Source organism: Mustelus asterias, chromosome 6, assembly GCF_964213995.1.
Source record: "Mustelus asterias chromosome 6, sMusAst1.hap1.1, whole genome shotgun sequence".
Taxonomy (NCBI): Eukaryota; Metazoa; Chordata; class Chondrichthyes; order Carcharhiniformes; family Triakidae; genus Mustelus; species Mustelus asterias.
This window is the reverse complement of record NC_135806.1, coordinates 147,008,327-147,988,225: the sequence shown is the minus strand read 5'-3', so window position 1 is coordinate 147,988,225 and position 979,899 is coordinate 147,008,327. Positions and strand designations below refer to the sequence as shown.

Below are 979,899 nucleotides of genomic sequence, written 5' to 3'. Positions count from 1 at the left end.
GGTGGGGGGTTATCGGGGGGGGGCGCGGTAGGGGTTATCGGGGGGGTGCGGTGAGGTTTATCGGGGGGGCGCGGTGGGGTTTATCGGGGGGGGCGCGGTGGGGTTTATCGGGGGGCGCGGTGGGGTTTATCGGGGGGCGCGGTGGGGTTTATCGGAGGGGGCACGGTGGGGTTTATCGGGGGGGGCGCGGTGGGGTTTATCGGGGGGGGCGCGGTGGGGTTTATCGGAGGGGGCGCGGTGGGGTTTATCGGGGGGGGGGCGCGGTGGGGTTTATCGGAGGGGGCGCGGTGGGGTTTATCGGAGGGGGCGCGGTGGGGGTTATCGGGGGGGCGCGGTGGGGTTTATCGGAGGGGGACACGGTGGGGGTTATCGGGGGGGGCGCGGTGGGGTTTATCGGAGGGGGCGCGGTGGGGTTTATCGGAGGGGACACGGTGGGGGTTATCGGGGGGGGCGCGGTGGGGGTTATCGGAGGGGGCGCGGTGGGGGTTATCGGAGGGGGCGCGGTGGGGGTTATCGGAGGGGGCGCGGTGGGGTTATCGGAGGGGGCGCGGTGGGGTTTATCGGGGGGGGCGCGGTGGGGTTTATCGGGGGGGCGCGGTGGGGTTTATCGGGGGGCGCGGTGGGGTTTATCGGGGGGAGCGCGGTGGGGTTTATCGGGGGGGGCGCGGTGGGGTTTATCGGGGGGGCGCGGTGGGGTTTATCGGGGGGGCGCGGTGGGGTTTATCGGGGAGGCGCGGTGGGGTTTATCGGGGGGGCGCGGTGGGGTTTATCGGGGGGGCGCGGTGGGGTTTATCGGGGGGGCGCGGTGGGGTTTATCGGAGGGGGCGCGGTGGGGTTTATCGGAGGGGACACGGTGGGGGTTATCGGGGGGGGGCGCGGTGGGGTTTATCGGAGGGGACACGGTGGGGTTATCGGGGGGGGCGCGGTGAGGTTTATCGGGGGGGGCGCGGTCGGGTTTATCGGAGGGGGCGCGGTGGGGTTTATCGGAGGGGGACACGGTGGGGTTTATCGGGGGGGGCGCGGGGGGGCGCGGTGGGGTTTATCGGAGGGGGCGCGGTGGGGTTTATCGGAGGGGGCGCGGTGGGGTTTATCGGGGGGGCGCGGTGGGGTTTATCGGAGGGGACGCGGTGGGGTTTATCGGAGGGGACACGGTGGGGTTTATCGGAGGGGGCGCGGTGGGGTTTATCGGGGGGGCGCGGTGGGGTTTATCGGGGGGGACACGGTGGGGTTTATCGGGGGGGGCGCGGTGGGGTTTATCGGAGGGGGCGCGGTGGGGTTTATCGGAGGGGGCGCGGTGGGGTTTATCGGGGGGGGCGCGGTGGGGTTTATCGGAGGGGACGCGGTGGGGTTTATCGGAGGGGACGCGGTGGGGTTTATCGGAGGGGGCGCGGTGGGATTTATCGGGGGGGCGCGGTGGGGTTTATCGGGGTGGCGCGGTGGGGTTATCGGAGGGGGCGCGGTGGGGTTTATCGGGGGGGCGCGGTGGGGTTTATCGGGGGGGCGCGGTGGGGTTATCGGAGGGGGCGCGGTGGGGTTTATCGGGGGGGCGCGGTGGGTTTATCGGAGGGGGCACGGTGGGGTTTATCGGAGGGGGCGCGGTGGGGTTTATCGGAGGGGGCGCGGTGGGGTTTATCGGGGGGGCGCGGTGGGGTTATCGGAGGGGGCGCGGTGGGGTTTATCGGAGGGGGCGCGGTGGGGGTTATCGGGGGGGGCGCGGTGGGGGTTATCGGAGGGGGCACGGTGGGGTTTATCGGGGGGGCGCGGTGGGGTTTATCGGAGGGGGCGCGGTGGGGGTTATCGGAGGGGGCGCGGTGGGGGTTATCGGAGGGGGCGCGGTGGGGGTTATCGGAGGGGGCACGGTGGGGTTTATCGGAGGGGGCACGGTGGGGTTTATCGGGGGGGGCACGGTGGGGGTTATCGGAGGGGACGCGGTGGGGGTTATTGGGGGGGCGCGGTGGGGTTTATCGGAGGGGGTGCGGTGGGGGTTATTGGGGGGCGCGGTGGGGTTTATCGGGGGGGGTGCGGTGGGGGTTATTGGGGGCGCGGTGGGGTTTATCGGAGGGGGTGCGGTGGGGGTTATTGGGGGGCGCGGTGGGGTTTATCGGAGGGGGTGCGGTGGGGGTTATTGGGGGGCGCGGTGGGGTTTATCGGGGGGCGCGGTGGGGTTTATCGGAGGGGGTGCGGTGGGGGTTATTGGGGGGGCGCGGTGGGGTTTATCGGGGGGGCGCGGTGGGGGTTATTGGGGGTGCGCGGTGAGGTTTATCGGGGGGCGCGGTGGGGTTTATCGGGGGGGCGCGGTGGGGTTTATCGGAGGGGGCGCGGTGGGGTTTATCGGGGGGGGCGCGGTGGGGTTTATCGGGGGGGCGCGGTGGGGGTTTATCGGGGGGGCGCGGTGGGGTTTATCGGGGGGGCGCGGTGGGGTTTATCGGGGGGGGCGCGGTGGGGTTTATCGGGGGGGCGCGGTGGGGTTTATCGGGGGGACGCGGTGGGGTTTATCGGGGGGCGCGGTGGGGTTTATCGGGGGGGCGCGGTGGGGTTTATCGGGGGGGGCGCGGTGGGGTTTATCGGGGGGGCGCGGTGGGGTTTATCGGAGGGGGCGCGGTGGGGGTTATCGGAGGGGGCGCGGTGGGGGTTATCGGAGGGGGTGCGGTGGGGTTTATCGGAGGGGGGTCGGTGGGGTTTATCGGGAGGGGCGCGGTGAGAGTTATCGGAGGGGGGTCGGTGGGGTTTATCGGGGGGGGCGCGGTGGGGGTTATCGGAGGGGGCGCGGTGGGGTTTTTCGGAGGGGGCGCGGTGGGGGTTATCGGGGGGGGCGCGGTGGGGGTTATCGGGGGGGGCGCGGTGGGTGTTATCGGGGGGGGCGCGGTGGGGTTTATCGGGGGGCGCGGTGGGGTTTATCTGAAGGGGCGCGGTGGGGGTTATCGGAGGGGGCGCGGTGGGGGTTATCGGAGGGGGGCGCGGTGGGGTTTATCGGGGGGGGCGCGGTGGGGTTTATCGGGGGGGCGCGGTGGGGTTTATCGTGGGGGGCGCGGTGGGGTTTATCGGGGGGGTGCGGTGGGGGTTATCGGGGGGGCGCGGTGGGGGTTATCGGGGGGGCGCGGTGGGGGTTATCGGGGGGGCGCGGTGGGGGTTATCGGGGGGGCGGTGGGGCGCGGTGGGGGTTATCGGGTCGGTGGGGGGTTATCGGGGGGGCGCGGTAGGGGTTATCGGGGGGGTGGGGGTTATCGAGGGTCGGTGGGGGTTATCGGGGGCGCTGGGTGTTATCGGGGGGGTGGGGTTTATCGGGGTGGGGGTGGGGTGGGGGTGATTGAGGGGGGAGTTAATCACGGCGGTGATGATCTCTGTTCCAGCTGATCTATGTGGTTCAGCGACAGCAGCGGACGCAGGTTCAGTGGGCGCTGTTACTGGATGATGCTTTTCACCTTGAGGACGTGGCGAGGAACGCAGTGAGTGGCAGCCGGCAGTTTGTGCGATCGTTCCAGAGCGTCGACACCCACAGCTGGTTCGCCCACTACATCTACACCCCCCGCGTGGGTGAGTCACCCCCGAGTGAGCCCCCGCCCCCCCCCCCCCCCCCCCCCCGCCGGTGACCCCCCCCCCCCCCCCCGCGGAGTGACCCACCCCACCCCCCCCCCCCGCGGAGTGAGCCCCCCCCCCCCCCTGCAGAGTGAGCCCACCCCCCCGCGGAGTGAGTCACCCCCCCCCACCCCCCGCGCAGAGTGACCACCCCCCCGCGGAGTGACCACCCCCCCGCGGAGTGACCACCCCCCCGCGGAGTGACCACCCCCCCGCGGAGTGACCACCCCCCGCGGAGTGACCACCCCCCCGCGGAGTGACCACCCCCCCGCGGAGTGACCACCCCCCCGCGGAGTGACCACCCCCCCGCGGAGTGACCCACCCCCCCGCGGAGTGACCACCCCCCCGCGGAGTGACCACCCCCCCCGCGGAGTGACCACCCCCCCGCGGAGTGACCACCCCCCCGCGGAGTGACCACCCCCCCGCGGAGTGACCACCCCCCCGCGGAGTGACCACCCCCCCGCGGAGTGACCACCCCCCCGCGGAGTGACCACCCCCCCGCGGAGTGACCACCCCCCCGCGGAGTGACCACCCCCCCGCGGAGTGACCACCCCCCCGCGGAGTGACCACCCCCCGCGGAGTGACCACCCCCCCGCGGAGTGACCACCCCCCCGCGGAGTGACCACCCCCCCGCGGAGTGACCACCCCCCCGCGGAGTGACCACCCCCCCGCGGAGTGACCACCCCCCCGCGGAGTGACCACCCCCCCGCGGAGTGACCACCCCCCGCGGAGTGACCACCCCCCCGCGGAGTGACCACCCCCCCGCGGAGTGACCACCCCCCCGCGGAGTGACCACCCCCCGCGGAGTGACCACCCCCCGCGGAGTGACCACCCCCCCGCGGAGTGACCACCCCCCCGCGGAGTGACCACCCCCCCGCGGAGTGACCACCCCCCCGCGGAGTGACCACCCCCCCGCGGAGTGACCACCCCCCCGCGGAGTGACCACCCCCCCGCGGAGTGACCACCCCCCCGCGGAGTGACCACCCCCCCGCGGAGTGACCACCCCCCCGCGGAGTGACCACCCCCCCGCGGAGTGACCACCCCCCCGCGGAGTGACCACCCCCCGCGGAGTGACCACCCCCCCGCGGAGTGACCACCCCCCCGCGGAGTGACCACCCCCCCGCGGAGTGACCACCCCCCCGCGGAGTGACCACCCCCCGCGGAGTGACCACCCCCCGCGGAGTGACCACCCCCCGCGGAGTGACCACCCCCCCCGCGGAGTGACCACCCCCCCCCGCGGAGTGACCACCCCCCCCGCGGAGTGACCCCCCTCCCCCGTGGCGTGAGCCCCCCCCCCCCCGTGGAGTGAACCCCCTCCGCCCCCCCCCCCCCCTCCCTGCGGAGTGAGCCCCCCCCCCCCGCGCCCACTCTTGTTGCTGTGGGTGACGTTGGGTCTTTCTCTCGCAGAGTGGTACTGGGAGTGCTTCCTCCGCGGTGTGTGTTACCGGATTGTGGCCGTGCTCCTGTCAGTGTTTTCAGTCATTGTGGTCTGGTCGGAGTGCACCTTCTTCAGCACAAGTCCCGTCCTCTCGCTCTTCGCCATCTTCATTCAAGTGGCAGAGAAAACCTACAATTACCTCTACATTGAGGTGGGTACCAGGTGGACTGGGCAAGGTGGGGGGTGGGTGTGACTGGGCGGGCTGGGCCTGGCTGGGTGCGGTGGGCTGGGTGTGGTGGGTGGGCTGGGTGCGGTGGGTTGGGTGCGGTGGGCTGGGTGCGGTGGGGTGGGTGCGGTGGGTGGGCTGGGTGTGGTGCGGTGGGCTGGGTGTGGTGGGTGGGCTGGGTGCGGTGGGCTGGGTGTGGTGGGTTGGGTGCGGTGGGCTGGGTGCGGTGGGCTGGGTGTGGTGGGTGGGCTGGGTGCGGTGGGCTGGGTGCGGTGGGCTGGGTGCGGTGGGCTGGGTGTGGTGCGGTGGGCTGGGTGCGGTGGGTGGCTGGGTGTGGTGCGGTGGGCTGGGTGTGGTGCGGTGGGCTGGGTGTGGACGGGGCTGGGTGTGGTGGGCTGGGTGTGGTGCGGTGGGCTGGGTGCGGTGGGTGGGCTGGGTGTGGTGCGGTGGGCTGGGCTGGGTGTGGTGGGTTGGGTGCGGTGGGTGGGCTGGGGTGCGGTGGGTGGGCTGGGTGCGGTGGGTGGGCTGGGTGCGGTGGGTGGGCTGGGTGCGGTGGGTGGGCTGGGTGCGGTGGGGTGGGTGCGGTGGGTGGGCTGGGTGCGGTGGGTGGGCTGGGTGTGGTGCGGTGGGCTGGGTGTGGACGGGCTGGGTGTGCTGGGTGGGCTGGGTGTGGTGGGTGGGCTGGGTGTGGTGGGTGGGCTGGGTGTGGTGGGGCGGGCTGGGTGTGGTGGGTTGGGTGCGGTGGGCTGGGTGTGGTGGGCTGGGTGTGGTGGGTGGGCTGGGTGCGGTGGGTGGGCTGGGGTGTGGTGGGTTGGGTGCGGTGGGCTGGGTGTGGTGGACGGGCTGGGTGTGGTGGGTTGGGTGCGGTGGGCTGGGTGTGGTGGGTGGGCTGGGTGTGGTGGGTTGGGTGCGGTGGGCTGGGTGTGGTGGACGGGCTGGGTGCGGTGGGCGGGCTGGGTGCGGTGGGGCGGGCTGGGTGTGGTGGGTTGGGTGCGGTGGGCTGGGTGTGGTGGGCTGGGTGTGGTGGGTGGGCTGGGTGTGGTGGGTGGGCTGGGTGTGGTGGGTTGGGTGCGGTGGGCTGGGTGCGGTGGGGTGGGTGCGGTGGGTGGGCTGGGTGTGGTGCGGTGGGCTGGGTGTGGACGGGCTGGGTGTGCTGGGTGGGCTGGGTGGTGGACGGGCTGGGTGTGGTGGGTGGGCTGGGTGTGGTGGGGCGGGCTGGGTGTGGTGGGTTGGGTGCGGTGGGCTGGGTGTGGTGGGCTGGGTGTGGTGGGTGGGCTGGGTGCGGTGGGCTGGGTGCGGTGGGGTGGGTGCGGTGGGTGGGCTGGGTGCGGTGGGTGGGCTGGGTGGGGTGGGTGTGGTGGGTGGGCTGGGTGTGGTGGGTGGGCTGGGTGTGGTGGGTGGGCTGGGTGTGGTGGGTTGGGTGCGGTGGGCTGGGTGCGGTGGGGTGGGTGCGGTGGGTGGGCTGGGTGTGGTGGGTGGGCTGGGTGTGGTGCGGTGGGCTGGGTGTGGACGGGCTGGGTGTGCTGGGTGGGCTGGGTGTGGACGGGCTGGGTGTGGTGGGTGGGCTGGGTGTGGTGGGGCGGGCTGGGTGTGGTGGGTTGGGTGCGGTGGGCTGGGTGTGGTGGGCTGGGTGTGGTGGGTGGGCTGGGTGCGGTGGGTGGGCTGGGTGTGGTGGGTTGGGTGCGGTGGGCTGGGTGTGGTGGACGGGCTGGGTGTGGTGGGTTGGGTGCGGTGGGCTGGGTGTGGTGGGTGGGCTGGGTGTGGTGGGTTGGGTGCGGTGGGCTGGGTGTGGTGGACGGGCTGGGTGCGGTGGGCGGGCTGGGTGCGGTGGGGCGGGCTGGGTGTGGTGGGTTGGGTGCGGTGGGCTGGGTGTGGTGGGCTGGGTGTGGTGGGTGGGCTGGGTGTGGTGGGTGGGCTGGGTGTGGTGGGTTGGGTGCGGTGGGCTGGGTGCGGTGGGGTGGGTGCGGTGGGTGGGCTGGGTGTGGTGCGGTGGGCTGGGTGTGGACGGGCTGGGTGTGCTGGGTGGGCTGGGTGTGGACGGGCTGGGTGTGGTGGGTGGGCTGGGTGTGGTGGGGCGGGCTGGGTGTGGTGGGGCGGGTGCGGTGGGCTGGGTGTGGTGGGCTGGGTGTGGTGGGTGGGCTGGGTGCGGTGGGCTGGGTGCGGTGGGTGGGCTGGGTGCGGTGGGTGGGCTGGGTGTGGTGGGTGGGCTGGGTGTGGTGGGTGGGCTGGGTGTGGTGGGTTGGGTGCGGTGGGCTGGGTGCGGTGGGGTGGGTGCGGTGGGTGGGCTGGGTGTGGTGGGTGGGCTGGGTGTGGTGCGGTGGGCTGGGTGTGGACGGGCTGGGTGTGCTGGGTGGGCTGGGTGTGGACGGGCTGGGTGTGGTGGGTGGGCTGGGTGTGGTGGGGCGGGCTGGGTGTGGTGGGTTGGGTGTGGTGGGTTGGGTGCGGTGGGCTGGGTGTGGTGGGTGGGCTGGGTGTGGTGGGTGGGCTGGGTGTGGTGGGTGGGCTGGGTGTGGTGGGGCGGGCTGGGTGTGGTGGGTTGGGTGTGGTGGGCTGGGTGTGGTGGGTGGGCTGGGTGTGGTGGGTGGGCTGGGTGTGGTGGGTTGGGTGCGGTGGGCTGGGTGCGGTGGGGTGGGTGCGGTGGGTGGGCTGGGTGTGGTGGGTGGGCTGGGTGTGGTGGGTGGGCTGGGTGTGGTGGGTGGGCTGGGTGCGGTGGGCTGGGTGCGGTGGGGTGGGTGCGGTGGGTGGGCTGGGTGTGGTGCGGTGGGCTGGGTGTGGACGGGCTGGGTGTGCTGGGTGGGCTGGGTGTGGACGGGCTGGGTGTGGTGGGTGGGCTGGGTGTGGTGGGGCGGGCTGGGTGTGGTGGGTTGGGTGCGGTGGGCTGGGTGTGGTGGGCTGGGTGTGGTGGGTGGGCTGGGTGCGGTGGGCTGGGTGCGGTGGGTGGGCTGGGTGCGGTGGGTGGGCTGGGTGCGGTGGGTGGGCTGGGTGGGGTGGGTGGGCTGGGTGGGGTGGGTGGGCTGGGTGTGGTGGGTTGGGTGCGGTGGGCTGGGTGCGGTGGGGTGGGTGCGGTGGGTGGGCTGGGTGTGGTGGGTGGGCTGGGTGTGGTGCGGTGGGCTGGGTGTGGACGGGCTGGGTGTGCTGGGTGGGCTGGGTGTGGACGGGCTGGGTGTGGTGGGTGGGCTGGGTGTGGTGGGGCGGGCTGGGTGTGGTGGGTTGGGTGCGGTGGGCTGGGTGCGGTGGGCTGGGTGTGGTGGGTGGGCTGGGTGGGGTGGGTGCGGTGGGCTGGGTGTGGTGGGTGGGCTGGGTGCGGTGGGGTGGGTGCGGTGGGTGGGGTGGGTGCGGTGGGTGGGCTGGGTGGGGTGGGTGTGGTGGGGTGGGTGTGGTGGGGCGGGCTGGGTGCGGTGGACGGGCTGGGTGCGGTGGACGGGCTGGGTGCGGTGGACGGGCTGGGTGCGGTGGACGGGCTGGGTGCGGTGGGCGGGCTGGGTGCGGTGGGCGGGCTGGGTGCGGTGGGCGGGCTGGGTGCGGTGGACGGGCTGGGTGCGGTGGACGGGCTGGGTGCGGTGGACGGGCTGGGTGCGGTGGGCGGGCTGGGTGCGGTGGGCGGGCTGGGTGCGGTGGGCGGGCTGGGTGCGGTGGGCGGGCTGGGTGGGGTGGGCGGGTTGGGTGCGGTGGACGGGTTGGGTGCGGTGGACGGGTTGGGTGCGGTGGACGGGTTGGGTGCGGTGGACGGGTTGGGTGCGGTGGACGGGTTGGGTGCGGTGGACGGGCTGGGTGCGGTGGACGGGCTGGGTGCGGTGGACGGGCTGGGTGCGGTGGACGGGCTGGGTGGGGTGGACGGGTTGGGTGGGGCGGGCTGGGTGCGGTGGACGGGTTGGGTGCGGTGGGGCGGGCTGGGTGCGGTGGGCGGGCTGGGTGGGGTGGGCGGGCTGGGTGGGGTGGGCTGGGTGCGGTGGACGGGTTGGGTGCGGTGGACGGGTTGGGTGCGGTGGACGGGTTGGGTGCGGTGGACGGGTTGGGTGCGGTGGACGGGTTGGGTGCGGTGGGTGGGCTGGGTGGGGTGGACGGGTTGGGTGGGGTGGGCGGGCTGGGTGCGGTGGGCGGGCTGGGTGCGGTGGGCGGGATGGGTGCGGTGGGTGGGCTGGGTGCGGTGGGCTGGGTGTGGTGGGTGGGCTGGGTGGGGTGGGTGCGGTGGGCTGGGTGTGGTGGGTGGGCTGGGTGCGGTGGGGTGGGTGCGGTGGGTGGGGTGGGTGCGGTGGGTGGGCTGGGTGGGGTGGGTGTGGTGGGGTGGGTGTGGTGGGGCGGGCTGGGTGCGGTGGACGGGCTGGGTGCGGTGGACGGGCTGGGTGCGGTGGACGGGCTGGGTGCGGTGGACGGGCTGGGTGCGGTGGGCGGGCTGGGTGCGGTGGGCGGGCTGGGTGCGGTGGGCGGGCTGGGTGCGGTGGACGGGCTGGGTGCGGTGGACGGGCTGGGTGCGGTGGGCGGGCTGGGTGCGGTGGGCGGGCTGGGTGCGGTGGGCGGGCTGGGTGCGGTGGGCGGGCTGGGTGGGGTGGGCGGGTTGGGTGCGGTGGACGGGTTGGGTGCGGTGGACGGGTTGGGTGCGGTGGACGGGTTGGGTGCGGTGGACGGGTTGGGTGCGGTGGACGGGTTGGGTGCGGTGGACGGGCTGGGTGCGGTGGACGGGCTGGGTGCGGTGGACGGGCTGGGTGCGGTGGACGGGCTGGGTGGGGTGGACGGGTTGGGTGGGGCGGGCTGGGTGCGGTGGACGGGTTGGGTGCGGTGGGGCGGGCTGGGTGCGGTGGGCGGGCTGGGTGGGGTGGGCGGGCTGGGTGGGGTGGGCTGGGTGCGGTGGACGGGTTGGGTGCGGTGGACGGGTTGGGTGCGGTGGACGGGTTGGGTGCGGTGGACGGGTTGGGTGCGGTGGACGGGTTGGGTGCGGTGGGTGGGCTGGGTGGGGTGGACGGGTTGGGTGGGGTGGGCGGGCTGGGTGCGGTGGGCGGGCTGGGTGCGGTGGGCGGGATGGGTGCGGTGGGCGGGCTGGGTGCGGTGGGGCGGGCTGGGTGCGGTGGGCGGGCTGGGTGCGGTGGGATGGGTGTGGTGGACGGGCTGGGTGCGGTGGGGCGGGCTGGGTGCGGTGGGTGTGGTGGGTGGTCTTGGTGTGGGTGGGCTGGGTGTGGTGGGTGGGCTGGGTGTGGGTGGGCTGGGTGTGGTGGGTGGTCTTGGTGTGGGTGGGCTGGGTGCGGTGGGTGGGCTGGGTGGGCTGGGTGCGGTGGGTGGGCTGGGTGCGGTGGGTGGGCTGGGTGCGGTGGGTGGGCTGGGTGCGGTGGGTGGGCTGGGTGCGGTGGGTGCGGGCTGGGTGTGGTGGGTGGGCTGGGTGCGGTGGGTGGGCTGGGTGCGGTGGGTGGGCTGGGTGCGGTGGGTGCGGGCTGGGTGCGGTGGGTGCGGGGGCAGGCTGCAGTTTGTCCCTGACTAATTCTCTCGCTCTCACTCCCTTCAGCTGGCTTGCTTCATCAGTATTTTCTTCCTGAGTAACTGCATCTACTCCACCGTCTTCAAGATTCGAATCTTTAATTATTACTACCTGGCTGCACATCATCAAACTGACGCTTACAGTCTCCTCTTCAGTGGCATGTGAGTGTCCGCGTCACTGTAACACCGTCACTCGCTCCTCACTCACCATCATCTCCTAACATCCACGGTGTAGCTGGGGATGCGTCAGAATCCTCCAATCTGTCTCATCAGTCAGTGGCTGATTCCCCCAACCTGAACCAACATCCTGTTACCCAACAGAAAGCAAAGGTAGCTTCGCAATTCCAAATGGATTCGCTGCCTTGCCACCTTTACGAGGTCAGAGAGATCCACTTTCCACACCACTGTCGGATTTTTTATTTGTGGGACATGGGATTCGCTGGTTGCCCAACATTTATTGCCCATCCCTAGTTGTTCTTGTTCAGAAGGCAGTTGCTGTGACTCTGGAGTTATCTAGATCCATCTGGTTCACTAGTATCCTTTAGGGAAGGAAATGGGTGGCACAGTGGTTAGCACTGCTACCTCAGCGCCAGGGACCCGGGTTCGATTCGCAGCTTGGGTCACTGTCTATGCCGAGTTTACACGTTCTCTCTGTGTCTGTGTGGGTTTCCTCCAGGTGCTCCGGTTTCAAAGAACAAAGAACAATACAGCACAGGAACAGGCCCTTCGGCCCTCCAAACCCGCGCCGCTCCCTGGTCCAAACTAGACCATTCTTTTGTATCCCTCCATTCCCACTCCGTTCATATGGCTATCTAGATAAGTCTTAAACGTTCCCAGTGTGTCCGCCTCCACCACCTTGCCTGGCAGCGCATTCCAGGCCCCCACCACCCTCTGTGCAAAATATGTCCTTCTGATATCTGTGTTAAACCTCCCCCCCTTCACCTTGAACCTATGACCCCTCGTGAACGTCACCACCGACCTGGGGAAAAGCTTCCCACCGTTCACCCTATCTATGCCTTTCATAATTTTATACACCTCTATTAGGTCTCCCCTCATCCTCCGTCTTTCCAGTGAGAACAACCCCAGTTTACCCAATCTCTCCTCATAACTAAGCCCCTCCATACCAGGCAACATCCTGGTAAACCTCCTCTGTACTCTCTCTAAAGCCTCCACGTCCTTCTGGTAGTGTGGCGACCAGAACTGGGCGCAGTATTCCAAATGCGGCCGAACCAACGTTCTATACATCTGCAACATCAGACCCCAACTTTTATGCTCTATGCCCCGTCCTATAAAGGCAAGCATGCCATATGCCTTCTTCACCACCTTCTCCACCTGTGACGTCACCTTCAAGGATCTGTGGACTTGCACACCCAGGTCCCTCTGCGTATCTACACCCTTTATGGTTCTGCCATTTATCGTATAGCTCCCCCCGACGTTAGTTCTACCAAAATGCATCACTTCGCATTTATCTGGATTGAACTCCATCTGCCATTTCTTTGCCCAAATTTCCAGCCTATCTATATCCTTCTGTAGCCTCTGACAATGTTCCTCACTATCTGCAAGTCCAGCCAATTTCGTGTCGTCCGCAAACTTACTGATCACCCCAGTTACACCTTCTTCCAGATCGTTTATATAAATCACAAACAGCAGAGGTCCCAATACAGAGCCCTGCGGAACCCACTAGTCACAGGCCTCCAGCCGGAAAAAGACCCTTCCACTACCACCCTCTGTCTTCTATGACCAAGCCAGTTCTCCACCCATCTAGCCACCTCCCCCTTTATCCCATGAGATCCAACCTTTTTCACCAGCCTACCATGAGGGACTTTGTCAAACGCTTTACTAAAGTCCATATAGACGACATCCACGGCCCTTCCCTCGTCAACCATTCTAGCCACTTCTGTTCCTGTGCTGTATTGTTCTTTGTTCTTTGTTCTACCATGCGGCACCTTGTCAAAGGCCTTGCTAAAGTCCATGTAGACAACATTAACTGCACTGCCCTCATCTACCTTCTTGGTTACCCCTTCAAAAAACTCAATCAAATTTGTGAGACATGATTTTCCACTCACAAAGCCATGCTGACTGTCCCTAATCAGTCCTTGTGTCTCTAAATGCCTGTAGATCCTGTCTCTCAGAATACTTTCCAACAAATTACCCACCACAGATGTGAGGCTCACCGGCCTGTAGTTCCCAGGCTTTTCCCTGCAGCCCTTTTAAAACAAAGGCACAACATTTGCCACTCTCCAATGTTCAGGGACCTCACCCGTGACTATCGATGATTCAAATATCTCTGGAAATCTTCCCCACAACAGCCAGTCAGTGTCACCGCTCTGCTGCCCTCTGCTGGAAACAAAAACAACCTAAGCCTATCCAACCCGTCTTCATATCTTAAATGTTCCATCCCAGGCAGCATCCTGGTGAATCTCCTCTGCACCCCCTCCAGTGCAATCACATCCTTCCTATAATGTGGTGACCAGAACTGCACCCAGTGCTCCCCCTGTGGCCTCAGCAAATCTGGAATACAAAGAACAAAGAAAATTACAGCACAGGAACAGGCCATTCGGCCCTCCCAGCCTGCACCGACCACACTGCCTGACTGAACTAAAACCCCCTCCCCTTCCGGGGACCGTATCCCTCTATTCCCATCCTATTCATGTATTTGGCAAGACTTCCCCTCGGGAGTAGTGATTATAACGTGAGAGAATTTAATCTTCAGTTTGAGAATAAGAAACTTGGGTCAGAAACAACTGTGTTTAACTTAAGTCAATGGCATTACAATAAAATGAGGATAGAATTAGCTAAAAAGGGCTGGATAGATAGATTAGCAGCAAGGACAGGGCGTAAACACTAAGAACAAAGAACAATACAGCACAGGAACAGGCCCTTCGGCCCTCCAAGCCCGCGCCGCTCCCTGGCCCAAACTAGACCATTCTTTTGTATCCCCTGGCAGATATTCAAGGAGGTAATTCATAACTCTCAGTAAAATTTATCCCAGTAAGGAGGAAAGATTCTAAGAGAAGGATAAACAAGCTATGGCTAACCAAGGAAGTTAAGGAGATTATTAAGTTGAAGAAAACTTTGGGCGGCACAGTGGTTAGCACTTCTGCTTCACAGCTCCAGGGACCCAGGTTCGATTCCCGGCTCGGGTCACTGTCTGTGTGGAGTTTGCATGTTCTCCCCGTGTCTGCGTGGGTTTCCTCCGGATGCTCCGGTTTCCTCCCACCGTCCAAAAATGTGCGGGTTAGGTCCATTGGCCATGCTAAATTCTCACTTAGTGTCCCGGGAATGCGTAGGCTCGAGGGATTAGTGGGGTAAATATGCAGGGTTACAGGGCCGAGTGGGATTGTGGTCGGTGCAGACTCGATGGGCTGAATGGCCTCCTTCTGCACTGTAGGGATTCTATGAGTCTATGAATTCTCTGAAAAGCACGAAGGAGGCAAAAGTCAGTGATAGCCCTGAAAACTGGGATAAATTCAAAATGCAGCAAAGAGGGATTAGAAAGATGATAGAGAGAAAATAAACGACAGGGCAAACTAACTGACAATAAAAGCTTCTTTAAATATATAAAAAGAGACAGAGGTCAAAGTGAAATGAATTTGGGGAGATCGAGGAACAAGGAAATCACAGAGGACTTAAACAGATATTTTGCATCAGTCGTTACGGTGGAAGGTACTTCGAACATCCCACTAATAATAAATATAGGGAGAAATTCAGTATCATCACTACAGAACAAAGAACATTACAGCACAGGAACAGGTCCTTCGGCCCTCCAAGCCTGCACCCACCATGCTGCCCAACTGAACTAAAACCCCCGACCCTTCCGGGGACCATATCCCTCTATTCCCATCCCATCCATGTATTTGTCAAGACGCCCATTAAAAGTCACTACCGTATCCGCTTCCAGTACCTCCCCCGGCAACGGGTTTCAGGCACCCACTACTCTCTGTGTAAAAAATCTGCCCGTACATCTCCTTTAAATCTTGCCCCTCGCACCTTAAACCTATTCCCCCTCGTAATTGACTCTTCCACCCTGGGAAAAAGCTTCTGACTATCCACTCTGTCCATGCCTCTCATAATCTTGTAGACTCCTATCAGGTCATAGAGTCAGAGAGGTTTACAGCATGGAAACAGGCCCTTCGGCCCAACTTGTCCATGCTGCCCTTTTTTTTTAAAACCCCTAAACTAATCCCAATTGCCTGCATTTGGCCCATATCCCTCTATACCCATCGTACCCATGTAACTATCTAAATGCTTTTTAAAAGCTAAAATTGTACCCGCCTCTACTACTACCTCTGGCAGCTTGTTCCAGACACTCACACCCTCTGTGTGAAAAAATTGCCCCTCTGGACACTTTTGTATCTCTCCCCTCTCACCTGAAACCTATGCCCTCTAGTTTTAGACTCCCCTACCTTTGGGAAAAGATATTGACTTTCTACCTTGTCTATGTCCCTCATTATTTTATAGACCTCTATGAGGTTATCCCTCAGCCTCCTACACTCCAGAGAAAAAAGTCCCAGTCTATTCAACCTCTCCTTATAACTCAATCCATCAAGTCCCGGTAGCATCCTAGTAAATCTTTTCTGCACTCTTTCTAGTTTAATAATATCCTTTCTATAATAGGGTGACCAGAACTGTACACAGTATTCCAAGTGTGGCCTTACCAATGTCTTGTACAACTTCAACAAGACGTCCCAACTCCTGTATTCAATGTTCTGACCGATGAAACCAAGCATGCTGAATGCCTTCTTCACCACTCTGTCCACCTGTGACTCCACTTTCAAGGAGCTATGAACATGTACCCCTAGATCTCTTTGTTCTGTATGTAACCCCCTGCTGATCACTAGATGGGGCTACTATTTAACTGTTCGATTTACAGGATCCTGAATTCCTAGCAGTTGATGGTGAGCTGGCTAAATTTCCTGTTTACCTATAAATGCCAGTCCAGGCTTGCATGGAAAGGATTTGAGTATGTTTAGCGCGGTGCCTCCAAAAATGTTATTGAGATAAAACTTATCATGAGAAACGATTCAGAACAACAAGGTAAACGGAATAACAAAAAAATGTTATAACAAATATAATTAGCAGATATAAACAAGTAAAGAATCCCAACTGAAGATTTTCCAATTAACAGTTTCAACCTGAGAAATGTTCAGAATATCACCAAGCACTTTGAATTTTAAACGTTGGGGCCCATCCGTTGGTGCACATCTGGAGAAAACCACATTCTGTTACCGTTCCTGTCTGATAGTACTCACTTAACCCCGACACACACACACAGTCCAGACGGGTCTACGAGAGGGAAGATGATGGAGCAAGCACACGAGGCAGAGGTGCCGCGAGCTATCTGTGCAGTAACGCAGGTCCAGTGCGCTGAAGGCTGTCCTCCTCGGCAGTCATGAAAAACCAAGCAGTTCTACCTGAGAAAGATTCACTTCGAACTGACTTTTTACTGCCTCTGAAAAGCTTCTCTTCAAAAACGTGGCTGTCCCTCTTCTGCACACTCCCTCCTCAGCTCTGCAGCTGCTTCACTTCCTGGCGCCTTTTTTTTTCTTCCCGCCCCCAGAGCAATCCCATTGGCCCAGCCCACATCACTCAACCAACAGCATCCTGTTCACAGCACCCGCCTGGCAAACAGGACACTGAAACCCACAAGGGACAAAGAACACTGGTAAACGTCTTCCCCACAAGTTTTCCTCAGTCCCTTACATGTATCTCTCCCCAGCGCCCGACCATTAACTGAGTAAGTCCTGTCCTGGTTCAATCTACCAAAATGCATCACCTCGCATTTGTCTAAATTAAACTCCATCTGCCATTCGTCAGCCCACGGGCCCAATTGATCAAGATCCCGTTGCAATTGGAGATAACCTTCCTCACTGTCCACCATGCCACCAATCCTAGTGTCATCTGCGAACTTACTAACCATGCCCCCTATATTCTCATCCAAATCATTAATATAAATGACAAATAACAGTGGGCCCAGCACTGATCCCTGAGGCACACCGCTGGTCACAGGCCTCCAGTTTGAAAAACAACCCTCTACAACAACCACCCTCTGGCTTCTGTCAAGAAGCCAATTTTATATCCATTTAGATACCTCACCCTGGATCCCGTGAGATTTAACTTTATGCAACAACCTACCATGCGGTACCTTGTCAAAGACCTTGCTAAAGTCCATGTAGACAACATCAACTGCACTGCCCTCATCTACCTTCTTGGTTACCGCTTCAAAAAACTCAATCAAATTTGTGAGACATGATTTTCCACTCACAAAGCCATGCTGACTGTCCCTAATCAGTCCTTGCGTCTCTAAATGCCTGTAGATCCTGTCTCTCAAAATACCTTCCAACAATTTACCCACCACAGACGTGAGGCTCACTGGCCTGTAGTTCCCAGGCTTTTCCCTGCAGCCCTTTTTAAACAAAGGCACAACATTTGCCACTCTCCAATCTTCAGGCACCTCACCCGTGACTATCGATGATTCAAATATCTCGGCTAGGGGACCCGCAATTTCCTTCCCAGCCTCCCACAATGTCCTGGGATACACTTCATCAGGTCCCGGGGATTTATCTACCTTGATGCACTTTAAGACTTCCAGCACCTCCTTCTCTGTCATATGTGCACTCCTCAAGACATCACTATTTATTTCTCCAAGTTCACTAACATCCATGCTTTTCTCAACAGCAAATACTGATGAGAAATATTCATTTAGGATCTCACCCATCTCTTGTGGATAAGCACATAGATTACCTTGTTGATTCTTAAGAGGCCTTACTCTCTCCCTTGTTACTCTTTTGCCCTTTATGTATTTGTAGAAGCTCTTTGGATTCTCCTTTGCCTTATCTGCCAAAACAATCTTGTGTCCCCTTTTTGCCCTCCTGATTTCTCTCTTAACTCTACTCCTACACCCCCTTTACTCTTCAAGGGGTTCACTTGAACCCAGCTGCCTGTGCATGTCATTTGTCTCTTTCTTTAAAATTAAGTAAAGAAAAATACTACTCGAAAAATAAAGGCAAAAAAACACACTCACTAAATAACTAACTAGATAAATAAATCTCTCACCAGCACTCCTGCCACAAATCACTCCCTCTCTGCTTGCTCCAGTGGAACAATGAGGGTGATCCTCCCAGGTAACTGACTTCTAAAGTTAATAAAAAGCGTTTTCTTTTCTTAATATTAAACTGAAAACCGGAAGTGGGCCGCTAAGGAGTCTGGGAAGGGTTTTTTTAAGCGTGCGAAGTATAAAAGGTAGGCTGCAGTATACAGCGGGCAGCGTCGGGAGCGGGCAGGGGAGTGAGCAGGGAGCAGAGTGTGAGCTATAAGGGCTTTGGCTCACAGGGCTTCGGGGGACAGGGCGAGCAGGGGTGAGTTTTTATTTCTTGTTTACTTTTCTGTGTACCTTGGTATAAAGGGGCAAATATGAGTGTGAAGCCAGTGTGTTGCTCGCAGTGCAGTATGTGGGAGGTCCTGGAGGCACCTGGCCTCCCGGACATCCACATCTGTGAGGGGTGTGTCGAGCTGCGGTTCCTGAGGGCCCGTGTTAGGGAGCTGGAACTGCAGCTTGACGATCTTAGGCTGGTAAGGGAGAATGAGGAGGTGATAGACAAGAGCTATCATCAGGAGGTCACACCAGGGCCACGGGAGGAGGCCAAGTGGGTGACGGCCAGGAAGGGTAAAGCTCGGGTGATTGAGAGCACCCCGGTGGAAGTGCCCCTACATAACAAGTACTCCTGCCTGAGGACTGCTGGGGGGGACAGCCCGCCTGGGGGAAGCAGCAGTGGCCGTGTCTCCGGGGTGGAGTCCGGCCCTGTAACTCAGAGGGCTAAGGAAAAGAGGAGGAAGGCAGTGTTAATCGGGGACTTGGCAGTAAGGGGGTCGGACAGGCGATTTTGCGGAGGCAGGTGGGAGTCTCGGATGGTGGTCTGCCTCCCTGGGGCCAGGATCCAGGATGTCGCTGGTCGACTCCCAGAAATCCTGAGGTGGGAGGGAGAGGAGCCAGAGGTAGCGGTACATATTGGTACCGCTGATGTGGGTAAGAAGGGGGAAGGGGTCATGAAAAGAGAGTATAGGGAATTAGGGAGACAGCTGAGAAGGAGGAAAGCAAAGGTAGTAATCTCAGGATTGCTGCCTGTGCCACGGGAAGGTGAGGGCAGGAATGGAGTGAGGTGGAGGATGAATGTGTGGCTGAGGGACTGGTGCAGGGGGCAGGGATTCAGGTTCCTGGACCATTGGGACCTCTTTAGGGGCAGGTGTGACCTGTACACAAAAAACGGGTGGCACTTGAATCCCAGGGGGACCAATATCCTGGCAGGAAGGTTGACTAAGCTACTGGGGAGAATTTAAACTAGATAGGTTGGGGGGAGGGGATCGAGAAGAGGTGACTGGGAGTGAGGAAGTTAGCTCGCAAACTGAGAAGGGTTATAGACAGTGCAAGAGGGAGGATGGGCGGGGATAGAGAAGGGGAGAGCTCAGACCAAAGGATTGGGATGTGTTTGCTTTAATGCCAGGAGTACAGTGAATAAAGGGGATGCGCTCAGAGCGTGGATCGATGCCTGGAAGTGTGATGTGGTGGCCATTACGGAGACTTGGATGTCTCAGGGACAGGACTGGATACTCCAGGTGCCGGGATTCAAATGTTTCAGGAAGGACAGGGAGGGAGGCAAGAGAGGGGGTGGCGTGGCACTGCTGATCAGGGATAGTGTCACAGCTGTAGAGAAGGTGTATGCTGTGGAGGGATTGTCTACAGAGTCTCTGTGGGTGGAAGTTCGGAGTGAGAAGGGGTCGATCACTTTGCTGGGAGTTTTCTATAGGCCGCCCAATAGTAACAGGGAGGTGGAGGAGCGGGTAGGGAAACAGATCCTGGAGAGATGCAGTAATAGCAGAGTTGTTGTGATGGGAGACTTTAATTTCCAAAACATAGATTGGAATATCCCTCGGGTAAGGGGATTGGATGGGGAGGAGTTCGTTAGGTGTGTTCAGGAGGGTTTCCTGACACAGCATGTGGACAAGCCTACAAGAGGAGAGGCTGTACTTGATCTGATACTGACCAATGAACCTGGACAGGTGTCAGATCTCTCAGTGGGAGAGCATCTTGGGGATAGTGATCATAACTCTATCTCCTTTATGCTTGCATTGGAAAAAGAGAGGATCAGGCAAGCTAGGAAAGTGTTTATATGGAGTAAGGGGAAATATGAAGACATAAGGCAGCAAATTAGAGGAGTGAATTGGAAGGAGGTATTCTCGGGGAAATGTACTGAAGAGAGGTGGCAGTTTTTCAAGGAATGATGCGATTAGGCAAGAATTAGGGGGCATAAGTTGGGAACAGAAACTGTCAGGGAAAGGCACTAATGAAAAGTGGAACTTTTTCAAGGAACAAATACTGGGTGTCCTTGATAGGTATGTCCCTGTTAGGCAGAGATGAAATGGCCGAGTGAGGGAACCATGGTTCACGAAAGAGGTGGAATGTCTTGTGAAACGGAAGAGGGAAGCTTATGTAGGGATAAGGAAACAAGGTTCAGATGGCTCGATTGAGGGTTACAAGTTAGCAAGGAATGAGCTGAAAAAGGGGCTTAGGAGAGCTAGGAGGGGACATGAGAAGTCCTTGGCGGGTCGGATCAAGGAAAACCCCAAGGCTTTTTACTCTTATGTGAGGAATTAAAGAATGACCAGGGTGAGGTTAGGGCCGGTCAAGGACAGTAGTGGGAACTTGTGTATGGAGTCAGTAGAGATAGGCGAGGTGATGAATGAATACTTTTCTTCAGTGTTCACCAAGGAGAGGGACCATGTCTTTGAGGAAGAGAAGGTGTTACAGGCTAATAGGCTGGAGGAAATAGATGTTCGGAGGGAGGATGTCCTGGCAGTTTTGAATAAACTGAAGGTCGATAAGTCCTCTGGGCCTGATGAAATGTATCCTAGGATTCTTTGGGAGGCAAGGGATGAGATTGCAGAGCATTTGGCTTTGATCTTTGGGTCCTCGCTGTCCACGGGGATGGTGCCAGAGGACTGGAGAGTGGCGAATGTTGTTCCTCTGTTTAAGAAAGGGAATAGAAATGACCCTGGTAATTATAGACCGGTTCGTCTTACTTCGGTGGTTGGTAAATTGAATGAAAAGGTCCTTAGGGATGGGATTTACGACCATTTAGAAAGATGCGGATTAATCCGGGATAGTCAGCACGGATTCGTGAAGGGAAAGTCGTGCCTCACAAATTTGATAGAATTTTTTGAGGAGGTAACTAAGTGTGTTGATGAAGGTAGGGCAGTTGATGCCATATACATGGATTTTAGTAAGGCGTTTGATAAGGTCCCCCATGGTCGGCTTATGATGAAAGTGAGGAGGTGTGGGATAGAGGGAAAGTTGGCCGATTGGATAGGTAACTGGCTGTCTGATCGAAGACAGAGGGTGGTGGTGGATGGAAAATTTTCGGACTGGAGGCAGGTTGCTAGCGGAGTGCCGCAGGGATCAGTGCTTGGTCCTCTGCTCTTTGTGATTTTTATTAATGACTTGGAGGAGGGGGCTGAAGGGTGGATCAGTAAATTTGCTGATGACACCAAGATTGGTGGAGTAGTGGATGAGGTGGAGGGCTGTTGTAGGCTGCAAAGAGACATAGATAGGAAGCAGAGTTGGGCTGAAAAATGGCAAATGGAGTTTAACCCTGATAAATGTGAGGTGATTCATTTTGGTAGGACTAATTTAAATGTGGATTACAGGGTCAAAGGTAGGGTTCTGAAGACTGTGGAGGAACAGAGAGATCTTGGGGTCCATATCCACAGATCTCGAAAGGTTGCCACTCAAGTGGATAGAGCTGCGAAGAAGGCCTATAGTGTGTTAGCTTTTATTGATCTGTTTGTGAACAGAATTCCCACTCACCTGAAGAAGGGGCTTGCAGCTCCGAAAGCTTGTGTGGCTTTTGCTACCAAATAAACCTGTTGGACTTTAACCTGGTGTTGTTAAACTTCTTACTTAGCTTTTATTAACAGGGGGGGTTTGAGTTTAAGAGCCATGGGGTTATGCTGCAACTGTACAGGACCTTGGTGAGACCACATTTGGAATATTGTGTGCAGTTCTGGTCACCTCACTATAAGAAGGATGTGGAAGCGTTGGAAAGAGTGCAAAGGAGATTTACCAGGATGCTGCCTGGTTTGGAGGGTAGGTCTTATGAGGAAAGGTTGAGGGAGCTAGGGCTGTTCTCTCTGGAGCAGAGGAGGCTGAGGGGAGACTTAATAGAGGTTTATAAAATGATGAAGGAGATAGATAGAGTGAACGTTCAAAGACTATTTCCTCGGGTGGATGGAGCTATTACAAGGGGGCATAACTATAGGGTTCATGGTGGGAGATATAGGAAGGATATCAGAGGTAGGTTCTTTACGCAGAGAGTGGTTGGGGTGTGGAATGGACTGCCTGCAGTGATAGTGGAGTCAGACACTTTAGGAACATTTAAGCGGTTATTGGATCGGCACATGGAGCACACCAGGATGATAGGGAGTGGGATAGCTTGATCTTGGTTTCAGATAAAGCTCGGCACAACATCGTGGGCCAAAGGGCCTGTTCTGTGCTGTACTGTTCTATGTTCTTTAATCTATATCCTGCTGTATCCTCTGATGGTCCTCCTCGCTATCCGCAAATCTACCAACTTTTGTGTCATCCGCAAACTTACCAATCAAACCGGTTACACTTTCCTCCAAATCATTTATATATATATATATATATTACAAACAGGAAAGGTGCGGCGACAATAATCTCTCCCTCAATGTCATCAAAACGAAGGAGATTGTCATCGACTTCAGGAAGTGAAAAGGAGAACATGCCCCTGTCTACAGGGGCCGAAGTAGAAATGGTCGAGAGCTTCCAGGTTTTTAGGTGTCCAGATCACCAACAACCTGCTACGAGAGGACACAGGTTTAAGGTGCTGGGGGGTAGGTACAGGGGAAATGTTAGGGGGAAGTTTTTCACACAGAGGGTGGTGGGTGAGTGGAATCGGCTGCCGTCAATGGTGGTGGCGGCAAACTCAATAGGGTCTTTTAAGAGACTCCTGGATGAGTACATGCAGCGTAATAGGATGGAGGGTTATTGGTAGGTCTAGAAGGTAGGGATGCGTTCGGCACAACTTGTGGGCCGAAGGGCCTGTTTGTGCTGTAGTTTTTCTATGTTTCTATGTTTCTAACCTGTCCTGTTCCCCCCATGCCGACACTATAGTTAAGAAAGCCCCACCAATGCCTCTACTTTCTCAAGAGACTAAGGAAATTTGGCATGTCAGCTACGACTCTCACCAACTTTTACAGATGCACCATAGAAAGCATTCTTTCTTGTTGTATCACAGCTTGGTATGGGCTCCTGCTCTGCCCAAGACCGCAAGGAACTACAAAAGGTCGTGAATGTAGTCCAATCCATCACGCAAACCAGCCTCCCATCCATTGACTCTGTCTACACTTCCCACTGCCTCGGAAAAGCAGCCAGCATAATCAAGGACCCCACACACCCCGAACATTCTCTTTTCCACCTTCTTCCTTCGGGAAAAAGATGCAAAAGTCTGAGGTCACGCACCGACCGACTCAAGAACAGCTTCTTCTCTGCTGCTGTCAGACTTTTGAATGGACTTACCTTGCATTAAGCTGATCTTTCTCTACACCCTAGCTATGACTGTAACACTACATTCTGCACTCTCTCATTTCCTTCTCTATGAACGGTATGCTTTGTCTATAGCGTGAAAGAAACAATACTTTTCACTGTATGTTAATACATGTGACAATAAAAAATCAAATCAAATCCGAGATACACAAATCAATAATTTTGACGAAAATATAGAGGGAATGATAATGAAGTTTGCAGATGACACAAAAATCAGCCATGCAGGCAGAGGCAGCAGGAGGATATAGAAACAGGATAGAGATTTCACATTGGCAGCTTTCCCATCCTCTGGTACTTCAGGCAGCTAAAAACAGATGGAGCACTGGAGGAATACAGACAAAGTAGAAAAGAACTCAAACAGGGACTTAGAAGGGCAAAAAGGGGTCACAAAATGTCCTTGGCAGACAAGATTAAGGAGAATCCTAAGGCATTTTATACATACGTTAGGAACAAGAGGGTTGTTAGGGAAAGGATCGGACCTCTCAGGGACAAAGGAGGGGAATTATGCGTAGAACCAAAGGAAGTAGGTGAGATCCTAAATGAATACTTTGCACCAGTATTCACAAAGGAGAGGGACATGTTGACTGGTAGTGTCTCAGAGAGATGTGTTGACCCGTTAGAAAAAATCTCAATTACAAGGGAGGAAGTGTTAGGTTTTTTAGGAAACATTAAGACAGACAAATCCCCAGGGCCAGATGGCATCTATCCTAGACTCCTCAGGGAGGCGAGAGATGCAATTGCTGGGCCTCTAACAGAAATCTTTGTCTCTTCACTGGACACAGGTGAGGTCCCAGAGGATTGGAGGATAGCAAATGTGGTCTCATTATTTAAGAAGGGTAGCAAGGATAACCCGGGTAATTATTGGCTGATGAGCTTGACATCCGTGGTAGGGAAGTTGTTGGAGAAGATTCTTAGGGATAGGATATAAGCGCATTTAGAACTGAATAATCTCATTAGCGATAGACAGCATGGTTTTGTACGAGGGAGGTCATGCCTCACAAATTTGGTTGAGTTTTTTGAGGAGGTGACAAAAACGATTGACGAGGGAAGGGCCGTGGATGTCGTCTATATGGATTTTAGTAAAGCGTTTGACAAGGTCCCTCATGGCAGGCTGGTGCAAAAGGTTAAATCTCACGGGATAAAAGGTGAGCTAGCTAGATGGGTGGAGAACTGGCTTAGCCATAGAAGACAGAGGGTATCAGTGGAGGGTCTTTTTCCGGTTGGAGGTCTGTGACTAGTGGGTATTGGGATTCCGCAGGGCTCTGTACTGGGACCTCTGCTGTTTGAGGCATATACAAAGAACAAAGAACAGTACAGCACAGGAAACAGGCCCTTCGGCCCTCCAAGCCTGTGCCGCTCATTGGTCCAACTAGACCATTCATTTGTATCCCTCCATTCCCAGGCTGCTCATGTGACTATCCAGGTAAGTCTTAAACGATGTCAGCGTGCCTGCCTCCACCACCCTACTTGGCAGCGCATTCCAGGCCCCCACCACCCTCTGTGTAAAAAACGTCCCTCTGATATCTGAGTTATACTTCGCCCCTCTCACCTTGAGCCCGTGACCCCTCATGATCGTCACCTCCGACCTGGGAAAAAGCTTCCCACTGTTCACCCTATCTATACCCATCATAATTTTGTACACCTCTATTAGGTCTCCCCTCGTTCTCTGTCTTTCCAGGGAGAACAAGCCCAGTTTACCCAATCTCTCCTCATAGCTAAGACCCTCCATACCAGGCAACATCCTGGTAAATCTTCTCTGCACTCTCTCTAAAGCCTCCACGTCCTTCTGGTAGTGCGGCGACCAGAACTGGACGCAGTACTCCAAATGTGGCCTAACCAGCGTTCTATACAGCTGCAACATCAGACTCCAGCTTTTATACTCTATACCCCGTCCTATAAAGGCAAGCTACGAGAGGACACAGGTTTAAGGTGCTGGGGGGTAGGTACAGGGGGGATGTCAGGGGTAAGTTTTTCACTCAGAGGGTGGTGGGTGAGTGGAATCGGCTGACGTCGGTGGTGGTGGAGGCAAACTCGTTGGGGTCTTTTAAGAGACTTCTGGATGAGTACATGGGATTTAATGGGATTGAGGGCTATAGATAGGCCTAGAGGTGGGGATGTGATCGGCGCAACTTGTGGGCCGAAGGGCCTGTTTGTGCTGTGGCTTTCTATGTTCTATACCATATGCCTTCTTCACCACCCTCTCCACCTGTGTTGCCACCTTCAAGGATTTGTGGACTTGCACACCTAGGTCCCTCTGTGTTTCTATACTCTTGATGACTCTACCATTTATTGTATAACTCCTCCCTACATTAGTTCTTCCAAAATGCATCACTTCGCATTTATCTGGATTAAATTCCATCTGCCATTTCTCCGCCCAATTTTCCAGCCTATTTATATCCTGCTGTATTGTCCGACAATGTTCATCGCTATCCGCAAGTCCAGCCATCTTCGTGTCATCCGCAAACTTGCTGATAACACCAGTAAAACCTTCTTCCAAATCATTTATATATATCACAAACAGCAGAGGTTCCAGTACAGAGCTCTGCGGAACACCACTGGTCACAGACCTCCAGCCGGAAAAAGACCCTTCGACTGTTACCCTTTGTCTCCTGTGGCCAAGCCAGTTTTCTACCCATCTAGCCACCTCTCCTTGTATCCCATGAGCCTTAACCTTCTTAACCAACCTGCCAATGATATATATAAATATATATAAATGATATATATATATAAATATATACAAATGATATATATAAATGATCACTAAGTTTGCGGACGACACGAAGATTGCTGGAGTTGCGGATAGTAGAACCATAGAGAAGAACCATCGAAAATTACAGCTCAGAAACAGGCCTTTTGGCCCTTCTTGTCTGTGCCGAACCATTTTTTGCCTAGTCCCACTGACCTGCACTTGGACCATATCCCTCCACACCCCTCTCATCCATGAACCCGTCCAAGTTTTTCTTAAATGTTAAAAGTGACCCCGCATTTACCACTTTATCCGGCAGCTCATTCCACACTCCCACCACTCTCTGCGTGAAGAAGCCCCCCTAATATTCCATTTAAACTTTTCTCCTTTCACCCTTAACCCATGCCCTCTGGTTTTTTTCTCCCCTAGCCTCAGCGGAAAAAGCCTGCTTGCATTCACTCTATCTATACCCATCAAAATCTTATACACCTCTATCAAATCAAATCTCCCCTCAATCTTCTACGCTCCAGGGAATAAAGTCCCAACCTATTCAATCTCTCTCTGTAAATCAGCTTCTCAAGTCCCGGCAACATCCTTGTGAACCTTCTCTGCGCTCTTTCAACCTTATTTACATCCTTCCTGTAACTAGGTGACCAAAACTGTACACAATACTCTAAATTCGGCCTCACCAATGTCTTACATAACCTTACCATAACACTCCAACTTTTATACTCGATACTCCGATTTATAAAGGCCAATGTACCAAAGGCACTCTTTACGACCCTATCCACCTGTGACGTCACATTTAGGGAATTCTGTACCTGTATTTCCAGATCCCTCTGTTCAACTGCACTCTTCAGAGTCCTACCATTTACCCTGTACGTTCTACTTTGGTTTGTCCTTCCAAAGTGCAATATCTCACACTTGTCTGCGTTAAATTCCATTTGACATTTTTCAGCCCATTTTCCAAGTTGGTCCAAATCCCTCTGCAAGCTTTGAAAACCTTCCTCACTGTCCACTACACCTCCAATCTTTGTATCATCAGCAAACATGCTGATCCAATTTACCACATTATCATCCAGATCATTGATATAGATGACAAACAACAATGGACCCAACACCGATCCCTGCGGCACACCACTAGTCACAGGCCTCCACTCAGAGAAGCAACCCTTCTCTGATGAACATTGTCAGAGAATATAGCAGGATATAGATAAGCTGGAACATTGGGCGGAGAAATGGCAGATGGAATTTAATCCAGATAAATGCAAAGTGATGCATTTCGGTAGATCTAATGTAAGGGGGAGCTATACAATAAATGGCAGAACCATCAGGAGTATAGACACACAGAGGGACCTGGGTGTACAAGTCCACAGATCCTTAAAGGTGGCAGCACAGGTGGAGAGGGTGGTGAAGAAGGCATATGGCATGCTTGCCTTCATTGGACGGGGCATAGAATATAAAAGTTGGCATATGATGTTGCAGCTGTACATAACGATGGTTAGGCCACATTTGGAATACTGGGTCCAGTTCTGGTCGCCGCACTACCAGAAGGACGTGGAGGCTTTGGAGAGGGTACAGAAAAGGTTTACCAGGATGTTGCCTGGTATGGAGGGTCTTAGCTATGAGGAGAGATTGGGTAAACTGGGGTTGTTCTCCCTGGAAAGACGGAGGATGATGGGTGACCTAATAGAGGTGTATAAAATTATGAAGGGCATAGATAGGGTGAACAGTGGGAAGCTTTTTCCCAGGTTGGAGGTGACGAGCACAAGGGGTCACGGGTTCAAGGTGAGGGGGGCAAGGTTCAACACAGATGTCAGGGGGATGTATTTTACACACAGGGTGGTGGGGGCCTGGAATGCGCTGCCAAGCAAGGTGATTGAGGCGGACACGCTGGGATCGTTTAAGACTTATCTAGATAGCCACATGAACAGACTGGGAATAGAGGGATACAAACGAATGGTCTAGTTGGGCACATGAGCGGTGCAGGCTTGGAGGGCCGAAGGGCCTGTTCCTGTGCTGTATTGTTCTTTGTTCTATACTGATTGGAGTTTACTAAATTGAAAGGTGATGTTATTGAAACATCAAATATCCGGAGGGGGCCAGCGGGGGTCGATGCTGAAAGATTGCTTCTCCTCTGGGAGGAACCTTGAACTAGGTGGCATAGTTTCAGAATATGGGGTCTCCCATTTACAACCAAGATGAGGAGGGATTTATTATTTCAGAGGGTTTATTAGTCTTTGGAATTCTCAGTGGAGGATAGGTCATTGAATATATTCAAGATAAAGCGAGATGGATTCTAGATCTCCAGAAAGCCGAGGGTTATGGGGAACATTCAGGAACTGGAGGCTGAGTCACAAGCAGGACAACCTTGATCTTATTGAATTGCCGAGTCCTGCCCAAAAGGTAAGCCATTCAGGACTGAGATGAGGAAGAACTTCTTCACTCAGAGTTGTGAATCTGTGGAATTCTTTACCACAGAAAGCTGTTGGGGCCAGTTAGTTAGATATATTCAAGAGGGAGCTGGACGTGGCCCTTGTGGCTAAAGGGATCAGGGGGTATGGAGAGAAAGCAGGTGTGGGATATTGAAAGTGCATGATCAGCCGTGCACTTCCAGCTCGAAAGTGGCCTCTTCCTGTGCCTATTTTCTATGCTTCTATGTTCATTGTGTAAAATCACCCACGAAAGTAACTGCAGAATAGATAGCCAGCACAGACATGATGGGCTGAAGGGCCTCTCTTTGTGCTGCAAAATTAGTATTGTTCTTTGTTCTTATCCAGAATCCAAGGATTTTCAGAAAATTACAACCAATGCATCACTATCTTTGGAGCGACTTCTTTTAGGATGTTAGGATGCAAACCATCAGTGCCAGGGAGGGGACGTATCTGCCTTTAGTCTCATCAGTTTGTCCCATACTACTTGGAATATTAGTCACTCTTCATCTGTGCTTGAACCATGGCCCCTATGGGAGCAGCTGAGCAGGACAATGACTCTCAGTGGAAACAGAGAGCCTGCATTTAGATGGCAGCTTCTAAATCTTTGTGGGAGACCTTGTGACGCAGCGTGTAGCGTTGCTGCCTCTGAGCCAGAAGCTCCGGGTTCGAGTCCCACCCCAGGACTTGATGACCAAGGAAAAAATCGGACCTCTCAGGGACAAAAGTGGGGAATTATGCTTGGAGCCCAAAGAAGTAGGGGAGATCCTAAATGAATACTTTGCGTCGGTATTCACAAAGGAGAGGGATGTGCTGACTGGGAGTGTCTCGGAGGGGAGTGTTGAACCGTTGGAGAAAATCTCCATTACAAAGGAGGAAGTGTTAGGTTTGTTAGAGAATATAAAGACTGACAAATCCCCAGGGCCTGATGGAATCTATCCAAGGCTGCTCAGGGAGACGAGAGGTGAAATCGCTGGGCCTCTGACGCAAATCTTTGTCTCGTCACTGGACGCAGGTGAGGTCCCAGAAGATTGGAGGATAGCTAATGTGGTCCCGTTATTTAAGAAGGGTAGGAAGGATAACCCGGGTAATTATAGGCCGGTGAGCTTGACGTCCGTGGTGGGGAAGTTGTTGGAGAAGATTCTTAAAGATAGGATGTATGCGCATTTAGAAAGGAATAAACTCATTAACGATAGTCAACATGGTTTTGTGAGAGGGAGGTCATGCCTCACTAACCTGGTGGTGTTTTTTGAAGAAGTGACCAAAATGGTTGACGAAGGAAGGGCCGTGGATGTTGTCCATATGGACTTTAGTAAAGCATTTGACAAAGTCCCTCATGGTAGGCTAGTGAAAAAGGTTGGATCCCATGGGATAAAGGGGGAGGTGGCTAGATGGGTGGAGAACTGGCTTGGTCATAGAAGACAGAGGGTGGTAGTGGAAGGGTCTTTTTCCGGCTGGAGGCCTGTGACTAGTGGTGTACCGCAGGGCTCTGTATTGGTACCTCTGCTGTTTGTGATTTATATAAATGATCTGGAAGAAGGAGTAACTGGGGTGATCAGTAAGTTTGCGGACGACACAAAACTGGCAGGACTTGCAGATAGTGAGGAACATTGTCAGAGGCTACAGAAGGATATAGATAGGCTGGAAATTTGGGCAAGGAAATGGCAGATGGAGTTCAATCCTGATAAATGCGAAGTGATGCATTTTGGTGGGAATAATGTAGGGAGGAGCTACACGATAAATGGAAGAACCATAAAGGGTGTAGATACGCAGAGGGACCTGGGTGTGCAAGTCCACAGATCTTTGAAGGTGACGTCACAGGTGGAGAAGGTGGTGAAGAAGGCATATGGCATGCTTGCCTTTATAGGACGGGGCATAGAGTATAAAAGTTGGGGTCTGATGTTGCAGATGTATAGAACGTTGGTTCGGCCGCATTTGGAATACTGCGTCCAGTTCTGGTCGCCACACTACCAGAAGGACGTGGAGGCTTTGGAGAGAGTACAGAGGAGGTTTACCAGGATGTTGCCTGGTATGGAGGGGCTTGGTTATGAGGAGAGATTGGGGAAACTGGGGTTGTTCTCCTTGGAAAGACGGAGGATGAGGGGAGACTTAATAGAGGTGTATAAAATTATGAAAGGCATAGATAGGGTGAACGGTGGGAAGCTTTTCCCCGGGTCGGTGGTGACGTTCACAAGGGGTCATAGGTTCAAGGTGAAGGGGGGGAGGTTTAACACAGATATCAGAAGGACATATTTCACACAGAGGGTCGTGGGGGCCTGGAATGTGTTGCCGGGCAAGGTGGTGGAGGCGGACACACTGGGAACATTTAAGACTTATCTAGACAGCAATATGAACGGAGTGGTCTAGTTTGGACCAGGGAGCGGCGCGGGCTAATTGTTCCTTGTTTCTCGTTTCAAGGCTTCATTCTATGATCATCTTGCTGGTGCCAGTACAGAGCGAGACTGCGGATAGTTGGGAACCTGTCTCGGGAGCAGGGAATTCATATGGTGTTCGTGGAAGTGGAAATGACTAGGGTTGGGAAGCATTTTCCGATCAGGGCCATTGTGATCTCCTGGACTCGTTTCGATCGCCTCAGGGGGTCGGAGAGGAATTTCCCAGATTTTGTTTTCCCCATATTGGCCCTGGGGTTTTTCACTCTGGGTTTTCGCCTCTCCCTGGAGATCACATGGTCTGGAATGGGGGGGTGGGGGTGAGTTAATAGGTTGTAATGAACAAAGCATCGTAGCTGTGAGGGACAGCTCGGTGGATAGGATATTGGTATGTAGATAGGCTGGAAAACAGGCCGAAGGGCCTGTTCCTGTGCTGTATTGTTCTTTGTTCTTTGTTCTTTGTTGAAGGTGCGTTCATAGCACGGCCAAACAGATTGCGTGCGTCAACCTACAAAATCCTTCCAAACACACCAATGGTTGGTGGTAAAAAGTTAAAAATTGGCAAGCCATGTTGCAGCTTTATAGAACCTTAGTTTGGCCGCACTTGCAATATAGTGTTCAATTCTGATCGCCACACTACCAGAAGGATGTGGAGCTTTGAAGAGGGTACAGAAAAGATTTACCAGGATGTTGCCTGGCATGGAGGGCATTAGCTCTGAGGAGAGGTTGGAGAAACTTGGTTTGTTCTCATTGGAACGACGGAGGTTGAGGGGACGTTCAGGCTGCCGGGCAAGGTGGTGGAGGCGGACACACTGGGAACGTTTAAGACTTATCTAGACAGCCATATGAATGGAGTGGGAATGGAGGGATACAAAAGAATAGTTGAGTTTGGACCAGGGAGCGGCGCGGGCTTGGAGGGCCGAAGGGCCTGTTCCTGTGCTGTATTGTTCTTTGTTTTGTTCTTTGGGAGGTTCTGTCCCTAAAGTTAATTTTCTAAATTGGGCCAAGGCCAATTTTGATGGTATCAGGCAGGAACTTTCAAAAGTTAATTGGGGGAGTCTGTGGGAAGGCAAAGGGACGTCTGGTAAGTGGGAGGATTTCAAAAGTGTGTTAACCAGGGTTCAGGGTCAACACATGCCTCTCAGAGTGAAGGGCAAGGCTGGCAGAAGTCGGGAAACCTGGAAGACCCTGGATATTGAGGCCCTGGTCAAGAAGAAGAAGAACATAGAACACAGAAAAACTACAGCACAAAGCAGGTCCTTCGGTCCCACAAGTTGTGCCGAACATATCCCTACCTTTTAGGCCTACCTATAACCCTCCACCCTATTAAGTCCCATGTACTCATCCAGGAGTCTCTGAAAAGACCCTATTGAGTTTGCCTCCACCACCACTGACGGCAGCCGATTCCACTCGCCCACCACCCTCTGTGTGAAAAACTTCCCCCTAACATTTCCCCTGTACCTACCCCCCAGCACCTTAAACCTGTGTCCTCTCGTAGCAGCCATTTCCACCCTGGGAAAAAGCCTCTGAGAGTCCACGCGATCTATGCCTCTCAACATCTTATATACCTCTATTAGGTCTCCTCTCATCCTACGTCTCTCCAAGGAGAAAAGAGCGAGCTCCCTCAGCTTATCCTCATAAGGCATGTCACTCAATCCAGGAAACATCCCTGTAAATCTCCTCTGCACCGTTTCAATCTTTTCCACATCCTTCCTGTAATGAGGCGACCAGAACTGAGCACAGTACTCCAAGTGGGGTCTGACGAGGGTCTTATATAACTGCATCATTATCCCCGGACTCCTAAACTCAATCCCTCGATTGATAAAGGCCAGCACACCATACGCCTTCTTAACCACCTCCTCCACCTGCGGGGCCGATTTTAGAGTCCTATGGACCCGGACCCCAAGGTCCTTCTGATCCTCTACAGTACTAAGAGTCTTTCCCTTTATATTGTACTCCTTCATCCCATTTGACCTGCCAAAATGGACCACTACGCATTTATCTGGGTTGAAGTCCATCTGCCACTTCTCCGCCCAGTCTTGCATCCTATCTATGTCCCTCTGTAACTTCTGACACCCCTCCAGACTATCCACAACCCTACCAACCTTCGTGTCGTCGGCAAACTTACCAACCCATCCCTCCACTTCCTCATCCAGGTCATTTATGAAAATGACAAACAGCAAGGGTCCCAGAACACTGGTGACCAACCTCCATTTAGAAAAAGACCCATCTATACGCATTCTCTGCCTCCTTTGGGCAAGCCAGTTCTGGATCCACAGGGCAGCAGCCCCTTGGATCCCATGCCCTCGCACTTTTTCCAGAAGCCTTGCATGGGGGACCTTATCGAACGCCTTGCTAAAATCCATATAAACCACATCTACCGCTTTCCCTTCGTCAATGCGTTTAGTCACATTTTCGAAGAACTCCACCAGGCTCGTAAGGCACGATCTGCCTTTGACAAAGCCATGCTGAGTATTCTTGAGCATACTAAACCTCTCTAAATGCTCATAAATCCTGTCCCTCAGGATCTTCTCCATCAGCCTACCAACCACTGAGGTTAGACTCACCGGTTGGTAATTTCCTGGGCTATCCCTATTCCCCTTCTTGAAAATAGGAACCACATCCGCAATCCTCCAATCCTCCGGCACCTCCCCCGTCTCCATCGACGATGCAAAGATCATTGCCAGAGGCTCTGCAATCTCTTCCCTCGAGTTCTAAAGGAGATAGCTGAAGAAATAGTGGAGGCGTTAGTTATGATCTTTCAAAAGTCACTGGAGTCAGGGAAAGTCCCAGAGGATTGGAAAATCGCTGTTGTAACCCCACTGTTCAAGAAGGGAACAAGAAAAAAGATGGAAAATTATAGGCCAATTAGCCTAACCTCAGTTGTTGGCAAAATTCTAGAATCCATCGTTAAGGATGAGATTTCTAAATTCTTGGAAGTGCAGGGTCGGATTAGGACAAGTCAGCATGGATTTAGTAAGGGGAGGTCGTGCCTGACAAACCTGTTAGAGTTCTTTGACGAGATAACAAATAGGTTAGACCAAGGAGAGCCAATGGATGTTATCTATCTTGACTTCCAAAAGGCCTTTGACAAGGTGCCTCACGGGAGACTGCTGAGTAAAATAAGGGCCCATGGTATTCGAGGCAAGGTACTAACATGGATTGACGATTGGCTGTCAGACAGAAGGCAGAGAGTTGGGATAAGAGGTTCTTTCTCAGAATGGCAACCGGTGATGAGTGGTGTCCCGCAGGGTTCAGTGTTGGGGCCACAGCTGTTCTCTTTATATATTAACGATCTAGATGACGGGACTGGGAGCATTCTGGCCAAGTTTGCCGATGATACAAAGATAGGTGGAGGGGCAGGTAGTATTGAGGAGGTGGGGAGGCTGCAGAAAGATTTAGACAGTTTAGGAGAGTGGTCCAAGAAGTGGCTGATGAAATTCAACGTGGGCAAGTGCGAGGTTGTACACTTTGGAAAAAAGAATAGAGGCATGGACTATTTTCTAAACGGTGACAAAATTCATAATGCTAAAGTGCAAAGGGACTTGGGAGTCCTAGTCCAGGATTCTCTAAAGGTAAACTTGCAGGTTGAGTCCGTAATTAAGAAAGCAAATGTAATGTTGTCATTTATCTCAAGAGGCTTGGAATACAAAAGCAGGGATGTACTTCTGAGGCTTTATAAAGCACTGGTTAGGCCCCATTTGGAGTACTGTGAGCAATTTTGGGCCCCACACCTCAGGAAGGACATACTGGCACTGAAGCGGGTCCAGCGGAGATTCACACGGAGGATCCCAGGAATGGTAGGCCTGACATACGATGAACGTCTGAGGATCGTGGGATTATATTCATTGGAGTTTAGGAGGTTGAGGGGAGATCTAATAGAAACTTACAAGATAATGAACGGCTTAGATAGGATGGACGTAGGGAAGTTGTTTCCATTAGCAGGGGAGACTAGGACGCGGGGGCACAGCCTTAGAATAAAAGGGAGTCACTTTAGAACAGAGATGAGGAGAAATTTCTTCAGCCAGAGAGTGGTGGGTCTGTGGAATTCATTGCCACAGAGGGCTGTGGAGGCCGAGACGCTGAGCGTCTTCAAGACAGAAATTGATAAATTCGTGATTTCTCGCGGAATTAAGGGCCATGGGGAGAGAGCGGGTAAATGGAGTTGAAATCAACCATGATTGAATGGTGGAGTGGACTCGATGGGCCGAATGGCCTTACTTCCGCTCCTATGTCTTATGGTCTTAGAAATCATAGAAATCAAAGAACAAAGAACAATACAGCACAGGAACAGGCCCTTCGGCCCTCCAAGCCCGCGCCGCTCCCCGGTCCAGGAATGAATCCTGAATCCAGGATCCCCGCCCAATTTTCCAGCCTATCTACATACCAATATCCTATCCACCGAGCTGTCCCTCACAGCTACGATGCTTTGTTCATTACAACCTATTAACTCACCCCCACCCCCCCATTCCAGACCATGTGATCTCCAGGGAGAGGCGAAAACCCAGAGTGAAAAACCCCAGGCCAATATGGGGAAAAAAAATCTGGGAAATTCCTCTCCGACCCCCTGAGGCGATCGAAACGTGTCCAGGAGATCACAATGGCCCTGATCGGAAAATGCTTCCCAACCCTAGTCATTTCCACTTCCACGAACACCATATGAATTCCCTGCCCCCGAGACAGGTTCCCATCTATCCGCAGTCTCGCTCTGTACTGGCACCAGCAAGATGATCATAGAATGAAGCCTTAAAACGAGAAACCAGGAACAATTAGCCCGCGCCGCTCCCTGGTCCAAACTAGACCACTCTTTTGTGTCCCTCCATTCCCACTCCGTTCATATAGCTGTCTAGATAAGTCTTAATCATAGAAACCCTACAGTGCAGAAGGAGGCCATTCGGCCCATCGAGTCTGCACCGACCACAATCCCACCCAGGCCCTACCCCCACATATTTTACCTGCTAATCCCTCTAACCTACGCATCCCAGGACTCTAAGGGGCAATTTTTTTAACCTGGTCAATCAACCTAACCCGCACATCTTTGGATGTCTTCCCACAGTAACCTGGGGTACATCCCATCCGAACCCTTTGGGTCCTCGCTGTCCACGGGGATGGTGCCAGAGGACTGGAGAATGGCGAATGTTGTTCCTCTGTTTAAGAAAGGGAATAGAAATGACCCTGGTAATTATAGACTGGTTAGTCTTACTTCGGTGGTTGGTAAATTGATGGAAAAGGTCCTTAGGGATGGGATTTACGACCATTTAGAAAGATGCGGATTAATCCGGGATAGTCAGCACGGATTCGTGAAGGGCAAGTCGTGCCTCACAAATTTGATAGAATTTTTTGAGGAGGTAACTAAGTGTGTTGATGAAGGTAGGGCAGTTGATGTCATATACATGGATTTTAGTAAGGCGTTTGATAAGGTCCCCCATGGTCGGCTTATGATGAAAGTGAGGAGGTGTGGGATAGAGGGAAAGTTGGCCGATTGGATAGGTAACTGGCTGTCTGATCGAAGACAGAGGGTGGTGGTGGATGGAAAGTTTTCGGACTGGAGGCAGGTTGCTAGCGGAGTGCCGCAGGGATCAGTGCTTGGTCCTCTGATCTTTGTGATTTTTATTAATGGCTTGGAGGAGGGGGCTGAAGGGTGGATCAGTAAATTTGCTGATGACACCAAGATTGGTGGAGTAGTGGATGAGGTGGAGGGTTGCTGTAGACTGCAAAAAGACATAGATAGGATGCAAAGCTGGGCTGAAAAATGGCAAATGGAGTTTAACCCTGATAAATGTGAGGTGATTCATTTTGGTAGGACTAATTTAAATGTGGATTACAGGGTCAAAGGTAGGGTTCTGAAGACTGTGGAGGAACAGAGAGATCTTGGGGTCCATATCCACAGATCTCTAAAGGTTGCCACTCAAGTGGATAGAGCTGTGAAGAAGGCCTATAGTGTGTTAGCTTTTATTAACAGGGGGTTTGAGTACAGGACCTTGGTGAGACCACATTTGGAATATTGCGTGCAGTTCTGGTCACCTCACTATAAGAAGGATGTGGAAGCGCTGGAAAGAGTGCAGAGGAGATTTACCAGGATGCTGCCTGGTTTGGAGGGTAGGTCTTATGAGGAAAGGTTGAGGGAGCTAGGGCTGTTCTCTCTGGAGCGGAGGTGGTTGAGGGGAGACTTAATAGAGGTTTATAAAATGATGAAGGGGATAGATAGAGTGAACGTTCAAAGACTATTTCCTCGGGTGGATGGAGCTATTACAAGGGGGCATAACTATAGGGTTCATGGTGGGAGATATAGGAAGGATATCAGAGGTAGGTTCTTTATGCAGAGAGTGGTTGGGGTGTGGAATGGACTGCCTGCAGTGATAGTGGAGTCAGACACTTTAGGAACATTTAAGCGGTTATTGGATCGGCACATGGAGCGCACCAGGATGGTAGGGAGTGGGATAGCTTGATCTTGGTTTCAGATAAAGCTCGGCACAACATCGTGGGCCGAAGGGCCTGTTCTGTGCTGTACTGTTCTATGTTCTTAATGGGAATCGGGTGGGGGTTCACAGTGAGGACTCAGTCGGAATTAATTGTGTTCTGTCTTGCAGGCTGTTCTGCCGACTGACTCCACCTTTATGTCTGAATTTCTTGGGATTGATCCACATGGATTCTGCAATTTCCCACCAGGCCAGAGAGCAGACAGCCTATACCTCGGTGAGAGACACATGGACTAACGAGAGTAATAGAGTGGTGGGTGGTAGCGGGAAAGATTGTGGTGTTGGTGGGTGGATGTTGGTGTTTGCTTTGTTTATTGACTTGTGTCCTCTTTGTCCCCAGATTATGGGTTCAATGAGGGTGATCTCCTTTATCGCTGACGGGTTCTACATATACTACCCTATGCTTGTTGTAATCCTCTGCATTGCTACATACTTCAGGTAACCTAATTCTAACCCCATGCTGTCCCTGGGAGTGTTTGATGGGGACAGTGTAGAGGGAGCTTTACTCTGTATCCAACCCCGTGCTGTACCTGTCCTGGGAGTGTTTGATGGGGACAGTGTAGAGGGAGCTTTACTCTGTATCTAACCCCGTGCTGTACCTGTCCTGGGAGTGTTTGATGGGGGACAGTGTAGAGGGAGCTTTACTCTGTATCTAACCCCGTGCTGTACCTGTCCTGGGAGTGTTTGATGGGGACAGTGTAGAGGGAGCTTTACTCTGTATCTAACCCCGTGCTGTACCTGTCCTGGGAGTGTTTGATGGGGACAGTGTAGAGGGAGCTTTACTCTGTATCTAATCCCGTGCTGTACCTGTCCTGGGAGTGTTTGATGGGGGACAGTGTAGAGGGAGCTTTACTCTGTATCTAACCCCGTGCTGTACCTGTCCTGGGAGTGTTTGATGGGGACAGTGTAGAGGGAGCTTTACTCTGTATCTAATCCCGTGCTGTACCTGTCCTGGGAGTGTTTGATGGGGGACAGTGTAGAGGGAGCTTTACTCTGTATCTAACCCCGTGCTGTACCTGTCCTGGGAGTGTTTGATGGGGACAGTGTAGAGGGAGCTTTACTCTGTATCTAACCCCATGCTGTACCTGTCCTGGGAGTGTTTGATGGGGACAGTGTAGAGGGAGCTTTACTCTGTATCTAACCCCGTGCTGTACCTGTCCTGGGAGTGTTTGATGGGGACAGTGTAGAGGGGAACCTATGGGATTCTCAAACTCGTGCTGACGAGCTTGAACATTTTTCTCCTCAGCCTGGGTACGCGCTGCCTGAACCTGCTCGGCTTCCAGCAATTTATGGGAGACAATGAAATGACATCTGACCTTGTGGAGGAGGGGAAAGAGCTGATTAAAAGAGGTGAGGTGTATTTATCAGAAGCGCAGCGTCTTGGTTTGTTTTACAAGTTCATGGAGAGGTTGGCATTTCTGCTGTGTGTCGATGTTTTGGAGATTGTGTGGGAGGGGCGGGTGTGTGTGTGTGTGTGGGAGGGGCGGGTGTGTGTGTGTGTGTGCGTGTGGGAGGGGCGGGTGTGTGTGCGTGTGGGAGGGGCGGGTGTGTGTGCGTGTGGGAGGGGCGGGTGTGTGTGTGCGTGTGGGAGGGGCGGGTGTGTGTGCGTGTGGGAGGGGCGGGTGTGTGTGTGCGTGTGGGAGGGGCGGGTGTGTGTGCGTGTGGGAGGGGCGGGTGTGTGTGCGTGTGGGAGGGGCGGGTGTGTGCGCGTGTGGGAGGGGCGGGTGTGCGCGTGTGGGAGGGGCGGGTGTGTGCGCGTGTGGGAGGGGCGGGTGTGTGTGCGTGGCGGGTGTGTGTGCGTGTGTGCGTGGCGGGTGTGTGTGCGTGTGGGAGGGGCGGGTGTGTGTGTGCGTGTGGGAGGGGCGGGTGTGTGTGCGTGGCGGGGGTGTGTGCGTGTGGGAGGGGCGGGTGTGTGTGTGCGTGTGGGAGGGGCGGGTGTGTGTGTGTGTGTGCGTGGCGGGTGTGTGTGCGTGTGGGAGGGGCGGGTGTGTGTGCGTGTGGGAGGGGCGGGTGTGTGTGCGTGTGGGAGGGGCGGGTGTGTGTGCGTGTGGGAGGGGCGGGTGTGTGTTTGTGTGGGAGGGGCGGGTGTGTGTTTGTGTGGGAGGGGCGGGTGTGTGTGCGTGTGGGAGGGGCGGGTGTGTGTGCGTGTGGGAGGGGCGGGTGTGTGTGCGTGTGGGAGGGGCGGGTGTGTGTGCGTGTGGGAGGGGCGGGTGTGTGTGCGTGTGGGAGGGGCCGGTGTGTGTGCGTGTGGGAGGGGCGGGTGTGTGTGCGTGTGGGAGGGGCGGGTGCGTGTGGGAGGGGCGGGTGTGTGTGCGTGTGGGAGGGGCGGGTGTGTGTGCGTGTGGGAGGGGCGGGTGTGTGTGCGTGGCGGGTGTGTGTGCGTGTGGGAGGGGCGGGTGTGTGTGTGTGTGGGAGGGGCGGGTGTGTGTGCGTGTGGGAGGGGCGGGTGTGTGTGCGTGTGGGAGGGGCGGGTGTGTGTGCGTGTGGGAGGGGCGGGTGTGTGTGCGTGTGGGAGGGGCGGGTGTGGTGGCTGAGACTTGTATCACGGTGTGATTGACACCATTTCCCTGACAAATGCTTGTGTTTTTTTTACAGAGAAGAGGAAACGGCAGCGACTGGAGGATGGGGAGAGTCGGCGGAGGGTAAGTGACTGGTCCTCAAATCCTGAGCCCACCTGTTAGTTTCCTCTTTCCCTTTTTGAAGCTCCTGTCTAAAAGGTTGTTTTGCTCTCTGTCAGGAATGGAAGGAACGTTATGGAAACCAGAAAGAAGAGTTCACACGAAATCGAAGCTCTCACTCTGAAATACCCGATTCCCTTCAGGCAACAAAGCGCGGTAATTGTGACGCTCTCTTTCTCGTCCTCATTCTCTTCTGTTTCTTTGTCAAGCTCTTGCTCTGCCTGGAGAAATTCTTTGTTGTTTTTACACATTCTCCCCCATCCCTGCTGATATTCGGTTTGTTGTTGTCAGTTTTCAGTGGGGAGTGCTGTCTGTGTTAACCGACTTGTACTGATTTTCAATGCATCTCCTTCCCAGCTTCCACCAAGTACTGCCGTTCGAGCAGTCGGTCAGAAAGGGATTGTATGGAGCTGCTGCAGGACCCAGAGCCAATGGATTTCAATGCTGACTCCTTCAGTGATGATGGCCCTGATCAGAATTCCGAGCTAGGGAGGTACAGAGCACAGGGGCAACACCTTGGGGAGGGGGGTGGGTTTCAGGGGCAGAGTTAGGGGTATTCGCAGCTGTCCGGTATTTTGTGAAAGCCAGAGAGATTGGGGATGTTTGTGTTAAGTCCTGACCCTGTTCTCTCTTCCTTTAGGTACCAACCAAGTGGACGGTATCTCTCGATGTCTCGCAGCCGTATCTTTGATGATATATGAGTAGCCATTTGGGTCAGTTCCACAGATCTGCATTGGGTATAACACACTGTCCATCCCCACTACAACATCTGTGCAGGGGGAGGGGATCACCTGCTGGACCCTGTCTGCTGCTTCTCCCCCTCTCCATACAATCTTTCAACCACTGTATATTTCAACCTTTTATTGGATTGGAAACCCCACCTGGAATTTTCATCCTGTTTCTACCTTGACCATCAACAGAAAAGACTGAATACTCTGTCGTCTCATTGCCGTTTGTGTACAAATCAATTTCCTACATTACTAATGACTGGACTTCAAAAGATTGTAAAATGCTTTCAGGGCATCTTATGGCCATGGAAGGTGCGTGTATTTCCTCTAAGTTGGTGATCCCTACCCATTGTCCTGTTATACTGCTCGAGGTCAGGTTTATGCTAATCTTTGCTTTGCACTTTGCTGCCCTTGGAATGAAGGATGCATTTGGGGCAAGTAATCAGATTTCTGTATTGAATTTTCTGGGTGTAAAGAATCATTGTAATTTATTGGATGTATTTAATAAATGGAATGAACAGTTGGAACCATGTAATGCTGTATTCTTCAGTGTCTATAACCTGGTGCTATCCTGCATCCCTCCCCAGACACAAGATTGGGCAACTGGTGACCTCACCCATCCCATCCCTCTTGTCGAGCCACCTCTCCCACACACACACACACGTTATGGAGTCAGTTGGACTTGATACAAAATTGACAACAGTAAAGGTTCTTGACAGCCTGTCCCAACTGGTGAGAATACCACTAATCCAAATATTGACCAATTCCCACTGTTCACCATGGATCCTCTTTTAAACACTAGGTAATAATCCACAGGTGCTGATCAATCTACAGTCCATTAACGGTAAAATACAAGATATACAGAGAATGCCTCGCTGGTTTAAGAGTTAATGCTTCACTTCACAATCTCCCATTACAATTCTGATGAAGGGCTATCAACCTGAAACAAATCTTTTTTTCCCAGAGTCTGTGCTGCTAGATTTTCCCAGTATTTTATTTGTTGTATACTTGTATTAGGGGACGACGAGTGCCCAAATTTATCTTGAAGTTTCAGTTTAGTATAAAATTGCGTCAAGTTCCTAAATTAGTTGCATCACCACTTCAGCTCAGCTTATTACGGAGCATCATGGGTGAGTAATTAAACAAGCCACTTAAAATACAAATTCTAAGACTTGTGTACAAAATAAATTTGGCAAACCATTCCACAAAAATAAGCTATGATTTATTCTGAAGAAACCAATATTTGTTTCACTTCCAGTACAGTGAATGCCAAGATGGAGTATAGCGAGCATTCTGCAATGAACTTCCAAAAAGAGTTCCTGAACTGAGTTTCCCCCCCATTGTCCTTCCCAAATGGGAGGAAATAGAGGCCCTTTCTCTGATATCAATGTTGTTGACTGCATTTCTCTCAGCTTTTTCCACACCAATTGCTTCACCTCAGTTTGAATAAGTGGTGAGAGAGTGTGTAGGCTCAGCCAAGTAGCTCCAAGTGTGGTAGGATGCTCCTGATGAGTGCACAGTTAACCTGTTGGCTGAGGATGACAGCCCTAGTGACATCATCTTGACCATTTATTAAGAGGTTAGTATCTACCGTGATCATAAAATCAGATGTGCAAAGGTTCCAATTTCCTTGTCTGGTTACTCATTTTCAACAGGTGGTACCCATGATGAAATGGTCTTTCAATCAGGCTGTGCACAGATGGATATTAATTCAAGGTAAAGCTGCATTCATGAGGAAAGCAACACAAGGTTGGTTCTGTTTTACAGAATTTGTCACCAGCACTGAGGAAATGCAAACCTCCAGCACATCCACTCAACATGAAAAACACAACCAACTGGAAACAGACAGGTAACAAAGAGAGGTAAAAAATTTATTGCAGTATTTGTTCCGCCAGTTTGTTTTTGCTGGGGATCCCTTTTTTTGTGTTTTGCCAGAGTGACCTAATACATTTAAAATCTACATTTACAAAACAAAAAAAAATCAAATAAAATCTCCTGTGTAGGTCACAGATACTGCATGCTTTCATTAGAATAAATTATATCCAGCACAGTCTGGCATTGTACATCCTGTAAAATAACTTCTCTCTGGAACTTCTGCTACACTAAAGAAAGCCATTGCTGCTAAGGTTAAACTCCAAGAACACTTTATTAAGAACATTAACAGACTAAATTCCAACATTCACTTAACTTTTATTTTTAAACAGAATTCTTTTTCCAAGATATAAACAATTTTTCGTTTTGTTAAACTATAATACAGTGGGAGTTAAAAATCAATCGAGAAGATTTGGCTGTACAACAGCGAAGGAAGCTCCCACGAGAAAATGGTATCTGACAACCGCCCCTTCTTCTCGTCTGTCTCTGTGTCTGGATCCCAGTAGAGTTTTGCAGACTGTGAAACCATTCTTTTTATAAGTGTTGTCAGAATGTGGTCTTTTAGCCCCAAGTTTATTCTCCTCACTGCTGTGAATTTGGCTGCAGTTTTAGTTGTGTTAGCAGGAAGAACCTTCCTTTGCTGCATACAGTGATCGTAAAGTCTGAACAACTTTGTTAGTCAGCTTATTTGCACTTGTCAGAGCAATTTTCTTGTAAATGATGTCCGACTCTTTGATACTGTCAACCCAAGGCACCAGCTTGCGACCCTCTCTGCGTTTAGCCTCTGTCCAAGAGCCACTATATGAACCGGCCATCCAATGAACGCTGAAACCACTGCTGGTCTTTTCCACAACTCTGGCAATCTGTGGTCTGTCTTTATACTTAGGGCAGCAAATGGCAATCACATCCATCACTTCCACAGCCTCGTGCATTTGAGCTCCCAGGTCCCCTGCGTCAGACAGTCGTTTAGATCTTCTGGTTGCCTTGGAAATGATTGGAAAGAGAAGCAATTAGTTGATGGAGCTGTGACTGAATGACAGCACTAGACTCCCAAGAGGTACAGGCTGCTAATCTGGATGTAAAGAACAAAGAACAGTACAGCACAGGAAACAGGCCCTTTGGCCCTCCAAGGCTGTGCCGCTCCTTGGTCCAACTAGACCAATCGTTTGTATCCCTCCATTCCCAGGCTGCTCATGTGACTATCCAGGTAAGTCTTAAACGATGTCAGCGTGCCTGCCTCCACCACCCTACTTGGCAGCGCATTCCAGGCCCCCACCACCCTCTGTGTAAAAAACGTCCCTCTGATATCTGAGTTATACTTCGCCCCTCTCAGCTTGAGCCCGTGACCCCTCGTGATCGTCACCTCCGACCCGGGAAAAAGCTTCCCACTGTTCACCCTATCTATACCCTTCATAATCTTGTACACCTCTATTAGATCTCCCCTCATTCTCCGTCTTTCCAAGGAGAACAACCCCAGTCTACCCAATCTCTCCTCATAGCTAAGACCCTCCATACCAGGCAACATCCTGGTAAACCTTCTCTGCACTCTCTCTAATGCCTCCACGTCCTTCTGGTAGTGCGGTGACCAGAACTGGACGCAGTACTCCAAATGTGGCCTAACCAGCGTTCTATACAGCTGCATCATCAGACTCCAGCTTTTATACTCTATACCCCGTCCTATAAAGGCAAGCATACCATATGCCTTCTTCACCACCTTCTCCACCTGTGTTGCCACCTTCAAGGATTTGTGGACTTGCACACCTCGGTCCCTCTGTGTTTTTATACTCCTGATGACTCTGCCATTTATTGTATAACTCCTCCCTACATTATTTCTTCCAAAATGCATCACTTCGCATTTATCCGGATTAAACTCCATCTGCCACCTCTCCGCCCAATTTTCCAGCCTATTTATATCCTGCTGTATTGCCCGACAATGCTCTTCGCTATCCGCAAGTCTGGCCATCTTCGTGTCATCCGCAAACTTGCTGATTACACCAGTTACACCTTCTTCCAAATCATTTATATATATCACAAATAGCAGAGGTCCCAGTACAGAGCCCTGCGGAACACCACTGGTCACAGACCTCCAGCCGGAAAAAGACCCTTCGACCACTACCCTCTGTCTCCTATGGCCAAGCCAGTTCTCCACCCATCTAGCCACTTCTCCTTGTATCCCATGAGCCTTAACCTTCTTAACCAACCTGCCATGTGGGACTTTGTCAAATGCCTTACTGAAATCCATATAGATGACATCAGGATTGGTTAACTAACAGAAATCAAAGAGTGGGGGTAAATGGGTGTTTTTCTGGTTGGCGATCAGTGACTAGTGGTGTGCCTCAGGGATCAGTGTTGGGACTGCACTTGTTTACGATTTACATCGATGATTTGGAGTTGGGGACCAAGTGTAGTGTATCAAAATTCGCAGATGACACTAAGATGGGTGGAAGAGCAAAGTGTGCAGAGAACGCTGAAAGTCTGTAAAGGGATATAGATAATCTAAGTGAGTGGGCGAGGGTCTGGCAGATGGAGTACAATGCTGGTAAATGTGAGGTCATCCATTTTGGTAGGAACAACAGCAAAATGAACTATTATTTAAATGGTAAAAAATTGCAGTATGCTGCTGTGCAGAGGGACCTGGGTGTCCTTGTGCAGGAATCTTAAGGAGTTGGTTTGCAGGTGCAGCAGGTAATTAAGAAGGCAAATGGAATTTTGTCCTTCATTGCGAGAGGGATGGAGTTTAAAAACAGCGAGATTATGTTGCAGCTGTATAAGGTGCTGGTGAGGCCACACCTGGAGTACTGTGTACAGTTTTGGTCTCCTTACTTGAGAAAGGATATACTGGCACTTCTGTTGTGGGCAAAGTATTGGAAAGGATTATAAGAGATAGGATTTATAATCACCTAGAAAGGAATAATTTGATTAGGGACAGTCAGCACGGTTTTGTGAAGGGTAGGTCCTGCCTCACAAACCTTATTGAGTTCTTTGAGAAGGTGACCAAAGAGGTGGATGAGGGTAAAGCGGTTGATGTGGTGTATATGGATTTCAGCAAAGCGTTTGATAAGGTTCCCCATGGTAAGCTATTGCAGAAAATACGGGCACATGGGATTGAGGGTGATTTAGTGGTTTGGATCAGGAATTGGCTAGCTGTAAGAAAACAGAGGGTGGTGGTTGATGGGAAATATTCATCCTGGTGTTCAGTTACTAGTGGTGTACCGCAAGGATCTGTTTTGGGGCCACTGCTGTTTATCATTTTTATTAATGACCTGGATGAGGGCGTGGAAGGATGGATTAGTAAATTTGCGGATGACACTAAAGTCGGTGGAGTTGTAGACAGTGCGGAGGGAAGTGGCAGGTTACAGAGGAACATAGACAAGCTGCAGAGCTGGGCTGAGAGGTGGCAAATGGAGTTTAATGCGGAAAAGTGAGGTGATTCACTTTGGAAGGAGTAACAGGAATACAGAGTACTGGGCTAATGGTAAGATACTTGGTAGTGTGGATGAACAGAGGGATCTGGGTGTCCATGTGCATAGATCCCTGAAAGTTGGCACCCAGGTTGATAGGGTTGTTAAGAAGGCATACAGTGTGTTAGCTTTTATTGGTAGAGGGATTGAGTTTCGGAGCCATGAGGTCATGCTGCAACTGTACAAAACTCCGGTGAGGCCGCATTTGGAGTATTGCGTACAGTTCTGGTTGCCGCATTATAGGAAGGATGTGGAAGTGATGGAAAGGGTGCAGAAGAGATTTACCAGGATGTTGCCTGGTATGGTGGGAAGATCGTATGAGGAAAGGCTGAGGGACTTGAGGTTGTTTTCGTTAGAGAGAAGAAGGTTAAGAGGTGACGTAATAGAGGCATACAAGATGATCAGAGGATTAGATAGGGTGGATAGTGAGAGCCTTTTTCCTCGGATGGTGATGGCTAGCACGAGGGGACATAGCTTTAAATTGAGGGGTGAGAGATATAGGACAGATGTTAGAGGTAGGTTCTTTACTCAGAGAGTAGTAAGGGCGTGGAATGCCCTGCCTGCAGCAGTAGTGGACGCGTCAACATTAAGAGCATTCAAATGGTTATTGGATAAACATATGGATGATATTGGAATAATGTAGATTAGAGGGGCTTTAGATTGGTTCCACTGGTCGGCGCAACATTGAGGGCCGAAGGGCCTGTACTGCGCTGTAATGTTCTATGGCACTGGAGGGGGTGCAGAGGAGATTCACTGAGTTGATTCCGGAGTTGAGGGGGTTGGCTTATGAGGAGAGACCGAATAGACTGGGGCTATACTGATTGGAATTCAGAAGAATGAGGGAAGATCTGATAGAAACATATAAGATTATGAAGGGAATAGATAAGATAGAAGCAGGGAAGTTGTTTCCACTGGCGGGTGAAACTAGAACTAGGGGGCATAGCCTCAAAATAAGGGGAAGCAGATTTAGGACTGAGTTGAGGAGGACTTCACACAAAGGGTTGTGAATCTGTGGAATTCCCTGCCCAGTGAAGCAGTTGAGGCTACCTCATTGAATGTTTTTAAGGCAAGGATAGATACATTTTTGAACAGTAAAGGAATTAAGGGTTATGGTGAGCGGGCGGGTAAGTGGAGCTGAGTCCACGAAAAGATCAGCCATGATCTTATTGACTGGTGGAGTAGGCTCGAGGGACCAGATGGCCTACTCCTGCTCCTAGTTCTTATGTTCTTATATATCCTTCCTCGGATAAGGACACCAAAACTGCACACAATACTTCAGATGTGGCCTCATCAATGCCCTATACAATTCCAGCAAAACATCCCTATCCTCAAATCCTCTCGCTATGAAGGCCAGCATACCATTTGCCTTCTTTACTGCCTGCTGTACCTGAGCGCTTACTTTCAGCGACTGATGCACGAGGACTCCAAGGTCTTGTTGAGTATCCGCCTCTCTCAATTTACACCCATTCAAGTAATAATCTGTCTTCCTATTGTTGCTACAAAAGTGGATAACCTCACATTTATCCTCATTATACTGCATCTGCCATGCATATTGTCCCCACACAGCCTGTCCAAACGCTGAAGCATCTCTGTATCCTCCTCACAGCTCACCCTGCCACCTAACTTTGTATCATCTGCAAATTTTTGGAGATAATACATTTAGTTTTTCTTTTATTTGGTATCACAAGTAGGCTTACATTCCCACTGCAATGAAGTTACTGTGAAAATCTCCTAGTCACCACACTCTAGCACCTGTTCCGGTATACTGAGGGAGAATTTAGCATGGCCAACGCACCTAACCAGCACGGAAACCGGAGCAAACCCACGGGGAAAATGTGCAAACTCCACACAGACAATTCCTTGTCCACAGTGCAAACTCCACACAGACAGATTCAGTTCCTGCTTCCAAATCATTAATGAATAATGTGAACAGTTGGGGTCCTAGCACAGATTTCTGCAGAACCCCACTAGTCACTGACTGCCAATCAGAAAAAGACCTATTTATGCCAACTCTTTGTGTCCTTTCTGCTAACCAGCTTTCTATCCATCTCAAGACATTAACTGCAATCCCATGTGCTTTAACTTTACACAACAGTCTGTTATGAGACCTTGTCGAAAGTCTTCTGAAAGTCTAAACAAACCACATTCACTGGTTCTCCTCAGTCAACTCTACCAGTTACATCCTCAAAAAATTCCATTTGATTCATCAAGCATGACTTCCCTTTTGTAAATACATGCTGACTTTGTCTGATTATACCACAGAAATCGTACAGTGCAGAAGGAGGCCATTCGGCCCGAGTCTGCACCGACAACAATCCCACCCAGGCCCTATCCCTGAAATCCCACATATTTACCCTGCTAATCCCTCCAACCTATGCATCCTGGGACACTAAGGGGCAATTTAGCATGGCCAATCAACCTAACTTGCACATCTTTGGACTGTGGGAGGAAGCCCTTGCAAACAAGGGGACACAGACAGTGACCCAAGCTGGGAATTGAACCCAGGTCCCTGGAGTTGTGAGGCAACAGTATTAACCATTGTGCCACCGCTCCACTGCCTTCCAAATGTTGAGTTATAAAATCCTTGATAATAGATTCGAGCAACTTCCCCAGTACCGATGTCAGGCTCACTAGTCTATAGTTCCCTGTTTTCTCTCTACCTCCCTGTTTGAATAGCGGGCTTACATCAGCTACCCTCCAATCTGTAGGAACTATTCCAGAGTCCAAAGAATTTTGGAAAATAACCACCAATGGATCTACTAGGTCCAGCGCCACTTCCTTAAGTACTCTGGGATGAAGATTATCAGGACCTGGAGATTTATCCACCTTCAATCCCATCAATTTCCCCAAAACCATTTCTCTACTAATGCTGATTTCCTTCAGCTCCTCACTAAAACATGTTTCTCTCGGCATTTCTGTCACATTGTTTCAGCCTCCACAAAGGAAAACATGAATAGAGTGCAAATTTAATTCCTCGGCCATTTCTTTATTCCCCGTTATGAATTCTCCCGTTTCTGACTGTAAGGGGCCTACATTTGTTTTTGTCAATCTTTTTCTCTTCATGCACCTATAGAAACTTTGTCAGTTTTTATGTTCCCTGCTAGCTTACTTTCACTCTCCATTTTTCCCTTCTTAATTAATCCCTTGGTCCTCCTTTGCTGAATTTTAAACTGCTCCCAATCCTCGGGCCTATTGCTTTTTCTTGCCAAGTTGTTTGCTTCTTCCTTGAATCTGATACTGTCCCTAATTTCTCCTGTAAGCCATGGTTTGGCCACAATTCCCTTATCATTCTTGTGTCAAACAGGAATAAACAACTTCTGGAGTTCATCTACTTGTTCCCCAAATTTACCAGAATGATAGGGAGTGGGTTAGCTTGATCTTGGTTTCGGACAAAGCTCGGCACAACATCGAGGGCCGAAGGGCCTGTACTGTGCTGTTCTATATTCTATGTAAATGCCTGCCATTGCCTGTCCACTGTCTTTCCCTTCAGCAATGTTTCCCAGTCCGCCATGGCCAATTCATGCCTCATACCATCACAGTTACCTTTATTCAGATTCAGGACCCTGGTCTCAGAATCAACTACACCACTATCTACCTTGACAAAGAATTCTACCATGTTATAGTGACTTGTCCCCAAGTGTTCTCTCACAACTAGATTGCCAACTAATCCTTTCTCATTGCACAACACCCAGTCTAAGATGTTCCCTCGTTGGTTCCTCAAGATATTGCTCCAGAAAACCATCCTGTAATGCACTCCAGAAGTTCCTCCTCTATTGTACTGTGACTAATTTGACTCTCCCAATCTATGTGCAGATTGAAGTCACCCATAATCACAGATGTTCCTTTAACACATGTATCTCTGATTTCCTGTCTAATGCTTTTCCCAACATTACCACTACAGTTTGAGGTCTGTAAACCACCCCCAATGTTTTTTGTCCCTTGTTGTTTCTTAACTCGACCCATACAGATTCCACATCATCTATACTAATATCTTTCTTCAATATCTTATCAATATCATCTTTAATCAACAATGCAACTCCACCACCTTTTCCTTTCTGTCTGTCCTTCCTAAACACTGAATAGCCCTCGATGTTTGGTTCCCATCCTTGCTCACCTTGGAGCCACATCTCCGTAATGCTAACTATATCACACCCCTTTACATCTAACTGCGCAACTAATTCATCCATTTTGTTTTGAATGCTCCAAGCATTCAGGTACAAAACCTTAAGGTGGACACTTTTAACGTTTCTTTTCCCTTTCCTACTATTTTTTACTCGGTCCTTTTCTGAGTCATGCCCTTGATTTCTCTGCCTATCACTTTCCTTATTCTCCTGATTGTCTTTTCCTCTTGTTCTTAATTCATCTATGTCATTTATATGAATGACAAATAGGGGGCCCAACACAGATCCCTGTGGTACGCCGCTGGACACTGGCTTCATTAACTACATCGACTGCACTGACCTCATCTACACACCTGGTCACCTCAAAAAATTCAATCAAATTAAATAGGCGTGTCCTCCCTCTGACGAAGCCATGCTGACTATACCTGATCAAACTTTGCCTCCCCAAGTGGAGATAGATGCTCTCCTTCAGGTGTTTCTCTAATAGTTTCCCTACCACTGACGTGAGACTCACTGGTCTGCAGTTCCTTGGTTTATCTCTACAACTCTTCTAAATAGCGGAACCACATTAACTATTCTCCAGTCGTCTGGCACCTCCCCGTGGCCAAAGGAATTGAAATCCAGGGCCTGATGGAATCTATCCCAGGCTGCTCAGGGAGACGAGAGATGAAATCGCTGGACCTCTGACGCAAATCTTTGTCTCGTCACTGGACACAGGTGAGGTCCCAGAGGATTGGAGGATAGCTAATGTGGTCCCGTTATTTAAGAAGGGTAGGAAGGATAACCCGGGTAATTATAGGCCGGTGAGCTTGACGTCCGTGGTCGGGAAGTTGTTGGAGAGGATTCTTAGAGATAGGATGTGTGCGCATTTAGAAAGGAATAAACTCATTAACGATAGTCAGCATGGTTTTGTGAGAGGGAGGTCATGCCTCACTAACCTGGTGGAGCTTTTTGAAGAAGTGACTAGAATGGTTGACGAGGGAAGGGCCGTGGATGTCGTCTATATGGACTTTAGTAAAGCATTTGACAAAGTCCCTCATGGTAGGTTGGTGCAAAAGGTTGGATCTCATGGGATAATGGGGGAGGTGGCTAGATGGGTGGAGAATTGGCTTGGTCACAGAAGACAGAGGGTGGTAGTGGAAGGGTCTTTTTCTGGCTGGATGCCTGTGACTAGTGGTGTTCCGCAGGGCTCTGTATTGGGACCTCTACTGTTTGTGATTTATATAAACGATCTGGAAGGAGGTGTAACTGGGGTGATCAGTAAGTTTGCGGACGACACGAAAATGGCTGGACTTGCAGATAGTGAGGAACATTGTCAGAGGATACAGAAGGATATAGATAGGCTGGAAATTTGGGCAAAGAAATGGCAGATGGAGTTCAATCCTGATAAAGGCGAAGTGATGCATTTTGGTAGAACTAACGTAGGGGGGAGCTATACGATAAATGGCAGAACCATAAAGGGTGTAGATACGCAGAGGGACCTGGGTGTGCAAGTCCACAGATCATTGAAGGTGAGGGCACAGGTGGAGAAGGTAGTGAAGAAGGCATATGGCATGCTTGCCTTTATAGGACGGGGCATAGAGTATAAAAGTTGGGGTCTGATGTTGCAGTTGTATAGAACGGTGGTTCGGCCGCATTTGGAATACTGTGCCCAGTTCTGGTCGCCACACTACCAGAAGGACGTGGAGGCTTTGGAGAGAGTGCAGAGGAGGTTTACCAGGATGTTGCCTGGTATGGAAGGGCTTAGTTATGAGGAGAGATTGGGTAAACTGGGGTTGTTCTCACTGGAAAGACAGAGGATGAGTGGTGACCTAATAGAGGTGTATAAAATTATGAAAGGCATAGATAGGGTGAACAGTGGGAAGCTTTTTCCCAGACCGGTGGTGACGTTCACGAGGGGTCATAGGTTCAAGGTGAGGGGGGGAGGTTTAACACAGATATCAGAAGGACGTATTTTACACAGAGGGTGGAGGGGGCCTGGAATGTGCTGCCGGGCAAGGTGGTGGAGGTGGACACACTGGGAACGTTTAAGACTTATCTAGATAGCCACATGAACGGAGTGGGAATGGAGGGATACAAAAGAATGATCTAGTTTGGACCAGGGAGCGGCGCGGGCTTGGAGGGCCGAAGGGCCTGTTTCTGTGCTGTATTGTTCTTTGAAAATTTGGGCCAGAGCCCCTGCAATCTCCTCCCTTGCTTCCCACAGCAGCCTGTGACACAATTCATCTGGACCTGGAGAATTATCCACTTTTAAGGCTACCAACACCTCCAATACCTTGCCCTTCCCGATGTCAATTTGCTCAAGAACCTCACAGTCTCTCTCCCTGAATTCTATACCATCTTCCTCATTCTCTTGGGTGAAGACGGATGTGAAGTATTCATTCAACACTCTACCAATATCCTCTGGCTCCATCCACAGATTGCCCCCTTGGTCCCTAATGGGCCCTACTCTTTCCCTGGTTAGCCTCTTCCCATTGATATACTTATAGAATATCTTGGGATTTTCTCTACTTTTACCAGCCAGAGCTTTCTCATATCCCCTCTTTGCTTTTCTAATTGCTTTAAGCTCCACCCTGCACTTTCCATACCTCACTAATGCCTCCACTGGTTTGCTCCCCTTGTACTTTTTTTTCTCCCCCAATCCAGAACTTTTTTTCCCCAACATGTCTATTTCCTTGTCCATAACTAGCTTAAATTGTACCGTGTTGTGATCGCTATCACTAAAATGCTCCCCCATCACCACCTCAAAAACCTGCGTGGCTTCATTCCCCAGAACCAGGTCCAGGATAGTTCCCTCCCTTGTTGGACCCTTCACATATTAATTTAAAAAGTTCTCCTGTACACATTTCAAGAAATCTACTCCATCCAAGCCCTTTAACACCATGTATATCCCGGTTTATGTTGGGAAAGTTAAAATCACCTAATACAATAATTCTTGTTATTGTTTTTACACACCTCCACAAACTGAGCATATATTGAGCACGGGGTGGAACGTTGGCTCAGTGGTTAGCACTGCTGCCTCACAGCACCAGGGACCCGTATTCGATTCCCGACTTGGGTCACTGTCAGTGTGGAGTTTGCACATTCTCCCCGTGTCTGCGTGGGTTTCCTCCAGGTGCTCCGGTTTCCTCTCTCAGTCCAAAGATGTATGGGTTAGGTTGATTGGCCGAGTGTCAGGGGATTAGCAGGCTAAATGTGTATGGGGTTGCGGATATAGTGCCTGGGTGGGATTGTGGTTGGTGCAGACTCAATGGGCCAAATGGCCTCCTTTTGCACTGTAAGGATTCTGTGATTCTATGATATTTGCTCCTCAATATCCCTGTACAATTGTCTTCCCCAGAGAGCACTGGATGATGAGTCACTGTTTTATTCAGGACTGAGTGGAGTTTTGATGGATAAGAGAGTTATGAGGGACTGACAATAACTGCAGTGGGTGGAGATGATATCTTAGCAGGCTCCTCAGTTGAGGCCATATGGCTGGAACTGGGCTTTGTGATAGAGGGTGATGGTGGAAGGTTGTTTTTACGACTGGAAGCCTGTGTCCTGTGGTGTACTGCAGGGATTGGTGCTGAGTCTCTTGCTGTTTGTAGTGCACATTAATGATCTAGATGTGAATGTGGGGGGTATGATCAGTAAGTTCACAGACAAGATAAAAATTGGTGGTGTGTAAACAGGAAGGAGGGCATTATAGATGGGCTGGTCAGATAGGCAGAACAATGGCAAATTGAATTTAACCCTGAAAAGTGAGAGATGATGCATGTTGGGAGGACTAATAAGGCAAGGGAATACGCAATGAATGGTAGAACACTAGGAAATACAGAGGATCAGAGGGACCTTGGGGTGCATGTTCAAAGATCCCTGAAGGCAGCAGCACAGGTAGATAAGATGGGTAAGACACATGGGCTATTTGATATAAGCAGGGAAGTGATAATGGAGCGGTATAAAATACTGGTTAGGCCACAGCTAGTACTCTGTTCAGTTCTGGTCACCACACTATAGGATGGATGTGATTGCACTAGAGAGGATGCAGAGGAGATTCACGAAGATGTTGTCTGGCTTGGAGTGTTTCAGCTACGAAGAGAGGCTGGAGCTGTTTCCTTAAAGCAAAGAAGGCTGAGGAGGGACCTGATTGAGATGTACAAAATTATGAAAGGCATAGATAGGGTAGATAGGAATGAACCGTACCCATTTGAGGGGTCAATAACCTGGGGGCATAGATTGAAGGTAAGGAGCAAGAGATTTAGAAGGGATTTGAGGAAAAGCTTTTTCACCCGGAGGGTGGGGGGGAATCGGGAACACACTGTCTGAAAAAGAACCCTCACAACATTTAAGAAGCATTTAGATGAGCACTTGAAATGCCGTAGCTTACACGGCTACAGACCAAATGCTGCAAAATGGGATTAGAATAGATTGGTGTGTGAAGGTTGGCACAGACATGATGGGCTGTAGAGCCTTCTTCTGTGTTGCAAAACTCTATCACAAGAAAGTGGAGTTGAGGCCGATGACCTGATCTAATGTGAAGCAGTCTGGAAGGGTGGAATAGCCTCCTCCTGCTCCAAAGTTCTACTTACATGCGCCACAAGTCTAACACCAACTCCTGTCTGTTTCCTTACCCCTGCAATGCCTCCGCCTGCTCGTTCCTCCCCATCACTCTCCTCATCGTCTGTTTCTGCATTGTTTTTTGGGCTACTTCCTCCGAGAAGTGCGTTGATTGCTTTGTTTCGGGCTGCAGTGCTAGCAGACACTTCCCCATCTTCATCCTCTTCATCTGGATCTAAGTGTTCCATCAGCGTTTTGAACTGAAAGAGAAGTTACAGAAATGCATTGGTAAGTATATCTGTATAAATGACCTGAACGGGGCATCATTTTAATATTAGTACAGTAAACAATGAGGATCGGCATTCAACGGCTATAAGAATCTGGGTAGAAATAACTTGCAGAGCTACAAAGAAAGGCTGGCAAAGTGGGACGAACTGAGTTGTGCTTGCAGATAGCCAGTACAGTCACAATGGGCTGAATGACCACCACCTTGTTTGTAACCATTCTATGATTCTAAGGACCACTAGTCAGAATTTTGCAGCACAAAGAGAGGCCCTTCAGCCCATCATGTCTGTGCTGGCTATCTATTCTGCAGTTACTTTCGTGGGTGATTTTACACAATGAACATAGAAGCATAGAAAATAGGCACAGGAAGAGGCCACTTTCGAGCTGGAAGTGCACGGCTGATCATGCACTTTCAATATCCCACACCTGCTTTCTCTCCATACCCCCTGATCCCTTTAGCCACAAGGGCCACGTCCAGCTCCCTCTTGAATATATCTAACTAACTGGCCCCAACAGCTTTCTGTGGTAAAGAATTCCACAGATTCACAACTCTGAGTGAAGAAGTTCTTCCTCATCTCAGTCCTGAATGGCTTACCTTTTGGGCAGGACTCGGCAATTCAATAAGATCAAGGTTGTCCTGCTTGTGACTCAGCCTCCAGTTCCTGAATGTTCCCCATAACCCTCGGCTTTCTGGAGATCTAGAATCCATCTCGCTTTATCTTGAATATATTCAATGACCTATCCTCCACTGAGAATTCCAAAGACTAATAAACCCTCTGAAATAATAAATCCCTCCTCATCTTGGTTGTAAATGGGAGACCCCATATTCTGAAACTATGCCACCTAGTTCAAGGTTCCTCCCAGAGGAGAAGCAATCTTTCAGCATCGACCCCCGCTGGCCCCCTCCGGATATTTGATGTTTCAATAACATCACCTTTCAATTTAGTAAACTCCAATCAGTACAGAACAAAGAACAATACAGCACAGGAACAGGCCCTTCGGCCCTCCAAGCCTGCACCGCTCATGTGCCCAACTAGACCATTCGTTTGTATCCCTCTATTCCCAGTCTGTTCATGTGGCTATCTAGATAAGTCTTAAACGATCCCAGCGTGTCCGCCTCAATCACCTTGCTTGGCAGTGCATTCCAGGCCCCCACCACCCTCTGTGTAAAATACGTCCCCCTGACATCTGTGTTGAACCTTGCCCCCCTCACCTTGAACCCGTGACCCCTTGTGCTCGTCACCTCCAACCTGGGAAAAAGCTTCCCACTGTTCACCCTATCTATGCCCTTCATAATTTTATACACCTCTATTAGGTCGCCCCTCATCCTCCGTCTTTCCAGGGAGAACAACCCCAGTTTACCCAATCTCTCCTCATAGCTAAGACCCTCCATACCAGGCAACATCCTGGTAAACCTTTTCTGCACTCTCTCCAAAGCCTCCACGTCCTTCTGGTAGTGCGGCGACCAGAACTGGACCCAGTATTCCAAATGTGGCCTAACCATCGTTATATACAGCTGCAACATCATATGCCAACTTTTATATTCTATGCCCCGTCCAATGAAGGCAAGCATAGAACATAGAACATTACAGCACAGAACAGGCCCTTCGGCCCACGATGTTGTGCCGACCTTCATCTGAAACCAAGATCAAGCTATCCCACTCCCTACCATCCTGGTGTGCTCCATGTGCCTATCCAATAACCGCTTAAATGTTCCTAAAGTGTCTGACTCCACTATCACTGCAGGCAGTCCATTCCACACCCCAACCACTCTCTGCGTGAAGAACCTACCTCTGATATCCTTCCTATATCTCCCACCATGAACCCTATAGTTATGCCCCCTTGTAATAGCTCCATCCACCCGAGGAAATAGTCTTTGAACGTTCACTCGATCTATCCCCTTCATCATTTTATAAACCTCTATTAAGTCTCCCCTCAATCTCCTCCGCTCCAGAGAGAACAGCCCCAGCTCCCTCAACCTTTCCTCATAAGACCGACACTCCAAACCAGGCAGCATCCTGGTAAATCTCCTCTGCACTCTTTCCAGCGCTTCCACATCCTTCTTATAGTGAGGTGACCAGAACTGCACGCAATATTCCAAATGCGGTCTCACCAAGGTCCTGTACAGTTGTAGCATAACCCCACGGCTCTTAAACTCCAACCCCCTGTTAATAAAAGCTAACACACTATATGCCTTCTTCACAGCTCTATCCACTTGAGTGGCAACCTTTAGAGATCTGTGGATATGGACCCCAAGATCTCTCTGTTCCTCCACAGTCTTCAGAACCCTACCTTTGACCCTGTAATCCACATTTAAATTAGTCCTACCAAAATGAATCACCTCACATTTATCAGGGTTAAACTCCATTTGCCATTTTTCAGCCCAGCTTTGCATCCTATCTATGTCTCTTTGCAGCCTACAACAGCCCTCCACCTCATCCACTACTCCACCAATCTTGGTGTCATCAGCAAATTTACTGATCCACCCTTCAGCCCCCTCCTCTAAGTCATTAATAAAAATCACAAAGAGCAGAGGACCAAGCACCGATCCCTGCGGCACTCCGCTGGCAACCTGCCTCCAGTCCGAAAATTTTCCATCCACCACCACCCTCTGTCTTCGATCAGATAGCCAGTTACCTATCCAATCGGCCAACTTTCCCTCTATCCCACACCTCCTTACTTTCATCATAAGCCGACCATGGGGGACCTTATCAAACACCTTACTAAAATCCATGTATATGACATCAACCGCCCTACCTTCATCAACACACCTAGTTACCTCCTCAAAAAATTCTATCAAATTTGTGAGGCACGATTTGCCCTTCACAAATCCGTGCTGACTATCCCGGATTAATCCGCATCTTTCTAAATGGTCGTAAATCCCATCCCTAAGGACCTTTTCCATCAATTTACCAACCACCGAAGTCAGACTAACCGGTCTATAATTACCAGGGTCATTTCTATTCCCTTTCTTAAACAGAGGAACAACATTCGCCACTCTCCAGTCCTCTGGCACCAACCCCGTGGACAGCGAGGACCCAAAGATCAAAGCCAAAGGCTCTGCAATCTCATCCCTCGCCTCCCAAAGAATCCTAGGATACATTTCATCAGGCCCAGGGGACTTATCGACCTTCAGTTTATTCAAAACTGCCAATACATCCTCCCTCCGAACATCTATTTCCTCCAGCCTATTAGCCTGTAACACCTTCTCTTCCTGAAAAACATGGCCCCTCTCCTTGGTGAACACTGAAGAAAAGTATTCATTCATCACCTCGCCTATCTCTACTGATTCCATACACAAGTTCCCACCACTGTCCTTGACCGGTCCTAACCTCACCCTGGTCATTCTTTTATTCCTCACATAAGAGTAAAAAGCCTTGGGGTTTTCCTTGATCCGACCCGCCAAGGACTTCTCATGTCCCCTCCTAGCTCTCCTCAGCCCCTTTTTCAGCTCATTCCTTGCTAACTTGTAACCCTCAATCGAGCCATCTGAACCTTGTTTCCTCATCCCTACATAAGCTTCCCTCTTCCTTTTCACAAGACATTCCACCTCTTTTGTGAACCACGGTTCCCTCACTCGGCCATTTCCTCCCTGCCTGACAGGGACATACCTATCAAGGACACCCAGTATTTGTTCCTTGAAAAAGTTCCACTTTTCATCAGTGCCTTTCCCTGACAGTTTCTGTTCCCATCTTATGCCCCCTAATTCTTGCCTAATCGCATCATAATTACCTCTCCCCCAATTGTAAGCCTTGCCCTGCCGTCCGGCCCTATCCCTCTCCATTGCAATAACAAAAGACACCGAATTGTGGTCACTATCTCCAAAGTTCTCTCCCACAACCAAATCTAACACTTGGCCCGGTTCATTTCCCAGTACCAAATCCAATGTGGCCTCACCCCTTGTCGGCCTATCCACATAGTGTGTCAGGAAACCCTCCTGCACACACTGCACAAAAAGTGCCCCATCCAAACTATTCGATCTACAAAGGTTCCAATCAATATTTGGAAAGTTAAAGTCCCCCATGACAACTACCCTGTGACCCCCACACGTATCCATAATCTGCTTAGCAATTTCATTCTCCACATCACTATTACTATTTGGGGGCCTATAGTAAACTCCTAGCAACGTGACCGCTCCTTTCCTGTTTCTAACTGCAGCCCATATTACCTCAGTGTGCATATCCCCCTCAAAGTGCTTTTCCGCAGCCGTTAAACTATCCTTGATTAACAATGCTACTCCTCCACCTCTTTTACCAGCTTCCCTACACTTACTGAAACATCTATACCCCGGAACGTCCAACAACCATTCCTGTCCTTGTTCTACCCACGTCTCCGTAACGGCCACAACATCGTAGTCCCAAGTAGCAATCCACGCCCCAAGTTCATCCACCTTGTTCCGGATGCTCCTTGCATTGAAGTAGACACACTTCAACCCACCTTCCTGTCTACCGGTAGCCACCCTTGACCTTGATACCTTCCCCAATATCTCACCACCCTCAACACTGACTTCCGGACTACAACTCCTTTTCCCACTCCCCTGACAAATTAGTTTAAATCCCCCTGAAGAGCCGTAGCAAATTTCCCGCCGAGGATATTGGTGCCCCTCTGGTTCAGGTGCACCCCGTCCTGTTTGTAGAGGTCCCACCTTCCCCAGAACGTGTTCCAATTATCCACGTATCTGAAACCCTCCCTCCTGCACCATCCCTGCAACCACATGTTTAAGTGCACTCTCTCCCTGTTCCTCAACTCGCTATCACGTGGCACCGGTAGCGTACCAGAGATGACCACATGTTTTGTCTTTGCTCTCAGCTTCCAGCCCAGCTCCCGAAATTCCTGTTTTAAATCCCCGTCCCTTCTCTTACCTATGTCGTTGGTACCAATGTGTACCACGACTTGTGACCGTTTCCCCTCCCCCTTAAGAATCCGGAAAACACGGTCCGAGACGTCACGGACCCTGGCATCCGCTAGGCAACAAACCATCCTCGAGTCTCTTTTGCTGCCACAGAACCTCCTATCTATCCCTCTAACTAACGAGTCCCCAATAACTATTGCCCTCCCGCTCTCCTCCTTACCCTCCTGAGCCACAGGGACGGACTCAGTGCCGGAGATCCTCTCACTGCGGCTCACCACTGGTATGTCGTCCCCCTCAACCGTATCCAAAGCGGAATACTTATTGCTAAGGGGAACGACCACAGGGGATCCCTGCACCGACTGCTTCTTCCCAGCCCCTCTCACCGTCACCCATCTATTTTCATTCCTCGGAGTAACTGTATCCCTGAAGCTTCTGTCTATGGCCATCTCTGCATCCCTAATGATCCTAAGTTCCTCCAACTCCAGCTCCAGTTCCCTTACACGGTTTTGGAGGAGCTGCAGATGGATGCACTTCTCACAGGTATAATCAGCAGGGACACTGTCGTCGTCCCTCACCTCGAACATAGTGCAAGAGGAACATTGCACTGCCTTCACACCCATCCTCTCTAGATACCCTGCCAGTACCAGGGTATGTGCCTTATGCCTTCTTCACCACCCTCTCCACCTGTGCTGCCACCTTTAAGGATCTGTGGACTTGTACACCCAGGTCCCTCTGTGTGTCTATACTCCTGATGGTTCTGCCATTTATTGTATAGCTTCCCCCTTACATTAGATCTACCGAAATGCATCACTTTGCATTTATCTGGATTAAATTCCATCTGCCATTTCTCCGCCCAATGTTCCAGCCTATCTATATCCTGCTATATTCTCTGACAATGTTCATCACTATCCGCAACTCCAGCAATCTTTGTGTCGTCCGCAAACTTACTGATCACACCAGCTACATCTTCCTCCAAATCATTTATATATATCACAAACAGCAGAGGTCCCAGTACAGAGCCCTGAGGAACACTAGTCACAGACCTCCAACCGGAAAAAGACCCTTCCACTGCTACCCTCTGTCTCCGATGGCTAAGCCAGTTCTCCACCCATCTAGCTAGCTCACCTTTTATCCCGTGAGATTTAACCTTTTGCACCAGCCTGCCATGAGGGACTTTGTCAAACGCTTTACTAAAATCCATATAGACGACATCCACGGCCCTTCCCTCGTCAATCGTTTTTGTCACCTCCTCAAAAAACTCAACCAAATTTGTGAGGCATGACCTCCCTCGTACAAAACCATGCTATCTATTGCTAATGAGATTATTCAGCTCTAAATGCGCATATATCCTACCTCTAAGAATCTTCTCCAACAATTTCCCTACCACGGATGTTAAGCTCACCGGCCTATAATTACCCGGGTTATCCTTGCTACCCTTCTTAAATAACGGGACCACATTTGCTATCCTCCAATCCTCTAGGACCTCACCTGTGTCCAGTGAAGAGACAAAGATTTCTGTTAGAGGCCCAGCAATTGCATCTCTCGCCTCCCTGAGGAGTCTAGGATAGATGCCATCCGGCCCTGGGGATTTGTCTGTCTTAATGTTTCCTAAAAAACCTAACACTTCCTCCCTTGTAATTGAGATTTTTTCTAATGGGTCAACACATCTCTCTGAGACACTACCAGTCAACATGTCCCTCTCCTTTGTGAATACTGATGCAAAATATTTGTTTAGGATCTCACCTACTTCCTTTGGTTCTCAGCATAATTCCCCTCCTTTGTCCCCGAGAGGTCCGATTCTTTCCCTAACAACCCTCTTGTTCCTAACGTATGTATAAAATGCCTTAGGATTCTCCTTAATCCTGTCTGCCAAGGACATTTCGTGACCCCTTTTTGCCCTTCTAAGTCCCTGTTTGAGTTCTTTTCTACTTTCTCTGTATTCCTCCAGTGCTCCATCTGTTTTTAGCTGCCTGGACCTTATGTATGCCTCTTTTTTCTTTTTGATTAGACCCACAATTTCACTGGTTATCCACGGCTCTCGAATCCTACCTTTCCTATTCTTCCTCTTTACAGGCACATGCCTGCCCTGCAGTCCTATCAACTGCTCCTTAAAAGACTCCCACATGCCAGATGTGGATTTACCCTCGAACAGCCTCTCCCAATCAACAGCCACCAAATCCTCCCTAATCCGGCTGGAGTTAGCCTTCCCCCAATTCAGCACCTTACCGATAGGATAACACTCATCTTTTTCCATTACTATCCTAAAGTTTACAGAATTGTGGTCACTATTTGCCACACGTTCCTCCACTGAAACTTTGATGACCTGACCGGGCTCATTCCCCAGTACTAGGTCCAGTATAACCCCCTCTCTAGTTGGACTGTCAACATATTGTTCCAAAGAACCTTCCTGTATGCATTTTATAAATTCTTCCCCGTCCAGGTCCAACTTCCTCATCCTTTCCTCATACAACAACCCCTTCACCCCCGTGAACGGTTTCCAATGCAAATATAGTCATTCTTAAGTAAGGAGACGGTAACTGTACAAATCTCTTCACATGGTCTGACTAATGCTTTGCACAACTATAGCAAGATTTCCTTATTTTTATACTCTCTGCCTCTTGTAATAAAGGCCACCATTCCAGTAAGCTGCTTAATGACTTGCTGTACCTACATAATAACCTTTGAAATTCATGTTCCAGATAACACAGCTCCCTCTGCACTATAACATTTTGCAGTCTCTCACCATTTAAATAATAATCTGCTTTTCTATGCTTTCTGAGAACGTGGACTAATACAAGAATGTACGTGTTGCCTTATGAGGAAAGGTTGGAGAGACTAAACTCGTATCCACTCTGGTTTAAAAGAGTAAGAGGCAACTTGATGAACATCGTTAAGATCCTGAGAGGTCTTGACAGGGTGGATGCGGAGATCTTTCCTCTTGTCAGAGAATCTAAACCAGGGGTTACTGTTTAAAAACAAGGGGTTGTGCATTTAAGACAGTGATAAGGAGATTTTTTTTCTCTGAGGGTCATGAGTCTGCCTCAAAAGGCAGTTGAAGTAGTCTTTGAATATTTTTAAGCAGAACTCGATAGATTCTTGATTAACGCAGGGGATGAAAGGTTACTGGGGGAATCGGCAAGAACGTGGGGTTGACGTTAGAACCAGATCAGCCACGATCTTATTGAGTGGAGGAGCTCAGGGGATCGAGTGGTCCACTCCTACGGCTATCTGCATGTTCGAATGGACAACCTCACATTTTTCCACATTAAGCACCATCTGCCAAATGTTTGCCCTCTCACTTAACCTATCTATATCTGTGTCTCCTCTTCACATCTTCCCTTCCTACCTTCCTTTCTATCTTCAGCAAATTTGATTACAATACATTCTATCCCTTCATCCAAGTCATTAATATGGGTCCCATGACTGATGCCGGTGGCATTCCACTCGTTTCAAACGTGAAAATGACCCATTTATCCAGACTCTGTTAGGCAGTCCTCTATCTGTGCGAATGTCACCCCAGCACTATGAGCCATCTTGTGCAGCAACCTTTTACGTGGCACCTTATTGAATGTCTTTTAAAAATCTAAATACTATTTCTACTGCTTCCCCTTTATCCATCTTGCTCATCACACCTTCAAAAAACTCTCATACATTCAACAAACACAATTTCCCTCTTACAAAATCATGTTGACTCTGACTATATTATGATTTTCTTGTCCTGCTGTTGCTTCCTTAATAAGGGATTTCAGTGTTTTTCCATGATAGTTAACTGGCCTATAGTTTCCTGCTTTCCACCTCTCTCCCTTCTTGTATAGAGTGGTTCAGTTTATGCATTTAGATGCAAACCAATAGTTGGCCAGACCACCTGCAATTGACACACAGTCACTGACCCCATCCTTGACTTCATAGTTCACAATATTATTTCTGCACCTGACTGGGTCATCACAAGAGTATAAGCATCAGTCACAAATTCACCCCATCACAAGGACAACATCTTAGCCAAGACTGCTGCTGCACTGCCAATTTCAATTTATTTAAATAAATATAGAAGGGGCGGGTTCTGTTCTACTGAAACAGAATCTTAAACGACTGGAAACAGCAAACTCCCCCAAAGAATCTGAGACTTACATCTAAGTACTGTTTGACGATATTCCTCTTCACTGTTTCTGTTATTTCGGCGTGTCCTACTCCATTTCTCAGGAAATCCAGTGTTTGTCTGGGGTTAAAGTGCACTCCTGATTTCCTGTTTACCGCTTTGTCGTACACTTTTGCAGATTCAGAAGGAGAATATTTCTGGATTTTACTGGAGAGAGAGAGAGAGAGAGAGAGACATGATTGTTGAACGTAGCTGTTGGCTCAAAGTCTAAAGGATGAAAAGCATTCCTGAAAACACAAGGTAACGTGGTGCTTTGAAGGAAATCTATGAACAAACAGGTAGAATTCATATGTATTTCGGATATTATGCTTCAGAATTGAGGAAGTGAACACATACTCAAGTATAGCCATTTTTACCCAGAAGCTGTGAAGCACATACATGAGCAGCACTTGCTGACAGCTTTGGTTTTGATGGGTGTTAAACAGACCTGCTGTTTGCCCCATGCATGAATCATAGAATCCCTACATTGCAGAAGGCGGCCATTCAGCCCATCGAGCCTGGACCGACCACAATCCCACCCAGGCTCTATCCCCATAACCCCATGCATTTACCCGAGCTAGTCCCTCTGACACTAAGGGGCAATTTAGCAAGACCAATCCACCTAACCCGAACATTTTTGGACAGTGGGAGGAAACTGGAGCACCGGAGGAAATCCACGCAGACATGGGAAGAACGTGCAGACTCCACACAGACATGACCCGAGGCCGGAATCGAACCCGGGTCCACTGCTGTGAGGCAGCAGTGCTAACCACTGTGCTACCGTGCTGCCCCAAGGCCTTTTAAGTTCTCATTGCAATAAGCAAAGACAAAGAAAAACTTTAAAGCAATTTTCAAAGGAAATTTAAAAGCTTATATGATGGTATTATCTCTTATCTATTCAAAATGTATTCTTAGAATTTTACCTCAGCAAATTAGAAAAACAGACTTTAAAACAAACACACAGAAACTAGTAGCAAGAGTAGACTATTCAGCTCTTCGGGTGTGCTCCTCTATTCAGTATGATCATGGCCGATCTTCGATCTCAATGCCATATTCCCGCTTTCTCCCCATGCCCCATGATGCCATTAAATCTAAAATAAAATCTAGCGCTTTCTCCAATACATTCAGCGACTTGGTCTATCCAGCCTTCTGTGGCAGAGAATTCCATAGGTTCACTACCCTCTCAGTGAAGAATTTGTCCTCATCCCAGTCCTAAAAGATCTATTCTGTATCCTGAGACTATGTCCCCTGGTTCTAGACTCCCCAACCAGGGAAAATACCCTCGCTAGATAGAAACATAGAAGATAGGAGCAGGAGGAGGCCTTTGGCCTTTCGAGCCTGTTCCGCCCTTCATTACGATCATGGCTGATCATCCAACTCCATAGCCTAATCCTGCTTTCTCCCCATAACCTTTGATCCCATTCACCCCAAATGCTATATCTATAGAAAGTCATCTAGTCTGTTCAGCCATTAGAATTTTATACATTTTTATCAGATCTCCTCTCATCCTTCTAAACTCCAGTGAATATAGGCCCAGTCGAACCAACCGTTCCTCATAGGACAGTCCTACCAACCCCTGTATCAGCCTAGTGAACCTCCGCTGCACTCCATCTCTGGAAAGTGCATCCTTTCTTGGCAGGGAGATCAAAATTGCACTCAATATTCCAGTTTTCCAATTTTCTGAATGGAGGTCTGTAACTAGTGGTGTTCCGCTGGGACCTCTGTTGTTTGTCATAAATATAAGTGACTTTGAAGAAAACGTAGCTGGTCTGATTAGCAAGTTTGCAGATGATACTAAGATTGCTGGCGTTGCAGATTGTGAAGATGATTGTCAGAGAATACAGAAGGATATAGATAGGCTGGAAAATTGGACGGAGAAATACTGAGAGAGGCAAGGGAGGAAATTGCTGGGGCCTTGAGAGAAATCTTTGTATCCTCACTGGCTTCAGGGGAGGTCCCAGAGGATTGGAGAATAGCCAATATTGTTCCTTTGTTTAAGAAGGGTAGCAAGAATAATCCAGGTAATTACAGGCTGGTGAGCCTTACATCAGTGGAAGGGTAATTATTGGAGAGGATTCTTCGAGACAGGATTTATTCCCACTTGGAAATAAGTGAACGTATTAGTGAGAAGCAACATGGTTTTGTGAAGGGGAGGTCGTGTCTCTCGAACTTGATTGAGTTTTTCGAGGAAGTGACGAAGATGATTGATGAGGGTAGGGCAGTAGATGTTGTCTACATGGACTTCAGTAAGGCCTTTGACAAGGTCCCTCATGGCAGACTGGTGAAGAAGGTGAAGTTGCATGGGATCAGAGGTGAGCTGGCAAGGTGGATACAAAACTGGCTCGATCAAAGAAGACAGAGGGTAGCAGTGGAAGGGTGCGTTTCTGAATGGAGGGCTGTGACAAGTGGCGTTCCTCAGGGATCAGTGCTGGGACCTTTGCTGTTTGTAATATATAATATATATATATATATAAATGATTTGAGGAAAATGTAACTGGATTGATTAGTAAGTTTGCGGATGACACAAAGGTTGGTGGATTTGCGGATAGGGATGAGGACCATCAGAGGATACAGCAGGATATAGATCAATTGGAGACTTGGGTGGAGAGATGGCAGATGGAGTTTAATCCGGACAAATGTGAGATAATGCATTTTGGAAGGTCTGATACAGATTGGAAATATACAGTAAATGGCAGAACCCTTAGGAGTATTGATAGGCAAAGGGATCTGGGTGTACACAGGTCACTGAAAGTGGCAATGCAGGTGGGGAAGGTAGTCAAGAAGGCATACAGCATGTTTGCCTTCATCGGCCGGGGCACTGAGTTTAAAAATTAGCAAGTCATGTTGCAGCTTTATACAACCTTAGTGAGGCCGCACTTGGAATATAGTGTTCAATTATGGTCGTCGCACTACCAGAAGGATGTGGAGGCTTTGGAGAGGGTACAGAAAAGGTTTACCAGGATGTTGCCTGGTATGGAGGGCATTAGCTATGAGGAGAGGTTGGAGAAACTTGGTTTGTTCTGACTGGAACGATGGAGGTTGAGGGGAGACCTGATAGAAGTCTACATGATTATGAGAAGCATGGACAGAGTGGATAGTCAGAAGCTTTTTCCCAGGGTGGAAGAGTCAATTACTAGGGGGCATAGGTTTAAGGTGTGAGGGGCAAGGTTTAAAGGAGATGTACGAGGCAGATTTTTTACACAGCGGGTGATGGGTTCCTGGAACTCGTTGCCGGGGGAGGTAGTGGAAACGGATACGGTAATGACTTTTAAGGGGCATCTTGACAAATACATGAATAGGATGGGAATAGAGGGAAATGGTCCCCAGAAGGTTAGGTGGTTTTAGTCAAGTCAGGCAGCATGGGCGATGCAGGTTTGGAGAGCCGAAGGGCCTGTTTCTGTGCTGTAATTTTCTTTGTTCTTTATTCTTTGAAATGGCAGATGGAATTTAATCCGGACAAATGCGAGGTGATACATTTTGATAGATCCAATTCAGGTGGGAGCTCTAAAATAAATGGCAGAACCATCAGGAACATAGACACACAGAGATCAGGGAGCACAGGTCCATAGATCCTTAAAAATGGCAGCACTGGAGCAGAAAGATGAAGAAAGCATATGGCATGCTTGCCTTCATCGGCTGGGGCATGGAGTATAAACGTTGGCAAAATATTTTACAGTTATGTAAAATGTTGGTTCGGCCACATTTGTAATAGTGTACACAATTCTGATCACCACACTACCAGAAGAACGTGGAGGCTTTGGAGAGAGTACAGAAAGGGTTTACCAGAATGTTGCCTGGTATGGTGGGTATTAGCTATGAGGAGAGATTGAATAAACTGGGATTGTTCTCTCTGGAAAGACGGAGGCTGAGGGGTGACCTGATAGAAATTCATAAAATTATGAGGTATCGATAGGGTGAACAGTTGGAAGCTTTTTCCCAGGGCAGAAATGATAATTACAAGGGGGAACAAGTTCAAGATAAGTGGGGAAAGATTCAGTGGGGATGTGCGGGGAAGGTTTTTTTTTAAAACAGAGGGTGGTGGGGGCCTGGAATGCACTGCCAAGTGAGGTGGCTGAGGCAGATAGGTTAGCGACATTTAAGACTCATCTGGATAGACACATGAACAGGCGGGATATAGAGGGATACAGGCGGTTGGTCTAGGTAGGACAATGTGATCGGCGCAGGCTTGGTGGGCCGAAGGGCCTGTTCCTGTGCTAAACTGTTGTTTGTGTGGTCTCACCAAGGAACTGTATAACTGCGGTAAGACATCTGTCTACACTTCCCGCTGCCTCGGCAAAGCAGGTAGCATAATTAAGGACCCCACACACCTTGGACATTCTCTCATCCACCTTCCCTCGGGAAAAAGATACAAAAGCCTGAGGACACGTACCAACCGACTCAAGAACAGCTTCTTCCCTGCTGTTGTCAAACCTTTGAGTGGACCTACCTTGCATTAAGTTGATCTTTCTCTACATCCTAGCTATGACTGTAACACTACATTCTGCACTCGTTTCCTTCTCTATGAACAGTATGCGTGAAAGAAACAATACTTTTCATTGTATACTAATACAGGTGACAATAATAAATCAAATCAAGAAGTTTGGTTGAGTGGCACTGCCACTTGGGTTCTCAATAGGGTATGTCTGACCACTGTTGGCCTATTGGTTTACAGAGACTGCGTTTACTGAGAACATTACAGCCTAAAATATATTTTGTATTTCTGGTGTGTTATCCTTAAAATCAGGGTAGATTTGTGTCGAAAAGGGGGAATGAAGGAAAATTTGATTCTAGTCAAACTTTCCATGTTTAATAAATGTATTTTTCTATTAAAACCAAATTGGCAGTCCTGGGACTCTGTTCTTCCATGTTTTCTGAAAAAAAGTAACAGGTACGGTCTTTTGAGCCAAGGTTCCATTTTGGGACCTTACCGTCCAGCAGTAACATCAACTAGGATTATAACACAGGCCCTATTCACCCATCATCTTGGCATTCACGGACCTAAATTGCTTCCTGGTTTGACAACACTCATTTAAAAAATTTCACCTTTGCTTACATACTCCCTCACAGTGAGAAAGGGAGGAAAGGGCTGAGATTACACACAAAGGAGCATAAAATCCAGATAAATGCGTATTAGGAGGAGGATTAGGCCACTCAGCCCCTTGAGCCTGCTCCACCATTCAATAAGGAACAAATACTGTGTGTCCTTGATAGGTATGTCCCTGTCAGGCAGGGAGGAAATGGCCGAGTGAGGGAACCATGGTTCATAAAAGAGGTGGCATGTCTTTCAAAAAGGAAGAAGGAAGCTTATGTAGGGATGAGGAAACAAGGTTCAGATGGCTCGATTGAGGGTTACAAGTTAGCAAGGAATGAGCTGAAAAAGGGGCTGAGGAGAGCTAGGAGGGGACATGAGAAGTCCTTGGCGGGTCGGATCAAGGAAAACCCCAAGGCATTTTACTCTTATGTGAGGAATAAAAGAATGACCAGGGTGAGGTTAGGGCCGGTCAAGGACAGTAGTGGGAACTTGTGTATGGAGTCAGTAGAGATAGGAGAGGTGATGAATGAATACTTTTCTTCAGTGTTCACCAAGGAGAGGGGCCATGTTTTTGAGGAAGAGAAGGTGTGACAGGCTAATAGGCTGGAGGAAGTAGATGTTCGGAGGGAGGATGTACTAGCAGTTTTGAATAAACTGAAGGTCGATAAGTCCCCTGGGCCTGATGAAATATATCCGAGGATTCTTTGGGAGACAAGGGATGAGATTGCAGAGCCTTTGGCTTTGATCTTTGGGTCCTCACTGTCCACGGGGATGGTGCCAGAAGATTGGAGAGTGGCAAATGTTGTGCCTTTGTTTAAAAAGGGCTGCAGGGAAAAGCCTGGGAACTACAGGCTAGTGAGCCTCACATCTGTGGTGGGTAAATTGTTGGAAGGTATTTTGAGAGACAGGATCTACAGGCATTTAGAGACGCAAGGACTGATTAGGGACAGTCAGCATGGCTTTGTGAGTGGAAAATCATGTCTCACAAATTTGATTGAGTTTTTTGAAGGGGTAACCAAGAAGGTAGATGAGGGCAGTGCAGTTGATGTTGTCTACATGGACTTTAGCAAGGCCTTTGACAAAGTACCGCATGGTAGGTTGTTGCATAAGGTTAAATCTCACAGGATCCAGGGTGTAAATCTAAATGGATACAAAATGGTTGTAGAGGGTTGTTTTTCAAACTGGAGGCTTGTGACCAACGGTGTGCCTCAGGGATCAGTGCTGGGCCCACTGTTATTTGTCATTTATATTAATGATTTGGATGAGAATATAGGAAGCATGGTTAGTGTCATTTGCAGATGACACTAAGATTGGTGGCATAGTGGACAATGAAGAAAATTATCTCCAATTGCCCTGATCAATTGGGCCAGTGGGCTGACGAATGGCAGATGGAGTTTAATTTAGACAAATGCGAGGTGATGCATTTTGGTAGATTGAACCAGGGCAGAACTTACTTTGTTAATGATAGGGCATTAGGGAGAGTTACAGAACAAAGAGATCTAGGGGTACATGTTCATAGCTCCTTGAAAGTGGAGTCACAGGTGGACAGAGTGGTGAAGAAGGCATTCGGCATGCTTGGTTTCATCAGTCAGAACATTGAATACAGGAGTTGGGACGTCTTCTTGAAGTTGTACAAGACATTGGTAAGGCTACACTTGGAATACTGTGTGCAATTCTGGTCACCCTATTATAGAAAGGATATTATTAAACTAGAAAGAGTGCAGAAAAGATTTACTAGGATGCTACCGGGACTTGATGGATTGAGTTATAAGGAGAGGCTGGATAGACTGGGACTTTTTTCTCTGGAGCGTAGGAGGCTGAGGGGTGGTCTTATAGAGGTCTATAAAATAATGAGGGGCACAGATCGGCTAGATAGTCAATATCTGTTCCCAAAGGTAGGGGAGTCTAAAACTAGAGAGCATAGGTTTAAGGTGAGAGGGCAGAGATACAAAAGAGTCCAGAGGGGCAATTTTTTCACACAGAGAGTGGTGAGTGTCTGTAACAAGTTGCCAGAGGTAGTAGTAGAGGCGGGTACAATTTTGTCTCTTAAAAAACATTTAGATAGTTACATGGGTATGATGGGTATGGAGGGATATGGGCCAAATGCGGGCAATTGGGATTAGCTCAGGGGTTTTAAAAAAGGGCGGCATGGACAAGTTGGGCCGAAGGGCCTGTTTCCATGCTGTAAACCTCTATGACATCACTCACCACATCCTGCCATCCAGAAATAGATCCATTTATGCCAACTCTGCTTCCTATTAGCTTGCAAATTTTCAATCCATGTTAGCCCCTACATCATGAGCTTTTATCTTACAAATAACCTTTGATCTGGCAACTTATCAAATGTCTTCTGGAAATCCAAGTACAGTACATCCACCGGTTCCCCTGTATCCACAGCATCTGTGACTCCTACAAAGAGTTCCCAATAAATTGGTTGAACATAATTTCCCTTTCAGAAAACCACACCAACTCCGCCTGATTGCCTTGAATTTTCTAAGTGCCTTGCTCTTGCATCTTTAATGATAACTAACATCTTTGCTGATGGCACAAAGATAGGTGGGAAAGTAAATTATGAAGACTATGTAAGGGGGCTACAAAGGGACATAGATAAATGCCATTTTTCCTGCACAGATGTTAGGCTAACTGGCCTGTAACTTTCTGCTTTCTGTCTCTCTCCCTTTTTGAATAAAGGGGTTACTTTACAATCTTCCAATCTAATGAAATGTTTCCTGAATCACTGAAACTTTGGAAAATTAAAACCAATGCATCAACTATCTCATTAACCTCTTCTTTCAAGACCTTAGGGTGAAGTGTACCCGGACCAGCCTGCAGAGCCAACAATTTACCCAGTACCACTTCCCAGGTGTTTGTGATTTTCCTGAGTTCCCTCCCATTTCCTGATTTACAGCTATTTCTGTGATGTTACTTGTGTTCTCCATGATGCCTGTTTAATTCATCCGCCATAGTCCTGCCTTCCATTATCGATTCTCCTGATACACTTTCTGTAGGACTATCGCTCACTTTTGTTAACTCTTTTCTTATTTAAAAATCTATTGAAACTCTTACTGTCTGTCTTCATCATAGAATCATACAGCATAGAAGAGGCCCATCAGTTCATCATGTCAAAACTGACACATTAGAAGTACCTGAACTCCCACCTAATCTCATCTGCCAGCACTTGGCCCATAGCCCTGATTGTTACGATGTGCCAATTGCTCATCCAGATACTTCTAAAAGGATGTGAGGCAACCCACCTCCACCACCCTCCCAGGCAGCGCATTCCAAACCATCACCATCTTCTGGGTAAAAAAGTTTATCTTCACATTCCTCCTAAACCTCCTGCCCCTCGCCTTGAACCTATGTCCCCTTGTGACTGACCCTTAAACCAAGAAGAATAGCTGTTCCTTATCCACTCTGTCCATGTCTCTCATGACTTGGTACACCTCGATCAGGTCGCCCCTCAGTCTTCTCTGTTCCAACGAAAACAACCCAAGCATATTCAACCTTTCTCCATCCTAGGTAACATTCTGGTGAATCCCCTCTGCACCCCGTCCAGTGCAATCACATCCTTCCTATAATGTGGTGACCAGAATTGCACACAGTGCTCCCCCTGTGGCCTCACCAAAGTTCTATACAACCCCAACATGACTTCCTTGCTTTTGTAATCTATGCCTCGGTTGATAAAGGCGAGTGTCCCATATGCCTTTTTCACCACCCTACTAACATGCCCTTTCACTTTCAGAGATCTGTGGACAAACACACCAAGGTCCCTTTGTTCCACAGAACTTCCTAGTGTCCTACCATTCATTGAGTAATTTCTTGTCAAATTATTCCTTCCAAAGTGTATCACCTCACACTTTTCAGGGTTAAGTTCCATCTGCCACTTATCTACCCATTTGACCATTTCATCTATATCTTCTTGTAGCTCAAAACACTCTCTGCCTCACTGTTAACAACCCGTCCAATCTTTGTCATCTGCAAACTTACTAATCCTACCCCCCATATCTGTCATTTATATAAATGACGAATAATAGGGAGCCCAACACAGATCCCTGTGGTACGCCACTGAAAACTGGCTTCCAGTCACCAAAGCAGTCTTCTGTCATCACCCTCTATCTCCTACAACTGAGCCAATTTTGAATCCACTTTATCAAATTACCCTGTATCCTGTGTGAATTTACCTTCTTTACAAGTCTCCCATGTGGGACCTTGTCAAAGGCTTTGCTGAAATCCACATAAACTACATCGACTGCACTAACCCTCGTCTACACACCTGGTCACCTTCTCAAAAAATTCAATCAAATGTTAGGCATGACCTCCCTCTGACGAAGCCATGCTGACTATCCCTGATCAAGCTTTGCCTCTCCAAGTGGAGATAGATACTCTCCTGAAGCTTCTCTAATAAGTTTCCCTACCACTGACGTGAGACTCACTGGTCTGTAGTTTACATTACTGGCTGGCTTCCTCTCGCACTCTAGTTTTCTTCAATCTTTTTGTCATCCTTTGATGTTCTTTATATTCTTTCCAATCTTCTGACCTGCCACCTGTCTTTGTGCAAATATATCCTCTCTCTAAGTTTAATACAGTCTTTAACTTTTTAGTTAACCACGGATGACAGGCCCTTCCTTTGGAATTTTTCTTTCTCATTGGAACGTGTCTATTCTGAAATATCCCATTTATTATCTGCCACCGAACCTCTATCGATCCATTCCTTAAGCACATTTGCCAGTTGATTCTTGCTACTCTGCTTTCATCCCCCATAATTTCCCTTATTGCACCTCAGACGCACTCTTCTCTCCTTCAAACTGAAGGCAAAATTCAGTCATATTATGGTCGCTGCTACCAGGGGTGCCTTCACAAGGTTATCAATTAATCCAGTCTCATTTCACATCACCAGGCCTAGCATGTGGTTGGCTCCAGAACATGCTATTCTCAGAAATTACCTTGAATATATTCTATGAACTCCTCAACTACACTACCTTCGTCCACCTGATTTTTCCAATCTATATGAAATAAATTGTAATATGAAAAGCTAAAATAAAGCTCCCAGTGTAGTTGTTGGGGAGAAAAGTCTAAGCGTCCCTGGGTGGGCTCGAACCACCAACCATGTAGATTAAAATCCCCTTGATTAAAACCATACCTTTCTGAGAAGTTCTCTTCTTTTATACTCTGTCCTACTCTGGTGTCAATATAAGGACTTTGAAACACTAACCTAGAGCAGATGGATTTTTTATCTTGCTCAGTGGATCAGCTCAGATATGACAGAAAGCAAGGTCCACATACTGGAAAACATTCATAAAACAGCTGACTGGCTTCCTCCTGTTCATATGAAATCAGGATTCTCTCAAACCTTGTCAATCAAGAGTCTATCTAACTCAACCTTACACATGTTGAATGACTCTGCCTCTGCGTCTCTCTGGGGAAGAGAATTCCATTTCTCCAAACTTCCTGGAATTTACAGGAGCAATATCCTAGGGGAATCTGAAACCAAAAGAGAAAACACTGGAAAATCTCAGCAGGTCTGGCAGCATCTGTAAGGAGAGAAAAGAGCTGATGTTTCGAGTCCAGATGATTCTTTGTCAAAGCTTTGACTCGAAACGTCAGCTCTTTTCTCTCCTTCCAGATGCTGCCAGACCTGCTGAGATTTTCCAGCATTTTCTCTTTTGGTTTCAATATCCTCGGGGATGTTGTACGGAATGATGGAATCAATGTTACCTGTTTGAAAAATCAAATCAAAATCAACGCTCTTCGCTGTACAAAGTTTTTAAAGTTTATTTATGAGTGCCATAAGTAGGCTTACATTAACACCGCAATGAAGTTACTGTGGAATTCCCCGAGTCGCCACACTCGGCGCCTGTTCGGGTACACTGAGGGAGAATTTAGCACAGCCAATGCACCAACCAGCACATCTTTCGGACTGCAAACATTAATGCAGAATGAACAGACAGAAAGATAAGGGAAGGATTTGATCTTGAGAACTGTGAAAGGTTCAACGTTAATTTCTGTTGAAAGGTAATAGAGCTGAAAGTGTTGATTATGTTTTTTTCCCTACACATGCTGCTGACCAGCTGAGTTTTTCCAGCATCTATTGTTTTTAATTGAACAAAAGCTTGATCTCATACCTGTCTGAGAAGCCATACAGGTTCTTTAGATGTTGTTTCAGGACCAATAACAATAGGATTCCCTGAGAAGCATTCACAAACTCCACGAGAGGGGTCGAGTCTGCAGGCAACCGAGAGAGCACATCTTCCAGATCATCATCCTCATCATCACTTGAGTCAGAGTTGACACGTTTTCTGGTCCTACGGGGTCGCTGTATCTCATCCTCACTTTCACTCTCACTGTCTCCAGAGCTCGAGGATTTTCTTTCCTTGGGTGGCGCTTCTTTCAACAGAGACTGAAAATGACAAGCAGGCAGTTTAAAACTTAGCTGTCTAATGTTCCCTTTGAAAATGAAGCCCAACCAACCCTGATACAGGTCGCTATTAAAGGCAGTATTACTGCACACCGTTTATAATGTCCTAACATAGCTCACTTCCAGGCAATATCATTGAATATAGCACAGACACGCCATGATACTTTCTGTATCATTGAAGACCCTGTTAGGCACACCCTGTTACAACTCAATGTTTTTAGGCAGAATCACTGAATTAAGAGTAGACACTATCTAATGCAACTTGCTGTTTGGGAGGATACTTCGCTGGCTAGGGGCAACAGTCTTAGGATAAGGGGTTGCCATTTAAGGCTGAGATTCTGAGAAATTTCTTCACAAGTCTGACAGCGAACATAGAAAAGTAGAAACTAGGAGCTGGAGTAGGCCATTTGGCTCTTCGAGTCTGCTCTGCCATTCAATATGCTCATGGCTGATCCCCTATCTTAATGCCATATTCCTGCTTTCTTCCCATACCCCATGATGCTATTAAAATCTAAAAATTTATCTCTGGATCTCAACCCCGAAGAGAAGTAGAGCTCTGCAGAAGGCAGAGAGTGGCTGTGGAGGGGTCTTTCTCTGCATGGAGGTCAGTGACCAGTGGAGTGCCCCAGGGATCTGTTCTGGGACCCTTGCTGTTTGTCATTTTCATAAATGACCTGGATGAGGAAGTGGAGGGATGGGTTGGTAAGTTTGCTGACGACACCAAGGTAGGTGGTGTTGTGGATAGTTTGGAGGGATGTCAGAAGTTGCAGCGAGACATAGATAGAATGCAAGACTGGGCGGAGAAGTGGCAGATGGACTTCAACCCGGATAAGTGTGTGGTGATCCATTTTGGCAGATCCAATGGGATGAAGCAGCAGTATAATATGAAGGGTACCATTCTTAGCAGTGTAGAGGATCAGAAGGACCTTGGGGTCCGGGTCCATAGGACTCTTAAATCGGCCTCGCAGGTGGAGGATGCGGTCAAGAAGGCGTACGGCGTACTGGCCTTCATTAATCGAGGGATTGAGTTTAGGAGTCGGGAGATAATGCTGCAGCTTTATAGGACCCTGGTTAGACCCCACTTGGAGTACTGCGCGCAGTTCTGGTCACCTCATTACAGGAAAGATGTTGAAGCCATTGAAAGGGTGCAGAGGAGATTTACAAGGATGTTGCCTGGATTGGGGGGCATGCCTTATGAGGATAGGTTGAGGGAGCTTGGTCTCTTCTCCCTGGAGAGACGAAGGATGAGAGGTGACCTGATAGAGGTTTACAAGATGTTGAGAGGTCTGGATAGGGTAGACTCTCAGAGGCTATTTCCAAGGGCTGAAATGGTTGCTACGAGAGGACACAGGTTTAAGGTGCTGGGGGGTAGGTACAGAGGAGATGTCAGGGGTAAGTTTTTCACTCAGAGGGTGGTGGGTGAGTGGAATCGGCTGACGTCGGTGGTGGTGGAGGCAAACTCGTTGGGGTCTTTTAAGAGACTTCTGGATGAGTACATGGGATTTAATGGGATTGAGGGCTATAGATAGGCCTAGAGGTGGGGATGTGATCGGCGCAACTTGTGGGCCGAAGGGCCTGTTTGTGCTGTGGCTTTCTATGTTCTATGTTAAGTACATTCAGGTCAAGAAGGGAATGCAGACAGAGATGCAAAGAAAAGTGGAGTTGAGCACACAATCAGATCAACTATGATCTTATTGAATGATAGAGCAGGCTCAAGGGGCTAAGTGGCCCACTGTTGCTCCTACTTGTGTTATGTTCTTGAATGCAATAGAAGGTATGCTGGGCACAGCTTGCAAGAAGTCGCCTCACTCTGGCACTGTCTTGGAAAAAATATCTAAATTTAAATTTATAATATAAACAGTACAAACAAACCCTGATACAGCTCACTAACAAGGCAGTATCTCTGAATGCAGTGTAAACTCACCGACATACCACCAGGCAGTATCAATGAAAACATCATAGACACTGCCTGCTACAGTTCAATGTACCAGATAGCATCAACCATAGACACACTGTGATACTGTGTGGAGTATATCAGTAAACGCAGAGAACAAAGTGAAATAAACAAGAGGCAGTTCCTCATAATCAAGTAGCCCAGCTGGAGGTTTTAAAAAAAAGGCTCGCTGGATGTATCTCTGGCTCATCATAGATATACTCAACCTCATCTTCAATTCAAGTTTCGGTCTTGATTTGTTGATACAGACCCAAATTTACGTACCTCCCTGAATGACTGCAGCAGGTTACTTCCAGAAACTGAAAGCGTGATGTCAATGTGATGCATAATAAACAGAGGCTCCTCTTGCGTCTGGAAAGGGAAACAGGCCAAGTTGTCTGCTATGTACAGCAGCAGGTTCACCTCAGTTTTCTATAGAGAAGAAAAACAAAGTTTGAACAGGTTCAAATTCCCATTTTAGTTCTTAGGTAATCCTCATCCACCATCAGTCATCTTTCATTGAAATAACTGGTACAGCACGAGATTGCACAATGCCAGAACACTCTTTCACATCCTGCCAACATGGCATGATGTCCAGATACTGAATGGGCAGCATTACAATGGAAAATATGATGGGGCAAACTACCTCCAAATCCTTACAACCTCCAACCCTCCAGCACACTGAAATGGAAGCTTGGCTTTGAATCTGCTATTCAGCTCTCTGAAGGAGCTGAGAGGAGAAGGCACACAGGGAGGGAAGAATGAGGAAGAATATATGGAGAAGTCATACTCTGGATGTCTAGGGGAGTTTTCACCTTTCTTGTAACACATCTGACTGATCAGCACATGCCATGCCTGATGTCCACTGAAGTGCTGAACACTTAACATCCTGGCAGCCTATCCAGCGGCAACAGTTGCTACTGCTGTTTGTCCAGAGTGCTGCTCACAACATCTAACAGCAGGTAGGGGCAAAGGGAAGAAGTGGAGAGTCCAGCACAAAAGCAAGAGAAACTGAGTCATACTGATCCGAATAAACAATGGAAAATAGAGAGTTAGTATTAAAGGTGGCAAAATCCACTTATTTAAGCACTGTAGCCAGCAATCATAAATGCAGATTTCACAACTGAAGGATCAAATGTAATATAGTGGGCATGGTAAAACTGGCCCAGGCTATTTAAATAAAAAGTTTAAAATGCTGGAAACGTGCCAGAGTCAGGCAGCATCTGTAGAAAGAAACAGAGTAAATGTTTCAGTTCGTGATGACCTTTCATCAGAACTCAGAAGATCCTCCGTATGGCTTCCCAGATATGGGGGCTCAAGGGCCGAGGCAGGACACATTTCTCTATTGGATTACTAACTATCACTTTGCAACAAGCTCATCGAGTGTCTTATTTCTGAAGCAAACCTTTGATAAGTCTCTGATGTGGCTAATATATAGACCAAAACTCTGCTGTTTGTGATATTGTGTGCTTGCCATTGTAATGTAAAAGTGCTCGGCAGAGAAAGAGTTAATGTGGGACTGAGGAACAATATGATGTATAGAGTCACCTGGTATTAGATTTAGAGAACACTCTGGAAGACTATTGGCAAGGAAGCAGCACCATGCATGGCAGTAACCTGGGATCTGTAACCAACAGTTCAGGTTTGAATGTCTCTCAATCTCATCATTGAGACATATAAAGAACCCATATTACAACACACACCAGCCTAGTCACACATCCTTTCAACTGCTCACAGTTTGGTAAAACCCCACAGAGCACGAGAATGGATGACTACAAAATAAAGTTTTTTAAAAAACATTTTTTCACAGAATGTGGGTATCACCAGCTAGGCCAGCATTTATTGCCCATCTCTAATTCCCCTTGAGAATTTGGTGGCAAGTTGCTTTTCTGAACCGTTGCTGTCCACATGGAGAGTGTACAACCAAAGTGCTGTTCGGGAGGGAGTTCCAGGATTTTGACCCAGCGACAGTGAAGGAGCGGTGATATATTTCCAAGTCAGAATTGTCTGTGGCTCAGAGGGGAACTTGCAGTTGCTGGTGTTTCCATTCGTCTGCTCCACTTGTCCTTTGCGAATTTGGGAGGTGCTGATATTTCAGAATATAAATACAATTGGATTTGAAGAGTAAGATCCTTTTGTTTTTGGTGGGACGAGAACCATAGGAACAGGAGGAGGTCATTCAGCCCCCGAATCTCCTTTGATCAGATCATGGTTTAATTACAGTTACTTGTTTTGATTCTGTAACCCTTAAGTAACAAAAGTTTACTGACAGCAGTCCTTAAAATTTCAATTCACTCCCAGCCTCAATAGTTGTTTTTTCAGGGCAAGTATTCCAGGGATCCACTATCCTTGTGCAGAAAGTGCTTCCTGATTTCTCCTGGCACTCGCCTGATGAAGGATCAGCGCTTTAAAAGCTCGTGCTACCAAATAAACCTGTTTGACTTTAACCTGGTGTTGTGAAACTACTTACTGATTTCTCCTCGAGTAGTTTAGCTCGAACTTTAAGGATATGCCCCATGTTCTGTACTCCCCACCTGAGGAAATAGTTTCTCCCCCAATGAAGTCCATTACTATTTAAATATTATGGTCAGGCCACCCTGATCTTCAATAAAGGGAATATACGTTGTGTTCATGCAACATATTTGAATAATTTTAGCCCCAATATCATTCTGGTGAACCTGTCCTGCGATTTTTCTAAATCTAATATATTCTTCCTGAGACGATGTGCTCACAACTCAATGAAGTACTTCAGCCGGATTCTAACCAAGGTGCTATACAACAGAGAAATAACTTCTTCCATCTTTTCTCATTTACACTACTTACTCGAAACTCCTAACTTATTGGACGACAAACTTCACCGTTTATTCTTTCTTCCAAGTCACAGAACAATATGGTAGGAGCTAGACTCCTGAACAGAGCTCAGATCTAATTAAAATCACCCCCTGCCTGTGCCCTCAATCTCCTAATGAAGTCTACCTCTCTAGTACTTTCACTCTTGGATTAAATTCCATTTCTACATCATCTTCTCTTGCATCATGTTATCCAATTCTAATTTGGATAACCCTTTGTTTATGCCCCTCATTACTTTGATGGTACATGTTCATAACACTCGTTCACTAATTTCCATCCACAGGTTCTAATTCCTTGGAATAACCCCAATTACAAAAGGATTAGACTGCATAGTAACAGGCTGAGGCTAACCTCATGTTATCCTGGTTAATTCTAGCCATCTATTGAAAATGAGGCGGGTTGCCAGGAACCCTTGGTATCATTGACTCACCGCACTGTCATCGAATAGGTTGAGTAAGGCAATGAGGAAGGCGCGCCGATGTTGTCGGTTTCCTCGGATCATGGTGTAGAGATGTGAACACAAAGCTGTCACGTTCTCCTCCTGTCTGAAACCACGGATTAGCTCCCTTATTTCAGATTGGATGGACTGTTGAAGCTGGTATGACATCTTCATTCCCGCTACCGCTTTCATCTGGGAAAAAGCAGTGTACAACAATCAACATTTCTCATCCCACTCCCACTAATTAAAATACCGATGGTGTTCAATTCTGGTCGCCACACTACCAGAAGGATGGGGAGACTTTGGAGAGGGTACAGAAAAGATTTACCAGGCTGTTGCCTGGTATGGAGGGCAATAACTATGAGGAGAGGTTGGAGAAAATTGGTTTGTTCTCACTGGAGCGACGGAGGTTGAGGGGAGACCTGATAATAAGAACATAAGAAATAGGAGCAGGAGTAGGCCACTTAGCCTCTCAAGCCTGCTCCGCCATTCAATAAGATCATGGCTGATTTGATAGTGGGTTCAGTTCCACTTACCCGCCCGCTCCCCATAACCCTTAATTCCCTTAATGGTTAAACATTTATCTATCTGTGACTTAAACACATTTAACGAGGTAGCCTCTATTGCTTCATTGGGTAGAGAATTCCAAAGATTCACGACCCTCTGGGAAAAGAAGTTCCTCCTCAACTCTGTTCTAAATTGACTCCCCTGTATTTTGAGACTATGCCCCCTAGTTCTTGTTTCCATTGTAAGTGGAAATAACCTCGCTGCTTCTACCCTGTCTAGCCCCTTCATTATCTTATATGTCTCTACAAGATCTCCCCTCAACCTTCTAAACTCCAATGAGTACAGGCCCAGTCTACACAATCTCTCCGCATAAGCTAACCCCCTCATCTCCGGAATCAACCTGATGAACCTTCCCTGCATCCCCTCCAAAGCTAATATATCCTTTCTTAAATAAGGGGACCAAAATTGTACACAGTACTCCAGTTGCGGCCTCACCAGTGCCTTGTACAGTTGCAGCATGACCTCCCTGCTTTTATATTCTATCCCCCTCGCGATAAAGGCCAACATTCCATTCGCCTTCTTGATCACCTGCTGCACCTGCAGACTGAGTTTTTGTGATTCATGCACAAGGACCCCCAGGTCCCTCTGCACAGTAGCATGTTGTAATTTTTCACCATTTAAATAATAGTCTTTATTTCTATATACCACACAGGGTTGCAATATATTTAAATTTATGGTGCTACTAATCCCATTACTCATTTACTTTTTACCTGTTTTCAAAACCACTCGGACCAGATATCTTTTCAACCCTCAGTAACTGGACATCATCCAGTTGAATATAAAGAACAAAGAAAATTACAGCAGAGGGACAGGCCCTTCGGCCCTCCAAGCCTGCACCGACCATGCTGTCTGACTTAACTAAAATCCTCTATGCCTCCGGGGACCATATCCCTGTATTCCCATCTCATTCAAGTACTTGTCAAGACGTCCCTTAAAAGTCACTACCATATCCGCTTCCATTACCTCCCCCGGCAACGAGTTCCAGGCACCCACTACTCTCTGTGTAAAACACTTGCCTCGTACATCTCTTTTAAAACTTGCCCCTCGCACCTTAAACCTACACCCCCTGGTAATTGACTCTTCCACCCTGGGAAAAAGCTTCTGACTATCCGCTCTGTCAATACCTCTCATAATCTTGTAGACTTCTATCAGGTCTCCCCAGAACCTCCGTCGCTGCAGTGAGAACAAACCAAGTTTCTCCAACCTCTCCTCGTAGCTAATGCCCTCCATACCAGGCAACATCCTGGTAAATCTTTTCTGTACCCTCTCCAAAGCTTCCACATGCTTCTGGTAGTGTGGCGACCAGAACTGAACACTATATTCCAAGTACGGCCTCACTAAGATTCTATAAACCGTCAAGGTGATAGAGCTATCATCAAGTGGTCACACCAGGGCCACGTTGGAGGCCAAGTGGGTGATGGCCAGGAAGGGTAAAGCTCGGGTGATTGAGAGCACCCCGGTGGATGTGCCCCTACACAACAAATACTCCTGCCTGAGTACTGCTGGGAGGTACAGCCCGCCTGGGGAAACAGCAGTGGCCGTGTCTCCAGAGTGGAGTCCGGCCCTGTAACTCAGAGGGCTAAGGAAAAGAGGAGGAAGGCAGTGTTAATCGGGGACTCGACAGTAAGGGGGTCGGAAAGGCGTTTTTGCGGAGGCAGGCGGGAGTCTCGGATGGTGGTCTGCCTCCCTGGGGCCGGGATCCAGGATGCCGCCGGTCGACTCCCAGAAATCCTGATGGGGGGGGGGGGGGGGGGGGGAGGAGCCAGATGTAGCGGTACATATTGGTACCGCTGATGTGGGAAGGAAGGGGGAAGGGGTCATGAAAAGAGAGTATAGGGAGACAGCTGAGGAGGAGGAAAGCAAAGGTAGTAATCTCAGGATTGCTGCCTGTGCCACGGGAGGGTGAGGGCAGGAATGGAGTGAGGTGGAGGATGAATGTGTGGCTGAGGGACTGGTGCAGGGGGCAGGGATTCAGGTTCCCGGACCATTGGGACCTCTTTAGGAGCAGGTGTGACCTGTACACAAAAAACGGGTGGCACTTGAATCCCAGGGGGACCAATATCCTGGCAGGAAGGTTATCTAAGGCTACTGGGGAGAGTGTAAACTAGATAGGTTGGGGGGAGGGGATCAAGACGAGGTGACTGGGAGTGAGGAAATTAGCTCACAAACAGAGAAGGGTTATAGACAGTGCAAGAGGGAGGATGGACGGGGGATGGAGAAGGGGAGAGCTCAGACCAAAGGATTGAGATGTGTTTACTTTAATGCCAGGAGTATAGTGAATAAAGGGGATGAGCTCAGAGCGTGGATCGATGCCTGGAAGTGTGATGTGGTGGCCATTACGGAGACTTGGATGTCTCAGGGACAGGACTGGATACTACAGGTGCCACGATTCAGATGTTTCAGGAAGGACAGGGAGGGAGGCAAGAGAGGGGATGGAGTGGCACTGATCAGGAATAGTGTCACAGCTGTAGAGAAGGTGTATGTTGTGGAAGGATTGTCTACAGAGTCTCTGTGGGTGGAAGTTCGGAGTGGGAAGGGGTCGATCACTTTGCTGGGAGTTTTCTATAGGCCGCCCAATAGTGACAGGGAGGTGGAGGAGCAGACAGGGAAACAGATCCTGGGGAGTTGCAATAATAGCAGAGTTGTTGTGATGGGAGACTTTAATTTCCCAAACATAGATTGGAATATCCCTAGGGTAAGGGGATTGGATGGGGAGGAGTTCGTTAGGTGTGTTCAGGAGGGTTGCCTGACACAGCATGTGGACAAGCCTACAAGAGGAGAGGCTGTACTTGATCTGATACTGACCAATGAGCCTGGACAGGTGTCAGATCTCTCAGTGGGAGAGCATCTTGGGAATAGCGATCATAACTCTATCTCCTTTATGCTTGCATTAGAAAAAGAGAGGATCAGGCAAGCTAGGAAAGTGTTTATATGGAGTAAGGGGAAATAGGAAGACATAAGGCAGTAAATTAGAGGAGTAAATTGGAAGGAGGTGTTCTCGGGGAAATGTACTGAAGAGAGGTGGCAGTTTTTCAAGGAATGTCTGTCTAGGGTTCTACAGGACAATGTTCTGAGCAGACAGGGAGGAGTTGGTAGGTTAAAGGAACGTGGTGCACGAAAGCTGTGCGGGACCTAGTCGAGAAGAAAAGGAAAGCGTACAAAAGGTTCAGAGAGCTTGGTGAAGATAGGGATCTAGATGAGTATACGGCTTGTAGGAAGGGACTAAAGATTGGGACTCGCATACTGTTAAAGGTTTAGACGGGGTAGAGTTTGTAAAATGTGTTCAGGAGAATTTTCTACATCAGTATATAGAGGTGCCAACGAGAGAGGATGCGATATTGGATCTCCTATTGGGAAATTAGTTAGGGCAGGTGATGGATGTGAGTGTGAGGGAACACTTTGGATCCAGTGATCATAATGCCATTAGTTTCAACCTGATCATGGATAAGGACAGATCTGGTCCTCGGGTTGAAGTTCTGAACTGGAAAAAGGCCAAATTTGATGAAATGAGAAGGGATCTGGGAAGTGTGGATTGGCACAGGCTGTTCTCTGGTAAGGATGTAAATGGAAAGTGGGAGGCCTTCAAAGGAGAAATTTTGAGAGTGCAGAGTTTGTATGTTCCTGTCAGGATTAAAGGCAAAGTAAATAGGAATAAGGAACCTTGGTTCTCGAGGGAGATTGTAACACTGATTAAGAGGAAGAGAGAGTTGTATGAAATGTACAGGGAGCAAGGAACACATCAGATGCTCGAGGAGTATAAAAAGTGCAAGAAGCTACTTAAGAGGGAAATCAGGAGGGCTAAAAGACATGAGGTTGCTTTGGCAGACAGAGTGAAGGAAAATCCAAAGAGCTTCTATAGGTATGTTAGGAGCAAAAGGATAGTGAGGGATAAAATTGGTCCTCTTGAAGACCAGAGTGGTACACTGTGTATGGAACCAAAAGAGATGGGGGAGATACTAAATGGTTTTTTTGCATCCGTATTTACTGTGGAAACGGGCATGGAGTCTACGGAAATAGGGCAAACTGGTAGGGAGGCCATGGAACCCTTACAGATTAAAGGGGAGGAGGTGCTCGCTGTCTTGAGGCAAATCAGAGTGGATAAATCCCCAGGACCGGACAGGGTATTCCCACGGACCTTGAGGGAAGTTGGTGTTGAACTTGCAGGGGCCCTGGCAGACATATTTAAAATGTCAGTATTCACGGGGGAGGTGCCGGATGATTGGAGGATGGCTCATGTTGTTCCGTTGTTTAAAAAAGGTTCCAAAAGAAATCCGGGAAATTATCGGCCAGTAAGTTTGACGTCGGTGGTGGGCAAGTTATTGGAAGGTGTGATACGGGATAGGATCTACAAATATTTGGATAGACAGGGACTTATTAGGGAGAGTCAACATGGCTTTGTGCGTGGTAGGTCATGTTTGACCAATCTAATTATTAGAGTTTTTCGAGGAGGTTACCAGGAAAGTGGATGAAGGGAAGGCGGTGGATGTTGTCTACCTGGATTTCAGCAAGGCCTTTGACAAGGTCCCTCATGGGAGGTTAGTCAGGAAGGTTCAGTCGCTAGGTATACATGGGGAGGTAGTAAATTGGATAAGACACTGGCTCAATGGAAGAAGCCAGAGAGTGGTTGTGGAGGATTGCTTCTCTGAGTGGAGGCCTGTGACTAGTGGTGTGCCGCAGGGATCGGTGTTGGGTCCATTGTTGTTTGTCATCTATATCAATGATCTGGATGATAATGTGGTCAATTGGATCAGCAAGTTTGCTGATGATACAAAGATTGGAGGTGTAGTGGACAGTGAGGAAGGTTTTCAAAGCTTGCAGAGGGATTTGGACCAAGTAGAAAAATGGGCTGAAAAATGGCAAATGGAATTTAACGCAGACAAGTGTGAGATATTGCACTTTGGAAGGGCAAATCAAAGTAGAACGTACAGGGTAAATGGTAGGACTCTGAAGAGTGCAGTTGAACAGAGGGATCTGGGAATACAGGTACAGAATTCCCTAAATGTGACGTCACAGGTGGATAGGGTCGTAAAGAGTGCCTTTGGTACATTGGCCTTTATAAATCGGAGTATCGAGTATAAAAGTTGGAGTGTTATGGGAAGGTTATATAAGGCATTGGTGAGGCCGAATTTGGAGTATTGTGTACAGTTTTGGTCACCTAGTTACAGGAAGGATGTAAATAAGATTGAAAGAGTGCAGAGAAGGTTCACAAGGATGTTGCCGGGACTTGAGAAGCTGATTTACAGAGAGAGATTGAATAGGTTGGGACTTTATTCCCTGGAGCGTAGAAGATTGAGGGGAGATTTGATTTGATAGAGGTGTTAAAAATTTTGATGGGTATAGATAGAGTGAATGCAAGCAGGCTTTTTCCGCTGAGGCTAGGGGAGAAAAAAACCAGAGGGCATGGGTTAAGGGTGAAAGGAGAAAAGTTTAAATGGAATATTAGGGGGGGCTTCTTCACGCAGAGAGTGGTGGGAGTGTGGAATGAGCTGCCAGATAAAGTGGTAAATGCGGGGTCACTTTTAACATTTAAGAAAAACTTGGACGGGTTCATGGATGAGAGGGGTGTGGAGGAATATGGTCCAAGTGCAGGTCAGTGGGACTAGGCATAAAATGGTTCGGCACAGACAAGAAGGGCCAAAAGGCCTGTTTCTGAGCTGTAATTTTCTATGGTTCTAAGGAAATTAGGAGAGCCAGAAGGGGTCACGAAAAGGCCTTGGCAAGTAGAATTAAGGAAAACCCTAAGGCGTTCTATAAATATGTGGAGAGTAAAAGGATGAGACGTGAAGGAATAGGGCCTATAAAAGGTGAAGGCGGGAAAGTCAGTATGGAACCAGTAGAAATGGCAGAGGTGCTTAATGAGTATTTTGCCTCAGAGAGGAGAAGGACATGGGTGGATGTACTGCGGGCTTGCGGTGGACTGAAAAGATTGAGTATGTGGACTTTAACAAAGAGGTTGTGCTGGAATCTTTGAATGGCATCAAGATAGATAAGTCGCTGGGTCCGGATGGGATGTACCCCAGGTTACTGTGGGAGGCGAGGGAAGAGATTGCAGAGCCTCTGGCGATGATCTTTGCGTCGTCAATGGAGACGGGGGAGGTGCCGGAGGATTGCGAATGTGGTTCCTATTTTCAAGAAGGGGAATAGGGATAGCCCAGGAAATTACCGACCGGTGAGTCTAACCTCAGTGGTTGGTAAGCTGATGGAGAAGATCCTGAGGGACAAGATTTATGAGCATTTGGAGAGGTTTAGTATGCTCAAGAATACTCAGCATGGCTTTGTCAAAGGCAGATCGTGCCTTACGAGCCTGGTGGAGTTCTTCGAAAATGTGACTAAACACATTGACGAAGGGAAAGCGGTAGATGTGGTTTATATGGATTTGAGCAAGGCGTTCGATAAGGTCCCCCATGCAAGGCTTCTAGATAAAGTGAGAGGGCATGGGATCCAAGGGGCTGCTGCCCTGTGGATGCAGAACTGGCTTGTCCAAAGGATGTGGAGATGCCGGCGTTGGACTGGGGTAAACACAGCAAGAAGTTTAACAACACCAGGTTAAAGTCCAACAGGTTTATTTGGTAGCAAAAGCCACACAAGCTTTCAGAGCTGCAAGCCCCTTCTTCAGGCGAGTGGGAATTCTGTTCACAAACAGAGCATATAAAGACACAACCTCAATTTACATGAATAATGGTTGGAATGCGAATACTTACAACTAATGAAGTCTTTAAGAAACAAAACAATGTGAGTGGAGAGAGCATCAAGACAGGCTAAAAAGATGTGTATTGTCTCCAGACAAGACAGCCAGTGAAACTCTGTGGGGGTTACAAATAGTGTGCCATGAACCCAATATCCCGGTTGAGGCCGTCCTCGTGTGTGCGGAACTTGGCTATCAGTTTCTGCTCAGCGACTCTGCGCCAGAGTCGCTGAGCAGAAACTGATAGCCAAGTTCCGCACACACGAGGATGGCCTCAACCGGGATATTGGGTTCATGGCACACTATTTGTAACCCCCACAGAGTTTCACTGGCTGTCTTGTCTGGAGACAATACACATCTTTTTAGCCTGTCTTGATGCTCTCTCCACTCACATTGTTTTGTTTCTTAAAGACTTCATTAGTTGTAAGTATTCGCATTCCAACCATTATTCATGTAAATTGAGGTTGTGTCTTTATATGCTCTGTTTGTGAACAGAATTCCCACTCACCTGAAGGGGCTTGCAGCTCCGAAAGCTTGTGTGGCTTTTGCTACCAAATAAATCTGTTGGACTTTAACCTGGTGTTGTCCAAAGGAGGCAGAGAGTGGGTATAGATGGGTCTTTATTTAAATGGAGGTCGGTCACCAGTGGTGTGCCCCAGGGATCTGTTCTGGGACCCTTGCTGTTTGTCATTTTCATAAATGACCTGGATGAGGAAGTGGAGGGATGGGTTGGTAAGTTTGCCGATGACACGAAGGTCGGTGGGGTTGTGGATAGTCTGGAGGGATGTCAGAAGTTACAGAGGGACATAGATAGGATGCAAGACTGGGCGGAGAAGTGGCAGATGGACTTCAACTCAGATAAATGCATAGTGGTCCATTTTGGCAGGTCAAATGGGATGAAGGAGTACAATATAAAGGGAAAGACTCTTAGTACTGTAGAGGATCAGAAGGACCTTGGGGTCCGGGTCCATAGGACTCTAAAATCGGCCCCGCAGGTGGAGGAGGTGGTTAAGAAGGTGTATGGTGTGCTGGCCTTTATCAATCAAGGGATAGAGTTTCGGAGTCTGGGGATAATGATGCAGCTATATAAGACCCTCGTCAGACCCCACTTGGAGTACTGTGCTCAGTTCTGGTCGCCTCATTACAGGGAGAATGTGGAAAAGATTGAAAGGGTGCAGAAGAAATTTACAAGGATGTTGCCTGGATTGAGTGGCATGCCTTATGAGGATAAGCTGAGGGAGCTCGGTCTTTTCTCCTTGGAGAGACGTAGGATGAGAGGAGACCTAATAGAGGTATATAAGATGTTGAGAGGCATAGATCGGGTGGACTCTCAGAGGCTTTTTCCCAGGGTGGAAATGGCCGCTACGAGAGAACACAGGTTTAGGGTGCTGGGGGGTAGGTACAGGGGAAATGTTAGGGGTAAGTTTTTCACACAGAGGGTGGTGGGCGAGTGGAATCGGCTGCCGTCAGTGGTGGTGGAGGCAAACTCAATAGGGTCTTTTCAGAGACTCCTGGATGAGTACATGGGACTTAATAGGATGGAGGGTTATTGGTAGGCCTAGAAGGTAGGGATATGTTCGGCACAACTTGTAGGGCCGAAGGGCCTGTTTTGTGCTGTAGTTTTCTATGTTTCTAACATGACTTGCCAATTTTTAAACTCAATACCCCAGCCGATGAAGGCAAGCATGCCGTATGCCTTCTTGACTACCTTCTCCACCTGCATTGCCACTTTCAGTGACCTGTGTACCTGTACACCCAGATCCCTCTGCCTATGAGGGAAATCCTATGAGGAGAGGCTGAGGGATTTGGGATTGTTTTCGCTGGAAAGGCGGCGGCTAAGAGGGGATCTTATTGAAACATATAAGATGATTAGAGGTTTAGATAGGGTGGATAGTGATAGCCTTTTTCCTCTGATGGAGAAATCCAGCACGAGGGGGCATGGCTTTAAATTGAGGGGGGGTAGTTATAGAACCGATGTCAGGGGTAGGTTCTTTACCCAGAGGGTGGTGAGGGATTGGAATGCCCTGCCAGCATCAGTTGTAAATGCGCCTAGTTTGGGGGCGTTTAAGAGATCCGTAGATAGGTTCATGGACGAAAAGAAATTGGTTTAGGTTGGAGGGTCACAGTTTTTTTTTTTAACTGGTCGGTGCAACATCGTGGGCCGAAGGGCCTGTTCTGCGCTGTAATGTTCTATGTTCTATGTTCTATCAATACTCCTAAGGGTTCTGCCATTTACTGTATATTTCCTATCTGTATTAGACCTTCCAAAATGCATTACCCCACATTTGTCCGGATGAACCTCCATCTGTCATCTCTCCGCCCAAGTCTCCAACTGATCTATATCCTGCTGTATCCTCTGATGGTCCTCATCGCTATCCGCAAATCCACCAACCTTTGTGTCGTCCGCAAACTTACTAATCAATCCAGTTACATTTTCCTCAAATCATTTATATATATTACAAACAGCAAAGGTCCCACCACTGATCCCTGAGGAACACCACTTGTCACAGCCCTCCATTCAGAAACGCACCCTTCCACTGCTACCCTCTGTCTTCTTTGATCAAACCAGTTTTGTATCCACCTTGTCAGCTCACCTCTGATCCCATGCAACTTCACCTTCTGCACCAGTCTGCCATGAGGGACCTTGTCAAAGGCCTTACTGAAGTCCATGTAGACAACATCTACTGCCCTACCCTCATCAGTCATCTTCGTCACTTCCTCGAAAAACTCGATCAAGTGAGTGAGACACGACCTCCCCTTCACAAAACCATGTTGCCTCTCACTAATACGTCCACTTATTTCCAAGTGGGAATAAATCCTGTCTCGAAGAATCCTCTCCAATAATTTCCCTATCACTGATCTAAGGCTCACCAGCCTGTAATTACCTGGATTATTCTTGCTACCCTTCTTAAACCAAGGAACAACATTGGCTATTCTCCAATCGTCTGGGACCTCCCCTGTAAGAGTTTTAACAACACCAGGTTAAAGTCCAACAGGTTTATTTGGTAGCAAATACCATTAGCTTTCGGAGCGCTGCTCCTTCGTCAGATGGAGTGGAAATGTGCTCTCAAACAGGGCACAGAGACACAAAATCAATTACACATCTCTTTAACTTGTGCTTAATGCTCCCTCCACCCACATTGTCTGTATCTTTAAGATCTGGTTGGCTGTCGGGATTCGCATTCTAATCAGTATTCTGTAACTTGATTTTGTGTCTGTGCCCTGTTTGAGAGCACATTTCCACTCCATCTGACGAAGGAGCAGCGCTCCGAAAGCTAATGGTATTTGCTACCAAATAAACCTGTTGGACTTTAACCTGGTGTTGTTAAAACTCTTACTGTGTTCACCCCAGTCCAACGCCGGCATCTCCACATCATGACCTCCCCTGTCGCCAGTGAGGATACAAAGATTTCTCCCAAGGCCCCAGCAATTTCGTCTCTTGCCTCTCTCAGTATTCTGGGGTATATCCCATCAGGCCCTGGAGACTTGTCTACCTTGATGTTTCTCAAGAACCCCAAACCACCTCGTTTTTGATCTCAACATGACTCAAACTATCTACACATCCTTTCCCAGACTCATCATCCACCAAGTCCTTCTCTTTGGTGAATACTGATGCAAAGTACTCATTTAATATCTCGCCCATTTCCTCTGGCTCCACACATAGATTCCCTCCCTTGTCCTTGAGTGGGCCAACCCTCTCCCTGGCTACCCTCTTGCTCTTTATATGTGTAAAAAGCCTTGGGATTTTCCTTAATCCTGCTGGCCAATGCTTTTTCATAAGAACATAAGAAATAGGAGCAGGAGTAGGCCATCTAGCCTCTCGAGCCTTCCCCGCCATTCAATAAGATCATGGCTGATCTGAAGTGGATCAGTTCCACTTACCCGCCTGATCCCCATAACCCCTAATTCCCTTACCGATCAGGAATCCATCTATCCATGATTTAAACATATTCAACGAGGTAGCCTCCACCACTTCAATGGGCAGAGAATTCCAGAGATTCACCATCCTCTGAGAGAAGAAGTTCCTCCTCAACTCTATCCTAAACTGACCCCCCTTTATTTTGAGGCTGTGCCCTCTAGTTCCCTTTCTAAGTGGAAAGAATCTCTCCACCTCTACCCTATCCAGCCCCTTCATTATCTTATAGGTCTCTATAAGATCCCCCCTTTTCATGACCCCTTTTAGCTCTTCTTACTCCTTGCTTATGTTTCTTTCTACTTTCCTTGTATTCCACACTTGCTTCGTATGTTCCCAGCCTCCTAGCTTTGACAAATGCTTCCTTTGAATGAATATCTTCATTCTTGTCCCTTTCAATAACTACTGAGCCTAATTAGAATTTAACCTGAATTTATTTAGTGCCTTTTACAGCCTTGGGGCATTCCAGTGCATTCTACAGCCAATGACATCATTGCTGTAATGTAGGATTTGCAGCAGACATAGGGGTGGCATGATGGCGGTGGTTAGCACTGCTGCCTCACAGCTCCAGGGATCTGGGATTCCTGGTTTGGGTCAATGTCTGTGTGGAGTCTGCACGTTCTCCCCGTGTCTGCATGGGTTTCCTCCGGGGCTCCAGTTTCCTCCCAAGTCCTAAGACGTGCTGGTTAGGTGCATTGGCCGTGCTAAATTCTCCCTCAGTGTACGTGAACAGACGCTGGAGTGTGGCGGCTAGGGGATTTTCACAGTAACTTCATTGTCGTGTTAATGTAAGCCTACTTGTGACACTAATAAATAAACAAAAAAGCCAATTTACTGCAAGATCCGACAAAGTGACATTCATGACCTGATATTTTGTTTTAATGATATGGTCGAGGGATAGATGTTAACCAGGATACTAGAACTCCCACCTGTTTGAACAGTGTCACAAAGTTTTTTAGAATCACACGAGAGGTCAAACATACGAATTAGCAACAGCAGAGGTCACTTGGCACTTTGGGCCTGCCCTGCCATTCAATACGATCATGGTTCATCTGATTGTAACCTCAACCCCACATTCCTGCCTATCCCCAATGACCTTTCACCCCCCTTTGTCAATCAAGAATCTATCTAGCTTTGCCTTAAAAATATTCAAAGACTCTGCTTCCACTGTCTTTTGAGGAAGAATGTTCCAGAGATTCATGGCATTCACAAGAAATTCTTCTCATGACCCCGTATTTTTAAACAGTGGCCCCTCGTTTTAGATTCTCTGACATGAGGAAACACTCTCTCCACATCCACCCTGTCAATACCCCTCAGGATCGTAAAGGTTTCAATCAAGTCGCCTCTTATTCTGCTAAACTCTAAAGTCCAACCTTTCCTCATAAGACAACTCTGCCATTCCTGGTATGACTTTAGTAAACCTTCCCTGAACTGCTTCGAAAGCAGTAACATCTTTCCTTAAATAAGGAGACTAATATGGCACATAATACTCCAGATTTTTTTTTGTTCATTCGTGGGACGTGGGCGTTGCTGGCTGGCCAGCATTTATTGCCCATCCCTAGTTCCTAGAGGGCAGTTGAGAGTCAACCACATTGCTATGGCTCTGGAGACACATGGAGACCAGACAAGGTAAGAATGACAGATTTCTTTCCCTAAAGGACATTAGTGACCCAGGTGGGTTTTTCTGACAATTGACAATGGTCAACAGCAGATTCTTAATTCCAGATGTGGTCTCAACAATGCCCTGTACAATTGTAATCAATTCCCCTTATAATTAACAATCACATTCTATTAACTTTCCTAATTAATTGCTGTACCTGCATACTAGCCTTTTGTGATTCATGCACTAGAATACCCTGCAGCTCATAACTTTGCAATCTCTTATCACTTAGATAATGAGCTTTTTTTTCCAATTCCTCCTGCCAAATTGGACAGTTTCACATTTGCCCACATTATACTCTTTTTCTGATTGGCAGGCAGTGACTAGTGGGATACTGCAGTGCTCTGTGCTAGGACCCTGGAAGGCAGTGGTATAATCAGACAAGGTCCATTGGAATTCTTTGAGGATGTAACTGGTAGAGTTGACTGAGGAGAGCCAGTGGATATGGTTTATTTAGACTTTCAGAAGACTTTCAACAATGTCTCACATAACAGAGTTAAAGCACATTGGATTGCAAGTAATGTCTTGAGGTGGATAGAATGGTTAGCAGATAGAGTTGGCATAAATGGGTCTTTTTTTGATTGGCAGTCAGTGACTAGTGGGGTTCCGCAGGGATCCGTGCTGGGACCCCAACTGTTCACACTATATATAATAGTGATTTGGAAGAGGGAACTGAATGTATTATCTCCAAATTTGCAGCTGATACAAAGTTGGGTGGGAGGGTGAGCTGTGAGGAGGATGTAGAGATGCTTCAGTGTGATTTGGACAGGCTGAGTGTGTGGGTATCTGCATGGCAGATGCAGTATGATGTGGATAAATGTGAGGTTATCCACTTTGCTAGTAATAGGAAGACAGATTATTACTTGAATGGGTGTAAATTGAGAGAGGTGGACACTCAACAAAACCTTGGAGTCCTCGTGCATCGGTCGCTGAAAGTAAGTGCGTAGGTATAGCAGGCAGTAAAGGAGGCAAATGGGTATGTCGGCCTTCATAGTGAGAGGATTTGAGTATAGGGATATGTTGCTGCAATTGTATAGGGCGTTGGTGAGGTTACACCTGGAGTGTTGTGTGCAGTTTTGGTGTCCTTATCTGAGGAAGGATGTCCTTGCTACATAGAGGAAGTATAGCAAAGGTTTACCAGGCTGATTCCTGGGATAGCAGGTTTGTCATATGAGGAGAGATTAGGTTGGTTAGGATTATATGACTTTAAAATGACTTTTAAGGTGCGTCTTGACAAATACACGAATAGGATGTGAATAGAGGGATATGGTCCCTAGAATCAGAGGTTAACAGAATGGAAACAGGCCCTTCGGCCCAACTTGTCCATGCCACCCTTTTTTTTAAACCCCTAAGCTAATTTCAATTGCCCGCATTTGGCCCATATCCCTCTATACCCATTTTATCCATGTAACTATCTAAATGCTTTCTAAAAGACAAAATTGTACCCGCCTCTACTACTACCTCTGGCAGCTTGTTCCAGACACTCACTACCCTGTGTGTGAAAGAATTGCCCTTATGGACACTTTTGTATCTCTCCCCTCGCACCTTAAACCTATGCCCTCTAGTTTTAGACTCCCCTACCTTTGGGAACAGATATTGACTATCTAGCTGATCTGTGCCCCTCATTATTTTATAGATCTCTATAAGATCACCCCTCAGTCTCCTACGCTCCAGAGAAAAAAGTCCCAGTCTATCCAGCTTCTCCTTATAACTCAAACCATCAAGTCCCGGTAGCATCCTAGTAAATCTTTTCTGCACTCTTTCTAGTTTAATAATATCCTTTCTATAATAGGGTGACCAGAATTGCACACAGTATTCCAAATGTGGCCTTACCAATGTCTTATACAACTTCAACAAGTCGTCCGAACTCCTGTATTCAGTGTTCTGACCGATGAAACCAAGCATGCCAAATGCCTTCTTCACCACTCTGTCCACCTGTGACTCCACTTTCAAGGAGCTATGAACATGTAGATCTCTTTGTTCTGTAACTTTCCTCAACGCCCTACCATTAACTGAGCAAGTCCTGCCCTGGTTCAATCTACCAAAATGCATCACCTCGCATTTGTCTAAATTAAACTCCATCTGCCATTCGTCAGCCCATTGGCCCAATTGATCAAGATCCCGTTGCAATCGGAGATAACTTTCTTCACAGTCCACGATGCCACCAATCCTGGTGTAATCTGCAAACTTACTAACCAATCCTCCTATATTCTCATCCAAATCATTAATATAAATGACAAATAACAGTGGACCCAGCATTGATCCCTGAGGCACACCGCTGGTCACAGGCCTCCAGTTTGAAAAACAACCCTTTAAACCAAGTCAAGAAGCCAATTTTGTATCCATTTAGATACCTCACCCTGGATCCCATAAGATTTAACGTTATGCAACAACCTACCATGTGGTATCTTGTCAAAGGCCTTGCTAAAGTCCATGTAGACAACATCAACTGTACCGCCCTCATCCACCACCCCGGCCACGCCCCCCAAAAAACTCAAATTTGAGAGACATGATTTTCCACTCTCAAAGCCTTGCTGACTGTCCCTAATCAGTCCTTGCGTCTCTAAATGCCTGTAGATCCTGTCTCTCAAAATACCTTCCAACAATTTACCCATCACAGATGTGAGGCTCACTGGCCTGTAGTTCCCAGGCTTTTCCCTGCAGCCCTTTTTAAACAAAAGGCACAACATTTGCCACCTCCAATCTGCAGACACCTCACCCGTCACCATCGATGATTCAAATATCTCGGCTAGGGGACCCGCAATTTCCTCCCTAGCCTCCCACAACGTCCTGGGATACACTTCATCAGGTCCCGGGGATTTATCTACCTTGATGCACTTGAAGACTTCCAGCACCACCTCCTCTGTAATATGTGCACTCCTCAAGACATCGTGATTTATTTCCCCAAGTTCCCTAACATCCATGCTTTTCTCAATAGTAAATACTGATGAGAAATATTCATCTAGGGTCTCACCCATCTCTTGTGGATCCGCACACAGATGACCTTGTTGATCCTTAAGAGGCCCTACTCTCTTCCTTGTTACTCTTTTGCCCTTCTGTCCCTGGAAGGGTAGGGAGTTTTAGTTCAGTCAGGCAGCATGGTCGGTGCAGGCTTGGAGAGCCAAAGGACTTGTTCCTGTGTTGTAATTTTCTTTGTTCTCTTATATTTACTGGAGTTTAGAAGAGTGAGGGGGAATCTCAGAAACTTATAAAATTCAGAAAGAATGTTCTCAATGATGGGGGAGTCCAGAACTAGGGGTCATAGTTTGAGGATAAGGGGTAAACCTTTTAGAACTGAGGTGAGGTGAAATTTCTTCATCCAAAGGGTGGTGAATGTGTGGAATTCACTACCACAGAAAGTAGTTGAGGCCAAACTGTTGATCAATTTCAAGAAGAAATTGGATCTAGCTCTTGGGGTCAAAGGGATCAAGGTATATATATATAGCGTGGGGGGCGGGGGTGAGAAAGAGAAGGGGGATCAGGATATTTAATTTGATGATCATAATGAAGGGTGGAGCAAACTCAAGGGGCCAAATGACCTACTCCTGCTTCTAGATTCTGTGTTGCTATGTTGCCAGAATCACTTAACCCATCTATGCCCTTTTCTAATCTCCCACGTTCTCTTCACAATTTACAATCCTACCTATCTTTGTGTTGTCAGTAACTTTGGCAACCATACCTTCAGTCGCTTCATCCAAGTCATTTTGGAAGATTAAAAACAATTCATCAACTGTCTCATTAGCCACTTCTTTCAAGACCTTATGATGAAGCCCCTCCGCACTGAGGGATTTGTCAGCCTGCAGCTCTAACAATTTAGTCAGCATGATTTCTCTGGTCACTGTGAATTTCTGGAGTTCATTTTTCCTGCCAAAATGGACAATTTCACATTTGCCTACATTATACTCCATGTGCCAGATTTCTGTCCACTCACTAAACCTATCTATGCCCCTTTGTCCTGACACATGAAAAACTGCTAAATAATGAGTTAACAGCAGCTGGGCAGAAGGAGGGAGTCACCACGTACATGTACAAATCCCGTGTACTTTTTGTCTATTTCCACCAGCTGTTGATCTGATTTGTTGCGCATTGTGGATTCTGGGTCTGTTCCGATGGCAATCAGATATGGCACACACTGTGTAAAGGAAACAAACATAGGACATGAGAAGGGAACAATGATAAAGTATTGGGCAGTCTTCATATTACTAAAAGTGAAGACCTTCAGTCCACTAGTACTTACACACTATATGAATAATTACTGAAAAGTTAGGCAACCAGCCTCATCAACACCATTGCTATAAAATTAAGGCAGAAACAATCCGTGATGGAACCCTCATCACCCACCAGAATGGGAGAAGATGCAACAACTCCTGTGAAGTTAATCATCCAGGTCACAGAAGTTTGTTTAATCAGCATCCTTTGCGACTGGGCTCATGCAGCTGCAGTACCTACGATTTAAAGACTGCGCTTGCAGCCATTGTCAAGTTTATTTCAACAGCAATGCCCTCTCCTGCCACCTCTACCAAGAACAAGCAGCGATGTTATGTGAATACAGTAATCACCAAGTTTGCCCCAAGACACACACCATACTGAATTGGACATGTATTGTTGCCATTCCACTATCTTCACTTGATCGGTGTCCTGGAATCCCCTATGCAGCTCCATTGTGGGAGAACCATTAGCACAAAGGTGGCAGTAGCTGAAGAAGGTTCAAGCTCTTTCTCACGGCAACGCGGGGCAGGCAATAAAACTTGGCACATGCTGGCGGAAACAGAAGGAACTCCCCAGCTTCTCTGGGCTGAGGGTCTTGCATGGCTGAAAATGGACCTGAGCAAAATCGTTGCAGACTGCTCTAGACCACAGGCCACTGGTACGGAAAACTGCTCAAGGTGCTGACAAACAGCACCGGACAGAGTATCATCAAATTGCAGTGTCATTACAGCATTACTTGGGATGCCTGCCGAATCACTGGAGAACCTCCAAAAGCATCTCCAAACTGAGTTAGGACAGACCCTGCTGGTTGCTTACGATGAAACATTCACAATGCTAGGAAACCCTGGCAGAAAAATCATAGCAAACATCAACAAAAACACACAGCAGAATGCTCAAAAATAGCTGGGAAATATAACTGGACTGTTTGCAATCTTTAAACAGTTTACAATGCTATTAACAATCACTGTATCTAGCTTTATCACTTAATCACTGATTCCAACAGTCTTGCTTACTTGGACAGGGTGGACCAAGCCCTGGTTTAGTGTCAGAGCGATGACATTAAGTGCAAAGTGGCGCACAGGAGAGTGCGTGTGGAAAAATGCTTCTAGAACCTGTTTGAGGTAGAGCTGCATGATGGAACTGCTCATCCCTGAGGAAATATCACCCATCTCCTTCAGATCTTCCTGTTTTGCCACTTTCTTCCCTGTGAGAAACAAAGAATTCATTGTTCAATAGATGCCTAATAAAAATGTGTGTTATGCTCCTCTTTCACACTAAGATTGCAAAATGGTTTTCCCATCTCCCAGAGTTTGCTATGGTCATATTTTCCATTTCTAAAAAACCATGCATGCATTTTTAAAGGAGGCTGCATCCCACATCAGTAAGCAAAATCAGGTTACTATCGATTTGACATTTGCCAGTTTAGAGCTGTGATCTCACAACCACAGCCTCGTTTAGATCAGATCAATTATAAGCAAGCCTGAGGTGATGCACACTGTTAGGAGGAATATGGAGGCCACCTAACCCCTGAAGAATTAGAGCCTAAATAGGGTAGAGGCGCAAAAATATCTGGGAGGGGTGGGGGTATAAGTTCACAAATCATTGAAGGTAGTAATGCAACAACTCTTCATGACTCCCTGACACTTCTGAAGAGTCATTTGACTTGAAACGTTAAATCTACTTCTCTTTCTGCAGGTGCTGCAATGTCCATTCTGTAGGTGGGCCAAATTAGGCTAATGAAAACATATATAATCATGAGTTTAAAACACTAGCACAATACTGACATGGAGTGAGTGATCTTAGACTAAAGGATGTACTAATAAGAGACTGTAAGTGTAAAAGGCAGTTTGATTAAATAACAAGTATTTCTCATTTAAGCATATACTTAAGCATATATTTTGGATTTATAAAACTTATTTCTTAGAAAGTAAAAATTCAGCCAACAGCAAGGTCTGATGGGATGAGACACTCAGAAGAGAGCCACATTCTGTAGAACAATAGACTGTTGAATGTAGACATTTTTATCAGAAGATGTCAGGAACAAAATGGCTTCCAATGCCAGCTCAAGGAATAAGAGCTATACAAAGTCATGGTGATAGCACAAGTATAGCCAGACATGAACACTTTCTCAGGATCTGGCTTATTCTGACGAGAATATGAATCTGTGGGGATGTTAACTTAATGGCAACCGAGGGTGGTAACTTCAGAAATTAAGGAGTTTTTTGAGGAAGTGACAAAAACGGTTGATGAAGGAAGGGCCGTGGATGTCGTCTATATGGATTTCAGTAAGGCATTTGACAAAGTCCCACATGGCAGGTTGGTTAAGAAGGTTAAGGCTCATGGGATACAAGGAGAAGTGGCTAGATGGGTGGAGAACTGGCTTGGCCATAGGAGACAGAGGGTAGTGGTCGAAGGGTCTTTTTCCGGCTGGAGGTCTGTGACCAGTGGTGTTCCGCAGGGCTCTGTACTGGGACCTCTGCTATTTGTGATATATATAAATGATTTGGAAGAAGGTGTAACTGGTGTTATCAGCAAGTTTGCGGATGACACGAAGATGGCTGGACTTGTGGATAGCGAAGAGCATTGTCGGGCAATACAGCAGGATATAGATAGGCTGGAAAATTGAGCGGAGAGGTGGCAGATGGAGTTTAATCCGGATAAATGCGAAGTGATGCATTTTGGAAGAAATAATGTAGGGAGGAGTTATACAATAAATGGCAGAGTCATCAGGAGTATAGAAACACAGAGGGACCGAGGTGTGCAAGTCCACAAATCCCTGAAGGTGACAACACAGGTGGAGAAGGTGGTGAAGAAGGCATATGGTATGCTTGCCTTTATAGGGCGGGGTATAGAGTATAAAAGCTGGAGTCTGATGTTGCAGCTGTATAGAACGCTGGTTAGGCCACATTTGGAGTACTGCGTCCAGTTCTGGTCACCGCACTACCAGAAGGACGTGGAGGCGTGAGAGAGAGTGCAGAGAAGGTTTACCAGGATGTTGCCTGGTATGGAGGGTCTTAGCTATGAGGAGAGATTGGGTAAACTGGGCTTGTTCTCCCTGGAAAGACGGAGAATGAGGGGAGATCTAATAGAGGTGTACAAGATTATGAAGGGGATAGATAGGGTGAACGGTGGGAAGCTTTTTCCCAGATCAGAAGTGACGTTCACGAGGGGTCACGGGCTCAAGGTGAGAGGGGAGAAGTATAACTCAGATATCAGAGGGATGTTTTTTACACAGAGGGTGGTGGGGGCCTGGAATGCGCTGCCAAGTAGGTGGAGGCAGGCACGCTGACATCGTTTAAGACTTACCTGGATAGTCACATGAGCAGCCTGGGAATGGAGGGATACAAACGATTGGTCTAGTTGGACCAAGGAGCGGCACAGACTTGGAGGGCCGAAGGGCCTGTTTCCTGTGCTGTACTGTTCTTTGTACTTAAATAAGATCTCACGAGGTCAGGATGTAAATTGCTATTGGCTGGAATTGGCGACAAGGATGATTATTGACTGATTTGCATTAATGTTTACTGGATTATGCCCATCGGAAAGGTGGGAAATAAGATTCTGAGAAAAACCCCTACAGTCCAGCACTTTTGGATTTCAGATTTCTAACATCCACAATATTTTGCTTTTCTGCTATGACACCAAAGTGGGGTGGTTTCTGAATGTGTGGGACTCCTTTCTTTACCGAAGAAGCAATGAGGAGAAAACATACAACATGGCTGAGGCAATTAGCAGCAATGCATTTAAGCGGGAGCTTAGTAAGTATACGAGAAATAAACAGAATGCTATAGTACAGGATGCCATTCCGCCCATCATGCCTGTGCTGGCTCCTTCGTGGGTGTTCAATTATTCCCACCTTTGCTCTCTCCTCATTGCAAAGTATATTTTCTCTCAAGTATTTGTGAAATTCTCTTTTGAAGGTTACTCCTCTATTTGCTTCTATTATTCTTTATGCAGCACATTCCAGATCACAACTTCTTGCTGATTACAAAATGTTTCACCCCTGATTCTTTTTCAAATCATCATAAAGCTGTGTTCTCTGTTCACCCATCCCTAGTTGCTCTTTAGAAGGTGGTGGTGAGCTGCCTTCTTGAATCACTACTGTTCATGTGACGTAGGTACACCCACAGTGCTGTTCGGGAGGGGGCTTTAGGACTTTGACCCAGTGACAGTGAAGGAATGGCTATGATATATTTCCGAGTTGGGATGGTGACTTGGAAAGGAACTTCCAGGTGGCGGTGTTGCCATGTATTTGCTGCTCTTATCCTTCTAGATGGTAGTGCTCGTGGGTTTGGAAGGTACCGCCAAAGGACAGTTTATAATTAATCCAAGTTTATTATCAGTGTTATGAGTAGGCTTACATTAACACTACAATGAAGTTACTGTGAAAATCCCCTAGTTGTCACACTCGTGCCTTTTCGGGTACACTGAGGGAAAATTTAGCTTGGCCAATGTACCCAACCAGCACGTCATTCGGACTGTGAGGGGAAACTGGAGCACAAGGAGGAAATCCATACAGACGCGGAGAGAATGTGCAGACTCCGCACAGAAAGTCATCTAAGCTAACCATCAAACCCAGGTTCCTGGAGTTGTGAGGCAGCAGTGCTAACTACTGTGCCACCGTGCTGCCCAATTGTCAGGAGGCAGAGATAGCTTTAAATGACCTATAATTGCATTTGTGGTGATTAGAAATAAGGCATAGCTTTAAGTAAGTTCAATTTCAGAACATAGAACACAGGAAAAATACAGCACAAACAGGCCCTTCGGCCCACAAGTTGCGCCGGTCATGTCCCTACTTACCTAGGCTTATAAATAGACTTACCTATAACCCTCAATCCTATTAAGTCCCATGTACTCATCCAGAAGACCGTATCGAGTTTGCCTCCACCACCACGACGGCAGCCGATTCCACTCACCCACCACCCTCTGAGTGAAAAACTTAATCCTGACATCTCCTCTGTACCTACTCCCCAGCACCTTAAACCTGTGTCCTCTCGTAGCAGCCATTTCAGCCCTGGGAAAAAGCCTCTGAGAATCCACCCGATCTATACCTCTCAACATCTTGTACACCTCTATCAGGTCACCTCTCATCCTTCGTCTCTCCAAGGAGAAAAGACCGAGCTCCCTCAACCTATCCTCATAAGGCATGCCAATCAATCCAGGCAACATCCTTGTAAATCTTCTCTGCACCCTTTCAATCATTTCCACATCCTTCCTGTAATGAGGCGACCTGAACTGAGCACAGTATTCTAAGTGGGGTCTGACGAGGGTCTTATAAAGCTGCATCATTATCTCCCGACTGCTAAACTCAATCCCTCGATTGATGAAGGCCAGCACACCGTACGCTTTCTTAACCACCTCCTCTACCTGCGAGGCCGATTTAAGAGTCCTATGGACCTGGACCCCAAGGTCCTTCTGATCCTCTACACTGCTAAGAATCTTACCCTTGATATTATACTCCTTCATCCCATTTGACCTGCCAAAATGGACCACTACACATTTATCCGGGTTGAAGTCCATATGCCACATTTCCGCCCAGTCTTGCATCCTATCTATGTCACGCTGCAGCTTCTGACATCCCTCCAACCTATCCACAACACCACCAACCTTCATGTCGTCGGCAAACTTACCAACCCATCCCTCCACTTCCTCATCCAGGTCATTTATGAAAATGACAAACAGCAAGGGTCCCAGAACAGATCCCTGAGGCACTCCATTGGTGACCGACCTCCATTCAGAAAAAGACCCATCTACAACCACTCTGCCTTCTGCAGGCAATTTTGTGCTTCTGTATTTGAATTGGTGAATGACTTCAGTTTGGTTCAGATGCATGTATGATAATGATGGTTTACAGTCTGAATGCAAACAAAACTTAAAGGAAAAGTAGAATGTTGTGTAGCCACAGAGGCCACCCAAGGATAGAAAGAATTTCTGAGTTTAGCTTTAAGCCAGACCCAGGAGAAACTGGACAGGACAAGGAATTTGCAACAAGCAGACATCCCAAAAGAATGTAAAGTCCAAAAAGAAATTGAGACAAACGAATGTCTCAGGAAGACATTTGAGTTAAAGAACAAGATGTTGAACAAGGGCCTGTTCAGCAGAATTTCATTAAGAAACTGAGAAAGTACTCTGAGTTAAAGAGACGGCTGCAAGAACCAAATCTTAAGTCGGCTCGCTGAGAAGCCAGACATCTGACGTAAATCAAAAAAGTTTGGTGACATCTCAATACAGCATATGAAGCAGTAGTGTTCTGTTGGTATGGTTGGCTATCTGAAAGATTGTGTCTAAGGCAGAGGAATACTGAATGGAGAGATGGAAATCCTGGAAGTGGATCCTTTGTGAAGGCACACGGGAAAAATCATTGTTTGGGAGAAGATTCCAAGGTGTGGTCTTTCAGGAATGGAGTTTGGAACGTCACTTGGTTCCAGAGACTGGTGTATCTGACCACATTTTGCTCATTAGTTAACATGGACTGTGTACTTACTAAGAACATTAGAGTAAAATAAATATTTGGTAACTTGTGATATCCTTACAGGGGTGAAGGAATGGTGTATTATCGATAATTCTTTTAATAAGTTTTTATACTTTTGTTAAAAGTTACTTGGCAATTCTGTGACTTTGTTCATCCACGTCTCTAAACAAAAAATAAAAAGTTGTGATCTACCAAGCCAGGCTTCCACTCTGAAATCCGACTATCCAGTCCTAAACAAAGAAAATAGGAGCAGGAGTAGGCCACTTGGCCCTTGAAGTCTCTTCCGACATTCAATATGATCATGCCTGATCCTCTATCTTAACAGTGCTTCAGCGCTCTCCCCTTACCCGTGAGTCTAGAAATCTATTTCCTTCTTAAATATATTTAATGATTTGGCCTCCACTGCTTTCTGTGGTAGAGAATTCCACAGGCACACCACTCTCAGTGAAGAAATTTCTCCTCATCTCAGTCCTAAATACACTAGCCCATATCCTGAGACTGTGACCCCTTGTTCTACACACCCCCACCAGAAGAAACAACATCCTTGCATCCAGTCTGTCCAGCCATGACAGAATTATATACATTCAATAAGATACTCTCTCTTATTTCTAAACTCCAGTGAAGATGGTAAATGGCAGAACCCTCAAGAGTATTGATAGACAGATCTGGGTGTAATCGTACACAGGTCACTGAAAGTGGCAATGCAGGTGGAGAAGGTAGTCAAGAAGGCATACGGCATGCTTGCCTTCATCGGCCGGGGTATTGAGTTTAAAAATTAGCAAGTCATGTTGCAGCTTTATAGAACCTTAGTTAGGCCGCACTTGGAATATAGTGTTCAAATCTGGTCGCTACACTACCAGAAGGATGTGGAGGCTTTGGAGAGGGTACAGAAAAGATTTACCAGGATGTTGCCTGGTATGGAGGGCATTAGCTATGAGGAGAGGTTGGAGAAACTTGGTTTGTTCTCACTGGAGCGACGGAGGTTGAGGGGAGACCTGATAGAAGTCTACAAGATTATGAGAGACATGGACAGAGTGGATAGTCAGAACCTTTTTCCCAGGGTGGAAGAGTCAATTACTAGGGGGCATAGGTTTAAGGTGCGAGGGGCAAGGTTTAAAGGAGATATGCGAGGCAAGTTTTTTTGTACGCAGAGGGTGGTGGGTGCCTGCAACTCGCTGCCGGGGAAGGTAGTGGAAGCAGATACGATAGTGACTTTTAAGGGGCGTCTTGACAAATACTTGAATAGGATGGGAATGGAGGGATATGGTCCCCAAGAAGGGTAGGGGGTTTTAGTTTAGTCGGGCAGCGTGGTGGGTGCAGGTTTGGAGGGCCTGTTCCTGTGCTGTAATTTTCTTTGTTCTCTTTGTTCTTTTGACCCATGCTTCTTCGGTCCTTCAGAGTCTCTTGTGAATTTTCTGTCCCCCGAGCCTTGCTCTGAATTTGCCCTCAGATTTCCATCCCCCTGCCAATCTAGTTCGAACGCTTCCCAGCAACACCAGCCAATCTCCCTGGAAGGACATTGTTCAAGTCTTGTTCAGGTGTCGGTTGAGAAAGACAGATTTTTGGTTCCTCAATGAATTGAAGAACACGAGAAGCGGCGGGAAAGTAAAGTTGAAGCTGAGCATCAGCTACGATGATACCAAATGACGGGGCAAGCTTGATGGGTCATATGATTTATTTCTGCTATTATTTCTTATGTTCTTATAGAAGTGTGAGGTGGTGTATTTTGGCAGAAGGGATATTGTAATATCCTATGTTAGGGGTTGTGGGTTTTAAACAAGAACAAGAGGGAAATATGATAGGATGAGCGATGAATTGGCTAAGGTAGACTGGGAGAGCAGGCTGGCAGGTAGGATAGCTGAGGAACAGTGGAGGATTTTTAAGGAGATCCTTTTCAGTTCTCAGCAAAAATATATTCCAGCAAAAAACAAGGATTGTAAGAAAAGGGAGAACCAGCCGTGGATAACGAAGGAAATAAAGGAGAGTATTAAAATAAAAACAGCTGCGTACAGAGTGGCCAAAAATAGTGGAGAAACAAGTGATTGGGAAAAATTTAAGAAACAACAAAGAGAGACTAAGAAAGCGATAAAGAAAGGAAGGATAGACTATGAAGCTAGGCTAGCAATTAATATAAAAAATGATAGTAAAAGTTTCTATAAATATATAAAAAGGAATAGAGTGGCTAGAGTGAACGTTGGACCCTTGGAGGACGAGAGGGGGGAGTTAATAGTGGGAAATGAGGATATGGCTGAGTCTTTAAATAAGTTTTTTGTGTTGGTCTTCACGGTGGAGGACACAAATAGTTTGCCAAATACTAACGATAGAGGGTTGGCAGCAGGAGAAATACTTAATACAATTAATGTTACCAGAGAGGCAGTGCTGGGTAGACTAATGGGACTGAAGGTGGACAAGTCCCCGGGTCCGGATGGAATGCATCCCAGGGTATTGAAAGAAATGTCAGAGGTAATAGTGGATGCGTTAGTGATTATTTATCAAAACTCGTTGCATTCCGGGGTAGTGCCGGTTGATTGGAAAACGGCTAATGTTACGCCGCTGTTTAAAAAAGGAAGGAGACAAAAGGCGGGTAACTATAGGCCGGTCAGCTTAACGTCTGTAGTAGGGAAAATGCTGGAATCCATTATTAAAGAGGAGATAGCAGGGCATCTGGATAGAAATGGTTCGATCAATCAGACGCAGCATGGATTCATGAGGGGAAAGTCGTGCTCGACGAACATGTTGGATTTTTATGAAGATGTGACTAGGGCGGTTGATGGAGGAGAACCGGTGGATGCGGTGTTTTTGGATTTCCAAAAGGCGTTTGATAAGGTGCCCCATAAAAGGCTGCTGAAGAAGATTAGGGCACACGGAGTTGGGGGTAGTGTGCTAAAGTGGATTGGGGACTGGCTATCCGACAGGAAGCAAAGAGTCGGAATAAATGGGTGTTTTTCCGGTTGGAGGAAGGTAACTAGTGGCGTGCCGCAGGGATCGGTACTCGGGCCGCAACTATTTACCATTTATATAGATGATCTGGAGGAGGGGACGGAGTGTAGGGTAACGAAGTTTGCAGATGACACAAAGATAAGTGGAAAAGTGAATCGTGTGGAGGACGGAGAAGATCTGCAGAGAGATTTGGACAGGCTGAGTGAGTGGGCGAGGATATGGCAAATGGAGTATAACGTTGAGAAATGCGAGGTTATACACTTTGGAGGAAATAATAACAAATGGGATTACTATCTCAATGGAAACAAATTAAAACATGCTACCGTGCAAAGGGACCTGGGGGTCCTTGTGCATGAGACGCAAAAGCCCAGTCTGCAGGTACAACAGGTGATCAAGAAGGCAAATGGGATGTTGGCCTATATTGCGAGGGGGATAGAATATAAAAGCAGGGATGTCTTGATGCACCTGTACAGGGCATTGGTGAGGCCGCAGCTGGAATACTGTGTGCAGTATTGGTCCCCTTATATGAGGAAGGATATATTGGCATTGGAGGGAGTGCAGAGAAGGTTCACCAGGTTGATACCGGAGATGAGGGGTTTGGATTATGAGGAGAGGCTGAGGAGATTGGGTTTGTACTCGTTGGAGTTTAGAAGGATGAGGGGGGATCTTATGGAGACTTATAAGATAATGCGGGGGCTGGATAGGGTGGAGGCGGAGAGATTCTTTCCACTTAGTAAGGAAGTTAAAACTAGAGGACACAGCCTCAAAATAAAGGGGGGTCGGTTTAAGACAGAGTTGAGGAGGAACTTCTTCTCCCAGAGGGTGGTGAATCTCTGGAATTCTCTGCCCACTGAGGTGGTGGAGGCTACCTCGCTGAATATGTTTAAAGCGCGGATGGATGGATTCCTGATCGGTAAGGGAATTAAGGGTTATGGGGATCAGGCGGGTAAGTGGTACTGATCCACGTCAGATCAGCCATGATCTTATTGAATGGCGGGGCCGGCTCGAGGGGCTAGATGGCCTACTCCTGCTCCTATTTCTTATGTTCTTATGTCCCTGTCAGGCAGGGAGGAAATGGCCGAGTGAGGGAACCATGGTTCACAAAAGAGGTTGAATGTCTTGTCAAGAGGAAGAAGAAAGCGTATGTAATGATGAGAAAACAAGGTTCAGTTGGGTCCATTGAGAGTTACAACTTAGCAAGGAATGAGCTGAAAAAAAGGCTTAGGAGAGCTAGAAGGGGGCATGAGAAGTCCTTGGCGGGTCGGATCAAGGAAAACCCCAAGGTTTTTTACTTTTATGTGAGGAATAAAAAATGACCAGGGCGAGGTTAGGGCTGGTCAAGGACAGTAGTGGGAACCTGTGCATGGAGTCACAAGAGATAGGAGAGGCGACGAATGAATACTTTTCTTCAGTGTTCACCAAGGAGAGGGGCCATGTTTTTGAGGATGAGTGTGATACAGGCTGATAGGCTGGAGGAAGCAGATGTTCTGAGGGAAGATGTATTAGCAATTTTGAAAAACCTGAAGGTCGATAAGTCCCCGGGCCAGATGAGATATATCCTAGGATTCTTTGGGAGGCAAGGGATGAGATTGCAGAGCCTTTGGCTTTGATCTTTGGGTCCTCACTGTCCACGGGGATAGTGCCAGAGGACTTAGAGATAGGATGTATGCGCATTTAGAAAGGAATAAACTCATTAACGATAGTCAGCATGGTTTTGTGAGAGGGAGGTCATGCCTCACTAACCTGGTGGAGTTTTTTGAAGAAGTGACCAGAATGGTTGACGAGGGAAGGGCCGTGGATGTCGCCTATATGGACTTTAGTAAAGCGTTTGACAAAGTCCCTCATGGTCGGCTGGTGAAAAAGGTTGGATCTCATGGGATAAAGGGGGAGGTGGCAAGATGAGTGGAGAACTGGCTTGGTCACAGAAGACAGAGGGTGGTAGTGGAAGGGTCTTTTTCCGGCTGGAGGCCTGTGACTAGTGGTGTTCCGCAGGGCTCTGTATTGGGACCTCTGCTGTTTGTGATTTATATAAACGATCTGGAAGAAGGTGTAACTGGGGTGATCAGTAAGTTTGCGGACGACACAAAATTGGCAGGACTTGCAGATAGTGAGGAGCATTGTCAGAGGCTACAGAAGGATATAGATAGGCTGGAAATTTGGGCAAAGAAATGGCAGATGGAGTTCAATCCAGATAAATGCGAAGTGATGCATTTTGGTAGAAATAATGTAGGGAGGAGCTATACGATAAATGGCAGAACCATAAAGGGTGTAGATACGCAGAGGGACCTGGGTGTGCAAGTCCACAGATCCTTGAAGGTGACGTCACAGGTGGAGAAGGTGGTGAAGAAGGCATATAGAAATCATAGAAACCCTACAATGCAGAAGGAGGCCATTCGGCCCATCGAGTCTGCACCGACCACAATCCCACCCAGGCCCTACCCCCACATATTTTACCCGCTAATCCCTCTAACCTACGCATCCCAGGACTCTAAGGGGCAATTTTTTTAACCTGGCCAATCAACCTAACCCGCACATCTTTGGACTGTGGGAGGAAACCGGAGCACCCGGAGGAAACCCACGCAGACACGAGGAGAATGTGCAAACTCCACACAGACAGTGACCCGAGCCGGGAATCGAACCCGGGACCCTGGAGCTGTGAAGCAGCAGTGCTAACCACTGTGCTACTGTGCCGCCCCCCATATGGCATGCTTGCCTTTATAGGACGGGGCAAAGAGTATAAAAGTTGGGGTCTGATGTTGCAGATGGATAGAACGCTGGTTCGGCCGCATTTGGAATACTGCGTCCAGTTCTGGTCGCCACACTACCAGAAGGACGTGGAGGCTTTGGAGAGAATACAGAGGAGGTTTACCAGGATGTTGCCTGGTATGGAGGGGCTTAGTTATGAGGAGAGATTGGGTAAACTGGGGTTGTTCTCCCTGGAAAGACGGAGGATGAGGGGAGACTTAATAGAGGTGTATAAAATTATGAAAGGCATAGATGGGGTGAACGGTGGGAAGCTTTTCCTCAGGTCGGTGGTGACGTTCACAAGGGGGTCATAGGTTCAAGGTGAAGGGGGGGAGGTTTAACACCGATATCAGAAGGACATCATTTTACACAGAGGGTGGTGAGGGCCTGGAATGCGCTGCCAGGCAAGGTGGTGGAGGCGGACACACTGGGAACGTTTAAGACTTATCTAGATAGCCATATGAACGGAGTGGGAATGGAGGGATATAAAAGAATGGTCTAGTTTGGACCAGGGAGCGGCACGGGCTTGGAGGGCCGAAGGGCCTGTTCCTGTGCTGTATTGTTCTTTGTTCGTTCTTTGACTGGAGAGTGGCGAATGTTGTTCCTCTGTTCAAGAAAGAAAATAGGAATGACTCTGGTAATTATAGGCCGGTTAGCCTTACTTCGGTGGTCGGTAAGTTAATGGAAAAGGTCCTGAGGGATAGGATTTACGACCATTTAGAAAGATGCAGTTTAATCTGGGAGAGTCAACACGGATTCGTGAAGGGTAAGTCTTGCCTCACCAATTTGATTCAATTCTTTGAGGAGGTAACTAAGTGTGTCGATGAAGGTAGAGCAGTTGATGTCATATACATGAATTTTAGTAAGGCGTTTGATAAGGTCCCCCATGGTCGGCTCATGACGAAAGAAAGGAGGTGTGGGATAGAGGAAAACGTGGCCGATTGGATAAGTAACTGGCTATCTCACAGAAGACAGAGGGTGGTGGCGGATGGAAAATTTTCAGACTGGAGACCAGATACCAGCGCTGTACCACAAAGATCAGTGCTGGGTCCTCTGCTATTTGTGATGTTTATAAATGACTTGGAGGAGGGGGCTGAAGGGTGGATCAGTAAATTTGCTGATGACACCAAGATTGGTGGAGTATTGGATGAGGTGGAGGGCTGTCGTAGACTGCAAAGAGACATAGATAGGGTGCAAAGCTGGGCTGAAAAATGGCAGATGGAGTTTAACCCTGATCAATGTGAGGTGATTCATTTTGGTAGGACAAATCTGAATGCGGATTACAGGGTCAAAGGTAGGATTCTGAGGAATGTGGAGGAACAGAGAGATCTTGGGGTTCATATCCACAGATCTCTGAAGGTTGCCACTCAAGTGGATCGAGCTGTGAAGAAGGCCTATAGTGTGTTAGCGTTTCTTAACAGGGGGTTTGAGTTGAAGAGCCGTGGGGCTATGCTGCAACTGTACAGGACCTTGGTGAGACCACATTTGGAATATTGTGTGCAGTTCTGGTCACCTCACTATAAGAAGGATGTGGAAGCACTGGAAAGAGTGCAGAGGAGATTTACCAGGATGCTGCCTGGTTTGGAGGGTAGGTCTTATGAGGAAAGGTTGAGGAAACTAGGGCTTTTCTCTTCAGAGCGGAGGAGGTTGAGAGGCGCCTTAATAGAGATTTATAAGACGATGAGAGGGATAGATAGAGTGGATGTTCAGATACTATTTCCTTGGGTGTATGTAGCTGTTACTAGGGGGCATAACTATAAGGTTCGTGGTGGAAGATATAGGATGTACGAGGTAGGTTCTTTACTCAGAGTGGTTGGGGTGTGGAATGGACCGATAGTGGAGTCGGACACTTTAGGAACATAGAACAGAACAGAACAGGCCCTTCGGCCCACGATGTTGTGCCGAGCTTTATCTGAAACCAAGATCAAGCTATCCCACTCCCTACCATCCTGGTGTGCTCCATGTGCCGATCCAATAACCGCTTAAATGTTCCTAAAGTGTCTGACTCCACTATCACTGCAGGCAGTCCATTCCACACCCCAACCACTCTCTGCGTAAAGAACCTACCTCTGATATCCTTCCTATATCTCCCACCATGAACCCTATAGTTATGCCCCCTTGTAATAGCTCCATCCACCCGAGGAAATAGTCTTTGAACGTTCACTCTATCTATCTCCTTCATCATTTTATAAACCTCTATTAAGTCTCCCCTCAGCCTCCTCCGCTCCAGAGAGAACAGCCCGAGCTCCCTCAACCTTTCCTCATAAGACCTACCCTCCAAACCAGGCAGCATCCTGGTAAATCTCCTTTGCACTCTTTCCAGCGCTTCCACATCCTTCTTATAGTGAGGTGACCAGAACTGCACACAATATTCCAAATGTGGTCTCACCAAGGTCCTGTACAGTTGCAGCATAACCCCACGGCTCTTAAACGCCAACCCCCTGTTAATAAAAGCTAACACACTATAGGCCTTCTTCACAGCTCTATCCACTTGAGTGGCAACCTTCAGAGATCTGTGGATATGGACCCCAAGATCTCTCTGTTCCTCCACAGTCTTCAGAACCCTACCTTTGACCCTGTTATCCACATTTAAATTTGTCCTACCAAAATGAATCACCTCACATTTATCAGGGTTAAACTCCATCTGCCATTTTTCATCCCAGCTTTGCATCCTATCTATGTCTCTTTGCAGTCTACAACAGCCCTCCACCTCATCCACTACTCCACCAATCTTGGTGTCATCAGCAAATTTACTGATCCACCCTTCAGCCCCCTCCTCTAGGTCATTAATAAAAATCACAAATAGCAGAGGACCAAGCACTGATCCCTGTGGCACTCCGCTAGCAACCTGCCTCCAATCCGAAAATTTTCCATCCACCACCACCCTCTGTCTTCGATCAGATATGATGTGGAGATGCCGGCGTTGGACTGGGGTAAGCACAGTAAGAAGTCCCCTCAACCTCCTCCGCTCCAGAGAGAACAGCCCTAGCTCCCTCAACCTTTCCTCATAAGACCTACCGACTTCTTACTTCGATCAGATAGCCAGTTACCTATCCAATCGGCCAACTTTCCCTCTATCCCACATCTCCTTACTTTCATCATAAGCCGACCATGGGGGACCTTATCAAACGCCTTACTAAAATCCATGTATATGACATCAACTGCCCTACCTTCATCAACACACTTAGTTACCTCCTCAAAAAATTCTATCAAATTTGTGAGGCACGTCTTGCCCTTCACGAATCCGTGTTGACTATCCCGGATTAATCCGCATCTTTCTAAATGGTCGTAAATTCCATCCCTACGGACCTTTTCCATCAACTTACCAACCACCAAAGAAAGTCTAACCGGCCTATAATTACCAGGGCCATTTCTATTCCCTTTCTTAAACAGAGGAACAACACTCGCCACTCTGACACCATCCCCGTGGACAGTGAGGACCCAAAGATCAAAGCCAAAGGCTTTGCAATCTCATCCCTTGCCTCCCAAAGAATCCTCGGATATATTTCATCAGGCCCATGGGACTGATCGACCTTCAGTTTATTCAAAACTGCCAGGACATCCTCCCTCCGAACATCTACTTCCTCCAGCCTATTAGTCTGTAACACCTTCTCTTCCTCAAAAACATGGCCCCCTCTCCTTGGTGAAAACTGAAGAAAAGTATTCATTCATCACCTCCCCTATCTCTTCTGACTCCATACACAAGTTCCCACTACTGTCCTTGACCGGCCCTAACCTCACCCTGGTCATTCTTTAATTCCTCACATAAGAGTAAAAAGCCTTGGGGTTTTCCTTGATCCGACCCGCCAAGGACTTCTCATGCCCCCTCCTAGCTCTCCTAAGCCCCTTTTTCAGCTCATTCCTTGCTAACTTGTAACCCTCAATCGAGCCATCTGAACCTTGTTTCCTCATCCCTACATAAGCTTCCCTCTTCCTTTTTACAAGACATTCCACCTCTTTTGTGAACCATGGTTCCCTCACTCGACCATTTCCTCCCTGCCTGACAGGGACATACCTATCAAGGACACATAGTATTTGTTCCTTGAAAAAGTTCCACTTTTCATTCGTGCCTTTCCCTGATAGTTTCTGTGCCCATCTTATGCCCCCTAAATCTTGCCTAATCGCATCATCATTACCTCTCCCCCAATTGTAAACCTTGCCCTGCCGTACGGCCCTATCCTTCTCCATTGCAATAACAAAAGACACTGAATTGTGGTCACTATCTCCAAAGTGCTCTCCCACAACCAAATCTAACACTTGCCCCGGTTCATTTCCCAGTACCAAATCCAATGTGGCCCCACCTCTCGTCGGCCTATCCAAATATTGCGTCAGGAAACCCTCCTGCACACACTGCACAAAAACTGCCCCATCCGAACTATTTGACCTACAAAGGTTCCAATCAATATTTGGAACGTTAAAGCCCCCCATGACAACTATCCTGTGACCCCCACACCTATGCATAATCTGCTTAGCAATTTCTTCCTCCACATCTCTATTACTATTTGGGGGCCTGTAGTAAACTCCTAACAACGTGACCGCTCCTTTCCTACTTCTAACGTCAGCCCATATTACCGCAGTGTGCAGATCCCCCTTGAAGTGCCTTTCCGCAGCCGTTAAACTATCCTTGATTAACAATGCTACTCCTCCACCTCTTTTACCAGCTTCCCTACATTTACTGAAACATCTATACCCCGGGTCGTCCAACAACCATTCCTGTCCTTGTTCTACCCATGTTTCCGTAATGGCCACAACATCGTAGTCCCAAGTACCAATCCACGCCCCAAGTTCATCTACCTTGTTCCAGATGCTCCTTGCATTGAAGTAGACACACTTCAACCCACCTTCCTGTTGACTGGTACCCACCCTTGACCTTGATACCTTCCCCAATACCTCATTACCCTCAACACTGACTTCCGGACTACAACTCCTTTTCCCACCCCCCTGACAAATTAGTTTAAACCCCCCTGAAGAGCCGTAGCAAATTTCCCTCCCAGGATATTGGTGCCCCTCTCGTTCAGGTGCACCGTGTCTTGTTTGTACAGATCCCACCTTCCCCAGAATGTGTTCCAATTATCCACGTAGCTGAAACCCTCCCTCCTACACCATCCCTGCAACCACATGTTTAACTGCACTCTCTCCCTGATCCTCAACTCGCTATCATGTGGCACCGGCAACATACCAGAGATGACCACATGTTTTGTCTTGGTTCTCAGCTTCCAGCCCAGCTCCCTAAATTCTTGTTTTAAATCCCCGTCCCTTCTCTTACCTATGTCGTTGGTACCAATGTGTACCATGACTTGTGACTGTTCCCCCTCCCCCTTAAGAATCCGGAAAACACGGTCCGAGACGTCACGGACCCTGACATCCGGTTGGCAACATACCATCCGTGAGTCTCTTTTGCTACGACAGAACCTCCTATCTATCCCTCTAACTAACGAGTCCCCAATAACTATTGCCCTCCCGCTCTCCCCCTTACCCTCCCGAGCCACAGGGGCGGACTCAGTGCTGGAGATCTGCCCGCTGCGGCTCACCACTGGTATGGAACTTTCAAGCGGTTATTGGATAGGCATATGGAGCACACTCGAATGATAGGGAGTGGGATAGCTTTATCTTGGTTTCGGAAAAGGTTCGGCACAACATCGTGGGCCGAAGGGCCTGTACTGTTCTATGTTCTGTGAGTAATATTTCTTTGAAATGCTATTCACATGACGTGACAACAAACCTTGAAGAAGCTAATGAAAGATTTGAGTCTTTTGTCTTCCAGATAGAGGAGGAAAAAGACGACCCCGAGATAATCCTGAGACAACTGAAGTACATTTGCCTCCTGGTAAAAAAAAAACCTAATCCTTGACAGATATACGTTAATTTCCACCAACTAATGTCAATACAATCCTACACGGCCACCCTGAAAACATTGGCAAAAGAACGTGTGTTTGGAATTCTCACTGAAGACAAAATCAGGGATTGAGTCGCAACAATTATAGTAACTTAGTCTGTAAGCAGTTCCTGCGGGAAAGACAGATTGTTAAACAAACAATCTGAGAAACAAAGCAGAGATTTTAGGTGGGAAACAGCTATTCACCTACCAAACCGGACAGCTTGTTTTACATATGATAAAACATGTAACAAATGCAGGAAATGGAACCACTTTGTTAAATCCAAACCACAAAGAGCCCTCCTCTACCACCTGCAACATCGCAGCGGCTTGAGCCTCCAAGGGTGAGAGTGTCAGGAAGGTGAATTAATTGGAGTTCAACCAAAGTAGTGAAGTTACAGAGCCTCCAACAACACTATTGCAACAGTGTTAACAACACCACAGGAAAGAGCAAGATCATCACTACTCTTAATAATTGACAACAAAGCCAGACTCAAAGTTAAGATTGATACTGGAGTAAAGGATAGTGCTGCGAGCCAGTCTGCGCAGAATCTGACTGCTCGTACAGGTACGCCATCCGGGCCAGTCTATTTCCGTGGGTTGACTTTCAAGAAAGCTGATGTGACATCTGCAATCATGACCTCGGATACCGGTTCAGCCGAGGCTTCTGGGACAGAAGACGTCTCTCGCTGACGACCTGCTCAAAACGGGAATAGAATGTGGGGTCCATGATTATGCTGGCTGCTTTGCCGAGGCAGCAGGAAGTGTATACAGAGTGAATGGATGGGAGGCTGGTTTGCAAGATGGACTGGGCTACATTCACATCCCTGTGTAGTTTGTTGTGGCCTTGGTCAGAGCAGGAGCCATACCAAGCTGTGATACATTCTGAAAGGATGCTTTCTATGGTGCATCTGTAAAAGTTGGTGAGCGTCGTAGCACACATGCCAAATTTCCATTGTCTCCTGAGAAAGTAGAGGCATTGGTGGATTTCTTAACCATAGCAATGTGGAGGGACCAGGACAGGTTGTTGGTGATCTGGACACCAAGAAACTTGAAGCTTTTGACCATGTCCTCCACGACGCTTCCTGAAGTCGATGACAATCTCCTTTGTTTTACTGACATTGAGGGAGAGATTATTGTCATCACACCATTTCACCAGATTCCCCATCTCTTCTTTCCTGTACTCCGTCTCATCATAGTTTGAGAACAACCCACTGCGGTGGTGTCATCAGCAAACTTGAAAATCGAATTGGAGGGGAATTTGGCCGCACAGTCATAGGTGTATAAGGAGTATAGTAAGGGGTTGAGAACACAGCCTTGTGGGGCACCAGTGCTGAGGATGATCGTGGAGGAGGTGCCGTTACCTATCCGAACTGATTACGGTCTGTGGGTTAAGTCATCCAGGATCCAGTTGCAGAGGGAGGAGTCAAGCCTTAGGCCATGGAATTTGGAGATGAGTTTTGTGGGAATAATGATGTTGAAGACTGAACTGTAGTCAATAAATATGAGTCTGACACAAGTGTCTTCGTTATTCAGGTGTTCCAGGGTTGAGTGTAGGGTCAGGGAGATGGTGTCTGCTGTGGACCGGTTATAGAGTCATAGAGGTTTACAGAATGGAAACAGGCCCTTCGGCCCAACTTGTCCACGCTGCCCCCTTTTTTTAAAAAACACCTAAGCTTTGGACAGAGTTGAGGAGGAACTTCTTCTCAGAGGGTGGTGAATCTCTGGAATTCTCTGCCCACTGAAGTGGTGGAGGCTACCTCGTTGAATATGTTTAAATCACGGATAGATGGATTCCTGATCGGTAAGGGAATTAGGGGTTATAGGGATCAGGCGGGTAAGTGGAACGGATCCACTTCAGATCAGCCATGATCTTATTGAATGGCGGGGCAGGCTCGAGGGGCTCGATCGCCTACTCCTGCTCCTATTTCTTATGTTCTTAATCCCAATTGCCCGCATTTGGCCCATATCCCTCTATACCTATCTTACCCATATAACTATCTAAATGCTTTTTAAAAGACAAAATTGTACCCGCCTCTACTACTACCTCTGACAACTTGTTCCAGACACTCTCCACCCTCTCTGAAAAAATTGCCCCTCTGGACACTTTTGTATCTCTCCCATCTCACCTTAAACCTATGCCCTCTAGTTTTAGACTCCCCTACCTTTGGGAAAAGACATTGACTATCCAGCTGATCTGTGCCCCTCATTATTTTATAGACCTCTATAAGATCACCCCTCAGCCTTCTGCGCTCCAGAGAAAAAAGTCCTAGTCTATCCAGCCTCTCCTTATAACTCAAACCATCAAGTCTGGGTAGCATCCTAGTAAATCTTTTCTGCACTTTTTCTAGTTTAATAATATCATTTCTATAATAGGGTGACCAGAACTGTACACAGTATTCCAAGTGTGGCCTTACCAATGTCTTGTACAACTTCAACAAGACATCCCAACTTCTCTATTCAATGTTCTGACTGATGAAACCAAGCTCGCGGTTGCGGTGATAGGTGAACTGTAGTGAATCCAGGCAATCTGGGAGGCCAGAATTGATTCGTGCCATGACTAACCTGTAAAGCAGTTCATAATGATGCATGTCAGAGTCACCGAGCGATAGTCATTAAGGCACGCTACCTGGCTTTTCGTTTGGTACCGGGATGATGGTCATCCACTTGCAACAGGTATGGACCTTAGATCGATGGAAGGAAAGGTTAAAGATGTCTGTGAATATCCCTGCCAGCTGGCCCACCCAGAATCTGACTGCTCGTACAGGTATGCCATCCGTGAGTTGACTTTCAAGAAAGCTGATGTGACATCTGCAATCGTGACCTCGGATACTGGTTCAGTCGACACATTAGAAACACCTCAACTCCCACCTAATCCCATCTGCCAGCACTCGGCCCATAGCCCTGAATGTTATCCAGGTACTTTTTAAAGGATTTGAAGCAACCTGCCACCCTCTACCACCCCCCCAGGCAGAGCATTCCAGACCATCACCATCCTCTGGGTAAAAAGGTTTTTCCTCACATCTCCCCGAAACCACCTGCCCCTCACCTTGAACCTGTGTTCCCTAGTGACTGACCCTTCAACTAAGGGGAACAGCTACTCCTTATCCACTCTGTCCATGTCCCTCAATCTTGAACACCTCGATCAGGTCACCCCTCAGTCTTCTCTGCTCCAACAAATACAACCCAAGCCTATCCAACCTCTCTTCGTAACTTAAATGTTTCATCCCAGGCAGCATCCTGGTGAATCTCCTCTGCACCCCCTCCAGTGCAATCACATCTTCCGATAATGTGGTCACCAGAACTGCACACACTACTCTAGCTGTGGCCGCACCAAGGTTCTATACAACTCCAACATGACTTCCCTGCTTTTGTAATCTATGCCTCGATTGATAAAGGCAAGTATCCTATATGATTTTTTTCACCACCCTACTAATATGCCCTTCCGCCTTCAGAGATCTGTGGACAAACTCGCAAAGGTCCCTTAGTTCCACAGAACTTCCTAGAGTCCTACCATTCATTGAGTACTTCCTTGTCAAATTATTCCTTCCGAAGTGCATCACCTCTTACTTTTCAGGATTTAATTCCATCTGCCACTTAGCTACCCATTTGACCATCTCGTCTATATCATCCTGTAGCCCAAGACACTCCGCCTCACTGTTAACCACCCAGCCAATCTTGTAGCCTGTTATGTGTTGCAGACCTTGCCATAATCGGTGGGAGTCCGTGTGGCTAGCCTGGGACTCCAACTTGTTACTGTTACTGTCTCGTCATCTTTAATCGTTCTCCGTAGATCGCATCTGGATTGCTTGTTTGGCAAGGGTCACACGACTTGAATGCCTCAGACCCTGACTTCAGCAAGCAGTGGATATCCCTGTGCATCCATGGTTTCTGGTTGGGAAACACACAGATTTACTTCTTTGGCACACAGTCTTCTACACACTTACAAATGTTACTGTAGTGGCGTACTCATTCAGGTTGGTTGCTGAGTTCTTAAATATTGACCAGTCCACTGACACAAAAGCAGTCCCGCAGGAGATCATCCGATTCCTCAGACCAACTTTGCACGACTTTCTTTGATTAGATTTATCATTGTCACATGTATTGGTAACAGTGAAAAGTATTGTTTCTCGCGCGCTATACAGATAAAGCATACTGTTCATAGAGTACATAGGGGAGAAGGAAAGGAGAGGGTGTAGAATGTAGTGTCATAGTTATAGCTAGGGTGTAGAGAAAGATCAATTTAATACAAGGTCGGTCTTTATCTGATTCTCCACAACATATCACCCTATGCAGACAGTGGAACAGGTGATTGCAGACATGCCAAATGCCAAGGTGTGCAGCATTCTGGATATGAAATGTGGGTTGTGGCAGAACCCACAAGGTGAGGAATCCTTAAAACTAACTACATTCACATCTCCAATAGGCAGATATCGTTTTCTTTGTACACCTCATGGATTCTCCAAGAGCAACAAAGTCTTCTACCGGTGCATGGAGCAACACTTTGCGGGCCAACCTTGCAAGACTATTGTTGATGACATCCCTGTTTGGGATTCTACTATGCAGGAACATGATGTATTCATCTCATCTTTAACAAAATCAGGGCCATCCAATTAAAGCTGAACCTTGCGAAATTCAGATTCAGAGTCGACCAGGTTCCCAATGTGGGTCATTTATTCGCAGCCAATGGTGTAAAACCCAAGCCAGGTAAGACAAGGGCTGTACGACAGATGGACCATTTCCATGGACAAGCATGCTTTGTGCTTTCTTAGTATGACAAATTAGCTTTCTAAGTTCATCCTGTGTTACAATGAAGTAATTGGACCTCTCTGTCAACTTCTCCACTAGGATGTCGAATGGTGCTAGGAAGATCACCAAATAACGGTCTTCAACAGACTCAAACAAGCACTCGCTGCCAGATCAGGCAGATTGAGAGGAAAATGTAGACATTATGGCAATTGAGGTGTTCAATTCTCATCAAATTCAGGAACACAAGTAGGCCTTGCAGGTGGACATCACATACAGGACAGTCGTCATGAGGGGCTGGCTAGAATCTTCAAGGGAGCTTCCTCAGGATCTCCACACATTCTTCACCAGAGATAAGCTGACGGTACAGGATGGACTAATACTGCATGGCCAGCAATTTGTCATCCCTACTGCTTTCCAGAGGTACTACATACAACTGCACCAAGGGCATCATGGAAGTAACCTGATACAGGGCTAAGGAATCACTGTGCTGGCCCTCCATACATGCAGACGTGGAAAGGGAAATCCCCAACTGTGCACCATGCAATGCACTCAAGCTGCTTCAAGCAAAGGAACCGTTATATCATAATGACATCCCAGACCTCCTGCGGGCACTCACAGCAGCTGGCATCTTCAAGTGGATTGGTAAACAACATCTTTGCTGAAAATCTCCATTCTGGTTGGCAGCTGGGATTCGCTAGGGCCACTATAAGTGAATGGAGTTTTGGCTGGAAAGCCAGATTTTCCATTCTCACTTGCAGCAAGGCAGCCATGGATAAGATTGGCGAAACCTGCCCTGGTCTTTGCTGGTTCATATTCTGGGTGGTATGAATTCAACCACCTGCCAAACATGACATGTAATACAATAATCATCAGGCTTAAGAAACACTTCGCCCCACATGGCATCCCAAAGACTCATGATAAACATCTGACAAATCATCTCGGCTGAATTTCGCAACTTTGCACACACTAAAGACTTTGAATATATCATGAAGTTGTGGTAGTTGGAGGTCAATTTCCTCAGGGTAGTGTCCTAGGCCCAATTAGGGGACGTTTGCTGATGACTGCACAATGTTCAGCACCATTCGTGACTCCTCAGATATTGAAACAGTCCATGTCCAAATGCAGCAAGACCTGGACAATAACCAGGCTTGGGCTGACAAGTGACAAGTAACATTTGTGCCACACAAGTGCCAGGCAAAGACCAATTCCACCAAGTGAGGATCTAACAATTGCCCCTGGACATTCAATGGCATTACCATTGCTGAATCCCCCACTATCAACATACTGGAGGTTACCATTGTTATGACACAGAGGTTAGACCATAAGACCATAAGACATAGGAGCGGAAGTAAGGCCATTCGGCCCATCGAGTCCACTCCACCATTCAATCATGGTTGATTTCAACTCCATTTACCCGCTCTCTCCCCATAGCCCTTAATTCCTCGAAAAGGTTAATCCCTTTTACCGCGCGTCGTAAGCTGCCACCATTATTTGCGAAGGTGTTAGCTGTTCTTAATTATCGTTGGAGGCTCATTAATATAAAGGCCTGACACGCGCCTTAAGTGAATAACTGACAAAGTTATTTTATTTAGATAACCAGGACCTTTAACTAAATCAGTAACATTTGAATTAAAGTAAGTTTTTGACTAAAATGCTGTTTGGATAAAGCATTCAGAACTAAAATAGTAATAACTGAATCTTAATCGCTCTCAAAAAGCTATATAGAACCAGGTCTGATTGCGATGGGAAGTTTGGAGTCCTTTGGTTGTTGACCACTGTCTGATTTGGTACATTCTGCTGGTAGAGGGCGATTTATCTGAAGCTGGCAGAGTTAAGAACCAACTGCTCCAATTGATCTAACTTCCTTTAACTGCTTGAGGTGATCGGGTCCTGCTTCTGGTTGAACTGTTGGCTCAACCCCTGGTGGAACTGAACAGTTGGGTTCCTTTTTACCCTAATGACCTTTCAACATTCCTGTACACAGATTGGCTTGAGGTTGGCAACAACAAATTTGATAGGTCCTCTTTAACTGTGTGTCTTCTTTAAACTCAGGCTGTTACAATGCAAAAAACCTGCAGAGCCGGTTACCAAGGCAACCCACACTGGACAAAGCAGCCCACTTGATCGCTACCCCTCCCACAAACATTCGCTCCACCACCGACTAACAGTGGCAGCCATATGTGCATCATCTATAAGATGCACTACAGATTCCTAGGCCAGCACCCTCCAAACACATGACCACTACCATCCAGAAGGACAAGAGCAACATATACCAGCATACACCACACCTGGAGATTCCCCTCCAAGTCACTTACCATTCTGATTTGGAAATATATCACCATTGTTTATGGCTGCTGGATCAAAATCCTGGAATTCCATTCCCTAACAGCCTTGTGGATGTACCTACATCTCAGGGACCACGATTCAAGAAGGCAGCTCACCACCACCCTCTGAAGGGCAACTAAAGATGGGCAATAAATGCTGCCCTAGCCAGCGACGCCCACAGCCTGCAAATGGATTTTTTAAAAGTTGCCTATATCCACAGTCAAACATTTAGGAGGAACAGACAATTCGCTCAGGTTATGCTGCACTCCTTAGCCTGCAAACTCTACCACCGTTTGTCCAGGTGCACTAGGACCACACTTCCCACTGCTAAGGTTCTTTTGTAGCCTAAACCTGAAACCAACAAATGAATAAAGCCCTCCTGCATCGCAGATTAAAAAACAAAATGTACTATGATTGAGATGCCCATAGACTCAGCTCTCTAACACCAGGTCAAACACTCAGGTTTAAAACTGCATGTGGCCTTGACAAGATGGCAGTGGTACACAGTAATGCCAACAGCTGCATGGAAACCTCAAGATAGTACCCACTATGTACATGATCACCATCACCTCCTGCAAGTAGGAGAACCAGCACCAATAGATAACATACCACTTCAGTCATCTGGCCTATGGCACCAGGTGCTGTACCAGCAGATATACAGACTCCAACAGAGGTAACACATCTATGCATCTACTCCTGTACCTGATGAACACACTGATGCAACGTTCCATGTTGCTACCAGTGAGGGCAACATTTTTGCCAAAATGGACAACCTCACACTTACTCACATTGACTGGATGCTGAACTTCCTAACCCACAGACCACAATCAGTGAGAGACAACAATACCACCTCCACGATCATCCTCAACACTGGTGCCCCACAAGGCTGTGCTCTCAGCCCCCTACTATACTCCTTATACACCTATGACTGTGTGGCCAAATTCCCCTCCAACTCGATTTTCAAGTTTGCTGATGACACCACGGATCTCAAACAATGACGAGACAGAGTACAGGAATGAGATAGAGAATCTGGTGAACTGGTGCGGCAACAATAATCTCTCTCTCAATGTCAACAAAACGAAGGAGACTGTCATTAACTTCAGAAAGCATAGTGGAGAACCTGTCTACATTAATGGGGACGAAGTAAAAATGGTCGAGAGCTTCAAGTTTTTAGCTGTCCAGATCCCCACATGCCAACACTAGGTTAAGAAAGCACACCAACGCCTCCACTTTCTCAGAAGACTGGCAATTTGGCATGTCAGCTACAACTCTCACCAACTTTTACAGATGCGCCATAGAAAGTATTTTTTCTGGTTGCATCACAGCTTGGTATGGTTCCTGCTCTGCCCAAGACTGCAAGGAACTACAAAAGGTCGTGAATGTAGCCCAATCCATCACACAAACCAGACTCCCATCCATTGACTGTCTACACTTCCCACTGCTGCAGAAAAGCAGTCAGCATAATTATCCCACGGACATTCGCTGGACATTCGCTCTTCCATCGGGAAAAAGATACAAAAGTCTGAGGTCACGTACCAAGCGACTCAAGAACAGCTTCTTCCCTGCTGCCAGACCTTTGAATGGACCTAACTCGCACTAAGTTGATCTTTCTCTACACCCTAGCTATGACTGCAATACCACATTCTGCACTCTCTCCTTTCCTTCTGTATGTACAGTATGCTTTGTCTGTATAGCGCGCAAGAAACAATACTTTTCACTGTCTACCAATACATGTGACAATAATAAACAAAATCAAACTCCATCTGCCAAATTTTGGCCCATTCTCCTTGCCTATCTATATCCGAATGTAGAATCTTTATCTCCTCTTCACTGCCTGCTTTAAGAACATAGGAACATAAGAAACATAAGAACTAGGAGCAGGAGTCGGCCATCTGGCCCCTCAAGCCTGCTCCGCCATTCAATAAGATCATGGCTGATCTTTTTGCGGACTCAGCTCCACTTACCCACCCGCTCACCATAACCTTTAATTCCTTTACTGTTCAAAAAATTTACCGATTCTTGCCTTAAAAACATTCAATGAGGTAGCCTCAACTGCTTCACTGGGCAGGGAATTCCACAGATTCATAACCCTTTGTGTCAGTCCTAAATCTGCTCCCCTTTGTTCTGAGGCTATGCCCCCTAGTTCTGGTTTCACTTGCCAGTGGAAACAACTTCCCTGCTTCTATCTTACCTATTCCCTTCACAATCTTATATGTTTCTATAAGATCTCCCCTCATTCTTCTGAATTCCAATGAGTATAGCACCAGTCTACTCAGTCTCTCCTCATAAGCCAACCCTCTCAACTGCAGAATCAACCTAGTGAATCTCCTCTGCACCCCCTCCAGTGCCAGTATATCCTTTCTCAAGTAAGGAGACCATACTTGATAAGTATGTATCTGTCAGGCAGGGAGGAAGTGGTCGAGCGAGGGAACCGTGGTTTACTAAAGAAGTTGAATCTCTTGTGAAGAGGAAGAAGGAGACTTATGTAAAGATGAGACGTGAAGGCTCAGTTAGGGCGCTTGAGAGTTACAAGTTAGCCAGGAAGGACTTAAAGAGAGCGCTAAGAAGAGCCAAGAGGGGACATGAGCAGTCTTTGGCAGGTAGGATCAAGGAAAACCCTAAAGCTTTCTATAGGTATGTCAGGAAGAAAAGAATGACTAGGATAAAATTAGGGCCAGTCAAGGACAGTAGTGGGAAGTTGTGCGTGGAATCCGAAGAGATAGGAGGGGTGCTAAATGAATATTTTTCATCAGTATTCACACAGGAAAAAGACAATGGTGTCGAGAAGAATACTGAGATACAGGCTATTAGACTAGACGGGATTGAGGTTCATAAGGAGGAGGTGTTAGCAATTCTGGAAAGTGTGAAAATAGATAAGTCCCCTGGGCCGGATGGGATTTATCCTAGGATTCTCTGGGAGGCTAGAGAGGAGATTGCAGAGCCTTTGGCTTTGATCTTTATGTCGTCATTGTCGACAGGAATAGTGCCAGAAGACTGGAGGATAGCAAACGTTGTCTCCTTGCTCAAGAAGAGTAGAGACAACCCTGGTAATTACAGACCTGTGAGCCTTACTTCTGTTGTAGACAAAGTTTTGGAAAGGATTATAAGAGATAGGATTTATAATCATCTAGAAAGAGGTGACTTAATAGAGGCATATAAGATGCTCAGAGGATTAGAAAGGGTGGACAGAGAGAGCCTTTTTCCTCGGATGGTGATGGCTAGCACGAGGGGACATAGCTTTAAATTGAGGGGTGATAGAAATAGGACAGATGTTCGAGGTAGGTTCTTTGAGAGTAGTAAGGGCGTGGAATGCCCTGCCTGCAACAGTAGTGGACTCGCCAACATTAAGGGCATTTAAACGGTCACTGGATAAACATATGGATGGGCGGCACGGTAGCACAGTGGTTAGCACTGCTGCTTCACAGCTCCAGGGACCTGGGTTCGATTCCCGGCTTGGGTCACTGTCTGTGTGGAGTTTGCACATTCTCCTCGTGTCTGCGTGGGTTTCCTCTAGGTGCTCCGGTTTCCTCCCACAGTCCAAAGATGTGCGGGTTAGGTTGATTGGCCATGCTAAAATTTCCCCTTAGTGTCCTGAGATGCATAGATTAGAGGGATTCGCGGTAAAATATGTAGGGATATGGGGGAAGGGCCTGGGTGGGATTGTGGTCGGTGCAGACTCGATGGGCCGAATGGCCTCTTTCTGTACTGTAGGGTTTCTATGATGATATTGGAATAGTGTTGGTTAGGAGGGCTTTAGATTGGTTTCACAGGTCGGCGCTACATCGAGGGCCGAAGGGCCTGTACTGCGCTGCAATGCTCTATGTTAAAACTGTACTCCAGGTGTAGCCTCCAGGTGTGGCCTCACCAGCACCTCATACAGCTGCAATACAACCTCGCTGTTTTTAAACTTCATCCCTCCAGCAATGAAGGACAAAATTCCATTTGCCTTAATTACCTGCTGCACCTGCAAACCAATTTTTTGTTATTCCTGCACAAGGGCACCCAGGTCCCTCTGCACAGCAGCATGCTGCAATTTTTTACTATTTAAATAATAGTCTATTTTGCGGTTATTCCTACCAAAATGGATGACCTCACATTTACCAACATTGTACTCCATCTGCCAGACCCTCGCCCACTCACTTAGACTATCTATATCCCTTTGCAGATTTTGAGTGTCGTCTGCACACTTTGCTCTGCCACTCATTTTAGTGTCATCTGCGAACTTTGGCACACTACACTTGGTCCCCAACACCAAATCATCTATGTAAATCATAAACAATTGCGGTCCCAACACTGATCCCTGAGGCACACCACTAGTCACTGATCGCCAACCAGAAAAACACCCATTTACCCCCACTCTTTGCTTTCTGTTAGTTAACCAATCCTCTATCCATGCTAATACATTACCCGTAACACCGTGCACCTTTATCTTATGTAGCAGCCTTTGGTGCGGCACCTTGACAAATGCCTTCTGGAAATCCAGATACACCACATCCACAGGTTCCCCATTGTCCACTGCGCACGTAATGTTCTCAAAGAATTCCACCAAATTAGTCAAACATGACCTGTCCTTCATGAACCCATGCTGCGTCTTACCAATGGGACAATTTATATCCAGATGTCTCGCTATTTCTTCCTTGATGATAGATTCAAGCATTTTCCCTACTACAGAAGTTAAGCTAACCGGCCTATAGTTACCCGCCTTTTGTCTATCTCCTTTTTTAAACAGTGGCATCACATTTGCTGTTTTCCAATCTGCGGGAACCACCCCAGAGTCCAGCGAATTTTGGTAAATTACCACTAGTGCATTTGCTATTTCTTCCGCTATCTCTTTTAGTACCCTGGGATGCATTCCATCAGCGCCAGGAGATTTGTCCACCTTTAGCCCCATTAACTTGCCCAACACTACCTCTTTCGTGATAATGATAGTTTCTAGGTCCTCACCTGCCATAGCCTTCCTGTCATCAATTTTTGGCATGTTATTTGTGTTTTCCACTGTGAAGACTGACACAAAATACCTATTCAATGCCTCAGCCATTTTCTCATTTCCAGTTATTACATCCCCCTTCTCGTCCTCTAAAGGACCAATGTTTACTTTAGCCAGTCTTTTTCATTTTATATATTTGTAGAAACTTTTGCCATCTGTTTTTATATTCTGAGCTAGCTTACTCTCATAATCCATCTTACTTTTCTTTATAGCTTTTTGCTGGCCTTTAAAGATTTCCCAATCCTCTAGTTTCCCACTAATCTTTGCCACTTTGTATGCATTTTCTTTCAATTTGATCCCCTCCTTTATTTCCTTAGATATCCATGGCTGATTATCTCTTTTTCTACAGTCTTTCCTTATCACTGGTATATACTTTTGCTGAGCACTGTGAAAGATCGCTTTGAAAGAAATGTCAGAGGTAATAGCGGATGCGTTAGTGGTTATTTATCAAAATTCGTTGGATTCTGGGGTAGTGCCGGTGGATTGGAAAACAGCTAATGTTACGCCGCTGTTTAAAAAAGGAAATAGACAGAAGGCGGGTAACTACAGGCCGCTTAGCTTAACGTCTGTGGTAGGGAAAATTCTGGAATCCATCATTAAAGAAGAAATAGCAGGCCATCTGGATAAGAATGGTTCGATTAAGCAGATGCAACATGGATTCATGAGGGGAAAGTCGTGCTTGATGAACTTGTTGGATTTTTATGAAGATGTGACTAGTGCGGTTGACGGAGGGGAACCGGTGGATGCGGTGTTTTTGGATTTCCAAAAGGCCTTTGATAAGGTGCCTCACAAAAGGTTGCTGAAGAAGATTGGGTCACATGGAGTTGGGGGTAGGATGTTACCGTGGATTGGGGATTAGCTATCCGACAGGAAGCAGAGTGTCGGAATCAATGGGTGCTTTTCTGGTTGGCAGATGGTAACTAGTGGCGTGCCGCAGGGATCGGTACTGGAGCCTCAACTATTTACCATTTATATAGACGATCTGGAGGAGGAGACTGAGTGTAGGGTAACAAAGTTTGCAGACGACACAAAGATAAGTGGAAAAGTGAATCGTGTGGAGGGCGTAGAAGGTCTGCAGAGAGATTTGGACAGGCTGAGTGAGTGGGCGAGGATCTGGCAGATGGAGTACAACGTTGACAAATGCGAGGTTATTCACTTTGGAGGAAATAATAGCAAATTGGATTATTATCTAAATGGAAAGAAATTACAACATGCTGCTGTGCAGAGGAACCTGGGGGTCCTTGTGCATGAGACGCAAAAACCCAGTCTGCAGGTGCAACAGGTGATCAAGAAGGCAAATGGGATGTTGGCCTATAGCGCAAGGGGGATAGAATATAAAAGCAGAGATGTCTTGCTGCATCTGTACAGGGCATTGGTGAGGCCGCAGCTGGAATACTGTGTGCAGTATTGGTCCCCTTATTTGTGGAAGGATATATTGGCCTTGGAGAGAGTGCAGAGAAGGTTCACCAGGTTGATACCAGAGATGAGGGGTGTTGATTATGAGGAGAGACTGAGCAGATTGGGTTTGTACTCGTTGGAATTTAGAAGGCTGAGGGGGGATCTTATAGAGACCTATAAGATAATGAAGGGGCTGGATGGGGTAGAGGTGGAGGGATTCTTTCCACTTAGAAAGGAAACCAGAACTAGAGGGCACAGCCTCAAAATAAAGGGGGGGTCAGTTTAGGACAGAGTTGAGGAGGAACTTCTTCTCTCAGAGGGTGGTGAATCTCTGGAATTCTCTGCCCACTGAAGTGGTGGAGGCTACCTCGTTGAATATGTTTAAATCACGCATAGATGGATTCCTGATCGGTAAGGGAATTAGGGGTTATAGGGATCAGGCGGGTAAGTGGAACTGATCCACTTCAGATCAGCCATGATCTTATTGAATGGCGGGGCAGGCTCGAGGGGCTAGATGGCCTACTCCTGCTTCTATTTCTTGTGTTCTTATGAAAGTCCTCCACTCTTCCTCAATTGTCCCACCATAAAGTTTTTGCCCCCAGTCTACCTTAGCCAACTCCTCCCTCATCCCATTATAGTCTCCTTTGTTTAAGCACAAGACACTGGTATTGGATTTTACCTTCTCGTGCTCCATCTGTATTTTAAATTCAACCATACTGTGGTCGCTTCTTCCGAGAGGATCCCTAACTGTAAGATCATTAATTATTCCTGTCTGATTATACAGGACCAGATCTAGGATAGTTTGCTCCCTCGGAGGTTCCATTACATACTATTCAAGGAAGCTATCGCGGATACATTCTATGAACTCCTCCTCAAGGCTGCCTTGACCGACCTGGTTTGACCAATTGATATGTAGATTAAAATCCTCCATAATAATTGCTGTACCATTTTCACATGCAACAGTTCTTTCTTTGTTTATTTCTTGATTCACCATGATGTTATTATTTTGTGGCCTATAGACTACGTCTACCAGTGACTTTTTCTCCTTACTATTTCTAATTTCCACCTAAACGGTTTCAATCTTTTTTCCATAGAACCGATATCATCTCTCACTAACCTGACGTCATCCTTAAGTATCAGAGCTACACCACCTCCCTTACCTTCCTGTCTGTCTCTCCGAACAGTTTGATGCCCCTGGATATTTAACTCCCAGTCGTGACCATCCTGCAACCATGTCTCTGTAATGGCCACCAAATCATACTCATCCGCAATGATTTGTGCCGTCAACTCATTTACCTTGTTTCGAATGCTACAAGCATTCAGATAAAGCGCCCTTATGCTAGTTTTTGTACCTTCTTTTTGAATTCTCACACCTCCATTAATAACATCTCCTGAGTTCTCCTTCCTTTTAACTTTTTTCCTGATATTTGAATAGTTGAAATCTTCTCCCCACGTGCTAACCTGCTTTGCTTTATATTAACCGTTATATTTCCCGTAGGTTTACTCTTCCCTTCCCCCCCCCCCAACTTGCTAGTTTAAAGTCCTTGTGAGCATCCTATTTATCCTCTTCACTAGAACACTGGTCCCAGATCGGTTCAGATGAAGACCGCCCCAACGGTACAGATCCCCCCTGTTCCAATACTGGTGCCAATGCCCCATGAAATGGAACCCCTCTTTTCCGCACCATTCCTTTAGCCACGTGTTAACTTCCCTAATTCTCTCAACCCTATGCCAATTTGCATGTGGTTAGGGTAGTAATCCAGAGATTATAATCCTGAGATTATAACCCTTGAGGACCTGTTCTTTAATTTAGTTCCTCGTGCTCGATAATCCCCAAACAGGTCCTCTTTCCTAGTCTTGCCTATGTTGTTTGTCCCACGTGGACCACAACAACTGGCTCCTCCCCCTCCTATTCCAATATTCTTTCAAGCCAGTCAGAGATGTCCCTCACCCTGGCACCAGGCGGGCAACATACCATGAGGGACCCACGATCTGGCTTACAAAGTAGACTATCAGTCCCCCTAATATAGAATCCCCTACAACTACCACTTGTCTTTTTGCTCCCCCCTCTTGAATGGCCTCCTGTACCACGGTGCAGTGGTCAGCTAACTCACCCTCCCTACAGCCATTTTCCTCATCCACACAGGGAGCAAGTATCTCATACCTGTTGGACAAGATCAAGAGCTAATCCTCCTCAGTTCCTGAATTCAGGATCTCCCTCCCAGCCTCACTTGCGGTCACGCCCTGCTGTCCCTGACCACTGACCAAATTTGAGGTACCTAATCTACCGGGTGTGACCGCCTCCTGAAACAAAGTGTCCAGGTAACTCTCCTCCTCCCAGATGTGCCGCAGCATCTGAAGCTCGGCTCCAGCTCATCAATTCTAAGCCGAAGTTGTGTCCCTTTACAACAGCTCCCCCACAAACCGCTTTCTGGAAGCAGTGACTGCGCCTATGCAAATTTTCCCTGCAACAGTCAATCAGTGTCACCACTCTGCTGACCTTGCTGCATCCATCTATTTTAGTGTCATCTGAAAATTTTGCTATGTTGCACTCTGTCCCTGCTTGCAGATCATTTATATAGATTGTAAACAGTTGAGGTCCAAAGACTGACTCCGCTAGTTACATTTCACCAGCCAGGGGAGAACCCATTTATCCCGACCTGCTTTCTGTCAGTCAGCCAATCCTCAATCCAAACTAGCACTCTTCCCCCAACAGGGAAGATATAGACCAAATGGTCACGTGAGAACGTGATGCCATGGCTACACAAGAGGTCACGTGGTGGGAGCACAGGAGCTATCTGGGATCTGAGGCAGAACACGAGTGATGAATACAGCTGTTCAGCCTAACACTAACTACCTTCATTGGAAGTCGTTGATGTTGATGATTTAAGGAACCCACAACATTCTACACACTGTTTCTCATGTGGGTTCTCAGCCTCCTGATAACTCTTGCCTGCAGCTTTTGTCAATGTGAGAAAGTCACTCTAAGCTGTTTGACACAACAGCCTGACATTCAATACCATGGAAAGCAAAAGCCTTATTTAGAATTAGACACGAGCTGTATTCTCTTTGATATACACATCATATACCTGCACTCAGTTACAGGCTCTACTCAGGTTCCACTACATTACAACCACAAATTGACGAATTCAGGCATTGCCCCAAAGTTGAAGGATGGCCTGACTCAAAGCGACCAACCTGTAGAACCCCAGTTCTGCTTCCTGTAACTCAAAAGGCTAATTCAATAATCTTCAGATCTGGGGTAAGGTTTGAGCACCAGGTTAAAGTCCAACAGGTTTATTTGGTAGCAAAAGCCACACAAGCTTTCGAGGCTCTGAGCCCCTTCTTCAGGTGAGTGGGAATTCTGTTCACAAACAGAACTTATAAGACACAGACTCAATTTACATGAATAATGGTTGGAATGCGAATACTTACAACTAATCCAGTCTTTAAGAAACAAAACAATGGGAGTGGAGAGAGCATCAAGACAGGCTAAAAAGATGTGTATTGTCTCCAGACAAGACAGCCAGTGAAACTCTGCAGGTCCACGCAACTGTGGGAGTTACAAATAGTGTGACATAAATTCTGATTCTAGGATCGCATGATAAAGACTCAGGAGGAAAAAAGCAGAAATATTTATGTGAAATAGTGTGACATAAACCCAATATCCCGGTTGAGGCCGTCCTTGTGTGTGCGGAACCTGGCTATCAGTTTCTGCTCAGCGACTCTGCGCTGTCGTGTGTCGCGAAGGCCGCCTTGGAGAACGCTTACCCGAATATCAGAGGCCGAATGCCCGTGACCGCTGAAGTGCTCCCCAACAGGAAGAGAACAGTCTTGCCTGGTGATTGTCGAGCGGTGTTCATTCATCCGTTGTCGCAGCGTCTGCATAGTTTCCCCAATGTACCATGCCTCGGGACATCCTTTCTTGCAGCGTATCAGGTAGACAACGTTGGCCGAGTTGCAAGAGTATGTACCGTGTACCTGGTGGATGGTGTTCTCACGTGAGATGATGGCATCTGTGTCGATGATCCGGCACAGATGCCATCATCGACACAGATGCCATCATCTCACGTGAGAACACCATCCACCAGGTACACGGTACATACTCTTGCAACTCGGCCAACGTTGTCTACCTGATACGCTGATACACAGATGCCATCATCGACACAGATGCCATCATCTCACGTGAGAACACCATCCACCAGGTACACGGTACATACTCTTGCAACTCGGCCAACGTTGTCTACCTGATACGCTGCAAGAAAGGATGTCCCGAGGCATGGTACATTGGGGAAACTATGCAGACGCTGCGACAACGGATGAATGAACACCGCTCGACAATCACCAGGCAAGACTGTTCTCTTCCTGTTGGGGAGCACTTCAGCGGTCACGGGCATTCGGCCTCTGATATTCGGGTAAGCGTTCTCCAAGGCGGCCTTCGCGACACACGACAGCGCAGAGTCGCGGAGCAGAAACTGATAGCCAGGTTCCGCACACACAAGGACGGCCTCAACCGGGATATTGGGTTTATGTCACACTATTTCACATAAATATTTCTGCTTTTTTCCTCCTGAGTCTTTATCATGCGATCCTAGAATCAGAATTTATGTCACACTATTTGTAACTCCCACAGTTGCGTGGACCTGCAGAGTTTCACTGGCTGTCTTGTCTGGAGACAATACACATCTTTTTAGCCTGTCTTGATGCTCTCTCCACTCCCATTGTTTTGTTTCTTAAAGACTGGATTAGTTGTAAGTATTCGCATTCCAACCATTATTCATGTAAATTGAGTCTGTGTCTTATAAGTTCGGTTTGTGAACAGAATTCCCACTCACCTGAAGAAGGGGCTCAGAGCCTCGAAAGCTTGTGTGGCTTTTGCTACCAAATAAACCTGTTGGACTTTAACCTGGTGTTGTTAAACTTCTTACTGTGTTTACCCCAGTCCAACGCCGGCATCTCCACATCGTAAGGTTTGAGAGCAGGTATGTGTTTTATTTTGGTTATAGGATGTGTACACTCTTGACACAGGTGGAGTTACTGGTTCACAAGGCAGTAAATAGAGACATTATAGAAAAACCAATTTCCCCTCAAAGATCACACATCATCCCAATTTGGAAATAAACTCTTGTTCCTGTTCCAAAATCCTGGAAAACGCTACCAGCGTGTGGGAAGTTTACACCCCAAGGATTGCAACAATTCAAGACAGTGGCTCACCACCTCCTGAGGGGCCGATTAGGAATGGGCTTGCCAGTGTGGCCCACATCTCATGAATGAATTAGAAAAACAGCACTACTCACAATCTTTATCAGCTTGTTGCATCCGGCAGTCCTCCTCCTGCAGATACGTCTGAAGATTCTTCAGCACCTGGATTTTCAGTCCAATTGAGGCTTCTTTGTCTCGAAGAATATTATTATACAAATTCTTTACATCTTGTTCAAACATCAGATCAGGATGCTGTATGAATACAAAACCTGCAAAAAGAGTCACAGTTAACATTCAATTCTGGTAAGACTATTTCAAGATTGGGATTCACACCGGTTTCCCTATCTTTACAAAACAAACTGTGGCCCAATAAAACCACAGGTGTGTGGAAAATCCCTCATGACAGACCACTATGGAGCCGCTGTTAGTGTGCAATATAATCGGCTTTCGCTCAGAGCAAACCAGAATAGCACAAACAGAAACACAGCATAACAATCCAAGATACTACATCAACCAGCGCCAACTAAAAATAAAACTAGAAAATGCTGCAACTAAAGGGGCAAAAAGACAAATACATCAGCTGTTAACGCTATGGTGCAAACCAGCCAATGCGCCCAACATCAACTTAGATAATAGAAAACAGGCGGTTTTCATAATGATATGGGTGTAGTGATTGAAAGGATATGATGAGCACGACATGATACAAGTAGGTGGGGAAAAACCAGGGAGTGACTGGAACTTTAGCCTCCAAATCTTTTTCAATATGCTACATCATTAATAAAAGGCACAAAAATGCTAAGAACAGAAATCTGAAACAAAACCAGAAATTACTAGAATGTGTCAGTCAGCATCTGTGGAGAGAACATATAACTCAACACCTTGGGTTTCAGCCCTCCTTCAGAAGCACGAAGAAATCAAATCAGGAATCAGGAGAAGCTTCTTTACCTGAGTGCTTAAAATGTGGAACTTGCTACCACAAAGAATTGAGGCGAATAGAATAGATGCATTCAAGGGGAAGCTAGACAAAAAGATGAAAGAGAAAGGAATAGTATGTTGATGGGGTTAGGAGGAGGTGGTTTGTGTACAGCATAAATGCCAGCTTAGACCAACAGAGCAGAGTGGCCTGCTTCTGTGCTGAAAATTCTATGTAACCAGGAAGTGAACAAGTCTATGAAGTTAAAATTCCTGTGAAACTAGAACGTGGCAGTGGTTTCAGGGCTAACAATTGTTATTTTTCTGTTGATGTTAAAGCTGGTCCAGTTGCAGATCAAACAGATTCTTCTCAATGCTCAGGCCATTGAAATGCTAAGCAGGATTATAACCATCAACAAGTCATTCATTCCATTCACTTCCCTATTAAAAAATTACACAAGAGGCGGTGGCAGAATGGTATTGTCATAGAAACCCTACAGTACAGAAAGAGGCCATTCGGCCCATCGAGTCTGCACCGACCACAATCCCACCCAGGCCCTACCCCCATATCCCTACATATTCTACCCACTAATCCCTCTGACCTATGCATCTCAGGACACTAAGGGGCAATTTTAGCATGGCCAATCAACCTAACCAGCACATCTTTGGACTGTGGGAGGAAACCGGAGCACCTGGAGGAAACCCACGCAGACACGAGGAGAATGTGCAAACTCCACACAGGCAGTGACCCAATCCGGGAATCGAACCCAGGTCCCTGGAGCTGTGAGGCAGCAGTGCTAACCACTGTGCTACCGTGCCGCCCTGCGCCCACACTGCACAAGTAACCCAGAGACCCAGGGTAATGCACTGGGGACCAGAGTTCAAATTCCATCATGGCAGATGGTCGAGTTTGAATTAGAGTCATAGAGGTTTACAGCATGGAAACAGGCCCTTCGGCCCAACTTGTCCATGCCACCCTTTTGTTTTTAAAAACCCCTAAGCTAATCCCAATTGCCCGCATTTGGCCCATATTCCTCTATACCCATCGTACTCATGTAACTATCTAAATGCGTTTTAAAAGACAAAATTGTACCCGCCTCTACTACTACCCCTGGCAGCTTGTTCCAGACACTCACCACCCTCTGTGAGAAAAAGCTGCCCTCTGGACACTTTTGGATCTCTCCCCTCTCACCTTAAACCTATGCCCTCTAGTTTTAGACTCCCCTACCTTTGGGAAAAGATATTGACTATCCAGCTGATCTGTGCCTCTCATTATTTTATAGACCTCTATAAGATCACCCCTCAACCTACTACGCTCCAGAGAAAAACGTCCCAGTCTATCCAGATTCTCCTTACAACTCAAACCATCAAGTCCCGGTAGCATCCTAGTAAATCTTTTCTGCACTCTTTCTAGTTTAATAATATCCTGTCTATAATAGGGTGACCAGAATTGTACACAGTATTCCAAGTGTGGCCTAATGTCTTGTACAACTTCAACAAGACGTCCCAACTCCTGTATTCAATGTTCTGACCGATGAAACCAAGCATGCCGAATACCTTCTTCACCAATCTGTCCACCTGGGACTCCACTTTCAAGGAGCTATGAACATGTACCCCTAGATCTCTTTGTTCTGTAACTCTCCCCAATGCCCAACCATTAACTGAGTAAGTCCTGCCCTGGTTCAATCTACCAAAATGCATCACCTCGCATTTGTCTAAATTAAGCTCCATCTGCCATTCGTCAGCCCACTGGCCCAATTGATCAAGATCCCGTTGCAATTGGAGATAACTTTCTTCACTGTCCACTATGCCTCCAATCTTAGTGTCATCTGCAAACTTACTAACCATGCCTCCTAAATTCTCATCCAAATCATTAATATAAGTGACAAATAACAGTGGACCCAGCACTGATCCCTGAGGCACACCGCTTGAATAAAAATATCTGGAATTAAGAGTCTACTGATGACCATGAAATCATTGCCAATTGTTGTAAAAACACATCTGTTTCACGAATGTCCTTCAGGGAAGGAAATGCATCATCCTTACCTGGTCTGGCCTACATGTGACTCCAGACCCACAGCTATGTGAACAAAGAACAAAGAAAATTACAGCTCAGGAACAGGTCCTTTGGCCCTCCAAGCCTGCACCGACCCTGGTGCCCGACTTAACTAAAACCCCCATACCTTCCGGGGACCATATCCCTCTATTCCCATCCTATTCATGTACTTGGCAAGACGCCCCTTAAAAGTCACTACCGTATCCACTTTCACTACCTCCCCCGGCAACGCGTTCCAGGCACCCACTACTCTGTGTAAAAAAAATCTGCCTCGCACATCTCTTTTAAACCTTGCCACTCGCACCTTAAACCTATGCCCCCTAGTAATTGACTCTTCCACCCTGGGAAAAAGCTTCTGACTATCCACTCTGTCCATGCCTCTCATAATCTTGTAGACTTCTATCAGGTCTCCCCTCAACCTCCATCGCTCCAGTGAGAACAAACCAAGTTTCTCCAACCTCTCATAGCTAATGCCCTCCATACCAGGCAGCGTCCTCGTAAATTTTTTCTGTACCCTCTCCAAAGCCTCCACATCTTTCTGGTAGTGTGGCGACCAGAATTGAACACTATATTCCAAGTGCGGCCTAACTAGCTGCAACATGACTTGCCAATTTTTAAACTCAATACCCCGGCCGATGAAGGCAAGCATGCCATATGCCTTCTTGACTACCTTCTCCACCTGCATTGCCGCTTTCAGTGACGTGTGTACCTGTACACCAGATCCCTTTGCCTATCAATACTCTTAGGGGTTCTGCCATTTACTGTATATTTCCTATCTGTATTAGACCTTCCAAAACGCATTCCCTCACATTTGTCTGGATTAAACTCCATCTGCCATCTCTCTACCCAAGTCTCCAACTGATCTATATCCTGCTGTATCCTCTGATGGTCCTCATCGCTATCCGCAAATCCACCAACCTTTGTGTCGTCCGCAAACTGACTAATCATTTTCCTCCAAATCATTTATATATATTACGAACAGCAAAGGTCCCACCACTGATCCCTGAGGAACACCACTTGTCACAGCCCTCCATTCAGAAACGCACCCTTCCACTGCTACCCTCTGTCTTCTTTGACCGAGCCAGTTTTGTATCCACCTTGGTAGTTCACCTCTGATCCCATGCAACTTCACCTTCTGCACCAGTCTGCCATGAGGGACCTTGTCAAAGGCCTTACTGAAGTCCATGTAGACAACATCTACTGCCCTACCCTCATCAATCATCTTCGTCACTTCCTCAAAAAACTCAGTCAAGTGAGTGAGACACGACCTCCCCTTCACAAAACCATGTTGCCTCTCACTAATACGTTCACTTATTTCCAAGTGGGAATAAATCCTGTCTCGGAGAATCCTCTCCAATAATTTCCCTACCGCTGATGTAAGGCTCACCGGCCTGTAATTACCTGGATTATTCTTGCTACCCTTCTTAAACAAAGGAACAACATTGGCTATTCTTCAATCCTCTGGGACCTCCCCTGTAGCCAGTGAGGATACAAAGATTTCTCTGAAGGTCCCAGCAATTTCCTCCTTTGCCTCTCTCAGTATTCTGGGGTATATCCCATCAGGCCCTGGGGACTTGTCTACCTTAATGTTTCTCAAGAACCCCAAACCACCTCCTTTTTGATCTCAACATGACTCAAACTATCTGCACATCCTTTCCCAGACTCATCATCCACCAAGTCCTTCTCTTTGGTGAATACTGACGCAAAGTACTCATTTAATACCTCACCCATTTCATAGAACATAGAACATAGAACATTACAGCGCAGAACAGGCCCTTCGGCCCACGATGTTGCACCGACCAGTTAAAAAAAAAACTGTGACCCTCCAACCTAAACCAATTTCTTTTCGTCCATGAACCTATCTACGGATCTCTTAAACGCCCCCAAACTAGGCGCATTTACTACTGATGCTGGCAGGGCATTCCAATCCCTCACCACCCTCTGGGTAAAGAACCTACCCCTGACATCGGTTCTATAACTACCCCCCCTCAATTTAAAGCCATGCCCCCTCGTGCTGGATTTCTCCATCAGAGGAAAAAGGCTATCACTATCCACCCTATCTAAACCTCTAATCATCTTATATGTTTCAATAAGATCCCCTCTTAGCCGCCGCCTTTCCAGCGAAAACAATCCCAAATCCCTCAGCCTCTCCTCATAGGATCTCCCCTCCATACCAGGCAACATCCTGGTAAACCTCCTCTGCACCCTCTCCAAAGCCTCCACATCCTTCCTGTAATGTGGGGACCAGAACTGCACACAGTACTCCAAGTGCGGCCGCACCAGAGTTGTGTACAGTTGCAACATAACGCTACGACTCCTAAATTCAATCCCCCTACCAATAAACGCCAAGACACCATATGCCTTCTTAACAACCTTATCTACTTGATTCCCAACTTTCAGGGATCTATGCACACATACACCTAGATCCCTCTGCTCCTCCACACTATTCAAAGTCCTCCCGTTAGCCCTATACTCAACACATCTGTTATTCCTACCAAAGTGAATTACCTCACACTTCTCCGCATTAAACTCCATCCGCCACCTCTCGGCCCAACTTTGCAACCTGTCTAAGTCTTCCTGCAAACTACGACACCCTTCCTCACTGTCTACCACACCACCGACTTTGGTGTCATCAGCAAATTTGCTAATCCACCCAACTATACCCTCATCCAGATCATTAATAAATATTACAAACAGCAGAGGCCCCAAAACAGATCCCTGAGGTACACCACTTGTAACCGCACTCCATGATGAATATTTACTATCAACCACCACCCTCTGTTTCCTATCCGCTAGCCAATTCCTGATCCAATTTCCTAGATCACCCCCAATCCCATACATCTGCATTTTCTGCAGAAGCCTACCATGGTGAACCTTATCAAACACCTTACTAAAATCCATATATACCACGTCCACTGCCTTGCCCCCATCCACCTCCTTGGTCACTTTCTCAAAAAACTCAATAAGGTTAGTAAGGCACGACCTACCTGCCACAAAACCATGCTGACTATCACCTATCAATTCATTACTCTCCAAATAACTATAAATCCTATCCCTTATAATTTTTTCCAACATCTTGCCGACAACAGAAGTGAGACTCACCGGTCTATAATTCCCGGGGAAGTCTCTGTTCCCCTTCTTAAACAATGGGACAACATTCGCTAACCTCCAATCTTCTGGTACTATACCAGAGGCCAACGACGACCTGAAGATCAGAGCCAGAGGCTCTGCAATCACTTCTCTTGCCTCCCAGAGAATCCTTGGATAAATCCCATCCGGACCAGGGGATTTATCTATTTTCAGACCCTCCAGAATATCCTGCACATCCTCCTTATCAACTGTAATACTGTCTATTCTACTCCCTTGCAACCCAGTGTCCTCCTCAGCTATATTCATGTCCCCTTGCGTGAACACCGAAGAGAAATATTGGTTCAATGCTTCACCAATCTCCTCCGGTTCCACACATAACTTCCCTCTGCCATCTATAACTGGCCCTAAACTTGCCCTAACCAACCTTCTGTTCTTGACATACCTATAGAACGCCTTAGGATTCTCTTTAACCCTATCCGCCAAAGTCTTCTCATGTCCCCTTTTAGCCCTTCTAAGCTCGCTCTGGCTCCACGCATAGATTCCCTCCCTTGTCCTTCAGTGGGCCAACCCTCTCCCTGGCTACCCTCTTGCTCTTTATAAATGTATAAAAAGCCTTGGAATTTTCCATAATCCTGCTGGCCAATGCTTTTTCATGACTCCTTTTAGCCCTCCTTACTCCTTGCTTAAGTTTCTTTCTACTTTCCTTGTATTCCACACTTGCTTCGTGTGTTCCCAGCCTCTTAGCTTTGACAAATGCTTCCTTTTTCTCTTTGACTAGGCTCACAATATCTCTTGTTATCCAAGGTTCCCAAAACTTGCCATACTTATCCTTCATCCTTACAGGAATGTGCCAGTCCTGAATCCCTATCAACTTACACTTGAAAGCCTCCCACATGCCAGATGTTGATTTGCCCTCAAACATCTGCCCCCAATCTACATTCTTCAGTTCCTGCCTAATATTGTTGTAATTAGCCTTCCCCCAATTTAGCACCTTCACTTGAGGACTACACTTATCTTTATCCATCAGTACCTTAAAGCTTACTGAACTGTGGTCACTGTTCCCGAACTGCTCTCCTACTGAAACATCGACCTGGCCGGTCTCATTACCCAATACCAGGTCCAGTATGGCCCCTTCCCTAGTTGGACTATCTACATACTGTTTCAGGAAGCCCTCCGAGATGCTCCTTACAAACTCTGCCCCATCCACGCCCCTAGCACTAAGTGAGTCCCAGTCAATATAGGGGAAGTTAAAATCTCCCACCACAACAACCCTGTTACTTTTACACCTTGCCAAAATCTGCCTGCATATCTGTTCCTCAATCTCCTGCTGGCAATTGGGTGGCCTATAGTAAACCCCCAACATTGTGACTACACCTTTTCTATTCCTGAGCTCTACCCATATTGCCTCGCTGTACGAGCCCTCCGAGGTGTCCTCCCGGAGTACAGCTGTGGTATTCTCCTTAACCAGTAGTGGTTGACTCTTGCCCTCAGGAATGGCGTAGCAAGCCACTAAGCTCAAGGGCAATTAGCGACGGGCAATAAAGAAAGTTTAAAGTTTATTTATTATCGTCACAAGTAGGCTTACATTAACACTGCAATAAAGTTACTGTAAAAATCCCCTAGTCGCCACACTCCGGTGCCTGTTTGGTTACACTGAGGGAGACTTTAGCATGGCCAATACACCTGAAATGCACAGAAGAAACCATCAAGAATAGATTGTTCTTATACTGCTGAATCATGAGTTTGGTCATTGACTACCTTCCAATAGAAACAAGTCTCCAAGATATAGCTAACCCAGAACTAATTTTCAATTTATATCGCTTATATATACCTTCAAACTGTTCTTCACCTGAGACACAACAAATAGATACACCCTATCACACACCCTATTCACTGAAGGCCAGTTAAACATTTCTCCTTTCAGACTGCCTTTCTCTGTATTCCTAGCACTTACAAATCTCAACATTTAACACATGAATCAGTGGCATGAACCAGAATTCTGAATGAAGACTGAGGCCCAAAGCATTGACTTGTTCGTTCTGTCCACAGACTCTGTTCAGGCTGAGCGCTTCCAAAATTTTGTTTCGATTTATTTTCCCATCACTTGAATTTAGTTTTACTTTTCATTCATGAAGTAATGCATTGCAAAATGAGTGTCACAAAAAACCTTTCAAACACTTCCCAACCCATTACCTGTACAGTAACAGTTAATAGCACTTACCCAACCCTATGATTGCTTTGGTCTGAACTTCCTCGTCTTCATGTTTTGTGAAATAGAGCAGAAGTTCTAGCACCTTCTCTTTGATAACCACCTAAATTTGTAGAGGACAGAAAAGCAAGCTCAGTAAATAACAAAATACTAAGAACAGGAATGTAATTCATAGAAACACTGGAACCCTTCCAGCCTGCTCTCATAGAATGGTTACAGCAGAGGAGGAGCCAATTTGGCCCCATCACCTCCATGATGCTCTTTGCAAGAGCACCTCTGCTGGTCCCAATATGTTGCCATTTCCACATAGCGATGCAAATTCTCACTCTTCAGATGATTATCCAATTCCCTTTTGAAAGCCACAACTGCATCTGGCCCCACTACTCCCTCAGGTCGTACATTTCAGATCCTAACCACTCAGAAGTTTTCCTCCTGTCTTCTGGGGTTATTTTGCTCATCACCTTCAATCTGTGCACTCTGGTTCTTGACTTTTCCACCAATGGGAACAGTTTCTATCTACTCTGTCCAGACACATTTTGAACACTTCCAAATTTATTCTCAATGTTTTCTTTTCTAACCAAGCTTCTCCAATCTGTTCAATTGGCTGAAATCCCTCTAGCACTATTCTCATAAATCTTTCCTGCACCGTTCCCAAAACCCTCAACATTCCTAATGTGCTGTGCTCAGGATCTGAGACAATTCTCCAGTTGAAGATGAATCAGTGTTGCATATTGGTGCAACATCTCAATCCCTCTACTTATTGAACCCAGGATTTCATTTGCCCTTTTGGCCACTTTCAACAATATATGCTCATAGACCCTCTAGCCACTCTATTCCTGAACCCTTTTCAATTATTTGAATTGTCTCTACTCAGCCGTCGAGCAGAAGTTTACACTTCTCTGCTTTTGAACTTCACAGACCACTAGTCTGACCATTATCACAGTTCACAAACAAAGAACAAAGAAAAGTACAGCCAAGAAGAGGCCCTTCGGCCCTCCAAGCCCGCGCCGATCATGATGCCTGTCTAAACTAAAATTGTATGCACTTAGAGTTCGCATCCTTCCATTTCCATCCTATTCATGAATTTGTCTAGTTGCCCCTTAAATGCCGCTATCCTACCTGCACCCACCACCTCCCCGGACAGCGTGTTCGTCCGTCTTCTGGGGTTATTTTGCTTCTCACCTTAAATCTGATCATGACAAGGTAATTTATGTGTGGATCCACAAGAGATGAGTGAGATCCTAAATGAATATTTCTCATCAGTATTTACTGTTGAGAAAAGCATGGATGTTAGGGAAATTGGGGAATTAAATATTGATGTCTTGAGGAGAGTACATATTACAGAGGTGGTGATGCTGGAAGTCTTAAAGCGCATCAAGGTAGATAAATCCCCGGGACCTGATGAAGTGTATCCCAGGACATTGTGGGAGGCTAGGAAGGAAATTGCGGGTCCCCTAGCTGAGATATTTGAAGCATCGATAGTCACGGGTGAGATACCTGAAGGTTGGAGAGTGGCAAATGTTGTGCCTTTGTTTAAAAAGGGCTGCAGGGAAAAGCCTGGGAACTACAGGCCGGTGAGCCTCATATCTGTGGTGGGTAAATTGTTGGAAGGTATTTTGAGAGACAGGATCTACAGGCATTTAGAGATGCAAGGACTGATTAGGGACAGTCAGCATGGCTTTGTGAGTGGAAAATCATGTCTCACAAATTTAATTGAATTTTTTAAAGGGGTAACCAAGAAGGTAGATGAGGCCAGTGCAGTTGATGTTGTCTACATGGACTATAGCAAGGCCTTTGACAAGGTACCGCATGGTAGGTTGTTGCATAAAGTTAAATCTCACGGGATCCAGGGTGAGGTATCTAATTGGATACAAAATTGGCTTCTTGACAAAAGCCAGAGGGTGGTTGTAGAGAGTTGTTTTTCAAACAACTGTGACCAGCGGTGTGCCTCAGGGATCAGTGCTGGGCCCACTGTTATTTGTCATTTATATTAATGATTTGGATGAGAATATAGGGGGCATAGAACATTACAGCGCAGTACAGGCCCTTCGGCCCTCGATGTTGCGCCGACCAGTGAAACCAATCTAAAGCCCCTCTAATCTACACTATTCCAATATCATCCATATGTTTATCCAAAATGCCCTTTGAAAATCCAAATATATAACATCGACTGGTTCTCCTCTATCTACTCTGGCTGATACCTCCTCAAAGAACTCTTGTAAATTTGTCAAACATGATTTCCCCTTCATGAAACCATGCTGACTCTGCTTGATCATATTATGACTTTCTAAATCCAGTTGCTGTGGTCCTGGGGATAACAATGAAATAGATAGGACTAGGAAAGAGATTCTGCTTAGAGAGTATGAGCAGCTAGGGGCTAAATTAAAAAGCAGAACCTCCAAGGTAATAATCTCTGGATTGGGACAACCTTCAGCTGAACAGTGCTGGGACAAATATTCTGGAGAAATGTACACTAGGGTGGTAGAAAGGGCTTTTAACTAAATAGTGGGGTGGAAGGGGTCAAATGAGTGGCAGTGTGGTAAATTATAGGGAGATGACAAGGTAATAGAGCAAAGGAGCAACATGGATAATACTAACAGGTGGCAGGAAGGGACAGAGCATATAAACTTAAGAGTGCAACCAGCAGATAAGGCCAGATGTTGCAAAAATGGTAAGAAGACTGTTATCTGAATGTGTACAGCATTTGTAACCAAATGGATGAATTGTTAGCACAGGTAGAAATAAATATGCCTTAATAAACATGACAGAGGTATGGTTGAAGATGACCAAGACATGGACCTGAATATTTAGAATGACAGGAAGCTGGGAAAAGGTAGTGGAATAGCTCTGTTGATAAAGGATGACATTGGTACTGTATAAATACAAGTTGCTATTGTAACAACCCTTGTTTCTTCAATGAAACATCACTGCAGTTTGTGGGATGCAGCTGGTGTTGAATGGCTGCTGTAGTCAAATTTGTCCATCGTGTTAAACACCGATGTTTCAACATCTTATGGTGCAATGCAATTTCAAGTATTTCCGTCCCCTACTACCAAAGAAACACAAGTCAACAATCTACTGCCAACTACACAAAACCAGCGTTTTAAAAAATGTTTAGCATAAATTCTTTGCTTTTTACCCTGCACCTTTGTTAACAAAATCAATAAAACCAAACCACTTAAGCTTTGACAGTCTTTACAATTTATCCTGTCACCTTCAAAGATTTGCATCCATACCCCTCCAGGTCTCTATGTTCCTGCAACTCCTTTAAAATTGTACCATGTTATTTATAGTGCTTCTCATTATCACGATCAAAAGATATCACTTCACACTTCTCTGTTTTTAACTTTATCTGCCGTGTATCTGTCCATTTCACCAGTTTATAGTCGCAAAGTCTGATAACATCCTACTGATTGTTTACTTAGTTGTATGTTATCTGCAAATATTGAAATTGCGGTCTGTCCACCCAAATAAAGGTAATTAATATAAATTTAAAGTAATGGAGCCAACACTGATTCTTGGGGAACATCACTGTACATGCACCAACAACTTGTACGTCCAAAGGTGCTTCAGAGGGTAGCAATCTGGAGGCCGGGCAGGAATGTGATGGAGTAGTCAACTCTAGAGATAATTGAATTGAGGGTTTCAGCAGCAAATAAACTGAGGCAGAGTCACAGTCATGGAATTTTACAGGGATGGAAATCGGCAATCTTGGTAATCGCACCAGCATGAGAAACAGTCATTCACCACCACTCACTCTTTCTGTCCCTGAGCCAATTTTATATCCACGCCAATACTGTTTCTTTAATCCCATGGGCTTTAATTTTGATAATTTTATGTGGTAGTCAAAGGCCTTTTGAAAGTCAAATGAACATCAACGGGATTGCTCTCATGAAGCATTTTGATTACAGCACTTCTATATATCTGTTGGATTTTGTGTCAACTCAAATTACTAAAATTATGCCCTCCCCCAACCACCAAGGCATACGTAATATGCTCATCCCCTTCATACTTACTTTCATGGTTAGTAAGTTTGCAGATGACACCAAGATTGGTGGCATGGTGGACAGTGAGGAAGGTTATCTCCAATTGCAGCGGGATCTTGATCAATTGGGCCAGTGGGCTGACGAATGGCAGATGGAGTTTAATTTAGACAAATGCGAGGTGATGCATTTTGGTAGATTGAAACAGGGCAGGACTTACTCAGTTAATAGAATATAGAAATAATACGGCACAAACAGGCCCTTCGGCCCACAAGTTGTGCCGGTCATGTCCCTACCTACCGAGGCTTATATATAGGCTTACCTATAACCCTCAATCCTATTAAGTCCCATGTACTCTTCCAGAAGTCTCTTAAAAGACCCTATCGAATTTGCCTCCACCACCACCGACGGCAACTCCACTCATCCACCACCCTCTGAGTGAAAAACTTATCCCTGACATCTCCTCTGTACCTACTCCCCAACACCTTAAACCGGTGTCCTCTCGTAGCAGCCATTTCAGCCCTGGGAAAAAGCCTCTGAGAATCCACCCGATCTATACCTCTCAACATCTTGGACACCTCATCAGGTCACCTCTCATCCTTCGTCTCTCCAAGGAGAAAAGACCGAGCTCCCTCAGCCTATCCTCATAAGGCATGCCAACCAACCCAGGCAACATCCTTGTAAATCTTCTCTGCACCCTTTCAATCATTTCCACATCCCTCCTGTAATGAGGCGACCATAGTACTCCAAGTGGGGTCTGACGAGGGTCTTATAAAGTTGCATCATTATCTCCCGACTCCTAAACTCAATCCCTTGATTGATGAAGGCCAGCACATCGTACGCCTTCTTCACCACCTCCTCTACCTGCGAGGCCGATTTAAGAGTCCTATGGACCCGAACCTCAAGGTCCTTCTGATCCTCTGCACTGCTAAGAGTCTTACCCTTGATATTATACTCCTCCATCCCATTTGACCTGCCAAACTGGACCACTACACTGCCATTTCTCTGCCCAATCTTGGATCCTATCTATGTCACGCTGCAGCTTCTGACATCCCTCCAACCTATCCACAACACCACCAACCTTCGTGTCGTCGGCAAACTTACCAACCCATCCCTCCACTTCCTCATACAGGTCATTTATGAAAATGACAAACAGCAAGGGTCCCAGAACAGATCCCTGGGGCACTCCACTGGTGACTGACCTCCATTCAGAAAAAGACCCGTCTACAACTACTCTCTGCCTTCTGCAGGCAAGCCAGTTCTGAATCCACAAAGCAACAGCCCCTTGGATCCCATGCCCTCTCACTTTCTCGAGAAGTCTTGCATGGGGGACCTTATCGAACGCCTTGCTGAAGTCCATGTAAATTGCATCTACCGCTTTTCCTTCGTCAATGTGTTTAGTCACATTTTCAAAGAACTCCACCAGGCGCGTAAGGCACGATTTGCCTTTGACAAAGCCGTGTTACTTTTGAGCATACTAAACTTCTCTAAATGTTCATAAATCCTGTCCCTCAGGATCTTCTCCATCAACTTACCAACCACTGAGGTTAGACTCACCGGTTGGTAATTTCCTGGGCTATCCCTATTCCCTTTCTTGAATATAGGAACCACATCCGCAATCCTCTGGAACCTCTCCTGTCTCCATCGACGATGCAAAGATCATCGCCAGAGGCTCTGCAATCTCTTCCCTCGCCTCCCACAGTAACCTGGGGTACATCCCATCCGGTCCCGGCGACTTATCCATCTTAACGCTTTTCAAAATTTCCAACACATCCTCTTTCTTAATGTCCACGTTAATGGTAGGGTGTTGGAGAGAGTTACAGAACAAAGAGATCTAGGGGTACATGTTCATAGCTCCTTGAAAGTGGAGTCACAGGTAGACAGAGTGGTGAAGAAGGCATTCAGCATGCTTGGTTTCATTGGTCCGAACATTGAATACAGGAGTTGGGACGTCTTGTTGAAGTTGTACAAGACATTGGTAGGGCCACACTTGGAATACTGTGTGCAATTCTGGTCACCCTATTATAGAAAGGATATTATTAAACTAGAAAGAGTGCAGAAAAGATTTACTGGGATGCTACGGGGACTTGATGGATTGAGTTATAAGGAGAGGCTGAATAGACTGGGACTTTTTTCTCTGGAGCGTAGGAGGCTGAGGGGTGACCTTATAGAGGTCTATAAAATAATGAGGGGCACAGATCAGCTGGATAGTCAATATCTTTTCCCAAAGGTAGGGGAGTCTAAAACTAGAGGGCATAGGTTTAAGGTGAGAGGGGAGAGATACAAAAGTGTTCAGAGGGGCAATCTTTTCACACAGAGGGTGGTGAGAGTCTGGAACAAGCTGCCAGAGGTAGTAGTAGAGACGGGTACAATTTTATCTTTTAAAAAGCATTTAGATAGTTACATGGGTACGATGGGTATAGAGGGATATGGGCCAAATGCGGGCAATTGGGATTAGCTTAGGGGTTTAAAAAAAAATAAGGGTGGCATGGACAAGTTGGGCCGAAGGGCCTGTTTTCATGCTGTAAACCTCTATAACTCTATTCACCACCCTTTGCGTAAAAAAACTTGCCTCGCACATCTCCTCTCAGCATTTCCCCACACACCTTAAGCCTATGTCCCCGAGTACTTGACTTTTCTACCCTAGGAGCTCCACCAATTTTTGTGTCGTCTGCGAACTTACTAATCACGCTGGCTACATTTTCCTCCCAAATCTTCAAGTTTTGTCGTATCTGCGAATCTTAACATAAGAAAAGCTATAGTCTGAATACTGGTTCCTGTGGAGTCCCACTGCATATATTCCAAGTGCCTGAAAAGCAACCATTCACCATCACACTGTTTCCTTTCACTCAGCCAATTTTGCTTCCGTGCTGCCACTGCTTCTTTCATTCCATAGGCAACTTTAAGTGCCTTTTCGAAGCTCATATACACATCAACCACATTATTCTCATTAATTCTCCATGTCACCTCAACTAAATCTCAATCGAGTTAGTTAAACATGATTTGGCTGTAACAAATTGTTGCTGGCTTTCATTAATCAATACACATTTTTCCAAGTGACTGCTAATTTTGTCCCAGATTCTCACTTTTAAAAACTCTCTCCATAGACTAGCTTGTGTTGGCCAACAAAGAGATAAAAGAAATAAGAACATAAGAAATAGGAGCAGGAGTAGGCCATCTGGCCCTTCGAGCCTGCCCCGCCATTCAACAAGATCATGGCTGATCTGAAGCGAATCAGTTCCACTTACTCGCCTGTTCCCCATGTCCCCTAATTCCCTTATCGATCAGAAAACTATCTACCCGTGATTTAAACATATTCAACAAGGAAGTCTCCACCACTTCAATGGGCAGAGAATTCCAGAGATTCACTACCCTCTGAGAGAAGAAGTTCTCCCTCAACTCTGTTCTGAACCGGCCCCCCCTTATTTTGAGGCTGTGCCCTCTAGTTCTGGTTTCCCTTCTAAGTGGAAAGAATCTCTCCACCTCTACCCTATCCAGCCCCTTCATTATCTTATATGTCTCTATAAGATCACCCCTCATCCTTCTAAACTCCAACGAGTACAGACCCAATCTGTTTAATCGCTCCTCATAAGCCACACCCCTCATCTCCAGTATCAACCTGGTGAACCTTCTCTGCACTCCCTCCAAGGCCAATATATCCTTTCGCAAATAAGGGGACCAAAACTGCACACAGTACTCCAGTTGCGGCCTCACCAGTGCCTTGTACAGTTGCAGCAAGACCTCCCTGCTTTTATATTCTATCCCCCTCGCGATAAAGGCCAACATTCCATTCGCCTTCTTGATCACCTGCTGCACCTGCAGACTGAGTTTTTGCGATTCGTGCACAAGGACCCCCAGGTCCCTCTGCACAGTCGCACGATCTAATTTTTCTCCATTTAAATAATATTCCAATTTACTATTATTTCTTCCAAAGTGGATAACCTCACATTTGCTAACGTTATATTCCATCTGCCAGATCCTCGCCCACTCGCTCAGCCTATCCAAATCTCTCTGCAGACGTTCCGCGTCCTCCACGCAATTCGCTTTCCCACTCATCTTCGTGTCATCAGCAAACTTGAATACCCTAGATTCAGTCCCCTCCTCCAGATCATCTATGTAAATGGTAAACAATTGAGGCCCCAGCACCGATCCCTGCGGCACGCCACTGGTCACCAACTGCCAACCAGAAAAGCACCCATTTATCCCAACTCTCTGCTTCCTGTTAGATAGCCAATCCCCAATCCACGCCAACACCTTACCCCTAACTCCGTGTACCCCAATCTTCTGCAGCAACCTTTTGTGAGGCACCTTATCGAACGCCTTCTGGAAATCGAAAAACACCGCATCCACCGGTTCCCCTCTGTCAACTGCACTAGTGACATCTTCATAAAAGTCCAGTAGATTCGTCAAACACGACTTTCCCTTCATGAATCCATGCTGCGTCTGCTTGATCGAACCATTCTTATTCAGGTGCTCTGTTATTTCCTCTTTAATAATGGACTCTAGCATCTTCCCAACTACGGACGTTAAGCTAACCGGCCTGTAGTTACCCGCCTTTTGCCTACTTCCTTTTTTAAACAGCGGCGTAACAGTAGCTGTTTTCCAGTCAACCGGCACTACCCCAGAGTCCAGCGAATTTTGATAAATTACTACTAATGCATCTGCTATTACCTCAGCCATTTCTTTCAGTACCCTGGGATGCATTCCATCCGGGCCCGGGGACTTGTCTACCTTCAGTCCTATTAATCTACCAAGCACCACCTCCTTAGCAACAGTAATTGTATTAAGGACCTCCCTTCCCACCAAGTCGCGATCTCTAATATTCGGCAAACTATAAAATAAGCCGTTCATTTAAGTATCAATTTCAAGCACCTGGTCCACAGCCTTACAGAATGCAGTACTTCATATACAGATCCAGGCACCCGTGGAACACCACTAGTCACCGGTTGCCAGCCTGAAAAGGACACCCTTAGCCCCACTCTCTGCCTTCTGTCTGTCAGCCAATCTTCTATCCATGCCACTACCTTGCCTTTAACACCATTGGCTCTTAACTTATTTAGCAGCCTCCTGTAAGGCACTTTGTCAAAGGCTTTCTGGAAATCCAAATAAATAACGTCCACTGGTTCTCCTTTATCTAATTTCTTCATTACTTCCTCAAAAAACAGATGTGTCAGACATGACGTCCCTTTGACGAAGCCGTGCTGACTCAGCCCTAATTTACCATGCATTTCCAAGTAATCCGCAATTTCATCCCTAATAATGGACTCCAAGATCTTACCCATTACTGAGGTCAGGCTAACTGAGCTATAATTTCCCATCTTCTGCCTCCCTCCCTTCTTAAACAGGGGTGTTACATTACCCTTTTTCCAGTCCTCGAAGACCTTCCCTGACTCCCCGATTCAGCTATCTCCTTCAGAATTCTGGGTGTAGTCCATCCGGTCTGTGAGATTTATCCACCATCAGACCGTACAGCTTCCCTGGCACTAGTAGATCCTTAATTCCATATTTTTCATTATTTAATTCAAATTCCACCATCTGCCATAGAGGAGCAGATATGCAGACAGATTTTGGAAAGATGCAAGAACAACAGGGTTGTTGGGGTGGGTGATTTTAACTTTCCCTATATTGATTGGGACTCTCTCACTGCTAAGGGCTTAGCTGGGGCAGAATTTGTAAGCAGCGCCCAGGGGGGTTTCTTGAAACAGTGTGTAAATAGCCCAACTCGGGAAGGAGACATTTTAAACTTGGTATTGGGGAATGAACGATCATAATTCCGTAAGTTTTAAGGTGCTTGTGGATAGGGACAAGAGTGGCCCTCGGACGAAGGTGTAAAATTGGGGCGGGGGACGACGACGACGGGGGACGACTAACCACAGCATTAGGCAGGATACGAATAGCTTAGATTGGGGGAAGCTGTTTGAGGGTAAATCAACATCTGACATGTGGGAGTCTTTCAAATGTCAGTTGATTGGAATTTAGGATCGGCATGTACCTGTGAGGATGAAGGATAAGTGTGGCAAGAATTGGGAACCCTGGACAATGAGGGAAATTATGAGCCTGGTCAAAAAGAAAAAGGAAGCATTCATAAGGTCTAAGAAGCTTAGGATAGATGAAGTCCTTGAAGAATATAAAGAAAGTGGGAAGGAACCTAGGAAAGGAGTTAGGAGGGCTAAAGGGGTCATGAAAAGTCCTTGGCAAACAGCATTAAGGAAAATCCTAAGGCATTTTATACATATGTAAAGATCAAGAGGGTAGCCAGGGAAAGGGTTGGTCCACTCAAGGATAGGGAATCTATGCGTGGGTCGAGAGGAAATGGGCGAGATACTAAATGAATACTTTGACTCAATATTCATCAAAGAAAAGGACTTGGTGGATGAGGAGCCTAGGGTAGGGTGCGTAGATATTCTGGGTCATGCTGATATCAAAAAGGACGTGTTGGGCATCTTAAAAAGCATTAAATTAGATAAATCCCCAGGGCCTGATGGGATCTACCCCAGAATACTGAGGGAGGCAAGGGAGGAAATTGCTGGGACCTTGACAGAAATCTTTGTATCCTCAATGGCTAGAGATGAGGTTCCAGAGGACTGGAGGTTAGCCAATGTTATTCCTTTGTTCAAGAAGGGCAGCAGGGATAATCCAGGAAATTATAGGCCGTTGAACTTTACGTCAGTGCTAGGGAAATTATTGGAAAAGATTCTTAGGGACAGGATTTATTCACATTTGGGAACAAATGGACTTATTAGTGATAGATGGCATGGTTTTGTGAAGGGGAGGTCGTGCCTCACTAACTTGATTGAGTTTTTCGAGGAAGTGACGAAGATGATAGATGAGGGAAAGGCAGTGGATGTTGTATAGAATGGATGTTGCATACATTCAGTAAAGCCTTTGACTAGGTACCGCATGGTAGACTGGTGTGAAGGTGACGTCACATGGGATCAGAGGAGAGCTGGCAAGATGGATACAGAACTGGCTTGGGCATAGAAGACAGAGGGTAGCAGTAGGGGGGTGCTTTTCTGAATGGAAGGCTGTGACTAGCGGTGTTCCACAGGGATCAGTTCTGGGACCTTTGTTGTTTGCAGTATATATAAATGATTTGGAGAAAAATTATTAGTAAGTTCGCCGATGACACAAAAATTGGTGGTGTTGTAGATAGTGAAGAGAATTGTCAGAGGATACAGCAAGATATAGACCGGTTGAAAACTTGGGCGGAGAAACAGCAGATGGCGTTTAATCGGACAGATGTGAGGTAATGCATTTTGGAAGGTCCAATGCATGTAGGAATTATACAGTAAATGGTAGAACCCTTAGGAGTACTGACAGGCAGAGAGACCTGGGTGTACATGTCCACCGATCACTAAAAGTGGCAACGCAGGTGGATAAAGTAGTCAAGGCGGCATACGGCATGCTTGTTTTCATTGGTCGGGGCATTGAGTATAAAAATTGGCAGGTCATGCTGCAGCTGTTGAGAACCTTAGGTAGGCCTCATTCGGAATATTGTGTACAATTCTGATTGCCACATGACCAGAAGGATGTGGATGCTTTGGAGGGGGTACAGAAGAGGTTGACCAGCATGTTGCCTGGTCTAGCGGGTATTAGCTATGAGGAGAGGTTGGATAAACTCAGTTTGTTCTCACTGGAACAATGGACGTTGAGGGGCAACCTGGTGGAGGTTTGAAGATTATGAGTGGCATGGACAGAGTGGATAGTCAGATGCTTTTTCCTAGGTTAGAAAAGTCAGGTCCTAGGGGACATAGGTTTAAGGTGTGTGAGAAAAAGTTGAGATGTGCAAGGCAAGTTTTTTTTGAACAGAGGATGGTGAATGTCTGGAACGCACTGCCCGGGGAGGTGGTGGGAGCAGGTACAATTGCAGTATTTAAGGGGCATTTGATGAATACATGAATAGGATGGGAATGGAATGATACAGACTCCGCAAGTGCAGATGGTTTTAGTTTAGGCAGGCATCATGATTGGTGCAGGCTTGGAGGGCCGAAGGGCCTGTTCTTGTGCTGTACTGTTCTTTGTTCTTAAAGAATTTTGTAAGCTTCAACATCATCTCCTCTCATTCTGCAAAACTCAAGAGAATACAGGTTTATTTTTCTTAATCACTCCTCATTAAGAGAATTCTGCCATCCCAGTGATTCGTCTGATGAACCTCTGTTGCATTGCCTCCATGGCAAGCATATCCTTCCTTACACGAGATCAACATTGTACACAATACTCTTGGTGTGTTCAACCCCAAGGTTCTATACAATTGCAACAAGACATCTTTACTTCTGTACTTAAGTCCCCTTGCAATGAAGGTCAACATAGCATTTGTCTTCCTTATCTATTGTTCCACTAGCATGCTAACTTTGAGTGAGTCATGAACAAGGGACACCTAGGTCCCTTTGGATATTGACATTTCCCAACCTCTCATTATTTCTGCCTTTGCTTTTTCCACCAAAGTGGATAACTTCCCACTTGTTTATATTATATTGGGGACCAATATCCTGGCAGGAAGGTTGGCTAAGGCTACTGGGGAGAGTTAAAACTAGATAGTTTGGGGGGAGGGGATCGAGACGAGGTGACTGGGAGTGAGGAAGTTAGCTCGCAAACAGAGAAGGGTTATATATAGACAGTGCAAGAGGGAGGATGGACGGGGGATAGAGAAGGGTAGAGCTCAGACCAAAGGATTGAGATGTGTTTACTTTAATGCCAGGAGTATAGTGAATAAAGGGGATGTGCTCAGAGTGTGGATCGATGGAAGTGTGATGTGGTGGCCATTACGGAGACTTGGATGTCTCAGGGACAGGACTGGATACTCCAGGTGCCGGGATTCAGATGTTTCAGGAAGGACAGGGAGGGAGGCAAGAGAGGGGGTGGAGTGGCACTGCTGATCAGGGATAGTGTCACAGCTGTAGAGAAGGTGTATGCTGTGGAGGGATTGTCTACAGAGTCTCTGTGGGTGGAAGTTCGGAGTGGGAAGGGGTCGATCACTTTGCTGGGAGTTTTCTATAGGCCGCCCAATAGTAACAGGAAGGTGGAGGAGCAGATAGGGAAACAGATCCTGGAGAGATGCAATAATAGCAGAGTTGTTGTGATGGGAGACTTTAATTTCCCAAACATAGATTGGAATATCCTGAGGGTAAGGGGATTGGATGGGGAGGAGTTCGTTAGGTGTGTTCAGGAGGGTTTCCTGACACAGGATGTGGACAAGCCTACAAGAGGAGAGGTTGTACTTGATCTGATACTGACCAATGAACCTGGACAATGAACCTGGACGGGCGGCACGGTAGCACAGTGGTTAGCACTGCTGCTTCACAGCTCCAGGGACCTGGGTTCGATTCCCGGCTCGGGTCACTGTCTGTGCGGAGTTTGCACATTCTCCTCGTGTCTGCGTGGGTTTCCTCCGGGTGTTCCGGTTTCCTCCCACAGTCCAAAGATGTGCGGGTTAGGTTGATTGGCCAAGCTAAATTGTCCCTTAGTGTCCCGGGAAGCGTAGATTAGAGGGATTAGCGGGTAAATATGAGGGTTAGAGGGATTAGCAGGTAAATATGTAGGGATATGGGGATAGGGCCTGGGTGGGATTGTTGTCGGTGCAGACTCGATGGGCCGAATGGCCTCTTCCTGCACTGTAGGGGTTCTATGGTAGGTGTCAGATCTCTCAGTGGGAGAGCATCTTGGGGATAGCGATCATAACTCTATCTCCTTTATGCTTGCATTGGAAAAAGAGGGGATCAGGCAAGCTAGGAAAGCGTTTATATGGAGTAAGGGGAAATATGAAGACATAAGGCAGCAAATTAGAGGAGTAAATTGGAAGGAGGCATTCTCGGGTAAATCTATTGAAGAGAGGTGGCAGTTTTTCAAGGAATGTCTGTCTAGAGTTCGACAGGACAACGTTCCGAGCAGACAGGGAGGAGTTGGTAGGTTAAAGGAACCGTGGTGCACGAAAGCTGTGCGGGACCTAGTCAAGAAGAAAAGGAAAGCGTACAAAAGGTTCAGAGAGCTTGGCGAAGATAGGGATCTAGATGAGTATACAGCTTGTAGGAAGGGACTAAAGGAGGAAATTAGGAGAGCCAGAAGGGGACGCGAGAAGGCCTTGGCAAGTAGGATTAAGGAAAACCCTAAGGCGTTCTATAAATATGTGAAGAGTAAAAGGATGAGACGTGAAGGAATAGGGCCTATAAAAGGTGAAGGTGGGAAAATCAATACGGAACCAGTAGAAATGGCAGAGGTGCTTAATGAGTATTTTGCCTCGTTTTCACAGAGGAGAAGGACCTGGGTGGATGTACTGCGGGCTTGCGGTGGACTGAAAAGATTGAGTATGTGGACTTTAACAAAGAGGTTGTGCTGGAATCTTTGAATGGCATCAAGATAGATAAGCCGCCGGCTCCGGATGGGATGTACCCCAGGTTACTGTGGGAGGCGAGGGAAGAGATTGCAGAGCCTCTGGCGATGATCTTTGCGTCGTCGATGGAGACGGGAGAGGTGCCGGAGGATTGCGGATGTGGTTCCTATTTTCAAGAAGGGGAATAGGGATAGCCCAGGAAGTTACCGACCGGTGAGTCTAACCTCAGTGGTTGGTAAGCTGATGGAAAAGATCCTGAGGGACAAGATTTATGAGCATTTAGAGAGGGTTAGTATGCTCAAGAATACTCAGCATGGCTTTGTCAAAGGCAGATCGTGCCTTACGAGCCTGGTGGAGTTCTTCGAAAATGTGACTAAACACATTGATGAAGGGAAAGCGGTAGATGTGGTTTATATGGATTTTAGCAAGGCGTTCGATAAGGTCCCCCATGCAAGGCTTCTATAAAAGGTGAGAGGACATGGGATCCAAGGGGCTGCTGCCCTGTGGATCCAGAACTGACGAAGGAGCAGCGCTCCGAAAGCTTATGGTATTTGCTAACAAATAAACCTGTTGGGACTTTAACCTGGTGTTGAGAGACTTCTTACTGTGTTCACCCCAGTCCAACGCCGGCATCTCCACATCTTGCCCAAAGGAGACAGAGAGTGGGTATAGATGGGTCTTTTTCTAAATGGAGGTCGGTCACCAGTGGTGTGCCCCAGGGATCTGTTCTGGGACCCTTGCTGTTTGTCATTTTCATAAATGACCTGGATGAGGAAGTGGAGGGATGGATTGGTAAGATTGCCGACGACATGAAGGTCGGTGGGGTTGTGGATAGTCTGGAGGGATGTCAGAAGTTACAGAGGGACATAGATAGGATGCAAGACTGGGCGGAGAAGTGGCAGATGGACTTCAACCCAGATAAATCCGTAGTAGTCCATTTCGGCAGGTCAAATGGGATGATGGAGTACAATATAAAGGGAAAGACTCTTAGTACTGTAGAGGATCAGAAGGACCTTGGGGTCCGGGTCCATAGGACTCTAAAATCGGCCCCGCATGTGGAGGTGGTTGTTAAGGCGGCGTATGGTGTGCTGGCCTTTATCAATCGAGGGATTCAGTTTAGGAGTCCGGGGATAATGATGCAGCTATATAAGACCCTCGTCAGACCCCACTTGGAGTACTGTGCTCAGTTCTGGTCGCCTCATTACAGGAAGGATGTGGAAAAGATTGAAAGGGTGCAGAGGAGGTTTACAAGGATGTTGCCTGGATTGAGTGGAATGCCTTACGAGGATAGGCTGAGGGAGCGCGGTCTTTTCTCCTTGGAGAGACGTAGGATGAGAGGAGACCTAATAGAGGTATATAAGATGTTGAGAGGCATAGATCGGGTGGACTCTCAGAGGCTTTTTCCCAGGGTGGAAATGTCTGCTACGAGAGGACACAGGTTTAAGATGCTGGGGGGTAGGTACAGGGGAAATGTTAGGGGGAAGTTTTTTTACACAGAGGGTGGTGTGCGAGTGGAATCGGCTGCCGTTAGTGGTGGTGGAGGCAGACTCAATAGGGTCTTTTAAGAGACTCCTGGATAAGTACATGGGACTTAATAGGATGGAGGGTTATAGGTAGGTCTAGAAGGTAGGGATGTGTTCGGCACAAATTGTGGGGCCGAAGGGCCTGTTTTGTGCTGTAGTTTTTCTATGTTTCTATGTTTCATCTGACACGTTCTTGCCCACTCCATGAGCCTGTCCATGCCCACTTGAAACTTTGCATCCTGCTCACAACTCACATTGCAACAAAGTTTGGTGTCATTGGCAGATTTAGGAATACTACAATTGGTCCCCACATCTAAATAATTGAAATGGGTTGTGAACAACTGTGTCCTGAGCACTGATCCATGCAGTATCCTGCTCGTAACAGCCTGTCATCTTGAGAATGATTCATTTATTCCTACTGCTTTCTGTCTGTCAGCCAATTCTCAATCCATACTAATAATTACTGCCAAACCCATACACTCTCATTGTGTTAACTAGTCTCCTCAAACATCTTCCAAAAATCCAATTACACCACAGCCACTGATACCCCTTTATCTTAGATGAAGGTAACATTCTCAAACAACTCAGAAGCTCTGTCAAGCATCCATGTTGCGCTGCCCAATTTTACCATTATTTTCTATCACATCCTTTAGTAGATTCTAACATTAAAACTACTGATGTCAAAATACAAGGTCTATAGTTTCCCAATCTTTTCTCCTCCCTCCGTTCTTAGATAGTGAGATTACATTTGTTACTTTCCAGTCTGCAGGAACCTTTCCAGAATCTATTCAATTTGTTCTTTGACAGATAACCACTAATACATCGACTGTTTCTAAAACCAGCTCCTTCAGCACTCTGGGATGGAGCAGTGATATTGCTGCTGGATTAGTAATCCAGAGACCCAGGGTAATGTTCGGGGGACCCCAGTTCGAATTCCACCAAGGCAGATGGTGAAATTTGAAATCAATAAAACATCTGGAATTAAAAGTCTAATAATGACCATAAAACCACTGTCAATTGTCCAAGTTGACCTGGTCCTAAAAGACATAGCTGCTAGACTGGGACTGTGGCAGGTGATGAGGGAATCAAGAGGAAAAAACAACTCATCCTCACCAACCTGCCTGCCACTCGGTAGCAGTGACTACAGCACAGTCCTGGTGGAGACAAAGCTCCGTCTTCACATTGAGATACCCTGCATTATGTTGTGTGACACTACCACTGTGCTAAATGAGATAGAGCTTTGAACCAATCTAGCAACACAATACTGGGCATCCATGAGGCACTGTGGGCCATCAGCAGCAGCATATTGTACTCAACCCGAATCTGTAACCTCATGGCCCAGTATGTTCCCCACTCTACCATTACTATCAAGCCAGGGGATCATCCCTAGGTAGCACAGTGGTTAGCACTGTTGCCTCACAGTGCCAGGGACTCAGGTTCAATTTCGGTCTTGGGTAACTGTCTGTGTGGAGTCTGCACGTTCTCCCCGTGTCTGCGTGGGTTTCCTCTGGGTGCTCCGGTTTCCTCACATAGTCCAAAGATGTGCAGGTTAGATGAATTCGCCATGGTAAACGTGAGGGGTTATGTGGATAGGGCAGTGGATGGCCTGGGTGGGGTGGTCTTCCAAAGAGTTGGTGCAGGCTTGACGGGCCAGATGGCTTCCTTCTGCACTGTAGGGATTCTATGATTCCATGTACAGTGAAGGAGAGCATGCCTGGAGCAACATCAGGCATGCCTAAAAATGAAGTGTCAACCTAGTGAAGCTACAATACAGGCTGCATGCCAAACAGCATAAACAGCAAGAGATAGACAGAGCTAAGCAATTCCACAACAAACCAATCAGATCTAAGCTCTGCAGTCCTGCCACATCCAGCCGTGAATGTTGGTGGACAATTAAACAACTCACTGGAGGAGCCGTCTCCATCAGTATCCCCATCCTCAATGGTGGAAAAGCCCAGCATAGCAGTATAAAAGGCAAAAAAATGAGGCATTTGCAACAATCTTCAGCCAGAAGTGCCAAGTGAATGCTCCATCTCCGCCTCCTCTGGAGGTCCCCAGCATCACAGAGGGTTCATGGTGGGAGATATAGGAAGGATATCAGAGGTCTTTACGCAGAGAGTGGTTGGGGTGTGGAATGGACTGCCTGCAGTGATAGTGGAGTCAGACACTTTAGGAACATTTAAGCGGTTATTGGATAGGCACATGGAGCACACCAGGATGATAGGGAGTGGGATAGCTTGATCTTGGTTTCAGATAAAGCTCGGCACAACATCGTGGGCCGAAGGGCCTGTTCTGTGCTGTACTGTTCTATGTTCTAGATGTCAGTCTTCAGTCAATTCAATTCATTCCACGTGAAACAGCTGAAGGCCCTGGATACTGCAAAGGCTACAGACCCCGAGAATAATCCAGCAATAGCCCTGAAAACTTACAGTACTTACTGCCTTCGAGCCAAGCTGCACAGCTACAACACTGGCATCTAGCTGGCAATTTAGAAAAATGGCCAGGTATGTCCTGTAGTGGATAGGGTGGGGAAAGGGCCTGGGTAAGGTACTCTGTTAGAGAGTGTCGGTGCAGACTTAATGGGCCAAATGGCTTCCTTCTGCACTGTGGGGATCCTATGATTCTAGTGAGCTTGCGCACACCAGTGGGAGAGAGACTGCAGATGGAGTGAGATTCAGCCAGAGTGAGGGTATCGGGAATTTGGAGCCGAGTGGAATTCGATGTGGAGGGGAAAAGAGGTGCTCATCTTCAGGAGGAGTGGAGAGGCAGACCTGCGAAGGAGACTCGAGGGCAAGTGAGAGGGAGAAAGAAATCAAACCGTGATGTCACAGTCAGCAAGCAAGTGATTGGCTGGTGACTGGTGAGTAGTTTTTTTTTGTTTTCTCTCAGAGCTCTGACGAAGGGTCATCTGGACTCAAAACATTGGCTCTATTCTCTCTGTACAGATGCTGTCAGAACTGCTGGGATTTTCCAGCATTTTTCTGTTTTTGTTTCAGATTTCAGCATCCGCAGTATTTCGCTTTTATCTTTGGCAATCTTTAACTTCTTTTGTTAACCACTGTTGATCCACCTTTCCCATTGGGTGTTTGTGCCTGAAGAGGAACGTATATTGTTTTATTCATTCTCAAGATGTGGGTGTTGCTGGCGGGGCTAGCATTTATTAACATAGAAACATAGAAGACAGAACCAGGAGGAAGCCATCTGGCCCTTCGAGCCTGCTCCGCCATTCATTACAATCATGACTGATCATAGAACATAGAACATAGAAAGCCACAGCACAAACAGGCCCTTCGGCCCACAAGTTGCGCCGATCACATCCCCACCTCTAGGCCTATCTATAGCCCTCAATCCCATTAAATCCCATGTACTCATCCAGAAGTCTCTTAAAAGACTCCAACTCAATAGCCTAATCCTGCTTTTCCCCCCATAACCTTTGATCCCATTCGCCCCAAGTGCAATATCCAGCCGCCTCTTGAATACATTCAATGTTTTGGCATCAACTACTTCCTGTGGTAATGAATTTCACAGGCTCACCACTCTTTGGGTGAGGAAATGTCTCCTCATCTCTGTTCTAAATGGTCTACCATGTATCCTCAGACTGTGATCCCTGGTTCTGGACTCCCCACCATCAAGAATATCCTCCCTGCATCTACCCTGTCTAGTTCTGTTAGAATTTTATAAGTCTCTATGAGATCCCCCCCTCATTCATAGAGGTTTAAGCATTGAAACAGGCCCTTTGGCCCAATTTGTCCATGCTGTCCCTTTTTTTTGACTAAGCGAGCCCCAATTGCCCGCATTAGGCCCATATCCCTTGATAGCCATCTTACCCATGTAACTGTCTAAATGCTTTTTAAAAGTAAAAATTGTACCTGCCTCTACTACTGCCTCTGACAGCTTGTTCCAGACACTCACCACCGTGCGTGAAAAAATTCCTATTCTGGACCCTTTTGTATCTCTCCTCTCTCACCTTAAACCGATGCCTTCTAGTTTTAGACTCCCCTACCTTTGGGAAAAGATATTGACTATCTAGCTGATCTATGCCCCTCATTATTTTATAGACCTCTATAAGATCACCCCCAAGCCTCCTAAGCTCTAAAGAAAAAAGTCCCAGTCTATCCAGCCTCTCCTTATAACTCAAACCATCGAGTCTGGATAGCATTCTAGTAAATCTTTTCTGCACTCTTTCTAGTTTAATAATATCCTTTCTATAATAGGGTGACCAGAACTGTACACAGTATTCCACAGCGTGGCCGTACCAACGTCTTGTACAACTTCTTGTACAATTCATCTGAACTCCAGCGAAAACAATCCTAACCTCGTCAATCACTCCTCATACATCAGTCCCGCCATCCCTAGGATCAGCCCTGGTAAACCTTCGCTGCACTCCCTCGAAAGCAAGAACATCCTTCCTCAGAAAAGGAAACCAAAACTGCACACAATACTCTAGGTGTGGCCTCACCAAGGTCCTGAATAATTGCAACACATCCCTCTCCTGTACTCAAAACCTCTCGCAATGAAGTCCAACATGCGGCACGGTAGCACAGTGGTTAGCACTGCTGCTTCACAGCTCCAGGGTCCCGGGTTCGATTCCCGGCTCGGGTCACTGTCTGTGTGGAGTTTGCACATTCTCCTCGTGTCTGCGTGGGTTTCCTCCGGGTGCTCCGGTTTCCTCCCACAGTCCAAAGATGTGCGGGTTAGGTTGATTGGCCAGGTTAAAAAAATTGCCCCTTAGAGTCCTGGGATGCGTAGGTTAGAGGAATTAGCGGGTAAAATATGTGTGGGGGTAGGGCCTGGGTGGGATTGTGGTCGGTGCAGACTCGATGGGCCGAATGGCCTGCTTCTGCACTGTAGGGTTTCTATGCTTTCTATGCTTCTATTTGCCTTCTTTACCGCCTGCTGCACCTGCATGCTTACCTTCAGTGACTGGTGCACAAGGACACCCAGGTCCCACTGCACACTCCCCTCTCCCAATTTACAGTCACTCAGGTAGTAATCTGCCGCCTTGTTTTTGCTTCCAAAGTGAATAACCTCACATTTATCCAAATTATACTGCATTGGCCATTGATTTGCCCACTCACCCAACTCAGGATGTCCAGATCATCCTGAAGGATCTCTGCATCCTCGTCACAGTTCTGCCTCCTACGCAACTTAGTATCATCTGCAAATTTTGAGATGTTACATTTTGTTCCCTCATCTAAATCATTAATATATATTGTGAATAGCTGGGGTCCCAGCACCGATCCCTGTGGCACACCCATATCCCATGTTATGGTAAAGAAATAAAAATGGGCCTAAGTCAGGTATATGGAGTTAGGCCACAGATTAGCCATGATCTCACTGGTTCAAGGGCTGAATGGCCTACCCCTGCTCCTATGTTGCTTCCTTACGATCTAAGCTCCCTCTGAGATTCACAACACCCTGCCAATCTAGTTTAAACCTTCCCCTCCCCAGCAGCAGCAAATCTCCCGGTGAGGTTACTCATCCCTGTCAGGCCAAGGTGAAATCGTCCATCTTGTACAGGTTCCACCTGCCCCAGAACCAGTCCCAGTGCCTCAGAAGTCTCATATCTCCCTCCAATACCAGTTCTCTAGCTATGTATTCAATCGCTCAATCTTCATATTCCTACACTCACGAGCACGAAGTACTGGGAACAATCCTGACATTACTGACTTTGAGGTCCTGCTCTTTTTCACCTTTCTAGTTCCTAAAAATTTGCTTTCAGGACACCATTCCCCTTCCTACTTGTGTCACTGGTACCACGTCCACGTCCTCTGGCTGTTCACCCTGCCCCAGAAGAGTGCCCTGCAGCCACTGTGTAACAAAGAACAAAGAACAATACAGCACAGGAACAGGCCCTTCGGCCCTCCAAGCCCGCGCCGCTCCCCGGTCCAGGAATGAATCCTGAATCCAGGATCCCCGCCCAATTTTCCAGCCTATCTACATACCGATATCCTATCCACCGAGCTGTCCCTCACAGCTACGATGCTTTGTTCATTACAACCTATTAACTCACCCCCACCCCCCCATTCCAGACCATGTGATCTCCAGGGAGAGGCGAAAACCCAGAGTGAAAAACCCCAGGGCCAATATGGGGAAAAAAAAATCTGGGAAATTCCTCTCCGACCCCCTGAGGCGATCGAAACGAGTCCAGGAGATCACAATGGCCCTGATCGGAAAATGCTTCCCAACCCTAGTCATTTCCACTTCCACGAACACCATATGAATTCCCTGCCCCCGAGACAGGTTCCCAACTATCCGCAGTCTCGCTCTGTACTGGCACCAGCAAGATGATCATAGAATGAAGCCTTGAAACAAGAAACAAGGAACAATTAGCCCGCGCCGCTCCCTGGTCCAAACTAGACCACTCTTTTGTATCCCTCCATTCCCACTCCGTTCATATAGCTGTCTAGATAAGTCTTAAACGTTCCCAGTGTGTCCGCCTCCACCACCTTGCCCGGCAACACATTCCAGGCCCCCACGACCCTCTGTGTGAAATATGTCCTTCTGATATCTGTGTTAAACCTCCCCCCCTTCACCTTGAACCTATGACCCCTCGTGAACGTCACCACCGACCCGGGGAAAAGCTTCCCACCGTTCACCCTATCCATGCCTTTCATAATTTTATACACCTCTATTAAGTCTCCCCTCATCCTCCGTCTTTCCAAGGAGAACAACCCCAGTTTCCCCAATCTCTCCTCATAACCAAGCCCCTCCATACCAGGCAACATCCTGGTAAACCTCCTCTGTACTCTCTCCAAAGCCTCCACGTCCTTCTGGTAGTGTGGCGACCAGAACTGGACGCAGTATTCCAAATGCGGCCGAACCAACGTTCTATACATCTGCAACATCAGACCCCAACTTTTATACTCTATGCCCCGTCCTATAAAGGCAAGCATGCCATATGCCTTCTTCACCACCTTCTCCACCTGTGATGTCACCTTCAAAGATCTGTGGACTTGCACACCCAGGTCCCTCTGCGTCTCTACACCCTTTATGGTTCTTCCATTTATCGTGTAGCTCCTCCCTACATTATTCCCACCAAAATGCATCACTTCGCATTTATCAGGATTGAACTCCATCTGCCATTTCCTTGCCCAAATTTCCAGCCTATCTATATCCTTCTGTAGCCTCTGACTATGTTCCTCACTGTCTGCAAGTCCTGCCAGTTTTGTGTCGTCCGCAAACTTACTGATCACCCCAGTTACTCCTTCTTCCAGATCATTTATATAAATCACAAACAGCAGAGGTCCCAATACAGAGCCCTGCGGTACACCACTAGTCACAGGCCTCCAGCCGGAAAAAGACCCTTCCACTACCACCCTCTGTCTTCTGTGACCAAGCCAGTTCTCCACCCATCTAGCCACCTCCCCCTTTATCCCATGGGATCCAACCTTTTTCACTAGCCTACCATGAGGGACTTTGTCAAACGCTTTACTAAAGTCCATATAGACAACATCCACGGCCCTTCCTTCGTCAACCATTTTGGTCACTTCTTCAAAAAACACCACCAGGTTAGTGAGGCATGACCTCCCTCTCACAAAACCATGTTGACTATCGTTAATGAGTTTATTCCTTTCTAAATGCGCATACATCCTATCTTTAAGAATCTTCTCCAACAACTTCCCCACCACGGACGTCAAGCTCACCGGCCTATAATTACCCGGGTTATCCTTCCTACCCTTCTTAAATAACGGGACCACACTGGCTATCCTCCAATCCTCTGGGACCTCACCTGCGTCCAGTAACGAGACAACGATTTGCGTCAGAGGCCCAACGATTTCACCTCTCGTCTCCCTGAGCAGCCTTGGATAGATTCCATCAGGCCCTGGGGATTTGTCAGTCTTTATATTCTCTAACAAACCTAACACTTCCTCCTTTGTAATGGAGATTTTCTCCAACGGTTCAACACTCCCCTCCGAAACACTCCCAGTCAACACATCCCTCTCCTTTGTGAATACCGACGCAAAGTATTCATTTAGGATCTCCCCTACCTCTTTGGGCTCCAAGCATAAGTCCCCACTTTTGTCCCTGAGAGGTCCGATTTTTTCCCTAACAACCCTTTTGTTCCTAACGTATGAATAAAATGCCTTGGGATTCTCCTTAATCCTGTCTGCCAAGAACATTTCGTGACCCCTTTTTGCTCTTCTAATTCCCCGTTTGAGTATTTTCCTACTTTCATTGTACTCCTCCAGAGCTCCTCCGTTTTTAGCTGCTTGGACCTAACATACACCTCTCTTTTCCTTTTGACCAGTCCCTCAATTTCCCTGGTTATCCACGGTTCTCTAATCCTACCCTTCCTATCCTTCTTTTTTACAGGCACATGCTTGTCCTGTAGCCCTAACAACCGTTCCTTAAAAGACTGCCACATACCAGATGTGGATTTACCCTCAAACAGCCTCTCCCAATCAAGAGCTGCCAATTTCTGCCTGATCCCAATAAAGTTAGCCTTCCCCCAATCCAACACCTTACCCTTGGGACACCACTCATCCTTTTCCATCACTATCCTAAAGCTAACAGAATTGTGGTCACTATTTGCCACATGTTCCCCAACCAAAACTTTGAAGACCTGACCGGGCTCATTCCCCAGTACCAGGTCCAGTATAGCCCCCTCTCTAGTTGGGCTGTCCACATATTGTTCCAACGAACCCTCCTGTACACATTTTACAAATTCCTCCCCATCCAGAGTCCCTGCCCTCAGCGATTTCCAGTCTATACCAGGGAAATTGAAGTCTCCCACTACAACAACCCTATATTTCCTGCACCTATCCAGTATCTCCTGACATATCCATTCTTCCACTTCCCTTGGGCTGTTGGGGGGGCCTGTAGTATACCCCCAACATAGTGACTGCGCCTTTCCTGTTTCTGAGCTCCACCCAGAGTGACTCGCTACACGACTCCTCCGAATTGTCCTCCCTCTGCACCGCTGTAATATGTTCTCCAACCAATACCGCTACTCCCCCACCTCTTTTGGCCCCTCCTCTGTCTCGCCTAAAACACTTGTACCCCGGAATATTCAGCTGCCAGTCTTGTCCCTCTTTCAACCAAGTCTCTGTCACCGCAACCACATCCAAATTCCTCGTGCGCATTAAGGCCCCAAGTTCCTCTGTTTTACCTGCTACGCTCCTTGCATTGAAGTATAAGCACTCCAGACCCCCAGGCTCAGTGAGGTTGTCCTCCCCCAGAGTGCTCTTCTTCTTTGCCAGCCTTGTCCCAGCCCCAAGCTCGTCCCCAGCCACCACACTTATAGACCTAATAGTTTGATCCCCACCCCCCTGCCATACTAGTTTAAACCCCCCCGAACTGCACTAGCAAAGCTCCCAGCCAGGATATTTGTGCCCTTCCAACTTAGTTGTGACCCCTCCCTCTTGTACAGGTGCCATCCTCTCCTGAAAACCTCCCATTGGTCTATGAAAATAAAGCCCTCCCTCCTGGACCAGTCCTTTAGCCAGGCATTCATTTGAACCAACTCCCTATTCTTAGCCTCACTGGCACGAGGCATTGGGAGCAGCCCAGAGATGGCCACCCTAGTGACCCTACTTTTTAACCTATTTCCCAACTCCCTGAATTGCTCTCTTAGGACCCCCCTACTCTTCCTATCTACGTCATTTCCACCAATGTGTATAATGACATCTGTTTCTTTATCTTCCCCTTTTAATATGCCTTGACCGTGGCACAATGAAGCAACATACCAAACTGGCGTCTTGGCCACAGTCACAGAAATGCTTGTCTGTTCCCCTAATTATAATCCCCTTATCACTGTTGCTCTTCCACTCTTCTTCTTCCCCTCTTGTGTGGCTAAGCCACATCCGTGATGCCATTAACTTGGCTCTCACTGCACTATTCTGAAGAACCAACTAAAAAACTGATTCGCAAACTTGAATGTTGCAGGGGACTCCTGATCAATCTGCCTGACTCTCTCAGATTGTCTGGTGGTTATCCATTCCATGTGTGCTTCTTAGTATAGGACCGTTACATTTCTTTATCAATGGATATCATATCAAATGAGCATTTAAGATGATGAACAAGGTTAACCTTTAATTATTACCTTAGTGTTGCCTTTAAATTCCTCCTGATCAAAGTCAAAATGACGACACAGTGCACCAACAGTAAAAAGGGAGCGAAGGAGGGCAGGTTTATTGCCAACTAGAGCAGTGTTGCCGGAATCCTCTTGATGCTGTGCCTTTAGTTTTGTTAGAGCACCTATCACACGAGGAAAAAGACAGTTTTATTAAAATTTAACGGCAATGATTTTTCTTACAGCTTTCATGTTTTGAAGGTCAACATTTGTACACAATACAATGTGGGTCATCAGCCAGAGTACATTAGTATCAAGCACTATCCCAACATTGGACGCGTGGATCCTAAATCCTTGGTAAACACACAGTTTCCGAGTTACTGCTTTGTCCCAGACTGGTTTTCCCCACCAGACTTTTTAATGAGCAATGGTCACTGGTGAGGAGAGCATTTAATACCCATCCCAACTGCTGTTGAGAAAGTGACAACAATCACTGATTGTCATAAAGATCCATGTGGTTTACTAATGATCCAAAAGTCACTCCAGACCCACAGTAATGTAGTTAACTCTTAATTGTTCGCTGAAATGGCCCAGCAAGCAAATTCAAAGGCAATTAAGGAAGGGCAACAAGTGCTGGCCTTGCCAGCAACACCCACATCCACTGAAAGAATAAAAAAGGATACTCTCACTTTCTGTTCCAGTTCCAGACAGCAGCTGTGCAAGGTTCTTGCACAACCTACATCACCTCTAACCACCACAAAGGTGACAGATTTATCATGTTATTTTGCTATTCTTCCAGGGCTGATGTAACCAATGGGCAACCTGATATTCTACTAACTGAGAAACCAGGATCTTGAATCTGAATAAAGGGAACTATGATGGTATGAGGCATGAATTGGCCATGATGGACTGGGAAACATTACTGAAAGGAAAGACAGTGGACAGGCAATGGGAGGCATTTAAAGAACAAATAGGTGAACTCCAGAAGTTGTTTATTCCTGTTTAGCGCAAGAGTGGTAAAGGAATTGTGGTCAAACCATGGTTTACAAGGGAAATTAGAGATAGCATCAGATTCAAGGAAGAAACATACAAATTGGCAAGGAAAAGCAATAGGCCTGAGGATTGGGAGCAGTTTAAAATTCAGCAAAGGGGGACCAAGGGATTGATGAAGGGAAAAGTGGAGTATGAAAGTAAGCTAGCATGGAACATAAAAATTGACTGCAAAAGTTTCTATAGGTGTGTGAAGAGAAAAAGATTGACAAAAACAAATGTAGGCCCCTTAGTCAGAAACAGGGGAATTCATAATGGGGAATAAAGAAATGGCTGAGGAATTGATTTCCAAGATGGCGCCGAAGCGTGGCGACTTCTTGCAAGCTGTGCCCAGCATACCATCTAATTCTATCTTTTACTCTCGTTACATTCTGCCCTCTCGTTTCCTTCTCTATGAACAGTATGCTTTGTCTGTATAGCATGCAAGAAACAATACTTTTCATTGTATACTAATACATGTGACAATGATAAATCAAATCAAAATTAAATTTGTACTTTGCTTCAGTCTTCACAAAGGAAGACATGAATAATGTGTTGAAGTGCTGAGAGAAACAAGTTTTAGTGGGGAGCTGAAGGAAATCAGAATGTAGACCATAAGACCATAAGACATAGGAGCGGAAGTAAGGCCATTCGGCCCATCGAGTCCACTCCACCATTCAATCATGGTTGATTTCAACTCCATTTACCCGCTCTCTCCTCATAGCCCTTAATTCCTCGAGAAATCAAGAATTTATCAATTTCTGTCTTGAAGACGCTCAACGTCTCGGCCTCCACAGCCCTCTGTGGCAATGAATTCCACAGACCCACCACTCTCTGGCTGAAGAAATTTCTCCTCATCTCTGTTCTAAAGTGACTCCCTTTTATTCTAAGGCTGTGCCCCCGCGTCCTAGTCTCCCCTGTTAATGGAAACAACTTCCCTACGTCCATCCTATCTAAGCCGTTCATTATCTTGTAAGTTTCTATCAGATCTCCCCTCAACCTCCTAAACTCCAATGAATATAATCCCACGATCCTCAGACGTTCATCGTATGTCAGGCCTACCATTCCTGGGATCATCCGTGTGAATCTCCGCTGGACCCGCTCCAGTGCCAGTATGTCCTTCCTGAGGTGTGGGGCCCAAAATTGCTCACAGTACTCCAAATGGGGCCTAACCAGTGCTTTATAAAGCCTCAGAAGTACATCCCTGCTTTTGTATTCCAAGCCTCTTGAGATAAATGACAACATTACATTTGCTTTCTTAATTACGGACTCAACCTGCAAGTTTACCTTTAGAGAATCCTGGACTAGGACTCCCAAGTCCCTTTGCACTTTAGCATTATGAATTTTGTCACCGTTTAGAAAATAGTCCATGCCTCTATTCTTTTTTCCAAAGTGTACGACCTCGCACTTGCCCACGTTGAATTTCATCAGCCACTTCTTGGACCACTCTCCTAAACTGTCTAAATCTTTCTGCAGCCTCCCCACCTCCTCAATACTACCTGCCCCTCCACCTATCTTTGTATCATCGGCAAACTTGGCCAGAATGCTCCCAGTCCCGTCATCTAGATCGTTAATATATAAAGAGAACAGCTGTGGCCCCAACACTGAACCCTGCGGGACACCACTTGTCACCGGTTGCCATTCTGAGAAAGAACCTTTTATCCCAACTCTCTGCCTTCTGTCTGACAGCCAATCGTCAATCCATGTTAGTACCTTGCCTCGAATACCATGGGCCCTTATTTTACTCAGCAGTCTCCCGTGAGGCACCTTGTCAAAGGCCTTTTGGAAGTCAAGATAGATAACATCCATTGGCTCTCCTTGGTCTAACCTATTTGTTATCTCTTCAAAGAACTCTAACAGGTTTGTCAGGCACGACCTCCCCTTACTAAATCCATGCTGACTTGTCTTAATCCGACCCTGCACTTCCAAGAATTTAGAAATCTCATCCTTAACAATGGATTCTAGAATTTTGCCAACAACTGAGGTTAGGCTAATTGGCCTATAATTTTCCATCTTTTTTCTTGTTCCCTTCTTGAACAGTGGGGTTACAACAGCGATTTTCCAATCCTCTGGGACTTTCCCTGACTCCAGTGACTTTTGAAAGATCATAACTAACGCCTCCACTATTTCTTCAGCTATCTCCTTTAGAACTCTAGGATGTAGCCCATCTGGGCCCGGAGATTTATCAATTTTCAGACCTTTTAGTTTCTCTAGCACTTTCTCCTTTGTGATGGCAACCATATTCAACTCTGCACCCTGACTTTCCTGAATTGTTGGGATATTACTCATGTCTTCTACTGTGAAGACTGACACAAAGTACTTATTAAGTTCCTCAGCTATTTCCTTGTCTCCCATCACTAGATTACCAGCGTCATTTTGGAGCGGCCCAATGTCTACTTTTGCCTCCCGTTTGTTTTTAATGTATTTAAAGAAACTTTTACTATCATTCCTAATGTTACTGGCTAGCCTACCTTCATATTTGATCCTCTCCTTCCTTATTTCTCTCTTTGTTATCCTCTGTTTGTTTTTATAGCCTTCCCAATCTTCTGACTTCCCACTACTCTTTGCCACATTATAGGCTCTCTCTTTTGCCTTGATGCATTCCCTGACTTCCTTTGTCAGCCATGGCTGCCTAATCCCCCCTCTGATAACCTTTCTTTTGTTTGGGATGAACCTCTGCACTGTGTCCTCAATTACTCCCAGAAACTCCTGCCATTGCTGTTCTACTGTCTTTCCCATTAGGCTCTGCTTCCAGTCGATTTTTGTCAGTTCCTCCCTCATGCGCCTGTAATTACCTTTATTTAACTGTAGAACCTTCACATCTGATTCTGCCTTCCTTCTTTCAAATTGCAGACTGAATTCTACCATATTATGATCACTGCTTCCTAAGTGTTCCCTTACTTTAAGATCTTTTATCACGTCTGGCTCATTACATAACACTAAGTCCAGAATAGCCTGTTCCCTCGTGGGCTCCATCACAAGCTGTTCCAAAAAGCCATCCTGTAAACATTCAATGAATTCCCTTTCTTTGGGTCCACTGGCAACATTATTTACCCAGTCCACCTGCATATTGAAATCCCCCATGATCACTGTGACCTTGCCTTTCTGACATGCCCTTTCTATTTCGTGGTGCATTTTGTGCCCCTGGTCCTGACCACTGTCAGGAGGCCTGTACATAACTCCCATTATGGTTTTTTTGCCTTTGTGGTTCCTCAACTCTACCCACACAGACTCCACATCGTCTGACCCTATGTCGTTTAGTGCTATTGATTTAATTTCATTTCTAATTAACAAGGCAACCCCGCCCCCTCTACCCACCCCTCTGTCTTTTCGATAGGTTGTGAATCCCTGGATGTTTAACTGCCAGTCCTGAACCCCCTGCAACCACGTCTCTGTGATGCCTACCACATCATACCTGCCAGTCACAATCTGGGCCACAAGCTCATCTATCTTGTTCCGGACACTGCGGGCATTTAAATATAGCACCTTTAATTCCCTATTGACCGTCCCTTTTTGTTTTCGTAGTGTGGTGGACCTTGGTCTACTGAGCCTTTCCAGACACTGTCATATTTTGTGAGATGGGGACTATCGTAACCTCTCCTGAGTGCTGTCTTTTCGTGATTTTTTGTAATCCTAAGCAGCTACGCTTCCCACTGATTCCTTCACCTCTTGGTTCCCTGGTAGAGAAATAGTTTTGGTGAAATTGATGAGATTGAAGGCAGATGAATCTCCAGGTTCTGATAATCTTCATCCCAGAGTACTTAAGGAAGTGGCCTTGGAAATAGTTGATCCATTGGTGGTTGTTTTCCAAAATTCTTTGGACTCTGGACTGGCTCTTACAGATTGAAGGGCAGCTAATATATGTCTGCTATTCAAAAAGGGAGGTAGAGAAAACAGGGAACTATAGACCAGTGAGCCTGATGTCGGTACTGGGGAAGTTGCTAGAGTCCTTTATCAAGGATTGTATAACTCAGCATTTGGAAGGCATAATCAGACAAAGCTGGAAGGCTAATTACAACAATATTAGGCAGGAACTGAAGAATTAGATTGGGGGCAGATGTTCGAGACAAATCAACATCTGGCATGTGGGAGGTTTTCAAGTGCAAGTTGATAGGGATTCAGGACCGGCACATTCCTGTAAGGATGAAGGATAAGTATGGCAAGTTTTGGGAACCTTGGATAACAAGAGATATTGAGAGTCTAGTCAGAGAAAAAGGAAGCATTTGTCAAGGCTAGGAGGCTGGGAACACACGAAGCAAGTGTGGAATACAAGGAAAGTAGAAAGAAACTTAAGCAAGGAGGGCTAAAAGGGGTCATGAAAAATCATTGGCCAGCAGGGTTATGGAAAATCCCAAGGCTTTTTATACATATATAAAGAGCAAGAGGGTAGCCAGGGAGAGGGTTGGCCCACTCAAGGACAGGGGAGGGAATCTATGCATGGAGCCAGAGGAAATGGCCGAGGTATTAAATGAATACTTTGCGTCAGTATTCACCAAAGAGAAGGACTTGGTGGATGATGAGTCTGGGAAAGGGTTTGTAGATAGCTTGAGTCATGTTGAGATCAAAAAGGAGGTGGTATTGGGGTTCTTGAGAAACATCAAGATAGACAAGTCTCCACGGTCTGATGGGATATACTCCAGAAGCAAGGGAGGAAATTGCTGGGGCCTTGAGAAAAATCTTTGTATCCTCACTGGCTACAGGGGAGGTACAGTAAGAAGTTTAACAACAACAGGTTAAAGTCCAACAGGTTTATTTGGTACCAAAAGCCATACAAGCTTTCGGAGCTCCAAGCCCCTTCTTCAGGTGAGTCACCTCAAGGGGCTTGGAGCTCCGAAAACTTGTGTGGCTTTTGCTACCAAATAAACCTGTTGGACTTTAACCTGTTGTTGTTAAACTTCTTACTGTGTTTACCCCAGTCCAACACCGGCATCTCCACATCATGACTACAGGGGAGGTCCCAGAGGATTGGAGAATAGCCAATGTTGTTCCTTTGTTTAAGAAGGGTAGCAAGAATAATCCAGGTAATTACAGACAGGTGAGCCTTACGTCAGTGGTAGGGAAATTATTGGAGAGGATTCTGAGACAAGATTTACTCCCACTTGGAAATAAGTGGACGTATTAGCGAGAGGCAACATGGTTTTGTGAAGGGGAGGACGTGTCTCACTAACGTGATCAAGTTTTTCGAGGAAGTGACGAAGATGATTGATGAGGGTAGGGCAGTGGATGTTGTCTACATGGACTTCAGTAAGGCCTTTAACATGGTTCCTCATGGCAGACTGGTGCAGATGGTGAAGTTGCATGGAATCAGAGGTGAGCTGGCAAGGTGGCTACAGAACTGGCTTGATCATAGAAGACAGAGGGTAGCAGTGGAAGGGTGTGTTTCATAATGGAGGGCTGTGACAAGTGGCGTTCCTCAGAGATCAGTGCTGGGACCTTTACTGTTTGTAATATATTTATAAATGATTTGGAGGAAAATGCAACTGGTTTGATTAATAAGTTTGCGGGTGACACAAAGGATTTGCGGATAGTGATGAAGACCATCAGAGGATACAGCAGGATATAGATCAGTTGGAGACTTGGGCGGAGAGATGGTAGATGGAGTTTAATCCGGACAAATGTGAGGGAATGCATTTTGGAAGGTCTAATACAGATAGGAAATATACAGTAAATCGCAAAACCGTTAACAGCATTGATAGGCAAAGGCATCTGGGTGTACAGGTACACAGGTCACTGAAAGTGGCAACGCAGGTGGAGAAGGTAGTCAAGAAGGCAAACGACATGCTTGCTTTCATCGGCCGGGGCACTGAGTTTAAAAATTGGCAAGCCATGTTGCAGCTTTATTGAAACTTAGTTCGGCCGCACTTGGAATATAGTGTTCAATTCTGGTCGCTACACTACCAGAAGGATGTGGAGGGCTTTGGAGATGGTACAGAAAAGATTTACCAGGATGTTGCCTGGTTTGGAGGGCATTAGCTATGAGGAGAGGTTGGAGAAACTTGGTTTGTTCTCACTGGAGTGACGGAGGTTGAGGGGCGACCTGATAGAAGTCTACAAGATTATGAGGGATATGGACAAGTGGATAGTCAGAAACGTTTTCCAGGGTGGAAGAGTCAATTACTAGGGGGCACAGGTTTAAGGTGCGAGGGGCAAGGTTTAAAGGAGATATACGAGGCAAGTTTTTTTTTACATAGAGGGTGGTGGGTGCCTGGAACTCGCTGGAAGCAGATACGATAGTGAGTTTTAAGGAGCGTCTGGACAAATACATGAATAGGATGGGAATAGAAGGATATGGTCCCCGGAAGGGTAGGGGGTTTTAGTTCAGTCGGGCAGCATGGTCAGTGCAGGCTGAGAGGGCCGAAGGTGGATACTCAACGAGACCGGAGTCCTTGTGCATCTTTAAGGTTAATTTACTAAAGTTTATTTATTAGTCACAAGTAAGGCACTGCAATGAAGTTGCTGTGAAATTCCCCTAGTCTCCACACTCCGGCACCTATTCGGGTCAATGCAATGAAAGACCAGCACGTCTTTCAGAACGTGGGAGGAAACCGGAGCACCCGGAGGAAACCCATGCAGACACAGGGAGAACATGCAAATTCCATACAGACAGCCAAGTCAGGAGTCGAACACGGGTCCCCTGCACTGTGAAGCAGCAATGCTAACCACTGTGCCGCCCCATCAGTCGCTGAAAGTAAGCATGAAGGTACAGCAGGCAGTAAAGACGACAAATGGTACGTTGGCCTTCACAACGAGAGGATTTGAGTATAGTGATAGGGATGTTTTGCTGCACGTGTATAGGGCACTGCAGGTGTTCAGATCACCAACAACTGTCCTGGTCCCGCCATGCCGACACTATAGCTAAGAAAGCCCACCAACGTCTCTACTTTCTCTGAAGACTAAGGAAATTTGGCATGTCAGCTATGACTCTCACCAACTTTTACAGATGCACCATAGAAAGCATTCTTTCTGGTTGTATCACAGCTTGGTATGGCTCCTGCCCTGCCCAAGACCGCAAGGAACTACAAAAAGTCGTGAATGTAGCCCAATCCATCACGCAAACCAGCCTCCCATCCATTGACTCTGTCTACCAGTGGGAGAGAGACTGCAGATGGAGTGAGGTGGACTCAGCTCCACTTACCCGCCCGCTCACCATAACCCTTAATTCATTTACTGTTCAAAAATTTATCTATCCTTGCCTTAAAAACATTCAATGAGCCTCAATTGCTTCACTGGGCAGGGAATTCCACAGATTAGTGTCTGTGGAATCTTAGAGTCTTACTAAATTTATTAACTATATTCTCATCCAAATCATTAATATAAATGACAAATAACAGTGGGCCCAGCACTGATCCCTGAGGTACACCGCTGGTCACAGGCCTCCAGTTTGAAAAACAACCCTTCACAACCACCCTCTGGCTTCTGTCAAGAAGCAAATTTTGTATCCATTTAGATACCTCACCCTGGATCCCGTGAGATTTAACCTTATGCAACAACCTACCATGCAATACCTTGTCAAAGGTCTTGCTAAAGAGCATGTAGACAACATCAACTGCACTGCCCTCATCTACCTTCTTGGTTACCCCTTCAAAAAACTCAATCAAATTTGTGAGACATGATTTTCACTCACAAAGCCATGCTGACAGTCCCTAATCAGTCCTTGCATCTCTAAATGCCTATAGATCCTGTCTCTCAAAATACCTTCCAACAAATTACCCACCACAGATGTGAGGCTCACTAGCCTGTAGTTCCCAGGCTTTTCCCTGCAGCCCTTTTTAAACAAAGGCACAACATTTGCCACTCTCCAATCTTCAGGCACCTCACCCGTGACTATCGATGATTCAAATATCTCGGCTAGGGGACCCGCAATTTCCTCCCCAGCCTCCCACAATGTTCTGGGATACACTTCATCAGGTCCCGGGGATTTATCGACCTTGATACGCTTTAAGACTTCCAGCACCTTCTTCTCTGTAATATGTACACTCCTCAAGACATCACTATTTATTTCCCCAAGTTCCCTAACATTCATGCTTTTCTCAACAATAAATACTGATGAGAAATATTCATTTAGGATCTCACCCATCTCTTGTGGATCCGCACTTAGATCGCCTTGTTGATCCTTAAGAGGCCCTACTCTCTCCCTTGTTACTCTTTTGCCCTTTATGTATTTGTAGAAGCTCTTTGGATTCTCTTTTGCCTCATCTGCCAAAACAATCTCGTGTCCCCTTTTTGCCCTCCTGATTTCTCTCTTAACTGTACTCCTACACCCCCTATACTCTTCAAGAGATTCACTTGATCCCAGTTGCCTATGCACGTCATGTGCCTCTTTCTTCTTCTTGACCAGGGCCTCAATATCCCTACTTCTGCCAGCCTTGCCCTTCACTTTAAGAGGAATGTGTTTACCCTGAACCCTGGTTAACACACTTTTGAAAGCGTGCCACTTACCAGACATCCCTTTGCCTTTGGTAAATTATAGGCCAGTTAGCCTGCCCTCGGTTGTGGGTAAGATCTTGGAATCCATTATTAAGGATGAAATTGTGGAGAACTTGGAAGTGCATAGTAAAATAGGGCTGAGTCGGCACGGCTTCATCAAAGGGAGGTCATGTCTGACAAATCTGTTAGAATTCTTTGAGGAGGTAATGAATAATTAGACAAAGGAGAGCCAGCGGACGTGATTTATTTGGATTTCCAGTCTTCTGGGACCTTCCCTGACTCCAGGGATTCCTGAAAGATCACCACCAATGCCTCCACAATCTCCTCAGCTTCAGAACACTGCGGTGTAGTCCATTCGGTCCGGTTGATTTATCCACCTTCAGATCTTTCAGCTTCCCTAGCACCTTCTCCTTAGGTAGTGTTGAGGAAGTGGGGAGGCTGCAGAAGGACTTGGACAGGCTGGGAGAGTGGGCAAAGTGGCGGCGGATGGAATTCAATGTGGGAAGGTGTGAGGTTATGCACTTTGGTAGGAAGAACAGAAGCGTAAACTATTTTCTAAATGGGGAAAGGCTTCAGAAATCTGAAGCACAAAGGGACTTGGGAGTCCTGGTTCAGGATTCTCTTAAGGTTAACATGCAGGTTCAGTTGGCAGTTAGGAAGGCAAATTCAATGTTAGCGTTCATTTCTAGAGGGCTAGAATACAAGAGTAGGAATGTACTTTTGAGGCTGTATAAGTCTCTGGTCAAACACCATTTGGAGTATTGTGAACAATTTCGGGCCTCGTATGTAAGGAAGAATGTGCTGTCCTTGGAGGGGGTCCATAGGAAGTTCACAAGAATGATCCCAGGAATGAAGAGCGTGTCATATGAGGAGCATTTGAGGAGTCTGGGTCTGTACTCAGAGATAAGAAGAATGAGGGGGGGATCTAACTGAAACTTACAGAATACTGAGGGGCCTAGATAGAGTGGGTGTGGAGAGGATGTTTCCACTAGTGGGAGAGACTAGAACCAGAGGGCACAACCTCAATGAAGGGACGCTCCTTTAATACTGAGATGAGGAGGAATTTCTTCAGCCAGAGAGCGGTGAATCTGTGGAACTCATTGCCACAGAGGGCTGTGGAGGCCAGGTCATTGAGTGTCTCAGAGGTAGATAGATTCTTGATCAATAAGGGGATCAAGGGTTACAGGGAGAAGGCAGGAGATGGGGATGAGAATCAAATCAGCCATGATTGAATGGCGGAACAGACTCAATGGGCCGAGAGGCCTAATTCTGCTCCTATATCTTATGGTCTTACGTGATGTTGGTCATAGCTCGGGCATAGAGATAGATCAACTTAATGCGAGGTATTCAAAAGTCTGACAGCATCAGGGAAGAAGCTGTTCTTGAGTCAGTTGATACGTGACCTCAGACTTTTGTATCTTTTCCCAATGGAAGAAGGTGGAAGAGGGTATGTCCGGGGTGCGTGAGGTCCTTGATTATGCTGGCTGCTTTGCCAAGGCAGCGGGTAGACAGTGCCAATGGATGGGAGGCTGGTGTGCGAGATGGACTGGGCTTCATTCACGATCCTTTGTAGTTTCTTCCGGTCTTGGACAGAACAGGAGCCATACCAAGCTGTGATACAACTGGAAGGAATGCTTTCTATGGTGCATCTGTAGAAGTTGGTGAGAGTTGTAGCAGACATGCTAAATTTCATTAGTTTCCTGAGAAAGTAGAGCCTAAGACCCTAAGGTCTTCAAAGAAGTGGCTAATGAGATAATTGATGCTTGATTGTTATTTTCAAAAATTCCCTGCATTCTGCAACATTACATTAGAGAACAGCAAATGCAATTCCTTTGTTCAAAAAGGGAGTCCACACAGCACAGAAAGATTCCCTTTGATCCATCCCATCTGCACCAGCCAACAAGTACTTATCTATTCTAATCTCATTTTCCAGCACTTGGTCTGTAGCCCTATATGTTATGGTGTTTCAAGTGCTCATGTAAATGCTTCTTAAATGTTCTGAGGGTTCCCACTTCTACCACTGGGTGAAATAGTTCGCCCTCAAATCCCCTCTAAATCTCCAGCCCATTACACCGTAAATCTATGCCCCCTGGTTATTGACCTCTCTAAGGGGGAAATTTCTTTCCATCTACCCTATGTCCTTCAGAATTTTGTACACCTCAATCAGGTCCCCCCTCAGCCTTCTCTGCTCAAAAGAAGAAAAACTCCAGTCTAACTAACTTCTCTTCACAGCTGAAAAGCTCCAGCCCAGGAAATGTTCTAGTGAATATCGTCTGCAACCTCTCTAGTGCAATCACATCCATCATATAGTGTGGTAACGAGAACTGCAAACAATACTCTAGGAAATTGACCTGAACTGTTCAGTTAAATTCATTAATATTTGTGACTATCCCCATTCATGGCTCATTTTTCAATGAGGTTCTAGATTTCTGTATATTTCATGAAAATAACTGTAAAGACATTGAGGGATACATGATAATTATCGCTTTGATAAGGCAAAAGGCAAGACATCCCTGTGTGCTCCAATTCTTTCTGTAACATGCCTTTCCCAAACTCAGAATCACAAAATCCTACTGTGCAGAAGAGGACCTTCGTCCCATCGAGTCTGCACCGACGCATGAAAGGCCCTGGCCTGCCCACCTAATCCTAAACTCGCCTGTTTTAAAGTTAAAAAGCTCGAGGTTAAAATAAAAACAGATGTTTGACAATGATCAATGCTTGGATCTTGAAGAATGTCGAGGTTCGGATAGGAGCTGTTGAAATGTTCAATGGGAAAGTTGGGATTGAGAAAGTTTACAACCTGTCCTGAATATACACACAAAACAAAAACAGAGCAGGTCCAACCCAGAGGAAATATTTTTCTAAAATGTGACGCCACGGTTTAAAAAAGGAGGTAGACAAAAGGCAGGTAACTATAGGCCGGTTAGCTTAACTTCTGTAGTAGGGAAAATGCTTGAATCTATCAAGGAAGAAATAGCGAGACATCTGGATATAAATTGTCCCATTGGTAAGACGCAGCATGGGTTCATGGAGGGCAGGTCATGTTTGACTAATTTGGTGGAATTCTTTGAGGACATTACATGTGCAGTGGACAATGGGGAACCTGTGGATGTGGTGTATCTGGATTTCCAGAAGGCATTTGACAAGGTGCCGCATCAAAGACTGCTACATAAACTAGTATGGCAGGGGGGTGGGGATCAAAATATTAGGTCTACAAGTGTAGAGGCTGGGAACGAGCTTGGGGCTGGGACAAGGCTGGCAAAGAAGAAGAGCACTCTGGGGGAGGATGACCTCACTGGGCCTGGAGGTCTGGAGTGCTGATACTTCAATGCAAGGAGCGTAGCAGGTAAGACAGACGAACTTAGGGCCTTAATGCTCACGAGGAATTTGGATGTGGTTGCGGTGACAGAGACTTGGTTGAAAGAGGGACAGGACTGGCAGCTGAATATTCCGGGGTACAAGTGTTTTAGGCGAGACAGAGGAGGGGCCAAAAGAGGTGGGGGAGTAGCAGTATTAGTTGGAGAGCATATTACAGCGGTGCAGAGGGAGGACAATTCAGAGGGGTCGTGTAACAAGTCACTCTGGGTGGAGCTTAGAAACAGGAAGGGCGCAGTGACTATGTTGGGGGTGTACTACAGGCCCCCCAACAGCCCAAGGGAAGTGGAAGAACGGATATGTCAGGAGATACTGGATAGGTGCAGGAAAAATAGGATTGTTGTAGTGGGAGACTTCAATTTCCCTGGAATAGACTGGAAATCGCTGAGAGCAGGGACTCTGAATGGGGAGGAATTTGTAAAATGCGTACAGGAGGGTTCTTGGGAACAATATGTAGATAGCCCGACTAGAGAGGGGGCTACACAGATGGGGAAACAGATCCTGGAGAGATGTAGGAATAACAGAGTTGTCGTGATGGGAGATTTTAATTTCCCAAACATAGATTGGAATATCCCTAGGGCTAGGGGTTTGGATGGAGAGGAGTTTGTTAGGTGTGTCCAGGAGAGTTTCCTGACACAGTATGTGGATAAGCCTACTAGAGGAGAGGCTGTACTTGATCTGGTGCTGGCTAATGAACCTGGACAGGTGGAGGATCTCTCGGTGGGTGAGCATCTTGGGGATAGCGATCATAATTCTATCTCCTTCACGATAGCATTGGAAAGAGATAGGATCAGGCAGGCTAGGAAAGTGTTTCTCTGGAGTAAAGGGAAATACAGTGTCATCAGGGAGGAAATTAGACGGGTAAATTGGAAGGAGGCATTCTTGGGGAAAAGTACCGAAGGAAAGTGGAGGATTTTCAAGGAATGTTTGTCTGGAGCTCTGCATGACAACGTTCCGATGAGACAGGGGGGTGTTGGTAGGGTACGGGAACCGTGGTGCACGAAGGTTGTGATGAACCTGGTGAATAAGAAAAGAGAGGCGTACAGAAGGTTCAGAGAGCTAGGAGGTGTTAAGGATTTAGAGGAGTATACGGGATGTAGGAAGGAGCTTAAGAAGGAAATTAGGAGAGCGAGAAGGGGTCATGAGAAGACCTTGGCGGGTAAGATTAAGGAGAATCCCAAGGCTTTCTACAAATATGTCAAGAGTAAAAGGATGAGATGTGAAGGCATAGGACCCTTAAAAGGTGAAGGGGGAAAAGTTTGTGCGGAACCGTTAGAAATGGCGGAGGTGCTTAATGAATACTTTACCTCGGTATTCACGGTGGAAAGGGATCTGGGTGGTTGTACTGCTGGTTTGCGGTGGACAGAAAGGATCGAGCATGTGGACATAAAGAAAGAGGATGTGTTGGAACTATTGAATGGCATCAAGGTTGGTAAGTCGCCGGGACCGGATGGGATGTACCCCAGGTTACTGTGGGAGGCGAGGGAGGAGATTGCGGAGCCTTTGGCGATGATCTTTGCATCGTCGATGGAGACGGGAGAGGTTCTGGAGGATTGCAGATGTGGTCCCTATATTCAAGAAAGGGAACAGGGACAGCCCGGGAAATTACCGACCGGTGAGTCGAACCTCAGTGGTTGGTAAGTTGATGGAGAGGATCCTGAGAGACAGGATTTATGATCATCTAGAGAAGTTTAGTATGATCAAAAGTAGTCAGCACGGCTTTGTCAAGGGCAGGTCGTGCCTTACGAGCCTGGTTGAGTTCTTTGAAAATGTGACCAAACACATTGACGAAGGAAGAGCGGTGGATGTGGTCTATATGGACTTCAGCAAGGCGTTCGATAAGGTCCCCCATGCAAGACTTCTTGAGAAAGTGAGAGGGCATGGGATCCAAGGGGCTGTTGCCTTGTGGATCCAGAACTGGCTTGCCTGCAGAAGGCAGAGAGTGGCTGTGGAGGGGTCTTTCTCTGCATGGAGGTCAGTGACCAGTGGAGTGCCCCAGGGATCTGTTCTGGGACCCTTGCTGTTTGTCATTTTCATAAATGACCTGGATGAGGAAGTGGAGGGATGGGTTGGTAAGTTTGCTGACGACACCAAGGTAGGTGGTGTTGTGGATAGTTTGGAGGGATGTCAGAAGTTGCAGCGAGACATAGATAGAATGCAAGACTGGGCGGAGAAGTGGCAGATGGACTTCAACCCGGATAAGTGTGTAGTGATCCATTTTGGCAGATCCAATGGGATGAAGCAGCAGTATAATATGAAGGGTACCATTCTTAGCAGTGTAGAGGATCAGAAGGACCTTGGGGTCCGGGTCCATAGGACTCTTAAATCGGCCTCGCAGGTGGAGGATGCGGTCAAGAAGGCGTACGGCGTACTGGCCTTCATTAATCGAGGGATTGAGTTTAGGAGTCGGGAGATAATGCTGCAGCTTTATAGGACCCTGGTTAGACCCCACTTGGGAGTACTGCGCGCAGTTCTGGTCACCTCATTACAGGAAAGATGTTGAAGCCATTGAAAGGGTGCAGAGGAGATTTACAAGGATGTTGCCTGGATTGGGGGGCATGCCTTATGAGGATAGGTTGAGGGAGCTTGGTCTCTTCTCCCAGGAGAGACAAAGGATGAGAGGTGACCTGATAGAGGTTTACAAGATGTTGAGAGGTCTGGATAGGGTAGACTCTCAGAGGCTATTTCCAAGGGCTGAAATGGTTGCTACAAGAGGACACAGGTTTAAGGTGCTGGGGGGTAGGTACAGAGGAGATGTCAGGGGTAAGTTTTTCACTCAGAGGGTGGTGGGTGAGTGGAATCGGCTGACGTCGGTGGTGGTGGAGGCAAACTCGTTGGGGTCATTTAAGAGACTTCTGGATGAGTACATGGGATTTAATGGGATTGAGGGCTATAGATAGGCCTAGAGGTAGGGATATGATCAGCGCAACTTGTGGGCCGAAGGGCCTGTTTGTGCTGTGGCTTTCTATGTTCTATACTGGACCTCGTACTGGGGAATGAGCCCGGTCAGGTCTTCAAAGTTTCGGTAGGGGAACATGTGGCAAATAGTGACCACAATTCTGTTAGCTTTAGGATAGTGATGGAAAAGGATGAGTGGTGTCCCAAGGGTAAGGTGTTGGATTGGGGGAAGGCTAACTTTAGTGGGATTAGGCAGGAATTGGCAGCTGTTGATTGGGAGAGGCTGTTTGAGGGTAAATCCACATCTGGCATGTGGGAGTCTTTTAAGGAACAGTTGTTAGGGCTACAGGACAGGCATGTGCCTGTAAAAAAGAAGGATAGGAAGGGTAGGATTCGAGAACCGTGGATAACCAGGGAAATTGAGGGACTGGTCAAAAAGAAAAGAGAGGCGTATGTTAGGTCCAGGCAGCTAAAAACGGAGGGAGCTCTGGAGGAGTACAAAGAAAGTAGGAAAGAACTCAAACGGGGAATTAGAAGAGCAAAAAGGGATCACGAAATGTTCTTGGCAGACAGGATTAAGGAGAATCCCAAGGCATTTTATTCATACGTTAGGAACAAAAGGGTTGTCAGGGAAAAAAGCGGACCTCTCAGGGACAAAAGTGGGGAATTATGCTTGGAGCCCAAAGAAGTAGGGGAGATCCTAAATGAATACTTTGCGTCGGTATTCACAAAGGAGAGGGATGTGTTGACTGGGAGTGTCTCGGAGGGGAGTGTTGAACCGTTGGAGAAAATCTCCATTACAAAGGAGGAAGTGTTAGGTTTGTTAGAGAATATAAAGACTGACAAATCCCCAGGGCCTGATGGAATCTATCCAAAGCTGCTCAGGGAGACGAGAGATGAAATCGCTGGGCCTCTGACGCAAATCTTTGTCTCGTCACTGGACGCAGGTGAGGTCCCAGAGGATTGGAGGATAGCTAATGTGGTCCCGTTATTTAAGAAGGGTAGGAAGGATCACCCGGGTAATTATAGGCTGGTGAGCTTGACGTCCGTGGTGGGGAAGTTGTTGGAGAAGATTCTTAGAGATAGGATGTATGCGCATTTAGAAAGGAATAAACTCATTCACGATAGTCAGCATGGTTTTGTGAGAGGGAGGTCATGCCTCACTAACTTGGTGGAGTTTTTTGAAGAAGTGACCAGAATGGTTGACGAGGGAAGGGCCGTGGATGTCGTCTATATGGACTTTAGTAAAGCGTTTGACAAAGTCCCTCATGGTCGGCTGGTGAAAAAGTTTGGATCTCATGGGATAAAGGGGGAGGTGGCTAGATGTGTGGAGAACTGGCTTGGTCACAGAAGACAGAGAACATAAGAACATAAGAAATAGGAGCAGGAGTAGGCCATCTAGCCCCTCGAGCCTGCCCCGCCATTCACTAAGATCATGGCTGATCTGACGTGGATCAGTACCACTTACCCGCCTGATCCCCATAACCCTTAATTCCCTTACCGATCAGGAATCCATCCATCCGCGCTTTTAACATATTCAGCGAGGTAGCCTCCACCACCTCAGTGGGCAGAGAATTCCAGAGATTCACCACCCTCTGGGAGAAGAAGTTCCTCCTTAACTCTGTCTTAAACCGACCCCCCTTTATTTTGAGGCTGTGTCCTCTAGTTTTAACTTCCTTACTAAGTGGAAAGAATCTCTCCGCCTCCACCCTATCCAGCCCCCGCATTATCTTATAAGTCTCCATAAGATCCCCCCTCATCCTTCTAAACTCCAACGAGTACAAACCCAATCTCCTCAGCCTCTCCTCATAATCCAAACCCCTCATCTCCGGTATCAACCTGGTGAACCTTCTCTGCACTCCCTCCAATGCCAATATATCCTTCCTCATATAAGGGGACCAATACTGCACACAGTATTCCAGCTGCGGCCTCACCAATGCCCTGTACAGGTGCATCAAGACATCCCTGCTTTTATATTCTATCCCCCTCGCAATATAGGCCAACATCCCATTTGCCTTCTTGATCACCTGTTGTACCTGCAGACTGGGCTTTTGCGTCTCATGCACAAGGACCCCCAGGTCCCTTTGCACGATAGCATCTTTTAATTTGTTTCCATTGAGATAGTAATCCCATTTGTTATTATTTCCTCCAAAGTGTATAACCTCGCATTTATCAACGTTATACTCCATTTGCCATATCCTCGCCCACTCACTCAGCCTGTCCAAATCTCTCTGCAGATCTTCTCCGTCCTCCACACGATTCACTTTTCCACTTATCTTTGTGTCGTCTGCAAACTTCGTTACCCTACAATCCGTCCCCTCCTCCAGATCATCTATATAAATGGTAAACAGTTGCGGCCCGAGTACCGATCCCTGCGGCACGCCACTAGTTACCTTCCTCCAACCGGAAAAACACCCATTTATTCCGACTCTTTGCTTCCTGTCGGATAGCCAGTCCCCAATCCACTTTAACACACTACCCCCAACTCCGTGTGCCCTAATCTTCTTCAGCAGCCTTTTATGGGGCACCTTATCAAACGCCTTTTGGAAATCCAAAAACACCGCATCCACCGGTTCTCCTCCATCAACCGCCCTAGTCACATCTTCATAAAAATCCAACATGTTCGTCAAGCACGACTTTCCCCTCATGAATCCATGCTGCGTCTGATTGATCGAACCATTTCTATCCAGATGCCCTGCTATCTCCTCTTTAATAATGGATTCCAGCATTTTCCCTACTACAGACGTTAAGCTGACTGGCCTATAGTTACCCGCCTTTTGTCTCCTTCCTTTTTTAAACAGCGGCGTAACATTAGCCGTTTTCCAATCAACCGGCACTACCGCAGAATGCAACGAGTTTTGATAAATAATCACTAACGCATCCACTATTACCTCTGACATTTCTTTCAATACCCTGGGATGCATTCCATCCGGACCCGGGGACTTGTCCACCTTCAGTCCCATTAGTCTACCCAGCACTGCCTCTCTGGTAACATTAATTGTATTAAGTATTTCTCCCGCTGCCAACCCTCTATCGTTAATATTTGGCAAACTATTTGTGTCCTCCACCGTGAAGACCGACACAAAAAACTTATTTAAAGACTCAGCCATATCCTCATTTCCCACTATTAACTCCCCCCTCTCGTCCTCCAAGGTGGTAGTGGACGGGTCTTTTTCCGGCTGGAGGCCTGTGACTAGTGGTGTTCCGCAGGGCTCTGTATTGGGACCTCTGCTGTTTGTGATTTATATAAATGATCTGGAAGAAGGTGTAACTGGGGTGATCAGTAAGTTTGCGGACGACACAAAATTGGCAGGACTTGCAGATAGTGAGGAGCATTGTCAGAAGCTACAGAAGGATATAGATAGGCTGGAAATTTGGGCAAAGAAATGGCAGATGGAGTTCAATCCTGATCAATGCGAAGTGATGCATTTTGGTAGAAATAATGTAGGGAGGAGCTATACGATAAATGGCAGAACCATAAAGGGTGTAGATACGCAGAGGGACCTGGGTGTGCAAGTCCACAGATCCTTGAAGGTGACGTCACAGGTGGAGAAGGTGGTGAAGAAGGCATATGGCATGCTTGCCTTTATAGGACGGGGCATAGAGTATAAAAGTTGGGGTCTGATGTTGCAGATGTATAGAACGTTGGTTCGGCCGCATTTGGAATACTGCGTCCAGTTCTGGTCGCCACACTACCAGAAGGACGTGGAGGCTTTGGAGAGAGTGCAGAGGAGGTTTACCAGGATGTTGCCTGGTATGGAGGGGCTTAGTTATGAGGAGAGATTGAGTAAACTGGGGTTGTTCTCCCTGGAAAGACGGAGGATGAGGGGAGACTTAATAGAGGTGTATAAAATTATGAAAGGCATAGATAGGGTGAACGGTGGGAAGCTTTTCCCCAGGTCGGTGGTGACGTTCACGAGGGGCCATAGGTTCAAGGTGAAGGGGGGGAGGTTTAACACAGATATCAGCAGGACATATTTTACACAGAGGGTGGTGGGGGCCTGGAATGCGCTGCCAGGCAAGGTGGTGGAGGCAGACACACTGGGAACGTTTAAGACTTATCTAGACAGCCATATGAACGGAGTGGGAATGGAGGGATACAAAAGAATGGTCTAGTTTGGACCAGGGAGCGGCGCGGGCTTGGAGGGCTGAAGGGCCTGTTCCTGTGCTGTATTGCTCTTTGTACATAAGATAAAGGTGCACAGTGTTACGGGTAATGTATTAGCATGGATAGAGGATTGGTTAACTAACAGAGAGCAAAGAGTGGGGGTAAATGGGTGTTTTTCTGGTTGGCGATCAGTGACTAGTGGTGTGCCTCAGGGATCAGTGTTGGGACTGCAATTGTTTACGATTTACATAGATGATTTGGAGTTGGGGACCAAGTGTAGTGTGTCAAAATTCGCATGATGACACTAAAATGGGTGGAAGAGCAAAGTGTGCAGAGGATGCTGAAAGTCTGCAAAGGGACATAAGTAATCCAAGTGAGTGGGCGAGGGTCTGGCAGATGGAGTACAATGTTGGTAAATGTGAGGTCATCCATTTTGGTAGGAATAACAGCAAAATGGACTATTATTTAAATTGTAAAAAATTGCAGCATGCTGCTGTGCAGAGGGACCTGGGTGTCCTTGTGCAGGAACCTCAGAGTTGGTTTGCAGGTGCAGCAGGTAATTAAGAAGGCAAATGGAATTTTGTCCTTCATTGCTAGAGGGATGGAGTTTAAAAACAGCGAGATTATGTTGCAGCTGTATAAGGTGCTGGTGAGGCCACATCTGGAGTACTGTGTACAGCTTTGGTCTCCTTACTTGAGAAAGGATATACTGGCACTGGAGGGGGTGCAGAGGAGATTCACTCGGTTGATTCCGGAGTTGAGACGGTTGGCTTATGAGGAGAGACTGAGTAGATTGGGGCTATACTCATTGGAATTCAGAAGAATGAGGGGAGATCGTATAGAAATATCTAAGATTATGAAGGGAATAGATAAGATAGAAGCAGGGAAGTTGTTTCCACTGGCGGGTGAAACTAGAACTAGGGGGCATAGCCTCAAAATAAGGGGAAGCAGATTTAGGACAGAGTTGAGGAGGAACTTCTTCACACAAAGGGTTGTGAAAAAGATCAGTCATGATGTTATTGAATGGCGGAGCAGGCTCGAGGGGCCAGATGGCCTACTCCTGCTCCTAGTTCTTATGTTCTTAAGAACGTTTTAAAGATCTTGGAGCAAAGTAACTTAATTTTGATTGAAGCCGTTTAAGATAAAGCCAAGTAGCTGAGCTGAATTTAGATTCTACCCAACTTCTCCAATTTGATTTCAAAAATACACGGTAAGGACAGAAAAACTGACAATCGGAAACAGATGACACTCAATTTAAAAGTGCTTTCAGACCGTCAGTTCAAGTTGATCAACATAGAGACAGAGACACATTCCGATTATCATCCACTATAAAGTCTCGGTCGGGGCTAGTTATTTATAAATTCCCTTTCAGAAAGGTTTTAAAAAAAAATATGCATACACCTGGATTGTTTTTCCAATCCCTTCTTTGGCCGCTTCCTTGGCACTCTGGGGAAATCTAATTCAGTCTTGCTGATTCCCTTTGAAATAAACTGGTTTTATTTCACTTGCGGGATGGTTCTGGGGTTAAAGGTTCTGAATTGGGTTTTTGTCTCTATCTGGACCACTTCCACCTCTCATTTAGAAATTTGAAAGGGAACCCCACTTCTTGGAATGATTTGATTCACAATTCTTGAAACAGTTATGGGAAAAGATAAGTGGAAAAGTGAATCGTGTGGAGGACGGAGAAGATCTGCAGAGAGATTTGGACAGGCTGAGTGAGTGGGCGAGGATATGGCAAATGGAGTATAACGTTGAGAAATGCGAGGTTATACACTTTGGAGGAAATAATAACAAATGGGATTACTATCTCAATGGAAACAAATTAAAACATGCTACCGTGCAAAGGGACCTGGGGGTCCTTGTGCATGAGACGCAAAAGCCCAGTCTGCAGGTACAACAGGTGATCAAGAAGGCAAATGGGATGTTGGCCTATATTGCGAGGGGGATAGAATATAAAAGCAGGGATGTCTTGATGCACCTGTACAGGGCATTGGTGAGGCCGCAGCTGGAATACTGTGTGCAGTATTGGTCCCCTTATATGAGGAAGGATATATTGGCATTGGAGGGAGTGCAGAGAAGGTTCACCAGGTTGATACCGGAGATGAGGGGTTTGGATTATGAGGAGAGGCTGAGGAGATTGGGTTTGTACTCGTTGGAGTTTAGAAGGATGAGGGGGGATCTTATGGAGACTTATAAGATAATGCGGGGGCTGGATAGGGTGGTGGCGGAGAGATTCTTTCCACTTAGTAAGGAAGTTAAAACTAGAGGAGACAGCCTCAAAATAAAGGGGGGTCGGTTTAAGACAGAGTTGAGGAGGAACTTCTTCTCCCAGAGGGTGGTGAATCTCTGGAATTCTCTGCCCACTGAGGTGGTGGAGGCTACCTCGCTGAATATGTTTAAAGCGCGGATGGACGGATTCCTGAGCGGTAAGGGAATTAAGGGTTATGGGGATCAGGTGGGTAAGTGGTACTGATCCACGTCAGATCAGCCATGATCTTATTGAATGGCGGGGCAGGCTCGAGGGGCTAGATGGCCTACTCCTGCTCCTATTTCTTATGTTCTTATGTCAGTTAACCCGAGAAACCAGAATAGATTTCCCATACTAATCAAATCTGTGAATAAAGACAATTTTGTCAACAAGGCAACTTTAAATGTAAGAATGTGCAGCAAAAATGAATGGCCATAGATTTAAATAAGTGCCACATACCAAATGATCCATCCGATGGCGACAGATGAAGCAAACTGTCCCATGGTTTCTTTTTAAACTAAAAAAGCATTTATTTCAGCTGGCTTAATCAGTGTTGGAGGGACCCCTCACATCTCTTCACTTGCGACTGTGCAGTACTGAAGGTTCTCTTAGTGACTATTCTAGGACCTAGGACAAAATTTCATGGCACACTTGGACAGTTCTCACGACATACCAGTGTGCCGCAGCAAGCTGGTTGAAAACCACTGCTTTAAGGAGACAGAATGCAGAAAATAATCGGCCAGCTAGCCTAATATTCATTTTTGGAAAATGCTAGAAGCCATCATTAAAGATGTTATAGCAGGGCACTTGGAAAAATTCAAGGCAGAGTCAACCTGGCTTTGTAAAAGAGAAATCAGATTTAACCAATTTATTGGAGTTCCTTGAAGGAGTCACGTGCTGTGGATTGAGGAGGATCTGTAGATAAGGTACCACAGCAAAGGTTATTACGCAAGATAAAAGCTCATGGTATAGGGGCTAACATATTGGCATGGATTGAAGATTTGCTAGCTAATAGAAACCAGATAGTAGGTATAAACGGGTCTATTTCTGGATGGCAGGATGTGATGACTGATGTGCCACAGGGTTCAGTGCTGGGGCCTCAACTTTTTACAATTTATATTGAATTGAATAAAATGACATATAGCTGCTAAACCTGCTGACGACACAAAGCTAGTTAAGAAAGTAAATTGTGAAAAGGACTTAAGGTGGCTACAAGAGACATAGATAGAAACATGGAAACTAGGAGTAGGCCATTCAGCCCTTCGAGCCTGCTCCGCCATTCATTTTGATAATGGCTGCTCATTGAATTCAATATCCTGATCCCCCCTTCCTCCCATATCCCTTTAGCCCCAAGTGCTATGGTTAAGGTAGGTTAAGTGAGTGGCAAAAAATCTGACAAATGGGTATAGTTTGGCTGGAAGAATAATAAAAGTCTATTAGCTAAATTGCGAAAGATTGCAGAACTCTGAGGTGCAGAGTGATCTAGGTGACTTACTGCAAGAACCACAAAAGGTTAATATATAGGTACCACAAGTAATTAGTAAAGAGCTTCTACAAATACATAAAGGCAAAAGAGTAACTAGGGAGAGAGTAGGGCCTCTTAAGGATCAACAAGGCCATCTATGTGCGGATCCACAAGAGATGGGTAAGATCCTAAAATGAATATTCCTCATCAGTATTTGCTGTTGAGAAAAGCATGGATGTTAGGGAACTTGGGGAAATAAATAATGATGTCTTGAGGAGTGTACATATTACAGAGGAGGTGGTGCTGGAAGTCTTCAAGCGCATCAAGGTAGATGAATCCCCGGGACCTGATGAAGTGTATCCCAGGACATTGTGGGAGGCGAGGGAGGAAATTGCAGGTACCCTAGCCGAGATATTTGAAACATCGATAGTTACGGGTGAGGTGCCTGAAGATTGGAGAGTGGGAAATGTTGTGCCTTTGTTTAAAAAGGGCTGCAGGGAAAAGCCTGGGAACTACAGGCCAGTGAGCCTCACATCTGTGGTGGGTAAATTGTTGGAAGGTATTTTGAGAGACAGGATCTACAGGCATTTAGAGACGCGGGGACTGATTGGGGACAGTCAGCGTGGGTTTGTGAATGGAAAATCATGTCTCACAAATTTGATTGAGTTTTTTTGAGGGGGGTGGACAAGGGGTGTGCATGAGGGCGCTGCAGTTGATGTTGTCTACATGGATTTTAGCAGGGCCTTTGACAAGGTACCGCATGGTAGGTTGTTGCATAGGGTTGGATCTCACGGGATCCAGGGTGAGGTATCTAAATGGACAGAAGCCAGAGGGTGGTTGTAGAGGGTTGTTTTTCAAACTGGAGGCCTGTGACCGGCAGTGTGCCTCAGGGATCAGTGCTGGGTCCCCTATTATTTGTCATTTATGTTAATGATTTGGATGAGAATATAGGAGGCATGGTTAGTAAGTTTGCGGATGACACTAGGATTGGTGGCACAGTGGACAATGAAGAAAGTTATTTCCAATTGTGGCGGGATCTTGATCAATTGGGCCAGTGGGTTGACGAATGGCAGATGGAGTTTAATTTAGACAGATGCGGGGTGGTGCATTTTGGTGGATTGAACTGGGGCAGGACTTGCTCAGTTAATGGTAGGGCGTTGGAGAGAGTTGCAGAACAAGGAGATCTCGGGGTGCATGTTCGTAGCTCCTTGAAGGTGGAGTCACGGGTGGACGGGGTGGTGAAGAGGGCATTCGGCATGCTTGGTTTCATCGGTCAGAACATTGAATACAGGAGTTGGGACGTCTCGTTGAAGTTGTACAAAACATTCGTAAGGCCACACTTGGAATACTGTGTGCAATTCTGGTTATCCTATTGTAGAAAGGATGTTGTTGAACTGGAAAGAGTGCAGAAAAGATTTGCTAGGATGCTACCGGGACTTGGTGGATTGAGTTGTGGGGAGAGGCTGGATGGCCTGGGATTTCTTTCTCTGGAGCGTAGGAGGCTGAGGGGTGATCTTCTAGAGGTCTTTGAAATAATGAGGGGCATAAATCAGCTAGATGGTCAGTGTCTTTTCCCAAAGGTGGGGGAGCGTGGGTTTGGGGTGGGAGGGGAGGGATGCGGGTGTGTCCAGAGGGGCAATTTTTTCACGCAGAGGATGGTGAGTGTCTGGAACAGGCTGCCAGAGGTAGTAGTGGAGGCGGGTACAATTTTGTCTTTTAAAAAGCATTTAGATAGTTACATGGCTACAATGGGTATAGAGGGATATGGGCCAAGTGCGGGCAATTGGGATTAGCTTAGGGGTTTAAAAATAAGAGCGGCATGGACAAGTTGGGCCGAAGGGCCTGCTTCCATGTTGTAAACTTCCATGACTCAACATAATGTTGCTGTTTATTGTGAGAGTAGTTTACTACAAAACTATGGAGGTTATACTTCAGTTCTACAGAGCATTGGTGAGACCACTTCTGGACTACTGCGTACAGCATTGATTGTCTTATTTAAGGAAAGATGTAAATGCATTGAAGCAGTTTGATGACGGTTTACTGCACTAATAGGCAGTTTGTCTTATGAAGAAAGGTTGAAGGGGTTAGGTTTGTAACAACTCGAGTTTAGATGAGTAAGAGGCGACTTCATTGAAACCTTTAATGTCCTCAGGGGTATTGACAGGGTGCAAGTTTCCTCTTGTCAGAGAATCTAGAACTAGGAGTCACAGTTTAAAAATAATAGGTCTCTCATTTAAGACATGAGGTGAGGTGAATTTTTTTTCTCCAAGGGCTGTGATCTTCTAGAACTCGCTTCCTCAAAAGACAGTGGAAGCAGAATCGTTGAATATTTTTAAGCAGAGCTAATAGATTCTTGATTAACAAGGTGGTGAAAGGTAGGCAGAAATGTAGGATTAAGGTTCCAATCAGATCAGACATGATCTGATTTAATGATGGGGAAGGCTTGAAGGGCTACTCCTGCTCCTAATTCCTATGTTTCTACGACCCAAAAGAACACAAGTATGAGCTACTTACCATAATATCTATTGAAACAGGCCCACACAAATTTGTAGTTGTGAGTTACTCTGTTTACTACAGCTCCCAGGCAGCTCACACAATGTTGAACAACCTGCCAAAAAATAAGATAAAGCCCCATTAGCAAAACAGACCAAATCTCAACATTCATCAAATCTATCAGCAAACAGTTATTAATAAGGACTTGACTTGCACCAACACAAAATGCTCAGCACCCATTGAAGCCTTCATACTCAGTAATTTTCACACAAATAAAGAGGGTTGTCACCTCAAACTGAAGGGAAAGAATGAAGGAAAAGAAATCACTAACACAAGATAAGCAAGTAGTTGTGCTGTGCTGCACAGAATAAGATGTTGTTCTGATTTTACATCTCAGTTCTGATGAAGGTAATATCAGAGGCATGACAGGGAACAGGGATGCAGTGAAAGCATTAATAATTCTAGGCTTGACCAGTTAGGTGGGGAATCATGAAGCACTTTTCCTGTAAAGCATAGACTATATCTCAAACTCCTCCCTTCACCACTCCTGAAAAAGGTTGTGGTCAATTAGAACTAGAGATTAATAGACTTTTTCATTACTTAAGGATATCAAGGAATTATGAACCAGATAGGTTCAAAGGGTTGAGGTACAAATGGCCAAAGAGAATCTGGACTGCAGAAGGAGCCATTCAGTTAATTGAGTCTGCACCGACTCTCTGACAGAACATCTTACAGTAAGGAGTCTAACAACACCAGGTTAAAGTCCAACAGGAATATTTGGTAGCAAACGCCAGATCTCCCACGCACCTGATGAAGGAGCAGAGCTCCGAAAGCAAGTGGCATTTGCTACCAAATAAACCTATTGGACTTTAACCTGACGTTGTTAGACTCCTTACTGTGTTTACCCCAGTCCAACGCCGGCATCTCCACATCAGAACATCTTACTCCAGCCCATCCCCTGCTCTACAGAAACTCCACGCATTTACCCTGCTAATCCCCCAAATTTACACATCTTAGGACATTAAGGGGCAATTTAGCATGGCCAACCAACCTAACCTGCACATCTGTGGATGAGGATGGAAAGGATTTTTCTGTTTGTTTCCAATTCTAACCCATTCCAGTGTCCAGCAGTACTGCTTTCCCAACTCTACCCTTAAAATTAAAATTTGAGGAAATTACAGAACTGTCAAATGACACAGCATATGTCGTCCTCATGTTTATTACTTTTCCAAGTTTCGTGCCATTTGTAAACTTCAAAATTATGCCCTGATACTCAAACCCAAGCCAATTATATCTGAATGAACAGTGGTCCCAATACTGATCTCTGGGGCAATCCTGTGAATACGTTCCTCCTCCCTGTCTAAGAAATAACCATCCACAACAATTCTTTGCTTTCTAACCTAGCCAATTTTGCATCAACACTGCCATTGTAACGATTTGGTCTTTAAATCCGCGTAAATGTCTCCTTCCTGAATTTATTCAAGTCATTGCTCACTCCATGCTCAGAGGCATGGCATCTAGAACATAGAACATAACAGCGCAGTACAGGCCCTTCGGCCCTCGATGTTGCACCGATCAGTGGTACCAATCTAAAGCCCCTCTAATCTACACTATTCCAATATCATCCATATGTTTATCCAATAACCACTTGAACGCTCTCAAAGTTGACGAGTCCACCACTGCTGCAGGCAGGGCATTCACGTCCTTACTACTCTCTGAGTAAAGAACCTACCTCTAACATCTGTCCTATATCTCTCACCCCTCAATTTAAAGCTACGTCCCCTCGTGCTAGCCATCACCATCTGAGGAAAAAGGCTCTTACTATCCACCCTATCTAATCCTCTGATCATCTTGTATGCCTCTATTAAGTCACCTCTTAATCTTCTTCTCTCTAACGAAAACAACCTCAAGCCCCTCAGCCTTTCCTCATACGATTTTCCCACCATACCAGGCAACATCCTGGTAAATCTCCTCTGCACCCTTTCCAACACTTCCACATCTTTCCTATAATACGGCCACCAGAACTGTACGCAATACTCCAAATGCAGCCGCAACAGCGTTTTGTACAGTTGCAGCATGACCTCTTGGCTCCGAAACTCAATCCCTCTACCAATAAAAGCTAACACACCGTACGCCTTCTTAACAACCCTATCAACCTGGGTGCCAACTTTCAGGGATCTATGCACATGGACACCCAGATCCCTCTGTTCATCCACACTACCAAGTATCTTACCATTAGCCCAGTACTCTGTATTCCTGTTACTACTTCCAAAGTGAATCACCTCACATTTTTCCGCATTAAACTCCATTTGCCACCTCTCAGCTCAGCTCTGCAGCTTATCTATGTCCCTCTGTAAGCTGCCACTTCCCTCCGCACTGTCTACAACTCCACCGACTTTAGTGTCATCCGCAAATTTACTAATCCATCCTTCCACGCCCTCATCCAAGTCATTAATAAAAATGACAAACAGCAGTGGCCCCAAAACGGTACACCACTAGTAACTGAACTCCAGGATGAATATTTCCCATCAACCACCACCCTGTTTTCTTCCAGCTAGCCAATTCCTGATCCAAACCACTAAATCACCCTCAATCCCATGTGTCCGTATTTTTTGCAAAAGCTTTCCATGGGGAACCTTATCAAACGCTTTGCTGAAATCCATATACACCACATCAACTGCTTTACCCTCATCCACCTCTTTGGTCACCTTCTCAAAGAACTCAATAAGGTTTGTCCTTATTGAGTTCTGAGACCCATGTCCTTCTCCTCTGTGAAAATCGAGGCAAAATACTCATTAAGCACTTCTGCCATTTCTACTGGTTCCGTACAGATTTTCCCGCCTTCACCTTTTATAGGCCCTATTCCTTCACATCTCATCCTTTTACTCTTCACATATTTATAGAACGCCTTAAGGTTTTCATTAATTCTACTTGCCAAGGCCTTCTCGTGACCCCTTCTGGCTCTCCTAATTTCCTTCTTTAGTCCCTTCCTACAAGCTGTATACTCATCTAGATCCCTATCTTTGCCAAGCTTTCTGAACCATTTGTACGCTTTCCTTTTCTTCTCGACTAGGTCCCGCACAGCTTTCGTGCACCACGGTTCCTTTAACCTACCAACTCCTCCCTGTCTGCTCAGAACATTGTCCTGTAGAACCCTAGACAGACATTCCTTGAAAAACTGCCACCTCTCTTCAGTACATTTCCCCGAGAATACCTCCTTCCAATTTACTCCTCTAATTTGCTGCCTTATGTCTTCAGAATCATAACAACAAAGAACAGTACAGCACAGGAAACAGGCCCTTCGGCCCTCCAAGCCTGTGCCGCTCCTTGGTCCAACTAGACCAATCGTTTGTATCCCTCCATTCCCAGGCTGCTCATGTGACTATCCAGGTAAGTCTTAAACGATGTCAGCGTGCCTGCCTCCACCACCCTACTTGGCAGCGCATTCCAGGCCCCCACCACCCTCTGTGTAAAAAACATCCCTCTGATATCTGAGTTATACTTCGCCCCTCTCACCTTGAGCCCGTGACCCCTCGTGATCGTCACCTCCGACCTGGGAAAAAGCTTCCCACTGTTCACCCTATCTATCCCCTTCATAGTCTTGTACACCTCTATTAGATCTCCCCTCATTCTCCGTCTTTCCAAGGAGAACAACCCCAGTTTACCCAATCTCTCCTCATAGCTAAGACCCTACATACCAGGCAACATCCTGGTTCCTCCAGGTTCTTATGATTCTGCACCCGCTTTAAAATTCTACCCTTTTATATTGGATTTCGTTGGGGGACTTTAACTTTCCAAATATTGATTGGAACCTTTGTAGGTCAAATAGTTTGGATGGGGCACTTTTTGTGCAGGAGGGTTTCCTGACACAATATGTGGATAGGCCGACAAGAGGTGAGACCACATTGGATTTGGTACTGGGAAATGAACCGGGCCAAGTGTTAGATTTGGTTGTGGGAGAGCACTTTGGAGATAGTGACCACAATTTAGTGTCTTTTGTTATTGCAATGGAGAGGGATAGGGCCGTACGGCAGGGCAAGGTTTACAATTGGAGGAGAGGTAATTATGATGCGATTAGGCAAGAATTAGGGGGCATAAGTTGGGAACAGAAACTGTCAGGGAAAGGAACTAATGAAAAGTGGAATTTTTTCAAGGAACAAATACTAGGTGTCCTTGATAGGTATGTCCTGTCAGGCAGGGAGGAAATGGCCGAGTGAGGGAACCATGGTTCACGAAAGAGGTGGAATGTCTTGTGAAAAGGAAGAGGGAAGCTTATGTAGGGATGAGGAAACAAGATGGCTCGATTGAGGGTTACAAGTTAGCAAGGAACGAGCTGAAAAAGGGGCTTAGGAGAGCTAGGAGTTGTTTAAAAAAGGTTCCAAAAGAAATCCGGGAAATTATAGGCCAGTAAGTTTGACGTCGGTGGTGGGCAAGTTATTGGAAGGTGTGATACAGGATAGGATCTACAAATATTTGGATAGACAGGGACTTATTAGGGAGAGTCAACATGGCTTTGTGCGTGGTAGGTCATGTTTGACCAATCTAATTATTAGAGTTTTTCGAGGAGGTTACCAGGAAAGTGGATGAAGGGAAGGCGGTGGATGTTGTCTACCTGGATTTCAGCAAGGCCTTTGACAAGGTCCCTCATGGGAGGTTAGTTAGGAAGGTTCAGTCGCTAGGTATACATGGGGAGGCAGTAAATTGGATAAGACACTGGCTCAATGGAAGAAGCCAGAGAGTGGTTGTGGAGGATTGCTTCTCTGAGTGGAGGCCTGTGACTAGTGGTGTGCCGCAGGGATCGGTGTTGGGTCCATTGTTGTTTGTCATCTATATCAATGATCTGGATGATAAAGTGGTCAATTGGATCAGCAAGTTTGCTGATGATACAAAGATTGGAGGTGTAGTGGACAGTGAGGGAGGTTTTCAAAGCTTGCAGAGGGATTTGGACCAACTAGAAAAATGGGCTGAAAAATGGCAAATGGAATTTAACGCAGACAAGTGTGAGATATTGCACTTTGGAAGGACAAATCAAAGTAGAACGTACAGGGTAAATGGTAGGACTCTGAAGAGTGCAGTTGAACAGAGGGATCTGGGAATACAGGTACATAATTCCCTAAAAGTGACGTCACAGGTGGATAGGGTCGTAAAGAGTGCCTTTGGTACATTGGTCTTTATAAATCGGAGTATCGAGTATAAAAGTTGGAGTGTCATGGTAAGGTTATATAAGGCATTGGTGAGGCGAATTTGGAGTATTGTGTACAGTTTTGGTCACCTAGTTACAGGAAGGATGTAAATAAGATTGAAAGAGTGCAGAGAAGGTTCACAAGGATGTTGCCGGGACTTGAGAAGCTGAGTTACAGAGAGAGATTGAATAGGTTGGGACTTTATTCCCTGGAGCGTAGAAGATTGAGGGGAGATTTGATAGAGGTGTATAAGATTTTGATGGGTATAGATAGAGTGAATGCAAGCAGGCTTTTTCCGCTGAGGCCAGGGGAGAAAAAAACCAGAGGGCATGGGTTCAGGGTGAAAGGAGAAAAGTTTAAAGGGAATATTAGGGGGGGCTTCTTCACGCAGAGAGTGGTGGGAGTGTGGAATGAGCTGCCGGATAAAGTGGTAAATGCGGGGTCACTTTTAACATTTAAGAAAAACTTGGACGGGTTCATGGATGAGGGGTGTGGAGGGATATGGTCCAAGTGCAGGTCAGTGGGACTAGGCAAAAAATGGTTCGGCACAGACAAGAAGGGCCAAAAGGCCTGTTTCTGAGCTGTAATTTTCTATGGTTCTATGGGGCATGAGAAGTCCTTGGCGGGTCGGATCAAGGAAAACCCCAAGGCTTTTTTCTCTTATGTGAGGAATAAAAGAATGACCAGGGTGAGGTTAGGGCCGGTCAAGGACAGTCGTGGGAACTTGTGTATGGAGTCAGTAGAGATAGGCGAGATGATGAATGAATACTTTTCTTCAGTGTTCACCAAGGAGAGGGGCCATGTTTTTGAGGAAGAAAAGGTGTTACAGGCTAATAGGCTGGAGGAAATAGATGTTCGGAGGGAGGATGTCCTGGCAGTTTTGAATAAACTGAAGGTCGATAAGTCCCCTGGGCCTGATGAAATGTATCCTAGGATTCTTTGGGAGGCAAGGGATGAGATTGCAGAGCCTTTGGCTTTGATCTTTGGGTCCTCGCTGTCCACGGGGATAGTGCCAGAGGACTGGAGAATGGCGAATGTTGTTCCTCTGTTTAAGAAAGGGAATAGAAATGACCCTGGTAATTATAGACCGGTTAGTCTTACTTCGGTGGTTGGTAAATTGATGGAAAAGATCCTTAGGGATGGGATTTACAACCATTTAGAAAGATGCGGATTAATCCGGGATCGTCAGCACGGATACGTGAAGGGTAAGTCGTGCCTCACATATTTGATAGAATTTTTTGAGGAGGTAACTAAGTGTGTTGATGAAGGTAGGGCAGTTGATGTCATATACATGGATTTTAGTAAGGCGTTTGATAAGGTCCCCCATGGTCGGCTTATGATGAAAGTGAGGAGGTGTGGGATAGAGGGAAAGTTGGCCGATTGGATAGGTAACTGGCTATCTGATCGAAGACAGAGGGTGGTGGTGGATGGAAAATTTTCGGATTGGAGGCAGGTTGCTAGCGGAGTGCCACAGGGATCAGTGCTTGGTCCTCTGCTCTTTGTGATTTTTATTAATGACTTAGAGGAGGGGGCTGAAGGGTGGATCAGTAAATTTGCTGATGACACCAAGATTGGTGGAGTAGTGGATGAGGTGGAGGGCTGTTGTAGGCTGCAAAGAGACATAGATAGGATGCAAAGCTGGGCTGAAAAATGGCAAATGGAGTTCAACCCTGATAAATGTGAGGTGATTCATTTTGGTAGGACTAATTTAAATGTGGATTACAGGGTCAAAGGTAGGGTTCTGAAGACTGTGGAGGAACAGAGAGATCTTGGGGTCCATATCCACAGATCTCTAAAGGTTGCCACTCAAGTGGATAGAGCTGTGAAGAAGGCCTATAGTGTGTTAGCTTTTATTAACAGGGGGTTGGAGTTTAAGAGCCGTGGGGTTATGCTGCAACTGTACAGGACCTTGGTGGGACCACATTTGGAATATTGTGTGCAGTACTGGTCACCCACTATAAGAAGGATGTGGAAGTGCTGGAAAGAGTGCAGAGGAAATTTACCAGGATGCTGCCTGGTTTGGAGGGTAGGTCTTATGAGGAAAGGTTGAGGGAGCTAGGGCTGTTCTCTCTGGAGCGGAGGAGGCTGAGGGGAGACTTAATAGAGGTTTATAAAATGGTGAAGGGGATAGATAGAGTGAACGTTCAAAGACTATTTCCTCGGGTGGATGGAGCTATTACAAGGGTTCTTGGTGGGAGATATAGGAAGGGTATCAGAGGTAGGTTCTTTACGCAGACGGTGGTTGGGGTGTGGAATGGACTGCCTGCAGTGATAGTGGAGTCAGACACTTTAGGAACATTTAAGTGGTTATTGGATAGGCACATGGAGCACACCAGGATGATAGGGAGTGGGATCGCTTGATCTTGGTTTCAGATAAAGCTCGGCACAACATCGTGGGCCGAAGGGCCTGTTCTGTGCTGTACTGTTCTATGTTCTATTTCCTCATTCTTCCTTCCAAAATGTATCATTTCATACTTCTCTGCATTGAATTTCATTTGCTGCATGTCTACTCATTCCACTGTTTGTTTATGTCCTCATCAGTTTCCTCTTCCTAGTTCATCATATAACTTTAAAAGGAACGGGAAAAATGTTAGCCTGGAATCCGGGATTATAGAGAGATCAGATGGGATCAGATCAGATAGGGGATGGGCACAATTGTAATGTGGAGCTTGTTCAAGGAACAGCTACTACGTGTCCTTGATAAATATGTACCTGTCAGGCAGGGAGGAAGCAGACGTGTGAGGGAACCGTGGTTTACTAAGGAGGTTGAATCTCTTGTGAAGAGGAAGGAGGAGACTTTTGTTAAGATGAGACGTGAAGGCTCAGTTAGGGCGCTTGAGAGTTACAAGTTAGCCAGGAAGGAATTATAGAAAGAGTTAAGAAGAGCCAGGAGGGGACATGAGAAGTCTTTGGCGGGTAGGCTCAAGGAAAACCCGAAAGCTATTTATAGGTAGGTCAGGAGTAAAAGAATGACTCGGGTAAGATTAGGGCCAGTCAAGGACAGGAGTGGGAAGTTGTGCGTGGAGTCTGAAGAGATAGGAGAGGCACTAAATGAATATTTTTCGTCGGTATTCACACTGGAGAGGGACAGTGCAGTGTTGAGGGGAGTACTGAGATGCAGGCTGTTGGACTGGATGGGATTGATGTTCATAAGGAGGAGGTGTTAGCAATTCTGGAAAGGGTAAAAATAGATAAGTCCCCTGGGCCAGATGGGATTTATCCTAGGATTCTCTGGGAGGCTAGAGAGGAGATTGCAGAGTCTTTGGCTTTGATCTTCGTGTCGTCATTGTCTACAGGAACAGTGCCAGAAGACTGGAGGATAACAAATGTTGTCCCCTTGTTCAAGAAGGGGAGTAGGGACAACCCTGGTAATTATAGACCGGTGAGCCTTACTTCTGTTGTGGGAAAAGTATTGGAAAGGATTATGAGAGATAGGATTTATAATCACCTAGAAAAGAATAATTTGATTAGGGATAGTCAGCACGGTTTTGTGATGGGTAGGTCGTGCCTCACAAACCTTATTGAATTCTTTGAGAAGGTGACCAAAGAGGTGGATGAGGGTAAAGCGGTTGATGTGGTGTATATGGATTTCAGTAAAGCGTTTGATGAGGTTCCCCATGGTAAGCTTTTGCAGAAAATACGGACACATGGGATTGAGGGTGATTTAGTGGTTTGGATCAGGAATTGGCTAGCTGGAAGAAAACAAAGGGTGGTGGTTGATGGGAAATATTCATCCTGGAGCTCAGTTACTAGTGGTGTACCGCAAGGATCTGTTTTGGGGCCACTGCTGTTTGTCATTTTTATTAATGACTTGGATGAGGGCGTGGAAGGATGGATTAGTAAATTTGCGGATGACACTAAAGTCGGTGGAGTTGTAGACAGTGCGGAGGGAAGTGGCAGCTTACAGAGGAACATAGATAAGCTGCAGAGCTGGGCTGAGAGGTGGCAAATGGAGTTTAATGCGGAAAAATGTGAGGTGATTCACTTTGGAAGTAGTAACAGGAATACAGAGTACTGGGCTAATGGTAAGATACTTGGTAGTGTGGATGAACAGAGGGATCTGGGTGTGCATGTGCATAGATCCCTGAAAGTTGGCACCCAGGTTGATAGGGTTGTTAAGAAGGCGTACGGTGTGTTAGCTTTTATTGGTAGAGGGATTGAGTTTCGGAGCCAGGAGGTCATGCTGCAACTGTACAAAACTCTGGTGCGGCCACATTTGGAGTATTGCGTACAGTTCTGGTCGCCGTATTATAGGAAAGATGTGGAAGTGTTGGAAAGGGTGCAGAGGAGATTTACCAGGATGTTGCCTGGTATGGTGGGAAAATCGTATGAGGAAAGGCTGAGGGGCTTGAGGTTGTTTTCGTTAGAGAGAAGAAGATTAAGAGGTGACTTAATAGAGGCATACAAGATGATCAGAGGATTAGATAGGGTGGATAGTGAGAGCCTTTTTCCTCAGATGGTGTTGGCTAGCACAAGGGGACATAGCTTTAAATTGAGGGGTGAGAGATGTAGGACAGATGTTAGAGGTAGGTTCTTTACTCAGAGTAGTAAGGGCGTGAATGCCCTGCCTGCAGCAGTGGTGGACTCGTCAACTTTGAGAGCGTTCAAGTGGTTATTGGATAAACATATGGATGATATTGGAATCCAAGGGGCTGCTGCCCGATGGATCCAGAACTGGCTTGCTCAAAGGAGGCAGAGAGTGGGTATCGATGGGTCTTTTTCGAAATGGAGGTCGGTCACCAGTGGTGTGCCCCAGGGATCTGTTCTGGGACCCTTGCTGTTTGTCATTTTCATAAATGACCTGGATGAGGAAGTGGAGAGTTGGGTTGGTAAGTTTGCCGATGACACAAAGGTTGGTGGGGTTGTGGATAGTCTGGAGGGATGTCAGAAGTTACAGAGGGACATAGATAGGATGCAAGACTGGGCGGAGAAGTGGCAGACTGCTCCACCATTCAATAAGGTCATGGCTGATGTGATTGTAATGTCAACCTCACATTCCTGTCTACAGATAACCTTTCACCCCCTCGTTGATCAAGAATGTACCTAGCTCTGCCTTAAAAATAGTCAAAAACTCTGCTTCCACTGCCTTTTGAGGGAGAGAGTTCCAGACAACCTTCAGAGAAAAAAATTCCCCTTATCTGTTGTAAATGAACGACCCTTTTCTGTTAAAAAAAGTCACCCCCAAGTTCCAGATTCTCCCACAAGAGGAAACATGCTCTCCACATTCACCCTGTCAACACCCCTCAGGGTCAAGGTTTTAAAGAACAAAGAAAATTATAGCACAGGAACAGGCCCTCCAAGCCTGCACCAACCATGCTGCCTGACTGAACTAAAACTCCCTACCCTTCCGGGGACCATATCCCTCTATCCCTATCCTATTCATGGATTTGTCCAGATGCCCCTTAAAACTCACTATCGTATCTATTTCCACTACCTCCCCCGGCAGCAAGTTCCAGGCACTAATGGATTTGATGGAAGTTACCTTACTCTTCAAAACTCCAGTTGATACAAACCTAACCTCTCCAACCTTTCCTCATAAAACAACATGCACATTCCTGGTACGACTCCAGTAAATCTTCTCCAAACTGCTTCTAATGCATTTACATCTTTCCTTAAATAAGACGACCAATACTGTGCACAATACTCCGGATGTGGTCTCACCAATGTCCTGTACAACAGAAGCATAACCTCCCTCGTTTTGTAATCAATTCCTCTCACAATAAACATTAACATTCCACAGAACCATAGAACATTACAGCACAGAAACAGGCCTTTTGGCCCTTCTTGTCTGTGCCAAACCATTTTTGTGTCTAGTCCCACTGACCTGCACCTGGACCATATCCCTCCACACCCCTCTCATCCATGTACCTGTCCAAGTTCCATTAGCTTTCCCATTGCTGTATTGCTTTCTCATGCGGTCCCTGCATACTAGCTATTTTTGGTTCATGCTGTCAGGATACCCTGATCCCTCTGAATGTCAGAGCTCTGCAATCTCTCACCATTTAGATAATAAGTTCCTATTTTATTCTTCCTGTCGAAATGAACAATTTCATATTTGCACTGGAGTGTCCCCAATTTTGGGCACAGTACTTGGGAAGGATGAAGAAACTTTAGAGCGTGACTTCAGCTACACGGACAAATAGGAAAAGAGGGGTAAGTTCTCAAAGATGAAAAGGTTCAAAGGAAATTTCAGGGGGCAGGGAGGGGGAGGGCAGGGAGGGGGGGGCAGAGGTGTGGGGGGCGGCAGAGGGGGGGGCAGAGGTGTGGGGGGGAGAGGCGGGGGGGGGGGGGGGGGGGGGGAGGAGGAGGCCAGGGGGGCGGGGGTGGCCGAGGGGGCGGGGGAGGCCGAGGGGGCGGGGGAGGCCGAGGGGGGGGGGGAAGGTGGTGGGGGGGTAAAAGGGGTGGGGGGGGTAAAAGGGGTGGGGGGGTAAAAGGGGTGGGGGGGTAAAAGGGGTGGGGGGTAAAAGGGGTGGGGGGTAAAAGGGGTGGGGGGTAAAAGGGGTGGGGGGTAAAAGGGGTGGGGGGTAAAAGGGGTGGGGGGTAAAAGGGGTGGGGGGTAAAAGGGGTGGGGGGTAAAAGGGGTGGGGGGTAAAAGGGGTGGGGGGGTAAAAGGGGTGGGGGGGTAAAAGGGGTGGGGGGGTAAAAGGGGTGGGGGGGGAAAAGGGGTGGGGGGGGAAAAGGGGTGGGGGGTAAAAGGGGTGGGGGGTAAAAGGGGTGGGGGGGTAAGGGGTGGGGGGGTAAGGGGTGGGGGGGTAAGGGGTGGGGGGGTAAAAGGGGGTGGGGGGGTAAAAGGGGTGGGGGGGTAAAAGGGGTGGGGGGGTTAAAGGGGTGGGGGGGTTAAAGGGGTGGGGGGGTTAAAGGGGTGGGGGGGTTAAAGGGGTGGGGGGGGTAAAGGGGTGGGGGGGTTAAAGGGGTGGGGGGGTTAAAGGGGTGGGGGGGTAAAAGGGGTGGGGGGGTAAAAGGGGTGGGGGGGTAAAAGGGGTGGGGGGTAAAAGGGGTGGGGGGGTAAAAGGGGTGGGGGGTAAAAGGGGTGGGGGGTAAAAGGGGTGGGGGGGTAAAAGGGGTGGGGGGGTAAAAGGGGTGGGGGGTAAAAGGGGTGGGGGGTAAAAGGGGTGGGGGGTAAAAGGGGTGGGGGGTAAAAGGGGTGGGGGGTAAAAGGGGTGGGGGGTAAAAGGGGTGGGGGGGTAAAAGGGGTGGGGGGGTAAAAGGGGTGGGGGGGTAAAAGGGGTGGGGGGGTAAAAGGGGTGGGGGGGGTAAAAGGGGTGGGGGGGTAAAAGGGGTGGGGGGGTAAAAGGGGTGGGGGGGTAAAAGGGGTGGGGGGGTAAAAGGGGTGGGGGGGTAAAAGGGGTGGGGGGTAAAAGGGGTGGGGGGGTAAAAGGGGTGGGGGGGTAAAAGGGGTGGGGGGGTAAAAGGGGTGGGGGTAAAAGGGGTGGGGGGTAAAAGGGGTGGGGGGGTAAGGGGTGGGGGGGTAAAAGGGGTGGGGGGGTAAAAGGGGTGGGGGGGTAAAAGGGGTGGGGGGGTAAAAGGGGTGGGGGGGTAAAAGGGGTGGGGGGTAAAAGGGGTGGGGGGGTTAAAGGGGTGGGGGGGTTAAAGGGGTGGGGGGGTTAAAGGGGTGGGGGGGTTAAAGGGGTGGGGGGGTAGGTGGGGGGGTTAAAGGGGTGGGGGGGTAAAAGGGGTGGGGGGGTAAAAGGGGTGGGGGGGTAAAAGGGGTGGGGGGGTAAAAGGGGTGGGGGGGTAAAAGGGGTGGGGGGGTAAAAGGGGTGGGGGGGTAAAAGGGGTGGGGGGGTAAAAGGGGTGGGGGGTAAAAGGGGTGGGGGGATAAAAGGGGTGGGGGGGTAAAAAGGGGTGGGGGGTAAAAGGGGTGGGGGGGTAAAAGGGGTGGGGGGTAAAAGGGGTGGGGGGTAAAAGGGGTGGGGGGTAAAAGGGGTGGGGGGTAAAAGGGGTGGGGGGTAAAAGGGGTGGGGGGGTAAAAGGGGTGGGGGGGTAAAAGGGGTGGGGGGGTAAAAAGGGGTGGGGGGGGTAAAAGGGGTGGGGGGTAAAAGGGGTGGGGGGGTAAAAGGGGTGGGGGGGTAAAAGGGGTGGGGGGGTAAAAGGGGTGGGGGGGTAAAAGGGGTGGGGGGTAAAAGGGGTGGGGGGTAAAAGGGGTGGGGGGTAAAAGGGGTGGGGGGTAAAAGGGTGGGGGGTAAAAGGGGTGGGGGGGTAAAAGGGGTGGGGGGGTAAAAGGGGTGGGGGGTAAAAGGGGTGGGGGGGTAAAGGGGTGGGGGGGGTAAAGGGGTGGGGGGGTTAAAAGGGGTGGGGGGGTAAAAGGGGTGGGGGGGTAAAAGGGGTGGGGGGGTAAAAAGGGGTGGGGGGTAAAAGGGGTGGGGGGGTAAAAGGGGTGGGGGGGTAAAAGGGGTGGGGGGGTAAAAGGGGTGGGGGGGTAAAAGGGGTGGGGGGGTAAAAGGGGTGGGGGGTAAAAGGGGTGGGGGGGTAAAAGGGGTGGGGGGGTAAAAAGGGGTGGGGGGGTAAAAGGGGTGGGGGGGTAAAAGGGGTGGGGGGGTAAAAGGGGTGGGGGGGTAAAGGGGTGGGGGGGTAGGGGTGGGGGGGTAAAAGGGGTGGGGGGGTAAAAGGGGTGGGGGGGTAAAAGGGGTGGGGGGTTAAAAGGGGTGGGGGGTAAAAGGGGTGGGGGGGTAAAAGGGGTGGGGGGGTAAAAGGGGTGGGGGGTAAAAGGGGTGGGGGGGTAAACGGGTGGGGGGGTAAAAAGGGGTGGGGGGGTAAAAGGGTGGTGGAGTTTTGGGGTGGGGGGGTAAAAGGGGTGGGGGGGTAAAAGGGGTGGGGGGGTAAAAGGGGTGGGGGGTAAAGGGGTGGGGGTAAAAGGGGTGGGGGGGTAAAAGGGGTGGGGGGGGGTAAAAGGGGTGGGGGGGTAAAAGGGGTGGGGGGGTAAAAGGGGTGGGGGGGTAAAAGGGGTGGGGGGGTAAAAGGGGTGGGGGGGTAAAAGGGGTGGGGGGGTAAAAGGGGTGGGGGGGTAAAAGGGGTGGGGGGGTAAAAGGGGTGGGGGGGTAAAAGGGGTGGGGGGGTAAAAAGGGGTGGGGGGGTAAAAGGGGTGGGGGGGTAAAAGGGGTGGGGGGGTAAAAGGGGTGGGGGGGTAAAAGGGGTGGGGGGGTAAAAGGGGTGGGGGGGTAAAAGGGGTGGGGGGGTAAAAGGGGTGGGGGGGTAAAAGGGGTGGGGGGGTAAAAGGGGTGGGGGGGTAAAAGGGGTGGGGGGGTAAAAGGGGTGGGGGGTTAAAAGGGGTGGGGGGGTAAAAGGGGTGGGGGGGTAAAAGGGGTGGGGGGGTAAAAGGGGTGGGGGGTAAAAGGGGTGGGGGGGTAAAAGGGGTGGGGGGGTAAAAGGGGGGGGGTAAAAGGGGTGGGGGGGTAAAGGGGTGGGGGGTAAAAGGGGTGGGGGGGTAAAAGGGGTGGGGGGGTAAAAGGGGTGGGGGGGTAAAAGGGGTGGGGGGGTAAAAAGGGGTGGGGGGTAAAAGGGGTGGGGGGGTAAAAGGGGTGGGGGGGTAAAAGGGGTGGGGGGGTAAAAGGGTGGGGGGGTAAAAGGGGTGGGGGGGTAAAAGGGGTGGGGGGGTAAAAGGGGTGGGGGGGTAAAAGGGGTGGGGGGGTAAAAGGGGTGGGGGGGTAAAAGGGGTGGGGGGGTAAAAGGGGTGGGGGGGTAAAAGGGGTGGGGGGTAAAAGGGGTGGGGGGGTAAAAGGGGTGGGGGGGTAAAAGGGGTGGGGGGGTAAAAGGGGTGGGGGGTAAAAGGGGTGGGGGGTAGGTAGAGGGGGGGATGGCAAAACACGATCACTATTCTGAAGAAAATAACCTGAAGTCCAGGACTAGGGGTCACAGTCTAACAATAAGTGGTAAGCCATTCAGGAGTGAGATGAAACATAGAAACATAGATAAACTACAGCACCAAACAAGCCCTTCGGCCCCACTAGTTGTGCCGAACATATCCCTACCTTCTAGGCCTACCTTTCACCCTCCATCCTATTAAGTCCCATGTATTCATCCAGGAGTCTCTTAAAAGACCCTATTGAGTTTGCCTCCACCACCACTGACGGCAGCCGATTCCACTCGCCCACCGCCCTCTGTGTGAAAAACTTACCCTAACATTTCCCCTGTACCTACCCCCCAGCACCTTAAACCTGTGTCCTCTCGTAGCAGACATTTCCACCCTGGGAAAAAGCCTCTGAGAGTCCACCCGATCTATGCCTCTCAACATCTTATACACCTCTATTAGGTCTCCTCTCATCCTACCTCTCTCCAAGGAGAAAAGACCGAGCTCCCTCAGCCTATCCTCATAAGGCATTCCACTCAATCCAGGCAACATCCTTGTAAATCTCCTCTGCACCCTTTCAATCTTTTCCACATCCTTCCTGTAATGAGGCGACCAGAACTGAGCACAGTACTCCAAGTCTAAATGAAGAATAACATCTTCACTCGGAGTTGTGAACCTGTGGAATTCTCTACCACAGAAAGCTGTGGGGGCCAGTTCATTAGATATTTTCAAAAAAGAGCTGGACGTGCCCCTTGTGGCGGAAGGGATCTTGGGGAACGGAGAGAAAGCGGGAGTGGGATACTGAAAGTGCATGATCAATCATGCTCATATTGAATGGTGGTGCAGGCTCGATGGGCTGAATGGCCTATTCCTGCACCTATTTACTATATTTCTAACTTCAGACTCCTTTTCCCAATTGAACTCTAAATCTGTGTCGTCCTATATTATTCTTACTGTCATTCCATGCTTAAGGATGAGTTTCATGAGGTCTTCCTCTATTGTGGCCAAGAAGGTCTCACTTGGATGCTCCATCAATGGGACTACCAGTTCCAAAATCTTTGCCACATTGCAGATGACGAGGAAATCACTCTGTGTCTGGAAATGGGGAAAAAAGGGAAATTTTAATTTTATAATGCAGAACGAGACCATTTGGCCCTTTGCCCTCATGCTGGCTCTCTGAAAGAGGGCTCTTAGATGTTCATTTCACACTATAGTTAAAAAAGTCCACCAACGCCTCTCCTTTCTCAGCAGACTAAGAAAATTTGGCATGTCAGCTACAACTCTCACCAACTTTTACAGATACACCATAGAAAGCATTCTTTCTGATTGTATCACAGCCTGGTACGGCTCCTGCTCTGCCCAAGACCACAAGTAATTACAAAAGGTCATGAATGTAGCCCAATCCATCACGCAAACCAGCCTCCCATCCATTGACTCTGTCTACACTTCCCGCTGCCTCGGCAAAGCAGCCAGCATAATCAAGGACCCCACGCACCCCGGACTTTCTCTCTTCCACCTTCTTCCTTTGGGAAAAAGATACAAAAGTCTGAGGTCACGAACCAAACGACTCAAGAATAGCTTCTTCCCTGTTGCTGTCAGACTTTTGAATGGACTTACCTCGCATTAAGTTGATCTTTCTCTACACCCTAGCTATGACTGTAACACGACATTCTGCACTCTCTCCTTTCCTTCTCTATGAACGGTATGTTTTGTCTGTATAGCGCGCAAGAAACAATACTTTTCACTGTAAATCAATAAATCAAACCAAATCAAAAACACTAATACAAAGTTGAGTTATTTAACCTGAATCAGCCAGTGAACAGCCATATTAAACCAACCTGTTCCCATTTCCCTTCACTACCTGCTAAGCCTATAACCCTGGAATTGAATTCCACAGCAGAATCATAGAGCAGGATGTCATCCAGCCCATCATATCCACACTGGTTAACAAACAGCCACCCAGCCTAAAACACTTGCCAGTTCATGGTTCAGAGCCTTGGATATTATGGCACTTAAAGTGCACATTCAAGTACTTTTAAAAACGTTATGAGAATACCCGACCAGCGGAAACCTCAAGCCCTTTCAGAATTTTATACTTTTCAATGGGATTGCCTCTTTCTTCTAAGCTACAGAGAAAACAGAACCTGTTTGCTCAGCCTCTCATCATAGGACAAGCTCCTCACCCCAGACAGCAATTTCATAAACTTTGGCTGCACTGCCTGCAATGCAAGTATAATCTCTTCTTAAGCATAGGAGACCAAAACGGCATGAAATACGCGAGAGGCACACTCACCAAAACCCTGTACAACTCTAACAGCGCTGTCAAATCCTATCAGGATCTTATTTGTTTCAGTAAGGTCACCTCTCATTCTTCTAAACCCCAATGGACATAGGTTCAACCTGCTCAACCTTTCCTCATAAGATGAGGGGCAATTTAGCATGGGCGGCACGGTGGTTAGCATTGTTGCCCCACAGCGCCAGGGACCCAGGTTCGATTCCCAGCTTGGGTCACTGTCTGCATGGAGTTTGCACATTCTCCTCTTGTCTGCTTGGGTTTCCTCCGCGTGCTCCGGTTCCTTCCCACAGTCCAAAGGTGTGCAGGTTAGGTGCATTGGCCATGTTAAATTGCCCCTTAGTGTCGGGGGACTAACTAGGGTAAATGCATAGGGTTATAGGGATAGGGCCTGGGTGGGATTGTGGTCGTTGCAAACTCGATGGGCCAAATGGCCGCCTCCTGCACTGTAGGATTCCATGATCAATGAAGTCAGCATTTTACCAGTATGGCATCAAGGAGCCATAGCAAAACAGGGAATCGGGAGAATACCCTCATTGGTTTACGCCAGTCATACCTGGCGTAAAGGAAGATTGTTGTGGTGGTTGGATGTCAATCATCTCACCTCCAGGACATCACAGACATACCACTCTGGTGAAGAAATTTCTCCTAATATAGTGTTCAATTCTGGTCGCCACACTACCAGAAGGATGTGGAGGCTTTGGAGAGAGTGCAGAAAAGATTTACCAGGATGTTGCCTAGTATGGAGGGCATTAGCTATGAAGAGAGATTGGAGAAACTTGGTTTGTTCTCACTGGAGCGACGGGGGTTGAGGGGCGACCTGATAGAAGTCTACAAGATTATGAAAGGCATGGACAGAGTGGATAGTCAGAAGCTTTTTCCCAGGGTGGAAGAGTCAATTACTAGGGGGCACAGGTTTAAGGTGCAAGGGGCAAGGTTTAAAGGAGATATACAAGGCAGATTTTATACACAGAGAGTTGTGGGTGCCTGGAACTCAATGCCGGGGGAGGTAGTGGAAGCAGATACGATAGTGAGTTTTAAGGGGCATCTTGACAAATACCATGAATAGGATGGGAATAGAGCGATATGGTCCCCGGAAGGGTAGGGGGTTTTAGTTCAGTCGGGCAGCATGGTCGCTGCAGGTGTGGAGGGCTGAAGGGCCTGCTCCTGTGCTGTAATTTTCTTTGTTCCAACTTAAATCCTGAGCCAGCATAATTAAGGACCCCACGCACCCTCAATCAATCCAACCTACACATCTTAGAAACAGAAAAACTACAGCACAAAACAGGCCCTTCGGCCCCACAGGTTGTGCCAAACATATCCCTACCTTTTAGGCCTACCTATAACCCTCCATCCTATTAAGTCCCATGTACTCATCCAGGAGTCTCTTAAAAGACCCTATTGAGTTTGCCTCTTTCTTAAAGTCAACATAGTCACATATCTTAAATTTGTTTCCACATTAGCCAGTGGAAATGTCATTTCTGAGTTATTAAAGTATCTCAATTTTGAACACCTCCTTCAGATCTCTGAGCATTCTCTAATGTTTTGTATTTGCAAGGCCAGCATCAATTGGCCATTGAAATAAAAGCAAAACAGTACAGATGCTGGAAATCTGAAATTTAAAAAAGTGCTAGAAAAACTCAGCAGGTCGGCACCTGTGGAGAGAGAAAGTTAACATTTCGGGTCAAATATCTCTCTTCCTTGGAACCAAAGGTCATATTCATTGCAAAACGTCAACACTGTTTCTCCCAGATTTCTACATTAAAAAAAGAATGTTTCAGAGTAATAAACAATCTCTCTTTTGGAAGTGGCACAGATAAACTGCATTATCAGGGAAGCAATGGTCAATTTGCCATCCGTCTAACAGAAAGCTGGAGGAATTCCTACGTCCCAGTCTAGAATTGTAGGACAAGCATTACGTTGACCTTACCACAGGAATGCTTTAAATTAGAAGCTCCAGAGTTTGAGTTCACCCGTTTTGTTAATAAAGCTGCCAACACAGCAGTACTGGACAGTCATGAAGTACTGATACAAGGCTGCTAAAATGTCAGGATCCAAACCAAAGTATAGTACGTGCATCAGCAGTCAATGAAAGCACTCAAGTCATATGGCTGAATTCGGTACCGATACCAGTTATTTTGCATACATCTTAAATTCATCAATTTAACACAAGTGAAAATCCATATGAAAGGAATAGGAAGTGTTAAACTGAACTAACAGCTGGAGTTGGATGGCAGAGGCTGCACTTACATTACACTTCGTGGTAAGATATGGCTGAAGCGTCATTGCATGTTTCACCATCAGATGCGGCTGGATTTTGCTGAACAAGTATAAGGTGATTAAACAGGCCACCAGACAGTTGGTATTCATGCCTTTACTATCTGAATCTGAAGGGATAAAACAGGAGTTAACACTAGCAGTCAAAACACCTCATGTGACATGGAGCCAATAACAACATATTGCCCATAAATAACCTGGGTCAAGCCTCATCATTTAATCATCAAAATTATTTCAGCATAATTTTTGCTGCAGAAAGGTTTTGGGGACTATTTTCAGAAACAGAGAATGAAGTGGGTGAAAAATTTCATTGATGCAATGTAGAACCAATGCTCAAGGATATCATCCTGACTGAGTAGGAGCTTGGCACATGGCTCGATTTGCTGGGACAGTGTAGCAGCAGCTTTATTCTGTACCTAGTCCCGTGCTGTACCTTTCCTAGGGTTCTTTGATGGGGTGATGCAGAAGAAGCTTTACCGTGCATCTAACTCAGTGTCTTATGTACCCTTGGAGCCTTCCACATTTCTATGGAAGATAAATGAACATAAACTACATTCTCCGTAGTTGAACAGAAAAGGTGCCTGGAAGTAGTTGTGGAGAAGAGTGAATAGGGATATCACAGAGAATGGAATCACCTGGAAAATGGGGATGACATGGTCAAGGGTCCTGTTAACAAGTGGCTGTGGATTAGGGAGAACATTGCAAAGACTCTGATGTTGTGAAGCTAGAGAAAATGCCACAAAGCAGGGGGAATAGACCAAAACGGATAGAGCCTTCCAGGAAGGGAGGATATAAGAATCTAGTTCTCATCACACTAGCAGCTCTTATAACACGACTGTAGCTGTTATAACTGGCTGCTTTTTAAAAATGTATTTTTTCATGGGATCAATGATCATTGCATGGTCACCATTCTTGAGACTAGATTTAAACTTAATCAGTTCCCATGGTAGCATTTGAACATGTGTCCCCAGAGCATTAGCTTGGGCCTCTAGATTACTTACCCAGAGACATTCCCAATGTGCCACCTTCTCCCACATCTTAAACCAAAATAACCCTAAAATATATTAATTTAAAATTAAAGTTATGTATTGGCATCAAATAATATCAACAAGTTAGCCGGTAAGGAAAAGCCACGATCAAGTCAATGGTCAGACATAAAACAGTCAGGGTGAAGAAAACTTCACATCTGACAAAGCATACGGGATCATCAGTAGAGGCATGACGTAGGGAGGCTATGCTGAACCTATATAAAGCTCTGGATAGGCCAGAGCTAGAGTATTGCATCCAGATCTGATCAGCACACTCTAGGAAGGATGCAGAGAGTGCAGAGGAGATATACTGAAATGGTTTCAGGGATGGAGGATTTTAGTTACAAGGTTAGATTGGAAAAGCTGGGGTTGTTCTACTTGAAGCAAAGGAGGTTGACATGGGATTTAAGAGGGGCACAAGTTGATGATGAGTTTAGGTAAGGTAAACAAAGAAAAGCTGTTCCTATTGGCGCAGCAGCTGGGATGTGTTAAAGAACTTTTAGCATAGCAGTTGATAATGACTACCTAGGAGGGTGGTGGAAGCCGAGAGGAAGAACGATTTCAAATCAAAATTGGATGGGCATTTGAGAGAAATTAACTTTCTGGGCATGGGGATAAAAGGGAGGGCAGGGGAAAGAAATAGGGTTGATTGGAAGGCTTTACAGAGAGCCAGTATGGGACTTGATGGGCTGAATAGTTTCCGTGCTGCAAAGGTATTCATGACATGACTTTTAATGGGGACTGAACGGTTATATTTAATCTCTTTTCCATTTACCTGCTAGTGATTCCTCATATTTCAGAATGTGCTCCACCAGATTATCCACTATCTGCACACAGGCCTTCTTCACAGGCTTGTATGAGGCATCTTCCTCAGACTTCAACAACTGAAAGCATACAGCAGAGTTCAGTTAACTTTGTCTATAGTCCCCTGCTGGCAGCCAATATCTATTCCACCACAGTTGCCAGATGAAGTTGACATATCTACTGGCACAGACAAAATGGGCTGAATGGCCTCTTCTGGATTGTAAGTTTTCTATGGTTCTATATTTTCGGTGAGCATACCATATATGTGACTGGTCATCTACATTTCAATTGACTGAACACAAATGCTGAATGCTCTCAATCTAAAGCGCAGTCAATTTAATCACCTGCTAAAGTTATAAGGGCGCCGGCAGCAATTACTCATCTCAGCCCGAGCACAACATTTGGATTCCATAGCTGAAACTTTCCAAAATACATTTCCATCCAAACCTCAGCCTAGTTAAGGGGTTAAGCACAGGGGTATGGCATTGAGATAGAGTAGCTTGATCAGACTGAATGGCGGAGCAGACTCGAAGGGCCTATACCTGCCCTTATTTCTATGTTACTTGAAAGGTTCATAATACAGTAGAAAATCAAGTGAAAACAGCAACTTGTACATACACACACACACACACACACATATATATATATATAATGGGATGCGGGTGCCATTGAAAAGGACAGCATTTGTTGTCCATCACCGACTGCCCTGCTAGACCATTACCAAGAACAGTTACTCGTCAACCACATTATTGTGGAGCTGGAGTCACATGTAAGCCACACCAGTTTGTGTGTGCAAAATGTGGGCTCATGGCTAGTCAACAATCTCAGACTGAAGGAACCCCTAAGTTGTCGTAATCATATGATTGAATTTTACATTCAGTTTGAGGGAGAGGAGACAATATTTTGAGGGTCTGAGACAATATTTTTAAACTTAAATAGAGGGCATGAAAGTTGGGTTAACTAAAGTGAATTGGAAAATTAGGGTAAGAATTAGTTCAATCAAGATACAGGGCGAGCTAGACAGGGTAGATTCAGAAAGGATGTTCCCAATGGTGGGGGAATCCAGAACTAGGGGTCACAGTTTGAGAATAAGGGGTAAACCTTTTAGAACTGAGGTGTGGAGAAATTTCTTCACCCAGAGGGTGGGGAATGTGTGGAATTCACTATCACCGAATGTAGTTGAGGACAAAACGTCTGATTTCAGGAAGAAATTATGATGTGGAGATGCCAGTGTTGGACTGGTTTGGACAAAATAAAAGGTCATATGACACCAGGTTATAGTCCAACAGGTTTATTTGAAATCACAAGCTTTCAGAGCGCTGACTTCACCTGATGAATGAGCAGTGCTCCAAAAGCTTGTAATTTCAAATAAACCAGTTGGACTATAACCTGGTGTCATGTTACCTCTCCAGAAGAAATTAGATATAGCTCTTGGGGCCAAAGGGGTCAAGAGATATTCGGATATTGAATTCGATGATCAGTCTGGATCAAAATGAATGGTGGAGCAGGCTCAAAGGGCCGAATGGCGTATTACTGCTTCTAGTTTCTAAGACATATATTTCAGAGGATATTTCAGAATAAACAGAATTTGATACATTCCAATGAGTAGGAAAAAGTCCAAGGGACGGACACATCATCCGTAGAGAAGCTAATGATAGTATCAAACTGAAAGAGAAAGCATATAATTGTGCAAAGACAGGTGGAAGGCTAAAATATAAGGACGGTTAATAAGGAGGGAAAAATTAAAGTACTGGAGAAAGATAGCCAGAAATACAAAACCAGATACTAAAAGTTTCTTTTAATATTTCAAAAAGAAACAACCATTGGTCCTATAGAGTGGGAGAATTGATAATGGAAAACAAGGAGATGTTAGGTTAATTTTGCATGAGTCTTCACTACAAAGAACACAAGTAACATCCCAGAAGCAGCTATTAACCAGGAAATGGAGAGGAGGGAGGAACGCAGGAAAATTACAATCACCAGAGAAGTGGTATTGAGTAAATTGTTGGAGCTGCGGGCTGACAGGATGGACTTCATCCTAGGGTCTTAAAGGCAGTGGCTAGTGAGATAGTTGATGCATCGGTTTGAATTTTCCAAAACTCCCTCGATTCAAGAAAAATCCCATCAGGATGGAAGATAGCAAATGTAACTCCATTATACAAAAAGGGAGACAGCAAGTGGGAAGCTACAGGCCAGTTAATTTCACATCTTTAAAAAAATATTTTATTAGTATCACAAATAGGCTTACATTAACACTGCAATTACGTTATTCTGAAAATCCCTTAATCCGCTGCACTCTGGCGCCTGTTCGGGTACACTGAGGAAGAATTTAGCATGGCCAATGCACCTAACCAGCACATCTTTCAGACTGTGGGAGGAAACTGGAACACGCGTAGGAAACTCACGCAGACACAGGGAAAACATGCGGAGTCCGCACAGACAGTGACCAAAGCCGGGAATCGAACCGGGGCCCCTTGGTGCTGTGAAGCAGCAGTACTAACCACTGTGCCACCCTGTCATAGGGAAAATGGTAAAAGCTTTGATTAAAGTTATAGCAGGGCACTTGGAGATGCTCAAGGTAATCAGGCAAAGTCAACATGGTTTTGTGAAAGGGAAATCATGTTTAATCAACTTATTGGATTTCCTTGAGAAAGTAACAAGTGCTGTGGTTAAAGGGGAATTGGTGGATGTACTGTACTTAGATTTCCAGAAGGCGTTTGAAACAAAAACAGAAAATGCTGGAAAAGCATAGCAGGTCTACTGGAAAAACTGGCAAATCTGCTGAGTTTTTCCCGCATTTTCTCTTTTTGTTTCAGATTCCAACATCCACAGTATTTTGCTCATCTAAGGATATGGATAGGTTAAATAAGTGGGCAGAGATCTGGCAAATGGAGTATAATCTGGGAAAGTGTGAAATTGTCAATCTTAGCAGAAAGAATAAAAAAGCATATTACCTAAATGGTGAGAGGTTGCAGAGGGATCTATCTGGATGTCCGAGCGCATGAATCACAAAGGACTAGTATGCAGGTAAAGCAAATAATTCGGAAAGCTAATAGAAAGTGATTTATCATTTAGTGTGTGGGAAATGGATTACAGAAATAGGGAAGATATGCTTCAGTTCTACAGAGCACTAATGAGACCACATCTGGAGTTGTGTACACAGCATTGGTCACCTTATTTAAGGAAGGATGTCAATGCATTGGAGGCAGTTCAGATGTTTCCCAGACTAACATCTAGAATGGGCATGTTGTTTTATGAGGAAAGATTGGACAGACTAGGCTTGTAAACACAGGAGTTTAGAAGAGTAAGAGGTGACTTGGCTAAACACATAATATGCTGAGGGATCTTGACAAAGTGGACGTTTAGAGATTGCTTCCACTTGTGGGAGGATCTTCAATTCAGGATCACACATTCAAAACAGAGATCAAGTGAAATTTATTCACTCAGATGATTGTCTTTGGAACACTCTTCCTCAAAAGGTGGAAAAGGCAGAGGTGAATAGATTTTTGGTAAGCAAGGGGATGACAAGAGATTATCATGCAAGATTAAAGTGCATGGGATTGGAGGAAGTGTATTGAAATGGATAGAAAACTGGTTGGCAGAGGGGAAACAAAGAGTAGGAATTAATGGGTGCTTTTCAAATTGGCAGGCAGTAACTAGTGGGGTGCCACAGGGATTGGTGCTGGGACCCCAGCTATTCACAATATATATTAATGATTTGGATGAGGGAACAAAATGTAACATCTCAAAGTTTGCAGATGATACCAAGTTGGGTGGGAGGGTGAACTGTGACGAGGATGCAGAGATCCTTCAGAATGATCTGGACAGGTTGGGTGAGTGGGCAAATCAATGCCAGATGCAGTATAATTTGGATAAATGTGAGGTTATTCACTTTGGAAGCAAAAACAAGGCGACAGATTACTTCCTGAATGGCTGTAAACTGGGAGAGGGGATTGTGCAAGGGGACCCAGGTGTCCTTGTGCACCAGTCGCTGAAGGCAAGCATGTAGGTGCAGCAGGTGGTAAAGGCAGCAAATGGCATGTTGGTCTTCATTGCGAGAGAGGCAGAGCAGGCTCGAAGGGTCAAATGGTCTCCTCCTGCGCCTATCTTCTATGTTTCTACATCAGGGGTAGGCAGGATGCAGGTTTGAGGTAACTATCAGATCAGTCATTGTATTAAATGGCCACGCAGTTTCCAGTACAGCTACAACACTAGCATCTACCATGCAATGTAGAAAATTGCCCAGGTATGTCCTGTACCCAAGAAACAGGACAAATCCAACCGGGCCAATTACTGGTTCAAGCATAGACAAAAGAGCTCAACTCCAGAGATGAGGTGAGGGTAACTGCCCTTGACACCAAGGCAACATTTGACTGAGTATGGCATCAAGAAGCCCTCGCAAAATTGGCATAAATGGAAATCAGGGGGAAAACTCTCCATTGGTTGCAGTTATACCCAGCAAAAGGGAGATGGTCGTGCTGCTTGGAGGTTAATTTTCGCAGCTCCAGGACATCATTGCAGGAGTTTCTCAGGGTAGTGTCCGAGGCCCATTCATCTTCAGCTGCATCATCAATGACCTTCCCTCCATCATAAGGTCAGAAGTGGGGATGTTTGGCGACGACTGCAATATATTCAGCATCATTCACGACTCTTCAGATACTGAAGCAATCCATGTCCAATTGCAGCCAGCCCTGGACAAAATCCAGGCTTGGGCTGGCAAGTTTTTTTAAAACCCCGAAGCTAGTCCCAATTACCCGCATTTGGCCCATATCCTTCTTTACCCATCTTACCCATGTAACACTCTAAACGCAAAAGACAAAAATTGTACCCGCCTCTACTACTACCTCTGGCAGCTTGTTCTAGACACTCACCACCGTGTGTGAAAAAAATTGCCCCTTTGGACCCATTTGTATCTCTCCCCTCTCACCTTAAACCTATGCCCTCTAGTTTTAGACTCCCCTACCTTTGGGAAAAGATATTGGCTTTCTAGCTGATCTATGTAACTCATTATTTTACAGACCTCTATATGATCACCCCTCAGCCTTCTACGGTCCAGAGAAAAAAGTCCCAGGAGCTTAGAAGGCTGAGGGGTGATCCTGTGAAAGAATAGAACAAAGAACAATACAGCACAGGAACAGGCCCTTCGGCCCTCCCAGCCTGCGCTGCTCATGTGCCCACTAGACCATTCTTTTGTATCCCTCCATCCCCAGTCTGTTCATGTGGCTATCTCGGTAAGTCTTAAACGATCCCAGCGTGTCCGCCTCAATCACCCTGCTTGGCAGTGCATTCCAGGCCCCCACCACCCTCTGTGTAAAATACGTCCCCCTGACATCTGTGTTGAACCTTGCTCCCCTCACCTTGAACTCGTGACCCCTTGTGTTCGTCACCTCCGACCTGGGAAAAAGCTTCCCACTGTTCACCCTATCTATGCCGTTCATAATTTTATACACCTCTATTAGGTCGCCCCTCATCCTCCGTCTTTCCAGGGAGCACAACCCCAGTTTACCCAATCTCTCCTCATAGCTAAGACCCTCCATGCCAGGCAACATCCTGGTAAACCTTCTCTGCACTCTCTCCAAAGCTTCCACATCCTTCTGGTAGTGCGGCGACCAGAACTGGACGCAGTATTCCAAATGTGGCCTAACCAGCGTTCTATACAGCTGCAACATCAGACTCCAGCTTTTATACTCTATACCCCGTCCTATAAAGGCAAGCATACCATATGCCTTCTTCACCACCTTCTCCACCTGTGCTGACACCTTCAAGGATTTGTGGACTTGCACACCTAGGTCCCTCTGTGTTTCTATACTCTTGATGGCTCTGCCATTTATTGTATAACTCCCCCCTACATTAGTTCTTCCAAAATGCATCACTTCGCATTTATCTGGATTAAATTCCATCTGCCATTTCTCCGCCCAATTTTCCAGCCTATCTATATCCTGCTGTATTGTCCGACAATGTTCATCGCTATCCCCAAGTCCAGCTATCTTCGTGTCATCCGCAAACTTGCTGATAACACCAGTTACACCTTCTTCCAAATCATTTATATATATCACAAATAGCAGAGGTCCCAGTACAGAGCCCTGCGGAACACCACTGGTCACAGACCTCCAGCCGGAAAAAGACCCTGGATAGGCTGGGACTTTTTTCTCTGGAGCGTAGAAGGCTGAGGGGTGATCTTATAGAGGTCTATAAAATAATGAGGGGCACAGATCAACTAGATGGTCAATATCTTTTCCCAAAGGTAGGGGAGTCTAAATCTAGAGGGTATAGGTTTAAGGTGAGAGATACAAAAGTGCCCAGAGGGGCAGTTTTTTCACACAGAGGGTGGTGAGTGTCTGGAACAAGCTGCCAGAGGTAGTAGTAGAGGCAGATACAATTTTATCTTTTAAGAACATAAGAAATAGGAGCAGGAGTAGGCCATCTAGCCCCTCGAGCCTGCCCCGCCATTCAATAAGATCATGGCTGATCTGACGTGGATCAGTACCACTTACCCGCCTGATCCCCATAACCCTTAATTCCCTTACCGATCAGGAATCCATCCATCCGCGCTTTAAACATATTCAGCGAGGTAGCCTCCACCACCTCAGTGGGCAGAGAATTCCAGAGATTCACCACCCTCTGGGAGAAGAAATTCCTCCTCAACTCTGTCTTAAACCGACCCCCCTTTATTTTGAGGCTGTGTCCTCTAGTTTTAACTTCCTTACTAAGTGGAAAGAATCTCTCCGCCTCCACCCTATCCAGCCCCCGCATTATCTTATAAGTCTCCATAAGATCCCCCCTCATCCTTCTAAACTCCAACGAGTACAAACCCAATCTCCTCAGCCTCTCCTCATAATCCAAACCCCTCATCTCCGGTATCAACCTGGTGAACCTTCTCTGCACTCCCTCCAATGCCAATATATCCTTCCTCATATAAGGGGACCAATACTGCACACAGTATTCCAGCTGCGGCCTCACCAATGCCCTGTACAGGTGCATCAAGACATCCCTGCTTTTATATTCTATCCCCCTCGCAATATAGGCCAACATCCCATTTGCCTTCTTGATCACCTGTTGTACCTGCAGACTGGGCTTTTGCATCTCATGCACAAGGACCCCCAGGTCCCTTTGCACGGTAGCATGTTTTAATTTGTTTCCATTGAGATAGTAATCCCATTTGTTATTATTTCCTCCAAAGTGTATAACCTCGCATTTCTCAACGTTATACTCCATTTGCCATATCCTCGCCCACTCACTCAGCCTGTCCAAATCTCTCTGCAGATCTTCTTAGACAGTTACATGGGTAAGATGGGTATAGAGGGATATGGACCAAATGCGGGCAATTGGGACTAGCTTCGGGGTTTAAAAATGAGGGCGGCATGAACAAGTTGGGCCGAAGGGCCTGTTTCCATGCTGTAAACCTCTATGACTCCATGACAGGACAGCTAAAATCTTGGGGCTCTCGACCATTTCTATTTCATCCCCATTGATGTCGACAGGGGCATGTCCACCACTAAACTTTCTGAAGTCTATGACTATCTCCTTCGTTTTGTTGACAGTGCGAGAGGGTTTATTGTCGTCACACCAGTTCACCAGATTCTCTCTTTCCTGTACTCCGTCTCATCATTGTTTGAGATCCGACCAACTACGTTGGCATCATCAGCAAACTTGAAAATCGAGTTGGAGGGGAATTTGGCCGCACAGTCATAGGTGTATAAGGAGTATAGTAAAGGGTTGAGGACACAGCCTTGTGGGGCACCAGTGTGGGGGATGATCATGGAGGTGTTGTTGCCTATCCTGACTGATTGTGGTCTGTGAGTTAGGAAGTTCAGGATCCAGTCGCAGAGGGAGGTGCCGAGGCCCAGGCCATGGAGTTTGGAGATGAGTTTCGTGGGAATAATGGTGTTGAAGGCTGAGCTGTAGTTGATAAATAGGAGTATAACATAGGTGTCTTTGTTATCCAAGTATTCCAGGGTTGTGCATGGCCAGGGAGATGGCGCCTGCTGTAGACCCGCTGCGGCAATAGGCAAACTGTAGTCGATCCAGGAAATCTGGGAGGCCGGAATTGATTCGTGCCATAACTAATCTTTCGAAGCACTTCATAATGATGGATATCAGAGCCACCGGCCGATAGTCATTAAGGCACGCTGCCTGGCTTTTCTTAGGTACCGGGATGATGTCCGTCTTCTTGAAGCAGATAGGGACCTCAGATTGTTGTATAGAGAGGTTGAAGGTGTCTGCGAATACCACTGCCAGCTGGTCCACGCAGGATCTGAGTGCATGTCCGGGTACCCCATCCAGGCCAGCTGCTTTCCATGGATTGACCTTTGAGAAAGTTGCTCTGACATCTGCAATGGTGATCCCAGATACAGATTCATCCAGGGCTTCCACGGTGGAGGACATGCTCTCGCTGACCTCTTGCTCAAAACGGACATAGACTGCATTGAGCTCGTCAGGGAGGGGTGTATTGGTGCCAGCGATTTTACATGCCTTCATCTTGTAGCCTGTTATTGGCTCAGTCAAAGAAGACAGAGGGTAGCAGTGGAAGGGTGCGTTTCTGAATGGAGGGCTGTGACAAGTGGCATCCCTCAGGGATCAGTGCTGGGACCTTTGCTGTTTGTAATATATATATATATATAAAAATGATTTGGAGGAAAATGTAACTGGTTTGATTAGTAAGTTTGCAGACGACACAAAGGTTGGTGGATTTGCGGATAGTGATGAAGACCATCAGAGGATACAGCAGGATATAGATCAGTTGGAGACTTGGGCGGAGAGATGGTAGATGGAGTTTAATCCGGACAAATGTGAGGTAATGCATTTTGGAAGGTCTAATACAGATAGGAAATATACAGTAAATGGCAGAACCCTTAAGAGTATTGATAGGCAAAGGGATCTGGGTGTACAGGTACACAGGTCACTGAAAGTGGCAATGCAGGTGGAGAAGGTAGTCAAGAAGGCATACGGCATGCTTGCCTTCATCGGCCGGGGCATTGAATTTAAAAATTGGCAAGTCATGTTTGATAGAATTTGATAGAATTTTTTGAGGAGGTAACTAAGTGTGTTGATGAAGGTAGGGCAGTTGATGTCATATACATGGATTTTAGTAAGGCGTTTGATAAAGTCCCCCATGGTCGGCTTATGATGAAAGTGAGGAGGTGTGGGATAGAGGGAAAGTTGGCCGATTGGATAGGTAACTGGCTGTCTGACCGAAGACAGAGGGTGGTGGTCGATGGAAAATTTTCGGATTGGAGGCAGGTTGCTAGCGGTGTGCCGCAGGGATCAGTGCTTGGTCCTCTGCTCTTTGTGATTTTTATTAATGACTTAGAGGAGGGGGCTGAAGGGTGGATCAGTAAATTTGCTGATGACACCAAGATTGGTGGAGTAGTGGATGAGCTGGAGGGCTGTTGTAGGCTGCAAAGAGACATAGATAGGATGCAAAGCTGGGCTGAAAAATGGCAAATGGAGTTTAACCCTGATAAATGTGAGGTGATTCATTTTGGTAGGACAAATTTAAATGTGGATTACAGGGTCAAAGGTAGGGTTCTGAAGACTGTGGAGGAACAGAGAGATCTTGGGGTCCATATCCACAGATCTCTAAAGGTTGCCAGTCAAGTGGATAGAGCTGTGAAGAAGGCCTATAGTGTGTTAGCTTTTATTAACAGGGGGTTGGAGTTTAAGAGCCGTGGGGTTATGCTGCAACTGTACAGGACCTTGGTGAGACCACATTTGGAATATTGTGTGCAGTTCTGGTCACCTCACTATAAGAAGGATGTGGAAGCGCTGGAAAGAGTGCAGAGGAGATTTACCAGGATGCTGCCTGGTTTGGAGGGTAGGTCATATGAGGAAAGGTTGAGGGAGCTAGGGCTGTTCTCTCTGGAGCGGAGGAGGCTGAGGGGAGACTTAATAGAGGTGTATAAAATGATGAAGGGGATAGATAGAGTGAACGTTCAAAGACTATTTCCTCGGGTGGATGGAGCTATTACAAGGGGGCATAACTATAGGGTTCGTGGTGGGAGATACAGGACGGATATCAGAGGTAGGTTCTTTATGCAGAGTGGTTGGGGTGTGGAATGGACTGCCTGCAGTGATAGTGGAGTCAGACACTTTAGAAACATTTAAGCGGTTATTGGATAGGCACATGGAGCACACCAGGATGATAGGGAGTGGGATAGCTTGATCTTGGTTTCAGATAAAGCTCGGCACAACATCGTGGGCCGAAGGGCCTGTTCTGTGCTGTACTGTTCTATGTTCTATGTTGCAGCTTTATAGAACCTTAGTTAGGCTGAACTTGGAATATAGTGTTCAATTCTGGTTGCCACATTACCAGAAGGATGTGGAGGCTTTAGAGAGGATACAGAAAAGATTTACCAGGATGTTGCCTGCTATAAAGGGCTTTAGCTATGAGGAGAGGTTGGAGAAACTTGGTTTGTTCTCACTGGAACGAAGGAGATTGAGGGGTGACCTGATAGAAATCTACAAGATTATGAGAGGCATGGACAGAGTGGATAGTCAGAAGCTTTTTCTAAGGGTGGAAGTCAATTACTAAGGGACACAGGTTTAAGGTGCGAGGGGCATGATTTAAAGGAGATATACGAGGCAGATTTTTTTTACAGAGGGTGATGGGTGCCTGGAACTCATTGCCGGGGGAGGTAGTGAAAGTGGACACGGCAGTGACTTTTAAGGGGCATCTTGACAAGTACATGAATAGGATGGGAATAGAGGGATATGGCCCCCGGGAATAGAGGGATATGGCCCCCGGAAGGGTCGGGGGTTTTAGTTAAGTCGGGCAGCATGGTCGGTGCAGGCTTGGAGGGCCGAAGGGCTTGTTCCTGTGCTGTAATTTTCTTTGTCTTGCAGACTTGCCATAGTCAGCGGGGGTCCATGTGGCTTGCCTGGGACTCTAGCTTGGTCCAGTACTGTTTTTTGGCATCTTTGTGTAGGTCAGGGTCACCTGACCTAAACACCTCAGACCTAGACTTCAGTAAGAAGTGGATATCCCTGTTCATTTCATAGTGGAATTTAAAACTAGGGTTTGCAAATACAGAGTCTTGCGTTTAGTATGGAGATAAGAAAGAAGCTCTCTTCTCCAAGTCTTCGGAATTCTCTCCCCCAGCGATTGGTAGGGGCTGGGTCACTGAGTATATTCAAGGCTGCATTAGACAGATTTCTGTTGACAAGGGAGTTGAGGAATGTGGGGGACAGACAGGAAAACAGATTTAAGGTTACATCATATCAGCCACGATCTTACTGACAGGTAATGTTCCAGGGGCCAAGAGAAAATGCAAGAAAAGCTCAGCAGGCCTGGCAGCATCTGTAAGGTGAGAAAAGAGCTGCCGTTTCGAGTCCAGATGACCCTTTGCCAAAGCTGAAAGGCATAGAAAGTGGGAGATATTTATACTGCAGGATGAGGGAATGAAAGATGAGTCATAGCCACAAAAACAAGGGGAAAGGCTGCTAATGGCAGTCCATGGAGAGAATAGAAGGTGTGAGTGGCCCAACTGCAGAGAAGTTGAAATCAGCGGGTGAACTATGACAGATGAAGATGTGGGGGTGGAGAGTTGGGTGGGAGAGACATAAAATTGAGAAAAAGGGGGAACGGGAGAAAAGGTAAGGAAGGGGGGGGGGCTGGGAAGAGAGAAAAATGAAGAAAGACAATAACGAAATAAAAGGTAGAGAACAGTTAAAAATTAAATAAAATGAAAACAAAGGGGTTAAGGTGGGGTGGAACTAATCATCTGAAGTTGATGAATTCGATATCGAGACCGGAAGGCTGTAAAGTGCCGAGCCGGAAGATGAGATGCTGTTCCTCCAGTTTGCGTTGAGCTTCACTGGAACATTGCAGCAGGCCAAGGACAGACATGTAAGCTTGGGAGCAGGATCGTGTGTTAAAATAGCAAGCAACGGGAAGGTCAGGGTCCTGATTGCACACAGACCGAAGGTGCTCAGCAAAGCGATCACCCATATAGTAAGAAGTCTCACAGCACCAGGTTAAAGTCCAACAAATTTATTTGGAATCACGAGTTTTCGGACCACTGTTCCTTCATCAGGTGAGTCACTCAAATAAACCTGTTGGACTTTAACCTGGTGCTGTGAGACTTCTTACTGTGCCCACACCAGTCCAACACCGGCATCTCCACAACATGGCTCTCCAATATAGAGATGACCACATTGGGAGCAGCAAATGCAATAGACGAAATTGAAAGAGGTGCAAGTGAAACACTGCTAAACCTGGAATGAATGTTTCAGACCTTGGATAGTGAGCATGGAAGAGGTAAAGGGTCCGGTGTTACACCTTCTGCGATTGCACGGGAGGGTGCCATGAGTGACGGGACAGGTGTTGGGTATAATGGAGGAATGAACTAGGTTATCCCGGAGGGAACGGTCTCTGCGGAATGCTGACAGAGGGAGTGAAGGGAAGATGTGTTCAGTGTTGGCATCACGCGATGGAGTTGGCGAAAAAGGAGGATTATGTTTTGTATGCGGAGGCTGGTGGGGTGAAATGTGAGAACAATGGGGACTCTATCCTTGTTCTGGGAGGGAGGGGAGGGTGTGAGGGTTGTGGCGCGAGAGATGGACCGCACGCAGTTGAGGGCCCTGTCGACAACTGTAGATGGGAATCCACGGTTGAGGAAGAAGGAGCACACATTAGAAGCACCACTTTGGAAAGTGGCATCATCGGAACAAATGCGACAGAGGCGAAAGAGCTGAGAGAAAGGGATGAAGTCCTTACAGAATGTAGGGTGCGAACAGCTGTGGGAGTCAGTGGACTTGTAATAGATATTGGTAGATAGTATATTGCTGGGAATGGAGACAGAAAGAAGCAAAGTTGATGAATTTTTCCAGGTCTGGATGAGAACATGAAACAGCACCAAAATAGTCACCGATGTACCAATAAAGGAGTTGTGGGAGGGGACCCAAGTAGGCCTGGAACAAGGAACGTTCCACATACTCCATAAAAAGATAAGCGCAGCTTGTGAGACCACATTTGGAATATTGTGTGCAGTTCTGGTCACCTCACTATAAGAAGGATGTGGAAGCGCTGGAAAGAGTGCAGAGGAGATTTACCAGGATGCTGCCTGGTTTGGAGGGTAGGTCTTATGAGGAAAGGTTGAGGGAGCTCGGGCTGTTCTCTCTGGAGCGGAGGAGGTTTATAAAATGATGAAGGGGATAGATAGAGTGAACGTTCAAAGACTATTTCCTCGGGTGGATGGAGCTATTACAAGGGGGCATAACTATAGGGTTCATTGTGGGAGATATAGGAAGGATATCAGAGGTAGGTTCTTTACGCAGAGAGTGGTTGGGGTGTGGAATGGACTGCCTGCAGTGATAGTGGAGTCAGACACTTTAGGAACATTTAAGCGGTTATTGGATAGGCACATGGAGCACAACAGGATGATAGGGAGTGGGATAGCTTGATCTTGGTTTCAGATAAAGCTCGGCACAACATCATGGGCCGAAGGGCCTGTTCTGTGCTGTACTGTTCTATGTTCTAGGACCCATGCAGGTACCCATTGCTACTCCTTTGATTTGGAGAAAGTGGGATGAGTTAAAGGAGAAGAAGTTGAGAGGTAGAACGGGTTCAGCCAGGCGGAGGAGAGTGGTGGTGGATGGGAATTGTTCAGGCCTCTTTTCAACAAAGAAGCAAAGAGCTCTCAGGCAATCCTGGTGTTGAATGGAGGTGTAGAGAGATTGCACATCCATGGTAAATAGGAGGCGGTGAGTGTGGTGCCCAGAACTGAATGCAATACTCCAATTGAGGCCGAACCTGTGTTTCATAAAATTTCATCACAACTTCCTTGCTTTTGTACTTGATACCCATACTTATAAAAGCCCAGGATGCTGTCTGGTTTATCCACCGGTCTCTCTCAACCTGTCTTACTATCTTCAATGATTTGTATAATGTATACTCAAGTTACTCTGCTTCTGCAACCCCATTAGAGTTGTACTTTAATTCTCTGTGCTCTTTGATTTGATTTATTGTCACATGTATTAATATACAATGAAAAGTATTGTTTCTTCCACGCTATATAGACAAAGCATACCGTTCATAGAGAAGGAAACGAGAGAGTGCAGAATATAGTGTTACAGTCATAGCTAGGGTGGAGAGAAACATAGAAAACTACAGCACAAAACAGGCCCTTCGGCCCCACAAGATCAACTTAATGTAAGGTAAGTCCATTCAAAAGTCTGATGGCAACAAGGAAGAAACTGTTCTTGAGGTGGTTGGTGCGTGACCTCAGACTTTTGTATCTTTTTCCTGATAGAAGAAGGTAGAAGAGAGAATGTCTGGAGTGCGTGGGGTCTTTAATTATGCTGGTTGCTTTTCCAAGGCAGCGGGAAGTGTAGACAGTGTCAATGGATGGGAGGCTGGTTTGCGTGATGGATTGGGCTACATTCACGACCCTTTGTAGTTTCCTGCGGTCTTGGGCAGAGCAGAAGCCATACCAAGCTGTGATACAACCAGAAAGAATGCTTTCTATGGTGCATCTCTAAAGGTTGGAGAGAGTCATAGCGGACATGCCAAATTTCCTTAGTCTTCTAAGAAAGTTGAGGCATTGGTGGGCTTTCTTAACTATAGTGTTGGCATGGGGGACCAGGACAGGTTGTTGGTGATCTGGACACCTAAAAACCTGAAGCTCTTGACCATTTCTACTTCGTCCCCATTGATGTACATAGGGGCATGTTCTCCACTATGCTTCCTGAAGTCGATGACAATCTCCTTTGTTTTGTTGACATTGAGGGAGAGATTATTGTTGCTGCACCAGTTCACCAGATTCTCCATCTCATTCCTGTACTCTGCCTTGTTCTTTCTACCAAACTGAATAATTTCAAACTTCCTTGCATGAAATTACATCTGTTACTTGTCCACCCATTCCACCAATCTATATCCTTTTGAAATTCTACACTATGGTCCTCACAGTTCACAAGTCATAAGAACATAAGAAATAGGAGCAGGAGTAGGCCATCTAGCCTCTCAAGCCTGCTCCGCCATTCAATAAGATCATGGCTGATCTGATAGTGGGTTCAGTTCCACTTACCCGCCCGCTCCGCATAACCCTTAATTCCCTTAATGGTTAAAAATCTATCTGTGACTTAAACACATTTAACGAGGTAGCCTCTACTGTTTCATTGGGCAGAGAATTCCAAAGATTCACTACCCTCTGGGAGAAGATGTTCCTCCTCAACTCTGTTCTAAATTGACTCCCCTGTATTTTGAGGCTATGCCCCCTAGTTCTTGTTTCCATTGTAAGTGGAAATAACCTCGCTGCTTCTACCCTGTCTAGCCCCTTCATTATCTTATATGTCTCTATAAGATCTCCCCTCAGCCTTCTAAACTCCAATGAGCACAGGCCCAGTCTACTCAATCTCTTCTCATAAGCTAACCCCCTCATCTCCAGTATCAACCTGGTGAACCTTCTCTGTACCCCCTCCAAAGCCAATATATCCTTTCTTAAATAAGGGGACCAAAATTGCACACAGTACTCTAGGTGCGGCCTCACCAGTACCCTGTACAGTTGCAGCAAGACCTCCCTGTTTTTATACTCCATCCCTCTCGCGATAAAGGCCAACATTCCATTTGCCTTCTTGATCACCTGCTGCACCTGCAGACTGAGTTTTTGCGATTCATGCACAAGGACCCCCAGATCCCTCAGTAGCATGGACATGCACAGTAGCATGTTGTAATTTTTCACCGTTTAAATAATAGTCCATTTTACTATTATTCCTTCCAAAGTGGATAACCTCACACTTACCAACGTTATACTCCGTCTGCCAGATCCTTGCCCACTGACTTAGCCGATCCAAATCTCTCTGCAGACTCTCCGTGTCCTCCACGCAATTTGCTTTCCCACTCATCTGTGTGTCATCCGCAAACTTTGTTACCCTACACTCGGTCCCCTCCTCCAGATCGTCTATGTATATGGTAAATAGTTGAGGCCCCAGCACCGATCCCTGCGGCACGCCACTAGTCACTGATTGCCAACTGGAAAAACACCCATTTATTCCGACTCTCTGCTTTCTGTTAGATAGCCAATCCTCAATCCACGCTAACACATTACCCCCAACTCCGTGTACCTTTATCTTATGCAGCAACCAAAGAACAAAGAACAGTACAGCACAGGAAACAGGCCCTTCGGCCCTCCAAGCTTGTGCCGCTCCTTGGTCCAACTAGACCAATCGTTTGTATCCCTCCATTCCCAGGCTGCTCATGTGACTATCCAGGTAAGTCTTAAACGATGTTAGTGTGCCTGCCTCCACCACCCTACTTGGCAGCGCATTCCAGGCCCCCACCACCCTCTGTGTAAAAAACGTCCCTCTGATGTCTGAGTTATACTGTAAAAAAAAACTTTTCTTCCAAGTTCATGTTGTTTGCAAATTTTAAAATTGTGCCCTGTAAACCAAAGTCTAGGTCTTACTACGTATCAGAAAAAGCAGGGCATCCAACATCAATCCCTGGTGAGTGCCACAATTAATCTTCCTCCAGTCTAAAGAAAATCATTCAGCACTACTCTGCATCCTGCCACTTAGTCAATGCTACATCCATATTGATACTGTCCCTTTTATTTCACGAGTCTAAATTTGCTCACAAATCTCATGTGCATCAACTTATTAAATGCCTGTTTAACATTCATGTACACCACATAAACACTGGCCTCATCAACCCTCTGTTACCTCTTCAAAAACTCTAACATTAGTAAAACATGCTTTGTTCATTAAAAAAATACCTGCTGACATTCTTTAATTAACCTGCATTTGACCAAAACTTGAGTACTAATGAAAAAAGACACTTTAGAATCATAGGGACATGCCCACTCTGCCCCCTCTCCCCACACATCCACTCTCTGCCCCCTCCCCCCCCCCACACCCACTCTCTGACCCTCCTTCTCTGATACACCCAGTCTCTTTACCTCCTTCCCCCGACATTCCAACACATAGTCACTCCCCTCTCCTTCTGCTTCACCACAGTTGGACAATTAGGCCACTATTGGGCACCCATATTTGAGTAATGCAATAGGGACGATTTGTGGAAGAATGTAAGAGCCATGATAAGAACAAAGGGCGGCATGATGGCACAGTGGTTAGCACTGCTGTTTCACAGCGCCAGGGCCCCAGATTCGATTCCCGGCTTGGGTGACTGCGTGGAGTCTACATGGGTTTCCTCCCGGGTGCTCTGGTTTCCTCCCACAGTCCGAAAGACGTGCTGGTTCAGTGCATTGGCCATGCTAAATTCTCCGTGTACCAGAACAGGCACCGGAGTGTGGCGACTAGGGGGATTTTCACAGTAACTTCATTGCAGTGTTAATGTAAGCTTACTTAAGACACTAATAAATAAAATTTAAACACAGGAAAAGGCCCAATGGAAAAAAAATAACTCTTGATAGGAATCAGTTACTGTTTCAGAATTATGAAAGACTTCAACAGCATGAATAGTAAATTAATGCATTTGTTTGGTAAGCTGTTTATTCTAATTCAGATAAGGTGAAGGATAGCACGAGATCTTAATTTCCATGCCTTTAAGTTTTATTTTGAGACACACGTTACAAACATGCACATCTAAACCCAACAAGGAGTTTTATTCTCTTCCTACATATTGAAGCATAAGTGAAGTTAATATGCACCACCTGAATAAAGTTAAACATGCAACTAATAGACAATTAAGACTCTTGACTCGCTCCCCAATCTACACCCAATCCTTCCTCACCTGTGATGAGTCCTATTCCTGCTTGTGCCTGTGCGGCACGGTAGCACAATGGAGGGCGGCACGGTAGCACAGTGGTTAGCATTGCTGCTTCACAGCTCCAGGGTCCCGGGTTCGATTCCCGGCTCGGGTCACTGTCTGTGTGGAGTTTGCACATTCTCCTCGTGTCTGCGTGGGTTTCCTCCGGGTGCTCCGGTTTCCTCCCACAGTCCAAAGATGTGCGGGTTAGGTTGATTGGCCAGGTTAAAAAAAAATTGCCCCTTAGAGTCCTGGGATGCGTAGGTCAGAGGGATTAGCGGGTAAAATATGTGGGGGTAGGGCCTGGGTGGGATTGTGGTAGGTGCAGACTCGATGGGCCGAATGGCCTCCTTCTGCACTGTAGGGTTTCTATGATTTCTATGATTATGATGAGTAATCTCTAGACTCCAGGTCCAATATAGGTTGCCACCCAGTTCTGTACTAGATATTTAAACTCCCAGCAGCAATACAAATAACCTGTGCCTAACTTATCCTCTTAAACAATGAGAACCTTAGCCACATTGTACTTACATTCTGAAGAAGCTGCTCAAACCAATCGTACCCAGTATCCCTGCATGCAGCAACCTGTAAAATAGATGAAAGACAGCTGTCAACAGTAGTGCCACAAGGAAGCAAACTGTTACTCCACAGTGGCAGCAATCAGGAGCTACACAAAACCTACAACTGATTTCCACAGTAACTTCATTGCAGTGTTAATGTAACCAATGTAACAAATTCCATTTCAATTCTTTTTGGGAAGATAGATACGAGTGGGCTCTTCTGTCCTCCTGATTGTTTCAACAATCAGCTTATTGCTGCTCTGTATTGACACTCCATTTATTTGACCTTTATCTAACAAGATGGTATCAATTTCAGTTTTGAAATCTCCAACTGACTCCCAGCATCCACTGCCTTTTGAGGGAAGTGTTTTAAATTTCCAATTACTGTGTGTCAGTGCTTCCTGACAACGTCCCAACAAAAGCAAACAGAGAAAATAAGACCAGGAGTACGTCATTCAGCCACTCAAGCTTGTTTCATCATTCAATATGATCATGGCTGATCCTCCATGTCAACACCATACTCCCCACACACCTTGGTACCTTCAGAGTCTGAAAACTGACTTCTTTCTTACAATATATTCAGTGATGTGGCCTCTACAGCCTTCTCTGGTAGAGTGTTCAACAGGCTCACCACCCTCTGAGTGAAGAAATTTCTCATTTCAGTCCAAAATACCTACCCCATATCCTGAGACTGTGACTGCTTGTTCTGCACCACCCCCGAGCCAGAGGGATCAACATCCCTGCATCCAGTCTCTAAAGCCCTGTCAGAATGTTACATGTTTCACTTAGATCCCCTCTCATTCTTCTAAACTCCAGTGAATACAGGTCCTGTTGACCCAATCTCTCCTCATATGCCAGTCGTGCCATCCCAGGAGTCAGTCTTGTAAACCATCGCTGCACTCCCTCCATGGCAATAACATCCTTCCTCAGATAAGGAACCCACAACAATATTCCAGGTGCCTTCTCATCAAGACCCTTTAGCTGCAGCAAGACATCCTTGCTCCTGTACTTAAGTCGTCTTGCAATGAAGACAAACATACCATCTGCCTTAACTGCTGCTGTAATTGCATGCTTGCTTTCAATGACTGGTGTACAAAGACACCCAAAACCCTTTGTATGTCAACACTTCCCAATCTATCACCATTTAAATAATACTCTGCCATTCTGTTTCTCTGTCCAAGTGGGCAACTTCACATTTATCCATGTTATACCGCATCTGCCATATATTTTCCCATTGTCAACTTGCCTAAATCACCTCAAAGCCTCGTAACATACTCAGTACTTGCATTCCCACCAAAGTTTCATGGTCATCTGCTAGAGGCGGCTGAGGGACTTCACTGGTGCATTCTGGGGTAAGTCAGCCCAGCAACATCGACTAAGAAGTGGGAAGTGGAAGATCTGGTGTCAAGGAGTGGTACGTTGCCTCCCTGGTGCCAGGGTCCAGGATGTCTCTGAACGGGCAAAAAGCATTCTGAAGGGAGAAGTTAAACAGCTAGAGACCGTGGTACATATTGGTACTAACGACATAGGTAGGAAGAGTGATGAGGTCCTGCAGCAGCGGTTTAGGGAGTTAGAAAGAAAGTTAAAAAGCAGGACCTCTGGGGTTGTAATCTCAGGATTACTCCCTGTGCCACATGCCAGTGAGGCTAGGAATAGAAAGATAGTACAGCTGCACGCGGCTAAACAGCTGGTGTAGGAGGGAGGGTTTCAGATATCTGGATCATTGGGGTCTCTTCCGGGGCAGGTGGGACAAAGGACAGGTTGCATCTAAAGAACAAGAACAATGAACAAAGAAAATTACAGCACAGGAGCAGGCCCTTCGGCCCTCCAAGCCTGCACCGTCCATGCTGCCCGACTTAACTAAAACCCCCTACCCTTACAGGGACCATATCCCTCTATTCCCATCCTATTCACGTATTTGTCAAGACGCCCCTTAAAAGTCACTATCGTATCTGCTCCCACTACCTCCGCCGGCAACGAGTTCCAGGCATCCACCACACTCTGTGTAAAAAATCTGCCTCATACATCTCTTTTAAACCTTGCCCCTCGTACCTTAAACATGTGCCCCCTAGTAATTGACTCTTCAACCCTGGGAAAAAACTTCTTACTATCCACTCTGTCCATGCCTCTCAATCTTGTGGACTTCTATCAGGTCGCCCCTCAACCTCCGTCGTTCCAGTGAGAATAAACCAAGTTTCTCCAACTCCTCCCCATAGCTAATGCCCTCCATACCAGGCAACATCCTGGTAAATCTTTTCTGTACCCTCTCCAAAGCCTCCACATCCTTCTGGTAGTGTGGCGACCAGAATTGAATACTATATTCCAAGTGTGGCCTAACTAAGGTTTGATGAAGCTGCAACATGCCTTGCCAATTTTTAAACTCAATGCCCAGGCCGATGAAGGCAAGCATGCCGTATGTCTTCTTGACTACCTTCTGCAGGTCAAATGGGATGAAGGAGTACAATATAAAGGGAAAGACTCTTAGTACGGTAGAGGATCAGAAGAACCTTCAGAAGGGTCCCTAGGACTTTGAAATCGGCCCCGCAGGTGGAGGAGGTGGTTAAGAAGGCGTATGGTGTGCTGGCCTTTATCAATTGAGGGATTGAGTTTAGGAGTCGGGGGATAATGATGCAGCTATATAAGACCCTCGTCAGACCCCACTTGGAGCACTGTGCTCAGTTCTGGTCGCCTCATTACAGGAAGGATGTGGAAAAGATTGAAAGGGTGCAGAGGAGATTTACAAGGATGTTGCCTGGATGAGTGGCATGCCTTATGAGGATAGGCTGAGGGAGCCCGGTCTTTTCTCCTTGGAGAGACGTAGGATGAGAGGAGACCTAATAGAGGTATACAAGATGTTGAGAGGCATAGATCGGGTGGACTCTCAGAGGCTTTTTCCCAGGGTGGAAATGGCTGCTTCGAGAGGACACAGGTTTAAGGTGCTGGGGGGTAGGTACAGGGGAAATGTTAAGGGAAAGTTTTTCACACAGAGGGTGGTGGGCGAGTGGAATCGGCTGCCATCAGTGGTGGTGGAGGCAAACTCAATAGGGTCTTTTAAGAGACTCCTGGATGAGTACATGGGACTTAATAGGATGGAGGGTTATAGGTAGGCCTGAAAGGTAGGGATATGTTCGGCACAACTTGTGGGGCCGAAGGGCCTGTTTTGTGCTGTAGTTTTCTATGTTTCTCCACTGCATTGCCACTTTCAGTGACCTGTGTACCTGTACACCCAGATCCCTTTGTCTATCAATACTCTTAAGGGCTCTGCCATTTAGTACATATTTCCTATCTGTACTGGACCTTCCAAAATGCATTACCTCACATTTGTCCGGATTAAACTCCATCTGCCATCTCTCTGCCGAAGCCCCCAACCAATCTATATCCTGTTGTATCCTCTGATGGTCCTCATCGCTATCTGCAAATCCACCAACCATTGTGTCGTCCGCAAACTTGCTAATCAAACCAGTTACATTTTCCTCCAAATCATTTATATATATTACAAACAGCACTGATCCCTGAGGAACACCACTTGTCATAGCCTTCCATTCAGAAATGCACCCTTCCACTGCTACCCTCTGTCTTCTTTGACCAAGATGTGGAGATGCCGGCGTTGGACAGAGTAGAGCCTCGAAAGCTTGTGTGGCTTTTGCTACCAAATAAACCTGTTGGACTTTAACCTGGTGTTGTTAAACTTCTTACTGTTCTTTGACCAAGCCAGTTTTGTATCCACCTTGCCAGCTCACCTCTGATCCCATGCGATTTCACCTTCTGCACCAGTCTGCCATGAGGGACCTTGTCAAAGGCCTTACTGAAGTCCATGTAGACAACATCCACTGCCCTACCCTCATCAATCATTTTCGCCACTTCCTCGAAAAACTCAATCAAGTTCGTGAGACAAGACGCCCCTTCACAAAACCATGAGAATTGGTTAGCAGGAAAGAGTAGGAATAAGTGGGTCTTTTTTGAAGTGTCAAGCAGTGATTAGTGGGATTCTGCAGGAATCATGCTTGGACCCCAGCTATTCACGCAATCTATCAATGAATTGGATAAGGAAACCAATATAATATTTCCAAGTTTGCTGATGAACAAAGAACAAAGGGAAGAACTGAGAGAGATCAATATTAGTAGAGAAATGGTGCTGGGAAAATTGATGGATTTGAAGGTGGCTAAATCCCCAGGGCCTTATAATCTACATCCCAGAGTACTTAAGGAAGTGGCTCTACAAATAGTGGATGCATTGGTGGTCATCTTCCAGGATTCTATAGACTCTGGAACAGTCCCTGCAGATGGGAAGATAGCGAATGTCACTCCGTGGTGGGAGATATAGGAAGGATATCAGAGGTAGGTTCTTTACGCAGAGAGTGGTTGGGGTGTGGAATGGACTGCCTGCAGTGATAGTGGAGTCAGACACTTTAGGAACATTTAAGCGGTTATTGGATAGGCACATGGAGCACACCAGGATGATAGGGAGTGGGATAGCTTGATCTTGGTTTCAGATAAAGCTCGGCACAACATCGTGGGCCGAAGGGCCTGTTCTGTGCTGTACTGTTCTAGATGTTCAATATTTAAAAAGGGAGGTAAAGAGAAAATAGGGAATTATAGACCAGTAAGCTTAACATCAGTAGCGGGGAAAATTCTCAAATTCATTATCAAGGGCTTTATAGCAGAGCATTTAGAAAACAGTGGCAGGATCAGACAGAGTCAGCATGGATTTATGAAGGGGAAATCATGCTTGACAAATCTGTAGGAATTCTTTGAAGATGTAACTAGTGGAGTTGACAAGAGGTAGGCAGTCGATGTAGTATACTTGGACATTCAGAAAGCGTTTGACAAAGTGGTTGACAAAGTCCTGCATCAGAAACTATCGTGCGAGATTATCGGCATGGGATTGGAGGAAGTGTATTGAGATGGATAGAAAACTGGTTGGCAGAGAAGAAAGAAAGAGTAGGAATTAATGGATGCTTTTCAAATTGGCAGGCAGTAACTAGTGGGGTGGCACAGGGATCGGTGCTGGGACCTCAGCTATTCACAATATATATTAATGATTTGGATGAGGAAACAAAACGTAACATCTCAAAGTTTGCAGATGATACCAAGTTGGATGGGAGGGTGAACTGTGATGAGGATGCAGAGATCCTTCAGAATGATCTGGACAAGTTGAGTGAGTGGGCAAATCAATACCAGATGCAGTATAATTTGGATAAATGCGAGGTTATTCACTTTGGGGCAGCACAGTGGCTAGCACTGCTGCCTCACGGTGCCAGGGACCCGGGCTCGATTCCCAACTTGGGTCACTGTCTGGGTGGAGTTTGCACATTCTCGCCATGTCTGCGTGGGTTTCCACCGGGTGCTGCGGTTTCCTCCCAGTCTGAAAGACATGCTGGTTAGGCATATTGACGCGAACAGGCACCGGAGTGTGGCGACTAGGGGAATTTCACACGAACTTCATTGCAATCTTAATGTAAGCCTATTTGTGATTAATAAAATAAACATTAAACTTTTGGAAGCAAAAACAAGGCGGCAGATTACCACCTGAATGGCTGTAAATTGGGAGAGGGGAGTGTGCAGCGGGATCTGGGTGTCCTTGTGCACCAGTCACTGAAGGTAAGCATGCAGGTGCAGCAGGTGGTAAAGGCAGCAAATGGTATGTTGGCCTTCATTGCGAGAGATTTCGAGTAAAGGAGCAGGGATGTGTTGTTGCAATTACAGTAAGGAGTCTAACAACACCAGGTTAAAGTCCAACAGGTCTATTTGGTAGCAAACGCCACTAGCTTTCAGAGCGCTGCTCCTTCGTCAGATGGAGTGGAAATCTGCTCTCAAACAGGGCACAGAGACACAAAATCAAGTTACAGAATACTGATTAGAATGCGAATCCCTACAGCCAATCAGGTCTTAAAGATACAGACAATGTGAGGGGAGGGAGCATTAGGCACAGGTTAAAGAAATGTGTATTGTCTCAAGACAGGACAGCGAGTGAGATTCTGCAAGTCCAGGAGGCAAGCTGTGGGGGTTACTGATAGCGTGACATAAACCCAACATCCCGGTTTAGGCCGTCCTCACGTGTGCGGAACTTGGCTATCAGTTTCTGCTCAGCGACTCTGCGCTGCCGTGTGTCGTGAAGGCCGCCTTGGAGAACGCTTACCCGAAGATCAGAGGCTGAATGCCCATGACCGCTGAAGTGCTCCCCCACAGGAAGAGAACAGTCTTGCCTGGTGATTGTCGAGCGGTGTTCATTCATCCGTTGTCGTAGCGTCTGCATGGTCTCCCCAATGTACCATGCCTCGGAACATCCTTTCCTACAGCGTATCAGGTAGACAAAGTTGGCCGAGTTGCAAGAGTAGGTACCGTGTACCTGGTAGATGGTGTTCTCACGTGAGATGATGGCATCCGTGTCGATGATCCGGCATGTCTTGCAGAGGTTGCTGTGGCAGGGTTGTGTGGTGTCGTGGTCACTGTTCTCCTGAAGGCTGGGTAGTTTGTTGCGGACAATGGTCTGTTTGAGGTTGTGCGGTTGTTTGAAGGCAAGAAGTGGGGGTATGGGGATGGCCTTGGCGAGATGTTCGTCTTCATCAATGACATGTTGAAGGCTCCGGAGGAGATGCCGTAGCTTCCCCGCGCCGGGGAAGTACTGGACGACGATGGGTACTCTGTCCACCGTATCCCGTGTTTGTCTTCTGAGGAGGTTGGTGCGGTTTTTCGCTGTGGCGCGTCGGAACTGTTGATCGATGAGTCGAGCGCCATATCCTGTTCTTATGAGGGCATCTTTCAGCGTCTGGAGGTGTCTGTTGTGATCCTCCTCATCCGAGCAGATTCTGTGTATACGGAGGGCTTGTCCGTAGGGGATGGCTTCTTTAACGTGTTTAGGGTGGAAACTGGAGAAGTGGAGCATCGTGAGGTTATCCGTGGGCTTGCGGTATAGTGAGGTGCTGAGTTGACCGTCCTTAATGGAGATGCGTGTGTCCAAGAATGCAACCGATTCCGGAAAGTAGTCCATGGTGAGTCTGATGGTGGAATGGAACTTGTTGATGTCATCATATAGTTGTTTCAGTGATTGTTCGCCACGAGTCCAAAGGAAGAAAATGTCATCGATGTATCTAGTGTATAGCATCGGTTGAAGGTCCTGTGCGGTGAAGAAGTCTTGTTTGAACCTGTGCATGAAGATGCTGGCATATTGAGGTGCGAATTTGGTCCCCATGGCTGTTCCGTGTATCTGGATGAAGAACTGGTTGTTGAAGGTGAAGACATTGTGGTCCAGGATGAAGCGGATGAGTTGTAAAATTGCATCTGGAAACTGGCAGTTGTCGGCGTTGAGTACTGAGGCAGTTGCAGAAATGCCATCATCATGGGGGATGCTGGTGTAGAGTGTCGAGACATCCATTGTGACGAGGAGTGCTCCTGATTCAACTGCTCCATGTGTGCTGAGTTTCTGTAGGAAGTCCGTAGTGTCGCGACAAAAGCTGGGGGTTCTTTGTACAATGGGTTTCAGGATGCCCTCGACATAGCCGGAGAGGTTCTCGCACAGGGTCCCATTGCCCAATACGATGGGATGGCATTTCCACATCATGACTACCATTGTTGCAATTATACAGAGCCTTGGTGAGGCCACACCTAGAGTATTGCGTGAAGTTTTGTTCTCCTTTTCTGAGGAAGGATGTTCTTGCTCGCTCTCTCGAGAGTGCAGCAAAGGTCTACCAGGTTGATTCTGGGGATGGTGGGACTGATGTACAAGGAAGATTGACCAGGTTAGGATTGTTTTCGCTGGAGTTCAGACGAACGTGGGAACGGATCTCATTGAGATTTATAAAATTCTGACAGGACTAGAGAGGGTAGATGCAGAGAGGATGTTCCCGATGGTGGGTGAATCCAGAACCAGGGGTCAAGTCTGATGGTACAGGGTAGACCATTTAGGATGGAGATGAGGAGACATTTCTTCACCCAAAGAGTGGTGAGCCAGTGGAATTCATTACCACAGGAAGCAGATGATGCCAAAACATTGAATGTATTCAAGAAGCGGCTAGATAATGCACATGGAGCGAACGGAATCAAAGGTTATTGGGAAAAAGCAGGATTAGGCTATTGAATTGGATGATCAGCCATGATCGTGATGAATGGCAGAACAGGCTCGAAGGGCCAAGCGGCCTCCTCCAGCTCTTATCTTTCTATGTTTCTATGAAGCAAGCTGAAATTATAGCCCCGAGTTCTGCTCTCCCTCATGCATGTTGAATAAAAGCCGTTTTCGTTGAAGTTCGATATGGTCTCAAAAGAGTTAGTGATGTGTAGGTTAGAGGAATTAGTGGGTAAAATATGTAGGGATATGGAGGTAGGGCCTGGGTGGGATTGTGGTCGGTGCAGACTCGATGGGCCGAGTGGCCTCTTTCTGTACTGTAGGGTTTCTATGTTTCTAAACACATGGTTGCACAAAAACTGAGGGCTTGGGGAACGACACCATTGTTTATAAAGAGGGAAACAAATCAAAGCAACTTTTTGCTCACGCATGGGTGATGAGGGGGCAACGGTGGAAAAATATTGTACGTCTTTCTTCACAGTAGAAAACACAAGTTTTATACCATAATTAGAGAGTATCTTGGCAGCTATTAAGAGTGAGGAAACAGCAGCAGAGAAAAAGTACTGGAGAAACCCAATCTTTGATACCAATTTATTTGGGCCAGATCTATTCTCATGCCATTGCATCATTTTATTATTCTTACTCTGTCCTTGTGTGTTCTTTTTACCATATATAGCCAACCTAAACCTTATGCTACAATCACTGCCCTCTAGATGTCACCAAATGGCTGCAGAGTACTGATGGGGATGTGCAGATAAACAGCCAGTGGTTGTGGTCCACATCGGAACAACAACACAGAAAGGTTTTTAGGGGGAGATGGTGGCAAAGTGATAATGACACTAGACTAGTAATCCAGAGGCCCAGGCTAATGCTCTGGGGACATGGGTTGAAATTCCTTAGTAAGAAGTCTCACAACACCAGGTTAAAGACCAACTGGTTTATTTGGTAGCAAAAGCCACTAATGTTTGGAGCGCTGCTCCTTCATCAGGTAAGTGGGAATTCTGATCACAGACAGGGCATCTAAAGACAAACTCAATTTACAAAATAATGGTTGGAATGCGAGTCTTTACAGGTAATCAAGTCTTAAAGGTACAGACAATGTGAGTGGAGAGAGGGTTAAGCACAGGTTAAAGAGATGTGTATTGTCTCCAGCCAGGACAATTAGAGAGATTTTGCAAGCCCAGTCAAGTTGTGGGGAATAGCGTGACATGAACCCAAGATCCCGGTTGAGGCCATCCTCATCTGTGCGGAACTTGGCTATCAGTCTCTGCTCAGTGACTCTGCGTTGGTGTGTGTTGTGAAGGCTGCCTTGGAGAACGCTTACCGAAGATCAGAGGCAGAGTGCCCGTGACCACTGAAGTGCTCCCCAACAGGAACAAAGAAAATTACAGCACAGGAACAGTCCCTTCGGCCCTCCAAGCCTGCACCGACCATGCTGCCTGACTTAACTAAAACCCCCTACGCTTCCGGGGACCTTATCCCTCTATTCCCATCTCATTCATGTACTTGTCAAGACGCCCCTTAAAAGTCCCTACTAAGAACATAAGAAATAGGAGCAGGAGTAGGCCATCTAGCCCCTCGAGCCTGCCCCGCCATTCAATAAGATCATGGCTGATCTGACGTGGATCAGTACCACTTACCCGCCTGATCCCCATAACCCTTAATTCCCTTACCGATCAGGAATCCATCCATCCGCGCTTTAAACATATTCAGCGAGGTAGCCTCCACCACCTCAGTGGGCAGAGAATTCCAGAGATTCACCACCCTCTGGGAGAAGAAGTTCCTCCTCAACTCTGTCTTAAACCGACCCCCCTTTATTTTGAGGCTGTGTCCTCTAGTTTTAACTTCCTTACTAAGTGGAAAGAATCTCTCCGCCTCCACCCTATCCAGCCCCCGCATTATCTTATAAGTCTCCATAAGATCCCCCCTCATCCTTCTAAACTCCAACGAGTACAAACCCAATCTCCTCAGCCTCTCCTCATAATCCAAACCCCTCATCTCCGGTATCAACCTGGTGAACCTTCTCTGCACTCCCTCCAATGCCAATATATCCTTCCTCATATAAGGGGACCAATACTGCACACAGTATTCCAGCTGCGGCCTCACCAATGCCCTGTACAGGTGCATCAAGACATCCCTGCTTTTATATTCTATCCCCCTCGCAATATAGGCCAACATCCCATTTGCCTTCTTGATCACCTGTTGTACCTGCAGACTGGGCTTTTGCGTCTCATGCACAAGGACCCCCAGGTCCCTTTGCACGGTAGCATGTTTTAATTTGTTTCCATTGAGATAGTAATCCCATTTGTTATTATTTCCTCCAAAGTGTATAACCTCGCATTTCTGTATCCGCTTCCACTACCTCCCCTGGCAACGAGTTCCAGGCACCCACCACTCTCTGTGTAAACAATCTGCCTCGTACATCTCTTTTAAAACTTGCCCCTCGCACCTTAAACCTATGCCCCCTAGTAATTGACTCTTCAACCCTGGGAAAAAGCTTCTGACTATCCACTCTGTCCATGCCTCTCAATCTTGTAAACTTCTATCAGGTCTCCCCTCAACTTCCGTCACTCCAGTGAGAACAAACCAAGTTTCACCAACCTCTCCTCATAGCTAATGCCCTCCATACCAGGCAACATCCTGGTAAATCTTTTCTGTACCCTCTCCAAAGCCTCCACATCTTTCTGGTAGTGTGGCGACCAGAATTGAACACTATATTCCAAGTACGGCCTCACTAAGGTTCTATAAAGCGTCAACATGACTTGCCAATTTTTAAACTCAATACCCCGGGCGATGAAGGCAAGCATGCTGTATGCCTTCTTGACTACCTTCTCCACCTGCATTGCCACTTTCAGTGACCTGTGTACCTGTACACCCAGATCCCTCTGCCTATCAATACTCTTGAGGGTTCTGCCATTTACTGTATATTTCCTATCTGTATTAGACCTTCCAAAATGCATTACCTCACATTTGTCCGGATTAAACTCCATCTGTCATCTCTCCGCCCAAGTCTCCAACTGATCTATATCCTGCTGTATCCTCTGATGGTCCTCATCGCTATCCGCAAATCCACCAACCTTTGTGTCGTCCGCAAACTTACTAATCAATCCAGTTACATTTTCCTCCAAATCATTTACATATATTACAAACAGCAAAGGTCCCAGCACTGATCCCTGAGGAACACCACTTGTCACAGCCCTCCATTCAGAAACGCACCCTTCCACTGCTACCCTCTGTCTTCTTTGACCGAGCCAGTTTTGTATCCACCTTGCCAGCTCACCTCTGATCCCATGCAACTTCACCTTCTGCACCAGTCTGCCATGAGGGACCTTGTCAAAGGCCTTACTGAAGTCCATGTAGACAACATTCACTGCCCGACCCTCATCAATCATCTTCGTCACTTCCTCGAAAAACTCAATCAAGTTCATGAGACACGACCTCTCCTTCACAAAACCATGTTGCCTCTCACTAATACGTTCACTTATTTCCAAGTGGGAATAAATCCTGTCTCGAAGAATCCTATCCAATAATTTCCCTACCACTGATGTAAGGCTCACCGGCCTGTAATTACCTGGATTATTCTTGCTACCCTTCTTAAACAAAGGAACAACATTGGCTATTCTCCAATCGTCTGGGACCTCCCCTGTAGCCAGTGAGGATACAAAGATTTCTCCCAAGGCCCCAGCAATTTCCTCTCTTGCCTCTCTCAGTATTCTGGGGTATATCCCATCAGGCCCTGGAGACTTGTCTACCTTGATGTTTCTCAAGAACCCCAATACCTCCTCCTTTTTGATCTCAACATGACTCAAACTATCTACACATCCTTTCCCAGACTCATCATCCACCAGTCCTTCTCTTTGGTGAATACTGACGCAAAGTACTCATTTAATACCTCGCCCATTTCCTCTGGCTCCACACAGGAAGAGAATACTCTTGCCTGGTGATTGTCGAGCGGTGTTCATTCATCCGTTGTCGTAGCGTCTGCATGGTCCCCCCAATGTACCATGCCTTGGGACATCCTTTCCAGCAGCGTATCAGGTAGACAATGTTGGCCGAGTTGCAAGTGTATGTACCGTGTACCTGATGGATGGTGTTCTCACGTCGATGAACCGGCACGTCTTGCAGAGGTTGCTGTGGCAGGGTTGTGTGGTGTCGTGGTTATTGTTCTCCTGAAGGCTGGGTAGTTTGCTGCGGACAATGGTCTGCTTGAGGTTGTGCGGTTGTTTGAAGGCAAGAAGTGGGGGTGTGGGATGGCCTTGGCGAGATGTTAGTCTTCATTTTAGTAAGGCGTTTGATAAGGTCCCCCATGGTCGGCTTATGATGAAAGTGAGGAGGTGTGGGATAGAGGGAAAGTTGGCCGATTGGATAGGTAACTGGCTATCTGATCGAAGACAGAGGGTGGTGGTCGATGGAAAATTTTCGGATTGGAGGCAGGTTGCTAGCGGAGTGCCACAGGGATCAGTGCTTGGTCCTCTGCTCTTGGTGATTTTTATTAATGACTTAGAGGAGGGGGCTGAAGGGTGGATCAGTAAATTTGCTGATGACACCAAGATTGGTGGAGTAGTGGATGAGGTGGAGGGCTGTTGTAGGCTGCAAAGAGACATAGATAGGATGCAAAGCTGGGCTGAAAAATGGCAAACGGAGTTTAACCCTGATAAATGTGAGGTGATTCATTTTGGTAGGACTAATTTAAATGTGGATTACAGGGTCAAAGGTAGGGTTCTGAAGACTGAGGAGGAACAGAGATCCTGGGGTCCATATCCACAGATCTCTGAAGGTTGCCACTCAAGTGGATAGAGCTGTGAAGAAGGCCTATAGTGTGTTAGCTTTTATTAACAGGGGGTTGGAGTTTAAGAGCCGTGGGGTTATGCTGCAACTGTACAGGGCCTTGGTGAGACCACATTTGGAATATTGTGTGCAGTTCTGGTCACCTCACTATAAGAAGGATGTGGAAGCGCTGGAAAGAGTGCAGAGGAGGTTTACCAGGATGCTGCCTGGTTTGGAGGGTAGGTCTTATGAGGAAAGGTTGAGGGAGCTAGGGCTGTTCTCTCTGGAGCGGAGGAGGCTGAGGGGAGACTTAATAGAGGTTTATAAAATGATGAAGGGGATAGATAGAGTGAACGTTCAAAGACTATTTCCTCGGGTGGATGGAGCTATTACAAGGGGGCATAACTATCGGGGTCGTGGTGGGAGATATAGGAAGGATATCAGAGGTAGGTTCTTTACGCAGAGAGTGGTTGGGGTGTGGAATGGACTGCCTGCAGTGATAGTGGAGTCAGACACTTTAGGAACCTTTAAGCGGTTATTGGATAGGCACATGGAGCACACCAGGATGATAGGGAGTGGGATAGCTTGATCTTGGTTTCAGATAAAGCTCGGCACAACATCGTGGGCCGAAGGGCCTGTTCTGTGCTGTACTGTTCTATGTTCTATCAATGACATGTTGAAGGCTGCGAAGAAGGCTCCCAGCCTCCACTGGGATCTTGGGTTTATGTCACACTATCTGTAACCCCCACAACTTGCCTGGGCTTGCAAAATCTCACTAACTGTCCTCGCTGGAGACAATACACATCTCTTTAACCTGTGCTTAACCCTCTCTCCACTCACATTGTCTGTACCTTTAAGACTTGATTAGCTGTAAAGACTCGCATTCCAACCATTTTGTAAATTGAGTTTGTGTCTTTATATGCCCTGTTTGTGAACAGAACTCCCACTTACCTGATGAAGGAGCAGCGCTCCGAAAGCTAGTGGCTTGTGTTACCAAATAAACCTGTTGAACTTTAACCTGGTGTTGTGAGACTTCTTACTGTGTTTACCCCAGTCCAACGCAGGCATCTCCACATCTTGAAATTCCTTCACAGCAACTGGTGGAATTTCAATTCAATTAATAAAATCTGGAATTAAAATCTGGCCTGTGATAGTGACCATGGGACTGTTGTTGATTACTGTGAAAATGCATCTAGTTTACTCATGTTTGTTAGGGAAGGATATCCGCTAGCCTTATGCAGTCAGGCTCACCTGTGACTCCAGATTACAGAAATGTGGTTGAATTTTAACAGTCCTCATTTCCAGGGCAATTAGGGATAGGCAACAAATTCTGGTCTTGTCAGTTAGAAAGGCATGGTTTGATCAGCGATAGTCACCATGGGTTTTGTTAAGGGAAAATTGCGTCACACTAACTTGATCTCAATTTTTTGAGAAAGTAACAAGGAGGATGATGAGGGTAGTGCTCTGGATGTTGTCTACACAGAATTTTGTAAGTCATTTGACCAGGTCTCACATGGCAGATTGGTCAGTGAGATCCCATGGGATATAAGTGAAGCTGACCAATGGATCCAAAATTGGTTCAGCGACAGGAAACAAAGGATAATGGTGATGAATTGCCTTGCGAATGGAAAGTGGTTTTCAGCGGTGCTCCACAGGGCTCTGTGTCGGGGCCTTTGCTGTTTGTTGCAAATATTAATGATTTGGACTTGAATGTGGGAGGCATGATTGGGAAATTTGCAAATGACACAAAAATTGTCCGTGTAGTTGAAGAGGATAGCTGTCGACTCCAGAATGATATCACTGGTTTGGTTGAGTGGGCAGAAAAGTGTGAGGTAATGCATTTAGTGAAGGCAAACAAAGCAAAGTAATATTGAATAAATGGGAAAATATTGAGAGGGGTTGAGGAAGTCAGAGACCTTGGAGTGAATGTGCACAGGTCCTTGAAGTGGCACGACAGGTGGTCAAGATGGTCAGGAAAGCACATGGAATGCTTTCCTTTATTGGGTGAGATACTGAACACCAAAGCAGGGATGTAGTGATGGAACTGTATAAAATACTGGTTAGGCCACAGTTGGAATTTTGTGTTCAGTTCATTATAGGAAGGACATAGTTGATCCAGAGAGAGTCCAGAGGAGATTCACAAGAATGTTGTCAAAGCTTGAAACTTGCAGCCAAGAGAAAGATTGAATAGGTTGGGGTTGTTTTCCTTCGCAGCTGAAGGATAACCCAATTGAAGTATACAAAATCATGAGCTCCTACACAGGGTAAACAGGAATTATTTGCTTCCCCAGCTGAGGGGTCAATTACTTGGGGGCAGAAATTTAAGGCGATTGGTAAAAAGATTTGAGGGGTCACGAGAAAATACTTTTCCAGAGGGTGGTGGCTGTCTGGAATCCACTGCCCAAGTTCGTGGTTGAGGCCAAAACACTCAACTAGTTTAAAAGATAACTCGATCTGCATCTGAAGTGCTGGAACCTACAAGGCTACGGAACAGATGCTGGAAAATGGGATTAAAACGAGCAACTAGTTTCTTTTTTTCCCCCATTTGTTTGGCCAGCACAGACACAATGGGCTGAATGGCCTCTTTCTGCACCATAGCCTTTCCGATGTTCTACTATTGCCAGAATGTTCTCGGGGCCTATAGCCATACCCAGGAATATGCAGTGCCTTCAGCCATGTCTTGATATCATGGGGATGAATGGATCTGATTATACAGGTCATAGAGTCATAGAGGTTTACAGCATGGAAACAGGCCCTTCAGCCCAACTTGTTCATGCCGCCCTTTTTTTTTAAACCCCGAAGCTAGTCCCAATTGCCTGCATTTGGCCCATATCCCTCTAGACCCATCTTACCCATGTAACTATCTAAATCCTTTTTAAAAAGACAAAATTGTACCCGTCTCTACTACCTCTGGCACTCTCCACCCTCTGAGAAAAAAATTGCCCCTCTGGACACTTTTGTATCTCTCCCCTCTCACCTTAAACCTATGCCCTCTAGTTTTAGACTCCCCTACCTTTGGGAAAAGATATTGACTATCCAGCTGATCTGTGCCCCTCATGATTTTATAGACCTCCATAAGGTCACCCCTCAGCCTCCTACGCTCCAGAGAAAAAAGTCCCAGTCTATCCAGCCTCTCCTTATAACTCAATCCATCAAGTCCCGGTAGCATCCTAGTAAATCTTTTCTGCACTCTTTCTAGTTTAATAATATCCTTTCTATAATAGGGTGACCAGAACTGCACACAGTATTCCAAGTGTGGCCTTATCAATGTCTTGTACAACTTCAACAAGACGTCCCAACTCCTGTATTCAATGTTCTGACCGATGAAACCAAGCATGCCAAATGCCTTCTTCACCACCCTGTCCACTTGTGACTCCACTTTCAAGGAGCTATGAACATGTACCCCTAGATCTCTTTGTTCTGTAACCATCTGTAACTGATGGTTGAAGACCATCATAGAATCATAGAAACTCTACAGTGCAGAAAGAGGCCATTTGGCCCAACGAGTCTGCACCGACCACAATCCCACCAGGTCCGACCCCCATATCCCTACATATTTACCCACTAATCCCTCTAACCTATGCATCTCAGGACACTAAGGGGCAATTTTAGCATGGCCAATCAACCTAACCCGCACATCTTTGGACTGTGGGAGGAAACCGGAGCACCCGGAGGAAACCCACACAAACATGAGGAGAATGTGCAAACTCTGCATTTGGCCCATATCCCTCTATACCCATCGTACCCATGTAACTATCTAAATGCTTTTTAAAAGACAAAATTGTAACCCTAAGGATATCAGTCATGCTCGAGACCTTGAACAATAGAGATGGATCATCTATTCAGCACTTCTGGTTGAAAATGGCTGCAAATCTTTTGCACAGATATGCTGGCCTCCCCATCGCTGAGGATGGGGTTATTGGTGCAACCTCCTTCTCTAGTTAGTTATTTACTTGCCTTCTACTATTCTCAACTAGGTGTGGCAAGACTGGTTTGACTATTTCTCTAGTTAGTCTTTTATTTAAATGGGATAACCGACATATAGCAGGTGCTTCTGGAGCGCAGCCCAAGCGATTGTGGACATTCACAGATTTAAGGACGGAGCATAGCACATTCTCAAGAAAATAATCTTCCTTGGGAACAAAACCAGCTATAGACAAGTGGAACTTTTTGCCCCAAAGCCTGTTGGTGCTGGGCACAATCGGAGTTTTCAAAACTCGAGATTGGTAGAATTGTTTGTTAGCTGTGGACGTGGAGCCATGTCAGGTAAATGTAGCCAAGAGATAGATCAGTCATAATGAAGGGGCTGAATGGCCTAGTGTAACCCCTTTGATCATTTCCAAAGACCATCTGTATTTGTATTTAAAGGCCTTATGTTTTACAGATGTATGTCAGCATGCTTGAAAATTTGATAGGGTAGGAGGGAAAATATTACTCACCACATCTGTGACATTCAGGATTTTCCGTGTCATCCCTTCAGCATCGTGAGAAGGAGTGGGAGTGAACCAGAGTTTCTGGAATGTTTCATTGACCAGTTTCTGCAGAGGGACAAATTCAAGTTATATCACACCCATTTGGGAGTTCATCTAATCAAAGCAAACACAAGAACAGCACTGGGATTAGAACAGCTCACATGTCTCGAACTTCTATTCATCCCACTGGATCAAATGGTAATGGAGGAGAATTTAGATATGGGGATGGTTCCAGAGGATCTGCAGGTTGCAAATGTTATAAATCCCTGATTGAAAAAGCAGAGGGGATAAACCAAACAATTCAAGGCTAAACAGCCCAGTGGGCGGAATTTAACTATGATCATTGGAAATGACAAAACAAATTCTCACTTGGAGAAATCTGGGATAATAAGGGGCAGCCAACATTGAAGGTTCAGGAGGACAGTGGCACTTGGTAATATCACTGAACTAATAAGAGTCCAGGTTAATATCCTGGTTAAAATCTCACCCAGCAGCTGGTAGAATTTGAATTCAGTTAATCAATAAATTCATTTGATGAATAAAAAAATTAGCATGAAAGTTCATCTTAGTAATGGTGTCATGAAACTATCATCAATTGTAATAAAAATCCATCCTGCTCACTATGTCGTTTAGGGAAGGAAATCTGCCTTCCTTATCTGGTCTGACCCATGCGTGATTCCAGATCCACAGCAATGTGGATTTCGGAAAAGGGATTCTAGCAACATTGACGTAGGTTAAGGGATGGGTATCAGGGAGTAGTGGAGAATGAATGTTTATCCCCATTGGAGGAATTGTTTGAATAGACTTGGATAGGAGCAGCACATTTTCAAATTTTTCTGCTGATTGTGAGGTTAGTACTAGATTACAGAAGGATATAAACAGACTGGTGAATTGGGCATGCACATGTCTATATCAAATTGCATCTGCCAAGTGTTGAGTGACGCACTATGGGAGAAACAGCATGGAGAGGCAGTATAATCTAAGTTATATTATTTTGAAGTGGAACAAGGGCAAAATGGACCCAAGGTTAAGGGGAAATCTAACAGTTATTTGAAATGATGACTTTTGATACAAGGGGCGGCACGGTAGCACAGTGGTTAGCACTGCTGCTTCACAGCTCCAGGGACCTGGGTTCGAATCCTGGCTCGGATCGCTGTCTGTGTGGAGTATGCACATTCTCCCTGTGTCTGCGTGGGTTTCCTCCGGGTGCTCCGGTTTCCTCCTACAGTCCAAAGATGTGCGGGATAGGTTGATTGGCCATTCTAAATTGCCCCTTAGTGTCCCGGGATGCATAGGTTAGAGGGGTTAGTGGGTAAATATGTAGGAATATGTGGATAGGGCCTGGGTGGGATTGTGGTTGGTGCAGACTCAATGGGCCGAATGGCCTCTTTCTGCACTGTAGGATTCTAAGGAGTGACAAACCAACAAGTGGATCGGTAACCAGAGGTCATAAATTTAAAATTAACTGGCAAAAGAATCAGGAGAAATTAAATTTCACACAAAGCTGTTAAAAAATTGAAATGGATTTCCTGAACAGCTAATAGAAACAGATTGCACGTGAAATTTCAAAAGCCAAATGGCCCCTTACTTAAAGACGACTAACCTGCAGGTTTATGGGATGAAAGCTGGGATATGGGACTGTTTTGATAGCTCTTAATGTATTTCCCATAGCAAACAGGAAATGCTGAATCACAGATTTTGAACACTTGATGAATCGAACATTTAAGTACAGCATTCCACTCTCCACATTGCCTCAAGGTCCTAAACAAACTACTGGAGTACAACAGCCTAGTGGCAACGTTAGAGTCATAGAGGTTTACAGCATGGAAACAGGCCGTTCAGCCCAACTTGTCCATGCCGCCCTTTTTTTTAAAACCCCTAAGCTAATTCCAATTGCCCGCATTTGGCCCATATCCCTCTATACCCATCTTACCCATGTAATTGTCTAAATGCTTTTTAAAAGATAAAAATGTACTCGCCTCTACTACTACCTCTGGCAGCTTGTTCCACCCTACGTGAAAGAATTGCCCCTCTGGACACTTTTGTATCTCTCCCCTCTCACCTTAAACCTATGCCCTCTAGTTTTAGACTCCCCTACCTTTGGGAAAAGATATTGACTATCTAGCTGATCTGTGCTCCTCATTATTTTATAGACCTCTATAAGATCACCCCTCAGCCTCCTACGCTCCAGAGAAAAAAGTCCCAGTCTATCCAGCCTCTCCTTATAACTCAATCCATCAAGTCCCGGTAGCATCCTAGTAAATCTTTTCTGCACTCTTTCTAGTTTAATAATATGCTTTCTATAATAAGGTGACCAGAATTGCACACAGTATTCCAAGTGTGGCCTTACCAACGTCTTGTACAACTTCAACAAGACGTCCCAACTCCTGTATTCAATGTTCTGACCGATGAACCCAAGCATGCTGAATGCCTTCTTCACTGTCCACCTGTGACTCCGCTTTCAAGGAATTATAAACATGTACCCCTAGATCTCTTTGTTCTGTAACTCTCCCCAACGCCCTACCATTAACTGAGTAAGTCCTGCCCTGGTTCAATCTACCAAAATGCATCACCTTACATTTGTCTAAATTAAACTCCATCTGCCATTCGTCAGCCCACTGGCCCAATTGATCAAGATCCCGTTGCAATCGGAGATAACTTTCTTCACTGTCCAATATGCCACCAATCTTAGTGTCATCTGCAAACTTACTAACCATGCCTCCCATATTCTCATCCAAATCATTAATACAAATGACAAATGACAGTGGACCCAGCACTGATCCCTGAGGCACACCGCTGGTCACAGGCCTCCAGTTTGAAAAACAACTCTCTACAACCACCCTCTGGCTTCTGTCAAGAAGCCAATTTTGTATCCATTTAGATACCTCACCCTGGATCCTGTGAGATGTAACCTTATGCAACAACCTACCATGCAGTACCTTGTCAAAGGCCTTGCTAAAGCCCATGTAGACAACATCAACTACACTGCCCTCATCTACTTTCTTGGTTGCCCCTTCAAAAAACTCAACCAAATTTGTGAGACATGATTTTCCACTCACAAAGCCATGCTGACTGGGATTAGCAAATTAGAGCTCGCGAGTTCAAATCTAACCAGGGGCATTTGGAAGTGCCCACAAAGGTTCCTGGACTGTTGTTTAAAGAGTTTAATAATGTTCTTCAGAAAAGGTAAACTGTCTTCCAACCCTGTCTGACCCACTGTATTAACAAATAACTACCAGCAGGATTAAGGAGAATCCTAAGGCATTCTATTCATACGTTAGGAACAAAAGAGTTGTCAGAGAGAAAATCGGACCTTTCAGGGACAAAGGAGGGGAATTATGCTTAGAACCCAAGGTTAGCAATTAATATAAAAAATGATAGTAAAAGTTTTTATAAATATATAAAAAGGAATAGAGTGGCTAGAGTGAATGTTGGACCCTTGGAGGACGAGAGGGGGGAGTTAATAGTGGGAAATGAGGAGTCTTTAAATAAGTTTTTTGTGTCGGTCTTCACGGTGGAGGACACAAATAGTTTGCCAAATATTAACGATAGAGGGTTGGCAGCAGGAGAAATACTTAATACAATTAATGTTACCAGAGAGGCAGTGCTGGGTAGACTAATGGGACTGAAGGTGGACAAGTCCCCGGGTCCGGATGGAATGCATCCCAGGGTATTGAAAGAAATGTCAGCGGTAATAGTGGATGCGTTAGTGCTTATTTATCAAAACTCGTTGCATTCTGGGGTAGTGCCGGTTGATTGGAAAACGGCTAATGTTACGCCGCTGTTTAAAAAAGGAAGGAGGCAAAAGGCGGGTAACTATAGGCCGGTCAGCTTAACGTCTGTAGTAGGGAAAATGCTGGAATCCATTATTAAAGAGGAGATAGCAGGGCATCTGGATAGAAATGGTTCGATCAATCAGACGCAGCATGGATTCATGAGGGGAAAGTCGTGCTTGACGAACATGTTGGATTTTTATGAAGATGTGACGAGGGCGGTTGATGGAGGAGAACCGGTGGATGCGGTGTTTTTGGATTTCCAAAAGGCGTTTGATAAGGTGCCCCATAAAAGGCTGCTGAAGAAGATTAGGGCACACGGAGTTGGGGGTAGTGTGTTAAAGTGGATTGGGGACTGGCTATCCGACAGGAAGCAAAGAGTCGGAATAAATGGGTGTTTTTCCGGTTGGAGGAAGGTAACTAGTGGCGTGCCGCAGGGATCGGTACTCGGGCCGCAACTATTTACCATTTATATAGATGATCTGGAGGAGGGGATGGAGTGTAGGGTAACGAAGTTTGCAGACGACACAAAGATAAGTGGAAAAGTGAATCGTGTGGAGGACGGAGAAGATCTGCAGAGAGATTTGGACAGGCTGAGTGAGTGGGCGAGGATATGGCAAATGGAGTATAACGTTGAGAAATGCGAGGTTATACACTTTGGAGGAAATAATAACAAATGGGATTACTATCTCAATGGAAACAAATTAAAACATGCTACCGTGCAAAGGGACCTGGGGGTCCTTGTGCATGAGACGCAAAAGCCCAGTCTGCAGGTACAACAGGTGATCAAGAAGGCAAATGGGATGTTGGCCTATATTGCGAGGGGGATAGAATATAAAAGCAGGGATGTCTTGATGCACCTGTACAGGGCATTGGTGAGGCCGCAGCTGGAATACTGTGTGCAGTATTGGTCCCCTTATATGAGGAAGGATATATTGGCATTGGAGGGAGTGCAGAGAAGGTTCACCAGGTTGATACCGGAGATGAGGGGTTTGGATTATGAGGAGAGGCTGAGGAGATTGGGTTTGTACTCGTTGGAGTTTAGAAGGATGAGGGGGGATCTTATGGAGACTTATAAGATAATGCGGGGGCTGGATAGGGTGGAGGCGGAGAGATTCTTTCCACTTAGTAAGGAAGTTAAAACTAGAGGACACAGCCTCAAAATAAAGGGGGGTCGGTTTAAGACAGAGTTGAGGAGGAACTTCTTCTCCCAGAGGGTGGTGAATCTCTGGAATTCTCTGCCCACTGAGGTGGTGGAGGCTACCTCGCTGAATATGTTTAAAGCGCGGATGGATGGATTCCTGAGCGGTAAGGGAATTAAGGGTTATGGGGATCAGGCGGGTAAGTGGTACTGATCCACGTCAGATCAGCCATGATCTTATTGAATGGCGGGGCAGGCTCGAGGGGTGCTAGATGGCCTACTCCTGCTCCTATTTCTTATGTTCTTATGAATAGGGGAGATCCTAAATGAATACTTTGCATCGGTATTCACAAAGGAGAGGGGCGTGTTAACCGGGAGTGTCTCGGAGGGAGGTGTTGACCCGTTAGAGAAAAACCTCCATTACAAGAGAGGAAGTGTTAGGTTTTTTTAGGGAACATTAAAACTGACAAAGCCCCAGGGCCTGATGGCATCTATCCGCGACTGCTCAGGGAGACGAGAGGTGAAATTGCTGGGCCTCTGACGGAAATCTTTGTCGCTTCTTTGGACACGGGTGAGGTCCCTGAGGATTGCGAATGTGGTCCCGTTGTTTAAGAAGGGTAGCAGGGATAACCCAGGAAATTATAGGCCAGTGAGCTTGACGTCCGTGGTTGGGAAGTTGTTGGAGAGGATTCTTAGAGACAGGATGTATGCGCATTTAGAACGGAACAATCTCATCAGTGACAGACAGCATGGTTTTGTAAGAGGGAGGTCGTGCTTTACAAATTTGGTGGAGTTTTTTGAGGAAGTGACAAAAACGGTTGATGAAGGAAGGGCCGTGGATGTCGTCTATATGGATTTCAGTAAGGCATTTGACAAAGTCCCACATGGCAGGTTGGTTAAGAAGGTTAAGGCTCATGGGATACAAGGAGAAGTGGCTAGATGGGTGGAGAACTGGCTTGGTCATAGGAGACAGAGGGTAGTGGTCAAAGGGTCTTTTTCCGGCTGGAGGTCTGTGACCAGTGGTGTTCCGCAGGGCTCTGTACTGGGACCTCTGCTATTTGTGATATATATAAATGATTTGGAAGAAGGTGTAACTGGTGTAATCAGCAAGTTTGCGGATGACATGAAGATGGCTGGAATTGCGGATAGCGAAGAGCATTGTCGGGCAATACAGCAGGATATAGATAGGCTGGAAAATTGGGCGGAGAGGTGGCAGATGGAGTTTAATCCGGATAAATGCGAAGTGATGCATTTTGGAAGAAATAATGTAGGGAGGAGTTATACAATAAATGGCAGAGTCATTAGGAGTATAGAAACACAGAGGGACCTAGGTGTGCAAGTCCACAAATCCTTGAAGGTGGCAACACAGGTGGAGAAGATGGTGAAGAAGGCATATGGTATGCTTGCCTTTATAGGACGGGGTATAGAGTATAAAAGCTGGAGTCTGATGATGCAGCTGTAGAGAACGCTGGTTAGGCCACATTTGGAGTACTGCGTCCAGTTCTGGTTGTCGCACTACCAGAAGGACGTGGAGGCATTGGAGAGAGTGCAGAGAAGGTTTACCAGGATGTTGCCTGGTATGGAGGGTCTTAGCTATGAGGAGAGATTGGGTAGACTGGGGTTGTTCTCCTTGGAAAGACGGAGAATGAGGGGAGATCTAATAGAGGTATACAAGATTATGAAGGGTATAGATAGGGTGAACAGTGGGAAGCTTTTTCCCAGGTCGGAGGTGACGATCACGAGGGGTCACGGGCTCAAGCTGAGAGGGGCGAAGTATAACTCAGACATCAGAGGGACGTTTTTTACACAGAGGGTGTTGGGGGCCTGGAATGCGCTGCCAAGTAGGGTGGTGGAGACAGGCACGCTGACATCGTTTAAGACTTACCTGGATAGTCACATGAGCAGCCTGGGAATGGAGGGATACAAACGATTGGTCTAGTTGGACCAAGGAGCGGCACAGGCTTGGAGGGCCGAAGGGCCTGTTTCCTGTGCTGTACTGTTCTTTGTTATCACCTGTTCCATTCTCTAACATTAGGTTACAGAATCATAGTATTGTATAGAACCCCTGAAGGTCTTCAACTCTCGAGCCAGACCTAGATGGAATAGTGGTGAGGGAATGTGTAGTGACATGAAAAGAACCACCTCAAACTCTCTACCACACCAGCACCCCATGTTCTGAGATTCAAAGCAGTGCACTGAAACTCAAACTCTCCAAAGTTCCACCTACCCCATCCCTCCACAATCTATCCTCATACAAGCACTTGTAAATTTACCCCAAACTCTCTACAAGTGCCATCACAGAAAGCAATGTATTATCTTTACCCTCTCTGCAATCTCCCCCAATCAAACCAGCGTTTTAACCCTAAACTCTCTACAACCTCTCAAATCAGTGTATTGCCCTCATCACCAACAATCTTATGTGACTTGATTAGTCTGCTTACAGTCCTAGATTTAAAGCCAAGTCGGGCCACATGGATGAGTCACACAATGCAGAAAACGTTCTTCGGCCCATCGCGTCTGCATGGACAATAACTGCCACTAAAAGCTGTGCTAATCCCATTTTCCAGCACTTTAAAACATAGAAACACAGAAAAAAGGTGCAGGAGTAGGCCATTTGGCTTTTCGAGTCTGTACCACCATTCAATATGATCATGGATCTTCAATATCCCACTCCCACTTTCTCTCCATACCCCTTGATCCCTTTAGCCACAAGAGCCACGTCCAGCTCCCTTTTGAACATAACAAACTGGCCCAACAGCTTTCTGTGGTAGAGAATTCCACAGGTTCACAATGCCCTGAGTGAAGAAGTTCTTCCTCATCTCAGTCCTGAATGGCTTACCCCTTATTCTTAGACTGTGACCCCCTAAGTCTGCATTTCCCAATATCGGGAACATTCTTCCCACATCTAGCCTGTCCACTCCCTTCAGGATTTTATATGTTTCTATGAGATCCCCTCTCATTCTAAATTCCAGTGAGTACAAGCCCAGTCGATCCAGTCTCTCTTCATATGTCAGTCCTGCCATTCCAGGAATCAGTCTGGTGAACCTTCGCTGGAGTCCCTCAATAGCAAGAATGTCCTTCCTCAGACTAGGAGACCAAAACTGCACACAATACTCAAGGTGTGGCCTCACCAAGGTCCTGTATAACTGCAGCAAGACATCCTCACTCCCTATACCCAAATTCTCTTGCTATGAAGGCCAGCATGCCATTAGCTTTCTTCACTGCCTGCTGTACCTGCATGCCAACCTTCAGCGACTGTTCCACCATGACACCCAGGTCATGTAGCTATATAAGACCCTCGTCAGACCCCACTTGGAGTACTGTGCTCAGTTCTGGTCGCCTCACTATAGGAAGGATGTGGAAAAGATTGAAAGGGTGCAGAGGAGATTTACAAGGATGTTGCCTGGATTGAGTGGCATGCCTTATGAGGATAGGCTGAGGGAGCTCGGTCTTTTCTCCTTGGAGAGACGAAGGATGAGAGGAGACCTAATAGAAGTGCATAAGATGTTGAGAGGCATAGATCAGGTGGACTCTCAGAGGCTTTTTCCCAGGGTAGAAATGTCTGCTATGAGAGGACACAGGTTTAAGGTGCCAGGGGGTAGGTACAGGGGTGATGTTAGGGGTAAGTTTTTCACAGAGGGTAGTGGGCGAGTGGAATCGGCTGCCGTCAGTGGTGGTGGAGGCAAACTCAATAGGGTCAGAGATTCCTGGATGAGTACATGGAGCTTAATAGGATGGAGGGTTATAGGTAGGTCTAGAAGGTAGGGATGTGTTCGGCACAACTTGTGGGCCGAAGGGCCTGTTTGTGCTGTAGTTTTTCTATGTTTCTCTGTTGCACTTCCCCTTTTCCTAAACTGCCACCATTCAGATAATAATCTTCCTTCCTGCTTTTGCCACCAAAGTGGATAACCTCACATTTATCTACATTATATTGCATTTGCCAAGTATTTGCCCACTCAACCAGCCTGTCCAAGTCACCCTGCAGCCTCTTAGCATCCTCCCCACAGCACACACTGCCACCCAGCTTAGTGTCGTCCGCAAATTTGGAGATATTGCATTCAATTCCTTCATCCAAATTATTAACGTACATTGTGAATAGCTGGGGTCCCAGCACTGAACCCTGCAGTACCCCCACTAGTCACTGCCTGCCACTTGTCCCATATCCTTGAACATTATGATGTTACAAGTGCTCATCTAAATATCTTTTAAAGGTTGTAAGGTTTCCAGCCTCAACTACCTTCCCATGCAGTGCATTCCAGATTCCCACCACTGAGTGAATTTTCTTTCTCAAATCCCCTCTGACTCTCCAGCCCCTCACTCTAAAACAATGCCCCCTTGTGATTGACCGCTCAACCAAGGGGAACAGCTGCTTCCTATTCAGAGTCATACAGTGCAGAAGAGGCCATTTGGGTCACTGAGTCTGTAGCGGCACCCAAGAAACACCTGACCTCCCAACTAATCCCATTTACCAGCACTTGGCCCATAGCCTTGAGTGTTATGGCGTGCCAAGTACTCATCCAAGTCATTTTTAAAGGATGAGGCAACCCGCCTCTACCACCCTCAGGCAGCACATTCCAGACCGTCACCACCATCACGGGGTTAAAAAAGTTTTTCCTCACATCCCCCTAAAACTTCTGCCCCTCACCTTGAACCTATGTCCCTTTGTGACTGACCCTTCAACTAAGGGGAACAGCTACTTCTTATCCACTCTGCCCATGCCCCTCAATTCTGTACACCTCAACTAGGTCACCCTTCAGTCTTCCCTGCTCCAATGAAAATAATGATGTGGAGATGCCGGCGTTGGACTGGGGTAAACACAGTCAGAGTTTTAACAACACCAAGTTAAAGCTGTTCCCCTTGGTTGAGCGGTCAATCACAAGGGGGCATTGTTTTAGAGTGAGGGGCTGGAGAGTCAGAGGGGATTTGAGAAAGAAAATTCACTCAGTGGTGGGAATCTAGAATGCACTGCATGGGAAGGTAGTTGAGGCTGGAAACCTTACAACCTTTAAAAGATATTTAGATGAGCACTTGTAACATCATAATGTTCAAGGATATGGGACAAGTGGCAGGCAGTGACTAGAGGGGGTACTGCAGGGTTCAGTGCTGGGACCCCAGCTATTCACCTGGACTTTAACCTGTCAATGAAAATAAACCAAGCCTATCCAACCTCTCTTCATAACTTAAATGTTCTATTCCAGGCAGCATCTTAGTGAATCTCCTGTGCATACCAATCAATCTTATACAGTTCAATCGTGTCCCCCTCAGCCTTCTCTGCTCGAGAGAAAACAATCCAAGTCTATCCAGTCTCTCCTTATAGCTCAAGTGCCCCATCCTAGGCAATATCCTGGTGAATCTCCTCTGTAGCCCCTCTATTGCTATCACATCCTTCCTACAGTGAGGTGATCAGAACTGCACTCACTACTCCAGCTGTGGCCTAACCAACGCTCTGTACAACTCCAACATTCCCTCCTTGCTCTTATACTCGATACTACAACTGATAAAAGCAAGTGTCCCATCTGCCTTAGAACATAGAACAGTACAGCACAGAACAGGCCCTTCGGCCCACGATGTTGTGCCGAGCTTTAGCTGAAACCAAGATCAAGCTTTCCCACTCCCTATCATCCTGGTGTGCTCCATGTGCCTATCCAATAACCGCTTAAATGTTCCTAAAGTGTCTGACTCCACTATCACTGCAGGCAGTCCATTCCACACCCCAACCACTCTCTGCGTAAAGAACCTACCTCTGATATCCTTCCTATATCTCCCACCATGAACCCTATAGTTATGCCCCCTTGTAATAGCTCCATCCACCCGAGGAAATAGTCTCTGAACGTTCACTCTATCTATCCCCTTCATCATTTTATAAACCTCCATTAAGTCTCCCCTCAGCCTCCTCCGCTCCAGAGAGAACAGCCCGAGCTCCCGCAACCTTTCCTCATAAGACCTACCCTCCAAACCAGGCAGCATCCTGGTAAATCTCCTCTGCACTCTTTCCAGCGCTTCCACATCCTTCTTATAGCGAGGTAACCAGAACTGCACACAATATTCCAAATGTGGTCTCACCAAGGTCCTGTACAGTTGCAGCATAACCCCACGGCTCTTAAGCTCCAACCCCCTGTTAATAAAAGCTAACACACTATAGGCCTTCTTCACAGCTCTATCCACTTGAGTGGCAACCTTCAGAGATCTGTGGATATGGACCCCAAGATCTCTCTGTTCCTCCACAGTCTTCAGAACCCTACCTTTGACCCTGTAATCCACATTTAAATTAGTCCTACCAAAATGAATCACCTCACATTTATCAGGGTTAAACTCCATTTGCCATTTTTCAGCCCAGCTTTGTCTATGTCTCTTTGCAGCCTACAACAGCCCTCCACCTCATCCACTACTCCACCAATCTTGGTGTCATCAGCAAATTTACTGATCCACCCTTCAGCCCCCTCCTCTAAGTCATTAATAAAAATCACAAAGAGCAGAGGACCAAGCACTGATCCCTGTGGCACTCCGCTAGCAACCTGCCTCCAATCCGAAAATTTTCCATCCACCACCACCCTCTGTCTTCGATCAGATAGCTAGTTACCTATCCAATCGGCCAACTTTCCCTCTATCCCACACCTCCTCACTTTCATCATAAGCCGACCATGGGGGACCTTATCAAACGCCTTACTAAAATCCATGTATATGACATCAACTGCCCTACCTTCATCAACACACTTAGTTACCTCCTCAAAAAATTCTATCAAATTTGTGAGGCACGACTTGCCCTTCACGAATCCATGCTGACTATCCCGGATTAATCCGCATCTTTCTAAATGGTCGTAAATCCCATCCCTAAGGACCTTTTCCATCAATTTACCAACCACCGAAGTAAGACTAACCGGTCTATAATTACCAGGGTCATTTCTATTCCCTTTCTTAAACAGAGGAACAACATTCGCCACTCTCCAGTCCTCTGGCACCATCCCCGTGGACAGTGAGGACCAAAAGATCAAAGCCAAAGGCTCTGCAATCTCATCCCTTGCCTCCCAAAGAATCCTTCTTAATTATCCTACTCACCTGCTGTGCCACATTCAGGGATCTATGAATAATTACCCCAAGATCTCTGTTCCCCTGAGCTTCTCAATGTCCTGCCATTCATTAAATAATTCCTCATCTTGTTTCTTCTTCCAAAGTGCATCACCTCGCACTTATCTGGATTAAATACCATCTGCCACTGCTCTGCCCATCTGATCAACGCATCTATATCTTCCTGTAACCTCCAAACTTCTTCACCAGTCTTGGTGACATCTGAAAACTTGCTAATCATTCTCCCACATTGTCATCTATCTCGTTTAAGTAAAAAACAGTAAGGGAGCCAGCACTGAAACGTGGTACACCGATCTCCTTCGACCTTCTCAGTCTCCCATGTGGGACCTTGTCAAAGATCCGCCACGTTGTTTAAAATAAAGTAATTTGTTCCTTTGGAGAGTGCAGTAACGTTGTACAGGAGGAAGAGTGAAATGCAAGAACTCCAATGTCAGTTTCACAGACCAGGTTGGGCACATTGCCATTCAATAGTTTGCATTTTTTTATTTATTTCACAGGATGTGGGCATGGCTGGCTAGGTCAGCATTTTACTGCCCATCCCCAATTGCCCTCGAAAAGGTGACTTGTGCCTGGACAGGTTTTGGGAAGTTAGGAGGCAAATTACTAAACAGAATTCCCAGTCTCTGACCTGCTTCACTAGCCACAGTATTTATCAGGTTAGTGCAGTTCAGTTTCTGGTCAATGGTAACCCCCACCAGTGGAGGGTTGGAGTTGTGTAATTTTACCTTAATGCCCTCTTCATCATTGACCCTGCGAATCATTCGCACACACATCTCAGTCACTTTAGAGAAGGTTGGCTGTTCAATACAGATGTCACGCAGAATCTTGATCACCCTCTTTCTCACACTGATACCGGTGTCCTGCAAGAGATTACTTGTTAAAAGGTCAAGACAAGTTTAAAGAAGCTGTATAGATTCCCAGGTAGAGGACTTGCTAAAAATCAGTAACATCTAACATAACATAGGGCCCATTTTCTACATATTCTGGAATAGTTCCCACCAGCACTGTAACCAACCCCTAGGATGATGCAGCATAGGAGGTTACCATTTGATCCATTATGTCCTAAATCTTTCCTGAAGCTCTCCAATTAATCCCATGCCCCTGCCCTTTCCCCATCCCTCTGAGAATCCCACACCCCCTTCTCATGTTGCTTCTGATTCTCATTTTAAATCCATGGTTACCAAACCTTCTGCAACTGGAAACAATCTCTTCTTATTGGCTCTATCGAAACCTTCATGGTTTTGAACACCCCCATCACATTTCCTAATTAACCTGAAGCCGAGAACAATCTCAGCTCTGCTGGTCTGTTCACTTAACTGAAGTTCCACATTAATGGTACAATTTGAGTACATTTCCTCTGCATGCTCCCAAAAATCTTGACATCTTTCTTAGTGTGGCACCACAGAATTGAACAAAATATTCCAGTTGGGGCCTAAACTGTAATATATCATTTTCTCTCCACAGATTTCTGCTTTTATTAGCATGATTTTATCTTTGTACCGTTTCTCTATTATTAATGCTAAGGATCCTATTAAAAAAAAAAGCCTGCCTTCTCAACCTGTCCTGTCACATTCAAAGATTTGTGTACATGCACTCTCAGGTCATTCTGTTCCTGCGCCCCCTTTAAAGGTTACCAAATGAGGAGAATATACATTTGACAAAGGGTCATCTGGACTCAAAACGTCAGCTCTTTTCTCTCCTTACAGATGCTGCCAGACCTGCTGAAATTTTCCAGCGTTCTCTCTTTCGGAGGGGGATATTGCCCTGTGCAGTCTGCATTGACAAGACCACAGTGTAAATCCCGATGAGAGGCACCCTCTTAGTTAATCCAATTAGGAAGAGCGATTTTTTTCTCATTTTAAACACTTATTTAAATATTGCTGAAAAGAGACACACTGAAGCTTTTTTTTGTCTTGTACTCATCACGACAAACTTACAGGGTTTCCTCTCTGGCACCTCTTTGAAGGTTACAGAATCCTACCATTAATAAAATTAAGTCTCATCAGCAACTCCCACAAAATGAAGGGAAAAAGATGATCTGGGACACAAATATTTAGCTTCCAACCCACTGGGCAGCATGGTACTTCAGTTTCAGCATCAGTACAGCCTGATAATAGAAAGAGACTTCCCAGAATCCAGAGTTGAGAGCTTAGTTAGCTGAAATGTCTTCAGGTCAATTTGATAATTAATGTTTCAGAATACTGGTACAGAGACAATGGACCAAATGGGAAGGCAGAGCAATGTGACTAAGGGAAAAGCACTTAGAGAGAGAGAGCCTGCACAGGGGCAATGGGTTGAATGGTTTCCTGTGCTGTTAAATTCTATAACTCCATTAGCAATAATAGAGGTCTGACTGTACACAAAGTCCTGGGACAACTCAAGCATTGAGCTGGAGTTGGATGAACTTAGGATCATCAGGGACGCAGAGATGGCCATAGACACAAGCTTTAGGAATACAGTTACTCCGAGGATTGAAAACAGATGGGTGACGGTGAGAGGGGCTGGGAGGAAGCAGTCCGTGCAGGGATCCCCGGTGGTCGTTCCCCTTAGCAACAAGTATTCCGCTTTGGATACGGTTGAGGGGGATGACATACCAGTGGGGAGCCGCAGTGAGAGGATCTCCAGCACTGTGTCCGTCTCTGTGGCTCGGGAGGGAAAGGGGGAGAGCGGGAGGGCGATAGTTATTGGGGACTCGTTAGTTAGAGGGATAGATAGGAGGTTCTGTGGCAGCAAAAGAGACTCACGGATGGTATGTTGCCTACCGGATGCCAAGGTCCGTGATGTCTCAGACCGTGTTTTCCAGATTCTGAAGGGGGAGGGGAAACAGTCACAAGTCGTGGTGCACATTGGTACCAATGACATAGGTAAGTGAAGGGACGGGGATTTAAAGCAGGAATTTCTGGAGCTGGGCTGGAAGCTGAGAGCCAAGACGAAACATGTGGTCATCTCTGGTACGTTGCCGGTACCACGTGATAGCGAGTTGAGGAACAGGGAGAGAGTGCAGTTAAATATGTGGTTGCAGGGATGGTGTAGGAGGGAGGGTTTCAGATACGTGGATAATTGGAACACGTTCTGGGGAAGGTGGGACCTGTACAAACAGGACGGGGTGCACCTGAACCAGAGGGGCACCAATATCCTCGGAGGGAAATTTGTTACGGCTCTTCAGGGGGGTTTAAACTAATTTGTCAGGGGAGTGGGAAAAGGAGTTGTAGTCCAGAAGTCAGTGAGGGTGGTGAGGTATTGGGGAAGGACTCAGGGTCAAGGGTGGGTACCGGTAGACAGGAAGGTGGGTTGAAGTGTGTCTACTTCAATGCAAGGAGCATCCGGAACAAGGTAGATGAACTTGGGGCGTGGATTGGTACTTGGGACTACGATGTTGTGGCCATTACGGAGACGTGGGTAGAACAAGGACAGGAATGGTTGTTGGACGTTCCGGGGTATAGATGTTTCACTAAGTGTAGGGAAGCTGGTAAAAGAGGTGGAGGAGTGGCATTGTTAATCAAGGATAGTTTAACGGCTGCGGAAAGGCACTTCGTGGGGGATCTGCACACTGAGGTAATATGGGCTGAAGTTAGAAATAGGAAAGGAGCGGTCACGTTGCTAGGAGTTTACTATAGGCCCCCAAATAGTAATAGAGATGTGGAGGAAGAAATTGCTAAGCAGATTATGGATATGTGTGGGGGTCACAGGGTAGTTGTCATGGGGGACTTTAACTTTCCAAATATTGATTGGAACCTTTGTAGGTCAAATAGTTTGGATGGGGCAGTTTTTGTGCAGTGTGTGCGGGAGGGTTTCCTGACACAATATGTGGATGGGCCGACTAGAGGTGAGGCCACATTGGATTTGGTACTGGGAAATGAACCGGGCCAAGTGTTAGATTTGGTTGTGGGAGAGCAATTTGGAGATAGTGACCACAATTCGGTGTCTTTTGTTATTGCAATGGAGAGGGATAGGGCCGTACGGCAGGGCAAGGTTTACAATTGGGGGAGGGGTAATTATGATGCGATTAGGCAAGAATTAGGGGGCATAAGTTGGGAACAGAAACTGTCAGAGAAAGGAACTAATGAAAAGTGGAATTTTTTCAAGGAACAAATACTGGATGTCCTTGATAGGTATGTTCCTGTCAGGCAGGGAGGAAATGGCCGAGTGAGGGAACCATGGTTCACAAAAGAGGTGGAATATCTTGTGAAAAGGAAGAGGGAAGCTTATGTAGGGATGAGGAAACAAGGTTCAGATGGCTCGATTGAGGGTTACAAGTTAGCAAGGAATGAGCTGAAAAAGGGGCTTAGGAGAGCTAGGAGGGGACATGAGAAGTCCTTGGCGGGTCGGATCAAGGAAAACCCCAAGGCTTTTTACTCTTATGTGAGGAATAAAAGAATGACCAGGGTGAGGTTAGGGCCGGTCAAGGACAGTAGTGGGAACTTGTGTATGGAGTCAGTAGAGATAGGCGAGGTGATGAATGAATACTTTTCTTCAGTGTTCACCAAGGAGAGGGGCCATGTTTTTGAGGAAGAGAAGGTGTTACAGGCTAATAGGCTGGAGGAAATAGATGTTCGGAGGGAGGATGTCTTGGCAGTTTTGAATAAACTGAAGGTCGCTAAGTCCCCTGGGCCTGATGAAATGTATCCTAGGATTCTTTGGGAGGCAAGGGATGAGATTGCAGAGCCTTTGGCGTTGATCTTTGGGTCCTCGCTGTCCACGGGGATGGTGCCAGAGGACTGGAGAATGGCGAATGTTGTTCCTCTGTTTAAGAAAGGGAATAGAAATGACCCTGGTAATTATAGACCAGTTAGTCTTACTTCGGTGGTTGGTAAATTGATGGAAAGGGTCCTTAGGGATGGGATTTACGACCATTTAGAAAGATGCGGATTAATCCGAGATAGTCAGCACGGATTTGTGAAGGGCAAGTCGTGCCTCACAAATTTGATAGAATTTTTTGAGGAGGTAACTAAGTGTGTTGATGAAGGTAGGGCAGTTGATGTCATATACATGGATTTTAGTAAGGCGTTTGATAAGGTCCCCCATGGTCGGCTTATGATGAAAGTGAGGAGGTGTGGGATAGAGGGAAAGTTGGCCGATTGGATAGGTAACTGGCTGTCTGAGCGAAGACAGAGGGTGGTGGTCGATGGAAAATTTTCGGATTGGAGGCAGGTTGCTAGCGGTGTGCCGCAGGGATCAGTGCTTGGTCCTCTGCTCTTTGTGATTTTTATTAATGACTTAGAGGAGGGGGCTGAAGGGTGGATCAGTAAATTTGCTGATGACACCAAGATTGGTGGAGTAGTGGATGAGGTGGAGGGCTGTTGTAGGCTGCAAAGAGACATAGATAGGGTGCAAAGCTGGGCTGAAAAATGGCAAATGGAGTTTAACCCTGATAAATGTGAGGTGATTCATTTTGGTAGGACAAATTTAAATGTGGATTATAGGGTCAAAAGTAGGGTTCTGAAGACTGTGGAGGAACAGAGAGATCTTGGGGTCCACATCCACAGATCTCTAAAGGTTGCCAGTCAAGTGGATAGAGCTGTGAAGAAGGCCTATAGTGTGTTAGCTTTTATTAACAGGGGGTTGGAGTTTAAGAGCCGTGGGGTTATGCTGCAACTGTACAGGACCTTGGTGAGACCACATTTGGAATATTGTGTGCAGTTCTGGTCACCTCACTATAGGAAGGATGTGGAAGCGCTGGAAAGAGTGCAGAGGAGATTTACCAGGATGCTGCCTGGTTTGGAGGGTAGGTCATATGAGGAAAGGTTGAGGGAGCTAGGGCTGTTCTCTCTGGAGCGGAGGAGGCTGAGGGGAGACTTAATAGGGGTGTATAAAATGATGAAGGGGATAGATAGAGTGAACGTTCAAAGACTATTTCCTTGGGTGGATGGAGCTATTACAAGGGGGCATAACTATAGGGTTCGTGGTGGGAGATACAGGACGGATATCAGAGGTAGGTTCTTTACGCAGAGAGTGGTTGGGGTGTGGAATGGACTGCCTGCAGTGATAGTGGAGTCAGACACTTTAGAAACATTTAAGCGGTTATTGGATAGGCACATGGAGCACACCAGGATGATAGGGAGTGGGATAGCTTGATCTTGGTTTCAGATAAAGCTCGGCACAGCATCGTGGGCCGAAGGGCCTGTTCTGTGCTGTACTGTTCTATGTTCTATTCTATGTTCTATTCACCTGACCTATGCACGTATATTCTCCCAGAAAAGGTTACTCATATAAAATATTGCATTGTATTATAATGCATTGTTCACAATGTTTCATGCAGTGTGGAGTTTGGACTGAGGAACAGAGCGTGCTCCTGTAGTCAGTTCCAATACCATCACTTTCAACTGAAGGTAAAGTTCATCCACAGGTACATCAGGAAAACATCCCATCAACCCAGAAAGAGACAACTTCACACACTACTGCCTAATGGCCAGACACCTGCCTTAGGAACTCAGGAGCTCAAACATTACTACAAAGAAAAATTCTGCAACTGCTGCAAACACACAGGTTAGTCACCATATATTAAAGGAACTTGTTCAAAACATACCACATTTTTAACTTAGTCAAATCCAGCCCTGCTGAACATTTCCAGCATTTTCTATTTTATGTCACATTTCCAGCAGCCAGAATATTTTGCCTACAGATCAGATTAGAGGCAATACTAAATTCTCCCTGTGTACCCAAACAGGCACCGGAGTGTGGCGACTGGGGTATTTTCACAGTAACTTCATTTGTAAGTCTACTTGTGACACTAAATAAACTTTAAAAAAAACATTAACTTGCAGGTTTACTAGTGTATTGTGAATTTACATTCTTTCCTGGTAGCCATAATTACTGGCAAGTGTTTCTCAGCCACAGGAAGCCCCAGAGCTGGCTCTTGGTGCCAATTTTTACCTTTTGGCATTGCTAAGGTTAACTTTACAAAACCTGTCCCTAACTCACAATATCAGCTGCCTTTCTCGAGTGTGTCAGTTGGGCTTTCTGTAGTAGCTCGGAAGCAGACCTACCAGTATCCTCTCGATCAACATGTCGTAATACTGCTCAGTGAGCTGAGGGCGGCTCAGCACAAAGCGACCCAGTAACTCGACAGCCGCTTCACGCACACTGGTGGAATTGTCCATCAGACGCCCATGGACCCCACGTTGCATGTCCAGCTGTGAGGGAAACACACAATGATTCTATTGTGAGATTCCGTGGCACACGCACAAAAAATCTCAATGATATACAATGGAAGTGAGAGAAGAGAACCAGAGCTAGCATGTACAGCGAAACTACTTTCTGACCTGATATATAGGAATCTTTCCTTTTCTCCCCATCTCCCCCCAGAATATCCGTTCCCTTTTATCCTTTGATCATCTCGCCTCACTCCATCCATCTCAGTTCTCATTTAAAATCTTCATTGCTATGGTCCACCTGAGTAATATAAGCATTTCTCATTGAGATATCTTTGCTGCTTTCCATCTCTTAACTTCCACCTCATGCTCTAATCTCAATAAACAACTTCTCATCTTCCTTAACTCCAACTTCCGTTTGAACTGATCAGCTCTCATGAGTTCATTGTCCTCCCTTAATTACTTCCTCCATCTAAACTGTCTTGGCCACCCTCTTAACCTTGTTAACTCACATTGCCATGCTACTCACATTGTATCTATTACGGATATTTCAATCTCTGATCTTGTACCACTCTACACCCACATCCCAACATTGCCTTCTATTCATCTCTTGAAAGATTTGCTCTTCAACTGACCCAAGCGCATGTTCACCCTTCACCGTATGCTTACGAGGGCATTATTAGTTTGCCGAAACACACCTCATCTCCACCACTGATGCCTTTTTAGTGCAAGAGACACAGACAGGAACAGACGACTGGTTTACCACCAGATCCGACTGCATTACCAGAGTCTGATCAGGGTGTGCAGCTCTGGAATCCACAGGGAGGGCTGTGATAGCACTGCAAAGGGTGTGGAGGAGATTTACCAGGATGTAGCCTAGGCTGGAGAGTTTTAGTTATGAAGAGAGATTGGATAGACTATCATTGTTTTCCTTGAAGCGGAAGAGACTGACGGGGGGCCTTATTGAGATTTATAAAATTATGAAGGACATAGGTAGAGTAGGCAGGAAGAAACTTTTCTCCTTGGTGGAGGGGTCAATGACTAGGGGTCATAGGTTTAAGCTAAGAGCCAGGAGGTTGAGTGTGGATGTGAGGAAGAGCTTTTTCACCCAAAAGGTGGTGGGAGTCTGGAATACACTGCCTTAAACGGTGGTGGAGGCAGAGACTCTCTCAACACTTAAGTATTTAGATGCGCACTTGCGATGCCAAGGCTATGAACCAAGTGCTGGAAATGGGATTAAAATAGTTACAAACAACAAAGAACAATACAGCACAGGAACAGGCCCTTTGGCCCTCCAAGCCTGCACCGATCATGTGTTCCTAACTAGACCATCCGTTTGTATCCCTCTATTCGTGGTTGTTTTTGACCAGTGAAGATGTGATGGGCCAAAGGACCTTTTCTGTGCTGCAGATCTCCGACTTCTAGGACCAGTCACCTGCAAGCATCAAGACTGATCTGATGAAAACAACGATGAAATTCAAACTCGATGAGATACAAGGTCTCCTGGAAGCTACTTTCAACAACATAGAACCAGAGACCATAGAAAATTACAGCTCAGAAACAGGCCTTTTGGCCCTTCTTGTCTGTGCCGAACCATTTTTTGCCTAGTCCCACTGACCTGCACTTGGACCATATCCCTCCACACCCCTCTCATTCATGAACCCGTCCAAGTTTTTCTTAAATGTTAAAAGTGACCGCGCATTTACCACTTTATCCGGCAGCTCATTCCACACTCCCACCACTCTCTGCGTGAAGAAGCCCCCCCTAATATTCCCTTTAAACTTTTCTCTTTTCACCCTTAACCCAGGCCCTCTGGTTTTTTTTCTCCCCTAGCCTCAGTGGAAAAAGCCTGCTTGCATTCACTCTATCTATACCCATCAAAATCTTATACACCTCTATCAAATCTCCCTTCATTCTTCTATGCTCCAGGGAATAAAGTCCCAACCTATTCAATCTCTCTCTGTAACTCAGCTTCTCAAGTCCTGGCAACATCCTTGTGAACCTTCTCTGCACTCTTTCAACCTTATTTACATCCTTCCTGTAACTAGGTGACCAAAACTGTACACAATACTCCAAATTCGACCTCACCAATGCTTTATATAACCTTACCATAACACTTCAACTTTTATACTCGATACTCCGATTTATAAAGGCCAATGTACCAAAGGCACTATTTACGACCCTATCCACCTGTGACGTCACTTTTAGGGAATTCTGTACCTGTATTCCCAGATCCCTCTGTTCAACTGCACTCTTCGGAGTCCTACCATTTACCCTGTACGTTCTACTTTGGTTTGTCCTTCCAAAGTGCAATATTTCACACTTGTCTGCTTTAAATTCCATTTGTCAGTTTGACAGTGCAGAGTCGCTGAGCAGAGACTGATAGCACACATGAGGACAGCCTCAACCGGGATCTTGGGTTCATGTCACACTATCTGTAACTCCCACAACTTGCCTGGACTTGCAAAGTCTCACTGGCTGTCCTGTCTGGAGACAATACACATCTCTTTAACCTGTGCTAATGCTCCCTCCACTCACATTGTCTGTACCTTTAAGACTTGATCAGCTGGAAAGACTCGCATTCCAATCATTATTCATTATTCTGTAAATTGAGTTTGTGTCTTGATATGCCCTGTTTGCAGTGTATGAGCAGATCTCCTACTCACCTGATGAAGGAGCAGTGCTCCGAAAGCTAGTGGCGTTTGCTACCAAATAAACCTGTTGGACTTTAACCTGGTGTTGTTAGACTTCTTACATTAAATTCCATTTGCCATTTTTCAGCCCATTTTTCTAGTTGGTCCAAATCCATCTGCAAGCTTTGAAACCCTTCTGGTATGGAGGGGCTTAGTCTGGTATGGAGGGGCTTAGTTATGAGGAGAGATTGGGTAAACTGGGGTTGTTCTCCCTGGAAAGACGGAGGATGAGGGGTGACCTAATAGAGGTGTATAAAATTATGAAAGGCATAGATAGGGTGAACGGTGGGACGCTTTCCCCCAGGTCGGTGGTGACATTTACGAGGGGTCATAGGTTCAAGGTGAAGGGGGGGAGGTTTAACACAGATATCAGAAGGACATATTTTACAGAGGGTGGTGGGGGCCTGGAATGCGCTGCCAGGCAAGGTGGTGGAGGCGGACACACTGGGAACGTTTAAGACTTATCAAGATAGCCACATGAACGGAGAGGGAATGGAGGGATACAAAAGAATGGTCCAGTTTGGACCAGGGAGCGGCACGGGCTTGGAGGGCCGAAGGGCCTGTTCCTGTGATGTATTGTTCTTTGTTCTTCCTCACTGTCCACCACACCTCCAATCTTTGTATCATCAGCAAATTTGCTGATCCAATTGACCACATTATCATCCAGATCATTGATATAGATGACAAACAACAATGGACCCAACACCCATCCCTGCGGCACACCACCCAGTCACAGGCCTCCACTCAGAGAAGCAATCCTCCACAACCACTCTCTGGCTTCTTCCATTGAGCCAGTGTCTAATCCAATTTACTACCTCCCCATGTATACCTAGCGACTGAACCTTCCTAACTAACCTCCCATGAGGGACCTTGTCAAAGGCCTTGCTGAAATCCAAGTAGACAACATCCACCGCCTTCCCTTCATCCACTTTCCTGGTAACTTCCTTGAAAAACTCGAATCGATTGGTCAAACATGACCTACCACGCACAAAGCCATGTTGACTCTCCCTAATAAGTCCCTGTCTATCCAAATATTTGTAGATCCTATCCCTTTTCACAACTTCCAATAACTTGCCCACCACCGACGTCAAACTTACTGGCCGATAATTTCCCGGATTTCTTTTGGAACCTTTTTTAAACAACGGAACAACATGAGCCACCCTCCAATCATCCGGCACCTCCCCCGTGAATACTGACATTTTAAATATGTCTGCCAGGGCCCCTGCAAGTTCAACACTAGCTTCCCTCAAGGTCCGTGGGAATACCCTGTCCGGTCCTGGGGATTTATCCACTCTGATTTGCCTCAAGACAGCAAGCACCTCCTCCCCTTTAATCTGTAAAGGTTCCATGACCCTCCCTACCTGTTTGCCCTCTTTCCGTAGACTCCATGCCCGTTTCCTCAGTAAATACGGGTGCAAAAAAACCTTTTACTATCTCCCCCATCTCTTTTGGTTCCATACACAGTCTACCACTCTGGTCTTCAAGAGGACCAATTTTATCCCTCACTATCCTTTTGCTCCTAACATACCTATAGAAGCTCTTTGGATTTTCCTTCACTCTGTCTGCCAAAGCAACCTCATGTCTTCTTTTAGCCCTCCTGATTTCCCTCTTAAGTAGCTTCTTGCACTTTTTATACTCCTCGAGCATCTGATCTGTTCCTTGCTGCCTGTACATTTCATACAACTCTCTCTTCCTCTTAATCAGTGTTACAATCTCCCTCGAGAACCAAGGTTCCTTATTCCTATTTACTTTGCCTTTAATCCTGACAGGAACATACAAACTCTGCACTCTCAAAATTTCTCCTTTGAAGGCCTCCCACTTTCCATTTACATCCTTACCAGAGAACAGCCTGTGCCAATCCACACTTCCCAGATCCCTTCTCATTTCATCAAATTTGGCCTTTTTCCAGTTCAGAACTTCAACCCGAGGACCAGATCTATCCTTATCCATGATCAGGTTGAAACTAAGGGCAATATGATCACTGGATCCAAAGTGTTCCCTCACACTCGCATCCATCACCTGCCCCAACTCATTTCTGAATCGGAGATCCAATATCGCATCCTCTCTAGTTGGCACCTCTGTATACTGATGTAGAAAATTCTCCTGAACACATTTTACAAACTCTACCCAGTCTAAACCTTTAACAGTATGTGAGTCCCAATCGATATGTGGAAAATTAAAATCCCCTACTGTCACAACTTTATGTTTCTTGCAGTTGTCAGCTATCTCTCTGCTGATTTGCTCCTCCAATTCTCGCTGACTATTGGGTGGTCTATAATACAAGCCCATTCATGTGGTCATACCTTTCCTGTTTCTCAGCTCCACCCATAGGGCCTCTGTAGACAAGCAAGACATCCGTAAAATCATGGAACTAAAGCTGAGAGAGATGCAGCTAACTGACCTAGCAAAAAGTCAAGACAATCATATGAGGATCAAAATGATATTAAAACCTTCTGTGATGATCTGAAGATAATCTATGGTCTGAAGGTTTCCAGAAACTCTTTTTGGCACTGACGGAACCACGTTGATTACTGACAAAACTACCCATCTGGAGAGATGGGTGGAACCTTTCATCAATGTTCTGAACCAGCCCTTAATAATCAACGATGAGGTGGTTGCCCACTTGCCTCAGATTGAAGTCTACATGTCACTAGCTGACACTCCTCAACAACGCAGAGATTATGAAAGCTATCAGTCTTCTGTCAAGTGGCAAGGCACCAGGGTCAGGTCTAATAGAACAAAGAACAGTACAGCACAGGAAACAGGCCCTTCGGCCCTCCAAGCCTGTGCCGCTCATTGGTCCAACTAGACTATTCATTTGTATCCCTCCATTCCCAAACTGCTCATGTGACTATCCAGGTAAGTATTAAACGATGCCAGCGTGCCTGCCTCCACCACCCTACTTGGCAGGACCCCACCACTCTGTGTAAAAAACGTCCCTCTGATATCGGAGTTATACCTTGCCCCTCTCACCTTAAGCCCATGACCCCTCGTGATCGTCACCTCCAACCTGGGAAAAAGCTTCCCACTGTTCACCCCATCTATACCCTTCATGATTTTGTACACCTCTATTCGGTCTCCCCTCATTCTCCGTCTTTCCAGGGAGAACAAGCCCAGTTTACCCAATCTCTCCTCATAGCTAAGACCCTCCATACCAGGCAACATCCTGGTATACCTTCTCTGCACTCTCTCTAACGCCTCCACGTCCTTCTGGTCGTGCGGCGACCAGAACTGGACGCAGTACTCCAAATGTGGCCTAACCAGCTTTTATACTCTATACCCCGTCCTATAAAGGCAAGCATACCATATGCCTTCTTCACCACCTTTTCCACCTGTGCTGCCACCTTCAAGGATTTGTGGACTTGCACACCTAGGTCCCTCTGTGTTTCTATACTCTTGATGGCCCTGCCATTTATTGTATAAATCCCCCCTACATCTGTTCTTCCAAAATGCATCACTTCACATTTATTTCGATTAAATTCCATCTGCCACCTCTCCGCTCAATTTTCCAGCCCATCTATATCCTGCTGTATTGTCCGACAATGTTCATCACTATCCGCAAGTCCAGCCATCTTCGTGTCATCCGCAAACTTGCTGATAACACCAGTTACACTTTCTTCCAAATCATTTATATATATCACAAATAGCAGAGGTCCCAGTACAGAACCCTGCGGAACACCACTGGTCACAGACCTCCAGCCAGAAAAAGACCCATCGACTGTTGCCCTGTGTCTCCTGTGGCCAAGCCAGTTTTCTACCCATGAGGCCATCTCTCCTTGTATCCCATGAGCCTTAACCTTCTTAACCAACCTGCCATGAGGGACTTTGTCAAATGCCTTACTGAAATCCATATAGACGACATCCACAGCCCTTCCTTCGTCAACCGTTTTTGTCACTTCCTCAAAAAACTCCACCAAATTTGTAAGGCATGACCTCCCTCTTACAAAACCATGCTGTCTGTCACTAATGAGATTGTTCCGTTCTAAATGCGTATACATCCTGTCTCTAAGAATCCTCTCCAACAACTTCCCTACCACGGACGTCAAGCTCACCGGCCTATAATTACCCGGGTTATCCCTGCTACCCTTCTTAAATAACGGTACCACATTCGCTATCCTCCAATCCTCAGGGACCTCACCTGTGTCCAGCGAAAAGACAAAGATTTCGGTCAGAGGCCCAGCAATTTCATCTCTCGTCTCCCTGAGCAGTCGAGGATAGATGCCATCAAGCCCTGGGGATTTGTCAGTTTTAATGTTACCTAAAAAACCTAACACTTCCTTGCTTGTAACGGAGATTCTCTCTAACGGGTCAACACTTCCCTCTGAGACACTCCCAGTCAACAAGTCCCTCTCCTTTGTGAATACCGATGCAAAGTATTCATTTAGGATCTCCCCTATTCCCTTGGGTTCTAAGCATAATTCCCCTCCTTTGTCCCCGAGAGGTCTGACTTTTTCCCTGACAACTCTTTTGTTCCTAATATATGAATAAAATGCCTTAGGAGTCTCCTTAATCCTGTCTGCCAAGAACATTTCGTGACGTCTTTTTGCCCTTCTAACTCCCCGTTTGAGTTCTTTCCTACTCTCTCTGTATTCCTCCAGAGCTCCACCCGTTTTCAGTTACCTGGACCTAACGTACGCGTCTTTTCTTTTTGATCAGATCCTCAATTTCCCTGGTTATCCACGGCTCTCGAATCCTACCTTTGCTATCCTTCCTTTTTACAGGCACATGCCTGTCCTGCAGCCTTATCAACTGTTCCTTAGAAGACTCCCACATGCCAGACGTAGACTTACCCCCCGAACAGCCTCTCCCAATCAACTGCCACCAGTTCCTGCCTAATCCGGCTATAGTTAGCCTTCCCCCAATTTAGCACCCTACCCTTAAGACAACGCTCGTCCTTGTCCATTACTAGCCTAAAGTTAACAGAGTTGTGATCACTATTTGCCACATGTTCCCCTACCGAAACATTGACGACCTGACCGGGTTCATTTCCCAGAACTAGATCCAGTATAGCCCCCTCTCTAGTTGGGCTATCGACAGACTGTTCCAAAGAACCTTCCAGTACGCATTTTACAAATTCCTCCCCGTACAGACCCCCAGCCCTAAGCACTTTCCAGTCTATACCAGGGAAATTGAAGTCTTCCACTACAACAACCCTATTTTTTCTGCACATATCCAGAATCTCCTGACATATCCGTTCCTCCGCGTCCTGTGGGCTGTTGGGTGGCCTGTAGTATACCCCCAGCATAGTGATTGTACCTTTCCTGTTTCTGAGCTCCACCCACAGTGACTCATTACATGACCCCTCTAAATTGTCCACCCTCTGCACCGCTGTAATATGCTCCTTAACTAATACCGCTACTCCCCCACCTTTTTTAGCCCCTCCTCTGTCTCGCCTAAAACACTTATACCCCGGAATATTCAGCTGCCAGTCCTGTCCTTCTTTTAACCATATCTCCGTCACCGCAATCACATCCAAATTCCGCGTAAGCATTAAGGCCCTAAATTCGTCTGTCTTACCCGTTACGCTACTCGCATTGAAGCATTAATACCTGGTGAATCAGACAAGAGACACAATACTCGCTGACCATCTCACCTAATTATTATAGATAACTTGGAACCAGGAAAGCATTCCTCAGGGATTCAAAGACAAAGTTACAGAGGTGTAGCGGTAAAGATTGCCTCTGACCAAAATAAAGGGGGGTCAGTTTAGGACAGAGTTGAGGAGGAACTTCTTCTCTCAGAGGGTGGTGAATCTCTGGAATTCTCTGCCCACTGAAGTGGTGGAGGCGACCTCGTTGAACATAGAACATTACAGCGCAGTACAGGCCCTTCGGCCCTCGATGTTGCACCGACCAGTTGTACCAATCAAAAGCCCCTCTAATCAACACTATTCCAATATCATCCATATGTTTATCCAATAACCATTTGAATGCTCTTAATGTTGATGAGGCCACTACTGCTGCAGGCAGGGCATTCCATGCCCTTACTACTCTCTGAGTAAAGAACCTACTTCTAACATCTGTCCTATATCTCTCACCCCTCAATTTAAAGCTATGTCCCCTTGTGCTAGCCAACACCATCCGAGGAAAAAGACTCTCACTATCCACCCTATCTAATCCTCTGATCACCTTGTATGCCTCTATTAAGTCACCTCTTAACCTTCTTCTCTCTAACGAGAACAACCTCAAGCCCCTCAGCCTTTCCTCATACGATTTTCCCACCATACCAGGCAACATCCTGGTAAATCTCCTCTGCACCCTTTCCAACACTTCCACATCTTTCCTATAATGCGGCGACCAGAACGGTACGCAATACTCCAAATGCAGCCGCACCAGAGTTTTGTACAGTTGTAGCATGACCTCATGGCTCCGAAACTCAATCCCTCTACCAATAAAAGCTAACACACCGTACGCCTTCTTAACAACCCTCTCGACCTGGGTGCCAACTTTCAGGGATCTATGCACATGGACACCTAGATCCCTCTGTTCATCCACACTACCAAGTATCTTACCATTAGCCCAGTACTCTCTATTCCTGTTACTCCTTCCAAAGTGAATCACCTCTCACTTTTCCGCATTAAACTCCATTTGCCACCTCTCAGCCCAGCTCTGCAGCTTATCTATGTCCCTCTGTAAGCTGCCACTTCCCTCCGCACTGTCTACAACTCCACCGACTTTAGTGTCATCCGCAAATTCACTAATCCATCCTTCTACGCCCTCATCCAAGTTATTAATAAAAATGACAAACAGCAGTGGCCCCAAAACAGATCCTTGCGGTGCACCACTAGTAACTGAACTCCAGGATGAATATTTCCCATCAACCGCCACCCTCTGTTTTCTTACAGCTAGCCAATTCCTGATCCAAACCACTAAATCACCCTCAATCCTATGTGTCCGTATTTTCTGCAAAAGCTTACCATGGGGAACCTTATCAAACGCTTTGCTGAAATCCATATACACCACATCAACCGCTTTACCCTCATCCACCTCTTTGGTCACCTTCTCAAAGAACTCAATAAGGTTTGTGAGGCGCGACCTACCCTTCACAGAACCGTGCTGACTATCCCTAATCAAATTATTCCTTTCTAGGTGATTATAAATCCTATCTCTTATAATCCTTTCCAATACTTTGCCCACAACAGAAGTAAGGCTCACCGGTCTATAATTACCAGGGTTGTCCCTACTCCCCTTCTTGAACAAGGGGACAACATTTGCTATCCTCCAGTCTTCTGGCACTGTTCCTGTATACAACGACGACACAAAATCAAAGCCAAAGGCTCTGCAATCTCCCCTCTAGCCTCCGAGAGAATCCTAGGATAAATCCCATCCGGCCCAGGGGACTTATCTATTTTTACCCTTTCCAGAATTGCTAACACCTCCTCCTTATGAACATCAATCCCATCCAGTCCAACAGCCTGCATCTCAGTACTCCCCTCAACAACAGGGGCGGCACGGTAGCACAGTGGTTAGCACTGCTGCTTCACAGCTCCAGGGACCTGGGTTCGATTCCTGGCTTGGGTCACTGTCTGTGGGGAGTTTGCACATTCTCCTCGTGTCTGCGTGGGTTTCCTCCGGGTGCTCCGGTTTCCTCCCACAGTCCAAAAATGTGTGGGTTAGGTTGATTGGCCATGCTAAAAATTTCCCTTAGTGTCCTGAGATGCGTAGGTTAGAGGGATTAGTGGGTAAATATGTAGGGATATGGGGGTAGGGGCTGGGTGGGATTGTGGTCGGTGCAGACTCGATGGGCCGAATGGCCTCTTTCTGTACTGTAGGGTTTCTATGATGATGACAACACTGTCCCTCTCCTGTGTGAATACCGACGAAAAATATTCATTTAGTGCCTCTCCTATCTCTTCAGACTCCACGCACAACTTCCCACTACTGTCCTTGACTGGCCCTAATCTTACCCTAGTCATTCTTTTACTCCTGACATACCTATAGAAAGCTTTAGGGTTTTCCTTGATCCTACCTGCCAAAGACTTCTCATGTCCCCTCCTGGCTCTTCTTAACTCTTTCTTTAGGTCCTTCCTGGCCAACTTGTAACTCTCAAGTGCCCTAACTGAGCCTTCACGTCTCATCTTTACATAAGTCTCCATCTTCCTCTTCACAAGAGATTCAACCTCCTTAGTTCTCTGCCTTGCTTTCCAAAACAAAAGTGGCATCCATATTAGATATCACACAGAAGGGAAACTCATCAACTTGAAGAACCTACAGGCCAAAACCCAAAGTGCATGAACTACAGTTTATGATTTTTTAAAAAAAACTGATGATTGTTCCTTAAGTGCCTGTTCAAAACAAGAAATGCTACATAGTATGGACTGTTTCTCATCTGCATGTGATAACTTCAGCACCAAAAAGACTGAAGTCATCTACTAACCTGCCCCACAAAAGCAGCATCTCTAACAGTCAAATGGTCAAAGGCTTGAAGGAGATGACAAATTTATCTCCAGAGTAGTTGATATTGATAAAGTCAACACTAGAATAGCTAAAGCCAGCCTTGTTTTTGGCAAGTTGCAAAAAGTTGACTGGGAGCAAAGTGAAAAAGTGAAAGTATACAGAGCACTTGGCCTTCCAACTCTCTGGTAGGCTTGAGAAATCTGGACAGTCGTGCCTTACAAATTTGGTGGAGTTTTTTGAGGAAGTGACAAAAACGGTTGATGAAGGAAGGGCCGTGGATGTCGTCTATATGGATTTCAGTAAAGCATTTGACAAATTCCCACATGGCAGGTTGGTTAAGAAGGTTAAGGCTCATGGGATACAAGGAGAAGTGGCTAGATGGGTGGAGAACTGTCTTGGCCATAGGAGACAGAGGGTAGTGGTCGATGGGTCTTTTTCCGGCTGGAGGTCTGTGACCAGTGGTGTTCCGCAGGGCTCTGTACTGGGACCTCTGCTATTTGTGATATATATAAATGATTTGGAAGAAGGTGTAACTGGTGTTATCAGCAAGTTTGCGGATGACACGAAGATGGCTGGAATTGCGGATAGCGAAGAGCAGTCGGGCAATACAGCAGGATATAGATAGGCTGGAAAATTGGGCGGAGAGGTGGCAGATGGAGTTTAATCCGGATAAATGCGAAGTGATGCATTTTGGAAGAAATAATGTAGGGAGGAGTTATACAATAAATGGCAGAGTCATCAGGAATATAGAAACACAGAGGGACCTAGGTGTGCAAGTCCACAAATCCTTGAAGGTGGCAACACAGGTGGAGAAGGTGGTGAAGAAGGCATATGGTATGCTTGCCTTTATAGGACGGGGTATAGAGTATAAAAGCTGGAGTCTGATGATGCAGCTGTATAGAACGCTGGTTAGGCCTCATTTGGAGTACTGCGTCCAGTTCTGGTCGCCGCACTACCAGAAGGACGTGGAGGCATTAGAGAGAGTGCAGAGAAGGTTTACCAGGATGTTGCCTGGTATGGAGGGTCTTAGCTATGAGGAGAGATTGGGTAGACTGGGGTTGTTCTCCTTGGAAAGACGGAGAATGAGGGGAGATCTAATAGAGGTGTACAAGATTATGAAGGGTATAGATGGGGTGAACAGTGGGAAGCTTTTTCCCAGGTCGGAGGTGACGATCACGAGGGGTCACGGGCTCAAGCTGAGAGGGGCGAAGTATAACTCAGACATCAGAGGGACGTTTTTTACACAGAGGGTGGTGGGGGCCTGGAATGCGCTGCCAAGTAGGGAGGTGGAGGCAGGCACGCTGACATCGTTTAAGACTTACCTGGATAGTCACATGAGCAGCCTGGGAATGGAGGGATACAAACGATTGGTCTAGTTGGACCAAGGAGCGGCACAGGCTTGGAGGGCCGAAGGGCCTGTTTCCTGTGCTGTACTGTTCTTTGTTCTTTACTCAAAGTAAGCAAACAAGCTACTCCACTTTCAAATGACCTGCTTGTGGAGACTACTGAAGATGGCAAGATAAGGTTCCTAATATTGAACGCCCCTCCATGATCAACATGCCCAGCATCCATGCTTCGAAGACAACTGACATAAGATGGGAAGAACATACTGCCTGACTGATGAGCATTGCAAATAATTCTTCCACTGAAAGCTAATTGAAGGGGAAAGTTCACATGGAGGCCAGAAAAAGTGATTCAAGGGAAGGTCTAACTACAGAGTTTCAAAACTGCCCAAGAACCTTGCACAGGATTGCTCAACGTGGTTCAGCTTAATCAGCAACGACAACATCTCCTATGAACAGAACAGAGGTACATTGGCCAACAGGGAACATGAGCGTTGTGAAATCCAAAGCCACAAGCCTGCACCAACAATACATGTGTGCAACTGATCTTTTTGTGCTTGAATTGGACTGGTTAGCCATCTTCAAACACGACATCTAAAAATTAATTCTGGTTGATGAGACGGGCATCTGTAACCATGGAGAATGAACATGATGACGTGAACTGACTCTGCCCCTGCCACAATTCATCTGCCGCTGAAACCCTTTTTTACCTCTAAACCCGAAGATTCTAATGTGCTCCTAGTTTACCTATTGCATTCTCATCAGAGATTCGATGTCATCCCAAATTGAAAGAAAAGATGTATAATAATGCAAAGATTACCGGTAGGCCGCAAGATTGAGAAAAGGATAGAAATCATTTGGAAACGCGTGGCCTCATTAGGGAAAGTCAGCATGGCTTTGTGGGGACAGGTCATGCCGTACTAACTTGATTGATTTTTTTGAGGTGATGAAGGTGATCGATGAGGGTAGAGCAGTGGATGTTGTCTACATGGATTTTAGTAAGGATTTCAACAAGGTCCCTCATGGTAGGGTCACCCAGAAGATTAAGATGCATGGAACCCACAGTGACTTGGCCGCTTGGATTCAGAATTGGCTTGCTCATAGAAGTCGGAGACAAGTGGTGAAAGGGCGTTTTTCTGGCTGGAGGTCCGTGACTAGTGGTGTTCTGTAGGGATCCATACTGGGACCTCTGCTGTTTGTAATATATATATGTAAGTGACTTGGATGAAAACATAGATAGATGCGTTAGTAAGTTTGCAGACAACACGAAGATAGGTGGAGTTGTGGATAGTGTAGAATGTTGTCAAAGGATACAGCAGTATATCGATCAGCTGCAGATATGGGCGGAGAAATGGCAGATGGAGTTTAATCTGGGTAAGTGTGAGGTGCTGCACTTTGGGAGATTAAATGCTAAAGGTAAGTATACAGTTAATAGTAGGACCCTAAACAACACTGATGTACAGAGGGATCTTGGGGTTCAAGTCCACAGCTCCCTGAAAGTGGCGACACAAATAGACAGGGTAGTAAAGAAGGCAAAAGGCATGCTTGCCTTTATTGGTCGAGGCATTGAGTACAAGAGTCAGAATGTCATGTTGCAGCTTTATAAAACTTTGGTTAAGCCACACTTGGAGTATTGCGTTCCGTTATGGTCGCCACATTACAGGAAGGATGTGGAGGCTTTGGAGAAGGTGCAGAGGAGGTTTACCAGGATGCTGCCTGGATTAGAGGGTATGAACTATCTGGAGTAGCAGAGACTCAGGGGAGACCTGATAGAAGTCTACAAAATTATGAGAGGCATAAATAGGGTTGACAGTCAGAATCTCTTTTACAGAGTTGAAATGTCTAATACTAGACAGCATGCACTTAAGGTGAGAGGGGGAAGTTCAAAGGAGATGTGAGGGGCAAGATTTTTTTTTTTACACAGAGTGGTAGGTGTCTGGAACGTGCTGCCAGGGGTGGTGCAGGCAGACACGATAGGGGCATTTAGATAAGCATATGAATACGCAAGGAATAGAGGGGTATAGACCAAGGGCAGGCAGAAGGGATTAGTTAATTTAGTGTCATGTTCAGCACAACATCGTGGGCTGAAGAGCCTATCCCTGTGCTGTACTATTCTATGTTCAAATTTTAGAAACCAACAAAAAATGACTAAAACAAGAGGGAGAAATTATATTATGAGAGAAAACTAGCAAGAAATAAAGAAAACAGACAGTAAAAGCTTCCTCAAGTATATAAAAAAGGAAGAGTGACTAAAGTGAGCATTCGTCCTAGAAAGGATGAGACAGGGGAATAATGTGAAAGAAGGAGATGATGTGGAGATGCCGGCGTTGGACTGGGGTGAACACAGTAAGAGTTTTAACAACACCAGGTTAAAGTCCAACAGGTTTATTTGGTAGCAAATACCATAAGCTTTCGGAGCGCTGCTCCTTCGTCAGATGGAGTGGAAATGTGCTCTCAAACAGGGCACAGAGACACAAAATCAAGTTACAGAATACTGATTAGAATGCGAATCCCTACAGTCAACCAGATCTTAAAGATACAGACAATGTGTGTGGAGGGAGCATTAAGCACAGGTTGAAGAGGTGTGTATTGTCTTTAGACAGGACAGCCCGCAAGTCCAGGAGGCAAGCTGTGCGGGTTATTGATAATGTGACATAAATCCAACATCCTGGTTTAGGCCGTCCTCATGTGTGCGGAACTTGGCTATCAGTTTCTGCTCAGCGACTCTGCGCTGCCGTGTGTCGTGAAGGCCGCCTTGGAGAACGCTTACCTGAAGATCAGAGGCTGAATGCCCGTGACTGCTGAAGTGCTCCCCCACAGGAAGAGAACAGTCTTGCCTGGTGATTGTCGAGCGGTGTTCATTCATCCGTTGTCGTAGCATCTGCATGGGTTCCGCAATGTACCATGCCTCAGGACATCCTTTCCTGCAGCGTATCAGGTAGACAACGTTGGCCGAGTTGCAAGAGTAGGTACCGTGTACCTGGTAGATGGTGTTCTCACATGAGATGATGGCATCCGTGTCGATGATCCGGCACGTCTTGCAGAGGTTGCTGTGGCAGGGTTGTGTGGTGTCGTGGTCACTGTTCTCCTGAAGGCTGGGTAGTTTGCTGCGGACAATGGTCTGTTTGAGGTTGCGCGGTTGTTTGAAGGCAAGAAGTGGAGGTGTGGGGATGGCCTTGGCGAGATGTTCGTCTTCATCAATGACATGTTGAAGGCTTCGGAGGAGATGCCGTAGCTTCTCCGCTCCAGGGAAGTACTGGACGACGAAGGGTACTCTGTCCACCGTGTCCCGTGTTTGTCTTCTGAGGAGGTCGGTGCGGTTTTTCGCTATAGCGCGTCGGAACTGTTGATCGATGAGTCAAGTGCCATATCCTGTTCTTATGAGGGCATCTTTCAGCATCTGGAGGTGTCTGTTGCGATCCTCCACATCTGAGCAGATCCTGTGTATACGGAGGGCTTGTCCGTAGGCAAGACTGTTCTCTTCCTGTGGGGGAGCACTTCAGCAGTCACGGGCATTCAACCTCTGATCTTCAGGTAAGCGTTCTCCAAGGCGGCCTGCACGACACACGACAGCGGAGAGTCGCTGAGCAGAAACTGATAGCCAAGTTCCACACACATGAGGACGGCCTAAACCGGGATGTTGGATTTATGTCACATTATCAGTAACCCCCACAGCTTGCCTCCTGGACTTGCGGGCTGTCCTGTCTGGAGACAATACACATCTCTTCAACCTGTGCTTAATGCTCCCTCCACCCACATTGTCTGTATCTTTAAGATCTGGTTGGCTGTAGGGATTCGCATTCTAATCAGTATTCTGTAACTTGATTTTGTGTCTCTGTGCCCTGTTTGGGAGCACATTTCCACTCCATCTGATGAAGGAGCAGCGCTCCGAAAGCTAATGGTATTTGCTACCAAATAAACCTGTTGGACTTTAACCTGGTGTTATTCCAACAAGGAGATAGCAGAGACTTTGAACAAGTATTTTGTATCCGTCTTCACAGTAGAAACCCGAAAAGCATCCTAAAATAGGAAAAAAGCAAGAGGCAAAAGGGGTGATGGAACTTAAAACAATCACAATGACTAAAGAGAAAATAGGAGGGAAAACTAATGGGAAAATTATTATGGAATTAAAGGCTGACAAGTCCCCTGAACATGACAGCCTGCATCTAAGGGTCTTAAAGGAAGTGGCTGCAGAGACAGTGAATGCATTTGTTGTAATCTTCCAAAGTTCCCTAGATTCTGCAGATTGGAAAACCAGAAATATGACATCCCTATTCAAGAAAGGAGGAAAACAGAAAACAGGAAACCATAGGTCAATTAGATAACATTTGCAACTGGGAAAATGCCAAGAAATGGTCATTAAGTGGGGTAATAGCACGGGGATGAAAGGGTACCAGCAGATGTAGTGGATTTGCCCACATGAAAAGGTTACTACACAAGAGTCCATTTTTTTGGGGGTGATAATATTCACCTAAAGAGAGGATTGGTTAATTAACAAAAAGCAAGCTCGGAGTAAATGGGTCAGTTTAAGGTTGGCAAACTGTAATTAGTGGATTGCCATGGGGATCAATGACTGGCTCAACAATTTACAATCTAAATTACTTACTTGGATGAAGTGGCTGACTATATTATAGTCAAATTTGCTGATGATACAAAGATAGATGCAGTTGAGGAGACAAAGGGAGATAGACAGGTTTACTGAGTGGGCAAAAATTTTGCAGATGGAGAATATTATAAAATGTGAGGCTGTCCACTTTGGCAGGAATTGAAAAGCAGCATGTTATTTAAATAGAGAAGGACTGCAGAATGTTACAGAACAGTGGGATCTGGCTGAGTTTGTACATGAATCACAAAAAGCTAACATGCAGGTACAGCAATAATTAGGAAGACAAATAGAATTGTGGCTCTTATTACAAAGAGGATGGAATGTAAAAGTAGGGAAGTTTTGCTTCAACTATACAGAGCATTGCTGAGACTGCACCTGGAGTACTGTGTACAGTTTAAGTCTCCTTATTTAAGGATATACTTTTATTGGAAACAATTCAGAGACGGTTCAGTAGCTGATTCCTGGGATGAAGGGCGAGTCATACGAGGAAAGATTGAGCAGGTTGGATCATTGCGAGGGCCTTGACATTTTAGATGTTGAGGAGATGTTTCCCCTCATGAGTGAATCTAGAACTGGGGACAGTTTCAAAATAAGGAGTCTCCCAATTAAGTCGGAGTGGAGGAGGAAATTCTTCTGACAGAAGGTCATTAGTCTTTGGAATTCTTTGCCCCAGAAAGAAGTGAAGGCTGTGTCTTTGAATACATTCAAGGCCGAGTTAGACAAATTTTTGATTAGCAAGGGAGATGGGAGGCAGACAGGAAAGTGGAGTTAAGGCCACAATCAGATCAGCCATGATCTTATTGCAGAATGGAGCAAGTTCAAGGGGTCAAATGGCATACTTCTGTTTATGTAGTTATGATCTTATGCCCCTGCCCTTACTCGCGTCAATTCCCATTCACACAGCACTCCTGTGTGAACTGCCTTAAATTAGCTCCCAGTTAAGCATCCCCTTGATTGTAAAACTCCCATTTAGGTAGACCCCATCACTACAATCTCCCCCATCCCCACAATAGAACATAGAACATAGAACATAGAACATTACAGCGCAGAACAGGCCCTTCGGCCCACGATGTTGCACCGACCAGTTAAAAAAAAAAACTGTGACCCTCCAACCTAAACCAATTTCTTTTCGTCCATGAACCTATCTACGGATCTCTTAAACGCCCCCAAACTAGGCGCATTTACTACTGATGCTGGCAGGGCATTCCAATCCCTCACCACCCTCTGGGTAAAGAACCTACCCCTGACATCGGTTCTATAACTACCCCCCCTCAATTTAAAGCCATGCCCCCTCGTGCTGGATTTCTCCATCAGAGGAAAAAGGCTATCACTATCCACCCTATCTAAACCTCTAATCATCTTATATGTTTCAATAAGATCCCCTCTTAGCCGCCGCCTTTCCAGCGAAAACAATCCCAAATCCCTCAGCCTCTCCTCATAGGATCTCCCCTCCATACCAGGCAACATCCTGGTAAACCTCCTCTGCACCCTCTCCAAAGCCTCCACATCCTTCCTGTAATGTGGGGACCAGAACTGCACACAGTACTCCAAGTGCGGCCGCACCAGAGTTGTGTACAGTTGCAACATAACGCTACGACTCCTAAATTCAATCCCCCTACCAATAAACGCCAAGACACCATATGCCTTCTTAACAACCTTATCTACTTGATTCCCAACTTTCAGGGATCTATGCACACATACACCTAGATCCCTCTGCTCCTCCACACTATTCAAAGTCCTCCCGTTAGCCCTATACTCAACACATCTGTTATTCCTACCAAAGTGAATTACCTCACACTTCTCCGCATTAAACTCCATCCGCCACCTCTCGGCCCAACTTTGCAACCTGTCTAAGTCTTCCTGCAAACTACGACACCCTTCCTCACTGTCTACCACACCACCGACTTTGGTGTCATCAGCAAATTTGCTAATCCACCCAACTATACCCTCATCCAGATCATTAATAAATATTACAAACAGCAGTGGCCCCAAAACAGATCCCTGAGGTACACCACTTGTAACCGCACTCCATGATGAATATTTACTATCAACCACCACCCTCTGTTTCCTATCCGCTAGCCAATTCCTGATCCAATTTCCTAGATCACCCCCAATCCCATACATCTGCATTTTCTGCAGAAGCCTACCATGGTGAACCTTATCAAACGCCTTACTAAAATCCATATATACCACGTCCACTGCCTTGCCCCCATCCACCTCCTTGGTCACTTTCTCAAAAAACTCAATAAGGTTAGTAAGGCACGACCTACCTGCCACAAAACCATGCTGACTATCACCTATCAATTCATTACTCTCCAAATAACTATAAATCCTATCCCTTATAATTTTTTCCAACATCTTGCCGACAACAGAAGTGAGACTCACCGGTCTATAATTCCCGGGGAAGTCTCTGTTCCCCTTCTTAAACAATGGGACAACATTCGCTAACCTCCAATCTTCTGGTACTATACCAGAGGCCAACGACGACCTGAAGATCAGAGCCAGAGGCTCTGCAATCACTTCTCTTGCCTCCCAGAGAATCCTTGGATAAATCCCATCCGGATAAATCTTCAAGAGATGTGTGTTCATCTAATTCTGACTACCTGAGCATTACTCCAGTGGGTCTTCCGGCTTCTGCTCTGGGCCCTAAGCTCTGGAATTTTCTCCATTACTGCCTTTAAGACACTCCCTTGTATAAACACTTCTCTGACTGCCTTATATAGATTGGTGTCAAATGATGCTTTATAACGTGCCTGTGAAGCACTTTGCAATGTTTTCTTCCATTAAAGGTTACATAAATAGAAAGTTGCTGGTGCTTAATTTCAGCAAGTATTTTTGTGGTTTTCTAGATGGCGCATTGGAATGTTTGTTTGAATTTACATTGGAGATTTTAAATGAAATGAATTGGAGATTCATCCCAATTTCTGGAAGATGTTTTCAGTAAACACAACTATACAGTGGAAACGTTTGTACAAGGAAAATAAACCTTTACCCTTGCAAGAATGCTGGGATCCACAGCAACTACCTCGGATAGACACTTCATGGCCTTTGTTCGTACAGCAATCGCACTCTCTCCTAGTACACGTAGAATCTGTAAATCATCATATCCAATACACAGCATCAATGACTTTGGGAACACAGAAGCATTTCTTTCAATTTCTGCCACTTTTTTGTGGATCACAACAGTACTACCCCACCATATACTGCAAATTTCTTCTCCATTTGCGCTAATCTTAGAAGCTTGCTGAATGAGGCTCTTGCTACAGACTGCAGAAGTCAATAGCTGCTACATTCTTAAAATTCTGGTTTTGCTGCCTATTTTATATTCTCTATTGCCTCAGTGGCACAATGGTTAGCACTGCTGCTTCACAGCGTCAAGGACCTGGGTTCTTGGGTCACTGTCTGTGTGGAGTTTGCACATTCTCCACGTGGCTGTGTAGGTTTCCTCTGGGTGCTCTGGTTTCCTCCCACAGTCCAAAGATGTGCGGGTTAGGTGGATTGGCCGTGCTAAATTCCCTGAGTGTCAGGGGGATCAGCAGGGTAGGTACATGGGGTTGCTGGGAGGGGGCCTGGGTGGGATTGTTGTCGGTGCAGGCTCGATGGACCGTATAGCCTCCTTCTGCGCTGTAGGGATTCTATGATTGATCCCAGTATATATTTGTTCCAAAAGGTTTTTGTTGATAACTTATTCCATGCACTTCCCGCAAAGTCCACCATGGCATCTCCAACCATCTCTGAATGCCTCAAAATCCGTTCCCATTTTCCCTGTAACTTCCAATTAGAATTCCCCCTATTAAGTTTTTATGACTCAGTTCCAAAATAATCTTAACAAGTCACTGAATCATACTGCACAAGCCATTCAGCCTCTCAGGTCAGTCTAACCAACTACAGCAGAGGTAGGAATACAAAAGAGAGCGAGAAAGAGCAAGACAGAGTGCAGCCGGGAGGATAAAACAGCACGAGGAAGAGCAGACTGAGTGCGGAGCCAGAGAAAGATAGAAGAGCAGATACGTAGGTAAATCTCAGAGGTATAAAAATAATAGACTAATAATAGTAGGGGATTTCAACTTCTCTAGTATTATGGGCAGCACAAGGGCACAGTGGTTAGCACTGCTGCCTCACAGTGCTGGGACCAATTCCAGCCTCAGGCCAGTGTGTGGAGTTTGCACGTTCTCCGTGTTTGCGTGGGTTTCCTCCGGTTGGTCCAGTTTCCTTCCACACTCCAAAGATGTGCGGGTTAGGTTGATTGGCCATGCTAATTAACCCTTAGTATCAGGGGGATTAAGAGGGTAAATATGTGGGTTTATGGGGACTGGACATAGGTGGGTTGTTGTCGGTACAGGCTCAATGGGCCAAATGGCTTCCTTCTGCACTGTAGATTCTATAATAATTGGGATAGACAAAGTGTGAAAGGTTTAGAGTGGCAGAATTTTTAAAGTGCACCAATGAGAGCATTCTGAGCCAGCAGGTAGAATGTTCTACAAGGGAGGGGGGAAGTATGCCCCTAATTTTAGGGCATGAAGGTGGGCAAGTTGTAGTAATGTTAGTGGGGTGCAGTTCAGTTATAGTGACCATAATCCAGTAGGATTTAAGGTGGCTATGGAAAACACAAAGATAGACCACAAATAAAGGTCTGAATTGGGGGAAGGCCAATTTTAATATAAGACAGGATCTGTCCTGTAAAGGCGATCAGCACAGGCTTGGAGGGCTGAAGGGCCTGCTCCTGTGCTGTACTGTTCTTTGCTCTGTCCCAAACAGACTGGGAGCAGTTACTTGTACAAAGCTCCACAGCAAAGCAGTGGGAATCATTCAAAAAGGAAATTGAGTGCAGGGACAACATGTTCCTATAAAGGTAAAGAGAGCCCTAGATGTCAAGGGACATGATGTGGAGATGCCGGCGTTGGACTGGGGTAAACACAGTAAGAAGTCCAACACCACCAGGTTAAAGTCCAACAGGTTTATTTGGTAGCAAAAGCCACTAGCTTTCGGAACAGGCTGTTCCTTCGTCAGGTGGGTGGGAGTTCCGATCAGAACTCCCACCCACCCGACGAAGGAACAGCCTGTTCTGAAAGCTAGTGGCTTTTGCTACCAAATAAACCTGTTGGACTTTAACCTGGTATTGTTAGACTTCTTACTGTCAAGGGACAAACAGGACTGGATAAGGAAAAAACTGGAGGCTTATGGCAGATAGTAGTGACTCTAAAGTGTTTACCCCCTGCACTTTCTATACTCTTCTAGGAGAGTGAAAAGGGGACATAAAAATTGGTAAGCAAAATTAAAATTTCCAAGGTGTTTTGTGACTATATTAAAGATGAGAGAGTAAGCAGAGAAAGGGTAGGGCCCATTAGGGACCAAACTGGTAATGTGTGTGTGGAGCTGGAAGACGTAGGTGAGGTTTTAAATGAGTTTTTTTTGCACCCCCATTTCACCCCATAGAGAAGGCCAATATAGGTACAGAAATCTGGGAGGGACTGTAATTTAATTGAACAAATTAGCATTGGGATGCAGGAGGTATTGTATTAGCGGTTTTAGCTGACTTAAAAGTGGATAAATTCCCAGGCCCAGATGAGGTGTATCCCGGGCTGCTGTGGGAGGCAAGGGAGGAGATTGCAGGGGCTCTAATGCTAATTTTCAAATCCTCTCTGGCCACAGGAGAGGTGCCAGAGTCCGCGGGTGACATGAAAATTAGTGTGGTAAATAGCGAGGAGGATTAGGGTCACAGGACGATATGGATGGGCTAGTCAGATGGACAGCGGTCAATGAAATTTAACCCTGAAAAGTGTGAGATGATGCATTTTGGGAGCACTAACAAGGTAAGAGAATACACAATGAATGGTAGGATGCTAGGAAGTACAGAGGGATCTTGGGGTGCAGAGTCAAAGATCCCCAAAGGCAGCAAGACAGGTAGATAAGATGGTCAAGAAGGCATATGGGACACATGCCTTTATTAGCCGAGGCATAGTAACTCACTTTCTGGCAGCCCCCCAATCTCCACCATCTGCCATGGTGAGATTCAAACCCAGATCCCCAGAGGATTACCCTGGGCCTCGAGATGACTAGTCCATCGATAACACCACTCCTCCACCGCCTCTCGACATACTGAAGCTTTTCATCTCTGGTTTCATTGTGGTAAATATTCCCTATTCTCCCTTCAAGCCTTCCTAAAATGTGGTGTTCAGAATTGGATACCAGAAGAATTCCCACCACCTCCTTCTTAGTCTAGGTTCTTTTACATGCCCCTGGAAAGTTGACAAAGCTTCAGTTCAATGTTTCATCTGAAATTTCGGAATTCACTGAACCAAACAAATTTTGAATTTCAAATTAAACAGATTAGAACTTTTCTACATACTAGATCAGCTCAGTCTCTAATGCACAATGGGCAGTTAGGAAGACAAGGCCACCCAACACAAAACCTACTACTTCCACAGACCACACATTGCAAACTTGAATTTTGACTTGCCGACATTCGCCTCTCTAACAAAGCTCGATTAAATGGATCTACTAATTTGTGTACGGTGCTTAATGTCTCAACACCTTTCCAGACAGGTATTGATTAAATTTGTTTCAAAACCAATGGTATATAGCTATCACTCACCTGTGTCAAATAAATATCAAAGCTCTGTGCAAACGGCCTCATGGAGGCCAAGTATCGGACAATCAGACAGGCATCTTCATAGTCCACATTAGCAGAGTTCATTCTGTGGGTGCAAAAAGAAACTAGTCAAACTTGAGGCAAGACAACAGATCAATATAAGAACTAGGAGCAGGAGTAGGCCATCTGGCCCCTCGAGCCTGCTCTGCCATTCAATAAGATCATGGCTGATCTTTTCATGGACTCACCTCCACTTACCCGCCCGCTCACCATAACCCTTAATTCCTTTACTGTTCAAAAATCTATCCATCTTTGTCTTAAAGACATTTAATGAGGTAGCTTCAACTGCTTCACTGGGCAGGGAATTCCACAGATTCACAACCCTTTGGGTGAAGAGGTTCCTCCTCAACTCAGTCCTAAATCTGCTTCCCCTTATTTTGAGGTTATGCCCCTTAGTTCTCGTTTCACCCGCCAATGGAAACAACATCCCTGCTTCTATCTTATCTATTGCCTTCATAATTTGTGTTTCTATAAGATCCCCCCCTCACTCTTCTAAATTCCAATGAGCATGGTCCCAGTCTACTCGGTCTCTCCTCAGAAGCCAACCCTCTCAATGCCGGAATCAACCTGGTGAGTCTTTTCTGTACCCCCTCCAGTGCCAGTATATCCTTTCTCAAGTAAGGAGACCAAAACTGTACACAGTACTCCAGGTGTAGCCTCACCAGTATCTTATACAGCTGCAAATAACCTCCCTTATGACTAAAGGTGTCCCTTAGTAGCTGAAGATTTGTTTAATGGCTTGAAAGTGTACTATTTGGTTGGTCATTTTAGTGATTTGTTTAGCAAGATTAACTAGATGCACCCCGAGTCAAGCTATTCCAGCACAGGTACAACATTGGGATTTATTCAGAAAATTGCTCAAATATGTTCTATCCACAGGACAAATTCAATTACTGACCCATGAGTCCATCTCAATAATCGGCAAAGTGAAGCAAGGTGTTGGTGACAGTGCTAGGAAGAGGCACTTACTGAGTAATAATCTTCTCCCTGATGCTCAGTTGGGATTCAACCAAAACACTCAGAAAGAAGATGGTTTTGACTGTTGGAAGGTCAATCGTCTCAGTCCATTGCTGCAGGTGTTCCTCAGAATAGTGTCTTAGGCCCAACCACCTTCAGCTGTTTTATCAATGACGTTCCCCTCAAAGTCAGAGGTGGGATGTTTGCAGAATGTTCAGCACCATTCGTGACCCTTCAGATACTGAAGAAATCAGTGTCCAAATGCAGTAAGATCTGGACAATATCCAGGCTTGGGCTGACAAGTGGTAAGTAACATTCATACCACACAAGTAACAGGCAATGGCCATCTCCAACAAGAGAGAATCCAACCATCTCCCTACAACACTCAATGAAATTACCATCACTGAATCCCCACTATCAACATTCTGGGGGCTACCATTGGCCTGGAACTGAACTGAACGAGCCAAATAAATACTGCAGCTACACAAGCAGGTCAAAGGCTGGGAATTCTGCAGAGAGCACTTTACATCATGACTCCCCAAAGTCTGTCCACCATCTACAAGGCACAAGTAAGGAGTGGGATGGAATACTCCTCACTTGCCTGGATGAGTGCAGTTCCAACAACACTCAAGAAGCTCAACATCACCCAGGACAAAGCAGCCCACCTATTTGGCACTGCAACCATCACCTTTAACATTCATCTCCCTCCCCCACCGATGCAAAGTGGCAGCAAAGGATGAGTGGTATCCCAAGGGTAAGGTGTTGGATTGGGGGAAGGCTAACTTTAGTGGGATTAGGCAGAAATTGGCAGCTGTTGATTGGGAGAGGCTGTTTGAGGGTAAATCCACATCTGGCATGTGGGAGTCTTTTAAGGAACAGTTGTTAAGGCTGCAGGATAGGCATGTGCCTGTAAAAAAGGATAGGAAGGGTAGGATTCGAGAACCGTGGATAACCAGGGAAATTGAGGGACTGGTCAAAAAGAAAAGAGAGGCGTATGTTAGGTCCAGGCAGCTAAAAATGGAGGGAGCTCTGGAGGAGTACAAAGAAAGTAGGAAAGAACTCAAACGGGGAATTAGAAGGGCAAAAAGGGGTCACGAAATGTCCTTGGCAGACAGGATTAAGGAGAATCCCAAGGTATATTATTCATACGTTAGGAACAAAAGGGTTGTCAGGGAAAAAAGCGGACCTCTCAGGGACAAAAGTGGGGAATTATGCTTGGAGCCCAAAGAAGTAGGGGAGATCCTAAATGAATACTTTGCATCGGTATTCACAAAGGAGAGGGGTGTGTTGACTGGGAGTGTCTCGGAGGGGAGTGTTGAACCGTTGGAGAAAATCTCCATTACAAGGGAGGAAGTGTTAGGTTTGTTAGAGAATATAAAGACTGACAAATCCCCAGGGCCTGATGGAATCTATCCAAGGCTGCTCAGGGAGACGAGAGATGAAATCGCTGGGCCTCTGACGCAAATCTTTGTCTTGTCACTGGACGCAGGTGAGATCCCAGAGGATTGGAGGATAGCTAATGTGGTCCCGTTATTTAAGAAGGGTAGGAACGATAACCCGGGTAATTATAGGCCGGTGAGCTTGACGTCCGTGGTGGGGAAGTTGTTGGAGAAGATTCTTAGAGATGTATGCGCATTTAGAAAGGAATAAACTCATTAACGATAGTCAGCATGGTTTTGTGAGAGGGAGGTCATGCCTCACTAACCTGGTGGAGTTTTTTGAAGAAGTGACTAGAATGGTTGACGAGGGAAGGGCCGTGGATGTCGTCTATATGGACTTTAGTAAAGCGTTTGACAAAGTCCCTCATGGTAGGCTGGTGAAAAAGGTTGGATCTCATGGGATAAAGGGGGAGGTGGCTAGATGGGTGGAGAACTGGCTTGGTCACAGAAGACAGAGGGTGGTAGTGGAAGGGTCTTTTTCCGGCTGGAGGCCTGTGACTAGTGGTGTTCCACAGGGCTCTGTATTGGGACCTCTGCTGTTTGTGATTTATATAAACGATCTGGAAGAAGGTGTAACTGGGGTGATCAGTAAGTTTGCAGATGACACAAAATTGGCAGGACTTGCAGATAGTGAGGAGCATTGTCAGAAACTACAGAAGGATATAGATAGGCTGGAAATTTGGGCAAAGAAATGGCAGATGGAGTTCAATCCAGATAAATGCGAAGTGATGCATTTTGGTAGAAATAATGTAGGGAGGAGCTATACGATAAATGTCAGAACCATAAAGGGTGTAGATACGCAGAGGGACCTGGGTGTGCAAGTCCACAGATCCTTGAAGGTGACGTCACAGGTGGTGAAGGTGGTGAAGAAGGCATATGGCATGCTTGCCTTTATAGGACGGGGCATAGAGTATAAAAGTTGGGGTCTGATGTTGCAGATGTATAGAACGTTGGTTCGGCTGCATTTGGAATACTGCGTCCAGTTCTGGTCACCACATTACCAGAAGGATGTGGAGGCTTTGGAGAGAGTACAGAGGAGGTTTACCAGGATGTTGCCTGGTATGGAGGGGCTTAGTTATGAGGAGAGATTGGGTAAACTGGGGTTGTTCTCCCTGGAAAGAAGGAGGATGAGGGGAGACTTAATAGAGGTGTATAAAATTATGAAAGGCATAGATAGGGTGAACGGTGGGAAGCTTTTCCCCAGGTCGGTGGTGACGTTCACGAGGGGTCATAGGTTCAAGGTGAAGGGGGGGAGGTTTAACACAGATATTAGCAGGACATATTTTACACAGAGGGTGGTGGGGGCCTGGAATGCGCTGCCAGGCAAGGTGGTGGAGGCGGACACACTGGGAATGTTTAAGACTTATCTAGATAGCCATATGAACGGAGTGGGAATGGAGGGATACAAAAGAATGGTCTATTTTGGACCAGGGAGCGGCACGGGCTTAGAGGGCAGAAGGGCCTGTTCCTGTGCTGTGTTGTTCTTTGTTCAGTGTGTACCATCTACAGGGTGCACTACAGTAACACAGCAAGGCTCCCTGGACAGTACTTTCCAAATCTGCGGCCTCAAACACATAGGAGGACAAGGGCAACAGACACATGGGACACCACACCTGCAGTCTCCCCTCCAAGCCACACAACATCCTGACTTGGAACTTCATTGCTGCTCCTTCACTATCATGGGATCCTGATCCTGGATGCCCTTTCTAACAGTACTGATGGTGCACCTGTACCAAATGGACTGCAGCAGTTCAAGAAGGTGACTCTCAACTACCATCTCAAGGGCAATTAGGGGTGGGAATCAAATGCTGGTCTCGTCAGCAATGTCCAATTTCACCCCTCCCGAAGGACCTTGGAGTTGCCGAGAAATGTATTTTATTGGCCCACAACCCAGTCACAGAGGGACCACACTGATGCCTAGGTAATGGTGGATTGGGTCTCCTAATGGATGTAGGCTTTCCAACAAACAACTAATACTGCGTGTAAAGCAGCCAGGATCTTAGTGAGCGAGTTGACCTGTAGGTTAAGTCCCCTGTCAGGAGTCAGGAGTAAAAGAATGACTAGGGTAAGATTAGGGCCAGTCAAGGACAGTAGTGGGAAGTTGCGCGTGGAGACTGAAGAGATAGGAGAGGCACTAAATGAATATTTTCCGTCGGTATTCACACAGGAGAGGGACAGTGTTGTTGAGAGGAGTACTGAGATGCAGGCTGTTGGACTGGACAGGATTGAGGTTCGTGAGGAGGTGTTAGCAATTCTGGAAAGGGTAAAAATAGATAAGTCCCCTGGGCTGGATGGGATTTATCCTCGCATTCTCTGGGAGGCGAGAGAGGAGATTGCAGAGCCTTTGGCTTTGATCTTTGTGTTGTCATTGTCTACAGGAACAGTGCCAGAAGACTGGAGGATAACAAATGTTGTCCCCTTGTTCAAGAAGGGGAGTAGGGACAACCCTGGTAATTATAGACCGGTGAGCCTTACTTCTGTTGTGGGCAAAGTTTTGAAAAGGATAAGAGATAGGATTTATAATCATCTAGAAAGGAATAATTTGATTAGGGATAGTCAGCACGGTTTTGTGAAGGGTAGGTCGTGCCTCATGAACCTTATTGAGTTCTTTGAGAAGGTGACCAAAGAGGTGGATGAGGGTAAAGCGGTTGATGTGGTGTATATGGATTTCAGCAAAGCGTTTGATAAGGTTCCCCATGGTAAGCTATTGCAGAAAATACGGACACATGGGATTGAGGGTGATTTAGTGGTTTGGATCAGGAATTGGCTAGCTGCAAGAAAACAGAGGGTGGTGGTTGATGGGAAATATTCATCCTGGAGCTCAGTTACTAGTGGTGTACCGCAAGGATCTGTTTTGGGGCCACTGCTGTTTGTCATTTTAATTAATGACCTGGATGAGGGCGTAGAAGGATGGATTAGTAAATTTGCAGATGACACTAAAGTCGGTGGAGTTGTAGACAGTGCGGAGGGAAGTGGCAGGTTACAGAGGGACATAGACAAGCTGCAGAGCTGGGCTGAGAGGTGGCAAATGGAGTTTAATGCGGAAAAGTGTGAGGTGATTCACTTTGGAAGGAGTAACAGGAATACAGAGTACTGGCTAATGGTAAGATACTTGGTAGTGTGGATGAACAGAGGGATCTAGGTGTCCATGTGCATAGATCCCTGAAAGTTGGCACCCAGGTTGATAGGGTTGTTAAGAAGGCGTACGGTGTGTTAGCTTTTATTGGTAGAGGGATTGAGTTTCGGAGCCATGAGGTCATGCTGCAACTGTACAAAACTCTGGTGAGGCCGCATTTGGAGTATTGCGTACAGTTCTGGTCGCCGCATTATAGGAAGGATGTGGAAGTGTTGGAAAGGGTGCAGAAGAGATTTACCAGGATGTTGCCTGGTATGGTGGGAAGATCGTATGAGGAAAGGCTGAGGGACTTGAGGTTGTTTTTGTTAGAGAGAAGAAGGTTAAGAGGTGACGTAATAGAGGCATACAAGATGATCAGAGGATTAGATAGGGTGGATAGTGAGAGCCTTTTTCCTCGGATGGTGATGGCTAGCACGAGGGGACATAGCTTTAAATTGAGGGGTGAGAGATATAGGACAGATGTTAGAGGTAGGTTCTTTACTCAGAGAGTAGTAAGGGCGTGGAATGCCCTGCCTGCAGCAGTAGTGGACTCGTCAACATTAAGAGCATTCAAATGGTCATTGGATAAACATATGGATGATATTGGAATAGTGTAGATTAGAGGGGCTTTAGATTGGTTTCACTGGTCGGCGCAACATCGAGGGCCGAAGGGCCTGTACAGCGCTGTAATGTTCTATGTTCCTATTAAAGATAGATAGTGGTCAGGGGTCACATTGTACTGGAAAACACTCAATTATAAGAATTCATGAGGATTAAGCACAAGTTACATATTTCCTGCCTACGTGTTCAGGAGTAGTGGGAAAGGGAAACCGGACCTTCCAAACTATGTTGCAGCCGTGTGCAGATCACCCCACCCAAGGGGTTATCATGCTGCCAATGTGTTTGATGCAAATTGAGTCAACAACAGGAGTCTCCACACTAGGTAATGACAGGAGACTAATGAGGACACTTGACACTTACAGACGCGATTCCTTTGATGCAAGAACCCTGTGGCTCTCAATGGTTTATGGTGTGGAGATGCTGGCGTTGGACTGGGGTAAACACAGTAAGTCTCACAACACCAGGTTAAAGTCCAACAGGTTTATTTGGTAGCAAAAGCCACTAACTAGCTTTCGGAGCGCTGCTCCTTCGTCAGGTAAGTGGGAGTTCGGTTCACAAACAGGGCATATAAAGCCACAAACTCAATTTACAAAATAATGGTTGGAATGCGAGAGGGTTAAGCACCTGTGCTTAACCCTCTCTCCACTCACATTGTCTGTACCTTTAAGACTTGATTACCTGTAAAGACTCGCATTCCAACCATTATTTTGTAAATTGAGTTTGTGTCTTTATATGCCCTGTTTGTGAACAGAACTCCCACTTACCTGACGAAGGAGCAGCGCTCCGAAAGCTAGTGGCTTTTGCTACCAAATAATCCTGTTGGACTTTAACCTGGTGTTGAGACTTCTTACTGTTTAAATGGTTTAAGCAGGTGAAGTACATCAGTCCAATGAGTCTGTAGTATGTGGCTCCAAAATCAGGGCAGACAATAAACTCAATTTATAAAGTACTTCAATGCCCTCTGGTCCTAAACTACAGGAGATGCCAGAAATCAATCAAAAATCTTGCTAACTGGTCAAGTGACTGAAACGATTTGTGAAGGGAGGAACTAATTAACTGTTTTGTAAAAAGAGATAGATCAAAGTTATGTTTATTGTAGCGGAGAGAAAACTGATGTCAAGCAGAGGAACCTCAAGCAGAGGAACTACCTCCACTAAGGACCATATGAGAAGCCCAAACAGGGTAAAGAAGTCCATAGAGACTACAGCAGTCTAAGACAAAGTCAGTGTTTGAGAAACCCAAAAGATGAATTCAGTGCAGTGTTTTATGGATGCCGGAATCCATAGCCGAACAGGAAGTATGAGCTGTGTTGCTAACTGTTCAGTTTACCAAGTCATATTTCATGCACTTAAATCTTTCCAAGATTGCTACAATCTAACGGTCTTCTTATCAACTTATTAATCATGCCTGAAATCGCGACAGGGAACTGAAAAGGAAAATATGACTGACCAAAATAGACTGGGAGAATAGAATAGCAGTTAATATAAAAAGGAATTCAAAAAATCTCCTAGCACGTAAATACTGAATGGGAAATGAGAGGCGGGTTGGGCCTACTGCGGACAATGCGGGTGAGAGGTATGCCTACAGGACAAGGAAAGAATAATTTTCTAAGATTTAGTCTTTTGTGACACTGATGATTGATGAGGGTCGGGCAGTGAATGTTGTCTACATGGACTTCAGCAAGGCCTTTGACAAGTTCCCTCATGGCAGATTGCTGCAGAAGGTGAAGTCGCATGGGATCAGAGATGAGCTGGCAAGGTGGATACAAAACTGGCTTGGTCAAAGAAGGGTACGCTTCTGAATGGAGGGCTGTGACAAATGGCATTCCTCAGAGATCAGCGCGGGGACCTTCGCTGTTTAAATGATTTGGCGGAAAATGTAACTGGATTGATTAGTAAGTTTGCAGATGACACAAAGGTTGGTGGATTTGCAGATAGCGGACCATCAGAGGATATATAGCAGGATACAGATCAGTTGGAGACTTGGTGGAGAGCAAAGAACAAAACAGCACAGGAACAGGCCCTTCGGCCCTCAAAGCCCGTGCCGCTTCCTGGTCCAAACTAGACCATTCTTTTGTATCCCTCCATTCCCACTCCGTTCATGTGGCTATCTAGATAAGTCTTAAACGTTCCCAGTGTCCCCGCCTCCACCACCTTGCCTGGCAGCGCATTCCAGGCCCCCACCACCCTGTGTGTAAAATATGTCCTTCTGATATCTGTGTTAAACCTCCCCCCCTTCACCTTGAACCTATGACCCCTCGTGAACGTCACCACCGACCTGGGGAAAAGCTTCCCACCGTTCACCCAATCTATGCCTTTCATAATTTTATACACCTCTATTAAGTCTCCCCTCATCCTCCTCCTTTCCAGGGAGAACAACCCCAGTTTACCCAACCTCTCCTCATAACTAAGCCCCTCCATACCAGGCAACATCCTGGTAAACCTCCTCTGTACTCTCTCCAAAGCCTCCACGTCCTTCTGGTAGTGTGGCGACCAGAACTGGACGCAGTATTCCAAATGCGGCCGAACCAACGTTCTATACATGTGCAACATCAGACCCCAACTTTTATACTCTATGCCCCGTCCTATAAAGGCAAGCATGCCATATGCCTTCTTCACCACCTGTGACGTCACCTTCAAGGATCTGTGGACTTGCACACCCAGGTCCCTCTGCCTATCTACACCCTTTATGGTTCTGCCATTTATCGTATAGCTCCTCCCTACATTATTTCTACCAAAATGCATCACTTTGCATTTATCAGGATTGAACTCCATCTGCTATTTCTTTGCCCAAATTTCCAGCCTATCTATATCCTTCTGTAGCTTCTGACAATGCTCCTCACTATCTGCAAGTCCTGCCAATTTTGTGTCGTCCGCAAACTTACTGATCACCCCAGTTACACCTTCTTCCAGATCGTTTATATAAATCACAAACAGCAGAGGTCCCAATACAGAGCCCTGCGGAACACCACTAGTCACAGGCCTCCAGCCGGCAAAAGACCCTTCCACTACCACCCTCTGTCTTCTGTGACCAAGCCAGTTCTCCACCCATCTAGCCACCTCCCCCTTTATCCCATGAGATCCAACCTTTTTCACCAGCCTACCATGAGGGACTTTGTCAAACGCTGAGGGACTTTGTCAAACTGTGTGCCAAAGCAGCAAATTCATGTTTTCCAACCGGAAGCCATAGATGTACAGGGATACCCACTGCTTGCTGAAGTCCAGGTCTGAGGCATTCAAGTCAGGTGACCCTGACCTATACAAGTAAGAAATCTCACAACACCAGGTTAAAGTTCATTTGGTAGCACAAGCCACTAGCTTTCGGAGCGCTGCTCCTTCATCAGGTAAGTGGGAGTTCTGTTCACAAACAGGACATATAAAGACACAAACTCAATTTACAAAATAATGGTTGGAATGCGAGTCTTTACAGGTAATCACGTCTTAAAGGTACAACGTGAGTGGAGAGAGGGTAAAGCACAGGTTAAAGAGATGTCTACTGTCTCCAGTTTGGTCAGTTAGTGAGATTTTGCAAGCCCAGGCAAGTCGTGGGGGTTACAGATAGTGTGACATGAACCCAAGATCCCGGTTGAGGCCGTCCTCATGTGTGCGGAACTTGGCTATCAGTCTCTGCTCATTTTAACCCTCTCTCCACTCTCAGCTACGACTCTCACCAACTTTTACAGATACACCATAGAAAGCATTCTTTCTGGTAGTATCACAGCTTGGTATGGCTTCTGCTCTGCCCAAGACCGCAAGGAACTACAAAAGGTCATGAAAGTAGCCCAATCCATCACGCAAACCAGCCTCCCAAATATTGACGCCGTCTACACTTCCCGCTGCCTCGACAAAGCAGCCAGCATTATTAAGGACCCCAGGCACCTCAGACATTCTCTCTTCCACCTTCTTCCTTTGGGAAAAAGGTACAAAAGTCTGAGGTCACGCACCAACTGACTCAAGAACAGCTTTTTCCCTGCTGCTGTCAGACTTTTGAATGGACTTACCTTGCATTAAGTTGATCTTTCTCTACACCCTAGCTATGACTATAACACTACATTCTGCACTCTCTCGTTTCCTTCTCTATGAACGGTATGCTTTATCTGTATAGTGCGCAAGAAACAATACTTTTCACTATGTTATTACATGTGACAACATCAATTCAAAATCAAACAGGGTATACAGGAGTATACTCAAGGAGGAAATTAGGAGGGCAAAAAGGGGGCATGAGATAGCTTTGGCTGAGAGGATTAAAGTGAATCCAAAGAGATTCTTTAAGTATATTGAAGAAAAAAAGAATAACTAGACCAAAGTGTTCATGTGTGTGGAACCACAGGAGATGGGCGACGCTCTAAACGAATATTTCTCCTCTGTTTATCGTGGAGAAAGACACGAAGATTTGGGAACCTGGGAAAGTTACTGGCGAAATATTGGGGACACTTCACATTACAATAGAGGTGATGAACGTACTAAGATGTATGAAAGTGGATAAATCTCCTGGCCCTGACGAGGTATATCCAAGAACACTGCAAGAGGCTGGAGAAGAAATTGAGGGGGCCCTGGCTGAGATAGCTGTATTATCATTAGCCACGGCTGAGGTACAAGACTGGAGGGTAGCAAATGTTGTGCCTTTATTTAAGAAATCCAACACTCATGTTAAATTGGCCATCCTGCAGTCACGGGCATTCAGCCTCTGATCTTCGGGTAAGCATTCTCCAAGGCGGCCTTCACGACACACAACAGCGCAGAATCGCTGAGCAGAAATTTCCACACACATGAGGATGGCCTCAACCGGGATCTTAGGCTCATGTCACACTATCTGTAACCCCCACGACTTGCCTGGGCTTGCAAAATCTCACTAACTGTCCTGGCTGGAGACAATACACATCTCTTTAACTTGTGCTTAACCCTCTCTCCACTCACATTGTCTGTACCTTTAAGACTTGATTACCTGTAAAGACTCGCATTCCAATCATTATCTTGTAAATTGAGTTTGTGTCTTTATATGCCCGGTTTGTGAACAGAACTCCCACTCACCTGATGAAGGAGCGAGACTCCGAAAGCTTGTGGCTTGTGCTACCAAATAAACCTGTTGGACTTTAACCTGGTGTTGTGAGACTTCTTACCATCCTGCAGTTACCAGGGTCTCCTGCTGCCAACCCTCTATCGTTAATATTTGGCAAACTATTTGTGTCCTCCACCGTGAAGACCGACACAAAAAACGTATTTAAAGACTCAGCCATATCCTCATTTCCCACTATTAACTCCCCCCTCTCGGGGCAAGGTTCAACACAGATGTCAGGGGGACGTATTTTACACAGAGGGTGGTAGGGGCCTGGAATGCACTGCCAAGCAAGGTGATTGAGGCGGACACGCTGGGATCCTTTAAGACTTACCTAGATAACCACATGAACAGACTGGGAATAGAGGGATACAAAAGAATGGTTTCGTGGGCACATGAGCGGCGCAGGCTTGGGGGGCTGAAGGGCCTGATCCTGTGATGTATTGTACTTTGTTCTTTGAATGTCCTTACACTGTTTCTTGAATAAGGGTGTCACAGTTGCCACTCTCCAATCCTCTGACATCTCTCCTTATCGGCAGAGGTTTGGATGATGACAAGCCCTATTTCCCCATCTCCACTTCCCTTAACAACCTGGGATACAAGCAATCGATCAGGCAACTTATCCACTTTAAGCAAAGTAAAGTTTATTTAATGTAAGCCTACTTGTGACTAATAACACTGCAATGAAAATACTGTAAAATTCCCCTAGTCGCCACAGTCCAGCACCTGTTCGGGTAAATGCACCTAACTAGCACATCTTTCAGACTGTGGGAGGAAACTGGAGTATCTGGCGGAAACCCACGCAGACACGGGGAGAATGTGCAAACTCCACACAGACAGTGACCCGAGCCGGGAATCAATCCCAGGTCCTTGGCACTGTGAAGCAGCAGTGCTAACCACTGTGCCACACTGCAAAGGTTGGCTATCAATTGTCACCTCTTCCAATACCCCTACCATCTCCACCCACAATATTTTGTCAGCCTTCTGTTCCTTAGTGAACATGGACAGAAAGTACTCCAAATCTGCAGTTTTCTTGATTTCTCAGGGAATTGCATTGAATGGCATATTTTATATGGTCTTCTGAATCTAAGAATCTGACCTCACCAAGGACAGAAGGAGTACTAATTTATATTCTATAGCGCACAGTTAGTGCATTCACATATTTCATAACTGAACTACCCTACAGGGGTAGTTTGCACTCTTGAATAGAAGCCTCCCACCCATTCAGCTTACCTCAGAGTGCTAAACTGAGCTGGGGCAGTTTTGATCACAGAGCGAAGAAACTTCTTGCGTTTTTCTGCTCTTTGCATAATCTCGCCAGTAGATTCTATCTCCTTAGCATGCTGCGTCCCATCTGAGGAGTCGTCATCCTTCTGATTCTGTGACTTCATTGCCTTTTCAGTCTCCATCGTAGTGTCTCGGAACCACTGTGCAATGTAAAATTTCCTAGCAAACTTAAAAACAAACACAAGCTTACTACCAGAATTCTGACAGGGTTTCAGACATGTGGCTGGGGGACTTACTGAATCCGGTTTACAACGGAGAATTGAGAATGTCCCAGATTTAGCACCAGCTCTTAGCCTGTGGGTGCTGCAGTTACATTTTCTCCACAGAACTGTAGCCAGTCCCACACCCCTCAATAACAGGAGGGCAAAACAAAATTTCACACTTCAGAAATTGAAGTTACAAAGAAAGGTATTCTCTGTGGAAAAAAGTAAATTTTGAGGTAACATAATGGTATTCATATTATGAAGGAAATTATGAAGTTGATTCAATCAAATTCACTACAGTGAAAATTGTAAATTGAAGGGGCACAAAGGTCTGGTGAGGCATGGGCCAGGTACTCAAAAGTGTCCTTGTTCTGAGCTTCACAATGGAGTTAGAAAACCAGAACAGCTCGACGCATCCATTAAAATGCTAACTTTGTCAAGGTGCACCACAGGGGTAGGAAGTCCAACAGATACAGACGAAGTGTACGAGAATGGGACCAGAGACGAAGGAGTTTGGTTAGGGTTAGGAGAGATGAGAGGAACGGCAGCTGTTGTGCTTCAAACAGAGAATGTTAAAAGGGGAGATTTAATAGAGGAAATCAAGTCAGGAATGGGTTTCACAGTATACATAAGGGAATGCTTCCAGTGGCAAAGGACACAGGTTTCAGGTGACTTGCAAAAGAACAGGGGGGTGGGGGGCAGGGGGAGGGGGCGGGGAAAGAGTTGTGATAGTAGGGGATTTTAATTTTCCACATATAGATTGGGACTTGCATACTGTTAAAGGTTTAGACTGGGTAGAGTTTGTAAAATGTGTTCAGGAGAATTTTCTACATCAATATATAGAGGAGCCAACTAGAGAGGATGCGATATTGGATCTCCTATTGGGAAATGAGTTGGGGCAGGTGATGGATGTGAGTGAGAGGGAACACTTTGGATCCAGTGATCATAATGCCATTAGTTTCAACCTGATCGTGGATAAGGATAGATCTGGTCCTCGGGTTGAAGTTCTGAACTGGAAAAAGGCCAAATTTGATGAAACTAGAATGGATCTGGGAAGTGTGGATTGGCACAGGCTGTTCTCTGGTAAGGATGTAAATGGAAAGTGGGAGGCCTTCAAAGGAGAAATTTTGAGAGTGCAGAGTTTGTATGTTCCTGTCAGGATTAAAGGCAAAGTAAATAGGAATAAGGAACCTTGGTTCTCGAGGGAGATTGTAACACTGATTATGAGGAAGAGAGAGTTGTATGAAATGTATAGGCAGCAAGAAACAGATCAGATGCTCGAGGAGTATAAAAAGTGCAAGAAGCTACTTTAGAAGGAAATCAGGAGGGCAGTATTTACTGAGGAAACGGGCATGGAGTCTACGGAAAGAGGGCAAACAGGTAGGGAGGGTCATGGAACCTTTACAGATTAAAGGGGAGGAGGTGCTCGCTGTCTTGAGGCAAATCAGAGTGGATAAATCCACAGGACCGGACAGGGTATTCCCACGGACCTTGAGGGAAGCTAGTGATGAACTTGCAGGGGCCCTGGCAGATATATTTAAAATGTCAGTATTCACGGGGGAGGTGCCGGATAATTGGAGGGTGGCTCATGTTGTTCCGTTGTTTAAAAAAGGTTCCAAAAGAAATCCGGGAAATTATAGGCCAGTAAGTTTGACGTCGGTGGTGGGCAAGTTATTGGAAGGTGTGATACAGGATAGGATCTACAAATATTTGGATAGACAGGGACTTATTAGGGAGAGTCAACATGGCTTTGTGCGTGGTAGGTCATGTTTGACCAATCTATTAGAGTTTTTCGAGGAAGTTACCAGGAAAGTGGATGAAGGGAGGGCGGTGGATATTGTCTACCTGGATTTCAGCAAGGCCTTTGATAAGGTCCCTCATGGGAGGTTAGTTAGGAAAGTTCAGTCACTGGGTATACATGGGGAGATAGTAAATTGGATTAGACACTGGCTCAATGGAAGAACTGGTGCTGGTGGTGATGCCGAGTTTCTCAAGTTTCCTGTTCTTGGTGTTTTGTCAATGGAAGAAGCCAGAGAGTGGTTGTGGAGGATTGCTTCTCTGAGTGGAGGCCTGTGACTAGTGGTGGGCCGCAGGGATCGGTGTTGGGTCCATTGTTGTTTGTCATCTATATCAATGATCTGGATGATAATGTGGTAAATTGTATCAACAAATTTACTGATGATACAAAGACTGGAGGTGTAGTGGACAGTGAGGAAGGTTTTCAAAGCTTGCAAAGGGATTTGGACCAACTCGAAAAATGGGCTGAAAAAAGGCAAATGGAATTTAACGCAGGCAAGTGTGAGATATTGCACTTTGGAAGGACAAACCAAAATAGAACGTACAGGGTAAATGGTAGGACTCTGAAGAGTGCAGTTGAACAGAGGGATCTGGGAATACAGGTACAGAATTCCCCAAAAGAGACGTCACAGATGGATAGGGTCGTAAAGAGTGCCTTTGGTACATTGGCCTTTATAAATCGGAGTATCGAGTATAAAAGTCGTTATGGTTATGGTAAGGTAATATAAGGCATTGGTGAGGCCGCATTTAGAGTATTGTGTACCGTTTTGGTCACCTAGTTACAGGAAGGATGTAAATAAGGTTGAAAGAATGCAGAGAAGGTTCACAAGGATGTTGCTGGGACTTGAGAAGCTGAGTTACAGAGAGAGATTGAATAGGTAGGGACTTTATTCCCTGGAGCATAGAAGAATGAGGGGAGATTTGATAGAGGTGTATAAGATTTTGATGGGTATAGATAGAGTGAATGCAAGCAGGCTTTTTCCACTGAGGCTAGGGGAGAAAAAAACCAGAGGGCATGGGTTAAGGGTGAAAGGAGAAAAATGTAAAGGGAATATTAGGAGGGGCTTCTTCACGCAGAGAGTGGTGGGAGTGTGGAATGAGCTGCCGGATAAAGTGGTAAATGCGGGGTCACTTTTAACATTTAAGAAAAACTTGAACGGGTTCATGGATGAGAGGGGTGTGGAGGGATATGACCCAGGTGCAGGTCAGTGGGACGAGGCAAAAAATGGTTCGGCACAGACAAGAAGGGCCAAAAGGCCTATTTCTGAGCTGTAATTTTCTATGGTCTATGGAAGCGGGGGAGGGGAGCGGGGGAGGGGAGCGGGGGAGGGGAGCGGGGGAGGGGAGCGGGGGAGGGGAGCGGGGGAGGGGAGCGGGGGAGGGGAGCGGGGGAGGGGAGCGGGGGAGGGGAGCGGGGGAGGGGAGCGGGGGAGGGGAGCGGGGGAGGGGAGCGGGGGAGTGAGCGGGGGAGTGAGCGGGGGAGTGAGCGGGGGAGTGAGCGGGGGAGTGAGCGGGGGAGTGAGCGGGGGAGTGAGCGGGGGAGTGAGCGGGGGAGTGAGCGGGGGAGTGAGCGGGGGAGTGAGCGGTGGAGTGAGCGGGGGAGTGAGCGGGGGAGTGAGCGGGGGAGTGAGCGGGGGAGTGAGCGGGGGAGTGAGCGGGGGAGTGAGCGGGGGAGTGAGCGGGGGAGTGAGCGGGAGAGGGCGGAGATTATGTAGGTGTGAGAGAGATGAGCAGTGTATTTTTTAATGCTGCGAGTTATGATAATCTGGAAGGGTTGAGGAAGCACATCCAATAATATTTTTCAAGTATGAGTGTGAAAAGTTGCAAGGTTTTAGGGAAAGGGAAAGGGCAAGGGAATCAGACTGCAGTAACTGAGCAGCTAGTTTAAAGAACTGACACTCGTATGATGTGCCTGTTTGTCAACTGGAGAACACTGTTGACTTAGACAAGAGAATGCCCCAAAGTTCCTGGATTTGAGCGGCTCCATTTCACTTACCATGAGTGAGGGGTCAGTCTCGGTATTCTCATCCAGGTAATCAAGCAAGGCTTTCTGTAGCTGCTGTACCTCATCCTCTAACCCTGAAACCTGGAGCAATAGAACCATTAGCAAGCATCAAAACTAGATCTGTAACACCCAAATCGAAGCTTATCCGGAAGCTTCTCATTGACTCTCTCAGACAGACGATCACCCAACAGCCACCCATTAACCCCGTCCCGAGACACTCACCCCAGTCGCGCCCATTAACCCCCGACACTCACCCAGTCCCGCCCATTAACCCCCGACACTCACCCAGTCCTGCCCATTAACCCCTGACACTCACCCAGTCCCGCCCATTAACCCCCGACACTCACCCAGTCCCGCCCATTAACCCCCGACACTCACCCAGCGCCGCCCATGAACTCCCGACACTCACCCAGCGCCGCCCATGAACTCCCGACACTCACCCAGCGCCGCCCATGAACTCCCGACACTCACCCAGCGCCGTCCATTAACCCCCGACACTCACCCAGTCCCATCCATTAACCCCCCGACATTCACCCAGCGCCGCCCATGAACTCCCAACACTCACCCAGTCCCGTCCATTAACCCCCGACACTCACCCAGTCCCGTCCATTAGCCCCCGACACTCACCCAGCGCCGTCCATTAGCCCCCGACACTCACCCAGTCCCGCCCATTAAACCCCCAACACTCACCCAGTCCCGCCCATTAACCCCCAACATTCACCCAGTCCCGCCCATTAACCCCCGACACTCACCCAGTCCCGTCCATTAGCCCCCGACACTCACCCAGCGCCGTCCATTAGCCCCCGACACTCACCCAGCCCCGCCCATTAACCCCCAACACTCACCCAGTCCCGCCCATTAACCCCCAACATTCACCCAGTCCCGCCCATTAACCCCCGACACTCACCCAGCGCCGCCCATTAACCCCCGACACTCACCCAGTCCCGCCCATTAACTCCCGACACTCACCCAGTCCCGCCCATTATCCCCCGACACTCACCCAGTCCCGCCCATTATCCCCCAACACTCACCCAGTCCCGCCCATTAACCCCCGACACTCACCCAGTCCCGCCCATTATCCCCCGACACTCACCCAGTCCCGCCCATTATCCCCCGACACTCACCCAGTCCCGCCCATTATCCCCCGACACTCACCCAGTCCCGCCCATTATCCCCCGACACTCACCCAGTCCCGCCCATTATCCCCCGACACTCACCCAGTCCCGCCCATTAAGCCCCACCACTCACCCAGTCCCGCCCATTAACCCCGACACACCAAGTCCCGCCCATTAACCCCCGACACTCACCCAGCACCGTCCATTAGCCCCCGACACTCACCCAGTCCCGCCCATTAACCCCCAACACTCACCCAGTCCCGCCCATTAACCCCCAACATTCACCCAGTCCCGCCCATTAACCCCCGACACTCACCCAGCGCCGCCCATTAACCTCGGACACTCACCCAGTCCCGCCCATTAACTCCCGACACTCACCCAGTCCCGCCCATTATCCCCCGACACTCACCCAGTCCCGCCCATTAACCCCCGACACTCACCCAGTCCCGCCCATTAAGCCCCACCACTCACCCAGTCCCGCCCATTAACCCCCGACACTCACCCAGTCCCGCCCATTAAGCCCCACCACTCACCCAGTCCCGCCCATTAACCCCGACACTCACCCAGTCACGCCCATTAACCCCGACACTCACCCAGTCCCGCCCATTAACCCCCGACACTCAACCAGCGCCACCCATTAACCCCCGACACTCACCCAGCACCGCCCATGAACCCCGACACTCACCCAGCGCCGCCCATGAACCCCGACACAAACCCAGTCCCGCCCATTAACCCCGACACAAACCCAGTCCCGCCCATTAACCCCCGACACTCACCCAGCGCCGCCCATGAACTCCTGACACTCACCCAGCCCCGCCCATTGACCCCCAACACTCACCCAGCGCCGTCCATTAACCCCCACGACACTCACCCAGTCCCACCCATTAACCCCCCCCGACACTCACCGTCCCGCCCATTAATCCCCACGACACTCACCCAGTCCCGCCCATTAACCCCCCCCCACCCCCCCCGACGCCCATCCAGTATGATCCATTATCCACTCCCCCGATACACATACAGTACCTGCCATTACCAGTCCACACAAAGACAGATAATACAGGCAGCACTCGGCTCCGTCAGGCAGGTGCCTCCAACAACATTCAAGAATTTGGACACTATCCAAATGTGTGTTGATGAAGGTAGGGCAGTTGATGTCATATACATGGATTTTAGTAAGGCATTTGATAAGGTCCCCCATGGTCGGCTTATGATGAAAGTGAGGAGGAGTGGGATAGAGGGAAAATTGGCCGATTGGATAGGTAACTGGCTGTCTGATCGAAGACAGAGGGTGGTGGTGGATGGAAAATTTTCGGATTGGAGGCAGGTTGCTAGCAGAGTGCCGCAGGGATCAGTGCTTGGTCCTCTGCTCTGCAGGCTGAGGGTAAGGGAGCTTGTTTGTGCACTAATTTATTTAATTATTTTTCAGTTAAATTTGTGAAAAAAATTGGAGGTTTTTTTTCAAAACAGGAAATAGGCCCAGCAGCAGCCTAGGAAGGTTTTGGAGGGTTTAAAAGTAGGCCGCGCCATTGAGCGGGCAGCGGAGTGAGCAGGGGGCAGAGTGAGAGCTGAAGGGCTTTGGCTCAAAACAGGCTTCGGCGAGAACAGGCAGAGGCGAGAGTAGGTTATTTTTTCTTTTCAAAGTTTATTCCTGTATTTCCCAGAGCAAAAAAAATATGCCAGGCAAGATGTTGGAATGCTCCTCTTGCAGGATGTGGGAGATCAGGGAGACCTCCGGTATCCCTGACGACAGCACCTGCAAAAGATGCATTCAGCTGCAGCTGCTAGCAAAGCGTGTTAGGGAACTGGAGAAGGAGCTTGATGACCTCCATCTAATTCGGGAGAATGAGAAGTATATAGACAGTAGCTTTAAGCAGCAGCAGAGCACAGGAAATTGGGTTACTGTAAGGAGAGGAAATGGCAGTGTGAAAGGACAAACAGAGCAGGGTTCCCCTGTGGCCATACCCCTCCACAACAGGTATACTGAATTGGATACTGTTGTGGGAGATGCTTTACCTGGGACAAGCTGCGACAGCCGGAACTCTGATACTGAGTCTGGTTCTACAGCGCAAAAGGGTGGGATGAAGAAGAGGAGAGCAGTACTGATAGGGGACTCGATGGTCAGAGGTACGGACCGGAGGTTCTGTGGTCGGGACAGAGACTCCCGCATGGTTTGTTGCCTCCCAGGTGCCAAGGTCAGCGATGTCTCTGATCGCGTGCACAGCGTTCTAAAGAGGGAAGGTGATCAGCCAGATGTCGTGGTACATGTCGGTACCAATGACGTGGGAAGGAAGAGTGAGGAGGTCCTAAAGAGTGAGTACAAAGAGCTTGGAAGGAAGTTAAAAAGCAGGACCCCGAGGGTAGTAATCTCAGGATTGCTACCTGAGCCACATGCCAGTGAGGGCAGGAGTAGGATGTTTGGGCGGATAAACACGTGGCTGAGGAACTGGTGCAGGGGGCAGTGTTTCCAATTCTTGGATCATTGGGACCTCTTCTGGGGCAGGTGGGACCTGTACAAGAGAGACGGGTTACACCTAAACTACAAGGGGACCAATATACTTGCAGGGAGATTTGCTAGTGTTATTGGGGAGCGTTTAAACTAGATTTGGAGGGGGGTGGGAACCAGCGTGCCAGAGCAGATAGTGGAGCAGGGGTAAAACGACAGGTTATTTCAAGCAAAATCACAAATGGAAGGGTAGAGTGTGGTGGAAATAATTTTTTGAGGTGTGTCTATTTCAATGCCAGGAGTATTGCAGGGAAGGCAGATGAGCTGAAGGCGTGGATAGACACGTGGAAATATGACATTATAGCCATTAGTGAAACTTGGCTACAGGAGGGGCAGGACTGGCAGCTCAATGTTCCAGGGTTCCAATGTTTCAGGCGGGATAGAGGCAGAGGGATGAAAGGTGGGGGGGTGGCATTGTTGGTCAGGGAAAATGTTACAGCGGTACTCAGGCAGGATAGATTAGGGAGCTTGTCTACAGAGGCCCTATGGGTGGAGCTGAGAAACAGGAAAGGTATGACCACATTAATGGGCTTGTATTATAGACCACCCAATAGTCAGCGAGAATTGGAGGAGCAAATCAGCGGAGAGATAGCTGACAACTGCAAGAAACACAAAGTTGTGACAGTAGGGTATTTTAATTTTCCACATATAGATTGGGACTCGCATACTGTTAAAGGTTTAGACGGGATAGAGTTTGTAAAATGTGTTCAGGAGAATTTTCTACATCAGTATATAGAGGTGCCAACTAGAGAGGATGCGATATTGGATCTCCTATTGGGAAATGAGTTAGGGCAGGTGATGGATGTGAGTGTGAGGGAACACTTTGGATCCAGTGATCATAATGCCATTAGTTTCAACCTGATCGCGGATAAGGATAGATCTGGTCCTCGGGTTGAAGTTCTGAACTGGAAAAAGGCCAAATTTGATGAAATGAGAAGGGATCTGGGAAGTGTGGATTGGCACAGGCTGTTCTCTGGTAAGGATGTAAATGGAAAGTGGGAGGCCTTCAAAGGAGAAATTTTGAGAGTGCAGAGTTTGTATGTTCCTGTCAGGATTAAAGGCAAAGTAAATAGGAATAAGGAACCTTGGTTCTCGAGGGAGATTGTAACACTGATTAAGAGGAAGAGAGAGTTGTATGAAATGTACAGGCAGCAAGGAACACATCAGATGCTCGAGGAGTATAAAAAGTGCAAGAAGCTACTTAAGAGGGAAATCAGGAGGGCTAAAAGAAGACATGAGGTTGCTTTGGCAGACAGAGTGAAGGAAAATCCAAAGAGCTTCTATAGGTATGTTAGGAGCAAAAGGATAGTGAGGGATAAAATTGGTCCTCTTGAAGACCAGAGTGGTACACTGTGTATGGAACCAAAAGAGATGGGGGAGATACTAAATGGGTTTTTTGCATCCGTATTTACTGAGGAAACGGGCATGGAGTCTACGGAAATAGGGCAAACTGGTAGGGAGGCCATGGAACCGTTACAGATTAAAGGGGAGGAGGTGCTTGCTGTCTTGAGGCAAATCAGAGTGGATAAATCTCCAGGACCGGACAGGGTATTCCCACGGACCTTGAGGGAAGCTAGTGTTGAACTTGCAGGGGCCCTGGCAGACATATTTAAAATGTCAGTATTCACGGGGGAGGTGCCGGATGATTGGAGGGTGGCTCATGTTGTTCCGTTGTTTAAAAAAGGTTCCAAAAGAAATCCGGGAAATTATAGGCCAGTAAGTTTGACGTCGGTGGTGGGCAAGTTATTGGAAGGTGTGATAAGGGATAGGATCTACAAATACTTGGATAGACAGGGACTTATTAGGGAGAGTCAACATGGCTTTGTGCGTGGTAGGTCATGTTTGACCAATCTATTAGAGTTTTTCGAGGAGGTTACCAGGAAAGTGGATGAAGGGAAGGCGGTGGATGTTGTCTACCTGGATTTCAGCAAGGCCTTTGACAAGGTCCCTCATGGGAGGTTAGTTAGGAAGGTTCAGTCGCTGGGTATACATGGGGAGATAGTAAATTGGATAAGACACTGGCTCAATGGAAGAAGCCAGAGAGTGGTTGTGGAGGATTGCTTCTCTGAGTGGAGGCCTGTGACTAGTGGTGTGCCGCAGGGATCGGTGTTGGGTCCATTGTTGTTTGTCATCTATATCAATGATCTGGATGATAATGTGGTCAATTGGATCAGCAAGTTTGCTGATGATACAAAGATTGGAGGTGTAGTGGACAGTGAGGAAGGTTTTCAAAGCTTGCAGAGGGATTTGGACCAACTAGAAAAATGGGCTGAAAAATGGCAAATGGAATTTAACGCAGACAAGTGTGAGATATTGCACTTTGGAAGACAAACCAAAGAAGAACATACAGGGTAAATGGTAGGACTCTGAAGAGTGCAGTTGAACAGAGGGATCTGGGAATACAGGTACAGAGTTCCCTAAAAGTGACGTCACAGGTGGATAGGGTCGTAAAGAGTGCCTTTGGTACATTGGCCTTTATAAATCGGAGTATCGAGTGTAAAAGTTGGAGTGTTATGGTAAGGTTATATAAGGCATTGGTGAGGCCGAATTTGGAGTATTGTGTACAGTTTTGGTCACCGAGTTACAGGAAGGATGTAAATAAGATTGAAAGAGTGCAGAGAAGGTTCACAAGGATGTTGCCGGGACTTGAGAAGCTGAGTTACAGAGAGAGATTGAATAGGTTGGGACTTTATTCCCTGGAACGTAGAAGATTGAGGGGAGATTTGATAGAGGTGTATAAGATTTTGATGGGTATAGATAAAGTGAATGCAAGCAGGCTTTTTCCGCTGAGGCTAGGGGAGAAAAAAACCAGAGGGCATGGGTTAAGGGTGAAAGGAGAAAAGTTTAAAGGGAATATTAGGGGGGGCTTCTTCACGCAGAGAGTGGTGGGAGTGTGGAATGAGCTGCCGGATAAAGTGGTAAATGCGGGGTCACTTTTAACATTTAAGAAAAACTTGGACGGGTTCATGGATGAGAGGGGTGTGGAGGGATATGGTCCAAGTGCAGGTCAGTGGGACTCGGCATAAAATGGTTCGGCACAGACAAGAAGGGCCAAAAGGCCTGTTTCTGAGCTGTAATTTTCTATGGTTCTAGTGGAGGGGGCTGAAGGGTGGATCAGTAAATTTGCTGATGACACCAAGATTGGTGGAGTAGTGGATGAGGTGGAGGGCTGTTGTAGACTGCAAAGAGACATAGATAGGATGCAAAGCTGGGATGAAAAATGGCAAATGGAGTTTAACCCTGATAAATGTGAGGTGATTCATTTTGGTAGGACTAATTTAAATGTGGATTACAGGGTCAAAGGTAGGGTTCTGAAGACTGTGGAGGAACAGAGAGATCTTGGGGTTCATATCCACAGATCTCTAAAGGTTGCCACTCAAGTGGATAGAGCTGTGAAGAAGGCCTATAGTGTGTTAGCTTTTATTAACAGGGGGTTCAATCTACCAAAATGTATCACCTCGCATTTATCGAAATTAAACTCCATCTGCCATTCGTCAGCTCACTGGCCTAATTGATCAAAATCCCGTTACAATTGGAGGTAACCTTCTTCACTGTCCACTATGCCACCAATCTTGGTGTCATCTGCAAACTTACTAACCATGCCTCCTATATTCTCATCCAAATCATTCATACAAATGACAAACAACAGTGGACCCAGCACCGATCCCTGAGGCACACTGCTGGTCACAGGTCTCCAGTTTGAAAAACAACCGTGCACAACCACCCTCTCAAAGTTCTAAGAGGTTTACCCCCTTATCCTCAAACTATGACCCCCAGTTCTGGATTCCCCCACCATTGGGAACATTCTTTCTGAATCGACCCAGTCTAATCCTGTTAGAATTTTATAAATTTCAATGAGGTCCCTTCTCACTCTTCCAATCTCAAAGAACAAAGAAAAGTACAGCACAGGATGAGATGCTTCGGTCCTCCAAGCCCAAACTAAACTCAAAAAAAAACCTTTTGCCCTTACATAAGAACTAGAACAGGAATAGGCCAACTAACCTGCTGCTTTGCTTTCTATTAACCGTTATACTTTCTATGGGTTTACTCTTCCCTTCCCCCCAGCTTGCCCGTTTAAAGTCCTGGTGAGCACCCTATTTATCCTCTTCGTTAGAACACTGGTCCTAGATCGGTTCAGGTAAAGATCCCTCCTGTCCCAATACTGATACTTACTCGGTCTGTACCCGTCTATTTCCCCAACCCTGCCGCCCCCATTCATGTACCCATCCATATGCCTCTTAAATGTTGCTAATGTGCCTGCTTCCACCACATAAAAACATAAGAACTAGGAACAGGAGTAGGCCATTTGGCTCCTCGAGCCTGCTTTGCCATTCAAATTTTTTCATGGACTCAGCTCCACTTACCCGCCCGCTCACCTTAATTCCTTTACTGTTCAAAAATCTATCTATCCTTGCCTTAAAAACATTCAATGAAGGAGCCTCAACTGCTTCACTGGGCAGGGAATTCCACTGATTCACAACCCTTTGTGTGAAGAAGTTCATCAACTCAGTCCTAAATCTGCTCCCCCTTATTTTGAGGCCATGCCCCCTAGTTCTAGTTTCACCCACTAGTGGAAATAACCTCCCTGCTTCTACCTTATCTATTCCCTTCATAATCTTATATGTTTCTATAAGATCACCCTCGTTCTTCTGCATTCCAATGAGTATAGCCCCAGTCTACTCAAGTCTCTTCTCTGGCAGTGCGTTCCAAGCACCTACATGAAAAACCTCCCCCACACATCTCCCTTAAACTTTCCCCCTCTCACCTTGAACCTGTGCCCCCTTGTAATTGACACTTCCACCCTGAGAACGACAGTGAATATAATCCTAACCGACTTGGTCTTTCCTCATATTGTGGAGATGCCGGCGTTGGACTGGGGTAAACACAGTAAGAAGTTTAACAACACCAGGTTAAAGTCCAACAGGTTTATTTGGTAGCAAAAGCCACACCTTTACCAAATAAACCTGTTGGACTTTAACCTGGTGTTGTTAAACTTCTTACTTTCCTCATATGACAGACATATGTTCCTCTTATGTTTCAACAAAACACGTCTGGAATTAAGAATTTGCTGATGATCATGAAACCATTGTCGATTGTTAGGAAAACCCAGCTGGTTCACGGATGTCCTTTAGGGAAGGAAATCTGCCGTCTTTACCCGGTCTGGCCTGCATGTGACTCCAGAGCCACAGTAATGTGGTTGACTCTCAACTGTCCTCTGAAACGTCCTAGCGAGCCACTCAGTTGTATCAATCAAGGGCAACTAGGGATGGGCAAAAAATACAGGCCAGCAGCGACGCCCATGTCCCATGAATTAATAAAAGAACTGGAGTGCTGTACAGTGTCAAATTCTGTGCATCACACTTTAGTAAAGGATGTGAACGAAGAACAATACAGCACTCTCTCGCACTCTGATATCAGTGAAGATATCATAGTGAGCGCAGAAAAGATTCATGAGTATGTTTCCAGAGATGAGGAATTTCAGTTAAAGAGAGAAGTTAGGACTGTTCGCCTCAGAAGAAAAAGTTGAGAGGAGATTTAAAGGCCTTTGAAGAAACAGTTCCAGTGGTTGGAAGCATAGAGTACCAGAGGGTACAAGGTAATTGACAGAATTTGGAAGTCAGTGGTATAGTCAGACAAAGTCAGCATGGGTTTTACAAAAGGGAAATAATGCTGGACGAATCTATTAGAATTCTTTGAGGATGTAATGAGAGTTGACCAAGGAGAATTAGTACATGTTGTTATTTAGACTTTCAGAAGGCTTTCGACAAGATCTCACATAACAGGTTACTATGTAAAGTTAAAGAACATAGGATTACTGGCAATGTCTTGAAATGGATAGAAAGCTAGTTGGTAGATAGGAAGCAAAGAGTTGACATAAATGGGTCTTGTACTGATCAGTGACTAGTGGGGTTCCACAGGGATCTGTGCTAGAACCCCAACTGTTCACATTATATATTAATTACCTGGAAGAGGGAACTGAATGTATTATCACATGAGCAGCCTGGGAATGGAGGGATACAAACGATTGGTCTGGTTGGACCAAGGAGCGGCACAGGCTTGGAGGGCCAAAGGGCCTGTTTCCTGTGCTGTACTGTTCTTTATCTCCAAATTTGCAGACGATACAAAGTTGGGTGGGAGGTGAGTTGTGAGGAGGATGCAGAAATGCTTCAGTGTGATTTGGATGGGTTGAGTGTGTGAGCATATGCATGGCAGATGCAGTATAATGTGGATAAATGTGAGGCTATCCACTTTGGTGGCAATAATAGGAAGACAGATGATTACTTGAATGGGTGTAAATTGAGGGAGGTGGATGCTCAGCGAGACCTTGGTGTCTTCATGCATCAGTCGCTGAAAGTAAGCGTGCAGATACAGCAGGCAGTAAAGGAGGTAAATTTGAGTTGGCCTTCGTAGCGAGACAATTTGAGTATAAGGATAGGGATGTTTTGTTGCAACTGTACAGGGCATTGGTGAGGCCACACCTGGAGTATTGTGTGAAGTTTTAGTGTTCTTATCTGAGGAAGGGTGTCCTTGCTCTCGAAGGGCTGAATGGCCTCCCCCTGCTTCTATTTTCTATGTTTCTATCAGAAACAGAGCAGAAAGCTCCACATGCAGCAAGTGGTTCAGATCTGGAATGCACTACCTGGGAGTGTGGTGGAGGGAGATTCAAGTGAGGCATTCAAAAGGGAATTGGATTATTATCTTAAAAGGAAAATTGTACAAAGGTATCGGGAAGAGGCATGGAGTGGCACAAGAATTGTTGCTGCAGAGGGCGAGCCCACACATAATGGGTCGAATGGCTGTCTTCTGTGCTGCAACTCAATCGGCACAGTCAGACCCTCATCCTGTTATTGACCATTAACCCACAGAATTAATGCTTTGACAAACTATTCAAGTTCTTTGAGGACATTACAAATAGAACGGATAATAGGGAACTAGATATAGTGTTTCTGGGTTTCAAAAAGGCATTTGAAAAGGTGCCTTTTAAAAGGTTAATGTACAAGATAAAGATTCATGGAACTGGAAGCAATATATTACTCTGGACAGAGGGCTGACTGACTAACTGAAACAGGAACTAGTAGAATGTAGAGTTCAATTCTTTGGCTTCAATTATTTACGATCTACCACATATTAATGACTTGGATAAAGGGACCATCTGTGTTGCAGCCAAATCTGATGATACAAAAAATGGTAGGAAAGCAAGATGCGTGGAGGACACAGAGATTGTAAAGAGTTATAGATAGGTTAAATGAGTAGGCCAAAAGGAAAATGTGAACTTGTCCACAATGGCAGGAAGAAAAGGAATGTATTATTTAAATTGAGAGAAATTGCAGATGTTTGCTGATTTCGTGGTACATGAATCATAGATCAGAGTCATAGAATCTACGGCAGAGACAGACCCTTCAGCCCAAAGTGGTCCATGCCGACCAAAATGCCCATCTGAGCGAACTCCATTTGCCTGCATTTGGCCCATATTCCTCAAAGCTTTCCTATCCATGTATCTGTCCAAATGCCTTTTAAATGCTGTCAATGTCCCTGCCTCAACCACTTCCTTCGACAGCTCATTCCACACAAGTACCAACCAATGTAAAAAAAATTGCTCCTCAGGTTCCCATATATTCTTTCCCCACTTAATTTAAACCTACACCCTCTAGTTCTTGATTCCCCAAATTCTCATCCAAATTATTGATATAGATAATTAACAACAATGGGCCCAGCACTGACCCGAGGCACACCACTAATCACAGGCCTCCAGTCCGACATGGTAAAAAATTGCAGCATGCTGCTGTGCAGAGGGACCTGGGTGTCCTTGTGCAGGAATCTCAAAGAGTTGGTTTGTAGGTGCAGCAGGTAATTAAGAAGGCAAATGGAATTTTGACCTTCATTGCTAGAGGGATGGAGTTTAAAAACAGCGAGATTATGTTGCAGCTGTACAAGGTGCTGGTGAGGCCAGACCTGGAGTACTGTGTACAGTTTTGGTCTCCTTACTGGCACTGGAGGGGGTGCAGATGAGATTCACTAGGTTGATTCCGGAGTTGAGAGGGTTGGCTTATGAGGAGAGACTAATGAGACTGGGGCTATACTCACTGGAATTCAGAAGAATGAGGGAAGGTCTTATAGAAATATATAAGACTATGAAGGGAATAGATAAGATAGAAGCAGGGAAGTTGTTTTCACTGGCGGGTGAAACTAGAACTAGGGGACATGGCCTCAAAATAAGGGGAAGCAGATTTAGGACCGAGTTGAGGAGGAACTTCTTCACACAAAGGGTTGTGAATCTGTGGAATTCCCTGCCCAGTGAAGCAGTTGAGGCTACCTCATTGAATGTTTTTAAGGCAAGGATAGATAGATTTTTGAACAGTAAAGGAATTAAAGGTTATGGTGAGCGGGCGGTTAAGTGGAGCTGAGTCCACAAAAAGATCAGCCATGATCTTATTGAATGGCGGAGCAGGCTCGAGGGGCCAGATGGCCTACTCCTGCTTCTAGTTCTGATGTGATCATAGAATCATAGAAACCCTACAGTACAGAAAGAGGCCATTTGGCCCATCGAGTCTGTACCGACCACAATCCCACCCAGGCCCTACCCCCATATCCCTACATATTTACTCACTAATTCCTCTAAGCTGCACATCTCAGGACACTAAGGGGTAACTTTAGCATGGCCAATCAATCTAACCCGCACATCTTTGGACTGTGGGAGGAAACCAGAGCACCCGGAGGAAACCCACACAGACACGAGGAGAATGTGCAAGCTCCACACAGACAGTGACCCAAGCCGGGAATCGAACCCAGGTCGCTGGAGCTGTGAAGCAGCAGTGCTAACCACTGTGCTACCTTTCTTATGTCAATTAAATTAAATCTGTGCCCTCTTATTCTCGATCCTACAAACGATGGGAATTGTTTTTATGTATCTGCTCTGGCACGAGTGGCTGAATGGTCTACTACTCCATACGTTCATAGGGGGAAGTGCAGAACTTAAAAGGGCATAGACAAGTTGATGGAATGGTGGAATGGGCAAGCAAGTGACAGATGACATTTAATGCACAGAAATGTGAAGTAATTCATTTTGGCTGGAATAATGCAGAGAGACAGCATAAAAAATAAAAGGTATAATCTTAAAGGGGGTACAGAAACAAAGGACCTAGGAGTATATGTGCAGAAATATTTGAAAGTTGCAGTACTAAAAAAATCTCTAATTTCTTCTCGAAATCAGACAACATTTTGGCCTCAACTACATTCTGTGGTAGTGAATTCCACACATTCACCAGGAAATAGAGGGATATGGTCCATGTAGAGGCAAGAAAATTTAGATAGAGAGGCATCTTTGTCGGCACAGACTTGGTGGGCCGAAGGGCCTGTTCCTGTGCTGTACTGTTCTTTGTTCTAGCTGAGAGCGCCGATTGATAAAGCATACAGTATCCTCTGCCTTATTAGTGGGTTATTAAATATAAAAAATATTGTGTTAAACGTGTATAGAACACTGGTTTGACCACTGGTTTGAGTATCACATCCAGTTTCGGACACCAGAATCTAGGAAGGATACGAAGGGAGAGAGAGAGTGCAGAAATGTTTCACAAAAATGGTGGCAAGGATGAGAAACTTCAGTTGCACAGATAGATTGGAGAAGTTGTGACTGTTCTCCTTGGGGAACAGAAGGTGTAAAATCAAAGAGCATGGACAGAGTAGATATGTAAAAACAGTTCCCATTGTTGGTGGGATCGAGAACAAGGCGGCACAGATTTAAGTTAACTGACAAAGTAATGGTGACACACCAGGAGGTTAGGATCTGGAATGCACTGTGTGTGTGGCGGAAGCAGGTTCAATCAATGCATTCAAGAGAGTCAGACTGTTACTTGAGAAAGAAGAACGTGTAAGCTACAGATAGAAGGTGGGGGAGTAGGCTAGGTAGATTGCTCCAGTGAAGAGCCAGCACAGACACGATGGGTTAAATGGCTGTAAATATTCTGATGTTGTGTACATTGTCCATTTCTGGAAAACAAAGGGGTACAACCAATTGACTGCAACAGGACATAGGCAAGACTAGCAGAATGGGCAGAGAAGTGGCAAATGAAAATGTGAGGGGTGCTGAATTTTGGCAGAAGGGATCGGGTGAGACAAAACATACTTAACGATTCTAACCAGTGTGCAGGAATAGAGGGATTGTCAGGACAGAGGGAGTTGGGGGGGGGTTCTTGACTGTTGATCTTTGAAGGTTTTATTGACTACAAAAGCTGTTGGTCCTCCAGTTCTAGTCACCACACTTTAGCATGGATGTGAGGGTCCTTAAGAGGATGCAGAGGAGATTTACCAGAATTATTCTAGGGAAGAAGGGTCATGGTTACAAGGTTAGGTTGGATAAATTGGGATAATTCTCCTTGGAGCAAAGGCGGTTGAGGGGAGATTTGATGGGGGTTAAAACTCTTCCCATTAGCTGATGGTAGAAGGACTAGGGGACACAGATCCAAGATTTTGAATTGTATTTTTACACAGAGTGGTAATGATCTGGAAAGTATGGCCCATGAGGGGCGGTAGATGTGGAAGCAATGATTTCAAAAGGAAATTTGGTGGCTGCTTCAAGGAAATAAACTTGAAGGACTGTGGGTCAGAGAGAAGGGAGGGGGACTGACAAGATCGCTCTGTAGGGAGCTGGCATGGACCTGATGGACTGAATAGTCTCTTTCTGTGCTGTAAATAACTATGACAGTTCCGGCTGTCACACTTTAGGAAGGATGTGGGGTTAATTGAAAAGATGTGGGGGAGATATGACAGAATGGTCCCAGCGATTTTGGCTGCAAAGTGACGTTGGTAAGACTGGGGTTTTGAAGCAAAGGAGATTTATTAGATGTGTACAAGATTATTACAGATAGGGTATACAAAGATTAGTTGTTCCCATTAGCTGATGGTACAAGGACCATGAGAAGCAGCAGGGAAATAGGATTGACTGAATTGCTCCAAGAGCCAGCGTGGACTCAATGGACCAAATGTCCTCTTTCTGTATCATAATGATTCTGTGACACTACATAGGTGCTGGATGTATAATCCGATACCAAGATCTGAGTGTGTTGGGACGATAGACAATGCTTCTGGTGAATCTTCCAAGTGTCCGACAATTATGTTTATGACTAACAAAGGTAACTTAATTTGGAATAATGCATAGTTATGCGTCTTTGGCATGGCAAATGCTCAACATACATAGACTCTAGATGGAAGAACAGAAAAGGTGGTGGTTAAAGAGAGAGATCCAGTGAGCATTCTAGTGTATAAAGTACTTGAGTTGGTACTCTACACTTTAGGTATGTGTAGACTTAGAAGTTAACTGATTGAGATTATAAGATGAATGGAAAAACTGTGTTAGAGTAGACAACTTATTTCAATTAAGTAAATTATGGAGCGTTCATGGTTTAAATTATATAAAGAACAAAGAAAATTACAGCACAGAAACAGGCCCTTCCGCCCTCCAAGCCTGCACCAACCACACTGCCCGACTTAACTAAAACCCCCTACCCTTCCAGGGACCATATCCCTCTATTCCCATCCTATTCATGTGCTTGTCAAGATGCCTCTTAAAAGTCACTACCGTATCCGCTTCCACTACCTCCCCCGGCAACGAGTTCCAGGCACCCACTACTCTGTGTAAAAAATCTGCTTCGTACATCTCCTTTAAACCTATAGGGCCAGGTGTAGGTTAGATATCAGGAGGTGATATTTTCCCGAGAATAGTGGACCTCTGAAATAGAATTCCTGTTCATTTGTTGAATGGTGATTTGTTGAATTCCATCAAGTGAGTGTTGCAGCACATCATCTGTTGGCAAACAGCAGCAAATGCAGAGCCAGAGTGATCTCCTGGACTAATTAAAACTAGTTGAGGGTTCAGAGAGTAATGCCTCAGATTCCCCCTCCAAATTGGCCTGGGTTTTAATCTGGTTTTTGCATTTCTCCCAGGGGATCATATTTTTTGACACGCGTTAAGTATTTCAATTGTGTGGGACAGGTTGGATAGACCAAAGGGTTCTTTCCTGTCAGTTATATGTTCATTTGTTTGTATTAATTTCCAATAGAAATACACATTAAATAGCCATTCAATAACTCCAATGTTCCCCACACATTTCCACCTCTCCCAAGACGTTACTTTGTTCTCTCCCCAGGACTGAATATTACATCCACATTAGAAGGGACTTTATGGTAGCCTACAATGTGTCTCTCCCACCAACTCCAAATGAACATCACCCTAGCCCTTCAGCACCATTCCCCCACCTGTTTGAGTATCCGATCAATTGATTCTCGGTCCATCTTGCAGGATACAGCATCTTTCCTCAGCCGTGCGGCAACGGTTCCCAAGTAATCAAGGGAAGCTACTCGCAGAGCCATCTCTGTCGACTTGTTACTGAACTGGTGAACCTGTATTTAGGAGAACAGAATAAAGTGTTTGAAACAATGGCTCCAAACTGCACAATTTTCAAAGTTTCTCCTCCACCTTTTCTCAAGTGGATAATTACTAATCCATGTCTCCTGAATACATCTGCATCACTGTGCACCAGACTTATTTACAAACAGAACAATTCAGAAACAGAAACGCGAGTACATAATACAGCACAGAATCAGTAACAAGTTATAAAGGTCTGGTGCCAGTATTTGACCTATCCTCTTTGGGTGAACATGACTGGTGGTGCACAAGCTCCCACACACTTATCAATGTATTCCAATTGGTGTGCATAATGTTAACAGTGCACTGGCTGGTTCGGATTTTATGCATATTTGGTCTTTTTGATTAAATAACTTCTTTGACATTGATGTTCCAACATCAAATTTGATTAAAGCAAATAACTGCGAATGCTGGAATCTGAAACAAAAACCGAGAATGCTGCAAAATCTCAGCAGGTCTGACAGCATCTGTGGAGAGAGAATAGAGCCATCGAGTCTGGATGACACTTTGTCGGAGCTGCACTGATTCCCCAAATGCTGTCCATCCACACGCAAGGAGTGTGATGGAACACTCTCCAGATATCTGAATGGGTGCAGCTCCAACAACACTCAAGAAGCTCAACACCATCCAGGACAATGCAGCCCACTTGATTCCTATCCCTTCCACGAATATGCAATCCCTCCACCACAGACGAACAGTGGCAGTAGTGTGTACCATCTACAAGATGCACTGCAGGAGCTCACCAAGTTCCCTAGGCAGCACCTTCCAAACCGACAACCACCACCAGCGAGCTGGAGACTACCCTCCAAGTCACTCACCATCCTGATTTGGAAATATATTAGAACATAGAACAGTAGAGCACAGAACAGGCCCTTCGGCCCACAATGTTGTGCCGAGCTTTATCTGAAACCAAGATCAAGCTATCCCACTCCCTATCATCCTGGTGTGCTCCATGTGCCTATCCAATAACCGCTTAAATGTTCCTAAAGTGTCCGACTCCACTATCACTGCAGGCAGTTCATTCCACACCCCAACCACTCTCTGCGTAAAGAACCTACCTCTGATATCCTTCCTGCATCTCCCACCACGAACCCTATAGTTATGCCCCTTTGTAATAGCTCCATCCACCCGAGGAAATAGTCTTTGAACGTTCACTCTATCTATCCCCTTCATCATTTTACAAACCTCTATTAAGTCTCCCCTCAGCCTCCTCCGCTCCAGAGAGAACAGCCCTAGCTCCCTCAACCTTTCCTCATAAGACCTACCCTCCAAACCAGGCAGCATCCTGGTAAATCTCCTCTGCACTCTTTCCAGCGCTTCCACATCCTTCTTATAGTGAGGTGACCAGAACTGCACACAATATTCCAAATGTGGTCTCACCAAGGTCCTGTACAGTTGCAGCACATCCCACACGGCTCTTAAACTCCAACCCCCTGTTAATAAAAGCTAACACACTATAGGCCTTCTTCACAGCTCTATCCACTTGAGTGGCAACCTTTAGAGATCTGTGGATATGAACCCCAAGATCTCTCTGTTCCTCCACAGTCTTCAGAACCCTACCTTTGACCCTGTAATCCACATTTAAATTAGTCCTACCAAAATGAATCACCTCACATTTATCAGGGTTAAACTCCATTTGCCATTTTTCAGCCCAGCTTTGCATCCTATCTATGTCTCTTTGCAGCCTACAACAGCCCTCCAGCTCATCCACTACTCCACCAATCTTGGTGTCATCAGCAAATTTACTGATCCACCCTTCAGCCCCCTCCTCTAAGTCATTAATAAAAATCACAAAGAGCAGAGGACCAAGCACTGATCCCTGCGGCACTCCGCTAGCAACCTGCCTCCAATCCGAAAATTTTCCATCCACCACCACCCTCTGTCTTCGATCAGACAGCCAGTTACCTATCCAATCGGCCAACTTTCCCTCTATCCCACACCTCCTCACTTTCATCATATGCCGACCATGGGGGACCTTATCAAACGCCTTACTAAAATCCATGTATATGACATCAACTGCCCTACCTTCATCAACACACTTAGTTACCTCCTCAAAAAATTCTATCAAATTTGTGAGGCACGACTTGCCCTTCACGAATCCGTGCTGACTATCCCGGATTAATCCGCCTCTTTCTAAATGGTCGTAAATCCCATCTCGAAGGACCTTTTCCATCAATTTATTGTTGATCCTTCACTGTCGCTGGGTCAAAATCCTGGAACTCCCTAACAGCACTGTGGATGTACCTACACCTTAGGGCAACAGCAGTTCAAGGCAGCATCTTGCCACCACCTTTTCAAGAGCAACTAGAGATGGACAATAACTATTGCCCGAGGCACAAATGTCCACATCCCATAAGTGAATTAAAATAAAACATTAACTGCACAATTCCCAGTACCCCCCTCTTTACTACAAAGAACTGTCAAGTTTGTCAATACAAATTGCCTTTAATAAATCTGCGCTGGCTATCTCATTGCCTTGGACATGGCCAGCTGTGCCATGTTTATCTGCATGTTTGAACAGAGGTGCAACATTTGCAATCTTCCAGTTCTCTGGCACTATTCCTCTAACAAAGAAGTTACTGGTAGATTGTGGTCAGAGACTCCACCATTACTTTCCTCAGTAACCTAGCATGCATTCTACCAAGAGGAAATCACATTTCTACCTTGAGCAGAGGCAATCATTTGACTGAGGGTTTAAAATGCAGAATGGATTGGGTGCAATTCAGACTAACATAAATGGTAAGCAGAGGGAATACATCTATAAAGTCTGCACACCAAGAGTTAGATGGATGTCAGGAAGTGTCTCTTTTCATTGGGATACACTGTTCTTTGAAAAACAGCCAAGACATGTACAGCATAAGGTCACTAGAATCATTGCTGGCATCAGGGTTGGCATAAATAGGTCTTTTTCTAATTGGCAGTCAGTGAATAGTGGGGTTCCGCAGGGATCTGTGCTAGGATCCCAACTGTTCACATTATATATTAATGACCTGGAAGAGGGAACTGAATGTATTACCTCCATATTTGCAGATAATACAAAGTTGGGGGTGAGGGTGAGCTGTGAGTAGGATGCAGAGATGCTTCAGCGTGATTTGGATAGGCTGCGTGTGAGGGCATCTGCATGGCAGATGCAGTATAATGTGGATAAATGTGAGGTTATCCACTTTGGTAGCAATAATAGGAAGACAGATTATTACTTGAATGGGTGTAAATTGAGAGAGGGCGGTACTCAACAAGACCTTGGAGTCCTCATGCATCAGTCACTGAAGGTCAGTGCGCAGGTACAGGAAAGAAGGCAAATGGTATGTTGGCTTTCATAGCGAGAGGATTTGAGTATAGGGATAGGATGTTTTGCTACAATTGTATAGGGTGTTGGTGAGGCCACACCTGGAGTATTATATGAAATTTTGGTGTCCGTATCTGAGGAAGGATGTCCTTGCTATAGCGGGAGTACAGTGAAGGTTTACCAGGCTGATTTCTGGGATGGCAGGTCTGTCACATGAGGAGAGACTAAGTCGGTTAGGATTATATTCAGTAGAGTTTAGAAGAGTGAGAGGAGATCTCATAGAAACTGATATAATTCTAACAGGGTTAGACAGGGTAGATTCAGAAAGAATGTTCCAAATGGTGGGGGAGTCCAGAATTAAGGGTCATAGTTTGAGGATAAGGGGTAAACCTTTTAGAACTGTGAGGAGAAATTTCTTCACCCGGAGGGTGGTGAATGTATGGAAATCACGACTACAGAATGTAATTGAGGTCAAAAAGTTGTCTGATTTCAAGAAGAAATTAGAACAAAGAACAATACAGCACAGGAACAGGCCCTTCGGCCCTCCAAGCCCGTGCCGCTCCCTGGTCCAAACTAGAACATTCTTTTGTATCCCTCCATTCCCACTCCGTTCATATGGCTATCTAGATAAGTCTTAAACGTTCCCAGTGTGTCCGCCTCCACCACCTTCCTTGGCAGCGCATTCCAGGCCCCCACCACCCTCTGTGTAAAATATGTCCTTCTGATATCTGTGTTAAACCTCCCCCCCTTCACCTTGAACCTATGACCCCTCGTGAACGTCACCACCGACCTGGGGAAAAGCTTCCCACCGTTCACCCTATCTATGCCTTTCATAATTTTATACACCTCTATTAAGTCTCCCCTCATCCTCCGTCTTTCCAGGGAGAACAACCCCAGTTTACCCAATCTCTCCTCATAACTAAGCCCCTCCATACCAGGCAACATCCTGGTTAACCTCTTCTGTACTCTCTCCAAAGCCTGCACGTCCTTCTGGTAGTATGGCGACCAGAACTGGACGCAGTATTCCAAATGCGGCCGAACCAACGTTCCATATCTGTGCCAGATGCGTGGAACTGCAACTCCTGAAGGATCGTGTAAGGGAGCTGGAGCTGAGGCTCGATGAACTCAGTTTAGTTAGGGAAAATGAGAGATTAATAGATAAAAGTTATAGTCAGGTAGTGACACCAGGGTCTCGGAAGGAAGACACGTGGGTCACAGTTAGGAGGGGTAATAGTCAGAAGGGTGATGTGCCAGAAAGTACCCCAGTGGCAGTCTCCCATAAAAGAAAGGGATGGGCAACAGATGGGAGAAGGGAAGGGAGTGAGCAGTCTGTGTAGGAATCCCCTGTGGTTGTCCCCCTCCAAAATAGGTATATTGTTTTGGATTCTGTGGAGGGGGATGACCCAATGGTTAGAGGCACGGACAGGCGGTTCTGTGGGAGTGAACGAGAATCCAGGATGGTAGTCTGCCTCCCTGGTGCCGGGGTACTGGATGTCTCCGAGAGGGTAGGAAGCATATTTAAAAAGGAAGGTAGTCAAACGGATGTGATTATACACATTGGTGAAAATGATGTAGGTAGGAAGAGCAGGGGGGTCATACGAGAGAAATTCAGGGAGTTGGGTGCTAGGCTAAAAAGTAAGGCCTCCAGGGTAGCAATCTCTGGACTGCTCCCGGTGTCTAGTGCAAGTGAGGCTCGGAACAGGGAGATTCTACAGTTGAACGCGTGGCTAAAGGACTGGTGCAAGAGGGAGGGTTTTAAATTCATAGATAACTGGGAAATCTTCAAGTCAGGATAGCAACTGTACAGAAAAGATGGTTTACACCTTAACTGGAAGGGAGCAAATATCCTGGCTGGGAGTTTTGCTAGAGTGTTGCGGCATGATTTAAACTAGTGTGGCAGGGGGGGTGGGGAACAAAACAGTAGGTCAGTAAATACTGAGGCTGGGGTTGAACTGGGGGCCAGGGCAAGGCTAGCTAAGAAGAGGAGCACTCTGGAGGAGGGTGACCTGAGTGGGCCTGGAGGTCTGGAGTGCATCTGCTTCAATGCGAGGACCGTAACGGGTAAAACAGATGAACTTAGGGCCTTAATGCTTATGCGGAATTTGGATGTGGTTGCGGTGACAGAAACTTGGTTAAAAGGACAGGACTGGCAGCTGAATATTCCGGGGTATAAGTGTTTTAGGCGAGACAGAGGAGGGGCTAAAAAAGGTGGGGGAGTAGCGATATTAGTTAAGGAGTATATTACCGCGGTGCAGAGGGTAGACAACTTAGAGGGGTCATGTACTGAGTCGCTGTGGGTGGAACTCAGAAACAGGAAGGGTGAAGTCACTATGCTGGGGGTGTACTACAGACCACCCAACAGCCCACGGGAAGTGGAGGAAAGGATATGTCAGGAGATTCTGGATAGGTGCAGAAAAAATAGGGTTGTTGTAGTGGGGGACTTTAATTTCCCTGGCACAGACTGGAAAGTGCTTAGAGCTGGGGGTCCGGACGGGGAGGAATTTGTAAAATGCATACTGGAAGGTTCTTTGGAACAGTATGTAGATAGCCCGACGAGAGAGGGGGCTATACTGGACCTAGTTCTGGGAAATGAGCCCGGTCAGGTCGTCAAAGTTTCGGTAGGGGAACATGTGGCAAATAGTGACCACAACTCTGTTAACTTTAGGATAGTAATGGACAAGGATGAGTGCTGTCCTACAGGCAGGGTGCTAAATTGGGGGAAGGCTAACTATAGCCGGATTAGGCAGGAATTGGTGGATGTTGATTGGGAGAGGATGTTCGAGGGCAAGTCCGCGTCTGGCATGTGGGAGTCTTCTAAGGAACTATTGATAAGGCTGCAGGATAGGCATGTGCCTGTAAAAAGGAAAGATAGGAAAGGTAGGATTCGAGGGCCGTGGATAACCAGGGAAATTGAGGATCTGATTAAAATGAAAAGGGAGGCGTACGTCAGGTCCAGGCAACTGAAAACAGATGGAGCTCTGGAGGAATACCGAGAGAGTAGGAAAGAAGTCAAACGGGGAATAAGAAGGGCAAAAAGAGGTCACGAGATATTCTTGGCAGGCAGGACTAAGGAGAATCCTAAGGCATTCTATTCATACGTTAGGAACAAAAGAGTTGTCAGGGAGAAAATCAGACCTCTCAGGGACAAAGGAGGGGAATTATGCTTAGAACCCAAGGGAATAGGGGAGATCCTAAATGAATACTTTGCATCGGTATTCACGAAGGAGAGGGGAGTGTTAACCGGGAGTGTCTCGGAGGGAGGTGTTGACCTGTTAGAGAAAATCTCCATTACAAGAGAAGAAGTGTTAGGTTTTTTAGGGAACCTTAAAACTGACAAAGCCCCAGGGCCTGATGGCATCTATCCTCGACTGCTCAGGGAGACGAGAGATGAAATTGCTGGGCCTCTGACGGAAATCTTTGTCGCTTCTTTGGACACGGGTGAGGTCCCTGAGGATTGGAGGTTAGCGAATGTGGTCCCGTTGTTTAAGAAGGGTAGCAGGGATAACCCAGGAAATTATAGGCCGGTGAGCTTGACGTCCGTGGTAGGGAAGTTGTTGGAGAGGATTCTTAGAGACAAGATGCATGTGCATTTAGAACGGAACAATCTCATTAGTGACAGACAGCATGGTTTTGTAAAAGGGAGGTCGTGCCGTACAAATTTGGTGGAGTTTTTTGAGGAAGTGACAAAAACGGTTGACGAAGGAAGGGCCGTGGATGTCGTCTATATGGATTTCAGTAAGGCATTTGACAAAGTCCCACATGGCAGGTTGGTTAAGAAGGTTAAGGCTCGTGGGATACAAGGAGAAGTGGCTAGATGGGTGGAGAACTGGCTTGGCCATAGGAGACAGAGGGTAGTGGTCGAAGGGTCTTTTTCCGGCTGGAGGTCTGTGACCAGTGGTGTTCCGCAGGGCTCTGTACTGGGACCTCTGCTATTTGTGATATATATAAATGATTTGGAAGAAGGTGTAACTGGTGAAATCAGCAAGTTTGCGGATGACACGAAGATGGCTGGACTTGCGGATAGCGAAGAGCATTGTCGGGCAATACAGCAGGATATAGATAGGCTGGAAAATTGGGCGGAGAGGTGACAGATGGAGTTTAATCCAGATAAATGCGAAGTGATGCATTTTAGAAGAAATAATGTAGGGAGGAGTTATACAATAAATGGCAGAGTCATCAGGAGTATAGAAACACAGAGGGACCTTGGTGTGCAAGTCCACAAATCCTTGAAGGTGGCAACACAGGTGGAGAAGGTGGTGAAGAAGGCATATGGTATGCTTGCCTTTATAGGACAGGGTATAGAGTATAAAAGCTGGAGGCTGATGATGCAGCTGTATAGAACGCTGGTTAGGCCACATTTGGAGTACTGCGTCCAATTCTGGTCGCCGCACTCCCAGAAGGACGTGGAGGCGTTAGAGAGAGTGCAGAGAAGGTTTACCAGGATGTTGCCTGGTATGGAGGGTCTTAGTTATGAGGAGAGATTGGGTAAACTGGGCTTGTTCTCCCTGGAAAGACGGAGAATGAGAGGAGATCTAATAGAGGTGTACAAGATTATGAAGGGGATAGATAGGGTGAACGGTGGGAAGCTTTTTCCCAGATCAGAAGTGACATTCACGAGGGGTCACGGGCTCAAGGTGAGAGGGGCGAAGTATAACTCGGATATTAGAGGGATATTTTTACACAGAGGGTGGTGGGGGCCTGGAATGCGCTGCCAAGTAGGGTGGTGGAGGCAGGCACGCTGACATCGTTTAAGACTTACCTGGATAGTCACATGAGCAGCCTGGGAATGGAGGGATACAAACGATTGGTCCAGTTGGACCAAGGAGCGGCACAGGCTTGGAGGGCCGAAGGGCCTGTTTCCTGTGCTGTACTTTGTTCTATACATCTGCAACATCAGACCCCAACTTTTATACTCTTTGCCCCGTCCTATAAAGGCAAGCATGCCATATGCCTTCTTCACCACCTTCTCCACCTGTGACGTCACCTTCAAGGATCTGTGGATGTGCACACCCAGGTCCCTCTGCGTATCTACACCCTTTATGGTTCTGCCATTTATCGTATAGCTCCTCCCTACATTATTTCTACCAAAATGCATCACTTCGCATTTATCAGGATTGAACTCCATCTGCCATTTCTTTGCCCAAATTTCCAGCCTATCCATATCCTTCTGTAGCTTCTGACAATGCTCCTCACTATCTGCAAGTCCTGCCAATTTTGTGTCGTCCGCAAACTTACTGATCACCCCAGTTACACCTTCTTCCAGATCGTTTATATAAATCACAAACAGCAGAGGTCCCATTACAGAGCCCTGCGGAACACCACTAGTCACAGGCCTCCAGCCGGAAAAAGATCCTTCCACTACCACCCTCTGTCTTCTGTGACCAAGCCAGTTCTCCACCCATCTAGCCACCTCCCCCTTTATCCCATGAGATCCAACCTTTTTCACCAGCCTACCATGAGGGACTTTGTCAAACGCTTTACTAAAGTCCATATAGACGACATCCACGGCCCTTCCCTCGTCAACCATTCTGGTCACTTCTTCAAAAAACTCCACCAGGTTAGTGAGGCATGACATCCCTCTCACAAAACCATGCTGACTATCGTTAATGAGTTTATTCCTTTCTAAATGCGCATACATCCTATCTCTAAGAATCTTCTCCAACAACTTCCCCACCACGGACGTCAAGCTCACCGGCCTATAATTACCCGGGTTATCCTTCCTACCCTTCTTAAATAACGGGACCACATTAGCTATCCTCCAATCCTCTGGGATCTCACCTGCGTCCAGTGACGAGACAAAGATTTGCGTCAGAGGCCCAGCGATTTCATCTCTCGTCTCCCTGAGCAGCCTTGGATAGATTCCATCAGGCCCTGGGGATTTGTCAGTCTTTATATTCTCTAACAAACCTAACACTTCCTCCCTTGTAATGGAGATTTTCTCCAACGGTTCAACACTCCCCTCCGAGACACTCCCAGTCAACACATCCCTCTCTTTTGTGAATACAGATGCAGTGTATTCATTTAGGATCTCTCCTACTTCTTTGGGCTCCAAGCATAATTCCCCACTTTTGTCCCTGAGAGGTCCAATTTTTTCCCTGACAACCCTTTTGTTCCTAAGGTACGAATAAAATGCCTTGGGATTCTCCTTAATCCTGTCTGCCAAGGAAATTTCATGACCCCTTTTTGCCCTTCTAATTCCCCGTTTGAGTTCTTTCCTACTTTCTTTGTACTCCTCCAGAGCTCCCTCCGTTTTTAGCTGCCTGGACCTAACATACGCCTCTCTTTTCATTTTGACCAGTCCCTCAATTTCCCTGGTTATCCACGGTTCTTGAATCCTACCCTTCCTATCCTTCCTTTTTTTACAGGCACATGCCTGTCCTGCAGCCCTAACAACTGTTCCTTAAAAGACTTAGATATAGCTCTTGGTGCTAAAGGGATATGGGGAGGAAGGAGGGATCAGGATATTGAATTCGATGATCAGCTATGATCAAAATGAAATAACAGAGCAGGCTCGAGGGGCCAAATGGCCTACTCCTGCATCTAGTTTCTATGTTTTATTCCTAAAGGTACCTTGCAACTATCTCAGACAAATTACAAGTTTATTGTGACTGCAGTCTCCCGGAGCTTTCCTGATGACTTGGGATAATCCATAAGACTGGCCGCTGTTCATGTCTCCTTGGTGTGAAGGGGATGAGTGAGCATCATTCTCGTTTGGACCACTGCCTGAATGAAACAGGCTTTTCTCATTTTTCTTTAGGTTCTAAAGTGTGAGGTGATTCATTTTGGTAGGATTAATTTAAATGTGGATTACAGGGTCAAAGGTAGGGTTCTGAAGACTGTGGAGGAACAGAGAGATCTTGGGGTCCATATCCACAGATCTCTAAAGGTTACCACTCAAGTGGATAGAGCTGTAAAGAAGGCATATAGTGTGTTAGCTTTTATTAACAGGGGGTTGGAGTTTAAGAGCCGTGGGGTTATGCTGCAACTGTACAGGACCTTGGTGAGACCGCATTTGGAATATTGCGTGCAGTTCTGGTCACCTCACTATAAGAAGGATGTGGAAGCGCTGGAAAGAGTGCAGAGGAGATTTACCAGGATGCTGCCTGGTTTGGAGTGTCGGTCTTATGAGGAAAGGTTGAGGGAGCTGGGGCTGTTCTCTCTGGAGCGGAGGAGATTGAGGGGAGACTTAATAGAGGTTTATAAAATGATGAAGGGGATAGATCGAGTGAACGTTCAAAGACTATTTCCTCGGGTGGATGGAGCTATTACGAGGGGGCATAACTATAGGGTTCATGGTGGGAGATATAGGAAGGATATCAGAGGTAGGTTCTTCACGCAGAGAGTGGTTGGGGTGTGGAATGGACTGCCTGCAGTGATAGTGGAGTCAGACACTTTAGGAACATTTAAGCGGTTATTGGATAGGCACATGGAGCACACCAGGATGGTAGGGAGTGGGATAGCTTGATCTTGGTTTCAGATGAAGGTCGGCACAACATCGTGGGCCGAAGGGCCTGTTCTGTGCTGTACTGTTCTATGTTCTATGTTCTGTGAACTCATCACTTAAAGCTATTCCTTGCTTTCTAATCCTTTATCCAAGTGCACATCTTTCCTTTGAAATCCGCTTGTTGCTAATTCACCAGTTAGCACTCATCATGGCACCTTCACCAATTTAAGGCATTACCCCCTCAAACAGGGGATCAGATTGACCCTTCCATAATATGGTAACTTCTCATTAAAGATCTCAAACTATTGCATATCCACTTGTAATCTGCACATTAACTGAACTGCTTTCCAGTGGAAATGTACTCGCTCCTTTTTTTGGATTTAGATCTCATTGTTTCAAACAGACGCAGGAACATTCATGAAGCACCCCCTTACCAGTAGTCTTCCCAAAAGACTCAGCAACAACTCTGCTGCTGGCCACTCTGGTTTGTTAACAGTGGAAAGGAGATCCTGAACAAAGTTTTCAAAGAGTGGTCTGTAATCTTCTTCGCCTTGTTTGCTGCCACACCTACAGAAGCAGAAAAATTCATTACTGATCACCAACCCAAGGGCTTAGTACAAACATTTTAACACTAATGTACAGAGCTGGCTCAGAGACTGTGTTTATAAACACCGCCACACAGAGCTGACAGAGACTGTGTTTATAAACACCGCCACACAGAGCTGTCTGAGAGACTGTGTTTATAAACACCATCACACAGAGCTGGCTGAGAGACTGTGTTTATAAACACCATCACACAGAGCTGGCTGAGAGACTGTGTTTATAAACACCATCACACAGAGCTGGCTCAGAGACTGTGTTTATAAACACCGCCACACAGAGCTGGCTGAGAGACTGTGTTTATAAACACCGCCACACAGAGCTGGCTGAGAGACTGTGTTTATAAACACCGCCACACAGAGCTGGCTGAGAGACTGTGTTTATAAACACCGCCACACAGAGCTGGCTGAGAGACTGTGTTTATAAACACCGCCACACAGAGCTGGCTCAGAGACTGTGTTTATAAACACCATCACACAGAGCTGACAGAGACTGTGTTTATAAACACCGCCACACAGAGCTGGCTCAGCGACTGTGTTTATAAACACCATCACACAGAGCTGGCTGAGAGACTGTGTTTATAAACACCATCACACAGAGCTGGCTGAGAGACTGTGTTTATAAACACCATCACACAGAGCTGGCTGAGAGACTGTGTTTATAAACACCATCACACAGAGCTGGCTGAGAGACTGTGTTTATAAACACCATCACACAGAGCTGGCTGAGAGACTGTGTTTATAAACACCATCACACAGAGCTGGCTGAGAGACTGTGTTTATAAACACCGCCACACAGAGCTGGCTGAGAGACTGTGTTTATAAACACCATCACACAGAGCTGGCTGAGAGACTGTGTTTATAAACACCGCCACACAGAGCTGGCTGAGAGACTGTGTTTATAAACACCATCACACAGAGCTGGCTGAGAGACTGTGTTTATAAACACCATCACACAGAGCTGGCTGAGAGACTGTGTTTATAAACACCATCACACAGAGCTGGCTGAGAGACTGTGTTTATAAACACCGCCACACAGAGTTGGCTCAGAGACTGTGTTTATAAACACCATCACACAGAGTTGGCTCAGAGACTGTGTTTATAAACACTGCCACACAGAGCTGGCTGAGAGACTGTGTTTATAAACACCGCCATACAGAGTTGGCTGAGAGACTGTGTTTGTAAACACCATCACACAGAGCTGACAGAGACTGTGTTTATAAACACCATCACACAGAGCTGGCTGAGAGACTGTGTTTATAAACACCGCCACACAGAGTTCGCTCAGAGACTGTGTTTATAAACACTGCCACACAGAGTTCGCTCAGAGACTGTGTTTATAAACACCGCCACACAGAGTTCGCTCAGAGACGGTGTTTATAAACACCGCCACACAGAGCTGTCTGAGAGACTGTGTTTATAAACACCATCACACAGAGCTGGCTGAGAGACTGTGTTTATAAACACCATCACACAGAGCTGGCTGAGAGACTGTGTTTATAAACACCGCCACACAGAGCTGGCTCAGAGACTGTGTTTATAAACACCGCCACACAGAGCTGGCTCAGAGACTGTGTTTATAAACACCATCACACAGAGCTGGCTCAGAGACTGTGTTTATAAACACCGCCACACAGAGCTGGCTCAGAGACTGTGTTTATAAACACCATCACACAGAGCTGGCTCAGAGACTGTGTTTATAAACACCGCCACACAGAGCTGGCTGAGAGACTGTGTTTATAAACACCATCACACAGAGTTCGCTCAGAGACTGTGTTTATAAACACCGCCACACAGAGCTGGCTGAGAGACTGTGTTTATAAACACCGCCACACAGAGCTGGCTGAGAGACTGTGTTTATAAACACCGCCACACAGAGCTGGCTCAGAGACTGTGTTTATAAACACCGCCACACAGAGTTCGCTCAGAGACTGTGTTTATAAACACTGCCACACAGAGTTCGCTCAGAGACTGTGTTTATAAACACCATCACACAGAGCTGGCTCAGAGACTGTGTTTATAAACACCGCCACACAGAGTTCGCTCAGAGACTGTGTTTATAAACACCATCACACAGAGCTGGCTGAGAGACTGTGTTTATAAACACCATCATACAGAGCTGGCTGAGAGACTGTGTTTATAAACACCGCCACACAGAGCTGGCTCAGAGACTGTGTTTATAAACACCATCACACAGAGCTGGCTCAGAGACTGTGTTTATAAACACCGCCACACAGAGCTGGCTGAGAGACTGTGTTTATAAACACCATCACACAGAGCTGTCAGAGACATTTTTAAACTCATTCATGGTACTGGCTCTGCCAGCATTTTTTGCACCTTCCTAACTTCTCTCAATGTGGTGGTGGTGCTGAGCTGTTTATTGAACCACTGGAACTGTCAGGGAGGGAGTTTCAGGATTTTGATCCCGCAACATTGAATGGCTCAGAGGTGATGCGCCCATGCATCTTCGGCCTTTTCCTTTTTGGTGGTAGACGTCACAGGTTTGGGAGGTGCTATTGAAGGAGCCTTAATGAATTGCTGCAGTGCATCTTGTAGAAGGTACAAGATGCCACTGTATAATGGAGTAAGTTTAAAGTGGTGGACGGGGTGCCAATCAAAGGGGGCTGATATGTCCTGGATGGAGTCAAGCTTCTCAAGTGTTATTGGAGCTGCACTCAACCAGACAAATGTGGAGTATTCCATCGCACTCCTGAGTTGTACCTTGCAGATCGTGGACAGGCTTCAGTGAAGCAGGAGGCAAGATGCTCACCACAGAATTACTGGTCCTGACCTGTTCTTATAGTATGGCCTATTTCAGTTTCTGATCAATGGTAACTCCCAAGATGTTGTTGGCAGGAGATTGAGCAATGATAATGGCTTTGAGTGTCATGGGGAGTTGGCTAGATTCTCTCTTACTGGAGATGACCATCACCTGGCACTTGTGTGGCACGAATGTTACTTGCCACATATCAACCCAAGTCTGAATATTGTCCTGGTCTTGCTGCAAATGGACATGGACTGCTTCAGGAAGACACGTGGGTTACGGTTAGGAAGGGTAAAGGTCACGTACCAGAGAGTACCCCGGTGGTTGTCCCCCTTAACAGTAAGGGATGGGTGTCAGACGGGAGAGAGCACTCAGTGACTGCGTGTGTGTGTGTGTGTGTGTGTGTGTGTGTGTGTGGGGGAGGGGGGGGAAATCGGGCTCTGTGGCTCAGAAGGGAAAGAGGGGAACCAGGGGAGCAATAGTAGTGGGGGATGAAATGGTTAGAGGCACAGACAGGTGGTTCTGTGGGCGTCAACGAGACTCCAGGATGGTAGTCTGCCTCCCTGGTGCCGGGGTCCTGGATGTCTCTGAGCGGGTAGGAAGCATCCTAAAAAAGACAGGTAACCAGACAGACGTCATTGTCCACATTGGTGAAAATGACGTAGGCAGAAAGAGCAGGGAGGTCCTGAGAGAGCAATTCAGGGAGTTGGGTAGTAGGCTGAAAAGCAGGGCCTCGAGGGTAGCGATCTCTGGACTACTCCCAGTGCCACAAACGAGTGAGGCTAGGAACAGGGAGATTGTACAGCTGAACGTGTGCCTAAAGGACTGGTGCAGGAGGGGGGGTTTCGAATTCGTGGATCACTGGGAAGTCTTCAAGAGAGGATGGCACCTGTACAAGAAGGACGGGTTGCACCTAAACTGGAGGGGCACGAATATCCTAGCTGGGAGTTTTGCTCGTGTGGTTCAGGTGGGTTTAAACTAATGTGGCAGGGGGGTGGGGATCAGAACAATAGGCCAATAAGCATAGAGGCTGGGGACGAGGTTGGGGACAAGACAAGGCTATCTAAGAGGAAGAGCATTCTGGGGGAAGATGACCTAGTGGACCTGGAGGTCTGGAGTGCATCTGCTTCAATGCAAGGAGCGTCACGGGCAAGACAGACGAGCTTAGAGCCTTAATGCTTGCGTGGAACTTGGATGTGGTTGCAGTGACGGAAACTTGGTTAAAAGGAGGACAGGACTGGTAGCTGAATATCCCGGGGTATAAGTGTTTTAGGCGAGACAGAGGAGGGGCTAGGAGAGGTGGGGGAGCAGCAATGCTGATTAAGGAGCATATTACAGCGGTACAGAGGGTGGACAATATGGAAGGGTCAGGTAACGAGTCACTGTGGGTGGAGCTCAGAAACAGGAAGGGCGCAGTCACTATGCTGGGGGTGTACTACAGGCCTCCCAACAGCCCAGGGGAAGTTGAGGAACGGATATGTAAGGAGATTCTGGACAGGTGCAGAAAAAATAGGGTTGTTGTAGTGGGAGACTTTAATTTCCCTCACATAGACTGGAAATCGCTTAGGGCCTGGACGGGGAGAAATTTATAAAATGCGTACAGGAAGGCTCTTTGGAACAATATGTTGACAGTCCAACGAGAGAGGGGACTATACTGGACCTAGTACTGGGGAATGAGCCCAGTCAGGTCGTCAAAGTTGCAGTCGGGGAACATGTGGCGAATAGTGACCACAATTCTGTAAACTTTAGGATAGTAATGGAAGAAGAAGAATGTTGTCCTATGGGTAGGGTGAATTGGGGGAAGGCTAACTGCAGCCGGATAAGGCAGGATTTGGTGGCTGTTGATTGGGAGAGGCTGTTCGAGGGTAAATCCACACCTGGCATGTGGGAGTCTTTTAAGGAGCAGTTGATAGGACTGCAGGACAGGCATGTGCCTGTAAAGAGGAAGGATAGGAAAGGTAGGATTCGAGAGCCGTGGATAACCAGTGAAATTGTGGGCCTAATGAAAAAGAAAAAAGAGGCATACATGAGGTCCAGGCAGCTAAAAACAGATGGAGCACTGGAGGAATACAGAGAAAGTAGAAAAGAACTCAAACAGGGACTTAGAAGGGCAAAAAGGGGTCACAAAATGTCCTTGGCATACAGGATTAAGGAGAATCCTAAGGCATTTTATACATACGTTAGGAACAAGAGCGTTGTTAGGGAAAGAATCGGACTTCTCAGGGACAAAGGAGGGGAATTATGCTTAGAACCAAAGGAAGTAGGTGCGATCCTAAACGATTACTTTGCATCAGTATTCACAAAGGAGAGGGACATGTTGACTGGTAGTGTCTTAGAGAGATGTGTTGACCCATTAGAAAAAATCTCAATTACAAGGGAGGAAGTGTTAGGTTTTTTAGGAAACATTAAGAGAGACAAATCCCCAGGGCCAGATGGCATCTATCCGAGACACCTCAGGGAGGCGAGAGATGCAATTGCTGGGCCTCTAACAGAAATCTTTGTCTCTTCACTGGACACAGGTGAGGTCCCAGAGGATTGGAGGATAGCAAATGCGGTCCCGTTATTTAAGAAGGGTAGCAAGGATAACCCTGGTAATTATAGGCCGGTGAGCTTGACGTCTGTGGTAGGGAAGTTGTTGCAGAAGATTCTTAGAGATAGGATATATGCGCATTTAGAACTGAATACTCTCATTAGCGATGGACAGCATGGTTTTGTACGAGGGAGGTCATGCCTCACAAATTTGGTTGAGTTTTTTGAGGAGGTGACAAAAACGATTGACGAGGGAAGGGCCGTGGATGTCATCCATATGGATTTTAGTAAAGCGTTTGACAAGGTCCCTCATGACAGGCTGGTGCAAAAGGTTAAATCTCACGGGATAAAAGGCGAGCTAGCTAGATGGGTGGAGAACTGGCTTGGCCATAGAAGACGGAGGGTAGCAGTGGAGGGGTCTTTTTCCAGTTGGAGGTCTGTGACTGGTGGTGTTCCGCAGGGCTCTGAACTGGGACCTCTGCTGTTTGTGATATATATAAATGATTTGGAGGAAGATGTAGCTGGTGTGATCACTAAGTTTGCGGACGACACAAAGATTGCTGGAGTTGCGGATAGTGATGAACATTGTCACACATCAGATGCTCGAGGAGTATAAAAAGTGCAAGAAGCTACTTAAGAGGGAAATCAGGAGGGCTAAAAGAAGACATGAGGTTGCTTTGGCAGACAGAGTTAAGGAAAATCCAAAGAGCTTCTATAGGTATGTTAGGAGCAAAAGGATAGTGAGGGATAAAATTGGTCCTCTTCAAGACCAGAATGGTAGACTGTGTATGGAACCAAAAGAGATGGGGGAGATACTAAATGGTTGTTTTGCATCCGTATTTACTGAGGAAACGGGCATGGAGTCTACGGAAATAGGGCAAACTGGTAGGGAGGCCATGGAACCTTTACAGATTAAAGGGGAGGAGGTGCTCGCTGTCTTGAGGCAAATCAGAGTGGATAAATCCCCAGGACCGGACAGGGTATTCCCACGGACCTTGAGGGAAGCTAGTGTTGAATTTGCAGGGACCCTGGCAGACATATTTAAAATGTCAGTATTCACGGGGGAGGTGCCGGATGATTGGAGGGTGGCTCATGTTGTTCCGTTGTTTAAAAAAGGTTCCAAAAGAAATCCTGGAAATTATAGGCCAGTAAGTTTGACGTCGGTGGTGGGCAAGTTGTTGGAAGGTGTGATAAGGGATAGGATCTACAAATATTTGGATAGACAGGGACTTATTAGGGAGAGTCAACATGGCTTTGTGCATGGTAGGTCATGTTTGACCAATCTATTAGAGTTTTTCGAGGAGGTTACCAGGAAAGTGGATGAAGGGAAAGCGGTGGATGTTGTCTACCTGGATTTCAGCAAGGCCTTTGACAAGGTCCCTCATGGGAGGTTAGTTAGGAAGGTTCAGTCGCTAGGTATACATGGGGAGGTAGTAAATTGGATTAGACACTGGCTCAATGGAAGAAGTCAGAGAGTGGTTGTGGAGGATTGCTTCTCTGAGTGGAGGCCTGTGACTAGTGGTGTGCCGAAGGGATCGGTGTTGGGTCCATTGTTGTTTGTCATCTATATCAATGATCTGGATGATAATGTGGTCAATTGGATCAGCAAGTTTGCTGATGATACAAAGATTGGAGGTGTAGTGGACAGTGAGGAAGGTTTTCAAAGCTTGCAGAGGGATTTGGACCAACTAGAAAAATGGGCTGAAAAATGGCAAATGGAATTTAACGCAGACAAGTGTGAGATATTGCACTTTGGAAACCAAAGAAGAACGTACAGGGTAAATGGTAGGACTCTGAAGAGTGCAGTTGAACAGAGGGATCTGGGAATACAGGTACAGAGTTCCCTAAAAGTGACGTCACAGGAGGATAGGGTCGTAAAGAGTGCCTTTGGTACATTGGCCTTTATAAATCGGAGTATCGAGTATAAAAGTTGGAGTGTTATGATAAGGTTATATAAGGCACTGGTGAGGCCGAATTTGGAGTATTGTGTACAGTTTTGGTCACCGAGTTACAGGAAGGATGTAAATCAGATTGAAAGAGTGCAGAGAAGGTTCACAAGGATGTTGCCGGGACTTGAGAAGCTGAGTTACAGAGAGAGATTGAATAGGTTGGGAGAAGATTGAGGGGAGATTTGATAGAGGTGTATAAGATTTTGATGGGTATAGATAGAGTGAATGCAAGCAGGCTTTTTCCGCTGAGGCTAGGGGAGAAAAAAACCACAGGGCATGGGTTAAGGGTGAAAGGAGAAAAGTTTAAAGGGAATATTAGGGGGGGCTTCTTCACGCAGAGAGTGGTGGGAGTGTGGAATGAGCTGCCGGATAAAGTGGTAAATGCGGCGTCACTTTTAACATTTAAGAAAAAGTTGGACGGGTTCATGGATGAGAGGGGTGTGGAGGGATATGGTCCAAGTGCAGGTCAGTGGGACTAGGCATAAAATGGTTCGGCACAGACAAGGAGGGCCAAAAGGCCTGTTTCTGAGCTGTAATTTTCTATGGTTCTATGGTCAGAGAATACAGCACGATATAGATAGGCTGGAACATTGGGCGGAGAAATGACAGATGGAATTTAATCCAGATAAATGCAAAGTGATGCATTTCGGTAGATATAATGTAAGGGGGAGCTATACAATAAATGGCAGAACCATTGTGGCCAGGGGAAGTTTTTGGAGGGTTTAAAAAGGGCTTACCTTGGAGGTTCAGCTTCATTGTTCCCAGGAGCAGGCTGAGGGTAAGAGAGTGGGTTTTCTGACTGTAATTAAGTATTTATTTTTTCAGTTAATTTTGGGTTTAAAATCGGAGGTTTTTTTCAAAACTGGAAGTCAGGCCAGGAGTGGCCAGGGGAAGTTTTTGGAGGGTTTAAAAAGGGCTTACCTTGGAGGTTCAGCTTCATTGTTCCCAGGAGCAGGCTGAGGGTAAGAGAGTGGGTTTTCTGACTGTAATTAATTATTTATTTTTTCAGTTAATTTTGGGTTTAAAATCGGAGGTTTTTTTCAAAACCGGAAGTCAGGCCAGGAGTGGCCAGGGGAAGTTTTTGGAGGGTTTAAAAGTGCACCAAAGTATACAGCGGGCAGCATAGCAGCGGGCAGCAGAGTGAGTGGGAAGTTGAGTGAGCCGTCAGGGCTTTGGCTCACAGGGCTTGGACGAGCAGGAGTGAGTTTTTGTTTCATAGAACATAGAACAGTACAGCACAGAACAGGCCCTTCGGCCCACGATGTTGTGCCGACCTTCATCTGAAACCAAGATCAAGCTATCCCACTCCCTACCATCCTGGTGTGCTCCATGTGCCTATCCAATAACCGCTTAAATGTTCCTAAAGTGTCTGACTCCACTATCACTGCAGGCAGTCCATTCCACACCCCAACCACTCTCTGCGTGAAGAACCTACCTCTGATATCCTTCCTATATCTCCCACCATGAACCCTATAGTTATGCCCCCTTGTAATAGCTCCATCCACCCGAGGAAATAGTCTTTGAACGTTCACTCGATCTATCCCCTTCATCATTTTATAAACCTCTATTAAGTCTCCCCTCAATCTCCTCCGCTCCAGAGAGAACAGCCCCAGTTCCCTCAACCTTTCCTCATAAGACCGACACTCCAAACCAGGCAGCATCCTGGTAAATCTCCTCTGCACTCTCTCCAGCGCTTCCACATCCTTCTTATAGTGAGGTGACCAGAACTGCACGCAATATTCCAAATGCGGTCTCACCAAGGTCCTGTACAGTTGCAGCATAACCCCACGGCTCTTAAACTCCAACCCCCTGTTAATAAAAGCTAACACACTATATGCCTTCTTCACAGCTCTATCCACTTGAGTGGCAACCTTTAGAGATCTGTGGATATGGACCCCAAGATCTCTCTGTTCCTCCACAGTCTTCAGAACCCTACCTTTGACCCTGTAATCCACATTTAAATTTGTCCAACCAAAATGAATCACCTCACATTTATCAGGGTTAAACTCCATTTGCCATTTTTCAGCCCAGCTTTGCATCCTATCTATGTCTCTTTGCAGCCTACAACACCCCTCCACCTCATCCACTACTCCACCAATCTTGATGTCATCAGCAAATTTACTGATCCACCCTTCAGCCCCCTCCTCTAAGTCATTAATAAAAATCACAAAGAGCAGAGGACCAAGCACCGATCCCTGCGGCACTCCGCTAGCAACCTGCCTCCAGTCCGAAAATTTTCCATCCACCACCACCCTCTGTCTTCGATCAGATAGCCAGTTACCTATCCAATCGGCCAACTTTCCCTCTATCCCACACCTCCTTACTTTCATCATAAGCCGACCATGGGGGACCTTATCAAACGCCTTACTAAAATCCATGTATATGACATCAACCGCCCTACCTTCATCAACACACCTAGTTACCTCCTCAAAAAATTCTATCAAATTTGTGAGGCACGATTTGCCCTTCACAAATCCGTGCTGACTATCCCGGATTAATCCGCATCTTTCTAAATGGTCGTAAATCCCATCCCTAAGGACCTTTTCCATCAATTTACCAACCACCGAAGTAAGACTAACCGGTCTATAATTACCAGGGTCATTTCTATTCCCTTTCTTAAACAGAGGAACAACATTTGCCACTCTCCAGTCCTCTGGCACCATCCCCGTGGACAGCGAGGACCCAAAGATCAAAGCCAAAGGCTCTGCAATCTCATCCCTCGCCTCCCAAAGTTATTAACTTTTCACTGTCTTACTTGACATAAAGTGTCCAGTATGAGTGTGAAACCAATGTGTTGTTCCCAGTGTAGGATGTGGGAGGTCCTGGAGGCATCTGGCCTCCCGGACATCCACATCTGTGAGGGGTGTGTCGAGCTGCGGTTCCTGAGAGACCGTGTTAGGGAGCTGGAACTACAGCTCGAGGATCTTAGGCTGATGAGGGAGAATGAGGAGGTGATAAACAAGAGCTATCATCAGGTGGTCACACCAGGGCCACGGGAAGAGGCCAAGTGGGTGACGGCCAGGAAGGGTAAGGCTAGGGTGGTTGAGAGCACCCCGGTGGATTTGCCCCTGCACAACAAGTACTCCTGCTTGAGTACTGCTGGGGGGGACAGCCCGCCTGGGGGAAGCAGCAGTGGCCGTGTCTCCGCAGTGGAGTCCAGCCCTGTAACTCAGAGGGCTAAGGAAAAGAGGAGGAAGGCGGTATTAATCGGGGACTCGATGGTGAAGTGGACAGACAGGCGTTTCTGCGGAGGTAGGCGGGATTCTCGCATGGTGGTCTGCCTCCCTGGGGCCGGGATCCAGGATGTCGCTAGTCGCGTCCCAGAAATCCTGAGGTGGGAGGGAGAGGAGCCTGAGGTAGCGGTACATATTGGTACCGCTGATGTGGGTAGGAAGGGAGAAGGGGTCATGAAAAGGGAGTACAGGGAATTAGGGAGACAGCTGAGAAAGAGGAAAGCAAAGGTAGTAATCTCAGGATTACTGCCTGTGCCACGGGAAGGTGAGGGCAGGAATGGAATGAGGTGGAGGATCAATGTGTGGCTGAGGGACTGGTGCAGGGGGCAGGGATTCAGGTTCCTGGACCATTGGGACCTCTTTAGGGGCAGGGGTGATCTGTATACAAAAAACGGGTGGAACTTGAATCACACGGGGACCAATATCCTGGCCGGTAGGTTGGCTAAGGCTACTGGGGAGAATTTAAACTAGATAGGTTGGGGGGAGGGGAGCTAGAAGAGTTGACTAGGATCAAGGAACTAATTGATGGGGGGGAGGATGCAGGGGTAAGGGGAATTACAAAATTAATGGTAGAGGAGAGGGTGCAAGTGAATGAAGGCGGTAATTTAGATAAGGGAGTAGAGGGAGACGGTGTTCGCGACTCATCAAAGCGGGTTCAGATAAAAGCTGGAATAAGGACACTTTGCCTGAATGCACGAAGCATTCGGAACAAGGTGAATGAGTTGATGGTGCAAATCAGCACAAGTGGGTACGATCTAGTGGCCATTACAGAAACGTGGCTGAAAGGTGACCAGGACTGGGAGATGAATATCCAGGGGTATCAGGCGTTTAGGAAGAATAGACAGGAAGGAAAAGGTGGTGGGGTCGCGCTATTAATAAGAGATAATATCAGGGTAGTACTGAGGGATGACATAGGCTCTGAGGAACAAAACGTGGAATCGTTATGGGTAGAGATGAGGAATAGTAGAGGGAGAAAGACACTAGTAGGTGTGGTATATAGGCCCCCGAATAATAATGTTGAGGTAGGGAGGGCTATAAACAAGCAGATAAGGGATGCGTGTAAAAACGGAACGGCAATAATCATGGGGGACTTCAACATGCACATTGACTGGCAGACTCAAGTCGGTAAGGGTGGAATGGAGGAAGAGTTCTTAGAATGCTGTCGGGATAGTTTCCTTGAACAGCATGTTACGGAACCGACGAGGGAACGAGCTATTTTGGATCTGGTATTGTGTAACGAGGTAGGTAGAATTAAGGATCTTATTGTGAAGGACCCTCTTGGGTCTAGTGACCACAATATGGTCGAATTTCTGATTCAGATGGAAGAGGAGAAAGTTTGGTCTCAAACCAGTGTCCTCTGTTTGAACAGAGGGAAATATGATAGGATGAGGGATGAATTGGCTAAGGTAGACTGGGAGAGCAGGCTGGCAGGTAGGATAGCTGAGGAACAGTGGAGGATTTTTAAGGAGATCCTTTTCAGTTCTCAGCAAAAATATATTCCAGCAAAAAACAAGGATTGTAAGAAAAGGGAGAACCAGCCGTGGATAACGAAGGAAATAAAGGAGAGTATTAAAATAAAAACAGCTGCGTACAGAGTGGCCAAAAATAGTGGAGAAACAAGTGATTGGGAAAAATTTAAGAAACAACAAAGAGAGACTAAGAAAGCGATAAAGAAAGGAAGGATAGACTATGAAGCTCGGCTAGCAATTAATATAAAAAATGATAGTAAAAGTTTTTATAAATATATAAAAAGGAATAGAGTGGCTAGAGTGAATGTTGGACCCTTGGAGGACGAGAGGGGGGAGTTAATAATGGGAAATGAGGATATGGCTGAGTCTTTAAATAAGTTTTTTGTGTCGGTCTTCACGGTGGAGGACACAAATAGTTTGCCAAATATTAACGATAGAGGGTTGGCAGCAGGAGAAATACTTAATACAATTAATGTTACCAGAGAGGCAGTGCTGGGTAGACTAATGGGACTGAAGGTGGACAAGTCCCCGGGTCCGGATGGAATGCATCCCAGGGTATTGAAAGAAATGTCAGAGGTAATAGTGGATGCGTTAGTGATTATTTATCAAAACTCGTTGCATTCTGGGGTAGTGCCGGTTGATTGGAAAACGGCTAATGTTACGCCGCTGTTTAAAAAAGGAAGGAGACAAAAGGCGGGTAACTATAGGCCGGTCAGCTTAACGTCTGTAGTAGGGAAAATGCTGGAATCCATTATTAAGGAGGAGATAGCAGGGCATCTGGATAGAAATGGTTCGATCAATCAGACGCAGCATGGATTCATGAGGGGAAAGTCGTGCTTGACGAACATGTTGGATTTTTATGAAGATGTGACGAGGGCGGTTGATGGAGGAGAACCGGTGGATGCGGTGTTTTTGGATTTCCAAAAGGCGTTTGATAAGGTGCCCCATAAAAGGCTGCTGAAGAAGATTAGGGCACACGGAGTTGGGGGTAGTGTGTTAAAGTGGATTGGGGACTGGCTATCCGACAGGAAGCAAAGAGTCGGAATAAATGGGTGTTTTTCCGGTTGGAGGAAGGTAACTAGTGGCGTGCCGCAGGGATCGGTACTCGGGCCGCAACTGTTTACCATTTATATAGATGATCTGGAGGAGGGGACGGAGTGTAGGGTAACGAAGTTTGCAGACGACACAAAGATAAGTGGAAAAGTGAATCGTGTGGAGGACGGAGAAGATCTGCAGAGAGATTTGGACAGGCTGAGTGAGTGGGCGAGGATATGGCAAATGGAGTATAACGTTGAGAAATGCGAGGTTATACACTTTGGAGGAAATAATAACAAATGGGATTACTATCTCAATGGAAACAAATTAAAACATGCTACCGTGCAAAGGGACCTGGGGGTCCTTGTGCATGAGACGCAAAAGCCCAGTCTGCAGGTACAACAGGTGATCAAGAAGGCAAATGGGATGTTGGCCTATATTGCGAGGGGGATAGAATATAAAAGCAGGGATGTCTTGATGCACCTGTACAGGGCATTGGTGAGGCCGCAGCTGGAATACTGTGTGCAGTATTGGTCCCCTTATATGAGGAAGGATATATTGGCATTGGAGGGAGTGCAGAGAAGGTTCACCAGGTTGATACCGGAGATGAGGGGTTTGGATTATGAGGAGAGGCTGAGGAGATTGGGTTTGTACTCGTTGGAGTTTAGAAGGATGAGGGGGGATCTTATGGAGACTTATAAGATAATGCGGGGGCTGGATAGGGTGGAGGCGGAGAGATTCTTTCCACTTAGTAAGGAAGTTAAAACTAGAGGACACAGCCTCAAAATAAAGGGGGGTCGGTTTAAGACAGAGTTGAGGAGGAACTTCTTCTCCCAGAGGGTGGTGAATCTCTGGAAATCTCTGCCCACTGAGGTGGTGGAGGCTACCTCGCTGAATATGTTTAAAGCGCGGATGGATGGATTTCTGAGCGGTAAGGGAATTAAGGGTTATGGGGATCAGGCGGGTAAGTGGTACTGATCCACGTCAGATCAGCCATGATCTTATTGAATGGCGGGGCAGGCTCGAGGGGCTAGATGGCCTACTCCTGCTCCTATTTCTTATGTTCTTATGTTCTTATCAGGAGGATAGAAACACAGAAGGACCTGGGTGTACAAGTCCACAGATCCTTAAAGGTGGCAGCACAGGTGGAGAGGGTGGTGAAGAAGGCATATGGCATGCTTGCCTTTATTGGACGGGGCATAGAATATAAAAGTTGGCATATGATGTTGCAGCTGTATAGAACGATGGTTAAGCCACATTTGGAACACTGCGTCCAGCTCTGGTCGCCACACTACCAGAAGGACGTGGAGGCTTTGGCGAGAGCACAGAGAAGGTTTACCAGGATGTTGCCTGGTATGGAGGGTCTTAGCTATGAGGAGAGATTGGGTAAACTGGGGTTGTTCTCCCTGGAAAGATGGAGGATGAGCGGTGACCTAATAGAGGTGTATAAAATTATGAAGGACATAGATAGGGTGAACAGTGGGAAGCTTTTTCCCAGGTCGGAGGTGACGAACACAAGGGGTCACGGGTTCAAGGTGAGGGGGGGCAAGGCTCAATACAGATGTCAGGGGGACATATTTTACACAGAGGGTGGTGGGGGCCTGGAATGCACTGCCAAGCAAGGTGATTGAGGCGGACATGCTGGGATCGTTTAAGACTTATCTAGATAGCCACATGAACAGACTGGGAATAGAGGGATACAAAAGAATGGTCCAGTTGGGCACATGAGCGGCGCAGGCTTGGAGGGCCGAAGGGCCTGTTCCTGTGCTGTATTGTTCTTTGTTCAGTATCTGAGGAGTCGCGAATGGTGCTGAACAAACAAACATCCCATTTCTGATCATATGAAGGAAGGACGGTGATTTATGTAACATCTGAAGTTGGTTGGATCTTGGACACTACTCTGAGGAACTCCTCTAGTGATGTTCCGGAACTGAGATGATTGACCTCCAACCACCACAACCATGTTCCTTGATGATCGGTATAACTCCAAGCAGAGTACATCTCTGTGATGCAGGTATTCTGGCACTACGACAACACTGTGGCATAAATTCAGCCCAAAACATTACCTAATCTACAGCCAGAAAGGTGAGCCTCATTCCAGCAAATGTGGAAATTTCTTAACTCACTTGTGGTTGCAGATGTGGCGAAAATGGTGCAGACATTTTATCTTGATGTGAATAAAGTTAAAGTTAATTTATTAGTCACAAGTAGGCTAACATTAACACTGCAATGAAGTTACTGTGAAAATCCCCTTGTCACCACACTTCGGCACCTGTTCGGGTACACTGAGGGAGAATTTAGCATAGCCAATATACCAAACCAGCACATCTTTCAGACCATGGGAGGAAACCGGAGCACTCGGAGGAAACCCACGCAAACACGGGGAGAACGTGCAAACTCCACACAGACAGTGACCCAAGCCGGGAATCGAACCTGGGTCCCTGGTGCTGTGAGGCAGCAGTGCTAACCTTTGTGCCACCGTGCCGAATATCATGTTTTGGGATGGGCTACAAGACAGGATAGGAGCTGGAAGTTTTGCAGAGTAGGGCTCTAGGAATTCTGTACCAGCTGTCTCAGAGACTCAGACACAACCTGGAACACTGCGAGGCAATAGTGAAGCAATGAGAAACAACAAAACTCCCATTGCTTCAAAAGCAAAACATGCACCCCAGGGACTTTCATATTTACAATGAAATCATTTGCACTCACTTCTTGAGGAAAACTGAGAGGAAGTTCTGGGCTGTTCTCATTGCTGTTTCATACGAGTTGGTAATTAGAACATCTTGATCAACCTGCAAGGTGAAACACAGAAAACTAAAAGATATTTCAATTTGGAAGGGGGCAAGTAGAGAGAGAAGAGGCATCCAGAAACCTTTATCATTGTAATACCAAACCAATCTAATCCCCAGTGCGATACTGAGAGAATATTTGAATGATACATCTCATTGGTTGTTAATGTATTGGCATTGCATCTTTCATTGAGGAAAGATATTAACAAATTATTTCTTTATCAGTAATTCATCTGCATAACCAGACATCGATCACTACACAACATGCTTCAGAATTTTAATTGGGGAGATATTCCTATCAATCCATAATTCAAGCATTCAGAAATGCATGGGTTATTCAGAGCAATAAAATCTGACAAATAATATCTTTTTGAATACTGGGTACAGTAAATGTTGTAATGTCCTGATATGGATTTTCAGATGTATTTGTTAGTTATCTCACAAGAAGACTGGTTTAGAATAAAATTAGGTGCAAGGGACAAGAGGAAATACAGCAGCAAGGATAGGAAAGTATAAGAATAAAAGTAAAGGGTACAATTTAATTAGAAAAGAATTTGGAGTCGTGCGCACTAGGGGAATTGGTGGGTCCAAAGCATGGAGAAGATATAATGGCATGGAGAAGTGGGATGGCATCAAAGGATGGAATGCCATGAGCTGGGGTGACAAGGGACAGGAGGAATGGGAAGGATGGCATTGGAGGGATGGGAAAGCATGGTAGGGTAGAGATGATGAAATTGGTTCAGGATACTATTTTGATTGCAAACCTTATGCCATTTTATGTCGAAAGAAATTTCTCGAATATTTAATTCAACAAGATTTTGAAATTCCTGATTACACAACGATGACAAATAGCAAAAAAAGTTCAAGGATGTTGGACAGGGATTTTTTAAACATATTTGTTCATTTGGTCTCAGCGACACTGGCTAGGCCAGTATTTATTTCCAATCCCTAAGTGCCCTCAGAAAATTGCTGGTGAGCTGCCCCTGCAATCCGTACATTGTAGGAATGCCCACAATGCTGTTCGGAAGTTCCAGGATTCGGACCCAGTGACGGTGAAGGAACGCAAGTAGGATGGATGAAACAATGACAGATGCAAATTAATGATGACAAATGGAAAATGGAACATGTTTCCCAAATATGTCCTACCTACATAGAGCAGGAAAAATCCAATCCAGCCAATCGTTGTCCCATCAGTCCACTCTCAACAACAGCAAAGTGACAGAAGGTGTTGGATGCAGTGCAATCAAAGGTCATTCACTCGGCAATAAGGTAAAGTCGCCTTTGAAGTGAGGGACAACATTGAGAAAGCAGGCCTTCATGAATAGCCTCAGCCAGAGTGGGAATTGAACCCATGGTGTTGGCGTCAGTGCATCACAAACCAGCCATCCAGTCAACTGACCTAACTGACTCCTCGCCAATAACATAGATCCGGTAGAGGTGACAGAGATACTTCACAGGACCTTTCTGGGAGAAGTCAGCAGGGCAACATCTACTAAGAAGTGGGAAGCGGAAGATCTGGTGTCAAGGAGCAGTGAGCCCGAAACAATACATTAATGTTTCTCTCCCTCCCTCCTCCTCAAAAAGGAGCAGCACAGTGGCGAGCACTGCTGCCTCACAGTGCCAGGGACCCGAGTTCAATTCCGGCTTCGGGTCACTGTGTGGAGTTTGCACATTCTGCCTGTGCCTGCGTGGTTTTCCTCCGGGTGCTCCGGTTTTCTCCCACAGTCCAAAGATGTGCAGGTTAGGTTGATTGCTCATGCTAAATTGCCCCTTAGTGTCAGGGGGATTAAATATATGGCGTTACGGGGATAGAACGTAAGAACTAGGAACAGGAGTGGGCCATCTGGCCCCTCGAGCCTGCTCCACCATTCAATGAGATTATGGCTGATTTGTTTGTGGACTCAGCTCCACTTACCCGCCCGCTCACCATAACCATTAATTCCTTTACTGTTCAAAACTTTATCTATCCTTGCCTTAAAAACATTCAATGAGGTAGCCTCAACTGCTTCACTGGGCAGGGAATTCCAGATTCACAACTCTTTGGGTGAAGAAGTACCTCCTCAACTCAGTCCTAAATCTGCTTCCCCTTATTTTGAGGCCATGCCCCCTAGTTCTAGTTTCACCTGCCAGTGGAAACAACTTCCCTGCTTCTATCTTATCTATTCCCTTCATAATCTTACATGTTTCTATAAGATCTCCCCTCATTAGAGTCATAGAGGTTTACAGCATGGGAACAGGCCCTTCGGCCCAACTTGTCCATGCCGCCCTTTTGTTTTAAAACCCGTAAGCTAATCCCGATTGCCCGCATTTGGCCCATATCCCTCTATACCTATCGTACCCATGTAACTATCAGAATGCATTTTAAAAGACAAAATTGTACCTGCCTCTACTACTACCTCTGGCAGCTTGCTCCAGACACTCACCACACTTTGTGAGAAAAAATTGCCCCTCTGGTCACTTTTGTATCTCTCCCCTCTCACCTTAAACCTATGCCCTCTAGTTTTAGACGCCCCTACCTTTGGGAAAATATATTGACTATCTAGCTGATCTGTGCCCCTCATTATTTTATAGACCTCTATAAGGTCACCCCTCAGCCTCCTACGCTCCAGAGAAAAAACTTCCAGTCTATCCAGCCTCTCCTTATAACTCAATCCATCAAGTCCCGGTAGCATCCTAGTAAATCTTTTCTGCACTCTTTATAGTTTAATAATATCCTTTCTATAATAGGGTGACCAGAATTACACACAGTATTCCAAGTGTGGCCTTACCAATGTTTTGTACAACTTCAACATGACTGTATTCAATGTTCTGACCGATGAAACCAAGCATGCCAAATGCCTTCTTCACCACTCTGTCCACCTGTGACTCCACTTTCAAGGAGCTATGAACATGTACCCCGAGATCTCTTTGTTCTGTAACTCTCCCTAACGCCCTACCATTAACTGAGTAAGTCCTGCCCTGGTTCAATCTACCAAAACGCATCACCTCGCATTTGTCTAAATTAAACTCCATCTGCCATTCGTCAGCACACTGGCCCAATTGATCAAGATCCCGTAGCAATTGGAGATAATTTTCTTCACTGGCCACTATGCCACCAATCTCAGTGTCATCTGCAAACTTACTAACCATGCCTTCTATATTCTCATCCAAATCATTAATATAAATGACAAATAACAGTGGACCCAGCACTGATCCCTGAGGCACACCGCTGGTCACAGGCCTCCAGTTTGAAAAACAACTCTCTACAACCACCCTCTGGCTTCTGTCAAGAAGCCAATTTTGCATCCATTTAGATATCTCACCCTGAATCCCGTGAGATTTAACCTTGTGCAACAACCTACCATGCGGTACCTTGTCAGAGGCCTTGCTAAAGTCCATGGAGACAACATTAACTGCACTGCCCTCATCTACCTTCTTGGTTACCCCTTCAAAAAGCTCAATCAAATGTGAGAGATAGGTACTACTGTGAGGAACTCCTGCAGTGATGTCCTGGAATGGAGATGATTGACCTCTAACAGCCACAATCATCTTCCTTTGTGCCAGGTATGACTCCAACCAATGGCATCCCAAACTCCTCCGGATGCAAACTGACTTTAGTTTGGCTCAGGTTCCTTGATGCCACATTTGGTCAAATGCTGCCTTGATGTCAAGGGCAGTTAACGTGACCTCACTTCTGAAGTTCAGTTCGTTTGTCCATGGTCAGGAACCGAGTGGCCCTAGCAGAATCTAAACTTAACATTAGTGAGCAGGCTAAACAAGTGCCGCTTGATAGCATTGTCAACGACAAAGTCCCAGGGCCTGATGGCATCTATCCTCGACTGCTCAGGGAGACGAGATATGAAATTGCTGGGCCTCTGACGGAAATCTTTGTCGCTTCTTTGGACACGGGTGAGGTCCCTGAGGATTGGAGGATAGCGAATGTGGTCCCGTTGTTTAAGAAGGGTAGCAGGGATAACCCAGGAAATTATAGGCCGGTGAAGCTTGACGTCCGTGGTAGGGAAGTTGTTGGAGAGGATTCTTAGAGACAGGATGTATGTGCATTTAGAACGGAACAATCTCATTAGTGACAGACAGCATGGTTTTATAAGAGGGAGGTCGTGCCTTACAAATTTGGTGGAGTTTTTTGAGGAAGTGACAAAAACGGTTGATGAAGGAAGGGCCGTGGATGTCGTCTATATGGATTTCAGTAAGGCATTTGACAAAGTCCCACATGGCAGGTTGGTTAAGAAGGTTAAGGCTCATGGGATACAAGGAGAAGTGGCTAGATGGGTGGGGAACTGGCTTGGTCATAGGAGACAGAGGGTAGTGGTCGAAGGGTCTTTTTCCGGCTGGAGGTCTGTGACCAGTGGTGTTCCGCAGGGCTCTGTACTGGGACCTCTGCTATTTGTGATATATATAAATGATTTGGAAGGTGGTGTAACTGGTGTAATCAGCAAGTTTGCGGATGACACGAAGATGGCTGGACTTGCGGATAGCGAAGAGCATTGTCGGGCAATACAGCAGGATATAAATAGGCTGGAAAATTGGGCGGAGAGGTGGCAGATGGAGTTTAATCCGGATAAATGCGAAGTGATGCATTTTGGAAGAAATAATGTAGGGAGGAGTTATACAATAAATGGCAGAGTCATCAGGAGTATAGAAACACAGAGGGACCTAGGTGTGCAAGTCCACAAATCCTTGAAGGTGGCAACACAGGTGGAGAAGGTGGTGAAGAAGGCGTATGGTATGCTTGCCTTTATAGGACGGGGTATAGAGTATAAAAGCTGGAGTCTGATGATGCAGCTGTAGAGAACGCTGGTTAGGCCACATTTGGAGTACTGCGTCCAGTTCTGGTCGCCGCACCACCAGAAGGACGTGGAGGCGTTAGAGAGAGTGCAGAGAAGGTTTACCAGGACGCTGCCTGGTATGGAGGGTCTTAGCTATGAGGAGAGATTGGGTAGACTGGGGTTGTTCTCCTTGGAAAGACGGAGAATGAGGGGAGATCTAATAGAGGTGTACAAGATTATGAAGGGTATAGATAGGGTGAACGGTGGGAAGCTTTTTCCCAGGTCGGAGGTGACGATCACGAGGGGTCACGGGCTCAAGCTGAGAGGGGCGAAGTATAACTCAGATATCAGAGGGACGTTTTTTACACAGAGGGTGGTGGGGGCCTGGAATGCGCTGCCAAGTAGGGTGGTGGAGGCAGGCACGCTGACATCGTTTAAGACTTACCTGGATAGTCACATGAGCAGCCTGGGAATGGAGGGATACAAACGATTGGTCTAGTTTGGACCAAGGAGCGGCACAGGCTTGGAGGGCCGAAGGGCCTGTTTCCTGTGCTGTACTGTTCTTTGTTCTTGTTCTTTGAAGCCTTCCATGACTTTGCTGATGATCAAATTAGACTGATGGGGCAGTGATTGGCTGGGTTGGATTTGACCCACTTTTTTTTATCAACAGGACATACCTGAGCAGTTTTCCACATGGTTGGGTAGATGCCAGTTTTGTAGCTGTACTGGAACAGCTTGATTGGGAGATTCCGGAGTACAGGGGATGGAACGGTGGCAGTGGTTAGCACTGCTGCTTCACAGCGAAAGGGACTCGGGTTCGATTCCTGGCTTGGGTCATTCTCTGTGTGGAGTCTGCACGTTCATCTGCGTGGGTTTCCTCTGGGTGCTCCGGTTCCCTCCCACATTCTGAAAGGCGTGCTGGTTAGGTGCATTGACCTGAACAGGCACCAGACTGTGGCGACTAGGGGAATTTCACAGTAACTTAATTGCAGTGCGAATGTAAGCCTTACTTGTGACTAATAAATAAACTTTAACATTTTTAAGTCTTGAATACTACTGCTAGAATATTGTGGAGGCTCATAGCATTTGTAGTATCCAGTGCCTTCAGCTGTTTCTTGATATCATATGGAGCAAATTGATTTTGCTAAAAGCTAGCATCTGTGATGCTCACGACAGTTCATCCACTTGGCACTTCTGGCTGAAGGTGGTTGCAATCTTGTCTTTTTCGCAGATGTGTTTGGGTTCACCAATCATTGAGGACGGGGGATAGTTGTGTAGTCTCCTCCTCCTCTGGGACCCTTGCTGTTTGTCATTTTCATAAATGACCTGGATGAGGAAGTGGAGGGATGGGTTGGTAAGTTTGCTGACGACACCAAGGTAGGTGGTGTTGTGGATAGTTTGGAGGGATGTCAGAAGTTGCAGCGAGACATAGATAGAATGCAAGACTGGGCGGAGAAGTGGCAGATGGACTTCAACCCGGATAAGTGTGTAGTGATCCATTTTGGCAGATCCAATGGGATGGAGCAGCAGTATAAAATGAAGGGTACCATTCTTAGCAGTGTAGAGGATCAGAAGGACCTTGGGGTCCGGGTCCATAGGACTCTTAAATCGGCCTCGCAGGTGGAGGATGCGGTCAAGAAGGCGTATGGCGTACTAGCCTTCATTAATCGAGGGATTGAGTTTAGGAGTCGGGAGATAATGCTGCAGCTTTATAGGACCCTGGTTAGACCCCACTTGGAGTACTGCGCGCAGTTCTGGTCACCTCATTACAGGAAAGATGTTGAAGCCATTGAAAGGGTGCAGAGGAGATTTACAAGGATGTTGCCTGGATTGGGGGGCATGCCTTATGAGGATAGGTTGAGGGAGCTTGGTCTCTTCTCCCTGGAGAGACGAAGGATGAGAGGTGACCTGATAGAGGTTTACAAGATGTTGAGGGGTCTGGATAGGGTGGACTCTCAGAGGCTATTTCCAAGGGCTGAAATGGTTGCTACGAGAGGACACAGGTTTAAGGTGCTGGGGGGTAGGTACAGGGGGGATGTCAGGGGTAAGTTTTTCACTCAGAGGGTGGTGGGTGAGTGGAATCGGCTGACGTCGGTGGTGGTGGAGGCAAACTCGTTGGGGTCTTTTAAGAGACTTCTGGATGAGTACATGGGATTTAATGGGATTGAGGGCTATAGATAGGCCTAGAGGTGGGGATGTGATCGGCGCAACTTGTGGGCCGAAGGGCCTGTTTGTGCTGTGACTTTCTATGTTCTATGTTCTATGTTCTTGTTGGTTGTTTAATTGTCAGCCAATATTCACAACTGAATATGGCAGGACGACAGAGATTTGATTTGATCCGTTGGTTTGAGATTGCTTAGCTTTGTCTATTACATGCTGTTCGGTATGCAGGTAGACATATATTGCAACTTCACCAGGTTGATATCTCATTTTTAGGCATGCTTTCCTGCACTCGTCATTTAACCAGGGTTGATCCGACAGTTTGACGGTAGAATAGGGTATATGGTGCGCCATGAGGTTATAGCTTGTGGTTGAATACAATTCTGCGGCTGCTGATGGCCCACAGTGCCCCATGGAAGCACAGTTTTGAGTTGCTAGATCTGTTTGAAATCTATCCCATTTGGCACGGCGAGAGTGTCTCAACACGATGGAGGGTATCTTCAATGGGAAGGCGCATCTTTGTTTCCACAAAGACTGTGGATTAATCCCTCCAACCAATACTGCTGTGGACCATGTCATTCACCATTCAGATACTAAATGAATACATTGCCTCAGTATTCACCAAAGAGAGGGACTTGACGGATGAGGATCCCAGGGTAAAGTGTGTAGATATTCTGGGTCATATCGATATCAAAAAGGTGGTTGTAATGGGCGTCTTAAAAAGCATTAAAGTAGCTGAGTTCCAGGGCCTGATGGGATCTACCCCAGAATACTGAGGGAGGCAAGAGCGGAAATTGCTGGGGCCTTGACAGAAATCTTTGTATCCTCACTGGCTACAGGTGAAGTTCCAGAAGACTGGAAGTAGTCAATGTTGTTCCATTGTTTAAGAAGGGCAGCAGGGATAATCCAGGAAATTATAGGCCGCTGAGCATTACGTCAGTGGTAGGGAAATTATTGGAAAAGATTCTTAGGGACAGGAATTACTCACATTTGGAAACAAATGGACTTCATGATGGAAAGCGTGGTTTTGTGAAGGGGAGGCAGTGCCTCACTAACTTGATCGAGTTTTTTGAAGAAGTGACGAAGATGATAGATGAAGGAAAGGTAGTGGATGTTGTCTACATGGATTTCAGTAAATCCTTTGACAAAGTACATCATGGTAGACTGGTATGAAAGGTGAAGTCACACGCGACCATAAGTGAGCTGGCAAGATGGATACAGAACTGGCTTGGCCATAGAAGACAGAGGGTAGCAGTAGAGGGGTGCTTTTCTGAATGGAGGGCTGTGACTAGCGGTGTTCCACAGGGGTCAGTTCTGGGACCTTTGTCGTTTGTAGTATATATAAATGATTTGGAGGAAAATGTAGCTGGTCTGATCAGTAAATTCGCAGATGACACAAAAATTGGCGGAATTGCGAATAATGAAGAGGATTGTCAGGGGATACAGCAAGGTATAGACCGGTTGCAGACTCGAGCGGAGAAATGGCAGATGGAGTTTAATTCGGACAAGTGTGAGATAATGCATTTTGGAAGATCCAATGCATGTAGGAATTATACAATAAATGGTAGAACCCTTAGGAGTACTGACAGGCAGAGAGATCTGGATGTACATGTTCACCGATCACGGAAAGTGGCAACACAGGTGGATAAGGTAGTCAAGAAAGCATACAACAAGCTTGCCTTCATCGGTCAGGGCATTCAGCATAAAAATTGGCGGGTCATGCTGCAGCTGTACAGAACCTTAGTAAGGCCTCATGTAGAATATTGTGTACAATTCTGGTCACCACACTACCAGAAGGATGTGGATGCTTTGGAGAGGGTACAGAAAAGATTTACCAGGATGTTGCCTGGCATTGATTTCACTGGAAAGATGTAGGCTGAGGGGAGACCCGATAGAGGTCTACAAAATTATGAGGGGCATAGACAGGGTGGATAGTCAGAGGCTTTTTCCCAGGGTGGAAGTGTCAATTATAAGAGGATACAGGTTCAAGGTGAGGGGGAGAAAGTTCAAGGGAGATGGGCGGGGAATGTTTTTCACGCAGAGAGTGGTGGGTGCCTGGAACTCGATGCCAGAGGTGGTGGTGGAAGCAGGCACATTAGCAACATTTAAGGGCGGCACGGTAACACAGTGGTTAGCACTGCTGCTTCACAGCTCCAGGAACCTGGGTTCGATTCCCGGCTTGGGTCACTGTCTGTGTGGAGTTTGCACATTCTCCTCGTGTCTGCCGTGGGTTTCCTCCGGGTGCTCCGGTTTCCTCCCACAGTCCAAAGATGTGCGGGTTAGGTTGATTGGCCATGCTAAAAATTGCCCTTAGTGTCCTGAGATGCGTAAGTTAGAGGGATTAGTGGGTAAAATATGTAGGGATATGGGGGTAGGGCCTGGGTGGGATTGTGGTCGGTGCAGACTCGATGGGCCGAATGGCCTCTTTCTGTACTGTAGGGTTTCTATGATTCTATGATTTCCTAAGAGGCATCTGGATGGGTACATGAATACAGAGGAAATAGAGGAAGATGGACCAATTAAGGGCCGAAGGCTTTTTTTAAGTTTAGTTAGGGCATCATGATCGGCACAGGCTTGGAGGGCTGAAGGGCCTGCTCCTCCGCTGTATTTTTCTTTGTTCCTTGACTAATTTGCTTAACGCCTGAAGTCACAAACCCCAACACTTGCCGTTGTATGCCTACAAAGGGCACTGAGCTTTTCTGCTTACCAATACAGAATTATATTTCACTCTACTGAGAAGCATGGGAACATGGATGCACTTTGCAGACTTCTGCTACACTACAGCTCCACAAAAAGTCGTCACTGCTTTCAATGTGAACCTGATAGACATGTTAAAGTGGATCAAATTCTACAGAGGTGGTGTTGCTGGAAGTCCTAAAGCGCATCAAGGTAGATAAATCCCCGGGACCTGATGAAGTGTATCCCAGGACATTGTGGGAGACTAGGGAGGAAATTGCGGGTCCCCTAGCCGAGATATTTGAATAGAAACATAGAAAACTACAGCACAAAACAGGCCCTTCGGCCCCATAAGTTGTGCCAAACATATCCCTACCTTTTAGACCTACCTATAACCCTCCATCCTATTAAGCCCTATGTACTCATCCAGGAGTCTCTTAAAAGACCCCATTGAGTTTGCCTCCTCCACCACTGACGGCAGCCGATTCCACTCGCCCACCACCCTCTGTGAAAAACTTACCCCTAACATTTCCCCTGTACCTACCCCCCAGCACCTTAAACCTGTGTCCTCTCGTAGCAGCCATTTCCACCCTGGGAAAAAGCCTCTGAGAGTCCACCCGATCTATGCCTCTCAACATCTTATACACCTCTATTAGGTCTCCTCGCATCCTACGTCTCTCCAAGGAGAAAAGACCGAACTTCCTCAACCTATCCTCATAAGGCATGCCACTCAATCCAGGCAACATCCTTGTAAATCTCCTCTGCACCCTTTCAACCTTTTCCACATCCTTCCTGTAATGAGGCGACCAGAACTGAGCACAGTACTCCAAGTGGGGTCTGACGAGGGTCTTATATAGCTGCAGGATTATCCCCGGACTCCTAAACTCAATCCCTCGATTGATAAAGGCCAGCACACCATACGCCTTCTTAACCACCTCCTCCACCTGCAGGGCCAATTTTAGAGTCCTATGGACCCGGATCATCAATGGTCACGGGTGAGGTGCCTGAAGACTGGAGAGTGGCAAAAGGTTGTGCCTTTGTTTAAAAAGGGCTGCAGGGAAAAGCCTGGGAACTACAGGCCAGTGAGCCTCACATCTGTGGTGGGTAAATTAATGGAAGGTATTTTGAGAGTCAGGATCTACAGGCATTTAGAGACGCAAAGACTGATTAGGGACTGTCAGCATGGCTTTGTGAGTGGAAAACCATGTCTCACAAATTTGAATGAGGTTTTTGAAGGGGTAACCAAGAAGGTAGATGAGGGCAGTACAGTTGATGTTGTCTACATGGACTTTAGCAAGGCGTTTGACAAGGTACCACATGGTAGGTTATTGCATAAGGTTAAATCTCATGGGATCCAGGGTGAGGTATCTAAATGGATACAAAATTGGCTTCTTGACAGAAGCCAGAGGGTGGCTGTAGAGAATTGTTTTTCAAACTGGAGGCCTGTGACCAGTGGTGTGCCTCAGGGGTCAGTGCTGGGTCCACTGTTATTTGTCATCTATATTAATGATTTGGATGAGAATATAGGAGGCATGGTTAGTAAGTTTGCAGATGACACCAAGATTGGTGGCATAGTGGACAGTGAAGAAAGTTATCTCCAATTGCAACGGGATCTTGATCAATTGAGCCAGTGGGCTGACGAATGGCAGATGGAGTTTAATTTAAACAAATGCGAGGTGATGCATTTTGGTAGATTGAACCAGGGCAGGATTTACTCAGTTAATGGTAGGGCGTTAGGGAGAGTTACAGAACAAAGAGATCTAGGGGTACATGTTCATAGCTCCTTGAAAGTGGAGTCACAGGTGGACAGAGTGGTGAAGAAGGCATTCGGCATGCTTGGTTTCATCGGTCAGAACATTGAATACAGGAGTTGGGGCGTCCTGTTGAAGTTGTACAAGACATTGGTAAGGCCACACTTGGAATACTGTGTGCAATTCTGGTCACCCTATTATAGAAAGGATGTTATTAAACTATAAAGAGTGCAGAAAAGATTTACTGGGATGCTACCGGGACTTGATGGATTGAGTTATAAGGAGAGGCTGGATAGACTGGGACTTCTTTCTCTGGAGCGTAGGAGGCTGAGGGGTGACCTTATAGAGGTCTATAAAATAATATGGGGCATAGACAAGGTAGATAGTCAATATCTTTTCCCAAAGATAGGGGAGTCTAAAACTAGAGGACAGAGGTTTAAGGTGAGAAGGGAGAGATACAAAAGTGTCCAGAGAGGCAATTTTTTCACACAGAGGGTGGTGAGTGTCCGGGACAAGCTGCCAGAGGTAGTAGTAGAGACGGGTACAATTGTATCTTTTAAAAAGCATTTAGATAGTTACATGGGTTCAAAGGGTACAGACGGATATGGGCCAAATGCGGGCAATTGGGATTAGCTTAGGGTTTTAAAAAAGGGTAGCATGCACAAGTTGGGCCGAAGGGCCTGTTTCCATGCTGTAAACCTCTATGACTGCTGATGCACGATTTGATTTGTTTGTAGTATATATAAATGATCTGGAAGTTTGCAGATGACTTGATTTGATTGATTATTGTCACGTGTTAACACACAGTGAAAAGTATTGTTTCTTGCGCACTATACAGATAAAGCATACCGTTCATAGAGAAGGAAACGAGTGGGTGCAGAATGTAGTGCTACAGTCATAGCTAGGGTGTAGAGACACGAAGATTGGTGGAGTTGCTAATAGTGTCAGGATTGTCAGAGGATACAACAGGATATAGATAGATTGGAGACTTGGGCACCAAAATGGCAGATGGGAGCTTAATCCTGACAAATGTGAGGTGATGCATTTTGGATGATTCGAATTTAGGTGTGAATTATCCTGTAAATGGCAGAACTCTTAGGAACATTAACATGGAGGGATCTAGACATGCAGCTCCACAGTTCCCCAAAAGTGGCAACGCTGGTGTCTAAGGTGATTTCTTCACTTTCCATCCTAATGAAGAATTCCATCATGTTATGGTCACTGTTCCCTAAAGGACTTTGCAAAACAATTATTACTTAACAGCTTCTAATTGCATATTACCCAATCTGGGATAAGATCATAGAAACCCTACAGTGCAGAAAGAGGCCACTGGGCCCATCGAGTCCACACCGACCACAATCCCACCCAGGCCTTACCCCCACATATTTACCCGCTAATCCCTTTAACCTACGCATCTCAGGACACTAAGGGGCAATTTTAGCATGGCCAATCGACTTAACTCGCACATCTTTGGACTGTGGGAGGAGACCGGAGCACCTGGAGGAAACCCATGCAGACACGAGGAGAATGTGCAAACTCCACACAGACAGTGACCCAAGCCGGGAATCGAACCCAGGTCCCTGGAGCTGTGAAGCAGCAGTGCTAACGACTGTGCTACCGTGCCGCCCTGTTGTTCCTGAGTTGGTTCCTCAACATAGTCGTGTTGAAAAACCATTTTGCACACACGCCAGGAACTCATCTGCTAATCTGATTTCCCCAATCTATATATAGATTAAAGCTACCCATGATTATTGCCGTATCATAGAATGCCTATACAGTGCAGGAGGCTATTTGACCCATCAAGTCTGCACCAACCCTCCAACAGAGATCTTACCCAGGCCCTACCCCATAACTCCACATATTTACCCCATTAATCCCCCTAAACCTACATATCTTTGTCTTTCATTTCTACCTTTGTTTATCTCGTGTCGTCCTGCTCAGGTTCCCATTCCCCTGCTACTCTAATTTAAAGTATCCCCAGCAGCACAAGCATCGGACTCCTCAGTCACCTGAGAATTCAGTTTTAGTGTCCTTCTTGACTCTGAGGGACTGCCCAAGAAGCCACTAATGACACTTTTTAAAAACTCTAAGCAAGTTGATCCTGTCCTTAATGTTTCAGTACCCCCTCTCTTACCCACACTAATATTTTCTGCTTAATACGGCCAACTCTCCCATATCTTTCCTGAACATCAGGAATTTACATCTTCCTGCCCTGCCCTTTTCTAATCCAGGTCGCCATTTATTAACACCATAACATCACATTCCTGTGTGGCTAACTGTGATAGCAGCTCGACGGTCTTTATTCCATTCCGCGTATTTGCATGTATTAACCTAATTTTAATCTGACACGATTCAAAGAACAAAAAAAAAGAAAATTACAGCACAGGAACAGGCCCTTCGGCCCTCCAAGCCTGCACCGACCATGCTGCCCGACTGAACTAAAACCTCCTGCCCTTCCGGGGACCATATCCCTCTATTCCCATCCTATTCATGTACTTGTCAAGACGCCCCTTCAAAGTCACTACCGCATCCGCTTCCACTGCCTCCCCTGGCAACGGGTTCCAGGCACCCACTACTCTCTGTGTAAAAAATCTGCCTCGTACATCTCCTTTAAACCTTGCCCCTCGCACCTTAAACCTGTGCCCCCTAGTAATTGACTCTTCCACCCCTGGGAAAAAGCTTCCGATAATCCACTTTGTCCATGCCTCTCATAATCTTGTAGACTTCTATCAGGTCACCCCCAACCTCCATCTTTCCAATGAGAACAAACCACGTTTCTCCAACCTCTCCTCATAGCCAATGCCCTCCATACCAGGCAACAACCTGGTAAATCTTTTCTGTACCCTCTCCAAAGCCTCCACATCCTTCTGGTAGTGTGGCGATCAGAATTGAACACTATATTCCAAGTGCGGCCTAACTAAGGTTCTATAAAGCTGCAACATGACTTGCCAATTTTAAACTCAATGCCCCGGCCGATGAAGGCAAGCATGCCATATGCCTTCTTGACTACCTTCTCCACCTGCATTGCCACTTTCAGTGACCTGTGTATCTGTACACCCAGATCCCTCTGCCTATCAATACTCTTAGGGGTTCTGCCATTTACTGTATATTTCCTATCCGTATTAGATCTTCCAAAATGCATTATCTCACATTTGTCCGGATGAAACTCCATCTGCCATCTCTCCGCCCAAGTCTCCAACTGATCCAAATCCTGCTGTATCCTCTGATGGTCCTCATCGCTATCCGCAAATCCACCAACCTTTATGTCGTCCGCAAACTTACTAATCAATCCAGTTACATTTTCCTCCAAAAAAAAATATATAAATAAATGGGGGGGACAGCCCACCTGGGGGACGCAGCAGTGGCCGTGTCTCTGGAGCAGAGTCCGGCCCTGTAACTCAGAGGGCTAAGGAAAGGAGGAGGAAGGCAGTATTAATCGGGGACTCAACAGTAAGGGGGTCGGACAGGCGTTTTTGCGGAGGCAGACGGGAGTCTCGGATGGTGGTCTGCCTCCCTGGTGCCGGGATCCAGGATGTCTCTGATCGCGTCCCAGATATCCTGAAGTGGGAGGGAAAGGAGCCAGAGGTCGTGATACATATTGGTACCGCTGACATAGGTAGGAAGACGGAAGGGGTCATGAAAAGAGAATATAGGGAGTTATGTAGACAGTTGGGAAGGAGGAACGCAAAGGTAGTAATCTCAAGATTGCTGCCTGTGCCACGGGAAAGTGAGAGCAGGAATGGAGTGAGGTGGAGGATGAATGCGTGGCTGAGGGACTGGAGCAGGGGGGCAGGGATTCAGGTTCCTGGATCATTGGGACCTCTTTAGGGGCAGGTGTGACCTGTACAAAAAAGACGGGTGGCACTTGAATCCCAGGCGGACCAATATCCTGGCAGGAAGGTTGGCTAAGGCTACTGGGGAGAGTTTAAACTAGATAGGTTGGGGGGTAGGAAATCGTTATGAGGTGACTGAGAGTGAGGAGGTTAGCCCGCAAATAGAGAAGGACTGTAGACAGGGTAAGAGGGAGAATAGACGGGTGATGGAGAAGGGGAGAGCTCAGATCAAAGGTTTGAGATGGTCTATTTTAACGCCAGGAGTGTAGTGAATAAAGTGGTTGGGGGGGGGAGGGAGGGAGGGAGAGAGAGAGAGAGAGAGAGAGAGAGAGAGGGAGAGGGAGAGGGAGAGGGAGAGGGAGAGGGAGAGGGAGAGGGAGAGGGAGAGGGAGAGAGAGAGAGAGAGAGAGAGAGAGAGAGAGAGAGAGAGGCACTGCTGATTAGGGATAGTGACACAGCTGTCGAGAAGGTGGAAACCGTGGAGGGATTGTCTACGGAGTCTCTGTGGGTGGAAATTTGGAGCAGGAAGGGGTCAATAACTTTGCTGGGTGTTTTCTACAGGCCGCCCAATAGTAACAGGGATGTTGAGGAGCAGATAGGGAAACAGATCCTGGAGAGATGTAGAAATAACAGGGTTGTCGTGATGGGAGACTTCAATTTCCCAAACATCGATTGGAATATCCCTAGGGTAAGGGGTTTGGATGGGAAGGAGTTTGTTAGATGTGTTCAGGAGGGTTTCCTGACACAGCATGTGGATAAGCCTACAAGAGGAGAGGCTGTACTCGATCTGGTACTGGCTAATGAGCCTGGACAGGTGTCAGATCTCTCAGTGGGGGAGCATCTTGGGGATAGTGATCATAACTCTATCTCCTTTATGCTAGCATTGGAAAGAGATAGGATCAGGCAAGCTGGGAAAGTGTTTATCTGGAGTAAGGGGAAATATGAAGCCATCAGGCAGGAGATTAGAGGCGCAAATTGGAAGGAGGCATTCTCGAGTAAAAGTACCGAAGTAAGGTGGCAGATTTTCAAGGAATGTTTGTCTGGAGTTCTGCATGACAACGTTCCGATGAGACAGGGAGGTGCTGGTAGGTTACGGGAACCGTGGTGCACGAAAGCTGCGCTGAACCTAGTCAAAAAAAAAGGAAAGCATACAAAAGGTTCAGAGAGCTAGGCGATGATAGGGATCTAGATGAGTATACGGCTTGTAGGAAGGGACTTCAGAAATTAGGAGAGCCAGAAGGGGCCACGAGAAGGCCTTGGCAGGTAAGATTAAGGAGAACCCGAAGGCGTTCTATAAATATGTGAAGAGTAAAAGGATGAGATGTGAAGGAATAGGATCTATAAAAGGTGAAGGTGAGAAAGTCTGTACAGAACCGGAAGAAATAGCAGAGGTGCTTAATGAATATTTTACCTCAGTATTCACGGTGGAAAAAGACCTGGGTGGTTGTACTACAGGATTGAGGCAGACTGAAAAGATTGAGTATGTGGACGTTAAGAAAGAGGATGTGTTGGAAATTTTGAATAGTATCAAGATAGATAAGTCGCTGGGACCGGATGGGATGTACCCCAGGTTACTGTGGGAGGCGAGGGAAGAGATTGCAGAGCCTCTGGCGATGATCTTTGCGTCGTCCATGGAGACGGGAGAGGTTCCAGAGGATTGGAAGATTGCGGATGTGGTTGCTATATTCAAGCAAGGGTATAGGGATAGCCCAGGAAATTACCGATCGGTGAGTCTACCCTCAGTGGTTGGTAAGTTGATGGAGAAGATCCTGAGGGACAGGATTTATGAACATTTAGAGAAGTTCAGTATGCTCAAAAGTAGTTAGCAAGGCTTTGTCAAAGGCAAATCGTGCCCTACGAACCTGGTGGAGTTCTTTGAAAATGTGACTATACACACTGATGAAGGAAAAGCGGTAGATGTGGTTTACATGGACTTCAGCAAGGCGTTCGATGAGGTCCCCCATGCAAGACTTCTCGAGAAAGTGAGAGGGCATGGGATCCACGGGGTTGTTGCCTTGTGGATCCAGAACTAGCTTGCCTGCAGAAGGCAGAGAGTGGTTGTAGATGGGTCTTTTTCTGAATGGAGGTCGGTCACCAGTGGAGTGCCCCAGGGATCTGTTCTGGGACCCTTGATGTTTGTCATTTTCATAAATGACCTGGATGAGGAAGTGGAAGGATGGGTTGGTAAGTTTGCCGACGACACGAAGGTTGGTGGTGTTGTGGATAAGTTGGAGGGATGTCAGAAGCTGCAGCGCGACATAGATAGGATGCAAGACTGGGCGGAGAAGTGGCAGATGGACTTCAACCCAGATAAATGTGTAGTGGTCCATTTTGGCAGGTCAAATGGGATGAAGGAGTATAATATCAAGGGTAAGACTCTTAGCAGTGTGGAGGATCAGAAGGACCTTGGGGTCCGGGTCCATAGGACTCTAAAATCGGCCTCGCAGGTAGAGGAGGTGGTTAAGAAGGCGTATGGTGTGCTGGCCTTCATCAATCGAGGGATTGAGTTTAGCAGTCGGGAGATAATGGTGCAGCTTTATAAGACCCTCGTCAGACCCCACTTGGAGTACTGTGCTCAGTTCTGGTTGCCTCATTACAGTAGGGATGTGGAAATGATTGAAAGGGTGCAGAGAAGATTTACAAGGATGTTGCCTGGATTGGTTGGCATGCCTTATGAGGATAGGCTGAGGGAGCTCGGTCTTTTCTCCTGGGAGAGACGAAGGATGAGAGGTGACCTGATCGAGGTGTACAAGATGTTGAGAGGTATAGATCGGGTGGATTCTCGGAGGCTCTTTCCCAGGGCTGAAATGGCTGCTACGATAGGACACAGGTTTAAGGTGCTGGGGAGTAGGTACAGAGGAGATGTCAGGGGTACGTTTTTCACTCAGAGGGTGGTGGGTGAGTGGAATCGGCTGCCGTCAGTGGTGCTGGAGGCAAACTCGATGGAGTCTTTTAAGAGACTTCTGGATGAGTACATGGGACTTAATAGGATTGAGGGTTATAAGCCTATATATAAGCCTGGGTAGGTAGGGACATGACCAGCGCAACTTATGGGCCGAAGGGCCTGTTTGTGCTGTATTTTTTCTATGTTCTATATTACAAACAGCAAAGGTCACTGAGGAACGCCAATTGTCCCAACCCTCCATTCAGAAACGCACCCTTCTACTGCTACCCTCTGTCTTCTTTGACCGAGGGATTCCACAGTCTAAACCTACTTAGTACCGTACAATTTCTCACTCTAATGCGATGTCTCTCCCAATCTTTCATTTCGCTTTTCCCTTGTAATGTTAATCCTGGTACCCATCACCTTGCCAAAATTTAAACTTTCCACAATAGCACTTGCAAAACTGCGAAGGCATCGGTCACAATCCTATTTAGGTGCAACCCATCTGGCCTATACAGGACCCACCTGCTCCAGAACCTGTCCCAATGTGTCAAGAGTCTGAAGCCCTCCCTCTTCCACCATCTCAGCATCCATTCATCTATTTTGTCCTCCTATTTTGATATTCATTAGCAAGTGGTGGTAGAGTAATCGGCAGACTAGAATTTTCCCTAGCTTTCTAAAATCATAGAAAGCCTACATTGTAGAAGGAGGCCATTCGGCCCATCGAGTCTACACCAACCACAATCCTACCCAGGCCCTACCCCCATATCCCTACATATTTACCCGCTAATCCCTCTAACCTACCCATCTCAAGACACCAAGGGGCAATTTTAGCATGGCCAATCAACCTAACCCGCACATCTTTGGACTGTGGGAGGAAACCGGAGCACGCGGAGGAAACCCACGCAGACACAAGGAGAATGTGCAAACTACACAGACAGTGACCCAAGTCGGGAATCGAACCCAGGTCCCTGGAGCTGTGAAGCAGCAGTGCTAACCACTGTGCTACCGTGCCGCCCCTCTTGTAGAATCTCATCTCTCTTTCTACCCATGTCATCAGTCCCAGTCCATGAGAATGCTCTATCACTGCTCAGTAGTGAGCACCAGTAAGTAATTTTTCCATTCAGATTCTCGCCTGTGGTTATGTTTCCCTTAACTAAAAGGATCTCCCATCAATATTACTTTTCCAATCTTTCCACTCTTTGCAGTTGAGCTACCCATGGTGCCTTGAAATCAGTTCTGGCTGCACTCATCGGAATAATCACTCTTCAATATTCAGCCTGTGGGCTTCCTACCTTCTTGTCTCCATCCTCATCGACAGTGTTGGAATCCTTCTCTGCAGCTGGGAGATGCACAACACATTGTATCAGCTGCAAGACTAAGGCCGTCACCATCTGAATAAAGAGTGGCTCTCCATCCATATCACTGCTGTTTAATCTGTTTAATAAAACATGAACAGACATCAGGGCTCATGTCACTGACTTCGCTAATGCATTTAAGATTCTCCTCCCTCAGTTAAAGCTACAACATATGTCCTGGGGCACTTCAAAATTATATTTCTGTGTCATAATGGATTAGACAGCATCCTTTCACTGTTGCAAATTGAGTTTAAATCTCCTACATCTGATGGTTGCAAAGATCCTACACGAAATGAGTTTGGGTTGTCTGTATTTGCCAAAGTACAAACCTGCTCTGAATAAAGATTAAATGGACAATGTAAAGAAGAGGCCACAGGGTGGCTGGGATGGGAAGGAAAGGAAATCTGACATTAGAACAAAAGACGATAAGAAATAAGAGCTGGAGCAGGCCATTCGCTCCCTCAAACCTACTCCGCCATTCAATAAGAGCTGGCTGATCTTCTATTTCAACATCATTTTCCTGCACTAACCCCATATCCAATGATGTTTTTAATATGTAGAAATCTATCAGTCTTGAACATACTCAATGACTGAACCTCCATAGCCCTTTGAGGGAAAGAATTCCAAAGATTCACCACCATCTGAATGAAATTCCTCCTCATCTCAGTCTTCAATGGCCTGCCCTAATTCTGAGACTGTGACCCCTGGTTTGGGATATCCCAGCCAAGGGAAGCATCCTTCCTGCATTTACCCTGTCCAGCCCTGTACAAGCGTGTTTCAATTAGCTCACCTCTCATTTTTTTAAACTCGAGAATAAAGTCCAGTCTACCTAATTATTCCTCAAAGGACAATCCCTCCATCCCAGGAATTAATTCAGTGAACCTTTGTTGCACTCCCTCCAAGGCAAGTATACCTTTCCTTAGGTAAAGAGACTAAAATTGCACACAATAACACAGATGCAGTCTCACCAATGCTCTATCCAATTGCAGTAAGACAGCTTTACTCCTATACACAAATCCTCTTGCAATAAAAGGTCACACACATCAGTTACACAAAAAGTGAATCGCGTTACCTGAAATTTCTTAGACTCCTCTTACTTGTTGGGAGTTTTGCAAGCGAGGCAAACATCTCTTCTAATATCAACTGTCTGTGCTTCTCATACCTTGAGAACACCTGTCAAAAGTTCCAAAAAAATTCTTCAGCTGGTTGATGGATTTTATAAAAAAGGATAAGAAACATTTACGATATTAAACAGAGAAATAGCCCATACTGTGGCATGCCTACCAGGCTGTTGCATACCTTATTACAGGGCAGACCAATCAGCACTGTAGCTGGATATGCAAATGACATACATCTCAGGGCTGAACTAATTTCAGATTAAACATTTTAAAAACTTACATTTACAGAGCGTCGTTCACAATTATCAGATGGCTGTCAAACTGCTTTACAATTTAATTACTTTTGTGGTTCTATCCCTGATGTTTATTTTTATTCAATGGATTTGGGCGTCGCTGGCGAGACCAGCATTTTATTGCCCATCATAAATTGCTCTGGAAAAAGTGGTTCTTGAACCGTTGTAGTCCATTTGCTGTAGGAACACAGACAGTGTTGGTAAGGTGTTTTCAAAATCCTTAAGGGGGAGGGGGACCAGCCCCAAGTTGTGGTTCACATAGGCACTCAAGATACAGGTAGGAAAAGGGATGGGGATGTAAGGCAGAAATTCAGGGAGTTAGGGTGGAAGCTTAGGGCGAGAACAAACAAAGTTGTTATCTCTGGTTTGTTACCCGTGCCACGTGATAGTGAGGAGAGGAATAGGGAGAGAGAGCAGTTGAACACGTGGTTACAGGGATGGTGCAGGAGGGAGGGATTAAGATACCTGGACAATTGGGGCTCTTTCTGGGGTAGGTGGGACCTCTACAAACAGGATGGTCTGCACTTGAACCAGAGGGGTACCAATATCTTTGGGGGGAAATTTGCTAATGCTCTTCGGGAGGGTTTAAACTAATTCAGCAGGAGGGTGGGTACCTGAATTGTAGCTCCGGTGTACAGGAGGTTGAGAGTAGTGAGGTCATGGATGAGGGTTCAGAGTCGCAGGAGTGTACTGGCAGGCAGGAAGGTGGTTTGAAGTGTGTATACTTCAACGCCAGGAGCATCCGGAATAAGGTGGGTGAACTTGCAGCATGGGTTGGTACCTGGGACTTCGATGTTGTGGCCATTTTGCAGACATGGATAGAGCAGGGACAGGAATGGTTGTTGCAGGTTCCAGGGTTTAGATGTTTCAGGGAAGGTGGTAAAAGGGGGGGAGGTGTGGCATTGTTAGTCAAGGACAGTATTACGGTGGCAGAAAGGACATTTGATGAGGACTCGCCTACTGAGGTAGATTGGGCTGAGGTTAGAAACAGGAAAGGAGAGGTCACCCTGTTGGGAGTTTTTTATAGACCTCCGAAAAGTTCCAGAGATGTAGAGGAAAAGATTGCAAAGATGATTCTGGATAGGAGCGAAAGTAACAGGGTAGTTGTTCTGGGGGACTTTAACTTTACAAATATTGACTGGAAAAGCTATAGTTCGAGTACTTTGGAGGGGTCAGTTGTTGTCCAATTTGTGCAGGAAGGCTTCCTGACGCAGTATGTAGATAGACCAACAAGAGGCGAGGCCACATTGGATTTGGTACTGGGTAATGAACCAGGCCAGGTGTTAGATTTGGAGGTAGGTGAGCACTTTGGTGACAGTGACCACAATTCGATTATGTTTACCTTAGCAATGGAAAGGGATAGGTATATACCAAAGGGCAAGAGTTATAGCTGGGGGAAAGGAAATTATGATGCAATTAGGCGAGATTTCGCTGGCATAGGTTGGGGAAGGAAACTGCAGGGAATGGGCAAATTGTAATGTGGAACTTGTTCAAGGAACAGCTACTACGCGCGTCCTTGATAAATATGTACCTGTCAGGCAGGGAGGAAGCAGACATGTGAGGGAACCGTGGTTTACTAAGGAGGTTGAATCTCTTGTGAAGAGGAAGAAGGAGACTTATGTTAAGATGAGACGTGAAGGCTCAGTTAGGGCACTTGAGAGTTACAAGTTAGCCAGGAAGGACCTAAAGAAAGAGTTAAGAGCCAGGAGGGGACATGAGAAGTCTTTCATAGAATCATAGAAACCCTACAGTGCAGAAGGAGGCCATTCGGCCCATCGAGTCTGCACCGACCACAATCCCACCCAGGCCCTACCCCCACATATTTACCCGCTAATCCCGCTAACCTACGCATCTCAGGACTCTAAGGGGCAATTTTTAACCTGGCCAATCAACCTAACCCGCACATCTTTGGACTGTGGGAGGAAACCGGAGCACCCGGAGGAAACCCACGCAGACACGAGGAGAATGTGCAAACTCCACACAGACAGTGACCCGAGCCGGGAATCGAACCCAGGACCCTGGAGCTGTGAAGCAGCAGTGCTAACCACTGTGCTACCGTGCCGCCTGTCTTTGGCAGGTAGGATCAAGTAAAACCCTAAAGTTTTCTATAGGTATGTCAGGAGTAAAAGAATGATGAGGGTAAGATTAGGGCCAGTCAAGGACAGTAGTGGGAAGTTGTGCGTGGAGTCTGAAGAGATAGGAGAGGCACTAAATGAACATTTTTCGTCGGTATTCACACAGGAGAGGGACAGTGTTGTTGAGGGGAGTACTGAGATGCAGGCTGTTGGACTGGACGGGATTGAGGTTCATGAGGAGGAGGTGTTAGCAATTCTGGAAAGGGTAAAAATAGATAAGTCCCCTGGGCCGGATGGGATTTATCCTAGGATTCTCTGGGAGGCTAGAGGGGAGATTGCAGAGCCTTTGGCTTTGATCTTTGTGTCGTCATTGTCGACAGGAACAGTGCCAGAAGACTGGAGGATAGAAAATGTTGTCCTCTTGTTCAAGAAGGGGAGTAGGGACAACCGTGGTAATTATAGACCGGTGAGCCTTACTTCTGTTGTGGACAAAGTTTTGGAAAGGATTATAAGAGATAGGATTTATAATCATCTAGAAAGGAATAATTTGATTAGGGATAGTCAGCATGGTTTTGTGAAGGGTAGGTCGTGCCTCACAAACCTTATTGAGTTCTTTGAGGTGACCAAAGAGGTGGATGAGGGTAAAGCGGTTGATGTGGTGTATATGGATTTCAGCAAAGCGTTTGATAAGGTTCCCCATGGTAAGCTTTTGCAGAAAATACGGACACATGGGATTGAGGGTGATTTAGTGGTTTGGATCAGGAATTGGCTAGCTGTAAGAAAACAGAGGATGGTGGTTGATGGGAAATATTCATCCTGGAGTTCAGTTACTAGTGGTGTACCACAAGGATCTGTTTTGGGGCCACTGCTGTTTGTCATTTTTATTAATGACCTGGATGAGGGCATAGAAGGATGGATTAGTAAATTTGCGGATGACACTAAAGTCGGTGGAGTTGTAGACAGTGCGGAGGGAAGTGGCAGGTTACAGAGGGACATAGATAAGCTGCAGAGCTGGGCTGAGAGGTGGCAAATGGAGTTTAATGCGGAAAAGTGTGAGGTGATTCACTCTGGAAGGAGTAACAGGAATACAGAGTACTGGGCAAATGGTAAGATACTTGGTAGTGTGGATGAGCAGAGAGATCTCGGTGTCCATGTGCATAGATCCCTGAAAGTTGGCACCCAGGTTGATAGGGTTGTTAAGAAGGCGTACAGTGTGTTAGCTTTTATTGGTAGAGGGATTGAGTTTCGGAGCCAGGAGGTCATGTTGCAACTGTACAAAACTCTGGTGCGGCCGCACTTGGAGTATCGCGTACAGTTCTGGTCGCCGCATTATAGGAAAGATGTGGAAGTGTTGGAAAGGGTGCAGAGGAGATTTACCAGGATGTTGCCTGGTATGGTGGGAACATCGTATGAGGAAAGGCTGAGGGACTTGAGGTTGTTTTCGTTAGAGAGAAGAAGGTTAAGAGGTGACTTAATAGAGGCATACAAGATGATCAGAGGATTAGATAGGGTGGATAGTGAGAGTCTTTTTCCTCGGATGGTGATGGCTAGCACGAGGGGACATAGCTTTAAATTGAGGGGTGAGAGATATAGGACAGATGTTAGAGGTAGGTTCTTTACTCAGAGAGTAGTAAGGGCGTGGAATGCCCTGCCTGCAGCAGTAGTGGACTCGTCAACATTAAGAACATTCAAATGGTTATTGGATAAACATATGGATGATATTGGAATAGTGTAGATTAGAGGGGCTTTAGATTGGTTTCACTGGTCGGCGCAACATCGAGGGCTGAAGGGCCTGTACTGCGCTGTAATGTTCTATGTTCAGTAGTTATGACCCAACGATAGTGAAGGAACGGCGTCATATTTCCAAGTCAGGATGGTAAGTGGCGTTACCATTCTTGTGCTTTTAAATCTATTCAAAGCCTATTCCATTTAGCACGGTGGTAGTGCCACACACCACAACGGAGGATATCCTCAATGTGAAGACAGGACTTTGTCTCCACAGGCAGTGTGCTGTGGAGACGGCTGCCAATATTGTCATGGACATCTGCGGCAGGCCGGTTGGTGAGGGTGAGGTCAATTTTATTCTTTTCTAAGAGTGGTTCCTTCATCACCTCCCACAGTCCCAGTCTAGCAGCGATGTCCTTTAGGATCCTGCCAGCTCGGTCTGTGGTGGTGCTACCGAGCCAATCTTGGACATTGAAGTCCCCATCCGTACATTCTATGACTTTACCACCCTCAGTGCTACCTCCAAGTTGTGTTCAATATGGAGGATATGACCAATCCATGACCTGAGCTACTACCATGCCGCCATCTCTGCTGGGTCTATCCTGCTGGTGGGACAGCACATGCCGAGGAATGGTGGTGGTGGTGCCTGGGACATTGTAAGGCATGATTCTAAGAGGATGACTATGTCAGGCTATTGCTTGACTAGTCTGTGAGACGGCTCTTCCAATTTTGGCACTAGCCCCCAGACATTAATAAGGAGGAGTTTGCAGAGTCTGAAAGGGTTGAGTTCACATAGAAACATGCATAGAAACTGGAAGCAGGAGTAGGCCATGCGGCCCTTCAAGCCTGCTCCGCCATTCATTTTCACCACATCTGATCATCAAATTCAATATCCTGATCCCACTTTCTCCTCATATCCCTTTAGTGCCAAGAGCTATATCAATTTCTTCTTGAAATCACACAATGTTTTGTCCTCAACTACTTCCTGTGGTAATAAATTCCACACATTCACCACCCTCTGGGTGAAGAAATTTCTCCTCACCCCAGTCCTAAAAGATTTACCCCTTTTCCTCAAACTATGACCCTTAGTTCTGGAATCCCCCACCATCGGGAACATCCTTTCTGAATCTATCCTGTCTCATACTGTTAGAATTTAAGCTTCCATAATATCCTATCTCACTTTTCTGCACCCCTAGGAAAATATAATCCTAACTGACTCAATCTCTCCTCCTATGACAGTCCACCCACCCATCCCAGGAACCAGCCTGGTAAACCTTTGCTTGCTGCACTCCACTATAGCAAGGACATCCTTCCTCAGATAAGAACCAAAACTGCTCTTTAACTTTAGATAATAATGTGCTACATGTGACCTTGTCGAAAGCCTTCTGAAAGTCTGAATAAACCACATCCACCAGTTCTCCGTAGTCAGGTCTACTAGCTACATCCTCAAAAAATTCCAACAGATTCATCAAGCATGATTTCCATTCCGTAAATCCATGCTAAATTATCCATAGAATCCCTAGAGTACAGAAGGAGGCCATTCAGCCCATCGAGTCTGTAACGGCCACAATCCCACCCAGGCCCTATTCCTGTAGCCCCGCATATTTACCCTGACACTAGGGTCAATTTAGCATGGCTAATCCACCTAACCTGCACATCTTTGGACTGTGGGAGGAAACCAGCGCATCCAAAGGAAACCCATGCAGACACGGGAAGAATGTGCAAACTCCAAACAGACAGTAACCCGAGGCTGGAATAGAACCTGGGTCCCTGGCGCTGTGAGGCAGCAGTGTTAACCACTGTGCCACCATGTCTGATTATACCACTGCTTTCCAAATGCTGTGCTATGAATGGACTCCAGCAACTTCCCCAATACCGACGTTAGGCCTACCCATCCATAGTTCCCTGTTTTCTCTCTACTTCCTGAGGCCTGTGACCAGCGGTGTGCCTCAGGGATCAGTGCTGGGCCCACTGTTATTTGTCATGTATATTAATGATTTGGATGAGAATATAGGGGGCATGGGTTAGTAAGTTTGCAGATGACACCAAGATTGGTGGCATAGTGGACAGTGAAGAAAGTTATCTCCAATTGCAACAGGATCTTGATCAATTGGGCCAGTGGGCCGACGAATGGCAGATGGAGTTTAATTTAGACAAATGCGAGGTGATGCATTTTGGTAGACTGAACCAGGGCAGGACTTAGTCAGTTAATGGTAGAGCGTTGGGGAGAGTTACAGAACAAAGAGATCTAGGGGTACATGTTCATAGCTCCTTGAAAGTGGAGTCACAAGTGGTCAGAGTGGTGAAGGTGGCATTCGGCATGTTTGGTTTCATCGGTCAGAGCATTGAATACAGGAGTTGGGATGTCTTGTTGAAGTTGTACACGATATTGGTAAGGCCACACTTGGAATACTGTGTGCAATTCTGGTCACCCTATGAAAGGAAGGATATTATTAAACTATAAAAAGAGTGCAGAAAAGATTTACTAGGATGCTACCGGGACTTGATGGATTGAGTTATAAGGAGAGGCTGAATAGACTGGGAGTTTTTTCTCTGGAGCGTAGAAGGCTGAGGGGTGACCTCATAGAGGTCTATAAAATCATGAGGGGCACAGATCAACTAGATAGTCAATATCTTTTCCCAAAGGTAGGGGAGTCTAAAACTAGGGGGCATCGGTTTAAGGTGAGGGGGGAGAGATACAAAAGTGTCCAGAGGGGCAATTTTTTCTCACAAAGTGCGGTGAGTTTTGGAATAAGCTGCCAGAGGTAGTAGTAGAGGCAGGTACAATTTTGTCTTTTAAAAAGCATTAAGATAGTTACATGGGTACGATGGGTATAGAGGGATATGGGCCAAATGCGGGCAATTGGGATTAGCTCAGCGTTTTAAAAAAAAAAAGGGTGGCATGGACAAGTTGGGCCGAAGGGCCTGTTTCCATGCCGTAAACCTCGGACTCCCTTTTTGAATAACGGGCTTACATTAGGTACCCTCCAATCTGTAGGAAGCATTCCAGAGTCCAAAAAATTTTGGAAAATGACCAGTGGATCTGCTATTTCCAGGGCCATTTCCTTAAGTACTCTGGGGTGAAGATTATCAGGCCTGGAGGCCTATGCACCTTCAATCTCAATAATTTCCCAAAGTAATTTCCCTATTAATATTGATTTCCTTCAGTTCCTCACTAAACCTTACCTGTCTCAGAACTTCTGGTACATTATTCAAGCCTTCGTTTGAGACTGTTCTGGCTTGATGACAGAAGACAGAGTGGTTGCAGAGGGTTGTTTTTCAAACTGGAGGCCTGTGACCAGTGGTGTGCCTCAGGGATCAGTGCTGGGTCCACTGCTTTTTGTCATTTATTTTAATGATTTAGATGAGAATTTGGGAGGCATGGTCAATTAGTTTGCAGATGACATCAAGATTGTGGCAGTGAAGGTTATCTCAGATTGCAATGGATCTTGATCAACTGGGCCAGTGGGTTGACGAATGGCAGCTAAGTTTAATTTAGATAAATGCAAGGTGATGCAATTTGGTAGACTGAACGAGGGCAGGACTTACTCAGTTAATGTTAGGGTGTTGGGGAAAGTTATAGAACAAAGATCTCAGAGTACAGGTTCATAGCTCCTTGAAAGTGGAGTCACAGGTGGACAGAGTGGTGAAGAAGCCACTCAACATTCTTGGTTTCATTGGTCAGAACATTGAATACAGGAGTTGGGACGTCTTGTTGAAGTTGTACAAGACATTGGTAAAGTTACATTTGGAATACTGTGTGCAGTTCCTGATCACCCTATTATAGAAAGGCTATTATTAAACTAGAAAGTGCAGAAAAGATATACTAGGATGCTACTGGGACTTGACAGTTTTTTGGGTTTTCAGAGGAGACTGGATAGACTGGGACTTTTTTCCCTGAGGTGTATGAGGCGTAGGGGTGATCTTATAGAGGTCTATAAAATAATGAGGGGCATAGATGAGGTAGATGGATAGTCAACATCTTTTCCCAAAGGTAGAAGAATCTAAAACTGGAGGGCATAGGTTTACAGTGAGAGGGGTGATATACAAAAGGGTCCAGAGGGGCAATTTCTTTACACAGAGGATGCGGTGTCTGGAACAAGCTGCCAGAGGTAGTAGTAGAGGCAGGTACAATTTTGTCTTTTAAAAAACATTTAGACAGTTACATGGGTAAGATGGGGATAGAGGGATATGGGCCAAATGCAGGTAATTGGGACTAACTTAATGGTAAAAACCGGACGGCGTGGACAAGTTGAGCCGAAGGGCCCGTTTCCATGCTGTAAACCTCTCTGAATCCACAACAGTTCATCAGAATAGAAGGATAAGTATTGACTAGGACTTCTTTGAAAAAGTGTCTTGGCACTTTTTATGTCCAGTCCAGAGGACAGAAAGGGCCTCCAAAACGCAGTACCCCAACAGTGCAGCATTCCCTCAGTGCTGCACTGGCATTCCTTGATTTGTGTCCTGAAATCTTGGAGTGGGACTTGAACAGGAACCTTCTGACTGAGCAAGAGTGCAATCAACTGAGACATAGCTGAACAAATTCCTGCAAATTGCATCAGATTTATTCATCTGCAGACACATTAAACACAGAAACCATAATTGATTATTTCCAATAACAGCACTTACAGCCGTCACTAGCTTGATGCCGCACAGCTGCAACTCACTAACGTTTTCCACAAAAAAGGGTGTAATTCCCATGGAAGAAACCTGGACATAAAAAAAGATAGTCAATGCATCATTCCAGGAAGACAGGCAGGACAGGGTATACATGGCCAAACAAATAGTCTGGCGCCAAATATTTATCATGTTATAACAAGTGTCCGATTTACTCCATTCTCATCAGTCCTTCCACTGAGGAAATATTACATACTATGGATGAACAAAAAAAAAGAAGAAACGTTGAAACTAAAGAAGACATACTTTAAGTATCAAAAACATAACTTTGCCTCATTATTTACCAGGGAAGTTAGCAACATGGTATATGACATTAGAAGAGGAGATGAAAAATCTCATTAAGGCAGAAGATGTTGATAAACTAATCAAAGTGAAGATATAAAACCCTTACTTCAAATGAATTTGTATCCGGACTTATTAAAAGCAGCTATTTCACAGTGCTACAATGCAGAAGATAATGAATCGTATTTGCCACTAACTGGATGTCGTCATCAAGCCAAAAAGACATTCACACAAATGAGTAATGAGGTACAAATACAGAACATGCTGGATTAATATAGCAAGTCTGGTAGAATCTGTCGGGAGAAAAACACACAACGTTGAGTCCAGAAGGGTCAATGGATTCAAAATGTTAACTGTGCTTCACTCTCCACAGATGCTGCCAGACCTGCTGAATTAATCCAGCATTTCTGTTTGAATTTGAGAAAGGTGGTATTTGAATTTCAGTGCCAGTGTGACGCTGGGGTGCAGGCTATACATCCCAAAGACTGGTTGATCATATCAAACAGCATGTTCCTTCTGCTGTTCCCAACAGGCAAGGTACAGGCCGTACCAGCCTGTGCTTACAAAACTCAAAACAGAGTCCAACATCAGAGCCCACATTTGACAACATTTGCGAAACAATCCCCAGTGTGCTAAAACTTACGCTGACAATGAACAAAGAACAAAGAACAATACAGCACAGGAACAGGCCCTTCGGCCCTCCAAGCCCGCTCCCCGGTCCAGGATTGAATCCTGAATCCAGGATCCCCGCCCAATTTTCCAGCCTATCTACATACCAATATCCTATCCACCGAGCTGTCCCTCACAGCTACGATGCTTTGTTCATTACAACCTATTAACTCACACCAACCCCCCCATTCCAGACCATGTGATCTCCAGGGAGAGGCGAAAACCCAGAGTGAAAAACCCCAGGGCCAATATGGGGAAAAAAAATCTGGGAAATTCCTCTCCGACCCCCTGAGGCGATCGAAACGAGTCCAGGAGATCACAATGGCCCCGATCGGAAAATGCTTCCCAACCCTAGTCGTTTCCACTTCCACGAACACCATATGAATTCCCTGCCCCCGAGACAGGTTCCCAACTATCCGCAGTCTCACTCTGTACTGGCCCAGCAAGATGATCATAGAATGAAGCCTTGAAACGAGAAACCAGGAACAATTAGCCCGCGCCGCTCCCTGGTCCAAACTAGACCACTCTTTTGTATCCCTCCATTCCCACTCCGTTCATATAGCTGTCTAGATAAGTCTTAAACGTTCCCAGTGTGTCCGCCTCCACCACCTTGCCCGGCAACACATTCCAGGCCCCCACGACCCTCTGTGTGAAATATGTCCTTCTGATATCTGTGTTAAACCTCCCCCCCTTCACCTTGAACCTATGACCCCTCGTGAACGTCACCACCGACCTGGGGAAAAGCTTCCCACCGTTCACCCTATCTATGCCTTTCATAATTTTATACACCTCTATTAAGTCTCCCCTCATCCTCCGTCTTTCCAAGGAGAACAACCCCAGTTTCCCCAATCTCTCCTCATAACCAAGCCCCTCCATACCAGGCAACATCCTGGTAAACCTCCTCTGTACTCTCTCCAAAGCCTCCACGTCCTTCTGGTAGTGTGGCGACCAGAACTGGACGCAGTATTCCAAATGCGGCCGAACCAACGTTCTATACATCTGCAACATCAGACCCCAACTTTTATACTCTATGCCCCGTCCTATAAAGGCAAGCATGCCATATGCCTTCTTCACCACCTTCTCCACCTGTGACGTCACCTTCAAAGATCTGTGGACTTGCACACCCAGGTCCCTCTGCGTCTCTACACCCTTTATGGTTCTTCCATTTATCGTGTAGCTCCTCCCTACATTATTCCCACCAAAATGCATCACTTCGCATTTATCAGGATTGAACTCCATCTGCCATTTCTTTGCCCAAATTTCCAGCCTATCTATATCCTTCTGTAGCCTCTGACAATGTTCCTCACTATCTGCAAGTCCTGCCAGTTTTGTGTCGTCCGCAAACTTACTGATCACCCCAGTTACTCCTTCTTCCAGATCATTTATATAAATCACAAACAGCAGAGGTCCCAATACAGAGCCCTGCGGTACACCAGATGAACTTCAGATCATTAGTCGGGCTGTGGTGTGGTGCACCTGCATGCACTGTAGGCTATATATATGAATGCACATTGCCCTGTTCTTTGCAGACAGAACAAACATGTACACACATTGCACCCATTTCACCTGAATAAAATAAGTGATAGCCATTCACTGGTTCATTCCTCAGGGTGATGCCTTGGCCTATTAGAGTTTATTTTATTCATTCAAAGGATATGGGTGCTGCTGGTAAGGCCAGCTTCTATTGCCCATCCCTAACTGCTCGAAAAGGTGGTGGTGGTGAGCTGCCTTCTTGAACTGCTGCAGGTTAAAGCAGCCAGCATAATCAAGAACCCCACACATCCCGGACATTCTCCCTTCTACCTTCTTCCGTTGGGAAAAAGATACAAAAGTCTGAGGTTACGTACCAACTAACTCAAGAACAGTTTCTTCCCTGCTGCTGTCAGACTTTTGAATGGATCTATCTCGCATTAATTTGATCTTTCTCTACACCCTAGCTATGACTGTAACACTACATTCTGCACTCTCTTGTTTCCTTCTCTATGAACCATATACTTTGTCTGTATAGTGCACAAGAAACAATACTTTTCACTGCAGAGTAATATATGTGACAAAATAAATTAAATAAAATCAAAATGTGGTCTAGGTACTGTGTTGTTAGGGAGGGGTTCCAGGATTTGGACCCAGAGACAGTGAAGGAACGTTGATATATTCCCAAGTCATGGAGGGGAACTTCCAGATGGTAGTGTTCCCGTGTATCGGCTGCCCTTGTCCTTTCAGATGAAAGTGGTCATGGGTTTGGAAGCTGCTGTCTAAGGAGCCTTGGTGAGTTCTTGTCAAGTTGACTGATTTCATTTCAAACAATGTTCGGCAGTTAACCGTCAGTCACCATTAACTAGTGCATTTTTCATGGCAATGCCTCTACCAATCAGAAGTTACTTGCCAACCAATCAGCCTCATCTCAAAATTGTTGTTTCCCGTGACATTGGTATTCTTGCGAGATGGAAGATTCAAAGTGTCATTTTTTTCAGCAACACGAGATCAATTAGTTTAATATTGGTAGCAGAAAAGGTATGTTATCCTGCTCAAAGTTGTAATAGAAAACCATCTAGAACCTGAAAATATGTATGCAGTCAGCGTGGATTTGAAAAGGGAAGGTTGTGTTTCACCAACCTTAATTCAAAGAATAAGACAAAAGTAATAAACCTTCAAAACAAGGCATCCCTTGGTTGACATGTCTAAAGTCAGAATATGCAGAGCCAGGGAACAAAGATGGATAACATGATGACCACAAAACAGAAAACAAAGAATGGGCAGATGATGTTAAAGGCAATTACACAGATTGGTAAATGGTGCAAAGTGATGTTTCACATGAATTAATGCTGGGACCACTGTTGTCCACCATTTATGAAAAATTTGGACTCTAATCAGAAGTACAATTTTAAAACTGGTGAAAGATGCCAAATTGAGGGATTTGGTTAAAAAAGGAGCACTGCAGGAAAATCTAAGTAGGCATCAATAAGTTTGCAGATGTGTGTGTAAATTTAAAACATCTTCAAGATAGTTAAGCATGATGGAAAGTAGAGGGTGCGCATAAACAAAGGTTTTCCAAGCTGACAGGCAGAGAATAGTACAGTGCCATAAGAATTCGTACTTGAGCCTCAGCTATTTCCAATCTACATTAATGACTTAGATGGAGAGATAGGAGTAATATATTAAAGTTTGACAATGATACAATGCGAGGTGGAAGTTGTAGGAAGGACACAAATAGGCTGGATGGCCTCTACTTTAACACCAGGAGAATTGCAGGTAAAACGGATGAGTTGAGGGCAATGATTGACACGTGGAAGTGTGATATTTTTGCCATCACAGAGACATGGTTGAAGGAAGGACACAATTGGCAACTCCATATTCTGGGATATAGAATCTTCAGGCGAGACAGAGGAGGAGGTAAAAGAGGAGGAGGCGTTGTATTATTAGGTAAGGAGTCAGTTACTGCAGGAAGGAGAGATGATATCTTGGAGGGGGCATCAAATGAAGCTTTGAGAATACAGCTTAGGAATAAGAAAGAGGCAGTCACACAGTCACGTGTTTATTACAGACCTTCAGATAGTCAGTGGGATATTCAGCAGCAAATATGTGCTCAGTTTGTGGAGATGTGTAAAAACAATAACAACAGGGTTATTATAGAGTCATAGGGGTTTAGGGCATGGAAACAGGCCCTTCGGCCCAACTTGTCCATGCTGCCCTTTTTTTTTAAAACCCCGAAGCTAACCCCTCACCCCTGGAGTGAGGTGGAGGATGAATGTGTGGCTGAGGGACTGGTGCAGGGGGCAGGGATTCAGGTTCCTGGACCATTGGGACCTCTTTAGGGGCAGGTGTGACCTGCACACAAAAAGCGGGTGGCACTTGAATCCCAGGGGGACCAATATCCTGGCGGGAAGGTTGGCTAAGGCTACTGGGGAGAGTTTAAACTAGATAGGTTGGAGGGGAGGGGATCAAGACGAGGTGACTGGGAGCGAGGAAGATAGCTCGCAAACAGAGAAGGGTTATAGACAGTGCAAGAGGGAGGATGGACGGGGGATAGAGAAGGGGAGAGCTCAGACCAAAGGATTGAGATGTGTTTACTTTAATGCCAGGAGTATAGTGAATAAAGGGGATGCGCTCAGAGCGTGGATCGATGCCTGGAAGTGTGATGTGGTGGCCATTACGGAGACTTGGATGTCTCAGGGACAGGACTGGATACTCCAGGTGCCGGGATTCAGATGTTTCAGGAAGGACAGGGAGGGAGGCAAGAGATGGGGTGGAGTGGCACTGCTGATCAGGGATAGTGTCACAGCTGCAGAGAAGGTGTATGCTGTGGAGGGATTGTCCACAGAGTCTCTGTGGGTGGAAGTTCGGAGTGGGAAGGGGTCGATCACTTTGCTGGGAGTTTTCTATAGGCCGCCCAATAGTAACAGGGAGGTGGAGGAGCAGATAGGGAAACAGATCCTGGAGAGATGCAATAATAGCAGAGTTGTTGTGATGGGAGACTTTAATTTCCCAAACATAAATTGGAATATCCCGAGGGTAAGGGGATTGGATGGGGAGGAGTTCATTAGGTGTGTTCAGGAGGGTTTCCTAACACAGCATGTGGACAAGCCTACAAGAGGAGAGGCTGTACTTGATCTGATACTGACGAATGAACCTGGACAGGTGTCAGATCTCTCAGTGGGAGAGCATCTTGGGGATAGCGATCATAACTCTATCTCCTTTATGCTTGCATTGGAAAAAGAGAGGATCAGGCAAGCTAGGAAAGCGTTTATATGGAGTAAGGGGAAATATGAAGACATAAGGCAGCAAATTTGACTGAATTTTTTGGGGAGGTGACCAGGTGTGTAGACGAGGGTAGTACAGTCGATGTAGTTTATATGGATTTCAGCAAAGCCTTTGACAAGGTCCCACATGGGAGACTTGTAAAAAAGGTAAATGCACGTGGGATACAGGGTAATTTGATAAAGTGGATTCAAAATTGGCTCAGTTGTAGGAGACAGAGAGTGATGACAGAAGGCTGCTTTAGTGACTGGAAGCCAGTGTCCAGCGGTGCACCACAGAGATCTGTGTTGCGCACCACAGGGATCTGTGTTGCGCTCCCTATTATTCGTCATTTATATATATGACATTGATGACTATGTGTGTGTGTGGGGGGGGGGTAGGATTAGTAAGTTTGCCAATGACACAAAGATGGGATGGGTGGTTAACAGTGAGGCAGTGTGTCTTGGGCTACAAGATATAGGCAGAATGGTCAAATGGGCGGACAAGTGGCAGATGGAATTTAACCCTGAAAAGTGTGAGGTGATGCACTTTGGAAGGAGTAATTTGACAAGGAAGTACTCAGAATGGTAGGACACTAGGAAGTTCTGTGGAACAAAAGGACCTTGGTGTGTTGGTCCAAAGATCTCTGAACGCAGAAGGGCATGTTGGTAGGGTGGTGAAAAAGACATATGGGACACTTGCCTTTATCAATCGAGGCATAGATTACAAAAGCAGGGAAGTCATGTTGGAGTTGTCTGGAACTTTGGTGAGTCCATAGCTGGAGTACTGTGTGCAGTTCTGGTCGCCACATTATAGGAAGGATGTGATTGCACTGGAGGGGTGCAGAGAAGATTCACCAGGATGCTGCCTGGGATGGAACATTTAAGTTAAGAGAGGTTGGATAAGTTTGGGTTGTTTTCGTTGGAGGGAAGACTGAGGGGCGACCTGATTGAGGTGTTCAAGATTATGAGGGACATGGACAGAGTGGATACGGAGCAGCTGTTCCCTTTAGTTGAAGGGTCAGTCACAAGGGGACATAGGTTCAAGGTGAGTACAGAAGGTTCAGGGGGATCAGAGGAAAACATTTTTTACCCAGAGGATGTGGCTGGTCTGGAATGCGCTGTCTGGAAGGTGGTAGAGGCAGGTTGCCTCACATCCTTTAAAAAAATACCTGGGTGAGTACGTGGCACATCACAACATTCAAGGATACGAGCCAAATGCTGGTAGATGGGATTGGGTGGGAGTTCAGCTGTTTCTAATGTGTCGGTGTGGACTCAATGGGCCGAAGCACCTCGTCTGCGTTATATGATTCCATGAAATAGGCTACAAAGAGATATAGGCAGGTTAATGAGTCGGCAACACGATGGCAGATAGAGTAGAATGTAGGGAAACATGATGCACTTTGGTTATAAGAATAGAAAGGCAGAATATTTTTTAAAACGTTCAGAACTTTAAGTGTTGACATTCAGAGAGAGTTGGGTGTGCTCATACAAAGAATGCAGAAAGTTTGCATGCAAGTGCAGCAAGTAATTAGGAAGGCAAATGGCATGTTGGCCTTTATGATAAGGGGATTGGAGGACAAGCATAAAGAAATATTGTTACAATTGTACAAAGTTTTGTTTGGTGAGATCACATCTGGAATACTGTATGCCTTTTTGGATTCCACATTTAAGAAAGGATACACTTGCTTTGGAGCCAATACAAGAAAGGTTCACTAAATTCATCTTTGGATGTAGGGATTCTCCTTTGACATGAGGCTGAGTAAATGGGGCTTGCGTTTTCAGGAGTTTCAAAGAATGATGGGCAATCTCATTGAAACATACAAATTTCTGAAGGGGCTTGAGTAAGGCAAGGAAGAAAATATCAAGGCAATAAATTTCAATTCCTCTCTGACCACAGGAGAGGTGCCCAAGGACCGGAGGGCAGCCAATGTGGTACCATTATTCAAGAAGGCATAAAGGCTAAACCAGAAAACTACAGGCCTGTCAATCTAACCTCAGTGGTAGGGAAACTATTGGAAGCAGTAGAGTCACAAAATTGATCTGCATTTGGCGATGCAGGGATTAATCACTCACAGTCAGCATTGTTTTGTTATGGGGTACTGAATATAGCCACATTATCCTCACTGTTGTCCAAGGTGACTTCATTAGTAAGTGTGTAGAAGACTTTTTGCCAAAGAAGCAAATCCGCGTGTTTCCCAACTGGAAACCATGGATGAACAGGGATATCCACTGCTTGCTGAAGTCCAGGTCTGCAGCATTCAAATCAGGCGACCCTGACATTTACAACAAAGCCAGATATGATCTAAGGAAATCCATCAAAGATGCCAAAAGACAGTATCAGACCAAGCTAGAGTTCCAGGCTAGCAAGACACAACACGCTACAAGATGAAGGCATGTAAAATCGCCGGCTCCAACGCACCCTTCCCTGAAGAGCTCAATGCATTCTACGCCCATTTCGAGCAAGAGGTCAGCGAGAGCATGTCCTCCACCCTGGAAGCCTCGGATGAACTTGTATCTGAGGTCACCATTGCAAATGTTAAAGCAGCCTTCTTGAAGGTCAACCACGGAATGGGGTACCCGGATGAGCACTAGGATCTTGCGCGGATCAGCTGTCGGGTGTATTCGCAGACATCTTTAACCTCTCTTTACAATAATCTGAGGTCCCTATCTGCTTCAAGGCGGCAATGATCATCCCAGTACCAAAGAAAAACAAAGCAGTGTGCCTTAATGACTATCGGCCGGTGGCTCTGATATCCATCATGATGAAGTACTTCGAAAGGTTAGTCATGGCACGAATCAATTCCAGCCTCCCGGACTGACTGGATCCACTACAGTTTGCCTATCGCCAAAACAGGTCCACAGCAGACGCTATCTCCCTGGCCCTGCACTCAACCCTGGAACAATTAGATAACAAAGACACCTATGTCAGACTCCTATATATTGACTACAGCTCAGTCTTCAACACTGTTATTCCTATGAAACTCATCTCCAAACTCCGTGGCCTGGGCCTCGGCTCCTCCCTCTCTGACTGGATCCTGAACTTCCTAACCCAAAGACCACAATCAGTAAGGATAGGCAACAACACCTCCTCCACGATCATCCTCAACATCGGTACCCCACAAGGCTGTGTTCTCAGCCCCTTACTATACTCCTTATACACCTATTTTGGATACAGTTTTAGATACTGTTGGGGGAGACGACTTACCAGGGGTAAGCCATGGAGTACAGGTCTCTGGCACAGAGTCTGCCCCTGTTGCTCAGGAGGGAAGGGGGGAGAGGAGTAGAGCATTAGTCATTCGGAACTCCATAGTTAGGGGGACAGATAGGAGATTCTGTGGGAATGAGAGGGACTCGCGGCTGGTGTGTTGCCTCCCAGGTGCCGGGGTCCGTGATGTCTCGGATCGTGTTTTCGGGATCCTTAAGGGGGAGGGGTAGCAGCCCCAAGTCGTGGTTCACATCTCCACCCAAGACATAGGTAGGAAAAGGGATGGGGATGTAAGGCAGAAATTCAGGGAGTTAGGGTGGAAGCTTAGAGCTTGTTACCCGTGCCACGTGCTAGCGAGGAGAGGAATAAGGAGAGAGAGCAGTTGAACACGTGGCTACAGGGATGGTGCATGAGGGAGGGATTCAGATACCTGGATAATTGAGGGTCATTCTGGGGTAGGTGGGACCTCTACAAACGGGATGGTCTACACCTGAACCAGAGGGGTACCAATATCCTGGGGGGGAAATTTGCTAATGCTCTTCGGGAGGGCTTAAACTAATTCAGCAGAGGGATGGGAAGCTGAATTGTAGCTCCAGTATACAGGAGGTTGAGAGTAGTGATGTCATGGATAAGGTTTCAATGTCGCGGGAGTGCAGGCAGGAACGTGGTTTGAAGTGTGTATACTTCAACGTCAGGAGCATCCGGAATAAGGTGGGTGAACTTGCAGCATGGGTTGGTACCTGGGACTTCGATGTTGTGGCCATTTTGGAGACATGGATAGAGCAGAGGCAGGAATGGTTGTTGCAGGTTCCAGGGTTTAGATGTTTCAGTAAGACCAGGGGAGGTGTGGCATTGTTAGTCAAGGACAGTATTACGGTGGCAGAAAGGACATTTGATGAGGACTCATCTACTGAAGTTGTATGGGCTGAGGTTAGAAACAGGAAAGGAGAGGTCACCCTGTTGGGGGTTTTCCATCGGCCTCCGAAAAGTTCCAGAGATGTAGAGGAAAGGATTGCAAAGATGATTCTCCAGTCCAACGCTGGCACCTCCACATCAGGAGCAAAAGTAACAGGGTAGTTGTTATGGGGGACTTTAACTTTACAAATATTGACTGGAAAAGCTATAGTTTGAGTACTTTAGATGGGTCAGTTTTTGTCCAAATGTGTGCAGGAGGGTTTCCTGACACAGTATGTAGATAGGCCAAGAGGGGAAGCCACATTGGATTTGGTACTGGGTAATGAACCAGGGCAGGTGTTAGATTTGGAGGGAGGCGAACACTTTGGTGATAGTGACCACAATTCGGTTACATTTACTTTGGCGATGGAAAAGGATAGTTATATACCGCAGGGCAAGAGTTATAGCTGGGGGAAAGGAAATTATGATGCGATTAGGCAAGATTTAGGATGCATAGGATGGGGAAGGAAACTGCAGGGGATGGGCACAATTGAAATGTGGAGCTTGTTCAAGGAACAGCTACTGCGTGTCCTTGATAAGTATGTACCTGTCAGGTAGGCAGCAAGTGGTCGAGAGAGGGAACCGTGGTTTACTAAAGAAGTTGAATCTCTTGTGAAGAGGAAGAAGGAGACTTATGTTAAGATGAAACGTGAAGGCTCAGTTAGGGCGCTTGAGAGTTACAAGTTAGCCAGGAAGGACCTAGAGAGAGCTAAGAGGAGCCAGGAGGGGACATGAGAAGTCTTTGGCAGGTAGGATCAAGGAAAACCCTAAAGCTTTCTATAGGTATGTCAGGAATAAAAGAATGACGAGGGTAAGATTAGGGTCAGTCAAGGACAGTAGTGGGAAGTTGTGCGTGGAGTCCGAAGAGATAGGAGAGGCGCCAAATGAATATTTTTCCATCAGTATTCACTCAGGAAAAAGACAATGTTGTCGAGGAGAATACTAAGATACAGGCTATTGGAGTAGACGGAATTGAGGTTCATGAGGAGGCGGCGTTAGCAATTCTGAAAAGTGTGAAAATAGATAAGTCTCCTGGGCCGGATGGGATTTATCCCAGGGTTCTCTGGGAGGCTAGGGAGGAGATTGCAGAGCCTTTGGCTTTGATCTTTGTGTCGTCATTGTCTACAGGAATAGTGCCAGAAGACTGGAGGATAGCAAATGTTGTCCCCTTGTTCAAGAAGGGGAGTAGAGACAACCCTGGTAATTACAGACCAGTGAGCCTTACTTCTGTTGTGGGCAAACTTTTGGAAAGGATTAAAAGAGAAAGGATTTATAATAATCTAGACAGGAATAATTTGATTAGGGATAGTCAACACGGTTTTGTGAAGGGTAGATCGTGCCTCACAAACCTTATTGAGTTGTTTGAGAAGGTGACCAAAGAGGTGGATGAGGGTAAAGCAGTTGATGTGGTGTATATGGATTTCAGTAAAGCGTTTGATAAGGTTCCCCACGGTAAGCTATTGCAGAAGATACGGAGGCATCGGATTGAGGGTGATTTAGCGGTTTGGATCAGGAATTGGCTAGCTGTAAGAAGACAGAGGGTGGTGGTTGATGGGAAATGTTCATCCTGGAGTTCAGTTACTAGTGATGTACCGCAAGGATCTGTTTTGGGGCCACTGCTGTTTGTCATTTTTATAAATTACCTGGATGAGGGCGTAGAAGGATGGGTTAGTAAATTTGCAGATGACACTAAAGTCGGTGGAGTTGTGGACAGTGCGGAAGGATGTTGCAGGTTACAGAGGGACATAGATAAGCTGCAGAGCTGGGCTGAGAGGTGGCAAATGGAGTTTAATGCGGAAAAGTGAGAGGTGATTCACTTTGGAAGGAATAGCAGGAATACAGAGTATTGGGCTAATGGTAAGATACTTGGTAGTGTGGATGAGCAGAGAGATCTGGGTGTCCATGTGCATTGATCCCTGAAAGTTGGCACCCAGGTTGATAGGGTTGTTAAGAAGGCGTACAGTGTATTAGCTTTTATTGGTAGAGGGATTGAGTTTCGGAGCCACGAGGTCATGTTGCAGCTGTACAAAACTCTGGTGCGGCCGCATTTGGAGTATTGCGTACAGTTCTGGTCGCCACATTATAGGAAGGATGTGGAAGCATTGGAAAGGGTGCAGAGGAGATTTACTAGGATGTTGCCTGGTATGGTGGGAAGGTCTTATGAGGAAAGACTGAGGGACTTGAGGCTGTTTTCGTTAGAGAGAAGGTGGTTAAGAGGTGACTTAATAGAGGAATATAAGATGATCGGAGGTTTAGATAGGGTGGACAGTGAGAGCCTTTTTCCTCGGATGGTGATGGCTAGCACGAGGGGACATAGCTTTAAATTGAGGGGTAATAGATATAGGACAGATGTTAGAGGTAGGTTCTTTACTCGGAGAGTAGTAAAGACGTGGAATGCCCTGCCTGCAACAGTAATGGACTCGCCAACATTAAGGGCATTTAAATGGTCATTGGATAAACATATGGATGATATTGGAATAGTGTAGGTTTGATGGGTTTTAGATTGGTTTCACAGGTTGGCACAACATCGAGGGCCAAAGGGCCTGTACTGCGCTGTAATGTTCTATGACTGTGTTGTCAAATTCCCCTCCAGCTCCATTTTCACGTTTGCTGACAACACAACCACAGTGGGTCAGATCCCAAACAATGATGAGACTGAGTACAGGAATGACAGAGAATCTGGTGAACTGGTGCGGCAATAATAATTTCTCCCTCAATGTCAACAAAACACAGGAGATTGTCATCGACTTCAGGAAGTGTAGTGGAGAACATGCCCGTCTACATCAACGGGGACAAAGTAGAAATGGTCGAAAGCTTCAAGTTTTTAAGTGTCCAGGTCACCAACAACCTTTCCTGGTTTCCCCAAGCTGACACGATAGTTAAGAGAGCCCACCAATGCTTCTACTTTCTCAGAAGACTAAGGAAATTTGGCATGTCAGCTATGACTCTCACCAACATTTACAGATGCACCATAGAAAGCATTCTTTCTGGCTGTATCACAGCTTGGTATGGCTCTTGCTCTGTCCAAGATCGCAAGGACCTACAAAAGGTTGTGAATGGAGCCCAATCCATAACGCAAACCAGCCTCCCATCCATTGACTCTGTCTACACTTCCCGCTGCCTCGACAAAGCAGCATAACTAAGGACGCCATGCACTCCACACATTCTCGCTTCCATCTTCTTCCGTCGGGAAAAAGATACAAAAGTCTGAGGTCACATACCAACCGACTCAATAACAGCTTCTTCCCTGCTGCCATCAGACTTTTGAATGGACCTACCTCGCATTAAGTTGATCTTTCTCTACACCCTAGCTATGACTGTAACACTACATTCTGGACTCTCATGTTTCCTTCTCTATGAATGGTATGCTTTGTCTGTAGAGCGCGCAAGAAACAATACTTTTCACTGTATGCTAATACATGTGACAATAATAAATCAAATGAGAACGGCTATTACAGAAAAGACCAAAAATCATGCCTGGAACCATATAATTGCGTACAGCTCAGTGCTGCATGGAACAAATGTGATGCCTTGACTAACTAACCATTTGAGCAAGGGGAGGGTTTTACCTAAACAAGTGCCCAAAAATTTACAATTCATGGTCTCGGTGAATTCCCCTCGCAACTGAAAATCATAACATCTGCTACAAAGAAAGTTTGATTCTGAAGTTGAGACAACACATTGAACAATCAGCATCAGTCCCCGCACAAGGTGGTTCTGGTTTGCAACATACCTGTAGGATTGTAGTGTCAGTGAGGAGCTGTATCTCCAACAGTTCTGCTATGTTGGAGACAATGTCACACACTCTGTTGTACAGCATGACAATCACTCTTTGTTTATGGCTGGAGTATTTTGCTCGCTTAGCTTTTGAACTGCCACCCCCTGGAAGGAAAAAAAACAGTAACCTGATTTACCATCAACACTGTAGTTAACAGGTGATGGTTTACAGCAAAACCATAAGACCAGAAGATGGAGCAGAAGTAGGCCATTCGGCCCATCAAGTCTGCTCGACCATTTAATAAGATCATGACTGATATGCTATAATCCTCAACCTCACTTTCCGATCTTATCCCCATAACCCTCAATTCCCTTACTAATTAAAAATTTGTCTATCTCAGCCTTAAATATATTTTAACGACCTTCTACAGCCCTTTGCAGTAAAGAATTCCACAGATTCATTATCCTTAGAAGAAATTCCTCCTCATCCGTCTTAAATGAGCAACCTCTTACTCAGATGATGCTTTCTGGCCCTAGACACTTCCACAAGGGAAAACAACATCTCAGCATCTACCCTGTCAATCTCCCTTAAAATCCTATACCTCTCAATAAGGTACCAATGAGTACAGGCACACCTGCTCAAACTCTCCTCAAAAGAAAATCCCTCCACAACTGGAATGAATCTTCTCAGGACTGCCTCAAATGCTAGTACATAGAACATTACAGCACAGTACAGGCCCTTCGGCCCTCGATGTTGCACCGACCTGTGAAACCAATCTAAAGCCCATCTAACCTACACTATTCCAATATCATCCATATGGATATCATCCTACATGGATTTTAGTAAGGCGTTTGATAAGGTCCCCCATGGTCGGCTTATGATGAAAGTAAGGAGGTGTGGGATAGAGGGAAAGTTGGCAGATTGGATAGGTAACTGTCTATCTGATCGAAGTAAGACGTTTAACAACACCGGGTTAAAGTCCAACAGGTTTATTTGGTAGCAAAAGCCACACAAGCTTTCGGAGCTCTAAGCCCCTTCTCCAGGTGAGTGGGAATTCTGTTCACAAACAGAGCATATAAAGACACAGACTCAATTTACATGAATAATGGTTGGAATGCTTCCAACCATTAGCATTCCAACCATTATTCATGTAAATTGAGTCTGTGTCTTTATAAGCTCTGTTTGTGAACAGAATTCCCACTCACCTGAAGAAGGGGCTTAGAGCTCTGAAAGCTTGTGTGGCTTTTGCTACCAAATAAACCTGTTGGACTTTAACCTGGTATTGTTAAACTTCTTACTGTGTTTACCCCAGTCCAACGCCGGCATCTCCACATCATATCTGATCGAAGACAGAGGGTGGTGGTGGATGGAAAATTTTCGGACTGGAGGCAGGTTGCTAGCAGAGTGCCACAGGGATCAGTGCTTGGTCCTAGAACATAGAACATAGAACAGTACAGCACAGAACAGGCCCTTCGGCCCACGATGTTGTGCCGAGCTTTATCTGAAACCAAGATCAAGCTATCCCACTCCCTATCATCCTGGTGTGCTCCATGTGCCTATCCAATAACCGCTTAAATGTTTCTAAAGTGTCTGACTCCACTATCACTGCAGGCAGTCCATTCCACACCCCAACCACTCTCTGCGTAAAGAACCTACCTCTGATATCCGTCCTGTATCTCCCACCACGAACCCTATAGTTATGCCCCCTTGTAATAGCTCCATCCACCCGAGGAAATAGTCTTTGAACGTTCACTCTATCTATCCCCTTCATCATTTTATACACCTCTGCTCTTTGTGATTTTTATTAATGACTTAGAGGAGGGGGCTGAAGGGTGGATCAGTAAATTTGCTGATGACACCAAGATTGGTGGAGTAGTGGATGAGGTGGAGGGCTGTTGTAGGCTGCAAAGAGACATAGATAGGATGCAAAGCTGGGCTGAAAAATGGCAAATGGAGTTTAACCCTGATAAATGTGAGGTGATTCATTTTGGCAGGACTAATTTAAATGTGGATTACAGGGTCAAAGGTAGGGCTCTGAAGACTGTGGAGGAACAGAGAGATCTTGAGGTCCATATCCACAGATCTCTGAAGGTTGCCACTCAAGTGGATAGAGCTGTGAAGAAGGCCTATAGTGTGTTAGCTTTTATTAACAGGGGGCTGGAGTTTAAGAGCCGTGGGGTTATGCTGCAACTGTACAGGACCTTGGTGAGACCACTTTTGGAATATTGCGTGCAGTTCTGGTCACCTCACTATAAGAAGGATGTGGAAGCGCTGGAAAGAGTGCAGAGGAGATTTACCAGGATGCTGCCTGGTTTGGAGGGTAGTCTTATGAGGAAAGGTTGAGGGAGCTAGGGCTGTTCTCTCTGGAGCGGAGGAGGTTGAGGGGAGACTTAATAGAGGATTATAAAATGATGAATGGGATAGATAGAGTGAACATTCAAAGACTATTTCCTCGGGTGGATGGAGCTATTACAAGGGGGCATAACTATAGGGTTCATGGTGGGAGATATAGGAAGGATATCAGAGGTAGGTTCTTTACGCAGAGAGTGGTTGGGGTGTGGAATGGACTGCCTGCAGTGATAGTGGAGTCAGACACTTTAGGAACATTTAAGCGGTTATTGGATAGGCACATGGAGCACACCAGGATGATAGGGAGTGGGATAGCTTGATCTTGGTTTCAGATAAAGCTCGGCACAACATCGTGGGCCGAAGGGCCTGTTCTGTGCTGTACTGTTCTATGTTCTATATGTTTATCCAATGACCATTTAAATGCCATTAATGTTGGCAAGTCCACTACTGTTGCAGGCAGGGCATTCCACGCCCTTACTACTCTGAGTAAAGAACCTACCTTTGACATCTGTCCTATATCTATCACCCCTCAATTTAAAGCTATTTAAAGGGCGGCACGGTAGCACAGCTGCTTCACAGCTCCAGGGACCTGGGTTCGATTCCCGGCTTGGGTCACTGTGTGTGGAGTTTGCACATTCTCGTGTCTGCGTGGGTTTCCTCCGGGTGCTCCGGTTTCCTCCCACAGTCCAAAGATGTGCAGGTTAGGTTGATTGGCCATGCTAAAATTGGCCTTGGGGTCCTGGGATGCGTAGGTTAGAGGAATTAGTGGGTAAAATATGTAGGGATATGGGGTGGGGTCTGGGAGGGATTGTGGTTGGTGCAGACTCGATGGGCTGAATGGCCTCTTTCGGTGCTGTAGGGTTTCTAAGATTTATATGTCCCCTCGTGCTAGCCATCACCATCCGAGGAAAAAGGCTCTCACTGTCCACCCTATCTAATCCTCGGAGCATCTTGTATGCCTCTATTAAGTCACCTCTTAACCACCTTCTCTCGAACAAAAACAGCCTCAAGTCCATCAGCGTTTCCTCATAATACCTTCCCACCATACCAGGCAACATCCTGGTAAATCTCCTCTGCACCCTTTCCAATGCTTCCACATCCTTCCTATAATGCGGCGACCAGAACTGTACGCAATACTCCAAATGCGGCCGCACCAGAGTTTTGTACAGCTGCAACATGACCTCATGGCTCCGAAACTCAATCCCTCTACCAATAAAAGCTAACACACTGTACGCCTTCTTAACAACCCTATCAACCTGGGTGCCAACTTTCAGGGATCAATGCACATGGACACCCAGATCTCTCTGCTCATCCACACTACCAAGTATCTTACCATTAGCCCAGTACTTTGTACTCCTGTTACTCCTTCCAAAGTGAATCACCTCACACTTTTCCACATTAAACTCCATTTGCCACCTCTCAGCCCAGCTCTGCAGCTTATCTATGTCCCTCTGTAACCTGCAACATCCTTCCGCACTGTCCACAACTCCACCGACTTTAGTGTCATCTGCAAATTTACTAACTCATCCTTCTACACCCTCATCCAGGTAATTTATAAAAATGACAAACAGCAGTGGCCCCAAAACAGATCCTTGCGGTACACCACGAGTAACTGAACTCCAGGATGAACATTTCCCATCAACCACCGCCCTCTGTTTTCTTACAGCTAGCCAATTTCTGATCCAAACCGCTAAATCACCCTCAATCCCATGCGTCCGTATTTTCTGCAATAGCTTACCGTGGGGAACCTTATCAAACGCTTTACTGAAATCCATATACACCACATCAACCGCTTTACCCTCATCCACCTCTTTGGTCACTTTCTCAAACAACTCAATAAGGTTTGTGAGGCACGACCTCCCCTTCACAAAACTGTGTTGACTATCCCTAATCAAATTATTCCTGTCTAGATTATTATAAATCCTATCTCTTATAATCCTTTCCAAAACTTTGCCCACAACAGAAGTAAGGCTCACTGGTCTGTAATTACCAGGATTGTCTCTACTCCTCTTCTTGAACAAGTGCACAACATTTGCTATCCTCCAGTCTTCTGGCACTATTCCTGTAGACAATGACGACATAAAGATCAAAGCCAAAGGCTCTACAATCTCCTCCCTAGCCTCCCAGAGAATCCTAGGATAAATCCCATCCGGCCCAGGGGACTTATCCATTTTCACACTTTCCAGAATTGCTAACACCTCCTCCTTATGAACCTCAATCCCGTCTAGTCTAATAGCCTGTGTCTCAGTATTCTCCTCGACAACATTGTCTTTTTCCTGAGTGAATACTGACGAAAAATATTCATTTAGCGCCTCTCCTATCTCTTCGGACTCCACGCACAACTTCCCACTACTGTCCCTGACTGGCCCTAATTTTATCCTCGTCATTCTTTTATTCCTGACATACCTATAGAAAGCTTTAGGGTTTTCCTTGATCCTACCTGCCAAAGACTTCTCATGTGCTCTCCTGGCTCCTCTTAGCTCTCTCTTTAGGTCCTTCCTGGCTAACTTGTAATTCTCAAGCACCCTAACTGAGCCTTCACATCTCATCTTTACATAAGTCTCCTTCTTCCTCTTCACAAGAGATTCAACTTCTTTAGGAAACCACGGTTCCCTCGCTCGACCACTTGCTGCCTGCCTGACAGGTACATACTTATCAAGGACACGTAGTAGCTGTTCCTTGAACAAGCTCCACATTTCAATTGTGCCCTTCCCCTGCAGTTTCCTTCCCCATCCTATGCATCCTAAATCTCGCCTAATCGCATCATAATTTCCTTTCCCCCAGCTATAACTCTTGCCCTGTGGTATATAACTATCCTTTTCCATCACCAAAGTAAATGTAACCGAATTGTGGTCACTATCACCAAAGTGCTCACCTACCTCCAAATCTAACACCTGGCCTGGTTCATTACCCAGTACCAAATCTAATCTTTCTTTAGATAATGAAATCAAAACCGTTCACAGTATTCCAGGTGTAGACTAACTAGTGCCTTGTATAGTTTTCACAAGACTTCACTTTTTTAAAAAATCTTCACCCAGAGAGTGGTAAGCCTGTGGAATTCACTACCAGAACAAGCAGTTGAGGCCAAAACATTGTATGTTTGACTCTGAGCTTAAGCTCCTCAAATGCAGACACTTACTGCAGGCATGTTTACCCTGGATAACACCAATATCCACAAGTTCCCACATGCTGCAGCCTTGACACGTCACCTGCCCTAGGAACCGCACAATCCATAAAATCCCTAGAGTGCAGAAGGAGGCCTTCGGCCCATTGAGTTTACACCAACTCTCTGAAAAGTTATTACAGTTAATCCACCTAACCTACACAACTTGGGACTGTGGGAAGAAACCAGAGCATCCGGAGGAAACCCACGCAGAGACGGGGCCATAGTTCGTGAATAATCATCATAGAGTCATAGAACCATATACTGCAGAAGAGGCCCTTCGGCCCATCAAGTCCACACCAACACATCAGAAACACCTAAACTCCCACCTAATCCCATCTGCCAGCACTGGCCCATAGCCCTGAATGTTATGACGTACCAAGCGTTCATCCAGATACGTTTTAGAGGATGTGAGGCAACCCGCCTCTACCGCTCTCCCAGACAGTGCATTCCAGACTGTCACCACCCTCTGGGTAAAAATGTGTTTCCTCACATCCCCCCTAAACCGCCTCCCCCTCACCTTGAACCTATGTCCCCTTGTGACTGACCCTTCAACCAAGGGGAACAGCTGCTCTTTATCCACTTTGTCCATGTCTCTCATCATCTTGTACACCTCAATCAGGTCGACCCCGAGTCTTCTCTGATCCAGAGAAAACAACCCAAGCCTATCCAACCTCTCTTCATAGCTTAAATTTTCCAATCCAGGCAGCATCCTGGTGAATCTCCTCTGCACCCTCTCCAGTGCAATCACATCCTTCTGATAATGTGGCGACCAGAACTGCACACAGCATTCCAGCTGTGGTCTCACCAAAGTTCTATACAACTCCAACATAACTTCCCTGCTTTTCGAACATAGAAAAGCTACAGCACAAACAGGCCCTTTGGCCCACAAGTGGCGCCCAACAGTTTCCTTACCTTCTAGGCTCATCTATAACCCTCTATCTTACTAACCTCCATGAACCTATCCAAAAGGCTCTTAAAAGACTCAATCGAATCCGCTTCCACCACCACTACCGGCAGCCGATTCCACGCACCCACCACTCTGAGTGAAAAACTTACCCCCAACATCTCCTCTGTACATACTCCCCAGCACCCTAAACCTGTGGCCTCTCGTGACAACCATTTCAGCCCTGGGTAAAAGCCTCTGAGAATCCACTCTATCAATACCTCTCAACATCTTATACACCTCTATCAGCTCATCCTTCGCCTCTCCAAGGAGAATAGACCTAGCTCTCTCAACCTATCCTCATAAGGCATACCACTTAATCCCGGCAACATCCTCGTAAATCTCCTCTGCACCCGTTCTATGGCTTCCACATCTTTTCTGTAATGAGGCGACCAGAACAGGGCACAGTATTCCAGGTGGGGTCCTATACAGCTGCAGCATTATCTCCCGATTTCTAAACTCAATTCCTCTATTGATGAAGGCCCCGTATTCCATACGCCTTCTTAACCACAGCCTCTACCTGCGGTGCCGCTTTGAGCGTCCTATGAACACGGACCCCAAGATCCCTCTGTTCTTCCACACTGCCAAGCGTCTTACCCCTAATATTATATTCTTCCATCCTATTCGACCTGCCAAAATGAACCACCACACACTTATCTGGGTTGAAGTCCATCTGCCACTTCTCTGCCCAGTCTTGCATCTTATCTATGTCTCGTTGCAACTGCTGACATCCCTCTACACTATCCACAATGCCTCTAACCTTTGTGTCATCAGCAAACTTGCCAACCCATCCTTCTACTTCCTCATCCAGGTCATTTATAAATATCACAAAGAGCAAGGGTCCCAGAACAGATCCCTGGGGCACTCCACTGGTGACCAACCTCCATGCTGAAAAAGACCCATCTACAACCACTCTTTGCCTTCTGTGGGCAAGCCAGTTCTGAATCCACAAAGCAACGTCCCCTTGTATCCCATGCCCCTTCACTTTCTCCATAAGCCTTGCATGGGGCCTCTTATCAAACGCCTTACTGAAATCCACATAAACCTCATCTACCGCTCTTCCCCCGTCTAAGTGTCTAGTCACATCTTCAAAAAACTCAACCAGACTCGTAAGGCATGATCTGCCTTGGACAAAGCCGTGCTGGCTATTTCTGATCATACTATTCCTTTCCAAATGTTCATAAATCCTGCCTCTCAGGATCTTCTCCATCAACTTACCTACCACTGAGGTTAGACTCACCGGTCTATAATTTCCCGGGCTATCTCTTCTCCCTTTCTTGAATAACGGAGCCACATCCACCATCCTCTAATCCTCCGGAACCTCTCCCGTCTCCATTGACGACGCAAAGATCATTGCCAGAGGATCAGCAACCTCTTCCCTCACCTCCCACAGTAACCTGGGGTACATCCGATCCGGTCCCGGCGATTTATCTAACTTGATGCTTTTCAACAGCTCCAACACATCCTCTTTCCTAATGCCCACATGCTCAATCTTCTCAGTCCACTGCAAGTCTGCTCTGCAACTACCAAGGTCCTTTCCACTGTGAATACTGAAGCAAAGTATTCATTGAGTACCTCTGCTATTTCAACCGGTTCAAGACAGACTTTCCCACCGTCACATTTGATAGGTCCTACTCCTTCCCATCTTATCCTCTTGCTCTTCACATACTTGTAGAATGCCTTGGGGTTTTCCTTTATCCTGTCTGCCAAGGCCTTCTCATGTCCCCTCCTGGCTCTTCTAATTTCCCTCTTTAGTTCCTTCCTACTAGTCCCTGCTTTTGTAATCTATGCCTCAATAGATAAAGTTCCATATGGTGTTAAGGGTAAGATCCTGGCATGGATTGGGGATTGGCTGACTGGCAGAAGGCAGAGAGTGGGGATAAAGGGTTTTTTTTGAGAATGGCAGCCAGTGACTAGCAGTGTGCCTCAAGAGTCAGTGCTAGGACCACAACTTTTCACAATATACATTAACGATTTGGAGGGAGGAACTGAAGGCACTGTTGCTAAGTTTGCAGATGATACAAAGATATGTAGAGGGACAGGTAGTGTTGAGGAAGCAGGGGGGCTGCAGAAGGACTTGGACAGGTTAGGAGAGTGGGCAAAGAAGTGGCAGATGGAATACAATGTGGAAAAGTGTGAGGTTATGCACTTTGGAAGGAGGAATGGAGGCATAGACTATTTTCCAAATGGAGAAATGCTTAGGAAATCAGAAACAGAAAGGAACTTGGGAGTCCTTGTTCAAGATTCTCTTAAGGTTAACGTGCAGGTTCAGTCGGCAGTTAGGAAGGCAAATGCAATGTTAACATTCATGTCGAGAGGGCTCGAATACAAGAGCAGGGATGTACTTCTGAGGCCGTATAAGGCTCTGGTCAGACCCCTTTGAAGTATTGAGCGCAGTTTTGGGCGGGGGTATTCGGAGGTATTGCCCTGGAACACCTGGAGGAAATCCACGCAGACACGGGGAGAAATTGCAAACTCCACACAGACAGTGACCCAAGCCAGGAATCGAACCTGGGTCCCTGGTGCTGTGAAGCAGCAGTGCTAACCACTGTGCTACCATGCCACCCCTGCTACCAAACCATTGGAGAGGTTGGAGAAACTTGGTTTGCTCTCACTGGAACGACAGAGGTTAGGGGCGACCTGATAGAAGTCTACAAGATTCTGAGGGGCATGGACAGAGTGGATAGTCAGAAGCTTTTTCCCCAGGGTGGAAGAGTCAATTATCATGGGGCACACGTTTAAGATGCGAGGGATAAGGTTTGACGGAGATTATAGAATCCCACAGTGCAGAAGGAGGCCATCATAAGAACATAAGAAATAGGAGCAGGAGTAGGCCATCTGGCCCTTCGAGCCTGCCCCGCCATTCAACAAGATCATGGCTGATCTGAAGCGTATCAGTTCCACTTACCCGCCTGCTCCCCATATCCCCTAATTCCCTTATCGATCAGAAAACTATCTACCCGTGATTTAAACATATTCAACAAGGAAGCCTCCACCACTTCAATGGGCAGAGAATTCCAGAGATTCACTACCCTCTGAGAGAAGAAGGTCCCCCTCAACTCTGTTCTGAACCGGCCCCCCCTTATTTTGAGGCTGTGCCCTCTCGTTCTGGTTTCCCTTCTAAGTGGAAAGAATCTCTCCACCTCTACCCTATCCAGCCCCTTCATTATCTTATATGTCTCTATAAGATCACCCCTCATCCTTCTAAACTCCAACGAGTACAGACCCAATCTGTTTAATCTCTCCTCATAAGCTACATCCCTCATCTCCGGTATCAACCTGGTGAACCTTCTCTGCACTCCCTCCAAGGCCAATATATCCTTTCGCAAATAAGGGGACCAAAACTGCACACAGTACTCCAGTTGCGGCCTCACCAGTACCTTGTACAGTTGCAGCAAGACCTCCCTGCTTTTATATTCTATCCCCCTCGCGATAAAGGCCAACATTCCATTCGCCTTCTTGATCACCTGCTGCACCTGCAGACTGAATTTTTGCGATTCGTGCACAAGGACCCCCAGGTCCCTCTGCACAGTCGCACGATCTAATTTTTCTCCATTTAAATAATATTCCAATTTACTATTATTTCTTCCAAAGTGGATAACCTCACATTTGCTAACGTTATATTCCATCTGCCAGATCCTCGCCCACTCGCTCAGCCTATCCAAATCTCTCTGCAGACTTTCCGCGTCCTCCACGCAATTCGCTTCCCCACTCACCTTCGTGTCATCAGCAAACTTGAATACCCTAGATTCAGTCCCCTCCTCCAGATCATCTATGTAAATGGTAAACAATTGAGGCCCCAGCACCGATCCCTGCGGCACGCCACTGGTCACCAACTGCCAACCAGAAAAGCACCCATTTATCCCAACTCTCTGCTTCCTGTTAGATAGCCAATCCCCAATCCACGCCAACACCTTACCCCTAACTCCGTGTACCCCAATCTTCTGCATCGAGTCTACACCAACCACAATCTCACCCAGATGTATGAGGCAAGTTTTTTTTACACAGTGGGTGCCTGGAACTCGCTGCCGGGGGAGGTAGTGGAAGCATATACGATAGAGACTTTAAGGGGTGTCTTGATAAATAAATGAATAAGATGGGAATAGAGGGATATGGTCCCCGGAAGGTTAGGGGGTTTTAGCTCAGATGGGCACCATGGTCGGTGCAGGCTTGGAGGGCCAAAGGGCCTATTCCTGTGCTGTAATTTTCTTTGTTCTTTGTATATTAAATCTTGAGAAAATAGACCTTGACCACTTATCAGATACTCACCAGTTGCTCACCTCTTCCCTTGTAGAACAGCAGAACCTATCCCTACAAGGTGAAAAGGTTAGAAAAGCAAAGTAGTAATTTCCTCCCTCTTCCCCAAACTACTTCTTCTCACCAAACATCCATACTTTGTCCGAAGCTGCACTCAATGCTGGTCGCACAGAGTATCTGGATTTCAATGCTCTGAACAAAGAGACTAGCTGAACTCGGGTACAGCAGAGACCAGTTCAAGCTTGTTTCCTTCATTAATTAACACTTTCAGCTGCTGCCCGTACATGGTTCCTCTGCCCCTTCTTAGGCCCCTGGATGAGGCTTACAAGTTAAACTATACTTGTGGTGAAATAATAAACACAAACAATATTACATTTTTAGAAGGATAGTTAAAATTTCCCTCCTCTCACCAAACTTCCACACTGCCCAAAGCCACACTTAAACAACCCATAGGTACCAAGCTGTGTGCCACCCACTAGCCAGAGGATGCCTACACTGCTTCCCAGCATCACCCAGTTATCTGTTGGGTTATAAAGATAACATGTCAGTGTTTGAATTTATAGCAAACCCCAACATCATACAGGGCTACCAATCAATACTAACTAGTGTAAGGTTCCCATCCACGCAGGTGCCTGACAGAACAGACATAAGATCTCTCTGATTCACGTTTCTGTCCTTTTGCCAGAGGTGAAAGAAACTCAGACAGGGCAGCCTATTGTGACAAAGTACTTCCAGTTTAAATAAGTGTCAAAGTTGCTCAGAAACTCAGTCTATGGTACAAAAACCATCACACTCGTGAAACAACAAATGGAACAAGATCGTGTATAAAAATGTTTCCACTTGCAAATCCGTGCCAATGAATATACTGCAACAATGTGACCTGCTCCAAAAGTAAACTGTGGTCAGAGTATGACTACTAGAATTGCTTAATTGCAAATCTATGAGGGTTGAGATCTTGCATTCTCCTCTCCCAACAGTGGACAACAGTCTGTCAAGTTGAGTTATGAGCAGTACCCTGCCTCTGATCTCCAATTACAATAGGGGCAGTACCCTGTACAATAGGGGCAGTACCCTGCCTCTGATCTCCAATTACAATGGGGCGGCACGGTAGCACAGTGGTTAGCACTGCTGCTTCACAGCTCCAGGGTCCCCGGTTCGATTCCCGGCTCGGGTCACTGTCTGTGTGGAGTTTGCACATTCTCCTCGTGTCTGCGTGGGTTTCCTCCGGGTGCTCTGGTTTCCTCCCACAGTCCAAAGATGTGCGAGTTAGGTTCATTGGCCAGGTTAAAAATTGTCCCTGAGATGTGTAGTTAGAGGGATTAGCGGGTAAATATGTGGGGGTAGGGCCTGGGTGGGATTGTGGTCGGTGCAGACTCGATGGGCCGAATGGCCTCCTTCTGCACTGTAGGGTTTCTATGATTTCTATGATTCTAATACTTTCTTGAGGTGCAGTGATTAGATTTCATATTGAAATCATTCGTAGGAATTATCCAATCTGGTCATTAAAACATTATCTTTTAAACAAGACGGAGTTGAACTGATAAGTGGGAAGTTCCTGCATTAGACCTTTACACAATGCATGATCACTTACGAACACAACCATCCCTCCTGAATGCAGCATTGTTTAAATTATACGATAGTGTTTTTCCCTATCTTCAAGGAGCACATCAGAGATATTGACATTCACTTACTTGAGTGAAAGCGATTCTCCTCATGGTGTTTAGACGTCACTGTAAGATAAGCAGATACAAGTTATCATGACATACATTATGACAGGTGGAATTGAGCATGCAATAGCAAAATGTCAGTCATGTTATTAGCTGAGATACAGTATTCTAGGTCATCTATATACAGGAAAACACAACTTTCAATGCCATTTCTCATTAATCTGACTAACGTGCACTCAGTCTCAGCAGCCCTCGCTGCCATCAACATGACAAAACTTTGATCAAGATTTTCATATTCTGACTATAACAAGCCCAAGGCTATGAACCAGGTTGCGAGAGAGTCAACAGAATAATTTAAACTGTGGACCAGCGATAGCATTCGTTTCTTTAAGTTAGAAAAAGTGGTCAAGGCCAAATAAAGACTTGGTCATATCATCTAGGCTGACATTCCTAGTGCAGTACTGAGGAGCACTGCACTCCTGGAATCACTGAAATTTCTACATCACATCGATGAATACAATTTAAAAATACTTACGAAACTACAGAGCACTTTGGGCTTCCTCACTATGTGAAAGATGCTCTAAAAATGCAAATCCTTTCAATTAGCCTCAGTGTTGCCTTTATCCATTTAAAGCTTGAGGGAGAACAGAGTAGATGCTATCTGAAGCAAACCTCTGCTTTGCTTCAGATAGAATCACTGCCATTCCTGGTCACACACTGGGGACATTCATTTTAAAAGGTGGCAACGCGATATCAATGAGGAACAGAAGCTCAGGTTGCTAATGAATTCAACTGAAGAGCTGCTGAGACTTCAGATTGCCCCCAATATTTAGCTAAGGACTTGCTTTATTTTATTATTAATTTACTGGAGGTGGACATCGCTAGCTAGGCCAGCATTTATTGCCCTACCCGAGCTGTCCTTGAGAAGGTGGTGGTGAGCTGCCTTCTTGAACCTCTACAATTCCAATGCTGTAGGTAGATCAACAGTGCTGTTAGAGAGGGGGTTGCTGCTGAAATAGAGATATTCAAGATAGCTGCTGACCTGGTCCATGCGGGTCAATTCTGTAGACGGGGTCATACTGTGGGTACAGTGTGTTTTGCAGGTGGAATTTGGTGAACTGGATCACCCTCTCGATCACATCATCGATATACACAGCTTTAGACATGTTGGGTGATGTCATAATATTCAGTGCAGTCAGGCAAGCATCAGCTGATTTTGTCACTCTCTCCAAGATCAGTTCTCTCCACAGCTTCTCCTCATCTTCAGTTTCATTATCCTGGAAAATAACAAGGATTTCAATGCTAATCTTTCTTCCATTTGCCTCAGATTTCTAGCTGTGCCTGGGGCCTGGGGCTTACATTGGACTTTTGCACATCTTGCAACATCACATTTGGGGCACGAGATGTGTCAAAGGCACAGTCTTGTAAGAGTGAAGATTTAATAAAGTGCTTTATTTTCTCTTCACCAAAAACACAGTAGAGTGACCCTGTGAATTGAGCCCATTTCCTTGGGAAGCTGCTATGAAGATGTTTCAGTGCATTTCCTACACTAGCACAATTGACAGCACAAACAAGCTGACCAAGGCACATAGGGTGACAATTATGATAACCACAAGCCATCACAGCAGTTGTGGATGCTTGAAGGGTGTAACCATGTACGGGTACCTTGTTAGCAATTCATCATTATAATTAGACAAGCATTTAGAGGTTATAGCTGGTTAACCACATTCACCTGACATAAATGAAGTAATCTGAACTATTAATTGTAATTGGATATCAATGACTTCAGAACAAATGTATACCTGTAACTGGTATGCTTGCAAGATAAGAAAATATATAATTGTGCATGCCATGTATCATCACTCAGGAAGTCTGTACGCCACCCTTGTGGGAGGCAGACTTCCTCACTCTAGCATGAATAAAGATTGATTTAGAATTCCCAAAGCTTTGTCTGGTCAACTGAGTGTGCGAAGTACGCATTTTGCTGGATACAGTAAGAAGGTGAGACTCACCCGATGAAGGAGCGGCGCTCCGAAAGCTCGTGATTCCAAATAAGCCTGTTGGACTTTAACCTGGTGCAGTGAGACTTCTTACTGTGCCCACCCCAGTCCAACGCCAGCATCTACACATCATGGCTTTCACTGGATAGCAGCGAAATGCCTTATCAGGATGTTTTCCCACACGGGTTGTGCCCCAACCAGAATGATGGGGCTCAATTTCAAAATAAGGGATTTCCCAATTAAGATGGAGAAGGAAGAATGTCTTCTCCCAGAGGGTCATTCTTCTTTGGAATTTCACAGAGGGCAGTGGGAGCTGGATAATTGAATATGCTCAAGGCCGAGTTAGATGTTTGACGAACAGACTTCAGGGTTATGGGGGACAGCAAGAAAGTGGCATTGAGATCAGTCATGATCTTACTGAATGGTGGGACGGGCTTGATGGACAAATGACCTATCCCTGCTCTTATTTCTTGTTATCCTTTAAATTTTTTAGAAATAAAAACAGAAAATACTGTAAAACTCAGACGAGGCAGCACTTGTAGAGAGAAAAGGAGAGATAATGGGCTGGATTTTATGGCCTCGCTCGACTTGAGACTGGAAAATCCTACCCAAAGGCAACAGATCCTCCCATTGTCCGTCCCTCGCCTGCTCTGATTCCAGTGGCAGGGCAGCAGAATTCTGGCAAATGCTTCAGCTCTGGACCTTTCATCAAAATTGTGGTGAACGGTTAATAACCTGCAAAGTTAATGGTTCTTCTCTCTCCACAGGTGCTGTCTGAATGCTGAGTATTTGCAGCATTTGCTGTTTTTATTTAGATTTCCAATCTCTGCAGTATATTGCTTTTGTAGCAATTTTGGTAAGCTACAAAATGCAATTCCTGTAACTGACACCAAAGGTAAAGGAATGATGCCTGCAGAATTGTACATAGACAGTAGAGGGAGCATTTGCCACAAAATTCAAAGCACCGTCCTGACAAGTTTAAAGAAGTTGGCTTAACTGAAGAGCCAAGACCAGCAATTTCATTGTTCAGATCTTCAGTGTTAGCTCTGCGAGGCGAAGAGGAGTTTCATGGTGGCGCTTGCTGGAGTTCATGGAAATGGCTGAGGAGGAACCCCCGAATGCAGAGGCTGGTAGGTTGGAAAGTAAGGACATGGGGATTCTATGATAGTTCTGGGTAGGAGGGGAAGGGGTGAGGCAGTGGTGCGGGAAATGGGTCCAACTCAGTTGAGTGACATGTCAACCACGGCGGGTGGGAGGGGTGGGGTACACCTCAGTCAGTGACAGTTCTGGAAACAATGTGATGTCTGATGGTGGGGTCATGGTCACCTCACCTCTCCCCGTCATCAGCATTCTGCACGAATCATTCTCTCCATGACATCCTGGTCCACTCCACTGGGGAGACGATGGCCTAGTGGTAATATCACTAGACTATTAATCCAGAAACGTAACTCATGTTCTGGGGACCTGAGTTCAAATCCCGCCATGGTAGATGGTAGAATTTGAATTCAATAAAAAATATCTGGAATTAAGAATCTACAAGTGACCATGAAACCATTGCCGACTGTCAGAAAAACCCATCTGGTTCACTAATGTTCATTAGGGAAGGAAATCTGCCGTCCTTACCTGGTCTGGCCTATATGTGGCTCCAGAGCCACAGCAATGTGGTTGACTCTCAACTGCCCTTCAAGGGCAACTAGGGACGGGCAATAAATGCTGGCCAGCCAGCGACGCCCATGGCCAGTGAATAAATTTTTTAAAAACTCCATCACCCCCAACTCCACATCCCCTTCCGACTGCACTTTCCCTTGCAATCACAGAAGATGCAAACCTGTCCCTTTACCTCCTCACCATTCAAGGACCCAAACACACCTTTCAGGTTAAGCAGCGTTTCACTTGCACCTCCTTCAATTTGGTCTATTGTATTCACTGCTCCCAATGCAACCACTTGTACATTAGGGAGATTATGCCGACTGGGTGACTGCTGCGTGTGGAACACCTTTGCTCAGACCGCCAGCATGACTCTAAGCTGTTACTTGCCATTTCACTCAGCATTTTGCCCTCATGCCCACTTCTGTCTTTGGCCTGTCGCAATGCTCCAGTGAAATCTAACGAAAACTGGACAAACAAGTTTATAGAGGAGGTGACGAAGATGATTGATGAGGGTAGGGCAGTGGATGTTGTCTACATGGACTTCAGTAAGGCCTTTGACAAGGTCCCTCATGACAGACTGGTGCAGAAGGTAAAGTCGCATGGATCAGAGGTGAGCTGGCAAGGTGGATACAGAACTGGCTTGATCATAGAAGACAAGAGGATAGCAGTGGAAGGGTGTGTTTCTGAATGGAGGGCCGTGACAAGTGGCGTTCCTCAGTGCTGGGACCTTTTGCTCTTTGTCATATATATATATATAATATATATATATATATAGATATATATATAAATAAATGATTTGGAAGAAAATGTAACTGGTTTGATTAGTAAGTTTGCAGACGACACAAAGGTTGGTGGATTTGCGGATAGCAATGAGGACCATCAGAGGATACAGCAGGATATAGATGGTTGGAGACTTGGGCGAAGAAATGGCAGATGGAGTTTAATCCGGACAAATGTGAGATAATGCATTTTGGAAGGTCTAATACAGATAGGAAATATACAGTAAATGGCAGAACCCTTAGGAGTATTGATAGGCAAAGGGATCTGAGGTGTACAGGTACACAGGTCACTGAAAGTGGCAACGCAGGTGGAGAAGGTAGTCAAGGCGGCATACAGCATGCTTGCCTTGGCCAGGGTATCGAGTTTAAAAATTGGCAAGTCATGTTGCAGCTTTATAGAACCTTAGTTAGGCCGTACTTGGAATATAGTGTTCAATTCTGGTCGCCACAGTAATAGAAGGATGTGGAGGCTTTGGAGAGGGTACAGAAAAGATTTACCAGGATGTTGCCTGGCATGGAGGGCATTAGCTATGAGGAGAAGCTATGGTGAAGAAGGCATATGGTATGCTTGCCTTTATAGGACGGGGTATAGAGTATAAAAGCTGGAGTCTGATGATGCAGCTGAATAGAACGCTGGTTAGGCCACATTTGGAGTACTGCGTCCAGTTCTGGTCGCCGCACTACCAGAAGGACGTGGAGGCGTTAGAGAGAGTGCAGAGAAGGTTTACCAGGATGTTGCCTGGTATGGAGGGTCTTAGCTATGAGGAGAGATTGGGTAAACTGGGGTTGTTCTCCCTGGAAAGACGGAGAATGAGGGGAGATCTAATAGAGGTGTACAAGATTATGAAGGGTATAGATAGGGTGAACAGTGGGAAGCTTTTTCCCAGGTCGGAGGTGACGATCACGAGGGGTCACGGGCTCAAGGTGAGAGGGGCGAAGTATAACTCAGATATCAGAGGGACGTTTTTTACACAGAGGGTGATGGGGGCTTGGAATGCGCTGCCAAGTAGGGTGGTGGAGGCAGGCACGCTGACATCGTTTACGACTTACCTGGATAGTCACATGAGCAGCCTGGGAATGGAGGGATACAAACGATTGGTCTAGTTGGACCAAGGAGCGGCACAGGCTTGGAGGGCCGAAGGGCCTGTTTCCTGTGCTGTACTGTTCTTTGTTCTTTGCTGTTGAGAGGTTGGAGAAACTTGGTTTGTTCTCACTGGAATGACGGAGGTTGAGGGGGGCGACCTGATAGAAGTCTACAAGGTTATGAGGGGCCTGGACAGAGTGGATAATCGGAAGCTTTTTCCCAGGTGGAAGAGTCAATTACTAGAACATAGAACATTACAGCGCAGTACAGGCCCTTCGGCCCTCGATGTTGCGCCGACCAGTGAAACCAATCTAAAGCCCCTCTAATCTACACTATTCCAATACCATCCATATGTTTATCCAATGACCATTTAAATGCCCTTGATGTTGGCAAGTCCACTACTGTTGCAGGCAGGACATTCCACGCCCTTACTACTCTCGGAGTAAAGAACCTACTTCTGACATCTGTCCTATATCTATCACCCCTCAATTTAAAGCTATGCCCGCTCGTGCTAGCCAACACCATCCGAGAAAAAAGGCTCTCACGAGGGGGGCATAGGTTTAAGATGTGAGGGGCAAGGTTTAAAGGAGATGTACGAGGCAAGTTTTTTTCCACAGAGAGTAGTGGGTGCCTGGAACTCGTTGCCGGGGGAGGTAGTGGAAGCGGATGCGGTAGTGACTTTTAAGGGGAGTCTTGACAAAATACATGAATACGATGGGAATAGAGGGATATGGTCCCCGGAAGGGTAGAGGGCTTTAGTTCAGTTGGGCAGCATGGTCGGTGGAGGCTTGGAGGGCCGAAGGGCCTGTTCCTGTGCTGTAATTTTCTTTGTTCATTACCTCATCTTCTGACAAGGCACATTACAGCCTTCAGACTGACTTCAATACCTTTAGACTGTGACCTTTCTCCTCCATCTTGACCCTTTTTTTATATCCTATACATTTTGCCAACCACCACCATCCCTCCCCCACTGGGCTGTCACTTGTTCATTAGTTTTGCTTTCACTGAGCACTGACCTTTGCTCTCCCATTAATAGATTTTGATATCTTACCTTTGTACCATGACCAGCACCTTCTATATGCCTTCACGCTGCAATTAATGCTTCCTGTCTCATGATCTACATCTTTGCTGCAATGTTTCCTAGCTCCCACTAAGCACTGACCTTCTACTCTGTTCCAGCTGCCCTACCCTCCTTCAAATAGTATATATTTTATAACGTTTCTCCTCTTTAGCTCTGAAGAATCAGATGGATTCAAAAACATTAACTTGATTTCTCTCTCCACAGAAGCTGCAAACTGGCTGAGTTTTTCAGCATTTCTGTTTCAGACCATAAATACCTCACTACCTTTTATAAACATTGAACCATTCCCACTGAACAAGGTGCACACACATGCTTTAAAACTTACATGGTTGAACAAAGTGGAAAGTTTGGACCCGTCCTGTATGTTCTTTTCCAAAATACTTAGCACCTTCACCACCTTGTCTGTTGGAAGCTATAAACAAGGAAGAAAATAAAACATTTTGGAAGAAACACACCTTCTAATAAAGTTAACGTTTATTTACTAGTCACAAGTAACGCTTACATTAACACCGCAATGAAGTTACTGTGAAATTCCCCTCGTCGCCACACTCCGGCGTCTTTTAGCAGTAACAAGAGGCAGGGGATCAGATTGTTGATTTGATTTATTGTCTCATCTATTAACATACAGTGAAAAGTATTGTTTCTTGCACGCTATACAGACAAAGCATACCGTTCATAGAGAAGGAAAGGAGAGAGTGCAGAATGTAGTGTTACAGTCATAGCTAGGGTGTAGAGAAAGATCAACTTAATGCAAGGTAGGTCCATTCAAAAGTCTGTTGGCAGCAGGGAAGAAGCTGTTCTTGAGTCAGTTGGTACGTGATCTCAGATTTTTGTATCTTTTTTCTAACGAAAGAAAGTGGCAGAGAGTATATCCGGGATGCATGCGGTCCTTAATTATGCTGGCTGCTTTTCCGAAGCAGCAGGAAGTGTAGACAATGGAAGGGAGGCCAGTTTGTGTGATGGACTGGGCTTCATTCATGACCCTTTGTAGTTACTTGCAGTCTTGGACAGAGCAGGAGCCATACCAAGCTGTGATACAACCAAAAATAATGCTTTTTGTGGTGCATCTGTGAAAGTTGGTGAGGGTCATGGCGGACATGCCAAATTTCCTTAGCCTCCTGAGAAAGTTGAGCCACTGGTGGGCTTTCTTAACTATAGCATCAACGTGGAGGGACCAGGACAGATTGTTGGTGATCTGGACGCCTAGAAGCTTGAACCTCTCGACCATTTCTACCTCATCCCCATTGATATAGACGGATATGTCCTCCACCATGCTTCCTGAAGTCGATGACTATCTCCTTTGCTATGCTGACATTGAGGGAGAGATTGTCATGGCCCTAGTTTACCAGATTCTCTAACTCATGTCTGCACTCCATCTCGTCATTGTTTGAGATCCGACACACTACGGTGGTGACATCAGCACACTTGAAAATTGAGTTGGAGGGAAATTTGGCCACACAGTCAGAGGTGTATAAGGAGTATAGTAAGGGGCTGAGGGCACGGCCTTGTGGGGAACTGGTGTTGAGGATGATCGTGGAGGAGATGTTGTTGCCTATCCTTACTGATTGATGTCTGTAGGTTAGGAAGTTCAGGATCCAGTCGTAGAGGGAGGAGCTGAGCCCCAGGCCATGGAGCTTGGAGATGAGTTTCATAGGAATAATGGTGTTGAAGGCTGAGCTGTAATCAATAAAGAGTCTGACATAGAAACATAGAAAACTACAGCACAAAACAGGCCCTTCGGCCCCACAAGTTGTGCCGAACATATCCCTATCTTTTAGGTCTATCTATAACCCTCCATCCTATTAAGTCCCATGTACTCATCCAGGAGTCTCTTAAAAGACCCTATTGAATTCGCCTCCACCACCCCTGACGGCAGCCGATTCCACTCGCCCACCACCCTCTGTGTGAAAAACTTCCCCCTAACATCTCCCTTGTACCTACACCCCAGCACCTTAAACCTGTGTCCTCTCAGAGCAGCCATTTCCACCCTGGGAAAAAGCCTCCGAAAGTCCACCCGATCTATGCCTCTCAACATCTTATATACCTCTATTAGGTCTCCTCTCATCGTACGTCTCTCCAAGGAGAAAAGACTGAGCTCCCTCAGCCTATCATCATAAGGCATGCCACTCAATCCAGGCAACATCCTTGGAAATCGCCTCTGCACCCTTTCAATCTTTTCCACATCCTTCCTGAAATGAGGCGACCAGAATTGAGCACAGTACTCCAAGTGGGGTCTGACGAGGGTCTTATATAGCTGCATCATTATCCCCGGACTCCTAAACTCAATCCCTCGATTGATAAAGGTCAGCGCACCATACGCCTTCTTAACCACCTCCTCCACCTGCGGGGCCGATTTCAGAGTCCTGTGGTGGATCAGAAGGACCCCAAGGTCCTTCTGATCCTCCACAGTACTAAGAGTCTTTCCCTTTATATTGTACTCCTTCATCCCATTTGACCTGCCAAAATGGACCACTACGCATTTATCTGGGTTGAAGTCCATCTGCCACTTCTCCGCCCAGTCTTGCATCCTATCTATGTCCCTCTGTAACTTCTGACATCCCTCCAGACTATCCACAACCCCACCAACCTTCGTGTCATCGGCAAACTTACCAACCCATCCCTCCACTTCCTCATCCAGGTCATTTATGAAAATGACAAACAGCAAGGGTCCCAGAACAGATCCCTGGGGCACACCACTGGTGATCGACCTCCATTTAGAAAAAGACCCATCTATACACACTCTCTGCCTCCTTTGGGCAAGCCAGTTCTGGATCTACAGGGCAGCAGCCCCTTGGATCCCATGCCTTCTCACTTTTTCTAGAAGCCTTGCATGGGGGACCTTATCGAGCGCCTTGCTAAAATCCATATAAACCACATCTACCGCCTTCCCTTCGTCAATGTGTTTAGTCACATAGGTGTCCTTGTTATCAAAGTATTCCAGAGTTGAATGTAGGGCCAGGGAGTTGGCATCTACTCTGGACCTGTTGCAGTGATAGATGAACTGTAGTGGATCCAGGCAATCTGGGAGGCCAGAATTGATTCCATGACTGATTCCAGGGAGTTGCCATGACTAACCTTTCAAAGCACTTCATAATGATGGATATCAGAGCCACCAGACGATACTCATTAAGGCACGCTGCTTGGCTTTTCTTTGCTACAGGGATGTTGGTTGTTTTCTTGAAGCAGATAGGGACCTCAGATTGGTGTACAGAGAGGTTGCATATGTCTGTGAATACAGACATCTGCCAGCTGATCCACGCAGGATCTGAGTGCTCATCCGGGTACCCTATCTGGGCCAGTCGCTTTCCATGGGTTGACGTTCGAGATGGCTGATCTGACATCTGCGATGGTGACCTCGGATACGAGTTCAGTCAAGGCCTCTGGGGTGGAGGGCATGCTCTCGCTGACCTTTCGCTCAAAACGAGCATAGCATGCGTCGAACTCATCGGGGAGAGGTACGTTGGAGCCGACGATTTTACATGCCTTCATGTCATAGCCTGTTATGTCTTGCAGACCTTGCCATTGTCAACGGGGGTAAGCGTGGCTAGCCTGGGACTCTAGTTTGGTCTGGTACTGTCTTGTGTCATCTTTGATGGACCTCCATAGATCATATCTGGATTTCTTGAAAGATCAGGTTCCTACCTGCTTCAAGAGGACGACCATCATCCCGGTACCAAAGAAAAGCCAGGCAGCGTGCCTTAATTACTATTGCCCGGTGGCTCTGACATCCATCATTATGAAGTGCTTCAAAACGTTAGTCATGGAACAAATCAATTCCTGCCTCCCAGACTGCCTGGATATACTACAGTTCGCCGATCATCTCCTTGGCCCTACACTCAACCCTGGAACACCTAGATAACAAAGACACCTATGTCAGAGTCCTATTCATAGACTACAGCTCAGCCTTTAACACCATTATTCTTACTCATCTCCAAACTTCATGGCGTGGGCCTCGGCACCTCCCTCTGCGACTGGATCCTGAACTTGCTAACCCACAGACCACAATAAGTAAGGATAGGCAACAACACCTCCTCCACGGTCATCCTCAACACCGGTGCCCCACAAGGCTGTGTCCTCAGCCCCTTACTATACTTATACACGTATTACTGCATGGCCAAATTCCCCTCCAACTCGATTTTCAAGTTTGCTGATGACACCACCGTAGTGGGTTGGATCTCAAACAATGACGAGACAGAGTACAGGAATGAGATAGAGAATCTGGTGAACTGGTGCGGCAACAAGAATCTCTCACTCACTGTCAACAAAACGAAGGAGATTGTCATCAACTTCAGGCAGCGTTGTGGAGGGCATGTCCCTGTATACATCAACGGGGATGAAGTAAAAATGGTCGAGAGCTTCAAGTTTCTCCAGATCACCAAGAACCTGTCCTGGTCCCTCCATGTGGATGCTATAGTTAAGAAAGCCCACCAATGCCTTTACTTTTTCAGGAGACTAAGGAAATTTGGCATGTTTGCTACAACTCTCACCAACCTCTACAGATGCACCATAGAAAGCATTCCTTCTGATTGTAACACAGCTTGGTATGGCTCCTGCTCTGTTCAAGACCACAAGAAACTCCAAAGGGTCATGTATGAAGCCCAGTCCATCACTCAAACCAGCCTCCCACCCATTGACACTGTCTACACTTCTTGCTGCCTCGACAAAGCAGCCAGCATAATCAAGGACCCCACGCACCCTAGACGTACTCTATTCCACTGTCTTCCACTGGAAAAAAGATACAAAAGTCTGAAGTCACGTACCAACCGACACAAGAACAACTTCTTCACTGCTGCCATCAGACTTTTGAATGGACCTACTTTGCATTAACTTGATCTTTCTCTGCAACCTCGTTATGACTGTAAAATTCTGCACTCACTCCTTTCCTTCCTATGTATGGTATGCTTTGTCTGTATAGCATGCAATAAACAATACTTTTCACTGTATCCTAATACATATAACAATAATAAATCAAATCATTAACTGGTGTACAAAAATCACCCCACTAACAAACTTACCTGCATACAGCACAACTATAGGCAATGCTCGTCAGTGCAACAGGCAGTGAAGACGGCAAATGGTATGCTGACCTACACAGCGAGTGTGGTAAGCAGTGACGCCAAAACATAGAAACAGGAGTGGACCATTCAGCTCCTCAAGCCTGCTGTGCCGTTCAAGAAGAATATGGCTGATCTGTAGCTTAATTCCATGTACCTGCCTTATGCCCATATCCCTTGATACCCCTGCTCAATAAAAAAAACTGTATCTCAGGCTTAAACCTAACGATTGAGCCAGCATCCAGCACTGTTTGAGGGACAGAGTTCCAAACCTCCACCACTCTGCGTGTAGAAGTGTTTTCTAACATCCCTCCTGAACCGCTTGGCCCTAATCTTTAGATTATGGCCCCTGGTTCTAGAGCCTTCAAATCATGTGAACAGTTCATCCTTATCCACCCTGTCCTTCTCTGTAAATATTTTATAGACTTCTATCAGATCACCCCTCATCCTTTTGAATTTGAGAATAAAGGACTAATTTGTCTAATCTCTCCTCCTAACTTAACCCCTGAAGTCCAGGTATCATTCTTGTAAACTTGCATTGAACTCCTTCCAGGGCGAAAACATCCCTCTAAGGTGTGGTACCTGCTCACAGTACTCTCAAGTGGGGTCTAACGAGAGTTTTGTACACCTACAGCATAACTTCTATGCCCCTATACTCAGGCCCTTTAGATATGAAGGTCAGATTTTATTGGCCTTCTTGACTATTTTAGAACATAGAACAGTACAGCACAGAACAGGCCCTTCGGCCCATGATGTTGTGCCGAACTTTATCTGAAGCCTAGATCAAGCTATCCCACTCCCTATCATCCTGGTGTGCTCCATGTGCCTATCCAATAACCGCTTAAATGTTCCTAAAGTGTCTGACTCTACTATCACTGCAGGCAGTCCATTCCACACCCCAACCACTCTCTGAGTAAAGAACCTACCTCGGACATCCTTCCTATATCTCCCACCATGAACCCTATAGTTATGCCCCCTTGTAATAGCTCCATCCACCCGAGGAAATAGTCTTTGAACGTTCACTCTATCTATCCCCTTCATCATTTTATAAACCTCTATTATGTCTCTCCTCAACCTCCTCCGCTCCAGAGAGAACAGCCCTAGCTCCCTCAACCTTTCCTCATAAGACCTACCCTCCAAACCAGGCAGCATCCTGGTAAATCTCCTTTGCACTCTGACCTTTACTATACTGATCTTTATGTCCCCAAAGGGATCCCGCGACAGGTTTGCATTTGGGAAAATTTAGTGAGGTGGATGCATAATTATAAATTTATGGAAATGTATTAAAATCAAGTTCACACCCATAATTACATGGCTGGTGGGAGGTAGGGAAAATCAGAGACCACAATCTTGTCAGTGAGATTTGCGATTTCCAGTGTTTGCCAGATTTTGAGACTCTTCTGAAAATCTCACACACAAATTCCTGCTCTGTTTTCAAGGAGGAATCAGATATAATTCAAGGTTAAAGGGGTCAAAGTATATGTGGGGGAGGAAGCAGGAACAGGTTATCGAGTTGGATGATGAGCCATCATCATAATGAATGGCGGAGCAGGTTCGAAAGGCCAACACCTGCTAGTATTTTCTATGTTAAAGAACAGGCATCTGCAGTGATACCACTTCTCTTCTTCTGAGCACTTTTGCACTATAGATCACATCAGAAATGATAGCATAAAGTTCCAAGTATTAACAAAAGAAGTAATGCCCAATTAATTGAGTGCATAAGCTAATGCCAGACTCGAGGTTGGCCACTGGGTGCATGCCTACTGTGGGAAGAGTGCAGGATTCTGAATCTGCATAGAATCAACATGGGCCACCTTCCCCTTGGAAGTGACCTTCAATGAATAACAAAACCTGTGTGCCATGCATAATTAGAACCTTCCTTGCTTGAGCATGAATCTGAGACATTCCTGGGGCACTATGATTTTGCTACAGTGCCACTTTTGTGAAGGAACAAACAATGGTGTAGGCACAGGGGTAAAATATCATTAACAGGTACATAGCAGTCCTATTCGACATGCATTTTCAGATACGGATATCAACAAGCAAAAACATAAAGTCAGTCTGCTGTCCGATTTACAGAAATGATGGTATTAAGCTTTTCCTTGCAATCAAAGCAATTTAGGGTTAATACATACCCGGTCCATGATGCCCATAGCTTTGATCTTGGCAGATTCACTGCTCAATTCATTCAGCTGTTGCTTGCCGAGTAATAACTCCTGAGGTAACTCATCATCTTCACCTGTGTAGAGAATGGCAATGATCATGTTGACCTGAAGCAATTGTTGGATATACACTTACAAAAACCAGAACCAATTTCCACAAGTGCTTTGGCCAACACACGCTCTTTATCTGATTCTTCTCCAGCTTGTCACTGGGTGTCTCTCTCCATAGCAGACTGGTGGCTGCTTCTAACTGGCCACAAATGTCGATAAACAGGATTTCATTCTATTACTACCTGCTACCTTCAGTTTTCCATTTTTGCATTGATTCCTTCTCACCCCTACACTAAACATAGAAACATAGAAACCCTACAGTGCAGAAGGAGGCCATTCGGCCCATCGAGTCTGCACCGACCACAATCCCACCCAGGCCCTACCCCCACATATTTACCCGCTAATCCCTCTAACCTACGCATCTCAGGACTCTAAGGGGCAATTTTTAACCTGGCCAATCAACCTAACCTGCACATCTTTGGACTGTGGGAGGAAACCGGAGCACCCGGAGGAAACCCACGCAGACACGAGGAGAATGTGCAAACTCCACACAGACAGTGACCCGAGCCGGGAATCGAACCCAGGACCCTGGAGCTGTGAAGCAGCAGTGCTAACCACTGTGCTACCGTGCCGCCCATACTGTGCTACCGTGCCGCCCATACTGTGCTACCGTGCCGCCTACTCTCGACATAGCTTCTTCCTTTATGATTTGATTTATTATTGTCCATTTGCTTCAAAGCAGTTAAGTCAGCATTCTCCAGTTCTCAGCTCAGTCTCCACCCTATCAAGTTAGCCAGATTGATTGGCATCTAGGTACCTGCGGCCTTAAACACTGACAAAACTAGTCAGGATATAAAAAGTAATTGCAAGAGTTTTTACAAGTATACAACAAGGAGAGCAGCTAAAAGGATAGTAGCTAAAGTGAACATTGCCTCCTCAGAATCAGAGGCATGAGAAATTGTCATGCTGAATGAGGAACTTGATTTTTATCTACATATACACTGAGAAAATCAAATGGGCAAAAATAGCCGAGATGCAGAATTCATTGAATGCTTACTGAATAGTTTCCTAGAGCAGCATGTTCTGGAGTCAACCAAAGAGCAGGTTATACGAGGCCTGTTACTGGGCAACACAATAGGATTAATTGATAACTTCAGCAAAGGTGCCCCTCGGCTCCTCTCTCTGCAACTGGATACTTGACGTCCTCACTCACAGACCGCATTCAGTAAGGACAGGCAACGATACCTATTCCATGATCATCCTCAATACCAGTGCCCCGCAAGGCTGTGTTCTCAGCCCGTTACTATACTCCTATGACTGTGTGGCCAAATTCCCCACCAACTCAATTTTCAAATTTGCTGATGACACCACCGTAGTGGGTCGGATCCCAAACAATGATGAGACAGAGTACAGGAATGAGATAGAGAATCTGGTGAACTGGTGCAGCATCTCTCCCTCAATGTCAGCAAAATGAAGGAGATAGTCATAGACTTGAGAAAGCGTAAAGGAGAACATGCCTCTTGTCTACATCAACAGGGATGAAGTGGAGCTGCTAGAGCTTCAAGTTTCTAGGTATACAGATCACCAACAACCTGTCCTGGTCCCTCCACACCGACACTATAGTTAAGAAAGCTCACCAATGCCTCTACTTTCTCAGGAGGCTTAGGAAAATCGGCATGCTCGCTACAACTCCAATTTTTACAGATGCACCATAGAAAGCATTCTTTCTGGATGTATTACAGCTTGGTATGGCTCCTGCTCTGACCAAGACCACAAAAAACTACAAAGAGTTGTGAACAAAGCCCAGTCCCATCACGCAAACCAGCCTCCCACCCATCGACTCAGTCCACACTTCCCACTGTCTCGGAAAAGCAGCCAGCACAATTAAGGACCCCATGCACCCCGGACATTCTCTCTTCCACTTTCTTCTGTTGGGAAAAAGATACAAAAGTCTGAGAACATGGACCAACCATCTCAAGAACAACTTCTTCCCTGCTGCAATCTGACTTTTGAATGCACCTACCATGTATTAAGCTAATCTCTCTCTACATCCTAAGACTGTAACATATATTCTGCATCCTCTCCTTTCTTTCTCCCCATGTACTCTATGAATGGTATGTTTTGTCTGTATAGCGCGCAAGAAACAATACATTGTATCCCAATATATGCGACAATAATAAATCAAATCAGGTAGAATCAATTATAATATTAATTTAATGTTCAGTTTGAGGGAGAGAAGAATGGATCCAAGACTAGTATCTTAAATTTAACTAATGGCAATGATGAGGGCATGAAAGCACAGATAGTTGAAGTAAGGTGGCAAATGAAGTTAAGGTCAATAAACATGCAGCAGCAGGGTACATTTCAGAATACACGGAAAAGATATAATCCAACAAGAAAATACAAGAAAATACACTAGCATTGGAAAGAGATAGGATCAGGCAAGCTAGGAAAGTGTTTATCTGGAGTAACAAAGAACAAAGAACAGTACAGCACAGGAAACAGGCCCTTCGGCCCTCCAAGCCTATGCTGCTCCTTGGTCCAACTAGACCAATCGTTTGTATCCCTCCATTCCCAGGCTGCTCATGTGACTATCCAGGTAAGTCTTAAACGATGTCAGCGTGCCTGCCTCCACCACCCTACTTGGCAGCGCATTCCAGGCCCCCACCATCCTCTGTGTAAAAAACATCCCTCTGATATCTGAGTTATACTTCGCCCCTCTCACCTTGAGCCCGTGACCCCTCGTGATCGTCACCTCCGACCTGGGAAAAAGCTTCCCACTGTTCACCCTATCTATCCCCTTCATAATCTTGTACACCTCTATTCGATCTCCCCTCATTCTCCGTCTTTCCAGGGAGAACAACCCCAGTTTACCCAATCTCTCCTCCATACCAGGCAACATCCTGGTAAACCTTCTCTGCACTCTCTCTAACGCCTCCACGTCCTTCTGGTAGTGCGGCGAGCAGAACTGGACGCAGTACTCCAAATGTGGCCTAACCAGCGTTCTATACAGCTGCATCATCAGACTCCAGCTTTTATACTCTATACCCCGTCCTATAAAGGCAAGCACACCATATGCCTTCTTCACCACCTTCTCCACCTGTGTTGCCACCTTCAAGGATTTGTGGACTTGCACACCTAGGTCCCTCTGTGTTTCTATACTCCTGATGACTCTGCCATTTATTGTATAACACCTCCCGACGTTATTTCTTCCAAAATGCATCACTTCGCATTTATCCGGATTAAATTCCATCTGCCACCTCTCCGCCCAATTTTCCAGCCTATCTATATCCTGCTGTATTGCCCGACAATGCTCTTCGCTTTCCGCAAGTCCAGCCATCTTCGTGTCATCTGCAAACTTGCTGATTACACCAGTTACACCTTCTTCCAAATCATTTATATATGTCCCAAATAGCAGAGGCCCCAGTACAGAGCCCTGTGGAACACCACTGGTCACAGACCTCCAGCCGGAAAAAGACCCTTCGACCACTACCCTCTGTCTCCTATGGCCAAGCCAGTTCTCCACCCATCTAGCCACTTCTCCTTGTATCCCATGAGCCTTAACCTTCTTAACCAACCTGCCATGTGGGACTTTGTCAAATGCCTTACTGAAATCCATATAGACGACGAGTAAGGGGAAACATGAAGCCATCAGGCAGGAGATTAGAGGCGTAAATTGGAAGGAGGCATTCTCAAGGAAAAGTACTGAAGTAAGGTGGCAGATTTTCAAGGAATGTTTGTCTGGAGTTCTGCATGACAACGTTCCGATGAGACAGGGAGGTGTTGGTAGGTTACGGGAACCGTGGTGCACGAAAGCTGCGCTGAACCTAGTGAGAAAGAAAAGGAAAGCGTACAAAAGGTTCAGAGAGCTAGGCGATGATAGGGATCTAGATGAGTATACGGCTTGTAGGAAGGGACTTGAGAAAGAAATTAGGAGAGCCAGAAGGGGTCACGAGAAGGCCTTGGCAGGTAAGATTAAGGAGAACCCGAAGGCGTTCTATAAATATGTGAAGAGTAAAAGGATGAGATGTGAAGGAATAGGACCTATAAAAGGGGAAGGTGAGAAAGTCTGTACAGAACCGGAAGAAATAGCAGAGGTGCTTAATGAATATTTTACCTCGGTATTCACGGTGAAAAAAGACCTGGGTGTTTGTTCTACAGGATTGAGGCGGACTGAAAAGATTCGAGTATGTGGACATTATGATGATGTGTTGGAAACTTTGAATAGCATCATGATAGATAAGTCGCTGGGACCGGATGGGATGTACCCCATTTTACTGTGGGAGGCGAGGGAAGAGATTGCAGAGCCTCTGGCGATGATCTTTGCGTCGTCGATGGAGACAGAAGAGGTTCCGGAGGATTGCGGATGTGGTTCCTATATTCAAGAAAGGGAATAGGGATAGCCCAGGAAATTACCGATCGGTGAGTCTAACCTCAGAGGTTGGTAAGTTGATGGAGAAGATCCTGAGGGTCAGGATTTATGAACATTTAGAGAAGTTTAGTATGCTCAAACGTAGTCAGCACGGCTTTGTCAAAGGCAAATCGTGCCTTACGAGCCTGGTAGAGTTCTTTGGAAATGTGACTAAACACATTGACAAAGGAAAAGCAGTAGATGTGGTTTACATGGACTTCAGCAAGGCGTTCGATAAGATCCCCCATGCAAGACTTCTCGAGAAAGTGAGAGGGCATGGGATCCAAGGGGTTGTTGCCTTGTGGATCCAGAACTGGCTTGCCTGCAGAAGGCAGAGAGTGGTTGTAGATGGGTCTTTTTCTGAATGGAGGTCGGTCACCAGTGGAGCGCCCAGGGATCTGTTCTGGGACCCTTGCTGTTTGTCATTTTCATAAGTGACCTGGATGAGGAAGTGGAGGGATGGGTTGGTAAGTTTGCTGACGACACGAAGGTTGGTGGTGTTGTGGATAGGTTGGAGGGATGTCAGAAGCTGCAGCGTTACATAGATAGGATGCAAGACTGGGCGGAGAAGTGGCAGATGGACTTCAACCCAGATAAATGTGTAGTGGTCCATTTTGGCAGGTCAAATGGGATGAAGGAGTATAATATCAAGGGTAAGACTCTTAGCAGTGTAGAGGATCAGAAGGACCTTGGGGTCCGGGTCCATAGGACTCATAAATCGGCCTCGCAGGTAGAGGAGGTGGTTAAGGCGGCGTATGGTGTGCTGGCCTTCATCAACCGAGGGATTGAGTTTAGGAGTTGGGGGATAATGATGCAGCTTTATAAGACCCTCGTCAGACCCCAGTTGGAGTACTGTGCTCAGTTCTGGTCGCCTCATTACAGGAGGGATGTGGAAATGATTGAAAGGGTGCAGAGAAGATTTACAAGGATGTTGCCTGGATTGGTTGGCATGCCTTATGAGGATAGGTTGAGGGAGCTCGGTCTTTTCTCCTTGGAGAGACGAAGGATGAGAGGTGACCTGATAGAGGTGTACAAGATGTTGAGAGGTATAGATCGGGTGGATTTTCGGAGGCTTTTTCCCAGGGCTGAAATGGCTGCTACGAGAGGACACAGCTTCAAGGTGCTGGGGAGTAGGTACAGAGGAGATGTCAGGGGGAGTTTTTTTTTTACACAGAGGGTGGTGGGTGAGTGGAATCGGCTGCCATCAGTGGTGGTGGAGGCAAACTCGATAGGGTCTTTTAAGAGACTTCTGGATGAGCACATAGGACTTAATAGGATTGAGGGTTATAGGTAAGCCTATATATAAGCCTAGGTAGGTAGGGACATGACTGGCGCAACTTGTGGGCCAAAGGGCCTGTTTGTGCTGTATTTTTTCTATGTTCTAAAGAAAATACAAGGGATGGCGCCCTATCTGTGTGCTGATAGTGATTAATGAGATAGCTGATGAATTGGTTTTAATTTTCCAAAATTCCCTCAATTCTGGTAAGGTTCTATTCGATTGGAAAACAGCAAATGTAACTTTGTTTAAAAAGGAAAGGAAAAAGAAAGTAGAAAAATACGAATCAGCTTGCTTAACGCCTGTCACAGGGAAAATGGCAGAAGCCATTATTCATAGAAGGACACTTGGAAAAATTCAAGGCACTATGGCAGAGGCCATGTGGTTTTGTGAAAGGGAAATCAGGTTTAACCAATTTATTGGAATTTGTTGAAGGAGTCACATATACTGTGGATAAAGAGGAACTGGTGTAAGTACTGTACTTAGATTTCCAGAAGACATTTGATAAAATGCCAGATCAAAGTTTATTGCTTAAACTAAAATGTCATGGTGTAAGGAGGTAACATAGAATCATAGAATACTACAATGCAGAAAGAGGCCATTCGGCCCATCGAGTGTGCACCGACCACAATCCCGCCCAGGCCCTATCCCCAAAACTCCATGTATTTACCCTAGTTAGTCCCCCTGACACTAAGGGGCAATTCAGCATTGCCAATCCACTTAATCTGCACATCTTTGGACTGTGGGAGGAAACCGGAGCACCCGGAGGAAACTCACGCAGACACGGGAGAATTTTCAGACTCCGCACAGACAGTGACCCAAGCCGGGAATCGAACCCGGCTCCCTGGCGCCATGAGGCAGTAGTGCTATCCACTGTGCCACTGTACCATGGCATGAATTGAAGATTGGGTAGCCAACAAGACACAGTTGGCATAAATGATTCTTTTTCTAGATGTCAGGATGTGACGAGTGGTGTGCCACAGGGATCAGTGCTTGGATGAAGGGACCGAAGGTATGGTTGCTAAATTTAATTATGATACAAAGATAGGTAGGAATGTGAATTTTGAAGAGACCATAAGGAGGCTACAAAGGGACATAGATAGGTTAAGCAAGTGGGCAAATGGAGTGGGGAAAATGAGAAAATATTCATCTTGGCAGGAATCCATAGAATCCTTACAGTGCAGGAGGAGGCCATTCGGCCCATCAAAATTGCACCAACTATCTGCCAGAGCATCTTACCCAGGCTCAACCCTGTCCTATCCCCATAACCCCATGAATTTAGCCTGCTAATCCCGCTAACCTACACGTCTTTGGACACTAAGGGACAATTTAGCATGGCCAATCCACCTAACCTGCACATCCCAGAGTATTGGACAGTGGGAGGAAACTAGAGGAAACCCACGTAAACATGGGGAGAATGTGCCAACTTCACACAGACAAGGGTTGGAATCAAACCCAGGACACTGGCGTAGTGAGGCAGCTGTGCTAACCACTGCCCCATGGCATATCTAAATGGTGAGCAATTTTAGAGCTCCAAGATGCAGAACCATGTGGGTGTACTCAAGCCTGAATCGCAAAAGGTTAGTACATAGCTACAGTAAGTAATTTGGAAAGCTAACAGAATGATTCCGGAGTTGAGAGGGTTGGCTTATGAGGAGAGACCGAGTAGCCTGGAGCTATTCTCATTGGAATTTAGACGAATGAGGGAAGATCTTATAGAAACATATTAGGTTATGAAGGGAATAGATAAGATAGAAGCAGGGAAGTTGTTTCCACTGGCGGGTGAAACTAGAACTAGGGGGCATAGCCTCAAAATAAGGGAGAGCAGATTTAGGACCGAGTTGAGGAGGAACTTCTTCACACAAAGGGTTGTGAATCTGTGGAATTCCCTGCCCAGTGAAGCAGTTGAGGCTACCTCATTGAATGTTTTTAAGGCAAGGATAGATAAGTTTTTGAACAGTAAATGAATTAAGGGTTATGGTGAGCGGGCGGGTAAGTGGAGCTGAGTCCACAAAAAGATCAGCCATGATGTTATTGAATGGCGGAACAGGCTCGAGGGGCCAGATGGTCTACTCCTGCTCCTAGTTGTTATGTTTCTTATGTTTCCATTTATTGACAAGAAAGTTAAAGACAAAAATGGGGGGTAATATTTCAGTTATACAGGACAGTGGTAAGACCACATCTGGTGTACTGTACTGGTACCTTTTTTTAAGGAAGGACGAGTTGGAAGCAGTTCAGAGATGGTTGACTAGACTAAAACCTGGAATGGACAGTTTGCTCAGAAGGCCGTGAGTCTTTGGAACTCTCTTCCTCAAAAGGCGATGGAATAATCTGAATATTTTTCAGAAAGTAGTACTAGATTCTTGACAAGTGAGTGAAAGGCTATTGGTAATGTGGAGTTAAAGTTACATTCAGATCAGCCATGATCTCATTGAGTGGCGCAGCAGGCTCGAGGGGTTGAGTGGCCTACTCCTAATATGTATGTTTTAAAAGTTATTGCGCATTCCACTTGTATCATTTTTTGGGAGGGCACACTGTGTATATAAAAAAGTCCAACCTCTTCCATCATTCATCTGTTATCAATGACAGAGTTATCAACTCACCAACAAGTGGAAATAGACCTGAAGAGGAACGTTAACACTTACCTAATGTAGTAAAATCCATATCCTCCAAATTTTCGAGAATATTTTCCACTGTGGCTGTGAATCGTTTGAATGTTGACGAGTCCATCATTTCTGTAATTCAGATACAGACATTGTTTGAAGAGGAGCAGGGCAACTATTCTAATGTCTGGTCAACTTTTATCCCTCAGCCATCACATCAAGCAGGTAATCTGATCATTATCACATTTTAGGGTAAAAGCAAAATACTGTGGATGCTGGAATCTGAAACAAAAACAGAAAATGCTAGAAAATCTCAGTGGGTCTGACAGCATGCTGTCAGATCTGCTGAGGTTTTCCAACATTTTCTGTTTTTATCACATTTTAGGGCTTTGTTGTATGCAACACGACTGTCTTATTTCCTACAACAGTTGATTAAATTTCAAATATTTTTATTCGTTATGAATACTTTGGAATGCTCTGAAGGCGTGTTGTATTAGAACATAGAACATAGAACATTACAGCGCAGAACAGGCCCTTCGGCCCACGATGTTGCACCGACCAGTTTAAAAAAAAAACTGTGACCCTCCAACCTAAACCAATTTCTTTTCGTCCATGAACCTATCTACGGATCTCTTAAACGCCCCCAAACTAGGCGCATTTACTACTGATGCTGGCAGGGCATTCCAATCCCTCACCACCCTCTGGGTAAAGAACCTACCCCTGACATCGGTTCTATAACTACCCCCCCTCAATTTAAAGCCATGCCCCCTCGTGCTGGATTTCTCCATCAGAGGAAAAAGGCTATCACTATCCACCCTATCTAAACCTCTAATCATCTTATATGTTTCAATAAGATCCCCTCTTAGCCGCCGCCTTTCCAGCGAAAACAATCCCAAATCCCTCAGCCTCTCCTCATAGGATCTCCCCTCCATACCAGGCAACATCCTGGTAAACCTCCTCTGCACCCTCTCCAAAGCCTCCACATCCTTCCTGTAATGTGGGGACCAGAACTGCACACAGTACTCCAAGTGCGGCCGCACCAGAGTTGTGTACAGTTGCAACATAACGCTACGACTCCTAAATTCAATCCCCCTACCAATAAACGCCAAGACACCATATGCCTTCTTAACAACCTTATCTACTTGATTCCCAACTTTCAGGGATCTATGCACACATACACCTAGATCCCTCTGCTCCTCCACACTATTCAAAGTCCTCCCGTTAGCCCTATACTCAACACATCTGTTATTCCTACCAAAGTGAATTACCTCACACTTCTCCGCATTAAACTCCATCCGCCACCTCTCGGCCCAACTTTGCAACCTGTCTAAGTCTTCCTGCAAACTACGACACCCTTCCTCACTGTCTACCACACCACCGACTTTGGTGTCATCAGCAAATTTGCTAATCCACCCAACTATACCCTCATCCAGATCATTAATAAATATTACAAACAGCAGTGGCCCCAAAACAGATCCCTGAGGTACACCACTTGTAACCGCACTCCATGATGAATATTTACTATCAACCACCACCCTCTGTTTCCTATCCGCTAGCCAATTCCTGATCCAATTTCCTAGATCACCCCCAATCCCATACATCTGCATTTTCTGCAGAAGCCTACCATGGTGAACCTTATCAAACGCCTTACTAAAATCCATATATACCACGTCCACTGCCTTGCCCCCATCCACCTCCTTGGTCACTTTCTCAAAAAACTCAATAAGGTTAGTAAGGCACGACCTACCTGCCACAAAACCATGCTGACTATCACCTATCAATTCATTACTCTCCAAATAACTATAAATCCTATCCCTTATAATTTTTTCCAACATCTTGCCGACAACAGAAGTGAGACTCACCGGTCTATAATTCCCGGGGAAGTCTCTGTTCCCCTTCTTAAACAATGGGACAACATTCGCTAACCTCCAATCTTCTGGTACTATACCAGAGGCCAACGACGACCTGAAGATCAGAGCCAGAGGCTCTGCAATCACTTCTCTTGCCTCCCAGAGAATCCTTGGATAAATCCCATCCGGACCAGGGGATTTATCTATTTTCAGACCCTCCAGAATATCCTGCACATCCTCCTTATCAACTGTAATACTGTCTATTCTACTCCCTTGCAACCCAGTGTCCTCCTCAGCTATATTCATGTCCCCTTGCGTGAACACCGAAGAGAAATATTGGTTCAATGCTTCACCAATCTCCTCCGGTTCCACACATAACTTCCCTCTGCCATCTATAACTGGCCCTAAACTTGCCCTAACCAACCTTCTATTCTTGACATACCTATAGAACGCCTTAGGATTCACTTTAACCCTATCCGCCAAAGTCTTCTCATGTCCCCTTTTAGCCCTTCTAAGCTCGCTCTTCAACTCCCTCTTAGCCAATCTAAAGCTTTCTAGTGCACTACCCGAGTGCTCACGTCTCATCCGAACATAAGCCTCCTTTTTCTTTTTAACCAACAAAGAAACTTTTTTGGTGCACCACGGTTCCCTAGCCCTACCAATTCCTCCTTGCCTGACAGGGACATACCTATCACAGACTCGCAGTAGCTGCTCCTTGAAAAAACTCCACATGTCGGACGTTCCCAGTCCCTGTAATCTCCTAGTCCAACCTATGTTTCCTAATTCTCTCCTAATAGCCTCATTATTACCCTTCCCCCAGCTAAAACCACTGGCCCGAGGTTCATGCCTATCCCTTTCCATCACTAAGGTGAACGTAACCGAATTGTGGTCACTATCACCAAAATGCACACCAACTTCCAAGTCTAGCACCTGGTCTGGCTCATTTCCCAGCACCAGATCCAATATAGCCTCACCTCTAGTTGGCCTGTCTACATACTGAGTCAAAAAACCTTCCTGCACGCTTTGAACAAAAACTGACCCCTCTAATGAGCTAGAGCTATAACAATTCCAGTCAATATTAGTCAAGTTAAAATCCCCCATAACAATTGCCCTATTACTTTCACTCCTAAGCAGGATTGACTCCGCAATCCTTTCCTCAACCTCTCTAGAACTTTTAGGAGGTCTATAAAAGACTCCCAACAGGGTGACCTCTCCTCTCCTATTTCTAATCTCCGCCCATACTACCTCAACAGATAAGTCCTCATCAAACCTCCTCTCTGACACTGTGATACAATCTCTGACCAATAATGCTACCCCTCCCCCTCTTCTACCTCCTTCCCTACTTCGACTAAAACATTTGAACCCCGGGACCTGCAGCATCCATTCCTGCCCCTGCTCTATCCATGTCTCTGAAATAGCCACAACATCGAAGTCCCAGGTACTGATCCACGCTGCAAGTTCACCCACTTTATTGCGAATACTCCTGGCATTGAAGTATACACATTTCAAACCCTGCTCCACCCCACCTCTGCAATGCCGTGCATTGCAGTCCCCATCCATGCATCCCTCACTTTCAGCCCCACTACTCAGGATCCCTCCCCCCCCCCGAATCAGTTTAAACCTCCCTGCATGGCCTTAGCAAATTTACCCCCCAGGATATTGGTCCCCTTCTGATTAAGGTGTAGACCATCCTTCTCATAGAGGTCACACCTTCCCCAGTACGAGCCCCAATTGCTTAAGTACCTGAACCCCTCCCTCCTGCACCATCCCCTCAGCCATGAATTCAAACCTTCCCTCTCCCTATTCCTCTCTAAACTATCCCGTGGTACAGGCAAGAGTCCAGAGATAACCACTCTGTCAGTCTTGGCCTTTAGTTTCCACCCCAACTCCATAAATCCCTGCCTAATATCCCCTTCCCCTATCCTCCCTATGTCGTGTGTCCCCACGACATAGGGAGGATATTAGAACTATAAAAGTTTGTTACATCTTGTCTTTTAGATTCTATACTTGTTTCCACTCAGCATTGGGAGTTGTTTTATGGTCGTACATATTTAAGATGTGGAGATGCCAGCGTTGGACTGGGGTGAACACAGTAAGAAGTCTCACAACACCAGGTTAAAGTCCAACAGGTTTATTTGGTAGCAAATACCATAAGCTTTCGGAGCGCTGCTCCTTCATCAGATGGAGTGGAAATGTGCTCTCAAACAGGGCACAGACACAAAATCAAGTTACAGAATACTGATTAGAATGCGAATCCCTAAAGCCAGCCAGGTCTTAAAGGTACAGACAATGTGGGTGGAGGGAGCATTAAACACAGGTTAAAGAGATGTGTATTGTCTCCAGACAGAACAGCTAGTGGGATTCTGCAAGCCCAGGAGGCAAGCTGTGGGGGTTACTGATAATGTGACATAAATCTAACATCCCGGTTTAGGCCGTCCTCATGTGTGCGGAACTTGGCTATCAGTTTCTGCTCAGCGACTCTGCGCTGTCGTGTGTCGTGAAGGCCGCCTTGGAGAACGCTTACCTGAAGATCCAAGGCTGAATGCCCGTGACTGTTGAAGTGCTCCCCCACAGGAAGAGAACAGTCTTGCCTGGTGATTGTCGAGTGGTGTTCATTCATCCGTTGTCGTAGCGTCTGCATGGTTTCCCCAATGTACCATGCCTCGGGACATCCTTTCCTGCAGCGTATCAGGTAGACAATGTTGGCCGAGTTGCAAGAGTAGGTACCGTGTACCTGGTAGATGGTGTTCTCACGTGAGATGATGGCATCCGTGTCGATGATCCGGCACGTCTTGCAGAGGTTGCTGTGGCAGGGTTGTGTGGTGTCGTGGTCACTGTTCTCCTGAAGGCTGGGTAGTTTGCTGCGGACAATGGTCTGTTTGAGGTTGCGTGGTTGTTTGAAGGCAAGAAGTGGGGGTGTGGGGGTGGCCTTGGCGAGATGTTCGTCTTCATCAATGACATGTTGAAGGCTCCGGAGGAGATGCTGTAGCTTCTCCGCTCCGGGGAAGTACTGGACGGCGAAGGGTACTCTGTCCACCGTGTCCCGTGTTTGTCTTCTGAGGAGGTCGGTGCGGTTTTTCGCTGTGGCGCGTCGGAACTGTTGATCGATGAGTCGAGCGCCATATCCTGTTCTTATGAGGGCATCTTTCAGCGTCTGGAGGTGGGCATTCAGCCTTGGATCTTGAAGTAAGCGTTCTCCAAGGTGGCCTTCACGACACACGACAGCGCAGAGTCGCTGAGCAGAAACTGATAGCCAAGTTCCGCACACATGAGGACAGCCTAAACCAGGATGTTGGATTTATGTCACATTATCAGTAACCCCCACAGCTTGCCTCCTGGGCTTGCAGAATCTCACTAGCTGTTCTGTCTGGAGACAATACACATCTCTTTAACCTGTGTTTAATGCTCCCTCCACCCACATTGTCTGTACAATGTTCACTGAAAAGTGAATCGTGTGGAGGACGGAGAAGATCTGCAGAGAGATTTGGACAGGCTGAGTGAGTGGGCGAGGATATGGCAAATGGAGTATAACGTTGAGAAATGCGAGGTTATACACTTTGGAGGAAATAATAACAAATGGGATTACTATCTCAATGGAAACAAATTAAAACATGCTACCGTGCAAAGGGACCTGGGGGTCCTTGTGCATGAGACGCAAAAGCCCAGTCTGCAGGTACAACAGGTGATCAAGAAGGCAAATGGGATGTTGGCCTATATTGCGAGGGGGATAGAATATAAAAGCAGGGATGTCTTGATGCACCTGTACAGGGCATTGGTGAGGCCGCAGCTGGAATACTGTGTGCAGTATTGGTCCCCTTATATGAGGAAGGATATATTGGCATTGGAGGGAGTGCAGAGAAGGTTCACCAGGTTGATACCGGAGATGAGGGGTTTGGATTATGAGGAGAGGCTGAGGAGATTGGGTTTGTACTCGTTGGAGTTTAGAAGGATGAGGGGGGATCTTATGGAGACTTATAAGATAATGCGGGGGCTGGATAGGGTGGAGGCGGAGAGATTCTTTCCACTTAGTAAGGAAGTTAAAACTAGAGGACACAGCCTCAAAATAAAGGGGGGTCGGTTTAAAACAGAGTTGAGGAGGAACTTCTTCTCCCAGAGGGTGGTGAATCTCTGGAATTCTCTGCCCACTGAGGTGGTGGAGGCTACCTCGCTGAATATGTTTAAAGCGCGGATGGATGGATTCCTGATCGGTAAGGGAATTAAGGGTTATGGGGATCAGGCGGGTAAGTGGTACTGATCCACGTCAGATCAGCCATGATCTTATTGAATGGCGGGGCAGGCTCGAGGGGCTAGATGGCCTACTCCTGCTCCTATTTCTTATGTTCTTAAACACCTGGCTGGCTTTAGGGATTCGTATTCTAATCAGTATTCTGTAACTTGATTTTGTGTCTGTGCCCTGTTTGAGAGCACATTTCCACTCCATCTGACGAAGGAGCAGCGCTCCGAAAGCTTATGGTATTTGCTACCAAATAAACCTGTTGGACTTTAACCTGGTGCTGTGAGACTTCTTACTGCGTACATATTTAAGGCATTGCTTTTAATGTGTCGTGAATCTCTGGCTCCCAACAGCTCAATATGACCATGTTCCAACAAATGTAGTATCTGACTTCACATCAAATGAAAGTAAATACTAGGCACAGTTAGTTTTTTATTCTGGTGGTACCCGATTTCAAATTCATATGCAATGTAAACATTGAATGCACTGCTTCCATCTATACTGAAACAGAAACGACACACTGAGCAGCAGTGAAGAAGCAGGCCTTCAGTTAAAGTGGAGGTGGATAAATAGTAGATAGATCAAGGAATAGGGGGTTATGGGGAAATGGCACAGAAAAGGAGCTGAGGCTGGCATAGATCAGCCATGGCCGTACTGAATGGCAGGACAGGCTTAAGGAGCCTACTGCTTCTATTTCTAGCGGTGTTTTTGTGGTAGACCCTAACCAGGAATCCCAACAGTTAAATGTTCAACATCATTAAAATTGCAGTCCAAGGCACTCTAACTCCATGCCCAAAATGTTTGAGGCGGTGGATTTACCTTCAGGTGTAAGTTTAGGTTCATATGCTTTCCTTTTCTTTTGTTTTTCTCTTTTCCTCATCTTTCTGGCAACTGTAAATTAGAATTGAATAAAGTTTAATACTTTGTACTGTTAATTATAGATTTTTAAACTAATCAAGGTTGCTGCACTGAACAGAAACAAAATCTCGCGAAAATGACACATTGCATATACAATCCCAAGTGAAGCAATCATAATATGGAATGATCAGAAAAGCACAACACCCAGGGAGCAAAGCACACAACTACCAAACAGGACTGAAATGTATGCAAAATCACAAAAATGTTATAGTGCAAGAGGTCACATTTGGCCCACTGTGCCTGCCCCCTTGTGATAGTCATTTCTGCCCTGGGAGCCCAGGCAGTGCATTCCATATCGTCACCAGCCTCACATCCTTTAAAAAGTACCTGGACTTCAATTTGTATTCAAATAGAACTTATTCTTTTGATTTCATGTCCCCATTCATTAATTAAGGTTCCGATTCTTCTTTGAAAACAACCCAGAAGTTGTCTGTTTCGCCTGTAATTACATCCCCAAAAGATTCTTAAACGGATGTCTCAAGAACACTTGCCCTTTCATAGCTCAATATGGGACCATAACCCCCTCCCCCCACACCAACACTTCTCCTTAGGCCAACAGTTTCATTCCAGAATTCCATCTAGTGAATCTGCATTACATCCAATCCAAAGTTTATTCCAAGTACCTTTGCCAGGTCTGCTAAAAAAAACCGGACAAATCGAACACACTTCCATCAAGGAAAAGCACGAGATGGGAGGAGTAATTTGACAAGGAAGTATCCAATGAATGGCATGACACTAGGAAGTTCCAGGAACAAAGGGACCTTGGCATGTTTGTCCACACATCTCAAAGCGGAGGGACATGTTAGGAGGGTGGTGAAAAAGGCATATGGGACACTTGTCTTTATCAATCGAGGCATAGATTCCAAAAGCAGGGAAGTCATGTTGGAGTTGCATAGAACTTTTGTAAGGCCACAGCTAGAATAGTGTGTACAGTTCTGGTCGTCACATTATCGGAAAGATGTGATCGCACGGCAAGGGGTGTAGAGCAGATTCATCAGGATGCTGCCTGGGATGGAACATGTAAGTTATGGAGAGAGGTTGGGTAGGCTTCGGTTGTTTGCATTGGAGCAGAGAAGACTGAGGGGTGATCTGATTGAGGTGTACAAGATTGAGAGACATGGACAGGTGGATAAGGAGTAGCTGTTCCCCTAAGTTTAAGGGTCAGTCACAAGGGGCCATGGGCTCAAGGTGAGGAGCAGGAGGTTTAGAGGGGACGTGAGGATACACTTTTTTACCCAGAGGGAGGTCTGGAATGTGCTGTCTGGGAGGGTGGTGGAGACGGGTTGCCTCACATCCTTTTAAAAGTATCTGGATGAGCACTTGGCACATCATAACATTCAGGGTTATGGGGCCAAGCGCTGGTAAATGGGATTAGGTGAGAGGTCAGGTGTTTCTCGTGTGCCGGTGCAGACTCGATAGGTCAAAGGGCCTCTTCTGCACTCTGATTCTATGGCAATTCTGCATGTTAAATTTCAATTATGCAATCGTAGTCAACTTCTCTTATTAGTCAATAAAGCTAAGCAGCTTTATAGACTACAGGGATTAGGGCACAAGTTGAGGAAAAGTCCACCTGCTATCACTTTATAACCAAGAAAACAAGGTTGGCAGTCAAAAGATCAGCAAAATAGTTTCCCAGGAGAGGGGGGAGCGGAGGTAGAGAGAGAGAGATAGAGATAGAGAGAGAGAGGGAGGGGAGAGGCATGGGGAGAGGCAGAGGGAGAGAGAAGAGGGGCGAGGGGGGGTTGGGGTGGGCCGGGGGGCGAGGGGGGGGTGGGGGGTTGGGGTGGGCCGGGGGGGGCGGGGGGGTTTGGGGTGGGCCGGGGGTTGGGGGGGGGGGGGGGGGGGGGGGGGGAGGGGATGTGAGGGGGGGAGGGATGTGAGGGGGGGAGGGATGTGAGGGGGGGAGGGATGTGAGGGGGGGGGAGGGATGTGAGGGGGGGGGAGGGATGTGAGGGGGGGGGAGGGATGTGAGGGGGGGGGAGGGATGTGAGGGGGGGGGGGAGGGATGTGAGGGGGGGAGGGATGTGAGGGGGGGAGGGATGTGAGGGGGTGAGGGATGTGAGGGGGGGAGGGATGTGAGGGGGGGAGGGATGGGAAGGTGGATAAGTCGTCTCACAACACCTGGTTGAAGTCCAGCTGGTTTATTTGGTAGCATGAGCTTTCGGAGCGCTGCTCCTTCATCAGGTGAGTGCCTGAGAGAGAGGTGGAGGGAGAGAGAGAGAGAGAGAGAGAGAGAGGTAGAGGGGGAGAGAGATTCATGTGTTGAATTCACATGTCACCATCTGCTGTGCTGAGATTCGAACTCAGGTCCCCAAAACATTACCCTGGGTCTCTGGATGACGAGTCCAGTCATAATACCACTCCGCCACTGCCTCCTGCCACATTCAATAAGAAAGATTGCACAGGCAGCAAGGGCAAGTTGACTGCATGAATGCACACCACCACCCACCCTCCCCTCCCGGCAGGTTCAATAGCAAGTCTGTACCATGTACAGACCATTGGCTGTACTGAGGGGAAGCAACGGCCTAGTTGCGTTTGGAAGCTAAGCTCCATTGTGTTTTTTAAAATTGTCTGAAGTGCAATATATATCAAATGCACGTCTGTAGAGATGGAGGTCACAAAAGGACCACGATCCCAAAGTCAGAATCATCCTTTTAATTTGATTTGTCACATGTATTAATATACAATGAAAAGTCTTGTTTCTTGTGCATTATACAGACAAAATATACCATAATCAGAGGAAGAGAGTGTGCAGAATGTAGTGTTGCAGTCATAGCAAAGGTTTAGAGAAAGATCAACTTAATAGGAGGTAGGTTCATTCAAAAGTCTGACGGTAGCAAGGAAGAATCTGTTCTTGCTTCTGTTGGTGCATGTCCTCAGACTTTTCTATCTCTTTCCCAATGGAACGTGGTGGAAGAGAGCATGTCTGGGATGCGTGAGGTTCTTGATTATGCTGGCTGCTTTACCAAGGCAGCGGGAAGTGTAGACGGAGTCAATGGATGGGAGGCTGGTTTTGTGTGATGGACTGGGCTTCGTTCACGACTCTTTGGAGTTTAGTGTGGTGTTGGGCAGAGCAGGAGCCATACCAAGCTGTGACACAACCAGAAAGAATGCGTTCTATCGTACATCTGTAAAAGTTGGAGTGTGTCGTAGCTGGCATGCCAAATTTCCTTCGCATTGGTGGGCTTTGACTATAGCGTTGCCATTGAGGGTCCAGGACAGGTTGTTGGTGGTCTGGACACAAAAACCTGGAGCTCTCGACCATTTCCACTTCGTCCCCATTAATGTAGACAGGGGCATGTCCTCCACTGAGCTTCCTGAAGTCGATGACCATCGCCTTCGTATTATTGACATTGAAGGAGAGATCACTGTCATCACACCAGTTCACCAGATTCTCTACTTCTTTCCTATACTCCGTCTCATCATTGCTTGAGATTCGACCAACTACGGTTGTGTCATCAGCAAACTTGAAAATTGAGCTGGAGGGGTATTTGGCTACACAGTCGTACGTGTATAAAGATTATATTAAGGGGCTGAGGATACAGCCTTACGGAGCACTAGTGTCAAGGATGATCATGGAGGAGTTGTTGTTGCCTGTCCTTACTGGTTGCGGTCTGTGGGTTAGGAAGTCTAGGATCCAATCACAGAGGGAGGAGCCCAGCCCCAGGCCACGAAGTTGGGAGATGAGTTTTGTGGGAATAATGGTGCTGAAGGCTGAGCTGTAGTCAATAAATAAGAGTCTGACATAGGTGTCTTTGTTAACTAGGTGTTCCAGGATTGAGTGTAGGGCCAGGGAGATGGCGTCTGCCGTGGACTTGTTGCGGCGACAGGTGAACTGTAGTGTATCCAGGTAATCTGGGAGACCAGATTTGATTTGTTCCATGACTAACCTTTCGAAGTACTTCATAATGATGGATGCCAGAGCCACCGGACGACAGTCATTAAGGCACGCTGCCTGGCGTTTCTTTGGTACCTGGATGATGGTCGTCTTCTTGAAGCAGATAGGGACCTCAGATTGTTATAAATAGAGGTTAAAGATCCTGTATCTTCAGGACTACTCTGCCTTCTTTTCCATTTCCCCTGGAATGTTTAGTTTGCATTTTTGGTTGCCATGCAATCATGTTTCTTTAATTCATCTATTTTGCTACACATGCGTTTTTACATTCAGCCCTTTACAAGGGCAATTAGAGATGGCAACGAATGCAGTCCAGCCAGTGGCACCCGCATCTCATGAATGAATAAATAAAAAAATTCAGAGAACCCATCTTTAATATTAACTTGTCACAATTATCCAATTTATTAATGGAACCACGTTACCATTACACATTTTGCTCCTCCCTGTTGCAACCTGCATAACTTTACCCCAAAATATACTGTTTTATTGCCTTGACTTTTTCCTTTAGATTGATTAATTTCCCTACTCCCTGGTACCAACTTTTCAATCACTGGCTCTGGTCATATGATTTGCTAGGGCCTAGTCTCGGTTGGTTCAAGTAAATTCTACTCCAACAGAACAGCTCCCTCTTTCCCCTTCTCCATGACAGCAAATGTTTGAAAGCTCAAAAGGTGATAGGTAAGTGGTGAAAAGTTTTGAAAGAAATTTGCTCCAAACAGACTTTCTGGCAGTAACTGTCCATTAACTCTGCACTATTTTAAGTTACCCCATGCATCTCAGGCAATAAAACTCAAAAATGTGACTTCATATTCTTATCAGCAAAACATCTGCATGACCCCAAATTAAACTCCAGGGCAACAAATGCACTTCATGGTGACATATACTGCATTGTAATAAAGTTAAAGTCAGGCCATTTCCAGAAAATCTGATTTATTCTATTGACAAAAATGCATTCTTACTATCAATGAGGCTGGGAGGGGGTGAATCCTCCTCAGATCCAGGGCTCCGCTCCCGATATCTGCTTCCTGAGCTCCGCCTGCCTTCAATAGAATAGCTGCCTCTTCTTAATTCATTTAGAATCCGGCGGTCACGTTCTTCACACTCCCAGGCTTTATCTGCCCCTCCTCGATCCTTCTTGTGCCTCTTCCTGGAAGCTGTAAAAATCAGATTGTTTGTATTATAGAAGTGAACCCCTTTGCATGGATTACTTTGCACTCTTTTTTTTAAACCATCACAACCAAGCGTCTCAAGCATCAACTCGTTTTACCTCAATACAACTAACTGACTTTGATCTTAACGGATTTTAAAATATTTGTTCTGGCTAGTCCAGCATTTATTGCCCACGAGAAGATGGTGATGAGCCACCTTTTGAACTGCTGCAGTGTAGGTACACCTACAATGCTATTAGGATTTTCACCCAGCAACAATTTGAGTTAAGGAGAGGCTGGATAGACTGGGACTTTTTTCTCAGGAGTGTAGAAGGCTGAGGGGTGATCTTATAGAGGTCTATAAAATAATAAGGGGCATAGATCAGCTTGATCGTCAATATCTTTTCCCAAAGGTAGGGGAGTCTAAAACTAGGGGGCATAGGTATAAGGTGAGAGGGAAGAGATACAAAAGTGTCCAGAAGGGCAATTTTTTCACACAGAGGGTGGTGAGTGTCTGGAACAAGCTGTCAGAGGTAGTAGTAGAGGCAGGTACAATTTTGTCTTTTAAAAAGAATTTAGACAGTTACATGGTTAAGATGGGTATAGAGGGATATGGGTCAAATGCGGGCAATTTGGATTAGTTTAGGGGTTTAAAAAAAAGGACGGCATCGACAAGTTAGGCCGAAGGGCCTGTTTCTATGCTGTAAACCTCTATGACTCTATTAACAGTAAAGAAACAGCAATGTATTTCCAAGTCAGGATGGTGAGTGGCTTGGAAGAGTTTCCAAATGGGGAGTTCAGTGATGTTAATTCCATTGAATGTCATAGGGCATAGACCCTGCTGATCTTACTGTGCCTACCCCAGATCAACGCCAACATCTACACATCATCACTATTTAAAAGGGAGAGAGAGAAAACGGAGAATGACAGACCTATTTGTTGCTTTTTTAAATCTTCCACGAAATGTGGGCATTGCTGGTTAGGTCAACTTTTTTATTGCCCATACTTAGTCGTAAGAACATAAGAAATAGGAGGAGTAGGCCATCTAGCCCCTCGAGCCTGCCCCGCCATTCAATAAGATCATGGCTGATCTGACGTGGATCAGTACCACTTACCCGCCTGATCCCCATAACCCTTAATTCCCTTACCGATCAGGAATCCATCCATCCGCGCTTTAAACATATTCAGCGAGGTAGCCTCCACCACCTCAGTGGGCAGAGAATTCCAGAGATTCACCACCCTCTGGGAGAAGAAGTTCCTCCTCAACTCTGTCTTAAACCGACCCCCCTTTATTTTGAGGCTGTGTCCTCTAGTTTTAACTTCCTTACTAAGTGGAAAGAATCTCTCCGCCTCCACCCTATCCAGCCCCCGCATTATCTTATAAGTCTCCATAAGATCCCCCCTCATCCTTCTAAACTCCAACGAGTACAAACCCAATCTCCTCAGCCTCTCCTCATAATCCAAACCCCTCATCTCCAGTATCAACCTGGTGAACCTTCTCTGCACTCCCTCCAATGCCAATATATCCTTCCTCATATAAGGGGACCAATACTGCACACAGTATTCCAGCTGCGGCCTCACCAATGCCCTGTACAGGTGCATCAAGACATCCCTGCTTTTATATTCTATCCCCCTCGCAATATAGGCCAACATCCCATTTGCCTTCTTGATCACCTGTTGTACCTGCAGACTGGGCTTTTGCGTCTCATGCACAAGGACCCCCAGGTCCCTTTGCACGGTAGCATGTTTTAATTTGTTTCCATTGAGATAGGAATCCCATTTGTTATTATTTCCTCCAAAGTGTATAACCTCGCATTTATCAACGTTATACTCCATTTGCCATATCCTCGCCCACTCACTCAGCCTGTCCAAATCTCTCTGCAGATCTTCTCCGTCCTCCACACGATTCACTTTTCCACTTATCTTTGTGTCGTCTGCAAACTTCGTTACCCTACACTCCGTCCCCTCCTCCAGATCATCTATATAAATGGTAAATAGTTGCGGCCCGAGTACCGATCCCTGCGGCACGCCACTAGTTACCTTCCTCCAACCGGAAAAACACCCATTTATTCCGACTCTTTGCTTCCTGTCGGATAGCCAGTCCCCAATCCACTTTAGCACACTACCCCCAACTCCGTGTGCCCTAATCTTCTTCAGCAGCCTTTTATGGGGCACCTTATCAAACGCCTTTTGGAAATCCAAAAACACCGCATCCACCGGTTCTCCTCCATCAACCGCCCTAGTCACATCTTCATAAAAATCCAACATGTTCGTCAAGCACGACTTTCCCCTCATGAATCCATGCTGCGTCTGATTGATCGAACCATTTCTATCCAGATGCCCTGCTATCTCCTCTTTAATAATGGATTCCAGCATTTTCCCTACTACAGACGTTAAGCTGACCGGCCTATAGTTACCCGCCTTTTGTCTCCTTCCTTTTTTAAACAGCGGCGTAACATTAGCCGTTTTCCAATCAACCGGCACTACCCCAGAATGCAACGAGTTTTGATAAATAATCACTAACGCATCCACTATTACCTCTGACATTTCTTTCAATACCCTGGGATGCATTCCATCCGGACCCGGGGACTTGTCCACCTTCAGTCCCATTAGTCTACCCAGCACTGCCTCTCTGGTAACATTAATTGTATTAAGTATTTCTCCTGCTGCCAACCCTCTATCGTTAATATTTGGCAAACTATTTGTGTCCTCCACCGTGAAGACCGACACAAAAAACTTATTTAAAGACTCAGCCATATCCTCATTTCCCACTATTAACTCCCCCCTCTCGTCCTCCAAGGGTCCAACATTCACTCTAGCCACTCTATTCCTTTTTATATATTTATAAAAACTTTTACTATCATTTTTTATATTAATTGCTAGCCTAGCTTCATAGTCTATCCTTCCTTTCTTTATCGCTTTCTTAGTCTCTCTTTGTTGTTTCTTAAATTTTTCCCAATCACTTGTTTCTCCACTATTTTTGGCCACTCTGTACGCAGCTGTTTTTATTTTAATACTCTCCTTTATTTCCTTCGTTATCCACGGCTGGTTCTCCCTTTTCTTACAATCCTTGTTTTTTGCTGGAATATATTTTTGCTGAGAACTGAAAAGGATCTCCTTAAAAATCCTCCACTGTTCCTCAGCTATCCTACCTGCCAGCCTGCTCTCCCAGTCTACCTTAGCCAATTCATCCCTCATCCTATCATATTTCCCTCTGTTCAAACAGAGGACACTGGTTTGGGACCAAACTTTCTCCTCTTCCATCTGAATCAGAAATTCGACCATATTGTGGTCACTAGACCCAAGAGGGTCCTTCACAATAAGTTCCTTAATTCTACCTACCTCGTTACACAATACCAGATCCAAAATAGCTCGTTCCCTCGTCGGTTCCGTAACATGCTGTTCAAGGAAACTATCCCGACAGCATTCTAAGAACTCTTCCTCCATTCCACCCTTACCGACTTGAGTCTGCCAGTCAATGTGCATGTTGAAGTCCCCCATGATTATTGCCGTTCCGTTTTTACACGCATCCCTTATCTGCTTGTTTATAGCCCTCCCTACCTCAACATTATTATTTGGGGGCCTATATACCACACCTACTAGTGTCTTTCTCCCTCTACTATTCCTCATCTCTACCCATAATGATTCCACGTTTTGTTCCTCAGAGCCTATGTCATCCCTCAGTACTACCCTGATATTATCTCTTATTAATAGTCAGACTCATACAGGACAAAAAGGCCCTTCAGCCCACTGAATCTGCACTGACAAAACTACACTAATCCCTCTTTCCAGCACCTGGCCCATAGCCTTGAATGTTATGATATTTCAAGTGCTCACCAGGTACTTTTTAAAGGTTGTGAGGTTTCCCGCCTCTAATACCCTCCCAGGCACTGGGTTCCAGACTCTCACCACCTTCTGGGTGAAAAAATGTTTCCTCAAATCCCCTTTAAATCGCCCCTCGCCTTAAAACTATGCCCCCTCATTATTGACCCTTCAACTAAGGGGAACACCTGCTTCCTATCTATCCTGTTCATACCCTTCATAATGTTATACAAAGAACAAAGAACAGTACAGCACAGGAAACAGACCCTTCGGCCCTCCACGCCTCTGCCGCCCCTTGGTCCAACTAGACCAATCGTTTGTATCCCTCCATTCCCAGGCTGCTCATGTGACTATCCAGGTAGGTCTTAAACGATGTCAGCGTGTCTGCCTCCACCACCCTACTTGGCAGCGCATTCCAGGCCCCCACCACCCTCTGTGTAAAAAACGTCCCTCTGATATCTGAGTTATACTTCGCCCCTCTCACCTTGAGCCCGTGACCCCTCGTGATCGTCACCTCCGACCTGGGAAAAAGCTTCCCACTGTTCACCCTATCTATCCCCTTCATAATCTTGTACACCTCTATTAGATCTCCCCATATTCTCCGTCTTTCCAGGGAGAACAACCCCAGTTTACCCAATCTCTCCTCATAGCTAAGACCCTCCATACCAGGCAACATCCTGGTAAACCTTCTCTGCACTCTCTCTAACGCCTCCACGTCCTTCTGGTAGTGCGGCGACCAGAACTGGACGCAGTACTCCAAATGTGGCCTAACCAGCGTTCTATACAGCTGCATCATCAGACTCCAGCTTTTATACTCTATACCCCGTCCTATAAAGGCAAGCATACCATATGCCTTCTTCACCACCTTCTCCACCTGTGTTGCCACCTTCAAAGATTTGTGGACTTGCACACCTAGGTCCCTCTGTGTTTCTATACTCCTGATGACTCTGCCATTTATTGTATAACTCCTCCCTACATTATTTCTTCCAAAATGCATCACTTCGCATTTATCCGGATTAAACTCCATCTGCCACCTCTCCGCCCAATTTTCCAGCCTATCTATATCCTGCTGTATTGCCCGACAATGCTCTTCGCTATCCGCAAGTCCAGCAATCCAGCAAAGTACACCTCAATTAGGTCCCTCATCAGCTTCCTCTGCTCTGAAGAAAACAACCTGAGCCTACGCAGCCTCTCTTCACAGTTCAAATGCTCCATTCCAGGTAGCATCCTGGGGAATCCCTACTGCCCCCTCTCTAGTGCAATTTTTCCTTCCTATAGTGAGGCACTAGAACTGAACACAGTACTACAGCCATGGCCTAAGCAAAGATTTGTACAAATCCAACATAATCACGATGCTCTTATAACCTTTGCAATGACTGATAAAGACAAGTATCCTGTATGTCTTCTTAACTATTCTATTAACCCGTCATATCACCTTCAGGGATCTGCGGACAAGCACCCCAAGTTCTGTTGTTTGTAGTATATATAAATGATCTGGAGGAAAATGTGGGTGGTCTGATTTGTAAGTTTGCGGATGACACAAAGATTGGTGCAGTTGCTGATAGTGCCAGGATTGATAGAGAATACAACAAGATATAGATTGGAGAATTGAGTACAGAAATGGCAGATGGAGTTTAATCTGGGCGAATTTGAGGTGATGCATTTTGGAGGATCAAATTTAGGTGTGAATTATACTGTAAATGGCAGAACCCTAAGGAACATTAACATAGAGGGATCAGGGCGTGCAGGTCCACAGTTCCTAAAAGTGGCAACACAGGTGGCCAAGGTGATTAAGAAGACATATGGCATGCTTGCCTTCATCAGCATCGAGTACAAGAGTTAAGAAATCATTGCAGCTATATAAAACAACGGTTAGGCCGCATTTGGAGTTCTGCGTGCAGTTCTGGTCACCACACTACCAAAAGGATGTGGAAGCTTTGGAGAGGGCAAAGAAGGTTCACCAGGATGTTGCCTGGTCTCGAGGGTGTTGACAATGAGGAGAGGTTGAATAAACTAGGATTGTTTTCACTGGAAAAGGGGAGGCTGAGAGGAGACCTGATAGAGGTCTACAAAATTATGAGAGGCACGGACAGGGTGGATAGTCAGAGGCTTTTTCCAAGAGTGGAAGTGTCAATTACAGGGGACACAGGTTCAAGGTAAGATGGGGATGTTTAAGAGTGATGTGTGAGGGAAGTTTTTCATACAGAGACTGGTGGGTACCTGGAACGTCCTGCCAGAGATGGTGGTGGAAGCAGACACATTAACAATATTTAAGAGGCATCTGGATGGGTACATGAATAGGGAGGAAATAGAGGGATACGGATTGAATAAGACCAGAAGGTTTGTTTACAGTTAGGGCATCATGATTAGCACAGGCTTGGAGGGCCGATGGGTCTGTTCCCATGCTGTACTTTTCTTTGTTCCCCCATTCCTGTCCATACTTGACTTCACAGAAGAATCCCTATGGTGCAAGAGGCCACTCGGCCCATCGAGTCTGCACTGATGCTTACCCAAGCCCTATCCTCGTAACCTCATATTTACCCTGCTAAATCCCCTAACCTACACATCTTGGGAACACTAAGGGGTATTTTAGCATGACCAATCCACCTAACCTGCACAGCTTTTGGAGTGTGGGAGGAAATTGGAGCACTCAGAGGAAACCCACGCTGACACAGGGAAAACATGCAAACTCTACACAGATACTTACCTGAAGTTGGAATTGAACCCGGGTCTCTGGTGCTGTGAGGCAGCAATGCTAATCACTGTGCCGCCATGCCCTCAGAACAAGACTGAAGACACAAATGTCTAACTTGTAAAAGAAAACTTAGCAAACATCAAGCAGCAAAAAGCAAACTAGAAGGGGAAAGGGAGGAGATTGCAGGGTCTCTGACCCAAATTCTAAATTCCTCCTCTGGCCAGGGGACTGGGGAATTGCTAGTGTGGTTCTGCCATTTAAGAAAGGTTGTAGCGATAAGCCAGGGAGCTAGAGACCAGCGAGTGACACGTCAGTGGTAGGGGAACTATTGGAGAAGATTCTGAAAGAGATAAAAACTCTACTTGGAAAGCCAAAGCTTGAACAGGGATAGTCAGTGGATAAAAGCTTTGACAAAGGGTCACCTGGACTCCAAACGTCAGCTCTTTTCTATCCTTAAAGATGCTGCCAGACCTGCGTAGATTTTCCAACATTTTCTCTTTTAATTTCAGGCTTTGTCAGAGGGAGGTCATGCCTAACTAATTTGACTTGAGGTGGTGACCAGGTGCATAGGCGAGGGTAGTGCAATCGATGTATTTTATATGGATTTCAGCAAAGCCTTTGACAAGGTTCCAAAAGAAAGACTCAGAAAGGCGGCAAATTCACATGGGATAGAGGGTAATTTGATAAAGTGGATTCAAAATTGGTTCAGTTGTAGGGGAGGGTAATGACAGGAGGCTACTTTAGTGACTGAAAGGCAGTGTCCAATGGCGTACCAATGTATAGTGTTGGGCCAACAATTATTTGACATTTATATAAATGACACAGATGATTATGTGGGGAGTAGGATTAGTGAGTTTGCAGATGGAACAAAGATTGACCAGGTGTTTTTCTTAATTCAATCGTGGGACATAGATGTCGCTGGCTGGCCAGCACCCATTGCCCTTGAGAAGGTGGTGGTGAACTGCCTTCTTGAATCGCTGCAGTCCACATGCTGTGGGTAGACCCACAATGCCATTAGAGACAGAATGCCAAGATTTTGATCCAGCAACTGCAAAGAAAAAGCAATATATTTCCAACTGAAACCTGGGAAGTTTTTCTTTCCTTAAAAGGTACTTACCTTAGAGGGTTCGACCTCATTATTCCAGAGGAGCAGCTAGAGTGGTGGTTCAAGTGAGGAGAGCTCGTAGGTAAGAGGTATTTTTAACTTACTCTTTTTTTCTGAGTTTTTTTCTCTCCAAGGCAGCCGGGAGTGTTAAACCGGAAGTAGGTCCCAGTGAATTTTTTGAGTCGGAGCAAGGGAGGCAGCGAGTGGAACGCGAGACTGCGCAGGCGCCTGACGTCAGCCAGTAGCGCGCGGAAGGTTTAAAAACCAGGCCGCTCTATCCAGCGGGCAGCATTGTGAGCGGGCGGTGGAGTGAGAGGGAGCAGAGTGGGACGGCTTTGGCTCAAACAGGCTTCGGCGTGAACAGGCAGAGGCGAGGGTAAGTTCCAGTAAGTTGTTTTTGTTTCTTCAGAGTAGAAAGAATGCCAGGCAGGATGTTGGAATGCTTCTCTTGCAGGATGTGGGAAGTCAGGGACACCCACAACGACACCTGCAGGAGGTGCATCCAGCTGCAGCTCCTAACAAACCGCGTTAGGGAACTGGAGCGGGAGCTGGATGACCTCCGGATCATTCAGGAGAATGAGGCGTTTATAGATAGTAGCTTCAGGGAGGCAGTTACGCCAAAGACACAGAGCACAGGTAATTGGGTTACCATCAAGCAAGGGAAAGGGAAAGGGCAGGCAGAGCAGGGTTCCCCTGTGGCCATTCCCCTCCACAACAGGTATACCGATTTGGATACTTTTGTAGGGGATGCCTTACCTGGGGCAAGCAGCGGCAGTCGGATCTCTGGCACTGAGTCTGGTTCTGCAGCACAGAAGGGAGGGTGGAAGAGGAGGAGAGCGGTAGTGATAGGGGACTCGATAGTCAGAGGTACAGACAGGAGGTTCTGTCATCGTGACAGAGACTCCCGGATGGTTTGTTGCCTCCCGGGTGCCAGGGTCAGGGATGTCTCTGATCGCATGCAAAGCATTCTGAAGTGGAAGGGTGATCAGCCAGATGTCATGGTACACATTGGTACCAATGACGGAGGAAGGAAGAGTGAGGAGGTCCTGAAGAGTGAGTATAGAGAGCTTGGTAGGAAGTTCAAAAGCAAGACCCCGAGGGTAGTAATCTCAGGATTGCTACCTGTGCCACGTGCCAGTGAGGGTAAGAGTAGGATGCTCGGGCGGATGAACACGTGGCAGAGGAACTGGTGGAGGGGGCAGGGTTTCAGATTTCTAGACCATTGGGACCTCTTCTGGGGCAGGTGGGACCTGTACAAGAGAGACGGGTTACACCTGAACTGCAAGGGGACCAATATACTTGCAGGGAGGTTTGCTAGTGTTATTGGGGAGGGTTTAAACTAGATTTGCAGGGGGATGGGAACCAGAGTGCCAGAGCAGATAGTGGAGCGGGGGTGAAAATAAATGATGTCAATAGTTCATGCAAAATCACAAATAGAAGGGTTGTGTGTGGTGGTAATAATCTTCCGAGGTGTGTCTATTTCAATGCCAGGAGTATTGTGGGGAAGGCAAACGAGCTGAGGGCGTGGATTGACACATGGAATTATGACATTATAGCCATTCAAAGACTATTTCCTCGGGTGGATGGAGCTATTACAAGGGGGCATAACTATAGGGTTCGTGGTGGGAGATATAGGAAGGATATCAGAGGTAGGTTCTTTACGCAGAGAGTGGTTGGGGTGTGGAATGGACTGCCTGCAGTGATAGTGGAGTCAGACATTTTAGGAACATTTAAGCGGTTATTGGATAGGCACATGGAGCACACCAGGATGATAGGGAGTGGGATAGCTTGCTCTTGGTTTCAGATAAAGCTCGGCACAACATCGTGGGCCGAAGGGCCTGTTCTGTGCTGTAAAGAAAACATTTTTTCTTAAATTAGTGAAACTTGGCTACAGGAGGGGCAGGACTGGCAGCTCAATGTTCCAGGGTTCCGATGTTTCAGATGTGATAGAGGCAGAGGGATGAAGCATGGGGGGGTGACATTGCTAGTCAGGGAAAATGTTACAGCAGTGCTCAGGCAGGACAAATTAGAGGGCTTGTCTACAGAGGCCATATGGGTGGAGCAGAGAAACAGGAAAGGTATGACCACATTAATGGGGTTGTATTATAGACCACCCAATAGTCAGCGAGAATTGGAGGAGCAAATCTGCAGAGAGATAGCAGACAACTGCAGGAAACATAAAGTTGTGATAGTAGGGGATTTTAATTTTCCACATATAGATTGGGACTCCCATACTGTTCAAGGTCTAGACGGGTTAGAGTTTGGAAAATGTGTTCAGGAAAATTTTCTAAATCAATATATAGAGGTACCAACTAGACAGGATGCAATATTAGATCTCCTATTAGGAAACAAGTTAGGACAAGTGACGGAAGTGTGTGTAGGGGAACACTTTGGTTCCAGTGATCATAACGCCATTAGTTTCAAGTTGATCACGGATAAAGATAGATCTGGTCCTCGGGTTGAGGTTCTAAACTGGAAAAAGGCCAAATTTGAAGAAATGAGAAAGGATCTAAAAAGCGTGGATTGGGACAGGCTGTTCTCTGGCAAGGATGTGATTGGTAAGTGGGAGGCCTTCAAAGGAGAAATTTTTAGCGTGCAGAGTTTGTATGTTCCTGTCAGGATTAAAGGCAAAGTGGAATGAGGAACCTTGGTTCTCGAGGGATATTGGAACTCTGATAAAGAAGGAGAGAGAGATGTATGACATGTATAGGCAACAGGGAACAAATAAGATGTTTGAGGAGTATAAAAAGTGCAAGAAACTACTTAAGAAATCAGGAGGGCAACAAGAAAACAGGAGGTTGCTTTGGCAGATAAGGTGAAGGATAATCCTAAGAGCTTCTACAGGTATATTAAGAGCAAAAGGATAGTAAGGGATAAAATTGGTCCTCTTGAAGATCAGAGTGGTAGACTGTGTATGGAACCAAAAGAAATGGGGGAGATATGAAATGGGTTTTTTGCATCCGTATTTACTAAGGAAACTGGCATGAAGTCTATGGAAATAAGGCAAACAAGTATGGAACCTATACAGATTAAAGGGGAGGAGGTGCTTGCTGTCTTGAGGCAAATCAGAGTTGATAAATCCCCAGGACCGGACAGGGTATTCCCTTGGACCGTGAAGGAGACTAGTGTTGAAATTGCAGGGGCCCTGGCAGATATATTTAAGATGTCGGTATCCACGGGTGAGGTGCCGGATGATTGGAGGATAGCTCATGTTGTTCCATTGTTTAAAAAAGGGTCAAAAAGTAATGCGGGAAATTATAGGGCGGTAAGTTTGACGTCAGTAGTAGGTAAATTATTGGAAGGAGTACTAAGAGATAGGATCGACAAATATTTAGATAGACAGGGAATTATGTATCTGTATTCCCAGATCCCTCTGTTCTACTGCACTCTTAGGGAGAGTCAACATGGCTTTGTGCGTGGTAAGTCATGTTTAACCAATCTATTAGTGTTTTTCGAGGAAGTTACCAGGAAAGTGGATGAAGGGAAGGCAGTGGATGTTGTCTACATGGACTTCAGTAAGGCCTTTGACAAGGTCCCGCATGGGAGGTTAGTTAGGAAGGTTCAGTCGCTAGGTATACATGGAGAGGTAGTAAATTGGATTAAACATTGGCTCAATGGAATGGAAGAAGCCAGAGAGAGTGGTAGTGGAGGATTGCTTATCTGAGTGGAGGCCTGTGACTAGTGGTGTGCCACAGGGATCAGTGTTGGGTCCATTGTTGTTTGTCATCTATATCAATGATCTGGATGATAACGTGGTAAATTGGATCAGCAAATTTGCTGATGATACAAAGATTGGAGGTGTAGTGGACAGTGAGGAAGGTTTTCAAAGCTTGCAGAGGGATTTGGACCAGCTAGAAAAATGGGCTGAAAAATGGCAGATGGAGCTTAATGCAGACAAGTGTGAGGTATTGCACTTTGGAAGGACAAACCAAGGTAGAACATACAAGGTAAATGGTAGGACACTGAAGAGTGCAGTAGAACAGAGGGATCTGGGAATACAGATACATAATTCCCTAAAAGTGGCGTCACAGGTAGATAGGGTCGCAAAGAGTGCTTTTGGTACATTGGCCTTTATAAATCAAAGGTATTGAGTATGAGAGTTGGAATGTTATGGTGAGGTTGTATAAGACATTGGTGAGGCCGAATTTAGAATATTGTGTGTAGTTTTGGTCGCCTAATTACAGAAAGGATATTAATTAGGTTGAAAGAGTGCAGAGAAGGTTTACAAGGATGTTGCCGGGACTTGAGAAACTGAGTTACAGAGAAAGGTTGAATAGAACCATAGAACCATAGAAAATTACAGCTCAGAAACAGGCCTTTTGGCCCTTCTTGTCTGTGCCGAACCATTTTATGCCTAGTCCCACTGACCTGCACTTGGACCATATCCCTCCACACCCCTCTCATCCATGAACCCGTCCAAGTTTTTCTTAAATGTTAAAAGTGACCCCGCATTTACCACTTTATCCGGCAGCTCATTCCACACTCCCACCACTCTCTGCGTGAAGAAGCCCCCCCTAATATTCCCTTTAAACTTTTCTCCTTTCACCCTTAACCCATGCCCTCTGGTCTTTTTCTCCCCTAGCCTCAGCGGAAAAAGCCTGCTTGCATTCACTCTATCTATACCCATCAAAATCTTATACACCTCTATCAAATCAAATCTCCCCTCAATCTTCTACGCTCCAGGGAATAAAGTCCCAACCTATTCAATCTCTCTCTGTAACTCAGCTTCTCAAGTCCCGACAACATCCTTGTGAACCTTCTCTGCACTCTTTCAATCTTATTTACATCCTTCCTGTAACTCGGTGACCAAAACTGTACACAATACTCCAAATTCGGCCTCACCAATGCCTTATATAACCTTGATGTGGAGATGCCGGCGTTGGACTGGGGTAAACACAGTAAGAAGTTTAACAACACCAGGTTAAAGTCCAACAGGTCCAACAAATAAACCTGTTGGACTTTAACCTGGTGTTGTTAAACTTCTTATTATATAACCTTACCATAACACTCCAACTTTTATACTCGATACTCCGATTTATAAAGGCCAATGTCCCAAAGGCACTCTTTACGACCCTATCCACCTGTGACGTCACTTTTAGGGAACTCTGTACCTGTATTCCCAGATCCCTCTGTTCAACTGCACTCTTCAGAGTCCTACCATTTACCCTGTACATTCTTCTTTGGTTTGTCCTTCCAAAGTGCAATATCTCACACTTGTCTGCGTTAAATTCCATTTGCCATTTTTCAGCCCATTTTCCTACTTGGTCCAAATCCCTCTGCAAGCTTTGAAAACCTTCCTCACTGTCCACTACACCTCCAATCTTTGTATCATCAGCAAATTTGCTGATCCAATTGACCACATTATCATCCAGATCATTGATATAGATGACAAACAACAATGGACCCAACACCGATCCCTGTGGCACACCACTAGTCACAGGCCTCCACTCAGAGAAGCAATCCTCCACAACCACTCTCTGGCTTCTTCCATTGATGTGGAGATGCCAACGTTGTCTACCTGATACGCTGCAAGAAAGGATGTCCCGAGGCATGGTACATTGGGGAAACTATGCAGACGCTGCGACAACGGATGAATGAACACCGCTCGACAATCACCAGGCAAGACTGTTCTCTTCCTGTTGGGGAGCACTTCAGCGGTCACGGGCATTCGGCCTCTGATATTCGGGTAAGCGTTCTCCAAGGCGGCCTTCGCGACACACGACAGCGCAGAGTCGCGGAGCAGAAACTGATAGCCAGGTTCCGCACACACAAGGACGGCCTCAACCGGGATATTGGGTTTATGTCACACTATTTCACATAAATATTTCTGCTTTTTTCCTCCTGAGTCTTTATCATGCGATCCTAGAATCAGAATTTATGTCACACTATTTGTAACTCCCACAGTTGCGTGGACCTGCAGAGTTTCACTGGCTGTCTTGTCTGGAGACAATACACATCTTTTTAGCCTGTCTTGATGCTCTCTCCACTCCCATTGTTTTGTTTCTTAAAGACTGGATTAGTTGTAAGTATTCGCATTCCAACCATTATTCATGTAAATTGAGTCTGTGTCTTATAAGTTCTGTTTGTGAACAGAATTCCCACTCACCTGAAGAAGGGGCTCAGAGCCTCGAAAGCTTGTGTGGCTTTTGCTACCAAATAAACCTGTTGGACTTTAACCTGGTGTTGTTAAACTTCTTACTGTGTTCTTCCATTGAGCCAGTGTCTTATCCAATTTACTACCTCCCCATGTATACCCAGCGACTGAACCTTCCTAACTAACCTCCCATGAGGGACCTTGTCAAAGGCCTTGCTGAAATCCAGGTAGACAACATCCACCACCTTCCCTTCATCCACTTTCCTGGTAACCTCCTCGAAAAACTCTAATAGATTGGTCAAACATGACCTACCACGCACAAAGCCATGTTGACTCTCCCTAATAAGTCCCTGTCTATCCAAATATTTGTAGATCCTATCCCTTATCACACCTTCCAATAACTTGCCCACCACCGACGTCAGGTTAGGACTTTATTCCCTGGAGCGTAGAAGAATGAGTGGAGATTTGATACAGGTGTATAAAATTATGATGGGTATAGATAGAGTGAAAGCAAGCAGGCTTTTTCCACTGAGGCTAGGGGAGAAAAAAAACTAGAGGACATGGGTTAAGGGTGAAGGGGGAAAAGTTTAAAGGGAATATTAGAGGGGGCTTCTTCACACAGAGTGGTGGGAGTGTGGAATGAGCTGCCAGATGAAGTGGTGAATGCGGGCTCACTTTTAACATTTAAGAAAAACTTGGACAGGTACATGGATGAGAGGGGTGTGGAGGGATATGGTCCAGGTGCAGGTCAGTGGGACTAGGTAGAAAAATGGTTCGGCACAGCCATGAAGGGCCAAAAGGCCTGTTTCTGTGCTGTAATGTTCTATGGTTCTAAGTCAAGATGGTGAGTGCCTTGGAGGGGAACTTGCAGGTGGTCTTATGTGTCTGTTGATCTTGTCCTTCCAGATGGAAGTGGTTGTGGGTTTGGAAGGTGCTATCTAAGGATCATAGATTCATAGAATCCCTGCAGTGCAAATGAGGCCGTTTGGCCCATCGAGTCTGCACCGACACCAATCCCACACAGACCCTATCCCCGCTTAGTTACCCTGCTGATCCCTCTAACCCATCACATCCCGGGACATTAAGGGACAATTTAGCATGTCCAATCAACCTAATCTGCACATCTTTGGACTGTGGAAGGAAACCGGAGCACCCGGGAGGAAACCCACGCAAACACGGGGAGAATGTGCAAACTCCACACAGACAGAGACCCAAGCCGGGAATCGAACCCGGGTCCCTGGCACTGTGAGGCAGCAGTGCCTACCACAGTGCCACCATGCCGCACATCTTTGGTAAATTGCTGCAGTGCATCTTGTTTATAGTACACACAGTTGCTAATAGCGCCGATGGTAGAAGGGGCAGATGTAGTGCCAATCAAGCAGGCTGCTTTGTCCTGGATGATGTCGAACTTCTTGATAGTTGTTGGAGCTGCAATCATCCAGGCAAGTGGGGAGCAATCCATCATGCTCCTGACTTAAAGAACAGTACAGCACAGGAACACGACCGTTGGCCCTCCAAGCCTGTGCCGATCATGATGCCCTAACCGAACTAAAGAAAAATCTGTCCGCCCTTACTCTGTCCGTATCCCTCTATTTCCTCCCTATTCATATACCCATCCAGATGCCTCTTAAATGTTGCTAGTGTGCTTGCTTCCACCGCCTCCAATTCGATTTTCAAGTTTGCTGACAACACCACCGTAGTGGGTCGGATCTCAAACAATGACGAGACAGAGTACAAGAATGAGATAGAGAATCTGGTGAACTGGTGCTGCAACAATAATCTCTCCCTCATTGTCAACAAAACGAAGGACATTGTCATTGACTTCAGGAAGTGTAAAGGAGACCATGCCCCTGTCTACAGGGTCAAGAGCTTCAAGCTTTTAGGTGTCCAGATCATCAACAACCTGTCCTGGTCCCCCCATGCCGACACTATAGTTAAGAAAGCCCACCAACACCTCTACTTTCTCAGAAGACTAAGGAAATTTGGCATGTCAACTATGACGCTCACCAATTTTTACAGATGCACCATAGAAAGCATTCTTTCTGGTTGTATCACAGATTGGTATGGCTCCTGCTCTGCCCCAGACCGCAAGGAACTACAAAAGGTCGCGAATGTAGCCCAATCCATCACGCAAACCAGCCTCCCATCCATGGACTCCGTCTGCACTTGCCTCGGAAAAGCAGCCAGCATAATTAAGGACCCCACACACCCTGGACATTCTCTCTTCCACCTTCTTCAGTCGGGAAGAAGATACAAAGGTCTGCAGTCACATACCAACCGGCTTCTTCCCTGATGTCAGACTTTTGAATGGACTTACCTTGCACTAAGTTGATTTTACTCTCCACCCTAGCTATGACTGTAACACTACATTCTGTACGCTCTCGTTTCCTTCTCTATGAACGGTATGCTTTGTCTGTACAGGGCTCAAGAAACAATGCTTTTCATTGCATGTTAATACATGTGACAATAAATCAAATCAAATCAAATCGTGCATCATAGAGTCAAGAGGTTTACAGCATGGAAACAGGCCCTTCGGCCCAACTTGTCCATGCCGCCCTTTCTTTTTTAAAACCCTAAGCTAATCCCAATTGCTCGCATTTGGCACATATCCCTCTATACCCATCATACTCATGTAACTATCAAAATTCTTTTTGAAAGACAAAATTGTACTCACCTCTACTACTACCTCTGGCAGCTTGTTCCAGACACTCACCACCCTGTGTGGGGAAAAAATTGCCCCTCTGGACACTTTTGTATCTCTCCTCTCTCACCTAAAACCTATGCCCTCTAGTTTTAGACTCCCCTACCTTTGGGAAAAGATATTGACTATCCAGCTGATCTGTGCCCCTCATTATTTTATAGACCTCTATAAGATCACCCCTCAGCCTCCTACACTCCAGAGAAAAAAGTCCCAGTCTATCCAGCCTCTCCTTATAACTCAAACCATCAAGAACCGTTGGCATCCTAGTAAATCTCTTCTGCACTCTTTCTAGTTTAATAATATCCTTTCTATAATAGGGTGACTAGAATTGCACACAGTATTCCAAGTGTGGCCTTACCAATGGAAGTTGGAAGTTGGTGTGCATTTTGGTGATAGTGACCACAATTCGGTTACGTTCACCTTAGTGATGGAAAGGGATAGGCATGAACCTCGGGCCAGTGGTTTTAGCTGGGGGAAGGGTAATTATGAGGCTATTAGGAGAGAATTAGGAAACATAGGTTGGACTAGGAGATTACAGGGACTGGGAACGTCCGACATGTGGAGTTTTTTCAAGGAGCAGCTACTGCGAGTCTGTGATAGGTATGTCCCTGTCAGGCAAGGAGGAATTGGTAGGGCTAGGGAACCGTGGTGCACCAAAAAAGTTTCTTTGTTGGTTAAAAAGAAAAAGGAGGCTTATGTTCGGATGAGACGTGAGCACTCGGGTAGTGCACTAGAAAGCTTTAGATTGGCTAAGAGGGAGTTGAAGAGCGAGCTTAGAAGGTCTAAAAGGGGACATGAGAAGACTTTGGCGGATAGGGTTAAAGAGAATCCTAAGGCGTTCTATAGGTATGTCAAGAACAGAAGGTTGGTTAGGGCAAGTTTAGGGCCAGTTATAGATGGCAGAGGGAAGTTATGTGTGGAACCGGAGGAGATTGGTGAAGCATTGAACCAATATTTCTCTTCGGTGTTCACGCAAGGGGACATGAATATAGCTGAGGAGGACACTGGGTTGCAAGGGAGTAGAATAGACAGTATTACAGTTGATAAGGAGGATGTGCAGGATATTCTGGAGGGTCTGAAAATAGATAAATCCCCTGGTCCGGATGGGATTTATCCAAGGATTCTCTGGGAGGCAAGAGAAGTGACTGCAGAGCCTCTGGCTCTGATCTTCAGGTCGTCGTTGGCCTCTGGTATAGTACCAGAAGATTGGAGGTTAGCGAATGTTGTCCCATTGTTTAAGAAGGGGAACAGAGACTTCCCCGGGAATTATAGACCGGTGAGTCTCACTTCTGTTGTCGGCAAGATGTTGGAAAAAATTATAAGGGATAGGATTTATAGTTATTTGGAGAGTAATGAATTGATAGGTGATAGTCAGCATGGTTTTGTGGCAGGTAGGTCGTGCCTTACTAACCTTATTGAGTTTTTTGAGAAAGTGACCAAGGAGGTGGATGGGGGCAAGGCAGTGGACGTGGTATATATGGATTTTAGTAAGGCGTTTGATAAGGTTCACCATGGTAGGCTTCTGCAGAAAATGCAGATGTATGGGATTGGGGGTGATCTAGGAAATTGGATCAGGAATTGGCTAGCGGATAGGAAACAGAGGGTGGTGGTTGATAGTAAATATTCATCATGGAGTGCGGTTACAAGTGGTGTACCTCAGGGATCTGTTTTGGGGCCACTGCTGTTTGTAATATTTATTAATGATCTGGATGAGGGTATAGTTGGGTGGATTAGCAAATTTGCTGATGACACCAAAGTCGGTGGTGTGGTAGACAGTGAGGAAGGGTGTCGTAGTTTGCAGGAAGACTTAGACAGGTTGCAAAGTTGGGCCGAGAGGTGGCGGATGGAGTTTAATGCGGAGAAGTGTGAGGTAATTCACTTTGGTAGGAATAACAGATGTGTTGAGTATAGGGCTAACGGGAGGACTTTGAATAGTGTGGAGGAGCAGAGGGATCTAGGTGTATGTGTGCATAGATCCCTGAAAGTTGGGAATCAAGTAGATAAGGTTGTTAAGAAGGCATATGGTGTCTTGGCGTTTATTGGTAGGGGGATTGAATTTAGGAGTCGTAGCGTTATGTTGCAACTGTACACAACTCTGGTGCGGCCGCACTTGGAGTACTGTGTGCAGTTCTGGTCCCCACATTACAGGAAGGATGTGGAGGCTTTGGAGAGGGTGCAGAGGAGGTTTACCAGGATGTTGCCTGGTATGGAGGGGAGATCCTATGAGGAGAGGCTGAGGGATTTGGGATTGTTTTCGCTGGAAAGGCGGCAGCTAAGAGGGGATCTTATTGAAACATATAAGATGATTAGAGGTTTAGATAGGGTGGATAGTGATAGCCTTTTTCCTCTGATGGAGAAATCCAGCACGAGGGGGCATGGCTTTAAATTGAGGGGGGGTAGTTATAGAACCGATGTCAGGGGTAGGTTCTTTACCCAGAGGGTGGTGAGGGATTGGAATGCCCTGCCAGCATCAGTAGTAAATGCGCCTAGTTTGGGGGCGTTTAAGAGATCCGTAGATAGGTTCATGGACGAAAAGAAATTGGTTTAGGTTGGAGGGTCACAGTTTTTTTTTAACTGGTCGGTGCAACATCGTGGGCCGAAGGGCCTGTTCTGCGCTGTAATGTTCTATGTTCTATGTTCTAATGTCTTGTACAACTTCAACAAGACATCCCAACTCCTGTATTCAATGGTCTGACCGATGAAACCAAGCATGTCGAATGCCTTCTTCACCACTCTATCCACCTGTGACTCCACTTTCAAGGAGCTATGAACATGTACCCCTAGATCTCTTTGTTCTGTTACTCTCCCTAACGCCCTACCATTAACTGAGTAAGTCCTGCCCTGGTTCAATCTACCAAAATGCATCACCTCGCATTTGTCTAAATTAAACTCCATCTGCCATTCGTCAGCCCACTGGCCCAATTGATCAAGATCCCGTAGCAATTGGAGATAACTTTCTTCACTGTCCACTATGTCACCAACTTAGTGTCATCTGCAAACTTACTAACCATTCCTTCTATATTCTCATCCAGTCGCTGAAAGTAAGCACGCAGTTACAGCCAGCACTAAAGGCGGCAAATGGAATGTTGGCATTCATAGCGAGAGGATGTGTATAGAAATAGTGATGAGGCCACACCTGCACATCAGTATTTGTGTGCAGTTTTGGTGTCCTTACCAGAGGAAGGACGTTCTTGCTATAGACAGAGTACAGCGAAAGTTTACCAGGCTGATTCCTGGAATGGCAGGTCTGACATCTGAGGAGAGACTAAGTCGGTTAGGATTATATTCAGTAGAGTTTAGAAGAGCGAGAGGAGATCTCATAGAAACTGATATAATTCTAACAGGGTTAGACAGGGTGGATTCAGAAAGAATGTTCCCAATGTGGGGGAGTCTAGAACTAGGGGCCATAGTTTGAGGATAAGGTAGACCTTTTAGAACTGTGAGGAGAAATTTCTTCACCCAGAGGGTGGCGAATGTGTGGAATTCACTACCACAGAAAGTAGTGGAGGCCAAAACGTTGTTTGATTTCAAGAAGAAATTAGATATAGCTTTTGGGGCTAAAGGGATCAAGGGATATGCGGATCCAGGATATTGAACTCAAAATGAATGACAGAGCAGGCTCGAAGGGCCAAATGGCTTGCTCCTGCTTCTAGTTTCTGCGTTTCTATTATGAGGAACATGGACAGGGTGGGACGGGAGCAGCCGTGCCCCTTATTTGAAGTATCAGTCATGAGGGGACACAAGTCCAAAGATGTGCGGGTTAGGTTGATTGGCCATGCTAAAAAATTGCCCCTTAGTGTCTTGAGATGCGTAGGTTAGAGAGATTAGCGGGTAAATATATAGGGATATGGGGGTAGGACCTGGGTGGGATTGTGGTCGGTGCAGACTCGATGGGCCAGATGGCTTCTTTCTGCACTGTAGGGTTTCTATGATCTATTCTAAGTTCAAGGTAAGGGGCAGGCGGTTTATAAGGGACGTGAGGAAAATCTTTTTTTACCCAGAGGGTGGTGACAGATTAGGAGAGTGGGCAAAGAAGTGGCAGACGGAATACAACGTGGAAAAGTGTGAGGTTATGCACTTTGGAAGGAGGAATGGAAGCATTTTTCTAAATGGGAAAATGCTTTGGAAATCTGAAACACAAAGGGACTCGGGAGTCATTGTTCAAGATTCTCTGAAGGTTAATGTGCAGGTTCAGTCGGCAGTTAGGAAGGCAAGTGCAATGTTAGCATTCATGTCGAGAGGGCTAGAACACAAGAGCAGGGATCTATTTCTGAGGCTGTATAAGGCTCTGGTCAGACCCCATTTGGAGTACTGTGAGCAATTTTGGGCCCCATATCTAAGCAAGGATATGCTAGCCTTGGAAATGGGTCCAGAATAGGTTCACAAGAATGATCCCTGGAAATGAAAAGCTTGTCGAATGAGGAACGGTTGAGGATTCTGGGTCTGTACTCGTTGGAATTCAGAAGGATGAGGAGGGGGGATCTTATTGAAACTTACAGGATACTGCGAACCTGGATACAGTGGACGTGGAGAGAATGTTTCCACGAGTAGGAAAAACTATAACCAAAGGGCACAGCCTCAGACTAAAGGGACGATCCTTTAAAACAGAGATGAGGAGGAATTTCTTCAGCCAGAGAGTGGTGAATCTGTGGAACTCTTTGCCGCAGAAGGCTGTGAAGGCCAGATCATTGAGTGTCTTTAAGACAGGAGATAGAGAGGTTCTTGATTAACAAGGGGGTCAGGGGTTATGGGGAAAAGGCAGGAGAATGGGGATGAGGAAAAATATCAGCCATGATTGAATGGTGGAGCAGATGCAATGGCCAAACAAAGAACAATAAAGAACAAAGAACAATACAGCACAGGAACAGGCCCTTCGGCCCTCCAAGCCTGCACCAATCATGTGTTCCTAACTAGACCATCCGTTTGTATCTCTCTATTCCCAGTCTGTTCATGTGGCTATCTAGATAAGTCTTAAATGATCCTAGTGTGTCTGCCTCAATCACCTTGCTTGGTAGTGCATTCCAGGCCCCCACCACCCTCTGTGTAAAATAAGTCCCCCACATATCTGTATTGAACCTCGCCCCCCCGAATTAGGCCAAGTGGCCTAATTCTGCTGCTATGTCTTATGGTCTTATGGATAGTCTGAAATACGCTGCCTGGTAGGGTGGTAGGTCAGTCTGTGTCTACCAGTCAATGAAGGAAGACGTTATAAACTCTAGTAGGAAATCTTGCAGGACTGCTGGGGAACTGATCTGTTCGCTCTGGAGTGACGTTGAGAAAAGGCAAATTAGTCTCGAAACCCTGTAGATTTTATCTCCATCTGATCAAATCCTGAATAATCAAATGTTTATTTGCTTGGAAAATTCTAAACCATTACTTGCATTTTGTAACAAAGTATTTTTCCACCCTGCAGATCCTGGATACCTGCTCAGAACATAGTTTCACAAAAAAAAACAAAAACTGATGGACAAACTCAGCAGGTCCGACAGCAGCTGTGGAGAAAGAAACGGAGTTAGTGTTATAAGTCCAGTATGACTTGTTTTTAGAAGTTCCAAAAAAGAATGATATTGGACTCAAAACTACTATTGTTCTCTCTTTCCTCTGATACTGCCAGACCTGCCAAGTTTTTCCAGCATTTTCTGTTTTTATTTTCAGGTTTCCAACAGTATTTTGCTTTCATTATGCTTTCACAAATCTTCATTTGTCCTTTGTTCTGCTTTTTCAGCTTACTCAAACAATAACAGCAGTGCTACTTACATTCAAAGTCACTGTCATTATCACCCTCATCTGAGCTGATTTCTGCATAGTTTGGCTTCTCCTTCACGGTACTGCGTTTTCGTTTGTTCATCTTGACGCGCTCGCAGAGTGGCATTGTCGATTCAATCTCAGCAAGGAGATCAGGTGGAAGCTCCTTCAACACCGATTGGTCAATACCACCTACCGCAAAAAAATAAAAATAACTGCAAATATCTGAAAATGTACGATTAACAAGATTTTACAGCACAGAAGATCACTTGATCCATCTGTCTATGGCCAAGTTTATAGTGAGCCATGAGCCGCCTCTGATCCGGCTTAAATCATTTACTGTCATTTAATTCTGGATTCCAAACTAGAAATAAGTAATTACATCAAAATAAGGGTGACTGTGCATCTATGTGAATGTATAGAGTCTAATAAATAAGTTTGGGGTGTTACAGACACAGATTGCATTGTGGAAATATGATGCCGTTGCGATAACCAAGACCTGGCTCAAGGAACGGCAGGACTGGCTGTAAAACTTTCCTGGACACGAGGTGTTCAGAAAAGATAGATCATAAAGTAATACAGCATGGAGACAGGCCCTTTGGCCCAACCTGTCCATGCCTACCAATGATAGGAAAGGAAAGAAAGGGAGGAGTGGCAGTATTGGTTAGGGGGAGCATTAATGTGCTGGAGAACGAGGATGCCCAAGGATTCAAGAACAGAATCCTTACAGTTAAGGAACAAAAAGGATGCAATTACATTGCTCAGTGCAGTCTGCAGACTGCTTAAGAACATAGAACATAGAACATAGAACATTACAGCGCAGAACAGGCCCTTCGGCCCACGATGTTGCACCGACCAGTTAAAAAAAAACTGTGACCCTCCAACCTAAACCAATTTCTTTTCGTCCATGAACCTATCTACGGATCTCTTAAACGCCCCCAAACTAGGCGCATTTACTACTGATGCTGGCAGGGCATTCCAATCCCTCACCACCCTCTGGGTAAAGAACCTACCCCTGACATCGGTTCTATAACTACCCCCCCTCAATTTAAAGCCATGCCCCCTCGTGCTGGATTTCTCCATCAGAGGAAAAAGGCTATCACTATCCACCCTATCTAAACCTCTAATCATCTTATATGTTTCAATAAGATCCCCTCTTAGCCGCCGCCTTTCCAGCGAAAACAATCCCAAATCCCTCAGCCTCTCCTCATAGGATCTCCCCTCCATACCAGGCAACATCCTGGTAAACCTCCTCTGCACCCTCTCCAAAGCCTCCACATCCTTCCTGTAATGTGGGGACCAGAACTGCACACAGTACTCCAAGTGCGGCCGCACCAGAGTTGTGTACAGTTGCAACATAACGCTACGACTCCTAAATTCAATCCCCCTACCAATAAACGCCAAGACACCATATGCCTTCTTAACAACCTTATCTACTTGATTCCCAACTTTCAGGGATCTATGCACACATACACCTAGATCCCTCTGCTCCTCCACACTATTCAAAGTCCTCCCGTTAGCCCTATACTCAACACATCTGTTATTCCTACCAAAGTGAATTACCTCACACTTCTCCGCATTAAACTCCATCCGCCACCTCTCGGCCCAACTTTGCAACCTGTCTAAGTCTTCCTGCAAACTACGACACCCTTCCTCACTGTCTACCACACCACCGACTTTGGTGTCATCAGCAAATTTGCTAATCCACCCAACTATACCCTCATCCAGATCATTAATAAATATTACAAACAGCAGTGGCCCCAAAACAGATCCCTGAGGTACACCACTTGTAACCGCACTCCATGATGAATATTTACTATCAACCACCACCCTCTGTTTCCTATCCGCTAGCCACTTATAACAAGTGTCAGGTAGAAAATACAGTTTAAAAACCAAGAGAAATACAGAAGGTGCAGAGGGGAGGTGAAAAACATATTGGAGAAGCAAAGAATTATGGGAAAAGGCTGGCAGCCAACATGCAGGGAAATCCAAAAGTTTTCTGTGGCACAAAAAATAAATTCAAGTTTATTTATTAGTGTCACAAGTGCCCCGGTCTCCTCCCACTGTCCGAAAGACATGCTGGTTGGGTGCACTGACAATGCTAAATTCTCCCTCGGTGTACCCAAACAGACGCCAGAGTGTGGCGACTGAGGCATTTTCACAGTAACTTCATTGCAGTGTTAATGTTTCTGTGAAAATTCCTTAGTCGCCACACTCCAGCGCCTGCTCGGATACGAAAGTCTGAGGGCACGTACCAACCAACCGAAGAACAGCTTCTTCCCTGCTGCCATCAGACTTTTGAACAGACTTACCTTGCATTAAGTTGATCTTTCTCTACACCCTAGCTATGACTGTAACACTACATTCTGCACTCTCTCATTTCCTTCTCTACATACAGTATGCTTTGTCTGTATAGTGCGCAAGAAACAATACTTTTCACTGGATGTTAGTACACGTGACAATAATAAAGCAAATCAAGAGTATACCAAGGGAGAATTTAGCATGGCCAATGCACCTAACCAATACGCCTTTCGGACTGAGGGGGGAAACCGGAGCATCCGGAGGAAACCCAAGGAGACACAGGGCGAACACACAGGGCGAACACGCAGACTCCACACCGACAGCGACCCAATACATTATTAGTTAAGGAGTCCATTCCTGCAGTAAGGAGATATGATATCCTGGATGGGGCATTGAATGAAGCTTTGTTATGGACAGGAAATAGACAACTTGCAAAACAAAAAAATGATTTTGAATTGGGGAAGAGTAGAGTTCAGTAAAATAAAGCAGGATCTGGCCAAGGTAGACTTGGAACAGCTACTAATGGGGATATCTGTTGAAAGCAGTGGGGTTTGGGCTTTTAGGGTTATAGGAAGGAGTAACAAGGCCAGAGAACCATGGATGAACAGAGATATTCAGGATACAATGAAAAGGAAAAGAAAGCCTTTTAAGAAGTACAAGGGGAGCAAAATCAGCAGAGGGAATAGTGAAGTATAGAAAGTACAGGGTGGAGTTTAAGATAGCAATTAGGAAAGCATAGAGGGGATATGAGAAAGCTCTGGCATGGGAAGAGGATATGATGTGGAGATGCCGGCGTTGGACTGGGGTAAACACAGTAAGAGTTTTAACAACACCAGGTTAAAGTCCAACAGGTTTATTTGGTAGCAAATGCCATTAGCTTTCGGAGCGCTGCTCCTTCGTCAGATGGAGTGGAAATCTGCTCTCAAACAGGGGACAGAGACACAAAATCAAGTTACAGAATACTGATTAGAATGCGAATCTCTACAACCAACCAGGTCTTAAAGATACAGACAATGTGAGTGGAGGATAACCACTCTGCATTAGAGGATAACCAAGGAAAGAGTAGGGCCCATTAGGGACCGAGGGGCTAATCTGTGGGTGGAGCCAGGGGACAGTGGTAGAGTGTTAAATGAATACTTCACATGCGTCTTCACCCAAGAGAATGAGGACGATGGTATGGAATTCAGGAAGAGACTGTGAGGCTTTTGAGCAAATTGACATAGGGAAGGACAAGGTATTGGAAACAAGGTACAGCAGCCTTAAGTGGATAAATCTGCAGGTCCGGATGAATTGTGCCCGAGGCTGCTGTGGGAGGGAAGGGAGGATTTGCAGGGGCTCTGACCTAAATTGTCAATTCCTGTCTGGCCACGGGGGAGGTGCCAGACGACTGGAGAACAGCAAATGTGGTTCCGATATTTAAGAAGGGTTCAGAGATAAACCAGGGAACTACAGACCAGTGAGTCTCTCAGCAGCAGTAGGGAAACTATAGTAGAAACTTCTGAAGGAGAGCATCTATCTTGACTAGGAGAGGCAAGGCTTGATCAGGGATATGTCATGCCTAACAAATTTGATTGAATTTTTTGTGGTGGTGACAAGGTGTGTAGAGTCACAGACGTAGGGCATGGAAACAGGCCCTTCGGCCCAACTTGTCCAAGCCACCCTTTTTTCCAACTAACAATGTATAGACCAGTAAGCTTAACATCAGTAGAGGGGAAAATTCTCAAATCCATTATCGAGGACGTTATAGCGGAGCATTCAGAAAGCAGTGGCAGGATCAGACAGAGTCAGCATGGATTTATGAAGGGGAAATTATGCTTGGCAAATCTGTTGGAATTCTTTGAAGATGTAACTAGTAGAGTTGACAAGGGGAACCAGTAGATGTGGTATATTTGGACTTTCAGAAAGCGTTTGACAAAGTCCCGCATCAGAGATTATCGTGCAAGATTAAAATGAATGGGATGGGGAAGTGCATTGAGATGGATAGAAAACTGGTTGGCAGAGAGGAAACAAAGAGTAGGAATTAATGGGTGCTTTTCAAATTGGCAGGCAGTAACTAGTGGGGTGCCACAGGGATCAGTGCTGGGACCTCAGCTATTCACAATATATATTAATGATTTGGATGAGGGAACAAAATGTAACATCTCAAAGTTTGCAGATGATACCAAGTTGGGTGGGAGGGTGAACTGTGACGAGGATGCAGAGATCCTTCAGAATGATCTGGACAGGTTTGGTGAGTGGGCAAATCAATGGCAGATGCAGTATGATTTGGATAAATGTGAGGTTATTCACTTTGGAAGCAAAAACAAGGCGGCAGATTACTACCTGAATGGCTGTAAATTGGGAGAGGGGAGTGTGCAGCGGGATGGACCTGGGTGTCCTTGTGCACCAGTCGCTGAAGGTAAGCATGCAGGTGCAGCAGGCGGTAACGAAGGCAAATGGTATGTTGGCCTTCATTGCGAGAGGTTTCGAGTACAGGAGCAGGGATGTGTTGTTGCAATTATTCAAGGCCTTGGTGAGGCCACACCTAGAGTATTGTGTGCAGTTTTGGTCTTCTTTTCTGAGGAAGGGTGTTCTTGCTCTCGAGGGAGTGCAGCGAAGGTTTACCAGGCTAATTCCGGGGATGGCGGGACTGATGTATGAGGACAGATTGACTAGGTTGGGATTGTTTTCGCTGGAGTTCAGACAAATGAGGGGGCTCTCAAGAGACTTATAAAATTCTAACAGGACTATACAGGGTAGATGCAGGGACGATGTTCCCAATGGTAGGGGTGTCCAGAACCAGGGATCACAGTCTGAAGATTTAGGGTAGGCCATTTAGGACGGAGATGAGGAGACATTTCGTCAACCAAAGAGTGGTGAGCCTGTGGAATTCCTTACCACAGGAAGTAGCTGATGCCAAAACATTGAAGGTATTCAAGAGGCGGTTGGATACAGCACTTGGGGCGAATGGGATCAAAGGTTATGGGGAAAAAGCAGGATTAGGCTATTGAGTTGGATGATCGTAAGCATGTTGTGCCGAGCTTTCAGATAAAGCTTGGCACAACATCGTGGGCCGAAGGGCCTGTTCTGTGCTGTACTGTTCTATGTTCTATCAGCCATGATTGTAATGAATGGTGGAGCAGGCTCGAAGGGCCGAATGGCTTCCTCCTGCTCCTATCTTCTATGTTTACCATATTTTTTTCAACCAATAAGCTAGTCCCAATTGCCTGCATTTGGCCCATAGCCCTCTATACCCATCTTATCCACGTAACTGTCTAAATGCTTTTTAAAAGACAAAATTGTATCCACCTCTACTCTAATCTCTAACAGCTTGTTCCAGACACTCGCCACCCTGTGTGGAAAAATTGTCCCTCTGGACCCTCTCCCCTCACCTTAAACCTACGCCCTCTAGTTTTAGACTCCCCTACCTTTGGGAAAAAATGTTGACTATCCACTTGATTTATGCCTTTCATTCGGGTGGCACAACCGTTAGCACTGCTGCCTCACAGCGCAAGGGACCCAGGTTCAATTCTGGCCTCAGGTAACGGTCTGTACGGAGTTTGCACTTTCTCCACGTGTTTGCGTGGGTTTCCTCCAGGTGCTCCATTTCCTCCCACAGTCCAAAGGGTGGGTTAGGTTGATTGGCCATGCTAAATTGACCCGTGTCAGAGGGATTAGCAGGATAAATGTGTGTGGTTGCAGGAATAGGGCCTGGATGGGATTGTGCTCGGTGCAGACTTGATGGGCCAAATGGCCTTTTTTCTGTGTTGTAGGGATTCTATTATTTTATAGACCTCTATAAGATCACCCCTAAGCCTCCTACACTCCGGAGAAAAAAGTCCCAGTCTATCCAGTCTCTCCTTACAACTCAAACCATCAAGTCCAGGTAGCATCCTAGTAAATCTTTTCTGCACTCTTTCTAGTTTAATAATATCCTTTCTATAATAGGGTGACCATAATTGCACACAGTATTCCAAGTGTGACCTTACCAAAGCTTCTCGGCCTTTTGGCTAAGATCAAGTGTAGTATGGTCGGCAGCACTTGGTCGGCCGCACTTGGTCGAGGTCATTAGGTTATACTGAAGCTTCATATGTTTCATATGAAGCAATTTTTAAAAGCGGCATCTCGGCCTTTTGGCTAAGATGCAAATGAGCTCAAGTCTTGGAGGAGGAACCTCCCCCTTCTCCAATCAGCTTGGCTCATGTAGATCAGGCCCAGGACAGGGTGGTTTGGTCGCTCGCCCTGTCTTGTCAGCCTGGATCTGAAATGTCTCAACTTGTTGAGACTCTGAATTGGATTTGATTTGATTGAATTGGAAAAGTATTTTTAAAAAAATGTCTCGTACAATTTCAACAAATCGTCCCAACTCCTGCATTCAATGTTCTGACCAATGAAATCAAGCATGCTGAATGCCTTCTTCACCACCCTGTCCACCTGTGATTCCACTTTCAAGGAGCCATCAACCTGTACTCCTAGATCTCTTTGTTGTATAACTCTCCCCAACGCCCTACTATTAACTAAGTCCTGCCCTGGCTCGTCCCAACTCCTGTATTCAATGTTCTGACCAATGAAACCAAAACATGCTGAATGCCTTCTTCACCACTCTGTCCACCTGTGACTCCACTTTCAAGGAGCTATGAACCTGTACCCCTAGATCTCTTTGGTCTGTAACTCTCAACAATGCCCTGCCATTAATTAAGTCCTGCCCTGGTTCAATCTGCCAAAATGCATCACCTCGCATTCATCTGAATTAAACTCCATCTGCCATTCATCAGCCCAATTAGAAACATAGAACATAAGAACATAAGAAATAGGAGCAGGAGTAGGCCATCTAGCCCCTCGAGCCTGCCCCGCCATTCAATAAGATCATGGCTGATCTGACGTGGATCAGTACCACTTACCCGCCTGATCCCCATAACCCTTAATTCCCTTACCGATCAGGAATCCATCCATCCGCGCTTTAAACATATTCAGCGAGGTAGCCTCCACTACCTCAGTGGGCAGAGAATTCCAGAGATTCACCACCCTCTGGGAGAAGAAGTTCCTCCTCAACTCTGTCTTAAACCGACCCCCCTTTATTTTGAGGCTGTGTCCTCTAGTTTTATCTTCCTTACTAAGTGGAAAGAATCTCTCCGCCTCCACCCTATCCAGCCCCCGCATTATCTTATAAGTCTCCATAAGATCCCCCCTCATCCTTCTAAACTCCAACGAGTACAAACCCAATCTCCTCAGCCTCTCCTCATAATCCAAACCCCTCATCTCCGGTATCAACCTGGTGAACCTTCTCTGCACTCCCTCCAATGCCAATATATCCTTCCTCATATAAGGGGACCAATACTGCACACAGTATTCCAGCTGCGGCCTCACCAATGCCCTGTACAGGTGCATCAAGACATCCCTGCTTTTATATTCTATCCCCCTCGCAATATAGGCCAACATCCCATTTGCCTTCTTGATCACCTGTTGTACCTGCAGACTGGGCTTTTGCGTCTCATGCACAAGGACCCCCAGGTCCCTTTGCACGGTAGCATGTTTTAAGTTGTTTCCATTGAGATAGGAATCCCATTTGTTATTATTTCCTCCAAAGTGTATAACCTCGCATTTCTCAACGTTATACTCCATTTGCCATATCCTCGCCCACTCACTCAGCCTGTCCAAATCTCTCTGCAGATCTTCTCCGTCCTCCACACGATTCACTTTTCCACTTATCTTTGTGTCGTCTGCAAACTTCGTTACCCTACACTCCGTCCCCTCCTCCAGATCATCTATATAAATGGTAAATAGTTGCGGCCCGAGTACCGATCCCTGCGGCACGCCACTAGTTACCTTCCTCCAACCGGAAAAACACCCATTTATTCCGACTCTTTGCTTCCTGTCGGATAGCCAGTCCCCAATCCACTTTAACACACTACCCCCAACTCCGTGTGCCCTAATCTTCTTCAGCAGCCTTTTATGGGGCACCTTATCAAACGCCTTTTGGAAATCCAAAAACACCGCATCCACCGGTTCTCCTCCATCAACCGCCCTAGTCACATCTTCATAAAAATTCAACATGTTCGTCAAGCACGACTTTCCCCTCATGAATCCATGCTGCGTCTGATTGATCGAACCATTTCTATCCAGATGCCCTGCTATCTCCTCTTTAATAATGGATTCCAGCATTTTCCCTACTACAGACGTTAAGCTGACCGGCCTATAGTTACCCGCCTTTTGTCTCCTTCCTTTTTTAAACAGCGGCGTAACATTAGCCGTAGAAACCTAGAAAAACTACAGCACAAACAGGCCCTTCAGTCCACAAGTTCTGCCGAACACATCCCTACCTTCTAGACCTACCTATAACCCTCCATCCTATTAAGCTCCATGTACTCATCCAGGAGTCTCTTAAAAGACCCTATTGAATTCGCCTCCACCACCACTGACGGCAGCCGATTCCACTTGCCCACCACCATGTGTGTGAAAAACTTACCCCTAACGTCTCCCCTGTACCTACCCCCCAGCACCCTAAACCTGTGTCCTCTCGTAGCAGACATTTCCACCCTGGGAAAAAGCCTTTGAGAGTCCACCCGATCTATGCCTCTCAACATCTTGTACACCTCTATTAGGTCTCCTCTCATCCATCGTCTCTCCAAGGAGAAAAGACCGAGCTCCCTCAGCCTATCCTCATAAGGCATGCCACTCAATCCAGGCAACATCCTTGTAAATCTCCTCTGCACCCTTTCAATCTTTTCCACATCCTTCCTATAGTGAGGCGACCAGAACTGAGCACAGTACTCCAAGTGAGGTCTGACGAGGGTCTTATATAGCTGCATCATTATCCCCGGACTCCTAAACTCAATCCCTCGATTGATAAAGGCCAGCACACCTTCTTAACCACCTCCTCCACCTGCGGGGCCGATTTCAGAGTCCTATGGACCCAGACCCCAAGGTCCTTCTGATCCTCTACAGTACTAAGAGTCTTTCCCTTTATATTAGAACATAGAACAGTACAGCACAGAAAAGGCCCTTCGGCCCACGATGTTGTGCCGAGCTTTATCTGAAACCAAGATCAAGCTATCCCACTCCCTATCATCCTGGTGTGCTCCATGTGCCTATCCAATAACCGCTTAGATGTTCCTAAATTGTCTGACTCCACTATCACTGCAGGCAATCCATTCCACACCCCAACCACTCTCTGCGTAAAAAACCTACCTCTGACATCCTTCCTATATCTCCCACCATGAACCCTATAGTTATGCCCCCTTGTAATAGCTCCATCCACCCGAGGAAATAGTCTTTGAACGTTCACTCTATCTATCCCCTTCATCATTTTATAAACCTCTATTAAGTCTCCCCTCAGCCTCCTCCGCTACAGAGAGAACAGCCCTAGCTCCCTCAACCTTTCCTCATAAGACCTACCCTCCAAACCAGGCAGCATCCTGGTAAATCTCCTCTGCACTCTTTCCAGCGCTTCCACATCCTTCTTATAGTGAGGTGACCTTCTAATAGTGAGGTGACCAGAACTGCACACAATATTCCAAATGTGGTCCTTCATCCCATTTGACCTACCAAAATGGACCACGATGCATTTAGCTGGGTTGAAGTCCATCTGCCAATTCTCCGCCCAGTCTTGCATCCTATCTATGTCCCTCTGTAACTTCTGACATCCCTCCAGACTATCCACAACCCCACCAACCTTCGTGTCGTCGGCAAACTTACCAACCCATCCCTCCGCTTCCTCATCCAGCTCATTTATGAAAATGACAAACAGCAAGGGTCCCAGAACAGATCCCTGGGGCACACCACTGGTGACCGACCTCCATTTAGAAAAAGACCCATCTATACCCACTTTCTGCCTCCTTTGGGCAAGCCAGTTCTGGATCCACCGGGCAGCAGCCCCTTGGATCCCATGCCCTCTCACTTTTTCTAGAAGCCTTGCATGGGGGACCTTATTGAACGCCTTGCTAAAATCCATCTCAACCACATCTACCGCTTTCCCTTCGTCAATGTGTTTAGTCACATTTTCGAAGAACTCCACCAGGCTCATAAGGCATGATCTGCCCTTGACAAAGCCATGCTGAGTATTCTTGAGCATACTAACCTCTCTAAATGCTCATATATCCTGTCCCTCAGGATCTTCTCCATCAGTTTACCAACCCTGAGGTTAGACTCACCGATCGGTAATTACCTGGGCTATCCCTATTCCCCTTCTTGAAAATAGGAACCACATCCGCAATCCTCCAGCGCCTCTCCCATCTCTATTGACGATGCAAAGATCATCGCCAAAGGCTCTGCAATCTCTTCCCTCGCCTCCCACAGTAACCTGGGGTACATCCCATCCGGACCCGGCGACTTATCTATCTTGATGTCATTCAAAGATTCCAGCACAACCTCTTTCTTAAAGTCCACATACTCAATCCTTTCACAGTCCACCGCAAGCCCGCAGTACATCCACCCAGGTCCTTCTCCTCTGTGAAAACCGAGGTAAAATACTCATTAAGCACCTCTGCCATTTCTACTGGTTCCGTACAGACTTTCCCGCCTTCACCTTTTATAGGCCCTATTCCTTCACATCTCATCCTTTTACTCTTCACATATTTATAGAACGCCTTAGGGTTCTCCTTAATCCTACCTGCCAGGGCCTTCTCGTGACCCCTTCTGGCTCTCCTAATTTCCTTCTTTAGTCCCTTCCTACAAGCCGTATACTCTTCTAAATCCCTATCTTCGCCAAGCTCTCTGAGCCTTTTGTACGCTTTCTTTTCTTCTCGACTAGGTCCCACACAGCTTTCGTGCACCACGGTTCCTTTAACCGACCAACACCACCTCTGCTCGGAACGTTGTCCTGTCGAACTCTAGACAGACATTCCTTGAAAAACTGCCACCTCTCTTCAGTACATTTCCCCGAGAATACCTCCTTTCAATTTACTCCTCTAATTTGCTGTCTAATGTCTTCATATTTCCCCTTACTCCATATAAACACTTTCCTAGCTTGCCTGATTCTCTCTTTTTCCAATGCAAGCATAAAGGAGATAGAGTTATGATCGCTATCCCCAAGATGCTCTCCCACTGAGAGATCGGACACCTGTCCAGGTTCATTGGTCAGTATCAGATCAAGTACAGCCTCTCCTCTTGTCGGCTTGTCCACATGCTGTGTCAGGAAACCCTCCTGAACACACCTAACGAACTCTTCCCCATCCAATCCCCTTACCCTAGGGATCAAGATCCCGTTGTAATCCTACATAACCTTCTTCAATCTTGGTGTCATCTGCAAACTTACTAACCATGCCTCCTAAATCCTCATCCAAATCATTAATATAAATAACAAATAACAGTGGACCCAGCACCGATCCCTGAGGCACAGGCCTCCAGTTTGAAAAACAGTTCATATGGATTCCAGCAAAGCCTTTGACAAGGTCCCACATGGGAGACTTGTAAAGAAGGTCATGGACATGGGATACAGGGGAAGTTGATAAAAATGGATTCAGCATTGGCTCAGTTATAGGAGACAGAGGGTGATGACAGAAGGCTGCTTTAGTGACTGGAAGCCACTGTCCACAGGGATCCATGTTGGGCCCCCTATTATTCGTCATTTATATAAATGACTAGATGACTGTGTTGAGGGTAGAATTAGTAAGTTTGCGAATGACACAAAGATTGGAAGAGTGGTTAACAGTGAGGCAGTGTCTTGGGCTACAAGATGATATAGAAGGAATGGTCAAATGGGCAGATAAGTGACAGATGGAATTTAACACCGAAAAGTGAGAGGTGATATACTTTGGAAGGAGTAATTTGACAAGGAATTACTCAATGATTGGCATGACACTAGGAAGTTCTGTGGGCGGCACGGTGGCACAGTGGTTAGCACTGCCGCCTCACAGTTCCAGAGACCCAGGTTCCATTCTCGGCTTGGGTCGCTGTCTGTGCAGAGTCCTGTGTCTGCGTGGGTTTCCTCAGGTGCTCCAGTTTCCTCCCAGTCTGAAAGAAGTGCTGGTTAGGTGCATTGGCCATGATAAATTCTCTGTGTATCTGAACAGGTGCCAGATAAGGGGATAGGGGCAAACCTGTTAAAACCGAAGGGAGGAGAAATTTTTTCACCCAGAGGGTGGTGAATGTATGGAATTCACCACCACAGTAAGCAGTTGACGCCAAAACTAAAACGGGTGGCACAGTGGCTAGCATTGCTGCCTCACAGCACTAGGAATCCGGATTCAATTCCCATCATGGGTCAATGTCTGCACAGAGTCTGCACGTTCTCCCCGTGTCTACGTGGGTTTCCTCCAGGCGCTCCGTTTTCCTCCCACAGTTCGAAAGCCGTGCTGGTTAGGCACATTGGCCATGCTAAATCTCCCTCAGTGTCTCTGAACAGGCGCCGGAGTTTGACGACTACAGGATTTTCACAGTAACTTCATTGCAGTGTTCATGTAAGCCCACTTGTGACACTAATAAATAAACTGTAAATGATAAACGTCTGGGTGGGTGGGGGTGGGGAGGGTGATGGGGGGGGGGGGGATGGGTAGGATTAGTAAGTTTGCAGATAACACAAAGATTGGACGGGTGGTTAATCGTGAGGCATAGTATCTTGGTCTACAAGATATAGACAGAATGGTCAAATGGGCAGATAAGTGGCAGATGAAATATGAATCTGAAAAGTGTGAGGTGAAGTACTCAAGTGGTAGGACACCAGGAAGTTCTGTGGAACAAAGGGACTTTGGCTTGTTTGTTCACAGGTCTCTGAAGGCATGTTAGTAGGGTGGTGAAAAAGGCATATGGCACACTTGCCTTTAGCAGTCAAGCAGAGGTTACAAAAGCAGGGAAGTTATGTTGGAGTTGTATAGAACTTTCGTGAGGCCACAGCCACAGCTAGTGTAGTGTGTGCAGTTCTGGTCACCACATTATCCTAAAATGGGAGGGAAAATCAGACAGATGCCATTGTCCACATTGGTACCAATGACGTAGGTAGAAAGAATAGCGAGGTCCTGCAATAGCAATTTAGGGGGTTAAGTAGATAATTAAAAAGGAGGACCTCTAGGGTAGCAATCTCACGATTACTCTCCGTGCCACTTGTTAGTGAGGCTAGGCATGATGTGGAGATGCTGGCGTTGGAATGGGGTAAACACAGTAAGAGTTTTAACACCAGGTTAAAGTCGAACAGGTTTATTTAATGGCATTTGCTTCCAAATAAATCTGTTGGACTTTAACCTGGAGTTGTTAAAACTCTTACTGTGAGGCTAGGAACAGGGAGATAGTGCAGCTGAATACGTGGCTGGTGTAGAATACGTGGCTGGTGGGGCGGCACAGTAGCACAGTGGTTAGCACTGCTGCTTCACAGCTCCAGGGACCTGGGTTCGATTCCAGGCTTGGGTCACTGTCTGTGTGGAGTTTGCACATTCTCCTCGTGTCTGCGTGGGTTTCCTCCGGGTGCTCCGGTTTCTTCCCACAGTCCAAAGATGTGCGGGTTAGGTTGATTGGCCGTGCTAAATTGCCCCTTAGTGTCTTGAATGCGTGGGTTAGAGGGATTAGCGGGTAAATGTGTAGGGATATGGGGGTAGGGCCTGGGTGGGATTGTGGTCGGTTGATGGGCCGAATGGCCTGTTTCTGCATTGTAGGGTTTCTATGATTTCTACGAGAAGGGAGGCTTTCAGATTTGCGGATCATTGGGATGTCCTCCAGGGAAAGTGGGGCCTATACAAGAAGGACAGGTTACTCCTGAACTGGAGGAGCACAAATATCCTGGCTGGGAGTTTCAGAGTGTGGTTCAGGTGGGTTTAAACTAGTATGGCAGGGGGGTGGGAACCAGAACAGAAAGTCAGCAGTAGAGGCTGGAGGTGAGCATGAGATCAAAGCCAGGCTAGCTAAAAGGAAGTGCAAGCTGGGGGAGGTTGAACTCAGTGGGCCAGACCTCTGGCATGCATCTGCTTCAATGCAAGGACTATAACAGGCAAGACAGATGAACTTAGAGCCTTGATTCTTGCGCAGAACTTGAATGGAATAACGGAGGCTTGGTTAAAAGAGGGACAGGTCCAAAGATGTGCGGGTTAGGTTGATTGGCCATGCTAAAATTGTCCCTTAGTGTCCTGAGATGCGTAGATTAGCAGGTAAAATATATGGAGGCAGGGCCTGGGTGGGATTGTGGTCAGTGCAGACTTGATGGGCCAAATGGCCTCTTTCTGCACTGTAGGGTTTCTATGATTCTATGAGGACTGGCAGCTAAACATTCTGGAATACAAGTGTTTCAGGCGAGACAGAAGGGAAGGTAAAAAAGAGGTGTGGGAGTTGCAATACTAGTTATAGAACATATATTACAGCTGTAGAGAGGGAGGACACCTTGGAAGAATCATGTAACAAGACACTGTGGGTCGAGCTCAGAAACAGGAAGGGGGCACTCCATAAGACCATAAGACATAGGAGCAGAATTAGGCCATTCAATCCATCGAGTCTGCTCCGCCATTCAAACATGGCTGATATTTTTCTCATCCCCATTCTCCTGCCTTTTCCTCACAATCCCTGATCCCCTTATTAATCAAGAACCTATCTATCTTTATCTTAAAGCCACTCAATGACCTGGCCTCCACAGCCTTCGGCAGCAATGAGTTCCACAGATTCACCACTCTCTGGCCAATCACATTACTCCCTCTCAGCTTGCTCCAGTTCTCATACAACAAGCTCTTCATTCCAGGGATCATTCTTGTGAACCTCCTCTGGACCCTTTCCAAGGCCAACACATCCTTCCTTAGATACGGGGCCCAAAACTGCTCACAATACTCCAAATGGGGTCTGACCAGAGCCTTATACAGCCTCACAAGTACATCCCTGCTCTTGTATTCTTGCCCTCTCGACATGAATGCTAACATTTGCCTTCCTAACTGCTGACTGAACCTGCACGTTAACCTTAAGAGAATCTTGAACAAGGACTCCCAAGTCCCTTCATGCTTCTGACTTCCTAAGCATTTCCCCATTTGGAAAATAGTCTATGCCTCCATTCTTCCTTCCAAAGTTCATAACCTCACACTTTTCCACATTGTATTCCATCTGCCACTTCTTTGCCCACTCTCCTAACCTGTCCAAGTCCTTCTGCAGACCCCCTGCTTCCTCAATACTATCTGTCCCTCTACATATCTTTGTATCACCTGCAAACTTAGCAACAGTGCCTTCAGTTCCTTCTTCCAAATCATTAATGTATATTGTGAGAAGTTGTGGTCCCAGCACCGACCCCTGAGGTACACCACTAGTCACCGGCTACCATCCTGAAAAAGACCCCTTTATCTCCACTCTCTGCCTTCTGTCAGTCAGCCAATCCTCTATCCATGCCAGGGTCTTACCCTTAACACTATGGGCTCTTAACTTATTTAACACTATGATGGGGGTGTACTACAGGCCGCACAACAGCCCACGGGAAGTTGAAGAACGGATAGGTAAGCAGATTTTGGACAGAGGTAGAAATAATAGGGTTGTTGTAGTGGAAGATTTTAATTTTCCTCATCTCGACTGGAAATCCCCTAAAGCAAGGGGGGGTTTGGATAGTGAGGAATTTGTTAAGTGTGTCCAGGAAGGTTTTTGGAACAATATGTGGATAGTCCGAGTAGAGAGGGGGGCTATACTGGACCTGGTACTAGGGAACGAGCACGGCCAGGTCATCAAAATTGCAGTGGGGGAACATATGGTGAACAGTGACCACAATTCCGTAAGCTTTCAGATACTCATGGAAAAGGACGAGTGTTGTCCTAGGGTTAAGGTGCTAAATTGGGGGAAGGCTAACTACAACCAGATTAGGCAGGATTTGGAGGCTGTTGTTTGGGAGAGGCTATTTGAGGGTAAATCCACAACTGGCATTTGGGAGTCTTTAAAGGAGCAGTTGATCGGAGTGCAGGACAGGCATGTGCCTGTGAAAAGGAAGGACAGGAAAGGCAGGATTCGGAGACCGTGGATGACCAAGGAAATTGTGAGGCTAATCAAAAAAGAAAAAGGATGCAGAAATGAGGTCCAGGCAACTAAAAACAGATGAAGCACTGGAGGAATACAGGGAAAATAGAAAAGAACTCAAACAAGCAGTTAGGAGGGCAAAAAGGGGTCACAAAATGTCCTTGGCAGACAGGATTAAGGAGACTCCCAAGGCATTTTATACAAATACTAGGAACAAAAGGGTAGCTGGAGAAAGAGTCCGACCACTTTAGGAAAAGGGAGGAAAATTATGCGCAGAAACAAAGGAAGTGGTCTTATGGTCTATGGTCTAAGTGAGCGAGGTCCTTAATGAGTACTTTGCATCGGTATTCACAGAGAGGACACGTTGATTGATTGTGTCTTAGAGGGATATCGAAGCCCTTTAGAACAAGTCACCATTACGAGGGAAGAATTGTTAGGTGTATTAAAAAGCATCAAGTTGAAAAATCCCCACGGCTAGATGGCAGCTATCTCAGATTCCTGAGGGAGACAAGAGATGAAATTGCCGGGCCTCTAACAGAAATCTTTGTTTCCTCGTTACCCACAGGTGAGGACCCAGAGGATTGGAGGATAGCCAATTATGTCCTGTTATTTAAGAAGGGTAGCAAGGATAAGCTGGGTAATTATAGGCCAGTGAGCTTGACGTCTCGGATATTGAAATTGTTGGAGAAGATTCTTAGAGATAGGATTTATACACATTTGCAACAGACAGCATGGTCCTGTACAAGGGAGGTCACGTCTAACTAATTTAACCGAGTTTTATTTGAGAAAGTGACAAAAATGATTGACGAGAGAACGGCTGTGGATGTTGTTTACATGGACTTTAGTAAAGCATTTGACAAGGTCCCTTGTGGCAGGCTGGTGCAAACGGTTAAATCACAGGATCAGGGGTGAACTAGTTAGATGGATTCAGAACTGGCTTAGCCATAGAAGACAGAGGGTAGCAGTGAAAGGGTGTTTTTCTGAATGGAGGTCTGTACCTAGTGGTGTTCACAGTATCACAGCATCTCCACATCATGCCTCGTGGTGTTCCACAGGGATCAGTGCTGGGCAGGGGAATGGCACCAATTCATAATAATTATTTGGAGAGTTGGTGCAGATATGATGGGTCAAGTGGCCTCCTCCTGCACCATAATATTTCAGTCATATTATTTTGGTCGACAGTAGGTACACAGTTATTAGAAGGGAATATCAAAGGGAAACATGGATGACAGATATAATGGACTGGATTCAGCTGACTTGTGGAAAACATGCAAGGGCAACACGGAACAGATGATGTTTCACAGGGTTAATTAACCTTCTGGGAAGGTGATGAAACCAACAAACTAATCGTAACAAGATGCCTTGGACGCACCCTTGTTCTACGCATTGGCATCTAATCAACTCTGCCTCACCCGGCAGAGGGACAGGCAGGCTGCGCATGCACAATAATACCAGGGATGATCATTTGAAGCTCCGTAAACAGGCTTTTTCCGAAATTAAACGAGAGTTACCGTCATCTAACTCAGTGGCTCATTTCAACCCTAAAAGAACTTGTATTAACTTGTGATGCTTCCCCATGCAGTGCTGTCACATCTCTGGAAAGACGGGATGGAGAGGCCAACCGCGTTTGCCTCCTCGGAGCTCTGTCTGGTGCCCAGTATTGACTCTCTTATCACGGACTTGCTGAAGCAATGTGACCTGTGCCAGGAAAATCAAAACCTCCCACCCTCAGCCTCTCTACACCACTTGCAGTGGCTTGGCAGGCCATGGGTGCATGTGCATGTCAACCTTTTGGGCCTCTTCATAGGTTCCATGTTTTTAATGACAAAAACACATTCCCCAAGTGGTTGGAGGTGCATTGCATGGACTTGAGCGACTTCTCAGGCTAGGATCTAGAAATTATGACAAAGCTCCAGTATTCAGAATACCAGAAGTCCTAGTTTCCAAGACAGCACGGTCTTTACTAGTGGTGATTTCCAGACCTTCACATGTGCCAATGGTATCCAACACGTCCGAATAGCACCTCATCACCAGTCATCAAATGGACTGGCAGAAAGAGCGGCTCAAACTGGCAAAAATGGCATGAAGAAACAACAGTATCCATGCAGACTAAACTGGCATGAATTTTGTTCAATTACAGTTCCACACCACATGCAACCACAGGTGTTGCTCCAGCGGCGTTGTTAATGGGACAACGGCTTTGTACCAGATTGAGCCCGCTATTCTCAAACCTGACAGAGTCCCAACAAGAAAACCAACAAAGAAACTACATTCTGCAAAGACAAAGACAAAGACTTTTGCAAATTGTGATCTGGTTCATGTGAGGAACTTTGGGGATGGTTCCGGGTGGGCCCCTGGGGTCACTAAAGAGAAAACAAGACCAAAGGTCAAATTTCAGGGCAAAACCTTAATGAAGCACATCTCAGAACCAGGAAGTTCCTGAAAGAGCATGCTTCACCACCAGCTATGGAGAGAGCGGCTGCCAGTGCCAGCCATCAGCTCAAAGCCTACTCCATGCTGGCCCCTCCAGATAGGGAAGGTAAGGGCTCAGTGATGGAGGCTGCAGACATGGGCCTCTGGGCTGAAGCAGAACCAGAAGAAGCACCCACATTGGTAACCCTGCAATGCTCCCTGTGGAAAAGGTGGTCTCCTGTTCGGTTTACGCGCCTGACCCTGCCATATCATAGACAGACTCCAACTGAGTGCCAAGCGACAGAAAGGACCGTGTGCATGCGCACATGTGGGGAGGGGGGGGTAATCACGGGGGAATCATTAATAGATCTCCCCATGGGCTTCGTGAAGTACGAGCTGCCTTACTGAGCGAACAGAGGTTTGCCCAGGGGGAAATGGTCAAGAGGAGTTTTTAAACCTGTTACTCTACCCAGACCATTATAGCAGGTCCCAAGGTGAAGACGACCTGACTGCAAGCCATAGGCATGGTCCTTTACTTTGGTGCACAATAAAGCGTGCTGGTGACGGGAAACTGACATTTGGCTGAATTACGACAGAAGGTAATGGAGAAATTGAGACATCCTCAGGAAACCATCACAATGGTTCAACACTTCCGTAACAGCATAATCACAGGAGTCCTGGATGGTATTGAGTCATGATGTGGAGATGCTGGCGTTGGACTGGGGTAAACACAGTAAGAAGTTTAACAACACCAGGTTAAAGTCCAACGGGTTTATTTGGTAGCAAAAGCCACACAAGCTTTCGGAGCTCCAAGCCCCTTCTTCAGGTGAGTGGGAATTCTGTTCACAAACAGGGCATATAAAGACACAAACTCAATTTACAATTGAGTTTGTCTTTGGTAAATTGAGTTTGTGTCTTTATATGCCCTGTTTGTGAACAGAATTCCCACTCACCTGAAGAAGGGGCTTGGAGCTCCGAAAGCTTGTGTGGTTTTTGCTACCAAATAAACCTGTTGGACTTTAACCTGGTGTTGTTAAACTTCTTACTGGTATTGAGTCTTCAGACTCATTCCCAGTCTAATGAAGCTAAACAGGGTCACATGCTCACACCATCCTCCTCAGCATGTTTTATACCACCTTCAACCATGATGATCCTAGCATCATTAAGTGTTTGAACTAAATAAAGAGAACTGGTTTCCAATGGCTGTATTGCCAATAACCAAAGCACAGAAACCTAAGGAGATTAGAAGAACTAAAGCTGACAGGAGTAGAACTTCTTTTAAACAATGAGTTGCGATGTGCTATCTAATCGGGCAGTGAATACAAGTTCAACATACCTTTCAAAGGGGAAACTGAACAATAGTTGGAGGGATAAAAAAAAATCATAGATACTTGGAAAAGCAGGGGCTAGGACTTGGATATTATACAACATTGTGTGTGTTTTTGGGGTGAGGGTTGGGGAGGTGACAACCCTACAGAAAATATATTTAAGCCCACGGTAAAGCACTGAACTAAAGCAAATGTTCTGCCAGGTTTTCCCATATGCTGTACCAATATTCTGCCACTGGAGGGTGTTCCTACAAAGCTGAATGATATGATTCACCAGGAGCCCAAATATATCCTTGCAGACACATGACCAAGGAAATAAACTACAAGTTATACATGAAACTTGAAAAGCTCTCGTCAACTCTGCAATGATAAAAAGTAAGATTCATACCTTTACTTGACTTGGTGGGCAATCTGCTCTTAGATTTGCTGGAACTCCTTGATGCATTTTTGTCTTCAGTGTCCTTGATAAATTTCTGCACTTCATCAAAGGGCAGCTTATGAAGAACCACAACAGGTTTGATCACTTTCTTCAGATCCTCTACTAGATCCATTTTTTCCACTTTTAATTTTACTTCATTTTTATCCATCGACTTCCTCAATTCCTTCTGCTCATTGCAAACATTACCATCCTTATCCCGCTTGATTTTTGGAATTACAAAGTTTTTTAGTGCATTGGACCTTCCACCCCCCAGCAGGTAGCTGGGAAATTTCTCTTTATCAGAAAGAGGGTTGGGAGCCTCTATTTTCACTTTGCTCCCCTCCGATCTGCGGTCGTCCCTTTCTTTACTGCTCAGTGATCCTGATGGAATGTCTGATCTTCTACTCTGCTTCAATGCATTTCGATCTTTCACTTCAGGTTTCATTTTCCCAGGCTCTCTGTTATCTTGTTTGACTCTGGGACTTTCTGATCGCAACCGTTGTTCTTCTGGTGAACGCCGCTCACTTCGGTCACCACGATCTCCTTTGTCACCCGAATCAGCACGCACTTTCTTTTCCACCTTCACAGGTTTTGAACAGTCTGTCTGGTTATTTTTTGGAGTCTCATTGCGAGTAGGTTTAGAATCAGACTCACTTTTGATTAATTTTGGGGTATCTGGTCTTCTGACCTTTGATGGGTCCACTTTTCCTCTTTCAGAATCATTTTTCTCATCTGATTTCTGTTTCTGGGTTTCCTGATGCAGATCTCGTTTATCTTTGGGAGCCTCTGAACTCTGTCGTCCTTCATGGCGTGGCTTTGGTGTTTCTGATCTACTCTCAACTTTCATTTTTGTATGTTCAGTTTTGCCCTCATGTTTGTGTTTAGATGTTTCCAGTCTCTTCTCTGGTGTTAGTTTAGCCACATCTCGCCTGTTGTCATGCTTTCCCTTCGGTGTCTCTGGTCGGCTCTCACTCTTCTGTTTCGGAGTTTCGGGCCGAGGTTTGATCACATCAGGCCGGCTGTTGTCCTTTTGCCCCTCGTTTTCAGATTTCCTCCTGGGGACCTCTGGGTGATTTTCTGGTTTAGGTTTTAACACTCCCGTTGTATCTTCTTGCCGTGTTAAAGACACATCGGAACTCTGTCGTACCAACTCCACAGACTTCTTTACATTTTCTGAATCTGGAGGAGGGACTGCTTGTCCATCAGTTCTTCCTGCATGCTGTAGATCAATACTGACCAACAATGCAGGTCTATTTGCACCACCTCCACTTGCAGGACCTCCACCTCCTGCAGCGATCTCTTGTGGGAATGAGTCTTGTTTCCGTTTCTTTAAAGGTTTGTCTGAAACAAAGAAACATTTGAATGTTACTGTCATATACTTACACAACATAATGCAATATTACAATACAGTGCAATGCAGAGAATGAATTTACTCCAGGTATGACCTAACAAGTCACCTCACATTTGAAGTACTGTGTTCTATTCCAATCACCATGTTATAAAGAATCAAACTGGTGATGGAAAAAATATTAGAAAAGTTATCTGTGATGGGCTCAATATTGTTTTATCATTTTACAACTCATCACTCTTTGGTGGTGAGACAACTTACAATCATAATAGTCTAACCATTAACCAGGCAAATTCAGCCTTTGTTGTAAATATGATTTTGATCCCTATGTAATATCTTTTAGGTAGTAATAATGAAGGAAAATACCGTTTGTGTACAAGTATAAAACACAGCATATGGTTGCACAATAGGGCATAAACCTGTAAAAATGTTAATATGTGCATCATTCTTTAAACTAATTCAGTAGGGGGAGGGGACACGCACTGTTAGCAGGATGGGAACACAACATCATACAGTAAAGCAATCAAATCAGAAGGAGTACAATTGTATTACGTTTTAAGGGAGAAGGCAAGGTTGGATGGCCTCTACTTGAATGCCAGGTGTATTGGTTAAGGACATGGATTGACATGCATGTGGAATAGTGAATGAGTAGACATCACAGAGACATTGTTGACAGAGGGGCAGGATTGGCAACTCAACATTCTGGGATAAATAATCTTCCGGCGACACAGGGGAGGGAGCAAAAGAGGAGGAAACATTCCATTATTAGTGAAGAGTTAGTTACAGCAGTTAGAAGAGATAATATCTTGGAGGGAGCATCTAGAAGGGTTTTAGGGTAGAGACTAGGAATAAAAAAGGAACATTGCTAGGTGTTTATTATAGACCCCCAGATAGTCAGCGGGATATTGAGAAGCAAATATGTGCACAATTCGGAGGTGTGTAAAAGCAGTAACAATAGGATAATTATAAGGATGTGCGGGTTAGGTTGAATGGCCATGCTAAATTGCCTCAGTGTCGGGGCACTAGCAGGGTAAATACATGCGATTATGGGGATAGGGCCTGGGTGGCGGTGCAGGTTCGATGGGCCAAATGGCCTCCTTCTGTACTGTAGGGATTCTGTAATTCTGTGATATTAGGTGATTTCAATTTTCCCAACATTAACCAGAAAGTGTGTGTTAAGGGCTTGGATGAAGTGGATTTCTTGGAGTATGGGCCAATAAGAGAGGATCCAACAAGGGAAGGCATAGTGCTGGTTGAGGTGGCAGTGGGGGAGCATTTTATTGGTAGTGATCACAACATGGCACAATTTCAGCTTGTTACGAGCAAAGAAATAAACAAGATGCAAAAAAAGTGTCTTGGAATGGAGTAGAGCAGAGTTCTGTAAAATAAGGTAGGATCTGGCCACGGTAGACTGGGAAATTGGGTGGTGGGTGGAACTCGCTGTCAGGGGAGGTAGTGGAAGCAGATACGATAGTGGGTTTTAAGGGGAGTCTTGACAAATACATGAATAGGATGGGAATATAGGGATATGATCCCCGGGAGTGTAGGGGGTTTTTAGTTCACATGGTCGGTGCAGGCTTCGGGGGCCAAAGGGCCTGTTCCTGTGCTGTAACTTTCTTTGAAATCTACAGAACAGTGGTGGGTGGGGGGACATTCAAAAAGGAGAGAGAGAGGTTGGAGGCCCAACATGTTTCCCCTAGGGTGATAGGAACGAGTAACAAGCCCAGAGAACCATGGATGACCAGAAATGTTAAGGATGCAATGAGTAGGAAAAGAGAGGCTTTTAACAAGTACAAGGGGAGCAAATCAGCAGAGACAATAGTGAAGTGCAGGGTGGAGCTTAAAAAAAGCAATTAGGACAGCAAACCGCTGCTGTGGAGGCGATTGCAGGGGCTCTGACCCGAATTTTTAATTCTTCTCTAGCTACATGGGAGATGCAAGAGGACCGGAAAACAGCTAATGTGGTTCCACTATTTAAGAAATATAAAAATAAGCCAGGGAAACACAAGCCAATGAGTCTCATGTCAATGGTAGGGAAACTGTTGGTAAAAATTCTGAAGGAGCGAATCTATCGCCACTTGGAAAGGCAAGGGTTGATCAGGGATAGGCTTTTTCAGAGGGAGGTCATGCCTAACAAATTTGATCAAATTTTTTCAGGTGAGTAGATGAGGATAGTGCAATCGATGTAGTCCATATGGATTTCAGCAAAGCCTTTGACAAGATCCCACATGGGAGACTTGTAAAAAGATAATTTCACATGGGATACAGGGTAATTGGATAAAGTGGGTTCAAAATTGGCTCATTAATGGGTTTGTATTATAGACCACCCAATAGTCAGCGAGAATTGGAGGAGCAAATCAGCGGAGAGATAGCTGACAACTGCAAGAAACACAAAGTTGTGATAGTAGGGGATTTTAATTTTCCACATATAGATTGGGACTCGCATACTGTTAAAGGTTTAGACGGGGTAGAGTTTGTAAAATGTGTTCAGGAGAATTTTCTACATCAGTATATAGAGGTGCCAACTGGAGAGGATGCGATATTGGATCTCCTATTGGGAAATGAGTTAGGGCAGGTGATGGATGTGAGTGTGAGGGAACACTTTAGATCCAGTGATCATAATGCCATTAGTTTCAACCTGATCGTGGATAAGGATAGATCTGGTCCTCGGGTTGAAGTTCTGAACTGGAAAAGGGCCAAATTTGATGGAATGAGAAGGGATGAGGGAAGTGTGAATTGGCACAGGCTGTTCTCTGGTAAGGATGTAAATGGAAAGTGGGAGGCCTTCAAAGGAGAAATTTTGAGAGTGCAGAGTTTGTATGTTCCTGTCAGGATTAAAGGCAAAGTAAATAGGAATAAGGAACCTTGGTTCTCGAGGGAGATTGTAACACTGATTAAGAGGAAGAGAGAGTTGTATGAAATGTACAGGCAGCAAGGAACACATCAGATGCTCGAGGAGTATAAAAAGTGCAAGAAGCTACTTAAGAGGGAAATCAGGAGGGCTAAAAGAAGACATGAGGTTGCTTTGGCAGACAGAGTGAAGGAAAATCCAAAGAGCTTCTATAGGTATGTTAGGAGCAAAAGGATAGTGAGGGATAAAATTGGTCCTCTTGAAGACCAGAGTGGTAGACTGTGTATGGAACCAAAAGAGATGGGGGAGATACTAAATGGTTTTTTTGCATCCGTATTTACTGAGGAAACGGGCATGGAGTCTACGGAAATGGGGCAAACTGGTAGGGAGGCCATGGAACCGTTACAGATTAAAGGGGAGGAGGTGCTCGCTGTCTTGAGGCAAATCAGAGTGGATAAATCCCCAGGACCGGACAGGGTATTCCCACGGACCTTGAGGGAAGCTAGTGTTGAACTTGCAGGGACCCTGGCAGACATATTTAAAATGTCAGTATTCACGGGGGAGGTGCCGGATGATTGGAGGGTGGCTCATGTTGTTCCGTTGTTTAAAAAAGGTTCCAAAAGAAATCCGGGAAATTATCGGCCAGTAAGTTTGACGTCGGTGGTGGGCAAGTTATTGGAAGGTGTGATAAGGGATAGGATCTACAAATATTTGGATAGACAGGGACTTATTAGGGAGAGTCGACATGGCTTTGTGCGTGGTAGGTCATGTTTGACCAATCTATTAGAGTTTTTCGAGGAGGTTACCAGGAAAGTGGATGAAGGGAAGGTGGTGGATGTTGTCTACCTGGATTTCAGCAAGGCCTTTGACAAGGTCCCTCATGGGAGGTTAGTTAGGAAGGTTCAGTCGCTGGGTATACATGGGGAGGTAGTAAATTGGATAAGACACTGGCTCAATGGAAGAAGCCAGAGAGTGGTTGTGGAGGATTGCTTCTCTGAGTGGAGGCCTGTGACTAGTGGTGTGCCGCAGGGATCGGTGTTGGGTCCATTGTTGTTTGTCATCTATATCAATGATCTGGATGATAATGTGGTCAATTGGATCAGCAAGTTTGCTGATGATACAAAGATTGGAGGTGTAGTGGACAGTGAGGAAGGTTTTCAAAGCTTGCAAAGGGATTTGGACCAACTAGAAAAATGGGCTGAAAAATGGCAAATGGAATTTAACGCAGACAAGTGTGAGATATTGCACTTTGGAAGGACAAACCAAAGAAGAACGTACAGGGTAAATGGTAGGACTCTGAAGAGTGCAGTTGAACAGAGGGATCTGGGAATACAGGTTCAGAGTTCCCTAAAAGTGACGTCACAGGTGGATAGGGTCGTAAAGAGTGCCTTTGGTACATTGGCCTTTATAAATCGGAGTATCGAGTATAAAAGTTGGAGTGTTATGGTAAGGTTATATAAGGCATTGGTGAGGCCGAATTTGGAGTATTGTGTACAGTTTTGGTCACCTAGTTACAGGAAGGATGTAAATAAGATTGAAAGAGTGCAGAGAAGGTTCACAAGGATGTTGCCGGGACTTGAGAAGCTGAGTTACAGAGAGAGATTGAATAGGTTGGGACTTTATTCCCTGGAGCGTAGAAGATTGAGGGGAGATTTGATTTGATAGAGGTGTATAAAATTTTGATGGGTATAGATAGAGTGAATGCAAGCAGGCTTTTTCCGCTGAGGCTAGGGGAGAAAAAGACCAGAGGGCATGGGTTAAGGGTGAAAGGAGAAAAGTTTAAAGGGAATATTAGGGGGGCCTTCTTCACGCAGAGAGTAGTGGGAGTGTGGAATGAGCTGCCGGATAAAGTGGTAAATGCGGGGTCACTTTTAACATTTAAGAAAAACTTGGACGGGTTCATGGATGAGAGGGGTGTGGAGGGATATGGTCCAAGTGCAGGTCAGTGGGACTAGGCATAAAATGGTTCGGCACAGACAAGGAGGGCCAAAAGGCCTGTTTCTGAGCTGTAATTTTCTATGGTTCTAGTTCTAAGATGTGGAGATGCCCGCTCACCTGAAGAAGGGGCTTGGAGCTCCGAAAGCTTGTGTGGCTTTTGCCACCAAATAAACCTGTTGGACTTTAACCTGGTGTTGTTAAACTTCTTACTCAGTTCTAAGAGACAGAGGGTGATGACAGAAGGCTGCTTTAGTGACAGGAAGCCAGTGCCCAGTGGCAGACTACAGGAACCTGTGCTGGATCCCCTATTATTCGTAATTTATATAAATGGCATAGATGACTATGTGGGGGGGGGTAGGATTAGTAAGTTTGTGGATGACACAAAAATTGACTGGGTGGTTAAGTGATGTTGAATGCCTTGGATTTCAGGAAGATATAGACAGAATGGTCAAATGGGCAGATAAGTGGCAGATGGAACTTAACCCTGAAAAGTGAGAGGTGACAGGTTTTGGAAGGAGTAATTTGACAAGGAGGTATTCAATGAATGGCAGAACACCAGGAAGTTCTGTGGAACAAAGGGACCTTGGCGTTTTTGTCCACAGATCTCTGAAAATGGAAGCACATGTAGGATGGTGAAAAAGGTGTGTGAGACATTTGCCTTCATCCATCGAGGCATAGATTACAAAAGCAGAGCAGTCATGTTGAAGTTGTATTGAACTTGTGAGGCCACAGCTAGAGTACTGTGTGCAGTTCTGATCGCCATTTATAGGAAGGATGTGATTGCATTGGAGGTGGTGCAGAAGTGATTCATCAAGAAGTTGTCTGGAATGGAACATTTAAGTTATGAAGAGAGGTTGGATAGGCATAGGTTGTTTTCATTGGAACAGAAGACTGAAGGGCGAACTGATCAAGGTGTACAAGATAATGAGGGGCATGGACAAAATGGATAGGGAGCAGCTGTTCCTCTTAGTTGAAAGGTCAGTCACGAAAGGACACAAGTTCAAGGTGAGGGACAGGAGGTTTAGGGGAGATGTGAGGAAAAACCTTTTTACCCGTAGGATGGTAATGGTCCGAGATGCACTGCCTGGGAGGGTGGTAGAGGTGGGTTGCTTCACATCAATTAAAAAGGATGAGCACTTGGCATGTCATCTCATCAGATGCATCATAAAAAGCATCCTTTCTGAAAGTTTCACATTTGGTATGGTTCCTGCTGTGACCAAGACCGCAAGAAACTACAACAGGTCATGAATGTCGCCCAATCCATCACGCAAACCAGCCTCTCACCCACTGACACTGTCTACACTTTCCACTGCCTTGGAAAAGCAGCCAGCATAATCAAAGACCCCATGCAACCCAGACATACTCTCTTCCATCTTCTTCCATGGGGAAAAAGATACAAAAGTCTGAGGTCATGTACCAACTGACTCAAGAACTGCTTCTTCCCTGCCGCCATCAGACTTTTGAATGGATTTACCTCGCATTAAGCTGATCTTTCTCTACATCCTTGTTATGACTGTAACACTACAATTCTGCACCCTCTCCTTTCCTTCTCTATGAATGGTATGCTTTGTCTGTATAGCGCGTAAGAAACAATACTTTTCATGGTATGCCAATACATTTGACAATAATAAATCAAATCAAATAACATTCAAGGCTATGGGCCAAGTGCTGGTAAATGGATTAGGTAGCTAAGTAGGTTAGTTGTTTCTCATGTCAGTGCAGACTCGATGGGCTGATGAGCCTCTTCTGCACTTTGATTCTGTGCTTCGCTCTCAAAATTAAGATTGCACAATGAGACATCAAGACCAAACACTGCCCAGACTATAGCCCTAAAATTAACATGGCTATAACTATCACCTACTTCTTTACTGCATCCTGCATGTTCAGTTGTCAGCTCCAGGGACTCCATGGCCAGCTGAACCACAGCAGCGACATTCTAAGGCTGGAATTCTCATGACAATGACTGGTGCTATGATTTCACAAAGTAGAACAGCCAGCATGTCCAAGTTTCACACTCGTACTATGGTCTTTAACAAAGGGGTTTCAGTAAATCCTTTTATTCTTTATTTTTCATTCTTTATGTATTGTAACTACATATTCAGCCTAGGACCTAAAATCTGCAAAATCCCCACATCTGGCCCCAAGTTTCCCTCACATAGGTTCTGGCACCTGTAGTCCTTTGGTAGTTTTCAGCAATAATGAAGTGTATTTGTGGTCAGAGTGAAAGCACCCAAGCAAAACAAGAGCAATATAGATTTAGTCACTAAACTCATGGAGCCAGTATTTTGAACTGAATATCATGCAAGTTAAGGTCAGTGACTGGTGTGGGAGTAAAGAGAGGTGATGCTCATCAATGTTAAAATAGCTTGACTGAAATACAACATTTCCCAAAGTTTATTGATGTTCATACAGAAACTGCATACATTGGTTGATTGCTCCTGGTTTTGGTCTGATGGCCAATGTTCAAAAAAGACAGCAGCTAATTTGCATACAAACTTTTATAAACAGCAATGCGAGAATTAAATGATCTGTTATTGAACCTGAAACCTTGTGACCCAAAGGTGAGTGTGCTACCTATGAGCCATTATTGACATGATTAATATCAAGCACCGTTCCGGCCTATAGCACTTGACAAATCAGGTACAACATCTGAATTAACTCAAAATAGGGTAGACTCTTCAGCCCCTCAAGCCCGCACCACCATTCAATACAATCATGACAGATCTTCTGCCCCAATTCCACTTTGCCGCTCACTCCCAGTATTCCATGATTGATGGAACATCCAGTACCCCTGGGATAAAGAATTCCAAAGGTTCACAACCTTTTCAGTAAAGAGATTTCTCAATTCAGTCCTAATCGACCCCAATCCCAGCACTGTGCCTGTGCTCTAGATTCTCCAGCCAGGGCAAACAAGCTGTCAAGACACTTCAGGATCTTGTATGTTGCAATAAGATCACCTCTTACTTTTCTAATCTCCAGAGAATCAGACCCAATTTACTCAGTCTCTCGGCAGAGGACAACTCTTTCATCCAAGCGATCACACTTAACAAAATTACCATTATACACGTAATTCATGATCTATCAAGATGTAAAGTAAAGCCTCAAACTAAAAGTAATGTTCTTTAAACAATTCATGAAAACACATGTTCAGTTTCATCAATGTAACTTTCGATAGGATAGACAGCCACTGAAGCTCAAGTCTGAATCTCACCTATTTATGTTCAAGCTAAGACATCAACCAGTTGAACTTTCAGCATTATTTTGGCTTCACAATGCCAAGTGCAAATTGAGAAAATTCAGAGCAGAGTTTTAGAACGTGATCCATTAGCTGTCACTGGACTTTAAATTAGGCTAACTGAAAATCAGAGGTTTGAAGCCAGTCCAAAGAAGAGTTAAGTGACTTTTCTTTATATAACTGTCAACTTATGCAATGAAAATCATCAACATGCACATCCACCAGATGTACACATTAGGATTACATTGTTTCAGAGACTAGAAATTCAAATTTCGATAGAATAAAACATTAACATTGCACTGAACAGGGGGGATTGGGTTCAAAACAAGCTTCACTGTCCAGATCCAAATAATCATGACTGCACAGCAGAAATGCTCATTCCCTATTAAATCTAAGAATAAAAATGAAACACCAAACATCAGAATGCCCAACCATGTGAACCAGTATTTGCATAAAGGTTTTATTAATTCATTTCAAAATATGTCCAGCTTTTGTGCAAATGGAAACATCAGAATTTAACATTCACTCTAAAGAATGGACAAGAACCAAGAACAAAGCCAACAGGCAAGTTCTGAATCGAGTTACAATCGTCTACCTCCCCCAACAATGTCATTGGTGTTCTGCATGCGTCAAATCCTAGGTACTCGGCACTGTTGCACCATGTCACTAGCTCTATTACCCTTCAGCAAATAGCACAGGTATATGCAGGAATGCATAAAGTAATAGATTCTTTTGTCTCGTGTGATGCGCTTGCTGTGTGACTGTACAGAACAGGCCAAGACACTCTTTCCATCATGTGTTTGAATTATGCCCCAAAACTTTCTGGAAACGAGAAGAACTTCTCAAAATTTGCTCCAGATGCCTATAAAATATGACTCAAAAGCAAGCGTGCAGTTCTGTACTGAAGAGGAATAGGCATTTGGCAATGTTTAGTATAAATTTCAATTGCCTCCATGAAACCGTACACTTTACTTTGAAACAAAGAAATTCTGCTACTTATGTCTCAAAAAATCCCAGCGATTTAGTAAGGATATTGCATCTCAGAGTTAAATTCAAATTCTGCATTTCTTAATTATTGCTAGTCCAATTCAAAAAGATTGAACATCAGTCTGCCAATGGGGGCTTCCCAAAGCAACCAGAACCTGCAGTCACTCTCAAAAGCAGAAGTAGGACTTCCAAGCAGATGCTTATGTAGCAACAACAACTTCCTTGCCAGGCTCCTCCATAATTGGTTAGTGGAAGTTTGTTGCGAAAGATGAGAAATGGAAGGAGGGCAGAGGAACTTTAAAACTATTTTTCCTTATAAATTTCACAAGATTCTCTTTCACATATCAAAATCTCACCTTTATCCTGTACCTCCTTGGAACATCTCTCTCTCTCCATGGCAGACTCTCGTTCTATCCGTTCAATCTCTGCTAAAGCATCCAATTCTACCTCATCGTATGGTGTCATAGTCTGTTGTTGTGATTGCTGCTGTAGTGGCTGTGACTGTGATGTTTTCACTGTTCCAACTGCATTATTCTGTTGCAAGACAGTGACCTGCTGTGCTTGAAGGAAAGCCTGCTCCTGTTGAGGCACACACTGAGCAGAAACATTCATTGAGCCATGGATATCATTAGGAGTCCCTGGCTGTTTTGCAGTCTGTTCTGGGAACTGCATACTGTTCAATTCTGCCTCATTTTCTGTACTGCTGTCCATGTTTGGGAGCATATCATCCTGCTGATCTCGAACTCGAGTCAGCCTCAAAGTGAGCTTTGTACAGTCCTTAGATGGAGAGCTGACAATGTCATACATAGCAGTCTTATCTGCCTGTTCTTTGTCATCCTTGGTGAGCTTAGCCTTTTTATTTTTCTTCTTGCTTCCCATCCTGTCTGGGGAGTCCAGCAGAATATCAGGTGGGGCATCTCTGGGAGAGGTGTAAGGAGGCGGCGACTGCAAGATCAGAGGCGGCCTGGATGCTGTCAGCACAAAAAAGGTAGAGTTCAAATCTAGTGCATGGACTGCAGGGTACAAAACTTCTAAATAGCATTTTAACTTGTATGAAATATTGTCACTGCACCATCCAATAGCTTTACAAGCATAATTCTGAAAACTCCCAGTGATAAATATTCTAAGATTTAAAAAATGTTCACCCCAGTTACAAATCTCAGCTCAGCTGGCAATCTGAACACCTATCCTATTAAACACCAAAGTCATGGCAAGGACAATAACTATGGAAAACAAAATGGGTGAAAGAAAGGGTTATTCTTCAAAATAACCTTTCATACAGACATGCATGGGTTTTGTGCCTGACCAGCTGAACCAGGACAAATCTGAAGATATACCCTGTCAGTGGATGCTCCCTTCCAATATTAATCACAATATGAATAGGAATTCTAAAAAGTAAACAAGAGTCATCTATCTCTGACTAGCTGGCCTGAATAATCCATTTGCAACATCCTGCTCCTCAAAGAAATCTTTACCAAGAATACTGGCAAAATTCACCATGCGAAAGTGGTCCTGTGAAGCAGTAACATGAGTGAAAACAGCGGAAGAGGACACGCAAAGAAAATGATCAAGAGAAGTGAAAGTAGTTGTGACTAATAGGTCGAACGTGTGAAGAAATACATTTAATGCCATCCTTTTCAGTAGTAAAGATAAGAATTTCCAAACTGGGGCAAGGATAGGTTTTAATGAAGGTAAGTTGCTGAATCGGGGTTAAATTAGATTTCCGTCATGCTATTATGTATACCAAATTATTAAAGTACAGGTGTAGTTCTAGTCGAGGTCCGATCTTGTAAAACTTCTCCCTCAATTCTCAGCTGTGTGGAGCTCAAATATCTAAGTACAAGGCAAACGTGTATCCTTACACATCAGAAGAGTATTAACCAACAGGCATTATACGCATACCAAAGAGTCAGTATAAGGTGCTAAATCAAAGGAAAGTACTTTCAACTGAATGGACTTACCACTAAAAGTAAGGATTTCACTATGATTTTGTTGAGAGTAAAAAATGTATCCTTTAGATAGATATAAGTGCCAACAAATCATTTCATTTAGCCCATGAAGATCACTTAGAATAAACTTGCAGCTCTCAGGTCAAACACTTGGTGCTTTCAGCACTAAACTGCACAAGTATAGAAATATTTATTCCTGCCCAGTTACTGAGAAACATGATACCTGTAAAGAAAGGAACACTGCTATTCCCAGAGCCTCAGGATCTGAGACAATAGCAGTCCATTACCCAAAAATTAGTCAGTGGGGATGCTATGATAGGGAAAGTAGAAAGTGCAAAGTGGCAATGACTGCAGGACTCCACTGGATAAAACAGTTCACCATGCTGCATACCAGCAGTTGATCTGGATCAATTGATGCAATTGCCTTTGAAAATGAGGCAATACATTTAAACTCTTAAAACTTTCCGATGGATTTAGGGCTGTCACCTGAAAAGGACACGGCCTGCTCCTGGTTGAAGCACAAGTTTTAACTGTCCTTCAGAAAAGGAAGCAAATCCAACTTCCTTGACAGGAAACATACTGGTTTGAAATCCAGCAGAAAGCTGTACAGTATATGATTTATGAATGATCAGAAAGAAAACAAGGCCTGAACACTATCACCCCACCCTGGGATTATAACAATGACAATCTCTCATCAAAATGGATTGTTACTAAGTTCCTGGATACAATAAGAAATACGAATGGAGGACGAGTTTATCCCACAAATAGGTGTCATAAGCATGCAAGCAAACTCATTACTTCCTGGCAAACTGCAGTTCACACCTTAGGAAAAATAACCATAAGTAGAAAAAACAGGGTAGGACATTATGCCCATTGATTCTGCTCTGCCAAATAAGATGATCATGTCTGCTCCAATTGTGGCCTTAACTTCACCTTCCTGTTTTGTCCCATAACCCTCAACTCCCTTGATCAAAAATCTAACAGGTTTGAGCCTACTGCACAATTCATTTTGATCAAGGCTGATCACCAAATTCATTATCCTGATCTCCCCTTCCCCATATCCCTTGATCCCTCTAGCCCCGATAGAAACATAGAAACACATCCTTGCATACTTTCAATTATCCAGCCTCAATGATCCCTGGGGAAAATAATTCCAAAGACTAAAACCGAAGACCCTCAGAAGATATCCCTCTTAATCTGCACCTTAAACGGGAGGCCCCTTATTCTGAAACAGTGCCCAACTCTTGATCCTCTCAGGAGAGGAGACATCCTCCCAGCAGATACCCTCTCAAAGCCCTGTCAAAATCTTGAATGTTCCAATACAATCACCTCTCTGAGTACAGAGCCAACCTGCTCAGCCTCATAAGACAGAGCTTCATCCCAGGAATCAGCAGCGTCTCACTATTTAAATATTCTACTTTTCTATCCTTGCTCTCGTAGTTGACAACTTCACATTTTCCCACATTGTATTCCATCTGCCAAATATTTGCCCGTTCACTTATAACCTAGTGAAACATCTCTCCAGTGCTTCCAATGACAGCATATTCTTTAAGAAAGGAGAACAAAATTATACACAGTACTCCTGGTGCTGCCTCACCAATGCTCCAAAAATTTGTCCCAAATCTTCTCTACTTCCATGCTTCACCCTCCCTGTAACTAAGGCCAACATCCCATTTGTCTTCCTGATTGCTCGCTATACCTGCATGCTATTTGTTGTGGTTCAGGTTCAAGGAAAGCCAGATCCCTCTATATGAAGTAATTAACATTGTGTCTAAATTTAAATAATATTCTGCTTTTCTATCCTTGCTCTCAGAGTTGACAGCCTCACACTTTCTCACTTATGCTCCATTTGCCTAATGTTTGCCTGTTTACGTATAACACTTTCCAGGCTATTTTCTATGCTCAACTTGCTTTTCCCATCTATTTTGGAGATCACTAAATTTGTCGACAATATATCTGGTCTCTTCATCCAAGTAATTAATATAGATCACAAATAGTTGAGGCTCCAACACTGACTCCTGCAGCACTTCCTGACTCCAAAATGCCGCCCCCACTACCTTCCACAGGAGTTCACCTCCGTTATCCCGATGGCAGTTTAATCCCACCCCAGGCGGACGTGAAGATCGCGCTGGACGAAATATTTACTACTACAAGGCCTCGAGACGAAAGACCCCGAAGCCTTGTTCATCGTGCCCGGGGACTTCAATCAGGCCAAGCTCAAAAGCGAACTACCAAGTTACCACCAATACATCTCCTGTTCCACCAGAGGACCAAACATCCTCGACCACTGCTATACAAATATCAAACATGCCTACCGCTCTATCGCCTGCCCACACTTTGACAAATCAGACCACAAGGCTGTGCTCCTGCTCCCGGCTTACAAGCAAAAACTGAAGCAGGAGAATCCATCAAAGAAAGTCGTGCAATATTGGTCTGAGGAATCGGATAATCTCTTACTGGGCTGCGTGGAGTCAGTGGACTGGTCAGTATTTAAAAACTCTGCGACCAGCCTGAACAAGTACATCATGACAGTAACTGACTCCATTAGTAAGTGTGTAAAAAACTGTGTGCCAAAGAAGCAAATTTGTGTGTTCCCCAATTGGAAACCATGGATGAACAGGGATATCCACTGCTTGCTGAAGTCCAGGTCTGAGGCATTCAGTAACATTTTAAATATGTCTGCCAGGGCCCCTGCAAGTTCATCACTAGCTTCCCTCAAGATCCGTGGGAATACCCTGTCCGGTCCTGGGGATTTATCCACTCTGATTTGCCTCAAGACAGCAAGCACCTCCTCCCCTTTAATCTGTAAAGGTTCCATGACCTCCCTACCTGTTTGCCCTATTTCCGTAGACTCCATGCCCGTTTCCTCAGTAAATACGGATGCAAAAACACCATTTAGTATCTCCCCCATCTCTTTTGGTTCCATACACAATCTACCACTCTGGTCTTCAAGAGGACCAATTTTATCCTTCACTATCCTTTTGCTCCTAACATACCTATAGAAGCTCTTTGGATTTTCCTTCACTCTGTCTTCCAAAGCAACCTCATGTCTTCTTTTAGCCCTCCTGATTTCCCTCTTAAGTAGCTTCTTGCACTTTTTATACTCCTCGAGCATCTGATCCGTTTCTTGCTGCCTATACATTTCATACAACTCTATCTTCCTCTTAATCAGTGTTACAATCTCCCTCGAGAACCAAGGTTCCTTATTCCTATTTACTTTGCCTTTAATCCTGACAGGAACATACAAACTCTGCACTCTCAAAATTTCTCCTTTGAAGGCCTCCCACTTTCCATTTACATCCTTACCAGAGAACAGCCTGTGCCAATCCACACTTCCCAGATCCCTTCTCATTTCATCAAATTTGGCCTTTTTCCAGTTCAGAACTTCAACCCGAGGACCAGATCTATCCTTATCCATGATCAGGTTGAAACTAATGGCATTATGATCACTGGATCCAAAGTGTTCCCTCACACTCACATCCATCACCTGCCCTAACTCATTTCCCAATAGGAGATCCAATATCGCATCCTCTCTCGTTGGCACCTCTATATACTGATGTAGAAAATTCTCCTGAACACATTTTACAAACTCTATCCCGTCTAAACCTTTAACAGTATGCGAGTCCCAATTTATATATGGACAATTAAAATCCCCTACTATCACAACTTTGTGTTTCTTGTAGTTGTCAGCTATCTCTCTGCTGATTTGCTCTTCCAATTCTCGCTGACTATTGGGTGGTCTATAATACAACCCCATTAATGTGGTCATACCTTTCCTGTTTCTCAGCTCCACCCATAGGGCCTCTGTAGACAAGCTAGTACCGCTGTAACATTTTCCCTGACCAACAATGCCACCCCCCCACCTTTTATCCCTCTGCCTCTATCCCGTCTGAAACATTGGAACCCTGGAACATTGAGCTGCCAGTCCTGCCCCTCCTGTAGCCAAGTTTCACTAATGGCTATAATGTCATATTTCCATGTGTCTATCCACGCCTTCAGCCCACAATACTCCTGGCATTGAAATAGACACACCTCAAAAGGTTATTTCCACCACACTCAACCCTTCCATTTGTGATTTTGCTTGAACTAACCTGTCTTTTTACCCCTGCTCCACTATCTGCTCTGGCACTCTGGTTCCCATCCCCCTGCAAATCTAGTTTAAACGTTCCCCAATAACACTAGCAAACCTCCCTGCAAGTATATTGGTCCCCTTGTAGTTCCCTGATGAGCTCAATGCATTCTACGCCCGTTTTGAGCAAGAGGTCAGCAAGAGCACGCCCTCCATCCTGGAAGCCTTGGATGAACCTGTATCTGGGGTCACCATTGCAGGTGTCAGAGCAGCTTGCTCGAAGGTCAACCCATGGAAAGCAACTGGCCCGGATGGGGACCTGGACGAGCACTCAGATCCTGCGCGGATCAGCTGGCAGGGGTATTCACAGACATCTTCAACCTCTCTTTACAACAACCTGAGGTTCCTATCTGCTTTAAGACGACGACCATCATCCCGGTACCCAAGAAAAACCAAGCAGTGTGCCGTAATGACCATCAGCCGGTGGCTCTGACATCCAACCTTAGGAAGTGCTTCGAAAGGTTAGTCATGGCACGAATCAATTCCAGCCTCCCGGACTACCTGGATCCACTACAGTTTGCCTACCGCCGCAACAGGTCCACAGCAGACGCCATTTCCCTGGCCCTGCACTAAACCCTGGAACACCTAGATAACAAGGACACCTATGTCAAACTCCTATTTATTGACTACAGCTCAGTCTTCAACACGGTCATTCCCACAAAACTCATCTCCAAACTCCGTGGCCTGGGCCTTGGTACCTCCCTCTGCGACTGGATCCTGAACTTCCTAACTCACAGACCACAATCAGTGAGGATAGGCAACGACACCTCCTCCACGATCATCCTCAACACCAGTGCCCCACAAGGCTGTGCTCTCAGCCTCCTACTATACTCCTTATACACCGATGACTGTGGCGCCAAATTCCCCCCCACCCCGGGGGGGGATTTTCAAGTTTGCTGACGACACTACCGTAGTAGGTTGGATCTCAAACAATGACGAGACAGAGTACAGGAATGAGATACAGAATCTGGTGCGGCAACAATAATCTCTCCCTCAAAGTCAACAAAACAAAGGAGACTGTCATCGACTTCAGGAAGCATAAAGGAGAACATGCCCCCGACTTCAGGAAGCATAAAGGAGAACATGCCCCCGACTTCAGGAAGCATAAAGGAGAACATGCCCCTGTCTACATTAACGTGGGCGAAGTCGAAAGGGTCGAGAGCTTCAAGTTCTTAAGTGTCCAGATCACCAACAACCTGTCCTGGTCCCCCCATGCCGACACTATTGTTAAGAAAGCCCACCAACGCCTCTTCTTTCTCAGAAGACTAAGGAAATTTGGCATGTCAGTTGCGACTCTCACCAACTTTTTCGGATGCACCATAGAAAGCATTCTTTCTGGTTGTATCACAGCTTGGTATGGGCTGCTGCTCTGCCCAAGACCGCAAGTAACTACAAAAGGTCGTGAACAAAGCCCAATCCATCTCGCAAACCAGCCTCCCATCCATTGACTCTGTCTACATTTCCTGCTGCCTCGGCAAAGAAACCAGCATAATTAAGGACTCATGCACCCCAGATATTCCCTTTTCCACCTTCTTCTGTCGGGAAAAAGATGCAGAAGTCTGAGGTCACATACCAACGACTCAAGAACAGCTTCTTCCCTGCTGCCATCAGACGTTTGAATGGACCTCCCTTGCATTAAGTTGATCTTTTTCTACACCCTAGCTATGATTGTAACACTACATTCTGCACTCTATCCTTTCCTTCTCTATGAACGGTATGCTTGGTCTGTATGGCGCGCAAGAAACAATTCTTTTCACTGTATATTGATACGTGACAGTAATAAATCAAATCAAACTTCACTAATTGCAGCTTTCCAACCTGTAAGGGACCAATTATACGAACTCTCTATCTCCTGTTAGTTAGCCAATCCTCTATCCATGCATATCCATATCACCCCCAACATCATGTGCTATGACATTTATAATCTCATGTCATGCCTTATCAAATGTCTTTTGGAAATCTAAATACACTACAACAACTGATTCCCCTTAACCACCCTGCTTGTTACATCCTTAAAGAACTCTCAATAAATCTGTCAAATATGATTCCACTTTCACAAAACCATGTTGACTCTGCCCGATTGTATTATGATTTTTTTTAAATGTCCTTCACTCCCTCCCTCAAACATTTTCCGGACGACAGATGTTAGATGAACTGGCCTATGATTTCCACCTTCCCAATTATCTCCTTTTCTTGAATCGTGGTGCTACATTTTTGGCTTTCCAATGCAGAATCTAGGATATTTTGGAAAGAAATAACTTTTGCACCCACTAACTCTGCAGCCAATTAGAATGCAGGTTGTCAGTTCAGCTTTTAGTCTCATTAGTTTTCCCTCTACCTTTTCTCTAGTAATAACGGTTGTTTTAAGTTCCTCCCTCCCTTTCGCCTCGAGTTCTTCTATTCTTGGGAAACTTTAACTTTTACTGTGAAGACAGATTCAAAGCACTTGTTTGAAGTCTTGATTATTTCCTTGTATACCATTATTAATTGCCCAGTCTCACGTTCTAAGAGACTAATGCTTAATTTAGCTTCTTTCCTCTTCTTTATGTAATTGTCAAAGCTTTGACTGTCTTTTTGATAGTTCTTGCCAATTTTTTCTCATACTCCAATTTCTCCCCTTTTGTTTTAAGCCATTTGTTGATTTCAAAAGTTTCCCACCTTCTGGCCTATCACTAATCTTTGAAACATCCTTAATTAACAGCGCTACCACCCACCCCCCTCACCACTCATATAATCCTCGCTCGATTTTTCTTTCAATTTGGTTATTATCCTTAACTCCCTTAGTCAAGGATGGTGCATCTTTCTCACTTTGTCCTTCTTTCTCAATATTATATGTCCCTGTTGAGAGTTTTAAATATCTCATTAAATGCCTTCTATTGCATTTCCACCGTCTTGTCTTTTAACCCAATTTCCAATTCCGCTCTAGCCAAATCTAGCTTCATAGCCTTGTATTTGTCTTCAAGTTTAAGGCACCAGCTTCAGACACAAAACTTATCCTAAAACTGAATGAAAAATTCCATCTGATGATCTCTCATACCTAAAGGATCCCTTATTGATCTCGTCCGTTGCATTACACACAGGACTCTAAAATCGGCCCCGCAGGTGGAGGGGGTGGTTAAGAAGGCGTATGGTGTGCTGGCCTTTATCAATCGAGGGATTGAGTTTAGGAGTCCGGGGATAATGATGCAGCTATATAAGACCCTCGTCAGACCCCACTTGGAGTACTGTGCTCAGTTCTGGTCACCTCATTATAGGAAGGATGTGGAAAAGATTGAAAGGGTGCAGAGGAGATTTACAAGGATGTTGCCTGGATTGAGTGGCATGCCTTATGAGGATAGGCTGAGGGAGCTCGGTCTTTTCTCCTTGGAGAGACGTAGGATGAGAGGAGACCTAATAGAGGTATATAAGATGTTGAGAGGCATAGATCGGGTGGACTCTCAGAGGCTTTTTCCAGAGTGGAAATGTCTGCTACGAGAGGACACAGGTTTTAGGTGCTGAGGGGTAGGTACAGGGGAAATGTTAGGGGGAAGTTTTTCACAGAGGGTGGTGGATGAGTGGAATCGGCTGCTGTCAGTGGTGGTGGAGGCGAACTCAATAGCGTCTTTTAAGAGACTCCTGGATGAGTACATGGGACTTAATAGGATGGAGGGTTATAGGTAGGCCTAAAAGGTAGGGATATGTTCGACACAACTTGTGGGGCCGAAGGGCCTGTTTTGTGCTGTAGTTTTCTATGTTTCCATAACCAGTTCGTAAACAGCCTGCTTTCTGGTTCTTTTCAAAACCTACCGTTCTAAGAAACTATTACGAACACACTATGAACTCATCCTCAAGGCTACTTCTGTAATTTGATTTATCCAACTGAAATGATCAAAATCTCAACTATTGTTACAGTACGCCTATTACAGACTCCCATTGTTTTGGTTTATAAAGTCTGCCCTACAGTGTAACCACTCACCAATTATTTCTTCCCCTTGCTTTTTCTTAGTTCCACCAAAACGGATTCTACATTTTGGCCTGAATCAAGAAAACTTTCTCACAACTGTACTGATTTTATATTTTAATAAGAGCCACCCACCTCTCTTTCCTTTCTTTGGGCCCTCCTGAAATGTCAAGTATTCAAGTCCCAGCTGGTACCACTTTGAGATCATGTTTCTGTCATAGCTATTGTGTAAAATCAATTACAAACATCGGAACAGGAATAGACTTTTCAGGCTTTAAACCTGCTCTGCCATTCAATAAGATCATGGCTGATCTGGTTACGATCCCAACTCCACTTACCCTCTGCCCTCATAACATTCCCTTGTCTATCATACAGCTGTGCCACGGGAAAGTGAGGACAGAAATGGAGTGAGGTGGAGGATGAATGTGTGGCTGAGGGACTGGTGCAGGGACCATTGGGACCTCTTCAGGGGCAGGTGTGACCTGTACACAAAAAATGGGTGGCACTTGAATCCAAGGGGGACCAATGTTCTGGCAGGAAGGTTGGCAAAGGCTACTGGGGAGAATTTAAACCAGATAGATTGGGGGGAGGGGATCGAGACGAGGTGACTGGGAGTGAGGAAGTTAGCTCACAAACAGAGCAGGGTTATAGACAGTGTAAGAGGGAGGAGGTTAATAACATTTCAACAATTCGGGTCCAGATAAAAGCTGGAATAAGGACACTTTGCCTGAATGCACAAAGCATTCGGAACAAAGTAAATGAGTTGATGGCACAAATGGGTATGATCTAGTGGCCATTACAGAAACGTGGTTACAGGGTGACCAGGAATGGGAAATGAATATCATGGGGTATCAGGCATCGAGAAAGGATAGACAGGATGGAAAAAGGGGTGGGGTAGCTCTGTTAATAAAGGATAATATCAGGGTAGTAGTGAGGGACGACATAGGTTCTAAGGAGCAAAACGTGGAAACATTATGGGTGGAGATAAGGAATAGTAGGGGGAGAAAGACACTAGTAGGCGTGGTCAATGGGCCCCCAAATAATAATGTTGAGGTGGGGAGGGCTATAAACAAGCAAATAATGGATGCGTGCAAAAACGGAACGGCAATAATCATGGGGGATTTTAACCTGCATATTGATTGGCTGACTCAAGTTGGACGTGGTGTGATGGAGGAAGAGTTCTTAGAATGCTGTCGGGATAGTTACCTTGAACAGTATGTTACAGAACCTACGAGGGAACAAGTTAGCTTAGATCTGGTAATGTGTAACGTGACAGGTAGAATTAAGGATCTTCTTGTGAAGGACCCTCTTGGGTCGAGTGATCACAATATGGTCGAATTTCTGGTGCAGATGGAGGGGGAGAAAGTAGGGTCCCAAACCAATGTCCTCTGCTTGAACAAAGGGGAGTACGATAGGATGAGGGCTGAATTGGCGAGGGTGGACTGGGAGAGCAGACTGGTAGGTAGGACAGCTGAGGAACAATGGAGGATTTTTAAGGAGATCTTTTTCAGTACTCAGCAAAAATATAGTCCGATGATAAAGAAGGACTGTAAGAAAAGGGATAGCCAGCCGTGGATAACAAAGGAAATAAAGGAGTGTATTAAATTAAAAACCGATGCGTACAGAGTGGCCAAAAATAGTGGAGACTTAGAAGATTGGGAAAGCTTTAAAAAACAACAAACAATGACTAAGAAAACGATAAAGAAAGGAAAGATAGATTATGAAACTAAACTAGCTCTAAACATAAAAAATACTAGTAAAAGTTTTTACAAATATATAAAAAGGAATAGAGTGGCGAGAGTGAATGTTGGACCCTTGGAGGACGAGAGGGGGGATTTAATAGTGGAAAACGAGGAAATGGCGGAGACTTGAAATAGGTTTTGTGTGTCGGTCTTCACGGTGGAAGACACAAATAGTTTACCGAATATTAACGATCGAGTGTTGGTAGGAGGAGAGGTACTCAATACAATTATTGTTACTAGAGAGGCAGTGCTTGGTAGACTAACGGGACTGAAGGTGGACAAGTCCCCGGGCCCGGATGGAATGCATCCCAGGGTACTGAAAGAAATGTCACAGGTAATAGCGGATGCGTTAGTGGTTATTTATCAAAATTCACTGGACTCTGGGGTAGTGCCAGCTGATTGGAAAACGGCTACTGTTACGCCGCTGTTTAAAAAAGGAAGTAGACAAAAGGCGGGTAACTACAGGCCGGTTAGCTTAACGTCTGTAGTTGGGAAAATGCTGGAATCCATCATTAAAGAAGAAATAGTGGGCCATCTGGATAGGAATGGTTCGATCAAGCAGACGCAGCATGGATTCATGAGAGGAAAGTCGTGTTTGACGAACTTACTGGATTTTTATGAAGATGTGACTAGTGCGGTTGACGAAGGGGAACCTGTAGATGTGGTGTTTTTGGATTTCCAAAAGGCATTCCATAAGGTGCCTCACAAAAGGTTTCTGCAGAAGATTGGGGCACACGGAGTTGGAGGTAGGGTGTTAGCGTGGATTGGGGATTGGCTATCCAACAGGAAGCAGAGAGTTGGAATAAATGGGTGCTTTTCAGGTTGGCAGATGGTGACTAGTGGCGTGCCGCAGGGATCGGTACTGGGGCCTCAACTGTTTACTATTTACACAGATGATCTGGAGGAGGGGACTGAGGATAGGGTAACAAAGTTTGCTGACGACACGAAGATAAGTAGGAAAGTGAATTGCATAGAGATTTGGATAGGTTGAGTGAGTGGGCGAGGATCTGACAGATGGAGTATAACGTTGACAAATGCGAGGTTATTCACTTTGGAAGAAATAATAGCAAATTGGATTATTATTTAAATGGAAAAAAATTACAACATGCTACTGGGCAAAGGGACCTGGGGGTCCTTGTGCATGAGTCGCAAAAACTCAGTCTGCAAGTACAACAGGTGATCAAGAGGCAAATGGGATGTTGGCATTTATCACGAGGGGGATAGAATATAAAAGCAGGGAGGTCTTGCTGCATCTGTACAAGGCATTGGTGAGGCCGCAGCTGGAATACTGTGTGCAGTATTGGTCTCCATACTTGCGAAAGGATATATTGGCCTTGGAGGGAGTGCAGAGAAGGGTCACTAGGTTGATACCAGAGATGAGGGGTGTAGATTATGAGGGGAGATTGAGCAGATTAGGTTTGTACTCATTGAAGTTTAGGAGGCTGAGGGGTGATCTTATAGAGGCATATAAGATAATGAAGGGGCTGGATAAGGTAGAAGTGGAGAGATTCTTTCCATTTAGAAAGGAAATCAGAACTCGAGGGTACAGCCTCAAAATGAAGGGGGGTCAGTTTAGGACAGAGTTGAGGAGGAACTTCTTCTCTCAAAGGGTGGTGAATCTCTGGAATTCTCTGCCCACTGAAGTGGTGGAGGCTACCTCGTTGAATATGTTTAATGAACATAGAACACAGAACAGGCCCTTCGGCCCACGATGTTGTGCCGAGCTTTATCTGAAACCAAGATCAAGCTATCCCACTCCCTATCATCCTGGTGTGCTCCATGTGCCTATCCAATAACCGCTTAAATGTTCCTAAAGTGTCTGACTCCACTATCACTGCAGGCAGTCCATTCCACACCCCAACCACTCTCTGCGTAAAGAACCTACCTCTGATATCCTTCCTATATCTCCCACCATGAACCCTATAGTTATGCCCCCTTGTAATAGCTCCATCTACCCGAGGAAATAGTCTTTGAACGTTCACTCTATCTATCCCCTTCATCATTTTATAAACCTCTATCAAGTCTCCCCTCAGCCTCCTCCGCTCCAGAGAGAACAGCCCTAGCTCCCTCAACCTTTCCTCATAAGACCGACCCTCCAAATCAGGCAGCATCCTGGTAAATCTCCTCTGCACTCTTTCCAGCACTTCCACATCCTTCTTATAGTGAGGTGACCAGAACTGCACACAATATTCCAAATGTGGTCTCACCAAGGTCCTGCCATTATTCATGTAAATTGAGTCTGTGTCTTTATAAGCTCTGTTTGTGAACAGAATTCCCACTCACCTGAAGAAGGGGCTTAGAGCTTCGAAAGCTTGTGTGGCTTTTGCTACCAAATAAACCTGTTGGACTTTAACCTGGTGTTGTTAAACTTCTTACTGTGTTTACCCCAGTCCAACACCGGCATCTCCACATCATTCGATCAGACAGCCAGTTACCTATCCAATCGGCCAACTTTCCCTCTATCCCACACCTCCTTACTTTCATCATAAGCCGACCATGGGGGACCTTATCAAACGCCTTACTAAAATCCATGTATATGACATCAACTGCCCTACCTTCATCAACACACTTGGTTACCTCGTCAAAAAATTCAATCAAATTTGTGAGGCACGACTTGCCCTTCACGAATCCGTGCTGACGATCCTGGATTAATCCGCATCTTTCTAAATGGTCGTAAATCCCATCTCGAAGGACCTTTTCCATCAATTTACCAACCACCGAAGTAAGACTAACCGGTCTATAATTACCAGGGTCATTTCTATTCCCTTTCTTAAACAGAGGAACAACATTCGCCATTCTCCAGTCCTCTGGCACCATCCCCGTGGACAGCGAGGACCCAATGATCAAAGCCAAAGGCTCTGCAATCTCATCCCTTGCCTCCCAAAGAATCCTCGGATATATTTCATCAGGCCCAGGGGACTTATCGACCTTCAGTTTATTCAAATCTGCCAGGACATCCTCCCTCCGAACATCTATTTCCTCCAGCCTATTAGCCTGTAACACCTTCACTTCCTCAAAAACATGGCCCCTCTCCTTGGTGAACACTGAAGAAAAGTATTCATTCATCACCTCGCCTATCTCTACTGACTTCATACACAAAGAACAAAGAACAGTACAGCACAGGAAACAGGCCCTTCGGCCCTCCAAGCCTGTGCCGCTCCTTGGTCCATCTGGACCAATCCTTTGTATCCCTCCATTCCCAGGCTGCTCATGTGACTAGCCAGGTAAGTCTTAAACGATGTCAGCGTGCCTGCCTCCACCACCCTACTTGGCAGCGCATTCCAGGCCCCCACCATCCTCTGTGTAAAAAACATCCCTCTCATATCTGAGTTATACTTCGCCCCTCTCACCTTGAGCCCGTGACCCCTCGTGAACGTCACTTCTGATCTGGGAAAAAGCTTCCCACCGTTCACCCTATCTATCCCCTTCATAATTTTGTACACCTCTATTCGATCTCCCCTCATTCTCCGTCTTTCCAGGGAGAACAACCCCAGTTTACCCAATCTCTCCTCATAGCTAAGACCCTCCATACCAGGCAACATCCTGGTAAACTTTCTCTGCACTCTCTCTAACGCCTCCACGTCCTTCTGGTAGTGCGGCGACCAGAACTGGACGCAGTACTCCAAATGTGGCCTAACCAGCGTTCTATACAGCTGCATCATCAGACTCCAGCTTTTATACTCTATACCCCGTCCGATAAAGGCAAGCATACCATATGCCTTCTTCATCACCTTCTCCACCTGTGTTGCCACCTTCAAGGATTTGTGGACTTGCACACCTAGGTCCCTCTGTGTTTCTATACTCCTGATGACTCTGCCATTTATTGTATAACTCCTGCCTACATTATTTCTTCCAAAATGCATCACTTCACATTTATCCGGATTAAACTCTGCCACCTCTCCGCCCAATTTTCCAGCCTATCAATATCCTGCTGTATTGCCCGACAATGCTCTTCGCGATCCGCAAGTTCTCACTCCTGTCCTTGACCGGCCCTAACCTCACCCTGGTCATTCTTTTATTCCTCACATAAGAGTAAAAAGCCTTGGGGTTTTCCTTGATCCGACCCGCCAAGGACTTCTCATGTCCCCTCCTAGCTCTCCTAAGCCCCTTTTTCAGCTCGTTCCTTGCTAACTTGTAACCCTCAATCGAGCCATCTGAACCTTGTTTCCTCATCCCTACATAAGCTTCCCTCTTCCTTTTCACAAGACATTCCACCTCTTTCGTGAACCATGGTTCCCTCACTCGGCCATTTCCTCCCTGCCTGACAGGGACAGGGACATACCCATCTTTCAAAAGTCACTGGAGTCAGGGAAAGTCCCAGAGGATTGGAAAATCGCTGTTGTAACCCCACTGTTCAAGAAGGGAACAAGAAAAAAGATGGAAAATTATAGGCCAATTAGCCTAACCTCAGTTGTTGGCAAAATTCTAGAATCCATCGTTAAGGATGAGATTTCTAAATTCTTGGAAGTGCAGGGTCGGATTAAGACAAGTCAGCATGGATTTAGTAAGCGGAGGTCGTGCCTGACAAACCTGTTAGAGTTCTTTGAAGAGATAACAAATAGGTTAGACCAAGGAGAGCCAATGGATGTTATCTATCTTGACTTCCAAAAGGCCTTTGACAAGGTGCCTCACGGGAGACTGCTGAGTAAAATAAGGGCCCATGGTATTCGAGGCAAGGTACTAACATGGATTGACGATTGGCTGTCAGACAGAAGGCAGAGAGTTGGGATAAAAGGTTCTTTCTCAGAATGGCAACCGGTGACAAGTGGTGTCCCGCAGGGTTCAGTGTTGGGGCCACAGCTGTTCTCTTTATATATTAACGATCTAGATGACGGGACTGGGAGCATTCTGGCCAAGTTTGCCGATGATACAAAGATAGGTGGAGGGGCAGGTAGTATTGAGGAGGTGGGGAGGCTGCAGAAAGATTTAGACAGTTTAGGAGAGTGGTCCAAGAAGTGGCTGATGAAATTCAACGTGGGCAAGTGCGAGGTCGTACACTTTGGAAAAAAGAATAGAGGCATGGACTATTTTCTAAACGGTGACAAAATTCATAATGCTAAAGTGCAAAGGGACTTGGGAGTCCTAGTCCAGGATTCTCTAAAGGTAAACTTGCAGGTTGAGTCCGTAATTAAGAAAGCAAATGTAATGTTGTCATTTATCTCAAGAGGCTTGGAATACAAAAGCAGGGATGTACTTCTGAGGCTTTATAAAGCACTGGTTAGGCCCCATTTGGAGTACTGTGAGCAATCTTGGGCCCCACACCTCAGGAAGGACATACTGGCACTGGAGCGGGTCCAGCGGAGATTCACACGGATGATCCCAGGAATGGTAGGCCTGACATACGATGAACGTCTGAGGATCGTGGGATTATATTCATTGGAGTTTAGGAGGTTGAGGGGAGATCTGATAGAAACTTACAAGGTAATGAACGGCTTAGATAGGATGGACGTAGGGAAGTTGTTTCCATTAACAGGGGAGACTAGGACGCGGGGGCACAGCCTTAGAATAAAAGGGAGTCACTTTAGAACAGAGATGAGGAGAAATTTCTTCAGCCAGAGAGTGGTGGGTCTGTGGAATTCATTGCCACAGAGGGCTGTGGAGGCCGAGACGTTGAGCGTCTTCAAGACAGAAATTGATAAATTCTTGATTTCTCGAGGAATTAAGGGCTATGGGGAGAGAGCGGGTAAATGGAGTTGAAATCAACCATGATTGAATGGTGGAGTGGACTCGATGGGCCGAATGGCCTTACTTCCGCTCCTATGTCTTATGGTCTTATGGTCTTAAGGACACCCAGTCTTTGTTCCTTGAAAAAGTTCCACTTTTCATTCGTTCCTTTCCCTGACAGTTTCTGTTCCCAACTCATGCCCCCTAATTCTTGCCTAATCGCATCATAATTACCTCTCCCCCAATTGTAAACCTTGCCCTGCCGTACGGCCCTACCCCTCTCCATTGCAATAACAAAAGACACCGAATTGTGGTCACTATCTCCAAAGTGCTCTCCCACAACCAAATCTAACACTTGGCCCGGTTCATTTCCCTGTACCAAATCCAATGTGGCCTCACCTCTTGTCGGCCTATCCACATATTGTGTCAGGAAACCCTCCTGCACACACTGCACAAAAACTGCCCCATCCGAACTATTTGACCTACAAAGGTTCCAATCAATATTTGGAAAGTTAAAGTCCCCCATGACAACTACCCTGTGACCCCCACACATATCCATAATCTGCTTAGCAATTTCTTCCTCCACATCTCTATTACTATTTGGGGGCCTATAGTAAACTCCTAACAACGTGCCCGCTCCTTTCCTATTTCTAACCTCAGCCCATATTATCTCAGTGTGCAGATCCCCCTCGAAGTGCCTTTCCGCAGCCGTTAAACTATCCTTGATTAACAATGCTACTCCTCCACCTCTTTTACCAGCTTCCCTACACTTACTGAAACATCTATACCCCAGAACGTCCAACAACCATTCCTGTCCTTGTTCTACCCACGTCTCCGTAATGGCCACAACATCGTAGTCCCAAGTACCAATCCACGCCCCAAGTTCATCTACCTTGTTCCCGATGCTCCTTGCATTGAAGTAGACACACTTCAACACACCTTCCTGTCTACCGGTACCCACCCTTGACCCTGATACCTTCCCCAATACCTCACCACCCTCAACACTGGCTTCTGGACTACAACTCCTTTTCCCACTCCCCTGACAAATTAGTTTAAACCCCCCTGAAGAGCCATTTCAAATTTCCCTCCCAGGATATTGGTGCCCCTCTGGTTCAGGTGCACCCTGTCCTGTTTGTAGAGGTCCCACCTTCCCCAGGATGTGTTCCAATTATCCACATATCTGAAACCCTCCCTCCTACACCATCCCTGCAACCACATGTTTAACTGCACTCTCTCCCTGTTCCTCAACTCGCTATCACGTGGCACCGGCAACGTACCAGAGATGACCACATGTTTTGGCTTGGCTCTCAGCTTCCAGTTTAAGTCATGGCTCTCAGCTTCCGTTTAAGTCACGGATAGATGGATTTCTGATCGGTAGGGGAATTAAGGGTTATGGGGAGCAGACAGGTAAGTGGAACTGATTCACTTCAGATCAGCCATGATCTTATTGAATGGCGGGGCAGGCTCGAGGGGCTAGATGGCCTTCTCCTGCTCCTATTTCTTATGTTCTTATGTCTTAATTCTGCCTCGAGTAAATTCAATCACCATTGCTTTCTGGAGAACAGAATTCCACATATTAACGGTCTGCAGAAAATATTTTTCCTTTATCTCCATTTTAAAATGGAGACCTCTTATTCTTAAACTATGTCCCCTAGTTTTAGACCTCCCACAAATGGAAACTGCCTCTCCGCGTCTATCCCATTTAGAAACATAGAAAATGGTTGCAGGAGTAGGCCATTCGGTCATTTGAGCCTGCTCCACTATTCAATATCATGGCTGATCATGTACTTCCAGTATCCCACTCCCTCTCTATTCCCCTTGATCCCTTTGGCCACATGGCCAAGCCCAACTCCCTCTTGAATGTATCTAATGAACTGGCCCCAACAGCTTTCTGTGGTAGGCAATTCCACAGATTCACAACTCAGTGAAGAAGTTCTTCCTCATCTCAGTCCTGAATGGTCTATTCCTTATTGTTAGACCTTGACCCCTAGTTCTGGACTCCCCCAACAGCGGGAATATTCCAGTCCCATCAGGAGTTTATATGTTTCTATGAGATCTCCCCTCATTCTAAATTCCAATGAGTACAAGCACAGTCGATCCAGTCTCTCTTCATATGTCAGTTCTGCCGTTCCAGGAATCAGTCTGGCAGTCTCTTCTTAAAGGTTTCAATAAGATCATCTCACATTCTTCTAAACTCCAAAGAATATAGGTATATAGCGCGTTTAACCTTTCTTCACAAGATAACTACATCTGTAGTGGGTAAGTTGTTGGAAGGTATTCGGAAAGACAGGCATTTTAGGAGGGCAAGGACAGATTAGGGACAGTCAGCATGACTTTGCGAGTGGAAAATCATGTCTCTCAAATTTGATTGAGTTTGTTGAAGGGGTAACCAAGAAGGTAGATGAGGGCAGCGTAGTTGATGTTCTCTACATGGACTTTAGCAAGGCCTTTGACAAGGTACCAAGTAAAAGTTTATTAGTCACAAGTAAGACTTACATTAACACTGCAATGAAGATACTGTGAAATTCCCCTAGTCGCCACAGCCCGGCGCCTGTTCGGGTCAATGCACCTAACCAGCACGTCGTTCAGACTGTGGGAGGAAACCGGAGCACCCGGAGAACATGTAAACTCCACACAGACAGTAACCCAAGTCAGGAATCAAACCCGGGTCCCTGGTGCTGAGGCGCAGCAGTGCTAACCACTGTGCCGTGCCACCAAATGATAGGCTGTTGCATGAGATTAAATCTCATGGGATCCAAGGGGAGATGGCCAATTGAACACAGAATTGGCTTGATGACAGAAGACAAAGGGTGGTTGTGGAGGGTTGTTTTTCAAACTGGAGGCCTGTAACCAGCGGTGTGCCTCAGGGATCAGTGCTGGGCCCACTGTTATTTCTCATTTATATTAATGATTTGGATGAGAATTTAGGAGGCACGGTTAGTAACTTTGCAGATGACACCAAGATTGGTGGCATAGTGTACAGTGAAGAAAGTTATCTCCGATTGCAAGAGGTCCTTGATGATTTGGGCCAGTGGGCTGACAAATGGCAGATGGAGTTTAATTTCGATAAGTGCGAGGTGATGCATTTTGATAGATCAAACCAGGGCAGGACTTACTCAGTTAATAGTAGGGTTTTGGGGACAGATAGAACAAAGAGATCTGGGAGTACAGGTTCATAGCTCCTTGAAAGTGGAGTCACAGGTGGACAGAGTGGTGAAGGCGTCATTCGGCATGCTTGGTTTCATTGGTCAGAACATTGAATACAGGAGCTGGGACGTCTTGTTGAAGTTGTACAAAACATTGGTAAGATCACATTTGGAATACTGTGTACAGTTCTGGTCACCCTATTATAGAAAGGATATTATTAAACTAGAAAGCGTGCAGAAAAGATTTACTTGGATGCTACCGGGACTTGATGGTTTGAGTTATAAGGAGAGGCTGGATAGACTGGGACTTTTTTCCCTGGAGTGTAGGAGAATTAGGGGTGATCTTATAGAAGTCTATAAAATAATGAGGGGCATATATCAACCAGAGTCAATATCTTTTCCCAAAGGTAGAGAAGTCTAAAGCTAGAGGGCATAGGAGATTTACTAGGATGTTGCCTGGTATGGTGGGAAGGTCTTATGAGGAAAGGCTGAGGGACTGGAGGTTGTTTTCGTTAGAGAAGAAGGTGGTTAAGAGGTGACTTAATAGAGGCATACAAGGTGATCAGAGGATTATATAGGGTGGATAGTGAGAGCCTTTTTCCTCGGATGGTGATAGCTAGCACGAGGGGACATAGCTTTAAATTGAGGGGTGATAGATATAGGACAGATGTCAGAGGTAGGTTCTTCACTCAGAGAGTAGTAAGGGCGTGGAATGCCCAGCCTGCAACAGTAGTGGACTCGCCAACATTAAGGGCATTTAAATGGTCATTGGATAAACATATGGATGATATTGGAATAGGGTAGGTTAGATGGCTTTAGATTGGTTTCACTGTTTGGTACAACATCGAGGGCTGAAGGGCCTGTACTGCACTGTAATGGCATCAAGGTTGGTAAGTCGCCGGGACCGGATGGGATGTACCCCAGGTTACTGTGGGAGGCGAGGGAGGAGATTGCGGAGCCTTTGGCGATGATCTTTGCATCGTCGATGGAGACGGGAGAGGTTCCGGAGGATTGGAGGATTGCAGATGTGGTCCCTATATTCAAGAAAGGGAACAGGGACAGCCCGGGAAATTACCGACCGGTGAGTCTAACCTCAGTGGTTGGTAAGTTGATGGAGAGGATCCTGAGAGACAGGATTTATGATCATCTAGAGAAGTTTAGTATGATCAAAAGTAGTCAGCACGGCTTTGTCAAGGGCAGTTCGTGCCTTACGAGCCTGGTTGAGTTCTTTGAAAATGTGACCAAACACATTGACGAAGGAAGAGCGGTGGATGTGGTCTATATGGACTTCAGCAAGGCGTTCGATAAGGTCCCCCATGCAAGACTTCTTGAGAAAGTGAGAGGGCATGGGATCCAAGGGGCTGTTGCCTTGTGGATCCAGAACTGGCTTGCCTGCAGAAGGCAGAGAGTGGCTGTGGAGGGGTCTTTCTCTGCATGGAGGTCAGTGACCAGTGGAGTGCCCCAGGGATCTGTTCTGGGACCCTTGCTGTTTGTCATTTTCATAAATGACCTGGATGAGGAAGTGGAGGGATGGGTTGGTAAGTTTGCTGACGACACCAAGGTAGGTGGTGTTGTGGATAGTTTGGAGGGATGTCAGAAGTTGCAGCGAGACATAGATAGAATGCAAGACTGGGCGGAGAAGTGGCAGATGGACTTCAACCCGGATAAGTGTGTGGTGATCCATTTTGGCAGATCCAATGGGATGAAGCAGCAGTATAATATGAAGGGTACCTTTCTTAGCAGTGTAGAGGATCAGAAGGACCTTGGGGTCCGGGTCCATAGGACTCTTAAATCGGCCTCGCAAGTGGAGGATGCGGTCAAGAAGGCGTACGGCGTACTGGCCTTCATTAATCGAGGGATTGAGTTTAGGAGTCGGGAGATAATGCTGCAGCTTTATAGGACCCTGGTTAGACCCCACTTGGAGTACTGCGCGCAGTTCTGGTCACCTCATTACAGGAAAGATGTTGAAACCATTGAAAGGGTGCAGAGGAGATTTACAAGGATGTTGCCTGGATTGGGGGGCATGCCTTATGAGGATAGGTTGAGGGAGCTTGGTCTCTTCTCCCTGGAGAGACGAAGGATGAGAGGTGACCTGATAGAGGTTTACAAGATGTTGAGAGGTCTGGATAGGGTAGACTCTGAGGCTATTTCCAAGGGCTGAAATGGTTGCTACGAGAGGACACAGGTTTAAGGTGCTGGGGGGTAGGTACAGAGGAGATGTCAGGGGTAAGTTTTTCACTCAGAGGGTGGTGGGTGAGTGGAATCGGCTGACGTCGGTGGTGGTGGAGGCAAACTCGTTGGGGTCTTTTAAGAGACTTCTGGATGAGTACATGGGATTTAATGGGATTGAGGGCTATAGATAGGCCTAGAGGTGGGGATGTGATCGGCGCAACTTGTGGGCCGAAGGGCCTGTTTGTGCTGTGGCTTTCTATGTTCTATGTAATGTTCTATGTTTAAGGAGAGGGGGAGAGATACAGAAGTGTCCAGAGGGACAATTTTTTCAGAGGGTGGTGAGTGTCTGGAACAAGCTGCCAGAGGCAGTAGTAGAGGCAGGTACAATTTTGTCTTTTACAAAGCATTTAGACAGTTACGTGGGTAAGATGGGTTTACAGGGATATGGGCCAAATGTGGGTAATTGGGACTAGCTTAGGGGTTAAAAAGGGCAACATAGACAAGTTGGGCCGAAGGGCCCGTTTCCATGCTGTAAACATTCTCCCTGTGTCTGCATTGGTTTCCTCCGGGTGCTCCAGTTTCCTCCCACAGTCCAAAGGTGTGCAGGTTAGGTGAATTGGCCATGCTAAATTGCTCCTTAGTGTCAGGGGGACTAGCTAGGGTAGATGCATGGGGTTATGGGTATAGGGTCTGGGTGCATTGTGGTTGGTGGAGACTCGATGGGCCGAATAGCCTCCTTCTGCACTGTAAGATTCCATGATTGGATTCTATGATAACTTGAGAATGAAGTATTTATGCCAATTCTGTTGTATGATAGTTAGTAAAACATCTATCATTGCTGATAACATGATCCCCTACACCAGAGGCTCTCACATAGAATCATGGCATGGTGATAACACAAAAGACAGCCTTCCAGCCAGTCATGCCTGTGTCAGTATACTAAACAGCAGTTTCCACTCCACTGCCTTTTCCCTTTTCAGAAAATGATCCAATTCCCCTTTAAAGCCTCACCCATAATGTAGGTTCATTTTATGTGGCACCTTATTGAATGTCTTCTGAAAATCCAAATACACTACACCCACTGGTTCCCATTTATCTACCCTGTTTGTAACATGATGAGAAGTATGTATGTGAATGTGCAGCATATGCTAAATAAGGTTGCTCAGCTGTAGGTTCTGTTAGCCACATAGAAATATGATGCTGTGGCTACAACAGAGCTATTTCAATGAAGATTAGGCCTGAGAATTAAATATTTCTGGATCCAGGGAGTTCAGCAAAGATAGGAAAGGAGAAAAGGGGGAGGGAATGGCATACTGATTAAAAGGACATTGCAGTTCTGGAAAGGGAGGATGCCCCAGGGTGATGGACAGAATTTATTAGGCTACATCTAAGAAACAACATAGGTACCTTTACTCAGTATAGTCTATGGGTTACCAACTAGTGGGCAAAATATTGAGGAACAAATGCGTATGGAAATTGAAGTCGTCAAGGAAGGGAAGTGTCAAAGTTGGGCCATGTGGTGGTGAGAGAAAGGTGGAAATTGGAAGCAAAGTTGATGCAGTTTTCAGTTTCTGGGCCTCCATTCATTCACGCACCCCCCCCCCCCCCCCCAAACGGTCTGAGGGCTCTTCATTTCTTCCTTGAGGTCCAACTAGCCCCCATCCACCAGCACCCTCCTACGCTTTGTTGCCTCATTGTTGGCCTGTGAAAAAAGGAATTAGAAAATTGAAGAATTTCCCCTTTAATTCATTTCACTTTCCCCAAGGAAAGTTGTTACAGGCATCCGTAAGGTGCTGTCTTTTTGTACATGTGGAATATTCCTTCTTCCATCCAACTCTGCCTTTTCCTGCTCATAAGTTTAAAGTTAAGTTTATTTATTAGTCACAAATAGGTATAGTAACCTACTTCTTCACACCCTGCTTCCTGTAATAATTCTATTCCATTCTTCCAGTTTCTCAGTCTCTGTCACATCTGCTCTGATGATGCACTTCCATAACTGTGTTTCTAGTTACCCCCGACTGTGGTGGACTGGATCCTCAACCCTGTCTGACCTATTTCCTGCATTTCTATTCTCATGCATCCCCCTCCCTTCCCTAAGCTGCAATAGGGTTCCCCTTTTCCTCATTTTCCACTTCACCAGCCTTCACATTCAAAGGGTCATCGTCCATCATTTCTGTCACCTTCAGCATGACTTCACTACCGAACATATCTTCCCTTCGTCTCCTGTCCAGTTTCTCCATGCCACACTGGTCTACTCCTCCTTTGCGGATGACACTAAAGTCGGTGGAGTTGTAGACAGTGCGGAGGGAAGTGGCAGGTTACAGAGGGACATAGATAAGCTGCAGAGCTAGGCTGAGAGGTGGCAAATGGAGTTTAATGCGGACAAGTGTGAAGTGATTCACTTTGGAAGGAGTAACAGGAATACAGGGTACTGGGCTAATGGTAAGATACTCGGTAGTGTGGATGAACAGAGGGATCTGGGTGTCCATGTGCATAGATCCCTGAAAGTTGGCACCCAGGTTGACAGGGTTGTTAAGAAGGCGTACGGTGTGTTAGCTATTATTGGTAGAGGGATTGAGTTTCGGAGGTCATGCTGCAACTGTACAAAACTCTGGTGCGGCCGCATTTGGAGTATTGCGTACAGTTCTGGTCGCCCTATTATAGGAAAGATGTGGAAGTGTTGGAAAGGGTGCAGTGGAGATTTACCAGGATGTTGCCTGGTATGGTGGGAAAATCGTATGAGGAAAGGCTGAGGGGCTTGAGGCTGTTTTTGTTAGAGAGAAGGTTAAGAGGTGACTTAATAGAGGCATACAAGATGATCAGAGGATTAGATCGGGTGGATAGTGAGAGCCTTTTTCCTCGGATAGTGATGGTTCGCACGAGGGGACATAGCTTTAAATTGAGGGGTGATAGATATAGGACAGATGTTAGAGGTGGGTTCTTCACTCAGAGAGTAGCAAGGGCGTGGAATGCCCTGCCTGCAGCAGTAGTGGACTCGTCAACATTAAGAGCATTCAAATGGTTATTGGATAAACATATGGATGATATTGGAATAGTGTAGATTCGAGGGGCTTTAGATTGGTTCCACTGGTCGGCACAACATCGAGGGCCGAAGGGCCTGTACTGCGCTGTAATGTTCTATGTTCCTTAACTCCCAACATCTTGTCCCCTTACCGCAGCACTTTCCCATGCAATTGCAGTAGGTGCATAGGTAAGGAATAGCTAAGAAAGAAGCAGTGAGGTTGTTTCCACTGGCAGGTGAAACTAGAACTAGGGGGCATGGCCTTAGAATAACAGGGAGCAGATGTAGAACTGAGTTGAGGGGGAACTTCTTCACCCAAAGGGTTGTGAACCTGTGGAATTCCCTGCCCAGTGAAGCAGTTGAGGCTACCTCATTGAATGTTTTTAATGCAAGGATAGATAAATTTTTGAACAGTAAAGTAATTAAGGGTTATGGTGAGCAGGCGGGTAAGTGGAGCCGAGTCCACAAAAAGATCAGCCATGATCTTATTGAATGTCAGAGCAGGCTCGAGGGGTCAGATGGCCTACTTCTGCTTCTAGTTCTTATGTTCTTATGTAACACCTGCCCCTTTACCTCCTCACCATCCCAGGCCCCAAACACTCATTCCAGGGGAGGCAGCAATTTACTTGTGCTTCTTTCAGTTTCATATACTGTATTCACTGCTCTACACTGGAGACCTAACGCAGAATGGGTAACTATTTGACGGTACAACTTCAAGCACCACCTGAGCTTCTAGTTCCTTGCCATTGTAAGTCACCACCTTGCTCTCACATACTAATTGCTGTCTCCAGCCTGCTGCAGTATACCCTTTGACAGCACCTAACCCATTACGTTTCTGAAAAGTCATACTCCACTCGAAATGTTAACTGTTTCTCTCTCCATAAATACAGCGAGACCCGAGTACTACCATAATTTTCTACAACAGTATGTTTTCAGTCCAATAAGGGAGGATGCACTGCTAAATCTGGTTCTTGGGAATGAAGAACCAGATGTCAGTCGGAAATGATTTAGGGAACAGTGGTCATTGCATCATCAGGTTTAATTTGGCTATAGAAATGGGCAAGGAACAATCTAGAGAAATAATTATTAGGGGAAGGCCAACTTCAATGGGGTAAGAATGGGGAAAAATTTCATCAGAATGGTTACATGGATGAGGAACTTCAATTATGTGCTCAGATTGGAGAAATTGACTGTTCTCCTTGGAGAAGAGAAGCTTGAGTGGAGGTCACGAGATATCTACACAGTGCAGATTGACAGAAACCATTGCTGAAAGGACTGAGAACCAGAGGACACAGATTTATGGTGACTGACAAAAGCAGCAACTGTGACATGAGGAATTTTTTTTGACAAGTAGCAGGTGCTTACAATTGGAATACACTGCCTTAGTGTGGCATAGAATCCTACAGTGCAGAAGAGGTCCTTCAACTCATCAAATCTGCAGAGCCAGGTTCAAATCAACACATTCACGGGGGATTTGGATTAATATTTGAAAACAGATTATGCACAGCTAGAGAGAAGGCAAGGGAGAGGCACTAGGTGAACTGCTCCTTCAGAAAACCAGTATAGATGCAACAAGCCAAAATAGCCTTCTCCTGTGCTGCAGCCATTCTATGATTCTAGTCATGCATCAGAGTACAATCTTCCAGTCAGCTGAACAGGTAAAAATGAAACCCATAAATGTCTGCATTGATAACTTAATCTGAATCAGAACATGCCAGCAGTTTCTGTGATTTCATCAAAAAAGTGTTTAGCCCATATTCTGAGGAAATGCTTCCTCTAATTTCCCTCACTGTGCGTGGGTTGTTTGGTGCACCATGCAGTCCTTGTCGCAAGGTCACACATGTATGTTAAGGAGACCGTTCTTATGTATGGCCTGTGTTTATCCCCTGTGCAGCATGTTCTGGTCCGCTGCGTGGTCAGGCACTCACGCAACTTAAGGCAAACACTGTTCTCAGGGTCAGTGCAATGGTTTAATTCAGAGGCTCTTAATGTAACTGATAGAAATCAGAATTGAGCTAGCAATCTACTTTATACAAAATAACTTTCATCAATCTGATTAAACAAAGGCTTGTAACAAAAAAGTGCTCATTAGTTCTTTGTTGACATTTAAGTGAGATAAAATCATCTCAAATTAAATAAATTATGCTAATGAGCTACGATCTAAAATCTTTGCATATATAATTGTCTTAAATTTTAACGCACACTAAACAAATCCAAACCTTATTTAGAGTCAAACCAGATACCAACAATAATGCTGCAATAATAAGAAAGCAAAGTAGAAAGGACTGCTTTCACTGTAAGTAGGCCGTCACCCTGTAACTCCCAATCAGTATAATTTCAGAAATGTATATCGCTACCTATAGAAAATGCTTCAATTTTACTTTAGCTTCTTCCGTGCCCTGTCATAAGTTAGTTCACCCCTCCCTCAATGTAAGTCTTACTTCAGTGAGAACTAGTTCTTGAAACTGTCCTAGTTGTGACATAACTAAACCAGGAAAAACATTGGGTCACCATTATAAGCATCACTCAAAGAGGGGGGCCGGAATTTTACCGCCCCACCTGCCACATGAATCGAAGTGGGCAAGGGACAGACCATGGAAAGGTGTGTTGACCTCAGGTGGGATTTTATGGTATTGGGACGAGTGAGGCTGTAAAATCTCGCCCAGGGACTGCGGCCATGGGCCAAAAAGAATATGAAACAGAACTTTCAAATAATCTCAATATCATTGTCCAATTGTGGAAATCAAGTAGCTTGAAAGCCAAGAAACAATTACCCTTCATGCCCATATCGTCCAGTTCTTCAATTAGCATGCTTCTTTGCAAACAGTCTCAAATATTAATTATATTACACACAGTATTAAGGATAGGTTCAGTACATGCAACTTTATAAATTTACCCTTTGGAGTTCCATCGCTGCTCGCAGGAGAACACACTGCTTGTGGGGATCTTAAAGGGAAGGAAGCAGCATTCCTCAATGAAGAATCACCATCCTATGATAAAAAAAGAAAAAACATTAGCCTAGAAAATTTACCACAAATAAGCAAAATCAAATACAATATCTACAAAGTACAAGGAAAGAAAACCTTGTTTAAAGAATGACAGTAGCATAGTGGTATAATCTTACTAGGCTAATGATCCAGAAACCCAGATACAGGAGTTGAGACGTCTTGTTGCAGTTGTACAAAACATTGGTACAGCCACATTTGGAATACTGTGTACAGTTCTGGTCGCATTATAGAAAGAATATTATTCAACTAGAAAGAGTGCAGAAAAGATCAACTCGGATGCTACCGGGACTTGATGGTTTGAGTTATAAGGAGAGGCTGGATAGACCGGGACTTTTTTCCTCTGGACCGTAGGAGGCTGAGGAATGATCTTATAGAGATCTATAAAATAATGAGGGGCACAGATCAGCTAGATAGTCAACACCTTTTCCCAAAGGTAGGGGAGTCTAAAACTAGAGGGCATAGGTTTAAGGTGAGGGGAGAGATACAAAAGTGTCCAGACGGGCAATTTTTTCACATAGAGGGTGGTGAGTGTCTGGGACGAGCTGCCAGAGGCAGTAGTAGAGGCGGGTACAATTTTGTCTTTTAAAAAGCATTTGGATAGTTACATTGGTAAGATGGGTATAGAGGGATATGGGCCAAATGCGGGCAATTGGGACTAGCTTAGTGGCTAAATAAACAGGCGGCATGGACAAGTTGGGCCGAAGAGCTTGTTTCCATGCTGTAAACCTCTGGCTCTAGAGGTTCCTCATCCTAGGAATGAGTCAAGTGAATCTTTTCTGAACTGCTTCTAATGCACTTTCTTTTTCAAATAAGGAAGGCAAAACTGTACATATTCCAGATGTGGTCTCAGCAGTTGGGACTAGCTTACTGGTTAAAAAAAGGACAGCACAGGCAAGCTGGGCTTAAGGGCCTGTTTCCATGCTGTAAACCTCTATGACTACGACTCTATGTAGCCAAGGCCCAGAGACACAAGTTCAAATTCAATCACGGCAGCTGGGGGAATTGAAATTCAAATAATAATTCCAGAATAAAATACTAGGCTCAGTAATGATGAAATCATGAAAATATCAGGTTGTCATAGAATCTCATTTGGTTCACTAATGCTTCCACGAAATCGATGTTCTTCCTGGTTGGCCTAAATATCACACACAGAGCATTGCAGTGGACTCTTAACTGCTCTCTGAAATGGCCTAGCAAGCCAATCAGTTGAATCAAACTGCTACAGTAAAGCTGAAGAATAAGACATCACAAACTAACCAGCATCGATCTAGGCACCAGAAACAATGAGGTTTATCCAGCTCAGTCAATCCTGCAAAGTCCACCCCATTGTGATCTGGGCAGATTTGCCAAATTGAAACACATTAAAAAATTTGAAGTGGGTGGACAGGGTAGATGCTAAGAAAGCATCTCAGACTCAGGGGTCAGGCATTTAAAATAGGATTAAGAAAAATGGCTATACTCAACGTTTGTGAATCTTTAGAATTCTGTTCATCAGAGTTGTGAATGCGCAGTCATTAAGCATATTTAAGACAGAGCTCAATAGGTTTATGGATTCTCAATAGATTCTTTGAGAACATTACATGTACAGTGGACAATGGGGAACCTGTGGATGTGGTGTATCTGGATTTTCAGAAGGCATTTGACAAGGTGCCGCACCAAGGACTGCTACATAAGATAAAGGTGCACGGTGTTACAGGTAATGTATTAGCATGGATAGAGGATTGGTTAACTAACAGAAAGCAAAGAGTGGGGGTAAATGGGTGTTTTTCTGGTTGGCGATCAGTGACTAGTGGTGTGCCTCAGGGATCAGTGTTGGGACCGCAATTGTTTATGATTTACATAGATGATTTGGAGTTGGGGACCAAGTGTAGTGTGTCAAAATTCGCAGATGACACTAAGATGACACAAAGTGTGCAGAGGACGCTGAAAGTCTGCAAAGGGATAATCTAAGTGAGTGGGCGAGGGTCTGGCAGATGGAGTACAATGCTGGTAAATGTGAGGTCATCCATTTTGGTAGGAATAACAGCAAAATGGACTATTATTTAAATTGTAAAAAATTGCAGCATGCTGCTGTGCAGAAGGACCTGGGTGTCCTTGTGCAGGAATCTCAAGAAGTTGGTTTGCAGGTGCAGCAGGTAATTAAGAAGGCAAATGGAATTTTGACCTTCATTGCGAGAGGGATGGAGTTTAAAAACAGCGAGGTTATGTTGCAGCTGTATAAGGTGCTGGTGAGGCCACACCTGGAATACTGTGTACAGTTTTGGTCTCCTTACTTGAGAAAGGATATACTGGCACTGGAGGGGATGCAGAGGAGATTCACTCGGGTGATTCCGGAGTTGAGAGGGTTGGCTTACGAGGAGAGACTGAATAGACTGGGGCTATACTCATTGGAATTCAGAAGAATGAGGGGAGATCTTATAGAAACATATAAGATTATGAAGGGAATAGATAAGATAGAAGCAGGGAAGTTGTTTCCACTGGCGGGTGAAACTAGAACTAGGGGGCATAGCCTCAAAATAAGGGGAAGCAGATTTAGGACTGAGTTGAGGAGGAACTTCTTCACCCAAAGGGTTGTGAATCTGTGGAATTCCCTGCCCAGTGAAGCAGTTGAGGCTACCTTCATTGAATGTTTTTAAGGCAAGGATAGATAAATTTTTGAACAGTAAAGGAATTAAGGGTTATGGTGAGCAGGCGGGTAAGTGGAGCTGAGTCCACAAAAAGATCAGCCATGATCTTATTGAATGGCGGAGCAGGCTTGACGGGCCAGATGGCCGACTCCTGCTCCTAGTTCTTATATGAAATATTAAAAGAAATAAATACAGTGCAGGAAGGCAGAACAAAGACAGAAATCAACCATAACCTTGTTGAATAGCAGAACAGTCTCAAAGGTCAAAACAGTTTATTCCAGTTCCGAGCTCTTAAGCTCTCCTGGAACTGCACCTGAATCATCTCCTCATTAAGATCAGCCCCTTGGTTAATTAAATTTTTACCTGAACAAATCCATTTTCATCCCACTGAAATTAACCCTCCACCAATTTAAGTATTTTTAATTCAGGCTCTCCTTGAGCTCTTTCCACAATTAATCTAAATCTATGATACAATGATGAGCAGAAAAAAAAGGACTCCGAGGAAGTCAGCAGCTCCAAGGAGAGGTGAAAGGAGAACCCAGTGGCAGTCAGCAGCAGCTATCTAATCGAGTCCAATCGATTGGCTCCAGAGAGGAGCAGCCACATTGAGAGAAATGTGGCATCACAGAAACGTGACATCACAAATAGATGTATATATTGGTTGTGTTTATTTATCTTCAAAGATCTTCAGGGAAGAGGAGACCATGCCAGAGCAGTAGATTAGCCAGTGAAATGACCGAGGAGTTAGAGACTAAGGCCAGTACGGCCAAGAGGAAGAACAGACAGGAGAGGTTACTGAACACAATGGGTCTTGCAGTCTAAAGTATACTTGTTTTAATGCAAGGAGTATAACAGTAAAGGCAGATGAATTTAGAGCTCGGATTAGCACATGTAACTATGATGTTGTAGCTATTCCAGAGACTTGGTTGAGAAAGAAACAAGACTGGTAGCTAAACGTTCCAGGGTTTAGATGTTTCGGACGTGATAGAGGGATGTAAAAGGGGTGGGAGAGTTGTATAACTAATTCGGCAGAATATTACAGCTGTATTGATGGAGGTCAGCTTGGAGATCTCATCCAGCGAGGCCATATGGGTAAAGCTCAGAAATGGGCAGCACGGTGGCACAGTAGTTAGCACTGCTGCCTCACAGCACCAGGGACCCGAGTTCAATTCCTGGCTTGATTCACTGTCTGTGCGGAGTATGCACGTTCTCCACGTGTCTGCATGGGTTTCCTCCAGGTGCTCCGGTTGCCTCCCAGGGTCCAAAAGACATGCTCGTTAGGTGAATTGGCCATGCTGAATTCTCCCTCAGTGAACCCGAACAGGCGCTGGAGTATGGTGACTAGGGGATTTTCACAGCAACTACATTGCAGTTTTAATAAAAGCCCACTTGTGACTAATGAATAAATAAACTTTGAATAGGAAGGATGGGGTTGCACTACAGGCCTCCCAACAGCGAGTGGGAGATAGAGGAACAGATATGTGGACAGATTATGGAAAAATGTAAAAACAACAGGACTGTTCTGGTGGGTGATTTTAACTTCCCCTATATTGACTCGGACTCTCTTAAAACCAGGGTTTGGATTGGGATGGGAGACTTATTAGGTGCGTCCAGGAGGATTTCTTGAAGCAATATGTAAATAGTCCCAATAGGGAAGGATATGATACTGTACCTGGTATTGGGAAATGAGTCTGGCCAGGTGATCGAACATTCAATGTGGGAGCATTTCAGGAACAATGATCATAATTCTGACAGTTTTAAGTTATTTATAGACAAGGATAAGAGTAGCCCTCAAGTGAAAGTATTAAATCGGGGGAAGGCTAACTACAATAGTATTAGGCAGGAACTGGGAAATTTAAATTGAGTGTGGCTATTTGAGGCGAAATCCACATCTCTCATGTGGGAATCTTTTAAAGGTCAGTTGTTAGTCAATGTAGAAACAGCAGGATACAATGGATGAATACGTGGCTAAAAAGATGGTGCGAGGGGAAGGGTTTCAGATTCCTAAGGCATTAGGACTGGTTCGGGGGGAGGTGGGACCCGTTTCAAAAAAAAACCGCACGGGTTACATGGGCAGGATCCGGACTTGCTGGAGTAGTTGTGGAGGTTTTAAACTGATATGGCAGGGGGGTGGGAACCTTTGCAAGGATTCAAAGCAGGGGGAATTAACAACATGAGGAAAAGACAGCAAAGAGAATTTAAAAAGTGATAGGTAGAGAAATCAAATGCCCGAGTCAGATAAAGACCGAGTAAAATATAGTAGGAAAGGAAAAAGAAACGTTAAAAGTGCCCACCTTAATGTTTTGTACCTGAATCCTCGGAGCATTCGGAACAAAATGGATGAATTAGTTGCTCAGATAGATGTAAAGGGATGTGATATAGTTGGCATTACGGCGACTTGGCTCCAAGATGAGCAAGGATGGGAACCAAATAATGAGGGCTATTCAGTGTTTAGGAAGGACAGACAGAAAGGAAAAGCTGGTGGAGTTGCATTGTTTATCAAAGATGATATTGATGTGGAATTTGTATGGGTTAAGAAACAACAAGGGGCAAAAACATTGGTGGGGGTGGTATACAGACCACCAAACTGTAGTGGTAATGTTGGGAAAAGCATTCGACAGGAAATCAGAGGTGGATGTGTTAAAGGAACAACTGTGATTATGGGCGACTTCAATCTGCACTTAGATTGGGGGGAGTCAAATTAGTCACAGTACAATAGAGGAAGAATTTCTGGAGTTCGAATGTCTTGAAGTTGTACATTGAATACAGGAATTGGGACGTCTTGTTGAAGTTGTACAAGACATTGGTAAGGCCAGACTTGGAATACTGTGTCCAATTTTGGTCACCCTATTATAGAAAGGATATTATTAAACTAGGAAGAGTGCAGAAAAGATTTACTAGGATGCTACCAGGACTTGATGGATTGAGTTATAAGGAGAGGCTGAATAGACTGGGACTTTTCTCTCTGGAGCGTAGGAGGCTGAGGGGTGACCTTATAGAGGTCTATAAAATAATGAGGGGCACAGACAAGGTAGATAGTCATTATCTTTTTCCCCAAAGGTAAGGGAGTCTAAAACTAGAGGGCATAGGTTTAAGGTGAGAGGGGAGAGATATAAAAGTGCCCAGAGGGGCAATTTTTTCAGAGGGTGGTGAGTGACTGGAACAAGCTGTCAGAGGTAGTAGTAGAGGTGGGTACAATTTTGTCTTTTAAAAAGCATTTAGATAGTTACATGGGTACAATGGGTGGAGAGGGACATGGGCCAAATGCGGGCAATTGGGATTAGCTTCGGGGTTTAAAAAAAGGGTGGCATGGACAAGTTGGGCCGAAGGGCCTGTTTCCATGCTGTAAACGTGTATGACTAGAGGGGCGGCACGGTAGCACAGTGGTTAGCACTGCTGCTTCACAGCTCCAGGGACCTGGGTTCGATTCCCGGCTTGGGTCACTGTCTGTGTGGAGTTTGCACATTCTCCTCGTGTCTGCGTGGGTTTCCTCCGGGTGCTCCGGTTTCCTCCCACAGTCCAAAGATGTGTGAGTTAGGTTGATTGGCCATGCTAAAAATTGCTCCTTAGTGTCCTGAGATGCGTAGGTTACAGGGATTAGTGGGTAAAATATGTAGGGATATGGGGGTAGGGCCTGGGTGGGATTGTGGTCGGTGCAGACTCGATGGGCCGAATGGCCTCCTTCTGCACTGTAGGGTTTCTATGATTTCTATGACTATGTATATGGAATGGTTTTCGGGAGCAATACATTGAGGAAACAACAAGAGAGCAGGCCATCTTGGACTGGGTGTTGTGCACTGATGAAGAATTAGCTGGCAATCTAGTTATGAGAGAACCCTTGGGGACGAGTGACCACAATATGGTAGAATTCTTTGTCAAGGTGGATAATGATGTAGAACCATAGAAAATTACAGCTCAGAAACAGGCCCTTTGGCCCTTCTTGGCTGTGCCAAACCATTTTTCTGCCGAGTCCCACTGACCTGCACTTGGACCATATCCCTCCACACTCCTCTCATCCATGAACCCGTCCAAGTTTTTCTTAAATGTTAAATTTACCACTTTATCCGGCAGCTCATTCCACACTCCCACCACTCTCTGCATGAAGAAGCCCCCCGCTAATATTCCCTTTAAACTTTTCTCCTTTCACCCTTAACCCATGTCCTCTGGTTTTCTTTCTCCCCCAGCCTCAGTGGAAAAAGCCTGCTTGCATTCCACTCTATCTATACCCATCAAAATCTTATACACCTCTACCAAGTCTCCCCTCATTCTTCTACGCTCCAGGGAATAAAGTCCCAAAGACTATTTCCTCGGGTGGATGGAGCTATTACAAGGGGGCATAACTATAGGGTTCGTGGTGGGAGATACAGGACGGATATCAGAGGTAGGTTCTTTACGCAGAGAGTGGTTGGGGTGTGGAATGGACTGCCTGCAGTGATAGTGGAGTCAGACACTTTAGAAACATTTAAGCGGTTATTGGATAGGCACATGGAGCACACCAGGATGATAGGGAGTGGGATAGCTTGATCTTGGTTTCAGATAAAGCTCGGCACAACATCGTGGGCCGAAGGGCCTGTTCTGTGCTGTACTGTTCTATGTTCTATTCAATCTCTCTCTGTAACTCAGCTTCTCAAGTCCCGGCAACATCCTTGTGAACCTTCTCTGCGCTCTTTCAACCTTATTTACATCCTTCCTGTAACTAGGTGACCAAAACTGTACACAATACTCCAAATTCGGCCTCACCAATGTCTTACATAACCTTACCATAACACTCCAACTTTTATACTCGATACTCCGATTTATAAGGGCCAATGTCCCAAAGGCACTCTTTACGACCCTAACCACCTGTGACGGCACTTTTAGGGAATTCTGTAGCTGTATTCCCAGATCCCTCTGTTCAACTGCACTCTTCAGAGTCCTACCATTTACCCTGTACGTTCTACTTTGGTTTGTCCTTCCAAAGTGCAATATCTCACACTTGTCTGCGTTAAATCCCATTTGCCATTTTTCAGCCCATTTTTCTAGTTGGTCCAAATCCCTCTGCAAGCTTTGAAAACCTTCCTCACTGTCAGTTGATTCTGAGACCAGGGTCCTGAATCTCAATAAAGATAATTATGATGGTATGAGGCATGAATTGGCCATGATGAACTGGGAAACATTCCTGAAAGGAAAGACGGTGGACAAGCAATGGCAGGCATTTAAAAAACAAGTAGATCTATTCTGTGCAGTTCTGGTCAATTGTGTGCAGTTCTGGTCACCTCACTATAAGAAGGATGTGGAAGCACTGGAAAGAGTGCAGAGGAGATTTACCAGGGTGCTGCCTGGTTTGGAGGGTAGGTCTTATGAGGAAAGGTTGAGGGAGCTAGGGCTGTTCTCTCTGGAGCGGAGGAAGCTGAGGGGAGACTTAATAGAGGTGTATAAAATGATGAAGGGGATAGATAGAGTGAACGTTCAAAGACTATTTCCTCGGTGGATGGAGCTATTACAAGGGGGCATAACTATAGGGTTCGTGGTGGGAGATATAGGAAGGATATCAGAGGTAGGTTCTTTATGCAGAGAGTGGTTGGGGTGTGGAATGGACTGCCTGCAGTGATAGTGGAGTCAGACACTTTAGGAACATTTAAGCGGTTATTGGATAGGCACATGGAGCGCACCAGGATGATAGGGAGTGGGATAGCTTGATCTTGGTTTCAGATAAAGCTCGGCACAACATCGTGGGCCGAAGGGCCTGTTCTGTGCTGTACTGTTCTATGAACTCCAGAAGTTGTTTATTCCTGTCTGGCGCAAGAGTGGCAAGGGAATTGTGGCCAAACCATGGTTTAAAAGGGAAATTAGAGATAATATCTGATTCAAGGAACAAGCAAACCAATTGACAAGAAAAAGCAATAGGCATGAGGAGTGGAAGCAGTTTAAAATTCAGCAAAGGAGGACCAAGGGATTGATTAAGAAGGCCCTGGAAATAGTAGATCCACTGGTGGTTATTTTCCAAAATTCTTTAAACTCTGGAATAGTTCCTACAGATTGGAGGGTAGCTAATGAAAGCCCGCTATTCAAATAGGGAGGTAGAGAAAACAGGGAACTATAGACCAGTGAGCCTAATGTCGGTACTGGGGAAGTTGCTAAAGTTGCTAGAGTCCATTATCAAGGATTTAATAACTTGGCATCTGGAAGGCAGTGGTACAATCTGAAAGTCAGCATGGATTTACAAAAGGGAAATCATGCTTGAAGAAACTATTGGAATTTTTTGAGGATGTAACTAGTAGAGTTGACTGAGGAAAACCAGTAGATGTGGTTTATTTAGACTTTCAGAAGGCTTTTGACAAGGTCTCGCATAACAGACCACGATGTAAAGTAAAAGCACATGGGATTGCAGGTAATGTCTTGAGATGGATAGAGAGCTGGTTAGCAAATAGGAAGCAGAGTGTTGGCATAAATGGGTCTTTTTCTGATTGGCAAGCAATGACTTGTGGGGTTCCACAGGGATCCGTGCTAGGACCCCAAATGTTCACATTATATATTAATGATTTGGAAGAGGGAACTGGATGTATTATCTCCAAATTTGCAGATGATACAAAGTTGGGTGCGGGGGGATGAGCTGTGAGGAGGATGCAGAGATGCTTCAGCATGATTTTGACAGGCTGAGTGTGTGGGCATATGCATGGCAGATGCAATATAATGTGGATATATGTGAGGTTATCCACTTTGGTAGCAATAATAGGAAGACACATTATTACTTGAATGGGTGTAAATTGAGAGAGGTGGATACTCAATGAGACCTTGGAGTCCTCGTGCATCCGTCGCTGAAAATAAGCGCCTGGGTACAGCAGGCAATAAAGATGGCAAATGGTATGTTGGCCTTCATAGCGAGACGATTTGAGTATAGGGATAGGGATGCTTTGCTGCAATTATATAGGGTATCAGTGAGGCCACACCTGGGGTACTGTGTGCAGTTTTGATATCCTTATCTGAGGAAGGATGTCCTTGCTATAGAGGGAGTACAGTGAAGGTTTACAAGGCTGATTCCTGGAATGGCAGGTCTGTCACATGAGGAGAGACCAGGTCGGTTAGGATTATACTCACTGGAATTTAGCAGAGTGAGAAGGATCGCATCGAAACTTATAAAATTCTAACAGGGTTGAACAGGGTAGATTCAGAAAGAATGTTCCCAATGGTGGGGGAGTCCAGAACTATAGGGGTCATAGTTTGAGGATAAGGGATGAACCTTTTAGAACTGAGATGAGGAGAAATTTCTTCACCCAGAGAGTGGTGAATGTATAGAACAAAGAGATCTAGGGTACATGTTCGTAGTTCCTTGAAAGTGGAGTCACAGGTGGACAGAGTGATGAAGGCGGCATTGGGAATGCTTGATTTCATCGGTCAGAACACTGAATACAGGAGTTGGGACATCTTGTTGAAATTGTACAAGATATTGGTACGGCCATACTTGGAATACTGTGTGCAGTTCTGGTCACCCTATTATAGAAAGGATATTAAACTAGAAAGAGTGCAGAAAAGATTTACTAGGATGCTACCAGGACTTGATGGTTTGAGTTATAAGGAGTCGCTGGATAGAGTGGGACTTTTTTTTCTGGAGTGTAGTAGGCTGAGGGGTGACCTTATAGAGGTCTATAAAATAATGAGGGGCATAGACAAGGTAGATAGTCAATATCTTTTCCCAAAGGTAGGTGAGTCTAAAACTAGAGGGCATAGGTTTAAGGTGAGAGGGAAGAGATATAAAAGTGTCCAGAGGGGCAGTTTTTTCACACAGAAGATGGTGAGTGTCTGGAACAAGCTGCCAGAGGTAGTAGTAGAGACGGGTACAATTTAGTCTTTTAAAAAGCATTTAGATAGTTACATGGGTACGATGGGTATAGAGGGATATGGGCCAAATGTGAGCAATTGGGATTAGTTTAGGGGTTTAAAAAAAAAGAGCGGCATGGACAAGTTGGGCCGAAGGGCCTGTTTCCATGATGTAAACAGGGGCGGCACGGTAGCACAGTGGTTAGCACTGCTGCTTCACAGCTCCAGGGTCCCGGGTTCGATTCCCGGCTCGGGTCACTGTCTGTGTGGAGTTTGCACATTCTCCTCGTGTCTGCGTGGGTTTCCTCCCACAGTCCAAAGATGTGCAGGTTAGGTTGATTGGCCAGGTTAAAAGTTGCCCCTTAGAATCCTGAGATGCGTAGGTTAGAGGGATTAGCGGGTAAATGTGTGGGGGTAGGGCCTGGGTGGGATTGTGGTCGGTGCAGACTCGATGGGCCGAATGGCCTCCTTCTGCACTGTAGGGTTTCTATGATTCTATGATTCTTCTAAACCTCTATGTCTCTAATTCACTACCACAGAATGTAATTGAGGCCAAAACATTGTTTGATTTCAAGAAGAAATTTCACATAGCTCTTGGGGCTCAAAGGATCAAGGGATATGGGGTGGGTGGGTGGGTGGGTGGGTGGGTGGGTGGGTGGGTGGGGGGTCCAGGATATTAGAAACATAGAAACATAGAAAAACTACAGCACAAACAGGCCCTTCAGCCCACAAGTTGTGCCGAACACATCCCTACCTTCTAGACCTACCTATAACACTCCAATCTATTAAGCTCCATGTACTCATCCAGGAGTTTCTTAAAAGACCCTATTGAGTTTGCCTCCACCACCACTGACGGCAGCCGATTCCACTCGCCCACCACCCTCTGTGAAAAACTTACCCCTAACATCTCCCCTGTACCTACCCCCCAGCACCTTAAACCTGTGTCCTCTCGTAGCAGACATTTCCACCCTGGGAAAAAGCCTCTGAGAGTCCACCCGATCTATGCCTCTCAACATCTTGTACACCTCTATTAGGTCTCCTCTCATCCTTCGTCTCTCCAAGGGGAAAAGACCGAGCTCCCTCAGCCTATCCTCATAAGGCATGCCACTCAATGCAGGCAACATCCTTGTAAATCTCCTCTGCACCCTTTCAATCTTTTCCACATCCTTCCTATAGTGAGGCGACCAGAGCTGAGCACAGTACTCCAAGTGGGGTCTGACGAGGGTCTTATATAGCTGCATCATTATCCCCGGACTCCTAAACTCAGTCCCTCGATTGATAAAGGCCAGCACACCATACGCCTTCTGAACCACCTCCTCCACCTGCGGGACCGATTTCAGAGTCCTCTGGACCCGGACCCCAAGGTCCTTCTGATCCTCATAGAAACCCTACAGTGCAGAAGGAGGCCATTCGGCCCATCGAGTCTGCACCGACCACAATCCTACCCAGGCCCTACCCCCACATATTTACCCGCTAAGCCCTCTAACCTACGCATCTCAGGATTCTAAGGGGCAATTTTTAACCTGGCCAATCAACCTAACCCACACATCTTTGGACTGTGGGAGGAAACCGGAGTACCCGGAGGAAACCCACGCAGACACAAGGAGAATGTGCAAACTCCACAGACAGTGACCCAAGCCGGGAGTCAAACCAGGGACCCTGGAGCTGTGAAGCAGCAGTGCTAACCACTGCGCTACCGTACCGTCCTCTACAGTACTAAGAGTCTTTCCCTTTATATTGTACTCCTTCATCCTATTTGACCTACCAAAATGGACCACGACGCATTTATCTGGGTTGAAGTCCATCTGCCACTTGTCCGCCCAGTCTTGCATCCTATCTATGTCCCTCTGTAACTTCTGACATCCCTCCAGACTATCCACAACCCCACCAACCTTCGTGTCGTCAGCAAACTTACCAACCCATCCCTCCACTTCCTCATCCAGGTCATTTATGAAAATGACAAACAGCAAGGGTCCCAGAACAGATCCCTGGGGCACACCACTGGTGACCGACCTCCATTTCGAAAAAGACCCATCTATACCCACTCTCTGCCTTCTTTGGGCAAGCCAGTTCTGGATCCACCGGGCAGCAGCCCCTTGGATCCCATGCCCTCTCACTTTTTCTAGAAGCCTTGCATGGGGGACCTTATCGAACGCCTTGCTAAAATCCATATAAACCACATCTACTGCCTTCCCTTCGTCAATGTGTTTAGTCACATTTTCGAAGAACTCCACCAGGCTCGTAAGGCACGATCTGCCCTTGACAAAGCCATGCTGAGTATTCTTGAGCATACTAAACCTCTATAAATGCTCATATATCCTGTCCCTCAGGATCTTCTCCATCAGTTTACCAACCACTGAGGTTAGACTCACCGGTCAGTAATTACCTGGGCTATCCCTATTCCCCTTCTTGAAAATAGGAACCATATTGAATTTGATGATCAGCCATTATCAAAATGAATGGCAGAGCAGGCTCAAAGGGCCGAATGGCCTACTCCTGCTTTTAGCTTCAATGTTTCTATTAACATACAGGGGGATCTAGGCATACATATCCACACTTCCCTGAAAGTGGCAACACAAGCCGATAAGGTGGTCAAGAAGGCTTATGGCATGCTTGCCTTCATCAGTCAGGGCATAGAGTATAAAAACTGGCAAGGCCTATTGCAGCTGTAAAGAACTTTAGCTGGGCCACATTCGGAATATTACATATACTTCTGGTCGCTACACTAGCAGAAGGATGTGGAGGCTAGGTACAGAAAATATAGATTGGGATATTGCCTGGTTTGGAAGGTACTACCTATGGGAAGAGACTGGGAAAAATTGGTTTGTTTTCACTTGAACGTTGGAGGCTGAGGAGCGACCTGACAGAAGTTTAGAAAATTACAAGAGGCCTGGATAGAGTGGATAGCCAGTCTTTTTCCCAGGATAGAATTGTCAGTTACTAGGGGTAAAAGGGAGAAAGTTGAAAGGAGATGTGAGAGACAAGATTTTTTTTTTTACACAGAGGGTGGCAAGTGCTTGGAATGCGCTGCCAGTGGAGGTGGTAGAAGCAGATATAAAGCAACGTTTAAGAGGCATCTTGACAGATACATGAATAGGCAGGGAATAAAGGGATACGGACCACGTAGAAGCAAAAAGTCTTTCGTTTAGAAAGGAACATAGAACATAGAACAGTACAGCACAGAACAGGCCCTTCGGCCCACGATGTTGTGCCGAGCTTTATCTGAAACCAAGATCAAGCTATCCCACTCCCTATCATCCTGGTGTGCTCCATGTGCCTATCCAATAACCGCTTAAATGTTTCTAAAGTGTCTGACTCCACTATCACTGCAGGCAGTCCATTCCACACCCCAACCACTCTCTGCGTAAAGAACCTACCTCTGATATCCGTCCTGTATCTCCCACCACGAACCCTATAGTTATGCCCCCTTGTAATAGCTCCATCCACCCGAGGAAATAGTCTTTGAACGTTCACTCTATCTATCCCCTTCATCATTTTATACACCTCTATTAAGTCTCCCCTCAGCCTCCTCCGCTCCAGAGAGAACAGCCCTAGCTCCCTCAACCTTTCCTCATATGACCTACCCTCCAAACCAGGCAGCATCCTGGTAAATCTCCTCTGCACTCTTTCCAGCGCTTCCACATCCTTCTTATAGTGAGGTGACCAGAACTGCACACAATATTCCAAATGTGGTCTCACCAAGGTCCTGTACAGTTGCAGCATAACCCCACGGCTCTTAAACTCCAACCCCCTGTTAATAAAAGCTAACACACTATAGGCCTTCTTCACAGCTCTATCCACTTGACTGGCAACCTTTAGAGATCTGTGGATATGGACCCCAAGATCTCTCTGTTCCTCCACAGTCTTCAGAACCCTACCTTTGACCCTGTAATCCACATTTAAATTTGTCCTACCAAAATGAATCACCTCACATTTATCAGGGTTAAACTCCATTTGCCATTTTTCAGCCCAGCTTTGCATCCTATCTATGTCTCTTTGCAGCCTACAACAGCCCTCCACCTCATCCACTACTCCACCAATCTTGGTGTCATCAGCAAATTTACTGATCCACCCTTCAGCCCCCTCCTCTAAGTCATTAATAAAAATTACAAAGAGCAGAGGACCAAGCACTGATCCCTGCGGCACACCGCTAGCAACCTGCCTCCAATCCGAAAATTTTCCATCGACCACCACCCTCTGTCTTCAGTCAGACAGCCAGTTACCTATCCAATCGGCCAACTTTCCCTCTATCCCACACCTCCTCACTTTCATCATAAGCCGACCATGGGGGACCTTATCAAACGCCTTACTAAAATCCATGTATATGACATCAACTGCCCTACCTTCATCAACACACTTAGTTACCTCCTCAAAAAATTCTATCAAATTTGTGAGGCACGACTTGCCCTTCACGAATCCGTGCTGACTATCTCGGATTAATCCGCATCTTTCTAAATGGTCGTAAATCCCATCCCTAAGGACCCTTTCCATCAATTTACCAACCACCGAAGTAAGACTAACCGGTCTATAATTACCAGGGTCATTTCTATTCCCTTTCTTAAACAGAGGAACAACATTCGCCATTCTCCAGTCCTCTGGCACCATCCCCGTGGACAGTGAGGACCCAAAGATCAACGCCAAAGGCTCTGCAATCTCATCCCTTGCCTCCCACAGAATCCTAGGATACATTTCATCAGGCCCAGGGGACTTATCGACCTTCAGTTTATTCAAAACTGCCAAGACATCCTCCCTCCGAACATCTATTTCCTCCAGCCTATTAGCCTGTAACACCTTCTCTTCCTCAAAAACATGGCCCCTCTCCTTGGTGAACACTGAAGAAAAGTATTCATTCATCACCTCGCCTATCTCTACTGACTCCATACACAAGTTCCCACTACTGTCCTTGACCGGCCCTAACCTCACCCTGGTCATTCTTTTATTCCTCACATAAGAGTAAAAAGCCTTGGGGTTTTCCTTGATCCGACCCGCCAAGGACTTCTCATGTCCCCTCCTAGCTCTCCTAAGCCCCTTTTTCAGCTCATTCCTCGCTAACTTGTAACCCTCAATCGAGCCATCTGAACCTTGTTTCCTCATCCCTACATAAGCTTCCCTCTTCCTTTTCACAAGACATTCCACCTCTTTTGTGAACCATGGTTCCCTCACTCGGCCATTTCCTCCCTGCCTGACAGGAACATACCTATCAAGGACATCCAGTATTTGTTCCTTGAAAAAGTTCCACTTTTCATTCGTTCCTTTCTCTGACAGTTTCTGTTCCCAACTTATGCCCCCTAATTCTTGCCTAATCGCATCATAATTACCCCTCCCCCAATTGTAAGCCTTGCCCTGCCGTCCGGCCCTATCCCTCTCCATTGCAATAACAAAAGACACCGAATTGTGGTCACTATCTCCAAAGTGCTCTCCCACAAGCAAATCTAACACTTGGCCCGGTTCATTTCCCTGTACCAAATCCAATGTGGCCTCACCTCTAGTCGGCCCATCCACATATTGTGTCAGGAAACCCTCCTGCACACACTGCACAAAAACTGCCCCATCCGAACTATTTGACCTACAAAGGTTCCAATCAATATTTGGAAAGTTAAAGTCCCCCATGACAACTACCCTGTGACCCCCACACGTATCCATAATCTGCTTAGCAATTTCTTCCTCCACATCTCCATCACTATTTGGGGGCCTGTAGTAAACTCCTAGCAACGTGACCGCTCCTTTCCTATTTCTAAAGGAGTCATATGTTTGCGCAGACTTGGTGGGCCGAAAGGCCGGTTCCTGTGCTGTACTGTTCTTTGTTCTCCTTTAATAGGAGAAAAAGAGAAAGTTCAGGGAGGATCTTGAGATAAACTATGGTCCTGTGGATTTATGGAAGGGAGGAATGGCTGAAGCAGCTGAGCAGCGGCCCCTTTCCTCGTGACAAAGGAGTCCAAAAGCTCCTCGAACTTATTGTTGGTGATGGCAGTATAGGAGGCAAGGGAAGAGGGGTCGCAGAAAACTGTTTGCAGAAGAGAAAAGAAGCCGAGAGTTCCAGAATCGTCCTCCTTTAGTAGAACCTGATAACAGTGCTTCATGGTAAACATTTTAGGACCGAGGCGCAGAGTGGCGAATGGGTGGAATTCACTACCACAGGTAGTTGTTGAGGTCAAAACATTGTCTGATTTCAAGCAGAAATTAGATATACCTCTTGGGACTAAATGGACCAAGGGATATGGGGGAAAGTGGGGGGGAAATCAGGATATTGATTTTAATGATCAGCCACAATCAAAATGAATGGTGGAGCAGGCTCAAAGGACCAAATAGCCCACACCTGCTTCTAGTTTCCATGTTTCTATGTGGTCCAGACTGATCTGACAGTGGATGGCAAGACAAGTTGTCCAGCCCATCCACTGAAATCTGAGTCTCAAGACTTAAAGAGATCAAAAAGGAGGTGGTATTGGGGTTCTTGAGAAACATTAAGGTAGACAAGTCCCCAGAGCCTGGTGGGATATACCGCAGAATACTGAGAGAGGCAAGGGAGGAAATTGCTGGGGCCTCGAGAGAAATCTTTGTATCCTCACTGGCTACAGGAGAGGTACAGTAAGAGTTTTAACAACACCAGGTTAAAGTCCAACAGGTTTATTTGGTAGCAAATGCCATTAGCTTTCAGAGCGCTGCTCCTTCATCAGACGGAGTGGAAATCTGCTTCAAACAGGGCATACAGAGACACAAAATAAAGTTACAGAATACTGATTAGAATACGAATCTCTACAGCCAACCAGGTCTTAAAGATACAGACAATGTGAGTGGAGGGAGTGCATGGGATCAGAGGTGAGCTGGCAAGGTGCATACAAAACTGGCTCGGTCAAAGAAGACAGAGGGTAGCAATGTAAGGGTGCGTTTCTGAATGGAGGGCTGGGACAAGTGGCATTCCTCAGGGATCAGTGCTGGGATCTTTGCTGTTTGTAATTTATTTAAATGATTTGAAGGAAAATGTAACTGGTTTGATTAGCAAGTTTGCGGATGACACAAAGGTTGGTGGATTTGCGGATAGCGATGAGGACCATCAGAGGATACAGCATAGAACATTACCGCGCAGTACAGGCCCTTCGGCCCTCGATGTTGCGTCGACCAGTGGTACCAATATAAAGCCCCTCTAATCTACACTATTCCTATATCATCCATATGTTTATCCAATAACCACTTGAACGCTCTCAACGTTGACGAGTCCACCACTGCTGCAGGCAGGGCATTCCACACCCTTACTACTCTGAGTAAAGAACCTACCTCTAACATCTGTCCTATATCTCTCACCCCTCAATTTAAGCAGGATATAGATCAGTTGGAGACTTGGGCGGAGAGATGGCAGATGCAGTTTAATCCGGACAAATGTGAGATAATGCAGTTTGGAAGGCCTAATACAGATAGGAAATATGCAGTAAATAACCCTCAAGAGTATTGATAGGCAAAGGGATCTGGGTGTACAGGTACACAGGTCACTGAAAGTGGCAATGCAGATGGAGAAGATAGTCAAGAAGGCATACGGCATGCTTGCCTTCATCGGCCGGGGCATTGAGTTTAAAAATTGGCAAGTCATGTTGCAGCTTTATAGAACCTTAGTTAGGCCGCGCTTGGAATACAGTGTGCAATTCTGGTCGCCACACTACCAGAAGGATGAGGAGGCTTTGAGAGGGTACAGAAAAGATTTACCAGGATGTAGCCTGGTATGTGGAGGGCATTAGCGATGAGGAGAGGCTGAAGAAACTCGGTTTGTTCTCACTGGAACAGTAAGAAGTCTCACAACACCAGGTTAACGACAGAGGTTGAGGGGCGACCTGATAGAAGTCTACAAGATTATGAGAGGCATGGACAGAGTGGATAGTCAGAAGTTTTTTCCCACAGCGGAAGAGTCAATTACTAGTGGGCACAGGTTTAAGGTGCGAGGGCAAGGTTTAAAGGAGATGTACGAGGCAGATGTTTTACACAGAGTAGTGGGTGCCTGGAACTCGTTGCCAGAGGAGGGAGTGGAAGCGGATACGGTAGGGACTTTTAAGGGGCGTCTTGACAAGTACATGAATAGGATGGGAATAGAGGGATATGGTCCCCAGAAGGGTAGGGGGTTTTAGTCAAGTCGGGCAGCATGGATGATGCAGGCTTGGAGGGCCGAAGGACCTGTTCCTGTGCTGTAATTTTCTTTATTCTTTGTCAAGAAACGAGATGAGAACGGTCAGGGTTAGACAAAGTAATAGCTTTACTATAGGGTCTTTTTCCGGCTGGAGGTCTGTGACCAGTGGTGTTCCGCAGGGCTCTGTACTGGGGCCTCTGCTGTTTGTGATATATATAAATGATTTGGAAGAAGGTGCAACTGGTGTAATCAGCAAGTTTGCGAATAACACGAAGATGGCTGGACTTACGGATAGCGAAGAGCATTGTCGGGCAATACAGCAGGATATAGATAGGCTGGAAAATTGGGCGGAGAGGTGGCAGATGGAGTTTAATCCGGATAAATGCGAAGTGATGCATTTTGGAAGAAATAATGTAGGGAGGAGTTATACAATAAATGGCATAGTCATCAGGAGTATAGAAACACAGAGGGATCTAGGTGTGCAAGTCCACAAATCCTTGAAGGTGGCAACACAGGTGGAGAAGGCGGTGAAGAAGGCATATGGTATGCTTGCCTTTATAGGGCGGGGTATAGAGTATAAAAGCTGGAGTCTGATGATGCAGCTGTATAGAACGCTGGTTAGGCCACATTTGGAGTACTGCGTCCAGTTCTGGTCGCCGCACTACCAGAAGGATGTGGAGGCGTTAGAGAGAGTGCAGAGAAGGTTTACCAGGATGTTGCCTGGTATGGGGGGTCTTAGCTATGAGGAGAGATTGGGTAAACTGGGGTTGTTCTCCCTGGAAAGACGGAGAATGAGGGGAGATCTAATAGAGGTGTACAAGATTATGAAGGGTATAGATAGGGTGAACAGTGGGAAGCTTTTTCCCAGGTCGGAGGTGATGATCACGAGGGGTCACGGGCTCAAGGTGAGAGGGGCGAAGTATAACTCAGATATCAGAGGGATGTTTTTTTACACAGAGGGTGGTGGGGGCCTGGAATGCGCTGCCAAGTAGGGTGGTGGAGGCAGGCACGCTGACATCGTTTAAGACTTACCTGGATAGTCACATGAGCAGCCTGGGAATGGAGGGATACAAACGATTGGTCTCGTTGGACCAAGGAGTGGCACAGGCTTGGAGGGCCGAAGGGCCCGTTTCCTGTGCTGTACTGTTCTTTGTTCTTTACTGGGCATTGGAGAATGGAAGGTGGCTGGGATGTGGACGAGCAAATCAGTAGCTGCAGAAATGTTGTGGTGAACAGGGCACCAAAAGTTAGGCCGTTGAAATTTTAAAACTGCAGCTCTAAGTGAACAGAGGGATAGATTATTCTGGGCGCAGATTGAAAAGGAAATAGGGATGTGACATGGAAAGGAGTTGGAGAGTGCTACAAGGAAGTGATCAGAGATGGCCTTATTTGCAATTGATACAATGGGACTAGCAAAACCACATTAGATAGCAAGGTAAAGGTGGGTGGACATGTAGGAGCAAGCAAAGGAAGTGCATTGTCAAATCTGAGTGACAACACTTAAAATCTTTCTACTGTCAACAAACCCTTTTTTACTCAGATGACCGCTGGTATGGAAGGATTGTCTATGAGGAAAGGTTAAACAGGTTGGAACTCACTGGAATGTAGAAAAATGAGAGGTGATCTCAAAGAACAAAGAACAGTACAGCACAGGAAACAGGCCCTTCGGCCCTCCAAGCCTGTGCCGCTCATTGGTCCAACGAGACCAATCGTTTGTATCCCTCCATTCCCAGGCTGCTCATGTGACTATCCAGGTAAGTTTTAAACGATGTCAGCGTGTCTGCCTCCACCACCCTACTTGGCAGCTCATTCCAGGCTCCCACCATCCTCTGTGTAAAAAACATCCCTCTAATATCTGAGTTATACTTCGCCCCTCTCACCTTGAGCCCGTGACCCCTCGTGATCATCACTTTTGATCTGGGAAAAAGCTTCCCACCGTTCACCCAATCTATCCCCTTCATAATCTTGTACACCTCTATTCGATCTCCCCTCATTCTCCGTCTTTTCAGGGAGAACAACCCCAGTTTACCCAATCTCTCCTCATAGCTAAGACCCTCCATACCAGGCAACATCCTGGTAAACCTTCTCTGCACTCTCTCTAAAGCCTCCACGTCCTTCTGGTAGTGCGGCGACCAGAACTGGACGCAGTACTCCAAATGTGGCCTAACCAGCGTTCTATACAGCTGCATCATCAGACTCCAGCTTTTATACTCTATACCCCGTCCTACAAAGGCAAGCATACCATATGCCTCTTCACCACATTCTCCACCTGTGCTGCCACCTTCAAAGATTTGTGGACTTGCACACCTAGGTCCCTCTGTGTTTCTATACTCTTGATGACTCTGCCATTTATTGTATAACTCCTCCCTACATTATTTCTTCCAAAATACATCACTTCACATTTATCTGGATTAAATTCCATCTGCCATTTCTCTGCCCAATTTTCCAGCCTATCTATATAGAACATAGAAAGCCACAGCACAAACAGGCCCTTCGGCCCACAAGTTGCGCTGATCATATCCCTACCTCTAGGCCTATCTATAGCCCTCAATCCCATTAAATCCCATGTACTCATCCAGAAGTCCCTTAAAAGACCCCAACGAGTTTGCCTCCACCACCACCGACGTCAGCCGATTCCACTCACCCACCACCCTCTGAGTGAAAAACTTACCCCTGACATCTCCTCTGTACCTACCCCCCAGCACCTTAAACCTGTGTCCTCTCGTAGCAACCATTTCAGCCCTTGGAAATAGCCTCTGAGAGTCTACCCTATCCAGACCTCTCAACATCTTGTAAACCTCTATCAGGTCACCTCTCATCCTTCGTCTCTCCAGGGAGAAGAGACCAAGCTCCCTCAACCTGTCCTCATAAGGCATGCCCCCCCAATCCAGGCAACATCCTTGTAAATCTCCTCTGCACCCTTTCAATGGCTTCAACATCTTTCCTGTAATGAGGTGACCAGAACTGCGCGCAGTACTCCAAGTGGGGTCTAACCAGGGTCCTATAAAGCTGCAGCATTATCTCCTGACTCCTAAACTCAATCCCTCGATTAATGAAGGCTAGTACGCCGTACGCCTTCTTGACCGCATCCTCCACCTGCGAGGCCGATTTAAGAGTCCTATGGACCCGGACCCCAAGGTCCTTCTGATCCTCTACACTGCTAAGAATGGTACCCTTCATATTATACTGCTGCTTCATCCCATTGGATCTGCCAAAATGGATCACTACACACTTATCCGGGTTGAAGTCCATCTGCCACTTCTCCGCCCAGTCTTGCATTCTATCTATGTCTCGCTGCAACTTCTGACATCCCTCCAAACTATCCACAACACCACCTACCTTGGTGTCGTCAGCAAACTTACCAACCCATCCCTCCACTTCCTCATCCAGGTCATTTATGAAAATGACAAACAGCAAGGGTCCCAGAACAGATCCCTGGGGCACTCCACTGGTCACTGACCTCCATGCAGAGAAAGACCCCTCCACAGCCACTCTCTGCCTTCTGCAGGCAAGCCAGTTCTGGATCCACAAGGCAACAGCCCCTTGGATCCCATGCCCTCTCACTTTCTCAAGAAGTCTTGCATGGGGGACCTTATCGAATGCCTTGCTGAAGTCCATATAGACCACATCCACCGCTCTTCCTTCGTCAATGTGTTTGGTCACATTTTCAAAGAACTCAACCAGGCTCGTAAGGCACGACCTGCCCTTGACAAAGCCGTGCTGACTACTTTTGATCATACTAAACTTCTCTAGATGATCATAAATCCTGTCTCTCAGGATCCTCTCCATATCCTGCTGTATTGCCCGACAATGTTCATTGCTATCCGTAAGTCCAGCCATCTTCATGTCATCCGCAAACTTGCTGATAACACCGGTTACACTTTCTTCCAAATCATTTATATATATCACAAACAGCAGAGGTCCCAGTACAGAGCCCTGCGGAACACCACTGGTCACAGACCTCAAGCTGGAAAAAGACCCTATGACCGCTACCCTCTGTCTCCAATGGCCAAGTTCTCCACCCACAGCCACTTCTCCTTGTATTCCATGAGCCTTAACCTTCTTAACCAACCTGCCATGTGGGACTTTGTCAAAACTTTGTCAAAAAACTCCACCAAATTTGTAAGGCACGACCTCCCTCTTACAAAACCATGCTGTCTGTCACCAATGAGATTGTTCTGTTCTAAATGCACATACATCCTGTCTCTAAGAATCCTCTCCAACAACTTCCCTACCACGGACGTCAAGCTCACCGGCCTATAATTTCCTGGGTTATCCCTGCTACCCTTCTTAAACAACGGGACCACATTCGCTACCCTCCAATCCTCAGGGACCTCACCTATGTCCAAAGAAGTGACAAAGATTTCCGTCAGAGGCCCAGCAATTTCATCTCTCGTCTCCCTGAGCAGTCTAGGATAGATGCCATCAGGCCCTGGGGCTTTGTCAGTTTTAATCTTCCCTAAAAAACCCAACACTTCCTCCCTTGTAATGGAGATTTTCTCTAACGGGTCAACACTTCCCTCCGAGACACTCCCGGTTAACACGTCCCTCTCCTTCGTGAACACTGATGCAAAGTATTCATTTAGGATCTTCCCTATTCCCTTGGGTCCTAAGCATAATTCCCCTCCTTTGTCATTGAAACATGGAGGATTCTTAAGGGGCTTGACAGGGTAAATGCTGAGAGGATGTTTCCCACATAGGCCCTCTGGTCCTAGACTGTCCTATCAGAATAAGGGGTGCCAATTTAGAACATAGAACATTACAGCGCAGCACAGGCGCTTCAGCCCTCAATGTTTCGCCGACCAGTGAAACCAATCTAAAGTCCATCTAATCTACACTATTCCAACATCATCCATATGTTTATCCAATAACCATTTGAATGCTCTTAATGTTGACGAGTCCACTACAGCTGCAGGCAGGGCATTCCACGCCCTTACTACTCTGAGTAAAGACTGAGTAAAAATTTAAGACTGAGATGAGGAGAAATTTCTTCTCTCATCAAGGGTTGTGTACCTTGGAACTCCTTGCCACAGGGAACTGTGGGGGCAGTGTCCTTGTTTATATTTAAGGCTGAGATAGATAGATCATTGATCAGTAAGGGAATCAAGGGTTACGGGAAAAGGGCAGGAAAGTGGACATGAGTGATGTTGGATCAACAATAATCCTATTGAATGGTGGAGCAGGCTTGAGGGGCCAAACAGCCTACTCCTGCTCCCATTTCTTACAGTTTTCCCTCATCTCATAAAATAGGTGGTTTAACCAAGGAATCAGCTGTGCTCTGGAATTTATGGAATTAATTCTCAGTACATCATTATCTTGAAATTAAACTTCACTTAAAATTCAAGTGTAATTTGACTTGCAATTACATCCGATTGCAACACAATATTAGGATTCAGTCTGAAACCAGAACTTCACCTCAAAGGCAGTAGTTCAGAGTATACAGGGAATATTTTCTGAATCAATTCAGAGTATTTTGAGAGACAGGATCTACAGGCATTTAGAGATGCAAGGACTGATTAGGGACAGTCAGCATGGCTTTGTGAGTGGAAAATCATGTCTCACAAATTTAATTGCGTTTTTTGAAGGGGTAACCAAGAAGGTAGATGAGGGCAGTGCAGTCGATGTTGTCTACATGGACTTTAACAAGGCCTTTGACAAGGTGCCGCATGATAGGTTGTTGCATAAAGTTAAATCTCACAGGATCCAGGACGAGGTATCTAAATGGATACAAAATTGGCTTAGAGGGTGGTTGTAGAGAGTTTCAAACTGGAGGCCTGTGACCAGCGGTGTGCCTCAGGGATCAGTGCTGGGCCCACTGTTATTTGTCATTTATATTAATGATTTGGATGAGAACATAGGGGGCATGTTTAGTAAGTTTGCAGATGACACAAAGATTGGTGGCATAATGGACAGTGAAGAAAGCTATCTCCAATTGCAATGGGATCTTGATCAATTGGGCCAGTGGGCTGACGAATGGCAGATGGAGTTTAATTTCGACAAATGCAAGGTGATGCATTTTGGTAGATTGAACCAGGGCAGGACTTACTCAGTTAATGGTAGGGTGTTGGGGAGAGTTACAGAACAAAGAGATCTAGGGTACATGTTCATAACTCCTTGAAAGTGGAGTCACAGGTGGACAGAGTGGTGAAGAAGGCATTCGGCATGCTTGATTTCATCGGTCAGAACATTGAATACAGGAGTTGGGACGTCTTGTTGAAGTTGTACAAGACATTGGTAAGGCCACACTTGGAATACTGTGTGCAATTCTGGTCACCCTATTATAGAAAGGATATTATTAAACTAGAAAGAGTGCAGAAAAGATTTACTAGGATGCTACCAGGACTTGATGGATTGAGTTACAAGGAGAGGCTGAATAGACTGGGACTTTTCTCTCTGGAGCGTAGGAGGCTAGGGGGTGACCTTATAGAGGTCTATAAAATAATGAGGGGCATAGACAAGCTAGATAGTCAATATCTTTTCCCAAAGGTAGGGGAGTCTAAAACGAGAGGGCATAGGTTTAAGGTGAGAGGGGAGAGATACAAAAGTGTTCAGAGGGGCAATTTTTTCACACAGAGGGTGGTGAGTGTCTGGAACAAGCTGCCAGAGATAGTAGTAGAGGCAGGTACAATTTTATCTTTTAAAAAGCATTTAGATAGTTACATGGGTACGATGGGTATAGAGGGATATGGGCCAAAAGTGGGCAATTGGGATTAGTTTAGGGGTTTAAAGAAAAAGGGTGGCATGGACAAGTTGGGCCGAAGGGCCTGTTTCCATGCTGTAAACTCTATGACTCTATGTTCCCACCTCTGATCCAAGTCGATGCACCATGTGTATGTAGTCCTCATTCGATCCATGTCTTGAATTATCTGTATGATGGTTGGATGAAGAGCCCGACATCTGACTTGTCACTTTATTATCGTGAATATTTCGCATGCCACTGGGAATCATGGGGCTTGATACTGCTGAAAAGCACAATAAACTCTGTTAATGAAGCTGTTCTACATTTGTGGATCGTCTAATTCACTTGTGTTTAAAAAGGTCTCAACGCAAGCTCCTAAGCTAAGGGACATCTATTGATGAGCAAAGATGTTTCAATGAAGACAACCTCACTAAATAGGTCAACAAAAATGGAATAATGTATTTATTTTACAGTGGCACAGTGGTTAGCACTGCTACCTCAGAGCCAGGGACCCGGGTTCAATCCTGGCCTTGGGTAACTGTCTGTTTGGAGTTTGCACATTCTCCCCGTGTCTGTATGGGTTTCCTCCGGGGGCTCCAGTTTCTTCCCACAGTCTAAAGCTGTGTAGGTTAGGTGGATTAGCCATGGTAAACACATGGGGTTACAGGGAGAGGGCATGAGGTTAAGATGCTCTTTGGAGAGTTGGTGCAGATTCGATGGGCAGAATGGCCTCCTTTTGCACTGGAGAGATTCTATGATTCTAAAAGCTGCTCCACTCGAGAACAAATCTTACTTAAACCGAAAATGTTAGCAGGATGCAGAGGATGCAAAGATCCTTCAGCATGATCTGGACAGGTTGGTGAGTGGGCAAACCAGTGGCAGATCCAGTATAATTTGGATAAATATGAGGTTATTCACTTTAGAAGCAAAAACCAAGCAGCAGATTACTACCTGAATGGCTGTAAATTGGAAGAGGGGTGTATGCAGTGGGACCTGGGTGTCCTTATGCACCAGTCACTGAAGGTAAGTATGCAGGTGGGTGGCACAGTGGCTAGCACTGCTGCCTCACAGCGCCAGGGACCCAGGTTCGATTCCCAGCTTGGGTCATTGTCTGTGTGAAGTTTGCACGTTCTTCCCGTGTCTGCGTGGGTTTCCTCCGGGTGCTCCGGTTTCCTCCCATAGTCTGAAAGACATGCTGGTTAGGTGCACTGACCCGAACAGGCACCGGAGTGTGGTGACTAGGGGAATTTCACTGTAACTTCATTGGAGTGTTAATGCAAGCCTTACTTCTGGCTAATAAATAAACTTTTAACTTTAAGTGCAGTAGGCGGTAAAGAAGGCAAATGGTATGTTGGCCTTCATTGCGAGAGGTTGAGTACAGGAGAAGGGATGTGTTGTTACAATTATACAGGGCCTTGGTGAGGCCACACCTCGAATACTGTGCGCGGTTTTGGTGTCCTTTTCTGAGGAAGGGTGTTCTTGCTCTCGAGGGAGTGCAGCGAACGTTTATCAGGCTGATTCCGGGGATGGCGGGACTGATGTATGAGGAAAGATTGACTAGGTTAGGATTGTTTTTGCTGGAGTTCAGATGAATGAGGGGGAGGATCTGAGACTTATACAATTCTAACAGGACTATACAGGGTAGATGCAGGGAGGATGTTCCCGATGGTGAGGGAGTCCCGAACCAGGGGTCACAATCTGAGGATTTGGGGTAGACCATTTCGGAAGGATTTGAGGAGACATTTCTTCACCCAAAGAGTGGTGAGCCTGTGGAATTCATTACCATAGGAAGTAGTTGATGCCAAAACATTGAATGTATTCAAGAGGTGGCTGGATATAGCACTTGGGGTGAATGGGATAAATTATGGAGAAAAGGCAGGATTAGGCTATTAAGTTGGACAATCAGCCATGATCGTGATGAATGGTGGAGTAGGCTCGAAGGACCAAATTGCCTCCTCCTGTTCCTATCTTCGAAGTTTCTATATTAAGTACCAGTTATAATTCAGATTATTCAGAAGACCCTTGAATAACATGTTTTACAGAGTACATGGGTGTTAACCAATGTTCTATGTAAACTGTGCAGCAACAAAATGTCCACATGCAGACTGTGCACAAGTCAGCCGCTTCAGGTTACTTCACATGCATAGCTACACCAAAAAACTTAAGAGGGCACGCACTTAAATCACCTGTGCGCTCAAAAACAAATAAGTAGGTACATTGGCGTTAACCCCCCCCCCCCCACTCACCATCTTGTCTCAGTCCTTCTCAAGTAGACTGATCACTATTTATTTGCTAACCAACAAGTACTCCTGCCTAAGTACTGCTGGGGGGGGACAGCCCATCTGGGGGAAGCAGCAGTGGCCGTGTCTCCAGAGTGGAGTCCGGCCCTGTAACTCAGAGGGCTAAGGAAAAGAGGAGGAAGGCAGTGTTAATCGGGGACTCGACAGTCAGGGGGATGGACAGGCGATTTTGCGGAGGCAGGCGGGAGTCTCGCATGGTGGTCTGCCTCCCTGGGGCCGGGATCCAGGATGTCGCTGGGCGAGTCCCAGAAATCCTGAGGGGGGAGGGAGAGGAGCCGGAGGTAGCGGTACATATTGGTACCGCTGATGTGGGAAGGAAGGGGGAAGGGGTCATGAAAAGAGAGTATAGGGAATTAGGGAGCCAGCAGAGAAGGAGGAAAGCAAAGGTAGTAAGCTCAGGGTTGCTGCCTGTGCCACGGGAAGGTGAGGACAGGAATAGAGTGAGGTGGAGGATGAATGTGTGGCTGAGGGACTGGTGCAGGGAGCAGGGATTCAGGTTCCTGGACCATTGGGACCTCTTCAGGGGCAGGTGTGACCTGTAGACAAAAAACGGGTGGCACTTGAATCCCAGGGGGACCAATATCCTGGCAGAAAGGTTGGCTAAGGCTACTGGGGAGAGTTTAAACTAGATAGGTTGGGGGGAGGGGATCAAAATGAGGTGACAGAGTGAGGAAGGTAGCTCTCAAACAGAGAAGGGATATAGGCAATGCAAGAGGGCGGATGGAGAGGGAATAGAGAAGGGGAGAGCTCAGACCAAAGGATTGAGATGTGTTTACTTTAATGCCAGGAGTATAGTGAATAAAGGGGATGAGCTCAGAGGGTGGATCGATGCCTGGAAGTATGATGTGATGGCCATTACGGAGACTTGGAAGTCTCAGGGACAGGACTGGATACTCCAGCTGCCGGGATTCAGATATTTCAGGAAGGACAGGGAGAGAGGCAAGAGGGGGGGTGGGGTGGCACCGCTGATCAGGGATAGTGTCACAGCTGTAGAGAAGGTGTATGCTGTGGAGGGATTGTCCACCGAGTCTCAGTGGGTGGAAGTTCAGAGTGCGAAGGGGCCAGTCACTTTGCTGGGAGTTTTCTATAGACCGCCCAATAGTAACAGAGAGGTGGAGGAACAGATAGGGAAACAGATCCTGGAGAGATGCAGTAATAGCAGAGTTGTTGTGATGGGAGACTTTAATTTTCCAAACATAGATTGGAATATCCCGAGGGTAAGGGGATTGGATGGGGAGGAGTTCGTTAAGTGTGTTCAGGAGGGTTTCCTGACACAGCATGTGGACAAGCCTACAAGAGGAGAGGCTGTACTTGATCTGATACTGACCAATGAACCTGGACAGGTGTCAGATCTCTCAGTGGGAGAGCATCTTGGGGATAGCGATCATAACTCTATCTCCTTTATGCTTGCATTGGAAAAAGAGAGGATCAGGCAAGCGAGGAAAGTGTTTATATGGAGTAAGGGGAAATATGAAGACATTAGACAGCAAATTAGAGGAGTAAATTGGAAGGAGGTATTCTCGGGGAAATGTACTGAAGATAGGTGGCAGTTTTTCAAGGAATGTCTGTCTAGAGTTCTGATGTGGAGATGCAGGCGTTGGACTGGGGTAAACACAGTAAGAAGTTTAACAACACCAGGTTAAAGTCCAACAGGTTTATTTGGTAGCAAAACCCACACAAGCTTTCGGAGCTCCAAGCCCCTTCTTCAGGTGAGTGAAGAAAGGGCTTGGAGCTCCGAAAGCTTGAGTGGCTTTTGCTACCAAATAAATCTGTTGGACTTTAACCTGGTGTTGTTAAACTTCTTACTGTCTCGAGTTCTACAGGACAACGCTCCGAGCAGACAGGGAGGTGTTGGTAGGTTAAAGGAACCGTGGTGCACGAAAGCTGTGCGGGACCTAGTCGAGAAGAAAAGGAAAGTGTACAAAAGGTTCAGAGAGCTTGGTGAAGATAGGGATTTAGAAGAGTATACGGCTTGTAGGAAGGGACTAAAGAAGGAAATTAGGAGAGCCAGAAGGGGTCACGAGAAGGCCCTGGCAGGTAGGATTAAGGAGAACCCTAAGGCGTTCTATAAATACGTGAAGAGTAAAAGGATGAGACGTGAAGGAATAGGGCCTATAAAAGGTGAAGGCGGGAAAGTCTGTACGGAACCAGTAGAAATGGCAGAGGTGCTCAATGAGTATTTTGCCTCGGTTTTCACAGAGGAGAAGGACCTGGCTGGATGTACTGCGGGCGTGCGGTGGACTGAAAGGATTGAGTATGTCGACTTTAAGAAAGAGGTTGTGCTGGAATCTTTGAATGACATCAAGCTAGATAAGTCACCGGATCCGGATGGGATGTACCCCAGGTTACTGTGGGAGGCGAGGGAAGAGATTGCAGAGCCTCTGGCGATGATCTTTGCATCGTCGATGGAGACGGGAGAGGTGCCGGAGGATTGCGGATGTGGTTCCTATTTTCAAGAAGGGGAATAGGGATAGCCCAGGTAATTACTGACGGGTGAGTCTAACCTCAGTGGTTGGTAAACTGATGGAGAAGATCCTGAGGGACAGGATATATGAGCATTTAGAGAGGTTTAGTATGCTCAAGAATATTCAGCATGGCTTTGTCAAGGGAAGATCGTGCCTTACGAGCCTGGTGGAGTTCTTCGAAAATGTGACTAAACACATTGACGAAGGGAAGGCGGTAGGTGTGGTTTATATGGATTTTAGCAAGGCGTTCGATAAGGTCCCCCATGCAAGGCTTCTAGAAAAAGTGAGAGGGCATGGGATCCAAGGGGCTGCTGCCCGGTGGATCCAGAACTGGCTTGCCCAAAGGAGGCAGAGAGTGGGTATAGATGGGTCGTTTTCGAAATGGAGGTCGGTCACCAGTGGTGTGCCCCAGGGATCTGTTCTGGGACCCTTGCTGTTTGTCATTTTCATAAATAACCTGGATGAGGAAGCGGAGGGATGGGTTGGTAAGTTTGCCGACGACACGAAGGTTGGTGGGGTTGTGGATAGTCTGGAGGGATGTCAGAAGTTACAGAGGGACATAGATAGGATGCAAGACTGGGCGGACAAGTGGCAGATGGACTTCAACCCAGATAAATGCGTCGTGGTCCATTTTGGTAGGTCAAATAGGATGCAGGAGTACAATATAAAGGGAAAGACTCTTAGTACTGTAGAGGATCAGAAGGACCTTGGGGTCCGGGTCCATAGGACTCTGAAATCGGCCCCGCAGGTGGAGGAGGTGGTTCAGAAGGCATATGGTGTGCTTGTGCTGGCCTTTATCAATCGAGGGATTGAGTTTAGGAGTCCGGGGTTAATGATTCAGCTGTATAACACCCTCGTCAGACCCCACTTGGAGTACTGTGCTCAGTTCTGGTCGCCTCACTATAGGAAGGATGTGGAAAAGATTGAAAGGGTGCAGAGGAGATTTACAAGGATGTTGCCTGGATTGAGTGACATGCCTTATGAGGATAGGCTGAGGGAGCTCGGTCTTTTCTCCTTGGCGAGACAAAGGATGAGAGGAGACCTTATAGAGGTGTACAAGATGTTGAGAGGCATAGATCGGGTGGACTCTCAGAGGCTTTTACCAGGGTGGAAATGTCTGCTACGAGAGGACACAGGTTTAGGGTGCTGTGGGGGTAGGTACAGGGGAGATGTTAGGGGTAAGTTTTTCACACAGAGGGTGGTGGGCGAGTGGAATCGGCTGCCGTCAGGGGTGGTGGAGGCGAACTCAATAGGGTCTTTTAAGAGACTCCTGGATGAGTACATGGAGCTTAATAGGATGGAGGGTTATAGGTAGGTCTAGAAGGTAGGGATGTGTTCGGCACAACTTGTGGGCCGAAGGGCCTGTTTGTGCTGTAGTTTTTCTATGTGTCTATGTTTCTGCAGTAAGAAGTTTAACACCACCAGGTTAAAGTCCAACAGGTTTATTTGGTAGCAAAAGCCACACAAGCTTTCGGAGCTCTAAGCCGACCCCACTCACCTGAAGGAGGGGCTTGGAGCTCCGAAAGCTTGTGTGGCTTTTGCTACCAAATAAACCTGTTGGACTTTAACCTGGTGTTGTTAAACTTCTTACTGTGTTTACCCCAGTCCAACGCCGGCATCTCCACATGTATGTTTCTAACCAGACTAAAAAAAGAGTCAATTTTCAAATCAAAAACTCCTTAAGAGAAAGAAATGCCCCAATTAGATAATGTTGCTAGCCTTGGGTGACTGTGGAGTTTGCATATTCTCCCCATGCCTGTGTGGGTTTTTTCTGGGTCCGCTGGTTTCCTCCCACAGTCCAAATATGTGCAGGTTAGGTGGATTGGCAATGCTAAATTGCCCCTTAACTTCAGGGGATTAGCAGGGTACATACATGGGGTAGGGATGGGGCATGGGTGGGATTGTTGCCGGTGCGGACTCAATCGGCCGAATTACCTCATTTGCACAGTAGGGATCCTCCATAACCCTGTACTGAATCTATTTTTTAACTTGATAAACACTTGCATTAACTGAATATGCACTTCCCGTTAAATACATTTTTCTCTCAAGATATTAGCAATACTCTCCGGACTATCCCTATAATGCACATTTCTTTGCCAGGAAATGATGCCAACCGAGATTTGTTTCAAAAAACTTGGATTTAGATAGCACCTTTAATGCAGAAAAGTATCTCAAAATGCTTTAGAGTAACAAGACAACAAATGGATGCTAGCCAAATCTTTGTGGGCTTTCAATTTTTTCAGGAAGGTCTAAAAGGAGAACAGGCAAAGGGATTTAAGGACGGAAGAGTGCAGAACCTTAAGTGGCTGAATGCAATGCCACCAAGCAGCATCTTGGACTAGAATTGAAGATGTGAAAGGGATGAGGCACCAGCCAGGAGTGCACTGAAGTAAAAAAATCCAGAAACAATAAAGGCTTGCAGCAGATGAGCTGTGGTGGGTTGTGTTACAAATAGGCAGCCTTTGTGGGAGTGAAAAATGGGGTTGATAGCTCAACCTTGGATCAAATAGGCACCAAATGTTCAAAATGTCTGGTTCAAAGCTTATCCAGTAGATGCAAAAAGTCTCCCTGTGATCAAACAGATGAATATTGTGCAATTACATTACTCCCTTTCTTCTCCATATACTAACATTTCTTAACTCTCTGGACAAAGTCTGTAGTGTCTGCTACATATTATAAAGCAATGCATTTATGTTAATGAATATTTTCATGGGAACGATTCATCTATGAAAAACTTATCCTTGCAGTGGTGTCACTTGGATTTCATCAGTAATGACAAGTTTGAATTTATTTGAATTCAAATGAAATTGAATTGTGAAAAAAAAAATTAGGAGAATTCTAGATTTACTGCTTCCCAAGTTGTACTGACTTGAAGTACATATTTTCAGCTGTATAACACTAAAGTGTTGCTCAATACTGATCTATTACTGGCAGTTAATTAAGAAGTGCAACGCACTGAATAAGTTACTGGCTTCAGTGCATTTATGTAGGACAAATGCAAATTAGTGCCAAGTGACAGTAAGGAACAAGTTTGTTTTCTGAAAACACAAGCTACCTAAATAAGATCACAGACAATTCTAATCAGAGAAAGAAGCCATCCCAAAGAAACTCTTCAGCTGCCAAGGGTTGATAGTAATTAAATAGAGCAATTAATGTAACTAAAGGAATGCTTTACCCTTTGGGAATTCCTGCCTCTTTTTAAACCAAGCAACAATGCATAATACTAAGAATTTCAACTCGCTAGGATGAATGATTTGTTACACTTACTTTTTCTCCCCCTAACTGTGTCACACTAACTCTGTAAAATGCATATGCATTTGCAACACATCTCCACTTATTTCATGCCCTGCTGTAATGTGCAGAACAGCTGAAATTGTGCATTCTTTACCTAGCGTGGAGGTTGACTGTTGCTGCTGAGGAGAAGGCTGAGTCTGGACTATCAAACAGGGTTGCACAGGTCTCTGAGGACTCCCAGAATACGTAGGACCTGATACCAGAGGGGAACCATGCAACTCTAAGGATGGAAAAACAAGCATTCAGAACTATGAGCAAGAATTATGAACCCTCGCCTCCACTCCAAAAACTTCAATTTATTCTTAAACTTCATTTAAGAATAAATTCTGGTAGCAAGAAACATTTTTGATTTCCCCAAATGAATCTCACCAATATGAGGCCTCCTCACTCTTCTCGGTGGTTCACTGGAGTTGAGAGGTGGGCAAGAGGAGTTTTATCTACAGTGGAACTACTATCTGACTTCTGAAGTGGATGTACGCTCAGAAAGTACCATATTACTCTATTCCAAAGTCAAACTATGAAGAAGCATATCCAACCAATCCTGGTCAAGAATGGACAATTCTTCACAAGTTAAGCTAGCCAATTTGGGCAGGTAAACAGTGCCAAGACTAACTTCTAATCCGTGAAGCAACTGTGAAAATAGCTTCTCGAAGATATAATACTTGTACATGACTGCATGTCACCGATTTCAAATTTTCTCTCAGCTCTTACCTTGTTGTATCTGCTGATGCTGTGTGTAGCTTGGAGGGTGCTGTGGATATTGCATGTAACCTGGAGGGCTCTGTGGAGCATATGGACTGGGTACAGGACTGTTCTGCTGAGTCATGTATCTGTTGGTCGAAGTTGATTGTGGTGGCACAAATCGACTGTAAACAAAAAGGAAATGAATGCTTACCCAAGTTCCCACATTTATTCAGTCCATTCATAGTAAGTGGTTGCGTGGAAGCCAATGGTAGGCAGGTCCACTTTCCTAAACCGAGAACTACAGTACCCAGTTTGGAGTCCTCTATTTACTGCTGAAACAGTTTACTCAGACTGAGAATATCACAACCTGCTAGTTTCCATTCAAACCGCACACCACCCTGACTTGGAATGATATCGTCAGTTCTTCGATGTCACTGGGTCAAAATTCAGGACCCCCAACCCCGACAAAAAGTACTGTGGGTATACCTACGCCACATGAACTGCAGCAGTTCAAGGCTGCAATTCTCTGCCACCTTGAGGACAATTAGGGATGGGCAATAAAAATGTTGGCCGAGCCAGCAATGCCCATGTCTAATGAAAGGAATAAAGCAAAACCACAATTTCCCCAGTCACTTATTACAAACCATCTGAATTTTGGTTTGGGTCACAGCTTCATTCCTCTTCCTATCCTCAGTTCACAACTGACTCCAGGCTGGTATGTTGCCTCCCTGGTGCCAGCGCCAATGATGTCTCTAAACAGGCATGGGGCATTCTGAAAGGGGAGAGCAGACAACCCGAGGCCGTGGTACACATTGGTACTAACGACAGGCAGGAAGTGTGACAAGGTCCTGCAAGGGAAGTTCAGGGAGTTAGGTAGTAAGTTAAAAAAGTGGACCTCTAAGGCTGCAATCTCAGGATTACTTCCTGGGCCAGTGAGGCTAGGAATAGGAATATAGTACAACTAAGCATGTGGCTAAAGAGCTGGTGTACGAGTGAGGGGTTCAGATATCTTGATCATTGAGATCACTTCCAGGACAGGTGGGACCTGTACAAGGAGGACAGGTTACACCTAAACTGGAGGGGCACCAATATCGTGGCAGGTAGATTAGCTAGAGTCACACGGGAGAGTTTACACTAGTATGGCAGTGGGGAGGAACCAGAGTAGTAGGTCAGTCAGGAGAAACTCAGGGAGAGCAACAGATTAAGGCTTTCATGATTAAGAGGAAGAGCAGGTGGGAGTACTTGTTGAACACAGTGGGACTAGTGGTCTGAAGTGCATTTGTTTCAACACAAGGAGTACATAGAACAGTACAGCACAGAACAGGCCCACGATGTTGTGCCGAGCTTTATCTGAAACCAAGATCAAGCTATCCCACTCCCTATCATCTTGGTGTGCTCCATGTGCCGATCCAATAACCGCTTAAATGTTCCTAAAGTGTCTGACTCCACTATCACTGCAGGCAGTCCATTCCACACCCCAACCACTCTCTGCGTGAAGAACATACCTCTGATATCCTTCCTGCATCTCCCACCATGAACCCTATAGTTATGCCCCCTTGTAATAGCTCCATCCACCCGAGGAAATAGTCTTTGAATGTTCACTCTATCTATCCCCTTCATCATTTTATAAACCTCTATTAAGTCTCCCCTCAGCCTCCTCCGCTCCAGAGAGAACAGCCCGAGCTCCCTCAACCTTTCCTCCTAAGACCTACCCTCCAAACCAGGCAGCATCCTGGTAAATCTCCTCTGCACTCTTTCCAGCGCTTCCACATCCTTCTTATAGTGAGGTGACCAGAACTGCACACAATATTCCAAATGTGGTCTCACCAAGGTCCTGTACAGTTGCAGCATAACCCCACGGCTCTTAAACTCCTACCCCCTGTTAATAAAAGCTAACACACTATAGGCCTTCTTCACAGCTCTATCCACTTGAGTGGCAACCTTTAGAGATCTGTGGATATGGACCCCAAGATCTCTCTGTTCCTCCACAGTCTTCAGAACCCTACCTTTGACCCTGTAATCCACATTTAAATTTGTCCTACCAAAATGAATCACCTCACATTTATCAGGGTTAAACTCCATTTGCCATTTTTCAGCCCAGCTTTGCATCCTATCTATGTCTCTTTGCAGCCTACAACAGCCCTCCAGCTCATCCACTACTCCACCAATCTTGGTGTCATCAGCAAATTTACTGATCCACCCTTCAGCCCCCTCCTCTAAGTCATTAATAAAAATCACAAAGAGCAGAGGACCAAGCACTGATCCCTGTGGCACTCCGCTAGCAACCTGCCTCCAGTCCGAAAACCTTTCATCCACCACCACCCTCTGTCTTCGATCAGACAGTCAGTTACCTATCCAATCTGCCAACTTTCCCTCTATCCCACACCTCCTTACTTTAATCATAAGCCGACCATGGGGGGACCTTATCATGGGGGACCGGTGGTCGTTCCCCTTAGCAACAAGTATTCCGCTTTGGATACAGTTGAGGGGGATGAAATACCAGTGGTGAGCCGCAGTGAGAGGATCTCCAGCACTGTGTCCGTCTCTGTGGCTCGGGAGGGTAAGGGGCAGAGCGGGAGGGCAATGGTTATTGGGGACTCATTAGAGGGATAGATAGGAGGTTCTGTGGCAGCAAAAGAGACTCACGGATGGTATGTTGCCTACCGGATGCCAAGGTCCGTGACGTCTCAGACCGTGTTTTCCGGATTCTGAAGGGGGAGGGGAAACAGTCACAAGTCGTGGTACACATTGGTACCAATTACATAGGTAAGAGAAGGGACGGGGATTTAAAACAGGAATTTCTGGAGCTGGGCTGGAAGCTGAGAGCCAAGACAAAACATGTGGTCATCTCTGGTACGTTGCCGGTGCCACGTGATAGCGAGTTGAGGAACAAGGAGAGAGTGCAGTTAAACATGTGGTTGCAGGGATGGTGTAGGAGGGAGGGTTTCAGATACATGGATAATTGGAACACATTCTGGGGAAGGTGGGACCTGTACAAACAGGACGGGGTGCACCTGAACCAGAGGGGCACCAATATCCTGGGAGGGAAATTTGTTACAGCTCTTCAGGGGGGGTTTAAACTAATTTGTCAGGGGAGTGGGAAAAGGAGTTGTAGTCCAGAAGTCAGTGAGGGTGGTGAGGTATTGGGGAAGGTATCAGGGTCAAGGGTGGGTACCGGTACACAGGAAGGTGTGTTGAAGTGTGTCTACTTCAATGCAAGGAGCATCCGGAACAAGGTAGATGAACTTGGGGCGTGGATTGGTACTTGGGACTACGATGTTGTGGCCATTACGGAGACGTGGGTAGAACAAGGACAGGAATGGTTGTTGGACGTTCCGGGGTATAGATGTTTCAGTAAGTGTAGGGAAGCTGGTAAAAGAGGTGGAGGAGTAGCATTGTTAATCAAGGATAGTTTAACGGCTGCGGAAAGGCACTTCGAGGGGGATCTGCACACTGAGGTAATATGGGCTGAGGTTAGAAATAGGAAAGGAGCGGTCACGTTGTTAGGAGTTTACTATGGGCCCCCAAATAGTAATAGAGATGTGGAGGAAGAAATTGCTAAGCAGATTATGGATATGTGTGGGGGTCACAGGGTAGTTGTCATGGGGGACTTTAACTTTCCAAATATTGATTGGAACCTTTGTAGGTCAAATAGTTCGGATGGGGCAGTTTTTGTGCAGTGTGTGCAGGAGGGTTTCCTGACACAATATGTGGATAGGCCGACAAGAGGTGAGGCCACATTGGATTTGGTACAGGGAAATGAACCGGGCCAAGTGTTAGATTTGGTTGTGGGAGAGCACTTTGGAGATAGTGACCACAATTCGGTGTCTTTTGTTATTGCAATGGAGAGGGATAGGGCCGTACGGCAGGGCAAGGTTTACAATTGGGGGAGAGGTAATTATGATGCGATTAGGCAAGAATTAGGGGGCATAAGTTGGGAACAGAAACTGTCAGAGAAAGGAACTAATGAAAAGTGGAACTTTTTCAAGGAACAAATACTGGGTGTCCTTGATAGGTATGTCCCTGTCAGGCAGGGAGGAAATGGCCGAGTGAGGGAACCATGGTTCACGAACGAGGTGGAATGTCTTGTGAAAAGGAAGAGGGAAGCTTATGTAGGGATGAGGAAACAAGGTTCAGATGACTCGATTGAGGGTTACAAGTTAGCAAGGAATGAGCTGAAAAAGGGGCTTAGGAGAGGTAGGAGGGGGACACAAGAAGTCCTTGGCGGGTCGGATCAAGGAAAACCCCAAGGCTTTTTACTCTTATGTGAGGAATAAAAGAATGACCAGGGTGAGGTTAGGGCCAGTCAAGGACAGTAGTGGGAACTTGTGTATGGAGTCAGTAGAGATAGGCGAGGTGATGAATGAATACTTTTCTTCAGTGTTCACCAAGGAGAGGGGCCATGTTTTTCAGGAAGAGAAGGTGTTACAGGCTAATAGGCTGGAGGAAATAGATGTTCGGAGGGAGGATGTCCTGGCAGTTTTGAATAAACTGAAGGTCGATAAGTCCCCTGGGCCTGATTAAATGTATCCTAGGATTCTTTGGGAGGCAAGGGATGAGATTGCAGAGCCTTTGGCTTTGATCTTTGGGTCCTCGCTGTCCACAGGGATGGTGCCAGAGGACTGGAGAATGGCGAATGTTGTTCCTCAGTTTAAGAAAGGGAATAGAAATGACCCTGGTAATTATAGACCAGTTAGTCTTACTTCGGTGGTTGGTACATTTATGGAAAAGGTCCTTAGAGATGGGATTTACGACCATTTAGAAAGATGCGGATTAATCCGGGATAGTCAGCACGGGTTCGTGAAGGGCAAGTCGTGCCTCACAAATTTGATTGAATTTTTTGAGGAGGTAACCAAGTGTGTTGATGAAGGTAGGGCAGTTGATGTCATATACATGGATTTTAGTAAGGCGTTTGATAAGGTCCCCCATGGTCGGCTTATGATGAAAGTGAGGAGGTGTGGGATAGAGGGAAAGTTGGCCGATTGGATAGGTATCTGGCTGTCTGATCGAAAACAGAGGGTGGTGGTCGATGGAAAAATTTCGGATTGGAGGCAGGTTGCTAGCGGAGTGCCGCAGGGATCAGTGCTTGGTCCTCTGCTCTTTGTAATTTTTATTAATGACTTAGAGGAGGGGGCTGAAGGGTGGATCAGTAAATTTGCTGATGACACCAAGATTGGTGGAGTAGTGGATGAGGTGGAGGGCTGTTGTAGGCTGCAAAGAGACATAGATAGGATGCAAAGCTGGGCTGAAAAATGGCAAATGGAGTTTAACCCTGATAAATGTGAGGTGATTCATTTTGGTAGGACTAACTTAAATGTGGATTACAGGGTCAAAGGTAGGGTTCTGAAGACTGTGGAGGAACAGAGAGATCTTGGGGTTCATATCCACAGATCTCTAAAGGTTGCCACTCAAGTGGATAGAGCTGTGAAGAAGGCCTATAGTGTGTGTTAGCTTTTATTAACAGGCGGTTGGAGTTTAAGAGCCATGGGGTTATGCTGCAACTGTACAGGACCTTGGTGAGACCACATTTGGAATATTGTGTGCAGTTCTGGTCACCTCACTATAAGAAGGATGTGGAAGCGCTGGAAAGAGTGCAGAGGAGATTTACCAGGATGCTGCCTGGTTTGGAGGGTAGGTCTTATGAGGAAAAGTTGAGGGAGCTAGGGTTGTTCTCTCTGGAGCGGAGGAGGCTGAGGGGAGACTTAATAGAGGTTTATAAAATGATGAAGGGGATAGATAGAGTGAACGTTCAAAGACTATTTCCTCGGGTGGATGGAGCTATTACAAGGGGGCATAACTATAGGGTTCATGGTGGGAGACATAGGAAGGATATCAGAGGTATGTTCTTCACGCAGAGAGTGGTTGGGGTGTGGAATGGACTGCCTGCAGTGATAGTGGAGTCAGACACTTTAGGAACATTTAAGCGGTTATTGGATCGGCACATGGAGCACACCAAGATGATAGGGAGTGGGATAGCTTGATCTTGGTTTCAGATAAAGCTCGGCACAACATCGTGGGCCGAAGGGCCTGTTCTGTGCTGTACTGTTCTATGTTCTATCAAACGCCTTACTAAAATCCATGTATATGACATCAACTGCCCTACCTTCATCAACACACTTAGTTACCTCCTCAAAAAATTCTATCAAATTTGTGAGGCATGACTTGCTCTTCACGAATCCGTGCTGACTATCCCGGATTAATCCGCATCTTTCTAAATGGTCGTAAATCCCATCCCTAAGGACCTTTTCCATCAATTTACCAACCACCGAAGAAAGACTAACCGGTCCATAATTACCAGGGTCATTTCTATTCCCTTTCTTAAACAGAGGAACAACATTCGCCACGAGGGTAACAGATAAGACAGATGAACTTAGATTTTAGATTAGTACTTGAAACTATGATGATGTTGCTATTACAGAGACTTGGTTGAAAGAGGGACAGGATTGGCAGCTAAACATTCCACTATTTAGATGATTCAAGCAGGATAAAAGGGATGGGGGAGTTGCATTACTGGTTAAGGAGAATATCACAGCTCTACTGAGGGAGGACCCCTCGGAGGGTTCAGGCAGTGAGGCAATATGGATAGAGCTCAGGAACAGGAAGGGTGTAGTTACAATGTTGGGGGTACAGCCAGCGGGAGATAGAGCAGATGATATACAGACAGATTTTGGAAAGATGCAAAAACAACAGGGTTGTTGTGGAGGATGATTTTAACTTTCCCTATATTGATTGGGACTCACTCACTGCTAGAGGCTTGGATGGGGCAGAATTTGTAAGAAGCGCCCAGGAGGATTTCCTGAAACAGTATGTAGATAGCCCAACTCGGGAAGGAGCCACATTAGACCTGGTATTGGGGAATGACCTTGGCCAGGTCACATAAGAACATAAGAACATAAGAACATAATAGGAGCAGGAGTAGGCCATCTGGCCCTTCGAGCCTGCCCCGCCATTCAACAAGATCATGGCTGACCTGAAGCGAATCAGTTCCACTTACCCGCCTGCTCCCCATAACCCCTAATTCCCTTATCGATCAGAAAACTATCTACCCGTGATTTAAACATATTCAACGAGGAAGCCTCCACCACTTCAATGGGCAGAGAATTCCAGAGATTCACTACCCTCTGAGAGAAGAAGTTCCCCCTCAACTCTGTTCTGAACCGGCCCCCCCTTATTTTGAGGCTGTGCCCTCTCGTTCTGGTTTCCCTTCTAAGTGGAAAGAATCTCTCCACCTCTACCCTATCCAGCCCCTTCATTATCTTATATGTCTCTATAAGATCACCCCTCATCCTTCTAAACTCCAACGAGTACAGACCCAATCTGTTTAATCTCTCCTCATAAGCTACACCCCTCATCTCCGGTATCAACCTGGTGAACCTTCTCTGCACTCCCTCCAAGGCCAATATATCCTTTCGCAAATAAGGGGACCAAAACTGCACACAGTACTCCAGTTGCAGCCTCACCACTGCCTTGTACAGTTGCAGCAAGACCTCCCTGCTTTTATATTCTATCCCCCTCGCGATAAAGGCCAACATTCCATTCGCCTTCTTGATCACCTGCTGCACCTGCAGACTGAGTTTTTGCGATTCGTGCACAAGGACCCCCAGGTCCCTCTGCACAGTCGCACGATCTAATTTTTCTCCATTTAAATAATATTCCAATTTACTATTATTTCTTCCAAAGTGGATAACGTTATATTCCATCTGCCAGATCCTCGCCCACTCGCTCAGCCTATCCAAATCTCTCTGCAGACTTTCCGCGTCCTCCACGCAATTCGCTTTCCCACTCACCTTCGTGTCATCAGCAAACTTGAATACCCTAGATTCAGTCCCCTCCTCCAGATCATCTATGTAAATGGTAAACAATTGAGGCCCCAGCACCGATCCCTGCGGCACGCCACTGGTCACCAACTGCCAACCAGAAAAGCACCCACAGAAGCATAGAATCCCTACAGTACAGAAAGAGGCCATTCGGCCCATCGAGTCTGCACCGACCACAATCCCACCCAGGCCCTACCCCCATATCCCTACATATTTTACCCACTAATCCCTCTAACCTACGCATCTCAGGACACTAAGGGGCAATTTTTAGCATGGCCAATCAACCTAACCCGCACATCATTGGACTGTGGGAGGAAACCGGAGCACCCGGAGGAAACCCACGCAGACACGAGGAGAATGTGCAAACTCCACAGAGACAGTAACCCAAGCCGGGAATCGAACCCAGGTCCCTGGAGCTGTGAAGCAGCAGTGCTAACCACTGTGCTACCGTGCCGCCCTGGTGATCGAAGTTTCAGTAGGAAAGTATTTCGGGAACAAGGATCACAATTCCGTAAGTTTCAAGGTGCTTGTGGCTCGGGCGAAGGTGTAAAACTGGGGACGGCTAACGACAACAACATCAGACAGGATCTGGAGAGTGTAGATTAGGGAGGCTGTTTGAGGGTAAATCAACATCCGACATGTGGGAGTCTTTCAAATGTCAGTTGTTTAGGATTCAGAACCGGCATGCACCTGTGAGGATGAAGGATAAGTGTGGCAAGTATCAGGAAATCTGAAAAACGAGGGATATTATGAGCCTCATCAAAAAGAAAAAGGAAGCATTCATAAGGTTTAAAAGGCTTAGGACAGATGAAGCCCTTGAAGAATATAAAGAATATAGGGAGGCACTTAAGGAAGGAGTTAGGAAGGCTAAAAGGGTCATGAAAAGTCCTTGGCAAATAAAATCAAGGGTGGAAATTGCTGCAGCCTTGAAAGAAATCTTTGTACCCACATTGGCTACAGGTGAAGTTCCAGAGGACTGGAGAATAGCCAATGCTGTTCCATTGTTCAAGAAGGGCAGCAGGAATAATCCAGGAAATTATAGGCCGCTGAGCCTTACATCAGTGGTAAGAAAATTGGAAGAGATTCTTAGGAACAGAATTTACTCACATTTGGAAACAAATGGACTTAGTGATAGAGAACGTGGTTTTCTGAAGGGGAGGTCGCAAGGACTGATTAGGGACAGTCAGCATGGCTTTGAGAGTGGAAAATCATGTCTCACAAATTTGATTGAGTTTTTTGAAGGGGTAACCAAGAAGGTAGATGAGGGCAGTGCAGTCCAACAGGTTTATTTGGTAGCACAAGCTTTCGGAGTGTCACTCCTTCAATCTGTTGGAATTTAACCTGGTGTTGAGACTTCTGACTGTGCTTACCCCAGTCCAATGCCGGCATCTCCACATCATGACTGGCAGTGTTCCACAGGGATCAGTTCTGGGGCCTTTGTTGTTTGTAGTATATATACATAAATGATTTGGAGGAAAATGTAGCTGGTCTGATTAGTAAGTTTGCAGATGACACAAGAATTGGTGGTGTTGCAGATAGTGAAGAGTATTATCAGAGGATACAGCAAGATATAGACCAGTTGGAAACTTGGGCGGAGAAATGGCAGATGGAGTTTAATCCGGACAAATGTGAGGTAATGCATTTTAGAAGGTCCAATGCATGTAGGAATTATACCGTAAATGGTAAAACCCTTAGAAGTATTGACAGGCAGAGAGACCTGGGCATACATGTCCACCGATCACAAAGTGGCAATGCAGGTGGATAAGGTAATCAAGGCCAGTATATCCTTTCTCAAATAAGGAGACCAAAACTGTACACAGTACTCCAGGTGTGGCCTCACCAGCACCTTATAGAACATAGAACATAGAACATTACAGCGCAGAACAGGCCCTTCGGCCCACGATGTTGCACCGACCAGTTAAAAAAAAAAACTGTGACCCTCCAACCTAAACCAATTTCTTTTCGTCCATGAACCTATCTACGGATCTCTTAAACGCCCCCAAACTAGGCGCATTTACAACTGATGCTGGCAGGGCATTCCAATCCCTCACCACCCTCTGGGTAAAGAACCTACCCCTGACATCGGTTCTATAACTACCCCCCCTCAATTTAAAGCCATGCCCCCTCGTGCTGGATTTCTCCATCAGAGGAAAAAGGCTATCACTATCCACCCTATCTAAACCTCTAATCATCTTATATGTTTCAATAAGATCCCCTCTTAGCCGCCGCCTTTCCAGCGAAAACAATCCCAAATCCCTCAGCCTCTCCTCATAGGATCTCCCCTCCATACCAGGCAACATCCTGGTAAACCTCCTCTGCACCCTCTCCAAAGCCTCCACATCCTTCCTGTAATGTGGGGACCAGAACTGCACACAGTACTCCAAGTGCGGCCGCACCAGAGTTGTGTACAGTTGCAACATAACGCTACGACTCCTAAATTCAATCCCCCTACCAATAAACGCCAAGACACCATATGCCTTCTTAACAACCTTATCTACTTGATTCCCAACTTTCAGGGATCTATGCACACATACACCTAGATCCCTCTGCTCCTCCACACTATTCAAAGTCCTCCCGTTAGCCCTATACTCAACACATCTGTTATTCCTACCAAAGTGAATTACCTCACACTTCTCCGCATTAAACTCCATCCGCCACCTCTCGGCCCAACTTTGCAACCTGTCTAAGTCTTCCTGCAAACTACGACACCCTTCCTCACTGTCTACCACACCACCGACTTTGGTGTCATCAGCAAATTTGCTAATCCACCCAATTGGTGGCGGATGGAGTTTAATGCGGAGAAGTGTGAGGTAATTCACTTTGGTAGGAATAACAGATGTGTTGAGTATAGGGCTAACGGGAGGACTTTGAATAGTGTGGAGGAGCAGAGGGATCTAGGTGTATGTGTGCATAGATCCCTGAAAGTTGGGAATCAAGTAGATAAGGTTGTTAAGAAGGCATATGGTGTCTTGGCGTTTATTGGTAGGGGGATTGAATTTAGGAGTCGTAGCGTTATGTTGCAACTGTACACAACTCTGGTGCGGCCGCACTTGGAGTACTGTGTGCAGTTCTGGTCCCCACATTACAGGAAGGATGTGGAGGCTTTGGAGAGGGTGCAGAGGAGGTTTACCAGGATGTTGCCTGGTATGGAGGGGAGATCCTATGAGGAGAGGCTGAGGGATTTGGGATTGTTTTCGCTGGAAAGGCGGCGGCTAAGAGGGGATCTTATTGAAACATATAAGATGATTAGAGGTTTAGATAGGGTGGATAGTGATAGCCTTTTTCCTCTGATGGAGAAATCCAGCACGAGGGGGCATGGCTTTAAATTGAGGGGGGGTAGTTATAGAACCGATGTCAGGGGTAGGTTCTTTACCCAGAGGGTGGTGAGGGATTGGAATGCCCTGCCAGCATCAGTAGTAAATGCGCCTAGTTTGGGGGCGTTTAAGAGATCCGTAGATAGGTTCATGGACGAAAAGAAATTGGTTTAGGTTGGAGGGTCACAGTTTTTTTTTTTTTTTTAACTGGTCGGTGCAACATCGTGGGCCGAAGGGCCTGTTCTGCGCTGTAATGTTCTATGTTCTATGTTCTATGTTCTATGTTCTAACTATACCCTCATCCAGATCATTAATAAATATTACAAACAGCAGTGGCCCCAAAACAGATCCCTGAGGTACACCACTTGTAACCGCACTCCATGATGAATATTTACTATCAACCACCACCCTCTGTTTCCTATCCGCTAGCCAATTCCTGATCCAATTTCCTAGATCACCCCCAATCCCATACATCTGCATTTTCTGCAGAAGCCTACCATGGTGAACCTTATCAAACGCCTTACTAAAATCCATATATACCACGTCCACTGCCTTGCCCCCATCCACCTCCTTGGTCACTTTCTCAAAAAACTCAATAAGGTTAGTAAGGCACGACCTACCTGCCACAAAACCATGCTGACTATCACCTATCAATTCATTACTCTCCAAATAACTATAAATCCTATCCAGCTGCAACATAACCTCGCTGTTTTTAAACTCCATCCCTCTAGAAATGAGGGTCAAAATTCCATCTGCCTTCTTAATTACCTGCTGCACCTGCAAACCAACTCCTTGAGATTCCTGCACGAGGACACCCAGGTCCCTCTGTGCAGCAGCATGCTGCAATTTTTTACCATTTAAATAATAGTCCATTTCCCAAACTCTCACCATTTTAATAAATACTCTGCACCTCCGTTCCACCTACCAAAGTGGAGAAACTCTCACTTATCCACATCATATCACATTGGCCATGCTCTTGCCCATTCACTTAGCCTGCCCAAGCCCCCTTGAATCCTCCTCACAACATACATTCCCACCTAGTTTTGTGTCTTCCACAAACTTGGAAATATTATATTTGGTCTCCATGCACAATGCACTGATGGAGATTGTGAATAGCCGAGACCCAAATACTAATCCTTGCAGTATCTCAAGTCACAATCTGCCAATCTGAGAATGACCTGTTAATTCCTATTCTGTTCTTGTTGGTAATCAATCCTCAATCCATCCCAATATATTCCCCCAATACCAAGTGCTTTCATTTTGTTTACTAACCTCCTATGTCAGACCTTATCGAAAGTCTTCTGAAAATCGAAATACAGCAAATCCCTTAGTTGCTAGTAGCATCCTATCATGCTTTCCCTACACCTGTGGTACAATCTAACAAACTTTGGGCACCAGGTGACTGATACTGTTGAGTGATATTAATAGTACAAGAATCATTTGTATGTGAACCTTGTGTAGTGGAAAAAGTAACAGTGAAATCACTATTTAAAACAAATGAATGGCGGAGATATCAGCATACAACCTAGGGAGGAGTGGACCATTCAGTGCCTCAACAATTCAATAAGATCATAGATTTCCTACAACACAGAAGCCGGCCATTTGGCCCATCAAATCTCTATCAACCACAATCCCACCCAGGCCCTATTCCCGTAACCCCACATTAGCGTTGATTTAGCATGGCCAAATAGCCTAATCTGCACTTCTTTGGACTGTGGGAGGAAACCCACGCAGACAGGGAGAGAAAATGCAAACTCCACACAGTGACCCGAGACCGGAATTGTACCCGGGTCCCTGGCGCTGAGAGGCAGCAGTGCTAACCATTGTGTCACCGTGCCACCCTAACTTTTGGAATTTCCTTCTTACCCCACCACCTGTCTACCTAATTTTCCTCCTTTAAGACACTCCTGAAAACCCACCTCTTTGACCAATCCTGTAGTTGTCTTCCCGAATAAATATCTCCTTATCTGGATTGGATTTGCGATACAATTCGTAACATTTGTTTTATAATACCCCTGTGAAACACCACCCATCACGGCTGATCTGATTTTAACCTCAATTCCACATTCCTGCCTACCCAAGAACCTTGCAGCCCTTTGCTTATCATGATCCTATCTACCCCTACCTTAAAGATATTCAAAGACTCTGCCCCCACCATCTTTTCAGGAAGGGAATTCCAAAAACATGCAACCGATGAAACCTCAAAAATGAAGGTAGATGCTTTGGTTGTGATCCTGGGCTTGCAGGAACTGTTATTGTGAGGCTCTGATTATAGCACGTTCCTCAGCTATTAACCAGCTTCAAACATCTGCACTGTACATAATCAGTTAATGAAAAGATCTGTACATGGTTAGAGACATTGACTCATTCATCACTTGTCACCAGAACCATCAGAAAAATGGGATGAATCACTGAGCCCAAGAAGGACTGCAGATTTGAGTGGGCCCTTCAGATAGTGCACTATGTACTAGCTGGTGAGATAATGTTACTGGTGACTCAGATCAGAAACTTTATGGAAAGTTCATGAAATTTTTCCAAAAGCTATGAAAACTACAATAACCAAATAGCGAAAACGAAGAATAGATCTGAAGACCATCAGACTTTATTCAATGAGCACAGTTACAAACAAGGCTACTGAAATCAAGTAAACAGTGTTGTGCAAATGCCTGATCTGTGGGCAGTATTTTATGATGATATTTCCTTAAATTGAAACTGTTGCCATGTGTATATAGAAGAGCAACATTTAGCATCAATAGCCAGGCTGTCCTGTCTGGGGACAATAGACTGGAGGATAGCAAATGTTGTCCCCTTGTTCAAGAAGGGGAGTAGGGACAACCCTGGTAATTATATATGAGCCTTACTTCTGTTGTGGGCAAAGTATTGGAAAGGATTATAAGAGAAGGATTTATAATCACCTAGAAAGGAATAATTTGATTAGGGATAGTCAGCACGGTTTTGTGAAGGGTAGGTCGTGCCTCACAAACCTTATTGAGTTCTTTGAGAAGGTGACCAAAGAGGTGGATGAGGGTAAAGCGGTTGCTGTGGTGTATATGGATTTCAGCAAAGCGTTTGATAAGGTTCTCCATGGTAAGCTTTTGCAGAAAATACGGACACATGGGATTGAGGGTGATTTAGTGGTTTGGATCAGGAATTGGCTAGCTGGAAGAAAACAGAGGGTGGTGGTTGATGGGAAATATTCATCCTGGAGTTCAGTTACTAGTGGTGTACCGCAAGGATCTGTTTTGGGGCCACTGCTGTTTGTCATTTTTATTAATGACCTGGATGAGGGCGTGGAAGGATAGATTAGTAAATTTGCGGATGACACTAAAGTTGGTGGAGTTCTAGACAGTGCGGAGGGAAGTGGCAGGTTACAGAGGGACATAGATAAGCTGCAGAGCTGGGCTGAGAGGTGGCAAATGGAGTTTAATGCGGAAAAGTGAGAGGTGATTCACTCTGGAAGGAGTAACAGGAATACAGAGTACTGGGCTAATGATAAGATACTTGGTAGTGTGGATGAACAGAGGGATCTGGGTGTCCATGTGCATAGATCCCTGAAAGTTGGCACCCAGGTTGATAGGGTTGTTAAGAAGGCGTACGGTGTGTTAGCTTTTATTGGTAGAGGGATTGAGTTTCAGAGCCAGGAGGTCATGCTGCAACTGTACAAAACTCTGGTGCGGCCGTATTTGGAGTATTGCGTACAGTTCTGGTCGCCGTATTATAGGAAAGATGTGGAAGTGTTGGAAAGGGTGCAGAGGAGATTTACCAGGATGTTGCCTGGTATGGTGGGAAAATCGTATGAGGAAAGGCTGAGGGACTTGAGGTTGTTTTCGTTAGAGAGAAGAAGGTTAAGAGGTGACTTAATAGAGGCATACAAGATGATCAGAGGATTAGATAGGGTGGATAGTGAGAGCCTTTTTCCTCGGATGGTGTTGGCTAGCACGAGGAGACATAGCTTTAAATTGAGGGGTGAGAGATATAGGACAGATGTTAGAGGTAGGTTCTTTACTCAGAGAGTAGTAGGGGCGTGGAATGCCCTGCCTGCAGCAGTAGTGGACTCGTCAACATTAAGAGCATTCAAATGGTTATTGGATAAACATATGGATGATATTGGAACAGTGTAGATTAGATGGACTTTAGATTGGTTCCACTGGTCGGCGCAACATCGAGGGCCGAAGGGCCTGTACTGCGCTGTAATGTTCTATGTTCTACATCTCTTTAACCTGTGCTTAATGCTCTCATATTGTTTGTACCTTTAAGACTCGATTATCTGTAAAGACCGCATTCCAATTATTATTCTGTAAATTGAGTTTGTGTCTCTGCATGCCCTGTTTGTGAGCAGATCTCCACTCCACCTGACGAAGGGGCAGCGCTCCGAAAGCCAGTGGCATTTGCCACCAAATAAACCTGTTGGACTTTAACCTGGTGTTGTTAAACCTCTTACGGAGCAATAAAGACCAGCAATGCTGAAGAGGTCAGAATTATAGAGTGCAGATATTTTGAAGAGTTGTGGGGCACGGGGGAATTTGGGGAGGGGTGAAGTATGGAAGGATTTAAAAAATGGTGAGAATTTTTAAAAAGCAAAATACTGCAAATGCTAGGGATCTAAAATAAGAGAATTTCAAAACGATGTTGCTTAACCATGTATATGGAAGCTGAACAAATGGGGTAGAAAGTAATACTGCAGTCACTATTTAAAACAAATAAATGGCAGAGATAGGAGCATACAATATACAAAACAAGTAGGCCACTCAGTGCCTTAACAATAAGATCATGGTTGATCTGATTTCAACCTCAACTCCACATTCCTGCCTACCCAAGAACCTTTCATCCCCTTGCTTATCAACAATCTGTCTACTCCTGCCTTAAGGATATTCAAAGACTCTGCCTTCACACCTTTTCAGGAAAAGAATTCAAAGACTCAACCCTCAGGGGAAAAAAATCGTTCCTGCTTAAACAGGCGAAGGCTTATTTTTAAACAGCGAACCTTAGTTCAAGATTCTTCCACAGGAGGCTTTGGAGAGGATACAGAAATGGATGTTGCCTGGTATGGAGGGTATTAACTATGAGGAGAGATTGAATAAACTGGGATTGTTCTCCCTGGAAAGATGGAGGCTGAGGGGCAACCTGATAGAAGTTTATAAAATTATGAGGGGTATCGATAGGGTGAACAGTTGGAAGCTTTTTCCCAGGGCAGAAATGACAATTACAAGGAGCACAAGTTCAAGATAAGGGGGAAAGGTTCAGTGGAAATGTGCGGGGGAAGTTTTTTTTTAAAACACAGAGGGTGGTGGGAGCCTCGAATGCACAGCCAAGTGAGATGGTTGAGCGACATTTAAGACTTATCTGGTTAGACACATTAACAGATGGGGAATAGAGGGATATAAGCGATTGATCTAAATAGGACAACATGATCAGTGCAGGCTTGGAGGGCCGAAGGGCCTGTCCCTGTGCTGTACTGTTTTTGAAACATCCTTTCCACATCACTGCCAATTCCACTCGTGCAATGTTTCAAAGAACAATACAGCACAGGAACAGGCCCTTCGGCCCTCCAAGCCTGCACCGATCATGCGTTCCTAACTAGGCCATCCGTTTGTATCCCTCTATTCCCAGTCTGTTCATGTAGCTATCTAGATAAGTCTTAAATGATCCTCGTGTGTCTGCCTCAACCACCTTGCTTGGTACTCTCTCCAAAGCCTCCACGTCCTTCTGGTAGTGTGGTGACCAGAACTGGACGCAGTATTCCAAATGTGGCCTAACCAACGTTCCATATAGCTGCAACATCATATGCCGACTTTTATACTCTATGCCCCGTCCAATAAAGGCAAGCATGCCATATGCTTTCTTCACCACCTTTTCCACCTGTGCTGCCACCTTTAAGGATCTGTGGACTTGCACACCCAGATCCCTCTGTGTGTCTATACTCCTGATGAACAAAGAACAAAGAACAATACAGCACAGGAACAGGCCCTTCGGCCCTCCAAGCCCGCGCCGCTCCCTGGTCCAAACTAGACCATTCTTTTGTATCCCTCCATTCCCACTCCGTTCATATGGCTATCTAGATAAGTCTTAAACGTTCCCAGTGTGTCCGCCTCCACCACCTTGCCTGGCAGCGCATTCCAGGCCCCCACCACCCTCTGTGTAAAATATGTCCTTCTGATATGTGTGTTAAACCTCCCCCCCTTCACCTTGAACCTATGACCCCTCGTGAACGCCACCACCGACCTGGGGAAAAGCTTCCCACCGTTCACCCTATCTATGCCTTTCATAATTTTATACACCTCTATTAAGTCTCCCCTCATCCTCCGTCTTTCCAGGGAGAACAACCCCAGTTTACCCAATCTCCCCTCATAACTAAGCCCCTCCATACCAGGCAACATCCTGGTAAACCTCCTCTGTACTCTCTCCAAAGCCTCCACGTCCTTCTGGTAGTGTGGCGACCAGAACTGGGCGCAGTATTCCAAATGCGGCCGAACCAACGTTCTATACAACTGCAACATCAGACCCCAACTTTTATACTCTATGCCCCGTCCTATAAAGGCAAGCATGCCATATGCCTTCTTCACTACCTTCTCCACCTGTGACGTCACCTTCAAGGATCTGTGGACTTGCACACCCAGGTCCCTCTGCGTACCTATACCCTTTATGGTTCTGCCATTTATCGTATAGCTCCTCCCTACATTATTTCTACCAAAATGCATCACTTTGCATTTATCAGGATTGAACTCCATCTGCCATTTCTTTGCCCAAATTTCCAGCCTATCTATATCCTTCTGTCACTTCTGACAATGCTCCTCACTATCTGCAAGTCCTGCCAATTTTGTGTCATCCGCAAACTTACTGATCACCCCAGTTACACCTTCTTCCAGATCATTTATATAAATCACAAACAGCAGAGGTCCCAATACAGAGCCCTGCGGAACACCACTAGTCACAGGCCTCCAGCCGGAAAAAGACCCTTCCACTACCACCCTCTGTCTTCTGTGACCAAGCCAGTTCTCCACCCATCTAGCCACCCCCCCTTTATCCCATGAGCTCCAACCTTATTCACCAGCCTACCATGAGGGACTTTGTCAAACGCTTTACTAAAGTCCATATAGACAACATCCACGGCCCTTCCTCGTCAACCATTCTGGTCACTTCTTCAAAAAACTCCACCAGGTTAGTGAGGCATGACCTCCCACTCACAAACCCATGCTATCGTTAATGAATTTATTCCTTTCTAAATGCGCATACATCTTATCTCTAAGAATCATCTCCAACAACTTCCCCACCACGGACGTCAAGCTCACCGGCCTATAATTACCCGGGTTATCCTTCCTACCCTTCTTAAATAACGGGACCACATTAGCTATCCTCCAATCCTCTGGGACCTCACCTGCGTCTAGTGATGAGACAAAGATTTGCGTCAGAGGCCCAGCGATTTCATCTCTCGTCTCCCTGAGCAGCCTTGGATAGATTCTATCAGGCCCTGGGGATTTGTCAGTCTTTATATTCTCTAACAAACCTAACACTTCCTCCTTTGTAATGGAGATTTTCTCCAACGGTTCAACACTCCCCTCCGAGACACTCCCAGTCAACACATCCCTCTCCTTTGTGACGCAAAGTATTCATTTAGGATCTCCCCTACTTCTTTGGGCTACAAGCATAATTCCCCACTTTTGTCCCTGAGAATTCCGATTTTTTCCCTGACGACCCTTTTGTTCCTAACATATGAATAAAATGCCTTGGGATTCTCCTTAATCCTGTCTGCCAAGAACATTTCGTGACCCCTTTTTGCCCTTCTAATTCCCCATTTTGGGTTCTTTCCTACTTTCTTTGTACTCCTCCAGAGCTCCCTCCGTTTTTAGCTGCCTGGACCTAACATATGTGTCTCTTTTCTTTTTGACCAGTCCCTCAATTTCCCTGGTTATCCACGGTTCTCGAATCCTACCCTTCCTATCCTTTTTTACAGGCACATGCCTGTCCTGTAGCCCTAAAAACTGTTCCTTAAAAGACTCCCATATGCCAGATGTGGATTTACCCTCAAACAGCCTCTCCCAGTCAAGAGCTGCCAATTTCTGCCTAATCCCACTAAAGTTAGTCTTCCCCCAATCCAACACCTTACCCATGGGACACCACTCATCCTTTTCCATCACTATCCTAAAGCTAACAGAATTGTGGTCACTATTTGCCACATGTTCCCCTACCGAAACTTTGAAGACCGGACCGGGCTCATTCCCCAGTACCAGGTCCAGTATAGCCCCCTCTCTAGTCGGGCTATCGACATATTGTTCCAAAGAACCCTCCTGTACGCATTTTACAAATTCCTCCCCATTCAGAGTCCCTGCTCTCAGTGATTTCCAGTCTATACCAGGGAAATTGAAGTCTCCCACTACAACAACCCTATTTTTCCTGCACCTATCCAATATCTCCTGACATATCCGTTCTTCCACTTCCCTTGGGCTGTTGGGGGGCCTGTAGTACACCCCCAACATAGTGACTGCGCCCTTCCTGTTTCTAACCTCCACCCAGAGTGACTCGTTACACGACCCCTCTGAATTGTCCTCCCTCTGCACCACTGTAATATGCTCTCCAACTAATACTGCTACTCCCCCACCTCTTTTGGCCCCTCCTCTGTCTCGCCTAAAACACTTGTACCCCGGAATATTCAGCTGCCAGTCCTGTCCCTCTTTCAACCAAGTCTCTGTCACCGCAACCACATCCAAATTCCTCGTGAGCATTAAGGCCCTAAGTTCGTCTGTCTTACCTGCTACGCTCCTTGCATTGAAGTAGACGCACTCCAGACCTCCAGGCCCAGTGAGGTCATCCTCCCCTAGAGTGCTATTCTTCTTTGCCAGCCTTGTCCCAGCCCCAAGCTCGTCCCCAGCCTCTACACTTGTAGACCTAATATTTTGATCCCCACCCCCCCGAACTGCACTAGCAAAACTCCCAGCCAGGATGTTCGTGCCCTTCCAACTTAGTTGTGACCCGTCATTCTTGTACAGGTGCCATCCTCTCCTGAAAACGTCCCATTGATCTGGGAAAATGAAGCCCTCCCTCCTGGACCAGTCCTTTAGCCAAGCATTCAATTGTACTAACTCCCTATTCTTAGCCTCACTGGCACGAGGCATTGGGAGCAGCCCAGAGATGGCCACCCTGGAGGCCCTACTTTTTAGCCTATTTCCCAACTCCCTGAATTGCTCTCGTAGGATCCCCCTGCTCTTCCTATCTACGTCATTTGCACCAATGTGTACAATGACAGCCGTTTCTTTACCTTCCCCTTTTAAGATGCCTCCTATCCGCTCGGAGACATCCATGACCCCAGCACCAGGTAGGCAGACTACCATCCTGGAGTCCCGTTCGCACCCACAGAATCGCCTGTCTGTGCCTCTAACCGACGCATCCCCCACCATGGTTCTGCCATTCCCCCCTGCATTAGATCTACCAAAATGCATCACTTTGCATTTATCGGGATTAAATTCCATCTGCCATTTCTCTGCCCACTGTTCCAGCCTATCTATATCCTGCTGTATTCTGACAATTTTCATCACTGTCCGCAATTCCAGCAATCTTTGTGTCGTCCGCAAACTTACTAATCAGACCAGCTACATCATCTTCCAAATCATTTATATATATATCACAAACAGCAGAGGTCCCAGTACAGAGCCCTGTGGAACACCACTAGTCACAGACCTCCAATCAGAAAAAGACCACTCCACTGCTACCCTCTTCTATGGCCAAGCCAGTTCTGTACCCACCTAGCTAGTTCACCTTTGATCCCGTGAGATTTAACCTTTTGCACCAGCCTACCATGTGGGACCTTGTCAAATGCTTTACTAAAATCCATGTGGACGACATCCACTGACCTTCCCTCGTCAACCATTTTTGTCACCTCCTCAAAAAAGTCAACCAAATCTGTGAGGCATGACCTCCCTCATACAAAACCATGTTGTCTATCGCTAATGAGATTATTCAGTTCTAACTGTAGAGATCCTATCTCTAAGAATCTTCTCCAACAATTTCCCTACCACAGACGTCAAGCTCACTGGCCTATAATTACCCGGGTTATCCTTGCTACCCTTCTTAAATAACAGGACCACATTTGCTATCCTCCAATCCTCTGGGACCTCACCTGTGTCCAATGAAGAAACAAAGATTTCTGTTAGAGGCCCAGCAATTTCATCTCTTGTCTCTCTCAGTAATCTAGGACAGATGCCATCTGGCCCTGGGGATTTGTCTTCCTTAATGCTTCCTAAAACACCTAACACTTCCTCCCTTGTAATTGCGATTTGTTCTAACGGGTCTACACATCTCTCTGAGACACTACCAATCAACGTGTTCCTCGCCTTTGTGAATACTGATACAAAGTATTCATTTAGGATCTCACCTACTTCCTTGGGTTCTAAGCATAATTCCCCTCCTTTGTTCTTGAGAGGTCCGGCTCTTTCTCTGACAACCCTCTTGTTCCTAACGTATGTATAAAATGCCTTAGGATTCTCCTTAATCCTGTATGCCAAGGACATTTCGTGACCCCTTTTTGCCCTTCTAACTTCCTGTTTGAGTTCTTTTCTACTTTCTCTGTATTCCTCCAGTGCTCCATCTGTTTTTAGCTGCCTGGACCTTATGTATGCTTCTTTTTTCTTTTTGATTAGACCCACAATTTCTCTGGTTATCCACGGCTCTTGAATCCTACCTTTCCTATCCTTCCTCTTTACAGGCACATGTCTGTCCTGCAGTCCTATCAACTGCTCCTTAAAAGACTCCCACGTGCCAGATGTGGTTTTATCCTCGAACAGCCTCTCCCAATCAACAGCCACCAAATCCTGCCTAATCCGGCTGTAGTTAGCCTTCCCCCAATTCAGCACCTTACCCATAGGACAACATTCATCCTTTTCCATGACTATCCGAAAGTTTACAGAATTGCGGTCACTGTTCGCCACATGTTCCCCCACTGAAACTTTGATGACCTGACCGGGCTCATTTCCCAGTACTAGGTCCAGCATAGCCCCCTCTCTAGTTGGACTATCAACACATTGTTCCAAAGAACCTTCCTGGGCACATTTTACAAATTCCTCCCCGTCCGGACCCCCAGCCCTAAGCGATTTCCAGTCTATATGAGGGAGATTAAAGTCTCCCACTACAACAACCCTATTTTTCCTGCACCTGTCCAGAATCGCCTTACATATCCGTTCCTCAACTTCCCCTGGGCTGTTGGGAGGCCTGTAGTATGCCCCCAGCATAGTGACTGCGCCCTTCCTGTTTCTGAGCTCTACCCAGTGTCTCATTACATGATCCTTCCAAATTGTCCACCCTCTGTACCGCTGTAATATGCTCCCTAACCAGTATTGCTACTCCCCAACCTCTTCTAGCCCCTCCTCTGTCTCACCTAAAACACTTATACCTCGGAATATTCAGCCGCCAGTCCTGTCCTTCTTTTAACCAAGTCTCCGTCACTGCAACCACATCCAAGTTCCGCGCAAGCATTAAGGCTCTAAGCTCGTCTGTCTTGCCCGTGATGCTCCTTGCATTGAAGCAGATGCACTCCAGACCTCCAGGCCCACTGAGGCCATCCTCCCCCAGAATGCTCTTCCTCTTAGATAGCCTTGTCTTGGCCCCATGCTCGTCCCCAGTCTCTACGCTTGATGACCGATTGTTCTGATGCCCACCCCTCTGCCACATTAGTTTAAACCCACCCGAACCACACTAGCAAACCTCCCAGTCAGGATAGTGGTGCCCCTCCAGTTCAGGTGTAACCCGTCCTTCTTGTACAGGTCTCATCCCCCCTGGAAGACTTCCCAGTGATCCACGAATCTGAAACCCTCCCTCCTGCACCAGTTCTTTCGTCACGTGTTCAGCTACACAATCTCCCTGTTCCTAGCCTCACTAGCACATGGCACGCGGAGTAATCCAGAGATTGCTACCCGAGAGGTCCTGCTTTTTAGCCTTCTACCCAACTCCCTAAATTGCTCTTGCAGGACCACCCTGCTCTTTCTGACTACATCATTTGTACCAGTGTGGACAATGACGTCTGTCTGATTACCCTCCACTTTTAGGATGCTTTCTACCCACTCAGAGACATCCAGGACCCTGGCACTAGGGAGGCAGACTACCATCCTGGAGTCTTGTTCGCGCCCACAGAACTGTCTGTCTGTGCCTCTAACTATTGAGTCCCCCCCCCAAACGGTATACTTATTTTGGAGGGGAACCACAGGGGATCCCTCCACTGACTGCTTCCTCCCCTCCCCTGACTGTCACCCAGCTGGCTTCGCTTTTACGTGTTACCACTTCCCAATAACTGCTATCTATCACCCCCTCTGCCTCCCAAATGATCCGAAGTTCATCCAGTTCCAGCTCTAATTCCCCAAGGCAGTCTGTAAGGAGCTGGAGCTGGGTGCACCTCCCACAGGTGAAGTCAGCAGGGTCACTAATGGTGTCCCTCACCATTACCTGCCACATCCTGCAAGAGGAGCATTGAACTGCCCTAACTGCCATCCTCTCCACCCAAACTCCCAACAAGAGTTAGAAAAAGAAAAACTTACCTGTTCTCAAGTTGCCTCTTACTATTCTAAACCCCAGCAGATACAAACCTAGCCTGTCCAACATGCCCTCAATTTAAGCCATCCATTCCAAGTCTTAGTCTAATAAACCTCCTCTGAACTGCTTTCAACGTATTTACAACCTTCCTTCAACATGGAGGCCAATACTACACACAGTGCTCCCAGATGTGATCTCACCATCACCCTGTATAATTGAAGCATAACCTCCCTACTCTTGTATTTAATTCTTCTCACAATAAACAATAAGATTCTAGTAGCTTTCCTAATTACTTGCTGTGCTTGCACACTACTAAACTTTAATTTTTCACTTATTAACTGTTACAAATGAGTTTTGCACACTACTATTAACCACAGATATTTAAAAACAAGTCACTATTGAAGTAAGTTCAGGAGATTTGACCAATTTGATGATATGCTGCATATTACCTGGAAGGGCTGTGCGAGATTGTGGATTGTTGAAAAGTGGAAGATGCAGGGCTCCCATGTATGGAATTCTGGGGTAGTTTGTACTGTTGGTGTTGGATGATCTGTTGTTGCATAATACCTGAAACATGACATGTTCATACAGTGAAGCTAATTCAAAGAACAAAGTTGCATTTATAAAGCACCTTTCATATCCTCAGGCTGGCCCAAAGAGTACAGTTATTTAAGAAAATGAGGCAGCCAATTTGCACACAGCAAGGTCCAACAGACAGCAGCAGATAACTTAGTTTAATTGTGCTGTTGAGACAAACACTGTAACCTCTCCATTCGGAACTCAAATCCAGAAACAACAGTTACCTGGATTGTTGTCAGCTAACCCCACAACTCTCAGAATCACAGCATTGCAACAAACAACCAGCAAACATAATTCAATCAATGCCTGATGTGCCCAGGGTGTGGGGAAAACTGGCCATGCAGCTGAGCTGAGAAAGTGATGGTGGCTTCAAACATTGCTGTGTTTTTGCTCCTGTCATACAGGCTCCTTACTGCAGGCTGAACACTCAGAGGCACTGCCAGCTTAGACTAAGTGTGGAAGGAGAGGAGCTGATCACAGTTTGTGTAACATGCATGCAGAGAGGCATTGATTGCAGTACAGCTGTGCATGCATGTTTTATAATGGGGTCACACTGGAAAACAGGTTGGGAAGCTTTGGTGCACAGGGTACAAATTAGGTACAGGCTTGACATAAATGTCGTCAAATATTTACTATGAGTACACTGGAATTCAATTGCCCTTAAGGAACATTTATAAAGGAGTGTATTGGTTAACTGTTAGTGATGCTCAGTTTTGTTATAGATTTAATCCTGCGCATTTGTACTTCAGTCCAAATTTTCAAAATGAATGAAAACCTGCACCATCATGTCTTAACACTAGTTTTGGCATGTTTGTCTCATCGCCCTTGTCGAAGGGCCATGGAGGAGGGTGGTGAAGATGACCTAGGCCTTCCAAACTTTCTGATCACAGCAACAACCCAGTCATCCACTATTGAAGTTCTGGTTAAGCCAATCTTTAACATTGTCCAACTGTTTCCTTCACTGTTGGCCTCGTGCTTCTCCTGTTAACCCTTCCGGTGGGGATTGGCATGCAAACCCTTCTGCACGGCAACATGTGTAAAGAACTTCATTTGGCTCCATTTTACGTCTCAAGTACATTTTTATATCCAGTTTACACCCAGTGGTTCGGCATTCTAACCATTTCCTATAATCCAAAAATATCTCAGTCCTAAGCATTCCAGATTGGAGGGGTTACAGTGTATGGCAAGCATAATGAGAACTTCTCTGTTCTTGCCATGAAATATTGTAGAGCAAGCTGAGAGGGAAGGCAGAGGATCAGTTAAACATGATTCAAAATGTAAACTTTAATTGTACAGATATATTTTTAAAGTGATTCTTACAAGTTACAAAATTGACAGTTCTGACATACATCTCGCCCTTTACAGAATCACTTTCTTCTTTAAGGGAAAGGATTGATCTGATATGGGCTCAAGCATAATTCCATTAAGCTTAGTAAAATGTATGCTCTATGGTTCATCTAACATTTTATGCAGTTTTAATGTGTGGTTTTATATTTAGAGTAAATTCCCAACTCCAGGAACATAGCCTAGCAAATATAGGTATTTCCTCCCAATGACAGCCAAGTCACCCTCATTGATCACAGATGACTAACAGCAGCAGTAAATTGAAGCAACTACTATGTTCCCTATGATCAACAAAGCCATCACACAGCTAGTCAACCAGCAGCTAACGTCAGTCAGTGAAGGTGAAAAAGAAATTCAAACTGTATTTCCCCTCCCCACATCTTTGTGAAGAAATTAATAATTTCAATGTTTCTGCTGAGCAAAGGCACTGACTGATTCATAGGTTCAGGGTAAAGCATTTAAGCTGTGCAATTTGATCCCCAAAACATGCATAAGAACCCCAAAATGCCTCAAAGATTTTAAATTCTTCAAACAGTATAAACTTATAGCCTTAATTGTAAGTGATGCAACTGCAGAATACAATCGATCCCAAATCCATAGCAAAAATTCTGTACCAGGAAAAAAATTGCAAGTTTTTGTAAATCAGCCGATCTGGTGTTTGCTGTACGTGGATTACTCACCACTCTGTACCCCATATCGATTCTGCATGCTTTTCTCCCTGAAGACATTGGGGTTTCTAGCCAAGACAGCTTGCAAGAGGACTGGAATATCACCCTCTGGATCATCACTACCAAGGTTGTCCTTCAGTTCTCTACAAAAGGGACACAAATTACTTTGTTTTACCTCGACACTACTTTTACCACAATTAAAATAACTTTTAAATATCACTGACGACAATGAGTTATGATTATTTTACGAGTATACTTGGAAGTTTAAACTCCAAAGTCAAATAAAGCTTTCATGTTATTTAGGGACCATCTAGGAATAACCTTGCTTGAAAAGTTTCACGCCTTAGCTTTATTTGAGATTTTATTAGCAGGACAGAGGTCAAATAAGGATTCAACAGCTCATACCTTCACTTACTTTTTAAAATGTATTGATGTGACGTAAGTATTGGTGGTAAGGCCAGCATTTGTCTACCCTAATTAGCCTCAAGAGCAGTAAATTATTCAAGACTTTTATTCACGATCGTCTAGTGGTAAGTGTAAGCTACAAAACTAAAATGTGCCATTCTCAAAAATTTTGAAGATTGAAAAACCTGAATGAGACAGTGAAAAATCACAAGAAATTGCAAAAAAGATGAAGTAGAAATATTTGGAAATTTCGGCATGTAAAAGAATGAGATGTGTCACTTATTCAAGGGATCAATTTCTGGAAGCAATTCCAAATGAGCTGAGGGATTGTTTTTTTGAGAAGGATTATGATGAATGAAAACACTTTTCTAATAGTGTTGTGCTTTTGGACCAGTATTGTCCACCCAAACAATCATTTCTGTGCACCTAAAATACTTTGTGAACTATAATACAAAGAACAAAAAAAGAACAAGGAAAAGTACAGAACAGGAACTGGCCCTTTGGCCTTCCAAGCCTGTGCCGACCATGATGCCCTAACTAAACTAAAGAAAACCTTCTGCCCTTATTCGGTCAATATCCCTCTATTTCCTCCCGATTCATGCACCTAAACAGATGCCTCTTAAATGTTGCTAAGGCACCTGCTTCCACCACCACCTCTGGCAGTGAATTCCAGGCACCCACCACTCCGTGTGAAAAACTTCCCCTGCACATCTCCCTTAAACATTCCCCCTCTCACCTTGTAGTGAGAGGGGGAAGTTTGCAACTGACACTTCCACCCTTGAAAAAAGCCTCTGACTGTCCACCTTTTCTATGCCTCTCATAATTTTGTAGATCTCTATCAGGTCTCCCTCAGCCTCCGTCTTTCCCATGAAAACAATCCGAGTTTATTCAACCTCTCCTCATAGCCAACATCATAGGCAACATCCTGGTGAACGTTCTTTGCACTCTCTCCAAAGCTTACACATCCTTCTGATAGTGTGGTGACGCAATACTCCAAATGCAGCCTAACCAAGGTTTTATATAGCTGCAACATGATTTCCCAACTCTTGTACTCAATACCTCAGCTGATGAAGGCAAGCATGTCATCTGCCTTCTTAATCACCTTGGCCACCTGTGTTGCCACTTTTAGGGAACTGTGGGCCTGCACTCCTAGATTCCTCTGTATGTTAGTGTTCCGAAGGATTCTGCCATTTACAGTATAATTCACACCTAAATTTGATCCTCCAAAATGCATCACCTCACATTTGCTCAGATTAAACTCCATTTACCATTTCTGTGCCCAAATCTCCAATCTATCGACATCCTATTCTATCCTCTGATAATCCCCAGCACTATTGGCAACTCCACCAATCTTCCTATCATTCACAAACTTACTAATCAGACCTCCCACATTTTCCTCCAGATCATTTATATAAGAACATAAGAAATAGGAGCAGGAGTAGGCCATCTAGCCCCTCGAGCCTGCCCCACCATTCAATAAGATCATGGCTGATCTGAAGTGGATCAGTTCCACTTACCCGCCTGATCCCTATAACCCCTAATTCCCTAACCAATCAGGAATCCATCTATCCGTGATTTAAACATATTCAACGAGGTAGCCTCCACTACTTCAGTGGGCAGAGAATTCCAGAGATTCACCACCCTCTGAGAGAAGTTGTTCCTCCTCAACTCTGTCCTAAACTGACCCCACTTTATTTTGAGGCTGTGCCCTCTAGTTCTAGTTTCCTTTCTAAGTGGAAAGAATCTCTCCATCTCTACCCTATCCAGCCCCTTCATTATCTTATATATACTACAAACAGCAGAGGTCCCAGCACTGATCCCTGCGGAACATCACCAGCTATAGATCCCCATTCTGAAAAATACCCTTCCACCACTACTCTGTCTTCTATAACCAAGCCAGTTCTGCATCCATCTAGCCAGCCCACCCCGAATCCCATGTGATTTTAGTTTTTGTTCCAGTCTGCCACGTGGGACTTTGTCAAACTCCTTACGAATGTCCATATAAACTACATCCACAGCCCTTCTCTCATCAATGTTCTTCGTCACCTCTTCAAAAGAACTCAATCAAGTTGGTGAGACATGACCTTCCCCGTACAAAACCGTGCTGCCTGTCACTAACTAGTCCATTTTCTTCCAAATGTGCATATGTCCAGTCCCTCAGTATCTTATCCAAAAGTTTCCCCATCGCTGATGTCAGGCTCACCGGCCTATAATTTCCTGGATCACCACTGCTCCCTTTCTTAAACAAGGGAACAACATTGGCTATTCTCCATCCAATGGAACCTCACCTGTGGTCAAAGAGATTGTGAAGATATCTGTTAAGGCCCCAGCTATTTCTCCCCTTTCCTCCTGCAGTAACATGGGATAGATTCCATCCGGCCCCAGGACAGGTCTCCCTTAATTCAATTTAGGATACTCAACATTCCTCCTTTGATATATTGACAATCTCAAGAGCATTCAAACACCCAATCACGAACTCAACATCCGTCATGCCCTTCTCCTTGGTGAATACCGATACAAAGTACACATCTCACCCACTTCCTGTGGTTCCACACATAACTTCCCTCCATTGTCCTTGAGTGAACATAAGAACGAGGAGCAGGAGGAGGCCATCTGGCCCCTCGAGCCTGCTCCACCATTCAATAAGATCATGGCTGATCTTTTTGTGGACTCGGCTCCACTTACCCGCCCGCTCACCATAACCCTTAATTCCCTTTACTGTTCAAAAATTTATCTACCTTGCCTTAAAAACATTCGATGAGATAGCCTCAACTGCTTCACTGGGTAAGGAATTCCACATATTTACAACCCTTTGGGTGAAGAAGTTCCTCAAGTCAGTCCTACATCTGCTCCCCCTTATTTCGATGCCATGTCCCCTAGTTCTAGTTTCATCTGTCAGTGGAAACAACTTCCCTGCTTCTATCTTATCTATCCCCTTCATAACCTTATAGAGTCATAGAGGTTTACAGCATGGAAACAAGCTCTTCGGCCCAACTTGTCCACGCCACCCTTTGTTAAAACCCCCTAAGGTAGTCCCAATTGCCCGCATTTGGCCCATATCCCTCTATACCCATCTTACTCATGTAACTGTAATGCTTTTTAAAAGACAAAATTGTACGTGCCTCTACCACAACCTCTGGCAGCTTGTTCCAGACACTCACCACCCTGTGTGTGAAACAATTGCCCCTCTGGACCCTTTTGTATCTTTCCCCTCTCACCTTTAACCTATGCCCTCTAGTTTTAGACTCCCCTACGTTTAAGAACATAAAAACATAAGAAATAGGAGGAGTAGGCCATCTAGCCCCTCAAGCCTGCTCCGCCATTCAATAAGATCATGGCTCATCTGATAGTGGGTTCAGTTCCACTTACCCGCCCGCTCCCCATAACCCTTAATTGTTAAAAATCTATCCATCTGTGACTTAAACACATTTAACGAGGTAGCCTCTACTGTTTCATTGGGCAGAGAATTCCAAAGATTCATTACTCTCTGGGAGAAGAAGTTCCTCCTCAACTCTGTTGTAAATTGACTCCCCCGTATTTTGAGGCTTTGCCCCCTAGTTCTTGTTTCCATTGGAAGTGGAAATAACCTCGCTGCTTCTACCCTGTCTAGCCCCTTCATTATCTTCTATGTCTCTATAAGATCTCCCCTCAACCTTCTAAACTCCAATGAGTACAGGCCCAGTCTATTCAATCTCTCCTCATAAGCTACCCCCTCATCTCCGGAATATCTTTTGGGAAAAGATATTGACTAGCTCATCTATGCTCCTCATTATTTTATAGACCTCTATAAGATCACCCCCTCGGCCTCCTACACTTCAGAGAAAAAAGTCTGACTCTATCCAGCCTCTCCTTATAACTCAAACCATCAAGTCCCAGTGGCATCCGAGTAAATCTTTCCTGCACTCTTTCTAGTTTAATAATATCCTTTCTATAATAGGGTGACCAGAACTGTACAGACTATTCCAAGTGTGGCCGTACCAATGTCTTGTATAACTTCAACAAGACGTTCCGATTCCTGGATTCAATGTTCTAACCAATGAAACCAAGCATGCTGACTGCCTTCTTCACCACTCTGTCCACCTGTGACTCCACTTTCAAGGAGCTAACGACCTGTACCCCAAGATCTCTTTGTTCTGTAACTCTCCCCAATGCCCTACCACTAACTAAGCCCTGCTCTGGTTCAATCTACCAAAATTCATCACCTCGCATTTATCCAAATTAAACTTCATCTGCCATTCATCAGCCCACTGGCCCAATTGATCAAGATCTTGTCGCAATCCAGGAAAATCTTCTTCACTGTCCACTGTGCCACTAATCTTGGTGTCATCTGCAAACTTACGAACCATGCCTCTTATATTATAAATGACAAATAACAGTGGACCCAACACCGATCCGAGGCACACCGCTGGTCACAGGCCTCCAGTTTGAAAAACAACCCTCTACAACCACCCTCTGGCTTCTGTCATCAAGCAATTTTGTATCCATTGAGATACCTCACCCTGGATCCTGTGAGATTTAACCTTATGCAACAACCTACCATGCGGTACCCTGTCAAAGGCCTTGCTAAAGCCCATGTAGACAACATCAATTGCACTGCCCTCATCTAACTTCTTGGTTACCCCTTCAAAAAACTCAATCAAATTTGTGAGACATGATTTTCCACTCACAAAGCCATGCTGACTGTCCCTAATCAGTCCTTGCGTCTCTAAATGCCTGCAGATCCTGTCACTCAGAATACCTTCCAACTTACCTACCACAGATGTGAGGCTCACTTGCCTGTAGTTCCCAGGCTTTTCCCAGGCTTTTCCCTGCAGCCCTTTATAAAGAAAGGCACAATATTTGCCACCCTCCAATCTTCAGGCAACTCACCCGTGACAATCGATGTTTCAAATATCACTGTGAGGGGACCCACAACTTCCTCCCGGGTTTCCCACAATATCCTGGGATACACTTCATCATGTCCCGGGGATTTATCTACCTTGATGCGCTTTAAGACTCCCAGCACCTCCTTCTCTGGAATATGTACATTCCTCAAGACATCACTTTTTATTTCCCCAAGTTCTCTGACATCCGTGCTTTTCTCAACAGGAAATACCGATGAGAAATATGCTTGTCGCCACACTACCAGAAGGACGTGGAGGCTTTGGAGAGAGTACAGAGGAGGTTTACCAGGATGTTACCTGGTATGGAGGGGCTTAGTTATGAGGAGAGATTGGGTAAACTGGGGTTGTTCTCCCTAGAAAGACGGAGGATGAGGGGAGACTTAATAGAGGTGTATAAAATTATGAAAGGCATAGATAGGGTGAACGGTGGGAAGCTTTTCCCCAGGTCGGTGGTGACGTTCACGAGGGGTCATGGGGTCATAGGTTCAAGGTGAAGGGGGGGGAGGTTTAACACAGATATCAGACGGACATATTTTACACAGAGGGTGGTGGGGGCCTGGAATGCGCTGCCAGGCAAGGTGGTGGAGGCGGACACACTGGGAACGTTTAAGACTTATCTAGACAGCCATATGAACGGAGTGGGAATGGAGGGATACAAAAGAATGGTCTAGTTTGGACCAGGGAGCGGCGCGGGCTTGGAGGGCCGAAGGGCCTGTTCCTGTGCTGTATTGTTCTTTGTTCTTGTTCTATCTCTAACTTGTGTTTAACCCTCTCTCCACTCACATTGTCTGTACCTTTAAGACTTGATTACCTAAGGACGCGCATTGCAACCATTATTTTGTAAATTGAGTTTGTGTCCTTATATGCCCTGTTTGTGAACAGAACTCCCACTCACTTGATGAAGGAGCAGCGCTCCGAAAGCTTGCAGCTTGTGCTACCAAATAAACCTGTTGGACTTTAACAATGACAAATGCGGTTGATGAAGGATGGGCCGTGGATGTCGTCTATATGGATTTCAGTAAGGCATTTGACAGAGTCCCTCATGGCAGGTCGGTTAAGAAGGTTAAGGCTCATGGGATACAAGGAGAGGTGGCTAGATGGGTAGAAAACTGGCTTGGCCACAGGAGAGAGGGTAGCAGTCAAAGGGTCTTTTTCCGGCAGGAGGTCTGTGACCAGTGGTGTTCCACATACATATATATATATATATAAATGATTTGGAAGAAGGTGTAACTGCTGTAATCAGCAAGTTTGCGGATGACATGAAGATGGCTGGAGTTGCGGATAGCGATGAACATTGTCGGACAATACAGCAGGATATAGATAGGCTGGAAAATTGGGTGGAGAAATGGCAGATGGAATTTAATCCAGATAAATGCGAAGTGATGCATTTTTGGAAGAACTAATGTAAGGGGGAGTTATACAATAAATGGCAGAGCCATCAAGAGTATAGAAACACAGAGGGACCTAGGTGTGCAAGTCCACAAATCCTTGAAGGTGGCAGCACAGGTGGAGAAAGTGGTGAAGAAGGCATACGGTATGCTTGCCTTTATAGGACGGGGTATAGAGTATCATAGAATCCCTACAGTACAGAAAGAGGCCATTCGGCCCATCGAGTCTGCACCGACCACAATCCCACCCAGGACCTACCCCCATATCCCGACACATTTACCCACTAATCCCTCTAACCTACGCATCTCAGGACACTAAGCACAATTTTAGCATGGCCAATCAACCTACCCTGCACATCTTTGGACTGTGGGAGGAAACCGGAGCACCCGGAGGAAACCCGGAAGAAATCCAGTATAAAAGCTGGAGTCTGATGTTGCGGCTGCATAGAACGCTGGTTAAGCCACATTTGGAGTACTGCGTCCAGTTCTGGTCGCCGCACTACCAAAAGGACATGGAGGCTTTAGAGAGAGTGCAGAGAAGATTTACCAGGATGTTGCCTGGCATGGAGGATCTTAGCTATGAGGAGAGATTGGGTAAACTGGGCTTGTTCTCCCTGGAAAGACGGAGAATGAGGGGAGACCAAATAGAGGTGTACAAAATTATGAAGGGTTAGATAGGGTGAACAGTGGGAAGCTTTTTCCCAGGTCGGAGGTGACGATCACGAGGGGTCACGGGCTCAAGGTGAGAGGGGCGAGGTATAACTCAGATATCAGAGGGACGTTTTTCCACAGAGTGGTGGGGGCCTGGAATGCGCTGCCAAGTAGGGTGGTGGAGGCAGACACGCTGACATCGTTTAAGACTTACCTGGATAGTCACATGAGCAGTCTGGGAATGGAGGGATACAAACGAATGGTCTTGTTGGGCCAAGGAGCTTGGAGGGCCGAAGGGCCTGTTTCCTGCGCTGTACTGTTCTTTAACCTGGTGTTGTGAGACTTCTTATTGTGCTTACCCCAGTCCAACGCCGGCATCTCCACATCTTAAATACCAATGCAGGTCAGTGGGACTAGGCAGAAAAATGGTTCGGCACAGCCAAGAAGTGCCAAAAGGCCTGTTTCTGTGCTGTAATGTTCTATGGTTCTATGGTCACTGCTCTGCCCATCTGACCAATCCATCCCTATCTTTATGTATCGCAAGACAATCTTCTTCACTATTAACCACTCTACAATCTTGGTGCCATCTATAAACTTGCTCATCATCCTGGATCATCTGTATCATTTATGTATATAACAAACAACAAGGGTCCTAGTACCGGTCCTTGTGGTACACCGCTGGACACTGGCCTCCAATCAATCGAACAGCCTTCTACCACGACCCCGTGTGTGTAAAGTTTATTTGTCACAAGTAAGACTTACATTAACACTGCAATGAAGATACTGTGAAATTCCCCTCGTCGCCACAGTCCGGCGGCGCCTGTTCAAGTCAATGCACCCTAACCAGCACATCTTTCAGAATGTGGGAGGAAATCGGAGTACCGGGAGGAAACCCATGCAGACACGGGGAGAACATGCAAACTCCATCGACAGTGACCCAAGACCAGAATTGAATCCGGAACCCTAGCGCTGTGAGGCAGCAGTGCTAACCACTGTGAAATCATAGAAATCATAGAAACCCTACAGTGCAGAAGGAGGCCATTCGGCCCATCAAGTCTGCACCGACCACAATCCCACCCAGGCCCTACCCCCCACATATTTACCCGCTAATCCCTCTAACCTACGCATCTCAGGGGCAATTTTAACCTGGCCAATCAACCTAACCCGCACATCTTTGGACTGTGGGAGGAAACCGGAGCACCCGGAGGAAACCCACGCAAACACGAGGAGAATGTGCAAACTCCACACAGACAGTGACCCGAGCCGGGAATCGAACCCGGGACCCTGGAGCTGTGAAGCAGCAGTGCTAACCACTGTGCTACCGTGCCGCCCCTAGCACAACCACTGTGCTACCATGCCAGTGTCCTATTACTAAACCAGTTTTGGATCATGCCACCAAGTTTCAGGGAATTCCACGTGCTTCAACCTTCTCAATCAGTCTCCCATGTGGAACTTCAGGTGGGTAAGACAGCATATGAAACACATTCCTTTATTATCCAAGATGTGGAGATGCCGGCATTGGACTGGGGTGGGCACAGTAAAAAGTCTCACAACACCAGGTTAAAGTCCAACAGCTGTATTTCTGGAAATATGAGTTTTTGGAGCGCTGTTCCTTCATCAGACATAGAATTTTGGTGCAAATGATGTAAAACACTAGTTAGTACACCTGGAGTATTGTGTGCAGTTCAGGTCACTTCATTACAAAGAACAAGCTATTCTCTTCCTGGCAATTTCTATGAAATAGAATTAATGACCTCACAGTAAAGGTATCCGAGGTAGCAGTTATCATAAGTTGGTTCAATTTGGTTGAGTCTTACATGACCTCAAGGATGGGCAATAAATGCTGGCCCAGCCAGCGATCCCCACATCCCATGAACAAATAAAAAAAATATTCAGTTTGAGAGAGATAGAAGTAGGTCTAAGATCAGTGTTTTAAACACTCCCGACACTAACATTACTTGGTACAATCCCCCAATCTGAAAAACATTGACAAACAAGCCCTTTTTAAAATCCAAGTGGACACTGACCTTCCTCGTCTGTGTCACATTTTGTCAATAAGCCTTTGTGGTATGACAAAATTGTTGCGGTGCAGAAAGTGGCCAATTGACCCATCATGTCTGTACCAGCTCTCCAGACAAGCAACCTGACTTAGCACTATTCTTCTGCCTTTTCCCCCCATGGCCCTTAACATTGTTCCTATTCAAGGAATCATCTAATACCACCTTGAATGCCTTGATTGAACCTGCCTCCACCGTACATCCAGGTTGTGCATTCCAGACCCAAACCACTCGTTGTGGGATCAGGTTTTTCCTCACTTCACATTTGCTTGTCTTCTAAAGCACTAAATGTGTGCCCTCCCATTCTTGATCCTTTTGAGAGGGGAACAGTTTCTCCCCATCTACTCTATCCAGCCCCTTCATGATTTTGAACATTTCTATCAAATCTTCTCTTAGCCTTCTTCTCTCGAAGGAGAGCTATCCCAAACTTGACAATCAATCCTCATAACTGAAATTTCTCATCCCTGGAACCATTCTCTCCAATGCATTCACATCCTTCTTATAGTATGGTGCACAAAACTATGCACAATACAGTTGTGTTTTACTCTATGCCTCTATTAATAAAGCCGAGAATACTATATGCTTTATTCTCCACCTGTCCTGCCACCTTCAATGAGCTATGCACATATACACCCAGGTCCCTCTGCTCCTGCACCTATAAGAATATCATCCCTTATTTTGTAATGTTTCTTCATGTTCTTCCTATAAAATGCATCAGTTCACACTTCTCTGCATTGAATTTCATCTGCCATCTATGTGCCAACTCCACCAACTTGTGCTCTTGAAGTTCTACACTGTCCTTATCACAGTTTACAATATTTCCATGTTTTGTGTCATCCACACACTTTGAAATTGTCCCCTGCGTACCAAGATCTAGATCATTAATATATATCAGGAAAAGCAAGGGTCCCAATACCGCCTGGGGAACACCACTAAAACCTTCCTCCAGCCCAAAAATATCCAGCTCTACTCCCTATAATTCGCCCAATTTTGTATCCATGTTGCTTGTGTCCCTTTTATTTCATGAGCTATAACTTTTCTCAAAAGCCTGTTGTGTGGCACTGTATCGAATGCTTTCTGAAAATCCATGTACAACACATCATCAGCATTACCCTCATCGACCCTTTGTTACAAAGAAAAGTACAGCACAGGAACAGGTTCTTCGGCCCTCCAAGCCTGCACCGAACATTATGCCTGCCTAAACTAAAACCGTATGCACTTAGAATCCGTGTCCTTCCAATTCATGCATCCATCTAGTTGCCCCTTAAATGTCACCATCATACTTACTCCCACCACCTCCCTCGGCAACGTGTTCCAGACATTCACCACCCTCTTTTTAAAAAAAACTTGCCTCGGACATCTCCTCTAAAAACTTTTCCCCACGCACCTTAAACCTATGGCCCCTAGTACTTGACTTTTCTACCCTAGGAAAGAGCATCTATCCACTTTGTCCATGCCCCTCAATCTTGTAAAACTCTATCAAGTCACCCCTCAACCTCTGTCGTTCCAGTGAGAACAAACCGAGTTTATCCAACCTCTCCTTATAGCTAATGCCCTCCAGTCCAGGCAACATCCTGATAAATCTTTTCTGTACCCTCTCCAAAGCATCCACATCCTTCTGATAGTGTGGCGATCAGAATTGTACACAATATTCAAAATGAGGCCTAACTACGGTTCTGTACAGCTGCAACATGACCTGCCAATTTTTATACTCAATGCCCCGACCGATGTCGGCAAGCGTGCCTTCTTGATTACCTTACCAACCTGCGTTGCCACTTTCAGTGATCATGTACGCCCAAATTTCTGCATGTCAATACTCCGAAGGGTTCTACCATTTACTGTATAATTCCTACATAGAGTCATAGAGGTTTACAGCATGGAAACAGGCCCTTTGGCCCAAATTGTCCATGCGCAACTTTTTTTAAACCCTTAAGCTAATCCCAATTGCCTGCATTTGGCCCATATCCCTCTATACCCATCTTATCCATGTAACTGTTTAAATGCTTTTTAAAAGACAAAATTGTACCCACCTCTACTACTACCTCTGGCAGCTTGTTCCAGACACTCACCACCCTGTGTGTGAAAAAATTGCCCCTCTGGACACTTTTGTATCTCTCCCCTCTCACCTTAAATCTATACCCTCTAATTTTAGACTCCCCTACCTTTGGGAAAAGATATCGACTATCTAGCTGATCTGTGCCTCTCATTATTTTATTGACCTCTATAAGATCACCCTTCAGCCTCCTAAGCTCTAGAAAAAAATGTCCCAGTCTATCCAGCCTCCCGTTATAACTCAAACCATCAAGTCCCGGTAGCATCCTAGTAAATCTTTTCTACACTCTTTATAGTTTAATAATATCCTTTCTATAATAGGGTGACCAGAACCGTACACAGTATTCCAAGTGTGGCCTCACCAATGTCTTGTACAACTTCAACAAGACATCCCAACTCCTGTATTCAATGTTCTGACCAATGAAACCAAGCATGCCAAATGCCTTCTTCACCGCTCTGTCCACCTGTGACTCCACTTTCAAAGAGTTATGAACATGTACCCCTGGATCTCTTTGTTCTGTAACTGTCCCCAACGCCCTACCATTAACTGAGTAAGTCCTGCCCTGATTCAATCTACCAAAATGCATGACCTTGCATTTGTCTAAATTAAGCTCCATCTGCCATTCGTCAGCCCACTGGCCCAATTGATCAAGATCGCGTTGCAATCGGAGATAACTTTCTTCACTGTCCACTATGCCACCAATCTTGGTGTCATCTGCAAGCTTACTAACCATTGCAAACTTACTAACCGTGCATTGTTCTTTGTTCATTGGACCTTCCAAAATGCATTACCTCACATTTGTCCGGATTAAACACCATCTGCCATTTCTCCGCCCAAGTCTCCAACCGGTCTATATCTTGCTGTATCCTCTGACAATCCTCTTCACAATCCACAACTCCACCAATTTTTGTGTCATCCGCGAACTTACTAATTAAACCAGCTACATTTTCCTCCAAATCATTTATATATACTACAAACAACAAGGTCCCAGAACTGATCCCTGTGGAACACCACTAGTCACAGCCTTCCAGTCAGAAAAGCACCCCTCTACTGCTACCCTCTTCCTTCTATGGCCAAGCCAGTTCTGTATCCATCTTGCAGCTCTCCTCTGATCCTGTGACTTCACCTTTCATACCAGTCTACCATGAGGTACTTTGTCAAAGGCTTTACTGAAGTCTATGTATAACAACATCCACTGCCTTTCTACCATCTATCATCTTCGCCACTTCCTCGAAAAACTCAATCAAGTTAGTGAGGCACGACCTCCCCTTCACAAAACAATGCCCTCTATCACTAATTAGTCATTTATTCCAAATGTGAGTAAATCCTATCCCTAATATTCTTTTCTAATAATTTCCATCCCACTGTTGTAAGGCTCAGCGACCTATAATTTCCTGGATCATCCCTTTTGCCCTTCTTAAACAATAGAACAACATTGGCTATTCCCCAGTTCTCTGGAACTTCACCTGTAGCCAATGAGGATACATAGATTTCTGTCAAGGCCTCAGCAATTTCCGCTCTTGCCTCCCTCAGTATTCTGGGGAAGATCCCATCAGGCCCTGGGGACTTGTCTACTTTAATGCTTTTTATGGTACCCAACACCTCCACCTTTTTGATATCGACATGACCCAGAATATCTACACATCGTACCCTAGGCTCCTCATCCACCAAGTTCCTCTCTTTGGTGAATACTGAGGCAAAGTATTCATTTAGTATCTCGCCCATTTTCTCTGGTTCCATGCATAGATTCCCTTGCACTATCCTTGAATGGACCAACACTTTCCCTGGCTAGCCTCTTGCTCTTTACATTATTATAAAATTCCTTAGGATTTTCCTTAATCCTGTTACCTCCTCATGAAACTCCAGCAAGTTAGTTAAACTTAATTTTCCTGTTAGAAATTCCTGCTGTCACTTACTAATCAATTCACATTTTTCTATGCGATTATTAATTCCAACCTGAATAATTGTTACTAGAAGCTTGTTCACCACTGATATTGTTAAACTAAGATTAAAGTAAAATACTGTGGATGTGGAAAACAGAAAATGCTGAATAAACTCAACACATCTGGCAGCAAAACGTTTCAGATGGAGTCACAGAGGTTTGCAGCATGGAAACAGGCCCTTCAGCCCAACTTGCCTATGCTGCCCTTTGTTTTAAACCCCGAAGCTCGCCCCAATTGCCTGCGTTTGGCCCTTTTCCCTCTATACCCATCTTACCCATGTAACTGCCTAAACGCTTTTTAAAAGAGAAAATTGCACCCGCCTCTACTACCTCTGGCAGTTCGTTCCAGACACTCAACACCCTCCGAAAAAATTGCTCCTCTAGATCCTTTTGTATCTCTCCCCTCTTACTTTAAACCTATGCCCTCTAGTTTTAGGCTCCCCTACCTTTGGGAAAAGATATTGATTATCTAAGCTGATCTGTGCCCCTCATTATTTTATAGACCTCTATAAGATAACCCCTCAGCCTCATACGCTCCCGAGAAAAAAGTCCCAGTCTATCCAGCCTCTCCTTATAACTCAATCCATCAAGTCCCGGTAGCATCCTAGTAAATGTCTTCTGCACTTTTTCTAGTTTAATAATATTCTTTCTATAATAGGGTGACCAGAATTGCACATAGTATTCCAAGTGTGGCCTTACCAATGTCTTGTACAACTTCAACAAGACATCTCAACTCCTGTGTTCAATGTTCTGACCGACGAAACCAAGCATGCCGAATGCCTTCTTCACCACTCTGTCCACCTATGACTCCACTTTCAAGGAGCTATGAACCTATACCCCTAGATCTAAATGAACTCTGTAGAGGGACCGTTAAGATCTGAAACATTAACTTGAAGTTTCTCTACACAGATGCTGAATTTATCCAGCATTTTCTGTCTTTATTACTAATGACTGGCCTGTAATTCTGGGGATTTCCTTTCAAACTTTTTTGAACAAGGACATAACATTTACAATTCTCCAGTCCTCTGGCATTTCCCCAAGTTGAAAGAAGACTGGAAGATTATGGCCAGCACCCTTGCAATCTCAATTCTCACTTCTTTGAATACCCTTGGATACATCTCGGGCAGTGCGGTTCTCGTCATCTTTCAGTACCCAAGGTCTTTAACTTTTATTTGAGCAAAACATTTGACAAGGTCCCACATGGCAGACTGATGAGAGAAGGTTCAGGCACATGGAATTCAGAGAAACTTGGCAAGATGGATCAGAACCTGGCTTAAGTAATGGGACTCAAAGGATGCCGGTGTCCAGTGGTGTACCACAAGGTTCAGTACTTGGATCCTTGCTTGTTATATACATAAACGATATAGATGAAATTGTGGGGGCAATGATAAGCAAGTTTGCAGAAGACACTAACATTGGTAGGGTGGTTAATAGTTAAGATGTTGTAGGTTAGAGAGATATATAGATGGGTTGGTCAGATGGGCTGGTCAGATGGGCAGACCAGTGACAGATAGTATTTAACCTTGAAAGTGGGAATTGATGCACTTTGGAAGAAAAAATAAGATGGCGTATTTAATGACTGGCAGGACACTGGGAAGCTCAGAAGAACAGAGGGATCCTGGGGTAATTATTCACTGATCCCTGAATTCGGCAGAGCAAGTGAATAGGACAGTTAAGGCGGCATTTGGGACACTTGCTTTCATCAGTCGGGACAGAGCATAAGAGCAAGGAGATAATGTTGGAGCTGTGCAGTGCGTTGGTTAGGCCACAGCTGGAGTACTGTGCGCAGTTCTGGTCACCTCACTATAGGAAGGATGTGATAGCACTCGAGGGGGTACACAGAGGAAGTTCACCAAGATGTTGCCTGGGATAGATGATTTGAGCTGTAAGGAGAGACTAGATAGGCTTGGATTGTTTTCTTTAGAGCAGAGAAGGCTGAAAGGGGACATGATTGAGGTTTTTTAAATTCATTTGTGGGACATGGTGTTACTGACTGGCCAGCATTTATTGCTCGTCCCTAGTTGTCCTTGAGAAGGTGGTGGTGAGCTGCCTTCTTGAATCGCTGCAGTCCATGTGCTGTGGGTTGACCCACAATGCCATTAGGGAGAGAATGCCAGGATTTTGACCCAGTGACTGAGAAGAAACGGCGATATATTTCCAAGTCAGGATGGGGAGTGGCTTGGAGGGGAACTTGTAGGTGGTGATGTTCCCATGTATCTAGATGGAAGTGGTCATGGGTTTGGAAGGTGCTGTCGAAGGATCTTTGGCGAATTGCTGCAATGAATCTTGCAGATAGTACACAATGCTGCCACTGAGCATCAATGGTGGAGGGAGTGGATGTTTGTAGATAGTGGTGCCAATCAAGCAGGCTTTTGTCCTGGATGGTGTCAAGCTTCTTGAGTGTCATTGGAATTGCACGTATCCAGGCAAGTGGGGAGTATTCCATCACGCTCCTGACTTGTGCCTTGTAGATGATGGACGGGCTTTGGGGAGTCAGGAAGTGAGTTACTCGCCACAGTATTCCTAGCCTCAGACCTGCCCTTGTAGCCACTATGTTTTTGTGGCAAGTCTAGTTGAGTTTCTGGTCAATGGTAACTCCAAGAATGTTGACAATGGGGGATTCAGTGATGGTAACACCATTGAATGTCATGGGGCAGTGGTGAGAGTGTCTCTTATTGGTGATAATCATTGCCTGGCATTTGTGTGACGCAAATGTTACTTGCCACTTGTCAGCCCAAGATAAGATTATGAGGGGTACAGACAGGGAGTAGGGAGCAGCTGTTCCCCTTGGTTGAAGGGTCAATCACGGGGAGGCATAGTTTTAGGGCAAGGCACAGGAGTTTCAGAGGGTATTTGAGAAAAAAACGTTTTCACTTGGAGGTTTGTGGGAATTTGGAATGCACTGCCTGGAAAGGTAGTAGAGGTCGGAAACCTTACAACTTAAAAAAAATATATGGATGAACACCTGAAAGATCCCATTATGATAAGTGCAGGAAAATGGGATTAGCGCACCTTTCGTAGTAGATATCGTCAGTGCAGACTCAATAGGCCAAATGGCCTTTTCTGCACTGTATGACACTTCTAACTTCCTCATTATCAATTTTGAACCCTTTTGGGGACAGAGTTCCCTCATCTTGTCACCATGTCCTGGGCAGCATCTACCTCCGTGGTAAAGATGGATGCAAGTATCATCTAATACCTCAGCCATGTCCCCTACCTCCATATCTAGATTCCCTTTTAGGTCCTTAATAGACCATATTCCTTTTTTTAAACCACCTTTTTACTATTTACCAGAAGTCCCTTTATGTTGGCTGCCAATCTTTTCCCATAATCACTCCTTGCTTCTCGACATGTGTTTTTATCTCCCCTCTGAAGCTTCTGCATTCCTTCTGGTTCTCAACTGTATTGACACCTGTAATAAGCACACTTTTCTTCAACTCTATCTCCTTTTTCATCCAGGGAGCTTAGGATTTGTTTGCCCTACCTTTAAGGAAATATACCTCGACTGTGCCTGGACCACTTCTGTTTAAAAGGTAGCCGAGTGTTCAATTATAATTTTTCCTGCCAACCTCTCATTCCAGTCTAACCGCCCCAGCTTCATTCTCGTCCCAGAGAAGTGAGTTCTCCAAGTTAATTATTTTTACTCTGGATTGCCTATTACCCTTTTCTATCATCATCCTCAACCTTACAATACAGTGTCTCCCAAATGCCCCCCGCCCCTTACACTTGATCTACCTGTCCCAACTAGTTTTCAAGAACCAGGTCCAAGATTGGATACTTTCTTGTTGGACTAGACACTTACGCTGTTTTAAAAAAAACGTCCTGAACATAAATCTCGGAATATATGCTCTGCTCCACCCTTTCCACGACCACTACCCCAGTCTACATTCAGGTACTTATAATTCCACCATTATAACTATATAATATTTGCATCTCTCTTTAGTTTCCCTGCAGATTTGTTCTACATCTTCCCAATAGTTGATGGCATACAGACTACACCGAGCAATGAAGCTGCACCTTTTTTGTCCCTTGAATTCTCTGGGACATTCTTTCTCCAGCACTGCAATGCTCTCCCTAACCAATACCAACCCATCCCTGTCCCTTTCCTTTTTTATCTTTTCTGAACACCTCATAGGAATATTTAACACCTAGTCTTTCCCTTTCTTGAACCAGGTCTCTTTCATCACCAGATTATAATATTTCCACAATAAATCTGCGACTAACTTCCCAATCGCATTTCCTATAACTTGTGCATTCAGGTACATGCAGAGTAATCCTGATTTTGATGTCACGACCCTTTACTTCATCTTCACTTATTAACTTACTATTCTCTGTCCCTCCCAGTATTTTGTGCATCCTGGCATTCCTTTCTAATGTTTCCTCTTCATTCCCATACCCTTGCCATGTTAGTTTAAAGCCCTCAGTCCCAGTTCTGTTGAGGTGCAACCTGCACAGATCATACAGATGCCATATTCCCCAAAGCCAGTCCCAGGGCTTATCAAACACTTCCTTAAAATCCATATAGACAACATTCATTGCATTCCCTTCATTAATCTTCCCTTGCAATATTGGTCATATGCTGCCTAATTTCAAGGATAGCAACTCTCACCTCATCTTTTGAATTAATCTCTTTTGCCCATGTTTGTACCAAGGCTATGAGGAGGTCAGGAATTAAATGGTCCTGCACAACCCAAGCTGAGCATTATTGCTAAATACTGTCAGGGGGTCAGTTTAGCTCAGTTGGCTGGACAGCTAATTCGTCATGCGGAGTGACGCCAACAGCATAGGTTCAACTCCCATACCAGCTGAGGTTAATTATCAAGGCCCCGCCTTCTCAACCTTGCCGCTCACCTAAGGTATGGTGATCCTCAGGTTAAATCACCACCACCCTGAGGGGCAGGGCAGTCTATGATCATCTGGGACTATGGCAACCTTACTTGTCCACAATACCTTGCATCACTTTGCTGATGATCAAGAATACAGCAGGCGGTAAATGGCATGGTGGCCTTCATTGCGAGAGGTTGCGAGTACAGGAGCAGGGATGTGTTGTTGCAATTATACAGGGCCTTGGTGAGGCCACACCTAGAATATTGTGTGCGGTTTTGGTCTCCTTTTCTGAGGAAGGATGTTCTTGCTCTCGAGGGAGTGCAGCGAAGGTTTACCAGGCTGATTCCGGGGATGGTGGGACTGATGTATGAGGAGAGATTGATTAGGTTAGGATTGTTTTTGCTGGAGTTCAGACGAATGAGGGGGGTTCTCACAGAGACTTATAAAATTCAAACAGGTCTAGACAGGATAGATGCAGGGAGGATGTTCCCAATGGTGGGGGAGTCCAGAACCAAGGATCACAGTCTGAGGATTCAGGGTAAATCATTTAGGACGGAAGTGAGGAGACATTTCTTCACCCAAAGAGTGGTGAGCCTGTGGAATTCATCACCACAGGAAGTAGTTGATGCCAAAACATTGAATACATTCAAGAGGCGGCTGGATATAGCACTTGGGGCGAATGGGATCAAACCTTATGGGGAAATAGCAGGATTAGGCTATTGAGTTGGAATATCAGCCATGATCTTAATGAATGACAGAGCAGGCTCGAAGGGCCAAATGGCCGCCTCCTGCTCCCATCTTCTATGTTTCTGTGTGTCTATGTAATAAACTGATGGGATGAATATTGGGCAGATTGGATTTGTCCTGTTTGCGGGGACAGGGCATAATTAGGCAATTTTTCACATTGTTGTTAGCTCTTGACATTGTAGCTATATTGGAATTTCTTGGCCAGGAGTGTGGCTACTTCTGGAGCACGTTTTCCGTACTACAACCAGCATATCATCAAAGTCCATAGCCTTTGCTGGGTAAAGAGAAGTGAAAACACTTTACAATGGCCATAATAGAATTTGGCATTCTGGTGAAATAGCAGCAAAGCCATTAAGAATATTCAAAATAAGTTGACTGCTGAACTGGGATGTACAAGGTATTGGCTGGATAAGCTTCAGTGGCTAAACTGCTCGTGTCTTTGTAGATTCTGTGCTACAATAGCCATGACATTGTGGGATATGAAGTGTTACACATATTTAATGACCTTTGCTAACCAGAGAATAAGACCATACTTACATATGATCCGTGGAGACTTGGCTGAGGCTATGTACTAACTGTGTGACAAGACTCTCGTCCCTACAACCCATGAGGCAATTTACATCTTCAGCAATTCTCCCTCCAAACAGCAAGCTTTTGGTGGTGGTAGCAGGCAGTGGGGAGGGAAGTGGAAGCTGATTCAGTACTGTTTAGAGAAAAAAAAACATCCATTCAGAAATCTGACAACTATAAGCAATGCATAATGTAATCAAAACACGATTAAAGTCCTGAACTGAATTCAAGAACATTTTGGGCCCTTTAACAAAGATCAATATAGATCAACTAATTTCAAATTTGGTGATGTTGAGGAATGTTCCTGATGTATGTTGTCTTCCTTCACATTTCCCATTCCTCCCATTTTCCCAATCTATCTGAACCACACCCTCTGCAACCAAATAGCTCAACAGCAAATATATATCTCAAATGGTAGCCCGAGATGGAGATCTATATTTAACTGCATTTTTTTAAAGTTTTATTTTTTCAAGACAACACATTTGCAACCTAAAAGATTAATTGAAGTGTAACTTACATTAAAAAAAATCATAAAATATATTGGTACATATTAAGTAAAAATGTTAAAAACATTGAAATGCATGAAAATGTAATGACAAAAATAGACAAGACATTCAGCAGATAACAGGGAAGTCGAGGATGGGATATTAAATGGGAAACGGAAATAAAATATTAAAAGTACAAGCAATTCACCATGGCCACATTACATGGACAGAAGCACATGTAGATTTTATCATCTACTTTCACATGCATGAAGTTTGTGTAGCAATGCTGAATGAGGCTTCTCTCCACTTGAGAGGAGCTTAAGTACACATCAATGACCAAAACTTGACTTGGACTCATCTATCGCTACATTCTTAAAATCTCTGGTTCCTCTTTATATTGAGGGATTTGGTTGCTACCGTGTCCTGCAAGTAGTGCCAATACACACATTAGAAATGTAATATCGCACTCAGTCTTGCATAGTTTCAATATGCAAATATGTGGCTCAATTGGGCATACACTAATTCAACCTTCCAAACATAATTAAGTCCTTCCTTGAAAGAACCCTCCAACCTGACAGAAAAGAGCTTTAACATTTTTCTGAAGCCTTTCAAACAAGGAGAGTTTCCTACTTACGGACACAAATAATTTCACGTTGTTTCAACAGTCTCTGCAATAATCTTAAAGGGTACAGTCATTTGTATTTAAAGCAACTGTCTGTGTCAGGAATTCAAAGAAGTTCCAATGCTTTGAGCCTGCAAGGTAAGATAATGAAGGATGCACTATTGGAGATGCCAAGTCGTGGATGTTAAATGGTTTTTATGCAAACTCATGAAATTTGATCAGAGGTTATTCATACACAAGCATACCTCAGGAAGCAAACCCATTAAGATCTGCAGTACATTTATGTTGGCAAGAGTCACTGCTATCAATCCCATCTAAATATCAGCACCAAATCAGTGCAAGACCTCAGTGCCTGAGCACTATTTATTGACTACAGCTCAGCCTTCAACACCATTATTCCATTGAAACTCATCTCCAAACTCTGTGGCTTGGGCCTCGGCTCCTCCCTCTGCGACTGGATACTGAACTTCCTAACCCACAGACCACAATCAGTAAGGATAGGCAACAACACCTCCTCCACAATCATCCTCAACACCGGTGTCCCACAAGGCTGTGTTCTCAGCCCCCTACTTTACTCGTTATACACCTATGACTATGTAGCCAAATTCCCCATAAAATTTGATTTTCAAGTTTGCTGATGACACCACCGTAGTGGGTCGGATCTCAAACAATGACGAGAAGGAGTACAGGAAAGAGATAGAGAATCTGGTGAACTGGTGCAACGACAATAATCTCTCCCTCAATGATAACAAAAGGAAGGAGTACAGGAGCAGTAATGTATTGTTGCAATTAAACAGGGCCTTGGTGAGGGCACACTTAGAATATTGTGAGCATTTTTGGTCTCCGTTTAAGGAAGGATGTTCTTGCTCTCGAGGGAGTGCAGCGAATGTTTACCAGACTGATTCTGGGGATGGCGGGACTGATGTATGAGGAGAGATTGATAAGGTTAGGATTGTTTTCGCTGGTGTTCAGACAAATGAGGGGGGATCTCAGAGACTTATAAAATTCTAACAGGACTAGACAGGGTAGATGGAGGCAGGACGTTCCCGATGGTGGGGGTGTCCAGACCCAGGGGTCACAGTCTGAGGATACAGGGTAGGCCATTTAGGATGGAGATGAGGAGACATTTCTTCACCCAAAGAATGATGAGCCTGTGGAATTCATTATCACACGAAGCAGTTGATGCCAAAATATTGAATGTATTCAAGAGGCAGCTAGAAATAGCACTTGGGGCGAACGGTATCAAAGGTTATGGCATAGACCCTGGTATAGACTGGAAAGTGCTTAGGGCTGGGGGTCTGGACGGGGAGAAATTTGTAAAATGCGTACTGGAAGGTTCTTTGGAACAGTATGTAGATAGCCCAACTAGAGAGGGGGCTATACTGGATCTAGTTCTGGGAAATGAGCCCAGTCAGGTCAAAGTTTCGGTAGGGGAACATGTGGCAAATAGTGGCCACAACTCTGTTAACTTTAGGATAGTAATGGACAAGGACGAGTGTTGTCCTAAGGGTAGGGTGCTAAATTGGGGGAAGGTTAACTATAGCCGGATTAGGCAGGAATTGGTGGCCGTTGATTGGGAGAGGCTGTTCGGGGTAAGTCCACGTCTGGCATGTGGGAGTCTTTTAAGGAACAGTTGATAAGGCTGCAGGACAGGCATGTGCCTGTAAAAAGGAAAGATAGGAAAGGTAGGATTCGAGAGCATTGGATAACCAGGGAAATTGAGGATCATTGGTGAGACCACATTTGGAATAGTGTGTGCAGTTCTGGTCACCTCACTAGAAGGATGTGGAAGCGCTGGAAAGAGTGCAGAGGAGATTTACCAGGATGCTGCCTGGTTTGGAGGGTAGGTCTTATGAGGAAAGGTTGAGGGAGCAAGGGCTGTTCTCTCTGGAGCGGAGGAGGCTGAGGGGAGACTTAATAGAGGTTTATAAAATGATGAAGGGGATAGATAGAGTGAACGTTCAAAGACTATTTCCTCGGGTGGATGGAGCTATTACAAGGGGGCATAACTATAGGGTTCGTGGTGGGAGATATAGGAAGGATATCAGAGGTAGGTTCTTTACGCAGTGGTTGGGGTGTGGAATGGGCTGCCTGCAGTGATAGTGGAGTCAGACACTTTAGGAACATTTAAGCGGTTATTGGATAGGCACATGGAGCACACCAGGATGATAGGGAGTGGGATAGCTTGATCTTGGTTTCAGATAAAGCTCGGCACAACATAGTGGGCCGAAGGGCCTGTTCTGTGCTGTACTGTTCTATGTTCTATCTGATCAAAAAGAAATGAGAGGCGTACGTTAGGTCCAGGCAACTGAAAACAGATGCAGCTCTGGAGGAATACAGAGAGAGTAGGAAAGAACTCAAACGGGGAGTTAGAAGGGCAAAAAGAGGTCACGAAATGTTCTTGGCAGACAGGATTAAGGAGAATCCCAAGGCATTTTATTCATATGTTAGGAACAAAAGAGTTGTCAGGGAAAAAGTCGGACCTCTCAGGGACAAAGGAGGGGAATTATGCTTAGAACCCGAGGGAATAGGGGAGATCCTAAATGAATACTTTGCATCGGTATTCACAAAGGAGAGGAACTTGTTGACTGGGAGTGTCTCAGAGAGAGGTGTTGACCCGTTAGAGAGAATCTCCATTACAAGGGAGGAAGTGTTAGGTTTTTTAGGTAACATTAAAACTGACAAATCCCCAGGGCCTGATGGCATCTATCCTAGACTGCTCAGGGAGACGAGATGTAATTGCTGGGCCTCTGATGGAAATCTTTGTCTCTTCTTTGGACACAGGTGAGGTCCCTGAGGATTGGACGATAGCGAATGTGGTACCGTTATTTAAGGGTAGCAGGAATAACCGGGTACTTATAGGCCAGTGAGCTTGACGTCCGTGGTAGAACCATAGAAAATTACAGCTCAGAAACAGGCCTTTTGGCCCTTCTTGTCTGTGCCGAACCATTTTATGCCTAGTCCCACTGACCTGCACTTGGACCATATCCCTCCACACCCCTCTCATCCATGAACCCGTCCAACTTTTTCTTAAATGTTAAAAGTTTAGATTGCATTTACCACTTTATCTGGCAGCTCATTCCACACTCCCACCACTCTCTGCGTGAAGAAGCCCCCCCTAATATTCCCTTTAAACTTTTCTCCTTTCACCCTTAACCCATGCCCTCTGGTTTTTTTCTCCCCTAGCCTCAGCGGAAAAAGCCTGCTCGCATTCACTCTATCTATACCCATCAAAATCTTATACACCTCTATCAAATCTCCCCTCAATCTTCTACGCTCCAGGGAATAAAGTCCCAACCTATTCAATCTCTCTCTGTAACTCAGCTTCTCAAGTCCCGGCAACATCCTTGTGAACCTTCTCTGCACTCTTTCAATCTTATTTACATCCTTCCTGTAACTAGGTGACCAAAACTGTACACAATACTCCAAATTCGGCCTCACCAATGCCTTATATAACCTTACCATAACACTCCAACTTTTATACTCGATACTCTGATTTATAAAGGCCAATGTACCAAAGGCACTCTTTACGACCCTATCCACCTGTGACGTCACTTTTAGGGAATTCTGTACCTGTATTCCCAGATCTCTCTGTTCAACTGCACTCTTCAGAGTCCTACCATTTACCCTGTACGTTCTACTTTGATTTGTCCTTCCAAAGTGCAATATCTCACACTTGTCTGCGTTAAATTCCATTTGCCATTTTTCAGCCCATTTTTCTAGTTGGTCCAAATCCCTCTGCAAGCTTTGAAAACCTTCCTCACTGTCCACTACACCTCCAATCTTTGTATCATCAGCAAACGTGCTGATCCAATTGACCACATTATCACCCAGATCATTGATATAGATGACAAACAACAATGGACCCAACACCGATCCCTGCGGCACACCACTAGTCACAGGCCTCCACTCAGAGAAGCAATCCTCCACAACCACTCTCTGGCTTCTTCCATTGAGCCAGTGTCTTATCCAGTTTACTACCTCCCCATGTATACCTAGCGACTGAACCTTCCTAACTAACCTCCCATGAGGGACCTTGTCAAAGGCCTTGCTGAAATCCAGGTAGACAACATCCACCGCCTTCCCTTCATCCACTTTCCTGGTAACCTCCTCGAAAAACTCTAATAGATTGGTCAAACATGACCTACCACGCACAAAGCCATGTTGACTCTCCCTAATAAGTCCCTGTCTATTCAAATATTTGTAGATCCTATCCCGTATCACACCTTCCAATAACTTGCCCACCACCGACGTCAAACTTACTGGCCGATAATTTCCCGGATTTCTTTTGGAACCTTTTTTTTAAAACAACAGAACAGCATCAGACTCCAGCTTGTTGGAGAGGATTCTTAGAGACAGGATGTATGTGCATTTAGAACGGAACAATCTCATTAGTGACAGACAGCATGGTTTTGTAAGAGGGAGGTCGTGCCTTACAAATTTGGTGGAGTTTTTTTGAGGAAGTGACAAAAACGGTTGACGAAGAAAGGGCCGTGGATGTCGTCTATATGGATTTCAGTAAGGCATTTGACAAAGTCCCTCATGGCAGGTTGGTTAAGAAGGTTAAGACTCATGGGATACAAGGAGAGGTGGCTAGATGGGTAGAAAACTGGCTTGGCCACAGGACACAGAGGGTAACAGTCGAAGGGTCTTTTTCTGGCTGGAGGTCTATGACCAGCGGTGTTCCGCAGAGCTCTGTACTGGGACCTCTGCTATTTGTGATATATATATATATATATATAAATGATTTGGAAGAAGGTGTAACTGGTGTTATCAGCAAGTTTGCAGATGACACAAAGATGGCTGGACTTGCAGATAGCGATGAACATTGTCAGACAATACAGCAGGATATAGACAGGCTGGAAAATTGGGCGGAGAAATGGCAGATGGAATTTAATCCAGATAAATGTGAAGTGATGCATTTTTGAAGAACTAATGTAGGGGGGAGTTATACAATAAATGGCAGAGCCATTAAGTGTATAGAAGCACAGAAGGACCTAGGTGTGCAAGTCCACAAATCCTTGAAGGTGGCAGCACAGGTGGAGAAGGTGGTGAAGAAGGCATATGGTATGCTTGCCTTTATAGGACGGGGTATAGAGTATAAAAGCTGGAGTCTGATGTTGCAGCTCTATAGAACGCTGGTTAGGCCACATTTGGAGTACTGCGTCCAGTTCTGGTCGCCGCACTACCAGAAGGACGTGGAGGCTTTAGAGAGAGTGCAGAGAAGGTTTACCAGGATGTTGCCTGGTATAGAGGGTCTTAGTTATGAGGAGAGATTGGGTAAACTGGGCTTGTTCTCGCTGGAAAGACGGAGAATGAGGGGAGACCTAATAGAGGTGTACAAAATTATGAAGGGTATAGATAGGGTGAACAGTGGGAAACTTGTTCCCAGGTCGGAGGTGACGATCACGAGGGGTCACGGGCTCAAGGTGAGAGGGGCGAGGTATAACTCATATCAGAGGAACCTTTTTATTTACAGAGTGGTGGGGGCCTGGAATGTGCTGCCAAGTGGGGTGGTGGAGGCAGACACGCTGGCATCGTTTAAGACTTACCTGGATAGTCACATGAGCAGTCTGGGAACGGAGGGATACAAACGAATTGTCTAGTTGGACCAATGAGCGGCACAGGCTTGGAGGGCCGAAGGGCCTGTTTCCTGTGCTGTACTGTTCTTTGTATAGCAAGATTAGGCTATTGAGTTCGATGATCAGCCATGGTCGTGATGAATGACGGAGCAGACTCGAAGAACCGCATAGCCTCCTCCTGCTCGTATCTTCTATATTTCTATCGTCATCAACTTCAGGAAGCATAGCGGAGGACATTCTCCTTTCTACATCAATGGGGACGAAGTAGAAATGGTCGAGAGCTTCAGCCTTTTAGATGTCCAGATCACCAACAACCTATCCTGGTCCCTCCCAAGCCGACACTATAGTTAAGAAAGCCCACCAACACCTCTACTTTCTCAGAAGACAAAGGAAATTTGGCACGTCAGCTACGACTTTCACCAACTTTTACAGATGCACTATAGAAAGCATAATTTCCGGATGTATCACAGTTTGGTATGGCTCCTGCTCTATCCAAGACAGCAAGGAACGAAGCCCAGTCCATCACTCAAATCAGCCTCCCACCCATTGACACTGTCTACACTTCCCGCGGCCTCGGAAAAGCAGCCAGCATAATTAAGGACCCCACGCACCCCGGACATTCTCTCTTCCACTTTCTTCCGTCGGGAAAAAGATACAAAAGATATGGGAGGATTTAAACTAGTTTGGCAGGGAGGTGGGAACCAAAGCAAAGGTGAATTTGCTGAAGGGGAACCAGAGAGTAGGGCCAGTAAGACTCAGAGAAAGAGCAGGCAGGGTGTGGTTGCTAATCAAAGAGGGTCTGGTGGACTGAAGTGCATTTGTTTCAATGTGAGAAGTGTAACAATTAAAGCAGATGAATTTAGAGCTTGGATTAGTACTTGTAACTATGATGTTGTTGCTATTACAGAGACTTAAGGGAAGGACAGGATTGACATCTTAACTTTCCAGGATGTAGGTGTTTCAGGCAGGATAGGGGGGGGATGTAAAAGGGGTGGGGGAGTTGCACTACTGGTTAAGGAGAATATCACAGCTGCGGAAGGACACCTCGGAGGGCTCACACAGCGAGGCAATGTGGATAGAGCTCAGGAATAGGAAGGGTGTAGTCACAATGTTGGGGGTTTACTATAGACCACCCAACAGCCAGCAGGAGATAGAGGAACAGAAATGCAGGCAGATTTTGGCAAGGTGCAAAAGTAACAGGGTTGCAGTCAGAGGAGATTTTAACTTCCCCTATATTCCAGTGAGTGCTGTCATAGAGGTTTACAGCATGGAAATAGGCCCTTTGACCCAACTTGTCCATGCTGTACCTTTTTTTAACCCCCAAAGCTAGTCCCAATTGCCTCTATAAGAACAGAAAGCAAAGAGTGGGGGGTAAATGGGAGTTTTTCTGGTTGGCGATCAGTGACTAGCGGTGTTCCTCAGGGATCAGTGTTGGGACCGCAATTGCTTACAATTTACATAGATGATTTGGAGTTGGGGACCAAGTGCAGTGTGTCAAAATTCGCAGATGACACTAAGATGGATGGAAGAGCAAAGTGTGCAGAGGACGCTGAAAGTCTGCAAAGGGATATAGATAATCTAAATGAGTGGGCAAGGGTCTGGCAGATGGAGTACAATGTTGGTAAATGTGAGGTCATCCATTTTGGTAGGAATAACAGCAAAATGGACTATTATTTAAATGGTAAAAAATTGCAGCATGCTGCTGTGCAGAGGGACCTGGGTGTCCTTGTGCGGGAATCTCAAGGAGTTGGTTTGCAGGTGCAGCAGGTAATTAAGAAGGTAAATGGAATTTTGTCCTTCATTGTTAGAGGGACGGAGTTTAAAAACAGCGAGATTATGTTGCAGCTGTATAAGGTGCTGGTGAGACCACACCTAGAGTACTGAGTAGACTGGGGCTATACTCATTGGAATTCAGAAGAATGAGGGGAGATGTTAGAAACATATAAGATTATGAAGGGAATAGACAAGATAGAAGCAGGGAAGTGGTTTCCACTGGCGGGTGAAACTAGAACTAGGGGGCATCGCCTCAAAATAAGGGGAAACAGATTTAGGACTGAGTTGAGGAGGAACTTCTTCACACAAAGGATTGTGAATCTGTGGAATCCCCTGCCCAGTGAAGCAGTTGAGGCTACCTCATTGAATGTTTTTAAGGAAAGGATAGATAAATTTTTGAACAGTCAAGGAATTAAGGGTTATGGTGAGCGGGCAGGTAAGTGGAACCGAGTCCACAAAAAGATCAGCCATGATTTTATTGAATGGTGGAGCAGGCTCGAGGGACCACTTGGCCTCCTCCTCGTTCTTATGTAGATCATCCCTAAGCCTCCGACGCTCCAGATAAAAAAGTCTCCTCTATCCAGCCTCTCTTTATAACACAAACCATCATGTCCTGGTAGCATCCTAATAAATCTTTTCTGCACTCTTTCTAGTTTAATAATATCCTTTCTATAATAGGGTGACCAGAACTGTACACAGTATTCCAAGTGTGGCCTTACCAATGTCTTGAACAACTTCAAAAAGACGTCCCTAGTCCGGTATTCAATGTTCTGACCAATGAAACTAAGCATGCTGAATGCCTTCTTCACCACTCTGTCTACCTGTGACTCCACTTTCAAGGAGCTATGAACCTGTACCTCTCGATCTCTTTGTTGGTGGCAGTTGTTCGAAGGCAAATCAACATCTGGCATGTGGGAGGCTTTCAAGTGCAAGTTGATAGGGATTCAGAACCGACACATTCCTGTAAGAATGGTGGATAAGTATGGCAAATTTTGGGAACCTTGGATGACGAGAGATATTGTGAGACTAGTCAAAGAGAAAAAGGAAACATTTGTCAAGGCTAGGAGGCTGGGAACACACAAAGCAAGTATGGAATACAAAGAAAGTAGAAAGAAACTTAAGCAAGGAGTAAGGAGAGCTAAAAGGGGTCACGAAAAATCATTGGCCAGCAGCATTCAGGAAAATATATAAAGAGCAAGAAGGTAGTCAGAGAGGGGGTTGGCCCACTCAAGGATAGGGGAGGAATCTATGCGTGGAGCCAGAGGAAATGGACAAAGTATTAAATGAGTACTTTGTGTCAGTATTCACCAATTGGGATTAGTTTAGGGGTTTATAACAAAAAAGGGCGGCATGGACAAGTTGGACCAAAGGAGATTTCCACTCCATCTGATGAAGGAGCAGTGCTCCGAAAGCTAATGGTATTTGCTACCAAATAAACCTGTTGGACTTTAACCTGGTGTTGTTAAAACTGTTACTGTGTTTACCCCAGTCCAACGCCGGCATCTCCACATCATGTAAACCTCTATGACAGACTATTATTTGAATGGGTGTAAATTGAGAGACATGGATTCTCAGCGAGTCATTGAAAGTAAGCATGCAGGTACAGCAAGCAGCAAAGAAAGCAAATGGTTGTTGGCCTTCATAGGAAGAGGATTTGAGTATAGGAATAGAGATGTTTTACTGCAATTGCATAGTGTGTTGGTGAGGCCACACCCAGAGTAGCTATAGGAGGAGTGCAGCAAAGGTTTAACAGGCTGATTCCTGGAATAGCAGATCAGTCATGTGAGGGGAGACTGAATCGGTTAGGCTTATATTCACTGGAGTTGAGAAGAGAGAGGGGGGGATCTCAGAAACTTATAAAATTCTAACAGGATTAGACAGGGTAGATTAAAAAAGAATGTTTCCAATGGTGGGGGTCCAGAACTAGGGTTCGTAGTTTGAGGATAAGAGGCAAACTTTTTAGGACAACTGAGGTGAAATTTCTTCACCCAGAGAGTGATGAATGTGTGGAATTCACTATCACAGATAGTGGTCGAGACGAAAACAGTGTGTGATTTCAAGAAATTAGATACAACTCTTGGGCTAAAGGGATCAAGAGATTTGGGGGCAAAGGGGGGAAATCAGGATATTGATTTTAATGATCAGCCACAATCAAAATGAATGGCGGAGCAGGCTTGAAGAGCCAAATGGCCCACTCCTGCTTCTATTTTCTATGTTTCTGCTTCTATGTTGACACTGGATACCGCAATGGCTATGGACCCTAATAATATTCCAGCAATAGTATTAAAGACTTGTGCTCCAGAACTTGCTACACCCTTAACCAAACTGTTTCAATACAGCTACAACACTGGCATCTAGTCTGTAATGTGGAAAAGCTGGCCAATCAAAACCCAGTCTACTCTTGATCATCAGTAAGGCAATGGAAAATGTAATCAACAGTTCTATCAAGCAGCACTTACTTAACAATAACCTGTTCGCTGATACTTGGTTTATGGGCGGCACGGTAGCACAGTGGTTAGCACTGCTGCTTCACAGCTCCAGGGACCTGGGTTCGATTCCCGGCTTGGGTCACTGCCTGTGTGGAGTTTGCACATTCTCCTCGTGTCTGCGTAGGTTTCCTCCGGGTGCTCCGGTTTCCTCCCACAGTCCAAAGGTGTGTGGGTTAGGTTGATTGGCCATGCTAAAATTGCCCCTTAGTGTCCTGCGATGTGTAGGTTAGAGGGATTAGCGGGTAAAATATGTAGGGATATGGGGGTAGGGCCTGGATGGGATTGTGGTCGGTGCAGACTCGATGGGCCAAATGGCCTCTTCCTGCACTGTAGGGTTTCTATGTTCTATGTTGCACCAGGGAAACTCAGCTCCTGACCTCATTACAACCTTTGTTGAAACATGGACAAAAGCACTGAACTCCAATAGTAAAATGAGAGAGACTGAACTTGACTCAAGACTGTGCTTGACTGAGTGTGGCATCAGGGAGCCCTAACAGAACTGGAGTCAATGGGAATCAGGAGGAACACTGCTGGCTGAAGTCATACCTTGCACAAAGGAAGGTGGTTGTGGCTGTTGGAGGTCAGTCATCTCAGTTCCAGGACATCACTGCAAGAGTTCATCAAGGCCTAATCATCTTCAGCTGCTTCATCAGTAAGCTTCCTTCCATCATAAGGACAGAAGTGGGGACGTTTGCTGATGATTGCACAATGTTCACCATTCGCAACTCCTCAGACGCTGAAGTAACCCATGTCCAAATGCACAAAACCTGAGTGTTCCTGTGTCATATGTCATGACTACCTTGTTGTTTGCCCCAAGACAGTTACAATAGAGAATCTGCTTGGGGCTTCTGTAGTTATCTGTGCTGAAGACATCGCCTGCCCATCAGAACTGAATTTTCTCCAGGGTGATTTCCATGCTGTTGAGTACAACACGAAGGACTTTGTTTCCTTGCCATCAAATTTTCATGATCGATATTATTAAACTAGAAAGAGTGCAGAAAAGATTTACTAGGATGCGACCGGTTCTTGATGGTTTGTGTTATAAAGAGAGGCTGGATAGACTGGGACTTTTTTCCCTGGAGCATAGAAGGCTGAGGGGTGATCTTATAGAGGTCTGTAAAATAATGAGGGGCACAGATCAGCTAGATAGTCAATATCTTTTCCCAAAGGTAGGGGAGACTAAAACTAGAGGGCATAGGTTTAAGGTGAGAGGGGAGAGATACAAAAGTGTCCAGATGGGCAATTTTTTCACACAGAGGGTGGTGAGTGTCTGGAACAAGCTGCCAGAGGTAGTACATAGAACATAGAAAGCCACAGCACAAACAGGCCCTTCGGCCCACAAGTTGCGCCGATCACATCCCCACCTCTAGGCCTATCTATAGCCCTCAATCCCATTAAATCCCATGTACTCATCCAGAAGTCTCTTAAAAGACCCCAACGAGTTTGCCTCCACCACCACCGACGTCAGCCGATTCCACTCACCCACCACCCTCTGAGTGAAAAACATACCCCTGACATCTCCTCTGTACCTACCCCCCAGCACCTTAAACCTGTGTCCTCTCGTAGCAACCATTTCAGCCCTTGGAAATAGCCTCAGAGTCTACCCTATCCAGACCTCTCAACATCTTGTAAACCTCTATCAGGTCACCTCTCATCCTTCGTCTCTCCAGGGAGAAGAGACCAAGCTCCCTCAACCTATCCTCATAAGGCATGCCCCCCAATCCAGGCAACATCCTTGTAAATCTCCTCTGCACCCTTTCAATGGCTTCAACATCTTTCCTGTAATGAGGTGACCAGAACTGCGCGTAGTAGTAGAGGTGAGTACAATTTTGTCCTTTAAAAAGCATTTAGACAGTTACATGGATAGAGGGATATGGGCCAAATGCGGGCAATTGGGATTATCTTAGGGGTTTTTTAAAAAAAGGGCAGCATGGACAAGTTGGGTCGAAGGGCCTGTTTCCATGCTCTAAACCTCTATGACTCTCTCTCTCACTGCACTGGAGTGCTGCATTGTTGCATTAGAGTACAGCTGGAGCTTGGTGAAACATGGAGTCCCAAGGGATAGGTTGCAAGGAATAATTTAGGAGCTAATTTCAATCTGAATTCTAGATTGTTCTTTAATTTAGCAATTAACTAAAAGTAGCTCTTTAGATTGGTGAAGTTTAATTGCAGCTTTAAAACAGGAGTTTCAGGCTCTCAGCTGAAGTTAGCAACTGGCTTAATCCAGTTTCAGGAACCTTGAATTAAAAACCATTCTTCAGTACTGGCTTGTCTGCACTAAAGTGCTGCGTTATGGCATTAGAGTACAAATGGAGTCTCTCTTTTCTCTCATTGGCATGTAGGATTGGTGAGCACATCTGTTTTTGAAATAAAAGTAAGGTATTAGGAAATTTGGAGCACAGGGGAAAGAGGGACTTTAAGTAACTCTTAGAATACAGAGCATCAGAGGTCAGAGAGAGTGCGAATCTGGTGAGGAGCAGCCGAGCAGAGCAGTGGGAAAACTTTGAAAGGAGCAGCTCAGCGTACACTCACTCGATCCAGAGCTCCTAAGGTGATGTCAACATTCAAAAGTGATGAGGGGCAAGAGGAAGCTGCTGATTGGGCGAATATAGACAGCGAGTATTTATACTACTATTATCGCTTACAGTTTGTAAAGTATTTGTTTTGTGATTTATAATAAGGGCTACATTCTGTCTTAGAAGTCAAGGAAAGAAGGGCCTTAAAGTAATTGATATTATTGATTATATTCACTGGAGTTTAGAAGAGTGAGAAGGGCTGATTCAGAAAGAATGTTCCCAATGGGAATCAGGGGGCATAGTTTGAGGACAAGGGGTAAACCTTTTAGAACTGAGGCGAGAAGAAATTTCTTCACCGAGGGGGTGGTGAATGTGTGGAATTCACTACCGAACATAGTTGAGGCCAAAACGTTGTGCGATTTCAAGACAACATTAGATATAGCTCTTGGGGCTAAAGAGATCAAGAGTTATGGGAAGAAGAGGGGGGTGGGGTGGAAATCAGGACATTGAATTTGATGATCAGCCATGTAAGAAAAGGGAGAACCAGCCGTGGATAACGAAGGAAATAAAGGAGAGTATTAAAATAAAAACAGCTGCGTACAGAGTGGCCAAAAATAGTGGAGAAACAAGTGATTGGGAAAAATTTAAGAAACAACAAAGAGAGACTAAGAAAGCGATAAAGAAAGGAAGGATAGACTATGAAGCTAGGCTAGCAATTAATATAAAAAATGATAGTAAAAGTTTTTATAAATATATAAAAAGGAATAGAGTGGCTAGAGTGAATGTTGGACCCTTGGAGGACGATAGGGGGGAGTTAATAGTGGGAAATGAGGATATGGCTGAGTCTTTAAATAAGTTTTTTGTGTCGGTCTTCACGGTGGAGGACACAAATAGTTTGCCAAATATTAACGATAGAGGGTTGGCAGCAGGAGAAATACTTAATACGATTAATGTTACCAGAGAGGCAGTGCTGGGTAGACTAATGGGACTGAAGGTGGACAAGTCCCCGGGTCCGGATGGAATGCATCCCAGGGTATTGAAAGAAATGTCAGAGGTAATAGTGGATGCGTTAGTGATTATTTATCAAAACTCGTTGCATTCTGGGGTAGTGCCGGTTGATTGGAAAACGGCTAATGTTACGCCGCTGTTTAAAAAAGGAAGGAGACAAAAGGCGGGTAACTATAGGCCGGTCAGCTTAACGTCTGTAGTAGGGAAAATGCTGGAATCCATTATTAAAGAGGAGATAGCAGGGCATCTGGATAGAAATGGTTCGATCAATCAGACGCAGCATGGATTCATGAGGGGAAAGTCGTGCTTGACGAACATGTTGGATTTTTATGAAGATGTGACGAGGGCGGTTGATGGAGGAGAACCGGTGGATGCGGTGTTTTTGGATTTCCAAAAGGCATTTGATAAGGTGCCCCATAAAAGGCTGCTGAAGAAGATTAGGGCACACGGAGTTGGGGGTAGTGTGTTAAAGTGGATTGGGGACTGGCTATCCGACAGGAAGCAAAGAGTCGGAATAAATGGGTGTTTTTCCGGTTGGAGGAAGGTAACTAGTGGCGTGCCGCAGGGATCGGTACTCGGGCCGCAACTGTTTACCATTTATATAGATGATCTGGAGGAGGGGACGGAGTGTAGGGTAACGAAGTTTGCAGACGACACAAAGATAAGTGGAAAAGTGAATCGTGTGGAGGACGGAGAAGATCTGCAGAGAGATTTGGACAGGCTGAGTGAGTGGGCGAGGATATGGCAAATGGAGTATAACGTTGAGAAATGCGAGGTTATACACTTTGGAGGAAATAATAACAAATGGGACTACTATCTCAATGGAAACAAATTAAAACATGCTACCGTGCAAAGGGACCTGGGGGTCCTTGTGCATGAGACGCAAAAGCCCAGTCTGCAGGTACAACAGGTGATCAAGAAGGCAAATGGGATGTTGGCCTATATTGCGAGGGGGATAGAATATAAAAGCAGGGATGTCTTGATGCACCTGTACAGGGCATTGGTGAGGCCGCAGCTGGAATACTGTGTGCAGTATTGGTCCCCTTATATGAGGAAGGATATATTGGCATTGGAGGGAGTGCAGAGAAGGTTCACCAGGTTGATACCGGAGATGAGGGGTTTGGATTATGAGGAGAGGCTGAGGAGATTGGGTTTGTACTCGTTGGAGTTTAGAAGGATGAGGGGGGATCTTATGGAGACTTATAAGATAATGCGGGGGCTGGATAGGGTGGAGGCGGAGAGATTCTTTCCACTTAGTAAGGAAGTTAAAACTAGAGGACACAGCCTCAAAATAAAGGGGGGTCGGTTTAAGACAGAGTTGAGGAGGAACTTCTTCTCCCAGAGGGTGGTGAATCTCTGGAATTCTCTGCCCACTGAGGTGGTGGAGGCTACCTCGCTGAATATGTTTAAAGCGCGGATGGATGGATTCCTGATCGGTAAGGGAATTAAGGGTTATGGGGATCAGGCGGGTAAGTGGTACTGATCCACGTCAGATCAGCCATGATCTTATTGAATGGCGGGGCAGGCTCGAGGGGCTAGATGGCCTACTCCTGCTCCTATTTCTTATGTTATGATCAAGATGAATGTCGGAGCAGGCTCGAAGGGCCGAATGGCCTACCCCTGCTTCTAGTTTCTATTTGATTTTAAGAATCCTTTAAAGGTTTGATCTAAAAGGGCAAATCATGGCAGGAGAGCTCAAAGCCATTGTTTGCTCCTCTTGTTCTATGTGCGAGGCCAGACACATTTCCAGTGCCTGGGGCCAGCATGCATGCAGGAAATGTCTCCAGCGGCAGCTCCCTAAATCCTGAAATCAAAACTGCACACAATACTCTAGGTATAGCCCCTAGCTTAGGGGTTTAAAACAAAAAGGGCAGCATGGACAAGTTAGGCTGAAGGGCCTGTTTCCATGCTGTAAACCTCTATGACTCTAACGTTGATGTCTGCAGGCATGTCTCTGATGGCTTCCTTATGCACTGCAGCGAAGAAGAAATTGAGTTGGAGAGCCACAGCAAATTCTTGTTTTATACCCCCTAATTACCACAAAGGCATCAGACACCACAGGCTCAGTCTTGTCTAATCATGCCATTGAGCAGTCGAATTTGGACAAACTTGTCCAGATAACCTAAGAGAGCAAGCGACATACACCACACATTACAAGATTCAGTTAAGTCTATGGACAACATACATCGATCCTGTTTTTGAGTTCTGCATTCTTCTTGTCTTGCTGCAAATACTACATTGACTGTCCCATAGTTTGTCCCAAAACCACACCGATTGCAGAGGTACAGGAGTACATCACCTGTGTGATCGTCTAGTAAACAATTCAACTGGACCCTATTAAGGATCTTTCTCGTGACTGAGAGAAGACTTGTTCCTTGATAGTTGCCGCATACCTTTTTAGACCCTTTCTGTTTCCAGAAATTAACTATGTTGGCATCCTTAAGGTCCCATTAATTATTTTCCGAATGCTGGACACTCTTGAAAACAGTTGTAAGTTTGTTAATAAGCTCTGTACAATTACACATCCAAATCTCTGCTGGAATGCGGTCTCTGGACCAGGGCTTTTGCTTTATTTGGTTGATGGAGGAAGTAGTAGGCTTTTATCAGGCAACTGTGCAATTTGATACAGAATCTCTGGAGCAACTCAGTGAAATCCCTCACCACTTTCCATCATAACTACTTAAATAGTGATTAGTTCATTTCCAACAGCGGTTAAGGTAAGAGCAATGGTAGGCCAATTACAGTTTTCAGCATCTTGTAGAAACACAGATCATGCGCCTCTGTTAGATGTTGCAACTCAGCTTTCGCATTCCAGCTATTATGCATTTCACGAAGAGCACACTGGAGGTTGTGTTCAGCATTTTTATAGGTTTAATGCTTGGCTGGTGGAAGACTTGCACGTGTGAGCGGTTTCTGTTAGGAACTCTAGGATATCTTCATCACTCATCAAACCAGTCTTGCAATATCCCAGAAGTATCTTGATATCAGCTTTTTCCTTCAGTCTGACAAGCTCATAGCCAAGGAGATACCAGTCTTAGATCATGGAGGTTGCCAGGTGCTTCAAGTGTTCCTTTCAGACAGAACGTGATATTGATTCTGGCAAGGTGATGCTTGGCCACAACAAAAAGGGAGAGCTCCATTTGAGTTTTCCTTTCTAACTCCATGCTGACTGAGTCTACCCATGCAATGTGATCATGCCCGACACTGGCAATGAAATCAGTAAGATTTCATTAAGGGATAGGGCCTGGTCGAGATTGCTGTCTGTGAAGCCCAATGGGCCAAATGGTCTCCTTCTGCACTGTAGGGATTCTATGAACTTGGGTCCCTGGCACTGTGAGGCAACAATGCTAACCACTGTGCCACCATGGATTCCAGAGCTACACACTATATTCTGGCTGTGGCCAACATTTTATATAGTTCCAGCATAACCTCCCTGCTCTTAAACTCTATGCAAGTATACCATATGCCTTCTTAACCACTTTATCCACTTGTCCTGCTATCTTAAGGCACCAGTGTATATGCACACCAAGGTCACTCTGATCCTTGGTACATTCCAGGGACCTGCCGTTCATCATCTTGTCTGTCCTGCCCAAGTGCATCATTTCTCATTTAACCAGATTGAATTCCACAGATAAGCTGTGGCACTAAATAGATATTTGTACTGATAAACCACTCAACTTCCAACCAGATCGTCACACTACCATTTTAAAATGGATCTGTTACATTTCCTTTTAGATTATACATAAAAATATATTTGTGTAAATATTTGTCCTAATCTTACCAGTATAATGGGCATAAAAGTTTATAAGAGGTAAAATTATTTCTGGCATTCTTCTGTTGAAATTTGGTCCCACAAGAAAAATCCCATTCACAGCTGATGCTGAGTGAAACAATTTTTAAAAACCCATTCATGGGACGTAGGCAAGGTTGGCAAGGTTAGCACCTATTGCCCATCCTAATGGTCATAGCAAAAGTGTCGAGAACCATTTTCTGCAACTGTTGCGGTCCATCCAGTGGACTTGCCCCACTGTTCTCTTAGGGAGGTAGTTCCAAGTGGTTCCAAGCGGGGCGGCATGGTAGCACAGTGGTTAGCACTGCTGCTTCACAGCTCCAGGGACCTGGGTTTGATTCCCGGCTTGGGCCACTGTCTGTGTGGAGTTTGCACATTCTCCTCGTGTCTGCGTGGGTTTCCTCCGGGTGCTCCGGTTTCCTCCCACAGTCCAAAGATGTGCGGGTTAGGTTGATTGGCCATGCTAAAAAATTGCCCTTAGTGTCCTGAGATGCGTAGGTTAGAGGGATTAGTGGGTAAATATGTAGGGATATGGGGGTAGGGCCTGGGTGGGATTGTGGTCGGTGCAGACTCGATGGGCCGAATGGCCTCGTTCTGTACTGTGGGGATTCTATGATTCTATGGTCTACTCCTACTCCTTGTTCATTTGCTGTACTCATCATCTTTACATAAGTCTTCAAATTTAAAAGTGAACATTATTTGGCCGCTCATAAAATCCCTACATTGCAAGAGGCCATTCGGCCCATTGAGACTGCACTACCTCTCTGACAGTGTCTTACTCAGGCCCTCTCCCCCACCCCATCACCCCACACATTCACCATGGCAAATCCATCTAACGTACACATTTTTGGACTGTGGGAGGAAACCAGAGCACCCAGAGGAAACCCAGGCAGACACCAGGAGAATGTACAAACTCCACATAGAAAGTATCCCAAGGTTGGAATCAAGCATGGGTTTCTGGTGCTGTGAGGCAGCTGAGCTAAGTACTGTGCCCCCCTCTGATCTCTGTATTTCTTTAAACCTGTAGAAGTATCAGCTTTATAGGTTAATGCAAATGTACTTCAGAGACAGAATTCAACGGCCGTTGACATTACACTTCAATGCCAGAATGGTCTACCGAGTAGACTGCGGCTATATTCGTTGGAATTCAGAAGAATGAGGGGAGATCTTATAGAAACATATTAGATTATGAAGGGACTAGATATGGTAGAAGCAGGGAAGTTGTTTCGACTGGCAGGTGAAACTGGAACTAGTGGGCATGGCCTCAAAATAAGGGGGAGCACATTTAGGACCGAGTTGAGGAGGAATTTCTTCACATAAAAAGGTTGCAAATCTATGGAATTCCCTGCCCAGTGAAGCAGTTGAGGCTACCTCATTGAATGTTTTTAAGGTAAGGAAAGATAAATTTTTGGAACAGTAAAGGAATTAAGGGTTATGGTGAGCGGGCGGTTAAGTGGAGCTGAGTCCACAAAAAGGTCAGCCATGATCTTATTGAATGACAGAGTAGACTTGAGGGGCCAGATGGCCTACTCTTGCTCCTAGTTCTTATGTCAAAGTCAGGTGCATTCATTCCTGTTGAAATACCCATTGATCCATTGGAGACTACAAAAATCTCTGCAGATTGTTAGCACTCCCTCCAATGGAACAAACCTAGTACATCCAAGGGCTTCATTTGTTATTTCTGTACCAGAGGTCAGAAAACTTTTCCAATACAACATGCATCATTCTTGTTGTTATTGAAACATTACATATTTGGCCTGACTTTCACAAACAATCATTTACAGGAAGTTCCTTCACCTAATTTTGGAGCAAAGACTTGGGGACTTTGTTGGTTAAGACGCAGGGATTTCAATAATTCTACCAAAATCCCAGGTGGATTTGAGCTGATGCTCAATAGGGAATCCACCATGAGAACAAGCACATAATCAACTAATCATCTGAAAAATTATTTGATATATCAAATTGTACAATTTTTGAAAAGTATTAGTCACCTTCATAATTTATTGAGCCGACTGTAGTATTAAAATAGTGAACTTTCAGTTAATAACATTATTCTCTCATTTCAGCTGCCCACCACATTGATTAAGCACAGTTACAGTGTCTCAAAGCTGGCAAACGGAGGGCCAAACCCCCAGATCGGGATTTCAGATCTAGCCAGTGTTTGGGTTGGCTGAGTATGTAGAGGGTTGAGGGTACGTTTTTAAATAAGGATTACACCGGACAGTTTTAAACGAAATAGACAGTGCGGCAAGATAATGCAAGGAAATCCTTTGGAGCTGCTTCAGGTCTGTCAGTATTATTTTGTCAGAAGTGTTGCACAAAGGCAGATCATGTCTTACGAGCCTGGTGGAGTTCTTCGAAAATGTGACTAACCACATTGACGAAGGGAAAGCAGTAGATGTGGTTTATATGGATTTTAGCAAGGCGTTCGATAAGTTCCCCATGCAAGGCTTCTAGAAAAAGTGAGAGGGCATGGGATCCATGGGGCTGCTGCCCTGTGGATCCAGAATTGGCTTGCCCCAAGGCTGTAGAGACCCACATTCTAATCAGTATTCTGTAACTTGATTTTGTGTCTCTGTGTAGTTTGAGAGCAGATTTCCACACCATCTGACGTAGGAGCAGCGCTCCGAAAGCTAATGGTATTTGCTACCAAATAAACCTGTTGGACTTTAACCTGTTGTTAAAACTCTTACTGTGTTTGCCCAAAGGAGGCAGAGTGTGTGTATAGATGGGTCTTTTTCTAAATGGAGGTCGGTCACCAGTGGTGTGCCCCAGGGATCTGTTCTGGGACCCTTGCTGTTTGTCATTTTCATAAATGACCTGGATGAGGAAGTGGAGGGATGGGTTGGTAAGTTTGCCGACAACACGAAGGTTGGTGGGGTTGTGGATAGCCTGGAGAGATGTCAGAAGTTACAGAGGGACATAGATAGGATGCAAGACTGGGCGGACAAGTGGCAGATGGACTTCAACCCAGATAAATGCGTCGTGGTCCATTTTGGTAGGTCAAATAGGATGATGGAGTACAATATAAAGGGAAAGACTCTTAGTACTGTAGAGGATCAGAAGGACCTTGGGGTCCGGGTCCATAGGACTCTGAAATCGGCCCCGCAGGTGGAGGAGGTGGTTCAGAAGGCGTATGGTGTGCTGGCCTTTATCAATCGAGGGATTGAGTTTAGGAGTCCAGGGATAATCCTGCAGCTATATAAGACCCTCGTCAGACTCCACTTGGAGTACTGTGCTCAGTTCTGGTCGCCTCACTATAGGAAGGATGTGGAAAAGATTGAAAGGGTGCAGAGGAGATTTACAAGGATGTTGCCTGGATTGAGTGGCATGCCTTATGATGATAGGCTGAGGGAGCTCGGTCTTTTCTCCTTGGAGAGACGTAGGATGAGAGGAGACCTAATAGAGGTGTATAAGATGTTGAGAGGCATAGATCGGGTGGACTCTCAGAGGCTTTTTCCCAGGGTGGAAATGGCTGCTACGAGAGGACACAGGTTTAAGGTGCAGGGGTGTAGGTACAGGGGAAATGTTAGGGGTAAGTTTTTCACACAGAGGGTGGTGGGCGAGTGGAATCGGCTGCCGTCAGTGGTGGTGGACGCAAACTCAATAAGGTCTTTTAAGAGACTCCTGGATGAGTACATGGAGCGTAATAGGATGGAGGGTAATAGGTAGGTCTAGAAGGTAGGGATGTGTTCGGCACAACTTGTGGGCCGAAGGGCCTGTTTGTGCTGTAGTTTTTCTATGTTTCTATAGACTACAAAAGCAGAGAGGTCAGGATGGAGTTGTATAGAACTTTAGTGAGGCCACAGCTGGAGGACTGTGTGCAGTTCTGGTCCCCACATTATAGGAAGGACGTGAACGCACTGGAGGGGGTGCAGAAGAGATTTATCAAGATGTTGCCTGGGATGGAACATTTAAGTTATGAAGAGAGGTTGGATAGGCTTGGGTTGTTTTCTCTGGAGCAGAGAAGACAGAGGGTGACCTGATTGAGGTGTTCAAGATTATGAGGGACATGGACAAAGTGGATAGGGAGCAGCTGTTCCCCTTAGTTGAAAGGTCAGTTACGAGGGGACACAAAATGAAAGTGAGGGCTGGGAGGTTTTGGGGGGATCTGAGGAAAAACGTCTTTACTCAGAGGGTGGCGACAGTCTGGAATGCACTGCCTGGAAGGGTGGAGGCGGCGGGATGCCTCACATCCTTTCAAAAATACCTGGATGAGTACTTGTTACGCCATAACATTCAAGGCTATGGGCCAGGTGCTGGCAAGTGAGATTAGGTGGGCAGGTCAGGGCATTTCATGCGTTGGTGCAGACTTGATGGGCCGAGGGGCCTCTTCTGCACTGTCGGATTCTATGATTCTGTTCTCTGACGCTTGTTATTCCTGATTTCTATCCATACTGAATCTACTTCACGATCTTTGGAGGCCACAAACATCAAAATCACAAAAATGTTAAAGCACAGGAGGCAGCCATTTGGCCCATTTTGTCTGCACCAGCTCTCCAAATGTATTCATCACCTAGTGTCTTCCCCTCCCATAAGCCTGCAGATTGTTTCTTTCCAAATAATCATCTCGTAGGGCCTCGATTGGCCCTGACTCCGCCACACTCTTAGGCAACGCATTCCAAACTCGAACCACTCGCTCTATAGCTTTTTTCACAAATCGCTTCACCTTGTTTGCCAATTACTTTAGATCTGTGGGAACAGTTTTTACCTGTCTGCTCTGTCCAGACCCTCAATTTTGAAGCCTTCTATCAAATCTTCTCTTAGACTTCTTTCCTTCAAAGGAAAAGAGTCCCAATTTCTCCAATCTATCTTTGTAACTGAAGTTAGGCAGAAGGCTAAAGTGCAGGACCTTGAAGGTTGTAATTTCTGGACTACTGTCGGTGCCACATGCTAGTGAGAATAGGAATGGGATGTTTAGGCAGATGAATGCGTGGTTTGAGAGCTGGTGCAGGGGGCAGGGATTTAGATTTTTTTGGATCATTGGGATCTTTTCTGGGGAAGGGGTAACCTGTTCAAGAGGGATGGGTTACACCTGAACTGGAGGGGGACTAACATCCTGGCGGGGAGATTTCCTAGAGCCACTCGGGAAGGTTTAAACTAGTTTGGCAGAGGGGTGGGACCCAAAGCAATAGGGAGACAGAAGAGAAGGTTGAGGACAGCACAGAAGTTAAAGAGAGCACATTAAGTAGTAAAGGCAGTGTCAGTAATCCTAGTCAAGATGTGGAGATGCTGGCGTTGGACTGGGTTAAACACAGCAAGATGTCTCACATCACCAGGTTAAAGTCCAACAGGTTTATTTGGTAGCACAAGCTACTAGCTTTCGGAGCGCTGCTCCTTCATCAGGTGAGTGGGATTTCAGTTCACAAACAGGGCATAGAAAGACACAAACTTAATTTACAAAATAATGGTTGGAATGCGAGTCTTTACAGGTAATCAAGTCTTAAAGGTACAAACATTGTGAGTGGAGAGAGGGTTAAGCACAGGTTAAAGAGATGTGTATTGTCTCCAGACAGGACAGTTAATGAGATTTTGCAAGCCCAGGCAAGTCGTGGGGGTTACAGATAGTGTGACGTGAACCCAAGATCCAGGTTGAGGCAGTCCTCATGTGTATAGAACTTGGCCATCAGTCTCTGCTCAGCGACTCTGCGCTGTCGTGCGTCGTGAAGGCCGCCTTGGAGAACACTTACCCGAAGATCAGAGGCCGAATGCCCGTGATTGTCGAGCGGTGTTCATTCATCCGTTGTCGTAGCGTCTGCATGGTCTCCCCAATGTACCATGCCTCGGGACATTCTTTCCTGCAGCGTATCAGGTAGACCACGTTGGACGAGTTGCAAGTGTATGTACCTGGTGGATGGTGTTCTCACGTGAGATGATGGCATCCGTGTTGATGATCCAGCACATCTTGCAGAGGTTGCTGTGGCAGGGTTGTGTGGTTGAACCGTTGGAGAAAATCTCCATTACAAGGGAGGAAGTGTTAGGTTTGTTAGAGAATATAAAGACTGACAAATCCCCAGGGCCTGATGGAATCTATCCAAGGCTGCTCAGGGAGACGAGAGATGAAATCGCTGGGCCTCTGACGCAAATCTTTGTCTCGACACTGGACGCAGGTGAGGTCCCAGAGGATTGGAGGATAGCTAATGTGGTCCCGTTATTTAAGAAGGGTAGGAAGGATAACCCGGGTAATTATAGGCCGGTGAGCTTGACGTCCGTGGTCGGGAAGTTGTTGGAGAAGATTCTCAGAGATAGCATGTATGCGCATTTAGAAAGGAATAAACTCATTAACGATAGTCAGCATGGTTTTGTGAGAGGGAGGTCATGCCTCACTAACCTGGTGGAGTTTTTTGAAGAAGTGACTAGAATGGTTGACGAGGGAAGGGCCGTGGATGTCGTCCATATGGACTTTAGTAAAGCGTTTGACAAAGTCCCTCATGGTAGGCTGGTGAAAAAGGTTGGATCTCATGGGATAAAGGGGGAGGTGGCTAGATGGGTGGAGAACTGGCTTGGTCACAGAGGGTGGTAGTGGAAGGGTATTTTTCCGACTGGAGGCCTGTGACTAGTGGTGTTCCGCAGGGCTCTGTATTGGGACCTCTGCTGTTTGTGATTTATGTAAGCGATCTGGAAGAAGGTGTAACTGGGGTGATCAGTAAGTTTGCAGACGACACAAAATTGGCAGGACTTGCAGATAGTGAGGAGCATTGTCAGAAGCTACAGAAGGATATAGATAGGCTGGAAATTTGGGCAAAGAAATGGCAGATGGAGTTCAATCCTGATAAATGCAAAGTGATGCATTTTGGTAGAAATAATGTAGGGAGGAGCTATACGATAAATGGCAGAACCATAAAGGGTATAGATGCGCAGAGGGACCTGGGTGTGCAAGTCCATAGATCCTTGAAGGTGACGTCACAGGTGGAGAAGGTGGTGAAGAAGGCATATGGCATGCTTGCCTTTATAGGACGGGGCATAGAGTATAAAAGTTGGAGTCTGATGTTGCAGATGTATAGAACGTTGGTTCGGCCGCATTTGGAATACTGCGTCCAGTTCTGGTCGCCACACTACCAGAAGGACGTGGAGGCTTTGGAGAGAGTACAGAGGAGGTTTACCAGGATGTTGCCTGGTATGGAGGGGCTTAGTTATGAGGAGAGATTGGGTAAACTGGGGTTGTTCTCCCTGGAAAGACGGAGGATGAGGGAAGACTTAATAGGGGTGTATAAAATTATGAAAGGCATAGATAGGGTGAACGGTGGGAAGCTTTTCCCCAGGTCGGTGGTGACGTTCACGAGGGGTCATAGGTTCAAGGTGAAGTGGGGGAGGTTTAACACAGATATCAGAAGGACATATTTTACACAGAGGGTGGTGGGGGCCTGGAATGCGCTGCCAGGCAAGGTGGTGGAGGCGGACACACTGGGAACGTTTAAGACCTATCTGGACAGCCATATGAACGGAGTGGGAATGGAGGGATACAAAAGAATGGTCTAGTTTGGACCAGGGAGCGGCACAGGCTTGTAGGGCCGAAGGGCCTGTTCCTGTGCTGTATGGTTCTTTGTTCTTTGGGGTCATGGTCACTGTTCTTCTGAAGGCTGGGTAGTTTGCTGCGGACAATGGTCTGTTTGAGGTTGTGCAGTTGTTTGAAGGCAAGAAGTGGGGGTGTGGGGATGGCCTTGGCGAGATATTCGTCTTCACCAATGACATGTTGAAGGCTCCGGAGAAGTACTGGACGACGAAGGGCACTCTGTCCGCCATGTCCCGTGTTTGTCTTCTGAGGAGGTCGGTGAGATTTCTCACTGTGGCGCGTCGGAACTGTCGATCGATGAGTCGAGCGCCATATCCTATTCTTAGGAGAGCATCTTCCAGCGTCTGGAGGTGTCTGTTGCAATCCTCCTAATCTGAGCAGATCCTGTGTATACGGAGGGCTGTCAGTAGGGGATGGCTTCTTTAACGTGTTTAGGGTGGAAGCTGGAGAAGTGGAGCATCGTGAGGTTATCCTGGGCTTGCGGTACAGTGAAGTGCTGAGGTAACCATCCTCGATGGAGATGAGTGTCCAAGAATGCAACTGATTCCAGAGAGTAGTCCATGGTGAGTCTGATGGTGGGATGGAACTTGATGTCATCATATAGTTGTTTCAGTGATTGTTCACCATGAGTCCAAAGGAAGAAAATGTCATTGATGTATCTAGTGCATAGCATCGGTTGAAGGTCCTGTGCGGCGAAGAGGTCTTGTTCGAACCTTTGCAAGATGTTGGCATATTGAGGTGCAAATTTGGTCCCCATGGCTGTTCCATGTGTCTGGATGAAAAACTGGTTGTTGTGGTCCAGGATGAAGCGGGTGAGTAGTAAAATTGCATCTGAAAATTGGCAGTTGTCGGTGTTGAGTACTGAGGCAGTTGCAGCAATGCCATTCTCGTGGGGGATGCTGGTGTAGAGTGCCGAGACATCCATTGTGACGAGGAGTGCTCCTGGTTCAACTGCTCCGTGTGCTGAATTTCTGTAGGAAGTCCGTAGAGTCATGGCAAAAGCTGGGGGTTCTTTGTACAATGGGTTTCAGGATGCCCTCGACGTAGCCGGAGAGATTCTCGCACAGGCTCCCATTGCCTGATACGATGGGACGGCAGAGTGTGTTTGCCTTGTGTATCTTCGGGAGGCAGTAGTGATCTCCAACGCGGGGAGTACGTGGGATGAGAGCACGGAGGATGCTTTGAAGGTCCGGATCAAATGTCTTGATCAATCGGTTTCGTTGACAGATGTGTTCTTTGGTCGGATCTACGTATAACCGTCCGTAGTGTTCCTCGTTGTTCAGTTGTCGGTACACCTCTTTGCAGTAATCCGTTCTGTTCAGTATGATGATGGCCCCTCCTTTGTCTGCTGGTTTGATGACAATGTTGTGGTTGGTCTCGAGAGTGCGGATGGCGTTGCATTGTGCTTGGGTGATGTTCGGGGCTGTCTTGTTAGTGCGGCTGATGAATCTGGCATTGATGAACCTCCTGACGGCTTGGGCATACAAGTCAAGTCGAGGGCAGCGGCCTTCCGGAGGAGTCCAATTTGACTCTTTCACCTTCGGTTGCTGCACCGCGGATCTCTGTCGGCTATACCGGTTCATTGGCTGTCTCATTGTGTTCGCCGTTGGCCTCTTGGGGTTTGTGGAAGAACTCCCGCAGCCTCATTCGCCTGATGAATTCCTCTGTGTCTGCTGCGAGACTGATGGGGTCTATTTTGGTGGTGGGGCAGAAATTGAGCCCTCGGCTGAGAACTTCGATTTCATCTGGTTGAAGTGTGTAGTCCGCCAATTGATCAAGATCCCATTACAATCAGAGATGACCTTCTTCACTATCCACTATGCCACCAATCTTGGTGTCATCTGCAAACTTACTAACCATGCCTCCTATATTCTCATGATGTATTCTCATCCAAATCATTTATATAAATGACAAATAACAGTGGACCCAGCACTAATCCCTGAGGCACATCGCTGGTCACAGGCCTCCAATTTGAAAAACAACCCTCTACAACCACCCTCTGGCTTCTATCAAGAAGTGGAGATGCCGGCGTTGGACTGGGGTGAACACACTAAGAGTTTTAACAACACCAGGTTAAAGTCCAACAGGTTTATTTGGTAGCAAATACCATTAGCTTTCGGAGCGCTGCTCCTTCGTCAGGTGGAGTGGAAATGTGCACATTTCCACTCCATCTGACGAAGGAGCAGCACTCCGAAAGCTAATGGTATTTGCTACCAAATAAACCTGTTGGACTTTAACTTGTTAAAACTCTGTGTTCTATCAAGAAGCCAATTTTGTATCCATTTAGTTACCTCACCCTGGATCCCATGAGATTTAACCTTGTGCAACAACCTACCATGGAGTACCTTGTCAAAGGCCTTGCTAAAGTCCATGTAGACAACATCAACTGCACTGCCCTCATCTACCTTCTTGGTTACCCCTTCAAAAAATTCAATCAAATTTGAGAGAGATGATTTTCCACTCACAAAGCCATGCTGACTGTCCCTAATCAGTCCTTGCATCTCTAAATGCCTGTAGATCCTGTCCCTCAAAATACCTTCCAACAACTTATATTATAGCAATTACTGAAATATGGCTAAGAAAGGAACAGAACTGGCAGCTCAATGTTCCAGGATACAAATGCTTTGGAAAGATAGAACAGGAGGTAGGAGAGGAGGGGGAGTTGCACTTTTGATCAGGGAAAATATCACAGCAATACTTAGGGGGAATATAACCGAGGGTTCGGCCAGAGTCTACATGGGTAAAACTGAGAAATAAGAAGGGGGAAATCACTTTGATAGGGTTGTACTATAGGCCCCCAAATAGTTGGCGGGAAATTGAGGAGCAAATATGTAAGGAGATTAGATAGCTCCAAGAAAAATAGGATGGTGAAAGTAGGGGATTTTAACTTTCCCAACATTGACTGGGACAGCCATAGTATTAGAGGGTTGGATGGAGAGAAATTTGTTGAGTGTACTCAGGAGGAATTTCTCATTCAGTATGTGGATGGCCCGACTAGAGAGGGGGCAAAACTTGACCTCCTCTTGGGAAATAAGGGCGGGCAGGGACAGAAGTGTTAGTGAGGGATCACTTTGGGACCAGTGACCATCATTCTATTAGTTTTAAGATAGCTATGGAGAATGATAGGTCTGGCCCAAAAGTTAAAATTCTAAACTAGGGCAAGACCAGTTTTGATGGTATCAGGCAGGAACTTTCAAAAGGTAATTGGAGGAGTCTGTGGGAAGGCAAAGGGACGTCTGCTAAGTGGAAGGCTTTCAGAAGTGTGTTAACCAGGGTTCAGGGTAAGCACATTCCTCTTAGAGTGAATGGCAAGGCTGGTAGAAGTAGGGAACCTTAGATGATTTGGGATATTGAGGCCCTGGTCAAGAAGAAGGAGGCACATGACATGCACAGGCAGCTGGGATCAAGTGAATCCCTTGAAGCGTATAGGGGGTGTAGGAGTAGAGTTAAGAGAGAAATCAGGAGGGCAAAAAGGGGACACAAGATTGTTTTGGCAGATAAGGCAAAGGAGAATCTAAAGAGCTTCTACAAATACATAAAGGGCAAAAGAGTAACTAGGGAGAGAATAGCGCCACTTAAGGATCAACAAGGTCGTTTACGTGCAGATTCACAAGAGATGGGCTGGATCCCAAATTAATATTTCTCATCAGTATTTACTGTCGAGAAAAACATGGATGTTAGGGAACTTGGGGAAATAAATAGTGATGTCTTGAGGAGTGTACACATTAGAGAAGGAGGTGCTGGAAGTCTTAAAGCGCATCAAGGTAGATAAATCCCCGGGACCTGATGAAGTGTATTCCAGGACATTGTGGGAGGCTCGGCAGAGATTTTTGAATCGACAGGTGAGGTGCCTGAAGATTGGAGGGTGGCAAATGTTCTGCCTTTAAAAAGAGCTGCAGGGAAAAGCCTAGGAACTACAGGCTGGTGAGCCTCACATCTGTAGTGGGTAAGTTGTTAGAAGATATTCTGAGAGACAGGATCTACAGCGATTTAGTGAGGCAAGGACTGATTAGGGACAGTTAGCATGGCTTTGAGTGTGGAAAATCATGTCTCACAAATTTGATTGAGTTTTTTGAAGGGGTAACCAAGAAGGTAGATGAGGGCAGTGCAGTTGATGTTGTCTAGATGGACTTTAGCAAGGCTTTTGACAAGGCACCACATGATAGGTTGTTGCATTAGGTTAAATCTCATGGGATCCAAGATGAGGTAGCAAAATGGATACAAAATTGGCTTCTTGATAGAAGCCAGAGGGTGGTTGTCGAGGGCTGTTTTTCAAACTGGAGGCCTGTGACCAGCGGTGTGCCTCAGGGATCAATGCTGGGTCCACTGTTATTTGTCATTTATATTAATGATTTGGATGAGAATATAGGAGGCATGGTTCGTAAGTTTGCAGATGACACCAAGATTGGTGGCATAGTGGACAGTGAAGGTCATCTCGGATTGCAACAGAATTTTGATCAATTGGACCCGTGGGCTGACGAATGGCAGATGGAGTTTAATTTCGATAAATGAGGGGTGATGCATTTTGGTAGATTGAACCAGGCAGGACTTACTCAGTTAATGTTAGGGTGTTGGGGAAAGTTACAGAACAAAGACACCCTATTATAGAAAGGACATTATTAAACTATAAAGAGTGCAGAAAAGATTTACTAGGATGCTATCGGGACTTGATGGTTTGAGTTATAAGGAGAGGTTGGATAGACTGGGACTTTTTTCTCTGGAGCGTAAAAGACTGAGGGGTTATCTTCTAGAGGTCTATAAAATAATGAGGGGCACAGATCAGCTAGATAGTCAATATCTTTTCCCAAAGGTAGGGGCGTCTAAAATTAGAGGGCATAGATTTAAGGTGAGAGGGGAGAGATACAAAAGGGTCCAGAGGGGCAATTTTTTCAACAGAGCGTGGTGAGTGTCTGGAACAAGCTGCCAGAGATAGTAGTAGAGGCGGGTACAATTTTGTCTTTTAAAAAGCATTTAGACAGTTACATGGGTAGAGAGGGTATAGTGGGCAACTGGGGCTACCTTCGGGGTTTAAAAATAAAAAGGGCAGCATGGGCACGTTGAGCCGAAGGGCCTGTTTCCGTGCTGTCAACCTCTGACTAAGCTTTACATCTCTGGAGCCACTCGCATAAATCTCTTCTGCACTCTCTCTGATGCATTCACATCCTTCCTAAAATGAGACACCTCAAACTGTAGGCAATATTCCAATTGAGGTATAACTAGTGTCTTAAAGAAAGAAATCATAGAAAGTTCATCATGTCCTCATGTCATCCTTCACTATAAGACTATCCTACCACCTCTGCTATTGTCTACCTGTCTGAAATATTGAGTTCCTGGAATATTTATTTCCCAACTTGATCACTGTGACTATGATTTTGTAATGGCGATTCAAAGTCATTTACCTCTCTCTGTGCCACTGATTCATCAACAGCAGATGCTTTGTGCATTCAGATAAAGAACATTTAATTTTTATTTACTTTTCCCTGAAATGACCTTATTCACTGATGTACATTTTTGTTGAAAAACTTGTCCCTTCATGTCCCATTCACTCTATTTCTCTTTATCCACATCAGTATACTGTTCTGAGACCTCGTACCCCAACCTCTCGCTTTGGATTTCTCAATCTTCCTTCACCTCCCCACCCCCAGTAAATGCACCATACTGCGAACAGAACTAATCTTAAAGCTGGGTTGTCAGTGTAATCCTTAGTATATGGAGGATTACATAAAAAGTATGGCACATTTGCATGTACTGGAAGCTACATATATTAACACACAGGGCCCTGTTCTTTGCAGACAAAAAGGGTGAATGCCTTGACCAGAGACAAGATGCCTGGTTTAAATTTTCAAACAATGTTTGGCAATTAACTGACAGTTACCATTAATTGGTGCATTCTCCATGCCACGCTCCTGAGAGTTGCCAACTAATCAGCACCCTCTCATGCAGTTTTAGGTTGTTTCCCTAGACACTGGTATTCTTGAAATTGTCTTGATGAATGCAGGATGAAAAGCTTTGACAAAAAGTCTTTATTTCAGCAAAATACAAGTTCCGTACTACCAAACTGGTTAAAGACTGAACAATATTGTTAGCCTGTGTCAAGGCAACCTCATTGCTTTGATGCAGCAGTTGACAGACTGACACCGAGCCCAACATCCAGACCGAAATGCCCCCCCTAGTGTTACGGCATGAATAAACAGCCATTAATTAAAGCAAATTTGATTATTTATCAAATAATTAAATTCACTGCTCAAATAATCAATCTGGTCAAGAGGATGAATTTCAAATTGGATAATTGGAGAATAAAAAAAAATTTCCAGCAAATTATCTAAAACACTGAAAAGTTATGTAAAAGCATTTCAGTTAACTTCCTTATATAATAGAAACATAGAACATCAAAACATAGAAAAACTACAGCACAAACAGGCCCTTCGGCCCACAAGTTGTGCCGAACACATCCCTACCTTCTAGACCTACCTATTACCCTCCATCCTATTAAGCTCCATGTACCCATCCAGGAGTCTCTTAAAAGACCCTATTGAGTTCACCTCCACCACCACTGACGGCAGCCGATTCCACTCGCCCACCACCCTGTGAGAGAAAAACTTACCCCTAACATCTCCCCTGTACCTACCCCCCAGCACCTTAAACCTGTGTCCTCTCGTAGCAAACATTTCCACCCTGGGAAAAAGCCTCTGAGAGTCCACCCGATCTATGCCTCTCAACATCTTATACATGTCTATTAGGTCTCCTCTCATTCTACGTCTCTCCAAGGAGAAAAGACCGAGCTCCCTCAGCCTATCATCATAAGGCATGCCACTCAATCCAGGCAACATCCTTGTAAATCTCCTCTGCACCCTTGCAATCTTTTCCACATCCTTCCTGTGGTGAGGCGACGAGAACTGAGCACAGTACTCCAAGTGGGGTCTGACGAGGGTCTTATATAGCTGCATCATTATCCCCGGACTCCTAAACTCAATCCCTCGATTGATAAAGGCCAGCACACCATACGCCTTCTTAACCACCTCCTCCACCTGTGGGGCCGATTTCAGAGTCCTATGGACCCGGACCCCAAGGTCCTTCTGATCCTCTACAGTACTAAGAGTCTTTCCCTTTATATTGTACTCCTTCATCCCATTTGTCATACCAAAATGGACCACGACGCATTTATCTGGGTTGAAGTCCATCTGCCATTTCTCCGCCCAGTCTTGCATCCTATCTATGTCCCTCTGTAACTTCTGACATCCCTCCAGACTATCCACAACCCCACCAACCTTCGTGTCGTCGGCAAACTTACCAACCCATCCCTCCGCTTCCTCATCCAGGTTATTTATGAAAATGACAAAGAGCAAGGGTCCCAGAACAGATCCCTGGGGCACACCACTGGTGACCGACCTCCATTTCGAAAAAGACCCATCTATACCCACTCTCTGCCTCCTTTGGGCAAGCCAGTTCTGGATCCACAGGGCAGCAGCCCCTTGGATCCCATGCCTTCTCACTTTTTCTAGAAGCCTTGCATGGGGGACCTTATCGAACGCCTTGCTAAAATCCATATAAACCACATCTAGCGCCTTCCCTTCGTCAATGTGTTTAGTCACATTTTCGACGAATTTTGTTCGAAATGGTGCAGCACAGAGGGAGAGATTCTCAGCAGGAGTACTGAGGGTGAGTAAAGTGCTGTGACTTATTTATTTATTTAATCCGTTTTTTTTCGCGGGCTTTTTTCAAAGGTTTAAACTCTGAGGAAGTGGGAGTAGGCTGCAGGGGATTCTGGGATATTGTGTTTTTAAGTATAAAAGTCACTCTATACAGCGGGCAGCGTCGGGAGTGGGCTGAGGAGTGAGTGGGAAGCTGAGTGAAAGCTGTCAGGGCTTTGGCTCACAGGGCTTAGGCAGAAAGGGCGATGCAGGGTAAGTTATTTTTATCCAAAGCTATATAGGATACGGGTAACTATTAATGATAGGCCAGTTCGGTGCTTCCGATGTGGGATGTGGGAGTTCCTGGAAACACCTAGCCTCCCGGAGGACCACATTTGCGCCAGGTGCGTGGAACTGCAGCTCCTGAGGGACCGCGTCACGGAACTGGAGTTGCAGATTGCTGACCTTGGTCTAGTCAGGGAGAACGAGAGGATAATTGACATGAGTTATAGGGAACTAGTTACACCGGGGCATCGGGAGGAAGACACGTGGGTCGCAGTTAGGAGTAAAGGTCAGAAGGGTAATGTACCAGAGAGTACTCCAGTGGCTGTCTCTCATAATAGGAAGGGCTCTGCGACAGGTGTGAGAGGGGAGGGGAGTGAGCAATTAATGGAGGGGTCACCTGTGGTTGTCCCACTCCAAAACAAGTATGTTGTTTTGGATAGTGTGGAGGATGACGACTCTCCAGGGGTAAGCTACAGTGACCAGGTCACTGGCACAGAGTCAGGCTCTATGGCCCGGAAAGGAAAGAGATGGGTTAGGAGAGCAATAGTGGTGGGGGATGCGTCGGTTAGAGGCACGGATAGGCGATTCTGTGGGTGCGAACGGGACTCCAGGATGGTAGTCTGCCTACCTGGTGCTGGGGTAATGGATGTCTCCAAGCGGATAGGAGGCATCTTAAAAGGGGAAGATAAAGAAACGGATGTCATTGTACACATTGGTGCAAATGACGTAGATAGGAAGAGCAGGGGGATCCTACGAGAGCAATTCAGGGAGTTGGGAAATAGGCTAAAAAGTAGGGCCTCCAGGGTGGCCATCTCTGGGCTGCTCCCAATGCCTCGTGCCAGTGAGGCTAAGAATAGGGAGTGAGTACAATTGAATGCTTGGCTAAAGGACTGGTCCAGGAGGGAGGGCTTCATTTTCCCAGATCAATGGGAAGTTTTCAGGAGAGGATGGCACCTGTACAAGAAGGACGGGTCACAACTAAGTTGGAAGGGCACGAATATCCTGGCTGGGAGTTTTGCTAGTGCAGTTCGGGGGGGGGTTTAAACTCGTATGGCAGAGGGGTGGGGATCAAAATATTAGGTCTACAAGTGTAGAGGCTGGGGACGAGCTTGGGGCTGGGACAAGGCTGGCAAAGAAGAAGAGCACTCTGGGGGAGGATGACCTCACTGGGCCTGGAGGTCTGGAGTGCTTATACTTCAATGCAAGGAGCGTAGCAGGTAAGACAGACGAACTTGGGGCCTTAATGCTCACGAGGAATTTGGATGTGGTTGCGGTGACAGAGACTTGGTTGAAAGAGGGACAGGACTGGCAGCTGAATATTCCGGGGTACAAGTGTTTTAGGTGAGACAGAGGAGGGGCCAAAAGAGGTGGGGGAGTAGCAGTGTTAGTTGGAGAGCATATTACAGCGATGCAGAGGGAGGACAATTCAGAGGGGTCGTGTAACAAGTCACTCTGGGTGGAGCTTAGAAACAGGAAGGGCGCAGTCACTATGTTGGGGGTATACTACAGGCCCCCCAACAGCCCAAGGGAAGTGGAAGAACGGATATGTCAGGAGATACTGGATAGGTGCAGGAAAAATAGGGTTGTTGGAGTGGGAGACTTCAATTTCCCTGGTATAGACTGGAAATCGCTGAGAGCTGGGACTCTGAATGAGGAGGAATTTGTAAAATGCGTACAGGAGGGTTCTTTGGAACAATATGTCAATAGCCCGACTAGAGAGGGGGCTATACTGGACCTAGTACTGGGGAATGAGCCCGGTCAGGTCTTCAAAGTTTCGGTAGGGGCACGTGTGGCAAATAGTGACCACAATTCTGTTAGCTTTAGGATAGTGATGGAAAAGGATGAGTGGTGTCCCAAGGGTAAGGTGTTGGATTGGGGGAAGACTAACTTTAGTGGGATTAGGCAGAAATTGGCAGCTCTTGATTGTTTGAGGGTAAATCCACATCTGGCATGTGGGGAGTCTTTTAAGGAACAGTTGTTAGGGCTACAGGACAGGCATGTGCCTGTAAAAAAGGATAGGAAGGGTAGGATTCGAGAACCGTGGATAACCAGGGAAATTGAGGGACTGGCCAAAAAGAAAAGAGAGGCGTACGTTAGGTCCAGGCAGCAAAAAACAGAGGGAGCTCTGGAGGAGCACAAAGAAAGTAGGAAAGAACTCAAACGGGGAATTAGAAGAGCAAAAAGGGGTCACGAAATGTCCTTGGCAGACAGGATTAAGGAGAATCCCAAGGCATATTATTCATACATTAGGAACAAAAGGGTTGTCAGGGAAAAAATCGGACCTCTTAGGGACAAAAGTGGGGAATTATGCTTGGAGCCCAAAGAAGTAGGGGAGATCCTAAATGAATACTTTGCGTCGGTATTCACAAAGGAGAGGGATGTGTTGACTGGGAGTGTCTCGGAGGGGAGTGTTGAACCGTTGGAGAAAATCTCCATTACAAGGGAGGAAGTGTTAGGTTTGTTAGAGAATATGAAGACTGACAAATCCCCAGGGCCTGATGGAATCTATCCAAAGCTGCTCAGGGAGATGAGAGATGAAATCGCTGGGCCTCTGACGCAAATCTTTGTCTCGTCACTGGACACAGGTGAGGTCCCAGAGGATTGGAGGATAGCTAATGTGGTCCCGTTATTTAAGAAGGGTAGGAAGGATAACTCGGGTAATTATAGGCCGGTGAGCTTGACGTCCGTGGTGGGGAAGTTGTTGGAGAAGATTCTTGGAGATAGGATGTATGTGCATTTAGAAAGGAATAAACTCATTAACGATAGTCAGCATGGTTTTGAGAGAGGGAGGTCATGCTTCACTAACCTGGAGGAGTTTTTTGAAGAAGTGACCAGAATGGTTGACGAGGGAAGGGCCGTGGATGTTTATATGGAACTTAGTAAAGCGTTTGACAAAGTCCCTCATGGCAGGCTGGTGGAAAAGGTTGGATCTCATGGGATAAAGGGGGAGGTGGCTAGATGGGTGGAGAACTGGCTTGGGCACAGAAGACAGAGGGTGGTAGTGGAAGGGTCTTTTTCCGGCTGGAAGCCTGTGACTAGCGGTGTTCCGCAGGGCTCTGTATTGGGACCTCTGCAGTTTGTGATTTATATAAACGATCTGGAAGAAAGTGTAACTGGGGGGGTGATCAGTAAGTTTGCGGACAACACAAAATTGGCAGGACTGGCAGATAGTGAGGAGCATTGTCAGAAGCTACAGAAGGATATAGATAGGCTGGAAATTTGGGCAAAGAGATGGCAGATGGAGTTCAATCCTGATAAATGCGAAGTGATTCATTTTGGTAGAAATAATGAAGGGAGGAGCTATACGATAAATGGCAGAACCATAAAGGGTGTAGATACGCAGAGGGACCCGGGTGTGCAAGTCCACAGATCCTTGAAGGTGACGTCACAGGTGGAGAAGGTGGTGAAGAAGGCATATGGCATGCTTGCCTTTATAGGACGGGGCATGGAGGATAAAAGTTGGGGTCTGATGTTGCAGATGTATAGAACGTTGGTTCGGCTGCATTTGGAATACTACGTCCAGTTCTGGTCGCCACACTACCAGAAGGACGTGGAGGCTTTGGAGAGAGTACAGAGCAGATTTACCAGGATGTTGCCTGGTATGGAGGGGCTTAGTTATGAGGAGAGATTGGGTAAACTGGGGTTGTTCTCCCTGGAAAGACGGGAGGATGAGGGGAGACTTAATAGAGGTGTATAAAATTATGAAAGGCATAGATAGGGTGAACGGTGGGAAGCTTTTCCTCAGGTCGGTGGTGACGTTCACGAGGGGTCATAGGTTCAAGGTGAAGGGGGGGGAGGTTTAACACAGATATCAGAAGGACATATTTTACACAGAGGGTGGTGGGGGCCTGGAATGCGCTGCCAGGCAAGGTGGTGGAGGCGGGGATACTGGGAACGTTTAAGACTTATCTCAATAGCCATATGAATGGAGTGGGAATGGAGGGATACAAAAGAATGGTCTCGTTCGGACCAGGGAGCGGCACGGGCTTGGAGGGTCGAAGGGCCTGTTCCTGTGCTGTATTGTTCTTTGTTACTCCACCAGGCTCGTAATGCATGATCTGCCCTTGACAAAGCCATGCTGAGTATTCTTGAGCATACTAAACCTCTCTAAATGCTCATATATCCTGTCCCTCAGGATCTTCTCCATCAGTTTACCAACCACTGAGGTTAGACTCACCGGTCGGTAATTACCTGGGCTATCCCTATTCCCCTTCTTGAAAATAGGAACCACATCCACAATCCTCCGGCACCTCTCCAGTCTCCATCGACGACGCAAAGATCATCGCCAGAGGCTCTGCAATCTCCTCCCTCGCCTCCCACAGTAACCTGGGGTACATCCCATCCAGACCCGGCGACTTATCTATCTTGATGTCATTCAAAGATTCCAGCACAACCTCTTAAAGTCCACATACTCAATCCTTTCAGTCCACCGCACGCCCGCAGTACATCCACCCAGGTCCTTCTCCTCTGTGAAAACCGAGGCAAAATACTCATTGAGCACCTCTGCCATTTTTACTGGTTCCGTGCAGACTTTCCCGCTTTTACCTTTTATGGGCCCTATTCCGTCACGTCTCATCCTTTTACTCTTCACATATTTATAGAACGCCTTAGGGTTCTCCTTAATTCTACCTGCCAGGGCCTTCTCGTGACCCCTTCTGGCTCTCCTAATTTCCTTCTTTCGTCCCTTCCTGCAAGCCGTATACTCTTCTAAATCCCTATCTTCGCCAAGCTCTCTGAGCCTTTTGTACGCCTTTTGACATCCGCACAGAAGAAACATTGCCTTGGTGATTAGCTGTTGAACTTTAAGTAGGAAGTTCAATGACTCCTGTTCCTTAAAGGACGCTCGTGTGCGAGATGGATGACCTTACGTAAATAACCATGTGCAGGAAGTGCAGTCAGCTGAGCGTTTCAGGACTTCAGCAGCAGCCAGCGTCACTGCTCATAAGTAGCAAGGTTTTGCACCACACAAGTGCCAGGCACTGGCAAGTGCCAGTGACATTCACATCCGAAGAATGACCTTCTGCCATGAGAGAGCATCTAGCCATCTCCATTCAATGGCATTATCATCGGTGAAACTCTTACTATCAACATCCGGGGGAGGTTGCTATTGACCAGACACTGAAGTGAAACAGGTTAATACTGTATCTATAAGAGCAAATCAGGCTGGGAATTCCATGGAGCATAACTCACCTCCTGACTCCACAAACCCTGTACAAGTCAGGAGTGTGATGGAATACTGTCCACTTGTCTGGATAAGTGCTGACAACACTCAAAAAGCTCAACATCTTCCAGGATAAAGCACTTGAATCTACGCAGCATCACCACACAGTAGCAGCAATGTGTATCATCTACAAGATGCACTGCAGCAACTCACCAAAACATCTTGCAAACACGTGATTTCTACCACCAAGGAGGACAAGAGCAGCAGATACCTAGCAACTCCACCACCTGGAAGTTCCCCTTTAAGTCACTCACCATCCTGACTTGAAAATATACCGTTCCTTTATTGTCGCTGGCTCAAAATCCTGCAATTCCCTCCCTAACAGCACTGTGGGTGCTCCCGCAGTTCAAGGCAGTAGCTCACCAGCATCTTCAAGTGTAATAGATCGGCAACAACTGCTGGCCTTGCCAGTGACATTCACATCCCAAGAATGAATTGAAAAATTCCCCCACAACTGAGCCAATTTTAACTGAACCTTTGAGAATTTTGATTTTATGTTGCTTCCTTCCCTCAGATTTAAATTTCTCTGCTGTTTAAAAAGACTGGTGAGGCTTACATTTAGGGCCCTACTGCCCAGCTATTTGCCACTTAATGTCCTAACACTGCTGTGACATCCTTTGGTCTCCCCTCCACCCCTAACCTAATTAGATTTTTTTTTCCAATGGCCTGCAATTTTCCTAAACCTTTACCCTCCCCATTCATCCTTCTGCCCATCACACCTCCATTTGCTCTGCACCCCTCATACAATGATGTGGAGATGCCGGCGTTGGATGGGGGTAAGCACACTAAGAAGTCTCACAACACCAGGTTAAAGTCCAATTATTTAGCAGCAGAAGCTTTCGGAGTCTCGCTCCTTCATCAGGTGAGTCACCTGATGAAGGAGCGAGACTCCGAAAGCTTCCCCTCATACAAAGCATGGAAGGTCATACACAGACCTTGTTCCATCATATTTGGTCTCACATCATTTTATCTCCTGACTTTTTTGCCCACGTTTCCCAATTACTGTATCAAGTTCCACCAAGCAATACACAACTGCAAGCTCTGACCACAAGGTAGCACTGTATTACCTTTCCGCACAAAGTTTTAATTTACATTATTTACAATGTTATTTAGGGCAATTCACAGCAATGGGATTAAATATCGCCACTAATTATATTTTAAAATCTTCATTACCATGCTAATTTCCCAGGCTTCAGCTTCTCGTCTTAGACTGGCATTAGAACAGGCAAACAGTGCTTTCAATCATATCAGTGCATTCTAAACAAGTGATTCAATAGGGCTGACAAACAAAACATTGCTGGTTCTCCATGTTCTGAATCTTTCCTTGAAGCTCAGCAGCATTGACATTAGTAACAGTAAGAAGTTTCACAACACCAGGTTAGAGTCCAACAGGTTTATTTGGTATCACGAGCTTTCGGAGTGTTGATCCTTCTTCACCTGATGAAGGAGCAGCGCTCTGAAAGCTCGTGATATCAAATAAGCCTGTTGGACTTTAACCTGGTGTTGCGAGACTTCTTACTGTGCCCACCCCAGTCCAACGCCGGCATCTCCACATCATGCACTGAGTTATAACAATGAGGCAGAATGGTCACAGAAAAAAAAGACAGGGGGGCAAGGCCTACACTGCAGATCCAGCTATCTCATTGGACATCCTGCTCCTTGTGTCCAAATATCTACAGGTTGAAAATTGGCCTGTTCAGCCATCTAGCCCCTCGAGCCTGCCCCGCCATTCAATAAGATCATGGCTGATCTGATAGTGGTTTAGTTCCACTTACCCGCCCCCTCCCCATAACCCTTAATTCCCTTATTGATCAGAAATCTATCTACCTGTGACTTAAACATATTTAACGAGGTAGCCTTCACTGCTTCAATGGGCAGAGAATTCCAGAGATTCACTACCCTCTGAGAAGAAGTTCCTCCTCAACTCTGTTCTAAACTGACTCTCCCTTATCTTGAGGCTGTGTCCTCTAGTTCTTGTTTCCTTTCATAACATAAGAACATAAGAACATAAGAAATAGGAGCAGGAGTAGGCCATCTAGCCCCTCGAGCCTGCCCCGCCATTCAATAAGATCATGGCTGATCTGACGTGGATCAGTACCACTTACCCGCCTGATCCCCATAACCCTTAATTCCCTTACCGATCAGGAATCCATCCATCCGCGCTTTAAACATATTCAGCGGGGTAGCCTCCACCACCTCAGTGGGCAGAGAATTCCAGAGATTCACCACCCTCTGGGAGAAGAAGTTCCTCCTCAACTCTGTCCTAAACCGACCCCCCTTTATTTTGAGGCTGTGTCCTCTAGTTTTAACTTCCTTTCTAAGTGGAAAGAATCTCTCTGCCTCTACCCTGTCTAGCCCCTTCATTATCTTATATGTCCCTATAAGATCTCCCCTCAGCCTTCTAAACTCCAATGAGTACAGGCCCAATCTACTCAATCTCTCCTCATAAGCTCACCCCCTCCTCTTCAGTATCAACCTGGTGAACCTTCTCTGTACTCCCTCCAAGGCAAATATATCCTTTCGCAAATAAGGGGACCAAAATTGCACACAGTACTCTAGTTGCGGCCTCACCAGTACCTTGTACAGTTGCAGCAAGACCTCCCTGCTTTTATACTCCATCCCTTTCGCGATAAAGGCCAACATTCCATTTGCCTTCTTGATCACCTGCTGCACCTACAGACTGAGTTTTTGCGATTCATGCACAAGGACCCCCAGGTCCCTCTGCACAGTAGCATGTTGTAATTTTTCACCGTTTAAATAAGAGTCCATTTTACTATTATCCCTTCCAAAGTGGATAACCTCACACTTGTCAACATTATACTCCATCTGCCAGATCCTCGCCCACTCACTTAGCCTATCCAAATCTCTCTGCAGACTTTCCACATCCTCCACGCAATTCACTTTCCCACTCATCTTTGTGTCATCCACTTGATCGGATTGATTGGTGGAGCAGATTCAAAGGGCTGAATTTGCCTTTCTGCTGCTAATTCCTATGTTCCTATTTATCAACTGTTTGCATTAGCATTTTAGTGAAGCATAATAGTGACCACATATAAGGAGTGCTGGACCACCAGGGATGTTGCCCAAGACAAACTCTGTGATAAGGGAACAAGGTTTCTCACAGGACATGGTGATAATGGTTTTAACTTTTTCAACATTTATCATGAAAGTAGATGGCGTTCAATTCACAGAATGTGAAAGAATGCACATTGAGAGGATGAAAATGGAAAAATAGTCTACTTTAAAGGACAGTGTTGAAAACTGTAGATGAGGAGACAAACCTTAGTTTCAATATATATAATTCCCCCCCCCCGCGCCCCATGAAAGGAGACCCCACCTTCAATTCTTTCCTGAAACCCACAGATTTCCCTACTTTTGAGCTTGGTTTGCTTTTTCTATGGCCTTGCCAATCTGTGCAATAACTTTTAGTGGTTGGTGCATTTATAGCCTGTCATAACTCAGGAAGCCCAATTGGAAAGGAACAGTATTTGTCGAGCACAAAATAAAGCCACTACTCCGTGGTGTATATATACAGCTATAGACAATAGTTCTGCAGACCTTCCCAGTGTCTGCCTTATAAAGGGCTCAGGTAACAAGGTCCACCTGGGCAGACCATTGCCTATTACCAAGGGAACTTGTATTCAATGAGCCACATAGTGAGACAATTAGAGATTCCCCATGGAACTCATGGAGGTTATCACATAGTCTTTTCTACCCCTTTGTTCCTTTTCCCCACCGAGACTGACATTCCATGTAGTAAGTGACCTCTTTTATCTTTCCTACCAAACTGCAACTCAACATTTATCTACTTATACTTCATTATGCTGCCCCCTAGTGACAATCTACAGGCAAAGAGTTAGCTTACACAATACTGACAATGTGCCTTTTCACCATTTCCCTCAATTGCTTATGTGCTACTAAATTGATTATGACAAATTCTGGATTGTCACAACTTGCAGCACAAAGCAAAAATCAAAGCCACTGCTTTTGCCTTTCCTGCAGCCCCAGCAAACCTCTACAGGCTCAACTTTGACCTCTCTCAGAAGGAAGAAACTACACAAGATTCTGGCATAATGTTCAATGTTGATAAACTGAGCTAAAAACTCTAATCAGCAATCAGTAAGGATAGGCTTTCTGGTTGTATCACAGCTCAGTGTGGCTCCGGCTCTATCCAAAGCCGCAAGAAATTCCAAAAGGTCGTGAACGAAGCCTAGTCCACTTAAATCCCTGATTACATCTCAAGATGCCCTGATTTCCATCACTAAAAGTAGCAGTGGCAGAGTGTGGAGCGAGAAACCTGGTTCCTTCCTCTCAAGTTGCAGACATGAGCTTCCAAAACCAGGTCAATCAAAACAAGTCCATCATGCAAACCAGTCTCCCATCCATTAACTCCGTCTACACTTCCCGCTGCCTCAGAAAAGTAGCCAGCGTAATCGAGGACCCCACGCACCGCGATCACTCTCTCTTCCACCGGGAAAAGAACGCTTCTTCCCTGCTGCCATCAGACGTTTGAATAGATCTATCTTGCATTAAGTTGATCTTTCTCTACACCCTAGCTATGACTGTAACACGACATTCTGCACACTCTCCTTTCCTTCTCTATGAACTGTATTCTTTTTCTGAATAAAGAGAACAAAGAACAGTACAGCATAGGAACAGACCCTTTGGCCCTCCAAACTAAAACCGTATGCACTTCCTTCCATTCCCATCCTATTCACGTATTCGTCTAGATGCCACTTAAATGCTGCAAAAAAAGTGCTTTTCACTGTATACCAATAGACGTGGCAATAATAAATCAAATCAAAATAATGTAAGGGAATTAAAATCCGGGGGAAATCATGCCACAACAAGATTATAGAGTCTATCCTGCAAGATGTTTTAGGAAAGTAGCCCCTTCTGAATGTGTTGTACCTCCGACTACGGCATTTGATTCATTTCCTATTAGCCCCATCAGTCACATAGGGCTCGACCACTTGGGTCCCACTCCCTGAAAATCCAGATCCCTTGATTTCACCTATCAACTCCAAACCAACTCAATTCATTTTTTGAACTCGACAACCAATTATGAAGCCACGAGATATTAAAAGCCAAGCTAATTCTAGCAAGGCCTTTAACAAAGTCCTTCATGGCAAGCCGATAGAAGATGAAGTCATATGGGATCCACGGTGACCTGGTAAGAAGGATACAGAACTGGCTTGGTCATATAATGATGTGGCGATGCCGGCGTTGGACTGGGGTAAACACAGTAAGAAGTCTCACAACACCAGGTTAAAGTTCAACCGGTTTATTTGGTAGCACAAGCCACTAGCTTTCGGAGTGCTGCCCCTTCATCAGGTGAGTGGGAGTTCTGTTCTCAAACAGGGCATGTAAAGACACAAACTCACTTTACAAAATAATGGTTGCGAATGCAAGTCTTTACAGGTAATCAAGTCTTAAAGGTACAGACAATGCAAGTGGAGAGAGGGTTAAGCACAGGTTAAAGAGATGTGTATATAAGACAGTGTGTATAATGGTGGAAGGGTGTTCTTCTGACGGGAGATCTGTGGCCAGTGGTGTTCCATAGAGATCAGTGCTGGGACAAAGGGTCAACAGGGCTCAAAATGTCAGCTCCTTTCTCTCCTTACAGATGCTGCCAGACCTGCTGAGATTTTCCAGCATTTCCTCTTTTGGCTTCAGTGCTGAGATCCCTGTTGTTTATATATAAATATAAATGATTTGGAGGAGAATACAGGTAACAGAAACAAAGAAGATAGGAACAGGAGGAGGCCATTTGGCCCTTCAAGCCTGCTAGAGTCATAGAGTCAGAGGTTTACAGCATGGAAACAGGCCCTTCAGCCCAACTTGTCCATGCCGCCCTTATTTTTTTTTAAACCCCTAAGCTAATCCCAATTGCCCTGCATTTGGCCCATATCCCTCTATACCCATCGTACCCATGTAACTATCTAAATGCTTTTTAAAAGATAAATTTTACACGCCTCTACTACCACCTCTGGCAGCTTGTTCCAGACACACACCCTCTGTGGGAAAAAATTGCCCCTCTGGACACTTTTGTATCTCTCCCCTCTCACCTTAAACCTATGCCCTCTAGTTTTAGACTCCCCTACTTTTGGGAAAAGATATTGACTATCTACCTAGTCTATGCCCCTCATTATTTTATAGACCTCTATGCGGTCACCCCTCAGCCTCCTACGCTCCAGAGAAAAAAGTCCCAGTCTATTCAGCCTCTCCTTATAACCCAATCCATCAAGTCCCAGTAGCACCCAAGTAAATCTTTTCTGCACTCTTTCTAGTTTAATAATATCCTTGCTATAATTGGGTGACCTGCTCAACCATTCATTACCATCATGGGTGATCATCCAACTCAGTAGCCTAATCCTAAATGCTTTTGCCCCATAGCCTTTGATCCCATTCACCCCAAGTGCTATATCGAGCCTCCTCTTGAATACATATCATGTATTGACATCAACTACTTCCTGTGGTAACGAATTCCACAGTTCACCGCTCTTTGGGTGAAGAAATGTCTCCTCTTCTCCGCCCTAAATGGCTTACCCCAAATCCTCAGATTGTGACCCCTGGTTCTGGACACCCCTACCATCGGAAACATCCTCCCTGCATCTACCCTGTCTAGTCCTGTTAGAATTTTATAAGTCTCTATGAGATTCCCCCTAATTCGTCTGAACTTCAGCGAAAACAACCGTAACCTAGTCAATCTCTCCTCATACATCAGTCCCGCCATCCCCGGAATCAGCCTGGTAAACAATCACTGCACTCCCTCGAGAGGAAGAATATCCTTCCTCAGAAAAGGAGACCAAAACTGCACACAATATTCTAGGTAGTCTGAATAGAAAGGTTGCAGCCGGTAAGATTGGGGAAGCTGCGGATAGTGACGACGATGGCCAGAGGGTACAGCAGGATATTGATAGGCTGGAGACTTGGGCAGAGAAATGGCAGATGGAATTTAATCTGGAAAAATGTGAGGTGATGCATTTTGAAAGGTCTAATGCAGGAGGGAAGCATGTTGTAAATGGCAGAACCCAATAGAAGCATTAGCATAGAGGGATCTAGGTGTACAAGTCCACAGTTCTCTGAAAGTGGCAACACAAGTGGATAAGGTGGTCAGGGAGGCGTATGGCATGCTCGCCTTCATCAGTCGGGACACAGTACAAAAATTGGCAAGTCATGTTGCAGCTGTATAGACCTTCAGGTAGGCCACATTTCGAACACTATGCACAGTTCTTGTCGCCACACTACGAGGAAAGGGAGGAAATTGCTGGGACCTTGAGAGAAATCCTTGTATCCTCACTGGCTATAGGGGAGGTCACAGTAAGAAGTTTAACAACACCAGGTTAACTGTGAAACTTCTTACTGTGTTTACCCCAGTCCAACGCCGGCATCTCCATATAGGGGAGGTCCCAGAGGATTGGAGAATAGCCAATGTTGTTCCTTTGTTTAAGAAGAGTAGCAAGAATAATCCAGGTAATTACAGGCTGGTGAGCCTTACGTCAGTGGTAGGGAAATTATTGGGGAGGATTTTTCGAGACAGAATTTACTCCCATTTGGAAATAAGTGGACGTATTAGCGAGAGACAACATGGTTTTGTGAAGGGGAGGTCGTGTCTTACGAACTTGATAAGAGTTTTTCGAGGAAGTGACGAAGGTGATTGATGAGGATAGGGCAGTGGACGTTGTCTACATGGGCTTCAGTAAGGCCTTTGACAAGGTCAGTCATGGCAGGCTGGTGCAGAAGGTGAAGTCGCATGGGATCAGAGATGAGCTGGCAAGGTGGATACAGAACTGGCTCGGTCATTGAAAGTTTGTGTCTTTATATGCTCTGTTTGTGAACAGAATTCCCACTCACCTGAAGAAGGGGCTTGCAGCTCCGAAAGCTTGTGTGGCTTTTGCTACCAAATAAACCTGTTGGACTTTAACCTGGTGTTGTTAAACTTCTTACTCGGTCATTGAAGACAGTGGATAGCACTAGAAGGGTGTGTTTCTGAATGGAGGGCTGTGACAAATGATGTTCCTCAGGGATCAGTGCTGAGACCTTTGCTGTTTGTAATATAAATGATTTGGAGGAAAATGTAACTGGTTTGATTAGTAAGTTTGCGGATGATACAAAGGTTGGTGGATTTGCGGATAGCGATGAGGACCATCAGAAGATACAGCAGGCTATAGATCAGTTGGAGAATTGGGCGGAGAGATGGCAGATGGAATTTAATCCAGACAAATGTTAGATAATGCATTTTGGAAGATCTAATACAAATAGGAAATATACAGTAAATGGCAGAACCCTGAGTATTGATAGGCAGAGGGATCTGGGTGTACAGGTACACAGATCACTGACAGTGACAACGTAGGTGGAGATAGTCGTCAAGGCGGCATACGGCATGCTTGCCTTCATCGGGCGGGGCATTGTGTTTAAAAATTGGCAAGTCATGTTGCAGCTTTATAGAACCTTAGTTAGGCCACACTTGGAATAGTATTCAATTCTGGTCGCCACGCTACCAGAAGGACGTGGAGGTTTTGGAGAGGGTACAGAAATGATTTACCAGGATGTTGCCTGGTATGAAGGGCATCAGCTATGAGGAGAGGTTGGAGAAACTTGTTTTGCTCTCACTGGAACAACGGAGGGGCAACCTGACAGAAGTCCACAAGATGAGGGGCATGGACAGAGTGGATAATCGGAAGCTTTTTCCCAGGGTGGAAGAGTCAATTACTAGGGGGCATAGGTTTAAGTTGCGAGGGGCAAGGTTTAAAGGAGATGTACAAGGCAAGTTTTTTTTTTACAGAGGATGGTGGGTGTCTGGAAGTCACTGCCGGGGAGGTAGTGGAAGCAGATACGAGTGTGACATTTAAGGGGCATCTTGACAAATACATGAATAGGATGGCAATGGAGGGATATGGTCCCCGGAAGGGTAGGGGGTTTTAGTTCAGTCGGGCAGCATGGTCAATGCAGGCTTGGATGGCTAAAGGGCCTGTTCCTGTGCTGTAATTTTCTTTGTTCTTTGACATGGATGTTTTGGAGTGGGTGCAGCAAAAGTTTACCAGAATGTTGCCTGGTTTGGAGGGTATTAGCTATGAGGAGAGATTGAACAAACGGTTTTCACTGAAACGTCAGAACGTCAGAGGGGCGACCTGACAGATGTTTACAAAATTATGATGGCATGGATAGAATGGATAGTCAGTCTTTTTCCCAGGGATAAATGTCAATTACTAGATTTAAGGTAAATGGAGGAAGTTTAAAGGAGATGTGAGGAGCAAGTTTTTTGTTAAACATGATGGTAAGTACCTGGAATGCGCTGCCAGAGGAAGTGGCAGATACAACAGCAATGTTTAAGAGGCATCTTGACAGATACATGAGTAGGCAGGGAATAGAGGTCACTCATTTACATTCAAGTGTCAATTAAAGTTTGTTAACACAGTCAATAGCAAAATCTAAAGAAAAATGCTGGAAAATCTGGAGCAAGGGGAAATATGAAGCCATCAGGCAGGAGATTAGAGACATAAATTGGAAGGAGGTATTCTCGAGGAAAAGTACCGAAGGTGGCAGATTTTCAAGGAATGTTTGTCTGGAGTTCTGCATGACAACGTTCCGATGAGACGGAGGTTTTGGTAGGTTACGGGAACCGTGGTGCGCGATAGCTGCGCTGAACCTAGTCAAAAAGAAAAGGAAAGCGTACAAAAAGTTCAGAGAGCTAGGCAATGAGTATACGGCTTGTAGGAAGGGACTTAAGAAATTAGGAGAGCCAGATGGGGTCACGAGAAGGCCTTGGCAGGTAAGATTGAGAACCCGAAGGCGTTCTATAAATATGAAGAGTAAAAGGATGAGATGTGAAGGAATAGGATCTATAAAAGGTGAAGGTGAGAAAGTCCGTACAGAACCGGAAGAAATAGCAGAGGTGCTTAATGAATATTTTTCCTCGGTATTCATGGTGGAAAAAGACCTGGGTGGTTGTACTACAGGATTGAGGTGGACTGAAAAGATTGAGTATGTGGACATTAAGAAAGAGGATGTGTTGGAAATTTTGAATAGTATCAAGATAGATAAGTCGCCAGGACCGGATGGGATGTACCCCAGGTTACTGTGGGAGGCGAGGGAAGAGATTGCAGAACCTTTGGCGATGATCTTTGCGTCGTTGATGGAGACGGGAGAGGTTCCGGAGGATTGGAGGATTACGGATGTGGTTCCTATATTCAAGAAAGGGAATAGGGATAGCCCAGGAAATTACCGACCGGTGAGTCTAACCTCAGTGGTTGGTAAGTTGATGGAGAAGATCCTGAGGGACAGGATTTATGAACATTTAGAGAAGTTTAGTATGCTCAAAAGAAGTCAGCACGGCTTTGTCAAAGGCAAACCGTGCCTTACGAGCCTGGTAGAGTTCTTTGAAAATGTGACTAAACACATTGACGAAGGAAAAGCGGTAGATGTGGTTTACATGGACTTCAGTAAGGCGTTCGATAAGGTCCCCCATGCAAGACTTCTCGAGAAAGTGAGAGGGCATGGGATCCAAGGGGCTGCTGCCTTGTGGATCCAGAACTGGCTTGCCTGCAGAAGGCAGAGAGTGGTTGTAGATGGTTTTTTTTCTGAATGGAGGTCGGTCACCAGTGGAATGCCCCAGGGATCTGTTCTGGGACCCTTGCTGTTTGTCATTTTCATAAATGACCTGGATGAGGAAGTGGAGGGATGGGTTGGTAAGTTTGCCGACGACACAAAGGTTGGTGGTGTTGTGGATAGGTTGGAGGGATGTCAGAAGCTGCAGCGTGACATAGATAGGATGCAAGACTGGGCGGAGAAGTGGCATATAGACTTCAACCCAGATAAATGTGTAGTGGTCCATTTTGGCAGGTCAAATGGGATGAAGGAGTATAATATCAAGGGTAAGACTCTTAGCAGTGTAGAGGATCAGAAGGAACTTGGGGTCCGGGTCCATAGGACTCTGAAATCAGCCTCGCAGGTAGAGGAGGTGGTTAAGGCGGCGTATGGTGTGCTGGCCTTCATCAGTCGAGGGATTGAGTTTAGCAGTTGGGAGATAATGATGCAGCTTTATAAGACCCTCGTCAGACCCCACTTGGAGTACTGTGCTCAGTTCTGGTCGTCTCATTACAGGAGGGATGTGGAAATGATTGAAGGCGCAGAGAAGATTTACAAGGATGTTGCCTGGATTGGTTGGCATGCCTTATGAGGATAGGCTGAGGGAGCTCGGTCTTTTCACCTTGGAGAGACGAAGCATGAGAGATGACCTGATAGAGGTGTACAAGATGTTGAGAGGTATAGATCGGGTGAATTCTCGGAGGCTTTTTCCCAGGGCTGAAATGGCTGCTACGAGAGGACATAGGTTTAAGGTGCTGGGGAGTAGGTACAGAATAGATGTCAGGGGTAAGTTTTTCACTCAGAGGGTGGTGGGTGAGTGGAATCGGCTGCCAGCAACGGTGGTGGAGGCAAACTCGATAGGGTCTTTTAAGAGACTTCTGGATGAGTACATGGGACTGAATAGGATTGAGGGTTATAGGTAAGCCTATAAGCCTAGGTAGGTAGGGACATGACCGGTGCAACTTGTGGGCCGAAGGGCCTGTTTGTGCTGTATTTTTTCTATGTTCTATGTTCCATCTCAGCAGGTCTGGGAAAATGCAGGAAAATCTCAGCAAGCTTTGACAAAGGGTCATCTGGGCGCAAAACATCTGCTCTTTTCTCTCCTTACTGATGCTGCCAGGCCTGCTGCGATTTTCCAGCATTTTCTCTTTTGGTTTCAGATTCTAGCATCCACAGTAATTTGCTTTTATCCAATAGCAAAACCTATTCTCTAACATTAAATGGTTAATAAATAGTACCTAAGCCATTAATGTATATTTTCTAAATGCAGCCAATGGAAAACCTGAGCGATTGAAACTAAGAATTTCTGCATAGGATTGGTACAGGAGGCCATTCAAGAGGTGGGGGGTTGGGGGAAGCAAAAAGTGGTAGTTGTAGTGGATTTTATAATTCGGGGGATTGATAGCATCCTTTGTAAGCCAGATTGTGAGTCCCTCATGGTATGTTGCCTGCCCGGTGCCAGGGTGAGGGACATCTTTGACTGGCTTGAAAGGATATTGGAGTGGGAAGGGGAGGATCCAGTTATGGTCCACGTGGGGACAAACAACATAGGCAAGACTAGGAAAGAGGACCTGTTTGGGGACTATCAAGCACTAGGAACTAAATTAAAGAACAGGTCCTCAAGGGATTACTACCCGAGCCACGTGCAAATTGGCATAGGGTTGAGAGAATTAGGGAAGTTAACACGTGGCTAAAGGAATGGTGCGGCAAAGAGGGGTTCCATTTCATGGAGTCTTGGCATCAGTATTGGAACAGGAGGGATCTGTACCGTTGGGACGATCTTCACCTGAACCAATCTGGGACCAGTGTTCTCGCAAAACGGTTAATATAAAGCAAAGCAGCAGGATAGCACGTGGGGAGAAGATTCCAACTATATCAAATATCAGGAAAAAAGTTAAAAGGAAGGAGAACTCAGGAGATGTTATTAATGGAGGTGTTAGAATTCAGAAAGAAGAATCCAAAAACTAGCATACGGGCACTTTATCTGAATGCTCGTAGCATTCGAAACAAGGTAAATGAGTTGACGGCACAAATCATTGCGGATGAGTATGATTTGGTGGCCATTACAGAGACATGGTTGCAGGATGGTCACGATTGGGAGTTAAATATCCAGGGGCATCAAACTGTTCGGAGGGACAGACAGGAAGGTAAGGTGTAGCTCTGATATTTAGGGATGACATCAGGGCGGTAGCGAGAGATGATATCGGTTCTACGGAAAAAAAGATTGAATCCATTTGGGTGGAAATTAGAAATAGTAAGGAGAAAAGTCACTGATAGGCATAGTCTATAGGCCACCAAATAATATCACGATGGGTCGAGTAATAAAGAAATAACTGATGCATGTAAAAATGGTACAGCAATTAATATGGGGGATTTTAATCTACATATCAATTAGCAAACCAGGTTGGTCAAGGCAGCCTTGAGGAGGAGTTCATAAAATGTATCCACGATAGCTTCCTTGAACAGTATGTAATGGAACCGACAACGGAACAAGCTATCCTAGATCTGGACCAGTGTAATGATGTGGAGATGCCGGCGTTGGACTGGGGTAAACACAGCAAGAAGTCTCACATCACCAGGTTAAAGTCCAACAGGTTTATTTGGTAGGATAAGCTACTAGCTTTCGGAGCACTGCTCCTTCATCAGGTGAGTGGGATTTCAGTTCACAACCAGGGCATATAAAGACAAACTCAATTTACAAAATAATGGTTGGAATGCAAGTCTTTACAGGTAATCAAGTCTTAAAGGTACAGACAATGCGAGTGGAGAGAGGGTTAAGCACAGCTTAAAGAGATGTGTATTGTCTCCAGCCAGGACAGTTAGTGAGATTTTGCAAGCCCAGGCAAGTCGTGGGGGTTACAGATAGTGTGACATGAACCCAAGATCCCGGTTGAGGCCGTCCTCATGTGTGCGGGACTTGGCTATAAGTTTCTGCGCTGTTGTGTGTCGTGAAGGCCGCCTTGGAGAACACTTACGCGAAGATCAGTGGCCAAATGCCCGTGACCACTGAAGTGCTCCCCAACAGGAAGAGAACAGTCTTGCCTGGCGATTGTCGAGCGGTGTTCATTCATCCATTGTCATAGCGTCTGCATGGTTTCCCCAATGTACCATGCCTCGCCCCGAGAAACTGATAGCCAAGTTCCGCACACGAGGACGGCCTCAACCAGGATCTTGGGCTCATGTTACACTATCTGTAACCCCCACAGCTTGCCTGGACTTCCAGAATCTCACTGGCTGTCCTGTCTGGAGACAATGCACATCTCTTTAACCTGTGCTTAATGCTCTCTCCACTCATATTGTTTGTACCTTTAAGACTTGATTATCTGTAAAGACTGCATTCCAATCATTATTCTGTAAATTGAGTGTGTCTCGCTGTATGCCCCGTTTGTGAGCATTTCTCCACTCCACCTGACGAAGGGGCAGCGCTCCGAAAGCTAGTGGCACTTGCTACCAAATAAACCTGTTGGACTTTAACCTGGTATTGTTAAACTTCTTACCCAGTGTAATGAGACAGGAATAATTAATGATCTTGCAGTTAGGGATCCTCTTGGAAGAAGCGATCACAGTATGGTTGAATTTAAAATACAGATGGAGCATGAGAAGGTAAAATCAAGTGTCTTGAGCTTAAACAAAGGAGACTACAAAAGGATGAGGGAAGAGTTGGCTAAGGTAGACTGGGAGCAAAAACTTTATGGTGGGACAATTGAGGAACAGTGGAGGACTTTCACAGCAATTTTTCAGTGCTCAGCAAAGGTATATACCAGTGATAAGGAAGAACTGTAGAAAAAGAGATAATCAGCCATGGGTATCGGAAGAAATAAAGGAGGGTATCAAATTGAAAGAAAATGCATACAAAATGGCAAAGATTAGTGGGAAACTAGAGGATTGTGAAATCTTCAACAGCCAACAGAAAGCCACGAAAAAAGTTGTAAAGAAAAGCAAGATGGATGAGAGTAAATTAGTTCAGAATATAAGAACTGATAGCAAAAGTTTCTACAAATACATAAAATGAAAATGAGTGGCTAAAGTAAACATTGGTCCTTTAGAGGATGAGATGGGGGTGCAATAACTGGAAATGAGGAAATGTTTGATACATTGAACAGGTATTTTGTGTCAGTCTTCACAGTGGAAGACACAAATAACATGCCAAAATTTGATGACAAGGCTGCTATAGCAGGTGACGACCTAGAAACTATGAAAGAGGTAGTGTTGGGCAAGCTAATGGGGCTAAAGGTAAATGATAAAAAAATTGCAGCATGCTGCTGTGCAAAGGGACCTGGGTGTCCTTGTGCAAGAATCACAAGGAGTTGGTTTGCAGGTGCAGCAGGTAATTAAGAACATAGAAAGAAAGCCACAGCACAAACAGGCCCTTCGGCCCACAAGTTGCGCCGATCACATCCCCACCTCTAGGCCTATCTATAGCCCTCAATCCCATTAAATCCCATGTACTCATCCAGAAGTCTCTTAAAAGACCCCAACGTGTTTGCCTCCACCACCACCGACGTCAGCCGATTCCACTCACCCACCACCCTCTGAGTGAAAAACTTACCCCTGACATCTCCTCTGTACCTACCCCCCAGCACCTTAAACCTGTGTCCTCTCGTAGCAACCATTTCAGCCCTTGGAAATAGCCTCTGAGAGTCTACCCTATCCAGACCTCTCAACATCTTGTAAACCTCTATCAGGTCACCTCTCATCCTTCGTCTCTCCAGGGAGAAGAGACCAAGCTCCCTCAACCTATCCTCATAAGGCATGCCCCCCAATCCAGGCAACATCCTTGTAAATCTCCTCTGCACCCTTTCAATGGCTTCAACATCTTTCCTGTAATGAGGTGACCAGAACTGCGCGCAGTACTCCAAGTGGGGTCTAACCAGGGTCCTATAAAGCTGCAGCATTATCTCCCGACTCCTAAACTCAATCCCTCGATTAATGAAGGCCAGTACGCCGTACGCCTTCTTGACCGCATCCTCCACCTGCGAGGCCGATTTAAGAGTCCTATGGACCCGGACCCCAAGGTCCTTCTGATCCTCTACACTGCTAAGAATGGTACCCTTCATATTATACTGCTGCTTCATCCCATTGGATCTGCCAAAATGGATCACCACACACTTATCCGGGTTGAAGTCCATCTGCCACTTCTCCGCCCAGTCTTGCATTCTATCTATGTCTCGCTGCAACTTCTGACATCCCTCCAAACTATCCACAACACCACCTACCTTGGTGTCGTCAGCAAACTTACCAACCCATCCCTCCACTTCCTCATCCAGGTCATTTATGAAAATGACAAACAGCAAGGGTCCCAGAACAGATCCCTGGGGCACTCCACTGGTCACTGACCTCCATGCAGAGAAAGACCCCTCCACAGCCACTCTCTGCCTTCTGCAGGCAAGCCAGTTCTGGATCCACAAGGCAACAGCCCCTTGGATCCCATGCCCTCTCACTTTCTCAAGAAGTCTTGCATGGGGGACCTTATCGAACGCCTTGCTGAAGTCCATATAGACCACATCCACCGCTCTTCCTTCGTCAATGTGTTTGGTCACATTTTCAAAGAACTCAACCAGGCTCGTAAGGCACGACCTGCCCTTGACAAAGCCATGCTGACTACTTTTGATCATACTAAACTTCTCTAGATGATCATAAATCCTGTCTCTCAGGATCCTCTCCATCAACTTACCAACCACTGAGGTTAGACTCACCGGTCGGTAATTTCCCGGGCTGTCCCTGTTCCCTTTCTTGAATATAGGGACCACATCCGCAATCCTCCAATCCTCCGGAACCTCTCCCGTCTCCATCGACGATGCAAAGATCATCGCCAAAGGCTCCGCAATCTCCTCCCTCGCCTCCCACAGTAACCTGGGGTATATCCCATCCGGTCCCGGCGACTTACCAACCTTGATGGCATTCAATAGTTCCAACACATCCTCTTTCTTTATGTCCACATGCTCGAAGAAGGCAAATGGAATTTTGTCCTTCATTGCTAGAGGGATGGAGTTTAAAAACAGCAAGATTATGTTGCAGCTGTATAAGGTGCTGGTGAGGCCACGCCTAGAGTACTAGGTATTTTGGTCTCCTTACTTGAGAAAGGATATACTGGCGCTGGAGGGGGTACAGAGGAGATTGACTAGGTTGATTCCGGAGTTGAGAAGATTGGCTTATGACGAGAGACCGAGTAGACTGGGGCTATACTCATTGGAATTCAGAAGAATGAGGGGAGATCTTATAGAAACATAAAAGATTAGAAGGGAATAGATAAGATAGAAGCAGGAAAGTTGTTTCCACTGGCGGGTGGAACTAGAACTAGGGGACATGGCCTCAAAATAAGGGGAAGCAGATTTAGGACCGAGTTGAGGAGGAACTTCTTCACACAAAGGGTTGTGAATCTGTGGAATTCCCTGCCCAGTGAAGCAATTGAGGCTACCTCATTGAATGTTTTTAAGGCAAGGATAGATAAATTTTTGAACAGTAAAGGGCTATGGTGAGCGGGCGGGTAAGTGGAGCTGAGTCCACGAAAAGATCAGCCATGGTCTTATTGAATGGCGGAGCAGGCTCGAGGGGCCAGATGGCCTGCTCCTAGTTCTGATTGACTGAAACCAGTTTTGATCATGTTGTGTCTCACTCTAAATTCCAGTAGAGTCCTTTCCCCATAGGACAACCCTCCCATTCCAGGTATTAGTCTCGTAAACTTTCCCTAAACTGCTTCTAAAGGATTTAAATCTTCCCTTAAATGAGACAGACACTGCTGCAGTACACCAGATATGGTCTCGCCAGCGGCCTACACAACGAAAGCATAACCTCCCGATCTTTGTAATTGTTTCCCCTCACAATAAATGGTAACATTTCATTAGTTTCTCTACTTCCTACTTGTACCTGCATATTATCCTTTTATGATCCATACATTAAGACAGCTAAATCCCTCTGCACCTCAAAGCACTGCAATCTCTCACCACTGAGATATTAAGCTTCTTTATTCTTCCTGCCAAAATGGACAATTTCATATTTGCGCACATTTACACTCCATTTAACAGATCTTTGCCAACTCATTTGACATAGACAAGTTGGTGGAGCGGTCAGATAGGTGGTGGTAGATGAAGTTCAAAGCAGAGAAATGTGACATGATGCATTTTGGTAGGAAGAACATGGAGACACAAAATAAAGGGTAAAATTCTTAAAGAGATACAGGAGCAGAGGGATCTGGGTGTCTATGTGCACAGATCATTGAAGGTGGCAGGACAGGTGGAGCGAACAGTTAATAAAGCATATAGTATTCTGGACTTTATTAATAGGGGCACAGTGTACAAGAGCAAGGAAGTTATGCTGAACCTATACAAGACACTCGTTAGACCTTGGCTGAAGTATTGCATACATATAGTTCTAGGCACCACATTATAGGAAGGATGTGAATGCATTGGAGACAGTGAAGAGGTTTACAAGAATGGTTCCAGGGCTGAGAACCTTCAGTTCAGAGGATAGATTGAAGAGGTTGGGATTGTTCCTCCTGGAGAGAAAGCAGCCAAGGGAGATTTGATAGAAATGTTCTGAATCACAATGCTGCTGGACAGAGCAGACATGGAGAAACTGCGCACACATAAGAGGATCAAGAACAAGAGGGCACAGATTTAAAGTGATTTGCAAAAGAAGTAAATGTTGTGCAAGAAAAAAACTTTTTCGCACAGCGAATGGTCTTCATCTGGAAGTGTGGTGGAAGCAGGTTCAGTCAAGGGACTCAAGAGGTCATTAGATGATTACTTGAATAGAAACAATGTAAATTGGTATGGAGAAGTGGCAGGAGAATGGCTAAGTCATAATGTTCATTTGGAGAACCGTTGCAGACAGTGGGCCAAGTGGCCTCCTCCTCCACCATAACAATTCAATGATTCTTAGACTTATGGCCCTTTATAGCCTTATGCCCTCTTCACAATTTACTTTCTGACTTATCTTTATGTCAGCAAATTTCACAACCTTAGCTTCAGTCCCTTCTTCCAAGTCATTTGTAAAAAAGGAGGCCCAGCACTGATCCCTCTGGCATACCACTCATTACATTCAGCCAACAAGAAAAAAAACCACTTGTAGCTACCTTCAGTCCTGTTAGCTAACCAATCTTCTATCCATGTTAATAAGTTACCCCCTACACTATGAGCTTTTATTTTACAAAATAAATTTTGATCTTATCAGATTACTTCTGGAAATCCAAGTACAGTACTTTCACCAGGTTCCCCTTTATCCACAGCATGTGACTCCTTCAAAGAATTCCAATAAACTGGTTTAACGTGACCAATTATCTCAATCCCAGGAAAGCACTGCAGGAGTAGCATCCAAGGCCAATCCATCTTCAGCTGCTTCATCAAAGAACAAAGAACAGTACAGCACAGGAAACAGGCCCTTCGGCCCTCCAAGCCTGTGCCGCTCACTGGTCCAACTAGACCATTCGTTTGTATCCCTCCATTCCCAGACTGCTCATGTGACTATCCAGGTAAGTCTTAAATGATGCCAGCGTGTCTGCCTCCACCACCCTACTAGGCAGCGCATTCTTGGCCCCAACCACTCTGTGTAAAAAAGCCCCTCTGATATCGGAGTTATACCTCGCCCCTCTCACCTTGAGCCCGTGACCCCTCGTGATCGTCACCTCCAACCTGGGAAAAAGCTTCCCACTGTTCACCCTATCTATACCCTTCATAATTTTGTACACCTCGATGAGGTCTCTCCTCATTCTCCGTCTTTCCAGGGAGAACAAGCCCAGTTTACCCAATCTCTCCTCATAGCTAAGACCCTCCATACCAGGCAACATCCTGGTAAACCTTCTCTGCACTCTTTCTAAAGCCTCCACGTCCTTCTGGTAGTGCGGCAACCAGAACTGGACGCAGTATTCCAAATGTGGCCTAACCAGCGTTCTATACAGCTGCAACATCAGCCTCCAGCTTTTATACTCTATACCCTGTCCTATAAAGGCAAGCATACCATATGCCTTCTTCACCACCTTCTCCACCTGTGCTGCCACCTTCAAGGATTTGTGGACTTGCACACCTAGGTCCCTCTGTGTTTCTATACTCTTGATGGCTCTGCCATTTATTGTATAACTCCCCCTACATTAGTTCTTCCAAAATGCATCACTTCGCATTTATCTGGATTAAATTCCATCTGCCATTTCTCCACCCAATTCTCCAGCCTGTCTATATCCTGCTGTATTATCCGACAATGTTCATGGCTATCCGCAAGTCCAGCTATTTTCGTGTCATCCGCAAAACTTGCTGATAACACCAGTTACACCTTCTTCCAAATCATTTATATATATCACAAATAGCAGAGGTCCCAGTACAGAGTCCTGCAGAACACCACTGGTCACAGACCTCCAGCCGGAAAAAGACCCTTCGACTGTTACCCTCTGTCTCCTGTGGCCAAGCCGGTTTTCTACCCGTCTAGCCACCTCTCCTTGTATTCCATGAGCCTTAACCTTCTTAACCAACCTGCCATGAGGGACTTTGTCAAATGCCTTACTGAAATCCATATACACGACATCCACTGCCCTTTCTTCGTCAACCGTTTGCCTCCGCCTGCTTTCGCCGAAGCCAAGAGCCAAAGCCCTTACAGCTCTCACTCTGCTCCCTGCTCACTCCGCTGCCCGCTACAACGTTGCCCGCTCAAAAGTGCGGCCTGCTTTTAAATCCACCAAAAACTTTCCCAGGCCTACTTCCGGTTTAGGAAAAAACCTCCGATTTTAAACCCAAAAATCACTGAAAAATAAAATAAATAAATCAAGTCGAGAAACAAACTCTCTTGCCCTCAGCCTGCTCCTGTGGAACAATGAAGCTGAAACCTCCACGGTAAGCCCTTTTAAAACCCACCAAAAACCTCAACTGGAAGGGAGCAAATATCCTGGCTGGGAGTTTTGCTAGAGTGTTTCGGCAGGATTTAAACTAGTGTGGCAGGGGGGTGGGGAACAAAACAGGAGGTCAGTAAATACTGAGGCTGGGGTCGAGCTGGGGGCCAGGGCAAGGATAGCTAAGAAGAGGAGCACTCTGGAGGAGGATGACCTGAGTGGGCCTGGAGGTCTGGAGTGCATCTGCTTCAATGCGAGGTGCGTAATGGGTAAAACAGATGAACTTAGGGCCTTAATGCTTATGCGGAATTTGGATGTGGTTGGAGTGACGGAAACTTGGTTAAAAGGACAGGACTGGCAGCTGAATATTCCGGGGTATAAGTGTTTTAGGCGAGACAGAGGAGGGGCTAAAAAAGGTGGGGGAGTAGCGATATTAGTTAAGGAGCATATTACCGCGGTGCAGAGGGTAGACAACTTAGAGGGGTCATGTACTGAGTCGCTGTGGGTGGAACTCAGAAACAGGAAGGGTGCAGTCACTATGCTGGGGGTGTACTACAGACCACCCAACAGCCCACGGGAAGTGGAGGAAAGGATATGTCAGGAGATTCTGGATAGGTGCAGAAAAAATAGGGTTGTTGTAGTGGGGGACTTTAATTTCCCTGGCACAGACTGGAAAGTGCTTAGAACTGGGGGTCCGGACGGGGAGGAATTTGTAAAATGCGTACTGGAAGGTTCTTTGGAACAGCATGTAGATAGCCCGACAAGAGAGGGGGCTATACTGGACCTAGTTCTGGGAAATGAGCCCGGTCAGGTCGTCAAAGTTTCGGTAGGGGAACATGTGGCAAATAGTGACCACAACTCTGTTAACTTTAGGATAGTAATGGACAAGGATGAGTGCTGTCCTACGGGCAGGGTGCTAAATTGGGGGAAGGCTGACTATAGCCGGATTAGGCAGGAATTGGTGGATGTTGATTGGGAGAGGATGTTCGAGGGTAAGTCCGCGTCTGGCATGTGGGAGTCTTTTAAGGAACTATTGATAAGGCTGCAGGATAGGCACGTCCCTGTAAAAAGGAAAGATAGGAAAGGTAGGATTCAAGAGCCGTGGATAACCAGGGAAATTGAGGATCTGATTAAAATGAAAAGGGAGGCGTACGTTAAGTCCAGGCAACTGAAAACAGATGGAGCTCTGGAGGAATACAGAGAGAGTAGGAAAGAAGTCAAACGGGGAGTTAGAAGGGCAAAAAGAGGTCACGAGATGTTCTTGGCAGGCAGGATTAAGGAGAATCCTAAGGCATTCTATTCATACGTTAGGAACAAAAGAGTTGTCAGGGAGAAAATCGGAACTCTCAGGGACAAAGGAGGGGAATTATGCTTAGAACCCAAGGGAATAGGGGAGATCCGAAATGAATACTTTGCATCGGTATTCACCAAGGAGAGGGGCGTGTTAACCGGGAGTGTCTCGGAGGGAGGTGTTGACCCGTTAGAGAAAATCTCCATTACAAGAGAGGAAGTGTGAGGTTTTTTAGGGAACATTAAAACTGACAAAGCCCCAGGGCCTGATGGCATCTATCCTCGACTGCTCAGGGAGACGAGAGATGAAATTGCTGGGCCTCTGACGGAAATCTTTGTCGCTTCTTTGGACACGGGTGAGGTCCCTGAGGATTGGAGGATAGCGAATGTGGTCCCGTTGTTTAAGAAGGGTAGCAGGGATAACCCAGGAAATTATAGGCCGGTGAGCTTGACGTCCGTGGTAGGGAAGTTGTTGGAGAGGATTCTTAGAGACAGGATGTATGTGCATTTAGAACGGAACAATCTCATTAGTGACAGACAGCATGGTTTTGTGAGAGGGAGGTCGTGCCTTACAAATTTGGTGGAGTTTTTTGAGGAAGTGACAAAAACGGTTGATGAAGGAAGGGCCGTGGATGTCATCTATATGGATTTCAGTAAGGCATTTGACAAAGTCCCACATGGCAGGTTGGTTAAGACTCATGGGATACAAGGAGAAGTGGCTAGATGGGTGGAGAACTGGCTTGGCCATAGGAGGCAGAGGGTAGTGGTCGAAGGGTCTTTTTCCGGCTGGAACAAAGAACAATACAGCACAGGAACAGGCCCTTCGGCCCTCCAAGCCCGCGCCGCTCCCTGGTCCAGGATTGAATCCTGAATCCAGGATCCCCGCCCAATTTTCCAGCCTATCTACATCCTAATATCCTATCCACCGAGCTGTCCCTCACAGCTACGATGCTTTGTTCATCACAACCTATTAACTCACCCCCACCCCCCCATTCCAGACCATGTGATCTCCAGGGAGAGGCGAAAACCCAGAGTGAAAACCCCAGGGCCAATATGGGGGGAAAAAAATCTGGGAAATTCCTCTCCGACCCCCTGAGGCGATCGAAACGGGTCCAGGAGATCACACTGGCCCTGATCAGAAAATGCTTCCCAACCCTATTCATTTCCACTTCTGCATTACGAACACCATCTGAATTCCCTGCCCCCGAGACAGGTTCCCAACTATCCGCAGTCTCGCTCTGTACTGGCACCAGCAAGATGATCATAGAATGAAGCCTTGAAACGAGAAACAAAGAACAATTAGCCCGCGCCGCTCCCTGGTCCAAACTAGACCACTCTTTTGTATCCCTCCATTCCCACTCAGTTCATATAGCTGTCGAGATAAGTCTTAAACGTTCCCAGTGTGTCCGCCTCCACCACCTTGCCCAGCAACACATTCCAGGCCCCCACCACCCTCTGTGTGAAATATGTCCTTCTGATATCTGTGTTAAACCTCCCCCCCTTCACCTTGAACCTATGACCCCTCGTGAACGTCACCACCGACCCGGGGAAAAGCTTCCCACCGTTCACCCTATCTATGCCTTTCATAATTTTATACACCTCTATTAAGTCTCCCCTCATCCTCCGTCTTTCCAAGGAGAACAACCCCAGTTTCCCCAATCTCTCCTCATAACCAAGCCCCTCCATACCAGGCAACATCCTGGTAAACCTCCTCTGTACTCTCTCCAAAGCCTCCACGTCTTTCTGGTAGTGTGGCGACCAGAACTGGACGCAGTATTCCAAATGTGGCCGAACCAACGTTCTATACATCTGCAACATCAGACCCCAACTTTTATACTCTATGCCCCGTCCTATAAAGGCAAGCATGCCATATGCCTTCTTCACCACCTTCTCCACCTGTGACGTCACCTTCAAAGATCTGTGGACTTGCACACCCAGGTCCCTCTGCGTCTCTACACCCTTTATGGTTCTTCCATTTATCGTGTAGTTCCTCCCTACATTATTCCCACCAAAATGCATCACTTCGCATTTATCAGGATTGAACTCCATCTGCCATTTCTTTGCCCAAATTTCCAGCCTATCTATATCCTTCTGTAGCCTCTGACCGGAGGTCTGTGACCAGTGGTGTTCCGCAGGGCTCTGTACTGGGACCTCTGCTATTTGTGATATATATAAATGATTTGGAAGAAGGTGTAACTGGTGTAATCAGCAAGTTTGCGGATGACACGAAGATGGCTGGACTTGCGGATAGCGAAGAGCATTGTCGGGCAATACAGCAGGATATAGATAGGCTGGAAAATTGGGCGGAGAGGTGGCAGATGGAGTTTAATCCGGATAAATGCGAAGTGATGCATTTTGGAAGAAATAATGTAGGGAGGAGTTATACAATAAATGGCAGAGTCATCAGGAGTATAGAAACACAGAGGGACTGAGGTGTGCAAGTCCACAAATCCTTGAAGGTGGCAACACAGGTGGAGAAGGTGGTGAAGAAGGCATATGGTATGCTTGCCTTTATAGGACGGGGTATAGAGTATAAAAGCTGGAGTCTGATGATGCAGCTGTATAGAACGCTGGTTAGGCCACATTTGGAGTACTGCGTCCAGTTCTGGTCGCCGCACTACCAGAAGGACGTGGAGGCGTTAGAGAGAGTGCAGAGAAGGTTTACCAGGATGTTGCCTGGTATGGAGGGTCTTAGCTATGAGGAGAGATTGGGTAAACTGGGGTTGTTCTCCTTGGAAAGACGGAGAATGAGGGGAGATCTAATAGAGGTGTACAAGATTATGAAGGGTATAGATAGGGTGAACAGTGGGAAGCTTTTTCCCAGGTCGGAGGTGACGATCACGAGGGGTCACGTGCTCAAGCTGAGAGGGGCGAAGTATAACTCGGATATCAGAGGGACGTTTTTTTCACAGAGGGTGGTGGGGGCCTGGAATGCGCTGCCAAGTAGGGTGGTGGAGGTAGGCACGCTGACATCGTTTAAGACTTACCTGGATAGTCACATGAGCAGCCTGGGAATGGAGGGATACAAACGATTGGTCGAGTTGGACCAAGGAGCGGCACAGGCTTGGAGGGCCGAAGGGCCTGTTTCCTGTGCTGTACTGTTCTTTGTTCTTTGTTCTTCCCAGGCCAATCCTGGGCCTACTTCTGGTTTCGGAAAAAACCTCAGATTTTAAACCCAAAAATCACTGAAAAATAAATAAATGACCTTCTCTCCACTCTAAGGTCAGAAATGGGGATGTTCGCTGATGATTGTACAATGTTCAGAACTATTTATGACTCCTCAGATAATGAAGCAGTCTGTGTCCATATGCAGCAAGACCTGGACAATATCCAGGTTTGGGCTAAGTGGCAAGTAACATTCCTGCCACACAAGTGCCAAACATTGAATATCTCCAAAAAACAAACAAATCTAACCGTCAACCCTTGACATTCAATGGCATTTCCCTCACTGAATTCCCCACCGTCAACATCCTGGGGTTACCACTGACCAGAAACTGAACTGGGCTAGAAGAGGGCTTGTCCTTGTTATAAAGGGAATACAGCAAAGGTTTACCAGGCTGATTCCTGGGATGGCAGCTCTGCCATATGAGAGACTAAGTCGGTTAGGATTGTATTCACTGGAGTTTATAAGAGAGGCGATCTCAGAAACTTATAAAATTCTAACAGGGTAGATTCAGAAGAAATGTTCCCAATGGTGGGGGTGTCCAGAACTAGGGGTCATAGTTTGAGGATAAGGGGTATACCTTTTAGAACTGAGGTGGAGAAAAAATTTCTTCACCCAGAGGGTGGTGAATGTCTGGAATTCATTACCACAGAATATAGTTGAGGCCAAAACGTTGTGTGATTTCAAAAGGAAATTAGATATAGCTCTTGGGGCTAAAAGGATCAAGGAATATGGGAGGAAGGGGGATCAGAATATTGAATATGATCAGCCATGATCAAAATGGATGTTGGAGCAGGCTCGAAGGGCTGAGTGGCCAACTCCTGCTTCTAGTTTCTATGTTTAAGTTTCTATATAAATGCTGTAACTACAAGAGGTCAGAGATGGCGAATTTTCCAGCAAGTAACTCACCTCCTAATTCCCCAAAGCCTGTCCACCATCTAAAAACATCAGGTTAAAGTCCAACAGGTTTATTTGGTAGCACGAGCTTTCAGAGCGTTGCCCCTTCATCTCTCACCTCTCAGACTCTCACCTGATGAAGGGGCAACGCTCCGAAAACTCGTTCTACCAAATAAACTTGTTGGACTTTAACCTGGTGTTGTGAGACTACTTACTGCGTCTACCCCACTCCAACACCGGCAACTCCATATCATCTAAAAGGCACAAGTGTGATGGAAGACTCTCCCCTTCCCTGGATGAGCACAGCTCCAACAACACTCAAGAAGTTCAACATCATCCAGGACAAAGCAGCCCGCTTAGCTGGCATGCCATGCAGTCCCCCCAACATCCACTCACTCTACCACTGGTGGCATCAGTGCTTACTATCTACAAGACACACTGGCAATATCCTTACAGATGGAGACACTAATTACAAAAGTTATAAACTGTAATTGGAATTCCAAGCCAATTATAATGATATTTGCCTGAATGTATGTGTGGAAAAAATGATTATGCTGTACTGTACTAATCCTTGAAGATTTGTTGCATTGGTTGTAAAAATGAGTGGAAATCTTTCTTTAAAATATTTTTTTTAAAAGGCAAATTAGGTACCCGAAACAAAGGATAATCAAAGGGGCCCAAAAAGAGAGAGCAACACAAAATAATTAATACCAGCAGGAAACATGTACTGGAGAAATCTAGGGGACTAAAAGCCAACAAATCCCCATAATCTGAAGGCCTATATTACAGAATTCCAAAAGGGATAGCTGCAGAGATGGTGGCTGCACTGATAATTTTCCAACATTCCCCATGTTCTAAAAGGGTCGCAGGAAATTGGAAGTTAGCAAATGTAAATCTGCTATCAAGAAAGGAAGAGAGAAAGCACAACTACAGGCCAGTTAGCCAGACATCTACTTATAGAATCCCTACAGTACAATAGGAGGCCATTCGGCCCATCAAGTCTGTACCGACCACAATCCCACCCATGCCCTATCCCAGTAATCCCACACATTTACCCTGCTAATCCCCCTGGGTCAATTTAGCATGGTGAATCAACCTAACCCGCACATCTTTGGACTGTGGGAGGAAACCGGAGCACCCGGAGGAAAACAGATAAAGGGAGAACGCGCAAACTCCACACAAACCGCCAGCTGAGGCCGGAATTGAACCTGGGAGCCTGGCGATGTGAGGCAGCCGTGATAACCACCATGCCACCTGTTTCTGCTGTCAGAAAAACAGTTGGAATCTGTTACTATCAAAGTCTTAACCGTGCACTTGGAAAATCATGGTATGATCACACAAAGTTAACTTTGTTTTATGCAAGGGAGGAGAGTTGCAAGCAATGATGACAGCAAACTAGTTGGCAGGTGGTGTATAGCTAACAAAGAAGAACACAACGAGACATTAGGAAACTTGCAACCTTAGCAGTTATGTAGCCAATACTGACAGGTAAACATTGATGCACATTGGTAGGAATATTAGAATTTTCTAAAGGTAGAAAAATGAGAAACTGAATGGAGCATAATCAACAGAACAGTATAACACAGTGAAGGCATTCGGTCTGCACCTTTCAAGGCACAAAATACTAGATGCCGGAAAATCTGAAATAAAAGCATAAAATGCTGTTTGGTAGCATCTGTTGACGGAGAAACAGAATTAACTTTTCGGGTCTGTGACTTTTCATCAGAACTGGGAAATGCAGTAGATTCTAAGTGAAAGGCAGCTGGATATGAAGAACAATGGGAGGGTTTTGATATGGTTTAAGGCAGGAGAGAGTCAGCGACACAAGGTTGCATGGTGTAGGGCCAAAGGGAGTGATCATGGGACAAGCAAGATGCATCTTCAAGAGATATAAATGGCAGGATCATGAATAGCTGCTGTGTGACCAAAGAGAAGGAGAGAGAGAGAGAAAGGGGGGAAATAAACAACACAAGAAAAAAGGAAACAAAACAAAGTTGAGGTTAGGATCTAAAACTGCTGAACAGTTCTGATGAAAAGAAAATCACAGACCTGGAAAGTTAACTCTTTCTCACTCCATGCTGTGTGACCTGAACAGTATCACCCACGCTTTGTTTGTATTTCAGATTTCAAGGATCTGCAGTATTCTTGCTTTTGCATCATTTAATTCACTTCTTTTCCATGAAGTGCCACCTTGAAGTTCAGTCTGTTTTTCTCTCTAACCACCCCTCTGCCAAATTAATCTAACCGCTGCTCAATAGCACTAGCAAATCACCCCTGGAACACTGATCTGAAACTGCTCAAACGAAACTGCAAAAAACATGTTTGTCTCAAATGAGCACAAAGGTTCTGCAAATGTGTGTTAGATGAAAGGAGACTTAGTCATTAACCTTAATCACCTTGCCAGTTACTAATCGGTACAACCAAAATATTCCCCGATAGGTGATTGCAAAACATCACGATCCCTCAGCCTCATACTGCAGAAGTCACTTCAATATATAGGGACCAAGTTTTGTTTGTTAATCAACCATATACACAATCACATAGAAACTAGAAGCAGGAATAGGCCCTTCGAACCTGCTCCGTCATTCATTATGATCATGACTGATCATCAAATTCAATATCCTGATCCCCCTTCCTCCCATATCCCTTGATCCTATAGCCCCAAGAGCTATATCTAATTTCTTCTTGAAATCACACAACGTTTTGACCTCAACTACTTTCTGTGATAGTGAATTCTACACATTCGCCACCCTCTGGATGAAGAAATTTCTCCTCACCTCAGTTCTAAAAGGTTTATCCCTTATCTTCAAACTAATTCTGCTCTCCCCCATCAAAGGGAACATTCTTTCTGAATCTACCCTGTCTAATCCTGTCAGAGCTTTATGGTTCCATGAGATTCCCTCTCTTTTCTAAACTTCAATGAATATAACTAATATAACTAACTTAGTCTCCTCATATGACAGAGCTGCCATCAACCTGGTAAACCTCCGTTGTACTCTCTCTCTATAGCAAGGATATCCTTCCTCAGGTAAGGACATCAAAACTGTGCGCAATACTCCAGGTGTGGCCTTGCCAACACCCTATACAACTGCAGTAAAACATCCCTATTCCTATACTCAAATCCTCTTGCTATGAAGGCCAACATACCATTTGCCTTCTTTACTGCCTGCTGTACCTGCATGCTTACTTTCAGCGACTGATGCACGAGGACATCAAGGTCTTGCTGAGTATCCATCTCTCTCTCAATTTACACCCTCTTCCAAATCATTAATATATAATATGAATAGTTGGGGTCCTAACACAGATCCCTGCGGTACCCCACTAGTCACTGCTTGCCAATCAGAAAAAGACCCATTGATGCTAACTCTTTGCTTCCTATCTGCTGGCTAGCTTTCTATCCATCTCAAGACATTGACATACTGATATATCAAATTCGGTCTTGGATGACACGGAATGCTGGTACATTATATAACTGTTGGGCACTTAAGTGAAAGCAAGAACAAAAAGTTTCAGCAAAAAAAAAGAATCCACTCAAGTCGTGAATCTATTTGAGTTATAATATGCATATGGAGGTCCCACATGTAAATCAATTTATATCATGTTTAACAACTTTCCATGTTTCAAAGTATCACTATAAAGACTTCCATAGTTCCAATCATACCTCAAATATTTATATTTAAACTATAGAATTGCAACAACATTAGACTCCTAGAAGCCTGTAATAGAATGGTAAAGAATAAAATTCCGTACTTACAATCAGTGAGGCTAGCAATCCCCGCAAGTGTGGTGATGGGAACATGAGGCATATCCCCATTCATCCTGAAGTTGTAGAAATAATCGTGTCAATGCACAGATATTTCAGTCTAGGTCCCAGTCAATTTCACTTCACATCTCCCAGATACTGCAAAAAACAAGGTCAGTCCATCACTATCAGTAGTTACACTGATTCCAATTCAGTTGGCAGTAGTCATAGAGGGCCACTGTTTGACCATTGTATCCATACTGGCTTGATGCTAAAGCAATCCAAAACTAACTGCATTGCATTCATAGCTTTATATTTTTCACTGCTCCAAATATTCATCCGTTTTTCTGTTAAATGAACCAAAGGTTTGAGACAAAGCAGTTCATTTCCCATCAGGTTTGAAGAAATTTCTCCTCTCTCCCTCGAGGCAATTTTAAACTGATGACACTCAGCATTCCTAATCTTTCACTATTCACCAGATCATACCTTAAGCAAAAGATAAAACAAATTCGAAGTATTTGAAATTAAAACTGAAAACTTTAAAACAATAGTCAACATCCAAAAGTGAAAGCAAGTTTAATAATTAATGAATACATTTCAAAGGGCTGTTAGAGTCAGAGTTTTACAGCACTGCATTTCCCAATCAAATGGGTTAAATAGCTGGATCGTCCAAATAATTTCTCAAAAATATCACATTGACAACACAAAAACTAAGTAATCTTCATCAACACAGCTATAATCAAGCTATAAAAATAAATTTAAAGACATAAAAAGGAACATCAAGTGTTAATGAGGTAGATGTTTAATAACCTGTAGAAAAGATAAGCTGGTTAACAAACGTTTATTAAAGATATGCTTACTGCACCTTACATGCACAGATATTTGTTTGAAAGCAGTATGTGCAAGACAGTACTCTACACATATAGACTTTCTAGTTTCAGCTTCAAATTGGGTTAGATCAGTCCTCCTAACCAAATAACATTGCATGGCTTACCCCACATACTTTTGGATAGATTCTCAAGATTTTCTTTGGCTCTCTTTACACCTCTAACTGCTGTGCAATTTTCTTAGTTGCAACATTCCGAATGGGACACTCAATTGACCGGCCAGTCCATCTTTTGTCTGACTGACCTTTCAGAGAGCCCTACAATCCCAGTGATTATAATGTTCTCAGATCATCATAGAACTGGAACATTTGTCGTTCAAACTTGCATTTCTGAATTTCTTAACACTTAGAACATAGAACATAGAAAAAATACAGCACAAACAGGCCCTTCGGCCTACAAGTTGCACCGGTCATGTCTCTACCTACCTAGGCTTATAGGCTTACCTATAACCCTCAATCCTATTCAGTCCCATGCACTCATCCAGAAGTCTCTTAAAAGACCCTATCGAGTTTGCCTCCACCACCGTTGCTGGCAGCTGATTCCACTCACCCACCACCCTCTGTGTAAAAAACTTACCCCTGACATCTCCTCTGTACCTACTCCCCAACACCTTAAACCTGTGTCCTCTCGTAGCAGCCATTTTAGCCCTGGGAAAAAGCCTCCGAGAATCCACCCGATCTATACCTCTCAACATCTTGTACACCTCTATCAGGTCACCTCTCATCCTTCGTCTCTCCAAGGAGAAAAGACCGAGCTCCCTCAGCCTATCCTCATAAGGCATGCCAACCAATCCAGGCAACATCCTTGTACATCTTCTCTGCGCCCTTTCAATCATTTCCACATCCCTCCTGTAATGAGGCGACCAGAACTGAGCACAGCACTCCAAGTGGGGTCTGACGAGGGTCTTATAAAGCTGCAAGGAGCGGACAGCAGGCTAATGAGCAAAGTGACAGGGTAGTGAGAGTGAGGTGGCAACCTAAGGCAGCACAGTGACAGAAGGAATGGGTGCCATCTTCCTGTTCCAGTTCCTTGTCAGGAGATAGTGAAAGAAGTTACTTGTAGGCTCAGGAAACAGAACTTCCTCGCCCATTCATTTCTTTCGCAATAATCTTTTATTTGACGCGGTTTGAAGGATGCACAAACAAAATATTTTTATCTATTACCTCAATCTACTAGGTCAGATTTAATAGCTCAGACAATCATCTATAAGTATCATGCAATCGAAATATACTGGAGTCATAAAATGTTTATATGTTAGCCCTGAAAATATATGAACAGACAATTAATTTCAAGTACAGATATACTTGACAAATGAACAAGGTTAACATAGCCTGGGACAAGCAAAGGCATGGAAGGATACTGCCCCAATATAGGTTTCATATGAAATTGGACAATTATTCAAGTCCTTATAGAGAGGGAAAATAAAACAGTAGGGAGGATTTAGATTAACAATGGAATAAGAGACAGGTCAGATGTAGACAGAGGGAAAGTTAAGTGACAGAGGTGGAAGAAATGCAATGGGTCATAGGTACCAAATTAAATGGAGATTTTGAAGACTGGGTAAAAGTAACTTCTTTCACTATCTCCTGACAAGGAACTGGAACAGGAAGTTGGCACCCATTCCTTCTGTCACTGTGCTGCCTCAGATTGCCACCTCACTCACACTACCCTGTCACTTTGCTCATTAGCCTGCTCTCCACTCCTTGGCTCCTTTGCAACCCTTGGCTGTTCCCTTCCAGAGTGACAAGTAGTAAGCAACGATGGAGCAAAACAGTGAGCAGGAAAGCCAGTTAGTCAATGAGATCAAATTAACATTTTATTGCTTGCAATCCCAAGATCTTGGGGATATTGTTTGGGATCAACATTCTGTGAAAAATACAATCCTGAACCATGGTACATACAAACTAGGAGCAGGAGTAGGTCACTCGGCTCCTCAGGCACAGTGACTGCATGTGCAGAGTGCACCCTCTGCAGTTGTGGTGTCGAGAAACAGCCTCTTATCAATATCAACATGAAATGTTAACCTTCCCTTTATTTACTAATGCTGCCTCATCTGCAAAGATTTTCTGGCATTTTGCTTTTAATTTCATTTTCTATTAATGACCCTTCATGAATAATCCAGAGAATGAGTTCAAATTTCAACATGCTCGTTTGAAAATTTAATTCAGTTTGAAGAAAGAAAAATCAGGATATTTATATATACTGATATCAGTAAGAAACACCAACTGGCTAGATAACATTTTAGGGAAGAAAGTATGCTGTCCTCCCCGCATCTGGCCTATACGTAATTTCAGCATCTACCAAAAACAGCTTCCTAACTATTAATCTTGCTTCATAACAAAAGGCCTCGTTTAGGATTTAGCATTATAACTACCCCTTCCTAAATTTGTGTGGTGACATACCCACTGGAGTTAGACAAGAGAAAATTGAGGGTATTTGGATTGTCATAGAGGTTTACAGCATGGAAACAGGCCCTTCAGCCCAACTTGTCCATGCCGCCCCTTTTTTTTAAAAACTACTAAGTTAGTCCTAATTGCCCGCGTTTGGCTCATATCCCTCTATACCCATCGTACCCATGTAACTATCTAAATGCTTTTTAAAAGACAAAATTGTACCTGCCTCTACTATTACCTTTGGCAGCTTGTTCCAGACTCACCACCCTCTGAAACAAATTCCCTTCTGGACCCTTTTGTATCTTTCCCCTCTCACCTTAAAACTATGCCCTCTACTTTTAGACTCCCCTACGTTTGGGAAAAGATGTTGACCATCTAGCTGCTCTATGCACCTCATTATTTTATAGACCTCTAAGTTCACCTCTAAGTCTCCTACACTCCAGGGAAAAAAAGTCCCAGTCTATCCAGCCTCTCCTTATAACTCAAACCAAGTCCCAGAAGCATCCCACTAAATCTTTTCTGCACTGTTTCTAATTTAATACTATCCTTTCCAGAACTGTACACAGTATTCCAAGTGTGGCCTTACCAATGTCTTGTACAACTTCAGTAAGAAGTCTCACAACACCAGGTTAAAGCCCAACAGGTTTATTTGGTAGCATGTGCCACAAGCTTTCAGAGCACTGCTCCTTCATCAGGTGAGTGGAAGTTCTGTTCACAAACAGTGCATATAAAGACACAAACTCAATTTACAAAATAATGGCTGGAATGCGAGTCTTTACAGGTAATCAAGTCTTAAAGGTACAGACAATGTGAGTGGAAGAGGGTTAAGCACAGGTTAAAGAGATGTGTATTGTCTCCAGACAGGATAGTTAGTGAGACTTTGCAAGTCCAGGGGGTTACAGATAGTGTGACATGAACCCAAGATCCCGGTTGAGGCCATCCTCGTGTGTGGAAATTGACTATCAGTTTCTGCTCAGCGATTCTGCGTTGTCGTGTGTCGTGAAGGCCGCCTTGGAGAACGCTTACTCGAAGATCAGAGGCTGAATACCCGTGACTGCTGAAGTCTTCCCCAACAGGAAGAGAACACTCTTGCCAGGTGATTATCGAGCAGTGTTCATTCATCCGTTGTCGTAGCATCTGCATGGTCTCCCCAATGTACCATGCCTCGGGACATCCTTTTCTGCAGCATATCAGGTAGACAACGTTGGCCGAGTTGCAAGTGTACCTGGTGGATGGTGTTCTCACGTGAGATGATGCCATCCGTGTCGATGATCCGGCACATCTTGCAGAGGTTGCTGTGGCAGGGTTGTGTGGTGCCGTGGTCACTGTTCTCCTGAAGGCTGGGTAGTTTGCTGCGGACAATGATCTGTTTGAAGTTGTGCGGTTGTTTGAAGGCAAGAAGTGGGGGTATGGGGATGGCCTTGGCGAGATGTTAGTCTTCATCGATGACATGAAGGCTCCGGAGAAGATGTTGTAGCTTCTCCGCTCCTCCGGAATCGGTTGCATTCTTGGACACACGCATCTCCATTAAGGACGGTCACCTCAGCACTTCACTGTACCGCAAGCCCACGGATAACCTCACGATGCTCCATTTCTCCAGCTTCCATCCTAAACATGTTCAAGAAATTATAGGCCGGTGAGCTTGACGTCCGTGGTAGGGAAGTTGTTGGAGAGGATTCTTAGAGACAGGATGTATGTGCATTTAGAACGGAACAATCTCATTAGTGACAGACAGCATGGTTTTGTAAGAGGGAGGTCGTGCCTTACAAATTTGGTGGAGTTTTTTGAGGAAGTGACAAAAACGGTTGATGAAGGAAGGGCCGTGGATGTCGTCTATATGGATTTCAGTAAGGCATTTGACAAAGTCCCACATGGCAGGTTGGTTAAGAAGGTTAAGGCTCATGGAATACAAGGAGAAGTGGCTAGATGGGTGGAGAACTGGCTTGGCCATAGGAGACAGAGGGTAGTAGAACATAGAACATAGAACATAGAACATTACAGCGCAGAACAGGCCCTTCGGCCCACGATGTTGCACCGACCAGTTAAAAAAAAACTGTGACCCTCCAACCTAAACCAATTTCTTTTCGTCCATGAACCTATCTACGGATCTCTTAAACGCCCCCAAACTAGGCGCATTTACTACTGATGCTGGCAGGGCATTCCAATCCCTCACCACCCTCTGGGTAAAGAACCTACCCCTGACATCGGTTCTATAACTACCCCCCCTCAATTTAAAGCCATGCCCCCTCGTGCTGGATTTCTCCATCAGAGGAAAAAGGCTATCACTATCCACCCTATCTAAACCTCTAATCATCTTATATGTTTCAATAAGATCCCCTCTTAGCCGCCGCCTTTCCAGCGAAAACAATCCCAAATCCCTCAGCCTCTCCTCATAGGATCTCCCCTCCATACCAGGCAACATCCTGGTAAACCTCCTCTGCACCCTCTCCAAAGCCTCCACATCCTTCCTGTAATGTGGGGACCAGAACTGCACACAGTACTCCAAGTGCGGCCGCACCAGAGTTGTGTACAGTTGCAACATAACGCTACGACTCCTAAATTCAATCCCCCTACCAATAAACGCCAAGACACCATATGCCTTCTTAACAACCTTATCTACTTGATTCCCAACTTTCAGGGATCTATGCACACATACACCTAGATCCCTCTGCTCCTCCACACTATTCAAAGTCCTCCCGTTAGCCCTATACTCAACACATCTGTTATTCCTACCAAAGTGAATTACCTCACACTTCTCCGCATTAAACTCCATCCGCCACCTCTCGGCCCAACTTTGCAACCTGTCTAAATCTTCCTGCAAACTACGACACCCTTCCTCACTGTCTACCACACCACCGACTTTGGTGTCATCAGCAAATTTGCTAATCCACCCAACTATACCCTCATCCAGATCATTAATAAATATTACAAACAGCAGTGGCCCCAAAACAGATCCCTGAGGTACACCACTTGTAACCGCACTCCATGATGAATATTTACTATCAACCACCACCCTCTGTTTCCTATCCGCTAGCCAATTCCTGATCCAATTTCCTAGATCACCCCCAATCCCATACATCTGCATTTTCTGCAGAAGCCTACCATGGTGAACCTTATCAAACGCCTTACTAAAATCCATATATACCACGTCCACTGCCTTGCCCCCATCCACCTCCTTGGTCACTTTCTCAAAAAACTCAATAAGGTTAGTAAGGCACGACCTACCTGCCACAAAACCATGCTGACTATCACCTATCAATTCATTACTCTCCAAATAACTATAAATCCTATCCCTTATAATTTTTTCCAACATCTTGCCGACAACAGAAGTGAGACTCACCGGTCTATAATTCCCGGGGAAGTCTCTGTTCCCCTTCTTAAACAATGGGACAACATTCGCTAACCTCCAATCTTCTGGTACTATACCAGAGGCCAACGACGACCTGAAGATCAGAGCCAGAGGCGCTGCAATCACTTCTCTTGCCTCCCAGAGAATCCTTGGATAAATCCCATCCGGACCAGGGGATTTATCTATTTTCAGACCCTCCAGAATATCCTGCACATCCTCCTTATCAACTGTAATACTGTCTATTCTACTCCCTTGGTCGAAGGGTCTTTTTCCGGCTGGAGGTCTGTGACCAGTGGTGTTCCGCAGGGCTCTGTACTGGGACCTCTGCTTTTGTGATATATAAAATGATTTGGAAGAAGGTGTAACTGGTGTTATCAGCAAGTTTGCGGATGACACGAAGATGGCTGGACTTGCGGATAGCGAAGAGCATTGTCGGGCAATACAGCAGGATATAAATAGGCTGGAAAATTGGGCGGAGAGGTGGCAGATGGAGTTTAATCCGGATAAATGCGAAGTGATGCATTTTGGAAGAAATAATGTAGGGAGGAGTTATACAATAAATGGCAGAGTCATCAGGAGTATAGAAACACAGAGCGACCTAGGTGTGCAAGTCCACAAATCCTTGAAGGTGGCAATACAGGTGGAGAAGGTGGTGAAGAAGACATATGGTATGCTTGCCTTTATAGGACGGGGTATAGAGTATAAAAGCTGGAGTCTGATGATGCAGCTGTATAGAACGCTGGTTAGGCCACATTTGGAGTACTGCGTCCAGTTCTGGTCGCCGCACTACCAGAAGGACGTGGAGGCGTTAGAGAGAGTGCAGAGAAGGTTTACCAGAATGTTGCCTGGTATGGAGGGTCTTAGCTATGAGGAGAGATTGGGTAGACTGGGGTTGTTCTCCTTGGAAAGACGGAGAATGAGGGGAGATCTAATAGAGGTGTACAAGATTATGAAGGGTATGGATAGGGTGAACAGTGGGAAGCCTTTTCCCAGGTCGGAGGTGACGATCACGAGGGGTCACGGGCTCAAGCTGAGAGGGGCGAAGTATAACTCAGATATCAGAGGGACGTTTTTTACACAGAGGGTGGTGGGGGCCTGGAATGCGCTGCCGGGTAGGGTGGTGGAGGCAGGCACGCTGACATCGTTTAAGACTTACCTGGATAGTCACATGAGCAGCCTGGGAATGGAGGGATACAAACGATTGGTCTAGTTGGACCAAGGAGCGGCACAGGCTTGGAGGGCCGAAGGGCCTGTTTCCTGTGCTGTACTGTTCTTTGTTCTTTAAGAAGCCATCCTCTACAGACAAGCCCTCTGTCTACAGAGGATCTGCTCAGATGAGGAGGACCACAACAGACACTTCCAGACGCTGAAAGATGCCCTCATAAGAACAGGATATGGCCTCGACTCATTGATCGACAGTTCCGATGTGCCACAGCGAAAAACCGCACCAGCCTCCTCAGAAGACAACACGGGACACGGCGGACAGAGTACCCTTCGTCGTCCAGTACTTCCCTGGAGTGGAGAAGCTACAATATCTTCTCCAGAGCCTTCAACATGTCATCGATTAAGATGAAGATCTTGCCAAGGCCACCCCCACACTCCCACCTCTCGCCTTCAAACAACCGCACAACCTCAAACAGACCATTGCCCGCAGCAAACTACCCAGCCTTCAGGAGAACAGTGACCAAATCATTGACATGGGTGCCAACATCTCACATGAGAACACCACCCATCAGGTACACGGTACATACTCTTGCAACTCGGCCAACGTTGTCTACCTGATACGCTGCAGAAAAGGATCTCCTGGATGGTATCGAACTTCTTGAATGCTGTTGGAGCTGCTCTCGTCCAAGCAAGCGAATAGTATTCCACCACACTCATGATTTGTTCATAGAATCTACAGTGCAGAAGGAGGCCATTTGGCCCATCGGTCTGCACCAACAACAATCCCACCAAGGTCTTGTCCTATCCCCACGTATTTATCCTCCCTATTCCCTGACATTAAGGGGCAATTTAGCATAGCCAATCAACCTAATCCACACATATTTGGAATGTGGGAAGAAACCGGAGCACCTGGAGGAAACCCATGCAGGCACAGGGAGAATGTGCAAACTCCACGCAGAGTGACCTGAGACCGGAATCGAACCCAGGTTCCTGGCACTGAGGCAGCAGTGCGAACCACTGTGCCACCCACTTATATTTCTTTGCATTTCAATCCAAAAAGCCCTAGTCTATAACCCTTGGTTCAAGATTATAAAGTCAAGAGAACAGGCTCCCAAAATCTACACTGACGCAGCCATGGACATCCATTCTCCAGTTAACAGAGCAACAGCTTAAAATAACTTATCCACTTATCTCCAATATTTTGCTGTTTCGTTCTCATTATATCTTATGCTTTGCAATTTGTTGTAAAGCTTTCCTATATGGTTTTTTTTCAGTATGATTAATTGCCTTTGGTGAAATAACAGTTTCTATTCAGTCAAGTTCGTTTGGATGTTTGAAACTATCCTAGTTGGCATGTGGAAACCTCTGCGGGGACTCCAAACATAAGGTAATGCTGGCTAGATTCCAAACTGGAAGGAGGCCAAATACCACAGGAGAACAAACCGTAAGCAAAGCTTTTATTTAGCACCAGACAGGGAGGGAGATTATGAAGTAATTCCAGGAGGAGAACTGTCCCAACAAATTGCCTGGGTCCAGGTGAGACAAATAAATGGAAGATACTAGTAAAATCCTCCTGCATGACAAGAGAAATGGCAATTCAACAAGAAAAAAAAAGTGCACTTATGACAGATGCAAGGTGCATAATGCAAATGAGAACTATGTTGAAGTTGAGATGGTAATTGAAGTAGCAAGAGAAAAGAAAGATTACAAAAGGCTGGCAAATGTAATAAAAGAGAATTCCAAAGTCTACTATAGCTCTACAAACAGTAAAAGGATGATAAAAGGAATGGGGCCAATTAGGGGACAAAAAGGGGGCTCAGCTGAGGTATTGAATGAATACCTCATATCTGTCCTCAACAGAAGCTGCTGCACAAATCATGATGAATTAAGGGATAGTTCAGAGACTGGAAGGGTTTAAAACTGATAGAGTTATTGCAGACTACCTAAATTGAAAAAAGCACCTAGACCGAATGAGATGCATCCAAGGATGCTAGGATGCTGCCGGGACTTAAGGTATCTAGAGGGGATGGGTGTGAAGGCAGTGCAATGTTCCTCTTGCACGATGTTCGAGGTGAGGGACGACGTCAGTGTCCCTGCTAATTATACCTGTGAGAAGTGCATCCATCTGCAGCTCCTCCAAAACCGTGTAAGAGAACTGGAGCTGGAGTTGGAGGAACTTAGGATCATTAGGGATGCAGAGATGGCCACAGACAGAAGCTTCAGGGATACAGTTACTCCGCGGAATGAAAATAGATGGGTGACGGTGAGAGGGGCTGGGAAGAAGCAGTCGGTGCAGGGATCCCCTGTGGTCGTTCCCCTTAGCAATAAGTATTCCGCTTTGGATACGGTTGAGGGGGACGACATACCAGTGGTGAGCCGCAGTGAGAGGATCTCCGGCACTGAGTCCGTCCCTGTGGCTCAGGAGGGTAAGGAGGAGAGCGGGAGGGCAATAGTTATTGGGGACTCGTTAGTTAGAGGGATAGATAGGAGGTTCTGTGGCAGCAAAAGAGACTCGAGGATGGTTTGTTGCCTACCGGATGCCAGGGTCCGTGACGTCTCGGACCGTGTTTTCCGGATTCTTAAGGGGGAGGGGAAACAGTCACAAGTCGTGGTACACATTGGTACCAACGACATAGGTAAGAGAAGGGACGGGGATTTAAAACAGGAATTTCGGGAGCTCGGCTGGAAGCTGAGAGCAAAGACAAAACATGTGGTCATCTCTGGTACGCTACCGGTGCCACGTGATAGCGAGTTGAGGAACAGGGAGAGAGTGCACTTAAACATGTGGTTGCAGGGATGGTGCAGGAAGGAGGGTTTCAGATACGTGGATAATTGGAACACGTTCTGGGGAAGGTGGGACCTCTACAAACAGGACGGGGTGCACCTGAACCAGAGGGGCACCAATATCCTGGGAGGGAAATTTGCTACGGCTCTTCAGGGGGATTTAAACTAATTTGTCAGGGGAGTGGGAAAAGGAGTTGTAGTCCAGAAGTCAGTGTTGAGGGTGGTGAGGTATTGGGGAAGGTATCAAGGTCAAGGGTGGGTACCGGTAGACAGGAAGATGGGTTGAAGTGTGTCTACTTCAATGCAAGGAGCATCCGGAACAAGGTGGATGAACTTGGGGCGTGGATTGCTACTTGGGACTACGATGTTGTGGCCATTACGGAGACGTGGGTAGAACAAGGACAGGAATGGTTGTTGGACGTTCCAGGGTATAGATGTTTCAGTAAGTGTAGGGAAGCTGGTAAAAGAGGTGGAGGAGTAGCATTGTTAATCAAGGATAGTTTAACGGCTGCGGAAAAGCACTTTGAGGGGGATATGCACACTGAGGTAATATGGGCTGCAGTTAGAAACAGGAAAGGAGCGGTCACGTTGCGAGGAGTTTACTATAGGCCCCCAAATAGTAATAGAGATGTGGAGGAAGAAATTGCTAAGCAGATTATGGATACGTGTGGGGGTCACAGGGTAGTTGTCATGGGGGACTTTAACTTTCCAAATATTGATTGGAACCTTTGTAGGTCAAATAGTTTGGATGGGGCACTTTTTGTGCAGTGTGTGCAGGAGGGTTTCCTGACACAATATGTGGATAGGCCGACAAGGGGTGAGGCCACATTGGATTTGGTACTGGGAAATGAACCGGGCCAAGTGTTAGATTTGGTTGTGGGAGAGAACTTTGGAGATAGTGACCACAATTCGGTGTCTTTTGTTATTGCAATGGAGAGGGATAGGGCCGGACGGCAGGGCAAGGCTTACAATTGGGGGAGAGGTAATTATGATGCGATTAGGCAAGAATTAGGGGGCATAAGATGGGAACAGAAACTGTCAGGGAAAGGCACTGATGAAAAGTGGAACTTTTTCAAGGAACAAATACTGGGTGTCCTTGATAGGTATGTCCCTGTCAGGCAGGGAGGAAATGGCCGAGTGAGGGAACCGTGGTTCACAAAAGAGGTGGAATGTCTTGTGAAAAGCAAGAGGGAAGCTTATGTAGGGATGAGGAAACAAGGTTCAGATGGCTCGACTGAGGGTTACAAGTTAGCAAGGAACGAGCTGAAAAAGGGGCTGAGGAGAGCTAGGAGGGGACATGAGAAGTCCTTGGCGGGTCGGATCAAGGAAAACCCCAAGGCTTTTTACTCTTATGTGAGGAATAAAAGAATGACCAGGGTGAGGTTAGGGCCGGTCAAGGACAGTGGTGGGAACTTGTGTATGGAATCAGTAGAGATAGGCGAGGTGATGAATGAATACTTTTCTTCAGTGTTCACCAAGGAGAGGGGCCATGTTTTTCAGGAAGAGAAGGTGTTACAGGCTAATAGGCTGGAGGAAATAGATGTTCGGAGGGAGGATGTATTGGCAGTTTTGAATAAACTGAAGGTCGATAAGTCCCCTGGGCCTGATGAAATGTATCCTAGGATTCTTTGGGAGGCGAGGGATGAGATTGCAGAGCCTTTGGCTTTGATCTTTGGGTCCTCGCTGTCCACGGGGATGGTGCCAGAGGACTGGAGAGTGGCAAATGTTGTTCCTCTGTTTAAGAAAGGGAATAGAAATGACCCTGGTAATTATAGACCGGTTAGTCTGACTTCGGTGGTTGGTAAATTGATGGAAAAGGTCCTTAGGGATGGGATTTACGACCATTTAGAAAGATGCGGATTAATCCGGGATCGTCAGCACGGATTTGTGAAGGGCAAATCGTGCCTCACAAATTTGATAGAATTTTTTGAGTTGGTAACTAGGTGTGTTGATGAAGGTAGGGCGGTTGATGTCATATACATGGATTTTAGTAAGGCGTTTGATAAGGTCCCCCATGGTCGGCTTATGATGAAAGTAAGGAGGTGTGGGATAGAGGGAAAGTTGGCCGATTGGATAGGTAACTGGCTATCTGATCGAAGACAGAGGGTGGTGGTGGATGGAAAATTTTCGGACTGGAGGCAGGTTGCTAGCGGAGTGCCGCAGGGATCGGTGCTTGGTCCTCTGCTCTTTGTGATTTTTATTAATGACTTAGAGGAGGGGGCTGAAGGGTGGATCAGTAAATTTGCTGATGACACCAAGATTGGTGGAGTAGTGGATGAGGTGGAGGGCTGTTGTAGGCTGCAAAGAGACATAGATAGGATGCAAAGCTGGGCTGAAAAATGGCAAATGGAGTTTAACCCTGATAAATGTGAGGTGATTCATTTTGGTAGGACTAATTTAAATGTGGATTACAGGGTCAAAAGTAGGGTTCTGAAGACTGTGGAGGAACAGAGAGATCTTGGGGTCCATATCCACAGATCTCTAAAGGTTGCCACTCAAGTGGATAGAGCTGTGAAGAAGGCATATAGTGTGTTAGCTTTTATTGATGTGGAGATGCCGGCGTTGGACTGGGGTAAACACAGTAAGAAGTTTAACAACACCAGGTTAAAGTCCAACAGGTTTATTTGGTAGAAAAAGCCACACAAGCTTTCGAGGCTCTGAGCCCCTTCTTCAGGTGAGTGGGAATTCTGTTCACAAACAGAACTTATAAGACACTGACTCAATTTACATGAATAATGGTTGGAATGCGAATACTTACAACTAATCCAGTCTTTAAGAAACAAAACAATGGGAGTGGAGAGAGCATCAAGACAGGCTAAAAAGATGTGTATTGTCTCCAGACAAGACAGCCAGTGAAACTCTGCAGGTCCACGCAACTGTGGGAGTTACAAATAGTGTGACATAAATTCTGATTCTAGGATCGCATGATAGAGACTCAGGAGGAAAAAAGCAGAAATATTTATGTGAAATAGTGTGACATAAACCCAATATCCCGGTTGAGGCCGTCCTTGTGTGTGCGGAACCTGGCTATCAGTTTCTGCTCCGCGACTCTGCGCTGTCGTGTGTCGCGAAGGCCGCCTTGGAGAACGCTTACCCGAATATCAGAGGCCGAATGCCCGTGACCGCTGAAGTGCTCCCCAACAGGAAGAGAACAGTCTTGCCTGGTGATTGTCGAGCGGTGTTCATTCATCCGTTGTCGCAGCGTCTGCATAGTTTCCCCAATGTACCATGCCTCGGGACATCCTTTCTTGCAGCGTATCAGGTTGTCTACCAAGTTTCTCCAACTCCTCCCCATAGCTAATGCCCTCCATACCAGGCAACATCCTGGTAAATCTTTTCTGTACCCTCTCCAAAGCCTCCACATCCTTCTGGTAGTGTGGCGACCAGAATTGAACACTATATTCCAAGTGCGGCCTCACTAAGGTTCTATAAACCTGCAACATGACTTGCCAATTTTTAAACTCAATACCCCGGCCGATGAAGGCAAGCATGCCATATGCCTTCTTGACTACCTTCTCCACCTGCATTGCCACTTTCAGTGACCTGTGTACCTGTATACCCAGATCCCTTTGCCTATCAATACTCCTAAGGGTTCTGCCATTTACTGTATATTTCCTATCTGTATTAGACCTTCCAAAATGCATTACCTCACATTTGTCCGGATTAAACTCCATCTGCCATCTCTCCGCCCAAGTCTCCAATTGATCGATATCCTGTTGTATCCCCTGAAGGTCCTCATCGCTATCCGCAAATCCACCAACCTTTGTGTCGTCCGCAAACTTACTAATCCATCCAGTTACATTTTCCTCCAAATCATTTATATATATTACAAATAGACTGGGACTTTTTTCTCTGGAGCATAGGAGGCTGAGGGATGACCTCATAGAGGTCCATAAAATAATGAGGGGCATAGACAAGGTAGATAGTCAATATCTTTTCCCAAAGATAGGGGAGTCTAAAACTAGAGGACATAGGTTTAAGGTGAGAGGGGAGAGATACAAAAGTGTCCAGAGGGGCAATTTTTTTCTCTCAGAGGGTGGTGTGTGTCTGGAACAAGCTGCCAGAGGTAGTAGTGGAGGCGGGTACAATTTTATCTTTTAAAAAGCATTTAGATAGTTACATGGGTACAGAGGGATATGGGCCAAATGTGGGCAATTGGAATTAGTTTAGGGGTTTAAAAAAAAAAGGTTGGCATGGACAAGTTGGGCCGAAAGGCCTGTTCCCATGCTGTAAACCTCTATGACTCTAAGGTAAGGCACTGGCTATTATTCTTAAGGTATATACCCTATCCTTACCTTAAATCTGTGCCCTGGTTATTGACCCCTCTCCTATGCTTCTTCCTACCTACCAAATCTGTGTACCTTAATTTTGTAGACCTCAATCAGGATGCCCCCCTCAGCCCTCTCTGGAAAACCCCCAGCCGAACTAGCTTCTCTTCACAGGGGAAAGACTATAGCCCATGCAACATCCTGGCGAATCTCCTCTGCAACCTTTCCTGTAGTGTGATGACAGAACTGCACACAGCACTCTGTAGGGGATGAGAGGAAAACCATTTTATACAGCTCCATAAACTCCCTGGGCTTATATTCTATGCCTCAGCTAATAATGGCAAGTATCCCAGATGCCTTTTTAATCACCTTATCTGCCTGGCCTACTGTCTTCAGACATGCACCCAATCCCTCTGCTATTTCCTAGTGTCTGACCGGTCATTGTGTAATCCTTGTTTTGTTAGTCCTCCCAAAATGCATCAGCTCACACTTTTCAGGGTTAAATTAAATTTGCCATAGCTCTGCCCATCTGACCAGCCTGTCTATATCACCCTGTTATCCAAGGCTTTCCTCCTTCCTATTTACCACACCACCATTTTTGGTGTCATCTAAGAACCTGCTGATCATGCCTCCCACATTCACATCATTTGTTTTTGGGATGTAGAGCTCGTTGGCTAGTGTCCTTCAGGTGGTGGTGAGCCACCGTGAACCACTGCCATCCTTGTGATGTAGGTACCTTCTCAGTGCTGTTAGGGTGAGAGGAATTTGACCCAGCAACAATGAAGGACCGGTAATATGTTCCCAAGTCAGGATGGTGTGCAGTTTATATATAAGCATAGAAGATAGGAGTAGGAAGAGGCCATTCATCCCTTCGAGCCTGTTCACTCATCACGATCATGGCTGATCGTCCAACTCAATAGCCCAATCCTGTTTTCTCCCCATAATCTTTGAACCCATTCGCCCCATGTGCTATATCCAGCTGCCCCTTGATTACATTCAATGTTTTGGCATGAACTACTTCCTGTGGTAATGAATTCCACAGGCTCACCACTCTGTGGGGGAAAAATTGTCTCCTCACCTCCATCCGAAATGGTCAATCCTGAATCCTCAGACTGTGACCCCTGATTCTGGACACCTCCACAATCGGGAACATCCTTCCTGCGTCTACCCTGTCTAATCCTGTTAGAATTTTATAAGTCTCTATGAGATCCCCCCCCCCCCATTCGTCTGAACTCCAGCGAAAACAATCCTAACCTTGTCAATCTCTCCTCATACATCAGTCCCGCCATCCCCAGAATCAGCCTGATAAACCTTCGCTGCACACTCTCGAGCAAGAACATCCTTCCTCAGAAAAGGAGACCAAAACTGCACACAATACTCTAGGTGTGGCCTCACCAAGGCCCTGTATAATTGCAACAACACATCCCTGCTCCTGTGCTCGAAACCTCCTGCAATGAAGGCCAACATACCATTTGCCTTCTTTACCACCTGCATGCCTGCCTTCAGTGACTGATGCATAAGGACTCCCAGGTCCCGCTGCACACTCCCCTCTCCCAATTTACAGCCATTCAGGTAGTAATCTGCTTCTTGTTTTTGCTTCCAAAGTGAATAACCTCGCATTTATCCTATTAATACTGCATCTGCAACTGATTTGCCTCCTCACCCAACCTGTCCAGATCACACTGAAGGATCTCTGCATCCTCGCCACAGTTCACCCTCCCACCCAACTTGGTATCACCTGCAAACTTTTGAGATGTTACATTTTGTTCCCTCATCCAAATCATTAATATATATTGCGAATAGCTGGGGTCCCAGCACCGATCCCTGTGGCACCCCACCAGTTACTGCCTGCCAATTTGAAAAGCACCCATTAATTCCTATTCTTCCTCTCTGCCAACCAGTTTTCTATCCATCTCAATACACTTCCCCAAATCCCATGCGCTTTAATCTTGAGTGATAATCTCTAACGCAGGACTTTGTCAAAGGCTTTTTGAAAGTCCAAATATACCACATCGACTATCTCCCTGTTGTCAACTCTACCAGTTACACCAGAGGACGGTGAATTTGTGGAATTCACAACCACAGAATGTAGTCGAGGCCAAAACATTGTCTGATTTCAAGAAGAAATTAGATATAGCTCTTGGAGCTAAAGGGATCAAGGGGTATTGTCGGGGAGGGGAGGGGAGGGGGGCAGGGGTGGTATGATCAAGATATTGAAATCGATGATCAGCCATGATCAAAATGAATGGAAGAGCAGGCTCAAAGGGTCGAATGGCCGACTCCTGCTTCTAGTTTCTATGTTTCTATCACAATATAAGCCTAATGAGCCATCGCTGCACTTGATCTATGGCAAGTATATCCTTCCTTAGGTAGGGAGATGTAAACTGCAGAAAGCTACAACACAAAGGGACTTGGGGGCACTTGTGCACAAAATACAGAAAGCGAGCACACAGGTTCAGCAGGCAATCAGGAAAGCTAATGACATGACAGAAGACAGAGGGTGGTTGTAGAGGGTTGTTTTTCAAAATGGAGGCCTGTGACCAGCGGTGTGCCTCAGGGATCGATGCTGGGTCCACTGTTATTTGTCATTTATATTCATGATTTGGATGAGAATATAGGAGGCATGGTTAGTAAGTTTGCAGATAACACCAAGATTGGTGGCATAGTGGACAGTGAGGATTATCTAGGATTGCAATGTCATCTTGATCAATTGGGCCAGTGGGCTGATGAATGGCAGGTGGAGTTTAATTTAGATAAATGTGAGGTGATGCATTTTGGTAGATCGAAGCAGGGCAGGACTTACTCAGTTAATGGTAGGGTATTGGGGAGAGTTAAAACAAAGTGATCTAGGGGTACAGGTTCATAGCTCCTTGAAAGTGGAGTCACAGGTGGATGGGGTGGTGAAGGCGGCATTCAGCATGCTTGGTTTCATCGGTCAGAACATTGAATACAGGAGTTGGGACGTCTTGTTGAAGTTGTACAAGACATTGGTAAGGCCACACTTGGAATACTGTGTATTGTTCTGGACACCCTATTATAGAAAGGATATTATTCAACTAGAAAGAATGCAGAAAAGATTTACTAGGATGCTACTGGGACTTGATGGTTTGAGTTACAAGGAGAGGTTGGAGAGGTTGGATAGGCTGGGACTTTTTCCTCTGGAGCATAGGAGGGGTGATCTTATAGAGGTCTATAAAATAAAAGGGGCATAGATCAGCTAGATAGTCAATATCTGGAGTCTAAAACTAGAGGGCATAGGTTTAAGGTGAGAGGGGAGAGATAGAAAAGGTCCAGAGGGGCAATTGCGTCAGAAGGTGGTGAGTGTCTGGAACAAGCTGCCAGAGGTAGTAGTAGAGGCGGGTACAATTTTGTCTTTTAAAAAGCATTTAGACAGTTACATGGGCAAGATGGGTATAGGGGAATATGGGCTAAACACGGACAATTGGGACTACCTTAGGAGTTAAAAAGGGGCAGCATGGACAAGTTGGGCCGAAGGGCCTGTAAACCTCTATGACTCTATATTGGCCCTTATTTCAAGGGGGTTGGAGTATCAGAACAGAAAAGTCTTGTTGCAACTGCACAAAAAGTTAAAAATGTATCTATTAGTCACAAGGCTTACATTAACAGTGCAATGAAGTTACTGTGAAATTCCCCGAGTCGCCACATTCCGGCGCCTGTTCAGACCAATGCACCTAACCAGCACATCTTTCAGGCTGTGGGAGGAAACCAGAGCACCCGGAGGAAACCCATGCAGACATGGAGAGAACGTGCAAACTCCACACAGACGGGAATCAAACCTGGGTCCCTGGCGCTGTGAGGCAACAGTGCTAGCCACTGTGCCACATCTGGAGTACGAGAGCAGTTTTGGTCCCCTTATTTAAGGAAGGATATTATTCAATTGGAGGCAGTTCAGAAAAGGCTCACTAAGATGATCCCTGGTATGGAGGTATTTTCTTATGAGGAAAGAATCATAGAATCATAGAACCCTACAGTGCAGAAAGAGGCAATTTGGCCCATCGAGTCTGCACCGACCACAATCCCACCCAGGCCCCAGCACCATATCCCTACATATTTACCTGCTAAGCCCTCTAACCTACGCATCTCAGGTGTCTAAGGGGCAATTTTTGGCATGGCCAATCAACCTAACCCACACATCTTTGGACTGTGGGAGGAAACCGGAGCACCCAGAGGAAACCCACGCAGACACGAGGAGAACGTGCAAACTCCACACAGACAGTGACCCAAGCCGGGAATCGAACCCAGGTCCCTGGAGTTGTGAAGCAGCAGTGCTAACCACTGTGCTACTGTGCCGAAAGGTTGAACAAGTTGGGACTCTACACACTGGAATTTAAAAGGAGAGATGATCTCACCGAAACACACAGAGGATGGTTCCCTTCATGGGAAGAGTCTAGAATCAGAGGGCATAGTCTCAGAATAATGGGGTGCCAATTTAAGACTGGATGAGAGGTTAGGACATAGAACAGTAGACCACAGTACAGGCCCTTCGGCCCTCAATGTTGTGCCAAGCTTTCTCCGAAACCAAGATCAAGCTATCCCACTCCCTATCATTCGAGTGTGCTCCATGTGCCTATCCAATAACCGCTTGAAAGTTCCTAAAGTGTCCGACTCCACTATCACAGCAGGTAGTCCATTCCACACCCCAACCACTCTCTGAGTAAAGAACCTACCTCAGACATCCCTCTTATATCTCCCACCATGAACCTTATAGTTATGCCCCCTAGTAACAGCTACATCCACCCGAGGAAATAGTCTCTGAACGTCTACTCTATCTATCCCCCTCATCATCTTATAAACCTCTATTAAGTCGCCTCTCATCCTCCTCTGCTCTAAAGAGAAAAGCCCTAGTTCCCTCAACCTTTCCTCATAAGACCTACCCTCCAAACCAGGCAGCATCCTGGTAAATCTCCTTTGCACTCTTTCCAGTGCTTCCACATCCTTCTTATAGTGAGGTGACCAGAACTGCACACAATATTCCAAGTGTGGTCTCACCAAGGTCCTGTGCAGTTGCAGCATAACCCCACGGCTCTTAAACTCAAACCCCCTGTTAATAAACGCTAACACACTATAGGCCTTCTTCACGGCTCTATCCACTTGAGTGGCAACCTTCAGAGGTCTGTGGATATGAACCCCAAGATCTCTGTTCCTCCACATTCTTCAGAACCCTGCTGTTGACCCTGTAATCCGCATTCAAATTTGTCCTACCAAAGTGAATCACTTCGCACTTATCAGGGTTAAACTCCATCTGCCATTTTTCAGCCCAACTCTGCATCCTATCTGTGTCTCTTTGCAGCCTACAACAGCCCTCCACCTCATCCACTACTCCACCAACCTTGGTGTCATCAGCAAATTTACTGACCCACCCTTCAGCCCCCTCCTCCAAGTCATTGACAAATAGAAGAGGACCCAGCACTGATCTCTGTGGTACACCACTGGTAACTGGTCTCCAGTCTGAAAATTTTCCATCCACTACCACCCTGTGTCTTCTATGAGATACAGTAAGAGTTTTAACTCTTACTGTGTTTACCCCAGTCCAACGCCGGCATCTCCACTTCTATGAGATAGCCAGTTACTTATCCAATCGGCCAAATTTCCCTCTATCCCATACCTCCTTACTTTCTTCATGAGCCGACCATGGGGAACCTTATTAAACACCTTACTAAAATCCATATATACGACAACATCAACTGCTCTATCTTCATCTACACACTTAGTTACCTCCTCAAAGAATTCAATCAAATTTGAGAGGCAAGACTTACCCTTCACGAATCCGTGTTGACTATCCCAGATTAAGCTGCATCTTTCTAAATGGTCATAAATCCTATCCCTCAGGACCTTTTCCATTAACTTACCGACCACCGAAGAAAGACTAACCGGCCTATAATTGCCAGGGTCATTCCTCTTTCCTTTCTTGAACAGAGGGACATTCGCCACTCTCCAGTCCTCTGGCACTATCCTCGTGGACAGTGAGGACCCAAAGATCAAAGCCAAAGACTCTGCAATCTTGTCCCTTGCCTCCCAAAGAATCCTAGGATATATCCCATCTGGCCCAGGGGACTTATCGACCGCCAGGTTATAATCCAACAGATTTATTTGAAATCACAAGCTTTCAGAGCACTGTTCCTTTGTCAGATGAAGGTGCAACGCTCCAAAAGCTTGTGATTTAAAATAAACCTGTTGGACTATGTGACCTCTCATCATGTCGGCATGGTAGCACAATGGTTAGCACTGCTGCTTCACAGCTCCAGGGGCCTGGGTTCGATTCCCGGCTTGGGTCACTGTCTGTGTGGAGTTTGCACGTTCTCCTCGTGTCTGCATGGGTTTCCTCCGGGTGCTCCGGTTTCCTCCCACAGTCCAAAGATGTGCGGGTTAGGTTGATTGGCCATGCTAAAATTGTCCCTTAGTGTCCTGAGATGTGTAGGTTAGAGGGATTAGCGGGTAAATATGTCGGGATATGGGGGTAGGGCCTGTGTGGGATTGCGGTCGGTGCAGACTCGATGGGCCGAATGGCCACCTTCTGCACAGTAGGGTTTCTATGATTGTCCACCCCAGTCCAACACCAGCATCTCCACATCAATTTAAAATGAGGAGGAATTTCTTCTGAGGGTTGAGTGTCTTTGGAAATCCTTGCCATAGTGAACTGAGGGGGCAAAATCCTTGTGTACATTTACAGCTGAAATAGATAAAACTTTAATCTGTAAAGGAATAAAAACAGTTACGGGAGAGGGGCGGGAAAGTGAGGCCATGATCCTCCTGAATAGCAGAGCAGGCAAGGCTGAACGGCCTATTCCTGTTTCTTATGGTCTTGAAACTGGTTGACAGACAGGAAACAATCAGGAATTTGGAGTCTAATTTTGACCATGAAATCATTGTAGATTGTGGTAGAAACCTACCTGGTTCACTAATCTTTTGGGAAGGCAATTCTGTCGTTCTTACATGATCTGGCCAACATGTGACTGGAATATCGTGTGCCATTTTGGTCTCCCTGTCTGAGGAAGATGTTCGCGCTAATTCCTGGGATGCAAGGACTGACATACAAGGAGGGATCAAGTCAGTTAGGATTATATTTGTTACAGTGCAGATGAATGAGGGGGGATCTGAGAAACCCATAAAATTCTAACAGGACTAGACAGGGTAGATGTAGGAAGGATGATGACTTCTCAGATACTGACAGTCTGCATCCAAATGCAGAAAACTAGCACAAAGTATCATGGATAGCAAAAGCTCCTATAGGTATATAAAAGGGAAGTGAGTCACTAGGGCGAATGCTGGTCCCTTGGAAGATGAAACCAGAAAGTTAATAATGGGGAAATGACAGATGCTAAATCAATACTTTGCCTCAGATTTCATGGTGGAGGACACTAGTACCATTTCTATAGGAACAGGCAAATCAGAGGTAATAGAAAGTGTAGAAATTAGAACAATCAACATCACTAGGAAAAGGTACTCAGCAAACTATTGGAATTAAGGGCAGATAAGTCCCCTGGGTCTGTTGGCCTATATCCTAGGGTATTGAAAGAAGTGGCAGCGGAGATAGTGAATTGGTTATAATATTCCAAAATTCTCTGGACATAGGAAAGGTTCCAATGGATTGGAAAAATGCTAATATAGAAACATAGAAATATAGAAAAACTACAGCACAATACAGGCCCTTCAGCCCACAAAGTTGTGCCGAACATGTCCCTACCTTAGCGATTACTAGGCTTACCTATAACCCTCTATCTTACTAAGTTCCATGCACTTATCTAAAAGTCTCTTAAAAGACCCCGTCGAATCCGCCTCCACCACCGTTGCTGGCAGCCCATTCCACGCACCCACCACCCTCTGAGTGGAAAACTTACCTCAACATCTCATCAGTACCTACTCCTCAGCACCTTAAACCGGTGTCCTCTTGTGGCAACCATTTCAGTTTTGGGAAAAAGCCTCTGACTATCCACTCGATCAATACCTCTCAACATCTTATACACCTCTATCAGGTCACCTTTCATCCTTCGTCTCTCCAAGGAGAAAAGGCCGAGCTCACTCAACCTATCCTCATAAGGCATGCCCCCAACCCAGGCAACATCCTTGTAAATCTCCTCTGCACCCTTTCTATGGCTTCCACATCCTTCCTGTAATGAGGCAACCAGAACTGAGCACAGTACTCCAAGTGGGGTCTGACCAGGGTCCGATATAGGATGCCCTTATTCAATAAGGGAGGCAAAATGTGGGAAATTACAGACCAGTTAGTTTAACATATGTTGTTGGGAAAATGTTAGAATCAATTATAGAGTCATAGAGGTTTACAGCATGGAAACAGGCCCTTCGGCCCAACTTGTCCATGCCGCCCTTTTGTTAAAAACCCCTAAACTAATCCCTATTGCCGCCTTTGGCCCATATCCCTCTATACCCAAAGTACCCATGTAACTATCTACATGATTTTTAAAAGATAAAATTGTACCCGCCTCTACTACCACCTCTGGCAGCTTGTTCCAGACACTCACCACCCTCTGTGAAAAAATTGCCCCTCTGGACACTTTTGTATCTCTTCCCTCTCACCAGTTACTAGTGGTGTACCGCAAGGATCTGTTTTAGGGCCACTGCTGTTTGTCATTTTTATTAATGACTTGGATGAGGGCGTAGAAGGATGGGTTAGCAAATTTGCGGATGACACTAAAGTCGGTGGAGTTGTAGACAGTGCGGAGGGAAGTGGCAGGTTACAGAGGGACATAGATAAGCTGCAGAGCTGGGCTGAGAGGTGGCAAATGGAGTTTAATGCGGAAAAGTGCGAAGTGATTCACTTTGGAAGGAGCAACAGGAATACAGAGTATTGGGCTAATGGTAAGATACTTGGTAGTGTGGATGAACAGAGGGATCTGGGTGTCCATGTGCATAGATCCCTGAAAAGTTGGCACCCAGGTTGATAGGGTTGTTAAGAAGGCATACGGTGTGTTAACTTTTATTGGTAGAGGGATTGAGTTTCGGAGCCAGGAGGTCATGTTGCAACTGTACAAAACTCTGGTGCGACCGCACTTGGAGTATTGCGTACAGTTCTGGTCGCCGCATTATAGGAAGGATGTGGAAACGTTGGAAAGGGTGCAGAGGAGATTTACCAGGATGTTGCCTGGTATGGTGGGAAAATCGTATGAGGAAAGGCCGAGGGGCTTGAGGTTGTTTTCGTTAGAGAGAAGAAGGTTAAGAGGTGACTTAATAGAGACATACAAGATGATCAGAGGATTAGATAGGGTGGATAGTGAGAGCCTTTTTCCTCGGATGGTGATGGCTAACAGGAGGGGACATAGCTTTAAATTGAGGGGTGAGAGATATAGGACAGATGTTAGAGGTAGGTTCTTTACTCAGAGTAGTAAGGGCATGGAATGCCCTGCCTGCAGCAGTAGTGGCCTCGTCAACATTAAGAGCATTCAAATGGTTATTGGATAAACATATGGATGATATTGGAATAGTGTAGATTAGAGGGGCTTTAGATTGGTTTCACTGGTCAGCGCAACATCGAGGACCGAAGGGCCTGTTCTGCGCTGTAATGTTCTATGTAAACCTATGCCCTCTAGTTTGAGACTCCCCTGCCTTTGGGAAAAGATATTGTCTATCTAGCTTGTCTATGCCCCTCATTATTTTATCGACCTCTATAAGGTCACTCCTCAGCCTCCTACACTCCAGAGAAAAAAGTCCCAGTCTATTCAGCCTCTCCTTATAACTCAATCCATCAAGTCCCGATAACATCCTAGTAAATCTTTTCTGCACTCTTTCTAGTTTAATAATATCCTTTCTATAATAGGGTGACCAGAATTGCACACAGTATTTCAAGTGTGGCCTTACCAATGTCTTGTACAACTTCAAGAAGATATCCCAGCTCCTGTATTCAATTTTCTGACCGATGAAACCAAACATGCCGAATGCCTTCTTCACCACTCTGTCCACCTGTGACTCCACTTTCAAGGAGCTATGAACATGTACCCCGAGATCTCTTTGTTCTGTAACTCTCCCCAACGCCCTACCATTAACTGAGTAAGTCCTGCCCTGGTTCAATCTACCAAAATGCGTTACCTCGCATTTGTCTAAATTAAACTCCATCTGCCATTCGTCAGCCCACTGGCCCAATTGATCAAGATCCCATTGCAATTGGAGATAACTTTCTTCACTGTTGGTGTCATCTGCAAACTTACTAACCATGCCCCCTGTATTCTCATCCAAATCATTAATATAAATGACAAATAACAGTGGGCCCAGCACTGATCCCTGAGGCACACCGCTGGTCACAGGCCTCCAGTTTGAAAAACAACACTCTACAACCACCCTCTGGCTTCTGTCAAGAAGCCAATTTTGTATCCATTTAGATATCTCACCCTGTATCCCGGGAGATTTAACTTTGTGCAACAACCTACCATGCGGTACCTTGTCAAAGGCCTTGCTAAAGTCCATGTAGACAACATCAACTGCACTGCCCTCATCTACCTTCTTGGTTACCCCTTCAAAAAGCTCAATCAAATTTGTGAGACATGATTTTCCACTCACAAAGCCATGCTGACTGTCCTTAATCAGTCCTTGCATCTCTAAATGCCTGTAGATCCTGTCTCTCAAAATACCTTCCAACAATTTACCCACCACAGATGTGAGGCTCACTGGCCTGTTGTTCCCAGGCTTTTCCCTGCAGCCCTTTTTAAACAAAGGCACAACATTTGCCAATCTTCAGGCACCTCACCCGTGACTATCAAATATCTCGGCTAGGGGACCCGCAATTTCCTCCCTAGCCTCCCACAACGTCCTGGGATATACCTCATCAGGGCCTGCAGATTTATCTACCTTGATGCGCTTTAAGACTTCCAGCACCTTCTTCTCTGTAATATGTACACTCCTCAAGACATCAATATTTATTTCCCCAAGTTCCCTAACATCCGTGCTTTTCTTAACAGTAAATACTGATGAGAAGTATTCATTTAGGATCTCACCCATCTCTTGTGGATCCGCACATAGGTGACCTTGTTGATCCTTACCAGGCCCTACTCTCTCCCTTGTTACTCTTTTGCCCTTGGGCGGCACAGTAGCACAGTGGTTAGCACTGCTGCTTCACAGCTCCAGGGACCTGGGTTCGATTCCTTCATAATCTTGTACACCTCTATTAGATCTCCCCTCATTCTCCATCTTTCCAGAGAGAACAACCCCAGTCTACCCAATCTCTCCTCATAGCTAAGACCCTCCATACCAGGCAACATCCTGGTAAACCTTCTCTGCACTCTCTCTAATGCCTCCACGTCCTTCTGGTAGTGCGGCGACCAGAACTGGACGCAGTACTCCAAATGTGGCCTAACCAGCGTTCTATACAGCTGCATCATCAGACTCCAGCTTTTATACTCTATACCCCGTCCTATAAAGGCAAGCATACCATATGCCTTCTTCACCACCTTCTCCACCTGCGTTGCCACCTTCAAGGATTTGTGGACTTGCACACCCGGTCCCTCTGTGTTTCTATATTCCTGATGACTCTGCCATTTATTGTATAACTCCTCCCTACATTATTTCTTCCAAAATGCATCACTTCGCATTTATCCGGATTAAACTCCATCTGCCACCTCTCCGCCCAATTTTCCAGCCTATCTATATCCTGCTGTATTGCCCGACAATGCTCTTCGCTATCCACAAGTCCAGCCATCTTCGTGTCGCACGGGATCAGAGGTGAGCTGGCACGGTGGATACAGAACTGGCTCGGTCATAGAAGACAGAGGGTAGCAGTGGATGGGTGCGTTTCTGAATGGAGGGCTGTGACAAATGGCATTCCTCAAGGATCAGTGCTGGAACCTTTGCTGTTTTGTAATATATATGAATGATTTGGAGGAAGATGTAGCTGGCTTGATTGGTAAGTTACAGACGACACGAAAGTTGGTGGATTTGCAGATAGGAGGACCACCGTCAGGGGATACAACGTGATATAGATCGGTTGGAAACTTGGGCGGAGAGATGGCAGATGGAGTTTGGTCCAAATAGATGAGGTAATGCATTTTGGAGGGTCTAATACAGGTGGAAAATATACAGTAAACGGCAGAACCCTTAAGAATATTGATAGGCAGAGGGATCTGGGTGTACAGGTACACAGGTCACAAATTGATGTGGGTGGAGGTGGTGGTCAAGAGGGCATACGGCATATTTGCCTTCATCAGCTGGGACATTGAGTTTAAAGGCTGGCAGGTCATGTTGCAGCTTTGGGGAATCTTGGTTGGGCCGCATTTGAAATATTGTGTTCAATTCTGGTCGCCACACTGCCAGAGGGATGTGGAGGCTTTAGAGGGTGCAGAGGAGATCTGCCAGGATGTTGCCTGGTATGGAGGGTGTTAGTTGAGGGGAGAGGTTGGAGAAACTTGGTTTGTTCGTGCTGGAGCAGCGGAGGTTGAGGGGCGACCTGATAGAGGTCTGCCGGATTGTGAGGGGCATGGATGGAGTGGATAGTCGGTAACTTTTTCCCAGGATGTAGTCGTCAATTGCTGGGGCACATGGGTTTGGGGTGCAAGGGGCAAGGTTTAGGAGAGGTGTACAGGGCAAGTTTTTTGCAAGAGGGTGTTGAATGCCTGGAACCCACTGCCAGGGAAGGTTGTGGAAGCAGATACGATAGTGACTTTTAAGGGTGTCTTGACAAATACACGAATAGGATGGGATAGAGTGGTCCTCGGAAGGGTAAGGGGTTTTAGTCCAGTCGGGCAGTATGGTCGGTGCAGGCTTGGAGGGCCGAAGGTTCTGTTCCTGTGCTGTTGAACTGGGCAACTACTGCATTGCAGCAATAGTCTGAAACTGTTTATGCTTCAGAAAACACTGGAATGAAACATTTTATTCTTTTTTTAGATGCTCCCTCACCTCAGTGCATCTCAAGAATTCATCCCCTTTTAACTTCTAACGGCATAGATCCATTCAAATAACTTGTGCTTTTGCTAGCGCTGCTTGCTGTCCCTTCCCTTTGCCGACACATAACCCTGGGCAAATTTGATTTGATGTATTGTCACATGTATTAGTATACAGTGAAAAGTATTGTTTCTTTTACGCTATACAAAGCATACCGTACAGAGGAAAAGAGAGAGTGCAGAACGTAGTCATAGCTAGGGTGTAGAGAAAGATCAACTTAATGCAAGGTAGATCCATTCAAAAGTCTGATGGCAGCAGGAAAGAAGCTGTTCTGGAGTCGGTTGGTAAGTGATCTCAGTTTTTTGTATCTTTTTCCCAACGGAAGAAGGTGGAAGAGACTATGTCCGGGGGCGTGGGGTCCTTGATTATGCTGGCTGCTTTTCCGAGGCAGAGGGGAGTGTAGACGGCGTCAATGGATGGGAGGACTGGACTTCATTCACGACACTTTGCAGTTTCTTGCGGTCTTAGAACATAGAAAGCCACAGCACAAACAGGCCCTTCGGCCCACAAGTTGCGCCGATCACATCCCCACCTCTAGGCCTATCTATAGCCCTCAATCCCATTAAATCCCATGTACTCATCCAGAAGTCTCTTAAAAGACCCCAACGAGTTTGCCTCCACCACCACCGACGTCAGGCGATTCCACTCACCCACCACCCTCTGAGTGAAAAACTTACCCCTGACATCTCCTCTGTACCTACCCCCCAGCACCTTAAACCTGTTATTGCAATGTCTTGGACAGAGCAAGAGCCATACCAAGCTGTGCTACAACCAGAAAGAATGCTTTCCATGGTGCATCTGTAGAAGTTGGTGAGTGTTGTAGCGGACATGTCAAATTTCCTTAGTCTCCTGACATTGTAATATTTGGCTGCAATGTACAGTATCAGCAGATGCCACTTGCTAGTTCCCACAGCCAAAACTAGCACCTTTGACTTCTCTCTACCGCACATCTGCAGGCAACCAGTGCCTACTCAGGAAGTAAAACTGCAAAACTATTAAGGTTTGCGAGTTGTAACATTGATACAGACAATGCAACTGTGCAAGGAGTGCACCCTCTACAGATGCAGCACCACTAAGTACAGTTTGAGAGAATATAGATACTTCACAAGTGACCTGTCAACAAACATTTGAATCTTCACATGCAACTTCTTGAAAATATTAGGTAAACCAGCTAGTAGAAAGCAGCCAGAAGTAGAAAGCAGAAGGTAGGGGTGATCAAGAGAAAAAGCCCTGCAGGAATCATGACAATTCAAAACGTTGGAAAAATCTAAGACTGTGTGGATGTCTTCGACAATAATATTCAATGTAAATGTACAACAATTCACTGGAATTATGTCACGGTATTTGTAAATATGTCAAATGAAAAGGGATTGAGCAAAACCAAAAAACATGGATAATTAAGCAGATGGGCTAAGGAATGGCAGATGGTCTCTTGACACATGTATTGGGATACTGGAACAGGAAACAGCAAAATAACGAAGAGAGGATACACGGTATACAAGAGAGCTGAGTATGCAATGACAGTAAGAGCAAAGTTATTCCAACTGTACATATTTATTTCCAGTTGGAACACAGGATACTTTCTTCAAAATATTGCTTTCAAATGTTCCCAATGTATCAATTTGATAGCAGCACCAAGGATTCAGTGCTGCAGACATTCGGAGACTCAGGTAAATATGCAAAAATGATTTTTTTTTAATTCAAAGTATTAAAACTTTGCATGGTGAAGCTACAAACAGTCTAATTAGTCCTGAAACATGTACACAGAAATAAGGCATAGAAGCAGCTTCCAAAAGAGAAAATGCTGGAAAATCTCAGCAGGTCTGGCAGCATCTGTAAGGAGAGAAAAGAGCTGACATTGAATCCAGAGAAGTGTGTGGGGGCAAGAAAAATGAAGAAAGACAATAAAGAAATTTGCTTTTATCTTAAAGAAGAAACTTTGTTTGCCTCTCTAAAATGAAAGCATTTCAAACTGATAAATGAGTTACGTAAATATCTTAAATGAACACAAGAAAATGCTGGAAATTCTCAGCAGCTTAGCCAGTAGCTATGGAGGGAGAAACAGAGCTCATGTTTCAGGTTGGTGACTTTTCACCAGAACTGGAAAGAGATCTCATCTGGTATCAAACAGAGACAAGGAAAGGAGAAAGGGCCGAGACATCACAGGTAAGAAGGCAGGAGAAATTAAATGACAAAAGGGATCATGGTGCAAGAATGAGATGGCAAATTGGTTGCTAAAAAGAAACAAAAGTCAGTCTAGAAAATGTACAAATGGGAACAGAATCATTACCAGCATTTGTTGTCCTAAAAATGGAAGCAGAGGATAGAACATAAGAAATGAGAGTAGATCTGAGCCCATTCTACCTGCTCTACCATTCAATAAGTATTGCAAAGTTGAGCAGAGTAATTGTAGATTGAGTAGAATGTTAGAATTTGGTGTCTGTAAAATTATTTTTTAAATTGCAAGACGTTATGAAGAGAAAACATTGCATGGTTCTGTTAAAAAGGTGTTTTTTTCTGTGCTCAATGCTCAAAGTTAAAAAAATGCAGGTGCATATGGGGTCCCAGTCTGGAACATTTGTATTGAAGGCCAAGCAACAGGGTTGCCTTTTGAATTTATTTTAATTCAGCCAATTTGAAACAGAACAGGCTTTTGAATTTAACCAGTTTATTTCAAGCACTTGGGTACCAGCAACCTATTGAATTTGAAGATTTTGGCAACCTGGGACCAATTCTATTGTTGGGGATGTCAATATGTCATCACAGTTATGAAAGGTCAGCGGGGAAAATAAGCAGAGAGCAACTGCCATTTGCCAGAGTAACAGCCTAATCCATGTCTTAGAGGAAGCTTCATCTCGATAGCAAAGGTACCTAGGAAGGCAGAAGTTCCGGACAAAAGAATCAACAGAGAAAGCCCAGAATATTCTGGAAGACACCAAACCTGGTTGTAATTTAGAGTGCAACTAAAATTCCATTTTTTGTTAAAAAAATGGGAATTTATTTATCTAAACAGCATTCCATTAGAATTGCGTTTTATTCTGTTTGCTAATAGTTTACTTAACTTGTTCACAGTTAGATGAATAAATGATTTGTTGATTTTATAGTGTATTAGGGAGTTATTTTGATTTAACCACTAAAAGTTGCTGAAGAGCGGGATCGTACCACTTCACGCTCACTTATACCGATTATGAAGTAAGGTATTCCTGAGTGGTTAGGTATTAGTTCTCAGAGGGGGATCCACCTCTGCTTCAAAGCAATACAATTTTGGACATCAACTCATTTTTCCTGCCTGTTCCCCATATCCCTTATTTCCCTAAAAGGCCAAAAGTCAGTCTACCCAGTCTTAAATATATTCAATGATGGGGCAATCACAATCCCCTGGATAGAGAATTGCAATGGTTCACATCCCTTTAAGTAAAGAAATTTCTTCTCATCTCAGTCCTAGATGATCTGCCACTTATCCTGAGACTGTGGCCTCATGTTTTAGCTTGGAATTTGTGGTTGCAGTGACAGCGAAGAGGCCAGTGTTATCATTACTGTGCAGCAAAGCAAGTTCTGGCGTCTTCACACAAATCCAGAGGTTAATGCCAATGGTACCCTGTTTCGCCACAGGCATTTGGACAGATAAATGGATAGGAAAGATTTAGAGAGATACAGGCCAAAGGCAGACAAATGGGGTTAGCTTAGATGGGCATTTTGGTCAGCATGGACCAATTTGGGCCGAAGGGCCTGTCGCCGTGCCATAGATTCTATGATACACTGTTTATGATTCTGCAGTGGTTCATGTAAACTTTAAATCTCTTCTGAATTCTCAATAAAATCCACTGAGAAAGTTGAGATTTGCTGAATAAACAAAGAACAAAGAACAATACAGCACAGGAACAGGCCCTTCGGCCCTCCAAGCCCATGCCGCTCCCTGGTCTAAACTAGACCATTCTTTTGTATCCCTCCATTCCCACTCCGTTCATATGGCTATCTAGATAAGTCTTAAACGTTCCCAGTGTGTCCGCCTCCACCACCTTGCCTGGCAGCGCATTCCAGGCCCGCACCACCCTCTGTGTAAAATACGTCCTTCTGATATCTGTGTTAAACCTCCCCCCCCCCTTCACCTTGAACCCATGACCCCTCGTGAATGTCACCACCGACCTGGGGAAAAGCTTCCCACCGTTCACCCTATCTATGCCTTTCATAATTTTATACACCTCTATTAAGTCTCCCCTCATCCTCCGTCTTTCCAGGGAGAACAACCCCAGTTTACCCAATCTCTCCTCATAACTAAGCCCCTCCATACCAGACAACATCCTGGTAAACCTCCTCTGTACTCTCTCCAAAGCCTCCACGTCCTTCTGGTAGTGTGGCGACCAGAACTGGACGCAGTATTCCAAATGCGGCCGAAGCAACATTCTATACATCTGCAACATCAGACCCCAACTTTTATACTCTGTGCCCCGTCCTATAAAGGCAAGCATGCCATATGCCTTCTTCACCACCTTCTCCACCTGTGACATCACTTTCAAGGATCTGTGGACTTGCACACCCAGGTCCCTCTGCATATCTATACCCTTTATGGTTCTGCCATTTATCGTATAGCTCCTCCCTACATTATTTCTACCAAAATGCATCACTTCGCATTTATCAGGATTGAACTCCATCTGCCATTTCTTTGCCCAAATTTCCAGCCTATCTATATCCTTCTGTAGCGTCTGGCAATGTTCCTCACTATCTGCAAGTCCTGCCAATTTTGTGTCGTCCGCAAACTTACTGAACACCCCAGTTACACCTTCTTCCAGATCATTTATATAAATCACAAACTGCAGAGGTCCCAATACAGAGCCCTGCGGAACACCACTAGTCACAGGCCTCCAGCCGGAAAAAGACCCTTCCACTACCACCCTCTGTCTTCTGTGACTAAGCCAGTTCTCCACCCATCTAGCCACCTCCCCCTTTATCCCATGAGATCCAACCTTTTTCACCAGCCTGCCATGAGGGACTTTGTCAAACGCTTTACTAAAGTCCATATAGACAACATCCACGGCCCTTCCCTCGTCAACCATTCTGGTCACTTCTTCAAAAAACTCCTCCAGGTTCGTGAGGCATGACCTCCCTCTCACAAAACCATGCTGATAATCGTTCATGAGTTTATTGCTTTCTAAATGCGCATACATCCTATCTCTAAGAATCTTCTCCAACAACTTCCCCACCACGGACGTCAAGCTCACCGGCCTATAATTACCCGGGTTATCCTTCCTACCCTTCTTAAATAACGGGACCACATTAGCTATCCTCCAATCCTCTGGGACCTCACCTGTGTCCAGTGACGAGACAAAGATTTGCGTCAGAGGCCCAGCGATTTCATCTCTCGTCTCCCTGAGCAGCTTTGGATAGATTCCATCAGGCCCTGGGGATTTGTCAGTCTTTATATTCTCTAACAAACCTAACACTTCCTCCCTTGTAATGGAGATTTTCTCCAACGGTTCAACACTCCCCTCCGAGACACTCCCAGTCAACACATCCCGCTCCTTTGTGAATACCGACGCAAAGTATTCATTTAGGATCTCCCCTACTTCTTTGGGCTCCAAGCATAATTCCCCACTTTTGTCCCCGGGAGGTCCGATTTTTTCCCTGACACCCCTTTTGTTCCTAACATATGAAAAAAATGCCTTGAAATTCTCCTTAATCCTGTCTGCCAAGGACATTTCGTGACCCCTTTTTGCCCTTCTAATTCCCCGTTTGAGTTCTTTCCTACTTTCTTTGTACTCCTCCAGAGCTCCCTCCGTTTTTAGCTTCCTGGACCTAACATACGCCTCTTTTCTTTTTGACCAGTCCCTCAATTTCCTTGGTTATCCACGGTTCTCGAATCCTACCCTTCCTATCCTTTTTTACAGGCACATGCCTGTCCTGTAGCCCTAACAACTGTTCCTTAAAAGACTCCCACATGCGAGATGTGGATTTACCCACAAACAGCGCCTCCCAATCAAGAGCTGCCAATTTCTGCCTAATCCCACTAAAGTTAGCCTTCCCCCAATCCAACACCTTACCCTTGGGACACCACTCATCCTCTTAGAACATAAGAACATAAGAAATAGGAGCAGGAGTAGGCCATCTAGCCCCTCGAGCCTGCCCCGCCATTCAATAAGATCATGGCTGATCTGACGTGGATCAGTACCACTTACCCGCCTGATCCCCATAACCCTTAATTCCCTTACCGATCAGGAATCCATCCATCCGCGCTTTAAACATATTCAGCGAGGTAGCCTCCACCACACCTCAGTGGGCAGAGAATTCCAGAGATTCACCACCCTCTGGGAGAAGAAATTCCTCCTCAACTCTGTCCTAAACTGACCCCCCTTTATTTTGAGGCTGTGACCTCTAGTTTTAACTTCCTTACTAAGTGGAAAGAATCTCTCCGCCTCCACCCTATCCAGCCCCCGCATTATCTTATAAGTCTCCATAAGATCCCCCCTCATCCTTCTAAACTCCAACGAGTACAAACCCAATCTCCTCAGCCTCTCCTCATAATCCAAACCCCTCATCTCCGGTATCAACCTGGTGAACCTTTTCTGCACTCCCTCCAATGCCAATATATCCTTCCTCATATAAGGGGACCAATACTGCACACAGTATTCCAGCTGCGGCCTCACCAATGCCCTGTACAGGTGCATCAAGACATCCCTGCTTTTATATTCTATCCCCCTCGCAATATAGGCCAACATCCCATTTGCCTTCTTGATCACCTGTTGTACCTGCAGACTGGGCTTTTGCGTCTCATGCACAAGGACCCCCAGGTCCCTTTGCACGGTAGCATGTTTTAATTTGTTTCCATTGAGATAGTAATCCCATTTGTTATTATTTCCTCCAAAGTGTATAACCTCGCATTTCTCAACGTTATACTCCATTTGCCATATCCTCGCCCACTCACTCAGCCTGTCCAAATCTCTCTGCAGATCTTCTCCGTCCTCCACACGATTCACTTTTCCACTTATCTTTGTGTCGTCTGCAAACTTCGTTACCCTACACTCCGTCCCCTCCTCCAGATCATCTATATAAATGGTAAACAGTTGCGGCCCGAGTACCGATCCCTGCGGCACGCCACTAGTTACCTTCCTCCAACCGGAAAAACACCCATTTATTCCGACTCTTTGCTTCCTGTCGGATAGCCAGTCCCCAATCCACTTTAACACACTACCCCCAACTCCGTGTGCCCTAATCTTCTTCAGCAGCCTTTTATGGGGCACCTTATCAAACGCCTTTTGGAAATCCAAAAACACCGCATCCACCGGTTCTCCTCCATCAACCGCCCTAGTCACATCTTCATAAAAATCCAACATGTTCGTCAAGCACGACTTTCCCCTCATGAATCCATGCTGCGTCTGATTGATCGAACCACTTCTATCCAGATGCCCTGCTATCTCCTCTTTAATAATGGATTCCAGCATTTTCCCTACTACAGACGTTAAGCTGACCGGCCTATAGTTACCCGCCTTTTGTCTCCTTCCTTTTTTAAACAGCGGCGTAACATTAGCCGTTTTCCAATCAACCGGCACTACCCCAGAATGCAACGAGTTTTGATAAATAATCACTAACGCATCCACTATTACCTCTGACATTTCTTTCAATACCCTGGGATGCATTCCATCCGGACCCGGGGACTTGTCCACCTTCAGTCCCATTAGTCTACCCAGCACTGCCTCTCTGGTAACATTAATTGTATTAAGTATTTCTCCTGCTGCCAACCCTCTATCGTTAATATTTGGCAAACTATTTGTGTCCTCCACCGTGAAGACCGACACAAAAAACTTATTTAAAGACTCAGCCATATCCTCATTTCCCACTATTAACTCCCCCCTCTCGTCCTCCAAGGGTCCAACATTCACTCTAGCCACTCTATTCCTTTTTATATATAAAAACTTTTACTATCATTTTTTATATTAATTGCTAGCCGAGCTTCATAGTCTATCCTTCCTTTCTTTATCGCTTTCTTAGTCTCTCTTTGTTGTTTCTTAAATTTTTCCCAATCACTTGTTTCTCCACTATTTTTGGCCACTCTGTACGCAGCTGTTTTTATTTTAATACTCTCCTTTATTTCCTTCGTTATCCACGGCTGGTTCTCCCTTTTCTTGCAATCCTTGTTTTTTGCTGGAATATATTTTTGCTGAGAACTGAAAAGGATCTCCTTAAAAATCCTCCACTGTTCCTCAGCTATCCTACCTGCCAGCCTGCTCTCCCAGTCTACCTTAGCCAATTCATCCCTCATCCTATCATATTTCCCTCTGTTCAAACAGAGGACACTGGTTTGAGACCAAACTTTCTCCTCTTCCATCTGAATCAGAAATTCGACCATATTGTGGTCACTAGACCCAAGAGGGTCCTTCACAATAAGATCCTTAATTCTACCTACCACGTTACACAATACCAGATCCAAAATAGCTCGTTCCCTCGTCGGTTCCATAACATGCTGTCCAAGGAAACTATCCCGACAGCATTCTAAGAACTCTTCCTCCATTCCACCCTTACCGACTTGAGTCTGCCAGTCAATGTGCATGTTGAAGTCCCCCATGATTATTGCCGTTCCGTTTTTACACGCATCACTATCCTAAAGCTAACAGAATTGTGGTCACTATTTGCCACATGTGCCCCTACCAAAACTTTGAAGACCTGACCGGGCTCATTCCCCAGTACTAGGTCCAGTATAGCCCCCTCTCTAGTCGGGCTATCGACATATTGTTCCAAAGAACCCTCCTGTACGCATTTTACAAATTCCTCCCCATTCAGAGTCCCAGCTCTCAGCGATTTCCAGTCTATACCAGGGAAATTGAAGTCTCCCACTACAACAACCCTATTTTTCCTGCACCTATCCAGTATCTCCTGACATATCCGTTCTTCCACTTCCCTTGGGCTGTTGGGGGGCCTGTAGTATACCCCCAACATAGTGACTGCGCCCTTCCTGTTTCTAAGCTCCACCCAGAGTGACTCGTTACACGACCCCTCTGAATTGTCCTCCCTCTGCACCGCTGTAATATGCTCTCCAACTAACACTGCTACTCCCCCACCTCTTTTGGCCCCTCCTCTGTCTCACCTAAAACACTTGTACCCCGGAATATTCAGCTGCCAGTCCTGTCCCTCTTTCAACCAAGTCTCTGTCACTGCAACCACATCCAAATTCCTTGTGAGCATTAAGGCCCTAAGTTCATCTGTCTTACCTGCTACGCTCCTTGCATTGAAGTATAAGCACTCCAGACCTCCAGGCCCAGTGAGGTCATCCTCCCCCAGAGTGCTCTTCTTCTTTGCCAGCCTTGTCCCAGCCCCAAGCTCGTCCCCAGCCCCTTCACTTGTAGACCTAATATTCTGATCCCCACCCCCCTGCCATACTAGTTTAAACCCCCCCGAACTGCACTAGCAAAACTCCCAGCCAGGATATTCGTGCCCTTCCAACTTAGTTGTGACCCGTCCTTCTTGTACAGGTGCCATTCTCTCCCGAAAACTTCCCATTGATCTAGGAAAATGAAGCCCTCCCTCCTGGACCAGTCCTTTAGCCAAGCATTCAATTGTACTCACTCCCTATTCTTAGCCTCACTGGCATGAGGCATTGGGAGCAGCCCAGAGATGGCCACCCTGGAGGCCCTACTTTTTAGTCAATTTCCCAACTCCCTGAATTGCTCTCATAGGATCCCCCTGCTCTTCCTATCTACGTCATTTGCACCAATGTGTATAATGACATCCATTTCTTTATCTTCCCCTTTTACGATGCCTCCTATGAGACGCAATTAATTTATTTTTAAAAGCGCACCAAGTCATTGATCCTGCAGAACAATTTCTCTGACCCTAAAAAACTAAGTTTGGAGTGCCTGTTTCTCCATTTCATAATCATACACATTTTTAAAATAAGTATTATTTTCCAGTCTTCCTTAGGGGGCTGATGCCAGAAGACTACAGAACTGCAAATGTTACACCCTAGTTCAAAAAAGGGTGCAAGGACAAACAAATCAAGGCTAGTCTGTTTAACTTCAGCAATGGGGAACCTTCTAGAAATGATAAGCCAAGACAAAATCAATCATCCCCTGGGCAAACGCAGTTACAGAAAGCCAGCATGGAAGTGTTATTGGGAAGAGTGTGAGGTCAACTTGGACTTTGACAAGGTAACAAAGAGGGCAACAAAGAAACAATTATTTTGGATAGAATCATAGACCATAGACATAGAACAGTACAGCACAGTACAGACCCTTCGGCCCTCGATGTTGTGCCGAGCTTTGTCCGAAACCAAGATCAAGCTATCCCACTCCCTATCATTCGAGTGTGCTCCATGTGCCTATCCAATAACCGCTTGAAAGTTCCTAAAGTGTCCGACTCCACTATCACAGCAGGTAGTCCATTCCACACCCCAACCACTCTCTGAGTAAAGAACCTACCTCGGACATCCCTCCTATATCTCCCACCATGAACCTTATAGTTATGCCCCCTAGTAACAGCTACATCCACCCGAGGAAATAGTCTCTGAACGTCCACTCTATCCCCCCTCATCATCTCATAAACCTCTATTCAGTCGCCTCTCATCCTCCTCCGCTTTAAAGAGAAAAGCCCTAGCTCCCTCAGCCTTTCCTCATAAGACCTACCCTCCAAACCAGGCAGCATCCTGGTAAATCTCCTTTGCACTCTTTCCAGTGCTTCCACATCCTTCTTATAGTGAGGTGACCAGAACTGCACACAATATTCCAAATGTGGTCTCACCAAGGTCCTGTACAGTTGCAGCATAACCCCCCGGCTCTTAAACTCAAACTCCATTAATAAACGCTGACACACTATAGGCCTTCTTCACAGCTCTATCCACTTGAGTGGCAACCTTTAGAGATCTGTGGATATGAGCCCCAAGATCTCTCTGTTCCTCCACATTCCTCAGAACCCTGCCGTTGACCCTGTAATCTGCATTTAAATTAGTCCCACCAAAATGAATCACCTCGCACTTATCAGGGTTAAACTCCATCTGCCATTTTCCGGCCCAGCTCTGCATCCTATCAATGTCTCTTTGCAGCCTACAACAGCCCTCCACCTCATCCACTACTCCACCAATCTTGGTGTTATCAGCAAATTTACTGACCCACCCTTCAGCCCCCTCCTCCAAGTCATTGATAAAAATCATAAATAGCAGAGAACCCAGCACTGATCCCTGTGGTACACCGCTGGTAACTGGTCTCCAGCCTGAAAATTTTCCGTCCACTACCACCCTCTGTCTTCCATGAGATAGCTAGTTACTTATCCAATCGGCCAAATTTCCCTCTATCCCACACCTCCTTACTTTCTTCATGAGCCGACCATGGGGAACCTTATCAAACGCCTTACTAAAATCCATGTATATGACATCAACTGCTCTACCTTCATCTACACACTTAGTTACCTCCTCAAAGGATTCAATCAAATTTGTGACATGGAAAAATTTGGGTTGATTAGGAAGAGCAAGCAGATTTCTAAAGGGGAAATTAAGTCCAACTAACTTGCTAGAGTTTTTTTGAGGTGGTAATAGAAAGAATCGATGAGAGTAATGCTGATGTGCTGTACATGGACTTCCAAAAGGCACTTGATTAAGTGCTGCACAGCAGGTTTGTGAGAATGGTTATAGCTCATGGAATGAAGGGATAATAGCAACATGGATACAGACTCAGCTGAGTGACAAAAAACAGAGTCTAGTCATTAATGACTGCTTTCCAGACTGGAGGCAGGTTTGTAGTGGAGTTCCCCAGGGATCAGTGTTTGGACCCCTGATCTTTTTAATATATACTAACATCTTTGTGTAGGGCACAATTTCAGAATTAGCAGATGTTACAAAACTCAGAAGCATTGTGAACCGCGAGGATGGTGCAGAACTTCAAAAGGACAGACAGGTTGGTGGAATGGGGGATGGGGGGGCAGGTGGCAAATGAAGACTGAAATGATTCATTGATAGGAAGAACATGGAGAGATAATATAAAGGGCACAACTCTAAAGGGCAGTGGTAGGACAGGTTGAGAGGATGGTTAATGAAGTACACAGTACCCTGGTTTTTATTAATAGGGAAACACAGTACAACAGCAAGGAAATTACATTAAGCCTGTATAAAACACTAATTCGACCTCAGCTGGAGTATTGCATCAGATTTTGAGCACTACATTTTAAGATGTGTGTGCAAGAAAGATTCATGAGAATGGTTCCCAGGAACTTGAGTTACCAAATCAGACTGGAGAACTTGGAACAGTTTTCCTTGGAGAAAAGGTGTCAGACATGAGATCTGAAGGAGACATTAGAAATGAGTGTACACAGATTTAAATGTAATTGCAAAAGAAGCAATGGTGACATGAGGACAAACTTTTTCACACTAGTTAGTATCTGAAGTACACTGCCCAAGAGGATGCTGGTGGCAGGTTCAATAATGACATTCAAAAGAAAATTCTACTGTTATCAAAAAAGGAATGGGATAGCTCCAATTAAGATTGTGTACTTTCTCTGGAAAACCCGAAATCCACTAAACTAAGGAAATATATGCTTAACCTACATCCTCTGCCTTAATTTGCCCCTTTAAGCCCTGGTATCATTCTTCTTTTTATTAATTTGTGAGACATGGGCGTCGCTGGCTGGCCAGCATCTATTGCCCATCCCTAGTTGCCCTTGAAGGGCAGTTGACAGTCATCCACATTGCTGTGGCTCTGGAGTAACATGTAGGCCAGACCCAGTAAGGATGGCAGATTTCCTTCCCGAAAGGACATTAGTGACCCAGATGGGTTTTTCCAACAATCGACAATGGTTTCATAACAAACAACAAAGAACAAAGAACAATACAGCACAGGAACAGTCCCTTCGGCCCTACAAGCCCGTGCCACTCCCTGGTCCAAACTAGACCATTCTTTTGTATCCCTCCATTCCCACTCCGTTCATATGGCTGTCTAGATAAGTCTTAAACGTTCCCAGTGTCCCCGCCTCCACCACCTTGCCTGGCAGCGCATTCCAGGCCCCCACCACCCTCTGTGTAAAATATGTCCTTCTGATATCTGTGTTAAACCTCCCCCCCCTTCACCTTGAACCTATGACCCCTCGTGAACGTCACCACCGACCTGGGGAAAAGCTTCCCACCATTCACCCTATCTATGCCTTTCATAATTTTATACACCTCTATTAAGTCTCCCCTCATCCTCCGTCTTTCCAGGGAGAACAACCCCAGTTTACCCAATCTCTCCTCATAACTAAGCCCCTCCATACCAGGCAACATCCTGGTAAACCTCCTCTGTACTCTCTCCAAAGCCTCCACGTCCTTCTGGTAGTGTGGCGACCAGAACTGGACGCAGTATTCCAAATACTGGTCATGGTCATCGGTAGATTCTTAAATCCTAGATTTTTTAAAAATTGAATTCAAATTCTACCATGGCGTGATCCCTGCCATGGCGGGATTCAAACGCGGGTCCCCATAACATTAACTGAGTTTCTGGATTAACAATCTAGCAATACTACTACGCCATCGCTTCCCCATAGTACTCCAGATTGGGCTTAACAGTGTCACAATACTTTGCCTTTAAGAAATGTATTTTAATCATGTTTTCTGTCGTATTTTTAAGCAGGCCAGATCTTTTTGTTCTGACACCGTGCTGTCCATACCAGTATTTTTTTATTGTTGCTGAAACAATACTATGGTCATTTTATTTATTTTAAGCTGGGCGTAATACAATGTCCTGGAATTTTATGACCTTTTTGGAATCGTCGACTGACAGGTCAGCTGGTACCTCGGGACAGTTTTTGTTTTAACACAGGAAAAATTCAAAGGTTTTGATTTCATTCTGGGCAGAAGCTGTTTGGACTGCAGACTGAAAGCAATGTTGTGTCTCTCTGGAATGAAAATTCTGCTGTGAGGTGCAGCTAGGACCTAGAATCATGGAATCATAGAATCCTACAGTGCAGAAGGAGGCCATTTGGCCCATCAAGCCTGCACTGACCACAATCCCACCCAGGCCCTATTCTCATAACCCCATGCATTTACCCTAGCGAGTCCCCCAGACACTAAGGGGCAATTTAGCATGGCCAATCCACCTAACCCACACATCTTTTGGACTGTGGGAGGAAACCGGAGCATCTCGAGGAAACCCACACAGTCACGGGGAGAATGTGCAAACTCCACACAGACATTGGAATACAGCCCGGTGAGATATTAAGGGGTTAACATCGCATGCAACTAAGAGCTTTTGCAAAAAACCGGCTAAACCAGCAGTTTGGGTAAATGACAAGCTTAAGACATCTGTGATTAACGAACTTACCCATTAACAGTTCTCTTTCTTTCAACATAACTATATTACAACCTTAGATATGGTTAACCTGACTAGAACAAAGGGTGTCTTGTGATTAGCTATATTGTATCAGACCACGTGACCACCAGGATTGTAAAGCTACATAAAGAGGATTGTCCCATTATTCAGCGTGCCTTTGCTACCTGACTCCCAGCACTGAGTGGAGGTTACGTAGCAAAGGCTTGCCAGCTTACATATGTAAGAAGAATAAAGAACTTTCGAATCGGACAGCGGTCGGTGTTTTGCCTTTGTATCAAGGACGGAAGAGTCTCGAAAACGAACATAAAACCGGGTCCCTGGCGTTTGAGGCAGCAGTGCTAACCACTCTGCACCATGCTGCCCCTAGGGACAAGCAGTGTCTGAACCATAGAAAATTACAGCTCAGAAACAGGCCTTTTGGCCCTTCCTGTCTGTGCCGAACCATTTTTTGCCTAGTCCCACTGACCTGCACTTGGACCATATCCCTCCACACCCCTCTCATCCATGAACCCGTCCAAGTTTTTCTTAAATGTTAAAAGTGACCCCACATTTACCACTTTATCCGGCAGCTCATTCCACACTCCCACCACTCTCTGCGTGAAGAAGCCCCCCCCTAATATTCCCTTTAAACTTTTCTCCTTTCACCCTTAACCCATGCCCTCTGGTTTTTTTCTCCCCTAGCCTCAGCGGAAAAAGCCTGCTCGCATTCACTCTATCTATACCCATCAAAATCTTATACACCTCTATCAAATCTCCCCTTAATCTTCTACACTCCAGGGAATAAAGTCCCAACCTATTCAATCTCTCTCTGTAACTCAGCTTCTCAAGTCCCGGCAACATCCTTGTGAACCTTCTCTGCACTCTTTCAACCTTATTTACATCCTTCCTGTAACTAGGTGACCAAAACTGTACACAATACTCCAAATTTGGCCTCACCAATGCTTTATATAACCTTACCATAACACTCCAACTTTTATACTCGATACTCCGATTTATAAAGGCCAATGTACCAAAGGCACTCTTTACGACCCTATCCACCTGTGACGTCACTTTTAGGGAATTCTGTACCTGTATTCCCAGATCCCTCTGTTCAACTGCACTCTTCAGAGTCCTACCATTTACCCTGTACGTTCTTCTTTGGTTTGTCCTTCCAATGTGCAATATCTCACAATTGTCTGCGTTAAATTCCATTTGCCATTTTTCAGCCCATTTTCCTACTTGGTCCAAATCCCTCTGCAAGCTTTGAAAACCTTCCTCACTGTCCACTACACCTCCAATCTTTGTATCATCAGCAAACTTGCTGATCCAATTTACCACATTATCATCCAGATCATTGATATAGATGACAAACAACAATGGACCCAACACCGATCCCTGCGGCACACCACTAGTCACAGGCCTCCACTCAGAGAAGCAACCCTCCACAACCACTCTCTGGCTTCTTCCATTGAGCCAGTGTCTAATCCAATTTACTACCTCCCCACGTATACCTCGCGACTGAACCTTCCTAACTAACCTCCCATGAGGGACCTTGTCAAAGCCCTTGCTGAAATCCAGGTAGACAACATCCACCGCCTTCCCTTCATCCACTTTCCTGGTAACCTCCTCGAAAAACTCTAATCGATTGGTCAAACATGACCTACCATGCACAAAGCCATGTTGACTCTCCCTAATAAGTCCCTGTCTATCCAAATATTTGTAGATCCTATCCCTTATCACACCTTCCAATAACTTGCCCACCACCGACGTCAAACTTACTGGCCTATAATTTCCTGGATTTCTATTGGAACCTTTTTTAAACAACGGAACAACATGAGCCACCCTCCAATCATCCGGCACCTCCCCCGTGAATACTGACATTTTAAATATGTCTGCCAGGGCCCCTGCAAGTTCAACACTAGCTTCCCTCAAGGTCTGTGGGAATACCCTGTCTGGTCCTGGGGATTTATCCACTCTGATTTGCCTCAAGACAGCGAGCACCTCCTCCCCTTTAATCTGTAAAGGTTCCATGACCTCCCTACCTGTTTGCCCTATTTCCGTAGACTCCATGCCCATTTCCTCAGTAAATACGGATGCAAAAAAAACCATTTAGTATCTCCCCCATCTCTTTTGGTTCCATACACAGTCTACCACTCTGGTCTTCAAGAGGACCAATTTTATCCCTCACTATCCTTTTGCTCCTAACATACCTATGTGTATGTTAGGAGCACACCTGTGTGCATCTCAAGCTGTGCTGAAAATTCCAGGGCTGAGGAGGCCTCAACGTTTTCAATTCAATATCCAAAGGATTAATCCAGAGCGGGTGTTCGAAAGCTGCAAGGTCCAACATCATGTGAGCATGCTTTTCTGTGCTAAGCCTAGGGCAGGGTGGATGTTTGTTTGACTTGGAAAAGTATACTTAGCTATTAAGGTTTAGACAATATTATTGTTGTGTTTTTGTACTTGGTAAAAGTTATGCTGATTTTTATTATTATAGTTTAACTGTGTTCTTAAACTTTATTTGATAAAAGCTCCCTAGTGGGTCACTTGAATCATATCTTGAGTTAAACACCTTACGCTTACCCTGTCAAATTAAAAGTGCAAAACCTATGGTCAAGGCTGACTTTGTAAAACATCTTGGAATTCTAGTCTGGATCATAGCAACAGGGCTCTCGACAACTAAAGCATCAATGCTGATGATTCCTTCAATCATTCCAAATACATTTTTTTTTAAAAAGTAAAACACAATCTGAATAGTGACCTGTCCAATGAAGTCCCCAAGGAACTCTCACCTGCTCTATATTCACATTTAGCACATAATCCTCATTAATTTTCGATCAAATCCCACCTGACATCTCCTTGTATTGACTTTCTTGGAGTTGGCCAAGGCAAAGCTTGCTTCCTGGGTGCATGTGTGGATACCTTCATCAAAACAAAGCATCCAGAGAGCACACTACCAAGGTATAAGAATTTTTCTACACCAAGACTGGTTCCATCAACTGGAACTGGTGCTTCATAGTGTGTGTTGCAGTTTGAAACATCAAACCCGTGTATCTAAGACAGAAATGAACAGATTTTGATCTATCGCTGAGTCAAGGATCGGGGGGAGCAGGAAAGTAGATTCGAGATCAAGATCAGATCAGCCATGATCTTACTGAATGGCGGAGCAGATATGACAAGCCTTGTGATCACCTATTTGTATAATGCAGCATAAAGCGTGTGAAAAATGGAAGTGTCTCCAGTATTGGAGTCATTTGGATGGAGGGACAATCCTTGAATATATTAAAGATGGAGATAAACAATGATTCAGCCTTCACTGCTCTCTAGGGATAGAATTCCAAAGATTAACGACCCGCAAAAGAATAAATTCCTCTTCTCCATCTTGAATTCTGCAACTGTGTCTCCAAGTTCCAGATATCCCCATGAGGACAAAGATTTTGTCAGCACCAGAGAATTTGTTTGATATAGACTGGATGTTATCCTTGCAGCTGGAGCAGTCATCTGCATTCATAAGCTCTTGATTACTGCATTTGTGACTTTGGTGGAATCCCTCAGTCGAAAGATTGAACAGCTTCTATGAACGGAACCTAATGTTGATGCCTGCAGGATTGGCACAGCAGCATTGAGGAGATTGAAGGATGGGGGAGTCACAACACATCCTTGTTTCATGCCATTAGTTACCGCAAAGGAATCAGACATCTCACCACAGGCACAACTATACTGTGTTTACCAAGATAGAAATTATCAAAAGTAAAATATTTTGTTTTGGACAGTCTGTGTTAGGATTAAGTCTTCCCACAGGAAAATAAAAGGTCTAAACACTCAAACTGCAATGCATCGTCTGTCCATCCAAATAACTCCGATACTGGAGACACCTTCAGTTTTCACAAGCTTAATGCTGTGTAATACAAATACATCATAAGGCTTATCATATCTGCTCTGCCATTCAGTAAGATCATGGCTGATCTGATCTTGATCTCTACTCTACTTTCCTGCTCCCAGCAATCCTTGACTCACCAATAGATCAAAGTAAAGCCTGAATATATTAAAGATGGAGATAAATAATGATTCAGCCTTCACTGCTCTCGTGGCATAAAATTCCACAGATTAACGATCCTCAAAAGAATAAATTCCTCTTCTCCATCTTGAATTCTGAAACTGTATCTCTGAGTTCCAGATATCCCCAAGATGAAAACATCTTGAAAGGAGGGGGACACATTGATTGGTGTCTCAGAGGGATATGTAAACCCTTTAGAACAAGTCATCATTACGAGGAAGTATTAGGTGTATTAAAAAGCATAAGGTAGGCAAATCCCCAGGGCCAGATGACATTTATCCCAGATTGCTGAGGGAGACAAGAGATGAAATTGCTAGGCCTCTAACAGAAATCTTTGTTTCCTCATTGGCCACAGGTGAAGTCCCAGAGGATTGGAGGATAGCCAATGATGTCCCATTATTTAAGGCTAGCAAGGATAACCTGAGAAATTATAGGCCAGTGAGCTTGACGTCAGTGATACTGAAAATCATAGAAATCATAGAAACCCTACAGTGCAGAAGGAGGCCATTCGGCCCATCGAGTCTGCACCGACCACAATCCCACCCAGGCCCTACCCCCACATATTTTAACCCACTAATCCCTCTAACCTACGCATCCCAGGACTCTAAGGGGCAATTTTTAACCTGGCCAATCAACCTAACCCGCACATCTTTGGACTGTGGGAGGAAACCGGAGCACCCGGAGGAAACCCACACAGACACGAGGAGAATGTGCAAACTCCACACAGACAGTGACCCGAGCCGGGAATCGAACCCAGGACCCTGGAGCTGTGAAGCAGCAGTGCTAACCACTGTGCTACCGTGCCGCCACATTGGATTGGATCTCAAACAATGACGAAACAGAGTACAGGAGAGAGAATCTGGTGAACTGGTGCGACAATAATCTCTTTCCTAATGTCAACAAATCAAAGGAGATAGTCACCGACTTCAATTTAATAATATTCTTTCTATAATAGGGTGACCAGAACGGATGAAGTGGAAATAGTCAGAAGCTTCAAATTTCTAGGTGCCCAGATCACCAATCTGTCCTGGTAGAATCATAGAAACCCTACAGTGCAGAAGGAGGCCATTCGGCCCATCGAGTCTGCACCGACCACAATCCCACCCAGGCCCTACCCCCACATATTTACCCGCTAATCCCTCTAACCTACGCATTTTAGGATTTTAAGGGGCAATTTTTAACCTGGCCAATCAACCTAACCCGCACATCTTTGGACTGTGGGAGGAAACCGGAGCACCCGGAGGAAACCCACGCAGGCACGAGGAGAATGTGCAAACTCCACACAGACAGTGACCCGAGCCGGGAATCGAACCCGGGACCCTGGAGCTGTGAAGCAGCAGTGCTAACCACTGTGCTACCGTGCCGCCCTTTGATGAGAGTTGTAGCAGACATGCCAAATTTCCTTAGTCTACTGAGAAAGTTGGTCCCTCCACGCCGACGATATAGTTAAGAAAGCTCACCAACTTTCTCAGTAGACTAAGGAAATTTGGCATGTCTGCTACAACTCTCACCAAAGGGCGGCACGGTAGCACAGTGGTTAGCACTGCTGCTTCACAGCTCCCGGGTTCGATTCCCGGCTCGGGTCACTGACTGTGTGGAGTTTTCACATTCTCCTTGTGTCTGCGTGGATTTCCTCCAGGTGCTCCGGTTTCCTCCCACAGTCCAAAGATGTGCGGGTTAGGTTGATTGGCCAGGTTAAAAATTGCCCCTTAGAGTCCTGGGATGCGTAGGTTAGAGGGATTAGCGGGTAAATATGTGGGTGTAGGGCCTGGGTGGCATTGTGGTCGGTGCAGACTCGATGGGCCGAATGGCCTCTTTCTGTACTGTAGGGTTTCTATGAACTTTCTATGAACTTCTACAGATGCACCATAGAAAGCATTCTTTCTGATTGTACCACAGCTTGGTATGCCTCCTGCTCTGTCCAAGACCACAAGAAACTAGAGGGTCGTGAACGAAGCCCAGTCCTTCACGCAAGCTAGCTTCCCATCCATCGACTCTGTCTATACTTCCCACTCCCTCAGAAAAGCAGCCAGCATAATCAAAGACCCCACGTACCGCAGACATACTCTCTTCCATTTTCTTCCGCCAGGAAAAAGATATAAAAGTCTGAGCTCAGGTATCAATTGACTCGAGAAATTGTGGGTAAATTGTTGGAAGGTATTTTGAGAGACAGGATCTACAGGCATTTAGAGATGCAAAGACAGTCAGCATGGCTTTGAGTGTGGAAAATCATGTCTCACAAATTTGATTGAGTTTTTTGAAGTGGTAACCAAGAAGGTAGATGAAGGCAGTGCAGTTGATGTTGTCTACATGGACTTTAGCAAGGCCTTTGACAAGGTACCGCATGGTAGGCTGTTGCATAAGATTAAATCTCACAGGATCCAGGGTAAGGTATCTAAATGGATACAAAATTGGCTTCTTGACAGAAGCCAGAGGGTGGTTGTAGAGGGTTGTTTTTCAAACTGGAGGCCTGCGACCAGGGATCAGTGCTGGGTCCACCATTATTTGTCATTTATATTAATGATTTGGATGAGAACATAGGAGGCATAGTTGCAGATGACACTAAGATTGGTGGCATAGTGGACAGGGAAGGAAGTTATCTCCAATTGCAACGGGATCTTGATCAATTGGGCCCGTGGGCTGACGAATGGCAGATGGAGTTTAATTTCGACAAATGCGAGGTGATGCATTTTGGTAGATTGAACCAGGGCAGGACTTACTCAGTTAATGGTAGGGCACTGGGGAAAGTTACAGAACAAAGAGATCTAGGGGTACATGTTCATAGCTCCTTGAAAGTGGAGTCACAGGTGGACAGAGTGGTGAAGAAGGCATTCGGCATGCTTGGTTTCATCGGTCAGAACACTGAATACAGGAGTTGGAATGTCTTGAAGTTGCACAAGATATTGGTACAGCCACACTTGGAATACTGTGTGCATTCTGGTCACCCTATTATAGAAAGGATATTATTAAACTAGAAAGAGTGCAGAAAAGATTTACTAGGATGCTACCGGGACTTGATGGATTGAGTTATGCGGAGAGGCTGGATAGACTGGGACATTTTTTTCTGGAGTGTAGGAGGCTGACGGGTGATCTTGTAGAGGTCTATAAAATAATGAGGGGCACAGATCAGCTAGATAGTCAATACCTTTTCCCAAAGGTAGGGGAGTCTAAAACTAGAGGGCATAGGTTTAAGGTGAGAGGGGAGAGATACAAAAAAATGTCCAGAGGGGCAATTTTTTCACAGAGGGTGATGAGTGTCTGGAACAAGCTGCCAGAGGTAATAGTAGAGGCAGGTACAATTCTGTCTTTTAAAAAGCATTTAGATAGTTACATGGGGACGATGGGTATAGAGGGATATGGGCCAAATGTGGGCAATTGGGATTAGTTTAGGGGTTTTAAAACAAAAAGGGCGGCATGGACAAGTTGGGCCGAAGGGCCTGTTTCCATGCTGTAAACCTCTATGACTCTATCAGAACAGTTTCTTCTCTGCTGCCAGACTTTTGAATGGACCTACCTCGCATTAAGTTGATCTTTCTCTACACCCTAACGCTACATTCTTCACCCTCTCCTTTCCTTCTCTCTGTACAGTATGAAGTCTCACAACACCAGGTAAAAGTCCAACAGGTTTATTTGGAATCAAGAGCTTTCTGAACGCTGCTCCTTTATCAGGTAAGTGGAGAGGTGAGTTCACAAACGCAGCATATATAGACAGAGACACAATTACAAGATAATAGTTGGAATACAACTCTTTACAGGCAATCAAGACTTTACAGGTACAAACAATGAGTGGAGGGGGGGATAATCACAGGTTAAAGAGGTGTGAATTGTCTCAAACCAGGACAGTTAGTTGGATTTTGCAAATGGGGGTCACATGTAGTGTGACATGAACATAAGATCCCAGTTGAGGCCGTTCTCACATGTGCAGAACTTGGCTATCAGTTTCTGCTTGGAAATTCTGTGTTATTCTCTCTGCACGGTATGCTTTGTCTGTATAGCATACAAGAAACAATACTTTTCATTGTATATTAATACATGAGACAATAAATCAAATCAAAACCTTATCAAATGTCTTTTGGAAATCTAAATACACTACACTTACTGGTTCTACTTTCTAATCCATTTTGTTCATTACATCCTCAAAGAACTCGAATAGGTTTGCCAAACATGATTTTTCTTGCATGAAATCGTGTTTAACTATGTCATGCATTCATGACTCCATCACAGCACAGGGATAGAGAACCAGAGGACACTGGGTCTAGCAGAGTGCTATAATCACTCATCTGAATACCAATAGATACATGGAAGCTGATCCCACGCATTTGGACAGTACCACCAAGAGACAGGATGTGGGTGGTGAAGAGAGGACCAAAGATAGATTCTTAGCAGTAGAAAGGTATTGGTGTGGGGGCCATGAGGAAAAGTAAGCAGGCAAAAGTGCTCTAGCTATGAGCGAATCATTTAGAATAGAACAAAGAGGAGAGGTGTTTGAAAAGGCTGGTGTGATTAACCATGTCATAGGCTTCATCTTTAACAGAGAAGTCAAAAAGGAGTAAGAATAGCACCAGTCACAGAAACATTTGCAATTCTGATTTTTGCCATGGAAGAACATAAGAACTAGGAGCAGGAGTAGGCCATCTGGCCCTTCGAGCCTGCTCCGCTATTCATCAAGATCATGGCTGATGTTTTTGTGGACTCAGCTCCACTTACCCACCCGCTCACCATAACCCTTAATTCCTTTACTGTTCATTCTTCTGAATTCCAATGAGTATAGCCCCAGTCTACTCAGTCTCTCCTCATAAGCCAACCTTCTCAACTCCAGAATCAACCTAGTGAATGTCCTCTGCACTCCCTCCAGTGCCAATATATCCTTTCTCAAGTAAGGAGACCAAAACTGTGCACAGTACTCCAGGTGTGGCCTCATCAGCACCTTATACAGCTGTAACATAACCTTGCTCTTTTTAAACTCTATCCCTCTAACAAAAAGGACAAAATTCTATTTGCCTTCTTAATTACCTGCTGCATCTGCAAACCAACTTCTTGAGAATCCTGCACAAGGACACCCAGGTCCCTCTGCACAGCAGCATGCTGCAAGTTTTTACCATTTAAATAATAGTCCATTTTGCTGTTATTCCTACTAAAATGGATGATCTCACATTTACCAACATTGTACTCCATGTGCCAGACCCTCGCCCACTCACTTAGACTATCTATATCCCTTTGCAGACTTTTAGCGTCCTCTGCACTTTGCTCTTCCGCTCCTCTTAGTGTCATATGTGAATTTTGACACACTAAACAATTGCAGTCCCAACACTGATCCCTGAGGCACACCACTAGTCACTGATCACCAACCAGAAAAACATCCATTTACCCCCCACTCTTTGCTTTCTGGTCGTTAATCAATCCTTTATCCATGCTAATACATTACCTGTAACACCATGCACCTTTATCTTATGTAGCAGTCTTTGGCGCGGTACCTTGTCAAATGCCTTCTGGAAATCCAGATACACCACATCCGCAGGTTCCCCATTCTCCACCGCACATGTAATGTTCTCAAAGAATTCCACCAAATTAGTCAAACATGACCTTCCCTTCATGAACCCATGCTGCGTCTTACCAATGGGACAATTTATACCCAGATGTCTCGCTATTTCTTCCTTGATGATTGAAGGGGTAGAAATCTGATTGTAGAGATTCAAATGGAAAGACAGTTAGAATTAGAAGCTGAGGATATTTTTTTCCCCCTCAGGTGATTCTCTTGGAACTTGCTCTATGATTCTGAAAGGAAAGGGGACTGTGCCATATGAGGGGGACTATTTATTATATTAGCTCGCCTTGTGGCCAGAAAGTGAAAATACATGGTCAGTTGCCTATAGACTCCATTCTATTGCAGCAGATAACATTATACCTTCAGTGCTATGATGTCCTTCTTGTCGTGTGACAACCAGAACTAAATAATTCTGCAACAAGAACCAATAGCCTGCAGTATGGTCAGTAGCACATCCTCCGGTTTATGCCCTATTTCATATATTACACAACTAAACATATTTGCTTTATCAAAACTATAAACACGTTAAGCAACCTGTCCACCAATAAACCCAAATCTTATATTATCATCAGGCACCATTTGTGTGTGTATCCTCCTTCCCATTAGAAATTTGGGGAAGCTTAATATCACAGTTGCAGCTACTCCAAGGAACTGTTTTCCTGGCCTAGAGCTCTCTTTAAAAAATAACACAGCACACAACTGTCAGATGGCACATGGAGGGTGCTCTTCTGAAGCATCGATATAGCACAGTGTGAGGACCAAATTATTTTACTTGCTTTAACTGTCTAGTTAAATATCTTGTCTCTGACCTGGAAGTATTCAGTACTAAAAAGAAATGAAAAGCAATTTCTGTCTGGTGATTCACATCGTTTTCTTTGGGCAAACTTTGATGTGCAAATACAAAATGACAAGGAATGCAATTTTCAGTTCATTAGAAAACATCAGCACAGATTTGAAGACAGGAAGTCATGCCTGAGTAAATGTTTGGAAGAGTTGACTAGCACAGTACAGAAGGGAACGTCTATGGATATTACTTACATGACTTCCCCTCATAAGAGACCATTAGCAAGAGTGACAAGTACTCTAATTTGCAGAATGTGACTCATATCCGGCAAGGTTCCATGTTAGGGTGGCAATCTAAGCAATGTCGATGGAAAGAGATGTGATAGGTTAAAAAATGAGATAAAGACTAAGCAAATGGATTTTACTCAGTTAATGGTAGGACGTTGGAGAGAGTTACAGAACAAAGAGATCTAGGGGTACATGTTCATAGCTCCTTGAAAGTGGAGTCACAGGTGGACAGAGTGGTGAAGAAGGCATTCGGCATGCTTGGTTTCATCAGTCAAAACATGGAATACAGGAGTTGGGAGGTCTTGTTGAAGTTGTACAAGACATTGGTAAGGCCACACTTGGAATACTGTGTGCAATTTTGGTCACCCTATTATAGAAAGGATATTATTAAACCAGAGAGAGTGCAGAAAAGATTTACTGGGATGCTACCAAGACTTGATGGTTTGAGATACAAGGAGAGGCTGGATAGACTGGGACTTTTTTCCCTCTGGAGTGTAGGAGGCTGAGGGGTGATCTTATCGAGGTCTATAAAATAATGAGGGGCACAGATCAGCTAGTCAATGTCTTTTCCCAAAGGTAGGGGAATCTAAAACTAGAGGACATAGGTTTAAGGCGAGAGGGGAGAGATACAAGTGTCCAGAGGCGTATTTTTCACCCAGAGGATGGTGTGTGTCTGGAACAAGCTGCCAAAGGTAGTAGTAGAGGCGGGTACAATTTTGTCTTTGAAAAAGCATTTAGACAGTTACATGGGTACAATGGGTATAGAGGGATATGGGCCAAATGTGGGCAATTGGGATTAGTTTAGGAGTTTTAAAAAAAAGGCGGCATGGACAAGGGAAATGGAAGAACGGATATGTCAGGAGATAATGGATAGGTGCAGGAAAAATAGGGTTGTTGTAGTAGGAGACTTCAATTTCCCTGGTATAGACTGGAAATCGCGTAGGGCTGGGAGTCTGAATGGGGAAGCATTTGTAAAATGCGTACAGGAAGGTTCTTTGGAACAATATGTAGATAGCCCGACTAGAGAGGGGGCTATACTGGACCTAGTACTGAGGAATGAGCCCAGTCAGGTCTTCAAAGTTTCGGTAGGGGAACATGTGGCAAATAGTGACCACAATTTTGTTAGCTTTAGGATAGTGATGGAAAAGGATGAGTGGTGTCCCAAGGGTAAGGTGTTGGATTGGGGCAAGGCTAACTTTAATGGGATTGGGCAGAAATTGGCAGCTGTTGATTGGGAGAGGCAGTTTGAGGGTAAATCCACATCTGGCATGTGGGAGTCTTTTAAGGAACAGTTGATAGGGCTGCAGGATAGGCATGTGCCTGTAAAAAAGGATAGGAAGGGTAGGATTCGAGAACCGTGGATAACCAGGGAAATTGAGGAATTGGTCAAAAAGAAAAGAGTGGCGTACGTTAGGTCCAGGCAGCTAAAAACGAAGGGAGCTCTGGAGGAATACAAAGAAAGTAGGAAAGAACTCAAACGAGGAATTAGAAGGGTAAAAAGGGGTCACGAAATGTCCTTGGCAGACAGGATTAAGGAGAATCCCAAGGCATTTTATTCATACGTTAGGAACAAAAGGGGTGTCAGGGAAAAAAATCAGACCTCTCAGGGACAAAAGTGGAGAATTATGCTTAGAGCCCAAAGAAGTAGGGGAGATCCTAAATGAATACTTTGCGTCGGTATTCACAAAGGAGCGGGATGTGTTGACTGGGAGTGTCTCGGAGGGGAGTGTTGACCCGTTAGAGAAAATCTCCATTACAAGGGAGGAAGTGTTAGGTTTTTTAGGGAATATAAAGACTGACAAATCCCCAGGGCCTGATGGAATCTATCCCAGGCTGCTCAGGGAGACGAAAGATGAAATCGCTGGGCCTCTGACGCAAATCTTTGTCTCGTCACTGGACACAGGTGAGGTCCCAGAGGATTGGAGGATAGCTAATGTGGTCCCGTTATTTAAGAAGGGTAGGAAGGATAACCCGGGTAATTATAGGCCGGTGAGCTTGACGTCCGTGGTGGGGAAGTTGTTGGAGAAGATTCTTACAGATAGGATGTATGTGCATTTAGAAAGGAATAAACTCATTAACGATAGTCAGCATGGTTTTGTGAGTGGGAGGTCATACCTCACTAACCTGGAGGAGTTTTTTGAAGACGTGACTCGAATGGTTGACGAGGAAAGGGCCGTGGATGTTGTCTCTATGGACTTTAGTAAAGCGTTTGACAAAGTCCCTCATGGCAGGCTGGTGAAAAAGGTTGGATCTCATGGGATAAAGGGGGAGGTGGCTAGATGGGTGGAGAACTGGCTTGGTCACAGAAGACAGAGGGTGGTAGTGGAAGGGTCTTTTTCCGGCTGGAGGCCTGTGACAAGTGGTGTTCCACAGGGCTCTGTATTGGGACCTCTGCAGTTTGTGATTTACATAAACGATCTGGGAGAAGGTGTAACTGGGGTGTTCAGTAAGTTTGCGGACGATACGAAAATGGCTGGACTTGCAGATAGTGAGGAACATTGTCAGAGGCTACAGAAGGATATAGATAGGCTGGAAATTTGGGCAAAGAAATGGCAGATGGAGTTCAATCCAGATGAAGGCAAAGTGATGCATTTTGGTAGAACTAACGTCGGGGGGAGCTATATGATAAATGGCAGAACCATAAAGGGTGTAGATACGCAGAGGGACCTGGGTGTGCAAGTCCACAGATCCTTGAAGGTGACGTCATAGGTGGAGAAGGTAGTGAATAAGGCATACGGCATACTTGCCTTTATAGGACGGGGTATAGAGTATAAAAGTTCGGGTCTGATGTTGCAGTTGTATAGAACGTTGGTTCGGCCACATTTGTAATACTGCACCCAGTTCTGGTCGCCACACTACCGGAAGGACATGGAGGCTTTAGAGAGAGTGCAGAGGAGGTTTACCAAGATGTTGCCTGGTATGGAAGGGCTTCGTTATGAGGAGAGATTGGGTAAACTGGGGTTGTTCTCACTGGAAAGACGGATGATGAGGGGTGACCTACTAGAGGTGTATAAAATTGTGAAAGGCATAGATAGGGTGAACGGTGGGAAGCTTTTTCCCAGATCGGTGGTGACGTTCACGAGGGGTCATAGGTTCAAGGTGTTGGGGGGGGTGGGGGGGGGGGGGGGGTGTCTAACACGGATATCACAAGGACATATTTTATACAGAGGGTGGTGGGGGCCTGGAATGCGCTGCCGGGCAAGGTGGTGGAGGCGGACACACTGGGAACATTTAAGATTTATCTAGATAGCCACATGAATGGAGTGGGAATGGAGGGATACAAAAGAATGGTCTAATTTGGCCCAGGGAGCAGCGTGGGCTTGGAGGGCCGAAGGGCCTGTTCCTGTGCTGTATTGTTCTTTGTTCTTTGACAAGTTGGGCCGAAGGGCCTGTTTCCATGCTGTAAACCTCTATGCCTCTACTGCAAGAGATCATTCACTTTGAACCTAAAGATAGAACAGAATAAATGGTAAAAAGCTGGAAACAATGGAGGCAGAAAAAGACTTGGAGGTGCAAGGGCAGTGATCATTAAAAGGTCATGAACAAGTGAATAAATTAACTAAAAGGCAAATGCAAACACACAAAGTGCAGTGAATAAATTTGGTGAGCTAGAAGTACAAATGGTCGAGAGAATATGATATAGTGGCAATAACAGAAATGTGGCTTAAAAATGGTGTGACCTCGGCACTTAATATACAAGGACTTAGTGTTCAGGAAAGATAGAGAAGGAAAAAAGGGAGATGGGATGGCAATATCGATTAGAGAAGACATTGCAATGTTGGCAAGAGGGGGGGCAAAGAGGGAGCAACTAAATGGACAGAGACCAGTTAAGAGTCGAGAAGCAAAAAAAGCTTTGTTGATATTATTCCTTCTTGAGATGCGGGTATTATTTGTTGCCCATCCCAAATTGCCCTTAAATGGAGTGGCTCGACATTTCAGAAGACAGTTAAGAGTCAATCACATTGCTGAGAGTCTGGAGTCAGTTATGGGATAATAGTGAACCTGATGTGTTTTTACAACAGAACAATGATAGTCATCATGGTCACCATGACTGAGACTAGCTTTATATTCAAGATTTATCAATTGAATTTAAATTCTACCAATTGCAAAGGTGGGATTGGAACTGATGTTCCCAGAGCATTAGCCTGGCATCTGGATTACTAGCCCAGTGACATTATCACCACGTCACCATTTCCACTCTTAGGACATTCTATATACAAGTGGTTGCCAACCTTTTATATGTCACAGCACAGTTGGGAATTAACCGGAGGATAACCACACCTCAGACAAAGGGTGAAGCTGAGAAAGTGGACCACAGCCAGTACAGAATGGAGTCCGACAGGTTCAAACCTCTGTTTATAATCTATGCTAATGACTTGAATGAAGGGACCTTGTGTATAGAAACATAGAAAAACTACAGCACAAAACAGGCCGGAACATATATCTACCTTTTAGGCCTACCTATAATCCTCCATCCTATTAAGTCCCGAGGGGGGGCGCGGAGGAGAGGGGGGGCGCGGAGGAGAGGGGGGGCGCGGAGGAGAGGGGGGGCGCGGAGGAGAGGGGGGTCGCGGAGGAGAGGGGGGTCGCGGAGGAGAGGGGGGCGCGGAGGAGAGGGGGGGCGCGGAGGAGAGGGGGGGCGCGGAGGGGAGGGGGGGCGCGGAGGGGAGGGGGGGCGCGGAGGGGAGGGGGGGCGCGGAGGAGAGGGGGGCGCGGAGGAGAGGGGGGGCGCGGAGGAGAGGGGGGGCGCGGAGGAGAGGGGGGGCGCGGAGGAGAGGGGGGGCGCGGAGGAGAGGGGGGGCGCGGAGGAGAGGGGGGGCGCGGAGGAGAGGGGGGGCGCGGAGGAGAGGGGGGGCGCGGAGGAGAGGGGGGGCGCGGAGGAGAGGGGGGGCGCGGAGGAGAGGGGGGGCGCGGAGGAGAGGGGGGGCGCGGAGGAGAGGGGGGGCGCGGAGGAGAGGGGGGGCGCGGAGGAGAGGGGGGGCGCGGAGGAGAGGGGGGCGCGGAGGAGAGGGGGGGCGCGGAGGAGAGGGGGGGCGCGGAGGAGAGGGGGGGCGCGGAGGAGAGGGGGGGCGCGGAGGAGAGGGGGGGCGCGGAGGAGAGGGGGGGCGCGGAGGAGAGGGGGGGCGCGGAGGAGAGGGGGGGCGCGGAGGAGAGGGGGGGCGCGGAGGAGAGGGGGGGCGCGGAGGAGAGGGGGGGCGCGGAGGAGAGGGGGGGCGCGGAGGAGAGGGGGGGCGCGGAGGAGAGGGGGGGCGCGGAGGAGAGGGGGGGCGCGGAGGAGAGGGGGGGCGCGGAGGAGAGGGGGGGCGCGGAGGAGAGGGGGGGCGCGGAGGAGAGGGGGGGCGCGGAGGAGAGGGGGGGCGCGGAGGAGAGGGGGGGCGCGGAGGAGAGGGGGGGCGCGGAGGAGAGGGGGGGCGCGGAGGAGAGGGGGGGCGCGGAGGAGAGGGGGGGCGCGGAGGAGAGGGGGGGCGCGGAGGAGAGGGGGGGCGCGGAGGAGAGGGGGGGCGCGGAGGAGAGGGGGGGCGCGGAGGAGAGGGGGGGCGCGGAGGAGAGGGGGGGCGCGGAGGAGAGGGGGGGCGCGGAGGAGAGGGGGGGCGCGGAGGAGAGGGGGGGCGCGGAGGAGAGGGGGGGCGCGGAGGAGAGGGGGGGCGCGGAGGAGAGGGGGGGCGCGGAGGAGAGGGGGGGCGCGGAGGAGAGGGGGGGCGCGGAGGAGAGGGGGGGCGCGGAGGAGAGGGGGGGCGCGGAGGAGAGGGGGGGCGCGGAGGAGAGGGGGGGCGCGGAGGAGAGGGGGGGCGCGGAGGAGAGGGGGGGCGCGGAGGAGAGGGGGGGCGCGGAGGAGAGGGGGGGCGCGGAGGAGAGGGGGGGCGCGGAGGAGAGGGGGGGCGCGGAGGAGAGGGGGGGCGCGGAGGAGAGGGGGGGCGCGGAGGAGAGGGGGGGCGCGGAGGAGAGGGGGGGCGCGGAGGAGAGGGGGGGCGCGGAGGAGAGGGGGGGCGCGGAGGAGAGGGGGGGCGCGGAGGAGAGGGGGGGCGCGGAGGAGAGGGGGGGCGCGGAGGAGAGGGGGGGCGCGGAGGAGAGGGGGGGCGCGGAGGAGAGGGGGGGCGCGGAGGAGAGGGGGGGCGCGGAGGAGAGGGGGGGCGCGGAGGAGAGGGGGGGCGCGGAGGAGAGGGGGGGCGCGGAGGAGAGGGGGGGCGCGGAGGAGAGGGGGGGCGCGGAGGAGAGGGGGGGCGCGGAGGAGAGGGGGGGCGCGGAGGAGAGGGGGGGCGCGGAGGAGAGGGGGGGCGCGGAGGAGAGGGGGGGCGCGGAGGAGAGGGGGGGCGCGGAGGAGAGGGGGGGCGCGGAGGAGAGGGGGGGCGCGGAGGAGAGGGGGGGCGCGGAGGAGAGGGGGGGCGCGGAGGAGAGGGGGGGCGCGGAGGAGAGGGGGGGCGCGGAGGAGAGGGGGGGCGCGGAGGAGAGGGGGGGCGCGGAGGAGAGGGGGGGCGCGGAGGAGAGGGGGGGCGCGGAGGAGAGGGGGGCGGAGGGAGAATTAGTTTGATATAAATGGTCAACTTCTGAATTTGCGCTCTTTCAGAAAAACATCGTACCATGGAAACATTCAGTGCTCCAGCGTTGAGAAATTTTAAAATTAAAAACCTAATTCAAACCTACCTTAATCAGAAATCAACTTTTCAGCCAATTCAAATTGCATGTCAGCAGTATACAGATGTAAACAAACTAGAATTTCTGTAGAAACACTTTCAACACAATCGGTTCATAATGCTCTCAGCATTGAAAACATTCAGAATAGGAATACATTCCCCTTAAGAAAATTATATTTGACTCGTCAATTTGCTATATTTGTTCTCAATTATTAGAACAAAAAACAATACAGCACAGGAACAGGCCCTTCAGCCCACCAATTCCTAATCCTTATTTAAGCCATCTACTTATTGCCAAGTCACTGTTTCTATCCCTCTGTTCATCTCCTGTTCACGTGTCTCGTAAGATACACCTTGAATGTTGCTAACATGCCTGCTTCCACCCTCTGCACTGGCAGAGCATACCAGTCATCCACCACCCTCTGCGTGGAAAAACTTTCCCCGCACATCTCCCCTAAACATTCCTCCTCTCACCTTGAACCTGTGCCCACTTGTATTTACCTTTCCACCCTGGGAAAAAGCATCTGACTATCCATCCTATCTATGCCTCTCAATTTTGTAGATCTCTATCAGGTCTCCCCTCAGCCTCTGTATTTCCAGTGAAAGCAATCAGAGTTTATTCAACCTCTCGTACTTAAAACCCTCGAGACCTGGCAACATCCTGGTAAAACTTCTTTGCACCCTCTCCAAAAGTAGCGACCATATATTCCAAATGTGGCCTAACTAAAGTTTTATACAGCTGTAATATAACTTGCTAACTTTTATACTTGATGCCCCAGCCGACGAAGGCAAGCATGCTGTATGTCTTCTTATCCACTTGTGTTGCGACTTTCAGGGATCTGTGGACCTATAACGCCCAGTTCCCTCTGTATGTCAATGGTCCTAAGGGTTCTGCCATTTACTGCATAATTCACAACTGAATTTGATCTTCCAAAATGCACCAATCGCCTTTCCCTGGATTATTAAACTCTATCTCCACTTCTCTGCCCAAGTCTGCAATGTATGTCCTGCTGTATCCTTTGACAATCCTTATCACTATCTGCAACTACGCTAATTTTTGTGTCATCCGCAAACATACAAATATAATAATTTGTTCTTACTACCTTATTCTTCGGGCAGCACAGTGGTTCGCGCTGCTGCCGCTCAGTGCCAGGAACCCAGGTTCCATTGCGGCCTTGGGTTACTGTGTGTGTGTGGAGTTTCACTGTTCTCCGGTTTCCTTCCACCACCAAAGGTATGCGGGTTAGCTTTATTGGCCATGCTAAATTGCCCCTTAGCATCAGCGGGATTAGCAGGGTATGTGGGGTTACAGGGATAGGGCCTGGGTGGTGCATGCTCGATGGGCCAAATGGCCTCCTTCAGCACTGCAGGAATTCTATGATTATCCAATACATGGTACATAAGAACATAAGAAATAGGAGCAGGAGTAGGCCATCTAGCCCCTCGAGCCTGCCCCGCCATTCAATAAGATCATGGCTGATCTGATAGTGATTTAGTTCCACTTACCCACCCACTCCCCATAACCCTTAATTCCCTTATTGATCAGAAATCTATCTACCTGTGACTTAAACATATTTAACGAGGTAGCCTCCACTGCTTCAATGGGCAGAGAATTCCAGAGATTCACTACCCTCTGAGAAGAAGTTCCTCCTCAACTCTGTTCTAAACTGACTCCCCCTTATCTTGAGGCTGTGTCCTCTAGTTCTTGTTTCCTTTCTAAATGGAAAAAATCTCTCTGCCTCTACCCTGTCTAGCCCCTTCATTATCTTATATGTCCCTATAAGATCTCCCCTCAGCCTTCTAAACTCCAATGAGTACAGGCCCAATCTACTCAATCTCTCCTCATAAGCTCACCCCCTCATCTCCGGTATCAACCTGGTGAACCTTCTCTGTACTCCCTCCAAGGCCAATATGTCCTTCCGCAAATAAGGGGACCAAAATTGCACACAATACTCCAGTTGCGGCCTCACCAGTACCTTGTACAATTGCAGCAAGACCTCCCTGCTTTTCTACTCCATCCCCTTCGCGATAAAGGCCAACATTTCATTTGCCTTCTTGATCACCTGCTGCACCTGCAAACTGAGTTTTTGCGATTCATGCACAAGGACCCCCAGGTCCCTCTGCACAGTAGCATGTTGTAATTTTTCACCGTTTAAATAAGAGTCCATTTTACTATTATTCCTTCCAAAGTGGATAACCTCACACTTGTCAACATTATACTCCATCTGCCAGATCCTCGCCCACTCACTTAGCCTATCCAAATCTCTCTGCAGACTTTCCGCATCCTCCACGCAATTCGCTTTCCCACTCATCTTTGTGTCATCCGCAAACTTTGTTACCCTACACTCGGTTCCCTCCTCCAGATCGTCTATGTATATGCTAAACAGTTGAGGCCCCAGCACCGATCCCTGCGGCACGCCACTAGTCGCCAACTGCCAACCAGAAAAGCCCCCCTTTATACCAACTCTCTGCTTCCTGTTAGATAGCCAATTCAAGGAACAAATAAACTCTTACTTGCCTGGACATGTGGCCTCACCCAGAAACTTGAAATAGTCTACCTCATTGCCTATTTGACAGCACAGTAGCAAGCACTCTGCCAGCGTTCAATTCCCGGCTTGGGTCACTGTCTATGCAGAGTCTGCATGTTCTCCCCGTGCATGGGTTTCCCCCTCCGGTTTCTTCCCACAATCTGAAAGACGTGCTGGTTAGGTACATTGGCCATGCTAAATTCTTCCTCAGGTGTACCCGAACAGGTGCCGGAGTGTGGCAACTATGGGATTTTCACAGTAACTTAACTGCAGTGTTAATGTAAGCCTACTTGTGACTAATTCATAAACTTTATTTTGATATAGAAACTAATTAGACTCACCAATTCACTAGAAGTTTCATAATCCCGTTACAAATTTTAAAGCATTCCCTAATCTGAAATGCAGGGCCCAGATTCTCTTTGGCAAGGTCCCTAGATATGCCATATATACATAAACAGATGAATAAATATTATACTTCCAAAATACTTTTAATTCATCACCTCAAAATACATCCACAACAATCACAACTAAAGATTTTGAAACAGTACAAAAGCAAAATATTGCAGATACTGGAAACCCCAAATTAAGGCAGTCCCGTTTCTAATAAAAGGTCACCACCTGAAACATTAACTCTTATTCTCCAGGAATCCAGCCAAACATGAATATTTCCTGCATTTTCAACTGTTAAATAATCCCTGATAAACACTTGAAAATGCTCCCTTGAAACCCAATGTTAAAAGGGTAAAGCTTATGATGCCAACTGAAAGGTTCAGTGCACCTCTCAGTTCACATACACCATAAGCACAATGATAAACATAACTCGTCAGTTGTAGCGAACATTTTGCATCACCTCAGAACTGCTCGAGTTCTAAAGCAGAACATGTGTAATAGAGCTAAAGTCAGAACAGCTTCAGTTCAGTTTTGGGCACCACATAAGAGGCTACCAAAAAATGGGGTCTCACTGCTTCAGCAAGGCTCAGTGACAACTAAAAACAGGTGCAAACTGAAATTTTAGAACCGTAAAATTTGTTTTAAAAAGTTCCCAGGTGGTGACTGTCAGTTCTAGAGTAGGAGCCAGCACTATGTTACCATTAAAATTTCACTAGCATTGGGCATAGGTTTACACAGCATTAGACGGTCTTTGATCCAAAGAAAGGTCATTTGGACTTGAAACAATTTTCTCTTTTCCCTATACCAAAATGCTTTTAATAAGTACAAGAGGAGCAAATCAGTGGAGACATTAGCGAGATGTAGAAGGTGCAGGGTGGAGCTTAAAGCAATTAGGAATGTAAAGGGGGGATATGAGAAAACTCTGGCTGGTACAAGTACGGAAAATCTCAAGATATTCTCCGAGTATATCAATAGGAAGAGGATAACCAGGGAAAAAGAGTAGGGCCCATTAAGGGCCAAGGGGAACTCTGTGGGTGGAAGTAGAGAACATTGGTAGGATGTTAAACAAATATTTCACATCTGTCTTCACCCACAAGAATGAGGAGGTAGTTATGGAACTCGGAGAGAGAGACTGAGGTTCTAGAGAAAATTGTCAGAGGAAGTGACAAGGTATTGAAGGTACTGGCGGGCTTAAAAGTGGACAAATCTCCAGGTCCGGATGAATCGTGCCCCAGACTGTTGTGGGAAGCGATGGAGGAAATTGCAGGGGCTCTGACCCAAATTTTTTATTCCTCTTTGGCCACCAGGGAGGTGCCAGAGGACTGGAGAACAGTTAATGTGATCCCACTATTAAGAAAGGTTGTAGAGACAAATCAGGGAACTACACACCAGTGAGTCTCACGTCTGTGATTGGGAAACTACTAGAGAAGATTCTGAAGGAGAGAATCTATCTCCATTTGGAGAGGCAAGGTTTGATCAGCGAGTCAGCATGGTTTTGTCAGAGGGAGGTCGTGCCTAACAAATTTGATTGCATTTTCTGAGCATGTAACCAAGTGTGTGGATGAGGGCAGTGCTGTTGATGTAGTTTAATGGATTTCAGCAAAGCCTTTGACAAAGTCCCACATGGGAGACTTATTAAGAAGGCGTACGCACATGGGATACAGGGTGATCTGACAAGGTGGATTCATAATTGGCTTAGCAGTAGGAGACAGAGGGTGATGACAGACGCTGCGACAACGGATGAATGAACACCGCTCGACAATCACCAGGCAAGACTGTTCTCTTCCTGTTGGGGAGCACTTCAGCGGTCACGGGCATTCGGCCTCTGATATTCGGGTAAGCGTTCTCCAAGGCGGCCTTCGCAACACACGACAGCGCAGAGTCGCTGAGCAGAAACTGATAGCCAAGTTCCGCACACACGAGGACAGCCTCAACCGGGATATTGGGTTCATGTCACACTATTTGTAACTCTCTCAGTTGCGTGGACCTGCAGAGTTCCACTGGCTGTCTTGTCTGGAGACAATACACATCTTTTTAGCCTGTCTTGATGCTCTCTCCACTCACATTGTTTTGTTTCTTAAAGACTTGATTAGTTGTAAGTATTCGCATTCCAACCATTATTCATGTAAATTGAGTCTGTGTCTTTATAAGCTCTGTTTGTGAACAGAATTCCCACTCACCTGAAGAAGGGGCTTAGAGCTCCGAAAGCTTGTGTGGCTTTTGCTACCAAATAAACCTGTTGGACTTTAACCTGGTGTTGTTAAACTTCTTACTGTGTTTACCCCAGTCCAACGCCGGCATCTCCACATCAGTCACTGGAGGCCAGTGACCAGTAGCGTACCACAGGGAACCATGCTGGGCCCCCTACTGTTTGTCTTTTATATAGATGACATAGACGACTATATGGGGGGGTAGGGTCAGTAAGTTTGCCAATGACACAAAGATTGGCTGCGTGGTTAGAGTGCATTGAGTTACAGGAAGATGCAGACAAGATGGTCAAATAAGATGGCGGATAAGCAGCAGATGGAATTCAACTCTGAAAAGTTTGAGGTGACACACTTTGGAAGGAGTAATTTGACAAGGAAGTATACTATAAAAAGTCTGGGACACTGGAAAGTTCCGAAGAACAAAAGGGATCTTGGTGTGTTTGTCGATAGATCTCTGAAGCCGGAAAGGCAGGTTAATAGGGTGGTGAAAAAGGCATATGGCACACACACCTTTATCAATTGGGGTATAAATTACAAAAGCACAGAGGTCATGATGGAGTTGTATAGAACTTTGGTGAGGCCACAGCTGGAGTACTGTGTGCAGTTCTGGTCGCCACATTATAGGAAGGACGTGAATGCACTGGAGGGGGTGCAGAGGAGATTCACCAAGATGTTGCCTGGGATGGAACATTTAAGTTATAAAGAGAGGTTGGAAAGACTTGCGTTTTTTTATTCCCAGGAGCAGAGAAAACTGAGGGGCGACCTAATTGAGGTGTTCCAGATTATGAGGGACATAGACAGAGTGGACAGGGAACAGCTGGTCCCCTTAGTTGAAGGGTCAGTTATGAAGGGACACAGGCACAAAGCGAGGGGTGAGAGATTTAGGGGGAATGTAAGGGAAAAACCTTGTTACTCAGAGGGTGGTGGCGGTCTGGATAGCACTACCTGGGAGGGTGGTGGAGGCGGGATGCCCCACATCCTTTAAAAAGTAGCTGGATGAGAACTTGGCACGCCATAGCATTCAAGGCTATGGGCCAAGTGCTGGCAAGTAGGATTAGATAGCCAGGTCAGGACCTTTCATGCGTCAGTGCAGACGGGCCAAAGTGCCTCTTCTGCACTGTAGTATTCTGTGATTCTATATCAGGAAAAGCAACGGTCCCAATACCAATCCCTGGGGAACACCACTACAAACTTTCCTCCAGCCTCAAAAATATCCATTGACCATTATGCTCTACTTCCTATTATTCAGTCAATTTTGTATCCATGTTGCTACTGTCCCTTTTATGTTTCTCTCAGTTTGTTGTGTGGCACTGTATCAAATGGCTTCTGAAAATCCATGTGCACCACATCAACAGCATTACCCTCATCAACCCTTTACCACCTCACAATACTTCAAAAATCCATGCTGACTCTTTCTAATCAACCCACATTTTATTTATTTGTCACAGGTAGGCTTACATTACATACTGCAATGAAGTTAGAGTGAAAATCCCCTAGTCGCCACACTACGATGCCTGTTCGGGTACACAGAGAGAATTCAGCATGGCTAGTGCACCTAGCCGGCACATCTTTGGAGTGTGGGAGTATATTGGAGCACCCAGAGGAAACCCAGGTAGTCACAGTGAAAACGTGCAAACTCCACACAGACAGTGACCCAAGCCAGGAATTGAACCTGGGTCCCTGGCGCTGTGAAGCATCAGAATTTATGTCACACTATTTGTAACTCCCACAGTTGCGTGGACCTGCAGAGTTTCACTGGCTGTCTTGTCTGGAGACAATACACATCTTTTTAGCCTGTCTTGATGCTCTCTCCACTCCCATTGTTTTGTTTCTTAAAGACTGGATTAGTTGTAAGTATTCGCATTCCAACCATTATTCATGTAAATTGAGTCTGTGTCTTATAAGTTCTGTTTGTGAACAGAATTCCCACTCACCTGAAGAAGGGGCTCAGAGCCTCGAAAGCTTGTGTGGCTTTTGCTACCAAATAAACCTGTTGGACTTTAACCTGGTGTTGTTAAACTTCTTGCTGTGAAGCAGCAGTGTTAACCACTGGGCCGCCCCATTTTCCACTATGACTGTTAAGTTTATCCTGGATAATTGTTTCTGGAGGCTTGCCCACTACTAATGGTAAACTGAATGGCATGTAATTGTTGGGGCTATCCTTACAACATTTTTTTTTTGAACAAGGGCATAACATTCACAAATCTCAAGTCACCTTCCAGAATCTAGAGATATTTGGCAAGTTCAAAGGTGTATCAACAGATTTCTATTGCAGAAACTCAAAGGTTACAACATGATCATTGAAAAAGGATCATGCCAGGATGCAACTTGAGAAATTTCAGTCAATGCCTAAGTTTTAAATGCTGGTGAACAATTATAATGAGAAAAAACAACAGTGAGCCAGATTAGATGTTTTAATACTTTAATCAACGTGGGCATCATTAGCTGGACATGCATTTATTTCATTCCTAATTGCTCTCAAGAAGTTGGTGGTGAGCTACATCCTTGAACCACTACTATCCATGTAGTGGAGATACATCATGATGTGGAGATGCCAGCGTTGGACTGGGGTAAACACAGTAAGAAGTCTCACAACATCAGGTTAAAGTCCAACAGGCTTATTTGGTAGCAAAAGCCACTAGCTTTGGGAGCTTTCGCCAGATAATTAACTGACGAAGGAGCAGCGCTCCGAAAGAGAGTGGCTTTTGCTACCAAATAAACCTGTTGGACTTTAACCTGGTGTTGAGACTTACAGCGGCGGAGATACATCCACAGCGGCATTCAGAAGAGAGTATCAGATTGACTCAGCAACAGTGATGGAACAGTGATATATTTCCAAGTCAGAATAGCATTCGGTTTGGAGGGGGATCTTGCAGGCGGTGGCACTACAATTCATCAGCTGCCCTCGTCATTCTAAGTGGGAGAGGCCACAGGTTCAGAACGTGCTGAAGGAGGAGCCTTGCTGAGTTGCTGTAATGCATCTTGTGCACAGTACGCACTGTTGCCACTATGCACTGGGAGGGGGAGTGACTATGCAAGGTAATGAATGGGTGCCAGCCAATCAAGCTGCTTTGTCCTGGATCATGGCACACTTGAATGCTGCTGGCACTGCACTAATCCAAGCAATTCCATCACACTGCTGACTTTTGTCATGTAGGTGGTTGACTGGCTTCGAAGAATTATTCACTGCATAATTCTTAGAAACATAGGAAATAAGAGAAGGCCATTAGGCCCTTCAAGCCCGTTCTGTCATTCATTATCATGGCTGAGCATCAAAGTCAACAGCCTGGTTCCCTTCACCCCAAGGGCTCTAACTCCTCCTTGAAAAGATACAATGCTTTGGCCTCAACCACTATGTGGTCATGAATTCCACAGGCTTACCACTCACTAGCCTACTCTTGTAGCCACATTAATTATACAGAATCCCTAGTGTACAAGGAGGCCATCCGAACCATCGAGCCTGCACCAACTCTCCGAAAGAGCATCTTACCTGGGCCTACCCCTCCACCCTATTCCTGTAACCATGTGCATTTACCAAAGCTAAACCACCTTTGGACACAAAAGGGCAATTTAGGATCTACCATCCAACTAACCTGCACATCTTTGGACTGTGGGTGGAAACTGGAGCACTCAGTAGAAACCCACGCAGACGGGGGGAATGTGCAAACTCCATATGGAGAATAGCCAAAGGCTGGCATCAAACCAGAGTCCTTGGTGCTGAGACAGTGGTGCTATCCACTGTGCCAACATTCTCAGAGTCAGAGAGTCTGCCCCATATAGCTGGTCTACTTCATTCTCTAGTAAATAGTAAGCCCCAGGATGTTGACACTGGGACAGTGATGGTAATGCCATTAAATATTATACAAACAAGGAGGCAGATGGCATTCAGACCCTCGAGCCTGCTCTGCCATTTAATAATTTCTTGACTAATCCGATAGGAACTTCAAAAGTGCATCTCACCTACCTGTGATAAACCATTTAGAGAAGTTTAGTATGATCAAAAGTAGTCAGCACGGCTTTGTCAAGGGCAGGTCGTGCCTTACGAGCCTGGTTGAGTTCTTTGAAAATGTGACCAAACACATTGACGAAGGAAGAGCGGTGGATGTGGTCTATATGGACTTCAGCAAGGCGTTCGATAAGGTCCCCCATGCAAGACTTCTTGAGAAAGTGAGAGGGCATGGGATCCAAGGGGCTGTTGCCTTGTGGATCCAGAACTGGCTTGCCTGCAGAAGGCAGAGAGTGGCTGTGGAGGGGTCTTTCTCTGCATGGAGGTCAGTGACCAGTGGAGTGCCCCAGGGATCTGTTCTGGGACCCTTGCTGTTTGTCATTTTCATAAATGACCTGGATGAGGAAGTGGAGGGATGGGTTGGTAAGTTTGCTGACGACACCAAGGTAGGTGGTGTTGTGGATAGTTTGGAGGGATGTCAGAAGTTGCAGCGAGACATTGATAGAATGCAAGACTGGGCGGAGAAGTGGCAGATGGACTTCAACCCGGATAAGTGTGTGGTGATCCATTTTGGCAGATCCAATGGGATGAAGCAGCAGTATAATATGAAGGGTACCATTCTTAGCAGTGTAGAGGATCAGAGGGACCTTGGGGTCCGGGTCCATAGGACTCTTAAATCGGCCTCGCAGGTGGAGGATGCGGTCAAGAACATAGAACATAGAACATTACAGCGCAGAACAGGCCCTTCGGCCCACGATGTTGCACCGACCAGTTAAAAAAAAACTGTGACCCTCCAACCTAAACCAATTTCTTTTCGTCCATGAACCTATCTACGGATCTCTTAAACGCCCCCAAACTAGGCGCATTTACTACTGATGCTGGCAGGGCATTCCAATCCCTCACCACCCTCTGGGTAAAGAACCTACCCCTGACATCGGTTCTATAACTACCCCCCCTCAATTTAAAGCCATGCCCCCTCGTGCTGGATTTCTCCATCAGAGGAAAAAGGCTATCACTATCCACCCTATCTAAACCTCTAATCATCTTATATGTTTCAATAAGATCCCCTCTTAGCCGCCGCCTTTCCAGCGAAAACAATCCCAAATCCCTCAGCCTCTCCCCTCCATACCAGGCAACATCCTGGTAAACCTCCTCTGCACCCTCTCCAAAGCCTCCACATCCTTCCTGTAATGTGGGGACCAGAACTGCACACAGTACTCCAAGTGCGGCCGCACCAGAGTTGTGTACAGTTGCAACATAACGCTACGACTCCTAAATTCAATCCCCCTACCAATAAACGCCAAGACACCATATGCCTTCTTAACAACCTTATCTACTTGATTCCCAACTTTCAGGGATCTATGCACACATACACCTAGATCCCTCTGCTCCTCCACACTATTCAAAGTCCTCCCGTTAGCCCTATACTCAACACATCTGTTATTCCTACCAAAGTGAATTACCTCACACTTCTCCGCATTAAACTCCATCCGCCACCTCTCGGCCCAACTTTGCAACCTGTCTAAGTCTTCCTGCAAACTACGACACCCTTCCTCACTGTCTACCACACCACCGACTTTGGTGTCATCAGCAAATTTGCTAATCCACCCAACTATACCCTCATCCAGATCATTAATAAATATTACAAACAGCAGTGGCCCCAAAACAGATCCCTGAGGTACACCACTTGTAACCGCACTCCATGATGAATATTTACTATCAACCACCACCCTCTGTTTCCTATCCGCTAGCCAATTCCTGATCCAATTTCCTAGATCACCCCCAATCCCATACATCTGCATTTTCTGCAGAAGCCTACCATGGTGAACCTTATCAAACGCCTTACTAAAATCCATATATACCACGTCCACTGCCTTGCCCCCATCCACCTCCTTGGTCACTTTCTCAAAAAACTCAATAAGGTTAGTAAGGCACGACCTACCTGCCACAAAACCATGCTGACTATCACCTATCAATTCATTACTCTCCAAATAACTATAAATCCTATCCCTTATAATTTTTTCCAACATCTTGCCGACAACAGAAGTGAGACTCACCGGTCTATAATTCCCGGGGAAGTCTCTGTTCCCCTTCTTAAACAATGGGACAACATTCGCTAACCTCCAATCTTCTGGTACTATACCAGAGGCCAACGACGACCAAGAAGGCGTATGGCGTACTAGCCTTCATTAATCGAGGGATTGAGTTTAGGAGTCGGGAGATAATGCTGCAGCTTTATAGGACCCTGGTTAGACCCCACTTGGAGTACTGCGCGCAGTTCTGGTCACCTCATTACAGGAAAGATGTTGAAGCCATTGAAAGGGTGCAGAGGAGATTTACAAGGATGTTGCCTGGATTGGGGGGCATGCCTTATGAGGATAGGTTGAGGGAGCTTGGTCTCTTCTCCCTGGAGAGACGAAGGATGAGAGGTGACCTGATAGAGGTTTACAAGATGTTGAGGGGTCTGGATAGGGTGGACTCTCAGAGGCTATTTCCAAGGGCTGAAATGGTTGCTACGAGAGGACACAGGTTTAAGGTGCTGGGGGGTAGGTACAGGGGGGATGTCAGGGGTAAGTTTTTCACTCAGAGGGTGGTGGGTGAGTGGAATCGGCTGACGTCGGTGGTGGTGGAGGCAAACTCGTTGGGGTCTTTTAAGAGACTTCTGGATGAGTACATGGGATTTAATGGGATTGAGGGCTATAGATAGGCCTAGAGGTGGGGATGTGATCGGCGCAACTTGTGGGCCGAAGGGCCTGTTTGTGCTGTGGCTTTCTATGTTCTATGTTCTATCCTCATAAGGCATACCACTTAATCCCGGCAACATCCTCGTAAATCTCCTCTGCATCCGTTCAATGGCTTCCACATCCTTTCTGTAATGAGGCGACCAGAACTGGGCACAGTACTCCAGGTGAGGTCTGACCAGGGTCCGATACAGCTGCAGCATTATCTCCCGATTTCTAAACTCAATTCCTCTATTGATGAAGGCCAGTATTCCATACTCCTTCTTAACCACAGCCTCTACCTGCGACGCCGCTTTGAGTGTCCTATGAACCCAGACCCCAAGATCCCTCTGTTCTTCCACACTGTCAAGCGTCTTACCCTTATTATATTCTTCCATCCTATTCGACCTGCCAAAATGAACCACCACACACTTATCTGGGTTGAAGTCCATCTGCCACTTCTCCGCCCAGTCTTGCATCTTATCTATGTCTCGTTGCAACTGCTGACATCCCTCGACACGATCCACAACACCTCCAACCTTTGTGTCATCAGCAAACTTGCCAACCCATCCTTCCACTTCCAGGTCATTTATAAATATCACAAAGAGCAAGGGTCCCAGAACAAATCCCTGGGGCACCCCACTGGTGACCGACCTCCACTCTGAAAAAGACCCATCTACAACCACTCTTTGCCTTCTGTGGGCAAGCCAGTTCGGAATTCACAAATAACGTCCCCTTGTATCCCATGCCCCTTCAATTTCTCCATAAGCCTTGCATGGGGCACCTTATCAAACGCTTTACTGAAATCCACATAAACCACATCTACCGCTCTTCCCCCATCTAAGTGTCTCGTCACATCTTCAAAAAACTCAATCGGACTTGTAAGGCATGATCTCCCTCGGACAAAGCCGTGCTGGCTACTTCTGATCGTACTATTCCTTTCCAAATGTTCATAAATCCTGCCTCTCAGGAGCTTCTCCATTAACTTATCTACCACTGAGGTTAGACTCACCGGCCTATAATTTCCTGGGCTATCTCTTCTCCCTTTCTTGAACAACAGAACCACATCCGCCATCCTCCAATCCTCCGGAACCTCTCCCATCTCCATTGACGACGCAAAGGTCATCGCCAGAGGATCAACAATCTCTTCCCTCGCCTCCCACAGTAACCTGGGGTACATCCCATCCGGTCCCGGCGATTTATCCAACTTGATGCTTTTCAACAGCTCCAACACATCCTCTTTCCTAATGCCCACATGCTCAATCTTCTCAGTCCACTGCAAGTCTGCACTGCAACTACCAAGATCCTATTCCACTGTGAATACTGAAGCAAAGTATTCATTGAGTACCTCTGCTATTTCAACCGGTTCAATACAGACTTTCCCACCGTCACATTTGCTAGGTCCTACTCCTTCCCATCTTATCCTCTTGCTCTTCACATACTGGTAGAATGCCTTGGGGGTTTCCTTTATCCTGTCTGCTAAGGCCTTCTCATGTCCCCTCCTGGCTCTTCTAATTTCCCTCTTTAGTTCCTTCCTACTAGTCGTATACTCTTCTAGATTTCGAACATTACCTAGCTCCCTGAACCTTTTGTAGGCTTTTCTTTTCTTCCTGACTAAATCCGTTATAGCTTTCGTGCACCACGGTTCCTGTAACCTACCATAACTCCCCTGTCGCACCGGAACATTACCGTGCAGAGCTCCAGACAAATGTTCCTTGAAAATTTGCCACATTTAGAACATAGAACAGTACAGCACAGAACAGGCCCTTCGGCCCACGATGTTGTGCCGAGCTTTATCTGAAACCAAGATCAAGCTATCCCACTCCCTATCATCCTGGTGTGCTCCATGTGCCTATCCAATAACCGCTTAAATGTTCCTAAAGTGTCTGAGTCCACTATCACTGCAGGCAGTCCATTCCACACCCCAACCACTCTCTGCGTAAAGAACCTACCTCTGATATCCTTCCTGTTATCTCCCACCACGAACCCGATAGTAAAATCCATGTATATGACATCAACTGCCCTACCTTCATCAACACACTTAGTTACCTCCTCAAAAAATTCTATCAAATTTGTGAGGCACGACTTGCCCTTCACGAATCCGTGCTGACTATCCCGGATTAATCCACATCTTTCTAAATGGTCGTAAATCCCATCTCTTAGGACCTTTTCCATCAATTTACCAACCACCGAAGTAAGACTAACCGGTCTATAATTACCAGGGTCATTTCTATTCCCTTTCTTAAACAGAGGAACAACATTCGCCATTCTCCAGTCCTCTGGCACCATCCCCGTGGACAGCGAGGACCCAAAGATCAAAGCCAAAGGCTCTGCAATCTCATCCCTTGCCTCCCAAAGAATCCTAGGATACATTTCATCAGGCCCAGGGGACTTATCGACCTTCAGTTTATTCAAAACTGACAGGACATACTCCCTCCGAACATCTATTTCCTCCAGCCTATTAGCCTGTAACACCTTCTCTTCCTCAAAAACATGGCCCCTCTCCTTGGTGAACACTGAAGAAAAGTATTCATTCATCACCTCGCCTATCTCTACTGATTCCATACACAAGTTCCCACCACTGTCCTTGACCGGCCCTAACCTCACCCTGGTCATTCTTTTATTCCTCACATAAGAGTAAAAAGCCTTGGGGTTTTCCTTGATCCGACCTGCCAAGGACTTCTCATGTCCCCTCCTAGCTCTCCTAAGCCCCTTTTTCAGCTCATTCCTTGCTAACTTGTAACCCTCAATCGAGCCATCTGAACCTTGTTTCCTCATCCCTACATAAGCTTCCCTCTTTGGCGGATAGGGTTAAAGAGAATCCTAAGGCGTTCTATAGGTATGTCAAGAACAGAAGGTTGGTTAGGGCAAGTTTAGGGCCAGTTATAGATGGCAGAGGGAAGTTATGTGTGGAACCGGAGGAGATTGGTGAAGCATTGAACCAATATTTCTCTTCGGTGTTCACGCAAGGGGACATGAATATAGCTGAGGAGGACACTGGGTTGCAAGGGAGTAGAATAGACAGTATTACAGTTGATAAGGAGGATGTGCAGGATATTCTGGAGGGTCTGAAAATAGATAAATCCCCTGGTCCGGATGGGATTTATCCAAGGATTCTCTGGGAGGCAAGAGAAGTGATTGCAGAGCCTCTGGCTCTGATCTTCAGGTCGTCGTTGGCCTCTGGTATAGTACCAGAAGATTGGAGGTTAGCGAATGTTGTCCCATTGTTTAAGAAGGGGAACAGAGACTTCCCCGGGAATTATAGACCGGTGAGTCTCACTTCTGTTGTCGGCAAGATGTTGGAAAAAATTATAAGGGATAGGATTTATAGTTATTTGGAGAGTAATGAATTGATAGGTGATAGTCAGCATGGTTTTGTGGCAGGTAGGTCGTGCCTTACTAACCTTATTGAGTTTTTTGAGAAAGTGACCAAGGAGGTGGATGGGGGCAGGGCAGTGGACGTGGTATATATGGATTTTAGTAAGGCGTTTGATAAGGTTCACCATGGTAGGCTTCTGCAGAAAATGCAGATGTATGGGATTGGGGGTGATCTAGGAAATTGGATCAGGAATTGGCTAGCGGATAGGAAACAGAGGGTGGTGGTTGATAGTAAATATTCATCATGGAGTGCGGTTACAAGTGGTGTACCTCAGGGATCTGTTTTGGGGCCACTGCTGTTTGTAATATTTATTAATGATCTGGATGAGGGTATAGTTGGGTGGATTAGCAAATTTGCTGATGACACCAAAGTCGGTGGTGTGGTAGACAGTGAGGAAGGGTGTCGTAGTTTGCAGGAAGACTTAGACAGGTTGCAAAGTTGGGCCGAGAGGTGGCGGATGGAGTTTAATGCGGAGAAGTGTGAGGTAATTCACTTTGGTAGGAATAACAGATGTGTTGAGTATAGGGCTAACGGGAGGACTTTGAATAGTGTGGAGGAGCAGAGGGATCTAGGTGTATGTGTGCATAGATCCCTGAAAGTTGGGAATCAAGTAGATAAGGTTGTTAAGAAGGCATATGGTGTCTTGGCGTTTATTGGTAGGGGGATTGAATTTAGGAGTCGTAGCGTTATGTTGCAACTGTACACAACTCTGGTGCGGCCGCACTTGGAGTACTGTGTGCAGTTCTGGTCCCCACATTACAGGAAGGATGTGGAGGCTTTGGAGAGGGTGCAGAGGAGGTTTACCAGGATGTTGCCTGGTATGGAGGGGAGAGGCTGAGGGATTTGGGATTGTTTTCGCTGGAAAGGCGGCGGCTAAGAGGGGATCTTATTGAAACATATAAGATGATTAGAGGTTTAGATAGGGTGGATAGTGATAGCCTTTTTCCTCTGATGGAGAAATCCAGCACGAGGGGGCATGGCTTTAAATTGAGGGGGGGTAGTTATAGAACCGATGTCAGGGGTAGGTTCTTTACCCAGAGGGTGGTGAGGGATTGGAATGCCCTGCCAGCATCAGTAGTAAATGCGCCTAGTTTGGGGGCGTTTAAGAGATCCGTAGATAGGTTCATGGACGAAAAGAAATTGGTTTAGGTTGGAGGGTCACAGTTTTTTTTTTAACTGGTCGGTGCAACATCGTGGGCCGAAGGGCCTGTTCTGCGCTGTAATGTTCTATGTTCTATGTTCTTCCTTTTCACAAGACATTCCACCTCTTTCGTGAACCATGGTTCCCTCACTCGGCCATTTCCTCCCTGCCTGACAGGTACATACCTATCAAGGACATCCAGGATCGTAATCATAGAAACCCTACAGTACAGAAAGAGGCCATTCAGCCCATCGAGTCTGCACCGACCACAATCCCACCCAGGCCCTATCCCCATATCCCTATATATTTACCCACTAATCCCTCTAAACTACACATTTCAGGACACTAAGGGCAATTTTTAGCATGGCCAATCAACCTAACCCGCACATCTTTGGACTGTGGGAGGAAACCGGAGCACCCAGAGGAAACCCACGCAGACACGAGGAGAATGTGCAAACTCCACACAGACAGTGACCCAAGCCGGGAATTGAACCCAGGTCCCTGTATTTGTTCCTTGAAAAAGTTCCACTTTTCATTAGTTCCTTTCTCTGACAGTTTCTGTTCCCAACTTATGCCCCCTAATTCTTGCCTAATCGCATCATAATTACCTCTCCCCCAATTGTAAACCTTGCCCTGCCGTACGGCCCTATCCCTCTCCATTGCAATAACAAAAGACACCGAATTGTGGTCACTATCTCCAAAGTGCTCTCCCACAACCAAATCTAACACTTGGCCCGGTTCATTTCCCTGTACCAAATCCAATGTGGCCTCACCTCTTGTCGGCCTATCCACATATTGTGTCAGGAAACCCTCCTGCACACACTGCACAAAAACTGCCCCATCCGAACTATTTGACCTACAAAGGCTCCAATCAATATTTGGAAAGTTAAAGTCCCTCATGACAACTACTCTGTGACCCCCACACATATCCATAGTCTGCTTAGCAATTTCTTCCTCCACATCTCTATTACTATTTGGGGGCCCATAGTAAACTCCTAACAACGTGACCGCTCCTTTCCTATTTCTAACCTCAGCCCATATTACCTCAGTGTGCAGATCCCCCTCGAAGTGCCTTTCCGCAGCCGTTAAACTATCCTTGATTAACAATGCCACTCCTCCACCTCTTTTACCAGCTTCCCTACACTTTGTGAAACATCTGAAACAGAGAGGAATCCCGATACTCTACACTTGTAGAGTATCCCACCCTCCCTCCTCCTCTAACCTAAAAAAAAAGACCCAGTGAGAGCAGGGCTTTGGAGAAAACAGGAGGAGGAAAGGTAAGTTTAAAATTTTCATTCACTTTTTTTTTCCCTGTGTGTTTAAAGGGGCAATTATGAGTGTGAGGCCAGTATGTTGTTCCCAATGTAGGATGTGGGAGGTCCTGGAGGCTCCTAGCCTCCCGGACGACCATATCTGTGCTGGGTGTGTTGAGCTGCGGTTCCTAAGGGACCATGTTAGGGAACTGGAATTGCAGCTCGAGGACCTTCGCCGGGTTAGGGATAGTGAGGAGGTAATTGACAGGAGCTATCGGCAGGTGGTCACACCGGGACCACGGGAGGAGGGTAACTGGGTAACAGTGAGGAAGGAGAAAGCTCGGTTGATGGTGAGCACCCCGGTGGATGTGCCCCTTAATAATAAGTACTCCTGGGGTGGACAGCCCACCTGGGGGAAGCAGCGGTGGCAGTGTCTCTGGAGCTGAGCCTGGCCCAGTAGTGCAAAAGGGTAAGGAAAGGAGGGTAGTGCTAATTGGGGACTCTACGGTGAGGGGGTCAGATAGGCGTTTTTGCGGACACAGACGGGACTCTCGGATGGTGGTTTGCCTCCCTGGTGCACGGGTCCGGGATATCTCTGGTCGAGTCCCAGAAATCCTGAAGGGGGAGGGAGAGGAGCCGAAGGTCGTGATGCATATAGGTACTGCTGACATAGGTAGGAAGAGGGAAGGGGTCATGAAAAGAGAATATAGGGAGTTAGGTAGACAGCTGAGAAAGAGGAATGCAAAGGTAGTAATCTCGGGAATGCTGCCTGTGCCGCGGGAGAGTGAGAACAGGAATCGGTGGAGAATGAATGCGTGGCTGAGGGACTGGAGCAAGGGACAAGGATTTGGGTACTTGGATCATTGGGACCTCTTTAGGGGCAGGTGTGACCTGTTTAAAAAAGACGGGTGGCACTTGAATCCCAGGGGGACCAATATCCTGGCGGGAAGGTTGGCTAAGGCTACTGGAGAGACTTTAAACTAGAAAGGTTGGGGGGAGGGAATCGAAATGAGGGGACTGAGAGCGAGGAGGTTAGCTCGCAAATAGATAAGGAATGTAAACAGGGTAAGAGGGAGGTTAGACGAGTGATGGAGAAGGGAAGTGCTCAGGCTGAAGGTCTGAGATGTGTCTATTTTAATGCCAGGAGTGTAGTGAATAAAGTGGATGAGCTTAGAGTGTGGATTGCTGCTTCGAATTGTGATGTGGTGGCCATTACGGAGACTTGGATGTCTCAGGGACAGGACTGGGTGCTTCAGGTGCCGGGTTTTAGATGTTTCAGGAAGGACAGGGAGGGAGGCAAGAGAGGGGGGGAGTGGCACTGTTGATCAGGGATAGTGTCACGGCTGTAGAGAAGGTGGACGCCGTGGAGGGATTGACTACGGAGTCTCTGTGGGTGGAGGTTAGGAACAGGAAGGGGTCGGTAACGTTGCTGGGTGTTTTCTATAGGCCGCCCAATAGTAACAGAGATGTTGAGGAGCAGATGGGGAAACAGATCCTGGAGAGATGTAGGAATAACAGAGTTGTCGTGATGGGAGATTTTAATTTCCCAAACATAGATTGGAATATCCCTAGGGCTAGGGGTTTGGATGGAGAGGAGTTTGTTAGGTGTGTCCAGGAGAGTTTCCTGACACAGTATGTGGATAAGCCTACTAGAGGAGAGGCTGTACTTGATCTGGTGCTGGCTAATGAACCTGGACAGGTGGAGGATCTCTCGGTGGGTGAGCATCTTGGGGATAGCGATCATAATTCTATCTCCTTCACGATAGCATTGGAAAGAGATAGGATCAGGCAGGCTAGGAAAGTGTTTCTCTGGAGTAAAGGGAAATACAGTGTCATCAGGGAGGAAATTAGACGGGTAAATTGGAAGGAGGCATTCTTGGGGAAAAGTACCGAAGGAAAGTGGAGGATTTTCAAGGAATGTTTGTCTGGAGCTCTGCATGACAACGTTCCGATGAGACAGGGGGGTGTTGGTAGGGTACGGGAACCGTGGTGCACAAAGGTTGTGATGAACCTGGTGAATAAGAAAAGAGAGGCGTACAGAAGGTTCAGAGAGCTAGGAGGTGTTAAGGATTTAGAGGAGTATACGGGATGTAGGAAGGAGCTTAAGAAGGAAATTAGGAGAGCGAGAAGGGGTCATGAGAAGGCCTTGGCGGGTAAGATTAAGGAGAATCCCAAGGCTTTCTACAAATATGTCAAGAGTAAAAGGATGAGATGTGAAGGCATAGGACCCTTAAAAGGTGAAGGGGGAAAAGTTTGTGCGGAACCGTTAGAAATGGCGGAGCTGCTTAATGAATACTTTACCTCGGTATTCACGGTGGAAAGGGATCTGGGTGGTTGTACTGCTGGTTTGCGGTGGACAGAAAGGATCGAGCATGTGGACATAAAGAAAGAGGATGTGTTGGAACTATTGAATGGCATCAAGGTTGGTAAGTCGCCGGGACCGGATGGGATGTACCCCAGGTTACTGTGGGAGGCGAGGGAGGAGATTGCGGAGCCTTTGGCGATGATCTTTGCATCGTCGATGGAGACGGGAGAGATTCCGGAGGATTGCAGATGTGGTCCCTATATTCAAGAAAGGGAACAGGGACAGCCCGGGAAATTACCGACCGGTGAGTCTAACCTCAGTGGTTGGTAAGTTGATGGAGAGGATCCTGAGAGACAGGATTTATGATCATCTAGAGAAGTTTAGTATGATCAAAAGTAGTCAGCACGGCTTTGTCAAGGGCAGGTCGTGCCTTACGAGCCTGGTTGAGTTCTTTGAAAATGTGACCAAACACATTGACGAAGGAAGAGCGGTGGATGTGGTCTATATGGACTTCAGCAAGGCGTTCGATAAGGTCCCCCATGCAAGACTTCTTGAGAAAGTGAGAGGGCATGGGATCCAAGGGGCTGTTGCCTTGTGGATCCAGAACTGGCTTGCCTGCAGAAGGCAGAGAGTGGCTGTGGAGGGGTCTTTCTCTGCATGGAGGTCAGTGACCAGTGGAGTGCCCCAGGGATCTGTTCTGGGACCCTTGCTGTTTGTCATTTTCATAAATGACCTGGATGAGGAAGTGGAGGGATGGGTTGGTAAGTTTGCTGACGACACCAAGGTAGGTGGTGTTGTGGATAGTTTGGAGGGATGTCAGAAGTTGCAGCGAGACATAGATAGAATGCAAGACTGGGCGGAGAAGTGGCAGATGGACTTCAACCCGGATAAGTGTGTGGTGATCCATTTTGGCAGATCCAATGGGATGAAGCAGCAGTATAATATGAAGGGTACCATTCTTAGCAGTGTAGAGGATCAGAAGGACCTTGGGGTCCGGGTCCATAGGACTCTTAAATCGGCCTCGCAGGTGGAGGATGCGGTCAAGAAGGCGTACGGCGTACTGGCCTTCATTAATCGAGGGATTGAGTTTAGGAGTCGGGAGATAATGCTGCAGCTTTATAGGACCCTGGTTAGACCCCACTTGGAGTACTGCGCGCAGTTCTGGTCACCTCATTACAGGAAAGATGTTGAAGCCATTGAAAGGGTGCAGAGGAGATTTACAAGGATGTTGCCTGGATTGGGGGGCATGCCTTATGAGGATAGGTTGAGGGAGCTTGGTCTCTTCTCCCTGGAGAGACGAAGGATGAGAGATGACCTGATAGAGGTTTACAAGATGTTGAGAGGTCTGGATAGGGTAGACTCTCAGAGGCCATTTCCAAGGGCTGAAATGGTTGCTACGAGAGGACACAGGTTTAAGGTGCTGGGGGGTAGGTACAGAGGAGATGTCAGGGGTAAGTTTTTCACTCAGAGGGTGGTGGGTGAGTGGAATCGGCTGACGTCGGTGGTGGTGGAGGCAAACTCGTTGGGGTCTTTTAAGAGACTTCTGGATGAGTACGTGGGATTTAATGGGACTGAGGGCTATAGATAGGCCTAGAGGTGGGGATGTGATCGGCGCAACTTGTGGGCCGAAGGGCCTGTTTGTGCTGTGGCTTTCTATGTTCAATGTTCTATCTCTACCCCGGAACGTCCAACAACCATTCCTGTCCTTGTTCGACCCACGTCTCCGTAATGGCCACAACATCATAGTCCCAAGTACCAATCCACGCCCCAAGTTCATCTACCTTGTTCCGGATGCTCCTTGCATTGAAGTAGACACACTTCAACCCACCTTCCTGTCTACCGGTACCCACCCTTGAACCTGATACCTTCCCCAATACCTCACCACCCTCACTGACTTCTGGACTACAACTCCTTTTCCCACTCCCCTGACAAATTAGTTTAAACCCCCCTGAAGAGCCGTAACAAATTTCCCTCCTAGGATATTGGTGCCCCTCTGGTTCAGGTGCACCCCGTCCTGTTTGTACATGTCCCACCTTCCCCAGAATGTGTTCCAATTATCCACGTATCTGAAACCCTCCCTCCTGCACCATCCCTGCAACCACATGTTTAACTGCACTCTCTCCCTGTTCCTCAACTCGCTATCACGTGGCACCGGCAACGTACCAGAGATGACCACATGTTTTGTCTTGGCTCTCAGCTTCCAGCCCAGCTCCAGAAATTCCTGCTTTAAATCCCCGTCCCTTCTCTTACCTATGTCATTGGTACCAATGTGTACCACGACTTGTGACTGTTTCCCCTCCCCCTTCAGAATCCGGAAAACACGGTCTGAGACGTCACGGACCTTGGCATCCGGTAGGCAACATACCATCCGTGAGTCTCTTTTGCTGCCACAGAACCTCCTATCTATCCCTCTAACTAACGAGTCCCCAATAACTATTGCCCTCCCGCTCTGCCCCTTACCCTCCCGAGCCACAGAGGCGGACACAGTGCTGGAGATCCTCTCACTGCGGCTCACCACCAGTATGTCATAAGAACATAAGAAATAGGAGCAGGAGTAGGCCATCTGGCCCTTCGAGCCTGCCCCGCCATTCAACAAGATCATGGCTGATGTGACGCGAATCAGTTCCACTTACCCGCCTGCTCCCCATAACCCCCAATTCCCTTATCGATCAGAAAACTATCTACCTGTGATTTAAACATATTCAACGAGGAAGCCTCCACCACTTCAATGGGCAGAGAATTCCAGAGATTCACAACCCTCAGAGAAGAAGTTCCCCCTCAACTCTGTTCTGAACCGGCCCCCCCTTATTTTGAGGCTGTGCCCTCTCGTTCTGGTTTCCCTTCTAAGTGGAAAGAATCTCTCCACCTCTACCCTATCCAGCCCCTTCATTATCTTATATGCCTCTATAAGATCACCCCTCATCCTTCTAAACTCCAACGAGTACAGACCCAATCTATTTAATCTCTCCTCATAAGCTACACCCCTCATCTCCGGTATCAACCTGGTGAACCTTCTCTGCACTCCCTCCAAGGCCAATATATCCTTGTACAGTTGCAGCAAGACCTCCCTGCTTTTATATTCTATCCCCCTCACGATAAAGGCCAACATTCCATTCGCCTTCTTGATCACCTGCTGCACCTGCAGACTGAGTTTTTGCGATTTGTGCACAAGGACCCCTTGTCACCCCCCTCAACCGTATCCAAAGCGGAATACCGGTTGCTAAGGGGAACGACCACCAGGTATCCCCGCACGGACTGCTTCCTCCCAGCCCCTCTCACCGTCACCCATCTGTTTTCATTCCTCGGAGTAACTGTATCCCTAAAGCTTCTGTCTATGGCCACCTCTGCGTCCCTAATGATCCTAAGTTCATCCAACTCCAGCTCCAGTTCCCTAACACGGTTTTGGAGGAGCTGCAGATGGGTACACTTCCCACAGGTGTAATCAGCAGGGACACTGTCGTCATCCCTCACCTCAAACATAGTGCAAGAGGAACATAGCACTGCCTGCACACCCATCCCCTCTAGATACCTTGCCAGTACCAGGTAGAAAGTGCAGAAATGAATTTAAACTCACCCCTGTTCGCCCTTTCTGCCTAAGCCCTGCGAGCCAAAGCCTTATAGCTCACACTCTGCTTCCCATTCACTCCACTGCCCGCTCCCGACGCTGCCCGCTGTATACTGCAGCCGACCTTTTATACTTCGCGCGCTTAAAAAACCCTTCCCAGACTCCTTAGCAGCCCACTTTTTTCTGTACATTTCCCTGAGAAAACCTCCTTCCAATTTATGCCTCTAATTTCCTGCCTAATAGCATCATAGTTGCCCTTACTCCAGATAAACACTTTCCTACCTTGGCTGATCCTATCTCTCTCCAATGCTCGTGTAAAGGAGATAGAGTTATGATCACTATCCCCAAAATGCTCTCCCACTGATAGATCTGACACCTGCCCAGGTTCATTCCCTAATATCAAATCAAGCACAGCCTCTCCTCTTGTAGGCTTATCCACATACTGTGTCAGGAAGCCCTCCTGAACACACCTAACAAACTCCTCTCCATCTAAATCCCTTACCCTCGAGATATTCCAATCGATATTTAGGAAATTAAAATCTCCCATCACGACCACTCTGTTATTATCACATCTCTCCAGAATCCGCTTCCCAATCTGCTCCTCCACATCTCTGCTACTATTGGGCGGCCTATTGAAAACACCCAGTGAAGTTACTGACCCCTTTCTGTTCCTAACCTCCACCCACAGAGATTCCGTAGACAATCCTTCCGTGGCATCCATCTTTTCTTCAGCCGTGACACTATCCCTGATCAACAGTGCCACTCCCCACCTCTTTTGCCTCCTTCCCTGTCCCTCCTGAAACATCTGAAACCCGGCACCTGAAGTACCCAGTCCTGGCCCTGAGATAACCAAGTCTCTGTAATGGCCACCGCATCACACTTCCAAGCAGCGATCCACGCTCTAAGCTCATCCATTTTGTTCACTATACTCCTTGCGTTAAAATAAACACACCTCAACCCTTCAGTCTGAGAGCTCCCCTTCCCCTGCCTATCCTCCCTCACACTGCCGACCAGCCCCTCTTATTTTTACTCTAACCTCCTCTCTCCCAGTCATCACATTTTGATTCCCACCCCCAACCATTCTAGTATAAACCGTCCCCAGTAACCTTAGCAAACCTTCCCGCCAGAATATTGGTCCCCCAAGAGTTGTTAAAACTCTTAGTGTTCTTCCATTGAGTCAGTGTCTAATCCAATTTACTACCTCCCCATGTATATCCAGCGACCTAACTAACCTCCCATGAGTGGCCTTATCAAAGACCTTGCTGAAATCCAGGTAGACAATATCCACCGCCTTCCCTTCATCCACTTTCCTGGTAACCTGCTCAAAAATAGATTGGTTAAACATGACCTACCACGCACAAAGCCATGTTGACTCTCCCTAATAAGTCCCTGTCTATCCAAATATTTGTAGATCCTATCCCTTATCACACCTTCCAATAACTTGCCCACCACCAACGTCAAACTTACTGGCCTATAATTTCCCGGATTTCTTTTGGAACTTTTTTTAAACAATGAAACAACATGAGCCAACCTCCAATCATCCGGCACCTCCCCCATGAATACTGACATTTTAAATATGTCTGCCAGGGCCCCTGCAAGTTCAACACTAGCTTCCCTCAAGGTCAGTAAAGTGATGGAAGGGGTAATCAACAGTGCAATCAAGCAGCACTTACTCAGCAATAACCTGCCCACTGACACTCAGTTTAGTTTCCAAAATAGTCATTGAGCTCCTAATCTTAGGCTCAACCATCTTTAGCTGCTTCATCAATGACCTTCCTTCCATCATAAGATCAGAAGTGAAGATGTTCGCTGAGGTTCAGCAACTCAGCTACTGAAGCAGTCCATGACCAAATGCAGAAAGACCTGAATCCCCTCACTATCGACATCCTAGGGATTAGAATTGACCAGAAATTCAATAGCTACAAATACTGTGGCTAGAGGAACAGGTCAGAGATCAGGAATTCTATGACAAGTAACTTACTTCCTGACTCTCCAAAGACTGTCCATAATGTACAAGGCACATGTCATGACTGTGATGGAATACTCCCCACTTGTCTGGAAGAGTGCAGCACCAGCAACACAAGAAGCCCGACACCATCCAGGACAAGGCAGCCCGCTTGATTGCACCTCATCATAAAGCATTCACTCCATCCACCAATGACACGGTGGGAGTAGTGTGTACCATCTACAAGTGCATCTCAGGAACTCACCAAGGTTCCTCAGATAGCACTTTCAATCCATGTCCACTACCAGCCAGGAGACAGCCAACACATGGGAAGACCCCCACCTGCAAATTCGCCTTCAAGCTACTTACCACCCTGACTTGGAAATATATCGCTGGGTCAATATCCTGGAACTCCCTCCCTAATACCACATTCTCAGGGCAATAAATGCTGGCCAGGCCAGTGATGAACACATTCATCCTCTTTTGTCATTCAACAGATGTATGGTTGCTAAATTTGCTGATGACACAAAGATGGATCGGAAAATGAGCTGTCAAAAGGATAGAAGTCTGAAAGGGATATAGATAGCTTAAGTGAATGGGCACAAATTTGGCAAAAAGAGTGTAACGTGGGAAATTGTGAACTTGTCCACTTTGGCCAGGAGAACAAAAAATGCAGTATATTATTTAAATGGAAAGACTGTGCAGAATTCTTCAGCATACAGTGATTTGAGTGAATTGGCAGTTTGATCACAACACGTTAGTATATATGTACAGTAAGTGATTAGGAAGGCAAATGGAATGTTGCTGTTTAAGAGAAAGGTGACTGGAACATAAAAGTAGAGGAATTTTGCTACAGGATGTTCGTGTGACCACATCTGGAGTACTGCACACAGTTTTGGTCTCCTTAAGAAATGCTTCTGATGCAGTTAGAAGATTTTTTTGATTTGTTTTATTTTGTCACATGTATTGGGATACAGTGAAAAGTATTGTTCCTTGTGCGCAATACAGACAAAGCATACCATACATAGAAAAGGAAAGTAGAGGGTGCAGAATGTAATGTTACAGTCAGCGCGAGGATGCAGAGAAAGATCAACTTAATACAAGGCAAGTCCATTCAAAAGTCTGATCACTCAACTGTTACCTGGGACGAAGGAGTTATTTTTTGCAGTGTAGAAGAACAAGAGGTGATTTCATTGAAATGTAATATCCTGAAGGACTTGACAAGGTGGACACAGAGGATGTTTCCACTTACGGGGGAAACCAGAACTATTTCAGAAGTGTTGTTAGGCTGTGGAATTCTCTTATCCAGGTGCTACACTCATCCAGGGAGGGAGGGTCATTGAATATTTTTATGGCTGAGTTAGACAGATACTTGACTGACAGGGGTGTCATAGAATATAAAGTAGACAGGAAATTCGGATTGAGGCCATAATTAGATCAGCCATGATCTTATCAAATGGCAGAGCAGGTTCAAGGAAGCTAATGGCCTGCTCCTAATTTGTATATTTATATATATTACTAGTACAATTGGAGCACTGTGCGCAATTTTGGGTTCTATATCTAAGGAAGTATCTATTTGAAATAAAAAGTTGCTGGCAACATTGGTGGAAAGAGAAACAGAATTAACGTCTCTCTTCAGATGCTGCCAGAACTGCTAAGTATTGCCAGCACTGTGCTTATTTCAGATTTCCAGCATCCGCAGCAGTTTCCTTTTATTGAAGTATACACTTGCGCTGTCTTCTAAAATTAAGGGGAGTAAATTGGGGATATGCTTTCAGAATTTCAAATGAATGAGAGGTGGTTTCATTGAAATATAACAGATTTGGGAAGGACTACAGTGTCGACACTGAAGCTGTTCCCCTCGCTGGGGAACCTAGCGCCGGACGGTATTTGGGGGGGTGGGGGTATTTTCAATCTCTCAGGATATTGGAGATGAGGCAGGAAAGTGGAATTGAGACAGAAGATCAGCCATGATTGTAACGAATGGTGAGCAAACTCAAGGTCCACGCTGCTATCTTCATAAAACTGCCAATGCTTTGGAGTGAATAATACTACATGGAGCAATGATAAAAAACTACATTTCACAAACACCATTTCTGCATACTCATTTTGTGTTGGAGTGGAATTCATGTACTACATCTGTGAACAATTACAGACATTGCAGCCCCTCTTATATGTCACCACTTTGTACATTGTTTTGTTTTTTGCTGCAATATTGTTCACTTTTAGTTCCAAAATGCACAAGGAAAGGAGCCTATAGAACTTAATGCACCTGTTCCTAATTTTGGTTATACCACATGCAAAAGTTCATAATGCATAAAATTCCAAAGCAAGGTTTTCATGACAGATCAGCAATATGTTAGAACATAGAACAGTACAGCACAGAACAGGCCCTTCGGCCCTCAATGTTGTGCCAAGCTTTGTCCAAAACCAAGATCAAGCTATCCCATTCCCTATCATTCTGGTGTGCTCCATGTGCCTATCCAATAACCGCTTGAAAGTTCCTAAAGTGTCCGACTCCACTATCACAGCAGGCAGTCCATTCCACACCCAAACCACTCAGAAAAAAACCGACCTCGGACATCCTTCCTACATCTCCCACCATGAACTTTATAGTTATGCCCCCTAGTAACAGCTACATCCACCCGAAGAAATAGTCTGAATGTCCACTCTATCCCCCTCATCATCTTATAAACCTCTATTAAGTCGCCTCTCGTCCTCCTTCGCTCTAAAGAGAAAAGCCCTCGTTCCCTCAACCTCTCCTCATAAGACCTACCCTCCAAACCAGGCAGCATCCTGGTAAATCTCCTTTGCACTCTTTCCAATGCTTCCATATCCTTCTTATAGTGAGGTGACCAGAACTGCACACAATATTCCAAGTGTGGTCTCACCAAGGTCCTGTACAGTTGCAGCATAACTCCATGGCTCTTAAACTCAAACCCCCTGTTAATAAACGCTAACACACTATAGGCCTTCTTCACAGCTCTATCCACTTGAGTGGCAACCTTCAGAGATCTGTGGATTTGAACCCCAAGATCTCTCTGTTCCTCCACATTCCTCAGAACACTGCCGTTGACCCTGTAATCCACATTCAAATTTGTCCTACCAAAATGAATCACCTCGCACTTCTCAGGGTTAAACTCCATCGACCATTTTTCGGCCCATCCTACCAATGTCTCTTTGCAGCCTACAACAGCCCTCCACCTCATCCACTACTCCACCAATCTTGGTGTCATCAGCAAATTTACTGACCCACCCTTCAGCCCCCTCCTCCAAGTCATTGATAAAAATCACAAATAGCAGAGGACCCAGCAGTGATCCCTGTGGTACACCGCTGGTAACTTGTCTCCTGTCTGAAAATTTTCCATCCACCACCACCCTCTGTCTATGAGATACAGTAAGAAGTCTAACAACTGGAAAAAGGCCAAATTTGATGAAATGAGAATGGATCTGGGAAGTGTGGATTGGCACAGGCTGTTCTCTGGTAAGGATGTAAATGGAAAGTGGGAGGCCTTCAAAGGAGAAATTTTGAGAGTGCAGAGTTTGAATGTTCCTGTCAGGATTAAAGGCAAAGTAAATAGGAATAAGGAACCTTGGTTCTCGAGGGAGATTGTAACACTGATTAAGAGGAAGAGAGAGTTGTATGAAATGTACAGGCAGCAAGGAACACATCAGATGCTCGAGGAGTATAAAAAGTGCAAGAAGCTACTTAAGAGGGAAATCAGGAGGGCTAAAAGAAGACATGAGGTTGCTTTGGCAGACAGAGTGAAGAAAAATCCAAAGAGCTTCTATAGGTATGTTAGGAGCAAAAGGATAGTGAGGGATAAAATTGGTCCTCTTGAAGACCAGAGTGGTAGACTGTGTATGGAACCAAAAGAGATGGGGGAGATACTAAATGTTTTTTTTTGCATCCGTATTTACTGAGGAAACGGACATGGAGTCTACGGAAATAGGGCAAACAGGTAGGGAGGTCATGGAACCTTTACAGATTAAAGGGGAGGAGGTGCTCGCTGTCTTGAGGCAAATCAGAGTGGATAAGTACCCAGGACCGGAAAGGTTCACAAGGATGTTGCCGGGACTTGAGAAGCTGAGTTACAGAGAGAGATTGAATAGGTTGGGACTTTATTCCCTGGAGCGTAGAAGATTGAGGGGAGATTTGATAGAGGTGTATAAGATTTTGATGGGTATAGATAGAGTGAATGCAAGCAGGTTTTTTCCACTGAGGCTGGGGGAGAAAAAGACCAGAGGGCATGGGTTAAGGGTGAAAGGAGAAAAGTTTAAAGGGAATATTAGGGGGGGCTTCTTCACGCAGAGAGTGGTGGGAGTGTGGAATGAGTTGCCGGATAAAGTGGTAAATGCAGGGTCACTTTTAACATTTAAGAAAAACTTGGACGGGTTCATGGATGAGGGGGCTGTGGAGGGATATGGTCCAAGTGCAGGTCAGTGGGACTAGGCAAAAAATGGTTCGGCACAGACAAGAAGGGCCAAAAGGCCTGTTTCTGAGCTGTAATTTTCTATGGTTCTAACACCAGGTTAAAGTACAATCGGTTTATTTGGTCGCAAAAGCCGCCAAATAAACCTGTTGGACTTCAACCTGGTGTTGTTAGACTTCTTACTGTGTTTACCCCAGTCCAACGCCAGCATCTCCACTTCTATGAGATAGCCAGTTACTTATCCAATTGGCCAAATTCCCTTCTATCCCACACCTCCTTACTTTCTTCATGAGCCAACCATGGGGAACCTTATCAAACACCTTACTAAAATCCATGTATACGACATCAACTGCTCTACCTTCATCTACACACTTAGTTACCTCCTCAAAGAATTCAATCAGATTTGAGAGGCAAGACTTACCCTTCACAAATCCGTGTTGACTATCCCAGATTAAGCTGCATCTTTCCAAATGGTCATAAATCCTATCCCTCAGGACCTTTTCCATTAACTTACCGACCAACGAAGACTAACCGGCCTATAATTGCCAGGGTCATTCCTATTTCCTTTCTTGAACAGAGGAACAACATTCGCCACTTTCCAGTCCTCTGGCACTATCCCCGGCACTCTCCAGTCCTCTGGCACTATCGTCCGCACACATGAGTACGGCCTAAACCGGGATGTTGGATTTATGTCACATTATCAGTAACGCCCACAGCTTGCCTCCTGGGCTTGCAGAATCTCACTAGCTGTTCTGTCTGGAGACAATACACATCTCTTTAACCTGTGTTTAATGCTCCCTCCACCCACATTATCTGTACCTTTAAGACCTGGCTGGCTTTAGGGATTCGCATTCTAATCAGTATCCTGTAACTTGATTTTGTGTCTGTGCACTGTTTGAGAGCACATTTCCACTCCATCTGACGAAGGAGCAGCGCTCCGAAAGCTGATGGTATTTGCTACCAAATAAACCTGTTGGACTGTAACCTGGTGTTGTGAGACTTCTTACTGTGTTCACCCCAGTCCAACGCCGGCATCTCCACATCATGACTATCCCCATGGACAGTGAGGACCCAGGTCCCGGGTGCTGAGAGACAACAATGCTAACCACTGTGCCACCCCAAAAACAATTCACAATTTTGAACACATCATATCCCCTCTCAACCTCCTACCCAGAGAACACAGCTTATTTTATCTCTCCACGTAACTCAAACCCGGGTTCGATTCCCGGCTTGGGTCACTGTCGTGTGGAGTTTGCACATTCTCCCTGTGTTTGAGTGGGTTTCCTCCCACAGTCCAAAGATGTGCTGGTTAGGTTGACTGGCCATGATAAATTGCCCCTTAGTGTCACGAGGATTTGGAAGATAAATATGTGGTGTTACGGGGATAGGACCTGGGTGTGATTGGTGTCAGGCTCAATGTGCCAAATGGCCTCCTTCTGCACTGTAGATTCCATTAACTATTCAAGTAAATGTTCCTAGCATCCTCTCCTACACTGACATTCTTCCTGAAGTCTGAGTCCAAGATTTGGACATGATACTCCAGCTCGGGCCTAACCAGCTCTTCCAAAGCCAATATATCCATCTTAAGGGGTGCTTCAACCATGCTTTGCATAACTGCGGCATGATTTTAATACCACACTCCCCACCTGTATCCCAGTACCTGTTCAAGACATTACTCAGTTTCCCACATTTCTTTGGACCACCACTGCCGCTACGTTTTCAAAAATCTCCTGTTCTATCCTTTTTAGCTCCAAACTGAATGACTTCATAATTGCCGATGTGAAAACCCATTCGCCAGCTTTGCCCATTTAATTTATTAATGCCTGCTACTTTTCGCCCTACTGTTTACTATATTTGTTTTTTTCATTGATTTCAATTTTATATAACCTGTAGTTTTAAAACTGTCAAAGGAACATGCTAAAAACATGTTAAAATGCCCTTGCATTTTTTTACTTTTCATTTTAACAGTAAAGTTTGTATTTGCCATTATGTAAATGATTTTGCCATTGGCAGAAGTATAATGATATTGAAATTTGCTGAGATACCAGATGAGATTGCATGGCAAACTATAGGGAAAAGGCAGGGAACAGGTGTATTTCAGTGCAGCAAAGTGAAATGCAGAATGGTACATTTTTAAGGGCAGAATTCTTAAGAGTGGAGAAATAATGTCTTTAATGCAGCTGCATACATTGTTAAACAGCTTGAGTGCAAGTAGCAACAGTCATAAGGCACTGGTCAGGCCACAATTCAAACACTGCGTGTAGTTCCAGACACACACCATAGGAACAACAGAGCCATGGAAGGGATAGATATAAAACCTAATTCCACAGTAGAATTGGAGGCCACCATTATAAATGGTAGTAATAAAATGAGAACCAAGTATGACTATTAACTGCCATCTCAATTTTTCATTGTTAAAAGATTGCTTTTTTTGCAGGCTGCTGAATCAAAGTAACAAAGAGAAGAAAAGGGGGCATGTTTTTGCACATTAAGTATCTATGGGACAGAATTGTCATTTAAAAGGGGAATTAATAAAGAGGATACATGGAAACAACTTCCCCAGTAGACATATGCAACTAACTAGAAACATACAGGTGAAAATTTGGGCAAACATACCTGGATCAGCTCTTTGAAAGGCCTAATCAATTACCCACTACTATTTCCCCGTTGTCCAGCAAATGTTCCCCTCGACCAGTCTGTATCCAATCTCCTTTTCAAAGTTATTATTGATTCTGTTTCCATGACCCTTTCAGACAGTGCATTCCAGATGAATACTGTGTGAAGTATTATTTTCTTCAGTACATCACCTAGATCTCCTGCTCTCGAAACTGTTGTGATTCATATTGTCACCGGCACCAGCCAAGCCACATGTCAGTCCCTGGTACCTTATTGAAGGTAGCTTGCTATGTGACCTGGTGACATGCATCCTACCATCAGCTAATAACAGACACTTGCAAGATTCAAGGAATAATGATCAGAAGCAACTACTAATTTCTCTTCCCAAAAGATAAGCATTGGGACAAGTCTACCCTTTTTGCTTCTCATGCTGAAATTAATTTACTCAAGAGTAGGCAGGGCATAATGAAAAATACAAATGGAGGTTCTTCACTTTCCGATATTCAGAGCATTTTACAACCAACCTTTTGAAATGCAGCTACAATTGCAACATTGTGAAACATCGGAGTAAATTTGCACACAGTAAGGTCCCACAAATAGCAATAAATTACAAGGCTAGATAATCGCATTCAACAATAGTAACACTGTAGCACTGCACTAAGTGCCAGTTCAGACATGTTCACAAGTACTTGCAGCAGGGTTCGAGAGCACAACCTTCTACTAAAGGGAGGAGCAAAATGAACTGAGCAAAAGCTGACATCAAATCTTCTCCACACTTATGCAATACAAAATAGGATCGCATGGTGTAGGGCTTAACATATTAGCATGGATAAAGGATTGACTGGTTAACAGGAAGCAGTGAGTCTTCAGCGTTTGCAGGCTGTCACAAGTGGAGTGCCACAGGGATCAGCATCGGGGCCTCGACTATTTACAATCTGTATCAATGACCTGGATGAAAGGACCAAATGTATGGTAGCTAAATTTGTCGAAGATGTCAAAATAGGTAGAACGGTAAGTGGTCAAAAAGTAAAGTGTCTACAAAAGGATACAGATAATTTAAATGTATGGGCAAAAATTTGGCAGGTGGCAAATAATGTGGAAAAATGTGCATTTGCCCATTTTGCTGGAAGATTGGAACAGTGTGTTATTTAAATGGAGAGAGATTACACAATCTGAGGGACAGAGGGACCTGGGTGCCCCTAGTACACGAATCACAAGAAGTTAATATGCAGGTACAGCAAAAGATAAGGAAGGCAAAAGAAACGTTGTCAGTTATTGCAAGAGGAAGGGAGTATAAAAGTAGGGAATTTTACCACAGTCACACAGAACACTGGTGAGACCTGCTCCGTCTTTTAGATCTCAAAAAACATATAATTGCATTAGCAGTTAGAAGGTCAGATTTCACTCCTGGGATAAGGGGCTTACCTTGAGGAAAGATTGAACAAGTTGGGCATATAGTCCCTTGGGAGTTAAGATGAAAAGTAATCTTATTGAATTATGTGATTCTGATGAAACAGTAAGACGGAGTTGAGGAAAAGTGCTTTGAGGGTCATGTCTGCAGAATTCTCAAGAAGAGGCTGGGTCATAGAGTTTAATCAAGGTCGAGTTGGGAGTCAAGAGGGGTCATGGGTCACAGTAGGTAGGTTAGAGGAGGTGATTGCCTAGTGGTATTATTGCTAGACTATGAATCCAAAAACTCAGCTAATGTTCTGGAGACCCAGGTTCGAACCCCAACACGTTAGATTGTGGAATTTGAATTTAATTTTAAAAATCTAGAATTAATCTACTGATGACCATGAAACCATTGTCGATTGTTGGAAAAACCCATCTGTTCACTAATGCTCTTTAGGGAAGGAAATCTGCCGTCCTTACCTGGTCTGGCCTACATGTGACTCCAGAGCCACGGCTATATGGTTGACTCTCAACTACCTTCTGAAATGGCCTATCAAGGTGACTAGGTATGGGCAATAAACGCTGGCCAGCCAGCAGTGCCCATACCCCATGAATGAATAAAAAACAACTGGAGAGTTGAAGCCACAATCAGATAAGCCACGACCTTATGGAATAGCAGAGCAGACTCTAAGGGACAGAATGGTCTACTCCTGCTCCCAGGTCCGATGCTCCTGAAGCCCATGTTTTTCCCCCACAACTGAACTGGCATTTGAAACTACAATAGATCAGTTAACTAATTTCACGAGAACATGGTTTTGCTGTTAAAACACATACCCACAATCCACTACAAGGATAAAAATCAATTTAGCAAAACGTAATGGCAGGCTCTTTCAAATTCTTACACTACCGTATTGACTCCCCCTCCACCTACATTACACAATTATATAGTCCATCCATCAAATAACCATAGAAAACTTTAAAATAATTGATTTTAAATTTAAAAAACATGACAGCAAGTATAACAATTCAATACCTGGATTCTACAGGTGTTCCTAACCATTTGGGGGAGGCGATGACCTGGTGGAATTATCACTAAACTGTTTGGACAGCACCGGTGGCACTGCTTCCTCACAGCACGGGAGACCTGGGTTCGATTCCCGGCTTGGGTCACTGCCTGTGCGGAGTTTGCACGTTCCCGCAGTGTCTGTGTGGGTTTCCTCCAGGTGCTCCTGTTTCCTCCCACAGTCAGAAAGACATGCTGGTTAGGTGAAATGGCCATGCCAAATCGTCCCTCCATATACCCAAACAGGCGCCGGAGTGTAGCGACTAGGGAATTTTCACAGTAACTTCATGGCAGTGTTAATGTAAGCCTACTTGTGACAAAAATAAAGTTTAATCTTTTTAATACAGAAACTCAGCTAATGTTCTGGGGACCCAGGTTCGAATCTTGCCACGGCGGATACTACTGATGACTATGAAACCATCGTCGATCGTCGGAAAAACCCACCATGTTCACTAATGATCTTTAGGGAAGGCAATCTGCCATCCTTACCTAGTCTGGCCTACATGTGACTCCAGAGCCACAGTAATGTGGTTGACTCTCAACTGCCCTTAGGCAACTAGATATGGGCAATAAATGCTGGCCAGCCAGCGAAGCCCATGTCCCATGAATGAATTTTTAAAATTGTAATTTCTGATGTTATTGGTACCTTCCCTTTGTATTATTGCTGCAAACTATTTATCCACATTGAATGGTTTATTCTCCCACACATAATAACGTTAAAGACGTATCCCCATTGATGGCCTCCATTTCAAGCATTTTTACTTTCTCTAATCTGCATGTACAGCATTCTACCAACTACAGGAAAATATCAAAATAGATGAAGTACTGTTCACATTTCAGCCCAGTTTTTGGAATTCTACATCTTTAATTTACACATTGAATCTTGTGTGCAATTACAAATTTTAGGCACAACTTCAGAAATTGCCCCATCTTCATTTTTAAAAATTAGAATGGAAATTGAAAACAACAATTTGCTTCAGAGGCTAGATAAAACTTGTCAAAAGCAACACTTGCATTCTCCTTCTAATGAGCACTTAGAACAAAAAACAGTCACAGTCAAAAGGTATTTATTTTAAAAGCACTTTCTGGAAAATAATTCAAAAAAACAGCAATTGAGAGTTTTCAACTGGCACTTGCGATATTGTGAAACAGGAGTGAGATACTCCATCTCTACAATCCCATGTTGCTAATATTGGCTAGTTTTGTGTCTGACAAAGCAGATTAGAAAAGTCCTCCTAAAAATCTAGTGCCTACTAAGGTAGTTGATAAACAAATCAAAGATATGTATTTCTGTTTGAGACCCAATCTTGCCTTTTAAATCCTGAGTTGATCTCCATGTCCAAAACTGAAATACCAGACAATTTACATCTGAAAAATGTCAGCGTTTTTTAAGCAAGCACTGCATCTGGAGCATAAGCTTTTCCTAATCTTAAAACCTTAATCACATTCATTCGACATTACCCTAGCTCAAAAGTAGTTTAGTGACCAGTAGTGGCTACAAGTGGAGGCCGCCATTATTTCCCCCAAGAATAAGCCTTATGATGTTACTTCCTGTTAGTTCTGCAAATATTGCATTAATATATGCTTGCATGTGCCAAACAAAACATCAGTGATGTGAATTGGGATGAAATAATTCGTGGTCAGTTCAATTTTCATGTATAATATCCTACAATCACTGAAGAAATTGTAAAATTTCAGAGTTCAATTTGGGGCATTTTGGTTTCCAAGCCAGAAACACCATGCCGTTCTATTGAAACGTATAGATTGTCCTATACATTTGAAGCTACAATCATCATCCTGAATAGATACAACATAACAAGCTAAAGCTTCAGTGTTTGCAAACAAAGAGGCTCAGCTTCTATTTACACTGCAGTGTACTGTCAGTCAAATGTTGGTACAATAGTTTCGCCCACACAAGTAAAGCAATGACGCACCAGCGCCCGGCCATTGAACACGAACTAGCTACACACCCATCAACAGATGTGAATATTTGAACACTAAAATTTCAAGAATGTACATTTATTTGAACGCGTTTATTTTTCCCTCTGATGCACTACATGACTTAGTAAAGTTACTCAGCCATTACCTCAACCGGCACGATATCGTGTGATGAAGCTGGGATATAATTAGCGAAAATATCAAAAACGCACAAGATGGCATTACTTTTGCTTACATTATCAAATCGCCCGTTTAGAGTAAACCACTTCAATAGCTACGAGCGTGAACATAGGAGCATACATATCATACTTCAAAGTTTACAAGCCGACCTGTATAAGAATAACTAGAAAACAATCCAGCCTTCTTTCTATCCCCATGATTGGCAGAAGGACCCGTGTGAGAGAAACCCCACAAAGTAGCAGGTCCAACCTTCACCAGAGTTACTGAGACCTGATTAACCCACAGATCCATTCTGCATTTTATGTTGACAGTCGATTATAAACTGCACGATTACCAGCAAAAATAGACTGTTCATTTTATATTTCTAAATAGATAAAACAATTTTAACTGAGAAAATACACCGAACTTCAATGTGGAACATTTACACTCGACACTCCCGCATTCAGCTGATGCCCCACAGGCTTGGCGACACTCGGCCTCATTAAATTAAATGATTACTGCTTCAAACAAATCCACATTCTCAAACTGCAGCCCTTCAGCAAGACTTCACCGAGCTCCCTTCAGCTAGGCCGCACTCCAACTACAGGCCGACGGGCCTCGGGAACTCTGCCTTTGGGAAGAGCACAAAGGCGGCCGAGCTCTCAGCGGGATCCAGGGGCTGACACAGCCCCAAACACGCCCATTCCCCCCGGGCCCCAGCACCTACACAGGGTGGCTGGCTGCACTCTCTCCCCCCCCTGTTTCTCCTTTGTTAAAACTGGGCCGGTGCTCCGGCCTCCCGCGACCACCATCAACGGGGGCCCGGGCCGGCCTCAACAGGGACATCCTCTGATGGCCCACAGCGGCTCCTCGCCGACAGGGCCCGACTTCCTCTCCGAGCCTCAGGCCTGGGGCCCGACCGCCCCCCCCCCTCCCCTCCACCGGGGCCAAGGCCTCAGCCTGGGGCTGGACGCTGGGACACAGCCGCTATCAACAATCCGCCCAGAGTCTCAGCGAGAAAGTCACAGGAGCGGTGAAAGTAAGTGAGTAGGCCCCAATCCGCGGCCTCGCCTACTCCGACGGCCCGCTCCTTGGTACCCACAATACAGGTGCCGGTTTTCTTAATCGCCTTTTCGGATTTTACCTCAGGGAAGAAGCCGCAGTCGATGCTGATGTCGATGCAAGTGGCTGACTGCCGGAATCTGAAGCAATCGGAAGGGGCGGCGAGCAGAACAACAACACCGAGCGGACATGAAGGGACGTGAAGTGGCGGCGCGTTCCCTCCCTCCCTCCCTCTCCCGCCCGCCTGAGCCGAGCGACTGTGCGGGCCCTGGGCTCGGGGATAGCAGCCTCGACTTCTTTCTGTTCTCCTGGCTGGCTCCCTGAGCCTTGGTGAGGGCGCCGAGCGGCCACGGAAACTCCAGCTCAGCCTCGAAGACGATTCCTCTCTCGCAGACAAAATGCCGACCGGAAGTGAACGAAACCAGCGCGAGCGGAGGGAGGAAGAAGGCGCCAAACGCGATCACTTCCGGCTGCAGCGCCCCCGCGCGCTCACTCCGCGGCTCCAGCGGGGCTCCGCGCAAGCGCAGTACCACACTGCCCTTCCGCGCAGCCGCAGTGCCACAATGCCCTTCCGCGCAACCGCAGTGCTGCACCTACGCGACCGCGCAGGCGCGGCGCCGCGCCTCCGAGTCACGCATGCGCAACTACGATGTGGCCGGCAGTTTGCATGTGCTTTTGGCGCGCTTTCCCTTGGTGAAGGGAGGGGTGTCTGTCACATTTACCAATGTTGTTCGTCCTTCCTCTTCTTGGTTTACATGGCCTTACTCAACCTTTTTTCTATTCGTGGGACATGAGTGTCTGGTTCGACCACATTATTGCCCATCCTTCGGTGCCCTCAGAGGGCAGTTGAGAGTCAACCACATTGCTGTGGCTCTGGAGTCACATGTAGGCCAGGCCAGGTAAGGATGACAGATTTCCTTCCCGAAAGGACATTAGTGACCCAGATGAGTTTTTCCAACAATTGACAATGGGTTCATGGTCATCAGTAGATTCCTAATTCCAGATTTTTACCAGGACCATTACCCTGAGTCTCTGGATTACTGGTCCAGTAACAATAACACTGCATCCCCTTGCTCTAAGTGCAGACTTTATGTCAATCTTGATTCTGATTATTAATTAGATTTTTGACCAAGTTTGTCACTCGCCTCTCAGGAGGGCTCAAGCCAGGATTTGGAGCAGGAGCCCCAATGTTCAGTAATCGTACCACAGCCAGCAATTGGAGCAGGAGCCAGGTATCCAGGCCTCGTACCACAGCCAGGAATTGGAGTTGTGAATCATAGAAGTCATAAAAAACCTACAGCGCAGGAGGAGGCCATTCGGCCCATCGTGTCTGCACCAACAACAATCCCATCCATGCCCTATCCCCGCAATCCCACCTTTTTACCCTGCTAATCCCTCTAACCTACGTATCCTGGAACACTAAGGGACAATTTAGCATGGCCAGTCCGCCTAACCTGCACATCTTTGGACTGTGGGAGGAAACCGGAGCACCCGGAGGAAACCCACGCAGACACGAGGAGAATGTGCAAACTCCACATAGACAGTGACCCAAGTCGGGAATCGAACCCAGGTCCCTGGAGCTGTGAAGCAGCAGTGCTAACCACTGTGCTACCGTGCCGCCCTGTGGCCCTAGTCGCCAGGCTTCATGCCACAGCCAGCAACTTGAGCAGGAGCTTTGGTGTCCAGACCAAATACCACAGCCAGGAATTGGAGTAGGAGCTTCGGTGCCCAGGCCTCATACCATAGCCAAGAATGGGAGCTGGAGCCCGGTGCCCAGGCAAACAAGTGCACCAAGGCTCAGAGTGCAAGTTTGGAGTTTGGTAAGTCGTGAGTTTGGTGAAGTGGGGAGGGGGAGGTAGGAAGTGTTTGTTTTGCTTTCCTTTTTCTGTCTTTCTCATCGTTTAGGGAGAAAAAAACCAGGAGATAAGGACATGTAAAAAAGGCAGTACATTAATCATGGGTGACTTTAATCTTCATGTATTTGTGAAAATCAAATTGGCAGAGATAGCCATGAGGAACAATTCATTGACAGTTTCCTAGAAGAATGTGTTGTTGATCCAACCGTGATCAGGCTATTTTGGATCTGCTGATGTGTAATGAAACAGGTAACACCATCAGAGTAAAAGATCTTTAGGAAACAGTAACCATAACATCTAGCTTTGACTAAAGGGTCATCTGGACTTGAAACGTCAGCTCTTTTCTCTCCTTACAGAAGCTGCCAGACCTGCTGAGATTTTCCAGCATTTTCTCTTTTGGTTTCAGTAACCATAACATGGTGGAATTTAGCATTCAGTTTGAGAGAAAGAAACTTGGGTCAGAAATAACTGTCCTAAACTTAAATAAGGAGGACTACAACTTAATAAGGGCAGTGTTGGTTGTAGTGGACCGGGAAAGAAGTTTAGCAGAAATGATAGTTGACTGGCGTCTATGAAAATAGAAGGATTCTAGAATGGGGCTAAATCAACCATGGTTAACCAAGGAAGTTAAGGATATTATTAAACTGAAAACAAAACATACAATGTGGCAAAGATAACTGGTAAGCCAGAGGATTGGGAAGTTTTAAAAACCAATAAAAGACGATAAAGACGGGGAAGATAACCTATGAGGGGAAACTAGCAGTAATATAAAACTAATATAAAAACAGACAGAGCTTTTTTAAATATATAAAATGCTAGAGAGAGGCCCTTTAGATAATGACTGGGGAAATAATAATGGGGAACCAGGAAATGGCAGTCCTCATGGTAGAAGACACTAATAACATTCCTACTGAATAATCAAGGGGCATAAATTGGGGGGGGGCGGGGGAATAAACCCAATAACTATCACTAGAGTGAAAGTATTAAGGAAATTATTGGGGCCATAGGCTGATAAGTGCACTGGATTTAATGGGAGACATCCCAGGATATTAAAGGTAATAGCGACAGAGATAGTGGATACACTGGTAGAGTCATAGAGGTTTACAGCATGGAAACAGGCCCTTTGGCCCAACTTGTCCATGCCGCCTTTTTTTTAAACCCCTAAACTAAACCCAATTGCCCACATTTGGCCCATATCCCTCTATACCCATCTTACCCATGTGACTATCTAAATGCTTTTTAAAAGCCAAATTGTACCCGCCTCTACTACTACCTCTGGCAGCTTGTTCCAGATACTCACCACCCTCTGTGTGAAAAAATTGCCCCTCTGGACACTTTTGTATCTCTCACCTTAAACCTATGCCCTCTAGTTTTAGACTCCCCTACCTTTGGGAAAATATATTGACTATTTTGCTGATCTGTGCCCCTCATTATTTTATAGACCTCTATAAGATCACCCCTCAGCCTTCTACGCTCCAGAGAAAAAAGTCCCAGTCTATCCAGCCTCTCCTTATAACTCAAACCATCAAGTTTGGATTACTACCTGAGCCACGCGCGAATTGGCGCAGGGTTAATAGGATTAAGGAGACAAATGCGTGGCTCAAGGATTGGTGTGGGAGGAATGGGTTCGAATTCATGGGGCATTCGCACCAGTATTTGGGCAGATGGGACCTGTATAGATGGGATGGTCTCTGTTTGAACCGTGCTGGGACCAGAGTCCTAGCGAATCGTATCACTAGGGCTGCAGATAGGGCTTTAAACTAATTTATGGGGGGGGAGGGTGCAGAGGTAAGAGGAATTACAAAATCAATGGTAGAGGAGAGGGAGCGAGTGCAAGTGAATGAGGGCATTCAAGTAGTTAAAGGAGTAGAGGGCAAGGGAGAGGTTGATAGCATTTCATCAAATCGGGTCCAGATAAAAGCTAGAATAAAGACACTTTGCCTGAATGCACGAAGCATTCGGAACAAAGTTAATGAGTTGATGGTGCAAATCAGCACAAATGGGTATGATCCAGTGGCCATTACAGAAACGTGGCTGCAGGGAGACCAGGACTGGGAGATGAACATCCAGGGGTATCAGGCATTTAGGAAGAATAGACAGGAAGGAAAAGGTGGTGGGGTAGCTCTGTTAATAAAAGATAATATCAGGGTAGTAGTGAGGGATGACATAGGCTCAAAGGAACAAAAGGTGGAATCGTTATGGGTAGAGATAAGGAATAGTAGGGGGAGAAAGACACTTGTAGGCGTGGTCTATAGGCCCCCAAATAATAATGTTGAGGTGGGGAGGGCTATAAACAAGCAAATAATGGATGCGTGCAAAAACAGAACGGCAATAATCATGGGGGACTTCAACCTGCATATTGATTGGCTGACTCAAGTTGGAAGGGGTGGGATGGAGGAAGAGTTCTTAGAATGCTGTCGGGATAGTTACCTTGAACAGTATGTTACAGAACCGACGAGGGAACGAGTTATCTTAGATCTGGTAATGTGTAACGAGGTAGGTAGAATTAAGGATGTTCTTGTGAAGGACCCTCTTGGGTCAAGTGATCACAATATGGTCGAATTTCTGATACAAATGGAAGAGGAGAAAGTAGGGTCCCATACCAGTGTCCTCTGTTTGAACAGAGGGAAGTACGATAGGATGAGGGCTGAATTGACTAGGGTGGACTGGGAGAGCAGACTGGTAGGTAGGACAGCTGAGGAACAGTGGAGGATTTTTAAGGAGATCCTTTTCAGTACTCAGCAACAATATCTTCTGGTGATAAAGAAGGACTGTAAGAAAAGGGATAACCAGCTGTGGATAACGAAGGAAATTAAGGAGAGTATTAAATTAAAGACCGTTGCGCACAGAGTGGCCAAAAATAGTGGAGAATCGGAAGATTGGGAAAACTTTAAGAAACAACAAAGAACGACTAAGAAAGCGATAAAGAAAGGAAAGATAGGTTATGAAGCTAGGCTAGCTCTAAATATAAAAAATGATAGTAAAAGCTTTACAAAGATATAAAAAGGAATAGAGTGGCAAGAGTGAATGTTGGACCCTTGGAGGACGAGAGGGGGGATTTAATAGTGGGAAATGAGGAAATGGCTGAAACTTTCAATAAGTTTTTTGTGTCGGTCTTCACGGTGGAAGACACAAATAGTTTACTGAATATTAACGATAGAGGGTTGGTAGGAGGAGAGGTACTCAATACAATTAATGTTACTAGAGAGGCAGTGCTTGGTAGACTAACGGGCCTGAAGGTGGACAAGTCCCCGGGCCCGGATGGAATGTATCCCAGGGTACTGAAAGAAATGTCAGAGGTAATAGCGGATGCGTTAGTGGTTATTTATCAAAATTCGTTGGATTCTGGGGTAGTGCCGGCAGATTGGAAAACGGCTAATGTTACGCCGCTGTTTAAAAAAGGAAATGGACAAAAGGCGGGTAACTACAGGCCGGTTAACTTAACGTCTGTAGTTGGGAAAATGCTGGAATCCATCATTAAAGAAGAAATAGCAGGCCATCTGGATAAGAATGGTTCAATCAAGCAGACGCAGCATGGATTCATGAGGGGAAAGTCGTGCTTGACGAATTTGTTGGATTTTTATGAAGATGTGACGAGTGCGGTTTACGGAGGGGAACCGGTGGATGCGGTGTTTTTGGATTTCCAAAAGGCATTTGATAAGGTGCCTCACAAAAGGTTGCTAAAGAAGATTGGGTCACACGGAGTTGGGGGTAGAGTGTTAGCGTGGATTGGGGATTAGCTATCCGACAGGAAGCAGAGTCGGAATAAATGGGTGCTTTTCTGGTTGGCAGATGGTAACTAGTGGCGTGCCGCAGGGATCGGTACTGGGGCCTCAACTATTTACCATTTATATAGACGATCTGGAGGAGGGGACTGAGTGTAGGGTAACAAAGTTTGCAGACGACACAAAGATAAGTGGAAAAGTGAATCGTGTGGAGGGCGTAGAAGGTCTGCAGAGAGATTTGGACAGGCTGAGTGAGTGGGCGAGGATCTGGCAGATGGAGTATAACGTTGACAAATGCGAGGTTATTCACTTTGGAGGAAATAATAGCAAATTGGATTATTATCTAAATGGAAAAAAATTACAACATGCTACTGTGCAAAGGGACCTGGGGGTCCTTGTGCATGAGACACAAAAACCCAGTCTGCAGGTACAACAGATGATCAAGAAGGCAAATGGGATGTTGGCCTATATCGCAAGGGGGATAGAATATAAAAGCAGAGATGTCTTGCTGCATCTGTACAGGGCATTGGTGAGGCCGCAGCTGGAATACTGTGTGCAGTATTGGTCCCCTTATTTGCGGAAGGATATATTGGCCTTGGAGGGAGTGCAGAGAAGGTTCACCAGGTTGATACCAGAGATGAGGGGTGTTGATTATGAGGAGAGATTGAGCAGATTGGGTTTGTACTCATTGGAATTTACAAGGCTGAGGGGGCAAGGCTAGCTAAGAAGAGGAGCACTCTGGAGGAGGATGACCTGAGTGGGCCTGGAGGTCTGGAGTGCATCTGCTTCAATGCGAGGAGCGTAATGGGTAAAACAGACGAACTTAGGGCCTTAATGCTTATGCGGAATTTGGATGTGGTTGCGGTGACGGAAACTTGGTTAAAAGGACAGGACTGGCAGCTGAATATTCCGGGGTATAAGTGTTTTAGACGAGACAGAGGAGGGGCTAAAAAAGGTGGGGGAGTAGCGATATTAGTTAAGGAGCATATTACCGCGGTGCAGAGGGTAGACAACTTAGAGGGGTCATGTACTGAGTCGCTGTGGGTGGAACTCAGAAACAGGAAGGGTGCAGTCACTATGCTGGGGGTGTACTACAGACCACCCAACAGCCCACGGGAAGTGGAGGAAAGGATATGTCAGGAGATTCTGGATAGGTGCAGAAAACATAGGGTTGTTGTAGTGGGGGACTTTAATTTCCCTGGCACAGACTGGAAAGTGCTTAGAGCTGGGGGTCCGGACGGGGAGGAATTTGTAAAATGCGTACTGGAAGGTTCTTTGGAACAGTATGTAGATAGCCCGACTAGAGAGGGGGCTATACTCGACCTAGTTCTGGGAAATGAGCCCGGTCAGGTCGTCAAAGTTTCGGTAGGGGAACATGTGGCAAATAGTGACCACAACTCTGTTAACTTTAGGATAGTAATGGACAAGGATGAGTGCTGTCCTACGGGCAGGGTGCTAAATTGGGGAAAAGCTAACTATAGCCGGATTAGGCAGGAATTGGTGGATGTTGATTGGGAGAGGATGTTCGAGGGTAAGTCCGCGTCTGGCATGTGGGAGTCTTTTAAGGAACTATTGATAAGGCTGCAGGATAGGCATGTGCCTGTAAAAAGGAAAGATAGGAAAGGTAGGATTCGAGAGCCGTGGATAACCAGGGAAATTGAGGATCTGATTAAAATGAAAAGGGAGGCGTACGTTAAGCCCAGGCAACTGAAAACAGATGGAGCTCTGGAGGAATATAGAGAGAGTAGGAAAGAACTCAAACGGGGAGTTAGAAGGGCAAAAAGAGGTCACGAAATGTCCTTGGCAGGCAGGATTAAGGAGAATCCTAAGGCATTCTATTCATACGTTAGGAACAAAAGAGTTGTCAGGGAGAAAATCGGACCTCTCAGGGACAAAGGAGGGGAATTATGCTTAGAACCCAAGGGAATAGGGGAGATCCGAAATGAATACTTTGCATCGGTATTCACCAAGGAGAGGGGCGTGTTAACCGGGAGTGTCTCGGAGGGAGGTGTTGACCCGTTAGAGAAAATCTCCATTACAAGAGAGGAAGTGTTAGGTTTTTTAGGGAACATTAAAACTGACAAAGCCCCAGGGCCTGATGGCATCTATCCTCGACTGCTCAGGGAGACGAGAGATGAAATTGCTGGGCCTCTGACGGAAATCTTTGTCGCTTCTTTGGACACGGGTGAGGTCCCTGAGGATTGGAGGATAGCGAATGTGGTCCCGTTGTTTAAGAAGGGTAGCAGGGATAACCCAGGAAATGATAGGCCGGTGAGCTTGACGTCCGTGGTAGGGAAGTTGTTGGAGAGGATTCTTAGAGACAGGATGTATGTGCATTTAGAACGGAACAATCTCATTAGTGACAGACAGCATGGTTTAGTAAGAGGGAGGTCGTGCCTTACAAATTTGGTGAAGTTTTTGAGGAAGTGACAAAAACGGTTGATGAAGGAAGGGCAGTGGATGTCGTCTATATGGATTTCAGTAAGGCATTTGACAAAGTCCCACATGGCAGGTTGGTTAAGAAGGTTAAGGCTCATGGGATACAAGGAGAAGTGGCTCGATGGGTGGAGAACTGGCTTGGCCATAGGAGACAGAGGGTAGTGGTCGAAGGGTCTTTTTCCGGCTGGAGGTCTGTGACCAGTGGTGTTCCGCAGGGCTCTGTACTGGGGTCTCTGCTATTTGTGATATATATAAATGATTTGGAAGAAGGTGTAACTGGTGTAATCAGCAAGTTTGCGGATGACACGAAGATGGCTGGACTTGCGGATAGCGAAGAGCATTGTCGGGCAATACAGCAGGATATAGATAGGCTGGAAAATTGGGCGGAGAGGTGGCAGATGGAGTTTAATCCGGATAAATGCGAAGTGATGTATTTTGGAAGAAATAATGTAGGGAGGTGTTATACAATAAATGGCAGAGTCATCAGGAGTATAGAAACACAGAGGGACCTAGGTGTGCAAGTCCACAAATCCTTGAAGGTGGCAACACAGGTGGAGAAGAAGGCATATGGTATGCTTGCCTTTATAGGATGGGGTATAGAGTATAAAAGCTGGAGTCTGATGATGCAGCTGTATAGAACGCTGGTTAGGCCACATTTGGAGTACTGCGTCCAGTTCTGGTCGCCGCACTACCAGAAGGACGTGGAGGTGTTAGAGAGAGTGCAGAGAAGGTTTACCAGGATGTTGCCTGGTATGGAGGGTCTTAGCTATGAGGAGAGATTGGGTAAACTGGGGTTGTTCTCCCTGGAAAGACGGAGAATGAGGGGAGATCTAATAGAGGTGTACAAGATTATGAAGGGGATAGATAGGGTGAACAGTGGGAAGCTTTTTCCCAGGTCGGAGGTGACGATCACGAGGGGTCACGGGCTCAAGGTGAGAGGGGCGAAGTATAACTCAGATATCAGAGGGATGTTTTTTACACAGAGGGTGGTGGGGGCCTGGAATGCGCTGCCAAGTAGGGTGGTGGAGGCAGGCACGCTGACATCGTTTAAGACTTACCTGGCTAGTCACATGAGCAGCCTGGGAATGGAGGGATACAAACGATTGGTCTAGTTGGACCAAGGAGCGGCACAGGCTTGGAGGGCCGAAGGGCCTGTTTCCTGTGCTGTGCTGTTCTTTGTTCTTATCGAGACCTATAAGATAATGAAGGGGCTGGATAGGGTAGAGGTGGAGAGATTCTTTCCACTTGGAAAGGAAGCCAGAACTAGAGGGCACAGCCTCAAAATACAGGGGGGTCATTTTAGGACAGAGTTGAGGAGGAACTTCTTCTCTCAGAAAGTGGTGAATCTCTGGAATTCTCTGCCCACTGAAGTGGTGGAGGCTACCTCGTTGAATATGTTTAAAGCATGGATAGATGGATTCCTGATCGGTAAGGGAATTAGGGGTTATAGGGATCAGGCGGGTGGGTGGAAGTTCGGAACGGGAAGGGGTCAATAACTTTGCTGGGTGTTTTCTACAAGCCGCCCAATAGTAACAGGGATGTTGAGGAGCAGATAGGGAAACAGACCCTGGAGAGATGTAGTAATAACAGGGTTGTCGTGATGGGAGACTTTAATTTCCCAAACATCGATTGGAATATCCCTAAGGTAAGGGGTTTGGATGGGGAGGAGTTCGTTAGGTGTGTTCAGGAGGGTTTCCTGACACGAATAAGCCTACAAGAGGAGAGGCTGTACTCGATCTGGTACTGGCTAATGAGCCTGGACAGGTGTCGGATCTCTCAGTGGGGGAACATCTTGGGGATAGTGATCATAACTCTATCTCCTTTACGCTAGCATTGGAAAGAGATAGGATCAGGCAAGCTAGGAAAGTGTTTATCTGGAGTAAGGGGAAATATGAAGCCATCAGGCAGGAGATTAGAGGCGTAAATTGGAATGAGGCATTCTCGAGGAAAAGTACCGAAGTAAGGTGGCAGATTTTCAAGGAATGTTTGTCTGGAGTTCTGCATGACAACGTTCCGATGAGACAGGGAGGTTTTGGTAGGTTACGAGAACCATGGTGCACGAAAACTGCGCTGAATCTAGTCAAAAAGAAAAGGAAAGCGTACAAAAAGTTCAGAGAGCTAGGCGATGATAGGGATCTGGATGAGTATACGGCTTGTAGGAAGGGACTAAAGAAGGAAATTAGGAGAGCCAGAAGGGGTCACGAGAAGGCCTTGGCAGATAAGATTAAGGAGAACCCTAAGGCATTCTATAAATATGTGAAGAGTAAAAGGATGAGATGTGAAGGAATAGGACCTATAAAAGGTGAAGGTGAGAAAGTCCGTACAGAACCGGAAGAAATAGCAGAGGTGCTTAATGAATATTTTACCTCGGTATTCACGGTGGAAAAAGACCTGGGTGGTTGTACTACAGGATTGAGGCGAACTGAAAAGATTGAGCATGTGGACGTTAAGAAAGAGGATGTGTTGGAAATTTTGAATAGCATCAAGATAGATAAGTCACCGGGACCGGATGGGATGTACCCCAGGTTACTGTGGGAGGCGAGGGAAGAGATTGCAGAACCTCTGGCGATGATCTTTGCGTCGTTGATGGAGACGGGAGAGGTTCCGGAGGATTGGAGGATTGCGGATGTGGTTCCTATATTCAAGAAAGGGAATAGGGATAGCCCAGGAAATTACCGACTGGTGAGTCTAACCTCAGTGGTTGGTAAGTTGATGGAGAAGATCCTGAGGGACAGGATTTATGAACATTTAGAGAAGTTTAGTATGCTCAAAAGTAGTCAGCACGGCTTTGTCAAAGGCAAACCATGCCTTACGAGCCTGGTAGAGTTCTTTGAAAATGTGACTAAACACATTGACGAAGGAAAAGCGGTAGAAGTGGTTTACATGGACTTCAGTAAGGCGTTCGATAAGGTCCCCCATGCAAGACTTCTCGAGAAAGTGAGAGGGCATGGGAGCAAGGGGTGTTGCCTTGTGGATCCAGAACTGGCTTGCCTGCAGAAGGCAGAGAGTGGTTGTAGATGGTTCTTTTTCTGAATGGAGGTCGGTCACCAGTGGAGTGCCCCAGGGATCTGTTCTGGGACCCTTGCTGTTTGTCATTTTCATAACTGACCTGGATGAGGAAGTGGAGGGATGGGTTGGTAAGTTTGCCGATGACACGAAGGTTGGTGGTGTTGTGGATAGGTTGGAGGGATGTCAGAAGCCGCAGCGTGACATAGATAGGATGCAAGACTGGGTGGAGAAGTGGCAGATGGACTTCAACCCGGATAAATGTGTAGCGGTCCATTTTGGCAGGTCAAATGGGATGAAGGAGTATAATATCAAGGGTAAGACTCTTAGCAGTGCAGAGGATCAGAAGGAGCTTGGGTTCCGGGTCCATAGGACTCTTAAATCGGCCTCGCAGGTAGAGGAGGTGGTTAAGAAGGTGTATGGTGTGCTGGCCTTCATCAATCGAGGGATTGAGTTTAGGAGTCGGGGGATAATGATGCAGCTTTATAAGCCCATCGTCAGACCCCACTTGGAGTACTGTGCTCAGTTCTGGTCGCCTCATTACAGGAGGGGTATGGAAATGATTGAAAGGGTGCAGAGGAGATTTACAAGGATGTTGCCTGGATTGGTTGGCATACCTTATGAGGATAGGTTGAGGGAGCTCGGTCTTTTCTCCTTGGAGAGACGAAGGATGAGAGGTGACCTGATAGAGGTGTACAAGATGTTGCGAGGTATAGATCAGGTGGATTCTCGGAGGCTTTTTCCCAGGGCTGAAATGGCTGCTACGAGAGGACACAGGTTTAAGGTGCTGGGGAGTAGGTACAGAGGAGATGTCAGGGGTAAGTTTTTCACTCAGAGGGTGGTGGGTGAGTGAAATCGGCTGCCGTCAGTGGTGGTGGAGGCAAACTCAATAGGGTCTTTTAAGAGACTTCTGGATGAGTACATGGGACTTAAAAGGATTGAGAGTTATAGGTAAGCCTATATATAAGCCTAGGTAGGTAGGGACATGGCAGGTGCAACTTGTGGGCCGAAGGGCCTGTTTGTGCTGTCTTGTTTCTATGTTCTATAAAGAACAAAGAACAAAGAACAATACAGCACAGGAACAGGCCCTTCGGCCCTCCAAGCCCGCGCCGCTCCCTGGTCCAAACTAGACCATTCTTTTGTATCCCTCCATTCCCACTCCGTTCATATGGCTGTCTAGATAAGTCTTAAACGTTCCCAGTGTGTCCGCCTCCACCACCTTGCCTGGCAGCGCATTCTAGGCCCCCACCACCCTCTGTGTAAAATATGTCCGCCTGATATCCGTGTTAAACCTCCCCCCCTTCACCTTGAACCTCTGACCCCTCGTGAATGTCACCACCGACCTGGGGAAAAGCTTCCCAGCGTTCACCCTATCTATGCCTTTCATAATTTTATACACCTCTATTAAGTCTCCCCTCATCCTCCGTCTTTCCAGGGAGAACAACCCCAGTTTACCCAATCTCTCCTCATAACTAAGCCCTCCATACCAGGTAACATCCTGGTAAACCTCCTCTGTACTCTCTCCAAAGCCTCCACGTCCTTCTGGTAGTGTGGCGACCAGAACTGGGTGCAGTATTCCAGATGCGGCCGAACCAACGTTCTATACATCTGCAACATCAGACCCCAACTTTTATACTCTATGCCCCGTCCTATAAAGGCAAGCATGCCATATGCCTTCTTCACCACCTTCTCCACCTGTGACGTCACTTTCAAGGATCTGTGTACTTGCACACCCAGGTCCCTCTGCGTATCTACACCCTTTATGGTTCTGCCATTTATCATATAGCTCCTCCCTCCATTATTTCTTCCAAAATGCATCACTTCGCATTTATCAGGATTGAACTCCATCTGCCATTTCTTTGCCCAAATTTCCAGCCTATCTATATCCTTCTGTAGCTTCTGACAATGCTCCTCACTATCTGCAAGTCCTGCCAATTTTGTGTCGTCCGCAAACTTACTGATCACCCCAGTTACACCTTCTTCCAGATCATTTATATAAATCACAAACAGCAGAGGTCCCAATACAGAGCCCTGCGGAACACCACTAGTCACAGGCCTCCAGCCGGAAAAAGACCCTTCCACTACCACCCTCTGTCTTCTGTGACCAAGCCACCTCCCCCTTTATCCCAAGAGATCCAACCTTTTTCACCAGCCTACCATGAGGGACTTTGTCAAACGCTTTACTAAAGTCCATATAGACGACATCCACGGCCCTTCCCTCGTCAACCATTTTGGTCACTTCTTCAAAAAACTCCACCAGGTTAGTGAGGCATGACCTCCCTCTCACAAAACCATGCTGACTATCGTTAATGAGTTTATTCCTTTTTAAATGCGCATACATCCTATCTCTAAGAATCTTCTCCAACAACTTCCCCACCACGGACATCAAGCTCACCGGCCTATAATTACCCGAATTATCCTTCCTACCCTTCTTAAATAACGGGACCACATTAGCTATCCTCCAATCCTCTGGGACCTCACCTGTGTCCAGTGACGAGACAAAGATTTGCGTCAGAGGCCCAGCGATTTCATCTCTCGTCTCCCTGAGCAGCCTTGGATAGATTCCATCAGGCCCTGGGAATTTGTCAGTCTTTAAATTCTCTAACAAACCTAACACTTCCTCCTTTGTAATGGAGATTTTCTCCAACGGTTCAACACTCCCCTCCGAGACACTCCCAGTCAACACATCCCTCTCCTTTGTGAATACCGATGCAAAGTATTCATTTAGGATCTCCCCTATAGGCAGCTTAACATCTGTGATCGGGAAAATGTTCAAGTTCATTATAAAGGATGTAATAGCGGAGCATTTAGAAATACAGAACATCATCAAGCAGCGTCAGCATGGCTTCATGAAGGGAGAATTATGCCTGATAAATTTATTAAAATGTTGTGAGGTGGTAACGAGCAGGATAAATATAGGGGAACCAGTAATTGTAATATACTTGGATTTCTAAAAATGTTCAATAAGATACTGCCCAAAAGGTTACTCAATAAGATAAGAGCCCATGGTGTTGAATGTAGTATATCGATTGGCATGGATAGAGGATTGGTTAACTAAAAGAAGACAGAATTATTATGAGAGAGGCATTTTCAGGATGGTAACCTATAACTGATGGAGTGCCACAGGGATCAGTGCTGGGACCACAATTATTTGCAACACATATTCATGACTTAGATGAGAGAAGTAAATGTACTCTTGCCAAATTTGTGGATGACACAGAAAGAGGTGTGAAAACAAGAGGATGACACAAAGGGCCCGATTTTATCATCAAGTTGCACCCATTTCCGGGTGTGAAAACTTGGTAAAGTCGGGCATGAGGCGAATAGTGCGATCCATGCCCGCCTCTGCACCGGTTCCACCTTTACCAAGGCCTGAAAATGGCTGTGATTGGGACACCGCCCGAAACAGGCACAACGGCCATTTAAATGCATTTGCATGCCTTTAAATTGACTTAATGGGCTGCATGCCCAACTTTCCCGGCACTTCCTCCATTACCACCACGTTCACCCATCCAGTATCGGCACGAAACAGATATGCTCCATAGAGGCCCAGTTCAGTCGCTCCAGTTAGTGAGGAGGTAGGTGCCAAGCGTTCGACGGCTCTCTGCTTGAGATCGGTGGAGGGGGAAAGGGGGTCCGCTGCCACTCTGCCTGAGATCAGTGGGAGGGAGGGGCCCGCGATCGGTCTGGGTGGGGGGGGTGAGGCATAAGGGGTTGAGTAATGTTGTGGGGGTGGGGCAATGTCAGTGGGGGCCAGGGGGAGATATTATCCGGCCCGGGAGGGATGTGGCAGGGGAGCAGCATTCTATCTTTTTTTTTTCTTCCCATGCACAGTTGGAGGCGCCAATCGGAGCTGCAGGAGTTTGGGTGTGTTAAGCCCCGCCCACAGGCTTCTGTAGCACGATTCAGAATCGCTGATACTTTTTCAGGCAGAGTGCGTATGAGGGCACCTGAGAACGGGTCTAAAAGTCGGATCTGAAACACTCCCAGTTTCAAGTCCACGCAGCACTTGGAATTAAAATGGCCCTTATCCTAAAACTGTGTCCCCTCGTATTGACCCTTCAACCAAGGGGAACAGCTGCTCCCTATTCACCCTATCCATACCTCTCATATTCATATACTACTGCTGCAACAGGTCCACAGCAGACGCCATTTCCTTAGCCCTGCACTCAACCCTGGAACATCTAGATAACAAGGACACCGATGTCAGACTCCTATTTATTGACTACTGCTCAGCCTTCAACGCTATTATTCCCACGAAACACATCTCCAAACTCCGTGGCCTGGGCCTCGGCTCCTCCCTCGGTGACTGGATCCTGAACTTCCTAACCCACGGACCACAATCAGTAAGGACAGGCAACAACACCTCTTCCACAATCATCCTCAGCACCGGTGCCCCACAAGGCTTTGTTCTCAGCCCCCTGCTATACTCCTTATACACCATTCGATTTTCAAGTTTGCTGACGACATCACCGCAGTGAGTCGGATCTCAAACAATGATGAGACAGAGTACAGGAATGCGATAGAGAATCTGGTGAACTGGTGCGGCAACCATAATCTCTCCCTCAATGTCAACAAAACGACGGAGATTGTCATTGACTTTCAGGAAGCGTAAAGGAGAACATGCCCCTGTCTACATCAACGGGGATGAAGTAGAAAGAGTCGAGAGCTTCAGGTTTTTAGGTGTCCAGATCACCAACAACCTGTCCTTGTCCCCCCATGCTGACACTATAGTTAAGAAAGCCCACCAACGCTTCTACTTTCTCAGAAGACTAAGGAAATTTGGCATGTCAGCTGTGACTCTCACCAACTTTTACAGATACACTATAGAAAGCATTCTTTCTGGTTGTATCACAGCTTGGTATGGGCTCCTGCTCTGCCCAAGACCGCAAGGAACTACAAAAGGTCGTGAATGTAGTCCAATCCATCACGCAAACCAGCCTCCCATCCATTGACTCTGTCTACACTTCCTGCTGCCTCAGCAAAGCAGCCAGCATAATTAAGGACCCCACGTACCCCGGACATTCTCTCTTTCACTTTCTTCCCTCAGGAAAAAGATACAAAAGTCTGAGGTCACGTACCAACTGACTCAGAACAGCTTCTTCCCTGTTGCTGTCAGAAATTTGAATGGACTTACCTTGCATTAAGTTGATCTTTCTGCCGGTTTTCACAGAGGAGAAGGACCTGGGTGGATGTACTGCGGGCTTGCGGTGGACTGAAAAGATTGAGTATGTGGACTTTAAGAAAGAGGTTGTGCTGGAATCTTTGAATGGCATCAAGATAGATAAGTCGCCGGGTCCGGATGGGATGTACCCCAGGTTACTGTGGGAGGCGAGGGAAGAGATTGCAGAGCCTCTGGCGATGATCTTTGCGTCGTCGATGGAGACGGGAGAGGTGCCGGAGGATTGGAGGATTGCGGATGTGGGTCCTATTTTCAAGAAGGGGAATAGGGACAGCCCAGGAAATTACACCCTAGCTATGACTGTAACACTATATTCTGCGCTGTCTCTTTTCGTTCTCTATGAACGGTATGTTTTGTCTGTATAGCATGCAAGAAACAATACTTTTCATTGTGTGTTAATACATGTAACAATAATAAATCAAATCAAAACACCTAAATCATGTCCCCCTCAGCCTTCTCTGCTCTAACGAAAACAATCCAAGTCTTTCCAGTCTCTCCTTATCGCTCAAATGCTTCATCCAAGCGAACATCCTGGTGAATCTCCTACGTACTCTCTCTGGTGTTATCGCATCCTTCCTGTAGTGAGGTGACCAGAACTGCACACAGTACTCCAGCTGTGACCTAACCAATGTTCTGCACAGCTCCAACAAAGTAAAGTTAATTTATTAGTCACAAGTAAACTTACATTAACACTGCAATGAAGTTACTGTGAAAATCCCTTTGTCGCCACATTCCGGCACCTGTTCAGGTACACTGAGGGAGAATTTAGCAATGCCAATGCACCTAACCAGCAGGTCTTTCAGACTGTGGGAGGAAACCGGAGCATCCGGAGGAAACCCATGCAGACGCAGGGAGAACTTGCATACTCTGCACAGACAGTGATCTAAGCCGGGAATCAAACACGGGTCCCTGGAGCTGTGAGGCAGCAATGATAACTACTGTGCCACCATGCATTACCTCATTGCTCTTATATTCTATGCCACAACTGATAAAAGCAAGTGTCCCATATGTGTCCCATAGAGAGAGATTTGGATAGGCTGAGCGAGTGGGCGAGGATCTGGCAGATGGAATATAACGTTAGCAAATGTGAGGTTATCCACTTTGGAAGAAATAATAGTAAATTGGAATATTATTTAAATGGAGAAAAATTACATCGTGCGACTGAGCAGAGGGACCTGGAGGTCCTTGTGCACGAATCGCAAAAACTCAGTCTGCAGGTGCAGCAGGTGATCAGGAAGGCGAATGGAATGTTGGCCTTTATCGCGAGGGGGATAGAATATAAAAGCAGGGAGGTCTTGCTGCAACTGTACAAGGCACTGGTGTGGCCGCAACTGGAGTACTGTGTGCAGTTTTGGTCCCCTTATTTGCGAAAGGATATATTGGCCTTGGAGGGAGTGCAGAGAAGGTTCACCAGGTTGATACCGGAGATGAGGGGTGTAACTTATGAGGAGAGATTAAACAGATTGGGTCTGTACTCGTTGGAGTTTAGAAGGATGAGGGGTGATCTTATAGAAACACATAAGATAATGAAGGGGCTGGATAGGGTAGAGGTGGAGAGATTCTTTCCACTTAGAAGGGAAACCAGAACGAGAGGGCACAGCCTCAAAATAAGGGGGGGCCGGTTCAGAACAGAGTTGAGGGGGAATTTCTTCTCTCAGAGGGTAGTGAATCTCTGGAATTCTCTGCCCATTGAAGTGGTGGAGGCTTCCTCGTTGAATATGTTTAAATCACGGGTAGATAGTTTTCTGATCGATAAGGGAATTAGGGGATATGGGGAGCAGGCGGGTAAGTGGAATTGATTCGCTTCAGATCAGCCATGATCTTGTTGAATGGCGGGGCAGGCTCGAAGGGCCAGATGACCTACTCCTGCTCCTATTTCTTATGTTCTTATGTTCTTATGTCTTGAGGCAAATCAGAGTGGATAAATCCCCAGGACCGGACAGGGTATTCCCACGGACCTTGAGGGAAGCTAGTGTTGAACTTGCAGGGGCCCTGGCAGACATATTTAAAATGTCAGTATTCACGGGGGAGGTGCCGGATGATTGGAGAGTGGCTCATGTTGTTCCGTTGTTTAAAAAAGGTTCCAAAAGAAATCCAGGAAATTATAGGCCAGTAAGTTTGACATCGGTGGTGGGCAAGTTATTGGAAGGTGTGATAAGGGATAGGATCTACAAATATTTGGATAGACAGGGACTTATTAGGGAGAGTCAACATGGCTTTGTGCGTGGTAGGTCATGTTTGACCAATCTATTAGAGTTTTTCAAGGAGGTTACCAGGAAAGTGGATGAAGGGAAGGCGGTGGATGTTGTCTACCTGGATTTCAGCAAGGCCTTTGACAAGGTTCCTCATGGGAGGTTAGTTAGGAAGGTTCAGTCGCGAGGTATACATGGGGAGGTAGTAAATTGGATTAGACACTGGCTCAATGGAAGAAGCCAGAGAGTGGTTGTGGAGGATTGCTTCTCTGAGTGGAGGCCTGTGACTAGTGGTGTGCCGAAGGGATCGGTGTTGGGTCCATTGTTGTTTGTCATCTATATCAATGATCTGGATGATAATGTGGTAAATTGGATCAGCAAGTTTGCTGATGATACAAAGATTGGAGGTGTAGTGGACAGTGAGGAAGGTTTTCAAAGCTTGCAGAGGGATTTGGACCAACTAGGAAATTGGGCTGAAAAATGGCAAATGGAATTTAACGCAGACAAGTGTGAGATATTGCACATTGGAAGGACAAACCAAAGAAGAACGTACAGGGTAAATGGTGGGACTCTGAAGAGTGCAGTTGAACAGAGGAATCTGGGAATACAGGTACAGAATTCCCTAAAAGTGACGTCACAGGTGGATAGGGTCGTAAAGAGTGCCTTTGGCACATTGGCCTTTATAAATCGGAGTATCGAGTATAAAAGTTGGAGTGTTATGGTAAGGTTATATAAGGCATTGGTGAGGCCAAATTTGGAGTATTGTGTACAGTTTTGGTCACCTAGTTACAGGAAGGATGTAAATAAGGTTGAAAGAGTGCAGAGAAGGTTCACAAGGATGTTGCCGGGACTTGAGAAGCTGAGTTACAGAGAGAGATTGAATAGGTTGGGACTTTATTCCCTGGAGCGTAGAAGATTGAGGGGAGATTTGATAGAGGTGTATAAGATTTTGATGGGTATAGATAGAGTGAATGCAAGCAGGCTTTTTCCGCTGAGGCTCGGGGAGAAAAAGACCAGAGGGCATGGGTTAAGGGTGAAAGGAGAAAAGTTTAAAGGGAATATTAGGGGGGGCTTCTTCACGCAGAGAGTGGTGGGAGTGTGGAATGAGCTGCCGGATAAAGTGGTAAATGCGGGGTCACTTTTAACATTTAAGAAAAACTTGGACGGGTTCATGGATGAGATGGGTGTGGAGGGATATGGTCCAAGTGGAGGTCAGTGGGACTAGGCAAAAAATGGTTCGGCACAGACAAGAAGAGCCAAAAGGCCTGTTTCTGAGCTGTAATTTTCGATGGTTCTATAACAGTGGGCCCAGCACTGATCCCTGAGGCACACCGCTGGTCACAGGCCTCCAGTTTGAAAAACAACTTTCTACAACCACCCTCTGGTTTCTGTCAAGAAGTGGAGATGCCGGCGTTGGACTGGGGTAAACACAGTAAGAAGTTTAACAACACCAGGTTAAAGTCCAACAGATTTCTTAAAGACTTGATTAGTTGTAAGTATTCGCATTCCAACCATTATTCATGTAAATTGAGTCTGTGTCTTTATAAACTCTGTTTGTGAACAGAATTCCCACTCACCTGAAGAAGGGGCTTAGAGCTTCGAAAGCTTGTGTAGCTTTTGCTACCAAATAAACCTGTTGGACTTTAACCTGGTGTTGTTAAACTTCTTATTCTGTCAAGAAGCCAATTTTGTATCCATTTAGATACCTCACCATGGATCCGGTGAGATTTAAGAACAAAGAACAATACAGCACAGGAACATGCCCTTCGGCCCTCCAAGCCTGCGCCGCTCATGTGCCCAACTAGACCATTCGTTTGTATCCCTCTATTCCCAGTCTGTTCATGTGGCTATCTAGATAAGTCTTAAACGATCCCAGCGTGTCCGCCTCAATCACCCTGCTTGGCAGTGCATTCCAGGCCCCCACCACCCTCTGTGTAAAATACGTCCCCCTGACATCTGTGTTGAACCTTGCCTCCCTCACCTTGAACCCGTGACCCCCTTGTGTTCGTCACCTCCGACCTGGGAAAAAGCTTCCCACTGTTCACCCTATCTATGCCCTTCATAATTCTATACACTATCTATGCCCTTCATAATTTTATACACTTAATTTTAACTTTATGCAACAGCCTATACCATGCGGTACCTTGTCAAAGGCCTTGCCAAAGACCATGTAGACAACATCAACTGTACTGCCCTCATCTACCTTCTTGGTTACCCCTTCAAAAAACTCAATCAAATTTGTGAGACAGGATTTTCCACTCACAAAGCCATGCTGACTGTCCCTAATCAGTCCTTGCATTTCTAAATGCCTGTAGATCCTGTCTCTCAAAATACTTTTCAACAATTTACCCACCACAGATGTGAGGCTCACTGGCCTGTAGTTCCCAGTCTTTTCCCTGCAACCCTTTTTAAACAAAGGCACAACATTTGCCACTCTCCAATCTTCAGGCACCTCACCCGTGACTATCGATGATTCAAATATCTCTGCTAGGGGACCCGCAATTTCCTCCCTAGCCTCCCACAACGTCCTGGGATATACCTCATCGGGTCCCTGGGATTTATCTACCTTGATGCGCTTTAAGACTTCCAGCACCTCCTTCTCTGTAATATGTACACTCCTCAAGACATCACTATTTAATTACCCAAGTTCCCTAACATCCATGCTTTTCTCAACAGTAAATACTGATGAGAAATATTCATTTAGGACCTCACCCATCTCTTGTGGATCTGCACATAGATTACCTTGTTGATCCTTAAGAGGCCCTACTCTCTCCCTTGTTACTCTTTTGCCCTTCGTGTATTTGTAGAAGTTCTTTGGATTCTTCTTTGCCTTATCTGCCAAAACAATTTCGTGTCCCCTTTTCACCCTCCTGATTTCTCTCTTAACTGTACTCCTACACCCCCGATACTCTTCAAGAGATTCACTTGATCCCAGCTGCCTATGCACGTCATGTGCCTCTTTCTTCTTCTTGACCAGGGCCTCAATATCCCGAGCCATCCAGGGTTCCCGACTTCTGCCAGCCTTGCCCTTCACCCTAAGAGGAATGTGTTTACCCTGAACCGTGGTTAACACACTTTTGAAAGCATGCCACTTACCAGACGTCCCTTTTCCTTCCCACAGACTCCACCAATTAACTTTTGAAAGTTCCTGCCTGATACCATCAAAATTTGCCTTGCCCCAATTTAGAATATTAACCTTTGGGATAGACCTATCATTCTCCATAGCTATCTTAAAACTAATAGAATTATAGTCACTGGTCCCAAAGTGATCCCTCACTAACACTTCTGTCACCTGCCCTTCCTTATTTCCCAAGCAGAGGTCAAGTTTTGCCCCCTCTCTAGTTGGGCCATCCACATACTGAATGAGAAATTCCTCCTGAATACACTCAACAAATTTCTCTCCATCCAACCCTCTAATACTATGGCTGTCCCAGTCAATGTTGGGAAAATTAAAATCTTCGACTATTACCACCCTATTTTTCTTGGAGCCACCTGTAATCTCCTTACATATTTGCTCCTCAATTTCCCACTGACTATTTGGGGGCCTATAGTACAACCATATCAAAGTGATTTCCCCCTTCTTATTTCTCAGTTCTACCCATGTAGACTTAGTGTCCGAACCCTCAGATATATCCCCCCTCAGTACGGCCGTGATGCTTTCCCTAATCAAAAGTGCAACTCCCCCTCCTCTCTTACCTCCTGTTCTATCTTTCCTATCGCATCTGTAACCTGGAACATTAAGCTGCCAGTCCTGTCCCTCCCTAAGCCTTGTTTCAGTAATTACTATATTATCCCAGTCCCACGTGCCTACCAATGCCCTGAGTTCATCTGCCTTGCTCGTCAGGCCTCTTGCATTCAAATAAATGCAGTTTAATCTGGACTTCCCTTGCTCTCTGTCTTGCTTCTGTCTGATCTGTCTGGTACTCGGATTACTGACACTGTCTTTACTACTTAATGTGCTCTCTTTAACTTCCGTGCTGTCCTCAAACTGCTCTTCTGTCTCCCTATTGCTTTGGATCCCACCCCTCTGCCAAACTAGTTTAAACCCTCCCGAGTTTTTGTAATTGACTCTTCCACCCTGGGAAAAAGCTTCTGACTATCCACTTTGTCCATGCCTCTCATAATCTTGTAGACTTCTATCAGGTTGCTCCTCAACCTCGTCATTCCAGTGAGAACAAACCAAATTTCTCCAACCTCTCCTCATAGCTAATGCCCTCCATGCCAGGCAACATCCTGGTAAATCTTTTCTGTACTCTCTCCAAAGCCTCCACATCCTTCTGGTAGTGTGGCGATCAGAATTGAACACTATATTCCAAGTGCGGCCTAACTAAGATTCTATAAAGCTGCAACATGACTTGCCAATTTTTAAACTCAATGCCCTGGCCGATGAAGGCAAGCATGCTGCATGCCTTCTTGACTATCTTCTCTATCTGCATTGCCACTTTCAGTAACCTCTGTACCTGCACACCCAGAAGGGCTGTGGATGTAGACAACATCCACAACCCTTCCCTCATCAATCATTTTTGTCACTTCCTCAAAAAACTCAATTAAATTAGTGAGACATGACCTCCCTCGTACAAAACCATTCTGTCTGTCACTAACAAGACCATTCAGCTCCAAACATGTATAGATCCTATTCCTAAGAATCTTCTTCATCAGTTTCCCGATCACTGACATCAAACTCACTGTCCTATGAACTTGAAACTTAAATTGTGTTGGCCAGCTGGAAGCAGGATTGAGAATTCTGTCTCTTGCAGTGCTTTGCTGGGTAAAAGCTAGAGACCAGTCGTGGTATTATCTCTACCTCAAGGTCTGCTGAAAGTTACAAGGCTGGGAAGTCAGAGTTTCAATTTTCCAACCAAAGGACTAAGTTCCAGCATCACGTGAGCAGTCCTATTTTCTGTTAAACCTATGGTGGAGTAATGTTTTAAGGAAGTTTGTTTGGTTGGAACATTTCATATAGTTGTTAAGGTTTATGCAGTATCATGCTAGTTTTTTTCTTGTTTGTGATTGGTAAAAGTTATTGCTGTATGTAACTGCATTCTGAAATAAGCTTTGTTTGATAAAAGCTCCCCAATGATTCATTTGAATCATATCTGAAGTGAAACATCTCATGCTTACCCTAGCCAAATAGAAATATCACAATTTATGATCTAGGTAGTCTTCATAAAATACTTTGGAGTTTCTGATCTGAATTATAACAGGGCCAAATGGCCGATCCGTGCTTCTAGTTTCTATGTTTCTCATATCCCCTCTAAACCTCCAGCCCCTTACCTTAAATCTATTTCCTCTGGTCATTGATCCCTTCACCAAGGGGAAAAGTTTCTTTCTGTCGGCTCTATCTTTGCCCCTCATAATTTGATACATCTCAATCATGTCCCCCCTCAGTGTCCTCTGCTCCAAGGAAAACAACCCCAGTCGATCCAATTTCTCTTTATCACTAAAACTCTCCATATAACCAGCACATCTTTGGACTGAGGGAGGTAACCGGACCACCTGGAGGAAACCCACACACCATCACCCATGCAGGAATCAAACCCAGATCCCTGGCGCTGTGAGACAGAAGTGCTAACCACTGTGCCACTATAAGTTGAATATATAGATGTGTGTGTGTGTTAAGAAAAGCAAAATGGTTTCAGTTTGATTTAGATTGTTTGTGAGCCTTGGTGTTTGCAAGTCTGGATAGACTCCTGACTAAAAGTCAGGTCTTTTGGGTTTGTTTGTAATGAGGTTTTAAGCCCCTGAAGTTAAAGGAATGGTTCAATGTTTATTGATTTTGGGGAGGAAAACACAAAATATAAAAAAAATCTTTACTGTTGTCCAATGTTATGAAGGAGAGGTTGATCTCCTCTCTGAGAACGAACACTCAACCACTCAAAGAGAAGTATCTCCCTTCATAATCTGTTAAAGTGTGTGAGAGAAGGGGGATTTATCTGCCCTTCACCAGCTTTTAGTGATCAAGTCAAAATTACTACCTGGGACTCTGTAAAATCAACAAGTAACATTTTATTCTTCCAACTAACAGTAAACAGGTTAACTAAACTATTAACAAACCGAATAAAACACTATTCTAATGGAATGCTGTTTAGATAATTACAATTCTCACTTAATAACAAAAAAATAGAATTTTTAGTCACTCTCAAAATGCAATCAGGTTGTCATCTCCCGGAGTCTTCTTTCTTCTTTGCTGATTTCTTCTGCCTTCACTATCTTCTGTTCTTCTGTTCTGTTGGTACCCTTACATTTGAGATGAGGCTTTCCTTTAAGACATCAATGTGGCTGTTACACTCTTAGAGAGTTGCTGTCTGTATCTCTCTCTCTGAGCTGAACTAAGCTGTTACTCGGAGATGACAGGCAGTCTTCTGGCCATTTTCTGGAGCTTAGAGCTGATTTTATATCCCTTATGACATACCAAAATTTGCACAATAGGATTGGTTTACAGGTTATCAAAACATCAAATTCAAATTTAATAGGCTGCTGCTATTCAAATGCCTATTTCAAACAGATTGGTTAAAATTCAAAAACAACCTGTCATCTTGGCAGCAATCACTGCCAAGCCTAGCGACACAATGTTTCACTCTATGTACTTGCACTTGCACCTATTTTAACTCTCCAAGCATAGCAGAAAAACTACCTTTAGAAACATAGAAAAACTACAGCACAAAACAGGCCCTTCGGCCTCACAAGTTGTGCCGAACATATCCCTACCTTTTAGGCCTACCTATAACCCTCCATCCTATTAAGAGCCATGTACTCATCCAGGACTCTCTTAAAATACCCTATTGAGTTCGCCTCCACCACCACTGACAGCAACCGATTCCACTCGCCCACCACCCTCTGTGTGAAAAACTTCCCCCTCACATTTCCCCTATACCTACCCCCCAGCACCTTAAACCTGCGTCCTCTCGTAGCAGCCATTTCCACCCTGGGAAAAAGCCTTTGAGAGTCCACCCGATCTATGCCTCTCAACATCTTATATACCTCTATTAGGTCTCCTCTCATCCTACGTCTCTCCAAAGAGAAAAGACCGAGCTCCCTCAGCCTATCCTCATAAGGCATTCCACTCAATCCAGGCAACATCCTTGTAAATCTCCTCTGCACCCTTTCAATCTTTTCCACATCCTTCCTATAGTGAGGTGACCAGAACTGAGCACAGTACTCCAAGTGGGGTCTGACGAGGGTCTTATATAGCTGCATCATTATCCCCGGACTCCTAAACTCAATCCCTCGATTGATAAAAGCCAGCACACCATATGCCTTCTTAACCACCTCCTCCACCTTTGTTTTTAAACAGACAATGCTATTCACAACTCTTCGCATTTTTATATTTTTTTATAATTTTACAAGCACTAACTTCACAACAGCGACAACTATGGCCCAGGGTCACAGGCACAACAAAGATACGAGTTCAGGATTCAATCTGAGAGCGAAGACAGACAAATCCCCAGGGCCAGATGGCATCTATCCTAGACTCCTCAGGGAGGCTAGAGATGAAATTGCTGGGCCTCTAACAGAAATCTTTGTCTCTTCACTGGACACAGGTGAGGTCCTAGAGGATTGGAGGATAGCAAATGTGGTCCCGTTATTTAAGAAGTGTAATTTCCTGAAAGTGGATTCTTAGTGAAGCCGTCCAAGAGAAACCATTGTTTGGGAGAAGGTTCCAAGCACGTTTTGTGAGAGTGGAGTTTGGAAACATTCGTGTGAAAGTCAGAATTCCAGTGAGACTAATTGGCTGTAGATGTGACAAACATTGGGGAGTTACTGAGGAGAAGTCTTATTGCTGCCACCTGTCATTTGGTTTCAGAGTGTGATGTGTCTGACCTCATTTCACCTGTTGGTTTCCATGGACTGGACTTACCGAGCATAGATTTTGTAACTTGTGTTATGCCTATACATCTGTATACATGTGCAATGACATAGGTGGGGTGAAGGGGTAATGTCTTATAGTTAATAAAAGTTTTATTCTTTTGTTAAAAGTTAATCGGCAATCGTGTGACTCTGTTCATCCACACCTTTAAACAAAAAGTAAAAGTGATGATCTATCGAGCCAGGGTTTGGCTCTGGGACCTGACTGCCCAGTAGTAACATCAGCTGGGATCGTAACAACAGAATGGTTTAAAGATTTTGTTTATAGAGGAGAGATATTTCTTAACACTTATCAAGGAGGTAAACCAATAAATATATTGTGATATATTGTTGCAAGTCAGTCACTGCCACTGGCTGATGATACAATTTGTCATCCACAGGGGTTTATGAAAGCAATAAAATGAATTGGAGGTATCCATAGATGTTATAAACCGGTTCCATTGCAGAGTCAAATTATAGAATGATATAGTAAATGGAGTGGCTACAGTTGGAATAGTGTGCAGGATATCTCTTGCAGGAATTGATTTTATCTTGGGGACTGACCCGGCTGGCTCAGAAACATTAGTTTCACTGAGATTGTTGGAACAACCAGTGGAAGTGGAAGAAAATGAGATGCTACAGGAGGAACATCCTGCAATGTTTCCTGACTGTGTAGTGACTTAATCTCAGGCCCAACCAATTAGACAGGAGGAGGAGGAAGAATCTTTGAAAAAGAGGTCGTAGAATCATACATTGCAGAAGAGGCCCTTTGGCCCATCAAGTCTGCATCAACACACGAGAAACACATGACCTTCGGCGCAACATCGAGGGCTGAAGGGCCTGTACTGCGCTGTAATGTTCTATGTTCTATCTCCTACCTAATCCCATTTACTAGCAATTGGCCCATCGCCTTGAAGGTTATGATGTGCCAAGTGCTCATCCAGGTGCTTTTTAAAGGAGACAACCTGCTCCACCACCCTCCCAGGCAGCACATTCCAGACCGTCACCACCGTCTGGGTAAAAAGGTTTTTCCTCACATCCCCGCGAAACTTCCTGTCCCTGGCAGAAAGAGCAGGGAGGTCCTGCGAGAGCAATTCAGGGAGTTGGGTAGTAGGCTAGAAAGCAGGGCCTCTCAGGTAGCGATCTCTGGACTACTCCCAGTGCCACAAGCTGGTGAGGCTAGGAACAGGGAGATTGCACAGCTGAACGCGTGGCTAAAGGACTGGTGCAGGAGGGAGGGTTTCGAATTCGTGGATCACTGGGAAGTCTTCAAGAGAGGATGGCACCTGTACAAGAAGGACGGGTTGCACCTAAACTGGAGGGGCACGAATATCCTAGCTGAGAGTTTTGCGAGTGTGGTTCAGGTGGGTTTAAATTAATGTGGCCGGCGGGGGGGGGGGATCAGAACAATAGGTCAATAAGCACAGAGGCTGGGGACGAGGTTGGGGCCAAGACAAGGCTATCTAAGAGGAAGAGCATTCTGGGGGAGTATGACCTCAGTGGACCTGGAGGTCTGGAGTGCATCTGCTTCAATGCAAGGAGCGTTACGGGCAAGACAGACGAGCTTAGAGCCTTAATGCTTGCGCGGAACTTGGATGTGGTTGCAGTGACGGAGACTTGGTTAAAAGAAGGACAGGACTGGCAGCTGAATATTCCGGGGTATAAGTGTTTTAGGTGAGACAGAGGAGGGGCTAGGAGAGGTGGGGGAGTAGCAATGCTGGTTAGGGAGCATATTACAGCGGTACAGAGGGTGGACAATATGGAAGGGTCAGGTAACAAGTCACTGTGGGTGGAGCTAAGAAACAGGAAGGACGCAGTCACTATGCTAGGGGTATACTACAGGCCTCCCAACAGCCCAGGGGAAGTTGAGGAATGGATATGTAAGGAGATTCTGGACAGGTGCAGAAAAAATAGGGTTGTTGCAGTGGGAGACTTTAATTTCCCTCACATAGACTGGAAATCGCTTAGGGCTGGAGGCCTGGACGGGGAAGAATTTATAAATTGCGTACAGGAAGGTTCTGTGGAACAGTATGTTGACAGTCCAACTAGAGAGGGGGCTATACTGGACCTAGTACTGGGGAATGAGCCCAGTCAGGTCGTCAAAGTTGCAGTAGGGGAACATGGTGGAGTTTTTTGAAGAAGTGACTAGAATGGTTGATGAGGGAAGGGCCGTGGATGTCGACTATATGGACTTTAGTAAAGCGTTTGACAAAGTCCCTCATGGTAGGTTGGTGCAAAAGGTTGGATCTCATGGGATAAAGGGGGAGGTGGCTAGATGGGTGGAGAACTGGCTTGGTCACAGAAGACAGAGGGTGGTAGTGGAAGGGTCTTTTTCCAGCTGGATGCCTGTGACTAGTGGTGTTCCGCAGGGCTCTGTATTGGGACCTTTGCTGTTTGTGATTTATATAAACGATCTGGAAGAAGGTGTAACTGGGGTGATCAGTAAGTTTGCGGACGACACGAAAATGGCTGGACTTGCAGATAGTGAGGAACATTGTCAGAGGCTACAGAAGGATATAGATAGGCTGGAAATTTGGGCAAAGAAATGGCAGATGGAGTTCAATCCAGATGAAGGCAAAGTGATGCATTTTGGTAGAACTAACGTAGTGGGGAGCTATACGATAAATGGCAGAACCATAACGGGTGTAGATATGCAGAGGGACCTGGGTGTGCAAGTCCACAGATCCTTGAAGGTGATGTCACAGGTGGAGAAGGTAGTGAAGAAGGCATATGGCATGCTTGCCTTTATAGGACGGGGCATAGAGTATAAAAGTTGGGGTCTGATGTTGCAGTTGTATAGAACGTTGGTTCGGCCGCATTTGGAATACTGCGTCCAGTTCTGGTCACCACACTACCAGAAGGACGTGGAAGCTTTAGAGAGAGTGCAGAGGAGGTTTACCAGGATGTTGCCTGGTATGGAAGGGCTTAGTTATGAGAGTGATTGGGTAAACTGGGGTTGTTCTCACTGGAAAGACGGAGGATGAGGGCTGACCTAATAGAGGTGTATAAAATTATGAAAGGCATAGATAGGGTGAACGGTGGGAAGCTTTTTCCCAGATCAGTGGTGGTGTTCACGAGGGGTCATAGGTTCAAGGTGAGGTGGGGGGAGGTTTAACACGGATATCAGAAGGACGTATTTTACACAGAGGGTGATGGGGACCTGGAATGCGCTGCCGGGCAAGGTGGTGGAGGCAGACACACTAGGAACGTTTGAGACTTATCTAGATAGCCACATGAACGCTGTGGGAATGGAGGGATACAAAAGAATGGTCTAGTTTGGATCAGGGAGCGGCGCGGGCTTGGAGGGCTGAAGGGCCTGTTCCTGTACTGTATTGTTCTTTGTTCTTTGTTTGTTCTTTTATGTGGCAAATAGTGACCACAGTTCTGTAAACTTTAGGATAGTAATGGAAAAGGTTGAGTGTTGTCCTATGGGTAAGGTGCTGAATTGGGGGAAGGCTAACTACAGCTGGATTAGGCAGGATTTGGTGGCTGTTGATTGGGAGAGGCTGTTCGAGGGTAAATCCACACCTGGCATGTGGGAGTCTTTTAAGGAGCTGTTGATAGGACTGCAGGGCAGGCATGTGCCTGTAAAGTGGAAGGCTGGGAAAGGTAGGATTCGAGAGCCGTGGATAACCAGTGAAATTGTGGGTCTAATCAAAAAGAAAAAAGAGGCATACGTGAGGTCCAGGCAGCTAAAAACAGATGGAGCACTGGAGGAATACAGAGAAAGTAGAAAAGAACTCAAACAGGGAGTTAGAAGGGCAAAAAGGGGTCACAAAATGTCCTTGGCAGACAGGATTAAGGAGAATCCTCAGGCATTTTATACATACGTTAGGAACAAGAGGGTTGTTAGGGAAAGAATCGGACCTCTCAGGGACAAAAGGAGGGGAATTATGCTTAGAACCAAAGGAAGTAGGTGAGATCCTAAACGAATACTTTGCATCAGTATTCACAAAGGAGAGGGACATGTTGACTCGTAGTGTCTCTGAGAGATGTGTTGACCCGTTAGAAAAATCTCAATTACAAGGGAGGAAGTGTTAGGTTTTTTAGGAAACATTAAGACAGACAAATCCCCAGGGCCGGATGGCATCTATCCTAGACTCCTCAGGGAGGCGAGAGATGCAATTGCTGGGCCTCTAACAGAAATCATTGTCTCTTCACTGGACACAGGTGAGGTCCCAGAGGACTGGAGGATAGCAAATGTGGTCCCGTTATTTAAGAAGGGTAGCAAGGATAACCCGGGTAATTATAGGCCGGTGAGCTTGACGTCCGTAGTAGGGAAGTTGTTGGAGAAGATTCTTAGGGATAGGATATATGCGCATTTAGAACTGAATAATCTCATTCGCGATAGACAGCATGGTTTGGTACGAGGGAGGTCATGCCTCACAAATTTGGTTGAGTTTTTTGAGGAGGTGACAAAAACGATTGACAAGGGAAGGGCCGTGGATGTCGTCTATATGGATTTCAGTAAAGCGTTTGACAAGGTCCCTCATGGCAGGCTGGTGCAAAAGGTTAAATCTCACGGGATAAAAGGTGAGCTAGCTAGATGGGTGGAGAACTGGCTTAGCCATAGAACAGTAAGAAGTCTCACAACACCAGGTTAAAGTCCAACAGGTTTATTTGGTAGCAAATACCATAAGCTTTCGGAGCACTGCTCCTTCGTCAGATGGAGTGGATATCTGCACTGTTTGAGAGCAGATATCCACTCCATCTGACGAATGAGCAGTGCTCCGAAAGCTTATGGTATTTGAACATAAGAACATAAGAAATAGGAGCAGGAGTAGGCCATCTAGCCCCTCGAGCCTGCCCCGCCATTCAATAAGATCATGGCTGATCTGACGTGGATCAGTACCACTTACCCGCCTGATCCCCATAACCCTTAATTCCCTTACCGATCAGGAATCCACCCATCCGCGCTTTAAACATATTCAGCGAGGTAGCCTCCACCACCTCAGTGGGCAGAGAATTCCAGAGATTCACCACCCTCTGGGAGAAGAAGTTCCTCCTCAACTCTGTCCTAAACCGACCCCCCTTTATTTTGAGGCTGTGTCCTCTAGTTTTAACTTCCTTACTAAGTGGAAAGAATCTCTCCGCCTCCACCCTATCCAGCCCCCGCATTATCTTATAAGTCTCCATAAGATCCCCCCTCATCCTTCTAAACTCCAACGAGTACAAACCCAATCTCCTCAGCCTCTCCTCATAATCCAAACCCCTCATCTCCGGTATCAACCTGGTGAACCTTCTTTGCACTCCCTCCAATGCCAATATATCCTTCCTCATATAAGGGGACCAATACTGCACACAGTATTCCAGCTGCGGCCTCACCAATGCCCTGTACAGGTGCATCAAGACATCCCTGCTTTTATATTCTATCCCCCTCGCGATATAGGCCAACATCCCATTTGCCTTCTTGATCACCTGTTGTACCTGCAGACTGGGCTTTTGCGTCTCATGCACAAGGACCCCCAGGTCCCTTTGCACGGTAGCATGTTTTAATTTGTTTCCATTGAGATAGTAATCCCATTTGTTATTATTTCCTCCAAAGTGTATAACCTCGCATTTCTCAACGTTATACTCCATTTGCCATATCCTCGCCCACTCACTCAGCCTGTCCAAATCTCTCTGCAGATCTTCTCCGTCCTCCACACGATTCACTTTTCCACTTATCTTTGTGTCGTCTGCAAACTTCGTTACCCTACACTCCGTCCCCTCCTCCAGATCATCTATATAAATGGTAAATAGTTGCTACCAAATAAACCTGTTGGACTTTAACCTGGTGTTGTGAGACTTCTTACTGTGCTTACCCGAGTCCAATGCCGGCATCTCCACATCTTAGCCATAGAAGACAGAGGGTATCAGTGGAGGGGTCTTTTTCCGGTTGGAGGTCTGTGACTCGTAGCGTCCCGCAGGGCTCTGTACTGGGACCTCTGCTGTTTGTGATATATATAAATGATTTGGAGGAAGATGTAACTGGTGTGATCAGTAAGTTTGCGGACGACACGAAGATTGCTGGAGTTGCGGATAGTGATGAACATTGTCAGAGAATACAGCAGGATATAGATAGGCTGGAACATTGGGCGGAGAAATGGCAGATGGAATTTAATCCAGATAAATGCGAAGTGATGCATTTCGGTAGATCTCATGTAAGGGGGAGCTATACAATAAATGGCAGAACCATCAGGAGTATAGACACACAGAGGGACCTGGGTGTACAAGTCCACAGATCCTTAAAGGTGGCAGCACAGCTGGAGAGGGTGGTGAAGAAGGCATATGGCATGCTTGCCTTTATTGGACGGGGCATATAATATAAAAGTTGGCATATGATGTTGCAGCTGTATGGAATGATGGTTAGGCCACATTTGGAGTACTGCGTCCAGTTCTGGTCGCCACACTACCAGAAGGACGTGGAGGCTTTGGAGTGAGTACAGAGAAGGTTTACCAGGTTGTCGCCTGGTATGGAGGGTCTTATGAGGGGCGACCTAATAGAGGTCTGTAAAATTATAAAGGGCATAAATAGGGTGAACAGTGGGAAGCTTTTTCCCAGGTCGGAGGTGACAGACACAGGTTCAAGGTGAGGGGGGCAAGGTTCAACACAGATGTCTGGGGGACGTATTTTACACAGAGGGTGGTGGGTGCCTGGAATGCACTGCCAAGCAAGGTGATTGAGGCGGACACGCTGGGATCCTTTAAGACTTATCTAGATAACCACATGAACAGACTTGGAATCGAGGGATACAAAAGAATGGTCTCGTAGGCACATGAGCGGCACAGGCTTGGGGGGCCAAAGGGCCTGTTCCTGTGCTGTATTGTTCTTTGTTCTTTATTCACCTTGAACCTATGTCCCCTCGTGACTGACCCTTCAACCAAGGAGAACAGCTGCTCCTTATCCACTCCATCCATGTCCCTCATAATCTTGTCCACCTCAATCAGATCACCCCTCAGTCTTCTCTGTTTCAACAAAAACAACCTAAGCCTATCCAACCCGTCTTCGTAACTTAAATGTTCCATCCCAGGCAGCATCCTGGTGAATCTCCTCTGCACCCCATCCAGTGCGATCACATCCTTCCTATAATGTGGTGACCGGAGCTGCACACAGTACACCAAAGTTCAGAAATTCAGTGTTCTGATATTTTTCAGAAACCTTAGCACGAAGGAGAAAGTTAAAGAGGTTGAGGCCTGCATTAACCCATTGTCTTCAGGTAAAAATGCAACAGGCTGATCCTGAGTAGCAAGAACTGTATCAAACAGCCGACTCAGAGTCTAAGTCAGAATCAATATCTGAGTGTTATTATTTAAAAAGATAAAATGTTACTGAGGGAATGGAGGCTACCTCAAATACCAGCAGAGGAAGAGTGAGCAGTAATTCATCAGGTGGTCGTTCCATCTGAGTATTGTAACAAAATCTTAACAAAATTCCAATGTCATTTAGCTTTTAGGAAAATGCAGGCTAAATAATTAAACACTTTTATTGGACAGGATTGCATAAAAACACTATTAAGTTGTGCCAGACATGTCATACATTCAGGTAGTGGAGAAACTCCAATTACAATTAAACCTGAATTGGGAATCAATATCTTTTAACAATTGTGAAGTTATGTTTACTTGTTGGGGTTTATTGTGTAATTTTGTGAACCAGGATTGTGTGTTGGTATGTGAACATCATTTAATTAAGCTGGGGGCTGAGGGCGCAATTCTCCTGGATATTGGCAAAGGTCAATAGTAGGCAGGAAAGTAGTGTTGAAGCCACAGGCAGCAAAGCACTTAATCAGAAAAATATAAAGGGATGGGTCCCATGACATATCACTGGCACCCATCCTGCCAGCAACTTTGCCTCTTGAATATTGGGGTACCATTTTTAAAGGCTGCCCCAGCAGACATGGAGCCCAGCCAGGTGGTTGATGTTTCAGTAAGGGAGTGTTAACATAGAACATAGAAAGCCACAGCACAAACAGGCCCTTCGGCCCACAGGTTGCGCCGATCACATCCCCACCTCTAGGCCTATCTATAGCCCTCAATCCCATTAAATCCCATGTACTCATCCAGAAGTCTCTTAAAAGACCCCAACGAGTTTGCCTCCACCACCACCGACGTCAGGCGATTCCACTCACCCACCACCCTCTGAGTGAAAAACTTACCCCTGACATCTCCTCTGTACCTACCCCCCAGCACCTTAAACCTGTGCCCTCTCGTAGCAACCATTTCAGCCCTTGGAAATAGCCTCTGAGAGTCTACCCTATCCAGACCTCTCAACATCTTGTAAACCTCTATCAGGTCACCTCTCATCCTTCGTCTCTCCAGGGAGAAGAGACCAAGCTCCCTCAACCTATCCTCATAAGGCATGCCCCCCAATCCAGGCAACATCCTTGTAAATCTCCTCTGCACCCTTTCAATGGCTTCAACATCTTTCCTGTAATGAGGTGACCAGAACTGCGCGCAGTACTCCAAGTGGGGTCTAACCAGGGTCCTATAAAGCTGCAGCATTCTCTCCCGACTCCTAAACTCAATCCCTCGATTAATGAAGGCCAGTGTTTCAGGAACAGTGATCACAATTCAGTAAGTTTTAAGGTATTGATGGATAAAGATAAGTGTAGTCCTCAAGTGAAGGTGCGAAATTGGGAGAAGGCTAATTACAACAATATTAGGCAGGAACTGAAGAATGTAGATTGAGGGCAGATGTTTGAGGGCAAATCAACATCTGGCATGTGGAAGGCTTTCAAGTGTAAGTTGATAGGGATTCAGGACCGGCACATTCCTGTCAGGATGAAGGATAAGTATGGCAAGTTTTGGGAACCTTGGAGAACGAAAGATATTGTGAGCCTAGTCAAAGAGAAAAAGGAAGCATTTGTCGAAGCTAGGAGGCTGGGAATGCGAAGCAAGTGTGGAATACAAGGAAAGTAGAAAGAAACTTAAGCAAGGAGTAAGGAGGGCGAAAAGAGGTCATGAAAAATCATTGGCCAGCAGGATTAAGGAAAATCCAAAGGCTTTTCATACATATATAAAGAGCAAGAGGGTAGCCAGGGAGAGGGTTGGCCCACTCAAGGACAGGGGAGGGAATCTATGCATGGAGCCAAAGGAAACGCCAGAGGAAGATGGCGTTTAGAGTGCAGTTTCTGGGTGTCTTGGGGAAAGGTATCGAGCCGGCAGAAGTCGGGAACCCTGGATGACTCGGGATATTGAGGCCCTGGTCAAGAAGAAGAAAGAGGCACATGACATGCATAGGCAGCTGGGATCAAGTGAATCTCTTGAAGGATATAGGGGGCGTAGGAGTAGAGTTAAGAGAGAAATCAGGAGGGCAAAAAGGGGACACAAAATTGTTTTGGCAGATGAGGCAAAGGAGAATCCAAAGAGCTTCTACAAATACATAAAGGGCAAAAGAGTAACAAGGGAGAGAGTAAGGCCTCTTAAGAATCAACAAGGACATCTATGTACGGATCCACAAGAGATGGGTGAGATCCTAAATGAATATTTCTCATCAGTATTTCAGCAAGGCGTTTGATAAGGTGCCCCATGCAAGGCTCATTGAGAAAGTGAAGGGGCATGGGATACAAGGGGACATTGCTTTGTGGATTCAGAACTGGCTTGCCCACAGAAGGCAAAGAGTGGTTGTAGATGGGTCTTTTTCAGCATGGAGGTCGGTCACCAGTGAAGTGCTCCAGGGATCTGTTCTGGGACCCTTGCTCTTTGTGATTTTTATAAATGACCTGGATGAGGAAGTGGAAGGATGGGTTGGCAAGTTTGCTGATGACACAAAGGTTGGTGGGGTTGTGGATAGTGTAGAGGGATGTCAGTAGTTGCAACGAGACATAGATAAGATGCAAGACTGGGCGGAGAAGTGGCAGATGGTCTTCAACCCAGATAAGTGTGTGGTGGTTCATTTTGGCAGGTCGAATAGGATGAAAGAATATAATATTAAGGGCAAGACGCTTGGCAGTGTGGAAGATCAGAAGGATCTTGGGGTCCGGGTTCATAGGACGCTCAAAGCAATTTCGCAGGTAGAGGCTGTGGTTAAGAAGGCGTATGGAATACTGGCCTTCATCAATAGAGGAATTGAGTTTAGAAATCGGGAGATAATGCTGCAGCTGTATAGGACCCTGATCAGACCCCACCTGGAGTACTGTGCCCAGTTCTGGTCGCCTCATTACAGAAAGGATGTGGAAGCCATAGAAAGGGTGCAGAGGAAATTTACAAGGATGTTGCCTGGATTAGGTGGCGTGCCTTATGAGGGTAGGTTGAGAGAGCTAGGTCTTTTCTCCTTGGAGATGCAAAGGATGAGAGGTGACCTGATAGAGGTGTATAAGATGTTGAGGGGTATTGATAGAGTGGATTCTCAGAAGCTTTTACCCAGGGCTGAAATGGTTGCCACAAGAGGTCACAGGTTTAGGGTGCTGGGGAGTAGATACAGAGGAGATGTTCGGGGTAAGTTTTTCACTCAGAGGGTAGTGGGTGCGTGTAATCGGCTGCCGGTAGTGGTGGTGGAGGCGGATTCGATAGGGTCTTTTAAGAGACTTTTGGATAAGTTCATGGAAGTTCATGGAAGGGAAAGTCAGGGAACCAAGAGGTGAAGGAATCAGTGGGAAGCGTAGCTGCTTAGGATTACAAAAAATCACGAAAAGACAGCACTCAGGAGAGGTTACGATAGTCCCCATCTCACAAAATATGACACAGTGTCTGGAAAGGCTCAGTAGACCAAGGTCCACCACACTACGAAAACAAAAAGGGACGGTCAATAGGGAATTAAAGGTGCTATATTTAAATGCCCGCAGTGTCCGGAACAAGATAGATGAGCTTGTGGCCCAGATTGTGACTGGCAGGTATGATGTGGTAGGCATCACAGAGACGTGGTTGCAGGGGGTTCAGGACTGGCAGTTAAACATCCAGGGATTCACAACCTATCGAAAAGACAGAGGGGTGGGTAGAGGGGGCGGGGTTGCCTTGTTAATTAGAAATGAAATTAAATCAATAGCACTAAACGACATAGGGTCAGACGATGTGGAGTCTGTGTGGGTAGAGTTGAGGAACCACAAAGGCAAAAAAACCATAATGGGAGTTATGTACAGGCCTCCTGACAGTGGTCAGGACCAGGGGCACAAAATGCACCACGAAATAGAAAGGGCATGTCAGAAAGGCAAGGTCACAGTGATCATGGGGGATTTCAATATGCAGGTGGACTGGGTAAATAATGTTGCCAGTGGACCCAAAGAAAGGGAATTCATTGAATGTTTACAGGATGGCTTTTTGGAACAGCTTGTGATGGAGCCCACGAGGGAACAGGCTATTCTGGACTTAGTGTTATGTAATGAGCCAGACGTGATAAAAGATCTTAAAGTAAGGGAACACTTAGGAAGCAGTGATCATAATATGGTAGAATTCAGTCTGCAATTTGAAAGAAGGAAGGCAGAATCAGATGTGAAGGTTCTACAGTTAAATAAAGGTAATTACAGGCGCATGAGGGAGGAACTGACAAAAATCGACTGGAAGCAGAGCCTAATGGGAAAGACAGTAGAACAGCAATGGCAGGAGTTTCTGGGAGTAATTGAGGACACAGTGCAGAGGTTCATCCCAAACAAAAGAAAGGTTATCAGAGGGGGGATTAGGCAGCCATGGCTGACAAAGGAAGTCAGGGAATGCATCAAGGCAAAAGAGAGAGCCTATAATGTGGCAAAGAGTAGTGGGAAGTCAGAAGATTGGGAAGGCTATAAAAACAAACAGAGGATAACAAAGAGAGAAATAAGGAAGGAGAGGATCAAATATGAAGGTAGGCTAGCCAGTAACATTAGGAATGATAGTAAAAGTTTCTTTAAATACATTAAAAACAAACGGGAGGCAAAAGTAGACATTGGGCCGCTCCAAAATGACGCTGGTAATCTAGTGATGGGAGACAAGGAAATAGCTGAGGAACTTAATAAGTACTTTGCGTCAGTCTTCACAGTAGAAGACATGAGTAATATCCCAACAATTCAGGAAAGTCAGGGGGCAGAGTTGAATATGGTTGCCATCACAAAGGAGAAAGTGCTAGAGAAACTAAAAGGTCTGAAAATTGATAAATCTCCGGGCCCAGATGGGCTACATCCTAGAGTTCTAAAGGAGATAGCTGAAGAAATAGTGGAGGCGTTAGTTATGATCTTTCAAAAGTCACTGGAGTCAGGGAAAGTCCCAGAGGATTGGAAAATCGCTGTTGTAACCCCACTGTTCAAGAAGGGAACAAGAAAAAAGATGGAAAATTATAGGCCAATTAGCCTAACCTCAGTTGTTGGCAAAATTCTAGAATCCATCGTTAAGGATGAGATTTCTAAATTCTTGGAAGTGCAGGGTCGGATTAAGACAAGTCAGCATGGATTTAGTAAGGGGAGGTCGTGCCTGACAAACCTGTTAGAGTTCTTTGAAGAGATAACAAATAGGTTAGACCAAGGAGAGCCAATGGATGTTATCTATCTTGACTTCCAAAAGGCCTTTGACAAGGTGCCTCACGGGAGACTGCTGAGTAAAATAAGGGCCCATGGTATTCGAGGCAAGGTACTAACATGGATTGACGATTGGCTGTCAGACAGAAGGCAGAGAGTTGGGATAAAAGGTTCTTTCTCAGAATGGCAACCGGTGACAAGTGGTGTCCCGCAGGGTTCAGTGTTGGGGCCACAGCTGTTCTCTTTATATATTAACGATCTAGATGACGGGACTGGGAGCATTCTGGCCAAGTTTGCCGATGATACAAAGATAGGTGGAGGGGCAGGTAGTATTGAGGAGGTGGGGAGGCTGCAGAAAGATTTAGACAGTTTAGGAGAGTGGTCCAAGAAGTGGCTGATGAAATTCAACGTGGGCAAGTGCGAGGTCGTACACTTTGGAAAAAAGAATAGAGGCATGGACTATTTTCTAAACGGTGACAAAATTCATAATGCTAAAGTGCAAAGGGACTTGGGAGTCCTAGTCCAGGATTCTCTAAAGGTAAACTTGCAGGTTGAGTCCGTAATTAAGAAAGCAAATGTAATGTTGTCATTTATCTCAAGAGGCTTGGAATACAAAAGCAGGGATGTACTTCTGAGGCTTTATAAAGCACTGGTTAGGCCCCATTTGGAGTACTGTGAGCAATTTTGGGCCCCACACCTCAGGAAGGACATACTGGCACTGGAGCGGGTCCAGCGGAGATTCACACGGATGATCCCAGGAATGGTAGGCCTGACATACGATGAACGTCTGAGGATCGTGGGATTATATTCATTGGAGTTTAGGAGGTTGAGGGGAGATCTGATAGAAACTTACAAGATAATGAACGGCTTAGATAGGATGGACGTAGGGAAGTTGTTTCCATTAACAGGGGAGACTAGGACGCGGGGGCACAGCCTTAGAATAAAAGGGAGTCACTTTAGAACAGAGATGAGGAGAAATTTCTTCAGCCAGAGAGTGGTGGGTCTGTGGAATTCATTGCCACAGAGGGCTGTGGAGGCCGAGACGTTGAGCGTCTTCAAGACAGAAATTGATAAATTCTTGATTTCTCGAGGAATTAAGGGCTATGGGGAGAGAGCGGGTAAATGGAGTTGAAATCAACCATGATTGAATGGTGGAGTGGACTCGATGGGCCGAATGGCCTTACTTCCGCTCCTGTGTCTTATGGTCTTATGGTCTTAAGTTAGTAAGATAGAGGATTATAGATAAGCCTAGTAGGTAGGGACATGTTCGGCACAACTTGTGGGCCGAAGGGCCTGTTTGTGCTGTAGCTTTTCTATGTTCTATGTTCTATTTATTGTTGAGAAAAGCATGGATGTTAGGGAACTTGGGGAAATAAATAGTGATGTCTTGAGGAGTGTACATATTACAGAGAAGGAGTCTTAAAGCGCATCAAGGCAGATAAATCCCCAGGACCTGATGAAATATATCCCAGGACGTTGTGGGAGGCTGGGGAGGAAATTGCGGGTCCCCTAGCCGAGATATTTGAATCATCAATAGTCACGGGTGAGGTGCCTGAAGATTGGAGAGTGGCAAATGTTGTGTCTTTGTTTAAAAAGGGCTGCAGGGAAAAGCCTGGGAACTACAGGCCAGTGAGCCTCACATCTGTGGTGGGTAAATTGTTGGAAGGTATTTTGAGAGACAGAATCTACAGGCATTTAGAGACACAAGGACTGATTAGAGACAGTCAGCATGGCTTTGTGAGTGGAAAATCATGTCTCACAAATTTGATTGAGGTTTTTGAAGGGGTAACCAAGAAGGTAGATGAGGGCAGTGCAGTTGATGTTGTCTACATGGACTTTGGCATGGCCTTTGACAAGGTACCGGATGGTAGGTTGTTGCATAAAGTTAAATCTCACGGGATCCAGGGTGAGGTATCTAAATGGATACAAAATTGGCTTCTTGACAGGAGCCAGAGGGTGGTTGTAGAGTGTTGTTTTTCAAACTGGAGGCCTGTGACCAGCGGTGTGCCTCAGGGATCAGTGCTGGGCCAACTGTTATTTGTCATTTATATTAATGATTTGGATGAGCATATAGGGGGCATGGTTAGTAAGTTTGCAGATGAAACCAAGATTGGTGGCATAGTGGACAGTGAAGAAAGTTATCTCCAATTGCAAGGGGTCTTGATCAATTGGGCCAGTGGGCTGACGAATGGCAGATGGCGTTTAATTTAGACAAATGCGAGGGTAGATTGAACCAGGGCAGGACTTACTCAGTTAATGCTAGGGCGTTGGGGACAGTTACAGAACAAAGAGATCTAGGGGTACATGCTCATAGCTCCTTGAAAGTGGAGTCACAGGTGGACAGAGTGGTGAAGAAGGCATTCGGCATGCTTGGTCTCATCGGTCAGAACATTGAATACAGGAGTTGGGACGTCTTGTTGAAGTTGTACAAGACATTGGTAAGGCCACACTTGGAATACTGTGTGCAATTCTGGTCACCCTATTATAGAAAGGATATTATTAAACTAGAAAGAGTGCAGAAAAGATTTACCAGGATGCTACCGGGACTTGATGGATTGAGTTATAAGGGGAGGCTGAATAGACTGGGACTTTTTCCTCTGGAGTGTAGGAGGCTGAGGGGTGACCTTATAGAGGTCTATAAAATAATGAGGGGCATAGACAAGGTAGATAGTCAATATCTTTTCCCAAAGGTAGGGGAGTCTAAAACTAGAGGGCATAGGTTTAAGGTGAGAGGGGAGAGATACAAAAGTGTCCAGAGAGGCAATTTTTTCACACAGAGGGTGGTGAGTGTCTGGAACAAGCTGTGGAGATGCCGGCGTTGGACTGGGGTAAACACAGTAAGAAGTTTAACAACACCAGGTTAAAGTCCAACAGGTTTATTTGGTAGCAAAAGCCACTGGCACAGTTTTTGCTACCAAATGGCTTTTGCTACCAAATAAACCTGTTGGACTTTAACCTGGTGTTGTTAAACTTCTTACTGGAACAAGCTGCCAGAGGTAGTAGTCGAGGCGGGTACAATTTTATCTTTTAAAAAGCATTTAGATAGTTACATGGGTACGATGGGTATAGAGGGATATGGGCCAAATGCGGGCAATAGCGTAGGGGTTTAAAAAAAAAGGGCGGCATGGACAAGTTGGGCCGAAGGGCCTGTTTCCATGCTGTAAACCTCTATGACTCTATGAATACTCAAGAATTCACCAAAATACAAACGTTTGCAACTGTGCCAGTCCCAAGACAGAAGCACTTGTGTGTCAAGCTTGTGGTAACTCTTTGTTTGTTTATGTGTCTGTACAGATATTGCACGGGTAAAGGAATAGTGTGAATTTGTCTTCAAGGGGGGGATTTTCTTGTCTCACCATGACACGTTTCTCACAGTGAGAGGTGCCGCGCCATTCGCTGGTGGTGGGATATTCTGATCCTGCTGATGTCAATGGGATTTCCCAATGTCTGTTCCACTCTGCCGGGAAACCCGCAGAGGTGGGGGAGGCGGGGAGGTGGGTGTGCTGTCAGTGGGAGCAGAAGATACTGCTGGTGTGAACAGACGGAAAATTCTGACCAAATTGTTTTTGTATTGCAATCTGTCCAACCTTTCTGCCTGGTATAAGTTAATTAATTTTTGTTGTTTAATGAATATTCTATTATTTGCATTCAAAGTTCATCAGCAAACTCCTGTGAACATTTTCAGCAACCTCTAAACAAAAGATAGGATCTATTAAAGCTTCACTCTGGGATCTGACTTGCCCAGTATTAACATCAGCTGGGATTGTAGCAATCATGAGAAATGAGAAACAAGCTTAAACATTCTTTCTCTACATTTTTATTTAAATTTGTTAGGTTTGGAGTGAAGCATAATAGAAGAGGAAATGTTTGATGACTAAACCCTTTGAAGTAGAGACAGAGCTGGCACCTCCAGCAGAATCTATACAGTGAACAATGAAACAGAGAATTCAGACAACAAGGCTGACCAATGGCTGATTGTGGCTAAACCTGACTTACCATACATCACGTGTTAAGAAATCCTGCCACTGATCAGGAATTTGTCACTTGGAATTCAACATTTTTTTCTCCCTTTTCTTTGTATGATTAAAATTCAAAGGTGTTAGCCTAAAAATGCCTTAAAATTCCTTTCTTGTGTCAGGATACTGATGAGGAAGCACAGCTATAGGATTGTGGGACGGCTGTTTCTGAGTTTCCTTCATGTCAGCTTCTTAGGTGGACCTATACATGGTCAACTTCAGCATTACATTCCTACCCTTGTCACCTGTGAATTTCCAAGCAAACACCATTGTGGGAGCAATATGACCATGAGGCCAACACTGATCAAGGGAAAAGTTGATCAGCACCATCTCAGAGTCCTATGTATGAGCAATAAACCTGAGTTTGTAACTATGATGCCTATATCCCAAGAACAATATGGATACATTAGTCAACCGTGTGCACCAGACATTTCCTGCCTTCTGTCAGTGAAATGCTTTATTTTTGTTTCAAGGTGAATCTTTGGGTGTAAGATAGTACAGTATTCAAATTTGTGACCAGAATTGCGCACAGTATTCCAAGTGTGGCCTGACCAATGTCTTGCACAACTTCAACAAGACGTCCCAACTCCTGTATTGAATGTTCTGACCAATGAAACCAAGCATGATAAATGCGAAGTGATGCATTTTGGTAGAAATAATGTAGGGAGGAGCTATACGATAAATGGCAGAACCATAAAGGGTGTAGATACGCAGAGGGACCTGGGTGTGCAAGTCCACAGATCCTTGAAGGTGACGTCACAGGTGGAGAAGGTGGTGAAGAAGGCATATGGCATGCTTGCCTTTATAGGATGGGGCATAGAGTATAAAAGTTGGGGTCTGATGTTGCAGATGTATAGAACGTTGGTTCGGCCGCATTTGGAATACTGCGTCCAGTTCTGGTCGCCACACTACCAGAAGGACGTGGAGGCTTTGGAGAGAGTACAGAGGAGGTTTACCAGGATGTTGCCTGGTATGGAGGGGCTTAGTTATGAGGAGAGATTGGGTAAACTGGGGTTGTTCTCCCTGGAAAGACGGAGGATGAGGAGAGACTTAATAGAGGTGTATAAAATTATGAAAGGCATAGATAGGGTGAACGGTGGGAAGCTTTTCCCCAGGTCGGTGGTGACGTTCACGAGGGGTCATAGGTTCAAGGTGAAGGGGGGGAGGTTTAACACAGATATCAGAAGGACGTATTTTACACAGAGGGTGGTGCGGGCCTGGAATGCGCTGCCAGGCAAGGTGGTGCAGACGGACACACTGGGAACGTTTAAGACTTATCTAGACAGCCATATGAACGGAGTGGGAATGGAGGGATACAAAAGAATGGTCTAGTTGGACCAGGGAGCGGCACGGGCTTGGAGGGCCGAAGGGCCTGTTCCTGTGCTGTATTGTTCTTTGTTATTTGTAATGTGGAGGGTTGTGGACGGGAATCAGGTAAAAGGAGATATCAAAATATAAAAAGAAACATTGAGACAGTAGAACAGCCTAGCATTGTATATAGAGACAAACAGAGTGGGACAGAGAATTTAACAGTAATAGTTCATCAGCTAATACGGTCCATTCAAAGAATAGTAGTGAGAAAATATTATGAAAAGCTAATTATCTGCAAAACATTCACACTTCATTACGGAGACAGGGTTACAAGGTAAGCAAGGTTGGGAATTAAAAATTTCAGGGCACATATCAGGGGCGATTCTCCTGGCCCGCTGCGCTCGAGCGGAGGTTGTTTCATGGGCTCCCTGCTGGGCGTGACGGCCTCTGTATGTCTCTGGTAGACAGATTTCCGGCGCTGTCAGCTCCGTGCCAGAAATTGCCGTGGAGCTGCATAATTTATGCAAATAGACATTTCAATATATTTAAAATATCATTAGCAGACCCGGGACTGAAATCTCTGGACCCGCTAGCGTTTCCCCCCCCTGCCAGGAGTGGTTCACTCCAACAGGGTTTACAATAACACCTCACTTGCAGGGAGCTGGTTGCTCGACTCCACTGGAGGGAAGGGGGGGGCCCCCCAGGGGGTCAGGTGCCGGGAGGGTTGTCCCTTGGGCATTGCCAGCCTGGACCCTCTGGCCCAACGGGGAAAGTGCCAATGCCCAGAGGCATCTTGACACTGCCCACCAGGCATTGGACAGTGGGGCCATGGGGGTGGGGTCTAATGGGGTAGGGCCTAATGGGGGTTGGGGCCTCTGGGAGTGATTGATGAGGGGTCCCGTTGCCACTCTGCATTCAGGCTGAGCGACGGAGAGAATGATGCCAGCGATCGGGGTTGGGGGGGGAGTTGGTGTCAGCCTGCCCCAGGATTCGGGACTGGGGGGGTGGGGTTGGGGCAGGCGGAGGGGCAAGGATTGGGTGATTGGGGCTACGGGGAGCGGTGAGGGTGGAGATCGAAGCGGGGCAGGGGGAGCAACGCTGACCCAGACATATCTGGGGAGACAGCGATCGGGCGGTGGGAGGTTCATTAGAACATAGAACAGTACAGCACAGTATAGGCCCTTCAGCCCTCGATGTTGTGCCGAGCTTTGTCCGAAACCAAGATCAAGCTATCCGACTCCCTATCATTCTGGTGTGCTCCATGTGCCTATCCAATAACCGCTTGAAAGTTCCGAAAGTGTCCCACTCCACTATCACAGCAGGCAGTCCATTCCACACCCCAACCACTCTCTGAGTAAAGAACCTACCTTGGATATCCCTCCTATATCTCCCACCATGAACCTGATAGTTATGCCCCCTAGTAACAGCTACATCCACCCGAGGAAATAGTCTCTGAACGTCCACTCTATCTATCCCCCTCATCATCTTATAAACCTCTATTAAGTCGCCTCTCAACCTCCTCCGCTCTAAAGAGAAAAGCCCTAGCTCCCTCAACCTTTCCTCATAAGACCTACCCTCCAAACCAGGCAGCATCCTGGTAAATCTCCTTTGCACTCTTTCCAATGCTTCCACGTCCTTCTTATAGTGAGGTGACCAGAACTGCACACAATATTCCAAATGTGGTTTCACCAAGGTCCTGTACAGTTGCAGCATAACCCCATGGCTCTTAAACTCCAACCCCCTGTTAATAAACGCTGACACACTATAGGCCTTCTTCACAGCTCTATCCACTTGAGTGGCAACCTTCAGAGATTGTGGATATGAACCCCAAGATCTCTCTGTTCCTCCACATTCCTCAGAACCCTGCCGTTGACCCTGTAATCCGGATTTAAATTTGTCCTCCCAAAATGAATCACCTCGCACTTATCAGGGTTAAACTCCACCTGCCATTTTTCGGCCCAGCTCTGCATCCTATCAATTCTGAAACTCCTGCTGAAAAAAACCAGCATGGTTAACTCCAGTCTTTATGCAAATTTGACACTTAGAATTTTTTTTGTGAAGATCTCCCCCATCATAGAATCATAGAATCTACAGCACGGAGACAGGCCCTTCGGCCCAAATTGGTCCATGCCGGGTGCCAGCGTCAGGATGTCTCTGATCGCGTGAACAGCGTTCTGAAGTGGGAGGGTGATCAGCCAGATGTCATGGTACACATTGGTACCAATGACGTAGGAAGGAAGAGCGAGGAGGTCCTGAAGAGTGAGTATAGAGAGCTTGGTAGGAAGTTCAAAAGCAGGACCCCGAGGGTAGTAATCTCAGGATTGCTACCTGTGCCACGTGCCAGTGAGGGTAAGAGTAGGATGCTCGGGCGGATGAACACGTGGCTGAGGAACTGGTGCAGGGGGCAGAGTTTCAGATTTCTAGATCATTGGGACCTCTTCTGGGGCAGGTGGGGCCTGTACAAGAGAGACGGGTTACACCTGAGCTACAAGGGGACCAATATACTTGCAGGGAGGTTTGCTGGTGTTATTGGGGAGGGTTTAAACTAGATTTGCAGGGGGATGGGAACCAGAGTGCCAGAGCAGATAGCGGAGCAGGGGTAAAACGACAGGTTAGTTCAAGCAAAATCACAAATAGAAGGGTTGTGTGTGGTGGTAATAATCTTCTGAGGTGTGTCTATTTCACTGCCAGGAGTATTGTGGGGAAGGCAGACGAGCTGAGGGCGTGGATTGACACATGGAATTATGACATTATAGCCATTAGTGAAACTTGGCTACAGGAGGGGCAGGACTGGCAGCTCAATGTTCCAGGGTTCCGATGTTTCAGACGCGATAGAGGCAGAGGGATGAAGGGTGGAGGGGTGGCATTGCTAGTCAGGGAAAATGTTACAGCAGTGCTCAGGCAGGACAGATTAGAGGGCTTGTCTACCGAGGGCATATGGGTGGAACTGAGAAACAGGAAAGGTATGACCACATTAATGGGGTCGTATTATAGACCACCCAATAGTCAGCGAGAATTGGAGGAGCAAATCAGCAGAGAGATAGCAGACAACTGCAGGAAACATAAAGTTGTGATAGTAGGGGATTTTAATTTTCCACATATAGATTGGGACTCCCATACTGTTAAACGTCTCGACGGGTCACAGTTTGTAAAATGTGTTCAGGAAAATTTTCTAAATCAATATATAGAGGTACCAACTAGACAGGATGCAATATTAGATCTCCAATTAGGAAACGAGTTAGGACATGTGACGGAAGTGTGTGTAGGGGAACACTTTGGTTCCAGTGATCATAACGCCATTAGTTTCAAGTTGATCATGGATAAAGATAGATCTGGTCCTCGGGTTGAGGTTCTAAACTGGAAAAAGGCCAAATTTGAAGAAATGAGAAAGGATCTAAAAAGCGTGGATTGGGACAGGCTGTTCTCTGGCAAGGATGTGAATGGTAAGTGGGAGGCCTTCAAAGGAGATATTTTGAGAGTGCAGAGTTTGTATGTTCCTGTCAGGATTAAAGGCAAAGTGAATAAGAATAAGGAACCTTGGTTCTCGAGGGATATTGGAACTCTGATAAAGAAGAAGAGAAATCCTGAGGGGGGAGGGAGAGGAGCCAGAGGTAGCGGTACATATTGGTACCGCTGATGTGGGAAGGAAGGGAGAAGCGGTCATGAAAAGAGGGTATAGGGAATTAGGGAGACAGCTGAGAAGGAGGAAAGCAAAGGTAGTAATCTCAGGATTGCTGCCTGTGCCACGGGAAGGTGAGGGCAGGAATGGAGTGAGGTGGAGGATGAATGTATGGCTGAGGGACTGGTGCAGGGGGCAGGGATTCAGGTTCCTGGACCATTGGGACCTCTTTAGGGGCAGATGTGACCTGTACACAAAAATCGGGTGGCACTTGAATCCCGGGGGGACCAATATCCTGGCGGGAAGGTTGGCTAAGGCTACTGGGGAGAGTTTAAACTAGATAGGGGGGAGAGGATCGAGACGAGGTGACTGGGAGCGAGGAAGTTAGCTCGCAAACAGAGAAGGGCTATAGACAGTGCAAGAGGGAGGATGGACAGGGGATAGAGAAGGGGAGAGCTCAGACCAAAGGATTGAGATGTGTTTACTTTAATGCCAGGAGTATAGTGAATAAAGGGGATGAGCTCAGAGCGTGGATCGATGCCTGGAATTGTGGTGTGGTGGCCATTACGGAGACTTGGATGTCTCAGGGACAGGAGTGGATACTCCAGGTGCCGGGATTCAGATGTTTCAGGAAGGACAGGGAGGGAGGCAAGAGTGGGGGTGGAGTGGCACTGCTGATCAGGGATAGTGTCACAGCTGTAGAGAAGGTGTATGTTGTGGAGGGATTGTCCACAGAGTCTCTGTGGGTGGAAGTTCAGAGTGGGAAGGGGTCGATCACTTTGCTGGGAGTTTTCTATAGGCCGCCCAATAGTAACAGGGAGGTGGAGGAGCAGATAGGGAAACAGATCCTGGAGAGTTGCAATAATAGCAGAGTTGTTGTGATGGGAGACTTTAATTTCCCAAACATAGATTGGAATATCCCGAGGGTAAGGGGAATGGATGGGGAGGAGTTCGTTAGGTGTGTTCAGGAGGGTTTCCTGACACAGCATGTGAACAAGCCTACAAGAGGAGAGGCTGTACTTGATCTGACACTGACCAATGAACCTGGACAGGTGTCAGATCTCTCAGTGGGAGAGCATCTTGGGGATAGTGATCATAACTCTATCTCCTTTATGCTTCCATTGGAAAAAGAGAGGATCAGGCAAGCTAGGAAAGCGTTTATATGGAGTAAGGGGAAATATGAAGACATAAGGCAGCAAATTAGAGGAGTAAATTGGAAGGAGGTATTCTCGGGGAAATGTACTGAAGAGAGGTGGCAGTTTTTCAAGGAATGTCTGTCTTCTACAGGACAACGTTCCGAGCAGACAGGGAGAAGTTGGTAGGAAAAGTGAATCGTGTGGAGGACAGAGAAGATCTGCAGAGAGATTTGGACAGGCTGAGTGAGTGGGCGAGGATATGGCAAATGGAGTATAACGTTGAGAAATGCGAGGTTATACACTTTGGAGGAAATAATAACAAATGGGATTACTATCTCAATGGAAACAAATTAAAACATGCTACCGTGCAAAGGGACCTGGGGGTCCTTGTGCATGAGACGCAAAAGCCCAGTCTGCAGGTACAACAGGTGATCAAGAAGGCAAATGGGATGTTGGCCTATATTGCGAGGGGGATAGAATATAAAAGCAGGGATGTCTTGATGCACCTGTACAGGGCATTGGTGAGGCCGCAGCTGGAATACTGTGTGCAGTATTGGTCCCCTTATATGAGGAAGGATATATTGGCATTGGAGGGAGTGCAGAGAAGGTTCACCAGGTTGATACCGGAGATGAGGGGTTTGGATTATGAGGAGAGGCTGAGGAGATTGGGTTTGTACTCGTTGGAGTTTAGAAGGATGAGGGGGGATCTTATGGAGACTTATAAGATAATGCGGGGGCTGGATAGGGTGGAGGCGGAGAGATTCTTTCCACTTAGTAAGGAAGTTAAAACTAGAGGACACAGCCTCAAAATAAAGGGGGGTCGGTTTAAGACAGAGTTGAGGAGGAACTTCTTCTCCCAGAGGGTGGTGAATCTCTGGAATTCTCTGCCCACTGAGGTGGTGGAGGCTACCTCGCTGAATATGTTTAAAGCGCGGATGGATGGATTCCTGATCGGTAAGGGAATTAAGGGTTATGGGGATCAGGCGGGTAAGTGGTACTGATCCACGTCAGATCAGCCATGATCTTATTGAATGGCGGGGCAGGCTCGAGGGGCTAGATGGCCTACTCCTGCTCCTATTTCTTATGTTCTTATGTTCTTAAAGGAACTGTTGTGCACGAAAGCTGAGCAGGACCTAGTCGAGAAGAAAAGGAAAGCATACAAAAGGTTCAGAGAGCTTGGCGAAGATAGGGATCTAGATGAGTATATGGCTTGTAGGAAGGGACTAAAGAAGGAAATTAGGAGAGCCAGAAGGGGTCACGAGAAGGAATTGACAGGTAGGATTAAGGAAAACCAAAAGCGTTCTATAAATATGTGAAGAGTAAAAGGATGAGACGTGAAGGAATAGGGCCTGTAAATGGTGATGGTGGGAAAATCTGTATGGAACCAGTAGAAATGGCAGAGGTGCTCAATGAGTATTTTACCTCGGTTTTCACGGAGGAGAATGACCTGGGTGGATGTACTGCGGGCTTGCGGTGGACTGAAAAGATTGAGTATGTGGACTTTAAGAAAGAGGTTGTGCTGGAATCTTTGAATGGCATCAAGATAGATAAGTCGCGGGGTCCGGATGGGATGTACCCCAGGTTACTGTGGGAGGCGAGGGAAGAGATTGCAGAGCCTCTGGCAATGATCTTTGCTTCGTCGATGGAGACAGGAGAGGTGCCGGAGGATTGCGGATGTGGTTCCTATTTTCAAGAAGGGGAATAGGGATAGCCCAGGAAATTACCGACTGGTGAGTCTAACCTCAGTGGTTGGTAAGCTGATGGAGAAGATCCTGAGGGACAAGATTTATGAGCATTTAGAGAGGTTTAGTATGCTCAAGAATACTCAGCATGGCTTTGTCAAAGGCAGATCGTGCCTTACGAGCCTGGTGGAGTTCTTCGAAAGATTGAAAGGGTGCAGAGGCGATTTACAAGGATGTTGCCTGGATTGAGTGGCATGCCTTATGAGGATAGGCTGAGGGAGCTCGGTCTTTTCTCCTTGGAGAGACGTAGGATGAGAGGAGACCTAATAGAGGTATATTAGATTTTGAGAGACATAGATCGGGTGGACTCTCAGAGGCTTTTTCCCAGGGCGGAAACGGCTGCTACGAGAGGACACAGGTTTAAGGTGCTGGGGTGTAGGTACAGGGGAAATGTTAGGGGGATGTTTTTCACACAGAGGGTGGTGGGCGAGTGGAATCGGCTACCGTCAGTGGTGGTGGAGGCAAACTCAATAGGGTCTTTTAAGAGACTCCTGGATGAGAACATGGGACTTAATAGGATGGAGGGTTATAGGTCGGCCTAAAAGGTAGGGATATGTTCGGCACAACTTGTGGGGCCGAAGGGCCTGTTTTGTGCTGTGGTTTTCTATGTTTCTATGTTTCTATGTGACTAAACACATTGACGAAGGGAAAGCGGAAGATGTGGTTTGTATGGATTTTAGCAAGGCGTTCTATAAGGTCCCCCATGCAAGGCTTCTAGAAAAAGTGAGAGGGCATGGGATTCAAGGGGCTGCTGCCCTGTGGATCCAGAACTCGCTTGCCCAAAGGAGGCAGAGTGTATGTATAGATGGGTCTTTTTCTAAATGGACGTCGGTCACCAGTGGTGTGCCCCAGGGATCTGTTCTGGAACCCTTGCTGTTTGTCATTTTCACAAATGGCCTGGATGAGGAATTGGAGGGATGGGTTGGTAAGTTTGCCGGCGACACGAAGGTTGGTGGGGTTGTGGATAGTCTGGAGGGATGTCAGAAGTTACAGAGGGATATAGATAGGTTGCAAGACTGGGCGGAGAAGTGGCAGATGGACTTCAACCCAGATAAATGCGTAGTGGTCCATTTTGGCAGGTTAAATGGGATGAAGCAGTACAATATAAAGGAAAAGACTCTTAGTACTGTAGAGGATCAGAAGGACCTTGGGGTCCGGGTCCATAGGACTCTAAAATCGGCCCCGCAGGTGGAGGAGGTGGTTAAGAAGGCGTATGGTTTGCTGGCCTTTATCAATCGAGGGATTGAGTTTAGGAGTCCGAGGATAATGATGCAGCTATATAAGACCCTCGTCAGACCCCACTTGGAGTACTGTGCTCAGTTCTGGTCGCCTCATTACAGGAAGGATGTGGAAAAGATTGAAAGAGTGCAGAGGCGATTTACAAGGATGTTGCCTGGATTGAGTGGCATGCCTTATGATGATAGGCTGAGAGAGCTCGTTCTTTTCTCCTTGGAGAGACGTAGGTTGAGAGGAGACCTAATAGAGGTATATAAGATGTTGAGAGGCATAGATCGGGTGGACTCTCAGAGGCTTTTTCCCAGGGTGGAAATGGCTGCTCTGAGAGGACACAGGTTTAAGGTGCTGGGAGGTAGGTACAGGGGAAATGTTAGGGGGAATTTTTCACAGAGGGTGGTGGGCGAGTGGAATCGGCTGCCGTCAGTGGTGGTGGAGGCAAACTCAATCGGGTCTTTTAAGAGACTCCTGGATGAGTACATGGGACTTAATAGGATGGAGGGTTATAGGTAGGCCGAAAAGGTAGGGATATGTTCGGCACAACTTGTGGGGCCGAAGGGCTTGTTTTGTGCTGTAATTTTTCTATGTTCTATGTATGACATGTGTAGGCAACAGTGAGCAAATAAGATGTTTGAGGAGTATAAAAAGTGCAAGAAACTACTTAAGAAATCAGGAGGGCAACAAGAAGACATGAGGTTGCTTTGGCAGACAAGGTGAAGGATAATCCTAAGAGCTTCCACAGGTATATTAAGAGCAAAAGGATAGTAAGGGATAAAATTGGTCCTCTTGAAGATCAGAGTGGTCGGCTCTGTATGGAACCAAAAGAACTGGGGGGAGATATTAAATGGGTTTTTTGCATCCGTATTTACTAAGGAAACTGGCATGGAGTCTATGGAAATAAGGCAAACAAGTAGGGAGGTCATGGAACCTATACAGATTAAAGGGGAGGAGGTGCTTGCTGTCTTGAGGCAAATCAGAGTTGATAAATCCCCAGGAGCGGACAGGGTATTCCCTCGGACCTTGAAGGAGACTAGGGTTGAAATTGCAGGGGCCCTGGCAGATATAATTAAAATGTCGGTATCCACGGGTGAGGTGCCGGATGATTGGAGGATAGCTCATGTTGTTCCATTGTTTAAAAAAGGGTCAAAAAGTAATGCGGGAAATTATAGGCCGGTAAGTTTGACGTCAGTAGTAGGTAAATTATTGGAAGGAGTACTAAGAGATAGGATCTACAAATATTTGGATAGACAGGGACTTATTAGGGAGAGTCAACATGGCTTTGTGCGTGGTATGTCATGTTTAACCAATCTATTAGAGTTTTTCGAGGAAGTTACCAGGAAAGTGGATGAAGGGAAGGCAGTGGATGTTATCTACATGGACTTCAGTAAGGCCTTTGACAAGGTCCCGCATGGAAGGTTAGTCAGGAAGGTTCAGTCGCTAGGTATACATGGAGAGGTAGTAAATTGGATTAGACATTGGCTCAATGGAAGAAGCCAGAGAGTGGTAGTGGAGGATTGCTTATCTGAGTGGAGGCCTGTGACTAGTGGTGTGCCACAGGGATCAGTGCTGGGTCCATTGTTGTTTGTCATCTATATCAATGATCTGGATGATAATGTGGTAAATTGGATCAGCAAATTTCCTGATGGTACAAAGATTGGAGGTGTAGTGGACAGTGAGGAAGGTTTTGAAAGCTTGCAGAGGGATTTGAACCAGCTAAAAAAATGGGCTGAAAAATGGCAGATGGAGTTTAATGCAGACAAGTGTGAGGTATTGCACTTTGGAAGGACAAACCAAGGTAGAACATACAAGGTAAATGGTAGGACACTGAAGAGTGCAGTAGAACAGAGGGATCTGGGAATACAGATACATAATTCTCTAAAAGTGACGTCACAGGTAGATAGGGTTGTAAAGAGTGCTTTTGGTACATTGGCTTTTATAACTCAAAGTATTGAGTATAAGAGTTGGAATGTTATGGTGAGGTTGTATAAGACATTGGTGAGGCCGAGTTTAGAGTATTGTGAGCAGTTTTGGTCACCTAATTAAAGGAAGGAAATTAATAAGGTTGAAAGAGTGCAGAGAAGGTTTAAAAGGATGTTGCCAGGACTTGAGAAACTGAGTTACAGAGAAAGGTTGAATGGAGCGCAGAAGAACGAGGGGAGACTTGATAAAGGTGTATAAAATTATGATGGGTATAGATAGAGTGAATGCAAGCAGGCTTTTTCCACTGAGGCTAGGGAAGAAAATAACGAGAGGACATGGGTTAAGGCTGAGAGGGGAAAAGTTTAAAGGGAATATTAGGGGGGTCTACTTCACACAGAGAGTGGTGGGAGTGTGGAATGAGCTCCCAGATGAGGTGGTGAATGCAGGCTCACTTTTAACATTTAAGAAAAACTTGGACAGGTACATGGATGAGAGGGGTGTGGAGTGATATGGTCCCGGTGCAGTCAGTGGGACGAGGCACAAAAATGGTTCGGCACAGGCAAGAAGGGCCAAAAGGCCTGTTTCTGTGCTGTAGTGTTCTGTGGTTTTATGGTTGTATGTCAAACAAAAAGCCCATCTAAGTGAACCCCATTTGCCTGCATTTGGCCCATATCCCTCTAAACTTTTTCTATCCATGTATCTGTCCAAATGCCTTTTAAATATTGTCATTGTCCCTGCCTCAACCACATCCCCTGGTAGCTCATTCCACACAAGTACCACTCGCTGTTCCTTCATCAGGTGAGTGCTCACCTGATGAAGGAGCAGCGCTCCGACAGCTCGTGGCTTTTGCTACCAAATAAACCTGTTGGACTTTAACCTGGTGTTGTGAGACTTCTTACTGTATTCCTAATCAAACCCTGTCTTTCCAAATGCCTGTATATCTTATCCCTCATCTTGAAAAGATAGGCAGAATGAAAAATGAAGAGGAATAACCCTTACAGTTAAGGATGATGTAAAGATATTACTGAGAAAGGATCTTGGATCAGAAGAGCAAGAAATAGAATGAGTAGGGGTGGATAGCTTGATCTTGGTTTCAGATAAAGCTCGGCACAACATCGTGGGCCGAAGGGCCTGTTCTGAGCTGTACTGTTCTATGTTCTATGTTGTAAACCAGGATTAACAAGGGTCAGAAAATGCTGGTGGGAGTAATTTAATAGCACCTAAAGAGTAGTTATACAGGGCATTAAACCATAAATTATTGGAGCCTGTGACAAAGGCAATGTAATAATTGTGGAGGGCTTTAATCTCCATATAGGTTAAACCAATCAAATTGGCAAAGATGGTTTTAAAAACGAGTTTATAGAATACTTTCTTGACAGTTTCCTGAATAATATGTTGTAGAACCAGCTGGGGATAAATTTATTTTAGAGTTAATATTGTGCAATGAGACAAGGTTAATCAGGAATCTCACAATAGAATTTCTGCTTCATAATGCAATTGAATTCCATATTAAGTTCAATGTGACATATTCCAATCACAAAAAGGAGCTTTGGTAATGAAGAGACAGTTACCTCAGGTTGATTTAGTAAATGAACTAAAAGATGTGGCAGTAAAAGAACAATGAGAAACTTTTAAAATGTCCAGCAAAATATTCCATTAAAAAATAAATCTCAGGAAGGAAATTCCATCTGTTACTTAATAAAGAGGTACTATTACTATTAAATGATGGAAGTAAGTCTGAGATTGAGACTTAGAAATCAACAAAGGGCCACTAAAATTGATAAAAATGGGAAAAAATAGAAAATGAAAATGAAAATAGATTTACAAATATATAGAAAGGAGGGGAGCGAAAGTAAACAGTGGTTCCTTACAGGGGCAGAGATGAATAAAATTATGATGAGAAAGGAGGAAGTGGCAGAGGCATTGAACAAGTATTTTGTGTCTGTGTTCACAGGAGAACACAGGTAGCCTTGGGATTAAGAAGGGTGCGGAAATTAAGATAATTAATATCAGCAGTGTTATGATGGCCATGGGGGATCAGCAATAGATCTCCCCCTGGGCCTCGTAGAGCACAAGCTCCTCTAATAGGCAAGTGGAGGCTTGCCTAATAGGGGAGGAGCAGCGGGAGGTTTAAAACCAGCTGTCTCCACTCAGGCTGACAGTCGATAGACTCAGGACCGATCTGGACTCTGTAGCTGCTGAACAGTGTTCAGATCTCACTGTGAATAAAAGGGTGATTGGTGGTGGAAGACTGGCCTCGTTAAGATTATTACATTGGCAACAAGGATTAAAAGCGAGTTTTTTCTTCCCTCCATCTTTACTGTTGAGACAAGCAATGCTCTGGTAAGAAACATGCCTCTTTTCATGAAACTTGAAGCCTAAACATAGAAGATTGGGTTCTGTATGAAGAGCGCAGGCATTACTTTTCTCAGTAGCGAGGGGACGAGATCCTTTTGACAGCATGCAGGATCCCGACCTTCAGTGTAATCAAAAGCTTGCTGTAACCGAATGCCCCAGACTCCAAAACCTTGAATGAATTTGTAGACTTGGTTAAAAGCGATTATGACCCAAAACCTTCCATAATATTCCCGCGATACTGCTTTTACATAGCAGGGTGAACCCCTGGGGAATCTGTCACAGCATTTCTGACCACATTGCAAAAGTTGTGCCACTCCTGAATGACATGTTGTGAGATAGACTGGTCTGTGGAATTAACAAGGTGACAGTCAAAAAAAACTATTGGCAGAACCCAGTTTGAATTATATAAGTATTAAGACAGCTCCAATATTGGAGAATGCAGAGAAAGGAGTTCAGGAGCTACAGGGAACATCAAATAGCAATGTCCTCCGATTGGAGGAAAGAACTCATACAACGTTCCTGCCTCAACTGAAAACAATGTTATCAGTAAAATATCCCAGCATGCTATTTTGAGATTAGGCCAAGGCCAATGGATTGTACTTTGCAGAAAGGCCCATAGCCAGGGACAGTTCAATTAAATCGCATCTCCATCACAAAGGTACCTGGGATACCTGAAGTCCTGGTCTTTGACAATGGCACTGCTGTTACTAGCACCGAGATTCAGACCTTCACGCTTTCCAACAGAATCAAACATATTAGGACAGTTTTTAAAAAATTTAATATAAAAGGAAGTTAAGTCGGGGGAGTGTCCTCTTTGTTCCACCGGAGCAGGGGAGAGAGGAGCGTTTTGCGAGTACAGCTAAAGAGGGTAAGACAGTGAATTTTTTTACTTACTTTTTCGCGGGTTTTCGAGTGTTCGGGTTTTTAGAAGTTTAGGCTCGTTTTAGAAAAGCGGAAGTAGGCCGCCCGTGGGGCAATCTGGGAAGGCGTGTAGTTTTTTTTGAAGTGCGCGGGAGGTTTAAAAAGCAGGCCGCAGTGTACAGCGGGCAGTGTCGGGAGCGGGCAGGGGAGTGAGTGTCCAAAGATGTGCGGGTTAGGTTGATTGGCCAGGTTAAAAATTGCCCCTTAGAGTCCTGGGATGCGTAGGTTAGAGGGATTAGCGGGTAAATGTGTGGGGGTAGGGCCTGGGTGGGATTGTGGTCGGTGCAGACTCGATGGGCCGAATGGCCTCCTTCTGCACTGTAGGGTTTCTATGATTTCTATGATTTCTATGAGTGGGAAGCAGAGTGTGAGCTGTAAGGGCTTTGGCTCACAGGGCTTCGGGGGACAGGGCGAGCAGGGGTGAGTTTTAATTCTTAGTTTTTAATTCTTATTTACTTTTCTCTGTGTACCTTGGTATGAAGGGTCAAATATGAGTGTGTTGTTCCCAGTGTAGGATGTGGGAGGTCCTGGAGGCGCCTGGCCTCCCGGACATCCACATCTGTGAGGGGTGTGTCAAGCTGTGGTTCCTGAGGGACTGTGTTACGGAGCTGGAACTGCAGCTCGAGGAAGCAAAGAGTTGGAATAAATGGGTGCTTTTCTGGTTGGCAGATGGTGACTAGTGGCGTGCCGCAGGGATCGGTACTGGGCCTCAACTGTTTACTATTTACATAAATGATCTGGAGGAGGGGACTGAGTGTAGGGTAACAAAGTTTGCAGACGACACAAAGATAAGTGGGAAAGTGAATTGCGTGGAGGAAGCGGAAGGTCTGCAGAGAGATTTGGACAGGCTGAGTGAGTGGGCGAGGGTCTGGCAGATGGAATATAACGTTGGCAAATGCGAGGTTATTCACTTTGGAAGAAATAATAGCAAATTGGATTATTATTTAAATGGAAAAAAATTACAACATGCTACTGTGCAAAGGGACCTGGGGGTCCTTGTGCATGATTTGCAAAAACTCAGTCTGCAAGTACAACAGGTGATCAAGAAGGCAAATGGGATGTTGGCATTTATCGCGAGGGGGATAGAATATAAAAGCAGAGAAGTCTTGCTGCATCTGTACAAGGCATTGGTGAGGCCGCAGCTGGAATACTGTGTGCAGTTTTGGTCCCCTTACTTGCGAAAGGATATATTGGCCTTGGAGGGAGTGCAGAGAAGGTTCACCAGGTTGATACTGGAGATGAGGGGTGTAGATTATGAGGAGAGATTGAGGAGATTAGGTTTGTACTCGTTGGAGTTTAGAAGGATGAGGGGTGATCTTATAGAGACATATAAGATAATGAAGGGGCTGGATAGGGGAGAAGTGGAGAGATTCTTTCCACTTAGAAAGGAAACCAGAACTAGAGGGCACAGCCTCAAAATAAAGGGGGGTCAGTTTAGGAGAGTTGAGGAGGAACTTCTTCTCTCAGAGGGTGGTGAATCTCTGGAATTCTCTGCCCACTGAAGTGGTGGAGGCTACCTCGTTGAATATGTTTAAATCACGGATAGATGGATTCCTGATCGGTAAGGGAAATTAAGGGTTATGGGGAGCAGGCGGGTAAGTGGAACTGATTCACTTTAGATCAGCCATGATCTTATTGAATGGCGGGGCAGGCTCGAGGGGCTAGATGGCCTACTCCTGCTCCTATTTCTTATGTTCTTACTTTCTTATCTTAGGCTGGTAAGGGAGAATGAGGAGGTGATAGACAAGAGCTATCATCAGGTGGTCACACCAGGGCCACGGGTGGAGGCCAAGTGGGTGACGGCCAGGAAGGGTAAAGCTTGGGTGATTGAGAGCACCCCAGTGGATGTGCCCCTACACAACAAGTACTCCTGCCTGAGCACTGCTGGGGGGTACAGCCCACCTGGGGGAAGCAGCAGTGGCCGTGTCTCTGGAATGGAGTCCGGCCCTGTAACTCAGAGGGCTAAGGAAAGGAGGAGGAAGGCAGTATTAATCGGGGACTTGGCAGTAAGAGGGTCGGACAGGTGTTTTTGCGGAGGCAGGCGGGAGTCTCGAATGGTGGTCTGCCTCCCTGAGGCCGGGATCCAGGATGCCACTGGTCGACTCCCAGAAATCCTGATGGGGGAGGGAGAGGAGCCAGAGGTAGCGGTACATATTGGTACCGCTGATGTGGGAAGGAAGGGGGAAGGGGTCATGAAAAGAGAGTATAGGGAATTAGGGAGACAGCTGAGAAGGAGGAAAGCAAAGGTAGTAATCTCAGGATTGCTGCCTGTGCCACGGGAAGGTGAGGGCAGGAATGGAGTGAGGTGGAGGATGAATGTATGGCTGAGGGACTGGTGCAGGGGGCAGGGATTCAGGTTCCTAGACCATTGGGACCTCTTTAGGGGCAGATGTGACCTGTACACAAAAAACGGGTGGCACTTGAATCCCAGGCGGACCAATATCCTGGCAGGAAGGTTGGCTAAGGCTGCTGGGGAGAGTTTAAACCAGATAGGCTGAGGGGAGAGGATCGAGACGAGGTGACTGGGAGCGAGGAAGTTAGCTCGCAAACAGAGAAGGGTTATAGACAGTGCAAGAGGGAGGATGGACGGGAGATAGAGAAGGGGAGAGCTCAGACCAAAGGATTGAGATGTGTTTACTTTAATGCCAGGAGTACAGTGAATAAAGGGGATGAGCTCAGAGCGTGGATCGATGCCTGGAAGTGTGATGTGGTGGCCATTACGGAGACTTGGATGTCTCAGGGACAGGACTGGATACTCCAGGTGCCAGGATTCAGATGTTTCAGGAAGGACAGGGAGGGAGGCAAGAGAGGGGGTGAAGTGGCACTGCTGATCAGGGATAATGTCACAGCTGTAGAGAAGGTGTATGCTGTGGAGGGATTGTCCACAGAGTCTCTGTGGGTGGAAGTTCGGAGTGGGAAGGGGTCGATCACTTTGCTGGGAGTTTTCTATAGGCTGCCCAATAGTAACAGGGAGGTGGAGGAACAGATAGGGAAACAGATCCTGGAGAGATGCAATAATAGCAGAGTTGTTGTGATGGGAGACTTTAATTTCCCAAACATAGATTGGAATATCCCGAGGGTAAGGGGATTGGATGGGGAGGAGTTCGTTAGGTGTGTTCAGGAGGGTTTCCTGACACAGTATGTGGACAAGCCTACAAGAGGAGAGGCTGTACTTGAGCTGATACTGACCAATGAACCTGGACAGGTATCAGGTCTCTCAGTGGGAGAGCATCTTGGGGATAGCGATCATAACTCTATCTCCTTTATGCTTCCATTGGAAAAAGAGAGGATCAGGCAAGCTAGGAAAGCGTTTATATGGAGTAAGGGGAAATATGAAGACATAAGGCAGCAAATTAGAGGAGTAAATTGGAAGGAGGTATTCTCGGGGAAATGTACTGAAGAGAGGTGGCAGTTTTTCAAGGAATGTCTGTCTAGAGATCTACAGGACAACGTTCCGAGCAGACAGGGAGAAGTTGGTAAGCTAAAGGAACCGTGGTGCACGAAAGCTGTGCGTGACCTAGTCAAGAAGAAAAGGAAAGCATACAAAAGGTTCAGAGAGCTTGGCGAAGATAGGGATTTAGAGGAGTATACGGCTTGTAGGAAGGGACTAAAGAAGGAAATTAGGAGAGCCAGAAGGGGTCACGAGAAGGCCTTGGCAGGTAGGATTAAGGAGAACCCTAAGGCGTTCTATAAATATGTGAAGAGTAAAAGGATGAGACGTGAAGGAATAGGGCCTATAAAAGGTGAAGGCGGGAAAGTCTGTACGGAACCAGTAGAAATGGCAGAAGTGCCTAATGAGTATTTTGCCTCGGTTTTCACAGAGGAGAAGGACCTGGGTGGATGTACTGCGGGCTTGCGGTGGACTGAAAAGATTGAGTATGTGGACTTGAAGAAAGAGGTTGTGCTGGAATCTTTGAATGGCATCAAGATAGATAAGTCGGCAGGCCGGATGGAATGTATCCCAGGTTACTGTGGGAGGCGAGGGAAGAGATTGCAGAGCCTCTGGCGATGGTCTTTGCGTCGCCGATGGAGACGGGAGAGGTGCCGGAAGATTGTGGATGTGGTTCCTATTTTCAAGAAGGGGAATAGGGATAGCCCAGGAAATTATCGACGGTGAGTCTAACCTCAGTGGTTGGTAAGCTGATGGAGAAGATCCTGAGGGACAAGATTTATGAACATTTAGAGAGGTTTAGTTTGCTCAAGAATACTCAGCATGGCTTTGTCAAGGGCAGATCGTGCCTTACGAGCCTGGTGGAGTTCTTTGAAAATGTGACTAAACACATTGACGAAGGGAAAGCGGTAGATGTGGTTTATATGGATTTTAGCAAGGCGTTCGATAAGATCCCCCATGCAAGGCTTCTAGATAAAGTGAGAGGGCATGGGATCCAAGGGGCTGCTGCCCTGTGGATCCAGAACTGGCTTGCCCAAAGGAGGCAGAGAGTGTGTGTAGATGGGTCTTTTTCTAAATTGAGGTCGGTCACCAGTGGTGTGCCCCAGGGATCTGTTCTGGGACCCTTGCTGTTTGTCATTTTCATAAATGACCTGGATGAGGAAGCGGAGGGATGGGTTGGTAAGTTTGCCGACGACACGAAGGTTGGTGGGGTTGTCTGGAGGGATGTCAGAAGTTACAGAGGGACATCGATAGGATGCAAGACTGGGCGGAGAAGTGGCAGATGGACTTCAACCCAGATAAATGCGTAGTGGTCCATTTTGGCAGGTCAAATGGGATGAAGGAGTACAATATAAAGGGAAAGACTTTTAGTACTGCAGAGGATCAGAAGGACCTTGGGGTCCGGGTCCATAGGACTCTAAAATCGGCCCCGCAGGTGGAGAAGGTGGTTAAGAAGGCGTATGGTGTGCTGGCCTTTATCAATCGAGGGATTGAGTTTAGGAGTCGGGGATAATGATGCAGCTATATAAGACCCTCGTCAGACCCCACTTGGAGTACTGTGCTCAGTTCTGGTCGCCACATTACAGGAAGGATGTGGAAAAGATTGAAAGGGTGCAGAGGAGATTTACAAGGATGTTGCCTGGATTGAGTGGCATGCCTTATGAGGATAGGCTGAGGGAGCTCGCTCTTTTCTCCTTGGAGAGATGAAGGATGAGAGGAGATCTAATAGAGGTATATAAGATGTTGAGAGGCATAGATCGGATGGACTCTCAGATGCTTTTTCCCAGGGTGGAAATGGCTGCTACGAGAGGACACAAGTTTAAGGTGCTGGGGGTAGGTACAGGGGAAATATTAGGGGGAAGTTTTTCACACAGAGGGTGGTGGGCGAGTGGAATCGGCTGCTGTCAGTGGTGGTAGAGGCAAACTCAATAGGGTCTTTTACGAGACTCCTGGATGAGTACATGGGACTCAATAGGATGGAGGGTTATAGGTAGGCCTAAAAGGTAGGGATATGTTCGGCACAACTTGTGGGGCCGAAGGGCCTGTTTTGTGCTGTAATTTTTCTCTGTTTCTATGTTTCTAAAAACAGAAAAATGCTGGAAAACTGCCCATTCCTCAGGCAGTCCTTTACCAAGCTGTAGCTTAGATTTGCCATTCACGTATTCTGATCACTTTGTGGATACCTTCAGCACCTTCTCAGCCTTCTGCATACTCCTTTACATTCCCTTTGTCCAGTTTGCATTTTTCTGTTTTACTTTCAGATTCCAGCAGCCACAGTATTTTGTGTTTACATTAGGGCAGCGCCGTATCACCCGGCATTGGATGGGCTGGCTGAACGAGTGGTGCAAATCTTTAAACGCAGCATGAAGAAGGAACTGGCAGCGTCCATAAAGACCAAACTGATTTTTATTAGACTGCAGGCTATCCGTCACACAATGACAGCGGAATTATTAATGGGACGGAGGCTTCAGACAAGATTAAGCTTAATGTTCCCAAACCTGGCAGGGAGGGTGGAGTCCTAACAAGAGATCCAGAGAAAGCACCATAATTCTGTAAGGACAGACAGAACATTCAAAACCGGTGACCCAGTCCATGTGAGGAACTTCCGGGACAGCCTCAGCTGGGTTCCCGGGATTATAACGGAGAAAACAAGGTCTGTGTTTTATAAGGTCCAAGTGCAGGGCAAGACTGGCAGGAAGCACCTGAACCATCTCAGGAGTACATTGCTCAGGAGTACTGTGCCCACTCCAGTCCAATACCGGCATCTCCACATCTCAAGAGTAGGGAGCCTGTGCCAGCGCAGGCCTCATTACGACTACTGCCTGCTTCGACTCTCGAATGGAAGTTGACCTCATACCGGCCCCTCTGGATGATAAAGATATGGACTGCTACACGAAAGCAGAAAAAACAGCGCTCCAATTGAAGCGAGAGCGCCAGAAGAACCAGTGTCGGGGGCTTTGTGGCGCCCCCTTCGGAAGCGAAGGTTTCCAATCTGCTTCACACCCCCTGATCCAGTCCTGCTTCTTGTTAACCCCTGGCTGATCACTAAGCGGCAGATAAGAACCCCCATGGCGGGAGTACCGGGGAAGAACGGACTTGAGGGTGGAGAGATGTTAAGTTGGCTCCAGAGGATCAAGACTAGATCTCCCTGTGGGCCTCATAGAGTATGAGCTCCCCGATTAGGCAAGTGGAGGTTCACCCAATAGGGAAGAAATAGCGGGCAGGGAGGTTTATAACCAGCTGGCTCCACTATGGCCAGCAGTTGATAGACTTGGGACCGATCTGCACTCTGTAACTGTTGAAAGACATTCAGATATGATAGTAAATTAAAGGATGATTATTGATGGAAGACCGACCTCAGTAAGATTATTACAGAGAAAAAGCACTGGAGAAACTTAAGAGACTAAAAAATAACAAATCCCCAGAACCTACAGCTTAGGGCTCTAAATGTGTAAGTTGTAGAGATAATGGATGTTCTGGTTATAATTTTCCAGAATTCCCCAGATTTTGGCACACTAGCTCTGAGCTATAAAGGGAATAATCCTTGTGTCGTCTTCACCACCTTATCTAGGATCACCGACTCTTATGAAATGAAAAATGGAATCCTTTGACTGGGGAAATGGGGTGGGGGTGGAGTATGAGAGCGGCAGAATTTCTCTGACCATAACGATATGGTACATTAAATACGGTAAGAAGTCTCACAACACCAGGTTAAAGTCCAACAGGTTTATTTGGTAGCAAATACCATAAGCTTTCGGAGCGCTGCTCCTTCGTCAGATGGAGTGGAAATGTGCTCTCAAACAGTGCAGAGACACAAAATCAAGTTACAGAATACTGATTAGAATGCGAATCCCTACAGCCAGCCAGGTCTTAAAGGTACAGACAATGTGGGTGGAGGAAGCATTCAACACAGGTTAAAGAGATGCGTATTGTCTCCAGACAGAACAGCCTGCAAGTCCAGGAGGCAAGCCGTGGGGGTTACTGATAATGTGACATAAATCCAACATCCCGTTTTAGGCCGTCCTCATGTGTGCGGAACTTGGCTATCAGTTTCTGCTCAGCGACTCTGCGCTTTCGTGTGTCGTGAAGGCCGCCTTGGAGAACGCTTACCTGAAGATCCAAGGCTGAATGCCCGTGACTGCTGAAGTGCTCCCCCACAGGAAGGGAACAGTCTTGCCTGGTGATTGTCGAGCGGTGTTCATTCATCCGTTGTCGTAGCGTCTGCATGGTTTCCCCAATGTACCATGCCTCGGGACATCCTTTCCTGCAGCGTATCAGGTATCTGCCTCCCAAAGATACACAAGGCAAACACACCCGGCCGTCCCATCGTTTCAGGCAATGGAACCCTGTGCGAGAACCTCTCCGGCTATGTCGAGGGCATCTTGAAACCCATTGTACAAAGAACCCCCAGTTTTTGTCGCGACACTACGGACTTCCTACAGAAACTCAGCGCACATGGAGCAGTTGAACCAGGAGCACTCCTCGTCACAATGGATGTCTCAGCACTCTACACCAGCATCCCCCACGATGATGGCATTGCTGCAACGGCCTCAGTACTCAATGCCGTCAACTGCCAGTTTCCAGATGCAATTTTACAACTCATCCGCTTCATCCTGGACCACAATGTCTTCACCTTCAACAACCAGTTCTTCATCCAGACACACGGAACAGCCATGGGGACCAAATTAGCACCTCAATATGCCAACATCTTCATGCACAGGTTCGAACAAGACTTCTTCACCGCACAGGACCTTCAACCGATGCTATCCACTAGATACATCGATGATATTTTCTTCCTTTGGACTCATGGTGAGCAATCACTGAAACAACTATATGATGACATCAACAAGTTCCATCCCACCATCAGACTCACCATGGACTACTCTCCGGAATCGGTTGCATTCTTGGACACACGCATCTCCATTAAGGATGGTCACCTCAGCACCTCACTGTACCGCAAGCCCAGGGATAACCTCACGATGCTCCACTTCTCCAGCTTCCACCCTAAATACGTTAAAGAAGCCATCCCCTACGGACATGCCCTCCGTATACACAGGATCTGCTCGGATGAGGAGGATCGCAACAGACACCTCCAGATGCTGAAAGATGCCCTCATAAGAACAGGATATGGCGCTTGACTCATCGATCAACAGTTCCGACGCGCCACAGTGAAAAACCGCACCGACCTCCTCAGAAGACAAACACGGGACACAGTGGACAGAGTACCCTTCGTCGTCCAGTACTTCTCCGGAGCGGAGAAGCTACGACATCTCCTCCGGAGCCTTCAACATGTAATTGATGAAGACGAACATCTCGCCAAGGCCATCCCCACACCCCCACTTCTTGCCTTCAAACAACCGTGCAACCTCAAACAGACCATTGTCCACAGCAAACTACCCAGCCTTCAGGAGAACAGTGACCACGACACCACACAACCCTGCCACAGCAACCTCTGCAAGACGTGCCGGATCATCGACACGGATGCCATCATCTCATGTGAAAACACCATCTACCAGGTACATGGTACCTACTCTTGCAACTCGGCCAACGTGGTCTACCTGATACGCTGCAGGAAAGGATGTCCTGAGGCATGGTACATTGGGGAAACCATGCAGACGCTATGACAACGGATGAATGAACACCGCTCGACAATGCACTTCAGCAGTCACGGGCATTCAGCCTTGGATCTTCAGGTAAGCGTTCTCCAAGGCGGCCTTCACGACACACGACAGCGCAGAGTCGCTGAGCAGAAACTGATAGCCAAGTTCCGCACACATGAGGACGGCCTAAACCGGGATGTTGGATTTATGTCACATTATCAGTAACCCCCACAGCTTGCCTCCTGGACTTGCAGGCTGTCCTGTCTGGAGACAATACGCATCTCTTTAACCTGTGTTGAATGCTCCCTCCACCCACATTGTCTGTATCTTTAAGACCTGGCTGGTTGTAGGGATTCGCATTCTATTCAGTATTCTGTAACTTGATTTTGTGTCTCTGTGCCCTGTTTGAGAGCACATTTCCACTCCATCTGACGAAGGAGCAGCGCTCCGAAAGCTTATGGTATTTGCTACCAAATAAACCTGTTGGACTTTAACCTGGTGTTGTGAGACTTCTTACTGTGTTCACCCCAGTCCAACGCCGGCATCTCCACATCATGACATTAAATACGAACAGCCGTGGTCACACATGCTTCTCTGGGCACTTCAGTCTAATGCCACCTTGTGGCTAATTCTAGGAATGCAGTAATAACACGAGAAATACAGGATAAATATCACCCTAACACGAAACAATAAGGAACACAGGACAATAAGTGAAATTACTGGATGATCCCATAAAAAATGGGACAGCTGTTCACACTGAGCTGATTTACCTGTCCGGCTACCGATAAGGATCTCTAGACACACACTCTAAGGTCTCTCTATTCCTCTACACTTTTCAGAATCCTACCATTTATTGCTTCTTCTCCCCAGATGCATTGTATCACTCCTCCCTAGATTGAATTCCACTTGCTAAATTTCTCCCCACCTGACCAGCCCATTGACATCTTCCTTAAGTCTACAGCTATCCTCTTCATTAGCAATCACATGGATAAGTTTCACATCATCTGCAAACTTCTTAATCATTATCCCTACATTTAAGTCTAAATCATTTGTATATACAACAAACATCAAGGGACCCAGTACTGAGCCCTGTAAAACCCTACCAGAAACAGTCTTCCAGTCACAAAAACACGACCCTTTCCTTTCTGCCACTGTGCTAATTTTAGATCCAACTTGCTACACTTCTTTGGCTCCCATGAGCTTTTAATTTGCTGATCAGTCTGCCACGTGGGACCTTGTCAAAAGTTTTTCTAAAACCCATGCAGACTACATTAAGTGTGGGACTGTCATTGGCTCTCCTTGTTATCGCCTCAAAATATTCAATCAAGTTAGTCAGGCATGCCTTCCTTTAGGAAATCTATGCTAACTGTCCTTGATTAATCAGTGTAACTCTAAACGATGATTTATACCATCTCTCACAATCTTTCCAGTAATCTGCCCAACTATCGGCTGTCCCAGGCCCCTTCCTGATGTTGGATGGTCAGAGACCACAGCATGCACACAGAAAAGTGTAACTAAGTCATGTTTTACTGAGTGCAGAGTTGGGATGAGCAGAAGAAGCTTCTTCTGGCTGCACATTAAAACCATGAGCCACTACTTGGCAGCACTCACCCCTCAGGATAAGTTGGTCGTGGATATTGCAGGATTCAGTGTATCTAAAACAGAACTGACTTTGTAAAATAGGACTGACTGCCTGCACTGACTGTTTCCACTCTCACTGTTGTAAAGTAGGACTGAATGTGTGAGAATAGAAATTAAAGACACAGGATGGAATTTTATGACTCTTCCCACTGATGGAATCATCTGGTCCCATTGGAGTCAATGGAGTTTTAAACAGCTTGCTGTGTTTACCAGCCCTGCCCCCGCTGTACTAGAGCCATAAAATTCCACCAAAGTATACGGCAATAATTTCAAATTTAAAAAGTAACAATAATTTCTGGCTTGCTTCCAACAGGAGAAGGTACAGCCTTGCCAATGTGATCAGCTTGAATACAGATAGTGACTGAGTCAGGAGGGTGGGTTCAACCTGGTGTTCTACATCTTGGTCTCACTGTCCATGGGCTTCTCGTTCTCACTGTCCTGGCAGATAAGCTGGTAGGGTTTCTTCATCTCATTTTCCTCAATGACAGAGTTGCCAGCCTCGGCATCCATTTTCTGAAGCTCGTGGCGTGAGAGGTGCTCTACAATGCCGGCTCCCAATGAGTCTCCCAGCACGTTGGTCATTGTGCGCAGTCGATCCCTACAAAATCAATCAACAACATACAACATTTAAGTTCCTGAGGGGTGGATATGGAGAGGATGTTTCCTCTTGTGGAAGAATTTAGAACTATGGGGGTCAATGTTTAAAAATAAGGGCTTGCCCATTTAAGGTAGAGATGAGGAGATTTCTTTTCTCTCAGAGGGTTAGTGAGATTTTGGAAAACTCTTCCTCAAAAGTGGTTGAGGCAGAGCCTTTGAATCTCTTTAAAGCAGAACTAGATAGATTCTTAATAAGCAGAGGGGTGAAAGGTTATTGGGATAGACGAGAATGTAAAGTTGAGATCAGCCATGGTCTTATTGAACAGCGGTGCAGGCTTGAGGGGCCGATTGACCTATTCTTGTTCCTAATTCATGTTAACCAACCATGTGGAATAGACATGAGTACAGAAATGAGGACTTGAATTAAACATTGGAGTGTTTAAAGTTTTTAGAAAAGATATAAAAGGATAACAGGAAGTTGGAGTAGCTGTACAGTAGCTGGAAGATACCAGTGGGATGCCAGAGCTCCAGGAGTGTCAGGGGCACAGGTGAGTGCAGTGGCCGTCACTAAGGAGAAGGTTCTGGAGAAACTGAAAGGATGGAAGGTGGATAAATCATCTGGACCAGATGGACTACACCCCAGGGTTCTAAAAGAGATAGCTGAGGAAATTGTGGAGGAATCACTGGAGGCAGGGAGGGTCCCAGAGGACTGGAAAGTAGCAAATATAACAGCACTGTTTAAGAAGGGAGGGGCAGCAGATGGGAAATTATAGGCCGGTTAGCCTGACTTCAGTCATTGGCAAGATTTAAGAGTCCATTATTAAAGATGAGATCGCAGAGTACTTAAAAGTGCATGATAAAGTAGGACTGAGTCAGCACAGCTTTGTCAAGGGGAGGTCATGTCTGACAAATCTGTTAGAGTTCTTTGAGGAGGTAACAAGGAAGTTAGATAAAGGAGAACCAGCGGACATGATTTATTTAGATTTCCAGAAGGCCTTTGACAAGGTGCCGCATAGGAGACTTAAATAAGTTAAGATCCTATGATGCTAAGCATCCTGCCATGGATAGAGGATTGGCTGACTGGCAGAACATAGAACATAGAACATTACAGCGCAGAACAGGCCCTTCGGCCCACGATGTTGCACCGACCAGTTAAAAAAAAAACTGTGACCCTCCAACCTAAACCAATTTCTTTTCGTCCATGAACCTATCTACGGATCTCTTAAACGCCCCCAAACTAGGCGCATTTACTACTGATGCTGGCAGGGCATTCCAATCCCTCACCACCCTCTGGGTAAAGAACCTACCCCTGACATCGGTTCTATAACTACCCCCCCTCAATTTAAAGCCATGCCCCCTCGTGCTGGATTTCTCCATCAGAGGAAAAAGGCTATCACTATCCACCCTATCTAAACCTCTAATCATCTTATATGTTTCAATAAGATCCCCTCTTAGCCGCCGCCTTTCCAGCGAAAACAATCCCAAATCCCTCAGCCTCTCCTCATAGGATCTCCCCTCCATACCAGGCAACATCCTGGTAAACCTCCTCTGCACCCTCTCCAAAGCCTCCACATCCTTCCTGTAATGTGGGGACCAGAACTGCACACAGTACTCCAAGTGCGGCCGCACCAGAGTTGTGTACAGTTGCAACATAACGCTACGACTCCTAAATTCAATCCCCCTACCAATAAACGCCAAGACACCATATGCCTTCTTAACAACCTTATCTACTTGATTCCCAACTTTCAGGGATCTATGCACACATACACCTAGATCCCTCTGCTCCTCCACACTATTCAAAGTCCTCCCGTTAGCCCTATACTCAACACATCTGTTATTCCTACCAAAGTGAATTACCTCACACTTCTCCGCATTAAACTCCATCCGCCACCTCTCGGCCCAACTTTGCAACCTGTCTAAGTCTTCCTGCAAACTACGACACCCTTCCTCACTGTCTACCACACCACCGACTTTGGTGTCATCAGCAAATTTGCTAATCCACCCAACTATACCCTCATCCAGATCATTAATAAATATTACAAACAGCAGTGGCCCCAAAACAGATCCCTGAGGTACACCACTTGTAACCGCACTCCATGATGAATATTTACTATCAACCACCACCCTCTGTTTCCTATCCGCTAGCCAATTCCCGATCCAATTTCCTAGATCACCCCCAATCCCATACATCTGCATTTTCTGCAGAAGCCTACCATGGTGAACCTTATCAAACGCCTTACTAAAATCCATATATACCACGTCCACTGCCTTGCCCCCATCCACCTCCTTGGTCACTTTCTCAAAAAACTCAATAAGGTTAGTAAGGCACGACCTACCTGCCACAAAACCATGCTGACTATCACCTATCAATTCATTACTCTCCAAATAACTATAAATCCTATCCCTTATAATTTTTTCCAACATCTTGCCGACAACAGAAGTGAGACTCACCGGTCTATAATTCCCGGGGAAGTCTCTGTTCCCCTTCTTAAACAATGGGACAACATTCGCTAACCTCCAATCTTCTGGTACTATACCAGAGGCCAACGACGACCTGAAGATCAGAGCCAGAGGCTCTGCAATCACTTCTCTTGCCTCCCAGAGAATCCTTGGATAAATCCCATCCGGACCAGGGGATTTATCTATTTTCAGACCCTCCAGAATATCCTGCACATCCTCCTTATCAACTGTAATACTGTCTATTCTACTCCCCTGCAACCCAGTGTCCTCCTCAGCTATATTCATGTCCCCTTGCGTGAACACCGAAGAGAAATATTGGTTCAATGCTTCACCAATCTCCTCCGGAAGGCAGAGAGTGGGGATAAAGGGGTCTTTTTCAGGATGGCAGCCGGTGACTAGTGGTGTACCTCAGGGGTCGGTGCTGGGACCACAACTTTTCACAATATACATTAACAATTTGGAGGAAGGAACTGAAGGCATTGTTGCTAAGTTTGCAGATGATACAAAGATATGTAGAGGGACAGGTAGTATTGAGGAAGCAGGGGGGCTGCAGAAGGACTTGGACAGGTTAGGAGAGTGGGCAAAGAAGTGGCAGATGGAATACAATGTGGAAAAGTGTGAGGTTATGCACTTTGGAAGGAGGAATGGGGAAATGCTTAGGAAATCAGAAGCACAAAGGGACTTGGAAGTCATTGTTCAAGATTCTCTGAAGGTTAACATGCAGGTTCAGTCGGCAGTTAGGAAGGCAAATGCAATGTTAGCATTCATGTCGAGAGGGCTAGAATACAAGAGCAGGGATGTACTTCTGAGGCTGTGTAAGGCTCTGGTCAGACCCCATTTGGAGTATTGTGAGCAGTTTTGGGCCCCGTATCTAAGGAAGGATGTGTTGGCCTTGGAAAGGGTCTAGAGGAGGTTCACAAGAATGATCCCTGGAATGAAGAGCTTGTTGTATGAGGAACAGTTGAGGACTCTGGGTCTGTACTCGATGGAGTTTAGAAGGATGAGGGGGATGTTATTGAAACTTATAGGATATTGCGAGGCCTGGATAGAGTGGATGTGGAGAGGATGTTTCTATTAGTAGGAAAATCTAGAACCAGAGGGCACAACGTCAGGCTAAAGGGACGATCCTTCAAAACAGAGATGAGGAGGAATTTCTTCAGCCAGAGAGTGGTGAATCTGTGGAACTCTTTGTCGCAGAAGGCTGTGGAGGCCAGGTGATTGAGTGTCTTTAAGACAGAGATAGATAGGTTCTTGATTAATAAGGGGATCAGGGGTTATGGGGAAAAGGCAGGAGAATGGGGATGAGAAAAATATCAGCCATGATTGAATGGTGGAGCAGATTTGATCGGCTGAGTGGCCTTATTCTGCTCCCATCTCTTATGGTCTTAGTATTTATTAGAGATAGCAAAATGAATCAAACCAAATGCTGCAGCTACCAGTAAGGCAGACACAGAATCATTTGGATAGAGATAAAAGATGTTAAAAGATCAATCACACTAATTGGCCGAATCTGCACTCATTCAGTAGGAGAGTGGAGGAAAAATATTATGTTTATATGTTTTCAAGAGGTCGACATTACCCCTAACCTTCTTCTGAATAATTGTAAATAGAAATGCAGAATGGGACACACAGACATGAGACTACTCAGGAGTGAGATGTAGACAGAGTCAGGAATTGGGAATTTGGTTCAGGTGGGAATTCAGGGCAAACTCCAGCCTTCCATTCTCTATCTCCAAGCAAGGTGAGTGTAACGTTCTATTGCATTGTGTGTGTCAATTATTGACTAATTAAATAAATAAGGTAGGACATGCAGACTACGTGCTGGTTAGGTACATTACATTTCTATGATTTCTATGATTAGCCATACTAAATTCTCCCTCAGTGTACCCGAACAGGTGCCGGAGTATGGTGACTAGGGGATTTTCACAGTAACTTAATTGCAGTGTTGCTGTAAGCCTACTTGTGACAATAATAAATAAACTTTAAACTTTAAAAAACTTTAAACTTTAGACAATCATTTCTGTAGAAAGTGTCGCTTAGCCACCTTGTACTCAACGTTCCAGCTGTTGAAGGCAAGCATGCCATATGCTTTCTTAATCCCCGGCACTAGAAGCAACTTCACCAATTTTTGTGTCGTTTTCAAACTTACTAATCAGACCACTCACATTTTCCTCCAGATCATTTATATATATTATGTCTTGCATTATTGTCACATATATTAACATACAGTGAAAAATATTGTTTCTTGTGCACTATACGGACAAAACATACCGTTCATAGAGAAGGAAATGAGAGAGTGCAGAATGTAGTGTTCCAGTCATAGCTAGGGTGTAGAGAAAGATCAACTTAATTAAAGGTAAGTCCATTCAAAAGTCTGACAGCAGCAGGGAAGAAACTGTTCTTGAGTCGTGACCTCAGACTTTTGTATCTTTTTCCCGACTCAAGAAGGTAGAAGAGGGAATGTCCGAAGTACGTGGGTCCTTAATTATGCTGGCTGCTTTGCCAAGGCAGCAGGAAGTGTAGACAGAGCCAGTGGATGGGAGGCTGGTTTGCGTGATGGATTGAGCTACATTCACGGACTTGAGCAGAGCAGGAGCCATACCAAGCTGTGATACAATCAGAAAGAATGCTTTCTATGGTGCATCTATAAAAGTTGGTGAGAGTTGTAGCTGACATGCCAAATTTCCTTAGTCTCCTGAGAAAGTAGAGGCGTTGGTGGGCTTCCTTAACTATAGTGTTGCATGGGGGGACCAGGACAGGTTGTTGGTGATCTGGACACCTAAAAACTTGAAGCTCTCGACCCTTTCTACTTTGTCCCCATTGATGTAGACAGGGGCATGTTGGCCTTTACGCTTCTTGAAATTGATGACAATCTCCTTCGTTTTGTTGACATTGAGGGAGAGATTAAGTTTCTTTCTACTTTCCTTGTATTCCACACTTGCTTCGTGTGTTCCCAGCCGCCTAGCCTTGACAAATGCTTCCTTTTTCTCTTTGACTAGGCTCACAATATCTCTCGTTAACCAGGGTTCCTGAAACCTGCCATATTTATCCTTCATCCTGACAGGAATGTGCCGGTCCTGAATCCCTAACAACTTACACTTGAAAGCCTCCCACATGCCAGATGTTGATTTGCCCTCAGACATCTGCCCCCAATCTACATTCTTCAGTTCCTGCCTAATGTTGTTGTAATTAGCCTTCCCCCAATTTAGCACCTTAACTTGAGGACTACACTTATCTTTATCCATCGGTACCTTAAAGTGTACTGAATTGTGGTCATTGTTCCCGAACTGCTCCCCTACGAAACATCGACCACCTGGCCAGGCTCATTCCCCAATACCAGATTCAGTACAGCCCCTTCCCTAGTTGGACTATCTACTCACTGTTTCAAGAAGCCCTCCTGGATACTCCTTACAAATTCTGCCCCATCCACACCCCTAGCACTAAGTGAACGCTTGCTGGAAGTCCAAATATACCACATCGACTGGCTCCTCCTTGTCAACTCTACTAGTTACATCTTCAAAGAATTCCAACAGATTTGTCAAGCATGATTTCCCCTTCATAAATCTATGCTGACTCTGTCTAATCCTGCCACTGCTTTCTAAATGCTCTGCTATAAAGTCCTTGATAATGGATTTGAGAATTTTCCCCACTACCGATGTTAAGCTTACTGGTCCATGTGGTAAACCACTGTTAAGCTTATTGCCTGTGTGAGTGTGTGACATGCCTGGGCATGCCCCTGCCGGCACTGCCTGAGACTCCTCCCCCCCCTCGTCCAGGTATAAAGGTGACTGCTCCCCACCCCCCTGCCTCAGTCTCTGGACCAGTTCATCAGCATGGGTGTGCTCCAAGTCTTTTGCGAATAAATGCCTATTTGTTCTTGCATACAAACGAGTCTTTGCTTGATTGATAGGCGCCGGACTGTGGCAACTAGGGGATTTTCACAGTAACTTCATTGCAGTGTTAATGTAAGCCTTACTTGTGACGAATAAATAAACTTACTTATCTGCTTTCAATCCCATCAACGTACGCAGCACCATTTCTCTACCAATATTGATCTCCCTCAGTTCTGCCCTCTCACTAAATCTTGCATTTCCCCAACATTTCTGGCATCTGATTTATGTCCTGTTTTGTGAAGAGAGAACCAACGTATGTATTCAGTTGCTCGGCCATTTCTTTGTCCCCTATTATACATCATTAATATATAATGTGAACAGTTGGGGTCCTAGCACAGATCCCTGCAGAACCCCACTAGTCACTGACTGCCAATCAGAAAAGGACCCATTTATGCCAACTCTTTGCTTTCTATCTGCTAACCAGCTTTCTATCCATCTCCAGACATTACCTGCAATCCCATGTGCTTTAACTTTACATAGGAGTCTGTTCTGTGAGACCTTGTTGAAAGCCTTCTGAAAATCTAAATAAACCACAACCACTGGTTCTCCTCAATCAACTCTACTAGTTACAACCTCAAAAAATTCCAATAGATTCGTCAAGCATGATTTCCCTTTTGTAAACCCATGCTAACTTTGTCGGATTATACCACTGCCTTCCCAATGTTGAGCTATGAAATCCTTGATAATAGACTCAAGCAACTTCCTCAGTACCTCAAGGCAGCATGGTGGCACAGTGGTTAGCACTGCTGCCTCACAGCGCCAGGGACCTGGGTTCAATTCTGGCCTCGGGTGACTGTGTGGAGTCTGTATGTTCTCCCCATGTCTGCATGGGTTTCCTCCGGGTGCTCCGGTTTCCTCCCACAGTCCAAAGATGTGCGGGTTAGGTTGATTAGCCACGTTAAATTGACCCTAGTGTCAGGGGGATTAACAGGGTAAATGTATGGGTTTACGGGAATAGGGCCTGGGTCGGATTGTGGTCGATACAGGCTCGATGGGCCAAATGGCCTCCTTCTGTACTGTAGGGATTCTATGAGTACCGACATTAGGCTCACTAGTCTATAATTCCCTGTTTTCTCTCTACCTCCCTTTTTGAATTGCGGGCTTACATTAGCTCCCTCCAATCTGTAGGAACCAGTCCAAAGTCCAAAGAATTTTGGAAAATAAAGCTTATGGAATGCAATTTTACATTACCTGTGTGATTTTTCATGTGTTGCACAGGGGAAAGGGACAGAGGAATAGAACGTTTTTAGCAAATAGCCATTGAAGGGTGGGATAAAAGGCTCCCATGGCATAAGCACTTTCAGTTTATTTACAGCTTTGCTACTGTCTTACTTCAGAATTCTACCAGACTTCCTTTCTATTGCTGTAAGCCTGCCTAGTTGTATTTAAGGACCTCGTGTTCTTTGGAAGCTTTGTCTGAGGATTGCAGTACAATTGCAACTTCAGCAGCTCCTGATGAAGGAGCAGCGCTCCGAAAGCTCGTGCTGCCAAATAAACCGGTTGGACTTTAACCTGGTGTTGTGAGACTTCTCACCGTGCTTACCCCAGTCCAATGCCGACATCTCCACATCATGGCTTCTCTGAAGAGGAAGAGAGAGACTTGAGGGAGAGGAAACCAGGTGAACACAGGCAGCTTCCCAGGGAGAGACCTTTGGGAGGAGCGATATTGGCTTAGCAGAAAAGACAAGGCGATAGAGTCCACCGGAGGTGCCCTAACCTACAGGCAGCATTCCAACTACCTCCAAATGTCCAAGGCCCAGTGCTGAGGAAGGTTTGGCCTCTGCAGGGACACTCTGACAGTAATATGCCAGATGATTAGGTGAGAAATTTCTTCACCTGCGTGGGCAGACATCCTATGCCAGTCATAGTGGCCCCCAACCTCTATTCCATTGTTGTTTCCAGAGGTCAGTGGAAATCTGAGTGGTGTGTCTCATCCACTGACTCTCCCTTCAGACAATTCCCCTCATTTATTCACTACTGGACAGAGGAGGCAGACGGTGGAGTGAGCCAGAAGCACCATGGCTGGGTTCGCTGCAAGGAACAAAGATTTCCCATCCCGCTGGGGTGATCAGGGGTGATCAGTAAGTTTGCGGACGACACAAAATTGGCAGGACTTGCAGATAGTGAGGAGCATTGTCAGAAGCTACAGAAGGATATAGATAGGCTGGAAATTTGGGCAAAGAAATGGCAGATGGAGTTCAATCCTGATAAATGCGAAGTGATGCATTTTGGTAGAAATAATGTAGGGAGGAGCTATACGATAAATGGCAGAACCATAAAGGGTGTAGATACGCAGAGGGACCTGGGTGTGCAAGTCCACAGATCCTTGAAGGTGACGTCACAGGTGGAGAAGGTGGTGAAGAAGGCATATGGCATGCTTGCCTTTATAGGACGGGGCATAGAGTATAAAAGTTGGGGTCTGATGTTGCAGATGTATAGAACGTTGGTTCGGCCGCATTTGGAATACTGCGTCCAGTTCTGGTCGCCACACTACCAGAAAGACGTGGAGGCTTTGGAGAGAGTACAGAGGAGGTTTACCAGGATGTTGCCTGGTATGGAGGGGCTTAGTTATGAGGAGAGATTGGGTAAACTGGGGTTGTTCTCCCTGGAAAGACGGAGGATGAGGGGAGACTTAATAGAGGTGTATAAAATTATGAAAGGCATAGATAGGGTGAACGGTGGGAAGCTTTTCCCCAGGTCGGTGGTGATGTTCACGAGGGGTCATAGGTTCAAGATGAGGGCGGGGAGGTTTAACACAGATATCAGAAGGACATATTTTACACAGAGGGTGGTGGGGGCCTGGAATGCGCTGCCAGGCAAGGTGGTGGAGGCGGACACACTGGGAACATTTAAGACTTATCTAGATAGCCATATGAACGGAGTGGGAATGGAGGGATACAAAAGAATGGTCTAGTTTGGACCAGGGAGCGGCACGGGCTTGGAGGGCCGAAGGGCCTGTTCCTGTGCTGTATTGTTCTTTGTTCTTTGTTCTTTGCTGCAGGAACAGAGATTTCCCATCCCGCTGCAGAATGGAAATTTCCCATCTCCCGCTGCAGAATGGAGATTTCCCATCCCGCTGCAGAATGGAGATTTCCCATCCCGCTGCAGGAACAGAAATTTTCCACTAGTGGTGTGCCACAGGGATCGGTCTTGGGTCCATTATTGTCATCTATATCAATGATCTGGATGATAATGTGGTAAATTGGATCAGCAAATTTGCTGATGATACAGAGATTGGAGGTGTAGTGGACAGTGAGGAAGGTTTTCAAAGCTTGCAGAGGGATTTGGACCAACTAGAAAAATGAGCTGAAAAATGGCAAATGGAATTTAACGCAGACAAGTGTGAGATATTGCCCATTGGAAGGACAAACCAAAGTAGAACATACAGGGTAAATGGTAGGACTCTGAAGAGTGCAGTTGAACAGAGGGATCTGGGAATAGAGGTACAGAATTCCCTAAAAGTGACGTCACAGGTGGATAGGGTCGTAAAGAGTGCCTTTGGTACATTGGCCTTTATAAATCGGAGTATCGAGTATAAAAGTTGGAGTGTTATGGGAAGGTTATATAAGGCATTGGTGAGGCCGAATTTGGAGTATTGTGTACAGTTTTGGTCACCTAGTTACAGGAAGGATGTAAATAAGGTTGAAAGAGTGCAGAGAAGGTTCACAAGGATGTTGCCGGGACTTGAGAAGCTGAGTTACAGAGAGAGATTGAATAGGTTGGGACTTTATTCCCTGGAGCGTAGAAGATTGAGGGGAGATTTGATAGAGGTGTATAAGATTTTGATGGGTATAGATAGAGTGAATGCAAGCAGGCTTTTTCCGCTGAGGCTCGGGGAGAAAAAATCCAGAGGGCATGGGTTAAGGGTGAAAGGAGAAAAGTTTAAAGGGAATATTAGGGGGGGCTTCTTCACGCAGAGAGTGGTGGGAGTGTGGAATGAGCTGCCGGATAAAGTGGTAAATGCGGGGTCACTTTTAACATTTAAGAAAAACTTGGACGGGTTCATGGATGAGAGGGGTGTGGAGGGATATGGTCCAAGTGCAGGTCAGTGGGACTCAGCAAAAAATGGTTCGGCACAGACAAGAAGGGCCAAAAGGCCTGTTTTTGAGCAGTAATTTTCTATCGCTCTATGGTTCACATGTTAAGCTCCTAAACTGGAGCAGGGCCAATTTTGGGGGATTTCGGATCGAGCAGAGACCGTTTGGGTGAGTCTATTTGCAGGGAAAGAAACGACTGACAAATGGGAGGCTTTTAAAACTCTGATAGCAAGAGTCCAGGGCAGTGAATGTGTGGAATTCCCTGCACAGTGAAGCAGTTGAGGCGACCTCATTGAATGTTTTTAGAACATAGAACATAGAACAGTACAGCACAGAACAGGCCCTTCGGCCCACGATGTTGTGCCGAGCTTTATCTGAAACCAAGATCAAGCTATCCCACTCCCTATCATCCTGGTGTGCTCCATGTGCCTATCCAATAACCGCTTAAATGTTCCTAAAGTGTCTGACTCCACTATCACTGCAGGCAGTCCATTCCACACCCCAACCACTCTCTGCGTAAAGAACCTACCTCTGATATCCTTCCTATATCTCCCACCACGAACCCTATAGTTATGCCCCCTTGTAATAGCTCCATCCACCCGAGGAAATAGTCTTTGAACGTTCACTCTATCTATCCCCTTCATCATTTTATAAACCTCTATTAAGTCTCCCCTCAGCCTCCTCCGCTCCAGAGAGAACAGCCCTAGCTCCCTCAACCATTCCTCATAAGACCTACCCTCCAAACCAGGCAGCATCCTGGTAAATCTCCTCTGCACTCTTTCCAGCGCTTCCACATCCTTCTTATAGTGAGGTGACCAGAACTGCACACAATATTCCAAATGTGGTCTCACCAAGGTCTTGTACAGTTGCAGCAGAACCCCACGGCTCTTAAACTCCAACCCCCTGTTAATAAAAGCTAACACACTATCAGCCTTCTTCACAGCTCTATCCACTTGAGTGGCAACCTTTAGAGATCTGTGGATATGGACCCCAAGATCTCTCTGTTCCTCCACAGTCTTCAGAACCCTACCTTTGACCCTGTAATCCACATTGAAATTAGTCCTACCAAAATGAATCACCTCACATTTATCAGGGTTAAACTCCATTTGCCATTTTTCAGCCCAGCTTTGCATCCTATCTATGTCTCTTTGCAGCCTACAACAGCCCTCCACCTCATCCACTACTCCACCAATCTTGGTGTCATCAGCAAATTTACTGATCCACCCTTCAGCCCCCTCCTCTAAGTCATTAATAAAAATCACAAAGAGCAGAGGACCAAGCACTGATCCCTGCGGCACTCCGCTAGCAACCTGCCTCCAATCCGAAAATTTTCCATCGACCACCACCCTCTGTCTTCGCTCAGACAGCCAGTTACCTATCCAATCGGCCAACTTTCCCTCTATCCCACACCTCCTCACTTTCATCATAAGCCGACCATGGGGGACCTTATCAAACGTCTTACTAAAATCCATGTATATGACATCAACTACCCTACCTTCATCAACACACTTAGTTACCTCCTCAAAAAATTCTATCAAATTTGTGAGGCACGACTTGCCCTTCACGAATCCGTGCTGACTATCCCGGATTAATCCGCATCTTTCTAATCCCATAAAATGGGTCGTAAATCCCATCTCTAAGGACCTTTTCCATCAATTTACCAACCACCGAAGTAAGACTAACCGGTCTATAATTACCAGGGTCATTTCTATTCCCTTTCTTAAACAGAGGAACAACATTCGCCATTCTCCAGTCCTCTGGCACCATCCCCGTGGACAACGAGGACCCAAAGATCAAAGCCAAAGGCTCTGCAATCTCATCCCTTGCCTCCCAAAGAATCCTAAGATACATTTAATCAGGCCCAGGGGACTTATCGACCTTCAGTTTATTCAAAACTGCCAGGACATCCTCCCTCCGAACATCTATTTCCTCCAGCCTATTAGCCTGTAACACCTTCTCTTCCTCAAAAACATGGCCCCTCTCCTTGGTGAACACTGAAGAAAAGTATTCATTCATCACCTCGCCTATCTTTACTGACTCCATAGACAAGTTCCCACTACTGTCCTTGACCGGCCCTAACCTCACCCTGGTCATTCTTTTATTCCTCACATAAGAGTAAAAAGCCTTGGGGTTTTCCTTGATCCGACCCGCCAAGGACTTCTCGTGTCCCCTCCTAGCTCTCCTAAGCCCCTTTTTCAGCTCATTCCTTGCAAACTTGTAACCCTCAATCGAGCCATCTGAACCTTGTTTCCTCATCCCTACATAAGCTTCCCTCTTCCTTTTCACAAGACATTCCACCTCATTCGTGAACCATGGTTCCCTCACTCGGCCATTTCCTCCCTTAAGGCAAGGATAGATAAATTTTTGAACAGTAAAGGAATTAAGGGTTATGGTGAGCGGGCGGGTAAGTGGAGCTGAGTCCACAAAAAGATCAGCCATGATCTTATTGAATGGCGGAGCAGGCTCGAGGGGCCAGATGGCCTACTCCTGCTCCTAGTTCTTATGTTCTTATGTAGAGGGCATGGAGTTTAAGGTGAGAAGGGAGAGATTTAAAAGAGTCCTGAGGGGCAATTTCTTCACGCAGAGGGTGATGTGTTTATGGGATGAGCTGCCAGAGAAAGTAGTTGAAACATAGAAAATCATTGCAGGAGTAGGCCATTCGGCCCTTCGAGCCTGCACCACCATTCCATATGATTATGGCTGATCATGCACCTGCAGTATCACACTCCCGCTTTCTCTCCATATCCCTTGATCAGCCAGAAGGGCCACGTCCAGTTCCCTCTTGAACATGTCTAATGATACGGCCCCAACAGCTTTCTGTGGTAGAGAATTCCACAGGTTCACAACTCTCTGAGTGAAGAAATTCTTTCTCATTTCAGTCCTGAATGGCTTACTGCTTATTCTTAGACTGTAACCCCTAGTTCTGCGCTTCCCCAACATCGGGAACATTCTTTCCACATCTAGCCTGTTCAGTTCCATCAATATAAAGTCCCCAGGATTTTATATTGATTCTAAGAGATCCCCGCAAAGTCCAGTCAATCCAGTCTTTCTCTCTGCATACGTCAGTCCTACCATTCTGGGAATCAGTCTGGTGAACTTTCGCTGGACTCCCTCAATAGCAAGAATGCCTTTCCTCAGACTAAGAGACCAAATACTCAAGGTGTGGCCTCACCAAGGTCCTGTATAACTGCAGCAAGACATCCTTACTCCCTATGCCCAAATTCTCTTGCTATGAAGGCCAGCATGCCATTAGCTTTCCTCACTGCCTGCTGTACCTGCATGCCAGCCTTCAGCGACTGTTCCACCATGACACCCAGGTCACATTGCATTTCCCCTTTTCCTAAACTGCCACCATTTAGATAATGATCTTCCTTCCTGTTTTTGTCACCAAAGTGGATAACCTCACATTTATCTACATTATATTGCATTTGCCAAGTATTTTCCCACTCAACCAGCCTGTCCAAGTCACCCTGCAGCCTCTAGCATCCTCCTCAAAGCACACACTGCCACCCAGCTTAGTGTCGTCTGCAAATTTGGAGATATTGCATTCAATTCCTTCAATTCCTTTAATAAGCTTTAAGTCAATTTCATAAGATCTCTGTGATGTATTTTTGATGGAAGAATGAGGAGGTCAAATACTCCTTGGAAAAATGCCTCTAAAAGGAGTAGAGAAATATCGGGATTTGGAGTACAGGTGCTTAGATTGCTAAAAGTACTGACCATTAAGCTATCGAAGTACTAGGGTTCAGTTTAGAAGAATGGAATTGAGAAACAATTAGGTTTAGCCCTCTGAGCACAGGAAGTAATCAAACTGAATATCCTCGGTGTATTGAAGGAGAAGCTGGATAAACATGATGGAGAAAGGGACAGGAACATGTTAATGATAGATGAATTAATAGCTCAATTTGGTATACATGGGGATTGCGATTATGGCTACAGGGTGACCAAGGCTGGGAACTAAATATTCAAAGTGTTGTTGGCTCAGGATGAAATCAGTGCAAAAGTGAGAGAGGATATTGGCTGAGAAAATCTAGCTGTTGGGAAGGTTTTAAACTAATTTGGCAGAGGATGGGACACAGAGGAGATGTACAGTTGGGAGCGAGGTCCAGTCAGATATTTAAGAGAAACTAGGTCAGTCCAGCAGGCAGAGAAGACAGGGGCATGATAAGGCGCATGGGAGGATTGGAAGGTTAAATTGCATCAATTTTAAAGCAAGGAGCCTGTCTGGTAAGGCAGATAAACACAGAGCATAGATCAGTATTTGGAAACATGTGATTTTGTTGCAATCCTTGGTTCAAAGAAGGGCAGGACTGGCAACTCAACATTCCAGGGTATAGAGGTTTCAGGCGTGATGGCGGGGGCGGCGGGGGTGGTGGAGGGGGGGGGGGGAGATGTAAGAGAGGAGGGGCATTGCATTATTGATAAAAGAATCACTGCAGTAATGAGGGAGAATGTCTGAGAAGGTTTTTCAATTGAGGCCATATGGGTGGAGTTTAGAAATAAAAAAGGGCGATCACTTTGCTGGGATTATACTACAGGCCTCCCAACAGCCAGAGGGAGATAGAGGAGCAGATATTCAGGCAAATCACAGAGAGGTGTGAGAGGAATAGAAGAGGAATCCATGATTCTATGATTCTATTCTATGAATAGGGTTATGGTAAGAGGGGAATATCAACTTTGCCAATATTAACCGGGATTGCCCGAGTGTGAAAGGATTAGACGGACTGGAACTTTTAAAGTGTATCCCAGAGAGCTTTTAATGCCAGTGCGTAGATAGTGCTGCTGAGGATGGGGCAGTGCGAGACCCAATCCGTAGAGTCCCTACAGTGCAGAATGAGGCTATTTGGCCCATCGAGTCTGCACTGACCACAATCCCACCCAGGCCCTATTCCTGTAAGCTCACCTATTCAGCCTGACACTGAGGGGCAGTTTAGCATGGCCAGTCAATCTCACCTGCACATCTTTGCACTGTGGGAGGAAACTGGAGCACTGGAGAAAACCCGCACAGACACGGGGAGAACGTGCAAACTCCACACAGACAGTGACCCGAGGCTGGAATCAAACCCGGGTCCCTGACTCTTTGAGGCAGCAGTGCTAACCACTGTGCCACCCCAATCCGAGGGAACGAAGCTGGGAAAGTGGTCGGAGTGTAAGTGGGCGAGCATTTTGGGATAGGGACCGTAACTCTAAAATTCAAAGTTATTCTGGAAAGGGATAAGGATAGACCAGAAAAAATAACTAAGTGTCATAATGATGGGAAAACTGCGCGCTGTCACTCAGGCGGGCTCCACAATGCAATCCTTCCACTCTCAGTAACTGTGTGCCAGTACTGGGGGGGTTGGGGTGGCGGTGGGGGGGGTGCGGTGGCTGGGCCTAAACACACTGGCAAGCCCGGCTTCAAAGCACTCGGGCGCCCTTTCACAAGGCACCCCAACATCACAAAGCCATGGGAAAGCACGTTGGGACCTTCCCCCTATATCGGCGGCATGTTCCCCTACCTCCCCTTATGCCCTCCTCCCCACCAGCATGGGCTGTTGGCATCAGGGCATCAGACTCTCCCTATGGGTCCCCATGCCTGACCCCCAACATAAGGCATCCCTGCATGGCCCCTCCGCACAGCCCGCCCCTCCATCATAGCCCTGCTGCATTGCCCCCCGCCATAGCCCCCACCCATGCCCCACCTCCTTGGCGCTGCCCTGGCACACTGGCAGTGCCTAACTGGTACTTGCAGGGTGCCTGGTGAGCATTGACAGGGTGCCAGGGGGGCACTGCTTGATGAGCACTAGCCAGCCATGTCCCCGGCCACCCGGTGGCTTCCATGTCCTCCAAGCCCCTCCTGGAGTGGCCATCGTGCCAGGTCTTGGCTAATGGAGACCAGTGTCATAGAATCATAGAATCCCTATGGTGTAGAAGGAGGCCATTCGGCCCATTGAGTCTGCACCAACCACAATCCCACATATTCCCGTAACCCCACATATTTACCCTGCTAATCCCCATGACACGAGGGTCAATTTAGCATACCAATCAAGCTAACCCGCACAAGTAGTGCAACAAAGAACAAAGAACAGTACAGCACAGGAACAGGCCCTTTGGCCCTCCAAGCCCGTGCTGATCATGATGCCCTAACAAAACTCAAAAGCAAACCTTCTGCCTTTACTCGGTTCGTATCCCTCTATTCCCTCCCTATTCAGATGCCTCTTAAATGTTGCTAATGTGCCTGCTTCCACCACCTCCTCTGGCAGGTGTTGAAAGCAGGCACCCACTGCTCTATATGAAAAAATTCACCTGTACATCTCCCTTAAACTTTCGCCCTCTCACCTTGAACCTGTGCCCCCTTGTAATTGACACTTCCACCTTAGGAAAAAGCCTCAGACTATCCACCCTGTCTATGCCTCTCATAATTTTGTAAACCTCTATCAGGTCTCCCCTCAGCCTCCATCTTTCCAGTGAAAACAATCCTAGTTTTTTCAACCAAGATGTGAGCCTCACATCTGTGGTGGGTAAATTGTTGGAAGGTATTTTGAGAGACAGGATCTACAGGCATTTAGAGATGCAAGGACTGATTAGGGACTGTCAGCATGGCTTTGTCAGTGGAAAATCATGTCTCACAAATTTGATTGAGTTCTTTGAAGGGGTAACCAAGAAGGTAGATGAGGGCAGTGCAGTTGATGTTGTCTACATGGACTTTAGCAAGGCCTTTGACAAGGTACCGCATGGTAGGTTGTTGCATAAGGTTAAATCTCACGGGATCCAGGGTAAGATATCTAAATGGATACAAAATTGGCTTGATGGCAGAAGCCAGAGGGTGGTTGTAGAGAGTTGTTTTTCAAACTGGAGGCCTGTGACCAGTGGTGTGCCTCAGGGATCAGTGCTGGGTCCACTGTTATTTGTCATTTATATTAATGATTTGGATGAGAATATAGGAGGCATGGTTAGTAGTTTGCAGATGACACTAAGATTGGTGGCATAGTGGACAGTGAAAAAAGTTGTCGGGAGGTCCACAAGCAAGGGAGAGGTGAGTTGAGATTCTTTCATCTTTTTATCTGTATTAGGGCAGTATGGCAGCTAGGGCAGTGTGTGCTCCTCCTGCCAGATGTGGGAAATTGGGGAGCAATCTAGTCTCCCTGACAACTTTGTCTGCAGGAAGTGTGTCCAGTTGCAGCTCCTCACAGACCACATTGTTCGGTCAGAGCGGCAGGTGGATGCACTGCAGAACATACAGGAGGCAGAGAGTGTGATAGACACTAGTTACAGGGAGGTTGTCACATCACAGGTTCAGTCAGGTAGATGGGTGACCGCCAGGAGAGGCAGGCAGGTGGTGCAGGAGTCTCCTGTGGCTATTCCCCTTTCAAACAGGGATACCGCTTTGGATACTGTTGAGGGGGAGAGCCTGTCAGGGGGAGATACCAGCAGCAGCCAGGCCTGTGGCACCACACCTAGTTCTATTGTAGAGCAGGGTTAAGCAAAGAGCAAGCGAGCAGTAGTAATAGGGGACTCGCTAGTTAGAGGCACAAACAGGCGTTTCTGTGACCGCAATCAAGACTCCAGGATGGTGCCAGGGTCAAGGACGTCTCTGAGCGATTGCAGGACATTCTTAAGGGGGAGGGTGAGCAGCCAGAGGTCGTTGTACATATTGGTTCCAACGACATAGGTAGGAAAAGGGATGAGGTCCTGAAATGTGAATATAGAGAGTTAGGCAGAAGGCTGAAGTGCAGAACCTTGAAGATAGTAATTTCTGGTCTAGTACCAGTGCCACATGCTCGTGAGAATAGGAATAGGAAGATTAGGCAGATGAATGCGTGGCTTGAGAGCTGGTGCAGGGGGCAGGGATTTAGATTTTTGGATCATTGGGATCTTTTCTGGGGAAGGGCTGATCTGTTCAAGAGGGATGGGTTACACCTGAACTGGAGGGGGACTAACATCCTGGCGGGGAGATTTGCTAGAGCCACTCAGGAGGGTTTAAACTAGTTTGGCCGGGGGGTGGGATCCAAAGCAGTAGGGAGACAGAAGAGAAGGTTGAGGACAGCACAGAAGTTAAAGAGAGCACATTAAGGAGTAAAGACAGTGTCAGTAATCCTAGTACCAGACAGATCACGCAAAAGCAAGACAGAGAGCAAGGGAAGTCCAGATTAAACTGCATTTATTTCAATGCAAGAGGCCTGACGGGCAAGGCAGATGAACTCAGGGCATGGATGGGTACGTGGGACTGGGATATTATAGCAATTACTGAAACATGGCTAAGGGAGGGACAGGACTGGCAGCTCAATGTTCCAGGGTACAGATGCTGTAGGAAAGATAGAACAGGAGGTAAGAGAGGAGGGGGAGTTGCAGTTTTGATTAGGGAAAATATCACAGCCGTACTGAGAGGGGATATATCCGAGGGTTCGGGAACTGAGTCTATATGGGTAGAACTGAGAAATAAGAAGGGGGAAATCACTTTGATAGGGTTGTACTATAGGCCCCAAATAGTCGGCGGGAAATTGAGGAGCAAATATGGAAGGATTTTACAGATAGCTCCAAGAAAAATAGGGTGGTAATGGTTGGAGATTCTAACTTTCCCAACATTGACTGGGACAGCCATAGTACTAGAGGGTTGGATGGAGAGAAATTTGTTGAGTGTATTCAGGAGAAATTTCTCATTCAGTATGTGGATGGCCCGACTAGAGAGGGGGCAAAACTTGACCACCTCTTGGGAAATAAGGAAGGGCAGGCGACAGAAGTGTTAGTGAGGGATCACTTTGGGACCAGTGACCATAATTCCATTAGTTTTAAGATAGCGATGGAGAATGATAGGTCTGGCGCAAAAGTTAAAATTCTAAATTGGGGCAAGGCCAATTTTGATGGTATCAGGCAGGAACTTTCAAAAGTTAATTGGGAGAGTCTGTGGGAAGGCAAAGGGACGTCTGGTAAGTGGGAGGCTTTCAGAAGTGTGTTGACCAGGGTTCAGGTGAAGCACATTCCTCTGAGAGTGAAAGGCAAGGCTGGCAGAAGTAGGGAACCCTGGATGACTCGGGATATTGAGGCCCTGCTCAAGAAGGAGGCTCATGACATGCACAGGCAGCTGAGATCAAGTGAATCCCTGAAAGAGTATAAAGGGTTTAGAACCATAGAACCATAGAAAATTACAGCTCAAAAACAGGCCTTTTGGCCCTTCTTGTCTGTGCCGAACCATTTTTTGCTGAGTCCCACTGATCTGCACTTGGACCATATCCCTCCACACCCCTCTCATCCATGAACCCGTCCAAGTTTTTCTTAAATGTTAAAAGTGACCCCGCATTTACCACTTTATCCGGCAGCTCATTCCACACTCCCACCACTCTGCGTGAAGAAGCCCCCCCTAATATTCCCTTTAAACTTTTCTCCTTTCACCCTTAACCCATGCCCTCCGGTTTTTTTCTCCCCTAGCCTCAGCGGAAAAAGCCTGCTTGCATTCTCTCTATCTATACCCATCAAAATCTTATACACCTCTATCAAATCTCCCCTCAATCTTCTACGCTCCAGGGAATAAAGTCCCAACCTATTCAATCTCTCTCTGTAACTCAGCTTCTCAAGTCCCGGCAACATCCTTGTGAACCTTCTCTGCACTCTTTCAACCTTATTTACATCCTCCCTGTAACTAGGTGACCAAAACTGTACACAATACTCCAAATTCGGCCTCACCAATGCCTTATATAACCTTACCATAACACTCCAACTTTTATACTCGATACTCCGATTTATAAAGGCCAATGTACCAAAGGCACTCTTTACGACCCTATCCACCTATGACGTCACTTTTAGGGAATTCTGTACCTGTATTCCCAGATCCCTCTGTTCAACTGCACTCTTCAGAGTCCTCCATTTACCCTGTACGTTCTACTTTGGTTTGTCCTTCCAATGTGCAATATCTCACACTTGTCTGCGTTAAATTCCATTTGCCATTTTTCAGCCCATTTTTCTAGTTGGTCCAAATCCCTCTGCAAGCTTTGAAAACCTTCCTCACTGTCCACTACACCTCCAATCTTTGTATCATCAGCAAACTTGCTGATCCAATTTACCACATTATCATCCAGATCATTGATATAGATGACAAACAACAATGGACCCAACACCGATCCCTGCGGCACACCACTAGCCACAGGCCTCCACTCAGAGAAGCAACCCTCCACAACCACTCTCTGGCTTCTTCCATTGAGCCAGTGTCCAAACCAATTTACTACCTCCCATGTATACCTAGCGACTGAACCTTCCTAACTAACCTCCCATGAGAGACCTTGTCAAAGGCTTTGCTGAGATCCAGGTAGATAACATCCACCGCCTTCCCTTCATCCACTTTCCTGGTAACCTCCTCGAAAAACTCTAATAGATTGGTCAAACATGACCTACCACGCACAAAGCCATGTTGACTCTCCCTAATAAGTCCCTGTCTATCCAAATATTTGTAGAACCTATCCCTTATCACACCTTCCAATAACTTGCCCACCACCGACGTCAAACTTACTGGCCTATAATTTCCCGGATTTCTTTTGGAACCTTTTTTAAACAACGGAACAACATGAGCCACCCTCCAATCATCCAGCACCTCCCCCGTGAATACTGACATTTTAAATATGTCTGCCAGGGCCCCTGCAAGTTCAACACTAGCTTCCCTCAAGGTCCGTGGGAATACCCTGTCCGGTCCTGGGGATTTATCCACTCAGATTTTCCTCAAGACAGCAAGCACCTCCTCCCCTTTAATCTGTAACGGTTCCATGGCCTCCCTACCAGTTTGCCCTATTTCCGTAGACTCCATGCCCGTTTCTTCAGTAAATACGGATGCAAAAAAACCATTTAGTATCTCCCCCATCTCTTTTGGTTCCATACACAGTCTACCACTCTGGTCTTCAAGAGGACCAATTTTATCCTTCACTATCCTTTTGCTCCTAACATACCTACAGAAGCTCTTTGGATTTTCCTTCACTCTGTCTGCCAAAGCAACCTCATGTCTTCTTTTAGCCCTCCTGATTTCCCGCTTAAGTAGCTTCTTGCACTTTTTATACTCCTCGAGCATCTGATCTGTTCCTTGCTGCCTGTACATTTCATACAACTCTCTCTTCCTCTTAATCAGTGTTACAATCTCCCTCGAGAACCAAGGTTCCGTATTCCTATTTACTTTGCCTTTAATCCTGACAGGAACATACAAACTCTGCACTCTCAAAATTTCTCCTTTGAAGGCCTCCCACTTTCCATTTACATCCTTACCAGAGAACAGCCTGTGCCAATCCACACTTCCCAGATCCCTTCTCATTTCATCAAATTTGGCCTTTTTCCAGTTGAGAACTTCAACTCGAGGACCAGATCTATCCTTATCCATGATCAGGTTGAAACTAATGGCATTATGATCACTGGATCCAAAGTGTTCCCTCACACTCACATCCATCACCTGCCCTAACTCATTTCCCAATAGGAGATCCAATATCGCATCCTCTCTAGTTGGCACCTCTATATACTAATGTAGAAAATTCTCCTGAACACATTTTACAAACTCTACCCCGTCTAAACCTTTAACAGTATGCAAGTCCCAATCTATATGTGGAAAATTAAAATCCCCTACTATCACAACTTTGTGTTTAGGAGTAGAGTTAAGAAAGAAATCAGGAGGGCAAAAAGGGTACACAAGATTGTTTTGGCAGATGAGGCAAAGGAGAATCCAAAGAGCTTCTACAAATACATAAAGGGTAAAAGAGTAACAAGGGAGAGAGTAGGGCCTCTTAAGGATCAACAAGGTCATCTATGTACTGATCCACAAGAGATGGCTGAGATCCTAAATGAATATTTCTCATCAGTATTTATTGTTGAGAAAAGCATGGATGTTAGGGAACTTGGGGAAATAAATAGTGATCTCTTGAGGAGTGTTCATGTTACAGAGAAAGAGGTGCTGGAAATCTTAAAGCGCATCAAGGTAGATAAATTCCTGGGACCTGATGAAGTGTATCCTCGGACATTATGGGAGGCTAGGGAGGATATTGCGAGTCCCCTAGCCGAGATATTTGAATCATCGATAGTCACGGGTGAGGCGCCTGAAGATTGGAGAGTGGTAAATGTTGTCCCTTTGTTTAAAAAGGGCTGCAGGGAAAAGCCTGGGAACTACAGGCCAGTGAGCCTCACATCTGTGGTGGGTAAATTATTGGAAGGTATTTTGACAGACAGGATCTACAGGCATTTAGAGATGCAAGGACTGATTAGGGACTGTCAGCATGGCTTTGTCAGTGGAAAATCATGTCTCACAAATTTGATTGAGTTCTTTGAAGGGGTAACCAAGAAGGTAGATGAGGGCAGTGCAGTTGATGTTGTCTACATGGACTTTAGCAAGGCCTTTGACAAGTACCGCATGGTAGGTTGTTGCATAAGGTTAAATCTCATGGGATCCAGGGTGAGGTATCTAAATGGATAGAATATTGACTTCTTGACAGAAGCCCAGAGGGTGGTTGTGGAGTGTAGTTTTTCAAACTGGAGGCCTGTGACTCGCGGTGTGCCTCAGGGATCAGTGCTGGGCCCACTGTTATTTGTCATTTATATTAATGATTTGGATGAGAATATAGGAGGCATGGTTAGTAAGCTTGCAGATGACACAACGTTTGGTGGCATAGTGGACAGTGAAGAAAGTTATCTTCAATTGCAACGGGATCTTGATCAATTGGGCCAGTGGGCTGACGAATGGCAGATGGAGTTTAATTTACATAAATGCGAAGTGATGCATTTTGGTAGATTGACCCAGGGTAGGACTTACTCAGTTAATGGTAGGGCGTTGGGGAGAGTTACAGAACAATGTTGTCCCATTGTTTAAGAAGGGGAACAGAGACTTCCCCGGGAATTATAGACCGGTGAGTCTCACTTCTGTTGTCGGCAAGATGTTGGAAAAAATTATAAGGGATAGGATTTATAGTTATTTGGAGAGTAATGAATTGATAGGTGATAGTCAGCATGGTTTTGTGGCAGGTAGGTCGTGCCTTACTAACCTTATTGAGTTTTTTGAGAAAGTGACCAAGGAGGTGGATGGGGGCAAGGCAGTGGACGTGGTATATATGGATTTTAGTAAGGCGTTTGATAAGGTTCACCATGGTAGGCTTCTGCAGAAAATGCAGATGTATGGGATTGGGGGTGATCTAGGAAATTGGATCAGGAATTGGCTAGCGGATAGGAAACAGAGGGTGGTGGTTGATAGTAAATATTCATCATGGAGTGCGGTTACAAGTGGTGTACCTCAGGGATCTGTTTTGGGGCCACTGCTGTTTGTAATATTTATTAATGATCTGGATGAGGGTATAGTTGGGTGGATTAGCAAATTTGCTGATGACACCAAAGTCGGTGGTGTGGTAGACAGTGAGGAAGGGTGTCGTAGTTTGCAGGAAGACTTAGACAGGTTGCAAAGTTGGGCCGAGAGGTGGCGGATGGAGTTTAATGCGGAGAAGTGTGAGGTAATTCACTTTGGTAGGAATAACAGATGTGTTGAGTATAGGGCTAACGGGAGGACTTTGAATAGTGTGGAGGAGCAGAGGGATCTAGGTGTATGTGTGCATAGATCCCTGAAAGTTGGGAATCAAGTGGATAAGGTTGTTAAGAAGGCATATGGTGTCTTGGCGTTTATTGGTAGGGGGATTGAATTTAGGAGTCGTAGCGTTATGTTGCAACTGTACACAACTCTGGTGCGGCCGCACTTGGAGTACTGTGTGCAGTTCTGGTCCCCACATTACAGGAAGGATGTGGAGGCTTTGGAGAGGGTGCAGAGGAGGTTTACCAGGATGTTGCCTGGTATGGAGGGGAGATCCTATGAGGAGAGGCTGAGGGATTTGGGATTGTTTTCGCTGGAAAGGCGGCGGCTAAGAGGGGATCTTATTGAAACATATAAGATGATTAGAGGTTTAGATAGGGTGGATAGTGATAGCCTTTTTCCTCTGATGGAGAAATCCAGCACGAGGGGGCATGGCTTTAAATTGAGGGGGGGTAGTTATAGAACCGATGTCAGGGGTAGGTTCTTTACCCAGAGGGTGGTGAGGGATTGGAATGCCCTGCCAGCATCAGTAGTAAATGCGCCTAGTTTGGGGGCGTTTAAGAGATCCGTAGATAGGTTCATGGACGAAAAGAAATTGGTTTAGGTTGGAGGGTCACAGTTTTTTTTTTTAACTGGTCGGTGCAACATCGTGGGCCGAAGGGCCTGTTCTGCGCTGTAATGTTCTATGTTCTATGTTCTAAAGAGATCTAGGGGTACATAGAACATAGAACAGTACAGCACAGTACAGGCCCTTTGGCCCTCGATGTTGTGCCGAGCTTTGTCCGAAACCAAGATCAAGCTATCCCACTCCCTATCATCCTGGTGTGCTCCATGCGCCTATCCAATAACCGCTTGAAAGTTCCTAAAGTGTCCGACTCCACTATCCCAGCAGGCAGTCCATTCCACACCCCAACCACTCTCTGAGTAAAGAACCTACCTCAGACATCCCTCCTATATCTCCCACCATGAACCTTATAGTTACATGTTCATAGCTCCTTGAAAGTGGAGTCACAGGTGGACAGAGTGGTGAAGAAGGCATTCAGCATGCTTGGTTTCTTTGGTCAGAACATTGAATGCAGGAGTTGGGACGTCTTGTTGAAGTTGTACACGACATTGGTAAGGCACTTGGAGTACTGTGTACAGTTCTGGTCACCCTATTATAGAAAGGATATTATTAAACTAGAAAGAGTGCAGAAAAGATTTACTAGGACGCTACCGGTTCTTGATGGTTTGAGTTATAAAGAGAGGCTGGATAGACTGGGACTTTTTTCTCTGGAGCGTAGAAGGCTGAGGGGTGATCTTATAAAGGTCTATAAAATAATGAGGGGCATAGATGAACTAGATAGTCAATATCTTTTCCCAAAGGTAGGGGAGTCTAAAACTAGAGGGCATAGGTTTAAGGTGAGAGGGGAGAGATGCAAAAGTGTCCAGAGGGGCAATTGTTTCGCACAGAGGGACAAGCTGCCAGAGGTAGTAGTAGAGGCGGGTACAATTTTGTCTTTTAAAAAGCATTTGGATAGTTACATGGGTACGATGGGTATAGAGGGATATGGGCTAAATGCAGGCAATTGGGAATAGCTTAGGGGTTTAAAAAACAAAGGTGGCATGAACAAGTTGGGCTGAAGGACCTGTTTCCATGCTGTAATCCTCTATGACTCTATGGTCATCCTGCCAACATCCTGCTGAACCTTCTTTGCACTCTCTCCAAAGCTTCCACGTCCTTCTGGTAGTGTGGTGATCAGAACTGCATGCACTACTCCAAATGACCAACCTTTTATATAGCTGCAACATGATTTCCCAACTCTTGTACTCAATGGAAGGAGGCATTCTTGGGGAAAAGTACCGAAGGAAAGTGGAGGATTTTCAAGGAATGTTTGTCTGGAGCTCTGCATGACAACGTTCCGATGAGACAGGGGGGTGTTGGTAGGGTACGGGAACCGTGGTGCACGAAGGTTGTGATGAACCTGGTAAATAAGAAAAGAGAGGCGTACAGAAGGTTCAGAGAGCTAGGAGGTGTTAAGGATTTAGAGGAGTATACGCGATGTAGGAAGGAGCTTAAGAAGGAAATTAGGAGAGCGAGAAGGGGTCATGAGAAGACCTTGGCGGGTAAGATTAAGGAGAATCCCAAGGCTTTCTACAAATATGTCAAGAGTAAAAGGATGAGATGTGAAGGCATAGGACCCTTAAAAGGTGAAGGGGGAAAAGTTTGTGCGGAACCGTTAGAAATGGCGGAGGTGCTTAATGAATACTTTACCTCGGTATTCACGGTGGAAAGGGATCTGGGTGGTTGTACTGCTGGATTGCGGAGGACAGAAAGGATCGAGCATGTGGACATAAAGAAAGAGGATGTGTTGGAACTATTGAATGGCATCAAGGTTGGTAAGTCGCCGGGACCGGATGGGATGTACCCCAGGTTACTGTGGGAGGCGAGGGAGGAGATTGCGGAGCCTTTGGCGATGATCTTTGCATCGTCGATGGAGACGGGAGAGGTTCCGGAGGATTGGAGGATTGCGGATGTGGTCCCTATATTCAAGAAAGGGAACAGGGACAGCCCGGGAAATTACCGACCGGTGAGTCTAACCTCAGTGGTTGGTAAGTTGATGGAGAGGATCCTGAGAGACAGGATTTATGATCATCTAGAGAAGTTTAGTATGATCAAAAGTAGTCAGCACGGCTTTGTCAGGGGCAGGTCGTGCCTTACGAGCCTGGTTGAGTTCTTTGAAAATGTGACCAAGCACATTGACGAAGGAAGAGCGGTGGATGTGGTCTATATGGACTTCAGCAAAGCGTTCGATAAGGTCCCCCATGCAAGACTTCTTGAGAAAGTGAGAGGGCATGGGATCCAAGGGGCTGTTGCCTTGTGGATCCAGAACTGGCTTGCCTGCAGAAGGCAGAGAGTGGCTGTGGAGGGGTCTTTCTCTGCATGGAGGTCAGTGACCAGTGGAGTGCCCCAGGGATCTGTTCTGGGACCCTTGCTGTTTGTCATTTTCATAAATGACCTGGATGAGGAAGTGGAGGGATGGGTTGGTAAGTTTGCTGACGACACCAAGGTAGGTGGTGTTGTGGATAGTTTGGAGGGATGTCAGAAGTTGCAGCGAGACATAGATAGAATGCAAGACTGGGCGGAGAAGTGGCAGATGGACTTCAACCCGGATAAGTGTGTAGTGATCCATTTTGGCAGATCCAATGGGATGGAGCAGCAGTATAAAATGAAGGGTACCATTCTTAGCAGTGTAGAGGATCAGAAGGACCTTGGGGTCCGGGTCCATAGGACTCTTAAATCGGCCTCGCAGGTGGAGGATGCGGTCAAGAAGGCGTATGGCGTACTAGCCTTCATTAATCGAGGGATTGAGTTTAGGAGTCGGGAGATAATGCTGCAGCTTTATAGGACCCTGGTTAGACCCCACTTGGAGTACTGCGCGCAGTTCTGGTCACCTCATTACAGGAAAGATGTTGAAGCCATTGAAAGGGTGCAGAGGAGATTTACAAGGATGTTGCCTGGATTGGGGGGCATGCCTTATGAGGATAGGTTGAGGGAGCTTGGTCTCTTCTCCCTGGAGAGACGAAGGATGAGAGGTGACCTGATAGAGGTTTACAAGATGTTGAGGGGTCTGGATAGGGTGGACTCTCAGAGGCTATTTCCAAGGGCTGAAATGGTTGCTACGAGAGGACACAGGTTTAAGGTGCTGGGGGGTAGGTACAGGGGGGATGTCAGGGGTAAGTTTTTCACTCAGAGGGTGGTGGGTGAGTGGAATCGGCTGACGTCGGTGGTGGTGGAGGCAAACTCGTTGGGGTCTTTTAAGAGACTTCTGGATGAGTACATGGGATTTAATGGGATTGAGGGCTATAGATAGGCCTAGAGGTGGGGATGTGATCGGCGCAACTTGTGGGCCGAAGGGCCTGTTTGTGCTGTGACTTTCTATGTTCTATGTTCTATGCCCCAGCTGATGAAGGCAAGCATGTCACATGCCCTCTTAATCACCTTGGCCACCTGTGTTGCCACTTTTAGGGAACTGTGGACCTGCACAACCAGATCCCTCTGTATGTTAATGTTCCTAAGGGTTCTGCCATTTACAGTATAATTCACACCAGGATTGGAAAATCGCTGTTGTAACCCCACTGTTCAAGAAGGGAACAAGAAAAAAGATGGAAAATTATAGGCCAATTAGCCTAACCTCAGTTGTTGGCAAAATTCTAGAATCCATCGTTAAGGATGAGATTTCTAAATTCTTGGAAGTGCAGGGTCGGATTAGGACAAGTCAGCATGGATTTAGTAAGGGGAGGTCGTGCCTGACAAACCTGTTAGAGTTCTTTGAAGAGATAACAAATAGGTTAGACCAAGGAGAGCCAATGGATGTTATCTATCTTGACTTCCAAAAGGCCTTTGACAAGGTGCCTCACGGGAGACTGCTGAGTAAAATAAGGGCCCATGGTATTCGAGGCAAGGTACTAACATGGATTGACGATTGGCTGTCAGACAGAAGGCAGAGAGTTGGGATAAAAGGTTCTTTCTCAGAATGGCAACCGGTGACAAGTGGTGTCCCGCAGGGTTCAGTGTTGGGGCCACAGCTGTTCTCTTTATATATTAACGATCTAGATGACGGGACTGGGGGCATTCTGGCCAAGTTTGCCGATGATACAAAGATAGGTGGAGGGGCAGGTAGTATTGAGGAGGTGGGGAGGCTGCAGAAAGATTTAGACAGTTTAGGAGAGTGGTCCAAGAAGTGGCTGATGAAATTCAACGTGGGCAAGTGCGAGGTCTTGCACTTTGGAAAAAAGAATAGAGGCATGGACTATTTTCTAAACGGTGACAAAATTCATAATGCTAAAGTGCAAAGGGACTTGGGAGTCCTAGTCCAGGATTCTCTAAAGGTAAACTTGCAGGTTGAGTCCGTAATTAAGAAAGCAAATGTAATGTTGTCATTTATCTCAAGAGGCTTGGAATACAAAAGCAGGGATGTACTTCTGAGGCTTTATAAAGCACTGGTTAGGCCCCATTTGGAGTACTGTGAGCAATTTTGGGCCCCACACCTTAGGAAGGACATACTGGCACTGGAGCGGGTCCAGCGGAGATTCACACGGATGATCCCAGGAATGGTAGGCCTGACATACGATGAACGTCTGAGGATCGTGGGATTATATTCATTGGAGTTTAGGAGGTTGAGGGAGATCTGATAGAAACTTACAAGATAATGAACGGCTTAGATAGGATGGACGTAGGGAAGTTGTTTCCATTAGCAGGGGAGACTAGGACGCGGGGGCACAGCCTTAGAATAAAAGGGAGTCACTTTAGAACAGAGATGAGGAGAAATTTCTTCAGCCAGAGAGTGGTAGGTCTGTGGAATTCATTGCCACAGAGGGCTGTGGAGGCCGAGACGTTGAGCGTCTTCAAGACAGAAATTGATAAATTCTTGATTTCTCGAGGAATTAAGGGCTATGGGGAGAGAGCGGGTAAATGGAGTTGAAATCAACCATGATTGAATGGTGGAGTGGACTCGATGGGCCGAATGGCCTTACTTCCGCTCCTATGTCTTATGGTCTTATGGTCTTACATTTGATCCTCCAAAATGCATCACTTCGCATTTGTCCGAATTAAAATCAATCTGCCATTTCTGTGCCCAAGTCTCCAATCTATCTATATCCTGTTGTATCCTCTGACAATCTTGACACTATCAGCAACTCCACCAATCTTCGTGTGATCCACAAACTTACTAATCAGACCCCCTACATTTTCAAAGAACAAAGAACAAAGAAAATTACAGTACAGGAACAGGCCCTTCGGCCCTCCAAGCCCGCACCAACCATGCTGCCCGACTTAACTAAAACCTCCTACGCTTCTGGGGACCATATCCCTCTATTCCCATCTCATTCATGTACTTGTCAAGATGCCCCTTAAAAGTCACTGCCGTATCCGCTTCCACTACCTCCCCCGGCAACGAGTTCCAGGCACCCACCACTCTCCATGTAAAAAATCAGCCTCGTACATCTCTTTTAAAACTTGCCCCTCGCACCTTAAACCTGTACCCCCTAGTAATTGACTCTTCCACCCTGGGAAAAAGGTTCTGACTATCCACTCTGTCCATGCCTTTCATAATCTTGTAGACTTCTATCAGGTCTCCCCTCAACCTCCGTCGCTCCAGTGAGAACAAACCAAGTTTCTCCAACCTCGCCTCATAGCTGATGCCCTCCGTACCAGGCAACATCCTGGTAAATCTTTTCTGTACCCTCTCCAAAGCCTCCACATCCTTCTGGTAGTGTGGCGACCAGAATTGAACACTATATTCCAAGTGTGGCCTCACTAAGGTTCTATAAAGCGTCAACATGACTTGCCAATTTTTAAACTCAATACCCCGGCCGATGAAGGCAAGGATGCCGTATGCCTTCTTGACTACCTTCTCCACCTGCATTGCCACTTTCAGTGACCTGTGTACCTGTACACCCAGATCCCTTTGCCTATCAATACTTTTCAGGGTTCTGCCATTTACTGTATATTTCCTATCTGTATTAGACCTTCCAAAATGCATTACCTCACATTTGTCCGGATTAAACTCCATCTGCCATCTCTCCGCCCAAGTCTCCAACTGATCTATATCCTGATGTATCCTCTGATGGTCCTCATCGCTTTCCACAAATCCACCAACCTTTGTGTCGTCCGCAAACTTACTAATCAATTAAGGAGAATATCACAGCTGTACTCCTGGAGGACACCTCGGAGGGCTCATACAGCGAGGCAATATGTGTAGAGTTCAGGAATAGGAAAGGTGTAGTCACAATGTTGGGGGTTTACTATAGGCCACCCAACTGCCAGCGGGAGATTGAGAAACAGATGTGTAGGTAGATTTTGGCAAGGTGTAAAAGTAACAGGATTGTTGTGGTGGGAGATTTTAATTTTCTCTATATTGGCTAGGACTCACTTAGTGCTGGGGGCGTGGATGGGGCAGTTTGTAAGGAGCATCCAGGAGGGCTTCCTGAAACAGTATGTACATAGTCCAACTAGGGAAGGGGCCATACTGGACCTGGTATTGGGGAATGAGCCTGGCCTGGTGGTCGATGTTTCAGTAGGGGAGCAGTTCAGGAACAGTGACCACAATTCAGTAAGCTTTAAGGTACTGATGGATAAAGATAAGTGTCGTCCTCAAGTTAAGGTGCTAAATTGGGGGAAGGCTAATTACAACAATATTAGGCAGGAACGGAACAAAGAACAAAGAACAGTACAGCACAGGAAAACAGGCCCTTCGGCCCTCTAAGCCTGTGCAGATCCTTGGTCCAACTAGACCAATCGTTTGTATCCCTCCATTCCCAGGCTGCTCATGTGACTATCCAGGTAAATCTTAAACAATGTCAGCATGTCTGCCTCCACCACCCTACTTGGCAGCGCATTCCAGGCCCCCACCACCCTCTGTGTAAAAAACATCCCTCTAATATCTGAGTTATACTTCGCCCCTCTCACCTTGAGCCCGTGACCCCTCGTGATCGTCACTTCTGATCTGGGAAAAAGCTTCCCACCGTTCACCCTATCTATCCCCTTCATGACCTTGTACACCTCTATTAGATCTCCCCTCATTCTCCGTCTTTCCAGGGAGGACAACCCCAGTTTACCCAATGTAGAATGTAGATTGGGGGCAGATGTTTGAGGGCAAATCAACATCTGGCATGTAGGAGGCTTTCAAGTGTAAGTTGATAGGGATTCAGGACCGGCACATTCCTGGAAGGATGAAGGATAAGTATGGCAAGTTTTGGGAACCTTGGATAACAAGAGATATTGTGAGCCTAGTCAAAGAGAAAAAGGAAGCATTTGTCAAAGCTAGGCGGCTGGGAACACACGAAGCAAATGTGGAATACAAGGAAAGTAGAAAGAAACTTAAGCAAGGCGTAAGAAGAGCTAAAAGGGGTCATGAAAAAGCATTGACCAGCAGGATTAAGGAAGATCCCAAGGCTTTTTACACATATATAAAGAGGGAGAGGGTTGGCCCACTCAAGGACAAGGGAGGGAGTCTATGTGTGGAGCCAGAGGAAATGGGCGAGGTATTAAATGAGTGCTTTGCATCAGTATTCACCAATGAGAAGGACTTGGTGGATGATGAGTCTGGGAAAGGATGTGTAGATAGTTTGAGTCATGTTGAGATCAAAAATGAGGAGGTATTGGGGTTCTTGAGAAACATCAAGGTCGACAAGTCTCCAGGGCCTGATGGGATATACTCCAGAATACTGAGAAGATTCGCATTTTGTAAATTGAGTTTGTTTCTTTATATGCCCTGTTTGTGAACAGAACTCCCACTTACCTGATGAAGGAGCAGCGCTCCGAAAGCTAGTTGCTTTTGCTACCAAATAAACCTGTTGGACTTTAACCTGGTGTTGTGAGACTTCTTACTGTGTTTACCCCAGTCCAACGCCGGCATCTCCACATCATGATTTCTATAACTAAGCCAGTTCTGTATCCATCTAGCCAGCCCACTCCACATCCCATGTGATTTTAGTTTTTCTACCAGTCTGCCATGTGGGACCTTGTCAAATGACTTACTAGATTCCATATAAACTACACCCACAGCCCTTCCCTCATCAATTATCTTTGTCACCTCTTCTTCAGTAGTGATTCGTGCCAGCGTGAACCTCTTCCAGAGAGGTGGGAACATTCCGGTAAGGGGACATCACGTGCTGGACTCACTAATGAGACTGAAATCCAGTCAATCTGGTGCAAATCAGCCTCGAGCCCTTTCTGGGTGCGAGCCGGTTCGTACCATTGGAAAGGGGCCAGGACAATCGCAGACTGTTTGGCGCTCGGTGCGAAACCGATTTTTAGGCCTGCATGCCAGGATGCCCTACAACCAGAGAATCACTCCCCAAGTGTCTGAATTGGAGGAAGGTCAATTTCAATATCAGACAGGATCTGGCAAACCTGTGGGGGAAAGAGGGTTCAGGGTATTGAATTTGATGATCAGCCATGATCAAAATGAATGGCGGAGCAGGCTCAAAGGGCCGAATGGCCTCCTCCTGCTTCTAGTCTCTATGCAGACTGGGAGCAGCTACTTGCAGTTTTTTTTAGTAATTCGTGGGACATGGGCGCCACTGGCTGGCCAGCATTTATTGTCCATCCCTAGTTGCCCTCAGAGGGCAGTTGAGAGTCAACCACATTGCTGTGGCTCTGGAGTCACATGTAGGTCAGATCAGGGAAGGACAGCAGATTTCCTTCCCTAAAGGACATTAGTGACCCAGATGGGCTTTTCCAACAATTGACAATGGCTTCATGGTCATCAGTAGATTCTTAATTCCAGATATTTTTTATTGAATTCAAATTCCACCATCTGCCATGGCGAGATTTAAACCTGGTTCCCCAGAATATTGGCCGACTTTCTAGATGAATAGTCCAGTGATAATACCACCAGGCTATCGCCTCGCCCAGTTAAATCTACATTTGGAAAGTGGGAGTTTTAAAAAAGTGAAACAATGAGAGTTCAGGGCCAACACGTTCCTCTAAAAGTGAAGGGCAAGGACGGCAAATCCAGGGAACCCTGGATATCAAGAGATAGCAAGGGCTTGATAACAAAAAAGGAAGCATGTGGTAGGTATAAAACACTAAAAGGGGGAGGCCCTTCAGGAGTAGCGAGAGTGTGGAGGGGGAAGGATGGGGTGCTGAAAATAGAAATCAGGAGAGCAAAGAGAGGTCACAAAATACCACTGGCAGAAAGATGAAGGAAAACCCCAAAGCATTTTATCAATATATTCAGAGCAAGAGATGGGGGCCCATTAGAGCCCAAACTGGCAAACTGTGCATGGAGCCAGCGGACATGGGCGAAGTCTTAAATGAATATTTTTCATCTGTATTCACTCAGGAGAAAGACATTACAGCTGGAGATTTCAGTTTAAAGTTTATTTATAGAATCCTACAGTGCAGAAGGAGGCCATTCAGCCCATCGGGTCTGCACCGACAACAATCCTTCCCAGGCCCTCTTCCCAGAACCCCACAAATTTACCCTGTTAATTCCCCTGACACCCGAAGGGACAATTTTGCATGGCCAATTAACCTAACCCGCATATCTTTGGACTGTGGGAGGAAACTGGAGCATCTGGAGGAAACTCACGCAGACGCAGGGAGAACATGCAAACTCCACACAAGTAGAGTCAGTCACAAGTAGGCTTACATTAATACTGCAATGAAGTTACTGTGAAAATCCCCTAGTCGCCATACTCCGGCGCCTGTTCGGGTACACTGAGAAAGAATTTAAACATGGCTATTGCACCTAACCGGCACGTCTTTCGGATGGTGGGAGGAAACTGAAGCACCCGGAGCAAACCCACGCATTCACGGAGAGAATGTGCAGACTCCACACAGACAGTGACATAAGCCGGGAATTGAACCTGAGTCCCTGGCACTGTGAGGCAGCAGTGCTAACCGCTGTGCCACCATGCCACCCACGTTGGGATGGTGAAGTTCTAGAGGATGTTAAGATTAATAAGGAGGAGGTCTCAGATGTTTTAGTGGGGATAAAGGTGCAGAAATCCCCAGGGCCTGATGAGATGTATGCCAGCCTGATATGGGAGGCAAGGGAGGAGATTGTAGGGGCCCTGACTGAGATATTTAAATTCACTGGCCACAGGTGAAGTGCCAGATGACTCGAGGATAGCTAATAGAACATAGAACATAGAACAGTACAGTACAGAACAGGCCCTTCGGCCCACGATGTTGTGCCGAGCTTTGTCTGAAACCCAGATCAAGCTATTTCCTCCCTATCTTCCCGAAGTACTCCATGTGCCTATCTAATAGCTTCTTAAATGTTCCTATAGTTTCTGACTCCACTATCCCTGCAGGCAGTCGATTCCACACCCCAACCACTCTCTGAGTAAAAAACCTTCCACGGACATCCTTCCTATATCTCCCACCATGAACCCTATAGTTATGCCCCCTAGTTACCGCTCCATTCACCCGAGGAAATAGTCTTTGAACATTCATTCTATCTATCCCCCTCATCATCTTATAAACCTCTATCAAGACTCCTCTCAACCTCCTCCGCTCCAAAGAGAAAAGCCCAAGTTCCCTCAACCTTTCCTCATGAGACCTACCCTCCAAACCAGGCAGCATCCTGGTAAATCTCCTTTGCACTCTTTCCAGTGTCTCCACATCATTCTTGTAGTGAGGTGACCAGAACTGCACACAATATTTCAAATGTGGTCTCACCAAGGTCCTGTACAGTTGCAGCATAATCCCACGGCTCTTAAACTCAAACCCCCTGTTAATGAACGCCAACACACTATAGGCCTTCTTCACGGCTCTATCCACTTGAGTGGCAACCGTCAGAGAACTATGGATATGAACCCCAAGATCTCTCTGTTCCTCCACATTCTTCAGAACCCTACCTTTGACCCTGTAATCCACATTTAAATTAGTCCTACCAAAATGAATCACCTCGCATTTGTCAGGGTTAAACTCCATTTGCCATTTTTCAGCCCAGCTCTGCATCCTATCTATATCTCTTTGCAGCCTACAACAGCCCTCCACCAATCTTGGTGTCATCAGCAAATTTACTGATCCACCCTTCAGCCCCCTCCTCCAAGTCATTTATAAAAATTACAAATAGCAGAGGACCAAGCACTGATCCCTGTGGCACTCCGCTGGTAACCGGTTTCCAGTCCGAAAATTTTCCATCCACCACCACCCTCTGTCTTCTGTTAGATAGCCAGTTACCTATCCAATCGGCCAAACTTCCCTCGATCCCACACATCCTTACTTTCTTCATAAGCCGATCGTGGGGGACTTTATCAAACGCCTTACTAAAATCCATGTATATGACATCAACTGCACTACCTTCATCTACACACTTAGTTACCTCCTCAAAAAATTCTATCAAATTTGTGAGGCAAGACTTGCCCTTCACAAATCCGTGCTGACTATCCCAGATTAAGCTGCATCTTTCTAAATGATCGTAAATCCTATCCCTAAGGACCTTTTCCATCAACTTACCGACCACCGAAGTAAGACTAACCGGCCTATAATTACCAGGGTCATTTCTATTCTCTTTCTTAAACAGAGGAACCACATTCGCCACTCTCCAGTCCTCTGGCACCATCCCCGTGGACAGCGAGGACCCATGGTTCACGAAAGAGGTGGAATGTCTTGCGAAAAGGAAGAGGGAAGCTTATGTAGGGATGAGGAAACAAGGTTCAGATGGCTCGATTGAGGGTTACAAGTTTGCAAGGAATGAGCTGAAAAAGGGGCTTAGGAGAGCTAGGAGGGGACACGAGAAGTCCTTGGTGGGTCGGATCAAGGAAAACCCCAAGGCTTTTTACTCTTATGTGAGGAATAAAAGAATGACCAGGGTGAGGTTAGGGCCGGTCAAGGACAGTAGTGGGAACTTGTGTATGGAGTCAGTAGAGATAGGCGAGGTGATGAATGAATACTTTTCTTCAGTGTTCACCAAGGAGAGGGGCCATGTTTTTGAGGAAGAGAAGGTGTTACAGGCTAATAGGCTGGAGGAAATAGATGTTCGGAGGGAGGATGTCCTGGCAGTTTTGAATAAACTGAAGGTCGATAAGTCCCCTGGGCCTGATGAAATGTATCCTAGGATTCTTTGGGAGGCAAGGGATGAAATTGCAGAGCCTTTGGCTTTGATCTTTGGGTCCTCACTGTCCACGGGGATGGTGCCAGAGGACTGGAGAATGGCGAATGTTGTTCCTCTGTTTAAGAAAGGGAATAGAAATGACCCTGGTAATTATAGACCGGTTAGTCTTACTTCGGTGGTTGGTAAATTGATGGAAAAGGTCCTTAGGGATGGGATTTACGACCATTTAGAAAGATGCGGATTAATCCGGGATAGTCAGCATGGATTCATGAAGGGCAAGTCGTGCCTCACAAATTTGATAGAATTTTTTGAGGAGGTAACTAAGTGTGTAGATGAAGGTAGGGCAGTTGATGTCATATACATGGATTTTAGGAAGGCGTTTGATAAGGTCCCCCATGGTCGGCTTATGATGAAAGTGAGGAGGTGTGGGATAGAGGGAAAGTTGGCCGATTGGATAGGTAACTGGCTGTCTGATCGAAGACAGAGGGTGGTGGTGGATGGAAAATTTTCGAATTGGAGGCAGGTTGCTAGCGGAGTGCCGCAGGGATCAGTGCTTGGTCCTCTGCTCTTTGTGATTTTTATTAATGACTTAGAGGAGGGGGCTGAAGGGTGGATCAGTAAATTTGCTGATGACACCAAGATTGGTGGAGTAGTGGATGAGGTGGAGGGCTGTTGTAGGCTGCAAAGAGACATAGATAGGATGCAAAGCTGGGCTGAAAAATGGCAAATGGAGTTTAACCCTGATAAATGTGAGGTGATTCATTTTGGTAGGACTAATTTAAATGTGGATTACAGGGTCAAAGGTAGGGTTCTGAAGACTGTGGAGGAACAGAGAGTCTTGGGGTTCATATCCACAGATCTCTAAAGGTTGCCACTCAAGTGGATAGAGCTGTGAAGAAGGCCTATAGTGTGTTAGTTTTTATTAACAGGGGGTTTGAGTTTAAGAGCCGTGAGGTTATGCTGCAACTGTACAGGACCTTGGTGAGACCACATTTGGAGTATTGTGTGCAGTTCTGGTCATCTCACAATAGGAAGGATGTGGAAGCGCTGGAAAGAGTGCAGAGGAGATTTACCAGGATGCTGCCTGGTTTGGAGGGTAGGTCTTATGAGGAAAGGTTGCGGGAGTTAGGGCTGTTCTCTCTGGAGCGGAGGAGGCTGAGGGGGAGACTTAATAGAGGTTTATAAAATGATGAAGGGGATAGATAGAGTGAACATTCAAAGACTATTTCCTCGGGTGGATAGAGCTATTACAAGGGGGCATAAGTATAGGGTTCGTGGTGGGAGATATAGGAAGGATATCAGAGGTAGGTTCTTTACGCAGAGAGTGGTTGGGGTGTGGAATGGACTGCCTGCAGTGATAGTGGAGTCAGACACTTTAGGAACATTTAAGCGGTTATTGGATAGGCACATGGAGCACACCAGGATGATAGGGAGTGGGATAGCTTGATCTTGGTTTCAGATAAAGCTCGGCACAACATCGTGGGCCGAAAGGCCTGTTCTGTGCTGTACTGTTCTATGTTTGGCTTGCCTGCAGAAGGCAGAGAGTGGCTGTGGAGGGGTCTTTCTCTGCATGGAGGTCAGTGACCAGTGGAGTGCCCCAGGGATCTGTTCTGGGACCCTTGCTGTTTGTCATTTTCATAAATGACCTGGATGAGGAAGTGGAGGGATGGGTTGGTAAGTTTGCTGACGACACCAAGGTAGGTGGTGTTGTGGATAGTTTGGAGGGATGTCAGAAGTTGCAGCGAGACATAGATAGAATGCAAGACTGGGCGGAGAAGTGGCAGATGGACTTCAACCCGGATAAGTGTGTAGTGATCCATTTTGGCAGATCCAATGGGATGGAGCAGCAGTATAAAATGAAGGGTACCATTCTTAGCAGTGTAGAGGATCAGAAGGACCTTGGGGTCCGGGTCCATAGGACTCTTAAATCGGCCTCGCAGGTGGAGGATGCGGTCAAGAAGGCGTATGGCGTACTAGCCTTCATTAATCGAGGGATTGAGTTTAGGAGTCGGGAGATAATGCTGCAGCTTTATAGGACCCTGGTTAGACCCCACTTGGAGTACTGCGCGCAGTTCTGGTCACCTCATTACAGGAAAGATGTTGAAGCCATTGAAAGGGTGCAGAGGAGATTTACAAGGATGTTGCCTGGATTGGGGGGCATGCCTTATGAGGATAGGTTGAGGGAGCTTGGTCTCTTCTCCCTGGAGAGACGAAGGATGAGAGGTGACCTGATAGAGGTTTACAAGATGTTGAGGGGTCTGGATAGGGTGGACTCTCAGAGGCTATTTCCAAGGGCTGAAATGGTTGCTACGAGAGGACACAGGTTTAAGGTGCTGGGGGGTAGGTACAGGGGGGATGTCAGGGGTAAGTTTTTCACTCAGAGGGTGGTGGGTGAGTGGAATCGGCTGACGTCGGTGGTGGTGGAGGCAAACTCGTTGGGGTCTTTTAAGAGACTTCTGGATGAGTACATGGGATTTAATGGGATTGAGGGCTATAGATAGGCCTAGAGGTGGGGATGTGATCGGCGCAACTTGTGGGCCGAAGGGCCTGTTTGTGCTGTGACTTTCTATGTTCTATGTTCTATGCCCCAGCTGATGAAGGCAAGCATGTCACATGCCCTCTTAATCACCTTGGCCACCTGTGTTGCCACTTTTAGGGAACTGTGGACCTGCACAACCAGATCCCTCTGTATGTTAATGTTCCTAAGGGTTCTGCCATTTACAGTATAATTCACACCAGGATTGGAAAATCGCTGTTGTAACCCCACTGTTCAAGAAGGGAACAAGAAAAAAGATGGAAAATTATAGGCCAATTAGCCTAACCTCAGTTGTTGGCAAAATTCTAGAATCCATCGTTAAGGATGAGATTTCTAAATTCTTGGAAGTGCAGGGTCGGATTAGGACAAGTCAGCATGGATTTAGTAAGGGGAGGTCGTGCCTGACAAACCTGTTAGAGTTCTTTGAAGAGATAACAAATAGGTTAGACCAAGGAGAGCCAATGGATGTTATCTATCTTGACTTCCAAAAGGCCTTTGACAAGGTGCCTCACGGGAGACTGCTGAGTAAAATAAGGGCCCATGGTATTCGAGGCAAGGTACTAACATGGATTGACGATTGGCTGTCAGACAGAAGGCAGAGAGTTGGGATAAAAGGTTCTTTCTCAGAATGGCAACCGGTGACAAGTGGTGTCCCGCAGGGTTCAGTGTTGGGGCCACAGCTGTTCTCTTTATATATTAACGATCTAGATGACGGGACTGGGGGCATTCTGGCCAAGTTTGCCGATGATACAAAGATAGGTGGAGGGGCAGGTAGTATTGAGGAGGTGGGGAGGCTGCAGAAAGATTTAGACAGTTTAGGAGAGTGGTCCAAGAAGTGGCTGATGAAATTCAACGTGGGCAAGTGCGAGGTCTTGCACTTTGGAAAAAAGAATAGAGGCATGGACTATTTTCTAAACGGTGACAAAATTCATAATGCTAAAGTGCAAAGGGACTTGGGAGTCCTAGTCCAGGATTCTCTAAAGGTAAACTTGCAGGTTGAGTCCGTAATTAAGAAAGCAAATGTAATGTTGTCATTTATCTCAAGAGGCTTGGAATACAAAAGCAGGGATGTACTTCTGAGGCTTTATAAAGCACTGGTTAGGCCCCATTTGGAGTACTGTGAGCAATTTTGGGCCCCACACCTTAGGAAGGACATACTGGCACTGGAGCGGGTCCAGCGGAGATTCACACGGATGATCCCAGGAATGGTAGGCCTGACATACGATGAACGTCTGAGGATCGTGGGATTATATTCATTGGAGTTTAGGAGGTTGAGGGAGATCTGATAGAAACTTACAAGATAATGAACGGCTTAGATAGGATGGACGTAGGGAAGTTGTTTCCATTAGCAGGGGAGACTAGGACGCGGGGGCACAGCCTTAGAATAAAAGGGAGTCACTTTAGAACAGAGATGAGGAGAAATTTCTTCAGCCAGAGAGTGGTAGGTCTGTGGAATTCATTGCCACAGAGGGCTGTGGAGGCCGAGACGTTGAGCGTCTTCAAGACAGAAATTGATAAATTCTTGATTTCTCGAGGAATTAAGGGCTATGGGGAGAGAGCGGGTAAATGGAGTTGAAATCAACCATGATTGAATGGTGGAGTGGACTCGATGGGCCGAATGGCCTTACTTCCGCTCCTATGTCTTATGGTCTTATGGTCTTACATTTGATCCTCCAAAATGCATCACTTCGCATTTGTCCGAATTAAAATCAATCTGCCATTTCTGTGCCCAAGTCTCCAATCTATCTATATCCTGTTGTATCCTCTGACAATCTTGACACTATCAGCAACTCCACCAATCTTCGTGTGATCCACAAACTTACTAATCAGACCCCCTACATTTTCAAAGAACAAAGAACAAAGAAAATTACAGTACAGGAACAGGCCCTTCGGCCCTCCAAGCCCGCACCAACCATGCTGCCCGACTTAACTAAAACCTCCTACGCTTCTGGGGACCATATCCCTCTATTCCCATCTCATTCATGTACTTGTCAAGATGCCCCTTAAAAGTCACTGCCGTATCCGCTTCCACTACCTCCCCCGGCAACGAGTTCCAGGCACCCACCACTCTCCATGTAAAAAATCAGCCTCGTACATCTCTTTTAAAACTTGCCCCTCGCACCTTAAACCTGTACCCCCTAGTAATTGACTCTTCCACCCTGGGAAAAAGGTTCTGACTATCCACTCTGTCCATGCCTTTCATAATCTTGTAGACTTCTATCAGGTCTCCCCTCAACCTCCGTCGCTCCAGTGAGAACAAACCAAGTTTCTCCAACCTCGCCTCATAGCTGATGCCCTCCGTACCAGGCAACATCCTGGTAAATCTTTTCTGTACCCTCTCCAAAGCCTCCACATCCTTCTGGTAGTGTGGCGACCAGAATTGAACACTATATTCCAAGTGTGGCCTCACTAAGGTTCTATAAAGCGTCAACATGACTTGCCAATTTTTAAACTCAATACCCCGGCCGATGAAGGCAAGGATGCCGTATGCCTTCTTGACTACCTTCTCCACCTGCATTGCCACTTTCAGTGACCTGTGTACCTGTACACCCAGATCCCTTTGCCTATCAATACTTTTCAGGGTTCTGCCATTTACTGTATATTTCCTATCTGTATTAGACCTTCCAAAATGCATTACCTCACATTTGTCCGGATTAAACTCCATCTGCCATCTCTCCGCCCAAGTCTCCAACTGATCTATATCCTGATGTATCCTCTGATGGTCCTCATCGCTTTCCACAAATCCACCAACCTTTGTGTCGTCCGCAAACTTACTAATCAATTAAGGAGAATATCACAGCTGTACTCCTGGAGGACACCTCGGAGGGCTCATACAGCGAGGCAATATGTGTAGAGTTCAGGAATAGGAAAGGTGTAGTCACAATGTTGGGGGTTTACTATAGGCCACCCAACTGCCAGCGGGAGATTGAGAAACAGATGTGTAGGTAGATTTTGGCAAGGTGTAAAAGTAACAGGATTGTTGTGGTGGGAGATTTTAATTTTCTCTATATTGGCTAGGACTCACTTAGTGCTGGGGGCGTGGATGGGGCAGTTTGTAAGGAGCATCCAGGAGGGCTTCCTGAAACAGTATGTACATAGTCCAACTAGGGAAGGGGCCATACTGGACCTGGTATTGGGGAATGAGCCTGGCCTGGTGGTCGATGTTTCAGTAGGGGAGCAGTTCAGGAACAGTGACCACAATTCAGTAAGCTTTAAGGTACTGATGGATAAAGATAAGTGTCGTCCTCAAGTTAAGGTGCTAAATTGGGGGAAGGCTAATTACAACAATATTAGGCAGGAACGGAACAAAGAACAAAGAACAGTACAGCACAGGAAAACAGGCCCTTCGGCCCTCTAAGCCTGTGCAGATCCTTGGTCCAACTAGACCAATCGTTTGTATCCCTCCATTCCCAGGCTGCTCATGTGACTATCCAGGTAAATCTTAAACAATGTCAGCATGTCTGCCTCCACCACCCTACTTGGCAGCGCATTCCAGGCCCCCACCACCCTCTGTGTAAAAAACATCCCTCTAATATCTGAGTTATACTTCGCCCCTCTCACCTTGAGCCCGTGACCCCTCGTGATCGTCACTTCTGATCTGGGAAAAAGCTTCCCACCGTTCACCCTATCTATCCCCTTCATGACCTTGTACACCTCTATTAGATCTCCCCTCATTCTCCGTCTTTCCAGGGAGGACAACCCCAGTTTACCCAATGTAGAATGTAGATTGGGGGCAGATGTTTGAGGGCAAATCAACATCTGGCATGTAGGAGGCTTTCAAGTGTAAGTTGATAGGGATTCAGGACCGGCACATTCCTGGAAGGATGAAGGATAAGTATGGCAAGTTTTGGGAACCTTGGATAACAAGAGATATTGTGAGCCTAGTCAAAGAGAAAAAGGAAGCATTTGTCAAAGCTAGGCGGCTGGGAACACACGAAGCAAATGTGGAATACAAGGAAAGTAGAAAGAAACTTAAGCAAGGCGTAAGAAGAGCTAAAAGGGGTCATGAAAAAGCATTGACCAGCAGGATTAAGGAAGATCCCAAGGCTTTTTACACATATATAAAGAGGGAGAGGGTTGGCCCACTCAAGGACAAGGGAGGGAGTCTATGTGTGGAGCCAGAGGAAATGGGCGAGGTATTAAATGAGTGCTTTGCATCAGTATTCACCAATGAGAAGGACTTGGTGGATGATGAGTCTGGGAAAGGATGTGTAGATAGTTTGAGTCATGTTGAGATCAAAAATGAGGAGGTATTGGGGTTCTTGAGAAACATCAAGGTCGACAAGTCTCCAGGGCCTGATGGGATATACTCCAGAATACTGAGAAGATTCGCATTTTGTAAATTGAGTTTGTTTCTTTATATGCCCTGTTTGTGAACAGAACTCCCACTTACCTGATGAAGGAGCAGCGCTCCGAAAGCTAGTTGCTTTTGCTACCAAATAAACCTGTTGGACTTTAACCTGGTGTTGTGAGACTTCTTACTGTGTTTACCCCAGTCCAACGCCGGCATCTCCACATCATGATTTCTATAACTAAGCCAGTTCTGTATCCATCTAGCCAGCCCACTCCACATCCCATGTGATTTTAGTTTTTCTACCAGTCTGCCATGTGGGACCTTGTCAAATGACTTACTAGATTCCATATAAACTACACCCACAGCCCTTCCCTCATCAATTATCTTTGTCACCTCTTCTTCAGTAGTGATTCGTGCCAGCGTGAACCTCTTCCAGAGAGGTGGGAACATTCCGGTAAGGGGACATCACGTGCTGGACTCACTAATGAGACTGAAATCCAGTCAATCTGGTGCAAATCAGCCTCGAGCCCTTTCTGGGTGCGAGCCGGTTCGTACCATTGGAAAGGGGCCAGGACAATCGCAGACTGTTTGGCGCTCGGTGCGAAACCGATTTTTAGGCCTGCATGCCAGGATGCCCTACAACCAGAGAATCACTCCCCAAGTGTCTGAATTGGAGGAAGGTCAATTTCAATATCAGACAGGATCTGGCAAACCTGTGGGGGAAAGAGGGTTCAGGGTATTGAATTTGATGATCAGCCATGATCAAAATGAATGGCGGAGCAGGCTCAAAGGGCCGAATGGCCTCCTCCTGCTTCTAGTCTCTATGCAGACTGGGAGCAGCTACTTGCAGTTTTTTTTAGTAATTCGTGGGACATGGGCGCCACTGGCTGGCCAGCATTTATTGTCCATCCCTAGTTGCCCTCAGAGGGCAGTTGAGAGTCAACCACATTGCTGTGGCTCTGGAGTCACATGTAGGTCAGATCAGGGAAGGACAGCAGATTTCCTTCCCTAAAGGACATTAGTGACCCAGATGGGCTTTTCCAACAATTGACAATGGCTTCATGGTCATCAGTAGATTCTTAATTCCAGATATTTTTTATTGAATTCAAATTCCACCATCTGCCATGGCGAGATTTAAACCTGGTTCCCCAGAATATTGGCCGACTTTCTAGATGAATAGTCCAGTGATAATACCACCAGGCTATCGCCTCGCCCAGTTAAATCTACATTTGGAAAGTGGGAGTTTTAAAAAAGTGAAACAATGAGAGTTCAGGGCCAACACGTTCCTCTAAAAGTGAAGGGCAAGGACGGCAAATCCAGGGAACCCTGGATATCAAGAGATAGCAAGGGCTTGATAACAAAAAAGGAAGCATGTGGTAGGTATAAAACACTAAAAGGGGGAGGCCCTTCAGGAGTAGCGAGAGTGTGGAGGGGGAAGGATGGGGTGCTGAAAATAGAAATCAGGAGAGCAAAGAGAGGTCACAAAATACCACTGGCAGAAAGATGAAGGAAAACCCCAAAGCATTTTATCAATATATTCAGAGCAAGAGATGGGGGCCCATTAGAGCCCAAACTGGCAAACTGTGCATGGAGCCAGCGGACATGGGCGAAGTCTTAAATGAATATTTTTCATCTGTATTCACTCAGGAGAAAGACATTACAGCTGGAGATTTCAGTTTAAAGTTTATTTATAGAATCCTACAGTGCAGAAGGAGGCCATTCAGCCCATCGGGTCTGCACCGACAACAATCCTTCCCAGGCCCTCTTCCCAGAACCCCACAAATTTACCCTGTTAATTCCCCTGACACCCGAAGGGACAATTTTGCATGGCCAATTAACCTAACCCGCATATCTTTGGACTGTGGGAGGAAACTGGAGCATCTGGAGGAAACTCACGCAGACGCAGGGAGAACATGCAAACTCCACACAAGTAGAGTCAGTCACAAGTAGGCTTACATTAATACTGCAATGAAGTTACTGTGAAAATCCCCTAGTCGCCATACTCCGGCGCCTGTTCGGGTACACTGAGAAAGAATTTAAACATGGCTATTGCACCTAACCGGCACGTCTTTCGGATGGTGGGAGGAAACTGAAGCACCCGGAGCAAACCCACGCATTCACGGAGAGAATGTGCAGACTCCACACAGACAGTGACATAAGCCGGGAATTGAACCTGAGTCCCTGGCACTGTGAGGCAGCAGTGCTAACCGCTGTGCCACCATGCCACCCACGTTGGGATGGTGAAGTTCTAGAGGATGTTAAGATTAATAAGGAGGAGGTCTCAGATGTTTTAGTGGGGATAAAGGTGCAGAAATCCCCAGGGCCTGATGAGATGTATGCCAGCCTGATATGGGAGGCAAGGGAGGAGATTGTAGGGGCCCTGACTGAGATATTTAAATTCACTGGCCACAGGTGAAGTGCCAGATGACTCGAGGATAGCTAATAGAACATAGAACATAGAACAGTACAGTACAGAACAGGCCCTTCGGCCCACGATGTTGTGCCGAGCTTTGTCTGAAACCCAGATCAAGCTATTTCCTCCCTATCTTCCCGAAGTACTCCATGTGCCTATCTAATAGCTTCTTAAATGTTCCTATAGTTTCTGACTCCACTATCCCTGCAGGCAGTCGATTCCACACCCCAACCACTCTCTGAGTAAAAAACCTTCCACGGACATCCTTCCTATATCTCCCACCATGAACCCTATAGTTATGCCCCCTAGTTACCGCTCCATTCACCCGAGGAAATAGTCTTTGAACATTCATTCTATCTATCCCCCTCATCATCTTATAAACCTCTATCAAGACTCCTCTCAACCTCCTCCGCTCCAAAGAGAAAAGCCCAAGTTCCCTCAACCTTTCCTCATGAGACCTACCCTCCAAACCAGGCAGCATCCTGGTAAATCTCCTTTGCACTCTTTCCAGTGTCTCCACATCATTCTTGTAGTGAGGTGACCAGAACTGCACACAATATTTCAAATGTGGTCTCACCAAGGTCCTGTACAGTTGCAGCATAATCCCACGGCTCTTAAACTCAAACCCCCTGTTAATGAACGCCAACACACTATAGGCCTTCTTCACGGCTCTATCCACTTGAGTGGCAACCGTCAGAGAACTATGGATATGAACCCCAAGATCTCTCTGTTCCTCCACATTCTTCAGAACCCTACCTTTGACCCTGTAATCCACATTTAAATTAGTCCTACCAAAATGAATCACCTCGCATTTGTCAGGGTTAAACTCCATTTGCCATTTTTCAGCCCAGCTCTGCATCCTATCTATATCTCTTTGCAGCCTACAACAGCCCTCCACCAATCTTGGTGTCATCAGCAAATTTACTGATCCACCCTTCAGCCCCCTCCTCCAAGTCATTTATAAAAATTACAAATAGCAGAGGACCAAGCACTGATCCCTGTGGCACTCCGCTGGTAACCGGTTTCCAGTCCGAAAATTTTCCATCCACCACCACCCTCTGTCTTCTGTTAGATAGCCAGTTACCTATCCAATCGGCCAAACTTCCCTCGATCCCACACATCCTTACTTTCTTCATAAGCCGATCGTGGGGGACTTTATCAAACGCCTTACTAAAATCCATGTATATGACATCAACTGCACTACCTTCATCTACACACTTAGTTACCTCCTCAAAAAATTCTATCAAATTTGTGAGGCAAGACTTGCCCTTCACAAATCCGTGCTGACTATCCCAGATTAAGCTGCATCTTTCTAAATGATCGTAAATCCTATCCCTAAGGACCTTTTCCATCAACTTACCGACCACCGAAGTAAGACTAACCGGCCTATAATTACCAGGGTCATTTCTATTCTCTTTCTTAAACAGAGGAACCACATTCGCCACTCTCCAGTCCTCTGGCACCATCCCCGTGGACAGCGAGGACCCATGGTTCACGAAAGAGGTGGAATGTCTTGCGAAAAGGAAGAGGGAAGCTTATGTAGGGATGAGGAAACAAGGTTCAGATGGCTCGATTGAGGGTTACAAGTTTGCAAGGAATGAGCTGAAAAAGGGGCTTAGGAGAGCTAGGAGGGGACACGAGAAGTCCTTGGTGGGTCGGATCAAGGAAAACCCCAAGGCTTTTTACTCTTATGTGAGGAATAAAAGAATGACCAGGGTGAGGTTAGGGCCGGTCAAGGACAGTAGTGGGAACTTGTGTATGGAGTCAGTAGAGATAGGCGAGGTGATGAATGAATACTTTTCTTCAGTGTTCACCAAGGAGAGGGGCCATGTTTTTGAGGAAGAGAAGGTGTTACAGGCTAATAGGCTGGAGGAAATAGATGTTCGGAGGGAGGATGTCCTGGCAGTTTTGAATAAACTGAAGGTCGATAAGTCCCCTGGGCCTGATGAAATGTATCCTAGGATTCTTTGGGAGGCAAGGGATGAAATTGCAGAGCCTTTGGCTTTGATCTTTGGGTCCTCACTGTCCACGGGGATGGTGCCAGAGGACTGGAGAATGGCGAATGTTGTTCCTCTGTTTAAGAAAGGGAATAGAAATGACCCTGGTAATTATAGACCGGTTAGTCTTACTTCGGTGGTTGGTAAATTGATGGAAAAGGTCCTTAGGGATGGGATTTACGACCATTTAGAAAGATGCGGATTAATCCGGGATAGTCAGCATGGATTCATGAAGGGCAAGTCGTGCCTCACAAATTTGATAGAATTTTTTGAGGAGGTAACTAAGTGTGTAGATGAAGGTAGGGCAGTTGATGTCATATACATGGATTTTAGGAAGGCGTTTGATAAGGTCCCCCATGGTCGGCTTATGATGAAAGTGAGGAGGTGTGGGATAGAGGGAAAGTTGGCCGATTGGATAGGTAACTGGCTGTCTGATCGAAGACAGAGGGTGGTGGTGGATGGAAAATTTTCGAATTGGAGGCAGGTTGCTAGCGGAGTGCCGCAGGGATCAGTGCTTGGTCCTCTGCTCTTTGTGATTTTTATTAATGACTTAGAGGAGGGGGCTGAAGGGTGGATCAGTAAATTTGCTGATGACACCAAGATTGGTGGAGTAGTGGATGAGGTGGAGGGCTGTTGTAGGCTGCAAAGAGACATAGATAGGATGCAAAGCTGGGCTGAAAAATGGCAAATGGAGTTTAACCCTGATAAATGTGAGGTGATTCATTTTGGTAGGACTAATTTAAATGTGGATTACAGGGTCAAAGGTAGGGTTCTGAAGACTGTGGAGGAACAGAGAGTCTTGGGGTTCATATCCACAGATCTCTAAAGGTTGCCACTCAAGTGGATAGAGCTGTGAAGAAGGCCTATAGTGTGTTAGTTTTTATTAACAGGGGGTTTGAGTTTAAGAGCCGTGAGGTTATGCTGCAACTGTACAGGACCTTGGTGAGACCACATTTGGAGTATTGTGTGCAGTTCTGGTCATCTCACAATAGGAAGGATGTGGAAGCGCTGGAAAGAGTGCAGAGGAGATTTACCAGGATGCTGCCTGGTTTGGAGGGTAGGTCTTATGAGGAAAGGTTGCGGGAGTTAGGGCTGTTCTCTCTGGAGCGGAGGAGGCTGAGGGGGAGACTTAATAGAGGTTTATAAAATGATGAAGGGGATAGATAGAGTGAACATTCAAAGACTATTTCCTCGGGTGGATAGAGCTATTACAAGGGGGCATAAGTATAGGGTTCGTGGTGGGAGATATAGGAAGGATATCAGAGGTAGGTTCTTTACGCAGAGAGTGGTTGGGGTGTGGAATGGACTGCCTGCAGTGATAGTGGAGTCAGACACTTTAGGAACATTTAAGCGGTTATTGGATAGGCACATGGAGCACACCAGGATGATAGGGAGTGGGATAGCTTGATCTTGGTTTCAGATAAAGCTCGGCACAACATCGTGGGCCGAAAGGCCTGTTCTGTGCTGTACTGTTCTATGTTTGGCTTGCCTGCAGAAGGCAGAGAGTGGCTGTGGAGGGGTCTTTCTCTGCATGGAGGTCAGTGACCAGTGGAGTGCCCCAGGGATCTGTTCTGGGACCCTTGCTGTTTGTCATTTTCATAAATGACCTGGATGAGGAAGTGGAGGGATGGGTTGGTAAGTTTGCTGACGACACCAAGGTAGGTGGTGTTGTGGATAGTTTGGAGGGATGTCAGAAGTTGCAGCGAGACATAGATAGAATGCAAGACTGGGCGGAGAAGTGGCAGATGGACTTCAACCCGGATAAGTGTGTAGTGATCCATTTTGGCAGATCCAATGGGATGGAGCAGCAGTATAAAATGAAGGGTACCATTCTTAGCAGTGTAGAGGATCAGAAGGACCTTGGGGTCCGGGTCCATAGGACTCTTAAATCGGCCTCGCAGGTGGAGGATGCGGTCAAGAAGGCGTATGGCGTACTAGCCTTCATTAATCGAGGGATTGAGTTTAGGAGTCGGGAGATAATGCTGCAGCTTTATAGGACCCTGGTTAGACCCCACTTGGAGTACTGCGCGCAGTTCTGGTCACCTCATTACAGGAAAGATGTTGAAGCCATTGAAAGGGTGCAGAGGAGATTTACAAGGATGTTGCCTGGATTGGGGGGCATGCCTTATGAGGATAGGTTGAGGGAGCTTGGTCTCTTCTCCCTGGAGAGACGAAGGATGAGAGGTGACCTGATAGAGGTTTACAAGATGTTGAGGGGTCTGGATAGGGTGGACTCTCAGAGGCTATTTCCAAGGGCTGAAATGGTTGCTACGAGAGGACACAGGTTTAAGGTGCTGGGGGGTAGGTACAGGGGGGATGTCAGGGGTAAGTTTTTCACTCAGAGGGTGGTGGGTGAGTGGAATCGGCTGACGTCGGTGGTGGTGGAGGCAAACTCGTTGGGGTCTTTTAAGAGACTTCTGGATGAGTACATGGGATTTAATGGGATTGAGGGCTATAGATAGGCCTAGAGGTGGGGATGTGATCGGCGCAACTTGTGGGCCGAAGGGCCTGTTTGTGCTGTGACTTTCTATGTTCTATGTTATGTTCTATGTTCTAGAGGTTGTTCGGTGCCTGGAACTCGCTGCCGGGGGAGGTAGTGGAACCAGATACGATAGTGAGTTTTAAGGGACGTCTTGACAAATACATGAATAGGATGGGAATAGAGGGATATGGTCCCGGAAAGGGTAGGGGGTTTTAGTTCAGTCGGGTAGCATGGTCGGTGCAGGCTTGGAGGATATTATTAAACTAGAAAGTGTGTAGAAAAGATTTACTAGGGTGCTACCGGGACTTGATGGTTTGAGTTATAAGGAGAGGCTAGGACTTTTTTCCCTGGAGCCTAGGAGGTTGAGGTGATCTTATAAAGGTCTATAAAATAATGAGGGGCATAGTTAAGGTAGATAGATAGTCAACATCTTTTCCCAAAGGTAGGGGCGTCTAAAGCTAGAGGGCATAGGTTTAAGGTGAGAGGGAAGAGATACAAAATAGTCCGGAGGGGCAATTCTTTCACACAGAGGGTGGTGACTATCTGGAACAAGCTGGCAGAGGTACTAGTAGAGGCGGGTACAATGTTGTTTTTTAAAAAGCATTTATGATGTGGAGTTGCCAGCGTTGGATTGGGGTAGGCACAGTAAATAGTCTCACAACACCAGGTTAAAGTCCAACAGGTTTATTTGGAATCACGGGCTTTTGGAGCGCCGCTCCTTCAGCAAGTGAGTGCCTGATTAAAGTGTTTAGACAGTTACATGGGTAAGATGGGTGTAGAGGGATATGGGTCAAATGTGGGCCCATGTAACTTAATGATAAAAACTGACAGCATGGACATGTTGGGCCGAAGGGCCTGTTTCCCTGCTATAAATCTCTATGACTCTATGACGGGGAGAACATGCAGACTCCACACAGACAGTGACCCAAGCCGGGAATCAAAATCAGGTCCCTGGCGCTGTGAAGCAGCAGTGCTGACCACTGTGCCACCGTGCCACCCTTTTCTGTCCCACCCTGCTACAATTCTCATGGCGGGCTGGTCAGGAACATAGCGATCATAATTCTATCTCCTTCACGATAGCATTGGAAAGAGATAGGGTCAGGCAGGCTAGGAAAGTGTTTCTCTGGAGTAAAGGGAAATACAGTGTCATCAGGGAGGAAATTAGACGGGTAAATTGGAAGGAGGCATTCTTGGGGAAAAGTACCGAAGGAAAGTGGAGGATTTTCAAGGAATGTTTGTCTGGAGCTCTGCATGACAACGTTCCGATGAGACAGGGGGGTGTTGGTAGGGTACGGGAACCGTGGTGCACGAAGGTTGTGATGAACCTGGTAAATAAGAAAAGAGAGGCGTACAGAAGGTTCAGAGAGCTAGGAGGTGTTAAGGATTTAGAGGAGTATACGCGATGTAGGAAGGAGCTTAAGAAGGAAATTAGGAGAGCGAGAAGGGGTCATGAGAAGACCTTGGCGGGTAAGATTAAGGAGAATCCCAAGGCTTTCTACAAATATGTCAAGAGTAAAAGGATGAGATGTGAAGGCATAGGACCCTTAAAAGGTGAAGGGGGAAAAGTTTGTGCGGAACCGTTAGAAATGGCGGAGGTGCTTAATGAATACTTTACCTCGGTATTCACGGTGGAAAGGGATCTGGGTGGTTGTACTGCTGGATTGCGGAGGACAGAAAGGATCGAGCATGTGGACATAAAGAAAGAGGATGTGTTGGAACTATTGAATGGCATCAAGGTTGGTAAGTCGCCGGGACCGGATGGGATGTACCCCAGGTTACTGTGGGAGGCGAGGGAGGAGATTGCGGAGCCTTTGGCGATGATCTTTGCATCGTCGATGGAGACGGGAGAGGTTCCGGAGGATTGGAGGATTGCGGATGTGGTCCCTATATTCAAGAAAGGGAACAGGGACAGCCCGGGAAATTACCGACCGGTGAGTCTAACCTCAGTGGTTGGTAAGTTGATGGAGAGGATCCTGAGAGACAGGATTTATGATCATCTAGAGAAGTTTAGTATGATCAAAAGTAGTCAGCACGGCTTTGTCAGGGGCAGGTCGTGCCTTACGAGCCTGGTTGAGTTCTTTGAAAATGTGACCAAGCACATTGACGAAGGAAGAGCGGTGGATGTGGTCTATATGGACTTCAGCAAAGCGTTCGATAAGGTCCCCCATGCAAGGCTTCTTGAGAAAGTGAGAGGGCATGGGATCCAAGGGGCTGTTGCCTTGTGGATCCAGAACTGGCTTGCCTGCAGAAGGCAGAGAGTGGCTGTGGAGGGGTCTTTCTCTGCATGGAGGTCAGTGACCAGTGGAGTGCCCCAGGGATCTGTTCTGGGACCCTTGCTGTTTGTCATTTTCATAAATGACCTGGATGAGGAAGTGGAGGGATGGGTTGGTAAGTTTGCTGACGACACCAAGGTAGGTGGTGTTGTGGATAGTTTGGAGGGATGTCAGAAGTTGCAGCGAGACATAGATAGAATGCAAGACTGGGCGGAGAAGTGGCAGATGGACTTCAACCCGGATAAGTGTGTAGTGATCCATTTTGGCAGATCCAATGGGATGGAGCAGCAGTATAAAATGAAGGGTACCATTCTTAGCAGTGTAGAGGATCAGAAGGACCTTGGGGTCCGGGTCCATAGGACTCTTAAATCGGCCTCGCAGGTGGAGGATGCGGTCAAGAAGGCGTATGGCGTACTAGCCTTCATTAATCGAGGGATTGAGTTTAGGAGTCGGGAGATAATGCTGCAGCTTTATAGGACCCTGGTTAGACCCCACTTGGAGTACTGCGCGCAGTTCTGGTCACCTCATTACAGGAAAGATGTTGAAGCCATTGAAAGGGTGCAGAGGAGATTTACAAGGATGTTGCCTGGATTGGGGGGCATGCCTTATGAGGATAGGTTGAGGGAGCTTGGTCTCTTCTCCCTGGAGAGACGAAGGATGAGAGGTGACCTGATAGAGGTTTACAAGATGTTGAGGGGTCTGGATAGGGTGGACTCTCAGAGGCTATTTCCAAGGGCTGAAATGGTTGCTACGAGAGGACACAGGTTTAAGGTGCTGGGGGGTAGGTACAGGGGGGATGTCAGGGGTAAGTTTTTCACTCAGAGGGTGGTGGGTGAGTGGAATCGGCTGACGTCGGTGGTGGTGGAGGCAAACTCGTTGGGGTCTTTTAAGAGACTTCTGGATGAGTACATGGGATTTAATGGGATTGAGGGCTATAGATAGGCCTAGAGGTGGGGATGTGATCGGCGCAACTTGTGGGCCGAAGGGCCTGTTTGTGCTGTGACTTTCTATGTTCTATGTTCTATTCCGCCCATAGTCTTTTTCCCAGGGAAGGGGAATTGAAAACTAGCAGGCATAGGTTTAAGGGAAGAGGGGAAAGATTTAAAAGGGACCTGAGGGGCAACTTCTTCATGCAGAGGGTGATGCGTATATGGAATGAGCTGCCAGATAAAGTGGTTGTGGCAGGTACATAGCAACATTTAAAAAGCATTTGGATAAGTACATGGATGGGAAAGGATTAGAGGGAAATGGACCAAATGTGGGTAATTGGGACTAACTGGGAGGGCACCATGGTCAGCATGGAACGGTTGGGCCGAGGGCCTGTTTCCGTGCTGTATTGCTTTATGACTCTATATCAGGGGGTGAAAGGATATCTGATTTAGGCAGGAATGTGGGTTTGAAATTACAATCAGATCAGCCATTATCTCATTGAAAGTTGGAACAGGCTCCAGGAGCTGAGTGGCCTCCTCCTGCTCCTAACTTGTATGTTTGAATTCTTCATTAGGATGGAACATGACATAAATCCAATCTGAAACTCGGGTCCTAAATCTAAACTATGAAGATATGAGGTATGAGTTGGCTAAGATAGATTGGAGAACTTCAATAAAAGACATGATGGTGGATAGGCAATGACTAATATTTAAGGAAGAAATGTATGAAGTACAGCACTTACACATCCCTTTCTGGCGAAATAACACAAGAAGAAAAGTAGCCCAACCATGGCTGACAAAAGATATTAAGGATGGTATTAGATTCAAGGAGGAGGCATCTAAAGTTGCTGGAAAATTTAGCAAGCCTGAGGATTGGACAAAGTTCAGTATTCAGCATAAGAGGACCAAGAGATTGATTAAGAGGAATAAAATAGAGTGAGAGGAAACTTGCAAGTAACATAAAAGCTTCTATAAATATAGAAAAAGAAAAATATGAGAGAAGAGAAATGTAAGTCCCTTACAGTCCAAAACAGGAGAATTTATAATAGAGAACAAGGAAATGGCAGAGCAATTAAACAACTATTTGAGTTCTGCCTTCACAGAAGAAGACACAAGTAACTTCCAAGAAATGCAAAGGAACCATGGGAAAAGAAGGAATTGAAGGAAACTGGTAAATTAATGGGGCTAAATGTCAATGAATCACAGGGTTTGATAATCTACCTCCTAGGGCACTAAAGGAGGTGGCCATGAAAATAGTGGATGTGTTGGTTGTCATCTTCCAAAATTCTGCAAATTCTGGAACATTCCCAGCAGATTGAAAGTATAACCCCCTATTTAAAAAGAGGGAGGGAGAAAGCAAGGAATTACTGAGCGGTTAGCCTAACATGTTAGAATTGGGGAAAATTAAGATTTAATAAAGAAAGTAAAAGCAGGGAGTTGATTAGAGACAGACGGCTGGAGAAATGATGCAATGCAAATTAGCCTAACAGTGGAAAACAAATATTTAACATATGTGACTAAAGAAAAACTGGGGCTGCAGGGGTGGTAACTTCAATGTGGAGGGATAAGGAAATTGACACATACCTGCAAAAGCCAGCGCCATAAGGGAATAAAATCAAAGGGAAAGAAATGCTATAACTGTAGATCATAAAGGGCGGTAGTGAGAGATGATATAGGTTCTACGGAAAAAAAGGTTGAATCCATTTGGGTGGAAATTAGAAATAGTAAGGAGAAAAAGTCACTGATAGACGTAGTCTACAGGCCACCAAATAATGACATCATGGTGGGGCGAGAAATAAACAAAGAAATAACTGATGCATGTAAAAATGGTACAGCAATTATCATGGGGGATTTTAATCTACATATCAATTGGTCAAACCAGGTCGGTCAAGGCAGCCTCGAGGAGTTCATAGAATGTATCCGCGATAGCTTCCTTGAACAGTATGTAATGGAACCTACAAGGGAGCAAACTATCCTAGATCTGGTCCTTTGTAATGAGATGGGACTAATTAATGATCTTGCAGTTAGGGATCCTCTTGGAAGAAGCGATCACAGTATGGTTGAATTTTAAATGCAGATGGAGCGTGAGAAGGTAAAATCCAATACCAGTGTCTTGTGCTTAAACAAAGGAGACTACAAAGGGATGAGGGAGGACAACATGGTTTTGTACGAGGGAGGTCATGCCTCACAAATTTGGTTGAGTTTTTTGAGGAGGTGACAAAAACGATTGACGAGTTGATGTCGTCTATATGGATTTTAGGAAAGCGTTTGACAAGGTCCCTCATGGCAGGCTGGTACAAAAGGTCAAATCTCACGGGATAAAAGGTGAGCTAGCTAGATGGGTGGAGAACTGGCTTAGCCATAGAAGACAGAGGGTAACAGTGGAGGGGTCTTTTTCTGGTTGGAGGTCTGTGACTAGTGGTGTTCCGCAGGGCTCTGTACTGGGACCTCTGCTGTTTGTGATATATATAAATGATTTGGAGGAAGATGCAGCTGGTGTGATCAGTAAGTTTGCGGACGACACAAAGATTGCTGGAGTTGCGGATGGTGTTGATGGTGTCTGATTGATCGAAATGGTTCGATCAATCAGACGCAGCATGGATTCATGAGGGGAAAGTCGTGCTTGACGAACATGTTGGATTTTTATGAAGATGTGACGAGGGCGGTTGATGGAGGAGAACCGGTGGATGCGGTGTTTTTGGATTTCCAAAAGGCATTTGATAAGGTGCCCCATAAAAGGCTGCTGAAGAAGATTAGGGCACACGGAGTTGGGGGTAGTGTGTTAAAGTGGATTGGGGACTGGCTATCCGACAGGAAGCAAAGAGTCGGAATAAATGGGTGTTTTTCCGGTTGGAGGAAGGTAACTAGTGGCGTGCCGCAGGGATCGGTACTCGGGCCGCAACTGTTTACCATTTATATAGATGATCTGGAGGAGGGGACGGAGTGTAGGGTAACGAAGTTTGCAGACGACACAAAGATAAGTGGAAAAGTGAATCGTGTGGAGGACGGAGAAGATCTGCAGAGAGATTTGGACAGGCTGAGTGAGTGGGCGAGGATATGGCAAATGGAGTATAACGTTGAGAAATGCGAGGTTATACACTTTGGAGGAAATAATAACAAATGGGATTACTATCTCAATGGAAACAAATTAAAACATGCTACCGTGCAAAGGGACCTGGGGGTCCTTGTGCATGAGACGCAAAAGCCCAGTCTGCAGGTACAACAGGTGATCAAGAAGGCAAATGGGATGTTGGCCTATATTGCGAGGGGGATAGAATATAAAAGCAGGGATGTCTTGATGCACCTGTACAGGGCATTGGTGAGGCCGCAGCTGGAATACTGTGTGCAGTATTGGTCCCCTTATATGAGGAAGGATATATTGGCATTGGAGGGAGTGCAGAGAAGGTTCACCAGGTTGATACCGGAGATGAGGGGTTTGGATTATGAGGAGAGGCTGAGGAGATTGGGTTTGTACTCGTTGGAGTTTAGAAGGATGAGGGGGGATCTTATGGAGACTTATAAGATAATGCGGGGGCTGGATAGGGTGGAGGCGGAGAGATTCTTTCCACTTAGTAAGGAAGTTAAAACTAGAGGACACAGCCTCAAAATAAAGGGGGGTCGGTTTAAGACAGAGTTGAGGAGGAACTTCTTCTCCCAGAGGGTGGTGAATCTCTGGAATTCTCTGCCCACTGAGGTGGTGGAGGCTACCTCGCTGAATATGTTTAAAGCGCGGATGGATGGATTCCTGATCGGTAAGGGAATTAAGGGTTATGGGGATCAGGCGGGTAAGTGGTACTGATCCACGTCAGATCAGCCATGATCTTATTGAATGGCGGGGCAGGCTCGAGGGGCTAGATGGCCTACTCCTGCTCCTATTTCTTATGTTCTTATGTTCTAACAGTGGGAAGCTTTTTCCCAGGTCGGAGGTGACGAACACAAGGGGTCACGGGTTCAAGGTGAGGGGGACAAGGTTCAACACAGATGTCAGGGGGTCGTATTTTACACAGAGGGTGGTGGGGGCCTGGAATGCACTGCCAAGCAAGGTGATTGAGGCGGACACGCTGGGATCGTTTAAGACTTATCTCGATAGCCACATGAACAGACTGGGAATAGAGGGATACAAATGAATGGTCTAGTTGGGCACATGAGCGGCGCAGTCTTGGAGGGCCGAAGGGCCTGTTCCTGTGCTGTATTGTTCTTTGTTCTTTGAGTTGGCTGAGGTAGACTGGGAGCAAAAACTTTATGGTGGGACAATTGAGGAACAGTGGAGGACTTTCAAAGTGATTTTTCACAGCGCTCAGCAAAAGTATATACCAGTGATAAAGAAGGACTGTAGAAAAAGAGATAATCAGCCATGGATATCTAAGGAAATAAAGGAGGGGCTCAAATTGAAAGAAAATGCATACAAAGTGGCAAAGATTAGTGGGAAACAAGAGGATTGGGAAATTTTTAAAGGTCAACAGAAAGCCGCGAAAAAAGCTATAAAGAAAAGTAAGATGGATTATGAGAGTAAACTAGCTCAGAATATAAAAACAGATCGCAAAAGTTTCTACAAATATATAAAACGAAAAAGAGTGGCAGAAGTAAACATTGGTCCTTTAGAGGATGAGAAGGGGGATGTAATAACTGGAAATGAGAAAATGGCTGAGGCATTGAACAGGTATTTTGTGTCGGTCTTCACAGTGGAAAACACAAATAACATGCCAAAATTTGATGACAGGAAGGCGATGGCAGGTGAGGACCTAGAAACTATCATTATCACGAAAGAGGTAGTGTTGGGCAAGTTAATGGGGCTAAAGGTAGAAAGTCTCCTGGTCCTGATGGAATGCATCCCAGGGTACTAAAAGAGATAGCGGGAGAAATAGCAAATGCACTAGTGGTAATTTGCGAGGTGATGCATTTTGGTAGATTGAATCAGGGCAGGACTACTCAGTTAATGGTAGGGCGTTTGGGAGAGTTACAGAACAAAGAGATTCATAGTGGAAAAGGATCTTGGTAGTTGCAGTGCAGACTTGCAGTGGACTGAGAAGATTGATCATGTGGGCATTAGGAAAGAGGATGTGTTGGAGCTGTTGAAAAGCATCAAGTTAGATAAGTCGCCGGGACCAGATGGGATGTACCCCAGGTTACTGTGGGAGGTGAGGGAAGAGATTGCTGATCCTCTGGTGATGATCATTGCACCGTCAATGGAGACGGGAGAGGTTCCGGAGGATTGGAGGATGGCGGATGTGGTTCCGTTATTCAAGAAAGGGAGAAGAGATAGCCCAGGAAATTATAGACTGGTGAGTCTAACCTCAGTGGTAGGTAAGTTGATGGAGAAGATCCTGAGAGGCAGGATTTATGAACATTTGGAAAGGAATAGTACGATCAGAAGTAGCCAGCACGGCTTTGTCCGAGGCAGATCATGCCTTACAGTTCTGATTGAGTTTTTTGAAGATGTGACGAGACACTTAGACGGGGGAAGAGCGGTAGATGAGGTTTATGTGGATTTCAGTAAGGCGTTTGATAAGGTGCCCCATGCAAGGCTTATGGAGAAAGTGAACGGGCATGGGATACAAGGGGACGTTATTTTGTGGATTCAGAACTGGCTTGCCCACAGACGGCAAAGAGTGGTTGTACTTGGGTCTTTTTCAGAGTGGAGGTCGGTCACCAGTGGGGTGCCCCAGGGATCTGTTCTGGGACCCTTGCTCTTTGTGATATTTATAAATGACCTGGATGAGGAAGTGGAAGGATGGGTTGGCAAGTTTGCTGATGACACCAAGATTGGTGGAGTAGTGGATGAGGTGGAGGGCTGTTGTAGGCTGCAAAGAGACATAGATAGGATGCAAAGCTGGGCTGAAAAATGGCAGATGGAGTTTAACCCTGATAAATGTGAGGTGATTCATTTTGGTAGGACAAATTTAAATGTGGATTACTGGGTCAAAGGTGGAGTTCTGAAGACTGTGGAGGAAGAGAGAGATCTTGGGGTCCATATCAGGCCCAGGGGACTTATCGACCTTCAGTTTATTCAAAACTGCTAGTACATCCTCCCTCCGAACATCTACTTCCTCCAGCCTGTTAGCCTGTAACACCTTCTCTTCCTCAAAAACATGGCCCCTCTCCTTGGTGAACACTGAAGAAAAGTATTCATTCATCACCTCGCCTATCTCTACTGACTCCAGACACAAGTTCCCACTACTGTCCTTGACCGGCCCTAACCTCACCCTGGTCATTCTTTTATTCCTCACATAAGAGTAAAAAGCCTTGAGGTTTTCCTTGATCCGACCCGCCAAGGACTTCTCGTGTCCCCTCCTAGCTCTCCTGAGCCCCTTTTTCAGCTCATTCCTTGCAAACTTGTAACCCTCAATTGAGCCATCTGAACATTGTTTCCTCATCCCTACATAAGCTTCCCTCTTCCTTTTTACAAGACATTAGAAACATAGAAACATAGAAAAACTACAGCACAAAATAGGCCCTTCGGCCCCACAAGTTGTGCCGAACATATCCGAACATTCCACCTCTTTTGTGAACCATGGTTCCCTCACTCGGCCATTTCCTCCCTGCCTGACAGGGACATGCCTATCAAGGACACACAGTATTTGTTCCTTGAAAAAGTTCCACTTTTCATTAGTGCCTTTCCCTGACAGTTTCTGTTCCCATCTTATGCCCCCTAATTCTTGCCTAATCGCATCATAATTACCTCTCCCCAAATTATAAACTTTGCCCTGCCGTACGGCCCCATCCCTCTCCATTGCAATAACAAAAGACACCGAATTGTGGTCACTATCTCCAAAGTGCTCTCCCACAACCAGAGGGATCTAGGTGTATGTGTGCATAGATCCCTGAAAGTTGGGAATCAAGTAGATAAGGTTGTTAAGAAGGCATATGGTGTCTTGGCGTTTATTGGTAGGGGGATTGAATTTAGGAGTCGTAGCGTTATGTTGCAACTGTACACAACTCTGGTGCGGCCGCACTTGGAGTACTGTGTGCAGTTCTGGTCCCCACATTACAGGAAGGATGTGGAGGCTTTGGAGAGGGTGCAGAGGAGGTTTACCAGGATGTTGCCTGGTATGGAGGGGAGATCCTATGAGGAGAGGCTGAGGGATTTGGGATTGTTTTCGCTGGAAAGGCGGCGGCTAAGAGGGGATCTTATTGAAACATATAAGATGATTAGAGGTTTAGATAGGGTGGATAGTGATAGCCTTTTTCCTCTGATGGAGAAATCCAGCACGAGGGGGCATGGCTTTAAATTGAGGGGGGGTAGTTATAGAACCGATGTCAGGGGTAGGTTCTTTACCCAGAGGGTGGTGAGGGATTGGAATGCCCTGCCAGCATCAGTAGTAAATGCGCCTAGTTTGGGGGCGTTTAAGAGATCCGTAGATAGGTTCATGGACGAAAAGAAATTGGTTTAGGTTGGAGGGTCACAGTTTTTTTTTAACTGGTCGGTGCAACATCGTGGGCCGAAGGGCCTGTTCTGCGCTGTAATGTTCTATGTTCTATGTTCTATGTTCTATAAATCTAACACTTGGCCCGGTTCATTTCCCAGTACCAAATCCAATGTGGCCCCACCTCTTGTCGGCCTATCCACATATTGTGTCAGGAAACCCTCCTTAGAAACTTAGAACTTAGAAACCCTACAGCACAGAAAGAGGCCATTCGGCCCATCGAGTCTGCACCGACCACAATCCCACCCAGGCCCCACCCCCACATCCCTACATATTCACCCATTAATCCCCCTAACCTACGCATCCCGGGACACTAAGGGCAATTTTAGCACGGCCAATCAACCTAACCCGCACATCTTTGGACTGTGGGAGGAAACCGGAGCACCCGGAGGAAACCCACGCAGACACGAGGAGAATGTGCAAACTCCACACAGACAGTGACCCAAGCCGGGATCGAACCCAGGTCCCTGGAGCTGTGAAGCAGCAGTGCTAACCACTGTGCTACCATGCCGCCCTCCTGCACACAGTGCACAAAAACTATCCGAACTATTCGACCTACAAAGGTTCCAATCAATATTTGGAAGGTTAAAGTCCCCCATGACAACCACCCTATGACCCCCACACCTATCCATAACCTGCTTCGCAATTTCTTCCTCCACATCTCTATTACTATTTGGGGGCCTATAGTAAACTCCTAACAACGTGACCGCTCCTTTCCTATTTCTAACTTCAGCCCATATTACCTCAGTATGCAGATCCCCCTCGAAGTGCCTTTCCGCAGCCGTTAAACTATCCTTGATTAACAATGCTACTCCTCCACCTCTTTTACCAGCTTCCCTACACTTACTGAAACATCTATACCCCGGAATGTCCTACAACCATTCCTGTCCTTGTTCTACCCATGTCTCCGTAATGGCCACAACATCGTAGTCCCAAGTACCAATCCATGCCCCAAGTTCATCTACCTTGTTCCAGATGCTCCTTGCATTGAAGTAGACACACTTCAACCCACCTTCCTGTCTACTCGTACCCACCCTTGACCTTGATCCTTCCCCAATACCTCACCACCCTCAACACTGACTTCTGGACTACAACTCCTTTTCCCACTCCCCTGACAAATTAGTTTAAACCCCCCTGAAGAGCCGTAGCAAATTTCCCTCCCAGGATATTGGTGCCCCTCTGGTTCAGGTGCACCCCGTCCTGTTTGTACAGGTCCCACCTTCCCCAGAATGTGTTCCAATTACCCACGTTGCTGAAACCCTCCCTCCTATACCATCCCTGCAACCACATGTTTAACTGCACTCTCTCCCTGTTCCTCAACTCGCTATCACGTGGCACCGGTAATGTACCAGAGATGACCACATGTTTTATCTTGGCTCTCAGCTTCCAGCCCAGCTCCCTAAATTCCTGTTTTAAATCCCCGTCCCTTCTCTTACCTATGCCGTTGGTACCAATGTGTACCACGACTTGTGACTGTTACCCCTCCCCTTAAGAATCCGGAAAACACAGTCCGAGACGTCACGGACCCTGGCATCCGGTAGGCAACATACCATCCGTGAGTCTCTTTTGCTGCCACAGAAACTCCTATCTATCCCTCTAACTAACAAGTCTCCAATAACTATTGCCCTCCTGCTCTCCCCCTTACCCTCCCGAGCCACAGAGACGGACTCAGTGCTGGAGATCCGCTCACTGCGGCTCCCCACTGGTATGTCGTCTCCCTCAACTGCATCCAAAGCGGAATACTTGTTGCTCAGGGGAACGACCACAGGGGATCCCTGCACTGACTGCTTCCTCCCAGCCCCTCTCACTGTCACCCATCTATTTTCCTTTCCTGGAGTAACTATATCCATGAAGCTTCTGTCTATGGCCACCTGTGCCTCCCTAATGATCCTAAGTTCATCCAACTCCAGCTCCAGTTCCCTAACACGGTTTTGGAGGAGCTGCAGATGGGTGCACTTCCCACAGGTGTAATCAGCAGGGACACTGACGGTGTCCCTCACCTCAAACATAGTGCAAGAGGAACATTGCACTGCCTGCACACCCATCCCCTCTAGATACCTTGCCAATACCACTAGCGGATAGAGTTGCTCCAATGAGTTGCTCCTTTTCCTCGGAATTCACACGGACTGAACTTAAGATTTGCAATTGAAGAGACAACAAAATGAATTAAACTTACCCCGCCTCACCCTTTCTGCCTAAGCCCTTAGAGCCAAAGCCCTTACAGCTCTCACTCTGCTCCCTGCTTACTCCGCTACAACGCTGCTCACTCAAAAGTACGGCCTGCTTTTAAACCCACCAAAAACCTTCCCAGGCCTCTCCTGGGACTACTTCCGGTTTCGGAAAAAACCTCCGATTTTAAACACAAAAATCACTGCAAAATAAATAAATAAATCAAGTGTAGAATAGGTTAGGACTTTATTCCCTGGAGCATAGAAGAGTGTGGGGAGATTTGATAGAGGTGTATAAAATTATGATGGGTATAGATAGAGTGAATGCAAGCAGGCTTTTTCCACTGAGGCTAGGGGAGAAAAAAACTAGAGGACATGGGTTAAGGGTGAAGGGGGAAAAGTTTAAAGGGAATATTAGAGGGGGCTTCTTCACACAGAGAATGGTGGGAGTGTGGAATGAGCTGGCAGATGAAGTGGTGAATGCGGGCTCACTTTTAACATTTAAGAAAAACTTGGACAGGTACATAGATGAGAGGGGTGTGGAGGGATATGGTCCAGGTGCAGGTCAGTGGGACTAGGCAGAAAAATGGTTCGGCACAGCCATGAAGGGCCAAAAGGCCTGTTTCTGTGCTGTAATGTTCTATGGTTCTGTGGTTCTAACACAAAAGTTGGTGGAAATGTGATGGTGAGGAGAATGTTAAGAGGCTTCAAGGGGATTTAGACAAGTTGAGTGATTGGTAAATACATGGTAGATGCCGCATAATGTGGATAAATATGAAGCTATCCACTTTGGATGGTGATAGATTAGGAGAGGATGATGTACAAAGGGGCCTGGCTGTCCTCGTACCAGTCCCTGAAAGCAAGCATGCAGGTACAGCGAGCAATTAGGAAGGGAAATGGTGTGTTGGCCTTCATTGCAAGAGGACTTAAGTGCAGGAGAAAGGATGTCTTACTGCAGCTGTACAGGGCTTTGGTGAGACCACTGCTGCAGTATTGTGTACAGTTTTGATCTCCTTATCCAAGAAAGGATATACTTGCCATCAAGGGAGAGCAGCAAAGGTTTGCCAGACTGATTACTGGGATGGCAGGATTGTTGTGTAAGGAGAGATTGGGTTGACTAAGCCTGTATTCACTGGAATTTAGAAGAATGAGAAGGGATCTAATTGATGTATAAAATTCTGACAGGGCTGGACAGACTAGATGCAGGGATATTGTTTCCTCTGGCTGGGGATCGAGAACAAGGGGTCACAGTCCCAGAGGGTGGACCAGTTAGGACTGAGATGAGGAGAAATTTCTTCATTCAGAGGGTGGTGAACCTGTGAAATTCTCTACCACAGAAAGCAGTGGAGGCCAAATCATTAAATATATTTAAGAAGGAAATCGATAGATTTCTAGACTCTAAAGCTGTCACGGGTAAGGGGAGAGCGCTAAAGTGTGTCGTTGAGATAGAGGATCAGCCATGATCTTATTGAATGGCAGAGCAGGTTTGAAAGGCCTACTCCTGCTGTCAGGAAACAGAAGTAGTTTTAACTCATCTATATTTGTATTAGAAACAAGAGATAGCTTTAAATGAGTTTAATTTTGTGTTTCTGTATTTGAATGGGTTAAAACTTCAGTTAGGTAATGTTAAACAAAGATACCTACATGTCTGTGGGTTTTGGTTTCATTTCAAACTATGCCTGCATTGCAATTAAGGGTTTACGGCATGAAAACAGAGTTTAGAGGAAGACTAGGCTGTTGCGTAGCAACCAGGGAGCACCCACTGAGAAGCAAAGGCCCTTGTATTTCGGTTGTAATCAGGTACCTGAGACGAAAGCAGCTCTCACAGAGACTGCCAGCAGAGAAGCAGGACAGTGGAGTAAGGGGCAGAAAGCAAGACCCAGAAGTTAAAGAACAGATAATTCTAGAAACCAGGGAATAAAAGACAAGTCCTCAGAAAACTGTTTTAAAGGAACTTCAACAAGAAATTGAACCAGGTCCTGTTCGGGAGAATTCAAGTAAAAGACAGAGAAAGGGCTCTGAGTTAAAGAGACAGCTGCAGTAACCAGATTGAAAGTGGGAAACCACACATCAGAGGTAAATCAGAAGTTTGGTGACATTTTAATACAGCCTGTGGAGCAGCAGTATTCTGTTGGCATAGCTGAGTATCTGGGAGATTGTGTGGAAGCTTAAATGCACGTGGCAAACCAGAGCAGGGAATACTGAAAGGAGAGATTGAAATCCTGGAAGTGGATCCTTTCTAAGAGAAGGCAGTATTTGGGAGAAGATTCTAAGACGTATTTTTCGAGTCGGGTTTGGAAACACTCGTATGAAAGTCAGAATTCCAGTTGACTCTCTGTGTGAGAAGCATCTGGGGGGATTTAATGAGAAATCCACATAAATTATGTTGAGTGGTATCTATTACTTTGTTTCAGAGTGGGGTGTGTCTGACCACAGTTAGTCTGTTGGCTTACATGGCCTGTGGACTTACTGAGATCATTATAGTATAAAATATATTTTCTAACTTGTGTTATCCTTAAAAATCAGTGTACACCTGTCATGATATAGGTGGGGAGGTGAAGGAGTATTGCGTTTAATTAAGGTTTTATTCTTTAATTGAAAGTTAATTCGCAGTCTGTAACTCTGTTCATCTGCATTTCCAAACATAAGTAAATCTATCAAGCCAGGGTTCCATTCTGACCAGTAGTAACATCAGCTGGGATTGTAACACTGCTCCAGCTTTCTATGTTTCTTTGTTTATCACGGGGTGAGCTGAAGGGGAGGAAGAGGAGATTTGTCTGTGTTATAAACAACATATGGCCCAGTTAGGCCAAATTGAATACAGGAGTTGGGATGTCTTGTTGAAGTTGTGCAAGACATTGATAAGGCCACACTTGGAATACTGTGTGCAGTTCTGGTCACCCTATTATAGGAAGGATATCATTAAACTAGAAAGAGTGCAGAAAAGATTTACTAGGATGCTACCAGGACTTGATGGATTGAGTTGTCAGGAGAGGCTGGATAGACTGGGACTTTTTTCTCTGGAGCGTAGGAGGCTGAGGGGTGATCTTATAGAGGTCTATAAAATAATGAGGGGCACAGATCAGCTGGATAGTCAATGTCTTTTCCCAAAGGTAGGGGAATCTAAAATTAGAGGGCATAGGTTTAAGGTGAGAGGGGAGAGATACAAAAGTGTTTAGAGGAGCAATTTCTTCACACAGAGGGTGGTGAGTGTCTGGAACAAGCTGCCAGAGATAGTAGTAGAGGTGGGTACAATTTTGTCTTTTAAAAAGCATTGAGATAGTTATATGGGTACGATGGGTATAGAGGGATATGGGCCAAATGCGGGCAATTGGGATTAGTTTAGGGGTTTTAAAAAAAGAGCGGCATGGACAAGTTGGGCCGAAGGGCCTGTTTCTATGCAGTAAACCTCTATGACTCTCTGACTCTATGGCCTGTTTCCATTCTGTAAATACGTTATATAGACATACGCACAGAAACCAATCCACCGCAATGATCAGAGTGATGTCATCTGTTGGAAGTCCCACCGATGTCAGCACGATCACCATGGTAACCAGGCCTGCCTGCGGGATTCCAGCAGCACCAATGCTGGCAGCTGTGGCAGTGATGCTGGTGTTAAGAGAAAAACAAAGGCATAAATATATTTGCAGAACACTCCATGTTAAATCCAACAGCATTATAAAATGAAATAAAGTCAAACAGTTGGGGAAGAAGGGGAATCTTCCCAAGGGAAAGACCCAAGATGTAAGAGTATCAAATATCAATGATGCATTGAACTTCTCTCCACAATCACAGGGCGGTGAGTTTCAAAGGAAGGGAAAAGTTTGCACAGTCATAGATGATCCAAGCATATCAGGAGGCCAGTTTTCTGTAACAACACTCCCAAATTCACCCCACTGATCCATTCGCTTCCCATTGCCCTGTATCAGTCCCAAAATAATATCCCTACACTGCCCCAATCCCATCACATTGCCCTTTATCAATTCCAAATTCATCCCACTGTCCCAATCCCTCCCATTGCCCTGTATCAGTCCCAAACTAATCCCACTACACTGCCCATGCTCTCCCCAGAGTCTTATATCAATCCCAAATTAATCCGACTGTCCTGCTCACTCCCTATTACCCTGTGTCGATCCCAAACTAGTCCCACTGCCTGCTCTCTCCCCAAAACCCTGTATCGATCCCAAAAATAATTCCACTGCCCTAATCACTTCCCAAGGAACTGTTTCAATCCCAAACAAATCCCTTTGGCCCATGCTATCCCCATAGCCCTATATAAATCCCAAACTATTACCACTGCACTGTCCAAACGCCAGATCCCTGTATCAATCTATAAAGTAATCCCAGTGCCCCACTTTCCCCATAGCCCCATATCAATCTCCAAATGAATCAAACTTGCTCTGCGCTCTTCCCAGTATCTAGCTCAGTATCCGTCCCAAAATAATGCAACATGTCACTCACTCATAGCTCTCCTTCAATCCCAAACTGATGCCATTACCTCACTCTCTCCCCAAATCCCTGAATCAATCCATAACTAATCCCACTGTTCCGATCTCTCCCCAAAACCCTGTATCAATCCGTAACTAATCCCACTGTTCCACATTCTCTCTACAACCCTGTATCAATCCCAAACTAATCCCACTGCCCCACTCTCTCCTCATAGCCCTGTATCAATCCCAAACTAATCCCACTCCCCCGACCTCTCCCCATAGCCCTGTATCAATCCCAAACTAATCCCACTCCCCCAAACTCTCCCCATAACCCTGTATCAATCACCAAACTAATCCCACTGCTCACTCTCTCCCCATAGCCCTGTATCAATCTCAAACTAATCCCATTGCCCTGAACTCTCCCCATAACCCTGTATCAATCACCAAACTAATCCCACTGCCCACTCTCTCCCCATAGCCCTGTATCAATCCCAAACTAATCCCACTGCCCCAAACTCTCCCCAGAGCACTGGATCAATCCCAAACTAATCCCACTCCCCCGAACTCTCCCCATAGCCCTGTATCAATCCCCAAACTAATCCCACTGTCCCGCTCCCCACAGCCCTGTATCAATCTCAAACTAATCTCACTGCCCCACTCTCTCCCCATAGCCCTGTATCAATCCCAAACTAATCCCATTGCCCCGCTCTCTCCCCATAGCCCTGTATCAATCCCAAACTAATCCCACTGTCCCTCTCTCCATCCCCATAGCCCTATATCAATCCCGAACTAATCCCACTGCCCACTCTCTCCCTACAGCCCTGTATCAATCCCAAACTTATCGTACTGCCCTGTTCTCACCAGAACACAAGAAATCGAAGCGGAGTGGCCACTAGGTCCTTCAAGCTGCCCTGCCTTTCACTATGATCATGGCTGATCTATGTCAGGCCTCAGCTCCTTTTCTGTGCCTTTTCCCGTCACCCTCTATTCCTCAATCTATCAAATATTTATCCACCTCCACTTTAAATAATGATCCAGCTTCCACCACCCTTCGGGGCAGAGAATTCCAGAGATTCACCACACTCTGCGAGAAGAAATTTCTACACACCTCAGTTTTAAATGACCGGCTCTTTATCGTGTAGCTCTGTCCCCTTGTTCGAAACTCTCCCACTAGTGAAAACATCTCACCCTCTACCCTGTCAAGCCCCCTCAGCATCGTATATGTTTGAATAAGGTCACTCCTCACTCTTCTAAACTCCAAGGAATACAGACCCAGACTATTTAATCTGTCTTGATAGGAATCCCAGGAATTAGCCTGGTGAATCTCCTTTGGACTGCTTCCAATGTTACTTTATCCTTTTTAAGATAAGGGGACCAAAAATGTACACAGTATTCCAGGTCAGACCTCATCAACACTCTGTACAATCGCAACAAAACCTCCCTATTTTTAAACTCCAACCCATTTGCGATAAAGGTTGTTTGCCTTCATAACTACTTGTTGGACCTGCTTGCTAACTTTCTGTGATTCATGCACTAGAACACCTAGATCCCTCTGTACTTCACTCACCTGTTGTCTCCCTCCATTTAGATAATAATTTGCCTTTTAATTCCTTCTATGATCTCACACTTCCCCACATTAAACTCCATTTGCCAGGTTTTCACCCAATCTATCTATATCCTTTTGCAGAATCACAGTATCCTCATCACAGCGTGCCCTTCCACAGCTTCATATCATCGGCAAATTTGGAAACCTTACATTCTGTTCCTTCCTCCAGGTCATTAATGTAAACAGTGAACAATCGCGGGCTAAGAACTGATCCCTGTGGTCCTCATAAGCCATAAGACATAGGAGCAGAATTAAGCCACTCGGCCCATCGAGTCTGCTCCGCCATTCAATCATGGCTGATATTTTTCTTATCCCCATTCTCCTGCCTTTTCCCCATAACCCCTGATCCCCTTATTAATTAAGAACCTAGCTATCTCTGTCTTAAAGACACTCAATGACCTGGCCTCCACAGCCTTCTACTCCACTAGTTACATCTTTCCACTCTGAAAAGGACCCATTTATTCCAACTCTCTCTTTTCTATCTGTCAGCCAATTTTCAATCCATGCTAACACACTTGCTCCAATTCCATGGGCTTTTACTTTATGCACCAGCTTCTTATGGGGCATCTTGTCAACTGTCTTTTGGGAATGTTAATTCACTACATCCACAGGTTCCCCTCTATCTGTTCTCCCTGTTACATCCTCAAAGAATTTGAGCAAATTTGTCAAACATGATTACCTTTCATAAAACCATGTTGACCAGGTTTGATTATATTCGGCTTTCCAAAATGATTGACTATTTCCTTTTTGATTCTTGACTCCAGCATCTTGTCAATAATAGATGTTAAACTAACTGACCTGTAGTTACCTCCCTCCTGCCTTTCTCCCTTGTTGAACAAGGTGTCACATTGGCTCTTTTCCAATCTTCTGGTACCATTCCGGAATTTAGTGAGTTACAAAGATTTCAGCCAATGGGTCAACTATCTCTGCAGCCCCTTCCATTAAATCCCTAGCGTTCAGTTCATCGGGTCCTGGTAACTTGTCCACCTTTAGCCCCTTGAGTTTCTCTAATAACCTATCCCTCATGATCGGGATTATTGTAAGTTCTACCATGTTATTTGAAATCAACCCATCTGACAACTTAGGGATATTTGCAGTGTCTTCTGTTGCAAAACTGATGCAAAAAATTTATTTTGCGTATCCGCCATTTCTTTGTTTGCTGTAATCAATTCACCCGTCTCGTTCAGTAGAGATCCCATATTTACCTTAGCTGCCCACTTCTCTGCCTTTACTCAAAGAACAAAGAAAATTACAGCACAGGAACAGGCCCTTTGGCCCTCCTAGCCTGCACCGACCATGCTGCCCGACTTAACTAAAACCCCCTACCCTTCCGGGGACCATATCCCTCCATTCATGTGTTCATCCAGAGCGAGGCAAAGAGTTGTGTTTTTGTTTCAGAAGAGATTAACTTTTAAGCTATTTTTCGCAGGATTTATTTAATTATGTATTTCTTTAAAACGCGAAACCGGAAGGGTTTTTGATTTCCTGTTCAGCGCGGGAGGTTTAAAAGCAGGCCCACTATCTAGCGGGCAGCTGAGTGAGAGGGAGCTGAGTGAGAACTGAAGGGCTTTGGCTCATCGGGCTTAGACGGTAAGGGCAGAGCAAGGTTGTATAAATTCGTAGTTAGTGCCAACGTATACTAGGTAATTGGAATGGAGGGACATGTAATGTGCTGTTTCTGCATGATGTAGGAACTGGTGGACCCCAAGGTGATTCCCAGTGAACATATCTGCAGTAAGTCCTGGCTGCTTGAGGAGCTCCAGCTCAAAGTATTCGAACTGGAATCAGAACTTCAGACATTGCGACATATCAGGGAAGGGGAGTGTTACCTGGATAATGTGTTTAAACATAGAGTCACACCCCTTAGACTAACTAACTCAGCCGGGGTTCAGGGACAAGTGGCGGTGGCTGCAGGTGAGGCAGGGAGTGGGGGGAAGAAGGCAGGGAGTGGAGGGAAGAAGGCAGGGAGTGGGGGGAAGAAGGCAGGGAGTGGGGGAAGAAGGCAGGGAGTGGAGGGAAGAAGGCAGGGAGTGGGGGGAAGAAGGCAGGGAGTGGGGGAAGAAGGCAGGGAGTGGAGGGAAGAAGGCAGGGAGTGGGGGAAGAAGGCAGGGAGTGTGGGAAGAAGGCAGGGAGTGGGGGGAAGAAGGCAGGGAGTGGGGGGAAGAAGGCAGGGAGTGGGATACAGGAGGTAGAGTCCCAAGAGCCTCAGTCCCTGAATCTGTACAACAGGTTTGAGATTCTTGCTACCAATAGGGATGGGAACAGGGACTGCAAGGAGGATGAGCAAACTGCCCACGGTACCATGCATTCAGGCAAAGGAAGTAAAGAGAAATGTAGTGGTAATTGGGGACAGTGCAGTTAAGGGCATAGACACTGTTCTTTGTGACCAGGATAGAGAATGCCGTAGGTTGTGTTGCCTGCCTGGTGCTCGGGTCCAAGATGTATCATCTGGGCTGCATAGGAACTTGGAGTGGGAGGGTAAGAATCCAGTTGTCGTGGTCCATGTAGGTGCCAATGACATAGGCATAACAGGAACAAAGGATGTGCAGAGGGAGTATGAAAAGCTAGGAACCAAATTAAAAAGCAGAACCAACAAAGTGGTAATATCTGGATTACTACCTGAACCACACGTGAATTGGCACAGGGTCAATAGGATTAAGGAGACGAATGCGTGGCTCAAGGATTGGTGTGGGAGGAATGGGTTCGAATTCATGGGACATTGGCACCAATATTGGGGCAGATGGGACCTGTTCGGATGGGATGGTCTCCGTCTGAATCGTGCTGGGACCAGTGTCCTGGCAAATCATATAACTAGGGTCGTTGATAGGGCTTTAAACTATTAAATGGGGGGGGAGGGTGCAGGGGTATGGGGAATCACACAATCGAAGGTAAAGGAGAGAGTACAAGTGCAGGTTAATGTTGAGGACATTCAACTCGTTAAAGGAGTAGAGGGCTCGGGAGATGTTAGTAGCGTTTCAACAAACCGGGTCCAAATAAAGGCTAGCATAAAGACACTTTGCCTGAATGCATGAAGCATTCGAAACAAAGTAAATGAGTTGATGGCACAAATCAGTACAAATGGGTATGATCTAGTGGCCATCACAGAAACGTGGTTGCAGGGTGACCGGGACTGGGAACTGAATATCCAGGGGTATCAGACATTTAGGAAGGATAGACAGGTAGAAAAAGGAGGTGGGGTAGCTCTGTTAATAAAGGATAATATCAGGACGGTAGTGAGAGACGACATAGGCTCTAAGGAGCAAAACGTGGAATCGTTGTGGGTGGAGATAAGGAATAGTAGGGGGAAAAATCACTGGTAGGCGTGGTCTATAGGCCCCCAAATAATAACTTAGAGGTGGGGAGGGCTATAAACAAGCAAATAATGGATGCGTGCAAAAACGGAACGGCAATAATCATGGGGGATTTTAACCTGCATATTGATTGGTCGACTCAAATTGGACGTGGAGGGCTTGAGGAAGAGTTCTTAGAATGCTGTCGGGATAGTTTCATTGAACAGTATGTTACAGAACCTACGAGAGAGCGAGCTATCCTGGATCTGGTTCTGTGTAATGAGACAGGTAGAATTAAGGATATTCTTGTGAGGGATCCTCTTGGGTTGAGTGATCATAATATGGTTGAATTTCTGATACAGATGGAGGGTGAGAAAGTAGGGTCCCAAACCAGTGTCCTCTGCTTGAACAGAGGGGAGTACGATAGGATGAGGGCGGAATTGGCTAATGTAGACTGGGCGAGCAGACTGGTAGGTAGGACAGCTGAGGAACAGTGGAGGATTTTTAAGGAGATTTTTTTAAGTACTCAGCAAAAATATATTCCGGTGATAAAGAAGGACTGTAAGAAAAGGGATAACCAGATGTGGATAACGAAGGAAATTAAGGAGAGTATTAAAATAAAAACAGATGCGTACAGAGTGGCCAAAAATAGTGGAGAATTAGTGGATTGGGAAAGCTTTCAAAGACATAACATAAGAACATAAGAAATAGGAGCAGGAGTAGGCCATCTAGCCCCTCGAGCCTGCCCCGCCATTCAATAAGATCATGGCTGATCTGACGTGGATCAGTACCACTTACCCGCCTGATCCCCATAACCCTTAATTCCCTTACCGATCAGGAATCCATCCATCCGCGCTTTAAACATATTCAGCGAGGTAGCCTCCACCACCTCAGTGGGCAGAGAATTCCAGAGATTCACCACCCTCTGGGAGAAGAAGTTCCTCCTCAACTCTGTCTTAAACCGACCCCCCTTTATTTTGAGGCTGTGTCCTCTAGTTTTAACTTCCTTACTAAGTGGAAAGAATCTCTCCGCCTCCACCCTATCCAGCCCCCGCATTATCTTATAAGTCTCCATAAGATCCCCCCTCATCCTTCTAAACTCCAACGAGTACAAACCCAATCTCCTCAGCCTCTCCTCATAATCCAAACCCCTCATCTCCGGTATCAACCTGGTGAACCTTCTCTGCACTCCCTCCAATGCCAATATATCCTTCCTCATATAAGGGGACCAATACTGCACACAGTATTCCAGCTGCGGCCTCACCAATGCCCTGTACAGGTGCATCAAGCCATCCCTGCTTTTATATTCTATCCCCCTCGCAATATAGGCCAGCATCCCATTTGCCTTCTTGATCACCTGTTGTACCTGCAGACTGGGCTTTTGCGTCTCATGCACAAGGACCCCCAGGTTCCTTTGCACGGTAGCATGTTTTAATTTGTTTCCATTGAGATAGTAATCCCATTTGTTATTATTTCCTCCAAAGTGTATAACCTCGCATTTCTCAACGTTATACTCCATTTGCCATATCCTCGCCCACTCACTCAGCCTGTCCAAATCTCTCTGCAGATCTTCTCCGTCCTCCACACGATTCACTTTTCCACTTATCTTTGTGTCGTCTGCAAACTTCGTTACCCTACACTCCGTCCCCTCCTCCAGATCATCTATATAAATGGTAAACAGTTGCGGCCCGAGTACCGATCCCTGCGGCACGCCACTAGTTACCTTCCTCCAACCGGAAAAACACCCATTTATTCCGACTCTTTGCTTCCTGTCGGATAGCCAGTCCCCAATCCGCTTTAACACACTACCCCCAACTCCGTGTGCCCTAATCTTCTTCAGCAGCCTTTTATGGGGCACCTTATCAAAGACAACAAAGAACGACTAAGAAAGCGATTAAGAAAGGAAAGATAGATTATGAAACTAAACTAGCTCTAAACATAAAAAATAATAGTAAAAAGTTTTTACAAATATATAAAAAGGAATAGAGTGGCTAGAGTGAATGTTCGACCCTTGGAGGACGAGAGGGGGGATTTAATAGTGGAAAACGAGGAAATGGCTGAGACTTTAAATAAGTTCTTTGTGTCGGTCTTCACGGTGGAAGACACAAATAGCTTACCGAATATTAGAGATCGAGAGTTGGTGGGAGGTGAGGTCCTTAATTCAATTACTGTTACTAAAGAGTTACTAAAGACTAATGGGACTGAAGGTAGACAAGTCCCTGGGCCCGGATGGAATGCATCCCAGGGTACTGAAAGAAATGGCTGAGGTAATAGCAGATGCGTTAGTAGTAATTTATCAAAATTCGCTGGACTCTGGGGTAGTGCCAGCTGATTGAAAAACAGTTACTGTTACGCCGCTGTTTAAAAAAGGAAGTAGACAAAAGGCGGGTAACTACAGGCCGGTTAACGTCCGTAGTTGGGAAGATGCTGGAGTCTATCATTAAAGAGGAAATAGCAGAGCACCTGGATAAGAATGGTTCAATCAAGCAGACGCAGCATGGATTCATGAAGGGAAAGTCGTGTTTGACGAATTTACTGGATTTTTAAGAAGATGTGACTAGTGCGGGTTGACAGAGGGGAACTGGTGGATGTGGTGTTTTTAGATTTCCAGAAGGCATTCGATAAGGTGCCTCACAAAAGGTTGCTGCAGAAGATTGGGGTACACGGAGTTGGGGGTAAGGTGTTGGCGTGGATTGGCTATCTAACAGGAAGCAGAGAGTTGGGATAAATGGGTGCTTTTCTGGTTGGCAGTTGGTGACCAGTGGCGTGCCGCAGGGATCGGTGCTGGGGCCTCAACTGTTTACCATTTACATAGATGATCTGGAGGAGGGGACTGAGTGTAGGCTATCAAAGTTTGCTGATGACACGAAGATGAGTGGGAAAGCGAATTAAGAATAAAGAACAAAGAACAATACAGCACAGGAACAGGCCCTTCGGCCCTCCAAGCCCGCGCCGCTCCCCGGTCCAGGATTGAATCCTGAATCCAGGATCCCCGCCCAATTTTCCAGCCTATCTACATACTAATATACTATCCACCGAGATGTCCCTCACAGCTACGATGCTTTGTTCATCACAACCTATTAACTCACCCCCACCACCCCATTCCAGACCATGTGATCTCCAGGGAGAGGCGAAAACCCAGAGTGAAAACCCCAGGGCCAATATGGGGAAAAAAAGTCTGGGAAATTCCTCTCCGACCCCCTGAGGCGATCGAAACAAGTCCAGGAGATCACACTGGCCCTGATCGGAAAATGCTTCCCAACCCTATTCATTTCCACTTCCACGAACACCATATGAATTCCCTGCCCCCGAGACAGGTTCCCAACTATCCGCAGTCTCGCTCTGTACTGGCACCAGCAAGATGATCATAGAATGAAGCCTTGAAACGAGAAACAAAGAACAATTAGCCCGTGCCGCTCCCTGGTCCAAACTAGACCACTCTTTTGTATCCCTCCATTCCCACTCCGTTCATATAGCTGTCTAGATAAGTCTTAAACGTTCTCAGTGTGTCCGCCTCCACCACCTTGCCCGGCAACACATTCCAGGCCCCCACGACCCTCTGTGTAAAATATGTCCTTCTGATAGAACATAGAACATAGAACATAGAACATTACAGCGCAGAACAGGCCCTTCGGCCCACGATGTTGCACCGACCAGTTAAAAAAAAAAACTGTGACCCTCCAACCTAAACCAATTTCTTTTCGTCCATGAACCTATCTACGGATCTCTTAAACGCCCCCAAACTAGGCGCATTTACTACTGATGCTGGCAGGGCATTCCAATCCCTCACCACCCTCTGGGTAAAGAACCTACCCCTGACATCGGTTCTATAACTACCCCCCCTCAATTTAAAGCCATGCCCCCTCGTGCTGGATTTCTCCATCAGAGGAAAAAGGCTATCACTATCCACCCTATCTAAACCTCTAATCATCTTATATGTTTCAATAAGATCCCCTCTTAGCCGCCGCCTTTCCAGCGAAAACAATCCCAAATCCCTCAGCCTCTCCTCATAGGATCTCCCCTCCATACCAGGCAACATCCTGGTAAACCTCCTCTGCACCCTCTCCAAAGCCTCCACATCCTTCCTGTAATGTGGGGACCAGAACTGCACACAGTACTCCAAGTGCGGCCGCACCAGAGTTGTGTACAGTTGCAACATAACGCTACGACTCCTAAATTCAATCCCCCTACCAATAAACGCCAAGACACCATATGCCTTCTTAACAACCTTATCTACTTGATTCCCAACTTTCAGGGATCTATGCACACATACACCTAGATCCCTCTGCTCCTCCACACTATTCAAAGTCCTCCCGTTAGCCCTATACTCAACACATCTGTTATTCCTACCAAAGTGAATTACCTCACACTTCTCCGCATTAAACTCCATCCGCCACCTCTCGGCCCAACTTTGCAACCTGTCTAAGTCTTCCTGCAAACTACGACACCCTTCCTCACTGTCTACCACACCACCGACTTTGGTGTCATCAGCAAATTTGCTAATCCACCCAACTATACCCTCATCCAGATCATTAATAAATATTACAAACAGCAGTGGCCCCAAAACAGATCCCTGAGGTACACCACTTGTAACCGCACTCCATGATGAATATTTACTATCAACCACCACCCTCTGTTTCCTATCCGCTAGCCAATTCCTGATCCAATTTCCTAGATCACCCCCAATCCCATACATCTGCATTTTCTGCAGAAGCCTACCATGGTGAACCTTATCAAACGCCTTACTAAAATCCATATATACCACGTCCACTGCCTTGCCCCCATCCACCTCCTTGGTCACTTTCTCAAAAAACTCAATAAGGTTAGTAAGGCACGACCTACCTGCCACAAAACCATGCTGACTATCACCTATCAATTCATTACTCTCCAAATAACTATAAATCCTATCCCTTATAATTTTTTCCAACATCTTGCCGACAACAGAAGTGAGACTCACCGGTCTATAATTCCCGGGGAAGTCTCTGTTCCCCTTCTTAAACAATGGGACAACATTCGCTAACCTCCAATCTTCTGGTACTATACCAGAGGCCAACGACGACCTGAAGATCAGAGCCAGAGGCTCTGCAATCACTTCTCTTGCCTCCCAGAGAATCCTTGGATAAATCCCATCCGGACCAGGGGATTTATCTATTTTCAGACCCTCCAGAATATCCTGCACATCCTCCTTATCAACTGTAATACTGTCTATTCTACTCCCTTGCAACCCAGTGTCCTCCTCAGCTATATTCATGTCCCCTTGCGTGAACACCGAAGAGAAATATTGGTTCAATGCTTCACCAATCTCCTCCGGTTCCACACATAACTTCCCTCTGCCATCTATAACTGGCCCTAAACTTGCCCTAACCAACCTTCTGTTCTTGACATACCTATAGAACGCCTTAGGATTCTCTTTAACCCTATCCGCCAAAGTCTTCTCATGTCCCCTTTTAGCCCTTCTAAGCTCGCTCTTCAACTCCCTCTTAGCCAATCTAAAGCTTTCTAGTGCACTACCCGAGTGCTCACGTCTCATCCGAACATAAGCCTCCTTTTTCTTTTTAACCAACAAAGAAACTTTTTTGGTGCACCACGGTTCCCTAGCCCTACCAATTCCTCCTTGCCTGACAGGGACATACCTATCACAGACTCGCAGTAGCTGCTCCTTGAAAAAACTCCACATGTCGGACGTTCCCAGTCCCTGTAATCTCCTAGTCCAACCTATGTTTCCTAATTCTCTCCTAATAGCCTCATAATTACCCTTCCCCCAGCTAAAACCACTGGCCCGAGGTTCATGCCTATCCCTTTCCATCACTAAGGTGAACGTAACCGAATTGTGGTCACTATCACCAAAATGCACACCAACTTCCAAGTCTAGCACCTGGTCTGGCTCATTTCCCAGCACCAGATCCAATATAGCCTCACCTCTAGTTGGCCTGTCTACATACTGAGTCAAAAAACCTTCCTGCACGCTTTGAACAAAAACTGACCCCTCTAACGAGCTAGAGCTATAACAATTCCAGTCAATATTAGTCAAGTTAAAATCCCCCGTAACAATTGCCCTATTACTTTCACTCCTAAGCAGGATTGACTCCGCAATCCTTTCCTCAACCTCTCTAGAACTTTTAGGAGGTCTATAAAAGACTCCCAACAGGGTGACCTCTCCTCTCCTATTTCTAATCTCCGCCCATACTACCTCAACAGATAAGTCCTTATCAAACCTCCTCTCTGACACTGTGATACAATCTCTGACCAATAATGCTACCCCTCCCCCTCTTCTACCTCCTTCCCTACTTCGACTAAAACATTTGAACCCCGGGACCTGCAGCATCCATTCCTGCCCCTGCTCTATCCATGTCTCTGAAATAGCCACAACATCGAAGTCCCAGGTACTGATCCACGCTGCAAGTTCACCCACTTTATTGCGAATACTCCTGGCATTGAAGTATACACATTTCAAACCCTGCTCCACCCCACCTCTGCAATGCCGTGCATTGCAGTCCCCATCCATGCATCCCTCACTTTCAGCCCCACTACTCAGGATCCCTCCCCCCCCCCGAATCAGTTTAAACCTCCCTGCATGGCCTTAGCAAATTTACCCCCCAGGATATTGGTCCCCTTCTGATTAAGGTGTAGACCATCCTTCTCATAGAGGTCACACCTTCCCTGATATCTGTGTTAAACCTCCCCCCCTTCACCTTGAACCTATGACCCCTTGTGAACGTCACCACCGACCCGGGGAAAAGCTTCCCACCGTTCACCCTATCTATGCCTTTCATAATTTTATACACCTCTATTAAATCTCCCCTCATCCTCTGTCTTTCCAAGGAGAACAACCCCAGTTTCCCCAATCTCTCCTCATAACTAAGCCCCTCCATACCAGGCAACATCCTGGTAAACCTCCTCTGTACTCTCTCCAAAGCCTCCACGTCCTTCTGGTAGTGTGGCGACCAGAACTGGACGCAGTATTCCAAATGCGGCCGAACCAACGTTCTATACATCTGCAACATCAGACCCCAATTTTTATACTCTATGCCCCGTCCTATAAAGGCAAGCATGCCATATGCCTTCTTCACCACCTTCTCCACCTGTGACGTCACCTTCAAAGATCTGTGGACTTGCACACCCAGGTCCCTCTGCGTCTCTACACCCTTTATGGTTCTTCCATTTATCGTGTAGCTCCTCCCTACATTATTCCCACCAAAATGCATCACTTCGCATTTATCAGGATTGAACTCCATCTGCCATTTCCTTGCCCAAAATTCCAGCCTATCTATATCCTTCTGTAGCCTCTGACAATGTTCCTCACTATCTGCAAGTCCTGCCAGTTTTGTGTCGTCCGCAAACTTACTGATCACCCCAGTTACTCCTTCTTCCAGATCATTTATATAAATCACAAACAGCAGAGGTCCCAATACAGAGCCCTGCGGTACACCACTAGTAAGAAGTTTAACAACACCAGGTTAAAGTCCAACAGGTTTATTTGGTAGCAAAAGCCACACAAGCTTTCGGAGCTCTTAGCCCCTTCTTCAGGTGAGTGGGAATTCTGTTCACAAACAGAGCTTATAAAGACACAGACTCAATTTACATGAATAATGGTTGGAATGCAAATACTTACAACTAATCAAGTCTTTAAGAGACGAAACAATGTGAGTGGAGAGAGCATCAAGACAGGCTAAAAAGATGTGTATTGTCTCCAGACAAGACAGCCAGTGAAACTCTGCAGGTCCACGCAACTGTGGGAGTTACAAATAGTGTGACATGAACCCAATATCCCGGTTGAGGCCGTGCTCGTGTGTGCGGAACTTGGCTATCAGTTTCTGCTCAGCGACTCTGCGCTGTCGTGTGTCGTGAAGGCCGCCTCAGGACGGTCACCTCAGCACCTCACTGTACCGCAAGCCCTCGGATAACCTCACGATGCTCCACTTCTCCAGCTTCCACCCTAAACACGTTAAAGAAGCCATCCCCTACGGACAAGCCCTCCGTATACACAGGATCTGCTCGGATGAGGAGGATCGCAACAGACACCTCCAGACGCTGAAAGATGCCCTCATAAGAACAGGATATGGCGCTAGACTCATTGATCAACAGTTCCAACGCGCCACAGCGAAAAACCGCACCGACCTCCTCAGAAGACAAACACGGGACACAGTGGACAGAGTACCCTTCGTTGTCCAGTACTTCCCCGGAGCGGAGAAGCTACGGCATCTCCTCCGGAGCCTTCAACATGTCATTGATGAAGACGAACATCTCGCCAAGGCCATCCCCACACCCCCACTTCTTGCCTTCAAACAACCGCACAACCTCAAACAGACCATTGTCCGCAGCAAACTACCCAGCCTTCAGGAGAACAGTGACCATGACACCACACAACCCTGCCACAGCAACCTCTGCAAGACGTGCCAGATCATCGACACAGATGCCATCATCTCACGTGAGAACACCATCCACCAGGTACACGGTACATACTCTTGCAATTCGGCCAACGTTGTCTACCTGATACGCTGCAAGAAAGGATGTCCCGAGGCATGGTACATTGGGGAAACTATGCAGACGCTGCGACAACGGATGAATGAACACCGCTCGACAATCTCCAGGCAAGACTGTTCTCTTCCTGTTGGGGAGCACTTCAGCAGTCACGGGCATTCGGCCTCTGATATTCGGGTAAGCGTTCTCCAAGGCGGCCTTCGCGACACACGACCGCGCAGAGTCGCTGAGCAGAAACTGATAGCCAAGTTCCGCACACACGAGGACGGCCTCAACCGGGATATTGGGTTCATGTCACACTATTTGTAACTCCCACAGTTGCGTGGACCTGCAGAGTTTCACTGGCTGTCTTGTCTGGAGACAATACACATCTTTTTAGCCTGTCTTGATGCTCTCTCCACTCACATTGTTTCGTCTCTTAAAGACTTGATTAGTTGTAAGTATTTGCATTCCAACCATTATTCATGTAAATTGAGTCTGTGTCTTTATAAGCTCTGTTTGTGAACAGAATTCCCACTCACCTGAAGAAGGGGCTAAGAGCTCCGAAAGCTTGTGTGGCTTTTGCTACCAAATAAACCTGTTGGACTTTAACCTGGTGTTGTTAAACTTCTTACTGTGTTTACCCCAGTCCAACGCCGGCATCTCCATATCATGTACACCACTAGTCACAGGCCTCCAGCCGGAAAAAGACCCTTCCACTACCACCCTCTGTCTTCTGTGACCAAGCCAGTTCTCCACCCATCTAGCCACCTCCCCCTTTATCCCATGAGATCCAACCTTTTTCACTAGCCTACCATGAGGGACTTTGTCAAACGCTTTACTAAAGTCCATATAGACGACATCCACGGCCCTTCCTTCGTCAACCATTTTGGTCACTTCTTCAAAAAACTCCACCAGGTTAGTGAGGCATGACCTCCCTCTCACAAAACCATGCTGACTATCGTTAATTAGTTTATTCCTTTCTAAATGCACATACATCCTGTCTCTAAGAATGCTCTCCAACAACTTCCCCACCACGGACGTCAGGCTCCGCGTGGAGGACGCGGAACGTCTGCAGAGAGATTTGGATAGGCTGAGCGAGTGGGCGAGGATCTGGCAGATGGAATATAACATTAGCAAATGTGAGGTTATCCACTTTGGAAGAAATAATAGTAAATTGGAATATTATTTAAATGGAGAAAAATTACATCGTGCGACTGTGCAGAGGGACCTGAGGGTCCTTGTGCACGAATCGCAAAAACTCAGTCTGCAGGTGCAGCAGGTGATCAAGAAGGCGAATGGAATGTTGGCCTTTATCGCGAGGGGGATAGAATATAAAAGCAGGGAGGTCTTGCTGCAACTGTACAAGGTACTGGTGAGGCTGCAACTGGAGTACTCTGTGCAGTTTTGGTCCCCTTATTTGCGAAAGGATATCTTGGCCTTGGAGGGAGTGCAGAGAAGGTTCACCAGGTTGATACCGGAGATGAGGGGTGTAGCTTATGAGGAGAGATTGAACAGATTGGGTCTGTACTCGTTGTAGTTTAGAAGGCTGAGGGGTGATCTTATAGAGACATATAAGATAATGAAGGGGCTGGATAGGGTAGAGGTGGAGAGATTCTTTCCACTTAGAAGGGAAACCAGAACTAGAGGGCACAGCCCCAAAATAAGTGGGGGCCGGTTCAGAACAGAGTTGAGGGGGAACTTCTTCTCTCAGAGGGTAGTGAATCTCTGGAATTCTCTGCCCATTGAAGTGGTGGAGGCTTCCTCGTTGAATATGTTTAAATCACGGGTAGATAGATTTCTGATCGATAAGGGAATTAGGGGATATGGGGAGCAGGCGGGTAAGTGGAACTGATTCGCTTCAGATCAGCCATGATCTTGTTGAATGGTGGGGCAGGCTCGAGGGGCTAGATGGCCTACTACTGCTCCTATTTCTTATGTTCTTATGTTCTTATTCCCATCCTATTCATGTATTTGTCAAGACGCCCCTTAAAAGTCACTTCACTACCGTTTCCGCTTCCACTACCTCCCCCGGCAACGTGTTCCAGGCACCCACTATTCTCTGTGTAAAAAGTCTGCCTCATACATCTCCTTTAAACCTTGCCCCTCGCACCCTAAACATATGCCGCCTAGTAATTGACTCTTCCACCCTGGGAAAAAGCTTCTGACTATCCACTCTGTCCATGCCTGTCATATTATTCCTGTAATATCAAGTCATAGAATGGTTATGTTGCAGACTAAAGCCATTTGCCATGTTGTTTCTATTTTGACTTTGTGAATGAGTAACTCACCTAGTCTCACTCCCCCGTCTTACCCCATATGATTCGATGATTCTATATCCTGGCAATACTTTAGCCAATTCTCGTTTGAAAGCACTGAATGAACCTGCTGACAGCACACTCCAGGCTGTCCCTTATTTTGAGGATTACATCTATTGGAATCATGAATTTCAGCTATTTTTCTTCGTATGACTGAAGTGGCCAATTCTGGACTCGCAGATCTTTGGGCATTAGGGCAGGATGTCCAAGATCATGGGATCTGGAGTGCAGGAGTTGCTTCCTTTAATTTTGTCACCAATCTGCCTCATCATTGTGACGTTGGCTTGATAGAAAAGTTGTCTTCCATACTCAACACTCACTTGAATGGGTCCATGCAGCCACAACGCTCAAGATGCTCAACATCATCCAGGATAGAGCTGTTAGTTTCCTTGTTCTGAACTCTTTATTCAATCCCTTCACTAGCTGTGTTTTTTGACTACAACCGACGGAACACTTTCGGAATTTACCATTGTCACTCCAAGTGCACCCAGCATCACACTCTCCCAAACTTATCATCTCTACTATCATGGAGGACAACAAAAGTATTGCCTTGAGAACACCATCATCTCCACGTTCTCCTTCTTTACCCCAACCAAATCATATGCTGTCCACACCTGGGTGTTTGGTGTTGACGCTTTCTAATAACTGGGTCAATCATAGTACCTTACAACACAGAACAAGGCCATTCGGCCCATCGAGCCTTTGTTGACTCTTACAAACCCCGGAGACACCAGTCACTTTTTAAAAGGAAGGATTTCCCTGGCTTCAAAGGAAAGAAAATCTGGACAACATTTTAATTCTTTAATCATTTACTGTAAATGCCTTATGAGGATAGGCTGAGGGAGCTCGGTCTTTTCTCCTTGGAGAGACAAAGGATGAGAGGAGACCTAATAGAGGTATATAAGATGTTGAGAGGCATAGATCGGGTGGACTCTCAGAGGCTTTTTCCCAGGGTGGAAATGTCTGCGACGAGAGGACACAGGTTTAAGGTGCTGGGGGGTAAGTACAGGGGAAATGTTAGGGGGAAGCTTTTCACACAGAGGGTGATGGGCGAGTGGAATCGGCTGCCGTCAATGGTGGTGGAGGCGAACTCAATAGTGTCTTTTAAGAGACTCCTGGATGAGTACATGGAGCTTAATAGGATGGAGGGTTATAGGTAGGTCTAGAAGGTAGGGATGTGTTCGGCACAACTTGTGGGCCGAAGGGCCTGTTTGTGCTGTAGTTTTTCTATGTTTCTATGTTTCTAAAGAACCAATTATATCAACATAATTCAAACATTAATTAACATGCAAATATTTCAAATGAAAGGATAAATTTTACTTCAAATAGTCAATACAACAATGATACACCTCACATTGTTAGTTATAAGCACTTGTTTCACTTCCCACACAATGTGACGCCACATACAATCCCAGAGTTTATCTGACTTGACTGCCAACACTTATGATCTCTCACTTCCCATCCTGAATTTGGCCCTTGAGTCATTTTCACCTTCAGCCATATTCTATCTGAATTTCCTCGCTATGGTTAGCACCCAAACAGCATACCCTTCAGAACCTCCTTAACTAGATTCACAACCATCTTGATGACAGATAGACAGATAGTCCAGACACTCCTGTCTCTGGCTCCGTTAAATGGTTTGATTGGCGTGGGGAAAGCTGAAACTGCACAGTAACCTTGTCCAATCTGCTGTCCCTGCTCTCTTTCTCTCTCTCTTCAGCTTCCTGTCCTTTTTTAACTGTATTACACATAATGCTCCCTTCATTGCAGGTTCTGTTCTACCCACAGATATATATCTTTCTGGGTTCTGAGACCATTTGTAGTCTAACATCCAATTAGCTGTCTATTTATCTTTTGCTCCAGCAACCTAGATTAAAGTTTATTTGTTAGTCATGAGTAAGGCTTACATTCACACTGCAATGAAGTTACTGTGAAATTCCCCTAGTCGCCACAGTCCAGCACTTGTTTGGCTCAATGCACCTAATCAGCACGTCTTTCAGAATGTGGGAGGAAACCGGAGCACCCTGAGGAAACCCACGCAGACACGGGGAGAACATGCAAACGCCACACAAACAGTGACCCGAGCTGGGAATCAAGCCCAGGTCCCTGGCGTTGTGAAGCAGCAGTGGTAACCACTGTGCCACCGTGCCACCTCATGAGCATTACATGAACACTGCTGAGATGTTCAAGGACACATTGTCAGAATTGTCTTAGTTTCACAATGAACTAAAAGAAAATCTCAAAAGAAGTAAATACAGGCTTTTCCCCAAAACACAAAGATCATAACATGAGACTTTGAAAGCATTATCCTAATTAATTCCTGTCATGGTATTCCATGAGTAAATGTAGTTATCTGAGTAAATGTCCCTGTTACCTGATAGTGAGGATTTGTCCAAAATTGAGTTCGAAGTTGTTAACTTGTGCAATGAAGATAGCAGCAAGTGCCTCATACAGCGCAGTGCCATCCATGTTAATTGTGGCACCGACAGGCAGCACAAATCTGGTAATTCGTTTATCCAGCCCAATCTTGTCCTCCAGGCAGCGAAATGTGATAGGCAAGGTTGCTGAGCTAAAGGGACGGGAGGAGATAAATTTCAGCCCAGTGATACAGTGTCATAACAGCAGAGTTTCTGTGAGCGAGCGAGTGTTGTGATGATATTATACATTTAGGAAATGCACATATATCATGTTTATTGTGAGGGCTATGTTTAAAATTCAGATCTAAATTCAGATTTTACACGGTGCCACGGCTTGGAGCTCTCCTGTCATGTCTTACCCCTTTAAATTAAACCTTTGAAAGATGTTTTGTTTCAGATTATATCCAATTCTCTCGGGCCTTTCTTTCCTGCTGCTCGTTACTACCGAATATAACCTTTACAAAATATAAACCACAGAAATTACCTGAGACTACAAGTGATAAAATTATGAAGTACTTAGCTGACATTTCTACTTACCAATCAGCTCTTTCCCTCATGTCCTCTACTACTGCACCAGGGCAAGACCACACCTTACTTTTACTTAGCTTGTCCTCCTCACAGTGCTTTTTTTTGGTTAGTGGAGGAGGGAGGGAGGGAAAAACTTCCACTACCCACTGTACAGTTGAGGTGACTGCGCCGACTTCTCCCAGAATGTTCCTAGGATAAGCTGGCAAAGGATATTTAAGGGGTTGACAGCAGATAGGCAATGGCAGACGTTTAAAGAACACATGGATGAACTTCAACAACTGTACATCCCTGTCTGGTGCAAGAGTAAAACGGGGAAGATGGCTCATCCATGGCTAACAAGGGAAATCAGGGATAGTGTTAAAGCCAAAGAGGAGACTTATAAATTGGCCAGAAAAAGCAGCAAACCTGAGGACTGGGAGAAATTTAAAATCCAGCAAAGGATGACAAAGGGTTTAATTTGGAAGGGGAAAATAGAATATGAGAGTAAAATATGAAAACAAAAAACTGACTGCAAAATCTTCCATAGATATGTGAAGAGAAAAAGACTGGTGAAGACCAATGTAGGTCCCGTACAGTTAGAATCAGGTGAATTCATAATGGGCAACAAAGAGATGATAGACCAGCTGAACAAATACTTTGGATCAACCTTCACTGAGGAGGACACAAATAACCTTCCAGAAATACTAGGGGACAGAGGGTCAGGCATGAAGACAATATGGGTAGAGCTCAGGAATAGGAAAGGTGTAGTCACAATGTTGGGGGTTTACTATAGGCCACCCAACTGCCAGCAGGAGAAAGAGGAACAGATATGTAGGCAGATTTTGGCAAGGTGTAAAAGTAACAGGGTTGTTGTGGTGGGAGATTTTAATTTTCCCTATATTGACTGGGATTCACTTAGTGCTAGGGGCGTGAATGGGTCAGAGTTTGTAAGGAACCTCCAGGAGGGCTTCTTGAAACAGTATGTAGATAGTCTAACGAGGGAAGGGGCCATACTGGACCTGGTATTGGGTAATGAGACCGGCCAGGTGGTCGATGTTTCAGTAGGGGAGCAGTTCGGGAACAGTGACCACAATTCAGTAAGCTTTAAGGTACTGATGGATAAAGATAAGTGTAGTCCTCAAGTTAAGGTGCTAAATTGGGGGAAGGCTAATTACAACAATATTAGGCAGGAACTGAAGAATGTAGATTGGGGGCAGATGTTTGAGGGCAAATCAACATCTGGCATGTGGGAGGCTTTCAAGTGTAAGTTGATAGGGATTCAGGAACGGCACATTCCTGTAAAGATGAAGGATAAGTATGGCAAGTTTTGGGAACCTTGGATAACAAGAGATACTGTGAGCCTAGTCAATGAGAAAAAGGAAGCATTTGTCAAAGCTAGGAGGCTGGGAACACACGAAGCAAGTGTGGAATACAAGGAAAGTAGAAAGAAGCTTAAGCAAGGAGTAAGGAGGACTAAAAGGGGTCATGAAAAAGCATTGGCCAGCAGAATTATGGAAAATCCCAAGGCTTTTTATACATATATAAAGAGCAAGAGGGTAGCCAGGGAGAGGGTTGGCCCACTCAAGGACAAGGGAGGGAATCTATGCGTGGAAATGGGCGAGGTATTAAATGAGTACTTTGCGTCAGTATTCACCAAAGAGAAGGACTTGGTGGATGATGGGTCTGGGAAAAGATGTGTAGATAGTTTGAGTCATATTGAGATCAAAAAGGAGGAGGTATTGGGCTTCTTGAGAAACATTAAGGTAGACAAGTCCCCAGGGCCTGATGGGATATACCCCAGAATACTGAGAGAGGCAAGGGAGGAAATTGCTGGGGCCTTGAGAGAAATCTTTGTATCCTCACTGGCTACAGGGGGAAGTCCCAGAGGATTGGAGAACAACCAACGTTGTTCCTTTGTTTAAGAAGGGTAGCAAGAATAATCCAGGTAATTACAGGCTGGTGAACCTTACATCAGTGGTAGGGACATTTTTGGAGAGGATTCTTCGAGACAGGATTTATTCCCACTTGGAAATAAGTGGACGTATTAGTGGCGGGCAACATGGTTTTGTGAAGGGGAGGTCGTGTCTCACGAGCTTGATCGCGTTTTTTGAGGCAGTGACGAAGATGATTGATGAGGGTAGGGCAGTGGATGTTGTCTATATGGACTTCAGTAAGGCCTTTGACTAGGGTCCCTCATGACAGACTGGTGCAGTAGATGAAGTCGCATGGGATCAGAGGTGAGCTGGCAAGGTGGATACAAAACTGGTTTGATCAAAGTTGCGTGGACCTGCAGAGTTTCACTGGCTGTCTTGTCTGGAGACAATACACATCTTTTTAGCCTGTCTTGATGCTCTCTCCACTCCCATTGTTTTGTTTCTTAAAGACTGGATTAGTTGTAAGTATTCGCATTCCAACCATTATTCATGTAAATTGAGTCTGTGTCTTATAAGTTCTGTTTGTGAACAGAATTCCCACTCACCTGAAGAAGGGGCTCAGAGCCTCGAAAGCTTGTGTGGCTTTTGCTACCAAATAAACCTGTTGGACTTTAACCTGGTGTTGTTAAACTTCTTACTTGATCAAAGAAGACAGAGGGTAGCAGTGGAAGGGTGCGTTTCTGAATGGAGGGCTGTGACAAGTGGCATTCCTCGGGGATCAGTGCTGGGACCTTTGCTGTTTGTAATATATATCAATGATTTAGAGGAAAATGTAACTGGATTGATTAGTAAGTTTGCGGATGACACAAAGGTTGGTGGATTTGCGCGTAGCGATGAGGACCATCAGAGGGTCAAGCAGGATATAGATCAGTTAGGAGACTTGGGCGGAGAGATGGCAGATGGAGTTTAATCTGGACAAATGTGAGGTAATGCATTTTGGAAGGTCTAATACAGATAGGAAATATACAGTAAATGGCAGAACCCTTAAGTGTATTGATAGACAAAGGGATCTGGGTGTACAGGTACACAGGTCACTGAAAGTGGCAACGCAGGTGGAGAAGGTAGTCAAGAAGGCATACGGCATGCTTGCCTTCATCGGCCGGGGTATTGAGTTTAAAAATTGGCAAGTCATGTTGCAGCTTTATAGAACCTTAGTTAGGCCGCACTTGGAATATAGTGTTCAATTCTGGTCGCCACACTACCAGAAGGATGTGGAAGCTTTGGAGAGGGTACAGAAAAGATTTACCAGGATGTTGCCTGGCATGGAGGGCATTAGCTATGAGGAGAGATTGGAGAATCTTGATTTGTTCTCACTGGAACAACGGAGGGTGAGGGGCGACCTGATAGAAGTCTACAAGATTATGAGTGGCATGGACAGAATGGATAGTCAGAAGCTTTTTCCCAGGGTGGAAGAGTCAATTATCAGGGGCACAGGTTTAAGGTGCGAGGGGCAATGTTTAAAGGAGATGTACGAGGCGGATCTTTTACACAGAGGGTAGTGGGTGCCTGGAACCCTTTGCTGGGGGAGGTAGTGGAAGCGGATACGGTAGTGACTTTTAAGGGGCGTCTGGACAAATACATGAATAGGATGGGAATAGAGAGACATGGTCCGCGGAAGGGTAGGGGGTTTTAGTTAAGTCAGGCAGCAGGGTCAGTGCAGGCTTGGAGGGCCGAAGGGCCTGTTCCTGTGCTGTAATTTTCTTTGTTCTTTTCTTTGTTCTTTAGTTCTTTGAAGGAGGAACTGAAGATAATCCTTATTGGTCAAGAAATTGTACTGGGGAAATTGCTGGGTATAAAGCCCGATAAGTCCCCAGGGCCTGATGCTCTGCATCCCAGAGTACTCAAGGAAGTGGCCTCAGAAAAAGTGGACACATTGGTGATCATTTTCCAGCATTCTATAGACTCTGGAAGAGTTCCAGTGGATTGGAGGGTGGCTAATGTAACCCCACTTTTTAAAAAAGGAGGGAGAGAGAACAGAGAGAGAATTATAGACCGGTTAGCCTGACAATAATGGTGGGGAAAATGCTGGAGTTAATAATTAAGGATGTAATAACTGAGCAATTGGAAAGCAGCGACAGGATTGGTCCAAATCAGCATGGATTCACTAAATGGAAATCGCGCTTGACAAATCTTCTGGAATTTTTTGAGGATGTAACCAGTAGAGTGGACAAGGGTAAACCAGTGGATGTTGTGTATCTGGACTTTCAAAAGGTTTTTGACAAGGTCCCACTCGAGATTAGTCAGCAAAATTAAAGCTCATGGTATTGGGGGTAATGTATTGACGTGGATAGAGAACTGGTTGGCAAACAGGAAGCAGAGAGTGGGAATAAACGGGTCCTTTTCAGAGTGGCAGGCAGTGACTAGTGGGGGTACTGCAGGGTTCAGTGCTGGGACCCCAGCTGTCTACAATGTACATTAATGATTTGGATGAAGGAATTGAATGCAATATCTCCAAATTTGCGGACGAGACACTAAGCTGGGTGGCAGTGTGTGCTGTGAGGAGGATGCTAAGAGGCTGCAGGGTGACTTGGACAGGCTGGCTGAGTGGAGAAATACTTGACAAATGCAATATAATGTAGATAAATGTGAGGTGATCCACTTTGGTGGCAAAAAGAGGAAGGAAGATCATTATCTGAATGGTGACAGTTTAGGAAAAGGGGAAATGCAATGTGACCTGGGTGTCATGGTGGAACAGTCGCTGAAGGCTGGCATGCAGGTACAGCAGGCAGTGAGGAAAGCTAATGGCATGCTGGCCTTCATAGCAAGAGGATTTGAGTATAAGAATAAGGACGTCTTGCTGCAGTTATACAGGGCCTTGGTGAGGCCACACCTTGAGTATTGTGTGCAGTTTTGGTCTCCTGACCTGAAACAGGACATTCTTGCTATTTAGAGAGTCCAGCGAAGATTCACCAGACTGATTCCTGGAACGGCAGGACTGACATATAAACAGACTGGATCGACTGGGCTTGTACTCACTGGAATTTAGAAGAATGAGGCAGGATCTCATAGAAATGTGTTAAATCCTGATGGGACTGGACAGGCTAGATGTGGGAAGAATGTTCCCGATATAAGTCCCCCATGGTCGGCTTCTGATGAAAGTGAGGAGGTGTGGGATAGAGGGAAAGTTGGCCGATTGGATAGGTAACTGGCTGTCTGACCGAAGACAGAGGGTGGTGGTCGATGGAAAATTTTCGGATTGGAGGCAGGTTGCTAGCGGTGTGCCGCAGGGATCAGTGCTTGGTCCTCTGCTCTTTGTGATTTTTATTAATGACTTAGAGGAGGGGGCTGAAGGGTGGATCAGTAAATTTGCTGATGACACCAAGATTGGTGGAGTAGTGGATGAGGTGGAGGGCTGTTGTAGGCTGCAAAGAGACATAGATAGGATGCAAAGCTGGGCTGAAAAATGGCAAATGGAGTTTAACCCTGATAAATGTGAGGTGATTCATTTTGGTAGGACAAGTTTAAATGTGGATTACAGGGTCAAAGGTAGAGTTCTGAAGACTGTGGAGGAACAGAGAGATCTTGGGGTCCATATCCACAGATCTCTAAAGGTTGCCAGTCAAGTGGATAGAGCTGTGAAGAAGGCCTATAGTGTGTTAGCTTTTATTAACAGGGGGTTGGAGTTTAAGAGCCGTGGGGTTATGCTGCAACTGTACAGGACCTTGGTGAGACCGCATTTGGAATATTGTGTGCAGTTCTGGTCACCTCACTATAAGAAGGATGTGGAAGCGCTGGAAAGAGTGCAGAGGAGATTTACCAGGATGCTGCCTGGTTTGGAGGGTAGGTCATATGAGGAAAGGTTGAGGGAGCTAGGGCTGTTCTCTCTGGAGCGGAGGAGGCTGAGGGGAGACTTAATAGAGGTGTATAAAATGATGAAGGGGATAGATAGAGTGAACGTTCAAAGACTATTTCCTCGGGTGGATGGAGCTATTACAAGGGGGCATAACTATAGGGTTCGTGGTGGGAGATACAGGACGGATATCAGAGGTAGGTTCTTTACGCAGAGAGTGGTTGGGGTGTGGAATGGACTGCCTGCAGTGATAGTGGAGTCAGACACTTTAGAAACATTTAAGTGGTTATTGGATAGGCACATGGAGCACACCAGGATGATAGGGAGTGGGATAGCTTGATCTTGGTTTCAGATAAAGCTCGGCACAACATCGTGGGCCGAAGGGCCTGTTCTGTGCTGTACTGTTCTATGTTCTATGTTCTAAGTCCAGAACTAGGGGTCACAGTCTAAGAATAAGGGGTAAGCCATTCAGGACTGAGATGAAGAAGAACATCTTCACTTGGAGTTGTGAACCTGTGGAATTCTCTACCACAGAAAGCTGTTGGGGCCAGTTCATTAGATATGTTCAAGAGGAAGCTGGACGTGGCCCTTGCGGCTAAAGGGATCAAGGGGTATGGGGAGAAAGCGGGAGTGCGATACTGAAAGCCATGATCATATTGAATGGTGATGCAGCCTTGAAGGGCTAAATGGCCTACTCCTGCATCTAATTTCTATGTTTTTATGTACCATGTTTCCAGGGTCAGTATGCTTATCCTCACCCCAGTTCCTGCTTTCACCCTCACACACTGCAACAACCTGAGCCTCCTCCTGTGCCTGTGCAATTCTCTACCACAGGAAACAGTTGAGACCAAAACATTGTATGTTTTCAAGAAGCAGTTAGATAGAGCTCTTGGCACGAAAGGGATCAAAAGATATGGAGGAGAAGGCAAGAACAGGTTACTGAGTTGGAGGATGAACCATGATCTGAATGAATTGTGGAGCAGGCTGGAAAGGCCGAATGGTCTACACCTGCTGCTATTTTCTATGTTTCTGGTCATACCTGCCTCATTCGTATACACCCTCCTGTCTCTAACCATATATACAATCTGAAGTATTTAGCCAAAGTAGTGTGAAAGTCTTCTGGAACAAAGGGGCCATTTTCACGTCCTGCCTGCCACGGGAATCTTAGCTGGCAGGAGGGCGGGCCATGCAAAGGCCGTTGACCTTGGGCGAGATTTTCCGGTTTTGGGGCAAGCACTGCTGGGAAATCCTGCCCAAAGTGTCTCGGTAACATTTTCCCTCTCTGGTGAGTCACAGAATCTAATGCTTGGACTCCAGCTCATCAAGTCTGAGCCAGAGTACCTCAAACTGCAGATGTTTCCTGCAGAAGGAGCTGACAAATCGCAAAGGTGGCTATTATCTGATTTATTATTGTCATATGTATTAACATACAGTGAAAAGTATTGTTTCTTGCACGCTATACATTCAAAACATACCGTTCATAGAGAAGGAAACGAGAGAGTGCAGAATGTAGTGTTACAGTCATAGCTAGGGTGTAGAGAAAAATCAACTTAATGCAAGGTAAGTCCATTCAAAAGTCTGACAGCAGCAGGGAAGAAACTGTTCTTGAGTCGGTTGGTACGTGACCTCAGACTTTTGTATCTTTTTCCCGACGGAAGAAGGTGGAAGAGAGAATGTCCGGGGTGCGTGAGGTCAGTTTGATATGCTACAGCTACAACACATCACCTGTGCTAACATATGTGTATAGATTGGCATTTGATGGTCAGTAGAGATATGGTCAAAGGGCCTGTTTCTGTGCTTTATGACTCTATGACTATCTCTAATATATTCTAGTTAAATAATTAGAGTTTCAAGTTTTGAAATATCACTTAATGATTATTTGTAGTTATATTAAGCAGCTTAAGTAACAAAGAACAAAGAAAGAACAAAGAAAAGAACAGAACAGTTTTGGGGCTTTTGGCCCTCCAAGCCCATGCTGATGATGATGCTCTAACTAAACTAAAAAAAACCTTCTGCCCTTACTCAGTCCGTATCCCTCTATTCCCTCCCTATTCATGTACCCATCTAGATGCCTCTTAAATGTTGCTAATGTGCCTGCTTCCACACCTTCTCTGGCAGCGCTTTCCAGGCACTTTTTGTAAAAAACTTGCCCCGCGCATCTCTTTTAAACTTTCCCCCTCTCACCTTGAACCTGTGCCCCCTTGTAATTGACACTTCCACCCTTGGAAAAAGCCTGACTATCCACCCTGTCTATGCCTTTCATAATTTCGTATCCTTCTTTGCACTCTCTCCAAAGCTTCCACATCCTTCTGGTAGTGTGGTGACCAGAACTGCACGCAATACTCCAAATGCAGCCTAACCAAGGTTTTATATAGCTGCAACATGATTTCCCAACTCTTGTACTCAATGCCCCAGCTGATGAAGACAAGCATGCCGTATGCCTTCTTAATCACCTTGGCCACCTGTGTTGCCACTTTTAGGGAACTGTGGACCTGCACAACCAGATCCCTCTGTATGTTAATGTTCCTCAGGGTTCTGCCATTTACAGTATAATTCATCAGTAACTAAGCAATAAATTTAATGCAGCATTATGTCTTCCCAGTCCTTGTTTAAACTACTACACTAATTCAGAAAGAAAAGAAACATTCAGAGAGAAAAATGTAGAACTCACCAACCTGCTTATCTAATTAAGAAGTCTCAACACCAGGTTAAAGTCCAACAGGTTTATTTGGAATCACGAGCTTTCGGAGCGCTGCTCCTTCATCAGGTGAGTGGAGGTTAATTCACTAACATGGCATATATAGACAGAGACACAATTGCAAGATAATTACAGATTAGAATGGTTGGAATGCGAGTCTTTACAGGTAATCAAGTATTTACAGTGTAAGTGACAGTGTGAGTGGAGAGAGGGATAATCACAGGTTAAAGAAGTGTGAATTGTCTCAAAACAAGACAGTCAGGAGGATTTCGCAAGCCCAGGCCAAATGGTGGGGATTACATGTAGTGTGACATGAACCCGAGATTCTGGTTGAGGCCATGCTGCGGAACTTGGCTATCATTTTCTGCTCAGTGATTCTGCATTGTTATGTGTCTTGAAGGCCGCCTTGGAGAACGCTTACCCAAAGATCGGAGGCTGAATGCCCTTGACTGCTGAAGTGTTCCCCGACTGGAAGGCTGTTCCTGCCTGGCGATTGTCGCGCGGTGTCCATTCATCCATTGTTGTAGCAGCTGCACGGTCTCGCCGATGTACCATGCCTCGGGATATCCTTTCCTGCAGCGTATCAGGTAGACAACGTTGGCTGAGTTGCATAAGTATGTACCGTGTACCTGGTGGGTGGTGTTCTCACGTGAGATGGTGGCATCCGTGTCGATGATCCAGCACGTCTTGCAGAGGTTGCTGTGGCAGGGTTGTGTGGTGTCGTGGTCACTGTTCTCCTGAAGGCTGGGTAGTTTGCTGCGAACAATTGTCTGTTTGAGGTTGCACGATTGTTTGAAGGCAAGTAGTGGGAAGTGTGGGAATGGCCTTGGCGAGATGTTCATCTTTATCGATGACATGTTGAAGGCTCTGAAAAAGATGTTGTAGTTTCTCTGCTCCGGGGAAGTACTGGACAATGAAGGGTACTCTGTCGGTTTTGTCCCATGTTTGTCTTCTGAGGAGGTCAGTGCGGTTTTTTGCTGTGGTGTGTTGGAACTGTTGATTGATGAGTTGAGCACCATATCCCGTTTTTACGAGGGTGTCTTTCAGCGTCTGTAGATGCCTGTTGCGTTCCTCCTAATCTGAGTAGGTTCTGTGTATACACCACCATCCCCCATGACGGCGGCATTGCTTCAACAGCCTCAGTACTCGACACCACCAACTCCAGGTGCAATTCTACAATTCATTGGCTTCATCCTGGACCACAATGTCTTCACCTTCAACAATCAGTTTTTCATCCAGACACATGGAACAGCCATGGGGACCAAATTCGCACCTCAATATGCCAACATCTTCATGCACAGGTTCGAACAAGACCTCTTCACCACACAGGACCTTCAACCGATGCAATACACTAGATACATCGATGACATTTTTTTCCTTTGGACTCATGGTGAGCAATCACTGAAACAACTCTATGATGACATCAACAAGTTCCATCTCACCGTCAGACTCACCATGGACTACTCTCTAGAATCAGTTGCATTCTTGGACACATGCATCTCCATTAAGGACGGTCACCTCAGCACCTCACTGTACCGCAAGCCCATGGATAACCTCACGATGCTCCACTTCTCCAGCTCCCACCCTAAACACGTTAAAGAAGCCATCCCCTACTGACAAGCTCTCCGTATACACAAGATCTACTCAGATGAGGATGAACGCAACAGAAGCCTACAGACGCTGAAAGACGCCCTCGTAAGAACAGGATATGGTGCTCGACTCATCGATCAACAGTTCCGACGTGTCACAGTGGAAAACCGCACCGAGCTCCTCAGAAGACAAACACAGGACATGGTGGACAGAGTACCCTTCATTGTCCAGTACTTCCTCGGAGCAAAGAAACTACGACATCTTCCTCGGAGCCTTCAACATGTCATCGATGAAGACGAACTTCTCACCAAGGCCATCACCACACCCCCACTACTTGCCTTCTAACAACCAGGCAACTTCAAACAGACCATTGTGAACAGCAAACTACCCAACCTTCAGGAGAACAGTGACCACGACACCACACAACCCTGCCACAGCAACCTCTGCAAGACCTGTTGGACCATCGACATGAATACCACCGTCACACGTGAGAACACTACCCACCATACTCTTGCAACTCGGTCAACGTTGTCTACCTGATATGCTATAGGAAGGGACGTCCCGAGGCATGGTACATTGGCTAGACCATGCAGACGCTACAATAACAGATGAATGGACACCGTGCGACAATCGTCAGGCAGGAGTGTTCCCTTTCTGTCAGGGAACACTTCAGCCGTCAAGGACATTCAGCCTCCGATATTCAGGTAAGCGTTCTCCAAGGTGGCCTTCAAGACACACGACAATGCAGAATCGCTGAGCAGAAACTGATAGCCAAGTTCTGCACGCATGAGGACGGCCTCAACCGGGACCTTGGGTTCATGTCACACTATCTGTAACCCCCACCATTTGGCCTGGGCTTGCGAAATCCTACTGTCTTGTTTTGAGACAATTCACACATCTTTAACCTGTGATTATCCCTCTCTCCACTCACACTGTTTGTACCTGTAAAGACTCGTATTCCAACTATTCTTCACATCCCAATCAGTAATTATCTTGCAATTGTGTCTCTGTCTATATATGCCATGTTTGTGAACCTACCTCTCTACTCACCTGATGAAGGAGCAGCGCTCTGAAAGCTCGTAATTCCAAATAAACCTGCTGGACTTTAACATGGTGTCGTGAGACTGCTTACTGTGCCCACCCAGTCCAACACCGGCAACTCCGTATCTCACTTCATTAATAGCCATGACCTCAGGTCTCACTGTCTCTTGTTCACTTTTTCAGACCTCCCCTTGTCTTGTAAAAGACCAACACAGAACCTTTTCCTTCATTTACTACATTCCCAAGGTAAGTACTTTGTAGAAACTGAACTCCATTGAGCTGGCTCGAGTGAAAAAACAACTCAGCAATGGACTGTTGTCTCTTTAGTGAAGAGGATTCAGGAGAATGAGGCAAGGAGTAAATGTTGAATGAAGATGGAGTTTAGTGCCAGTGCCTTACCTGGAGGAGGTCCCGAGGGCAGTTACCAGAGCTTGTACCAGTCCACCAATGAAAACAAAGGGATTCTTGTGTGTGATGGAGAAATAGAGGAGGGGCAGCACGATGAGAGCGTGAATGAGCAGACCCACAATGACTGTGATTGTGTACATCCCCAGCTGTCCTCCTACCACAGTCATATCCTCCATCTCAACAATCTTACCCGCAATAAGGAACAGAATACCAATCGGAGCATACCTGCAAACAGAGAGATAGAGAGACGGAGAAAGATTGAGAATGAACAACTGAGACTGAAGGAGGGCAAAGGAGCAGGTTTCAGTTGGAGAATGTTGTGATAATAGTGATCATAAAATAATCATAGCAGTGTAGGAGACTTAGGATGATCTTACAGATGTCTATAAAATAATGAGGGGCATAGATCAGCGAGATAGTCAACATCTTTTCCCAAAGATAGGGGAATCTAAAACTAGAGGGCATAGGTTTAAGGTGAGAGGGGAGAGATACAAAAGGGTCCAGAGTCGTCTATATGGACTTTAGTAAAGCGTTTGACAAAGTACCTCATGGTAGGTTGGTGCAAAAGGTTGGATTTCATGGGATAAAGGGTGAGGTGGCTAGATGGGTGGAGAATTGGCTTGGTCACAGAACGTAGTCATGATGTGGAGATGCCGGCGTTGGACTGGGGTAAGCACATCACGGGCATTCAGCCTTGGATCTTCAGGTAAGCGTTCTCCAAGGCGGCCTTCACGACACACGACAGCGCAGAGTCGCTGAGCAGAAACTGATAGCCAAGTTCCGCACACATGAGGACGGCCTAAACCGGGACGTTGGGTTTATGTCACATTATCAGTAACCCCCACAGCTCGCCCCTGGTCTTGCAGAATCTCACCAGCTGTTCTGTCTGGAGACAATACACATCTCTTTAACCTGTGTTTAATGTTCCCTCCAACCACATTATCTGTACCTTTTAAGACCTGGCTGGCTGTAGAGATTTGCATTCTAATCAGTATTCTGTAACTTGATTTCTGTGTCTGTGCACTGTTGGAGAACAGAGACCACTCCATCTGACGAAGGAGCAGCAAGCTCCGAAAGCTTATGGTATTTGCTACCAAATAAACCTGTTGGACTTTAACCTGGTGTTGTGAGACTTCTTACTTGGACAAGGATGAGTGCTGTCCTACGGGCAGGGTGCTAAATTGGGGGAAGGCTGACTATAGCCAGATTAGGCAGGAATTGGTGGATGTTGATTGGGAGAGGATGTTCGAGGGTAAGTCCGCGTCTGGCATGTGGGAGTCTTTTAAGGAACTATTGATAAGGCTGCAGGATAGGCATGTGCCTGTAAAAAGGAAAGATAGGAAAGGTAGGATTCGAGAGCCGTGGATAACCAGGGAAATTGAGGATCTGATTAAAATGAAAAGGGAGGCGTACGTTAAGTCCAGGCAACTGAAAACAGATGGAGCTCTGGAGGAATACAGAGGGAGTAGGAAAGAACTCAAACGGGGAATTAGAAGGGCAAAAAGAGGTCACGAGATGTTCTTGGCAGGCAGGATTAAGGAGAATCCTAAGGCATTCTATTCATATGTTAGGAACAAAAGAGTTGTCAGGGAGAAAATCGGACCTCTCAGGGACAAAGGAGGGGAATTATGCTTAGAACCCAAGGGAATAGGGGAGATCCTAAATGAATACTTTGCATCGGTATTCACGAAGGAGAGTGTCTCGGAGGGAGGTGTTGACCCGTTAGAGAAAATCTCCATTACAAGAGAGGAAGTGTTAGGTTTTTTAGGGAACATTAAAACTGACAAAGCCCCAGGACCTGATGGCATCTATCCTCGACTGCTCAGGGAGACGAGAGATGAAATTGCTGGGCCTCTGACGGAAATCTTTGTCGCTTCTTTGGACACGGGTGAGGTCCCTGAGGATTGGAGGATAGCGAATGTGGTCCCGTTGTTTAAGAAGGGTAGCAGGGATAACCCAGGAAATTATAGGCCAGTGAGCTTGACGTCCGTGGTAGGGAAGTTGTTGGAGAGGATTCTTAGAGACAGGATGTATGTGCATTTAGAACGGAACAATCTCATTAGTGACAGACAGCATGGTTTAGTAAGAGGGAGGTCGTGCCTTACAAATTTAGAACATAGAACATAGAACATAGAAAGCCACAGCACAAACAGGCCCTTCGGCCCACAAGTTGCGCTGATCATATCCCTACCTCTAGGCCTATCTATAGCCCTCAATCCCATTTGGTGGAGTTTTTTGAGGAAGTGACAAAAACGGTTGATGAAGGAAGGGCCGTGGATGTCATCTATATGGATTTCAGTAAGGCATTTGACAAAGTCCCACATGGCAGGTTGGTTAAGAAGGTTAAGGCTCATGGAATACAAGGAGAAGTGGCTAGATGGGTGGAGAACTGGCTTGGCCATAGGAGACAGAGGGTAGTGGTCGAAGGGTCTTTTTCCGGCTGGAGGTCTGTGACCAGTGGTGTTCCGCAGGGCTCTGTACTGGGACCTCTGCTATTTGTGATATATATAAATGATTTGGAAGAAGGTGTAACTGGTGTAATCAGCAAGTTTGCGGATGACACGAAGATGGCTGGAATTGCGGATAGAGAAGAGCATTGTCGGGCAATGCAGCAGGATATAGATAGGCTGGAAAATTGTGCGGAGAGGTGGCAGATGGAGTTTAATCTGGATAAATGCGAAGTGATGCATTTTGGAAGAAATAATGTAGGGAGGAGTTATACAATAAATGGCAGAGTCATCAGGAGCATAGAAACACAGAGGGACCTGGGTGTGCAAGTCCACAAATCCTTGAAGGTGGCAACACAGGTGGAGAAGGTGGTGAAGAAGGCATATGGTATGCTTGCCTTTATAGGACGGGGTATAGAGTATAAAAGCTGGAGTCTGATGATGCAGCTGTATAGAACGCTGGTTAGGCCACATTTGGAGTACTGCGTCCAGTTCTGGTCGCCGCACTACCAGAAGGACGTGGAGGCGTTAGAGAGAGTGCAGAGAAGGTTTACCAGGATGTTGCCTGGTATGGAGGGTCTTAGCTATGAGGAGAGATTGGGTAGACTGGGGTTGTTCTCCTTGGAAAGACGGAGAATGAGGGGAGATCTAATAGAGGGATACAAGATTATGAAGGGTATAGATAGGGTGAACAGTGGGAAGCTTTTTCCCAGGTCGGAGGTGACGATCACGAGGGGTCTCGGGCTCAAGCTGAGAGGGGCGAAGTATAACTCAGACATCAGAGGGACGTTTTTTACACAGAGGGTGGTGGGGGCCTGGAATGCGCTGCCAAGTAGGGTGGTGGAGGCAGGCACGCTGACATCGTTTAAGACTTACCTGGATAGTCACATAGAACATAGAAAGCCACAGCACAAACAGGCCCTTCGGCCCACAAGTTGCGCTGATCATATCCCTACCTCTAGGCCTATCTATAGCCCTCAATCCCATTAAATCCCATGTACTCATCCAGAAGTCTCTTAAAAGACCCCAACGAGTTTGCCTCCACCACCACCGACGTCAGCCGATTCCACTCACCCACCACCCTCTGAGTGAAAAACTTACCCCTGACATCTCCTCTGTACCTACCCCCCAGCACCTTAAACCTGTGTCCTCTCGTAGCAACCATTTCAGCCCTTGGAAATAGCCTCTGAGAGTCTACCCTATCCAGACCTCTCAACATCTTGTAAACCTCTATCAGGTCACCTCTCATCCTTCGTCTCTCCAGGGAGAAGAGACCAAGCTCCCTCAACCTATCCTCATAAGGCATGCCCCCCAATCCAGGCAACATCCTTGTAAATCTCCTCTGCACCCTTTCAATGGCTTCAACATCTTTCCTGTAATGAGGTGACCAGAACTGCGCGCAGTACTCCAAGTGGGGTCTAACCAGGGTCCTATAAAGCTGCAGCATTATCTCCCGACTCCTGAACTCAATCCCTCGATTAATGAAGGCTAGTACGCCGTACGCCTTCTTAACCGCATCCTCCACCTGCGAGGCCGATTTAAGAGTCCTATGGACCCGGACCCCAAGGTCCTTCTGATCCTCTACACTGCTAAGAATGGTACCCTTCATATTATACTGCTGCTTCATCCCATTGGATCTGCCAAAATGGATCACTACACACTTATCCGGGTTGAAGTCCATCTGCCACTTCTCCGCCCAGTCTTGCATTCTATCTATGTCTCGCTGCAACTTCTGACATCCCTCCAAACTATCCACAACACCACCTACCTTGGTGTCGTCAGCAAACTTACCAACCCATCCTTCCACTTCCTCATGAGCAGCCTGGGAATGGAGGGATACAAACGATTGGTCTAGTTGGACCAAGGAGCGGCACAGGCTTGGAGGGCCGAAGGGCCTGTTTCCTGTGCTGTACTGTTCTTTGTTCTTTGTCACAGAAGACAGAGGGTGGTAGTGGAAGGGTCTTTTTCTGGCTGGAGGCCTGTGACTAGTGGTGTTCCGCAGGGCTCTGTATTGGGACCTCTGCTGTTTGTGATTTATATAAACGATCTGGAAGAAGGTGTAACTGGGGTGATCAGTAAGTTTGCAGACGACACGAAACTGGCTGGACTTGCAGATAGTGAGGAACATTGTCAGAGGCTACAGAAGGATATAGATAGGCTGGAAATTTTGGCAAAGAAATGGCAGTTGGAGTTCAAGCCAGATAAATGCGAAGTGATGCATTTTGGTAGAGCTAATGCAGGGGGGAGCTATACGATAAATGGCAGAACCATAAAGGGTTAACCATATCTCTCATTGATATCAGCTCTCTTCCAGTTGGAATTTTCACCCTCTCTTTCTGTAATTGTATTAGAGTCACAGAGGTTTACAGCACAGCCCTTCGGCCCAACTTGTCCATGCTGCCCAGTTTTTACCACTAAGCGAGTCCCAATTGCCCGCAGTTGACCCATATCCCTCTATACCCATCTTACCCATGTAACTGTCCAAACGCTTTTTAAAAAACAAAATTGTACCCGCCTCTACTACTACCTCTGGCAGCTTGTTCCAGACACTCACCCCTCAAAGAACAAACAAAGAACAATACAGCACAGGAACAGGCCCTTCGGCCCTCCAAGCCCGTGCCGCTCCCTGGTCCAAACTAGACCATTCTTTTGTATCCCTCCATTCCCACTCCGTTCATATGGCTATCTAGATAAGTCTTAAACGTTCCCAGTGTGTCCGCCTCCACCACCTTGCCTGGCAGCGCATTCCAGGCCCCCACCACCCTCTGTGTAAAATATGTCCTTCTGATATCTGTGTTAAACCTCCCCTCCTTCACCTTGAACCTATGACCCCTCGTGAACGTCACCACCGACCTGGGGAAAAGCTTCCCACCATTCATCCTATCTTTGCCTTTCATAATTTTATACACCTCTATTAAGTCTCCCCTCATCCTCCGTCTTTCCAGGGAGAACAACCCCAGTTTACCCAATCTCTCCTCATAACTAAGCCCCTCCATACAAAGAACAAAGAACAGTACAGCACAGGAAACAGGCCCTTCGGCCCTCCAAGCCTGTGCCGCTCCTTGGTCCAACTAGACCAATCGTTTGTATCCCTCCATTCCCAGGTTGCTCATGTGACTATCCAGGTAAGTCTTAAACGATGTCAGCGTGCCTGCCTCCACCACCCTACTTGGCAGCGCATTCCAGGCCCCCACCACCCTCTGTGTAAAAAACGTCCCTCTGATGTCTGAGTTATACTTCGCCCCTCTCAGCTTGAGCCCGTGACCCCTCGTGATCGTCACCTCCGACCTGGGAAAAAGCTTCCCACTGTTCACCCTATCTATACCCTTCATAATCTTGTATACCTCTATTAGATCTCCCCTCATTCTCCGTCTTTCCAAGGAGAACAACCCCAGTCTACCCAATCTCTCCTCATAGCTAAGACCCTCCATACCAGGCAACATCCTGGTAAACCTTCTCTGCACTCTCTCCAATGCCTCCATGTCCTTCTGGTAGTGCGGCGACCAGAACTGGACGCAGTACTCCAAATGTGGCCTAACCAGCGTTCTATACAGCTGCATCATCAGACTCCAGCTTTTATACTCTATACCCCGTCCTACAAAGGCAAGCATACCATATGCCTTCTTCACCACCTTCTCCACCTGTGTTGCCACCTTCAAGGATTTGTGGACTTGCACACCTCGGTCCCTCTGTGTTTCTATACTCCTGATGACTCTGCCATTTATTGTATAACTCCTCCCTACATTATTTCTTCCAAAATGCATCACTTCGCATTTATCCGGATTAAATTCCATCTGCCACCTCTCCGCCCAATTTTCCAGCCTATCTATATCCTGCTGTATTGCCCGACAATGCTCTTCGCTATCCGCAATTCCAGCCATCTTCGTGTCATCCGCAAACTTGCTGATTACACCAGTTACACCTTCTTCCAAATCATTTATATATATCACAAATAGCAGAGGTCCCAGTACAGAGCCCTGCGGAACACCACTGGTCACAGACCTCCAGCCGGAAAAAGACCCTTCGACCACTACCCTCTGTCTCCTATGGCCAAGCCAGTTCTCCACCCATCGAGCCACTTCTCCTTGTATCCCATGAGCCTTAACCTTCTTAACCAACCTGCCATGTGGGACTTTGTCAAATGCCTTACTGAAATCCATATAGACGACATCCACGGCCCTTCCTTCATCAACCGTTTTTGTCACTTCCTCAAAAAACTCCACCAAATTTGTAAGGCACGACCTCCCTCTTACAAAACCATGCTGTCTGTCACTAATGAGATTGTTCCGTTCTAAATGCACATACATCCTGTCTCTAAGAATCCTCTCCAACAACTTCCCTACCACGGACGTCAAGCTCACCGGCCTATAATTTCCTGGGTTATCCCTGCAACCCTTCTTAAACAACGGGACCACATTCGCTGTCCTCCAATCCTCAGGGACCTCACCCGTGTCCAAAGAAGCGACAAAGATTTCCGTCAGAGGCCCAGCAATTTCATCTCTCGTCTCCCTGAGCAGTCGAGGATAGATGCCATCAGGCCCTGGGGCTTTGTCAGTTTTAATGTTTTAACCAGGCAACATCCTGGTAAACCTCCTCTGCACTCTCTCCAAAGCCTCCACGTCCTTCTGGTAGTGTGGCGACCAGAACTGGACGCAGTATTCCAAATGCGGCCGAACCAACGTTCTATACATCTGCAACATCATCAGACCCCAACTTTTATACTCTATGCCCCGTCCTATAAAGGCAAGCATGCCATATGCCTTCTTCACCACCTTCTCCACCTGTGTTGCCACCTTCACGGATTTGTGGACTTGCACACCTCGGTCCCTCTGTGTTTCTATACTCCTGATGACTCTGCCATTTATTGTATAACTCCTCCCTACATTATTTCTTCCAAAATGCATCACTTCGCATTTATCCGGATTAAATTCCATCTGCCACCTCTCCGCCCAATTTTCCAGCCTATCTATATCCTGCTGTATTGCCCGACAATGCTCTTCGCTATCCGCAATTCCAGCCATCTTCGTGTCATCCGCAAACTTGCTGATTACACCAGTTACACCTTCTTCCAAATCATTTATATATATCACAAATAGCAGAGGTCCCAGTACAGAGCCCTGCGGAACACCACTGGTCACAGACCTCCAGCCGGAAAAAGACCCTTCGACCACTACCCTCTGTCTCCTATGGCCAAGCCAGTTCTCCACCCATCGAGCCACTTCTCCTTGTATCCCATGAGCCTTAACCTTCTTAACCAACCTGCCATGTGGGACTTTGTCAAATGCCTTACTGAAATCCATATAGACGACATCCACGGCCCTTCCTTCATCAACCGTTTTTGTCACTTCCTCAAAAAACTCCACCAAATTTGTAAGGCACGACCTCCCTCTTACAAAACCATGCTGTCTGTCACTAATGAGATTGTTCCGTTCTAAATGCACATACATCCTGTCTCTAAGAATCCTCTCCAACAACTTCCCTACCACGGACGTCAAGCTCACCGGCCTATAATTTCCTGGGTTATCCCTGCAACCCTTCTTAAACAACGGGACCACATTCGCTGTCCTCCAATCCTCAGGGACCTCACCCGTGTCCAAAGAAGCGACAAAGATTTCCGTCAGAGGCCCAGCAATTTCATCTCTCGTCTCCCTGAGCAGTCGAGGATAGATGCCATCAGGCCCTGGGGCTTTGTCAGTTTTAATGTTTTAACCAGGCAACATCCTGGTAAACCTCCTCTGCACTCTCTCCAAAGCCTCCACGTCCTTCTGGTAGTGTGGCGACCAGAACTGGACGCAGTATTCCAAATGCGGCCGAACCAACGTTCTATACATCTGCAACATCATCAGACCCCAACTTTTATACTCTATGCCCCGTCCTATAAAGGCAAGCATGCCATATGCCTTCTTCACCACCTTCTCCACCTGTGTTGCCACCTTCACGGATTTGTGGACTTGCACACCTCGGTCCCTCTGTGTTTCTATACTCCTGATGACTCTGCCATTTATTGTATAACTCCTCCCTACATTATTTCTTCCAAAATGCATCACTTCGCATTTATCCGGATTAAATTCCATCTGCCACCTCTCCGCCCAATTTTCCAGCCTATCTATATCCTGCTGTATTGCCCGACAATGCTCTTCGCTATCCGCAATTCCAGCCATCTTCGTGTCATCCGCAAACTTGCTGATTACACCAGTTACACCTTCTTCCAAATCATTTATATATATCACAAATAGCAGAGGTCCCAGTACAGAGCCCTGCGGAACACCACTGGTCACAGACCTCCAGCCGGAAAAAGACCCTTCGACCACTACCCTCTGTCTCCTATGGCCAAGCCAGTTCTCCACCCATCGAGCCACTTCTCCTTGTATCCCATGAGCCTTAACCTTCTTAACCAACCTGCCATGTGGGACTTTGTCAAATGCCTTACTGAAATCCATATAGACGACATCCACGGCCCTTCCTTCATCAACCGTTTTTGTCACTTCCTCAAAAAACTCCACCAAATTTGTAAGGCACGACCTCCCTCTCACAAAACCATGCTGTCTGTCACTAATGAGATTGTTCCGTTCTAAATGCACATACATCCTGTCTCTAAGAATCCTCTCCAACAACTTCCCTACCACGGACGTCAAGCTCACCGGCCTATAATTTCCTGGGTTATCCCTGCAACCCTTCTTAAACAACGGGACCACATTCGCTGTCCTCCAATCCTCAGGGACCTCACCCGTGTCCAAAGAAGCGACAAAGATTTCCGTCAGAGGCCCAGCAATTTCATCTCTCGTCTCCCTGAGCAGTCGAGGATAGATGCCATCAGGCCCTGGGGCTTTGTCAGTTTTAATGTTTTAACCAGGCAACATCCTGGTAAACCTCCTCTGCACTCTCTCCAAAGCCTCCACGTCCTTCTGGTAGTGTGGCGACCAGAACTGGACGCAGTATTCCAAATGCGGCCGAACCAACGTTCTATACATCTGCAACATCATCAGACCCCAACTTTTATACTCTATGCCCCGTCCTATAAAGGCAAGCATGCCATATGCCTTCTTCACCACCTTCTCCACCTGTGACGTCACCTTCAAGGATCTGTGGACTTGCACACCCAGGTCCCTCTGCGTATCTAGCTAGGGCTAGGCCCAGTGCCCAAAATGCCACCAGCTGTCAATACCGCCGCCCGCCCCCCCCTTCCTCCATACCCGCCATGTCCTTTTTGTGTCTCCGTAGGACAAGATAGCCCACAACAGGAGGGAGAGACAGAAGACAGGCGGAGGCATGCCCGAGAAACGTGCCTCACCCTTTTTAAGGAGCGGGTGCTTGAAACCGCAGTGGAGGCCCCTGAGTGAGATGTGACAGAATGCAAGGTCAGAATGCCCTGAGGAAGTGAGAGTCCAGTGCATCTTTATCCTCATAACCAATCTCAAGTGAGTCTATCATTTTTCTTACCCATGATATTCCCAAAAGCTGATCTCATGTCCATTCTCTTCCAGGATCTCCATCAGATGTGGCTGGGCCATCTGGGGTCATACCGCCCCCCCACTTCCCGTACAGCCCATCAGAGCACCCCGTTCACCAGCACCATCCTCCAGTGCAGAGGCACTCACCCCAGTTTGATATGGTAGCAGACAGGCTTCTGGGGCACTTTCTGGTGCTTCTGAACATTGGTTGGAGGTAGGAACTTCCAAGTGAGCCGGCATTCAGAGCCCTGCTGTCTTCCAGGGAACAGCTGCCCTCAAACCAGATACCAGGCCTCTGGAAAAGGCCAACCCATCACTGTTCACAATGCAAAAGCATAGCCAGGCCTTAGAGGAGGGGTTGTCAGCTACATTCCAACAACTGCAAGGCCACCTGAAGGAGTCTGAAACCCTTCTTTTGGAGAAGATGGTGCTAGTATTGCGTGATACCCAGGCCAACACAACAAGAATGGCGCTCGCAGTGGAAAGCCTGGGGTAAGATGTCCGAGGCATGTCTGATGATGTCCAAGGCTTGACTCACTCTGTGATGTCCATGGCAGAGGTGCAGGACAGCAGGCTCCAGTTACACAGGGACATGTCGCAGGCTCAGGTAGACTTTGCTGTGGCACTCCAGAGTTTGGCCCAGTCACACAGGACTATAGCTGAGGGCAATACCAGCATGGCCCAATCACTGAGGGACATGTCCCAGTTGCAGAGGATCATGGCTGATGGCTTCAAGAACATGACCCAATCACTGAGGGACATGGCTGAGGGCATCTCTGCATGGCTCAGATATCAACGGGCCTCCAGAACGGCATTGCCAGATGACATTGAGGCATCCGGAGCTCACTCCAGCTTCCCCTCCATCCCATGGAGTGACCTGGGGACCAGCGAGCACCCCAAGACAGCAGGCAATGCTGGTGCCCATCTCAGGGCCTTCTGCAGCCCTTCTAATCCCCCATCTCCTGACATCGACGCATCTCCAGGGAAGTGGGCAGAACAGGGTGACCTGTGAAACCCGAACACCTGCTGGGTCCATCCAGGCCAGACCCTCCAGAGGATACCTGGCACAGAAAGCAGCAGATTGCTCTATAGCCTCACCCAGAGGTGGGAGGCCATGAGAGCACCAGCCTTAGACATTCTAGTTTGATAGCTTCACCAGTCGGTGAGCCTGAACTCTCTCCCATCCCAACCCTTTCTCCCCCCCACCTCAGCTGTGGCCCAGATGAAAGTGCCCCCATCGTACCTTCAGGAATGAGCCGGGAGGTCAGTGGAGTGTTATAGGAAAGACAGGAGTCAAACGCAGGCCATTCGTCACCTTGCGGATGTGCCTTTGTGCGGATAATTACGAGATTCCATACAGGTCCCCACTCGAGCCTTGGAATGCTCCAATGGCGAAGGAGTTCAAGGCAACCATGAATTTCACACCCACTGCCAGCGGTTGTCCTTCCAGGTTCCAGGTGGACAAGAACCTGGCACAGGTGCTGCACTTGTATTCCTGTAGTCACCAGCGGAATATGTTGTCTGACAGCTCGTGCTGTGGCCTACAGTATCATTGCCTTCTTACTCTCGCCTCGGCCTGATGGGCAGCTGGCCCTGAACCTTTGTGGCAGCCCCCTGATGTTCCAGAGCCAAATGCTGTGGTGCTGGGTCATTCAAAGAACAAAGAAAATTACAGCACAGGAACAGGCCCTTCGGCCCTCCAAGCCTGCACCGACCATGCTGCCCGACTGAACTAAAACCCCCTACCCTTCCGGGGACCGTATCCCTCTATTCCCATCCTATTCATGTATTTGTCAAGACGCCGATTAAAGATCACGATCGTATCCGCTTCCACTACCTCCCCCAGCAATGAGTTCTCGGCACCCACCACCCTCTGTGTAAAAAACCTGCCTCGGACATCTCCTTTAAACCTTGCCCTTCGCACCTTAAACTATGCCCCTTAATAATTGACTCTTCCACCCTGGGAAAAAGCTTCTGACTATCTACTTAGTCTGACGGGTCCTACTTAGTCCTTGGCGGGTCGGATCAAGGAAAACCCCAAGGCTTTTTACTCTTATGTGAGGAATAAAGGAATGACCAGTGTGAGGTTAGGGCCGGTCAAGGACAGTCGTGGGAACTTGTGTATGGAGTCAGTAGAGATAGGCGAGGTGATGAAGGAATACTTTTCTTCAGTGTTCACCAAGGAGAGGGGCCATGTTTTTGAGGAAGAGAAGGTGTTACATGCTCATAGGCTGGAGGAACTGGATGTTCGGAGGGAGGATGTCCTGGCAGTTTTGAATAAACTGAAGGTCGGTAAGTCCCCTGGGCCTGATGAAATATATCCTAGGATTCTTTGGGAGGCAAGGGATGAGATTGCAGAGCCTTTGGCTTTGATCTTTGGGTCCTCGCTGTCCACGGGGATGGTGCCAGAGGACTGGAGAATGGCGAATGTTGTTCCTCTGTTTAAGAAAGGGAATAGAAATGACCCTGGTAATTATAGACCGGTTAGTCTTACTTCGGTGGTTGGTAAATTGATGGAAAAGGTCCTTAGGGATGGGATTTACGACCATTTAGAAAGATGCGGATTAATCCGGGATAGTCAGCACGGATTCGTGAAGGGCAAGTCGTGCCTCACAAATTTGATAGAATTTTTTGAGGAGGTAACTAAGTGTGTTGATGAAGGTAGGACAGTTGATGTCATATACATGGATTTTAGTAAGGCGTTTGATAAGGTCCCCCATGGTCGGTTTATGATGAAAGTGAGGAGGTGTGGAATAGAGGGAAAGTTGGCCGATTGGATAGGTAACTGGCTATCTGATCGAAGACAGAGGGTGGTGGTGGATGGAAAATTTACGGATTGGAGGCAGGTTGCTAGCGCAGTGCCACAGGGATCAGTGCTTGGTCCTCTGCTCTTTGTGATTTTTATTAATGACTTGGAGGAGGGGGCTGAAGGGTGGATCAGTAAATTTGCTGATGATACCAAGATTGGTGGAGTAGTGGATGAGGTGGAGGGCTGTTGTAGGCTGCAAAGAGACATAGGATGCAAAGCTGGGCTGAAAAATGGCAAATGGAGTTTAACCCTGATAAATGTGAGGTGATTCATTTTGGTAGGACTAATTTAAATGTGGATTACAGGGTCAAAGGTAGGGTTCTGAAGACTGTGGAGGAACAGAGAGATCTTGGGGTCCATATCCACAGATCTCTAAAGGTTGCCACTCAAGTAGATAGAGCTGTGAAGAAGGCCTATAGTGTGTTAGCTTTTATTAACAGGGGGTTGGAGTTTAAGAGCCGTGGGGTTATGCTGCAACTGTACAGGACCTTGATGAGACCACATTTGGAATATTGTGTGCAGTTCTGGTCACCTCACTATAAGAAGGATGTGGAAGCGCTGGAAAGAGTGCAGAGGAGATTTACCAGGATGCTGCCTGGTTTGGAGGGTAGGTCTTATGAGGAAAGGTTGAGGGAGCTCGGGCTGTTCTCTCTGGAGCGGAGGAGGCTGAGGGGAGACTTAAATGAGGTTTATAAAATGATGAAGGGGATAGATAGAGTGAACGTTCAAAGACTATTTCCTCAGGTGGATGGAGCTATTACAAGGGGGCATAACTATAGGGTTCGTGGTGGGAGATATAGGAAGGATATCAGAGGTAGGTTCTTTATGCAGAGAGTGGTTGGGGTGTGGAATGGACTGCCTGCAGTGATAGTGGAGTCAGACACTTTAGGAACATTTAAGCGGTTATTGGATAGGCACATGGAGCACACCAGGATGATAGGGAGTGGGATAGCTTGATCTTGGTTTCAGATAAAGCTCGGCACAACATCGTGGGCCGAAGGGCCTGTTCTGTGCTGTACTGTTCTATGTACTCTGTCCATGCTGGAGAGGGACAGTGTTGTTGAGGGGAGTACTGAGATGCAGGCTGTTGGACTGGACGGGATTGAGGTTCATAAGGAGGAGGTGTTAGCAATTCTGGAAAGGGTAAAAATAGATAAGTCCCCTGGGCCAGATGGGATTTATCCTAGGATTCTCTGGGAGGCTAGAGAGGAGATTGCAGAGCCTTTGGCTTTGATCTTTGGGTTGTCATTGTCTACAGGAACAGTGCCAGAAGACTGGAGGATGGCAAATGTGGTCCCCTTGTTCAAGAAGGGGAGTAGAGACAACCCTGGTAATTATAGACCAGTGAGCCTTACTTCTGTTGTGGGCAAAGTTTTGGAAAGGATTATAAGAGAAAGGATTTATAATCACCTCGAAAGGAAATATTTGATCAGGGATAGTCAGCACGGTTTTGTGAAGAGTAGGTCGTGCCTCACAAACCTTATTGAGTTCTTTGAGAAGGTGACCAAAGAGGTGGATGAGGGTAAAGTGGTTGATGTGGTGTATATGGATTTCAGCAAAGCGTTTGATAAGGTTCCCCATGGTAAGCTTTTGCAGAAAATACGGACACATGGGATTGAGGGTGATTTAGTGGTTTGGATCAGGAATTGGCTAGCTGGAAGAAAACAGAGGGTGGTGGTTGATGGGAAATATTCATCCTGGAGTTCAGTTACTAGTGGTGTACCGCAAGGATCTGTTTTGGGGCCACTGCTGTTTGCCATTTTTATTAATGACCTGGATGAGGGCATAGAAGGATGGGTTAGTAAATTTGCGGATGACACTAAAGTCGGTGGAGTCGCAGACAGTGCGGAGGGAAGTGGCACGTTACAGAGGGACATAGATAAGCTGCAGAGCTGGGCTGAGAGGTGGCAAATGGAGTTTAATGCAGAAAAGTGCAATGTGATTCACTTTGGAAGGAGTAACAGGAATACAGAGCACTGGGCTAATGGTAAGATACTTGGTAGTGTGGATGAACAGAGGGATCTGGGTGTCCATGTGCATAGATCCCTGAAAGTTGGCACCCAGGTTGATAGGGTTGTTAAGAAGGTGTACGGTGTATTAGCTTTTATTGGTAGAGGGATTGAGTGTCGGAGCCAGGAGGTCATGTTGCAACTGTACAAAACTCTGGTGCGACCGCACTTGGAGTATTGCATACAGTTCTGGTCGCCGCATTATTGGAAGGATGTGGAAGTGTTGGAAAGGGTGCAGAGGAGATTTACCAGGATGTTGCCTGGTATGGTGGGAAAATCGTACGAGGGAAGGCTGAGGGACTTGAGGTTGTTTTCGTTAGAGAGAAGAAGGTTAAGAGGTGACTTAATAGAGGCATACAAGATGATCAGAGGATTAGATAGGGTGGACAGTGAGAGCCTTTTTCCTCGGATAGTGATGGCTAACACGAGGGGACATAGCTTTAAATTGAGGGGTGATAGATATAGGACAGATGATAGAGGTAGAACATAGAACATAGAAAGCCACAGCACAAACAGGCCCTTCGGCCCACAAGTTGCGCCGATCACATCCCCACCTCTAGGCCTATCTATAGCCCTCAATCCCATTAAATCCCATGTACTCATCCAGAAGTCTCTTAAAAGACCCCAACGAGTTTGCCTCCACCACCACCGACGTCAGCCGATTCCACTCACCCACCACCCTCTGAGTGAAAAACTTACCCCTGACATCTCCTCTGTACCTACCCCCCAGCACCTTAAACCTGTGTCCTCTCGTAGCAACCATTTCAGCCCTTGGAAATAGCCTCTGAGAGTCTACCCTATCCAGACCTCTCAACATCTTGTAAACCTCTATCAGGTCACCTCTCATCCTTCGTCTCTCCAGGGAGAAGAGACCAAGCTCCCTCAACCTATCCTCATAAGGCATGCCCCCCAATCCAGGCAACATCCTTGTAAATCTCCTCTGCACCCTTTCAATGGCTTCAACATCTTTCCTGTAATGAGGTGACCAGAACTGCGCGCAGTACTCCAAGTGGGGTCTAACCAGGGTCCTATAAAGCTGCAGCATTATCTCCCGACTCCTAAACTCAATCCCTCGATTAATGAAGGCCAGTACGCCGTACGCCTTCTTGACCGCATCCTCCACCTGCGAGGCCGATTTAAGAGTCCTATGGACCCGGACCCCAAGGTCCTTCTGATCCTCTACACTGCTAAGAATGGTACCCTTCATATTATACTGCTGCTTCATCCCATTGGATCTGCCAAAATGGATCACCACACACTTATCCGGGTTGAAGTCCATCTGCCACTTCTCCGCCCAGTCTTGCATTCTATCTATGTCTCGCTGCAACTTCTGACATCCCTCCAAACTATCCACAACACCACCTACCTTGGTGTCGTCAGCAAACTTACCAACCCATCCCTCCACTTCCTCATCCAGGTCATTTATGAAAATGACAAACAGCAAGGTAGGTTCTTTACTCAGAGAGTAGTAGGGGTGTGGAATGCGCTACCTGCAGCAGCAGTGGACTCGTCAACATTAAGAGCATTCAAATGGTTATTGGATAAACATATGGATGATATTGGAATAGTGTAGGTTAGATGGGGTTTAGATTGGTTTCATTGGTCAGCGCAACATCGAGGGCCGAAGGGCCTGTACTGCGCTGCAATGTTCTATGATCTATGTTCTATGCCTCTCATAATCTTAGAAACATAGAAACATAGAAAAACTACAGCACATCACAGGCCCTTCGGCCCCACAAGTTGTGCCGAACATATCCCTACCTTTTAGGCCTACCAATAACCCCCCATCCTATTAAGTCCCATGTACTCATCCAGGAGTCTCTTAAAAGACCCTATTGAGTTTGCCTCCACCACCACTGACGGCAGCCGATTCCACTCGCCCACCACCCTCTGTGTGAAAAACTTACCCCCAAACATTTCCCCTGTACCTACCTCCCAGCACCTTAAACCAGTGCCCTCTCGTAGCAGCCATTTCCACCCTGGGAAAAAGCCTCTGAGAGTCCACCCAATCTATGCCTCTCAACATCTTATATACCTCTATTATGTCTCCTCTCATCCTACGTCTCTCCAAGGAGAAAAGACCGAGCTCCCTCAGCCTATCCTCATAAGGCATGCCACTCAATCCAGGCAACATACTTGTAAATCTCCTCTGCACCCTTTCAATCTTTTCCACATCCTTCCTGTAATGAGGCGACCAGAACTGAGCACAGTACTCCAAGTGGGGTCTGACGAGGGTCTTATATAGCTGCATCATTATCCCCGGACTCCGAAACTCAATCCCTCGATTGATAAAGGCCAGCACACCATACGCCTTCTTAACCACCTCCTTCACCTGCGGGGCCGATTTTAGAGTCCTATGGACCCGGACCCCAAGGTCCTTCTGATCCTCTACAGTACTACGAGTCTTTCCCTTTATATTGTACTCCTTCATCCCATTTGACCTGCCAAAATGGACCACTACACATTTATCTGGGTTGAAGTCCATCTGCCACTTCTCCGCCCAGTCTTGCATCCTATCTATGTCCCTCTGTAACTTCTGACATCCCTCCAGACTATCCACAACCCCACCAACCTTCGTGACGTCAGCAAACTTACCAACCCATCCCTCCACTTCCTCATCCAGGTCATTTATGAAACAGACAAACAGCAAGGGTCCCAGAACAGATTCCTGGGGCACACCACTGGTGACCGACCTCCATTTAGAAAAAGACACATCTATATCTATAGGATGAGACATGAAGGAATAGGGCCTATAAAAGGTGAAGGCGGGAAAATCAGTACGGAACCAGTCGAAATGGCAGAGGTGCTTAATCAGTATTTTGCCTTGGCTTTCACAGAGGAGAAGGACATGGGAGGATGTACTGTGGGCTTGCGGTGGACTGAAAAGAGGTTGTGCTGGAATCTTTGAATGGCATCAAGATAGATAAGTCGCCGGGTCCGGATGGGATGTACCCCAGGTTACTGTGGGAGGCGAGGGAGGAGATTGCAGAGCCTCTGGCAATGATCTTTGCTTCGTCGATGGAGACAGGAGAGGTGCCGGAGGATTGCGGATGTGGTTCCTATTTTCAAGAAGGGGAACAGGGATAGCCCAGGAAATTACCGACTGGTGAGTCTAACCTCAGTGGTTGGTAAGCTGATGGAGAAGATCCTGAGGGATAAGATTTATGAGCATTGAGAGAGCATTAGTATGCTCAAGAATACTCAGCACGGCTTTGTCAAAGGCAGATCATGCCTTACGAGCCTGGTGGAGTTCTTCGAAAATGTGACTAAACACATTGACGAAGGGAAAGCGGTAGATGTGGTTTATATGGATTTTAGCAAGGCGTTCGATAAGGTCCCCCATGCAAGGCTTCTAGAAAAAGTGAGAGGGCATGGGATCCAAGGGGCTGCTGCCCTGTGGATCCCGAACTGGCTTGCCCAAAGGAGGCAGAGAGTGTGTATAGATGGGTCTTTTTCTAATTGGAGGTCGGTCACCAGTGGTGTGCCCCAGGGATCTGTTCTGGGACCCTTGCTGTTTGTCATTTTCATAAATGACCTGGATGAAGAAGTGGAGGGATGAGTTGGTAAGATTGCTGACGACACGAAGGTTGGTGGGGTTGTGGATAGTCTGGAGGGATGTCAGAAGTTACAGAGGGACATAGATAGGATGCAAGACTGGGCGGAGAAGTGGCAGATGGACGTCAAACCAGATAAATGCGTCGTGGTCCAATTTGGCAGGTCAAATGGGATGAAGGAGTACAATATGAAGGGAAAGACTCTTAGTACTGTAGAGGATCAGAAGGACCTTGGGGTCCGGGTCCAGAGGACTCTAAAATCGGCCCTGCAGGTGGAGGAGGTGGTTAAGAAGGCGTATGGTGTGCTGGCCTTTATCAATCGAGGGATTGACGTTAGGAGTCTGGGGATAATGATGCAGCTATATAAGACCCTCGTCAGACCCCACTTGGAGTACTGTGCTCAGTTCTGGTCGCCTCATTACAGGAAGGATGTGGAAAAGACTGAAAGGGTGCAGAGGAGATTTACAAGGATGTTGCCTGGATTGAGTGGCATACCTTATGAGGATAGGCTGAGGGAGCTCGGTCTTTTCTCCTTGGGGAGACGTAGGATGACAGGAGACCTAATAGAGGTATATAAGATGTTGCGAGGCATAGATCGGGTGGACTCTCAGAGGCTTTTTCCCAGGGTGGAAATGGCTGCTACGAGAGGACACAGGTTTAAGGTGCTGGGGGGTAGGTACAGGGGAGATGTTAGGGGGACGTTTTTCACACAGAGGGTGGTGGGCGAGTGGAATCGGCTGCCGTCAGTGGTGGTGGAGGCAAACTCAATAGGGTCTTTTAAAAGGCTCCTGGATGAGTACATGGAACTTAATAGGATGGAGGGTTATTGGTAGGCCTAGAAGGTAGGGATATGTTCGGCACAACTTGTGGGGCCAAAGGGCCTGTTTTTGTGCTGTAGTTTTTTTTGTTTCTATGTTTCTATGTTATCCACTCTCTGCCTCCTTTGGGCAAGCCAGTTCTGGATCCACAGGGCAGCAGCCCCTTGGATTCCATGCCCTCTCACCTTTTCTAGAAGCCTTGCATGGGGGACCTTATCGAACGCCTTGCTAAAATCCATATAAACCACATCTACCGCTTTCCCTTCGTCAATGTGTTTAGTCACATTTTCGAAGAACTCCACCAGGCTCGTAAGGCACGATCTGCCCTTGACAAAGCCATGCTGAGTATTCTTGAGCATACTTAACCTGTCTAAATGCTCATAAATCCTGTCCCTCAGGATCTTCTCCATCAGCTTACCAACCACTGAGGTTAGACTCACCGGTCGGTAATTTCCTGGGCTATCTCTACTCCCCTTCTTGAAAATAGGAACCACATCCACAATCCTCCAATCCTCCGGCACCTCTCCCATCTCCATCGACGACGCAAAGATCATCGCCAGAGGCTCTGCAATCTCTTCCCTCGCCTCCCACAGTAACCTGGGGTATATCCCATCCAGACCCGGCGACTTATCTATCTTGATGCCATTCAAAGATTCCAGCACAACCTCTTTCTTAAAGTCCACATACTCAATCTTTTCAGTCCACCGCAAGCCCGCAGTACATCCACCCAGGTCCTTCTCCTCTGTGAAAACCGAGGCAAAATACTCATTGAGCACCTCTGCCATTTCTACTGGTTCCGTACAGACTTTCCCGCCTTCACCTTTTATAGGCCCTATTCCTTCATGTCTCATCCTTTTACTCTTCACATATTTATAGAACGCCTTAGGGTTTTCCTTAATCCTACCTGCCAAGGCCTTCTTGTGACCCCTTCTGGCTCTCCTAATTTCCTTCCTTAGTCCCTTCCTACAAGCCGTATACTCATCTAGATCCCTATCTTCGCCAAGCTCTCTGAACCTTTTGTACACTTTCCTTTTCTTCTCGACTCGGTCCCGCACAGCTTTCGTGCACCACGGTTCCTTTAACCTACCAACACCTCCTTGTCTGCTTGGAACGTTGTCCTGTCGAACTCTAGACAGACATTCCTTGAAAAACTGCCACCTCTCTTCAGTACATTTCCCCGAGAATACCTCCTTCCTATTTACTCCTCTAATTTGCTGCCTTATGTCTTCATATTTCCCCTTACTCCATATAAACGCTTTCCTAGCTTGCCTGATCCTCTCTTTTTCTAATGCAAGCATAAAGGAGATAGAGTTATGATCGCTATCCCCAAGATGCTCTCCCACTGAGAGATCTGACACCTGTCCAGGTTCATTGGTCAGTATCAGATCAAGTACAGCCTCTCCTCTTGTAGGCTTGTCCACATGCTGTGTCAGGAAACCCTCCTGAACACACCTAATGAACTCCTCCCCATCCAATTCCCTTACCCTCGGGATATTCCAATCTATATCTGGGAAATTAAAGTCTCCCATCACAACAACTCTACTATTACTGCATCTCTGCAGGATCTGTTTCCCTATCTGCTCCTCCACCTCCCTGTTACTATTGGGCGGCCTACAGAAAACTCCCAGCAAAGTGATTGACCCCTTCCCACTCCGAACTTCCACCCACAGAGACTCTGTGGACAATCCCTCCACAGCATACACCTTCTCTACAGCTGTGACACTATCCCTGTTCAGCAGTGCCACTCCACCCCCTCTCTTGTCTCCCTCCCTGTCCTTCCTGAAACATCTGAATCCCGGCAGCTGGAGTATCCAGTCCTGTCCCTGAGACATCCAAGTCTCCGTAATGGCCACCACATCACACTTCCAGGCATCGATCCACGCTCTGAGCTCATCCCCTTTATTCACTGTACTCCTGGCATTAAAGTAAACACATCTCAATCCTTTGGTCTGAGCTCTCCCCTTCTCTATCCCCCGTCCATCCTCCCTCTTGCACTGTCTATAACCTTTCTCTGTTTGCGAGCTAACTTCCTCGCTCCCAGTCACCTCGTCTCGATCCCCTCCCCCCAACCTATCTAGTTTAAACTCTCCCCAGTAGCCTTAGCCAACCTTCCCGCCAGAATATTGGTCCCCCTGGGATTCAAGTGCCACCCGTTTTTTGTGTACAGGTCACACCTGCCCCTAAAGAGGTCCCAATGGTCCAGGAACCTGAATCCCTGCCCCCTGCACCAGTCCCTCAGCCACACATTCATCCTCTACCTCACTCCATTCCTGCCCTCACCTTCCCGTGGCACAGGCAGCAATCCTGAGATTACTACCTTTGCTCTCCTTCTTCTCAGCTGTCTCCCTAATCCCTATACTCTCTTTTCATGTCCCCTTCCCCCTTCCTTGTAGACTTCTATCAGGTCTTCCCTCAACCTCCGTGGTTCCAGTGAGAACAAACCAAGTTTCTCCAGCCTCTCCTCATAGCCAATGCCCTCCACACCAGGCAACATCCTGGTAAATCTTTTCTGTACCCTCTCCAAAGCCTCCACATTCTTCTGGTAGGGTAGCGACCAGAATTGAACACTATATCCCAAGTGCGGCCTAACTAAGGTTCTGTAAAGCTGCAACATGATTTGCCAGTTTTTAAACTCAATGCCCCGGCCGATGAAGGCAAGCGTGCCGTATGCCTTCTTGACTACCTTCTCCACCTGCATTGCCACTTTCAGTGACCTGTGTACCTGTACACCCAGATCCCTCTGCCTATCAATACTCTTCAGGGTTCTGCCATTTACTGTATATTTCCTATCTGTATTCGACCTTCCAAAAAGCATTACCTCACATTGTCCGGATTAAACTCCATCTGCCATCTCTCTGCACAGGTCCCCAACTAATCTATATCCTGCTGTATCCTCTGATGGTCTTCATCACTATCCGCAAATACACCAACCTTTGTGTCGTCCGCAAACTTACTAATCAAACCAGTTACATTTTCCTCCAAATCATTTATATATATTACAAACAGCAAAGGTCCCAGCACTGATCCCTGAGGAACACCACTTGTCACAGCCCTCCATTCAGAAACGCACCCTTCCACTGCTACCCTCTGTCTTCTTTGACCGAGCCAGTTTTGTATCCACCTTGCTAGCTCATCTCTGATCCCACGCAATTTCATCTGCTGCACCAGTCTGCCATGAGGGACCTGGTCAAAGGCCTTACTGAAGTCCATGTAGACAACATCCACTGCCCTACCCTCATCAATCATCTTCGTCACTTCCTGGAAAAACTCGATCTCGTTCGTGAGACCTCCCCTTCACAAAACCTCTCACTGATACGCCCACTTAATTCCAAGTCAGAATAAATCTTGTCTCGAAGAATCCTCTCCAATAATTTCCCTACCACTGATCTAAGGCTCACCAGCCTGTAATTACCTGGATTATTCTTGCTACCCTTCTTAAACAAAGGAACAACATTGGCTATTCTTCAATCCTCTGTGACCTCCCCTGTAGCCGGTGAGGATACAAAGATTTCTCTGAAGGTCCCAGCAATTTCCTCCCTTGCCTCTCTCAGTATTCTGGGGTATATCCCATCAGGCCCTGGGGACTTGTCTACCTTAATGTTTCTCAAGAACCCCAATGCCTCCTCCTTTTTGATCTCAACATGACTCAAACTGTCTGCACATACTTTCCCAGACTCATCATCCACCTCGATTCCCTCCCTCGTCCTTGAGTGGGACAACCATCTCCCTGGCTACTCTCTTGCTCTTTATATATGTATAAAAAGCCTTGGGATTTTCCTTAATCCTGCTGGCCAATACTTTTTCGTGGCCCCTTTTAGCCCTCCTTAGTCCTTGCTTAAGTTTCTTTTTACTTTCTTTGTATTCCACACTTGCTTCATGTGTTCCCAGCCTCCTAGCTTTGACAAATGCCTCCTTTTTCTCTTTGACTAGGCTCACAATATCTCGTGTTATCCAAGGTTCCCAAAACTTGCCATACTTATCCTTCATCCTTCCAGGAATGTGCCGGTCCTGAATCCCTATCAACTTACACTTGAAAGCTTTCCACATGCCAGATGTTGATTTGCCCTCAAACATCTGCCCCCAATCTACATTCTTCAGTTCCTGCCTAATATTGTTGTAATTAGCCTTCCCCCAATTTAGCACCTTCACTTGAGGACTACACTTATCTTTATCCATCACTACCTTAAAACTTACTGAATTGTGGTCACTGTTCCCGAACTGCTCTCCTACTGAAACATCGACCACCTGGCCGGGCTCATTCCCCAATACCAGGTCCAGTATGGCCCCTTCCCTAGTTGGACTATCTACATACTGTTTCAAGAAGTGCGCCTGGATACTCCTTACGAACTCTGCCCCATCCACGTCCCTAGCACTAAGTGAGTCCCAGTCAATATCGGGGAAGTTAAAATCTCCCACCACAACAACCCTGTCACTTTTACACCTTGCCAAAATCTGCCTACATATTTGTTCCTCTATCTCCCGCTGGCAGTTTTCGTGGCCTATAGTAAACACCCAACATTGTGACGACACCCTTCCTATTCCTGAGCTCTACCCATATTGCCTCACTGTATGAGCCCTCCAAGGTGTCCTCCTGCAGTACATTCCTGGGCTGGTCCTGGCCCTGGCACTCTTGCCACTGCTGATTTGCTCAGTGATAGTCACCAGGATTAATGCAAGCTGGCATGGCTCGAATCCAAAAATCATCTTGAATCTCAGGAGGTGGAAACGAGAGAGAGTCAGCAATGTTATCCATCCTTTGACCCTCAAGTCCTCCTTAATCCCATTATAATCCAGTGTCTGAAAGCGACCAACCCTCACCATTCCTGATGCCCAGTGCAGCCTTGAGGAGCTGCTGCCCGCACCAGCTATCTTGCATGGTCATGGAAACTGACTCATAGCCTCTCATCTTGGTCCATGGCCTCTGGCCTGGATCATCCTTCCCTTCAATTCATCAGTTATGGTGCACATCATGTTCTCTATGGCCCCATGGCCTTGAGTCTCAGGCCCTGCCTGTGACTGCCGCTTCCCCTGAGCCTTAGTGAGGTTTAGCGCCTGGGGGGAATCACAGAATTACTGAGAATGATGGAGAGTTGATAGGAGGATCAGGGCTAGCATGAACATGAGAGGGCACAGCTACTCTCTGAGGTCAAGAGGAATGCCTGGTGGAACCTCCTGAGTGACCATCACACCATCTTCTTCCAGGCAAGTAGCCAGACTCCAAAGAACTGGGCAGCGACACAATGACCTGATACGTAAGGGTTGAATGAGGGCCACGATCCCACACCCCCACAAAATTCCCCGGCACCTTCCAGGACATTGGTTTGACCACAGCCATGTATCATTCAGGGAGTTGCCAGCTCCAGTTGGTGAGAAAGGCTACAGTCCTTACAATGCTTCCTGCACACACGAGGAGCCTGTCGGCACAACATTGGGTGTTTACGATAGACCCTTCTCATAGGAACATAGGAATTAAGAACAGAAGTAGGCAAATACAGCCCTTCCAACCTGCTCCGCCATTCAATCAGATCATGGCCGATCTCTCCCTGGTCTCAAACCCACCTCCCCACCTCTTCCCCATTTCCCTCTTTCCCTTTTTTATTAGAACCATTACTATCTCCCTCTTGAAATCATTCAATGATTCAGACTCCACTGCACTATGGGGCAGCGAGTTCCACAAATTCACCACCCTGTGTGAGAAGTAGTTTCCCCTCATCTCAGTTTTAAATCAACCACTCTGTTCACTCTGCACTGTAACCTGTTCACCGTGCACTGTAACCTGTTCACTCTGCACTGTAACCTGCTCACTCTGCACTGTAACCTGTTCACTCTGCACTGTAACCTGTTCACTCTGCACTGTAACCTGTTCACTCTGCACTGTAACCTGTTCACTCTGCACAGTAACCTGCTCACTCTGCACAGTAACCTGTTCACTCTGCACTGTAACCTGCTCACTCTGCACTGTAACCTGTTCACTCTGCACTGTAACCTGCTCACTCTGCACAGTAACCTGTTCACTCTGCACTGTAACCTGCTCACTCTGCACTGTAACCTGCTCACTCTGCACTGTAACCTGCTCACTCTGCACTGTAACCTGCTCACTCTGCACTGTAACCTGTTGTAACCTGCTCACTCTGCACTGTAACCTGTTGTAACCTGCTCACTCTGCACTGTAACCTGTTCACTCTGCACTGTAACCTGCTCACTCTGCACTGTAACCTGCTCACTCTGCACTGTAACCTGCTCACTCTGCACTGTAACCTGCTCACTCTGCACTGTAACCTGTTGTAACCTGCTCACTCTGCACTGTAACCTGTTCACTCTGCACAGTAACCTGCTCACTCTGCACTGTAACCTGTTCACTCTGCACTGTAACCTGCTCACTCTGCACTGTAACCTGTTCACGCTGCACTGTAACCTGTCACTCTGCACTGTAACCTGTTCACTCTGCACTGTAACCTGTTGTAACCTGCTCACTCTGCACTGTAACCTGTTCACTCTGCACAGTAACCTGCTCACTCTGCACTGTAACCTGTTCACTCTGCACTGTAACCTGCTCACTCTGCACTGTAACCTGTTCACTCTGCACAGTAACCTGTTCACTCTGCACTGTAACCTGCTCACTCTGCACTGTAACCTGTTCACTCTGCACTGTAACCTGCTCACTCTGCACTGTAACCTGTCACTCTGCACTGTAACCTGTTCACTCGGCACTGTAACCTGTTCACTCTGCACTGTAACCTGTTCACTCTGCACTGTAACCTGTTCACTCTGCACTGTAACCTGTTCACTCTGCACTGTAACCTGTTCACTCTGCACAGTAACCTGCTCACTCTGCACTGTAACCTGTTCACTCTGCACTGTAACCTGCTCACTCTGCACTGTAACCTGTTCACTCTGCACAGTAACCTGCTCACTCTGCACTGTAACCTGTTCACTCTGCACTGTAATCTGCTCACTCTGCACTGTAACCTGCTCACTCTGCACTGTAACCTGTTCACTCTGCACAGTAACCTGTTCACTCTGCACTGTAACCTGTTCACTCTGCACTGTAACCTGCTCACTCTGCACTGTAACCTGTTCACTCTGCACTGTAACCTGCTCACTCTGCACTGTAACCTGTTCACTCTGCACTGTAACCTGCTCACTCTGCACTGTAACCTGTTCACTCTGCACTGTAACCTGTTCACTCTGCACTGTAACCTGTTCACTCTGCACTGTAACCTGTTCACTCTGCACTGTAACCTGTTCACTCTGCACAGTAACCTGTTCACTCTGCACAGTAACCTGCTCACTCTGCACAGTAACCTGTTCACTCTGCACTGTAACCAGTCACCGTGCACTGTAACCTGTTCACTCTGCACTGTAACCTGTTCACTCTGCACTGTAACCTGTTCACTCTGCACTGTAACCTGTTCACTCTGCACAGTAACCTGTTCACTCTGCACTGTAACCTGCTCACTCTGCACTGTAACCTGTTCACTCTGCACTGTAACCTGTTCACTCTGCACTGTAACCTGTTCACTCTGCACTGTAACCTGTTCACTCTGCACTGTAACCTGTTCACTCTGCACTGTAACCTGTTCACTCTGCACTGTAACCTGTTCACTCTGCACTGTAACCTGCTCACTCTGCACTGTAACCTGTTCACTCTGCACAGTAACCTGTTCACTCTGCACAGTAACCTGCTCACTCTGCACTGTAACCTGCTCACTCTGCACTGTAACCTGTTCACTCTGCACTGTAACCAGTCACCGTGCACTGTAACCTGTTCACTCTGCACTGTAACCTGTTCACTCTGCACTGTAACCTGTTCACTCTGCACTGTAACCTGTTCACTCTGCACAGTAACCTGCTCACTCTGCACTGTAACCTGCTCACTCTGCACTGTAACCTGTTCACTCTGCACTGTAACCTGTTCACTCTGCACTGTAACCTGTTCACTCTGCACTGTAACCTGTTCACTCTGCACTGTAACCTGTTCACTCTGCACTGTAACCTGTTCACTCTGCACTGTAACCTGTTCACTCTGCACTGTAACCTGTTCACTCTGCACTGTAACCTGTTCACTCTGCACTGTAACCTGTTCACTCTGCACTGTAACCTGTTCACTCTGCACTGTAACCTGTTCACTCTGCACAGTAACCTGCTCACTCTGCACTGTAACCTGCTCACTCTGCACTGTAACCTGTTCACTCTGCACTGTAACCTGTTCACTCTGCACAGTAACCTGTTCACTCTGCACAGTAACCTGCTCACTCTGCACTGTAACCTGTTCACTCTGCACAGTAACCTGTTCACTCTGCACAGTAACCTGCTCACTCTGCACTGTAACCTGTTCACTCTGCACTGTAACCTGTTCACTCTGCACTGTAACCTGTTCACTCTGCACAGTAACCTGCTCACTCTGCACTGTAACCTGCTCACTCTGCACTGTAACCTGTTCACTCTGCACTGTAACCTGTTCACTCTGCACAGTAACCTGTTCACTCTGCACAGTAACCTGCTCACTCTGCACTGTAACCTGTTCACTCTGCACAGTAACCTGTTCACTCTGCACAGTAACCTGCTCACTCTGCACTGTAACCTGTTCACTCTGCACTGTAACCTGTTCACTCTGCACTGTAACCTGTTCACTCTGCACAGTAACCTGCTCACTCTGCACAGTAACCTGCTCACTCTGCACTGTAACCTGTTCACTCTGCACAGTAACCTGTTCACTCTGCACAGTAACCTGTTCACTCTGCACAGTAACCTGCTCACTCTGCACTGTAACCTGTTCACTCTGCACTGTAACCTGTTCACTCTGCACAGTAACCTGTTCACTCTGCACAGTAACCTGTTCACTCTGCACTGTAACCAGTCACCGTGCACTGTAACCTGTTCACTCTGCACTGTAACCTGTTCACTCTGCACTGTAACCTGTTCACTCTGCACAGTAACCTGTTCACTCTGCACAGTAACCTGCTCACTCTGCACTGTAACCTGTTCACTCTGCACTGTAACCTGTTCACTCTGCACTGTAACCTGTTCACTCTGCACAGTAACCTGTTCACTCTGCACTGTAACCAGTCACCGTGCACTGTAACCTGTTCACTCTGCACTGTAACCTGTTCACTCTGCACTGTAACCTGTTCACTCTGCACTGTAACCTGCTCACTCTGCACAGTAACCTGTTCACTCTGCACTGTAACCTGTTCACTCTGCACAGTAACCTGTTCACTCTGCACAGTAACCTGTTCACTCTGCACAGTAACCTGCTCACTCTGCACTGTAACCTGCTCACTCTGCACTGTAACCTGTTCACTCTGCACTGTAACCAGTCACCGTGCACTGTAACCTGTTCACTCTGCACTGTAACCTGTTCACTCTGCACTGTAACCTGTTCACTCTGCACTGTAACCTGTTCACTCTGCACTGTAACCTGTTCACTCTGCACAGTAACCTGCTCACTCTGCACTGTAACCTGCTCACTCTGCACTGTAACCTGTTCACTCTGCACTGTAACCTGTTCACTCTGCACAGTAACCTGCTCACTCTGCACTGTAACCTGCTCACTCTGCACTGTAACCTGCTCACTCTGCACTGTAACCTGTTCACTCTGCACAGTAACCTGTTCACTCTGCACTGTAACCTGTTCACTCTGCACTGTAACCTGCTCACTCTGCACTGTAACCTGCTCACTCTGCACTGTAACCTGTTCACTCTGCACAGTAACCTGTTCACTCTGCACAGTAACCTGTTCACTCTGCACTGTAACCTGTTCACTCTGCACTGTAACCTGTTCACTCTGCACAGTAACCTGTTCACTCTGCACTGTAACCTGCTCACTCTGCACTGTAACCTGTTCACTCTGCACAGTAACCTGTTCACTCTGCACTGTAACCTGCTCACTCTGCACTGTAACCTGTTCACTCTGCACAGTAACCTGCTCACTCTGCACTGTAACCTGTTCACTCTGCACTGTAACCTGCTCACTCTGCACTGTAACCTGTTCACTCTGCACTGTAACCTGCTCACTCTGCACTGTAACCTGTTCACTCTGCACTGTAACCTGTTCACTCTGCACTGTAACCTGTTCACTCTGCACTGTAACCTGTTCACTCTGCACTGTAACCTGTTCACTCTGCACTGTAACCTGTTCACTCTGCACTGTAACCTGTTCACTCTGCACAGTAACCTGTTCACTCTGCACTGTAACCTGTTCACTCTGCACAGTAACCTGTTCACTCTGCACTGTAACCTGTTCACTCTGCACTGTAACCTGTTCACTCTGCACAGTAACCTGTTCACTCTGCACTGTAACCTGTTCACTCTGCACAGTAACCTGTTCACTCTGCACTGTAACCTGTTCACTCTGCACAGTAACCTGTTCACTCTGCACAGTAACCTGTTCACTCTGCACTGTAACCTGTTCACTCTGCACTGTAACCTGTTCACTCTGCACTGTAACCTGCTCACTCTGCACTGTAACCTGCTCACTCTGCACTGTAACCTGCTCACTCTGCACAGTAACCTGCTCACTCTGCACTGTAACCTGCTCACTCTGCACTGTAACCTGTTCACTCTGCACTGTAACCTGTTCACTCTGCACTGTAACCTGTTCACTCTGCACAGTAACCTGTTCACTCTGCACAGTAACCTGTTCACTCTGCACAGTAACCTGTTCACTCTGCACAGTAACCTGTTCACTCTGCACAGTAACCTGCTCACTCTGCACTGTAACCTGCTCACTCTGCACTGTAACCTGTTCACTCTGCACAGTAACCTGTTCACTCTGCACTGTAACCTGTTCACTCTGCACTGTAACCTGCTCACTCTGCACAGTAACCTGTTCACTCTGCACTGTAACCTGTTCACTCTGCACTGTAACCTGCTCACTCTGCACAGTAACCTGCTCACTCTGCACTGTAACCTGCTCACTCTGCACTGTAACCAGTCACCGTGCACTGTAACCTGTTCACTCTGCACAGTAACCTGTTCACTCTGCACAGTAACCTGTTCACTCTGCACAGTAACCTGTTCACTCTGCACAGTAACCTGTTCACTGCACTGTAACCTGCTCACTCTGCACTGTAACCTGTTCACTCTGCACTGTAACCTGTTCACTCTGCACTGTAACCTGCTCACTCTGCACTGTAACCTGTTCACTCTGCACTGTAACCTGTTCACTCTGCACTGTAACCTGCTCACTCTGCACTGTAACCTGCTCACTCTGCACTGTAACCTGCTCACTCTGCACTGTAACCTGTTCACTCTGCACTGTAACCTGCTCACTCTGCACTGTAACCTGTTCACTCTGCACTGTAACCTGTTCACTCTGCACTGTAACCTGTTCACTCTGCACTGTAACCTGTTCACTCTGCACTGTAACCTGTTCACTCTGCACTGTAACCTGCTCACTCTGCACTGTAACCTGTTCACTCTGCACTGTAACCTGTTCACTCTGCACTGTAACCTGTTCACTCTGCACTGTAACCTGCTCACTCTGCACTGTAACCTGTTCACTCTGCACTGTAACCTGTTCACTCTGCACTGTAACCTGTTCACTCTGCACTGTAACCTGTTCACTCTGCACTGTAACCTGCTCACTCTGCACAGTAACCTGCTCACTCTGCACTGTAACCTGTTCACTCTGCACTGTAACCTGTTCACTCTGCACTGTAACCTGTTCACTGCACTGTAACCTGTTCACTCTGCACAGTAACCTGCTCACTCTGCACAGTAACCTGTTCACTCTGCACTGTAACCTGTTCACTCTGCACTGTAACCTGTTCACTGCACTGTAACCTGTTCACTCTGCACTGTAACCTGTTCACTCTGCACTGTAACCTGTTCACTCTGCACTGTAACCTGTTCACTCTGCACTGTAACCTGTTCACTCTGCACTGTAACCTGTTCACTCTGCACTGTAACCTGTTCACTCTGCACTGTAACCTGCTCACTCTGCACTGTAACCTGTTCACTCTGCACAGTAACCTGTTCACTCTGCACAGTAACCTGTTCACTGCACTGTAACCTGCTCACTCTGCACTGTAACCTGTTCACTCTGCACTGTAACCAGTCACCGTGCACTGTAACCTGTTCACTCTGCACTGTAACCTGTTCACTCTGCACTGTAACCTGTTCACTCTGCACTGTAACCTGTTCACTCTGCACTGTAACCAGTCACCGTGCACTGTAACCTGTTCACTCTGCACTGTAACCTGTTCACTCTGCACAGTAACCTGTTCACTCTGCACAGTAACCTGTTCACTGCACTGTAACCTGCTCACTCTGCACTGTAACCTGTTCACTCTGCACTGTAACCAGTCACCGTGCACTGTAACCTGTTCACTCTGCACAGTAACCTGTTCACTCTGCACAGTAACCTGTTCACTCTGCACTGTAACCTGTTCACTCTGCACTGTAACCTGTTCACTCTGCACTGTAACCTGTTCACTCTGCACTGTAACCTGTTCACTCTGCACTGTAACCTGTTCACTCTGCACTGTAACCTGTTCACTCTGCACTGTAACCTGTTCACTCTGCACTGTAACCTGTTCACTCTGCACTGTAACCTGTTCACTCTGCACTGTAACCTGTTCACTCTGCACTGTAACCTGTTCACTCTGCACTGTAACCTGTTCACTCTGCACTGTAACCTGTTCACTCTGCACTGTAACCTGTTCACTCTGCACTGTAACCTGTTCACTCTGCACTGTAACCTGCTCACTCTGCACTGTAACCTGCTCACTCTGCACTGTAACCTGCTCACTCTGCACTGTAACCTGTTCACTCTGCACTGTAACCTGTTCACTCTGCACAGTAACCTGTTCACTCTGCACTGTAACCTGCTCACTCTGCACTGTAACCTGTTCACTCTGCACAGTAACCTGCTCACTCTGCACTGTAACCTGTTCACTCTGCACTGTAACCTGCTCACTCTGCACTGTAACCTGTTCACTCTGCACTGTAACCTGTTCACTCTGCACTGTAAGCTGCTCACTCTGCACTGTAACCTGTTCACTCTGCACTGTAACCTGTTCACTCTGCACTGTAACCTGTTCACTCTGCACTGTAACCTGTTCACTCTGCACAGTAACCTGCTCACTCTGCACTGTAACCTGTTCACTCTGCACTGTAACCTGTTCACTCTGCACTGTAACCTGCTCACTCTGCACTGTAACCTGTTCACTCTGCACTGTAACCAGTCACCGTGCACTGTAACCTGTTCACTCTGCACAGTAACCTGCTCACTCTGCACTGTAACCAGTCACCGTGCACTGTAACCTGTTCACTCTGCACTGTAACCTGTTCACTCTGCACTGTAACCAGTCACCGTGCACTGTAACCTGTTCACTCTGCACAGTAACCTGCTCACTCTGCACTGTAACCTGTTCACTCTGCACTGTAACCAGTCACCGTGCACTGTAACCTGTTCACTCTGCACAGTAACCTGCTCACTCTGCACTGTAACCTGTTCACTCTGCACTGTAACCTGTTCACTCTGCACTGTAACCTGCTCACTCTGCACTGTAACCTGTTCACTCTGCACTGTAACCTGTTCACTCTGCACTGTAACCTGTTCACTCTGCACTGTAACCTGCTCACTCTGCACTGTAACCTGTTCACTCTGCACTGTAACCTGTTCACTCTGCACTGTAACCTGTTCACTCTGCACTGTAACCTGTTCACTCTGCACTGTAACCTGTTCACTCTGCACTGTAACCTGCTCACTCTGCACTGTAACCTGTTCACTCTGCACTGTAACCTGTTCACTCTGCACTGTAACCTGCTCACTCTGCACTGTAACCTGTTCACTCTGCACTGTAACCTGTTCACTCTGCACTGTAACCTGCTCACTCTGCACTGTAACCTGTTCACTCTGCACTGTAACCTGTTCACTCTGCACTGTAACCTGCTCACTCTGCACTGTAACCTGTTCACTCTGCACTGTAACCTGTTCACTCTGCACTGTAACCTGTTCACTCTGCACTGTAACCTGCTCACTCTGCACTGTAACCTGTTCACTCTGCACTGTAACCTGTTCACTCTGCACTGTAACCTGCTCACTCTGCACTGTAACCTGCTCACTCTGCACAGTAACCTGCTCACTCTGCACAGTAACCTGCTCACTCTGCACTGTAACCTGCTCACTCTGCACTGTAACCTGCTCACTCTGCACAGTAACCTGCTCACTCTGCACTGTAACCTGTTCACTCTGCACAGTAACCTGCTCACTCTGCACTGTAACCTGCTCACTCTGCACTGTAACCTGCTCACTCTGCACTGTAACCTGTTCACTCTGCACAGTAACCTGCTCACTCTGCACTGTAACCTGTTCACTCTGCACTGTAACCTGCTCACTCTGCACTGTAACCTGTTCACTCTGCACTGTAACCTGTTCACTCTGCACTGTAACCTGTTCACTCTGCACTGTAACCTGTTCACTCTGCACTGTAACCTGCTCACTCTGCACTGTAACCTGCTCACTCTGCACTGTAACCTGTTCACTCTGCACAGTAACCTGCTCACTCTGCACTGTAACCTGTTCACTCTGCACTGTAACCTGTTCACTCTGCACTGTAACCTGTTCACTCTGCACTGTAACCTGTTCACTCTGCACTGTAACCTGCTCACTCTGCACTGTAACCTGTTCACTCTGCACTGTAACCAGTCACCGTGCACTGTAACCTGTTCACTGCACTGTAATCTGTCACTCTGCAGAGTAACCTGTCACTCTGCACTGTAACCAGTCACCGTGCACTGTAACCAGTCACCGTGCACTGTAACCAGTCACCGTGCACTGTAACCAGTCACCGTGCACTGTAACCAGTCACCGTGCACTGTAACCAGTCACCGTGCACTGTAATCTGTCACTCTGCACTGTAACCTGCTCACTCTGCACAATAACCTGTCACTCTGCACTGTAACCTGTCACTGCACAGTCCACCCTAAACACGTTAAAGAAGTCATCCCCTACGGACAAGCCCTCCGAATACACAGGATCTGCTCGGATGAGGAGGATCACAACAGACACCTCCAGACGCTGAAGGATGCCCTCTTAAGAACAGGATATGGCGCTAGACTCATTGATTGACAGTTCCGACGCGTCACAACGAAAAACCGCATCGACCTCCTCAGAAGATAAACACGGGACACGGTGGACAGAGTACCCTTCGTCGTCCAGTACTTCCCTGGAGCGGAGAAGCTACAAAAATTAGTGGTGGGGTCACCTGTGGTTGTGCCCCTCCAAAACAGGTATATTGTTTTGGATAGTGTGGAGGAGGATGATTCTCCAGGGGTAAGCCACAGTGACCAGGTCACTGGCACACAGTCAGGCTCTGTGGTCCGGAAAGGAAAGAGAGGGATTAGGGGAGCAATAGTGGTGGGGGATGCATCGGTTAGAGGCACGGACAGGCGATTCTGTGGGTGCGAATGGGACTCCAGGATGGTAGTCTGCCTACCTGGGGCTGGGGTACTGGATGTCTCCGAGCGGATAGGAGGCATATTAAAAGGAGAGGATAAAGAAACGGATGTCATTGTACACATTGGTGCAAATGACGTAGATAGGAAGAGCAGGGGGATCCTACGAGAGCAATTCAGGGAGTTGGGAAATAGGCTAAAAAGTAGGGCCTCCAGGGTGGCCGTCTCTGCGCTTCTCCCAATGCCTCGTGCCAGTGAGGCTAGGAATAGGGAGATAGTACAATTGAACGCTTGGCTAAAGGACTGGTCCAGGAGGGAGGGCTTCATATTCCTGGATCACTGGGAAGTTTTCAAGAGAGGAGGGCACATGTGCAAGGACGGGTCACAACTAAATTGGAAGGGCACGAATATCCTGGCTGGGAGTTTTGCTAGTGCAGTTCGGGGGGGTTTAAACTAGTATGGCAGGGGGGTGGGGATCAAACAATTAGGTCCACAAGTGTAGAGGCTGGGGACGAGCTTGGGGCCAGGACAAGGCTGGCAAAGAAGAAGAGCACTCTGGGGGAGGATGACCTCACTGGGCCTGGAGGTCTGGAGTGCATCTACTTCAATGCAAGGAGCGTAGCAGGTAAGACAGACGAACTTAGGGCCTTAATGCTTACGAGGAATTTGCATGTGGTTGTGGTGACAGAGACTTGGTTGAAAGAGGGACAGGACTGGCAGCTGAATATTCCGGGGTACAAGTGTTTTAGGCGAGACAGAGGAGGGGCCAAAAGAGGTGGGGGAGTAGCAGTATTATTTAGCGAGCATATTACAGCGGTGCAGAGGGAGGACAATTCAGAGGGGTCGTGTAACGAGTCACTGTGGGTGGAGCTCAGAAACAGGAAGGGCGCAGTCACTATGTTGGGGGTATACTACAGGCCCCCCAACAGCCCAAGGGAAGTGGAAGAACGGATATGTCAGGAGATAAGAACATAAGAACATAAGAAATAGGAGCAGGAGTAGGCCATCTAGCCCCTCGAGCCTGCCCCGCCATTCAATAAGATCATGGCTGATCTGACGTGGATCAGTACCACTTACCCGCCTGATCCCCATAACCCTTAATTCCCTTACCGATCAGGAATCCATCCATCCGTGCTTTAAACATATTCAGCGAGGTAGCCTCCACCACCTCAGTGGGCAGAGAATTCCAGAGATTCACCACCCTCTGGGAGAAGAAGTTCCTCCTCAACTCTGTCTTAAACCGACCCCCCTTTATTTTGAGGCTGTGTCCTCTAGTTTTAACTTGGATAGGTGCAGGAAAAATAGGGTTGTTGTAGTGGGAGGCTTCAATTTCCCTGGTATAGACTGGAAATCGCGTAGGGCTGGGAGTCTGAATGGGGAGGCATTTATAAAATGCGTACAGGAAGGTTCTTTGGAACAATATGTAGATAGCCCGACTAGAGAGGGGGCTATACTGGACCTAGTACTGGGGAATGAGCCCGGTCAGGTCTTCAAAGTTTCGGTAGGGGAACATGTGGCAAATAGTGACCACAATTCTGTTAGCTTTAGGATAGTGATGGAAAAGGATGAGTGGTGTCCCAAGGGTAAGGTGTTGGATTAGGGGAAGGCTAACTTTAGTGGGAATAGGCAGAATTTGGCAGCTGTTGATTGGGAGAGGCTGTTTGAGGGTAAATCCACATCTGGCATGTGGGAGTCTTTTAATGAACAGTTGTTAGGGCTGCAGGATAGGCATGTGCCTGTAAAAAAGGATAGGAAGGGTAGGATTCGAGAACCGTGGATAACCAGGGAAATTGAGGGATTGGTCAAAAAGGAAAGAGAGGCGTACGTTAGGTCCAGGCAGCTAAAAACGGAGAGAGCTCTGGAGGAATACAAAGAAAGTAGGAAAGAACTCAAACGAGGAATTAGAAGGGCAAAAAGGGGTCACGAAATGTCCTTGGCAGACAGGATTAAGGAGAATCCCAAGGCATTTTATTCATACGTTAGGAGCAAAAGGGGTGTCAGGGAGAAAATCGGACCTCTCAGGGACAAAAGTGGGGAATTATGCTTAGAGCCCAAAGAAGTAGGGGAGATCCTAAATGAATACTTTGCGTCGGTATTCACAAAGGAGAGGGATGTGTTGACTAGGAGTGTCTCGGAGGGGAGTGTTGACCCGTTGGAGAAAATCTCCATTACAAGGGAGGAAGTGTTAGGTTTTTTTAGGGAATATAAAGACTGACAAATCCCCAGGGCCTGATGGAATCTATCCCAGGCTGCTCAGGGAGACGAGAGATGAAATCACTGGGCCTCTGACGCAAATCTTTGTCTCGTCACTGGACACAGGTGAGGTCCCAGAGGATTGGAGGACAGCTAATGTGGTCCCGTTATTTAAGAAGGGTAGGAAGGATAACCCGGGAAATTATAGGCCGGTGAGCTTGACGTCTGTGGTTGGGAAGTTGTCGGAGAGGATTCTTAGAGATAGGATATATGCGCATTTAGAAAGGAATAAACTCATTAACGATAGTCAGCATGGTTTTGTGAGAGGGAGGTCATGCCTCACTAACCTGGTGGAGTTTTTTGAAGAAGTGACGAGAATGGTTGACGAGGGAAGGGCCGTGGATGTCGTCTATATGGACATTAGTACAGGGAGCATTGGGAGCGGGCAGCGAAGTGAGAGGGAGCTGAGTGAGAACTGAGGGGCTTTGGCTCATCGGGCTTAGGCAGAAAGGGCGAGCAGGGGTGAGTTTCTTATTTTTTTATTTATTTATAATTTACTTTTCTCTGTGTACCTTGGAAGAAAGGGTGAAATATGAGTGTGAAGCCAGTGTGGTGCTCGCAGTGCAGTATGTGGGAGGTCCTGGAGCCACCTGGCCTCCCGGACATCCACATCTGTGAGGGGTGTGTCGAGCTGCGGTTCCTGAGGGACCGTGTTAGGGAGCTGGAACTGCAGCTTGAGGATCTTAGGCAGGTGAGGGAGAATGAGGAGGTGATAGACAAGAGCTATCATCAGGTGGTCACACCAGGGCCACGGGAGGAGGCCAAGTGGGTGACGGCCAGGAAGGGTAAAACACGGGTGATTGAGAGCACCCCGGTGGAAGTGCCCCTACATAACAAGTACTCCTGTCTGACTACTGTTGGGGGGGACAGCCCATCTGGGGGAAGCAGCAGTGGCCGTGTCTCCGGGGTGGAGTCCGGCCCTGTAATTCAGAGGGCAAAGGAAAGGAGGAGGAAGGCGGTATTAATCGGGGACTCGACAGTCAGGGGGACGGACAGGCGATTTTGCGGAGGCAGGCGGGAGTCTCGCATGGTGGTCTGCCTCCCTGGGGCTGGGATCCAGGATGTCGCTGGGCGAGTCCCAGAAATCCTGAGGTGGGAGGGAGAGGAGCCGGAGGTAGCGGTACATATTGGTACCGCTGATGTGGGTAAGAAGGGGGAAGAGAACATGAAAAAAGAGTATAGGGAATTAGGGAGACAGCTGAGAAGTAGGAAAGCAAAGGTAGTAATCTCGGGATTGCTGCCTGTGCCACGGGAAGGTGAGGAAAGGAATGGAGTGAGGTGGAGGATGAATGTGTGGCTGAGGGAATGGTGCAGGGGGCAGGGATTCAGGTTCCTGGACCATTGGGACCTCTTTAGGGGCAGGTGTGACCTGTATACTAAAAACGGGTGGCACTTGAATCCCAGTGGGACCAATATCCTGGCAGGAAGGTTGGCTAAGGCTACTGGGGAGAGTTTAAACTAGATAGGTTGGGGGGAGGGGATCAAAGCGACGTGACTGAGAGTGAGGAAGGTAGCTCGCAAACAGAGAAGGGTTATAGGCAGTGCAAGAGGGCAGGTGGACTGGGAACAGAGAAGGGGAGAGGTCAGACCATAGGATTGAGAGGTGTCTACTCTAATGCCAGGAGTATAGTGAATAAACAACTGGCTAAAGGAGGAGAGGGCTTGGGAGACGTTAGTAGCGCTACAACAAACCGGGAGCAGATAAAGACACTTTGCCTGAATGCACGAAGCATGCGAAACAAAGTAAATGAGTTGATGGCACAAATCAGTACAAATGAATATGATCTAGTGTCCATCACAGAAACGTGGTTGCAGGGTGACCGGGACTGGGAACTGAATATACAGGGTTATCAGGCATTTAGGAAGGATAGACAGGTAGAAAAAGGAGGTGGGGTAACTTTGTTAATAAAGGATAATATCAGGACGGTAGTGAGAGATGACATAGGCTCTAAGGAGCAAAACGTGGAATCGTTGTGGGTGGAGATAAGGAATAGTAGGGGGAGAATGACACTGGTAGGCGTGGTCTATAGGCCCCCAAATAATAACTTAGAGGTGGGGAGGGCTATAAACAAGCAAATAATGGATGCGTGCAAAAGTGGAACGGCAATAATCATGGGGGATTTTAACCTGCATATTGATTGATCGACTCAAATTGGACGTGGAGGGCTTGAGGAAGAGTTCTTGGAATGCTGTCGGGATTGTTTCATTGAACAGTATGTTACAGAACCTACGAGAGAGCGAGCTATCTTGGATCTGGTTCTGTGCAATGAGACAGGTAGGATTAAGGATCTTCTTGTGAAGGATCCTCTTGGGATGAGTGATCATAATATGGTGGAATTTCTGATACAGATGGAGGGTGAGAAAGTAGGGTCCCAAACCAGTGTCCTCTGCCTGAACAGAGGGGAGTACGATAGGATGAGGGTGGAATTGGCTAATGTAGACTGGGCGAGCAGACTGGTAGGTAGGACAGCTGAGGAACAGTGGAGGATTTTTAAGGAGATTTTTTTAAGTACTCAGCAAAAATATATTCCGGTGATAAAGAAGGACTGTAAGAAAAAGGATAACCGGACGTGGATAACGAAGGAAATAAAGGAGAGTATTAAAATAAAATCAGATGCGTACAGAGTGGACAAAAATAGTGGAGAATTAGTGGATTGGGAAGGCTTTAAAGAAAAACAAAGAACGACTAAGAAAGCGATTAAGAAAGGAAAGATAGATTATGAAACTAAACTAGCTCAAAATATAAAAAATGATAGTAAAAGTCTTTACAAGTATATAAAAAGGAATAGAGTGGCTAGAGTGAATGTTGGACCCTTGGAAGATGAGAGGGGGGATTTAATAGTGGAAAACAAGGAAATGGCTGAGACTTTAAATAAGTTCTTTGTGTCGGTCTTCACGGTGGAAGACACAAATAGTTTGCCAAATATTAGAGATCGAGAGTTGGTGGGAGGGGAGGTCCTTAATACAATTACTGTTACTAAGGAGGTGGTGCTTGGTAGACTAATAGGACTGAAAGTAGACAAGTCCCCAGGCCCGGATGGAATGCATCCCAGGGTACTGAAAGAAATGGCTGAGGTAATAGCAGATGCGTTAGGAGTAATTTATCAAAATTCGCTGGACTCTGGGGTAGTGCCGGCTGACTGGAAAACAGCTACTGTTACGCCGCTGTTTAAAAAAGGAAGTAGACAAAAGGCGGGTAACTACAGGCCGGTTAGCTTAACGTCCGTAGTTGGGAAGATGCTAGAGTCCATTATTAAAGAGGAAATAACAGAGCACCTGAATAAGAATGGTTCGATCAAGCAGACGCAGCATGGATTCATGAAGGGAAAGTCGTGTTTGACGAATCTACTGGACTTTTATGAAGATGTCACTAGTGCGGTTGACAGAGGGGAACTGGTGGATGTGGTGTTTTTAGATTTCCAGAAGGCGTTCGATAAGGTGCCTCACAAAAGGTTGCTGCAGAAGATTGGGGTACACGGAGTTAGGGGTAAGGTGTTGGCGTGGATTGGGGATTGGCTATCTAACAGGAAGCAGAGAGTTGGGATAAATGGGTGCTTTTCTGGTTGGCAGTTGGTGACCAGTGGCGTGCCGCAGGGATCGATGCTGGGGCCTCAATTGTTTACCATTTACATAGATGATCTGGAGGAGGGGACTGAATGTAGGGTATTCAAGTTTGCTGATGACACGAAGGTGAGTGGGAAAGCGAATTGCGTGGAGGACGCGGAAAGTCTGCATTGAGATTTGGATAGGCTGAGCGAGTGGGCGAGGATCTGGCAGATGGAATATAACGTTAGCAAATGTGAGGTTATCCACTTTGGAAGAAATAATAGTAAATTGGAATATTATTTAAATGGAGAAAAATTACATCGTGCGACTGTGCAGAGGGACCTGGGGGTCCTTGTGCACGAATCGCAAAAACTCAGTCTGCAGGTGCAGCAGGTGATCAAGAAGGCGAATGGAATGTTGGCCTTTATCGCGAGGGGGATAGAATATAAAAACAGGGAGGTCTTGCTGCAACTGTACAAGGCACTGGTGAGGCTGCAACTGGAGTACTGTGTGCAGTTTTGGTCCCATTATTTGCGAAAGGATGTATTGGCCTTGGAGGGAGTGCAGAGAAGGTTCACCAGGTTGATACCGGAGATGAGGGGTGTAGCTTATGAGGAGAGATTAAACAGATTGGGTCTGTACTCGTTGGAGTTTAGAAGGATGAGGGGGTGATCTTATAGAGACATATAAGATAATGAAGGGGCTGGATAGGGTAGAGGTGGAGAGATTCTTTCCACTTAGAAGGGAAACCAGAACTAGAGGGCACAGCCTCAAAATAAGGGGGGGCCGGTTCAGAACAGAGTTGAGGGGGAACTTCTTCTCTCAGAGGGTAGTGAATCTCTGGAATTTCTGCCCATTGAAGTGGTGGAGGCTTCCTCGTTGAATATGTTTAAATCACGGGTAGATAGTTTTCTGATCGATAAGGGAATTAGGGGATATGGGGAGCAGGCGGGTAAGTGGAACTGATTCGCTTCAGATCAGCCATGATCTTGTTGAATGGCGGGGCAGGCTCGAAGGGCCAGATGGCCTACTCCTGCTCCTATTTCTTATGTTCTTATGTTCTTAGTAAAGCGTTTGACAAAGTCCCTCATGGTAGGTTGGTGCAAAAGGTTGGATCTCATGGGATAAAGGGGGAGGTGGCTAGATGGGTGGAGAACTGGCTTGGCCACAGAAGACAGAGGGTGGTAGTGGAAGGGTCTTTTTCCGGCTGGATGCCTGTGACTAGTGGTGTTCCGCAGGGCTCTGTATTGGGACCTCTGCTGTTTGTGATTTATATAAATGATCTGGAAGAAGGTGTAACTGGGGTGATCAGTAAGTTTGCGGACGACACGAAAATGGCAGGACTTGCAGATAGTGAGGAGCATTGTCAGAGGCTACAGAAGGATATAGATAGGCTGGAAATTTGGGCAAAGAAATGGCAGATGGAGTTCAATCCAGATAAATGCGAAGTGATGCATTTTGGGAGAACTAACGTCGGGGGGAGCTATACGATAAATGGCAGAACCATAAAGGGTGTAGATACGTAGAGGGACCTGGGTGTGCAAGTCCACAGATCCTTGAAGGTGACGTCACAGGTGGAGAAGGTAGTGAAGAAGGCAGATGGCATGCTTGCCTTTATAGGACGGGGCATAGAGTATAAAAGTTGGGGTCTGATGTTGCAGATGTAGAGAACGTTGGTTCGGCCGCATTTGGAATACTGCGCCCAGTTCTGGTCACCACACTACCAGAAGGACGTGAAGGCTTTAGAGAGAGTGCAGAGGAGGTTTACCAGGATGTTGCCTGGTATGGAAGGGCTTAGTTATGAGGAGAGATTGGGTAAACTGGGGTTGTACTCACTGGAAAGACGGAGGATGAGGGGTGACCTAATAGAGGTATATAAAATTATGAAAGGCATAGATAGGGTGAACAGTGGGAAGCTTTTTCCCAGGTCGGTGGTGACGTTCACGAGGGGTCATAGGTTCAAGGTGAGGGGAGGGGGGGGAGGTTTAACACGGATATCAGAAGGACATATTTTACACAGAGGGTGGTGGGGGCCTGGAATGCGCTGCCGGGCAAGGTGGTGGAGGCGGACACACTGGGAACGTTTAAGACTTATCTAGATAGCCACATGAACGGAGTGGGAATGGAGGGATACAAAAGAATGGTCTACTTTGGACTAGGGAGCGGCGCGGGCCGCTGCCTGGTTCAAACAGAGACACACACACACACACATCACAGAGATACACACCCACAGATACATCACAGAGATACACACACACACATCACAGAGATACACACACACACACACACATCACAGAGATACACACACACACACACATCACAGAGATATACACACACACACACATCACAGAGATACACACCCACAGACACATCACAGAGATACACACACACATCACAGAGATATACACACACACACATCACAGAGATACACACACATCAGAGATACACACACACACACACACATCACAGAGATACACACACACACACACATCACAGAGATATACACACACACACATCACCGAGATATATACACACACACACTTCACAGAGATACACACACACACATCACAGAGATACACACACACACATCACAGAGATACACACACACACATCACAGAGATATATACACACACACATCACAGAGATACACACACACACACATCACAGAGATACACACACACACACATCACAGAGATACACACACACATCATAGAGATACACACACACACACATCACAGAGATACACACACACACACATCACAGAGATACACACACACACACCTCACAGAGATACACACACACACACGTCACAGAGATACACACGCTCACACATCACAGAGATACACACACACACACATCACAGAGATACACACACACACACCTCACAGAGATATACACACACACACACATCACAGAGATATACACACACACACACATCACAGAGATACACACACACACACCTCACAGAGATACACACACACACACGTCACAGAGATACACACGCTCACACATCACAGAGATATACACACACACACACACACATCACAGAGATAAATACACACACACACATCACAGAGATACACACACACACACATCACAGAGACATACGCACACACACACACGTCACAGAGATACACACACACACACATCACAGAGACATACGCACACACACACACATCACAGAGATACACACACACACACATCACAGAGATACACACACACACACATCACAGAGACATACGCACACACACACACGTCACAGAGATATATACACACGCACACACATCACAGAGATACACACCCACAGACACAACACAGATACACACACATATATCACAGAGAGATACACACACACACACATCACAGAGATACACACACACACATCACAGAGATACACACACACACACACATCACAGAGATATACACACACACACACACATCACAGAGACATACGCACACACACACACGTCACAGAGATATATACACACGCACACACATCACAGAGATACACACCCACAGACACAACACAGATACACACACACATATCACAGAGAGATACACACACACACACATCACAGAGATACACACACATCACAGAGATACACACACACACACACATCACAGAGATATACACACACACACACATCACAGAG

General features: G+C 46.3%; 3 protein-coding genes across 12 annotated transcripts; 1 reads left to right on the top strand and 2 right to left on the bottom strand.

Moving 5' to 3' along the window:
• Positions 1-3,350: 3,350 nt before the first annotated feature.
• LOC144494701 (G-protein coupled receptor-associated protein LMBRD2-like) lies at positions 3,351-41,186 on the top strand (the record flags this gene model as incomplete). The annotated part of the gene is made up of 10 exons (XM_078213901.1): positions 3,351-3,534; positions 4,984-5,165; positions 10,675-10,808; positions 37,364-37,469; positions 37,593-37,690; positions 38,499-38,602; positions 39,848-39,894; positions 39,990-40,086; positions 40,288-40,423; positions 40,571-41,186. Coding segments are annotated over 10 exons (1,149 nt in total), but the record flags the coding sequence as incomplete, so codon positions are not given.
• A 1,322-nt stretch (positions 41,187-42,508) lies between these two features.
• On the bottom strand, positions 42,509-770,852 carry LOC144495209 (nipped-B-like protein). Of its 10 annotated transcripts, none has more exons than XM_078215271.1 (49): positions 770,447-770,838; positions 673,027-673,173; positions 604,571-604,736; positions 585,093-585,223; positions 582,939-583,056; positions 558,873-559,027; positions 558,256-558,381; positions 550,228-550,385; positions 524,778-524,871; positions 496,474-497,088; positions 485,729-487,099; positions 465,437-465,616; positions 443,074-443,268; positions 438,121-438,192; positions 431,260-431,349; positions 422,850-422,953; positions 415,986-416,072; positions 410,109-410,343; positions 409,091-409,129; positions 396,700-396,848; positions 383,073-383,153; positions 374,305-374,405; positions 373,170-373,311; positions 353,725-353,807; positions 337,872-338,004; positions 326,539-326,682; positions 310,660-310,749; positions 306,610-306,830; positions 294,133-294,235; positions 290,530-290,628; positions 270,395-270,541; positions 264,134-264,268; positions 251,376-251,474; positions 234,079-234,132; positions 215,818-215,926; positions 213,988-214,124; positions 210,399-210,539; positions 194,496-194,589; positions 168,462-168,616; positions 142,596-142,686; positions 134,412-134,585; positions 98,640-98,830; positions 97,442-97,549; positions 80,584-80,784; positions 77,589-77,735; positions 75,078-75,352; positions 63,917-64,091; positions 54,726-54,911; positions 42,509-43,513 (listed from the first exon to the last, which is right to left on the bottom strand). In XM_078215271.1, exons 2-49 carry the CDS (start codon positions 673,088-673,090, stop codon positions 43,148-43,150), a joined length of 8,331 nt encoding a protein of 2,776 aa, XP_078071397.1. In that variant the 5' UTR covers positions 673,091-673,173; positions 770,447-770,838; the 3' UTR covers positions 42,509-43,147. The 10 variants fall into 10 exon arrangements, with proteins under 10 accessions (XP_078071397.1, XP_078071398.1, XP_078071399.1 ...); XM_078215272.1 differs by having other exon boundaries at positions 550,228-550,382; positions 770,447-770,586; XM_078215273.1 differs by lacking the exon at positions 558,256-558,381 and having other exon boundaries at positions 770,447-770,852.
• A 67,439-nt stretch (positions 770,853-838,291) lies between these two features.
• LOC144494700 (excitatory amino acid transporter 1-like) lies at positions 838,292-945,912 on the bottom strand. Its single transcript, XM_078213900.1, has 6 exons — positions 945,842-945,912; positions 945,595-945,733; positions 935,946-936,232; positions 923,944-924,138; positions 904,940-905,074; positions 838,292-838,496 (listed from the first exon to the last, which is right to left on the bottom strand). Exons 1-6 carry the CDS (start codon positions 945,910-945,912, stop codon positions 838,292-838,294), a joined length of 1,032 nt encoding a protein of 343 aa, XP_078070026.1.
• Between the last annotated feature and the right edge of the window lie 33,987 nt (positions 945,913-979,899).

Excerpts from the sequence above, each read along its gene's own strand:
- LOC144495209 (XM_078215271.1), bottom strand. The coding sequence starts at position 673,090 with ATGAATGGGGATATGCCTCATGTTCCCATCACCACACTTGCGGGGATT. Across the intron at positions 416,073-422,849 it reads CTATGGGCATCATGGACCGG|CTTCCAACAGACAAGGTGGT; the intron begins GTATGTATTAAC and ends CCTTGTTTATAG. Across the intron at positions 338,005-353,724 it reads CTCTCAGTTTTCCTCAAGAA|GTGTGGCAGCAAACAAGGCG; the intron begins GTGAGTGCAAAT and ends CTGCTTCTGTAG.
- LOC144494700 (XM_078213900.1), bottom strand. The coding sequence starts at position 945,912 with ATGGCCCAGCCACATCTGATGGAGATCCTGGAAGAGAATGGACATGAG. Across the intron at positions 905,075-923,943 it reads GGACAAATCCTCACTATCAG|CATCACTGCCACAGCTGCCA; the intron begins GTAACAGGGACA and ends TCTTAACACCAG. Across the intron at positions 838,497-904,939 it reads ATTGCGGTGGATTGGTTTCT|GGATCGACTGCGCACAATGA; the intron begins GTGCGTATGTCT and ends TTGATTTTGTAG.